This window comes from Schistocerca nitens, chromosome 5, assembly GCF_023898315.1.
Source record: "Schistocerca nitens isolate TAMUIC-IGC-003100 chromosome 5, iqSchNite1.1, whole genome shotgun sequence".
NCBI lineage: Eukaryota > Metazoa > Arthropoda > Insecta > Orthoptera > Acrididae > Schistocerca > Schistocerca nitens.
The window spans coordinates 638,509,088-639,611,611 of NC_064618.1; the positions used below are offsets into that span (position 1 = coordinate 638,509,088).

At 43.5% G+C, this 1,102,524-nt stretch overlaps 2 protein-coding genes and 1 pseudogene across 8 annotated transcripts; all 3 read right to left on the reverse strand.

Moving 5' to 3' along the window:
• Positions 1-45,448: 45,448 nt before the first annotated feature.
• LOC126261086 (5S ribosomal RNA) lies at positions 45,449-45,566 on the reverse strand (annotated as a pseudogene).
• A 34,193-nt stretch (positions 45,567-79,759) lies between these two features.
• Positions 79,760-642,709, reverse strand: LOC126260925 (uncharacterized). 6 transcript variants are annotated; one of them, XR_007546665.1, is made up of 6 exons: positions 642,111-642,706; positions 297,730-297,813; positions 182,739-182,927; positions 168,442-168,645; positions 107,507-108,664; positions 106,259-107,473 (listed from the first exon to the last, which is right to left on the reverse strand). XR_007546665.1 is itself a non-coding variant. In XM_049958417.1 (5 exons), exons 1-5 carry the CDS (start codon positions 642,685-642,687, stop codon positions 82,413-82,415), a joined length of 1,584 nt encoding a protein of 527 aa, XP_049814374.1. In that variant the 5' UTR covers positions 642,688-642,709; the 3' UTR covers positions 79,760-82,412. The 6 variants fall into 6 exon arrangements, 5 of the variants coding, with proteins under 5 accessions (XP_049814374.1, XP_049814373.1, XP_049814375.1 ...); XM_049958417.1 differs by lacking the exons at positions 106,259-107,473; positions 107,507-108,664 and adding an exon at positions 79,760-82,942 and having other exon boundaries at positions 642,111-642,709; XM_049958416.1 differs by having other exon boundaries at positions 106,259-108,664.
• Positions 642,710-729,942: 87,233 nt separating this feature from the next.
• Positions 729,943-932,512, reverse strand: LOC126259341 (peptidoglycan-recognition protein SA-like). 2 transcript variants are annotated; one of them, XM_049956051.1, is made up of 3 exons: positions 932,101-932,512; positions 754,877-755,041; positions 729,943-730,647 (listed from the first exon to the last, which is right to left on the reverse strand). In XM_049956051.1, the coding sequence occupies exons 1-3, from the start codon at positions 932,438-932,440 to the stop codon at positions 730,094-730,096; spliced, it is 1,059 nt and encodes a 352-aa protein (XP_049812008.1). In that variant the 5' UTR covers positions 932,441-932,512; the 3' UTR covers positions 729,943-730,093. The 2 variants fall into 2 exon arrangements, with proteins under 2 accessions (XP_049812008.1, XP_049812007.1); XM_049956050.1 differs by having other exon boundaries at positions 932,083-932,512.
• Positions 932,513-1,102,524: the final 170,012 nt, after the last annotated feature.

Here is a 1,102,524-nt window from a genome sequence, read left to right on the forward strand (position 1 = left end):
GACTTAGAGAAAGCTTTTGACAACGTTAACTGGAATACTCTCTTTCAAATTCTGAAGGTGGCAGGGGTAAAATACAATGAGCGATAGGCTATTTACAATTTGTACAGAAACCAGATGGCAGTTATAAGAGTCGAGAGGCATGAAAGGGAAGCAGTGGTTGGGAAAGGAGTGAGACAGGGTTGTAGCCTCTCCTCGATGTTATTCAATCTGTATATTGAGCAAGCAGTAAAGGAAACAAAAGAAAAATTCGGATTAGGTATTAATCTTCATGGAGAAGAAGTAAAAACTTTGAGGTTCGCCGATGACATTGTAATTCTGTCAGAGACAGCAAAGGACTTGGAAGAGCAGTTGAACGGAATGGACAGTGTCTTGAAAGGAGGATAAAAGATGAACATCAACAAAAGCAAAACGAGGATAATGGAATGTAGTCAAATTAAATCGGGTGATGCTGAGGGGATTAGATTAGGAAATGAGACACTTAAAGTAGTAAAGGAGTTTTGCTATTTGGGGAGCAAAATAACTGATGACGCTCGAAGTAGAGAGGATATAAAATGTAGACTAGCAATGGCAAGGAAATCGTTTCTGAAGAAGAGAAATTTGTTAACATCGAGTATAGATTTAAGTGTCAGGAAGTCGTTTCTGAAAGTATTTGTATGGTGTGTAGCCATGTATGGAAGTGAAACATGGACGATAACCAGTATGGACAAGAAGAGAATAGAAGCTTTCGAAATGTGGTGCTACAGAAGAATGCTGAAGATAAGGTGGGTAGATCACGTAACTAATGAGGAGGTATTGAATAGGATTGGGGAGAAGAGAAGTTTGTGGCACAACTTGACTAGAAGAAGGGATCGGTTGGTAGGACATGTTTTGAGGCATCAAGGGATCACAAATTTAGCATTGGAGGGCAGCGTGGAGGGTAAAAATCGTAGAGGGAGACCAAGAGATCAATACACTAAGCAGATTCAGAAGGATGTAGGTTGCAGTAGGTACTGGGAGATGAAGAAGCTTGCACAGGATAGAGTAGCATGGAGAGCTGCATCAAACCAGTCTCAGGACTGAAGACCACAACAACAACAACAACAACAACTATGAAAAAATTTGTTTCTTTTTCTTCTTTCGATTCTTCTATTTCATTTGCTTTATGTGTATATTTTTGATGGTTTAGAATATTTTGTTTTGTTTTGTTCTGTAATACGAAATAATACTATGTTTTGGTTTATTGATTTCCTTCAAGAGTCTCTTTTAATTTAGTAGGCAAAAGTTGCAATATATGTTTCATTTTGTAATGGTTTTGTGAAATTCGCTGTCTGAAACAAATTGTAATATGCAGCACTTTTGTATGAACTTTGATGCAATAGCGATATCGATAGTTGCAGTCGGCCAGTGAAGCCTGTGAGAATGTGTACAGTGTCGTGGCGGGCGCCCCATTAATATTATGTAATCGTGTTAGACTCAGAATCACACGAAAATTCATCGCCTAGCTATTATTTTTCGGTCACTGACGAAACTAAACTTCAACGGAGACGTTGGGTAACAAGATATTAAACTGTGTAACTGTTGAGTTTCGTGGAGTACTACAAACAGCGGTGAAAATGCTTGCGAGAATGGACTGCGATCGTCGTGATAACTGCGCTGTATGCAGCTAACCGAACTGCATGTACTAACGTACTCTGAATTTACAATCCCGATTGCAACTTAATGGGCCGCCGTGCGCGTTAAAGCATTTCACTGTGCAATGGATACACGCAAACTGATTGTGACGTGTGGCATTGTTTTCACCGGAACTGTAAATTCGCGAGCGTGGCACTCGTGCAAAAAGTGAACGGACTGTGATTTCGTTATGCGCGAGTCAAAGTGAATTTTATACTGTTTTGAAATTGTGTACGGGACGTTGACAATGGAGCCGTGAGTGTAAGAGACGTCATTGACGAGCACGTACGAATTTGGATACACACAAAACGAGGACGTCTAACCCATTTGTGACAAAAGAAGGATAATATTCAATGACAAAGCAAGAGGATGTACCCACGTCAACATCTTGACTGATGAAGCTACATTAATTACGCCGCCAGCACTAACTGCCGCTGACGTCACGACGCATCGTGTACAAACAGGTAAGTTGTAACACCAAGCGATCTCCCCATATAAAGACTCAAAGCATTTCTAATTGTTCCAATTGTAATTTCTTTTCCTTTTGGAATTAACTTTTTTCAGTGTTTTCTTTCCTTAAAAATAAAGGTAGAATCTGCAATGCGTGTTCGTAAATCAGTACTGACGTTGTTGAGCCCACCCTTAATGGTACATAATATTATTATGGGGGGGGGGGGGGGGGGTGTATTTTCATGTGTGTGGACACTGTTTTATCAGGCGTGTTTACGAGTTTTTGTTGTGGTATGTACCAGTCGGTGTAATTTGCGGCGTCCGCCATTAAATTCCGGTACCGATCAATCATAGCAAAGCTGCTCGCTCGTTAGTGGTGCAAGGCACGCTACCGGCGGGAAGTTTGATTTTGACAGCTATCAACTATCACAACTGTGTTTACATTCAGTAAAACGTCATGCTACGGCATTCTCGTAACCAAAGGCGTATTTATTTAGCACTGTCGGTAATAACTGAACAAAATTATAGCCATTTCCATAATTATTTATTAATTTTGCTCAAGAGTTTTACATGTTAAACATTCTTTTTGTGTTTGTTGCCAAACTCTGACTTTGTTACTTTCTTTAAGTTTGGAAGTAAAACGGGTTGTTTTGGATGTTGTTGTTGTGGTCTACAGTCCAGAGACTGGTTTGATGCAGCTCTCCATGCTACTCTATCCTGTGCAAGCTTCTTCATCTCCCAGTACCTACTGCAACCAACATCATTCTGAATCTGTTTAGTGTATTCATCTCTGTCTCATTACAATTATTACCCTCCATGCTGCCCTCCAATACTAAATTGGTGATCCCTTGATGCCTCAGAATATGCCCTACCAAGCGATCCCTTCTTCTAGTCAAGTTGTGCCACAAATTTCTCTTCTCTCCAATTCAATTCAATAGCTCCTCATTACTTATGTGATCTACCCACCTAATCTTCAGCATTCTTCTGTAGCACCACATTTCGAAAGCTTCTATTCTCTTCTTGTCCAAACTATTTATCGTCCACGTTTCGCTTCCATACATGGCTACACTCCATACAAATACTTTCAGAAACTACTTGCTGACACTTAAATCTATACTCGATGTTAACAAATTTCTCTTCTTTAGAAACGCTTTCCTTGCCATTGCCAGTCTACATTTTATATCCTCTCTACTTCGACCATCATCAGTTATTTTGCTCCCCAAATAGCAAAACTCCTTTACTACTTTAAGTGTCTCATTTCCTAATCTAATCCCCTCAGCATCACCCGATTTAATTTGACTACATTCCATTATCCTCGTTTTGCTTTTGTTGATGTTCATCTTATATCCTCCTTTCAAGACACTGTCCATTCCGTTCAGCTGCTCTTCCAGGTCCTTTGCTGTCTTTGACAGAATTACAATGTCATCTCCGGACCTCAAAGTTTTTATTTGTTCTCCATGGATTTTAATTCCTACTCCGAATTTTTCTTTTGTTACCTTTGCTGCTTGCTCAGTATACAGATTGAATAACATCGGGGATACGCTACAATCCTGTCTCACTCCCTTCCCAACAACTGCTTCCCTTTCATGCCCCTGGACTCTTATAACTGCCATCTGGTCTCTGTACAAATTGTAAGTAGCCCTTCGCTCCCTGTATCTTTCCTCTGCCACCTTAAGAATATGAAAGATAGTATTCCAATCAACATTGTCAAAAGCTTTCTCTAAGTCGACAAATGCTAGAAACGTAGGCCTGCGTTTCCTTAATCTATTTTCTAAGATATGTCGTAGAGTCAGTGTTGCCTCACGTGTTCCAACATTTCTACGGAATTCAAATTGATCTTCCCTGAGGTCGGCTTTTACCAGTTTTTCCATTCGTCTGTAAAGAATTCGTGTCAGTATTTTGCAGCCATGGCTTATTAAACTGATATTTCGGTAATTTTGACATCTGTCAACACTTGCTTTCTTTGGGATTGGAATTATTATATTCTTCTTGAAGTCTGAGGGTATTTCGCCCGTCTCATACATCTTGCTCACTAGATAGTAGCGTTTTGTTAGGCCTGGCTCTCCCAATGCTGTCAGTAGTTCTAATGGAAAGTTGTCTACTCCCGGGGCCTTGTTTCGACTCAGGTCTTTCAGTGCTCTGTCACTCTTCATGCAGTATCGTATCTCCCATTTCATCTTCCTCTACATTATCTTTCATTTCTATAATCTACATCCTTTTGGATGTAAGTAATCGAAATTAACTGTAGAAATTATGCGAAGTATGTCTCTGAGAACTGTTTTCTTTCCAAATTATTCCATATTCTGCAGCTGTTGATATTACCCTTAATTCGTATCCGTATCTTCCTTCCATTTCACTTCACTGACCCCCTGCTGTATCTAGATTGAGCCTTTGCCTTTCCCTCTTCACTTTTTCTAGCTTTCCTTCTACATTCAGACTTTTGACATTGTGTGCTCCGAGTAGTACAGTTTTGTCCCCTTGTCGATTATTCCAATTTCTTTCTCATGGTCAGCTCCCCCCTGGCATTCTCCTGCCGGAGATTCGAATGAGGAACTAATCCGGATTCTTTTGCCAGTGGAGAGATCATTATGACAGTTCTCCGACGGCCCGAGATGCGCAGTGGTTAGCACACTGGACTCACGTTCGGGAGGACGACGGTTCAAACCTGCATCCGGCCATCCTGACTCAGGTTTTTCGTGATTTCCCGAAATCGCTGCAGGCAAATGCCGGGAGGGTTCCTTTGAAAGGGCACGTGCTATTTCCTTCCTTCCTTCCTACTCCGATGGAACCGATGATATCGGTGTTTGGTCCCTTTCTCCAAAGCAACCAACCAACTAGTTTTTCGATCACAGGTACATCCGAGCGGGGTAGCAGCGCGGTTTCAGGCGTCCTGTCACTGTCCGCGCGGCTTTGCCCGTCGGAGGTTCGAGTCCTCCGTCGGGCATGGGTGTGTGTTGTCTGTAGCGTAAGTTAGTTTACATTAGATTAAATAGAGTGTAAGCTTAGGGACCGATGACCTCAGCAGTTTGGTCCCATAAGACCTTACCGTAAATTTCGAACAGGTACATCTTTATGGAGGAGATTTTCCTTCTTCAAAATCGTCACAATACATGAACGTAAAGCACATTCCTTAATTCTAGAACACACTGGTGTCAACGATATAGGTCTATAATTATAAGCATCTGACCTACGACCCTTCGTGAAAACGGGAATGACCTGCGCTTTTTTCCAGTCGCTAGATACCCTTCGTTGCTCCAACGACCTACAATAAACCTCTGCCAGAAGGAGAGAAAGTTCTTTCGTATGGTCTCTGTGGAGTCTGTCTTTCCACTATAAAGCGATTGTAATTGATTTTCTATTCCGCGATCGGGTGTCTCAATATCTGCCATTTCAAACTACTTTGATTGAAAGGACGGACCATATCACGATCTTCTGCAGTGACACAGTTTCTGAAGACCGAATTCAGTGTTTCGGCCTTCTCTCTGTCACTGTTCGTTTCGAAGCCGTTATGGTCACTGAGTGACTGAATAGATGATTTCGAAACGCTTACTGATTTTATGTAAGACTAAAACTTCTTACAGTTTCTAGTCAGACCTGTTGACAAAATTTTACTTTCAAAGTCATTGAGTGCTTCTCTCATTGCCCTCCTTACGCTGATTTTCGTTTCGTTCAGCTTTTGTTTTTCAGTTAGGTTTCCTTTGAAATTGTGATGCTCTCTTTTTTTATGTAGCAGTTTTCTAACACTGCTGTTATACCACAATGGGTCTTTCTCTTCCCTTAAGACCCTCCTTGGAACGTAGTTGTCTACGGCATTTTGAACGACGATTTTGAATTTTTTCCATTTGTGCTCTATATCTTTTTCCTCAGCACTGAGTATTTGATGTTGACTACTGAGATACTCTGCAATTTGTATCCTGTCAGTCTCGCTAGTCAAAAACAACTAACTATCTTTCTTAACATTTTTGTAACACTCGTAGTCGTATACTGTATGCGATCACAGCCTTAAGATCACTGACACCATCCTCTACCGTAAATGAATCGATTATTTCAGGTCTGTTTGCTGCTAGGAGTTCTAAGACGTTACCCTCACGAGTTGGTTCTCTAACTATCTGCCTGAAGTACTTTCCGGGCAAAACATCCAGAATAATGTCGAACGACTCCCTGTCTCTGCTACCAGTTTTGATTCCATGACTGTCGCAACCTGGCAAGTTGAAATTAGTTCCTATTACAACAGTAGAACCGTGATTCACCGCTGAAGACGTTGCGACGCCATTTATCAGCAGTCCATGCTTCCCGGACACGGCATCACCTCAAACGCAGCCACTTTGTTGGGATTAAAACGGTTGCCTATGGACGCGACAGTAATTCCCGAATTCGGCTGACCAATGGTGTGGGGTGTTACCCTATGTTGCAGGGAGATGTTATTTGTTCTAGGATAGCAAGCGACGACGTGAAGTGTTTACGATGTACTTGTTGGACAATACGGCGATCTTGCCTTCTGGTGATCAGACGTAGTCGACCAGATCCTTCACGAGTATGCCTGGCCACACATTCCGATGATATCCAATATCGGGATATCGCATGATTCGATAAGCCGGCGAAATGGAGACCCACAATGAAGCCCCTTTCACATCCTGTTAGGTGCTGATAACGCTGACACAGACGAGTATGCGACGTCTCCCAGTTTTTCACAATGAGCACTGACGCTGTTGTCGTCCATTGTATACCCTACGAGGCCTGGTAACAACACTAACGCACTTATTGCGGTCGTTCTAGCTGTCACAGAGATCACAACTCTGATCATTGAATATAATGTCAGCCTGTGATGCAAAACACTGTTTCTTTCATATGACCCAGTACCTCTGTGCTGTCATTAGTGGGGTTTCTTTATTAAAATCTCCGAAATACGATTTTGAGTGATAATTAATCCACGAAAATTATGCATCAGGACAGTTTTTATTTGTTTTTCTTACCTTAATTTTGTCAGCGGCCTTGCCACAGTGGTAACATTGGCTCCCGTCACATCACCGTAGTTAAGCGCTCTCGCGCTTTGCTAGCACTTGGATGGGTGACCGTCCAGTCTGCTGAGCGCTGTCGGCAAGCGGGGTGCAGTCAGCCCCTGTGAGGCAAATTGAGGAGCTACTTGACTGAGAAGTATCGGCTCCGTCTCGTAAACTGACAGCGGCCGGAAGAGTTGTGTGCTGACCACATGCCCCTCCATATCCGCTGAGGATGACATGGTAGTCGGTCAGTCCCGTCGGGCCTTCCGAGGCCTGTTCGGACAGAGTTTTTTTTATTACCTGTAAGACCATTTTCGCATTATCATGTATTGGTAACATGGCATGTGCAACCAGACGATATGAATGTGAATCTGGCTGTCGAGTTAAAACATCACTTTATGTTCAAATGTAAGTTTGTTGTGCCAAGATTTTTGACACACACACACACACACACACACACACACACACACACACACTGGAGCAACAACTCACACACGAAACAAAGTACCACATACACTATGTGATCAAAAGCACCTAGCTGAAAATGACTTACATGTTCGTGGCGCCCTCCATCGGTAATGTCCACCCTTAGCCTTGATGACAGCTTCCATTCTCGTTGGCACACGTTCAATCAGGGGCTGGAAGTTTTCTTGGGGAATGGCAGCCCATTCTCCTCGGAGTGCTGCACTGAGGAAAGGTATCGATGTCTGTCGGTGGGGCCCAGCACGAAGTCGGCGTTCCAAAACACCCCAAAGGTGTTAAATAGGATTCAGATCAGGACTCTGTACAGGCCATTCCATTACAGGGATATTACTGTCATGTAACCACTCCGCCACAGGCCCTGCATTATCAACAGATGCTCGATCGTGTTGAAAGATGCGATCGCCATCTCCGAATAGCTCTTCAGCAGTGGGAAACAATAAGTTGCATAAAACATCAATGTAGGCTTGTGCTGTAATAGTGCCACGCAAAACAACAAGGGGTGCAAGTCCCCTCCATGAAAACCGACCACACCATGAAACCACCGCCTCCAAATTTTACTGTTGGCACTACAAACGCTGGCAGATGACGTTCACTGGGCGTTCCCCATACCCACACCCTGCCATCGGATCGCCACATTGTGCACCATGATGTGTCACTTCACAAAACGTTTTTCCACTGTTCAATCGTCCAATGTTTACACTCCTTACACCAAGCGAGGTGTCGTTTGGCATTTACCAGCGTGATGTGTGGCTTATGAGCAGTCACTGGAGCATAAAATCAAGTTTTCTCACCTCCCGCCTAACTGTCATAGTACTTGCTGTGATGCAGTTTGGAATTACTATGTGACAGTCTTGATAGATGTCTGCCTATTACACATTACGACCCTCTTCAACGGTCTGCGGCCTCTGTCAGTCAACAAAAGAGGTCGGCCTGTACGCTTTTGTGCTTTACGTGTCCCTTCACGTTTCCACTTCACTATCACATCGGAAACAGTAGACCTAGGGATGTTTAGTGTGGAATTCTCGCGTACAGACGTATGACACAAGTGACACCCAGGCATCTGGCCACGTTCGAAGTCCGTGAGTACGGTGGAGCACCCCATTCTGCTGTCTCACGTTGTCTAATGACTTCTGAGGTCGCTGATATGGAGTACTTGGCAGTAGGTGGCAGCACAACGCACCTAATATGAAAAACGTATGTTTTTGGGGATGTCCGGATACTTTTGATCACATAGTGTATTTTCCTACAATAATAGAGATTGTTCACAGAATATGCAGCATATTAAAGTGCTCGGTGATTGGGTTAAAAACTGATTTGCTGACACTGTAATTCTGAAGAATCTGCATATGGGTTGACCATGCACTCAACCTCCATCCCTTTCTGTTACGATAACTAAAGCGCAAGGGTAAATACTCACGGAAAAGATTAGTGAAGTGACTCTGTAAATGACAGTTATAAAGAGATGCGCAGATACGATAGTTTGATTAAATAATTATTTTCCTTAGAAGTCATTGTTCAATATGGGAAGAAATGTCTACTATTAATTGACTGCTGAATGACAAACAGTTTAAGTATAAAAAAGTGATTTATTAAGCTAAGGATTTGGAAAATACATTATACATCTTCATAGTGAGGGCACAACGATTTGAATATTGAATCAGAAGCTGGCTATGTGCTTGAAGAGACTCCTACTCTAAAATAATAATAAGAGGGATCTGATCAACCACTTGAGTCAGCACATTAAATGCTACAGCCGACTACCTAACAGTATGGCGTTCGGTAGCGGGAACTCTGATGAGAAGTAGTAGAAAATTTGGACTGTATTGGCGACACTGAGAATGCGTTCTGCTGAGGGTTTCAGTACAAAAAATTTACAAAGTCCCTAAGCAGCCAAAACACTTTAACCGAAACGTCTTCAGCAGTACGAAATCGGCAAATAACAAACAGGTGGTGCAGTCGCTGAGATCTGCGCCGCCAACTCTTCTAATGTGCTCCTCCCGTGAGGAAAAGTCCGACACGATTTACTTCTATCCAGGTGACGAGACAGTGCACTTGCTAGCTTGCGATAAACTGTCTCCGGAAGGAGACACAGAGAAGAACGCGTAACACGATATCTTGCACCCTGACGGTACCAGGGCTAGATCCAGAGTGCAATGAGCTCATACTTTCCAAGTTGAGCAATCCGCCACCCCCACCACTGTAGAAAGTTTCAATCGACTGCGGCTGCGGGAACATGCGCCATTCGTAAGGCTCAAGGTGCAGCGAAAAATTCCACTGAAGTGTCGAGTGTCATAAACCAATCCAATGGGATCTTATCCCACAAATTTCAGGATGAGTTTCTATGACGACACAGTGTGTCATCATGAACTGCCCAATAGATTTCCTACGTCGATGGCGGCGCGAGAAAATAGTCCCGCCCGCCGTTACATACATAAAACGGAAAGTTCATCGAACTGCCGGCGCCAGAGAGTTGCCCCCAGCAGATCGTCTAGCGCCCGCTTCTGGGAAAATCGAATACATTACTCACTGGTGGCATCGGCCAAATTAGGCCGAGACGCCAGAGTGTCGTAAAGCGATTACACCAGCGCCGGGCTGTTGCCTTGCCAGCCGCTTCACAGTGTGTACAATAGGCTGGAATGCAACTCTGGTCGCACTTGGAGAGGCACGGGCCGGCCGCTATTGTCCACGGACCGTAAAGAATTCGCAGGATGGCTGTCAAAGAGTCAGCCGCCTCTACCTTCACTGGCGCCCACAGTTATACTGGCTGTTTTTTTTAAATTTAAAAATGAGCAGTAGAGATCTGCCGTAGACCACCCAAATGAAGACTAAGAGCACCACAAAAAAAAAAAAAAAATGCAAAGTCCCATACCAAAGATGATTAGAGTTCTCGTTACTCATTGCGTTACCCAGAATGAACTTATTCGGCATTCTCCCATAGAGCCATAACAAAAATGATGATAAAGATGGCAAAAATGAGAGGGGTCAGGCCAGAAAACGCATGCAAAGGCATGTTGACTCTCAAAAGATGAAGGAACTTCAAACAGGATACAGGGCATATATGAACTCACACGCAACAATGCTCAGTCAATGTAAATATGACAATTACGGAGGAAGTTTAAAACAAGATCTTCAGAACACCTTACAGTTCCAAAAAGTAAGAACTCCCGTAGAACATTTGCTGACCACCTAGCAGCCCATAACCATCACAACACTAAAAGAGAAATTGATTTAAAAATACTTAAATCCAGCCCCAGCATAAACCGTGAACTAAAACGTAAATGTGCATGTGACTAGGCCATCCGATAGACTGATCGCCTGGTACAAGTATTTGTACTTGACACCATTCCAGCGACTTCCGAAGACAACACAATTCACAGTCCCCCAAGCAGAGAGAATCTCCGGCCCAAGCGTGAATCAAACCGGATCCCTCGCATGGCATTCTGCCACACTGATCACTCAGTTGTGGAGGCGGACTACCATAAACTAACTATAGAGGAAAGCTTATGTATACAGAAGCCTATAGCAAAAGGAAAACATGTTATGAATGAATATACTACAGTGTGCAAAGGCACACTATTTAACACATTAAAGGAACTTTACAGAGTACATTAAATGAACTTAACGGAATGTACCGGCAGATGCCGAGCCGAGCAGACGCACCATCAGCGGCACCAGAGCAGCAGTTATCTGATACGCAGAAATTTAGTTTATTTTCTGTATTTTTTTCTCGTGCTTCTGCAAAAGAGTGAGCGGTACCTGTGTATTTTATTGTAAGACTAGTAGTTAGCAAATTACTCTAACTTTTTATTTTTGCGTAAATTTTGGTGCATATCTTTGTGTAAGGCAGCTTCCGAGTGTAATATTCCCGCCGCCAGACCACCACATCACGCCACTAAGCTTAAATCTCGTGCTGGTACATAGCATATACACTACAGGCCATTAAAATTGGCTACACCAAGAAGAAATGTAGGTGATAAACGAGTACTGATTGGACAAATATATTATACTAGAACTGACATGTGATTACATTTTCACCCAATTTGGGTGCATAGATCCTGAGAAATCAGTACCCAGAACAACCACCTCTGGCCGTAATAACGGCCTTGATACGCCTGGGCATTGAGTCAGAGCTTGGATCGCGTGTACAGGTACAGCTGCCCATGCAACTTCAACGCGATACCACAGTTCATCAAGAGTAGTGATTGGCGTATTGTGACGAGCCAATTGCTCGGCCACCATTGACCAGATGATGAGAGATCTGGAGAATGTGCTGGCCAGGGCAACAGTCGAACATTTTCTGTACCCAGAAAGGCCCGTACAGGACCTGCAACATGCGGTCGTGCATTATGCTGCTGAAATGTAGGGTTTCGCAGGGATCGAATGAAGGGTAGAGCCACGGGTCGTAACACATCTGAAATGTAACGTCCACTGTTCAAAGTGCCGTCAATGCGAACAAGAAGTGAGCGAGACGTGTAACCAATGGCACCCCATACCATCACGCCGGGTGATACGCCAGTATGGCGATGACGAATACACGCTTCCAATGTGCGTTCACCGCGATGTCGCCAAACACGTATGCTACCATCATAATGCTGTAAACAGAACCTGGATTCATCGGAAAACTGACGTTTTGCCATTCCTACACCCATGTTCGTCGTTGAGTACACCATCGCAGGCGCTCCTGTCTGTGATGCAGCGTCAAGGGTAACCGTAGCCAGGGTCTCCGAGCTGATAGTCCATGCTGCTGCAAACGTCGTCGAACTGTTCGTGCAGATGGTTGTCGTCTTGCAAACGTCCCCATTTGTTGACTCAGTGATCGAGACGTGGCTGCACGATCTGTTACAGCCATGCGGATAAGATGCCTGTCATCTCGACTGCTAGTGATACGAGGCCCTTGGGATCCAGCGCGGCGTTCCGTATTACCCTCCTGAACCCACCGATTCCATATTCTGCTAACAGTCATTGGATCTCGACCAACGCGAGCAGCAATGTCGGGATACGATAAACCGCAATCGCGATAGGCTACAATCCGACCTTTATCAAAGTCGGAAACGTGATGGTACGCATTTCTCCTCCTTACACGAGGCACCACAACAACGTTTCAGCAGGTAACGCCGGTCAACTGCTGTTTGTGTATGAGAAATCGGTTGGACACTTTCCTCATGTCAGCACGTTGTAGGTGTCGCCACCGGCGCCAAGCTTGTGTGAATGCCCTGAAAAGCTAATCATTTGCATATCACAGCAACTTCTTCCTGTCGGTTAAATTTCGCGTCTGTAGCACATCATCTTCGTGGTGTTGCAATTTTAATGGCCAGTAGTGTACTTTAGATCAGTGGATTCTAGTTTGCATACTTACCTCGTGCAGGCCGGCCGCGGTGGCCGTGCGATTCTAGGCGCTTCAGTCCGGAACCGCGAGACTGCTACGGTCGCAGGTTCGAATCCTGCCTCGGGCATGGATGTGTGTGATGTCGTTAGGTTAGTTAGGTTTAAGTAGTTCTAAGTTCTAGGGGACTGGTGACCTCAGATGTTAAGTCCCATAGTGCTCAGAGCCATTTGAACCATTTTACCTCGTGCAGTAGCTTTCGGGTAAGCAGAGTTTCTCGTAAAAGACAACTGTAGATACATCCAATTCACTAGACACATTTATTTGTGTTGAAGAGTTTGCCGCCTCGGGACATACAGAGACATCTGCAGAGCAGTTTTTAGTGTTTCTTTATTTTCCTCGTTATATTAAGCGTACATTCCAAAATCAGTAGCCCCATTTGAGATCTTATACTTATTTTTGCGCACTACGATATGGCTAGCAACTGTGCTCGTAGTGAGCGGACTAAGGAGAATTGGCTACCGTCCGTAAACAGCTGGAAGCAGCTTTGGCTACTGTCAATATGCTTCTGGGTAATGTTTAAAGTTGCGGCGGCAACGGGGCGCTGGGGACGAGACCTGCGACACCTTTGGTGCCCTTGCAGACCCCTGATGATCCGGATATCGCTGCATCTTCTGATTCGCAACATCTGACCGGTCCGTCCTCACTCGAGAGTGGGTGGTAGACGGCGGTGGGTGCACGTGTCACAAGGCTGAAGGCGAAAGAGGGAGCAGGTGGCGCGGCTTGCTCGCTACGCCTTTGCATCAGATACGAGGTGCTGATGATAAAGCTGAGCCAGCATAGAATGCCTCTGCTTTTGAGTCGGCTGCCGATTTTTCTGCCCAGTCCGGACAAGTGCAGAGGGCGGGTATGCTTGTCGTTGGGAACTCCAGTCTTAGGCGGTTGATGGAGCCCCTCAGGGAAATAGCAGATAAGGCGGGAAAGAATGCCAGTGTGCACTCGGAATGTTTGTCGGGAGGGGTGGGGGGTCACGTCCGTGATGTGGAAGAGGCCCTGCCGGCGGCTATAGAGAGCACTGGGTGCAACCGGTTGCATATAGTAGCACGTGTCGGCACGAATTACGCCTGCCGCTTGGTTTATGAGGTGATCCTCGGCTCATTTCGGGGGTGGCTGATTTGGTGAAATCAATTATCATCACACATGGGGTGCATGCCTCTGGTTTGGAGCAAAGTGGAAGGTCTAAACCAGAGATTCAGACGACTCTGCTATGGTATCGGATGCGAACTTCTCGACATCTGCTATCGGGCAAAGAATTGTAGGATTCCCCTTATTAGGTCACGCGAGTATTACACCCAGGAAGCGGCTACTAGTGTAGCGAAGTACGTATGGCGTGCTCATGGCGCTTTTCATTTAGGTTTGAGAAACCCTACCTTAGGATCAAAGATGATTTGCCTGATAAATTAGGCACAATGTTCTCTTAGAACGTTCGTCGTCGCAGATCAGAGACAGAAAATGTTAATATGGTTTTAGTAAACAGCAGGATCATCCAAGGAAAGGTCCCAGAATTAGTATCTGTTACTGAAGGTTATAATGCACAGAGTGTATTAGGAGCAGGAAGTTTGTTGAAACCAGACATTAATAACAACAATCCTAAGTTCAGATTGGAATATTTATCGTTAGGATAGGTTAATCGGCAATAGTGGCGGCGTGTTTATTGCTGTAAGGAATGCGATAAAATCAACCGAGGTTATAACGGATTCCGATTGTGAATTAATATGGGTGAAATTAACTATCAAAGATCGGTAAAAAACGGTAATCGGATGTTTTTATAGACCGTCTGGGTCAGGAGCTTCAGACAGAACTTGCAGAATATCGTTAATATTTTTCCTCGTCATGCCGTTGTAACAAGGGGTGACTTCAACTTTCCAGGTATAGATTGGGAGTGTCGTGCTATCAAAACTGGTGCCAGAGACAGGAATTCGTGAGCCTTTCTGGATGTCTCATGAGGGTAACGTCTTAGACCTTCTGGCAACAAATAGAGCTGAACTGTTCCAATCATTTAAACGAGAGAAAGCTTATCAGTGATCACAAGGCTGTGATAGCATCTGTGGCAACGGGTTTCACAAAGAATGTTAAGAAAGGTAAGAAGATATTTTTGCTTAACAAGAGTGATCAGTTATAAATTTCAGTGTATCTAAGCAATCAGCATCAAATATTCGGTTATGAGGACGAAGATGTGGAAAAAGATTGGAAAAAATTCAGATGAAACGTGCAGTATGCCCTACACAGGTATGTCCTGAGTAAGGTCTTAAGAAGTCTTCTTCAATAAAGCATCTTTCCTTCTCTCTCACTCTCTACTAATCCATAATTTCAAATCAGCCTCGTCCATCCAACCCTTGTCACGTACGTGAAAAACAACACCTGGCGGTATTTCAGAATGTTTTGTCATTCTTTTACGCATCAAAATGATCACTGGGTTAAGCTTAGTACCATTAGCACAACATGAACATTTTTTCTTGTCCACTTGCTTTTATAGTAACAGTTTTAGCACATTTCATGGTAACAGTTGTCACTCGACACATCAAATGTCAGAGGACTTTCGTCCATATTCGCTATTTGGCTTAGTTCCACACTGGATTTCTGTCAATATTGAATAATAAAGCGATGGAAAGATAATATTTTCTCTTCGTACTCTCGTGGCACTTTTTGATATATTTAGGTTTTGCTTCGCATGCTAAGTTCAGGACGCTTCATAAACCTGTAGCACCAACCAACTCCACCCTTAAACTCCGTTAAGTTCCACTGTAGCGCTAGCTTACGAGCGTGTATTTGAATCCTTTTTGTATTGATTCCAGTGCCATTTTGACGGTGTCCTTGAGTCCATTTCAATAGTCATCTTTCAGTTTTTGCCATTTTGCATTCAGTCCTCTATTAGCACATTTAGTCTTCATCATTTTTTTTCAGTTCTTCTTTACTAGCCTGCCAATCGCGAATGGTTTTTTTTTCTGTTGGCGGAGGGCCGAAATGCTGCTCAGCTGCTCTGTTTCTACGTTTTTCTGCATATGCTTTTACTTTCAATTTATAGCCTGCATCATATGAATACCTTTTATTTTCTCCATTACGAAACTGACTGCTAACAAAAATATTGTACTGTTACCGATAGCAGAAGTCACTTTCAGTTCAAGTTAGCTGGCACCGTAGGTTGCAATGACGTATCATAGCCTAGACAGTGTTCTGGGTTTGTGATGGCAGGGTGGGAGGAAGACTGTGTTAGCAAGCTTGTGAATCCCCGCAACTCATGTTCGTCGCATCGGTGCACTGTTGGTGGCAGTCGAATCAGATATTGCCAGGTAGAGATAGGTTTCCCGCGGCATCGAATACATAGCCATTTCTAAGACTGGCGGGAATTTTAAATAAAACACTGGTCATTTTTGTATTAATCTGGAATATGAAAGACACCTGAATTTTGGAGCCAATTTTTCGAAGAAAAAAGTGCGTTTTATAGTCCGTAATATACGGTATCACTCAAAATATGTTCACACTTCACAGATTTTAATAAGGAAAACCCGCTGATGATGGCACAGAGATGCTGAAACATATCTGGGTTACATGAAAAAAAGGTGTTTTGCATAACAGGTGGACCTTCTAGCCAATAATTTTAACTGTAAACACGGCAATTACAAGAGTAACAAGTCTACATGATGAATGTAACTTTAATCATTTATATACCTGCCGATGTGCAATGTACGAAATTTCGTTGACATTCGCACATTTCTTCCAAGTGCTTCACGTTTTTTATCAGGCGGTGTACTTGCTCATAGTTGAGAGTAATATACTGTAATATAACACAAACAAGAACGAATCAATATACAAAACAACACGACTCAATTGAAACAACTGACTGCAGATTAACTGATGCTCAGACTAATGTGTACCCAGAGTACCGTGATAAAGAACGGCACCAAAACAGACTTCTGACCGAGCTGACAGAACTCCAGTGCAACGTGTGGTTACATCCACATCCGAAAGTCTTTCAGTCCCTCGGGTATTCATATCTCAGAAAATATGAATTTTCGGATTGATGTTTCTCGGATTTTTATTCTTCTTTCGATGACTACTGCCACCTTTCAACACCTTGTGTAGGCTACTTGCTGCATAACGTCGGCAGCTTCATCGGGTTGCACCCAGATGGCGTTGTAGCGTACTGGGAAGATCCCACGCCAGAAAACTGCAGCGAAATGTAAGAAGACCTGCAGAGACTCGCCACTTGCTGCAAGGATCGAGAGTTGTCCTTAACGTAGATTCATGTTGCACATAAACAGGAGGAAAGATTCATTGTCGTGCAGTTACCCGATTGGCGATAAAACACAGCAAACATTTACATCAATAACCTACGGTCGTTCTATCCACGCACTATTCACAGATGCAACAGGAAAGGGCGGAACTAATAGTGGTACGAAAAGTATCCTGAGTACTTACTGTGAAGAGGCTAACGAACCGCATCTACATCTGCGCGATTACTCTGCTATTTACAATAAAGTGCCTGGCAGAGGGTTCAATGAACCACCTTCAAGCTGTATCTCTGCCGTTCCACTCTCGAACGGCACGCGGGAAAACCGAGCACTTAATTTTTTCTGTGCGAGCGCTGATTTCTCTTATTTTATCGTGATCATTTCTCCCTGTGTGGGTGGGTGCCAACAGAATGTTTTCGCAATCGGAGGAAAAAACTGCTGATTGAAATTTCATGAGAAGATCCCGTCGCAACGAAAAACGCCTTTGTTTTAATGATTGCCACTCCAATTCATATATATGACAGTGACACTATCTCCCCTATTTCGCGATAATACAAAGCGAGCTGCCCTTCTTTGTACTTTTTCGGTGTCATCCGTCAGTCTCACCTGATGCGGATCCCACACCGCACAGCACTACTCCAGAATAGGGCGGACAAGCGGGGTGTAAGCACAGTCTCTTTGGTAGACCTGCTGCACCTTCTAAGTGTTCCGCCAATGAATTGCAGTCTTTGGTTTGCTCTACCCATGATATTATCTATGTGATCGTTCCAATTTAGGGTATTTGTAATTGTAATCCCTACGTATTTAGCTGAATTTACAGCCTACAGATTTGTGTGACTTATCGCGTAATCGAAATTTAACTGATTTCTTTTAGTACCCATGTGAATAATTTCACACTTTTGTTTATTCAGGGTCAATTGCCACTTTTCGCACCATACATAAATCTTATATAAATCATTTTGCAAGTCGTTTTGATCATCTGATGACTTTACAAGACGGTACATGACAGCATCATCTGCAAGCAATCTAAGACTAGAAATGTACGAGCATACCATAGGTCGCGAAATGGAAACCACAGTGAAAATCCGATGAAGCTTGGCGCAGATGTGATGGGCAGTGTCTGTAGTGTGCCCGTAGATAGCGTCACGTCACTCTTCTCACAAGGGAACCTCCCCATTGCACCCCCCTCAGATTTAGTTATAAGTTGGCACAGTGGATAGGCCTTGAAAAACAGAACACAGATCAATCGAGAAAACAGGAAGAAGTTGTGCGGAACTATGAAAAAAATAAGCAAAATATGCAAACTGAGTAATCCATGCGCAAGATAAGCAACATCAAGGATCGTCTGAGCCACGGAGCGCCGTGGTGTCGTGGTTAGCGTGAGCAGCTGCGGAACGAGAGGTCCTTCGTTCAAGTCTTCCCTCGAGTGAAAAGTTTAATTTTTTATTTTCAGACAATAATCAAAGTTCAGGCACTCACTCATAATCAACTTCGCTCTCCAAAATTCCAGGACATGTTCAGATTTGCTTGGACATATGCAGGATTTGACGGTCTACACACGGAAAAATTTGAAAACGTTAAAAACAAATGTTTTGACAGAGCACAGGGAAAACCATGCGACTATGAAACTGTTGCATTCATTTGTTGCAGTTTATGTGACAAACTCTTATGTTTTCATCACTTTTTTTGGGAGTGATTATCACATCCACAAGAAAACCTAAATCGGGCAAGATAGAAGAATCTTTTTACCCATTCGCAAAGTCTACAAGTTAGGTGGGTCGATAACATATTGCTGTCATGTGACGCACATGCCGTCACCAGTGTTGTATAGAATATATCAGACGTGTTTTCCTGTGGAGGAATCGGTTGACCTATGACCTCGCGATCAAATGTTTTAGGTTCCCATTGGAGAGGCACGTCCTTTCGTCTACTAATCGCACGGTTTTGCGGTGCGGTCGCAAAACACAGACACTAAACCTATTACAGTGAACAGAGACGTCAATGAACGAACGGACAGATCATAACTTTGCGAAAATAAAGAAAGTAAACTCTTCACTCGAGGAAAGACTTGAACCAAGGACCTCTCGTTCCGCAGCTGCTCAGGCTAACCACGGTGCTCCTGAGCTCAGACTATCCTTGATGTTGCCTGTCTTGCGCATGGACTACTCAGTTTGTATATTTTGCTTATTTTTTCATAGTTCCACACAACTTCTTCCTGTTTTCTCGATTGATCTGTGTTCAGTTTTTCAAGGTCTATGAACTGCGCCAACTTATAACTAAGGGGGGTGCGATGGGGAGGTTCCCTTGTCAGCACTGAGCGCACACTGAGCGCGTCAAGATGTCTAGAAAATAGTCTCTCACACGAAGCATGGATGCCTGATGCATTTCCTTCTTCATGACAGTTCACGGACGCACACTACAGGTGTAATGACAGCGATTTCGATTGGGAGTGTTTGATCACTCACCAGACAATCCCAGACTTGGCACACTCTAATTATCATCTGTGCTCAAATGAACCGCTGGCTATAAAGACATTTCGTCACAGCGAGCTGCAGTCCAGCTTAGAAAATTTTCGGGAAGCACAGGGGGGCTACCTTCTATGGCGAGAGTTGAGGAAAGTTGGTACAACGCTACGACACATGTCTAAGTCGGAACGACGGCTATGTAGAGACGTAGCTGGAAGGTGTAGCTAACTGTTGCAAATAACACAGCTCTGATTTTCACTGGTGTTTCCATTTTGCGACCTATCGTTTCTTACATTATGAATAGCTGTGGCAGATTGTGTTGGTCAGAGAGCTATCGTTTCCCAGTGGGTCCGTTCGTTGGCTTAGTTTAGCCGACGTGGTTGGCCTACTACACTGGCCGGGCTGCAGTGTGGGCCAGGAAGTGCAGCTGGTAACAACAGCCGGGCGACAGAGCGAGATAGCGTGTGGCCTGATTCCTCCATCAGCCCGCTTGTGTCTGGCCTCACGCGACGCTACGCCATCTCCTGGTAGCTGAGTGAACTGTCGTGAGATATCTGGCCAAAATGATGGCCCCAGCTAGAATTGTAAAACTACTGTAGACTACCAAAACTAAGCGAAGACTACCCTAGTTTTCCCAGTAGCTTTGCCAAGTTAAGGTCGTACCCGCGTAACCAGCATGGTTCAAATGGCTCTGAGCACTATGGGACTTAACATCTATGGTCATCAGTCCCCTAGAACGTAGAACCACTTAAACCTAACTAACCTAAGGACATCACACAACACCCAGTCATCACGAGGCAGAGAAAATCCCTGACCCCGCCGGGAATCGAACCCGGGAACCCGGGCGCGGGAAGCGAGAACGCTACCGCACGACCACGAGCTGCGGACGTTACCAGTATGTTAGGTGTCGCATACCTGTCGGGCGCTACCTCATAAGATCGCTTTCTTTACGTATGCGATCAGTGTCTGACTAGATTCCCCTAAAAACCAGAAGAGGTACACTGTTTATAAATTGAGGGTTTATATAGGTCCGTGCAACCAAGAGAGTATTCCGTTCTACATAGTTATCCTCCTGTTTGTTGCTTAAAAATAAGCAGTATTGATAGAAAATTGAAATTGTGGATGTTTCATTCAAGTTTAATCCAAAATTGTTGATTTGTAACGTGAAACAGGGGGATGCAGTAGTAAAGATAAAGAAAACAATACAGATTTATCATATAACGCTAGAAAACGAGATTTTCACAACAAAAACACGGAAATTTGTCATTTGCAAACAAATTTTGCATTTATCAGCGCCGGCCGGAGTGGCCGAGCGGTTCTAGGCACTACAGTCTGGAAGCGCGCGACCGCTACGGTCGCTGGTTCGAATCCAGCCTCGGGCATGGATGTGTGTGATGTCCTTACGTTAGTTAGGTTTAAGTAGTTCAAAGTTCTAGGGGACTGATGACCTCCGCAGTTAAGTCCCATAGTGCTCAGAGCTATGTATCAACAATAACAGGAAACTCTTGTCTTTGATCATGATGAAGAACGTTCTATTGAGTACAAAATAAAAAGCATCAAAGCTAATTGCTTTCGCTATATAAAACCACCGAAGTTGCTCGATAAACTTATTTGTATTACTTATAAAATGCAATTTATACTACATCTACATTTATACTCTGCAAGCCACCCAACGGTGTGTGGCGAAGGGCAATTTACGTGCCACTGTCATTACCTCCCTTTCCTGTTCCACTCGCGTATGGTTCGTGGGAAGAACGACTGCCGGAAAGCCTCCGTGCGCGCTCGAATCTCTCTAATTTTACATTCGTGATCTCCTCGGGAGGTATAAATAGGGGGAAGCAATATATTCGATACCTCATCCAGAAACGCACCCTCTCAAAACCTGGACAGCAAGCTACGCCGCGATGCAGAGCGCCTCTCTTGCAGAGTCTGCCACTTGAGTTTGCTAAACATCTTCGTAACCCTATCACGCTTACCAAATAACCCTGTGACGGAACGCGCCGCTCTTCTTTGGATCTTCTCTATCTCCTCCGTCAACCCGACCTGGTACGAATCCCACACTGATGAGCAATACTCAAGTATAGGTCGAACAAGTGTTTTGTAAGCCACCTCCTTTGTTGTTGGACTACATTTTCTAAGGACTCGCCCAATGAATCTCAACCTGGCACCCGCATTACCAACAATTAATTTTATATGATCATTCCACTTCAAATCGTTCCGCACTCATACTCCCAGATATTTTACAGAAGTAACTGCTATCAGTGTTTGTTCCGCTATAATATAATCATACAATAAAGGATCCTCCTTTCTATGTATTCGCAATACATTACATTTGTCTATGTTAAGGGTCAGTTGCCACTCCCTGCACCAAGTGCCTATCCGCTGCACATCTTCCTGCATTTCTCTGCACTTTTCTAATGCTGCAACTTCTCTGTATATTATAGCATCATCCGCGAAAAGCCGCATGGAACTTCCGACACTATCTACTAGGTCATTTACATATATTTTGAAAAGCAATGGTCCCATAACACTCCCCTGTGACACTCCAGAGGTTACTTTAGCGTCTGTAGACGTCTCTCCATTGATAACAACATGCTGTGTTCTGTTTGCTAAAAACTCTTCAATCCAACCACACAGCTGGTCTGATATTCCGTAGGCTCTTACTTTATCAGGCGACAGTGCGGAACTGTATCAAACGCCTTCCGGAAGTCTAGGTAAATGGCATATATCTGGGAGCCTGTATCTAATATTTTCTGGGTCTCATGAACAAATAAAGCGAGTTGGGTCTCACACGATCGCTGTTTCTGGAATCCATGTTGATTCCTACAGAGTAGATTCTGGGTTTCCAGAAATGACATGATACGCGAGCAAAAAACATCTTCTAAAATTCTACAACAGATCGATGTCAGAGATATACGAGGTGTGGCTAGAAAAAAACCGGACTAGTACTGGTGAAACAATAAAACGAATGCAATAATGCTGAAAGTCGCGTGGCCTGTCACGTGACTCTCGCTCCGCCTACTGCTCGAGTTTCATCTGCCTCCTGCACTCAGTATGCCAGTGGCGTCTGTTTTAAGTAGTTGACGTTTTGTCTGTGCGTCGGAAAATGTTGAGTGTACAGAAAGAACAGCGTGTTAACATCAAATTTTGTTTCAAACTAGGAAAATCTGCAAGTGAAACGTTTGTAATGTTACAACAAGTGTACGGCGATGATTGTTTATCGCGAACACAAGTGTTTGAGTGGTTTAAACGATTTAAAGATGGCCACGAAGACACCAGTGATGACACTCGCACTGGCAGACCATTGTCAGCAAAAACTGATGCAAACATCGAAAAAATCGGTAAACTTGTTCGACATGATCGCCGTTTAACAATCAGAGCAGTGTCTGAGTTAACAGGAGTTGACAAGGAAAGTGTTAGGCAGATTCTTCATGAAAGTTTCAACATGAACAAAGTGTGTTCAAAAATGGTTCCAAAGTGTCTCACAATTGAACAGAAGGAACGCCGCAGAATGATTTGTTCTGACATCCTGGAAAACATTGAAAGTGATCCCACCTTCTTGCAAAATGTTATTACTTGCGATGAATCGTGGTTTTTTACTTACGATCCCGAAACTAAACGCCAATCGATGCATTGGAAAACTCCTGGTTCTCCACGACAAAAAAAAGCACGAATGTCAAAATCGAAATTCAAGGCAATGATGATTGTTTTTTTGACATCAAAGGGATTGTGCACATTGATTGGGTACCAGAGGGACAAACAGTGAATCAGCATTACTACATTAGCGTCCTGGCTACCCTACGTGAGCGAGTACGGAGAAAACGGAACGATTTGTGGGGAAAAAAGTCATGGATCCTTCACCAAGACAATGCCCCAGCTCACAGTGCGTTGTCAGTGAAGACGTTTTTGGCAAAACACAACATCCCCATCTTAGATCATCCACCCTACTCACCTGATTTGGCCCCCTGTGACTTTTTTCTTTTCCCTAAAGTCAAGTCAGCTTTGAAAGGAACTAGATTTGAGACTGTTGAAGCAGTAAAAGAAAAAGCGACGGAAGTAATGTATGGACTTACCGAAAATGATCTGCAGCATTGCTATGAACTGTGGAAAATTCGTATGGAGCGGTGTTGAGACCGAGGAGGAGAGTACATTGAAGGAGATAACATGAAATTGTAAATAATTGTAAATAAATGTTTTTTCCAGCATCAGTCCGGTTTTTTTCTAGCCGCACCTCGTAGGCCTATAGTTTTGCGCATCTGATCGACGACCCTTCTTGAAAACTGGGACTACCTGTGCTCTTTTACAATCATTTGGAACCTTCCATTCCTCTGGAGACTTGCGGTACACGGCTGTTAAAAGGGGGGGGGGGGGGGGGGAAGTTCTTTCGCGTAATCTGTGTAGAATCGAATTGGTATCCCGTCAGGTCCAGTGGGCTTTCCTCTGTTGAGTGATTTCAGTTGCTTTTCTATTCCTTGGACACTTATTTCGATGTCAGCCATTTTTTCGTTCGTGCGAGGATTTAGAGAAGGAACTGCGGTGCGGTCTTCCTCTGTGAAACAGCTTTGGAAAAAGGTGTTTAATATTTCAGTTTTACGCGTGTCATCCTCTGTTTCAATGTCATCATCCCAGAGTGTCTGGATATGCTGTTTCGATCCACTTACTGATTTAACGAAAGACCAGAACTTCCTAGGATTTTCTGTCAAGTCGGTACATAGAATTTTACTTTAGAATTCACTGAACGCTTCACGCATAGCCCTCCTTACGCAAACTTTGACATCGTTTAGCTTCTGTTTGTAAGGATATAAAATACAGAATGGACCAACACTAAATGATGTGAGTTTCTACTTACGTGTGAAACAAAACAACCAAATAAACAAAAAACATTGAGATATACTCGTCTCCCAGTTGCTGTCTTACACATTCATTTATGTTTCTTTCCCTACGAACACACCAATACTACCAGTAATCCTACCATTTACAGAGTCATTTATGATGGTTTCTCGGGTTTCCAGCCGGGCGCTGCAGTCTGGAACAGCAAGACCGCTACGGTCGCAGGTTCGAATCCTGCCTCGGGCATGGATGTTTGTGATGTCCTTAGGTTAGTTAGATTTAACTAGTTCTAAGTTCTAGGGGACTAATGACCTCAGCAGTTGAGTCCCATAGTGCTCAGAGCCATTTGAACCATTTTTTTTCCAGCCGGGCGGTAGCGCTGATATCTCGCGATGTTTCGGGAAGTGTCATACTACCCGTCAGTCAGAAGACACTTCCCGAAACGTCGCGAGATATCAACGCTACCACCCGGCTGGAGACCCGAGAAACCTTCATAAATAGTTTACGCCGGGAAAGTCTACAGTCACATATAGCGTCATTAATGTAACGTACCATAACTACCGAACCTTAACTTTGGTAGAGCGCGACTCTAGTTCCAACCGAGTGTCAGCCTTGGCTGCTTATGCCGGCTGTCGGAAACTCTACTGTGTGTTTGTCACGGAAGGAGGCAAACAGTAATAATATCGTGAAAGCTGGCAATACTTACAAGAAGACGCACACGGTAATCGGAATTTTGTATTTTTAAATGTATGCCACGTGATGTTCAGAACACAAATATCGGTGTGCCCAAGCAGATAGAGGCAGCTCTCAAAAATCCTAGAGAAAATCTACTTCGAAGTAGTCCGAGCGCTTGTTGTTCCCTGCAGGGCGGAAGATTAGCGACGGGCTGTGTCGTTCAGTGGTACACTGGTACAGCATTATCGTACACACGTCACTATAAGACACATTTTGCACTGCGACGTCCAAGGAACAAAAATTATGTGATTAAATTTATTGACGATGAGCTTAAATGCTTAAATTGGGCAAGAGAATAGTTTTCAAATTACGGAAGGAGGGATACGAAGCCGAGCAGAGTAAAATTCGCTTCTGCACCAAAGAAGACGAAGCAGGTTCCTCACGCTAAGTAGTCCAGAGTCGATATGGATAAATGTACTATCCGGCAGCAATTTCTACGCTATTGTGAATAATATAAAGAAATACCAACTTTGGGAAAACGGAGATGAACTTTAAGTTTAGCAAGGAAACCAGTGGAAAAATCCTGTCAGTGGGATTTAGTTTTAAAAGGTGCCAAAAAAATTGTATGAATTAGAGGACATAGCTGCAAAAAGGTCATATCACATTACATTTTTGTGGAAGAATGAAGCATCAGAATCAAAGCAGCCGCTGGTATACTTAAGTGAAACTTGGATTTACACTCATTACGCCGTAAATAAATGTTGCAAAGTGACAGTATGCAAGAAGCATTATAGAATGAAAGTGCTGGTCAGCGTTTAATTGATGTGTATACAGACGGCAACATCGGTTGATCATTAAGTTTTTCACTTCTCATTTCCCACGCAGCAAGAAAAGTGACACAAGTCGAAAAACGCGTCTTTAGTTTGTCACAAAAAATGTGTGAAGTGCCACAGCATGCACGAAAAATATGATGGAATTTACTGCAAACAATATTACTTGAAATTTAAAGAAAACTAACACTATTTCGATATAAGTTTTATAAAATTAATTCTTTAAGTCGAGTTTTCTCCAGTATTACAGTGTATAGCTGTGTCACTGTTTTTGCCAGATGCGATACACAACAGAAAAACCAAAATGTCGGACTATCACTCAGTGTCAGAAATGGATCATAAGATGTTTTATTTATTTATTTGAGGAGAATCAGTTTGTATCTTTCTTTAACGAAACAATTACACAAATTGCTCAAATAACTTTTAAATTAGCAAAACAAAACTAATTGGCGACAAAAGTATTATCCTATGTAGTAGGATAATTTGCAAATTATTTTTTATCCACTTTCTCTTACTGGCTAAAGCACTCGTCTGCAATCATACGCGGGTGACAAAACATTCGGTAACTCGCAAGGAGAAGGGTGCACCGACGTTTTGAAATCATCTACAAGATGATAGGGAAATAAAAAAGTTAATGCAATGATTAAAATTAAAAAATTGACTGCACATAGACCAGCGCTGCGTCTGGAAACGGCATCAAGAAGGCGCTGACCCGCCCGGCAGTGAAAAAAGCGGGCAGCGTAACACCGAAGACCCAGAGTTCAGCGCCCCATGTCAATGCCGATTTAACCAGCCGCCCATCGCTGATCACCCCAGTTCGGACGCATACTTCGAGATCATCAATAGTAAGTAATAGGAAGACAGTACTAGGCCTACGTTCTGTGGGTAGTAATAGAGAGTAAAGTCCTTATATGTAAGAGGCACAGGAATCCAATTAAGTTATTTCTTTCCTTAATATAAATAAAGTTTTCTATTAATTAGAAAGTGTTATGTACAGACCATTTTGGATTCCTGCCAGCGGCCATCGGAACTTCTCTCCTTCCTTGTTTGTATCGGTACCGACTTTCACAGTAGCCGACACAACAAAAATCACGTGACAGAAAAAAATAAAAGTAAATGCAATAAATTGATGTAAAATAATGATGCAGTCATTCTGATAAAGATTTAAAAATAAAAATTTCAAATCATTTGAAGAGATTGCTTGTCGGGTATATGTTCTATATCCCCACGCTAATCCGCTACTGAGGTGAACACTATTGGTTTTAATGCTGTTGGGGTCTGGAGCATCACGAAAATTCATTTTGTTCAAAAATGGCTCTGAGCACTATGGGACTCAACTGCTCAGGTCATTAGTCCCCTAGAACTTAGAACTAGTTAAACCTAACTAACCTAAGGACATCACAAACATCCATGCCCGAGGCAGGATTCGAACCTGCGACCGTAGCGGTCTTGCGGTTCCAGACTGCAGCGCCTTTAACCGCACGGCCACTTCGGCCGGCTTCATTTTGTTAATTACTCGCAATGTCTTTATCAATTCGGTATATTCCTAGCTATTGGATTGCAGTAAAGCTCAACAAGTGATCACTTTGCATTTATTTTCCATAATGCACGTGATCGGAGGGGGAGTAATACAGCAGTCTAGCTGAGTCGTGCTGCGGCTCTTATTGGTGCTGTTTGTAGGTTTCCGCCCTCTCTTGGAGGCCAGACGGTATCGTTTAGTTGGCACGGTTGCGGTTGTTTCTCTTCTTCTCGTGTTGACTGGCGCCACTCGGTTTCGCGAGCGTGTCCTGTCCGCTAGTGGCAGCAGCGGCGGTTATCGGTATGTAGTAACTGTGGCCCTATCTTTGGGGCGACGTCGTTGTTTTTCCGGGTCGTGTGAGTGTGCGAGTTTGGTTGGGGACTCAAGAGGAGCCAGGTCCGCGCAGTGCCAGAACATGCCGGGACCGCTGGTGGCACGCATGGACTGCCGGATGAAAGGACTGGTCATGAAGGTGCACGACCTCGTCGTAAACCAGATCCAGTAGAAACCTCCACCATTGTGACTTGGGTTCGTGTTGTTGCTCGTAGTGTCACTGAGGCAAAGAGCAGCGAGTGGAGTGCTGGGGGAAGGCGGATCTGACTAGCTTTCCTCGACTTATTATACTGTTTACTGCGTTTAACTTCGTTACTATTTGCTAAGTTCAACCTGCGATAACTTTTCTTACCTGGTGGCCGCTAACGCCCCAGTTACCTGCCCTGGAGGCCAGTTGGTGATTCTCCTACTCTGGTGGTAGTGATTCGCTGGCCGCAGTGGCCGAGCGACAGTCTGCCTTCGGCAGGGCAACAGAGCGGACGCGTACGTGTTGACTGCGTGCGGAGCGCGAACACGCCTTGTTTACATTCTGACGGCCGTTGCTTAACTGCCGGCTTACCTTGTACGATCCATGGCGAACCGTTACCGTAAATCAACACTCCGATTTACTTTCTGCAACGATTATGCCCGACCCAAAGCACTCGAGGTGGAGCGTTTTCTGCGAGAGGAAGTGAAGATCCCGGCGACCGATATTATCGGCATACATTTGTCAATCGTGAGCAGCACGACCTATCTGAAAATCATTAACGACGCGGCGTGCGAACGCATACTACGTGAGACCAAACAGGGGCTCCGCTTCTGTCATGCCGATGGCAATGTGGGGGAGGTAACCGTCGATCACGCAGGCTTAGGTATGCGAACGATACGCATTTTCGAATTGCCATTGGAACTTCCTGCTGAGGAAGTCGTCGCGGCACTACGCCCATACGGCACAGTCCATGGCCACACTGCGGAGAAGTGGACACAGTTTCGGACGTATCCTGTCCTAAACGGGGTCCGACAGGTCACCATAGATCTCCGAAGCCACGTCCCGTCCTACTTACAGATCGGCGGATGCCGTGCAATAATTATATACGACGGCCAGCCTCGGACCTGTTCCGGGTGCGACAAAGAAGGCCACCTTAGATCCGAATGCCTACAACGGCGTATTACGCAACTTCCAGCTGCCGAAGAGCCACCCACGTCGCAACCTACCTATTCCGCTGCTCTAGCTTTTCCTGCCGCTTTGCAACTTTGCCCGGTCACCACAAACGACGTCACCAACGAGCTCGACCAGGCACCGACGGAGAGCCGCCTCGGCCGGCCATCGACGCCGTTGCGACGATGCCGACGCAACCGAACGCTGACCCTGACCTCGGAAACACGATGGAGATCGACTCGCTCGTCGTTCCTACAGCGGCCTTTCTGCCAGAATGACGCGACTCCCTACCGTCGTCGGACACGGAGGGTCGCACAAGGAAACAACGTTCTCCTAAACGCCGCAAGCGAAGACGTCGCACAGTTTCCGGCCAAGAGGAGACGTTACAAGTCGAGGAGGGCGTAACCGTCGACCGGTACGAGGCCTCAGAACCCGCTACTGCTGACGGAGACATTATGAGCGCGGAGACATCTATCGGTGTGCCTGCGCCCCGTGCTGACGCTGAACTAAATCATGAACGTATCACAGGCGACACTACACCACGCACCATGGCATCTTCTGCAGACAAAATGGAAGATACACCAGTGTCCGCTTCCAAGGCGTGGCACGAGGAGGAGGTCGAGGAGCAGGACCCGTTACGGGACCCTGCGCCGTCGCGGCCGCACCACTAATGATACTCTCCCCAGAATCCCCTACGGGCCACCGGGATAACGTTCCGCTGCGACGCCCACACCCTTGCGCGGACAGCGTAGTGGACCAGCCTCCAGCAGTCCGACACCAGGCCTACCGGATAGCAACCATAAACACCAACAACATCGGTTCCAGGGTGAAAATCCGCCTTATGCAGGAGATATTCTGTGCTTCAGATATTGATTTCGCCCTTCTGCAGGAAGTTCACTTGGCTAGTCTCTCGGATATCAATGGCTATACCGCCCATGCCTCCGCGACTGATCCTATGGGCCGCGGAGTGGCCATCCACGTCCGCCACGGGATTTCTGTGACCGATGTCACCTTCCTTCCATCAGCTCGGGGCATGGCACTCACTGCCATGGGGACACGCATCATTAATGTCTACGCTCCCTCAGGCACCGACCGACGGCATGCAAGAGCCCAGTTTTATTCCGAGGAAATCGCTCCCCTTTTTTTAGGGCGTTATGACCATTGCCTACTAGGAGGTGATTTTAACTGCGTTCTGCATCCTAAAGATCAGATTCCCCACTATACTACATGCCAGGAACTACGTATAGTGGTGCGAGACCTCCTGCTTCACGATACCTGGGAAGTTCAACACGGCGACCGTTCTGGCCATACCTTTCTTACCAGTCATTCCGCAAGCCGACTAGACAGGATATATGTCTCACAAACTTAGATCTGCGATACGGGGCGCTGAACGCTGGCCGCTGGCCTTTTCCAACCATTGCGCCTACATCTGTACGGTCCTCCTTCCGCCGCAATCAGTATGGCGCAGCTGTGCGCCATGGAAACTCAATACTTCACACTTGCATGACCTGGCGTGTCGCCGACAAGTCACTGAAACGTGGACAGCCTGCGAACGACGCCTTCCCCGCTACCATTTTACATTGACATGGTGGTTGGACTGCGCCAAGCCGGCGATCCTGAGGACACTGATGAGATACGGGAAGGACATGGCCGACTGGCATCGCACCACTGTTGACTTCTATTATGCGATTCTCCGAGATCTGGACGCTCGATCGCCAACCCCAGACAACCAGTTGGAACGGCAAAGAACTAAGGCGAAGATAATTGCGCTGGCACGCCGGAAACTGCAATCGGTCGTGATACGGACGCGGCGCCACGATCACGCGGATTTAGAAATTCCATCCATGCATGATATAGTGTCCGACAAACGACGGCGTCGTCGGCAGATCGTCAGCACTCTGACCACGCCTCATGGCACGCAGGTGACCACTCAGAATGACATAGTCCACGCATTCGTCGAGCACTACCGTCGTACTTATAGTGAAGAAGACGCTGAAACTGCAGCAGACGACTCCATTTTGCATTACGTCACGCGCACCCTCCCCCACACGGAGGCGGATGCTTTGACAGTGGCGGTCACGCTAGACGAAGTCAACAACGCAATCGCCAAGGGTGCTGTCAACAGATCGCCCGGCATTGACGGCTTACCGATTGAGTTTTACCGTACCTTTCGGGACCTCATGGCACCGCGGTGGACGACTATGTATCAAGAACTGATGACATCTGACCAAGCAATCCCACCCGCCTTTGCTGAGGGCATCATCATACCAGTCCACAAACCAGCCCGTGGTTCGATGGTCACAAGTTACAGACCGCTCACCCTACTCAATGCCGATTACAAGATTTTCCCGCGCTTACTGGCAATGCGGCTCCGAACAATACTCCCTCATATCCTCTCGCCAGAGCAAACGACGCCTGGAGGACAGGTTAACATACAGACTGCCACAGGGGAATTCCGCGACTTAATTGCGATGGCGGCGGCGTGCAGACTCCGTGCAGCGGTCGTCGCTATAGACTTCGACAGCGCCTTCGATAGAGTGCATCATCGTTTACTATTTTCGGTGGCAGCCCGAATGGGCATGCCCCCCTCCGTTTCTCGACGTCATCCGGCGTCTTTACGACAGTGCCAGTTCACGTGTCCAAGTCAATGGACGTTCAGCGGGGCCGGTACCTATCTGCCGTTCGATACAGCAAGGGTGCCCCCTCTCTACCCTCCTGTATGCCATTGCCCTTGAGCCCCTTATTGGGGACTTGACGACCAAGCTCTCTGGCCTCACCCTACGCCAACACACTTTTCGCTGTCGGGCATATGCTGATGAATTCCTCCTCCTCCTCATTCGCTCCGGCTCTGAGATTCGAGAAGTCCTCAAATTGATTACCCGTTATGGGGCTGCCGCTGGCAGTGCCATGAATGTTGCCAAATCTTCTGCAATGCACATTGGACGAGGTCTCCAGGAGGTTGAAGTGGCACCCCTGCCGCTTGTGCGGACTTTCCGGTACCTAGGCATTACCTTTACCCCGACGGTCACACGCACAGCGGCAACGAATTTCCGTCGCCTATTACACGTCATCCGCAACGACGTCCGCCAGAACCTCTTGCGCCGCCAGGACACACTTCAACGGGTTGAGTTTCTTAATCTTTATGTGGCATCAAAATTGGTTCACATCGCGCAAGTTCTCCCACTGATAATTACGAAAAGATTGTAGACATTATGGGTATCAGAGTGGGGGACAAAAGAGAAATAAGGAAAAGAGGGGAGGAACTCTGGCAGGAGACCTGGGCTGTAGAAGAGGCTGGACGACGAACCTTCCAGTTTTTACCTGACGTGAGGGAACGCCTGGGTATGAAGTACTTCGAGCCCACACGAGGTCTGATTCACTTTCTCACTGGCCATGGACCCTACCCGACATACTTATGTCGATTTGGGAAAAGGGCAACACCAGCGTGCGACTGTGGCGATCCGGAGGGTACACCCGAACATGTTGTTTACGAATGCCCTCTCTTCAATGATGTCGCAAACACATTACGAAACAGACTTCCTGACCATAACACGTATCAACTGCTTAGACGTGAGGAGACCTTTCAGACTCTAAACACCTTGGCAAACGAGGTATCTCGAAAAGTTTTAACTGAATATTTAAGAGAGATACAGTAAGAACAAGGATAATAACTATAACCGATCGTGACCGAGAGCCCTAGTCCCATACCGCCTGTGCGTGGACTGGCCGACTTAACCCAAGTTGGAATCCGCCATGTTCAGGACTAGGGGGAGTAGGGACCAACCACCGATTACGACACACTGAATATGACATAGATTAAGTTAGTTGTAGGACTTAGTTATAGGAAATTAGAACAGGTACTGCAGCGATTTGTAACGTCGATGCCTGCCCAGTGCCAGGGGCATGTTCTTCGGGGTTAGCTCGAAGAACAAGGCACATTAAGTAGGTTTATATTCTTACTGGCACACATATGACGCTGCAGATACGTAAATTCAATTAGTTATAGGAATTAGATATAAACAGTAGACATAGATATTAAATTCCCATTGTTGTCAGTGTAACTGTAGCTCACTATTAAATTAAAAGCTAGCTGCACAATTCAATATAAATGTATAACTGTTAGGACCCACTAATGAGCTTAAGGAAGTGGGTCAATTTGTATAATTATAATGGTTATCAATAAAGATTTTTTTTTTTAAAGTTCTCCCTCTGCCAACTGCAATTGGGCGCAACCTTCAGGCGGCTTTTGGCTATTATCTCACGGCTGGTTCAATTTTTAAAGCCCGTTATGAGACACTTACCCTGCCCTCACGGTATGGTGGCGTCGGACTCGTCAATGTCCGTATGCGAGCTGCAGCCTTGTGCATGAGTACCATGAGAAAACAGTGGATGGGCCAGGGTACATCTCTAACACGCAGCTTGCTTGAGGTCCTCCTACCTCCTTCCACCTCACCAGCGGTGTCTGTCGGCCATATCGTGCCTCATTTGTCCCATATTTCGACCTTTTTCGTCGACTACAGTTACATACATACATACCAGTCTCCCAGACACACGCCTACCCACGACTAAGGATTTTTACAGCCTGTTGCTGCGCTGTGTTCCCCGGAATGTGATGCCCCCAGGGGCTCAGCATTCATTTGCTGAGTACGGGTTTGGCGACCCCGGGATCCTGAGCTGGGGTCTGGTCAGCGCCGCCAGTCCCCTGTCACCGTAACCCCCGGACATGCTTCAGCGACCACCGTATGACGCGGCGGTGGGATGTTGTGTGCTGCGGGGAATGGTTATCTTGGCTTGACCGCCTGGATTGCGAGGACGGTAAACCTCTATAAAAACCCCTTAATCTTACGGTGTGCTGCGCGCCTGTAAGATGCATGGCTGTTGGGGTGAAACAGTCGCAAGCGGGCAACCTCTGGGGCACCTGCCGCATCCCAGTTGTATAAGGCTTACCTAGGCACGCGGGGCTCTGTCTAGGTGGACTTCTAGTTCCCTAGCTGCTCGTGGGACCGAGATGGATCCTTCGAATTCCTCTTTTCCTCCTCCCAGCGGAAAGGGTGGGCCGCTAGAAGGTTCCAACACCCAGTCTCTGAAGAGGGCTCGTGCAGTCAGTCCCCCTGACTGCAGCACATCTTCGACAAGTCAAGTCTTTAGTAACAGAATGCATTCTGGTAATCAGAATGTGTTTCTCATTGTAAAACGGAAGGAGGGTAGTTTTGAGAAGGTTTCGCCCTTCTATATACAAAAGGGTCTGGAGGGCATCTGTGGCTCCTTAAAATCAGTGAAGCGTTTGCGTAATGGGACCTTGCTCGTGGAAACTTCCACTTCCCAGCAAGCCACTAACCTGCAAGCTGCTAAATGCCTTGGGGAGTATGCCATAGACACTGAACTGCACAGCACCTTGAATTATAGCAAAGGTGTCGTGACATGCCGGGATCTAATCGACAATCCCAAAGACGAACTGCAACGTGAGTGGGCTCCGGAAGGTATCGTTGATGTTCAACATATCATGAAGAGGGTTGATGGCAATCTTGTGAAATCCGACTCCTTTATTCTGACCTTCGACCTTCAGCAGCACGAAACTTCCAGAACATGTTAAAGCTGGCTTCCTTCGCCTTAGTGTGAGGCCTTATTTCCCGACCCCAATGCGCTGTTTTAAATGCCAGCGTTTTGGGCATACAACCTTAGGCTGTAAAGGCGAAGCGACTTGTGGAAACTGTGGTCAGGGTGCTCATGAAGGAGTTGGTTGCTCGTCTCCGGCTAAATGTATTAATTGCTCTGGGAACCACCCTGTTTGGAGTAGGGACTGCCGAATATTTTTAGAGGAACGCAAGGTCCAGGAAATAAAAACAACCAAGCGTATCCCCTATGGTGAGGCCAAGAAGATTTATAAGTCGATGCAACCTCCCACATTTGCTACATCTTTTGCATCCCTGGTACAGAAGCCTACTCCAAAAGTCGATGCCTCAACGCAGACTGAGGTGGTGAGTGTTGGCACTAACACCTGCAGCTGTCAGTGCACTTGAAACGCAGCCAGTGTTTCAGAGCCAGTAGCCCCTATTCGAACGGCAGACAAAGGTACAGTGGCGAACTTGGTCCAGCCCCTCGCGCCTCCCACAGCTGAAGTTGTTCCCAAGCCCAGTGCTCCAATTACCACTCCCACATCAGCTCCCCCAAAGTCCACCAAACCACACAAAGCTACTGTACAGCAGCAACAGCGGGTCAAATCCCGTGGTAAACCATCTGACCATGCAGATGTTGTTTTACGTGAGCCTTCATCTGACTCTTCCCCAGAGTTGGAGTACGATGTATGTGTGGGGCAATCATCTCGTCCCACGCCTGCCCCTCCACCTGCTGCGGTCTCCCCGCCCCGTCGGAGAGACAGGATGAAGGTGCTACCCCCAACATAGATGGCTCCCATACTCCAGTGGAACTTACAAGGGTTCAGGACGCATGTGGAGGAACTTCGTCTACTCTCTCAGGGTAGACCACTGTGTCTCTGTCTCCAGGAGACGTATTTCCATCCATCATACTCCCCTGAGATACGAGGCTATTCACTCCACAAAAAGGACGACCTGCATGGAGAGAGAGCTAGAGGCGGCGTAGGTATTTTCGTCAGGACGGACTACCACTCCTCGCCTCTCTCACTTACGACGACTTTACAGGCCGTCGCTGTGTCCGTGCACGTGCGTCATCCATTGACTGTATGTTCACTTTACTTGCCCCCAAATGATGCTCTTGATGAAGCGGCCTCACCTACCTTCTTACACAGCTCCCCCAGCCATTCATTATTTGTGGTAATTTTAATGCCCACAATGTGCTTTGGGGCTCTGCAGTTACCTGCCCCAGGGGTAGAGCAATTGAGAGGCTTCTCCTGTCATCCTGTGCCTACTTGCTCAATGGAGGACAGAGTACTCATTTCTGCACAGCGACTGGGTCGTTCTCTGCCATTGATCTCACGCTTTGCTCTCCAGCTCTTGCCGCCAGTGCTCACTGGGAAGTGGTTGCTGACTTGCACGGCAGTGATCATTTCCCAATCTGGATTCACCTGCCAGATGGCGTGGGCCCCGAAAGGAGACCACCGCGATGGGTGCTCAGTGGAGCCGACTGGACACTTTATAGCCAGTTGGCCCAATTCGAACACTGTGCGAATGTTGGGGTGTGGGTGGATCATATTACCAAAACGGTCCACCACGCCGCTGCAGCATCCATTCCACAGTCCACAGGCCACCGGAAGAGGCCACCTGTGCCTTGGTGGAGTGCCGAATGCCGCTCTGCAATCAGGACCAGGCGTGCGGCTCTGCGTCGGTTCAAGTGTCGGCCGACTGCTGAGAATCTTGCAGCCTTTCGGGTGGCGAGGGCAAGATGTCGCCGCATTATTCGTGAGAGCAAGAAGAGGACATGGCAAACGTTCCTGAACACCATTAATCGTTCCACCAAAAGTTCCATTGTGTGGGAGACCATCAGGAGAATTTCTGGCATAGGAGGGAGGTGCCCCATAGCTGCTGTAATGACTAACGGCACTCTCCACACGGATCCGCGAGACATTACCCAGACTATGGCAGCGTATTTTGCCACGGTTACTGCAACAACCAGTCAGGATCCAGGTTTCCAGCGCCATAGAGCGGTTGCTGAGAGATGTAGTCTGAACTTCCAGTCCACCTCTCATGAAGTTTACAACTGCCCATTTTCTATGTGGGAGCTGGATTCTGCATTGTCTGGAGCTCGTGACACATCCCCTGGTCACGACAGGATCAATTACAGTATGCTATGGCACCTCACAATGCGCAACAGAGAAATACTCCTCGCACTTTTTAATGCCATTTGGGCGTCGGGTCACTTTCCTGACGCGTGGCGTGAGGCAGTTTAAATCCCTTTTTTAAAACCTGGGAAAGACCGCACGAGCCAAAGCAGCTACCGTAGTATTGCCCTCACTAGTTGCATAGGGAAGACCTTGGAGCGGATGGTCAACCGCCGCCTTGTCTGGATGTTAGAATCCCGGCAACTCCTTAGTCGCTTTCAGTGTGGGTTCAGGAGGTTTCGTTCCACCTTCGATAACCTTGCCCTCCTGGAGGCGGCTATACAACAAGCTTTCCTACGCCGTCATCACCTTCTAGGTGTATTTTTCGACATCGAGAAGGCCTACGATACCACTTGGAGGCGTCTCATCCTGGAGCAGCTTCACGAATGGGGTTTTCGTGGTTGTCTTCCTCTTTTTATTCAGTCTTTCCTCTCGCCATGATATTTTAGATACCGAATTGGTGATGTCCTGTCTGATCGCTTTGCGCAGGAGAACGGTGTCCCTCAGGCTAGCGTTTTAAGTGTGACTCTCTTTGCCATCGCTATTAATAGCATTACGTCCATAGTGAAAAGTCCTGTCCAGTGTTCTTTGTTTGTGGATGATTTCTCTTTGTTTTGCTCTTCTTCAAGCCTTGCAACGACAACTCGTCAGTTGCAACTTACGATTAGGCGTTTGGATGATTGGGCGCAGAAGAGTGGTTTTAAGTTTTCCACCGAGAAGTCTGTATGTGTTCTTTTTAACCGTTCTCGTTCGATTTTAACCTTTCCTGAGTTGAGGATGAGGGACACTATTCTTACTTTTAAAGACACGGTGAGATTTCTGGGGCTCATTTTTGACTCGAAGCTCACGTGGTTACCTCATCTTAAAGACCTGAAACGGCGGTCACTTAAGGCTTTAAGTATTTTAAAATGTCTTAGCCACAGTACATGGGGAGCTGACAGGACTTGTCTGCTCCAGTTTTACAGGGCGTTTGTGCGATCTCGGCTCGATTATGGGTGCACGGTGTATGGGTCCGCGAGGCCTTCTTACTTAAAGATTTTGGACGTTGTGCACCATGAAGGGCTTCGGTTGGCCACTGGGGCATTCCGAACTAGCCCCATACCAAGCCTCTGTGCAGAGGCTGGTGAACCGCCACTTCATATGCGGCGACGGCTACTTACAGTGCGCCAGGCGTATAAAACTTTGTCCACATCATACACCCCTGCATACCATACCGTTGCTCAGCCTCCTCTGGCACGATTGTTTCATAACCGGCAACGTGCGACGCAGCCCTACGGGATTCGCGCTCAGGATTGCCTCGGTGCGATGTCTATGGCTGGTCTTCGTGTTTTACGTCGCGGTTGGAGCAGAACTCCACCTTGGCTCCTCCGGAGACCCAAACTTATTTTAGATTTGACTAATTTTAAGAAAGATGGCACACCTGATTTTACGTTTCAATCACTGTTTTTTAACATTTTAGATGTGCATCACGGTTTCACTGTCGTTTATACTGATGGCTCCAAACAGGAGACTTTCCTTGGCTGTTCTGTGGTGTTCCCTGATCATGTTACCCGTATTCGCCTCCCTGCTGAATATACCGTTTTTGCAGCGGAGCTCCACGCGATCATGAAGGCACTGGAGCAGATGAATCGTGTTCGGGGGCGATCGATTTCTTCTCTGCTCCGATTCTCTTAGTGCCTTACAATCACTGCAGAGGAGATGGTCCAGCTGATACATGACCAACTGTACTTGCTCCAACAGCGGGGCAAAGAGGTATCCTTCTGCTGGGTGCCTGGTCATGTCGGCATATGGGGCAATGAACAGGCTGATCGGGCTGCCAAGGAGGCCTGCAGAGAGCAGGATGTGGTCCAGTGTCCTATCCCCTTGCAGTCAGTTATCGCTGCACTCCACAGGAAGTGCATGGATTTGTGGGAGGACGAATGGCTGGCGGTGACGGCCAATAAACTGCGGTCGGTAAAGTCAACCACTCGGCCGTGGCGTTCCTCCTGCCGGCTGCTCAGGCGGGAAGAGGTGGCCCTCACACGTCTTCGGATCGGGCACTGCCCTCTGACGCATAGCTATTTATTACGGCGGGAGGATCCTCCGTTTTGTGATGCTTGTGGTGTGCACATCTCTGTCCAGCACATTTTAACAGACTGCATTTTATACCGTGCTGCAAGGGCAGAAGCACAAGTTGATGGGGATCTGCCTTGTGTTTTAGCTAACGATGAGACGTGTGTGTCTAGGGTTTTTAAGTTTTGTGATGTGTCTGGACTCTGGCCTAAACTTTTAGGCTGGAGGTTTTAGTGTATTGCAGAGTGGCTGACTCCTCCCTTTTTTCCTTGCGGTCAGCCAGCCACTTCCATCTGCTACATTGTATTAGCTCCCTCTCCCGTTTTCTTCCTGTGTTGTCCTGTGTTTTACTGCTGATGCCCTGCTTCATCCCACGCTTCGGTGTGGGTGAGCACCTATTTTTCAATGATTGTTCCCCGTGTTTTATGTTCTGTTTTATGTAAATGTTCTGAGTTTTTTTTCTTGCACCCGTCTCACTATGATACTGAACGGGCGCTGAAGACCTTGCTGTCATGCGCCCACCAAACCCTTCTACTACTACTACCCCCGGAATGTGATGGAGACCAAACATCCCTCCATCCAGTGGCCCATAGTGTGGACTACCGTCCACCAGCCCTTCCTCCCTACGAACGTCCGGGCACTGTGGTATCACATAGTCAACAGGAAATTTGCCACGAAGCAGCGACTGCACAACATTGGCTTGTCAGAATCGCCTCTTTGTCTCCTTTGCCAGCAACTGGACACTGATGAACACCGTCTGACATGCGCCTCATCGTAAGATGTATGGCGCTTTGTGCAGCAAATCATTGCTTGCTATCTCCGGGTGCCACCAGACACAATCGAACCTCGAATGTTTCTATACCCGGAGGACCCACATTTTCCCGCCTCCAAATGTAATGCTATTACGTGGGTCAAAGGGTGGGCGTTCGCTTATCTCTTTCATGAGGGACCTAAATCCCGCCTCGACTTCTGGACCTATTTACGAACAGCCCTTGCAGCTCTCGAAAACACGCCACGTTACCGAACATTATTTGCTAACTATCTTCGAGCGGTCTTTGTTAGACCTTCACTGAGTTGGGGGGTGTCTGGCTCAGAGGGCACCTACCCCTCCTCCCCCGGCGGAGTCTGAGTTTCAACCGCATACGATCTATTCTACTTCTGACCGCCGCGGATGGGAGAGCGCGTCGCAGACTGCGCGGATTTTATTTCTTTTTGCTTTTCCTTTTTCCTTTCTTTTTCTTTAACCAGAATTTATATTTCTTTTCTCTTTCGCCGATGTGTTCACATAATTTCATGATATTAGTGAATATTACAAAAACCCATGCAGATAAATAAATAACAACCCCTTCCACTACTGTTGATTCCTGTCTCTCTCATTTCCCTAAGCACCACAGGCTCGGTGGTGGTGAGGAGGACACTGTGGCCAGGCTTCGGGTTTCAACCCCTGCCCACTTTGCCCCCCGAGCCCCCACCGGTCCACTACAAAAAAAAAGGGGATTGGGTGTTGTGTTGTCCTAAAAAATATTAAAAATAATGGATAGAGGAAAAAAAAGAAAAAAAAGCGGTTCTAGGCGCTTCAGTCCGGAACCGCGCTGCTGCCGCGCTCGCAGGTTCGAATCCTGCCTCGGGCATGGCTGTGTGTGATATCCTTAGGTTGGTTAGGTTTAAGTAGTTCTAAGTTCTAGGGGACTGATGACCTCAGATGTTAAGTCCCATAGTGCTTAGTGCCATTTGAACCATTTTGGTAGTGATTCCTTTCTCCTTCCGGGACGTAGTGCAGACCGCCGGTTCCGGCTTTGGCGTATTGTTCTATCGTTGCATTTGGTTTATCGGACGTCAGGTAGCTTCAGCAAGATTATTATTAGTTATTCGTTAGACTGCCACTACTCTGAGTTACCATCTTGTCAAGTGAATGCAACTCTTGGCGGCTTATCTCATTGCTCGCGAAAGTGTTTGTTGTCGGACCTTCTCAGAGGTAGATTCCTGGAGCACCGTCTGTGGCCCCTTAGTTCTGGTGAGACACGTGTGTCTAAAAGGAAGTGTGATGGCCAGTAGTTCAGTGCAATACTCCTTCAGGCCACGCCTTCTGCGGGTATAATCTGCCTCAGTACCCTTTAAGGAACTTATGTACTGGTCCTTGTCTTTTATTATTGTATTATTTATTGCAATACCTTGTAATGCCTACATTAAAGGTTATATATGTCTAGTTAATGGTTCTAGCCGCCTTCTGGAATAAATCTAGCAGTCTAGTGTTCAGTGGATGTTAAGGGTTGGGTTACGAAGTTTACCATCATCATATTTCACCTGTTTGGTGATCATTTACTTATTTTTTAATTAACCTTTGCTATTGTATTTGCTGTTTTACAGCAGGTTTCTAAATTTTTTGTATTATTGCCGTTCCTGGCGTGTAAGGCTTTCAACCGCGAAATTGGTCATTTGCCTTAAAATTCTAATTTGGTATTTGTGTTTTAGCAGTAAGTCTTAAAACCTTATTTACTGCCATTCCTGGCGTGTAAGACCTTCAGCCCAGATCATAGTGGCTTGCTTTTAAAACATTATCTGCTGTATCTGTATTTAAAGGTGATTTTCTAAATTGTATCTCTCTGAAAACACTGATATTTACACAGTTGTTTATTCCTTCATTAATAACGTGTGGTATTTTTATTTATTGTTGAGCCTGGAATTACTGGTTTAAAATAAATTATGTGTAACTGTAAAAGGCAACCAATAGTAACCGATTACGGCCCCTTCCACAATCGTGGCCGCGTCCTACCTTCCCTTGACTACCCGGTTTCACTAGCATGGATAAGATTTTTAAACATCTCTTCTTGAACGAACTCCTCTCTCTTTTAAATAAATATGCTTCGGAGGAACTGATAATCTTACTTCACAGAATTAACTAGGTCGAAGCAGCACATTTACACACTCCATTCGTGTTAAACAAGTGACACTCGGAAACAGAGTTGGGTTAGTAGAATAGATGCAAAATTAACATATAAACACAACAGCGAACATCGCATTCGGTTTTCGAAATTAGATTTTCCTCTTCTGCAAATAGTGCCGCTTATAAATGTGGTGACATGCGGGCGGAATGTGAAACTGGTCTACTTGTAAGAACACTGGAGTGTCCACCAGCACCCACTCCTCTACTTTCCCTCGCTGTAAACACTACGATACTGCCACCGCGGCGAGATTACCACCGTTTTGTCGTGTGAATGGATGGTAGACGGACTCATGAAGTTCTTTGCTGGACTGCGGGAGATGTTGATATCATAAAGGAGCAACATGCATGCGTATAGCTGAAGATCGTAATGCGCTGAAATATGTACATGAATCTTCTGTATTCACCAAATGCATCTGGCGTCAAAAATAAGTGTGGCAGGAAGAGAATCCCTACCTAGATGCTGTTAAGAGGTGGCTTGTTTGCACAGAGCAGCTATGCGGCTATGTCATAGAGCCAAAAAGAGGCAACAGCTGTGGCACAAACAGATAGCAATAAATATTAGCAATAATTTGAATGATTTATTGAAAGAAGTTTATAACACTTATCTGAACTGTGAAGATCGTGTGCTGGAATATACAGGGTGATTCTTATTAACGTTTGAAAACCCTGGAAGGGAGAGAGATCACGCTGAGACAAATAATTTATTATAAGAAACGCGGGGCCGTAAATATCGGGAAATACCCGAAAAGTGGATGACAAAAATGTCGAACATGTGACGGCACCAGATGACTTACCTCGCCACACGTGCTGGAGTGGAGGCCGTCGGTCTGTCGCACCTGATCATACCAATCCGAGTCACTTCGATGTGGCTTCAGGCCTAGCGCTTGGGGCTCATGGCTCGAGTCTTGTGTCTGGCAGACAGTGCCTTTTTGCATTGCACTAGGCAGTTGTGTGTTTACATTGAGGTAAAATTTATTACTTTAGTTGCCAGCCTCGCGGTCTCCGCTCGTTAGCTGGGAAGTCCTATACAGCGAAAACTACCGTATTGCGTCACAAGTAAATAGGTGTAAGATTCCGAATTGCATCGCTATTAGTAAATGACTCACGTGTTCTTTACTGCATGAAGTCTTCAGACAAAGCAAGAACGAACAATAGGAAAGAAACACAAAACAAGAACAGCCTTTGCTTGGTTACAGTGAGGACAATAGTTTTGTAACTTCCACGTTTCTAACATATCACATTTACAAAAGACGTTAGATACGGAGCAGCCGAGAGGAGTGATGTATAGTACGGCTCCCTAGTTTAGTTTGTCATGTTCCGTAGATCATTTTCACCATTATTTATCGATATGATGTGGAACAAGTCAGACTACAAGATATATATTGGGTGATCAAAAAGTCTGCATAAATTTGAAAACTTTATAAACCACGGAATAGTGTAGACAGAGAGGTAAAAATTGACAGACATGCGTGGAATGACATGGGGTTTTATTAGAACAAAAAAAAAGTATTACTAGACGCGTGAAAGATCTCTTACGCGCGTCGTTTGGTGTGATCGTGTGCTCAGTCGCCACTTTCGTCATGCTTGGCCTCCCAGGTCCCCAGACCTCAGTCCGTGCGATTATTGGCTTTGGGGTTACCTGAAGTCGCCAATGTATCGTGATCGACCGACATCTCTAGATATGCTGATTGACAACATCCGACGCCAATGCCTCACCATAGCTCCGGACATGCTTTACAGTGCTGTTCACAACGTTATTCCTCGACTATAGCTATTGTTGAGGAATAATGGTGGACATATTGAGCATTTCCTATAATGAACATCATCTTTGCTTTGTCTTACTTTGTTATGCTAATTATTGCTATTCTGATCAGACGAAGCGCCATTTGTCGGACATTTTTTGAACGTTTGTATTTTTTTTTGGTTCTAATAAAACCCCATGTCATTCCAAGCATGTGTGTCAATTTGTACCTGTCTATCTACATTATTCCGTGATTTATTCAGTTTTCAAATTTATACTGACTTTTTGATCACCCTGTATATTCACTCATGAATAGTGCTAATATGAATATTACTGCAATTTTTAGCTTTACACATGCAACTACATTTAGAGGTACAATTTTTTTACCAGTTCTGAAACAGTAACTCGTCCATGGAATAGAAGGAGTTGTCCAAAAGAAATGATTTTAAGCTAGATTTAAAACTTGATCTGCTACCTGCCAGACACTTTATGTTTTTGGGCAAATGATCAAAGATTTTTGTTGCTGAATAATGTACTCCTTTTTGGGCAAATGACAGCTTCGATAACGGATAGGAAAGTTCATTTTTCCCTTTAGTGTTGTACGTATGAACATCACTGTTCTTCGCGAACTGAGATGGATTATTTATAACGAATTTCATTAGCGAATATATGTTCTCTGATGGTGCACTTAAAATACTTAACTCCTTGAATAGGTGCCTACATGACGTCCTGTGGTGAACACCACTAATTACTCTCACTGCTCTCTTTTGTGCAATCAGTACTTTACGTCTAAGTGGTGAGTTACCCCAGAAAACTATCCCATAAGACATTACTGAGTGGAAATATGCAAAGTATGTTAGGAGGCTGATCTGTTTATTACCAAGACTAGCGATTCTACGAAGAGCGAAAGAAGCTGAACGTAATTGTTTGAGAAGCTCAGTAATAAGCTTCTTCCAGTTAAAGTTGTCATAAATGTGAACACCCAAAAATTTGGAGAAATCTACCCTGTTAACCGAGCCCAGTTGTCGGTATGACTCTATTCGGTGTATAGAACTGGATGTAGTGAGTTTTTTCAAAATTAAGGGAGAGTCTATTTTCCGAGAACTACTTAATATTTCTTTGAAAGACATCCTTAACAATACCTTCAGCTGTTTTTTCTGGAGTGGGATTTATTATAACACTCGTGTCATCTGCAAAAAGTACTAGTTCTGCTTACTGAACGTTAAGTGAGAGGTCATTCACATGAATAAGGAACAGCCTACTGGCCATGTAGGATCTAAAAGCCCAGTTGCTGCACATACGGCGAGGTACGTCACATGTGTTCATTTGGCTTTCACTTTTGGAGTATTTCTCGACATTTAGGCCCCGCGTGTATTGTATTAAATTACTTGTATCAGTGTCATTTGCGTCGCTTCGGACCGAGCGAGGTGGCGCTTTTGTTAGCACATTGGACTCGCATTCGGGAGTACTACGGTACAAACCCACTTGTGTCCATCCCGATTTAAGTTTCCCGCCTTTCCCCTAAATCGCTCCAGGCAAATACCGGATGGTTCCTATGAAAGGGGACGGCCGCCTTCCTTCCACATCCTTCCCTAATTCGATCGGACTGCTGACCTCGCTGTTTGGTCCCCTCTCCCCCAAATCAACTAACCAATGTCGCTTCAGGGGTCAATATTCACATCAAGTTGTGCCACAAATTCGTCTTCTCCCCAATCCTATTCAATAAAGCACTCCGTCTTCAGGCCACGAGTGGCCTACCGTGACCATCCGACAGCCGTGTCATCCTCAGAGTAGGATGCGGATAGGAGGGGCGTGGGGTCAGCACACCGCTCTCCCGGTCGTTAAGATGGTATTATTGACCGAGGCCGCTACTATTCAGTCGAGTAGCTCCTCAGTTGGCATCACGAGGCTGAGTGCACCCCGAAAAATGGCAACAACGCATGGCGGCTTGGATGGTCACCCATCCAAGTACCGACCACGCCCGACAGCGCTTAACTTCGGTGATCTCACGGGAACCGGTGTATCCACTGCGGCAAGGCCGTTGCCGAATCCTATTCAATACCTCCTCATTATTTATGTGATGTACTCGTCTAATCTTCAGCATTCTTCTGTAGCACCACATTTCGAAAGCTTCTATTCTCTTCTTGTCCAAACTATTTATCGTCCGTGTTTCACTTCAATACACTCCATACAAATACTTTCAAAAATGACTTTCTGACACTTAAATCTATACTCGATGTTAACAAATTTCTCTTCTTCAGAAACGCTTTCCTTGCCATTGCCAGTCTACATTTTATATCCTCTCTACTTCGACTATCATCAGTTATTTTGCCCCCCCCCCCCCAAATAGCAAATATCCGTTACTACTTTAAGCGTCTCATTTCCTAATCTAATTCCCTCAGCATCACCCGACTTATTTCGACAGATTAGAGAGATTAATGCTCGTACGGAGGCATATAGACAGTCGTTTGTCCCTCGCTCAGGACAGGAAAGCAAGTGGCTATAGTCTGATTTAAAGTAGTTGTCACTTGACAGGCAACGTGCTGCAGGGCTCCCGCCACCAATAAACCAATGGCAGCCGGCGCTGTCGGCTGCCACTGCGTTGCCACTTCGCTCTGCCGAGCTGACTAAGGCATTGTGCCAGCCAGTCCTCAGCGAGCCGTTGTAGATGTGTGGGTGAGAGATTTGAGTGACTTGTAGCTTCGCGTGTTTACGATGTCTGATGGAAGCAGTCGCAAGAGAGGGAGGCCGAGGCTGCACACTCCTCGGAAACCTCCAAAAAGTGGCGGACATGGCGTCGTTATACGCAGTCAGGCGCGTGAATACGTGTGTTCCTTAAGGGAGTATTTTGAGAGAGAGAGAGGGAGGCAGGAGGGCCTCTCGTTCCTTTGGATAAGGTGGTGGAGCGAACTGCAGCTGCTCTGCAAGTTAGCGAACGATCAGTAATAAGAATCTGCAAGGAGAAATTCACGAAAGAAGGCTCAAGTGAATCAACTAAATTGGAGACACCTGGGAAAAAGAGGCGACTGGAGAAGAGGGTCACAAAACTTGACTCTTTTCAGGAAGATGGCATTCGTCGTCAAATATACGCATTTTATTCGAGGAAGGAGTATCCAACACTCAAAAAACTACATGCTACCCTCACAGCGGCTGACCTGTTTCAGGGTAGTAAATCGTCTTTGTTAAGAGTCGTGAAAATGTTAGGATTCCGCTATAAATCCATCTCTGGCAGAAAGTTACTAATGGAACGCCAAGATATTGCAGCCTGGCGATGCTGCTTTCTTAGAGAAATAGTGGGGACAAATTTTGATGATATCGTTTGGCTTGATGAAACGTGGGTGAATGCAGGGGACAGTTTAAAAAAAGGCTGGACAGACGGTACCATCAGCGGAAGTATGGCAGCTCCGATCGGCAGAGGAAAAAGGATAATTGTAGCACATGCCGGAAATTCAAAAGGTTTCATTCCAAATTGTCTGCTACTATTCAGTTTAAATAAGACCTCCGACTGCCACGAAGAGATGAACCACAATACTTTTGTGAAATGGTTTGAAGACTGTGTGCTCCAGAACTTAACAAGAAACTCTATCATTGTTATGGATAACGCTCCTTATCATTCAGTAATACAAGACAAAGCACCCACAAAGGCAACGAGGAAAAACGACATTGTTAGCTGGTTACAGAAACATAAGGTGCAGTTCGACAGTAATTTTACAAGGGCAGAACTATTAGAACTTGTATCGCAACACAAGCCAAAGAAACCGATTTACATTGTGGATGAAGTAGCAAAAAAAATACGGGCATAAAGTGCTCAGATTGCCTCCTTACCATTGCCATTTCAACGCAATAGAGCTGATTTGGGCTCAGGTTAAGCGGCATATTGCTGAAGAAAATAAGAAATTCACATTAACCGAAGTGGAACGCCTTTTGAAAGAGGCAGTTGAAATTGTGACATTGGAAGACTGGCAGAAGGTAGTGCATCACGTGAAAGGAGTGATACAGGACGCATGGAACAATGAAGGTATCTTACAACAAAGTGTCGAAGACTTAATTATATCTGTCAATATGAGCAGCGAGACGGATAGTTCCACTGACTCTGACTCTGAATTAAGCGGTGTTTTCGCATTGTCTGATTAGTGTGTAGTGTACTTACTGCCATTAAATAGTGTGTTTGTGAATTTATTTCGATTAATTCTTATTCTTGTTGTGAGACTAAGAAATACTGTTTGGCCAGCTCTCAACATCTCCATACGGTAAGTTAGACTGAATTTTAATTCTATTTCATTTTGTATATACACGAAGATGTTATTCAATGTGTGTAATAGTTTTCGAGATTTGCAATCTAAAGAAGAAAACTTTTCCGGACGCGAAAATTTCTCACACTTCAATAGTTAATGTAACAACGGCCCTAATTAAAATTAAGAAAATATATTTGATTTGCTTATAGATACCACTGAGACCGATACTGTACGTAAATTTCAAAATATTTACATAATATGTATAGGAGATAGAGATTTTAAACGTCATACTTGTTTTGAGTTCAGTACTGATAGGGTTGCTTAAAAATTCTGTTTTCAGAAATTTATATACAAGAAACGTGATGCACTACGAAAACTTTTAAGGATTCTTTGCCGAGTGCATTATTTTGTTAATGAATGGAAAAAAATATTTTGCTGTGACACCAATAGTTTTTCAGTAATGACGTGATAAGTTAGAAGCTGTTTGCGAAATTGAGAATTTAAATGGTTTCAAACAAATTAATGTAACTCTTGTCCTAATTAAAATTAAGAATAGACATTTGACAGATTGAGAGACGTTGTAGAGACATACATCATATGTGTGTTTGAAATTTTTTACTTACTTTTTGTAGAAGATACAGGCTTTAAAACGATTTTCTATCGCCGGGGGTAGCGATGCGCTGAGGCGGCTGCCTCCAGCCAGTACTTGACGTGACAACGCCGCAACTTCGCAGCGCAAACAAGTGACAACTACTTTAAATCAGACTATAGTAGTGGTACAGAGTACCCTTCGCAACGCAGCATATAATGGCTTGAGGAGTATCTATGTAGAAGTAGACGCACATGTAGAATGTACTTGGTTTACACATTTACAATAACAGGCACGACACGGCACTACAGACTGCTCGAAGCTTGTTTATGCGTACTGTTGTTATTGAGGTCCACAGTCCGAACACTGGTTTGAAGCAGTTCTCCTCGCTAATCTCTTCTGAGCAATCCTCTTCATCTCTGGATAACAACTGTACCCTAGATGCACTTCATTCTACAGAATGTAGCCATGCCTTTGTGTCCCTCTACACTTTTCACCTCCCAGACATTCCTCCCTTTACAAACAGACGAATCCTTGATGAACGTTTTTTTTTTTTTTCACGATTGGATTCAGTATCTCTTATTAGTTACGTTATCTTCAGTATTCTTCTGTATTGTAAGCTTCTATTTTGATTTTGTCTTGTTTATCGTCCATATTTCAATTCTATATCAGTCTATCGTCCAAACAATAACCTTCATAAGACTTCCTTACGCCTAAATTTCTGTAGTATTTTTTTTAAATCTGTTTTTCAGAAAAAAAGCTATCCTCACTGTTGCACGTCTGCATTCCGTATCCCCCTTACTCCTTCCGTTGTCGGCTATACGACTTCTGAAATAGTAAAACTCGTCTACCTCTATCAGTATCTCATTTCCTTATCTTATTCCCTCAGCATTATTTTATTCAGTTCGACTGCACTCTTTTACTCTCGTTTTACTTTTAGTGATGTACATCTTATAGCATCTTTTGAAGACACTATCCATTCCGTTAAGCTGGCTTTCGTCGTTTTGCTGCCTCTGTCAGAAATATAACGTTATTTTTATTTATTGTCACTGAACTTCAACTGTCTTTCTAAAATGTATGCTTGGTTGTACTAACTGTTTGCTCAATGTTCAGGTTGAGTGACAGAAGTGATAGGGTACAACGATTATTCATACAGGTATGGAATCGAACGAATACGACTTAAAGGTGAAATAATATTGTTTACTAGCTGCAGCGCCCTGCATTGCCCGGGATATTTATCGTCTGCCCCAGAGAGTGACTGACCCTGTGCCTATTAGTACTATTGGCACTTTAATTCCTTTCTTGATGCAAGTTTTCGCAAACTTAATATTTTCCCTGTATGAAAAGATGATTAATTCCATCATCTGTTGTTCATTCTGAGATAAGTATATCATTGTGTTTTTGGAAATTCGTCTTCCATTGTTTCAGTTCAGCTTTCATGGTTTCAAGTAGGGCTGTGTTCGAGCACGACAAGAACTGTTTGAAGAGTTTACGTCACAGTTCCGGAAATCTCGGGTTCTGTTAGATCTTTAGATCGGCTCGCGATTTAGTGACTTTGTTGATACTACATCCACGATCTGCCTTAGTGTTTGAATAGCAATGTGGCTTGAAATAATAAAAATGTCTGTGAAACGCATTAAAATATCTTCTAGGGTATATGTCATAACAACGGCAACTAATCAATAAATAAGAGCTTTCGCTCATCCCACGATCTAGTGATGTCTAGTGGTACTGTCTCCAAGTCGTGTATTTCCGTATTGCCGTTGTAATTTTTTCTTGCTATAGGAATCACAGTCAGTTTACAAGAATATATTTCGTTTTCTTCACTGTTCCATTTGAATGAAGAAATTTGAAGTAAATCGACCAAGAACTTTGAAGTAAATCGATCAAGTACTTTTCGAGATGTTTGGTAACAACGTTTCTCCTACATATATAGAGAGCCCATGCCCGCCCAAATGTTCATCAGGGGATCATGCAGAAATCTGAGAAATCTGAAGTAAATCGGCCGAGAACTGAAGAACTTTTAGAGACTTTTGATAACAATCTTTTCTATTTATACAGTATATTGCATACATATATACTTCAAGTCGGCTTACGGTATCTTGTGTAGACAGGGATCTTTCTCTTGTCTTGATGGTAAAGTGTGCAAAATTTCATCAAGATCGGAACAAAACTATAGATTTGTATGAATTACAAACAAACAAGAAATTAACGGACACATTTCTTATACATATATAGACACGTGCAGTCATACTCGATAGCAGACCACGCCTCTGGTAAGCCGCTAGTCCGCTGCCAATGAGATGGTCGATTTTGGTGAAACTTGTCACGGCGCAAGGACACAGACTCAGGTGACAAAACAGTCTCGCACTGACACGGCATGCCAAGTAGCTGTGTAGCAATGCGGACTGTCTCTTTCCTTTTTTGTCGGTCCTACTGCAAGTGATGCGAGCCAGCTGCTGGCGGCACTTACGTAAGCTACGGTTCGAGTCGCTGCTGAGATAACACTCAGCCCGCGTCAACGACCCCATCAATCGCTGCTGCCTTCACTGGGCTGCCGTGACGTAACGTGCGTCTATGTGTGTACGTGGTGCGTGTGTGAGTGAGTGTGTATGTTCATGGATAGCTCGGGAAAGCGTTGACCGATTTCAACCAAATCTGGTACGCATATGACTTACAGGAGGACCACACGGATTTTTGTACTTTTTTATATTTAAGGTACGTGAAATTCCTAACTCAAATATCAATCAGCAAAATCAGCTAGATGAAACTCCCAAAAATTCTCCAGAAAATTGATTCTGAAGTTTCCCGACCATCTTTTAATATTTTAAGGCATGAGCAAATTTTTTGGACACGTTGTGTGGCTGCTCGTTTCTCACGTGTCCTTTCCCAGGTTCCTTTCCCAGCGGAGAGAACGTTTTCAATAAAGGTGTAGGTTACATGAACATTTCCATAAAGCATAAAATACACAAGGATGAAAATTTAATTTGTAATATTTTTATCAAGTAATCTCTACATAAAACGCAATATCACGACTGACTCACTCTCACTAATTCATCTTCGACCAGCCCAAACCACTAAAGATAGCAACTTGAAATTTACAGAAGGTGTTGAACATGTACTATAATTCCATCCATAAGGGGGTGAAATATGGGATGAAAGAGTATTTGAAAATACGTCGCGATTAAGACAATTTTCATGATAGACCTACGAAAATTGGTTTGCTTTCCTGGTCAGAAATAAAGAAATACGTATTTCAACATTTTTGGAAATTTAATCCCTATGGGGGTGAAATGGTAAGTGAAAGTTGTTTCTGGAAATATATAATTATTAAAGAACAATAAAGTATTTCTAATGCTACATGTATGAAAATTGCTATTTGACATCTCGGTTCTAAATACAAAATACCAATTTCAGTGCTTTTAGAAATACAATCCCTAAAAGGGTGAAACAGGGGATGAAACTTTTTATGAAAATACTTCATTATGAAACCATTTTTAGAGTTAAATCTTTGAAAATTTGTATTTGGCTTCTCGCTTAGAAATGAAAAATTACATGTTTTACTGTCTTTGGAAAATCAACCCTAAGGGGATGAAGTAGGGCCATCATCACCCATCGCAAACTGGTAAATCTGGTGACTGTGTTGATCTGATACTATAGGCATCGTTTTAGAAGGGATTCTTCGAAATCCCACTCCTAAGAGGAATGAAGAGTTTTTTGAAATTATTTCATTATGAAAGCATTTTCAAAATTTGCATTTGACTTCTCTGTTAAAAATAAAAAAATACGGGTTTCACTGTTTTTGGAGATCAACCCCCAAGGAGGTGAAATAGGGTATGAAAGTTTTAAGAAAACTGATGTTTTACTTCTTAGTTAGATATGAAGTTTCTATTGAAATATCATCATAAGAACTCAAAAGGCATGATTACCAGAAACCTTGGACTTCATCTACGAGAATCGCTTTTTGGTCAGGCGTACATTCGCAAAAAGATCATGCTTCTATGGCTTTAATTAGCGTAAAAGCTTAGAAAGTGTTGAAATTTGTGACCAACATAAAAATTCGATTACAGAAAAACAAGAAAAAACCTGTGCAGACGATACGGTGTACGCGAGCGAGGCAGCGGGCGCTAAGGTAGTGTTCTATAAAAGATCATTAACTAAGAGCTTATGTTTGTAATGAAAACTAGATTTGTCTGTATGATACGTAATTAGAAATAAGATGTACGTTTTCATAAAAACAACAATTAGATATTTGTTAATTAGCACATATTTGATGAATTTCTCATTTAAATGGTGTAGGAATTCGAAATGAATGAAGAAAAGAAACAGAAAAAATAACGACCGAAACGAGACTCGAACTTGCGACTACCAGCCTCAAGTGCTACTATTTCGGTTTTATCATATTTATGCATTTGCATCAGCCAGCAATCGAACCTTAAATCACGAAGTGACAGAGGAGCATTCTACCACAAAGCCCCTCAGTCTTTCGGAAGTAACAGAGCTTCCTTTAGCATATTAAAGACGGCCGGAAAACTTCATCTACATCTACACAGATACTCAGCAAGCCACAGTACGGTGCGTGGCGGACGGTATCCTGTACCACTATTTGTCATCTGCCTTCCTGTTCCTCTCGCAAATAGAGCGAGGAAAAAACGACTATCTCTATGCCTCCGTTTGACTGCTAATTTCTCGTTATCATATCTTCGTGGTCCTTACGCGCAATGTATGATGGCGGCAGCAGAATCGTTCAGCTGTCAGCTTCAAATGCTGGCTCTCTAAATTTTCTCAATATTATTCCTCGAAAAGAACGTCGCCTTCCCTCCAGGGATTCCCATTCGAGTTCCCGATGCATCTCCGTAACACTCGTGTGTTCTTCAAACCTACCGGTAACAAATCTAGCAGCCCGTTTCTGAATTGTTTCGATGTATTCCTTCAATCCTGCGTGGTGCGGATCCCAAACACTCGAGTAGTACTCAAGAATAGGTTACATCAGCGTCCAATATGCAGTCTCCTTTACAGGTGAACCACTTTTTCCTGAAATTCTCCCAACAAATCTAAGAAAGTCATTCGCCTTCCCTACAACAGTTCTCACATGCTCATTCCATCTCATATCGCTTTGCAACGTTACGCCCAGATATTTAAAAACCTTCACTGCGTCAAGCAGGACACTAGTAATACTGTATGCAAACATTACAGGTTTGATCCACATTAACTTACGTTTTTCCACATTTAAGGCTAGCTGCCATTCATCACGCCAACCGGAAACTTTGTCAAAGCGTCTTGCATCTTCCTACAGTCACTCAACTTCGACACCTTACCGTACACAATGGCATCATCGGCAAACAACCGCAGATTGCTGCCCACCCTGTCCAACATATCTTTCATGTATATAGAGAACAACAGCGGTCCCATCACACTTCCCTGAGGCATTCCTGACGATACCCTCGCCGTCGAGGGAAACATACTGGGTTCTATTATCTAAGAAGTCTGCAAGCCACTCACATAACTGTGAACTTATTCCATATGTTTGTACCTTCGTTAACAGCCTGCAATGGGACACCGTGTCGAATGCTTTCTGGAAATCTAGAAATACGGAATCTGGCTCTTGCCCTTCATGCATAGTTCTCAGTATATCATGTGAGATAAGGGCAAGCTGAGTTTCACACGATCGATGTTTTCTAAAGCCATGCTGATTCGCGGACATAAGCTTCTCGGCCTCAAGAAAGTTTATTATATTCGAACCGAGAATATGTTCAAGGATTCTGCAGTAAACCGAAGTGGGGGTATTGGTCTGTAATTTTGCGGGTCCGTTCTCTTACCCGTCTTACATAGAGAAGTCACCTGCGCTTTTCCCAGTCACTTGGGACTTTGTTCTGGACGAGAGCGTCACGATAAATGCAAGGGCCAATGCCGTAGTGTACTCTTCGTAAAATCGAACTGGTATTCCATCCGGACCTCGTGATTTATTTGCTTTCAAGTCTTTCAGCTGTTTCTCTATGCTTATTACTATGTCTCCTTACGGTAGACTGCCCGGTGGTCAAATGACGGTATGTTTGAACGATTCTCCTATGTGAAAGACTTCTTGAAAGTGAAATTTAAAACTTCGTCTTTCGTTTTGCTATCTTCAGCTGCCGCTCCAGAATGGTTAACAAGGAACTCAACGCAAGCCTTAGGCCCGCTTAGTGATTTTTGCTTAAGACCAGAATTTTTTCAGGTTCTCTGCCAAATCTTTTGCTAAGGTGTGTCGATGGTAGCTGTTGTATGCTAGTTCTGAACTTGTGAAGGCATTGCTAATTACGCTTATAAAATATTTTTGTTCGTGATTTTCTTTAGATTTCTATTCTTTTCTTTTGTTTATATGGGCATTGCTAATTGTGAGTATGTAACATTCTACTGTGGTTTTTAGATGTAAAGATGTAATTGTGATTATTTCGTTTGCCAATGGATAAATATGTTTCTTGCTTTGTACCTGTGGTAAAGTTTGTAAAGTTCTCTTTTGGAATATTATTAATTGTGAAAAATGCAGTCAATAACATTTATAAAGATTTATGTAATTTACGATAACGATATAACATCTATAGACAGGGGACAGCGATAGTGATATCGATAATCGATAGTCGAAAGGTTGTTGTGTAGTAGAGGGTATGGTGGATGGTGTATCTGTGAAGCGTGCGCGGAAAATTATTACTGTGTTTCATGAAAAGCATACGTAATTGTATGGACAGTGATACCGAACTATCAGATTGGTAATTCTCTTTACTACTGCGGTATGTAATGCCATCGCCAGCGAACTTTAAGAGCAAATAAACCGGACTGTGAAAGTGCCGCTAAAAATACTTCGTTGTGGCCGACACGAACAGTGCTTTTATGCGAATGAACTTTGCTGGTACTGGTTTTGGGTGGTGGAACTGTTGTCTATCACATTCTATCAAGCCGTGAAAGTGAAGACTTTAATAAACTGTGCAATATAAATGACTTTCAGTGACGTTGTCGAAGTTTGAAATTAGAGAACAGAGTGGACATTGTTTACTGTGTGCTTCACACACAATAACAATTCTATGAACTGTGTATTTGTGGCTAAGACTATATGAATGTGACGAGCTGTGTAATTATGGACGATAGCGTCACGGACAGTGCATAGAGTGTAAAAACGAGCGATGTCTACGTAATGTACTTTGAAAGCGAGGACATGTCAACAAGGGTCGTATACTGTCGTCTTGTGGTTTGTTAATCACCACGGGGTTAATGATACGGCTGTGCCGGAACTTTGTGTTTCGTCGGAGAAGATTAACCAGCGGAACTGCCTGTATCCTGCTCTCATCATCGTAACCCGCAGACTTCGTGCTGCCCAACGCAACGCTTCGTATGCAACAAGTTAAGAGATTTCGCCGAACGCTATCCCCTGACCTAGAAACTTTCTTTCTCTATTAAAAGTATACGAAATACAGACTCTATTCAAATAAATTCTTTGTTTAGTTTATGTTTGCTTTCTGCTAACGAAAATAAAATTACAATCACTGAATTAAAAGTTGCCTGGTACTCATTGTTGAAACACCAGTAAATATAAACTTCTTCCTCTCATTAGAACTAATTCTCCTTGCATGTCAAAATTATTGTAGTTATTTTATGTAGTTTTATGTATTGTTATGAGACTAGATATATGACAGTGACTAATAAGAGTATTTTGTCGCGAAATATGGCGTCGCGTGAAAATTACGGTGACCGCCATAATTGCTTGCGTTCTGACCAATAACGTAAAAGCTGCTATTCCCGTATTGGTGGATTTCCTGACGTGAGTGTGAATTATAAATGTCAGCTGTCAAATCACGTAGGGACTGTTTAGCCAGTAATAAAAGTTTTTGATATTGTACTGCTATGAGTCGTAGTATTAAGAGACACTGGTTATACTCAAAAGTGGGTAGGTGTATGGTGAACCCCCCCCCCCCCCCCCCCCCCCAGTGTTCATGCAATTATTAACAGTCACTTTTTCTAATTCCTTTCAGATATTGTCTTAGATGTCTTTGAAGTTTCAGAGAATATATACATAATTTTGTCGGTTCAGGTTAATTTCAGAGCAGTTTCTCGTGAATATTAGAGCTTTCAGTTCATAAACAAAGTGGGATCGTGACCAGATGAGAAGTATAACAAATAGTGTAGTTTTCCAACTAGAATTTTGGATGACTTCACAGTTCAGATTTTGATAATTATTTTCCTGTGGGTTTAGGTCATCACAAACTTCACGTACAATAAACATAAAAAATTACAAAAATCCGATCGACATGTGGTCCCCTTATTAGTAACAGGAGACAATTACCGTCGATTATTTGAAGAAATGCTGCTGAGCGACCAGCCAATTATTTGTACAGTATAGTTTTAATTTATGCAAGGACGTGTTTCAAGCTTTCACGCATCTTCATATTGCGTAAAATATTTAGATCTTTATCACTAAAAGGTGTTTCTTGTTTATATTTTGAATGTTACAACTGCCCTATACAAAATAAAAATTCGTGTAGCTTTTCAAGTTGGTTATTTATGCTTGATTATTAATTGGGCTTGCTTACTTCTATTCTGAATGTGGAGCTGGTGAAATATGAGCATAGCTCTTGAAATCCTGGAGTAATTCCAATCAAAATTTGTACGTACATGACTTGCTATTTGGAAAATTGTACCGTTGCGGCAAGACACCTGTAACAGACTGTGGGGTCGTGTGCGAATGTGAAGGCATGATCCCACATTGCTTTCCAGAGCAATATATTTCTTGATTTGAAACACGACTCATTGTAGCATCATTACTCTTTGTATGGATCCTTCTGGCGAAGCAAGTCTCTGTGTGTTTTGTGAAGTAGTGTTGACAACTTATTACCCCGGTTTGGTTTTCTCTTAATCTAAAAACTTGTGATTACTCATATTTGTATTATGTCGTTCAATCATGTTGCTGCCTATTTATCTGATGTGTAAGTGAACTGAAGGACTAGTGATGGAGTGAAGATATAATGGTAACTAGGTGGGGTGGAGGCACAGGGGAGGGGGTGGGAGAGAAGACAAAGTGAAGGGTGAATGCTAAGTAGGGGAACTGCGTTGATAATGATGTGGAGAAAAAGGGGTGAGGAGGAAGAGGTGAAATGATAGGAAGGGAAGATTGGGGGGGGGGGGAGGCAGAGATAAAGTGAGGTGTGGTAAAGAATTTTTATTACGAGATTTTTTCATTGATTTTACTTTCTGTCCAGTTTCCAATATTTATCTGGTCATTAAGTAATCGCTTATTGTGAAATATGTGGAGATGCATCTGTGTAAACATACTTCTGTAAACAATGTAAACACTGAATTTCGAATCAGACGTTTGAAATATGAGGTTCAATGTAAATTTTAACAGTTTTCAGTTGTCATAGTGAGGACTGCATATTAATTGTCAAACTTTCATTGTCCAGTAGTGAAGGGCAGGTCGAATGAACAAAGGATCAAGATGACGATTTGAAGGCGAGTTTAGCACCCTAGAACATTTTCTTTAGCCCCAGGCAAAAGAACGCACGCTGGAAAGAAAGATACTGCGTAGTTCCGCTGCCAGACCCCTGCCCCGCGCCACTCTACATCTACGTCACTGCTCTCCATATCACGCTTAAGTATTTGACACAGGTTTCACTGAAGAACTTTCAGACTGTTTCTCTGTCATTCCACTCTCGAACAGCGTGCGAGGAAAATTGAACACTTAAATCTTTCCGTGTGAGTTCTAATTTCTCTTATTTTATTACTATGGCCATTTCTCTCTGTATAGGCTGGAGTAACACAATATTTTTGCATTCGGAGGAGAGAGTTGGCGATTGAAATGATGTCCTTGCAACGAGAAACGCCTTTGTTTTAATGAGTGCTGGTCCAACATGCGTATTATATCCATACCTCTCTCTTCTCTTTTTCGCAATAGTACAAAATGAGCTGTCCTTCTTTGAAATTACGGATATCATCAGTGAATCCTATCTGGCAAAAATCCCGTACTGTGTAGCAATACTCCAGAAGAAGACGCAGAAGCGTCTGTTTAGTAGATGTGTTGCATTTCCTAAGTTTTCTACCAACAAAATGCAGTGTTTGTTTCGTCTTCCCGGCAACATTATCTGTGTGATGGTTCCAATTAAATCTGTTTGTAACTGTAACTCCAGGGTATTTACTTGAATTGACAATCTTTAACTTCGTTTGATCTATCGTATAACCGACATTTAAAGGATTTCTTTTAATACTCATGTGATCTCACTTTTTATTGTAGAGTCAGCTGCCACTTTTTGAACGATACAGATATTTTTCTTGAATCATTCGCGCAATTGGTTTTGATCTTCTGATCTCTTTATTAGGCGCTAAATGAGAGCATCATCTGCAAACAATCTAACTGTAAGACAGGTGCTCAAATTGTCTTCTAAATTGTTTATAGAGCCTAGGAGTAGCAGATGGCCAGTAACACTTCATTGGGAGAACACCAGATACCGCTTTTGTAATGCTCAGGCTTAAAAAGAACCCTTCCACTAGAAGCACTTTTTGGACACGTTATTAAATGTAGGAAAATACTGTGTGGAAGGAATTGTAAGAAGACTATGCAGGATGTTTCTAAAATGAATATAAAAACTGAGAGGGCTAGTAGAGCGGGTCATAACAAACAGCTCAAACCTCCCTTGGCGTTAGACACTAGGCGTCCTTTAACAGCGTCGCGCGCCGCTGGGAAGATAGGCATACAGCCCGTCATGCAAGTCGACATGGTAGCAGGCCTGCAGGGTTTTGTTTTCAATTTCTTTGTAACAGCGAGCGAAAAGAGAGGTGGGGGTTGACGTTTCGTGACCTTTGCTCGCAAACAATTACAAAAATCGTTCGAAATTACGCCCTCCTGCTTGAAAACACTCCGTTCAACGACACTTAAGTGACTGTCACAGCCTTTAAAACACATCTGGGAAAGTAGGGATTGCATCGGAGGCTGCCATAGTTCGTGCTATCAGTTCTTCATCCGTAGGTGTTTCGTAAATAACAGGTTTCAGGCGTTCCCATACGAAAAAATAAAGGGGCGTCAGGTCGGGGGAACATACAGGTCACGCCACCGTCCCACTGCGCCCTGTCCAGGCCTCGCCCAACGTTTCATTTAAATGATTTCGCACCGCATGAGTGAAGCGCACGGGTGCACCATCATGTTGGTACCACATGCACCGTCACGCGTTGAGTGGGATATGTTCCAGTAACTCTGCCAATGTTTCCCTTATGCTGATTAAATGTTTGTGTTCAGTCGTCGGTGTAACACCTACGAACTAATCAGATTGTCGCCTACCAAACCATCTCAAACATTGAGGGCGAAGTGCTCTTGGTGATCACGAACAAAGCCGGCGTGCGGATTTTCCAGTGTGTACATGCGTTTATTGTGACTTTAGAACACGCCTTCCCTTGTAAAGGATGCCTCATCCGTAAAAAGTACAAAGTGTGGGAATTCAATTTGAATGGCATACTTCTGTAAAAGAAGATAATGCGATATGGAAAATCTTCTGGGTTGAGGGCTTGAACTTTTTGAAGGTGGTAAGGGTGCAGATCATCTTCATTTCACACACGCCAGACACTGAAACGGCTTACCTCCTCTTCTGAATTTGAGGGCGTGTTTTGTAGCAACGCTAATGCCTCATCTTCGAACTCTGGTGTACGCACTACGTCGCGCCTAAGTCACAAAATGAATCCATCGGTTTTGATGTAGGCATTAAATGCAGATGCCCCTCTACGACACGTTGTCAGTGGACAACTCACCTCAAGCTCATCTGTTTCTTGTAGGGACCTGTGCATGGCCGTGAACGAGCGTGGATCTGGCCATCGACCATTCGGAAACGGCTGAAAGTACAATTGTCCAGCGGTGGGATCATTTCCATCCGCCACCCAGTAAGCACAGTGCATGTCTGCCCTTTCCTCGCACGAAAAGTGCTCCATTCGTCGTCCGCTCCCCACGGTACCAAACACAAGAGAGTTCCCTTCTGTTTACACCATGACACAGATCGAACCAGGCTCTGCAGTGCGCGCAGGTACCGCCCTCTGTGCGACATCGTATCAAATAGGCATTTGTACTGTTTTATTCAATGCGTTCCCGTCCCAGCAAATACCGGAAGAAACTCCATGGTGTCGTCCCGTCTGGAATACCTGCTACCACACCAACTCGGATGGTAGGCTGTTTGCCTACCATCCAGGCGGTGTGCAATACTGTTGAATGACGTTACTTGTTATAACCCACTTTACCGGCCCTCTAATTTTGTACACTCATTTTAAAAACACCACGAATAAGCTCTCCAGCCGCGCTCCAGTAGAAGAGATAGGCAGCTGAGGGTGTAGACTGGGAGCGTTACTGCGCACACGGTGTATGGACAGCCACCTCCGTTCTGCTGTTGCTGCTCCAGACCTCCACCTCCAAGGAACGATTGTGTGTGTTGGGGGAGAGGGGGAAGGGAGGAGGGGCATACCTGCCTGGTACCCCATTGCAATCGTTTGTCATTGACATTCCGATAGTAAAGCATGTTAGGTGTTTCTTGCTCCTACCTTGCGTTGACCTGCAACCCCAATGTGGTGTGATATCTTTGAAAATTCTCTGCGATATCTGCAGCTCGACACACGAGATGGTGCAGAAAGATCTCTTTCATGTTTTTAAAATACTTCTTTAAACACACAAAAAAATAACTCACTGCGTTAAAATTCGCGGAGCAGTATTGGGGACAATAAGAGACAAGAATGTAATTGTTTGCTCCAGAACAATCGCGTGCGCTGCCTCTGTTTATCTGATGGCACGAAGATTATTGCAAAAAGAAAATACTAGCATTAAAGTACACTGCTTCTAAGCCTCGGTAAAGTTCCTCATCATTATGCCAAATAATGTTGGTAGACTATATATGTTCGTATCCTGCAAGGTTGGTTGCTTCCCATGCAAACTTCTGTACGTTGCTCATTTGTACTCACTTCCACATTACTTCACAGTACATGGCACAACCTGACAACGTTTTACTCAGCTACAGTTGCTCTTCCGTTGTAAGCTATATCAGATGTGAACAATTCCAAAACAAAACTTTTAGCTGTTTCACAGCAGACATTATTATTTAATTGTGACTGTGATGTGTGCGTGTAATTGTTTCAGAACACAAATTTCCATCGTCTTGATTCAAAATTGACATTCAGATGCACATTTCTGGGATTCGGAGGAATACTTAAATGTTTAGAGAATTTTACAAGATAGCAGAATTATGAAATCCGTCACTGTTTGGCTGTGTGCTGAGATGTTGCATTAAATAGTAAGAACTACAAGATGTCACTAAAAAATAACAAAAACTGTAGCACGCAATGAACATCCGGTTCCCATGAAGTACACACTTAGCATGACAACTAAACGAATTGTTAATTTCTTGACAAAAAAATTAGCAAAGATTAAACAGCTATACAATCATTTTATGCATGCATAAGCATGACTCCAGGCATTTTGACTTTTTTTTATAAATGTTGAAACGTCTCCATGTGAACCGTTCCGTTGATCTTGGAAAGCAACCTTCGGTTTTGCTACAATCCTTAATGACTCAGATGTTCGGTATCACTATGCCTTTAGAGAAAGATGTGAGTGAGTGATATTACAGCGTCAGAGGAGAACACCATTTTCAATTTCAAATTCATAAGTATGTTCTGTACGTATCTGTGTATTCCATTTTCTTGTATTCATGCCATATCTTTCCTGACTCCGCTGTCGTCTGCTAGTACGAATGTATGGTTTGCCTGAAGATGGCACTTCAGGTCTTCTTAGTTGACTGGAGGTTTCCTTAATTGTTAAGAGCAGTTTAGCCAACTTTTGTGTAGAGCTTTGTGTACGCCTGCGTTTGGTCAGAGAGGTATGAATGGTCACTGGTCAGCATCAGTTGTGAGGTTGGTACAGGTTGAAACCTCTTACGCTCTCTGGCTCCTTCCGGGTTGCTGTGTAGACCCCGGCGACGGGACAGGTTAGTTTTACTTCTTCCTAGGACGCTGGTGAGCAACGACGCTCTGACTATTTCCTCTAGTTGCTAAGCTTGAAACATCCCCTTGAAAAATTATGAATGACTGTGATGGCAAACTTCTACGTTACATGATTTTCAAACAGCTGAACAAAACTCAACGTACTCAAACAGTTTTCTCTTTACTTATTCTGATTATCACTAAACTGACACACAATATTTTTAGCGCAACGCAATCTGACTTTCAATAGTCCCTACACAAGAATGGCCTTGACTAACAATAACCTATACCTTTCATGAATCACTTACCTCATAAAAGTCTTCGTTACTCGAACTACTGCAATACAGCGAGCGCCAATACTGCCAGCTAAATAAAAGATTCTAACTACTGAAGGCACTAATTACTGATGGGCATAGTTAGCAAATGAAAGATTTTGATAGAGAACAAACAATGTGTTTACCTTAATAATGTTGAAAAGTCATCATATATCTATCAATTCATGACAACCATCTATACAAATTTCCTTTCTCTGGCGGACACGTCCAGATCGTCCGCTTATAACCTCTCAAAACTCTGGTATCTCTCTCCCCACATCCACCACTGCTGGCGGCTCACTTCAAACTGCCCAGCGCTACGCGCTGTTCACATCCAACTACCCAACACTACAATAGCGAATATTCCAACAATGAGTCCAACCACCACAGACTGCACACAGCACAGTCAGTGCTTTTCATACAGAGCGCTACGTGGCGTTACCAACATAAAAACCTAAACAGCCTACTTGTTTGAGTTTCCGGTAGTCACCCTAGTGCGTTGCATTGACAATCATACAGCACCAACTATTTCAGTCAGGGAACATTAGCATTCAGTTTATTCGATGAGATCCTTTGTGCAGCTGCAACTCGTCGTCGACGAGCGGTACCGCCACGTGAAGTACAGTTTGGTTAGTTTCATGTATCATGTATGAATGTGTCTTGTGCTTTGTGGAATGACTTAGTAGCCCGTACTCTACTGCACCACGTGCGTTTCTTTGTAAAACACGATGCTCTAATCCGACGTAAACACCTCTCGTGTTCGAATTTGATCCTTAGTTTCACTGCGAAGTAAATGTGCTCAGTTTGATAAATTTATGTACAAAATTACTTAGATGTACGGAACTTCGAAAATGGGCTTTGTTATCTGAAATTGACCGTTAACGCCAGTCGCGCTCTGACCCAATGAGCTTCATGTGGAACAGGGAAATTTTCTTCTAAATTCTATCTTTTGTTCTGTAAGTGATTAGTGTGAACGTGGTGTGTGTGATCCTAATAAACCGTAACCAGTGATTTAGCTGACCTCCCCCCCCCCCCCCCTCCCCCACGTGCCGGTTCAGTTGCGTTATATAATGTACCATATACCGAGATTCACGCGCCAGCATCCCAAGTAACTGTGCTTTAACTTAAAATCTGTGAGTGTGTTACTTTTAATGAGGAAGTAAATGTTAATTATTACGAAATTCGTTGCTATTACATCCTTAAAATTAGTCAGTATGCACCTCCACTTAACCAATGTTCAATGAAATTTATTGTGTATCCAATATTTGGACTGATATTTTATTAAATCATAAAACGATCTGTGAGGTGGCGCCTTTTTATCAGTTTAATTAATTAATATTTAAATAAATGTGCCCCACTAATAAGAAATATTGTGTTTGGTAGTTGTTCGAGGCAAACGAACGTAGGCTCTAATTGCATAGTCATTCTTGGGATTTAGGAAATCGGAAGAGAGATATTTCGCGAAGCTGATCCTACCAGTGCCTTGCACTAGTAAAAGACGAAAGGTGTCATTGAATGTACTAAGTAATTTTTTTATAGAGGTTACGGGTAAGATTTCTGGCGTACATAATTATAGAGACATATTCCTTTATTAGATTCTTAATTAGCTCTTATCGTTTCCTTTTTAGTAGAGCGGAAGCAAATAATTGTGGCTGATATTACCTGTTTCATTTCTTACCTTGTCCAACGAAACCCAAGGCGATGCAAACAGCTTGCACGATTGCGATGGATTAGCCTCACCCTCGTTCTTTCATTACAGGCCAGATGAAACTTCATGAAACAGCCTTTCCATTATTTGGTTTCTTCTATTCTCTTTACTCCTGTCCGTTCCCTTCACGGAGTTCTTGGAACTGTATTGTTTTGGAAATCTTACCATTTTTAACTTTATTCCGGTATTTTGTTTTGTCTTCTATTTATTGCCTAATTACGCTGCTTTGTTTTATTCTCCATGCATGTCTTAAGCTAATTGACTTTACCATTGAATTTTTGAAAATGTTTTATGTTTTTTATTGTTAACCTGGTAGGACGCATTATTTTGATGTGTTTGTAGAACATTAGTCTTCTTTCCCTAATTTCGTCTGTAATTTTTTCTGAATGTTTGCATGCTTTTCTGTATTACCTGTTAATTTCGATGTTTTTACTGTCCTTAGATATGCTAGCGTCTTCTTCACAATCTGTCTTTCATTTTTTCCGATTCCTTCATTTTCCGTTATTAATCCTAAAATTAGTATTTCTGATGTTTCTTGAGGTATTACTGGCTTGTGATATAGAATTTTTGTGATAGTATATTTGCATGTAATATTCAGTCTCAAGCCACATATTCTGTAGTGTTTTGTAACATAGCTTTCAGCCTGCAACGTAATCGCTAACTTCCTGATCTTTGGTCAGCTTTGAATACCTGTAAGACAGTTGCTGCGTCAGTAAAAAGCTGAAAGAATTACAATATTACCTCTTATCTGTGTCGATGTCGGTGTTAGCTTACTCTTCTTGACGGACAGAAGAACATAACAACAGTCACGCCTGCCAATACTTAAATCTAGCCAAAAGGAGGTGGCAAGAAGAGTTGAGGAAGGTCACACACATTCTATGTAAACACTCATTTATTTGACACAACTAAACACTGCATCCCTACAGTAAACTTATGAGAGTCTCTTTATTTGATCTTTTTAGTACGGTATCCGATTGGGGAACTTCACAGTGGGATGTAGGCTGTCAACTACCGGTACACAGGTTAGTGAAAAGAGTGCTCAGGGCAACATGGTTCTGAAACACAAAGTTCTTACAGATTTTCCAGCGTATCCTCTCACTGACTTGCCGCCACGCAGATTTAGGAGGAGGCCCTGGATGGAATATTTTAAGATATGGCCAGAGTGCACCCTCTTACGCAAACAGTTCAGGAAATTTTGCCCAAGCCATTCAGCCACGGTAAGCATGATCTGCAAGGACCAGGAGCGCAATGTCAGAGGTATATATGCAGACTGAAGCGACGAGGGAAAATTTGTACCAAGGCCAGGATTCGAACCCGGGTTTCCTGCTCACTAGGCAGATGAGCTAATCACTACGCCGTCCTCACACAGTGGCTTTGCAGTGGCAGAGCGTCTGCTCATTTCGAACTGGCTGTTTGTAGGCGTCTGAACAGGTCATTCCCGCATAGATGAACTGCGTGTAGTGGACCGGTTACCTGGCTCCCCCCACTCACAAGATTCACTTAAACTTGATTTCTTTCAGTGTGGACCCATGAAATCCCTCCTACATGGCGATCCTTTGGAGTGTGGAATGGGCATGTATCTCGTGTGAGCAGCTGCTAGAACCAAAGAAACAGCCGCTGTGTTCAAACGTGTCTGGTAGTCAATGATCTGTCAGTGTCAGGTGTGAGTGGCATCTGAGGGTGCAAACTTCGAGCATCGGTTGTAACATTAGAGCTGTATTCATGTCGTATATCATGTGTACTCATTATGTCCAATAAATATTTCAAATGAATCACTCTCTTGTTTCTCTTCCTATCTTCGACCTCTGTTACCATTTATCCCTGACGCTTGCAGCCATGGCTTGCTGTGCAATTCCCAATCCTTCTGATGTGCCCCACCTCCATTAGAAGTTTGTCGCAATGTTTCTGAAACACTCTATATAAGTATTCAGAAGCAGTCTTAAAAGATGGTAAGGTTATTGCAGGGGAGACTGCGCTGAGAAATAACTGTTAAGAAAAACATTGGCTGTAGTGCACCGTTTCGAATTATTTAGTCTTCGAGGTAACCAATCAGATGGTCGCACACGCGGAAATGCTGTGGTGCATAGTCATCTGTGGGTCCGTGAGTTTAACACTTGTTCAAATGCTCATTACCAGTTAAAATGTGCCTTTTTCGAAAGTGATAAGTTTCGGCTAGGTGAGCAAAAGCTGCGTTTGTTCGGTTTGAGGAAACCAAACGAAGAACAAATGGTTCAAATGGCTCTGAGCACTATGGGACTTAACTTCTGAGGTCATCAGTCCCCTAGACTTAGAACTACTTAAACCTAACTAACCTAAGGACATCACACACATCCATGCCCGAGGCAGGATTCGAACCTGTGACCGTAGCAGCAGCGCGGTTCCGTGCTGAAGCGCCTAGAACCGCTCGCCCACAACGGCCGGCAGGAAGAACACGTATGGCGACACTGCCTCAGGCACACTGCTTGGATTTGCGCGCGCGACCACCTGATTGACTAACTTAAATGCTAAATAGCTTAGGAACTGTGCAAAGTATCGAACTTTTGTCTTAACAATCATTTCTCAGTTGAGCTTCCCCGCGCAACCTTCTCAAACAGTTTCTGACTATCCTGTAGATTGGGAGTCTCTCTGCCCTAGTACCAGGCTTTCTTACACAGCTGGACATCAATTACAACACAGGGAAGAATAGCGAATAACGAAATTTTACACTTTGAGCTTATGCTGTATAGTGGAGACAATACTTCATTAAATTTTTGAAGGTGGTTGTGGGGTTCAGCAGGGGAAAAATTTAATTTGCAGAGCTGCCACCTGTAGCAGCAACAACTGCTTTAACTCAGCTGGGCCTCGAGTAGAACGGAGCGTGAATGACAGTTATGGGTACTCATTCCATGCAGTTTCAGCTCTATGCAAGAGTTCATCAGTACTAGTGGCTGGCGATTGGTGGCGTTATAGACTCTCGGTAATCCATGGCCAAATGCTTTCGTTGGCTGAGAGATCTAGAGAACGAACAGCCCAGTTGAACATTCGAGATAGACCAGGACAGTATAGACATGCAGTCTTGCGTTATCTTGTTAAAAAATAATTTTACGGAGACGTCGAAGACGGGACACAGCCACCGGCTTTAAGACGTCAGAAATGTAACGACTGCTGTCCAAATCATCGGTTGGTTTAGTGTTGTCGATCCGATGCTGACCCATATCTTCCACACCAAACTGTAACATAGTCGGTCTTCCCTCTCGTAGTTTATGTAAATTCGTCTTGATATGAAATGATAATTAAATGGACACCCTAGCTGCAAACAGGCGTTGATGAACTTCATTGGGGACATGTTGAAAATGTGTGCCCCGACCGGGACTTGAACCCGGGATCTCCTGCTTACATGGCAGACGCTCTATTCATCTGAGCCACCGCCGGCACTATCCTCTGTGCCGGCGGTGGCTCAGATGGATAGAGCGTCTGCCATGTAAGCAGGAGATCCCGGGCCCAAGTCCCGGTCGGGACACACATTTTCAACATGTCCCCAATGAAATTCATCAACGCCTGTTTGCAGCTAGGGTGTCCATTTAATTATCATTTCATTTCTAGCAAAGCTGCATGGTCATCCACGGTAACTGTTCTTTCGGGAACAGATACTACCGTCATATACACTCCTGGAAATGGAAAAAAGAACACATTGACACCGATGTGTCAGACCCACCATACTTGCTCCGGACACTGCGAGAGGGCTGTACAAGCAATGATCACACGCACGGCACAGCGGACACACCAGGAACCGCGGTGTTGGCCGTCGAATGGCGCTAACTGCGCAGCATTTGTGCACCGCCGCCGTCAGTGTCAGCCAGTTTGCCGCGGCATACGGAGCTCCATCGCAGTCTTTAACACTGGTAGCATGCCGCGACAGCGTGGACGTGAACCGTATGTGCAGTTGACGGACTTTGAGCGAGGGCGTATAGTGGGCATGCGGGAGGCCGGGTGTACGTACCGCCGAATTGCTCAACACGTGGGGCGTGAGGTCTCCACAGTACATCGATGTTGTCGCCAGTGGTCGGCGGAAGGTGCACGTGCCCGTCGACCTGGGACCGGACCGCAGCGACGCACGGATGCACGCCAAGACCGTAGGATCCTACGCAGTGCCGTAGGGGACCGCACCGCCACTTCCCAGCAAATTAGGGACACTGTTGCTCCTGGGGTATCGGCGAGGACCATTCGCAACCGTCTCCATGAAGCTGGGCTACGGTCCCGCACACCGTTAGGCCGTCTTCCGCTCACGCCCCAACATCGTGCAGCCCGCCTCCAGTGGTGTCGCGACAGGCGTGAATGGAAGGACGAATGGAGACGTGTCGTCTTCAGCGATGAGAGTCGCTTCTGCCTTGGTGCCAATGATGGTCGTATGCGTGTTTGGCGCCGTGCAGGTGAGCGCCACAATCAGGACTGCATACGACCGAGGCACACAGGGCCAACACCCGGCATCATGGTGTGGGGAGCGATCTCCTACACTGGCCGTACACCACTGGTGATCGTCGAGGGGACACTGAATAGTGCACGGTACATCCAAACCGTCATCGAACCCATCGTTCTACCATTCCTAGACCGGCAAGGGAACTTGCTGTTCCAACAGGACAATGCACGTCCGCATGTATCCCGTGCCACCCAACGTGCTCTAGAAGGTGTAAGTCAACTACCCTGGCCAGCGATATCTCCGGATCTGTCCCCCATTGAGCATGTTTGGGACTGGATGAAGCGTCGTCTCACGCGGTCTGCACGTCCAGCACGAACGCTGGTCCAACTGAGACGCCAGGTGGAAATGGCATGGCAAGCCGTTCCACAGGACTACATCCAGCATCTCTACGATCGTCTCCATGGGAGAATAGCAGCCTGCATTGCTGCGAAAGGTGGATATACACTGTACTAGTGCCGACATTGTGCATGCTCTGTTGCCTGTGTCTATGTGCCTGTGGTTCTGTCAGTGTGATCATGTGATGTATCTGACCCCAGGAATGTGTCAATAAAGTTTCCGCTTCCTGGGACAATGAATTCACGGTGTTCTTATTTCAATTTCCAGGAGTGTATATTCGTCTTGATATCCTTTTGGTCTCTACCAAATTAAAGTACATCAGTTAAGTGATGAGACGAAATACCAATGGTCCTAACTATAACTAGCAATGTGGTACATGGATCAAGGGCTTAGCAGACCTATCTTTGTATTTCTGCTAAGTTGATATCGCAATGCACCATCCGCAACTGGCCCACAGGACAGCTAACTGCACATTGGACCTAGCCTGTGAATTCTGAGTACGAAAGTACACCGAAAATAATACACTTGGATAGTGGCTACTCTGGTAAATAAAACACAGACAAAGCTTGTAAAATCGTAGTGTACTGTCGATGCCTAATGTCCTCCAGTTTCGTATGTGTATGTTGGTTGCAACACTGGTATAAAGTACCAACTGTTCCGATTAGCTGTTTCACAGTGCATTCGCTAACGTAACTTTTTGCCTCTCGGCCCGAAACCACCGACACGTAAGACCAGTTACTCGCACCAGAAGGCACAATAATAATCTCCCACCATTCTACTCTGCTTGAGACTGTACCTACCAACAAAATGGCGCACATACTTCCCTGTTGCAACCAAATGGCCATAAGCGACGCTAATTATACAACAGTGTGACAGAACAAAGCGGAACAGTAAAGACAACCAACTTACTTACCTGCATGAAAGCAACGACGACGCGACTGCCAGAAGCTTTGGCCACTGTCTAACATCGACTAAGCCTCTGAATTTGTCACGAAGCAAAACACACTTGCAATCAGTAAAGAAATGCACTTCCTACGCGGCTTGGCTATTGAGAACATTACTTATGCAAGATGCTTATGGACAAAGCTTATTTGCCCACAACTGCGGAGTCCCCTCGCGAAACGTCCGCCCAGTTAAAACTCCAGACGTGTTCTCCTCGAACAATGACGCGGTCTACTGTCTGTCTCGCACACGAAAAAAAATGACGTCACACTACCACCTTTCATAACTGTGAATGATTTTGATATTAGAATGCCTTTTGTCGTTACCTCCAAGTGAGACTCTCGCACAATGACAACTGTCAGAATTTTACATCTCTCCTAACCATTAGAATCACTAACATTCTCAGACCCTTTTTATATTACTGTGGACTCATGGAATCTTTCGGAAAGAAGGGTTGTCCACTGCTGTAAACTGCGCAGTATTTTTGGTTTAGGACAAATTTTGTATCCATCCACTAGCCTTCGAACTTTAAACGCGCGATGGTTGCGCCCGCGCACCTATGACTCGTGTTTCTCGGCCAACACCGCACGCGGCGGCGCTAGCGGCATCAGTTCGCCACGCACACTCCTGAAGTACCATCGAACAACTTAATTAAACTTAATTCAAACGCTAATTTCTCGTGTGCCATTACTCGCATCATGTTGCGGTTTTCACTCCATGAATTTAATAAAATCCTCTATGCAACTGGTCACGCTTTTACTTGCTCATGATTCCTTTAATTATTTTAATTTACCAAATCGTGGACGAGAAGTACCACGAGTGTGGACAGTGGACACCAGTATCACCGTCACGAGTCATAATGCTGGGCTCGTAGGATGATGAAGAATGCAGTCCGTCAACGTTAGTACTGCTTGAAGACTTTGCACAAGATAGCGTCCATCGAGATGTTGTGTGCAGAACCAGGACCTTTCTGAAAAGTCAAGCCGGCCGGAGTGGCCGTGCGGTTCTAGACGCTGCAGTCTGGAGCCGGGTGACCGCTATGGTCGCAGGTTCGAATCCTGCCTCGGGCGTGGATGTGTGTGATGTCCTTAGGTTAGTTAGGTTTAATTATTTCTAAGTTCTAGGCGACTGATGACCTCAGAAGTTAAGTCGCATAGTACTCAGAGCCATTTGAACCATTTTTGGAAAAGTCGACGTGTTGCTTCTCTTGTGTCTAGTGTTGTCGATGGCAGTCAGTGCGCCTCTTTGCTGCTGCATCAAGGGGAGGTGCGACAATGGCCATTGTGCTGACAGCCCCTGATGCTCCAGACATCGTCACACTATCTGTGTGAATACTCGTCTTGCTGCAAATAAGTCCACTTCCTGACTCCTACATGACTGCATGAATAACAACTTGTCCTCTCTGGCGTCAGTCATGTGGGCTGTTGAGGTCCTGCATGGTGTTGGGTATGACTCTCCTGAACACATCGATTCCCTATTCCCACGATGGTTGTTGGATCCCAACCAAGACGAGTAGCAAGAGGAGGAGGAGAAGGAGAAGATTAGAGTTTAATATCCATACAGCAGCAAGGCCACTAGAGATGGAGTAGAAGCTTAGATTATGGAAGGATGGGGATGGAAATCGGCTCTTTTCAAAGGAAGCAACCTGGCATTTGCCTGGAGCGATTTAGGGAAATCACAGAAAACCTAAACGTAGATGGACATATGGGGCTCTGAACCATTGTCTCCCAAATGTGAATCCAGTGTGCTAACCATTGCACCACCCCAACATGGTCCTGCAGTTTTAATGCCCAGGATTGTATTTTAGTCTGGTATATATTGATTCCAAAACAAATTAAAAATGTTCTCATCAATTCATTCTCATCAACCACTCTGGGAGGCTTCCACTGTTTCTACTCCAATTACTAGCTCAGCTTGTACTTTACAAAAAAACAAAAACAAACAAAAAATGGTTCAAATGGCTCTGAGCACTATGGGACTTAACATCTGAGGTCATCAGTCCCCTAGAACTTAGAACTACTTAAACCTAACTAACCTAAGGACATCACACACATCCATCCCCTAGGCAGGATTCGAACCTGCGACCGTAGCAGTAGCGCGGTTCCAGACTGAAGCGCCTAGAACCGCTCGGCCACTCGGGCTGGCGGTACTTTACAGTACAGAACTGGTCTCCACAAGGGATCTGATGAACAGACTTCTGTCCTTCGGGGTTCTGAATGACACGTACATGAAAGACAAAGAACAGTAAGGAAGAGAATTGTCATAGAAAATCAGTGTAAACTGTGGAGCTGTAATCTGTTATTATTTATACAAAAGGAAGAGAACCTGACAGGAGAAAAGGATAGGTTGAAGTTAAAAAAAGTGGGAATTAGTGAAGTACAGTGGCAGAAAGAGTCACTGCAAACACTTGGTTTAAGAATCATTCAAGAAGGTTATATTTGTGGAAGAAAAGCTTAAGAAATCGCAGGTCAGTAGGAAACAACAGGAAGCTGTTAAGATTTTCAAAGGAAGCATTAGGCAACGATTAACTGAACAGGGGAAAGAAATACAACACAAGAGGAATTTGTAGTTTTGAGATTCAAAATAGAGAAGGTAGCGGTGGACACTATCTAATAAAACATAGGAGGTTGCAGAAGTCTTTGAATAACACATGAGACATATTAAATTTAACTAAAAAGCACTCTGTCTTCAGGCCATAAGTGGCCCATCGGGACCATCCGATTGCCGCATCATCCTCAGATGAGGATGCAGATAGAGGGGCGTGTGGTCAGCACACCGCTCTCCCGGTCGTTATGATGGTTTTCTTTGACCGGAGCCGCTATTATTCGGTCGAGTAGCTCCTCAATTGGCATCACGAGGCTGAGTGCACTCCGAAAAATGGCAACAGCGCATGGCCGCCCAGGCAGTCATCCATCCAAGTGCCGGCTACACCCAACGGCGCTTAACTTTGGTGATCTGACGGGAACCAGTGTCTCCACTGTGGCAAAGGTCGTTGCCTAAATTTAACTAAGGAAAGGACAAAATATTCTAACAAAAGGAGAAAATATAAAAAATGAAGCAGACAAAGGAGGTACAGACATCAAAAAAATAACATTGGCAAGTTGCCAAGTGGTTAAAGTAGGAATGGGTAGAGGAGAAATGCAAGACGAAGAAGCACACATGGTTATAGAAAACATAGTTACTGCATATAGGGAATTAAAAGAAACTTAGAGAAAGGAGAAACAACTGTATGAACATCAAGAATTCAGATGTCAAACCAATACTGATCAAAGAAGGGAAGGCTGAGAGGTGAAAAGAACATAGGGCGGAGTTATGAAAAAGAAAGAACTAGTAGACAATATTATGCAAAGAGAATAAGGAGTGGATGAAAGTGAGATGAGAGATGTAATATTGCGAGAGGATTTTAACAAAGCACTGAAAGGCTTAATCTGCAAACGAAGCCTGGAGTTGATGACATTCTGTTACAATTAAGGTCTTTGGCAGAACTAAACATGACGAAACTGGTCCATCTGTAACGTAAGATAAATGAGACAGCCGAAATACTCTCTGACTGCAAGCAGAATCTAATAATCCGAATAACAGAGAAGACAAGTGCTGTCACTTATGCGTATTGCCAAATTATCATTTGAGTAAATCATGGTTGCAGAAAGCTTAAAAGAATTATCTACAGAGTAATGGAACAACTCGTGGAAGTCAAACTGAGGAAAGACGAATTCGAGTTTCAGAGTAATGTAGGAACATGTGAGGCATTACTGACCATACCACTGATCTTAAAACATAGGTTCAAGAAATACAAACACACCTGTATAGCACTTTTAGATTTAGGTACAGCTTTTGACAATGTTGACTATAATATGTAATTCTGAAGTTATCAGGTAGGTAATGTAAGTAGCTAGAACGTTACATACAGTTTCTACAGAAACGGGGCAGCAAGTACAGAATCGTCAGACATAAAAGGAAGACAGTAGGCGAAAAGAGAGACCTGATGTTACTGAATCTTCATATAGAGCAAGCTCTGGTAACGGACATTATCAGTATTTCTCCTCGGAAACCTATCATCATAACCGCAATATCATATCGAACACACCCAGCATCTAGGCTGTACTTACGCATAACACTAAATCTTTCTCCATCTCCTTCTCCATTACAACTATATGACTTTGAAACAAATTACGCTGTAACTTGCGTCTTATCCAAAAACACTCAGCATAGTCCGCGGAGGTGGTTTGCAAGGAACTGAAATGTGGATGATAATGTGGGGCGGCGGGTAAAAGTTAATCATTTCTTTGTTCGCCGTTTTTCTCACATGAGCCTGGCAACTAATTTCGTGGTCAGCCAGAAAGCGAAGGGAAACATACTGACCTTAGTTTCCAGTCTGCACGGCCACATACTGGCGGCCACATTCTGGTCCAGCCCAGCGTTCGATACAGTTCCGCACTGTCGCCTGATAAACAAAGTAAGAGCCTACGGAATATCAGACCAGCTGTGTGGCTGGATTGAAGAGTTTTTAGCAAACAGAACACAGCATGTTGTTATCAATGGAGAGACGTCTACAGACGTTAAAGTAACCTCTGGCGTGCCACAGGGGAGTGTCATGGGACCATTGCTTTTCACAATATATATAAATGACCTAGTAGATAGTGTCGGAAGTTCCATGCGGCTTTTCGTGGATGATGCTGTAGTATACAGAGAAGTTGCAGCATTAGAAAATTGTAGCGAAATGCAGGAAGATCTGCAGCGGATAGGCACTTGGTGCAGGGAGTGGCAACTGTCCCTTAACATAGACAAATGTAATGTATTGCGAATACATAGAAAGAAGGATCCTTTATTGTATGATTATATGATAGCGGAACAAACACTGGTAGCAGTTACTTCTGTAAAATATCTGGGAGTATGAGTGCGGAACGATTTGAAGTGGAATGATCATATAAAATTAATTGTTGGTAAGGCGGGTACCAGGTTGAGATTCATTGGGAGAGTGCTTAGAAAATGTAGTCCATCAACAAAGGAGGTGGCTTACAAAACACTCGTTCGACCTGTACTTGAGTATTGCTCATCAGTGTGGGATCCGTACCAGATCGGGTTGACGGAGGAGGTAGAGAAGATCCAAAGAAGAGCGGCGCGTTTCGTCACAGGGTTATTTGGTAACCGTGATAGCATTACGGAGATGTTTAATAAACTCAAGTGGTAGACTCTGCAAGAGAGGCGCTCTGCATCGCGGTGTAGCTTGCTCGCCAGGTTTCGAGAGGGTGCGTTTCTGGATGAGGTATCGAATATATTGCTTCCAACTACTTATATCTCCCGAGGAGATCACGAATGTAAAATTAGAGAGATTAGAGCGCGCACGGAGGCTTTCAGACAGTCGTTCTTCCCGCGAACCATACGCGACTGGAACAGGAAAGGGAGGTAATGACAGTGGCACGTAAAGTGCCCTCCGCCACACACCGTTGGGTGGCTTGCGGAGTATAAATGTAGATGTAGATGAAAGAAAAGTTTCTATCCTCCTATTTCTTTGCGGGATCAGGACTATGATTTTAAATAAAAGTATAAAGTTCCAATCAGAGTTGTAGTGCGTAAGGTTTCTCAAATACAACACTTGGAAATTCACCATTTTCAATTGAAAGCAAGTCTTTCTATACTGACAGCACATTTAACAGTTCAGAGGCGACCTCTACGGTACGTTTCTACCAGACTGTCTTTCGCCCTGACTAAAATTACTCTATGAAATTTTGCAATAAATGTTCAAAATTAAGGCCCGCCATAAAAGTGGAAATAAAGTCACCACTTGCCACGCGGAATTGTAATTCACACGGACGGCACACTATCAGTTATTCTGGCGAATTCTAAGCGATGCAGGACGATGTACAGTCCTCACGAGTTCACTATCTATTTGTACCGCAAAATACACGCTTTGACACAGTTCGACTCTGACGTCATCCGAGGCAGAACGCGATCCGACGTTTAACTTACGTGGATCTTATAGTAGCTGGATGCGAAATGCACCTTTCTACTGCCTCTCTGGCTGTATTTATATAGGTGGCGGAGCGGACGGCCGAGGGAACATCTGTTGTCTACAGTTACCTGCATACTGCAGCAGCCTCCGAACGACCGCTTTCTCGGGCACATAAACTTTAATAACATAGCCACAAATTACTTCAGAAAGTTCTTAATTTTTATTCAGTTAAGTTGTTTGAAATCACCGAAAAAGTTTCTGCTCGCTAGAATGAAAACTTTGCCTTCTAAAATTTTTATGGTGGAACTAACGGTAGATTTTTACCTCTGAACCACATCTTTACTAGAACCTATGTCAGCATTTATTAATACTAAAGCTCTCAAATTTAGAATAGCACTATCACTTACTATGTTTTATCGTCCACATTAACCAAAATTCTCTATCATTAAAATTACAGGTACTAACAATTGCGTACATTTCAGTTACAAAATGGGTTTTTACTTAATTACTCAAAAACTACAAGAGGTAGCTTAACATGGTCTCTCAGTTATTATTTTTGGGGTGAACAGAAGTATAAAACAAATTTTCATGTTTCTAAGTCCAATATTTAGCGCCTCTGATTTTTCCAAAAAAGGTGGATTCTGGTGTCAATTTTTGTTCCATGGTTTAGGAGACCTGCACCACGTATTTGAGTTCTAAAGACACCTTCTGACCAAATTCTGGCTTTCTAGCTTTATTGTTTAGCGCCATTTATTTTTCTCTTAAAACGACATTTCTACGTAAACTGTTAAGTCTAGAACATAAAGTCTTGGTATTTGGAACATTATAACACTAAATTACATTTTAACAAAGTTTTAAACATAAATTTTGATTTTTTAATTTCATACTTAACTGTGGTGTAATATTTGCGCGCTACATGCAGATGCGTTAAGGTGATGTGGCGCTACTAGCAGTGAACTGGAGTAAGTCCCGGTACACTCACTCGCCTCTGTATTTCACACATGATACAGCGCTTGGCTTGCTTCAATACACAGAACTGACAAGAAGAAATGTGAGCTACAGGAGAACGCAGTAGATTTGATTGGTAGATCGAGCAGTACGTTAAAGAGGAAATGAGTCCAATTAGAATTATCTTAACTATATTAAGAAATACATTTACGATACACATTGTGAGGCATAAAGGAATAGTTAATGAGATAATGTAGGGATTTGTGGGTGTAAAATTATAGAGGCTTGATATAGTAATCAGGTTCAAACGGGAATAGACTGCAGCAGTTATGAAGAGGCGGAAAGCCCTGCAGAGTGCAGAGAAGTGGGAAGAGCCATATCAAGCAAATTTTCGAAATATGAAGATAGTGTGGGGTTGGTAGCTTCAACAAAATGTGGAACAAAGGCCCAGGTCGAAATGAGTACTGCATCGAAATATCTCTTTGAGAGCTATACTCCGAAATAGACTTGGAACCTACAGCATACATGTTCTGACAGCGTTCGCACTCCCAATAGCAAATGTTTTTAGAGTCATTAAAAATTAGAGAAGATACTAATAAAAGACTTGGTAGAAATAACTGGTTGGTGACTGTATGTTGCGATTCCAGTACTGATTTCATTTCAGATGGTACTGATGGTCGGTACCTACAGTTACTGGAAGCCGGGTTTGCATTGTTTGACACAGTAACAGAACCAACGGTACGGGAACACGAAACAACAATTCATTTCTAAATCCGATTACATTTCATGAAAGAGATGAGAACCATGTAGTGAGTGGTTTATCTGACCATGATGGTCACTACGAAGTGAAAAGTACAAGTAGGCTTGTAAGATAATTTTGAGGAAAGAATTAAATTTTGTCATTTGCTCTGTCTTCTTGGTAAAGTTTTTCCCATTCTTCATCCTATAAATTCTCTCTGAATAGTGGAATCGGCATTTATGAATGCAGACTGAATTACGCTATTCAGAGATAATTTGTGGCATGAAGAATGGGAAAAGCAGAATCGGCTTCTATGAATGCTGATTGAAGTGCACTATTCAGAGAGAATTTATGGGATGAAGAATGGGAAAAGGTTCATCAAGTAAACACAGCACCCGAAAAATTTAATTCCTTCTTAAAAGTATTGTTACCACGGTGTGAATCGTTTTCCTTCGCACCGAGTCAGGTACAAGAATACCAGAAGCTTAGAGAAGGAGTAGCAAATACTAATAATCAAACGATCTTGTCCCAGGAACAGAGCTTTATTAGATACAGACGAGTAGCTCTAATTGAGTCTTAAAGACCCATTACATACTCCACAATTCTTCACTGCGTCAAGAAAAGGACATAACCAGTCTCCTCTCCAGAAAAATTCCAAATTCCAAAAGAAAAGCAATGTTAACTGGGAGCATTATTAGACACAAAATAAATACACTTGTTAGGTTGGTTTGGGTTGGGTTGGGTTGGGTTGGGTTGCTGATATCCAACTCCCTTACGACAAAAGAAGCGAGACGGGTCATGTTAAATTCAAACCATTGGGCACTAAATTAGATAAATTCTTCCTAACAGAAGGTGAATAACACAAGAATAAAAAGGGATCATTCAAAGTAGATCCATCAGTTTTATTTAAATATGCACTTCGCACTCTACCAACACACGTTGTTGTTGTGGTTTTCAGTCCAGAGACTGTTTTGATGCAGCTCTCCATGCTATTCTATCCCGTGCAAGTTTTTTTATCTCCAAGTAACTACTGCAACCTTTTTCCTTCTGACTGTGCTTAGTGTATTCGTCTCTTGGTCTCCCTCTACGATTTTTACCCTTCACGCGGCTCTCCAATACTAAACTGGTAATCCCATGATGCCTCAGAACATGTCCTAGCAACCGATCCCTTTTTCTAGTCAAGTTGTGCAACAAATACCTCTTCTCCCCAATTCTATTCAGTACCTCTTCATTAGTTACGTGATCTACACATCTAATCTTCAGCGTTCTTCTGTAGCACCACATTTCGAAAACTTCTATTCTCTTCTTGTCTACACTATTTATCGTCCGTGTTTCAGTTCCATACATGGCTACAGTCCATACAAATACTTTTAGCAAAGACTTCCTGACAAGTCTGTACTCGATGTTAACAAAACCAACAGACGTAAGCCAGGCCAAAACATCTATAAAAGAGATCACAAAACTTATTAGATCGCAGAAAAGAAGACACTTCTGACTACGGCGGTATTTCAGTCAAAGTACTAAAATCTTGTGCTTGCTCGGTAGCGCCACCCTTGAATTCCTATGTAACCAGACGCTAAGTCAAAGTGAATCTCAAGAAATGCTAAATTATGCAGCAGTAACACTTATTTACGAAAGTGGAGATAAGCAAGTGACCTTTAATTACAGACTCTACTTTCTCCTTCTGCTGATCTCAAAACCTTCTGAACCGGTATCTTAAAACAGACTTCTGAGCAATCTTCCTGTAATTAAAGTTTTATTTATTTGTTTATTTTGGTCTGTTTTGGAAGGACAACTCGCTTTTGTCCGTTTCAGAATACGTTAACAGCGTTTTTGGCTGCGCTGTTAGCAGCTGTTAAAATCCAAAATCAATAGTTTATGTATTTACATTGTGTACAGCAGTAGAGTTATGCTGGGGAAGAAACATGACAAGGGGAAGATGGAGCGGCGAAGTTCATAAAATGTTCATTTTGATTACAAGACTACTTTTCCTCTTCAGTCGTTGGCTTTCTTCATCATGGATTTAGCTGAACACAAAACTGTACTTAGAATAATTGTATAAAGCATCACGTTTTATTGTGAAACACTGCAATGTACAAACACATTTAGAAATATGATCAGAAATTATATTTCTAATCGTCTTTCATACATTATTTGTTTACATAAACTTACACTCTCGTCTTTTCCCTTCTTATTTTACATATCTGTTTTTAGGGAGGACGTATAAATCGAATAAGTGAATAAAGTATTTTTCTGAGAAAAATCTATAAAAGAAAGTTTGTAGATCTCGGCTATGAAAGCACACTATGTGCGCCATATTCTGGATGAGATTCGTGTACATTCTCCAATTATATCGGAATCGCCCACTGAAAAATCGCGATTCGTCCACCATTGAGGAAATGAACAAGTGTGCGATGATTCTTTTGTACCTCAAACACAAACCGAGATATTTATATATCACATATGGGACATCATTTAGAAACGTTCAAGGCCCTTTCTCTGTGTTTCACGTTTAGTTGCTGTCGGATTACAGTTTAGCAGCAGTATTTAGAATGTACTGCAGGACAGACTGCGGCTGCCGCGAAATTGGTTGGTATAGTAATCACGTATAAATCTTCGGATGATGTTTTGTTTCGGCCCCTTTAGTGAACATCAAATCTGTTATAACGTACATTGCTCATAATGCTGGTAAAGCGAATAGCCCTACCCTTGTAAGTTCGAATTTTCAACAAAAGTATCTTCATTTGATTTAATTGTGAATTAGTTTTTCTAATTTTGATGAAGTGGAGCGTTGAATACGTAGTTGTGTTGCGGAAGTTACCTTCTCATTCCATGCCAAGCCATGCTTTATGCGATTTACCAAGTATGTTGCCGAACTTTGGCTCTTGCGATTTTTGATTCTGCACCAGCAGTGAATAACAGATATTGTTTTCGTTTGGTACAGTGTCCAATGCATCTGTGATCTAACGATTCTCTGAATTTGAAGGATCGACTGTTACTCAAAACACTATCGCAGTGTGGACGTAGTTGTCGTGATAGTTGTGATAACTAAGCAGCCATTGGAAGTGAAATCTTGTCGCTGATGAGGCTGCATCATTAATCCATTTTACTTTGTCTACAAACTCAATGTTTCGACCCCTCTACTGGGATCTTCTTCAGTGGTCTTCTGATTTCTTTAGCAGAGTGAACCAGTTGTTACTGGGTACAAATACCCAGGATACCGCTGGTAAGCCAATTTAAGGGGGGTAGGACGTCAAACGGGCCGACTTGTAGCAGAAGAGGCACCACAGGACATTTCAATTTCCACTGTCTATACTTTTACAAATAAATTCATAAAACTTTGAAAGCATGATCAGGAAGGATTCAGGATTCATACTCATAGCAGTGGAAGCTCAAAAACGTAACAAAATACATTGTTTTACATGTGAAATTTCATCGTTTTTTTCACTTACTACTGGCTGCATTTGATGCTATAGGTACACTTTTCTTCCTGAGTAAAAGAGATTCTTCGATGAATTTTGCACAGCATACAAACTATAGTTACATGTGTATGAAATCTTCCTGAGTAAGAGAGATTCTTCGATGAATTTTGCACAGCATACAAACTATAGTTACATGTGTATGCAACTCTAGAGTTTATTTAATTTATGGAAAAATAAATGAACTGTTACATTTTAAACTTCATGTTTAGAAAAAACTCCAATTTTATAGTTAATTATCTCCATTTTTACCACAGTTTTAAATAGATCTGGAAAATTCTAGAGTTTCATACACCTGTAAGTAGTGCTTGTATGCTGTGCAAAATTCATCGAAGAATCTCTCTTACTTAGGAAGAAAAGTGTACCTACACAAACAAATGCAGGCAGTAGAAAGTGAAAAAATGATGAAATTTCACATGTAAAAGAAAGGTATTTTACTGCGTTTTTGAACTTCCACTGCCATGAGTGAGTGTCCTCAATCCTTCCTGGTCATGCTGACAAAATTTTATGAATTTATTTGTAAAAGTATAGACAGTAGAAATTAAAATGTTGTGTGGTGCCTCTCCTGCTCGAAGTCGGCCCGTTTGACGTCCTACCCCCGTTAATTGGTTTTTGGGCACTTGATTAATAGCGATGACTATACATGAAAATCTGAGTTGTAGGTAGCGCACTATTAATAGGTAAACACCGAGCAGTTAACATGGTCTGTAAGGCGGAGCCGTGGGAATTTTTAATGCCATTTCTTCAGAAAGAACACGGGAGATTGTCCTCACTGGCTTTCGACAGTTCTCAACAACCTGAAGGAAGAAAAAGACTCGTGAAGAAGCTCGCTGAATAAGGGATAAAACTTGAAGCACAAGGCGAAAATACCACGCCTAATCGCCCAGAAGATTTTACGTTCGGTTAGAATGGCTGTGTAAGTCTGCATAAGAACGTGCATAGTCTCTACTATGTTATTGTATTTGCCTCTTGCACCTCTGAGTTAGCCTGTTCAGATGTTGTTGCCCCGTGGCCTCATAAAAGGTGACCAGTAGGGATCAGGACTTAAGTTTCAGGAAACTGGCGTCAGTCATATCCAATATGCACCAGAGCTCATTTGTCGCCCCCACAGGACTTGGGCCCTGACGTCAAAGATTTCCAACGTTCACCAGACCTGTTTCGTGGTCTCAAAGATAAGGGGCACAACTTCAGAAAAGTCGAATGTTTCACAAGGTGAAAGCAAGGCTCACGGGGTTTGGGACCAGTGGGGCCACGTCTTCAGCTCCTCATACAACCTGGTGCCTGGGCTCTCTGTGGCGGACAGCTGCCGGTGCGCCAGCAGCTTGTAGTTCTCGGCGATGTAGCCTTCCCGGACGCCCAGCTCTATGAGCTGGCGCAGTGCGACCAACTGCGCTTCCGAGGGTAGCACTTTGATGAAGGTGCCGATCATGTTGAGGCCGATGCTGCGGTTGTTGTAGCCGTAGGTGTGCGCCCCGATTACAGTCCAGCCGCGGCCTTCGTACGCGTATCCGTCGCCGCCCACCATAAAGTTGTAGCCGACGTCGGACCAGTGCCGGCTCTCCATGTGGAAGGTCTGGATGAAGCGCACCATCTGCGTGCAGGCGGCCTGCGTGTCGCAGCCCTCTGTGGCCGAGTGGCTGATGATGACGTAGGGCACCGGCGGATGTAGGTAGTCGGGAGGGTCCAGTCGCGGCATAGCCAGCCAGTCGCGACGAGGGACGATGTACAGCTTTCCGCTCAGCGTGACGTTCGTCTCTGCAATAACACAAAAGTAACGTTCAGATGACAATGCGCCCATCTGTAACAGAATAACGTGGATCCACCAGTGCAAGCCGTAGCCAGCAGCCCCTAATGTGGATCTGGTACCTATCAGCTCAGTTGGCACGACTGGCAGGACATAAAGATATAAAGAATACATCAGAGAACGGAAATAAGATACGAATCATTTAACATTTCAACTCATCTTTAACAGGAATACCATAGACCAGGCAGGGCAGACACCTGCTCCCTTTCCAAAATGCTTTCATACACAAAAAGCATTAACACAAAGTAAACAGTTGCTCAATGACCAAATAAATAAAACAGCTGAAGAATTCACTTAAAAAAAGAAAAAGGGCCTTTTCCATACTTCTCTCTCTCTCAACCCCCACCTCCAATTTGCCCCTCACCTTTTTCCTCCAACTCGTGCTCCATGCACGTACTGTCTCTTCATCTTTACTTTCCCCCCGCCCCCCTCTCCCCTCCTCACACCTGCTCCCCACCGCTTACTCACTGCACAAATTTTATACTTCATCACTACATTTCTCTTACACAGTACATAAATACACAGTAACGTAATTAAATAGACTAACAGACCTGTAGTGAACTACAAAGAGAGAAAAAAATATAGATCAAAGAAACGCTAGTGGCGATATTGGCAACACTACAAAACACGGTACACACTTAGAAGCATACAAATAAACACTGAACGGTGTTGTACGAAATTATGTTGTGTTAAACGTCAAGAATGCATAGTTCTGCAAAGCAGGGTACAATTAGACCACAGTTGTCAATGCCTAACGAAGAAAGGGACCCAAAACGTGCTAGTAGACGGCATTTCCGATGTAAGAGAAAAACCAAGCAGAAATGATGGAAAGTAAAAACCAAACATTTATCAACGAATTGTTTTTCGATCCATAAAACAAATGAAACTATAAATATCTTCAATTGCAGACCACTGACGCTTTACTTCAATAAAGCGAAACACGACTGATGAGAAAAACACGCATTTTTCTGTAGTTGTAACGACAGAACAAAAATATCCTCAAAAAACATAAAATAGACGTTTAGAAATTTCTTTCATCATCATCATGCAGCTCTGAAGATTCTGCACTCTCTTAGTATTCTTATCAACAACTAGTGGTTTCAAATGCTTCAAATGGCTCTAAGCACTATGGGACTTAACATCTGAGGTCGTCAGTCCCCTAGAACTTAGAACTACTTAAACCTAACTAACCTAAGGACATCACACACATCCATGTCCGAGGCAGGATTCGAACCTGCGACCGTAGCGGTCGCGCGGTTCCAAACTGAAGCGCCTAGAACCGCTCGGCCACACCGGCTAGCTGGGAAAAACACATGTGGGTTTCGGATGACATGGTGTCGGAGTCCATTTTGGTCGGCAAGCAGATCATCCTGTTCGAGGTATGTTTGACCTCAAAATATTTGACGGTAGTTTTATGGATCAGTCTTGTAGACGTGGGTGGCATGTGCTTTCATTCAACTACTGAACACAACTTTTCGTTCGAGGGATACATAGAGTGTTATGTTTATAAGAGGGCCTAAATAAGCCGAAAATTCTGTATGGAATGTGACTGAGATTCCATCAGGCAATCGGGCTTTGTTCGGTTTTTGTTATTTTAGCAATTTGTAAACGCCACTGGTACTAATATGTAAGGTAATATATAACCTATCTTTACAGCGCTACAAGAGTTTAACTGACGTGCTCCTGGGTTTAACTTTGTGAAGCGATATTTGAGAGCGGAATTCAGCATTGATGCTTTCTCTTTGGTCCCCTCAATTAAAGTTCCAGTGTCATCCGCGAGCGTGTGGACATCAGTTTGGTGCAACTGGCAGTCTTCCCAAGGGACCAGAATTTCTAACGATTATGAGAGAAATCTTTCAATAAGATTCAGCTCCAATAGTCGTAGACTTAATGCAGTTACCCTTTTGACAGCCAAATGCGTTTCACTTAGCATCTCTTTACCTGTTGTGCAGTAGTTGACGCTTCATTAGAAAATTCATTACAGAGACTGTATACCGTGGAGGGTTTCTTCCATTACATATTGTTGTACTACCTATATATCTAAGCAATACTTGCTAAACTTATCTCCTGAACTCCGACCACAGTTCCCCTAAATGGTTCTGCCCAGAGGTAAATGTTTTGAATTCGTACTCGAGATGTGACCCTACTGCCTTTTTTAACAATTCTGCCTGACAAAAAGTAGTCTAATGTTACGCAAATTCGTGTACGTACACACCCTTTGTCAGGTACGTAAATGATTGGATTTGCTGTTATCTGTACATGGTAGAATGGCCACCAGAATGCAATAGTGTTCGTGTTTAGTGTTGTTATCGTTCTTGGTGGGGTTTATATAGTCTGTCGGTAAACTGAAGAGCGAGCGAGCGAGTCCCCACTCTGTAACCCAGCTACGTCACAAGGCGCTTCTACAAGCTGTTTCGCAACGTAGTACCGGCCCTGCCGCGGCGCGCGATTTAAATCTGGCGACGCCGTACACAGATACGTCTCAGCTGCGTTTGTTTTTAGACAAATGCATTACTACCGTAAGGAATACAAAAGACGATAGATTCTTTCCAAATACAACAATAGATGTAAATAATAACATAAGAACGGAAGTCAGGATTCTACTACAAACATAAAACCGAATGCCTGTTCATGTGAATATGGTATATGTTCTATTACTATTCGTAAAACGAACCGCACATAATTCAATCAATCTGTAGAATTTAAGGCTTGTTCTTACTTTGTGTTTCTGCTGAAAGGTAGAAGTTTTCTTTGAAGGACTGTATTGAAAATTAACAATTCTTGCAACATGAAGAGTGTTTAAAAAGTAAGCAGAAAATTATAATTTTGTGTGTTAGTCCGATTTGCACTACTTTTTTGTCACTGTCTTCGTGAACATGTCTCTAAAGTATGTGTACAATGTTATGCATATTGGCTATTTACTCTGTTGTCAGTTGTCAAAAGATTACATGTGTTTTGGTAGCATCAACGATTATTTGTTTTGTATAAAAATAGCTTAGAGAATCTGTATCAAATTTTGTTGTAAGAATGGAATAAAATGTATGAAATTTTTAGAAATATTGAATATTGCTTTTGGTGAACTTGTTATGAGTAAACCAAGGGCATTCAAGTGGTATAAACATTTCAAAGTGCGTCTTAAAGGGCAGCAGTTTTACAAGTATGGATGAGATTAAAAATGTTCAGTTAGAAGACCTATAAACTATCCCGAAGAAACAGTTCCTAAAGTGTTTCGGGAATTGGAAAAAGCACTGGCATAAGTGTGTAGTATGTAATGGGGAATATTTTGAAGAGTATAACATTGATGTAGACTAACAAATAAAGTTCTTACTAAAAAATAAAAGTTAATATGTAAGTGCACCTCGTATGTCAAGCTTTCTGCTTGGAAGTCCAGAATCAGGGTATGTGTTTCGAAGGAAATTTCAGCAGTGTTTACAATAGCTACTGTGCACATATTTTAAGCAATGTCTTAGAATCGGGTGAATAGTGACCGAGACAGAGATTTACTGTTCCATCAGCATCAAAGGTTTTACGTGATTTTGAAACTTTCTATAACGATGGGTTTCCTCATAAAATTATTAATTTCCTTCTTGGCAATTCCAGTAAACCATGTGGCTTATTTCTGCGTTTCTTCTTTATGCGTCCTATTGGGAGAGGCTGACGTTTGCCTAAATTGCAACCGTTTGTTTGGGAGTAGTAATATTAGCCAACAGTTCTTTTTGCGTCGCCTCTTTAACACACGCTGTACTAACATTAGAGACGATCGAACGCTCGTTACTCCGCAAATACCTCCTCTTCGTATTCTGCACATTTTCTTACAATGCTAGACGATTATATCGAAGTATATCAGTAAGTATACAAAGTTAACTGACACTAGCAACTAAAATCCCACGAACAGAAACAACGTATATCACTGCACGCCGATCTACACCGCTACAACAGATTTTGGGTGCCCCTGTAGTCCGGTGGCAGCGTTCTTCCGGGAAAGTCCAGTTCCCCCACCAAGAGCGCTGCTCGCTCTTCAATTTACAGACAGACTATAAGGAGCATCAGCAACGTCAGACGTTGCGTAATCACTGCTAAGTACACGGGGACGCAAGGTATTCGTGTGAGATAGCAGTATCAGTGCTTGACAGAATTCGAAGGAGCGTCATTGTGTGTCTCCATTTGGCTGGCTGGTCGAATCGTGCAAGATCCAGGTTCGTAGAATGTAAGTAGGTGAATTATGACCATGAATTATGACCATGATTTATTGTATACGTTTTCATTCTCATTTTTTCATGGGAACCTGTTCTTCGGCTATTCTATTTAATTGTAGTGGAAGAATATATAGCGAAAGGCTGCTCACAAAACGAGCCCAGAGCTGTGTTACATTTGTCTTACACATTCTGGTGTGAGGATAGACATATGAAACTGCCTTTAATGTGCACATACTAATTACGTTTTTATCTGATCGATAAGTGCTTCAAATCAGGAATCTGTGAGTGTACAAAAGGATAAAGCGCAATCTCCATGGGTATTGTGAGATACGTGATAGTAAACTACGGCTAAGTCATGTGTCTTCTGTTTTCTAATAGCATTCAGTGGAGGGAGGATGTACAACAGACAGTAAATCATAAAACAGAGATGACAGACATAGACTATTGAATATGCTAGATTATCAAATAATAAGGATTATATGAGTAAAAGAAGTGAGTACACTCTTACAAAGGTACGTACACAATATGGTATACAGAAAGCAGTGAGCAGCTCTGCTCAACTTCACCTGCAATTTTCAGAGTGATGTTTATTTAATGGGCTTAATGTGTGCTACAAAAGTTTTATGTGCTGTGAGATATTCGTTCACAAATCAAGCACACGGCACGGGAAGCACTTATGAAAAGGGAACAGAGTGGTAAAGAGGAATAGATAGTGGTGTCGCCCAGATACAAATAACTGCACACCTCGGCTCATGCAGTAGTCGAAGATATTAACCTTCTTAAGCATGCATCATTTACGGTTTACATGTATGGCATACGTGGCTAACTGGATTTGGTGAGCTTAAAACTAATTAAGGTCGGTAGGTATTATGGCGTGGCTTAAACAGAAGATGTAGATTAACAATAATAAACTAACAACTTCACTAACCTTATACTAATCTTAACGTGCATACAGGATGACTCAACCCTTTTGAGTCATATTCAAGCAGGTGATAGTGGGTCCACAACCGAATATATCGAGATAAGGACCTAATGGTCGGAAATGCATATTTATTTGTAATGGACATACACACCGTAGCTCACAGTAATTGTTAAAACATGCCCGCCATTCTCAGAGAATGCAACAGTGCATGCAGTTCCGCTGCACTCCCGGAAAAATCCCACATGTCAGTTGTATAATGGAGCAGGCAGCGACTGATAAACAGCGTACACCTCTGATCACCAAACAAACATGCTGTGCACAACTTAGTTCATATCACATGTGTCATGTGAAGGCTGCATGCAGTACACTAGTATACTGACCTGTGCTGCATGCACACCAATAACCCTGGTACCAGTTGTCCATTGCCTCAGACATCTTGTGATGTGTCCATGGTGAGGTGTGTTACTGTGTACGGTGCATGACTCGTAGTCAAATATCAAACACTACTCGCCACAAGAATTGGTAGGCATGCATTTAATGTATGGCGCAGTAGGTCGTAATGCCCATAAAGTAGTATGAATATACAGAGAATACTTTCCCAACAGGCATCGTCCTACGTGGAAGAAGTTTATCTCCATGGATACCGACTGACAAGGGACAGGGTCATTCATGCTATAGAGAGCTGGGAAGGTTCCTTCCAAAGACACGTTCAAGCACCAGACTTTGAGGAGATGGTATTGGATCGTGTGGCTGACAACCCAGCAGTAAGAGCCTGTCAGATTGTCTGAGAAACGTACATTTAAAAGAATAGAGTTCGGAGAGTACTGGTGAAAAAGCACTGGGACCAACGGAGTTTGAGCTCTGCATTCACTTCTGTCAGTCGATTATCCACCACTGAGTTGTAGCGCTGAACTCTGTACAGTTTGTATTGCTCATGGATAAGGCCTCATTCATCTGTGATGGTGCTTTCCACAGCTGCAACCGCTATGTCTGGAGTGAAGACAATCCTCACACCACCCACATCGGTAGCCACCAGCAAAAATTCTCTGTCAATGTATGGGTGTGGATTATCCAAGATCACCTAATGGAACTTTATTTGCTGCCTCCCCATTTGACTGGTCCATGTTACATGGCATTCCTGCGAGATGTGCTGCCATAGTTCTTGTTGTCTGTGAAAGGATGCGGTCTCAACATGATGGTGCAATAGTCCACCTTGATGTTAATGTCCATAGGCACCTGAATAATAGGTGCCCTCATAGTTGGATTGGAAGGTGGGTCCTGTCCCATGACCAGTGCGATCAGCCTCTAAACTTTTTCTTCTGTAGTTATGTGAAGACTGTGTATGAAAGCTCTGTAGAAATAGATGAAGACCTGTTTGCTAGAGTCCAAGCTGCCTGTCTCCTGGTAAAACAGACACCCACGATCTTTGTGATACTGTGGCAGAACATCATACACCTCTGGCATCCACCCATTGAGACTGGCGGTCGTCACTTTTAACAACAAGTAGGAGCTATGTTGTTGTTACGCTGTGTAGGCTGTGTATTTCCATAACATAATAAATATGCATTTCTGACCATTAGCTTCCAATCTCAGTATAATCGATTATGGACAGACCATCACATATTTCAATTTGTCACAAAAGGTTTAAGACACCGTGCAGAATAGACATTCACGTGGCCAAGGCAAGGAATGATTGCATTGCCTTAAGAGACACTGACAGTGAATTAGATTGTAAGTAAAATATTACATGTATGTATGATAATATTTGTAATAAGAAATCAGACAAGGGAATTCGTTGTCACTGCCATACTTGGAAACATTTTATTTTTTGTCTCATTAAAATACTCTATACATAAATTTGTCTACATACTGTTATCATTGAGAGATATTTATATGCTGTGTTTAATAGTGTAGTAGAGTAAGTTTTTGTACTGAATCTGGTTTCATGGACTGTGGAGGATCACGAACGAGGACTAGGAATGCAACAACACTATGCTCCACCTGTGAGGCAGACCAGGGCAGCGAGCGGCCTCTCCAACTGATGGTTGAAAAAGAAAAGGTTGTCCACCGACAGTGGGCTAGGCGCTTTCACTTTCAATGTGTGCACGAATGAAGGACTGGAGGGCTTCGACTAAATCGGCTGGAAGCTCCCAGTGGAAAAGTGGCAAGAGACAACACAGGCGTAGGTTCCCCATCACAACATGGTTGTACCACAACCCAGGACGACAGAGCTGTTGATGTCTGCTACGGTACCTAGTCCACTATGAGTGCTCTGATTACTCGTCAAGTTGGTGCTGTATCATAAGAAATGGACATTTTTACTTACAGGAAATTGTGAAATTATAACCTAAAGGGTCTACATTATGATCACCGAAAACTCACCTTTCCTCTTCGTGGAAGATCTGTGAGTAAGCCAGTCTGTAATACAATACAGTCCCATACCACATCTCTGTTCTTTTAGTGAGAACACCATAAATGCTATCTGCTGTCACACTTGGTATTGTTCAACATAACCTATTCAGTTCAAACCCTTGGATAGCGAGGACCTACTTGTTAACACCGTTCCACAACCAGTTACAGCTCAGCACAGTGAAGCAGTTAACAGGTGTGATAGTGATATCAAGTACAATAGGGTTGACAGTATGAACGAAAAAGACTGCCAGTAGCACATTAACCTTTAGAGGGAACTGCAGAGCTTTTGTTCCTGGTCAGATGCAAATGTTGCCATGAAGCTCACATGATGAGAATTTGAAGCAACAGTTTTTTCAGCATTGGCCAAGTGATGTAAAACCTAGAATCACTGACACCCCTGGAAACTATGCTTGAGCAGACTTGGAAATGATCCACCTCCTGTGTACTGCCGATGTTGAACTTGCCAGATGTGTCACACACACACTGCGAGCCATGACCAGATGGAGGTGCACCGAAATGATCCATGGCCCTCAGCACTGAAAGCTGTCCGTCGATGAACACTTCACCACACTGTTGAAAGAAGGTGAATGCCCCACAGTTCTCGTGTGACGGCGCAGAGTGATCCTAGCCACAGATCAGGTTCAGATTTAGTGTTATATGTTTTCTTCCGATGCACGTTGATGTTGAAGTCTATCTTTCTTTGTGTTTATAATGAATTCTCTTTCTGGTTGTATTAACACGGAATTCATACTTGTCATAATTTTCACACAACACCATTTGATGACACACTTAAAACCTAGGTTCATTGTTGTCATCATCACAAGAACCCATGTCTGGAAACGTCTTCTAACTACGCTAAAGAGTGTCACAGCTACAGGCGCTAGCGTCTGCCACTAGACCACCACTTTGCAGCAGACGTGACTCTGTGCACTGACGGACCGTAGGTGGAACGTCTCGAAATGTTGGCTGTTATTAATTGATGGTGAATGATTGCCACAATCCCCAATGGGGAAGATGGTGCTAACTGCTGTATAGACAGAGGTTGTCTCCTATGAATGCGATGCCCTTTTTCCTCGGTGGACGACGGTTTTGGACGCGTATCTCCATCTGCAGTTTTTCTCCTGGAACCCTCTAAAATCTCTAATTTTTTTCAGTATACAAGAGAAAAAGAAACTGCAGATGGAAACGTGTATCCGAAACCGTCACCCAACAAGGCAACAGAGCATTGCATTCATAGGAAACAATCTATGTCTATACGGCATTTAGCACCATCTTCCCCATTAGGGACTGTGGCAATCAGACATGGTCACTGAATAACAAACAACATAGGGAGACGTTCCGCCTCCGGTACACCAGCGTACAGAGTCACGTTTGCTGTCTAAGGGGTGACGTAGTGGCAGGCAACGGCTCTTGTAACTTCACGCTCTGTAGCGCCGTAGGATGACGTTTCTGGACGTGGGTTCCAATCCTCCATTTGTTCCTGAAGACACTCTCTACAACCCCTCGATGTTTGTTGCAATATTTCTGTGGTATCCCGTATATGTGTTTTATGTCCTTTTTTTAATGCTACTTTCCATGTTTTTGTGTTTAACGCTTCTTTACACGCGTCACCCGGTTGGATATCAGTGCACGCCACATATCTGTGAGAAACGCATTTAGTTAACTGAAAAAATCTATGATAATGATCGAAGCAGGCGAAATGAATTAAAATTACCTTAGGTAGTTCGTGCAGCAATGTTACCCATCGCACTGCAGTGGTGTAATGGTTAACATTTCTGGATACCAAGCAAGAACACCCGCGTTTGAGTCCCAGCAGCAGCACAAATTTTAATTCATTTCGTCTGCTTCGATCATTATCGTAGATAATAAAGAGACTGAAATGTCTCAGGGAAACATTTAATTATAAGAAAAAATCTATGTTTCGGATTTCCCAGGTGGAAAAGTACACATACAACAACAAATTACGAATGTTATATATGAAATAAACTATGCATAAACTTGTTGTATAAATTAGTACATAGGAATTCAGTCAAAGAGTTAAACCTGACTAGTACCAATAGCACTAGTAAAAAAGAAACAAAAAGAATGTTCCCAGGAAGCCCTACTTTTAAAAAAGTCACTCTGAATGACGTTCATCATTGTCATGATCGGTCCGGCCAGTGTGGCCGAGCGGTTCAAGGCGCTTCACTCTGGAACCGCGCGATCGCTACGGTCGCAGGTTCGAATCCTGCCTCGGTATGGATGTGTGTGATGTCCTTAGGTTAGTTAGGTTTAAGTAGTCCTAAGTAATAGGGGACTGATGACCTCAGATGTTACGTCCCATAGAGCTCAGATCCATTTGAACCATTGTCATGATCGATTTTACAACCACTGACACAAAAATAGTCGCAGTGTTGTAGGCATAAATATTTGCTGCATCCTTTGCATGTATATTTGGTGAGTCTTGTCGTTTTTTTTTTTTTCATCGTCCCATTAAGGTTGGCAACACTTTCGTTTACGGGCTTCAGTATCAGTTATGGCAGAGTTGCTTGAAGTTTGTCGTATTTGATCTAGAGGAAGAAGTTCGAGAAGACGGTAAGGCCATAGTGCGTCGCAGGCGTGGGCTCTGTGATCGCTTAATCCAGTGATCCTTTATGAGCTCTTTTCTCAGGTCACGAAGGAAAACTCGGCGGGGTGGCACATTTTGTCCGTTCCCAGGCAAATGGCTTGGCTGTTGATACCAGCTACGTTTAGAATGGCAAATATTTTCGTGCTTCTGTGGACAGTATAAAGCAGGACACATTTTGAAAACTACGCCCACACCACGTTTATATTCATTATAATACGTAATCATTTGTGTTTTTCTTTTCTCCCCTTGCTTCGTCAACTGCTCCGTCCAGATGCATACTGGAAATCAGTAGTGCATTCTTTTTGTTGTGTGGCACATGTGAAACAATAGTGCCTATAAATCTGAAAGGTTCAGTTTTCCTGCTTTATAAAAATGGTTCAAATGGCTCTAAGCACTATAGGACTTAACATCTGAGGTCATTAGTCCCCTAGACTTAGAACTACTTAAACCTAACTAACCTAAGGACATCACACACATCCATGCCCGAGACAGGATTCGAACCTGCGACCGTAGCAGTCGCTCAGTTCCGGACTGAAGCGCCGAGAACCGCTCGGCCACAGCGTCCGGCCCTGCTTTATAAGTTATAGCAATATAGAGAAGGTCAATATGTGCTTTCATCTCGGTTTTATCGTTGTTTTTAGCATCTCTGTCACGTGAATAATTATCTTGGATGCTGTAATATATTGATTAGTGAACATGCTGTCATTCAAATAAACAGACAAAACTTTCCTGAATGATCTGTGATTCTCTTGCTTTTCCGACAGGGCCCGGGAGTTGTCTTATGAGGTTGTGTTTGCCTCTCCTCTTACGTGGATGAGGTGTTTTTCTCCATGAAATTGAGTCCAATATATTTCTTCCTTACTTTTTGAGACAAACATAAGAAGTCTCGTCGTCTTCACAATCAGTTGATGTGTCTTAATCACTTTGTTCAGTGTCAGATTCTCTTCGCGTTCTTGAACCTGTTCTTCGGCATCAGTGTCAACTTCCCATTCTGGAACTCGTGGAGTGAGGTTTGGTTTTCCTTCGGGAGCTGAAGTTAATGAAGGTAGACTTTCTTCGTCATCACTGTGGTCGAAGCCATCAAATACGGTTGGTGAATTTGTCAAAGTCGGTGGGGTAAGCGAGATTATAATACACGGTTTTTTGCTACAGTTTGGAATCTGATAATGAAAACTACTGGGCTTAGGAAAAACAAATCATGTACGAGTACCTTGGACAAAATAAATTTACTCAGAACATTTGGAATAGTCAGACTAAAATAAATACACGCGTTGTATCAGAGAGATAAATGAATACGTATCAGGTGCACAAATCAGTTTTCGTATAAATAATTATAATTACAAGGTATCATAACGTATACTAAAAAGGAAATTGAAGAGTAAAAGAAAAAATGAAACATTTAAAAACGCGCAATGCATCTGTCAGCTGCAAAAAGAAATTAATCACCTCTCGTGCACAGGAAGCGCGACTAACCCGTTGAGGAACACGTGCTGGAGGAACACGCTCAGCCGTGTACGTGTCGGGTACATCTACATCTACATTTATACTCCGCAAGCCACCCAACGGTGTGTGGCGGAGGGCACTTTACGTGCCACTGTCATTACCTCCCTTTCCTGTTCCAGTCGCGTATGGTTCGCGGGACGAACGACTGTCTGAAAGCCTCCGTGCGCGCTCTAATCTCTCTAATTTTACATTCGTGATCTCCTCGTGAGGTATAAGTAGGGGGAAGCAATATATTCGGTATCTCATCCAGAAACGCACCCTCTCGAAACCTGGCGAGCAAGCTACACCGCGATGCGGAGCGCCTCTCTTGCAGAGTCTGCCACTTGCGTTTGTTAAACATCTGCGTAACGCTATCACGGTTACCACATAACCCTGCGACGAAACGTGCCGCTCTTCTTTGGATCTTCTCTGTCTCCTCCGTCAACCCTGGTACGGATCCCACATTGATGAGCAATACTAAAGTATAGGTCGAACGAGTGTTTTGTAAGCCACCTCCTTTGTTGATGGACTACATTTTCTAAGGACTCTCCCAATGAATCTCAACCTGGTACCCGCCTTACCAACAATTAATTTTATATGATCATTCCACTTCAAATCGTTCCACACACATACTCCCAGATATTTTACAGAAGTAACTGCTACCAGTGTTTGTTCCGCTATCATATAATCATACAATAAAGGATCCTTCTCTCTATGTATTCGCAATACATTACATTTGTCTATGTTAAGGGTCAGTTGCCACTCCCTGCACCAAGTGCCTATCCGCTGCAGATCTTCCTGCATTTCGCTACAATGTTCTAATGCTGCAACTTCTCTGTATACTACAGCATCATCCGCGAAAAGCCACATGGAACTTCCGACACTATCTACTAGGTCATTTATATATATTGTGAAAAGCAATGGTCCCATAACACTCCCCTGTGGCACGCCAGAGGTTACTTTAACGTCTGTAGACGTCTCTCCATTGATAATAACATGCTGTGTTCTGTTTGCTAAAAACTCTTCAATCCAGCCTCACAGCTGGTCTGATATTCCGTAGGCTCTTACTTTGTTTATCAGGCGACAGTGCGGAACTGCGTCGAACGCCTTCCGGAAGTCAAGAAAAATAGCATCTACCTGGGAGCCTGTATCAAATATTTTCTGGGTCTCATGAACAAATAAAGCGAGTTGGGTCTCACACGATCGCTGTTTCCGGAATCCATGTTGATTCCTACATAGTAGATTCTGGGTTTCCAAAAACGACATGATACTCGAGCAAAAAACATGTTCTAAAATTCTACAACAGATCGACGTCAGAGATATAGGTCTATAGTTTTGCGCATCTGCTCGACGACCCTTCTTGAAGACTGGGACTACCTGTGCTCTTTTCCAATCATTTGGAACCTTCCGTTCCTCTAGAGACTTGCGGTACACGGCTGTTAGAAGGGGGGCAAGTTCTTTCGCGTACTCCGTGTAGAATCGAATTGGTATCCCGTCAGGTCCAGTGGACTTTCCTCTGTTGAGCGATTCCAGTTGCTTTTCTATTCCTTGGACACTTATTTCGATGTCAGCCATTTTTTCGTTTGTGCGAGGATTTAGAGAAGGAACTGCAGTGCGGTCTTCCTCTGTGAAACAGCTTTGGAAAAAGGTGTTTAGTATTTCAGCTTTACGCGTGTCATCCTCTGTTTCAATGCCATCATCATCCCGGAGTGTCTGGATATGCTGTTTCGAGCCACTTACTGATTTAATGTAAGACCAGAACTTCCTAGGATTTTCTGTCAAGTCGGTACATAGAATTTTACTTTCGAATTCACTGAACGCTTCACGCATAGCCCTCCTTACGCTAACATTGACATCGTTTAGCTTCTGTTTGTCTGAGAGGTTTTGGCTGCGTTTAAACTTGGAGTGAAGCTCTCTTTGCTTTCGCAGTAGTTTCCTAACTTTGTTGTTGTACCACGGTGGGTTTTTCCCGTCCCTCACAGTTTTACTCGGCACGTACCTGTCTAAAACGCATTTTACGATTGCCTTGAACTTTTTCCATAAACACTCAACATTGTCAGTGTCGGAACAGAAATTTTCGTTTTGATCTGTTAGGTAGTCTGAAATCTGCCTTCTATTACTCTTGCTAAACAGATAAACCTTCCTCCCTTTTTTTATATTCCTATTAACTTCCATATTCAGGGATGCTACAACGGCCTTATGATCACTGATTCCCTGTTCTGCACATACAGAGTCGAAAAGTTCGGGTCTGTTTGTTATCAGTAGGTCCAAGATGTTATATCCACGAGTCGGTTCTCTGTTTAATTGCTCGAGGTAATTTTCGGATAGTGCACTCAGTATAATGTCACTCGATGCTCTGTCCCTACCACCCGTCCTAAACATCTGAGTGTCCCAGTCTATATCTGGTAAATTGAAATCTCCACCGAAGACTATAACATGCTGAGAAAATTTATGTGAAATGTATTCCAAATTTTCTCTCAGTTGTTCTGCCACTAATGCTGCTGAGTCGGGAGGTCGGTAAAAGGAGCCAATTATTAACCTAGCTCGGTTGTTGAGTGTAACCTCCACCCATAATAATTCACAGGAACTATCCACTTCTACTTCACTACAGGATGAACTACTACTAACAGCGACGAACACTCCACCACCGGTTGCATGCAATCTATCCTTTCTAAACACCGTCTGTACCTTTGTAAAAATTCCGGCAGAATTTATCTCTGGCTTCAGCCAGCTTTCTGTACCTATAACGATTTCAGCTTCGGTGCTTTCTATCAGCGCTTGAAGTTCCGGTAGTTTACCAACGCAGCTTCGACAGTTTACAATTACAATACCGATTGCTGCTTGGTCCCCGCATGTCCTGACTTTGCCCCGCACCCGTTGAGGCTGTTGCCCTTTCTGTACTTGTCCAAGGCCATCTAACCTAAAAAACCGCCCATCCCACGCCACACAACCTCTGCTACCCGCGTAGCCGCTTGTTGCGTGTAGTGGACTCCTGACCTATCCAGCGGAACCCGAAACCCCACCACCCTATGGCGCAAGTCGAGGAATCTGCAGCCCACACGGTCGCAGAACCGTCTCAGCCTCTGATTCAGACCCTCCACTCGGCTCTGTACCAAAGGTCCGCAGTCAGTCCTGTCGACGATGCTGCAGATGGTGAGCTCTGCTTTCATCCCGCTAACGAGACTGGCAGTCTTCACCACATCAGATAGCCGCCGGAAGCCAGAGAGGATTTCCTCCGATCCATAGCGACACACATCATTGGTGCCGACATGAGCGACCACCTGCAGATGGGTGCACCCTGTACCCTTCATGGCATCCGGAATTACCCTTTCCACATCTGGAATGACTCCCCCCGGTATGAACACGGAGTGCACATTGGTTTTCTTCCCCTCTCTTGCTGCCATATCCCTAAGGGGCCCCATTATGCGCCTGACGTTGGAGCTTCCAACTACCAGTAAGCCCACCCTCTGCGACCGCCCGGATCTTGCAGACTGAGGGGCAACCTCTGGAACAGGACAAGCAGCCATGTCAGGCCGAAGATCAGTATCAGCCTGAGACAGAGCCTGAAACCGGTTCGTCAGACAAACTGGAGAGGCCTTCCGTTCAGCACTCCGGAATGTCTTTCGCCCCCTGCCACACCTTGAGACGACCTCCCACTCTACCACAGGTGAGGGATCAGCCTCAATGCGGGCAGTATCCCGGGCAACCACAGTCGTAGTCCGATCGGGGGATGCGTGGGACGAGCTGGCCGTCGCCGACAAACCCCCACCCGGACCCCCACAGTGATTCCCATTGGCAACAGCCTCAAGATGCGTGACCGAAGCCAACTCTGCCTGAATCTGGGAGCGAAGGGATGCCAACTCAGCCTGCATCCGAACACAGCAGTTGCAGTCCCTATCCATGCTAAAAACTGTTGTGCAAAGAACGTCTGAACTAATCTACAGAGAGCGCAAACAAATGGACACAAAATTTAAACGGTTATTAAAATACAAGATTGTCTAGTAAATGCAGCAATGCTGCTACTTGCGCCCTGCTGACACACTGCTCGGCGGCGGAAGGAGGCTACGCGATTTTACACTATTCAGGTACTAAAACGCGATGCTACAACTCTCAAATACTATAATACGCCCGAAATTTATGAATTAAACAATGCAAGTACCAAAAACACGCAAAGAAATTAAGAATTAAACTATCTAACAAATGAGTGAGCTAGGAGTATACGACTTGCTGCTGCAGCTGCTTATCCAACGGCGGCAGGGAGCACACTGGGGTGTAATGGAGTGAGTGTTAATTGTGTACAGCCTTGCTAAAATTTCAGATGTATCACTTGCCGAACGTTTCAATGAATACATCCTTGGGATATCTCTGTTCTTTGATAAGGAAAGTCCCATCGGGATAATAAATGATTTGTTTTGTGCTTTTTCGTACACTCTTTGACTTAACTATGTGGCTAATTGGTAGACAGTTAGTATGAGTGAACCTTCAGTCACTGAACATTGTATGCTATCAAGTAGTGAATAGGCAAGGAACCACATTTTTGTGAAGGGCAGAGTAACAAAAATTGTTATTGTCATTTAACTACAACTCTGGCCGTAGCAGAGAGGTGAACGATCTTTTTTGAATAAATGGTAACGTAATTCCTGTTTGTTTTACGTACATCCATTGGTTATCAAGGATTTACCTTCATCAGCGAGACCAGCATTAAGGTCGGGTTATGTGATGGTAGTTTTTCACGTGGACGTTGTCAGATTTTTTAATTTTTTTTTTTTTTAGTGGCTTGAACGATATAAACAAGCTGTGACTGGTAGAGTTACCCTTTGTTGTTCCCTGATGGCAGATAGTGGTCATGTTGTCTTGGCAGGAAGGAAAGACCAGGCTACTCACTTCTGATAGAAAAGAGATTTCAACATGGGTCTTGGCGCTGAATGCATCTCTGCAAGCTGTGGTCTCCACTGCACTCGATTGCGGGTCCAAACTTCGAGTCTGCGGAGGTATGATCCTAGCACTTCAGAAAGCCAGAGACGAAGCCAACACTCTCTCTTCTATTAACAACTTATGGTCAGTAGAATAGCAGCACTGGCGTGTTAGGAAAATCCTTGATCGTAATTCAGTCTGATCACTGCAATTATCTGTTCTACACCCATCAGTGCGTCGCTAACTGCATACAGCCTTTCAGTTTAATATTCAGCCAAGCAGTCGCTGTAATCTATCAGCAGGAAATCATAAGGATTTTCGCAGCTGCTTTTGATAACCCCTGAAGAGTTTTAATTTTGGTATTAGGCAGTCTCCCCCTTTAAAATGCCAATCTAGAGCCTGAAAATTTTATTGTGTTATTAATACGTTTGCGTACACTGATTTAGCTTGGGTCTTCCTATCTGCCTCATAGGTAATTTTGTGATTCAGACTGTTACAACCAATAAACGCAAGAAATTTGCAACCATTTTATAACTACAATACCAGATCGGACAGGTTAAACATTTCGGCTGTACCTTCACGACACCTTCCTCTTCATTTCGGCTCTATGACCCTGAAACAAATCACTCCTTTACCTGAGACCTATCCAAAAACAGTCTGCGTTCAACAAAAGATTATAGCTTCATCCATTATCATCGACGTAGCTTCCTTCTCGACATAAAGTAGTTGTTGTCCTTCTTCCCAACAAGGAACCCAGATCTCTATCCGATTCTAAACATACTCTGGGTTTCTCATCCTTTTCTGCTTCAGTTTTCATGCTTTCAACTTATCTGTTATGCTTACCCAATTATGAGGGCGTGCTGAAAAGTAATACAACCGAATTTTTAATGTGAAAACTCTTAAAATATTTTTAAATAAAATAAACATTATTGACATTCTACATCTTTATTCTTCATGTCTACATATCTGCAGCCCTTTGGCGCTAAAGGACTCCGAATTGTAGCGTATAACATGGTGGTGTGTAAAGTAACTATGTCGGTGTGTGAGAAACAGTGCGCTGTTATCGATCTTCGGTTTTAAAGAGTTCGCACATGGTGTACTGTCCCCATCAGCAAGACATTTCCAGATCATAAACGACGCTGCGACGTCTGCAACAATCCGACACCTTGGGTTCACTGTCATCAATCATCCTCCATACAGTCACGACTTGGCCCCATCAGATTTTCATTTGTTCCAAACTTAAAGCATGTAAGGTGGCAGAATAAATGGTCAGATTCGCACCTTACATGAGACCTTTAGAAATCGCAATGAGAAGGTGAAGATGACACCTAACGTAAATCGACAGTTATGAGAACATTTGCCTGTGTAATGCAAAAAGGAATGACAGTCAATCGACAGTAATTAACATACCATTCCTATACAATGCATGTCTTTAAGCGGAAGGTAGAACAGGGAATGTGAGTTAAGTCGGTTTTAGTTTTGAAAACCCAGCTCCAGAATGGCGTAGCAAAGCCGCACTGCAGGAGTTACGATGGCAACCACTTAAAGGGGTGGCAGGAACGGGCCAGGTGAGTCAAGCTGGAGGGCCGCCTGTAGCGAGGACATCGGTACAAGGGCAGAGAAGCAGCTTTAGAAAACTGCGTTTCGAAATTCCAACAGGGTACAAACAAAATCAAGTGACGCAATTTCGTCCAGCGTGTGTGACACACAGAGAGGTCAATGTACTTTAGTCATCTAGAATGGGCACAAAACGTCCAATTGGCGGAAACTTACTAGGAAGGAGAAAACTACTGAAGTTTCGATGCAGTTTGATAGAAGGGACGTTGCAATTGGTAGGGGGTGTTTCTACAAAATGAGAGGAACGCTCCTATTGGTCGAAAAAAGCTGTGATGTGAAAAAGGAACCCAAGTGGAGGGAGGCAGTTCTGTCACGAGTAGGACAAGAGAGAAATTTTGAGGGGGACTCTTCTCTGAACTGGCGTCAAGTGCAGAATAGAGCACTTAACACTCCGTACGACGCAGAGAATAATTTGGTGTGGACACTGCGTTCACAGCGGCTGCACTCCAGCTAAAATTAGCTGTAGCAACGTTTAGCTCCAACTATGGACAAACGAACCAGCCAAATTAGTTAATTGTTCTTGCAAGAACTGAGAGGGCTATAATATGCACACTGCTCCAACCATGCGCGTGTATATAGCCGCATAATAAAACTAGGGCTGAGCACATGTTTCTTCACATAACGAGAAACACAGAGATAGTTTCGGCTGGAAAGTTCAGCAAAGGCCAGATTCGTATCGTAGGAATTTCAGTGGGAGAGAGTGACCTTGTAGACAGCAGCACATTGCAGCTTAAGGTAAATACTGCCTACAGAGGCGTAAACTTTGTTGGTTCACCAGCTTGCGCCCACTGTGAACTCGAGTGGCCTTGGGTAATCTTGCGCTCAAATTTGTCACTTGGCTAACTATCCACCATAGACTTGATTGTCGTCCTAAATAGTAGCGAACTTTGAACCAGAATCGGACGATTTTCGTAGTACTGACCAACATCGTAACGTATGTGTAGGAGCAATTTTGTAAAGAAACGTCCAATTAGACTTTCATATTATCGTGCTTAGGATTAATGTAAAGAATCTTCCAATTAAACTTTCATAATATTGTGCTTAAGATTAATGTTCTTTCAGAGAGTTAATATTTAACATTGTTGTGTATAAACTTATTTCACTTATTGATGTTGGCAAGGGGCATTATCCATTGCGCTGTTTTTATGTTGGCGAGTTGAAAACTGTGTGAAAAGCTGTAATTTGGTGAGAAATATTGCGACATTAAACTTATCATTTCACCTCACACAGTTGTTTTCAAATCAAGAATAAGCAAGCAAAAACAAACCCGCGCAACCATACAAGCGCACCTTCGGTGACTTCACTTTGATAGTGATGAACCGGTGCAAGTGCAGATGGCTTTGTGGCTCCGTCAGTGAAGTCATATTTTAGAGTGAAAGTAGCAACAAACTAGTCTCTAGTAGGGAGGAATGTGTTCATCAAAAATGGTTCAAATGCCTCTGAACACCATGGGACTTAACTTCTGAGGTCATCAGTCCCCTAGAACTTAGAACTACTTAAACCCAACCAACCTAAGGACAGCACACACATCCATGCCCGAGGCAGGATTCGAACCTGCGACCGTAGCGGTCGTGCGGTTCCAGACTGTAGCGCCTAGAACCGCTCGGCCATTACGATCGGCATGTGTTCATTGCTGGGATGACTACATTGTCAGAGAAATATGTACCCATGCAGAATAAAGGTGCAGAATGTTAATAACTTTTGTTTTATTTAAAAAGTCTTGACAAATTTCCGTAAAAAATTCAGAGGAATTACTTTTCAGCACGCCCTCGTATTTCTCGCTCTTTCTCTGACTAGCCAACTACTTGTCCCCCATCGGTTCCTACCATCCCGCGCTTCTGTTATATGATATTACTCGTATTCAACCTGAACGTAATGAGGAAATCGCTTAACACGATCACAATAAGACTGACGTTTTTTGAATTCCATACATTCATTGTTATATATAGTCTCATTACCATATTACCATTATAAATTGCTCCTGTACTATACAAATTGTAATATTGTGTGAGGAAGTCTACTTATAAGTAGGAGCCAGTCTCAAGGCATCAATCTTACTACGTGAAATACCGCAAATGCATAAAGGAGATGAGGGGAAATTTGGAAACAGAGAATTAAAGATCACAGCCGGCATACATAAACTTAAAGGCTTAGGAGTACTTAACACATAGTGTCAAAGATGATGAGGATCACTGAAGATGAGTTGAACTGAAAGTATAGTGCCTGAGAAGACATTACAGAATTGATCTCAATATAATTAAAACAAGGGTGTGTGTATATGGGCCACTTTTATTTGCCCCACACTGTTTATATAGAACAGGTCCAGGTGGTGTATTTGTCTGCATGATCGAATTGAGTTGCAGGTCTCTTGCGACAGATGTCGGTTGGTAGGATTCTGAAGTGTTTTCTGATCTATTGCAGACACTTTTTCTGGTGTGCGGGAACGTTTAGGAATGATTTTTGATGTGTTAAAAACGAATTCTATCTAAGGGCGTTTTCGGACTAAGCGTGCATGGCACTCTTTTCTGGCACTTTGACACCATTAAACTTCTCAGCTAACATCGTTTCCACGACTTTGTTGTCACGTGACTTTCCGCAACGATCGCCTGCTGCTCCACCTGTGGGCACCATCGTCCCATTTGCACTGCCCCACTCACACCGACAGCTCACACCACGCTCTCAACCAGTGAGAACCACGTGGCGGCCGTACAATACACGTGCTGTGCTCATCACAGGGTGTGGTTGCACGCATGCATGCATGCATGCATGCATGCATTCACGTCCAGTTGTATCAACTCGCCCGGGTAACTTTTATTTGCCCTAGTGAGGAGACCCGTATTAAGCCAGTCTTCGAAATATAAAGGTAATGGGATTGGCTGAGTCCACAAAAAGTGGAATAAAGACCCAGGTATAAATGAGTAGTGCACTGAATAGCTCTTTGAGAATAATACTCCGGAATACATACAAGGTAGTTGTTCTGACAGTGTTCACACTCCCAACAGCAAATTCTCTCTGATTCATTAAGAAAGTAGGGAAGGTACTGGTAAAAACTAGTATAAGCAATAGGGTCATATTTGAATATAGATATTTCAGTACAGATTTCATTTCAGGCGCTACTGATAGTGAGAACCTAGAGTTACCGAAGACCAGCTTTTTGTTGTTTCCCGCCGCACCTGACCCAACGGTACTGGAACATCGAGAAACAAATGGTGATGCATTTCTAAATCCAGTTGTAATTTATGAAATAGATGAGAACTCCACAGTAAATGGCTTATCTCACCAAAGACGGTCAAATGGCAACAATAAAGCAATCCCATCATTCATATTTAGCTGCAAAAGGAACCGTAAAACTTCGCAGAATCATAAATTCTAATTCAGTTACACTGTTCAGAGAGAATTTACGGGATGAAGAATGGCGAAAGGTTTACCAAAGACATACAAAATGAGCAATTTAATTCTTCCCTAAAAGTATTCATACAACATTACGAATCATTGCAAACAACTTTGTGTTGAGGGCAACCGCAGCTTTGAAAGTAGGCTACATGTTGTGGTATGAAAACGACAAACAGCTATATGATAGAACCTTTATTTACGACCAAAGCGGTTTTTGTAGCGTAAAGCCACATCTTCAGGTAGGAATCTGAATAAAAGAAGAAGAATATCTATTAAGAAACTGCAATGTTATTCCCAATCGCAAATGACGGCTATGACAAATAAATATGTAAATTACGTGATATGTAATCCAAATGTGGGGACAGATTAAAGACCCAACATTCGCTGTCCAAATAGCAGTAACCAGTGCTTAAGTTTGGCACTTTTATCGTTGTGAACGGTGATGGTATTTGGAGTAAGTGAAGTCGTTGGAATAGGGGTAGTTGTGAGGAAGAAGACAGTCTGTTGCTACCTGTGGCTTTATAGGTATGAGCAGCCCATAGTGGCTCGCCTTCCATGTATTCTTTTTAAGTTTTTGCGGCTAAAGCCTTTCTCGGTTGATATTACGTGACATGTAAGTACTGTTTCTTTCTTGTACTGTTAGTCAGTACTTATACTTTTATATAAAAAAAAATTTCCCATAAATTTGTAATTATAAGCCAATTTCAATATTTAGTTTCTGATGAAGACGCTCATAGAAATGTTGAAACCTGGTCAAAAGACTTAAATTTTATGACCGAGAGCTGTAATTTTTTTTTGTACTTAGGTTATAGGCCAATTTGAATATTAAATTTCTTTTAATTTCTGATGAAGGCACTCATAGAGGTGTTGAAACCTAGTCAAAAGACTTAAATTTTGTGACCGAGGGATTTCTTTACTTTAATTTGTAAACGGTCACCGAACTACGCAGCCATGTAAAAAAAAAATAAATAAAAAAGAACTCGTTAAGTTAAACGATATTCTACTACCTGATGACATCATAGCAGTGACAAGGATCCTGCAAAATTTAAATCACTGGCCACTAATTTCAGTGACACCTTCCTACCAAAGTTCATCCATTAGATTTACTTAGCTATGCACTACATGTGACAGACAATAGATCCCAGAAAAGAAGAAACTCTTCTGCGTATGACGATATTTCAACCAAGGTGCTAAAATATTGTGCTGACTCGGGAGCGCCCACCTTGTGTTCCTTTGTCACAAAATGACGCGTCAGTAGTAAGATCCATCTATAAAAGTTGAGATAAGTGGATGACCTTTAAGTAAAGAGCCAACACTCCCCTTTTGCAGTTCTCAAAATCTTTTGAGTAGGTACTTCAGACTACTGAACATTCTTCCAGTAGTAATGAGCGTATGGCATTGGTAGCCGGGAGACCCCTCGCGAGGCGGTTCAATTTTATTAATGTTACATGTGGAAGTGCATTTGATAATTTTCTTTTGCCCGATTTGGAATTCATTTGCAGTATTTTTGGTTGCGCTGTCAGCAGCTAGTGAAGTCGTGAAACTATACTGTATATTCTGTATTTATGTCGCTTGCAACAGTAGAGTTATGTTGAGGAAGGAACAGGAAAAGGGACACGAGGAGCTATGAGACTTTTTGAATATTTGTTATGATTACAGGACTGCTTTCTTCATCGCAAATTTAGGTGAAAATAAAGCAAGCTGTTACGAGCAATTTTATCGAGCATCATGTTTTATTTTGAAAGACAGCAATGTACAACAATACTTAAAAATATGATCAGAAATTTTATTTCTAATCACTTTTGGTACATCATTTGTTTACATAAACTCAAACTCTGTCCTTTTCCCATCTTATTTTAAATATCTTTAATTAAGGGAAAACATATAAACTGAATAAGTAAATTAGGTACTGTATTACTTCTCAGAAAAAAATTATAAAGCACCATCTCTAGACCCCGGCTATTGAAGCACACTGCGTGCACCCGTTTCCTGGAAGAGATTCTCCAATTATATCGGAATCGCCTACTGCGAAATCGTAACCCACCTCTGAGGTAGTGGTGATTTCTTTGTACCTCGAACACAAACCGAGGTATTTATATATCACATATGCAGTACACCCGTCGCTGACGACCCTTGGCCTTTGATTCACATTTAGCTGCTGTCGAATGACAGTCATTTCTAGTATCTGCAGTTTACTGCAGTATGGTCTGCGGCTGCCGCGAAATAGGTTTATGAAGGTTACCTTTTCGGCTTTCCGCTACCAACTGTAAATCCTCTAATCAAGTAGGTTTATATTGTTCCTCTCTGTGAACAACAAAGCTTTTTTTAATATTATCATCCGTGTTGTTGATAACCGAAACAATCCTGCTTTTGCAATTTCGAATTTTCTATAAAAGAGTATCATCATTTGTTTTCGGTTTTGAATTAGTCTTTACTAGCTTGGATGAAACGAGAGCGTTGAATATGTAGTTAGTTGATGAAAGCTGACTTCTCACCCCATGCCATACTGACGCGATAGCGTATTGCCGAATGTTATTCTTCCGCTTTTGCGGTTTTTGATTATGCATTAATAGTGAACAATTCATATGGTTTTCGTTGTAGGTATATTTGTAAACAAACATTTCTTTGAGATTGAAGGATGGAACTTCATTTAAAACACTGTCACAATGTGGACGTAGTTGACGAATTCATTGTGACAGATATGATGATTAAGCGGCCATTGACAGTGGAATCTTGTCGCTGATGGGGCTTCGTCGTTTCCCCCTTCTATTTTTTTTCTACAGATTCGACGTTTCGATGCCTCTTCTGAGTTCTTTCTGGTTTCTCCAGCTGAGTGAACACAGTTGTTTCTGTGTACAAATACTCGGGATAACTTCGGTAGGCCAATGTAATAGGTTATTGGGTACCTGATTAATAACGACGGCTTCCACAAGAAAGCCTAAGTCATGGGTAGGGAGCTATTATTAGACACCCAATGACTAATTAATATGGTCTGCCAATCGGCGCCTATGGAATTTTGCCCAATAGTTCTACTTCTTCAGCAAGAAGACGAGAGAGCATCCTTACTAGGCTTCCGACAGTGCTAAACAACCTGAGGAAACCGAAAAGCTCATGAAGAAGTTCGCTCGATATCAGATAAAACTTAAAGCTTTTGGAAGGAGTACAAGGGGAAAGTGGCACACTTGATCGCCCAGAAGATTTTGCGTTCGCTGACAATGGCTGTGTAAGCCTGCATAAGAAAGTACACAGCCTCTATTTTACACACAATTAGTAACTGTCTTTGTGCGTTGCATCTTTGGCTTTGAGTTAGCCTGCTTAAATAATGTTGCCCCATGGGCTCAGATATAATTCAGATAAGGTGTCCAGTATGGATCAGATGTGGATTCTTGCTTTGAGGAATTCGCGCCCTGGCGTCAGAGATATCCAGTATGCACTAGAGCTGATTGGTTGTCGCAGGGAACTCGGGCACTGAGGTCAGAGATTTCCCATTTGCACCATATCTGATTCATGTCTCAGGGAAGAGGGGCCCTAACAGATATGGATGGGGCTGTACCTCAGAAGTCGAATATTGCGTAAGGGTTGGAGTAATGAAGGAAGGCTCATGGGGTTCGAGACCAGTGGGGCCACGTCATCAGTTCCTCATACAGCCTGGTGCCTGGGCTCTCGGTGTTCGCGAGCTGCCGATGCCCCAGCAGCTTGTAATTCTCGGCGATGAAGCCTTCCTGGACGCCCAGCTCTATGAGCTGACGCAGGGCGAGCATTTGCGCCTCCGAAGGTAGCGCCTTGGTGAAGGTGCCGACCATGTTAAGGCCGATGCTGCGATTGTTATAGCCGAAGGTGTGTGCGCCGACTACAGTCCAGCCACGGCCCTCATACACGTAGCCATCCCCGCCCACCAGGAAGTTGTAGATGATGTCGGACCAGCCCCGGCTCTCGATGTGGAACGTCTGGAGGAAGCGGATCAGATGTGTGCAGGCAGCCTGCGTGTCGCAGCCCTCTGTGGCCGAGTGGCTGATGATCACGTAGGGAACGGGCAGAGACAGGAACTCTGCTGAGTCCAACCGTGGCTGCGCCAACCACTCGCGGCGAGGGATGACGTGCAGCTTGCCACTCAGTGTCACGTTCGTGTCTGTAACAACACATCAGTAACATTCAGATGTCAATGTGACCATCCGCGACGAAATAACATGGATCCACCCATGTATTCTGTCGCACCATCATCATCATCATCATCATCATCATGCAGCTATGAAAGGCTCTGAACGACCTACACTTATTAACATCCAACCCATATTAACTACCGGTTATCATCATCTAATCATCTTCAGGTATCATAAAATTATTTACTACAGCCACTAAGATAATAGTATATTAAATAAAATACTTAACATTCTGCATCAATGTCGTCGATTAAAGTGTCCAGTCACATTGTGACCAACCTGCCAGAATAAACTCCTTTTGCGGACTGCTGCGAGATGCGCAGGAAGAGGATCAATGAGATTTTGGAAGGTACAGAAAGGGATGTGGAGCCATTCCGAGTACAGTGGCGTGCCCAACTGCACCATTTTTCTTGACAGGATCCATGGCACAAACAGCCGAATAGAGGTGGTCCCGCAGATTCTCCCACAGTTGCATGACTATTCACCTGGACACATCTCCACAGCTGTCGCTCACCACTGTGAGCTATAACCCAAACTGCACCACTACTACCTCGGTGCCGGTACTGGGTAGCCCCATTTTGCCATGCACGGCATATTGCAACCACGGTAGAATTCAAAGAGTTTAAAAACTTAGTTGTTTCGGAAGTACTTCCACCCTTGGCCCGAAAGCCAGTTATCATGCCGTTTTGGACGTCAGATGAATCGTTTCGTTTCCACATTGCGAGAGCTACACATTTTTCCGCGTCCTCTTGACACACTTTGTATACCCTCCATTGCTAGTGGTGCAACTTGCCGCCTGTTATTCCTCTCGAAGAGAGGGCAAAAGGTTCTTCAATATGAAGCCACTCACTGATGATTAAGTCCCACAGATCTATGAACTTTTCGGGATGTTGAGTATTTCATTTCACTTGTTCCTCCAAATAGTCCCAGATATTTCCTGTAGAGCTAAGATCAGGTGATTTAGCTGGTCAGTGGACGTGCAGTAGGGACCCCAAACAGGAAAATATGCAGACAACATTGTGATCACATCTGTCATCTTGGAAGATGGAATTGTCCACAGGGTACTTACCATGAAAATGTAGAAAAAAGGAGAACTCCTGCTCACACAGCGTGTTGAAATAATCATGGTACTGTTGCAGTAACCTGAATGAGTGAATCATCAGAAAATCATCATCAGCCTTAACTACACCCTCTACAACACTATGGAATAAACATTGGCAAGTCGGTACAGTCAACTCCTTGTATCACTGGGAAAAAAATGCAGAATCGCTTGTCGGAAGTCAAGAAATAATGCATTAACCCGCTTAATAAGTGATGCGTAGATGCATAGCCTTCAGGAAGGCAGGTGAGAAAAACGCAAGAGGGATTCGGATGACTGATGGTTTCTGATTTCATTGTCGATGGTATGGAGGTCATTCCTTCCGATGTACCTCTTTACGTTTGAGCCCAAAATAATTGCTGATTGTTTCGTGGATTGATCATGCTACCTCTTTTGTAGACAGGTCTTAAGTGTGCTTTCTTTCAATTACTGGCACAGTTTTTGTTAGAGAGACCTGCAGTATTTTGTGGTTATAAGAGGAGCTAACTCCGCTGAAAATTCTGTGTAGAATCGACAGGGATTCCATAAGCCTTTCGGGTTTTGCTAAAGTTTAGTTATTTTAGCCCATTCCCACCTCTCCGCCTCTAATATCTATGTAACTCATCTTTACAGTGATGCAAGAGTTAAGCTGGGGTGCTCCTTGATTTATCTTCGTGAAAGAACATTTGAAAACGGAGTTCAACATTAATACTATCCCTTTGCTTCCCTCAGTTTCACTTCCTGTCTCATTCACATGTTTCTGGACTCTAACTTTTTTGATACTGGTAGCAGCAGAATTTTTTTCGATTATATGAGTAATTTTTCAATAAGATATACCTACGATAGCCGAAGGTTTAATGTATTGCCCATATGAGAGCCAAACACGTTTCATTCAGCATCTCTCTATCTGTGACCCCTATGCTTTGCTTTACACCTACTGTGCAGTAGTCAATGTTTCATTAGAACTTTTGTATCATGGAGAGTCCCTCACATCACGAACTGTTGTACTTGGTATATATCTATCCAGTGCTTAACAAACGAGTCCTCAAAAATTCAGCAACAGTCCCTCTAAAATATTCCTGCCCGGAGCTAAATGTTTCCAGGTCATTCTCGAGATGTGATACTACTGCCTCTTAAGTCAATTTAGTGAATGTGCGAATTGCACGATAGGAAGTGGGTGAGTGGCGCGGGAGGGAGGGAGTGAGTGTTGTAGTGCAGTCTTCGTCGAATAGCAGTTCCTTATTGTATCCAGTATGGTTTCGTGAGATCGACGATGCCTCACTTCCAGAGATCCCCCGATGCACTTCCACTAGAGTCCGTGTCAATCTTTCACATAGCTATGATACCAATGTACAGTACCTACCTGATATGGGTTCCAAACACTGAACTAGGTCGCATTAGCATCTAGTACGCAATTTTCTATACAGAAGCACCGCACTTCCTCACAAACCTCCCAACAAATCAACATCTTCCAAAATTGTTCAAATGTCTTCGAGCACTATGGGACTCAACTGCTGTTGTCATCAGTCCCCTAGAATTTAGAACTACTTAAACCTAACTAACCTAAGGACATCACACACATCCATGCCCGAGGCAGGATTCAAACCTGCGACCGTAGCTGTCGCGCGGTTCTAGACTGTGGCGCCCAGAACCGCTCGGCCACTCGGCCGGCTCAACGTCTTCCATTCAGCTTCCCTGTACAGATTTCAAGTGAGCCATCCGTTTCATATCACTTCTTAGGTCTTCTTCTTCTTATTCTTCTTCTTGAGGCAGTACAAACGGTTGACGGTCTCAGCCTCTCCAATAATTTGCCTCCATTCTTCTCACTTCCAGACCGTCAATCGACCACTTTCGTGGTCTTCCTCTCTGTCTTCTTTCAGATAGTTTTCATTTATAAACCTCTTTTGAAACTCTTCCAGCATCCACACTTCGCACTCGTCCAAGCCACGCTGTTCACCTACTTTTTATTGATCTCACGATGTCAGCTTTATGTACACGGTGGTAATAGTGCATCTATTGACACACTGGTGCACTTTGACCTTGAACTTGGTCATGAAGATAAAGGTCATCACATGCACATCATGTGAACAGTCATAATGACCTTATCTATGACGTCATCATGACCCTGCCCTCCACCTCTCCTTACCCCTCTTCCTCCCTCCAATCAGAGCCTAGTATTTTCCCCATCGTTTAAATGAACCAGTCAGTCACGGCCTACTGTCTTAGCGGCTATTAAAATTATAAGGCCAGTCACTATGTCGCTCCAGAGAAGCCATCTCGCCATGCTCAAAAGTTTATGAACAATCTGATTTTCTGTGTTCAAAATTATTTATCCACAGAAAATTATGTAAAGGGCATAACTTGCAGTACTTCCACATCTAAATATGTCAGAAATATATACCTACACACACACACACACACACACACACACACACACACACACACACACACACACACACACACACACACACACACGTAGCTAAAAAGTAACATCCTAGCAGGTAGATGATAGATGACATTTAATTTTTAGACCTACATTTGGTGTAAAGCACAGTAAACCCTACCCTGAAGTTGAATATTTCGACAACTAAATGTCCTACGAAGCTTGTCGAGTGTCACATTGTAAATTCAACAACTAAAATGTCTGCAAAAATCCGCCAGTAACACAATGCTTATGTCAGTTATTTTTTCAACTTGTCAAACAATACATCAGAAACACACACACACACACACACACACACACACACACACACACAATGTGCGTTTGAAGTGTTACAGTGGTATCTTCAAGTCTAAAATACATGGAGAGTTTTGGCAATGCGATCTGAAGCTATGTTACTGGTGGTCCACAGAACGAACTGGTATCGCCTGTTGTTTTTCCTAGGTTATTCAGTTATTTTTCACATAAGCAATAACCAGTTTAGGGGCGAAGAAAATAAAGCATCATCTTCTGCACTAACGCTTACGCGGAGTTATATACAGAAACAACTTTTGAGGAAGGCTGCAACATTTATCTCTCTGAACTATGAGGCGAAGACCCTCTCTCTCTAACACATACACACACAGAAAATAAAATTATTTCGCAAAATATGTAAAACTTTGAGAACAAAACACATGTCACTACTGATGAAACTTAATCGTTCTATAAGATTTAAAGAAACTGCACATGACTTGCATATTGCCACTACTGATAATACTTACAGGTTAAGCAGCACTTGTTGATACTCATAAAAGCAGTTTCAGCTAGCTTGCACATCTTAGCATGCTTGGAATGCATTATGCATATCAGTATGATACGTGTTTCCCAAATAGTGTACTGAACAGTAGTAATACACATTTGCTCAGGTAAGAAACGAGTGTTGCTATGCTTTCATACTACCCGCTTGCAAAATCAGTCAAAGATTATATTGAGTCTATATAAGAGTATTAACTTCATCTTGCAGGTACAAAAGGTTTGTCATCTACTGCTGATAATGTGAAACATTAGAGTAACCCTCATTCTAAGGCATTAACTTTATGCTGTAGTTCAAAACATTTGTCTTGTCCTGCTGGTAACGTTAATATATGCTGTCAAACAGTGGAGACAACATGAAATTTTGATGAAATAGCCTACTGAGTAATTGTAATAAATATTTGTATGAATAAGAAACGAGTTTTGTTGTACTTTCAACTACCCACTTTCAAAGTCACCCAAACAGTAAAACGACTTCATGCTAGCGTATTAATCTTGCATTAAAAAACATTTGTCATATTCTGCTGATGTTGTTAACTTAAGGATGACATTGATAAATTTCTGGGATTACAGCACCATAATACATTCAGTTGGGAAGGGAATACCACAGAATTGCTGAAGCACTTAAACAAGTCTATATTTGCAATGTGAATGATGGCAAATGTAGGAGATACAAATATAAAAAACTTGCATATTTTGCTTACTTTCATCCTGTTGTGTCATGTGGGATCACATTCTGAGGTGCCGGTCGGAGTGGTCGGCGGTTCTAGGCGCTACAGATAGCACCGCGCGACCGCTACGGTCGCAGGTTCGAATCTTGCCTCGGGCATGGGTGTGTGTGATGTCCTTAGGTTAGTTAAGTTTAAGTAGTTCTAAGTCTAGGGGACTGGTGACCTCAGATGTTAAGTCCCATAGTACTTAGAGACATTTGAACCATTTTTGAACATTCTGAGGTAACTCGTCAAATTGAGCAAAGGGTTTAGATTGCGAAAGCGTGTAATAAGACTCATTTGCGGTGTAAATACAAGAACATCATGTAAAAACCTTTTGAAGAAATTGCTTCGCAGTATATTTATTCCTTGATGAAATTCATTGTAAATAATATGTCTCTATTTCCAACAATACGTAGTATCTGTACTAGGAATAAAAACAATCTATATAAAGATCTAGAATCACGTAGCTTGGTCCAAAGGGGTTCAGTGCTTAGGAACACAGATTTTCAATAAATTGCCAACAACCATTAAAAACTTGGTTTTATATAAAGCACAGTATAAACAGAGTTTGAATGACTTTTTGATCGGCAACTCGTTCTATTCTATCAATGAATGTCTTTATAGGGACTGTTAGGCCACCTTAAGTGTAAAAATGTCTGTTAGTTATCAGTTTTCACAGCGATTGGTAATAACAGTCAAGGTTAGGAATTTTTGTATGGTAAATTTATGAAATATGCTTACCTATGCTTTATTCTGATAGTGTATTAATTCTGTAAATATTACCAGTTTACTGTAATGTACTCACATATCTTGACAATCTCCTGACAAATGATCTGCAGAGTAAGTATTATATTCAAATGATCAACATTTTTATGTTATACTTTCTGACATGTTCCACACCCACGAGAACCATCTCATTTTTGAGTCTGTGGAGCCAAAACTGAATCTAATGTAATCTAAGCTATTGCACAGCAGAAACTGCGCTGTTGAGCAGGCAAGGCAGTGATAGTTGACATAAATAAATATGCATTCATGAATTAAATAGTATTCGCAAACAAGAAGCTGAGAGTGTGTGTGCCATATTTGACAGTGGGCATCAGCTACTGGATCTTAAAACTGTACTGTAGCACCATTAGCTGACAGTGAGCATGTGTAGAGGATTGGTGTCAGCCACTGGGGTATCAGCAACTGGGAGTGTCACACACTGCATCCACCCAAGGTTCAGCATGCAGTTTGTTAAACTTGTTTCAACAGCTCCACCTTCCCAGAGGTTATTGTTAGTAGTGTGGACAAACGCCATTTGACATACAAAAAAAATCTTTTGCTGGTGTTAGGAATTCTGATCATATTGCTACGAAAAGTGCATTACAAGCATGGGATGATGTATGAATGAAAGGTGAACCCCGATATTGCATTGCCCCGATATTGCATGCTGTACTTAACAATACTGGCAGTGTAGTATCGTATTTATCCATCGATATCAGGCAGCTACTTTCAATTACAATGTCCTCCCCTGTGCAGGAATCACAGGTCGTGACGCAGTAGCAACGACATATGGAAGTTTGGGCCTGGTCACGGTTTGTTCACTGATAGCCAAAGCGGTTAAGGCGACTACTCCTGTAGAGGGGTAAGTCCGGATTTGAGTCCTGGTCTGAGACAAATTTTCATCGTCATCATTCCCTTACACAGCTGATGGTTGTTTTTATTCGCAACTGCGAATTCATCTCATGAATGGTGAACTAACTGAAACTGCTTTTCTGAGCATAACGTAGACACAATGCCAATGTTGTTGAAATAACATCGTTTAATTCGCTCGACAAGAGCACTTTAAGCTGCAAGTTAGTGAACAGAAGCGCCTGTGTGTGTTTTGCAGTGTCGCAGTACCAACTTTTAGGTATTTTGATGAATTTAATGCTTGGTATAAAGATCAAACTGCACTCATCGTCTAACCTATCACTCATTTCGTAAGCAAGCAGTATATATTTTGATGAGTAATATAGACAATTTAATGAGTAAACATTTAATTTGAAGGCGCATTGTGGCTGCAAAGGATGGTACGTATGTACGTTGAACCTTCGTCAAAGTGTTGACTAATCTGTACGTCTTATCAGTAGTGACAATATGCAAGCCACGTGCATTTTCTTTAAATCTTATAGAACTATTAAGTTACATCAGTTGTGCCATACGGGTTTTGTGCTTAAAGTCTTTTGAGACATAATTTTATGTTTGTACAAAGTTCGAATCTTCACTAGCGATCAGGGATCTACAGGGTGTTACAAAAAGGTACGGCCAAACTTTCAGGAAACATTCCTCACACACAAAGAAGGAAAATATGTTATGTGGACATGTGTCCGGAAACGCTTACTTTCCACGTTAGAGCTCATTTTATTACTTCTCTTCAAATCACATTAATCATGGAATGGAAACACACAGCAACAGAACGTACCAGCGTGACTTCAAACACTTTGTTACAGCAAATGTTCAAAATGTCCTCCGTTAGCGAGGATACATGCATCCACCCTCCGTCGCATGAAATCCCTGATGCGCTGATGCAGCCCTGGAGAATGGCGTATTGTATCACAGCCGTCCACAATACGAACACCAAGAGTCTCTCCATTTGGTGCCGGGGTTGCGTAGACAAGAGCTTTCAAATGTCCCCATAAATGAAAGTCAAGAGGGTTGAGGTCAGGAGAGCGTGGAGGCCATGGAATTGGTCCGCCTCTACCAATCCATGGGTCACCGAATCTGTTGTTGAGAAGCGTACGAACACTTCGACTGAAATGTGCAGGAGCTCCATCGTGCATGAACCACATGTTGTGTCGTACTTGTAAGGGCACATGCTCTAACAGCACAGGTAGAGTATCCCGTATGAAATCATGATAACGTGCTACATTGAGCGTAGGTGGAAGAAACTAAAATGAGCTCTAACATGGAAATCAAGCGTTTCCGGACACATGTCGACATAACATCTTTTCTTTATTTGTCTGTGAGGAATGTTTCCTGAAAGTTTGGCCGTACCTTTTTGTAACACCCTGTATAATTGCATGTTAGCATTGCGATAAGCAACCCGTGTGTGTGTGTGTGTGTGTGTGTGTGTGTGTGTGTGTGTGTGTGTGTGTGTGTGATGTATCTGAAATCGTTACTTGTTTTGGCAAAGAATTTTGTTTCGGTCTAAGGTTTGTGTTTTCGAGTATATAGACATTTCATGTCTGTCTGTTTTTACCATTGTCTTTGTCCATGTTTCATCTTTGTCTTGTTTCACCATTGTATTTTGCCATGTTGTGATGTATGTAAAGACTGTGTATCATGATGTATTCCTTGTGTATTACCAAACTGTAGAGTGTAACTGATACATCACAATAAAAATCTCGTCAAACACTTGCTTCCCATGCTATAATGGCGCTTGGTCAGTTCGTTTGTCTGTGCCTAAGTTGTATGTTATTTCATCAAATATTTTGGAACATTATGATGAGATTTTTGGTATTATTTAGTAGTTGATTAGGTGAATAGTGTCTGAAAACGTTTTAGAGAGCATTGGCAAAATAGTTCCGACTGGTAAATATTGCAGCCTTCCTCGAAAGTTGTTTTTGTACGGAACCTCTAACAGGCCTAAAACAGTTGTAAACAAAGCAGTAATTGCCAATCAGTATCATCGGTTATATTTTTCTAGTGTAGAACAGATGCATTATTGAATGAAATTTTCACTCTACAGCGGAGTGTGAGCTGATATGAAACTTCCTGGCAGATTAAAACTGTGTGCCGGACCGAGACTCGAACTCGGGACCTTTACCTTTCGCGGGCAAGTGCTCTACCAACCTTTTTCTTTTTACACCAACTGAGCTCCCCAAGCACGACTCACGCCCCGTCCTCACAGCTTTACTTCTGCTAGTACCTCGTCTCCTACCTTCCAAACTTTACAGAAGCTCTCCTGCGAACCTTGCAGAACTAGCACTCCTAAAAGAAAGGATATTGCGGAGACATGGCTTAGCCACAGCCTGGGGGATGTTTCTAGAATGAAATTTTCACTCTACAGCGGAGTGTGCGCTGATATGAAACTTCCTGGCAGATTTCCCATTTTTTCAATGTTTTGGAGAGGCAGAGCGGTGTTACTCCTGGCCTCATGGTGTGGAAAGCTATAAGGTATGACTTGAAGTTACGGCTGGTTGTGATTGAGAGAGCTCTGGTGACATGTTAGCATGTCACAGACATCCTACATTCTTACGCATTATCTTTCATGTGACAATATCATTCTGCCATCATTCAACAGGACAATGCTCGTCCATACATGACGCAATGAAACATGTGCTTATGTGATACTGAGATACTCTCATGGCTAGCAAGATCCCCAGATCTGTCCCCAACAGATCATCTATGGGACCAGCTCAGACATCAGCTCTGTCGCAGCGCCAGTGTGTAGGATGTCAAGAAGCAATCAGCACAGATGTAGGCCAGTTTCCCTCAGCAGAGGACAATGACAGTAGGAATTCAATGGTAGTTCAGTACGAAAAATGTCATCGCGCCCCCATCTCTATCCCTTCTATTCCACATCCGGCTCCAGTTATTCTCAGTGTAATATTTTAGTAGGGAGTAAAATGTAGCAGTCGATCCAGATATCGCCGGCCGCGGTGGCCTAGTGGTTCTAGGCGCGCAGTCCGGAACCGCGGGACTGCTACGGTCGCAGGTTCGAATCCTGCCTCGGGCACGGATGTGTGTGATGTCTTTAGGTTAGTTAGGTTTAAGTAGTTCTAAGTTGTAGGGGACTGATGACCACAGAAGTTAAGTCCCATAGTGCTCAGAGCCATTTGAACCATTTGATCCAGATATTCCTCTCAATTTACGTAAGCTTTACTTCAGTTGCTTAATAACGGCGCCATGTTAAAGTACACTGATCTGCCCGAACATTATGACCACCTACCTAATAGCCAGTATGTCCATCTTTGCCACGGATAACAGTGGCGATGCATTGTGTCATGGAAGCAATGAGGCCTTGGTAGGGAGTCGGCACCACATCTGCACACCCAAGTCATTAATTCCCTTGAATGCTGGGGAGGGGGGTGATGAGTTCTGACACCAAGTTCAAACACATCTCTCATGAGTTCGATCGGGTTCAGGTCTGACAAATGGGGGGGGGGGGGGGCAGAACATCAATTGAAACTCGCCACTGTGCTCATTGAACCACTCCATCACACTTCTGTTCTTGTGCTATGGCGCATTATCCTGTTGAAAACTGCCACAGCCATTGGGTAACATGATTGTCATGAAGGGGTTTACGTAGTCTGCAACCAGTGTACTATATTCCTTGGCCACATGGTGCCCTGTAAGAGCTCCACTGGACTCATAGATGCCCACGAGAATGGACTCCAGAGCGTAAGGGAGCCACGCCAGCTTGTCTTTGTCCCACAGTACAGGTGTCAAGGAGCTGTTCTCCTGGAAGACGACATATCGCGCCCTCCCATCGACATGATGAAAAAGGCATCGGGATTCATCAGACCACTGCGCCAACAGCCAGTACCGATGGTCACGTGCCCATTTCACTAATAGTAGCCCATGTCATGGTGTTAAAATTGGCACTTGCAAGGGTTGTTGGCTGTGGAGGCCCATGTTAGGAGCGTTCGGTGCACTGTGTGTTCACACACACTTGTGCTCTGTCCATCATTAAATTCTGATATTAGTTCCGCCACAGTTCGCCACCTGTCCTGTTTTACCAGTCTGCCTAGCCTCCAATATCCAACATCTGTAATGAAAAGTGGCCGCCCAACCTCACGACATCTGGACGGGGTTTCACCTTGGTTCCGCCACGTGTTGAAGAGAATCACCACAGCACTGCTCGAACACCCGACAAGTCGTGGCATTTCCAAAATGCTTGTGCTGAGGCTCTGGGCCATCACAATCTGCCCTCGGTCCAATTCAGATAGATCACACGCCTTCCCGCTTCTACACACGGACAGCACGCTGACTAATACTGAAAGGGTACAGTACCACCCGGCATTGAAAATAGGTACAACATACTTCATTATTTTTGTCAGAACAACACATCTTTTTGTAAAATAACTCAATTTCAATTAATACAGCGAAGCCGGATACCAGTGTGGGAAAGAATGACTATTTATTTAATTGATCACATGTGCACTCCCACAAAGTAGATCCCTACATCCAGTTTGGTGAGATATGTGAAATGAATGAATGTATGGTCGTCTGCTAACCGCAGATAGTGAATGTGAATATATGATCATCTTTGAGACGATCCTTTGGCCACCTTTGGTGGGACCAAAGAGATGAAATTTACCTAAGCTTTGAGGGCCTGAAACGTGTTATGCTTGTTCCTTCTGTACCGCTCGATCTGGAGGAAAGTTTCGTGATGATGATTGTGAGAGTCGAAGTGTGAGGTATAATAAAAGATCCACCATCCTCTCCAGAAAGTGCACTGTAGCGTTAAATAATTACGAGACCATAAGGTAGAGAATCACCAATGTAAAGCCATGCCCACTGGGCGGAATTTCTCATGTGTTATTGTTGTAGGTTATAAAAGTTGTGTGTTTTGGTTATAGAATTTATCGGAATAAATAAGATAGTGAAAAGAAAAAGATTGGTGGACTTTTCCTTCGAATTGTATGTTGTCATGACGTCACGAATTTATAATGTGTGCGCCATTCATATTCAGTGCGGTGGCCACGTGTTGATAAAAGCCGTTAAATAAAAGACAAAAAGATAATGTGGTATTGCCAGTGCGTAGTGAACAGTCAGAGTTCTGTAAATCACCGATAGTCAGATGTGCGTTTCCGTTGCGTATAATTCATACAGGAGGATAATTTGTAACTTAATTGTGAGTACGAGAGTTTATGTTACTCGATAAATAAGAATGAATCCACTCGCTTGGCAGACCACTCATCTTGCAGGCCTGACTGCTTGATGCCACAGTATGAGCAAGGCATATGGGTGCCTCTCAATACTACATGCACCATGTATGTATCTGATTAGCAGTCATTCATCGCCGGTGACGCTGCTATCGCCTGTGCAGATTTATGTCAATAGTAGGTCGGTGGTCATATCGTTCCAGCTGATCAGTGTATATTCGCCAACACTACAGTATTACCCTATTAAAAAAATAGTAACAGATCCTTGAAATGCGTGAAAAGCATATTTGCCAACACTACAGTATTTCCACGTGGGAAAAAAAGGAAGCTTCACTTGAATTTCGTAAATATGATGCCATGTTCAAAGATGTTTGCCAATCCTACAATATTTTCATTTAGAAGAAATACATAATCTTCACATGAATTGGCGTCGTGTTCAAAGATATTTGGTAATACGATAACAATTGAGTCTTTCACTTTATTATTTTCGATAGACAACGTAAACTTCAAGCAATAGTCGATGCTTCTCAAAGGTTCTCTTCAATAGATATTATTTCATTACCTTGTGAACTGGTGCCCGACACGTTGAAGCTAGCAAGAAAATTAACTGCTCCACCAAGTCTTTCGGATTAATCGGTAAGTGCTGGTGATTCATTGGAGACTGTTTTCCAACGGAGAATGTCCTGTGTATTTTCGTTCTCTTCCATAGCAATATGCAGGGAGAATCACCTAAAATTTGCACCGCAAATACTGCGGAAATGGAAAGTGCTATTGATGTGCAGATTTCACAGAATTGACTAGTCATGAGCTCGTATTGTTAGCAGATCAACAGATTGTAATAATACTTAGAAAGTACATTTTTTGTGCTGACGAACACTTTTCAAATGGAACAATGCCTATTGACATTAACAAATTAAAATTAGAGTGTCAGCGGTGTTTGTTGCAGGATTGTAAATTTGGAAATTTGTGGTTAGGTCTTATGGGAACATACTTCTGAGGTCATCGGTCTCTAAGCTTATACACTACTTAATCTAACAACTGGCTTACGCTAAGAACGACACACGCCCATGCCCGAGGGACGACTCGAACCTCCGAAGGGGGGAGCCGCACGGACCATGCAAGATGCCCTAGACCGCGCAGCTACCCCGCGCAGCGCAGGATTATAGTGCGAATAGTTTGAGATATCATGGCTCTGAGCACTATGGGACTTAACATCTGAGAACATCAGTCCCCTAAACTTAGAACTACTTAAATCTAACTAACTTAAGGACATCACTCACATCCATGCCCGAGGCAGGATTCGAACCTGCGACCATAGCAGCAGCGCGGTTCCGGATTGAAGCGCCTAGAACCGCTCGGTCACAGAGGCCGGCTGAGATATCATACTATGAAAATTTCCCATACCTACACTTGTACAAAGCCGTTGGTAGTTCACACTAAATAATAACACAGGTGCATACACTAGTTATGTGGGTTCTGACCAGTAACGAGACAACTGACAGTCACATGTTGTGTTCAAAATGACCACCGGCAGCAGCAGTACAGGCTTCCAGTCTAGTATGGAACGACTGTTGCACACGTGTTAGCATTTCAGCGGAGATTTCCGTGTAGGCTGCAGTAATATGTCGTTGCACATCATTCGGTCTATCTGGTATGTCCTTGAGAACGGCGCCTTTCAGCTTTTCCCACAGAAAAAAAAGAATCTGCAGGCGTCAAATTTGGGGGACTGGCCGGCCAAGATACAGGTCCTCTACGTCTAGCCCAACAATTGGAACAATTCGTGAAGACATGCAGTAGTACTTCGTACACTATGGGCTGGATTGCCATCATGTTGGCGGATTAAAGAAAAAAGTTGATTCTCACAAAAGTAAAGTAAAAAGTAATGTTACCATTTTTCACCGAAATATTCCTGGATTGAAGAATAAAGTAGATGAGCTCTTTGTTTGTTTAGATGATATTGAATCTGATACTGTAATAGATATACTATGCCTGTCTGAGCATCACATTGTCTGATATGGAAAAGGTAAATATCAGTGGTTATGAACTAGCTGCCCATATGAGTAGAGAGAATAAGGTCAGAGGAGGAGTTGCCATATATGTCAAAAGTTATTACTGTGTAAAAAGCTTAGATACAAAAAAGTTTTGTCTAGAGCAACATACAGAAGCATGTGCCTGTCAACTTAAACTGAAGCAGGGTTCTTTTATAATTGTAACAGTATATAGGACCCCTTCAGGAAACTTTCATTTATTCCTGGAAAACATGGACGCCTTGTTGTGCTATCTGTCAGATGGGGGACAGCAAATTATTATTTGTGGGGACTTCAATGTTGATTCACTGAAAGAGTGTAATAGGAACAATGACCTGGAAGTCTTGCTCGGTTCTTTCAATTTGACATCTGTCATTGCTTTTCCTACTCAGGTAGTAAAGGACAGCAGCACATTGATAGATAACACTTTTATAGACCAAGATAAGTTTAAAAACATAAATTCTTGTCCTGTTGAGAATGACCTTTCTGATCATGGTGATCAGGTAGTTACAGTATATGATCTAGCTCCATTCAGTAATTCAAAACTACCCTCCAAAGTTGTGTGTTCAATTAATGACTCAACAATTAGAAATTTCAGGGAAAATCTTCAGCAGTTAGACTGGAATGAGGTGTACAAGGAACCCGATGCTAATTTAAAATATAACTTATATCATGATGCACTTGTAAGAGAATTTGAAAACTGTTTCCCCAAGAAAGTAGTTAAATCTAATTATAAGAAACCATGCAAAAAACCTTGGCTTACTAAAGGAATAAAAATATCTTGCAACCACAAAAGTCGACTGTATCTAACAACAACCCAAAAACAGCCAATTATTATAAAAAACTACTTTGATACATTAAGAAAGGTTATTAAAAAGTCCAGAAACATGTGCGTCATGTCTGAGATTAATAACTCTGATAACAAAATCAAAACAATCTGGAATATTATTACAAGGGAGACAGGGCAGCCAAGAGTACAAGATGATGGCATTACCATAGATGCGAATGGAAACTTGACAAACAAGAAGCCAGAAGTCGAAAACATTTTGAATAATCATTTTTTAATTGTTGTAGAGAAAATAGGATCTAAATGTTCATTAGAAGAAGCAAGGCAGTTAATGGAAGTGGCCTTATCCACACAATTTGATAAAACTGAAATTCCAGCCACCTCTGCTTCTGAAATTAGGAAGATAATAAACTTTCTCAAGAATAAAAGCTCACATTTAATTGATGGCATTTCCAGCAGGATAGTAAACGTTTGTTCCCAAGAGATAAATGGGGTTCTTAGCCACATATGTAATAGCTCTCTGAAGCAGGGTATTTCCCCAGATAGACTGAAGTATGCCATTGTTAAACCACTGCATAAGAAAGGGGATACGTCGGATGTCAACAACTACCGCCCAGTCTCTCTTCTGGCTGCCTTATCCAAAATTCTTAAAAAGGTAATGTAGTGTACAGTAGCTTAACACCTTTGTAAAGGTGCCTTAACAAAATGGCAGTTTGGTTTTCAGAAAGATTTTTCAACGGAAAATGCCATATATACTTTCACTAATGAAACATTAAATGCTCTGAGTAGCCGGAAGTCACCCGTTGGAATTTTTTGTGATCTCTAAAAGGCTTTTGATTGTGTAAAGCATGGAATACTTCCAAATAAGCTCAAGTACTGTGGTATGAATGGGACAGCGCTCAAATAGTTAAATCATACCTAACTGGAATAGTACAGAAAGTTGAAATAAGCAGTTCAGATAATATGCAAAAAACTGGTGATTTCTCAAACTGGGGAACAATCAAGAATGGGGTGCCGCAAGGTTCGGTCTTGGGTCCTCTGCTGTTCTTAATATATATTAATGACTTGCCATTCTATATTCACGAAGATGCAAAGCTGGTACTTTTTGCCGATGATACAAGTATAGCTATCACACCCAACAGACAAGAATTAACTGAAAATCAGTAAGTGGTTTTCTGCAAATGGGCTCTCATTAAACTTCGACAAAAGACAGCATATACAATTCCACACAGTAAATGGAATGACACCATTCATAAATATAGACTTCGATCAGAAATCGGTAGCTAAGGTAGAATATTAATTTCTAGGTGTATGCATTATTGATGAGGGTTTGAACTGGAAAAAACACACTGAAGATCTTCTGAAACGTTTGAGTTCAGCTACTTACGCTATTAGGATCATTGCAAATGTTGGCGATATACATCTCAGTAAATTAGCTTACCACGTCTATTTTCATTCTCAGCTTTCGCTCATCCAAGATCATCCTGCAGACACTTATTTAAAGAGCTAGAGATCTTCACCGTAGCCTCACGATATATATATTCATTTATGAAATTTGTTATTAAAAATCCGAACGAATTCAAAAGTAGTAGCAGTGTACATGGCTACAACACTAGGAGAAAGGGTGGTATACCCTGCTCAAGGTTAAATCTAACTTTGGCTCAGAAGGGGGTAAATTATGCTGCCACAAAAGTCTTTGGTCACTTACCTAATAGCATCAAAAGTCTGACAAATAGTCATATAGCATTTAAAAGGAAATTAAAAGAATTTCTTAATGGCAATTTCTTCTACCCATTAGATGAATTTTTGGATATAGTAAGTGGGTAATTCCCCCGACGCCCACAAAAAAAATATCATGTAATATTTTGTGTAATGTAATATCTTGTATAGACACCTTTTATTTACCTGACACGTTCCATATCATTACGAAGTGTCGTATTCAAGATCTATGGAACAAGTACTAATCTAATCTAGTTGAGCTTACGAGGGCTGAAGTCAGGGGAGTGCAGTAGGTGGTATAGCACTTAGCAATCCCAGCAGTCAAACAAATCAGTAACGGCTTGCACTGCACGTGCTTGAGCATAGTCTTTCAAAATGATGGTCAGGTCCTGCAGAAAATGTCATCACTTGTGTGTCTAAGCTGAGCGTAGGTTTTGTTCCAAAAATGAACAGCATAGAGACAGAAGTGAAGACACTTTCTGCAGTACCTGACCATTATGTTGGAGGACAATGCTCAAGCACGTACAGTGCAGGCGGTTACTGATGTGTTTGACTGATGGGGCTGCTATACCACCTACTGCACTCCCCTGACTTAAGCCCTCATAAGTTCAAGTCGATTTCTAAACTGAAGGAAACACTTCACGGCATTCGCTTCAGTACTGCTACAAATTCAGTAACAGGTTGAAACACGTATCTGTTTTTTACGAGCTGTAAATAAATAGTTGCCACTATTAAAGTTCCAACCCTCGTACAAATAAACTACTACACTGTCCAGTCACATTGTGACCACCCGTCGAAAGCCTGAACAACCGCATTCTGCAGCGCGGGTCGCTTGACAAGTGCAGGATGACTGTCATCGAGGTTCTGGAAGGTACGGACAGGGATGTGGAGCCATGCCGATTCCAGTGCCGCAGCCAGCTGAGCTAGATTTTTGTCGGCTGGGAAGCCATGGTACCAACAGCTCGATCGAGGCAGTCCCACACATTCGCGATTGGGTTTAAGTATGGGGAGTATGGTAGCCACAGGAGTACGGTAAACTCATCCTGGTGTTCTTCAGAACGCACGCACACTGGGAGCTGTGTGACACGTATTATCGTGCTGGTAGATGCCATAAAGAAATCAAATTGCATGTAGTGATGGACATGGTCCCCAAGGATAGATGCGTACTCATGTTGATCTACATCTACATTTATACTCCGGAAGCCACCCAACGGTGTGTGGCGGAGGGCACTTTACGTGCCACTGTCATTACCTCCCTTTCCTGTTCCAGTCGCGTATGGTTCGCGGGAAGAACGACTGTCAGAAAGCCTCCGTGCGCGCTCTAATCTCTCTAATTTTACATTCGTGATCTCCTCGGGAGGTATAAGTAGGGGGAAGCAATATATTGGATATCTCATCCAGAAACGCACCCTCTCGAAACCTGGACAGCAAGCTACACCGCGATGCAGAGCGCCTCTTTTGCAGAGTCTGCCACTTGAGTTTGCTAAACATCTTCGTAACCCTATCACGCTTACCAAATAACCCTGTGACGGAACGCGCCGCTCTTCTTTGGATCTTCTCTATCTCCTCCGTCAACCCGACCTGGTATGAATCCCACACTGATGAGCAATACTCAAGTATAGGTCGAACAAGTGTTTTGTAAGCCACCTCCTTTGTTGATGGACTACATTTTCTAAGGACTCTCCCAATGAATCTCAACCTGGTACCCGCCTTACCAACAATTAATTTTATATGATCATTCCACTTCAAATCGTTCCGCACGCATACTCCCAGATATTTTACAGAAGTAACTGCTACCAGTGTTTGTTCCGCTATCATATAATCATACAACAAAGGATCCTTCTTTCTATGTATTCGCAATACATTACATTTGTCTATGTTAAAGGTCAGTTGCCACTCCCTGCACCAAGTGCCTATCCGCTGCAGATCTTCCTGCATTTCGCTACAATGTTCTAATGCTGCAACTTCTGTGTATACTACAGCATCATCCGCGAAAAGCCGCATGGAACTTCCGACACTATCTACTAGGTCATTTATATATATATTGTGAAAAGCAATGGTCCCATAACACTCCCCCGTGGCACGCCAGAGGTTACCTTAACGTCTGTAGACCTCTTTCTATTGAGAACAACATGCTGTGTTCTGTTTGCTAAAAGCTCTTCAATACAGCCCCACAGCTGGTCTGATATTCCGTAGGCTCTTACTTTATCAGGCGACAGTGCGGAACCGTATCGAACGCCTTCCGGAAGTAAAGGAAAATAGCATCTACCTGGGAGCCTGTATCTAATATTTTCAGGGGCTCATGAACAAATAAAGCGAGTTGGGTCACACGATCGCTGTTTCCGGAATCCTTGTTGATTCCTACAGAGTAGATTCTGGGTTTCCAGAAACGACGTGATACGCGAGCGACATGATTTTCTGTCTTCTCAAATGACGAGATTACCCAGGGAATACTCTCCGGCCTGGACCCTTCCGACGATTGTTGCAGTGTGTTAATATGCTTTCAATCCATACACGTCATCTGTCCGATGGAGCGTGAAAGGGGATTCATCTGAAACGACCACATGTCGCCACTTGGAGGGCGTCCAGTTGCGGTACTCAGGGGTGCAGGAACCAGGTGCCCGATGCGGAGGCGAATATGCAGCAACGTTCGCTGAAAGCCCCTTTGATCATCTGGGCGGTCAGTTGCCCAACAGCTGAACATCTCTTCGCCTGTACACATCTCCGCAGCCGTCGTTCACTCATGTTATCTACAGCCCGTGGTGCACCACAGGAGCCTCAGCTTCGGTTCTAGATAGTGCCATTTGCCGTGCGTGGCATACTTTAAACGCGGGACACGCGAGCAGTTCACAAACTTCGCCGTTTCGGGAAATGCTTCCACCCTCGGTCCGAAGGCCAATGGTCATACACTTTTGGACGTCAGATGCATCGCTCGGTTTCCGCAATACAACGACTGCACTGTTTTCTGCATCCCCTCGGCACTCTTTATATAGGGTGCTACAAAAAGGTACGGCCAAACTTTCAGGAAACATTCCTCACAGACAAATAAAGAAAAGATGTTATGTCGGCATGTGTCCGGAAACGCTTAATTTCCATGTTAGAGCTCATTTTAGTTTAGTTCTTCCACCTACGCTCAATGGAGCACGTTATCATGATTTCATATGGGATACTCTAGCTGTGCTGCTAGAACATGTGCCTTTACAAGTGCGACACAACATGTGGTTCATGCACGATGGAGCTCCTGCACATTTCAGTCGAAGTGTTCGTACGCTTCTCAACAACAGATTCGGTGACCGATGGATTGGTAGAGGCGGACCAATTCCATGGCCTCCACGCTCTCTTGACCTCAACCCTCTCGACTTTCATTTATGGGGGCATTTGAAAGCTCTTGTCTACGCAACCCCGGTACCAAATGTAGAGACTCTTCGTGCTCGTTTTGTGGACGGCTGTGATACAATACGCCATTCTCCAGGGCTGTATCAGCGCATCAGGGATTCCATGCGACGGAGGGTGGACGCATGTATCCTCGCTAACGGAGGACATTTTGAACATTTCCTGTAACAAAGTGTTTGAAGTCACGCTGGTACGTTCTGTTGCTGTGTGTTTCCATTCCATGATTAATGTGATTTGAAGAGAAGTAATAAAACGAGCTATAACATGGAAAGTAAGTGTTTCCGGACACATGTCCACATTCTTTGTGTGTGAGGAATGTTTCCTGAAAGTTTGGCCGTACCTTTTTGTAACACCCTGTATAACGTCCACTGCTAGTGCTGCATTCTGTTGTCTGAGAGTGGTCATTGCACTTAGACGTCGAACATAGGCGCTGGTCACTGGGCGGTGTTCTAGTACCTTTGTACAGTGTTCACCATAAGAATAAACCTGATGTAAGTATTACAACATGTATTCTTCTGTGTTTATTTCAATCTGATTGGATTTCGTTTCACGTGTGACCGGAAGCCACGCTGTGTCCAGTACAGTCAAGTACGACCATAAGGATAGTTTTCATGCTGTGTTAGACGCCCATTACTGAACCACAGTGCGGGACAGCAGCTTTACCGGCACATTACACTTAGAGAGCACTGGCCAGCCAGTTGGTCCAACTAACCTACAATGTTGTGAGCAGTTTCAGTTCAGACGTAAAAAACAGACGAGGAGGGAAACAATATAGCTTCGTGCGTCATTTAATTTTTAAAGAGAATGAAATAATATTCGACAAAACTCCAGCACTACCACACGCTTCTTAGGTGTCCAGACGTAAAGCATAAAATTCTCTCGTTCTCACCTAACATGGTATTCTAATTACAAAAATAATGATGAAAATTCCTAACTTTAACACAGGGTAATTCTTCTGAGCGACTTAAGAGTGATTCAAAAGCATACGGAAGGATTTCACTGTATTGTTGAATACTGAAACCACTGAAGATATTAATTACAGTCGGTCGTCTGGTAATGCCTTAGCTCCTTCCTTATCCGCATCCGAGAAACACATTTCAGTTCTGGAACTGCCATCTGTTACGTTGATAGCGAGTCGATCATAAACAGAATCCATACGCGTCATTTTCTTCTCTTTATTTATGACGTGCCGTTCTGTATCCCGCCATCGTTCGGCACCGACGTGAAAAAGCTGCGTGCGTTCGTTCCAGTACGTCTGGCAGCTTAAGAGTCTTGTTAATTCTGCTAATTCTCGCAACAAAATCCATAATTAGGCACCAGATCAGTTCTGTTGGGTTCACATTGTGATGGTGCAGTGGAAATTATAAAAATGCAGCATTTATACGACGCGCTCTATGCCATGAAAATGATCGTTTTTCATGTTTGTACGATGCTTATCACTCTTTATCGTGTGACTACATCTGTGGTATAAAACAATAGACATAGTCCAAATAAAGGTATTTGTCTTTTTCATTTTTGTCCTAAGAAATTAAACTGTTATGTTTCCTTAATTTAAGCAACTTTCATTAACATTGTCATAAAATACCGATAATTAAGAGTTTATATTTGAAATTAAAACTGGAATTTTGCGTGCAGTATGTAATTAAAAACAAGAACACGCGCGTTATTCATAAATATGTTGGTGAATTTTACAATTACGAGATGTATTTCAAATTGAACGGAATGGAAGGATTAAAAGGGCGAGTTTTGAACCAGCGATTCATGAATTACACGAGATTATCAATCTACTACGCTACCGATTCCCCCATACATCCAACAATGTGTCTGTATCTCAACTGTATTAAATACATTTCTTCGGAGAACTTCGAAGCCGATTTTTTTCTGTAAATCTATGAAAAACATAAAGAACAACCAGTTTCTCGGCATTTTTTAAGCGTGTTCCACATGCATGTTTCACTACGAGACAAGAAGCAGTCTCAACCATTTTGCATACTGCGTGTTACGAGCGAGACAATCAGAGCACAACAGTACAGAGACTGTGACTGTACACGATTTATGAAATAAAAGCTACATAGCTGAAACGAGATTAAGAAAAACTTTGATGGCTGTTAAGACGTTTGAATATCTTAAAGTTTCATTTTACGAAACTTTAGTAATAAGTAATACATAAGTAGGCCCTTCTGCCAAGAGCGTTAACAACACCAGTGTACGTGTGCTACGGATGATACACAGGAAAAGGGAACGTCAGCATACGAAAGAAAAAACATGTAACTAGATTCATTTCGATGTATACGGGACGTAAACGTCGTTACTTGGCTAGCGGCAATTCCCGAGACCTTCCATGCAGTTGTCGCTGACGTTACAACCACGGCGTGGAGCCGTATATAGAGGGCTAAACACGGACCGTGCATTCGGCAGATGCGCGCATACGTCAGGGGCGGTGACGTCAGCGCGGCTGCAACACGGCAGGCAGTTTACCTGAGGACCAGGCTGTGTGGACGCTACGGGGGCTCTCCCGGTCGGTCTCTGGCGTATTATAGTGTGCGAGTGCGCCTAGTATGCCAGTACGTCGGACCCGAGCGTGCCGAAAATAGTCTACCCTGACCAGTCCGTAGAGCGGTGCCTTTCCCATGAGTACTGGCTGTCCGTAGCAAGCCAGCTGCACACGAAAAACAAAGCATCACTTTTTTCACTCCACTGAACATTTTTTAAAATCTTTTATTAACATCTCGACTTTTATAAGTGAAATTACTGACCACCAAACGAGTTGTTCCAATCAGCTGAACATAACAGAAAGAGATTTTCACTCTGCAGGAGTGTGCGCTGATATGAAACTTCTTGGCAGATTAAAAGTGCGTGCCGGCCCGAGACTCGAACTCGGGACCTTTGCCTTTCGCGGGCAAGTGCCATACCGTCTTTTTTATTAATCTCATTTTGTTCGATATTGTTCGTTGTATTTTTTCGGGGCGGACGTCCCATGACGCTTGTTCAAGTTGATTGTTGATCCATTAACTCAGTTTTTTTGTTACAGAGGGCAGCTACGCCTCTGACCGAACACGCTGAGCTACCGTGCCGGCACCATCTGAGCTACCCAAGCACGACTCACGACCCCTCCTCACAGCTTGCCCGCGAGAGACAAGGTCTCGAGTTCGAGTCTCGGTCCGGCACACAGTTTTAATCAGCCAGGAAGTTTCATAAGTGAGACTACTCGTAAGCTTTGATATCATTAATTTCATAAAATGGAAATGAGCGTTTGGCGTCATTGGCCGGGAGGCCCCTTACAGCTTCATCATTCAGAAGCTTGCTGGTACCTCCTGGGGTTGTAGTGCTCAAACCCTAAGATCAACTGCTTTGGCACTACCATACTCTGTCGCTGAATACTGCCGTCCGACTTGGATGAACAGTGCTCAGTGTAAAAAGATAGATGTGCAACTCAACCAGACAATGCGACTTATCACAGGGTGCATACGTAGGACTCAAACTGCATTGCTACCAGTTTTGAGTAACATCCAGCCTCCAGCTCTACGAAGATCAGATGCTCTCCTGAAGATCTGGAGAAACATTCAGAAGAACCTCCAGCTACCCGTACACAGCGATATATTAATAGCAGAACATCAGCGTCTGAAGTCAAGAAAATCACCTTGGCGAACTGCACATCATCGTGAAGCCTCCGACTTTAACATCAACGAAGTATGGAGAAGTCAGTGGGAAGAATCGTCAGTGTTCAACAGTCATCTGGTTGAAAAGCTTTCCATGTGAGTTTCAGGTTTCACATTCCCCACTGACGCCAGTGGAGAACCATCAACCGCATCCGAATAGGACAAGGGAACTGCGGATATCTAAAGCACAAATGGGGCTGGGCATCATCTCCAGAGTGTGACGATGGAGCTTCCCTGCAAACAATGAATCACATTGTTGATGAATGCCCGAAACGAGCCTTCGGGGGATCAGTAAATGGCATCCAGCATGCAACACCTGAAGAGCTCAACTGGATCGACAGATTGGTCTTAGAAATCTAAGAACTTGCGTAATGTGCACATAATTTAGTATAATACTTTGGACATTTGATTCTTTACATGTATTTTGCTGTCATTTCTTACACAGTATACTCTTAAAATTATGTATTTGATCCCAGCTCTGTATCATGATACGACAAGGTAATAAATAAATTAATTTCATTACTGAAAATATGCTTTCACATATAGCGCCCTGGCAAGAAAAGTGACACAAGTCGATAAACGGCAGTTTTTAGTTTTTGTCACTGAAAAAGATGTGTGAAGCGCCCCAACGTGTAAGAAACGTATCACATTCCTATCTGGCGATTTGTCCGCTTCATAACAGTTGTGTCTGTTTTGTTGTAAGCTACTTCATGATTCGCAACGGCAAGAACAGTGTCAAGAAATGTGTTCGCAGATACGAATGTGGATAGCCACCAGCTTCATAACGAATTAGCGACTATGAAAATGTGTGCCGGACCGGGACACGAAACCGGATTTACCGCTTATAGCGAGCGGTCGCCTTACCATTTGACTATCCGTGTACGACTCACGGCCACACCCAAACTTCCACGCATCGCCAACGACGTGTCTACAACGTGTACTCGTACAGGGTGTTTCAAAAATGACCGGTATATTTGAAACGGCAATAAAAACTAAACGAGCAGCGATAGAAATACACCGTTTGTTGCAATATGCTTGGCACAACAGTACGTTTTCAGGCGGACAAACTTTCGAAATTACAGTAGTTACAATTTTCAACAACAGATGGCGCTGCAAGTGATGTGAAAGATATAGAAGACAACGCAGTCTGTGGGTGCGCCATTCTGTACGTCGTCTTTCTGCTGTAAGAGTGTGCTGTTCACAACGTGCAAGTGTGCTGTTCACAACGTGCAAGTGTGCTGTAGACAACATGGTTTATTCCTTAGAACAGAGGATTTTTCTGGTGTTGGAATTCCACCGCCTAGAACACAGTGTTGTTGCAACAAGACGAAGTTTTCAACGGAGGTTTAATGTAACCAAAGGACCGAAAAGCCATACAATAAAGGATCTGTTTGAAAAATTTCAACGGACTTGGAACGTGACGGATGAACGTGCTGGAAAGGTAGGGCGACCGCGTACGGCAACCACAGAGGGTAAGGCGCAGCTAGTGCAGCAGGTGATCCAACAGCGGCCTCGGGTTTCCGTTCGCCGTGTTGCAGCTGCGGTCCAAATGACGCCAACGTCCACGTATCGTCTCATGCGCCAGAGTTTACACCTCTATCCATACAAAATTCAAACGCGGCAACCCCTCGGCGCCGCTACCATTGCTGCACGAGAGAAATTCGCTAACGATATAGTGCACAGGATTGATGACGGCGATATGCATGTGGGCAGCATTTGGTTTACTGACGAAGCGTATTTTTACCTGGACGGCTTCGTCAATAAACAGAACTGGCGCATATGGGGAACCGAAAAGCCCCATGTTGCAGTCCCATCGTCCCTGCATCCTCAAAAAGTACTGGTCTGGGCCGCCATTTCTTCCAAAGGAATCATTGGCCCATTTTTCAGATCCGAAACGATTACTGCATCACGCTATCTGGACATTCTTCGTGAATTTGTGGCGGTACAAACTGCCTTAGACGACACTGCGAACACCTCGTGGTTTATGCAAGATGGTGCCCGGCCACATCGCACGGCCGACGTCTTTAATTTCCTGAATGAATATTTCGATGATCGTGTGATTGCTTTGGGCTATCCGAAACATACAGGAGGCGGCGTGGATTGGCCTCCCTATTCGCCAGACATGTACCCCTGTGACTTCTTTCTGTGGGGACACTTGAAAGACCAGGTGTACCGCCAAAATCCAGAAACAATTGAACAGCTGAAGCAGTACATCTCATCTGCATGTGAAGCCATTCCGCCAGACACGTTGTCAAAGGTTTCGGGTAATTTCATTCAGAGACTACGCCATATTATTGCTACGCATGGTGGATATGTGGAAAATATCGTACTATAGTGTTTCCCAGACCGCAGCGCCATCTGTTGTTGAAAATTGTAACTACTGTAATTTCGAAAGTTTGTCTGCCTGAAAATGTACTGTTGTCCCAAGCATATTGCAACAAACGGTGTATTTCTATCGCTGCTCGTTTAGTTTTTATTGCCCTTTCAAATATACCGGTCATTTTTGAAACACCCTGTACATTCATTATGTATATTCCCATGCAGCGGAGACATTTTACGTGAAAGTCGCTTGCCCGGTGTTGGCGGTAAATATCATATTGCAGTGCGTGTGCTATTCCAAATTTCGATGCAATGTTTCTTCGGACATGCATGCATATCCGACGAAACATTGCATCGTAGTTCGGAATAACACAGGCACTGCAATATCGTAAGAACAATGTCACTTCAGCGCTGCTACTGGCATGTGTGAATGGGTCATTCAAGAAGAGCGGCACTTTGTGAATAGCGAAACTTTTTGTGTATAATGTGAGTTGAACGTAATTTTTAATGTCGTTTATTATTACAATGTTTGTGTTTATAGAAAGTCTGTGCGTTACATTGCAATGTCCTTCAGGAGAAATAGACACTGTTCTATTACAGCTGTCGTAAATATTGCGAAATTTCGTGCGTTGCAGCGTACAAGGAAAAAAAATGGAAATTTATGTTATAAAGGAAGTTCACATTAAAGCCCTTTTCTCGGCGAAATGTGTTCCTACGTCATGTATGCCCACTTATGATTCTCCGTTTTCGTAAATTGTGTTTCTTAAATTGTACGTCATTCATATCTCTTATTACACTGCATTAATTTTCATAAATTATAGTTTTGCTTTTTCTGTTTTTCTGATGTAACGATTTCAACTTGTTTTCATTTTAACTTACAGGGTGTCCAGAAAAGGACTCCCTGATTTCAAAATTAAATATCTCGAAAACAAAGATCGATAGAGGAATGCAGTAAACGGTATGTTTATTGTGAAAGCTGTAAGAAGTTTATACAGCAGTTTGAAAGAATAGTTACAAAAGCTGCTAACAGATGGCGCTGTAATCGCCATACGTAATGCCTAGTATAAATAGTGATCCGAAGCCCAGAGCGATCAGCTCCACTATTGAAACGTGAAAGGAGGTTAGCGTACCGAAGGAAGAGATTAAAACCATGTACTCCATTGAACAACGCGTTTTTCTGGTGCTAGAGTACCTCAGGTTAGAAGAGAGTCCTACGGCAACAAGGCGAAGTTTTCAAGCACGATTTAATGTTCCAAAAGGACCCGATGCGAAAACCATTCGTACGCTCTTCGCAAAATTTCAACGAACAGGCAGCGTAACTGATGATCTAGTGGGGCATGTTGGCCGCAAGTAAACCGCAGTTACGCCTGAAAATATCGCCACAGTCTCTGGAATTATTCAGCGAAATCCAATGTCATCCGTCCGTAGAATTGCATCTGTGCAACAAAGGGTTGCCTTTGCTAATCAGATGCTCACAATGATTGATAGTGAAGGATTTGATGTTGGCTGCATCTGCTTTACAGATGAAGCACACTTCCACCTGAATGGATATGTGAATAAGCAGAACTGGCGATTTTGGGGTTCCGAAAAGCCATATTGGTGTGAAGCAAAACTCCTGTATTCTCCTAGAGTTACTGTGTGGGCTGCAGTATGCAGCAGAGGCATTATTGGCCCTTTTTTCATTCGAGAAACGGTCACTGGTCCACGTTAAGTTGCAATTTTGGAACAATTTGTCGCCACACAGCAAGCGTTAGAGGATCGACCAGGTACTGAATGGTTTATGCAAGATGGAGCCTGACCACATCGGACCGAACATGTGTTTCGCTTTCTTGAGGAATACTTTGGGAATCGAGTCATTGCTTTGGAATATCCCAAATTTACTGGTGCAGGCATGGATTGGCCTCCATATTCGCCGGATTTGACTCTCTGTGACTTTTTTTTGTGGGGCACAGTGAAAGACATGGTCTACCCGAAGCACCCCGCCACGCTGGACGAGCTTGAATCGGCGATCTCTGTGGCATGTGAATCCATTTCGGTTGAGACACTACGAAATGTGATGGCGAATTTCATTCTTCGTTTGCGCCACCTCTGTAGTGCCAATGTGAACATTTTGAAAACGTTGTGATGTGATTGTTTGCAAAGATTGTTTGCATACGATTATTTCACTTATGTATGCTGATATGAGCTGTACAGCGTACAGCGCCATCTGTTAGCAGCTTTTGTAACTATTATTTCATACTGCTGTATAAACTTCTTACAGCTTTCACAATAAACATACCGTTTACTGTATTCCTTTATCGATCTTTGTTTTCGAGATATTTAATTTTGAAATCAGGGAGCCCTTTTCTGGACACCCTGTATGTACTACTTGTGCCTACCAATGGCCTTGCCGCAGTGGATGCGTCGGTTCCCGTCAGATCACCGAAGTTAAGTGCTGTCGAGCGCGGCCGGTACTTGGATGGCTGACCACCCGGGTGCGCTGTTGCCATTTTTCGGGGTGCACTCAGCCTCGTGATGCCAATTCCGGAGGTACTCGACCGAATAGTAGAGGTTCCGGTCAAAGAAAACCATCATAATGACCGGGAGAGCTGTGTGCTGACCACACGCCCCTCCTATCCGCATCTTCAGCTGAGAATGAGACGGCCGTCGGATGGTCCCGATGGGCCACTTGTGCCCTGAAGACGGAGTGCTTACTAGTCGTGTCTGATGGAGGTTGGAATGTACTATGTTACAGTAACGACCGAAACTAGTAAAGGTACAATAAAATCATTAAAAAAAAACTTGTGGCTGGTTGCAGTTACTTCCTACAGCCCGCCCGGTTAGCTGTGCGATCTGACACACTGCTTTCCGGGCGGGAAGGCGTGCCGGTCCCACGTACGTATCCGCCCGGCGGATTAGTGTCGAGGTCAGGTGTGGCGACCAGTCTGTGAATGGTTTTTAAGGCGGTTTTCCATCTGCCTCGGAGAATGCGGGCTGGTTCCCCTTATTCCGCCTGAGTTACACTATGTCGGCGACTGCTGCGCAAAACTTTCTCCACGTACACGTATACCGTAATTACTCTGCCACGCAAATATTGGTGTTACACTCGTCTGGTGCGAGACGTTGCCGGGGGGGGGGGGGGGGGGGGCACTGGGAGCCGAACCGCACAATAACCCTGGGTTCGGTGTGGGGCGGCGGTGGGGTGAGTGGACTGCTGTACCCTGTTGTGAGGTTGTGAACCACTGAGGGCTCTGGCGAGGACGAAGCCTCTCCGTCGTTTCTAAGTTCCCAGTTCAGTAGAATACAATACTTCCTACAGTGTAATTTACGAAAACAGCTGGAGTGTTCTCTAACCAAAATGGATAAAATAAATATTATTTGAGATGGAAAAGTGGTAAAAGTATTACATGATGGGGTCATAACAAAAACAAAAATGTTTGTAGAAACTCAAGAAAGGTCCCCAACTCAAAGAATTAATTAATAATTACCTGCTAGCATCTCACATCAGACGAATACAGAACTACTTGTCCAGATTACTGCTGTCCTGACTATAACGCACCACGAAGGAGTGGAAGCGCACTAGCCATTAGTTCCGAGCGTGCGCTGCTCACGTGGTTTGCTGGTATGCCAGCATAACTCGCCGTTCTATCGAGCTACGTTGCGGCTGCAGGGGCGTTTTTTCCTATAGGTGGGCGGCCATTCTACTGGGTGGTATAGAGCGTATGAGTACGGCAGCTGGTCTGCTCTGCCCCGCCGTTAAGTCCAGCAGGGGACATCAATAATTCATCCGGCCGGTCTCCGACCTTCCGCTTTATGTCTCTGACCCTCTTACACGCGACATTAGACTTGCCCACAGGAAACGTCCACCGTACAGTTAACCTCACCTGTCAAGGCATCAAAACTGCTATTCGACTTCATACGATGCGAGCGTTTCTACATTGCGTAAAACAACTAATGGACAGTGAAATATCATACATCACTTGAAACTAAACTTCGGACTCAGTCATATCTTCATATACAGGGCGGTCAAAAATAGTCTGAAAAACTTGTAAGGCCGTTTCAGGATGGGTTGTGCTGAGAATAAGTGTTAAAGAAAAAATTCGATGCGTTGCGCCGTGTCAGAGTTAATTAGCATAGAAGTTAGCCAATCAGGTCGTTGCGCACACAAGTTCAAGCGGCCCTCCTGACACCGTGTCAACCAAACGTGTTTTTATTTTTGTTTCCTAAAAAGGAACAAGGAAGCGATAGAAAAATTGGACGTGGGACGGCAGTAAGGATCGAACCCGAGCCAAAGGCTGAACAGTCCCGTGCGCTGTCAGCTACGCTATGAGAACAACTGACAATAATTGTGTATATGCCAGGCTGATTGAATTTACGCGCGAGATGGCCAGATTGGCTAACTTCAATGCTAATTAACTCGAAAACGTTACAAATTATTTTCTTAACGCTTATTCGCAGTGCAGTCTACCCTGCAACATCCATACAAGCTTTTCAGGCCGTTTCTGACCACCCTATATAACAATTTAGCACGCGTATGTTTGTGCTCCCAAACCTCGAAAAGTAATGGGTCGATTGACTTGAAATTTTGACACAATGTTGCATTCATGTATAATACAGGTTTATAAAGGGGAAAGATTGTTACCAACAAGTACTTCACGGATTTACTTCAAAATTTTACACGTTACTATAACAAACGTTTGCACGAATATTTACAATAGTGCAATGTTGTTAGTAAAAATCTCGAAAAGTTCTTGACCGATTTACTTCATGTGTTAAACGATACTACGATAAATGTCCATACATTCAGACTACAGAAGCGTAATTTGCAATAACAATAAACGAGGCTCAAGGTCGGAGGGGGGAAGAGGAGATGGACAGAAGGTGGGAGGAAACTGACATAGAGAGCGGAAAGGTCGAGATGGACACACGGTCATGAGGAGGTGAAGAGATAGGGGGAGGAGTAGATGGACAGAGAGAGGAGTAGAAGAAGGAGAAGGAGGTGCAGATGAACAGGACCGGCGGGGGGGGGGGGGAGGAGGAGGAGATTGGGAAGTGCTTTCTTTTCCATTTAACTAAACTGAGCCACAGCAAGGCTTCGCTAGCTTCAAATAGTATCACTATAAATTTCTGAAGGTATCATGGCAAATTATAGGAATCGAAAGCCTATTCACAAAATTTGCATAGACCAGCCAGGGTTGTAGCCTACCCCCAATATTATTCAATCTGTACATTGAGCAAGCTGTGAAGGAAAGCAAGGAGAAATTTGGGAGGGGAATTAAAGTTCAGAGAGAAAAAAAAGAAAAACTTTGCGGTATTCCAATGGCATTGTAATTCTGTCAGAGGCAGCAAAGTACTTGGAAGTGCAATTGAACGTAATGGACAGTGTCTTGAAAGGAGAATGTAAGATAACAATAACAAAAGCAAAACAACGGTAATGGAATGTCGAATTAAATCGGACAATAATGAGGGAATTCCTCTAGGAAATCAGAAATTAAAAGTATTAGATTATTTTTGTTATTTGCGCAGTAAAATAACAGAGAATGGACGATTTAAAGAGGATATAAGATGGAGAATGACAATGACAAGAAACGTGTGTCTAAAGAAGAAAAATTTGTTAACATCGATTATTAATTTAAGTAAGTCAGTCTTTTCTGAAGGTATTTGTTTGGAGTGTATCCATGTACGTAAGTGAAACAGTTTAGACAAGAAGAGAATAGAAGCTTTTGAAACGTGGTGCTACAGGAGACTGCTGTAGGTTAGAAGGGGTACATCGTATAACTAATGAGGTGGTGTTGAATAGAATTGGGGAGAAAAGAAATTTGTGGCGCAACTTGACTAAAGATGGTACCAGTTGATAAGACAGCAACACGAACAGTATTTTGTTTGAAACCATCAACTATTCCGGACATTTCTCGTTCTTTTTCTGAAGAGCAGATTCAATATACGTTTCACGCAGATTCAATATACGTTTCACGCAAATGATCGATTTTCATGCTAGTTTCTTCTACTAATGCGAAAATTAGCGAGGTCAGATCATACTATAATTAGGATGGGCTTTACGCTGGATAACAGTACGGAATTTACTTGGTGAACCTACGATGCAAGCTGATGATGATTTTGGTTTGTGTGGCACTCAAAGGCGTGGTGAGCAGCGCCCGAACAAATTCCCAATCTTTTCACTTCCAGTCTCGTCATTTTTCTGAATGTGATGAAATGATGAGGACAACACAAACACCCAGTCCCCGGGCGGAGAAAATCATCAACCCGGCCGGGAATCGAGCCCGGGACCCCGTGATCCTGGGGCTATGGTGCAAAAGGCACGTTTAAATGCCAGATCCGTTACAGTGATGTAAAAGGTCATCGACATATTATCTTGCGGGACAAGAAACTATGTTACATATGTACTTCACTTAGTAACAGCAATTCTTCTTGCTTCTTAGTGTCAATATAACATTCCGTGAGGCTCATCTGAATGATGCCATAAAACAAGCATGGATTTCCCAAGCATTTACAGCGTTATCTACAACACATTGCTTCAAAATACAACCAAAACCGATGGGACTGAAACAGCAGGGAAATGGCTTTTTATATGAAATTGAATGTTCGTGCTCAAACATACTACACATGTTGAAACAGAAAGTTTGTCAAGTAAGTTTATTATAATTTTCGATTGCCATTCACAGTAAGGTCACTCCCATTACTAACACTATTATTACCTCAGAACATTTCGTATTGATAGCTTAATCGAGATTTAACGTCGATGAAAGATTCTAGCTACCAATCTGTGATGCTAATCGTTAACATTCTTTCACTGACCTGAACGTTTTATGTCATTTTCGTGGTTCATTCACCATGTTGAAGTTTTAAAAACAGTTTAAGGAGCAGTGCAATTTTTAATATTAGTGTTCACAAAAACCACTATTAAAATTCACGCATACATCTGCGAAAAGGGCCTCACAATCTAATATGCTAACACGCTCTGAGCAAATTCTTTGGGAAAAAGAAATGGGGATACATATGTACAATATATAGGGTCTAAATTGGTTTTTTAAGGGAGTTAGGAGTCCCAAATGTTTCTGACTTCCAATTTTTTTGTTTATCCTGGGTTTTCCTTTGTAAAGAAACATTTGAAAATGAAGTTAAGCATTTTAGCTTTTGATTTGCCTGACTCATTCGCTTTTCAGTTCCTGACTCATTCGCTAGGGACTAGATATTAACTTTGGTGCCACTAAGAGCCTTTACATCGATCAAAATTTCTTTGGGTTTTGTGAAACATCATTTGTCAATATTCTGCTACGGTAATCATCGAAGGCATCACATATTGCGCTCTTGACAACCAAACGTGTTTCATTTGGCATTGCTCTATCTGTAGTCCTACACATATTATGCAGTACTCTCTGTTTCTTTAGTCGTTTCTTTACAGCGACTGTAACCCATGGAGGTTTTGTCCCACTATGAAATGTTCTAGTGGGTACGTATCTATCCAATGCGTGGTCAACTATTCTTGAACAAGAGATATAGTTCCTCTACATGCTCGAGCCCTGTGCTGAAAGTTTCAAGTTCCTCATTGGGATATGACACTACTGATTTTTTTATCTATTTTACTGAAGATATACATATATCGTTTTCCTTGTTTTACTTGTCGTTTGTACTTTGGTAACCATTGTTGTCACAATCGCGTCATGGTTACTCATACCAGTTTCGATGTGGAAATGGTCAAAGAAGTCACGTCTACTTGTTGCCATTAGATCACATATATCTTCATCATGAGTCGGGTTCGTAACTATCTGTTCAAGATAGTTTTCAGAGAAGGCTTTTAGTAATATTTCACAGGATGTCTTACAACGCTCACCACCAACGAAAGTGTAATTTTTCCAATTAATTGTTGGATGGTTACAGTTTCTACCGATGATTGCGGTGTGATTGGGGAACTTACGTACAAGTGAACTGAGATCTTGTCCAAAGTTTTCGGTTACATCAGGAGATGAGTCCGGTGGGCGATAGAAGAATACAATCATCATGTTATGCCTCCCCCCTCCACACCTGTTACTGAGATAATTCGTGTGTTACATAACATTCTACATCTATATTCACATCTGCATCTACACGTATGCTCCGCCATCCACTTTATACTGCTTGACGTCAGAAACGTCGTTCCAATATTATCGATTTCTCTTTCATATTCCATTCGCGTACTGAGTGACTGTCTGCTTGTGCCTGTACACCCCCTGGTCGCTCTCATCTTATTTCTCATTATTGGTAGGTAAGCTGTACGATGAGAGCAGTAGAACTGATGTACAGTCTCTCTGAATCTTCTCGGGTTTCTAAATTTACCCAACAGGGTGTCGCGAGGACAACTCTGCGTTTCTTCCAGAGACAGGCAACCCATTTAAGTTTCCTTAGCACCACCATTACGCTTTCGTACGGGCTAGACCTATCTATTATGATCCTAACAGGGCGTCCCTCAATTCGTTCGATGTCTGTTGCCACGCCTACTTGACAACAGTTCCAAACGCTGGAACAATACTCAAGAATTGGTCGCACTAATGTCCTGTATGCTGGCTGCTTTACATCTACACTGCGTTCTCCGTGAACCATCATAACAAATCTAAGTTTTCGATTCGCCTTCCCTAATATAGATCTTACGTGGACGTAAACACTTGTTAGTATTAACCGTAAATATGTAAACGATGTGGTGTCCTCCAGATATTCCCCATAATCTATTATGCACATATTTTTAGGTTGTTTGCCTCATTGTATACACTGGAAAATTTCTGAGTCTTCCTGCATTTACTTGAAATTTTCCTATGACGGTTGAGTGAGAAATATACTCCTGTGCGCAGAAGCGTAACCTTCAGCCACGTCCAAGAGGGCAACTAATGAGACTCTACTTCCTGTTATGGTGTTCTAATATTCATTCGAATCCGAACCGCTATAGGTGATGCAGTATATAGGAGGTCGGCAATTCAAATGCAGGTCGAGCCATCCATGTGGTAGTTTCCCTAATTGTGCAAGTCAAATGCCAGGATGCGCATCTTGATATTTTCGCGGCGTAATAAACTTCGGGAGTGCAGCCACTTAAATTTTATTTCTTATAATATTCCGGCCGTATAGCTTCCCGCCACATTGAGAGCGAGCTTCAGTCGGCTCTACGGTTCGGTAGTTTTGCTACAGTACATAAAAGATGCAGTAAGTGGTAGCATTACCGGAAGTTTTGGTACGGAAGGAAACATACATGAATCTCTGAGAGAGGAACTAGGAAACGACGACTTCACTTTTGTTCGTTTTGTATATTTTTATAACCTCAAATCGTTCGGTGTTAGTCCATTGTGCATTTTATATCCTCATAAAATACAAATTGCTTTTTATTAGTAAAAAAAGTTAGCTGCTCGCTTAGCCTCTGCGCTTTTACGCAACCAAAACAATTTTTGATGATGCAAGTACAGTTTACTTGCGGAAACCCCAAAACCTATACAGTTATTGTTATTTTTTACTCAATAAAACGTTGTTCATCATGATCAAAGGCGAGTTCCCTGTTATCACTGATGATTGCGAAAGCTGTTTAGCAATAACGGAAAGATGTTTTCTGTAAGATCGACGGATTACTGAAGTCATGTTTGATATCTTTCTACTCAGAATCTTTCTAAATTTTAATTTTTTTAGAAAACTGTCTTCCCAAGCGCAATATGATAAATCTGCACTTTTATTTTTACTCCAACATACCTCTGTTCCACGTTACACATCAACAGATTTCGAATACAACCTGAATTAAAAATTGACAGTTTCAACTTCGCTATAAATACTGTTTATTTTTAAGCAACATGTAGGACAAAAATGTCCCATAGGTTATGCGGATATTTTAAGAGAAAACATTGAAACTATACATCGGATCAGAAAAAGTTAATATTACAGTTTGTCTTGTATCGGAGGGGGATATCCAATGATACCACACTCGCCCCCCTCCTCCCCCCCTCCTCCCCCCTCCCCCTCCCCACCCCACACACACACATCACTCCGTGCGTGGGTGGCGGGGGCAACTTTGAAACCTTCAATGGGAACCTCCGTTTTTTTTTTTTTTTTTTTTTTTGCAGTTTGCGATTCTACCGCAAAATCTACATACGTTATGTCTGAAGCATTTTTTTTTCGTTTCTCCGCAGATGGTGCCGTAATCGGAGAAATAGAAATGGGTAAACAGTCATAATTTAAAACGTGCTACTCAATGGCCCTTGAATATCCAATGGCACGTTGGACCCCAGCTCCACGCTGATATGGTAGGACAGACCAGTATTTCATAATTTCTATAGTTTCTAACAGGAAACCCCCATTCGCAATGTTGTATACCTCCGTCATATCGAACTGGGGACTACTCGACGCGCCACTGTGACCGTGGCTCGAGACGAACGCTACTTTGCTTTTTCAAACGTAGTAGCGCCAACATCAAAACACTTAGCGATCCGCTTTTCAAATGACCACACACAGTACAGAAGCACATCTGCTGGGATATCAGCACAGACGTGTCTCCTATGGTCGACCATGTCTTCACGGAATGTTGGCACTTGGTGGTACATCTTATCTTTTAAATATCCCCACAGAAAGAAATCCGGCGACATCAAATCCGGCGACATATCGGGCCAATTAACAGGGCCACCTCTGGCCATCCACCGATTAGTGTAAACACGGTCTAATACCTCCCGTGCTTCAAATGCGTAATGGTTAGGTAACCATCATGCTGAAACCACACACCTTATCGGGGCAACGTCCTGCAGTAGTACCGGTAGTTCCTGTTCCAAAACGTTCTATATTTGCGTCCGTTCAATGTGGCGTCGATAAAATACGCACCAATGGGTTTTTTCCCCATGATCCCACATCACACATTAACCGACAAAGGACGTTGATGGTCAACTTGCCGTAACCAGTGGGCATGTCTACTCACTAGTAAGGCACGTTAGGCCGGTTAACGGAACCACAATTTGTGAACGTAGACTCATCGAAAAATAGTACCGCGGCAAAGAACGTGGGGTTTGTTTGCATTTGTTGATGTGCCCATTCACAAAACACTACCCGGTTATGGAAATCGGCGCCATGATGCAGTGAAACGGGGTATGGATGATAATTATAACGATGCAGTACTGTGACAATACTATCTACGGACATACCGGAATCGCGGTGTAATTGCCAGGCGCTTACCCGTGGGTTGTGGTACACTGCTGCTAGTGCAGCTGTTTTATTAGCTTCTCCTGTAACACGTTTGCTTAGTTTCCTTTTACCGATCTGTATGCTGCCCTCAGACATAAAGGCGTTCAGAACCTTGTAAAAGAACGGACGAGAGCGAGCTATCTCTGGAAAACGCTCGGCATGCAAGGCAACAGCAGCCTCCACATTCCTCGAGATATTTCAGTGTCCTCAGTTACAATAAGCATCCTGTACATCCACACTCAGTTTCTAGGTGGTACACTGCTTCTGGTTTGTGGTGTAATCTAGTACGTTTCTGAGCGTCTATGCAAACGAAGCATTCGAAGTGAGGATAACGCAAGATAGGTATGCAACACACCTAAAGTACAGGTAACGCGGGTGCAATCTTATCTGACGAAAGCTGGAAGGAAAAGTACCGTAGCCAACGCTTACTTACGATAGTTTACGGAAGCTTATGGTAGTTTTATGATTCTAGTTGACTCACTCTGAAGATGGCCGGAAGGTATACGGCCAAAATTTCGAAACAAATACTGTTTATAAGGCTGCAATCCCGAAATTTAATGGATGAAATGCGGAGATATTTCCCTTTAGGACATATGCAACTTCCTTTGCGGTAACTTCCGTATCTGCGCTAGTGTTCCATCTCTAATGATCTAGTCGGCGACAGGACGTGAAACACTAACCCTCTCTCTCCGTTTTGTAGCACAATAATCTTTTGTGCAGATGTGAATGACGTTTCACAGAAGTAAATAAATCGCCCAGTACGTGGTTAAGTAGCTCGTAATTAGTGGACAGTTAAAACGGCCTTTCGTGGCGACCAGATTCGAGCAGTAACATTTTCAGAATGCCGCACGCATCGCTTACGCTGCGGAGGGGAAAATTGAGTTGTTAATTTATGGCCTGACTATTAGGTGCACAGTGCAGGAAGCGACCAATAAAGCGGCGTCGGTCGGTGGGCGCTGTAGCCAACCACAGCAGAGGCCCTGCCGCCGCAAAGTGTCTGCTCTGCACTCGACGGACTGCGGTAGCGATAAACAGAGTAGCTGCGCGGTGCGGTCGGGCAGAGCGGCGAAGCGTGTGATGCCACCACACGCAGCACAGGTTCCCAACCTCCAGGGGATGGCGAAAGGCAAACAGGGCGGGTGTATGGAAACTGCTCACAGTGAAATTTGCGCTCATACAGAAATCTGAGAAATTTGCACTCAGTGCTCCTGCTGACTAGGACACGGACTGGCTGCTCTCCGAAAGTCCTCGTCCATCCGAGTGGATCAAAGGTTGCACAATCACTGTAACTTTCACAGTGTGTGTTTAGGACGCCTTCCGTACATTTAGGAGTGTCAACCAACATTCGCGGCAAACCATGTGACGGGTATCAAGGTTACTCGTATGTCATAAAATCGCAGTAAATGGAACAGTGATTTGGTGCTGTTCATAACGCATATGGACCTACTGTCGGGGGATGTTTAAGACCAAGGTGCTTAGTTCAAACGGGCATCAGCGTGGACGTCCGGAGGACGCTCGCATAGAAGTACACCGTTGAACCACAATTCTTTAAAGGATCGAACTCCCACTTCTTCTTGCGTTACGGCCGCTGTAGGACTACGGGTAGCCCCTTCGTGGACTGCATTTTCCTCTTCTCCCAGAATCTCTTCATTCTTTCTCTTCTTCTCTCCCGCTCTTCTTCCGAGGTCTTCAGTTTCCGTTTCCCCTGTCGGCTCCACTGGTGACACTCTAATCTTTTCCTGTGTTCTTCTCTGTCATTGATCTCCGGTATATTGGTCAGTGTATATTTGTTCCTCCAATTATCCTTTCCTTCGACCTTGACCCCCAATTCCAACCAGTCCTTCCGAAGTTCAGCAACCCACTTGCTTCCTGTATTTCCCCTTGTCCTCCCTGTTGTTTCCCACACTCTCTTCGTCATTCTGTCCATACTCATACTAACTACATGTCCAGCAAACCTTGCCCTTTTGAGTCTGATCTCCCCGGATATTGTTCTCATGTTCCGGTACAATTCTTCCCTAGGTCTTCGCATCCACCTCTCTCCACCTCTTTTGGGACCTAGTATTTTTCTCAGTATTTTTCTCTCCTCTTTCTCTAGTTGTTCTGCCCCATTTCTTCCTAGCGTCATCGTCTCAGCAGCATATAATACTGCATTACTCACCGTTGCCTTGCAGTGGCTTATCTTTGCCTCTGTGGATATATTCTTTTTATTGTATATCTCTCTCGTCATGCAGAAGGCTGACCTAATCTTCTTTATCCTCTCCGTTATTCCCTCCTTGCTCCTGTTCCTTCCTGTTATAAATTCTCCCAAGTATTTAAATTTGTCCACCATTTGCACAGTGCCTTCCGGTGTTTCCCAGTCTGCAGTTGTATTTAATGTCTTTGTCTTGTTATAGGCGATCCTCAGTTCCACATTTCTGGCTACCTTACTTAAGTTGTCGAGTTGTGTCTTTGCGAACTCCCACTTATAATACTATTACACACTTCTGATTACATTACAAAGTAATTACTATGTTAAACATTTGACGTGTAGCTTGTAAGCGAGAAAAATGTTAGAAATTATGTGTAAAGTTTGTTGCAAGTCTGTAAATGTTTTCATTATCAAATACCGAAGAATGACTATTTGCCTCAAGACATATACTCAGTTTCTAACTGTAAAAGTTAGTTTTTCAGTATATCACCACTGAAGCCTCCTCGCAACATCACACAACCTTAGAAATTTGTCAATTTCCTGGACGACATTTGACAGGTACCACTCATCACAGGTCGTAGCACACGAACAAAGCCATCACCTTGCGTTAGTTTCTCAACGTCCTATCTCTACGAGAATGACATAATTTTGCAAGTACATTTAGTGGTATACGTGGATATTGTCTGCAAAATGCGTCGGTAATACGGTCTTTCGTAAAGAAGTAACAAACTGAAGCATCATGTCTGAAGCGGCAGTTTTACTTCATGAACAGCAAAAATGTAGTAAGCGTTTTCCATTCACCGTCAGTGGGGGGTGTCAGCGAGAAAAAGTTTCTCAAAGCTTTGAAATTATGTGTAAAGTTTGTTGCAAGTTACTAAAGTGCTCTCGTTCTCAAGTACTGGATGAATATAGTCTGACGAGGAGAACACGGAAAGTGCCATAACTCGATTACCCAGAAACTTCGCTCGGTGGAAGAGGAGGCAAAGGAAACGAACACGTGTCTCGACTTATCCGTAGATACCCGACCGTTTCTCAGAAAACAACCATCAAAGTGTTCAACGGAACTTAGATGCCTTTTAGGGGGCGATAAGCTCAGCCCGTCTGGTGGCGAAGTGGCTAGCTTTGCGGCCTTTCAGTTTTAAGTATATTGTTTCTATTTATTTCATTTTATTTCTTCATTTATCTAGACATGTTCGTAGAACGTTACTACACGAATGTTTCTTATCAAGTTAGCGGATGCAGTGGCGTTGTATAAATTGTAAAATAATAGCAGGGTTTCACAATAACTACCATACATTTATTATATAACATACGTGTGCGTGGTATCTTCTGGGGTTACAATCTTTTTAAATTCTTGTTGTTGTTGTTGTGGTCTTCAGTTCTGAGACTGGTTTGATGCAGCTCTCCATGCTACTCTATCCTGTGCAAGCTTCTCCATCTCCCAGTACCTACTACAACCTACATCCTTCTGAATCTGCTTAGTGTATTCATCTCTTGCTCTCCCTCTACGATTTTTACCCTCCACGCTGCCCTCCAATACTAAATTGGTGAGCCCTTGATGCCTCAGAACATGTCATACCAACCGATCCCTTCTTCTAGTCAAGTTCTGCCACAAACTCCTACCAAATCCTATTCAATACTTCCTCATTAGTTATGTGATCTACCTATCTAATCTTCAGCATTCTTCTGTAGCACCACATTTCGAAAGCTTCTATTCTCTTCTTGTCCAAACTATTTGTCGTCCATGTTTCACTTCCATACATGGCTACACTCCATACAAATACTTTAAGAAACGACTTTCTGACTCTTAAATCTATACTCGATGTTAACAAATTTCTCTTCTTCAGAAACGCTTTCCTTGCCATTACAGTCTACATATTATATCCTCTCTACTTCGACCATCATCAGTTATTTTGCTCCCCAAATAGCAAAACTCGTTTACTACTTTAATTGTCTCATTTCCTAATCTAATACCCTCAACAACACCCGATTTAATTCGACTACATTCCATATCCTCGTTTTGCTTTTGTTGATGTTCATCTTATATCCTCCTTTCAAGACACTGTCCATTCCGTTCAACTGCTCTTCCAAGTCCTTTGCTGTCTCTGAAAGAATTACAATGTCATCGGCGAACCTCAAAGTTTTTATTTCTTCTCTGTTAAATTTCATTCCTATACAAATTCTTATATTTATTCTTGAACGATACCGATCGTGGAAATATTGTAAACACGGAAATCCCAAACAGCACGTGAATCGTGCGAAGGATGTTTGCCACAGAAAAATTCCTCGAATGAATCTCGCTTGACAAAGAAGTTACTAACATTGCCGAAGATTTCACGCGTTGACAATAATTTCGCGGAAAACCATGCTAGTGGACGACTCTTCCGAAAATTGGCGCTTGCAATTGATTATGACTCAAGATACAGTACAGGAATTTCACAGAAAACAATTTCAAATATTTTTTCCATTCGTTATTTTTATTTTTTAAAACTTTATTCGCTAAACATACAATCAATAGACGAATAAGGACAGCGTTATTTCAATATTCGTTGGAAAACATACATGTAGAAATATTCTGCTGACACAGGTAGATAAATGAAAAATAAAAATAAAAATGATAATCGGGTTTCGAACACGTAGTGAAAAAGTGTGAAATCGTAACGGTAGCCACTGCGCCACAGCTTCCGTCGGTCTATCTGCTCGCTAAAGGCACTTAAATTTCCTAGAAAATTTTGACCATCGTTTTCTCAGAAACGGTCGAATATCTACAGATAAGCCGGAACATGAGTTCGTTTATTTTGAAGCGTCTCCCACTGAACGAAGTGTCCTGCAGATCGGGTTATGGCATTTGCCGTGTTCTCCTAGTGAGTATTTACGTGTCGTGAGTTACGCTAATTCAAGACATTTACGCAGGTTATAACTATAATATGCGCCTTACTGTGTTAAACTATTAACGTGAGACTTTGCCTCTTAATGTGTAGATTATCTCAGCATTTCAAATTTTTGAATTTGGTCGCTTTATATGAAAGACTGAAAATCAAATTTGTGTTGCCCCTGGAAACCTTTAGATAGGCAACCTGCAACTTGATCTGAATTCCATGTCCCTGGACGTTCTCTTACTAACATAGATAACATTATGAATCAGACCTAGAAGAGGGCACGAGACGAAGAAACTTCGATTTCTAGAACTTACTGCAAAGAGTTGGGTGAACTGCACAATCGAGGGTATAATTTTGTTCCTGAAACGTCACGACATGAAGTAAAGAAGAGGACGTTATAGCTGTACAACCACGGGTAGGTTTACCATAAGTATGGGATTAGCCCGAATAGTCCTGGTGTCGATGCCGTTGGGCCTTCAAGGCCTCTTCGAGCGGTGTTTTATTTCCTCGGATAATGTCCAGATATGCACAAATGTATTATGACTCGAAAAGATTTATTAAAAATTATATACCTATATGTTCGACATCACGTTTTTAAACATTCTCTTACGACAATGCCTCTTTCAGCCGACATTGGAGCAAGCTCTAAAGACAATTGAAGAACTTGAATTAATTGGTCTTCAGAATAGAGTGCACAAGTTGTTAACGATATTATAAAAGATTCCTTGGTTCAAAGATTCCTTAAATATTGATACACGTACACTGGTGGACCAAGCAATTCAAAACCAAAGGGTAGGTTGTAGTTCAAGTTCTAAAAAAATACCAGATTCTTTTAAATACAAGATAAAAACAATTTTTAAGGAGGCTCAAAAGACTGATATTTCATGTTGCAATATTTCCAAAATGGTTGAGCTTGTAACGTCTTTGCCTGGGACATTTGCTCCAGACAAGAGTGTCTTTTTTTTTCAATTATGGGGAACATCTGGTCTGCAGAGAGGGGTAGACTGTCAATATCTACTGTTAAACATCTCTTACATGTTAAAATTAATTCAGAACACTCTTGTTGCGAATTTTATCATGTAATTCAAGCAAACAAACCATTTCTGAAAAAAAGTCTTGTCTAGTGATAAACACAAATGAATAAATAGAGTTTAATGTTTCAACAACCCGTTAAGACTTCTAAGTAATTTCAAGAATATGTCCTGTGCTGAACCCAAAAATATATGGTCTATTATGTCTTGGGTTGGGCCCAAAAAATATGGGAACTCTAAAAATAAAGGGCCAGTGTTGACAGCTTTCGTCACTCTTTCTGTAAACTGAAACTTTGATACTATGGAATTACATTGTATACGTATTGACTGTAGTCCTGTGGCTGGCAGTTCTACTCCGTATTCAGTAAACTGAGCCCAGTGAAATTTGCCAACAGAAAAGGTCTGCCAGAATGAGATTTTCACTCTGCAGCGGAGTGTGCGCTGATATGAAACTTCCTGGAAGATCCAAACTGTGTGCCGGACCGAGACTCGAACTCGGGGCCTTTGCCTTTCGCAGGCAAGTGCTCCACCAACTGAGCTATCCAACACGACTCACGCCCCGTCCTCACAGCTTTACTTCTGCCAGTATCTCGTCTCCTACCTTCCAAACTTTACAGAAGGTAGGAGACGAGATACTGGCAGAAGTAAAGCTGTGAGGACGGGGCGTGAGTCGTGCTTGGGTAGTTCCATTCTTTGGACATACAACAACATTTGAAGATTCTGTTGTGGTTGGTAGGAGAGCCAACACCGTGTTACTAGAGGAGGCCGAAAGGCACGCGTTTTAGCTCACGCAGGCTGGCGTGAGTTCTGGAACAGGACAAGGACATTAGAATTTAGAAAAACGGACGTAGCTGGTGGAATACTTAACTTCAATCCATTAATGGTGAACGTCGCTCTTGACGGTACATGATTCACAATATCAATAGCAACTGAATATGGCGCCTTGCTAGGTCGTAGGAAATGACGTAGCTGAAGGCTATGCTAAACTATCGTCTCGGCAAATGAGAGCGTATTTTGTCAGTGAACCATCGCTAGCAATGTCGGTTGTACAACTGGGGCGAGTTCTAGGAAGTCTCTCTAGACCTTCCGTGTGGCGGCGCTCGGTCTGCAATCACTGATAGTGGCGACACGCGGGTCCGACGTATACTAACGGACCGCGGCCGATTTAAAGGCTACCACCTAGCAAGTGTGGTGTCTGGCGGTGACACCACAGATTCCATCCACAAAAATATCTTGCTAACTCTTTAGAACCTCTCTTCCTGATTTTCCATTAAAAACTACGTGTAATCCTGTCTTCAGAGTTGTCGGCAATTAAAAGAGACTGCCACTGTCATTCGCAGTTAGTCCTGCTTGAGGATCAACTCCTTGTAATGATTATGCTTTTTTTTCTGATTTGGCCCGACATGTATTGAGCTGGTAGTTGCCGCGTACAATCAGTGTGTTGGGATACCCCGAGGAAGAGTAATGGACGCTGGTTCGCTGCGAGATATATGAAGCTAGAACAGATGACTTAAGCGATAAAAGGCACTTTCTAATAGTGCGTGAACATAAATGCTGCGCAACAGTACAGACGATATGTTTAGTGCACTAATTAAGCCGAATAGTGCTTGATACACGCCGCGTGAACTTAACCAGGAAGATCGTAGTTAAGCTCACGAATAGGCGATCAGTAGACTTGAATGGTCTGACTGTGAAGTTGACTCAAGTTTATGTGGAAAAACCGTTTCTGATTAGATTTAATTTTACCAGAACCGAGATACCGTGATTGGTACATAATACTCTTTCATTCCCTCCGTGTCGAAATATTTGTTGCGCTGAAATATTTCAATACATTTACAAGGACAGCAGTACGGGGGTAGAAAAGGTTGCGCTCCAGTTTCAGGTAGGTGATACAGGCAACAGCTTTAAAGCATGAACTTTTATGTCACCTAAAAGCTATATTGTTACACCCAGGCTACTTACAATTTCTAACAGAGTCGTAATAAATAAACACTACTCTGATTGGGTAAGCTTATTATATGACACTTTTTGCATGGCATTACAGTTAATAACATAGCTTCCTGCGTAAGCAGTGCCCACGTTTCCAAAGCGCTCCTCTGTAGGCAGTGATTTGTACAATTGACAACGTCACAATGTTTCCGTTCAATCTTACATGTCGAGTACTGATGATAATAAAAGTCAGGACCTTCAGTCCACGTTCATATAATTAAAGACTGTTAAACTATGCAACCAACAGTCTTTGTTTCGATCCCCAGTTAGTGGTAGGATTTCTATCTGTTCTTAGCCGTTTCTTTGACCGTCTGTTAATGTAAAAATGCCAAGATAATCCGGAGCTCTGAGGCTTCGTTAAACTATAGGTCCCTCTATGATTTCGCGGAAAATTTAAGTGTATATCAGAAGGACAGCCCAATGATGGTGGTGTGTTTGTCGCAGCAGACAAGAAATTCAAATCCACCGAGATAGAAATTGAAGCAGCATGTGATATTGTATGGGCAAGACTCTGTATGAGGGGTGAGCATACAATGATAATTGGATCCTTCTATCGCCCACCAGACTCATCTCCTGATGTACCCGAAAACTTTAGAGAAAATCTCAGTTCACATGTACGTAAGTTCCCCAGTCATGCTGCAATTATCGGTGGTGACTTAAATCATCCAACAATTAATTGGGAAAATTACAGTTCTGTTAGTGGTGTGCGTGATAAGACATCCTGTGAAACTTTAATAAATGCCATCTCTGAAAACTACCTAGAACAAATAGTTAGGAACCCGAATCATGATGGAAATATATAGGATCTAATGGCAACAAACAGACCTGACCCTCTTTGAGGATGTCCACATAGAAACTAGTATCAGTGACCTTGAAGTAGTTCTGGCAACAATGATTATCAAAGTACAAAGGACGACTAAAACAAGCACAAAGATGTATGTATATCTTCAGAAAACTAGATAAAAAATCAGTAGTGTTATATCTCAAAGAGAAACTTGAAACTTTCAGCACAGGGCAGGAGCATATAGAGAAACTCGGGGTCAAGACTAGAAGAATAGTTGACTAAGCACTTTACCCAGTAAAACAGTTCATAAGGGGAGGGAACCTCCATGGTATACAGCCACTGTAAGGAGATAACTAAAGAAACACAGATTACTGCATAATAGGTGGGAAAAATGGGTAGGGCTATAGATAGAGAGATGCCGAATGAAACGCGTTTGGCTGTCAACAGAGTAATGCGTGATGACTTGACTGCCGTAGCAGAATATTGTCAAGTGACCTTTCACAGAACCCAGACAGATTCTGGTCACATGTAAAGTCTGTAGCATCAGAGTGTGATTCCAGTCCCTAGCGAATAAGTCAGGAACTGAAATTAAGGGTAGCAAAGCGAACGCTGAAATGCTTAACTCCGTTTTCAAATGTTTCTTTACAAAGGAATACCCAGGAAAATTGTCCCAACTTAACCCTCGCACCTCTGAAAAGATAAGTGAAATAATTGTTAGGGTCAGTGGTGTTGATAAAGAACTAAAATAGCCTAGTTAAAATTGAGCAAACCTCCAGGGCCCGACGGAATCCCTGTCAGATTCTACACTGAATTTTCGGCTGACTTAGGCCCTCTTCTTACTAGAATCTTTTTTCAGATCCCTCAAACCAAAAACCCTGGACAGTTCTTGCAAGAAGACACAGACTTCTACGATAAGTGTTGTATAAATGATACACAAAATTACCGTCCAGTATCCATGAGGCCGATTTGTTATTCTGAGCTCAAACACAGTGAGGTATCTTGAACAGAATGACCTGCTCAATGCCAACCAGAATGGATTCCGAAAACATTGGTAATGTGAAACTAAAATCGCACATTTCTCACAAGATATACTGAAAGCTTTGGGTCAAGGCAGACAGGCTGTTGCAGTATTTTTTGATTTCCGAAAAGCATTTGACTCAGTACCACACTCACGATTATTGTCGAAAGTACGATCATATGGTATACCAGGAGAAATTTGTGACTGGATTGAGGACTTTTTGGTAGGGAAGACGCATGTTATTTTGGATAGAGTGTCATCGTCAGATGCACAAGTAACTTCGGGCGTGCCCGAGGGAAGTGGATTGGGGTCCTTGCTGTTCATGTTGTATATTAATGACCTTACAGACAAAATTAATAGTACCATCCGGCTTTTTGCAGATGACGCAGTTATCTATAATAAATACTATCTGAAAGAAAATGCATAAATATTCAGTCAGATCTTGTAAGATTTCAAAATGGTGCAGAGATTGGTAACTTGCTCCAAATGTTCGGAAATTTATCATTTTGCTCTTCACAAAACTAAATGACTATAACATCAATGAGTCACTGTTGGATTCGGCTAGCTCATACAATTACATGGGTGTAACACTTTGTAAGGATATGAAACGGAATGATGATAGTGGTTCAGTAGTGTGAAAAGCAAGTGGTAGACTACGGTTTATTGGTAGAATACTGATGAAGTGCAGTCAGTCTACAAAGCAGATTGCTTATAAATCAGTCACAGTTGCAAAATACTAACGCGAATTCTTTACAGACGAATGGACAAACTGGTAGAAGCGGACCTCGGGGAAGATCAGTTTGGATTCCGTAGAAATGTTGGAACACGTGAGGCAATACTAACCTTACGACTTATCTTAGAAAAAAGATTAAGAAAAGGCAAACCTACGTTTCTAGCATTTGTAGACTTAGAGAAAGCTTTTGACAATGTTAACTGGAATACTCTCTTTCAAATTCTGAAGGTGGCAGGGGTAAAATACAGGGAGCGAAAGGCTATTTACAATTTGTACAGAAACCAGATGGCAGTTGTAAGAGTCGAGGGGCATGAAATGGAAGCAGTGGTTGGGAAAGGAGTGAGACAGGGTTGTAGCCTCTCCCCGATGTTATTCAATCTGTATATTGAGCAAGCAGTAAAGGAAACAAAAGAAAAATTCGGAGTAGGCATTAAAATTCACGGAGAAGAAGTAAAAACTTTTAGTTTCGCCGATGACATTGTAATTCTGTCAGAGACAGCAAAAGACTTGGAAGAGCAGTTGAACGGAATGGACAGTGTCTTGAAAGGAGGATATAAGATGAACATCAACAAAAGCAAAACGAGGATAATGGAATGTAGTCAAATGAAATCGGGTGATGCTGAGGGAATTAGATTAGGAAATGAGACACTTAAAGTAGTAAAGGAGTTTTGCTATTTAGGGAGTAAAATAACTGATGATGGTCTAAGTAGAGAGGATATAAAATGTAGACTGGCAATGGCAAGGAAAGCGTATCTGAATGCGGTATGAGGTGATGTGGAACGATGGTGTGGCAGGATCTAGGACCATCTTGTGGAAGGATACTTTTGTTGGGACGAAGGCACCATGAATAATATAATATGTTGGGGAACAGCCGTCTTGGGAGAATGGACTCGACCGAAAGAGAAATAATGTCTATTTAAAATGTATTTTGAACCCTGTTTCCGCTGGTAATGTAGGTAGAGCTACTCTATCGCTTTTGCCATGAGCAGAGATCGATAAAGACTCAGGAGGCAGTCAAATAAGAGTGGAATAGTAAAATTCTCTTGCTAAGAAAGGACGTGGCAAGCTCATAAGTTGGAGTACCACCCTAGAAGAGCATTGCAAACGCATGCCCGGTCTGCGTAGCGTTCGGTCAGCTGCGGTGAAGGCAGGAAAGTTACGCAGGGTTTAACGTCCCGTCGACGTCGAGGTCATTAGAGACTGAACGCAAGCTGGGACTGTTTCAAGGATGGAGAAGAAAATCAGCTGTGGCGCTTCAAAGGAACTGTCCGGGCACTTGCCAGGGACGGTTTAGGGAAACCACCGAAAACTTAAATCTGGATGGTAGTGTAACACCGAAAATGCAGGATGCATGGAACCTGCTACCGATATATAATTTTTTTTAATTGTATGTAAATATTTGTATTTCAAATGCTTTATTTTAATAAGTAAGGGCATTGCTTCACTGTATGCGTACATTTAGATAGAAGTCTGTTGACGTTTTATTGTATTTATCTGTGTTTTACTGTGAAACTTATAAGCTCTGGGAAAAAGCCCAAGGAATTGTTATTTGCATCGACTAGCAACGATAATAGCAGTGCTTATGTGTTGTAAAATCTTTGGGTAGGGAGTTGTTGCGCGGAGCGCGCGGGGGACGGGCTCCAGCGCTTGAAGTGTGGTGTTAACGCTCTCGCAGTAGAGACTACCATTACGGCGGCATCATGTACGCGCGCCGGCCAGATGGAAGGACAGTGGACGAGCGGAAGGGGCTGTATTAATTACGATTGCCCGTTCCTGTAATTAGCCGTGGCCCCACAAGATGCTACCGTCTTCAACAACAGCAGCAGTTCCTACAACAAAGATTCGTCGTCGGCTCCGAGTTTCATCGCACGCACAGCACTGAAGTAAGACTGTTCAGTGGTAGAAAGTATTAACGGCTAACTCAGCAGCACAACTGAATGTGATTTGATTAATGAGCCTTATTTAAATAATGATCAGTTAAATTCAGGGCGATTGTGTCCTCATTGCCCCCAGACATTGTTACCAAGCAGGATCCTTGTTCCCTTTTTTCCTTATATGCTAACCGAAGTTTGATATCTGTCACAGGAAGAAATCCAAATCTAAAGAAAATGCACACATTAAGAGTGCGGAAGTTTCATTTATTTTACATATAGCTTGGAGCACATGGCTGTTTGGTTTGGTATTTATTCTAGTATTTAATTCTGTTCAAGTCAGTAAAAAAGGCTCAGTTGTTCAGACAATAATATGAAATCTAATTTGAAAATTAAGTAACTGCAAAGTAAAAAGTGCTTGCCTTTCTCTAAATTTCTTTGATGACGTTATGTTGAGTTCTATGAAAGTCATTGTTCACGTAACGAAATTCAATACTAACATACAGTTTAAGTGGATATTTTCAGATCATTACCTTGCCTTTTTCAAAATTTAATGACAAACTTAACGTAAAAGTGACTTCTCAGTTTACTTTATCATTACATACTCACTTAAAATAAGTGTCAAAAAAGTGTCAAAAAAGTGTCAACCTTCAGTTGCCACATCAATGTTTAATAATAAATGTTTTTCTTTCCCATCATCTTGTACAAGATTTTGGATGTAAATCTCCCTAGTGGGCTGGCGACCATAATTGTTTCCTTTTCGTTCATTAGTGTAACTTCTGGATTTATGATCAGTGGTACCCCTTTTTTGTCCAGTGTTTTTCGTGAGTGAATGCACAAAATAACTTTCATTTTTCCAAATTGTAGCCCTGTTCGGTTTAATTACTTTTTTATGTTTAGTAGACTTTTCTATCAGAAAGATCGGTTGTACACTTTCCCCTATTTATTGGTATTACTTCTTCGGAAAAGATGGCCTTATCCAATTAGAAAAATTCCATTAGGTATACACGCGATCCACGGTCATATTTTATATCGCAAACAAGATAGGCCGATTAGTAAGGGGGGAGGTTACAGTGCGAGTTCAGCGTGATAAACACTGCGCTACCTAGTTGTGTCGCTGCTGAAGTGAGCGAGAAGAGATGAATAAACTTCATACAGCTTGGCGTCAGTTGTCGAAGATGACGTAATGACAGAGACGCCAGCTTGGCTGCTTGCCGCACGGAACTCACGTGGACGGGCACAGGCTGCGAAGCTGCAGTGTGCGCAGACTCCACGCACCTCCTCTACGCCTCGCGGTGCACTAGGATGGTTCGACATATATCTGCAACCGTTGGAACAATTCTCCCAGTTCAAATGGCTCTGAGCACTATAGGACTTAACATCTGTGGTCATCAGTCCCCTAGAACTTAGAACTACTTAAACCTAACTAACCTAAGGACATTACACACATCCATGCCCGAGGCAGGATTAGAACCTGCGACGTAGCAGCCGCGCGGTTCCGGACTGAGCGCCTAGAACCGCTAGACCACCGCGGCCGGCAATTCTCCCAGTTACCTTGTGCTTTGTGATTGGGTCAAAGCTGTTCAAATGGTCGCCAACGAATGGCTGCAACTAGTTTAGAGCGATCGGAGGGAATTTTTCTGACTGGCTCCAAACCGTTTAGTAGCCCTGCTGCAAAGAAATCAGTTCGCGCGTGAGAGCGCATAGCTTTTTGTGTTCAGTCTCGCAGCATTCTTGTTGAAGAAAATAAGTACTAGGTTCCTGCTAGCCTTCTAAATGAACGATACATATGAACCTTGTGAAAATTTAATACACCCTAGTATAATTTTACTCCCTTGAAGGATTTTTCTGTAGAAATGAGTTGCACATATGAAGCGTGAGGTACTAAATCAAAAGGACCTGACTATACTCTTCACTTTCAAAATGAATAAATTTTCTGTCTTCCATATAAGGATCCGAACACAAGATGAAATAACTGAGGATCACATGCTATACTCTTTGCTATAAATGACATGCACCCATGAACTTGGCTCACTTTATGGCGTTGGTGGTTTGGGTAGAAATAAGCATGCTATCCTGTTATACTGTTTATTAGTGAAATTAACTGTTTACCAGATTCATAACAAGTGGACACAGTACAGCCACTTCCTACCAAATAAACCAACGATAATTTTTCTTCGATTTAGATAATTTCCAGTGTTTGTAATGTTTGGCCATATACTACATTTTAGTTTATTAACATTGGTACTAATTACCTATAATATACTGCCAATCACATACAAAATTGAGACAAGCTTACCGGATTTGTTATCATACGCATATGATCAAAATATGTAAAAGGGAACAGGATGTTTATGAGAAAAGTGGTCTCAGGAATAATTAAGAACTCCTTCAGTTAACATTTTGTACCACTGCTTCTCCGAGAAGCGCCATTCACAAGTGGGAAGCAGAAACGTTTGATTCAATTTGATTCATCATAACCGATGTTTTCGAAAAGCCTGCAACTTCCATTCATTCTTTAAATAACGAAACACTGCACCACTTATGCGATGTTTCATGTTTGGCAAGACACGTTTCGAGAATGGAGTGTTCCCTCGAAAATTTCAAGCATTTAGATATGCCACCGGCTAAATTTAGAGCACTCCTTGGATCAGTAAAGGATGACTTGGGGCTGAGGAAACGTGGAGTACGGTATATAAAATTCCTTGTCATTGTGGGATAACATATATTGGCCGAAAGATCCATACTGTTCGGTACCGATGTGTGGAAAACCATTGTCACACTCGTTTACTCCAGCCAGAGTAATTTGCAGTGGCGGAAAACGGTCTTAACGAGGGACATGAGCCATCTTCAGGCTTCTGCCTCGGAGTGTAGCGGCAGTGGGGAGTCTGGTGCGTCGCATGGTACACCCCAGGTGTTACATGCTTCACCCACTGTCCCTGCTGTCGAGACATCTTCGCGGGTACCGGGCACGGTTGGGCCACCCTCTCCCTAAGGGGAGTGGCGGGTTCAGCGTCGTTCGCGGCGCACGAGGCGGAGGGTCAATGTGGAGGCTGGCCGTGTGGCATCGCCCGCTCTGCCTGTGAGTGGACATGTGGCCGCTCCTTCAGCAAGGTCCGAGAAGGCACACGGGGGGAGGGGTTTATTAGTGATTGGGAGCTACAACGTTAGGCGGGTGATGGAGCCCCTTAGGGAAATAGCGGAAAGGTCGGGGAAGAAGGTCAGTGTTCACTCTGTCTGCTTGCCGGGGGGTCTCATCCGAGATGTGGAGGAGGCCCTGCCGGCGGCGATATAGAGCACCCGACTGCATATTGTTGCTCATGTCGGCACCAATGACTCCTGCAGTCCGGGTTCAGAAGTCATCCTCAGTTCATACAGGATGTTGGCGGAGTTGGTGAAGGCGGAAAGTCTCGCTCGCGGGGTTGAATCTGACCTAACTATTTGTAGTATCGTTCCCAGAACCGATCGCGGTCCTCTGGTTAGGAGCCGAGTGGAAGGCTTAAACCAGAGGTTCAGACGATTCTGCGGAGATCTGGGGTGCAAATTTCTCGACCTCCGCTATCGGGTGGAGAAATGTAGGGTCCCCCTGAATAGGTCAGGCGTGCACTACACGCAGGAAGCGGCTACAAGGGTAGCGGAATGCGTGTGGAGTGCACTTGTGGGTTTTTTAGGTTAGAGAATTCCCTCCCTAGGCCCGACAAGAAGCCTCCTGAGACAGGGCAAGGTAGGAGTAGGCAAAATACAACAGGGAATAACAGTATTAATGCGCTAATAGTAAACTGCAGGAGCGTCTATAGAAAGGTCCCATAACTGCTCTCATTAATAAACGGTCACAACGCCCATGTAGTACTAGGGACAGAAAGTTGGCTGAAACCAGATGTAAACAGTAATGAAATTCTAAACTCAGATTGGAATGTATACCGCAGAGACAGGCTGGACAGTGAAGGGGGAGGCGTGTTTATAGCGATAAGAAGTGCAATAGTATCGAAGGAAATTGACGGAGATCCGAAATGTGAAATACACTCCTGGAAATTGAAATAAGAACACCGTGAATTCATTGTCCCAGGAAGGGGAAACTTTATTGACACATTCCTGGGGTCAGATACATCACATGATCACACTGACAGAACCACAGGCACATAGACACAGGCAACAGAGCATGCACAATGTCGGCACTAGTACAGTGTATTGCAGGCTGCTATTCTCCCATGGAGACGATCGTAGAGATGCTGGATGTAGTCCTGTGGAACGGCTTGCCATGCCATTTCCACCTGGCGCCTCAGTTGGCCCAGCATTCGTGCTGGACGTGCAGACCGCGTGAGACGACGCTTCATCCAGTCCCAAACATGCTCAATGGGGGACAGATCCGGAGATCTTGCTGGCCAGGGTAGTTGACTTACACCTTCTAGAGCACGTTGGGTGGCACGGGATACATGCGGACGTGCATTGTCCTGTTGGAACAGCAAGTTCCCTTGCCGGTCTAGGAATGGTAGAACGATGGGTTCGATGACGGTTTGGATGTACCGTGCACTATTCAGTGTCCCCTCGACGATCACCAGTGGTGTACGGCCAGTGTAGGAGATCGCTCCCCACACCATGATGCCGGGTGTTGGCCCTGTATGCCTCGGTCGTATGCAGTCCTGATTGTGGCGCTCACCTGCACGGCGCCAAACACGCATACGACCATCATTGGCACCAAGGCAGAAGCGACTCTCATCGCTGAAGACGACACGTCTCCATTCGTCCCTCCATTCACGCCTGTCGCGACACCACTGGAGGCGGGCTGCACGATGTTGGGGCGTGAGCGGAAGACGGCCTAACGGTGTGCGGGACCGTAGCCCAGCTTCATGGAGACGGTTGCGAATGGTCCTCGCCGATACCCCAGGAGCAACAGTGTCCCTAATTTGCTGGGAAGTGGCGGTGCGGTCCCCTACGGCACTGCGTAGGATCCTACGGTCTTGGCGTGCATCCGTGCGTCGCTGCGGTCCGGTCCCAGGTCGACGGGCACGTGCACCTTCCGCCGACCACTGGCGACAACATCGATGTACTGTGGAGACCTCACGCCCCACGTGTTGAGCAATTCGGCGGTACGTCCACCCGGCCTCCCGCATGCCCACTATACGCCCTCGCTCAAAGTCCGTCAACTGCACATACGGTTCACGTCCACGCTGTCGCGGCATGCTACCAGTGTTAAAGACTGCGATGGAGCTCCGTATGCCACGGCAAACTGGCTGACACTGACGGCGGCGGTGCACAAATGCTGCGCAGCTAGCGCCATTCGACGGCCAACACCGCGGGTCCTGGTGTGTCCGCTGTGCCGTGCGTGTGATCATTGCTTGTACAGCCCTCTCGCAGTGTCCGGAGCAAGTATGGTGGGTCTGACACACCGGTGTCAATGTGTTCTTTTTTCCATTTCCAGGAGTGTAATTTGGGTGAAGGTCACGGTTAAAGCAGGCTGAGACATGGTAATTGGATGTCTCTATAGGCCCCCTGGCTCAGCACCTGTTGTGGCTGAGCACCTGAAGGATAATTTGGAAAATATTTCGAGGAGATTCCGCCACCATGTTACAGTTCTGGGTGGAGATCGTAATTTTCCGGATAGAGACTGGGAGACTCAAACGTTCATAACGGGTGGCAGGGACAAAGAATCCAGTGAAATTTTTTAAGTGCATTATCTGAAAACTACCTAGAGCAGTTAAACAGAGAACCGACTCGTGGCGATAACGTATTAGACCTTCTGGTGACAAACATACCCGAACTATTTGAAACAGTTGACGCAGAACAGGGAATCATAAAGCGGTTACTGCATCGATGATTTCAGTCGTAAATAGAAATATTAAAAAAGGTAGGAAGATTTTTCTGTGTAGCAAAAGTGATAAAACCAGATTTCAGAGTACTTGACGGCTCAACACAAAAGTTTTGTCTCAAGTACAGATAGTGTTGAGGATCAGTTGACAAAGTTCAAAACTATCGTACAATATGCATTAGATGAGTATGTGTCAAGCAAGATCGTAAGAGATGGCAAAGAGCCACCGTGGTACAACAACCGAGTTATAAAACTGCTGCGGAAGCAAAGGGAACTTCACAGCAAACATAAACATAGCCAAATCCTTGCAGACAAACAAAAATTAAGCGAAGCGAAATGTAGTGTGACGAGGGCTATGCGAGAGGTGTTCAATGAATTCGAAAGTAAAGTTCTATGTACTGACTTGGCAGAAAATCCTAAGAAATTTCGGTCTTATGTCAAAGCGGTAGGTGGATCAAAACAAAATGTCGAGACACTCTGTGACCAAAATGGTACTGAAACAGAGGATGACAGACTAAAGGCTGAAATACTAAATGTCTTTTTCCAAAGCTGTTTCACAGAGGAAGAGTGCACTGTAGTTCCTGCTCTAGATTGTCGCACAGATGACAAAATGGTAGATATCGAAATAGATGACAGAGGAATAGAAAATAAATTAAAATCGCTCAAAAGAGGAAAGGCCGCTGGACCTGATGGGATACCAGTTCGATTTTACACAGAGTACGCGAAGGAACTTGCTCCCCTTCTTGCAGCGGTGTACCGTACGTCTCTAGAAGAGCGTAGCGTTCCAAACGATTGGAAAAGGGCACAGGTCATCCCTGTTTTCAAAAAGGGACGTCTAACAGATGTGCGGAACTATAGACCTATATCTCTAACGTCGATCAGTTGTAGAATTTTGGAACACGTATTATGTTCGAGTATAATGACTTTTCTGGAAACTAGAAATCTACTCTGTAGATCAGCATGGGTTTCGAAAGAGACGATCGTGTGAAACCCAGCTCGCGCTATTCGTCCACAAGACTCAGAGGGCCATAGACACGGGTTCCCAGGCAGATGCCGTGTTTCTTGACTTCCGCAGGGCGTTTGATACAGTTCCCCACAGTCGTTTAATGAACATAGTAAGAACATATGGACTATCAGACCAATTGTGTGAGTGGATTGAAGAGTTCCTAGATAACAGAACGCAGCATGTCATTCTCAATGGAGAGAAGTCTTCCGAAGTAAGAGTGATTTCAGGTGTGCCGCAGGGGAGTGTCGTAGGACCGTTGCTATTCACAATATAGATAAATGACCTTGTGGATAACATCGGAAGTTCACTGAGGCTTTTTGCGGATGATGCTGTAGTATATGGAGAGGTTGTAACAATGGAAAATTGTACCGAAATGCAGGAGGATCTGCAGCGAATTGACGCATGGTGCAGGGAATGGCAATTGAATCTCAATGTAGGCAAGTGCAATGTGCTGCGAATAGATAGAAAGAAAGATCCTTTATCATTTAGATACAATATAGCAGGTCAGAAACTGGAAGCAGTTAATTCCATAAATTATCTGGGAGTAGGCATTAGGAGTGATTTAAAATGGAATGATCATATAAAAATTGATCGTCGGTAAAGCAGATGCCAGACTGAGATTCATTGGAAGAATCCTAAGGAAATGCAATCCGAAAACAAAGGAAGTAGGTTACAGTACGCTTGTTCGCCCACTGCTTGAATACTGCTCATCAGTGTGGGATCCGTACCAGATAGGGTTGATAGAAGAGATAGAGAAGATCCAACGGAGAGCAGCGCGCTTCGTTACAGGATCATTTAGTAATCGCGAAAGCGTTACGGAGATGATAGATAAACTCCAGTGGAAGACTCTGCAGGAGAGACGCTCAGTAGCTCGGTACGGGCTTTTGTTGAAGTTTCGAGAACATACCTTCACCGAGGAGTCAAGCAGTATATTGCTCCCTCCTACGTATATCTCGCGAAGAGACCATGAGGATAAAACTAGAAAGATTAGAGCCCACACAGAGGCATACCGACAATCTTTCCACGAACTATACGAGACTGGAATAGAAGGGAGAACCGATATAGGTACTCAAAGTACCCTCCGCCACACAACGTTATGTGGCTTGCGGAGTATGGATGTAGATGTAAATGTTGTATAATGAGACGCAAATAATCGCTCCTGCTTCCCGCTACCGGGAATGTGTTCCAAAGCAATGTATTGAGATTCGTTTATCTAATAATATTGCTAATAGGGAAAAGGGTTTCCCTTTCAGTAAGACTCGGAATCCGATTTTATCCGATATGGAATAACAACGGTTTTTATTTGACTAGGGATATTTTTAATTAGTGTTCCGCTAGTGATATATCGTATTGTCTGTTTCTTCCACCGGTGCTCTGCAAGTTCCCAGCGCTGCTGCTTGCACACGGATTGTGGGGCGGCCGCGGTCTATAATCGAGCTGCCAGTTCCGTTGGAAACCCAGCATACTCACCTGAAGATGGCGGCCAGTTGGTCCGTTGAAATATTGTCTCAAGATGAGTGCATTATCCGGCTGCACACCCCAGAAATGTATCATCAGTCATTACGCCGGGATAGTCTATGTAATCACTTCGCTACATCGTTCAGTTGGGAGGGGCACCTCGTCGTAACACAATGGCCAGCGCGGAGAGTGCGAGTGTGACGTCACGAGCTCTAATTTGAGGAACTATAGCCATATCTCAGATAGTGGCCACGTGACGTTTAACGTGCGACGTTGTCGCGACAAGTCTTTCTGTAGGCCACCACCACTATGCTCCGCTGCCCGTTGCGGTAGAAAATTCCTTTAAGGTCTCAGTCTCGCACAGAAATCACGTACAAACATTGAGGTCCACGTATTGAACAGATCTCTGTAATGGATATAAGTGTATCAATTATCTGTTCTTAGTTTTATCTGGGCCAGACGCGAACTTTCACGTCTGGAAAAGAAAGCAGAATCACACTTTGCACAGACGAAATGGCAGCACAGTATGAGCAGACAAGGCCAGTTCATCTGCCACTGGTGTTGGGTTGGTGCATAACTTCGTAGCGTTCAATAAACACAACAGTTACACATAAGAGACTTTAGTCATCAGTAACATATTCTCTTTCAATATTTGCAACAGTCTGCCAAAGCTGGGATAACTTTTCGATTCCGCGACTAAAGAAATCACGTGGTTTTCAGGCAAAGAAGTCGTCGAGCCATGTTCGGAGCGCATTTTCATCCGGAAAGGCAGTTCCTTGAAGGTTTTTGGACAGAGAGTGGAAAAGGTGAGGAAGCAAGATCAGGTAAATATCGTTGGTGTGGAATGACTTCCAAACTGTATAATCTATCAGGATGCAGGCAAGCATTATCGTGGAGTAGCATGCAGTCTTCCTGGTCGTTGTTCTTCGACTGCGTCTGCAAGGCGTTTAGCTGTTGACAGTAAACGTCAGCAGTGATGGTCACACCTCAGGGAAGCCATTCGTAGTACACCACACTGTCGCTGATCCACGAGATGCATAACATTATCTTTTGTGGATGCTGGATGCACACAGGTGTTTGTGCGGGGAGTTGCCGCTTTGTTTGGACTCAACCATTGCTATCCTTTCTTTATGTTAGCATCAAGGCACTATTTCTCGTTACCAGTAATGATACGATACATGATAGGAATGGTCGGTGTTGTCCACGGGCCAACTGATGACGAACTAGCAGAGATCAACATATGGCCACCTGTTGATTTTTCTGATTTTGGCTTAGAGCATGCGGTAGCCATACACACTATATTTGAACTTTCCCCGATTATGGTACCCATAGACACGATTTTTGAACCTTCCTCACTGCATGTAAATGTCGCACGATGGTGGAATGATCACGTTCCATCACATTTGCCAGTTCTCGAGTACACTGACATGGATCATTACGGATTAATACTTTTAAATGATCTTCATAAAACCCCAAAGATCTTCACGAACGTGGAGAACCACTCAAAACGGTCCTCCTTCAAGCGAGAAAATCATTTTCTTGCCGTTCTGCGTACAATGCCATTATCCCCATACATAGCGCAAATTTTCCTGGCTGCTTCCGCTGCTGTCACCCTTCCGCTGAATTCAAACAGAAGAATATGTCGCAAATGTTCCGATTTACCCACTTGGCACTCAATTTCCTAGCGTCCACAGCTCCACTCACTATATCTAAATGACAAACTCACAATATTTAAACTCAAATAGCAACAGTGAGCTACAAATAACAAATGGCAATCGATAAATAAGCCCCCTAGCAACCGGAATACCAGGATGGAAACCAAAAACGCTATGAACTTATGCACCAGTATAGCATATTGTTGATGGCAGCGAACTACTCTAGAAAGCACTGAAAGGTCCATTGCCCACAGCGCCACCTGACAAAGTAATTTTAATCAGCCTACAGTGCATTGAAGCCACTGCCAGTGGTGTTATCCGAGAAGAAGCGGCAGTAATTGAAGTGAGGCAAGCAGAGGTAGAGGTACACACCGGCTGTCTCCCAGGGCTTGGGCAGCTCGGGCACGCTGGGCTTGTACGCAGCCCTGTTGAAGTCCCTGATGAGCGCGCTGGTCACGCTCATGATGCCCCCCACCAGCAGGAGCGCTGCTGCCGCGCCGCACAACGCCATGTTGCGCTCCCTGGTCGTCTTCCACAGGCGGCGCCACCAGCTCCGGCGGACGCCCTCTCCTTCACCTGCCGGCACAAACAAATCACACACTTTTATTTTCTTCATTGTTATTTTGAAACCTTTACATAAAGGTAGGCCGGCAGCGGCCTATCGTCGCCGCTCTTCGGCCATAGAGAATACATGCAGTAAACAGAAAGACAGAAAAAGCAAACAAACATGTTGGATAAAAAGGGGAGACACACAGCATGAAGCTGTTCACGGGTGCACTGTTTGGATTAAAACGTTCGTCACTGTACACAACGGAGAAGACAGAGTTTACACACGTGAACGGAGGAGCACGAACGGAGAGACACTGAAGCACTGACGCGAAGACAAACATGTACACTGGCGACGATCTCCGGCGCACAAAGATGCACCGTCCACACGAAAAAGCTGGGGGCCTGCCAGAGGGAAGAGGTGTGGGCAGGAGAGAGAGGGGGAGGGGGTTGATGCCAGTGGGAGAGAAGAAGGGAGGGGGAGAGGAGAGGGTAGGGGTTGTGGAAGCCTGGGGAGGGGGGAGGGAGGAGCAAGAGAGGAGGGAGAGAAGGGAAAGAGAGTGCCCTGGAGGAAGAACACAGGGGGTGGAAGGGGAGGATCAAAGTTGGTAGGAGGAGTAGATGGAGGGGATGAGGGCATCATCAGGGAGGGGGAGTTTGTGGAAGCCACCTTGGGCAAGGGTGTGGAGAGATGGAGAGTGAGTGAGATGTGGGAGTGCAGGCACGGCAGCAGAAGGGGGTGGGAAAGGATGGGAGAGACAAGCAGGTGAGGGGGATCAAATGTGTGGGAGGTGCAAAGGATCTGTATCTGTTCAAGGAAAAGGAGGAGGTGTGGGAAAGGAATTAAGTCGTAGAGGATCCACGTGGGAGAGGGGAGGCGAACGTGATAGGCGAGGCGGAGTGCATGGCATTCCAGGATTTTAAGGGATTTGTAGAAGGTAGGAGGGGCAGAGATCCAGGTGGGATGGGCATAACAGAGGATAGGGTGGATGAGGGATCACACTCACCAAGGATTGCACTTTATGTAGATTTGTGGAATGTGAAAATTTCTCCATCAGAAACAGGCACCGATCAACAGGGGAACGCCTGCAAATGTAAATCTAACTGAAATGATGCGACAAGTAAAACTCAGATACTTGAGAAGAAAGAACAACGATGCAGTCTGGATGCTTGCACATACTGCAACATACACAGTCCAGTCACTTAAATGGTGACCACCACCAATGTTAGACGTCACTGTGTGATAACCACTCACAGTCACCAGGTGGCAGCACTAGCAGTGGAGGCTATATAAATCGTCTCAGGGGGAAAATGGGACGATTTTTCAGACGTCCAAAAGGGCATAATCATTGGCTTTTGGATCAAGGGTGGAAGCATTTCTGAAATAGCTAAGTTGAAAATAGTTCACATGCCATCATGATTAGGCCAAAAGTACACTGTGAATGGCAGAATGGCGCTACCCAGAACTGATGCCAAGGCATCAGTGATGCAGCACAGCCCATAGATGACAGGGATGATATGTGCGTAGGCGAATAGACGTGCAACTGTTGAGCACCTGACCACCACGACGAACCAAGGGGTTACTAATGGTGTCTCCTCAACGACTGTTCAGCAAACATTGATGCTTATGGGCCTCTGGGCAGGCGTCTTGTTCGTGGACACATGCTGACTGCTGTTCGTCCACGACAAAGACCAGAATTTGCACGCCAATAGCGCAACTGCGCGTACATTGGGCGGTGACTCACGTTTTATTTTCCATTGCACAGTTGGCTGCTGGAGTGTAAGGTGTAAAACATCTGAAAGCAAACACCCTGCAACAAGAGTCCAGGCAGGAGGCTATTCGCTGGGTGATCTCGTGTATTCTGGAAGGCACAATGGATAAAAGCAAGCGTGCATCTATCCTATGCAGTTTGTTTTCCTCAGGACTAAAAGATCTACTAGCAGGATAATGCAACATGGCACGCAGCTCTCGGCGCACACGTGTGGTTCGAAGAGCATCAGAATGAGTTTACTGTGCTACTCTGGCCATTAAACTCCCCGGGTTTGAATCGAATCGAGAATCTGTGGGACCGCTTCAGTCGGACGGTTCGCGAACCGTGAAGCCTAGCCACAGCTGGCCATGGCGCTGCAACTGAAATGGTTCCACATCCCTGCAGGTATCTTCCAGAGCCTCACTTACACCCTTCCTACACGTCTCGCAGTTGTTTGCAAAAGGTTATTATTCAGGCTTTTGACTTGGGTCACATTAATGTGACTGGATATTTTATGTAACACATAAATGAGGAGCAATGTAATATGACTCTGAATCGTAAATTGAAAACGAACGCTGGAAATCAAGACGTATGCCATATATACAGAAAGCTTCAGCGGCGTAAGCTAAAAATATGGCCACGCCATAAATACAATAAGAAGAAAGAAAATAAGTAGATGACGATGCCCTGCAGGTAGTGATGATGCTGTCGTTCTGAAAGGCGTTTCAATGCACCTATCATATAACTTTGTGGTTTTATAATTTCGCGGCTTGATCAAGCAGGCAGAGCACCTTCTTTCTACCTGCGTTTTCTCATATTTCACAAGCGTTTTATTCCCATTCTTACGACATTTTGCGAGACAGCAGTCAAGCACTTAGCACTCTCTTGAGTTGCAAGCAAGATCTGAACCCAGTGACGTATACAGTGAACAGACACTCTCCATAAGATTACGTGAAATATTATGAGGGTACAGGGATGGGCCAATTAAATATGAAGTAAGGGTACCTTGTCTAACAGAGATATAACGGTAAAGGGGTTTGGTTCAAAAATGGTTCAAATGGCTCTGAGCACTATGGGACTCAACTGCTGAGGTCATAAGTCCCCTAGAACTTAGAACTACTTAAACCTAACTAACCTAAGGACAACACACACATCCATGCCCGCGGCAGGATTCGAACCTGCGACCGTAGCGGTCGCGCGGTTCCAGACTGTAGCGCCAGAACCGCTCGGCCACCAGCGGCCGGCTAAAGGGGTTTCATGGCACTACTAAATGAAACCAAAGTTCACCAATAAAATCTCTTTTGTTAATAAGATGCATTAACTTGATTATAATCACTGCAAAAAAATAATTATACCGGTACAACGCACGAGGTTCAAATGAATTCCCCAAGCAATACGATAATCCACTGGCATAGATGGGTGGAACTGGAAGGGAAACAATACAATTAGCTATGTTCACATAAACTGCCAGTGATTACTGAACTGCTCAACAAACTTCATGTATGTGAGGTGTTATCCTAACCCAGAAAACTAATTAAGAGCCAGAAAAGGCTTTAGGATCTAAACTGTAAATTAGTGTACACAACATTAATAGATAATGCGAATGATTCTGTGCCCTAGATCCCAAAGTGGAGGTCTCCAGAGAGAAATTACTTAATGTTAATGGAAGGTTGAACATAAACCATCTTTCGATTAATACAGTAATTTATTCAGCTAAAACCTAATTATTCCAAGCAGATCAAGGATGAATATGAAATGAATCATTAACTCTTTACACCATTACCTAAATCAATAAGCAATATACCCTTCTGATACAAATCATAGTCTGATAATTATACTAGAATCTCGTTAACCCCAACAAAAAATTGAGAAATTCATACATCCACTACGGCAATGCTGGACGTGAGACAGGTGATCGTACTGGGTTCTGCAAATGCGCACCAAGAAAAGCCCTATCACACCAGTGCTGCTAATATACTAACCATAATTGTTCACTGACTGTTGTGCAGAATGCAGCCATCGTGCAAGTGACTCTGCGGTAGAGGACGAGGACTGACCTGCCGTTCTAACAACTCTGGACCCCGTCTTTAACGTGCAGTATATACTTGATATGTACAAGACGTGCACACCTCTGTGTCTAGCCAGCAATGCCCTAATATTTAGCCGGCCGTTGTGACCGAGCGGTTCGTGGCGCTTCAGTCCAGAACCGCGCTGCTGCTACGGTCGCAGGTTCGAATCATGCCTCCGGCATGGATGTGTGTGATGTCCTTAGGTTAGTTAGATTTAAGTAGTTCTAAGTCTAGCGGACTGATGACCTCAGATGTTAGGTCCCATAGTGCTCAGAGCCATTTGAACCATTTGAACTTAATTGTAGCTCAATCTTATGCCCTGTTATTTCTTCCCACCAAACACGAAATGCCCACCAATAACGAAAATTCATACCCCGCTGCTCAATAGCGGAAAATGCTTACTCCGCTGTCCAATAGCGACGATCCTTCAAGCGTACCAAATCCCGTCAAGGCAACGTGTCACTATAAAAATGCGAACCACGTTACTATATGCTCTTCTACTTGTAAAAGAAACTGTCACTTTAGTTATTCCTCCATAACATCACTGGCAAATTTCCCAATGGCGCGTTTTCAAACCCAAGCAACTAGCCTCACATCAGAGGTCCTCTGAAATTAGAAAGCTGCTCACGAGGCAAGGCCATTATTTTCTGCAAGACGTGTTTATATTGAAAAGCGTAAGATGGTTACCTTGAAACGGCTCTCTTCAAAACAAGAAAAATCACCGCTCTCCTGCTGATAGAGTCGCCTTCCAGTGTCAGTTTGGCTTCTGTGCAGGATTCAGTTGTAAAACGTACAATAGCCTGTTACGCTCCTTGACTGACTCTCACATTCTGACTTCCATGGAGACAACTCCTGAGGCCCCAGTCTGGGCTGACGACAAGGGTCGCTTTCTTTCTTTTTTTGCCGTGCATGCCCCAAATCTAATGCGCTGCACCTTCCCATGCATACAAGAATCATCCAGAAGTATAAGTGAGTCCAGTACCATGTTAAATGTAAAGAAACGATGCTAGAGAGAGCTAACTATGTAGAGTCACTGAGATCCGATACACTTTAATAAAAACATTGCTATTGGAATCTGCACTGTTATTATCCTCCAATTACTGAATCATATTAAACAAAAATGGCATGTAAAATTCTGTGTTGGGTTTCAAGATTAAAGAAAAGAACCAGCAAAGTACACATAAGCACCAGTTCCCCCGCCTTAGAAAACGTTGCGTTTAACAAGTTGACTGCCTGAATAAATTTACAACAGCAAAACTCTAATATAAAAGAAACAATAAAGAACAAACCGCCTTCAGTCACAAGTTGCGTTTATTTACTGCACTATGCATTTCGAGCCCAGGAGGCTCATCTTCAGGTGCTTTTTAGTGATTTACATCAGGTTTTTAGTTGTTTGCCTGTTGATATTACATTTTTGTGTTACAACATGGTATATTGTAGATATAAGTTTAACAGCGTTAATAATATGAAACTAACTTACAGTTTAACATTGTATGATGTCTGCTTCTGTTGTGCAGTTGGTATACACAACACACATCTTTAATTTTGCCGTACATACTAGGATATATACATTGTCACACACTTTTTTGCACATTGTAGTAGCAGAACGTAAACATGCCAAAGATTCTCGTTCATACAGATGTTCTACTTCTAAATATAATCGATTTTATTGTTTCACAGAAGAAAATATGATATAGTATTACTAGTACACAGGTATTATTAAAATAATTATTTGGCACCATGTTGTAGATTGTCAGCTGTTTGTACTATTATAGATTTGATTCCTTAGGAAAAAATAAACTTTTAAAGGTGTAGAAAAAATTGTGGCTGTTTAACTCTGTTTGTTCATTCATCAAGTTTTCGGAATATTTTTCTTTTTGTAGCATTATTTCTAACTGTTCTAGTAGATTAAGTTTTTTTACTGTTGGCTTCTGTGTGAAGTACAGTTAGGCTGTTGTGGATGTCGTCAAGTCTGTGTTTATTAATATACATGTCGTTACCTAGTGTAAATTTTTCAAAATGGTTTAGTCGAAAGGCGTCGGTGTGTTCTTTATACCGTGTGTGGAACGTTCTTCCAGTTTTTCCTATGTAAAATGCAGGGCAACTGTTACATTGTAATTTATATATTGCACTGTGTTGTGTTATTGGCTTGTTTGTGTTCACTGTGTGAGGTAAGTGGTATCCAAGTTTGCTGTTTGTGGAGAAAGATATTTTTTTTTTGAAGAAGTTAGCTATTTTTTGTGATACTATGCCTAAGTATGGAATGCTTGTGAAGATTTGTTTTGTATCGGTAGTTTTCTTTTCAGTGTTTTTGTGAGTGATGTTGGTCTGAATTTTTCTAGATAGTTTATCAATTGATTTTACAGAGTAACCATTATGTACTGCAATTATTTTGACAGTATCTATTTCTTGTGTTAGTGCTTTGGGTTTTAAAGGTAATGTATGTGCCCTGTTCAACATTGATCTAAATGCAGCATACTTATGTGTGTTCGGGTGGCATGAAGATTCATGTATTGTGATGTCAGTGTAGGTTGGTTTTCGGTAAGAAATTTATGATTGATTTCAAAAAATGGTTCAAATGGCTCTGAGCACTATGGGACTCAACTGCTGAGGTCATTAGTCCCCTAGAACTTAGAACTAGTTAAACCTAACTAACCTAAGGACATCACAAACATCCATGCCCGAGGCAGGATTCGAACCTGCGACCGTAGCGGTCTTGCGGTTCCAGACTGCAGCGCCTTTAACCGCACGGCCTATGATTGATTTGTTTCATGTTCTATTGTGAACTTTATTTTATTGTGGAGTGAGTTAAATAATGTGAGGTGTTCAAGTTCGTCTGTAGTGCCATCAAACAAGAGTAGTGTGTCATCTACATATCTCTTGTAATCCACAATTTTTTGAACAAGTTTATTTTCTCCTTTGAAGAACTTATTCTCTAAGTGGTTGATGAAAATGTCAGCTAGGAAACTTGACATGCAGTTACCCATAGCTAAGCCTTCTTTCTGTTGATATATTTTATTATTACATGGAAAGTAGTTGTGGGACAGTACTAGTTCAAGTAGGTCTATCAACTCTGTAATCTGTGGTATGGTTAGTTTTTTGTGTGTGATGAGGTTTTTTCTAATAATTTCAATTGTCTCTTTAACAGGTATATTTGTGACAGGTTGATAATGTCAAATGTGGCAAATCTAGCTTCTCCGGGGATTTTTACATCTTTGATGACTGTTGTTAACTCATGTGCATTTTTTATTGTGTATGTGGTTTCAAAAGTGTAAAATTCTCTGAGGATATTATTTAATAACTGTGAAAGTTTATATATAGTTGTGTTCTTGGAGTTAACAATTGGTGTAATTGGAGAGTTCTGTTTATGGATCTTTGGCTGTGCTCTGAGTTTGGGGGCAGTGGGATTCATTAATGTGCAACTTTTTATTTGTTTTTCAGACAGGAGGAAGTTACATTGGTTAAGCATTTTCTTCAATTTTTTCTGAAACTTAGTGGTTGGATCATGGTTCAGTTCAGTAACGTTATTTTCAGAGAAAAAAATTAAGAGTTTTGGTAATGTAATCATTTTTATAAAGGATGACCGTGGGGATTTCCCTTACCTGATTTCACAACAAGAGCATCATGTTCATCGACTTTGTGTTTCAGTTGTTTCAACACTTTGTTTTCTTCAAAAGTTGGGTTGGAGTGTTGTTTTGCTTTCTTCTGGAGATATGTCGTCAGAAACATTGGATGCGTGGGAAACTAACTTTTGCTTAAAACGACGTGCAGTGAAAAAAAAACACGCATGACATTTTAATTTATTGCTACTTTACAACCAGTTTCATTCGCAAAACAATTTGCAAACAGAATCACGAATTTCAGGGTCAACTGAAGAATGGGATACAAAAATGGTTCAAATGGCTCTGAGCACTATGGCACTTAACATCTGAGGTCATCAGTCCCCTAGAATTTAGAACTACTTAAACCTAACTAACCTAAGGACATCAAACACATCCATGCCCGAGGCAGGATTCGAACCTGCGACCGTAGCGGTCGCGCGGCTCCAGACTGAAGCGCTTAGAACCCACGGACACCACGGCCGGCCTCTAGTAGTCACTTGTGTAACAATTACATCTGCAACAGTTCAGCCATTGATAAGAACTGCAAGTTATTCAAACAGTTAAGGATTTGATGCATTTTTGGTATGGTTTAAGTGCTTAAAATATGCGTGAGAGCACTTTCGACTTGGCGGTAAGCGACGCTACGCTTGTAAAAGTCTGGGTCTGCTTATTCGCCGATTCGCGCAGTCGGGAGGAAGTGCCGTACAAACCGCTGGTATAAGAGGCTCTTCATGCAGCAGATATGAGAAACTTTACCATTGTTTAAAAAATATTTGCGCCTTGCCAGTGCATTTCTTTCGATGTATTCTTCCCATGTGAAAAATGTCTGGGCAGGTTTCGATATGACGAACTGGAACATTCCTTTTTACATTCAGATAGAACCCAACGTGTTCTTTATTCAGTCCCCCAATTCATTTCCTGCAACATGCGCCAAGTTAACTTTCAAGGATCTTTTCGCTGTGAGTTGCAACTCCGCATTGACGATGCAGTCATTACTGGAAGAGGTTGAACTTTGTTTTCGTCTTCTCTATTAGTTTCAGTCTTTGTGAGTGAACAATTGTGCGTCCATGGTGCTTTCCTTAGCCAACCCAGTGCTTGTTGAATAATGTTGATCATTTAGTTATTACAGCCTATTCGTAAGGAACTACAGTGTTCGGTTTCATCTCTGTTCCACGTTAAATGCAGTTCAGAAGTACGCTCCATCTTTGTGAATAAATGTTTCGTTCCTTAAACTTCGCTACAATGGGCATTCCCGCAAACCTACCTCCCCCCCCCCCCCCTCCTGTGATCTCTTACATCACGTAACCTGTAAGAGAGAATTACTAGAAAATATTTAGTAAAATGTATTCCTTGACCGATCGATCTAAAGTAGTAGATTTTCGTTGCGTTTTTCTTTGTGGTGGAAAACAGGGCTAAAATTTCACTTGATATACACGTAACGTCAGACGATTTGGCACTCAGGGACAAGCAGACAATGAAAAATACTAATGACTGCTCGAGAGGAAGTTGGCGGCTTCGAAACTTTCCTGTTACAGGACAAAACTCGACCCACCACAAATTTATAAAAGTGGGGGCGTCTTTTAGCTCTAGCCTATGAAGGGCACAAATGGTAATTACTGTAAAAAAAGGTGAAACTTATTAATGTGCCGAATAACAAAGAAATTTAGTGTGTGTTGCTTGATGTGAATCCGTCTGTACAATGTTGATAAATTGTACAGCCATAGTCAATAACTTTTTTTTAATACAAAAAAACTCAGCAGCCGTACCCATAAAAGTAGCGATGGGCAAACAATACTTGGGCTCGAACAATCTCCAGATTTCCCCTTGCTCCAATGTGCTCGATGCAGTACTGATCCAGCTCGAACAGTCACGCGACATATGACTCGCGCGCCACGAGTGCAAACGATACGTGAAGCACCACGAACTAGCCACAACAACAAGCTATAGTTCTGCTTAAAGTCTGACAGTTCTGTGATGCTGAGGAGGAAATAGCGTTAAATCCTACCACCGGAAAAACTCCTGTTGCATTTGAACGAATTTACAGCAAAAGTTCTCTTGTGGTATGTAAGTATATATAAAAATATATGCCAGTTTTTTAAGTAAAGTCCAAACTTTATCATTTAGAAGGATATTACTTGACTTATTACTTGACTTATTACTTGACTTTGAGGCGACCACAATATTTGATTTGGCTAGTAGAGACAGTTATGTTTGTCAGGTGGATCGCAAACAAGCATTTCGATCCCTGATCACTTGCCAAATAAATCATATTAAATTGTCGGTAGATGTAATCACAAGAATAAATTACAGCAGCAAGACTTTTTTTTCTCTTTATTTTTATTTCATCCTACCTCGCCCCATATGGGCGAGGAGTTAGGCTGCCAGCGGTACATCCAATTCGCTATTCAGTCAATGAACAAGTAAAACTAACAAAGACAAAGAAACACTAACATAAAAATGACTTGTTTACAAGTGGATTACAAAAATGTTAATAGATGAACTGTGTAGAAATTTTTATACAGGGTGAGAAAATAAAAGTGGCCCGAACATTGTGAAATCATTTGTGGCGGCATTAAAGCAGGAGGAAGAGACCTACAGTTACTTCCAACAGGATGGAGCAACTACCCATAAAGGTGGCCGAACCTTTGAGCATATTTACACAATCTTCACACCTGACTGAGTTGTTAGCATATGTCAGTCTGGTCGCTGTCCTAGCAGGCCACCCAAGCCACCTGATACGTTAGAGAGCCATTACTTTGTATGGGGAGCCCTCAAGTCTAAGGAGTATCACAACGGCCCTCGTAGTCTTCAAGAACTGCAGCAGAATATTTCAGATGACACTGCAGCAATTCCAGCAGTCCAGCTTCGATCCGCCTTCAGCAGCTTGCTGACCAGAGCCCAAAAGAGCCAAGAGATGAATGGTGGTCACTTTGAACATCTGCTATAGTCAGGTTAGTACTGTATTTCCTTTTCTCTGCTGTGTTTCTTTGTACCCTGGAACTCTGTTCTGTGGGCCACTTTTATTTGCCCCGCCCACATACAATAAATGTGGCTTTCTTCTCTTTTAGTTAAAAACAATAATAACAACAGATAAAATGAGAAACAATAAGAATACATTTCAAAATCTAAAGAGTGATGTAAAATACTGATTTTAAAAAGAAGCACTTCACTGTCACTAAAACTGGAAGCACCTGACCCGGGAAAGATCGGCTGTTATTCACTGCGAGAAGGTTGAGCATTGAGGAGGGTATTAGGGAGGAGACGTAAGGATGGAGGACTGATCTATAGTATCAGTGGAGTAGAGTGGATGTTAGGAGACAGGCAGGGAGGAGTAGATAGGGGTATTCGTAAGGTCCCAACATGAAGGGGAAAGGGGATATCAAAGGAGGGGGGAAGGGGAGACCATGGAAGGGTGCAATCTCCAGTACCAGCCTTTTAGGAGGGTGAGTCAAATGAAAACCTTAAATTCGTAATAACAAATCGAAATTTCGCGCCGTTATCCTGTAAGTTGGTAAGCGTGCTACAAACAGCGTGCAGAATGGCCTGTAGGTGGCAGAATAGTGCAGATGCACGCATACTGTCGCAGTATCAGTATAAAGATGGCCGTCCCACTTGCGACTTGCACCAGGGAAGAACAGCGTTCTGTTATTCGGTTTTTGCGTAGTGAAGATGTGAAACCTATTGAAATTCATCGACGAATGAAGGTTCAGTACGGTGATGCATGTCTGTCACAGCAGCAAGTCTACGAATGGCGTAGAAAGCTCGCAAATTGTGTGACTTCAGTGGAAGAAGCTCCTCGTCCAGGTCAGGCACAACGAGTTGTGACTCCACAGAACATTGCAGCAGTTGAAGCCATAGTGAAGGAAAACTTCTGAGTGACACTGAATGACATTGCAGCATGTTTACAGATTAGTCATGGGCCAGCACGCCATATTGTGCATGATGTGCTCCAGTTTCACAAAGTGTCTGCAAGATGGGTGCCAAGGCAACTGACTCCTGAAATGAGAGAACGACGTGTTGATGCTTGTGAAGAACTTCTTCGGCGCTTTGAACGAGAAGGTGATGGCTTCCTTGCAAGAATCGTTACTGGGGACGAAACCTGGGTTCACTTACACCAACCGGAGACGAAAAGAGCGAGCAAGGAATGTCGTCATTTCTCATCACCAAAACCAAAGAAGTTTCAAACAGAACCATCAGCAGGGAAGGTTATGCTGACTCCCTTTTGGGATGAAAAAGGCGTCATTTTGAAGCATTACATGCCTAGAGGGACCACTGTCACCAGTGCATCATACACAGATCTCCTAAAAATCATCTGCGGCCTGCAGTCAAATCAAAACGACGTGGATTGCTGTCAGCAGGTGTTCTTTTGCAACATGACAATGCAAGGCCCCACACTGCCCGTACAACACTTGCAACGATCACAGACCTGCATTTTGAGTGTCTTCCTCATCCACCATGCTCACCAAACCTTGCCCCAAGTGATTTCCATATGTTTGGACCACTCAAAGGCGCAATGGGAGGAAAGAAGCTCTGTTGTGATGAATAGGTACGCCACGCGCTGCACGAGTGGTTGCGCGGACTACCAAAAGAATTTTTTTCTAAAGGAATTTTTGAGTTTGTAAGCGCTGGAGGACTTGCGTTGAGCGTGGGGGAGATTATGTTGAAACGTAATACAGCTTTGTACCACTTCTGCACAATAAATAATATTTAAAAAATATTTAAGGTTTTCATTTGACTCACCCTCGTAATAGTTTTAGTCTATTGTAGGCTTTCTGTTAGTTGGAAAAGCGCTCATGTTAGTTGCTGCTCGATGGTTAGTCCCAGCTATTTTAGCATATGAGTTAAGTGGATAGGAGGATCGTAACTGGTAAGACAGAAGTCGGTTAGTCCTACAATTATTGCCTGGGTTTTGGAAGATTTGATCTCGAGGTAAATTGAGGTGGATTTGGAGAGATCGTTGGAATTCCTGAAGTGTAGGATAGAGGGCAATGACAGCAGTGTCTTCAGCATGCTGATGGAGGTGGACAGGTGGAAGCAGTTTGGGCATATTTGCAGTTTAGAGGGGATAAACGAGAGGATTGAGTACGGAGCGCCAGTGGATGGAAAGTATAGGAACTGGTGATGTTAATAGTGACAAAGGATGAGTAATGAGAGAGGAAGGATTCAATAAGGAGGGCATAGTTAACTGGAAGTGCATAAGAAAACGAGACTGGAATACCATACACCACTGTAGGCTTTCTCTAGAAATAGAGAAAAAATAATGGAATTACGGGCTTTGAGCTGGTGGGATTGGAGACGGGTGAAGTGGAGGAGTTGTTCATCATAGGAGAAGGTGGAATGGAAGGCACTCTGGTTAACAGGAAGGTGGTGGTGTTGGTTCCGGTGTTGATGGATGTGTCAAGAGAGGATGGATTCAAAGACCTTGCTAAACACTAAGGTGAGTCAGATGGGGCAGTAGCAGGAAGTATCACTAGGGCGTTTGTGCAGTTTGAGGAAATGTAGGATTTTAGTTTTCTGCTGTTCAGAAAAATAACCTGTGGACAGGATAGTGGAATAAAGGATTCGAATGGTGACTAACAAGGAGGGGGGACATTTTTTGAGATCTCAATAGGTAATGCGTGCATGGCCATGGGGTGTGTTGCTCTTTCTGTGAAGTACTTCTTTCATGTCATGTGCTGCGATTGGTACATTTAATTCTGTTTGTAGTATGTTGTCCAGGTATTGGAAGCTAGGAGCCAAGGGTGGGAAGTTGAGGCCTGAGTCATTGTAGATATTCTGGAGCATGCGGATTTCTAAGGAATGATGGGAATTCTGTTTGGAGACCACTGGCTCTGCTGTGATCTCAGGGCCAATCTTCATTGTCACAGCAATGAGGGTGGGTTGATGGGTAGGATGCTGGGGTTGTTTGGATCAGGAAGTGTTGCTGAAGGGAACAAGGGACACGTGAGGGGCAAAGGTAATGCGTGGGATTTTGAGGAGGAGGCCTGACTGGAAGTTGGGGTTCGTGGGTTTAGTAAGGACTGAATATTTGTGGGGTATGATTTTGGGTGATGGGACTGTGAGGAACGTATTTCCTGATTTCGAGAGTGAGGGATCTTGCATTTAGGAATTTGAGGTCAGGGTAGGATAGGACAAAGGTGTAAACAAACAGGAAGAGAGTGCAGGGGAGGGAGTCGTGTCCATGTATTCAGTGGGATCAGGATTGATTTGTGGTTTTAAGGCTACAGCTCTGTGTTAATAGTGGGTTCTGCATTAGGGCACTTCTGTGGTTTCTTTAGAGATAGTGGGATATAGGGGGGCAGGGCGTTGGGGAACTGGAGAAAGTGGGACATGCTCTGGTGCAGGTCTTCCCATTTGGCTTGAGTTGGCCCAGTTGCTTGTTGACTTCATGGCAGGTTCTGTAGCTTCCATCGCTGTCACTATAGCACGACGAGGTGTTATCTTCCCTGGTGTTGAAGCATTGGGAAGCGATCGGTATGGGACAAGTTGTAAGTGGGCGATAGGCTAAGGAAGTGGTAGAAGGTGGCAAAGTAGACGTGGGAAGGTAGGGTAGGTAAAGGAAGTGACTGGAGATGGTGAAGTGAAAGTGGACATATAATGGTAGATTGGAGAAAATATTCCGCGTTGGGGCAATTGGAGCAGAGGGAGAGGTAGTATAAATGATTCAGGTAGTAGGAGTGTCGATAGTAAACGACGATTACCGGTGACGAAGTGTCGCCGAGATGGCAGGGGACGCCAGTGACGTGGTGCTGACGACAGCAGGTGATGGCGGCAGCGTTGACGAAGACGGAGGCGGCGAGTGGACTGTGGCGGCGGCAGCGGCGGCGAGACGGCAGCGGCGGCGGCGATGGCGAGACGGTGAGGTAACTGCCGTGGAGGCCACGACAGGGCTGCAACAACGACGGCAGTCCACAAGGCGGAATTGGGAGAATGATGAGACACATGCACACAGGAGACTCGAAGATACGAACTACATACACCCGACGGATACCATTTGCGAATTGCAGGAGAGTGTTCCAACCAGTCTACTCAGGAAAAGGAGCTCGGTAAATTCAGTCTACTGATTTAACACCATGGGGTGCCCTAGCCAGTCAAATAGCTGGAAGGAGTGAGAGATTCCAACCCTTGGATGAGGAAGATCCATCTCAGAGACTGTATAACAGATGTCACCAGATTACGTGACGAGGAAACCTCGAAAATTTGATTGAATTAAGATTTTGATCGTTTAGTTGCAGTTACATACGGGTTGTAGTCTAGCAAAGAGCATTACTAACGCTAAGAAACGTCGTGTAGGTAGTACCAAGAGATGTCAGTAGGTCGTAGTGCGATCTAAAGCTCGACCGAACCCAAGTTTATGGAGCTGTGACGTAAGCTGCGCGAGCATATCGAGTCGTGTTCAAGCACAGCATAACCTATAACAGTACATGACCAACCAATACTAGTACATGACCACCAGACAACGCCGCTGATGCAGCATGGGCAGTCAGCACGTCTCCCAGTTGTTTGGATTAAGATGAAGCCATCCCCACGTCAACGCTGACGTGCCTGCAGCTTAGCTGGTGATCGCTCTGAAATCGTGACACGAGATGTGCTCTCCGAAGTGATTTGCGATCTCCAACAGCAGTTTTTTGTGACGCCTAACCTACAGTCACACAACATCCGAAAATACACGCACGTCAAACAGCTGCATTAACTTAAAGAGTCTTAAAGAGTCTTGAAGAGACACGGAGAATGTTTTGGAAGCCTCAGTAGATTCAAAGATGTCTAATGTGTAAAAAAGAGCTTTAAAATACTTCATTTACTCCTTGACAAAATGCCACTCAGCCTGAAACTTATTTCAACAAGTGTACGAAGTTTCCAGCATTTGTCAGGAACGAAAATTGATTTTAATTATGGAATCAAACATAGCTCCCCAAATTCTGTAAATAACACTCTCTGATTACACCATAAGCATACATTTTAATATCATCATCAAATTTTGTCTTTCAATCTTGTCTGTATTTAAATTTATCTAAAAACTACGCGTTCACTTCTACACAATTAGTGGTGATACACACAGACATTATCACAGTAAAAGTTTGAAGACGTTTATTTTCCCATCCTAACTTTTACACATACACGTCCAGCTGCACTTCGAGCTATCAACATACCATTCCCCAACACTTTAATTTTAAAAAATCATGCCAAAGCGACTCTTTTCTTATATGATTTAAAAGTGCCAGTGCTCTAGAAAGCTTTATTCAAATATGGTATGTCTTCCAACGCTAACCTATAGGGCACAGGCACTACTGGGCACCACTCACCACTTGCACGCAGGTGTACACTGGTATAACTTACCAGCCAGGCGACCTTTCTACACGTATGTGCGAACCATTTGACCATCCCCATCTGCGTGTTCTGAGATGCTGCAGAACTGCCACATAGACTATGGTCCAGTAGTCTTAGTGCCCGCAGATCAACTGCTTCCCATTCCTGTCCACTTGCGCCCATGTACATCTAGCTGCCCGCCGGCAGGCACGCAAGCTGGCTTCTGCTCTGTTCGGCCTGTGTTGTAGAAAACAACCTACCATCAGAGGTGGTAAGAGGTTTACATTTTGTAGCACATTGCCAACGTTCAGCGTGAAAATACACTACTGGCTATTAAAATTGCTACACCACGAAGATGACGTGCTACAGACGCGAAATTCAACAGACAGGAAGAACATGCTGTGATTTGCAAATGATTAGCTTTTCAGAGCATTTACACAAGGTCGGCGCCGGTGGCGACACTTACAACGTACTGACATGAGGAAAGTTTCCAACCGATTTCTCACACATAAACAGCAGTTGACCGGCGTTGCCTACTGAAACGTTATTTTGATGCCTCGTGTAAGGAGGAGAAATGCGTACCATCACGTTTCCGACTTTGATAAAGGTCGGATTGTAGCCTATCGCGATTGCGGTTTATCGTATCGCGACATTGCTGCTCGCTTTGGTCGAGATCCAATGACTGTTGGCAGAACATGAAATCGGTGGTTCATGAGGGTAATACGGAACGCCGTGCTGGATCCCAACGGCCCCGTATCACTGGCAGTCGAGATGACAGGCATCTTATCCGCATGGCTTTTCGGATTTTGCAGCCACGTCTCGATCCCTGAGTCAACAGATGGGGACGTTTGCAGGACAACAACCATCTGCACGAACAGTTCGCCGACGTTTGCAGCAGTATGGACTATCAGCTCGGAGACCATGGCTGCGGTTACTCTTGACGCTGCATCAAAGACAGGAGCGTCTGCGATGGTGTACTCAACGACCAACATGGGTGCACGAATGGCAAAACGCCTTCACGTCGGATGAATCCAGGTTCTGTTTACAGCATCATGATGGTCGCATCCGTGTTTGGCGGCATCGCGGTGAACGCACATTGGAAGCGTGTATTCGTCATCGCCATACTGGCGTATCACCCGGCGTGATGGTATGGGGTGCCATTGGTAACACGTCTCGGTCACCCCTTGTTCGCATTGACGGCACTTTGAACAGTGGACGTTACATTTCAGATGTGTTACGACCCGTGGCTCTACCTTTCATTCGATCCCTGCGAAACCCTACATTCCAGCACGACAATGCACGACTGCATGCTGCAGGTACTGTACGGGTCTTTCTGGATACAGAAAATGTTCGACTGCTGCCTTGGCCAGCACATTCTCCAGATTTCTCACCAATTGAAAACGTCTGGTCAATGGTGGCCGATCAACTGGCTCGTCACAATACGCCAGTCACTACTGTTGATGAACTGTGGTATCGTGTTGAAGCTGCATGGGCAGCTGTACCTGTACACGCCATCCAAGCTCTGTTTGACACAATGTCCAGGCGTATCAAGGCCATTATTACGGCCAGAGAAGGTTGTTCTGGGTACTGATTTCTCAGGATGTATGCACCCAAATTGTGTGAAAATGTAATCACATGTCAGTTCTAGTATAATATATTTGTCCAATGAATACCCGTTTATCATCTGCATTCTTCTTGGTGTAGCAATTTTAATGTATATTGTGACATCAAAGGCCTCGTCCTGCTCCTCACCCACGTTCTGTGTGAGGAAGCCCTAAATCTCGATTTGCAGGCAGTGTGTCTCAAAACTATTGCGTCAAGTTGAAACAGCTGATGATGGGTTCACAACCGACTATGTTGTGACACCAATCAATGGTCAGAAATGCATATTTATTGTATTATGGACATACACGTCAACCTGCACATGAAACGTACACACCGAAAGATACAGTGTGGCGAATATTGGTGGAGCAGATATTACATCCCCATCATAAACAACGTGTGCAAGCACAGGGACCAACGTACCCGTATTTTGAGCCCCGCGTTCACTTCTGTCAATGATTTATCCATCGCGGTGCTGTAGTGCTCAATTTCGCGCAGTTGGTATTGTCCACGGATGGGGCCTCATTCACCTATGACGTTGTTTTCAACAGCCGCAACAGCCATGTTTGAAGTGAGGACAAATCCAAGACCACGCACATCAGTGGCCACCAGCAACGATTCTCTGTCAACGCATGGGCGGGCATTGTCCATCATCATTTAATAGGACATTTTTGCTGCCTCTTCGTTTGATTGACTCTGCAAGACGTGCTGTCACAGTTCTTCGACACTGCATTCCTTGTTGTCCGCGAAGGGATATGGTTCAACACGACGATGCACCAACCCATTTCGATGTTAATTTCTGCGAGCACCTGAATAACATGTACCATCGTTGGACTGAAAGGGGCCAGCGCGATAGCTATATCTCATACCTGTTGACTCTATCCTCTGAGGGTACGTTAAGACGTTGGTGTATGAAATCCCGTAGAAACGGATGAAGACCTGCTTGCTAGGGTCCAAACTGCCTTCCTCACTGTCATACATGCATTGAGACTGGCGGTCGTCACTTAGAACAATTACTGTGAGGTACATAATTGTTATGCAGTGTACGCTGCGTATGTCCATAACGCAATCAATATACATTTTCGGCCATTGGTTCCCTGTCCCAATATGATCGGTTGTGGACCCACTATCACGTGTTTTAATTTGACCCAAAAGGTCTGAGGCACCCTGTATAATTGTGTGCCCAGATGTGCCTTACCAGATGTTTCTTGAGCTGGTTCGCACTTGGGAAGCTGGCACATCAAAGACGGACAGGCGCCAATCCTGCCACGTTCAATGAGAGCCAAAGTACTTAAAGTACAGGATAACGAGTTTCATTCCACATCTGGCCGGCCGGTGTGGCCGTGCGGTTCTAGGCGCTTCAGTCTGGAACCGCGTGACCGCTACGGTTGGAGGTTCGAATCCTGCCTCGGACAGGGATGTGTGTGATGTCCTTAGGTTGATTAGGTTTAATTAGTTCTAAGTTATAGGCGACTGATGACATCAGAAGTTAAGTCGCATAGTGCTCAGAGCCATTTGAACCATTTTGAACCATTCCACTTCTGTAACTTTGATTAGGGCGTAAAACGTAGTTCGAATAATATTCCTATGCACTGACTGCAAGCCTTACATCTTTAGTAAAGATGTGGCATATGATCTCTCAATGCTAGGTTGATGAATGTAATGAGTGAGATTCAGCCGCACACACCACAGTAATCCAATGGCAAATTTTAACAATTACGCATCGGTAATTGCCATATGAACTTTGTGATAGCCTAGATGCGTCGTTAGTGTTAAATAACAGGGAAATAAATAACGAACAAAATGAGTCAGCTGCCAGGGACTGCATAGAAGTTCTATCCCACATTCACCTAGTTGGATTTCTTCCCGCTACTTTGCTTCCTCTCTGTCTTAAGCGTTCTGAAAACTGAAACGTTCATTCATCAGGCGCTTTTCGATTTTATTGACAAAGCCTCGTTAATGGTTATTGGTATTCATTCGAGTAAAAATAGTACAAATGGCTCTAAACACTATGGGACATAACATCGAGGTCATCACTCCCGTCTTCAGAAGTTAAGTCGCATAGTGTTCAGAACCATTTGAACCATCACTCCCGTAGACGTAGAACTTCGTAAACCCAACTAACCTAAGGACACCACACACAGCCATGCCCGAGGCAGGATTCGAACCTGCGACCGTAGCAGCCGTGTGGTTCCGGACTGAAGCACCTAGAGCCACTCGGCCACAGCGGCCGGCCATCACTACTAGATGATACTTTTGGTTCCTTTGGTTTTTATAGACTGAATACCACTTTTGCCTAAGGGCGACATATTCGAGTCATCTAGTGTTCATTGCTCCATGTGCTGATCACAACTGCTTCTCCTTTCATATTAGTGGAAGCCGGAATCAAACTCGCACCGTTCTCATTCACTTGTTTCATTGTCTTCAAGGCTTTTTGATATCTACTTTTCGGTCTTTTAAAATCAAGAAAGCAACTGTGTAAGGAAATCATGCGCAGTGTGTGCTTGTTTGCAAGTTCAAAATGGTTCAAATGGCTGTGAGCAATATGGGACTTAACATCTGAGGTCATCAGTCCCTTAGACTTAGAACTACTTAAACCTAACTAACCTAAGGACATCACACACACCCATGCCCGAGGCAGGATTCGAACCTGCGACTGTAGCGGTCGCGCGGTTCCAGACTGTAGCGCCTGGAACCGCTCGGCCACTTCGGTCGGCAGTGTATGAAGTGTTGCCTTATGTATTTGAAAATACACTCCTGGAAATTGAAATAAGAACACCGTGAATTCATTGTCCCAGGAAGGGGAAACTTTATTGACACATTCCTGGGGTCAGATACATCACATGATCACACTGACAGAACCACAGGCACATAGACACAGGCAACAGAGCATGCACAATGTCGGCACTAGTACAGTGTATATCCACCTTTCGCAGCAATGCTGGCTGCTATTCTCCCATGGAGACGATCGTAGAGATGCTGGATGTAGTCCTGTGGAACGGCTTGCCATGCCATTTCCACCTGGCGCCTCAGTTGGACCAGCGTTCGTGCTGGACGTGCAGACTGCGTGAGACGACGCTTCATCCAGTCCCAAACATGCTCAATGAGGGGACAGATCCGGAGATCTTGCTGGCCAGGGTAGTTGACTTACACCTTCTAGAGCACGTTGGGTGGCACGGGATACATGCGGACGTGCATTGTCCTGTTGGAACAGCAAGTTCCCTTGCCGGTCTAGGAATGGTAGAACGATGGGTTCGATGACGGTTTGGATGTACCGTGCACTATTCAGTGTCCCCTCGACGATCACCAGTGGTGTACGGCCAGTGTAGGAGATCGCTCCCCACACCATGATGCCGGGTGTTGGCCCTGTGTGCCTCGGTCGTATGCAGTCCTGATTGTGGCGCTCACCTGCACGGCGCCAAACACGCATACGACCATCATTGGCACCAAGGCAGAAGCGACTCTCATCGCTGAAGACGACACGTCTCCATTCGTCCCTCCATTCACGCCTGTCGTGACACCACTGGAGGCGGGCTGCACGATGTTGGGGCGTGTGCGGAAGACGGCCTAACGGTGTGCGGGACCGTAGCCCAGCTTCATGGAGACGGTTGCGAATGGTCCTCGCCGATACCCCAGGAGCAACAGTGTCCCTAATTTGCTGGGAAGTGGCGGTGCGGTCCCCTACGGCACTGCGTAGGATCCTACGGTCTTGGCGTGCATCCGTGCGTCGCTGGGGTCCGGTCCCAGGTCGACGGGCACGTGCACCTTCCGCCGACCACTGGCGACAACATCGATGTACTGTGGAGACCTCACGCCCCACGTGTTGAGCAATTCGGCGGTACGTCCACCCGGCCTCCCGCATGCCCACTATACGCCCTCGCTCAAAGTCCGTCAACTGCACATACGGTTCACGTCCACGCGTTCGCGGCATGCTACCAGTGTTAAAGACTGCGATGGAGCTCCGTATGCCACGGCAAACTGGCTGACACTGACGGCGGCGGTGCACAAATGCTGCGCAGCTAGCGCAATTCGACGGCCAACACCGCGGTTCCTGGTGTGTCCGCTGTGCCGTGCGTGTGATCATTGCTTGTACAGCCCTCTCGCAGTGTCCGGAGCAAGTATGGTGGGTCTGACACACCGGTGTCAATGTGTTCTTTTTTCCATTTCCAGGAGTGTATATTTACGAGAAAATGCATAAATTCACTGACTTCGTACCGAACTTACTTCTGTCATATGAGACGTAAAAATTGGAGTCGCTTCATGAACGGAATATCCCAATGGATGGATCGTGCGGTAGCGTTCTCGCTTCCCACGCCCGGGTTTCCGGGTTCGATTCCCGGCGGGGTCAGGGATTTTCTTTGCCTCGTGATGACTGGGTGTTGTGTGATGTCCTTAGGTTAGTTAGGTTTAAGTAGTTCTAAGTTCTACGGGACTGGTGACCATAGATGTTAAGTCCCATAGTGCTCAGAGCCATTTGAACCCAATGGATGGAGTGCTCTAGAACAGCCTTCATATCGCTTCGCTGTAGCCTTCGGCTGCTGCAAATGTGACGCCTGTCACTGCAAACGAATTAGGAATTACTCAGGCATAGGGCAGTTGCTGGTACGATGGAAATGAGATGCACGTCTATAAGTTGCGGAAAACTAGGAAGAAGGGCGAATCTCCATTTCAGCCCTTGCCAAAGACGCATCTGTCTTTTCCATAACGGTGGGCAGGGGGTGGGGAGGGGGGAATTCAAGCCAATAAAGTGGGACTCGGCCCAGGATGGGTAAGAATAGTGTCCCAATACTAATTATTGTCGATCGCCTGTAATTCAAATAGACTAAATTCGTAATATTCACACCGGCCTTTATGTTTTAACCACAAAGTAACTATTAAAGCGGAAACATGCGCATATCCGCGACCGCGTATACTTATACCCATGTCGTACTGAGTGGTTAAGGAGTAGTGATTGATTCGGCAGTGAAAGTGGAGGTCTAATATGGTCATGTGTGAGGTGTGAGACGCGGGGTGTGTTTAGAGGACTGGAGCAGCCTCGGCGGGTTCTCACTTGCTGGCTGTGGTCACACGGCGTGGTGATGGGGCTATTCTGAATGCTGGGCACTTCCCTCCCCAGCATTGCAGCCGCTGCCGCGCACACGGCAACGGCCCCTGGCACCTGCCCTGCTTGTCGGCCTGTGGGGACAGCCACAACAACACGGAAGGATTCGAAGCACGGCTTCCCGCTCCCCGACAGTGGATCTTTTAATAACCACACAGACGACGGCGCGGCAGAGAAAGTATAACGGGCCGGCGAAGCGGCCGAGGAAGAACGGATTACAGCAACAGCTTGCCTCGAAACGTAGCCTACAATGTTGTAACAACCGGCGCTCTTCGTACATCTGCAGATATAGTTGGATTATGTGTGGTAGACTGCTTTGGTGTACGGCTGAGAACATACAGTATGCTAGTGTTATCTGACTTTCTTTCCTGTTCCATTCGCAGATGGCACACGGGAAGAAACTCTCTTAACTCTTTTAATGAATTTGAAAGCAATATTTTATCTGCAGATTCTAAAAACCACCCCAAAAAATTTTGGTCGTACGTAAAATCTATGAACGCTACAAATAATTCAATACCTTCTCTTGCTGACAGTACGGGTAATGTAACTGATGATGTTAAACAGAAGGCCGAAATTCTAAACCTAGCTTTCAAAAACTCGTTTACGATAGAGGACTGCAGCACCATTCTCCCTTTCAATTATCGAACAAACGAAAGTATTTAGTGTATCTGCGATTGTAAACCAGTTAAGATCCTTGGACGTCAGAAACGCATCTGGCCCAGACGGTATCTCCGTAAGATTTTATGTTGACTATGCTACAAATATAGCACCATTCTTGTCCGTCATCTATCAGAGATCATTGGAACGGCGGAAAGTTCCACGGGACTGGAAGAAGGCCCAGGTCATAGCAATCTATAAAAAGGGTAGAAAATCGGATGCACATAATTACCGGCCAATTTCACTGACATCGATTTGTCGTAGAATCATGGAACATATTTTGTGTTCAGATATAATGACCTTTCTAGACTCTGAGAAGCTCATCTGCAGAAACCAGCACGCTTTTAGGAAACAGCGGTCATGCGAGACACAGCTGGCCCTCTTTGTGAATGATATACAACAGGCTGTAGATACCGGCTCCCAGGTTGATGCCATATTTCTCGACTTTCGAAAGGCGTTCGACTCAGTTCCGCACTGTCGCTTGCTCCAAAAAGTGCGCGCTTACGGTCTATCCAATGACATATGCGGTTGGATAGAAAGTTTTCTAACCTACAGGGAGCAGTATGTCGTCCTGAACGGGGTAACTTCAACAGAAACAAGAGTAACTTCAGGTGTGCCCCAGGGCAGCGTAATAGGTCCTCTGCTTTCTACGATTTACATAAACGATCTGGTTGATGGTATTGACAGCGGCCTTAGACTGTTTGCCGATGATGCTGTAGCCTACAGGAAAGTAGTGTCACGCGAAAGTTGTGAACAAATCAATGAGGATTTGCAGAAAATAAATGCGTGGTGTAATGACTGGCAGTTATCTCTCAATATTAGTACGTGTAATCTACTGCGTATAACAAGGCGAAAATCCCCATTAATGTATTAGTACAAAATAAATGATCAGTCTTTGGAAGCGATAACATCAGTCAAGTATCTGGGTGTGACTATTCGAAATGATCTCAATTGGAATGATCAGATTACACAAGTAACGGGTAAGGCGAACTCTAGATTGCGGTTTATTGGTAGAATCCTGAAGCGATGCAGTCCTTCAACAAAGGAAATGGCTTACAATACGTTAGTTCGTCCAGTCTTAAGAGTATTGTTTGTCTGTATGGGACCCTAACCAGTTGGGTCTGATTCATGAGATTGAGAAGGTCCAAAGAAGAGCGGGAAGATTCGTGGCTGGTACATTTAGCCATCGCGAGAGCGTTACAAATCTCATAGAAAGTTTGAAGTGGGACACACTTGCAGATAGACGACGCGCTAAACAGAAGGGGCTGCTCACTAAATTCCGAAATCCAATCTTCACCGAGGACGTAGAGCATATATTATTACCACCATCTTTCAAATCGCATAATGATCATCATTCAAAGATAAAGGAAATAAGAGCTCGTACTGAGGCGTTCTCGTGATGCGCAAGTGGAACAGAGAGGGGGGGGGGGATATGACTTTGGCGCGAATTGTGCCCTCCGCTTGGTGGCTAGCGGAGTATATATGTAGATGTAGAAAGAGTGTCACTACGCTCAGTAGGAGCCCGAAAATCTCTAATTTCAGAATTGTGGAACCGTAACAATAGAGTCCTGAGACAAGACTGTAGGTTGCCCCCCACACATTTCGATATCTGCACCGTCTGACAAAATGTTGAAGCATATCGTCAGATGCAAAAGTATAAGGGGCGATCAAAGAGTTTCCGTTCGAAGGCTGTACAGTCCAGTACCAGTATGCCAATCAGACAAAATCGCCGTGAGCTCTCAGGCAATCTTCCCACCGACGCACTCGTTTGGTAAAACACAGTGTCCTGGTGCATAAAGATGTCCGTAACTGGCTGCTGCACATCCTAGTCCGACAGGAATCTTCGACCGCTAAGGACCTTCTTTGAGGGATCGAAGGCGTGACAGTCGCATGGTGAGTGATGAGGCCGGGAGCTCGAGTGTCCCCCACTTTAGTGGGCGTAAATGCTGCGCTACGACGTTTGTGACATGGAGATGTGCTTTATTACGAAGTAGCAGTACCCCTTGTCGCGTTCCACAGCGGCGGTACTCGACGGATTTGCTGCCCCACAAACATTCTTCAGTCTCTGATGCATGTCTACCGATGTTTGTTCTTTGCCAGTCAAGAAAAGAATAACATCACCTAGGCCCTGTTTGGACGCATTTGGTGATAACTTTGCCATAGTTCACGTTTCCGCATTTGCCGCACGCACGTCGGAAAGACAAGAGTGGTAAGCTTATCCCTTTCCCTTGCCTTGTCGCATCGTAGTAGCGCTGCGTTGTATATACGCTGCAAAAACTCCCCCAAACGGAAACTTTTCTGATCACCCCTAAAAATTTCAAGACTACTGCACGGGTGTGTTATGGGGCAGTAATACACGCCGTAGATAAAGAAAGGTTAGGCACTGAGAAGGAGAGACGAAAACGACATGAAACGTTGTGGGCTAAGAGGGTATGTGATTTTATTTCAGTTACTATAAAATGTAATTAAAATTAAAAAGAACTTGGTGGAGTGAGCCGACTTATCAGTATGATGTTGCACCACGTTTGACCCGAATGCATGCGTTGACTCAGTTGGGAAGGTTATCATAAAGTCGTGGTATCCTCTCCTGAGGCAACTTGGCCCTCAGTTGCTGTAAGTAGTCCTTGACATCCTGGATACTTGCACTGGGGCGGAGAACGTCGAAGCTGGTCCCACATATGATCTACTAGGATAGATCTGGGGATCCTCCTGACAACGGAAATATCTCAACATCTCGCAGACAGTTCACAGAGACACGATCCATGTGTGGATGAGCATTGTACTGTTGAAAAATGGCAGCACAATACTGTCGCGTGAGGGCGCGCGAAGTCGGTCAGATACCATTATGCCATCACAGTTCCATGGTACCACCACTAACAACTCAGATCTCAAGTCATATCCGATTAGCCGGCTGATGTGGCTGAGCGGTTGTAGGCGCTTCAGTCTGGAACCACGCGACCACTACGGTCGCAGGTTCGAATCCTGCCTCGGGCATGGTTGTGAGTGATGTCCTTAGGTTAGTTAGGTTTAAGTAGTTCTAAGTCTAGGGGACTGATGACCTCAGATGGTAAGTCCCATAGTGCTCAGAGCCATTTGAACCATATCCGATGACTTCCCACACCTTGACGCCAGGACCAACACCGCTGTGCCCTCCCAAACAGTGGATGAATGAGGCCTCTCTCCAGATCAGCGCGATACTCGTCAATGATGGTCATCCAGGATAGTTCAGATTCGTCTTTTATCGAGAATCCATGTTTCCCGGTCACGTCAGCACTCCAAACGCAGCTGTTTTGGTTGTGTTGTTACCGGCAGTTTAAGTGTGGGACAATAATCCTCTAGCCCGGCCGCTGCTAGCCTCCCACCAGTGGTACAGGATAACACGGAATGTATGGTGCTGTGAGTTCGTTACTTGTACTCGGATTGCACACAGATGTGAAGCGGTTCAGATGTGCTTGGTGCACAGTGTGGCGATCCTCCCTTGTGGTGGTCAAATGTGGTCAGCCCGAATCTGGCCTCATGTTCACACGCAACTCAACATCGAGCCACTATCGCATAACAAATCTGGGTACTGCACGATTCCACCAGCAGGCCATCTGGAGATCCAGAATAAGGGCCCTTTATACTCTGTCAGGCAATGATAACGCTGTCTGACGTGACTGCGTGGCATCTCAGTCTTCTTTGCACTGATTACTCAACATCTGACACTGTTCATACTCTTTAAATACCGTACCAGGCCTGTCGACAACACTAAATATGAACTACACTAGCCGGCCGCGGTGGCAGAGCGGTTCTAGGTGCGTCAATCGGGAAACACGCGACTGCTACGGTCGCAGATTCGAATCCTGGTTCAAATGGTTTAAATGGCTCTGAGCACTATGGGACTTACCTGCTGTGGTCATCAGTCCCCTAGAACTTAGAACTACTTAAACCTAACTAACCTAAGGATATCACACACATCCATGCCCGAGGCAGGATTCGAACCTGCGACCGTAGCGGTCGCGCGGAACCTGCGACCGTAGCGGTCGCGTGGTTACAGACTGTAGCACCTAGAACCGCTCGGCCACTCCGGCCGGCGGTTCTAATCCTGCCTCAGGCATGTATGTGTGTGATGTCCTTAGGTTAGTTAGGTTTAAGTAGTTCTAAGTTCTAGGGGGAAGTGAAACGTGGACGATAAATAGACAAGAAGAGAGTAGAAGCTTTCGAAATGTGGTGTTACAGAAGAATGCTGAAGATTAGATGGGTAGATCACATAACTAATGAGGAGGTATTGAATAGAATTGGGGAGGAGTTTGTGGCACAACTTGACTAGAAGAAGGAATCGGTTGGTTGGACATGTTCTGAGGCATCAAGGGATCACCAATTTAGTATTGAAGGGCAGCGTGGAGGGTAAAAATCGTAGAGGGAGACCAAGAGATGAATACACTAAGCAGATTCAGAAAGTTGTAAGTTGCGGTAGGTACTGGGAGATGAAGAAGCTTGCACAGGTTAGAGTAGCATGGAGAGCTGCATCAAACCAGTCTCAGGACTGAAGACCACAACAACAACAACAACAACAACAACAACAGCAACAAGTTCTAGAGGACTGATGACCTCAGATGTTAAGTCCCATAGTGATCAGAGTCATTTGAACCATTTGAACTACACTAATGTACTACGGTGGCCGTTCTACCTGTAGCGGAGCACTGTAATTCAAGCCATTTACATATTCTCCAACGATGTGTACTTGTACGAAGTTACACAGAGATCTTATGATGTCTCCTTGGTGCATCACTTTCTTTCGGTAGGTAGTGTAAACGTTTTGTAAGCCTCGTGCTGCTATTTACGGACGCTGCTACTGTGCAAAGAAAAGTTACAACGAAAGAAATGTGTGGGGAAATCCAGGAACACGTGGACATAATACAAGATACGTTCAGGGAATGTCTAATGACATACAACTTAGAGAAATGAGACGCATTACTTGCTCACGAAAAAGAATGGGTTGTTATCTGATTAAGGCACAGGCGATAAGTCTCTGGAAAGTGTAACAGTCGTGAAGTAGCTGGGAGTGATTGCCCAGGGCATCATAAGAGAGGCGGCCAAGTAACGTTAGTAGGAAAAGAAACTGCCAGACTGAGATTCGTTACGGAATGCTAAGGCAACGTAAATCACCAAAGTAGTTTGATAGACTGTGACACCTGCTAGTTGTAATTAACAGAAGAGATATGGGGGATCCAAAGAATAGCTGACTGGTTGGTTAAGCTAAGAGGGGGAACGTCACGAAAATCCACAAAAAGTTCACGTGGCAGACGATGCAATAGAGGCGTTGGCATGACGGAGAGATTTACTGTCAAAGTTCCGAAAGCCTACATTAGTCAGGCAAAATACATTGACGGAAGAAAAATTCTCAACACCAAGGAGGAGTTGTGCCACACAGACTTGGTAGGCGTGTTTCTACTTCTGAAAGATGATTTCTATTCATATTTCGCGCCAGTCGCAGAAGAATGGAGCTAGTAGCGTCACTAAGAGAATGCTAATTATGTTTGCTTTAAATATAATCTGAAACTGTGGTGGCCGTTAGTTACCTCTGAGATTCGACGTACTGAGTTGATGTTAGTCAAGAATGTCTTTAAGGCGACAAGGACGCCATTGTCAACGCTTCACTGAGTTTGAACAAGGTCATGTAATAGGGCTACGAGAAACCGGAAGTTCCTTCTGCCATACTGCAGAAGGATTTGTCAGGAATATCCACTGTACATGAATGCTGACAGCGGTGGTTACGGGAATATACCGTCATGAGAAGACCGGGCTGTGGTCGGCCACGTGGCACTACCGACAGGAAGACTATGTGATCGCCGTATGGCTCTGGAGCATCGTGCTGCACCTGCAGCAGCAATTTGAGCAGCAGTTGGCACCACAGTGACACAACGAACTGTCACAAATCGGGTACTTCAAGCACGACTCCGAGCCAGACGCCCTGTAGCGTGCAAGGGACTCAATTTTGCACCTACACCTAGACCACCGCCTTTAATTAGTTTTGTGAGCGGTGTTGAAGATGCCGCAGACGCCTTCCTTCGGATGCTGCAGGATAAATAAGAAGGGAAACTTGCCGTGCTCTTTTGAAAGCTCCTCCTCAACGTTGTAACTTAACCTCTGCCGAAAGGACTGCACTAGGAAATCTATTAGAGGACTGAGGTAGTGGTACTGAAAGCTGATAAAGGTAATGAAACCGTTTTGTTACCTCTTACTTGCGTCAAGAGATCATCAAGAGGTTAAGGCCACATAATTGCATACCACCAAGACTGTATGGTCTTCCAAAAATTCATTTCGTCCAATGGTGGGCAATATTGGAGCACCTACATATGATTTAGCCACATATCTCGCTTCTCTCCTGAGACCGTTGGTGGGAAGACACGCACATCACATCTGTAACTCAGCTGACTTTATCAGTATACTGAGGGCTGTCCGTCTAATCTGTTCTGACCGTTTGGTTGGCTTTGATGTGGTCCCTCAAGCAAATTATTTGGGACTAATTAGCAAAAAGTCCCAGGCGGACATCATTGCTTTGTTTCGGCATGCTCTGTCCTCAACCTATTTTATATTCAATAAGGAATATTTTGAACAGAATGGCGGTATCGCCATGGGCAGCCCTCTGTCTCCCTTGGTGGCCAACCTTTTTATGGAGGATTTCGACAGAGAGCGTTAGAATCAGCTGCCCTTGAACCAAAGTATTATGGAGGATGTCGGTGATACTTCCACAGTGTAGGAAGACAAATGGATGGAGTTTCTTCACCGCCTCAACTCCATTCATAAGAATATCCAGTTCACAATGGAAACAGAGAAAGACGGTTGTCTGCCTATCTTTGATGTCTTGGCTAGATGAAAGAATGATGGCTGTCCGTAGCATTCAGTTTATCGTATGCCCACTCATACTGATTTGTACGAGTATTTGCAAGTGTGAAGTTGTCATCATCCGTCACAAACAACGAACGTGCTTAAAACACTCGTACACGGAGCTCACACTGTCTCAGGTCTAGATAGTTTGCCTACAGAGTTCGCTCACCTAAAGACAGGGTTTAGAAAAATGGGTATTCCACCCATCAGGTTAACAGGTCACTCTCAGTTAGAGTCAAGAATCAGGAAGTGAATAAAGAGGAGAACACGCTGGCAAAAACTGTAGCTTTTCTTCCTTTTGCGGTCAACATTTAGTTTAAAAAATGGCTCTAAGCACTATGGGACTAACATCTGAGGTCATCAGTCCCATGGACTTAGAACTACTTAAAGCTAACTAACCTAAGGACATCACACATCCATGCCCGAGGCAGGATTCGAACCTGCGACCGTAGCAACAGCGCGGTTCCGGACTGAAGCGCCTAGAACCGCTTGGCAACAGCGGCCGGCTTTCGTTTAAAATTTATAAATATGTATAAATTTCAAATGAAAGTGATTTTCCGTCCACCATCTAAGACTGTACACCTTCTGGGATCTGTAAAGGACGACTTATTATTGACAAAGGGCGGAATTCACAAAATAACTTGTCAATGTGGTATGGCTTACATGGGACAGGCAACACGCACTGTGATAGAAGCTGCTCTGAGCGTCAACGTTGCACACTCGCCTTTTGCAACCAAGAAAGTCCACTGTTGTCGATCACTGGGCATTCAACAGATTGTGACAGAACTGTGATTCTGACCAAAGCAACATCTTTTTGTGACTCCATTGTTAAAGAGTACGTGGAAACACAGCTGGCTACCAGTTGGACAGTGTGTGGAAGCCCATCGTCATCTCCACGATTTGTTCTAATCTAAGACGACAGAATGCGCTAGCGGTCGCGTGGTTACACAAGGGACAGTTGATTTCCGCGGTTCCTCCAGCTGCCGTCGGAAAGAGAGGTCCGTCTGTCAACTTGAATTTTGAGGCATGTGCAGAATACTCGCAGCGCGCTATAAAGCGCGGAATGGAACACGTCTTCGTCATTACGGCCACTAATGAAGTGTCAGTGTTGATACGACCACTTGATGTATCGACTATCATACGCCACCAATATCAGTACTTAATGTAGTTCTGTTACCTACTGTCTGCACCTTGAACTTCCACCGTCGGAGAGTGGTACGGGACTTCAGGTCCCACCACCACACGTTCAACGTGCACTCCAATAATGTGCTTGGAATGACATCACTGTAGGAGAGAACAATTTTACCTTTACACACACCTAGACAGTAAGACCGAGGTCCACCGGTGACGCTGTACCCCAACCTACCACCAAAAATATAAAAAAAGCTCTTCGTCAGTCTTCGATGAAGATGACTGGCAGGTGCTCAGTCGAAATATCGTGCAATGAATTACACGACGACCGGCTGCAGCCCCGAAATTTGTTTGAACGTTCCCGTATTGATTGACCAAGTGTAACACGCATGGAACTCCATCCTACAAACTGACAACCACCACCTGTACGACACACTGAATGTACGTTTTCATGCCTGCATTCAACATTCTGGCTGTTACACCGGTTATTAATGTACCAGCATTTCATATTTGCAATGGCTTATCTCGTGCTTACATTAGCCTCTGATCTAGCAATTTTAATCACTTAACTACGTTACCTAGACAAACGTATTCCCGAAATTTCACTATTCTACATTCATTGTTTTTGGTGCTGCGATTTTTTTTCCAGCAGTGTATTATACACTGAAGCGCCAAGAAACATATAGACTTGCGTATTCAGGCGGCCGAAGTGGCCGTGCGGTTAAAGGCGCTGCAGTCTGGAACCGCAAGACCGCTACGGTCGCAGGTTCGAATCCTGCCTCGGGCATGGATGTTTGTGATGTCCTTAGGTTAGTTAGGTTTAACTAGTTCTAAGTTCTAGGGGACTAATGACCTCAGCAGTTGAGTCCCATAGTGCTCAGAGCCATTTGAACCATTTTTTGAACTTGCGTATTCAAATATAGAGACATTTAAAAGGCGAATACGGCGCTGCGGTCGGCAGCGACTACATAAGACAAGTGTCTGGCGCAGTTAGATCGGTTACTGCTGCTACATTGGTAGGTTATGAAGATTTAAGCGAGTTTGAACGTGATGTTATAGTCGGTGCACGAGCGGTGGGACACAGCGTCTAATGGTTCAAATGGTTCTGAGCACTATGGGACTTAACAGCTATGGTCATCAGTCCCCTAGAACTTAGAACTACTTAAACCTAACTACCTAAAGACATCACACAACACCCAGTCATCGTGAGGCAGAGAAAATCCCTAACCCGCCGGGAATCGAACCCGGGAACCCGGGCGCGGGAAGCGAGAACGCTACCGCACGACCACGAGCTGCGGACGACACAGCGTCTCCGAGTTAGCGATAAAGTGGGGATTTTCGGATACGACAATTTCATGAGCGAACAGTGAATATCAAGAATCCTGAAAGACATCAAATCTCCAACATCGCTGCGGCTAGTAAAAGACCCTGCAAGAACGGCACCAATGATGACTAAAGAGAATCGTTCAACGTGACAGAAGTGCAAACCTTCCGAAAATTGCTGCAGATTTCAATGGTGGGCCATCAACAAGTGTCAGCGTGCGAACCATCTAACGAAACATCATCGATATGGGCTTCGGAGCCGAAGGCCCGCTCGTGTGCCCTTGATGATGCACGATACAAAGCTTTACTCCTCGCCTGAGACGGTAAAGACCGTCATTAGACTGTGGATGACTGGAAACATGTTGCCTGGTCTGACGAATCTCGTTTCAAACTGTATCAAGCGGATGGATGTGTACGGGTTTGGAGACAACCTCACGAATCTATGGAGTCTGCAAGTCAGCAGAGGACTGTTCAAGCTGGTGGACGCTCTGTAATGGTGTGGATCGTGTGCAGTTCGAGTGATATGGGACCCCTGGTACGTCTAGATACGACACTGACAGGTGACACGTACGTAAGCATCCTGTCTGATCACCTGCATCCATTCATGTCCATTGCGCATTCCGTCAATTCCAGGAGGACAATGCGACACCCCACATGTCTAGAACTGCTACAGAGTGGCTCCAGGAACACTCTTCTGAGTTTAAACACTTCCGTTGGCCGCCAAACTCCCCTGACATGAACATTATTCAGCATATCTAGGACGTTTTGCAACGTGCTGTTTAGAAGTGATCTCCATCTCCTCGTACTCTGACGGATTTATAGACAGCTCTGCAGGATTCATGCTGTCAATTCCCCCCAGCACTACTTCAGACATTAGTCGAGTCCATGCCACATCTTTTTGCGGCACTTCTGCGTGCTCGCGGGGGCCTGCATGATATTCGGCAGGTGTTTCTTTGGCTCTTCAGTGTACGTTACCTAGACAATGTATTCCAGAAATTTCATTACACTTCATTTATTGTTTTTGGTTCTGCGCCAACGTATTATATTTCTACCACCCTTCGTTCATGCCCCCCTCTCTCCTTACAGACATACGCACACACTCATTTCGCAAACTCACCACAATGGGAAAGCTAGAGATAGCAGAGCTCTTACTGTCGGTTTTTGTCCACAAATTTCTCGAATGGGACAGGGAAAAGGAAAATAATAAGTTTGCACCACCCCACGGCAATGGGCGGTTTTGTGACATATAGACGTAAATGTAAGTGAGAAGGGTCACGTGTATTTCCACAATGAAAAGATTATATGTATCGGTAAGGGCAATCTCTAGACTGCAATCTGGGCCTCTTGTTGGTGGCTAGAATATCATCAGAGCCGGAGTGCAGGAGAGACAGCGCGTCCAGAAGCGTGGGGGAGACTTATAGGGCTGTGGGAGGGGAGCGCTGGGATGGAGAGGGACTCGGCACAGACAGACGACACGGGGAGCAATCTCCCGCGGCTGCTTTTGTACTCAGGGGGGCGGCAGGGGGGAGGTGGACTGAAGGGGTGTCGAGTGTCGGCAGACTCCGCTCAGCGCTGCCGTCAAACAGCGCGCTGCAGCAGCCGACAGCACAATACGCTGCGTGCCTGCTGCAGGTGAATGGCCGGAGCTACTTGTTACTGCAACAGCATTCTGCAGAAACTTGCAAAACCTGATACCCCATAGAGAATCCACAGCTGAAATAAAATTTAAATAATCGATTACTGAAACAGTAGATCTCGACACCTTGCAAACGGACTCTATGACCCTAACCCACATTGGTATGGCGTGAATTCGATTTTTTATACATAAAACATATCTTTGACAACACCACAATATTGTTGATTGTTTGCTGATAGCATAGATACGACACAATACGTCGGAAATTGTATTTTAGGATTCTAGAAAGAAATACACATTTCGAATGTTGAAACGAATTAATTCATCACCCCATATTATCCTATCGTTGTTGTTGTTGTTGTGGTTGTTGTGGTCTTCAGTCCTGAGACTGGTTTGATGCAGCTCTCCATGCTACTCTATCCTGTGCAAGCTGCTTCATCTCCCAGTACGTACTGCAGCCTACATCCTTCTGAATCTGTTTAGTGTATTCATCTCTTGGCCTCCCTCTTCGATTTTTACCCTCCACGCTGCCCTCCAATACTAAATTAGTGATACCTTGATGCCTCAGAACATGTCCTACCAACCGATCCCTTCTTCTAGTCAAGTTGTGCCACAAACTCCTCTTCTCCCCAATTCTATTCAATACCTCCTCATTAGTTACGTGATCTACCCATCTAATCTTCAGCATTCTTCTGTAGCACCACATTTCGAAAGCTTCTATTCTCTTCTTGTCCAAACTGTTAAATCTATACTCGATGTTAACAAATTTCTCTTCTTCAGAAACGCTTTCCTTGCCATTGCCAGTCTACATTTTATATCCTCTCTACTTCGACCATCATCAGTTATTTTGCTCCCCAAATAGCGAAACTCCTTTACTACTTTAAGCGTCTCATTTCCTAATCTGATTCCCTCGGCCTCACCCGAGTTAACTCGACTACATTCCATTATCCTCGTTTTACTTTTGTTGAAGTTCATCTTATATCCTCCTTTCAAGACACTGTCTATTCCGTTCAACTGCTCTTCCAAGTCCTTTGCTGACAGAATTACAATGTCATCGGCAAACCTTAAACTTTTTATTTCTTCTCCATGGATTTTAATACCTACTCCGAATTTTCCTTTTGTTTCCTTTACTGCTTGCTCAATATACAGATTGAATAACATCGGGGAGAGGCTACAACCCTGTCCCACTCCCTTCCCAACCACTGCTTCCCTTTATGTGCCTCGACTCTTTAAACTGCCATCTGGTTTCTGTACAAATTGTAAATAGCCTTTCGCTCCCTGTATTTTACCCCTGCCACCTTCAGAATTTGAAAGAGGGTATTCCAGTCAACATTGTCAAAACCTTTCTCTAAGTCTACAAATGCTAGAAACGTAGGTTTGCCTTTTCTTAATCTAGCTTCTAAGATAAGCCGTAGGGTCTGTATTGCCTCACGTGTTCCAATATTTCTACGGAATCCAAACTGATCTTCCTCGAGTTCGGCTTCTACCAGTTTTTCCATTCGTCTGTAAAGAATTCGTGTTAGTATTTTGCAACCATGACTAATTAAACTGATAGTTCGGTAATTTTCACATCTGTCAACACCTGCTTTCTTTGGGATTGGAATTATTATATTCTTCTTGAAGTCTGAGGGTATTTCGCTTGTTTCATGCATCTTGCTCACCAGATGGTAGAGTTTTGTCAGGACTGGCTCTCCCAAGGCCGTAAGTAGTTCTAATGGAATGTTGTCTACTCCCGGGGCCTTGTTTCGACTTGGGTCTTTCAGTGAGTGCTCTGTCAGTCTTCACGCAGTATCCTATCTCCCATTTCATCTTCATATACATCCTCTTCCATTTCCATAACATTGTCCTCAAGTACATTGTCCTTGTATAGACCCTCTATATACTCCTTCCACCTTTCTGCTTTCCCTTCTTTGCTTAGAACTGAGTTTCCATCAAAGCTCCTGATATTCATACAAGTGGTTCTCTTCTCTCCAAAGGTCTCTTTAATTTTCCTGTAGGCAGTATCTATCTTACCCCCTAGTGAGATAAGCCTCTACATCCTTACGTTTGTCCTCTAGCCATCCCTGCTTAGCCATTTTGCACTTCCAGTCGATCTCATTTTTGAGACGTTTGTACTCCTTTTTGCCTGCTTCATTTACTGCATTTTTATATTTTCTCCTTTCATCAATTAAATTCAATATTTCTTCTGTTACCCAAGGATTTCTACTAGCCCTCATCTTTTTACCTACTTGATCCTGAGACGCGGCAAGGTAAGAGTAGGCAAAATGCAACAGGGAATAACAATATTAATGTGCTAATAGTAAACTGCAGGAGCGTCTATAGAAAGGTCCCAGAACTGCTCTCATTAATAAATGGTCACAACGCCCATATAGTACTAGGGACAGAAAGTTGGCTGAAACCAGACGTAAACAGTAATGAAATCCTAAACTCAGATTGGAATTTGTACCGCAGAGACAGGTTGGACAGTGAAGGGGGAGGCGTGTTTATAGCGATAAGAAGTGCAATAGTATCGAAGGAAATTGAGGGAGATCCGAAATGTGAAATGATTTGGTGAGGGTCACGGTTAAAGCAGGCTCAGACATGGTAATTGGATGTCTCTATAGGCCCCCTGGCTCAACGGCTGTTGTGGCTGAGCACCTGAAGGGTAATTTGGAAAATATTTCGAGTAGATTTACCCACCATGCTATAGTTCTGGGTGGAGATTTTAATTTGCCGGATATAGACTGGGAGACTCAAACGTTCATAACGGGTGGCAGGGACAAAGAATCTGAAACGTCCCCTTTCAATAATTTCATCGTAACATACGTAGCATAATCAGATTCCTCATATAGCATCATCTCATTGATAATAAACATACCTCAACAACATAATACACATCGTCGCCGTAATAGTAACATCATAAAACCTCAGTCAAATCTCAAAAACGTCGTAGCTTCCTCCAATAATTTCAGAACCTAAAAAAAATTCTCTGCTCATTTCAATGGTGTCATCGACCTCAAACGTACTTTAAAATCATGCTCCCTTACCAAATACATCATTCAAAGCTCTCATAGTATCACAATGGTTCCAAAAAAATATGAACAGTTCACAAAGTACAGACAAAATACAATTTCATAAGTGTGAAGTTATCCAACTGTGTAATTACGTAAACAGGGGGGTACACGCCTACTTTGTGTACCATGTGTTTGGCGAGCACAAGGAGCCCTAGCTAATATGGTATTTGCTTATACAACTTTACACATCGGTACCATATTCCTCTAACACGGAATTACACAGCTATCTGATTATTTAGCAGAGAAACAAACATTTTTTTTTACTACATCAGTGACAGATGTTTACGTAATTACACAGTTGGATAACTTCACACTTATGAAATTGTATTTTGTCTGTACTTTGTGAACTGTTCATATTTTTTGGAACCATTGTGATACTATGAGAGCTTTGAATGATGTATTTGGTAAGGGAGCATGATTTTAAAGTACGTTTGAGGTCGATGACACCATTGAAATGAGCAGAGAATTTTTTTTAGGTTCTGAAATTATTGGAGGAAGCTACGACGTTTTTGAGATTTGACTGAGGTTTTATGATGTTATTATTACGGCGACGATGTGTATTATGTTGTTGAGGTAAGTTTATTATCAATGAGGTGATGCTATATGAGGAATCTGATTATGCTACGTATGTTACGATGAAATTATTGAAAGGGGACGTTTCAAATCCAGTGAAATTTTTTAAGTGCATTATCGAAAACTACCTTGAGCAGTTAAACAGAGAACCGACTCGTGGCGTAACGTATTAGACCTTCTGGTGACAAACATACCCGAACTATTTGAAACAGTTAACGCAGACTAGGGAATCAGCGATCAGCCGTAAATAGAAATATTAAAAAAGGTAGGAAGATTTTTCTGTTTAGCAAAAGTGACAAAAAGCAGATTACAGAGTACCTGACGGCTCAACACAAAAGTTTTGTCTCAAGTACAGATAGTGTTGAGGATCAGTGGACAAAGTTCAAAACCATCGTGCAATATGCGTTAGATGAGTATGTGCCAAGGAAGATCGTAAGAGATGGAAAGGAGCCACCGTGGTACAACAACCGAGTTAGAAAACTGCTGCGGAAGCAAAGGGAACTTCACAGCAAACGTAAACATAGCCAAAGCCTTGCAGACAAACAAAAATTACGCGAAGCGAGATGTGGTGTGAGGAGGGCTATGCGTGAGGCGTTCAATGAATTCGAAAGTAAAGTTCTATGTACTGACTTGGCAGAAAACCCTAAGAAATTTTGATCTTATGTCAAAACAGTAGGTGGATCAAAACAAAATGTCCAGACACTCTGTGACCAAAATGGTACTGAAACAGAGGATGACAAACTAAAGGCCGAAATACTAAATGTCTTTTTCCAAAGCTGTTTTACAGAGGAAGACTGCACTGTAGTTCCTTCTCTAGATTGTCGTACAGATGACAAAATGGTAGATATCGAAATAGACGACAGAGGGATAGAGAAACAATTAAAATCGCTCAAATGAGGAAAGGCTGCTGGACCTGATGGGATACCAATTCGATTTTACACAGAGTACGCGAAGGAACTTGCCCCCCTTCTTGCAGCGTTGTACCGTAGGTCTCTAGAAGAGCGTAGCGTTCCAAAGGATTGGAAAAGGGCACAGGTCATCCCCGTTTTCAAGAAGGGACGTCGAACAGATGTGCAGAGCTATAGACCTATATCTCTGACGTCGATCAGTTGTAGAATTTTGGAACACGTATTATGTTCGAGTATAATGACTTTTCTGGAGACTAGAAATCTACTCTGTAGGAATCAGCATGGCTTTCGAAAAGACGGTCGTGTGAAACCCAGCTCGCGCTATTCGTCCACGAGACTCAGAGGGCCATAGACACGGGTTCACAGGTAGATGCCGTGTTTCTTGACTTCCGCAAGGCGATCGATACAGTTCCCCACAGTCGCTTAATGAACAAAGTAAGAGCATATGGACTATCAGACCAATTGTGTGATTGGATTGAAGAGTTCCTAGATAACAGAACGCAGCATCTCATTCTCAATGGAGAGAAGTCTTCCGAAGTAAGAGTGATTTCAGGTGTGCCGCAGGGGAGTGCCATAGGACCGTTGCTATTCACAATATACATAAATGACCTTGTGGTTGACATCGGAAGTTCACTGAGGCTTTTTGCAGATGATGCTGTGGTGTATCGAGAGGTTGTAACAATGGAAAATTGTACTGAAATGCAGGAGGATCTGCAGCGTATTGACGCATGGTGCAGGGAATGGCAATTGAATCTCAATGTAGACAAGTGTAATGTGCTGCGAATACATAGAAAAATAGATCCCTTATCATTTAGCTACAAAATAGCAGGTCAGCAACTGGAAGCAGTTAATTCCATAAATTATCTGGGAGTACGCATTAGGAGTGATTTAAAATGGAATGATCATATAAAGTTGATCGTCGGTAAAGCAGATGCCAGACTGAGATTCATTGGAAGAATCCTAAGGAAATGCAATCCGAAAACAAAAGAAGTAGGTTACAGTACGCTTGTTCGCCCACTGCTTGAATACTGCTCATCAGTGTGGGATCCGTACCAGATAGGGTTGATAGAAGAGATAGAGAAGATCCAACGGAGAGCAGCGCGCTTCGTTACAGGATCATTTAGTAATCGCGAAAGCGTTACGGAGATGATAGATAAACTCCAGTGGAAGACTCTGCAGGAGAGACGCTCAGTAGCTCGGTACGGGCTTTTGTTAAAGTTTCGAGAACATGCCTTCACCGAAGAGTCAAGCAGTATATTGCTCCCTCCTACTTATATCTCGCGAAGAGACCATGAGGATAAAATCAGAGAGATTAGAGCCCACACAGAAGCATACCGACAATCCTTCTTTCCACGAACAATACGAGACTGGAATAGAAGGGAGAACCGATAGAGGTACTCAGGGTACCCTCCGCCACACACCGTCAGGTGTCTTGCGGAGTATAGATGTAGATGTTGATCCTCTGCTGCCTTCACTACTTCATCCCTCAAAGCTACCCCCATCCTTGAACCAAGTGTTAGCTATGATTAAGTTATGCTCTGTGCAAAATCCAACCAGGCGGCTTCCTCTTTCATTTCTTGGCCCTAATCCATATTCACCTACTACGTTTCCTTCTCTTCCTTTTCCTACTATCTAATTCCAGTCACCCATGACTAATAAATTTTCGTCTCCCTTCACTACCTGAATAATTTATTTTATTTCATGATACATTTCTTCAATTTCTTCGTCATCTGCAGAGCTAGTTGGCATGGGAATTAAAAATCACTAACAAATAAATCTATATCTATGCTTGAAATTAATTATAACACTCTAATCACAAGGCACGTTTATTAAAAGTTGGCCGGTTTCGATCATCGCGTGATCATCTTCAGACCTACAACCATACTGGTGGACAACGGCAGGGGAAGGAGTAGCTGCTCCATGCACAGCACATGTACGCCAATATGGAAGGTCAGATGTTGATCATCCGATGATCGAAACCGATCCTTGTCATCTACACTGATATAATTCATTTCAAATATTCTGTTGTCCGCCCCCGGTAGCTGAGTGGTCAGCGCGACAGAATGTCAATCCTCAGGGCCCGGGTTCGATTCCCGGCTGGGTCGGAGATTTTCTCCGCTCAGGTACTGGGTGTTGTGTTGTCCTAATCATCATCATTTCATCCCCATCGACGAGCAAGTCGCCGAACCGGCGTCAGATCGAACGACTTGCACCCGGCGAACGGTCTGCCCGACAGGAAGCCCTGGTCCCACGACGTTTTTAAATGTTCTATTGTGATCACTTATTTCTCCAATAATGTTTTCAGAATCTGTGCTAACAATAAAGCTGTAAAACCATCGTGTCTGTCTCTTTGAACACACTAACGCTCTAAACTTTCGTAGCATTTTCACAGGTAACGTGAGCATAGCTTGAGGCAACATGCTGGCTTTATTTAATCGAAATCGGAACATGGAAAAAAGTACCATAATTTAAAGTTTTATCTAAAACCGTCTGCTCAGGTTAGTAGTTCGGATGTTTAATCGGCACGGCATAACGTAACTTGGTGACAAATGAATTTTTGGAAGTTGACGTCAGTCACAGAATTAAGCGATGCAGTTTTATCTTTGCGAATACAAACTAAAAGCGAACTGACTTGGCTATGATACACGAATTTACTGATTTTGTTTTGTGTATTAAAAACTTAATGACACTGCTTTGCTCCTTTCAGTAGCCTTCACTTATACTCTTTGCTAGGAAGAACGGATCTATTAAGTTTGCTTTGTGATTTGGGAGCTTACTCATTACATTTTGATTTCGTTTTGTTTAAGAATAAAAAATGTCTAGAAAATAGCTCAGTTTTCCTGAATACACCAGAACAGCGAAAAGACTGAGAACTACGTGGTCTCAGGACTCCAATGATCACTATCGCACAAGTGAAGACGCTTTTTGGCTCTCACTAACACTTTTTGCAGTTTTAATCACTTGCCTCTAGCTACATAGATCCACGCCACCGCCGAGTCTACATCTACACCTGCACTCCACAGCCCACCTCTCATTCAGTGGTGGAGAGAAATTGTGGTAGCGAAATAATTTCCGCCCTTCCCTGTTCCATCTGCGAACGGTGCATTGGAAGAGCAACAGACTCCGTATGAGCTCCAGTTTATCTGACTTTCACGTCGCGGCCGTTTCTCGATACGTATGTTGGGAGAATGAATACGTTGCCTCACACGTACAGTCTCGGAATTTAAGCAGAGGAGGAGGAGGAGATTGATGTTTAACGTCCCGTCGACAACGAGGTCATTAGAGACGGAGTACAAGCTCGGATCAGGGAAGGATGGAGAAGAAAATCGGCCGTGTCCTTTCAAAGGAACCATGCTGGTATTTGCATTAAGCGATGTAGGGAAATCACGGAGAACCTAAGTCTGGATGGCCGGTCCTCCCGAAAGCGAATCCCGTGTGCTAACCACTGCGCCACCACGCTCGGTAATTTCAACACACAACCCCTCCGTAGCCTCTACTGCTATAGTTCATCTACGTGACGCACTCGCTCTTAACAAACGAACCCATAACGAAACGTGCCGCTCTGCTAGTAAGGGTTGCAGACTAACATTCACAAAACGGCCAAAGGAGTTTCTATAAGCTGCTTCTTTCGTGTAAGAGTTACATTTTCTTCAAATTCTTCGAATGAATCTCAACTTGGCATCTGATTTTCCTGCAGTTTGTTTTAAATGGTTGTTCCCTTTATGGTCGCTATGGAAGGATACTCCATAGTTATGCTTTGTTGTTACCGTTTCCAGTGATTTATAGCCAATCGCGTAATAGTACAACAACAAGTCTTTCCGCCTGTTTACGCGGAATCCATTAGATTTACTTACCTTGAGGGTGAAGCACTGCTGGGCATTTGCGCACCACAGAGTCACAGCTAAACCGTGTGCTGTGCCACCCCGGTGTTTCCGGTTATGACAAGCAGCTAGATACACAGGCGCGTTCCATCCGGGAGAGCGCAGGGAATGTAGAGGCCCACTTTCTTTGCGACCTGGCGCCGATCCAGTCCTGTTCAAAGCAGCCGCAGCACACAACCGCCCGCGCTGACAACTTTCGTGGTCTGCACGCTGCACTTATACGAGTCGTCTTGACAGCCGTATTCCACCGAAAAAAGCATTGTTTAGTCCCTTGCATTCCTCTGATTATCACTGGCGTTATTTCAGGGAGCCAGAGCATTTACGCTCATGTTCATAAATTAAGGATAAAGCTGATATGTGGTGAAACAACGCTCAGGTAGGCGGTTTGCGAGTTTAAATGACCTTGGCGTATGACCACGCGGTGCATTTGACCTGCGGTCATCGCACGGTGGCGCTGGCATTAGTCTACATATGCAGAAGTGTGTTTAGCATGTCAGAGTACGGTGCAGCGAGTAAGTGTGCAGACGTTTTCAGAAGTGCTAATGATGACTGTGTGTTGAAAATGGCTCAATAAACACATACTAATGACATTATGAGCGGTAGAATACTAGGGCGATTGGAGGCTGGTCAAACACAGCAGGTCGCAGCACGGGTCCTCCGTGTGCCACAGAGTGTGATCTCAAGATTACGGTAACGATTCCAGCAGACAGGAAAAGTGTCCAGGCGCTACAGTTCGGGACGTCCACAGTGTACAACACCACAAGAAGACCGATATCTCACCATCAGTGCCCACAGACGGCCACGGAGTACTGCAGGTACCCTTGCTCGGGACCTTACCGCAGCCACTGGAACAGTTGTCTCCAGACACACAGTCTACAGACGACTGAACAGACATGGTTTATTCGGCCGAAGACCTGCAAGGTGCATTCCACTGATCCCTGGTCACAGGAGAGCTCGTAAAGCCTGGTGTCAAGAACACAGTACATGGTCATTGGAACAGTGCTCCCAGGTTATGTTCATGGATGAGTCCGGGTATAGTCTGAACAGTGATTCTCTCCGGGTTTTCATCTTGTGTGAACCAGGAACCAGATACCAACCCATTAATATCCTTGAAAGGGACCTGTATGGAGGTCGTGGTTTGATGGTGTGGGGTGGGATTATGATTGGTGCACGTACACCCCAGCATGTCTTTGACAGAGGAACTGCAACAGGTCAGGTGTATCGGGACATCATTTTGCACCAGTATGTCCGCCTTTTCAGGGGTGCAGTGGGTCCCACCTTCCTCCTGATGGATGATAACGCACGGTCCCACCGAGCTCCCATAGTGGAGGAGTACCTTAACAGAAGATATCAGGCGAATGGAGTGGCCTGCCTGTTCTCCAGACCTAAACCCCATCGAGCACATCTGGTAAGCTCTCGGTCGACGTATCGCTGCACGTCTTCAAACCCCTAGGACACTTCAGGAGCTCCGACAGGCGCTGGTGCAAGAATGGGAGGCTATACCCCAGCAGCTGCTCGACCATCTGATCCAGAGTATGCCAACCCGTTGTGCGGCCTGTGTACGTGTGCATGGTGATCATATCCCATATTGATGTCGGGGTACATGCGCAGGAAACAGTGGTGTTTTGTAGCACATGTGTTTCGGGCCAGTTTTCTCAACTTATCACCAAAACCGCGGACTGACAGATATGTGCCTTGAGTGTTCCCTATGTGCCTATGCTATTGTGTAGTGCCACGTGGTGTGGCACCACATTCTGCAATTATCCTTAATTTATGAGCATGAGTGTATTTTACGCCTTTTCCATCAAACGCATTCACCAAACCCAAACTCTTCCATCGGATTGTCACAGGGTGTCCTCAATCCAAATTACTCGTTTCCAGTCTTCCACCGTCCATTGGCGTTGCTCTTTTCACCACCTCCGCTGTAGCTTAGCACTGTCTGCAGAAATGTGTGGCTTATGAGGAGCAGCTTGACCGTTACAGCCTATTCTTTTTAACTCGCTATGCACAGTCGTTGCGCTAGCTGGACTGTTGATAACATTTTGAACCTCACGACTGATGGCTTCCGTTGACTTCTTGCAAATTTCCAAGGTAGTTTGTTGTCCACCGCACGTCTTGTCTGCGTCACTACTGGAGCCTATCATCCTTCTGAAGATGCTTAGTGTAGGCAAGACTTGTTATTTAATCGGTAACCGTCCACCCACTTCCATCCGTTACAAATTGATGCCTTAGGATGTGTCCTATCAACGTAACCTTTTCGTTAGATAACTTACATCACACATACATATACTACCCATTTTGATGAAGAACCTCTTCATTTATTATTCGGTCTATCTATCTAACGTCAGTACTGTTCTGTAACTTGACATTTTAAAAGATTCTATTTTCTTTTTGTCGCTATCCAACTTCAGAGAGCCGTCATGCACTACGTTAAATGGAAACAACAGCTATGTAGTTCTACATTTCTTAAGCCCTATAACAGTATGTTTCTCAAGTCTGTAAAATCATGTCCTGGTTGGATTAATGAAACGTGGAACGTTTACAGACAGTACTACGGTAGGTTATTCCCCTGCTTGCTTCTTGTCGTCATAACGTCCGAGCTGTGATGAAGGAAGGGAAACATGCGATTCTTCAGCCGTCCGTACCTTTCCGATACTATCGTAGTTCGAAAAAGCATAAATTTTCCTGTGGAATAGATGAATGTTCTGTCGGCACCATGATCACTATCTACAGAAGTCTTTGTGTTTGACAACGATAATGTCCTTTGGAGTCGTTTCGAGAGATCGCCTTCTCTACGTTCTACGAGCTTCACGAGAAAGGGCCGTAGCGATAAAATCAGATAAATTGGTGCTCTTAAGTGAAAGTGAAAGCAATCGATTTTGCCTCGAGTAAAATAAAAGAAGTGTGCTGTAGGTAGGTGGTCCCCCGTCGCTCACTGCAGAGGCGGAAACAGGGCGCAAGGACCAAAAGAGGGCACACTTGAAACAGCGCTGCCTGTGCCCCACGCGGAGAGGGGAGAAGCCGCGCCTCTGTTTGCCATCAGCTGATTACTGCCGTTACTCAGTTGTTCAGCGAGACAAGGAACTGTCCTCTGAAAACAGACTGACACTCAGTTTATTTACAAATTTTTGAAATTATAATTACAGTATACTGATTATAAACTAATGAATTGTACAAATTCATTGTAATATTAATTGAAGTCAAAACTTCGAAAAACGTTAAACAGACACTAATTTCAGTGAATTTGAATTATTTTGTCACGTAACCCTCCTTTTTCACCCTACCCGCCCAACATACGTCATCGGGACATTCACCAGTCAGACAACGACGCCGAATGCTATGACTACGACGCAGATATCAGTAATATTCTTTTATTTTTGCACGTCTTCATCATTCCAGCTCCATCCTGAACACTAGTGGTGCTAGACATGCCTTACCCTAGCGTTTTTCCAGATGGTAAGCGATGTGTATATCAACTCTGCTTGACTCTGTGCAACGTATTCCACAATCACTTTTTGACAGCCACCACCTCCCCACCCCATCGTCACTACTAGAGGTCTCTTTGTTCCTGTGTATACATGCTATATATTTATATTCGTGCCTAAAACGTTTTTCCCAGTCGGGTGAATAGACAGCGTTTATAGTAGCTGAATAGGAGCTACACTCATCGAAACGCGAACGTGCTGTCTGCGTGTGAGGTGGCGGGTATAAGTTAATCATTTGCTTGTTCGCCGTTGTTCTCGCGCGAGCTTGGCAACTGATTTTGTGGTCAGCCAGAAAGCGAAGAGAAACATACTGACCTTAATTTCCATTCTGCATGGCCACATTCTGGTCCAACTGACTGAAAGAAAATTTTCTATTCTCTCATTTCTTTGCGGGATCAGGACTGTGATTTAAAATAAAACTATAAAGCTCCAATCAAAATTGTATTGCGTCAAGTTTCTGACATACAACACTTGGAAATTCACTATTGGCAATTGAAAGCAAGTCTCTCTATTCTAACAGCGCATTTAGCAGTTCAGAGGCGACCTCTACGGTACGATCGTACCAGATTTTCTGTCGCCCTGACTAAAATTACTCAAATGAATGTCTGCAGTAAATGTTCAAAATCACTGCTCGCCATAAAAGTGGAAATAAAGTCACCACTTGCCACTCGGAATTGTAATTCACACGGACGGCGCACCAGCAGTTACTTTGGCGAATTCTAAGCGATCCAGGACGGTGTACAGTCCTCGCGAGTTCACTATCCGTTTCTACCGCAAAATACGCGCTTTGTCACAGCTCTGCTCTGAAGTCATCCGTGACAGAGCGCGATCCGACGTTTGATAGACGTGGATCTTAGCGTGGCTGACTGCGAAGTGAACATTACTACTGCCTCTCGGGCTGCATTTATGTACTCGTAGGTGCCGGAGCGGACGGCCAAAGGAACATCTGTTGTCTACAGTTATCTGCATACCGCAGCAGCCTCCGAACGACCGCTTTCTCGGGCACATAAACTTTAATAATATAGTTACAACTTACCTCAGAAACCTCTTAATTTTTATTTGTATTCCGTTAAGCTGTTTGAAATCACCGAAAAAGTTCCAGCTAGCTAGAATGAAAACTTTGCCTTGTAGAATTTTTATAGTGGAACTAATGGTAGATCGTTATCTCTGAACCATATCTTTACTAGAGTTTATATCAGCAGTTATTAATACTGAAACTCTCAAATTTAGTATAGCTCTATCACTTGGTATGTTTTATCATCCACTTTAACGAAAATTCTCTTATCATTAAAATTACACGTACTTAATCTACAACAATTGAGTACATTTCAGTTACAAAATTGGTTTTTACTTAATTACTCAAAAACTATAAGAGGTAGCTTAACGTGGTTTCACACTTATTATTTTAGAGGTGAACTGAGGCATAAAACAATTTTTCATGTTTCTAAGTCCATTATTTAGCGCCTCCTAAAAATGTGGATTCCGGTGTTAATTTTTGTTGTAGGTTTTTGGAAACATGCACCTCTTGTTTATGAGCTCTAACTGCACCTTCTGACCAAATTCTGGCTTTCTAGCTTCTTTATTTAGCGCCAATTATTTTTCTCTTAAAACGGCATTTTTACGTAAACTGTTAAGTCTAGAACATAAAGACTTGGTATTACGAACTTTATAACACTAAACTATATTTTAACAAAGTTTTAAATATAAATTTTGATTTTTAATTTCATACTTAATTGAGACGCAATTCTTGCTCGCCATGCGCAGATGCGTTAAGGTGATGTGTCGCTACTAGCAGTGAACTGGGGTAAGTCCCGGCACACTTACTCGCCTCTGTATATCACACACGATACATCGCTTGGCTTGCTTCATGTAGTACGGTACATCAATTGCGCCTCGCATCGCGAATGCAGATGGAGGAAGCCCCAAAGAGTGGCTCCTGCAGAATTATTTTCTCGTCTACCTCCAAGCCAAGTACGGATATATGAATCCTACGCAGGCTGCCATAAACGTTTACTGATGGCAAGTCGCACAGGTATGTTCTGAAACACAGAGGTGTTTTTCTCTGTCGAGGCAGTCGGAACAGATCACCACTATCTATCCTTGGACATTTTCAGGGTATTTAGTTAAGGCCCCTTTAGTTGGCGCTGCACCTGGTCCAGGTCTTAGTATCTTTGTGCGTCTATTTTCGGATAGGCGGGAAGTGAACTGGCCACCAACAGCGATTATAGCATTCTCCTCCCGATATACAGACGGCAACACATTTTTGACTCGACGACAGTAAGACATGGACTTCCCATGCGGATAGCATTCAAAAAGTGAGGGCTGTTCAATGGGCAATCAAGTGATGTATGTTTGGGCATTGTTACCAGAGACAAGAAAGCACTGAAATGTGTCTGGGAACAGTCTGAGATGGAAGGCATAATTACGACCACAGTGTAATGAAATGGGGATGGGCGATACGTGTAGCCAGGCGGATGGGTGACAGATGCAGCGAGGACGTTTTTTTCTGGACTGAGGAGGTAAGACAAGACTGAGACAAAGGCTGAATCAAAGATGGGTAGCTGGCGTTACAAAATTCGCAGCAGCAACATGGAACAGACTAGCGGACACCTGTATTCACAGCCTGAGAGAATGTCAAATGGCTTATGGTGGTGATATTTACGGAAAAATACTTTTTGTAAATGCACCTTTACGTTTTGTATACTCCATGAAATTTCCTATACTAGATGGCCAGAACTGCTAACACAATAACCAGTTCCCAGGGAATGAAGACGACCAAAGGAGTCGCACTAATCACGGACTAAATAAAATGGAAGGAAAAACCAGCAGGTTGCGGACTTCGAGATAATCAGGACATACTGAACAACAGCCTTCATGGATTTCAGTGCGACGCTGTTAAAATCTGAAAGGTATTACTTCGTTGATGAAGATATCAGGGAAACTAAAAATAAGTTTCTTTACGAAAAAAAATCACAAAACAGCCATATGTTTTCAGAAGTTATTTTATTTAGACTACCAGTTTCGGCATCTCATTAATGCCACCTTCAGGCCCCTGCATATTAAAGACAACCAGCATACACGTAGTGTATATCAAGATATACAGCAGAGCCGACATTATAAAAAAAAATCAAGCGTAATATTACAAGTCCTTAAAACATACAAAATGCAACATGCAGCGTTAAGGAGAGTACCTGTGCACACAAAGCACAAAAAAGCAGTATAATATGTACATACACTGGTTGGTATCGAAACTAACTATTTTGACACCACAAAGCTATAATGGAACTGCCAAACATCACAAAAACCAAAAAAATAGCAATCATAAACGAATAACGCTTGTCTAGCTTTTTCCTCTTTTTTGTTTTTATTTTTAATTCCATTTATTTTTTATTACTTTTTATTTTATTTTTATATCAAAAGACATTCGTAATTGTTACAGGTGAGAAACTTTCTAGTCATTAGGAAAACCTATCCTCAGTCCAATTAAAATGTCACGATATAACCTATGGAGTACAAAATAGTGTACATACCTATTGCAACTAGTGATATACAAGAATTAGTTGTCACACCATCAGAAAATTCAACCAGAGACATTATGAATTATGAATATCATTTTATACGGCAAAATTAAATAAAAATAAAAAAATGAATAAAACTAAAAATAACAATAAAGATAAAAAATTAATAATGTAAATAAAAAAGGAAAAAAAACCTAGTTAAGTGTTATTCATTTGTGCTTGTGATTTTGTTTATTACCTACTTTTTGGTTTATTGTAATGTTTGACATGTTCACTTATAACTTTTTGACGTCAAAATAGTGTCGATACTAATCAGTATGTGTACATATTCTGCTTTGTTGTGCATTGTGTACACACATACTCTTCTTAACGCTGCGTATGGCACTTTGTAGGTTTTAAGGACATTTAATATTACTAATTTTTTATAATGTCAGCTGTGATATACCTTGACATACATCACACATATACTCGTTGTTTTTAAAACGCAGGAGCCTGAAGATGACATTTACGAGATGCCGAAACTGGTCGCCCAAATAAAATAACTTCTGAAAACATACGGCTGTTTAGTGATTTTTTTAAAAAAAATATCTGACTAGCCACTGAGCCGTATCAGTGATGGATCAACAGAGATTAAAAGTAAAGTTGTGTAATGGTTTTATATTGGACGTGGCATTTTCAAATACTGATGAGTATTGTCTGTGTAATTTACGTGCCATGAGTTATGTTGTCTGACGACGTAAGTAGTTTCTTATTTAAATTCTTCGCTTACGGTTCTGGGGTTCACTCAGCCTCGTGATGCCAATTGAGGAGCTACTCGACCGAATAGTAGCGGCTCCGGTCACAGAAAACCATCATAACGACCGGGAGAGCGGTGTGCTGACCACATGCCCCTCCTATCCGCATCCTCAACTGAGGATGACACGGCGGTCGGATGGTCCCGATGGGCCACTTGTGGCCTGAAGACGGAGTGCTTTACGGTTCTAAGCCTTCTAACGTAACATTATATCTCTAAATGAATAGACTATAACAGCATTTAAACATTTAAACTCATTTTATAATTATGTGAGTCACTGAAAATGAAATTTTTGTTACCCAGAAAACCGTTAGGTGGGCAAGCTTCAACTGCAGCCTCCTACTTGCTGGTTTTAGGTGGTTGATATTACAGGTTGTTCAGCGTTTCGTGTCCTCACCAAGTAGGCGTATCAACAAAAACTGAAAGAATTCAGAGGCGCGCCGATCTTTAACAGGTCGGTGTAGGCCGTACCAAAGTTTAAAATATATGTTGGGGGTCTTTAAACGAGAATCCTTGGAGGTCAGCGTAATTCTCGTGAAATCCTGTTAGGTAAATTTGGAGAAGCTGTATTAGGAAAAGACTGTGCCAAGGAACGACGAAGATACGAAAAATTAGGGAGCGTACGGAGGCATAAAGACAGCCATTTTACCCTCGTTCACTACGAGAAGGGAACAGAAAAGAAAACTAATGATATTGGTACAATGTATCCTCCGTCATGCACTGCGCGGTGGCTCGCTGAGTACACATGTAGATGTAAATCTTAGTGGTGTGTGGATGCAGTCTCTTCCGTTGAGAGAACTCGTCGAGTTGTTTACACTCTAATGGGCGCCACTATTACCGCAGACATCGACACGACCACCTCTACCAGCGTGGCGTCACGATTACAAGACCATCAAGGTTACAGTAGCAAACATTCAGTTTTTCCTGACAAAGATGGTTGAGCTTCATCACCGAAGGCTCACTCAAATTTGTCGAGGTAAGAAGACGAGAACATTCTATAGAACTCCAGATGGTTCAATGCGACTGCTGAGAAAAGCATTTTCCAGAAGGGCAAGATGAAGAGTCTTCCGACTGTGATAGAGGTGGCGTCGATATCACTTACCGTTTCTGCCTGACATTTCGGTTCAGGCAGAGTAGTGATTTAAGTCAATTGCTAACGTGATCTGGAGGAATTTTTCCGCAAAATATAGAACCACATTACCCCTAGTAATGCTGGCGGCGGTGGTGGTTAGTGTTTAACGTCCCGTCGACAACGAGGTCATTAGAGACGGAGCGCAAGCTCGGGTTAGGGAAGGATTGGGAAGGAAATCGGCCGTGCCCTTTCAAAGGAACCATCCCGGCATTTGCCTGAAACGATTTAGGGAAATGACGGAAAACCTAAATCAGGATGGCCGGAGACGGGATTGAACCGTCGTCCTCCCGAATGCGATATCCCTAGTAATCGAATAGCTTATTTCTAAAAGGGGACAACTTACCATTGATAAATTATTCAGGAGAAGGAAAAAACGTTCTGCGCCAACTGTTTATAATTTAATGGTGAATGTATTCCTGCCGTGTGAAACAATTCAGTTTCTGGACTGTGTAACGTTAATATGGCCTTGCTTGAAAAATATTTGTATCTGCTATGGTGATTTTGTCACCTGGCCTTCCCCCCCCCCCCCCTATATCAGTCTAAGGGAAGGTACATAGTATATAGTCTGAAGAATTTATTTAAATTTCATGAAAGTACGAACTCGTATTTAAGTAATTAATGACAGTTTTTTGAGTGCAATGAATGTAATATAAAGTAAATATGTCTGTCATGAGCGTACTATTACACTGAAAAATGTAATATTACCATACATAATCATGTTATTAATTTCATTTAAATGATAACCAAATAATTTACTGTTTCTCCATGCTTTTGTACCTAAATTACTAAAAAACTCCGTCCGAACAGGCCTTGGAAGGCCCAACGGTAGCGACCAGCTGCCGTGTCATCTTGAGCCCACAGGCGTCACTGGATGCGGCTATAGATGGGCATGCGGTCAGTACACCGCTCTCCTGGCCGTATGTCAGATTACGAGACTGGAGCCGCTACTTCTCAGTCAAGTACTGCTCAGTTTGCCTCACAAGGGCGAAGTGCATCTCGCTTGCCAACAGCCAACGGCAGACCGGATGGTCATCCATCCAGCCCGACAGCGCTCAACTTCGGTGATCTGACGGGAACCGGTGTTACCACTTCGGCAAGGCCGTTGGCACCTAAACCAGTGAATATGTTTGATATTAACTTTGTAGTTGGTTGGTTGGTTGGTTTGGGGAAGGAGACCAGACAGCGAGGTCATCGGTCTCATCGGATTAGGGAAGGATGGGGAAGGAAGTCGGCCGTGCCCTTTGAAAGGAACCATCCCGGCATTTGCCTGGAGCGATTTAGGGAAATCACGGAAAACCTAAATCAGGATGGCCGGACGCGGGATTGAACCGTCGTCCTCCCGAATGCGAGTCCAGTGTCTAACCACTGCGCCACCTCGCTCGGTAAACTTTGTAGTTCCTAGGTGTTTCCTAGGTGTCCAGGAAACTGCCATTAGTTCATGTAGAAACTCCTGCAGGTGTCCCCCTCTAGAAAGAATCAGCTCTCTATAATCGGCGTTTTTTGTTTTTCAGTTCCAATCGATGTCTCAACAAACCGAAACCAATAAAATATCCATTTGCAGTTTTTGAGGAGTTATCCCCTTTTAGTAATTGGCGAGTCAACTGAGGAATCAGGTAGCATCGGTAACGTCTTTAGCATTATTTTCGATGGATCGAAAACGAGAGACAATTTCCTAGAATGTATAAATGGAGAATTCTTTGCGTAGAGGGCATCACGTCAGACTAGGAAAATTCACAGCAGGGTCTTTGTCTGTCGGGAATGGCTTGTCAGCATGTTGCCTTTTCGAGAGTAAGTCCATTCGGTAACGGAACGGCGTGGGTTGGCTGGATTACGGAGCAGAGGAGAGCAGAGAGTCATAATGGTATGCAGCGGGCTACTGTAAGGGTGGGGGCCCCTGAGTTCTCTGAAAGAGGATTAGCAGTGGTCATTATCCCCGACTTCGAGCCAGAAAGCTGTGTGTGTACAGGCTCGCGAGCTGAGGCAGTCACAGAGGAACAAGATAGGGACAGAGAGAAAGGGAGGAAATTAAAATTCTGCAGAAAACGACCGTCCAGCGCTGTTTACATGGCTTCGCTGTAATTCCCGGAACGGCTTTTCAAGTGCAGCGGGCATTCACGGTACTCGGCACACGGATAATGAATAAAAACGCAGCAGCAGTGTGCTCCGTATTTGAGTTAGTTTCATTTGCGTTTTAATCCACGGACTCTTAAAATTCACTCCGCGAGTTATAAAAATATCTGCCGTACTTTGTAGATATTTTTTATCGTTGTTGCGTTTCAGAATGACAGTTTGTAATGGATGCTGTGAAACCTCTGTTAAGGATACCAGAATGCCTGCTTGAAATGGTGTTCATTGTATGCACTTGTGATTTACGTGCGATGTATTTTGAGATAATACCGTAAGTGGACTCTGTCAATTCAGAGACGATGTTTATAGAATAAAAAATTTGCTTCAGTTTCCATTAATTTTATTAATTTATTCCACAATTCCTCAAAGACTATGGGGAACGTGACAGATGGAGAGAGGAGAGAGGGAGAAAGAAAGTACGACACTACAGACCCCTTTAAACGACCAAACTTGTTTCACAAACGCACCCTTGTCTGGCTGCGGATTTGTCAGACAAGCCCGTACACATACATACAAAGTTTTTCAGTTTAACCTCACTTTGAAGCAGACGCTGTTCGTGTTCGTATTTTGACAGTAGCGAGAGTGGCTACAAATGCAGACAAAGCAGTAAAGACATTGACTTTGGTGCTGTGTTTAAACAACAAGAAGAAAACAAGACGCTACTGTACGGAATGGCTTCAAATGAGAGATAGCCAAAGGGAATATTACTCTTAGAACCCGATGATTCCATCAGCTTTCTTCTAATGGAGAACGAAATTTTAAAAACTGGTTAAGTCCCTCATAAAAGTGCAATCTTGTCTGTCAAATTCCCTACTGAAAGGCGAAACAAGCCATACACCTACCAAAAAAGCTCTTCAACTTAACCTTAATTTTCCAGCGGACGCTTTTCATGTACGACGTATTTTGGTCCCTAGCTGGAATGGCTGCAAACTTAGATAAAGCATTTCTAACATTGGTTCTTGCCCTGTGTTTAAAGAAAAACAAGAATAAGGTACCAAGACGCTTGCCCAGAGAATTGTTTTAAATGAGAGGGAAATATATACACGAAAGCCTGTTACAGTAATGTAAATGTTACGCTCAGAACCTGATGATTACATCAGCTTTCCGCGGATGGACAGTGAAACGTTTAGTAACTCGTTTAGAGTTACTTCGCGCTCATACTGAAAACGAAGACTGAAGTATGCGAAAATTTATTCTCTTCTTCTTGTTCCTCTAATGACAGTTCATTCAACTACCGCAACGTGGGAACATATATCTCCCAGAGCTTTCGTAGAAGAATCGGAGAACTCCTATTTCTTTTATTTTATTTCACTCCCGCCTTTATGTCATGTATAAAATATTTATTTTGTCCATAACCTGTTTCTGTGTAATTTGCTGGAAAAGATGTGATGCCTCTACGATTTTGGTTAATATCGGTGCTATTTTCTTTTTATCCTTGACCGTAGTTTCAATAGTTGTAGAAACTCAACGTGCAGTGAGATAAATTGTAGTAAAACAATTTTTCACTATACATATGCGGCGAAACATCGCGAGAAACAACTTCCGCCATCTTCTCAAACCTTCCGTCAAGCAAAATTTCTCGTAAACAAGTGAAACACGACCTGTCCTTGACAAACACATCAAAGAGTACCATACACGGTTAAATATTTGGCAAGCATAGTTAAGTTCGACGAAACAATTGATAGTTTACGGGGGCTTACGAGAGAGAGGCGGACAAAGCTGGCGCCTGTTCGTTAGGTTACTAGCCCATTGCGCCAAGCAGGCAGGTTGCATACATAAAGCTTTGCAGGGATCTCGTTACGCAGTACCTTGGTCGTGGCATAACTTCTATCCGTACCTGATACAAAGGTTCTACGAAAGCTGCCACTGTAAACATGTCTCCTAATGCCTGCAGTTGACAGCTACACTCGTTTCTCCGATAATATGCTTTAAGTCATGTGTATGTAAGAATTATTTTGAGCACATACTGTACTGCTGTGTACTTGCGTCAAACGATAAGAGGAAAGTGACGAAATGAAAAGTTACGTGGGGGGGGGGAACAAAAAGTAAGTTACATAGGTACATGACACTATTCTTTAATACAGTCCCAAGCCTCCAAACAACGGTCGTTCAGTTCCGCGACGATAGCAATCAAGGACACGTTCGAGAACCGCTGTGTGAACGCCCTCATCGTCGGAAACTCTGACTGCTGCGAATTCGTTTCTTGATGGTATGAACATTCCGTCTGTGGTCGATGGCCTTCCACATCGATCAGCATCACTCTCACTTTCGATCAGGAAATGTATGACAACACCTGGCGACAATTACTGTGGGTGCAATACACACTTACGAACTCTGTCTGTGGGATAGAAAGGGGAGAATGTTGGGTGACATGTAATCATAGCTGTTCGAAAGCCTGGAGCAATTTCAGCCACACCTGCCATGTATATAAATTACTATTTGCAAACTAATACTGTTGTAGTAAGACACCCATAGCAACCTTAAGGAGGTGTGCGGATGTTAAGAGAATTTCATGTAAAAAAACAATCGAAAGCGAGCTACTCTAGTTTCGAAGCCGTAGTTTTCGGACGTTGCTTAGCGAAAGTGCTGCTGGCGTATAACATTTATGCGTTTGATTAGATTTCACAACATCAACAGAGAGCTCTAATTGAGAAACATGGAAGGTCATTTATGTATAACAATACAGGAGTTTTCCGAGCATTAAACCTACAGAACACCAGCAGTAATTTTTTTCCCTAATCAGACTAATAGTAATCACGGAAAATGTATAAGCCATCTAACATGAAGCTTTTATTCCTAACATTCACATATTAACTGACCTGCTTGGTCAAATGGTTTGCAGCATTTCACTGTGGCTGGACGCGACATATACCGCCAGAATTTTACGGTGAATCTGCACGCAGTTTAAACGTTTTAGCCTACAAGAATCATACTATCTCGGGTACTTCACCTTTGGAGTGCCGTTTCCAATTACCGTGCCATTTCACTCGCAAACTGTGATGCACCTGTTATCCGTATTGCAGAACAGCAGTGTCTGCGGCAAGCCAGAACATGTACTCTCGTCTGACACTGCGCCACTCTTCTGGTCTTAGCGTGGGACTACATGTATGACGTGCTTTATGAAGTTCGCTCGTATCCGCACTTACTGACCGAAAGTTACAGGAAGGAAGATTGTGGGGTCAACAGAGTCTAGGGTGTATCCTCGTTATCGCAGAAACAAATGAATAAAACCTTCTCGAGCGTCCAGCCACGTCACGTGGTTAAAATCCCACGAGCCATTGACCGAGTCCTCCTCGGCCATTGTCAAGAGGTAAATGAGTGCCATGTCGCCGTGGCCTCCTCGTTATTATGCAGCCGTTCTGCTGGCTGTGAGGTCACTGGTGCTCTCCTCCTCGCCAGATATGGTGATGCTTTCGTCTGGCGTCAGCCACGGCGAGGGAAAGAGCACCACTGACGCCATAACCAGCAGCGCGGCTATGTAAAGGGAGTCCATGACGACACGGCAGCCATTTATCGCTTGATAATGGCCGAGTAGCCCTCGGTCGAAAGCTCGTGGGATTTTAGTTACCTGACGCAGCTGAAGGCCCAAGAAGATTTTATTAATTGACATCGCCGTGAAGCCATGTATTTATACAAGGATAAAGTTTCCACTTACGTAGTAGCATACCACAGCAAAACCACGGCTACGAGAACCACAACTCCACAGAGTCATATAGGGGCGATCGATGATCTACTGAGAGTTAGACCGCCGACGATTTGAAAGTGGGGCGGCAGGAGCCTACTCGTACCGACTCTTCAGAGACCAGTGCGTCGCATGGTATTCTGCATCCAACTGTTGCCTTGTGTCCCTTTGTTGGCATCCTGGTACAGAGCTCAAGGACTGCTCAAAAAATTGGCTCTGAGCACTATGGGACTCAACTGCTGAGGTCATTAGTCCCCTAGAACTTAGAACTAGTTAAACCTAACTAACCTAAGGACATCACAAACATCCATGCCCGAGGCAGGATTCGAACCTGAAACCGTAGCGGTCTTGCGGTTCCGGACTGCAGAGCCTTTAACCGCACGGCCACTTCGGCCGGCCTCAAGGACTGCCACGGATCCGCAAACGTCGTCTCTGCGATGTGGAACAGTGGCCTCTGGCCTCTTGAACCCCAGTTTCAATTGTAACGAGCTGATGGGCGCGTGAGGTTCAAATGGCCCTGAGCACTATGGGACTTAACTTCTGAGGTCATCAGTCCCCTAGAACTTAGAACTACTTAAACCTAACTAACCTAAGGACATCACACACATCCATGCCCGAGGCAGGATTCGAACCTGCGACCGTAGCGGTCGCGCAGTTCCAGACTGTAGCTCCTAGAACCGCTCGGCCACCTTGGCCAGCAGGGCGCGTGAGAGCGGGGCGTATTCTCCATGAAACTATGGTACGTATCAATAAGGTTGTGTCCAGACAGGTTCAGTTATTGTCTAGGCTCTGATCATATTGACACAATTAGACCGCGTGGTCCGGCTGCACGTTATGTGGACATCATTGCAGACCATCTCCACCCCGTTGAGCGGTCTAAGGCGCTACAGTCATGGACTGTGCGACTGATCCCTGCGGAGGTTCGAGTCCTCCCTCGGGCGTGTGTGTGTGTGTGTGTGTGTGTGTGTGTGTGTGTGTGTGTGTGTGTGTGTGTGTGTGTGTGTGTGTTTGTCCTTAGGATAATTTAGGTTAAGTATTGTGTAAGCTTAGGGACGAGATACCGTGTTTCAACAGAACAATGCGACATGTTACCACTTTTTGGTTGCACACAGGTGGCTTGATGAACACTCCAGCCAGTTCACGACCATGACAGGGTCACCTAACCTCCTCTCCGCCCCTCGGCGTCCCCTTAGCTTCCCAGATAACAGGACCTTAATCCACTCGAACGTTTATGGGATGCTCAACGAACCCAGCAAAACTACACAAAACTTGGATCATCTCTCCAGAAGGATTCTAACACTTCGTAGACACTATGCCTCGACCTGTTACGTCAGTTTTATTGGCTCAAGAAGGAGCGACTGTCTATTAACATCACATCCATTGCCTTCACGTAACCTTTGGGCATTCAGTATAGGTTTGCATTCCAACATAGCTCTAGAACATGGACCAATGAAAGAAATCTTGGTGCACGTGCACTATCTGACCCGAACACCCCTATGTGTTGCCGAATTGACCATAAGAGGCCGACCACCGGAATAAAAGCAAGCGAGTGGTAGCCTGTTGTCAGCAGAGAAGCAGCAACATCAGAATGGGGCGGTCAGAGGAACGCAGCTACTTCGAATGTGGACATTCCGTGTCACCTGAGTAACAAATATATCAGGGACATTTGAACCCTTCTAAAGCCGCCCAAGTCGACTGTAAGTGATATAACTGTGAAGTGGAAAGGCGAAGGAAGAACCGCCGGCCGCTGTGGCCGAACGGTTCTAGGCGCTTCAGTCCGGAACCACGCGGCTGCTACGGTCGCAGGTTCGAATCCTACCTCGAGCATGGATGTGTGTGATGTCCTTAGGTTAGTTAGGTTTACGTAGTTCTAAGTTCTAAGGGACTGATGACCTCAGATGTTAAGTCCCATAGTGCTCAGAGCCATTTGAAGGAAGATCTACAGCTAAATCAAGACCGGGCAGACCTCTTGCACTGACGTACAGGAACCGTCAAGCATTGTGGAGGGTGACAGGAAAAAACCGCAGCTGAAGGAATCATTCCTGAATTCCAGTGACCTACCATCAGTCCAGATAGTACATTGACTATGCGTAAAGATTTAAAAAGTAATTGGGTACAATGGTCGAGCAGCCCCTCATGAGCCACACATTTCGGTAGTTCTACAACGACGCCTACATGATTACTCTGTAATTCACAATTAAGTGCCTGGCAGGGGTGCTCGTCGAACAACCTTCAAGCTACTTCTCTACCGTTCCACTCTCGAAGAGCGAGGAGGAAAAATGAACCCTTAATTTTTTCCGTGCGAGCTCTGACTTCTCTTGTTTTATTATGATGATCATTTCTCTCTACGTATCTGAGAGCCAACAAAATATTTTCACACTCTAAGACGAAAGTTGGTGATTAAAATTTCGTGAGAAGGTACTGTCGCAGCGGAAAACGCATTTGTTTTATATATTGATAACACAAAACGAGCTACCATTTAACTTCTTCGATGTCCTCCATCAATATCATCTTATGCGGATCCCCTCACACCGCACATCAATACTCCAGAAGAGGGCGGAAAAGCGTAGTGTAAGCAGACACTTTATTAGACCTGTTTCTAAGTGTTCTGCCAATAAGTCGCAGTCTTTGGTTTGCTTTCCCCCCGCAGTCTTTGATTTGCTTTCCCCACAATATTATCTGTAATCGTTCCAATTTAAGCCGTTCGTAATTGTAATCCCTAACTACTTAGTTCAGATTACAGTCTTTAGATTTGTGTGATATATCGCGGGACCGAAATGTAGCAAATACCTTTTACTACTCATGTCGATGGCACTTTTCATTATTTAGAGTCAACTGCCATTTGTCGCACCATACAGATATCTTATCTAAATCATTTTGCAATTGGTTTTGATCTGATGACTTTACAAGTTGGTAAATGACAGCATCATGTGTAAGAAATGTAAGAGAGGTGCTCAGATTGTCTCCTAAATCGTTTATGTAGATCACGAACAGCATAGGGCTTATAACACTTCGTTGGGAAACGTCAAACGTTGGACAGAACAAGGAAGTCCCAGTAGATTTTGACATTCAGATAAATTAAATCACGGTCGGTTAAATCTTCGCATTTTTACTGGAGACTATCTAGCATCCAAACATTGACTAACTCAGAATCTAGTATTAGCATATTGGCATATACGCTCAGCCGTTCTAGTCCTATAATACATTGCAAAGAAGTCTGGAATTTAATTACAGGGCATTAGCGAGATTTTTATAATCAGGAATTACAGGATGAACAAATTCTTTTGATGAAATTTTCTTTGAGCCTCGGCAGTACGATGCGCATACATTTCGCTACGCTGAGAAGGCTCTTTCCTGCGGAAATGTGTCAATCTGTCTCTGTATCACCTGCATACACTCTTCTTCATTATGAAGTTTGGTTCGATGCGGCTCTCCACTCTACACTATGCTGCGCAAGTATCTCCATCACTGCGCAACTTCCCCCCCCCCCCCCCCCCCCCATACCCCCACACCCACCCATACACACCCTTTTTCTTCCGTAACCAAATTAACTACTGCAAAATACCTCAGAAAATATACGGTACGGTACGTCATAATCAGTTATCCGATTTACCCATCTAAGCTTTAGCATTCTCTGCAGCACCACATTTCAAAAGCTTCTGTTCTCTTCATGTCTGCACCTCTCATCCTCCATGTGTCATTGCCGTACAAGGCTACACTCCGGACAAATACTACAGATAACACTACCTAAAATTTAAATTTATGAAGCATGTTGTCAAAATTTTCTTTTTCATTTTTTCTTGCTGTTGCCGGTATGCATTTCCACTCCACTTTGGCCACCGTTTATTTTTTTCCATCAAAATAGCATATTTTCTCTACTATATTTGGAAATTCATTTCCCAAACTAAATCCCTCAGTGTCACCTGACTTGACTATGCCCCATTAACCTTGTTTCAGTTTTGTTGATGTTCGTCTCATAATCTGCTTTCAAGACACTATCCAATCCGGTCGCAGCTTTTCCAAGTCGGTTGCCGTGTCCGATAGAATTACAGTGTCTTTGGCAAACCTGAAAGTTTTTATTTCTTCTTCCTGAATCTTAATTCCCTTTCAGTTGTTCCTAGGTTTTATTTGCTGTTTGTTTCAGTGAACTGAATAACATGAAGGTGAGGCTACAAACCTAACTCCCCTCTCAGATTGCGCCTCGTTTTCATGTCTTTCGACTCTACATAACTGTAGTCAAGTTTTTGCACAAGTTGTCGATAATAGTTCGCTCGTTGAAGTTTATGCCTGACATTTTCAGTCTTTCTGTGTATTCCAGTCAACAATGCCACAAGTCATTCTTAAATCTATACCAACTGTGACGAAGTAGCTTTCCAGTTACTTACTGACCTTACAGACAGTGAGAACGGTTCCAGCCTTTTGTCAATCCGTCTGGGTCGTGCGACGTTACACACACACACACACACACACACACACACACACACACACACACACACACACACACGAGTTGTGCGACATGACATTGTGAGTGGATGTTGTGAAGAATGGCTTTAAGGCAACAAAGACGCCGTTATCAGCACTTCACTGAGTTTGAACGAAGCCGTATAATAGGGCTAAGAGATGTAATATATTGATTATTGCTTGCTACTGTAGTGTTATCTTGAAGCTATGAGAAAGGAGGACAGGTGCTCCAAGGCGTGGAAGCAGAGACGATACTGAGGGCAGACGAAACTAGGAGAGATATTGTTACACGAAGTAAACCGTAAGGGGAGAGAGCCTTGCGAAAATGCAGACGCCCCCAGACGTGGTCCCAGGGCGCTAGTTACTCTTCAAGGAATTAACATGTAACTTCATATGTCGCCTAGACGCTGTGATAGGTTGCCACCGTAGAACTTTGTAACCAACAGGCACGTACTAGCGTATAAAGCCAGTTTGATACCAGCCCTGAGAACAGCAACGTCAGTAGGCTCACAAGAGTTAGAAAGAGAGCGACAACACTAAAAAACTTTTGGCCTAGCAGTCCCTACTCCGGAGAGCCCGAGGGGCGGGGCTAAATGACGTATACCAATAATGCTGCAAGCCTTATTTGGCAGAGCAGTTACGTTTAGCTTTCAGCTGAACAATGTTGATTCAAAATACGGACTTAGTGCAACTGCATTAACATACCGGCCTTAGGAGCAGTAGAGGGTACCTAACTAAACCGTGTTTGGCAGACGCCTGCAAGAGACCTACGGGATTGGCTGGGTGGCTTTAAGTGGGAAAAACAGTGCCCCCACGCGACTCTTTAAAACCCCTAGATTCCGCATTTTGGCGGAGTTCTTAGGCAGACGATCTGGGCGCCGAATCCGCGTCCGTCGACTCCAGCCTCAGTCCAGCTCCGCGTAATCTTGTTGTTGTTGTTGTTTTTGGGGGAAGAGATCAAACAGCGAGGTCATCGGTCTCATTGGGTTAGGGAAGGACGGGGAAGGAAGTCGGCCGAGCCTTTTCAAAGGAACCATCCCGGCATTTGCCTGGAGCGATTTAGGGAAATCACGAAAAACCTAAATCAGGGTGGCTGGACGCGGGATTGAACCGCCGTCCTCCCGAATGCGAGACCAGTGTGCTAACCACTGCGCCACCTCGCTCGGCCCCGCGTAAGTCTGCTCTCTCACTTGGAGTGCCTCAGTGAACAGTGTCACATTCAGTATGTTTTATTTTGCAACTAAGTTGTTGCCTTAAGACGTTGCTAGTGTTTGCTACTGTGGTTAGCGTCCACTCCTGGGACTTCTGCACTGGTTTCTGTTGTAACAGTATTATTCATGCCTTTTCTAACCCTAGAACTAGCCTCTAGTGTATTAGTTAGTCCTGTGTGGAATAAACAACTATTTCAAAACACTGTTTATCCAAGAGTCTCCACAACGACTTCCCTAACAAGTCTCACCACCTGCATTTCTAGTAAATGCCTGTACCAGTGTTGGCTCAGATAGAAGAAAACAATCAAATGTCTTCACTGTGAATTTTCCTTCTGCTCTGTACCGCTCGGGAGCGCGGACTGACCAGTACCGCCTTTTCTCCCTCTCCCACCTATGTCAGGACACAACAGAGAAGCTGGATGTTCCTTTTGCGATACTGCAGAAGGACTTGGCAGGAATGTAGCCGCTGTACGTGACTGCAGGCAGCGGTGGTCACGAGACGGACACACAGCACTACCGACAGGGAAGACCGTCGTGTTTGGTACATGGCTTAGGTGCATCGTACTGCGTCTGCAGCAGCAATTTCAGGAGCAGTTGGCACCACAGTGACACGAAGAACTGTTACAAATCGGTTACTTCAAGGACAGCTCTGAACCAGATACCCTGTAATGTGCATTCCATTGACCCCAACCCACCGCCCTTTGCGACGTCATTGATGTTAAGCGATAGCTGACTGGAGGGCAGGGTCTGTTGTTTCCCGATGAAAGGTGTTTCGCCCTCGGTGCCAGTGATGGCGTGTTTGGTTAGGAGGAGGCCAGTTGAGGGCTTGCCACCAACCCGTCTGCGTGCTAGGCAAAATGGACCTACCTCTGGAGTTACTGCCTGTGCTGCGATTACATATGACAGCAAGAGCACTCTTGTGGCTGTCTCACGCACCCCGACTACAAATTTGTATACCCGTCTGGTGATTCGACCTGTTGAGATTGCCATTCATGAACAGTATTCCAGAGGGTGACGCTCGCCCACATAGAGCTGTTGTAACCGAATATGCTCTACAGAGAGTCGACAGTTGCCTTGGCCTGCTCGATCACCAGATCTGTCTCCAGTCGGCCACTTACGGGACATAATCAGGCGACAACTCCAGCGTTATCCGTAAACAACATTAATCGGCCCTGTGTCGACTGACCAAGTGCAACAGGCATGGAAGTCCATCCCAAAGACTGACATCTAGCACACGTACAACTCAATGCACGCAGCTTTGCATAATTGCATTCAATATTCTGGTGGTTACACCGGTTGTTAATATACAAGCATCTCACTTTGCATCGCTTATCTCACGCTTACATTAATCTGCAATCTGGCAATGTTAATCAAATATATTGCCTAGACAAGTGTATTCGCCGGCCGGAGTGGTCGAGCAGTTCTAGGTGCTACAGTCTGGAAGCGCGTCACCGCTACGTCGCAGGTACGAATCCTGCCTCGGGCATGGCTGTGTGTGATGTCCTTAGGTTAGTTAGATTTAAGTAGTTCTAAGTTCTAGGGGACTGATGACCTCAGGAGTTAAGTCCCATAGTGCTCAGAGCCATTTGAACCAACCAAGTGTATTCCAGAAATTTCATCACTTTGAAACGTCCCCTTAGAAAAATTATACATGACTGTGCTTAAACTGATACACAATATTTTTTTAGCGCAACGCTATCTGACTTTCAATAATCCCTACAATAGAATGGCCCTGACTAACAATAACCTATACGTTTCACAAATCACTTACCTCACAAAAATCTTCGTTACTCGAACTACTGCAATACAGCAAGCGCCACTACTGCCAGCTAAATAAAAGATTCAAACTACTGAAGGCACTAACTACTGATAGGCATAGTTGGCAAATGAAAGATTTTGATAGAGAACAAACAATTTATTTACCTTAATAGTGTTCAAAAGTCATAATATATATAGCAGTTCATGACATCCATTCTTACAAATGTACTGTTTCTGATGGACACACGACCAGATCATCCGCTCTCAAAATTCCGCCATCTCTCTCCCCACATCGACCACTGCTGGCGGCTCACCTCCAACTGCGCAACGCTACGCGCTTTTAACAGCCAACTGCCCAACACTACAATGGCGAATATTGCAACAATGCCGACCAGCCTCAGACTGCACACAGCACAGTCAGTGATTTTCATACAGAGCGCTACGTGGCGTTACCAATATAAAAACCTAAACAGCCTACTTACAACTTTACATTAATTACTTTTTAGTGCTGCGATTTTTTCCGTCAGTGCATTTCCGTCACCACTGCATGTGCGTCGCCAGCCGCCATTGCCACCTTCTGAAACCAATTCAGGGCCTTACGAGTATAATGAATCCCTCTGGGCCGGCATTCATCTCGTGCAAGACGTAACCGGTACTTCTGTGATGTTACGCTTCGGAAGAAACTATATATTACAGACACGTAATCTTGGGTATTCTTCGCCGCAAGATGTAATCTGTAGATGTTGTCTGAAAGGAGATTCTCTACGCTTACGGAAAGCAATATTTATGAAGACGCGCATGGCTGCTGTGTACAGTTAAGTATCGTCGTTGAGTAGCTGTGGACTGCAGGCGTTCGGAAGAATATCAACCACGCCACCTCTACTATAGCAGAAGGAGATAAATGAAATAACATCCACAATCAGTTTGTCAGCTCATGCATCCAGGTTTTTGACCGAAATAATTCAGAAAAAAATATAAAAGAAAATGAAAGATCTGTTAGGTGACGATTCGTTTGGCTGTAACAAAGGTAAAACCAGCAAAGACACAATTATGCCAATACGCATTATAATGGCAGCAACATACAAGAAAACTCAAGACTAAATCGTACGAGGAATGTGAGAAAAGTAATGAGACTGAATTTTTATCTACCAAACTTTTTTTTTCAAACATCAATACTATCCCATTCAAAGTAGTTCCCTTCGGCAGCCATAAACTGGTCGAGCCCAGTCTTGGTAGCAGTGCTGAAATGGTTCAGCTGGTAGGGCCTTTAACATGTCGGTCACATTCTTTTTAATTTTTCTAGACTCCTAAAATGACTTTCTTTTAAGATATTTATCAATTTCGGCAAAAGAAAAAAGTGACAAGGGCTCCGGTTAGTTGAAGAGGGGAGCTGTGGAACATATTTTGCTACCAAAAATTCCATGATGGAAGAGGCAATGTGACATGGGAATTTGTCTGTATGCAGCATCCACTTGTCTTCTTTCTGGTCTCACTGGATTCACCCTTTTCCTGAATCTTTCAAGGACGTCTTTGTAAAACACTTGTTTGCCGGCCGGTGTGGCCGAACGGTTCTATGCGCTTCAGTCTGAAACCACGCTGCTGCTACGGTCGCAGGTTCGAATCCTGCCTCGGGCATGGATGTGTGTGATGTCCTTAGGTTAGTTAGGTTTAAGTAGTTCTAAGTTCTAGGGGACTGATGACCTCAGATGTTAAGTCCTATAGTGCTCAGAGCCATTTGAAAACATTTGTTGACAGCTTGTTCTCGAGGAACAAATTCCTTAAGCACGATGCCCCTGCTGTCAAAAAAACAATTCAGTAGAGTTCTGATCTTTTATTTGCTCGTTCGAGCAATTTTCGATCGACGAGATATCTCAGAGTGCCACTCCTCACTTTGCCGCTTTCTCTCCACGTCACACTCAAAATTCCAGTATTCATCACCTGTGATCAGATGACTGAATCATTCGTGGTCATTGGCAATCCTTTCAAGAAGCTCAACGCACACGTTTCTTCGATTGTCCTTCTGCTCAGTTGTGAGGCCTTTCGGCACTGTTGTAGCATAAAGCTTTTGCATGTACAGAACTTCCCTCAAAATTTGATGTACGATGAAAATGTTTAAGTTCAACATTTCACCCATCATCTTTATTGTTAAACGTCGGTCTGATCTCACAGGAGGACGCACACTTTCGACGTTGTCGTGGGATTTTCAAGTTGAATATCTCCCTGAGCGACATTCATCTTCAACGTATTCTCGGCCTTCCAAAAATGATTGGTGCCAGCGATAAACTTGTCGTCTTCATAAGGAATGTTCCCCATATGCCTGCATCAATTTTTCAAAGGCCTCACTCGCGGATTTCCGAAGTTTAACACAAAACCTGACGGTATAGCGTTGCTCTAAACTCCGCTGTTACGTTTTCGTAACACACAACAAAAACACAATTTCACTGATGGTGCTCTCAAAAATTATGTGATGGCTGTATGGAGCTGAAACTCTGATCATCTGGAAGGGGGAACACACCAGTCTACGCAAGTAGAACACAGCGTTGCCAGATCGCTCACGGTGTTGCCAGTCTCATTACTTTCCTCATACAACTCGTTGCTATCCGCTGTGAAAGTGAGGAAGAATTCTGGGACTTGTTGAAAGTAATGAAAAGCAGAATGGTCACAGAATATAAGCTGTAAGTAAAGCGAAGAAAGAAGAAATACTGAAGAGCAACAGAAAGATTAGAGTCGAAATTAACAAAAAATAAAAAATAAATAAACTAGGAGCTCCGTAGTACAAAGTGAAGGAACTTTAGTATCTTGAAAACCACACAATGCATACCAGCGAAACACATCACCAAAGGCAAAAGTGCATTTCTATAGAAAATCAGTGTATTAGTTTCAGACATCGGCCCTCATTAAGGAAAGAAACCTCAAATGCTGTGCATCCAGAGCACAATACTGTATGGAGGTGAAGCATGGACTGTGGGACAACCGCAAGAGAAGAGAAGAGAATCGAAGCATTTGGGATGTGGTTTCACACAAGTATGCTTAACATTTAGTTGACTAAAAAGATAAGCTGTGAGACGTTCTCCGCAGAATAGGCGTGGTAAAGATAATAGTAAAAACTCTAACATGAAGAAAGTACAGGATGATACGACACACGTCCAGAATCAGGAATTAACTTGCGTGATACTAGAGGAAGTTGTAAAGCGCTGAAACTGTACGAGAAGGAGCATGGTAATCAAATGAAGGAGAATATTGAGTGTAAGTGCTGCTCTGGGAGAAACAGGTTGTCACAGAAGGGAAAATCAAAATCTACATCTATATTTATACTCCAAGCCACCCAACGGTGTGTGGCGGAGGGCACTTTACGTGCCACTGTCATTTCCTCCCTTTCCTGTTCCAGTCGCGTATGGTTCGCGGAAAGAACGACTGCCGGAAAGCCTCCGTGCGCGCTCGAATCTCTCTAATTTTACATTCGTGATCTCCTCAGGAGGTATAAGTAGAGGGAAGCAATATATTCGATACCTCATCCAGAAACGCACCCTCTCGAAACCTAGACAGCAAGCTACACCGCGATGCAGAGCGCCTCTCTTGCAGAATCTGCCACTTGAGTTTGCTAAACATCTCCGTAACGCTATCACGCTTTCCATATAACCCTGTGACGAAACGCGCCGCTCTTCTTTGGATATTCTCTATCTCCTCCGTCAACCCGACCTGGTACGGATCCCACAATGATGAGCAATACTCAAGTATAAGACGAACGAGTGTTTTGTAAGCCACCTCCTTTGTTGATGGACTACATTTTCTAAGGACTCTCCCAATGAATCTCAACCTGCCACCAGCCTTACCCACAATAATTTTTATATGATCATTCCACTTGAAATCGTTCCGCACGCATACTCCCAGACATTTTACAGAAGTAACAGCTACCAGTGTTTGTTCTGCTATCACATAATCATACAATAAAGGATCCTTCTTTCTATGTATTCGCATACAGGCCACATCAAACAAGTCAGACTGATGAGCCAAAAAATTAGTTAAATCAAATGTAGATATAAAAACACAGATTACCTTTCATAGACGTTGCCTATATGAAATTCGATTTCAGTTTGTTTCGTATATCTTAGATCAGATACTGTCGTTTGGGGTGTTTTCGATATTCATACATCCACACTGTCTAATCAAATGCAACCGGACACCCCCTATGTAATGCGGAAATGACCACTAGATGCCAGGCGGACCCGCCATTATAGGAGGTGGTGTGGAGTACTCTGCTGACAGTAGAGAAGCAATAACAGCAGAGTGGGTCGGTCAGCAGAGATCAGCGATTTCTAAAATGGAGTAGCCATTGCATGTTACCTGTGTAACAAATACATCAGAGACGTTTCAACTCTTCTAAAACTGCCCACATCCACTGTTGGACATGTGATTGTGAAGTGGGAACGGGAAGGAACAACCGCAGCTAAACCAAGTCCAGACAAACTCCAAGCACTGAACATCAGGGACCGCCAAGCATTGCAGAGAGTGACAGAAAAAAATCACGTGAAATCAGCGCAAGAAATCACTTGTGAGTTCCAATGAGCTACATCAGTGCAGCTAGTACACTGACTATGTCTAAGGAGTTTAAAAGAATGGGATACAGTGGTCGAACAGCTCCTTATATGAAACTTCCTGGCAGATTAAAACTGTGTGCCGGACCGAGACTCGAACTCGGAACCTTTGCCTTTCGCGGGCAAGGTAGGAGGCGAGGTACTCGCAGAAGTAAGGCTGTGAGGACGGGGCGTGAGTCGTGCTTGGGTAGCTCAGGTGGTAGAGCACTTGCCCGCGAAAGGCAAAGGTCCCGAGTTCGGGTCTGGGTCCGGCACACAGCTTGAATCTGACAGGAAGTTTCATATCAACGTACACTCCGCTGCAGAGTGAATATCTCATTCTAGCTCCTTATCAGCCACACAGTTCTGTTGTCAGTGCTATGCGACGCTTGGGGGGATGTAAAGAGCCACACCATTGGACACTGCACGAGTGAAAACGACTGATTTGGAGCGATGAATCACTCCATACCCGGTGGCAATCCGATGGAGAGGTTTGGGTTTGACTACTGCCTGTAGAACGTAACCTGTCGTCATGTGTACTGTCAGCAGTGAAGTACTGAGTAAATGGTGTTTCGGTGTGGGGGTGTTTCCTCATGGTTAGGTTCTGGTCCCCTTATTCATCTTAAGACAATGCGAAATGAGGAAGGATAAAACATTTTACAGCACTATGTAGTACTTATTGTAGACAAAATATTCGGAGACGATGATTGTATCAGCATGAGAATATGCGCTGTAATAAGGCAGCACGTGTGAGGCAATGGATTGTAGACAATAGCAATCCTGAAATGGACTGAAGTGCCCAGAAACCCCGAAGTAATGTCCACTAATAGATGCGTACACTCTTGATCAGATAGCGTACAGCTTTTGCCCGAACGGTGTGCGATGCAGAGAAGAAGAAAAGTCACCAGTGGGTCCCTTATAGATTAACCCGAGGAGCTCAGGTACGTGGCGAACAGTTACAGGCAGTCTCATCTTGCCACGGTGTCCCACCTCGTCCTGTAGGCGAGCATAGCTTGTGGCAGTACAACAGTAGGCAGTAGGAAAGCTCAGTGAACTGACAATTCGTCATTAACTACTCTGCACAGCAGAATTAATGGATGACTCTTTCGAAACCCCGAACTTGCCTCCCACTGCGACTCGTATGTTTTAAATTTGGCTCAAAGGTGCCTACATCCTTCTTCTGTAATGGTGCAAAAGTGTAGCGCCCCGTGACGTGGCCCTCAGGCTCAACGGCTCTTCAAACAGTAAGGTATCGACATAAGCGAAAAAAAGGCCACAGCTCATAAGTTCATGTGTGGGTTAATCAAGTCACATTGCCACAAAATTTCACCATAATTCTGCCCAATGCCACCGTGGACGAATCACGCGATGAGAAGATCGTCATAGCCCCTCTAACTCACATTTTACCCCTTCTTTTGACGAAAGAGCTTCACATGCTTGCATAACGGGCATCAATGAAACCCCCCTTTTCCCTGGGGCGTTGATTCTCACACATTTCGCGGTCGAGAACGACAGTTCGCAGTGCGATAAACAACAGGAAGATGTTCTTAACAAACTTTGACACTGTTGACACCCTCCGACGTTTCAACCCTTCTCCAAGAATATTGTACGGCTGAATCCCCACTGAACGTGATCTCACCCCTTTGGAGTGCAGTGCGACCGCAATTTTTGGTCTCGTGTACAGGTTAGGCAACCCCTTCGACAACTCTGGGTGGGGTTTGCCTGCCTTCAGGCGTCAGAGCAGCCGCCAGGTTGAAATGATGTCAAAGTTTCTGACAGGTACAGTTGTAAAGTGCTCAACAAAGTTGTGTGGGTGGCGCAAATAGCGTTGGCGAACTACAGGTTCGTAGAGAGACTCTTTGCGTTTTTTTCCACGCACATGATAATGTTGCTCTTCAGCGTCATCACGCCACAGGAGGACGGAAAACAGGACAGCTGAAAAAGCTTAAGTACCGTTTGCTGCTTCGGATCACGTGCAAATTTCGGTGAATGGTTTTGAACTGTCCTCAAAGTTTCCAAGGTGAACACGAGAGCAAAAATTGCGGCCATGCCACAATAATAACAAGAGGATACACTCACGGCCGGAGCTTGGGAAAGGGGCGAGGGGAGCGCCTGAAAAATTTATATTAGATTCAGAGAGAATGGCGAAATCGTTTTCCGATCTCACGCCAATTACTCACGGTACACTTGCTAATAGTCAACATGTATCACTTGCTCTGGCGTGCTCAAACCGATGATGAATTGATATATCTGTCTGTTTGGCCGAGACGTGTGCGAGTTCCCTTCCGGAAGATTTACTTTTGTAGGAGGTGGCTACCCGTTTTTTTCCGTCAGGCGTTTTTTTTTTCTTTTTCTAAAAACGGCCACCGACCACACCCTCGCGAATTCCTTTGTTCACTGTGAGTGTGTCACGGAGATAATCGGCAAACTGTATTTGGAGACGCTACAACGAAGACGTTGCGGATGGCGGAGAGCCTTACGCACGACGTTTCGACAGTCAAAGTTCCGAGACGAGTCAAGAGACATACACTTTTTCCGTAACTGCAAATCACACTGATCACTGTATTAAAAATCAGCGAATGTGGGTATCATTATGAGGGGTTCCGACAGTCTATCTTCTCTCGTACCATCCACGAGCCGGCCGGTGTGGCCGAGCGGTTGTAGGCCCTTCAGTCTGGAACCGCGCGACCGCTAGAGTCGCAGGTTCGAATCCTGCCTCGGGCATGGATGTGTGTGATGTCCTTAGCTTATTTAGGTTTAAGTAGTTCTAAGTTCTAGGGTACTGATGACCTCAGATGTTAAGTCCCATAGTACTGAGAGCCATTTGAACCGTTTGAACCATTCGCGAAGGAGAGTGAACGAGACAGGTACGTTATGTATTTCCTACTCCCACGGCATGTAGAGTACAGGTGTAGATGACCTTCTGGCTGTCTGGGTGTTGTGCGCACCTTTATTGTACTGCAGTTACGCGAAATTGCTATTCTTGGAAGCGTCATACCTAACGCCCACTCGCCGCCATTGCAGCTCTAGGAAAGGCAGTGAGTGCCCGGTTTAAGCCTCGTTGTTGTTACGCCTGGCTAATGAAAGCAGAAGGTCTTTTCCTGTACTGCTTTGTTAATGAGCCGGCTGCAAATGCGCTGCTGCGTGGCTGTGATCCAACAGACAGTGAAGAACTCCTCTATCTGGCATCCGAACTGTGATGTCATACACACACACACACACACACACACACACACAGCGCGCGCGTTATCAGCTAACTTCTCCTTTCTACGATCTTTTTCTCCACGGCGAAACGCAGCGCACTAGTTCTGAGTTCGTGAACTGAAATGGCGATTTGTCGCGACCTGATCGTATAGTGTTAATCTGCAGCCATTGCGAAAGCACCGTTTAGTGCACGATGATGAGTGCTTCGCATTGATAACGTGACTCACTCGTTCTGCGATGAATTTCGAGTATTGACCGAGGAATAAATAACTCTGAAAGCTGGAATGAAATATTCACTCTGCAGCCGAGTATGCGCTGATATGAAACTTCCTGACAGTTTAAAACTGTGTTCAGGACCGAGACTCGGATTCGTGGCCTTTTCCCTTCGAGGGCAAGTGCTCTATCGTGAGCTACCCAGTCACGACTCAAAACCCGTCCTCGCAGCTTCAATTCTGCCAGTACCTTGCCTCCTACCTTCCTAACTTCACAGAAGTTCTCCTGCGAAATCTTGCAGATCTAGCACTCCTGAAACAAAGGATAGCCTACTTACCTGATGAACCATTTATACTATCAATAAAAGAAACAAGTGTATGTAGAAAAAATGTACGTGGTGTAGAAAATTACCAATCTTAATGGCACCAGTGTGTTATTAGGATGTCGGTAAATGGACTGCCACGTAAAGTGGTACTGTATCAACCCAAAAGGAGGGGATTCTTACCAACAACATAACATCGGTGGACTGAAAAGTTTGTGTAGTCGCAGACCCTAATCAATACTGCAATAGTACCGGGCCGGCCGGAGTGGCCAAGCGGTTCTAGGCGCTGCAGTCTGGAACCGCGCGACCGCTGCGATCGCAGGTTCGAATCCTGCCTCGGGCATGGGTGTGTGTGATGTCCATAGGTTAGTTAGGTTTAAGTAGTTCTAAGTTCTAGGGGACTGATGACCTCAGATGTTAAGTCCCGTAGTGCTCAGAGCCATTAAACTAATTAATAGCACCGGTCCTGTTGACATTCCTTATAGCACACCAGCTGTTATTTTCGTTTCTATTAAACTTTATCCGTCCGGTATAATATGAGAATAATATACGAACGACGTCTGCTTTACATAGAATCACTTTTCAGCTGCTCTGTAATTAATTTCATGTTTATTGTTCCTATTAACTGCTTTATTATGAGTATATAAAGCGCATGTGCGTCATTTTTATTGTTCAAATAAATTCGTCACGACATTTCTGTACCTCGTCACATCAGAGCGATGAAATGAAGGAATCCGCATCAGAGGTACATGACACGTTTTATTCCTTCAGGACAGATTAAGCCCAAACACTACTTGCACAATAAAATTATTTAACCGCAACTGTAAGCTGTATTTTCGTTTAGAACTTTGTGTGTGCGAAAGTGTTGGCCTTTCTCGTATTTCCACAGGAATAAATAAATGTTAGATATTTACGGAACGTCTCATTACTGTTTGATTACACTAATGGTGATCAATCACTGGAAACAGTAAAGTATAGTACATCTGGAAGCAGCGGCCTGGGGCGACCTGAGTGGAAACGCCATATAAGCAACTTGTACGAAAACCAGATCTCATACTGTGATTCGCTTGTAAAATCCTAAGAATAATGTTTGACCGATTCTTTAGAATTACCCGTCAGTCTTGCACTCGGGCCAGGAAAGATTAAAAGACGAGGTAGAGAATACGCAAAGACATTTAGCAAGCGTCACTCCCGTTATTTAGAAATTGTCATGGGGTCATCGTAAATATTCATAGCTGCAGGCCTTTCGTCATTCAAAGATTTTGAAGGTGAAAAATCCTAGTCATCCTGCATGCAACCCAGCTCTCCATAGTGAGCAGACTGACTTCTCTTTCCCTGTACATGCAGTCATCTCTTTTATGGATGCAGTTCTCTGAAAAACATGTTCTTTTGCTCCTCATCTCTCACTTGTGTGTTGTTTTCTGGACTTGTGCCGTGTTCAGCGCGCGCGCTGTGAAATCCGCTTGTTTGTTTCAGCGCTGAGTCTCTCTCTCTCTCTCTCTCTCTCTCTCTCACACACACACACACACACACACACACACTCGCGCTCTCTCACTCCTCTGTGAGTGTCTCCTTTTGTGCGTTCCAACTCGTTTTTGTGCTTTTAAGCGGACAGTTTCAACGCCAGAAAAAAAAAACTGGTAACACTGTATGTGCATGCCTTTCAGTCTAGCAGTAAAAACAAATGTATCAGAACCTGTCTTGCGCTGTCATTTTTTTGCGTACCTGTGTATTCTACATCTACATTTGCCTTAGCGAATCACTGTGAAGAGCGTGGCAGAGGGTACTTTTCATTGCATCAAATAAGGGACGATCAAAAAGTTTCCGTTTGAACGAGCCGCTGCAGCGTGTATGCAACATAGCACCACTCCGATGCGGGTATAAAAGCACCGACGTGTAGACATTGGATCAGTGTGACATTCGTATCTTTCCGATGTGCGTGCGGTAAATGCGGAAACGCGAACTATGGCCGCATTATTACCAAATGCGTCCAAACAGGACGAAAGTGCTGTTATTCTTTTCTTGGTTGCTGAAGGACAAACACGGTAGACAACGAGAGGAGAATGAAGAATGTATATCGTGCAGCATGTCTGTACTCATAGAAAACCAGCAAAGAGTGCTGGTGCTCCAAGATGATGCACATTTCCATATCGCAGCAGTGTACCGTAGGTCTCTAGAAGAGCGTAGGGTTCCAAAAGATTGGAAAAGGGCACAGGTCATCCCCGTGTTCAAGAAGGGACGTCGAACAGATGTGCAGAACTATAGACCTATATCTCTGACGTCGATCAGTTGTAGAATTTTGGAAAACGTATTATGTTCGAGTATAATGACTTTTCTGGACACTAGAAATCTACTCTGTAGGAATCAGCATGGGTTTCGAAAAAGACGACCGTGTGAAACCCAGCTCGCGCTATTCGTCCACGAGACTCGGAGGGCCATAGACACGGGTTCCCAGGTAGATGCCGTGTTTCTTGACTTCCGCAAGGCGTTCGATACAGTTCCCCACAGTCGTTTAATGAACAAAGTAAGAGCATATGGACTATCAGATCAATTGTGTGATTGGATGGAAGAGTTCCGTTGCTATTCACAATATACATAAATGACCTTTTGGATAAAGTCGGCAGTTCACTGAGGCCTTTTTCGGATGATGCTGTATTATATCGAGAGGTTGTAACAATGGAAAATTGTACTGAAATGCACGAGGATCTACGACGAATTGAAGCATGGTGCAGGGAATGGCAATTGAATCTCAATGTAGAATGGTTCAAATGGCTCTGAGCACTATGGGACTCAACTGCTGAGGTCATTAGTCCCCTAGAACTTAAAACTAGTTAAACCTAACTAACCTAAGGACATCATAAACATCCATGCCCGAGGCAGGATTCGAACCTGCGACCGTAGCGGTCTCGCGGTTCCAGACTGCAGCGCCTTTAACCGCACGGCCACTTCGGTCGGCTCAATGTAGACAAGTGTAATGTGTTGCGAATACATAGAAAGAAATATCCTTTATCATTTAGCTACAATATAGCAGGTCAGCAACTGGAAGCAGTTAATTCCATAAATTATCTGGGAGTACGCATTAGGAGTGATTTAAAATGGGATGACCATATAAAATTAATCGTCGGTAAAGCAGATGCCAGACTGAGATTCATTGGATGAATCGTAAGGAAATGCAATCAGAAAACAAAGGAAGTAGGTTACAGTACACTTGTTCGCCCACTGCTTGAATGCTGTTCACCGGTGTGGGATCCGTACCAGACAGGGTTGATAGAAGAGATAGAGAAGATCCAACGGAGAGCAGCGCGCTTCGTTACAGGATCATTTAGTAATCGCGAAAGCGTTACGGAGATGATAGATAAACTCCAGTGGAAGACTGTGCAAGAGAGACGCTCAGTAGCTCGGTACGGGCTTTTGTTGAAGTTTCGAGAACACACCTTCACCAAGGAGTCAAGCAGTATATTGCTCCCTCCTACGTATATCTCGCGAAGAGACCATGAGGATAAAATCAGAAAGATTAGAGCCCACACAGAAGCATACCGACAATCTTTCTTTCTACGAACAATAGGACACTGTAATAGAAGGAGGAACCGATAGAGGTACTCAAAGTACCCTCCGCCACACACCGTCAGGTGCCTTGCGGAGTATGGATGTAGATACAGATGTAGATCGCAAATGTCGTACGTGAAATTGACACCAACTCAAGCGGGGTACACTCTAGCACTCGCCCTATAGTCCTCATCTGTCCCCATGCGATTTTCACACCTTCGCTCCCTAAAATAAGGCCATGAAGGGTCGGCAGTTCCTGTTGGACGAGGATGTGCAGCAGGCAGTCACTTACTTCTTCACGCAGCACCACACGATGTTTTACCAAGTAATTATCTTCAACCTGATGCGTTGGTGGGTTGATTGTCTCAATGCTCAAAGCGATTTTACCTGATTGTCATACCGATTGTGGACTTTACGGCCTTCAAACTTTTCGTTTGATCCTCATACGTTAACATTTCTTCCCGCTCCGTTCACGGTTGGTGACTGACAAGACTGCTTGTGCGCCTTTGCGCGAACTGTCACTCGTCTATTTTTTAGTGCATGACCTCTACTGGATGGACACGCCACTGACGAGGACACGTAATTTGTGTCCTGAGCGGCTTTTCTAGAAGTTTTTGAAGCAGGTTCTTACGAGATGTATGGTGTCTTTAGCCATGAGTCTCGCAATCAAGTTTTTCCAACGCATCTGTTACACTCTCTGGCCGTTCGAATAAACTTGTCACCAATCCCGGCTCCGTTCTTTATACGTGTTCGATGCCGTCTATTGGTCCAACACTCGTTTAAGAAGTATTCAGGTATGGACCGGGCAACTGTATACACTAGTGGCCATTAAAATTGCTACACAACAAAGATGACGTGCTACAGACGCGAAATTTAACCGACAGGAAGAAGATGCTGTGATATGCAAATGATTAGCTTTTCAGAGCATTCACACAACGTTGGCGCCCGTGGCGACACCTACAACGTGCTGACATGAGGAAAGTTTCCAACCGATTTCTCATACACAAACATCAGCTGACCGGCGTTGCCTAGTGAAACGTTGTTGTGATGCCTCGTGTAAGGAGGAGAAATGCGTACCGTCACGTTTCTGACTTTGATAAAAGTCTGATTGTAACCGATCGCGATTGCGGTTTATCGTATCGCGACATTGCTGCTCGCATTGGTCGAGATCCAATGACTGTTAGCAGAATTTGGAATCGGTGGGTTCTGGATGGTAATACGGAACGCCGTGCTGGATCCCAACGACTTCGTATCACTAGCAGTCGAGATGACAGGCATCTTATCCGCATGGTTGTAACGGATCGTGCAGCCACGTCTCGATCTCTGAGTCAACAGATGGGGACGTTTGCAAGACAACAACCATCTGCACGAACAGTTCGACGACGTTAGCAGCAGCATGGACTATCAGCTCGGAGACCATGGCTGTGGTTACCATTGACGCTGCATCACAGCGATGGTGTACTCAACGACGAACCTGGGTGCACCAATGGCATTTTTTCGAGTGAATCCAGGTTCTGTTTACAGCATCATGATGGTCGCATCCGTGTTTGGCGACATCGCGGTGAACGCAGACTGGAAGCGTGTATTCGTCATCGCCATACTGGCGTATCACCCGGCGTGATGGTATAGGGTGCCATTGGTTACACGTCTCGGTCACCTCTTGTTCGCATTGCCGGCCGGAGTGGCCGAGCGGTTCTAGGCGCTAGAGTCTGGAACCGCGCGACCGCTAGGGTCGCAGGTTCGATCCTGCCTCGGGCATGGATATGTGTGATGTCCTTAGGTTAGTTAGCTTTAAGTAGTTCTAAGTTCTAGGGGACTGATGACCTCAGAAGTTAAGTCCCATAGTGCTCAGAGCCATTTTTTGTTCGCATTGGCGTCTCTTTGAACAGTGGACTTTACATTTCAGATGTGTCCCGACCCGTGGCTCTACCCTTCATTCGATCCCTGCTAAACCCTACGTTTCATCAGGATAATGCACGACCGCATGTTGCAGGTCCTGTATGGGCCTTTCTGGATACAGAAAATGTTCGACTGCTGCCCTGGCCAGGACGTTCTCCAGATCTCTCACCAACTGAAAACGTCTGGTCAATGATGGCCGAGCAACTGGCTCGTCACAATACGCCAGGCACTACTCTAAATGAACTGTGGTATCGTGTTGAAGCTACATGGGCAGCTGTACTTGCACATGCCATCCAAGCTCTGTTTGACTCAATGCCCAGGCCTATCAAGGCCGTTATTACGGCCAGAGGTGGTTGTTCTGGGTACTGATTTCTCAGGATCTATGCACCCAAATTGCGTGAAAATGTAATCACATGTCAGTTCTAGTATAATATATCTGTCCAATGAATACCAGTTTATCATCTGCATTTCTTATTGGTGTAGCAATTTTAATGGCCAGTAGTGTAATATGGCAAGGATATGGTGTCGCCAGGTCGTGTCGTAGGCTTTTCTTAAATCAAAAACGACGGCAACAAGATGTTGGAGTCTAGAAAAGGCTGATCGGATGGCAGACTCGAGGGACGCTAGGTTATCAGTGGCACAGTGACTCTGGCGGAAAGTGCCGTGGTACGGAGCCGGTAGGCCCCGTGACTCCAGAAGCCAACACAACCGCCGACTCACCGTACGTTATAGCAACTTTATAAAGAATGTTGGTTAGGTTGATGGGCCGAGAGGTTTCCACATCAAGCGGGTTTTTACCGGGTCTGAGCACTAGAACGGTGGTGCTCTCCAGCCATGGTGATGCGTATACGCCACCGCTCCAGATGAGGTTGAAGATGTCGAGGATATGTCGCTGGTAGTCCGACGAGAGATGTTTAATCATCTGAGTGTAGATGCGATCTGGCCTAGGAGCTGTGTCGGGGCACTGTGCAAGTTTAACAAATAATGAAGTTCAGTCTGAGAAGAGTCTAAAGGATTTATTGGTGACCACCTCCTTCTACTCCACTGATGAATTCCTTAGCAGAACCGATTGTTGCTATATGTTATTAATAATATCATATAATTTGAATATTGCCTACAATCTGACTTCTGTACAGATTCTGTGTAGTAATGCAGTCATCGTAAATAAGTGCCGTAAAATGTTTTTATTTGATGATGCGTGGGTACAATAGCCTAAGAACACCAAAGTACGTTAAACATTTAATATGTGGTGACAAGTTAAGTATTCTTTTAAATGTAAATATGCTTAAAAATTTTTTTTACCGATTCCACATACACAAGGACAACTTCATTTGGTAAGTGTGGAAGGTAGATTAGCATATCTGTTCTTATTTTGTTTATTCTATATTCTCGTTTTCTGACATGTTCCACATCCAAAAGGATCTCCTCGCCATGGATCAATTGGAACGAAAAGTGTATCTAATCTAATTTAACGAGCAAAGCCCTTCTTTGGAATACTGCTCAACTCACTTGTCACTCTGCCTTGGATATCGGTTATGTCAAGAAAGCGTTGAATCTTCGTGTTAATTTCTGCACTCTCTCGCCGTTTGGTAGATTCGGATTGATACAGCAAGCCTCGTCACAAGGCATGATTTTCTCTAGAAAAGACTTGTCAGCGTTTTACATTTGAATCAAATCGCGGAAGGCTTCCAAGCGTCGTTGTTATCGTTCGGGAGTGAAGGTATGCGGGACAAACTTGGTACACAGTCACTATTCTCTTGTTCAAAACATTATGGACAATGTTTTCAGCACTTGATTTACAGATGTTACTCCATTGCGATTTGTGGGGCACAGCTACAGCTGGACGTCCTCACAACTGATTGGTCGAATGCACGTCAGTTGTTTACAGTGGTTTGTTCAAAAGTGGTTCAAATGGCTCTGAGCACTATGGGACTTAACATCTGAGGTCATCAATCCCCTATAACTTAGAACTACTTAAACCTAACTAACCTACGGACAACACACCCATCCATGCCCGAGGCAGGATTCGAACCTGCGACCGTACTAGTCGCGCGGTTCCGGACTGAAGCGACTAGAACCGCTTGGTCACCGCGGCCGGCGTGGTTTGTTCAATCCGTAATCGTAGTCACCGCGCTCACTTCGCTTACAGACCAAGAATAAAATCAGACTTGGTACTTTTTGGAAGTACAGGTTACGTAATGTCAAATTAGACAAAAAGTAGTTAGAAAAGCTCCTCCACTTACGTAACGACCATGCTGGTATTTTCATTTCGGACGCAGTGGTCAGCACACTGGAGTCGCATTCGGGAGGAAAACTGCTCAAATCCCCGTCCTGCCATCCAGATCAAGATTGATGTGATTTCCCTAAAACGCTGCTGCCAAATACTGGTATGGCTTGTTTGAAAAGGGCACGGCCGATTTCCTTCCCCATCCTTTCGTACTCCGAGATCGCGCTCTGTCTCTACTGAGCTCGCTGTCGACGGGACGTTAAACCCTAAGCTTCCTTTCACTTAGGAAAACTCCGCCGCATTTTTGTTTCCGAAATTGCTACCAAAACTACCAGGAAGGTCTCATTATTTGCAATGTTCGCACAGGTACTATATGCAGCACGCTGTTTACAGCGCAAAAGTAGGTCGTGAACACTGCAGGACGCCTTCTGCACCTCGGCCGCTGCAGAAGACCGCCCTGCACTGACGTGCCCGTGGCCCGGAGCCAACCGGACAGCACACAGACAGGTTGCATACAGCTCTCGGTTGCTCCGAACCGTGACGCCGACTGTGTCACGTCTGCGTCACGGCGCTCAGTTCGCAGGAGGCGGCTTTCTCCAGCCTCGGAAGCGGCTGCAGAGGGGGAAGGTCAGCCGGTCCTGCCCTGTAGGCCGTATCGCTGTTCGTATGCGGGCGCCTGCCCGCAGCAACCGAGCCCATCACGCGCGTTCATCTCCACACAAGCTCTTTCTGTACGAGGAGTCGCCCTCGTATGCAGCCGTCCCGGTCAAATGTTTGACAGGAGACGCGCACAGTCCTCCTAGTTGTCACTTTGTGCGTGGATCCGTTTAAGTTAGTTCGGGGGGCTTTCAGTAAGGAATGTAACACTTTTTTTCCTCAAATTACCGGGTGGTCAAAAAGTCAGTATAAATTTGAAAACTGAATAAATCACGGAATAATGTAGATAGAGAGGTACAAATTGACACACATGCTTGGAATGACATGGGGTTTTATTAGAACCAAAAAAATACAAAAGTTCAAAAAATATCCGACAGATTGCGCTTCATCGGATCAGAATAGCAATAATTAGCATAACAAAGTAAGACAAAGCAAAGATGATGTTCTTTACAGGAAATGCTCAATATGTCCGCCATCATTCCTCAAAGATAGCTGTAATCGAGGAATAATGTTGTCAACAGCACTGTAAAGCACGTCCGGAGTTATGGTGCGGCATTGGCGTCGGATGTTGTCTTTCAGCATCCCTAGAGATGTCCGTCAATCACGATACACTTGCGATTTCAGGTAACCCCAAAGCCAATAATCGCACGGACTGAGGTCTGGGGACCTGGGAGGCCAAGCATGACGAAAGTTGCGGCTGAGCACACGATCATCACCAAACGACGCGCGCAAGAGATCTTTCACGCGTCTAGCAATATGGGGTGGAGCGCCATCCTGCATAAACATCGTACGTTCCAGCAGGTGTTTATCAGCCTGGCTGGGGATGATGCGATTCTGTAACATATCGGCGTACCTCTCACCCGTCACGGTAGCAGTTACAAAACCAGAATCACGCATTTCCTCGAATAAAAAAGGGCCGATAACGGTAGATGTGATAAATCCAACACATACTGTGACTTTCTCGTCGTGCAATGGAGTTTCCACGACAGTTCTAGGATTTTCGGTAGCCCATATTCTGCACTTGTGGGCGTTGACAGACCCTCGGAGCGTGAAATGAGCTTCGTCGGTCAACAACACGTTACTCAACCGATCGTCATCTTCCGCCATCTTTTGAAACGCCCACACCGCAAATGCCGTCCGCTTCACTAAATCCCCAGGTAAGAGTTCATGATGCCGATGGATTTTGTACGGATAGCATCGGAGGGTACGCCTCAGTGCCAACCAAACAGTAGTGTATGGAATGCCGGTGCGACGTGCGACTGCACGAGCGCTGACTTCCCCGTGCATAGACGAACCCGCTACAGTCTCCATGTCTTCCTGAACTGTCTCAGCAGCATTATGCCTTGTGCTCGGTCGGCCACTACGGGGTCTATCGTCTAAACAACCCGTGGCTTCGAACTTCGAAATCATTCTCGCCACAGCTGCATTTGTCAACGGACCTTTACCCGTTCGAATCTCTTTCCTATGGCGATAGGATCGTAACGCTGAAGTGGCACATTCCCCATTCAGATAATACAGCTTCACTAAAAGCGCCTTTTCAGGTAACGTCAACATGCTGCAACTGCTGGCGATCTGATTCTCTCTCTCTCTCTTTTTTTTTCTTTATTGTGATTTTAAACACCTTATACAAAGGCGGGCTGTCGGCAGCATAGTACGCCGCTCTTCAGCCTTGAGTTTGACAATAAGTATTACATAGAGGTGGCACAGAGAATACAGTCAAAACGGCGGGCAAAAAATGTAGACACTAAAAAACAAAAAAACATGGAGCCGTTCACGCTGGAATAGAAACATCACGAACACTAGTTGACACGGCGCACATAATATGGATGATGGCGACGGCACACGATTCTCTCTCTCATTACAGCTCCTTTTATACAAGATTGTCATGCGCAGTCACTGACGTCTTGCTGTCCAGCGCCATCTGTCGGACATTTTGTGAACTTTAAAACCCCTTGTCATTCCAAACATGTGTGTCAATTTTTACCTCTCTATCAATCATTATTCCGTGGTTTATTAAGTTTTCAAATTTATACTGACTTTTTGAACACCCGGTATGTGAGCTTTATTCAGGATTGCGATATACCGTATTATTCCCCACCAGTTTGGCTACAAAATCCAGTTTTTCAGCAAAGACTCCTTTCAATGCGACGACCTTACTCCACCTTACTGGGGGGGCCTGTATGCCCGCATGGTACCACTGTGACTGCATCAATAAACTCTCTTTCATCCACGTACTGCTTCTCGCGGAGTGTTGTTTATTAGGCAAACAGATGGGCCTGAAGATGCGAGGTCTAGGATGTAGGGTGCATGAGGAGCAAAAGTCCAATGAAGTTTAGTGAGCTTCTCTCGACTGCGCAGAGTTTGTGAGCCTTTGCGTTGTCATGGAGATGGAATAGTTCGTTTCCATTTTTGTGGCGACGAACCTGCTAAAGTCGATTCTTCAATGTCCTAAGGGTAGTACAGTATACTAGTTGACCGTTGCACCATGAGGGAGTACATCAAACAGAATAACCCCTTCACAGTACCGGAAGAACGCCACCATGACTTTACCTGCTGACGCTGCGGCTTTGAACATTTTCTTCTGAGGAGGGCTGCTGTGGCTCAACTTCATGGATTGTCGTTTTGTTCCCAGTTCGAAGTGATGAATCATATTTCATCGCCTGTGACGATGTTCGATACAAAATTGTCACGATCAACCTCGTAACGTGCAAGCAATTCCTTACAGATAGTCCTTCATTGCTGTTTATGGTCTTCTGTTAAGCGGTGAAGAACCCAGGGGCATACCTTCGAGTGCCCCAATTTGTGGACGAGTGTGTCCGCACTACCGACAGAGACGTCTAGTTCTGCAGCGAGGTGTTTCGCTTTGATCCGTCGATCACCTCGAATGAGTGTGTCTGCACGTTCCAACACTGCAGGAGCCACAGCTGTGCGCGGCTCGCCGGCACGCGGGAGATCGGACAGGTTGGTTGCGACCTTACTGCTATGTTTACAGACGTCTCGCCCAACCACTCATCGTGCTTTTGTTCACTGCCAGGTCTCCGCAGACATTCTGCAAGCGCCTATGAATATGTATGAGGCTCTGGTTTTCCGCCAGAAGATACTCAAAAAATACTCAATGACAGGTCTCTGCTTGGAAAGCACTTCCGCTACAGACGCCATTTTGATGGCTAACTATAGCGCCGCCACCTACCGGAACTTCACAAACCATAGAGGCTGATGCGGGAATATTCCACGATGTCGACACAAAAATGTGTTGCATTACTTATTGGTCGCCCTTGGTAGCATGTTATCGATTTTTAACGTTTCTCGACAAGATTTTGCGTTCTGCACCTAAATGTTCTAGCCAGATGCAAGTGCAGGTTATGTGAGCAAGGGCAGTGCAAAGCCCATGCGAAGACGCAGCATAGCCCAGCCGTCTTCAATAACCAATCAGGAGGAGTCGGACAGAGGCCACGGAACTGCCTCTTTGACTGTCTGCATTGAGCGACTCTTGTGAATCTCCCTGTGGTGTGCGTATTGTAAGACCTTCGGTATACACACAATCAGATTATTTGACTTGTCGCTCTAACGAAGTAGGCGAATGTCAGCAATATGTCTCGTGGTCTTATCGTGGCGTGTTTATCTTCTGCCGTTAGGTCAGACGATAGAAATGCCACTTGCACGCTTAGAGTAGCAGATTGACGGTGACCAACTTTAAACAGAAATAGATTAATTTTCACACACATTTATTAAAATAATAACAAGCATAAAAATAACTTAACTTGGTTCTGGATGCTATTTACAATTGACAATCTGAAGTTCCTTTGGTCTTGGTACGTTAATCTTATTCTCACATATCTCTGATACCTGACAAAGTGTCTACATTTCTCTTCATGGCTATGTACAGGAATATGATAATCTTATTAGGTGCAGACTGAAACTTGACTATAGATTAATGAAGACTAAAGCAGACTGGTGCAGACAAAAGCAGACTGACTAATCGGAGGTCTGTACACTCGTTATAATACCTCGCGCGTTCAGGTATCACTGCGCGAGTGTGATCCGCGAGGAGAAAAGGTTCTACGTTAGCAGCAATCTCATTGGCTTCGTGACATATTAATACGTGGATCGGCGGAGGCAGAATTTGGTCCGTCTCTATGACAGCGCCATATCGTAGTGCGGAGACGGACGAGCGCTGCGCCTACGCTGTTGTGCTTAGCGGGGCGCGCTCTAGTGGGAAAGTTGTGTACGCGCTGACTACGCGGAACTATGCACACAACACTCCCCCTCTTGCAATTTGCTTCTCCAAAAGGACAGGTGGGTGTAGGCTATCTGACTCTGGATCTTTTGGGTTTTAGGTCCGCTCCAGGCGAAGCGGAGCATGTCATCCGCTTCTGACTTTGCCTCTCTTGTATTTGACTTCTGGTCATCTGTCTCTAACTGCCTTTCTAGGATGAGCCTTCTATAAAGAAGAAACGTCGTCTCTCTCTCTCTCTCTCTCTCTCTCTCTCTCTCTCTCTCTCTCTCTCTCTCTCGACTTCACCCTGAAAAAGTCAGTCTTTACTTTAAATGTCATTAACTTTGCCAGCCACTCCTATGCCCATGAGACTGACACTCTTATAAAGCAATTTCCCTGGATGGTCCCAAAGTAAACAATGTCTCTATAACAATCGCAGACCTCTTTGATGGTATTTATGGCTCTAAATCCCTCCTAACATAACCACCGGTTGCATCCTGCCTACTCGGCGCAGTGTCGTCGTAACTGCCGTCTGCGTCATGTCTGCTGTGCAGCGAGCTACGTTAATTTAAGTATTAACTGTATTTTTCTTACTTGTCACTTCTTCCGTGTGTTTTTTGCTTTTAGGAAGCTTTAATTGTCGAGTGGTAGTAATAGTGTTCCATAGATTTCGTGTTTGTTTTGAATACAGTCAGAGAGAGTCCCTTTAGTCAGCCATAGAGCCAGTAGTGCTAGTGTTTGTTTTGAATTCAGTCCAGAGACAGGTAGTGCTATTTTCATTGTTTTCTACAAGAAGTGTCTAGTAACCACAGTTTAGACAACTATCACCCGCCTTTAGTGAATTAGCAGTCTAGTTAAAAGTTGATTAACTCTCTACAGTAAATTGATTTCTTAGGATGGATAAGATGAGTGACTGCTGTGTACGGATGCAGGAGGAGCTGGCCACTGTTCGCAAACAGCTGAACGTGTTGATGGCCGCGGTCAGCCGTCTTCAGGCTGCTGCCTCGGAGTGTAGCGACAGTGAGGAGTCTTGTGCGTCGCATGGTACACCCCAAATGTTACATGCTTCACCCACTGTCCCTGCTGTCGAGACATCTTCGCGGGTACCGGGCACGGTTTGGCCACCCTCTCCCCAAGGGGAGTGGCGGGTTCAGCGGCGTTCGCGGCGTACGAGGCAGAGGGTCAATGTGGAGGCTGGCCGTGTGGCATCGCCCGCTCTGCCTGTGAGTGGACATGTGGCCGCTCCTTCAGCAAGGTCCGAGCAGGCACACGGGGGGAGGGGTTTGTTAGTGATTGGGAGCTCCAACGTTAGGCGGGTGATGGAGCCCCTTAGGGAAATAGCGGAAAGGTCGGGGAAGAAGGCCAGTGTTCACTCTGTCTGCTTGCCGGGGGGTCTCATCCGAGATGTGGAGGAGGCCCTGCCGGCGGCGATATAGAGCACCCGATTGCATATTGTTGCTCATGTCGGCACCAATGACTCCTGCCGACTGGGTTCAGAAGTTATCCTCAGTTCATACAGGAGGTTGGCGGAGTTGGTGAAGGCGGAAAGCCTCGCTCGCGGGGTTGAATCTGACCTAACCATTTGTAGTATCGTTCCCAGAACCGATAGCGGTCCTCTGGTTTGGAGCCGAGTGGAAGGCTTAAACCAGAGGCTCAGACGATTCTGCGGAGATCTGGGGTGCAAATTTCTCGACCTCCGCTATCGGGTGGAGAAATGTAGGGTCCCCCTGAATGGGTCAGGCGTGCACTACACGCAGGAAGCGGCTACAAGGGTAGCGGAATGCGTGTGCAGTGCACTTGTGGGTTTTTTAGGTTAGAGAATTCCCTCCCTAGGCCCGACAAGAAGCCTCCTGAGACAGGGCAAGGTAGGAGTAGGCAAAATGCAACAGGGAATAACAGTATTAATGCGCTAATAGTAAACTGCAGGAGCGTCTATAGAAAGGTCCCAGAACTGCTCTCATTAATAAACGGTCACAACGCCCATGTAGTACTAGGGACAGAAAGTTGGCTGAAACCAGATGTAAACAGTAATGAAATTCTAAACTCAGATTGGAATGTATACCGCAGAGACAGGCTGGACAGGGAAGGGGGAGGCGTGTTTATAGCGATAAGAAGTGCAATAGTATCGAAGGAAATTGACGGAGATCCGAAATGTGAAATAATTTGGGTGAAGGTCACGGTTAAAGCAGGCTGAGACATGGTAATTGGATGTCTCTATAGGCCCCCTGGCTCAGCACCAGTTGTGGCTCAGCACCAGTTGTGGCTGAGCACCTGAAGGATAATTTGGAAAATATTTCGAGGAGATTCCCCCACCATGTTATAGTTCTGGGTGGAAATTTTAATTTGCCAGATATAGACTGGGAGACTCAAACGTTCAGAACGGGTGGCAGGGACAAAGAATCCAATGAAATTTTTTTAAGTTCTTTATCTGAAAAAAACCTTGAGCAGTTAAACAGAGAACCGACTCGTGGCGATAACGTATTAGACCTTCTGGTGACAAACAGACCCGACCTATTTGAAACAGTTAACGCAGAACAGGGAATCAGCGATCATAAAGCGGTTACTGCATCGATTATTACAGCCGTAAATAGAGATATGAAAAAAGGTAGGAAGATTTTACAGTTTAGCAAAAGTGACAAAAAGCAGATTACAGAGTACCTGACGGCTCAACACAAAAGTTTTGTCTCAAGTACAGATAGTGTTGAGGATAAGTCGACAAAATTCAAAACCATCGTACAATATGCGTTAAATGAGTATGTGCCAAGCAAGATCGTAAGAGATGGAAGAGAGCCACCGTGGTACAACAACCGAGTTAGAAAACTGCTGCGGAAGCAAAGGGAACTTCTCACACTACATTTCGCTTCGCGTAATTTTTGTTTGTCTGCAAGGCTTTGGCTATGTTTATGTTGGCTGTGGAGGGCTATGCGAGAGGCGTTCAATGAATTCGAAAGTAAAGTTCTATGTACTGACTTGGCAGAAAATCCTAAGAAATTTTGGTCTTATGTCAAAGCGGTAGGTGGATCAAAACAAAAAGTTCAGACACTCTGTGACCAAATGGTACTGAAACAGAGGATGACAGACTAAAGGCCGAAATACTAAATGTCTTTTTCCAAAGCTGTTTCACAGAGGAAGACTGCACTGTAGTTCCTTCTCTAGATTGTCGCACAGATGACAAGATGGTAGATATCGAAATAGACGACAGAGGGATAGAAAAACAATTAAAATCGCTCAAAAGAGGAAAGGACGCTGGACCTGATGGGATACCAGTTCGATTTTACACAGAGTACGCGAAGGAACTTGCTCCCCTTCTTGCAGCGGTGTACTGTAGGTCTCTAGAAGAGCGTAGCGTTCCAAACGATTGGAAAAGGGCACAGGTTACCCAGTTTTCAAGAAGAGACCTCGAACAGATGTGCAGAACTATAGACCTATATCTCTAACGTCGATCAGTTGTAGAATTTTGGAAACCGCGTTATGTTCGAGTATAATGACTTTTCTGGAGACTAGAAATCTACTCTGTAGGAATCAGCATGGGTTTCGAAAAAGACGGTCGTGTGAAAGCCAGCTCGCGCTGTTCGTCCACGAGACTCAGAGGGCCATAGACACGGGTTCCCAGGTAGATGCCGTGTTTCTTGACTTCCGCAAGGCGTTCGATACAGTTCCCCACAGTCGTTTGATGAACAAAGTAAGAGCATATGGACTATCACACCAATTGTGTGATTGGATTGAAGAGTTCCTAGATAACAGAACGCAGCATGTCATTCTCAATGGAGAGAAGTCTTCCGAAGTAAGAGTGATTTCAGGTGTGCCGCAGGGGAGTGGCGTAGGACCGTTGCTATTCACAATATACATAAATGACCTTGTGGATGACATCGGAAGTTCACTGAGGCGTTTTGCGGATGATACTGTGGTATATCGATAGGTTGTAACAATGGAAAATTGTACTGGAATGCAGGAGGATCTGCAGCGAATTGACGCATGGTGCAGGAATGGCAATTCAATCTCAATGTAGACAAGTGTAATGTGCAGCGAATACATAGAAAGAAAGATCCCTTATCATTTAGGTACAAAACAGCAGGTCAGCAACTGGAAGCAGTTAATTCTATAAATTATCTGGGAGTACGCCTTAGGAGTGATTTAAAATGGAATGATCATATAAAGTTGATCGTCGGTAAAGCAGATGCCAGACTGAGATTCATTGGAGGAATCCTAAGGAAATGCAATCCGAAAACAAAGGAAGTAGGTTACAGTACGCTTGTTCGCCCACTGCTTGAATACTGCTCAGCAGTGTGGGATCCGTACCAGATAGGGTTGATAGAAGAGATAGAGAAGATCCAACGGAGAGCAGCGCGCTTCGTTACAGGATCATTGAGTAATCGCGAAAGCGTTACGGAGATGATAGATAAACTCCAGTGGAAGACTCTGCAGGAGAGACGCTCAGTAGCTCGATACGGGCTTTTGTTGAAGTTTCGAGAACATACCTTCACCGAGGAGTCAAGCAGTATATTGCTCCCTCCTACGTATATCTCGCGAAGAGACCATGAGGATAAAATCTTTCTTTCCACGAGCAATACGAGACTGGAATAGAAGGGAGAACCGATGGAGGTACTCAAGGTACCCTCCGCCACACACCGTCAGGTGGCTTGCAGAGTATGAATGTAGATGTATGGAAGTAATGAGATATCTCTACAGTATAAACAAATTTTGTATTTACATGTTTTTAAAAGTATAAGTACTATGTAAAGATGGTTAAAATTGCTGTACGTGATGTAGAGCATTGGTTTGCATGTAACCACTTCCTCCCCCCCCCCCCCCCCCGCCTCCCCCTCTCCTCCTCCCAGACGAGTACCTAGAGATGTCTTACTTACAGGATAGACGTCTCCAGGTACTGGTTCATATGTGTGCCGGGTTGCAGGCATCTACTAGAATATACATACACATTTCCACTTACAAACATGTCATACCTAGGGGGGAAGACTTTCAGCAAAATTTGGTACAAATATGCAGGGCCGTTTCTACCAATAGGCAAGACCAGGAGCGGCAAAGGGCAGAAGAAATTAATTTCAAGTTAAACAGCGAAAAAATTGAGCAGTCGAGCAGAAAAAATGAAAAACAGAAAAATTTAAAACACCGAATTGTTTTCAAAAGCGTAGGTGCATTAACTTATGTCTTTACTTCCTTTGACGAAAGTAAACACATTGCCTCTACCTACCTCAAAACCAAAGCAGCCGATACTGAGTACAAAACGGAAACAAACATAACCTTAATTCATCGAGTTCTGGCCGGCCGCGGTGGTCTAGCGGTTCTAGGCGCGCAGTCCGGAACCGCGCGACAGCTACGGTCGCAGGTTCGAATCCTGCCTCGGGCATGGATGTGGGTGATGTCCTTAGGTTCGTTAGGTTTAAGTAGTTCTAAGTTCTAGGGGACTGATGACCTCAGATGTTAAGTCCCATAGTGCTCAGAGCCATTTGAACCATCGAGTTCTGGAGCGGTCTCGTGCGTTGCCTTCCGATCATGTTGCGAGTTGACCCGTACCTCCCTAAGTCCCTCTTTTTGTTTTTGTTTCTGCAGATCATTGTCCTGCGTCAGTTGAAATGAGGACTGTCCCGAGAAAATGAGGACGTCTTGTCAACTTGGTTTAATGATTAAAGTATAATAGGAGACTTACATTGTTGTGGCATTACATGTTGGTGGTGATGGAGGGGATAAATTCGGGAGACCGATTGTAGTAAAAAAGAGGGGGCGTCATTCTTCAGTTCCCTCCTAGGGCGGCAAAATGCCTAGCAACGGCCCCACTCATATGACACTTCATAACATTTGTAGAGATGGAGAAAGCTTTTGATAATGTTGACTGGATTACTCTTTAGGTTTCTGAATTTAGCAGGTGTAAAATACATCGAGCGAAAGATTATTTACATCTTGTCCAGAAACCACACTGCAGTTATAAAGAGATTAAGGACATGAAAGCGAAGCGGTGGTTGAGAAGGGAATGACACAGGGTTGTAGCCTATTCCCGATGTTCATAAATCTGTACATTGAGCAAGCAGCAAGGAAGCCAAAGGAAAATTTTGATTAGGAATTTAAGTTCAGAGAGATTAAATAAATACTTTGCTGTTTGCGGATGGCATTGTAATTCTGTCAGAGACAGCAAAAACTTGATACTGCAATTGAACGGAACAAGGGTAAAGGAATGCAGTTGACTTAAATAAGGTGATACTGGGATAATAAGCTTCGGAAATGAGACAGCAAAAGTAATAGATGAGTTTCGGTGTTTGGGTAGCATAATAACGGATGATAGCCGAAGTAAAAAGATATAAAATGTAGACTGGCAATGGTAAGAAAAGAGTTTATGAAGAAGTGAAATTTGTTAAGATCGAATATATATTGAAATGTTAGGAAGACTTTTTTTGTCTGGGGTGTAGCCTTGCATGAAAGTGAAACGTGGACGATCAGTTCAGAGAGGAAGAGAATAGCAGCTTTTGAAAAGCGATACTACAGAAAAATGTTGAAGATTAGACGTGTAGGTCGCGTAACTAATGAGGAGGTTCTGAATAGATTTGGGGTGAAAAGAAATTTGTGACATAACTTGATTAAAATAAGGGATCGGTTGATGGGGCACATTCAGAGACATTCTGAGACAGCGAGTGATTGTCAATTTAGTACTGGAGGGAAGTATGGGGGGTTAAACTTGCAATGCGAGACCAAGAGATGTGGACAGTAAGTACATTTAAATGGGTTTAGGTTGCAGTAGCTGTCCGGAGATGAAGCTTGCCTGGGATATAGTTGCGTGGAGAGTTGCCTCAAAACAGTCCACGGTCTGAAGGCCACAACAACAAACAGGACAGTATAAGTAGTCAGTTACCCTAATGGTAAACCAATCCCATACATGTGTGTGCACATGTTCCTTTCAGGTTCTGGTTCAAATGGCTCTGAGCACTATGGAACTTAACATCTGAGGTCATTTGTCCCCTAGAACTTAAACTACGTAAGTCTAACTAACCTAAGGACATCACACACATCCATGCCCGAGGCAGGATTCGAACCTGCGACCGTAGCACAACTCAAACGAAGGAATATGGCATGAAGAACATTCATCTAATAGAGAAAATTGTAGAAAAGTGTGATATTTTTTAATCTAAAAACAAAATCTATTAATTCCATAAGCTCGTGCGCCTCGTATTCAAGACGGGAAGCGGCCTCTGCTACGTCACCTGGGACGTTATCTGTAGTCAGGGAGGGGTCAACCACGCCTCGGTCCACGAGAAAGTAGCGGTGTGAGATGATAAAAACAAGGCCGAGCTGCGAGCAGTTTCCGCTTGCAACTCTCTAGCGACCGGTCTACGAGAAGTCCACAGTAACGGCTGAGCACAGGCCAGAGGAGCAGGACCAGGCGTGCGAACACTTTCCATTAACTACTCTGCTCTTCCTGACCAATACATTCACTAGATGTACGGGAGGGGAAAAATTCTCTGTCTGCTAGTGAAAACCTGGACTTTCTACACAAAAATGTGTCTGTTTTTAGAGACGCTTACCTTTTAGGTTATGTACTTCGCAGAGTTCGCTTACTAGATATTTATGTTAGTTGGTTACGTATAAGCTACCTCCAAAATACAGTTTTGTCTTACTCCCTTCAGTACGCCGACGATACCGTTGTACTGGTCCTCTGCCCTACACTCCAGAAATCCCAGCGATCCCTCAAACTCCACATTAACCAGTTTACCTTCTAATGTAACCAATGGCTCCTTCGAAAACCCAAGAAATAACAACAGGGCAGACCGCCCACAGCTTCCGTCCCTATGACACCTATCTAATCATTTATGGCTACCCTTTCCCACTAATCAGTTCACTAAAGTACCGACAACGGACATGAAAATATCGAAATACTACCTAATAACCATCCAACATAAAGCCACAATAGACTGAAACTACTAGCCGGCCGAATATGAGGATCGCATCCCTCCACTATCCTCCACGCCTGCAAAAACTTGATCATGCCACTGTAGCCTTGGTATAAGCTCTAGCAAAATTGTATCGCTCAGTCCAAATCTTTGAACGTCATGCACTTCACCTTGCCTTCCGCATTTGTAGATTTCCACTCATCGCAGGACTATATTCGTGCACTCCTCTCGTAAACTATACAACGTACACTCACTCCATATTCTCTCCCCACCGGAGAGTCAACCGACTTCCTTCACTCAAACTATGAAATGCGCCCCGATATTTATCAACCCCTAACACTTCCTACCTTACCCTACAGTAGGCCTCCCCCATCTCCTATCCGTGTTTCCCTACAGCTTTCTCTTCAAATCATGGCCCTGCCCACGCCAAAACCCCTACTCCATTTCTGTCTCCTACCATACCATACGAGGATACGAGGGGGGGTTCAAAAGGTAATGCAACACATTTTGCATCTCGGGCAGTTTAGGTTGAAAAAATGCAGAATTTGTTGCAGGACGTCGTGGAAGGTTCCCGCTTCAGTCGCTATAGTTTCCCGAAGTTCCGATAAGTGATAGTAGCACAATATGTAGTCTTCGAAATGGCGTCTGTAACGGAGATGCGTTCCAAGTAGTTAGCTGTCACCGAGTTTCTTTTGGCGCGTAACCTGAACATCGCAGATATTCATAAGTGCTTGCACAATGTCTACGGAGACGCGGTAGTGAACGAAAGACGGTGTCACTGGGCGAGGCGTCTGTCGCGCAGACCTATCGGATCTCCCTCGTGCCGGCCGGCCGCACGCAGCAATGTTGGAACGCATGGCGATCCACGGATCACAATCGACTATCTCACTAACGTCAGTCTCTTGTAGAATTATGACTGCAAACATGTCTGATGACTTTTATGGAGACCTAGAAAGTCTATGAAAGAACCAACAAAGTACTGATCGCGTAAAACCCAGCTTGCTCTCTTGATTCATGTTAGCCAGGAACCAGTAGACTACACAGCGAAGTGCAGACTGGATCTGTATTCTCGACTTCTGCAAAGGCTTTGATACAGTGTCGCGTTGTCTACGCGTAATCCAAAGCCATGTATACGCAACGTCCGAAAGCATACGCAATTGGATTCAACACTTCCTAGCAAATATATTTCAGTACCTTTCGATGTTAAAGCATGAAACAACTGTTGCTGTTTATTACAAATTTTTCGAAAAAATTAGCTACAAGGTTATTAAATGGGAGACGCAGGTGTCCAAGATCCATCAAATGGTTTTACGTATCTATAGAGATGACTCCGTTTGTTATTGAGAGAAATGTAGGAACTCTGGTGGCAATACTGACCTTCCACCTTATCTCAGAAAATAGATTGAAGAAAGGCAAACCTACGTTTACAGTACCTGTAGATTTAGGCAAAGGTGTTTACAATACTGTATTGAATTAGACGTTCGCAATTTTGAATACCTTCTGCATTGTAAAACATCGTTAACAGCACATTATCTTTGCTAAACTTAAGGCGTTTGTGCACTGACTGTCCTTGTTGTTGTTACCATTCCAAAGCTTTCACTGGCTCGGGATTACATCCAAGAGCACATGTCTCTCTCTTAAAGTTGTTCTATTTCGATTCCTGTGCCCGCTCCTTCAGTTAGTGGGCACGCTTTTGAATCAACCTGTGTCATTATATATTCGCTAATGAAATTCGTCAAAGACTATCAGAATTTGCGTGTAATAATACTAATCACTGCTACAACAGCAGAAGAAAAGCTATCTTACTTACACTCTATCAAAGCTACCACTGGCTCTGAAGTGAGTTCAATAAGCAGCCCCAAAATTACTTGATCACTTGCTCAACAACTTAAAATGTCCAACGCATAAAGAAGCAAATTTTAAACCTCGTCTGAAATAATGTTTTTTTCTGGAAAAGTTCTGCTAATCCATAAACAAATATTTAATCACACAATGGTAGTATCTGTAGTATAGTAGACAAAGATGTTTATATTTCTGTTAAATCTGTGTTTCGCTTATAAAATGAGTAGTGATGAAGACGAATATGATCAATTTGTACTTAATTTAAGCAACTACACTGGGTAGTATTCTGCAAAGATCCAATATGCAGCCATTCATGCAAACAAATCAATGTATGCACAGCCTGTTGAAATCGTGCGAATAATCTACAGTATATGTAACTAATTAACTTCGTCAGAGGTAAAAGGAATACAGTCACCTCCATGCACTGTCGCAATGCTGTTTACATTGGAAAAGTGGAAATGCCAAGCATTCTAAGCGATATTTTTTTCCCAAGAGGCGTTTCCAATGCTATTGTGTCCCTGGCACTCTGCCCAAAAGCCCCTAGGCTTTTTCGAAGACACAAGTCATGGAGAAAAAGTTCCAGAAATTCATTACTAGATGGGGCATGGTCTTTGTGCCACATAGTGATTCCCCCTTGAGTTTCAAGTGCCACGCGTCAAGATTTTCTTCATTTATTTGAGGCAAAGTTTGTCAAGAAAGGAGATAATTTGGCTTTCAAAAATATAAAAAAGTTGGGTAAGTGAATAAACAAAACATGTGCCTTAAAAGTTATGAAAAGATAAGACAGGAGACAGAGTTCCTGATAAACAGCCACCGAGTAATGAAGGTAATAGGCTAACTACAAGTCTTAATAGTGACGCAATAACATCAAGTTTACGCGTTTACTTCATTCAGCTAATACATTGACAGCAGAATTCGTGACCTCACATTTCATGTTTGAATTCATTTATCATTATGAATTTACTAGAACTTTTTCTATAGTATAGTTTATATAAATGTTTTTGATTTCCAGCAAGTGGAGTTATAAACATAATGGTACACCATATTACCGGAAGCTCATACTCTTCAGTGATTGTCACGGAATAATGACTTAAAATGTTAAAGGAAATTATTTATTATGTTTCTCGCAAATCATCGAAATCATACGATGCAGACACGGTACAGATGATAATAGAGTATTTCTGTACTTGTATTATCATAAATAAAACTTAGTGTCTCTGAATCAATAGCATTCGAAACGACAAGATTTTTATTATACATGAAGATAGTAACTGTTCTTGAAAGAACAAATGGTTCAAATGGCTCTGAGCACTATGGGACTTAACATCTCAGGTCATCAGTCCCCTAGAACTTAGAACTACTTAAATCTAACTAACCTAAGAACATCACACACATCCATGACCGAGGCAGGATTCGTCCTGCGACCGTAGCAGTCGCGCGGTTCCGGACTGAAGCGCCTAGAACCGCTCGGGCACCGTGGCCGGCTTCGAAAGGACAGATACCATTGATGGCCGTGCAGCTTCTCTAGAATAAATGATAATTAATTGAAACCCTCAGCTGCCGACAGGTGTTGTTGATATACCTCTAAAGGGACATTTTTTATTGGCGATTAGATAGACCAATGGCACCTAAAACGTTCTTAATAAAATATTTTTTTGTGATTTGTTCATTACTTTTTGCAGTGATGAAGTGAGCAGTATAATTTTGTGGTATCAGAATACATTCTGAATATTTTGGATAAATTAAGACAAAAAGAGAAACATTGTTTTTTGAGTCTCCTGACAAATGTTTGATTTGGCACTTAAAACGTTTCACGGTCCCAATCTTCATTTACTACGTACTCCACCATGTCTGCCTGATTCCCGTGGTAACTTCCTACTAGTCTGTGACGTGATTACAAGTGTTAATCCGTTCTCTCAATTTTATCCACTGTAGCTCGAGACAGGGCCCTGCGTTACAAAACACACACCTTCAATCACAAATAGAGATTCTTATTAAAAAGCGGGACGCATTTCGAGCCCAGAAGGCCTTTTCTACAAACAACAGAGTTGGTCGTCACTCAGTAAGCACAAACATTCTCTGAACGGAACACGCTGGGGTACACAAATTTTAATGCAACAACTGACCTGTCTTCTACAGAGGAAAACAGATAGAGCTCCCCTGATATCCAACAAAGAGCACAGTAATGATTTTAAGCTCAATCGCTATGAAAAATCCACAGTTGCTAATAACGTGAACCACAACAGACACGCATTAAACGACATCCAATATATTCCCAGTGCACTTCTCACAAATACTAGAGCGAAAAATGAGACATTAGAGCAAAAAGAATCTAACAATTATAGCGATATACGGCTAACAACTTAACTCTGTAATCTACAAGAATCTATGACCGCAACTGTAGTGACATCTTACAACAGAAAAAAATACAGTATCTTCGTGTACGGTTATTCATTGACAAGATTATATTTTTGTAACGTACGTAGCTATTCAAAAAGTTAAAACTTGTGAAATGAGTACTGTCGGTGTTATACAGTGCAAATTATTTGAATTTCTGGTCGTGCAACAGGTTACAGAACAAGTGATTAATTTTAGTTCCAACGTTTATTTTAGTCACACTTACTTCATCATCTAACTAAACTGTAGTTGTGTAATAGAACAAGTGGGACATGCTACGTAGAAATAATGATTACGATGTTAAATAGTTGAACACTCCGGCGTCTCTCGGTCAGGGCTCGAAGCGTTTCGTGATCTTTAATAAAAATCACCATTTGTGGCTGGAGGCTGCGATTTTTCCTTTCATATTTTATGTCAGTGACTGCCATTCGCCATTTAACAGAGGGAAGGGGAACCACGAAGGCGTTAAATGGTTCGCGTTAAGAAGGCGTGGGGCACTCGCTGCGAATCTGCTTTCGTAACGTAACAGATGGGTTTTCCCCTCTTGTACCACGATACAAGGCCAGGCAATAAATAAACAGGCAGAAAACCGACAAGCTGGTGCCCGGTGTCAATTCGCAAGAATTCTACCGCCTCACGGTTAGCGCGACGCACATATACTAGAAACCTCCTTGCGGTGACTCGACGGGGATCGCCATTTAAGTATCAGAGTACAAATTCACCCGTATGGAATTCAGTAGATTTTCCTCTCTGGCATTTAACGCGACGTTCACCTCTGACATTGTTACGTGAAAAATCAACATTATATTTTGGTTCGGATTCTACGTTAAACAGTAGAACCGGCTTTAACTGGGTGCGTTATCAGTTCAAAGGTCGCAGTAAGGCAACGACATCCCGCTTCCAACAGCACCACAGCTACAGATCACTACGTTGTTCCAACCAACCTTCTGCTTGGTGGCTTACTGCGTAACACCCCACTTCACGTATTTAGCTAAGTCACCTAAATTGAACATTTACATCTTGTTGGCCATCTGAGAAACGCCACACGTGCGGGAAAGTCAGTTCAAATGGCTCTGAGCACCATGGGACTTAACTTCTGAGGTCATCAGTCCCCTAGAACTCAGAACTACTTAAACCTAAATAACCTAAGGACATCACACACATCCATGCCCGAGGCAGGATTCGAACCTGCGACCGTAGCGGTCTCGCGGTTCCAGACTGTAGCGCCTATAACCGCTCGGCCACACCGGCCGGCCGGGAAAGTCAGTCTGCAGATCATCTTGGGCTCGACAGCATTATCCAGAATTCAACGTGTCCTGGGAAATTACTGAGCACAGATGTCTGGCTTATAAGAGAACTCAGCAACAACGACCACTTCCATCTGGAGCTGTTCTATTTAAATTCAGGAGTCAAAAGGCATTCTGAACAGCATTAGTTTTGGCTGAAAAGCAGATTTACGCATAAATTAAAAGATGAAAACTTTAAAAGGAGTCCCTCCTAACGGGTCAGGCATTTAAGTATGGAATTTATACTTATGTGACTGAACTGGATTTGCAAAAAGAAGATAATATGGGTGAAACTTAAAATAAAAATTACTGCTCGCCTAAATTATGAAATAGTAAAAGTGATATTAAATTGTTAAGGCTTTCGTGGCCACTTGCTGACAAACTGCCTATTGGCTTCTGTCTCGCGTTCTTCGGCCGACGTTCATCTAATGATTAATACGCTCGTAACGCGAGCAGGACGAATATGTGAGCCGCAGTACCTCAGACGCGAAATGCAACTCCTGGAAAGTGTTCTGAGGAGCAATGGGTACTCCACGAATTATATTAGAAGTGTAACAGAGCCAAGGCGAAGTAAGAAATCGGAAAAAGAAATGACGGGTACGGCCTTTCTGCCATACATTCCTAGAGTAACGGACAGAATAGGTCGTATATTGCGCAAACATGGCGTAAAGACGATTTTCAAGCTGACAAGGAAGATCAAAGAGTGTCTGAGATCGGCAAAGAAGAAAAGGGATCCACTTGCAATGTCGGGAATATACCGTATACCGTGCACGTGCGGAAAAGTTTATGTCGGAATGACTGGACGATCAATCAACACCAGGACCAAAGATCATAAGTGACATTGCAGGTTGGGGCAGGTGGAGAAATCGGCCGTGGCAGAGCACGCACTGAGTGAGACCGACAACGTAATAAAATCCGCCGACACGGAAGTTCTGGCTGTAGAGAAGCACTATCACACGCGCTTGTTCAGAGAAGCTGTAGAAATACATAAACACGCGAACAACTTCAACAAGAAAGAGGAAAGCCTTAAGGTAAACGGATCCTGGCTTCCTGTACTGCAGCGAACGACAGTCGCAGGTAGCAAGAGGAGAGCCGCACCGGAAATAACAGCGGAGAAGCCCTCGGACGTTGGCGCGCCAGGTACATATAGTCTGCGGCCGCGAGCTCGGCTCCAGTTCACCACCGGCAATGGAGGATGAAGCTTTGACAAAGCCAGCTACTCGTGCTGGCGAAAAGAATTCCTGGTGCATAGAAATATGGTAAGGCTGCAATCGATGTTGATGTAGCATTCTCAACACCGACGTTTTCGATATTCCCGATTCTCGCGCAATTTGTCTGGTACTGATGTGCGGATTAGCCGCGACAGCAGCAGCTAAAACACGTACTTGGGCATCATCATTTGTTGCAGGTCGTGGTTGACGTTTCACATGTGACTGAACACTTCGTGTTTCCTTAAATAATGTAACTATCCGGCGAACGGTCCGGACACTTGGATGAAGTCGTCCAAGATACCGAACAGCACACGCCCGTTGGGCATTTTAATCACAATAGCCATACGTCAACACGATATCGACCTTTTCCGCAATTGGTAAACGGTCCATTTTAACACGGCAATGTATCACGAAGCAAATACCGTCCGCACTGGTGGAATGTTACGTGATACCACGTACTTATACGTTAGTGACTATTAGAGCGCCATCTACCACAAAGCGAAAAAAGTGGTCCAACTAAAACATTCATATTTCTTGACGTACTACGCGAATATGTAATAAAAATGGGGCTTCCTATTTAAGAAAACGCAGTTGATATCCGTTTGACCTATGGCAGCGCCATCTAGCGAGCCAACCATAGCGCCATCTGGTTTCCCCCTTAAAGCTAGACGATTTTCGTTCTTTGTAGTTTTTTCGTTTGACGCTTATTTCGTGAGATATTTGGCGCGGTCACTATCAATGGACCACCCTGTATACACTGACGGAAAAAAATCGCAACAACGAAAAGAAATTATGCAGTGTACACGGAAGTTGGTAGGCTTGTTTCTAATCTGAAAGATGATGTCTATTAAAATTTCACGCCAGTCACGACTATGAGAATGCAAATCAGGTTTGCTTTAAATACACACTGAACTGTCCGAGTTGCTTTTGAGATTGGGCGTGGTGAGTTGATGTTGGTCAAGAATGCCTTTAAGGCGATAAAGACGCCATTTTCAACACTTCACTAACGAGGTCTTGTAATAGGCCTACGAGAAGCTGGATGTTCCTTCTACGATATTGCAGAAAGGCTTGGCATGGATGTAGCCACTGTACATGATTGGTGGCAGCTGTGGTCACGATAATGCACAGTTGCAAGAAGACCATCTCCAGACGGCCACATGGCTCTACCGAGAGGGAGACCATCCTGTTCGGCGTATGCCTCTGGCGCATCTACTTCACCTTCAACAGCAATTTCAGCAGCAGTTGGCACCAAATCTTAAAAATCGGTTACTTCAAGGGCAGCTCCGAGCCAATTGCCCCATTATGTGCACTCCACTGACTCCAAACAAATGCCACTTACGAACTCAGCTCAATGAAGCGAGAATTGGAAGGATAGGGTGGAGGTCTGTTGTGTTTTCTAAAGAAATCTGGTTCTGCCTTGGTATCAGTGATTGCCGTGTGCTGGTTAAAAGGGGGGCAGTTGAGGACGTGCAACCAATGTGTCTGCGATGGACATACATCTGAAGTTGTGGAACACCCTCGTGGCTATCCCACACACCCCGACTACAAAGTTGTACGTCAGTCTGGTGATTGAGCTGTTGTACTGCCATTCAGGAACAGTATTCCAGAGGTGTATTCCAACAGCATAACGGTCGCCAACAAACCGCTGTTGTAACCTAATATGTTGTACAGTGTGTCGACATTTGCCTTGGCCCATCCACAGGGGGCCGACCGTGTGGACGAGTGGTTGTAGGCGGTACAGTCTGGAACCGCGCGACCGCTACGGTCGCAGGTTCGAATCCTGCCTCGGGCATGGATGTGTGTGATGTCCTTAGGTTACTTAGGTTTAAGTAGTTGTAAGTTGTATGGGACTGATGACCTTAGAAGTTAAGTCCCATAGTGTTGCCGCTACGGTCGCAGGTTCGAATCCTGCCCTGGGCATGGATGTGTGTGATGTCCTTAGGTTAGTTAGGTTTAAGTAGTTGTAAGTTCTCGGGGACTGATGACCTTAGACGTTAAGTCCCATAGTGCTCAGAGCCATTTTTGAACCCATAGTGTTCAGAGCCATTTGAGCCATCCACAGGCAGCACCATCCGTCCCAGTATTGACCAACCACATGTAACAGGCATGGAACTCAAGCCCACAAACATACATCCGGCACCTGTACAACACAATGCATGCATGTGTGCATCGTTGCATTCAACTTTCTGGCGGTTACACCGATTATTAATGTACCAGCATTTCACATTTGCAATTGCTTCTCTCAGGCTTACATTAAGCAGTTTTCTTGCAATCTTAACCACTTATACCTGTTGCCTAGACAAATGCATTCCTGAAATTTCATTCTATCGCTTGAGCCTTGTCCCACAGTTACTCTGGGTCAGCCATCATTAATCGGGTTTGGCATGTTAATGTTTAAGGGGTGGCTGCATGCCCTTCCTGCCGCCACCCCGTACCCCAACTCTCTGTGTCGAGTGTAATCCATGGAATAGTGCGAATGTGTTGAGATGTCTGCAAACTGTGTAACTGTGGTGGAACATGGGGACCAGCCCGGTATTCACCTAGCGGGACGTGGAAAACCGCCTAAAAGCCACTTCCAGCCTGGCCGGCACATCGGTCTTCGTCGTTAATCCGCCGGGCGGATTCGATCTGGGGCCGGCGCGCCTACCCGAGTCCAGGAAGCAGCGCGTTAGCGCTCTCGGCTACCATGGCGCGTATTCCTGAAATTTCATTACTCTACGCTAATTACTTTTTAGTGCTGCGATGTTTTTTTCCGTCCGTGTATTTAGGGTAGCCTGTCTTCGCGGTCTCACACTGTATCTTTCTTACAAGCGCAGTGTACTGACACAGAAAGTGTCCATTACTAAGGATTATGAATTATTTAGTGTAACGCCGTGCTAGTCACGGCTACGCAGAACCACCAGAGTTTACGGCTCGCCGGAAAGATGAAGGACGCGATAAGACTCCGGCGCTGGCTGCCGGCTGTTGCCAGCAGACCAGGCGTTCCGGCGCGCCAAGCTGGGTGTAGGCAGGGCGGCCAAGTTTAGTGCCACGTCTGAAACTTTAACTCCCCAATCTGTCGGCAGGTGGCGGCCGCCCCAGCTGCGACCCAAAATAAAAATTATAGCTTGTGAAGCCTGCGGGAAGTGGCGGACAACGTTCATTCTTGAACCACAGGTGGCGTCCTGCACTGCGAGGTTAAGAATTGTAAAGTTCCACGAAGCGGTTGAAAACGAAACATTTACTAGTATTTCGTGCACATCATTTCGAGGTAGTTACTCTTCAACATGTTCCGCAGGTCACAACTGCGATCCCTCAGGATAAAGAGGAAGCTGTCAGCTTTGTTCAACGACGCAGCAAACATGCGACATCGACGTAAACAACAGGGCGACCATAACGTCATATCGTTGCCAATATTTTGAAATATAAGCAACACAGAAACTTTCTATTGCGAGAATTTACTACAATGGGAAAAATTTGTGGAATTACAGCTGTTATGATCACTCACGTATAAATAAGGAAACATTTACTGGAAAGAAAACGAATCTGGTATCACAAAAACAAGCTGTAAAGCAGTAATGGGCAACACAATACTCAGTATGAACTAAAAAATTATTTCTCGTAAATAAATCTTAACTAGCGTCGGAGATAAAAACCAGACAATAACGAGCAGGACTCTTGCTCTGAGGGTTCCATATTAACTTAATTATGTATACACAAGGGCTATTCGGAAAGTAGCACCCGATGAGATGCGAAATGGAAACCACAGTGAGCATCCAAAAGAACTTTGCACAGATTTGTTGGGGAGTGTCTCTGGTATGCCTATCGAATGCGTCACATCGCTTCTGGTGTGAGACTTCGCCTGATATCATGCAGCTCATATAACGTAACTGTCATGTGTTTCCTTCTGCATGGCAGTTCTCGTCTGTACTCTGCAGGGGCAACGACGATAACCCTTGTAGCTCATAACTGGTTCCCCTTCAGTGTGATCTCTGCTCACACGAACCCATGGCTATGAAGGCAACATTTTGGCACACGCAACGAACTGTAGACCAGCACAGAGAATTGGCAGAAAGCACAGGCTTTTATGACGAGGGGAATGGAAAGTTGGTACTACGTTAGGACAAATATTTAAGTCGGAGCAGCGACTATGTAGACATGTAGCTGGAGGGTGTAGTTCACTGTTGGAAATAAAACATTTTTGATTATCGCAGTGGTTTCCATTTCGCGACCAATCGGAACTTAATTTCCGAATAGCCCTTGTAGAGAATAATTACTTCGTGTGGCTCAACGGCCTGGTGCAAGATTTTTTATTGGACGCTGCTTCGATGACTTGCATCTCCCTAACCTACCCAAGGTATCAAATCGGGGAAAAGGGAACCCACAGTTTAACGTGGAATCCGAACCACGTGCTGTTTGTGGCGACTGCTCATATCGTTAAGAGGTGAAGGCTTGGTAAAAACTAAAACCGAAAAGCCCTTGGTCCAACTGAGGTTCAGTCCCGCGACTGATTATATTACTCTTAATCACAGGTAATCCAGTGTGATTAATCCGCTACAACATAGTTTTCTTAATTTCCTTGAGATATAAAAGTTCAAACCTTTATTTACCATAAGGAGTTACATACTAACACTCGAATCTACCTTACTTGCCACGTTCTCAAATCTCAGATTTTTATTCATTCAACATGTAATCAAGTAAACCCGTATGTTTGAACTATTTTGGAGAATACTTCCTTAATTTGACTTAATTTACTCCACACTTTCATATCCCTATACTAGCTTTCAACTAATCCTCTGGAGAGATACTGTGAACATACTTTACTGCATTCATGATGGAAGCGTTCCTTCATTTTCCTTTCCGTACAAAAACCGTTCAGGTCAGTGCTTCTCTGCATTAACCTAACCAACGACTACTCCGTCCGTTATAAGTATTCGCCTATCGTTTATCTCCTAACTCTATACAAATCCCGGTAAACTGAAACTTAAAACGTACAATCGTATGCCCAGTTTCTGAGCTTTCGCCTTCACAACCACAACGTTGAAGTTTTCTCCGTGGCATAGTGAACTTACCAGGCTATATAAAACAACAGTTTCCTGCCTCCTTCCTTTCTATCATTCCCCTTATTTCTCACTATGTCATTACTTACATATAATGAAATTGCGCACTGACCCTACGTACTTGCTTTTGGGAACTATTCATAAATAACCTATTTTCTGCAACTAGATTATAATATTTTGATGTGTTTGTCGTTATAGCACAATTATTTTATTTTTGCATACATTTTAGGACGTCACATTATGCTTTAGGGACTGGTACTACTTTCCTTCCTTTATCCCCTGATCACTTGACGTTATTAACATGTGCATCTCAACAAAATACTTACGACATTCTCGTATATGCGTCAAAAAAATCATATTTATTTAATACTCAAGTCTAACATAGCGAATATCAGATATAATCCATAGTAAAGCCTCAGCGGATGCGAAAAATTTTGTTCAGCTTTAAGCGCTTATCTGGTTGCTTAACAAGCGATTAGATATAACACCAAACTTTCTGCTGCCGCAGATACAAACGCAATAAACGAAAGTCTTCTCCATTCAGAGGCGGATTACGTGAGTACACTACATCTTCCATGATTCTATGTGTACTCAACAGAAGGTTACAGAGCCGCCATCAGTGATTGGGCTGTCAATATATATTAAATATTTAGTTCCAGTCGGTGCATTAAACTTACAATTCTCACTGTAAGATACCGTATGTCTGTGTAATGTAGGATGCCTAGTATTACACAGGCTTGCCTATCAATAGAGGGTGGTCCATTGATAGTGACTGGGCCAAATATCTCACGAAATAAGCATAAAAAGAAAAAACTACAAAGAACGAAACTCGTCAAACTTGAAGGGGGAAACCAGATGGCGATATAGTTGGCCCGCTAGATGGCGCTGCCATAGATCAAACGGATATCAACTGCGTTTTTTTTTTTAAATAGGACCCCCCATTTTTATTACATATTCGCGTAGTACGTAAAGAAATATGAATGTTTTAGTTGGACCACTTTTTTCGCTTTGTGATAGATGACGCTGTAACAGTCACAAACGTATAAGTACGTGGTATCACATAACATACCGCTAGGGCGGACGGTATTTGCTTCGTGATACATTACCCGTGTTAAAATGGACCGTTTACCAATTGCGGTAAAGGTCGATATCGTGTTGATGTATGGCTATTGTGATCAAAATGCCCAACGGGCGTGTGCTATGTATGCTGCTCGGTATCCTGGACGACATCATCCAAGTGTCCGGACCGTTCGCCGGATAGTTACGTTATTTAAGGAAACAGGAAGTGTTCAGTCACATGTGAAATGTCAACCACGACCTGCAACAAATGATGATGCCCAAGTAGATGTTTTAGCTGCTGTCGCGGCTAATCCACACACAAGTAGCAGACAAATTGCGCGAGAATCGGTAATCTCAAAAACGTCGGTGTTGAGAATGCTACATCAACATCGATTGCACCCGTACCATATTTCTATGCACCAGGAACTGCATGGCGACGACTTTGAACGTCGTGTACAGTTCTGCCACTGGGCACAAGAGAAATTACGGGACGATGACAGATTTTTTGCACGCGTTCTATTTAGCGACGAAGCGTCATTCACCAACAGCGAAAACGTAAACCGGCATAATATGCACTATTGGGCAACGAAAAATCCACGATAGCTGCGACAAGTGGAACATCAGCGATCTTGGCGGGTTAATGTATGGTGCAGCATTATGGGAGGAAGGATAATTGGCCTCCATTTTATCGATGGCAATCTAAATGGTACAATGTATGCTGATTTCCTACGTAATGTTCTACCGATGTTACTACAAGATGTTTCACTGCATGACAGAATGGCGATGTACTTCCAACGTGATGGATGTCCGGCACATAGCTCGCGTGCGGTTGTAGCGGTATTGAACAGCATATTTCATGACAGGTGTACTGGTCATCTAAGCACCATACCATGGCCCGCACGTTCACCGTATCTGACGTCCCCGGATTTCTTTCTGTGGGGAACGTTCAAGGATATTTGCTATCGTGATCCACCGACAACGCCTGACAACATCCGTCAGCGCATTGTCAATGCATGTCCGAACTTTTAGGAAGGCGAACTACTCGCTGTTGAGAGGAATGTCGTTACACGTATTGCCAAATGCATAGAGGTTGACGGACATCATTTTAAGCATTTATTGCATTAATGTGGTATTTAGAGGAAATCACGCTGTAACAGCATGCGTTCTCAGAAATTATAAGTTCACAAAGGTACATGTATCACATTGCAACAACCGAAATAAAATGTTCAAACGTACCTACGTTCTGTATTTTAATTTAAAAAATCTGCCTGTTACCAACTGTTCGTCTAAAATTGTGAGCCATATGTTAGTGACTATTACAGCGCCATCTACCACAAAGCGAAAAAAGTGGTCCAACTAAAACATTCATATTTCTTTACGTACTACAGGAATATGTAATAAAAAATGGGGGTTCTTATTTTAAAAAACGCAGTTGATATCCGTTTGCCCTATGGCAGTTTCATCTAGCGGGCCAACCATAGCGCCATCTGGTTTCTCCCTTCAAGCTAGACAAGTTTCGTTCTTTGTAGTTTTTTCGTTTGACGCTTGTTTCGTGAGATATTTGCCTCGGTCACGATCAATGGACCACCCTTTATACCTTATTCTCTAAATAAACAGTAAATGATATGGTAATTTATGCAACATGTATTTATAGCTTAATAGTTGATACATATATTCGTTCAAAGTCATGTGCTTGAAACTAATACATATTGAAGTATATCAACTCGTAGATCTACTTCCTTCAGCGACATTACGCAGAAAACTGAAATCCTCCCGTGGAAATTCTCTATAGCTTACTCTCTATTACTTAAACCTTCCTTTAAATATTTATTTGCACTGTAGCTTAATGTTAGTATACCTCTGATTAGGTTTACTGGTGAGCCTACTTTGTAAATATGTAGCAAAATCAAAAATTTTGTATTCACCACAACATAAACATTTTTCCAACTTTAGTTAACAAGAGTCTTATACTTTCGTATACTCACTATGATCGTGAAAATCTACTTGATGTGCTACAATGTTTGCCAAAGTACAAGGTGTAGCGATTACTAGTTCAACTTTTTGTGTAGTACATTCTGCTCAATTAAAGTCTGATTCCGTTCCTCCAAATTAGTTACAGTATTAGCCTCACTTTTTACGTCATTAAAATCCTTATTATGTCCGAATATATCTACACAGCCGTGAGTATCTGCGATTTGTATACCTGTGCTTTTGGATTTACGAGTTGAAGATTTCTCTAGCGCAAAATTTATTTTCTTAGGCAAGTTTCCTGCATTAGAAAGTTTATCAACTTTCGTATTTATCTCCACATATTTTGTTTTTATATCTGCCATACTATTAATGTACTAGGTAACACTTCTGTGTTTCAACAATTTTAGACAAGTCTTCCGAGTTGGCTTTATAATACTAGACATTTCGTCTAGATTATCTAATTTAGTTTCAAGTCTTATCATCATCGTTTTATCCACTTTAATAGCTATATTATCTAATTATTTCAAATATTCTAATACTACGATTAAATCATTGCTATGAATGCTCCTGGTAGTGACTGATATGCAGTATAACTGACAATAACTTCTCTCAACAGCACTTATCTACCAGCAGAAACGTATTAACACCGTCACATAATCTTAGTGCAAAGCGTTTCGACACAGTTATAAAATTCTGGAGGCAGTACACGTTAGGACTCACCTAATTCGTTGTACCAGCAGTCTTCAAAGATATACCGACGCCGTTTTGTGTGCAAGTGCAGCGATGTCTCGACGAGAAGCTGTGTAGCAGTTGCGTAGTCAGCTAGGCGGCCGCAGTTCTGCGAAGGGAAGTTGCTCTGGCATTGTGGAGGTTGACGGGCGCCGGTAACGTCGGAAGTTGTGGCTACACTCTTGGCCTCGAAAGCAGCACGGAGAAATACACCGTTTCGTCGACGCTTTGTACTATTGCGAAATACGAGAGATAGTGCCACAGACATGAACCGTGATTTGGAGTGACAATCATTAAAAGAAAGACGCTTTTCCTTGTGGCGGGATCTTCTCAAGAAATTTCAGTCATCAGTTTTCTCCTCCGATTGCGAAAACATTCTGTTGGCACTCACCTATATAAGAAGAAATAATCATCACGATAAAATAAGAAACATCAGGGTTCGCACAGAAAAATTTAACAACTCGTTTTTCCCGCGCGCCGTTCGAGAGTGGGACGGTAGAGAGACAGCTTGAAGGTGGTTCATTGAACCCTCTGCCAGCCATTTTATTGTGAATAGTAGTGTAATCACGTAGACGTAGATGTGTCGTTGACGTGATTGCTATGGTCAAATAATCTTTTTATTTCTTCTGTTGAGATAATTTACTCTTACTTGAACTAAATCAAAAATTACTTATTTTCTAATATCTGAATTAGTCTGAGCGACTCTAAAGTATGTGCTGGCCTATATATTCTTCGCTGTTTATTTCAGTTGCTGTCGGCAACGCCGCGTTTTCTTCCATTACTATTTTAAAGGTCTTCTTATTTTGATAAGTGTCTTCTTTAGGTGCCTCTTATCCGCGTCCTGCATTTAGAGCGCCAAAATGAAGTGGTACTGGTCACTCAGGTTTATTTTTGCCTTACTGAGGGTACCTACATCATGAAGCAATCTCTCATTTGATCCTGTTCGTAATATGATTCAACTTTAATATATTCTTATGATTGTTTTCTCGCCAGTTCTTGACGCAGTGGTCCTGCTATGCAGTGCCACTAAATGCACAGAAGGACTTCATTACCAATTGCAGGTTGTCATGGGCTGCACTCTCTAGCAACTAGCTATTAAAGAACACTTCTGTATTTAATGTTTCTCATAATCTATAATGACATCATTTACTTCAAATGAATTCGCAATTGCGAAAAGGACAACCATCAGCTGTAGAATGGAATGACAGTGAAAATTTGTGCCAGACCAGAGCTCGAACCAGGGTTTACCGCTTATCGAGAGCGGTCGCTCTACCATCTGACTATCCGTGCACGACCCACGGGCAGACCCAAACTTTCATACGTCGTCAAACATGCGTCTACGACCAGCACTCGCACATCCATTACGTACACACACAAAAAAAAGTTTTGCATCACCCCGGATACCAGACCTCCTGAAGATAGACGCTGACTGTGGGTATTGTATCACAGACACAGTACCTTTGACTGTTCAGAGATATCACTAACCCCATCCAAAGATGTAAACAACCATGCATGCGGAGGGGGTCCGACACCCGATCAGTTCCAGTCATTCCACCAGGAAGGAGGTAAACGGATCGTGTTGTCTGTAGTTCAACCATGCTTAGACGGTCAATACCGCAGTTCGATCTCGTCCGCATTGTTACTTTGTGCCAGGAAGTGCTCTCAACAAGGGAAGTGTCCAGTGTCTCGAAGTGAAGCAAAGCGATGTTGTTCGCACTTGGAAATACAGAGAGACAGGAACTGTCGATGACATGCCCCGCTCAGGCCGCCAAAGATCTACTACTACAGTGGATGACTGCTACCTACGGTTTATGGTTCGGAGAAACCCTGACAGCAACGCCATCATGTTGAATAATGTTTTTCGTGCAGCCACAGGACGTCGTGTTACGACTAAAACTGGCGAAAGAGGCTGCATGATGCGCAACTTCACTCCCGACGTCCACGGCGAGGTCCATCTTAGCAACAATGACACCATACAGCGCAGTACAGATGGGCTCAACAACATGCCGAATGGACTGCTCAGGATTGGCATCACGTTTTCTTTACTGATGAGTGTCGCATATGCCATTCGTCGGAGACGTGTTTGGAGGCAAACTGGTCAGCCTGAACGCCTTAGACACACTGTCCAGCGAGTGCAGCAAGGTGGAGATTCCCTGCTGTTTTGGGGTGGCATTATGTGGGGTCGACGTACGCCGCTGGTGGTCATGGAAGGAGCCGTAACGGCTGTACGATACGTGAATACTATCCTCCGACCGATAGTGTCACCATATCGGCAGCATATTGGCGAGGCATTCGTCTTCATGGACGACAATTCGCGCCCCCATCGTGCACTTCTTGTGAATGACTTCCTTCAGGATAACGACATCGCTCGACTAGAGTGGCCAGCCATTTTCTCCAGACATGAACTTTTCGAACATTGACCTCACCATGGACGTCGGGAGTGAACTTGCGCATCATGCAGCCTATCGCGCACAGTTTGAATCGTAACACGACGTTCTGTGGCTGCACGAAAAGCATTATTCAAATGGTGGCGTTACTGTCACGGTTCCTCCGAGGCATAATCCATAGGTAACGGTCATCCACTACATTAGTAGTCCATGGGCGGCCTGAGCGAGACATGTCATCCACAGCTCCTGTCTCTCTGTATCTCCTCCAAGTACGAACAAGATCGCTTTGCTTCAATTCGACACGCCTGGACATTTCACTTGTTGAGAGCCCTTCCTGGCACAAATTAACTGAGGACGCGATCGAACCGCGGTATTGACTGTCTAGGCATGGTTGAACTATAGCCAACACGAGCCGTATACCTGCTTCCTGGTGATATGACCGGAACTTATCGGTTGGCTGACCCGCTCCGTCTAATAGGCGCTGCTCATGCATGGTTGTTTACTTCTTTGGGTGGGATTAGTGAATCTCTGAACAGTCAGAGGGACTGTGTCTGTGATAGAATATCCACACTCAACGTCTGTCTTCAGGAGTTCTGGGATCTGGGGTGATGCAAAACTTTTTTTGATGCGTGTATTACTGAAAATGAAACCCTTTGAACAGTTTGTACCTTTCTGTACAGTGCTTTAGGTAGCATTATCGGATTTTACATCGTTTTCCGTCTGGTATTTGCTAAATGAATGTTGTAGTTTCTTCTAAATAAGTCAATAATGTCAAACAATAAATCCGATGATGGAATGCATGTATAGTGAGGGCAGAGTCAGAATTCCGAGATCCCTGAACAACAGCAAACACGAGGTTCGCGAATTGACATCGCAGATCATTCTGGCCGCGCTCTTCTCGGCTAATAATGCTCTTGGAGAGTGCGCAGAGTTTCCCTAAAATATGGTGTGGTTATAGTTAAACTGCAGCTACTCACAGAGGTAAAGTGTGGGCTGTAGTTATCCTGCTGCAGCGGAACTTGCTAGATATGTTAATATGTTACTGCGGAACCGATTTACGCTAGAAAAAGACTAGTTCTAATTTTGACCACTAGTTGTAGATCTGGACCTGTGAATGCAAACACGCGTATAAAAATGTTTCCATATGTACTGGATTAGAAACGAGGCGTGGACAGAAAAGATCAAACAGTTGAGACTTTATTGTTAACCGCCAATTAGACAGTTTGTTCAGTATAAGCACCGGAGTCGTCGACGAGATGCTGCATCGGTAAAGGTACGTGATCGACAGTTGCTGGCGGCAGGTCCGATGGAACCTGAACAACGTGTTCCTGTATACTGACCTACAGATCGCATAGAGACAGAACAGGTCCGCAGTAAATGCATTCTTTTAGGTATCCAGAGAGCTAAAAGTCACATGGATTCAGATCAGCCGGCTGCGGTGGCCGAGAGGTTCTAGGGGCTTCAGTCTGGAACCGCGCGACCGCTACGGTCGCAGGTTCGAATCCTGCCTCGGGCATGGATGTGTGTGATGTCTTTAGGTTAGTTAGGTTTAAGTAGTTCTAAGTTCTAGGGAACTGATGACCTCAGATATTAAGTCCCATAGTGCTCAGAGCCATTTGAACCACTTTTGATTCAGATCAGTTGATCTCACCGATCATGCATATGGAAAACCTCTGGAGAAACACGTTCGTGGAAGGCTGCATTAAGCAGATCTTTTAATTAGCGACTGATGAGGTGTTGCCCCATTTTGCACGGCAAAATTGGTTTCCACACAGTTGCACTGTTCCAAAGCAGGAATCACATACAGTACAATGAGGTCTCGATAACGTACAGACGTCATGGTACACTTGACAGGCCCTTTGGGTGGATTCTCTTCAAAGAAGAACGGACCGAGAATAAAGGTGCTTGTGAACACAACCACACAGTCACATACGGCGAATGCAGTGCCTCTTCGTGCACGACACACCGTTTAACAGTACCCCAAATTCGGCAGTTCTGTATATTCACTGCACCCTGTCGTATAAAATGTGCCACGTCACTTCATGGAACTTTGCCCGGTCATATTTCGTCAGCTTCAGTCCGTCTCAGAAACTAAAGAGCAAATTCAGAAAGTTCCTTCGCACCAATAAGTTTCAGTTGCTGCACCGTCTGGATCTTGTATGGGTACCTGTATAAAACAGGCCACAAAACTTACCGTACTGTCGACCACGGGATAAACAAATCTCGCGACACAGCACTAGCACTACCCGGGGCACGTGCGGCATGGACAGTTACAACAACAGAACCCCGTCAACAGCTTCCACAAGATTACGACACCTTACTCTCCCTGGTGTCGCACCAAGCGCACCCGTGTTTTCGGATTTCATTATCATCTTCATCAAACGATCTGACGATATTGGGCCTCTCCTCGGACCTTCCTGTCGGCAATACTCTCTCATTTCAGCACATGAAAGAGTTTCACTAACAGCGAATGGTCTCTTCTCGATAGCCATATTGTTCACTCGCGTTATGGCTGGTCAAAATACAACTTGGATGTCATACCGTCATACAAACAGTGTATAGCGCCAGATTTGTGCCTGCTGGCCAAAATTGGAACTATTTTTTTTAGCTTAAATAAGTTCCGCATTAACGCATTGGCATATCTACCAAGTTTCGCTGCCATACAATAAATACAGCCCACACTGGACAGTGAGTAGCAGCACTTTAATTCTAAGCACCCGGCATATCAAGAAAAGCAATGAAGAAAGAGTCCAAATGAATTACAACTGGCAACAAGTGAAAAAGGCTAGCATTAACAACAAAATGTAAAAGACTGCTAGGTAAAAAATGTCGCTGTAACCATGCAATAGGAAACTTTATTTGAAATGGCAAATCGTTCCGCTCCGCATAGCTCTGTTGGTCAAACGGAGGATCTTCACGCCTTTGCATCACTCCCGGCTGATGACGCAGACACATGTTCGGGGGCGGCCAGTTGAATGTCTTCCCCGCTGCCAGCGAGCGATCTTACGCTGAATTCAAGAAAATTAATAATGAGTAAGCCTTCTTCACCAACAAAAATGGTTCAAATGGCTCTGAGCACTGTGGGACTTAACTTCTGAGGTCATCAGTCCCCTAGAACTTAGAACTACTTAAACCTAAGTAACCTAAGGACATCACGCACATCCATGCCCGAGGCAGGATTCGAACCTGCGACCGTAGCGGTCGCGCTGTTCCAGACTGTAGCACCTAGAACCTCTCGGCCACACCGGCCGGCTCTTCACCAACATAATATACCAATACGTATAATATGAAATTAATGCTAGTCCTTATTATGTGTTTCTTGAAAGTAAAAATAAGAACTTCGGTAGCGTACATGCAATGAATTTTGGAAAAATAGTTCATGTACGTATCCTGGGCACTCTATTACCCAGTATCAGGGATACAGTAGAAAGTGAATTCCATTTAAAAAAAACACGGTCTGGTTAAGGCCAGAATGTGTCTAAGACAGATGAAGGTTTCTGCTATATGATGATAAAATTAATAGAAGAATACAGAAAACGGAGACTGAAGCTGAGCATCAAGAAGACAGAACACCAAACCACGGGAATGCAAGCAGTAGATATTGGAATATCAGTCAATGGAAACTATGTCTTACACTAATATTGTAAGTGAAATGGAAATGCCGTGTGGCTAGGGCCTCCCGTCGGGTAGACCGTTCGCCTGGTGCAAGTCTTTCGAGTTGACGCCACTTCGGCGACTTGCGTGTCGATGTGGATGAAATGATGATGAAAGACACACAACACCCAGTCATCACGAGGCAGAGAAAATCCCTGGCCCCGCCGGGAATCGAACCCGGGACCCCGTGCGCGGGAAGCGAGAAAGCTACCGCAAGACCACGGGCTGCGGACATTGAAACTGAAACCCGTCATGTCTGTCTGTCTGAACAGGCTAATCTCCGAAACTACCAGACGAATTCTCATGAGGTAGCTTGGGGCAAGGTATAGGCATTATATCACCAAAAGAAAATCGTCAATTAAAGAGTCATCTAAAACCGTTGTGTCTCTGTTTGAACATGCTATTCTCCAAAAATAGTACACGAATTTTCATGGCGTTTCCACAAGTAACGAGCGTAGCTTGGGGCAACTTGTAACCTTTATTTAATCAAAATCAGAACACGAAAAAAGAAAGACATCGTAAATTAAAGTTTTATCTAAAATCGTCTGCTCAGTTTAATAGTTCGGATGTTTAATAAACAAGGCGTTGTACAACAACGAGCCAATAGATGGTGCTGTTAGTTTCATAGTACACCAAAGAACCAATAGAAGGCACTGTTAGCTTTATTAACTCAGAGACAGTTGTATTTTCGTAAGTTTACGGCTTACGCCAAAGACAGAATTGAGACCCGCAGTCTTATCTTGACGAATACAAACTAACAATGAATTTACTTGCCAAGGATATACGGATTTACTGATTTTTATTTTCGATATAAAACACTTTACGACATTACTTTACCTCTTTTGATAGGTTTTATTTATATGCTTTGCTAGAAGAATTGAATTCCTGCACTCCAGAAATCCCAACGGTCCCTCTAAACCCATCTCAGTCAGATTACGTCCTGGTGTAATCAATGGCTCCTGAAGATCAGTCCTTTCAAAACTCTGGTAATAATTGTAGAACGCACCACCCACACCTTCCGTCTCCATGACATCTACCTCACCATTTACGACCGTCCCATCCAGCTAACAAACACACTAAAATATCTTGGACTAACCATCGACTGGCAACCACCAAAAAGCCCACAATAGACTAAAACAACTAATTGGCCGAAATTGGCGATTGCACCCCTCCACTGTCCTCCACGCGTACTAAACTTTGATCCGACCCATCCTTTGCTAAGTAAACGTTGCATGAACTCGCGAGGACTACACAGTCCTGGATCACTTATATTTCTCAGAAGCAACTGTTAGTGTGCTGCCCGTAAGGTTAAAAAATCCGCATGGGAAGTGGTGACACTTATTTTCCACTTTCGTGGCGAGCAATCATTTTGATTATCAGAAGCGAGGGCGAAAGACCATTTAATGGGAACTTAACGTAGAGGTCGCCCCTGAACTGCTCATAGTGCTGTTTAGCATAAAGAGTTTTATTATTAGTATTAACATCATGAATATTACGATGTTGCGCGTGTGAAAATTTATCAAATATATCTATCAATTAGAACTCAAAATCTTCATTTATAATCATAGTTCCTCACTCTGCTGAGAAAATAGAAATATTTCTTTCAGCGAGCTGGACAAGAACGTGGACTTGCAGACTGGAAGCTATGGTCCATAAGTTCTCTATTGCTTTCTGGCTGGCCACAGAAATAGTTTCTGGTTCTCGCAGAAACAGACGGCGCCGCTGCCCCACGCCACGTAACATTATAAAGCGGAAACTTTTAGGAGAAGTGGACCAGATGTGCGAGTTTTTATACCTCGATTGCCGTTTATTCATAACAATTTTCCATTTCACTTGATACGTGTACAATTCCTGGTAGCATATGTTATGCTCTGCCTATAAATAATGCACAAGACCAGGCGCTGCGTACTGCGAGCGTGGACCGTAGTGCCAGTTGCTTTTGCCGGCCGCGGTGGTCTCGGTGGTCTCGCGGTTCTAGGCGCGCAGTCCGGAACCGTGTGACTGCTACGGTCGCAGGTTCGAATCCTGCCTCGGGCATGGATGTGTGTGATGTCCTTAGGTTAGTTAGGTTTAAGTAGTTCTAAGTTCTAGGGGACTGATAACCACAGCAGTTGAGTCCCATAGTGCTCAGAGCCAGTTGCTTTTACACTTGGCCAACAGTACATCGCTATCTCCCACGTTAGTGAGGCAAACAAGCTGTTCGCTTATGTTCCCAGTCATACTATTTCAAACGCTGTACACAAAGAAGATTTGAAAAATACAACATATACCATTAGTACGAAGTCTCAAGCACTGCTGTAAATAAACACCTGGGCAATGTCAGGTTTCTCAGCTAGTAACAACTATACCACATGCCTCTCCCACCCCTCCCCTCCATCCTTCATCTAACTGTGGACGTGTGTATGTCTGCGGATAACTCTGTTTCGATAAACTTTAGGTGGACTTTAGTATTTATTGTTGTTGTTGTTGTTGTTATTATAGTCGTTATTGTGAACGTTGGTTTGATGCAGCTTTCCACATGTGTCCATCTCATGCAAGTCTCTTTATCTCTGCTTAACTGCTTGAACCTACACTTATTTGTACCTGCACACTGTAGTCAAGCTGTGGTGAGCCTCTTACGATTTGTATCGATGACACTGCCTTCATTATCAAATAAACTTTTCCTGGATGCCTCAGAGTGTCTTCCATCGATCTATTCCTTCTTTTAATCAAATTTTGGCATACAGATCTTTTGTCCTCGACTCGATGCATAGTTATACGCAAGTACTTTCAAACATTTATTCTGTAGCACTACTTTTCAAGAGCTTCTGTTCCCCTTTTGCATCTATCGTTTATCGTCCATGTTTCACTTCTGTGTAAGGCTACAAGGTCAGACAACTACACTCAAAGAAAATTTCGTAACACTTAAATTTACATTATACTTTAATAACTTCCTCTTTTTCAAATATGTTTTCTTTCTGTTTCTAGTATGCATTTAACATTCTCGTTACTTCGTCCGTAATTAATTTTTCAGCTGCCGAAATAGTAAATCTAATGTGCTGCTTTTAGTCTCTTATTTTCTAATCGAGTTCCCTTGCCACCGCCTAATTTAATCGGACTGCATATCATTCCTTTGTCTTATTTTTGTTGGTATTCATCTGGCAACCCTTTTCCAAGACACAGCAATCCTATTACTCACATTTGATTGAAATTTCCCATGTTGATAAATGAGAAGACTTGAACTGTTTTACTCCGTGAAAATGTTCTATACCATAAATACCATAAATACTTAATTCTTTCCGACAACCGATTTTGACAGGTATGTAGATATACAGTTACCTTTTCAGTTTCTTGTAATGTCACACAAAAACTTTTTTCTCATTTATATCCAATGTATACGCACTATGTTACAGACCAGAAGATGACAGCAAAGATTGTGAAACCGGTTGTCGAAAATAAATACTTATGCGATCTTGGCTACAGGAAATTTCTTATTCGTATTTCAAGTCCTTTGCCGTTCCTTTGACAATCACAATGTTATCGGCAAACCTTAAAGCTTTTATTTCTTCTTTTAATTTATTTTGCAAAGCTCTATCCACGTATTGAATAAAGTGAGGAACCGGCTACAACCCTGTCTCTCAGTGCCAGCAGCCAGATCGCTATTCAAGCTAGCTCGGTCGGCATTCAGAACGCACCCGTAATCCCAGTTTCCCAGAAGATACGGCGCGGCTATCGATTGGCAGCTAAGCCAGCGCGTCAGACCAATTTACTGGATTTTCCGTTGTAACTGAGGAGGGGCGAGTAACAGTTCAGCTACTCCCATCAGCCAGTTTGCAGAGTGTCTTCTGCGAGTACACTCACAGTACCAGAGTAATTTGACCTACTTCATAGTCTGCAATAAAGTCATCATTCCAATACGTCATGTAAACCGAATGATGCAAACCGCAACATATCTGGTTTAAAGCACTGTTTAACAATCCTCCTACAAAGCATACTTGTCACTTCCGATAAACGTCAGTATAATTCCATGCGCACGCAAAAAAATTTCATGTGCACGCAAAACTGGGCAAGAATTTATTGCATTCATTCACACATACCCGCAAGAGGAGGATTTATTAAGTGTGTCCGGCATCAAAAAGTGAAATCTGAAGCAAATGCGTAATGAAGGTGACTGGACTATGCGTCATACATAATCAAGATTTAACTGAAATGTTGCATAAATTTAGGTTACGAGTCAAAGGCATTCCAGTCAGTAAAAATGAGTTTCAAGTCTCGTACATGCAACCTCTATAATTATATGTAAGTTGAAGTAGCCTTCTAGCCGCGCGGGATTAGCCGAGCGGTCTCGGGCGCTGCAGCCATGGACTGTGCGGCTGGTCCCGGCGGAGTTTCGAGTCCTCCCTCGGGCATGGGTGTGTGTGTTTGTCCTTAGGATAATTTAGGTTAAGTAGTGTGTAAGCTTAGGGACTGATGCCCTTAGAAGTTAAGTCCCATAAGATTTCACACACACACACACACACACACACACACACACACACACAAGTAGCCTCCTAGAGTCCGTTTTTATGTGCAGGTTAATCTCAGGAACTTTTGTCGGGATTGTTATCTGGTATTCACAAACAGATGCACTGATTCACAAGAAAGGTTTTTGTCTACAATTTACACTAATTTCGTACAAATTGTCTGAATTACAATGAATTAAAGTTAACTTGTCAACATGATGCTACTGCCACCTACCAAACAGCAGTCGCTTGAGTTATCAGAAAGCTTGAACTAGTTTACATCTAGAGTGTGGTCTAATAGATCCGCTCGGGAACTGGCTGTCGTGCTGTCGTCACGTTCGTACCGCCATAATTGACATTCCACTAATGAGACGGCTGTATCTGTAATCTCCACTGGCGAGAAAGAGATTTAGGCCTTTTAAAGGTCATAGAGACATGAGCACGATCCTTTTGAATGGAATTCAGAAATTTCTTGTGGATGAATACATACGATTTCGAAATACTTCTACAGATGTTTGAGAGACGCATTTCGAAATATGACGACAATTTCAGATGCCAATTTCTGCTTCCCTCAAGTCGCCAGTCGCAATTCGAACTCATAATTCACTGTTTGCAATGAGTTGCTCAACTCTGAAGTATCGTAATAAATACGACAACACAACCACCTCAACATAAAGCTGTGATGTGAGACGCATTGCGTACTAAGCTTCACACGAAGAGTACTGTAGCACGAGGTAAACATGTACATCATGCGTGTTTTTCCTTATTTTTTCTTTTATTTGTGCCACTTCAGCCAGCTTTCGATACATAGTGACACACACACACACACACACACACACACACACACACACACACACACACACCTACATACCTACGATTCGCAAACAATGCTTACATTGGTTGTAAACAATTATTTATCTCGCGTTGTGTTACCATCACTGCCATGAGATGTGACTCCAAATGCCAATTCAGTATGGAACACATAACATTCATACCTCCAGATAACTCACCAGTCTGCTTACATCGTGTAAGTTACATGAAAGTGATGATCTTCAATAACGTAATGTTATTCTCCGATTGTCATTTGTAGCCCACAACCAAAATACGCCACGTCAGTCAAGTCGTCTGGGCGTAGGTACTTAATGGTACCCGTGCCAAACCGGGTCGTGTCGCTTGTAATTTATAGACGAAAATCTGGAGATAACTGTAATTATAGCAAATAGAGCATCCGCACCCAGACGGCCCTTAGCATTCACGAAAAGTATTCCTTCTCCAAAACCCACACTGAAATATGGCTCACTTTGCTGCCGCGTCTGAGCCTTGACAATAATACCGCAACCTCCAACAAAGATATAAAGCTCCGTACGGCCACCCAACAATATTTATTTCCACACCACGACCCTTAACATCACCAGGTGCAAACTGATTTTTTCCGTGATATTATTGCGATTGTAACGTCTAGCGTTCTCTGTTGTTGTTGTTGTTGTTGTTGTGGTCTTCAGTCCTGAGACTGGTTTGATGCAGCTCTCCATGCTACTCTATCCTGTGCAAGCTTCTTCATCTCCGAGTACCTACTGCAACCTACATCCTTCTGAATCTGCTTGGTGTATTCATCTCTTGGTCTCCCTCTACGATTTTTACCCTCTACGCTGCCCTCCAATACTAAATTTGTGGTCCTATGGTCCCTTGATGCCTCAGAACATGACCTACCAACCGATCCCTTCTTCTAGTCAAGTTGTGCCACAAACTTCTCTTCTCCCCAATCCTCTTCAACACCTCCTCATTAGTTATGTGATCTACCCATCTAATCTTCAGCATTCTTCTGTAGCACCACATTTCGAAAGCTTCTACTCTCTTTTTGTCTAAACTATTTATCGTCCATGTTTCACTTCCATACATGGCTACGCTCCATGCAAATACTTTCAGAAACGACTTCCTGACACTTAAATCTATACTCGATGTTAACAAATTTCTCTTTTTCAGAAACGCTTTCCTTCCCAATGCCAGTCTACATTTTAATCCTCTCTACTTCGACCATCATCACTTATTTTACTCCCTAAATAGCAAAACTCCTTTACTACTTTAAGTGTCTCATTTCCTAATCTAATACCCCCAGCATCACCCGACTTAATTCGACTACATTCCATTATCCTCGTTTTGCTTTTGTTGATGTTCATCTTATATCCTCCTTTCAAGACACTGTCCATTCCGTTCAACTGCTCTTCCAAGTCCTTTGCTGTCTCTGACAGAATTACAATGTCATCGGCGAACCTCAGACTTTTTATTTCTTCTCCGTGGATTTTAATACCTACTCCGAATTTTTCTTTTGTTTCCTTCACTGCTTGCTCAATATACAGATTGAATAACATCGGGGAGAGGCTACAACCCTGTCTCACTCCCTTCCCAACCAATGCTTCCCTTTCATGCCCCTCAACTCTTATAACTGCCTTTTGGTTTCTATACAAATTATAAATAGCCTTTCGCTCCCTATATTTTACCCCTGCCACCTTCAGTCTACAAATGCTAGAAACGTAGGTTTGCCCTTCCTTAATCTAGCTTCTAAGATAAGTCGTAGGGCCAGTATTGCGTCACGTGTTCCAATATTTGTACGGAATCCAAACTGATCTCCCCCTAGGTCGGCTTCTACTAGTTTTTCCATTCGTCTGTAGCGTTCTCTATCCGAACGAATATGCGACGAAAATGAGTTTACAAACAGATTGAGTACTCATGTTTGCTATCAGTCTGTGTAATACCTGGATCAATTTCATTTTAACTTGGTACAAATATACAACTCGCAATAAAATACTCTGAGTTTAGCACACCGTTAGGGATGGGGGTGAGACTTCGGAAGGGAAGTACCAGGTGGTTATATGAAGTAGTTAAAGTGCGGCAACTCTCGGAAGTGCAGTGTGGGCCGCAATTACTGTATGGTAGTTAAACTTCATAGATATGCTAACACATTGTGTGGAACCGATTTACGCTGGAAAAAAATTAGTTACAATTTTGGACACCAGGTGCAAATCTGGCGCTGTACAGAACCTCGTCGACGTCTGCGGTGCTCATATTGAACAAGCTGTTTGTAAGTGGTAGTTTTGTAAGGCCTGCACAGTATTATTATTGATGGAAGTGGTCAGACAAACAGCATTGGCAGCTTGAACCCTTCCAATTTCTGCCAGTCAAGAAGTAAGGAGTCCAGTAGCCAAGTGATTTACGAACAGCAAGTATAGTGCAGACATTTTAACATGGTCGATTTTAAATGGTGTTGTAGGATGTGGGTGAAGTAATTGTCGCTAGAGAGGGGAGAGGTGCATAGGAAACATGTTTCGTAACAAGTGTATACCCTCAATGTGGATCATTAGCTTTATTTTTTACGAGAAGAAGTTGTAGGTAGCACTCGTGATACACTAACAATTGCTTCATAATTCCATAAAGAAGGTTCTTAGGAATAAGCAGTACCAAATGTCTTATTGACTCGTTAGTTCGTGATTTAATAAAACACTTACAACCGAGCGAGGTGGTGCAGTGGTTAGCACACTGAACTCGCATTCGGGAGGACGGCGGTTCAATCCCGCGTCCGGCCATCCTGATTTAGGTTTTCCGTGATTTCCCTAAATCGCTTCAGGCAAATGCCGGGATGGTTCCTTTGAAAGGGCACGGCCGACTTCCTTCCCCATCCTTCCCTAATCCGATGAGACCGATGACCTCGCTGTTTGGTCTCTTCCCCCAAACAACCCCAACCAACCCCCCCCCCCCCCACCCCAAAAAAAAAAAATAACACTTACAAGAACTAAGTATCAACTAACTTTCATCACTTTAAGAATAAAAGCGTTCAAAGAAAATTCTTCTTCATTCTAAAGTTTAGTTAGGCGCTAATTTTAAAGATTGGGGAGCGGGGAGAGGGTAGACGACTAGCTGATATCTGATTTATTTCAGGGGTGATGGTCTCAGAAACGTTGGGAGCCACTGATTTAGTGGCAAATAAACTGCAAATCGTGATTTTACGCTGGAAAGAAATTTCATTCCTACAAAACTGCTCATGATAGCTAACTTTCAAATGGATTGATGTTACTACAGAAAATTGTAAAGCACTACATTCTTTAAAGAAGTAATAGTTGGCTGTTTCTGTGCGTCCCAGAGTTGTACTGGGTTGTTATAGTTAAAATCAACATCATGCCTTTCTCACTTGTTTGACCTTTTCTGGCCGTGTCCCTCTCCTAATCCACTAAAAATGAAAACATTTCTGTGCGTCATTCTTGCTATCGTAGCGCCACATATCCACCTGGTGGCCAAAATAGGAACTAATTTTTTTCCATCATACATCGGTTCTGCATTAAGGCATTATAATATCTACAAAGTTTCTCTGCCATACAATAATTATAGTCCACACTGGATCTCTGTGAATACCTGCACTTTAACAACCCAGTACAACTCTGGAACGCATAGATATAGACAACTGTTACTTCTTTACAATTTTCTGTAGTAACATCAATCGATTTGAAAGCTAGCTATCACGAGCAGTTTTGTAGGAATGAAATTTCTTTCTAGCGTAAAATCACGATTTGCAGTTTATTTGCCACTAAATCAATGGCTCTCAACACTTCTGAGACTATTACCCCTGAGATTAATCAGATATCAGCTAGTCGTCCACCCTTACCCCCTCCCCAATCTTTAAAATTAGCACCTAACTAAACTTTAGAATGAAGAATAATATCCTTTGAACGCTTTTATTCTTAAAATGATGAAAGTTAATTGATACTTAGTTCTTGTAAGTGTTTTTTTAAACAACGAACTAACGAGTCAATAAGACATTCGGTACTGCTTATTCCTAAGAACCTTCTTTATGGAATGATGAAGCAATTGTCAGTACACCGGGAGTGCTACCTACAACTCCTCACTAAAAATAAAGCTAATGATCCACATTGAGGGTAGACACTTGTTACGATACATGTTTCCTCTGCACTTCTCCCCTCTCTAGCGAGACTTACTTCACCCACTTCCTGCACCTCCATTTAAAATCGACCATGTTAAAATCTCTGCACTACACTTACCGTTCGTAAATCACTTGGCTGTTGGACTCCAAACGTCTTAACTGGAGGAAATTGAAAGACTTCAAGCTGCCAATGCATTTTGTCTGACGACTTTCCCCAATAATAAAACTGTGCAGGCTTTACAGTAGTGCAGTAGCCTTTACATGGTGATCGTCATATTATGCTGTCAATTAGTTTGTTTATTATGTAAGTCTGCAGGCTTTCGTAGCCGTTGTCACTAAAGTTAAAAATCTTCTGGGTTGTTAGGTCGCGTCATATTTCCTCTAAAATAATACATACTCCCACTTCTCCAGCACAAACGCGGGAAAACTCCCCCTTATAAGAGAACGTCACACTGGTCTCTGACAGTGTTCTAGCAACAGTGGACACCGGAAGATCCTGAAGAAGATCCCAGCAGAGGCGTCGAAACGTCGATTATTCTAGACGAAATATGACGCGGCCTAGCAACCCAGAAGATTTTAACTTTAGTTTGTTTATTGTTGCAAAGAGAATAATGAAGCAATTTATGGTCTATTGTGGGAACTACCCACAGCTCGGAGAGTGTATTTTCATGAGATATCTAATCACATGTGCCAACGGCCTTGCCGCAGTGGTAACTCCTATTCCGGTCAGATGACCGAAGTTAAGCGCTGTTGGTAAGCTGAGTGCACTCACCCCTCCTGAGGCCAACTCAGGAGCTACTTGACTGAGAAGTAGCGGCTCCGGTCACAAAAACTGACGAAGACCTGGAGAGTGGTGTGCTGACCACATGCCCCTCCATATTCGCATCCAGTGACGCCTAACGACTGAGGGCAACATGGCGGTCGGTCGGTACCGTTGGGCCTACCACGGTCTGTTCGGACGGAGTTAAGTTTTAGTTTTTATTTAAGCACAAAAAATGGCTCTGAGCGCTATGGGACTCAACTTCTGAGGCCATCAGTCCCCTAGAACTTAGGACTACTTAAACCTAACTAACCTAAGGACGTCACACACATCCATGCCCGAGGCAGGATTCGAACCTGCGACCGTAGCGGTCGCGCGGTCCCAGACTGTAGCGCCTAGAACCGCTTGGCTACTCCGGCCGGATTTAAGCACATGTGATAGAAGTGTCTCAGCTTTTCAGTCGTAAATGCATGGTAGGAAGTGCATGTGTGCAGTGGGTTGACTATGTGAGGAATATGTTCGTACATTCATTTACAAGCTGTAGCGTCCCTCACATTTTCTCACATGTTAATACTTGTATTTGAAATAAAAATTATAATTGTTGATAAGTTACGTAATTAGCATTACAATCTTACGAAATAATGATGCTTTTGTTTTTAACCGTCAGAAAATTTCATGCCGCCCGGGTGGATAGGACTGGAGACCGCTGCCCTGAATCAGTTTTTGCGGCTCAGGCGCCGTATCGTGTCGCGAGAGAAGTAGTAGGAACAATAACAACCGAATACTGTCCTGTGCATTATTGGTACTTATTTTTCCAGAGCGAGATCGTCTTGTTATCTTAAGATATCGCTCTTAACTTTTCCAGTAATTGACAGAGCCATCTATTAACCACTGCGGAGTCGATTTGAGATCGTCATGCTTCTCCCATGGGCAACTTCACTTTGCTTACTCAAGTGTAGGTACACCCAAAGATTTATTAAATTCTTGCAACTTTTGAGTATGTAACAGCATAAAATTATGTTTTATGTACACTGCTGGCCACCGTAAATGCAACACCAAGAAAGACAAGAGGTAGCACAACAAAATGTATTTTGTAGATAACATGTTGACCAAGTATCAAATGATTACGTTTACAGACGTCTGTGACATGTGGTTCCTGCCAGAATCAGTAGCCAGAGTAGCCGCCATTGTTGGAGATCACCGCTGCCACACCTCTCGGCATTGAGTCAAAGAGACGTTGGATGTGTTCCTGGGGTACAGCAGCCCAAGAAGCTTCCACACGTTGCCAAAGATCATCTGGTGTGGCAGCTGGGGATGTAATCTGGGTCACTCGTTGAGCAACCATGGACCACATGTTTTCTATCGGCGAAAGATCCGGAGAGCGAGCCGGCCAGGGAAGCAATTCAATCTGGTTATTGACGAAGAACCTTTGGACAATGCGTGCCACGTGTGGTCGCGCATTATCCTGTTGAAATATGACTGTGGCCGAGACCTGAAGGTAAGGAAGGACAACTGGCTCCAGCACCTCGGATATGTAGCGCCGGCTATTTAAAGTACCGGCAATGCGTACTAGAGGCGTGCGAGAGTAATATCCAATACCGCCCCATACCATAATACCCGGTGCAAGACCAGTGTGGCGGTGCATAATGCAGCTGTCCAGCATCCTCTCTCCACGGTGTCTCCACACTCGAATCCGACCATCGTGGTGCTGCAGACAGAAGCGTGCCTCGTCAGTAAAGACAACGTCACTCCATTCTGCCGTCCACATCCGTCTGTCATCACACCATTGGCGACGGAGACGTCTGTGGTTCTGCGTCAATGGTAGACGAAGCAATGGACGTCTTGCGGACATACCACTCTGCTGTAAACGGCGTCGAATGGTACGCGCACACACTGGATGATGCTTTACAGACGCAATGTGCTGTGCTATGGTTCGGGATGTCACTGAGCGATCCGTCACTGCCATGCGCACAATTTGCCTATCAGCACGTGCAGTGGTGCACCGAGGTGAATGCGATCGACCACGTCGGTCCGTCGTACCCTCCTGCATCCAACGGCCACATATCCGCATTACAGTTGTTTGGTTTCGTCCAACACGACTAGCGATTTCTCTGTATGATAATCCACAATCTCGGTGAGCCACTATCCTTCCTCTGTCGAACTCGGATACTTGATCAAAAGATGTTCGCTGTTGTCTACGAGGCATAACTGATCGTCTTGTGAAACAACCACAAGGTAAACACACGTGCCGAACGTACACTCGTCGAAATCGCCAAGCCTTAAATGGCACTATGAGGTGGCGCCACAGGCGCGTGTGATGTGCGTCTGCGCTGAAATTCTAATCAGTTGCATATCTCATCGCTGCAAACCCATGGTGTAAATTTCACTCGATTCGGATGCTTCCTTCAGGGTGTTGCTTTTACGGTGGCCAGCAGTGTACAACTTCTTCGCTGAACTATTTATTTACCCGTGGTGGCAGAGTGGCTCTAGGCCCTTCAGTCTGGATCCGCGCGACCGCTACGGTCGCAGGTTCGAACCCTGCCTCGGGCATGGATGTGTGTGATGTCCTTAGGTTAGTTAGGTTTAAGTAGTTCTAAGTTCTAGGGGACTGATGACCTCAGATGTTAAGTTCCATAGTGCTCAGAGCCATTTGAGCCCGCAGTGGCACTTGTTACACGACGAGCTCGTTTCGGCGATTTGTCATCATCAGGTGTAACTGTGAAGATGGCATAATGGGTATAATGTTGCTCCTAACGTCCATGCTAGTCTTTGTCTACATGTGGCACCATTTGCTTACGTCTTAGCTTGTAATGATATGGTCCAATTGGCCTCTTGGAGTGTAAATGTCAGTTGTATTTTTGTTATGATACGATCATGTTATGCATATGTTTACCATTTATTTGCTTGATCTTGTAAAGCTATTTGTTAACAGCTTTTCTGACAGCTTCGGCTCCAGTGATGCTATGCGTTTACAACTGAGTCTCTGTTTCACGGAAAAATTGAACGTAACCATTGACTTCCCGCGAAATTTGCTGCATGCTGGTGCTGGGAATATCCCGTCGTTATGAACTTCAGCGAATAGACTTTACCAGAATTCCAGCAACATTAGCATGCACTATGACGATGTTTTTCGCACAACGACTAACACGAGGACGCTTCGAGCTATTAATGTTCACAACCGAGCCAGTTTCCTCAAATGTAGCAATTAGTCCCATTGCAGTCGCCTTATTCAGTGCATTACGTTGACCAAATATTCCACGGAGTTTGCGAACATTCATCATATTTGTAATAAGTTTTCATAATGACAACACGCTACTGCGTCGTGAAGCAAGCGCTCCATTACCAAACAGAAAGAAAACAGACGAAAACGTGCAACGTTTAGTGCTGCCAACATACTAGAACAGAAGCGACGAGTATTTCAAAATTTTCATTCCCTATGGGACACCCTTTATGATCAACTTTTGTGTTAAAAATTAATATCACAACGAATTTCTGTTCTTTATAAATACTTAAGTAAACAGCAGATGTTAGTATACTATTTGTGTCTCATTTCTTTCCTTATCTAATACAACAATGGGAATAACAAATAACTGGGAAATTCCAAGCAATCGGCTAGTATTACCATAAAAGAACTGCAGATCATAATACATAACTATGGTTCAACTGGGACGTTCCTTTTACTATACAACCTTAATAAAGCATGGCTAATATTTTATAGCGCTGCAAGTTTAATAAACACTACACATTTGCGGATAAATCATTTCACAGCGAAAACCTAACACTAAATGGTCGCACCTGCACCACGGACTTACTTGTTACCTTCTGAATGGGCAATGTACCGTAGCGCTGCCAGTACTGAGTCTAGTTCTGCACTTGCAAATGATTTCATCAATAAGAAACCGCTACAATAACACAAATACCATTGGTACCACCACCACAAGTGCGACCCTCACCACCAGCCACGTACAACCGTCAGCAACAAACCTGGTTTGCCGGCTCCGGAGAAGCCAGGTATTTCGCAGCAGTTGGTTCCCGTCACGGACTCATTGCTTGTGGAAGGAACAGCACCTGCGAAAGGAAAAGCGACAAGCGACGGCATGAGCACGTGTAGCATTGCGTAGGTCACTGGAATATCCACCACCAATGTCTTACATGTCTATGGCGGACTGCACTCTGCAGAAACAAACAGTCGTAAGGCAGTGTTTTTGAAGGGGCCCGAAGGGTAGACTTACCACATAATGGAAAAAATTTTCATTCCTCCGTGCCCAATGGCCCATGCACCAGAGGAGTATCACAGTCGCGTTTGAAGTGTATCTGTTCGGATTAGGTGACTGTGTTGGATTTATGAACAGTGTGATATCATGTTTTTTATGTATGATGACAAGAGAAGGGAGAGGGTCGAATCCGGCGCCGGCATTTAGCCTCTTGATTAGCACCAAGGGGTCGCCGGGCTTGAATCTCCATCCGATGGACGCATCATCAACAACAGTGTCACTACCCTCATTCATGAAACTCTGCGGATAGGTTCAGAATTTAACTCAGGACTTTGGAGAAAAGTCTGGTATTCAACATCTGTACGGTGCTCACTCTCCTCCGTTTGCCGACCTATTAGTTGCGGCAAAAATTGTACGACCAAGAGGGTTAGAACCAAGTACCTCCCGCTCGAGCGCCACCACACAGTCATACGTTACCGCTCTTGATTATTTTCTTAACTTTTTTTACATTTACCGTAAGAAACGCCTCAATCGGCTTAAACTTGTAGATCATAACCATATTTTCTTCGCGGAAACTGTCTTGAGATGTCTCCCAGACTTCTTAAGTAACACGACATGGCAGAAGATGAGCTTCTTCATGAAAAACAGAAATAACTTCTTCATATAAATTAACACAATAACCTCTTCGTTGAAAGAAAAATAAATAAATCTCCTCTCGCAAAATTAAGGAACTTCAGCGTGGGAAGAAAAGACGTTATGACAAGTTACTCTGTAAGACAACAGAAAAGAACCAATAGCTGCTCCTCTTGAACAAACAACTATTAGGTTGGTGCATAAGCTCGTAGCTTTTTTCCATAAGTTTATAAACACAACAGATACAAGTAACAGAGACTTTAGTCCAATTCAAGTGGTTCTGAGCACTATGGGACTTAACATCTGAGGTCACCAGCCCCCTAGAACTTAGAACTACTTAAATCTAACTAACCTAAGGACATCACACACATCCATGCCCGAGGCAGGATTCGAACCTGCGACCGTAGTTGTCGCGCGGTGCCAAATTGAAGGGCCTAGAACCGCTCGGCCCCACGGCCGATGGACTTAAGTCATCAATAACATATTCTCCTTCACTATTTACAACGGTCTGTAGAAATCATGTGGTTTTGAGACGAAGAACTCGTCGTGCCATGTTCGAAGCGTATTTTCATCCGGAAGGGAAGTTCCTTGAAGCTCGTTCGATAGAGACCGGAAAAGGTGAAAATCTGACGGCGAAAGATCAGATGAATAAAGTGCGGAATGACTTTAGAACCAAACTGCCGTATAGTGCTTTTCGTCAGTCCAGCAGAATACGGGCAGCGTTATCGTGGAGTAGCATCACTGCACGCAGTTTTCTTGGTCGTTTTTCTTGGAATGCGTCTGATAGACGTCTTAGTTGTTGACAAAAATGTCACTAGTGATGTTTACAGCTCGGGAAGCAGTTCGTAGTACTCCACTGTGTCGATGTTCCTCCAGATGCATAACATCTTTTGAGGATGCGCGTATGTCTTTGTATGCTTGTTGCTGCTTCGTTCAGGCTCAACAATTCCTTTCTTTTCCTTATGTTAGTTTAAAGACATCGTTTCTCGTCATCAGTAACGTTACAGGATAGGAATTGTCAGTGTCGTTCTCGAGACAACTGATGATAAGGAGCAGAGATGCACTTATGACCTCCCGCTGACTTTTGTGATTTTTATTTAGAACATGCGGTACCCATACAGCCGATTTTTGAACCTCCCCCCACTGCAAAAAAGTCGCATTATGGTGGAATGATCACAGTTCATCACATTTTCCTGTTCTCGAGTGCACAGACACAGATAGTTGTGGATCAATGCGTTTAAAGAGCTTCATCAAACACCGAAGTTCTTCGTGAATGTAGAGAGCGATTAATGTGAAAACAATCTTCCTTAAACCGAGGAAACGTTTTTTGCCATCCTCTGTCCAAGGGTATTATCCCGATACAAGGCACAAATGTTTCTGACTGGCTCCGCTGCTGCCACCCCTCTACTGAACTCAAGTTGGAAATGTTCCAGTTTCTCCACTTGGCGCTCCATTTTCTAGCGTCCACAGCTCCACTCACTTTCTCCAAATGACAACATCACGTTATGTTAACTCAAACAGCAACAGTGACCTACAAATAAAAAATGGCAATCGATACATAAACCCATAGCAACGGAATACCAATGTGCAAAACAAAAATACCAACGTGCAAGACGAAAACGCTAAGAACGTATGCACCAATCTAATAAAACACTTTGGAAAGAAAAAAAATACAGCGAAAAGCCTCTTTGAGAAATGGTGCAACTTTTCATGAGACAAAACACTAACACTCTGCTCAGAGACTAAGAAAAAATCTTGTATAAGAACTTTGTTCGACTTTACTAAGAAAGATTTCCAAAAAATAGCAGAAAACTTCTTCATATTTTTGCTGTAACTTGTTTTTCAATAGCCGGTGTTGCTGAAATAAATAGTTTTTAACGCCCGTAGTTTGCCGAGTTAAAGTCGAGAGTACGTAAGAGACAAAGTGAGCGACGTACAAACATAGGTGTTCTGTTTTGCACACGGACAGAAGTGCCAATCTGATCGGAATATATTTTATAGTAGTATTCCTGAAGGTGCCTTGCCGATAATATGGGTCAATCTTTTACGAACTCACGCCCACGTTTTCTTTTGATCAGCGTACACGAAACGACGTGCTACGGTGTCTTGTAGAGCGCACTTAGTGCAATACTGGTCCCGTGCCATTCCAATCCGAAACAGTTCCTCTCGCGTCGTTAGCTTGCCACTAACAACGTTATAGCAGACGTAGGCAGAAAAGGCTGATATATATTACTCCACACACGCATCGAGTTCGTTCTGGGATAGACGATTTGTCATGGATGTGTGGGAGGTGATTCGAAGACTCTTCCATTTAATATTGACCTGGATAGCCATAAGCATATCAGTGTCATATTGCCTGACATATTGCCGGACTGAGGTTTCGGAGGCGGATGCTTAGTGAAATGTCGCGAGCTCAGCGCGCTTTCCTGTTGCCAATAGTTCGACCGTACAAGCTGTGCTTTGCCAATTACTCCAGTTTGGCGCTATTGAATTTTCTCCAGCGCATACACTGCCCAGCTAAAAGCACGTAACTCGCTAATATACCGTCCTCTCACTGTCACTACCGTATCATTCAGTTGTCTCGCTTACGGGTAGCTGGACGTTGGAGCGCCTGCGTGTAATTCTCTGGTAACAGCAGACAAGCGGCCCCAACTGTAGCTGCATGCAAGCTTTGTCTGTCCGCACAGAGGTTGGTTTGTTTCAAACAGTTACGGCAGGTGACTGAAATGGATACCGGATGTAGTGCCAATAACCAGGACGTGTACAACCGCCAGATTGCGTGTCGTGCAACATCAATAACAACCGAAATACGGGACGCGGTATAATACGGGCTGACAGAAGCGTCATAAAGATAGCAGCGCCCGTGGAACACCAAATGGCCCACCCACATCTGTCGCTTAACGCTTCTGACTTGTGCCCAGGCTATAGAGAGGCGAGACTAAAGCCTATTCCAAACGCAGATCCCTCCTTATCATATTGCGGCCTCATAACGAAGATTGTTCACAGACTTCTGAATTTTCCCTTCTCCATAAAAAAGTTGACGGTACATATCCTCGGCGTGTTTAGATGCAAATACATGTGATAAATATCGTAGCCCTCTTGTGCCACTATCAGAAATTTGCAGTATTATTCATACACAGGCTTCGGCGTCTTTTTTGAAAAATACGAGAAAAAATATGGTGGCATGTATAAAGTACGTTGATAAAGCTGTCCTGCCGATATACTGTCCAGACAGGCAGCAGCGTACACACATGTTTAGAGAGTACATAAACGTATTTCATCTTAACTATTTTCCCAAATCAGAAATAGCTAAGTGCATGTACAAACAACTCTGGACAAGGAGTAAATGAAATATTTTTCACGCAAGAAACAGTTGCAAGAAATTCGATCTCGTGAAGAACAGTAAATTTATCTGAGCTTCTTAATAGCGCCTGACAACATCTCTAGCGATAAAACAGAATTTAATGGCCACAGCATATTCACCAATTTTACTGATACATTTTGGAGCCCCAGAAAAAAGGATGTTATTTCAAAATGAAATCTCGTTGTAAGAGGCTAAAGAAAACACACGACTTACTCGTACTGAATCGAGAGTGAATAAAATTTTTGCAACAGTTTTCTTCAAGTGTCAGCCATTACCGGGAAACCTTGTTTGACTGCCAATGTTGTGCGCGTGCATAAGCACAAAAATGTCGCCATAAATATTCGCAGACTTCGCTGTAAATATTCGTAATAGGACGATATTTTTCTTTCATAGATTCGAAAGAAATCGAACTAGTTTCGTTTTAATGAGTAGCATATCACGTGGCGAGGATTCATCCGGTTGGTTGGTTGGTTGGTTGGTTTGGGGAAGGAGACCAGACAGCGTGGTCATCGGTCTCATCGGATTAGGGAAGGATGGGGAAGGAAGTCGGCCGTGCCCTTTCAGAGGAACCATCCCGGCATTTACCTGGAGTGATTTAGGGAAATCACGGAAAACCTAAATCTGGATGGCCGGACGCGGGATTGAACCGTCGTCCTCCCGAATGCGAGTCCAGTGTCTAACCACTGCGCCACCTCGCTCGGTCTGATTCATCCGGATTTTCAAGTGGTTTGCCAACTATGGCTTCATTAATTTCAAGTGCGCGTGCGTGGTGTTGAGTACTTAGGTACAACTGTCCTTGAATCGGAAAATATTGGAGTGAGAGAATACGCTGATATCGTATTGTAGGTACGTCCCATCAAGAAGAAATAAAAGAAAACTTATTAGCAATGCATGCACGAGTAATGGAGAAAGACGACACGAATATCAGAGACACCACACTGAAATGCTACATATTCAAGTTTCTAGTACATAGCATTTCTTTATTTTTCATTTGGGCTACGAATACCAGTAGTAGGGTACCAGCAACACTGCACAAAATGCTGCATTGCTAAAGCGGACAAACTTATTGTGAGCTTGGTATATTATTGCGATGTGTTTTATGAATAATCTCCAGATTGTGAGCTGAGGTTAGACTCGCGTAGCGACGTATTTTAATCAGTAATTAGACGAAGGAAGAAAAGAAGGAAGATTAGAGCTTAACGTCCCGCCGATGTCGAGATCATTAGAGACGGAGAACACGCTCTGAACGCTTCACGGATGGGAAGTGAATCGACCGTGGCCGTTCAAAGGAATCATCTTGGCATTTGCACTGTCGGGAAATCAAACCCTAAAGATAAGTGGAAGGACGCGGATCTGGACCGCCGTCCTCCAGAATGCGAGTACAGTATGCTAATCACAGCACCACCTCGCTCGATCACTAACTAACCCGTTTCTTCCCAGTGCTGCGTACAGGCAGCCCGAAGTTAAATTTCTCAAAATGCAGTCAAAAAGAACTGACTACGCTTAAGCGCACTTATAGCGAAAAAATGCTTGTTTTCTGAGTAGTATCGGCGCTGAAAAACCTTACAGAATAGATTACTGCACTTTATAACCCACTTACCAATCGGCAGCAACATGCCTGTGTTTATACGGAGACGTGTACCTTTTGCAACGCGAAAACGAACTGCAAGAGGTTGTAAGGTATAGGCACCCCGCAGCAAGCGATAGCACGTTTTCCGCCTTCCATTCTGCGAACTCTCTCTGCTCTTCTCTTTCACACTCACACACACACACACACACACACACACACACATACACGTTTACTGCAGCAGAATGAGAGTACCAGGTGGCCATAATTAAACTGCGGCTACTCATGGAGGTCCAGTGTTGGCTGTAGACGGCCGCTGTGGCAGAGCGGTTCTAGGAGCTTCAGTCCGGAACCGCGCTGCTGCTATGTTCGCAGGTTCGAAACCTGCCTCGGGCATGGATGTATGTGATGCCCTTGGGTTTAAGTAGTTCTAAGTTTAGGGGACTTATGACCTCAGATGTTAAGTCCCACAGTGTCTAGAGCCATTTGAATTTGTTGGCTGTAATTACCGTAGCCAGCGAATCTTGGCATATACGCTAGTGTGTTATGTGGAACAGATTTATGCTGGAAAAATACAGTAGATAAGTTCTAGTTTGGTCACCAGGTGCAAATCTGGCAGTGTAAATCTGGCAGTGAAAAATTTCGTCGACGTCTCTGGAGTTCATTTTGAACAAATTGTGTACATGGTGTTTAATTATAAAATCAACGACATGACTTACTCACTTGTTTGGCCTTGGCTGCCTGCGCCCACTATTAATCCATTACGTTTGGAAACATTTTTATACGTCTTCCTTTCATTCACAGTGCCAGATTTGCACGTGGTGGACGAAATTAGAACTAAATTTTTCCCAACTTAATATGTTCCACATTAAGGAATTAAAATACGAGCATGTACCACACGTCGCTGGCATACGTAATCAGAGTCCACATTGGACCTCTGTGAGTAGCTGCACTTAGTTATAACAACCAGGTGCATCAACAAGGGCCGATCTGGGAGAACTTGAGAGATAATTTTTTTAAAATTTGCCATGTAATAGCCTATGGTAAAGTCAAAAGGCTGCGGTAACTTAAGAAGTTGATGTGAGAAAGAACGCTGGCGGTAACATCGCTTTCAAGAAGGAAAGAATGTTGCGAAGGGCACGGTAACAAGCGGTCGTCCTTCGATCTGGAAGGCAGCTACTCGCCTCGTCTTCGTTGGACAAGGCGTTCGCATAGCTCTCCACTATAATGAAGAGTATTGCAGTAATTCTTTTGGTTGTAATTCAAGACGTAGAAGTGTCAGTATGTACTTACATAGGACGGTTCAAAAGTTTGCGCGCAAATTGAAGTAGCTGATGGAAGAGTAGAAATACAACGGCCTTGGAACAGGCACTCCCGTATGGTCTTGGAATAATCCTGAACCAGTGAAAGCTTTGGAACATCAGGAACCACATGAGCAATTAACGAAGACGTGCTTAAAATTAAGCAAATGGCTCTGAGCACTATGGGACTTAACTTCTCTGGTCATCAGTCCCCTAGAACTTAGAACTACTTAAACGTAACTAACCTAAGGACATCACACACACCCATGCCCGAGGCAGGATTCGAACCTGCGACCGTAGCAGTCGCGCGGTTCCGGACTGAAGGGCCCAGAACCGCTCGGCCACCGCGGCCGGCTAAAATTCAGCAAAGATTATGCATTGTTTACTCAGTACTGTTGCACATCATAGTGTTCAAAATGGTCATCACCACATTCAAAACATGCACATTTTCATAGAAAAGTCTGGCACAGTCTACAAAGTACACAAGGTATGGTGTCAACATCAGTCGCTGCAAGTATCGAAAGCTTTCTCTGAGTCAGGATTACTTCAAAGACCACAAGTTTCTATACCAGCGTTGTTGCATTTCGACTGCTGTGTCAGCTCCTTCAGTTTGTGCGGAACCTTTTGAATCACCCTGCACAGCACGCAAGCCGTGAAGAATACGTAGCAACAATATTATCGCCCCCGTCGGTAGCCGTGCGGCCGCAGATTTTTCTCCGCTCAGGCAGTGGATGTTGTGTTGTCATTACTTTCGTACCGTCATAACTGATATTCCACTATTGAGCTGGCTGTATGGGCACGTCCAGAAAGACAATAAATTAAAAAAAAATGGTAAGGACTCTGAGTACTGGAGCATTGTTCTAGAACTGGGGATACTAGCATCTCGTGTGTCATTTCCTTTACTTTACAAATTTCTTACGAGCTTTCCCTAACAGCAGGGTTTACCTTGTAAAATTTTAGGTGCCGGAAAGCACCTCTTCAACCACACAACCCCTCCCCTTCAAGTTTTGAGTTTTTACAAAGTAATGCTTTGAAACTCAGATTTTAAAACATATTTTCTTATAATCGAAACAATTAAACGACACTACTGGCAATTAAAATTGCTACACCGCGAGGATGACGTGCTACAGACGCGAAATTTAACCGACAGGAAGAAGATGCTGTGATATGCAAATGATTAGCTTTACAGAGCATTCACACAACGTTGGCGCCGGTGGCGACACCTACAACGTGCTGACATGAGAAAAGTTTCCAACCGATTTCTCATACACAAACAGCAGTTGACGGCGTTGCCTGATGAAACGTTGTTGTGATGCCTCGTGTAAGGAGGAGAAATGCCTGCCATCACGTTTCCGACTCTGATAAAGGTCGGATTGTGGCCTATCGCGATTGCGATTTATCGTATCGCGACATTGCTGCTCGCGTTGGTCGAGATCCAATGACTGTCAGCAGAATATGGAATCTGTGGGTTCACGGGGGTAATACGAAACGCCGTGCTGGATCCCAACGGCCTCGTATAACTAGCAGTCGAGATGACAGGCATCTTATCCACATGGCTGTAACGGATCGTGCAGCCACGTTTTGATCCCTGAGTCAACAGATGGGGACGTTTGCAAGACAAGAACCATCAGCACGAACAGTTCGACGACGTTTACAGCAGCATGGACTATCAGTTCGGAGACCATGGCTGCGGTTAACCTTGACGCTGCATCACAGACAGGAGAGCCTGCGATGATGTACTCAACGACGAACCTGGGTGCACGAATGGCAAAACGTCATTTTTTCGGATAAATACAGGTTCTGTTTACAGCATCACGATGTTCGCACCCGTGTTTGGCGACATCGCGGTGAACGCACATTAGAAGCGTGTATTTCTTCATCGCCATACTAGCGTATCACCCGGCGTGACGGTATGGGGTGCCATTGGTTACACGTCTCGGTCACCTCTTGTTCGCATTGACGGCACTTTGAACAGTGGACGTTACATTTCAGATGTGTTACGACCCGTGGCTCTAACCTTCACTCGATCCCTGCGAAACCCTACATTTCAGCAGGATATTGTACGACCGCATGTTGCAGGTCCTGTGCGGGTCTTTCTGGATAAAGAAAATGTTCGACTGCTGCCCTGGCCAGCACATTCTCCAGATCTCTCACCAATTGAAAACGTCTGGTCAATGGTGGCCGATCAACTGGCTCGTCACAATACGCCAGTCACTACTCTTAATCAACTTTGGTATCGCGTTGAAGCTGCATGGTCAGCTGTACCTGTACACGCCACCCAAACTCGGTTTGACTCAATGCCCAGGCGTATCAAGGCCGTTATTGCGGCCAGAGGTGGTTGTTCTGGGTACTGATTTCTCAGGATCTATGCACCCAAATTGCGTGAAAATGTAATCACATCTCAGTTCTAGTATAATATATTTGTCCTATGAATAGCCGTTTATCATCTGCATTTCTTCTTGGTGTAGCGTTTTTAATGGCCAGTAGCGTATAAGATTTAATATAATTAACAGGCGCTACCGTCTGTCGCCGTAACAGTGTCACCTTGCTCGCTACTTCTGCTCGATATATATCGACGTAAGTCGGTAGCTTTGTGACTATAACATCATCTATTCACTTACTGCCAGTAGCAACGTTCAAACAGTTGCATTCTTGCTGCTCGCTGAATGAAACAACAGCATCTAGTATCTTGTCCTTGGAAGAATTTTTGAGGCAAGCAGAGTCACTACGTCTAGGCTATGACATTTTGAAAGACCATTTAATCCCTTTGACTTGGGTTGGAGTTTCTGTCTGCATTCACAGCATTAAATATAAGGGGGGAGGGGGGGGGGGGGCTTTCAGTGGACCTTATACATTAGCACCACAGGAAAGGTCCCATCGAGGGGTATGTAAATGGTAAGAGCTGCAACTGTGTGTGACAGGTGCAACAACCACCGGAGCGCACTACTGTTGTTCGTGTGCAGTGTTTCACCAGGCCTGGTAGGGTATATAAAGGGCGTGAACAGCGACGGATGTTGACTGATCACTGTGAAGGACACAGAGATGCCGGTGCGCTCGTCCGAGAAACAGTTGTCGGCGCCTCACGTAGTTCTGGTTCTCCCCTTGGTCGGCTAGTCGAATCGTGCTATACCCAGATTTGCGGAGCATTCGGATGTGCGGTGTTCCGACGTTGGACTGCAGGGGAACGTGATGGCACGCATGCCCGTCGTCAGGGTTCCGGTCGCTCGCATCTGACTGTCACAAGGGAGGAACGCCGTATTTGGCAACAAGCTATCCGAGAACAAGTAATGGACTCCCTGCAATATCTTGTATCATCCCACATCTTTGGTCGGAAACCAGCAGCAGGCGGACTAGAGAGTTACCGTCCCATGCAGAGGCCACCGTTGATACCGTGACACAAATGACTGTGTGTGGAGTGGTGCTGTGGCCGGGAAGCTTGGACTGCTGATGAATGCAGTCCCATTGTGTCCAGAGATGAATCTCGGTTCTGCTCTACCCCGCATGACCATCGTCAGCGAGTATTTTGGCAACCTGGCGACAGGGCCCGTTCTTCCAGTGTTCTGGAGAGGCACAGCAGTGTTACTCCTGGCTTCGTGGTGTGGGGAGCCATCCGGTACGACTTCAGGCCAGAGTCGGTAGTGCTTGAGCGAATTCTAACTACACAACGGCAAGTCACGAACTTCCTGTGTCCTCATGCGACAGTATCAGGGTGCCATCTTTCAACAGGTCAGTGCTGGTCCTACACACATGGAAAGTGTGACTTGGAACTGTCTACGTGATGCTGAGGTACTTATGTTGAGGTACTTCCATTAGAACATGTGCGGGACCAGCTCCGCGGTCAACTCCGTCCCAAAGCCGGTACACGCGCTGTCATGAGCTTGCCTTAGATGATACAACGGCCTTATGACATCCTTCTCGACCAAATCAGTGCATGCATGCAGGGCAGAAGCGTGGCAACGTCGTACTGATAAATGCGCTCATGTTGCCAAAATTCTTTATAAATTTGAGTCGATGTTGTAATCCCTGAAATGACATCACATACCCTCTCAACCGTGTTTCATCCTCCCATCCAAGGTGCGCCACTTATTTGTCAGGTAGTGCATTTAAACTATGTTACGTGCTTCGGATGTTTATTACTGAAGTTGCAATCGGCTACTATCGATTTAATCTCTTTATTGTATTATCTCATATTTATCAAATTTTAAATAGACTTGTCATTTTTTATAGCAACTGCTAAATTTGTCAGTGTCCTGCTGATACTGCTGGTGGTCCAATCCGACAAATACACTACTAGCCATTAAAGTTGCTACACCACGAAGATGACGTGCTACAGACGCGAAATTTAATCAACAGGAAGAAGATGCTGTGATATGAAAATGATTAGCTTTTCGGAGCATTCACACCAGGTTGGCGCCGGTGACGCCACCTACAACGTGGCTGACATGAGGAAAGTTTCCAACCGATTTCTCATACACAAACAGCAGTTGACCGGCGCCACGTTTCCGACTTTGATAGATGTCGGATTGTAGCCTATCGCGATTGCGGTTTATCGTATCGCGACATTGCTGCTCGCGTTGGTCGAGATCCAATGACTGTTAGCAGAATATGGAATCGGTGTGTTCAGCAGGGTAATGCGGAACGGCGTGCTGGATCCCAACGGCCTCGTATCACTAGCAGTCGAGATGACAGGTATCTCATCCGCATGGCTGTAACGGATCGTGCAGCCACGTCTCGATCCCTGAGTCAACAGATGGGGCCCTGAGTCAGCAGTTAGGGACGTCTGCAAGACAACAACCATCTGTACGAACAGTTCGACGACATTTGCAGCAGCGTGGACTATCAGCTCGGAGACCGTGGCTGCGGCTACCCTTGACGCTGCATCACAGACAGGAGCGCCTGCGATGGTGTACTCAACGACGAACCTGGGTGCACGAATGGCAAAACTTCATTTTTTCGGATGAATCCAAGGTTCTGTTTACAGCATCATGATGGTCGCATCCGTGTTTGGCGACATCGCGGTGAACGCACATTGGAAGCGTGTATTCGTCATAGCCATACTGGCGTATCACCCGGCATGATGGTATGCGGTGCTATTGGTTACAAGTCTCGGTCACCTCTTGTTCGCATTGACGGCCCTTTGAACAGTGGACGTTACATTTCAGATGTGTTACGACCCGTGGCTCTACCCTTCATTCGATCCCTGCGAAACCCTGCATTTCAGCAGGATAATGCACGATCGCATGTTGCAGGTCCTGTACGGGTCTTTCTGGATATAGAAAATGTTCGACTTCTGCCCTGGCCAGCACATTCTCCAGATCTCTCACCATCTGAAACCGTCTGGTCAACAGTGGCCGAGCAATTGGCTCGTCACAATACGCCAATCACTACTCTTGATGAACTGTGGTATCGTGTTGAAGCTGCATGGTCAGCTGTACCTGTACACGCCATCCAAGCTCTGTTTGACTCAATGCCCAGGCGTATCAAGGCCGTTATTACGGCCAGAGGTGGTTGTTCTGGGTACTGATTTCTCAGAATCTATGCACCCAAATTGCGTGAAAATGTAATCACATGTCAGTTCTAGTATAATGTATTTGTCCATTTCTTCTTGGTGTAGCAATTTTAACGGCCAGTAGTGTAGTTCATCTATATTGAGAATATTATAGGTTCCAATAGGCTTCTTTGGGTCACACCCGGTATTACTTCAGTTTCCGTTGAATATTTGCCGTCGAGCATAGCGTACTGAATTGCGTTTTTAACGAGACGCACGAGAAAGGCAGGCCGCCGCACGTACGTCACAGCAAGTGACACAGCCGGTCTTACACGAATGCCAGCAGCCGCCACGGGCGGGGAGCGAGTAACTACACTGCCGGAAAAAATTAGTACACCTGGAAAGACGACGTCGATTTTGATACGATGACGGCATATCCCGCCTGGGTTATAGTAGGTGTACTGACAATGGTTTCAGCATCGTGCAGCAATAGATAGCGTAGTGGCCATAGCTAACAGAGCGCCATCTGTGTCTACCCGTTAATAGCCAGATGGCTCTTTGTGGTGCAAACGTGTGAAGCAAGCAGGTAACCGTGCAACGGAGACGCACTCGTGCCTCCTACAGCCAATTGAGCGAGTTTCAAAGGGATCAAATGGCCTTCCGAGTGCCAGGATGGTCCTTTCGAAGAATTCCCTCGAAAGTTGGACGTGTTGCGTCAGTGTTGCAACGATGCTGGTATCAGTAGTGACGTGAACATTGTCACACATCTAGACGCAGCACATACGCCGTCTACATCTACATCTACATCTATACTCCGCAAGCCACCTGACGGTGTTTGGCAGAGGGTATCCTGAGTACCTCTATCGGTTCTCCCTTCTATTCCAGTCTCGTATTGTTCGTGGAAAGAAAGATTGTCGGTATGCCTCTGTGTGGGCTCTAATCGCTCTGATTCTATCCTCATGGTCTCTTCGCGAGATATACGTAGGAGGGAGCAATATAGTGCTTGACTCCTCGGTGAAGGTATGTTCTCGAAACTTCAACAAAAGCCCGTACCGAGCTACTGAGCGTCTCTCTTGCAGAGTCTTCCACTGAAGTCTATCATCTCCGTAACGCTTTCGCGATTACTAAATGATCCTGTAACGAAGCACTCTGCTCTCCGTTGGATCTTCTCTATCAACCCTATCTGGCACGGATCCCACACCGCTGAGCAGTATTCAAGCAGTGGGCAGTCCAGGGCAGTATTCAAGCAGTCCAGGATAGTCGTATTGTAAGGACAGTAGTGGCAGATCATACACCTACCACAGCACAGGTAAGAGGGCTTTTGAGCCCAGACTTGCCAACACGAACTGTTGTGAACCAGTTATTAGCAGTGGGGCACGCAGACCTTCAGCCCGTCTTCCACTCAAGCCACAGGCTCGACGTGCACGGCTCGACTGGTGTAGTCAGAGGATCACTTGGAAGATGGAATGGAGCGTCGTGGTCTTCAGAGACGAATGCAAGTAGTAGTTATTTGCGCGTACGATGCGTAGAGTCCATTGTCCATTGTCCAAGAGACACTGGCCCCACCAAGGGCCTAACGGTGTGGGATGCGATAAGCTACAACTCTCATTCACCTTTGGTATTTCTGGAGGGCTAACCAGCGTTCGGCACAAGCAGAATGTTGTTAGACCCGTTCTTTTGCCGGTCTTGCAACAGGTAGGTGACGTATTATTCCAACAGGATAATGCTCACCGACACAATGCTCGTGAAACTAAACGTGCTCTGCAAGTCGTGCAGAAATTTCACTGACCAGCACGATTTCCAGACTTGGCTCCAATCGAACATGTGTGGGATGTGATGGGACGAGAAATAATTCGTGTGACTCATCAGCCAACAACTCATACAGAACTACGTGAAGAGCTCGAGCGATCGTGGCATAACATATCCCAGGACTGTATTCGCCATCTGTGCGATTGACTAGATGCCAGAGTCACCGCCTGTATTGCAGCCCATGAGGACACACTAAGTAATAATATAGGTGTTTCAGCATGGGTCGCTACCTGGTACCTCAGAACCGTTTGTGCTGTTGATCTGCAAATGTAATCATTTCATGTACTCCATCAGCACTGTTGCAACAATATATTAGACTGAATTGCAAACCGCTAAAAGAGTGTAGTAATTTTTCCGCCAGAATATTTCAGACGACGTTAATAAATCTTAACAGCCATTTAAATGCATGCGAGCTATCGATAGAGAAAGTTAAGACATTTAGTGGGTTTGTTTTCATTTACGTATTGATTTCCTGTGGGGTCTGCACGGAGGCGAGTTTTCGTGAAATATGACGGGTAGAGGGATTAGTGTGAAGTCACTAGTTGGTTGCGAGGCCTGTATTTCTCGTGGGCCCCAGATTTTAAAAACTGATGAAGCAATCACTTATTTCTAAAGCTATTCTGTACGCCGGCCCCTGTGACCGTGCGGTTCTAGGCGCTTTAGTCCGGAACCGCGGCCGGCCGGTGTGGCCGTGCGGTTCTAGGCGCTTCAGTCTGGAACCGCGTGACAGCTACGGACGCAGGTTCTAGGGGACCGATGACCCATAGTGCTCAGAGCCATTTGAACCATTTATTAATTCTTTGAGAGGAGCTTGTTTTCCTTTTTGACCGCTATAACATTTGAGCTTGGAATATAATCTACGATTCTTCTGCAGACAAGAATAGAGGGTGATATAAGCTAGGTTTTTTTTACATCTTTTTGTCATCTGCGATAACAGTGCAGAAGCTGCACTTCCTTTGTTGGCAAGATGTTTCAGCGGGACAACAGGGACAGTGCTGGGACAATATCAGTACACAACACCCGCCATGCGAGACATAGAGCGTTATGTCTACGTGCTGGGTGATTTGGAGCCTCATTAGGAAGAGAAAGATGCACATACGTGTTTAGCTGTCACGGTGCAGGTGGTTCACTGTTTTTGTTCATTCAGAACATCAGGAGGTTTCTTTAGTATTGACCACTGATTCTCGAGACAGTGATCTCCAAACGAGATTAAAGAAAATGTCTACGAGTAAAAAATAATTTTCTTTCGTATCCTTTTCTAATCGGAGCCTGTTCTTCATTCCTAATGACATCACGTCGATGGTACGTTCAATCCAAATCATTCACCCTTACTTCAAAGATCGCTATGTAGTGAGGCAAAGAGTGCTTTTTATTATATGTATATTGTTAATGCGAAAGTTTGTATGTGAGTACGTTTGTTAGTCAAATGGTTCAAATGGCTCTGAGCACTATGTGACTTAACTTCCGAGGTCATCAGTCCCCTAGAAGTTAGAACTAATTAAACCTAGCTAACCTTAGGACCTCACACACATCCATGCCCGAGGCAGGATTCGAACCTGCGACCGCAGCGGTCGCGCGGTTCCAGACTGAAGCGCCTAGAACCGCTCGGCCACTCCGGCCGGCGTTTGTTAGTCCTTCATGCTGAAACGGCTGGATGACTTTGGAAGAAATCTGAAGTGAAATTACCTTATGCCCTGAATTAACACACAGGCCACTTATGTGAGTGTGTAGTACAAGATATTTATTGAGTTGAAGAGCATATCGCGAATAGTGAAACAATAATTACCCTTAGAGAAAGCTATATACTCTTCGATTTTTGAACTTTATTACATCTGAGAAAATGCTTTTTGTTTAATATGTCGTACATAATGCAATTCAACGTAGTGAACGCAATGCAGTGAACTTCGGAATGGAGACAGCTTATACAATGAATTAACACATAGGCTACCTTTTATTCATAAAAAATCTCTGTTCCCCTGCGATGGTCAACATGACTGTTCCCTTACGATAGGTTTGTGACTAAAAAGTCATCCATGAAAGTTAACTATCAAATCAATGCATTAAGTTTAGCATAAAGATTATTGGTTAATTGTCCTGACAAATGGAATAATTATGTACATAAATCTAGAACAGCAGAATTATTTCTATAGGAAAAAATCATCACTAAACTTTATAACAATGTAATGTATGCTCATGAAACTATTTCGCAGCACGTAGAATGTTTTGGAGGCGTTTTGGATTGTGATATTATTGGGATTCTTGAACGCTGACTTAGCTTTTCTGTTTGGGTTTGAGTGATTTAGAATTTTTTGTAGACCTCGTTTGCGCCTTAATACGTCCAAGAGATAACTTTTGTAATGGTGCACACATGTGGATACTGAGTTTTGGCAGCAATATTTCTTTATAAATAACTGTTTAACCGTGGGTAACACCGTGGGGTGCAGCTACTATTTTCCCGTAGCATTCAAGAATGGATAGTTTGTAAATCCCTGTTGAAGTCCTTATTTGCCAAATTTTATCTGCACTTTTTTCTAAGTTTCTACCCTGAAAAGTATTCCTGAAATTTTATAAGCTTAATGTCACTTGTTGGTCCGACAGAGTCCCACACGCTTGAGCAGTATTCAAGTATGAGTCGTGCAACCGTTTGGCATGCAGTGTCTTTTATACAGAAACTGCAGTTTCACTGTATCGCGACAGTGAATCGCAGCCTGGCAGTTGGTTTACCTACAACTGGGCCCATATGGTATTCCTACCTCACATCCCCATGTATTGTCACGCCGAAGTATTTGTGTGACATGTCTTGCTCTGGTTGTGGCTCCAAAAAGAGACCACACTTTACCGCTTCGTGAAGTTCATAGGTTTGCATTTCCCTTCTTAAAGATATCAGTTCTTCGCAGTAGGATGCAGTTTTGTCGAAATCTGAGTGGGTATTACTACATTTTTGGCGATCGGAAACTCATAACAGGTAACTGTGATGACTCTGAGACTCCAGTTATATGTGTTTAAAATGAACAACGGCGGTCCTATTACAGTCACTCATGACCCGTGACATATTACTTGATTCGTTATAAGTCTCAAAGTAGAATATGCACATGCGACATGGTTTTCCCAATTTAACCCACTTGTTCTTATTCGTACATAATGCGAGCACGACTGTTTTTCAAAATTTGTTAAACCAGTACTCGTAACCTGAGAGCGGTTTGTCTCATTCATACGAAGGTGGATACGAGAACGGGTCGCCGTGCGACTGTTTGTCCATTTGTTGAGGAAGACGGTGAAGTGCAGCGGAATTAGAACAGCGACAGTGTGCTGTACTATCGCTACCACGCTGTGCGGGGCGTGACGTGAGTGCAGCCCGCCCTATCCGTTTTAGCGCCTGGGAACTCCAGAGACAACGCCGTGGTGGGCGCCGACTCGTACTTTAAAGCGCGGACGCACAGTGTAAGATACCAGACGCAAAAATCTAAAATCTCCAGAGGAAGACGTGGTACAACAATTGTGGCTTAAGCTCGAACGAATCCATGCGCAAAATAGAAATGGATGTACGAGTGTGTATCAGCGAGTGTGTACGTGTGTTCCACATCTGCTCCTCAACCACTGTATCCATTTCAACTAAACTCTGCAACACACGGCTTACTATCAGGCACCAGTCTCTGTGGGAGCAAGAACCACCTATAACATTTCAGGAGATATGTGGTCACAAACAATTAGATGCGTGAAAACTGCCGTATAGTGCATGACGTTAAATTTATTACTTCTCTTCTACTAACTCTGTCTGCAACACATTTTGCAGACAGTACCCACATATGCAGCTGAATATACACTATGTGATGAAAAGTATTCGGACATCTGGCTGAAAATGACTTACAGTTCGTGGCGCCCTCCACCGGTAATGCTGGAATTCAGTATGGTTTTGGCCCACCCTTAGCCTTGATACAGCTTCCATTTTCGCAGGCGTACATTCAATCAGGTGCTGGAAGGTTTCTTGGGGAATGGCAGCCCATTCTTCACGGGGTGCTGCGCTGAGGAGGCCGGCCAAGGTGGTCTCGCGGTTCTAGGCGCGCAGTCCGGAACCGTGCGACTGCTACGGTCGCAGGTTCGAATCTTGCCTCGGGCATGGATGTGTGTGATGTCCTTAGGTTAGTTAGGTTTACGTAGTTCTAAGTTCTAGGGGATTGATGACCACAGCAGTTGAGTCCCATAGTGCTCAGAGCCATTTGAACCATTTGCTGCGCTGAGGAGAGGTATCGATGTCGGTCGGTGAGGCCTGGCACGAAGTCGGCGTTCCTAAACATTCCAAAGGTGTTCTGCAGAATTCAGGTCAGGACTCTGTACAGGCCATCCCATTACAGGGATGTTATCATCGTGTAACCACTCCGCCATAGGCCGTGCATTATGAACAGGTGTTCGATCGTGTTGAAAAATGCAATCGCCATCCCCTAATTGCTCTTCAACAGTGGGAAGCAAGAAGGTGCTTAAAACATTAATGGAGGCCTGTGCTGTGATAGTGCCACGCAAAACGACAAGCGGTGCAAGCCCCCTACATGAAAAACACGACCACACCATAACACCACAGCCTCCGAATTTTACTGTTGACACAACACACGCTGGCAGATGAAGTTCGCCGGGCATTCGCCGTACCCACACCCTGCAATCGGATCGCCACATTGTGTACCGTGATTCGTCACTCCACACAGCGTTTTTCCACTGTTCACTAATCCAATGTTTACGCTCCTTACACCAAACGAGGCGTCGTTTGACATTTATTGGCGTGATGTGTGGCTTATGAGCAGCCGTTCGACCATGAAATCCAAGTTTTCTCACCCCTCGCCTAACTGCCATATAACTTGTAGTGGATCCTGATGCAGTTTGGAATTCCTGTGTGGTGGTCTGGATAGATGTCTGCCTATTACACATTACGAGCCTCTTCAACTGTCGACGGTGTCTTTCAGTCAACAGACGAGATCGGCCTGCACGCTTTTGTGCTGTACGTGTTCTTTCACGTTTCCACTTCTCTGTCACATCGAAAACAGTTGACCCGTGGATGTTTAGGAGCGTGGAAATCTCGCTTACACACGTATGACCCAAGTGACACCCAATCAGCTGACCACTTCCGAAGTCCGTGAGTTCCGCGGAGCAATGACTACTGAGGTCGCTGTCATGGAGTACCTGACAGCAGATGGCAGCACAGTGCACCTAATAAGAAAAACGTATGTTTTTTTTTGTGGGTGTCCGGATACTTTTGATAACATAGTGTATCTGGAAGCGGTCATCGCCCTGGTGTAACAGAAACGTGATTCATAAAAACGTAATTCATCCGAGCAAGAACAGGTTTCCATTGACCCACGTTTCAATCTCGATGTTTTTGTGCCCATTGTAATCGTAACTGACATGCGTGAAGAAATGCCCCATCGTGCATGAAGATTTAGTACATTTATTCTTTATTACTAAACACTCCTACATCCGTGAACCCTGGCAGAGCTTTTGACAGTTTCAACAGCGAAGCGCAAACGACTGTAGGCGAAAACAAAATCCGTCTACAGAGCTACAAAGAGGCGTTGTCATACAAACGTTTGCAACATCGCGTTGTAGACATGCGAAGCAGCTGCGCTAGCGTACAGAAACTGTGTGAGACACTGCACTTATTAAGCTGTACATTATGCATATTTCTTTATATAACTGTTTTATAATTTCAAATATGTTTTCACGAAATTATGGAAATTATTATTTTTTCAATGTTACACTACATAGTTCATTTTTTGTTTTCGTTTCTAATAGAAAACTGCCAAATCAATACCAGGGCGTCCCGTCGGAGGTTCGAGTCCTCCCTCGGGCATGTGTGTGTGTGTTTGTCCTTAGGATAATTTAGGTTAAGTATTGTGTAAGCTTAGGGACTGATGACCTTAGCAGTTAAGTCCCATAAGATTTCACACACATTTTCAGGGCAATGCCGGGTTAATCAGCTAGTAGTATAATACTTCTTCCCTAATGTGTTATATTATTGAATGGGATCCGCTGTTTACATGTTGTGCCAAATTCAGTTAACTTTGTGGCGGGATGGTCTTCCTTTGCCACAATCGTCCGTCAACAAAAGGGGAGAGAGTCGTGTGCACCATCTGTCTGTGCATCGTGCAAACTCTTCTACAGCGTATTATCCGCTTTATCGTATTTTGAGTGTTTCTGTATAGTATTCTTTGAGTCGGAAGTGTGGACAAGCCTCGCATTTGCCTAAAGATGTGTGGATATCGCCTGAAAATCACACTCAGACTGGCCCGTGTGCCGGACTAAAACGGCCGTCACTCCAGCACGAGGATTCAGAGAACGTCTGGCCCATCTCCTTGTCTCGCAACGTAGTTCAAAATCAAATGGCTCTGAGCACTATGGGACTTAACATCTATGGTCATCAGTCCCATAGAACTTGGAACTACTTAAACCTAACTAACCTAAGGACATCACACACATCCATGCCCGAGGCAGGATTCGAACCTGCGACCGTAGCGGTCACGTGGTTCCAGACTGAAGCGCCTAGAACCGCACGGCCACAGCGGCCGGCTCGCAACGTAGTGCGCAGCGCGTTACGATATCCCAACACGTGAATGAGGAGTCTAATAAACTTTAGGAAAATCAATATAAAGGGTACTTCTTATTAACGTTTCAATACCCTGAAGCAACTTAGATGAGGCTGAGACGAGTAATTTAATACAAGAAAAGAGGCCGCGAATATCGGGAAATACCATGGGTAGATCACATAAGTAATGAGGAGGTATTGAATAGAATTGGGGAGAAGAGGAGTTTGTGGCACAACTTGACCAGAAGAAGGGATCGGTTGGTAGGACATGTTCTGAGGCATCAAGGGATCACCAATTTAGTACTGGAGGGCAGCGTGGAGGGTAAAAATCGTAGAGGGAGACCAAGAGATGAATACACTAAGCAGATTCAGAAGGATGTAGGTTGCAGTAGGTACTGGGAGATGAAGAAGCTTGCACAGGATAGAGTAGCATGGAGAGCTGCATCAAACCAGTCTCAGGACTGAAGACCACAACAACAACAACCCCAAAAGTGGATGACAAATGTTGAACATGTGACGTCACCAGATGACGTAATTCACCCCAAACGCAGCGGTTGGGGGGCAGTGCTACACGTCGCTCCGCTAGGCTGCTCTGTTTTCAAACACCTTTTGTAAATGTGATCTGTTGTAAACGTGGAAGTTACAGAATTAGTGCCCTCACTGTAACCAAGCAACACCTGTTCTTATGTTGTGTTTCTTTCCTTTTGTCCCCTCTTTTTTGTTTTAGTAAAGAACATATAGGTCATTAACTGGTAGCGATACAATTCGGAAGCTGGTAGTAATTTATTTGCGACGCAATATGGTACGTTTTTGTTATACTGCACTTTGCAGTTAATCAGCGGAGACCGTGAGATGGGTAAATAAACCAATGAATGTTACCTCATTGTCAACACATGCAAAAAAAAAATACTGTCTGCAAGACGCAAGATTCGAAGCCTGAGTCCCACGCGCTACAGTCGCCCATGTAGGCCCGGAGCCACGCCGACGTGAATACTTCACTTGGGTTGGGATGATCAGGAGCGATAGACCGATAGCCTCCACCGCTGCATCTGTGGCGAGGTACGTCATAAATTTTACTATTCCATATTTTATTCAAAGAAAGTCATAATTCACAGTTTATGCACAAATTAATAATAATTATAAGGTCTTCAGTGGTACGTCACATACTAAATGAGTACAAAATGTCCTGTTTTACAGGCTATGCTGACAATACCAGATTGACGGGAATTGTTACCAAATGCAATCGTAAATTTTACGAGAGTTTAGTAATCTAGGGTTAAAAACTGCACTAACTGGACACTAGATACAATACGAAATATAAGATCGCAGGTACACACATATTAATTGAAAAACATTCGCCTACCGCAAGGATAATGCTTAAAGTCTGCGAGGTGCCGGGGCTAGCAGTGTATTTATCACTAAATTCTACTAGAATCCACATATGTAAATCATGCTCTAAGCCCCCCCTATTCTAACTCCAACTTTTGCTGTTGCACAAGGATAAAAAAAAATACGCGAACTGACTCTAATCAACCCTGCCAGTGGAGTAGAAGAGAGTTTGGCACCTGCAATAATTTAATTTGATAAATAAGTTAAATAAACAAAGGTTTCATTAGCATAGTGAGGAATGATAGGGTTGCTCTATCGATTAACAGAATGAAAGTTCTGTCCAAAATAACAATATGATTTATTAAGATTAAACACAGAATAGTAAAAGAAATACAGGAAATATTTATAAAACATCAAATTGGCTAAAATTGGAGATTCATACAAACACTATAAAGGTGAAGTTGTCCCTAACTTAGATCGTGAGGTTTAAGACGAAGTGGTATGTGGAGCCAATTCCTTTCCACTCAAATCTCAAGAGAGACACACAGCTAACCCAACAGTAATTGCTGCTACTCGAAACAGAACAAAGTTAGAAAAGGATGAACAGGCGCGCTCTGCTGAGCTCTGATTGTCACCTAGGAAAATACCTATCTGCCGGTGCTGCGGACGTACATTACCAAACGGTCTTCTTATCTCCCAGAACACGATCTGGCGTACCGCAGGCGAGGGCTGGTTGCTTCGACGTCCTCGACCGAAAGGCGACTGCCGACTACTCACAAGAGCACCCGTACAGGCCGAACACAGAACATTTCCGCCCCCACGACAGTGGCCGAGGTTAAACGTTCCAATCAGCAACTCGAAAACCGGCGGAAATTCCACTCCATTGTCGGAGCACTACCATTCCACCAATGGAGATTCTTGGCGCCAATTTCTGTGCTGATTTTGCTACGTCACGGCGCTATGCCCTGAGCAAACCAATCACCGTTACTATTTTGCAGAAAGTGCGGGAATTTTCCCGCCACAACTGCCAGGGTACACAAGTCATTCCCACGCCTCGCTGGTAGCCCGCCAGAAAGTGTTTTCGCTAAGTTTCTCCGAAGTAACGGAACCTCTAGCCCAGCCGCTACTTCACACCCCAGCGGGCGTGTCTCTTGACAATGTCGGCGTCTGCAAAGCATTCACTCGACTGCCTCACACACGTCGGCTTAACCCGCCTGTCACCGGACCACCCGGGTGACGAGAGACGCTGCGTGGGAAGTCCGCGTGTGAAGGAATAGCAGCCCTCCACCGCATGCAAATAGAGAGGAGAGTCGTAAGATAGAAATATGAGAGGGGGCTCATGCCACCTCTCATAGCCCCTACGCCATTTTAGATTGTAATTGGTGAGCGGTTGGCTCACTTAGGAGCAAGGTAGTGAGTCAATCGCCCAAGAACAATCTCGCAACTGGCTCCACATGCCGCACTCTATAAAGAAAATCACTGCAACTGAAAAATGCAGCTCATAGAGGGAGGATTATTTATGATGTAGCCAACTTCACCTTCTTAATATGGAACACTAACACTCACATCACACATCCATACCCAGGGAGCCCCTTCCAAACACCGATTCACGCAGACATTCACGCTCTAAATATGGCCCGGGCATCTGAGCCAAATATGGAGCAGTTTATTCTTTACAATCAGAGTTGGAGTGCTCCGCAATTAAATGCCCAAGATGTTACAACAATTTTAATCATTAAACTAACCTGAACTCACTCACACATGATACTATTTAAGTTAACAATCTCTTTGTGAGCTTTCAGAATCTAATTACAACCTCCGATTCATTCTGTCTCCCTGCAGCAAGAATAACCTTTACAAAATGTTCCCTGAACTGATGGTCCATTCACAATGACAGTGGTGGTATCTGCTTCAGTTTATGGGGACTTCAGGCACACTGTTTGCATACACACAACAATAAATACAAAATACAAAAAAAACATGGCGTGGAGAACAATACAGTAATTTGTAATAAGAATTACAGTGTAAAACACAAACACATACAAGGTATAACATACATTACAAAACCAACACTAGAGAAAGAAATTTAAGAAAGAAAAAAAAGAGGTTCATGGGGCATCAAATTGTGCATGCACATTGCACAAAGTTCACGACTGTGCTGAGAATGAGGCACTAAATCACATTGTTAGAAATATCCGTAGCACTTCACTAATTACACAGTACTGACATCACATAAGGCTAAACGTCGGGTGTTGTTGCTACGTTGTGGCAACAGCAATAGGAAGTTCTGGAGTGTCTGCAGTACGCTGTTGAGATTGTAGTCAGACCCACGCATATGATCACGGCAGTACGGTAGGAAGACACAGTGATAGGCTCTCCTCACGTCGGTTAATTGTCTCTGAGGTCTATTTGTTGGGATACATAACTAGTCTAGGTCTCTTCTCTCGCTGGACAGTACTTTACGTTTCCCAATATTGCAGTTCGACAAGGGATGATGGCACGTGGAGTGACTCCACAAGTGTGTGAGGTCATCCATACAGGATCGAACTAGGAGTGACGATTGCTAAAACTGCTCTCTATAAGAGAGGAGAAGTTAGAAATGAGACCATACATTTGTTAGTGTGGCACGATACTGCTTTGTGTATGCAGATCGGCCAATGCTAGTGAGTTGTAAAAACCCAAACAGGTGAGTATATAGCGTCCCTTTCTGTCCTGAGGCACATGATGCGCAGATTCTGACACGATATGTGATCTTCTTCGTGTACTCACGACAACGTGGTCTGCCGCAGGGAATCCCTCCAAACGGCTGCCGCGTCCGGAGAGCTAGCAGGCTGTCGCGTGTGGGTCGCGTGTCAGTGTCAACGGCCAGCCTCACTTTCACTTGTGGCCTGGCGAGGGTCCCGCGTAATCCCTCAGGTATGCGGCCGGGTGACCGTCAGCCTGTGGACCGGATGTTCTCGCCCTTCACGTCAGGTGGGGTGCTGACGCTCTTTTCTTGCAGGTAGCCGTAGACCTCTTGTTCCCGCTCCGGCCGGCCTCCGCATTGCCACGATCCTCGTCATCTGCACAATTCTTACAAAAATCTTACGCCTAACTTTTTCCCATGACCTTCTATGTTATAATAAATTTACATAATGAAACATTGATGGTCTGTCATTTCAGACACTCTTATTTTACTTTTATAGTTATTAATCTATGGCAATCATTATAACATCTAATCTAGACATGGAAATAATTTATTTTGATATATGTGTAGAGACCGATCTCAGTATTGTACATGGTGTGTGATAACTGATGCTTTGTAATGGATGAACAACTACATGTGCGGGCCCGCACCAATATTACTATTACTTACATAGATCGACAGTAGACATGCTCAAGAATTAACTACCATTTGCCAACGATCTACATTCTACGTCTTTTAATTCAATTATGTTGTTATGCAGGACTAAGTTTTACTGTGCTATAAAGAACATGCAACTTCGCTCGCCGGTCGTCCCTCCATCTCGGGTCTGTGGTTTGGTGACCTGAAAAATAGCATCTCAACAGGCGCGCGCCAAACACAACACTTGTGGTAGAAAACCCCCACAATATTGATCTAGTTATTGTAAAAATCCTAAAGTTTAATTTATCCTAGAATATGGTACTCTATTATTATTATTATTACTTTTTTTTAATACAATACTCTTACATAATTCCTGTTACGTTGAGATGTCTCGCTGCTCGCTGCTCGCTGCTCGCCGCTATTGACGACAGTGATGTGCGCGCCGTACGACATGGCCTCCGAGTTCTCACTACGCCTCACTGAAACTCCAGAGACTGGGTTAGCCATGGCTATACACGACAATAAATTTATAGTTGCAACTTCTTTTTTTTTTATGTTATGCAGTCTTCGCGATCAAAGCACACCTTTCCAGAGGCAATGTAATATGACTAAGCCAGGACTGGTTCCTGTTGCGGATTCAGTCGCCCAACACACGCCAGCTACAGAGTATGTCACGAATCTCCAAGTATAATTCCTTGGTTATTCATCTGTGACAGTCACGAGCAGCACGCTAAATCCCCAACCAGCACATTGGCATGGTAGGCTTTATGCTCGCATTTCTCTCGTCTAGGGCACCATTGGAGTCAAACGCTCACAGGATCACCCCGACTTGCAAGACAACTATGCTGGCGCAGCTCTGCAAAAAAAACTATACTGCCCATATTCATCCTCGAAATCACGCAATATACCACAATCTTGCAGTGCACTGACGCGTGCCTGCAAGCATTGGTATGAACGACTCACGAACTGGTTGTGGCCGCTATAGAGCGTATCACGACTTCTCAGAACGCTTCTAAGAGCACGTTCTTGTATGCGCCCGTTTGTGCGACATCTCGTCACTCATCTTTGTCCCTTAACATGGACACCAGATAGGAAAGGACAAAAACATTGCTCATGGAAAGGTAGTGTCTCTTATCGCAACGACAGAGGAGATCCCGAACATAGACAAAAAAAGTTAACAGCAGAAAATTCTTATGCGAGAAAACGCAGCGTGTTAATACTTTAACAATCTTAATCTATTAATGCAACGATTATTGTTCCCCGAAGAAAGGTTCATATATTTGCCTATTCTACTATGTACACCACTTAAACTACTATTATTCCACGAACTTCTTTGTGTGAGAGATGTGGTGGAGTCCTATGGACTAGCGCCAATCCCTTGTCAGACTCCCCCTCCTCTGACGTGCCTTAGGATTTGCAGGTCTAATTTCAATCTCCTGGTTCTCCTGTGGTCCTTGATTTCGCTCTCTCCAGTTACGGTCGCTTCGCCGTTCGTTATTCCTCCTGTCCCAGATTCCTTGTCTAGATTGACCCTGTTCCCTGACGTTCTGGTTTCCGTGTCTCTGGTTTCCATAATCTTGAATTGCGTAACCTTGATTTCCGTAACCCTGGTTTCCTAACTGACGAGCGCGATTATGCGATCTGTTGTCGTCTGCCCTTGCTGGCCCGTGGTATTTGTTATTTTGCGCCTTCTTCCTGTCCTTTGCGTCTTGTTTATCGAAGACTACTTCGAGTTCGCGCAATAGACTCTTGAATGCTTCGATGTCAGATCCACACTTGCCGACAAGTGTCTGTTGATACCTAACAGGCAATTTGGAAAAACAAAATTTGATGATTTCTCCCTTGCTATATGGACTATCTAAAAACTGATTCTTCTTGAGTAAATCATCAAAAAATTTGGTTGCGCTCTTATGCCCGGACACTTCCAGTTCAGGACAAAATATTATTTCGTCTTTAATCCTGTCTTGCGTTTCCTTTGACCAGTAGATCCCCAGGAACGCATCAACAAATTCCTGATATGTCTGACACGTCGCTGCCACACCCCGCATCTTTTCCGCGGCTTGGCCTTCGATGTGTCCACACATGAATTCTAATTTTGCCAGGGTTGGCCATGATGACGGTAATGAATTTGAAAACTGCATCACCCAGCTCTTGGGATGCATCGACCCTCCATTATCTCTGAACTTTTGGAATTTTAGTATCGACAGGAAGTGATTGTGATCAAAATCCTGTCCGATCCTCGCACTGGTGTTGTCACTCGTTTCCGATACTTGCACGTCTGCTGAGTGTCCTGATCTATCTTGCTGATAACTGTGATGTGCTACCTCCGTATCACAGTGGCAGTGGCACTCAGAATTCACTTTCCTAAGTGGGCTACAATTATTGGAGCTATTACTAGGTGTTTCTGCGTGTGCATTGTTCGTTCCGCACGCTGTCACTGGGCTAGAGCACGGCGGGCTTTTCCTCGGAGACACAATCCTGTGTACTCCATCATTGGTATCCGAACGCGCAGTGCTCGTGTGCCCGTTTCGCTCTAGTTTCGCTATCCGACTCTCTACTTCTTTCATTCGTTTCGTGATGTTCGTAACCGCAATATTACCTTGAGTCTTTAAGGCCGCTAGGGATTTTGAGTGGACTTGTGTCGCACGTCGCAAGCGCTCTGCGAGTTGAGAAGTTACTCTTGCGATTTTCATTGCCCCTGTTGCTGCAGTTTTGGCTAGGCCTGCTACTTTTTGTGCTACCATTGACATTTGTTTTGCTTCTCCACATTCTTTCTTTATTGTTAATAATTCCCCACGAATTTCCCCTATATGCGAAATTATTGCCTCCGTGTCCTTCTTACGCTGTTCGTCAGCTTCTTTTTTCTCCTTCTTACGTTGTTTCTCATCTTCTTCCTTCTCCTTCTTACGTTGTTTCTCATCTTCTTCCTTCTCCTTCTTACGTTGTTTCTCATCTTCTTCCTTCTCCTTCTTACGTTGTTCGTCAGCTTCTTCTTTCTCCTTCTTGCGTTGTTCGTCAGCTTCTTCTTTCATTGATCGTAGGAAGCTCAGTATTGGGTTAATGTCATCAATTTGATCCTCGTCACACATGGGTGATGTAACTCTGGACACCTGGGCGCTAGAGATCTGACGTGGCCGAGCTGGCCCCTGTCTGCTCTTATTTGTTTGATTATAAACTTCTGCTACCGTCTCGACCTGTGTGACTGTGTCTGTTTCATCCTCTACCTCACTATCATAATCACGGCCGCAACGCTGCTCTAAGATCGCGTCCAAATCACCTTCCTCATCAATGACCCTGGCGTCCTGTCCTGCTAAAAATGTGCCCATCTCATCTCCGAACCTATTCCCGTCAGTAAACTGCCCCTTATCCATTATGCTATCCTCTTTTGTTTTAGCTTCGCTCGATAATAATCGTGCCTTACTTCTCGTTATCATTCATGAAAAACAAATTTATCTAAAATGCACAATAAAATTAACCTACTCCATATACTTTTCGACATAGACACAAAATTTTAACAACGCTGTTGCAACGCTGTAATTACAAGCACAATTCGATGTGGTCCAGAAACCGCACACAAATCCGACAAAGTGCGATGTGGTACGGACACCACATCAACGAAACACAAAAAAACAATGAACAAAAAATATATACACTGAAAACAAAAACTGTAATCATGCGCCGCTACTTAAAACTAAACGCGGAACTACCAGAGCAAAAACTTGGGTATTAATCAATAAAAAAAATTAGAGAAAAAAAATTTGAATGTTCGTACTAAGAATACTGTTTGTTAATCAGTGATTCTCAGGAAAGATCCGAGGCTAAGGGTCGCCATATTATGCGAGGTGCCGGGGCTAGCAGTGTATTTATCACTAAATTCTACTAGAATCCACATATGTAAATCATGCTCTAAGCCCCCCCTATTCTAACTCCAACTTTTGCTGTTGCACAAGGATAAAAAAAAATACGCGAACTGACTCTAATCAACCCTGCCAGTGGAGTAGAAGAGAGTTTGGCACCTGCAATAATTTAATTTGATAAATAAGTTAAATAAACAAAGGTTTCATTAGCATAGTGAGGAATGATAGGGTTGCTCTATCGATTAACAGAATGAAAGTTCTGTCCAAAATAACAATATGATTTATTAAGATTAAACACAGAATAGTAAAAGAAATACAGGAAATATTTATAAAACATCAAATTGGCTAAAATTGGAGATTCATACAAACACTATAAAGGTGAAGTTGTCCCTAACTTAGATCGTGAGGTTTAAGACGAAGTGGTATGTGGAGCCAATTCCTTTCCACTCAAATCTCAAGAGAGACACACAGCTAACCCAACAGTAATTGCTGCTACTCGAAACAGAACAAAGTTAGAAAAGGATGAACAGGCGCGCTCTGCTGAGCTCTGATTGTCACCTAGGAAAATCCCTATCTGCCGGTGCTGCGGACGTACATTACCAAACGGTCTTCTTATCTCCCAGAACACGATCTGGCGTACCGCAGGCGAGGGCTGGTTGCTTCGACGTCCTCGACCGAAAGGCGACTGCCGACTACTCACAAGAGCACCCGTACAGGCCGAACACAGAACATTTCCGCCCCCACGACAGTGGCCGAGGTTAAACATTCCAATCAGCAACTCGAAAACCGGCGGAAATTCCACTCCATTGCCGGAGCACTACCATTCCACCAATGGAGATTCTTGGCGCCAATTTCTGTGCTGATTTTGCTACGTCACGGCGCTATGCCCTGAGCAAACCAATCACCGTTACTATTTTGCAGAAAGTGCGGGAATTTTCCCGCCACAACTGCCAGGGTACACAAGTCATTCCCACGCCTCGCTGGTAGCCCGCCAGAAAGTGTTTTCGCTAAGTTTCTCCGAAGTAACGGAACCTCTAGCCCAGCCGCTACTTCACACCCCAGCGGGCGTGTCTCTTGACAATGTCGGCGTCTGCAAAGCATTCACTCGACTGCCTCACACACGTCGGCTTAACCCGCCTGTCACCGGACCACCCGGGTGACGAGAGACGCTGCGTGGGAAGTCCGCGTGTGAAGGAATAGCAGCCCTCCACCGCATGCAAACAGAGAGGAGAGTCGTAAGATAGAAATATGAGAGGGGGCTCATGCCACCTCTCAAGTCTTCAATAACGACCGGAACAAATATTATCATAGGACACGTGCCTGGAACACCAAGAAATTTTAGTCACGTGTTTAGACTGCCAGTGGCACAAAAATCAGGAAATTGTGGACGATATATTCCACTCCATTCCATTATGGGTAATGCAGCAACAGTAGATATATCATTCAAATGAGTGAAGAGGTTTTGTTGCAATTACGTAATTGTGCTATTAATTCATATTACAATAAGGTAATAATTACAGCTCAAACACGTGAACCTAGCGAGCAGCGGATCTAATGTCGCTAGAATTAATTATGTTACGTGGTCGAAAGCTGAAAGTGTTAGGTATGTGGCCTGATTGTCATGTAAAAGGGCGGTGGAAAACATGCTTGTAATGAACTACAAGTTAACGTAGAGGAATCCTAATAAGAGGTCAAAAGATACATAGACACGAAATAATAGATCACAGATAAGGGGAACCCTAAAAGCAAGTAAAAAGAAAAGTATGTATTAGGTTCCTCCTACGTTAACTAGTAGTTCATGACAAGCGTATCTTGCACCGCCGCTTTACATGACAACCAGGTCCCATCTTAATGCTTTCAGCATGCAACCAAGGAAGTATTTAAAGAGTTTCTTAACTATGCTCATCTTTTAGCGATATTACATCCGCTTCTCACTAGTTTCACGTGTTTGAGATGTAGTTATGCCCTTACTGTTAGAATCTGATCAAGCGCTAGCCACGTGAAATGTGTAATAGCAAATAATGAAACAATTACGAGGGCTATTCGGAAAGTAAGCTCCAATGGGTCGCGAAATGGAAAAGACAGTGAAAATCTGATGAAGCTTTGCACAGACGTGTTGGGCAGTGTCTTTAGTGTGCCTGTCGATCCCATAACGTCACTCTTTTCAGTTTTGAGAACAAAGTGTTGTCCATCCCACGGTGAACAGCACAGAAAGTTTTGTGGGCTGTTTCATGCTGGTACCCGTACTAGATCTAGACGGTACAGCAACTAAAACCTCTTGATCCGCAGCAACATTCTGAATTTGCTCTTCGACATCTGGCACAGATCAAATATGACGACACGTGGCCAGCCATATACTATGGAGTGTCGAGCCACTTTTTACACTAGAGGGAGTAGTGAATACACAGAACTGCCGAATTTAGGGCACTGTTAAACCGCGTGTTGTGCACGAAGAGCCATTGCAGTCGCTGTATGTGACTGTGTAATGTTGATTCACAAGCACCTTTATTCTCGGTCCGTTTCTCTTTGAAGAGAATAAACCCTGAGTGAATGTCAGGTGTACCGTCCGCACATTATCGAGTCCTCCTTGTACAACTTGTGATTCCTGCAGTGGAAGAGCACGACTCATAGGAAACCACTCTTTTCACTCAACATAGGGCAACACCTCACACAGCTCGCCCAGTTAAAGATCTGCTTAATGCAACTTCCACAAACTTGTTATCTCCAGAGGTTTTCCAGATGCATGGCCAACATGATCACCCCATCTGAATGCATGTGAGTTTTGGCTCTGAGATCATCTAAAAGAACGTGTTTACAAGGGACACGTTCAGTCTCTACCTGGTCTGAAGGCTATTGTGAAGGAAACGTTGCACAGATTCCAATGGAACTGCTGCAAACAACAGTTGATTACGCTGTTTCAAGGACGCAGCAACTCTGGTCTTCGGTGCTCTTATTGAACAATTGTGTAAGCAGCGGTTAAAAATAAAATCCAAAATTGTTACGGCTTTCGTGGCCACTTGTTGACAAACTGCCTATTGGCTTCTGTCTCGGGTTCTTCGGCCGCCGTTCATCTAATGATTTTTCTGACGTTTCGCGAGCATTGTCAAAGCTTCACCTTCACCACCGGCAATGGAGGGTGAAGCTTTGACAATGCCACCCACTCGTGCTCGGGAAACGTCAGAAAAATCATTAGATGAACGTCGGCCGAAGAACCCGAGACAGAAGCCAATAGGCAGTTTGTCAAAAATAAAATCATTATGCCTTTTTCACTTGTTTGACATTTTCTGCCCACGTCCCGTCCCTAATCCATTACATATGGACATATTTCTGCATTTTTTTCTTGCATTCACAGCGACAGATTTGGTGGCCAAAATTGGAACTAACTTTTTTCCAGCTTAAATCGTTTCCTCATTAATGCATTGGAATTGAGAGAGGACAAGTTACTCTCTCACCTATTTTTTGCACACAGAAAATTATTAAAGATTTCATTACAACCTGGCACACCTTGAGTGAGACTAGAAAGTTAATGGCCTGAGCAGATGTTGATGGAGCCTGGTAGGGGCTAAACGCATGAGGCATTTTTATGATTCTTAGCTTGTAGAAACGGCATGTTGGGAGTTGAAAGCAATTGCGGCGAGCCCATCGCTTAGTAAATCTTGCCAGACAGGCCCACAGCCATACAGGGCAGTTCCTCATTGAGACAGGTCTCCAGCAGAACAACGCCGTGCTACCTGCCGTGGCGCCAGCAGAAGCCTGGTCCAGGGTGACGGATGGAAGGAACGTGTCTGCACAGTGGAGTCTAAACTGGGCATTGTGTGCAGAGCCACATGTAATAAAAATTCACGTGTTTTCATGTTCGCCAATAGTGAAATTGGCCAGTGAACCACTTCCCCCGGCCACCTCGGTTATAGAAGAAAAATCCGGCGCCTGAAAAACGTTTGGAGATAGAATCTCTATGACATCTCATAGCTAGGAATAACAAGCTCCAAGGCACAGGCGATTTAGATAAAGATCTTTGAGACAGTATCTGTTCGCTTATTGCCATAGGAAGGGACCGGAAAAAATCATCTTCCCCCTCTGTGAAAACTTAAAAAAGCCAGTAATTGGCAGTTTCTTTTTTCCAGAGGCGCAGGTTTCTTAAGTCTTGCCCTGTTTCAACATAAGTTTGTGCTGTCATGTGGGAGGGGAGATTTAGCGCCTCTAGAGCCCTGTGATTGGCTCAAAACGGGGTGAAGGCGGTGTCGTTCGTGCACTTTGTGGGAAAACGGAATTTTTTTTTTCTGGAGAAGTGCGAAGCACTCGGGTGGGGACTTTGATCTGGTAAGCACTTCTGGTCAAAGTTCAGGCATGTGTGGTTGGTACTGGGGACCTGTCCTGAGACTGACTTCACTTGTGAGTAGTTTGGATTGGAGAACCTCTGGTGAAGTTCTTACTGTACCGACAGTGTGACTTCAAACGTTTCGGACTACTCGTTTGCCGAGGGCACGCTTATTCGTTTTTGGTTTACCAGTCTTGACGTTTGGTATCCTTGTGCGCTCTGTTATATAAGTGAGCCAAATTGGTCCTTGGTATGACCAGCGAAAGGGTGTGTCACACACTGAAATCTACCGTGATTTCAGGACTCTGATAGAGAATAAATTGAGATCCGTCTGTCTGATCGCTAGACCGTGAGATTTTTGCATTTCTTTCGTGGCCGCGATCAATTCACAGGTGCCGCCTCCATGTCTCACCTCCGCCGCACACATGTCGCAAGCTGCAAGTTACATCACTGGACGAAGCAGACAGGGTAACGTACTGCCACTCCAGCATTGTCAGGGAGTACAGATCTCACTCACCACTTGCTCTCAGCAGCACCCATGCCGAGAAACTTCAGTGGATTTGATCAATCAAAGATTGCTCAGTGTCAGATCAATTCAGATTGCGTTATCCACATTTTTAGGGCCATAGTACTTGACTCACTCCACTAGTTAAACTGTCTCTACCACCCAGGATCCTTGTCCAGTGTGGTGACACTGAGCTCAATTCTCATCGAGAAATAGTCGGTTCAGAGAACGGCGTCATATGAACTACTTCCCCTCACTCTCCTATTAAAACGGAAAAAGCCGAAAGGGTAGGAAATCAAAAAACATGCAATGTCTATTGCTCGATTGACCATAGTATTTTATTATACACTGTTTCACAGTCTAAGTGAGGATGGTAGTATATTTTTCAGTTGTCTTCGAATGTCGAAATCGTCGTTTCACAGGTTGCTCGGCTGTATAAATTAAGATATAATGGAACAGACAGAGAACAAAATAACTGTTTTTTCAGCAAAAGAGAAATTGATCCTCTCACTGAGGTACATAATGTTATAGTCGTTATTGTATTTCCCATAATATATCTTCTGCATTTTTCTAGAATTTTGAAAAATATTCCTGTAACTAGCAACAACAGTTAAGTTGTGGTAGACAAGGTTTCATCTCTGCTCACAGGAACTACTGGCTATGAAAATCACATTCTGGCACAGACAACGAGCAGCAGACCAGCGTAGTGAATTGGGGGAAAAAGAAATGGGGGAAAACACAGGCGGCTGCCTTCTATGACGAGGGTATTGGAAAGTTTGCACAATGCTGCGACAAATGACTAAGTCGGAGCGGAGACTATGTAGCGAAGTAGCTGCAAGGTACAGCTAACTACCACAAATAAAACATTTTTGATTTTCATAGTGGTTTCCACTTCGCGACAGATCGGACCTTATTTCCCGAATAGCCTTCTTAAATCAAGAAACGGTAAACATATGCTAACAGTCTCGCTGAAAATGGCCATAGTTACTTGTTTTATCATACGTTAGTATGCGATGGGTAATGCGCTAGCGGGTGCACTTGGCAGGGGGTTACTTGACGAGAAGTGAAGGCAAGATATTGTTTGGGATGAAGAAATGGGTACGGCGTGGGAGGTCGAAAATGATACGGCCACTGTTGGTTATCTGAGGCTTGCGCCGCTGCAGTAACTGAAATTATGTCGCAAGGTAATTTCTGTTTTCTTTCAGGAGGCACTTTACGAATTACTAACGAAAGGAAGTGCCTGTCTTCATCATTCGTGTCCTCCTTGCAATGTGCTTCTTCACCGATCTTGTTTTAACTATGCAGTGAGTTCACAGTGCCGGCCGGAGTGGGCGTGCGGTTCTAGGCGCTACAGTCTGGAGCCGAGCGACCGCTGCGGTCGCAGGTTCGAATCCTGCCTCGGGCATGGATGTGTGTGATGTCCTTAGGTTGGTTAGGTTTAATTAGTTCTAAGTTCTAGGCGACTGATGACCTCAGAAGTTAAGTCGCATAGTGCTCAGAGCCATTTTTTGAGTTCACAGTCTTCATTTTTACGTGTCTTCCTTATTCTGTTCTTGAGTTTTTCAAATCGGATGCATTTTCACACCTATCTGGATCAACATCAGTTCCAGTGTCTTCTTGGTAATGGCAACTATCGTCTTCTTGCCTACTGCTTGTTTCTTTTCTTGTAAAGAGTTTTCGTGAAGCCGAGTTGATTAAAATATGCGTATTGTTTTTTGTCAAAAACCTTAGAACCGCTTTTTACATTTTTCTTCTTTAAAAGCTCCCGAATGTCAGAATATGTTTCCTTCACGCATTGCAGATTGCACGTTTTCTTCCAATCTCAGATACTGTGCCTTCTGTACTTATTCTACTTTTGAACAGTTTATTCATTTCCCTTACTTCTCAGTCTACGTCATTGGGGTTTTCATGTTCATTTACATAATAAAGAAATGAAAATGATATCACACGCTGGTAACATACACGATGTTGACTGTAGCAACAGGTTATTCAAGGACTTTGGGGCTGGGAGCATGTGCTCGAGTGACGTATCATATGCGCGTGCAGGTCCATGTCGGTGATGTGGCGCATCTGGTCACGGCTAATAGGCTCCATATACGGCAATGTCCTTTTGACGGTCTCTGGCAACTCCAAGGGGACGGAGCTGTTGCCAGGCCCGGCGGCTAATGGGTGAGAGGCGCCGCTTGTTACTGTCGGCTAATAAGTTCCCGTGACAGAATGCAAAGAACCCTCTGGCAGCTAGCAGCGCCACTCGTGACGTCAGAAGGCCGCTACTGGTGCCCCTCTGCGAATAGCTGCCTATCTTCCTTCCTTACTTCCTTCCTCATTGTTGCTATACGCCCCATGTAACTTACAAGTAAACCTACCCAAGGAATAAACTTCAATTTTGATAGGCTACGAATATGTAGTAGTGTAGAGCAAAATAAGAGAGACATACTTTTTTATACGTGTCCATAGGCAGTTAAACGGGTGAAAAAACTGTGTTTAATATTTCTCAACGAATACCTTTGAAACGGTGACAGATACTTCAAATAACAGCTCTGTGGTTTTTCATGTACCTTACAAATGGTGCACCCATATTTGATGAAAAAGTCCCATTTTTAAAATCCCTTTCTAGCTTACTTCAGACAAATGTGTACACAATAAAAGTTTGTGGATTAAGCAAATTTTGTGTGGTCTCTTCACTGTACAAAATGGATTTACACAGTTGCGGCTGCTCCATAAGAATATCTCTTTATATATGATTGAATTTGGCATTGACGATGATATACATTTTCCTGTAAGCCAAATGTCGAAATGGAAACAAAATAGTGGGAGGAGGGCATTTCTACAAAAATGACTTTCCACATAGCTGGGTGCATCATTCTAACATATATTAAAAACCATTTAACTTTCAAATAAAGTTTTTTTTATATCCATTACTGTTTCTACGGTATTCTATAACAAATATTAAGGTCAATTTTTTCCAGTGTTTCACCACTGTAATGGCGGTATGGGCACGTGTAAAACAATGTGTTTCTCTTATTTTGCTCTACGCTATAACATATTCAAAGCTGATCAAAATCGAAATGTATCCCTTGGGTAATTTACTTATTGGTAACTCATTTAAGTAACTCTTCCAGTAACTGCACAGGCAGCAGTAGAATGACTCCATTGTGTAATGTGAGTGCAGTGAAAAAGCTGGACGTCACGCGGTGTGAGGTCAGCGTGAGTACAGCGCTAAGTGGGGCTGGCCCCACAAGCAGCTGAAGGGGGAAAAGACAGGGAGTGTCTCAATCAGCGAGCTGTTACGGTGCACTGTGGTGGTATTCTTCATCACATGGACCGAAAACAACATTTGGATGACTTCACAGGGAAGAATCATCGGGAAACTGGAAGAAGGACGAAGTGTGACTAGTTTGGTATTCCTCACACCATTGTTTCACGTGCACGGGGAGCGTTCAGAATCACAGGTCCTGCTGCCGGAAAGAGCTGGTCGACCACGGTCACCCACAGCAGCAAGAAGAGACCCAGATCAAACAAGTGTTGCAATTGCTACCACGTTTACCAGGACTGGAACGCACGCAATCTCACGCTCCACAGTGGTACGGCGGCTGCGTGGGGAAGGTCTCTTTGCCTGACGACCAGTATGTTGTGTTCCGTTGACACCTGAAACGGTACCGTTTGCGATGGTGGCAGTCACATAGAAACTGCACCAACGAGGAGCTGGGTCGCCTGTTCTTCTCCGATGAAAGCAGATTCAGCTTGAGTTGTGAATAGTCGCATATGGCTAGAGGTGGGAACACACAATGCACTCAGGAACATTCTACGTCTACGTGATTCCTCTGCTATTCACAATAAAGTGCCTGGCAGAGGGTTCAATGAACCAACTTCAAGCTGCCTCTCTACCGTTCCACTCTCGAACGGCACGCGGGAAAAACGTGCACTTAAATTTTTCTGTGCGAGCCCTGATTTCTCTTACTTCATCGTGATGACCGTTTCTCCCTATGTAGGTGGGTGCCAACAGAATGTTTTCGCAATCGGAGGAGAAAACTGGTGATTGAAATTTCATGAGAAGATCCCGTCGCAACGAAAAACGCCTTTGTTTTAATGATTGCCACTCCAATTCACATATATGACAGTGACACTATCTCCCCTATTTCGCGATAATACAAAACGAGCTGCCCTTCTTTGTACTTTTTCGATGTCATCCGTCAGTCCCACCTGATGCGGATCCCACACCGCACAGCAATACTCCAGAATAGGGCGGACAAGCGTGGTGTAAGCAGTCTCTTTAGTAGACCTGTTGCACCTTCTAAGTGTTCTGCCAGTCAAACGTAGTCTTTGGTTTGCTCTACCCACAATATTATCTATGTGATCGTTCCAATTTAGGTTATTTATAATTGTAATCCCTAAGTATTTAGTTGAATTTACAGCCTTCAGATTTGTGTGACTTATCGTGTAATCGAAATGTAGCTGATTTCTTTTAGTACTCATGTGAATTTCACACTTTTCCTTATTCAGGGTCAATTTCCACTTTTCGCACCATACGGATATCTTATCTAAATCATTTTGCAAGTCGTTTTGATCATCTGATGACTTTACAAGACGGTAAATGACAATCATCTGCAAACAATCTAAGACGGCTACTCAGATTGTCTCCAGTGTCGTTAATATAGATCAGGAGCAATAGAGGGCCTATCACACTTCCTTAGGGAACGCCGGATATTACTTCTGTTTTACTCGATGACTTTCCGTCTGTTACTACGAACTGTGACCTTTCTGACAGGAAATCACGAATCCAGTCCGACAACTGAGGCGATACTCCGTAGGCACGCAGTGTGGTTAGAAGACGCTTATGAGGAACGGCGTCGAAAGCCTTCTGGAAATCTAAAAATATGGAATGAATTTGACATCCCCTGTCGATAGCACTTATTACTTCCTGAGTATAAAGAGCTAGTTGTGTTTCACAAGAACGATATTTTATGAAACCGTGCTGACTATGTATCAATAGATCGTTTTCTTCGAGGTACTTCATAATGTCTTGGAAAGGAAGGGTATTCGGCGAATGGACCGGCCCAGCCCATCTTCTCGACTTAAATTCCATCATGCACTTGTAGGATGCGTTTGGAGAGACGTGTTGCAGCACGCTCACATGCACCAACAACGACAGCAGTTGTCAACAGCGCTGGTAAAGGAATGCAACGCCCTACCACAAGAAATCCTCACCAACCTTGGGGCCAGCATGGGAGCACGTACCGGAGTACGCACTGCTAACCCCATGCGATCACACAGCTTATTAAGAAACATGTCTCGCCTTTTGCAGTGCCTGGAGGACCACTATCAATCTCGGTGATTTCAGTCTAATTATTGTCTTTGAATAGCAGTGTCATTTCTGCTCGTCTCAATGCATGTTTCTTTCAGTCACCTTCGGTAATACACCATGTGACCAAAAGTATCCGGACACCCCCAAAATCATACGTTTTTCATATTAGGTGCATTGCCCTGCCACCTACTGCCAGGTACTGCATATCAGCGACCTCAATAGTCATTAGACATCGTGAGAGAGCAGAATGGGACGCTCCGTGGAACTCACGGACTTCGAACGTGGTCAAGTGATTGGGTGTCACTTGTGTCATACGTCTGTATACGACATTTCCACACTCCTAAACATCCCTAGGTCTGCTGTTTCCGATATGATAGTGAAGTGGAAACGTGAAGGGACACGTACAGTACAAAAGCGTAAAGGCCGACCTCGTCTGTTGACTGACAGAAACCGCCGACAGTTGTAGAGGGCCGTAATGTGTAATAGGAAGACATATATCCAGACCATCACACAGGAATTCCAAACTGCATCAGGATCCACTGCAAGTAATATGACAGGCGAGAGGTGAGAAAACTTGGATTTCAAGGTCGATCGGCTGCCCATAAGCCACACGTCAAGTCGCTAAATGCCAAACGACGCCTGGCTTGGTGCAAGGAGCGTAAACATTGGACAATTGAAAAACGTTGTGTGGAGTGACGAATCACGGTAAAAAAAAACAATGAAGCGATCCGATGTCTGGGTGTGGGTATGGCGAATGCCCGGCGAACGTCATCTACCAGCGCGTGTAGTGCCAACAGTAAAATTCGAAGGCGGTGGTGTGATGGTGTGGTCGTGTTTTTCATGGAGGGGGGTTGCACCCCTTGTTGTTTTGAGTGACACTATTACAGAACAGACCTACATTAATGTTTTAAGCGGCCGCGTGATTAGAGGCGCCATGTCACTGATTGCGAGGCCCCTCCCGCAGGAAGTTAGAGTCCTCCTTGGGCATGGGCGAGTGTGTTGTTCAAATGGCTCTGAGCACTATGGGACTTAACATCTGAGGTCATCAGTCCCCTAGAACTTAGAACTACTTAAACCTAACTAACCTAAAGACATCACACACATCCATGCCCGAGGCAGGATTAGAACCTGCGACTGTAGCGGTCGCGCGGTTCCAGACTGCAGCGCCTAGAACCGCTCGGCTACATCGGCCGGCTGAGTGTGTTGTTCTTAGCATAAGTTAGTTTAGTTTAAGTAGTGTGTAGTCTAGGGACCGATGACCTCAGCAGTTTGGTCCCTTAGTAATTCACACACATTTGAACCTTTTGAACATTTGATGTTTTAAGCACCTTCTTGCTTCCCACTGCTCAAGAGCAATTCGAGGGTGGCGACTGCATGTTTCAACACGATCGAGCACCTGTTCATAATGCACGCGCTGTTGTGGAATGGTTACATGACAATAACATCCCTGTAATAGACTGGCCTGCACAGATTCCTGACCTGAATCCTACAGAACACCTTTGGGATGTTTTGGAACGGCGACTTCGTGCCAGGCCTCACCGATCGACATCGATACCTCTCCTCAGTGCAGCAGTTCGTGAAGAATGAGCTGCCATTCCCCTAAGAAAGCTTCCAGCACCTGATTGAACGTATGCCTGCGAGAGTGGAAGCTGTCATCAAGGCTAAGGGTGGGCCAACACCATGTTAAATTCCGGCATTACCGGTGGAGGGCGCCACGAACTTGCAAGTCATTTTCAGCCAGGTGTCCGGATAATTTTGATCACATAGTGTTCCACGTATGGCCTGTGTTTCATACAGCTATGTTACTTAGCTGTAACACACATCATACGAATATTACTTGCGTGCTTAAGTTTTGCGCAGCACTTAACCTAGGTGTATAATTATGGGCATCTGTTCCACGACGCTTCTCGAAGCCGGAATGTGCCTTTTTTTCTAGTCGGCTGGAACTCTTTGTTCCTCCAGCGATCTACGATGAACTGCTACTATTCTGTACCCGCTGTTCCCGTGATCATTCAACAACCAGAAGATAGCTTTATTTGAGTGCTGAACCTGTGACTCAAGAAAACATTTGTCGTTTGTTTTAAAGCCACAGACATCGCTGTAGCGACAGTTTCGGCTGACACAGCCAGTAGAAGGTTTAGCATCCTCTCATACTTTTCCACTGCCCGCGCTTTCGGTGCCACCGTTCCTTCTCCGACGCACTAATTACTTGAGAATAGTGATCAGGGCCCGTTATTTATACATGCGCCTCTTAATGGCTGGCTGACTGCAGGCTGCGATGGAATCCTTCACGTGCTTAGGCCTTCCCTTAAAAGGAGTCCAGCCCGTACGATCACTGCTTCTTCCAAGCATAATTTATCCATCCACTTAAACTGTATCCGTGGCTGTTTGGAAATCCTACCAAGCCATTTGTCTTACTAAAGAAGAAGGAACTGCAGTTGTCAATAGAAGTGCAGGATAAATCTACCTCATTTTCTGACGCGTGTTATTTCGTAGCACGAGAATTATCGAGCCCCACCGAGAATATTCTGCTCCTCAAACTGTGTTCTAGTGCTTCTCAATGGTTGGCGATGCCACGATTCGTTTTGAGCCGTATTTTTCCTGCCATCGGTACTAAAGGCGCCACATGTGGGCGGCGGATGGCACCTGTCTCCAGGTCGCATAATCTATCCGTAAATCGCACTTGTGTGCGCAGACTGCGGTTCGAAGAATTGGATCGGTCATAGCTCATAGTTCCCAATCAATCCGCTGAATCAACGGTGACGAATCGCCGGCGACTAATCGACATTTTGTGGCAATATTGTCGGCTGGCTATGAGCAGCGAGCAATTTATCTGTCTATAAGGCGTGATTGTGGAGTTTTGCTTCGTTTCGCCAACGAGACGTGCAGTAGGGACATTGCACTACAATTTGTCTTGTTATTCAGGGAGCACGAATAATTCTGAAATCAAAGGAGGAGTTGACACATCGTATTTGAAGGGCATACAAATATAGGAACATTGAACTCGTGGATTTTGTAGTGATCAGGATTTTGAAGCTTGTGTCGTAGAAGTAGAAATTCATAGGGTGTTAATAGGAATAGTGACGATGTACAGGTCTCTAACGTTTAACTTTGAGATATTCAGGAAAGAACTTGGCGCATTATTAAACTTTTTTTTTTACTTCGAAATAAAATAAGGTAATACTAAAAGGAGATATTTAATTTTAATTTTTAGAGCACACGGCTATACTCAAGTCCCTTGTCATTTCTTGTAACTCTACATACACAATTTTCAACAAGAGCTATGGAACCCACCAGCATTCCTAACGATAAAACTTCTGCACACGCATTGTGATTGGCAAGCGACAGTGGAAATCTTTGAGGCTAAACTACAATGGTAAATGAAAAACGAACTGATAACTTCAATACTATTTCAAAACAGTCTGTAAAGGTGTATACAACGCACAACGAGTTAGTCAAAAATAGAATATACTCTATAACATAGTGACAGGCTATTTTAAAAACTGTAATTCTATGAAATTAAACAGCGAAAGGCCGGCCGGAGTGGCCGTGCGGTTCTAGGCGCTACAGTCTGCAGCCGAGCGACCGCTACGGTCGCAGGTTCGAATCCTGCCTCGGGCATGGATGTGTGTGATGTCCTTAGGTTAGTTAGGTTTAATTAGTTCTAAGTTCTAGGCGACTGATGACCTCAGAAGTTAAGTCGCATAGTGCTCAGAGCCATTTGAACAGCGAAACAGCGCAAGTAGATTAAATGCGCCTAAACTCTGGGTAACAAATAGAATCAAAATACCATGCAAACTGGAGGTAGACTGTACTTAACACGAAGGGCCATGGATGATGACAGAGTTGAATCATGTTGCAAATTTTATTGTAAAATTCTATGTAAAGTCATCGTCTAGCACATTGTTTCTAAAACTTGTGCGAGGAACAGCAGCTGCTGTAGTCTCTAAAAAGAATTAGTCAACATATACAAATTAATAAAATAGTTCAAATGGTTCAAATTGCTCTGAGCACTATGGGACTAGCCGGCCGGAGTGGCCGAGCGGTTAAATGCGCTACAGTCTGGAACCGCACGACCGCTACGGTCGCAGGTTCGAATCCTGCGTCGGGCATGGATGTGTGTGATGTCCTTAGGTTAGTTAGGTTTAAGTAGTTCTAAGTTCTATGGGACTTATCTACATCTACATCTACATCTATACTCCGCGAGCCACCTTACGGTGTGTGGCGGAGGGTACTTATTGTACCACTATCTGATCCCCCCTTCCCTGTTCCATTCACGAATTGTGCGTGGGAAGAACGACTGCTTGTAAGTCTCCGTATTTGCTCTAATTTCTCGGATCTTTTCGTTGTGATCATTACGCGAGATATATGTGGGCGGTAGTAATATGTTGCCCATCTCTTCCCGGAATGTGCTCTCTCGTAATTTCGATAATAAACCTCTCCGTATTGCGTAACGCCTTTCTTGAAGTGTCCGCCATTGGAGCTTGTTCAGCATCTCCGTAACGCTCTCGCGCTGACTAAATGTCCCCATGACGAATCGCGCTGCTTTTCGCTGGATCATGTCTATCTCTTCTATTAATCCAACCTGGTAAGGGTCCCATACTGATGAGCAATACTCAAGAATCGGACGAACAAGCGTTTTGTAAGCTACTTCTTTCGTCGATGAGTCACATTTTCTTAGAATTCTTCCTATGAATCTCAACCTGGCGCCTGCTTTTCCCACTATTTGTTTTATGTGATCATTCCACTTCAGATCGCTCCGGATAGTAACTCCTAAGTATTTTACGGTCGTTACCGCTTCCAATGATTTACCACCTATGGCATAATCGTACTGGAATGGATTTCTGCCCCTATGTATGCGCATTATATTACATTTATCTACGTTTAGGGAAAGCTGCCAGCTGTCGCACCATTCATTAATCCTCTGCAGGTCTTCCTGGAGTACGTACGAGTCTTCTGATGTTGCTACTTTCTTGTAGACAACCGTGTCATCTGCAAATAGCCTCACGGAGCTACCGATGTTGTCAACTAAGTCATTTATGTATATTGTAAACAATAAAGGTCCTATCACGCTTCCACGCTATGACCAAAGCAGTTGAGTCCCATAGTGCTCAGAGCCATTTGAACCATTTGAACTATGGGACTTGTCATCTGAGGTCATCAGTCCCATAGACTTAGAAATACTTAAATCTAACTAACCTAAGGACATCACACACATCCGTGCACGAGGCAGGATTCGAACCTGCGACCGTAGCAGCAGCGCGGTTCCGGACTTACGCTCCTAGAACCGCTCGGTCACCACGGCCGGCTAATAAAGTAATGTGAACTGGAAGAATTCATGCTAAATAAATAATTAAAAATGGCTTATCCTTGGAGTATCAGTCTTTAAACGGCCGATCAAACTAATCGTAAACTGCCAGAACATCTAATGATCTCGTACACTCTCCGCACGTTCCATTATGTGCGACGTCTTTGGCGGCTTTACTTTCATTAGCAGTAATGCTGCAATTAAGAGCAGGAAAGCTGCTTCGAAAGTCTTTGTGCAGTAGAAAGGGCCGTTAGGCTGAGGGATACCAAGATTACCGACAGCCCGATGCCAAGGGTACAGCACGCAATGCTCATCCGTTGGTTACGGCACTGTAACCCAGTCAACGACCGTCAAATAAGATGGAATAGGGGAAATAATTGTGTGGTCACTGTGGTAGAAGGGAGTGACACGAACAGCATACCAAAAATCCCCACCGGTGGTGTGTGAGTCTGGGGATGAGGGGAGAAGGGCATTTAGAGGTCACTTTCCTATGTTATTCTTTAATATTTCAAAAACCGCGGCTTTTATCGAAAATGTTCCTCAGTAGAAAATTAAGTAAGTTAAATTTCTAGCTACAAAGAAAGACCTATTCATTTTTTTCTCCAGGACTAATAGTTGCTGCGTTGTATGGGATCGAAAAAACATTTAATGCTACAAAATTACTATTTACTGTTAAATGAAGTGGGTTAAGAACAGTAAAGGTGCAGTACGGCTTTATGAAGGGATAAATTGTGTTCTGGGGATGTAACAGGCTGGAGGGGTCGGGGTGGGGGTGGAGTGTAGAAGCACGAAAAAGCTAGGTTGCCGGATTGCGGTCTTGCACTTTCCTCCTCCATAGGTTTGCAAACTGAGGAACGAGCAGCTGATTCTCCACTCACTATCGTACTACGTCACAAGAAACGACTACAGGGCGTTTCACAAAGGTCTTCGGACCCTCCGTAGCGGTCCTTATGAATCACTGGCAACGTAGTGTGCAGACATGCCTCAGCAGGGTTTTATTTCCCACGGAGTCCATTAACACTACATGGAATACATAGATCGGTTACTAATAACACTAACGCAAGAAAACCATATGGACAGAATCTACGTGAATCTCTGCACACCGTTCTAAACTGCTAGAGAGAAAATTAATTCTTAGTCGTCCCTTATGGCAGCTGTAGCATTCTTCCGGGAGAGGCAACTCTCTCCCCCCCCCCCCCCCCCCCTCCCACCACAATTGCTACTCGCTTCTTTTCAGTTTGCAGGGAGACTGTAAGGCATCTATCGAGCACTTCTGGTCCAGTTCTGTTTTTAAAGCTGAAAAAAGTCATGGGATACCTCTTAATATTGTTGATTGGCGACTCCATGTTGTCTTGTGCACTACGACCAGATAACAGGTATACTTGATAAAAGAGACAGCATTGGTCGTATATTTTTTACTATTGCAAAATCGATTTTCTGTCACTGAGTGACCATCTTCAGTGCTATATTGTATAACTTAAATTGGGATGCACTGTTGTCACTAAGCTTACGGCAATCACATAGACAAAAAAAACCGAAATTAGTAATGTTATTAAAACAAAGTGAAAACATGTGTGTCAATGTGTTGAGATAGTTGAAATAGCGGCCATTATACGTGTTCTCGTATCGACTATGACTGAGGCGTTGTATATAAGGGATAACAAGCAGCTGACTATGAATTGCAAATTGTGATAAATGACCACAAGTTGACTTTATTTCATAGTCTATGTGATTGCCGTAAGCTTAGTGACAACAGTGCATCCCAATTTAAGTTATACAATATAGCACTGAAGATGGTCACTCAGTGACAGAAAATCGATTTTGCAATAGTAAAAAATATACGACCAATGCTGTCTCTTTTTTCAAGTATATCTTAATATTGTGTCGAACCTCCTTTTGTACGGCGTGGAGCAGGCAACTTGGCATGGCATGGACTCCAATTAGTCATTTGAAGTCAACTGCATGAATATTGAGCCATGCTGCCTCTTTAGCCGTTCATAATCGTGAAATTGTTGTCGATTGAAGATTTTGTGCTCGTCTATGTATCATAAATGTTAGATGGGATTCTTGTCGGGTGATATGAGTGACCAAATCATTCACTCAGTCGTCTGCTGCCATAGTCCATTAACGCCATATTTCGCCGCACTGACCTAACGGATACATTCGTCGTACGCCCCATTTTGATTCTGGTCGTTATTTCACGGAGTATTGCTTGTCTGCTAGCACTGACAACTCTTACTGCGTTGCCCGTCGTGAGAGATAATGCTTGAAATTTGCTATTCTCAGCACACCCTTGACACAGTGGATCTCGTAACATTGAATTCCTTAACGATTTCCGAAATAGAATGTCCCATTCGTCTAGCTCCAACTACCATTCCGCGTTCCCGTCGTGCGGCGATAATCACGTCGGAATCCCTTGCACATGAATCGCCTGAGTATAAATGACAGCTCCACCAAGGCAATGCCTTCTTATACCTTGTCTACACAAATCTGCCACCATCTGTATATGTGAATATTGCTACCTCACTGTAATAACTCATATCTGTACCCCATGTCGTGTTAATGCACTTTGAGGAAAATTAACATCCCCAGGCATGTCTGAGCACTGTGTCGCTAGTGACTTGTTAGACGCTCGGCGGAAGGTCGATGCAACTTTGTGGAATACCTTGTAGTTGCTTCTTGTGACGTAGTGGGGGTTGATACAGCAGCGAACTACTTGCTCGCTCTTCCGTTTGGAGACCAATGAAGCACGGTTCACAATCCAGCGAGCTGCCTTCACTGGTATTTCTACACTCGATCCCCGCCCCTCCACCCGTTACACCCCCAGAAAACAATTTATTCGTCGATAAGGCTCTACTGCACTTACATGCAGTACACACACGTAACATTTATTTTTATCCCACTTCATTTAACAGTAAACAGTAATTTTGTACTATTAAAACACTATTTTTAGTGATTTGCGACTTTTCTAGCCACTGTAACGTGGAAACTATCAATCCTAGAGAAAAAAATGAACTGGAGCTTTTTTTTAGGAAATTTAGTTATTTCAATTTTGTAAATGGAATCACTTTAGCTAGAATCCGTGGTTTTCGAGTTATTCAAGAAAAATCTAAAAAAAAGTAACTTTAAATGCCCTGCCACCGCCAAACTGACATCGCACCTGAGGGGATTTTTAACGCGTTGTTAATGACTAGCTCTCCTACTACTACAAAAAAATTTGTGACTACACAATTTATTTCTCGTAATTTTCCTTCGTTGACTGGACTGCTGTGTAGTTTTGTCTTGGCAGCTGACGGCTCAACCGGAAAACTTCAACAATGAAGCTGTAATGCAGCCAGTATCTCGTCAGCATCGACGCCGCCGCCGCAACCTGTGAGCAGTTCACCCTAAGAGGAGCCTGCCTTGTCGTTACTTGCTGTTTACTCCATCCTTTCCAGTCTGGTTACGCCTTTCATAAAGTACTTCTGGGGGTGACTAGTTGTAATAGACCAATTGCAACGTTTTCCTCAAATGTGTGTGTGTGTGTGTGTGTGTGTGTGTGTGTGTGTGTGTGCGCGCGCGCGGTTATACGTGTGTGCACGCGCTCCAGTATATTGTTCCATTTAGTTCCAATGCAGCCTTTGCCCATAGCTAGGGGCTAACTTCAACATAATGAATGCGGTTGTGGTAGGCCAAAATCAGTGTTCTCATCGCAAAAAGTATTAACAAACTCCGTTTACTCGTTTTTCCCTGGTAAATATTGTTTTAAGTAACTGCGGCGTAATCGTCCTCATTGCGTGTGAATTAATCTCAAATGCACGGCAGCAAGATCTCGCCGAAAAACTAACCCTCCCGCAAGCTATGACCATACAACCGCCTCCACACCTGAGCCGTGCCGCAATAAGAGCATCAGAATATATTTATTTCCAAGAAACAAGTAAGTTCCTTCCGGCATAAGATAAGAACGATTTGGAAAATAGTAAAAAGTGATACAGAAAAAATGAACAACAAAATGAGGAAATTTCTTCAAAGCTAGGTAATGAACTGACCAATGTTAGACCCAGAACTGCAGAACAACTAATGCCTTTCTCGGTAAGTAGCAGATATGTTAGATTCCTTAGTGGGTAGCTACAGTTCCCAAGAAAAGCTTCCTACGACCAAGTCTTCCGTTACGAGAATAACTGCCGTCACTGCTAGATATAGAGTTCTTGTTCCATAACAGATCTCTATGATGCAGTGGCACCCGAAACAGACGTTGCAATTTCTCTGTAAACAGCTGACGTTTGTCGTGTAGCAGAGGGCGACCGATAGCAGGAAATACAGCTGCCGACTTTCACTGCCCTATGTCGCTCGTTTCCGGAGGCCTTAACATATTTCTTATTTTTATATGCGCGAGATGTACATACAGGGTAATTCAGCTGCTCCTACCGATCTCGTTTTATGCAACGCGCGAGATATTCATATTCTCTCCCTCGCTAAGTACGAACTATTAGTCTTACAGAAAAGCCGGCCGAAGTGGCCGTGCGGTTAAAGGCGCTGCAGTCTGGAACCGCAAGACCGCTACGGTCGCAGGTTCGAATCCTGCCTCGGGCATGGATGTTTGTGATGTCCTTAGGTTAGTTAGGTTTAACTAGTTCTAAGTTCTCGGGGACTAATGACCTCAGCAGTTGAGTCCCATAGTGCTCAGAGCCATTTGAACCATCTTACAGAAAAAATGAATAGGGCCTTTTTGTAGGAAATTTAATACAGTTACATTTTTACACTGGGATACATTTTCGCTGGAGGCCACAGTTGTCGAGTTATTCTATGAAAACTTACAAAAGTGGCCTTCAAACGCAACTCCATCCTCACACTCATCCCTCACCAGTCAGGATTTCTAGTGTGTTGTTCGTCGCACTCCCCCAGCCCACTGTACAAAAATTTTCGGCCGCACGAACTATTCCTGATATTCGACCTTTTTTTGGATCCCTATTGATTGGGCTGCTATGCCACTAGTATAGGCGGCTATTTCGTTAACATTATTAATTTAATCGTGCCCGTGACGGTAATGAAAAAAAGACGACTTTGTAAACATTACGCTAAAGCTAATTACGTTGACATTTCGATTGAAACTTAACGTTTACAAGCACGGTAGTTTCGTAGTCAGAAGGCCTGAGGAATACAACGATGTAATTGTTTATTCTATGCTGTAAAACTTCACAAAATTATTAGGTAAAATTTACACAATCGTCAATTTTACAATTTGTAAGTGCTCGACTAAGCCAGTGGCGTAATAAGGCCAGTCAGAGGAAGGCATAAAATGTCGAATGTGGAAATAGTTCGCGCAGTCGCAAATTGTACAGACGTAGCAGCGAGTGCCATGAATAACAACTAGGAATCCTGACCGGTTGGGTCTGAGTGTGGGAGTGGGGGTGCGTTTGAACGTCACTTTTATACGTTTTTCTTGAATAGCCTAAACAAAAACTACACCCTCTAACGAAAATGTTTCCCAGAACGACGTTTAACTACATTAAATTTCCTATAAAAATGTCTTCTTCAGATTTTTGCTGTAGGGCGTGTAGTATGCGCGTAGTGACAGAGAGAATATGAAAATCTCATTCTGTGTTGCATAAAATTATGTCGGTTGGGGCAGCAGAATCGCCCTGTATACCTAGGTTCAATACTTTTGGGGATCATCGCGTAGCCTCGGTTGTACGTAAACTAGGTAGCATGCTTCGAATCATTGATTGAAAGACGGGAAAATACAGTCAATATATGAAGGAGATTGCTTCAAAACTCTCGCACGAACTATGCTAAAATACAGTTCAAGTCTGTGTGATCTGTCGAATTTGGGCTAGCAAGAAATATGTGTCAGGAAATGCCACAAGTTTGGTTGACTGAGTGGAAAGTCACGGAACCTGACTGACAGATGCTTGAAGATAGACGCCTATCAGCCCACAAAAGCTGCGAGTCTAGAAATGTTCAAATGCCCTCAACGTAAAGTTCCCGTAGGGGCTGCGAAGACAGCATTAGACTAAATACAGCCAGCACAGAGCGAGTTAAGGAGACATTCTTTAGACGCTGCGTACGCGAATGGAATGAGAAGGAACTCTAGCTTGTGGTTCAATGGTGCCCTTTACCATAATAGTAAGCAGAATATGGATATAGATGAAGAACAGAAAATCCTTCACATTGATAATCTGTATATTCCACGTACCCTCTTCATAATAATAAGAGTGGTTTAGCAAGCTGTTTACGTAAAGTATTTCCAGAATCGTTTATTTTCTTTTTATCGAGATAAATTTACGAACGTTCTCCCTAAACGATATACAGAGCCTTGTTACAGCAACGTTAATTAGCAGAGGTAGAGGCACCCAATTGGTTTAGATTTTTCCATATGGGAGTGTAGTAATCACCGCCGCTAGAATCGTAAATATGAAATAAATGAATTCAGTCTCGTTTCAGTCTTGGAAACCTGATCAGTGGCTTAGGGGAAGTTGTGGACTTTAAAACTTATGATTCATCTGATTTGAACATTATACTGAAATCTGTAATGTATGGGTGTTCGTGATTGCATACCCACGTAAAGAAGTACATGGCGCCGGATGAGGAGGAAACCGTATAGCACCGCCACGATACAACTACAACAGGTCCGGGCAGAGAGAAGATGAGTTTGTCATCTACTACGAGGCTCGAAGAAGGCCAGCAACCAAAAAGTTGCACAAGGTGAAGGTGAGGCAGTGACAGAATGGACAAGTGAGAGCAATGAGGACAGGTCCGCACTCACTGGTTTTGTGTTACAGATGTACTTGTTTACGTTCGTCACAATCGTTGTTTTTAGAAAGTCTGCAGCTGTGTCATTCGTGATTTAAATAATGAAACACTGCACCAATACGTGTTTTTTCATGTTTAGCACAACGCGTTTCGCGAATTTATTATTATTGTTAAGTAGAAATATTTTCATGAGTATAATATTCCGTGCTGTTTCCACGTGTGTTTTTCCGCCTCCTCTTGCACTGTTCTCGTCTTCTTGACATATTATAATATGTATCATATTTTGATTTAAAAAACAAACATCGTGAGCGATGATTTGTAGGGGGTATTCTGTGTAATGGAAGAAGCATAGTACCTTGTAGCCTCAAAATGACGACTACAGTGCAGCCTCAAAATGACGACTACAGTGCAAGAAGAGGCGGAAAACCACAGATGCAAACATCACACATAGTACTGATGTAAATATTTGCACTTGACAATGAGAATAAATTCTCGAAACGCGTTGCGCTAAGCATGAAATAAATACGCAACTGGTGCATTGTTACATTATTTAAATTAAGAAGGCTTCGACTGCACATACCATAGTAGATAAAGGTCGAGCGAACAAACAAATTTCTCTTCTGTGTGTGAAGTGCAATACTGCCAAGGGATGGTTAGTTTTAAAACGAAATAAAGTCTTTCACAAACTTATAAAAATTAGAGAAGCCCTTTGCTCGTGGAGAATGAAGACGGTTCAAATGGTTCTGAGCACTATGGGACTTAACATCTGAGGTCATCAGTTCCCTAGAACTTAGAACTGCTTAAACCAAACTAACCTAAGGACATCACACACATCCATGCCCGAGGCAGGATTCGAACCTGCGACCGTAGCAGTCGCGCGGTTTCGGACTTAAGCGCCTAGAACCGCTCGGCCACCGCTTTCGGCCCAGAATGAAGAAGGAACGCGGATAGTTTCACGCTCATATGTACCCTGACATACGATGTCCAAAAATCACCACGATATCGTGAACGTGCGAATGCGAACTTCAAATGTATTTATTTCGAAATTGATGCGAAAAATACAGTACAATTAGTATCGTACTTTCCGCATCAATTTATAAATTAAATGACGTAGTAAGACATTCGTGAAGTAGAAGGGGAATATTACATATAACCTTTCTTCATACGGAATAGAATCTCAGGCGGTCGAATGTTGTTTACTTCTGATGTTACTGTTATCGGATCCATGTGGGAAGCAAAACATGTGATTAGGCAACTCAGGCAGTCACTGCGGAGTGAAGAAATAACGAAAAAAAAAAAACGATAACAGTAAATATAAAAAAGTTATGATAATATTAACTACGGGAGCACAGGCTTACAAGGAGCAAGATACTTTTTCATTTTTTACTTCCCTGCGCAAGGAGTCAAAGAGCATAATTTGTTTCCTCTTCTCCCTCACGGACTCTCAGTACGAAGCTGAGAAACTCACTCGAACACACGTTCAACTGTTCAGCTCTCTGACACAGGAGCAGTTTCCTCATTTTCTATTACGGTCTATTTCAGTCAAACCACACAGCTATAGAAGAGTACAAAACAGTAAATGCACCCTTGTGAAACACTCAGCTGGCAGGTACACAGATCGAATTATCGCGTGGGGTCTACTTCATCCGCGTTTGCGTAGTTCCTACGTGGGCTGATTTCCAATTAGCAATTTCGTTGCAGGACACGTATATGACTGAGAAACAAGCCTCGATTAATATCCAACCGCAGCCTACAATGAACGCTCTGACGAATAAATAAACTTACTAATCCAAACATACAAAAATCAGACGAATAGTGATGGCTGCGGATAACAGTGGTGCAAGAGACATGGCGGCGAACCGCAGAGCCCCACGTAGCTGCGCATAACGAATGCAGCGACACGTACCGCCACGTGAATATGCGCAGACTATCTGGGCCACATTCTGCAAAAAGAACCCATAGACGACATTCAGACTGAGTAAAACACTTTTAAAATTACTAGGGAATAAACGATTCGCAAATGCTCTCAGAGAAATAATAGTACTTCAATGAAAATAGAGGTTATTAATAGTACGACAGGAAAATGTCTGGAATTACGACAGGAGAAAGAATTTTAATTTTGTTTTATCTTAAGTAGTTTGCGGGTGGTTTGGAGGCTCAGTAAATAAATGCCAGGATACAAATCAAGTGGCCTGGGGTTTGGTCCCCAGTGGTCCTACGATTTACTTTGGCTCGTATCGTTTGTTACACCACTGGCAATTGTTTACTAACGTGGTAAATGCTAAGTTGCACCGTGGTTCGTAGTCCATGGGCTCCTCTACAACTGACTTTTCCAGTCACTTCAGTTTCAAAGTAAGGCAAGGGCATAACACCATACGTAGTAAAGCACTGCAGTGATTAAACCATTAAACCAAACTTCAGACTGACAACAGCTTCACCTTTACACCCATGTTTAAATATATTCCATATTTTTGTGATCTGGTTTATTTTTGCTAAATGGTTGACATTTATTAATGAGTTAGCCGTACTTGACACTTCTTCCACGCGATACCATTTGATTTCCTTGTAACAATTTTATTGTTTCACAAAACAATTACATTTAATATACACATTAAATAAGCAGGAAAGATGAGTCGTAGATAGGCACAACAAAAAGAATGTCAATCAAAGCTTTCGGCCAAACAGGCCTTCATCAGAATAGACAACATACACAGACCCGTACTCATCGGTTTTGAGTTACAGGCAGCAAGGCTTGGCTACATTTGTCATAATTGCTATTTTTGTAAAACCTGCAACTGTGTCGTTCATGCTTTAAATAATGAAACACTGCACCAGTACGTATTTTTTCATACTTGGCACAACGCATTTTGAGAATTTATTCTAATTGTCAAGTGTAAATACTTTCAAGAGGATAATATTGTGTGCTTTTTGCACGTGTGTTTTTCCGCCTATTCTTGCACTGTAGTCGTCTTCTTGACATAATATAATATTTATCATATTTTGGTTTATAAAACAAACACCGTGAGCGATGATTGCATGTATGTGGTACTCTGCTTAATGGAAGAGGCACACTACCTTATAGCCTCTAAAAGACGACTACAGTGCAAGAAGAGGCGGAAAACCACATATGCAAACATCAAACATAATATTCATGTAAATACTTGCACTTGAAATTGAGAATAAACTCTCTAGATGCTTTGCGCTAAGCATGAAAAGATGCGTAACTGGTGCAGTCTTACATTCTTTAAATCAAGAAGGCCTGGACTTTACACACCGTATACATGAAGATCATCCCGTATATTCTGCACGTAAAGCGAACATACAACTTTAACTTATAGTGAACTTCGCAGCCAGAAGACAGATTCAAAACGAAATAATGTCTTTCACAAACTGATACAAATAAGATATGCTATTTCTTCGTGGAAAATGAAAAAGAAGTGCAGACTGTTTCACGCTCAAATATATCTTGACATATTATGTCCAATACTCACGACTTCGTGAACGTGCGAATGTGAATTTCAAATGTATGTTATTTTCATTTATTTCGAAATTGTTGCGTAAAATATAGTGCATGTAGTATTGTAATTTTCGCATCAGTTTCGAAATAAAATGACATAGTAGGACATTCGTGAAGCAGAAAAGAAATATTGAATATAACCTTTCTTCATATGGAATTAAATCTGAGCAGCCTTCTTAGATCGTTTGCAGATGGCCTATAGCACTTCCTTGGGGAACAAAAGATATTACTTCTGATTTAATCGATGACTTTCCGTCAATTACTACGAACAAAGGCCTTTATGACAGGATCTCACGAATCTAGTCACACTACTGAAGCGATACTCCATAGGCACCCAATTTTGGTCCTAGTCGGTCTAGGTTTTATTTTGGTACTTATCACTCGTTACGCATCTGGCAATTGTTTACTAATGTGGGAAACGCTCAGTTGCACCGTGGTTCGCAGTCCACGGGCTTCCCAACAACTGACTGAATCAGTCACTTCAGCTTCGGAGGAAGGCAAGTGCATACCATCTTCAACACGACAATGTCTAGTAATCCACTGCGGCGATCAAACCAACCTTCAGGTAAACAAAGGTGAAAACTTAATAAGTATCTTTAAATACATTCCATATTTTTGCGATTTGATTTCTTTTTGCTAAATGGTTGAAATCTATTGATGAGTTAAGCAGAACACGACACTTCTTCCATGCCAGAACCATTTACTTTCTTTGTAACAATTTTAGTGCTTTATAAAATATTTATATTTTATACATATATTCCACTTATTTTAAGGCTCTTAAACACATCCAAAACTTCCAGAGTAACACTGCACACGGAAATCTCCCAATAACATAAAATTCTCTGGCTTTACCGGGTATGGTATTAAATTCGTAGCAGGCTGCAAGTCTTCGAGCTTTGGTGCAGGTTCTGATTTTACGTTACTGCACACGTGTCAGTTTTTCACAGAAGATAACACCTGATGGTCAAAGTTACTGCTTCTTTGCATCAGTCTCTCAAAACTCACCTGTAAGAGACTAGCTTGGGAAGCTGGAGAACTATTTGCCTTCTCGTTCCCGGTAACTGTCGAATTCGCAGTTTTCGTAACTGTAGATTTCTCTTTGCTCTACTCAAGTCAGCTGTTCTTAATATTCTTTGGAATATCAAAGTGCTTTACTAGGCATGGCCCTATTCTTTTACATCCACATACATATTCCGCAAACCATCATCCGGGTATGGTAGAAGATACCGTATACCACTTCTAGTCATTACCTTTCGTGTTCCACTGGCAAATGGAGCGAGGGGAAGTAACTGTCTAAAAGCCCCTGTACGATCCCTAATTTCTCGCATCCGGTCTTCATGGTCCTTACACGAAATGTACGTTGGCGGCATTAGAATCGTTCCCCAATCAATCTCACATGCTGGTTCTCTGAACTTGCGCAATAATGACGTACGAAAGAACATCGTCTTCCCTCTAGGGACTCCTGTTTGAGTTCCCGAAGCATCTCTCAATCCTTGCGTGTTGTTCGAACCTACCAGTAATAACTCTAGCAGCCCGCCTCTGCATTTCTTCGATGTCTTCCTTTAATCCGACGTGGTGGGGATACCAAACACTACCTAGACATTTTGCAGTCATATTCCTGCAGTCCTATTGATGGTGCTAAGCCATGGCTAGCCATAGCTAGACGACAAATGTAAGGATGTAGAGGCTTATCTCACGAGGGGTAAGATAGATACTGCCTACAGGAAAATTAAAGAGACCTTTGGAGAAAAAAGAACCACTTGCATGAATATCAAGAACTCAGATGGCAACCCAGTTCTAAGCAAAGAAAGGAAAGCAGAAAGGTGGAAGGAGTATATAGAGGGTCTATACAAGGGTGATGTACTTGAGGACAATATTATGGATTTGGAAGAGGATGTAAAAGAAGAGGCCGGCCGCGGTGGTCTCGCGGTTCTAGGCGCGCAGTCCGGAACCGTGCGACTGCTACGGTCGCAGGTTCGAATCCTGCCTCGGGCATGGCTGTGTGTGATGTCCTTAGGTTAGTTAGGTTTAAGTAGTTCTAAGTTCTAGGGGACTGATGACCACAGCAGTTGAGTCCCATAGTGCTCAGAGCCATTTGAACCATTTTTGTAAAAGAAGATGAAATGGGAGATAAGATACTGCGTGAAGAGTTTGACAGAGCACTGAAAGACCTGAGTCGAAACAAGGCCCCGGGAGTAGACAACATTCCATTAGAACTACTAACAGCCTTGGGAGAGCCAGGCCTAACAAAACTCTACCATCTGGTGAGCAAGACGTATGACACAGGCGAAATTCCCTCAGACTTCAAGAAGAATATAATAATTCCAATCCCAAAGAAAGCACGTGTTGACGGATGTGAAAATTACCGAACTATCAGTTTAATAAGTCACAGCTGCAAAATACTAACGCGAATTCTTTACCGACGAGTGGAAAAACTGGTAGAAGCTGCCCTCGGGGAAGATCAGTTTGGATTCCGTAGAAATGTTGGAACACGTGAGGCAATACTGACCCTACGACTTATCTTAGAAGAAAGATTAAGGAATGGCAAACCTACGTTCCTAGCATTTGTACACTTAGAGAAAGCTTTTGACAATGTTAACTGGAATATTCTCTTTCAAATTCTGAAGTTGGCAGAGGTAAAATACAGGGAGCGAAAGGTTATTTACAATTTGTACAGAAACCAGATGGCAGTTACAAGAGTCGAGGGGTATGAAAGGGAAGCAGTGGTTGGGAAGGGAGTGAGACAGGGTTGTAGCCTCTCTCCGATGTTATTCAATCTGTATATTGAGCAAGCAGTGAAGGAAACAAAAGAAATGTTCGGAGTAGGTATTAAAATCCATGGAGAAGAAATAAAAACTTTGAGGTTTGCCGAAGACATTGTAATTCTGTCAGAGACAGCAAAGGACTTGGAAGAGCAGTTGAACGGAATGGACAGTGTCTTGAAAGGAGGGTATGAGATGAACATCAACAAAAGCAAAACGAGGATAATGGAACGTAGTCGAATTAAGTCGGGTGATGCTGAGGGAATTAGATTAGGAAATGAGACACTTAAAGTAATAAAGGAGTTTTGCTATTTGGGGATCAAAATAACTGATGATGGTCGAAGTAGAGAGGATATAAAATGTAGACTGGCAATGGCCAGGAAAGCGTTTCTGAAGAAGAGAAATTTGTTAACATCGAGTATAGATTTAAGTGTCAGGAAGTCGTTTCTGAAAGTATTTGTATGGAGTGTAGCCATGTATGGAAGTGAAACATGGACGATAAATAGTTTAGACAAGAAGAGAACAGAAGCTTTCGAAATGTTGTGCTACAGAAGAATGCTGAAGATTAGATGGGTAGATCACTTAACTAATGAGGAGGTATTGAATAGAATAGGGGAGAAGAGGAGCTTGTTGCACAACTTGACTAGAAGAAGGGATCGGTTGGTAGGACATGTTCTGAGGCATCAAGGGATCACCAATTTGGTACTGGAGGGCAGCGTGGAGGGTAAAAATCGTAGAGGGAGACCAAGAGATGAATACACTAAGCAGATCCAGAAGGATGTAGGCTGCAGTAGGTACTGGGAGATGAAGAAGCTTGCACAGGATAGAGTAGCATGGAGAGCTGCATCAAACCAGTCTCAGGACTGAAGACCACAACAACAACAAGCCATTACACGACTCTGATCTTTAAACTGATTTATCCAGCCAGTTACTCGGGAACCTTCCGTTGAATTTGGAGGCAGAACCACAATGCGACGACATTTACCACATCAGTAAACGTACCAGAGGGGAAACAAGTGGTAAAGGCAGATAAAAACCTTGGACTGACCGTGAATCGAACCCGAAGCCTTTGGCTCAAAGTCTGGCACTTTACCACTGACTCACTGAGCCACACATGTATAGACAAGCTCATATGCAAACGTATATTTATAAGCGCTTTCTTCAAACTAAATTCTCTGTAAAAAATGAACTACTGTATTAAAAGATTTCTCTTTTGAACTGTATTAGACTATCAGCATACAAATCAATTTTCTGGAAGGAAGCAATCTTCATGGTTCCTTCCTACAGAAATTCGATTATGCCGATCACTGTAAACATTTTGTTTGTTCGCCCTTAAACACTTTGCTGGATTTAGAAGCTTCTGTTGCCGCTTTTCTGCGTTTGACGAATTTAGGTTTGTTAAATTCCGTATTCTGAAAACCTTATCTTTTTCCTTTTTTTACCAAAACATGTTTCGACACCTACCTTCATTTTTACTCGATGTCATTTTATTTCTGTAAAATATAACACAGATTTTTATTTGCTTTTCTGTGTTTGGCCTAAAAACTATAACATGTTCACTTTTTTTTTGCTGTGCCGGCTCATGTGGAACGGGAATGACATTAAAGATGACATTGGCCTGCTTTTATGCGTTTCGTGGCTTCATAGCATGCTGTCTGCAAAGTAGTCGTAAGAAGAAATTTCTTTGTGCGACGAGTAACTAATTTTTCATGGAGGTCCGAACTGTTACGTTAAGAGCACAATAACAGCGTGCGGAAAATCAAACCAGCTTTGTGAATGGTATAATGAAACCCTTGAAAATAGAACTAAATATGTCATTCTTAACGGAGAGAAATCTCGAGCCGAAACTTCCTGACAGATAAACTGTTTGCCGGACTGGGAGTCGAAACCGGGACGTTGCTATTCGCCGACAAACGATCCAATGATGAGCTATCAAAGTACGACTCTTAATTCGCCCACACACATTGAGTTCCGCCTCCGCCACTACCTGTCTACTACTTTCCAAACCTATAGTAGTCCTCTTGCAAACCTTACGGGACTAGAACTTCTGGAAGGAAGAAAATCAGCAGAATGAAAATCCATTATGGTAACTCAGATGTAGGCTTCTGGCGCACCCTAAGGGAGTGTTACACAACCATTGCCGTTCACAAGATGTATAATGGCCTAATGGATGGCGTCGGAAGATGCATGACGTTTCTCGCGGATGACGCTGTTTCATACACAGAAATCGCAATGCGAGGAAACTGTAGCGGAATGTAGTAAGGCCTGCAGAGGATGAATGCTTGGTGCAAGGACTGGCGGTTGACCCTCAGCATAAACAAGTGCAAGATACTGTGCTGAAACAGGTGGAAGAACTCGATAGTTGTTCAACTGACGGGCAAACATTTGAATAAGTGCTATGGATTAAACATTTGGGATTATACATACGGAGCGATTTAGAGTATAACGGCCACATAAAACTAATCATAGGAAAGGCAGATTCGTTGGACGACCCCTGAGTAAGTAATGAAGAAGGAAGCTTACAAACCCTTCGTTCGACCGATTTTTGAGTAGCACTCCTCAGTCTGGGGCCCTTACTATTTAATATTGATAGCGGAAATATAGAACATCTAAAGAAAAGCAATACACTTCGTCATTGTCTCATTTAGTAAGCGCGAAATCGTCACGGAAATGCCCATACACCTCTAGTGGCAGAGGTTACAAGAGAGGCGTTGTGTATCATGAAGAGGTCAACTGTCAAAATTGCGGGGGCATACGTACCTGCCAGACATTACCGATCACTGCAGTGTTTTTTGTATTCTCGGCCACACAATACGGTGGGAGCCTACGTGAACTGTTGACGGGCCGCCTGGTTGACATAAGTTGTACAGGCTGTCGATGGCGGGCTTGCGAATCGCTACCGGCAAGAATGATCTTGGTTTTCTTGTCGAGATGTCACGGTATATTTTAGGGTGGGAGCCAGGCATATCGACTAATCTCAGTTCCAGCGCTGTCGCCGGATCGTTAAGGCAGTTCTGAAGCTCTTTGGTTAGATTTCTGTGCCTCGGCGAGTCTGGCGAAATCCATAGTGCTTGAGCTGTTCGAAATGCCATAGAAACGAGACGAGCTATCGGTCTCCACGTTGTCAGTACCCGAAATGTTCCTGATTTCTTTGCTGAATTGCGCTATGAAAACGAGTTGGGCGTGATGGCCAGGTGAGCAGTTGTTTTTGTTCTATCGGAACGCGTACGTCAGTGGCTTGTGGTATGTAAAAATCGTGTACTTCCTCGCTTCCAGTTGTGGGCAGAAGTATTTTATTGCCTCAAATACTGTGAAGATTTCCCCACCGTAGCGCTCCATTTCTGCTGAGATGATGACAGCTTACGGGAAGGACAAAGGTTGCCACGCGTCCTCGTGGAACTGTTGTAGAGTGGTCCCAGTCCCTACTTCACTCATGTCAACCGCCAGTGCGACGGGTGCTTCTAATCCTGGACGAGCGAGATGAGCGAGGAGCGCTATGCTACACTTCACCGCTTCAAAGGCTGAATTCCTGGCGTCAGTTCACTGGACTGGCGAAGCCCACTTGAGTTGCCGGCTGGCGAATGCTGTAGTAAGAGGTTCTTGTGACGTCACTGAGTGTGACAGATCGTTGTAACTCTCGAACAGTGTGTGAGCGCGATCTGCAAAATGGTTTCTACCATTTCAGGCAGAGGAACTGAGCCCTTCGAAGAAATTTGGTGCCCTAAAAGATCGACCTGTGTCTGTCCAGAAACACCCTTGGCTGTGTTCAGTATCTCGCCATATTCATTTAGCCATTCCAAGATTTGTATCACGTGTTGAATGTGCTGTTCCGCAATTGACGATAAGGTGTGAATCTCGTCTAAGTAGTATAGTCCTTTTAGTACCGCATGGATAAACCGCTGACATTTTTGTGCGGTGTTTTGCAACCAGAATGTTAGTTACAGACTCTCGAACAATTCAAACCGTGAGATGACTGTGGTTTTCGGAATGTCTTCTTCCACTATGGGTATCGGCACATACACCTTAGCACAGTCTAGTGCACTAAAAATTGTCGTGCCACGTAATGCATAGTTGTAATCCTGCAGTAGAGCAACAGGATACCTATCCAGCACTGTCCAGGCATTGAGGGCACTGTAATTCCTCCCCGGGAGTCATGCACTGTCTTTCTTTGACACCAGATGTAAGGGAAAGAACCATCGACTACTGGATGGCCGCATAATCCCCTCTCTCTGAATGGCGTTATCTTCTACCTTTGCGATCGCTAACCTATCTGGGGCCAGATGTCGTGGTCGACAGGCAACTGATGGGCCGTCCATGCTCCTGATATGATGTACTGTATCTTTCGGTGCTGCTGGGGCGGTTCAAGGTCGGGAACTGATGTAGTAGGAACATGTACTCCCCAGCATCCGCCTGCACTACTGTGCAGAGGTGGAAGTCCGAAGTCACCAGGCCAGTTACATCATACGCCAATTGCGTGTACGCCATCTCCGATAGCAGTTGGTAATAACTCAACAGATCAGCACCGATGATGAGCTCTGTGATATCCGCGATTGTAAAATCACACATGATTGCTCGGCGCAGCCCAGGTCTAATTCCATATGCTGGATGCTGTAGGTCGGTATTCAAGAGCTGTTATCAGTAGACATACGGAATAAGGTTACTGCTCTATGACAACGTAGGAGAGTACACGAAAAGATACACAGGTCTGACTCGTTATCAAATAATAGATATTTGCACCCCAACTTCCGATCACTCATAAAATGGCGCTGGGTTGACGCTTGGCAATCGGAGGTAGCAACTGACGGAGTCGTCGCCTTCAATGAATCCATCATACCAGATCCATCATAGTCGCACGTTCTGTTGTTGCCGGATAGATCACGTCGGAGTCTCCACTGTGGTCGTACTGCTAGATTCGTCGTCGACCGATTCGTCGTTTAGCGTGTAGGTGCGTGAAATAACTTATTATTGCATATTCGAACTGTCTATTGTGTTCGGCTAAGGAGCTGAATTCTCTGCAAAGAAATAGCAGTTGTGGTTTGAAGATACACAATCTTCGTACAGATAAAATATATCTGAACTAAAAACTATTTCTTGTCCCTAAGATAAGCACAAGAAAACACGTAAAAATCATAAAACTCTCCGACGGCTCGGAATAGTTCACCATTGATACCAGCGACCCTGGCAGCTGACACGTACAGCTGATTGACAGCTGCGCCGTTACGATACTTTTGCGCGCACACGGCACAACTCGATTCTGCAATGCACTACAATGCGAGAGAAACTGAAGCCTGGCCGCTACATATCGCATTCTCCTACACACAGGGTGACTATTATTGAACTGTATGAAAAACCGTAAATTAGTTACAAACTACATCGTATACACACTTTATTCAATATGTAAATGTCACTATAGATATTCGTATTTAGGTCATGACATGTTCGATATGCCTGCCATCATTGGCGATGATGTGGCGCAGACGAATAGCGAAATTTTGCATGACCCGTTGAAGTCTCGGAACGTCGATGACCTCCTGAATGGCTGTTTCCAGCTCAGCAATGGTTTTGAGGTTATTGCTGTACACCTTGTCTTTAATGTAGCCCCACAAAAAAGGAGTCACATGTATTCAGAGCCGGAGAATACGGGAGCCAATCGAGGTCCATGCCAGTGGCCTCTGAATACCCCAGAGCCAGAATGCGGTCCCCATAGTGCTCTTCCAGGACATCAAACACTCTCCTGCTTCGATGGGGTCGAGCTTTGTCTTGCATGAACCACATCTTATCGAAATCAAGTCACTATGGATAATGGGGATGAAATCATTTCCCAAAATCTTCACATACCGTTCGGTAGTCACCGTGTCTTCAAGGAATATCGCATCGATTATTCCGCGACTGGACACTGCACACCACACACTCATCCGTTGAGGGTGAAGAGACTTCTCGATCGCGAAATACGGATTCTCGGTCCCCCAAATGCGCCAATTTTGCTTATTGACGAACCCTTCCAAATGAAAGTGGCCGACAACAACAAGGGCGTGCACATGCGGCTACTAATTCCCATCATGCCCCGCCGCCAACCGTGCAGTTTGAATGTACTAACGCAAACCGTTCAGAAGTTATGACGATTTTATTTCATGTAGTTCAATAATTGTCACCCTGTATATCTCATGAAGAAACCGGGATAATTTTAAATATGCATACTCATTATGAGTGAAGGACTGGAAACGGGAAAGAAAGATAGTATACAAAAGCCCCAGGTATCTGCATTTCGCCCAGTATAAACGGTTGTGAGCAAGATACGCGCGCGTTTGCACCCAATTCAGAGGAAAAACTGCTTTCTACATGCGGAGCTGCACCGCGTGTTGTTGAAAACGTAGGAACGCGAGTTATCAGTGGTGCAACTTTCTGGGAACGGCCTTTAGCCCGAACGACAGTTCTTTGTTTCGGACGGCGCGGAAGCCGCTGCAGTGCGCTGTTATCTCTAACTCGGCGACGCACGATAACGGCTGGGCGCCGAGGAAGCAGCGAAGGAACGCTCCCGCCGGAAGGCGATCGAGTAGAGTGGTGGGGGGGAAAGAGGGTGGCGGGGGGGGGGGGGGAGGGAATGGTGTGGGATGGGAAAGAAGGCGCCTGCCTGGGCGTAATGACGGCGCGATGCCTGCGCTCTGAAGGCGTACCCTGATTACTCCCGCTAAAGGAGAGTACGGCACGTCGTATTCTCACCCAGCAGTCACGTCGATTGTCATAACGTCCAAAACAGAACCGTTTATCTGCTGCACGTACAAAGGAATCAATGTCATTTCCAAACAGAGTTGCTAAAATATTTTGATATTTTGTTAAAATAAGGGAGACTTTGAACTGACAGAATGAATAGGTCATAGCGCATTTTTTATAATCTTAAAATATGTCTATTGCATCAACCAACCAAAAAACTTCTTCGTACCAATTACAAACTGAATGTATACAGAATTTTTACTTAAAACTATATTTGCTAACATTTTTGGCAGCCTGTAATTTGCGATCATTCTTTACAAATTTGTCCGTCCCAATAGCTGAGTGGTCAGCGCGGCGTTCTGTCACGCCAAGTGGCCCGGGTTCGATTCCCAGATGGATCGGAGATTTTCTCCGCTCAGGGATTGGGTGTTGTGTTGTCCTCATTATCATTTCATCATCATCAATGGAAGGCAACGGGAAACCACCACTGGAAGCACTTCCCTAGACGCTCTCTGACGAGGCTTCCCCCATGACAATAGCTGCCGTAAGGCAGAACGCAAAGTTTTTAATTCTTCACATGTGTAACCAAAATTAACACTTATTCGTAATTCATCTTTTATTAAATTTACATTGCACAGGTCACACCAATATTCAAGAAAGGTAGTAGGAGTAATCCACTAAATTACAGGCCCATATCGTTAACGTCGATATGCAGTAGGATTTTGGAACATATATTGTGTTCGAACATTAAGAATTACCTCGAAGAAAACGGTCTATTGACACACAGTCAACATGGGTTTAGAAAACATCGTTCCTGTGAAACACAAGTAGCTCTTTATTCACATGAAGTGTTGGGTGCTATTGACAAGGGATTTCAGATCGATTCCGTATTTCTGGATTTCCGGAAGGCTTTCGACACTGTACCACATAAGCGGCTCGTAGTGAAATTGCGTGCTTATGGAATATCGTCTCAGTTATGTGACTGGATTTGTGATTTCCTGTCAGAGAGGTCACAGTCCGTAGTAATTGACGGAAAGTCATCGAGTAAAACAGAAATGATTTCTGGCGTTCCCCAAGGTAGTGTTATAGGCCTTTTGCCGTTCCTTATCTATATAAACGATTTAGGAGAGGATCTGTGCAGCCGTCTTAGGTTGTTTGCAAATGACACTGTCGTTTATCGAGTAATAAAGCCATCAGAAGATCAAAACAAACTGCAAAACGATTTAGAAAAGATAAATGTATGGTGCGAAAATTGGCAGTTGACCCTAAATAACGAAAAGTGTGAGGTCATCCACGTGAGTGCTAAAAGGAACTCGTTAAGCTTCGGTTACACGATAAATCAGTCTAATCTAAAAGCCGTACATTCAGCTAAATAACTAGGTATTACAATTACGAACAATTCAAATTGGAAGGAACACATAGAAAATGTTGTAGGGAAGGGTAACCAAAGACTGCGTTTTATTGGCAGAACACTTAGAAAATGTAACTTACCTACTAAGGAGACTGCCTACACTATGCTTGTCCGTCCTCTTTTAGAATACTGCTGCGCGGTGTGGGATCCTTACCAAATAGGAATGACGGAGTACATCGAAAAAGTTCAAAGAAAGGCAGCACTCTTGTACTATCGCGAAATGTGAGAGAGTGTCACAGAAATGTTACAGGATTTGGGATGGACATCATTAAAAGAAAGGCGTTTTTCGTTGCGACGGAATCTTCTCACGAAATTCCCATCACCAATTTTCTCCTCCGAATGCGAAAATATTTTGTTGGCCCCGACCTACATAGGAACGATCACCACGATAAAATAATGGAAATCAGAGCTCGTACGGAAAGATATAGGTGTTCATTCTTTCTGCACTCTATACGATATTGGAATAATAGAGAATTGTGAAGATGGTTCGATGAACCCTCTGCCAGGCACTTAAATGTAATTTGTAGAGTATCCATGTAGATGTAGATTATAACGGCTCTATCATCAGACCATTTACTGTTCAACAAAGAAAACAATTCTTTCTCTGTGACCATTAGATGTCGGTATACTGAGAACAAAGCCAAGAATCTTAATTATCTCCTGGGCTTTAATATCTTTGGCTCCTGCCTGAATCATCCACCGTGCTACGGTCGCTAATGTCAATGGAAATTTTTGTACTTACTATATCTTTCAAAGAACAAAATTCATCTTGTAAGTTATTCCCGTGTATGTCTAAAATTATTAGAATTAACAGAATTCTTTAAGGACCGTGGAAACAAGGTCTGAACTGTAGCATTGTCAGAAATATTTACATTTTAGAAAGATATTTTAGAAGGTATCGTAGTATTCAACAAGATTATTTTGAATTGTCTTCTGATTGACAGGATCTTAAACTTCGTGTATATTAAAACTTTGCGTATATTGCTTCCAAAGAAAGAGTTATCTTTCCTTTGCAAAATTTCTTCTACAAAGCTTCAACAGCATTACAGGACTTTATTATAATAAAAACTGAAATCGCTGGATACCTTGATGTTTCCAACATAAGAAAAAATTGAAGATATGCTTCAAGAATTAACATTTTTCCCCGATTCTCATCAGTAAAATACAATTTTAAAGCTTTATGTATTTAATTTGACGTTTGAAAACAACTTAGTTCTGGTACCCAGTTCCTTATTAGCATATCAACAGCTGGTGTGAGGGACACTCAGTTAGTAGGCACATGCCTTAAAATTTCACACCATTTAATACCAACAAATTTTTTAAAAAGGTCTTAACTTTTCGCTGCGTTTTGCTGACACTGAAAAGTGTCCATAAACCTTAACAATTATCATTTCTATATCTACTTGTAAAACATCAGAAACATATTCAGTGACATTATGGACTATGTGATTTATGCAGTTTGCTTCGAATATTTTTTTTAATTATCCTCACCTAACAGTCTCATCACGGTTGTATTTTGACTGTAATTGACACCAGCATTATTTGCACTATAAGAGAATATCTTATTTACATTTAATGCAAGAGAGTCTAGACTGTTTTTTTATCAAAACATGAATACCACTAGAAATTTAATCTGCTTGTTCGACAAAATCTAGCAGTTTATTTATCATGCCTACACAAGGTTCAACGTACCTGATTATTACAGGAAACCTTTTCCTGTTCTTGTAATTCGATGCGTCTGAAGTCGAAGGAAAAAAGTTGCTACACTTCTCTGGATCATTAAGCGTATCTAGGAAATCACTTACATTTCTTGGCGCTAAAAAATTATTAATTTCCTTAAATCTGTTTTTGTGTCCTTCGGTTTTGGCATGCTGCTGACAATCTGTATTACCATCACGTGCTTTCCTAAACTCACGCTTGCGAAGGAAACAATACGTTTTATAATTGTTACCTTTTACCGGATTAACCCATAAATGAGTTTCTTACCACTTATTCCGATATGTACATAAGCATTTACCTCTCATTTTAGGTAGCACACTGGATTCGCTTCCGGGAGGACGACGGTTCAAACTCTCGTCCGGCCATACTGATTTAGTTTTCCTTATTTCCCTACGTCGCTTCAGGAAAATGTCGAGATGGTTCCTGTGAAAGGTCACGGCCGATTCCTTCCCCATCCTTCACTAATCGGATGGGTCCGATGACCTCGCTGTTTGGTCCCCTCCCTCGAATCAACCAACCAAACCAACCACCTCTTTTTAGGTGGAGTTTTATGTTTATCCATGTTGCGTGACTCCGATTAGGCGGCACGAAAACATACGGCAGCATTCTAACAACAAACAACAAGAAAATGGCAGCGTGACTCGAGACGCGACGCCGTACTAAACATTGTTTTGTGTTCACTACTTATCGATGTCTTCATTGCATCGATGTTACTCCGCATATCCATTAATCGTTGTAGTATCGATCAGCCAGAAACGAGATTTGAAAAATATGCGACAAGTCTAACTTTAATCAGTCTCATTTCTTTTTAATATGGGAGATACAATCTTCCGGATAAAATTACAACGGGAGTTGGGTTTTGGCTTAAGAATTCAAATCCTAAACGTTGACCCATCTACTGCACAGACGACGTATTATACTCCTGCCAACGTATAAGATCCCAAGTAAACCTAAATTCAATTAACGTAGCTGGTAAAGCGTCTGTGCTTTGTTTTGATCCATTAGTCGTCTGACAGGTTTAATACGATCCGACACGATTTTCTCTCCTGTCTCAACTATTCATCCTGGTATAGTGCCAACAACCAACGTCCTTAGTTTAATTATTTATTGTATATGTTTGGCCAAAACGTAATCGCCCCTAGAGACATCAAGCTAAAACCGTGCAATATCACCTGTAGTCTTGATACTGGTTTCAATTCAGTGAGGAATTGAGTCCACAAGTTCCTTCAGGTATGCCATATCCATCTGGAGCCACTCTTTGAAGATTAGATCCCACAGGCTACAAACTGCAAGAATTCTGACTGCTATGTTTCACCCATAGATCCGAAATTCCCATCCTTTTTCATGGGATTACTATGCGGCTAAGCGAACTAGTCGAAGTGTAGGGTTGGCTCTGGTGGGGAAGGGGTTGGGATGCGGGAGTCGAACCGTGCCACGGCCCAGGGCGGCATGTTTTTGGGGGCGCCAAAACCTTAAATTGTAAAATATTTCCAAAGGGATGAGCTAAACAAGACAGTGAAAGATTTTCATAAATCAACAAGTGTGAGAATAAGTTGTAAGTAGAAATCATTCGTAAAATCTAATGAATTACTGGAAACTGGCTACGATGGTATGAAGCAGATGACAAATGAAGCACTGAGGTGGTCGCCTTGGACGCATCTTCTAATATAGCAAAGCTTGCTACTGGTCTGTTGTCACCTCTTTTTCTGTCAAGCGACTACACAACACTCGAAATGTACCTATGGTAGCTTGAAAGCTTCTGTAGAAGAAAAAAACTTTATGATAAACAAATAAACATAAATGTCAGCATTTACTGTAATTTAGAATATTAAATGTCAGCATATGATGGCCTAACAGTTTCATGCAGCAATCTTACATACCTATAGTAGAATCACCGAAAAAAACATTTTGTAATAAATAAAGAATAAGTAAAATATGTAATGCATATTGCATGCCATAGTCTTTTGAATCCACACACTATGATTAAGCTGCATGCCATACTTTCTCCATCACTCCCTCTCATTTGGATCTGCCATTAATAATATTTGCATTACTCTTCTTGCTGCAAGCTCCTGTAAATTAAATTTTTGTGCTTTGTCTGTATCTTCTTTCAAACGTTTCACTCATTACCTCTTCTATCTCCTGTTGAATCGATAATCAAGAGAATGTGGCTCCAAAGGTATTAAAATACGCAGTTTCATTCTTTTCTTTTCTGCATCTACGCGACGCTGGGCAGTCATGATAGTCCTGACACTGGAACCATTGAATAAAGATGAGAAAATGGGAGTTAGGTGACTGCATATCTTAAGTATAGCGTAGGAGAGGTCTATGGTGCACTGGTAGTAATAAGCGAAGACGAAAATACGAACAGAATGACTGCACATCAGGCTGGTAGTTTGTCAACCTTAGGCGTGAATTTACGTTTCTTTGTTCAGTGGTAATGTGGTGTGATATAGTACTCTACATTAATGTTGACAACAAAAACACACAAACCATTACCAAAGATATATCGAACCTATTGACTTACTCTAAAAGACGACAGTATACACCCCTGGAAATGGAAAAAAGAACACATTGACACCGGTGTGTCAGACCCACCATACTTGCTCCGGACACTGCGAGAGGGCTGTACAAGCAATGATCACACGCACGGCACAGCGGACACACCAGGAACCGCGGTGTTGGCCGTCGAATGGCGCTAGCTGCGCAGCATTTGTGCACCGCCGCCGTCAGTGTCAGCCAGTTTGCCGTGGCATACGGAGCTCCATCGCAGTCTTTAACACTGGTATCATGCCGCGACAGCGTGGACGTGAACCGTATGTGCAGTTGACGGACTTTGAGCGAGGGCGTATAGTGGGCATGCGGGAGGCCGGGTGGACGTACCGCCGAATTGCTCAACACGTGGGGCGTGAGGTCTCCACAGTACATCGATGTTGTCGCCAGTGGTCGGCGGAAGGTGCACGTGCCCGTCGACCTGGGACCGGACCGCAGCGACGCACGGATGCACGCCAAGACCGTAGGATCCTACGCAGTGCCGTAGGGGACCGCACCGCCACTTCCCAGCAAATTAGGGACACTGTTGCTCCTGGGGTATCGGCGAGGACCATTCGCAACCGTCTCCATGAAGCTGGGCTACGGTCCCGCACACCGTTAGGCCGTCTTCCGCTCACGCCCCAACATCGTGCAGCCCGCCTCCAGTGGTGTCGCGACAGGCGTGAATGGAGGGACGAATGGAGACGTGTCGTCTTCAGCGATGAGAGTCGCTTCTGCCTTGGTGCCAATGATGGTCGTATGCGTGTTTGGCGCCGTGCAGGTGAGCGCCACAATCAGGACTGCATACGACCGAGGCACACAGGGCCAACACCCGGCATCATGGTGTGGGGAGCGATCTCCTACACTGGCCATACACCACTGGTGATCGTCGAGGGGACACTGAATAGTGCACGGTACATCCAAACCGTCATCGAACCCATCGTTCTACCATTCCTAGACCGGCAAGGGAACTTGCTGTTCCAACAGGACAATGCACGTCCGCATGTATCCCGTGCCACCCAACGTGCTCTAGAAGGTGTAAGTCAACTACCCTGGCCAGCAAGATCTCCGGATCTGTCCCCCATTGAGCATGTTTGGGACTGGATGAAGCGTCGTCTCACGCGGTCTGCACGTCCAGCACGAACGCTGGTCCAACTGAGGCGCCAGGTGGAAATGGCATGGCAAGCCGTTCCACAGGACTACATCCAGCATCTCTACGATCGTCTCCATGGGAGAATAGCAGCCTGCATTGCTGCGAAAGGTGGATATACACTGTACTAGTGCCGACATTGTGCATGCTCTGTTGCCTGTGTCTATGTGCCTGTGGTTCTGTCAGTGTGATCATGTGATGTATCTGACCTCAGGAATGTGTCAATAAAGTTTCCCCTTCCTGGGACAATGAATTCACGGTGTTCTTATTTCAATTTCCAGGAGTGTATTTCAGAAACAACCAAGAGGACCTCAAATTGCAGGATTACCCACTACACTACAATCTAAGGAACTGGAAACACATCTCGACATAGAAAACCTGACCGTAGGTGCACAACACACACACGAAAAAGGCGGAAGAAGAAACGTTTCCAGTATGAGGGAGAAGAAGAGAAAATTGAAGCTCCAGGAATTCAGTAAAAAGCAGAATTTTATTTTAAAGTACGAGATGTTATAATTTGTGCTCTTTGTGAAAGATTTCAACAGCTTAAAAGTCAGAGTCGGCTTTTTAATTTTTTACGCGACTTAAGCAAAATTAAAGACACGTCACCTGGTGTCCTAAGTGACAGTTTTAGTAATGGACAAGCTAATGCCGTCAGTCTGGTCAATTTTAAAAATGAACTTCAACTGGTCTCAACTTTTGGAAGGCCTTCTAGCACACCAAGTGAAACTATGAAATTCATACAAAAGTCATGCAAAACACAACGTAAGGGCATCCTTACGAATTTTGCGAACACAATCGGTGACTGTGGCAAATGGAGAAATAATTGTTTCGAAGCTTAGATAGATTAAAACATACCTAAGGTTAACAATTGTCCAGGCACAACTGTGTGGACAGACAACGCTGTCGACTGAGCATGAGCTTGCTGAATCTTTGGTTTTCAATGAAGTCATACGAGATTTCACTGATGTCAACGCAATAAAAATATCTGTAATATAAGTGTGTAAACATTTGTTTGTTATTAATTTTAGTTTTCTTTAATTTCTGTATGTCGCGAATTTTTATTCATTTACTTAATACAGATTCGTCGTAAGGTAGTCCTATATTTGTTTTGCCTAACGGCAAAATAGATTACCAAATATTACCCGCCTGTGGAAATCCAGTGCTGAAGATGCTATTTCACATATGAGTACTATATATTGTCTGTTTACTTTTTCGTGTTCCCTCCGACATATAGTTCTTCTCGGAACTCGTTGAGATAGTACGAGGGCTATCCACAAAGTACATTACGTTTTGGAATTAAAAATAAATAAAGTATTGGAATTTTTTTAATTATATACAGATGAAAGCCACACTTAAATACTACTTTTCTACACAGTTGCCATTTCAATTAAGGCACTTATCGTAGCGATGGACGAGCTTGGAAATTCCTTCGTCGTAAAATTCGGCCGCCTGCGCCTTCAAGCACGTGGTTACCTCTTCTTGAAGCTGTGCGTCGTCATCAAAACGCTGCATAGCCAACCACTTCTTCATTGCTGGGAATAATTGGAAGTCGCTCGGTGCCAGGTCGGGACTGTACGGCGGATGAGGAAACAACTCCCACTTAAAAGATTCGAGAACTTCACGAGTGGCATTTGCCGTGTGGGCCCGGGCGTTGTCGTGAATCAGCAAGATCTTTGAGCCCAACTTTCCCCTGCGCTTGTTTTGTATTGCTCTCATGAGGTTGTGCAGAGTTTGGCAATACCTTTGAGAGTTTATTGTAGTGCCTCTTTCCAGGAAATCCACAAAAATCACACCTTTTCTGTCCCAAAAGACAGTCATTACGTGGTTGAAGGCGCAGGCGGCCGAATTTTACGACGAAGGAATTTCCAAGCTCGTCCATCGCTACGATAAGTGCCTTAATTTAAATGGCAACTATGTAGAAAAGTAGTATTTAAGTGTGGCTTTCATCTGCATATAATAAAAAAATTCCAATACTTTATTTATTTTTAATTCCGAAACGTAATGTACTTTGTGGATAGCCCTCGTATTTGCGACGTTTCGTGTCCTTTGCAACTCCTGATAACGTAAGCGATCTATCACTGTGAACGGTCGCTCAGTGCGCAGTGAACAGACATGCATTTGTTTCTTTTTCTTTGTGGTGTGCTACGAATAAGTAGCGCGCTTGAAGATAAACGTGTGTGTAAATGCGTGCTTTTACGAAACATGTCTCGCCCTTGCTAAAGTACTGCGAGAATTCTACACGTTTCTACTCACCGGTTGTTACTCCCCCCCCCCCCCCCCCCCGCGGCGGTCATTGTGCTCCCCTCTCCTCAGGGAATGAGAAAAAGTGAACAGATTTCAGTTACATACCCTGCGTGTGACATAAATTTATTTTGACTGACTTTATAAATTTTGCAGTTATAACTCAAAATGTATTACACTGTAAACTTTCCAAGTGTTTCACTGTCTGATATCCCATACCTGGTTCTGGTCTTAAAGACGTATTCGCGTCAGAAAGACGTATGAGTAAGTGTGATGTGAAAATAAGACGTCATGGATGAATAACGTTGTTTAATAGGTTGAGTATGTCTGAAACTGTATGAAGGGGGAGGGGTGGAGGGTGGGTGCTTGAAATTTTTGCACGAGTGGCAAAATCCCTGGAGCCGGCCCTGTCGAAATGCGATGGGCTCCTGAGATATCGTCAGACCAGGAACGGACGTGTGTAAGCCTGTGAGCATGGTAGTTGTTGTGCTGGAAGATGGAAACGTCCATGATAAACTAAACACGAAAATGTTGTCGGAAGAGCAATACTTGGTCCTTGAGAATGTTGAAGCAAATATCCTGGTTCACGTTCACGGTAAACTGAATGATTAACATTGGACTCGCATTCGGGAGGACGACGGTTCAAATCCGTGTCCGGCCAACTAGATTTAGGTTGCCCATGATTTGCATGAATCGCTCCAGGCTAATGTTGGAACGATTCATTTGAAAGGGCACGGCGTATTTCCTTCCCCATCCTCGCAACATTCCGAGCTTATGCTCCGTCTCTGTTGACCTCGATGTTGATGGGAAGCTAAACTCTAATCTTCCTTTGTTCCTTCCTGAAAGACTACGTCCGAATCATAATATGAAAAACATCATCGTCGAACCACCTCCGACGTGAATTACACCTTCACTCGCTCCAGGCTAAACATCTCATTGAGTCGTTGACGCGCTGTTGGCGCACCATTTGAAAAGAAGCAAAATGGCGCTACTGCGGAACACACTACACGTTTTCTGTCAGCTACTGTCCAGTTTCTGTGTTGTTTGGTCCATTGAAGACGTGCAGCTTAATGTGCCGCTTTGAACGATGGCTTTTTTTGCGACGTACGCGACTCCAAATGTCAACTGCATGTAGTTTTCTTCTCAATGTTGTTTCAAAAACTGGTTGAGCTGGACCTACACGAACAGACAGTAGCAATCCCTGTCAGTTTTAAACATGATTATCATTGTAATTTCTAAGACTTTCCCCGCGATTTGTTGTCATCTCGTAGAATCGGGTGTGCCGCCGGTGGTCCGCGTCTTCCCAACACGATATTTCGACGTTGTAATTCGACGTCTTCATCAGGTGTTCTCAGAGAACACCGGCATTACACCCGGTTCTACGAGATGACATGATTATCATTGACAGTTTTATGACACTCGCCTCCGGCTCCTGTTTAATAAGATATTCGTGCGACCGCTGTTCTCATGCAGTGTTACATAAGTGCGAGTGGTACACCATCCCTTGTACCGCTTCACTGCCTCGACCTAAGTCAGCGTGGATGCGAACATGACCGCCGGATGCCAGTTTCCACACCATCTACAGCGTTCCATAGCAACCATGTCCACCATTTAGGGGGTGAGTAATAAATTCTAAGACAAAAAAAAAAAGAACACGACGCGCCACGAAGGAATTATCCGAAAGGAACGGAAATCGGTAGATGTGCTGTAAATGTACAGATGAACAAATGATTACAATTTCAGAAAAAAAATAGGTGGATTATTCAAGAAAAAGAACTTCACAAATTGAGCAAGCAACTCTGGCCCTTATGCAAGCAGTTATTCAGCTTGGCATTGATTCATACAGTTGTTGAGTGCCCTCCTGACTGATATCGTGCCACATTCTGTACAACTGGCACATTAGATCGTGAAAATCCCAAGCTGGTTGAGAACTCTGCTCATAATGCTCCATACTTTCTCATTTGGGGAGAGATCCGGCGACCTTGCTGGCCAAGGTCAGGCTTGGTAAGCATGAGGACGAGCAGTAGAAACTCTCGTCATGCGCGAGCAGGTATTATCTTGCTGAAATGTAAGCCCAGGATGGCTTGCCATGAAGGGAAACAAAATGGGGCGTGGAATTTCGTCGACGAACCGCTGAGCTGTGCTGTCATCAGCGGCACCCTTACAACACACCGGTACATCGTCGATATTTTACGCCCCGTTTTGTTGCCCTCCATGGCAGGCCATCCTCGGCTTACACTTCAGCAAGATAATGCCCGCGCGCACAGGGCGAGAGTTTCTACTGGTTCTCCTCATGCTTGCCGAACCTTACCTTGGCCAACAAGGTCGTCGGATCTCTCTTCAAATGAGCTCGTTTGGAACATCACGGGCACGACTGTCCAACCAACTCGGGATTTTGACATAACACGCTGATCGGACAGAATTTGGCACAATATCCCTCAAGAGGACATCCAACAACTATGTCAATCAGTACCAAATGGAATAATTGCTTGCATAAGGGCCAGAGGCTGGACCAAGGCGATGCTGACTTTTCTGGTTTACGCACTACGCACGATTCACTTTCATACAATGCTGTGCTCCATAACTAGTACCATGCTCAAAAGTATCCGCAGCAGCTGAACTGTGTTCCACCTGAGTTTCATGGGGCGCACATAACGTAACTTTCTTGCAGGTCCTCTAATCAATTTTCGGTACAGTAATTTGGCTACATAAAATCGTTACCACAAGTGATCCCTAGAGAACACTGCTCTCTAAGGCAATCAGTTCAGATTAAACCAATGCCACGGTATTGCAGACATCAGGAAACGTGTTACTAGAGAAGAGACAGTCCTTAACGATTGCAAACTCAAATTTGTTACAATAAGTGACATTACAAAATTTCCACACTCATTAGTAATTAGCATCTGAGGCAACTTATACTCGTGACTCTGCCACATAAATCATTTAGTAATCCTTAGTCACAAAATTTTTGTGAATACCAAACGTATTTTTGCTCTCTAAAAGGTTGTCCAACCACATATTACCAGACGTTCGACTGGCGTGTGATTTTGCATAAACTGGTTAATTCTGTTTATCTGTCTGCACTCACTGCCATATTTCCATACTTACTGGTTCTGTCGTGTTACTTGAATAAGGCACAGGACTCCACGGACCGTTAGGAGGTCAAAAGTGTGTAATATCTCACTAATGCTTGACGATTTGAACACACATATGTTATGGTTACTTTATGTTTAATTACGATGTCATTCGTCGTAAGGCTGCCGTGATAGGTTGTACTTCATTGATATCTGCATGGCGCATAATTTATTGCGTATTTTTGGAAGTTTACTGAAAAAAGTGTATCAGTATAAAAGGAAATGTCTTGACTGGCTCGTCATGGCCAAACCGCTAAAGATAGCAACATGAAATCTGGAGAGGGTATTGATCTTATACTGTAGGCATCGTTTAAGAAAGGATTTTTCGAATTTCTACCGCTAGGGGCTGAAATAGCGGATGAACTGTTTTTCGAAAATATGGCGCTATTAAGGCAATTTTGAAGCTAGAACTATGAAAACTGCTATTTGGTTTCTCTGTCAGAAATAAACAAGTACTTGTTTCAGCATTTTTGGAAATTTAAACCCTATGTGGGAAATAGGAGAAAGTCTTTTTAATGTAAATCACTATTAAAGAAGTACTAAAGCATTTTTAAAGCTACATCTATGGAATCTGGTATTGACTTCTTGGTTATAAATTAAAAAAAGCTTATTTCAGTCTTTTTGGAAATTCACACCCTAAGGGGGTAAAATAAGGGATGAAAATTTATATGAAAACATTTCATAACGAAAACTTTTTTGAAACCAAGTCTCCAAAATGTTTTTATTTGGTTACAAAGAAAAAATACATGCTTCAGTGTTTTTTGGAAATTCAACCCTTAAGGGGGCGAAGTAGGGGAAGGAAATTTTTGAAAATATTTCGTTACATTACAAAATATTTAAAAGCTAAATCCATGAAAAGTGATATTTGACTTCTAAAGATATAAGTGCTAGGGAATGAAAGTTTTTATCGAAATATCACTGCAAGAACTCAGATGGCAGCACTAATAAGTTTTGTGTACTTATTGAAAGAAGTGTATCAGTATAAAAGGAAACGTCCTGACTGGCTCGTCATCGCCCAGCCCAAGCCGCTAAAGATAGCAATATTAAATTTGGAGAGGGTATTGATCTTATACTGTAGGCATCGTTTAAGAAAGGATTTTTCGAATTTATACCGCTAGGGGCTGAAATAGTGGATAAGTTTGGAACCTGCTCCAATTTGTGAACAATATAAATATTTGATTAAAGGAAAAAAATCTTTGCAGACTGTACAGTCTACGTGAGCGAAGCAGCCGGCGCTAGGCTGGCACTCGCGTCACACGCTGTGTGAGCAGCGGTCATATCGCTGTCGTTAACGCATTTATATCAGACGAAGAGTCGTTTACAAAATACACAAGGGAGCGCCCTCGATATCTCGGCTTTGCGCTTTCATTTTGCGACGTCTGTCAGAAGGCCACCCGGACATCTCAAAGTGGATAAAACGCTTCCAGTTGTAACTTCCGCAGCCTGCAGTGCTGCCAGTTCGTGCAGACAGTTGTACTGAATAGATTGTAACACACCGCATCATGGGAGACAAAATTCACATCCAGTGTCGCGCAACATCCGTTACGATGAAACCAAGTCCCAGCTAATGTCGAGTTCGGTGGTCTTTTGGTAGCCGGTATCGAGTTTCAGTCAGACACAGAACATTTCATCACATCGGGTGTAAAGTTCAAACAGTCATTCTTACCTATTCGCGAAAAAGAATTCGAAAGTTAACGTCTCTTTGTTTACGATCAAGAACGACGTTATGCGTGGAGTTCGACTGCCAGTCGGCACTGAAATTTTCGACACGTTATTTCTAGTTCAAATATGCGCACATCTCGCTGCTTGTGAAGGAAACTGATATTTAACATTTATTTGTGGCTGCAAAATAACGGTGAAAGGAGTCAGGATGAATTCCCGATACGGCAAAAAAAAAAAAAAAAAAAATTGTCTCATAATTTTAAGTGCAAACATCTCGCTATCGATGAAAAAATTCGTTATCTAACATTTGTATGTGCTTAGTTAACACTCTGGTAAGGTGAGGGTTCGATTCCCCTTGTAACACAAAACTTTACCTCGCGTCATATCACATTTATACATGTTCACACTTATCTACTTACGAATGAAACCATATTTAACGTCATTTGTGGATTTAACAAGGACGGTAGTTGTTGGACAGAGCCCCACTCCAGTACAGAAAAATCATCAGGTAATTTCAAGTTGAGACCTACTCTGCTATTGACCAGAAATCAGATACTTCATGTCTCTTTATTCCCAGTCATTAATGACGATTAGTGCTGTGTTCCAATATCAGGCTGACACGAAATTTTTGCTTGGTTAGCATTGGCTGGGTGTGAACCCATAGCCAGAACAAAACAGTTCGCCATGTCTTTTAAAGCTGAAACATTTGCACAAAAAGCTACTCATGAATTACTTAGACACTTAATGTTACCTTGTACTAGATTATAAGAGCGATATGTGACTTTTCGAAAATCCTGTAGATCTGCTTAGCATTACGAGCACAGTGACACGCTGTTGATATTGAGTTTTCCATAGAGCGCTTGACGCTGTTAATTGTGCTTTTCTAGCTGGTTCGTTGTTCAACCAGTTTACGCAAAATGATTTGTCAAGAGGAAGGCAGATAATACGTGATTGGAAAACCTTTTGGAGAGCAAGAATACTTCGAAGTATCAAGAAGTCTGCATGTCCAGATATTGTTGAAAAACATCGCATTCACAAAAAAACTGAGGTCTGAATTAGGATTACTGAGTAATTTATATGGCAGAGTTACGGGTGATACTTGTCTAAGATGCTAGTGAGAGTGGTAACTTTTTGAAATGTCAATTATTATAATAAATTTGAGTTCACAAGCTTTAAGGGTTGTCTCATCTCTAAAACTCGTTTCCTAATATTTGTAATTTTGTGGTATTATTTTACATCTGGACTGACTGCCACAAAGAAAAGTGTTCTCCAGGGGTTTCTTGTCGTAACCATTTTCTATAGTCAAACAACTGCAACGAAAAGAGATTTGAAGATTGTTAAGGCTTTCGTGGCCACTTGTTGACAAACTGCCTATTGGCTTCTGTCTTGGGTTCTTCGGCCGACGTTCAGCTAATGATTTTTCTGACGTTTCGCCAGCACGAGTGGCTGGCATTGTCCAAGCTTCACCCTCCATTGCCGGCAAACGTCAGAAAAATCATTAGATGAACGTCGGCCGAAGAACCCGAGACAGAAGCCAATAGGCAGTTTGTCAGATTTGAAGACCTCCACGAAAGTTACTTTACTTGGGCTGCATTCAAATAAGGCAGAACCCAATTCAGGTCGTTTGGATACTTTTGAAAATAATAATACATTACTGCATATTTCATTTTGAACCTGAGGCGTTTGTTTGATACTAAGATGCTGCATCTAGCGAGGTATCCTTTGTCTGTGCTAGACTGCTGCTTCGTGTGTCACTGCTTCCAAGGCATACTTTCACTTCGCATACTATGAGGTCTCATATTCGGACGTTAAATTTGTCACTAGCCTCGTTTTTTCTTGCTACACTCAGTAGAGCACAAACAAATATTTTTTGTCATCTTTGATCCAACTGTCTGATGGTCCATCCGAATGTTAAGAACAATTTTTCTCGTGAACAGGTTGGCGTATCAAATTCAAATACATGTCTCTGACTAAGCTCTATGGTCCCTTGGCACTGTAAAAAATTTGAGCTTCTAAGTTAATGCAACAAAAGATTCGGCCATTTATGTCACATATTTTGATACTCGCAAAGTCATTCATTAAAATTTATTGAGTACTTCCCGTTGACCTAGAATAATGAAATTTGCCAAAAAGCAAGGTTTCATCGCACATACAAAGCAAAAAATCTGAAAAGTGTTAAATTCCAGTTACGCCAAGCAAAAATTTCTTTCTGCCATTAGAACATACATTGCATTCATCGACTGTCAAAAACATAATAGACGAACATTACTGCATGCAATCCTAAAGTGTAAGTTGTAGTCATGTTTTAGTAAGCAAATGAAAAGATATTTTGTGTAAATGTGGCTATGTCCGAAAGAACGGCCTCGATGAGCAATGAATCCACACACAACCTTCATTGCGGATGCACAGTTACGTTCGGCCTCCAGTGGGAATCCAAAATTAGCAAGCATGCTGGACACGGACAGGGACTGCAGTTAGGTGGCGCTAGGCGGAATTACGAGTCGGCAGGATAGCGTTCCATAAATTCTGTAAGCGGGTGGCGCAATTCTCAGATTTTTCCCTTACCTGTGCTGTGAAACCTTGCTTCTGGTCGAATGTCATGACTGCAAGTCAATGGGAAGTGCCCTACACGTTTGTTGAGTGGGTTTGCGAGTTTCAAAATATGACATAAATGGTCGCATTTTTTTAATGAATTGACTTACAAGCTTAAAATTTTTGCATGTCGAGGGACTATAGATTATTATATGTGAGACAAATTTGAACTTCATACGTCTACCCGTTCCTGAGAATAAGGGTTCTCAAAAGTAGGAGAGACAGATGGACGGACGGACGGACGGACGGACGGACGGACGGACGGACAGCAATGCGATCCTATAAGGGTCCCGCTTTTACAGATTGAGGCCCGGTACCCTAAAAATTGGCACGATGATGATGACAGAATCGTATCCGAGCGAGGTGGCGCAGTGCTTAGCGCACTGGACTCGCATTCGCGGAGACGTTGGTTCAAACCCGCGTCCGGTCATCCTGATTTAGGTTTTCCGTGATTTCCCTAAATCGCTTCAGGCAAATACCGGGATGGTTCCTTTGAAAGGACTTCCTTCCCCAATCCGATGGGACCGATGACCTCGCTGTTTGGTCCCCTTCCTCCGAAATCAATGTGACTAAGGTAATGGAAGCTGTGATAAATCCGAAGCTTAGTTTGAGCATCGCTGGCCTTTACTAAGCAAGTTGCAAAATGTAAGCACATGCAGTTCTAGTATAATATATTTGTCCAGTGAATACCCGTTTATCATCTGCATTTCTTCTTGGTGTAGCAATTGTAATGGCCAGTAGTGTAAATTGCTGGCACCGGTGAAAGAAGCTGTTGAGAGAGTAATGGGACTAGAACCTAAGATGACGGATAACGGGAATAAAGTGACCATGTTGAGGGGAAAAAAACGAAATGATCGCGTGACACTGATGGCTGGGAGGCCCCATCCGTCCGGTTGCAGGCTTGCGAGTCTTATTTCAGGTGACGCCAGACTGGGTGATTTGCGCATCTGTGATGATTTGATGAAGGTGAGGACAACACAATACCCAGTGCACGAGCGGAGAAAATCTGCACCCCCCGCCGGATATCGAACCCGGGCCCGCTGCATGGTATGAAAATACGTTACCACTTTTTTTTTTAAGTTGGCGTATTCACACCAACGATATTACAGAGCTTGACCACGTTAAAAATGTTACAACTCATACCATTACAGTGAAAGTTGTTCGAGAGTGGCGAACTGCAGACTGAACTACACTTTTAAAGGCGTACCTGACATTCATTATTCATTCCATTATTTCATTGTAAGATTGTAATCGCTGCAGGAGATGTAGAGCTTCAGGCGTTTTCTTACGAAGGACAGTCGTCGATCAGGTGGGTGTTGTATCCGCGTGAAGTGTAGCCGCAGCCGTCTACTCTCGCCTTCGCTGCATGAGAAATCCCATCTCAGTGACTGCTTGAGACTGGTCTTCTCGAAGGGTAGTTTCTTGGATTTCCGTTTCGTGTCAGGTTTGCATCCACACTCTGGTTTCCGGAGTTTGGGTTTCTCCGTTTGTCTTCTCTGAGCTCTCCGCGTTACGCTCTGAAAGATCCTTTCTCCCGGCTTGTGTGCATCAGAATCTGAAGAGGGTATCACATTCATGCAGTAGGTTTCTTCTTTTAATATTCAATGGAATGTTGCGCTTGTCTGCTCAGCTAAGCAGGCAGACCATATTGAGGAGAAAACACTCGGAAAAGTTAAATCACGGATGTTTCAAAATATTCCACGTGTCACACATAACTAAGATCCGATGGGGAGTTGTAAAGCGCTGTGAGTTATCATTACTGATGTTCGGGGTCGGATAAGAACGCTTAAGATCTCGTTAGTGCTGAGGCTAAAGAAGATTTGACAACAACAGGAACGAGGGTGTTAGCGAAATGTGTTAAATAAACTTGAGCTTCATTACGAGTGTGACACTGGTGAAAAAAAGTGTCTGTCATCTTGGGTGCTGCAATAACTCAGTGATAAAAGAAAGACAGGGCCAACCAACAAGTCAGGACTGCGGAAGAAAAGATCGAAGAGGCCTGGATACAGTCACAACCAGACATGTAATTCATATCCACTGTCCCAACTCCCCAAAAAAGTATTACTGTAGTAGCTACAACATACGATAATGTGGTCTTCTGTATAATATACGCTCAAAAAGTGTAGGCCTGCGCAAACGACAGTTAAGTGGAATGGCTAGTAGTCCGAAATGAGGTTCTAAGAGGAATATGAATATAAATAATACAATGGTAATGTATTGTAGTGGCATTAAGTGTCGGCGATGCTGAGGGAATTCGGTCAGTAAATGGAACATTAGAAATAGTGGTTCCCTTGTAAACTGACTATGGCTAAGCAAAGACGATTTAAAATGAAGTCTGGCGATACCAAGAAAAGTTTTCCGTAAAAAATAAATACGTTGACACGGAATACATATTTAGGACTGAGACAGTCTTTTCTGAAAGTACTTACCCTGGTTTGACAAAAGTCATAGGATAGCGATGTGCACATTAACAAATGGTGGTAGTATAGCGTACACGAGGTATAATACGGTAGTACATTGGCGGAGTCATTTGTTTTCAGGCGATTCATATGAAAAGGTTTCCGATGTGATTATAGCCGTAGGACGGGAATTAACAGGCGTTGGACGCGAAATGATAGTTCGAGCTAAACACAAGAGACATTCGATTTCGGAGATCGTTAGGGAATTCAATATTCCCAGATCCACAGCGTCAAAAGAGTGCCGAGAATACGAAATTTCAGGCATTACTCTCATCACGGACAACGCAGTCGTCTACCGAGAGCAGCGGCGTTTGCGTAGAGTTCGCAGTGCTAGCAGACAAGCAACACTGCATGAAATAAACGCAGAAATCAATGTGAGTCGTACGCCGAACGTACTCGTTAAGACAGTACTGCAAAATTGAAGTTAATGGGACATGGCCGCACACGACCGACGCGAGTGCTTTTGCTTACAGAGCCGCATTGCCGGCAGCGCAGTTCCGGGGCTAGTGGAGGAGGAGGAGGAGGAGATTAGTGTTTAACGTCCCGTCGACAACGAGGTCATTAGAGACGGAGCGCAAGCTCGGGTGAGGGAAGGATGGAGAAGGAAATCGGCCGTGCCCTTTCAAAGGAACCATCCCGGCATTTGCCTGAAGCGATTTAGGGAAATCACGGAAAACCTAAATCAGGATGGCCGGAGACGGGATTGAACCGTCGTCCTCCCGAATGCGAGTCCAGTGTGCTAACCACTGCGCCACCTCGCTCGGTGGGGCTAGTGATTGCATCGGTTGGACACTACATGTATGAAAACCGTGGCTAGATCAGTTAAATCCTGATTCCAGTCGGTAAGAGCTGATGCTATGGCTCAAAGGTGGCGTAGACGCAACGAAACCATGGATCCAAGTTGCCAGCAAGGCACTGTGCAAGCTGCTGGTGACTCCATTATGGCGTGGGCTGTGTTTACGAGGAGCGTTTGAAAAGTCCGTGCAAAGTCCGAGAGTTGGCTCCACCGGCGTGTATCGAGGTCCTGTGTAGTTAGTAGCATCTTTGGAAAGAACGCACACCAAGTTTCCAAATTTCAGCCATATTGGTCTATTTCTTTGTGTTTGGCATTCGTGTGAATCAAGAAAGTCGAGTGATTGTCAAAAAATGGACGGAAAAGAATTTCATGTGATGAATAAACATTACTTTATGAAAGGCAAAACGCCTCAGGAGACTAAATAGAAGCTTGATAAACATTACGGTCACTTTGCACCTTCGATTAGAACAGTTTATAGGTGATTTCAAAATTTTCGGAGTCGCCATATGGGCACAAGAGTTCTGAACGTTCTGGGCGCCCTGTAGAGGTTACGACCCCAGAAGTCATTGATAAAATCCATGATATGGTGATGGATGACGGAAGAGTTAAGGTGGGCATCTCGAATGAACGGGTACATAATATTTTGCATAAACATTTGGACATGAGAAAGCTATCCACAAGATGGGTTACGAGATTGCTCACGCTTGACCAAAAACGGAATCGTGTGAAGTGTTGCCGTTCAGGAAGAATCCGCAGGACTTGACACTGTGGATGAAACATGGATACGTTACTATACTCCTGAGACCAAAGAACAATCTAAACAATGGGTTACCAAGGGAGAATATGCACCAAAAAAGGTGAAGACCATTCTTTCGGCCGGAAAGGTTATCGCGACTGTCTTTTGGGATTCGCTAGGGATAATCCTCATCGACTATCTGGGAGAGGGTAAAACTATTACAGGTGCATATTATTCATCGTTATTGGACCATTTGAAAACCGAGCTGCAAGAAAAACGGCGACGATTGGACCGCAAAGAAGTTCTTTCCATCACGACAATGCACCAGCACACATCTCAGCAGTTGTGGTCACAAAATTATTGGAAATAGGATTACAGCTTGTTTCACATCCGCTCTATTCTCCAGACTTTTCTCCCTCGGACTACTATTTGTTCCCCAATTTGAAGAAATGGCTGACGGGACGAAAGATTTTATTCAAACGAGGAGATGACTGCAGCAACTAATAGCTATTTTGCAGAGTTGGACAAGTCCTATTATTCGGAAGGGATCAACGAATTAGAACAGCGTTGGACGAAGTGTATAAGTCTAAAAGGGGACTACGTCGAAAAATAAAAAAGGTTTACTCCAAGCACGTAAGTAGTTTTTATTTTTGCATGGACTTTTCAAACGCTCATCGTACATGGAATAAACTGGGTTCTCTGACTCGAAATGTTCGGCTACTTGGACCATTTGCGGCCATTCGTGGACTTCATGTTCTCAACATGGATGACAATGCGCTATGTCACCGGGCCACGACTGCTCCCTATTAGTCTGAAGAACACTCTGTAGAATTCGAGCGAATGATTTGGCCACCCACCGAATATTCATGTGACATAATCGAGAGTTCAGCTCTTGCACAAAATCCTGCACTGAAAACTATTTCGCAATTACGGACGGCCATAGAGATAGCATGGCTCAACATTTCTGCAACGGACGTCCAACGACTTGTTGAATCTCTGCCACGTCGAGTTGCTACAGTACGCTCGGCAAAAAGAGGGTCGACACGATATGAGGCGGTAACCCGTGACTATTGTCAGCTCAATGTACGAGGGCAGTTCAATAAGTAATGCAACACATTTTTTTTCTGAAACAGGGGTTGTTTTATTCAGCATTGAAATACACCAGGTTATTCCCCAATCTTTTAGCTACACAACACTATTTTTCAAAGTAATCTCCATTCAATGCTACGGCCTTACGCCACCTTGAAATGAGGGCCTATATGCCTGCACGGTAACATTCCACTGGTCGATGTCGGAGCCAACGTCGTACTGCATCAATAACTTCTTCATCATCCACGTAGTGCGTCCTACGGATTGCGTCCTTCATTGGGCCAAACATATGGAAATCCGACGGTGCGAGATCGGGGCTGTAGGGTGCATGAGGAAGAACAGTTCACTGAAGTTTTGTGAGCACCTCTCGGGTGCGAAGACTTGTGTGAGGTCTTGCGTTGTCATGAAGAAGGAGAAGTTCGTTCTGATTTTTGTGCCTACGAACACGCTGAAGTCGTTTCTTCAATTTCTGAAGAGTAGCACAATACACTTCAGAGTTGATCGTTTGGCCATGGGGAAGGACATCGAACAGAATAACCCCTTCAGCGTCCCAGAAGACTGTAACTATGACTTTACCGGCTGAGGGTATGGCTTTAAACTTTTTCTTGGTAGGGGAGTGGGTGTGGCGCCACTCCATTGATTGCCGTTTTGTTTCAGGTTCGAAGTGATGAACCCATGTTTCATCGCCTGTAACAATCTTTGACAAGAAATTGTCACCCTCAGTCACATGACGAGCAAGCAATTCCGCACAGATGGTTCTCCTTTGCTCTTTATGGTGTTCGGTTAGACAACGAGGGACCCAGCGGGAACAAACCTTTGAATGTCCCAACTGGTGAACAATTGTGACAGCACTACCAACAGAGATGTCAAGTTGAGCACTGAGTTGTTTGATGGTGATCCGTCGATCATCTCGAACGAGTGTGTTCGCACGCTCCGCCATTGCAGGAGTCACAGCTGTGCACGGCCGGTCCGCACGCGGGAGATCAGACAGTCTTGCTTGACCTTGCGGCGATGATGACACACGCTTTGCCCAACGACTCACCGTGCTTTTGTCCACTGCCAGATCACCGTAGACATTCTGCAAGCGCCTATGAATATCTGAGATGCCCTGGTTTTCCGCCAAAAGAAACTCTATCACTGCCCGTTGTTTGCAACACACATCCGTTACAGACGCCTTTTTAACAGCTCCGTACAGCGCTGCCACCTGTCGGAAGTCAATGAAACTATACGAGACGAAGCGGGAATGTTTGAAAATATTCCACAAGAAATTTCCGGTTTTTTCAACCAAAATTGGCCGAGAAAAAAAATGTGTTGCATTACTTATTGAACTGCCCTCGTATATGAAGTTTAGTGTTATAGACAAGAAGAGGATAGAAGCTTTTGGAATCTGGAGTGTGAAGAAAGGTAATTTAAGGGTCAAATTGATTAAATGAACGGAGAGGTTGACAGGACACATTCTGAGGCATTAAGGAATCGACAGTTTGGTAAGGAAAGGAGGTGTGAGGGTGTAAATACAGTAGAGGGAGACAGTGCTTGACTGCAGTGAACAGGTTAAGATGCATATAGCTTTCAGTAGTTGTGCAGAGATGCAGAGTCTTGCAGAAGATAGACTAGCGTCGAAGTTTCGTCAAACCAGCCTTCCCACTGAAAACCACACCAAGAACAGCATCAACAATAACAAGACCTCAACGCTATTGTAACCGAATACGAGTGGCAACTTGCCCTGTGAATTAATTGGTATAGAAATAATTGTGCTTAACAAAGAAGGCGTCCTTCAGCTAAAGATTCAGTTTTATCTTTCTCGGAATGATAATCTCGATACGCTATCTATATCACTATTGATCGTAAAAAGGAATCTAATTTGTGTTTCAGCCGCTTATGTCAAAGCAAACACATTTACTCTTTCCACAGTGTACACACACACACACACACACACACACACACACACACACACACACACACACAAGCGCGCGCGCGCTACCGACGTCCTAGAGGCAGAATGAAGCTGTACTCGAATGGCATCAGTCAAGTGTAGGCGAATGGAAAGAAATGTGCCCAGGGTCATGATGTAAGGACGCGTCTTGTGTTACGCACGCTTGTCACCGCAAACAGTTTCTTGCTCCACAGAAAGGATAAGATGACATCAGCAGCTGCATCGCGCTCATCGAAGATTCGACGCAGCAGCCGCATGTGCGGGACCGACCGCCGTACCAGGAAAATCGTTGGCCCTGCCCCAGAGGGGAAAACGCTCTCTTCCTCGTCGTGACGCAGTGGGTAGGACGCTGGAGGGCGGCACTTCAAATCTGCGATCGGTTATTCAGCTTTAGGTTATTCCTCAGTTTACCTAAGTTACATAAGTAACGTGCCGAGATGGTTCCTTTAAAGTTTAAAGGGTACGACCGATTTCCTTCCCCCCTCCTTCCACGATACGAGCTTCTAATCCGTCTGTAATGACCTCGTCATCGACGGGACGTTAAGCCCTAACCTACCCTCCTTCCTTTTGGATAGTGTGCAGCGGGTGTTGCGTTCCGTGTCGCGCAGTTCCGAGCAATCATCTGTGTCAGTCAACATTTAACAAACTGTAACATTAGAAACAGGAAAGAGACAGATACTTAACTGATAAAAAAGGGGATACAGGGATAAACACAAGTTTTAATCACTGTTTCGCTTACGGGCGTCACTAGCGCTAAATTATTGGGTAAGATGACAGTTATGGTATCGACCACAAGATAGTCTAAATGGGAGGCCCCTTGAAAAAAGTTGAAAAAATTAGGACCTATAACCAATTTTGGAGCATTCTGGATCCCTCAGACCGTAACCGTGTATCTCAATGGCACTAAAAACGTCTAAAGCGTGCGATTTAAGCGTACACTAAAACGTATTTTCCGATTACCAAGTGTAAAAAGGTTCTATTGCACACTACTGTTCAGAAAAAGCAGACACACTGAACGACTGAAGAGAGGATGTTAATATGCACAGGGGATGTACATTAATATGTTCTGCAGAAATGATTAGCATCGGTTCAGGGTGTGTCCTGTTGCCTAGCAGGTACAGGGTCCGCCATGGGCCCTAACAACTTGTTCTGTGAGTGATGGCATCGATACGTATAAGGCGCGTATGGCGTCGTATGGTGTAGCCACCCATACTGCATTCACCCGGTTCCAAAGTTAATCTGAGGTGGTTGGCACTGGATCACAGCGCTTCACCCATCGTTTATTCATATCGCACACATTTTCGATTGGCGACAAGTCTGGTGATGTGGCGGTCTAGGACGAAAGACTGACATCCGATGACACCAAGAAGGCTCGTGTTCATGCAGCAAAGTGTGGTCGTGCATTGTCTTGCTGAAAAATAGTGTCTGGATTGATGTGCATAAAGGCTGTGGCTACAGGTCGTAGGATGTCATTGACGTAGATCTGACTGATCGCATTGCCCTGAACGCGCATCACTACGATTTGTGGTTGTACCCAACAGCAGCCCGCACGATGAGGGCTTGAGCTGGTGCTGTATGTCTTGCGTGAATGCGGTCACTGTGATGCCGCTCCCCTTGCCTGCGGCGAACAAAAATGCGGCCGTCATTTTCAAACAGAACCGGGATTCGTCCGAAACCGTTATCTGATGCCGTTCCTGTCCCCAGTGACGTCGTTCCATAAGCCATTGCCGTCTAGCATGTTTCTGCACATTTGCCAAAGTTAGGCGAAGAAGTGGACGACGCGCACGTAATCCATAACGTAATAAATTGCGATGGATTGCCATCTCGGATGGTATTCGATGAGTTACACTGTTCCACAGTTGCGCCAGAGCCAAGGAGGATGTAGATCTGTCCTGCAATGCCATTTGGATGAGATGTGTCGATCATCTCGGCGGTTGGTTTGGGTGGTCCGACCTGATCCATGACTCATAAAACTGAAATCGCTTTTCAAAAAATATTGATTGCAATCAGGGTTTTAGGATTTTTAACCCCATTGTATAGAGTTACATCCACACACCCTAATTGTTTAAATGATCGGAAGCCCAACAGTGCGGAAATAAAGTAATTGTTCCCAGTTATGGATGCAATGAGATGGAGCAATAAACAGCCACTGCTAAAAAATGAGTCCCTGTAGAAGTGCTCACAGTTTGCCAAAAGTGGAAGATGTTGTTGTTGTTGTTGTTGTTGTTGTGGTCTTCAGTCCTGAGACTGGTTTGATGCAGCTCTCCATGCTACTCTATCCTGTGCAAGCTTCTTCATCTCCCAGTACCTACTGCAACCTACATCCTTCTGAACCTGCTTAGTGTATTGATCTCTTGGTCTCCCTCTACGATTTTTACCCTCCACTCTGCCCTCCAATGCTAAATTTGTGATCCCTTGATGCCTCAAAACATGTCCTACCAACCGATCCCTTCTTCTAGTCAAGTTGTGCCACAAGCTTCTCTTCTCCCCAATCCTATTCAATACCTCCTCATTAGTTACGTGATCTACCCACCTTATCTTCAGCATTCTTCTGTAGCACCACATTTCGAAAGCTTCTATTCTCTTCTTGTCCAAGCTGGTTACCGTCCATGTTTCACTTCCATACATGGCTACACTCCATACAAATACTTTCAGAAACGACTTCCTGACACTTAAATCTATACTCGATGTTAACAAATTTCTCTTCTTCAGAAACGATTTCCTTGCCATTGCCAGTCTACATTTTATATCCTCTCTACTTCGACCATCATCAGTTATTTTACTCCCTAAAAAGCAAAACTCCTTTACTACTTTAAGTGTCTCATTTCCTAATCTAATCCCCTCAGCATCGCCCGATTTAATTTGACTACACTCCATTATCCTAGTTTTGCTTTTGTTGATGTTCATCTTATATCCTCCATTCCGTTCAACTGCTCTTCCAAGTCCTTTGCTGTCTCTGACACAATTACAATGTCATACAATGTCATTACAATGTGGAAGATACAAGAATAATTTCTGCAAAACAATGCAGTCGCAGTCTGCTACGGACAACTCCACTGCTTAACGAATTATTTATCCCAACAGTGGTTCTCGTAATTTAGAAATAGACGTGTGCTTACGATGACCTAAATGCGTCACGTATATAACGCGAAAATTTCCCTGTTCAACTCAAAATAAGTTACATGGACATCAAAAAATATATATTCTGTCAGACTCTGGAAAACAGGCAAATATTGTCATTTCTACTATAATCACTGTGATTCAAATAACGCCGAAGACATGAAATAATGTGATCTAGGATAACACGAAACAACAGTGCAAACTCGCCGCGGCACGAGCTACCTACCTGTACAGGTTTGCTCTGCGCCGAACCTGACCAAAATCATTGAAATATTTTTTTTCCCAATAACACATGAAACACTATTTCACACAGAGTGCGTATTTAACTCCGCAATACTACATACCAAGACACAATGAGATCCATTTTGTGCAAGCACAGATACGCACAAAATTATTGAATAATTATGAAATAATTGTTAGAGCACAACTATTAGCAACGATAAAAGCTAGTATCTCTCCCAGTGACGGCAGACAATTGTTTGATAGCCCTAAATCTAGGTCGCAAAAATTACAGCCAGTGAAACAGTGATAAAAAGTGTGTTCTGCTTGCAGTCATATTAGCCAACTACCCACAGACAAGGCAACAGGTAAAAGCAGTGCATCTGGTTTCTGAGACGGGATTCTTACGGAGGCGAAATTTTTTGGTCACTGTGTGATCAGATACTCACTCATGTCGGACATTTTAAGTTATTACATTACTGGCCATTGAAATTGCTACACCAGGAACAAATGCAGATGATAAACGGGTTTTCATTGGACAAATACACTCCTGGAAATGGAAAAAAGAACACATTGACACCGGTGTGTCACACCCACCATACTTGCTCCGGACACTGCGAGAGGGCTGTACAAGCAATGATCACACGCACGGCACAGCGGACACACCAGGAACCGCGGTGTTGGCCGTCGAATGGCGCTAGCTGCGCAGCATTTGTGCACCGCCGCCGTCAGTGTCAGCCAGTTTGCCGTGGCACACGGAGCTCCATCGCAGTCTTTAACACTGGTAGCATGCCGCGACAGCGTGGACGTGAACCGTATGTGCAGTTGACGGACTTTGAGCGAGGGCGTATAGTGGGCATGCGGGAGGCCGGGTGGACGTACCGCCGAATTGCTCAACACGTGGGGCGTGAGGTCTCCACAGTACATCGATGTTGTCGCCAGTGGTCGGCGGAAGGTGCACGTGCCCGTCGACCTGGGACCGGACCGCAGCGACGAACGGATGCACGCCAAGACCGTAGGATCCTACGCAGTGCCGTAGGGGACCGCACCGCCACTTCCCAGCAAATTAGGGACACTGTTGCTCCTGGGGTATCGGCGAGGACCATTCGCAACCGTCTCCATGAAGCTGGGCTACGGTCCCGCACACCGTTAGGCCGTCTTCCGCTCACGCCCCAACATCGTGCAGCCCGCCTCCAGTGGTGTCGCGACAGGCGTGAATGGAGGGACGAATGGAGACGTGTCGTCTTCAGCGATGAGAGTCGCTTCTGCCTTGGTGCCAATGATGGTCGTATGCGTGTTTGGCGCCGTGCAGGTGAGCGCCACAATCAGGACTGCATACGACCGAGGCACACAGAGCCAACACCCGGCATCATGGTGTGGGGAACGATCTCCTACACTGGCCGTACACCACTGGTGATCGTCGAGGGGACACTGAATAGTGCACGGTACATCCAAACCGTCATCGAACCCATCGTTCTACCATTCCTAGACCGGCAAGGGAACTTGCTGTTCCAACAGGACAATGCACGTCCGCATGTATCCCGTGCCACCCAACGTGCTCTAGAAGGTGTAAGTCAACTACCCTGGCCAGCAAGATCTCCGGATCTGTCCCCCATTGAGCATGTTTGGGACTGGATGAAGCGTCGTCTCACGCGGTCTGCACGTCCAGCACGAACGCTGGTCCAACTGAGGCGCCAGGTGGAAATGGCATGGCAAGCCGTTCCACAGGACTACATCCAGCATCTCTACAATCGTCTCCATGGGAGGATAGCAGCCTGCATTGCTGCGAAAGGTGGATATACACTGTACTAGTGCCGACATTGTGCATGCTCAGTTGCCTGTGTCTATGTGCCTGTGGTTCTGTCAGTGTGATCATGTGATGTATCTGACCCCAGGAATGTGTCAATAAAGTTTCCCCTTCCTGGGGCAATGAATTCACGGTGTTCTTATTTCAATTTCCAGGAGTGTATATTATACTAAAACTGACATGTGATTACATTTTCACGCAAATTGGGTGCATAGATCCTGAGAAATCCGTAATAACGGCCTTGATACGCCTGGGCATTGAGTAAAACAGAGGTTGGAAGGTGTGTACAGGTACAGCTGCCCATGCAGCTTCAACACGATACCACAGTTCATCAAGAGTAGTGACTGGCGTATTGTGACGAGGCAATTGCTCGGCCAGCATTGACCAGAAGTTTTCAATTAGTGAGAGATCTGCAGAATGTGCTGGCCAGGGCAGCAGTAGAACATTTTCTGTATCCAAAAAGGGCCGTACAGGACCTGCAATTTGCGGTCGTCCATTATCCTGCTGAAATGTAGGGTTTCACAGGGATCGAATGGAGGGTAAAGCCACGGGTCGTAAACATCTGAAATATAACGCCCACTGTTCAAAGTGCCGTCAATGCGAACAAGAGGTGACCGAGACGTGTAACCAATGGCACACCATGCCATCACACCGGGTGACACGCCAGTAAGGCGATGACGAATACACGCTTCCAATGTGCGTTCACCGCGATGTCGCCAAACACGGAAGCAACCATCATGATGCTGTAAACAGAACCTGAATTCATCCGAAAAAATGACGTTCTGCCATTCGTGCACCCAGGTTCGTCGTTGAGTACACCATCGCAGGCGCTCCTGTCTGTGATGCAGCGTCAAGGGTAACAGCAGCCATGGTCTCCGAGCTGATAGTCCATGCTGTTGCAAACGTCGTCCAACTGTTCGTGCAGATGGTTGTTGTCTTGCAAACGTCCCCATCTGTTGACTCAGGGATCCGTTACAGCCATGTGGATAAGATGCCTGTCATCTCCCCCCTGAACCCACCGAGTCCAAATTCTGGTAACAGTCATTGGATCTCGACCAACGCGAGCAGCAATGTCGCGATACGATAAACCGCAATCGCGATAGGCTACAATCCGACCTTTATCAAACTCAGAAACGTGATGGTACGCATTTCTCCTCCTTACACGAGGCATCACAACAACGTTTCACCAGGCAACGCCGGTCAACTGCTGTTTGTATATGAGAAATCGGTTGGAAACTTTTCTCATGTCAGCACGTTGTAGGTGTCGCCACCGGCGCCAACCTTGTGTGAATGCTCTGAAAAGCTAATCATTTGCATATCACAGCATCTTCTTCCTGTCAGTTAAATTTTGCCTCTGTAGCACGTTATCTTGGTGGTGTGGCAATCTCAGTGGCGAGTAGTGTAGTACTGAAGACGGATGGAACGTCTCGAGAAAGTATCACGTGCAGGACCTTCTGCATGAACTACATGCTAGAAGATGCACTATAACAATAATCTTTCCTGCCTCTGAAGCTGCAACGCGAAAGCTTGTTTACTTTACTTCCACTATTACACCCTAAGGTGTCTTATTTTGGGATAGCAGTGTGCATTCACAGCCAACGGCCTTACCGCAGTGGTAACATCGATTCCCGTCCGCGGATCACCAAAGTTAAGTGTTTTCGGGCTTGGCTAGCAGATAGATGGGTTACCACCCGGATCTGCCAAGCGCTGTTGGCAAGCGGGTGCACTCATCCCTTGTGAGGCTACATGAGGAGCTTTTTGCCTTGCAAGTAGCGGCTCCGGTCACGAAATCTGGCAACGTCTGGTGCGCAGAGTGGCTGCGCGGTTAGAGGCGCCAACTCGCTGACTGCACAGCCTCTCCCGCCGGAGGTTCGAGTTCTCCCTCGGGCATGGGTGTGTGTGCTGTTCTTAGCAAAGGTTCGTGTAAGCTAGTTTAAATAGTGTGTAAGTCTAATGACGGATGACCTCTGCAGTTTCGTCCCTTAAGAACTCACACACATTTGAACAATTGGCAACGGCTGGAAGAGCGGTGTGCTGAGCACATGCCCCTTCATACCTGCATCCAACCGCTGGGCCTTCCGAGGCATGTTCACAAAAAATATTCTCAGCTGAGGACAGGGCAGTCAGCTGGCTTCGCACATGCCGTTGTTGCAATTCTGACTCAAGTCGTTGCTGTACGTGCACTCACTTCTGGGAAACGTGGCTAATAATGCAGACTCAGAAGGAACTACCATACTCACTCGTCGGACACTAGACAGAAAGATGATTTGGCCTTGGATTAAAGTTCTTTAATCATTGTGCAGAAAGGTGTACCTGTAGGTTGAACTTCCAGAAGGCTACCACTAAACTGAAAAAAAAAAAAAAAAATGACAGAGGCCTGATTTTCAAATCCAACTGGAGCGTTTCCCTTGTGGCACACCATCTTCATTCTTTAAAGAAATTCCTCATAGCCGTTTAGAGTCCTGCACTGTAATCTATTCCCACGGGACTATAATTTATTGCATATAGGGTGATTTTGCAAATGGGGTACAATCTGTAGGGGACATTCCCTGAGAGTATCAGGAGCAAAGAAGGTCAAATGGACATATGGTGGGGAGGTGCACGCACTTGAAGGTGGAGGTAAAACGTAGGTTTCAACGATTGAAATCACACATGAGAACACACCACCGGGCTTGTGGGAAAATTCCGCCTGTACTAGTGCAGTAACATCACCTTTCATATCACCAGAAACACGTCTGTCAGCTGGGGAGGCAGAGTGTGAGGAGGCATTGTGGCAGGATGATCGGTCCCACGAGGCGCTCGCCAGTACTGCCCGCCCACAGACTGGGGCCGAATCGCTGCTATTGGTTCGCTGCCACTACGCCATGGCGATTCCCCATAGGTGGGTGCTGTGAAAGTTGATGATATGTAAAGATAACCTTATATGTGAGTAGGATGGGTGTCAGAAATGCCAGCTCCATGGTGGTGTGTGGCGTGTGCAATGAACCAGCGACGAAACTGTCACCACAGAGGCCAGTCCGTAGATAACAAAGCCTGCAAGCTCTGTGGTACAGAGAGTGGAAGCTGTGGAAAACGTTCCACACCGTCGTCTGGCTTACTCCATGCTGGTGGGCCGGTGCTGACAGCAGGAGTCACTGTCAAACACCTTTTGTCTCCCCCAGTGGTGGAGCGGGGAGGGGGGGGGGGTCACTGTCAAACACCTTTTATCTACCCCAATGGGGGTCACTGTGTGTGTGTGTGTGAAATCTTATGGGACTTAACTGCTAAGGTCATCAGTCCCTAAGCTTACACACTACTTAAGCCTAAATTATCCTAAGGCCAAACACACAAACCAACACCCGAGGGAGAACTCGAACCTCTGCCAGGACCAGCCGCAGAGTCGGGGTCACTGTCAAACACCTCCATCTTCAAGTGGGTGTACCTCCATTGTAACGCATTTCCGACCGTATGTCCACATGACCTTATTTGCTCCTTGTCCCCCATTTTGCAAAACCACTCTGCATACTTGTTTAAGAAATGCAACAACCTGAAGCTGGAGATAAAGCAGCAGATGATTAATATAGGGTGATAATTATTGAATTACATGTAAAAAAAGTAAATTAGTTACGAACTGTCCGCAGCTCGTGGTCGTGCGGTAGCGTTCTCGCTTCCCACGCCCGGGTTCCCGGGTTCGATTCCCGGCGGGGTCAGGAATTTTCTCTGCCTCGTGATGACTGGGTGTTTTGTGCTGTCCTTAGGTTAGTTAGATTTAAGTAGTTCTAAGTTCTAGGGGACTGATGACCATAGACGTTAAGTCCCATAGTGCTCAGAGCCATTTTTGAGTTACTAACTGTTATGTGCACACACTTTATTCAACACGTAAACGTTACTACAGATATTAGGATTTAGGTTATGACATGTTCGATATGCCTGCCATCATTGCCGATGATGTGCTGCAGACGAATAGCGGAATTCTGCATGACCCGTTGAAGTGTCGGAACATTGATGCTGTCGATGACCTCCTGAATGGCTGTTTTCAGCTCAGCAATGGTTTTGGGGTTATTGCTGTACATCTCGTCTTTAACATAGCCCTACAAAAAGGAATCGCATGTATTTAGATCTGGAGAATATGCGGCCAATCGAGGCCCATGCCAGTGGCCTCTGGGTACCCCAGAGACAGAATACGGTCCCCAAAGTGCTCTTCCAGGACATCAAACACTCTCCTACTACGATGGGGTCAAGCTCCGTCTTGCATGAACCACATCTTGTCGGAATCAGGGTCACTTTGGATAATGTGGATGAAATTATCTTCATGTACCGTTCGGTAGTCACTGTGTCTTCAAGGAATATCGCATCGATTATTCCGCGACTGGTCATTGCACACCACACAGTCACCTGTTGAGGTTGAAGAGACTTCTTGTTCGCGAAATGGGGATTCTCAGTCCCTCAAATGCCTCAATTTTGCTTATTGACGAACCAATCCAAATGAAAGTGGACTTCGTCGCTAAACCAAACCATACATGCACATACTAATTCTCATCATTGCCTGCGGCCAACAGTGCAGTTTGATCATCCAAACGCAAACCGTTCAGAAGTTATGACGATTTTATTTCATACAGTTCAATAAATGTCACGCTTAAATCCAGAACGTATGTCTGCATGAAATGACACATGCTCTCCAGCAAAACAAAACTCGAATCCGGAGTTTGCAGGGGCTTTGTGTGGAACGGGGGCCTTGAGCACTTCAGAGGCGGACAATGGTTAACTGATAGTATTGAGAGCAAAAAATCTCGAGTAAGGTATTTGTGCCAGTGTGAGGCGCGTATTCCTGGAGAAAAAACAATGGGAAACCGTACGAACAGACGCAACAGCAAAAATTGTCAATAAAATAAAGGCATGACGGCTTGGAGGGGCAGGACATGTGTTTGGCATGCGTGAACACTTCCGAGCCGAAGCTATGACGGTGGGAGGACGCGCTGCAGCATGACCGTCTGGCAGACACAGGAAGCGACGGAGGGACGAAATGCTGTGACTTACAGCAACAAGGGCTGAACTTGAACTGGACGCAAACGGATTGAGAGCGAGACTGTGTCGTCGACGCATGATCTTCATGGTCGATAAATGTCGAATAAGTAAATAGTATGCAGGGTGTCCCAGAAATATTGCGACGTATTTCGAGGGGTTGTAGGGGTGTCTGAGGAGCAAGTCGAGGATAGGAACTCTTGTCCGGAAACATAATCCAATGACGCTACAGACTGTATGCTGAACGTCTCGTAACGTAGTTTGTTATTCAGTGATCGCGAGTGATTGCTGCGATCGCCGATGGAGACGATGGAGCTAGCTGGTGCGCAGACAGGACTTATCTCCTAAGAATGCGATACTCTGTTGCCTTGATGTTTTTTCGTGAATACCGAGAAACAATGGAGATAGTAGAGTGTTGCAAGAGAAAAATAAAATGTGGGTGGAAACCCATGTCCGAAACTGTCATCCACCGAGGCAACAGAGCATCGCATTCATAGGAGACAGGACTTTTTACGCAGGAACTAGCTTGTTCTTCTCCACTGGCGATCGTGCCAATCAGTCGTCATCATTGCACAACAAACAACGTTGCGAGACTTTCTCCCTATCGTTGTTGCCGGAGTTGAGGCCTAGCGGCAGACACCAGCGCCTACATCTTCAACGCTCTATAGTGTCGTTGGATGACGTTTGCAGACGTGAGTTCCTGTCCTCCATTTGTTCCTCAAGACGCCCCCTACGACCATTCGAAGTTGGTCGCAACGTTCCTGGGAACCCATGATATTGTTGTAACTGACCTGATATGTTATAATTTTGGTAGTTTTCTTTCCAGTTTTTACACTTTCTTAGCAGCTTTCTCTGAACTAAGTAGTGACTCGTGTCATGAGGCAACAGCTGCGGCTGACAAGATGACACGGAACCTTGACGAATTAAAATAAATTATTGTAACCGGGGCGAGCAAATGACACCGAGCGAGGTGGCGCAGTGGTTAGCACACTGGACTCCCATTCTGGAGGATGACAGTTCAAACCCACTTCCGGCCATCCTGATTTAGGTTTTCCGTAATTTCCCTAAATCGCTTTAGGTAAAAGCCAGGATGGTTCCTTTGATAGGGCACGGCTGATTTTCCTCCCCATCCTTCCATAATCCGATGGGACCGATGACTTCGCTGTTTGGTCCCCTCCCCCAAATCATCCAATCAGTCTAATGATAAGCATTTCAGCAGTAGTCGGCTCAGACAGCCATAAACTGAGGTAACGCCTTCCGAGAAACGGCATAAGCCTGCACATGAGCTCATCCACTATACTCGGGATGCCTTTCCCTGTGAGCCTGGCCGCCTGTGTCTGCTGCCAAAGCTTAAAGACTTGTTTGTCACCGTGCGGACTTGGCCTGCGTCTTGCACGCGCATGATGCAAGCCCTTTACGTGTCTCGGCTGAGCATCTGCAAATACGCGGCGCTGGCATGGCTGCGAACAAGGCGCCAACCAAACTCTAGTGTTCCTCGGTCTGATAATCCCTCCATTTGGATGAGCATTGCGTCTACTGTTGGTATTATGTTTTCTTCTTAAGAGAGGTAAGCAGATTGGAGTTAAACAATCGGTCGACAGCGAGGTCGTCGGAGGACAGGGTCACACTGAGAGAGGATGAGAAACGAAATCGGCCGTGTCGTATCCAAAGACACCATTCCGGCACTGGCATTAAGCAATTAATGAGAACCACAGGAAACTTAAATCTGGGTGACCACAATGGAAATTGAATACCTGTCCTCCTGGACATGAGTGTAGTCCATCACTGGCGCGTCACTCGGTCAAAAGTCAATTCGCGCCGGCTTTGCTACAGTCATGCACTCACATTCTGAAAAACAAGAACAGTGGTGAAATGAGCAGTGTACGTTGTGAACACTTTGCCTATACTGAGTAAGGATTTCCCTTTTACACTACTGGACATTAAAATTGCTACACCACGAAGATAACGTGCTACAGAGGCAAAATTTAACCGACACGAAGAAGATGCTGTGATATGCAAATGATTAGCTTTTCAGAGCATTCACACAAGGGTGGCGCCGGTGGCGACACCTACAACATGCTGACATGAGAAAAGTTTCCAACCGATTTATCATACACAAACAGCAGTAGACCGGCGTTGCCTGGTAAAACGTTGTTGCGATGCCTCGTATAAGGAGGAGAAATGCGTACCATCACGTTTCCGACTTTGATAAAGGTCGGATTCTAGCCTATCGCGATTGCGGTTTATCGTATCACGACATTACTGCTCGCGTTGGTCGAGATCCAATGACTGTTAGCAGAATATGGAATCGGTGGGCTCAGGAGGTTAATACGGAACGCCGTGCTGGATCCCAACGGCCTCGTATCACTAGCAGTCGAGGCGACAGGCATCTTATCCGCATGGCTGTAACGGATGGTGCAGCCACGTCTCGATCCCTGAGTCAACAGATGGGGACGTTTGCAAAACAACAACCATCTGAACGAACAGTTCTACGACGTTTGCAGCAGCATGGACTATCAGCTCGGAGACCATGGCTGCGGTTACCCTTGACGCTGCATCACAGACAGGAGCACCTGCGATGGTGTACTCAACGACGAACCTGGGTGCACGAATGGCAAAACGTCATTTTTTCGGATGAATCCAGGTTCTGTTTACAGCATCATGATGGTCGCATCCGTGTTTCGCGACATCACGGTGAACGCACATTGGAAGCGTGTATTCATCATCGCCATACTGGCGTATCACGCGGCGTGATGGTATGGAGTGCCATTGGTTACACGTCTTGGTCACCTCTTGTTCGCATTGACGGCACTTTCAACAGTGGCCGTTATATTTCAGATGTGTTACGACCCGTGGTAGTCCTCATTCGATCCCTGCGAAACCATACATTTCAACAGGATAATGCACGACCGCATGTTGCAGGTCCTGTACGGGCCTTTCTGGATACAGAAAATGTTCGACTGCTGCCCTGACCAGCACATTCTCCTGATCTCTCACCAATTGAAAACGTCTGGTCAATGGTGGCCGAGCAACTGGCTCGTCACAATACGCCAGTCACTACTCTTGATGAACTGTGGTATCGTGTTGAAGCTGCATGGGCAGCTGTACCTGTACACGCCATCCAAGCTCTGTTTGACACAATGCCCAGGCGTATCAAGACCGTTATTACGGCCAGAGGTGGTTGTTATGGGTAATGATTTCTCAGGATCTATGCACCCAAATTGCGTGAAAATGTAATCACATGTCAGTTCTAGTATAATATATTTGTGCAATGAATACCCGTTTATCATCTGCATTTCTTCTTGGTGTAGCAATTTTAATGGCCAGTAGTGTAAATTACTGCAACACGTTTACACGGCATACAGTGGTGTGCAAAACTTAAGAACGAATGTAACTTACGTATGATGGTTCACTTCCAAATAACATTGCTCGATGAAACTTGGACGAGACGTAGAAAGAACTGCTAAGGTATACCACAGAAGGTTATTAAATGGTTCAAATGGTTCTGAGCACTATGGGACTCAACTGCTGAGGTCATTAGTCCCAAGGTTATTAAGAGAAATAGGGTAGAGACGAACAGATATGACAATTTTATTGAAAGGCAATAAATACACCGAAGCTACTACTATTCATTATGGTCCCATTGACAATACAAAAGGCGGCACATGCTTCTTAATTGATCGGGTGGTCACCACGTACAGCAGTGCATGTTGTGCAACGTGCTCCGATGCTGGCCACCACGTTGGCAAGAAGTTCTTATGGTAGGCCGTTCTGTTCCTCTACCAGCGCAGTTGACAACTATTATTATGTTCGTTGGTCCATACAGACGTGCTGCAACACGTCTCACCAATGCATCCCATGCGTGCTCGACGGAATTTAAATCGGAGGAACGGGCAGGCCAGTCCATTCGCCGAATATCGTCTCATTACAAGAGGTCTGCCATTTGCCCTATTTGATGCCGTCGCGCATTGTCATCCACAAAAATGAAGTTAAGGCCCAAATCAAGCAACCAACAAAAACTTCATGTTCGACAATGTTTCTTGTTGCACTGCTCTCCAAATGAGAGCACGTCCAGCATTGTCGAAAATGATCGTTTTGGTGGTCCACGGGTTATGGTATGGAGAGCCATAATCTTACATGGCGTACTGACCTGCAAATCACTGAACACGGTAAAGGTACACTCAACTGTCAACGTTATCATAGCACGGTACGCCTTCCCCATGTGCATCTTCTGAGGTGTGCATTCGGCTCTGACTTCATTTCTATTTCGTGAACACATGGAACAGCATTGGTGGAGGAGCTCTTGGAACGAGAGGATATTCCGCGAATGGACAGGCGTGCCCTTTCTCATGAAGTAAGTCCCACCAAGTACGTGTAGGATGCATTTGGGAGACGTACTGCAATACATCCACATGCACCAATGTGACATACAACAGTTGACAACCACGCTGGTGGAGGAATGGAACGCCCTACCACAAGAACTCCTTTTCAATCTTGGGCTAGCACGTTCTTGAGCATGCATTGTCGTTTATGGTGATCACATACCGTATTAAGAAGCGTGTCCCGCATTTTCTCATATCCAGAGAACTATTATGAATCGGAGTGACTACAGTGTAACTATTGTTTTTGAATCAAAGTGTCGTTTCTGTTCGTCTCACTGAGTATTTCTTTCAGTTCCCTCCTGTACTAAGCTGCAGCGGTTCTTTGTACGAGTATGTATGGTCCAAAATTCATCGATCTGTATTACTCGGCAGTGACACATCATGCGAAAATTACTTTCCCCCTTGAGTTTTGTACATATTACTCAGCCAGGCGAACTACCTGGCCAGCAATGGCAGCGCCGATGTGTTTACGCACGAGTAGTAAGGTGAAGAGGGGGAGGTGTCACAAGCGTTCTTTTCAGTACTCTTAAGAAGTGAAGCAGCATCACACGCTACACATCTGCATGCACCACTGAATGAAGCGAGTGCTAATAACAAGAACAGAAACGGTACGTGCTGCATATCTCACCTCTGCTGCTCACGGCGCTTCGCCGGCAGTATCCATAAAACTACCTTCTCCAAATATGTCGCCATTTTGCCCAACTGTGTCTGTTGATTCATCATCTGCTGTTTCCGACCCTTTGTTCGAAACTACGTCGATTTCTCTTATATTTTCAGTTTCCTCAGCCGTCACCGTATCTCTCCTCCAGCAGTCTTCATACAATTTGCTAGCGTAATACACAGCCTTTTTAGTCTTCTAATATCAAAGGATCCAACTGAAAAGCTTCTTGAAAATAAAAGCAGCGAAACTGACGCGCCAGTCGCCAAAGTAGCGTAAGGTCGAAAGGCTTAGATCAGGCTAGGTCGCGCACGATGCCTATTTATTAGCAGCAAAAGCATCAACCATTTTTTTTTTCCGGATTAGCGAACAAGATGCTTGACGCACTATGACTACAAATCTCATACTTAGCGAGATTTTAGACCAGTTATTTAGGATTTAGGTGTAGATGGTGAGGCAGTAGTACGAAGCGAAACACTTTTTTGCGATATTTTGTCTGTGGAATAAAGGGAACAAGTTTTGTGCCCCTTAATTAACGCCAGAAGTTCATCTTTCCTTATTTTTGGGTATATTTAATTCTGCTCTGCCCACTTCCAGAAGACAGTCCGAAGCATACCTCTTATATTTTATTTATTTTTGTATATTTATTTATTAAACCTGATCAGATTAGGGCATTCAGGTCCTCTTTTACATCAGAGCAGGGTTTCACACATATAGTATCTTCTTTACATCTTAGTTACACAAGAAATAACAATAATGTTACTATAACAAATAGTAATAAAATTATTTTACTGTCTGTAGAGAGAATTTGAATAAATAGTACTGACTAGGAGCTAATGAAGTTAATACTAGCAGTCCAGCAGTACTTCTACTGCTGCCGCTTCCAATAACAATAATAATGATAATCATGATAATGATAGTGACAGATATAAAAAATAGATGTTTTCTGGTATAGCGAGTTTTGGAAGGGAAAGTTAAAGAGACTGCACCAGCTAAGAACATTGGGAAATGAGAAACATGTATTGGAAAGACAGATGTTATTGTTTCTTGAGTGGATATGACATTAACTAGTTCTTGAAACTGGAGATGTTGTCCAGTTCTGCCCGCATCTCGTGGTCGTGCGGTAGCGTTCTCGCTTCCCACGCCCGGGTTCCCGGGTTCGATTCCCGGCGGGGTCAGAGATTTTCTCTGCCTCGTGATGGCTGGGTGTTGTGTGCTGTCCTTAGGTTAGTTAGGTTTAAGTAGTTCTAAGTTCTAGGGGACTTATGACCACAGCAGTTGAGTCCCATAGTGCTCAGAGCCATTTGAACCATTTGTCCAGTTCTGTAATATAATGTTGGAGATTATTCGAGAGTCGGGTTCCTGCTAATGGAAGGACTCCGAGAAAGTGGCTGAGCGATAAAGTGGGACAGAAAAGATTTTGCTCTGATGGGAACGGGTGTTTCTGCCATGGGTTTGGCACAAGACAGTTAAGGTCGAGGAGAGATATGATGCGCAATGTACGTTGATAAGACAATACAGAAGATACAGTGAGTAGAAATCTCTGCGCTTGTCTGCACACAGCCAGGATAGTTGTCGCCACACATGATAGTGCTATATGAGCAAAGAGTCGAATGTCGCAATATATCCAAGCATTCATAAGAAGATCCAGGTACCGTCACCTTTCCAGAGAAAGTCTTTGCAGGATAGTACCGCTGTAATCAATAATTGAAAGTATAAGCGTACAGGTTCTATTTTCAGGCCAAGAGGGAGGAGCTTTTTGTATTTTTGAATGGCATGGAGAGGTCCTGATGCTTTCTTGCACATTGCAGCTACGAGCTCACAGCAATCTAGATTTTCATCTATTACTACCTAGACTCTTTGCTGAGAGATGAAAGGAATTCTCGATATTCGGGCTAACGAACCTTGTGTTTCGGATGGGTTCAGCTTCAACCCTATAATCTGCGCCCATTTTGATAGTACACACAGGTCAGCATTGATATTTTCGATAGCTGTCTTCAGGTTTATTGGGTTTGCGCTTAGATACAACTGGATCTCATTAGCATATATGTGCTATTCGCAACAGGTCAAAATTGGTTACACACGACTGACATACAATGAAAAGAGTATGGGACCTAACTCTGAGCCCTGGGGGACGCCTGACAGCACCTGCCTCCATTATGACTTTGTGGTGCCCGACAGGACTCATTGCTGAACGAAACCATTGCAATTGCACTTGGCCAGACATTTAGGCTGCTAGGTTTGACAAGTAAAATGTCGAAGCTTACAGTGTCAAAGGCTTTGCTGAAGTCTACGAAGCACATGGTAGCCATCTCTTGTCCATCCAAGGCAATCTTCGGGTCAGCTGTTACCTTTATTAATGCAGATGGACCCACGTTTCATCTAAATAAACCACTGGCCGCTTTAATTCCGATGCTTCATTTTTTCCTAAAAGCTCTAATGCACTATGCTCTTTTTGCAAGTATGTTTTCTCGTCCGCAATGATTCGTTAATTCCAACACGTTTTACAGTCAAAGCTCATAGATGGAACAATTTAGCCTTCGATCGTCAACTTTTGCTTGCACCTTCCATTGCCCTCTCTACATCTACATCTGCATCTACATCTACATCTACATGCACTTTCCGCAAGCTACCGTACGGTGCGTGGCGGAGGGTACCCTTTACCACAACCAGTCGTTTCCTTTCCTGTTACACTCGCAGATAGAACGAGGAAAAAACGACTGCCTATATGGCTCCATACGAGCTCTAATTTCTCGAGCCTTATCTTCGTGGTCCCTACGCGAGATATATGTTGGCGGCAGTAGAATTGTTCGGCAGTCAGCTTCAAATGACGGTTCTCTGAACTTTCTCAGTAGTGTTCTTCAAAATGAATGTCTTGTCTTCTTCCCTCCAGAGATTCCCACGAAGCAAATCCATAACACTTGAATGCTGGTCGAACGTATCGGTAACAAATCTAGCAGCTCGCCTCTGAATTGTCTCGATGTCTTCTTTCAACCCGACCTGGTGTGGATACCAAACACTCGACCAGTACTCGAAAATAGGTCGCACTAGCGTCCTATATGCGGTCTACCTTACAAATGCACCACAATTTCGTAAAATTCTCTCAATAGGCCAAAGTCGTCCATTTGCCTACCTTATGTCACTCCCCACATGCTCGTTCCATTTCATAGCTCTGTGCAGCCTTACGCCCAGATATTTAAACGACGTGATTGTCTCAAGCAGGACACTGCCAATGCTGTATCCGAGCCATATGGGTTTGTTTTTCCTATTCATCCGTATTTACATATTTCTACACTAAGAGCCAGCTGCCGTTCATCACTTATCTTCGACATCTTCCTGTACACCACAGCAGCGTCAGCGAGCAATCGCAGATCGCTGCCCACCTTGTCTGCCAGATCATTTATGTACCGTATACAGAAAATAACAACGGTCCTATCACATTTCCCTCAGCCACTCCTGATGTTACCTCTATATTCGATGAACACTCGTCGCCGAGGACAACGTAATGGGTCCTTTTATTTGAGAAGTCTTCGAGCCAGTCACATATCTGGGAGCCTGTTCCGCAGACAAGCACCTTCGTTAACAGTTTGCAATGGGGTACCGTGCTGAATGTTGCACTATCAACCCTTCCCGTTCTCACTGTCAGTAAAATTAATTGCGATACCAATAAGTTAAGGCTTCCCGAGAGGATATTTTCCTCCATCACTTTTAGCACTCTTACTCCGAGATAGCGACGGATGTTGCTTGCAAATGGAATGAGACTTTACTTAGCCACATGACGTAATTAACTCTCGCTGCAACCGGATAGACAGTTCGCCTTGCCAGGTAAAGACTATGGACTCGTTTTCTTTATGCTTCACAAGACATCTGTTATTATTAAGATTTTTATTCCCATGTGAGTTTAATAATAATCACAGTATATGAAAAAGACATATCTGCAAAAGTGCTAAGGGAGAAAGAGGGCATGGAAATATATCAATAGCCGCCATTGACACTTTAACAAAGAGTGTGTGGATAAATAGTTGATTGTTGTTGCTAGACTTAACTCACTGGTGCGACAAGTGCGAAAGGAAAAAAAAGTCTGGTACCTTTTGTATGATGCTCTGCAGATTAGACTGATTTTGCATCCACTAAGAGAGTGAGTGAGACCAAAATAAAACTTATATGTGGTGATCATGTACATTGGCTGACAAAAAATAAAGCACCCAGAAGACATGGACAGATATTAACGTAATTTCGTACACGTACACCCCATAGAAGGGAATGTAAATGATTAGAGCTGTAGTTCTGTGTAATATGTAGAATGGCAACCAGAGTGCACTATTGTTCTCGTTTAGTGGTTATATCAGGCCTGATAGGGTATATGAGAGACGTGAACAGAATCAGATGTTGCGTGATCACTGTTCAGACCACAGAGATATCGTGACTGCATTGAGACCGCGATATCAGCGGTTAGTGTTAGAATGGGGCCTCGTCGTGGGTCTCTATTTGACCCACTGGCCGAATCGTGTGGTATCCAGATTTGTGAGGCATTCGGGTATGAGATTGGACCAATGTTTGACTGCATGGGAACGTGAGAGCAGGCACACTCTTCGTCAAGGTTCTACTCGAGCACGTCTGACCACCACAAGGGAGGATCGGCGTACTGTGCACTAAGCACACTGTCACCTCTTCATACCAGCGGCTGCCTTCTGGGAGCAAGTGATGGAGTCCACGCAACATTCTGTATCATCCTGCAACACTGGTTGCAGACTATCAACGGTCGGGCTAGGGAATTCCCATCCTAAGCATACGCCACTGTTAACACCTCAACACAAACGGCTGAGTTCAGCGCGGTGCCATGACTGGGAATCATGGACTGCTGATGAATGAGCTGTCCAGCGATGAATTGCGGTTGACCACTAACCCGGATGACCGTCCTCAGCGAGTATTGTGGCCAAAGGGCTGAGTATGGCGAGGCGCCATGACCAGGAAGCTGATGAACGCCCTATATTGAGCAATGAATCGGGATTCAGCGCTGGTCTGGAGGACCATCCTCGGCGAATATGGTGGCGACCTGAGACAAGGTCCCATTCTTCCAGTGCTTTCGAGAGGTACTGTGGTGTTACTCTTGGCGGTGTGGTGCACAGCGCCAACGGGTATGGCTTCACGTCACGGTTGGTGATGATTGACAGAATTCTGATGACACAGCGGTCCGTCACCGACATCCTACTTCTTCATGCGTTAACTGTCATACGGCAGTTTCGTGGTGCAATTGTTCAAGAGGATAGTAACTCGTCAAGGCACGTGTCTCTATTAAGTGTCTGTACAATGTTGTGATAGTCCCGTGACTAGCAAGATCCCCAGCTCTGTCATCAATAAAACATGTGTGGACCACCTCGGACTCCAACTTGTCCCAGCACCAGTATCCAGGATATCAAGGACCAGTTACAGCAGTTGTGGGCCAGGCTGCCGCAGGAGAGGACACAATGGCCGTACGACACTCTGCCCAAACGAATCAGTGCATGCATCCATCATACTGATAAATATGTAAGTTTCATTTCGTTAGCTCCTCGCCTTCTATGTGCTTCATGTATTTTTATCAGGCAGTTTATTTTGCAAGTGCGTGCGTAAACAGAGGAGAGTAGTGGTTGCATCCAGCCAGCCAGCGGGGACAGACACAGATGTATTACAGACTCACAGTATGAGAAATGGAATGGTTGCACTTCAATATTTCCGGGTGTACTATGTCACTGCCACCACCATCTAGCAACTGATATCGTTGAAAGACTGCTCAAGAGGTACAGTTTAGCGACCTTCAAACTGTCAGAAATTTCTCCGTCTGGAAAATTTACGATTAGTTTAATTTTATTTTTCGAATATGCTTCTATTTTAAAGGCTGTACAAATAAATGTGTTTTTACAGTAACTGAACTGAATGTTTGCTATTCGTTGACTGTACCAGTATTATTACATAAGCTTAAAATTCCCACTGTAGTCATTTACGTGTTTTGTTTCAAAATATATTACTTTAAAAATGGTCGTTATTTTATATCTACAGTGATATGTTTTTCTGATTGAATTTTTGTCCTGATGTGGATGAACGAATCTCACACAATTTGGTGTTATTAGTAGATACACAGGATTTCTGATTTGTGCCATTTTTTTGCCCTTGTCGTTGTTTGTACGTATTTTCTTGCATCTTTTGTTGACTGTTCTCTTACATGTGAGTGTATTGATAATGTTGCCAGAGAAACTTATGTTATTTACCAATTACGTGCAAGCTGCAGCATGTTCTAACGGCTCTGGCCAATCGTCTTCATTGGTGGCAGGTGCAGATAGCGTCGATAATTTGAAGCTCACAGTAGAACAAATATGGATACTTGTGTTTACTTTCAGTAACTTGTAGTAATGCAGCTTGCTAAAGTCGCGAATGAATTTACTTGAAGAAATCTATAGGCGCATAAAGAAACGCGCGCGCGCGCGTGTGTGTGTGTGTGTGTGTGTGTGTGTGTGTGTGTGTGGGTGTGGATGGGTGGGTGGGAGGGTGGGTGCGTGTGGTATACACATATGACGAATTATCTGGAGTAACTATTGTAGAACTATAACACCCTAGCACTCGCAGTTATGGGACTGGGGGGGGGGGGGGGGGCGTAGCGGGTGGGAAGGAGAGGGCAGGCTATATATATGACGTGTAACAGGTACAAGTGCAGATATGTGGTAACTTAACATGAACACACATCATTGTGTTGATTGTTTTTTCTCTGGATCACGAACTTAACGACCAAGTGTTTTCTGCATGGCTGTAACTCCACCACCAAGTGGGCCATAGCTGTCAGTATGGAGTAACCGTTTTGCGTCCCTGTGTCCACACTTCAACACCTTACCTGCTGCCCAGGGAAAAATGTGCATAAATGGCTTGTTTTTGCAGCATGTTCTTGGAGGTACTACCGAGCCTAAAAACGCAAGACTTGTAATAGCTAAAATTTTTGGTCTGTAAATGTCGTAAATACGGATATAATGTTGTTCAGTACACACACCTCTGTTGCCAACAGAAATATTGCACTTATACTCATTACACTCCGTAGAAGCAGCATTGCTAGAGCTAATGGTGGGGTTGTGAAAAAGTTGAGTTGTAAAAATGATCGGAAACAAACGATATTAGTAACCGAGCCACAATTTTAGGTGTCAATTGACTAACTGTTGATAGTTTCAATGAAAATTTATTCCTAGGTGTATGGTAGAGGTGAGGGTGGAAGGGGCAACGATAAAACTTTCTAAAACGAGAAATATTAACGGGCAATCCATAGTACTCGGGCTTCCTAGAGTGACTGGTAACGTCTTGCTGACAAAGAATCCACAGGGATGGACACGTCGCTGGTGGTGACACGTAAAGCATAATAAAAGTTACCTGTCAAGGCTGGGTAACCGGCTAGTATGAAAATAAAAGCTGAAGCAGGCTCTTTGTTACAACGGCCCACGGTGGCCAGTACGCAAAGCAGTAGCAGACAAGTACGAAAAAAGAAAGGACTTTTTTCCTTCTTTTATTAATACGAAAGCCGAGACGTCGGCTGTAAAGGGGAAGTACAAAGGGAGGACGAGGCAGTATTATGCGGAACCTGTGATTAATCCGGATGAGAGAGCGCGGAGAAAAATTCCTGCAGAGACAAAACAAAAAGTGCGGAGCTCTTCTCTAGTAGAAACCTTTTAGTCCACAGAATAAGTCTGCAGAACGGGAATAACATTTTAGATCACTAACACTGTAAGTGTTCGGTATTAATTTCGAAACTTATCTGACCCCGTGTCGGATTTCTACCTTCTCTCTGTAGCGCAGGCTTTTCCAACAGTTTTCGACATACTACGTAACACATCTCGCTGTGTGTGGTGCATGGGACATGGTGCAAAGCACTACCATGTCGCGTTTCACGTGGTCACATCCGCTGTGAAAGCGGACTAACATTAGCTGAAATGCGCACTATTGTAGAGATCGATCTAATAGGCAAACAAAGACTATAGGATAACAGACGTTGCAACAGACGTGTGGGTTGGAAATAACGGTAGTGTTGTGAATAGTACAGTTACGGACCCGTCGATGAAGCGCAAGATTCTATGCAATTTCGAGGCAGTACCCTCAAACTTCACTTCCACTATTTTCTGTCACCTATCCTGGAACAATTATTTTTAGAATGTAGTTTCGCCTCAAAAATTATTACCCTTTTCCTAGAGTAACTGTATTCGGAATTTACAGGAACAAAAAGCATTGTAAACTTACGCGTGAAGTTACGTTTAGCCAATTTAGAAAGTAATTCATGTCAGCAAAGACTTAAAATAATTCACTGCACATTATGTTATTAACAGAAACAGAAAATCGTATAAAAATGGCAAATGATACTTCACCTTAGCTTCCTCATGGAGGGCCAAATCAATGGCTATTAAGAAAACAAAATTTTAAAAAAGACGATGGTAATGCAGAAATATTGCAGAGAAATGCAAAACTGTGCGATGATGCTTTGTTCTGCTCTAAACTGTCTTCTTGGTGGATTTATTGCCTTTTTTCCAGTCATCAGTCTTCTGTCTGGTTTGATACGGCCCGCCACGAATTCTTCTCCTGTGCCAACATTTTCATGTCAGAGCAGCACTTGCATGTCCTCCATTATTTGCTAGATGTATTCCAATCTCTCTCTTCCTCTAGAGTTTTTACCCTTTATAGCTCCCTCTAGTGCTAAGGAAATTATTCCCTAATGCCTAAAAGATGACCTATTAGCTTGTCCCTTTTCTAGTTATTGTTTTCTTTAGATCACTTGTCCTCGCCGATTCTGCAGCGAACCTCCTCTTTTCTTACTTTATCAATCAACCTAATTTTCAACATTCTTCTGTTGTACCACATCTCAAATACTTCCTTTCTCTTCTGTTCCGGTTTTCCCACAGTCCATGTTTCTCTACCGTACAAAGCTGTGCTCCAAACGTACATTCTCAGAAATTTCTTTGCCAAATTGAGGCCTAGATTTTTCTTGGCCATGAATGCCCTCCTTGCTGGCGCTAGTCTGCTTTTTACGTCCTCCTTGCTCCATCCATTACGGGATGGATGGAGCAAGTAGCTGAAGTCCTTAACTTCGTCTGCTTCACTGCCCCCAATTCCGATGTTAACTTTCTCGCTGTTCTCATTTCTGCTACTTCTCATTACTTCCGTCTTTCTTCGATTTACTCTCGATCCATAATCTGTGCTCTGTAGACTGTTTGTTGGATTCCGTAAACTGTAATTATTGTTCATTTTAACTGAGGACAGCAATTTCATCGGCGAATCCTATCACTGATATCCTCTCACCATGAATTTTTATCCCACTCTTGAACCTTGATTGATTTCTAGCAGATATGTATGTGGCAGAGCGTTCATACATAAAACCATTCATTTACAGCATTTTAAAGTCTTTCGATTACACACTTTGCAGACAGCTGATCTAACTTCCACGTGGATTTCAGTGATTGATCCGCCTACATATTTCTGAATCACAATTTTCACACCACCATTTGCACTCACAACTACACTGTCATTAAATTTTTCAACAAGTCGTATTTGTACTGAAAACCCAAAATGCCGCTCCTTCAAAAAAAAAAAAAATGTTCAAATGTGTGTGAAAGCTTCTGGAAGTTAACTGATAAGGTCATCAGTCCCTAAGCTTACACACTACTTGTTGTGTTGGCAGAAGAGCCAACACCGTGTTACTAGTGGGGGCCGAAATGCACGCGTTTTAGCTCACGCAAGCTGGCGTGAGGAGGGAAGGACTATACTGACGTGAGGTCTGGAACATGACAAGGAATTAGAATTCAGAAAGCGGACGGAATTAGCTTGATACTTTACTCCATTAATGATGAACGTCGTTCTTGACGGTACACGATTCACAATATTATCTCTTCAGAATAGTAACTGAATATGGCGCCTTGCTAGGTCGTAGCAAATGACGTAGCTGAAGGCCATGCTAAACTGTTGTCTCGGCAAATGAGAGCGTATGTAGACAGTGAACCATCGCTAGCAATGTCGGCTGTACAGCTGGGGCGAGTGCTAGGGAGTCTCTCTAGACTAGACCTGCCGTGTGGCGGCGCTCGGTCTGCAATCACTGATAGTGGCGACACGCGGGTCCGACGTATACTAACGGACCGCGGCCGATTTAAAGGCTACCACCTAGCACCTAGGCTGCGGTGACATCACACTACTTAACCTAAATTACCCTAAGGACAAACACACACACACATGCCCGAGGGAGGACTCGAACCTCCGCCGGGACCAGCCGCACAGTCCATGACTGCAGCGCCCTAGACCGCTCGGCTAATCTCACGCGGCGCACCTTCAAGCGTAATGCGCAAGTTACAGGCATCGATCCAAATTTCTATGGTGTGATGGTGTGGCTACTACTGTTGAGGGTATTGGCCACGAAACCAACACAGCCTCATTTGCAGTCTTCCTCGAATACAGTCAACTAAGAAGGTATTGCACCAAAACCACACGGTCCAGTCACATTAATGTGACCACAAATTTTGTTCGAGGTCGACGTGCAATAACGATTTACAGATGGCAGGTGTTAGCACTAGCTGTCGAGGTTAGATGTTTCAAATGGCTCCGAGCACTATGGGACTTAACATCTGAGGTTATCAGTCCCCTTGACTTAGAACTACTTAAACCTAAGGACATCACATACATCCATGCCCGAGGCAAGATTCGAACCAGCGACCGTAGGAGCAGCGCGGTTCCGGACTGAAGCGCCTACAACCGCTCGGCCACCTCGGCCGGTGAGGGTACATGAAGCGCGTCGGCGGGACGCAGAAAACAGTGCAGCCGTTCTATTGTGGAAACGGAGCTGTTTATCTGACGTCCAAAAGAACATGATCGTTGTCTTCGTGGCCAAAGGTGGAAGCATTCCCAAAACAGCTACGTCTATAAACTTTTCGCTTTCCGCCATGATTAAAATACGTCGTGCATGGCAAAAAGGCGCTATTCAAAACCGGCCCTGAGGCAACTGTGATGCACCACGAGCCATAGATGACAGGGGTGAACGCCAGCTATGAAGATATGTTGAGCAACTGACCGGCTAGATGAACCAAGGGGCTGCCAGCAATGTCTCGTCAATGACTGTTCAGCGAACGTTGCTGTGTATGTCCCTCCGCTGCAGGGTTGGGGTTGTGTGGGGGAAGAGACAAAACAGCGACGTCATCGGTCTCATCGGATTATGGAAGGACGAGGAAGGAAGTCGGCCGTGCGCTTTCAAAGGAGCCATCCCGGCATTTGCCTGGAGCAATTTAGTTAAATCATGGAAAACCTAAATCAGGATGGCCGGACGCGGGATTGAACCGTTGTCCTCCCGAATGCGAGTCCAGTGTGCTAACCACTGCGCCACTTTGCTCAGTCCTCCGCTACACGCACCTGGTTCATACACCCGTGCCGACAGTGTTCATCGGCAACGACGGCTGGAATTTGTACGTCAGTACTGCACCCGGAGATACGCTGAGTGGCGACAGGTAGACTTTTCAGATGAAACACGTTTTATGCTCCACCGGACACGCAAAGCGTCTGAAAGACTCTGCAACAATCGTCGGAAGGCTCCAGACCGGAGGAGGGAGCATTATGGTCTTGGGAATGTTTTCAAGGCATTCCCTGGATGATCTCGTCATTCTGGAAAGCACAACGGATCAACGCAAGTATGTATCTATCCTTGGGGATCATGTCCACTCCTAGGTGGAGTTCATTTTTCTTCGGTGCGGTCGCATCTAGTAGCATGAAAGTGCAGCGTCTCACACAGCTCGCAGTAAAAACTGTAAATTTGTGGTAAGATCTTATGGGATCAAACTGCTTAGGTCATCGGTCCCTAAGCTTACACACTTCTTAATCTAACTTAAACTAACTTACTCTAAGGACAACACACACACCCATGGCCAAGGGAGGACTCGAACTCCGACAGGGGGACCCGCGCGGCCCATCTCGCAGTGTACGTGCGTAGTTCGAAGAGCACCACGATGAGTTTACCGTACTCCCTTGGCCACCAAACTTACACTCCTGGAAATGGAAAAAAGAACACATTGACACCGGTGTGCCAGACCCACCATACTTGCTCCGGACACTGCGAGAGGGCTGTACAAGCAATGATCACACGCACGGCACAGCGGACACACCAGGAACCGCGGTGTTGGCCGTCGAATGGCGCTAGCTGCGCAGCATTTGTGCACCGCCGCCGTCAGTGTCAGCCAGTTTGCCGTGGCATACGGAGCTCCATCGCAGTCTTTAACACTGGTAGCATGCCGCGACAGCGTGGACGTGAACCGTATGTGCAGTTGACGGACTTTGAGCGAGGGCGTATAGTGGGCATGCGGGAGGCCGGGTGGACGTACCGCCGAATTGCTCAACACGTGGGGCGTGAGGTCTCCACAGTACATCGATGTTGTCGCCAGTGGTCGGCGGAAGGTGCACGTGCCCATCGACCTGGGACCGGACCGCAGCGACGCACGGATGCACGCCAAGACCGTAGGATCCTACGCAGTGCCGTAGGGGACCGCACCGCCACTTCCCAGCAAATTAGGGACACTGTTGCTCCTGGGGTATCGGCGAGGACCATTCGCAACCGTCTCCATGAAGCTGGGCTACGGTCCCGCACACCGTTAGGCCGTCTTCCGCTCACGCCCCAACATCGTGCAGCCCGCCTCCAGTGGTGTCGCGACAGGCGTGAATGGAGGGACGAATGGAGACGTGTCGTCTTCAGCGATGAGAGTCGCTTCTGCCTTGGTGCCAATGATGGTCGTATGCGTGTTTGGCGCCGTGCAGGTGAGCGCCACAATCAGGACTGCATACGACCGAGGCACACAGAGCCAACACCCGGCATCATGGTGTGGGGAGCGATCTCCTACACTGGCCGTACACCACTGGTGATCGTCGAGGGGACACTGAATAGTGCATGGTACATCCAAACCGTCATCGAACCCATCGTTCTACCATTCCTAGACCGGCAAGGGAACTTGCTGTTCCAACAGGACAATGCACGTCCGCATGTATCCCGTGCCACCCAACGTGCTCTAGAAGGTGTAAGTCAACTACCCTGGCCAGCAAGATCTCCGGATCTGTCCCCCATTGAGCATGTTTGGGACTGGATGAAGCGTCGTCTCACGCGGTCTGCACGTCCAGCACGAACGCTGGTCCAACTGAGGCGCCAGGTGGAAATGGCATGGCAAGCCGTTCCACAGGACTACATCCAGCATCTCTACGATCGTCTCCATGGGAGAATAGCAGCCTGCATTGCTGCGAAAGGTGGAGGATGTACACTGTACTAGTGCCGACATTGTGCATGCTCTGTTGCCTGTGTCTATGTGCCTGTGGTTCTGTCAGTGTGATCATGTGATGTATCTGACCCCAGGAATGTGTCAATAAAGTTTCCCCTTCCTGGGACAATGAATTCACGGTGTTCTTATTTCAATTTCCAGGAGTGTACTAAACATACAGCAGCTGTCCACGGCAGTGGAGTCAGCATGGCTCCACCTCCTTGTCGGTACCTTCCAGAACATCGTTGACTCTCTTCCTGCACGTTTCGCAGCGGTCTGCGCTGGAAAAGGTGGTTGTTCAGGTTTTTGGCAGGTGGTCACAAAAATCAACTGGACAGTGTAGTTACTGTTCGTAAAGAAATACGGCTGACAGGCCAACAAGTAATTGGCTCGTAGGATCGCCGTGTGTATCGCAACCCAACACATACTGATCTGCACTTACGAGCTACTCGCTGTCATTATTCTTCTCAACGCAGCGATGTAGAACGTTCATTTCTTCATACAACACGTATTATATCAGATCCCCAGATTTGGCGCGCGGGGTAGCCGCGCGGTCGCAGGCGTCTTGCCACGGTTCGCGCGGTTCCCCCCGTCAGAAGTTCGAGTCCCCTCCCCGCCCCCCCCTCCCGGGCATGGATGTGTGTGTGTTGTCCTTAGTATAAGTTAGTTTAACTTAGATTAAGCAGTGTGTAAATCTTCGGACCGATGACCTCAGCAGTTTGGTCCCATAAGAACTTACCACAAATTCAAATTTCTCAGATTTGACATCATAGCTTGGTAATCGCCGGTCTGTATTTGTTCAGCACTGCTATTCGAGAAGCAGATTCGCCGTGCATTTTGAATAGCACTTATTAAACATACAGCAGCTAGAAGATGATTTCCCTGATTTATATTGGCGGTGCGTCACCCCGTGCGTCATCCAGTGTCGGTAGGCTTTTCGAAAAACATCGAATTAAATGTGTCTTCGCTCTCTGATGCGAATGCTGCGTTATGTAAACAGCGACCTCTTAGCTGAGAAGACAACGAGTTTTCAAGATGCAGTCCCAGTGGTAGCAATCATTCATGGGGCAGATATATTGCACTGATGCAGAGAGATACGATGAACATAGACGTCTCTGTTGCTGATCATTGTTGTGACACGAGACACAGCATGAACTACGCAGAGAACGAAATTCTCTCACCCGCCTCGAACTAATACGACACTGTCTTAAGAGAAACGCCCGGAACACATCACTCAAACGCATTAATCAACAGAGTCACAGAATTTATAATCACCAACGTTTGGAAACCACTGTTGGCAGCGCTAAGATACCATTGGCCACAGAGAAACGACTTCGTTGAAAACACATTAATGGAATCTCGAAACCAGGACAGCTACGCCGGGCACTAACACATGGGGTCCGCGGCTTCCCGTGCATTGGGGGTTCTGGGACGCGTTTCTCTGGCGTGGGCTCTGCACAGCTCCCCCACCCCCTTTCCTCAGGGCGCCGGGGCTATTTTAGCGAGCTGGGATAGCCTCTGACTAGTCGCTACAGTTCCCGGCAAATGGAAAAACCACCCGAGCTTTTCCTTCCCCATGTCTCTGCTCTACAGTCCATAACCGTGCACTTCACCAAACGCAGTGAAATACCTTCGGCCAACATAAGATCAATAGCTACCGCTAAAGCCTTCACATAAATAAAGCTGCTACCAGACCTTAATCCGCCAGTCCTCGCCAAAGCACATGTCCTCTAGCACTCGGGCTTCAGCTGATTCGTCTAAGAAATGAGGCTTGAGGTGACTAAACGAGGATTTGAAAGAATCCTTGTGCGCCTTTATGTTGTTCTAATACGAAATGTTTGTCGTAAGTTCCCATGCTATAGGAGCAAACAATTCCCCATAACCTTCCCGTCAACGTAAATTTGAGTTAAAGGAAAAATAACATTCCCCACAGCATTCACCTTTGCTCTGGACCCAAAACATAAGGTACTTAAAGCTGGCAGGTTCTCTGCGCTGGTGCAGTTTCTCGTGACACGCTTGTTGTGTTTGCCCTGATAAGCCCGGCAGCAGCAGCACGACACGGCCCAGCTGCGCCATGAAGCCATTGCCTCTTCTGTCGCAGACCAGTTCGTCTGTAGAACATCAGACGCTCGAGTTTCGCTCCGGTAACTCTGTCTACCACTATAGTGCAATTTGGTGCTAGTTTTCCGTTCCTCTCAAGAATAAAAAGTAATTTTGCCGTAAAGCTAGCAGAGACAACTGACTTTCGGATCTACATGTAAGCTCCGCAAACCACTACATGCTACATGGCAGAAGGTACTTCCTACCAATGTCGTCTCTCCAAATGTATTCGTTCAAAATGGTTCAAATGGCTCTAAGCACTATGGGACTTAACATCTGAGGTCATCAGTCCCCTAGACTTAGAACTACTTAAACCTAACTAACCTAAGGACATCACACACTCCATGCCCGAGGCAGGATTCGAACCTGCGACCGTAGCAGCAGCGCGGTTCCGGACTGAAGCGCCTAGAACCGCTCGGCCACAGCGGCCGGCTTATTACATTCGTATACGGGGCGGAGGACACTGGACTGTCTTCATGCCTCAGCACGAACGCAGATCTCTCCTCTTAGTTATGACTTGCTAATTTGAGAACCGGCGCGATACCACCATAGATAATTCTTTAATATCAGCCTGTACGCAGTATTAGAAATTAAGAACTATGTTTTTTTTCATTCTTCAGTGAACTCTATCAGATTTGGCTTGCTAATAACTACGAGACCACTAATGTGTTAATAATGACTGAGCCCCCAAAGTGTCTGTACGTATTCGTGCAGTAGTGTTGTTTTTTGCCTATGACGGCATCGCAACAGTCTAATTAATTGTTACGAATTAGCTTTGTGTGAAGTTATAAACTGGTGTAGCTTCGAAACCTGCTTAGCCAGCACGTTGCTTCGGGTAACATAGCCAGGAGCTTGCGTTGCGCCATTAGGACTCAAAACGCGACAATAAGAAATTCGCCGGAATATAAGTGAAAATCGGTAATAAATAGAAAACTACAAACAAATGAAAGTTGTTTTCTGATATAACTCGTAAATTTGCTCGGAGTTATAGAAGACGCAATTCAGAAGAAAACTAGAGTCAAAAGGAATCCAAAAAGCCTCAAAAGTCCAGTGGCAAGCGAACGCGAGAGCTACAGCACTGTTAAAAAGGAAATGAAAAATAGGTGCAAAGCTTGTCCCTCGGTCCCATCACGGTATTATATCGAGCTCACCAAGCTCACGTCATCTATGCCTGTGATCTGTTTGAGGCAGTTCTCTATTTTGTAAAAAATTCCACTGTCGATCATGCTGATCTAATAGATGATTTTACTAAGCACACCGTTAAATGTCCCTCGATACATTTCTCTGACTTCACGAGTCCGCAGACTCTTTATACTACCCTTTGTAACTATTGTATTAAAGCGGTTGATAACTAAGCTGCATACTCATATGAAACACTTTCTATCATTTTATCCTGACGTTTTCACGAAACATCTATGGCGCGGACTCGAACAGTGCAAACAGCAGACATCTTTTTTCTGAAGTCTGCCCCTTGCACAATGGTTATCATTTACATATGAGCCGGCCGAAGTGGCCGTGCGGTTAAAGGCGCTGCAGTCTGGAACCGCAAGACCGCTACGGTCGCAGGTTCGAATCCTGCCTCGGGCATGGATGTTTGTGATGTCCTTCGGTTAGTTAGGTTTAACTAGTTCTAAGTTCTAGGGGACTAATGACCTCAGCAGTTGAGTCCCATAGTGCTCAGAGCCATTTGAACCATTTACATATGAATTTAAATGCTCTGCTAACTTATTTCCCTTATAAAGTTGCAATATATTATAGTGCAGATTTCCAGATGTTGTGTTAAGCAAGCAGATTAATTTACAGTGAACAGTGTTGGTTATCTTAAACAGTTATTTTCTACCATATCGAGCAGTACTGTATTTTGTGGATATTACGGATCAGACATTGCACTTCATATTACGTAACTTTCATAACGTACTTCAGTATTTAGTTTCAGTTAAATAGTTTTCACTGAGTATACGATTAGTTCCTTTTGTGATTTAATTAGATTGATTTTCGTTATTTCAAATTCAGCATCATATTAAGATTTAAGTGTTGTTTCACGACACTCTTCACATACGCAACACAGGGACAACCAACAGTCAGATATGCTCAGTAGTAAGTTTTTGAAAAAACATTATTCAGTATTTCACGCATAGATAAATTACACTGAAGAGCCAAAGAAACTGGTACACCTGCCTAATATCGTGTAGGGCCCCAGCGAGCACGGAGAAATGCCGTAACACGACCTGAAATGGACTGAACTAATGTCTGAAGTAGTGATGGAGGGAATCGTCACGATGAGTCCTGCATGGCTGTCCATAAATACGAGGAGGTGGAGATGTCTTCTGAACAGCACGTTGCAAGGCATCCCAGATTTGCTCAATAATGGAGGGGATTTGGTTGGTTGGTTGGTTGTTTTTGGGGAAGGAGACCAGACAGCGAGGTCATCGGTCTCATTGGATTAGGGAAGGACGGAGCAGGAACTCGGCCGTGCCCTTTGAAAGGAACCACCCCGGCATTTGCCTGGAGAGATTTAGGGAAATCACGGAAAAACCTAAATCAGGATGGCCGGACGCGGGATTGAACCGTCGTCCTCCCGAATGCGAGTCCAGTGTTTAACCACTGCGCCACCTCGCTCGGTGGAGGGGATTTGGTGGCAGCGGAAGTGTTTAAGCTCAGAAGAGTATTCCTGGAGCACTCTGTAGCAATACTGGACGTATGGAGTGTCGCATTGTCCTGCTGGAATTTCCAAGATTCGTCGGAATGCACAATGGACATGAATGGATGCAGGTGATCAGACAGGATGCTTACGTACGTGCCACCTGTCAGAGTCGTATCTAGACGTATCAGGGGTCCCATATCGCTCCTACTGCACACGTCCCTCACCGTTACAGAGCCTGCACCAGCTTCGACAGTCCACTGCTGACATGCAGGATCGGACCGGCCGAAGTGGCCGTGCGGTTAAAGGCGCTGCAGTCTGGAACCGCAAGACCGCTACGGTCGCAGGTTCGAATCCTGCCTCGGGCATGGATGTTTGTGATGTCATTAGGTTAGTTAGGTTTAACTAGTTCTAAGTTCTAGGGGACTAATGACCTCAGCAGTTGAGTCCCATAGTGCTCAGAGCCATTTGAACATGCAGGATCCATGGATTCATGAGGTTGTCTCCATACCCGTACAGGTCCATCCGCTTGACACAATTTTAACCGAGACTAGTCGACCAGGCAACATGTTTCCAGTCATCAACAGTCCAATGTCGGTGTTGACGGGCCCAGGGGAGGCGTAACGCTTTGTGTTGTGCAGTCATCAAGGGTACACGAGTGGGCCTTCTGCTCCGAAAGCCCATGTCGATGATGTTTCGCTGAATGATTCGCACGCTGAGACTTGATGGCCCGGCGGAAGGATTGCATTGGTCCCGTTCTTGCAAGATCTTTTTCCGGCCGCATCGATGTTGGAGATTCGATGTTTTACCGGATTCTTGATATTCACGGTACACTCGTGAAATGATCGAAAGCGAAAATCCCCACTTCGTCGCTCTCTCGGAGATGCTGTGTCCCATCGCTCGTGCGCCGACTATAACACCACGTCCAAACCCACTCCAATCTTGATAACCTCCCATTGTAGCAGCAGTAACCTATCTAACAACTGCGCCAGACATTTGTTGTCTTATATAGGCGTGGCCGACCTCAGCGCCATATTATGCCTGCTTACATCTCTCTGTATTTGAATACGCATGGCTATACCAGTTTCTTTGGCGCTTCAGTGTACATGGAAAGCTTACGGTATGTGTTTGTAAATGTTAACACTAATCATGTATACACATCCTATAAACTGATTCATTCCATATCATGTCGATAAAAGAATTGTTAGTATGATCTTCGGAACACGTAACTAACAGCTCTGACAGGGGCGTACAAGTAGCCATTCTCCCCACGACTAAACCGTGAATGGAACGGGAAGAAAGCCTAACATGTGGAGCGCCCTGTGTGAGTAGCAGAGTGGAGGTGCAGGGGTGTTGGTTTCAGGGCGTCACAGGAGACCCGTGCGCAGCGAGCCGGCAGCGGGCGGCGGCATGCTGGCCGGCGTTGGCAGCGGGCGGCGCATACTGTGGCCGCCTGGGGCGTTCATACAGTGCTGCGGATTCCGCTGTTCACCCAGGGGATCGATACCAGGGGCGGACCAGGCTCCGTCTCGCTATAGGGGGATATGCTCACTAGTGAGATCTCATTACTGAGACCACTCCCCTAAATACAAACTGGCCGAATCAAGGGCCCTTTACGCACTCAGGTTTGTCTGAGCAGACCGTGTTCGCAACCACAGTCTGTGCACCCGGTATGCAGTATTCAATACGCATTTACACCTTCGAACCATAATGCAGAATTCGCACAGTCCTGAACCAGTAGTTCGAGAGTGCAGAGTACTTCCTGGACATAGCCAAACTAATTATATTTACTTATCAGATAACTATTGTGTCTAGTGCTATTGTTTCGGAATTTACAAAAAGAAAACGATCTGTACGGAGAAGATACACCAAAGAGTGTATTGTAAAGAGAGTTACGTCTTCGCTCCCTTTGACTGAGAGAATTATTCGAAAAGAGGAATGGCTTAACTTCCTAGGACGAAAAGACATTCTTTGTGTTGTTGCAGTATATTATGCCGTAATACTAGTGAGATGTCATTACAGAGACCACACCCCTAAATACCTGACCCTATAAGTATAATGTATTCAAACAATGAAATTAAAGCTGTAGACAGTGTCAAATTTTTAGGCTACAAATTGACCACAACCTAAATTGGAAACTCACACTCTAGACTTAGTTCAGCTACATTTGCAATGCGCATGATAGCAAAAGTAAGTGATTTAAAAATGAAGAAGTTAGTTTTTTCGGCCTAAAAATGTTCAAATGTGTGTGAAATTTTATAGGACTTAACTGCTAAGGTCATCAGTCCCTAAGCTTACTCACTACTTAACCTAAATTATCCTAAGGACGAACACACACCCCTGCCCGAGGGAGGACTCGAACCTCCGCCGGGATCAGCCACACAGTCCATGGCAGCAGCGCCTTAGACTGCGCGGCTAATCCCACGCGGCTATTCGGCCTACTTCCATTCGCTAATGAGTTATGAAATCATCTTTTGGGGAAACTCCTCTCACAAAGAGAACATTTTCAAAATTCAGAAACCAGTCATTAGAATTATATCTGGTGCCAGTCCTAGATCATCATGCAGACTTCTTTAAGAAACTTGGTATTCTAACTACTACTTCTCAGTACAAATACTCATTGATGTCCTTTGTTATTTCCAACATGTCTCTTTTTACACAAAATAGTGCAAAACATGATTATAATACCAGAACCAAAAACAATCTGTATAAGAAGTATAAAAGCTTAACATTAGTACAGAAAGGAGTCACATTCATGGGTACTCATATATTCAATAACATATCACAGCATATCAAAGGTCTCGTAAGTGATAAAGATCGGTTTCAGAGTCTATTAAAGAACTTTATGTTCGCAAACTCCTTCTACTCCATCTATGAATATCTTCACAAGGATTATAGCTCATAACTCTGTCTGCATTAGAATTGTACAATATCCATCTATCTGAGTAAAAAAAACAAAAATTTAAAAAAACACCTTTGACTCTTTCTACATCCCAGAGACTCCTCTTAAAGGGATCCAAGGAAAACGATAAATGTAATGTAATGTAATACAGACAGTAATGAACAAATCGATAAATGCTTACGGAAGCCTTATAGCAACATTGAGATACTTGGCAACGGGCAGAAGCTACGCTGGTCTGAAATTTTCTTATATCATATCACTTTCATCGTCGTGCCACATAATTCCGGAAACATGTCGTGCAATATTTTAAGTACTAAAGCACTTCATGTAGTCATCACGTCTTGTCTGCTTCAATTCAAGTGCCGTCAGACTTCGCACAGGTCGAAAGGACAGTAAAACAGGCAATTATTTTAGTCTGCGATCCATTCACACGTGACGAATTGTCTATGCACACACTGTATGTACAAACAAAGCAGTGCAAATACCTGCACTTATATGGCTTATAGGTAAAAATAGAAAAGACGGAGGAGATGAAGGACCTCAGAAAGGAGAATGAAGACATTTTTTATTTAATCTATTGGTGTTTGGTGTGCATACCATGCATCGCACATTAGCCGTAGATCTGATGACTATAATAAATTTATATCAGTAAATGCTGAAAACATAATAGCTAAAACTACATGTGTAGAATTCAATTTTCTACGATTATTTTGCAAATTTTTACAATTTCGGTGAGAGAATTGAGGTCGTATTAGCGAAATTGTCATCTAAATTTGTTTACACTTTTGTCTAAGTCATTCCCGCGGGTGTCCGCAGAAATTTATGCAAGAGGGGGAAATATTCCGAAAGTGTCATTTTTCATATTAATGATGAGTTGAGTCTGAGAAAATATTATGCCCGAAGAAATAAATTTGACAGTAAGTATAGAAACGTCTGATAGTTATCCACTCAATTTTCTTTATTGGAAACTCTTACAGCTTTTTAAGTAAAACAAAGATTATTAAAATCTTTCTTCTTCACGTCAACATATTTATTACTCAACATGGTCGCTCTGGCGATGAACACATTTCTCCCAACGACAGACCACTATGTTGATACCGTCCATGTAGAATGTCTGACTTCGTTGGCGGAGGCGCAACGTCGCCGCTGCTTCCGCCGCTTCATCACTATCGGATGGGGCCAAGTCGGGACTGTATGGAGGATGATCGATGATAGTGAACCGGAGGCGCAGGACTGTTGCAGATGTCGCAGCACCCGTGACTGTTCTGACACTTTCATGATGAAGGAGAGGGTGCTCCATGTGTATAACAACTTTTCAAACTCGAAACTCGGTTACAGCACGCTGTTTGTCACGCAACGACGTAATTATGATACACACCGCCATGTTACACTACAATTCGGAGCCCTCTAGCAGCAGAGACCTGCAAATATGTTGACATTAACAACAGAGAAGTAGAATGTTAATAAAGCTTTTTTTATTTAAAAGGCTTTAAGAGTTTTCACATAAAAAAATCGGAAGCATTATTTTTCAGCACGTCTTCGTCAATTACAGTTATACCCTGAAGGTATACGTGAAAGTAAGCGTTTTTCATTAGTATTCCAAAGTTTAAGTTTATGTTTTTAACACGAATATGGATATAGTTCGAAAACAACCATCAAATTGGTCGGTAGAAACAACTCTTAACAACCTAGGTCTCAACCAAGTTGTCCTTCGTCTGCCTTTTGGCACGCTGATGTGCAGCTGTGGTAAATGGCCTACAGAACTAATAACTCACGGCTGGAGATCGCACTTTGCGCCTCATGTACTTTACGCACCATGTACATAGTTGAAGAAGGTCCAAACACTTTTCGGTCATCATATTTCATCTTTTTTTTCTCTCGTCGAACACAGCTATTTGTATTTTTTCTGTATTTGTGCCCGCAGATGAATTATTCCGCACAATTTTGCTCCGCATATACTTGTTTAATTGCACAACGGTCTTCAACTTCGTTCAATTATACCAATATATTGACAGATGAATGTTTCATGTTGACCGCTCAGGTAATCTCAGAATGTTTTTTGTCGCACTTAATAAGCAGAAACGTCTTGCTACCTTTCTTTACGTTTCTAGTTACATCCTCTCCTCGACCCTGCCACACACGAAGGATCTGCCAAGCAATTTCAGCCAGAACCACGAAGACTACTGTGTTGTGAAGTTCTGCTGTGAGAAACGAATACGCTATAGCGGCCTTACGATCACTGATTTCTTGTTATCCCTTAACTGAGCTAAATAGTTCGAACCTGTTTGTAAGTAATTGATTAAGATGTCATCTTTGTGAGTTGGTTCTCTAATTAACTGCTCAAAGTAATTTTTCGGATAACGCATTTTGAACAGTTTCACATGATAACCTGCCCCTAACCTGTCCCTTTACCCATCTTGCAGTCCACAGCTGGTAAGCTGAAATTTCTTCCTAATACTATGCGATTATCAGGAAATTTACGTGCGACCTTCCCCAATTTTTCCATCAAATATTCCACCACTGCTGATGCAGGGGGTCGATATAAGCATCCTTTGGCCACGTTTGGTCCTCCTTTAACACATTTCTTCACCAATATTATTTCGCAGTCGGCACGTGTACTAACCTCACTAGATACTATCGTACTACTTACGGCTAGAAACATCCCACCAGTACCGATGTTGTAGTAAGCTTTGCGATAGGTAATCCAATCGCAATTTAGGATTTCAAACCCGTTAACATCCAGTGTAATACCACTTTATGTCCCTGGTACTATGTGAGTATTATTGCAGTTCAACGTTTTGTGTCTCAAGTTTGCAGTTGAATAGTCAGGTTCTAAGATATCTCTTTTTCTCCTAAGGTTTTTTTAGTAATTCCGTAAAGACACATTACTGGTTCAAAAATGGTTCAAATGGCTCTGAGCACTATGGGACTTAACATCTGAGGTCATAAGTCCCCTAGAACTTAGAACTATTTAAATCTAACTAATCTAAGGACATCAGACACATCCATGCCCGAGGCAGGATTCCGGCCGGCACACATCCTGAACTTAATTAATATTCCTCCAAACTGATATCTGTAATCTAGTTAATTTGATAACGTATGAACATTGTCAAGGGAAAATTATTTACCTCGTTATTTATCTCCGTTGGCCACTAAAGTTCATACGACGTACCGTGTCGTCATATTGTGATTGGTCACACAGCAACAGAACGCAGAATTGAACAACTATCTACAGTGGATGTGACAACAGATTTGTTCAGTCACTTCAAGGAGACGAGGGCCTCATGGGTTATTCAGGTACATTCGGCCGCTAAGAGATCGATATTCACTTCCGATTGCGTGTGGCTGTAGACCTGTAGCAGACCAATCGTGGGAATGAAACGCAGTGAGGGGTGAATGATAATAATCGATATTCGCTAACTATCGATGTTAAATATTAAGGAGCCCTCACACGAGCGACGGATCCCAGCGATCCTCGTGTGCGACATCGCTGCAATCAGTCACTCGCCTCGACTCTGCCACTGACGAACGATCTGCCAAGCAATTTCAGCCAGTACCACGAACGTTGCTGTGTTGCGAAGTTCTGCTGTGGGAAATGAATTACTATATTTAGCAGTAGCTACTCCTTGTCCCCATGAGTACTTGCAAAAATTAAATGAAAAAACAGAAACCGTAATCTATAACATTTGTTTTGAAACGTTATGTTTGAAATTTAGGATATTTTGCAGAATATGTTACTTTTTTACTGACAGCAATTGGTTTCTGTACATCTTTCCAGCGTGCTGTTACAATTCGTTTATCGTTAATTAGTCCTCAATTACTTTTTCATTCATTAGTCTTATAGTTTAACTGTAAGTACCTACCTGCTTTGTTTTGGAATCTCGATGTATCTGTATAAATGTTGTCAATAGCAACACGGTTGATTACAATAAGTCTTGTTACAAATTGTATGAGGGAGAGTTAGGTTATACGTAATATGAGGGACTTGAGTGCAGCTGTGAAATAGATTTACCCTAAACATTTGAATAAAATGTCCTCATATCATTACGGTACGTCGCGCTGTTCAGAAGTTAAAAAGTTTAATAATGAGTGTAATTGTTTCCGAAATAACTGAACCAGCAAATGGGGCCCAGTGTATAATGACTATCACTATGAGCGTCCAATCAATTCTACTTCGACACAACATTCAAAATGCTAATCACTGCAAAATCGGAGGATATATTTTGAATTACTTTTTAATACACGAAGGCGTGTCGAAAAGTAATGCCTCCGAATTTTTTATTTTTCAAATAAAACGGTCGTTATTAACACTCTACAACTTCATTCTTCATCTCTACATACTGGGCGAGTCAGGAGGAAAGGTACACGCTTTAAGAGGTGATAGTATTAGTAATTCTGCACGAAAGACTTCACATGGACAAATGCGCTATTCCGAATAGTTTCTGAGATACAACACATTTAATATCACTTTTCTGTGTTTTCTTCGAATAACTAGAAAAGCGCATCCTAGAGCGAAAACGGGCCGCACTACAAAATTAAACTACATCAAGTTTCCTACAAAAATGTGCTGTTCATTTTTTCTCTAGGGGTAACAGATTGCGCGAAGAGAGCGTGAGAAGGTTGACAATCTCGCGTGACGCGCGGGCAAGCGAAGTAGCGTAGGTAGTTTATGTAGGCCAAGTTAAGGTTGTTTCACGACTTGATGACACAAGTGCCCTATGTTAATTTGTTCATCCCAACTTCCTCTACGCTACTTTGGTAAGCTCTAAAGAATGACGATGTTGTAGTAAGATCGAAAACAACAGTGTACATTAAACGTGTTCTATCTACGAAACCATTCGGTCAATATGAAGTTTTTTGTTCAGAATCCCTAATACTTTCACCCCTGATACCACGTACTTTTCCTCCTGACTCACCCTGTACATGCAGTCCTGTGCCGCTAGAGGGCTCCGAATTGTAGCGTATAACATGGCGGTGAGGGTTGATTAGGGGGGAAGAGACCAAACTGCGAGGTCATCGGTCTCATTAGACTAGGGAAGAATGGGGAAGGAAGTCGGCCGTGCCCTTTCAAAAGAACCAACCCGACATTTGCCTGAAGAGATTTAGGGAAATCACGGAAAACCTAAATCAGGATGGCCGGACGCGGGGTGGAACCATCGTCCTCCCGAACGCGAGTCCAGTGTGCTAACCACTGCACCACCTCGCTCGGTATGGCGGTGAGTAATACAACTAAGTCGGTGCATCAGAAATAGCGTGGTGAGTCGAGTTTCGAATTAAAGAATTCGTCCGCACATGGAGCAACTTCTCCTTCAGCATAACAGTGACAGACCACACACGAGCGCTACGACGGCTGCAACAATTCACTTGGATTCACTGTCATCGACCATTCTTCATACAGCCCCGATTTTCATCCGTTTCCAAAACTTAATGAACCCCTTCGAGGACTTCACTTCGATAGTAATGAAGCAGTGCAAGCACAGGTGATGTGGCTGCGCCAACAAAATCTAACATGCTACAGTGACCGTGTCAACAAACTGGTCTCTATCTGGGAGAAATCTGTTCGTCGCCAGGGTAACTACGTTGGGAAATATGTAGACATGAAGAATAAAGATATAGAACGATAATTGTGTTTTATTTAAAAAGCTTTAAGAGTTTTCACATAAAACTTCGGAGGCATTATTTTTCAGCACACCCTCGTAAATGGCAACATCGACCCACTATCACTTCTCAGAGTGATTCGTGGTCCCTGAATAACGGTAAATTCTAAAGTACAGTTTTTACTCAACGAGGGCATAGCGAATGAAACAAAATCGCACAAGTACGTTTAATAACTACACTACTGGCCATTAAAATTGCTACACCACGAAGATGGCGTGCTACAGACGTGAAATTTAACCGACAGGAAGAAGATGCTGTGATATGCAAATGATTAGCTTTTCAGAGCATTCACACAAGGTTGGCGCCGGTGCCGATACCTACAACGTGCTGGCATCAGGGAAGTTTCCAACCGATTTCTCATACACAAACACCAGTTGACCGGCGTTGCCTGGTGAAACGTTGTTGTGATGCTTCGTGTAAGGAGGAGAAATGCGTACCATCACGTTTCCGACTTTGATAAAGGTCGGATTGTAGCCTATCGCGATTGCGGTTTATCGTATCGCGACATTGCTCCTCGCGTTGGTCGAGATCCAACGACTGTAAGCAGAGTATGGAATCGGTGGGCTCAGGAGGGCAAGTAATACGGAACGCCGTGCGGGATCCCAACGGCCTCGTATCACTAGCAGTCGAGATGACACGCATCTTATCCGCATGTCTGTAACGGATCGTGCAGCCACGTCTCGATCCCTGAGTCAACAGATGGCGACGTTTGCAAGACAACAACCATCTGCACGACCAGTTCGACGACGTTTGCAGCAGCATGGACTATCAGCTCGGAGACCATGGCTGGCGTTACCCTTGACGCTGCATCACAGACAAGAGCGCCTGCGATGGTGTACTCGACGACGAACCTGGGTGCACGAATGGCGAAACGTCATTTTTTCGGATGAGTCCCGTTTCTGTTTACAGCAGCTTGATGGTCGCATCCGTGTTTGGCGACATCGCGGTGAACGTACATTGGAAGTGTGTATTCGTCATCGCCATACTGGCGTATCACCCGGCGTGATGGTATGGGGTGCCATTGGTTACACGTCTCGGTCACCTCTTGTTCGCATTGACGGCACTTTGAGCAGTGGACGCTATATTTCAGATGTGTTACGACCCGTGGCTCTGCCCTTCATTCGATCCCTGCAAAACCCTACATTTCAGCAGTATAATGCATGACCGCATGTTGCAGGTCCTGTACGGGCTTTTCTGAATACAGAAAATGTTCGACTGCTGCCCTGGCCAACACATTCTCCAGATCTCTCACCAATTGAAAATGTCTGGTCAATGGTGGTCGAGCAACTGGCTCGTTACAATACGCGTCACTACTCTTGAAGAACTGTGGTATCATGTTGAAGCTGCATGGGCAGCTAGCTGTACCAGTACACGCCATCCAAGCTCTGTTTGACTCAATGCCCAGGCGTATCAAGGCCGTTATTACGGCCAGAGGTGGTTGTTCCGGGTACTGATTTCTCAGGATCTATGTACCCAAATAGCGTGAAAATGTAAGCACATGTCAGTTCTAGTATAATATATTTGTCCAATGAATACCCATTTATCATCTGCATTTCTTCTTGCTGTAGCAATTTTAATGGCCAGTAGTGTAAGTAAGCGAGTTGCAGCAGTATTGCCATACATCGCTACAAACTAGCCAGGTGCTCATATTGCATGCGCAAATCGCATGTGCTATACATTAGGTCGCCTGGGATTTTCATGCGATCAGCGTCCGATCTCTGTGATTTGCCAACACATGTTCTGTCTACGGAGTGATCGATCGCCCAAGCGGCGATTCCCTGCGATCCATCGCTTGTGTGTTGGGCTGTCTGACGTCGCAGTATCGATGCTGAAGTCTTTGAAACACCGCAATGTCGATGTTAAAATCGTAACTGCAATCATCGCTGTTGTTCAAGTATATTTGAATCGCACAACGAACAATATAAAATAGTACAAGGAAAAATAATTTACAGTCTGCAACAAAAACTGGCAAGAGAATAGCCAGCAAGGGCCACCTGACGCCCCTCTGCCTTTAGAAAAAAAAAAACTCACGTTCTACCACACCAAGCTGACAGACACATCAGTTCTTTTTCAGTTTGGAGAGAGCCGCAACACATAGTTGATACTGACTAGCAGAAAGTGCACCCGGAAACATTTCTCGCGGTATCTCAATAACATTTCGTCATTCGTCGAGAAACCAATACCGTTTCTAGTCCGTCTCAAAGTTTTCTGAAATATCGTCTTTTGAGGGTTGAATAATACTTAGGTGGTTTTTTGTTCTAATCACTTTTGTTTGTATGAACTAGTTTTCGGCTAGTCCGCAGCTCGTGGTCGTGCGTTCTCGCTTCCCGTGCCCGGGTTCCCGGGTTCGATTCCCGGCGGGGTCAGGGATTTTCTCTGCCTCGTGATGACTGGGTGTTGTGTGCTGTCCTTAGGTTAGTTAGGTTTAAGTAGTTCTAAGTTCTAGGGGACTGATGACCATAGCTGTTAAGTCCCATAGTGCTCAGAGCCATTTGAACCAACCAAGTTTTCGGCTTACTAGGCCATCTTCAGATAACTAGTGCCCATTAATTACAAGGAGCTTGCGTTCTTACGAGCCAAACATTCTGGACTAAGATACAACGCACTTACATACGATCTTTAATTGTGGTATTGTATTTGGAATTGTCAAACGGGTCTTTTGACATTTTGTTCTGTAAAACTGTTCTTTAGGGTAATGAATCACATTTTATGGTTTGTCAGTACCACGTATGACAACAATTAGAATTATTTACAATACACCTTGTAACAAAATTACAATTTTTTGGTATTTGTTGTGAACAGTTGCACTGGACGCTAATTGTTGATTGTACAACAGCGAAGTTTTCTTTGGGAGTTACATTCTGTTATTAGAAAATTGTGCATTAATAAATACCAAATATTACACTGTTACAGTTGAGTTACAGTTAGGAATGTAAACACATAAGGGATATTACATTATATTGAGGTGTGAATTTGTTTATTATTGGGGCACTTTGTGATTAGTAGCAGCTTTACTGTATTGTGTAAAGCTTAAGAGTGGTAATGTGCTCATATGTAATATCCCTTACGTGTTTACATTCCTAACTGTGACTCATCTGTAACAATGTAATATTTGGTATTGATTAATGCGCAATTTTCTAATAACAAAATGTAACCCCCAAAGAAAACATCGCTATTGTACAACGAACAATTAGTGTCCAGTGCAACTGTCCACAACAAATACCGAAAAATTGTAATTTTGTAATAATGTGTACTCTAAATAATTCTAATTGTTGTCATACGTGGTTAAAGGACAGTTTTAAAGAACAAAAAGTCAAAAGACCCGTTTGACAATTCCAAAGACAATACCACAACTAAAGATCGTATGTAAGTGCGTTGTATCTTAGTTGAGATTGTTTGGTTCATAACAACACAAGCTCATTGTAAACAATGGGCAGTAGTTATCTGAAGATGGCCTAATAAGCCGAAAACTAGTTCATACAAATAAAAATCAGTGGAACAAAAAACCGTGTAAGTGTTTTTCAACCCTCAATATGGAGATGGTGTATCAAGAAGCGACGGAAGAACCCATAAATAAGATATCGTCTTTTAATTCATTAACAAAGGTCGATTATAAAAGCATAATTGGCGTTCGCTATTCCGCGGTACGGAAAATCCTTTCAAAGGATGATTACTTTCAAAAGCATTATTTTTACAGTCAGCAAATGAAGAGTGCTGACTATAACTATTGATTAAAAAATACTATACATACGATATACTTCTGTCTTGCTTTTTACGCCAGTCTACAAATGCATGGGTTAACTTTGATCCTAAGCCATGAAATGTATTCGCAATTGCTGTAGACGCCGCAGCGCCTGTTCCTTCGGACAGGCATTCCCCTGTACGGGAATATGCACAATGGATGTACGAGTGCAGGTTGTGAACACATGGTTTACGACGTAAGGAAGTTTCGGTCGTGCTCGGACAGCCAAATGGTAGGACGACCGTTCGTGATATGCGAGAAGTCCGTGTCCGGGTCCCAATTCGGCATAAATTTTCATTGTTGTCATTCAATTGTACAGCTGATGGCTGTACTTATTCGCAATTGCGAATACGTTTCACGCCTTTCATAACGGCTGTAGTCGTCGCAGTGCTTGTGCTTCACATCGCAATTTGGAATAACACAGGCATTGCAATAACGTATTGATCTTTGGCATCATGATTATTTTGGACTCAATTATTATGAGCCACTGGTGTTCTCACGCCAATACTGAAATCGTAATCAGTATCGATGATTTGCCAACATCTCCCATCCCTATTAGTAAATGTGTTATGTGAAAACGCTAAGTGTTAGAACACTCGCTTTCTTCAGATCCACGCGTACCATCATGCTAACCCTCCGCGAGAAATATTACATAAGGAATGTGAATGCTTAAAATATTGGGAGTGCACTGGGTCATTCCCGATCATTCAAATGCTAACGACTACACTTAAACCATTAAACACACTGTTAGTGCAACACGGTCAGAAACAATCACTACGTGGTCCGTGTTCGCTGTAATCTTCCGATACTGAAAACGTAGTTAAAACAAGAGATAAGAGCAGTGTTACAAAGGCACGCCTGCTAACGACTGTGTCGCTCCCTGTATTACACGTGTCCGCCTGTTTTCATTTCATCGTAAAACGCGAGGCGGAGATCCCAGGCTGTCCCTGAGATGTATGCCACACACCCTCTCCGTCTTTCCGGAGATTAAATTCTTGGGCTTCCCGACCCTCAGCCGACAGCCCGTCCTTCCACTCCGCGAGCCTTCAGACCCATTCTGTCAGAATCACGCTAGCTTTTTACGCGAGTTGCTTTTCTTCCGCTTGAGAAAAAAAAATCACTCAAGGAGACAGTCTTTCGGCTTCAGAGATCGTATGGTGATCTCCTTTGAGAAAATGTCTGCAGAGCGCCCTGTTAGCAAATAGCCAAAGAGGCGAATCGGCGAGACATGAAACTCTGCACGATATCGTCACGTGGGAATTGTAGCTGATGTACGCTGATGTGACTCAAATGGTTCAAATGGCTCTGAGCACTATGGGACTTAACATCTGAGGTAATCAGTCCCCTAGACTGAGAACTACTTAAACCTAATTAACCTAAGGACAGCACACACATCCATGCCCGAGGCAGGATTCGAACCTGCGACTGTAGCAGCAGCGCGGTTCCGGACTGAAGCGCCTAGCGACCACTCGACCACAGCGGCCGGCTCTGATGTGACTGAAATCGTGGGACACCTCCTAATATCGTGCCGGACCTGCTTTTTTCCCGGCGTAGTGCAGCAACTCGACGTGGCATGGACTCAATAAGGCGTTGGAAGTCCCCTGCAAAAATATTGAGCCACGCTGCCTCCATAGCGGTCCATAGGTGCGACAGTGTTGCCGGTACGGATTTCGTGCATTAACCGACCTCTCGATTATGTCCCATCAATGTTCGATAGGATCCATGTTGGGGTGATCTGGCTGGCCAAATCATTCAAAAATGGTTCAAATGGCTCTGAGCACTATGGGACTCAACTGCTGTGGTCATCAGTCCCCTAGAACTTAGAACTACTTAAACCTAACTAACCTAAGGACATCACACACATCCATGCCCTAGGCAGGATTCGAACCTGCGACCGTAGCAGGCGCACGGTTCGGGACTGCGCGCCTAGAACCGCGAGACCACCGCGGCCGGCGCCAAATCATTCACTCGAACTGTCCCGAATGTTCTTCAAATCAATCGCGAACAATTGCGACCTTGTTACATGGCATAATATCATCCATAAAAATTCCGTCCTTGAAAGGTTGCAAATGGTCTCTAAGTAGCCGAACATAATCATTTCCAGCCAATGGTCGGTTCAGTTGGACCAGAGGACCCAGTCCATTTCATGCAAACACAGCCCACACCATTATGGAGTCACGATCTGACAACCTGGGTCCGCTGGCCAGAGTAGCCGAACGGTTCTAGGCGCTTCAGTCTGGAACCGCGCGACCACTACTGTCGCAGGTTCGAATCCTGCCTCGGGCATGGATGTGTGTGATGTCCTTAGGTTAGTTAGGTTTAAGTAGTTCTAAGTTCTGGGGGACTGATGACCTGAGATGTTTAGTCCCATAGTGCTCAGAGCCATCTGAACCATTTTTTGAACAACTTAGGTCCAGGGCTTCGTGGGGTCTGCGCCACACTCGAACCCTACCATCATCTCTCACTAACTGAAATCGGGACTCATCAGACCAGGCCAGGGTTTCCAATCTAGAGTCCAACCGATATAGTTGCGAGTCCAGGACAGACGCTGCAGGCGATGTCGTGCCGTCAGCAAAGGCACTCGCGTCGGTCGTTTGATGCCATTGCCCACTAACGCATCATTTCAGCGCACTGTCCTGACGGGTACGTTCATCGTACGTCCCACATTGATTACTGCAGTCATTTCACACAGTGTTGCTTGTCTGTTGACACTGACTACTCTACGCAAACGCCGGCGCCCTTGGTCGTTAAGTGAAGGCCGCGGCCACTGCCTTCGTGGTGAGACAGGGAATGCCTGAAATTTGGTATTCTCTGCACGCTCTTGACACTTTGGACCTCGGAATACTGAATTCCCTAAAGATTTCCGAAATGGAATTTCCCTTGCATCTAGCTCCCAATTAATATTCCGCGTTCAAAGTTTGCTAATTCTCGTCGTGAGGCTGTAATCACGTCGGAAAACTTTTCACATGAATCACCTGAGTACAAAAGTCACCTCCACCAAGCGCTGCCCTTTCATACCTTGTGTACAAGATATCACCGCCATCTGTACATGGGCGTATCGCTATGCCTGGCTTTTGCCACGTCAGTGTATGTTGCTGGTAAGCTGCTGAACGTCTAGAATCTGTCTTAGATCTGATAACTCGGACTCCTATTCAGCAACTAGGTTCCTGAATAAGTGAACAAAGATCGCAATCAGCGTTTTTAGTAAACGTTCTCTTCAAGTTCAAATGGCTCTGAGCACTATGGGACTCAACAGCTGAGGTCATCAGTCCCATAGAACTTAGAATTACTTAAACCTAACTAACCTAAGGGCATCACACACATCCATGCCCGCGGCAGGATTCGAACCTGCGACCGTAGCGGTCGCGGGGTTCCAGACTGTAGCGCCTAGAGGAAATGGGAAACACCGTATCAAAGACACATAATGTCTGTCCGCACGACTCATTATACCATATTCCGTCCGAACAGGCCGTGAAGATCCAAAGTACCGACCGATCGCCGTGTCATCCGCAGCCCATAGGCGTCACTGGATGCGGATATGGAGGGGCATGTGGTCAGCACACCGCTCTCCCAGCCGTTGTAATTTTTCGTGACTGGAATCGCTACTTCTCAGTCAAGTAGCTCCTCAATTTGCCTCACAAGGGCTGAGTGCACCCCGCTTGCCAACAACACTCGACAGACCGGATGGTCACCCGTGCAAGTGCTAGCCAAGCCCGACGGCGCTTAACTTCGGTGATCTGACGAGAACCGGTGTTACTACTGCGGCAAGTAGTCGGTAACTGAAGAACAAAAGCGTCATGATGATCACTTCATTGGAAAGAGATCCGGGCTAGTTCCCGATTCGCATCTCCGGGAGGGGACTCCCAAGAGGGAGGTCAACATGAGAAAAAGATTGAATAACTAACGAAAGGATAACGTTCTACAAGTCGCAGCATGGAAAGTCAGAAGTTTGAAAGTGGTAAGGAAGGTATAAAATCAGAAAAGTTAAATGAAAAGGTTCAATCTAGATATAGTGGAGTTCAGTGACGTGAAATGGAAAGAAGGTAAGGATTTCTGGTCAGCTGAGTACTGTATAGGGTAATATCAACAGCAGCAGACAGTGGTGTAACGATAATAGGATTCGTAATAAGAAGGTAGGCCAGAGAGTGAGTTACTGTGAACAGTTCAGTAAAAGGGTTGTTCTCTTCAGAATCGACAGCAAACCTACAACGACAACAATAGGTCAGATATATATGTTGACGCCGCAAGCAGAGGACGAAGCGATAAAGTGTTTGAGGATATTGAACGGGCAAATCAGCACGTCAAGGGAGATGAAAATCTAATAGTCATTGGGGAGTTGAATGCGGTTGAAGGGAGGGAGTACAAAAAAGGGTTCCGGGGAGTATGGGCTTGGTGCTAGGAATGAGAGAGGAGAAAGACTAATTTTCTGTAATAAGAGGACGTGATAGAACGAAGAACGGGAACACCATCGTTAATAGAGGCAGACAATATAGACAAATACATCCGAAACCACCTGCAGAATACCAGGTCACAAACAGCAATGATGCATGAGAATTATAAGTTCAAAAACAACTAAGAGACGCACGAAGGAATTATCCGAATGGGACAGAAACTGGAAGATGTGATGTACACGTACAGGTGTTTCAGAAAAACTGGATGATTCATTAAAGAGAAAGAGCTTCACAAATTGAGCAAAACAATAATGTGTTGGTCGACCTCTGGCCCTTATACAAGGAGTTATACGACTTGGAATTAATTGACAGAGTCGTTGGATGTCCTGAGGGATATCGTACCACATTCTGTCCAATAGGCTCATTAGATCATCAAAATTCGAGTTCGTTGGAGGTCCCTGTCCATAGTGCTCCAAACATTCTCATTTGGGGTGAGATCGGGCGACCTCCCTGCCCAAGATAGGGCTTGACAAGACGAAGACAATCAGTAGAAATTCAGATTCTCACCGCGTGCAGGTGAGCACTATCTTGCTGAAACGGAAACACAGGATAGCTTGCCATTAAGGGCAACAAAACGGGGCGTAGAATACTGTCGACGTATCTCTGTGCTGTAAGTGTGCCGCGCGTGAGAACCAAAGCATTTTTCTATGAAAAGAAATCGCACCCCAGACCATTACTCCTGGTTATCGGGAGATTTGACGGGCGACAGTCAAGTTGGTATCCCACAGCTGTCCGTGCGTCTCCAGAAACGTCTTCCGCCTGGTATCTCATTGACTGGAGTGGAATTGATCTCCACTGATGAGTCCCAATTCGAACTGAGACGCTATTACCAGCGAAGACGCATCTGGAGACGCGCCTTCCAGGGGTGGGATACCAACCTGACTATCGCCCCCCACATGACCCGATAACGAGGAGATATGGTGTGGGTTGCTATTTCTTTTCACAGCCGGTGCCCTTTGTTGTCATCCGCAGCACCCTTACAGCACATCGATACGTCGGCAATATTCTATGCCCCGTTTTGTTGCACTTGAAGGCAAGCCATCCTGGGTTTCCATTTCAGCAAGACGTTTGGAGCGTATGGGCAGGGCCCTTCCATCCTGCCTGAAGCTTCGAAAAATACTTGAACAGAACAGGTAGAGCAGACACCCACAATTATGAATCTAGAGATGTGAAGAACATTAAAGATGTTGTGCCTGGGTGCCCACTGAAGAAAACGAAGACAGACAGTCCCTATGAAGCAGCTGTCCCGTTTGGTTGTCAAGAGTCCCTTAACAGTCACGACTCTTGTAGCTATGTTTCACATGTATCACTGACATGGGTGTCTCAGCGCAGGTCCAACTTCCTGAACGACGCCCTGTGGACTACAGTTTTATTGAATAGTTTGCAGGAGTCTTGTGATTTCCTGTACATGAGAACTCAAAGAGTCTTCAGCTACAATATGAACAACGTAAAATTTGTAGTGTTTCAACGGCTGTTTGAGATATGCCCGTTTAAATACACTACTGGCCATTAAAATTGCTACACCAAGAAGAAATGCAGATGATAAACGGGTACTCATTGGACAAATATATTATACTAGAACTGAATATGATCACATTTTCACGCAATTCGGGTGCATAGATCCTGAGAAATCAGTACCCAGAACAACCACCTCTGGCCGTAATAACGGCCTTGACTCGACTGGGCATTGAATCAAACAGAGCTTGGATGGCGTGTACTGGTACAGCTGCCCATGCAGCTTCAACACGATACCACAGTTCATAAAGGGTAGTGACTGGCGTATTGTGACGAGCCAGTTGCTCGGCCACTATTGACCAGACGTTTTCAATTGGTGAGAGATCTGGAGAATGTGCTGGCCAGGGCAGCAGTCGAACATTTTCTGTATTCAGAAAGGCCTGTAGAGGACCTGCAACATGCGGTCGTGCATTATCCTGTTTAAATGTAGGGTTTCGCAGGGATCGAATGAAGGGCAGAGCCACGGGTCGTAACACATCTGAAATGTAACGTCCACTGTTCAAAGTGCCGTCAATGCGAACAAGAGGTGACCGAGACGTGTAACCAATGGCACCCCATACCATCACGCCGGGTGATACGCCAGTATGGCGATGACGAATACACACTTCCAATGTACGTTCACCGCGATGTCGCCAAACACTGATGCGACCATCAAGCTGCTGTAAACAGAAACGGGACTCATCCGAAAAAATGACGTTTTGCCATTCGTGCACCCAGGTTCGTCGTTGAGTACACCATCGCAGGCGCTCCTGTCTGTGATGCAGCGTCAGGGGTGACCGCAGCCATGGTCTCCGAGCTGATAGTCCGTGCTGCTGCAAACGTCATCGAACTGTTCGTGCAGATGGTTGTTGTCTTGCAAACGTCCCCATCTGTTGACTCAGGGATCGAGACGTGGCTGCAAGATCCGTTACTGCCATGCGGATAATATGCCTGTCATCTCGACTGCTAGTGATACGATGCCGTTGGGATCCAGCACGGCGTTCCGTATTACCCTCCTGAACCTACCGATTCCATATTCTGCTAACAGTCATTGGATCTCGACCAAGGCGAGCAGCAATGACGCGATACGATAAACCGCAGTCGCGATAGGCTACAATCCGACCATTATCAAGGACGGAAACGTGATGGTACGCATTTCTCCTCCTTACACGAGGCATCACAACAACGTTTCACCAGGCAACGCCGGTCAACTGGTGTTTGTGTATGAGAAATCGGTTGGAAACTTTCATCATGTCAGCACGTTGTAGGTGTCGCCATTGGCGCCAACCTTGTGTGAGCGCTCTGAAAAGCTAATCATTTGCATATCACAGCATATTCTTCCTGTCGGTTAAATTTCGCGTCTGTAGCACGTCATCTTCGTGGGGTAGCAATTTTAATGGCCAGTAGGCTATTTAATCATGTGCAAAGTGCAGAATATTTTATGTATCTTAAAATGTATTAATCGTTAATTTTAACGTTAATTTAAGAGAGATAATTTGTTGTTGTTATTGTGTGTATCATTTGAAAACACAAGGTCAAACATATTTATTTAAAATATAGAAAGCTTTTCCGGACGACAATGTTGTAAACCAATAAATCAAGCAACGTTATCAGTCTCATATATCGTAGCATTACGACATGTTGAATGTTTAATCCACGATGTCTGTGAAGAAGGCGATGGTTGGATATTGTTTCTCAATTAACTCAAAGTACTGATGTTTTATAATGCTGGGCCGAAGTCGTCTCAGCACTAAATTTCATATTGGTTTATCATGTTCTTTATTATCTTGCATCATTCCGAGGCTTTTAACGCAAACACGGCAACGGTTCGAAGTTGAACAATCAACCATTTATCACCAAATTTTAGAAAATCTCCTGAAAGAGCAAATTCAAACTCGTATGCGAACTTGTGAACAAACAGGGCTACATCGGGGAATTAACAAAGAAAGACTTTAAAAACTACAAAGAAAATGTAAACTTTCTGCCCCCCTGAGATATTTCCTAGATCATGACTTCTGTTTTCACCAACACACAGTTGGATTAGAGGTACTGAGTGCAAGTATAGCCATAACAATTTTTATGTTGTAAGTAACAGACATGTAAAAATAATCGAAAAGACCGGCGTTACAGAGTACCCCATGGTATTTGGTATTGGTGTGCTGTCACTGTCGAGGCAGATTTAAATTTTTTTCGTACAGTGCGTATGTTTCGCTGAGGAGAATCGCGAATACGTCTATTTTGCAGTTACAGGAATGAATCAACAATCATAAACGATTTACTCATGACAGTAATCGAACACTGAAGCAAAAAGAAAACATATTCAGACACAAGCAAGTAAATTACCTAATTAATGAATTACAGATGTCCAGTAATCAAACAGGCCAGCAGCTATTATCTGCTTTTAATGGCTGCCTCGCTGTTTGCGTAATTACTGCAAACTGTCCCGGGGCACAAAACAAGCATGCACTGGGAGGCTAATTACTGTTATGAGAACAGTATCGGACATCAGTAGTAAATTAATGGATTGATTTAGCCGTATATTCGCTTGTCTTTGACATACTACATGAGCAATTGGCAATTTCTCCTCCCAAATATTGTTACCCGAAAATTTCAGTAGCGCAGTCGACTGCTGCTACACAACTTTCAGAATTCGGAGTAACTATGTCACTGCGCCACTTAGCTGCCCAACCGCATAGTTGTGCTAATGTTCAACAATTCACTGTCTGATACTGTAGAATCAATATGTAGCCAAGAAGCAATTAAGACTGTGAAGAAACTTCACAAAATAGTGGGAAAACAGGACTCCAGATTTCACATGAGATTATATGGAAGCAGGCAGTTCGGAGTTGAACAATCAGTCATTAATCAGGAGCTTTTGGAAAAAGTCCTAAGTAATCAAATTCGAACTCGTATGCGAACTTCTGAACAGACAGGGCTACATTGGGGATTTAACAAAGAAAGAATCGAAACACTACAAAGAAAATATAAACTCACTTGTAACAAATAAAAAAAAATCTCATCCACGGAAAGCAAACTAACGGTGTACTGCATAGTTGTTAAAACAGAGGCACTTTACACATCTGTTACTATCGTAAATGATTAGAGACATCAAATAAAAAATATCACAAAACAAGAAGGAAAATATCTGAAAACAAGAGGGAAACTTCTGATGTAGCTCCTATGACCAAAAAATTGGATTTGGATGAACAAGAAGTAAAATGAAATCCATCACGTTACGGAAAAACTCACATTCATAAAACGGTTACTTACATAGAATCAATAACAAGCTCACGAGCAAAATTCTACGTAAGCTCCGTCTGCAAAGAACCAATTGGCTACCAGAAACTCACGAAGACCCATAGGAAATTGCCATGCACGAAGAAATCTTTCAAGAAATAACAAAACTGACAACCAAAATTAGTAATTGACAAGCTACAAGAAGAAGAAAGACAGCGGACGGATGTGGAGACTTTACAGTGAGGTGGCAGAAGTCATGGTATATCGATATGCACATATACAGACGGCGGTAGTGCCGCGTACACGAGGTATAAAAGAGTAGTGCAATGGCGGATCTGGCGTTTGTACTGAGATGATTCATGTGAAAAGGTTTCCGACGTCATTATGGCCGCACAGACTTTGAACGCGGAATGGTAGTTGGAGCTAGACGCATGGGGTATTCCAATTCGGAAATCGTTAGGAATTTCAACATTCCGATATCACAGTGTCAACAGTGTGCCAAGATTGCCAAATTTAAGGTATTACCTCTCACCACGGAGACCGTAGTGGCCGACGCCCTTCACTTAATGACCGAAAGCAGCGGCGTTTGCGTAGAATTGTTTGTGCTGACAGATAAGCGTCACTGCGTGAAATAATATGGGACGTACGACGAACGTGTCCGCTAGGACAGTGCGGCTAAAATGGTTCAAATGGCTCTGAGCACTATGGGACTCAACTGCTGTGGTCATAAGTCCCCTAGAACTTAGAACTACTTAAACCTAACTAACCTAAGGACAGCACACAACACCCAGCCATCACGAGGCAGAGAAAATCCCTGACCCCGCCGGGAATCGAACCCGGGAACCCGGGCGTGGGACAGTGCGGCTAAATTTGGCGTTCATGGGCTATGGCAGCAGACGACCGACGCGAGTGCCTTTGCTAAGGGCACGACATCGCTTGCAGCTCCTCTCCTGGGCTTGTGACCATATCGGCTGGACCCTGTACGACTGGAAAACCCTGGTCTGGTCAGATGAGCCCCAGTTTCAGTTGGTAAGAGTTGATGGTATGGTTCGAGTATGGCAGAGATCCCACGAAGTCAGGGACCCAAGTTGTGACCAAGGTACTGAGCAAGCTGGTGGTGGTTCCATAATGGTGTGGGCTCTGTTTATATGGAATGTAGTGCATACTCTGGTCCGAATGAACCGATTATTGACTGGAAATGATTATGTTCGGCAACTTGGCCCCCATTTGCAGCCATTCATGGACTTCATGTTCCCAAACAACGATGGAATTGTTATGGATGACTATGCGCCATGTCACGGAGCCACAATAGTTTCCGATTGGTTTGAAGAACATTCGAGCGAATGATGTGGCCACTCAGATCGCCCGACATGAATCCCATCGAAACATTTATGGGACATAATCCTGCGCTAACTCCTGCACCTACAACAATTGTGGACGGCTGTAGAGGCACCTTCGCTCAATATTTCTACAGGGACTCCTAACGATTTGTTGAGTCAATGCCGTGTCGGGCTGCTGCATTACGCTGGGTGAAAGGAGAAGTAGTGTAAGTAGAAGAGAAAGACCGCGTAAGTTAAAACGCACTTCTCACTTTGGGGCAACAAATGAAAATAAAAAGATCTACTTAGTCACGGGGAATTAGGAATTTTCGAGTGAAATAGATTAGCTGAAAATAAATTAAAATCTATGCCTAATCTCGTTAACTATTCATTTTATCTTAAGACAAATGCAAGTCGACCGTTGGAAATTCGTAGAAATCCTTAGGTCACATATAGGTGGACGGCGTATCCGAGCTCTGTGGCCGTTGTTTTATTGCTGTTATTGTCCGAAGACTGGTTTGATGCAATTCTACACGCTAGTCTGTCTAACGCAAGCCTCTTCATCTCTGCGTCCTACTGCAATTACATCCATTTCAGTCCGCTAACTGAATACAAGCCTTGGTCTCCCTCTACGGTTTTATCCCTCCACATTTCCTTCCACTATGAAATTGACGATTCCACAGGAATTGTCCTATCAGCCAATCTCTTCTTTCGATTAATTTGTACCGCAAATTAATTTTCTACCCAATTTGATTAAATACATCTCTATTACATGTCCGATCGACCCAAATAATTTTGGCACTTTGCTGTTGTGCCATATTACAGAATGTCTGCTGTCTTCTTATTCAAATTGTTTGGAGGCCACGTTTCATTTACGTATAGAGTTACACTCTAAACAAATAGATTCAGAAAAGACTTTCTTAAATTTGTATAAGATGTTAACATATTTTTCTTCTTTAGAAAAGATTTTCTTGATATTGCCAGTCCGCATTTTCTCTTCTCTTCCTTTCTAGTCCTACAGATAAACTCCTTTACTATTTCTGGTGTCACTAATTCCTTCAGCATCTCTGATTTAATCTGACTACGCTCCATTAACCTTGTTTTAATTTTGTTGTAATTCATCTTATAACTTTTTTCCAATCCTGCGCTGTCTTTGACACAGTTACAATGTCGTCGACAGACCGTAAAGTTTTTGTTTATTGTTCTTGAACTTCAGTTCTTTTTCCAAGTGTCTGCTTAGTTGCTGTCACTGCTTGTTCGATGTAGATATGGAATAATATGGGGGCCAAACCAATGTATAACTTCGTCTCTCTCCATTTACAACTAAAGCGTCCAATCAGGTGTTTCGACTTTTAAAACTGCAGTCCGTTTCTGTATAAGTTGTAGACAACCTTACAACCCCTTGTATTTTATTCTTAACAACTTCAGAATTCCACAGAGTGTATTCAGTCAACGTCGTCTAAACCTTTTCATGTATATACAGGTGCTATAAATTTGAGTATTTTCGTCTTACTTCTTTCTAGCACAATTTGGAAACTCGGTACTACCTCGCATGCCTTTCTGTTTCTATGAAATCCAACTGATCTTCCTCCAGTCGTACCATTCCTCTGTAGATGATTCACGTTACTACTCTGCAACCATGACTCATTAAACCGATGGTAAGACAATGTACCTGTCGGCACCTGCCTTCTTATCATATTCTCCTTGAAATCTGTCTCATATAACCCGCATACTAGGTGGTTCCTTCATGTATGATTTTCAAAAGATCTTGATAGGTCTGAGGGAATATTTCGTGCTTTTTCCCAACTCACGCCCTTCTCAATACAACGGTTCTTTTTGGACCATATATCAATGTGGCAATGTGTCGCATCAGTCTATTATCGTAAGTTTAATTCACTGATACTTCGTTGCTTTTTGCTTACTCCTTCGCAAGGAGCAGTCTTTGCGTTTGTTAGAGAAACATTACGCGTTACTATTGTGAGTTAACGAGCATTGCACTCTCATTTAAATATATGGCCGAAAGAGTCCGCCTACAGGAATTGTGAAATGAACCCTGTCGTCCAGAAACGGGTGCCACAAAGGGCGCAGGTTCACCACGAGATGGGGAAACTCACAGACGTCTATTGTCTATTGAGGCCTAAGTGATGTAGTATGTGAGTGAGACAGACGAGAACCTACTTCATAGGGAACCCCGGGAAGCATAGCAGTGTTAAATATGCCGAACCTAAGATCGGCCATAAAGGGAAACATTTATGAAAACTATTTAATTCTGTATAAATGCAGAGAATGAAGCCACAGTAATTTTAATCTGGCATCCTCCATAAATTTTAATGGTGACCCCAATAAAACTTGAATATTGATCATATCTATAATAGTTTAGGATTTACTGTTAAAGTGAAATTAACAAGTTTTGTAACAAAGACCTGAATACTACTATCTGAACGCTTTCGTCGGTCTTAACGATCTACATTGCATATATAAGCGCATCATTAAAATGACAAACGTTGTAAATATCAACTCTGTAACTTTATTTGTTTAAAAGATATAGTAAATTTAAATTATCAGTATTTTCAGTTAAGCATCAGATCATCATTTCCTCCACACAGAACGCACTGAACGATGAAACCATGACACCTTATTGAATCGTTAGGTAATAGAATATTTGTTGTAAAGTTTAGTGCATAATAGTTACTTTTGTTCTTTATTTATTTATCAGAAGGCACGCTGGTGCAAGGCTACTGGCCGTGACATTCAAAGCTAAGAAGGAAATTGTATTGATTGTATGTAAAAGAATTTAACGTTTATTACGTAACTGATATTATTGTTACTTTATTTAGAACGTGAAAGTGGTCAAGCTTTGATTATTTAAATACGTTAAAACGTAAAATAATGTAGAATAAGCTGTAGTCAACTAGGTAGACGGCTTCAAGAAAGGGATCTGCTCTGGTCAGTTGAGCGAGGATATTTGGCGCGCGGGAAACGCGGCCGGGGACGACCAGAGGACAGTTCGGACTGAGACGCGAAAGCGGACAATCGGTCTTTAGGAAGTGAAACGACTTAGAAAATTTCGCGTTTTGTGGTATCGCGCGCCTGGTGTGAACTCTAACTTTCCGCATAGTTAATGAGGTGGAGTATTGAACTTATAATTCACGATGATATTGTGAATGATCGAACTGTGTCAAATGGATATGCGCGCCAGTGTAACAGTAACTCTAAATACGACCACTTTCCCTATTAGCTTGCTTTCTGAATAAACATTATTCTAATAAAATCGCAACTATGTAGCCTACATCATTTATGGGTCGTTAATTTAGTTCCCGATATTATTATTACTGTTATTACACTCCTGGAAATTGAAATAAGAACACCGCACCGCCACTTCCCAGCAAATTAGGGACACTGTTGCTCCTGGGGTATCGGCGAGGACCATTCGCAACCGTCTCCATGAAGCTGGGCTACGGTCCCGCACACCGTTAGGCCGTCTTCCGCTCACGCTCCAACATCGTGCAGCCCGCCTCCAGTGGTGTCGCGACAGGCGTGAATGGAGGGACGAATGGAGACGTGTCGTCTTCAGCGATGAGAGTCGCTTCTGCCTTTGTGCCAATGATGGTCGTATGCGTGTTTGGCGCCGTGCAGGTGAGCGCCACAATCAGGACTGCATACGACCGAGGCACACAGGGCCAACACCCGGCATCATGGTGTGGGGAGCGATCTCCTACACTGGCCGTACACCACTGGTGATCGTCGAGGGGACACTGAATAGTGCACGGTATATCCAAACCGTCATCGAACCCATCGTTCTACCATTCCTAGACCGGCAAGGGAACTTGCTGTTCCAACAGGACAATGCACGTCCGCATGTATCCCGTGCCACCCAACGTGCTCTAGAAGGTGTAAGTCAACTACCCTGGCCAGCAAGATCTCCGGATCTGTCCCCCATTGAGCATGTTTGGGACTGGATGAAGCGTCGTCTCACGCGGTCTGCACGTCCAGCACGAACGCTGGTCCAACTGAGGCGCCAGGTGGAAATGGCATGGCAAGCCGTTCCACAGGACTACATCCAGCATCTCTACGATCGTCTCCATGGGAGAATAGCAGCCTGCATTGCTGCGAAAGGTGGATATACACTGTACTAGTGCCGACATTGTGCATGCTCTGTTGCCTGTGTCTATGTGCCTGTGGTTCTGTCAGTGTGATCATGTGATGTATCTGACCCCAGGAATGTGTCAATAAAGTTTCCCCTTCCTGGGACAATGAATTCACGGTGTTCTTATTTCAATTTCCAGGAGTGTATATTTCGCCACATTCAAGCGATGTACCACACTTTGTCACTATAATTAAATAAGCTTTACTGAAAACACTAGAATAAAGGAAAATTAACGTTTACTCCACAAGTTAGCTCATATTGTTATTGGTTTCCAGATAATTTGTTATTTATCTCATCTAATCTTTCCGTTGGAGATGGTGCAGCTTATGTGCTGACAGATGTCTCTAGTAACGTGTAAGGTCTGTAGTGTTTTTTGTGGATGTGAACAAAATCTAGTACAAAACTAAAAATGTGTAATGACTGCCTAATCACGCCAGATGCAGTCCCATGTACTATAAACAGGTAGCATATTTCATATTTGACGTGTTCTTCCCTAATTCTACGTTGTTATTGCCTTTGTAACAGCGTTAAATGCAATGTTCATAAATGTCTACATATCGTGCAGCAACATTGTTCTTCCTATGTAGATCTGATTCATTCCTTCTAGTATTGTATTGTATTCGTTAAAATGTCATGTTCTGAACAAACATCCGCAATATCACATGTTCATGCTCGCATATCTCATGTTGATGTGCGTTTCCGAGGTTTCTGGGAATTCATTTGAGGACAGAGAAATTTTCCTCAAGAAGGCTACACCAAGAGTCTTCCACAGGAGTAATCGAATACAAGAAGCAATCTTTTGGCTCTAATGAGTTCGCAGTAGATGGTGCAAGTCGGGAAATGTTGACTTGCCCAGTTGAGGAGCCAGTAAGTGACAAAAGTTAGAAATGAACTAAAATAAGCCACTTTCGCTACAGAGCTTTAAAATGTGTTACCTTGAGCAACATGTGCCATGAAATTGTCGACGAAGAGCACACATTTCGCTCCAATCAGTTTTCCTTCCGGGCATTTCGGTTGGTGGTCTTTCTGGGAACGACTGAAAAACTCTCACTTTCACCGAATACGTCAGAACGCTTGCCTCTTTACACTTCTACTCTCCGCAGGACACCATGACAATATTTGTAACGCAGATTAATTTACAGGTTGTCCCGAAAGTAAATTTTGTGGGCGAATCCTGGCGACACGGTAACGTAGCCGCCAGTTCTCGCAAGTGGCATTACTTCTGGCACACAATATATCACATTCCTTACGAAAGGCGCCAATTGTTTACGTCTTTGCGAGGACTAAGACAATCGAAACGCCAGTGAATGCACTTTTTTTGTCATGTATTGTGCCCAAGTGTACCCACCTTTGGCGGTTTCTACTTGTTTTAATGTTGTGAGGAAGGGTAGGTATTTGACGATCCTTATTAGCACCTTCAGGACTTGGACTCTCCTGTGACCCCTTTGTTATTCTGTCTCTTTGTCCTTTGTTATTGTTAGATTTGCGAATTTTTCCGATACTTTACTACAAACACAGCTCATTTTTTTGTTTTCGTTTCAAATACGTAGAAAAATAGCAGAATGAATACCGGGGCAAAGGCAGATTTGTCAGATTGTTAGATTTATAAATATTGCAGAAAGTGAATCTGCACTAATGTTGCGGACTCTACAGTCGTTTCGTCCAGCGGAGCACTAGTGGGTGCCTCCCGCATCGCTCGCCGCGTTTCGTCATCTCGCAGCCTCCGACGGTGCACACTTGCGCAACCTCTTGTTTTTCTCTCACCAAGGCACGTGCGAGCTGTTGGCATACGAAACTGCACGTTTCCTGTCTTACGTACCTCCTCTCTCAAAAGGATTATCCAGACATCAGCACAGTCTGTTTGTTCAGCGTATCTAAACGACGCAGTTGACGCTATGGGCCAGAGTGGTCACTCATTCAGTCAAACTCACATATCACGTTGCGAAAATCCCATCACCCAAGACAGCCTTCAGGGATACGGATCGAGTCAAGTTACACACTGACAAGCAGAAGCAGCCGCTGCAAGTGTCTGTAAAATGCGGAGCTACCGCTAACGATTCACTCATTTTCAAAGCTCCATATTTTCCAAAGCAGTACGTGTACAAAATATAACTGATGTGTGAATAGAACCATAAACTCATCAAGTTTGCATTTTGCACTGTAAAAATGTTGTATGAGCACCCCTTTGGACACACGAAATACGTCCAAGCGGTAGTCAAGTTCGCTCCATACACTGAAGAATTTGAACTGCTGTGATACAGAAAAAACTTATGGTAAGGGAAGCGTGGAAGAAACAAAAAGAGCAAACTTCAGTGTATGAAAAGCTAACGTAAAAGATTTTTTTTCAAACATATTGCAACAGTCAGCTAGTTCTCAAGAAAAGGGATATCCACTATCTGCAGTCCGGTGATCTCGTTACGAAATGCTGAGCTTAGCACAGTGATATCCGACAAGATGACAGTCACTTCATTATACAGGTTAATTCACCTGCCCCAACCGCTGTCGTTTGATTTAACCTGCAATGTCGTATCTGGCCTTCGATAATCAGTCATGGAGATTTTCATATTATCTCGCTCGCCAACAAATTATTATCCCTACAGAAAAAAAAAAATGGACGGGATCTCTTTGTAGGGAATTTAATGTACTTAAATTTTGTATGAGATACGTTTTCGCTGGAGGCCATGGTTTTCGAGTCGTTCAGGAAAATATACAGGAGTGATTTCCAAAGACACCTCAACCCCCACACCCATCCCTCACCACACAAGGTTTCATATATATTGTTCATGGCATTTCCTGCTACCACGATACAAAAATTTCTTATCATACAAAGTATTCCCGATGTGTGTGTGAAATCTTGTGGGACTTAACTGCTAAGGTCATCAGTCCCTAAGCTTACACACTACTCAACCTAAATTATCCTAAGGACAAACACACACACCCAAGCCCGAGGGAGGACTCGAACCTCCGCCGGGACCAGCAGCACAGACCATGACTGCAGCGCCTCAGACCGCTCGGCTAATCCCGCACGGCGTATTCCCGATATTCGACCTTTCTTTGTCTCTATTGATCCGCTGTTACGCCACCAGCATAGTCGTTTTTTCGTTAACATTGTCAGTTTAAACGTGCCCCTGAGGGCAATGAAAGAAAAGCGACTTTTGTAAACGTTAGGGTAATCCTAATTACATTGATTCAAACTTAACCCTCACAAGCACAGTAGTTTCGTAGTCAGAAGGCCTGACGAATACAACAGTGTAATTGTTTATTTTATGCTGTTAAAACTCACAAAATTCTTAGGTAAAATTTACACAAAAGTCAGTCTCGTAATTAGGCCAGTCAACAAAGACCAAATAGGTCGATATTGGAAATAATTCGTGCAGTCGCAAGTATTTGTTCAGTGGTAGGAGGGAGTGCCAGAAATAGCATGCTACAAATCCTGACTGAGGGGGCTGAGTGTGGGAGTGGGGGTTGCTTCTGAAGGTAACTTTTGTACGTTTTTCTTGAATAACTCGAAAACTACAGACGTTGGCGAAAACGTATCCCAGCAAAAAATTTAATTACGTTAAATTTCCTACAAAAAATGGCTTCTTCATTTTTTCTGTACGAGTAATATTTTGCGATTAGCCATCGAGAGAATATGAAAATCTCGCGCGTGGTTTTTGAACGGCAGATACAATATTGCGGGGTACATAAAACTAAAGCGGTAGGGGCAGCGGAATCAAAGTGTACAATCCGGTATGTGAGATAAGCAGCATCATTTACATGTATGACAGGCTGCTACCTGCTGTGAGAAGTTGCAGATAGTCTGTGGAAAAGAGCTTCCGCAAGTCGTTACACGGGGCAGCAGCGCGTAGCGTTCGGCTGCGCTGACGGTTACGAAACAACAGTTCGCAACCGTGATGGACAAGCCCGATGACCACCGACCACTAGGGAGCAGCGCTCCAGACTTAATATAGGCTGTCCAACAGCATTAGGGGGCTATTTCATCCACCATCTCAGATTTGGATGAAACTGGGCTTATTTGGTCTCCCTGTCGAGTTAAGTCACCTTACCAAAATTTTACCATTTTCTCCCTGCTTCCCCTTTATGGTCCTTCGAAGTTTGGAAATTCCGTCAATTTTAGAATTATGATAGTATAAAACTATTCTTTTTAACACTTTAAAAATAAATTCAAATTGTCGTTTGTTATCTGTCTGTCTGTCTCTGTGTTAAGACCACTTTTTCTCAGTAACGGGTAGAAGTATGAGGTCCAAATTTATGCCACATGCTGGGATCTGCAGTCGTCGGCGCCGTAAAAAATTTAAGCTGCTAAATCAATGAAATCAAAAGATGTAATGTTGTATATTTTGATATTCGCAAACACTATCAACAAAAAGTTACGGTACTCCCCATTGACCTAGAAGCATGAAATCTGGCAAGAAGCAAGGTCTCACAGGATAACTAAGGAAAAGAATCTGAAAATTGTTAATGTGTAATCATATCACACGAAGCAATTAATTATTTTGGGCATTTGTTATTCGACTGTCTGTCCGCCGGTCAAGACCCATTTCCTATGAATTACACTAACAAACGCGTAATTACTCAAAACATTAAAATTAAAATGTTCGCGAAAGTCTCGGAATTCCCGGCCCCGATGTTTTCGATAAAAGGCATTAATATTCTCTATTAGTGGGATGTATGAACTATCTGTGTGCATAATTAAGTTTGTACGGAATCCTCAGAGAGCGAGACCTATGCGCACAGTTTTTTTTATTTAACATCCAAAGAATGTCACATTCGGAGGCCGTGTGCTGTACACCACAAGAATTTCAGAACAAAACATCTCATACCTATAAATAAAACCATCAATACAGGGACAACATTCATATGTACATTTTCTATTTAATCTTGGTCACATCAAAAATCACATAAAAACAAAGGGATAATACCTTTTTTTCATTTTTTTGTAACAAGTCGTAATATTTAAATTACTTATGTCATCAGTGTAAATTACTTATATTATGTCATCAGTGTGGTATCCAACATTCTCTTGCAGTCATACATAAATGTATAGAATTTTAAAATTTCAATATTTGCGATGCAACCTCCGCGCACCTACCTACTGTCGCTTAAATATGCTGCCAGGATGGTATGTATGGACCCTTATAGTCTGTAGTAACCACAGAAGAACAGCGCGCAGCCGTATTGAGTTGTTGTATCATCATCTTACCTGAAAATAAAGATGCATGCATTTAATACTATCGTAACTGTCTACTTTTAAAACACTGTAACAATAATTTTACATCTTAACATTTAATTACACAGTGAATAGAAAACATGTCGAGTTTAACAGAACTCTTAATACAAGATAATGCGTTGTGTTAGACTTATATGCACTTATTAGTAACAATTTTAAGCTTATTGGGGCCAGCGCCGGGTAACAATTGGCTAGTGTTATCCAACACACTAAGGTGCAAGAAACCAAACCTCAACAAAACTAAAGGCAACGGACTCTATAGCTATGACACTAAGGCTTTAGACCAAGGGAACGAACTTAATACGATTAAGATTGCGTTATGTACTTTTAAGTAAAAAACTTGCACCCAGAGAACACTAAACGACATCGACGTCGGAGTGCGAGGGCGATTTGTGGGAGCTCTGAACGTCACAATTTTAAGCTCAGAACAAAATTTCAAAAACTGCGTTGAAGCTGATACTATCTAACGTACTACGCAGGGATATTGGAAAAATAGCTTTTAATAAAATATTGGCATTCTGAAATAAGTTTTACAAAGAACGTGCACCAAAAATAAAAATTAAAATATATCGCATAAATTCTATGTACTACAGTAGAAAAAATGCCTACTCATAAGTTACAAAACGGTATAATGTAACTGCATGTATATTTAATGAGTTATAGATCCCGCCAGGACAGGAAGAGAATAGAAGCTTTCGAAATGTGGTGCTACAGAAGAATGCTGAAGATTAGATGGGTAGATCACATAACTAATGAGGAGGTAGTGAATAGAATTGGGGAGAAGAGGAGTTTGTGGCACAACTTGACGAGAAGAAGGGACCGGTTGGTAGGACATGTTCTGAGGCATCAAGGGATCACAAATTTAGCATTGGAGGGCAGCGTGGAGGGTAAAAATCGTAGAGGGAGACCAAGAGATGAATGCACTAAGCAGATTCAGAAGGATGTAGGTTGCAGTAGGTACTGGGAGATGAAGAAACTTGCACAGGATAGGCTAGCATGGAGAGCTGCATCAAACCAGTCTCGGGACTGAAGACCACAACAACAACAGATCCCGCCAACTCGAAAAATGTTGTTTTGGAAAAAAAAAGTTCAAATGGCTCTGAGCGTTATGGGACTTAACATCTGAGGTCATCAGGCCTCTAGAACTTAGAACTACTTAAACCTAACTAACCTAAGGACATCACACACATCCATGCCCGAGGCAGGATTCGAACCTGCGACCGTAGCGGTCGCTCGGTTCCAGACTGAAGCGCCTAGAACCGCTCGGCCACCAGCGGCCGGCTTTTGAAAAAAAACAAGCGTTTAAAGTTTCTACTTGTGCTTTTTAACGATAAAATTGAACAAACTTATAATCGGTAGTACCAGCACCGTACAGTCGGCCTTTCTTTCGCCGATGTCGATAAACACCTTCATTTTAATGAAATTGTTTCGATTAATTGGCTTCCCTCTCTAATCGTCGAGTTTTTTGCAAGATTAGGATTATTTTTAGAACCTTTTCTATTCGTATAAATACGTTTGTTTGTCATTTTCAAGAAACAAGCGGAATGACAGGTTCAGCAGACGCGAGACATCACGCCTTTACCATAAACGAATCGAATCTGTAAACGAATCGTGTTACGAAGAGGAATTTTTGTTGCGAATAGTATTTTAGTTGATACTAATGCCCTCTATGATGCTGTCCGAAACTAATAGGACCACTATTACGTCGGTAACTGTTATGGTGTTACATCGGTTGCAGTCGAGCGCTCGGATGCGCCAGAACCCATTCAGTAAATAGCGGTTGTAACATATTTTAACATTTATGACTCACTTTATATGAATGAATTTTAAAAACACTCTCCAGTTAACGTTCTCAGCCAATAAAAAAACTAAGCTCAAAAAAATTTCTATCCTGATATACTCCCTTAAAAGTAGTGCTTTGTTTGAGCATGACTCGAACGGTTTGAGCTCTTGACGTCACAGCTGTGGAAATGCCAAGTTCGGTTCGAACATTTGGTCGCCCTGCTGTTTGTTAGTACTATCGCCACGACGTATCTTTAGCGTTGTAGTTATATTAGCATGCTACAGATATTAATAATAATAACAACAATAATAACTGTGAAACATTGACTACAATTTCTTTCAAGTTGCAACTCAAATGTAGAGACTTTAACTTACAAATAAATAAAAGATTGCAATCACGGTTCAGTGTAGGACTGTTCACACACAGAGCGATTGAAAAGGGAAGCAAATCGGCGACTGGTTGCCGACTACCTGGAAACGCAGTTCCGCACACGACGCAACTGTGAAATGATAAATTTCAGTTGCCGTGTGCGAACGGGGATGAGAGGGTGGGAACCTTGTTTTCGCATCCGAGCATCTTTTAGTTACACTCAAGATGTCGGCTACAGATTTAAGTTTATGGAAGAAGTGGTTCTCTATTTTTATTACATCCGAACGCCGGCCGATGTGACCGAGCGGTTCTAGGCGCTACAGTCTGGAACCGCGCGACCGCTACGGTCGCAGGTTCGAATCCTGCCTCGGGCAGGGATGTGTGTGATGTCCTTAGGTTAATTAGGTTTAAGTAGTTCTAAGTTCTAGGGGACTGGTGACCTCAGATGTTAAGTCCCATAGTGTTCAGAGTCATTTGAACCATTTGAACATCCGAATGAGAAAACGAAGAAAATTCTGGATACCTCTGAACATCCAAAAAAAGCAGCAATGGATCTGCAACAGACATATTAGAAACTCAATGCCGTTTTGAAGAACGGCTGAAGAGTGCTACAGTGATTTGGCACAGTTGACATCTACCACCATAACACAGCGTTACTTTAATTCTGGAAACCCAAATGTCTTGAGATTTATAAATAGAAATGTGGTGATGGTGATTTGTGCTCTTTCAATCACTTGTATGTAAACATCACTTTCTTTTCATGTATCGGAGATTGTGGCTTTTTGTCATTTCCCGCCGTTTTCACCGTTCGTTTCCACTTGACAATGTAATTTTACGGAACGATACAGGCAGAACATAAGAAAATACTCCCGGTATGATTTACATTTTTTGCACATTTGTTCCCAATGACGCACAGGAAATTTTATTTTGAATAATAGATCTACCCACACGACATGTGAAATTTTATCCACTTCACACCCCAATTTCTTCGTCAAATCCCTCCTGCGGTAGCCAGGAAGCTGGCAGTTGAATAAAATGGAATAATTTTCCACGAATCTAGTATTCACAACCTGCTTGTTAATTTTCAAATTAAACCTAACATAGCTGTGTTCGATGACGCGGCTCAGATCGCTTGACAACACGGAAGACGAGTAGCTGGTAACTGCTTGGCAACGCGTTGCAGGCGATTTACTGGTGAGTCACTACGCATTCACGCCGATTACGATGCCTTATTCAATCGACCAGTTAATAACTCGCGTCGGCAACATGTTTTGAGTCGCTCCGTGGGCGGAAGGCGTAACTCTCGAGCTGTCGCTCGTCCCGCGATCTAGCGACGTAATTTGGTACTATTTCCGCGACGGGTCTTGCCGCTGTAATTTATTGCCGCGATCCCAGTTACACTCAGTATTATATTCTGATTTATTTCGTTTATTAGGCGACTAATTTGTACTTTGCATCATCTGAATGTTATCACCTTGTTTCTAACCTGATTAAAAGCTGGCACGTAGATTTTTACAAATTACTCTAGTATACGATAGACGTCTAAATGCTCATTTGCGACTCATCTAATAATTCATTATAGTTTCTAATAACCAACAGTTTTATTTCTTCTACTTCTGAATTCACAGTCAATTACATTTAAAAAAAAAACAACATTTTTGTATTTGAGAGTTGATATGGCTACCTAACCGAACTACCTGGTGCAGTGTGTTTAGGCTTGTGACGTCACGTGACCTAGAGTGTAAATGTATTTATTATGCTGAAGTGATTTGGTTTCAACATAACAAACTGGTTCATTAATACACTAAGGATACATTATTCATATTGTATACATTTTGCTCACAAAATATAATTAAGTGTCATTTCGATTTTATTGAGGAATATACAGGTCTCAAGGCTTGGTTAGCTCGTCAAATATTTCAAATATTTACTCAGATTGTAACAATCTACCGTATACAATAGACGATATTCTAAAACGGGCTAAGTATGTGTATTAAATCCATACGTTTCCACTGTGTATGATAGCGTAAAAAGCGAATCTGTTCCAGTAAAACAAAGGATACTAGCTTCTTTTTGTAGCGTTAAAAAAAAATGTAAAAGAAACATTAATTGTATGAAAAACGTCGTACTATTTAAACTCTGAACATTCCTGGTATGTAAATCTGCACAGTCATCCACGGGCGCATCTAACTCTCTTTGGCACGTAATAAATTTTATGTTAAGAGGGTTTTCTGTTTGACTTTCTTTCCTTCCCCATTTCCTCTGTGTTAACTGATGATGAGGTAGTACAGTATTTTGGCACAAGCCTTAGTGGAGTATGAAATTTACTGATGAGTCAGATGTGAGATAAATTTCTGGTAAGAGAGTAAAGAATATGACATAAACGTTATGTACGAAAAGAGAGAGAAAATTAAGCAATGGGATGAAATTTACTGCCGGAATAATACAATATTTGACAAAAAACGTGTGTGTGTGTGTGTGTGTGTGTGTGTGTGTGTGTGTGTGTGTTCAAATGGCTCTGAGCACTATGGGACTCAACTGCTGTGGTCATTAGTCCCCTAGAACTTAGAACTACTTAAACCTAACTAACCTAAGGACATCACACACACCCATGCCCGAGGCAGGATTCGAACCTGCGATCGTAGCAGCAGCGCGGCTCCGGACTGGAGCTCCTAGAACCGCACGGCCACCGCGGCCGGCGTGTGTGTGTGTGTGTGTGGGGGGGGGGGGGTCTGTGTGTGTAATTTTTTTTAATTTACTGCCTCATCACCATCTTAAGCCTTTAAATCTCGCAATAATTTTCAAATTTCTTTCTATTTTAAATTTCCCATCCCCTTAAGGATGTCGTCGACAAAGGGGCGTAGCTTGTGATGCAACCCTTGTAACCGGAATTTGACTCGATCCAGACGACCGGCAGAGGGCGTCGATGGTGATCGCCAAAACCACAGAAAAACAACAGCTATGGATAACTACGAAGACGACAACAGCTATGGACGGAGACGACAAATCGGCAAGTCTGAAGGGTGAACCAAATCGAGAGCCTAGACGTAGTAAGATTAGAAACCGAACAACGATGAGCACGACGTATGATGCCATTTTTTTCCTTTATTAAATTTCGATTTAAATTGTAAAAAGGCGGAAAATTGTGGAAAGTTAAAACATAAAACAAAGGGTGGGCGATGCTGATAATATACACAGAAAGCAGACAGGTAAAATAGCAGACAGACAATTAAAAACACGGCGACAGTCTCGTTTCTGTTCGCAAGAGATATAAAAATCACACCCAGCGGCAGTATGATGTCCGTTCGCAACACTTCAGAAAAAAGACGCACCACACTTAACAATCACTGGAAACACCGCACTAAAAGTCGGCACGAAAATGACACACCACAGCCAAGGGTAGATGTGGGGGGGGGGGGGGGGGAGGACCTGGACAGATGAGGGGGAAAAACGAAAGGGGGGGAACCGACGGAGGGAGAGGACTCATAAGGGGGGCAGCGCAGGGCAGATGCGAGAGGGAATAGGGAAAGGCAAAGGAGGGAAATGCAAAAGGACTTGGAGGAGTGAAGGGAGGCATAGAGAGTGGGTAGGCATGGAAAAACAGGGCAGAAGGGGGGGAGGGAGCCCAGGTAAACGACAGAGGAAAGGAGGGGGAGGTGAGGATCAGAGTTGATAGGAGGGATAAATGGAGGGAGAGAGGGCAGCATTCGGGAGGGGGAGTTGACGGAAGCCACCTTGGGAAAGGAGATTAAGGGTATAGAGATGGAGGGTAGGGGGGACACAACAGTGAAGCTGTGGCAGAAGGTGGGGGTTGAGAGGAGCAACCAGGGGACTAGGAGGATCAAGGTGGTGCGAGGTGTAGAGTATGCGGATATGTTTGAGGAATAGGAGCAGATGGGGGAAAGGAATCAGGTCATAGAGGATCCGTGTGGGGGACGAGAGGCGTATACGAAAGGCGAGGCGGAGTGCATGGCGCTTGAGGATGTGGAGGGACTTATAGAATTTAGGGGCGGCGGATATCTAGGAGGGACTGGCATAACAGAGGATGAGATGGATTAAGGATTTGTAGGTGTGGAGGATGATAGAGGGGTTCACCCCCATGTCTGGCCAGAGAGGAGTTTGAGGAGTCAGAGGCGGTTGTGGGCTTTGGACTGGATAGAGCGGAGATGAGGGATCCAGGTGAGGTCACGGTCAATGGTGAGGCCAAGGTAGGTGAGAGTGTGGGAGAGGCAGACAGGACAGGCGCAAATGGTAAGGGAGAAATCAAGGAGCCAGAAGGAGCGAGTGGTATGACCTACGATGATTGCCTGGGTCTTGGAAGGATTGATTTTCAGGAGCCAGGCGCCAAAAAGGTCAAGGTGATTCTGGAGAAGGCGTTGGGACCGTTGGAGGGTCGGAGCAAGGGCAAGGAATGCGGTGTCATCGGCATACTGCAGGACGTGTACTGGAGGGTAGGGGGGGGGGCATATCTGCCGCGTATAGGAGGTAGAGGGGAGGGGAGAGGACAGAGCCCTGGGGAACACCAGCAGAGGTGTAGAAGGTGTGGGAATTGGCGTTATGGATGGTAACAAAGGATGCGCGGCAGGAGAGGAAGGAGGCAATCAGACAGACATAGTTGACAGGAAGAGTGGAGGTCTGGAGTTTAAACAGGAGACCAAGATGCCAGAGAAGGTCATACACCTTTTCGAGGTCGAGGGAGACAAAAATGGTGGAGCGATGGGAGTTAAGCTGGAGGGAGAGGAGATGAGTGAGGTGTAGGAGTTGGTCATCAGCAGAGAAGGAAGGTCAGGGGCCACACTGGGTGTTGGGGAGGAGGTGGTTTCGGTGGAGGTGGTGATGGATGTGCCGGGTAATGATGGATTCCAAGAGCTTGCTGAACATCAAGGTGTGACATCATGGGCGATAGGAAGAGGCATCAGATGGAGGCTTGTTGGTTTTGGAGAACATCAGAATATGGGAGGTTTTCAACAGGTTGGGGTAGAAGCTGGTGGCCAGGATGATGATGTAGAGGGTAGCGAGGATTGCAAGGAAGGAGGGAGGGCAATGTTTGAGGTGGCAGTAGGTAACACAGCCGTGGCCAAGAGAAGTATTGCGTTTAGGGCGGAGTGTGAGGCTGATGTCCTTTGTAGTGATGGAAGTGTTAAGTTCAGATGATGGTGTGTGGCCCAAGTACTGGAAGCTAGGAGCAGGGGAGGAACAGAGGTATTTGTATGGTCGATGACGTCAGGGAAGAGGGAATAATCAAATTGGGAATCATCTGGGATGGAAAAACATCAGATAGGTGAGAGGCAAAGTCGTTGACCTTACTGAGGTTGTCAGGAAATGGACGGTCATCAAGGAGGAGAGGGTACTGGGGGGTGGAGCAGTTCCCAGTAAGGCAGTGGAAAGCAGACCAATACTTGGAAGAGTTTATTGGGAGTGTGGTGTTGGGTTGTGTACAAGTCTGTCGCCATGCATGGCGTTTCTTCGCAGTAAGCATGTTGCGGATGTGTTGTAATTGCAGGTGTTGGGTGAGTGTGTCCTGGTCACGAGTGCAGAGAAAAGAGCGGTAGAGGCGATGGGATTCATGAAGGAGGACGGCCTGTGGGAGCAGGGCTAGGTAGTGAGGGTGGATGGCTTTGGTGGGGATATGAGTGGCGACGGCGTCAAAGGTCTGGTGCAGGAAGGTAGCAGTGCAGGAGATGTCATCAGGAGATTGGAGGGTAAGGCCGTGGCCTTCGACCTGGGTGTGATTGGAGTCCCAGTAGGCATCCCAGTTGGAACAGGAGTAATCATGGACAAGTTTAGGAGGGATGTCAGGGTGAGGGGCAGGGTGGGGATGGCAACCATTAGAGATAGTGAGGCGAATGGGAGCATGGTCATTACCAATGAGGTCAAGGACATCTGCGGTGATGTGCGCAAGGAGGTTGGGAGAGGCAAGGATCACATAGGGAGTGGTGCTGAATTTGGGTCGGGTGTGCTGGGGGAGGGGAACCAGGTATCCCTGGAAGGTAGTGATAAACCAACACCACCGCTAGAGGTCGGCAGGAGCACAGCTGTGGATATTGAGGTTGATGGCAATCACGTAGGTGGAGAAGGTGCAGTCAATGTGGGCCAGGAAATCGTATGGGATGGTAGTGCGAGGGCAGACATAAATGGTGGCACAGGTGACGGTAAGGGTGAGGAAGAAATGGCTGAGGGTGAGACGCTCGGCAGGATTGTTAAGAGGAGGCTGGAGTCGAATAGGGAGGTGCTTGAGGTGGCCTATAGCAACTCCGCCACGCGCCAGAGGGTACGGGTTATTGGTGTGGTGAAGGGTGTAAGGAGCTGTGGAGATGGAGATCAGGGATTGAAGGAAGATTTCATTTAGTATGAAGGCATCCACGCGGTGCTGATGGAGGGTGTGGAGGAAGAGGAGTTTGTGGGTGGGCAGGGAGCATATATTGTGGTACAGGATACTGTGGTGTTGTCGCGCCATGGGAGTGGAGAGTTAGATGAGGGTGGTGAAGGGGGTGAAGTTGAAGTGGGCCTGGTTGTGGGAGTAGGTGGCATAGGTGGTAAGATGGAAGATGGAAGAGGCAGCGAGGGCGATTTGGGAAAGGGTGTGGGACCGCTGGAGGGGTGGATGTTTTGGAGCACAATGGTGATGAAACGGATGATGTCCTCTGCAGTAGGGGGAGGGTGGAGCGAGTTCTTGGGGTGGATATGATGCAAGAGCGCAGTCGGAACAGAACTGACTTCTGAGCCCCCGTGCTGTCTCCTCTACAGGACTCCCGCTGTGGCGGCGAGAGCAGCGCTCGCAAGTTACCGGGCGCCGCCTAGCGGCTGCCGTCTACGTCCATGCTTTCTGGCGGGCCGTCCAAGTTGTCGGAGCGGGATACCAGAGTAACAATGATGACATCATCCATAAAGAGACGTGGCTTATGGTGCCATTGAAAGGTCTATGACCTCATCTCAGGGTCAATGACACAAGTCACGTGAGGTCACAAATGAAAAAAAGTGCACCAGCTAGCAGGCAGCCATAACAGTTTTTCTTAATAATCACCATAGTATAGGAACTCTTACGGCAATTTGATGCTGTTTCCTCCTGCATTTCAACAAAATGTCAAATTTAAGTTGCGCTGTAGGTTGTTGTGACGAGTTCGTAGTTCCTCGCGTATCATTTGCACTCACGCCTCGCCAGTCAAATGTCACGTTACCGTTCGAGCAGCACTCTATGCCGTATCAGTCTTTGAGCTTATCAGAAAATCTTGGACCCGTTCGAACGCGAGTTTCATTTGCGCAGACAATTAAGAGCGCAACATACAAGCGAGAGATCTCTGCAAATCGCCGTCATGTCACGCGGTTTGTTCGTAGATCGCACGTGTGTGCGCAAATCACATAACGCAACGACGGATCGCTGATCGCTCATAATTCTCGAGCAATACGAGGAGTCGCCCGCGTGTGGCTATATCACTAGTTGGCTGCGATCCCTGTGTTAATCTACTGAGCGTGATCGCGCAGTTTTATTTCGTTTCGCTATGATCTCGTGGAATAAGGAGCTGGAATTTATACAATTATTCACGGACCGCGAAACATTGTGGAAAGTAAAGTCTAACCAGGAATTATCACATTAAAAAGCAATACAACTACAAAAACACTGATACTTTCTACTCGTAATTTGCACTGATCAGCATTTTGAAGAGTATGTCATAGAAATAGAAATTCATAGAATGTTAATAGCAATAATCACAATATACAGAGATACAACAGGTAATATTCAGATATCATGAACCATGTTTGCTCTTCAGTAAACTTTTTAACGTATGAACAAAATACGGTAATGTTAAGAAAAGTTTTTAATTTAAATGTTTAGCGCATACCTGCATACCTATTCTAGAGACACACTTAGTGCTCTTGCCATTTTATGCAATCTAGCTCTCCGTCATAAAATTTACAAAGAGAGTCGTGGGAACCAGCAGCGCTACGATTGTTAACCATTATATATGGACACGTCGAGATGGCAAGCTCATGGTGTGAATACTTGTAGTTAATCACCAAGACTAATAAATGAAAAAGAAATTGAGTGCTTTAAAGTTTATTTACGAAACACATATCGGATGTTGAGGGAAAATGTAACTTTTCTGTATTTGACCGTAGCAGTCCTCAATAAAAGCGTTAAAAACTAAAATTATTAAGTATCGACTTTCGTTTTTTTTAGTTTCTTTTAGGAGTATTAGTTAACACACGCTAATCAACTGCCACTGCCCCTTTACATGACTGTGGACTCTCCGCAGAGAAATGTCAAGACAAAGTGTCTTTCGTAATACTGGCTGAAACTGCAAGAAAAGTTATATCGAGTGCTCATAACTCTTGTTATGAGCCAAACATAGCACAACCAATTATTAACACGTTTACTTCCACTGTTTTCATACTGTTGTTTGTTGACGATTACGTGCAATAAAAATAAATTTAAAAAAAGTACTTTCACCATGGAGCACCAGTGCAGCAGATTCCCGCAATATGCCTCAGCAGGTCATGACGACAAGTCTCAAACGAATCGTGAAAACCCTGACGATGGAACTTCCGCTCAAAAATACACTGGTGTCCAAAATTGAAGCAATAAACCTCTATTTCTCCGTCCTGTGTCTAATTCACTACATAATCATACAAACTGTTAACAGATGTCCATACGACCGTGTTCTGCACAGGAGATAGCTTTCTGGTCAACGAACAACCACGCCAATGATGACATCAGGACACCTATCAAACGGGGTAGTGTTTTCCGGCTAGTCCAAATCCACTATCGCTGTGTACAAATTCACAGACGGGGCTGTATGGCACAGTCAAGACGCATACCAGATTCTCTGCGGTGGAGGGACATAGGAAGAATGGAAGCAGGACAGTCGCAAACTCGTGTGGGACGATGGCTTAACGTGAATAATTCTGTTGTTTTTCATATGTGACGACAGTTCATAGAGTATCCAGAAGATCAGAGCAGGGCCAACCACGAGTCCATCAGAAAGAGAAGACCGTTATTTGGCTGTAAGGGGACGACGGTACCGCCTTACTACTGCACAGCAACTGGCATCTGACCTCGCAGCATCCACTGGACGCGTTGTATAGAGGCAAACTATGTACAGAAGGCTTCTGTAGAGTGTCTTTTTTTGCTGGAGACCTGCTGTATGTGTACCACTGACGCGTCTTCACAGAAGGGAACGTCTACAGTGGAACCGTCAACATACCACCTGGACGATCGAACCGTGGGCCAATGTTCTTTTCACAGATTTGGTCTGGAGAGCAATTCTCGACAGATTCGCATCTGGAGAGAACGTGGAACACCATTTCCGGACCCAAAAATTGTGGAAAGAGGGAGTTGTTGAGGAGAGTCTCTAATGGTGAGAGCTGGGATTATGATGACCACTCGAACACCTCTTCATGAACTAGTACGTTTGAATCGGCAAGGTTTAACTGTAATCAAGTATTGTGACGCGATATTGGGACCTCACGTGGAGCTGTTGCGAGGTGCTGTGGGTCCAAACTTCGATTAGATGGACGATAATGCTCCACCTCATAGAGCACAGGTGGTTATATTTTCTTGGAAACGGAAGATATTGCATGCACGGCGTGACCTGCTCGCTCTCCCGGTTTGAATCCCACAGAGAAAGTCTGGGATGCACTAGGGACACGCTTTGCATCACGTCAGCATCCAACCACTCTCCAAGACTTGCGAGCAGCTCTGCAGGAAGAATGCACTTTACAACATGAGACTGATGTCATCATTTACAGCATGCACCATCGTTGTCAGGACTGTACTGCGGTCAGAGGTGCTCACATCCAATATTGATAACTTTAACTACTTGTCGGAATGAGTGTCTAAATCCGTTAAGCTAGAAAAAAAAACAAAGGACATTTTTGTCTACCTTTATGCAAGTTCCAGTTGTTTACGTTCCGTAGTCTTTACATTGTTTCTACTGTACTATTACCTGTTTATACTGTTTTGTGGCAAAATAAACGCAACTTTCCAAAATTTCTGTTTGTTGCTTTAATTTTGGACGCCAGTGTATGTACAGGAAATAAAAACCTAAAAAAGAGAAAGACACACAGTCGACAGGGTTTTATTCACAAAATTTATAACTTTCGCTGTTCCTGTGTGCCACGTGCAGTCATTATGCTTTCGTTAAAATGTAATATTTATTTCAAATGTACCAATGTTAAAGAACTGATGCCTTATAATTGGGAAGTTTGGCCATTCTACAGCACGATTACAACTACTTTTCGGCGCACATTGATTGAAATCGCAGCGGTGTAAGTCCTTCTTCCTATTCAGATGTGTCAAAATGCGAGCTCCACACTCTCATTACTTCCAGCAATGCGGCGTGACATTTTGTCAATATCTGTACAAAGAACAGGAAGCGAATAACCGTAAGGAGTTATTTTCGAACGAGGCCTTATTTTTTTTCAGAATCGAGGGTCCGCGTTGTCGACTTGTGGGAATGCCGTAGCTCGATCGCACGTACTTCGCAACCAGTTGCCATCTGGGAGGTAGCGCCCAAAATGCTCGTAAGATAGTATTAATGCGAGGGCGTAGATGGTCTTCCTGCTCGCCAACAAGCGGGATGACCTAGAGCAGCTATTAGAGGTCGAGGTCAAGCCGTTCCAGATGTCATCGTCTGTACTAAATTTAAGCCAGCTACAAGAATGGCCAAAAACCTCGATCTGCTAGCGTGTGCGATTACTGATCATCGGGGCCTTCGTGTTTCTGGTTCGCATCATGACAAGCCTGCTAGAATACAAGCCATCATATCTCGTCGTCGAGATTCCCGACATTAGACATCGAGTATTATAAAGTGCGCTCATATTGCGCTGATTGTGCAGATAAGCGTTACGGTGATGATAGATAAACTCCAGTGGAGGACTGCAAGAGAGACGCTCAGTAGCTCGGTACGGGCTTTCGTTGAAGTTTCGAAAACATACCTTCACCGTGGAGTCAAGCAGTATATTGCTCCCTCCTATGTATATCTCGCGAAGAGACAATGAGGATAAAATCAGAGAAATTAGAGCCCACACAAAGGCATACCGACAATCCTTCTTTCCACGAACAATACGAGACTGGAATAGAACGGAGAACCGATAGAGGTACTCAAGGTACCCTCCGCCACACACCGTCAGCTGGTTTGCAGAGTATGGATATAGATGTAGAAGTAGTAACTTCATGCGGAACGTTGGAGACTGCGGCTCACCTACACTGGACGACAGCTGTATGTTCTCCGGTGCGCCCGGAGAAGAGTGGAGATCCATCGCCATCCTCGATACAGCGTGCGGCCGACACTGTCGTCCGAACAACGCGCGAGTTGCGTCCACTCAGCTTGCAAATTGGCAACTGAAGTGCCGAACGCGAGCCTGCTCAGCCCACGAATGGAGGTCGAGAGGCTATCGCGAGTGGCCGTTCGCGCGGACGACATCTGAGAGAAGGACTACGATACTGGGAGACGCTTTCCGCGAAATCAGTATGGAGTATGCTTCATGCTTATACTTACTTCGTTTGTGTGTGTGTGTTTTTCGTATTCCTGAGAAACAGCTACTTTAGAAACAATAACCCCTCCTCCAGTATCTTGATGACATCACTTTCCTAACCCTGTACTCTAACCTCCTCCTCTACCACAATCAGCCCATCTTCTGGCACCAGTGGCTCTTCAAGACAAGTCCTTCAAAAACACAGGAAATAATTACAGGTCCAACTATCCGTAGCTACCGCATCCACAACCTTTCCCTAATACGCGTTCGTACTCTCCAACTAAGTGAGCCACTATAGTAACTAGGGCTAACGTTCCGGCGGAAGCTGACATGGAAACCTCAACTACTAACCATCCCACAATACACTAAAACAACTAGAACTACTAATCTGTTGAACTATTCTCCATTCTACAAAACCTTGATCCGATCTATCCTCTTGTATGTCAATGCTGCCTGGATATCTGCTGCATCAGACCCTTTAACTCGCCTAGCCTTCAGTATCCATTTACCTTTCCCCACGTCGATCCCTTACTGTCTCATCAAATTCGCTCTCCTCCACTCCCACGTTCAACAGCTACATATATTTTACACAGTACACAAACTCTACTCCAGCAACCCCTGTTTACCCTTCAATTTTCAATGCTGATGTACTGCCGAATCTATATCAACACATTCAACAACTCCTACATGTGCATATTTTTCCAACTCCAATCCACTCCCTATCCTGGACAACGAAATCCTCCTTGATATATATTCTTCCCGGCAGCTTGAACAGTTACCTCCCTATCTTACCTACCTCAGGATTCCTTCCCCCCCCCCCCCTCCCAGCCTCCCACCCCCCTTCTCCAGCATGTCTCTTCCTACTATGGCTCAGTTCACACGCCAGTCCGCTACACACTTTCTGTCTCCTACGACACACCCCCGCCACCTATCCTTTCCTCCAAATTTTAACCCAGCTGCCCCTTCGTTTAAACTCATACCTTACTTCCTTAGAGACCCTCTAATCTTCTTTCACTTCACCGTACTCTCTCCAGATGCAGGTCAAATGGTTCAAATGGCTCTAATCACTATGGGACTTAACATCTGAGGTCATCAGTCCCCTAGACTTAGAACTACTTAAACCTAACTAACCTAAGGACATCACACACATCCATGCCCATGGCAGGATTCGAACCTGCGACCGTAGCAGCAGTAGCGCGGCTCCGGACTGAAGCGTCTAGAACCGCTCGGTCACAGCGGCCGGCGATACAGGTCCAGTTTTAGAGTACGTTCAGTGCTTTATTTCAACAACTCACCCATTTATGGGCTACTTTTTATTTACAAACAAAAATGTCGACATATTTTAAGATCGCCAATAAGTGTCATCTTTTTAATTTCTTAAAAGACTTGTAAAGGTTTCACCGTTTATTCTTATACCCTACCGATTTATGTACTTGAAAACCATTAGTCTGAGGCGCGGAATATTCGTATAGTTGACGGTCCACTCGCCGTCCTTATCGGACGAGGGGGATGCAACAACAGCATTTTATTTGCTTTTTCTGATATGTATTCTGTTTCTTGAAAATAGCTACAAACCCAAAATAAAAATAAACTGGAGCTAAAAGACAGTCAATGCAGGAAACTAATTTCTTTCAAAGAGTTTCTACATCTACATTCATACTCTGCAAGGCGCCGTACACTGCATGGCAGAGGGTACTAAGTCATTTGCTTTCCTGTTCCACTCGCAAATAGAGCGAAGGAAAAATAGACTTGTCTAAAAACCTCCATACGTGCCCTAATCTCTCTCATTTTATCTTCGTGCTCCTTACGTGAAATGTACGTTGGCGGCAATAGAATCGTTCTGCAGTGGGCTTCTGATGCGGGTTCTCTAAATTTCCGCAACAGGCCTCCCGAAAAGAGCGTCATATTGCGTCCGGGGATTACCATTTCGGCTCACGGGCTCACAAAGCATCTCCGTAATATTTGTCCAATCTGCATTTCTTCTTGTTGTAGCAATTTTAATGGCCAGTAGTGTACTTGCCTGCTGATCGAAACTACCGGTAACAAATCTGGCAGCGAGCTTCGATGTACTCTTTTAACCCGACCTTGTGGAGATCTCAAACACTCGAACTGTACTCAAGAATGGGTCGCACTAGCGTTCTATACTCCGTCTCCTTTTGGAAGAGCTACGCTTTCCCAAAATTCCCCCAATGAAACGAAGTCGAGCATTCGGCTTCCCTACCACCAACCTGAGATGCTCATTCCAATTCATATCGCTTTGCAACGTTAAGGCTAGATATTTAAGCGATGTAACTGTCTCAAGAAATACCGCACTAATGCTGCATTCGAACGTTACAAGATTGTTTTTCCTGCTCATCCGTGTTAACTTACAGTTTTCTGCATTTACGGCAAGCTGCAATTCATCACACCATCTAGAAATTTCGTCTGTGGACGCTGTAGCAATTAAAGAGAAGAAAACAACCTCACAATTTACTGTTTTGAAGTTTTAATGTTCATTTTAATTTTCCTTGGGTTTATTTTCGACCAACGCCGTCAAGTTATGAGAAAGCGAGGTGCTTAAGGTAATGGACGCGTGTTCAGGAGTAACGGGGTTCAGATCCTCGTCCAGCGATGCTGACCCGCCAAACAGTGCTAGTGTTTAATGTGGATGACCTAACATCAGCCTCTAAACTGCCACACCAGGTGAAACGGAGAACGTCTTGACCAAGGACGTAGAAACTAGGAATTTATATATTAAAAAGTGGAAACTCTTTCCAAAACCCAGATGTCTCTTCTTTTCTTGTTTCTTGATCACGGCTTCTTAAGATCTCTTGTGAATGGTCACGATAAAAGTTTAGTAGTGGCGTGGGACAATCTGTTGTGGGTGAATTCGTTTCCGACTAATAATCTGTCCAGTTAATGTGAAATAATGATGTATGATAGAACTGTTCAGATAAACCTTATTACACTTCGACAAGATTTTAATAATTCCACCTGGTACAGTTTATCCTAGAATTGGAAGCTGATTGCTCTGTTTTAATGAAATAATGCCCGTTCAGTTATATTGGCATTTATTACTGGTTGTGATGTGAACTATTGCTTGAGAGTGTTGGTGAGTACTCAAAATGTACTTGCAATTAAACTTCATTTATCAATAAGAATAGTGTTCGTCAGTGAAATGCAATATAGATGAAGTTACACAACAGTTGGTAATTTAACTTTTGAAACCGCTGGTTTATTGGCATTTCTGAAAAAAAAAAAAAAAAAAAAACGCTCTTATACTCTCATTCGATCAGCAAATTCCGTGTAACACTTTGTATGTGTAATGGGACTTATTACGTCGCAAATCGTTCTAATGAATGAATTGATTTGCATTACAGTGTTGCTAAGCAACGTGATCAACAAGGTGATATGTGACCTAATTAAAACAGAACCTCGATATTTGGAATAAATTTTCGGTTCGATTTTATCAAAAATCAGTATTTGTCTCGAAAAGTAATTTCAAACTTCGTGCATTAAGTCCAAGCACGTTTGCAATTATTATAAGCGATTTAATGGCAAGCTCAATTACGCGTTAGCGTGTAACATGTCTCAAATCGAGCGCGCAGGTTTCAATTTTCCCTGATGGGCTAAATGACTTTTTTGTAATAACGTGATGTGTCTATCTCACGTAAAGTCTAAATGAATTTGGATTTGCCTCCATCCGAGTCAAAATCATAAAAATAAAATTCACTCCACAGGTCAGCGAACTGTACACGCGCACTTTTAGCACTCTAAGTGGTAACTCGTCTAAGAGTAAAAGCCGCACATAAATTCACACTTTTTACATGCATACAAAAATTAAAACACATTTATAGTAAACAAATAAACTATGGCATGCAATTACTAATTAAACATTTCGTATTCTAAATAAACTTCAAAAACTTATATTTCATAATCAATAAAATTTTATCCCGTGAAAGAAACTATTAGTCTGCTAAAACGGATTCAGATTACTGTCAACTCGTGTCTGAACGATGACGTCACGAATTGATACTTGCTTGGAATGAACGAAATACCTGTACTGAAAAATACTATCAGTTGAGTAATTTACGGCTTTTATGACAAATTTGGTACCCCTTGCATCGCTACACTGCCCCCCAGTCTGTAATGTCGCGATAAGACCGAAGACGTTGCAGGATTCACTGGAGCGTGCTAGCGTTGTGTACTGTGCTGTTGTACCTTAGGTCAGCCATCCCAAGGTTCATACTACAAGTTGTAACATACACTTTACATGAAATTTTACATGAATAGTTGTAAATGGGGGCCTAACAGAAGTTTCCTGTTTAAATGAATTTCCAGAAGTCAATGAATTTGTTCGAATTACTCTTTCTGACACGATGCACTTCACACTCACTACGCAACACACACACAACACTTCACTATTTGGTGAGAAGCCCTTTCTACTGGCTGCACAAGGCAGGGATTGTGCAGCCAGTTCCGATACAAAATTTACAGAACTGCGACCTCCACCGAGCCGTATACGCAGCTATAGTCGGCTCGGCCATCCTCTTCTTTTTGTTTCCAGAAATTATCTTTTCTGCGAACTTTTTCATTTTAATCTTCTTAAATTATATTATCGCTGTGTATTGCAATGCTTGCCTTATTGCGTGAGGCTAGCTTTTTAGTGAGACGGCCATAAATGCCTCCCCACAGATCTTGCGAGAAGGCAGCCATTAAATCATCGTCCTACAGCGTTCCTCCCTCAGTATCTGCCGAATTCCACGACCTGGAAGCACGGACATTCAATATAAGTTCTCCAGCTCCCCGTCCGTTTAGAGCTGTGCGAGTAGATGTTAGGTCAGCCAACAGCGTAGGATACAACTAAACCACAGACCGCTGTACAGCGAGCAACAAAACGATAACAACAAACTTCAACTGGCTGCAGAGGGTGTCTCGCGGATAGGAACGCTTATCTGGAATTGTCTTCCGACGACACTGCGAACTGTCGAAACTATGGGAATTACGACTGCCACTAGACCACTCCTTCAGCGGCAACGTGACCTTGTACACTGATCGAACTCCTGGCAACGGTCGACATAAAAGTTTTCTGGGTATGGTAACGCGTCATATTGTATAAAACTACTGCTGGAGAAAATCAAAGTTTCGGCTACGGTTGCAGACTCAGAAGAAGGCCCTGCAACAGTGGCCGAAACGTTGGTTTTCTCTAGCAGAAGTCTGGGTCCAGACCCAAAAGAAGGCCGCTGCAACCGTGACCGAAATGTTGGTTTTCTCCAGCAGTAGTTTTATACAATATGACGCGGTACCATAACCAGAAAACTTTTATGTCGACTGACTCTGGCCTCGGAAGCCGACGCAATTACATCCTGGCAACAGGTTTAGTAATGATACAACGTACTCCTGTGTTTCATTCCGTAGTCAAAAATGGCTCTGAGCACTATGGGACTCAACTTCTGTGGTCATCAGTCCCCTAGAACTTAGAACTACTTAAACCTAACTAACCTAAGGACATCACACACATCCATGCCCGAGGCAGGATTCGAACCTGCGACCGTAGCGGTCTCGCGGTTTCAGACTGCAGCGCCTAGAACCGCACGGCCACTTCGGCCAGCATTCCGTAGTCGTGTCGCCTCAGTGATGCATGGTGGGTCACAACGATATATAGTGGTTAATGAATGTACACTACCCTCCCCAAGTTTGGAAACAACTAGTAGTTATAGACAATGGAAAGAAAATACAGTATAAAATACATTTTGCTGTTTTCCAAATGTTTATGAAGCTCAAATAGTACACAGGAAGATGCAACAATTAAATTTTCGATTCCTCAAGATAGCCACCCTTTGCTTTCATCACTGCCTTGCACACTCTCGGCATGCGCTGCGTCAGTTTTGCCCAGGTTTCAGTTGGAATTAATCTCCATTCTTGCTGCAGAACCTCCCACAATTATGACCCACTCACGATTTCCCGTTTTCGGATCCTTCTGTCCAATTCATCCCATAGAAGCTCGATTGGGTTACAATCAGGAGATTTCGGCGGTCATTCCATGTGTTTCAATATTTTACGAACCTCTAAAGACTTCACATAGTTCTGACACAAGCGAGACGTATGTTTCGGGTCGTTGTCTTGCTGCAAAACAAACCCTTTCCCAACCAAACGCAAACCAGATGTCTTAGCATGTCTCTAGAGAATGGCACGATAATCCTTTTGGTTCAGTTTTCCATCTATTTTCACCAAATCTCCGCCTTTATTCCCTCTAAAGGATCCCCACACCATCACAGACCCCCTCGATACTTTACAGTTGGAATTACGCAGTGAGGATTCAAGCGTTCATGGGGTAAACAGCGTACAATTTGACGGCGTTTACTTCCAAATATTTCGAACTTGGATTCATCAGTGAATAAGACTTTCCCAATGCCCCGCTGTCTAATGTTGGTGTGTCTTAGCCCACTGAAGCCTTTTCTTCTTGTTAACAGGGCGCAACAGTGGTTTCCTTGTTGCTACATATCCTCCGAAGTTGTCTACCAGGCGTCGTCTCACTGTTGACCCACTCACCGGTGTATCCCTCGTTGCGTTTAGTTCAGCAGAAAATTCACGGACGGTTTTTAATCTTTTACGTTCACTGGTCACTACCAAATACATTTCCTGGCGTTCTGATATTTTCCTAGGTGCTCCTGAGCGAGGGCGATCTCCATAGGAGCCTGTTTCTCGATGCAGGTGTATGGTTTTGACAACTCCGCTGATGGAAATCATCAGTTTCTTTGCTATTTGTCGGTATTGCCTTCTTGGTGCAAAGTGATTATAATTACCCGTGATTCATAAGGAATCTGGCACTTTGGTGCCATTTTCAGTTACTTTCGCGGGGTGCTATACCTTTATGCAAAGGCAACTACAAGTGAACGGAAATGTAAACATCGTACCTCTACACAACCATGCGGTCTACTCGCGCCACCTGCAGTGTTTAGTAGAACTGCTTGGTCAGGTAATGTGGGTTTACATAAAACGGAGTAATATTAGTATGTTCCAATATGTATGTATATGTTCAATAATTAAGTGTACAATACTGTACGTGTCATTATTAACCGTTATTTAAGCTTGCTGTTCCGTATTCTAATAAATAACTCACATAGATCACTTCCATCTAACTCCGTTGTAACACGCAGCATGGTGTTTCCAAACTTATGGAGGGTAGTGTATATTAGTAGAAATTTAAATCAAGAAAGGCTACAATATGTTTGTACATGTTTGTTTCTTTTGTTACACGAGCAACGCAGTAAATGAATGCGAGCCGTCTGCAGCTTTCCACGGTGCACAAAGAGTCTGCATCACCAGACGCAGTTTTCCCGGCGTCAACGGTCGTACACTGGAAGAAGACGCCTGAGCCTGTATTTAGCTGCCGTGTTAACTGTTGTAACAATGTAAAAGTCAAAGGAAATATTGTAAGTGATGAAACAAGTTTAGTCTGTACGGAGAGTCTGTACTGCTATATTATACAAGCCATGCACAAGTTGTTTTCGTGTTTTGCAATCCGTGGCAGACTCTGCAATCTGTGGTCAACAGACCTGTGTGAATTCGTTTGTGAAGAAAAGTTTTACCGTATGTACGTCTTTTTATGAAAGTAAATAGCACCCCTAGTATTTCATTCCTTTGAGCATTTTTCAGTAATCGAGTAATAATTACGCAATCAGAAAAGAAAAGTCTTGTTAGCGGATATTACCAGAAGTGCAACATAAATAATATCTTTAGATATCAGAAATTACGATGAAATTTAACTATCGCCGATTAATGGATATTTTTCCCATTGAAGGGAAGAAATGAGTGCTCTAACTGGAAAACGTACATTACCTATTAATCACTAACAGCGATTGAAGTGATAACAAGATATTTAAATATCGGTATAAACACATTTGAAGTCACATAGTCTGAATACAGAGAGTAGCTCTAAATTTTGGCAAAGCAGCGTTGTAGAATCGTTGGTTGCTACGGTAACAATATCAGTTGCCTAATACACATAATTATAATTGAGAAGTTTGAAATTTCTTCTTTTTCTTAGCGTTTATCCCACATTAGCAGGGTCCGCTTGTTGACACACCTGCCTCCATTTGAGTCTGTCAAGGGTATCTTCATAGGTCCCATTGATGAATTCCATATCCTTGTTGATGCGGTCCATCCACAGTGTCGGGTCTGCCGCGAGTTCGTCGACCGTTTATTTCCAGGTGCATATCTGTTCTTGCCGCCCAGTCTGCTTTACTGCGCGTAACATGTCCGTACCATCTTAACCTACTGTCCTGTAGCTTGCCCGAGATCGGTGCGATTCCAAGTCGCCGTCGAATATCGACGCTTGTTGCGTGGTCAGATGGGGTAAGCTCAAGAGACCTTTGTAGCAAAATGGTTCAAATGGCTCTGAGCACTATGGGACTCAACTGCTGAGGTCATTAGTCCCCTAGAACTTAGAACTAGTTAAACCTAACTAACCTAAGGACATCACAAACATCCATGCCCGAGGCAGGATTCGAACCTGCGACCGTAGCGGTCTTGCGGTTCCAGACTGCTGCGCCTTTAACCGCACGGCCACTTCGGCCGGCACCTTTGTAGCATTCGCATTCACATTCCTATAAACCTTTGACTTAAGGCGTAAAGGCATACGGCCATCACACAGTACGCCAGTCCCCTGGCGCCATTTCATCCAGTGTGTGTTAACATGGGCATGGGCATCCAGCAGACTTTCACCATCACTGCATATGAGTGAGCCAAGATATTTGAATTGCTCCACTTTCTTCAGGTCGTATCCACTGACTTTGATGGTCCCATCGGTTTGAATACCACACACCATGTATTCTGTCTTCTCCATATTCAGTCAGAGGCCAAATTTGCGAAGCCGTTGATTCCATTGCTGCATCTGTTCCTGGAGATCTCCAAAAAAAAAAAAAATGTTCAAACGTTTGTGAAATCTTATGGGACTTAACTGCTAAGGTCATCAGTCCCTAAGCTTAAACACTACTTAACCTAAATTATCCTATGGACAAACACACACACCCATGCCCGAGGGAGGATTCGAACCTCCGCCGGGACCAGCCGCACAGTCGAGATCTTCACGGTGTTGGTTTGGCAGTAAAACATTTTCAACATACAGTAGCGACTAAGTCGTATTTCACAGTCTCCATACAGAGGATAAACAATAGACATTGATAGGAAAAGGGGGTGAAATTCCCACTGCACATCGGACATTGCTGGAGACATTTCTATACAGCTGTTGGACCCATCGGACGTAGGCTTCAGGGACATTTTGAGATCGTAATGTATGCCAAATAAGCTGATGTGGGACACGGTCAAAGGACTTTCCCAGATCTAGGAATGACATCCTTGTTCTTCTCAAGGCGTTTCTCAGTAAGTAACCCAGCGGTACGAATGGAATCTGTGGTTCCACGTCCTCTGATAAACCTGCATTGATTTGGGGTGATAGAAACAATTGCGCGGAGCCTGGAGTCTGTAATACGCCCAGAGATCTTCATGAAATGCCAGAGCCTATATCAGTCGCATCAAATGAGCATGTCTGACAATTTTTAAATTTATCGTCTAAGAAAGAAAAAATATCTTGTGCTGATAGTTCAACCGCAAGTGCGATAAAGAATCAGCAGGGATAAAATTAAACTCTCCAGATAAAAGTGAAGGTGATGCTAAGGCGAGCAGTAATTTCAATAGTAAAATGACGATATGGACATCACGTCCAATAGCCCATAGTTATTACGCTAGTGTCCCACACCAGAAGCACCGCACCACTGTAACACAATAGCATTTACTCCGTTAGGTGGCACTGAACACGTTCGCATCTCACAACGCCCTCTAGACCAGGAGTGGCTAGGATTTCGGCTCGCAGGCAGTGCCCTGGCACGAGTGCCGTAGCGCTCAGCCTCGCTGCACATTTCCCCCACCGGCACATCACGTTGTCTGAGGGGTAGAAGGGGGGAGAGAGGAAAATGGAAAGGCGCCGCATTTAAATGGCAGTGCAGTCGCACTGCAAAAGATTTGGTTTTATATTTCACATTTCTCAACGATGAACTGTCAGCATAAACACAGATGGAGACAATTTCACAGATATTCACACTCAAGTTGCCATGTAACTGTGACTTATTTCGTTTCATAATCGAAAACAGGTCTTTCACACAAATATGTCGCTCGAAATATTGTAGCACTTTCGTAACTTCATGAAGGAGACCTCTACCTGAGGAAAAAGCAATGAAGTTATCCTGGACTGATTTGGCGTAAAAGGATTTGTCATTAAAACGGGAATTAGCCTTATAAGTCAGTCATTTATATCTGCACTTGCACAGGGGCCTTTCAATTGTAACAGCAAAATGTCTCGAAAACAAGCAGAAAATTGATGTAGGACTGACAGTGTCCTCAAAACATTTAGGAAACTATCCTTATAATTCTTTTAGTACCACAATAAATGCTTCAACCTAGCATTTTCTTTAGTGCCAGTGAGGGAAATATACTTTGTCGAAATATGTCTCTTCTATAACGCGATTTCCTTTTTAAATACATCTCCATCAAATCAGAAAGAAGATGTTTCTTACCTTTCTGTGTCTTACTGTGGGCAGTGTGCAGTCAAGCCCACTCAAAATACGAAGTCTGCAATCCATTCCGGATGTTCTAATTGCCGTTCCTGCACTCCTTTTTGCTCCGTAAATTCAAGAATAGCGAGCTTTAAGTCGAAAAATCATTGTAGACGTGTCCCTTGACTTAACCAGCATCGTTTGCAGTAATATGTGAAGTCTCCATACTCATCGTTCAGTTCTAGTCGTTCCAATTGTTCCAATTGTCTTCGTTTAGTTCCAGTTGCAACTGCAGTAGAACAATGCGAATAATGCATGCGACCGATACCGATACCTCCATGTGCTGCATGCCTGTAAATTTAGCACAAAGTTCTTCTTGAGGTACTGTACAATGAATCCTTTCTGTCGATCGTTGTGATTTTTTGCTGCTTCTTGTCAAATAAATCTTTAAATTCTTTTGGCTTGGTATTGTAATATCGTTTCATAACAAATTAGCAGTAACTGTTCCTTATGCAAATGCATTATATATACTTACGATTCTCATCCCTCTCTACCGTCATTCTAATTAATTAATAAATACTTGCGACGATATACAGATCGACTGTATCTTTTAACACAGACATCCTCTGGACCTGTGAACCCTTCATACACGACCAAATAGCGAAGGGTAAACAGCGCTGACACAATAGTTCTGCCGAAATGAAGAGAGTTGTGCCGAAAGATTAAAGGCCACACCGCAATACCAAATGAAATGTCGCACTATACCATGTACTTCCTACCAAAAAGCTTCCGGGATGCAAAGCCGAGACAGACACCGGCGCACCTGGCCATCGTGAAGTCTGACACGCCGTGGTCGGCTCCGCTGTAGACTGTAGACATGTTGTTGTTGTGGTTTTCAGTCCAGAGACTGGTTTGATGCAGCTCTCCATGCTACTCTATCCTGTGCAAGCTTCGTCATCTCCCAGTAACTACTGCAGCCTACATCTTTCTGAATCTGCTTAGTGTATTCATCTCTTGGTCTCCCTCTACGATTTTTACCCTCCATGATCCCCTCCAATACTAAATTGGTGATCCCTTGATGCCTCAGAATATGCCCTACCAACCGATCCCTTCTTCTAGTCAAGTTGTGCCACAAATTTCTCTTCTCTCCAATTAATTTCAATACCTCATTAGTTATGTGATCTACCCATCTAATCTTCAGCATTCTTCTGTAGCACCACATTTCGAGAGCTTCTATTCTCTTCTTGTCCAAACTATTTATCGTCCATGTTTCACTTCCATACATGGCTGCATTCCATACAAATACTTTCAGAAACGACTTCCTGACACTTAAATCAATGCCCGATGTTAACAAATTTCTCTTCTTCAGAAACGCTTTCCTTGCCATTTCGAGAGCTTCTATTCTCTTCTTGTCTAAACTATTTATCGTCCACGTTTCAATTCCATACATGGCTACATTCCATACAAATACTTTCAGAAACTAGTTCCTGACACTTAAATCAGTACCCGATCTTAACAAATTTCTCTTCTTCAGAAACGCTTTCCTTGCCATTGCCAGTCTACATTTTATATCCTCTCTACTTCGACCATCATCAGTTATTTTGCTCCTCAAATAGCAAAGCTCATCTACTACTTTAAGCGTCTCATTTACTAATCTGACTCCCGCAGCATTACCAGATTTAATTCGACTACATTCCATTATCCTCGTTTTGCTTTTGTTGATGTTCATCTTATACCCTCCTTTCAAGACACCGTCCATTCCGTTTAACTGCTCTTCCAAGTCCTTTGCTGTTTCTGAGAGAATTACAATGTCATCGGCAGATCTCAAAGTTTTTGTTCCTTCTCCTGTAGACATAGTGTATACTAAATTATGTTTGGTACACGAGGTGGTGATCTACCTGCAGACGGTTTCATCTACAATTTGCCGCTCTGTAGAAGAAATGGACGAAGTTTTCGGGCACGGATTTTACACCCATTACAGCTCGTGCAATATATTATTTCCCGAATATTCGGAAGACGCAACCAATTTTCACCGTGCACTCATGAGCCGAAATAATTATGACGACTGCCACTGGGGAGATTTAATGCCTGGTTACGTTGCGGGAAAATGACGCGAAACGGAAAGTACATAAGCAAATGAGAGACGTATGGGAGACCATTCTAGGGATGATAAGAGCCTCAAATGGGGAAATTCACCCAAAGAAGCGACTTTGATATAGTGCAGATTCTTAATCCCACCGCCCGGAAACGAACTTCACGAGAACGGCGAAGTTGATCGACTGTTCTCGTGCTACTGCCGTGAGCATCTTTTGAAAATAGATGGAGGACGGCGAAACTACCAGTAGGTGATGTCCGCCCGTCATCACAGAACGAGGAGGTCGGGGGCTGTCCACTGCGTAAAGTAGAATAGGCGGTGATCTGTGGCAGATCTGACGACTGAGTGCAATGCTGGCGCAGGCACAAGTGTTTCGGAGCACATCGCTCAGCTCACATTGCTGAACATGGGGCTTTGCAGCAGACGACGTGTTCCGACGGAAACAACCACATCGTCAGTTACAAATGCAATGGGCACAAGAACGTCAAGATTGAAACGTGGGTCAATGGAAACCGGTTGCTTGCTCCGATGTATCACGTTTCTATGAATCACGTTTCTGTTACACCAGGTCGATGACCGCGTCCAGATACACTATGTGTTCAAAAGTATCCGGACACCCCTAAAAACGTACGTTTTTCATATCAGGTGCATTGTCTGCCACCTACAGCCAGGTACACCATATCAGCGACCTCAGTAGTCATCAGGCATCGTGGGAGAGCAGAATGGGGCACTCCGCGCAACTCACAGACTTCGAACGTGGTCAGGTGATTGAGTGTCGCTTGTGTCATACGTCTGTAAGCGAGATTTTCACACTCATAAACATCCCTAGGTCCACTGTTTCCGATGTGATAGTGAAGTGGAAACATGAAGGGACATGTAAAGCACAAAAGCCTACAGGCCGTAATGTGTAACAGGCAGACATCTATCCAGACCAGCACACAGGAATTCCAAACTGCATCAGGATCCATTGCAAGCACTGTACAGTTAGGCGGGAGGTGAGAAAACTTGGATTTCATGGTCGAGCGGCTGCTCATAAGCCACACATCACGCCTGTAAATGCCAAACGGCACCTTGCTTGGTGTAAGGAGCGTAAACATTGGACATCTGACACAGTGAAAAAAACGTTGTGTGGAGTGACGAATCACAGTACATAATGCGACGATCCGATGGCAGCGTGTGGGTATGGCGAATGCCCGGCGAACGTCATCTGCCAGCGTGTGTAGTGCCAACAATAAAATTCGGTGGCGATGGTGTTACGGTGTGGTCGTGTTTTTCATGGAGTGGGCTTGCACGCCTTGTTTTTTTTGCGTGGCACTATCACAGCACAGGCCTACATTGATGTTTTAAGCATCTTGTTGATTCCCACTGTTAATGATCAATTCGAGGATCGCGATTGCATCTTTCAACACGATCGAGCACCTGTTCATAATGCACGGCTTGTGGCGGAGTGGTTACACGACAATAATCCCCCTACAATGGACTGGCCTGCACAGAATCCTGACCTGAATCCTATAGAACACCTTTGGGATGTTTTGGAACGCCGTCTTCGTGCAAGGCCTCACCGATCGACATCGATACCTCTCCTCACTGCAGCACTCCGTGAAGGATGGGCTGCCATTCCCCAAGAAACCTTCCAGCACCTGATTGAAGGTATGGCTGCGAAAATTGAATCTGTCATTCAAGGCTAAGGGTGGGCCAACAATATCTTGAATTCCGGCATTGCCGATGGAGAGCGTCACGAACTTGAAAGTCATTTTCAGCCAGGTGTCCCGATACTTTTGATGCCATAGTGTATGCTGTCATCCCAACGAAGTGCTGCTTGTAATATGCACTACACCACGGACTCGGGCCTTTGAAAATAATATGATGCTAAAGGGGACATTCACCTGGGCTTCCACAGGACCTGTGATCGTAATCAAAATCGCTATGGCAGCGATGGATAATGTGAACATTTTTGCAGACCTCGCGTTGTCTGCCCCGACGGCGAAGGCACCTTCCTATAGGATAACTGTGTCACAAAACCAGAAAGGTGCTACAGTCGTGTGAGGAACTGATGTCTCGCCTGTTCTGAACGCTGTGATGCTACCAGGGGCCAGATCCATGCCTGCAATCCACTGGTCTGCAATTTAGGGTAACTGCGTGTCCTGTGCGTAGACATGCGGTGCTACAAACCTCCGGAAATCTACCATTGAGTTATCGAATTCGTACAACAAAGAAACACTGCTATCTTGCATTCCAAAGTTGGACCAAGAGGCTATTAAGGAGACGGTGAAAATGATTTGGCTCTTCAGAGTATGATGCCAGGCAGCCGATGGAAATCATCTGGCATGTTGTATTTTGGACACCCAAGTGAAATCAAACGAGCTGTATTGTGCAAGAAGATCGCCGATAAACTGAGTACAAGGATGAGGTCTGAACGAACAGTTTCTACCATTTCCGAGTAACACACTACACTGAGGTAAAAGTCTTGTGATAGCGATATGTACATATATAGACGGCGGTGGTATCGCATACACTAGGCATAAAAGGGCAGTGCATTGGCGAAGCTGTCGTTTCTGCTGAGGTGATCCATGTGAAAAGGTTTACAATGTGATTATGGCCGCAAGACGGGAATTAAAATACTTTGAGGTGGAATGGTAGTTCGAGCTAGACGCATGGGACAGTGCACTTCGGAAGTCGTCAACGAATTCAATATTCCGTGACCCACAGTGATAAGGCAGTGCCGGGAATACCAGTCTTCAGGCATTAGGTCTCACCGACAAGCAACACTACGCAGAAATCAATGTGGCACGTACGACGGACGGCTCCGTTAGGACAGTGCGGCGAAATGTGACGTTAATGGGCAATGGCAGCAGACGACCGACGTATATGCCTTTGCTACATCTACATCTACATGATTACTCTGCAATTCACATTTAAGTGCTTGGCAGAGGGTTCATCGAACCACAATCATACTGTCTCTCTACCATTCCACTCCCGAACAGCGCGCGGGAAAAACGAACACCTAAACCTTTCTGTTCGAGCTCTGATTTCTCTTATTTTATTTTGATGATCATTCCTACCTGTGTAGGTTGGGCTCAACAAAATATTTGCGCATTCGGAAGAGAAAGTTGGTGACTGAAATTACGTAAATAGATCTCGCCGCGACGAAAAACGTGTTTGCTTTAATGACTTCCATCCCAACTCGCGTATCATATCTGTCACACTCTCCCCCCTATTACGTGATAATACAAAACGAGCTGCCCTTTTTTGCACCCTTTCGATGTCCTCCGTCAATCCCACCTGGTAAGGATCCCACACCGCGCAGCAATATTCTAACAGAGGACGAACGAGTGTAGTGTAAGTTGTCTCTTTACTGGACTTGTTGCATTTCTAAGTGTCCTGCCAATGAAACGCAACCTTTGACTCGCCTTCCCCACAATATTATCTATGTGGTCTTTCCAACTGAAGTTGTTCGTAATTTTAACACCCAGGTACTTAGTTGAATCGACAGCCTTGAGAATTGTACTATTTATCGAGTAATCGAATTCCAACGGATTTCTTTTGGAACACATGTGGATCACCTCACACTTTTCGTTATTTAGCGTCAACTGCCACCTGCCACAGCATACACCAATCTTTTCTAAATCGCTTTGCAACTGATACTGGTCTTCGGATGACCTTACTAGACGGTAAATTACAGAATCATCTGCGAACAACCTAAGAGAACTGCTCAGATTGTCACCCAGGTCATTTATATAGATCAGGAACAGCAGAGGTCCCAGGACGCTTCCCTGGGGAACACCTGATATCACTTCAGTTTCACTCGATGATTTGCCGTCTATTACTACGAACTGCGACCTTCCTGACAGGAAATCACGAATCCAGTCGCACAGCTGAGACGATACCCCATAGGCCCGGAGCTTGATTAGAAGTCGCTTGTGAGGAACGGTGTCAAAAGCTTTCCGGAAATCTAGAAATACGGAATCAACTTGAGATCCCCTGTCGATAGCGGCCATTACTTCGTGCGAATAAAGAGCTAGCTGCGTTGCACAAGAACGATGTTTTCTGAAACCATGCTGATTACGTATCAATAGATCGTGCTAACAGCACGACATCGCCGGCAGCGCCTCTCGTTTGTTCGTAACCATATCGTTTGGACCCTAAACTACAGGAAACTGTGGCCTAATCAGATGAGTCCCGATTTCATTTGGTAAGAGCTGATAGTAGGGTTCGAGTGTGGCGCGGACCCCACGAAGCCATGGACCCAAGCTGTCTACAAGGCACTGTGAAAGCTGGCGTTGGCTCTACAATGGTGTGAGCTGTGTGTACTTGCAATAGAGTGGGTCCTGGGTCCAGCTGAACCGATCACTGACTAAAACTGGTTTTGTTCGGCTACTTGGAGACCATCTGCATTCATGGACTTCATGTTCCCAAACAACGATGTCGCTGGGCCACAATCGTTCGCGATTGGTTTGAAGGACGTTCTGCACAGTTCGAGCGAATGATTTGGCCACACAGATCGTCCGACGTGAAGACCATCGAACATCTCTGGGACATAGCCGAAAAGTCAGTCCGTGCACAAAATTCTGCGTCGGCAACACTTTTGCAATTATGGACGGTTATAGAGGGAGCATGGCTCACTATTTCTGAGGGGGGTTTCCAACGGCTTGTTGAGTCCAAGCCACGTCGAGCTGCTGCACTAAGCCGGCCACAAGGCGGTCCGACAAAGTTGTAGGAGGTATCCCATGACTTTTGTCACCTCAGTGTATTTCTGACCAGTGGCACAAAACGGACGAAAACTGTTGTCCCAGACGGTAAGGAGAGATTGGAGAGCGAACAGTTAAGACGGGCTGCACACAGATGATGTTGCCCACTGCTGAAGTGTGGATTGTCAGCTGAGGGATCCAGGAGCGTGCGGTTGGGAGTGAAGTGTGTCAGAGCCAGCCGCTGTGGCGTAGTGGGCGGCGTGTCCTCGGCGCGGAGGCGGCCATTGTCACAGGCGGGCGAGGCCGCAGCGTCTGCCAACGCCTGCCTGCCGATGCCGCCAGCTGCAGAAACCACGCCTGCCAGGGACAGGTCTCGTAACTGACGGATATAGTTGCAGCGTGCGACGTCACAACACTGAGTCCGTGTTATTGTAGTTACTGTACCGTCTTGCACTCTACTGATTTGTATAAACGTCGTGTCGAAAAGGATTTAAAGAATTCTGTTGATAGCATTGTAACTCCACATCCACAGTCGAGGTCGCTAATGCAGGTCTGTGCGGTGGCACTTGACTTGGGAATAAGCTACTTCGAACTCTGGTGATGGATGGAATTGTCTCTTCCAGTATTTGGCCGGAAAGTGGAGAAGAGGTGGTTGTGTAAGTTGGCGATCAGCGCAACTGGCGCCGATGCTCTGGATTTCCAAACCTTTCGCAGTGTGTCATGAATTGAGGCCAAGTTGCGCTGTTTATAGTGATCCGTTCATCGGATGGGGAGGATAAGCTCCACTTGAAGTGGGATATCAGCAGAGGACATATCGCATAATGTCCGCCCCCGGTAGCTGAGTGGTCAGCGCGACAGAAAATCAATCCTAAGGGCCCGTGTTCGATTCCCGGCTGGGTCGGAGATTTTCTCCGCTCCGGGACTGGGTGTTGTGTTGTCCTAATCATCACCATTTCATCCCCATCAACGTGCATGTCGCTGAAGTGGCGTCAAATAGAAAGACTTGCACCCGGCGAACGGTCTACCTGACCGGAGGCCCTAGTCACACGACATTTATATTTATCGCGTAACAGCCTTCCTGAGCCTGCCCTCTGGTTCCCACAGGTGTATCGTATCAACATTTTCTACTGATTTCATTCTTGAAAGTCAGCTTTAGAGAATCTTGGTGTGTTGTGGTGTGAGTGTGTATGACTATAGTTTGATGCATTTTTACTTTCCCTCCGAGGAGGTTAAGGTCCCTCATTTCCTTTGTTTAATCGGTTTCAGAATTATTCTTTGCCTTTTGCTACTTAAATATTTTTTGGTTAGATTGTAGCCTACGTACAAATAACTTATTTAATGAAACGTTTAATATCATTACTACTGTATTATGCACAGGAAATGTAATTAATAGCTTTCCTTATTTGTCGAAGTCTTTCTTCTCATACTTTTGCTCAAGATTTCAATGTAAGTTTTTCTTTTGTCCCCTTTTTATGATTTATTACGTTAGAATTTGTTGTCTGGTCCTTCCTATTTGTAAGTAACACCCTGCAAAATTCGAATCGGTGAAAGATGAGAGGATAATGTAATGTTTCTAGTTTATTTTTGGTTTTCAAGGAAAGCGAAGTGAGCTTCATAGTTTCACTGAATGTGTCTTTTTTTTATATTTGTACGCCAAACATTTTTCAAACAAAAGTTCTCGATAGTCGATATATTACGCCACAGAGGTTCTGAGAACAGGCTCTGTGGTCACTGGTTGTCAGTAGTGCTGTCGTTGTAGTAAGCGTTCTAAGAGAAGCTCACGGTGGGTGTTGGATAGGCTACTGAGCGGATGGATATGATTTGCAGAGCACTGAGAGAAGATACAGAGAAGGATGAATTGTGAATTATGATTTTGTAAAGATCAACTGGACAAGCTAAGGTTTTTTTAGGTAAAGTTTGCTGCATTGCTCGCTTGCGCGTAGTTGTGGTGTGTTTGAAAACCGGTAAGTTTTCGTGGAATTTTTTCTTTTTGTTTTCGGTTAGTTTGTTCATTGTTCAGACGAGAGCAGGGAAAGTTATCAGTTCACATGGCTCGCTTTCAGACGATATATATTTACCACTGCTTTACCATTTTTATAATTTCATGGCAGAGAAAAATTTCTTATAAAAGATAATTTTTGTAATGCTGATTGTGATAGTCAGACAATGAGTTTCAATTTTTGCGGTACAGTTTTTTCCAGTCATTTAGCAAGTTCAGATTTCACCACCATCTTCTCACGAAGATTATGTATGTCACCGCATTCTACTCGCCAGAACACAGTGGCTAAAACTTAGCCATGGTCTCGTTACAGTAGTTGCACATTCTAGCAACGCACATCCACTAGGATTTTCTTTTATTTAACTTGCTTGGTACTGCGCAGCATATTTTATGTTTCCGTTGGCACAGATAAGGCAGAAAAATTCGTAGGGGTCAATTACATTACCGTCAGTACGATAAGACCATTTAGAGTTAGCTTTGCCTTTCAGAAATTACAGTCAGTTTAGGTAAAGTTTATTTCAGAGTCGATTTCATATTCAGACTTGGTTCAAATGGCTCTGAGCACTATGGGACCCAACATCTGAGGCCATCAGTCCCCTAGAACTTAGAACTACTTAAACCTAACTAACCTAAGGACATCACACACATCCATGCCCGAGGCAGGATTCGAACCTGCGACCGTAGCGGTCACGCGGTTCCAAACTGAAGCGCCTAGAACCGCACGGCCACACCGACCGGCATATTTAGACTGCAGTGTTACATTTACAAACGTATTATTCAGGGTTTGGAATTTTATTCAATCGGGTGGTGTACGTAAATTATCGGATCATTTTTGTACAAATGTTGTGACTATTTATTCTTTCAAAATTCGATTGGTAATTTTATATAGTATTTTTATTCTGTTAGCTTGTGTGTTTGAATTGCAAGTCACGTATTGTGACGTCCTGGATTGTAGCACTGTTCACCACCTCACAATACAGTTTCGTAGGACAGCTTAATTAGTTTACGGTTTTGGCTTTCTAATTGATTTGGTTGGAGTTAATTAAAATGTAGTTATACAATTTCAGTTTTGGCGACTCATTTATTAGGCAGCGTTTCCATAACTACCCTTCTTGTATTGTTAGGGATGACAACACAGATATACGATTTATAGAGAACAGCAGCCCAGTTCGGTCTAGTTCAGTTTCAGTTCACAAGATTAAACATTAGAAAAGTTACGAAACATAACACTACGCTCTACAAGCATCCGTTATACTCACCTACACTCTACAATTATACATACGTCACAACTCTCATATCCACAAGGAAGGAGACACACATGGGCGGAGGAAGGACACCCTAGATGGCTGAAATCACACCACTGTACAGTGAAGCGCCAAAGAAACTGGTATAGGCGTGCGTATTCAGAGATATGTAAACAGGCAGAATACGGCGCTGCGCTCGGCAACGACTATATAAGACAACAAGTCTGGCGCAGATCGGTTGCTGCTGCTAGAATGGCAGGTTATCACGATATAAGTGAGTTTGAACGTGCTGTTATTGTTGGTGCACGAGCGATGGGACACAGCACGTCCGAGGTAGCAAAGAAGTTAGGATTTTCCCACGACCATTTCACGAGTGTGCCGTGAATATCAGGAATCCGGTAAAACTTCAAATCTCTGACATCGCTCTCCGCCCGAAGGCCACGAAAGCCCAACGGTACCGACCGGCCGCCGTGTCATCCTCAACCTACAGGCGTCACTGGATGCGGATATGGAGGGGCATGTGGTCAGCAAACCGCTCTCCGGCCGTTTGTCAGTTTACGAGACCGGAGCCGCTGCTTCTCAATCAATTAGCTCCTCAGTTTGCTTCTCAAGGGCTGAGTGCACCCCGCTTGCAAACAGCGCTGGGCACACCGGATGGTCACCCATCCAAGTACTAGCCCAGCCCGACAGCGCTTAACTTCGGTGATGTGACGGGAACCGGTGTTACCACTGTGGCTCCGACATCGCTGCAGCCGGAAAAAGATCCTGCAAGAACGGGACCAACGACGGCTGAAGAGACTCGTTCAACGTGACAGAAGTGCAACTCTTCCGCAAATTGCTGCAGATTTCAATGCTGGGCCATCAACAAGTGTCAGAGTGTGAACCATTAATCGAAACATCATCGATATGGGCTTTCGGAAGGCCCACTCTTGTGCCCTTGATGACTGCACAACGCCTCGCCTGGACCTCTCAACAACGACATTGGATTGTTGATGACTGTAAACATGTTGCCTGGTCAGACGAGTCTCGTTTCAAAATTGTATCGAGCGGTTGGACGTGCGAGGGTATGGAGACAACCTCATGATTCCATGGACCCTGCGTGTCAGCTGGACACTGTTCAAGTTGGTGGAGGCTCTGTAATGGTTTGGGGCATGTGCAGTTGGAGTGATATGCAACCCCTGATACGTCTAGATACGACTCTACCAGGTGACACGTGCGTAAGCATCCTGTCTGATCACCTGCATCCATTCATGTCCATTGTGCATTCCGGCAATTCCAGGAGGACAATGCGGCACCCCATATGTCTAGAACTGCTACAGGGTGGCTCCAGGAACACTCCTCTGAGTTAAAACACTTCCGTTGGCCCCCAAACTCCCCTGACATCAACATTATTGGGCATATCCGGGACGCCTTGCAACGTGCTGTTCAGAAGAGATTTCCACCCCCTCGTACTGTTACAGATTTATGGACCGATCTGCAGGATTCATGATGTCATTTTCCCTCCAGCCCTACCTCAAACATTAGTCGAATCCAACCCATCTCGAGTTGCGGCAGTTGTGCGTGCTCGCGGGGGCCATACACGATATTAGGCAGGTGTACCAGTTTTTTTGGCTCTTCAGTGTACATCACAGCCAACAACAGTATAAGAAATGTAATTTGTATTTGTAACTCTGTCAGGCACGCCACAGGACCTGGTAGAGCAGTTGAACGGAATTGATAGCATCTTCCAAACAGATTACGCTGAGGCGACAAAAGTCGTGGGATAGCGATATGCACATATGCAGATGGCTGCAGCACAGCGTACACAAGGTATAGATGTGCGGTGCATTGGCGGATCTGTCGTCTGTATTCAGGTGATTTATGTGAAAAGATTCCCGAAATAAATGTGGCCGGATGGTGGGAACTAACAGACTTTGAACGCAGCATGTCATTTGGAGTTAGACTCATGGGACACTCCGTTTCGGAAATCATTAGACAATTCCATATTCCGATATCCACAGTGTCCAGAGTGTGCCGAGAATACATTTCAGGCATTATTTTTCACCACGGACCACGCAGTGACACACGACATTCACTTAACGACCGAGTGCAGCGGAGTTTGCGTAGAGTTGTCTGTGCTAACAGACAAGCAACATTTTGTGAAATAACCACAGAAATCAATTTGGGACGTATGACGAATGTATCCGTTTGAATAGTGCGACGAAATTTGGCGATAATGGGCTATGGCAGCAGACGACCGACACGAGTGCCTCTGCCTCTGCTGAGCTCGGTTGCGCTCTAGATGACTGGGAAACCGTGGTCTGGTCAGACGAGTCCCGATTTCAGCTGGTAAGAGCTGATGGTAGGATTCGAGTGTGTCGTAGAGTCCACGACACCCAAGTTTGTCAATAAGGCGTTGTGTAAGCTGGCGGTGGCTCTATAATGGTGTGGGCTGTGTGTGCATGGAATGGACTGGTCCTATGGTCCAAGTAAACCGATCGTTGACTAGAAACGGCTAAGGGACATCCACTGAGTGCTTGAGGCTTTCTTTTCAAAATTAGGATTCCCTGTCCCTGAGTGGCGAAATACCAAAATAGAATTTTTGGTCATGGGTGCAGACCAGCGGGAAGAGAGAGACAGGGATTCAATAAAATTAAATAAAAGAGTATTTGGTCATTTATTTCAACATGAATTTTAAATAGTTAATAACTGTTGCTACATTATAAACAACCGAAAAACAAATTTAATAACAGAAGTTAGAAAAATTCTTATTTAAGAAATATATTTTATTCACCACTCTTTAAAATAAAATACGTTATTTGTCTCTAAAAAAAAGTTGACGACCTTAGTCATGGTTCATGAATGACCGAAAAGGCTGGAAAAGTAGGTAAATGAAATTACTCAAACCGGGAGACTGAGTGAAAATATTCATATAATTGCCGTAACTGTCACATCTAGCAAAACCAATCAAACTCGGAGAATGAGTGAAAACATTCATGGCCGCAGAGGCTGGTCATTCCGTGTTTCAGTTGACTATAGAAACCTACCGAACTGAAGAACCATCGACTAGCCAATCGCTTGTTAAGATCCGTCGGTTGTCCCATCACTAGCACCAAATGCTGAAGGCTCGTTGTGTCTCATTCACTCAGTGGCCCAACGATTCTTTTGGCAACCCGTCTTCGTGTGGAAATGTACTAAACTCGTTGGCGACAAACAAATCCGACCTCGACTTTTCAGGCTTTCCCTACAGATCTGTTGCAAATATACTTCTCGGATTTGTCTCCGGATAACAGTGTGCAAGCCCCACAACATTTCATCGGCACAACTGTTGCGACTTCTTCAGGTCGTGGTACTGCCTGTAAACACTGCTGGATGACACCACTGGTGATAATCGTGAGGCGCGACGAAAGTTATCAGGCCAGGAGCAGGATTTACGGCGCGCTTATACACTCCTGGAAATGGAAAAAAGAACACATTGACACCGGTGTGTCAGACCCACCATACTTGCTCCGGACACTGCGAGAGGGCTGTACAAGCAATGATCACACGCACGGCACAGCGGACACACCAGGAACCGCGGTGTTGGCCGTCGAATGGCGCTAGCTGCGCAGCATTTGTGCACCGCCGCCGTCAGTGTCAGCCAGTTTGCCGTGGCATACGGAGCTCCATCGCAGTCTTTAACACTGGTAGCATGCCGCGACAGCGTGGACGTGAACCGTATGTGCAGCTGACGGACTTTGAGCGAGGGCGTATAGTGGGCATGCGGGAGGCCGGGTGGACGTACCGCCGAATTGCTCAACACGTGGGGCGTGAGGTCTCCACAGTACATCGATGTTGTCGCCAGTGGTCGGCGGAAGGTGCACGTGCCCGTCGACCTGGGACCGGACCGCAGCGACGCACGGATGCACGCCAAGACCGTAGGATCCTACGCAGTGCCGTAGGCGACCGCACCGCCACTTCCCAGCAAATTAGGGACACTGTTGCTCCTGGGGTATCGGCGAGGACCATTCGCAACCGTCTCCATGAAGCTGGGCTACGGTTCCGCACACCGTTAGGCCGTCTTCCGCTCACGCCCCAACATCGTGCAGCCCGCCTCCAGTGGTGTCGCGACAGGCGTGAATGGAGGGACGAATGGAGACGTGTCGTCTTCAGCGATGAGAGTCGCCTCTGCCTTGGTGTCAATGATGGTCGTATGCGTGTTTGGCGCCGTGCAGGTGAGCGCCACAATCAGGACTGCATACGACCGAGGCACACAGGGCCAACACCCGGCATCATGGTGTGGGGAGCGATCTCCTACACTGGCCGTACACCACTGGTGATCGTCGAGGGGACACTGAATAGTGCACGGTACATCCAAATCGTCATCGAACCCATCGTTCTACCATTCCTAGACCGGCAAGGGAACTTGCTGTTCCAACAGGACAATGCACGTCCGCATGTATCCCGTGCCACCCAACGTGCTCTAGAAGGTGTAAGTCAACTACCCTGGCCAGCAAGATCTCCGGATCTGTCCCCCATTGAGCATGTTTGGGACTGGATGAAGCGTCGTCTCACGCGGTCTGCACGTCCAGCACGAACGCTGGTCCAACTGAGGCGCCAGGTGGAAATGGCATGGCAAGCCGTTCCACAGGACTACATCCAGCATCTCTACGATCGTCTCCATGGGAGAATAGCAGCCTGCATTGCTGCGAAAGGTGGATATACACTGTACTAGTGCCGACATTGTGCATGCTCTGTTGCCTGTGTCTATGTGCCTGTGGTTCTGTCAGTGTGATCATGTGATGTATCTGACCCCAGGAATGTGTCAATAAAGTTTCCCCTTCCTGGGACAATGAATTCACGGTGTTCTTATTTCAATTTCCAGGAGTGTAGTTCACCCTCCTCCCCCCCCCCCCCACCCCCCGCTACCAGAAGCCTAGAGGGTGGTTTTCCGCACATGTGCTGACTGTGCTGCAGAGCGCTCCTGTCGTTAAAAGCTAAATTAAATGCCTGCAATGCGCTGCGTCGAGTCAAACATCGAAGTATTCTGTTTCTCCCGTTTAAATTTAATGATAGCCAGTGCTGGATTCCAGCCAGTACCTAGTTGAAATCCCGCATCTCTGTTCATAAGATTGTCCGCTGCACAGATTCGTTCGGCCTCCTTGAAAACATAATCCCAGAATGATCATGCTGAAGATAAAACTTCAGTTTTCCCGTAAAACATGCGATGTCTTGTATTCAGGCATTGCTTCGCTACCTCTGAGTATTATGCTGATCCAGGCGGGTACGGCGACATTGTTCTTGCACGGTGCGACTTGTCTGTCCAATATAAGATTTCTCACACTAAAATGGGGTCTTATAAACGCCACGTTTTGTAAGGCCAAGATCGTCTCTGACTAAACACAACAAATTCCCCAATTTTGTTGCTGTTCGAAAATCGCCCTTGATGTTGTGTCACTCGGGGATTTTTCCTATTCTTAAAATACGGCAAGCAAGCCGTAGCAGTTGGTGCCTCACCATCTTCATTTACGGGCCTACACTCAACTCGCTTTGTTCGGAACGCGTTGCGTATGTGTTTATCAGATAAATATAGGGAGTCCCGACCTGAACCCAATAGGACACCTTTGGGATGAGCTAGAGTGTTCTATGTAGATCTCAAGCCATCATAAAGGGGAAGGAAGAACACACCCAGTATTAACACTTTGCCGCCCGCACGTCTCGTACAAACAGATTCGCTTGGCGCCGGCAGCGCTAATTCGGATTACTTGGCTTGTCGCCGGCCGTTCTTGACATTATCGGGAGATTATAAATTTTTTATTGTTACTAATCGCATCGTTAGTTGTCTTAAGTTCTCTATCCTGTTCCCCTACTTTCATGAAATTTCGAATAAATGGTTCAAATGGCTCTGAGCACTATGGGACTTAACATCTGTGGTCATCAGTCCCCTAGAACTTAGAACTACTTAAACCTAACTAACCTAAGGACATCACACACATCCATGCCCGAGGCAGGATTTGAACCTGCGACCGTAGCAGTTGCGCGGTTCCGGACTGAGCGCCTAGAACCGCTAGACTAAATTTCGAAGATATACATACGTAAATAAACCCAAAATTTCTTTGTATCAAATATTTGTTTATTTAAACTTTTTGGAAAAATAATCAGTTACGAATTGCACTTTGGAAACCCCGTCAGCATTATCCGATTTATTATTGTCGAAAAAATGTAAAAATGTTAATATTTATCTGAATCGGTTGCAGGACATCGTTTAGCAAAATATCAGTGTGTTTATCAACGGATTCGTTGAGCAATAATCGTCGATCCTTGCTCATTTTTTTACAATTCCCATTAGGATAGCAAACCTAAACCATTTTCTAAGTTCGGGACCCGTAACATCGACAAATCTGGCATATATTTTTTTTTACCCAGTTTTCTTCTATTGCAATTTTCACTGTAGTACTTGTTCGTTTCGTCGCTAATATATTCAAATACATCGTTCCTGATTTATAATTCGATTATATCCTCGGCGCTCTTTGGGAAATATGTTTGGACCCGGAAATCCTTCAGATTTATTATTGGTCCTCGGTAAATTAAAGTCTGACCACTGTTCACCGTCTTCTTCGCCTGATTCACTGCATCAGTTGGCAACCGTAGCGTTCGCCGAATTCTTCTTGGGCGTATTTCACTATGTTTCGACGATTCTGTTTCACTTTCATTTTTTCGATATCCAGTGTCTTCTTCCCAATCGGCCAAGTCATCCGGAACGTCAAAGACGTCCTCGCATTCATCGTAAATAATCGTATCGTTTCTTTCGTCTGCCATGATGAAAGGGCACAAGTACTTGTAAAAACAAAAAAATTGTTGACGCGTGTAACTTATCGTTACCTAATCAAAACACCGACAGAATGCAAAAGATACTAAAGTGCTCTCGCCGGCCACTGCGTGATACTATGCTCACGACGCCACTGTGGTGTCGCCGACCGTTGACTGCTACTCGTATTTGACGCACGACACCACTGCGGTGTCGCCGGACGGGACAGTGTTAATGTTCAGCAACAGATGTCGGGATACTTTTGATCAGGTAGTGTCTCGTCTATGGCTGCCAATATCTGAGTAATATTCAAGTATGGGCCGTAGAAGTCTTTGTATGCAATATCTTTTGCTGACAAACTGTGTTACCCATTAACCTACAAATAAACTGTAGCCTGCCATTCGCTTCACCTACAACTGAGCCTGCCTGGTGGTTGCTCTTTATATCTGTGCACACTGTTATTTCCAACTGTTTGTATGACACGATCGGCTCTAGTTGTGAAACAGTAACCCTATAGCCAAAGCATGCCATGTTTTAACGCTTCGTGAGGTGAAGAATTTTGCAAGGCTTTTCATTAGGAGCTAGTTGCGAATCTTCACATCAGGCTGATATTTTATCAACCTACATATTATTGTAATTTTACCCCAAAGAAATTATTCGTAGCTGACTATGTCATCTGATAAAAACCTGATATAGCATGTAATGTTATCCGCTAATTCATTCATATGCAGCATGAAGATCACCATTCCTATCATTCTGCTGAGGCCAGCACAAGTTTGCGAAAATTTTCCGAAGAAAGTCAAATATCATTTTCCCTCCCCCCTTTCTCCCTCCCTCCCTCATACAGTACCTGTCGTTCTTTAGGCTCTAGGTAAGAGCTTTTAAAATAAATCTAAATATAGTGAGTGGTAACACGGGTTGTTTTCGCTACTAGTTATGACACACCACGTGCACAAATTTGCACTAGAGGCGCCTCTGTCACCCCAAGCGGCAGCTTATGTCGCTTGAGTTTTAAACCAGACCTGCTGGCGCACGCAAGATTTTAGTTCAGAGCCTGTGGAAGCAACTCCATCCCCAACAATGTCCTGCGTCCTCCTCGTCACGAAATCTTCGGTCCGGTCGGAAACGTGGTTAGATATTCTACAGAAAGACATTTTCTGTAGAACGCGACAAAGTGGTACTGAAACAAATGCACTTGTTTTCTCTGTATCTATGTCACCTGGAATGTGTGAAGGTGGTAAGCCGAGTTTTGCATGATTCCGGTTTTATAATGCATGCTGTTTTCCACGGAGATGCTTATTTTGTTCCAAATATAGGGTGGTTATAATTAAAATTTTGCTATTTGAGAGCGCCCTCATGAGAAACAAGCGATCACAGGCCGGGTAAACTTTATGGAAACACTTGTAAGAACATTCAGAAGAAAAACAACGAATACACCATTGAAAGAAACATATTTTAATTTCCACGTGAGAGAGTAGCATTTGTTAATTGTGTATCATATTTAAGTAGCAGGTTACAAGCGTTGTTCAATGTGACGGCCATCTGCATCCACGATAGTCTGGAACCACACTAGAGATACCACTTCACAATTTTGCGCAACAATTTTCGAACGATGGACCATGCAACGTTCATCTGTCGTGACATAGATCATGTAGTGCTTTAAGATCGCTCATTACGTCCAGTATTCTCAGCCATGGCAACAATAACTTCTTTAACAATCGATCTCTCCCAGGAGAAATTCCCAAATCGCGAGTTAACTCGAACTTCCGATTCACGTTCTTTAACCACAGTGTGGAAAGAGGACCTCTTAATGCGTTGATACTCGCAAAGAGTAGCAGCAGTATTGCTGTTGTTTCGATAAAACAGCTTTACTAGTAAAGCCCTGCTCAAATTTTTCAGACCCATGCTGATTGTCTGCAACAGCAGTGCACACTGATGCTTATGTTTCAACCCCGCATCACCTAACGGCAAGTCATGACACCAACACTACTAACAGCGCAAATCCTACAGCACACAGGCTCCACATCTTTCCTATAAAGTTGGGCACCCATACGGTAAATAGTTCTCCGTCTACACTGGCTCAAGTAGCGGAAGTTTAATTATAACCATCCCGTAGTTCAATGATGTTTGAATGAGGATACTGTCACATGCCTTTAATTCAGGAGCTAGAGAGTGTAAGTTGCTCAAAACAAAGTGTTCACAAAATACTCTTACGTTATTTAAAAAACGTGTATAGATATCGTGGATGTTTCCTGCGAATGACAAGAGACGAACGCAAGGGCGCAGAGTTATACGGACGGCTGCTCTCAGCTACGGTTATCAGTTCGCTTGGGGCGACGTCAGCGGATGGCCGAGTTCGTGCTTGCTGGTACCCGCGGGAGCGCGCCCGACGCCCGTCGCCGCAGCTGAGCCCATGCGCCGTGACCTCGCGGGTGCCTGCAGTTAACCCGTGGCACTCGGCCAAACACGGCTCCTCCCCAGCCTGCTTTGCCTTCACTGCGAGATAGCTGCAACTGCGTCTACATCTCTACTCTGAAGGACTGCACTTCTGGTACCTCTGCCAAGCCGGCCGCCGTGACCGAGCGGTTCTAGGCGCTTCAGCCTGGAACCGCGCTACTGCTACGCTCGCAGGTTAGAATCCTGCCTCGGGTATGGATGTGTGTGATGTCCTTAGGTTAGTTAGGTTAGAGTAGTTCTAATTCTTGGGCACTGATGACCTCAGATGTTGAGTCCCATAGTGCTTAGAGCCATTTGAACCTCTGCCAAATCTCCCCGTTCCTAGATTCTTCGAATGAATATCTGTCTGACATCTGCTTCTGTGCCAAATACTTTTGTGTGTGCTTTCCACGTCAGTTTCCTTCGGACTGCTACTCGTACAGGCCTTACTCTTTCCAGGTCTTGTCAAGAACGTAATCGAATTGAAAGGGATTTTCCTGTTTATTTATGAGCACTCCGTTAGATTTATTTACTTTAAGGACTTCAAGGATAGGCGAAATACCCTCAGACTTCAAGAAGAATATAATAATTCAAATCCCAAAGAAAACAGGTGATGACAGCTGTGAAAATTACCAAACTGTCAATCAGTTTAATAAGCAACGGCTGCAAAATACTAATGCGTATTATTTACAGACGAATGGAAAAACTGGTAGAAGCCGACCTCGGGGAAGATCAGTTTGGATTCCGTAGAAATGCTGCAACACGTGAGGCAATACTGACCTTACGACTTATCTTAGAAAATAGATTAAGGAAAGGCAAACCTACGTTTCTAGCATTTGTAGGCTTAGAGAAAGCTTTTGACAATGTTGACTGGAATACTCTCTTTCAAATTCTAAAGGTGATAGGGGTAAAATACAGGGAGCGAAAGGCTATTTGTAATTTGTACAGAAACCAGATGGCAGTTATAAGAGTCGAGGGACATGAAAGGGAAGCAGTGGTTGGGAAGGGAGTGAGATAGGGTTGTAGCCTCTCCCCGATATTATTCAATCTGTATACTGAGCAAGTAGTAAAGGAAACAAAAGAAAAATTTGGTGTAGGTACTGAAATCCATGGAGAAGCAATAAAAACTTTGAGGTTCGCCGATGACATTGTAATTCTGTCTGGAAGAGCAGTTGAACGGAATGGAAAGTGTCTTGAAAGGAGGATATAGGATGAACATAAACAAAAGCAAAACGAGGATAATGGAAAGTAGTCAAATTAAGTCTGGTGATGCTGAGGGAATTAGATTAGGAAATGAGACAGTTAAAGTAGTAAAGGAGTTTTGCGATTTGGGGAGCAAAATAACTGATGATGGTCGAAGTAGAGAGGATATAAAATGTAGACTTGTAATGGCAAGGAAAGCGTTTCTGAAGAAGAGAAATTTGTTAACATCGAGTATAGATTTCAATGTCAGAAAGTCGTTTCTGAAAGTATTTGTATGGAGTGTAGCCATGTATGGAAGTGAAACATGGACGATAAATAGTTTGGACAAGAAGAGAATAGAAGCTTTCGAATTGTGGTGCTACAGAAGGATGCTGAAGATTAGATGGGTAGATCACATAACTAATGAGGAGGTGTTGAATAGAATTGGGGAGAAGAGGAGTTTGTGGCACAACTTGACAAGAAGAAGGGACCGGTTGGTAGGACATGTTCTGAGGCATCATGGGATCACAAATTTAGCATTGGAGGGCAGCGTGGAGGGTAAAAATCGTAGAGGGAGACCAAGAGATGAATACACTAAGCAGATTCAGAAGGATGTAGGTTGCAGTAAGTACTGGGAGATGAAGAAGCTTGCACAGGATAGAGTAGCGTGGAGAGCTGTATCAAACCAGTCTCAGGACTGAAGACCACAACGACAGCAAGGATTTAATGCCAGCGCCGTTTGAGTTAACAATCATTGCACTCTCATTTAAGTATATGGCCGAAAGAGTCATACTTCAGGAATCGTGAAACGAACTTTATCGTCCAGGTCCGTGTGCCACAAAGAGCGCAGATTCGCCACGACATGCGGAAATTCTCAGGCGTCTATTGTCGCTGAATGAGGCCTAAGCGCTGTAGTGTGCGAGTGAGACAGACGAGAACCTACATCATAGGTAAACTGCACTGTCCGCTTTCGCGTCTGCACCAACACTGTCTCTCTGCCCGTTCCCGGCTGCGTTTCCCGCGCGCCGACCATCCTCGCTCAACTGACTAGGGCACTTTCCTTTCCTGAAACCGTCCATCGATCGTTAATATCGGTCAAAGCATTCAGATTTTAGCATTCAGGTCTTTGTTACAAAACTAGTTGATTTCACTTTGACAGTAAATCCTAAACTATTAAAGATATGATCAATATTCAAGTTTTATTGGGATCAACATGAAAATTTATGGAGGATGGCAGATTAAAATTTCTGTGGCTTCATTCCCTGCATTACTACAGAATTTATGGCCGATATTAGGTCCGCCATATTTAACACTGCTATGTCTCTCTGGCCACAAATTAAGTACTGTTACGAAAGTCAAGTTGGGAGTCATATCAACAGCTAGGGAGTGAATCTTTTTATTCTGTTATAAATTTCGATCGACAAGATCGTTCTCAAGTTACAAACCTCAGCTCAGCGTTTTTATGTATTGATCATGTATTGCAATTTGTTCACAAATTCCTGAACAAATTCTCAGGGTGGTGCATGGAGCGGAGGAAGCCCAGTTTACCCGCAAGTGACGTCGAAATAACGTGTATCTGGCTCTGAGCACTATGGGACTCAACTGCTGAGGTCATTAGTCCCCTAGAACTTAGAACTAGTTAAACCTAACTAACCTAAGGACATCACAAACATCCATGCCCGAGGCAGGATTCGAACCTGCGACCGTAGCGGTCTTGCGGTTCCAGACTGCAGCGCCTTTAACCGCACGGCCACTTCGGCCGGCCAACGTGTATCTGTCCTCTACCGAGTTTTACGGAGGTAAGGACCCTCGGGAATGGCGACATACTCCGATATAAGGAGCCAGATATTTGTAACAAGGAAGAATACAAATGTAATTGCTGTCCATTTGACCTGTAGAAGTTTAAGCTTTATTATTTTTAGGTCCCTGTCTAAACACACTCTCGGATATCACTATACATTCGAAAAAAAAAACAGACAATTTTTTGTGAGAAGCAAGAGTACAATTCCAGAATGAGATTTTCACTCTGCAGCGGAGTGTGCGCTGATATGGAACTTCCTGGCAGATTAAAACTGTGTGCCCGACCGAGACTCGAACTCGGGACCTTTGCCTTTCGCGGGCAAGTGCTCTACCAACTGAGCTACCGAAGCACGACTCACGCCCGGTACCCACAGCTTCACTTCTGCCAGTACCTCGTCTCCTACCTTCCAAACTTTACAGAAGCTCTCCTGCGAACCTAGCAGAACTAGCACTCCTGAAAGAAAGTGCTAGTTCTGCAAGGTTCGCAGGAGAGCTTCTGTAAAGTTTGGAAGGTAGGAGACGAGGTACTGGCAGAAGTGAAGCTGTGGGTACCGGGCGTGAGTCGTGCTTCGGTAGCTCAGTTGGTAGAGCACTTGCCCGCGAAAGGCAAAGGTCCCGAGTTCGAGTCTCGGTCGGGCACACAGTTTTAATCTGCCAGGAAGTTTCAAGAGTACAATTGTCATTATTGCTCGTTTCATTCACAACAATTCAATCTTTCGTTTTTAATCAGACTGATGTCACAGAATAGACTAAACTCGCTCCCAAGAGAGACCGCTCTTATATGTAAATAACATCGAATACTGCACAAAATATCTCTATTACATTAACAAGAAAGTCCCAAAATTCTTAAAAACACGAAAGGCAAAAAAAATTAGAAACTAACAGGATACCAACCTACTTCTTTCGACTTCGTAACGCCGCATCTCTAACCACCACAGCATGGTGAACACACAATTTTCAACAACGATATGGTTCATCTTAGGATCTCCTGAAGGCTTTTACCGCTATGTATCATTAAGTGAAATTTACTCATAACAAATCGTACCGAGACTGACGTGTTTGTGATAAATCTCCGGTACACTGTTGCCTTGAGACGGTACACCGTCATAATATGAAAGTTATAATACAAAAGTAAAGAAATATAACGACAACCAATATGGCGTATCCAGAGTTCTTCATTTGTCGAGTGCTATTGAGTTTCGTGGTAGCGTCGAGTTATATGGAAGACACGTCATTTTGACTTCACTTCCACGTAAGCCAGGAGTGGCGCCCTATGTAGGCAGCAGCCGGACATAAAACACGAGCGAGCCGAAGTCGACCGACTTGCGCTGATCGAGAACCAGAAGGTCCTTGTTCAGGACGCAGAGAACAATTAGTGCCACGATTTCGATAATGACGGTTCTGCACAAAGTTTAAAAAATGGAAGGTCTATCATGCTTCTAGATTTTTTTAGGAATGTTAGGCATGAACAGAAGTACACGTTGAACGTATTTAGCTGATGTCATTTAAGAGCTTAATTTGAAAAGCCAGCACCTGTAAATGCAGTCAAGTCTCGAAAACGCAGGAAGTGGACAAATGTGTGACTGCTGTGTACGGACGCAGGAGGAGCTGGCCACTGTTCGCGAACAGCTGAATGTGTTGATGGCCGCGGTCAGCCATCTTCAGGCTGCTGCCTCGGAGTGTAGCGGTAGTGGGGAGTCTGGTGCGCCGCATGGTACACCCCAGGTGTTTTCATGCTTCACCCACTGCCCCTGCTGTCGAGACATCTTCGCGGGTACCGGGCGCGGCTGGGCCACCCTCTCCCCAAGGGGAGTGGCGGGTTCAGCGGCGTCCGCGGCGCGCGAGGCGGAGGGTAAATGTGGAGGCTGGCCGTGTGGCATCGCATGTGAGTGGACATGTGGCCGCTCCTTCAGCAAGGTCCGAGCAGGCACACGGCGGAGGGGTTTATTAGTTATTGGGAGCTCCAACGTTAGGCGGGTGATGGAGCCCCTTAGGGAAATAGCGGAAAGGTCGGGGAAGAAGGCCAGTGTTCACTCTGTCTGCTTGCCGGGGGGTCTGATTCCAGATGTGGAGGAGGCCCTGCCGGCGGCGATAGAGAGCACTGGGTGCACCCGACTGCAAATTGTTGCTCATGTCAGCACCAATGATTCTTGCCGTCTGGGTTCAGAGGTCATCCTCAGTTCGTACAGGCGGTTGGCTGAATTGGTGAAGGCGGAAAGCCTCGCTCGCATGGTGGAATCAGAGCTAACTATTTGTAGTATCGTTCCCAGAACCGGTCACGGTCCTCTGGTTTGGAGCCGAGTGGAAGGCTTAAACCAGAGGCTCAGACGATTCTGCGGAGATCTGGGGTGCAAATTTCTCGACCTCCGCTATCGGGTAGAGAAATGTAGGATGCCCCTGAATAGGTCAGGCGTGCACTACACGCCGGAAGCGGCTACAAGGGTAGCGGAGTACGTGTGGAGTGCACATGGGAGTTTTTTAGGTTAGAGAATTCCCTCCCTAGGCCCGACAAGACGCCTCCTGAGACGCGGCAAAGTAGGTGTAGGCAAAATGCAACAGGGAATAACAATATTAACGTAAACTGCAGGAGCGTCTATAGAAAGGTCCCAGAACTGCTCTCATTAATAAATGGTCACAACGCCCATATAGTACTAGGGACAGAAAGTTGGCTAAAATCAGACGTAAACAGTAATGAAATCCTAAACTCAGGTTGGAATGTATACCGCAGAGACAGGCTGGACAGTGAAGGGAGAGGCGTGTTTATAGCGATAAGAAGTGCACTAGAATCGAAGGAAATTGACGGAGATCCGAAATGAGAAATAATTTGGGTGAAAGTCACGGTTAAAGCAGGCTCAGACATGGTAATTGGATCTTCCTGGCAGATTAAAACTGTGTGCCCGACCGAGACTCGAACTCGGGACCTTTGCCTTTCGCGGGCATGTGCTCTACCATTGGATGTCTCTAAAGGCCCCCTGGCTCAGCAGCTGTTGTGGCCGAGCACCTGAAGGATAATTTGGAAAATATTTCGAGTAGATTTACCCACCATGTTATAGTTCTGTGTGGAGATTTTAATTTGCCGGATATAGACTGGGAGACTCAAACGTTCATAACGGGTGGCAGGGACAAAGAATCCAATGAAATTTTTTTAAGTGCTTTATCTGAAAACTACCTTGAGCAGTTAAACAGAGAACCGACTCGTGGCGATAACATATTAGACCTTCTGGTGACAAAAAGACCCGAACTACACTCCTGGAAATGGAAAAAAGAACACATTGACACCGCTGTGCCAGACCCACCATACTTGCTCCGGACACTGCGAGAGGGCTGTACAAGCAATGATCACACGCACGGCACAGCGGACACACCAGGAACCGCGGTGTTGGCCGTCGAATGGCGCTAGCTGCGCAGCATTTGTGCACCGCCGCCGTCAGTGTCAGCCAGTTTGCCGTGGCATACGGAGCTCCATCGCAGTCTTTAACACTGGTAGCATGCCGCGACAGCGTGGACGTGAACCGTATGTGCAGCTGACGGACTTTGAGCGAGGGCGTATAGTGGGCATGCGGGAGGCCGGGTGGACGTACCGCCGAATTGCTCAACACGTGGGGCGTGAGGTCTCCACAGTACATCGATGTTGTCGCCAGTGGTCGGCGGAAGGTGCACGTGCCCGTCGACCTGGGACCGGACCGCAGCGACGCACGGTTGCACGCCAAGACCGTAGGATCCTACGCAGTGCCGTAGGGGACCGCACCGCCACTTCCCAGCAAATTAGGGACACTGTTGCTCCTGGGGTATCGGCGAGGACCATTCGCAACCGTCTCCATGAAGCTGGGCTACGGTCCCGCACACCGTTAGGCCGTCTTCCGCTCACGACCCAACATCGTGCAGCCCGCCTCCAGTGGTGTCGCGACAGGCGTGAATGGAGGGACGAATGGAGACGTGTCGTCTTCAGCGATGAGAGTCGCTTCTGCCTTGGTGCCAATGATGGTCGTATGCGTGTTTGGCGCCGTGCAGGTGAGCGCCACAATCAGGACTGCATACGACCGAGGCACACAGGGCCAACACCCGGCATCATGGTGTGGGGAGCGATCTCCTACACTGGCCGTACACCACTGGTGATCGTCGAGGGGACACTGAATAGTGCACGGTACATCCAAACCGTCATCGAACCCATCGTTCTACCATTCCTAGACCGGCAAGGGAACTTGCTGTTCCAACAGGACAATGCACGTCCGCATGTATCCCGTGCCACCCAACGTGCTCTAGAAGGTGTACGTCAACTACCCTGGCCAGCAAGATCTCCGGATCTGTCCCCCATTGAGCATGTTTGGGACTGGATGAAGCGTCGTCTCACGCGGTCTGCACGTCCAGCACGAACGCTGGTCCAACTGAGGCGCCAGGTGGAAATGGCATGGCAAGCCGTTCCACAGGACTACATCCAGCATCTCTACGATCGCCTCCATGGGAGAATAGCAGCCTGCATTGCTGCGAAAGGTGGATATACACTGTACTAGTGCCGACATTGTGCATGCTCTGTTGCCTGTGTCTACGTGCCTGTGGTTCTGTCAGTGTGATCATGTGATGTATCTGACCCCAGGAATGTGTCAATAAAGTTTCCCCTTCCTGGGACAATGAATTCACGGTGTTCTTATTTCAATTTCCAGGAGTGTATTTGAAACACTTAACGCAGAACAGGGAATCAGCGATCATAAAGCGGTTACTGCATCGATGATTTCAGCCGTAAATAGAAATATTAAAAAAGGTAGGAAGATTTTTCTGTTTAGCAAAAGTGACAAAAAGCAGATTACAGAGTACCTGACGGCTCAACACAAAAGTTTTGTCTCAAGTACAGATAGTGTTGAGGATAAGTGGATAAAGTTCAAAACCATCGTACAATATGCGTTAAATGAGTATGTGCCAAGCAAGATCGTAAGAGATGGAAAAGAGCCACCGTGGTACAACAACCGAGTTAGAAAACTGCTGCGGAAGCAAAGGGAACTTCACAGCAAACATAAATAAAGCCAAAGCCTTGCAGAAAAACAAAAATTACGCGAAGCGAAATGTAGTGTGAGGAGGGCTACGCGAGAGGCGTTCAATGAATTCGAAGGTAAAGTTCTATGTACTGACTTGGCGGAAAATCCTAAGAAATTTGGTCTTATGTCAAAGCGGTAGGTGGATCAAAACAAAATGCCCAGACACTCTGTGACCAAAATGGTACTGAAACAGAGGATGACAGACTAAAGGCCGAAATACTAAATGTCTTTTCCCAAAGCTGTTTCACAGAGGAAGACTGCACTGTAGTTCCTTCTTTAGATTGTCGCACAGATGACAAAATGGTAGATATCGAGATATCGAAATAGACGACAGAGGGACAGAGAAACAATTAAAACCGCTCAAAAGAGGAAAGGCCGCTGGACCTGATGGGATACCAGTTCGATTTTACACAGAGTACGCGAAGGAACTTGCACCCCTTCTTACAGCGGTGTACCGTAGGTCTCTAGAAGAGCGTAGCGTTCCAAAGGATTGGAAAAGGGCACAGGTCATCCCCGTTTTCAAGAAGGGACGTCGAACAGATATGCAGAGCTATAGACCTATATCCCTGACGTCGATCAGTTGTAGAATTTTGGAAAACGTATTATGTTCGAGTATAATGACTTTTCTGGAGACTAGAAATCTACTCTGTAGGAATCAACATGGGTTTCGAAAAAGACGGTGGTGTGAAACCCAGCTCGCGCTATTCGTCTAGGAGATTCAGAAGGCCATAGACACGGGTTCACAGGTAGATGCCGTGTTTCTTGACTTCCGCAAGGCGTTCGATACAGTTCCCCACAGTCGTTTAATGAACAAAGTAAGAGCATATGGACTATCAGACAAATTGTGTGATTGGATTGAAGAGTTCCTAGATAACAGAACGCAGCATGTCATTCTCAATGGAGAGAAGTCTTCCGAAGTAAGAGTGATTTCAGGTGTGCCGCAGGGGAGTGTCATAGGACCGTTACTATTCACAATATACATAAATGACCTTGTGGATGACATCGGAAGTTCACTGAGGCTTTTTGCAGATGATACTGTGGTGTATCCAGAGGTTGTAACAATGGAAAATTCTACTGAAATGCAGGAGGATCTGCGGCGAATTGACGCGTGGTGCAGGGAATGGCAATTGAATCTCAATGTAGACAAGTGTAATGTGCTGCGAATACATAGAAAGATAGATCCCTTATCATTTAGCTACAAAATAGCAGGTCATCAACTGGAAGCAGTTAATTCCATAAATTATCTGGGAGTACGCATTAGGAGTGATTTAAAATGGAATGATCATATAAAGTTGATCGTCGGGAAAGCAGATGCTAGACTGAGATTCATTGGAAGAATCCTAAGGAAATGCAATCCGAAAACAAAGGAAGTAGGTTACAGTACGCTTGTTCGCCCACTGCTTGAATACTGCTCAGAAGTGTGGGATCCGTACAAGATAGGGTTTATAGAAGAGATAGAGAAGATCCAACGGAGAGCAGCGCGCTTCGTTACAGGATAATTTAGTAATCGCCAAAGCGTTACGGAGATGATTGATAAACTCGAGTGGAAGACTCTGCAGGAGAGACGCTCAGTACCTCGGTACGGGCTTTTGTTAAAGTTTCGAGAACATATCTTCACCGAAGAGCCAAGCAGTATATTGCTCCCTCCTACGTATATCTCGCAAAGAGACCATGAGGATAAAACCAGAGCGATTTGAGCCCACTCAGAAGCATACCGACAATCTTTCTTTCCACGAACAATACGAGACTGGAAAAGAAGGGAGAACCGATAGAGGTACTAGGGGTACCCTCCGCCACACACCGTCAGGTGGCTTGCGGAGTATGGATGTAGATGTAGATGGTTCAAATGGCTCTGAGCACTATGAGACTTGACTTCTGAGGTCATCAGTCCCCTAGAACTTAGAACTACTTAAACCTAACTAACCATGGACATCACACACACCTATGCCCGAGGCAAGGTTCGAACCTGCGACCGTAGCGGCCGTGCGGTTCCAGACTGTAGCGCCTAGAACCGCACAGCCACACCGGCCGCCACGCATGGGACATTCCATTTCGGAATTATTAGGGAATTCAATATTCCGAGATCGACAGTGTCAAGAGTGTGCTGAGAATACCAGTCATCAGGCATTATCTCTCATCGGCGGCAACGCAGTGGCCGACGGCATTCACTTAACGACCGACAACAGCTGCGTTTGCGTAGAGTTGTCAGTGCTAGCAGACAAGTTGCGCCGTGCGAAATAACCGCAAAATCAATGTGGAACGTACGATGAACGTATCCGTTAAAACAGCCCTGCGAAATGTGGCGTTAATGGCCTATGGCAGCAGACGACCGACGCGAGTGCTTTTGCTGCAGCGCCTGTCCTGGGCTCATAACCGTATCGGGTGGATCCTAGACGACATGGACCCAAGCTGCCAACAAAGCACTCTGCAAGTTGGCAGTGGATCCATAATGGTGGGGGCTGTGTTTACATGGAATGGACTGACGCCTCTGGTCCAATTAAACTGATCATTGACTGTAAATGGTTATGTTCGTCTACGTGAAGACCATTCACACCCATTCATGGACTTCAGGTTCCCAAACAACGATGCCAAGTCACTGGGCCATAGCTGTTCGCGATTGGTTTGAAGAACATGGTGGACAACTCGAGGGAATGACTTCGCCAGCCAGATCGCCCGACACGAATCCCATCGAACATTTATGGTACATAATCGAGAGTTCAGTTCGTGCACAAAACCCTGCACCGGCAACACTTTCGCAATAACGGACCGCTATAGAGGCATGGCATGGTTCAGTATTTGTGCAAGGGACTTCCAATGGCTTGTTGAATCTGTGGCGCGCCTGGCAAGAGAAGGCCCGACACGATATTAGGTATCCCATGACTTTTGACACCTTAGAGTATATTTTTTAAACGTTCTATAAATGACGGCAAAACGTAATTTTAAAGACGGTCAGCAAATATTAGTCGCCAGTAGTATTAATATACGGCGGCACCATCGTGATTACTCCAGTTACATCAGCTTGGAGGGAGCGCTGCTGCATCCTGCAGCTATGAAGCAATGTCGCGGGTCTGCAGACAAACAAGAGCTCCCGCTGCAATATCCGCCGCGATATACGTACGCTGTGCACCCTGCAGTGGCCCGCGATAAAAAGTCCCGGGAATCGCCGGCCGCCGTGTCGTGGCGAAACGGCGATCCGTCACTTCCCAAGGGGAATAACCAGTGTACGGAACAGAGGCAGACCTTCTGTCTCTCTCTCAAACTCCACAACTTTCGTTGAGCCAGAACCCTCAAATCTCGTCCAGGACCCAAAGAGACGAGGGGCAATGCAGAACTGTAAAAACTGCTTTGTTTAGTATACAGTGTGATTCAAAAATAATTTTACAAATTCAGGGGACAGATTCGTTATACTAAAAGGAAAAAAAGTTGTATCTACATACACAACCCTACCCTGCAATTCACATCCAAGTGGCTGGCAGAGGGTACTCAGAATAGGAACGGCAGTTATCGCTAAAACGACCGCTTTTCGAATATATCGTGTTGCTCCACGCTAACCTATCCACTCAAAATGACCCGTTTCTAAAATAACAAACTTTCGCTATTTATTTCTTTTTTTCCTGTAATAAAAGTAGAAATCGAACAAAAACATTTTGATTCTCTCCGTTTCAAGTTATATAGAATCAAAACATTTTTTCAACAGGCAAATAAAAGAAAACTTAGCCCCTCCATCGTTGGTTGCTTTTCTCGAAAAGTGACAAGTGTTGAATATTACAAACGAATCACCAGTGTTCTCCTACTGATTCTAATTTTTCGAAGCTCTACACAAAAATCACGTTATAATCGGGGATCATTACACTATTTGCGCAAGACGAATGCTCAGTGCTAAAGAGTAAAAATCGAGTTTGAAGAATTGTGTTTTCTGTGTTAAGCAGGGAAACATATTATCTAGACACAGACAGAAGATCAGCTGCTTTCTATTCTTGTTGTATGCTGTAAATGAACTGTTGCCATAATCTCCTTCCATTTTTTTTATTTGATATAAATGGCAGAAGGGAAAGCAGAAAGGTGGAAGTAGTATATAGAGGGTCTATACAAGGGCGATGTACTTGAGGACAATAGTATGGAAATGGAATAGGATGTAGATGAAGATGAAATGGGAGATACGATACTGCGTGAAGAGTTTCACAGAGCACTGAAAGACCTGAGTGGAAACAAGGCCCCTGGAGTAGACAACATTCCATTAGAACTACTGGCAGCCTTGGGAGAGCCAGTCCCGACAAAACTCTACTCTCTGGTGAGCAAGATGGATGAGACAGGCGAAATACCATCAGACTTCAGGAAGAATATAATAATTCCAATCCCAAAGAAAGCAGGTGTTGACAGATGTGAAAATTACCGAACTATCAGTTTAATAAGTCACAGCTGCAAAATACTAACATGAATTCATTACAGACGAATGGAAAAACTGGTAGAAGCCGACCTCGGGGAAGATCAGTTTGGATTCCGTGGAAATATTGGAACACGTGAGGCAACACTGACCCTCGACATAACTTAGAAGAAAGTTTAAGGAAGGCAAACCTACGTTTCTAGCATTTGTAGACTTAGAGAAAGCTTTTGACAATGTTGATTGTAATACTCTCTTTCAAATTCTGAAGGTGGCAGGAGTAAAATACAGGGAGCGGGCTATTTACAATTTGTACTGAAACCAGATGGCAGTTATAAGAGTCGAGGGACATGAAAGGGAAGCAGTGGTTGGGAAGGGAGTGAGACAGGGTTGTAGCCCCTCCCCGATGTTATTCAATCTGTATATTGAGCAAGAAGTAAAGGAAACAAAAGAAAAATTCGGAGCATGTATTATAATTCATGGAGAAGAAATAAAAACTTTGAGGTTCGCCGATGACATAGTAATTCTGTCAGAGACAGCAAAGGACCTGGAAGAGCAGTTGAACGGAATGGACAGTGTCTTGAAAGGGGGACATAAGATGAACATCAACAAAAGCAAAAATAGGATAATGGAATGTAGTCGATTTAAATAGGGTGATGCTGAGGGAATTAGATTAGGAAATGAGACACTTAAAGTAGTAAAGGAGTTTTGCTATTTGGGGAGCAAAATAACTGATGATGGTCGAAGTAGAGAGGATATAAAATGTAGACTGGCATTGGGATGGAAAGCGTTTCTGAAAAAGAGAAATTTGTTAACATCGAGTATAGATTTAAGTGTCAGGAAGTCGTTTCTGAAAGTATTTGTATGGAGCGATGCCATGTATGGAAGTGAAACATGGACGATAAATAGTTTAGACAAAATGAGAGTAGAAGCTTTCGAAATGTGGTGCTACAGAAGAATGCTGAAGATTAGATCGGTAGATCACATAACTAATGAGGAGGTATTGAATAGAATTGGGGAGAAGAGGAGCTTGTGACACAACTTGTCTTGAAGAAGGGATCGGTTGGTAGGACATGTCCTGAGACATCGAAGTATCACCAATTTAGTATTGGAGGGCAGAGTGGAGGGTAAAAATCGTAGAAGGAGACCAAGAGATGAATACACTAAGCAGATTCAGAAGGATGTAGGTTGCAGTAGGTACAGGGAAATGAAGAAACTTGCACAGGATAGAGTAGCATGGAGAGCTGCATCAAATCAGTCTCAGGACTGAAGACCACAACAACAACAATAAATGGCAAACAGATATTTAATATTTTAAACCATATGAAACATTGCACTTCATTGCTACGTCACTTGGTAAAAATACTTCCAGACTTAGGCTGGTGCGATTCTGCAGTACAACGGATGTCCGGTGACCACAGCGAGAAAGTACCGTGCGAACAGGCGGGGGCATGTCTTGTACATCGCACGTACACTCGGACATTAAACCATGACGCACGGCAACAGGGACATTGTTGTCTCAGCTACGCTGTACTAGTTCTTATGCAGTGGTTTGTTGTGCGTTTCTGTCGGCATTATTTTTAAAATAGAACTGATCGCTTTTCCCATTTTCTGTAACAACGCAATATTTCAAACCAATGGAAATTTTACAAATAAAAATTACTCCTTTTTAAAAAAGTTTTATTCAAAAACGAAAAGTTTTAACCCTGCTGCTATAGCTAATTGATATTTAGGTTTTTTTACTCAGTTATAAGTGAAAAATAAGGAACACCTGTTACAGCCGAGACCAAACAAATATCAAAATTAACGGTTATTTAAAAATAAAATTCCGGTATCGGCTTTAATCGGTCGAATTTTCCCATCCCTGACTCAGGACAAGATTCAGACTATTTCCCGATCGTCCCACTCTCGTATAGTACGTAGGAAAATTGAACATCTACATTTTTGCTAGTGCCCACAAGGTTGTTGTAGAAAGACTGAATACCGTAACATCCAAACCCAGCACAAATAAACACAAAATACATCTATTTAAAAAAGCAGATAAAAATTCACTTGATGTCTTCCTAAGATACAATCTCCCCTCCTTTCAATCTGACAATGTAAGTGTAGACCAGATATGGTTTGGATTCAAGGAAATAGTATCGAATTTAGCGCTTTCAGTAGTTTCCGCAACGAAACTCTGTCCCAAAATCTGGTAGAAAAATCAAAGAGATTCTGGTCGTACGTAAAGTACATCAGCGGCTAGACGCAATCAATAACTTCACTGCGCGATAACAATCGTGACGCCACTAAAGCAGAGTCACTAAAGACGGTTTCCCGAAATTCCTTCACAAAAGAAGACGAAGTAAATATTCCAGAACTCGAATCAAGAACAACTGCCAATATGAGTAACTTAGAAGTAGATCTCCTCGGTGTAGCAAACCAGCTTAAATCATTTAATTAAGACAAGGCCACCAGTCCATATTGTACACCAGTAAAGTTCCTTTCAGAGAATGCTGATACAATAGCTTCGTACTTAGCAATCATATACAACCGCTCGCTCGTAGAAAGATCCGTACCCAAAGACTAGAAAGTTGCACAAGTCGCACCAATATCCAAGAGAGGAAATAGGAGTAATCTGCTGAATTACAGATCCGTATCACTAACGTCGATTTGCAGTAGGATTTTGGATCATATATTGCGTTCCAACATTATGAATTACCACAAAGGAAACGGTTTATTGACAAACAGCCAGCACGTGTTCTGAAAATATCGCTCTCGTGAAACGCAACTGCCTCTTTATTCTCACGAAATAATGAGTGCTATCGACATGGGATGTCAAATTGATTCCATATTTTTAGATTTCCAGAAAGCTTTAGACACTGTGCCTCACACACACTTCTAATGAGATTGCTTGCCTGTAGTATCGTCACAAGTGTGTGACTGGATTCACGTTTTGGTAAAATTTTGTCACAGTTCGTGATAACTGACGGAAAGGCATCGAGTAAAACAGAAGCTACATCTGACGTTTGGTAAGAAAGTGTTACAGGCCATCTGCTGTTCCTTATCTAAATAAGCCATTTAGGAGACAGTCTGTGTCACCCTCTTAAATTATTTGCAGATGATGCTGCCATTTACCATTTTCATCAGTTGATCAAAACAAATTGCAAAAAGATTTAGTCAAGATATCTGTATGGTGCGAAAACTGGCAATTGACTCTAAATAATGAAAACTGTGAAGTCATCCATGTCAGTAGTAAAAGGAAACCGCCAAATTTCTGTTACACAATAAGTCATATAGTTCTAAAGTACAGAATTTCAAATAAATAGTTGGCGATTACAGTTACAAATAACTTAAACTGGGATGGTCACGTAGGTAATTTTGTGAGAAAAACAAATCAAAGACTGCTATTTATTGGCAGAACACTTAGAAAATACAACAAGTCTATTAAAGAGATTGCTTACACGCTTGTCCGCCCTCTTCTGGAGTATTGCTGTGCGGTATGGGATCCGCATCAGATAGGACAGACGGAGGATATCGAAATCGAAAAAGTACAGAAATGGGAAGCTCGTTTTGTGTTATCAGGAAATAGGGGAGACTGTACCACGGATACGATACAGGAACTGAAGTGTCAATCATTAAAGCAAAGACGTTTTCGTTGCGGCAGGACCTTCTCAAGAAACTTCAATCACCAGCTTTCTCTTCAGAGTGTGAAAGTATTTTTTTGGTACCCACCTACCTAGGGAGAAATGATCATCACAATAACGTAAGAAAAATCAGAGCTCGAACGGAAAGATGTAAGTCATCGTTTTTCCCGCGCGCAGTTCGAAAGTGGAAAGGTAGAGATATAGCTTGAAGGTGGCTCGATGAACCCGCTGCCGGCCACTTAATTATGAATTGCAGAGTTATTATGTACATGTAGATGTAGGTACTATTTTTTCGCATGTGGGTGGCACTAAACAAAATGTTTTCCCATTCGGAGGAGAAAGCTGGTGATTGCAATGTTGTGAAAAAGTTTCGCCGCAATGAGGAACGCCTTTGTTTTAATGATTGCCACCCCAACGTGCATACCAATCTCTAACATTTTCTCCCCTGTTTCGTGATAATACAAAACGTGCTGCCCTTCTTTGAACTTTTGCGATTGTATTTGAGGATCTCTTCCTCTTCCTTCCACGCATGCAAAATATTCGTCGAATCATGGACTGTCGCACCCTTTCAAATGGTTTCTCGGGCCTTCATGAGACGTCGATGGAAAGTTTCTGCATATGGCTTGTCTGCTGCATACACCACTTGTTTAAGGTGCTTCCCCACATTAACAGCGGCAGGGCTTGGACGAGCTCGCTGTCTAATATTCCGTGCAGGCTCGCGTCCACTACCATCCGTGCGGCCTTAACATAAACGTCCAGTCTGAAATGAATATCCTGCCATGGTTAACCGGGACACTTCCAGTCAACTCACTGCAGGACCAACTGCACAATTACATAACTGAAACGTCGAAGACGGACTAACGACAAATGCAAACCAATCTTCTTTGAATGAGTGCACTGAGGATGTTGCGTTGTACCTGGAAAGCCGTTCAACGCAAACTGTAATTAAGAACTCTCAAACGAAGGAGTTTATTTTCGTGTATGGAACCCGTCCCCAAAGTTTACGTACACATGTTTGAATAACAATAACAGAGTTACTAGCTTGGATGTGTGCCAGCCACAAGAACTACATTTTGTGGGAAACATAAAATAGTGAAAAAGGGTAAAACAAGGCACTCCTCGATCATGAAGCGCGAGTTTATTTCGTTCGTGACTCGATCTGCTTTTCATGTTGTTGAACTCACTGGTGTTGCGCGCAATAAAGGAAGGCAGGGAAAAAGCAGTCTTTTGTGCCTTTGCCGACTTCTATTACTCCCTTCTTCGACATATTTGACAGTCACACGTCAACATTCAAAATATTATTTGAAGCTCTCACAATTGTCGGATTTTAATGTATTGTATACCAAAATGTTCGGGAAGGTCCAAAGTACATTATGCAGTAGAAAACAGAAAATGTCAAATTTCAACGAATTTCACGTACAATGTCCCCTTAACGCCCTATGTTGGCCGCTCTACCTTTCTCTCAAATTGCAACTCTAATCGTTTACATACCCGTCGATGGTGTGTGAGTGTACGAAGTAACGTTGTCGTCCACCATGTCTTCTGGATGCATCACTTTTTAAGTCAGGCTGTGTATATTTTCCGCGATCCATCCTGCAGTGCGCGGGAACAATTGCCGGTAAGCCACTCACGAACTCTGATTACTGTGATTTCCACATCAAGGTCATCACACGAGATGTCTGTGGGAGGAAGTAAAACGTCGCGTGACAGTTCTTGCAAAGTAGCTCTCCGATTTTTACAGTAATCCTCTATACGAGAATCAACACCTTTCGCCTAGCGTCTGTCATTGTAAACAGCTGAGTATTTTCGTCACCTTCTCGTATTTACTAACCGGCGAGCCTCTAATAGAAAGCGTGCAGCTCTTCTTTCGATCAGTATTTCCACCAATACTGTGCATCTTCAGCTTCCTGCAACATAATGATTAATCTTTACGTTTGTGGCACCCAGCCATGCAGATTCCACTCACTCCGAAAACAGCCGGAATGTGTTGCACCATACCCGGAACCAAATCGTCTATTAATCTTATCTTGTAAGCGCCTCAGTCTGAGGAGAATGACTCCACAGTCGGTCGAACAAATGTTGTACAAGTCACTTTTTTCGTGGACTGATCACACACTCTTAACCCCTTGCCATGCTTTGACGAATCCGACTCGTGGAAACAAATGCGGACCAAACGTAAACATCACGTGTCATACTCACGGGAAAAGAAGCCGGACCAAACATTTTTCATGTGTCGGATATGGCTCTATTCAGTGTGTGCATTAACCAAAACACAATAAACGGTAAAAAAAAGGAAACATCTTTTCTGAAAGCAGGTTGGTTTTATTCTGGATACTAATACTCTATATTATTCCCGACTCTTTTGGTTTTAAAACCCTATTTTTCAACATAATTCCAGTTCATTGCGACGGGCTTACGCCACATTACTGTGAGGGCCTGTATGCCAGCATGGTACATCTCTACTGGCCGACTTCGGGGTCAACGTCTTGCTACATCAATAGCCTCCCCATCATCCACCTACTGCTTCCCATGGAGTGCATCCTTCATTCTTTACGGTCTTCCGTTACCAGGCGGCTCTCGCCCAGTGGGTACACACATTTGAGTACGCCAACTAGTAGCACAATCACTAGAGACGTCCAGTTGGACAGCGAGGATTTTGACTGTGATCAGTCTATCAACTAGAATGAGAGTGTCCGCACGTTCCAACACAACAGCAGTTAGGGCTGTGTGCGCGGGAGATGGGACGGGTTTACTCAACCTTGTGATGATGACTGACTCCTCGCCCAACGACTCACCGAGCTTTTCCTCACTCTCCGTAGATATCCTGCAAGCGCCTATGAACATCTGTGGTGCTCTGATTTTCCACCAGAAGAAACTCAACGAAAGTTTTCTGCTTGGAACGTACCTCCGTCAGAGACGACATTTTGAAGGTTACGAATAGCGCCGCGCCATCGCCTGTCGGGACTTCATGAAACTATTGGGCCTGAAACGGGAATAATCTACGACGTATGCCCGCACACCTACCGTCGTCGCGACTGCACAGATATCGTTTCGACGTCCCTCCCCCCCCCCTCCCCCGCCAGCAGCGAAGCTGATCTCAAAAGTTTGTGTATACAATACTGGCCAATAAAATTGCTAGACCAAGAAGAAACGCAGATGATAAACGGGTATTCATTGGACAAATATATTATACTAGAACTGATATGTGATTACATTTTCACGCAATTTGGGTGCATAGATCCTGAGAAATCAGTACCCAGAACAACCACCTCTGGCCGTAATAACGGCCTTGATACCCCTGGGCATTGAGTCAAACAGAGCTTGGATGGCGTTTACAGGTACAGCTGCCCACGCAGCTTCAACACGATACCACAGTTCATCAAGAGTAGTGACTGGCATATTGTGACGAGCCAGTTGCTCGGCCACCGTTGACCAGACGTTTTCAATTGGTGAGAGATTTGGAGAATGTGCTGGCCAGGGCAGCAGTCGAACATTTTCTGGATCCAGAAAGGCCAGTACAGGACCTGCAACATGCGGTCTTGCATTATCCTGCTGAAATCTAGGGTTTCGCAGGAATCGAATGAAAGGTAGAGCCATGGGTCGTAACACATCTGAAATGTAACGTACACTGTTCAAAGTACCGTCAATGCGAACAAGAGGTGACCGAGACGTTTAACCAATGGCACCCCATACCATCACGCCGGGTGATACACCAGTATGGCGATGACGAATACACGCTTCCAGTGTGCGTTCACCGCGATGTCGCCAAACACGGATTTGACCATCATGATGCTGTAAAAAGAACCTGGATTCATCCGAAAAAATGACGTTTTGCCATTCGTGCACCCAGGTTCGTCGTTGAGAACACCATCGCAGGCGCTCCTGTCTGTGATGCAGCGTCAAGGGTAACCGCAGCCATTGTCTCCGAGCTGATAGTCCATGCATGCTGCTCCAAACGTCGTCGAACTGTTCGTACAGATGGTTGTTGTCTTGCAAACCTCCCCATCTGTTGACTCAGGGATCGAGACGTGGCTGCAAGATCCGTTACAGCCATGCGGATAAGATGCCTGTCATTTCGACTGCTAGTGATACGAGGCCGTTGGGATCCAGCACGGCGTTCCGTATTACCCTCCTGAACCCATCGATTCTATATTCTGCTAACAGTCATTGGATCTCGACCAACGCGAGCAGCAATGTTGCGATACGATAAACCGCAATCACGATAGGCTATCATCCGACCTTTATCAAAGTTGGAAATGTGATGGTAGGCATTTCTCCTCCTCACATGAGGTATCACAAAAACGTTTCACCAGGCAACGCCGGTCAACTGCTGTTTGTGTATGAGAAATCGGTTGGAAACTGTCCTCATGTCAGCACATTGTAGGTGTCGCCACCGGCACCAACCTTGTGTGAATGTTCTGAAAAGCTAATCATTTGCATATCACAGCATCTTCTTCCTGTAGGTTAAATTTCGCCTCTGTGGCACGTCATCTTCGTGGTGTAGCAATTTTAATGGCCAGTAGTGTATATTGTCCCTGCTAGTTAAGAAACATTCTCTGCCGTGTGTGTGGGACATAAAACATCTCTGAATCACATTCTGAATCTAGTCGTGTGAACTAGCAGTTGAAAATTGATCTCGTTTTTCCAGAGATAATTCATACACTTTCAACCACAACGGATCGAAAGACAGTTTTGTTTTTATTACTCTGGATTAAGATATCAATTGAGTTTCAGGTTATTTTTACTAATTTGTTTCCTTGAGAACTTTGACTTAGATACTTTAGCAGTCTGTATGCATTCGTTGAATCCTATTAAATATGTTTGTAAAAGATTTATCAGCTTCCTTCAATAACCCTTGAACATTCACAGATATTATTGTCTATGTACTAGCTGATTATGGAATTTAGTAAACACTGGGAATGTCTCGTATATTTCTGTTTAATGACACAATGAAGTTCTTAAATTAATGAGAGATAGCACTGGGGGATCAATGAAAGGAGAGTTGATCCTAGTGTGTATTGTTTCGGTATGATAACAGTCATACAGTTCTCCGTGTACCTGTCACCAAAGATATGCTTCCCATGAAACTGTCCTTTGCCATTAATGTCCGACACATTATAAATATGTATCTGGGCGTCACAATGTCTAAGCTTCTCAATTCTCACGACACGATATTAATTATGGGTTCGAATTCTTTCAATGTTTTGTGGCTCTTAGGTCATTTAGTATTACAGAATTTAATCCAATATTCTTTTCTGTATAACCAGTCTCTAAAGAGCGGTTACAGAAGCCCACAACAAATTCCGCATTTTTGCAAACGAAATTGGCCGAGGAAGAAATGTGTTACATTACTTATTGAACGCCCCTCGTATGTTGGTTACTGAATAAATTAATTACAGGTAATTTTTAAAAAATGTCTAGCTGCCGGACTACGAAACGCGTGGAAAACCATCAATACTTGAAACACCTCTTCGACTCCAAGCGCAATATCGAGCCCATTTGCCAAAACATATCCATCCGACGCAAAAATAGAAGGATGTGCAAAGTTTGCTTAAAACACAAAATATGCAGCGAAATGACTCGGGAATGCACGGTGTGTAAAGTGCTTTTATATCTACCATAATGCAGGACTACTATAGTTTGGAGTTGTTGGTATTTGCATATTAGAAATTCGTTCAAGGGGAGTATGTCTTCTTGTAATTACATTTTTTGTTGGCAATTCCTCGTTAAACGTCATATTATTTACATTCCTTCTGAAGAACTCACACCTGAAGGCTTCCACAAAGATTATAATTTCTACTAAAGTATTGTTTATACGTCAAAATTAATATTTCTGTTTTGAAGTATTGTTTGAAATATTCTGTTACAGTAACATATATATATATATATATATATATATATATATATATATATATATATATATATATATATATATATATATATATATTAGAGGAACAAGAATTAGATTAATGTTAACGTCTACATGAGCAGTATCACGTGAAACAAATAACCGTATAGCTACGTAAGAGGTATATATGAAGGTAGTATCTGTTCCCGAAAGAACAGATACCATTGATGACCGTGCAGCTTCTCGAGAATGAAATGATAATTAAATCGACACCCTAGCTGCAAACAGGCGTTGATATACACCATTGGGGACATGTTGAAAACGTGTGCCCCGACCGGCACTCGAACCCGGGATCTCTTGCTTTTATGGTAGACGCTCTATCAACCAAGGGCACAGAGTATAGTGCGCCTGCAGGGACTTATCCCTTGCTCGCTCCCCGTGAGACCCACATTCCCAATATGTCCACACCAAAGGATAAGTCCCTGCAGGCGCACTATCCTCTGTGCTCGCAGTGGCTCAGATGGATGCCGGCACGGTAGCTCAGCGTGTTCGGTCAGAGGGCTGCGTGCTCTCTGTAATAAAAAAAACTGAGTCAAGGAATCAACGATCAACTTGAACGGCTGTCTTGTGGCGTCCGCCCAGACCAAACGCAACGAACTATATCGAACAACAACAAAAAAGATGGATAGAGCGTCTGCCATGTAAGCAAGAGATCCCAGGTTCGAGTCCCGGTCGGGACAAACATTTTCAAATTCTTGGCATAAATCTCAGTATGGCATCGGCGTCCACTGTACTTACTTTTATGTAGCTTTCTCGATCCATCTAAACCGTTCCTGTCGCATACTCCTGCTTATTGAATGTTTGTGATTGTTTCCAGTGACTGGTGGCCAATTGTGTAGTAACGGTAAGGAGAGGTGGACTTCAGAGTGGTGTAGCAACTGCCTCGTCGTAGGGAAGCTGGACAGGTGCGGAGATGATTAGCAAACACGTAAATGCAGTAAACTGAAGTATTACTTAACTCATAACTGTGTAGCTGCTGCCGGTCATCCTATATCGCTGTGGCAGAGGACGCTCATAGAGTCAGAGTCACTGAATGCGTGGCTCAGTGGGCGCGCATCATTGGCTCCGCCGGGTCCCCGAGCGATCGCTATCGACGTCTATTGGAAACGTGCGTTTCTGTTGCCAACTGTGAGACGCCTCTGAGGGTGGTATCGATATATGATACCACACATAATAGCACAAGCCTCTGCTTGCTTATGCACAGTGGTTCACATTTGTGCAAGTTGTTCCTCAATGCCGGGCGGAGTGGCCGAGCGGTTAAAGGCGCTACAGTCTGGAACCGCACGACCGCTACGGTCGCAGGTTCGAATCCTGCCTCGGGCATGGATGTGTGTGATGTCCTTAGGTTAGTTAGGTTTAAGTAGTTCTAAGTTCTAGGGGACTTATGACCACAGCAGTTGAGTCCCATAGTGCTCAGAGCCATTTTTTTGTTCCTCAATGCCACTCCCTGCACAAATCGTCGACTCTCTGAACGTCTCCCTAAATTTTGCTGTAGTTTTCTGGCGTTCAGAATATCCTCAACAGTATCATGCGCGGACAGCCTCAAGAGGCTTTTGATATTATGCATTAGATTATTTACATACATATGCCGTACAGAGTGTAACGACTTGCTGACAATAGCCATAGCGATGTCGTATGCTTATGAGATATTCTTTGAAGTAGCTGGCAATTCTAAACATCTGCATCATCTACACTATCTGATAAGAAGTATCCAGACACTCCTAAGCAAAGAGGAACTGACCACTAGACGCCACGAGAGGTGGACACCTGAGCAGTATAAAAGGAGACAAGGAAAGTTGTGCTGCCAGCTGAGAAGCTGTCACAGCAGAATGGGTCCTTCAGGGGAGCTCGGTAACTTCACGTGGACTAGTCACTGCATGTCACACTAATAATAAATCCATCACGAATATCTCAATCCTTCTACGGCTACCCAGTTCGACTGCTAGTGATGTGACTGTAAAGAGCAAACGTAAGGAACAATCACACCAGACCGTGACTAGGCAGACCTCACGTACTGATGGATAGTGATCAGAGCATTGCGGAGGCCGGTTGTAAATATCACATTAATCTGCGGAAGGCATCAGTCGTCAGTTCTAAAGTGCTACCAGCACAGTGACCATGCATAGGGAGATAAAAAAGCATGGGTAACAATGCTGGAGCCTCCTTTTCTGTAGTTATGCTAAGCAATGCTATGCTTGAGGTATAAATAGTGACGCCAGCGGACAGTGAATGGCTGAAAACGAGTGATCTGGTATGATGTAACGTGGTGTGGCAATCCAATGAGAAGGTTCGAGTTTGACGAATGCCTGGGGAACGTTACCTGCAATCGTATGTGGAGCTAACAGTGAGGAGCTGTTGTTACGTTATGGTAGTGTTTTCGAGGTTAGGGCGTGGTCTCCTTATTGCGCTCAAGCAAAAGCTAAATGCGGATAGATACGAACTCATTTTACAGAATAGTGTACTGCGTAAAGAAGAGGAACATTTCGAAGACGATGATTGTATCAGCGTGACAATGCACGCTGTCATAAAGCAGCATCTGTGAGGCCATGGTCTATGGACAATAACATTCCCGAAACGACTCTTCCATCCAGAGTATGGACCCGAATCCAGAGTAACGTCTCTGGAATGAGTGGAATAAGTTAGAACGTCGACATCGCTCCAGACCCCGACTCGAAACATCATTTCCTTCATCGGTTTCGGCTGTTGAGGAAGAATGGGCTGCCATTCCTCCACAGACTTTCAAGCATTTGATTGAAAGTGTCCCCAGCAGAGATCAACCCGTTGTAAAGGCGAAGGATGGACACGCCCCATTAGTGTCTACTAACAGGTATCTAGGTAGTTTGGATCATGTATTGTCTGTGAAGTACTCCACATTATCGTATCTTGGTTATTATGTGACACGTGGTACAATGTCCACTAATAGGTGTCTAGATACTTTTGATCATATATTGTCTGTGAAGATAGTCCACATTATCGTATCTTGGGTATTATTCGACATGTGGCACAGTGCTGAAGGCCTTTAAGACTACTAGGAACATGAAACTTACGTGTTCGTTTGCCTTTACTGTCTCCAAGGTGTCGACTATGAATAAAACAACCTGTGAGTCAGATGAGTGGTTTTTCCTGAACCCGCATTAACTATTTATGAGAAGCTTGTGTTACTCCAGAAATGCCATAATGTTCGCTCTTAGAATATACTTAACGATTCTGCCAATGGACGTCGGTGAAGCTGTTCTGTAATTAAGACGTTATTTTACCTTTTCCTAAGCACGAGTGATGTGCTGTTCGTTTCCCGTGATGCGGGACTATCCTCGGCAATTTTCTGGCAGTAGTGTATTGTTTTTGCTTTCTCTGATAGTTGCTGTGCACTCGCCCACGATCCATCAAGCTAGAGTTTAAAAGTATGTATCCGTGACAACGGCTGTTATTGATATGTCAGTCAGACTATAAAAAGAAATACAGAAGAAACTGCTTTGACGCAGATGGAGTTTTTCTGCTGGGAGGTTTTATTCTCGGCCGTACGTCGAATGCCGGGATTATGTAACAAGTCTTCCTCCGACACACCAGCACTACATTTATCCACGTCAAATAAGAACACAAGATTAAAAATGAACAGCGGCACAACAGTGTTAACTAGAAGTCGCTGAAAAGGGCTCCGCCTTATTGCGGCCTCCCATTTCTTTCAGTGCTGCAGTGAAAGATGAATGATAAAAAGACCTAACCCTTCCAGTCTCCTTTTACGTTTTCTACTTGTGATTTCAATTGTTCGTTCCATTTCACATCGTATTGTGACAAGACCCGAAAATATATAATCACCCACAAAGTTCAATCTTACAGCGCTCGCTTTTTACTGTGTATACCAAAGACCTTTCATCAGCAACATTATCATACTCCCAGTTTGTTTTCTTTTTATTTTTATTTTTCAAATGATACAAACATTGCAATACACAGCGAATCAGTTTTAGAAAGATGGATTAACGAAATTTTCTTGGATATTAATAATGGTTCCCAGACATTTGTCACTGAACTTCGAAAAAACACACTGCATGATGTTCAGAACTTGTAAGAAGTTTTCTCCCAAAATATTCCTAAAACATGATGACAGGCTGATAAAAGAAGTTGACAATTTTAAATTGTTGGGATTATAGCTTGATAATGAATTCTACTAACGTGAGCATATCACAGAACTGCTAGAGCGCCTAAACAAATCGCTAATTGCAATGCGGTTGTTGTCAGACAAAGGTGACATAAAAGTAAAAAGATAGTGTTATTCGCTTACATTCATTCCTTATTGCCAAACGGGATCAGTTTTATGGGTAACTCATCATCAAGTTAAAGTTTTCCGAGTCTGGAAACGTATATTACAAATTATTTGAGTTGTGAGTGAACTCAAGAAGGCCATTTGGGGGCTTGTTCGAGTAACTGGGGATACTAATTACTGTTTCTCAACATATTCCCAACGTATTTATTCCCTAAAGAAATTTGTCATGGATAATATATCTCTTTTTCAAACCAACAGCTAAGTTCATGGAATCAGTACTAAAAATAGGAATAATCTTCATAAAGATTTAAAGTCTCTTACTTTGGTCTAGGAAGGTGTCCATAATCCAGGAACACATTCTTCATTACCTTCAGTACTAATAAAGTTCAGTTTAAGAGGAGCCTAAAGGATTTATTGTTGGCCACCTGCTCCTACTCCATTCACGAAAAAAGTGTATATATTATTAATAATATAAAATAATATGAGCATTACATGAGAACTGACTTCTGTACGTCTTTACTGCTGTAAGGTGATAAAATTAAATAAGTATTGTAAAGTACTTTTTCTTTTTGACGATAAGAGGTTATAACAGTCTAAGAATTATGATATACACCTCAGTGTGTTGTAAATTTACTTGTTTTCCAATATGTTGGTTATTACCTTTAAAGCGGAAATGAGTTTAAAATTTTTTGTCTTTTTCGACAACCACTTGTGACCTGTGGAAGGTATATGATCATTTTTTTCTTTGTAAATATGTATTGTGTATTCTTGTTCTATGACATGTGCTACATCTTTGAACATCTCATCACTCTGGGTCTACTGAAACGAATAGTGCATCTAATCTAATTTTATATCGGACGGACCACAGCTGTTTTGATCGCTAGGTACGCTTCGTCCGTCAAGTATTCCATAGAAAGTCAGTATGCTGTTTACAAGAATATCTATTAATTTCGTCAAAAGTATTTTGCCCGTTGCTGTGACAATTAGTGCGTGATGAACAAGGCATTGTGCGGGACGTAGGTGAAGTGCGGTTGTCGCTACGTACTGTTGGGACACAGAGCTAAATTTAGAACCCGTTAACGCGGACGAAATACTACGAAGTGACGTGGAACGGTTCTCCATCGCAGAGAAGGCGGCTGGAAGGCCGTGACTCACTGGGAGAAATCTCAGTGTGTCACTGCGCGATGCTCCCGGCAACACGTGTCCACCGTCGGCGCCCGAGTTCTGCTGTCGTTGCGGCGTTTCTGAGTCACGCGTTGGCTCGCTGACGCGTCGTGCTCTGTATTTTCCTACGCGAAGGAGAATTTTCAGCGACATTGCGGAAAATAACATCACTCGGAAGCAACTGTCAGTGTCAGCCTGTGGACGCTGACTCTACCCACATCTACACTATCTCATCAGAAGTATTCTGACACCCATCACTGGACACTCATGTGCGGTTTGTCCATCCCTCGCCTTTAAGACGTCTTGAACTCTGCTCAGGACACTTTCAAGGCAGCTGCCTGAATGTCTGTGGAGGATTGGAAGCCCATTCTTCCCCAAGAGCCGAAACCGGAGAAGGTAGTGAGTTTGAAAGCTGGGATCTGGATCGAATACGACGTTCATGTACATCTACATCAACAGGGTTACAATTACTGAACTACGGGGTTATTATAATGAAAGCTGAACTTTAAAAAGCGTTATGAGTCTCTTTTGCGCAGCCACGTCATTCCAGTTCTCCAACAGTGTGGATGTGCAGATGGGATCATTTTTATGCAAGATGGCGCACCTCCGCACATTGCAAATCCAGTGTTCCGATTTATTTATTTATTTATTGCCAAATTATAGACCTGTTACCTGATGTTTTAAACAGGTCGTACATCTTACAATTTTCGTTTTTCATCTTTTTACAATTTTCTTTTGTTTTATCTTCCGATTGCAAAATTTATCTGCATTGAAGGCACGCATTGCGCAACACATTCTGAACGTGACCACGGAAACACTTCGATCAGTTGTGGAATATGCTGTTTCCGATTTCAACTTGTTGCAGAAAAAGGTGGACAGCATATTGAACATGTTTGCACCAGTTACACGGAAATTAATACGATCTGATTTTGATTGATGCTTTAATGCGGTTTTTGGCCTCAGGACAATTAAAAAGCGATGTGATTGATGCTTCTTATGCGGTTTTTGGCCTCAGGACAATTAAAACCGATGTGATTGATGCTTCTTATGCGGTTTTTGGCCTCAGGACAATTAAAGCCGATGTGATCGATGCTCTGTATGCGGTTTTTGGCCTCAGGACGATTAAAACCCGATTTTTCCCATCCGATGTGATAAGACCTTGCCGTGGTGGATGGGCTTACGTAACTAACAGTATCACACCTGTACATCCATATACACTGAGTAGTACAGTCTGTTTAACGTCAAACGTACACCTTAGGCATTGTTGTACGATTCATTTGTCATTTGTAGTCGACCATTATTAATTTATGATGCTTACGGCGCCATCCATTGCTACATTTGGAACTATTTATTTTTCTTCTGCCATACGTTTTCCCCCTTCTCCGATAATGTTCTGTTGCAATTTTATGTCATTCTGAACAGTAGCGTTATTTCTACAGCGGTTTGAAAGTTTAACTTCATTATAATCACCCAGTAAATGAAATAAAATCGTCATAACTTCTCAACGCTTTGCGTTGGGACGTTCAAACTGCACGGTTGGCAACGGGGCATGATGGGGATTAGTATGCGCATGAATGCTTTGGTTTGGCGACGAAGCGCACTTTCATTTGCATAAACAAAACTGGCGCATTTGGGAAACTGAGAATCTGCATTTGGCGATCGAGAATTATCTTCACCCTCAACAGGTGACTGTATGGTGTGCAACGTCCAGTCACGGAGTAATCCGTGCAATATTCCTTGATTGCACGGTGACTACTGAACGGTACGTGAAAGTTTTGGAAGATGATTTCATCCCTATTATCCAAAGTGACCCTGATTTCGACAAGAAGTGATTCATGCAAGACGGAGCTCCACCCCACGAAACAGGATTGTTTGATGTCCTTGAGGAGCACTTTGGGGACAGATTCTGCCTATGGGGTACTCAGAGGCCACTGGCACGGGCCTCTATTGGCCGCCATATTCCCAGGATCTGAACACATGCGACTCCTTTCTGTGGGGCTGTATTAAGGACACGGTGTTGAGCCATAATCCCAAAATCATTGCTGAGCTGAAAACAAACATTTGGGAGGTCATCGACAGCATCGATGTTACGACACTTCAGCGCGTCATGTAGAATTTCGCTAAAAATTGAACACCTATATCTTCCCGTGCGAGCTCTGATTTCCCTTATTATATTGCGATAATCTTTTCTTCCCAAGTAGGTCGGCGTCAACAAAATATTTTCCCATTCGGAAGAGAAAGTTGATGATTGTAATTTCGTGAGAAGACCCCGCCGCAACGAGAAATTCCTTTGTTTTAATGATGTCTATCCCAAAACCTGTATCATGTCAGTGACACTCTCTCCCCTACTTCTCGATAATACAAAACGATCTACTATTCTTTGAACTTTCTCGATGTACTCCGTTAATCGTGACTGGTAAGGATCCCACACCGAGCAGCTGTACTCCAAAAGAGTACGTACAGGCGCTATGCTCGACGGTCCCTGTCCGTTAGTACACGAGATCAGCATTGGTCTTGGTTCAGCTGTGGTTGTTCCTTCGCGTTTCCATTTCACAGTTACTTCACCAGAAGTCGACTTGGTCAGCTTCAGAAGGAAAGTAATGTCCCTGATGGATTTGTCACTCAGGTGACATACAGTGACTAGTTCACGTTCGAAGTCACTGGGCTCTCCTTATCGACCCATTCTGTTGTTATCTGCCTCTTTACTGGCAGCACAATTTTCCCCGCCTCCTTTTATACGCGGGTCCGCCTCTGGTGACATCTGGTGGACAATTCCGTGTGACACAGATTGGTTGGTTGGTTGATTTGGGGGAGGGGACCAGATAGCGAGGCCATCGGTCCCATCGGGTTGGAGAAGGATGGGGAATGAAGTCAGCCGTGCGCTTTCAAAGAAACCACCCCGCCATTTGCCTGAAGCGATTTAGGGAAATGACGGAAAACCTAAATCAGGATGGCCGAACACGGGTTTGAACCATCGTCCTCCCGAATGTGAGTCCATTGTGCTTACCACTGAGCCACCTCGTTCGTTTATGAACTAGGGGTTTCCGAATGCTCGTGATGGTCGATGAAAACTCTGAACGTACGCTATCCAGAATGAAAGCTGTAACACTGATGTGTCTATTCTGCAAGACAGTAACGTATGTTGAATCAACGCCCTGTCAAGTGCTGTTAGCAGAGGTTTCCTTGAAACCGAGACAAAAGCTTCCTGGAAATCAGTGAATTCCAGACACCATACTCACTGCCCTGTTATGTAATTTCTTTTTCCAGGTATAAAAAGCCCATTGTGCTATATCCACTCCTAAAGCCAGCATGTTCCTCTGCCAGATGAAAATGCGGTGTTTTTTTTTCGTTGAAAAACCAGAAGTGAAGATCTAACACAGAGTATTGTAACGCCGGAAATGCATATCCTCCTATTTCTATCTTTTGTACTATAAATTATTTCCTTATTTTGTTACCTGAAGATATGACATTTCTGTGTCTATATATATGTGTGTGTGTGTGTGTCGATGTATAATTGGTTTGTTTTGTACATATTATTTGTATTTTTACGCTGGGTCTTGCCTAGGGAAAACTATGCTATCAAACGATTACATCGATAGGTCGTGTGGGAACCAAAGTGTTTAGGATCTTTGGTAGTGTTAACTCTGCCGCGTGGAGCGCGGGCAGTGCAGAGGAGAGTCTGGCTGGAGGAAGGCAATGGAGCAGGTGTGTTGTGTGACGCTCCCGCGAGTTGCCGCGCTTTCGGGGTTTGGCAGCATGTAATTGCGCTCGACTTGCTATGTTAGTTTCTGACACGGTGTCGCGGACGGGAAGCATTAGCTGGCGCACATCAAGAGCCCGTTTCGCCTGGTGACAGTGTCGAGAAGAAGGCGCGCCAACATCCAGCTTCTGCAACAGCGACGGCCGACAATGAGTGACTGTCGCCACCTCCTCGATCGACGACTTCAAACCTTCAACCAACAAGGAAGACTGGTAGCACGTAAAGTTTTAGAACTGTATGGCAGACCTCAGCTTTTCAAACTGTTAAATTTTTCTCACTAAATTACAGCAACGTAGCATGAACCTTTGTTGCTCATTGTCCCAATTGCATTACCAAGCAGGGTCCCTTCCTTTTCCGGAATGAACCCGAGTGTCGTTGAAATTCAAACGCCAGCATTAAAGTAATATCGTTCGATTTCACTGCTTTACTTTCAAAGTTCAGTTAAAGTATTCATAGCTGGCTACAATATTTAGATTACACAAGCACAAATTAAGAGTGCGAGTTTTGTTACCGTATTTTAGCTTACCTGTGACTGCAGCTCAGCTTGGTACGTACTAAATTTTACTATTGTTAATTGATCAAAACCATTTAATTCAAGTTCAAAGTTAAACCTCTTATTTCTAAATTGAGTAGATTCAAGTTGCTTTAGAGATGATTGTTGACGTAGCCCAAGACTAACCTTATTTCATTTTATTTCGTAGTGCTTAAGAAACAAAGTTCGCTATTAATTTCAGTCACTAAATTAACTTTCAGTTTTCCAGTTTTATTCATTCTTTTGCTAAATTAAGTCAGAGTGTAGCGAAATTTATTACTTCTGACAAACATTCAGTTTTCACACAACACGTGTCAAGTCAACCTTCAGTTGCCACGCTTTTAGTGCTAATTATATGTGTAATAACCTTACTTTTTCAGTTATTATAGTAGTTGTCCATAAGACTGGCGACCGTAATAATCCCCAAATCTCAAATATCTAACTAACGCCAGTTAATTGATAACGTAACGACGGCACATTTACTTTCTTTATTAACTTTACCCTTTTTCAAAATTAATTTCCACCAATTCCATTTGCATTTTTCCTTTCATTTAGATGTAACCCTTCCTCCCTCTTTACCGACAGATTAACTTCGGTGAGATTGCTTTTCCCAAATTTCCATTAGGTACACGTGGTTTAATATTTCACTGTCATTAAGGTCGATAAGTGAGGGGGAAGTTACAGTATGTCTAAAAAGTGCTGTTCCTCCAGTTATTCAATAAGAACACAAAATAACTTGGATAAGGTCATTATAGTATGATATTCGGATGTTTCCATCGTCTAGTTAGAGCTTTGTGAAATTGCAAACAAAGCCCTTGACCTATTTTAGTTTTATGCAAAATTCGGAGTTGCATATGTCGCCGCATTCTGTATAAGGGAAGTATAATTGACAATGCTTCGGTCACAAATCGATCTCATTCACTGTGTTACACAATATGTGTCGGCACCTGTCGCTTTATCATCCGTCCCGGCCCATTACCCCTTTATAGCTTGTCACACACACCGAGCCCATGTGTCAAAATTAGACAGACTGAAAAGGATCCCAAACCAAATATTCTGAGGTGAGGAGCCAGTCGTTCGAAATGACTATTTCGAGCGGTACGAGATCTTGAAGGACCGATACAATACGTGCGCGGCACGTATTTATGTAACTCTCATACTTCACAACATCTAAATATCTGTTGTGTGCACGTTGGTGGCGCTACCTTGTTACAGATACAGATCACCTGTTACGTATCCAATCTGCAGTTTACCACTGTTAAAGTCAGGTTACCTCGAAGAAGACACAGTGTTTGTTCCGTATACCAATAGCGATAAGCAAATACATAATACATGTATCTCATTTTACTGATCCTAAGTGAGGTGATCCATATGGAAACGGTATCATGGGGCCCCGGATCGATTCCCGGCCGGGTCGGCGATTTTCTCCACCTGGGTACTGGATGTTTGTGTTCTCCTCATCATTTCATCATCATTCAGGAACTGGCGAGACTGGAAATTGTAACACTGGGCATTTGTACGGGTTCTGCTACCACGACGTTGAGCGCCTCACAAACCAAAATCTTCGTCATCAACATCCATAGGGAAATGGAAATTTTTTGTTATTATTTTAAAACTTGCTAATGACTGCTTGGCAAAGTTGGAGCATCACCTCTTACAGAAGCTTGCAGACACACATTAAATGTTGTAACAAATCATTCCGGGCAGCCCCTGTGTGCTAGCTCCACTACTGTAACAGCCTCGCCCGGTGTCTGGTTTGCAGGAGACGTTTTCGCTAGGCCTGTAGATGATCGAGTTTTCCAGCATCTGTGGCAAAGAAACTCCCGAAACTCTTGCTAGGAAGAGACACCCTACAGAAGAGCTACACACTATGTGATCAAAAGTATCCGGACACCCTCAAAAACAAACTTTTTTCTTATTAGGTGGATTGTGCTGCCACCTACTGCCAGGTACTCCATATCAGCGACCTCAGTAGTCATTAGACATCGTGACAGAACAGAATGGGGCGCTCCGCGGATCTCACGGACTTCGAACGTGGTCAGGTGATTGGGTGTCACTTGTGTCATACGTCTGTACGCGAGATATCCACTCTCCTAAACATCCCTAGGTCCACTGTTTCCGATGTGACAGTGAAGTGGAGACGTGAAAGGACATGTAAAGCACAAAAGCGAACAGGCCTGTGGCGGAGTGGTTTCAGGACGATAACATCCCTATAATGGACTGGCCTGCACAGAGTCCTGACCTGAATCCTATAGAACACCTTTGGGATGTTTTGGAACGCCGACTTCGTGCCAGGCCTCACCGACCGTCATCGATACCTCTCCTCAGTGCAGCACTCCGTGAAGAATGGGCTGCCATTCCCCAAGATACCTTCCAGCACCTGATTGAACGTATGCCTGCGAGAGTGGAAGCTGTCATCAAGGCAAAAGGTGGGCCAACACCTTATTGAATTCCAGCATTACCGATGGAGGGCACCGTGGCTTGTAAGTAATTTTCAGCCAGGTGTCCGGATACTTTTGATCACATAGTGTAAGTGGGAGCAGGAAATGACTAATGAGAATACCTATATGTTGCTCCTGATTCGGACCAGCTGGATGGGCTAAAGGTTACATAATTTCGCGGAGCGGTTTGAAGCTCGCGAAATGGTGGAGCAACCGGAAACCCTCGTAGGGTGTAGGCGTGGTGTATCATATGGGGAGGAACTGGTGTTTTTGGAGTACATTTAAAAAGTCGGGAGATAGTCATCCTGCGTCATCAACCGAATTATTTCGTGCAGTACGGAAAATTCAGATTCCAGAAGTGCGTTCCCGTGTCCGAGTGTGGATTCTGAGAGCAACTTTCTCTGATGTTCTAGGCCAGTGTTGCTTATCAGTGAATGTACAAGTGTTCGGTAGGTAGAGCCCCTACATCAGATAGCGGAGTCAAAAGCTAGATGGACGGAAGTGTTTATTTAGTGAACGAGATAGCTTTTGTGAGCCTTAGTAGCAACCAATAAATTATATATGTTTCCGTAGAAATTTAAGGTTCATGTTTTTGTAAGAGCCTTTCCCTGTTGACTTCGAACTGTATTTCTCTTTTGTTGTGGTGGCTATCTGCGTGGGCTGCTACTAGCCATTTGGAGGCGGGAGCGGTGAGCATAAAGAGGTTGGACACAAAAATATGTGAATACCAAAAACACAACACATTACCGCGGCTAATACGGTGTAGGAAACACGCTGAAATGTAGGGTTTCTCAGGAATCGAATGAAGGATGGTAGAGCCACGGATCGTAACACATCTGAAATGTAACGTCCACTGTTCAAAGTGCCGTCAGTGCGAACAACAGGTGACCTTGACGTGTAACCAGTGGCACCTCATACCATCACGCCGGGTGATACGCCAGTATGGCGATGACGAATACACGGTTCCAATGTCCGTTCACCGCGATGTCGCCAAACACGGATGCGACCATCATGATGCTGTAAACAGAACCTGGATTCAACCGAAAAAAAGACGTTTTGCCATTTGTGCACCCAGGTTCGTCGTTGAGTACACAATCGCAGGCGCTCCTGTCAGTGATGCAGCTTCAAGGGTAATCGCAGCCATGGTCTCCGAGCTGATAGTCCATGCTGCTGCGAACGTCGTCGAACTGTTCGTGCAGATGGTTGTTGTCTTGCAAACATCCCCATCTGTTGACTCAGAGATAGAGACGTCGCTGCACGATCCGTTACAGCCATGAGGATAAGATGCCTGTCATCTCGACTGCTAGTGATACGAGGCCGTTGGGATCGAGCAGGGAGTTCCGTATTACCCTCTTGAACCCACCGATTCCATATTCTGCTAACAGTCATTGGATCTCGACCAACGCGAACAACAATGTCGCGATACGATAAACCGCAATCGCGATAGGCTACAATCCGGCCTTCATCAAAGTCGGAAACGTGATGGTACGCATTTCTCCTCCTTACACGAGGCATCACAACAACGTTTCACCAGGCAACGCCGGTTTGTGTATGAGAAATCGGTTGGAAACTTTCCTCATGTCAGCACGTTGTAGGTGTCGCCACCGGCGCCAACCTTGTGTGAATGATCTGAAAAGCTAATCATTTGCATATCACTGCATCTTCTTCCTGGCGGTTAAATTTCGCGTCTGTATCACGTCATCTTCGTGGTGTAGCAATTTTAATGGCCAGTAGTGTAGTGACTGCGATAGCCACGGGAGATGCGACAGTTCATCGTCGTGCTCGTAATTCGAGTCTTGAACGATAACAGCGTCACCATTGGGAAACAACGTTGTAACATGGGATAGTCACACAATATTTGGCAGTAATGCGACCTCGCAGAGTAATCGTCTCATGGAATATCACGCTATGTCTGGCCCACTCATTACGGCATTTGCGTCACTGATGAGCGGGTTTGGAATTCCAGCTCTATTTGAAATCCTCTGCTTCTATAGCTCCCTTCGTGTTGTTTTAAAGCTGACAGCGTTCGCGAGTGCGACATTTAGTGCTCCTGTGACCTTAACAGCTGCCGTCCTCTTGTTTCTCGTTACAACCCTCTTCAATGACCGTCTGTCATGATCACTCGACACACACTTTCGTCCACATTGTCACATGGTGGATCATGTTTCTCCGCTTTTCCTGTATGCATCATAAATCTTTGATACGGAGCCTCTTGAAACACCAAACACTTCGACAACCTGGGTTATGGGATCACCCACCATACTAACACCAACAAGCTGCCCGCGTTCGAATTCCACTTAGCTCCGACATAATGAACTTACAACTACAGAGAATACTGTTCTGATTACGACTGACACTTGCAACGTATTGAATACATTGCAAAGATGCCGTTCGTGGTGAAACACAACAGCGCAACCTGAATGCTTGGCTAGCACTGGTATTTATATTCAAGCATGCATTTCTCGGGAGTTTCCATATTTTTGTGCAACCCGTGTAGTTAGGTGTTACCTTAACATGGTCTTTACTCTGTTATGCTAACTTCACATTACGGAAGTTTTAAATAGAAATTTCAAAATTTTATAGCAGTTTATATACTGTTTGGGAGCCGTTCCGCTATATCTAGAGTTCTTTCAAAATAATAAAATAATAACAATCTTAATAACAACCGTATTGTTATTTTATTTAGTAACTCTCTAGCGATAAGGAAACCAAGTAGAAAAACTGTAAAGAAATGAAATGAAAGGTCATGGTGAAGAAATAAAAACTTCCAGGTTTGATGATGCTTTGTAATTCTGTCAAAGAAGGCAGAGGACGTGAAAGATCAGTTGAATGGGATTTTTAGTCACTTGAAACGAGGTTACACGATGAATAAAAACAGAAGTAAAACAAGGGAAAGGGATTTAGCCGAATTAGATTAGGAAATGAGACGCGAAAGATAGTAGATAAGTTTTGTTATTTGGGCAGCAAAATAACTTGAGGATAGCCGAAGTAGGGAGCATATAAAATGTTGACTGGCAACAGCAAGCGTTTCTGAAAAAGAGAAATTTGGTTAATATCCAATATAATGTAAATGGTGGGAAATATTTTCTGAAGGTATTGGATTGGAGTCTAGCCCTGTACGGAATTTAAACGTGAGCGTTAAACTGTGCAGAGAAGAAGATAATGGAATCTTCTGAAATGTGGTGCTGTAGAGGAATCCTGAACATTATATGGGTGGAATCCTGAACATTAGATGGGTAGATCGAATAACTAATGACAGTTCGAGTAAAAGAAGGGATAGGCTTCGGATTGAAAACCACAATAGTAACAACAACAACAAAGTGTCTCATTCGGTTGTACATGTTAACAGTTATCACAAAAAATTTAAAAAATCAAGTGCAAAAGTCAAGTGGAATCTATTCGTTCGAAATGAACAAAAATTATGGCAGCACCATAAATCGAACGTAGTATAACGTTTAAATTTGCGTGTGAATGTTATATGTGTCTTCAAGTAATACAGTTCCAGAATAGTAAGCTAGCATTATGAAAGTGTTTGTCCGGGAAGGTATCCAATATGGAGACACACATATTTTCGAAAGCTTGCGAGCATAGATAAGAAATGTGGCTACTAATAAGTAGACTACTGTTTAAGAAAAGCCTAAAGGATTCTTTGGTGACCAACTACTTCTGTTGATGAATTTCTTAGTGGAATCAGTTGATTTATTTGTTATTAACGCTATCGAATAACGTGAGTGTTGCGTAAAATCAGACTACGTCAAGGAAATCAATCTGTTTAAGAAAGTGTTGTAAAATGTTTCTGTTTTATGGCGCGTTGCAATAATAGCTAAAGATTATCATACGCACTTCATTCTACATACATTTATATGTTTGAGACAAGTTTATAGCAGCTTTTAAATCAATGTATGTTTCAGATGTTTTACTTACTCAATACTCTTGAGGCCTATTTCATTTACGATTCGTGGAAATAACAAATCTGTTCATATGCAAATAATTAATACGTGTTTTTCTTTTTCTGACATGTTCTGCATACTTTGTAATTTCCTCTGTGTGGATCTGTGGAATGAAAAAATGCGTGTTCATTTCAAGCTGCTCTTCTAATAGAAATTATTTAAGTGAGCGTCACTTTAAACCTTAATTGTTGAATGGCTTTGGCTCGAAATGTGTTGGATAGGAGAAATAAAAATTTACGGTGCAGCCACTGTAGCTTCAAGATGGTGTTCTTTGAATGAGAATTGCTGTCTGTATCACCAAAAGATGTACACTCAATAGCGGGTCACCGAACGGCTATAGAGAACGGAAGAAGATATGTCAGTGTTTACGAGTTAAATGTGTCACTTTGGATAACATGTTGTAACGTGAAGATAAGTCCAAGTGGATCATATGGAGCTCATCGCATCTTATCTTAGCTGTCTGCACTGAGGACAGACTACCGAGTATGATATTTTCACTCTGGAGCGGAGTGTGCGCTGATATGAAATTTCCTGGCAGATTAAAACTGTGTGCCGGACCGAGACTCGAACTCGGGACCTTTGCCTTTCGCGGGAAAGTGTTCTACCATCTGAGCTACCCAAGCAGGACTCACGACCCGTCCTCACAGCTTCAGTTCCGCCAGTACCTCGTCTCCTACCTTCCAAACTTCACAAAAGCTCTCCTGCTAACCTTGCAGAACTAGCACCCATGGAAGAAAGAATATTGCGGAGACATGGCTTAGCCACAGCCTGGGGGATGTTTCCATAATGTTATTTTCACTCTGCAGTGGAGTGTGCGCTGATACGAAACTTCCTGGCAGGTTAAAACTGTGTGCCGGACCGAGACTCGAACTCGGGACCATTGCCTTTCGCGGGCAACTGCTCTACCACCTTGCCAGCGAAAGACAAAGGTCCCGAGCTCGAGTCTCGGTCCAACACACAGTTTTAATCTGCCAGGAGTTTCAGACTACCGAGTGTATACAGCAGTTGGGTAGACCCAGTCATGTGTCGGCTCTGAATCCACAGACAAGCAGTCTTTCCTCTTGCTTGCAAAATTACGAATGTTTCTCGTGCCTCTTACTGTTCTTTATCCTTTCGTAACTGAAAGCATGTCGTCTTTGTGTTCCTCGTCCCTCATTCGAAAAGAATCATTCAGTACAACGTTATCAAAATTGTTCAAATGGCTCTGAGCACTATGGGAATTACTTCTGAGGTCATCAGTCCCCTAGAACTTAGAACTACTTAAACCTAACTAACCTAAGGACATCACACACATCCATGCCCGAGGCAGGATTCGAACCTGTGACCGTAGCTGTCGCGCGGTTTCAGACTGACGCGCCTAGAGCCGCTCGGCCTCAACGGCCGGCTACAATGTTATCACTTTCTCTCCTAGAACACGAATATGCAGGTGAGAATAGAGGGCAGCCTCTGCTCCACTGGCAAGTGCGGCGGCGACTAGTAAAAGGATGGAAGATCAGAATTTAACGTCCCGTCGACGCAAGGCCATTAGAGACAGAGAAAAAGCACGTATTACGAAAAGGTAGGGCACGGAATCGGCCGTGCCCATTTCAAAGGAATCATCGCGACATTTCCTTTAGCTACTGATGGAAATCACAGAAAACCTCATTCTGGATGACCGGATACGGATTTGACGCTTCGACCTCCCGAATTCACCCTCAAGTTGGAACGCCTGGAGCAATCCCAGCTATGTGAATTAGCATCTGAAAAAAAAAAACCAGCAGGGATAAGTGACACCTAAAAAATCCTAGAACTGCTAGTGAGAAATGGTGCCGTACAAAATGTTATCACAGATCGAAGGGCAATTTAAGCCCAAGTTCCATCGATACACTGATTAGAACTCTGAGAAATTCTGGAAATTTTGAGAATCCTCCAGAAACAGCTCAACATACAAGAAGTTTTTATGTTCGGAGAAATGATCCCTCTACCTATAAACATGGCTTTCAACTACGGTCAGGTCTTAGTCCTGCTGTCTAAATAAAGACTTGGACAAATAAGGACATGCATGGCTGTGTATATCCCAGCACACGCCTTTTTACCGAGTAAATTCTTAATTACTTAATGCTTAAATCTGAACAACTATTTTCTATGTTAATGACCGATATTTGTGTCGAATACATAGTTTTCGGGGTTATTTGGGTGACTGGCCACAGATAGAAGGGCATTTAAACAGGGGCGGTTCTAGAAGTCGGTCAAGGAGGAGGGCTAATGGCGGTGGGGGAAGGGGGCTTGGGGGAATGGAATATCGCTTAACCAAAGGAGAGTTGGGGTCCTCCATCGACAAACTGGTAAAATTTGGTGTTGCTTAAAGTAGTATTTGGGAACTGTTCTGAAGTTCAGGGTAAAAGTGTGTCTACAGAATGTGACTGCTCGGGAAAATAATACGATTTGACTAAGATGTCAGGCGATTTCGAAGTTTTTGCCTGGGGTCAGCAATTTAAGTGTTGGTAGGCATACCCGGCATATTTAGCTTTCTTGATTATTGTAAGTGGTACGCGTACATTAATATACATCCAGGTTACAGTAATAAATAATGAGACACCCATTTTAAGTTAAATGATATGTACTGGTTTAGATAGTAAGCTATTTGCCGCTCTTATTCTTTTGTTAAAATGTGTTTGATATGCATTGCAGCCTATATTGCTACACAAATATAAAAAGAAGGTTGAATCTGTTGCAGTAATATATTCGCTGATTTCTGGAGTCATTTTATCCAGTGTAATATGATACTCCATTAGGGGGGGGGGAATATAGCCTCCATAGCCCCCCCCCCCTTGCCACTGCCCCTGCATTTAAGCCCAAGTTCCATCGATACACTGACTTGTGAAACGGTTCGAATTCACAAAACCCAATGGAATATGGCTCTGTATGGCATTATCATTTATTTGACAGATGCATATGGGGCCTTAAGATGGAGCAGTGGAATGCCGAACTGGTATTCGTCAAAATAAAATAAAATAATAATTGAGCTAGACGGCTGTTGGAGAATTTCACTAATATTGACAGTTACTTAACCAGCTGATGTCCCCGGTCGATGATGGGTCTACAGACATTTTCTATGTTTTCCCGAGACGAGAGAGAGAGAGAGAAATCAGGTAACATTATCCGTTCGGTACGGAAGTATTTTTCAGGTGATTATATGTAACTTCTCGCAAATCGTAATCGTTAATTTTACCAAGATGGCAGTCACCATTATGCAGTTTCCTTTGTGTGAGTGTGGGATACATCTGCCTCGAGGCAGTTGGCCATTATTATCACGATGGTAATGAGAAGCTTACAGATCTGCAGAGTACCCTAGTTTATAGAAGTTGCCTAATTATTTGGAGGAATGTCTGTTATGCGTGTCAACGGAAACTGGTGCTAACTGGCAGTATACTGTTGTGTTGTTAGGACTCTTTAAACAGAACCCAGCAGAATAACACAGCTTTAATTTTATCCAGTTTTCTGGACAAGTCTGCACGTAATGTCTACTTAGGGTGGTCAGCGACCACCGCAAAGTGCTTTGTGCTACGCTCTATGTTGGCGATGGTCTTGTACAGTGTTACCTTCGTTTGTCCGATCAGGTCCCCAGTTCCAAATTGAATCAGTAAGGACAAAAATAAATTTACATTGTTTCTGAATGTAAATAACCCCTATGTGTTCATTGTCATCTGGCTCTATAGTGCCAAAGACGCCACAAGTGCAGTTGCTCAAATTTAGAACAATAGTTGAACTCTGTTCTACGTTTGGCAGCGCGAGATGAAAGGAGAGGGATTATACTGCCTCACATTTACATTCAATGTGTCCAGATAAAAAGTGGGTATCTCATTTTTCTTCGTCCAGTTTTGGCCGAAGTGCAAGGGGTTAGTAAGTCGTTAAAAATTCAGGTTGTACATTGATTTAATTATTTACTAAGATTTTTTAAAAAATAAATGCTTTTTATTTGCCACTTCGATTTTAAATTTTTCTTTTTTTATGACGTATACTTTGCATTTTATGGTGGTCCATAAACATCCAGGGTGTTCAGAAACAGCCTGGAAAGCTCTTAAGAGTGTTTGCAAGTAGGTTGTACTGAGAAATAGTTGTTAAGAAAAATATTCGATACATTTCGCCCTTTCCGACTTAAGTAGTATTGAAAGTAGCCAATCACGCTGTTGCGAGCGCAAATTCAAGCGCTCCGCCAGAGACGGAGTCACCAGATGTGTTCTTCGTTTGCTTTCATAAAGCCGAACACGAGAGCGATATAAAAATTGGACATGGGGCGGTAGTAAGGATCGAATGTGAGCCAAAGGCTGAGCAATCTCGTGTTCTTTCATCCGCGCTACGAGAACAACAGACACTAATTGTATCTCGTTGCCCACTTGAATTTTCGCGCTCAACCGCCTGATTCGATAACTTCAGTGCTTATTAATTCGGAAACGGCGCAAGATATCGAATTTGTTTCTTAACCCTGAAACACACTTTCAAGCTTTTCACACTTTTTCTGAGCGCGCTATATATTGTACGGAAATTAAAAAAGAAACGTGTTATTACAATAATAGCGTAACATCGTTTTTGAACTGTCATTTGCCAACAATGATGGCTAGAAGCCGTCAAGGCATCTACATCTACATCCATACTCCGCAAGCCACCTGACGGTGTGTGGCGGAGGGTACCTTGAGTACCTCTATCGGTTCTCCCTTCTATTCCAGTCTCGTATTGTTCGTGGAAAGAAAGATTGTCGGTATGCCTCTGTATTGGTTCTAATCTCTGCGATTTTATCCTTATGGTCTCTTCGCGAGATATACGTAGGAGGGAGCAATATACTGCTTGACTCCACGGTGAAGGTATGTTCTCGAAACTTCAACAAAAGCCCGTACAGAGCTACTGAGCGTCTCTCCTGCAGAGTCTTCCACTGGAGTTTATCTATCATTTCCGTAACGCTTTGGCGATTACTAAATGATCCTGTAACGAAGCGCGCTGCTCTCCGTTGGATCTTCTCTATCTCTTCTATCAACCCTATCTGGTACGGATCCCACACCGGTAAGCAGTATTCAAGCAGTGAGCGAACAGGTGTACTGTAACCTACTTCCTTTTTTTTCGGATTTCATTTCCTTAGGATTCTTCCAATGAATCTGTCTGGCATCTGCTTTACCAATGATTAATATTATAGGGTCATTCCATTTTAAATCACTCCTAATGCCTACTCCTAGATAATTTATGGAATTAACTGCTTCCAGTTGCTGACCTGCTATATTGTGACTGAGATTCAATTGCCATTCCGTGCACCATGAGCCAATTCGTTGCAGATCCTCCTGAATTCCAGTACAATTTTCCATTGTTACAACCTCTCGATATACTACAGCATCATCCACAAAAAGCCTCAGTGAACTTCCGATGTTACCCACAAGGTCATTTATATATATTGTGAATAGCAACGGCAATTCTGTGTATTCCGCTGGAATGGCACGTAAAGACGTCTTAATATTGTAAGATGGATGTTGAGAAATTTTGGAGTTCTTTCCAATTGGTGACGGTGTAATAAGTATTGCCAAAACACTTCTTATAAAAATACGTTCGTACTTAAAAATAAAAAGAGACATTTGTTTATGTGACTTTTGCATTTCCCACTAAAACGCCGGCAAGGGCCGCGTGACTTTGGTATGGTGTCACGAGTCGGGTGAGATGCCTGGTAGGCGCTGTGGATGTTAAGACATCTTGTACCACTCCTACAATGCCACCTCAACGAAAACGGGGTTTTCCAGCTTGTAAGAGTCCACGAATCTGTGCCCAGCATAAAGAAGTAAAAAATTTTGTGGGTTCTAGTTTGGATAAAATGAGAGATGGAAACGTTTCCTTTCCGCAGAATCGAATTCACTTCAAACTGACTAAACTCCTTTTTTTTAAGTCCTTTCGGTTTTGTGAATTCAAGAGCCAGCCGCCACCATTGCGATTTTGGCGCGAGATTTGAGAGGTGAATGCTGACTTCGTCCACTGAAACAGGTAAAAAGTCCATATTAAATAATTACGTCTGTATCTTTTACGATTACGAAATCACACACACACCACAGTTTTAGATAAGCGACATTTTCTTATTTCAAATTTTTGTGGTTCTGGCCCTTAGCGCACAGCTTAGAAAGCCGCCCCTGATTGCCACATTTTGGCTCCTGACTCCTCGATACATCTTGACAGGCTCTGTGTGGCAGCTGAGAATAGGCGCACACTCTCCTCCTTCTTCTGTGTGTGATGCAGTGATTGAGGACTTCGTCTATCATCGGATGTGCTTTCAAGCAAGCACAAAGGCTTCAATATCTTTTCGTGTAACACGCAGAAACGGGGTTGTGTTACGGTCTCTGGTTGCGCGCTAAAAGAATTGTGTAAATGGGAACTATGGCACAAACACTACGTAATGGAAAGCATCCGGACACCTGTTAGTGGCCATTAATAATGCGTGCGTCCACCCTTTTGCCTTTAACACTGAGCTGACAAATGTCATGGGATAGGCGTACGCATATATAGAGATGGCGGTAGTATCGTGAATCCAAGGTATAAAAGGGCAGTGCATTGGCGGATCTGCCATTTTTACTCATGTGAAAAGGTTTCCCACATGATTATGACCCCACGACGGGAGTTAACAGATTCTGAACGCGGAATAATAGTTGGAGCTAGACGCGTCGCACATTCCATTTCGGAAATCGTTAGGGTATTCAATAGTCCGAGACCCACAGCGTCAAGAGTGTGCCGACAATACCAAATTTTAGGCATTACCTCTCACCACGGATAACGCAGTGCCGGCCGCGGTGGCCGAGCGGTTCTAGGCGCTTCAGTCCGGAACCGCGCGACTACTACGGTCGGAGGTTCAAATACTGCCTCGGGCATGGATGTGTGTGACGTCCTTAGGTTAGTTAGGTTTAAGTAGTTCTAAGTTCTAGGGGACTGATGACCTCAGATTTTAAGTCCCATAGTGCTCAGAGCCATTTTTGATAACGGAGTGGCATTTGGAGCTTAACGACCGAGAGCATCGGCGTTTGCTTAGAGTTGTCAATGATAACAGACAATTGACACTTCTTGAAATAACCGTACAAATCAATATGGGACGTACGACGAACGTATCCGTTAGAACACCGCAGCGAAATTTTGAGTTAATGGGCTATGGTAGCAGACGAACGACGCGAGTGCGTTTTCTAACAGTACTACATCGCCTGCAGCACCTTTCCTTGGCTCGTGACCATATGAACTGCACCCTAGATGACTGGAAAACCGTGGCCTGATAAGATGAGTCCCGATTTCAGTTGGTAAGAGCTTTTGGCAGGGTTCGAGTGTAAGCCTTGGGTCCAGGTAGTCGAGTAGGCACTGTGCAAGCTGTGAGCTGTGTTTACATGGAATTGACTGGGTACTCTGGTCCAACTGAACCGAACATTGACTGTAAATGGTTATGTTCGACTACTTGGAGACCATCTGAATTCATGTCCTTTATGTTCCCAAACAACGATGTCACGGGCAGCAATCATTCGCGATTGGTATGAAGAACATTCTGCACAATTCGAGCAAATTGTCTCGCCACCGAGATCGCCCGGCATGAAACCCATTTATGAGGTATAATCAAGATGTCATTTAGTGCACAAAATCAGTAACACTTTCGCATTTGTGGACGGCTATAGAGGGAGTATGGCTCAATATTTCTGCAGGGGGCTAAATATTGCTGCAGGGGACTTTCAAAGACGTGTTTACTCCATGATATCGAGTTGCTGCATTATACTGGGCAAAGGGATTTCGGACGCGATATTCGGATCCCATGACTTTTGTTACCTGGGGGCACTTTCAGTGAGGCGTCTGAAATTCTGTGGAGGAATGGCAGCCCATCTGTAAGTAGCCCTCCGTGGTTTCGGCTCAAGAGTAAGAATGGGCTGACATATCTCTACATTCAGTCACCTAAGTGAAATTATAACCAGCAGGGCATGTAAGTACCCTGTTTTATGTTGGCAGCGCTATAGACAGTATTAATATCGCCGACAGCGTTCTGCGCCCTTGGCAAGAGATTCTGCGGTTGGACGGACTAGCAGTTAGCGAGTGGATAGGCAAGTGTATGGGCATGATATTATTAGTGGAGACTGTGTTGGTAAGACATGCATCGTAAATTGAGATGAAATGATGTGTTTATAAGAAAATACACAAGGAAACGTATGATGATGGATGTCTGGTTGATAATGTTTGGGCAGTAGAACTATTGACAACTACTTTGAGTGAGACAGGGTTGTAGGCTCTCCCCGATGTTATTCAGTCTGTATATTGTGCAAGCAATAAAGGAAACAAAAGAAAAATTCGGAGTGGGAATTAAAATTCATGGAGAAGAAATAAAAACTTTGAGTTCGCCGATGACGTAATTCTGTCAGAGACAGCAAAGGACCTGGAAGAGCAGTTGAACGGAATGGACAGTGTCTTGAAAGGAGGATATAAGATGAACATCAACAAAAGCAAAACTAGGATAATGGAATGTAGTCGAATTAATTCGGGTGATGCTGAGGGAATTAGATTAGGAAATGAAACACTTAAAGTACGAGGGCAGTTCAATAAGTAATGCAACACATTTTTTTTTCTGAAACAGGGGTTGTTTTATTCAGCATTGAAATACACCAGGTTATTCCCCAATCTTTTAGCTACACAACACTATTTTTCAACGTAATCTCCATTCAATGCTACGGCCTTACGCCACCTTGAAATGAGGGCCTGTATGCCTGCACGGTACCATTGCACTGGTCGATGTCGGAGCCAACGTCGTACTGCATCAATAACTTCTTCATCATCCGCGTAGTGCCTCCCACGGATTGCGTCCTTCATTGGGCCAAACATATGGAAATCCGACGGTGCGAGATCGGGGCTGTAGGGTGCATGAGGAAGAACAGTCCACTGAAGTTTTGTGAGCTCCTCTCGGGTGCGAAGACTTGTGTGAGGTCTTGCGTTGTCATGAAGAAGGAGAAGTTCGTTCAGATTTTTGTGCCTACGAACACGCTGAAGTCGTTTCTTCAATTTCTGAAGAGCAGCACAATACACTTCAGAGTTGATCGTTTGACCATGGGGAAGGACATCGAACAGAATAACCCCTTCAGCGTCCCAGAAGACTGTAACCATGACTTTACCGGCTGAGGGTATGGTTTAAACTTTTTCTTGGTAGGGGAGTGGGTGTGGCGCCACTCCATTGATTGCCGTTTTGTTTCAGGTTCGAAGTGATGAACCCATGTTTCATCGCCTGTAACAATCTTTGACAAGAAATTGTCACCCTCAGCCACATGACGAACAAGCAATTCCGCACAGATGGTTCTCCTTTGCTCTTTATGGTATTCGGTTAGACAACGAGGGACCCAGCGGGAACAAACCTTTGAATATCCCAACTGGTGAACAATTGTGACAGCACTACCAACAGAGATGTCAAGTTGAGCACTGAGTTGTTTGATGGTGATCCGTCGATCATCTCGAACGAGTGTGTTCGCACGCTCCGCCATTGCAGGAGTCACAGCTGTGCACGGCCGGCCCGCACGCGGGAGATCAGACAGTCTTGCTTGACCTTGCGGCGATGATGACACACGCTTTGCCCAACGACTCACCGCGCTTTTGTCCACTGCCAGATCACCGTAGACATTCCCCTATGAATATCTGAGATGCCCTGGTTTTCCGCCAAAAGAAACTCGATCACTGCCCGTTGTTTGCAACGCACATCCGTTACAGACGCCATTTTAACAGCTCCGTACAGCACTGCCACCTGTCGGAAGTCAATGAAATTATACGAGACGAAGCGGGAATGTTTGAAAATATTCCACAAGAAATTTCCGGTTTTTTCAACCAAAATTGGCCGAGAAAAAAAATGTGTTGTATTACTTATTGAACTGCCCTCGTAGTAAAGGAGTTTTGCTATTTGGGGAGCAAAATAACTGATGATGGTCGAAGTAGGGAGGATATAAAATGTAGACTGGCAATAGCAAGGTAAACGTTTCTGAAGAAGAGAAATTTGTTAACATCTAGTATAGATTTAAGTGTCAGGAAATCGTTTCTGAAAGTATTTGTATGGAGTGTAGCTATGTATGGAAGTGAAACGTGGACGATAAATAGTTTAGACAAGAAGAGAATAGAAGTTTTCGAAATGTGGTGTTAGATGGGTAGATCACATAACTAATGAGGAGGTATTTAACAGAATTGGGGAGAAGAGGAGTTTGTGGCACAACTTGAGAAGAAGAAGGGACCGGTTGGTAGGACATGTTCTGAGGCACCAAGGGATCACAAATTTACCATTGGAGGGCAGCGTGGAGGGTAAAAATCGTAGAGGGAGACCAAGAGATGAATACACTAAGCAGATTCAGAAGGATGTAGGTTGCCGTAGGTACTGGGAGATGAAGAAGCCTGCATAGGATAGACTAGCATGAGCTGCATCAAACCAGTCTCAGTACTGAAGACCACAACAACAACAACAACATATAATTTTTGGAACTAGATGTCACATGAATAAAGTAAAATTTTCTAAATGCATTGTTTTCTCTTCAACAAAATCTTCCTCTCGCAAACCATATGCCTCCTAGTAGTTAGAGTCTATAGTAGTTAGATTCTTTTTATTTAGCTGGCTGTAATTGCTACTTGCTGTAACTGCTGTTGTGAAAATACTGTGAGGTATGTGACTTATGAAAAAGAATGCGATTTGCACTGTTGGGTTTGTGTTTGAATTGAGTTTAGGCAATTAACAGAGTTGGAGGTAGTTTCATTTTTATTTAATTTTATATTTTTAGGATATGTATTATTTTTAGGATTTCTTGCAATTCAGGGTCATTCTTTTGGGTTGTATATTGTGGGTAATAAATGAATAGGTTAAGTTTGAGTTGTCTTTGTCAGGGAAATGCCGGCCGCTGTAGTCGAGCGGTTCTAGGTGCTTCAGTCCAGAACCACGCGGCTGCTACGGTCGCAGGTTCGAATCCTGCCTCGGGCATGGATGTGTGTGATGTCCTTAGGTTAGTCAGGTTTAAGTAGTTATAAGTTCTAAAGTACTGATGACCATTTGAGCCATTTGAACCATTTTGTCAGGGAAAATTCTGTAGGTCAGTGTTAAAAAAAAAATTATTAAAGAGGTAGTTTCACATTCTTACTCAAGAGCCACACCAGGGAAGGCAGTGATGTCGGACGCTGGGATCTGTAACGACTTCGAATTTCTAAAAGCTAAGTTATTCAAAAGGTGTTTCTTCGAATTCTGGTGGGAGTTCTGGGCAGGACAGTCCAGTTCTCTAATGTTGTTGTCTTGCAGCTGCTGTTTTATGACAGAGTGCACTGCCATGCTAATACAAAAAACAATCATCGTCTACGAACTGTTCCTCTACTGTATGCAGTGGACAATGTTTTGGCACTACACATGATGGCTGGTAACGTTCTCCAGGCATACGAAAGACACAGACCCTTCCATTGTACTGTCGTAGGGAACAGCGTGATTCACCTCTCCAAATCAGTCGATTCCTGTCAGCCACTGTCCAGTGTCGTCGGTCTTAGCCTCATCTGCCACGTCGCTTAGCACTGATTACAGAAACTGATGGCTTATGAGGAACTGCTCCACCGCTGTACCCTGTACTTCTGAACTCCTTTCGTATTGCCATTGTATTTGTTGGACTGCTCGTATCTATTCGGAACTCACGCGATTTTTACAACCGCCCTCCGCAGTGCTCGACAGTCCCTATTACACAACTAGCCATTAAAATTGCTACACCAAGAAGAAATGCACGTGATAAACGGGTATTCATTGGACAAATATATTATACTAGAACTGACATGTGATTACATTTTCACGAAATTTGGGTGCATAGATCCTGCGAAATCAGTACCCAGAACAACCACCTCTGGTCGTAATAACGGCCTCGATACGCCTGGGCATTGAGTCAAACAGGGTTTGGATGGCGTGTACAGGTACAGCTGCCCATTCAGCTTTAACACGATACCACAGTTCATCAAGAGTAGTGACTGGCATATTGTGACGAGCCAGTTGCTCGGCCACCATCGACCAGACGTTTTCAGTTGGTGAGAGATCTGGAGAACGTGCTGGCCAGGGCAGTTGTCGAACATTTTCTGGATCCAGAAAGGCCCGCACAGGACCTGTAACATGCGGTAGTGCATTATCCTGCTGAAATGTAGGGTTTCGCAGAGATCGAATTAAGCGTAGCGCCACGGGTCGTAACACATCCGAAATGTAACGTCTACTGTTCGAAGTGCCGTCAATGCGAACAAGAGGTGACCGAGACTTGTAACTAATGACACCCCATACCATCATGCCGGGTGATACGCAAGTATGGCGATGACGAATACACTCTTCCAATGTGCGTTCACCGCGATGTCGCCAAACACGAATGAGACCACCATGATGCTGTAAACAGAACCTGCATTCATCCGAAAAAATTACGTTTTGCCATTCGTGCACCCAAGTGCGTCGTTGAGTATACTATCTCAGGCGCTCCTGTCTGTGATGCAGCGCCAAGGGTAACCGCACCCATGGTCTCCGAAGTCCATGCTGCTGCAAACGTCGTCGAACTGTTCGTGCAGATGGTTGTTGTCTTGCAAACGTTCCCATCTGTTGACTCAGGGATCGAAACGTGGCTGCATGATCCGTTACAGCCATGCGGATAAGATGCCTGTCATCTCGACTCCTAGTGATACGAGGCCGTTGGGATCCAGCACGGCGTTCCGTATTACTCTCCTGAACCCACCGATTCCATATTCTGCTAACAGTCATTGAATCTCGACCAGCGCGAGCAGCAATGTCGCGATATGATAAACCGCAATCGCGATAGGCAACAATCCGACCTTTATCGAAGTCGGAAACGTGATGGTACGCATTTCTCCTCCTTACACGAGACATCACAGCAACGTGTCACCAGGCAACGCCGGTCAACTGCCATTTGTGTATGAGAAATCGGTTGGAAACTTTCCTCATGTCAGCACGTTGTAGGTGTCGTCACCGGCGCCAACCTTGTGTGAATGCTCTGAAAAGCTAATCATTTGCATATCACAGCATCTTCTTCCTGTCGGTTAAATTTCGCGTCTGTAGCACGTCATCTTCGTGGTGAAGCAATTTTAATGGCCAGTAGTGTAGTACACGTCTGCCTAGTCTTGGTTTAGCTATGGTTGTTCCTTCGCGTTTCCATCCCACAATCACATCACCAACAGTTGACGAGGGCAGTATTGGAAGGGCTGAAATGTCTCTGGTGGATTTGTTACTCAGGTGACATGCAGTGACTAGTCCACATTCAAGGTCACTGAGCTCTGCTAACCGACCCATTCTTGTGTTACGTCTTCTCTACGGCACATAATAGCCCCCACCTCAGTTTATACTAGAGTGTCCGCCTGTACCGACATCTACTGCTCAGTTCCGCTTTACATAGGGGTTTCGGGATACTTTTGATCAGATAGTGTAAGTAGTGGAGGAGGAGGAGGAGGAGGAGATTAGTGTTTAACGTCCCATTGACAACGAGGTCATTAGCGACGGAGCACAAGTTCGGATTAGGGAAGGATGGAGAAGGAAAGCGGCGTTGCCCTTTCGAAGGAACCAGCCCGGCATTTGCCTGAAGCCATTTACGGTAATCGCGGGAAACCTGTATCAGGATAGCCAGAAACGGGTTTGAACCGTCGTCCTCCCGAATGCGAGTCCACTGTGCTAACGATTGCGCTGCCCCGCTGGCTGTAAGAAGTAATTCTCATATTCCACCCGTCGACGGAACGGGTTTTAATACGCAGTACACGGTCTCATGCTCGCACAGAGATTCGCAGAGCAAACAGGTGGGAGCAGAACGTAGCCGCGCTGCGTGCACCAACACACTAGTGACAGCGGCTGTTTTGAGCGCGCTGGCCTTGCGATCGGCAAGCTCTCGACTCGCCTAATAGCCGCTGCCACATGGCTTTACGAGCTGCTCGTCCTTTTGTGATTGCGTCACAGAGTACGGGCGAGCCTCCGGCAGATCGCGTATCTTCCACAACTGACACACACTTCTCTTTCATCCTGACTCCGCATGCTATCGGCTTCGGCGTACACACAATGGGTAGAAAGTAGTTTCACCCTTGTGGCCAGTAATTATTACACTGGGCTGCATGCTATCAATTGAGTGAAAGCAAAACTTTCTATGCTAATTCCAGATCTCTTTCTATGCTAATTCCAGATCTTTTCTTAGTTCTATCTCGCACAGGTTCTTTTCATAATGCAATAAGGTTTATTTTTATTTGTAGTTAAAGGGATTTAATTAAAAAGCAAGCTGTGTACACGAAGATGCCCTGCTTTTTTGTGGAGTGGTGTATCTGAGTAAGGCAAAGGCGTTACAATGTAACGTTTTGGCTACGTCTTGCGTGAACTGTTTGTAGACCAAAAATAATATTGCTTCCAACATTATATATGAAACTAGGATTGATGAAAGAGTTTGTAATGACTTCTCAACAAGATGGGCCCTGCATTAAGTAGCTTTCTACGAAATTTTTCATCAATCAAGGAAAATTGAAACTTGGATATTTTGTTATCCTTAAAACGTACAAGATGGTCACAACTAGTCCGAAAAGATTGTAAGCGTATTTCCGGGGGGCGGGAGGTTCAGCTGAGAAATAAATGTTAACAAAGAAATTCCGTACGTTACGCCGTTTCCGAGTTATTTAGCATTGAAGTTAGCCTATCAAATCCATGCGCGCACAAATTCAAGTACCTGCACGCACTGAAATACCGTAATGCACAGACATCTGTCGGTCCGTGAATTACTACTTCTTCATATGCTCATTAACAGTTAATATATACCTTTTTCGGAAGTGGCAAATTTAAGCTAGGCGAGCGAAGGCTACGTTTGTTCGTTTTAAGGAAACGAACAAATTTGGCGACACCGTCTCTCGCAGGCTGCTTGAATTTGGCCGCGTGATGGCCTGATTGCCTAACTTTAATTCTAAATAACTCCGAAGCGATGCGATGTATAATTTTTTTCCTTAAGAATTATTTCCCAGCACAACGCCGGCCGGTGTGGCCGAGCGGTTCTAGGCGCTACAGTCTGGAACCGCGCGACCGCTACGGTCGCAGGTTCGAATCCTGCCTCGGGCATGGATGTCTGTGATGTCCTTAGGTTAGTTAGGTTTAAGTAGTTCTAAGTTCCAGGGGACTGATGACCTGAGAAGTTAAGTCTCATAGTGCTCAGAGCCGTTTGAACCATTTGAACCCAGCACAACCTCCACAACTCCCTTACAAGCTTTTCAAACGGTTTTTGACCACCCTGTTTGCACAAGTTGATGAAGGATCGGGAATTTGAGAATACAATGAATGTTAGAGAAAGGGGTGTGCTACTGAAATTTATAAACGGAATACAAACGCATAAGTTACAAGAACATTGCCGAAACCATGTTACAAAAGTTCCAAGAAGTTGGGGTATAGGTTGGATATGGAAGTCTACTTCCTACAATCACGTATTGACTAGTCCCAATAAATTATGAAACATTACCGTGAGAAGTAAGAAGAATCATTTTACCAAGACATTGGGGAGATGAGGAAGGTACCAGGGAGAATGGAATGAAAGTATAAGGTCGACTATTGTTGGATGTTGAAGGGACGCAGTAAAGTTGAGCATTCTGACAGGAAACCTAGAATGAAAACGTTTGAACATTAAATCCAACAGAGTACTCAAATCTTATTAAGACAATTGTCTGTAGTGCCTATATTTCAAACAAGGAGGCAATGACTACTTGTCATTACCGATTTCCTCCAAATTTGTGGTACACGCGGGGCTTGGCCAGGAATAAAAGTGCGAGAAGTGAGTGTTCCAGATGGCCAAGCGTTTAGAAAAAAATAGCAAATTTGGCACTGGTCCGGCGAGGCATGGTCCATTTATGTTAGCACAGTTACCAGGCAGCGTCCAGAAAGGCAATCTCGTGGCATCGAGTCCCTAAGTGGATCTTTTTATATTTTCTGGTTTTACGTTACTTACGCTGCGAATGAACCGAAATAATATTCAACATATTGTATTTATTAATAAAACATTCCAGGGTGGAATGTAACAATATTATGAAGAGGATAGTTGCTACTTACCATATAGTCAAAAACAGGAGTTGAGTTTGCGATTTTTGTAGTGCCTATCTGCGATTCAGCATCTCCGCTATATGGTGACTGGCAACTACCCTTTTCATAATATTGTTGTATTTATTAATTCTTTTATAAAAGGCGTGGAAAGGAAAGGCAAATGGAAATTTAGCGTTGCAAATATATTTCCACGAAAGGATTGCACTTACAGCATCCACGATGACTCTGCAAATAAGTTTTCAGGTAGGGATTATGACTGAAGCATACAGGACATAGTATTCCGAGACTGCATCAAAACATATTCCAATGTACATCACCAGGTATCCGCGCCAATATTTGTCGACACGATGTGTTACGCGTGGTTTCCTTGCCAGACAGTGCAATGAGACTTTTTCATGAATGTAAAATACGTCTGTGTTTCGGCAGAGTGCGGTTCTAGGCGCTGCAGTCTGGAACCGCGTGACCGCTACGGTCGCAGGTTCGAATCCTGCCTCGGGCATGGATGTGTGTTATGTCCTTAGGTTAGTTAGGTTTAACTAGTTCTAAGTTCTAGGGGACGAATGACCTCAGAAGTTGAGTCCCATAGTGCTCAGATCCATTTGAACCATTTTTGTTTCGGCAGAAAATTTATAGCAAAGATGTATTTGTAAAGTGCGGCGATTATAACGTGTGCAAGCTGCCAGCACAATGATCATTTATAAAATAATTGAAGTATTTAATCTCAAACTTGAAGTTCTCGTGTACGCCTTACATTTGTTTCCTGGAAATTTATTTGCAATCCCAAATTTCCCTTTGCCTTTCCTTTTCAAGCTTTTTATGAAAATATTAATAAACGGAATATATTGGGCATTATTTCGGTATATTTGCAGTGTAAATAACTTATCAAAAAAGTTTATGCATAGGGACTCGACCCCACGACCGTTAGATTACAGTTCTATACACTTTCCACAGCGCCAACCGCTGCCTGTTAATTGCGCTAACACAAATGGCACATGCTTAACCCTACCGGCGCGAGAAATGCTATTTATTTCTAAACGCTTGGCCATATGGAGCTCCCACTTCTATCAGTTTGATTTGTGGGCAGGCCCTGCAATACAAAAAATGTGGACGAAATCGGCGACGGAAAGTAGGCGCCGTCTCCTTGTGAGCGACTATCCCTGAACCCAATTGCAATTGCAAGTTGCCTATCTGAGGGCTGATTTTCAGCCTTTCGCGTGATTATTGATCGAATTTAATAACGTAAAGCGCTGTCATAGTCTCTTTCTTATGAAGTATGATCTTATATTAATAGTTTAACACAATAACAAATGCATTACAGTTAGAAACTGTCTGCTTGCCTTCAGGGAACACAACTGACGGCGCGCCCAAGTACCCGGACTATATTTATCCAGTAATTGACAGTGAGAGCGCTTAACGACTTCAATGTAACTTTACACATAATTTCAGACCTCATGAAACTTTTTTCTCGCTGAAACCCCCTCCCGTTCCCCACACAAACATAATGATGAAAAGAAAAAAGTTTCTCGCTTAACTACATTTTCGATCTTCATGCAATATGACTTGAGCGTCAGACATGGCGTTTTAATTTATCACTTTTTACTACCGATTGTGTACACAATGTCTCAGACAGTATTCACATATACAATTTAATGTATCTGCCAAATCATATCATTGTACGACGTGTAGTTAAGGAAACCTATCGTCGTAGACATTTAGATGCCTGAAAGACTGACTTAAAATGGCGCCCAGTAAAGCTTTAACATCAGGCAAGACGTTTTAATTTATTTTTTCTTTATTAACAACTCTATTCGCACCACACCTAGCAAACAGTATCTACATATAGGTCAATGGATGTACATGCAAAATTGTATCATTATACGACAAACAGTTCAGAAGATATGACGTCATAAAAATTGAGATGTGTGAAAAACTTGGTTTTGCTAAAAATGGAGCGCAAATTACCCAGACTCTCGTCAACCAGTGGTCGATAATGGGAGAATTTACAGACTTGTGACAAATTTTATACATAATTTCAAACCTTTTCTGAAATTGTCTAGGTTAAATGCTTAACGTCAGTTATTTGCACTTTGACTGCGTTGTAAGGTAACCAGACGTTTGAAGCTGTTTTATATATTACAGTTCGATTCTTTAAAGAATCGAGTGATTACTTGGCTTTTCTATATGCCGAAAAACAAGGCGATTATTATAAATGTACTGACATTGATTGAAACTTCGTTTTAACATTTGAGCCTCGACTACTTAAACCTTGCCATACACGCATCGATTACGCTTACATACTCTGTACAAATACACGTACGACACAAGTCTCACATACCCCAAGGAAAGAGACAAATATTCGCGGAGGAGGAACACCGTTTCTGAAAGGCAGCTGAAGTCACCCCGTGGGATATCCCAGCCAGCAACGCCATACGACGTTTATATCTTTATGGTTTTTGTTCATACCTATAGTTCAGCAGCTGCAGAATATTTTAAACAAAGTTAAAAATCAGTCGTCACTTAAATATTTCCGTTATGAGATCATAATTTGTAAAAAAATCTTGACGTGATAGAATGAAATCGCAGTAATTTTCAGAGTCGGCATTTGAAAATGACTCTAGAACATTTAATTTTGAGAAACCATGTGGCAAAATTTCTAAAAAAAATGCAGCCTTCTCTTATGTACTCTCTGCTGCCTGGATGTAACTACCCGTTGAGTGGTAAAATGTAATTTTCTGGGGGGTACCGTGCACCTATGACAGTAAAATTAACACATATACATCATATATGCCTAAATATCTTATTAAAATGCCTTCTCAGAGTAGTAGATAGTTCCCACAACAGACTACAAATTGCTTCAGTATTCACCTCGTAACAGTAAATGATCTAATTGAATGAACAATGCAACAGTAATTATGCAATTGCTACTACGCTGTTCTAAAGCCTACACTGTGTTATTATTATTATTATTATTATTATTGGTAGTCGTGAGACACAGAGCATTAGCAGACAGAAATCTTTCAATTTCTGCCAGTTCAGAAGCACGAAGTCCAACAGTTCAAATGGCTCTGAGCACTATGGGACTTAACATCTGAGGTCATCAGTCCCCTAGAACTCAGAACTACTTAAACCTAACTAACCTAAGGACATCACACACATCCATGCCTGAGGCAGGATTCGAACCTGCGACCGTAGCGGTCGCGCGGTTCCAGACTGAAGTGCCTAGAACCGCTCGGCCACCACGGCCGGCAGTCCAACAGTCAAGTGACTTAGGAGAAACAGTAGGAATAGGTATAGTGTACACATTTTAATTCTAATACGAGTCATTTTAAATAGGTGTGTGGGGGGTGGGGGAAGCAAGTGTCACTAGGTAGAGGAGTGGTGCAGAGGAAGCATGTTTTGTAACAAGCGTTTGCCCTCAATGTGGATAGTTAACCTTCTTTCCTGAGAAGGAATTGTAGATAGTGCTCATGAAGCACTAAAAATTGCATCATCGTTCTAAAAAAAAACGGTTGTTATAAATAAGCGGTACAAATTGTCATACTGACATAATAGTCCGTGGCTTTATAAAACACCTACAAACGCTAAATGTCATTTATCATTCGTCATTTTAAAAAAGAAAGTATTCAAAGAAGTATTTAGTTAGGGGCGAATGTTGTTGAGCTTTCTTTTTGGAAGGGGGGGGGGGGGTGGTTTATCTGATCGTCCACTTCAAAAATGTGTCGTTCTTAACAATGTTAATAACACAAAAATTTTACTCTGCAGATAACCACGAAATTACGCATACCTTTTAAATATCAAAGCAATTTTTCTATAACAGATATTGAGTCGATAAGCATCAATTCCTTAAGATATAATAAGTGTTTTGTGTCGCCCACAAAGTTTGGTTCTTGTTGCATGACCCTTGGTCACTGTAATGTGGAGCTATTATTTCCACACTCATTTGTTTCATATTTCCTATACAAACACTTCCTTATACCGTCTCACACTGCCCACAGTATCAAAAATCTGCTTAACGTCGTACATCGTGTTAACAATGTACTCGTAATAGGCTTTCTAGTAATTAAATTTTATTTCCTCCTAATGCAAATACAATTTTCTATAGAGCATCGTCTTTAGTAAAGGAAGACTAAGAACAAATCTCGCAGTCGACATAAACACAAAGCTGTGGGGATTGTCTGCAGCTGACACAGTAGGCGAGTTGTGACATTGCTGCTGGAATTTTTCCAGCGGTATCGCCCAACGAGTTTCAGAGTTTAGTTTTTATCACTTATGCAAATATTGTCGGTCGGAATGCGAATAGCTTGCTTCGTTGAAGCGATGTGACGATGGGAAGTCGTGCTTTTCCTTTTAATATCGTCTGATGAAGGAAGTTGCTGACAGTATTATGCAACCATCAGTTTCGTTGGTTATGGTAGAAAAATATTGACACGAATTATGCACAGAAGAAGGGAACGGCTAGCAGATGCCGGCCAGAGGAAAAGTCAGTTTTACTTTTCGTAAAATGTAGCTACCTGACTCAGAAGATATATTGAAGAAAGCAAATACACATTTATCTAATCTTTATATTAATAAAAAGTATTTGACAATCTCATCTGGAATGCACCGTTTGCAATAAGTAATGCAATACATTTATTAAGGTTGGAAAAATCCGGAATTTGTTGTAGGACATCGTGGAATATTCCCGCTTTAGTTTTATTTAGTTCCGATAGCTGGCGGCGGCAGTATACGTTGCCTTAAAAATGGAGTCTGTAGCGGAGGTGCGTTCAAAGCAGAGAGCTGTCATTGAGTTTCTTTTAGCGGAAAACCAGAGAGTCGCAGACAGGAGACCTGGCAATGAATAAAAGCACGATGAGTCGTTGGGCGAGGCGTCTGTCGCCATCGCAACAAGGTCGCGTAAACCTGTCCGAGCTCCCGCGTGCCGGCCGGCCGCACACAGCTGTAACTCCTGGAGTGTTGAAACGTGTGGACACTCTCATTTGAGGTGATTGATCACAATCACACATTTCGCTGCTTAGCTGGACGTCTCTGTTGGTAGTACTAGCACACTTGTCCACCAGTTGGGGTACTCAAAGTTTCTTCGCTACCTGGCAGAAGACCATAAAGAACAACGAAGGACCATCTGTGCGGAACTGCTTGCGCGTTACGGGGCTAATCATGACAGTTTCTTGTCGAAGATCGTCACAGGTGATGAAACATGGGTTCATCCGTTCGAACCGGAAACAAAACGGCAATCCATGCAGTGGCGCCAGTAAAACCATGGCGACGGTCTTCTGGGGCTCGAAGGGGTTATTCTGTTTGACGACCACCCTCATGGTGCAACGTTCAACTCTGTAGTGTATTGCGCTACCCTCAGGAATTTGAAGTAACGACCTTAGCCTGTTTGTCGCCACATAAATGCAGTCGGCCGCTGTGGCCGAGCGGTTCTAGGCGCTTCAGTCCGGAACCGCGCTGCTGCTACGATCGCAGGTTCGAATCCTGCCTCGGGCATGGATGTGTGTGATGTTCTTAGGTTAGTTAGGTTTAAGTAGTTCTAAGTCTACGGGACTGATGACCTCCCATATTGCTTAGAGCCATTTGAAACATTTGAACAAAAATGCGAACGATCTTCTCCTCCATGACAACGCAAGGCCTCACACAAATCTTCGCAGCCGAGAGGAATTCGCGAAACTTCATTGGACTGTTCTGCCTCATCCACCGTTTAACCCGGATCTCCATCTTCCATCTTCCATCTGTTTGCCCCAATGAAGGATACACTCCGAGGGAAGCAGTACGCGGACGATGCGGAGGTTATCGATACAGTAAGGCGTTGGTTCCGACGTCGACCTGTAGAGTGGTACCATGCGGGCATACAGTAAGGTGGCGTAAGGTCGTCGCACTCAACGGAGATTATGATGAAAAATAAGACGCTGTAGCCAAAAACGTCGTTAATTATATGGTATACTGGAGTCCTGAATAAAACCAATCTGCTTCCAGAAGAAAATGTGCTGCTTTACTTATTGAACGACCCTTGTACAATACACGATGCCACATGTTATCTACAGTTTGTAAAGAAACCAGATTGCAGTTACAGGAGTCGGAGGACATTACTTAGAAGTGGGTGGGGCAGTTCTGCAGCCTATCCTTGATATTATTCAACCAGTAAATTGAGCAGACTGTGAACAAAACCAAGGATAATTTTTCCAACCTTAATAAATGTATTGCATTACTTATTGCAAACGGTGCATTCCAGATGAGATTGTCAAATACTTTGTATTAATATAAAGATTAGATAAATGTGTATTTGCTTTCTTCAATATATCTTCTGAGTCAGGTAGCTACATTTTACGAAAAGTAAAACTGACTTTTCCTCTGGCCGGCATCTGCTAGCCGTTCCCTTCTTCTGTGCATAATTCGTGTCAATATTTTTCTACCATAACCAACGAAACTGATGGTTGCATAATACTGTCAACAACTTCCTTCATCAGACGATATTAAAAGGAAAAGCACGACTTTAAGGGAATTAAACTAGAGGGAGAAAGACTAAAAACTTTGAAGTCGCCTATGGCATTGTAATTCTGACAGAGATAACAAAGGATTTTGAGGACGAGTTGCACGTAACAGACAGTGTCTTCAAAAGAAGTTACAAGATGATTGTCACCAAAAGTAAAACAAGGGTAATTGAATGTAATCGAATTACATCGGGAAGTACTGCGGAAATTGGATTAGGAAATGTACGTGGTTGAGTAGTTTTGCTGTTTGGGCAGTGAAATAAATGATCATAGCCGAAGTAGAGAGGATGTAAAATGCAAACTGGTTATAGCAAGAGACGTCTCTCTTGAAAGTATTTGTCTAGATTGTTGTCTTTTAGGACGTGAAACGTGACAATAAACAATTAAGACTAAAAGAGAATAGAAGCTTTTGAAATATGATGTTACATAAAAATACTGAAGATTAGATTGCTGATCCACCTTAGACGGCGTGTATTGTAAAACAGTTGTAACATGAATGCCGTCTAAGGTAGATCAGCAGTTAATGGAACATGTCAAGCTAACGTAAACAAATGTGCTACTGTGCATTTTATTCCGTATTGTGACTTCTGTGGCGTAACAATAATCTGCTAGATACAATGGCGAACCAGAACATTATGACTACCGACCTTCCAGGCGTTAGCAGCGTAGCCTGGCGAGGAATGACTGTTAGTCAGGCACATGCTCAGTGCATACATTATCAATGAATGAATGTGCTGTCATGAGTAGAATGGGGAAGACGCGCAATGTATCAAAGTTTGTCCGAGGGCAGATTGTGATGACCCGGAGGATCGGTACGAGTATTTCGGAAACGGCACGATTTGTCGGTTGTTCGAGGAGTGCTGTGGTGAACGTATTCAAATGGTTCAAATGGCTCTAAGCACTATGAGACTTAACATCTGACGTCATCAGTCCTCTAGACATAGAACTACCTAAACCTAACTAACCTAACGACATCACACACATCCATGCCCGAAGCAGGATTCGAACCTGCGACCGGAGGGTGAACGTATTCAACACAAGGTGAAACCACGTCCAGACGTCGTGTGATTGGTCGGACACCACTCATTGTAGATGTCTGACGTCGCAAGCTGAGCAGACTCGTAAAACAGGACAGACGACGAACTGTAGCGGAACTAGCATCAGACTTAAATGTTGTGCAGAGTACAAGCATGTCTGAACACGCAGTTCACCGAACACATAGCTATGGGCCACCGCAGCCGACAGCCGACGATCCATGCATGTGCCAATGTTAACACCACAACATCGCCAACTGTGACTGAAATGCCGCGCGGGGTAGCCACGCGGTTTAAGGTGTCTTGTCACGGCCCGCGCGGTTCCCCCCATCGGAGGTTCAAATGGCTCTGAGCACTATGGGACTTAACACCTGAGGTGATCACTCCCCTAGAACTTAGAACTACTTAAACCTAACTAACCTAAGGACATCACACACATCCATGCCCGAGGCAGGATTCGAACCTGCGACCGTAGCGGTCACACGGTTCCAGACTGAGGCACCTAGATCCGTTCGGCCACACCGGCTGGCTGTCGGAGTTTCGAGTCCTCCCTCGGGCATGGGTGTATGTGTTGTCCTTAGCGTAAGTTAGTTTAAGTTAGTTTAAGAAGTGTGTAAGCTTAGGGACCGATGACCTCCGCAGTTTGATCCCATAAGAACTTACCACAAATTTCCAATTTGCGACTGAAATGTGGGCAGATAACCATCTGCACTGTATGTTGGCGCTGAGCCAGAGCGTTGCACGGTCTAATAAATCCCGATAACTTCTTAATCATGTCGTTGGGAGGGCGCGAATCTGTCGTCATCCAGGGGAATATCTCCTTGTCACCTATACTGCGGGACGGAGACAAGCTGGGGGTGGCTCCATAATGCAGTGGAGAAAATTCACGTGGACATCTGCGGGTCCAGTGAAGCTCGTGCAAGGCACCACGACGGCCAAGGAGCATCGTGCACTGATTGCAGATCACGTACACCCCTTCATTGCGATCATGCTTTCTGACGGCAGTGGCATTTTTCAGCAAGATAATGAGCAATGTCACAAGGCCAGGAGCGTGATGGAGTGGTTCGAGAAACACAGCTTGCTAGATCTGAACCCAATCGAAAGCGTCTGGGATGTGATTGAACGACGTGCAGAGTTCATCGTCCCCCTTCCGTAATTTACGGGAATTGGGTGACTTGTGTGTGTAGATGTGGTGCCAGTTCCCTCCAGCGACTTATCAAAGGCTCGCTACTTCCATGCCAGGACGCGTCGCCGCTGTTATTCGTGCCAAAGATGGACATACAGGATACTAGGTAGGTGGCCATGATGTTCTGGCTTGTCAGTGTATGCGAACATGGCCATGAACACAATGTGCTAAACGCTTTATTACTGACAAACCTTTGCATAAATTGCTACATTCTATACACTAACATGATAACTTGGAGTGATGTTACAACTCACAATGAACACATTTTGTAACAAAAATTTTGATGACCTGAAGACAATAGTTGATTGTTGAAAATAAAGAAATATTTAAGCGATCTTGAATTTAGAAAGTTGTTCTATCAAGAACAACAGATCGCTTCTTCTCCTTTCTCAAAATGAGAAAAATCAATACACTAGTTTTTTTTGAAGACCCTCTAAAGTACTTAGAGATCAGGTATCCATTAAGGAGGTGGACGGCGGTGTGGCACAACCTTCATCAGCTGTACCTCCCAGCATCCGTCCGAGCGACAAGTTGTCACGTCTCCAGTGGAAAATTCGCCAGTAGCCGGCGTTCACGTGCGACTGATTTAATGGACATATGCCCATCGCCTGCCCTGTGCCGGTGTTCGTGAAGTCTGGACACTGGCGCGGCAAATGGTCGCCCTTTTCCTCCGCGCCCCTTCATCCGTGGTCGAACTGTACACTTTCATTCGCCTGGAGGACATGTGTTTCCCTGCATTCAAGACTCATGCGATAGTCAGGGTCAAAGGATGGACAGTCGCCTACCTTCATAGAGTCGGGGACAAATCGCGACTCGGTCTTGGGACCCACCCACCGTGGGGTTGGAATGTGCCTAGCATGGTTGGCTCGACTGCTATCGAGGTGCACTACTAACACTTCTCTCACGTTATTCCAAGCCCCAGCGGGCGCAGCGCTTGATACCACATTGTACTTGTTTTCCATTCCCGTCTCCCCTACCTACCACTGGTGCGAAACAGAATGAAATTTCGTGGTTACACTTAAGTATCTCCTTCCTTGACTGTCGCTTCTTGTCGTCTTCCGGTTGGTTGGTGATGCTGGGGACGCAGTGAGCAGGCCTCGTTTGGTCGACCCCTACCCACTCCCCCTCCCAGCCAGCCATCGAGCCGGAGGCGACCTACTCGTACTCACACCCCACCGTCTGCTTAAAAGGAACAGTCAGTTTTCCCCACCGTATTTTCTAACGTTATGCTGATTTGATGTATGGCTTGTTTACAAATAAAGTTTATATTACCTTCTCAAATTAAAAAAAGTGGTCAGAGCATGAAAGAATAATAAGAAAAAGCCCACTAACGCACTTACGTGCTATAACGGATATTTTACGTTGGGATAATTTTATTTTATTTTTTGTTAGATGTTTTCGCTAAATAGCTGAATAAATTGTAATTAGGAATAATTTAATTAAGCAGAGTAGAGAAGATAAAGTCAAAGAGATGTTCATTGGGCGGACATTTTCGTTATGTAACGTCATAGCGTTGTTCGGTTGTTAAAAACAAGTCGTTTGTGTTCCGTTCTCCTGTTCGGTCGTGCGCGTATCTGAAAGGAGTTCGGGAACTAGAAGAAACTTTCACATAATAGTTACGATTCGGTGTTCCGACAAAAGGGGTTAACGTCAGTGTTAATTTGAATTGTGGACGACAGGATTAGTTTTGACAGATACGTGAAAACGGACCTAACGAAAGTTGTTTCCATATCATCCTTGAACGTGACTTTTTATTTAATTAACTATTGCGGGCTCATTAAAAGCTATTATCTCATGATTAGGATCAATCCCTCTTCCCTCCTAGATAGTGATCATTCATTAACATGTACGTAATAAGAAAAAGGATTATTAATAAAAGTAATGTTAAATGACAATTACGTGTTATTCCGTTGGAGTGGAACCAACGCAATATCTCTGAAATGACATTGATATACAATTTGCGTTAAATACTGAACTGAGATAGGAAGTAAATTGAAATTAGTGAACATTTGATACTGAGACTATAGAAGCAGAAGCGCTTAAGGTTTCTCTTCTCTAAAATGGCAAAATAGGTACGAACTTTAACTCAGTAGTCGACATTATGTGTCGCAAAGACATTAGCATTTCATACTTATTTTGACGACGCGCTGTTAAACTAAGGAACGTTGAGTATCTGTACGAGTAATAAAATTAAATCTAAAAACATAATTAATAACGGCGAACTCCGCTTTAACAAACTGTATTGCGTGTCGTCATCGGGCAATAACTGCTCAACCCTGGAGACTTGTGTGGTGAAATTAGAAGTCGGGCATATAAAACAAAATTAAAAATGCATTCAAGCTACAGTGGAGTCGGCACAACACGACGTGGGCAGTTATAGTGTGGTGGCGTTCGACTCTGAGGTAGCCGGTTCGAAACCTGGAAGGCGACGAAAACACAAGGTGTCAGGCACCAGAAGGCCGTCGGTTCCAAACTCATCGGGTTACATAACATTTCTTTATTTTTAAATCTTTGTCAATATGACTCTGATTATTATTAATTTAGATTAACTGATTAAAAGGTGATTATTTGTTTTTAATCTTTCGTCACATCATTTTCATCGTTCTACTGACTTTTCAATTTGCTCCTATTTTTTTCCTATCACTCTTTTTTCGTTTGGAATCTGTCTCTGTCGCCTGTAACCTGTAAATGAGTTCCAACCAGGTCTGCTCTTCGGGCGGTATCGCGTCAAGTCTCGTAGCAAAAGCGAAGAAAGTTACAGTTCGCTTTCAGCGCTGAAACTGATTTTTTTTTTTCTGTCTTGAGTTTTCTCGTACAGGTCATCTGTAATCGCTGTGAGCAAAGCTAGCGTAAATAATTGAAAGTGTTCTCGGACTTTGTGTACACCCTGTATATTCTCCGGGTTTGCTTGAATCTCTTTGGATTTCGTTCCACGCGGAACGGAAGCCAAGCCGTGTCCAGTACAGTCAAGTACGATCTTAGGGATACGCTTTATGCTGTGTTACACGCACACAGACCGAGTGATAATGCAGGAAAACAGCTTTACCGGCGTATTGAACTTGGGCAGCACCGGCCACACAGCTGGTACGTCTAACCTGCAATGATCTGAGAAGTTGCAGTTCAGACGTAAAAACAGACTAGCAGAGAAACAACATAGCTTCAAATGTCATTTTATGAAATAATATTCGGCAAAACTACAGCACGCATGCTTCTTAGGTGACCAGCATAAAAGGCACTCGTTCTCACCTAATACAGTATTCTAATTACAAACAAGAGTAATTAAAATTCCTAACATAAGCACAGGTTAATTTTCCTGAGCTTGCTATATATGATGCAAAAGCATACTACAAGGATATTGTTGAACACTGAAGCCAATGAAGGTGTTAATTACAGTCAGTCGTCTGGTAATCCCTTAGCTCCTGCCTTATCCAAATACGAGAAATAAATTTCGGTTCTGGAAGTGTCATCTGCTACGTTGATAACGAGTCGATCAGCAACAGAATCCACGAAGCCACCCAGGCGCTGCATTTTCTCCTCTCGTTTTATGACGTGCCGTTCTATATCCCGCCAGCGTTCGGCAGTGACATGTGAAAAAGCTGCGTGCGTTAGTTCAGTACGTCGCGCAGCTTAACAGTCTTGTTCATTCAGGTTTCTTAATTTGCCATCATATCAGTCCTATTGGGTTCATGCTGTAATGGTGCAGTAGAAAATGTAAAAACGCAGCATTTGTATGATGTGCTCGATGCTTTGAAAATTATTCTTTCTCGTGTTTCTACGACACTTATCGCTCTGGTTCGTGTGAAAGTACATCTGTGGTATAAAAGAATAGACATAGTACAAATAAAGAGAATTTGATTATTCGTTTTCTCCTAAAAATGGAATTGTTACGTTTTCTTAATTTAAGCTACCTTAATTAATAATCTTTAATAAAATGTCGATAATTAAAAATTTATATTTAAAATGGAAACAGGAGTTTCGCGTGAAATACGTAATAAGAAACAAGAAGATGAGCATTACTCATAAAAATGATGAATTAATTTTACAATTACGAGATGTAGGTATTTCTAATTGAACGAAAGAAAAGGATGATTAAGGCGAGACTTGAACCAGTGATCCAAGAACTGTATCTCAATTGTATCAAATACAGTCCCTCGGCAAACTTCAAAGCCGTTTTTTCTGTAAATTTATGAAAAACCTATTTCTTGGCTCTTTTTAATCGTGTTCCACACACGTGTTTCACTACGGAGCAGGAAGCAGCCTCCGCCATTTTCATACAGCGTGTTAACAGCGCGACAATCAGAGCACAACAGTACAGACACTGTGACTGTACACGATTTTTTAAATACAAACTACTTAGTTGAAGCATGATTACGAAAAATGTTGATGGCTGTTAATACATCAGAATATCTTAAAGTTTCATTTAACATGACTTATTAATGTTGTTGTTGTTGTTGTGGTCTTCAGTCCTGAGACTGGTCTGATGCAACTCTCCATGCTACTCTATCCTGTGCAAGCTTCTTCATCTCCCAGTACCTACTGCAGCCTACATCCTTCTGAATCTGCTTAATGTACTCATCTCTTGGTCTCCCTCTACGATTTTTACCCTCCACGCTGCCCTCCAGTACTAAATTGGTGATCCCTTGATGCCTCAGAACATGTCCTACCAACCGATCCCTTCTTCTAGTCAAGTTGTGCCACAAACTCCTCCCCAATTCTATTTAATACCTCCTCATTAGTTATGTGATCTACCCATCTAATCTTCAGCATTCTTCTGTAGCACCACATTTCGAAAGCTTCTATTGTCTTCTTGTCTAAACTATTTATCGTCCACGTTTCACTTCCATACATGGCTACACTCCATACAAATACTTTCAGAAACGACTTCCTAACACTTAAATCAATACTTGATGTTAACAAATTTCTCTTCTTCAGAAACGCTTTCCTTGCCATTACCAGTCTACATTTTATATCCTCTCTACTTCGACAATCATCAGTTATTTTGCTCCCCAAATAGCAAAACTCCTTTACTACTTTAAGTGTCTCATTTCCTAATCTAATTCCCTCATAATCACCCGACTTATTAATAAGATATCTAATAGCGACTGCTACGGTCGCAGGTTCGAATCCTGCCTCGGGCATGGATGTGTGTGATGTCCTTAGGTGAGTTAGGTTTAACTAGTTCTAAGTTCTAGGGGACTGACGACCTCAGATGTAAAGTCCCATAGTGCTCAGAGCCATTTTTGATATCTAATACAGAAGTAGGACCTACTTCCAACATCGTGACAACACCAGTGTAATGTGCTACAGCTTCTGACCAATCATCGCGTTTGTGTTTGTTTCAATCAAGTTTATTCTTACGATGAACAGAGTATAGTGAAATTACCGGTCGCGTTCGTGCGTCGCCTTTAACCGAGCGGTAGTGAATGTGGCAACACTGTACCGTCAAGTGAGGAACGACAACTATCAGGTAAGTAATTTTAATTGGACTATAGTAACAGATATGGCATTGCTGCATATGCTCAGAATAGTTCTCGTATGCAAGGTGACTTGTATTCGCCATGAAATGTACGCCGCATTCAGAAGGTACGTTGTATGCACCAGATATTCTCAAAGAAGGTACAAATGCGCATGAAAATGCGAAGATGGCAAACGAAATCATTAAACATAATCATTTCTCCACACATTTCATTAAATGTAAAAGTAGCATACGCACCTCAGAATAAGCAAAGAATATAGAGAATGACATCAGACACACGTTGTTTCTTATAACTCATGGTGTACCCCAAAGTTTAATCGAAATCGATGGTTCTAGAGAACCAACTGCGCAAGAGGAGCGATTTCTTCAGTGTTATCATGTAGGAAATGTTTGGATTTATAATGTCGTCGCGAAAAAATATGGCAATTGTCCCTACATTTTCTTTTATTTATGGCCTCCTTCATTCAGAGTCGGCGATGCGACGGGACAGGAGTCTGTTAGCGCCGCGTGGCAGTCCTTGGCGGTCAGTGGCGGGGTTCCCCTTGCAGGCTTAGCGGCCAAGAAGCCAGCGTCCCGTGCGAGCTGAATACGTATAGGCGGGCCATTGTTCTCACCAGCCCGACGCGTCGGAAGATTTCGCCACTTCACAGGTGCCAAACCAGTCAGCTGACTGCAATACCCTCTAGCGATATTTCATTGCCCATGCCAGATACAGGCAGGGGTTATGCTGGCAGAGTGAAAACCATCCATCTTTCTCCATGCACAGATACTTAAGGAACTCTGCAAGTAGCCGTACAGTGTGTGGTGGAGGACATATTACCTGTTGTACCTGCACACTTGTTGCTGTGGCTCAATTTGGTTAAATGGAAACGAAAGAAAAGAGAAAGCACACGCTTGTAACATGTACAGGAATGGAGTATACGATAAAAGTTCAAATAAAACAAAAAACAATTATCTGCGTCAGTCACTGTGAGTGACTGACGCAGATAATTGATTTATTTGAACTTTATTGTTATAAACAGCCGTAGTTCCTTACAACAGCCCAACATGGACGACAAACAGTAACACGTCCTTATCTCCTTCTCCCCCCCCCCCCCCGGCTCTGTTCACTTCGTCCTCCGCCTCTCTATGTCTCCTCCTTCCCCCTCTCTCTGTCCATCTTCTCCTACCCTCCCTCTATCCATTTTCTACCTCCCCTTTCTCTGTTCATCTTCCCCTCTCACCTCTCTCTCCGTCTCATCCTGCCCCCTCTCTCTCCCACTCCCTGTGTCCATCATCCTCCTCCATTTCCACTTTCATCTTCTCCTCCCTCCCTCTCTCTATCTCCTCCTGCCTTCTCTCTCTCTCTGTCCATCTCCTCCTTTCCGCATTCTACTCGTGTGACCATTTCCTCCTATCACTCTGTCCATTTCCTCTTCGCCCTCTCTCACAGAACGAAGTGGCGCAGTGGCTAACACACTCGAGTCGCATTTGTGAGGACGACGGTTCAATCCCGCGTCTGGCCATCCTGATTAGGTGTTCCGTGATTTCCCTAAATTGCTCCAGGCAAATGCCAGGATGGTTCCTTCGAAAGGGCACGGCCGACTTTCTTCCATGTCCTTCCCTAATCCGATGAGACCGATGACTTCGCTGTCTGGTGTCCTTCCCCTAAACAACCCCAACCCCCTCTCTCTGTCCTTGGGCCTTGTGCCTCGTTGTAGCAAACTCAGACTATCTAGTACTATTCTTATCATAAGCCAATAAGCCACAAATACAACTTTCCTGTTTGTTAATAACGTATTACGTATTTTATGTATATATTAAAAACATGAAGCCTATATGCATCCAAACATTTATTACAGAAACGTATGAAAATTTGAAGTAAATACGTTGCGTACTTTTTCAGATTTTTGGTAACAATGTTTCCGGTTTATACAGGGTGCCTGTAAATTAGTTTAATAAAATAACATTAAATAACGAAGCAGATTAACTTACTTCAAATAATATGTTCTCAACACTGAAAATGACAGGACATCAAGTTTCTTTCTATAAATGTTCCGTGCGGCTTCCTCTTGTTACTCTGCAGATATCCCATCTGCACAAAATTTCTTCCCGGATGCGCAAGAGCCTGCTACTCGTGGCAGACCTTGGCCTTTCCCTCAATGTGCCACACAGCCTGTTTCCAAAGATTCATCGAACCATGCTTTAATACTGTAGTCTTCGCCTGAGGCGGCGCTTTGTCATGTTTGTTCTGGAGCGTCTTCTTACAACAATTGGTGATTGTATTTCGTGACGCCACAAAACAACACTTACAAGGGGAGGCCGCAAATTGTGAAATTCAGATTCGATTCATACTGCGCATAATAAAAGCTCATGGCCAGAGGTGTAATGTGGCAAACCACCAAGATGCACTTCTCAGCCGTTGTCGAGAAAATCGACAGTTAAAAGAAACTGTTGTGGTGAAATACTCTCTACGATTTATAATTTCTTACAGCGTCGTGGCGCAGCGGTAAGCGCTCGGGTTCGTAACCCAAAGGTCGCCGGATCGAATCTCGCGCCATGCAACCTTTTCTTTTTTTCTTTTTTTTAGTATTTTTTTTTTTTTTTTTTTTTTTTTTTTTTTTTTGTAATTCAAATATGGGGTCTCTACTCTAATTCGAACGTTTGACTTACACTATACGTATTCGTTTCGGAAAATCGTTTCTACGTCTTCCGTTAACTACACGTGTAAATATTATGAAGACAATTAAAAACATTTGTGAAATACAACTTTGTTTGCGGAAAACATAATCATGTTCGAAGTCGCCAGTTTTTTCACGACAAATGACTGTCAACAACTTATTATATGCATAATTGTTGCAACTGATTGCCGGGAAATATATATATATATATATATATATATATATATATATATATATATATATATATATTTGAATTACAAAAAACAAATACTAAAAAAAAAAGTTGCATGGCGCGAGATTCGATCCGGCGACCTTTGGAATACGAACCCGAGCGCTTACCGCTACGCCACGGCGCTGTAGAAAACTATAAATCGTACAGAGTATTTCATCGCAACGATTTCTTTTAACTGTCGATTTTCTCGACAACGGCTGAGAAGTGCATCTTGGTGCTTTGCCACATTACACCTCTGGCCATGAGCTTTTATTATGCGAAGTATGAATCGAATCTGAATTTCACAATTGGCGGCCTCCCCTTGTTAGCTTGTTCCGCACAGTTAACTGGCGATTCAAAAAGAAAGGTAAGATTTCAACTTGTTTATTACAGACAAACTATGAACGATAGAAATACATTGCGCATGTCACTGGATACAGGAAGGTTCAAAGTTTTATGTCCGTAGAGACACTATAACACACACTCAACATCAGCACCGTGCATTGCTGAAGAAACATCCATTTCATTCCGCACACGAATCAACAGGTCCCTGGTTATGGAATCGACAGCTTCAACACTTAGATTTCTCAGCTGTTGAAGAGTTTTATCATAGGTGGGATAACAGACAAAAATCGCAAAATGGGAGGACAAAAGCAGTGAACATCTTGTTTCCACATCTTCCAGTCCATCGTTGTGGGATGGTGTTATTAAGATAATGCCGCACATAAGAGGTGAAAGTGAGGCGGGGCGCAGTCGTGCATAAAAATGAAATCATTGGAACCTTCGTGAAGTTGCGGAAACAACCAGTTTGCAGCATGTTCAGGTACGACATTCCTGTCGCAATTTCCTCCGCAAAAAAGAACGGTCAGTAAACTATGTGAACAGAAGCGGCACGAAACACATTCGGTTTACGTCTCTTTCACGTCCGATGACGCCAGGATTTTGTGACTCCCAAATTCTGACTCTCTGACGGTCTACTTTACCCGACAGATGAAACATCGATTCGTCCGACAATATGAGTCGTTCGGAAAAAGTGTCAAAAAATGGTTCAAATGGCTCTGAGCACTATGGGACTCAACTGCTGAGGTCATTAGTCCCCTAGAACTTAGAACTAGTTAAACCTAACTAACCTAAGGACATCACAAACATCCATGCCCGAGGCAGGATTCGAACCTGCGACCGTAGCGGTCTTGCGGTTCCAGACTGCAGCGCCTTTAACCGCACGGCCACTTCGGCCGGCGGAAAAAGTGTCCTCTGCCATATCGTGGAGAAGTGAAATGCAAAATTCGTACCCTCTGTTAGGTTCACGGGACGCAATTGCTGCAGTAACTGCAACTTGAATTGGTACATATGCAAGCGACGTTTCACAATACGCCACACTGTTGTCTGAGGAAGCTGAAGTTACCAGCCTATCCGTCTTTTCGACTTCAAGGGCGTGAACGCGTCTCGGATACGCTCGACATTTTCATCAGACGTGAATGATCGACTAGTGCTATTCCCTTTGTATATACAACCCGCTTAGGATAAATATTTATGCCAGTCATAAATCTGATTTCTTTCTTTTATTTCCTTCATTGATTCTTCCGTACACAGAATGACCAGAAGAAGAGGAACGACTGCATCCTTTTTAATCCGATCGCTTCTGGGTCAGTCCATGTGAAATCATACAGTGGTCTAGTTCTTGAGATCTCAGGTTTTGATAATTCTTTTGTACACTTAAAGTAACATTTGTTTGCTTGAAAAATCCCAAATTATAATTTATTCGATCTTTCAGTTTTGAGTTATCAATTTTTAAAACTTCCGAAATTTTTGCCATTTTTGTTACGTTTTGAAACCTTAAAATCACCATAGCTGAAAAACTATTTGACTTACAGACCTAAAATTTGTATCATTTTATTCAGTTTCTTATAAGCTTTAAAAGTATGTACTACTTAGCTATATTCATAACAATACTGAATTTTCACAGATGAAATTATTTTTTAATTTCGAATATTTCAGAACTAGAACTTTTTTATTTCGGGAAAAATGTACGACACTCGTACACTATTTTTCAATATGTCGGCGAAATTTCATGACGTTGTTCCAGTGGAAACGTATTAAAATAAATTTCATTTTATTGGTAAGCGCAGCACCTGCGCGTAGTCTGCAGGGATTCCGACTTGTTACTAAGGTTTAATATGTCAAAAACGTTATTAAAATAACGTAATTAAATTTGAATTCTCATTTGGATTTCCCTTCTTAACTGTGAAGCTATTTTAATATACACCATAGCAATACATGCTCGAATACAACAACAAAGAATTTTCTTAATTGTACCTTTATTTTACAGATATATTAATATTAATCAATATCATTAATTAAGCAGTTCTGTAACTGTATATATTTAACAATAACTTGTTTGACTGCCTTGTGAAGAGAAATTTTTTACTCATCTTCAACAAGGAAGATGTTATGGTGATCCACTAGCAATCTAAAATTATGTATTGCACTTTCCTTTAAAATAATCTTAGTTCTCCCAAGTAATGTCATAACTGAGGTAATAACAAGTTCTTTTCCAATATAATCCGAGGCTTTTCACACGTCTTCGTCCGATAGTGAATATGTTCTCCCCGTGGCAGCCGAGGGATTTAATTCACAAAGTAGGAATTTTTATTACAATCAATTTATCTTTTACGAAAAAGAAAGAATTGGTCCACAATGATGCGTAAATGAAAGGTTTACTTCTTTTTCATCTCTGGAAAGCACGGATGCCATCCACCGTTTCTTGTCACAGGTGGAACCAAATCCTGTGACTGCTATGGCTTTATAAAAACTTTTTTACCTAGTTCCTTTTTTATGCTGCATGCTCATCAAAAAAAAAAATGGTTCAAATGGCTCTGAGCACTATGGGACTTAACTTCTGAGGTCATCAGTCCCCTAGAACTTAGAACTACTTAAACCTAACTAACCTAAGGACGTCACACACATCCATGCCCGAGGCAGGATTCGAACCTGCGACCGTAGCGGTCGCGCGGTTCCAGACTGTAGCGCCTAGAACCGCTCGACCACTGGGCCGGCCATGCTCATCATTGTCGCAAACAAGTGACTGAAGGCATTTATGCTAGCACTCAAAAAATTGAAATGAAGTTAATATTTAATCACATTATGCTTCCGCAACTGATTAAGATGATTGTTAAGGAAACCACTTCGACTTTTATTTTACGTGCATTTATTACGCCATTGGTTTCATACTACATGAACATTCTCAGGTGACAAAGTGGCACAAATGAGCCAGTGTTATGATTTAAAATGCTTAATTTCCCAATGAAACGTTGAAACACTCATGTCGGAATACGACAAGCAGATTGGACTTCGTGGGCCGCACTTGGTGCTTGTCGTATTCCAACACGTGCCTTTCAGCATTTCATTGAGCCATTAAGCATTAGCAGTTTTCTGCCACGTTATCCCCTGAGCTCATGTGCTTTGGAGTTACACATGAACAAAGCATACTGGTCCTCTTTCCCTCACCAATGCTTTACTAATTTTATCTCAACGTTTCATCTCTACTGAAGTGAATTACTGTCAGTGTGCACACACAAACACACACACACACACACGCACACACATACACTGTTGTTCTACAAATATGTACTACAACTACTGTAAATAAAAAGTTATGTAAAATGGAAAATGCATATTAATCCTTACATTATTTTTGTGAATTGTTATATGGCATAGTTTAGTACAATTTTAAAATGATAAAGTGCTTTATGCGTGATTACGACTCAATAATTTTATTTTAACCATAGTTTAATCAGCCAGTTTGTAATCCAAGTGCAGTTGAGATACAGTCGGCGATACGAATATCAGTAAAATGACATTTATTCCCACACGTTCCCTTCAGAATACCATCATGAAATTTGGCACACACATGTCCAAATTGTGTAGGACTAATAAACATTTTTTTTCAAAACAAAAAAATATGATTTTCAAATTTTCAAAATTTAAGAATGGTTTAGGAATTTTTTCTATTGGCACATATTTTTTGAGATTATAATAAATTAAAGAAAATGGTCTAAATTTTGGCTCTGTATATCAAACACTTTTCAAGATATGGCCATTTTAAGGTTTCAAAACATGACAAAAATCACGCAATTTCGGTAAATTTAAAAGTTAATAACTCAAAAACCAAATACTACCAAAAATTAGTTTTGGATTTTATCTTTTTTGAGAGCTAGAATGAAATGACAAACACTTACAAAACTGTTAATCATGAAGGTTCAAATTTCTTTTTTTATTGTTTGATTTCACATGGGGTGATCCTCCTCTCTTCTTTAGCAGCGCTTGTACCATGCGTTGGCTCCCTGCATTTCGAACAAGTTCCTAATGATGTCACCTTCCTTTTTGCATGACATATACTGCGAGACAAAAACAAACTAAAAAAAAAAACAGCCAGAACGTGAGGAGAGGGAATGTGATGTTATTTCAGTGGTTACAAAATCGAGTCAAATGTACAAAGAACTTGGCGGTGTGAGCGCACTTATCAGTACGGTGTTGCAGCCTCTATGACATGGATGGCTGCACTGATTCGGTCCAGAATAGTGTCATAAAGTGGCAGGTGGGGACAAGCATTGCCCTGTCGAAGAATGGCACCATGACACTGCCGTATGCGAGGTGACTTGTGAGAATGCGTGATTTCCGTAACTTACCGTTGTGCCGTCCGAGTGCCATCCATTACTACCAGTGTGACCTGGAGTCACACCCGATGGCTCTCCTCATCATGACGCTACGAGTAACATCGCTGCGGCTGAGACAATGGACCTACCCCAGATCGCCACCTACTCGCTGACATTGGTGATCCGATTCATCGCTGGACACAATGCGACGCCAGTCATCAGCAGTCCACACTTCCCGTTCACGGTACCGCTCCAAACGCAACCGTCTGTTGTGACGTTAACGACAGCCTAGGCATGGGACAGTTAATTCGCTAGTTCGGCTACTAGTTGTTTCCGACCAATGGTGCGGAGTAACAAGCGAACGTTGCGGGGAGTCCATTACTTGATCTCGGACGACAGGCGCAGATGTGAAGGGGTTATGACGTGGTTCATGCATAATACACTGATACTCCCTTATAGTGGTCGTACGAGGTCGATTGCAACCATAACGGCGACTATGCCTGCCTTCGTGTTCTCATGCCGTCCATCAGGCCACTGCCACATCGGAATGCCCGACAAATCTGATTGCACGATTCGACCATCCGGCCAAATGGAGACCCACAATGAGTACAGTTTCCAATCCCCAGGTGCCGATAACGCTGCCTCACGCGAGTACGTGGCATCTCCATATCCTTCACGGTGATCATTTGACATCTGACACTGTTCACACGCCTTCCATACTCTACCAGTACTGTCAACAAAACTAACACGAACAAAACACTAATGCTCTCTGGTGGCCGTTCCACGTGTCACGCCGGCCGAGGTGGCCGAGCGGTTCTAGGCGCTACAGTCTGGAACCGCGTGACCGCTACGGTCGCAGGTTCGAATCCTGCCTCGGGCATGGATGTGTGTGATGTCCTTAGGTTAGTTAGGTTTAAGTAGTTCTAAGTTCTAGGGGACTGGTGACCTCAGAAGTTAAGTCCCGTAGTGCTCAGAGCCATTTGAACCAATCCATCTGTCACAGAGAATTGCAACGCTGCTCATTTACATATCCGCCGGTGGTGTGAATGTGTACGAAGTTACACGACATCCGAGCATGCCTTCGGGTGCTTCACTTTTCTTTTTAGGCAGTGTAGTTGAATTACAAAAAAATAATTCGTCAGGTATAAATGTTAAAATTTTCCCTGCGGAAAGTCCTATAGTTCTCGTTCTCGCTCATTTGGGCTGGCGTGTGTTGACTGCTCCATCCTATATGCAACAGCATCACAGGCGAACAGCTTGACGCAGCTCCTGTCATTAGGAGGCTATGCCGATCTCCCTGGCGGCTCGAATTAAAACGACGCTGTTGGAGGCCTCACAGAGGAGGAGATAACATGCGCTGATTGGCTGCCGCTGAGATGCAAGGTCGCATCTTCTACGGTGCTGGCAGCATTGACCTCACCGTCAGAGTAAACCCTTGGCTGCGGCCTCTAGGAAGGCCGGCACGCATTTCCTAGTTGTTTGCCAGCGGGAGTCCTAACACGCACGCTGGCTGGCCTCCCATCTACATCTACATGGATACTCTGCAAATCACGTTTAATTGCCTGGCAGAGGATTCATCGAACCACCTTCATAATTCTCTATTATTCCAATCTCGCATAACGCGCGGAAAGAACACCTATATCTTTCCGTATGAGCTCTGATTTACCTTATTTTATCTTGGTGATCGTTCCTCCCTATGTAGGTCGGTGTCAACAAAATATTTTCCCATTCGGAGGAGAAAGTTGGTGATTATAATTTCGTGAGAAGATTCCGCCGCAACGAAAAACGCCTTTCTTTTTACGATTTCCAGCCCAAATCCTGTATCATTTCTGCGACACTCTCTCCTATATTCCGCGATAATACAACACGTGCTGCCTTTCTTTGAACTTTTTCGATGTACTCCGTCAGTCCTATCTGGTAAGGATCCCACACCGCGCAGCAGTATTCTAATAGAGGACGGACAAGCGTAGTTTAGGCAGTCTCCTTAGTAGGTCTGTTACATTTTCTACGTGTCCTGCCAATAAAATGCAGTCTTTGGTTAGCCTTCCCCACTACATTTTCTATGTGTTCTTTCCAGTTTAAGTTGTTCGTAATTGTAATACCTCGATAGTTAGTTGCATTTACGGCTTTTAGATTAGACTGATCTATCGTGTAACCGAAGTTTAATGAGTTCCTTTTAGCACTCATGTGGATGACCTCACACTTTTCGTTATTTAGGGTCAACTGCCACTTTTCGCACCATTCAGATATTTTTTCTAAATCGTTTTGCAGTTTGTTTTGATCTTCTGATGACTTTATTAGTCGATAAACGACAGCGTCATCTGCATATCGAGGTCATGAGGGAGTGAGGGTTGGGAAGGAATCCGGGCATCACGTTGTTCAAGGATTCGTCTGAAATGATCCACGGAATCATGGAAAATCTGCATCAGGGTGTGAAACCACTATTCAGCCTGATTTAGAAATATTTTCCATTCAGAACCTACAGCAAACTGATCTTAAATTAATTGAAATGTCTATTTTCAATTAAGTATTTAATTTACATCATCTAGAACTTTTACTGGTGATATTGTAGTTTAAGTGAAGATGCAGAACAATTAAAAACGATGATAACACAGATGGAAACCACCGTTAGTTTTTCCAATAACATGAAAATTAATAAAGGCAAAACAAAAATCTTAGTGGTGAGCAGACAAAACATTGCTGCCCTATGCTCACTTATCAGTGAGCGACTGGCGACATTCGATTTCTTTGCGCTTACCTAGGGAGTAAAATCACGTCAGACGGAAGGTCAAGGAAGTATCTGCAAGCCGAATTCACCAGGCAAAAGCTGCTTTAAACAAGATAAGAAACCTTTTCACGTCCAGCAGCATAGACAAGCATCTCAGAAAAACATCATAAGGATGGTTGTTTGGAGTGTGATGCTGTTCGGAAGTGAAACATGGACATTCGAGGAAGCAGAAAAACATAGTATGACAGCCTTCGAGATGTGATGCTACCGCAGAATGCTCAAGATTTCCTGGGTAGACAAGATGTCAAACGAAGAGGTGCTCCACAGAGCGGAGGAAGAGAAGCCTCGTCTGCTGAAGATATCGAACACAGGACACATGGATCGACCATGTGCTGAGACACGAGGGTATCATTAAAAGAATCACTGAAGGGGCAGTAGGAGGAAAAATACAGGAGGCAGACCAAGAGTGAAATACATCAGTCAGGTCGTTGAGGATACCAGCTGCAACACCTACACCGCTCTCAAGAGGAAATGCGTGGCAAACGACTGCTGATCAGCCTAATGGTCGAAGACCTACGACGAAGATCTTTTGTTCTCAATTTATAATATGTCCCCACCTGAGTGATCAGAGTAAACATCATCGTTAATTCGCGACTGGACAGTCACATTTCAGTTAAGTTGCATGATATCACAGAAACGTTTCCTTTGGCATTTCCATGTGCGCGTCCCGCTAAGCTACACAGAAACAAACGTATTCTGACGGTTGCAACAGGCCTTTAGGTGGGAATGAAGGGAACGCTACTCGACTATCCACTACGTATTCGTTCCCAACCTGGGAGGGGGGGAGCGGGAATTGGCCATTGAGGGGTCAAATTCTCTGAGGGTAAAAACCAAAAACGGTTTGACTGTGTTTCAGTTATGAAACTTAATTATCTTTAAATACCATTACTATTATCAACATTTTGTGGAACACTTAATATTGATTATCTACATCTACCTACATACTCCGCAATCCACCATACGGTGCGTGGCGGAGGATACCTCGTACCACATCTAGCATCTTCTCTCCCTGTTCCACTCCCAAACAGAACGAGGGAAAAATGACTGCCTATATGCCTCTGTACGAGCCCCAATCTCTCTTATCTTATCTTTGTGGTCTTTCCGCGAAATATAAGTTGGCGGCAGTAATAGTGTGCTGCAGTCAGCCTCAAATGCTGGTTCTCTAAATTTCCTCAGTAACGATTCACGAAAAGAACGCCTCCTTTCCTCTGGAGACTCCCACCCAAATTCCTGAAGCATTTCCGTAACACTCGCGTGATGATCAAACCTACCAGTAACAAATCTAGCAGCCCGCCTCTGAATTGCTTCCATGTCCTCCCTCAATCCGACCTGATAGGGATCCCAAACGCTCGAGCAGTACTCAAGAATTGGTCGGATTAGTGTTTTATAAGCGGTCTCCATTACAGATGAACTACAACTTCCCAAAATTCTACCAATGAACTGAAGACGACTATCCGCCTTCCCCACAACTGCCATTACATGCTTGTCCCACTTCATATCGCACTGCAATGTTGCGCCCCAAATATTTAATCGATGTGACTGTGTCAAGCGCCACACTACTAATGGAGTATTCAAACGTTACGGGATTCTTTTTCCTATTCATCTGCATTAATTTGCATTTATCTATATTTAGAGTAAGGTGCCATTCTTTACACCAATCACAAATCCTGTCCAAGTCATCTTGTATCCTCCTACAGTCACTCAACAACGACATCTTCCCGTACACCACAGCATCATCAGCAAACAGCCGCACATTGCTATACACCCTATCCAAAAGATCATTTATGTAGATAGAAAACAACAGCGGACCTACCACACTTCCCTGGGGCACTCCTGATGATACCCTCACCTCCGATGAACACTCACCATCGCGGACAACGTACTGGGTTCTATTACTTAAGAAGTCTTCGTGCCACTCACATATTTGGGAACCTATCCCATACGCTCGTAGCCGGCCGCGGTGGTCTAGCGGTTCTGGCGCTGCATTCCGGAACCGCGGGACTGCTACGGTCGCAGGTTCGAATCCTGCCTCGGGCATGGGTGTATGTGATGTCTTTAGGTTAGTTAGGTTTAAGTAGTTCTAAGTTCTAGGGGACTTATGATCTAAGATGTTGAGTCCCATAGTGCTCAGAGCCATTTTGAACCATACGCTCGTACCTTAGTTAGGAGTCTGGAGTGGGGCACCGAGTCAAACGCTTTCCGGAAGTCGAGGAATATGGCATCCGTCTGATACCCTCCATTCATGGTTCGTAAGATATCATGTGAAAAAAGGGCGAGTTGCGTTTCGCCGGAGCGATGCTTTCTAAAGCCGTGCTGATGCATGGACAGCAACTTCTCTGTCTCAAGGAAATTTATTATATTCGAACTGAGAATATGTTCGAGAATCCTGAAACAAACCGATGTTAAGGATATTGGTCTGTAATGTTGAGGTTCCGTCCTTCTTCCCTTCTTATACACAGGCGTCATCTGTGCTTTTTTCCAGTCGCTCGGGACTTTACGTTGGGCAAGAGATTCCCGATAAATGCAAGCTAAGTAAGGAGCCGATGCAGAGATTATACGCAGGGGTGGACAAAATTGTGGAAACACCGTGAGAAGCGCATGCTTGAATATACACGCAGATGCTATCCAAGCCTGCAGGTTGCATTTTCTGTAATAACCACGAACTGCACCTGTGCAATGTCCGCAATACGTTGCAACTATCAGTCGTCGTCAGACCAGTGTTCTGTGCAGCTGTGAGTGTATTAATTATGTCGGAGCCGTTGAACGTGGACAGGTTGTTGGTGCTTATATGACAGGTGCTTCCGTAACCAAAGGAACCGAAGTGTTTGATGTTTCAAGAGGCAACATATCCAAGATTAATACTGGATACAGGGAAAGCAGAAAAACATCATTCTCTAAGTCACAATATGGACGAAAGCGTGTGTTGAGTAATAGTGGGGGACGGTCATTGAAGAGGATTGTAACGAAAAAGAACAGGACGACATCTGCGAAAGTCACTGCAGAACTGACCGTCGCATTCGCGAATCCTGTCAGCACCAAAACAGCGCAAAGGGAGCTCCAGATGGAGGGCATTCCAGGGCGAGATGGAATTACAAAACCAGTAGTCAGTCATACAAATGCCCGTCACGTATGTGGTACCGAATATCGATTGTGGAGCAATGGAAGAAAGTAATTACGTCAGATGAATCTTGTTTCATATTTGTTCCAACTTCTGGTCGAGTTTACGTCCCAAGAGTGAAACATAGCGGGAGTTAAGTCATGACTGGGGTAGCCATATCGTAGTATTCCACGGGTCCCCTAGTTACTCTGCCAAGTCTCATTACTACCACGGATTGTGTGATAATTTTCGTTGATGATGTCCATCCCATGGTACAATATTTGTTCTCCAATGATGGTGTTCAGTTCCAAGAAGACATGACCCCTGTTCATAGGGCTCGCAACATCCAGGACGTGTTTTGTGAGCAGCAGGATTAATTGTCGAATCTTCCCCAGCCACCAGTCTCCGGATATCAATATTTTTGAGCCTCTGTGGTTTGCTTTGGAGAGAATGGTACGTGATCGCTATCCATCTTCAACATCGTTACCTGAATTTTCCACTATAGTGCAGGGAAAGTGGTGTGAGATACCCTCCAAGACCATACAGGACTCGTATTGATCCGTTACGAGACGACTGGAAGCTGTTTTGAGTGCCAATGCTATTCCTGTGCCATATCAGGCAAGGTAATCTGCTGCCTTCTTTGTGTTTCCATATTTTTGTCCACCCCCTGCAAATTATCAATTGTATTGTATTGTATGTATGTTAACCGGGGACCTAGAAACTACGGAGAGGCTCCGTCCCCGCCGCAGCCGCAGTGGTCCACAACCCCACGATAATTACCGCAGCCCACTTCATCCCTCCGCCGCCCCACACCGAACCCATGGTTATTGTGCGGTTCGGCCCCCGGTGGATCCCCCAGGGAACGTCTCACACCAGACGAGTGTAACCCCTATGTTTGCGTGGTAGGGTAATGGTGGTGTACGCGTACATGGAAAACTTGTTTGCGCAGCAATCGCCGACATAGTGTAACTGAGGCGGAATAAGAGGAACCAACCCGCATTCGCCGAGGCACATGGAAAACCGCCTAAAAACCGCCCACAGACTGGCCGGTTCACCGGACCTCTACAAAAGTCCGCCGGGCGGATTCGTGCCGGGGACCAGGCGCTCCTTCCCGCCCGGAAAGCCGTGCGTTAGACCGCACGGCCAACCGTGCGGGCTGCAAATTATCAATAGTTACTTTTTATCAATTAACAGCATTAATGTATGACACTATGCAGTGTAAGTTACAGGGTCCTCATTTACTTTTCAATTAGTTTCATGCCAGTTAGCCAACTATTCCAATGATTATTACTATAAATCTGCACAGTACTCGACCAAATACTCTCCACGTATCTTTCATCCCCTATTCTGTTTAATTCCCACTACACACATACTTTGTGCTTTGTATCATGCAACGATGATGGCAACAGTGAGACATAATAATCGCTAAATGTCTCATGAAAATTTGTTCTCCAAGCAGCAGACCAGAAATTGCTTCATTACTGACTCCCAAAATTATAAATGAACTAATTGACAGCACGACACACAGTAACTACATAAGGGCTACTATAGAGTTGTACATAGTATAATAATAGCAATAATACAAACCACTCTCATCCTGAAGTCTTCCAATCTCTGCCATGACAGAAGTAAAGACACCAGCAATCAAATGATTTGGAAACAGTAAGCATAGTGCACACATTTAAACTTGGTTGATTTTATACAGGGGTGCAGGGTGCAGGTGAAGCAAGTCCCGCTATGGAGAGGAGTAGTGCAGGGGAACAAGATTTTGTATCAAGTGTCTTCCGTGTATGGTTCATGGTGTGGGTTCCTGTAGTCATGTCCTAGTTCATGAACCACGGGCACCGTATGAGTGGCCAAGTAAGTGGTCCCGACAGTCGGGATACCAGTTACTTTGGAATAAGGCTGGGCATCTCGGACATATTCTGAGTCGTGGTCACCTTTGTGCTCATACGGCAAAGACTACCAAATCCACCGGTTAGTCCGTCAGCCGTTAGGGGTAAAACCCAATGGGACTCGGGGCAAGTAAGGCTAGCAACCTGCTTCCCTGGTACTTTAAATATGATGCTGGCAACAATCAGAGCAAAATGCCTCGGACCTTTGGAGGTGACGGAGTCCCACCTCTAACTGACAAACCAGGGACTCCTAAGATACGACTTGGCAAACAAATGGTAATGAGATGGGGAGCTATTAATATCAATGGGGGCTACTCTGGGAAGAAGGAAGAGCTGGCAGAGGATGCAAGTAAGATGGGGCTGGACGTTTTAGCTGTTAGTGACATTCGGGTAAGGGGTGAGAAAGAAGAGGAAGTGGGAGAATACAAGGTCTACCTGTCAGGAGTCAAAGCAGGAATAGCACAATGGGGTGTAGGGCTTTACATCAGGAAAGAAATGGAACCCAGCGTAGTTGCAATAAGGTATGTAAACGAACGACTGGTGTGGATAGATTTGACAGTGTCTAGCAAGAAAATTAGGATTGTGTCAGTATATTCGCATTGTGAAGGGACAGATCAAGATAAGATGGATAGTTTTTATGAGGCACTCAGTGATGTAGTTGTTAGAGTAAAGGACAAGGACAGTGTTCTGCTCATGGGTGATTTTAACGCCAGGATTGGAAATCGAACAGAAGGGTATGAAAAGGTTATGGGTAAATTTGGAGAGGATATGGAGGCCAACAGGAACGGGAAACAACTCTTGGATTTCTGTGCCAGTATGGGCTTAGTAATCGCAAACTCCTTTTTTAAACATAAGAACATTCACCGGTATACTTGGGAAGGCAGGGGAACCAGATCTGTCATTGACTATATAATAACAGATCAGGAATTCAGGAAGCCTGTGAGGGACACACGTGTATTCAGGGGATTCTTTGATGACACTGATCATTATTTAATCTGCAGTGAAATTGGGATTATGAGGCCGAAAGTGCAGGAGGTCAGGTCCATATGTAGGAGGATAAGAGTGGAGAAACTTCAGGATAAGGAAATCAGGCACAAGTGCATAACAGCGATCTCAGAAAGGTACCAGTTAGTTGAATGTAGTCAATTACAGTCATTGGAACAGGAATGGACAAGGTACAGGGACGCAGTACTAGAAGTGGCTAAAGAATGTCTTGGAACAGTAGTGTGTAAAAGTAGGATGAAGCAAACAGCTTGGTGGAATGACACAGTCAAGGCAGCCTGTAAAAGGAAAAAGAAGGCGTATCAAAAATGGCTACATACTAGAACTCAGGTAGACAGAGAAAGTTATGTTGAAGAAAGAAACAAAGCCAAACAGATAATTGCAGCATCCAAGAAGAAATCTTGGGAAGACTTTGGAAACAGGTTGGAGACTATGGGTCAAGATGCTGGAAAACCATTCTGGAGTGTAATTAGCAGTCTTCGAAAGGGAGGTAAGAAGGAAATGACAAGTATTTTGGACAAGTCAGGAAAACTGCTGGTGAATCCTGTGGATGCCTTGGACAGATGGAGGGAATATTTTGAAGAGTTGCTCAATGTAGGTGAAAATACGATCAGTAATGTTTCAGATTTCGAGGAAGAATGGGATAGGAATGATGATGGAAGTAGGATCACATTTGAGGAAGTGGAGAAAATGGTCAGTGCAATAAAGCAGTTGGGGTGGATGAAATTAAGTCGGAACTCATCAAATACAGTGGAATGTCAGGTCTTAAATGGCTACACAGGATAATTGAAATGGCCTGGGAGTCGGGACAGGTTCCATCAGACTGGACAAAAGCAGTAATCACACCAATCTTTAAACATGGAAATAGAAAAGATTGTAACAACTACAGAGGTATGTCTTTAATCAACGTTGTGGGTAAAATCTTCTCAGGTATTGTTGAAAGGAAAGTGCGAGTATTAGTTGAGGACCAATTGGATGAAAATCAGTGTGGGCTTAGGCCTCTTAGAGGTTGTCAGGACCAGATCTTTAGCTTACGGCAAATAATGGAGAAGTGTTATGAGTGGAACAGGGAATTGTATCTATGCTTTATAGATCTAGAAAAGGCATATGACCGGGTTCCTAGGAGGAAGTTATTGTCTGTTCTACGAGATTATGGGATAGGAGGCAAACTTTTGCAAGCAATTAAAGGTCTTTACATGGATAGTCAGGCAGCAGTTAGAGTTGACGGTAAATTGAGTTCATGGTTCAGAGTAGTTTCAGGAGTAAGACAAGGCTGCAACCTGTCTCCACTTTTGTTAATATTATTTATGGATCATATGTTGAAAGCAATAGACTGGCTGGGTGAGATTAAGATATGTGAACACAAAATAAGCAGTCTTGCATATGCGGATGACTTAGTTGTGATGGCAGATTCGATTGAAAGTTTGCAAAGTAATATTTCAGAGCTAGATCAGAAATGTAAGGACTATGGTATGAAGATTAGCATCTCCAAAACGAAAGTAATGTCAGTGGGAAAGAGATATAAACGGATTGAGTGCCAAATAGGAGGAACAAAGTTAGAACAGGTGGATGGTTTCAAGTACTTAGGATGCATATTCTCACAGGATGGCAACATAGTAAAAGAACTGGAAGCGAGGTGTAGCAAAGCTAATGCAGTAAGCGCTCAGCTACGATCTACTCTCTTCTGCAAGAAGGAAGTCAGTACCAAGACTAAGTTATCTGTGCACCGTTCAATCTTTCGACCAACTCTGTTGTATGGGAGCGAAAGCTGGGTGGATTCAGGTTACCTTATCAACAAGGTTGAGGTTACGGATATGAAAGTAGCTAGGATGATTGCAGGTACTAGTAGATCGGAACAATGGCAGGATAGTGTCCACAATGAGGAAATCAAAGAAAAACTGGGAATGAACTCTATAGATGTAGCAGTCAGGGCGAACAGGCTCAGATGGTGGGGTCATGTTACACGCATGGGAGAAGCAAGGTTACCCAAGAGACTCATGGGTTCAGCAGTAGAAGGTAGGAGGAGTCGGGGCAGACCAAGGAGAAGGTACCTGGATTCGGTTAATAATGATTTTGGAGTAATAGGTTTAACATCAGAAGAGGCACCAATGTTAGCACTGAATAGGGGATCATGGAGGAATTCTATAAGGGGGGCTATGCTCCAGACTGAACGCTGAAAGGCACAATCAGTCTTAAATGATGATGATGATGATGATGATGATGATGATGATGATGTCTTCCGTGGCTGTTAATACACTCCTGGAAATGGAAAAAAGAACACATTGACATCGGTGTGTCAGACCCACCATACTTGCTCCGGACACTGCGAGAAGGCTGTACAAGCAATGATCACACGCACGGCACAGCGGACACACCAGGAACCGCGGTGTTGGCCGTCGAATGGCGCTAGCTGCGCAGCATTTGTGCACCGCCGCCGTCAGTGTCAGCCAGTTTGCCGTGGCATACGGAGCTCCATCGCACTCTTTAACACTGGTAGCATGCCGCGACAGCGTGGACGTGAACCGTATGTGCAGTTGACGGACTTTGAGCGAGGGCGTATAGTGGGCATGCGGGAGGCCGGGTGGACGTACCGCCGAATTGCTCAACACGTGGGGCGTGAGGTCTCCACAGTACATCGATGTTGTCGCCAGTGGTCGGCGGAAGGTGCACGTGCCCGTCGACCTGGGACCGGACCGCAGCGACGCACGGATGCACTCCAAGACCGTAGGATCCTACGCAGTGCCGTAGGGGACCGCACCGCCACTTCCCAGCAGATTAGGGACACTGTTGCTCCTGGGGTATCGGCGAGGACCATTCGCAATCGTCTCCATGAAACTGGGCTACGGTCCCGCACACCGTTAGGCCGTCTTCCGCTCACGCCCCAACATCGTGCAGCCCGCCTCCAGTGGTGTCGCGACAGGCGTGAATGGAGGGACGAATGGAGACGTGTCGTCTTCAGCGATGAGAGTCGCTTCTGCCTTGGTGCCAATGATGGTCGTATGCGTGTTTGGCGCCGTGCAGGTGAGCGCCACAATCAGGACTGCATACGACCGAGGCACACAGGGCCAACACCCGGCATCATGGTGTGGGGAGCGATCTCCTACACTGGCCGTACACCACTGGTGATCGTCGAGGGGACACTGAATAGTGCACGGTACATCCAAACCGTCATCGAACCCATCGTTCTACCATTCCTAGACCGGCAAGGGAACTTGCTGTTCCAACAGGACAATGCACGTCCGCATGTATCCCGTGCCACCCAACGTGCTCTAGAAGGTGTAAGTCAACTACCCTGGCCAGCAAGATCTCCGGATCTGTCCCCCATTGAGCATGTTTGGGACTGGATGAAGCGTCGTCTCACGAGGTCTGCACGTCCAGCACGAACGCTGGTCCAACTGAGGCGCCAGGTGGAAATGGCATGGCAAGCCGTTCCACAGGACTACATCCAGCATCTCTACGATCGTCTCCATGGGAGAATAGCAGCCTGCATTGCTGCGAAAGGTGGATATACACTGTACTAGTGCCGACATTGTGCATGCTCTGTTGCCTGTGTCTATGTGCCTGTGGTTCTGTCAGTGTGATCATGTGATTATCTGACCCCAGGAATGTGTCAATAAAGTTTCCCCTTCCTGGGACAATGAATTCACGGTGTTCTTATTTCAATTTCCAGGAGTGTAGTTATGTTTCTTATCTGAAAAGATACTCGCGATGCACCGGGAATTGCTTCGTGATGTCACAGTAGATTTTTGACCACGATAACAATGAAAATAAGCAGAAGGAGCTCTATGGATTTAGAGGATGATTTATTATATGTACTGACTCAGAATAACTTAAATATAGAAAAAACTTTGTTAGATACAGCAGTATTAATTGTCTCCTCTACTATCAATTCTTAGTTATACCCACAAAACAAAATATTATTCACCTTTCATCATTTTAAATAAAAAATGTTCAAATAAAATTGTTTTTCATTCTAATATTTAGTTAGGCGCTAAAGTTGGTGAAGATGGGGCGGATCAGCGACGAGGGAGGGGCTGGAGGGGGGCGGGACCAGCCAATATCTGATTCTACTCAGGGGTTGTGGCCTAAAAGAACGGAGCTGTGTGTGTGTGTAGCATGGACAGGGGAGTTTTTCAGATTAGAATCTCTCCATAACGTCAATTTTGAACTGCCTGCCGCAATCAGAGAAACATCATCCGCGCTGTCCTCGGAGGAGAATTTACGTGCTAGCAGGTCAGAAAGAGAAAATGTTGATGTGATATTAATAGACTTCAGGAGCGTCGATGGTTAAGTTGGAAAATTGTGTGTTAATTAGCCACTTTTATTTTTCAATTTAGTTTTCACTTTCATATCGCAAATCAGCGGAGTGGCTTCCAATTGAAAGACTCTTAGCAGGCTGTGGTGCCACTTGACTATATTTTTGCTTATATACATTATTTTCTGCCGTTCTGTCCATGAAATTACGGTGGTGAAGGTGGGTTCGTCGGTGTTTCTGCTCTCAGAGACGTTGTTCCATTCTTTATGTAGTAACATAGCTAGCCATCGCTGCACAACCAGTCACGTTCAGAGTGATCTTCGCAATGTCTGCTTGCACGTCTTGAAATATCATGTGTTCAACTTCGGCAGTCTTAGCAACTTAGGCCACCTAATGTAAGTGTGTTCTTCGATAGGAGCATAAGTTTTTATATTAGTCACATTCCGTTTGTTACACTGAAAAGGGTCATTACGAGCTTGGTTACAAGGCAGAGTTTGTAAGTGTGTTTTACTCAGGTAACCTATGTTTACGTTAGTCAGATTGCGTTTCTTACACTGAAAGGGGTCATTAAGGGTTTCGCTATAAGGCATAGTTTCTTCTTATCACGGAAAGATAGCTTTCCTTTGCACTGGTAAAACAGGTTCTTAAAGAGTAGACAATTTACAAAGTCTCAGAAGTAGTCTCACCTTTTAAAGGTAATAATGTCCACATTAAATATTAGGAACAGATAATTGGCTGAAACCAGAAGTGAAGAGGAGTAAAATCCTAACTCTAGACTGGAATATCTACTGCAAAGATTGCCTGGAAGCCAGTGGCAGCGGCGTATTTAGTGCCGCAAAGAAAGCAAAAATATCTACTGATGTTAATACGGATTCCGAACGTAAATTAATCTGGGTGAAGTGTCAAAGCTGGGTCAAAAATAGTAATCGGATGCTCTTCTAGACCTTCTGCGTCGGAAGCTGTAATGGCACAGCGATTTAGACAACTTGGAGGACTGTCACGAATAAGTTCCCTGACCATGCTACTATGATAAATGGAGGCTTAATTTTGTCAGTTGTAGAATCGGCAACAGATGTTATAAAAATGGCGACAGAGACAGGGATTCACGAATGTTCTGAGTGTGCTGCCTGAAAATGACTTCCAAGGAAATGTCCCCAGGTGTGGAACTGACTTTTTGAAACCATGTGTATGGTTGTGTGGGTAGGGTCCCATATACCCTGCAGCCATTCGCCCTGGTGGGTTCTTGTTTGCGAGTAATAGACGAACAAAAATTTCGTAATTTTGCGTAATGCTCTAGACTTTCAAAAATAGCAGTGGTACATAGGTTGGCAATGTAGCGTAATGATAAAGTCGTGTTCCCTACATGATGGATGTTGTGGGTTCGAATCTCATCAGATGCTTTGAAGTTTTTTAGTTTTTAATCTTAATCGAAATAATTCTGGTCCTTATTTTCATTCAGTTGGTTTAAATGTAATTTTTTATTTCTAATCTCCATTTATGTCATTTTAATCATTGTTTTAACTTTTTTATTTGCTATCATCTTTTCTTCTTTTCATTTTTCCTTCATTTGGAATTTTGTTATGTGATTTTAATTATGTATTAACTTCGCTTTAATTTATTCCGTCTCATCATCTTATATTTTCGTTCATGTTATTTGCAGTTTTACTTTTTTGTCATTTTCCTTCGATTACGTTTTACTTCACTTCTTTCGTTCAAATCTTCATCTGTGTTATTTTGTCCATAGTGCAACAAGAATTCATGTTTTAAATGTTTGACATCATTCAAAAACATATATACGTCTGTAGCGAAAAATACTTTTTTGACACCATTGCACAGTCAATAGAAATAGATTATTTCGTATTTCGTTTTAATCTGATAGATCGGCATTTTCAAATTTTAAATATTATGATAGACAAGTAAAAATAATTAAATTCATATGTGTATATTTTCCAAATGGAAAAGCGATTACAGGAAGAAAAATGAGAGCAAATCTTTAAATTAAAACGATGATTAAAATGACATGACAGAGGATTATAAATAAAAATCACATTTAAAACAATTAATTAAATGAAAATAAAGATCAAAATTATTTCTATAAAGATTTATTACAAAATTTCAATGCATCTGAGGAGATTCGAACCCACTACGTTCACAATAACCATACGCCAGAGCACCAGTCTGTGCAAGGCTCCCATATTTAAAACTCTAGAGTATCACGTGAAATCACAAAATGTTTTCGTCGATTACTTGCAGATGAGGGCCCACCAGGATGAATGGCTGCAGTGTGTGATACCTGGGACCCTAACCAACATCAACGTATAGATCGTTTAAAAAAATCGATACCGTCCCTGGGGACCTCTATTTGTTTGTAGAGTGAGTCAGTGAGTGAGTGAGGGAGGGAGGGAGGGAGGGACGAGAGGTCGGGTTACGAAAGAATGGGGAAGGAATTCGACCGTGGTATTTTCAAAGGGACCATCCCGGGCATTTACCTTAAACGATATGTGGAAATCACAGAAAACGTAGATCTGAAAGGTCAAAAAGGGATTTGAACCGTCGTCTTCCCAAATGCGGGTGCCTTGTACTAACAATTGCGACACCTCGCTCCATACTCAGAGAACCGACTCCTGAAGGCAACGTCTTAGGCCCCCTAGCAACTAACAGACCCGCTTTTTGAATCAATTGGCACAGATAAGAGCATAAGTTTTCACAAGACAGTTAACGCATCAATGACTATGGGTATTCAATGGGATGTTAAAAGTGGTAAGCAAATATTTTTGCTTAGGAACAGTGATACGAAACAAATTGCAAAGTATCTGAACAGCCAACATAAAATATTCAGCTCTGGAGACGAAGATTTGGAGCATAAATAGATAACATTCGAAAACATTGTTCTATACAGCTTAGATAAGTATGCGCTGAGCAAAGATGTGAGGAAGGAAGAGATCTACCGTGGTTCCACAGCCATGTTAGGGAGTGACTACGACAGGAAACGGAGCTACATCTCAGATATAAAAGACGTTAAAGCATGGTAGACATTTAGAAGTTGAATTATGATAAAATGAGACTAAGAAGAGTAATGGTAGCAGCGTTAAGTGAATTCGAAAGTAACATTTTGCCATCTAATCTCAGAACCACTCCTGAGAAGTCTTGATAGTGCGTAAAGTGAGTAAGCTGACACAAATGAATTGTTCAGTTGCTTAATGACCATATTGTCAAGAAAACAAAATGCGACAGATAGAGACTACAGTACTAAATTCATTCTTCTGAAACTGTTTCATCGCGGAAGATGGTAATACAGTTCCTCCTTTCAGTCTTTGCAGGAAGCAGATATTGATAGATGATCGTGGAATAAGTCAATCGAATTCGTTCAGCCAATGGAAAGGGATCTGGACCGGATAAGATGCCTGCGACATTCCACAGAGATTATGCGAAAGAACTTGCCCCACTTCTGGCAGTAGCTTATCGTAGGTTGCTGGAGCAACGAAGGATAAAAAGCGATGGGGAAAATGCGGCTATCATTCCCGTTTCCGAGATGGATCGTTGGACAGATGCACATTATGGCCTACTAGCGACTCGCCCTAGCGTCAAACGGCCGGAAGACTTGGTTATAATACACTACTGGCCATTAAAATTGCTACACCAAGAAGAAATGCAGATGATAAACGGGTATTCATTGGACAAATATATTATACTAGAACTGACATGTGATTACATTTTCACGCAATTTGGGTGCATAGATCCTGAGAAATAAGTACCCAGAACAACCACCTCTGGCCGTAATAACGGCCCTGATACGCCTGGGCATTGAGTCAAACACAACTTGGATGGCGTGTACAGGTACAGCTGCCCATGCAGCTTCAACACGATACCACAGTTCATCAAGAGTACTGACTGGCCTGTTGTGACGAGCCAGCTGCTCGGCCACCTTTAACCAGACGTTTTCAGTTGGTGAGAGATATGGAGAATGTGCTGGCCAGGGCAGCAGTCGAACATTTTCTGTATCCAGAAAGGCCCGTACAGGACCTGCAACATGCGGTCGTGCATTTTCCTGCTGAAATGTAGGGTTTCGCAGGGATCGAATGAGGGGTAGAGCCACGGGTCGTAACACATCTGAAATGTAACGTCCACTGTTCAGAGTGCCGTCAATGCGAACAAGAGGTGACCGAGACGTGTAACCAATGGCACCCCATACCATCACGCCGGGTGATACGCCAGTATGGCGATGACGAATACACGCTTCCAATGTGCGTTCACCGCGATGTCGCCAAACACGGATGCGACCATCATGATGCTGAAAACAGAACCTGGATTCATCCGAAAAAATGACGTTTTGCTATTCGTGCACCCAGGTTCGTCGTTGAGTACACCAAGCAGGCGGTCCTCTCTGTGATGCAGCGTCAAGGGTAACCGCAGCCATGGTCGCCGAGCTGATAGTCCATGCTGCTGCAAACGTCGTCGAACTGTTCGTGTAGATCAGGGCTTCCCAACCTTTTCAGCTGGCGGACCCCTTCTTCAGTCGGAAATCCATGGCGGACCCGTAGTCAGTCAAGAGCACAGTAACTTTAAATTTCAGAGGGAAACCCATGGGAACTGAAAGCTTCTTAATGCAAGTGCCATGTTCCCAATGACCCCCACCCCCTCCGGAAGTATCAATAGTCTTTGGTTTAGAGATGAATGAAAACAACTTGAAATTAACGATCAAATTTGAATTGCCACTGTATCCAGACACTTACTAGTGGATTTACTCACTTTGTTCAAAACACTATAGCCTGATTAAAATTACTTGGTAATTGAAATTTCACACGATGGAGCTGTCTTCCTCCAAGAGCAAATCAACGTCACGTCCAAACTGTTCGCTGTTGACAAGCTGCCGCTTGTGGTCTGTTCACTTCCACTGTTTGGCTACTACTGTATAAGGAGCACGCATATTTCGTAACAGTCGTGTATATGTGTTTGTGTGTGTGTGGTTTTTCGTGAAATCCGAAGAAAAATATTCAAATATACGTAAAGTCTTCCTTTGGTCGTCCTCCCTCCTCATTCATTTCAACTGGAAACTTCCCTTGTGAAGGCGATGGAGAAACTGCACCCTTCTTCAATGATCCTGACTTCAGACACCGATCCATGTTAGAAGTAATAAACTGGTCAAAGTTACTGACATAGCAAGTTTAACATTTAACGATGCCTGGGGCCGCAAACGTGCCAGCGAGCGCTGTGATTGGTCAACAAAGCTCGCTCCGCGCATGCGTGAAGGGTTTCAGCGCATCTAGCGCCGTGAGCCGGCGCACAAACGACCCCCGTATTGTTGCTAAACCGTCGAGGAGAGAAGCCACATTCTCCGGCACGAAATTGTGTCTGCGTTCTCACTTAGGAACCGCAAAGGCTGCTTGGGGATACGACCTGAAGTAAAAGTACACATGTATTTCACTCGAAAAAAAAAAATGGGGAGGAATTTGATTTTCACATTTTTATTCAATAATTGTACTCATTATTTTACACGATTTAGTGAAAGGTGGCCGCGGACCCCCTAGAAAGAGCCGGCGGACCCCTAAGGGGTCCGCGCACCACAGGTTGGGAAGCCCTGGTGTAGATGGTTGTTGTCTTGCAAGCGTCCCTAACTGTTGACTCAGGGAGCGAGACATGGCTGCACGATCCGTTACAGCCATGCGGATAAGTTGCCTGTCATCTCGACTGCTAGTGATACGAGGCCGTTGGGATCCAGCACGGCGTTCCGCATTACCCTCCTGAACCCACCGATTCCTTATTCTACTAAGAGTCATTTGATCTCGACCAACGCGAGCAGCAATGTCGCAATACGATAAACCGCAATCGCGATAGGCTACAATCCGACCTTTATCAAAGTCGGAAACGTGATGGTACGTATTTCTCATCCTTACACGAGGCATCACAATAACGTATCACCAGGCAGCGCCGGTCAACTGCTGTTTGTGTATGAGAAATCGGTTGGAAACTTTCATGTCAGCACGCTGTAGGTGTCACCACCGGCGCCAAGAATGCTCTGAAAAGCTAATCATTTGCATATCACAGCATCTACTTCTTATTGGTTAAATTTCGCGTCTGTTGCACGTCATCTTCGTGGTGTAGCAATTTTAATGGCCAGTAGTGTATGAATAGAAAGGAGGGCGTGCTGAAAAGTAGCTACTCCGAATTTTTTATTCTGTTCTCAATATCGGTTGCGATATTATATTCATGCTTCGCTGACGCAAGTTACAAACCCCTCTGCCGCTACAGGGCCCCAAACTGTAGCATGTAACGTAATTATGTCGGTGCGTTAGGAACAGCGTGCTGTAATCGAGTTTCTAATAGTCCACACATGAAACACCGTTTCCTTCAGCACTATAATGCCAGACCACACACTAGCGCTGTGCCATCGGCAACAACTCGACGCCTTGGGTCCAATGTCATCGATCATCCTCCGTACAGACCCGACTTGGTCCCAACCGATTTTCATCTGTTTTCGAAACTTAAAGAATACCTTCGAGGATTTCACTTTGATGGTAATTAAGCGCTGCAAGCAAGCAGAGGCGAAGTTGTGGGCCCGTCAACAAAGTCAAACATTCTACAGTGACGGTACCAATAAACTAGTTTCTCGTTGGGAGAAATGAATTCGTCGCCAACTTGACTATGTTGAGAAATAATATGAAGACATACAGACCAGATGTAGAATGTTAATAAAGTTTGTTCTATTTAACAAGCCTTAGAGTTTCCACATAAAAAATTAGGCAATAAATCCCTGCAGTAGTTCCTGATTTTAAACACTACATTGTGTGAGGGACAACCGCAGCCATAAGCAGACGTCTCGAATAATAATAGCTTGGCTGCTCTTGTAAATAATTTACTTAACGACCGTTAATGTCTTAAATTACAACAATCATTCGCTACAATTGTAGTCGATCTGTAGTTACAAACAACAATGAGAAACAGAGACATTACTTACCTGGTGAATGACGACATTAAAGTTGCAAAGTGGACGGGACCGAACGTTCCTTGTCTGTGAGTAAATGACACAGTTAGCGGACGTCAGCGAAGAGTATGGGTCCACGGTTCCTCAAGCGTGCCCTATATCTAACGGTCAACCCGTTACTTTCGGCCTACCGTCTTACATTTGGATTCATTGTAGGTGCTTTTAATTTTTAATTTTTTACTGGTTGTTCTTGCCCAGTGGTTCACAAACTTTCTTAGACCATTGTTCCTAAGTGAATTTAGACGCCGGCCGATGTGGCCGTGCGTTTCTAGGTGCTGCAGTCTGGAACCGCGAGACCGCTACGGTCGCTGGTTCGAATCCTACCTCTGGCATGGATGTGTGTGATGTCCTTAGGTTAGTTAGGTTTAACTAGTTCTAAGGTCTAGGGGACTAATGACCTCAGAAGTTGAGTCCCATAGTGCTCAGAGCCATTTGAACCATTTTTTTTAATTAGACATTAGGTAGTACTCTCGCCGTACATCCCTCCCCCCCCCCCCCCCACCAACTTTAGCACCTAACTAAGCTGTAGAATGAAAGACTTTTCTTGGAACACTTTTATTTTTAAAATGATGAAAGATTAATCATATTTAGCGTGTGTGTGTGTGTGTGTGTGTGTGTGTGTGTGTGTGTGTGTGTGTGTGTGTGTGTGTGTGTGTGTGTGAGTGACGTAGGAATTCGAAGTGCATCGCAAGTGCTACCCACAACTGCTCCTCAGATAAGCAAGCTAACTATTCCCAGAGAGGGTAGACACTGGGTATGAAACATACTTCCCTTGCATTACTCCTCTCCATTGCGGCACTTGTTCGACCTGCACATTGCATCCCCATTTAAAATCAACCATGTTAAAATGTGTGCATTGTTCTTACCGTTCGTAAATCACTTGATTGCTGCACTCCTTACTTCTGAACTGGCAGGAACTGAAAGACTTCGGGCTGTTAATGCTTTGTCTCTGGCCACAGCCACAATTAGTAGTAGTACTAATAATAATAATAATAATAATAATAATAAATGTATATGTCGTGTGACTAGGGCCTCCCGTCGGGTACACCGTTCGCCGGGGGCAAGTCTTTCTATTTGACGCCACTTCGGCGACTTGCGCGTCGATGGGGTGAAATGATGATGATTACGACAAAACAACACCCAGTCCCTCAGCGAAGAAAATCTCTGACCCAGCCGGGAATCGAACCCGAACCCTTACGATTGAAATTCTGTCACGAAAAAATGGTTCAAATGTCTCTGAGCACTATGGAACTTAACATCTGTGGTCATCAGTCCCCTAGAACTTAGAACTACTTAAACCTAACTAACCTAAGGACATCACACACATCCATGACCGAGGCAGGATTCGAACCTGCGACCGTAGCGGTCACGCGGTTCCAAACTGAAGCGCCTAGAACCGCACGGCCACACCGTTAGGGAAGCAGCCTACTCACGCTGTAGTAAATTCACATCAGTCTTTCCATTGTGTGCCAGCCAGCCCGCTGTAACTAGCTCTGACGTCATAAATGTTGCGCAATACTTTAAAAATCAAGCAAATAATCTGAAACGGTTCTAGCATGTCAGGAGTAATACTAAATCAGTATGTGTTGAATATCAGTTCAATAACTTTAACCATTTTCGAAATTTGGACATTTTTCTGTAAAAATCATTGGCGCAACGGGAAAGAGCTAGAGACTTAAAAATTTATATTTAGAATCCTTTTCCATAATAATTTAATAGAAACAGTACTTTGGATCTCACAAATTAAGATTTTAGTTGAAATTCATAATTTTCTGGTTTTTGTCTTAAAAATTAAGGAAGCAAGATAGATTAAGTAGGCTAATAAATAAGGCTAGGATGTTTATATTTAAGTAGAATGAAGATCCGCTATAATCATAAAGATATGAGAAGTTTCAATTGAATAACTATAAAACTATAGCGATAGCGTTTCTCCAAAGAGCAAGTTCAGAGTTCGTCTACTGAGTGCAGTGTAATTAAATTAATTCTCTCGCCCAAAATATTTAACTTAGCCACGTCAAACTTTTATTATGATTACTTACCTGTATGCTGAATGCACATTTAAATTAAGAGCTTCATCGGCCATCAGCAAAAGAAGCTATGATTTACTCGGTAACTTAAAGTGGTGCATTACTAGCCCAGCTGCTAGTCGGGAGAGCCGATTTGATCAGGCATTCCCTTAGCCGTCCGCACCGCGGCTTTATATATAAGAACGCTGCGCGAGGAAAAGGCCCCAGTTCTCTCCAGACGCTGAATAGCACACCATCTGTGTCGGGAGTCGCGTCGCGTCGGTATGGTATCATTGCTATAAACAGCCTCGGATGCCGTATTAAGTTACTCGAGATACGCGTAACCATGAAATCATTTTCGAGTGAAGTGTTAATTCTGGGATGACTTTCATTATCTATCTTCAGTTTGCGTATGTCGTATTTTCACGTGCCGCCGCGGGACAGACATTCTACCATTATTTAGCGTGGCGTTTGATGAACCTAATCATCAAATTACGGCGAGCATTCATTTAAACATTTAATTTGGACAGTTATAGTTGCATCAGCGCATTAGACTCTGAACGGCTCTGTTAGATTGTGTGGATTTTTTTTCTTTTTTTTTTTTTGATCTGTGACTTTGAGAATACAGAGAATTTTTAGAAAATCGTTTTTTGATTATGAATCCCAGACAATCTCCTAATTTCTCAGAGCTATAAGCTGCAGCTATAAGTGTGTTTCTCAAATGGTTCAAATGGCTCTGAGCACTATGGGACTCAACTGCTGAGGTCATAAGTCCCCTAGAACTGAGAACTACTTAAACCTAACTAACCTAAGGACAACACACACATCCATGCCCGAGGCAGGATTCGAACCTGCGACCGTAGCGGTCGCGCGGTTCCAGACTGTAGCGCCAGAACCGCTCGGCCACCAGCGGCCGGCCTGTGTTTCTCAGATGAAGTGGGCACTAGGAATTCTAATTACAGGCTTCACAGTTTGCTAATCACTTTCTGGTTGCCAATATTGTAGTTAGAGAGCCAGTGTTGAGAACGGCGAAAGACAGCACAAATAACATTCTAAATTTTTAACAACAACATAATTTTCCACCCGCCGCCCCACATATGGTTAAACGGCAGGGAAATGCATCTTTTCTACAAACAAAACATTTTTATTGAATAACAACAATAAATATCCACCTGCCGCCCCACATATGGTGCATCGGCCGGGAAATGCATCTGCAGTGTTTCTACATTCAAACATTTATACAACAGTAAATTTTCTACCGGCCGCCCCACAACCGGCCGGCAAAATTCTGTCACGCTGACCACTCAGCTACCGGGGATGGACATAATAATAATAATAATAATAATACTGTGTACAGCGCTATAGTGGCCCTTATGTTATTACTGCTGTGTTGTGCCGTCAATTAATTTATTTATCTGTTTCGAAGCGTGTAATGAAGCAATTTATGGACTACTGCTGGTACTGTCAACAATTTGGAGAAGACATTTGAGATATTTAGCATTTGTTATGGATATGTCTCACTTTTACCATGACCGCTGTACTGGACAAAGAACACCATATGTGTGTAGTGGGTGGACTATGTGAAGAACCTGTAACCCCCACTGCATTAATGCTACTAATTGAGAAAAAGTAATTATTGATAACTTGTATAATCAATATAAGAGTCTTACAAAACTGTGATAACAGTAACAATCTTTTCAAAATAATTTATTTTCCTGACTGAAGCCGGCCGGAGTGGCCGAGCGGTTCTAGGCGCTACAGTCTGGAACCACGCGACCGCTACGGCCGCAGGTTCGAGTCCTGCCTCGGGCATGGATGTGTGTGATGTCCTTAGGTTAGTTAGGTTTAATTAGTTCTAAGTTCTAGGGGACTGATGACAACAGCAGTTAAGTCCCATAGTGCTCAGAGCCATTTGAACCATCTGAACCTGACTGAAATTGAATCGAATCGTTTACTTTTTACCTCTCAGGAAATTTCATTTTACCCTTCAGGGGGTAATTACCCCCAGGTTCAGAATCATGGTTCCAGCCCATTATTGGTTTTTTTAATCGCTTTAGTTTGGGAGGATGTTTCTTGACGGTTCTTATAGCTTTTTTTAAAAAAAAATAGGCTTGCTTGATGAGCCGTGAACCCACACTTTTCGCTTTCCTGGCGATCCGCTAATAGCATCATTTATTCATAGACCATTATAAATATGAATATAATTCGAACAGAATTGTGGCGAACGCTTTTTGTAATTTAACAGAATTAACTCATGATGTGGCACTTTAGGCTACGAAAGCTGTTGTCAAACGAATTGTTTACAAGAGCAGCCAAGTGATTATTATTCGGGATTCCTGAGTTAGTCTTCACAGACAGACCGAAAGACATCGTGGTGGACTTTGACTTACAGTACGTATAGAAGAAGATGTCTATGGACTCTGGTCAAGCTTCAGCGCTCTCTGGAATTGCAGCGTCTGTTTGCCGTACTGCTTTTCCTGCCAGATGCCACCTCCCATCTAGTTGACCATCTCGTAGTTTCCATCATTGCCACGAGATGTTACTCCGAAAGCTAATTAAATGTGGAAAAGGTAACAATACGTATATTTCACACCCACCATTACTATAATTACAAGGTACATATACAAACTTTCGTCGCGGATCAGTCCATTAGTGAAAACTGTAGCAAAATCACTCCAGTACTTGCTGAGATTAGCCTTCAAACAGACAGAAAAACCCGGCGGGTACTTTAAGTAATATGTATAGATATACAGGGTGTTACAAAAACGGACGGCCAAACTTTCAGGAAACATTTCTCACACACAAATAAACGCTTAATTTCCATCTTAGAGCTCATTTTAGTTTCGTCAGTATGTTCTTCCACCTACGCTCAGTGGAGCAAGTTATCATGATTTCATACGGGATACTCTACCTGTGCTGCTAGAACATGTGCCTTTACAAGTACGACACAACATGTGGTTCATGCACGATGGAGCTGCTGCACATTTCAGACGAAGTGTTCGTACGCTTCTCAACAACAGATTCGGTGACCGATGGATTGGTAGAGGCGGACCAATTCCGTGGCCTCCACGCTCTCCTGATCTGAACCCTCTTGACTTTCATTTATGGGAGCATTTGAAAGCTCTTGTCTACGCAACCCCGGTACCAAATGTAGAGACTCTTCGTGCTCGTATTGTGTGTGGACGGTTGTGATACAATGCGCCATTCTCCAGGGCTGCATCAGCGCATCAGGGATTCCATGCGACGGAGGGTGGATGCATGTATCCTCGCTAACGGAGGACATTTTGAACATTTCCTGTAACAAAGTGTTTGAAGTCACGCTGGTACGTTCTGTTGCTGTGTGTTTCCATTTCATGATTAATGTGATTTGAAGAGAAGTAATAAAAAGATCTCTAACATGGAAAGTAAGCGTTTCCGGACACATGTCCATATAACGTATTTTCTTTCTTTGTGTGTGAGGAATGTTTCAGGAAGTTTGGCCGTACCTTCCTGTAACACCATGTAGATATCGCAGACGTCAGTCTGTGGTAGAATTGTGAAATACATAATGTTTTATGGTCATTCACTACGATATTTTTGGAGAAAGAAATCTCCTTTATATTAATCAAGCGCCTAGAACTGGTTCCGTTCCATGCTGGGCGACTGGCAAATAAAAGGCAAAGTATTACTACAATATCTACTGGAAAGAAAATCTATGGCAAAACAAGAAACATATCTAAAAGAGCATAGGCGGACGAAGTGGCCGAGCGGATCTAGGTGCTACAGTCTGGAACCGTGCGACCACTACGGTCGCAGGTTCGAATCCTGCCTCGGGCATGGATGAGTGTGATGTCCTTAGGTTAGTTAGGTTTAAGTAGTTCTAAGTTCTAGGGGAATGATGACCTCAGACGTTAAGTCCCATAGTGCTCAGAGCCATTTGAACCATTTGAAAGAGCATAATATAATACGGAGCCAACCTCGTTCCGGTGTACATAGCATTGAGCGTTGCGTATAGCGGACGAAATGTAAATATAATGCGGTCGAGAACACAAGATACGTGAGATCTCGCAGCCGGCAACACAAACATAGAGCTGCAGAGCAAGATTATGCAACAGTAGTAACAGACACTAAGGGTTGTATAATCTTTCCTGTATGGCTCTTTCTTTGTATGGCCGGCTGCGAGATCTGACGTATCTTGTGTTCTCGGCCGCACTGTATTTACATTTCGTCCGCTATACACAACGCTTCATGCTATGTACGCCGGAACGCACTTGGCTCCGTATTATGTAAGCTCCTTTAAGTATTTTTCTTGGGTTGCCATAGTCTTTCTTTCCAGTAGGTATTGTAGTTATATTTTGGCATTTTATTCCCAGTTTCGGGTCCCTTATGCTTCTATTTGCCTTATGACGATAGGACGATGTTATCGTATAATTTTTATCTTCTACATCTACATCTACATACATACTCCGCAATCCACCATACGGTGCTTGGCGGAGGGTACCTCGTACCACAACTAGCATCTTCTCTCCCTGTTCCACTCCCAAACAGAACGAGGGAAAAATGACTGCCTATATGCCTCTGTACGAGCCCTAATCTCGCTTATCTTATCTTTGTGGTCTTTCCGCGAAATATAAGTTGGCGGCAGTAATATTGTGCTGCAGTCAGCCTCAAATGCTGGTTCTCTAAATTTCCTCAGTAGCGATTCACGAAAAGAACGCCTCCTTTCCTCTAGAGACTCCCACCCGAGTTCCTGAAGCATTTCCGTAACACTCGCGTGATGATCAAACCTGCCAGTAACAAATCTAGCAGCCCGCCTCTGAATTGCTTCTATGTCATCCCTCAATCCGACCTGATAGGGATCCCAAACGCTCGAGCAGTACTCAAGAATAGGTCGGATTAGTGTTTTATAAGCAGTCTCCTTTACAGATGAACCACATCTTCCCAAAATTCTACCAGTGAACCGAAGACGACTATCCGCCTTCCCCCAACAGCCATTACATGTTTGTCCCACTTCATATCGCTCTGCAATGTTACGCCCAAATATTTAATCGACGTGACTTTGTCAAGCGCTACACTACTAATGGAGTATTCAAACATTACAGGATTCTTTTTCCTATTCATCTGCATTAATTTACATTTATCTATATTTAGAGTTAGCTACCATTCTTTACACCAATCACAAATCCTGTCCACGTCATCTTGTATCCTCCTACAGTCACCCAACGACGACACCTTCCAGTACACCACAGCATCATCAGCAAAACAGCCGCACATTGCTATCCACCCTATCCAAAAGATCACTTATGTAGATAGAAAACCACAGCGGACCTACCACACTTTCCTGGGGCACTCCAGATGATACCCTCACCTCCGATGAACACTCACCATCGAGGACAACGTACTAGGTTCTATTACTTAAGAAGTCTTCGAGCGACTCACATACTTGGGAATCAATCCCATACGCTCGTACCTTAGTTGGGAGTCTGGAGTTGGGCACCGAGTCAAACGCTTTCCGTAAGTCGAGGAATACGGCATCCGTCTGATACCCTTCATCCATGGTTCGCAAGATATCATGCCATAGGCTGGCACTGAACGACGGATGTTGGCTCACCACATTACTACTTGGCGTAAGCTCACAATTATTGTTAGTTGTAGAGAAGGCTACATAGCCTGTAACTTTGCCTCATACTATTCCCGTCCCCACGTTTTTAATGTACCTATGCCTCAGAATGTTATTCTGCACCTCTAGTTTAACCTGAAGATGCCCCACAAGGGCGAAACACGCTATTGCCAATAAACAGGTAAAAAGAATTTGCAACCAAGACGGCCTTACTTGAAGGAATCAGTCGCCTGTTGTAGTGCACGCAACATATTTATTTTGCGGACCGCATAGTGAACAACTGCGGTGTGTGTATATCCGCACCACAGATAAGTGGTCCCCTACAACAAAAGCGAAAGTGCTCAAATGACGACTTTTATCGCTCCAGACTAGTGCAGCTCTCGGCAGGAGGGCAGGCGTTATCGTCGCCGCACTGCTCGCTCGCTCACCTTCTGCTTTGTAAACAAAGGTGGAAATGGCGCGCTAGCGTAGCCTTGCGTCACAGAGGAAGTTGTCATCCGCGATCCGGGGCGCCGATAGCAGTCCATCTGTGGTCGAGTGCAGTAGAGGCCTGCACTGCACACCCACTGTGTCGCCGTTTTATGTATCCAATGAATTTTTCCTTCATTCTTCTGAGCGAAATCAATCTTGTGAGAAGAAAGGAATGAAAACAGTCGATTCGGTAGGTTGTGGTTTGACGTATCAGCTGGTGTACTGGTCGTTCCTTTCCTTCGAGTTAAGCCAGCCTGGGGAGCAACCGAATAAAAGCAGTCGATACAATCCATTATATTTTTGTATATTGACTGAATGAAATGAAACCATTATGTTGTCTTTCTGCCGACTATTCTCAGTGTGGTTTTTAGGCGATATCCCCACAGTAATCTAGGCGGATGCTGGGCTGGTTAACCGTAGATAGAATATTAACAAATGATGACAGATATATGATGATTAATTGAAACCCTCGGCTGCCGACAGGTGTTGTTGATATACCTCGATGGGGACAGTAATGGGTGGATGAGCAATGCCGTCGCGGTAACTCAGCGTGTTCGGTCAGAGGGTTAGCTGCCCTCTGCAATAAAAAAAACTGAGTTAATGAATCAACGACGAAGTAAAACGGGTGTCTTGCGACGTCCGCACCAATCAGATGCAAAGATGGATAGAGCGTCTGCCATGTAAGCAGGAGATCCCGGGTTCGAGTCCCGGTCGGGGCATACATTTTCAACTGTCCCTATCGGGGTACATCAACACCACCTTTCGGCAGCTGAGGATTTCAATTAATTATCATTTATTCTAGAGAAGCTGCACGGTCATCAATGGTGTCTGTTCTTTCGAGAACATTTACTATCTTCATAGATGACAAATCTATTTCAAAGAAAAATACCGGCGAAAAGTGCCAGTACATGCTTAAAAAGCAAGTGATTCAGTCAACGAACATTTTAAAAAAAAATGGTATCGTATATACTGTTAACGCCACATCAGTATTTACCGAAAGGATATTGTCGGTCTTTAGCGCTAGTGGGAGATAGAGACTCAATAAATTTAAATTATACAAGTAATTGTACATTTATTTACACATAAATATACAATACAGCACCAGTTGTTAAATTTTTAAAACCAATCAATACTTGCTATTTAATGCCAGAAATAGGAAAATTCGCTTGTAAGTAAATACATAAACTTTGAAAATACTTCATTTTCAGAAATAGGTTTTTATTTACCTCTCTTTGAAATAAAATGGTTCAAATGGCTCTGAGCACTATGCGACTTAACTTCTGAGGTCATCAGTCGCCTAGAACTTAGAACTAATTAAACCTAACTAACCTAAATACATCACACACATCCATGCCCGAGGCAGGAATCGAACCTGCGACCGTAGCGGTCGCTCGGTTCCAGACTGTAGCGCCTAGAACCGCACGGCCACTCCGGCCGGCTCTTTGAAATAAGATACATTATTTCAATCCCATATTTTTAGAAGGGAATCAGTCTGTAATTTGGCGAATTTGAGTTTGCTATAACTTCGGAAACTACATATGTAACTGCACTTATAGCGCCATCAGTTAATGACTCATGTAACTTTAAAAGTAAAGAGGCATCAGTCGCAACTCGTGACCCTTTGAAAATAAAGCTTAGTCGACGCTGCTCAGCATTCAATACTTTGTATTCGCACCCTGCTGTCAATATATTTTGGCATGCGCAATATCAAGACTGCTACAAACCGGGGAGAAGGCAAAAGGATGAAGGCAAAAAGAGTTCAAATAAAGTGTGCTCATTTATAAATGATTATATAAAATATATACAACAAGAATACGCAAAATTTTGCCTGTTCTCATTAAACTGCTCAGCTCAGAATAAGAACCACACTCTCAGCTAACATATTCTTGGAGATTCAACAAAATTCAACATTACTTTCCAGTCAGAGCACGCAGTTTTTTGCACTTCGAAAGGAATTCTGGCATTTCAAAAAGGAAAATAAGTAAACTGAACAAATTATTTACTGAGCATGACGTTTCATAGGTGATTTTTCAAGTCCAAAACCAGGTAAATTTCTTGTTAGATTGCTGCTACTGAAATACTGGATTTCAAGTCATGGTTGCGGGTGTATTACGGGAAGACAAGAAGTTCTGAAGAAACTCAACGTATTGGACGATAAGGGAAGGAGACATTTTGTTTTAGCACTTTCTCACATTTTGTTTTTCGTAACACAAGAAAGGGTTGCTTTGCAGCTTGTACAATGATAAATGGACTGATTAGTCACACGTTGTTTCTGGGTCCATCCGCTAAATGCTCCAGAAAAACTAGCTCACCCATCTGGAAAGGTTCCAGCTGGCCGGAGTGGCCGAGCGGTTCTAGGCGCTACAATCTGGAACCGCGTGACAGCTACGGTCGTAGGTTCGAATCCTGCCTCGGGCATGGATGTGTGTGATGTCCTTAGGTTAGTTAGTTTTAAGTAGTTCTAAGTTCTAGGGGACTCATGACCTCAGAAGTTAAGTCCCATAGTGCTCAGAGCCATTTGAACCATTTTGGAAAGGTTCCAAGTAAGTCCAATACAATCAATAACTTAAGTAGCTCTTAAAGAACGACAGCCAACATAATGAGTGAAACGACTGTCAAACACTAATTATTGTTGTAGAGTGACACATTAGTATTGTGAAATGTATAACTCTACATACGATATTGTATGCGATCACGAAACGTTAATGCGAATGAAAAAGAATGTGCGATTTCAGTATCTTTCACTGTATTTTTCAGCTATCAAGGATTAATTACGTTATGAAAACATAACATTAAAAATTCACTCCCGGCTCTGACAGTTACATTTGAACCATATAACTTAACAATAGCAATGAAGTTGCCCACATGAAGTTATTATACAAAGTAAACAGTTTTTTCTCAGTTTCCCGCAAATTTGTGTCGATTGACTTAAGCCCTTTTAAAAATATATGATTCATTTGTCTTTACAAAACTGGCAACCCAAGTCGCGGCAGATGGTATAATCGAAAAGGCTAAACGGTTATTTCATTCGATTGAACGAAAAAATAATCGACTGGCCAATCGATTGTTAAAACCAGTCGGTTGTCCCGTCACTAGAGGTGAGGTGGAGAACGAGGGCCGGCCGCTGTGACCGAGCGGTTCTAGCCGCTTCAGTCCGGAACCGCGCTGCTGCTATGGTCGCATGGGGCATGGATGTGTGTGCTGTTCTTAGTTAGGTTTAAGTAGGTCTAAGTCTAGGGGACTGATGACCTCAGATGTTAAGTCCCATAGCGCTTAGAATCTTTTTTTTTGAGAACGAGGGACCAGACCTTGTCTGTGTCCCCTACGGTCACACGGCTGGCCACGGCCTGTGATATTTGCCCTCCAAAAATACAGCTTTGCTCTTATAGACTACACTGTCAGCCTTGCAGTGTTTCATTGTACGCCGTTTGTGCTCTCGCTTTTTCTTTTATCTGTTCTTCGTAGTTAAAACTTCTACCAAAACGCGCATACAGATATTAAATCCACATAAGAAACAATAAAGGTACGAATATATCCTACCATTGGCGATGTTTTAACGGAATAAAACCAAAGGTGTTTCGTGAAGAGATAACACATTTTACTCGTTCAATGCACAGGGCTATTATTTACACCATATACACAAAAATGGTGAATTTCATCGAAATTATTGCTGAAGTATCAGTGCAATAACTTTATGCCTTTTGAATCTCTTGAAGTCAGTGTTGACGTTAACTGAATTCATGGAAATGTTAGAACATCGCGTACTATTCTGGCTAGACCACGTCATCAAACTCGCAGCCGCTTTCCTGCCGCACGCATTCTTGTCAGCTTTAGACAGTAAAGGGATAGCAGAGTCTGGATTACAACCACGGGCTGCAAAAATTCTGCGGGGCGCTGTCATTTGTATTCAGGCGAACCATGTGGAAGGATTTCCGACGTGATTTTGGCCGCACACGGGAACCAACGGACTTTGAACGCCATACGGTAGTTGGAGCTAGACCTGGGGGACATTCCATTTCGAAAATCGTTAGGAAATACAATATTCCTAGATCCACAGTGTCAAGAGTGTGCCGACAATACCAAATTTCCGGCATTATCTCTCACCATTGACAACGCAGTGGCAGATGGCCTTCTCTTAACGACCGAGAACAGCGACTTTTGCGTAGAGTTGTCAGTGCTAACAGACAAACAACGCTGCGTTAAATAACCGCAGAAAACAATATGAGTCGTACCCGTTAGGACTGTGATGCGAGATCTGGCGTTAATGAGCTATGGCAGGAGACGACGACGCGGAGTGCCTTTGCTAACAGCACGACGTTGCCTGAAGCGCCTCTCCTGGGCTCGTGACCATGTCGATTGGACGCTAGACGACTGTTAAACCGATCAAATGAGTCCCACTTTGAATGGTTCAAATGGCTCTGAGCACTATGGGACTTAACTTCTGAGGTCATCAGTCCCCCAGAACTTAGAACTTCTTAAACCTAACTAACCTAAGGACAGCACACACATCCATGCCCGAGGCAGGATTCGAACCTGCGACCTTAGCGGTCGCGTGGTTCCAAACTGTAGCGCCTAGAACCGCTCGGCCACCCGGCCGGCCTGTCCCAATTTCAGTTGGTAAGAGGTGACTGTAGGGTCCGAGTGTGCTGTAGACCCCACAGAGCTATGCACCCAAGTTGTCACAAGGTACTGTCCTAGTTGGTAGTGGCTCCATAAATGGTGTGATATGGTGTGAACTGATCATGGACTGCAAATGTTTATATGCGGCTACTCAGAGAGCTTTTGCTGCCATCACGGGCTTCATGTTCCTAAACAACAATGGAATTTTTTATAGATGACAATGCGCCCTGTCCTGGGGCCACAACTATCAGCGACTGGTTTGAAGAAAATTGTGGACAGTTCGAGTGAATGATCTGGCCATCTAGATCGCCCGACTTGAATACCACGAACATTTATGGGACATAATCGAGAGGTCAGTTCATGCACAAAATCCTGCATCGGCAATACTTGCGCAATCATGGACGGCTATAGAGGCAGTATGGCTCAATATTTCTAAAGAGGATTTACAATGACTTGTTGAGTCCACGCCACGTCGAGCTGTTGCACTTGGCCTAGCAAAAGGAGGTTCGACACGATATCATGGGGTATCCTACGACTTTTGTCACCTCAGTCGGTCCACACAATCCGGGTCATTTCCACTACAGGAATTAGAACGCGGTGTACCAAGAAACTATCCTCTGCGTGTTTAATATCTCCCTAAGTTAGTAGTATTAAATTATAAATGTCAACCTTTACGTTTCTTGAGGAGAACTCTCATTTCTGTTGTTAGAATCTTCCCTAAAAAATTAAAATTAGAGAAATTTGGGTCTCAGACATTTTTTTTGAATATGCCCTGAAGACGACAAAACCCTGCTGCAGTTTGTTGGAGAAAAGATTTGGAAAGGTTCCCATTGCATTTCGGGCAGCCATTCCAGATGATGGAACTCGACAACCGCTCCAGCGGGGCCAGTCGAGAATGCAGTTTGTTGTTGAGCTATGTTGCCGCTGATTGGTGGGTACACGGGGAGCTATACAGAGCTGCTACCTCCGGCAACTTTGCTGGGAAACGAGACACACTAAGCTAGAATGTCAGATGTAAGTCATTCTGTACTCCATCAACCGTATAACAATATGGCGGGAAAGTGGTAGCGTGTCAGCCTCTTGGTGATCAATGACTTAATATTTTAAGTAGGTGTGAGGCCTGGAGAACTTGATTATCATGAAAATAATCGAACGCCTTCTGTGTCGAGAAAGGTCAGCAATAATGCCCGATGTGTTATTGGACGAGGGTAATCCCAAAAGTAAGATCTCTTATTTTTTTATGAGTACATAGACCTGTTTATTTCTACAATGGTTTACATCAATTTACAGCTTGAACGTTTAGCTATTTTTCGATATAATCACCATTTCTGTCGACGCATTTTTGTAGACGCCGTGGCAGTTTTTGTATGCCCGTGTCATACCAGCTCGCCGCCATGCTGTTCAGAAAGTTATGAACCTCTTCTTTCACCTCGTCGTCGGAGCTGAATCGCTGGGACCACAATTAGCGCTGACAGGTACTGTGAGACTCTGAAAAAACTCAAACGGGCAATTCAGAACCGGAGAAGAGGAATGTTCAGCAATGGCGTACACATTCTCCATGACAACGCTCGCCCACACATCGCTCGGCAAACTGTTGCTCTCCTGCAACAGTTTCAGTGGAACATAATCACCCACCCATCCTGTAGTGCTGACTTGGCGCACAGTGACTATCATCTGTTTCCTGGGTTAAAAGAACATTTGGCCAGAAAGCGGTTCAGCTCCGACGACGAGGTGAAAGAAGAGGTTCATAACTTCCTGAACAGCATGGCGGCGAGCTGGTATGACATGGGCATACCAAAACTGTCACAGCATCTACAAAAATGCGTCGACAGAAATGGTGATTATGTCGAAAAATAGCTAAATGTTCAAGCTGTAAACTGATGTAAACCATTATAGAAATAAACAGGTCTAGGTACTTATAAAAAAATAAGAGACCTTACTTTTGGGAGTACCCTCGTAATAGTCAGTGTACCCTACCGTATAAATTGTGAAATAAAATAAAATTCACTTACATCATTGAGACTGTGTGTTATCTTCGTCTTTATCGCAATCTGCATGTCTGTTTCCCATCGATTCCGTGGATTTGGTGGCAACCAAACAAAACCGACTGTTTTCGGAGAAGAACCACTTTTTTATTAGTTGCACACTTTCCTGTGTTCTCTCATGAATTGTGATTTTAAAATGTGTTGTTTCTAAATCGTGTTGTGACATTACGTACTGTTTGGCCAAATGCTTCGTAAGCAGCCCTCGTTTTGCTTCTGTTTTTAGTTTTGGGATGCACATCTCAAAGAACAAACTTATTTTTTTGCCACGTCAGGCAAGCAGAAACTGACTCAGAAATCCTACTGACTAGAATAAGCCGCGCAATATTGTCGCTAGTCCCCGTTTCGATGCCACTTCTGTCGTGGAATAACCCTGAAATTTGTCCCACTACTCGTGTTCCGCGGCGTTGTCGCTCGGTCTGCAAGCAAAGGCAACACCCTTTTGCATTTCAGTGTCAAACAAAGTGACGATTATTTTTGTAGTGAAGATAACAACGAATATATCCTCAACAAAATCGTAAAGAGATTTTCGTCTGTGTACAGTCCTAAGAGTTTAAAGTTTCAACTCCGCTGATTATTTGATCGCGTCGTGACGGTAAAATTTCGCTTGTACATGGGTTCCGAATCGTAAACTGTGTGCACTGTGGTTTGGTGCCCTTAAGCTACAACATGTTTTCTGTAAGCCACTGCCTGGTGTTTGCCAGTAACCTACTTGCTGAATCATTGTCGTTACATTCCACATCTGCCAGCCCCCTCAGCTAATGCAGAAGCTACGTTCACTTCTGATAACGCCTGCCCATTGAGAACGACATAATGAGACCTGTCCTGTAGGAATCTCTCTTCTCCAGACGCCTATCGGCTGAGATATTCCTTAATCACTTATTTGTCTTACTAAGTGACGCGTAACTGTGCCAAAGGTCTTCTAGAAATTAAGCAAACTGCCGTGGGACCATTTCTTCTGTCTCCAGACGGAGTCTTCAATCAAGATCGGAAGTCTCCGATGATTCTGCAACAAACTGATGTTACATCTACGTATCTGGCCAAAAAACTCTTTCTAGATGTTTGTGTTAGAATTTGCATAACTCTTTTGATTAATATTGTCAAATATTAGAGCAAATGTTAAAGGAAGATTGATATAATAGAGCGAAGTTAATTAGGATATCCCAGAATCAGGCCAAGAATGACGTGGTGTCGATTTCCTTAAGGTTACATCTGACCATAAGTAACTTGCCATACAGCTGTTTCAGCGGGACTATAACAGCGTATTTTCTCGTTCTTCCCGATGAGTTTACGCATGGAGCATATTATCACTTCGTTGTATGCATATTACATTTACACATGCATCTGGATTTTCTCACTCGTGTCACCAGGTTCAGGTCTGGTATACAGGATGTTTGACCATTTTAGGTACAAAAGAAAGGACAGAGGAGAAGACAACAAACAAGCAAATAATTCTAACACAGGTCCGGAAAACGATGGTGTCTCCTGTACAACGTATGCACGATTTCAATCAAAAAATGGTTCAAATGGCTCTGAGCACTATGGGACTCAACTGCTGTGGTCATTAGTCCCCTAGAACTTAGAACTACTTAAACCTAACTAACCTAAGGACATCACACACATCCATGCCCGAGGCAGGATTCGAACCTGCAACCGTAGCAGACGCACGGTTCCGGACTGCGCGCCTAGAACCGCGAGACCACCGCGGCCGGCTCAGTCATATCAATATTACAACAATGATAATGTCCAAGGCGAGGTTTATGCTGCAGTGTCACTTCGGACGATATTCTTTCTTGTAAAAAGATGCGTATGTGGGAAATACTTGATGGTGCACCGGCACATTATCGTGTTGTTATTTGGAAATCTGTAGCACGAATCGGTGACAACGAGTGTATCTATAATGACCCACCAAAACCATGGCTTCCCAGGTCCTCGGCTTCAACCTGTTGGGTTTTTCTTTGGCGGATATTTAAAAGCTTTGACGTTTTCCAGTCCTGCTGGCATTGTCGATGCTCTGGGAACGCTTTGCGAATGTCTATCAATGCATACGAAACACGCCATACTAGTGAAACACCCTGTATAGACGTATCACTCAGTAGCTATTGTTCAGTAGATGTTTTGTTTTGTTAATTGTTTCGCAACTTTATAATTAAACGATACTGATCACAATCATCATTCATTCAGCGTCAGCTGCTGGCTGAACACATCCTCCAGACTTTTCCACGCATTGTGGTTCCTATCTATGCACATCTGTGTCGCTACTGCATGTTTTCTAATGTCATCTACACATCTTCCATTACATCTACATCTGCATCGATACTCAGCAAACTACCTTACGGCGTGTGGCGGAGAGTACTTCTGGCACCACTAACAGATCCCGGCTTCCCCGTTCCATTCGCGAATAGAGCGTGCGACGAGTAATTGCCGGTAAGCTTCTGTATTAGCTATAATTTCTCGAATTTTCTCGTTGCTGTCTTTTCTCGGGACGTAAGTGAGAGGATGTAACATGTTGTCTGGTGCTTTTTTTGTTGTAAGTCGCTCGGAGCTCGGGGTGAATGGAATCCGGGTATTCGTGCGCCGCCAGTCACGCTGGCTCATCACAAACACACTAACTGTAATGCACTGTCGGAAAAAAATCGCGACACCAAGAAGGAGTTGTGTGACATAAACGAAAGTTGGTAGGCTTGTTTCTACATCTGAAAGATGATGTGTATTAGAAATCGCACCACTTTCATAAGTGTGGCGCTAATAGCGCCACTATGTGGATGCAAATTAGGTTTGCTTTGAATACACGCTGTAACGGTATTGAGTGTTGGTTACCTTTGAGATTGGACGTTGTGGGTTGGTGTTAACCAAGAATGCCTTTAAGGCGACGAAGACGCCATTATCGATACTTCACTGAGTTTGAACGAGGTGGTGTAATAGGGCTACGGGAAGCTGGCTGTAACATCTGCGATACTGCAGAATAACTTGGCAGGAATGTAGTCACTGTACGCGACTGCTGGCAGCGGTGTCATCAGAATGTACCAGCAGCTATGTCATCTGGTCGTGAAAGCCTTCATTTTATAATCAGAATTTACAGTCGTAAGAAGACCGGACTCTGGAAGGCTACACTACCGAGAGGAAATACCATTGTTTTCGGCGTACGGCTGAGGCGCATCGCACCGCATCTGCAACAGCAATTTGAGCAGCAGTTGTCATCATAGTGACACAACGAAGTGTTACAAGTAGGTTACAGCTCCGATCCAGACGCCCTGTAGCGTGCATTTGACTGACCCCAAACGATCGCCATTTGCGACTTCAATGGTGTCAAGCGAGAGTTCAGAGGAGGGGAGGGTGGAGGTCTGTTGTGTTGTCTGATGAAAGCTGGTTGTGTCCCAGTGCCAGTGATGGCCGTGTGTTGGTTAGGAGGAGGCCAACTGAGTGCCTGCAGCCAACCTGTCTGCGTGCTAGACACGCTGGACCAGCATCTGGAGTCATGGTGTAGGGTGCGATTTCGCGTAGCACCGGGAGCACTCTCTTCGTTATCTCGTTAAATATGTCACCTAGACAAATCTAATCCAGAAACTCCATTACACAAATTTTTGTAGCGTTACGATTTTTTCCGACAATATACTTGTCTTATTGTGTTAAACTTTTAACATAAGAATGTACCTCTTAATGAATAGGTTATGACAGTACTGCAAATTTTTAAATTTGGCCAATAGTTACACGAAATACTGAAAATCAAATTTTTGTTGCCTCTGATCTCTAGATAGGCAACCTGCAATTGAAACGGTGCTCTGGTTTCCGCGATAGTCGCTTAATAAACTAGACTGACATTTATTACAGAGTAAAAGTCTTCGTGCGTTTAATTTTTTATACTTTAGTTGCTAGATTACCTTTATTGTTAGTTTTATTTAACGTTTATGATTTTGCTAATACTTTGTATTTTCCTTTGTTGTTTGATTTTGGTTCTTATTATTTTATGTTTTATGTTTCTATAATTTTGGCTATTTTAGTTAAGATGCCTACATTTTTGGTTCATTTGTGGCTCCCTAAGGCTCACGTAGAGGCCACTACTTCTGGTAGAATAATCCTTGCTGGTGTTTTGTTGAAGTTAGTTGGTTATGGTAGTTTTCGTGTAATAACGGTTATTTCTTATTTGGATTTGAAATTTAATTATTTCTGGTTGTCTTTCGGTCTGTCTGGTGGAGTTATTGTTAGATTTATCTCTTTTCGTCAAGTTGATTTAAAGTCTTTAAATGTTCAAAAAAATGTTCAAATGTGTGTGAAATCTTATGGGACTTACCTGCTAAGGGCATCAGTCCCTAAGCTTACACACTACTTAACCTAAATTATCCTAAGGACAAACACACACACACACCCATGCCCGAGGGAGGACTCGAACCTCCGCCGGGAGTCTTTAATAGCTTATTCTTCTGTTGCTCATATAAGAATCTACATCTACATCTACATGGTTACAATGAAATTCACACTTAAGTGCATGGCAGAGGGTTCATCGAGCCATTTTCATACTACTTCTCCACCATTCTACTCTCGAATGGCGCGAGGGAAAAAGGAACTCCTAAATCTTTCCGTTCGAGCTCTGATTTCTCTTATTTTATTATGATGATCATTTTTTTGCTACGTAGGTAGGTACCAACAAAATATTGTCGCATTCGGAGGAGAAAGCTGGTGATTGAAATTTCATAAATATATCTCGCCGCAAAGAAAACCGCCTTTGTTTCAGTGACTGCCACCCCAACTCGCGTATCATATCAGTGACACTCTCACCCCTATTGCGCGATAACACGAAACGAGCTGCCCTCCTTTGCACTTTTTCGATGTCCTCCGTCAATCCCACCTGGTAAGGATCCCACACCACGGAGCGATATTCCAGCAGAGGACGGAGAAGTGTAATGTAGGCTGTCTCATTAGTGGGTTTGTCGCATCTTTTAAGTGTTCTGCCAACAAAGCGCAGTCTCTGTTTCGGCTTCCCCACAATTTTATCTGTGTGGTTATTGATGGATTAATGACCATAAATTGATAGGGTTGTATGGGTTCACTTTCTGTAATGGTTGGTCATGGCTTATGCTTTTCTGGTTTATTTTATTTATCTAATATTATTTATGCACGTTTAGGTAGATTAAGATTATTAATTAATAAGGGCATAATTAATTTGATTCCTAGAACGGCTTTGTTGTGATTTTTTTTTTTTGAGATCATCAAATATGGCTGCTCCTCCTTCATTTAATTTGGTAGGTGAGTTGAGATTATTAAATAGAATTATGTCTTGATCTTCTTTTAGATTTTTGGCTCTAATTTTTTATCTATTTTTAGAGCGTTTTATACTTTATGTATATATATTCTTATTCTCAGCATGGAAACTATTATTCTGGGGTTTATACTTGCTTATAGTCGCTTAATAAACTAGAGTGACATTTATTACAGAGTAAAGCTCTTCGTTCAGATATAAATCTACATCCGTATTGCACAAGGCACCATGTGGTGTGTTGCAAAGGATGCTTTGCGCATCACTGCGACTTCTCGATTTCTCTGCTCCAGTCGCGAATCGTGTGCCGGAAGAACAAACCTCCATGTGAGGTCGAATCTGGCGCACGGAATTAGCCGGGCGGTCTAAGGCGCTACAGTCGTGGACTGTGCGGCTGGTGCCGGCAGAGGTTCGAGTCCTCCCTCGGGCATTGGTGTGTGTGTGTTTGTCCATAGGATAATTTAGGTTAAGTAGTGTGTAAACCTAGGGACTGATGACTTTAGCAGTTAAGTCCCATAAGATTTCACATACATTTGAACATTCTTTTTTTTTTTTTTTTTTTTTTTTGAGCTCGAGTCTTCTCTAATTTTACTTTCGTGGTCTTTTCGCGAAATAGAAGTAGGAGGAAGCAATATGCTGTATGAGTCTTCGTGGAACGTACGGTGTCTAGATTTCAATAGTAAACCACACAGTGTTGCACAACGCCTCCTAGTAGCGTTTGCCACTGCAGTCGGATGAGCACATCCATGACGCTTTTGCGCTTATGAAACACACTAGTAATTTTTTGGATCGTCTCTGTTTCCTGGATCAGTCCTGCAGTGACAGGAACGTGAACACAACTGCCAGGAGTCTCGTAACACAGGCTCGGTAACAAATGGAGAACAGTTCGACCGTGCGATTCTGTACTATTGTGATCCTTTTCCCGGTGCGCGGCGTGTTGTGTTTGGCCAGCTCTGATGTAAGGTCTGCTGGGTGCGGAAATATATTCCAAGCGTCATTAGGGAGGAGTCTCTCTGGCCAGGTGTGGGGCCTGTTGACGAGCGGACAACGGGACCTCAGCCGGGGTAGCCCATTACCGTTAAGAGTTTCGGACGAAATGCAAATATTCGATAGTGAGTGCGCTGCTGTTGCATCCAAGTCCTGTGGCAGTCCGAAGTCCGGACTTTCACAACTTGGTTAGGGGCTCTGCTCAGTGTACTGGCTTCTCGTCCAGCAAGTTCGTGTAGGTTCTCTGCGTAGAGAAATTCGACGGCCATTATTAAATAGTCGGTGGAGTGTTCTCCTGTACTGAGTTGTGTACGAAATTATAGAACCGAATAAATAATATGAGTTATCACTTTTTCTGGATTAAATATATTATGGGAAAGCTTTTGAGCCGGTTTCAACGAAATCTGTACTAACAGCCTTTGAGAAACCACGCATTGATTTAATATACAGTACATTAGTATAATGAATAATGTTTACCTCGATGCTGCAGCTTCTATTACTCTTAATCAGGACAGCGAGAACTTAAGAACTAGAAGAGGGATCAGGCGAGGAGGTTCCAAGTCACCAAAATGTGCTCGCAACTGTCCTACGGGAAGTTTTCATATGTTTGGCTGGGAAAAGAAAGAAGGCATACTATTACTGGGACGTGCCTGAACCACTTTAGTTGTGTTGATGATACTGAGTTTTTGCCTGTGCTACAGATATACTTCGACAATGAATGGAATGACTTTATAGAGAGTTTGAAACTGGGCTTGAAAATCCATTACAAGATGAGTAAAACCATCTATAACGAACACGCAGAAAACAAACAAACAAACAAAAATTACAAATGTGCAATGAAACGGTAGAACCAGTCGATGAGTTTGTGTATTTAGAGTAGTTGAAGACAACGGTTGGTTCGACGGCAAAAGAAATAAACAGAAGAGTCAAAGAAGCCTGCAGTCCTTTTGGTAAACTATAGAAGGTTTTCAAAATTAATTTTCTGGTGTCTGGAAACGAAAGTGTATGGCTCTGAGCACTATGGGACTCAACTGCTGTGGTCATCAGTCCCCTAGAACTTAGAACTACTTAAACCTAACTAACCTAAGGACAGCACACAACACCCAGCCATCACGAGGCAGAGAAAATCCCTGACCCCGCCGGGAAACGAAAGTGTACTATCAGCCAATATTGCCAGTTTTGAGATACGACAGCGTGACATGGACGTTTAGATCGAAAGCCACTGAATAGCTGAGGGCTTTCCAAGGAGCAGTAAAGATGCACGTCGGAAGTTCCTGAAGAGACAAGAAAATAAAGAAATGCACGAGGGAACTGACTGAAGTGAAATGTGTAATTATGACCGTAATTAAAATGTGATGGAGGTGGATGGGACGTGTAGCCAGGACAATGGGTGGTAGATGGACCAAGGAAGTCCATTGCTCAATTCCAAGAGAACGATCCAATGACTTAACGTGAAAAAATTCGAACTTACTGAATATCAGACTCATATTTACTACTGGGTTCAGGACTTCTGTGCAGATAGAACTGGTCTCCATTAACGAAACAAAACCGACAGACGTAAACGTAATTTAGAGGGTACCACAAAGAAATGTAATGGGACCGTTACTGTTTACCGTATGTATCAATGATCTAGTAGGAAGCGTTACAAACTCATTAAAGCTGTTCACAGATGATGTGTTGAAGGGACTGGCAGTTGACCCTGAATGTAAATAAATGTATCATATTGCGCAAGCATAGGAAAATAAATCCACTACTGTACAACTGCGCTAATGATGACAAATCGCTGGAGACAGTAACTGCCATAAAATATCTAGGAGTATCTATCCGAAGTGACCTTAAGTGAAATCTCCATATAAAACAAAACGGTGGAAATGCAGATGCCAGACTGAGATTCATATTTAGAGTCTATGAAAATGTAATTAATCCAATAAAAGAGTCCTTTACAAGGCACTTGTCCAACATATTCTTACATTTATTCAATCTGGACCCTTACCAGGTAGGACTGATAGAAGATATAGAGAAGATCCAACGTTTAGTCACGGTATCGTTTAGATGTCGTGATAGTGTTACGGAAATGCTTAACAAACTCCAGTGGCAGAAGCTTCAGGAGAGATATCGTGCATCACGGAGAGGTTTATTATTGAAATTTCGAAAGAGTACTTTTTTTCTCGCTTACATGCTTAACGTCAAATATTTAACACATTAGCCGGCCGGTGTGGCCGAGCGGTTCTAGGCGCTTCAGTCTGGAACAGCGCGACCGCTACGGTCGCAGGTTCGAATCCTGCCTCGGGCATGGATGTGTGTGATGTCCTTAGGTTAGTTAGGTTTAAGTAGTTCTAAGTTCTAGGGGACTGGTGACCTCAGGTGTTAAGTCCCATAGTGCTTAGAGCCATTTGAACCATTTAACACATTAACTCATTTGTAAAGTAATCAGACGCTTGAAGCGGCTTTATACCTGGGAGTGAGATTCTTTAACGAATAGGAGGTTTAGGGCTCTGTTCAGTTTTTTTCATGTAGTCAAGACGAAAATCTGCTGTTTACTATATATCGTACCTTTATGTACGACGCAGATTTCAGCTGTCCCTTTTTCGATTTTGTGATGTTAATCGTGGGAAATAATATGCCTCTGATTTATATTTGCGACTGTTCCAAATACTCTTCCTACCTTTTATTCCCCTTCCTATTAAATGAGGAGCTTTCGGGCATTGTTTTTTCTGGATCTTTCGGTGTGACACATGTGGTGTAACTGCTTACTTTTTCGTTGTATTCTGATTAATCTATTCAACATTCGCCTATAACCCAGTTCTACCCTCTTGCCCCTTGGTGTATTTGCATCTTTATCCCATCCATAGGTACACGTATTACCGAATCACCAGTTTAATACGCTGTGGTTGCAATATACGAACAGGAATTCTTTACAGAGGACCGGGAAGAAAGATAGAGGACGACATAGGGAAAGAATAATTTGCGTTACGGCGAAATGTAGCAACACACAATGGAGCACTGATCCCACGACTCACCTTAGAAGACAGAGTGAAGACTGAAAATGCCGATTGGATAGACTTCATAGAGTTCTGAAGTTCTCAAGGTTGAAAGACAAGGATCGAGGCTGTAGTAATAAGAATCGAAGTATACGAATCGGAAGCAGTGACTGAGAAGAAAATGAGACACGGTTCAAGCGGATTTACGAAGTTATTTAAGCCGTCAGCCGTGGCCGAGCGGTTCTAGGCGCTTCAGTCCGGAACCACGTGCCTGCTACGATCGCAGTTTCGAATCCTGCCTCGGGCGTTGATGTGTGTGATGTCCTTAGGTTAGTTAAGTTTATGTAGTTCTAAGTCTACGGGACTGATGACCTCAGATGTTAAGTCCCATAGTGCTTAGATCCATTTGAATCATTGGAAGTTATTTAGTTTGTGCACTAAGAAGGCAGTAAAGAAAAGCAAGGAGAAATTTGCAATAGGAATTAAAATCCAGGGAAAACAAGTAAACACGTTATGATTTGCTGAAGATATTGTAAGACAACCGGGTGTTTGTAACTGAAGTGTAGCTACTCTCAGAGGTCCAATGTGTGCTGTAATGAAGATATGACAGCGAAGCTTGTCAGATATTCTAATGCGTTAATGTGGAACCAATTTACGCTGGAAAAATATTAATTTTAATTTTGGCCACCACGTACAAATGTGGCTCTGTGAGTGCAAGAAAGACGTATCGAAATGTTTCCATATGTAATGGGTTGGAAAAGGACGTGGGAGAAAGGACCAAAGTTAGAAAGGCATAATGTTGATTTTATTATTACCGCAGCTTACACAATTTTTTCGATATGAGCACCAGAGACGTTGACGACATGTTGCATCCGTAAAACGACGTGATCAACAGCTGCTCGCAGCAGGGCCGGTGAAATTTGAGCAACCTGTTCCTGTATATTGGCCTTCAGATCATGTAGTGACCGATAGTGTCCCTGGTAAACGCGTTCTTTTAGGTATCCCCAGAGACAAAAGTCACATAGATTCAAATAAGGTGATCTTGCAAGCCATGTATCTAGAAAACCTCTGGAGACAACACATTCGTGGAAGGTTGCATTAAGCAGATCTTTCACTGGGCGAACGACGTGAGGTGTTGCGCCATCTTGCACGGAAACATTAGTCTCCACACAGTTGCGCTCTTCCAAAGCAGGAATCACTTGTAGTACAAGGAGGTCTCGGTAACGTGCAGACGTCATGGTACAGGGTGTCCGAAAAGTCTTTCCCTGATTACATAAATTGATAACTCAGGCTAGAAGTAAGATACAAATATGAAATTTGTGTCGAATTGTTTACAACTATCAAATTTTTTTTCTGTTTTAGGTTCGCAGTACATAAGTAGTGGATGAGGTGCAGTGCCCAAGAAGCCATGTTAACCAATCAGGAGAAGGCACTGTGTGTCCTATGGAACCATGAGACACGATCACCAACCACAGTGCAGAGACACTTCCAGACAACATTTGGAAGGAATCCACCTGATGTCAAGAGCATTAAAGCCTGGTATGAGAAGTTCAAGAACACAGGATCGGTTGCTGACCTTCCGAGGTCTGGCCGACCAAGAACCTCAACAGATAGGGTGGAAGCTGTAAGGCAGTCTTTTCTGCGAAGTCCGAAGAAATCGGTGCGCAGGGCCTCACGTGGATTACAGATGCCAAAAAGCTCTCTCCATGACATTTTACACAAACATTTATTGTTTCGTGCATACAAAGTGCAAATCGTTCAGTCCTTGTTGCCCAATGACAGTACACGTCGATATGACTTTGCGGTCGAAATGCTATCACGTATTGAGGACGATGATGGTTATCTCAGACGAATTGCCTTTTCCGACGAAGCGACCTTTTTTGTCAGTGGAGTAGTGAACCGCCATAATGCGCGCATTTGGGGTTCACAAGCCCCTGGCGAGGTCATGTAGTGCACCAGAGGCAGTCCAAAGGTGAATGCTTGGTGCGCGCTATTGCACGATCGAATTATCGGGCCATTCTTCTTCGCTGAGGCTACCATCACATCTGCAGTGTATCTGGACATGTTGCAACTGTATGCTGTTCCTCAGCTGCTTCAGTATCACTCCGATGTCTTGTTTCAGCAAGACGGTGCACCGCCTCATTGGGGTATGGACGTCCGTGCCTATCTCGATATGACCTTTTCTGGGCGATGGATTGGTCGTGATGGGCCAACGGTTTGGCCTCCACGCTCTCCTGACATAACCCCATTAGACTACTTTTTTGGGGGGTTATGTCAAGAAGGAGTTCTACCGAACACGTGTACCAGATCTTGAAACCCTGCGGCAACGGATAACCACAGTCGTTTGAATCGATCCCTCCAGTGATGTTGGCTAATGTGTGGACGGAAATTGAATATCGCGTAGATGTGCTCCGTGCTACCAAGGGTGCTCATGTGGAAGTTTACTGACGTGTGAAAAAAACTTCGATAGTTTGTAAACAATTTGACACCAGTTTCATATTTGTATCTTACTTCTAGCCTGAGTTATCAATTTATGTAATCAGGGAAAGACTTTTCGGACACCCTGTATATCCTTGCGTGTATTCTCTTCAGAGAAGAACGGACCAAGAACAGAGATGCTCGTCAATCCACACCACACATTCACATACGGCGACTGCAGTGGCTCTTCGTGCACAACAGGCGTTTTAACAGTACGCTTAATTCGGCAGTTTTGTGTATTCACTGCTCCCTGTAGTGTCAAATGTGCGACGTCACTCCACAGAATGCTGCCCGGCCACACGTCATCAACTTCGATCTGTGCCAGAAACCGAAGAACAAACTCAGAACGTTGCTGCGGATCATGAGGTTTCAGCTGCTGCACCATCTGGATCTTATGCCGTACCAGTGTAATGCAGACCATAAAAGTTTCCGTACCGTTGACCATGGGATAAACAATTCTCATGACACTGCAGGAGGACTAGCACTACCCGGGACACGTCTTGCATGGTCAGTTACAGCAACAGCAACCTCGTCAATAAACGTCCACAGGAATAGGGCGACGTACTCTACTAGGCGCCACACCATGCTCATCCGTGTTTTCGTTTTTCATCTTCCTTCAACCACTTAATGGCATCGGGTCTCTCCTCAGACCTTTCCGTCGGCGATACTCTCGAATGCAGCACTGTAATTGCTGCCGTTCGTATAAAACAGTTTCACTAACAGTGCACGGTCTCTCTCCTCGATAAATATATCGTTCAGTCATGATACGGCTTCTGAAGTGACAGTGAGGATATTGTACCGTCATAAAAACAGTGTACAGAGCCAAGTTTGCAGCTGGTGGCCAAACTTGGAACTAATTTTTTTTTCAGCGTAAATCGGTTCCACATTAATGCGTTAGCATATCTAACACGTTTCGCTGCTTTATGATAATGGCAGCCCACACTGGAACTCCGTGACTAGCCGCACTTCAATTATACCCGCCCGGATTAAGAGATGGTAAAGAGCTTGTGAGGTCGACAGACTTAAATGGATAATTTTCCAAAACGACACTTTTCCAACAGGCTGTGTATATTCTTTTTAATTTTTCGACCTATCGTTCTTCAGTTTTATTGAGACTACGTGGCCCAGGCAGAAGAAAAAGAAAATGGAACAGATTGTAAGATGGACGTCAACAAAGGATGGTGGAGTGCAGTTGAATTTAATCACGCGATGTTGGGGGAATACGTTAAGAGATGAGACGCTAAAAGTAGTAGATAACTTTGGCTCTTTTTTGGGCAGCAAAGTAACTGGAGACTGATAAAGTACAAAATACACAGGGCTAACTTAAAAGAAGGAACAGATTTCAAACATTTATTGCTTCCAGGCTACAAATGATAGAAACACAATTCCAAAGTTCCTGGAAAGAGAAATGTTCCATTTTTTTGCATGCAATATGAGCACCATGTGTTACACGACAAATATGAAAACGGTGGCTCATTTCCTTCCAAACACGAAGCAGCTGGTCTCTCGTTATCGAATTCACAGCTTCAACAATGCGTTGTCGCAGACTTGCAAGAGCGCCAGGCATAGGGGGGATAAAAACGCGGCATTTTATGAAACCCCACAGATGAAAGTCATCAGGTGTGAGGCCTGGAGACCTGAAAGCCCACTGGCGTAGCCTTATGGAAGTAGCATGTGAATGATAAACACCACATAAAGAAGAGTACAGAAACTCGTGAAATGTGCTGCTACAGAAGAATGTTCAGAACTGGATGGCTAGATCGAGAAACTAATGGAGAGATACTGAATTGCATAGGGAGAAAAAGAAGTTTATGGCATTATTGGTCTAAAAGAAGGGACAGAATGACACGGGAGATCCTGTAGCAATTTGGTAATAGAAGGCGTAAGAAGGAGAGGGGAAGGGGAAATTTTAGTGTGTGACCGAGGCTTGATCACAGTGAGCATGTTCACGTGTAGGAAGGCTACAGTAGTTATGTAGAGATGGAGAGGCTTGCGCAAGACAGACTGGCGTAGAGAGCTGTGTCAAACCAGTCTTCGGACTGCAGATTAGAAGAACTACATGTTAGACGATGATGTATAACTGATTTATAAAATTACATGTGGTTTTTGCTTCAGATATCTCTGCTCACTGAGATATTTGACATGATATAGCAAGTTCTGTTTGTGTTTCGAATTCTAATTTTAATCTTATGTTTTGCATTATTTCCTGTATAGGCGGTGACTGCTTGTCATTTACAACAAGGTGACAGAAATCATGGGATAACGATAGGCACGTATACAGATGACGGTAGTATCGCGTACACATGGTGTAAAAGGGCAGTGCGTTCCCAGAGCTGTCATTTGTACTTAGCTGATTCAGATGGAAAGATTTCCGACTGATTACGGTTGCACGACGGGAATAAACGGAGCTAGAAGCATAGGACATTCCATTTCGAAAATCGTCAGGGAATTCAATATTCCGAGATCAGAAGTGTCAGGAGTGTGCTGAGAATACCACATTTCAGGCATTACCCCTCACCTCGGGCCGGATGGAGTGGCAGAGCATTTCTAGGCGCTACAGTCTGGAACCGCGCGACCGCTACGGTCGCAGGTTCGAATCCTGCCTCGGGCATGGATGTGTGTGATGTCCTTAGGTTACTTAGGTTTAAGTAGTTCTAGGGGACTGATGACCTCAGGCGTTAAGTTCCATAGTGATCAGGACCATTTGAATTTGAACCTCACTTCGGGCAACACAGTGGCCGATGGTCTTCACTTAACGACCGAGAGTAGCCGCTTTTGCGTAGAGTTGTCAGTGCTAACAGACAGGAAACACTGCGCGAAATTACCGTATAAATCTATGTGGGACGTCCGACGGACGTATCCGCAAGGACAGTGCGCCGAAATGTGGCGTTAATGGTCTATGGCAGCAGACGACCGACGCGAGTGCCTTTGCTAACAGCACGAAATAGCCTGCAGCGCCTCTGCTGTGGTCCTGACCATATCGGTTGGACAATGGACGCTTGGAAAACCGTGACCTGATCAAATGACTTCCGATTTCTCTTGGTAAGAGCTGATGGTAGGGTTCGAGTGTGGCGCAGACCCCGCGAAGCCATGGACCGAAGTTGTAAACAAGCCACTGTGCAAGCTGTTGGTAGTTTCATAACAGTGTGGGCTGTGTTTACATGGAATGGGTCCTCTGGTCCAACTGAACTGATTCTTCGCTGGAAATAGTTATGGTCGCCTACTTGGAGACCATTAGCAGCCATTTCCGGACGTGATGTACCCAAACAACGATGGAATTTTGAGGACAACAATGCGCCATGTCACCAGGCCACAGATGCTCGCGATTGGCTTGGGACATTTTGGAAAATTAGAGAGAATGATTTAATCTTCCAGATCGCCCAGCATGAATCTCACCGAACATCTATGGGACACTGGCAGAATTGAAGCTGTTAGGACGGGTCGTGAGTCGTGCTTGGGTAGCTCAGATGGTAGAGCACTTGCCCGCGAAAGGCAAAGGTCCCGAGTTCGAATCTCAGGCCGGCATAAGCTTTAATCTGCCAGGAAGTTTCATCTATGGGACATAATCGAAGATTCTATTCTTGCACAAAATTCTGCACCGGCAACACTTTCGCAATTATGGACGGCTATAAAGGCAGCATGGGTCAATATTTCAGCAGCGGACTTCCAAAGACATGTTGAGTCAATGCCACATCGAGTTGTTGCACTAGGTCGGGTAAAAGGAGGTCCAACATGATATGAGGAGGTATCCCATGACGTCTGTAACTTCAGCGTACATTCGTTTACACTTAGTTCGGACTTTCAAGCTATCACTCTATTGCGAGTAGGCGGAAATGCTAATTAATTTGTTTTGTTGACATTCCCTTGCAAACCACTTTCATTTTAGGACTTCGTAGAACTGCTGTGTGGAAGTTATAATTCCTCTTTTATTTACTTTTAAAAGAGCTGTGTTACCAGTGCAAGCTCTTATTGGACTTAACAGCACAGTATAATTTAGCTAATTATGCACTTATTGTTGAATAAAATGGGGTAAGGCGAAGCCTATAAGGCTACTAAGCGCCATCTCAGTCTTAGTGCCTTTTTCAGGGGAATATTCGATCATCTTCTAGTCGTCATAATAATGTGTTCCTTGGTATAGAGCTGAAACGTTCAGTCTGCCAGTCTGCCACAGTATCTCGGAACGGTGTCACTGCAAACGGCACAATTCCTTACCAACCCTACCGGAGGAGTTTAACCCTTCAATTACTAGCGACGTCTGTATCTGTCCACAATTTGCATACCTCTAGTGTTGACGAGATATATATTCTACAGAAGCTGAGCGATCCAGCAGTGCTAATGTCGGATATATAAATTCCGATGTCCTATTAAATGCTTGCGACATGGGCACACGACATTGCTTCTACCTTTCCAGGCGATCAGCGTTTTCGAAAACTGTTGTTCGAGGGGCGTTTATCTTAGTACGTTACCGCTAAAGGAAGTCGTTTTGACATAAGACTTCAATTCTGTGGTTGAAAACCTGGGTTTATTTTAACTTTTTTTGTTTGTGTTGGTGTAAAGTTACTCACTAAAAACTATTTGAGATTGACAGAAAGTATTGTGAAAATACTTCTGCAACCTTATTTCGGCTGAGGACACACGCAATATGTTGGACAACTAATACGCAAGTGCGTATCTCTTCTTCTACTCGCTCGATAGAGGAACGGATACAGTACTGTACGGCTCGCATGAACAGAGAAAGTATACCAAAACTTGAAGGCAAATTCCAGAAAGGATACATGGAATTTAACACAATACACACTATAATTTGCCCGCATCTCGTGGTCGTGCGGTAGCGTTCTCGCTTCCCACGCCCGGGTTCCCGGGTTCGATTCCCGGCGGGGTCAGGGATTTTCCCTGCCTCGTGATGGCTGGGTGTTGTGTGATGTCCTTAGGTTAGTTAGGTTTAAGTAGTTCTAAGTTCTAGGGGACTGATGACCATAGATGTTAAGTCCCATAGTGCTCAGAGCCATTTGAACCACACTATAATGGCTTTGAAGTGACGTGACAAGAGAGACGTATGTACTAGGGATGTTCAGTAGGTAATGCAACACTTTTTTTTCTCGCCCAGTTTCCATTGAAAAGACGCGGGATTTGTTGTAGGACATTGTGGAACATTCCGCTTCTGCCCTATACGTTCCTGAAGTTTCCATAGGCTGCGGCGCAATGCGTAGCCTGCAAAATAGTGTCCCTAACGGAAACCTGACACTACACAAAAGCACAGTAAGTCGTTGGGCGAGGCGTCTTGTCATTCTCGCAACAAAGTCTCGCAACTGTCCGATCCCCGCGTGCCGACCGGCTGCACACAGCCGTGATTCCTGCAATGGTGGAACGTGTGGACACTCTCATTCGAAGTGATCGACGGATCACAATCAAACACCTCGCAACTCAACTGGACGTCTCTGTTGGTAGTGCTCACACACCCTCCACCAGTTGGTTTACTCGAAGCGTTCATCGCCGCTTAAGAGAAGACCACAGACGGCAAAGAAGGAACATCTGTGCGGATTTGCTTGCACAAAAATGGTTCAAATGGCTCTGAGCACTATGGGACTTAACTTCTGAGGTCATCAGTCCCCTAGAACTTACAACTACTTAAATCTAACTAACCTAAAGACATCACACACATCCATGCCGGAGGCAGGATTCGAACCTGCGACCGTAGCGGTAGCGCGGTTCCAGACTGTCGCGCCTAGAACCGCTCGGCCATCCCGGCCGGCCTTGCTTGCACATTATGATGCTGTTCGTGACCATTGTTTTGTAAAACATCGTCACAGTCAAAGAAACATGGGTTCATCGCTTCGAACCGGAAACAAAACGGTAATCCATGGAGTGGCATCACATTAACTTTCCTCCGAAGAAAAAGTACAAAGCCGCATCCTCAGCCGACAAAGTCATGGTGACGGTCTTCTGGGATCCTGAGGCCAGCCGCTGTGGCCGAGCGGTTCTAGGCGCTTCAGTCCGAAACCTCGCTGTTGCTACGGCCGCAGGTTCGAGTCCTGCCTCGGGTATGGATGTGTCTGATGTCCTTAGGTTAGTTAGGTTTAAGTAATTGTCAGTCTAGGGGACTGATGACCTCAGATGTTAAGTCACATTGTGCTTCGAGCCATTTGAACCATTTTTTTTTTTTTTTTTTTTTTTATTCTGAAGGGTTTATTCATCGTGACGCAAGGATCAACTGTGTGCTCCCCTCAAGAAATTGAAGGAACGACTTCAGTGTGTTCGTCACCACAAAAATGCAAACGACCTTCTCCATGACAACGCTAGGCTTCACACACGTCTGCGCAACCGAGAGGAGCTAACAAAACTTCATTGTTCTTCCCTATCCACCTTACAGCCCGGATCTCGCACCGTCCGACTTCCGTCTGTTTGGCCCAATGAGGAATGCACTCTGTGGGAAACAGTACGTGGATGACGAGGAGGTTATTGGCAAGCCGTTGGCTCCGAAGTCGACCAAAAGTATAATGCCATGTGGGCATAATGGCCCTCCCAGTCAGTTCGCATAAGGCCGTCACCTTGAACGGTGATTATGTTGTAAAATAAGGTTTTATAGCCAAAAAAGTGGAGAATAATATGATGCGTCTGAAACCCTAAATAAGACCAACCTGCTTACAGAAAAAAATGTATTGCATTATTTATTAAACGCCCCTCGTACGTTGACTACATGCCACACCGCCGAAGTGATATCTATGTAACTTGACCGCCAAAACAATTCGAATAAATGCAAACGAAAACACGTATTAGATTGGAACGAGTCTCTGAAGTAAATAGACGTCACTTTACTTAACTCACTTGGATGTATTCGCAACAGGATGGAACTGTATGAAAAAAATTCTTCTTTCACATCGTCAGTATGTACGTACTAGATCCCCCCTTTACTTACAAGGCTCATACCCAAAAGAGCAATTCAATCGCCGAATTTCACCTCTCTCTCATCAATGTGATTTTGAAGAAATACTAGGAAGAAACGGAATCATGAAAAGGTAATCGACCAGGCGATGAAAATCCAATCCAGGCACTGTTGAATATACACTACTGGCCATTAAAATTGCTACACCACGAAGATGACGTGCTACAGACGCGAAATTTAACCGACAGGAAGAAGATGCTGTGATATGCAAATGATTAGCTTTTCGGAGCATTCACGCAAGGTTGGCGCCGGTGGCGACACCTACAACGTGCTGACACGAGGAAAGTTTCCAACCGACTTCTCATACACAAACAGCAGTTGACCGGCGTTGCCTGTTGAAACGTCGTTGTGATGCCTCGTGTAAGGAGGAGAAATGCGTACCATCACCTTTCCGACTTTGATAAAGGTCGCATTGTAGCCTATCGCGACTGCGGTTTATCGTATCGCGACACTGCTGCTCGCGTTGGTCGAGATCCAATGACTGTTAGCATAATATGGAATCGGTGGGTTCAGGAGGGTAATACGGAACGCCGTGCTGGATCCCAACGGCCTCGTATCACTAGCAGTCGAGATGACAGGCATCTTATCCGCATGGCTGTAACGGATCGTGCAGTCACGTCTCGATCCCTGAGTCATCAGATGGGGACGTTTGCAAGATAACAACCATCTGCACGAACATTTCGACGACGTTTGTAGCAGCATGGACTATCAGCTCGGAGACCATGGCTGCGGTTACTCTTGACGCTTCATCACAGTCAGGAACGCTTGCGATGGTGTACTCAACGACGAACCTGGGTGCACGAATGGCAAAACGTAATTTTTTCGGATGAATCCAGGTTCTGTTTACAGCATCATGATGGTCGCATCCGTGTTTGGTGACATCGCGGTGAACGCACATTGGAAGCGTGTATTCGTCATCGCCATCCTGGCGTATCACCCGGCGTTATGGTATGGGGTGGCATTGCTTACACGTCTCGGTCACCTCTTGTTCGCATTTACGGCACTTTGAACAGTGGACGTTACATTTCAGATATGTTACGAGCCGTGGCTCTACCCTTCATTTGATCCCTGCGAAACCCTACATTTCAGCAGGATAATGCACGACCGAATGTTGCAGGTCCTGTGCGGGCCTTTCTGGATACAGAAAATGTTCCACTGCTGCCCTGGCCAGCACATTCTCCAGATCTCTCACCAATTGAAAACATCTGGTCAATGGTGGCCGAGCAACTTGATCGTCTCAATACGCCAGTCACTGCTCTGGATGAACTGTAGTATCGTGTTGAAGCTGCATGGGCAGCTGTACCTGTACACGCCATCCAAGCTCTGTTTGACACAATGCCCAGGCGTATCAAGGCCGTTATTACGGCCAGAGGTGGTTGTTATGGGTAATGATTTCTCAGGATCTATGCACCCAAATTGCGTGAAAATGTAATCACATGTCAGTTCTAGTATAATATATTTGTCCAATGAATACTCGTTTATTATCTGGATTTCTTCTTGTTGTAGCAATTTTAATGGCCAGTAGTGTAAGAGGACGCATCGTTTGCAGCAAGAGTAAAAGGCAAGATGAATGCGTTATTGCTGTAAGCACTGTGTGTTGCCTCTGTTTTTAAATGTATGGTCCACAAAAAAAAAACATCTTCAAAAATTAAGCTGCTTTCTAAAGTTATCCGTTTTGAGAAATGTCGGCATGAAGAACATCTGAAGTGTTCTGTATTACGGTAAGAACTCGGTGGATCGTCAGACGGTGCACGACATAGAGCAGCTAGTCCTCAAACTGGCAGTGTGTGCAGCTCACGGCGCACTCAGCAGCCGAAGTGTTAACAACGAAGGTAAACAGGAGTTACTCCGTGAGTCGCTTGTGCCCGCCTGTAGCATAGTCGTGATAATGAGCGATGCAGCCGCGCGCTGGGTATTTACTCTTTGCTCACGGCTCATCTCGAGACATTTAGCCCAACCTTTCCAGAAAAGCCGTCCTTGCCGATTCAGCATTGCTAGTGCTGAACGATAGAACGTAAACCATTCCATAACAGAATTCTAAACTCTTGTCGACTGACGGCTTGTGATTAGCCTTTGGAAGCACGATGCAGATCGACAGTAAGACTAAGGGTACGACTAAAAATAACCTCGCTTGTCCCCAACTACATCTTCTGTTGCTTTCTTTTAAAAAAATATAAAAAAAAAGGTTAGGGTCGAGCAGGACTCAGCTATGAGGGTTCCGTACACAATTATGAATATACAGGGTGACAGTTACTGAACTACACGAAAAAAACGTAATTTAGCTACAAACTACGGTGTGTACGCACTTTATTCAACATGTAAATGTCACTACAGATATTCGGATTTAGGTTATGACATGTGTTGTGTCTAGGCAAGACAGCCTAGACACAATGAGAGACCGAGCGAGGTGGCGCAGTGGTTAGACACTGGACTCGCATTCGGGAGGACGACGGTTCAATCCCGCGTCCGGCCATCCTCATTTAGGTTTTCCGTGATTTCCCTAAATCGCTCCAGGCAAATGCCGGGATGGTTCCTTTCAAAGGGCACGGCCGACTTCCTTCCCTAATCCGATGAGACCGATGACCTCGCTGTCTGGTCTCCTTCCCCAAAACCAACCAACCACAATGAGAGGAAGCCGAAAGGCACGCGCTTAAACTCACGCAGGCTGGCGTGAGGTCTGAAACAGGATACGTAATGAATGCTATAAAGAAAAGTACGTAGCTTCTGGAATACTTAACTTTAATCCACATTTGTAGAACATCGCTCTTGATGATACATGAATAGAATCTCAATATCAATTGAATACGGCGCCTTGCTAGGTCGTAGCAAATGTAGCTGAAGGCTATGCTAACTATCGTCTCGGCAAATGAGAACGTATTTGTCAGTGAACCTTTCCTTGCAAAGTCGGCTGTACAACTGGGGCGAGTGCCAGGACGTCTCTCTAGACCTGCCGTGTGGTGGCGCTCGGTCTGCAATTACTGACAGTGGCGACACGCGGGTCCGACGTATACTAATGGACCGCGGCCGATTTAAAAGGCTACCACCTAGCAAGTGTGGTGTCTGGCGGTGACACCACAACATGTTCAATATGCCTGCCATCACTGGCGATGATGTGGCGCGGACGAATAGCGAAATTCTGCATGACCCGCTGAAGTGTCGGAACATCGATGCTGTCGATGACCTCCTAAAAGGCTGTTTTCAGCTCAGCAGTGGTTTTAGGGTTATTACTGCACACTTTGTTTTCCATATAGCCCCACAAAAAAGGAGTCGCATGTGTTCAGATCCGGAGAACATGGCGGCCAGTCGAGGCCCATGCCAGTGGCCTCTGGGTACCCCAGAGCCAGAATGCGATCTCCAAAGTGCTTCTGCAGGACATAAAACACTCTCTTGCTTTGATGAGATCGAGCTGCGTCTTGCATGAACCACATCTTGTTGAAATCAGGGTCACTTAGGATAATGGGGATGAAATCATCTTCCGAAACCTTCACGTACCGTTCGGCAGTCCCTGTGGCATGAAGGAATATCGCATTGATCATTCTGTGACTGGGAATCACACACCATATAGTCAGCCGCTGAAGGTGAGAGGACTTCTCGATGGCGAAATGCAGATTCTCAGTCTCCCAAATGCGCCAGTTTTGTTTATTGATTTACTGATGAACCCATCCAAATGGAAGTCGACTTCGTCGCTAAACCAAACCACATATGCGCATACTAATTCCCATCGTGCCCCGCGGCCAACTGTACAGTTTGGACGTCTTAACGCAAACCGTTCAGAAGTTATGACGATTTTATTTCATACAATTCAATAATTGTCGCCCTGTAGATAATTCATCCAGCCCGGGAATCGGGAATACTGACGATATTTACCCGTTATCGATATTGATACTGGCGAGAGAATCGCAAGACTTTCGAGTACGTTTTAATTTTAAATCTGAAGCCGGATACCAAATGGCAACAGAAATATTTTTTTCGCTTGATATAATTACAAATAACAATTTCGGATTTTTTCCTTTACTGGTACTGTTAAAACCGGCTTCTTGCCAAATTTCATGATTCTAGGACAATGGCAAGTACCCTTTATGTTTTGATTAGAACTACTTAAACCTAACTAACCTAAGGACATCACACACAACACCCAGCCATCACGAGGCAGAGAAAATCCGTGACCCCGCCAGGAATCGAACCCGGGAAGAGTATCAAAATATGTGACATGAAAGTCTCATCTTTTGGCTACATCGACGAAGAAGCTTCAATTTTTTACACCGCCAAGGGACCCTAAGCGTATATGACACACATTTCAACTTGATACTTCTGAGAAAAAGGATAGACAGTCGGTCAGCCAGCCAGACGGACAACAAATTGATCCTATAACGGATTGCGAAAACAAAGAATCTTGTGTCAGGTTTGATTTAGTACTTTATCTCTTGCTACTGTGAGTTGTGAGCTCCTTTTGTCATCCCTACGTACCTGTTTTCCACGTTCAGTGTAGACACGAAGAATGGGGCGGAGTCAAATGCAGACATAGGAAACCAACGGCTCTACAAGGCTACACGTTGCTCGGTCGAACGGTTATCTCGATGGACTCGGTTACGCATTTAGCCGTTAAAATTGACGAAACAGAACTTGGTATCATATTATTAGAGTGCCACCTAATGAAGATTCACTCAGACTCTCAACTCGTGCAACTCTTTGTGTGTGGACAGCCTTGTCGGGCTGCAGATGTTATCCTTCATGTCGTTGACATACATATAGTGAATAGCACCGGTCCCTCCATTAAGACGAGCGTACTGACTTCCGTCCACAGGACATCTGTTCGGATATTCCGCACGCACATATTTTGTTTGCTCCGAGACGCGAAAGTATACCGAAGATTTTCTGGGAGTAGTGAACCACGGCATCAACCGGAACTCCAGTGTCCACTGCCTTCGGAAGCTCATGAACGAAGGGAGAAAGTTGGATTTCACACAATTGGTTCTTGCGGAGAACACGTCGAGTCCTATAGGCAAGTTGTTCTTTATCTGCAAAGGTCAGCATATGCAAACACAATATGGGCTTCATAATTTACGGGAAATTGACGTCTGTATGGTAGGTCTATAGTTTAGAGCGTTTTCTTGTAGTCTAGGACAGCTTAACCCATTACCCTGTCAGCAGAAGTCATGTCCTCTGCACAGTCAGTGAAGATTGTGCCGGGCACACCCTCGGGTCTTGTGCTCTTCCCTCTTTCGGGGGATTTCACTTGTTTCTCAAGTCAGTCCTCATTTACAGGGTGTGGACAAAAGTATAAAAACATAAAAAAACGCAACATATTAACATGCCTAATATGTTGTAGGAAAACGGTTGTTATCCAAAACAGCTACCGTTCGTCTCGGAAAGTTGGATTTCACACAATCGGTTCTTGCGGACAACACGTCGAGTCCTATAGGCAAGTTGTTCTGTATCTGCAAAGGTCAGCATATGCAAACACAATATGGGCTTCATAATTTACGGGAAATTGACGTCTGTATGGTAGGTCTATAGTTTAGAGCGTTTTCTTGTAGTCTAGGACAGCTTAACCCATTACCCTGTCAGCAGAAGTCATGTCCTCTGCACAGTCAGTGAAGATTGTGCCGGGCACACCCTCGGGTCTTGTGCTCTTCCCTCTTTCGGGGGATTTCACTTGTTTCTCAAGTCAGTCCTCATTTACAGGGTGTGGACAAAAGTATAAAAACATAAAAAACGCAACATATTAACATGCCTAATATGTTGTAGGAAAACGGTTGTTATCCAAAACAGCTACCGTTCGTCTCGGAATGGATAAATAGAGGTCCTGTATGGTTTTCGAGGGAATCTTATATCATTCTTCCCGCCAGACGGTGATGTAAGTGGACAGCAATTACGTACCGTTCACTCCAAAGTGGACCACAAAGGCTCAGTAATACTGAGATCTGGAGACTGTGATGGTCAAGGGAGATGCGACAAATCCTCCACATCCTCACAAGACCAGACCAGAGTTGTGTCAGAAGGGGCCTGGTCGTCTTGGAACGCAGCATCACCATTGGGGGACAGATATTGTACCATGGCAGGGACCTGGTTAGACAAGATGGTCACATAATCCTTGGCAGTAATGCGACCTGAGTTACCACTGGGCTCGTAGAATATCACAATATAGCTTCCCCTAACCAGCACCGAGCCTCCATGATGTTTCTTGGGACGAGAACTCGGCCAGAATTTGGAAACAGTGTGAAACAACTCACCGCCCAAATTACTTTCTTGCATTGCTCCATAGTCCATGGCTTCGGCACCACGTTTTCCTTTTTGGGCATTTGCATCACTAATGAGTGGATTTCGAATTCCAGCTCGTCCTACAGCTCACTCCCTGTGGAGCTCCCTTTGCGCTGTTTGGGTACTGACTGGGTTCGCGTGTGGGACATTTAGTTCTGCAGTAACTTTCGCAGCTATCGTCCCCTTATTTTTCGTCACAATCCAACGACCCTCTGTCCAAGATTACTCAGCTCACACTTTCGTCCCCGTTGTGACGTAGCGGACGATTTTTTAGGCTTTCCCTGTATGCGATACCGTGCCACTTGAAACACCAAACACTTCGCTAACCTTGGTTACGGAAACACGCACCGTACGAGCAGCAAGAATCCTCTCACGTACGAATTCACATAGCCCCAACATAATGCACTCACAACCACACAAAACACTATTCTGACCAAGACTACCACTTGCAACGTATTGAAGACATTGCAGAGGTGCTGTTCGTGGCCAGATACAACAGCGCAACCTGCATTTATGTTAAAGCACGCATTTCTCGCCGTGTTTACATATTTTCGTCCAGTCCCTGTATTTCTGTGTAACTGTGTCATTAAAGCATCCGTGCGATGGTCGGGCGTTGTGTTTTAGCTCTATGATATGGATGAAGTGTGAGGCAAACCAGTACAAGCGCTAGTACGGAATGTTGTTTAGGCGTTTCGTTCATGACGTTCATCGTCAGGTGGAAGAGAACTGGTTGCGCAGCCAGGCCTTGGCGGTGACAGTAAAACACACACACACACACACACACACACACACACACACACACATACGACGGTGAGGTGACGTGTCAGGACCGCTAGCCAATCAGGCGGCCGGCCAGCTTTCTCCGCATCAGCAGCGCGTTGCGCTGGCTAGCGAGCCGAGCCGGGAGACACACGCCTCTCGCTGTATATGATACTTCCTCCCTCACTGTTTGTAAACATTCGGCGATTCGCTTCCTCATCCTCCAGCCCATCTGCGGCTGTTCAACTTCTGGCGAACAAATCTGTTTCTTTCTGCCGTAGTAGGTAGCCCCACTATTTTGTTACTTACCTCTTGTAAATCATTCGAGAGCAATGCAAATACCGTTACTTTTACTCGGTTAACTGTTTCCGTTATGTAACCATCTGCAGACGAATTTAATGTCCAGCTTGCCGCTCTGGTACGTGTAAGTCGTGAGCTGTGAAGCCAAGAACACGTTATTACTCTCCACAGGTGACTGATATTTACTAGCTGAGTGCGTTCATGCTGCCGCCTCAGCGAGGATATTTAACTGCTCTGAACACTGTTACACAACCGAAATCAGCTACCAAAAATGGCTCAAATGGCTCTGAGCACTATGAGACTTAACTTCTGAGGTCATCAGTCCCCCCAGAACTTAGAACTACTTTAACCTAACTAACCTAAGGACATCACACACATCCATGCCCGAGGCAGGATTCGAACCTGCGACCGTAGCGGTCGCGCGGTTTCAGACTGAAGCCCCTAGAACCACTCGGCCACACTGGCCGGCCAGCTACCAAATAAAATAAAGCACGATTTGGACTCTTCTAAAATCATTTCAACTGTCAGTCCCAATGTTCCTTGACATAATGACTAAAATTAATGTTCGTAAAATCTAGTTTACCAAAGGGCAGAAACATAAAAAAAGTAGGATAGGGAAAGAGTCTACTGGAAACGTTTGCAACATGAAAGTGAATGTTAATAAGAGGAAGAAAAACTATAGGAGTAATTAAAGGAAAACACATTATTGAGGATTTTGGGTGTAGCAGGCATGGGGAAGTGAAAAGATTATCGGAAGAGACTGGTGAAAAGGCTAGCAACTGACTCTTAACGCAGAGTAAGTTGTACACTTCACAAAAGGAGAGAGATCGGTGTCCATTGACCACAGCATTAATTACTCACGACTACAGTATGTCATACGATAAAAGCATTTGAGAGTAGCCTAACGATGTGTAGGTATATGAAGTAGAAGGACCACGAAGGGTCAGTTGTAGGTAAAGCAAATGGGAGGCTACGACTTATACTTGGGAACTGCAGTTCGTCTACAAAACAAAGTGCATATTTATACTTGAACACTTCTCAAGTAAAAGAGATTCGTAAGAGGCTAGCAGCAAACACGGAGCGTATATAAAGAAAGGCGGTGCGAATAGCCCAGGCCTTCGGATTGGCGAGGGAGTGTAATAGAAATGCTGCAATGTTGACATTCGAAGAGTAACGCCATTTATCTCTCGAGTATCTGCTTAAGAAACTTCAAAAACAAATCTTACAGAGCAGAAAGACCATATGCCCTTCAACCCCTCCCAATTCATCTCCTGGAGATGCTGCAAATAAGATTAGGCAAGTAACAATTAACACAGAAGCGCGGAAGCGTACAAACACTCATTTACCTGTGCTGCATCCGTGAAGCGGGATGGCAAACCGTAGACCGCGTTTCATTGGCTGAACCTTTAATACATGCAACAAATCCACTAAACAAACTGCTTACAATACAGTTTACCGTCCTCTTCTAGAGTACTGATGCACGATATGGGATCCTTAACAGATGGGTCCGACAGGAAATATCGACTAAGGCCAAAGAAGCGCGGTTCGTTTTGTGTTATACGTAACAGAAAGAGGGAGAGGGGGGGGAGGAAGGGAGAGAACGAATAAGTGAGGCGGGATGGGATAATTAAAGTGAAACTTCTTCTAATTACCGCAAAATCTTGTAACGAAATGTCAGTGAACAAATTTTTCCTGCGAATGCCAAAAGATATTGTTGCCTCCCACTTACAAAGGGAGAAATCAGAAACAGAAAGATTTACTTTTTTTATAAATTATATGTCTTTGCTGCCAGATGACTAGAAACAAATACCAGTTGCATACTGCCTATATTACGGAGCCCAGGAGCAACAAAAATGTGATTTTCTGTATTCTATATACGAGAGGTATCTAGTACGTGGATTACGTTTTATATGAAAAATTGAGTTTTATTTACTTGAACGCGATACTTAATACTTTTCTACATAGTCTCCACACAAATTGAAGCACCGATCATAGTGGCAAACAAGCTTTAAATTTCCATTGTTACAAAATTCTGCCGTCTGAGACTTCAACCAGTTAGTCACTCCCTAGCTTCTGTGCAACGATCTGATGCAACAAACTTCGTGAAATTTGTGTAAAATGAAATCTTCGTCACTGTCGGTCGGCAGTTTTCTTGAAACTTCTCAGCGACTTTTGCGATCAGTTCGCCACTCACAATGCTCGATCGTCCATCTCGCTCGTGAACATTAGTTCGGCCACTTTCGAGCGTAATGCACCACTAGCGTACTTCTCCTTCGGTGATAACGTTGTTTCTGTACACTTTACACAGCTGCCGATAAATTTCAATCGGTTTATTGGTATTTGCAACAAAATCCTTATTATTGACCGCACTTCAAGACTCGCGGAATTTTGAATTGCGGCATGCATTTAAAAATACCTTCTGGATAGCCCTCGAATTTGTTGACCTAATTTAAAAATTTTAAATTCTGTCGTGATATTCCTTAAAATACGTAATCTTACGTCAAAGGTTTAACACAACAAGGTAAATATTAAAGTTAGAAACTGCGTACGAGGTCTGTTGAAAAAATTCCGGAAAATTCTTAATTTCGTGTCAATGGTGGGTTGGAGCGAAATGCAGTTGGCATCCCTGCACACGCCTGTATTTAATGCGTTACTGCCGGAAGTTTTATTGTTATACATCTGTTATTTATTGTTATTGCTGTATTGAATAGAACGTTATGTAGCACAGTTTGCGAATTTCGAGTTGGCAGAGTTAGAGGAGCAACGCGCGTCTAATAAATGTTGCGTGAAACTCAATAATACCTCTACAGAGACACAGCGAATGATGCAGGAAGCCTACGGTAATGAGTGATTCAGCCCTACTCGATATTACGAATGGCTCACACGGTTTAAAAATGGCCGGACAGAAGTTAAAGATGACCCACGATGCTCTTGTCCGGAACGTCAACGAAATTGTGCGTGCCATTCGAAGACTGGCTGTCCGAGAGATTGCTGAAGAATGTAACATTTCAGTTGGATCATCATGAAATCCTGACGTTGCGTCTTGGAACGCATCGCATTGCCGCCAAGTCCGTCCCACGGCTTATGAGTTAAGACTAAAAAGACCTCCGCCTCGCAATCTCTGAAAAGCTTTCGGATCCCGCAAATGAGAACGAGAAGTTCCTTAACAGAATCATAACAGGTGATGACACGAGGGTCTACGGTTATGACGCTGAGACCAAGGTTCAGTCTTCATAATGGGTCATGAATCGTTCTCCGAGACCAAAAAAAGCTCGTCAGGTCAGATCAAATGTCAAAACCATGCTGATAGCTTTCTTTGAATTTGAAGGATTAGTTCATCATGCACTATTACCACAGGGACAAAATGTTAATCGATGGTACTATCGGACGTGTTGCGACGCCTACGAGAAAATGTGAGAAGGAAACGGCCTGAAATGTGGCGAGACAATTCGTGGCTCTTGCATCACGATAACACACCCGCACGTTCATCCCTGTTGGTGCGTGAATATTGTAGAAAAAACGAAATCACGGTTTTTTAAGTTCCTGAGTTGAAAATCCTATTGAAAGGACGAAGATCTGCAACGATAGACGAGATGAAAGAAAATTCGCAGACGACGCTTCGCGCGATCCAGCAAGAGGCGAACCAAGGCTGCTTTCGGAAGTGGAAACGGCGTTGGGACCGGTGTAGCAATTGTCGAGGAGAGTATTTCGAAACAAATAAGTGAAAGGTAAGCGTAGAAAACTTTTGTGGACGAAGTTCCCGAATATTTTTGAACAGACTCCTATATATCTTGCGGCAGCGTAACTCAGGGTATTTGAAAATGAGAGCACTTAACGACTTCCACCAAACTCTACATATAATTGCAAACCTTCTAGACACTTTTTCTCATTGACACTCCCCTGCCCGTCCACACACACACGCACGCACACACACAGACACACACACACACAAATTACCGAAAGGAAAAACATTATCGCTTACTACGTTTTCGCTGCTCACTGTACATACCGCCAAACTTTAACATCAGGCATGACGTTTTCCTTCATTACTTCTTTACTATACGTACACTACACATACTATATACAGGGTGTTTCAAAAATGACCGGTATATTTGAAACGGCAATAAAAACTAAACGAGCAGCGATAGAAATACACCGTTTGTTGCAATATGCTTGGGACAACAGTACATTTTCAGGCAGACAAACTTTCGAAATTACAGTAGTTACAATTTTCAACAACAGATGGCGCTGCGGTCTGGGAACCTCTATAGTACGATATTTTCCACATATCCACCATGCGTAGCAATAATATGGCGTAGTCTCTGAATGAAATTACCCGAAACCTTTGACAACGTGTCTGGCGGAATGGCTTCACATGCAGATGAGATGTACTGCTTCAGCTGTTCAATTGTTTCTGGATTCTGGCGGTACACCTGGTCTTTCAAGTGTCCCCACAGAAAGAAGTCACAGGGGTTCATGTCTGGCGAATAGGGAGGCCAATCCACGCCGCCTCCTGTATGTTTCGAAATATTCATTCAGGAAATTAAAGACGTCGGACGTGCGATGTGGCCGGGCACCATCTTGCATAAAACACGAGGTGTTCGCAGTGTCGTCTAAGGCAGTTTGTACCGCCACAAATTCACGAAGAATGTCCAGATAGCGTGATGCAGTAATCATTTCGGATCTGAAAAATGGGCCAATGATTCCTTTGGAAGACATGGCGGCCCAGACCAGTACTTTTTGAGGATTCAGGGACGATGGGACTGCAACATGGGGCTTTTCGGTTCCCCATATGCGCCAGTTCTGTTTATTGACGAAGCCGTCCAGGTAAAAATAAGCTTCGTCAGTAAACCAAATGCTGCCCACATGCATACTGCCGTCATCAATCCTGTGCACTATATCGTTAGCGAATGTCTCTCGTGCAGCAATGGTAGCGGCGCTGAGGGGTTGCCGCGTTTGAATTTTGTATGGATAGAGGTGTAAACTCTGGCGCATGAGACGATACGTGGACGTTGGCGTCATTTGGACCGCAGCTGCAACACGGCGAACGGAAACCCGAGGCCGCTGTTGGATCACCTGCTGCACTAGCTGCGCGTTGCCCTCTGTGGTTGCCGTACGCGGTCGCCCTACCTTTCCAGCACGTTCATCCGTCACGTTCCCAGTCCGTTGAAATTTTTCAAACAGATCCTTTATTGTATCGCTTTTCGGTCCTTTGGTTACATTAAACCTCCGTTGAAAACTTCGTCTTGTTGCAACAACACTGTGTTCTAGGCGGTGGAATTCCAACACCAGAAAAATCCTCTGTTCTAAGGAATAAACCATGTTGTCTACAGCACACGTGCATGTTGTGAACAGCACACGCTTACAGCAGAAAGACGACGTACAGAATGGCGCACCCACAGACTGCGTTGTCTTCTATATCTTTCACATCACTTGCAGCGCCATCTGTTGTTGAAAATTGTAACTACTGTAATTTCGAAAGTTTGTCCGCCTGAAAATGTACTGTTGTCCCAAGCATATTGCAACAAACGGTGTATTTCTATCGCTGCTCGTTTAGTTTTTATTGCCGTTTCAAATATACCGGTCATTTTTGAAACACCCTGTATATATACATTGGCAGACATCCACATGTACCACTGAACGTACTTGCAAAATTATATCATTGTACGACACATAATGCAGATAGTATGACGCCATAAACTTTCAGATAAGATAAAAATTAGCTTTTCTGAAAATGGAGTGTCTACAACCATGTTTAACGTCAAATATTTAACACATTAACTCATTTGCAGAATAATCAGGCGTTGTTTCGTGCATGGAAATTTGACTCTTGAAGGAGCTGAGGGTGAGAGGTTAATGATTACAACATACGGCGGTACGGCTATGATTTAAGTGTTAAAATCTCTCAAGCGCTCTCCGAGAGTAGAACGGTTCATACATACAAGTAGATTCATAGTAGTCTCTTACAAATTAGGGTACCCTTGATTTCGGGGGAGGGGCGAGGGGGGGGGGCAGTTATTTTCGCTGTGAATGTGAAATAGAGATTTCGCGGTAAATTAATGGCTCTTGTGTGCACTTGCTACTAGTCAATATCTATTACTTGATCTGGCTTTTTCAAACTGACACTGAATTCATACGTCTGCCTATCTGGTGGGGCAGAATACAAACTTGGTTTACAAACAAGTTATTCTGTCGTGGAGGGTGGGGTGAGGCGGAGGGGAGCAGTGCCCTTGGTATTGCATTCGAGTCGCGCCGATCGCAGAGTAATCATGTTGGTATACACTATGTGATCAAAAGTACCCGGACACGCCCAAAAATACACGTTTTTCATATTAGGTGCATTGTGTTACCACCTACTGCCACGTACTCCATATGCGACCTCAGTAGTCATCAGACATCGTGAGAGAGCAGAATGGGGGGCTCCGCGGAACTCACGGACATCGAACATGGTCAGGTGATTGGTGGGTTACTTGTGTCATACGTCTGTGCGCGAGATTTCCACACTCCTAAACATCCCTAGGTCCACTGTTTCCGATGTGATGGTGAAGTGGAAACGTGAAGGGATACGTACAGGACAGAAGCGTACAGGCCGACTTCGTCTATTGACTGACAGAGACCGCCGACATTGAAGACGATTGTAATGTGTAAGAAGCAGACATCTGTCCAGACCATCACACAGGAATTCCAAACTGCATCAGGGTCCACTGCAAGTACTATGACAGCTAGGTGGGAGGTGAGAACACTTGGATTTCATGATCGCGCGACTGCTCATAAGCCACACATCACGCCAGTAAATGCCACACGACGCCTCGCTTTGTGTAAGAAGCGTAAGCACTGGACGATTGAACAGTGGAAAAACGTCGTGTGGAGTGGCGAATCACGGTACACAATGTGGCGATCCGATGGTAGGGTGTGGGTATGACGAATGCCCGGTGAACGTCATCTGCCAGCGTGTGTAGTGCCAACAGTAAAATTCGAAGGCGGTGGTGTTATGGTGTGGTGGTGTTTATCATGGAGGGGTCTTGCACCCCTTGTTGTTTTGCGTGACAGTATCACAGCACAGGCCTACACTGATGTCTTAAGCACCTTCTTGCTTTCCACTGTTGAAGAGCAATTTGGGGATGGCGATTGCATCTTTCAACACGATCTAGCACCTGTTCGTAATGCACGGCCTGTGGCGGATTGGTTACACCACAATAACATTCCTGTACTGGACTGGCCTGCGCACGGTCCTCACCTGAATCCTATAGAACACCTTTGGGATGTTTTGGAACGCCGACTTCGTGCCAGGCCTCACCGACCGACATCGATACCTCTCCTCAGTGCAGCACTCCGTGAAGAATGGGCTGTCATTCCCCAAGAAACCTTCCAGAACGTGATTGAACGTATGCCTGCTAGAGTGGAAGTTGTCATCAAGGCTAAGGGTGGGCCAACTCCATATTGAATTCCAGCATTACCAGTGGAAGGGCGCCACGAACTTTGTGCAGAAATGTTGACAGCACTTGTCATCATGGGAATGCAAAGTGACTCCACATCTCGCTTTCAGAAGCCAATGCGAGAATAACAGGCAGACGATCAGCTTCATAGCGATGGATGACAAATACTGTTCGTGTCTTGGTCGTAATACAGTCTTCTCACGTCCCAACTGTCACCGTTGAGCCGACGCTTCAACGTAAGCTCCCGTGATCGATCCCAGCTACAGTCTCGACATGTTACATCAAGTCGAAAACAGTTATGTCCGAAACTGCGACCGCTACTTTACAACAGTTAAATACACTCGACTTGCTCTTGTGCGACAAAATAACCACACCACACTGGACTATACATTACTCGAAATGAAGGCCATATTGGAACAGTAACCTCAGACGGAGGCTTACCGACTATTGTTCATTCTTCCCACGAATTACTGCTAATACTGAAGTACTACTCCCCATATGCTTGTGTTTTTTGTAGTTGATGTACGATTGACTGAGTTATTATGTTATATAGCGCTTCTGATTTCATCTAGTAGTTTCAACTATTTATAAAGAAACGTGCGTTAATTATGAAGCGGTTAAACCACTCGCAAAGTAGCTTTTCATAACGACGATGGTTAAACGTGGAGTAAATCTTACCAGTGGCGAAAGCAGGCTCGTGCTACGCTAGAAATTAATCTGTTACAAAGGCATATTGACGATCTCCAAATCACAATCAGTCACCTTCCAACCTATCCTAGACCTCTAGCTCCGCTAATGATCGGTCTGCCACCACAACCAAGATTTCGAGAGGCAACACCATCGAAATCTAACCCAGCAAGACGCGGACGCAGTGAACACGATTAGCGGGAGGAGAAAGCGACTGCCCATAAGAATCAAACCATGAACATGTGATAAAAGTCATTAGCAAAAGCACGAAGACTCACAATATTTTAGCGTGCCTCGGCATATTATACGCGCTAGAGTAAAACAAAATATCTCATATGTAAAAATAAGCCATGTTTCTAGTGACGTTGCAGCTGTCGGAGTAACTGTGCTGTGACCGAGGACCAAGTTGAACGAGCGCTACTGCGTCTGCTAACATCGGAAGCTATAATCAGTTCCCGCCGCGCCCACCCGCGGGGTGTTATTGGTTTTTTGTCATCTTTTATTATTTTATTGTTACTTTGCATTCGTGGTGCGTATCAAAAAGTTGCATGACGATTGATTATTTGTTCTACGAGTGTTCTCCCACAAGAGACCAAATATGTTAAAGCGAATAGTTACTTACTTTTTACGTTACTTGAGCAAGGAAAATGCCTACAGTGTGCATAAATAAGAAAACAAACGTACGAAAACATTTTAATGAAAATTGTGTCAGCAGGGAAATGGTCAGCTCTATCGAAGGAAAAAAATAGTTCTGGAGATTAATTTGCACTTAGAAAGAAAGCAAGACACAAAGGATAAAGTAAAATTGAGTTATATACTGTCTTTTTAACTTTGTTTAATTGTCTTTGTATGTGTTTATTTTCTTGGGAAAATAAATGACGATGCTTTGAAATGCTTCGACATCACTTTCCCTATTCTTTCAGGTCTCAGAAGTGCAGAGAATTGGCCATACAATCTTTGTCAGGAGCATCCACTATGAATTTTGCTGTCACCATTAATAAAGTCTATTATTATTGGTTGTTCCTTAATACGTCTTTTTGTAAGAAGGACAGTCTCCCATAATTTCACTTTTCACCATTCAGACGCGAACTGCGCAGCAAACTTCACTCTCAAGACACGCGGTTTTGGCGCCGACGTGTATGCAAAATCACTGGTGATGGCCGACACTCAGTACAGGAATATTACGTCAGAGGCGCTGCAGTAGACACACTTGCTACGAGCAGTCGATTCAGACGAGAAAGTCGATAGTGTAAAACTGGCTTAAGAAGCGTCTCGGCTAGGTGGCTGATGGGAGTAACTGAATGAAAACTAGTCGTAATGTTGACTGCTAAAAATGGTTTCCAGTCGCTAACGGGTTTAGCTAGCAGACGATGCAGTGAGGTGTCAATAGATGAGGTGATTTCGAAGTCAGTTACGCATAACATTTGAACGGTCGTTAACCCTGCGTGTGACCTTAGTTTTTACCTAGCCTTCCCCTCTCAACGATGTGAGGAGTCGCCAGAAACAGCACGTGGTTCGGCAATGGCGTCCAATAGAAGGACTTGCACCTGACCACTGAGTCACCCGAAATTGTTATTACCTCTAATAGACACTTTATACTGAGTGTCCCAGGAAGAATGGTCAGTTTCACAGGTTATGATACGATCATTCGAAGCAAAAGAAGTCTAGTACACATGGGCTCTACAACGCATAACTTCAGAGCTATGAGCATTTCATCATCTTCGATAATGTGTAATAAATCCCTTCTGCTACAAGCTCTTTGCGTTCCACGTTTTTGGAGGTGGTAGTATGGACCAAAACAAGGAAAAAATGTCCGGTAACCTTGAGCCCTAAAGTGTATACCTTAAGAGGCACGAGCACTTGTTCATCTTCGCTACTATGATACACATCTCTTCTACTGAACATGCTCGTAACTTTTGAGGCTTGCATTTTAGATCCCATGTTTACTGGGCATTTTTTTCTTGTTTGGGTCCATAGTCCCTCCTCCCATCCTAAAATAAGGAAAGCTAGAGTAGAAGAGATTTGTTTGACAGTATCGAAGAAGAAGAAGTGGTCGCAATTCTAAGGATATACATTTTGAGACAATGTTTACTACACTTATTTGTTTGGAATGATCATTCCTGTCATGACCCTAAATGTTAGCCATTCGTACTGGGACACTGTGTACAACGTTTAGTTAATATACAGGTTGATTCTTGAAATGAAGATACCAGTGACCAGACACCTCTTATAACACTGTTTACTTATATAACTAGCGTCGTTACCGGTTTCGAACCTACCGGTTCATCATCAGACGGCTTGTTCACGTTAAAATACATTCTTGTTACTTTAAATTAGTTTTCACTTTTTATGAAACCATATGATCAAAATTCCTTGCGATGGTGGTGCTCTACAACCAAAACATGATGTGAGACAATGTCTGTTTGACTATGAGTGTGCTCACAACGATTTGTTTACATCGTTTAAAATCGTTATGAGGCTCAGTCACAGTTAAATAGACATTGTCTCACATCATGTTTTGGTTGTAGGGCACCACCACCCCAAGGAAATTTCATCATATGGGGCGATAAAAAGTGAAAACTGATGCAAAGTGACAAGAATGTATCTTAATGTGAACAAGTCTTCTGATGATGAACCGGTAGGTTCGAAACCGGTGACGGCCTTATTTATAAAAATACGTAGCGGTATAAACTGTGGTGGTTGCTATTATCTTCTCTGCAAAAATCAGCCTGTATTTTGTACACAGCCACAGGCTCAGAATGTCAGTTTTCGAGCATTTAGCTAACGTTGACTGGACCAGGTCGGTGGTATTGGGTTTCTAACGGTTCGGCACGACCCATCAGCCACCGCGTCGTAGTGTGCAGTAGAGTGGCTCGGAACTCACCGTTGGCGCGCGCCGCCTTGCCGTTGGCGACGATGGGCTGCAGCACCTTGAGGCGGACGCCTTCGCCGACGACGGCGGTCTTGTCGGGAGCGGCGGGGTCGACGTGCGCGACGCTAGCGCCCGTGCCGGCGGCGGGCACGGCCGTGGCAGCGGCGCCCTCCACATCCTTGGCGTATACCACCTGTTTGATAGTGACGGGCCCGTTGAAGAACGTCTTGTTACCGAACTGGACGTCGGTAGAGTTGGCGACGGCAACGTTGCCGAAGGTGGGGCCGGGACTCAGGTGGCGGCGCGGGTCTGCCAGCCCGAACGGGACCACGCCCCCCTGGTCCACCCCCACCGCCGCGAGCGCGTTCGCTGGCACCGCATCGTCCGCCAGGCACTCGCCGGCCACGGAGCTGGTCCAGCTGAAGCTGTCACTGTCGCTGTCGCTGTCATCTTCGACGGCTGCCTCTGTCCGAGCGGCAGCCGCCGTCCCTGCCGCCTCCGAGCTGGCGGCCGAAGCCACGTCTTCGCCATCGCCTTCAGTTTCGCGTCTGCCGCCGCCGTCAGCTGCGCGGTGGTCGCCGTCCAGCATTCCCGCGCATAGCCGTCACGTCGCAGCGCGCTGATCAGCCACGCCGCGCGTACACTGCCGATAGCTTACTGCCTACTGTGCCGGCGAGGCGCGCTCGCTGTTGCAGCCTCGGCCGCCAGGGGCGCCGGCGGCGGCTTCGGCAGCTGGGAGTGCCCGCTTCTTCTGCACCGTGCGGCACAACTCTACCATCTCCGAAGTCGTAAAAGCTGCTCCGTGGCTGTGCCGGACATTCTCCTACTTCGTTCTTTCCCTAAAGAGAACGCAAGAAATAAGCACAGTTATTCTACATCTACACCCATACTCCGCAAGCCACCTGACGGTGTGTGGCGTAACTGCTTCCAGTTGCTGACCTGCTACATTGTAGCTAAACGATACGGGATCTTTCTTTCTATGTATTCGATTTGGGAAGTGGGCTACACCAGCGTGTGACTGTGACGATCGAGAGGGTACACCCGAACATGTAGTTCAATGATGTTGCGAACACGAGACAGACTACCAAACTATGACACATATCATCTACTTAGACAAGAGGAAACTTTCCAGACCTTAAACACATTGGCTAACGAGGTATCGCGAAAAGTTTTAACTGAATACTTAAGAGAGATAAACTAAATAACCAAGACAATAACCACTGATTGCGTCCAAGAGCCCTATTCCCTTGCCGCCTGTGCGTGGACTGGCCGACTTTTCATCTTAGTTGGAATCCGCCACGCGCAGGATTAGGGGGAGTAGAGATCAACACCAACGATTGTGACACACACACGAAATGACGTAGGATAAGTTAGTTTGTAGGACTTCGTTTTAGGAAACTACGTTAGGAACTGCAGCGAATTTAACATCGAGGCCTGCCCAGTGCCAGGGGCACGCTCTTCGGGATTAGCTCGAAGAGCGAGGCAATTTAAAAGTAGGTTTATATCTTTCACTGGCACACATGTGACGCTGCAGAATATAGGAATTAGTTATAGGAATTAGATATAAACTGTAGATACTAGAAATTAGATGCCCATTGTTTGTTAAAATCAACTGTAGCTCACTTAAAAACTGAAACTAGCTGCGAACTAAGTATAAATGTATAAGTATTATGACCCACTAATGAAATAAAGAAGTGGGTTAACTTTGTATAATTATAATGGTTTGTTAATAAAGAATTTAATATATTCGCAGCACATTACACTTGTCTACATTGAGATTCATTTGTCATTCCCTGCACCATGCGTCAATTCGCTGCAGATCCTCCTGCATTTCAGTACAATTTTCCATTGTTACAACCTCTCGATATACTACAGCATCATCCGCAAAAAGCCTCAGTGAACCTCCGATGTTATCCACAAGGTCATTTATGTATATTGTGAATAGCAACGGTCCTACGACACTGCCCTGAGGCACACCTGAAATCACTCTTACTTCGGAAGACTTCTCTCCATTGAGAATGACATGCTGCGTTCTGTTATCTAGGAACTTTTCAATCCAGTCACACAATTGGTCTGATAGTCCATATGCTCTTACTTTGTTCATTAAACGACTGTGGGGAACTGTATCGAACGCTTTGCGGAAGTCAAGAAACACGGCATCTACCTGGGAACCAGTGTCTATGGCCCTCTGAGTCACGTGGACGAATAGCGCGAGCTGGGTTTCACACGATCGTCTTTTTCGAAACCCATGCTGATTCCTACAGAGTAGATTTCCAGTCTCCAGAAAAGTCATTATACTCGAACATTATACGTGTTCGACGTCCCTTCTTGAGAACGGGGATGACCTGTGCCCTTTTCCAATCCTTTGGAACGCTACGCTCTGCTGGAGACCTACGGTACACCGCTGCAAGAAGGGGGGCAAGTTCCTTCGCGTACTCTGTGTAAAATCGAACTCGTATCCCATCAGGTCCCGCGGCCGTTCCTCTTTTGAGCGATTTTAATTGTTTCTCTATCCCTCTGTCGTCTATTTCGATATCTACAGCCGGCCGCTGGTGGCCGAGCGGTTCTGGCGCTACAGACTGGAACCGCGCGACCGCTACGGTCGCAGGTTCGAATCCTGCCTCGGGCATGGATGTGTGTGTTGTCCTTAGGTTAGTTAGGTTTAAGTACTTCTAAGTTCTAGGGGACTTATGACCTCAGCAGTTGAGTCCCATAGTGCTCAGAGCCATTTGAACAGTTTGATATCTACCATTTTGTCATCTGTGCGACAATCTAGAGAAGGAACTACAGTGCAGTCTTCCTCTGTGAAACAGCTTTGGAAAAAGACATTTAGTATTTCGGCCTTTAGTCTGTCATCCTCTGTTCCAGTACCATTTTGGTCACAGAGTGTCTGGACATTTTGTTTTGATCCACCTACCGCTTTGACATAAGACCAAAATTTCTTAGGATTTTCTGCCAAGTCAGTACATAGAACTTTACTTTCGAATTCATTGAACGCCTCTCGCATAGCCCTCCTCACACTACATTCCGCTTCGCGTAATATTACACAATTGTTATACGATTCTTGGAGTACGAGGTGTGATCAAAAATTGGGGCGAATTTTTGTTTTTCATAACGAATCTTTATCTACTATCAACATCAACTTTGTCCTTCAAAATACTTCCCCTCAGATAAAATACACTTGTACCAACTCTTTTTCCAGTCTTGGAAGCACTTCTGGAACTCACTTTTCGTTATGGCGTTCAGCTCCTTCAGTAGTTCTGTTTTTATCTCATCAACTGTGGCAAAACGACGCCTTTTCGTGATTCTCTTCAGCCTCTGGATTAGAAAGATGTCGCAGGGGGCCATTTCCGGCTAACACAGTGGCTGAAATGAAATATCGTGTGGCTAGGGTAGACCGGTCGCCTCGTGCTAGCCTTTTTAAGTTGACGCAGCTTCGGCGACGTGGCTGAGGCAACATAACGGTTTTGTTTCTCACAAAAAATCACGAACAAGCTTTGAGGTGTGAGCGGGAGTATTATGGTGATGCTATTCCCATGGAGTGGTCTTGCCACAATTAATTTCATTTTCTTCGTATCGCTTCGGTGTGCGGACATTTGCCTCGCCGGACATTTGCCACGGCGGACATTTGCCACGATTTTACCTGCTCCGAATGGTTGGGTCCCTTGTCTCCCCTCCTTCTCACTCGCTGCCCGACCCGCAGTAAAGGTACTTACTGAGCTTTTCCGCTGGTTTACTTAACATAGGACAAGAACCTCTATGGATTTTTCGCCACATTTCTAGAGAGAATTTCGTTGTGGAAACAATTAAATGCATCTCGCATTGTAATCCGCACCAATTTCGAGCCACAGTAAAACTTCGCCAATCTTGGAGATTTTGCGCTCGTCTAAATTATGTGCCTTTTTCGGTGCTCCTGCAGCAGCTTTCTGTCGTGTTTTGTGTACCATGGGGTATCAGTTCCGTCTGATATTAATTTATTTGGTATGAATCTCTCGAGTGCTTTTGATACTATTTCTTTGAACTTAAGCCACATGTGGGCTTCACTTACATAGTTTGGAAGGATTGGAGACTGTCTCTTAGAAAGACGTGAACCGAATTTTTAGTTGCTTTTAAAAATATATATATTTCGCGTTTAGTTTTGGTGAATTTCTTTGTAACGGAATTGAGCCTCGCTACGACTGTGTATTCACTAACCCTGTACCCGTCGTGATGCTCAGGATTATTTGTGGCTAAGAGGTCAAGTGGCCTCGTGAACTAATTGTTCAAAATAATTTTATAAAAAGCATTTAGAACAATTATGGAAATTGTTTTCTATCTACAGTATGGTCTGAAAATGTATTTTTGTCAACATACGGAAGGTAATTGTATGAGTAGGGTACCTGTTTGCGATGAGACTCGAGTTTTCTTTGAAATGTTCAGCAACTGTTTCATCTGAGACCGGGGGTTGGTAAAAGGAGCCAATTATTAATTTATTCCGGTTGTCGAATATAACCTCTGCCCATACTAAGTCACAGGAACTATCTGCTTCAATGTCGCTTGTGAGCTGGAACACATATTACATTATTTTTCCTTAAGTTGTGCTTCTTGTTCGTGTTGTAGGGGAGATCATTACAATTACGGCTTTTCCCTCCAAAACCTAGGATGCTTTCTCTGTGACCCTGTAAATACCAGAGCCAAACAATGTAGAACAACAACGTACGGTACAAGAATAGCATTCTGTATTACTTCATTTCCTTATTCCTAACATTTTAAAATTGTACGTCGACTTTAGATGACAGTCATAAATGTTCTTACCTCTATTTAGTGAACGTATTTTCAGTCATGTTTTGAACATTGTCCAGCTACACTTTATTAACTAATGTTTCCCCGCAAGCGATGTCGGATTTTGAGTAAATTAATATGGAGTATGTCGTCCTTCTTTTCAAATATTCACATTCCCATTTCTTCTTTCCTTATTGTCTTTTGGGCTTGCAGTTGTACTACTTAAAGTAGGCAGGCACAAATGCAATGATCAAAAAGAAATGATTAGTGTACATTCGCATTCTCTTTACAGCGTTCCTTTCTTGTTGCTCCCGTGGCGATGGACTGTTTCTATCGCAATCAGTAACCGTGAAAGGAAGCTACCGTACAGACAGAGGGATCTATATTTATACTTGGCAGAACTAATTACAAACAGACATAATCGTCGGTATTGCTTTAGTTTCGCAAAAGATGTAAATATTTCGATTTCGGAAAAGAAGCTCTGTATTTCGCCAAGATGTCGAAGAAGAAGGTCCCTTACGTACTGGTTGTATCGAGTAAGATGTGGAGACGGCGGTTTGAAGGCGGACAGAAGAAGTACGAGGAAGGGTGTCACTTATGTGAGGGATCGATACCTGGCGAAGGGGCTTGTGTGGCAAATGTCCGGCGTGGCAAATGTCCGGCATTCATTGCTTCACGCAAACGGCGCATAATTCCGAAGTAGTATTCCTTATTGATCGCATGACCATAAGACAGCAACATGTGATGCACTATCCCATTGTAATCGAAGGAAACTGTGAGTAGAACCTTCACATGTAATCGAACTCGTCGATTTTTTTTTTCGGTCCCATTGGGACGATTGGAATCGTTATAGACTCCATTCAGCAACTCCTGAGCGATGTCTACGCGTCGTCTTTTTTGGTCGGAATTCGACAATTCCGGAACAAACTTTGCTGCTACACATTTCATGACCAAAACATCCGAAAAAATTGCATGGCATGAGCCAGTGGATATGCCGACATCGTCAGCAACTTCTCTGATGCTGAATTGGCGATTTTTCAGAACCATTTTCTTTACTTCTTCCACATTGTCGTCAGCAGTTGATGTGCTAGGGAGTCCAGGTCGGCCATCGTCTTCAACGTTTGATCGGCCCTCTTTGAAACGTTTATATCACCCGTAAACACTTGTCTTACTCATAATAAATTCGTCAAAAGCTTCAGTTAGTATTTAGAATGCGGTGCTACACTTTACTCCATTTTCAAGCAAAATTTAATGCAAATTCTTTGCGAAAGTCAAAATTCGCCGATTGTTCGAAAAGACGTATAAACTTTTCGACTATTAACAATAAGCTAAACATTCAAAACAGCTGAAAATGCAAACATAATTCAGGAACACGGTTACCAAGAAGATACACGGTTTTTTTCTTTTTTTATCTGATGTATAAAGCCCTCGAAATTAAAAAAAAAGTCGCTTTACTTTTTGATCACACTTCGTATGTTGCGAGTCGTACTGTGGATGTTAACAGCTACTAATTTAAAACCTGATATTCTCCCTGCGCTCTGTAACTGTTCGTTTCCTATATCAGTTTCTTGGAACACGATGACGTAGACTGCATATTTCTCTAAGAGCCTGGAAAGATATTCACATTTCACTCGATTTTAGACAATAAATTGACAAATGCGCAAAGATCGTACAATTCTACCAGCTTGTGCGTCCTGGAAAGGACGTTCCAACTTCTTGTACGTCCTTTGACCGAGGGGTCTTTTCAGACAGTTCGGTCCTATCTTATCACTGTTGATTTCCTACCATCAGTGTCTGGTGTACCCAGAGTTACAACTTTTCTTATGCTGAAACCTTTTCATCCATTGATATGGAAATTGGAAATTTGTGGTAAGTTCTATGAGACCAAACTGCTGAGGTCATCGGTCCCTCAGCTTACACACTACTTAATCTAACTTAAACTAACTCACGCTAAGGACAACATACACACTCATGCCCGAAGTAGAACGCAAACCTCCGACGGGGGGAGCCGCGCGAACCGTGACAAGACGCCTGAGACCGCTGGGCTACCCCGAGAGGCATTGATGTAGAAGTCTTGGATGTATACTTCAAGAAATGCTTCTTCCACCTAAATCCTCAGAAAACAGTTATATCTGCATTTCACCTACGCAATAGTCAGGCAAATTACAAATCGGAAGTCAGGTACAGAAGCCAAGTCTTGTTAGACTGCAGTACATCAAAATAACTAAGAATAGCACTAGACAGTTCTAACTTACAATCAGCATCTTTCAAATGTAGTTACTAAAGGCAAAACGAGAAACAACATTTTTAAAAATGTGGTGGTGCCTCAGGGGGAGCTAATGCTCATATTTTAAGATTCACAGTCTTAGCCCTATTATATCTGTTGTTGAAAACTGCTGTTTGACCTGAAAGGATATTGCTCACACTAAGATGATGGACGTGCAACTCAGACAGGCAATGCGAATAATTACGGGATGTATTCGGAGTACAAAGTCCCTGCAGCTTCCTGTTCTCAACTATATCCCACCTTCAGCTGTGAGAACATCAGAAGCTCTCCTGAAGATATGGAACAACATTCAGAAGGATCCTCAGCTACCCATTCATCGAGATATTGCACAAGCAGAACAACAGACTTGAAATCAAGGAAAGGTCTTGGCGCACAGCAAAAATCCTTGTTGGGACCTCGTTCAGTGGAAAATCCAGCGGGAGCAGTCAGCTGTAGTCAATAGACATCTAGTCAAGAACGCTTCCATGCGGATACAGTAGTAGTAGTAGTAGCTTTATTCATCCGTAGATCACTTTTTACAAGGATATAGGACATGTCAAAGTATTTACAAATTTAGATCAATTTAAAATAAGCTAATTCTAGTTAGAGACAATCATTAGATTTACTCCTGGTATACACACACACACACACACACACACACACACACACACACACACACACACACTCACTCACACTGGTGATCTCTGGGCCATTTTCTGTACCGCAACTTCCCATTTGCTATCCTGAAAAACAGAGTCAGCATCCCTCCATAATGAGTGAGATGTTGAGCTCAGAAAGAGGAAGAGGTGTTAGTGTTGTGCTATGCATAGCTTGGGGGGTAAGTATTTCTAGAAAGGAAAAAAAGAATGAAAAAAACATAAAGTGAAGGTGCTATGTGGAATGTTGGATGTTTTATAATCATCATTATTATTATTTATTTGTATAACATTTTTATCAAACCCCTACTCTGTTTTAGCTAAGTAATCCTTCAATGGATAAAATGTATTGCATAGCAGGTACTTTTTAGCTGCCTTTTTAAATAAGTCTATATTGGCAATTTCTTTAATCTCTTTTGGCAATTTATTGTACGGTTTTATTCCTTGGTAGAAAATGCTGTTTTCAGTTGTATGTTTATTTTTTCTTGGTAAATGTAAGTTGAGTCTATCTCTTGTTGCATGGTCATGGACAGCGCTGTTTGCGCAGTAATTACCAATGTTATTTTTGATGTATACAACTGACTGGTAAATGTATTCACATGGAGCAGTTAAAATCCCCAGTGTTCTGAACAGATCTTTACAATGAGCTTCACTCGTATTTTTGGTTATTATTCTTATGGGTCTTTTCTGGAGTTTGAAAATTGTGTTCATATTTTGTACATTTGTTCCCCAAAAAAGAATTCCATAGCTAAGAATTGAGTGTACATATGAATAATATGTAACTAAAAGACACTGCATGTTACACACTAATGATAGGATTGTAAGGACACAACATGCTGATGACATTCTGTTTGCAAGTACCTTTGTGTGTTCACACCACTTCAACTGAGAATCAATACTCATTCTTAGAAATTTTGCATTTGTTACACAGTCTATAGAGGTGCCATCTACATTTAATTTAACATTGTCATTTTTCCTCTTCAAACAGAAATTCATTGCATTAGTTTTCTTTATGTTCAATGTCACTTTATTACTTATTGACCAATCATAAACTTCCTTGAGAGTTTCGTTAGCTTTCTCGGCAAGGAGTTCTCTTGTTTTCTCAGTGACTATAATATTGCTGTCATCAGCGAAGAGGATTATTTTCACCATGAGTAACACTACTGGGAAAGTCATTGATGTATATCAGGAACAGTATTGGTCCTAATATGCTACCTTGCGGAACCCCTATATTAATGTATTTTGGTTCAGATAAGTGTTTTACTAAATGTTTAGATCTATTTGAAATATGTGTTATCTCTACTCTTTGTACCCTATCCGTTAGGTGTAATCGAAACCAGTCGTTAGCTACCCCTCTTATTCCTAATGCTTCTAATTTATTTAATAGAATCTTGTGGTCGACTGTATCAAACGCCTTAGAAAGATCCAAAAATATGCCTGTGACACACTCATCTTTATCAAGAGCATCAAGTACAACTTTTGTGAATTCTACTATGGCTGTCTCCACTTTGGAAACCAAACTGTGATTCGCTTAAAAGATTTTATTTAGTCAGGTAATTCATTAATCTATCTTTCATAATTGCTTCTATTATTTTTGAGAATGCTGACAACAGGGAAATGGGCCGGTAATTTTCTGTGTATTCTGCATTACCTTTCTTAAGCAAAGGTACAACTCTTGCCTGTTTTAACTGATGATTAAATCTTCCCAGATATCAGTGGTGGATCATGAACCAGATTCGAACCGCAAAAGGCAGATCTAGTTACCTAATGCACAAGCGGGAATGAGATATTTCTGAAAACCGCGACTGTGGTGTCTCCTTACAGTAAATCCCCATTATCGTTGCTGACCGTCCTCTTCCAGCATACGAATGAACGATAATGGACATCCAGATGTTGTATAGCAGCATTTGTTTCCCTCATACGATAAATAAAAACAGATAGAGAACAATTTTTAAAAAATGACAACAGTCTATGTATCAGTATTTGAGTGTGATAAACAAACTTCCAAGGAAACTTCCTGGCAGATTAAAACTGTGTGCTGGACCAAGGGCTCTACCAAGCGCGACTCACGCCCCATCCTCACAGCTTTCCTTCCGGCAGTACCTCGTCTCCTACTTTCCAAACTTCACAGAAGCTCTCCTGTGAAACTTGCAGAACTAGCACTCCTGGAAGAAAGGATATTGCGGAGACACGGCTTAGCCACAGCCTGGGGGATGTTTCCAGAATGATATTTTCACTCTGCAGCGGAGTGTGCGCTGATATGAAACTTCCTGGCAGATTAAAACTGTGTGCCAGACCAAGACTCGAACTCGGGACCATGGCTTTTCGCAGGCAAGTGCTCTACTGGCCGAAGTAAAGCTGTGAGGAAGGGGCGTGAGTCGTGCTTGGGTAGCTCAGTTGGTAGAGTACTTGCCTGCGAAAGGCAATGGTCCTGAGTTCGAGTCTCGGTCCGGCACACAGTTTTAATCTGCCAGAAAGTTTCATATCAGCGCACACTCCGCTGCAGAGTGAAAATATAATTCTGGAAACTTCCAAGGATCCATAAGAACACACACTGGGGATACATTTAAATCAAAATTACAATCTTTACTTGACAGGAAAAACTGTTGAAAGATTTAGATTCTTTTGTAAGCAATGAAAGAAGCAAGAAAATTAGCTAGGGGCATCCGCACACCCCTACATAATGGGGAATTGGCCTCTAGACGTCACGACAGATGGAACCCCCAGCACAAAAAGAGGCTTGAGTTATTATCAATGTGGCAGCAGTAACAGCAGAATGGGTCAGTCAGGGAAGCTCAGTGATTTCAATCTTGGGCTAGTCACTGCATGTCACTTGAGTTACAAATACATGAGGATGTGATTGTGAACTGGAAACGCGAAGGAACAACCGCAGCTAAATGATGAACAGGCAGACCTCATGTACATATGGACAGAGACCATCAAGTAGTGCCAGGGTGGCTGTAAAAAACCCTCGCGAGTTCCAAACTGCACAAGGACTGTGCATAGGAAGTTAATAAGAATGCAGTAAATTGTCGAGCTGCTCCTCGTAACCATCACATACGAGGGTCACTCCAAAAGAAATGCACACAATTTTTTTAAAATCCATCTTTTATTCTACATGTTTGAAAATTTTACAGTGTGTAGACACATCCTTTAGGAACAATATTTTCATTTCTCCACATAATTTCCATCTCTCTCAACTGCCTTACGCCATCTTGGAACCAGCGCCTGGACCAACCTGGACCAACCTGTTGGAGCCACTGTTTGGCAGCGTGCACAAGGGATTCATCATCTTCAAACCTTGTTCCACGAAGAGAGTCTTTCAGTTTCCCAAAGAGATGATAGTCACATGGAGCCAGATCAGGACTGTAAGGCGGGTGTTTCAGTGTTGTCCATCCGAGTTTTGTGATCGCTTCCATGGTTTTTTGACTGACATGTGGCCGTGCATTGTCGTGCAACAGCAAAACATCCTGCTTTTGCCGATGTGGTCGAACACGACTCAGTCGAGCTTGAAGTTTCTTCAGTGTCATCACTAATGCATCAGAATTTATGGTGGTTCCACTTGGCGTGATGTCCACAAGCAAGAGTCCTTCGGAATCGAAAAACACCTTAGCCATAACTTTTCCAGCAGATGGTGTTGTTTTGAATTTTTTTTCTTGGGTGAATTTGCACAGTGCCACTCCATTGATTGCCTCTTCGTCTCTGGTGAAAAATGATGGGGCCATGTTTCATTAACTGTCACAAGTCTTCCGAGAAATTCATCTCCACCATTCTCCTACTGTATCAATAGTTCGCTACATACCGTTTTTCTTGTTTCTTTGTGAGCCACTGTCAGGATCCTGGGAACCCACCTGGCACAAACCTTTTTTAACGCCAACACTTTCAGTATTCTGCAAACGCTTCCTTCTCCTATCGCAACGTAACATGAAAATTCGTTCACTGTGATGTGTCTGTCAGCAGTCACCAATTCGTTAACTCTCTGCGCATTGTCTGGGGTGTGTGCAGTACGAGTCCTGCCGCTGCGAGAACAATCCTCAATATTACCGTGCCCGTTTTCATCACGTAACCTGCTTGCCCACCGACTAACTGTACTGCGATCGACAGCAGCATCTCCATACACCTTTTGCAACCTCTTGTGGATGTTTCCCACTGTCTCGTTTTCACACTACAGGAATTCTCTGACAGCACGTTGCTTCTAACGAACGTCAAGTGTAGCAGCCATCTTGAAGACATGTTGTGACGGCGCCACTCACAGGAACAGGTTGAACTAAGTTTGAAAACAAGCGGGAAGGATGTATCTACACACTGTAAAACTTTCACACATGCAGAATGAAAACAGTAATTTTACAAAAACAGTGTGCATTTCTTTTGGAGTGACCCTCGTATTTCTGTAGTCAGTGCTAAGCGACGTCTCAGGTGGTGTAACGAGCGAAACCCTTGGACAACGGATTACTCGAAATGAGGTATGCATCACGCTGTACCCTGTGGCAATCCGATAGAAGTGTCTGAGTTGGAGTACGTAACCTGTCATCCTGTGCGGTGCCAACAGTGAAATACGGAAGAAGTGGTGTTGCGGTATGGGAACGTTTTTCGTGGTTATGGTGCGGTCCGCTTATTTCGTTTAAGAAGATGCTAAATACTTAATTATATGAACAAATATTACAGCATTGTGTACTGCGTATAGTAAGGGGACAATTTGGGGAAGATGATTGTTTGTATCAGCATGAAAATGCATCGTGTCATAAAGCGGCATGTTTTGTCGACAATAACATTCCTGAAATGGACTGGCCTGTCTAGAGACACAACTCGAACCCAAAGGAACACCTGTAGGAATAGTTAGGTCATCGACATCGCTTCAGACCCAAGTGTCCAACATGATTACCTTCTCTGGTTTCGGATCTTGAGGAAGAATGGGCTGCCATTCCTCCATAGACATTCAGACACCTCATTAAAAGTGTCTCTAGCAGAGTTCAACACTTGATAAAGGCGAAGGTAGACACTAATAGGTATCCGGATATTTTTGATCAGACAATGTACAAACATTTGCAAATAACCGTAGAAACCATTATCGTACCTTGCTATGCATTTCGCATTTTGTCATAATACTTATTTATTTAAATTACAGTAGTCTACGTATTAACCCTTGGGGGAAAATATGATATATATTAAATCTCTGTACATTAATACGGCATGTATTAACCTTGCACATAATCCGAAGTTTACTAAAGTCATTATCTGATGACTACATGCAAAAATATAAATAAATAAAAGAAACGAAAAGATAGTGTTTTCTTACCCTGCACCCGCATTAATCAGTTTCATCGGATGTTTTAGATTTAAGGAGAACAAGGGGAAGTATTTCCGATCTAGCGCAAAAACACACTGACAATTCTACTGAATCATTTTAAAAGCGGCGTGTGATACGAGGAGTTTTAATGATCACTTCGAGTTTATTGATCAACTCGAAAAACTAAAGTTACGTAATTAGTGTTCTCGTTTGTTTTCAGGCACATGCCTGCGGTATGGTAAACACTGAAATCCTTGCATCGTAATACGCCACTGGAGAACAAAAATGAAAGGGCACTTCCCATTGATAAAGTAGATAGGTCACTGGCATAAACAAAGGCATTTCTTATCCCTGTGGCAAAGTAAAATAGCTGTATAAACACAGAATAGGAAACAATAAGACGTAATAAAATCACAAGTCTTAAGGATGCCAAGCAGTATTATTTCATACCAACAAACCAGTGACAATAGTTTGTGTACAAAGACCATGGAGGTATAAGATACCTTATTGTATTCCTTGACGAAACTGATGTTTGCTTTACTCAAAAGAACAAACCACCTGCTCTCCATTGCCTTCAGAAAAGTGCAACAAAAGCGCAACGCTCGTTATCTTTGCAGTCGAAATTGAAAGATTACCTTATCAAGATATTTTCGAAAGGGTCCTTCAATCTTTATCCTTCCAAATTTTCTTTTGTGCATGAATTAAAGTTTCCAAGCCAGTCGGCATGTGTTCAGTTCAGCCTATGGTTTCTCAATGAAGTAGTATCGCTACAATTTGAATCTTCGTTTTTTTCATTTCTTTAGATGCCTGATTCAGATTGTTCGGGTACGTGAACCATGCGCCTTTATGCATCTAAACTTTGAACAGTCGTTGCGTAATTTTACGATTGCTGTTTGGTACACATTTTCTGCGGTAGGTTCGTATTAGCCATTCAGCGGATGGCTTAGATACTTGTAGCGTGAAGGCGATTGAAAATGACTTAATGTACCAAAGGATACTGTGCGCTGCTGTCGTAAGGGTGTTTGCGTATTTACCCTACTAAAAACCGAGACTATTTTTCCAAATTCGTCATTCGAAAAACACGGTCTCGTCTGGTAACTGACGTACGTAGTGCACTAGTTTATATCCAATCCTAAATATACTATAGTTTTCTTTTGATTTTAACAATTTCAGTACTGAATTAATTTCTCTATCGCATTTTATTGTAATAATTGTTGGACTGTTTCTTGAATACGTAGGGAGTTAATGTTTGTTATTTTACCTCGTTATTCGTAAATTTTTACGTGGGGAAAATAAGTGTAATCTGTAAAAAGTATAGAATAACCTGCAGTTTGTGTCAGTAATGTTAAATTATCAGAAAGTACGATCTATGAAATTTGTCAAAGGAAGGATGGACCTACAATGGAAGTACTACATGTGATGTTAATTCTTATGTTGTGTTTTCGTGCGCTGTATGAGTATTGTGTGCATCGCCTCCTCGTGTTCTTTACTGGATGATGCTGTCCTATAGCTTTGGCCGATCGGTTCTAGGCGCTTCAGTCTGGAGCCGCACGACCGCTACGGTCACAGGTTCGAATCCTGCCTCGGGCATGGATGTTTGTGATGTCCTTAGGTTAGTTAGGTTTAAGTAGTTCTAAGTTCTAGGGGACTGATGACCACAGAAGTTAAGTCCCATAGTTCAAAATGGTTCAAATGGCTCTGAGCACTATGGGACTTAACATCTGTGGTCATCAGTCCCCTAGAACTTAGAACTACTTAAACCTAACTAACCTAAGGACATCACACACATCCATGCCCGAGGCAGGATTCGAACCTGTGACCGGAGCGGTCACGCGGTTCCAGACTGAAGCGCCCTAGACCGCACGGCCACACCGGCCGGCTAGTGCCATAGTGCTCAGAGTCATTTGAACCATTTGTCCTATAGCTTGTAAACGCACATCGTCAGGAAATCCACCCCGTTTTATCTTTCGCCTTATTCAGAGATCACTAAACTTTATTCCCAACGGGCCGGATAACTGACAAAGTGACGAGCACGGGCAGCGTTATTATTCTGTACAATACTTGCAAGCCAGAACGAAAGCTCTGGGAAAAGAGACGAAAAACTAAGTTCAGCATCTCGTGTTAGTCATGGGCGGGCGGTATGCAATGGCTGGAAAAGGAGGACAACCAACATATTTATTTACTAAAAAAGCTATAAAAAATGGGACGTTAGCGGAAAGGTAGTTACATCTGTCCTGGTTTTTACATATCCGAAACTCACAAACCAAGCAGCAAAAATCGTTAGGGAGGTTTCTGCAGCTGGCGTTTCCTCTTCAAGGAATTATCAATGTTTGATTTGGTATTGCTGCATCCATTCAAACGAATTGCTTTCAAATGTTCAACAGTCAATTTCTTTCGGTGTGCTGAATTCACATACTTCATTTTTGAAAATGTTTGCTGACAGACAAAAGCTGTTTCAAACACTCGTATCTTAGCAGCGGCAAATTGCTTCAGTACCGGAAACTCAACTTCAGGTAAGCAGCAGTAAAACTGAAGAAGTTTTCTTTCTCTGAGCTTCTCTTTCAACAAGTCATTTGCTTGTTAATCAGTGAGCTACAACTTGAGCTCCAACTGTAAGTTAACTGCCACATTTTCCAGATTACAATCAAACGGATTATGGAACAGAAGAATGTCACTCCCAATTCTCTGTGTTCATTCCGTAGTAGCATGAGATAAGGACCCGTGTACGGTGTTTGTAACGGTGATTTGACAGAGTCTGTACGCAACATGACATGAGGACACGTCCGTAGATTCTAGTGTGCAAAGATAACTGGGTCCGTTAAGTCGGAATGCCGGCGACGGGCGGGATGTAGAGATGAACTCTTGACTTACTGCAATAGAAACGGAGGCTTTCGTGGCGGATGGCCATATTGTTGCTCTTAAAATTTCGAAGGGAGTCTGAGTGCAAGACACCTGCGGTAAGGCAGATACGTCTCGAGTTCCATACATTAAGTGTACTCGCACTCGCGAATATGGACAACCATCAGCTGTAGAACGGAATGACGACTTTGAACATTTGTGCCGGACCGGGACTCGAAACCAGATTTCCCGCTTATGGCGAGTAGTTGCCTCCCCATTTTTTTTTTTTTTTTTAGCGGTCGCCTTGTTTTTTTGCAGTTAAATTTTATATGAACGGTTTTCCAGCATTACAAATTGCAATACCTCAGTTAGGAATGCCGACAACAAAACAAATTTATATGTATAGACGTAATAACATAGTTCTTACGTGAAACAGTATTCACACTAAAATTAACGTTTATCTATTGACGAGGAATTACTGAATAGAGGTAACTAAGGTTCAGTTATGTGTGGGTCCTTTTTAGTTATACAATGTAACAAAATAACAGAAAACTCCTTTACTTAATATAGGGAGCAGGAAGAAAGTAATTTATAGATGCTCCTTGTGTGGGCGATAGCTCGTTTTTAAGACGCCATTTGGAGACATGCCTTCGGAACCGAACGCCGAGCCTTTGATGGACATGGGAAAAAATCGATCACGTTCTTGGATCCATTTCTGAAAAGATAAAGAAGGCCATACCGTTTATCTGGGTACAGCAGGCATCTTCAATGGTGGAAAATACATCTCGTCCAGACACAAGAGCGTATTGGGGATGAGCATGTGTGTTGGCACCCGGAGATGAAGGACCAGTATCTGCTGGAGAAGAAACCATAATTCCGCCGCCGGGTCGCAGAGGAGACGGTGTTCGTTAGTGGCGTGCACAAAACGCCTCAGGCAGAGGGGGTTTTGGCTATCCCTGCCGACTCACTGCCAGACCCAAACCTCCATACGTCACCAACCATGCGTCTACATCCTGTTCTCGTACATCCATTATGCATATTCCCGTACAGGTGAGACATTTTACTTGCGATATTGTGTTGTATGTTTTATTCTGAATTACGATGCACTTTCCTTTGACATGCATGCATGTCCAAAGGAACTTTGCATCGTAAATCAAAATAAACATGCACTGCAATATCGTATCGAGATCCATGCGTTTCATCAAGGAAATAGATGTACCGCTGGCGGCCCGAGTGAAATGACGTCACGGGCCGGAATCCTGGCCTAACTGAAAGGTGCCTTGCAAGAGCAAGGAGAAAATATACTCCTCAACCTTACTATTAGGTTTACAACTTTGCTTCCGCCGTTTTGCAAGAGACGGCAGTAGTGGAAAGTAGTGGTGCAAGTCATTCGTCGTCAGTGTCATACAGTTGAGAACATAACTCCATCAAAATATCAGTCGATTTTTGATTGCATCAGAAAGTTACTCTCCACTGAATACATCAACTTATGAGCCCACTTCTCGTCATCTCTGGGACGTTCTAATTTTCTGCTTTGATATGAAGAAATCTGCGGCTGAGGCTCATAAAAAGCTGGGTAAGACCTATGATGAGATGCCTGATAGTGACAGAACTTCGCATGAAATGGTTTACATGCTTCAAAAATGGTGATTTTGACGTTGAAAACCGTCATGGTTGTGAAAGAGAGCCGGCCGAAGTGGCCGTGCGGTTAAAGGCGCTGCAGTCTGGAACCGCAAGACCGCTACGGTCGCAGGTTCGAATCCTGCCTCGGGCATGGATGTTTGTGATGTCCTTAGGTTAGTTAGGTTTAACTAGTTCTAAGTTCTAGGGGACTAATGACCTCAGCAGTTGAGTCCCATAGTGCTCAGAGCCATTTGAACCATTTTTTTTTTTGTGAAAGAGAGAAAGCTTTCGATGCTACTGAAACCGACGGGAACAATCACAGGAGATCGTTATCGAAAGCAATTGATGTGTTTGCGCCGAGCACTGAAAGAAAACGGCCACACTACAGCGACAGACTTGAGAAAATGATTTTGCAGCATGACAGTGCACAACCCCATGTCGAAAATCCCGTCGAAACGTACTTGGAAACGTTGAAATTGGAAGTTGTACCCCACCCGCTGTATTCTCCAGATATTCCTCCCTCTGACTGCCACCTTTCTCGATCTATGACACAGGACCTAGCTGACTAGCACTTGAGGTCATATGAACAAGTGCAAAATTGGATCGATTCATGGCTCCTCTCAAAAGATGCCCAGTTTATACACTGCGGGATCCGTATGGTGCCCTAAAGCTGGCCAATACTTTGAATCGTAAATTTTTTGTAAGTTTTTCACAATAAAGTCCCGAACTTCAAGAAAAAATGGCGGAAGCAAAATTGTAGACCTAGTACCATTATTACGCTTCCACCTGATGAAACTGTTCATTGCTGATTCTTCTGAGAGAAGCTAAAACTCGACACAGAAGTGTAAATACCGTACTTCGTTCCAAATAGAAACAGTGGCTAAAAAGTGAATTTCTCCACACGCGCTGGCTGCAGCACAAAACAACATGACTAATTCACGAGTGCCTAACATACGTGCCGAACAGTGTATACTTGGCGTAATAATGAACGTAAGAAATTTTTTCACAGGTCTTCTCTCTCAGAAAATCACAGTAAACTGGCGGACAGTGTCTCAACAAAACCCACTCGACATTGCCTCCGTGACCAGCAAGCGAAACCCGCACTTCAGGCGCCACACGATAAGTTTGCTGGTCTTAAATAGCTGGTAGTCCAAAACACAACACATCGCACATCGTAACACCACACATGAATGGCACAGTACTGTCTCTGTGGGTAGTGGAACTACAGGAAGACGTGACCCACTGGTCGTGAAAGGGTTAAATTTACTTGCGTTTTCCATCACTGTTAAGTTAACGTTTTTAAAAGTAATCACGGATTCAGTTTGCTGTGCTATGACTTTGTTGAGATTTGCGAACATACGAATCAGCGGGTCCCAACTGCTTCACGCAATTCAGAAGTCTCTGATGTTCAGTTAATGTTCATCAATGAAACACAGACCACATACAATACGGCTCTTGGAACATTTGCTGAGTCAGAAGCGAATTTTTGTAGGTAGCGACAGATGGTGAGCATATTACTAAACGCCGGTGACGACCCTCTAACCTGAAAGTACGTTCCTTACTGTCTCTTGGTTGTGCAGGTTAAGTGTTTACCACTGTTCCTGCAATTCCTAACTTCGTGCTTTTCAAATTAACTGAATCTTCAGTCGGTTCTTAGTAGAACAACATTATAACAAATGAAAAGCGCTAGTTTGCTTTTGTCCTACAGTATTATCTTTATTGTGTTAACCGGTTTTCGGTTTACAAAGCCATCTTCAGTCATTTACTGACTACTGGAAATACACTGCGCTGCAAAGATAAGATATAGTTGTTAGCCAATAGTGGGGTATTCAAAATTACTTGTTCTGATTGTGACAAGTTTTACATAGGTCAGTCAGGAAAAGACATAGCAATTAGGCTGGCTGAACATGAATGCAGCTGGAGGTTGCCTAACTCTGTCTCCAGATTTGCTGAGCATGTACTGAGTGTGGGTCACAACTATCGGCCACAGTCCCACGTCCTTCACTTAACAAGCAAAGGCCATAAACTCAATCTGCTGGAAGCCCTGGAAATTAACAAACATCTAGCTCACAGTCCAGGTCTAATCTTAAATGACCAGACACAGCTTACCACTCCCCCTCTTCTAAACTTCACATAATCCTCTGTTTTTAATCACTTCCCACACTGTCTGTTCCTACATATTCTCCCATTTTCCTGTATTCACTGAGTTCTTTTATTTTGTCGAAATTGTCTACATAATCCGTATAGACTTCAGTTTCAATTGTTAACGCTTTCTTTTAATTGCTACTTGTTTTACTTTCCGTGTTTAATGCCTCTTGTATTTGTCTCTTAAGAGTACTGTTTTCATTTTACTTGGTTAATTTATTTAATGCAAACTGTTACATAGGCACAGTTTTGAGTATAGTGTTAATGTTTTTCCTGTATGCTCCTTTTGTATTTGTGTATTGTTCAGCTTTTTACTTTTTAAAATGCACTACCACCATACTCTCAAAAGAGGGCGTTTACTGTTTCCTCACACTACACCATATTCCTGTATTTATTCATTTCTATTAATCTCATTGGAATTGCTGAAGTTCCTTGTATATTCTGTAGTTACACTGATAGTTATTTCTTCTTTTAATTGGTTTGTGTATCACTCTCAATGTTTTAAACCTCCTCAAGTAGTCTTGTCAAGAACTAATTTTATTTTATTTTTTTGGTTTTGTTTGTTAATATAAACTTTTATATAGGCTTGCTGTTCCAGTTTTGTGCTAAAGTTTTTTCCTCTTTACTCTATTTTTATTTATTTACTTTTCAACTTTTTACATTACATTACCACCATATTGTCAAAATGGTTCAAATGGCTCTGAGCACTATGGCACTCAACTGCTGAGGTCATTAGTCCCCTAGAACTTAGAACTAGTTAAACCTAACTAACCTAAGGACATCACAAACATCCATGCCCGAGGCAGGATTCGAACCTGCGACCGTAGCGGTCTTGCGGTTCCAGACTGCAGCGCCTTTAACCGCACGGCCACTTCGGCCGGCCCATATTGTCAAAGACGATATTTATTGTACGTTTCTGCTTCAATCTAGATATGTAACTTCTCTTGCAACGTTGTTTACAAACATTGTAACTTCTTTGGCGACAATAGGCAGTAATGTCCGAAGGTGGCTTGTAAGCCGAAAACCGGTTAACACAATAAAAGTAATACTGTAGGACAAAGGCAAACAAGCGCTTTTCATTTATTCGTGATTCTCATTGGCCTAATTTTGTCGTAGAGCCTACTTTTGCTACGTCAGTAGATTAGTGCCGTAGTAAGTCGGACCGCCAAGATTTGCAACGAGCCTGTTTGCTGACTACTGCTGAGCAGTAACTTACTAAACCCCAATTCTATTTGAGAAACTTGGAAGGGACTTGAGCCAGGACTGGTGCATGACGTTGTACCTGCGAAGGAAACGCATTACTCTAGAAGTTATCAGAATGAAAACGCTGGCAACAAACAGTAATTTCTCAACAGCAGAGACTGCAGAATTCAAAGCGAGACCGGAGTATAAGGTGACAGTGATGAAGATGACGTCACGGTGAAGAATTCGACTACCTCTGCGACTTAACGGAGTGTCTGTTGAATACTAACTGTACTGGAATTTCGCAATCCCTGAATCAATCTGAGGAAACAGCGCGAAGCTCCTGATACAGACCCTGCACGTCGACAGTAACATTTAATGTCATATGGAAGTAAGCAGGTGTTGCACTTATGGACTTCCAAGTAAAAATGCATGTAAACTATTTCATTTTTTGTATCTGTCTGTCTCACTACAACAGCGTGCACCTTGGAATCTGCTGCCTGCTGATGACGTGATGTCGATGTCAGAACACAGACGAGAAATTCGAGAGATCTAGGGGCTGTGGAGATGAGTATTACAAAGTGCTGGAATTAGTAAAATACAGTCGTTTGGATAAGGGTAGTTGTGGGAATGAAGAGAAAACATCTTTAAAAATATACCGAACGACGTGAAATAATAATCATGAATTTATGCTACAACCATGTATATGCATTTACATGCTTTATTGCTTGTAATTTCTAACATTCGACCGTAATATTTACATTAACCTTTCGTCGAGTAGAAGTTTGATGAGAAATACGAAATGGGTCTGAGCACTATGGGACTTAACAGCTATGGTCATCAGTCCCCTAGAACTTAGAACTACTTAAACCTAACTAACCTAAGGACATCACACAGCACCCAGCCATCACGAGGCAGAGAAAATCCCTGACCCCGCCGGGAATCGAACCTGGAAACCCGGGCGTGGGAAGCGAGAACGCTACCGCACGACCACGAGATGCGGGCAATGAGAAATACGAATATAATGTACAAAGAAGTAAATAAATGCGAAATGTATAGGTTAGAACGTAGTGTTCGCTTCTTACCTGGTACATCGCTACAGCCACAATAACCGTTAACCGTATTTTAAGATTTTAATTGCACTTCGTACTTTATGTAAGGACTTTAGGCCGTAGTAGTAGTAGGTGAATCACAAGTGAAGGTGATAATGACAAATATGTTTGTCGTTTCAGAAAGTATATCCGATTAGAAAAGTCAACTTCCATGGCGGGCAGAAAATAAGGACTACCACAGTATTCACGGTTATTATCTATGACAATGCTGTATACAAATTATCCAGAGAGTAATTACTTTAAAACAGGTAAAATGATATTTTTAATAAGATAAATGAAAAGTCGGTCTTTTATTCGTGATTATTAAATTAGCTTCGTGAAATGTATGTATGAAGCTGGGCATCCATGATACCGTACTCTTTTGCTTATGATAGTTGAAAGTTTCTTTTATGTTAAAATTTTCAGAAACAGTAGCTAAGTTCTAACGCAAAATCGGTATGGAATGTCGCAAGCCGCCTAAGAAACCTTTCTAACGACACCTCATTCAGTACTGTACGATTAGTATGTGTTGTGAAAATGGGATGTTGACTTGCGAAATAATCTATTATGATACATAAACATTTCTCGCGAACCAGTCTACGTATTAGTGAAAATCGCATCAAAATCACGACAGCAGTAGGAAAACGCGGCGGGGAACTTTAAATTATATGCAAGAGACATTTAACAGTTAAAGAGACAGTTTGTTGTAGAAAAAACTGGGTATTTTTACAAAACGAGACTTCTACTACTTCTCACGTTAACTGGTGTACGTCCAAGCCATGCTTTGTCTTTTGGACTCTGGTGGAAAATAGTGAACCTAAGTTCCGTCGTACATTAAAATGTTGTTTAGAAAAGGATCACATTCCCTTTCATGGTGTTCTTTCAAGTCTGTGCACACTTTTGAGTCTCCTTTCCTTCTGTTGTTATATTAGCTCTTTCGGGACGCACCTTGCACTTGCCTTGCTGTAATTGAGCTCGTTACTGATTATGTTATGAACTACGACAACACCTATTGTAACTGTTTTTGCTGATAAGTTCAACTGTAACACGTCGGTCTTCACGAATAATGTCGTAAATGTGGGTTTCAAACGAAGGAACGGACCCTTCAGCTGGTCGGCCAGGATGTTGTTAGTAGTCGCTAAGGTTCGATCGTTTTTGAACTGTTCTATCTGCTGTTATTGTTGTTGTGGTCTTCAGCACAAAGACTGGTCTGATGCAGCTCTATGTGCTAGTCTATCCTGTGCAAGCCTCCAGCTCCGAGTATCTACTGCAACCTATATCCCTCTGAATCTGCTTACTGAATTCGTCCCTTGATCTCCCTCTACGATTTTTAACTACCCCCCCCCCCCCCCCACGCTGCCCTCCAGTACTAAATTGGTGATCCCTTGATGCTGCTTATAAAATTTTCCGCGATTCATTCAACTTTCACCGTGTTGTAAAATCATTCGAGAAAAGATTTTAGCCGGTTTTCCATCTTCATAAACGAAACAACGGATCACTGAACGTTGTTCAACTTACGTAAAACTTCAAGCGGACATCACATCGCTAAATGCAATATTGGGGTTGTAAACAAAATAATTTTTATCCGTCAGCTGTTCTGAGCTCATCCAGTGATACAAATAAGTCATGAAGATACAAAACTCCTCCTGCAAACAGTTTCATTTCTACATCAACTTGTCTCTTTAATTATTGAATGTCCCTCCTACACGTTTAGGTAACAGTACCGTAAACCGCCGTCCCTTCGTCAGGAGTAAAGGTGCCACAAACGTGTGCCCTCCTGTACGAAATGTAAACGAACACATAACTCATGTACGATCCGTTGTGTTTAGTACTAATTACTATCAGGTCAAGTGCTCAAAATGTTGAGTTTAGCATTAGTAAACGCTATATAGCGATTCCGGATAGACATTGCTGTACGTTACTTTAAATCTATACTTATCGCAAACAAAAGCACAGTATCTAGTCTGGAGGGATAGGGGCGGGGGGGGGGGGGGGGTTCACATTAGTTTCGCGGTGAATTGTGAAATAATCCAAATATTTCACGACAAATGAGTATGTGATCAAAATTACTACTAGCTATCATCCATTATATGTTCTCCCTTTCCTCAAACTGCTACGGAACTCATCCAGCTGTCTGTCATCATAAACTTGACCTCATGTTTTAAGGGAAAAAAGCGCACTTGCAAGATATTAGCACCAGGAATCGGCGAAAATTTTGGCCATAATTCTAATAGTACGGAGTTATGACCTCCTGAATGTACAGCTTTTAAACTTTCGCGCTCAACGGGTTGCTTGTCTTTCGCTCCGCCCCACTGCAGCCGATTAATGCCCGAGGGCGTTGTACTATACAGAGGTGAGACAAACAGAGCCCTCCTACTCGCGTCGTGTTGAAGGCGAGGAAAGAGGAAGTAGGAGATGGACACGTAACCCTAACATGTTTTGAAATCTTGTTCGAGACTACTTGTTATCTTACTCGAAAAATACACTTCTGGCCATTAAAATTGCTACACCAAGAAGAAATGCAGATGATAAACGGGTATCCATTGGACAAATATATTATACTAGGACTGCCATGTGATTACATTTTCATGCAATTTGGGTGCATAGATCCTGAGAAATCAGTACCCAGAACAACCACCTCTGGCCGTAATAACGGCCTTGATACAGCTTCAACACGATACTACAGTTCATCAAGAGTAGTGACTGGCGTATTGTGACGAGCCAATTGCTCGGCCACCATTGACCAGACGTTTTCAGTTGGTGAGAGATATGGAGAATGTGCTGGCCAGGGCAGCAGTCGAACATTTTCTCTATCCAGAAAGGCTCGTACAGGACCTGCAACATGTGGTCGTGCATTATCCTGCTGAAATGTAGGGTTTCGCAGGGATCGAATGAAGGGTAGAGCCACGGGTCGTAACACATCTGAAATGTAACGCCCACTGTTCAAAGTGCCATCAATGTGAACAAGGGGTGACCGAGACGTGTAACCAATGGCACCGCATACCGTCACGCTGGGTGATACGCCAGTATGGCGATGACGAATACACGCTTCCAATGTACGTTCACTGCGATGTCGCCAAACACAGATGCGACCATCATGATGCTGTAAACAGAACCTGGATTCATCCGAAAAAATGACGTTTTGCCATTCGTGCACCCAGGTTCGTCGTTGAGTACACCATCGCAGGCGCTCCTGTCTGTGATGCAGCTTCAAGGGTAATCGCAGCCATGGTCTCCGAGCTGATGGTCCATGCTGCTCCAAACGTCATCGAACTGTTCGTGCAGATGGTTGTTGTCTTGCAGACGTCCCCATCTGTTGACTCATTGATCGAGACGTGGCTGCACGATCCGTTACAACCATGAGGATAAGATGCCTGCCATCTCGACTGCTAGTGATACGAGGCCGTTGGGATCCAGCACGGCGTTCCGTATTACCCTCCTGAAGCCACCGATTCCATATGCTGCTAACACTCATTGGATCTCGACCAACGCGAGCAGCAATGTCGCGATACGATAAACCGCAATCGCGATAGGCTACAATCCGACCTTTATCAAAGTCAGAAACGTGATGGTACGCATTTCTCCGCCTTACGCGAGGCATCACAACAACTGAAGAATTGCTGCCAAATGTAGCTAATAATTTTCGATTTACAATTTAATCGTGCCAATAACATTGAAGAATAGAGCATCTCCTGCAAATGTGCTTCACTTTAACAGCGTCAGCTTTAAAATCCAAAAAATATAACTCACATCAGCGATGTTAATAATTAAACAGCACTACACTACCTCTTGACTGAAACATTAATTCGTGTCATTCATTTACGCTGCATTTCTGAATAGCAACCTAGACGTATTCAAAGCTAAAAGATATATGGCACCAGCTAAAGGTTAGAAACTTTGCGCTTTGACACGATGAACAAATCATGTAACCAATGTCAAAACAATGTACCACAAACCTCTTATTCTCACTGCAGAGTACTTCGCGCTTGCATTAAGCAGCTTCATTGGGGCGGAGCGAGTGACAACCGGTGCACACGCATGCTTAAAAGCTGTACATTCAGAAGGTCATACCTGTGTACAGCTAGAATTACGAGGGTGAGTCAAATGGAAACCTTAAATAGTTTTTTAAATATTATTTATTGTGCAGAAGCGGTACAAAGCTGTATCACTTTTCTACATAATCGCCCCCACGCCCAATGCAAGTCCTCCAGCGTTTACAAAGTGCATAAATTCCCTTAGAAAAAATTCTTCTGTAGTCCGCTCAACTACTCATGCACCGCGTGGCGTACCTCTTCATCAGAACGGAACTTCTTTCCTCCCATTGTGTCTTTGAGTGGTCCAAACATATGGAAATCACTAGGGGGAAGGTCTGGTGAATATGTGGATGAGGAAGACACTCAAAATGCAGGTCTGTGATTGTTTCAACTGTTGTACGGGCCGTGTGGGGACTTGCGTTGTCATGTTGCAAAAGGACACCTGCTGACAGCAATCCGCGTCACTTTGATTTGTCTGCAGGCCGCAGACGATTTTTTAGGAGACCTGTGTATGATGCATTGGTGACAGTGGTCCCTATAGGCATGTAATGCTCCAAAATGAGAGTCCCAAAAGAGAGTCAGCATAACCTTCCTTGCTGATGGTTCTGTTTGAAACTTCTTTGGTTTTGGTGAGGGGTAATGGCGCCATTCCTTGCTCGCTCTCTTCTTTTACAGTTGATGGAAGTGAACCCAGGTTTCGCCCCCAGTAATAATTCTTGCCAGGAAGCCACCACCTTCTCGTTCAAAGCGCCGAAGAAGTTCTTCTCAAGCGTCAACACGTCATTCTCTCATTTCATGAATTTCAATAGGTTTCACAACTTCACTACGCAAAAACCGAATAACAGAACGCTGTTCTTCCTTGGTGTAAGTCGCAAGTGGGGCAGCCGTCTTTATACTGATACTGCGACGGTATGTCTGCATCTGCACTGTGCTGCCACCTGCAGGCCATTCTGCACGCTGTTTGTAGCACGCTTACCAACTTACAGGATAACGGCGCGAAATTTCGATTTGTTATTAAAGATTTAAGGTTTTCATTTGACTCACCCTCGTATAACTCAAATTTTCGCGCGAGTCGATTTCTGGGGCTGATACTTTGCAAGTGTCCTTTTTTTCTCCTGAAAATGTGAAGTCGAGTTGTTGATGTTGCTCTGTGAGCTGTGGTGCAGTATGCGAGTTCGGCGTTTGGAGATTGTTATTTTCTACAATTTGAAATAAACCGAGCCAAGAAGGTGCAATGCCGATTTGTCTCAAGTTAATACACCGTTTTTTTGTGTAACAGTCATGTAGTGGACCGACAAGGCAGCCAGTCCACAGTGACGGGTAACCGAAAGGCACGCGTACACACACGCCGACTGGCGTTAAGTCTGAAACAGGATACGTGATGAAAGCTATAAAGAAAAAACGGAGCTTCTCGTATACTTAACTTTAATTCATTGTGGTACATTTCTCTTGATAATACAAGTGAGACTCTCTCCAGATATGGTTAATGCGCCTTGCTAGGTCGTAGCCATGGACTTAGCTGAAGGCTATTCTAACTGTCTCTCGGCAATTGAGAGAAAGGCTTCGTACGTGTAGTCGCTAGCAATGTCGTTCGTACAACTGGGGCGAGTGCTAGTCAGTCTCTCGAGACCTGCCGTGTGGTGGCGCTCGGTCTGCGATCACTCAGTGGCGACACGCGGGTCCGACATGTACTAATGGACCGCGGCCGATTTAAAGTTACCACCTAGCAAGTGTGGTGTCTGGCGGTGACACCACAAGTCAGGTGGAAAATGCTCATCTTCGTTTTTTGGCGAACTTCGATGCTGAAGTGGCTGTAAAACAATTGAGAGTCGCTCTCCACAACGTAGCTAGCGATTGTATATGCCAAGAGATATTTTAAGTAATCAGGTGAATACGAAGTTTCGCTTTTGTAATTATATATTTATTGCTTCGGCTGGTACAGGTTTCACGCACAAAAACTGTTACAGAACTGGCTCTCCCACGGTGAGTGGTCACTAGTCACCGGTTACGATCAGGAGGAGCACAACCAGAACTCGTCTGTATGCATGGGAAGCGTAAGTCGCTGTTCCTGCAGTCCCTCGGGTGTACGAGCTAGACAATACCCACGGTGGGGACGGGTCTGGCGGATGCAATGCGTCCATTGGCTGATGGTGAGCCCGAAATAATAAGGATATCTCTTCAGGCACAGGGGAGCGCAGCAGGGCTGGAGATGGGTCACGCTGTGGAGTCCGCCGCTGACTCGATAGGGACTTCCCTTCCATACGCACCTGGCTGAGGCCACAAAAATGTATTCTCAGTCAGACAGGGTGGCTGTTGATAAGGTTAAGGTCCTTCCTCGATATAAGAGAGCGCGGAATCCTATGATAACGGACATCATCGTAGGGCTCTTGAGGAGGGGAGGGTTTGGGCCTGTCTGGAGGAGTGAAAGGGTAGGGGTTGTCCACGTGCGGGTATGACCTGTCATGAAGCGACGCGGCGACCTTCTATAGCACAGGCTGCACGCTGCACTCATCTGGGAGCGAGGCCTCCGACACCGCCTCATCGAGAGGTGTCGCGGTGTGCGTCACTTCAACATGCGTCCGCTGGCCAGACCAGACGGCTTCACACCATCGGCAGCGACATGGCCTCCCGCACGTTATCAGTGTGGCAGGGGGGGGGGGGGGGGCTGAGTCCGTCTGGGTGGCGGCGTCTACTCCCACCGGCCGCCTCGCAGAGGAGACGTTGGCACGGATAGACATCTTCTTGAGGGCTCGCAGTTCTTCATGCAGCTGCTGCAGCTGGCGGTGGACAACAGTGAGCCTTCTCGGCAGGAAACACAGTCAAACATAGCAGTCGCGACACTCACTGCTGTAAAGCTGTTGCCGTTTGACAGATGGAGCGACACTAGCGCTCCAAGCGGCGAGCAAGGTGAACGCTAGACGCGTCGTAAGCATAGTTTGTTTTGCATCCATTTCCTACGTAATTTACGAAATATTTGAACTATTTTCTTGCCTCCGAGGGTTTGTGCAGTATCACAAGGCATATATATTTCTAAAAGTGATTCTAAAATAAGCGCAAGTATGGACAAAAACAAATCGAGTATAGATTTAAGTGTCAGAAAGTCGTTTCTGAAAGTATTTCTATGGAGTGTTGCCACGTATAGAAGTGAAACGTGGACGATAAATAGTTTGCACAAGAAGAGAATAGAAGCTTTCGAAATGTGGTGCTACAGAAGAATGCTGAAGATTAGATGGGTAGATCACGTAACTAATGAGGAGGTACTGAATAGAATTGGGGAGAAGAGAGATTTGTTGCACAACGTGACTAGAAGAAGGGATCGATTGGTAGGACATGTTCTGAAGCATCAAGGGATCACCAATTTAGTGCTGGAGGGCAGCGTGGAGGGTAAAAATCGTAGTGGGAGACCAAGAGATGAGTACACTAAGCAGATTCAGAAGGACGTAGGTTGCTGTAGGTACTGGGAGATGAAGAAGCTTGCACAGGATAGAGTAGCATGGAGAGCTGCATCAAACCAGTCTCTCGACTGAAGACCACAATAACAACATCTGTCTGTCTCACTACAAAAGCGTGCACCTTGGAATCTGTTGCCTACTGATGACGTGATGTTGATATCAGAACACAGACGAGAAATTCAAGTATTAAAAAGTGCTGGAATGAGTACAATTTAGTCGTTTGGATAGGGGTAGTTGTGGGAATGAAGAGAAAACATCTTCAAAAATGTACCGAACGACGTGAAATAATAATCATTGATTTATGCTACAGCCATGTATATGCATTTACATGCATTATTGCTTGTAATTTCTAACATTCGACCGTAATATTTACATTAACCTTTCTTCGAGTAGAAGTTTAATGAGAAATACGAATATAATGTACAAAGAAGTAAATAAATGCGAAATGTATAGGTTAGAACGTAGTGTTCGCTTCTTGCCTGGTACATCGCTAAAGCCACAATAACCATTAACCGTATTTTAAGATTTTAATTGCACAAATCGAGTGGCAAGCTACAACACATTCGTGGAGAAACACTTGTGACGTTGGATAGAATTGCAGCTTATCACGTTGATATCAAAAGAATATAACCCACAGGTTCACAAGTAAGACGTACAGACATGTACCTCTACATGCAAAAGCGATCGACAGCTCATTTATCGTTCTGTAGGCCTACTGTGTTTCTCTTTGTCGCCTGTTGCAACAAGTACAACCTTCATCTTTATATTATTCTAAGTGGGTCAAGCAACTGCCAAATAGTGGGAGAAATATGTTGAAAACATTATAATGAGCTGTGATTCTTGAGTTTCTCCCGGCGTATTTGATAATCAAAATATTCACGGGTGTACTGCCGGTCTACAGTGCCCGTTGGACACTGTAGACCGGCAGTACACCCGTGGATATTTTGATTATTATAATGAGCTGATTACATTACATTTCCCGCAAAACCAAATATTTGAATAATTTTCAAATAATGTGTCGATGAACAAGGTGCCAACAAAATAATGTCATCACATGAAGGAAGCAAGGAAAATTAAATGACTAACATCAGAAGTGAATGAAATACATACCAAACATTAAGCTTTCGTAAGACACGAATAACTGCACTTAATCTAACCACTTCATCGTCAAAGCAGGTCAGTGTTGACGATTCACACGAATCTGGCACTGATACATGGAGAGATGATTCAAAAAATGGCTCTGAGAACTATGGAACTTAACATCTATGGTCATCAATCCCCTAGAACTTAGAACTACTTAAACCTAACTAACCTAAGGACAGCACACAACACCCAGTCATCACGAGGCAGAGAAAATCCCTGACCCCGCCGGGAATCGAACCCGGGAACCCGGGCTTCGGAAGCGAGAACGCTACCGCACGACCACGAGCTGCGGACCATGGAGAGATGAACTGGCTGCTTCTGTGTCATAGGACTGTTTTACAACTTTAGATGGATGTCGAATCTTTGTGGCAGTTTCCTCTTCATCGTCAGTTAAGGTGGCTTATTTGGAATGTCAAACAGTGTGGGTACTGCTTACCACACGAGTTTATTACTGTCCGCGTTCATGAACTGGTTTTGTTCGAAATGTGGTGAACAAAACCTAATATTATTATACAGGTTAACTGGGTCTTTTTTGATAAGGTCTTCTCGTCTGCTATTGACTAGCCACTAACTGCTCATAAAACGAATCATTAATCATTAATAAACATGTCGTTTGCAAGTGAATCCTGACGATACAGTTTAGTAACATGATCGTATATACATCTCAGGATCCTTAGGAAACCTAAAAAAAATGACATTGTGGAGTCTTCTTCTTGTTGCTACTGCAATTTATTGCGCTAGAAACGCTCCCGCTTGTAAAAACCATTGTAGAAATGAAAGTAAACAACCACTATTCGTTTTCACGATCGCGCCGAACTCACAGTTTAAGTTGCTGGCTGCTGGCGCGGTAGGCAACAAAATCGAGGCGAAGTGTCGCGACTGTTTTGTTAGACTGTGGCCGCAAATGCAACTTGGAAGTCGGCCTGTGAACCATCGGTGGCGGCTTCACAGCCTCGCGGCCCGCTTACCCTCCAGAGCGGGGGGCGGTGCGGCCGTCTTGTCGCCAGAGACCGCCACAGGGCTTGGGGCGACCTTCTGATGTCTGAAGGCTTTCGATGTCGCTGAAGCTGCGTGAGTTGTCGGCGTGGGCACCGCCGCAATTCACACAGTGACAGCCCCACCTCGCGGCTTTGGACAGGCACGTGTCTCGTGCGCCTGCGCGCACTTCAAACACGCAACCGTGCCCTTGCATGCCTTTGCGACATGCCCCATGCGTTGTCACTTAAAGCATTGCTGCACAGTGCTCTCCTTCCGATTGCGGTCGCGATCGTTCCCGTCGATCTTCGTCAGAAACTCAAGCGCGGCAGCAAGCTTGCCTTCCTTTCCGCGTCCGGACATTTCGGCTGGCGAAGTTTGAGTGACGTAGGCGAGCGAGCGACGAAGTGACCTGCAAACGAGTCTAGCAGCAACAGTGCGTGTGTCGGCTCTCCCACGGCTGATTCGCCACTGATTATATATCGTTTCAGTAATTACTGGTGACGTCATTCATTATGACAAACAGAAAATTTTAGGATTACAATCAAAATCATGTTGGCATTCACGAACTAATAGCAGAGTATTAAACAGTAATTTGTTCTTTTTATGTTGGAATTATACGTATTGGTTGGAACTTATTTTTCTAGTACCGAAATTAACGGAACACGTTCGCAAACTCACTCATATGAAATTTATTGACTGGAAAATATTTCGGTAATTTCCAAGAATGATTGCCTTTCGACGTCACGGGGTCCAAACGATATATATCGAACGCGCGATCGTAAATCGATCATGCGATCCTTGTGGCGGGCGTTGTGATGAATTATTTGTGATCGTCATTTTTATGTTTTCCGTCGTTCCCTTAGTTGCTGTAAATGACAAAGCTCCGCGAATTACTTGTGAGTTGCTAGGGAATTCCAGACAGTTTATGTCGTTAGTGAGTGGGATGTCTGGTGTTATTGACCTTTCTTCGGTGGATTCTCTCACGTGGAAAAATCTAATTCCATGTTGTGCAGCGTAGAAAATTGTTCGACTTTTTGTCGCAAGTATGGAGTACTACTTGACGAGGAAAGAAGGGACTATGTAGACTGTGGTGGTGCAAAGTGTGTAAAACTTAGTAAGAACATTTTCGATGCTGAAATACCGTTACAAGTTCATTGCGGACAGTGCGGAAATCGAACGAGTGTCAGGAAGAATACATGGTTCGACTCTTCCAAATTATCCTTCCAGACCACCATCATGGACTTTCACATGAGGACAACACCGACGACGAGTAAGGTAAGTCGTCTCCTCTGCAAATACAAGTAATTTTGTTATTCTCTTCTTTTGTCGTTGCTGTAGCGATCACTGTAAACATACTCATAACTACCGCCAACAGAGTGGCATGATCGATTTACGATCGCAAGTTCGATATATATCGTTTGGACCAGAGACTTCGATAGGCAATCATTCTTGGAAATTACCAATATTTCTTCATGTACATATGTCGTCCGCACAAATAAAAACTAAAAGCTAGTTTCCCTTCTTGTGAAAAGAATTCTAGAATTACAAAATGAGAATTGTTAATGGCTTTGTTTAAGTATCGATTAGCAGCAATCGAACCAGAATAGAGATGTTTTTGCACTCGATAGAAATGGCATGAAGTTAACTACAAAATATGAAGTAGTATAATAACCTGAGTTTTGAAATGACCAGAGAAGTGGAAAAAGAAGCTTACAGAATTTATGTAGCACAGCAAATTTGACAGCCTATCTCCAGATGTCTACACTTCATGTCATACTTATCCTAACGACCATATATTGGTACGTTTCAAGTTCGTGTTCAGAGAAGCGATACGCAGCAGTTTCTGTTGATATGTTCTTTCTGAAACCAGTCTGTGCTCTGGTGAGTAATTTATATCTCGTCAGAAAGTTTAACAGTCTCTCATACGTCATTCTTTCAGTTGCTTAGAAAGCGTTACAGCCGTGCTACTATTCAGTTATCGTGGATGTTAAATCTACAGTCTTTTTTATAACGTCATTATATTGTTGATTGTTTAACATGTGTGCAGCGATGGGGCCTGTGGCGGCCACAGCCGAGCTTCGCGCCCCCATGCATGGCACCGCTTGCTCCCCAGCATGGCGGTCAAATATCCATTACTATGCGCCTGGCAACCAAGAAGACCCTTTATTGAATGATTACACAATTGCAGAGCAGTCACTGGAAGCAATTACTTCCATGAAATCCTAGGAGAAGGCGTGCGGAGCGATTTGAAGTGGAACAACCACCCAAACTAATCGTCAGTAACGCAGATGCTAGACTGAGATTCATTGGAAGAATCCTCAGGAAATGTAGTCCATCAACAAAGGATATAGCCTACAAAACACTCATTCGACCAGTACTTGAATTTTGTTCGTCAGAATGCTATCCGTACCAGATAGGACTGATAGAGGAAGTAGACAAGATCCAAAGAAGAACGGCGCGTTTTTTTGCAGGTTCATTTATTAAACACGAAACTGTCACAGAGATTATCAGCCAATTCCAGTGGCAGACGCTGCAAGAGGGGAGTTCTAGTTATGGTGCAGTTTGTTGTTAAAGTTCTGAGAGAGTACATTCCTAGAAGAGTCAACAAATATGGTTCAAATGGCTCTGAGCACTATGGGACTTAACATCTATGGTCATCAGTCCCCTAGAACTTAGAACTACTTAAACCTAACTAACCTAAGGACATCACACAACACCCAGTCATCACGAGGCAGAGAAAATCCCTGACCCCGCCGGGAATCGAACCCGGGAACCCGGGCGTGGGAAGCGAGAACGCTACCACACGACCACGAGCTGCGGACCAGTCAACAAATATATTGCGTCCAATGTATATCTCACAAAAAAGACCACGAGCATAAAACGAGAGATTTGAGGCTTACCAGCAATCTTTCTTCCCGTGACCCATTCACAAATGGAACGGGAAAATGGGAAATGACACTAGTACCCAAATAACTATCTGCCACACAGATCAAGGCGTCTTTTGGAATATAGATGTAGATGTAGGTGTTAAATGTACATGGGACTACAGCATTCATAAGGTAATATTCTCAGTTAGTTGCGTATTCTTTTTGTCTGACCTATGTTTAATTATCTTACCAGGAGTTTCATCTGTGAAAATAATTGAGCCGGCCGGTGTGGTCGTGTGGTTCTAGGCGCTTCAGTCTGGAGCCACGTGACTGCTACGGTCGCAGGTTCGAATCCTGCCTCGGGCATGGATGTGTGTGATGTCCTTAGGTTAGTTAGGTTTAAGTAGTTCTAAGTTCTAGGGGACTGGTGACCACAGATGTTAAGTCCCATAGCGCTCAGAGCCATTTGAACCAAAATAATTGATCCAGCAACTGACTGCACTGTGTGTTACCTATGATACAAGATTCTTATTGGAAGTTTATCACACAATCAAGTTACTTATATGTTTGTTTATGAATGTGTATTTGTGTTGCTAGCTACAAAAAGCTATTTTGTACACTTTCAGTTTGGTATACAATATTGTGCACCTCAGTTTAGTATAGCCTACAATATTGTGCACCCACCACATCAAACTTATCTTGATTTAAAAGCTGAATTAATTTCTTGCTGCACTGAATCACCAGACCAAATGCTCAGACCATTGCTTCACAAAAAAAAAAAAAAAGAAAGAAAGAAAGAGGCGTTCGCACTTAAAGCATGTGACAGAGGTAGATTCTATTAGATTAGATTATTTTTTCGTTCCATAGATCCATGCTGAGGAGATCCTCGTGGATGTGGAATATGTCAAGTTTTTTTATTATTTTTTTTAGTTGAAATAACAATACTAATAGTATGAATATATACAATACATCATTTGTTTCTATTAAAAAATTCGTCAATGGAGTAGAAGGAGTTGGCCACAAGTAAGTCTTTCAGGCTCCTTTTAAATTGATCTTTATTTGTGACTAAATTTTTTATGTTTGCTGGCAAATTATTGAAGATGAGTGTTCCTGAGTAGTGGACCCCTTTTTGAACTAAAGTAAGTGCTTTTAAGTCCTTGTGCAGATCATTTTTGTTTCTGGTATTGTATGTATGAACTGAGCTGTTTGTTGGAAAAAGAGATATATTATTTAGGACAAATTTCATTAAGGAGTAAATGTACTGAGAGGCAGTGGTTAGTATTCCCAGTTCTTTGAAGAGGTCTCTACATAACGTCCGTGAATTTACTCCACAAATAATACGTATTACACGCTTTTGGACTCGGAAAACTTTTGTTTGACTTGAAGAGTTATTCCAAAATATTATACCATGTGACATTATGGAATGAAAGTAGGCAAAGTGTGCAAGCTTTTTCATTTTTATGTCGCCTATGTCTGCTAACACTCGAATTGCAAATAGAGATTTGTTATGGCGTTTCTGCAGTTCTGTGGTGTGCTCCTCCTAACTGAATTTATTATCAAGTTGTAATCCCAGGAATTTAAGACTGTCAACCTCTTCTATCTGCTCTTGTTCATACTTTATGCAAATGCTGGGTGGAAACCTCTTACAGGTTCTGAATTGCATGTAGTGAGTCTTTTCATAGTTTAATGTCAATGAGTTGGCTTTAAACCATTTATTAATATCCATGAAAATACCATTAGCAGATCTTTCTAGAACTACACTCGACATACTATTTATTGCAATACTTGTGTCATCTGCAAACAAAACGAACTCTGCTTCTGGCAGTGTAACTGATGAGAGATCATTAATGTACACAAGAAAAAGCAATGGCCCTAAGATGGATCCTTGTGGGACATCACATGTAATTTCTTCCCATTCTGATGATGACTGATGACTTAATTCACTAGTCCCTTGTACTGATACCCTTTGTTTCCTGTTAGCTAGGTATGACTTGAACCATTTTGCAGCACTGCCCGTGACACCATAGAATTCTAATTTAGTTAAAAGGATGTTGTGGTTCACACAATCAAATGCCTTTGACAAATCACAGAAAATACCTGCTGCTTGTAATTTGTTATTTAATGAATTAAGTACATTTTCACTGTAGGTGTAAATAGACTTCTCGATATCAGAACCCTTCAGAAATCCAAACTGTGTTCTTGTTAATATGTTATTTGTGGTCAGATGGTTGAGACTCTGCCTGTACATTACTTTTTCTAAAATTTTTGAGAATGCTGGCAAAAGTGAAATCGGTCTGTAGTTTGATGGTATCTCTTTATCCTCTTTCTTGAATAGAGACTTAACATCTGCATATTTTAGCCAGTCAGGAAATGTCCCAGTTATAATTGACTGGTTACACAAGTAACTTAGAATTGTACTAAACTCACAAGAACATGCCTTAATTAACTTTGTTGATATTTCATCGTAACCACTAGAATGCTCTGTTTTCAAAGATTTTATTATGGAAGTTATATCTTTTGGTGAAGTAAGTGACATATTCATGTAGCTGAAGCTATTTGTAAAGGCTAGTTTCAGATATTCAAGGGCATTATTTACTGATCCTGACAATCCCATTCTATCAGTAACAGATATAAAGTACTTGTTAAATAGATTTGCCACACTATGCCCATTGGTTACTAATGTGTCATCTACCCTTAATGCTATTTGCTCCTGTTCCTTTCTGGTTCTACCAGTATCCTCTTTCACTATATCCCATACTGTTTTTATTTTGTTCCCTGACATTGCTATCTTCTTCTCGTAGTGCAATTGTTTAGATGTCTGAATTACTTTTTTTTAATATTTTACAGTATTCCTTGTATTTAGCTATATCATCAGTATTGGAGCTATTCTTGGTCGACAGATACATTTTCCTTTTTGTCTTACAGGAAATCTTTATTCCTTGTGTAAACCATGGTTTTATCATAAACTTCTGTTTAATTTGAGTAACTTTTAGAGGAAAACAGTTTTCAAACATGGTACTGACATTGTTCATGAATGTATTATATTTTTCATTCATGTCATGGGCACTATAAACATCTTTTCAGTTCATATCTTTGAGCAGTTTTCTAAAACACTCAATTTTTGGTTGACTGACTACTCTTCTGTACTCAGACTTAGCAGTCTTGATAATCTGCTCAGAATTTGCATCTAAAACAAAGAGCTGCATGTCATGATCTGATAGTCCATTTATTACAGATTTTATGATATGATTTTGTTCCTTTGATTTGTCTATAAAAATGTTATCAATAGCTGTCCTTGAGGATTTCGTGATCCTGGTTGGAAAGTTTACAGTGTGAGTTAGATTGAAAGACAACATTACTAACTGCAGTAAATGTTTACTGGAAGATTGCATTAGAAAATCTGTATTAAAGTCACCAGCAATCAATATTTCTTTGTTTCTTCCTGTTAAATAACCCAAAAGAGCTTCTAGATGATTTATGAATAGATTATAATTTCCTGCTGGTGTTGTGCACACAGTCAGAGGAAGGGCACTGCACCATTAACAGTTCAAATCTTTTCTTGAAGATGTGGTGTCACTGAGGAAAGTTGCAGTTTACCACAACAGCTTGAGTTGGTTGAGCCTCGACAAAGTGTTAAAAACAGTCTGAGCATTGTAGAATGAAATCTCTTATTTCTGGACGTGAAGGAGATATCTCATGATTTTGTGAGAAGTGGAAGTATGAGATGATGTTTGCAGCCTGATATATCTGAGAAATTGAATGAACTGTATGTGACATGGCAGGGATAGCAGTTGTTTGCACGTGAAATGTGTGAGATATTTCAAAGCACAACTAGGTCTATTGGTAAGGCAAGTGGGAGAAGGCAATTTTTGCCATTTCCATTTACTAGGAAAACAGAATGTGCCTGAAAGTGTGTCAGATAAGATTAGGTGTCGTCTACAAAGTTTGGAGGGGTAGGTGGCAAGGTTTTAGGACTGTGAGAAAATTGAGCCTAAATTCAATTTGCTGTCTTATCCCATCACTGCTAATGTTGACACAACATCCAAGGAATTACATGTCACAGAGTATAGTGATGTAAACATGTACACTGAACTTGTTTTGTATTTTTTTTTAATATATGGGGCTATAGAATTCAATCAGAACAACATGCACAGAAATTGTGTGTGTACTTTTTGTATGTTTGAGTCTACAGTCACTTTCTTATCTCTACTTTTTGCTACTGCAATTTCAGTCTTTCAGGAAATGCACTTTTACAGGTGTAAAAGTATGTAAAGTGTGACACTGTAGGATGACCCTATCAAGTCAGTGCAAAATTTCAGTATTAGGGTTGAAATAAGGTACCAACATAGCCAGGATACTTATTGCTTTTCAGTTACTTAATGATGTATGTGGCCTCTGTAACAGTTGACTAGGCAGAACTGTTGTCTGTTGGTGGAATATTCAATACTCATACCTATTTAACCCTGCTGTTCTTAAAAAAGAATACACTTTTCATATTTCAGGTCACAATGAACCAATATGCAAAACTCTAGGAGATTGTGTTAAGAAAATATTATTACATGAAATTTAATATAATGTAATTCTTGTTCGATCCAGGTACAGCATTATTATGTATTGTAATATTGGTACTGATCAAATTCCAAGAAAAGAAATTATGTAGAATTGTTCACCAAAATACGCATAAATAATAGTGGTAATGCTAGTTTTGGACACAGAACACTGATAACACACTACATCTTACAGTCTGGGCAGCAATATGCAACATGACCTTTTGCAAACATGTTTCTCACAATTTGAACACATAATAAGAGTCTTGTCACAACTAAAAGGACAAAATTTACATCTGGCACATTTGCAGCTTTGCTTGGAGCTGCTACAGCTTAATATAGAGCCTGATACAAACTGTTCTGTGTTTGTATCTTTCTCTCTATAGCAATAGATGATGCATTTCATGGCAATTTTCTCCTGGCTTCAGTAAATGGAGCAGCTATTGCCAGAGCTACATATTCTGTCTCCGTAAAAGGCAAAGTAACACTAGTCTGTCTCTTCACTGCCCAACAGCACCATTTCCAAATAATTGTAACAGATAACCACAGGTACCGTAGATCTTGTGTTTTCCCTTTTGTTCCAACTTGCATCAGCATAGCCTATAAGAGCTTCTTGATTCCCTTTTTGACAATGTAGTTTCAGATAGATGGTTCCTTTGATATCTCTCAAAACTCTTTTCAAGCATCCTCAGGAGTTCTTTCAATGGATTGTTTGTTGACTGCAGCACACAAATCATGCTTGTTGCTGTCATTGCATACGTCAAGCATTCAATCAAATATCTGCATGGCTTATTGAGCCTTTTTCCTTCCTTGACTTCCAGTTTAACTTCAATAGGTGTCTTGATCGGGTTACAATCTTGCATGTTGAATCATACGAAACGCTTCAGATATGACACTTCAGATATGACATTTGGCTCAGATATGTCTCTTCTTTGTTCCTTGAAATCTCAATTCCCAAGTGTGATTGTGGCTCTTGTAGTTCCTTTATTTTAAACTTCTTCTATAACTTAAATTTCACTCTGTCCATTTCCTTCCCTGACATCAGAAAGTCATCAAGATAGAGCACAATGTAAATGACAATTTTCTGTAAAATCTTGTAGTAAAGACACTTATCTGCTTCTGACTGAGTGAATCTTATAGATGGAAGAAATATATGAACAGAATGATTTCATGCTAATTGTGCCTCCTTTAAGCTATATAAAGATTTCTGTAACCAGCACACCAAACTAGTTGTGTCTTTCAGTTCTTCAGGAATAGCCACTCCTTCATGAACAACCATGAAAAATTCTTCCTTGAGTAAGCCATGAAGAAAAGTATTGACAACATCAAATTGTTCCAGAACCAGTCCTTGGATTGCAACAACCAGCATTATTCTAACAGTTGCAAGTCAAGCCACAGGTGCCTATGTTTTCTTGTAGTCAAATCCTTTTTCTGTGAACATCCTTTAGCCACAAGTCTAGTCTTGCATCTTTTGATATTTCCAGCCTTGTCCTTCTTCAATTTGAATGCCCACTTGTTGCCAATGCCCTTCTTTAGAAGGGGGAAATTTAACAAAGATACAAGTCTTGTTTTCCTTTATAGAGTCAGTTTCATCCAGTATAGCTTTATACCAGTATTCCTCATCTTCATGAGTTGCAATTTCCTTGTAGCTTTTCAGTACTTCATTGACAAATGATTCAGTATTCATTGCAAGAGCAGAGTAGTCATCTAGGTATTTGGGAGGGTTTCTCTTCTTAGTAGAACATTGAACAGCTTCATTTTCAGTTTCCTCTTCATCACAGGTCAGTTCTGGTATGGAAATTCTTCAGTGAACTCCGTCATTTGATTTAACTTTGTCTGCTGTGAGTTCACCTCCATTATCATCTTTGTGTTCCTTCTCTGATGATTCCTGTACAGATTCCGGAATCCAGTCCTCAACTGAAATATGTTTAAAGTCAGATCTTCCTTCGTAGAAAATAATGTTCCTTCCTGTGACTATTTTTCCTTCCTCTGGACACCAAAGTCTGTATCCATTAGGACATTAGCCAGTGAAGTAGCACTTCAAAGAATTGCTGTCAAGCTTCTATGTTCTCAATTCCTATGGTACCAGGAGATAAGCAATACATGCAAATAATCTCAGAACCTTTCCTTCCAAAGCCACAGTAGGACTTCTATTTAGTAGATATACCCCCTTCTGCTTCAACTCTTCATCCAGCAGCCTATTTTTCACAGAGCTCAGTGTCAAAGTCTTTCATTGAGAGCAATGACAACTACACTGCACTCTATAGGCATTGTTAAAAGTAGATGGCATCCGATGTCAAACACAGCTCTTGAATCAATTTATCAAACGCAAGAAAGTGATTAACTAGCATATCACTTGTTGCATTAAATTTCATACTTAACAACTGTTTTTCCAACAGAAGTTGAGTAGCATTTCCTTTTCTCTCAAACGTATTGCATAGAGATGTCCATAAATCGAAAGAGGTTACGTTATCTTTTGCATATTCCAAGTGGCTGTTGGTGATGCATTGAATAAGATAAGACTTATATCTCCAATCTTATTTAGCCAATTCAGCCAGCCATATTTCCTTTGCAACATGCTGTGTGTCCACCTCTCCATCCACAAGTTCCACCTTCGTGAGATAATTCTCTTGCACAAGCAGTAAAAGTTCCGGTTCTTAAGAAGAGTTTCCGTTCTGAATTTCCTATTGTTGAAATTTAATCCATCAAAGAAAGAAGTATGATATTTTTCCACTTCAGTTGCCATCTTGAAAAAACTTCATGTGAACGTCCTCTCGTGGCCAGGTATTTTATTACAAATTCCGTTTTAAACCAAATCTGAGCCCATAACCTGATAAATTTTTAGTTTGTCACCTTTAAATAACATTCACATAACTCATCCTTAAATAACACTCACATGATAAATTTTCAGTTTATCACCCTTAAATAACTCTCATAAAATGTATTGTAAGTTGGTTGATTTACTTGAAACAAAACTGAAGACAACTGAGCACAGAATAACAACAGCAGCTAAACATTCAATGTAACACTTCAACCTGGGCTTGCACAAATCATGCAGAGAGAGCAAGACAGTTTTTGCATTAGTGTGAGGGGCATTCCTACAAATGTGCATGATGCTATCCTCAATTATGTAATTGAAGTTATGTATTGAAGTTATGTTACAAACTATTCCATGCACACAAAGTAATCACAACATGATCTTCATTACCAGGATCTTTCTCCAAAGAGTGTAAAATACTAGTTACGTGTTACCCCCCACCTATGGAATTCTATACTAACTCAGACATTCCCCTCCTGTGACTACTTCCTATCAGGAGCACCTTCTCAATCTTTTTAACTTTAAAACTGTTTCTAGCCTTAACATGCACTTTTCTCCCTGTCTTGTCGAAGTGTTCTGAAACTCCTTGAGTTGTCTCCACTATTTCACTCACAATCTCCAAAGCAGTGAAGCTGCGGTAAACATCTAGGTTAAAGGTGGTTTAGTCGTAGCTTCTCTTAAACCTCATACTAGATTTTACAGGTTTAACCACAGTCCATGCACACTACCCTATTGTATATACTTACTGCTGCCAACTATAGCTCATAATTGCTGTGATTGTGCCTTTGTAACTGCCATGTCAACATTGTGCCTTAAGATCAGCTTTTAATTCTCCAGAACTGTGGATGACAAGCATAATTACTAAAGCACCAATAGTTAGCCACAGCTCTATTCAACATTGCTGCTTAGTATCCAATATGAAGAAAGTGTACACAGTCTTAACACTAAATGAAATGGGAAGCCATTGTGTGGGAGAGATTTGTAGACCAGCAACAGATTTGGTGATTTTGTGAGATCAGAAACATCTGCAGTGATTTCATTGAGCTCTGGACCAACACAGACGTCAGTGCAGAATGTTTCTATGGGTGTCACTCCTGAAGTTAGAGAAACTGAACTCACAAATCCTCAGGAAACCAGAACAATGGATAGTTGATTCCTTGGGAAACTGTAGCTACTGTTAGAAAGTCTTCATACTTTTGACCATTTATGACTATTCTGAGGCAGTTTTCACAATGTGTCCAATGTGAGTGTATTTTTAATCCAGGCATCTTATTTAGTGATAGTTCTTCTTGAAGAATGGAGATTATGTGACTTTTGCAGTGTATTTGTTCAAAAATACTTATTAGTGATGTTTATTTTATGGAAGAAACATGTATGTGATGAATAAGTGCCACTGATTAGTTAAATGTAGGTAGTGAAAATGTTTTTCAACAACATATGACAGATTTAAATTATATTGAATTGCATTTGCTACACAAATAAGAGTGAACAAATATATTAGAAAACTACAGTAGCACAGTTTATTTACCTTCTTCTTCTCCTTCTCATTTGATGTTTCCCACTAGAGGTTAGCTGTTTTTTTCCTTCTAGTGTCTTTGTTACTCCAGTTGATAGCTGTTGAACCCTACTCATCCATTTCTTGATCAATGTATGATCCCCATGCCAAGATGGCCATGCCCTTTTAGTTCTTCTCAGGACCCACATTAACACCATCTTACGTCACCTACTAGAATGGAGTCACATTATTTTAATGTGACTAAGCCACTGAAGAGTTTTATTCCTTATGGACTGTATCACTTCCATTTTTCCAACTTGTTTTGATCACAGATGACCTGCAAGCATCTTCTCATAAAATCAGTTCCATTGTCCTGATCTTGCCTTTCTTTTATTTGTAAGTGTCCCATTTCTGCACCATGAGTAATTATATCCTCAATAATATTATAGAATGCACTTTCTCTGGTCTTTTGACTAATACTGGTACTATCATCCCAGATCAATCCATGTTGGAACTTCGTTGCCTGTTTACCCATCTCTACTGTGGTCTCAGTATTTTCGTCACAGGTGCTGTCACTGGATCACTGGATATAACAGAACCTAAATATTTATAACTGTCACATTTTAAAAAAATCATCTTTGATAATTAAATCCATTCCTTGTTTACCAGTACCTATTAATCTGTCCTTTTGAAATAAATTTTTTGACCTCATCTTGTGTATTCTTTCGACAGTTTATCTAGCATATGCCCCATGTCTTATCTGATGCTTCTAAAAATTGTTTGATCATCTGCAAAAATCAATTGCTCTTGCTTCTGTCTCTTTGTACATTCTCATAACTGTATTAATCCATTTGTCCTGTACTTTTAGTCTGCTCATCTCTCCCTGGCATGTGCAGTCTCAGATCTTGGTATTTGTTGAATGCTTTTTCTGATACCAAAAAACTGTTTACATTTCCCAGTTACTAGTTTGCTCTTTCCTACTGCTAATCTAAGACAGTGGATGTTACCCACACATGATTTACCAGCCCTTAAACCACTTTATTCCTCTAAGAAATTTGTCATATTCGCTTCAACCTTTTTCTTAAGAGACTAGAAAAAGATTTGCTATTGATGTGTTAGACTAATTCCCCTGTAATTTGAACAAGACTTTTTGTCTCCCTTTTTTTTTTATAGATGTTACAAGAACCATTGCACTCTCTAAATATCTCTCCTTGTTCTATTTTGTAAAACATGACACACAAATATTCTACTATCTTTTCACCTCCATATTTCAAGAGTTCCATTCTAACATTTCCTAGACTAGGAGCCTTGTTACTTTTTGCACTCTGCATAGCTTCCTTCACATCTTCCCTTGTTACTTCCTTCTCCGTCTTCTCACTTTTTAAAATCACCTCATTTGTCATAGACTGCTGTCTGTAAATTTGTGACAGTCCAGTCTAAGGTTTGTTAATTTTATCCTCTAAATGGATGAAAAGCTTGTAACTCCTCTGGATAAATAGCTATTTATAAAATATTAACTATTTTTAACAACAACAATGCAGTATTTAGCTTTGCTATTTTTGGAAATTGGACTATTATCAATATTTGACAAGAGCATATCTCTCCCTTCCCAACCTTCAAAAAAGTAAAATAAAATACAATAAAATAAAATAAAATTTTAACTCCGCCATAGCCGGTCCCAAGCCCAGTTGAAAAAGGAAGAGGGGGAGGAGTAACACTTCATAAAAAAAACCTTGGTTAACCTGGCCCGGGTGATAGCACCTCGTGAGGGCCCCTTGCCAGGGACATGGTGAAGACCTCAACGGCAGTGAAGGCGGAGATGAAGATCATCGGTACGGCGGAACTGGCGGAAGAGGCAACCTTGCTTTTTGGGATACTATAAAAGCTACCGTCCAAGGTTATTTGGACAAAGGGCACGACGGTTCCACAGGTTAGTGGCGGTAACCCTACAGCATCTGTTCCACATGTTAGTGGCAGCTGATCTATAAAACTCAGAAGTGGAACTCTGAGCTTAACCAGACTGAAAAACTCAATTTCAGTCACAAACCCAGTCCAATTAAATCAACATGGATACAGCACCTTCAAAGACAAATTTCCCCAGTGGGTCAAATCCCACGGTTGAAAAACCGCAAGTGGTCTATTCGGATTCTGGGGAGACCACAGAAGTGTGCATGGAGGTAAGTCGGAGTACCTCAAAACCCCGTAATAACAAAATCAAACCAAAATGTGGAATTTGGCTAATGACATTTAATGTAAATTCTCTCTTAAAAATGGGAAAACTAAAAAACATCCTGGACAAATCCAGAGAACGTAAAATCAAAATTATTGCATTTAAGGAATCACGATATACAGATGAAAATCCTTTTGATTCGGAAGGTTACAGGCTATACAAAGGAAAACCTGGAAAATGAGTCATGGCAAATTGTCCACAATTTGGAACTGGATTTATATTAGATACATCAATACTTGATTCAATCGGGACTTTCAAATCTTACTCGGGTCGGCTATCCACGATGACAGTAAAATCAGCTAATAAGATACACACCTTAATCAACGGACATGCACCAACTAACATCACTAACAAAAACAAAATAGAAGAAGTAGAAGAATTCTGGAACAAATTAGATTGTTTGTTGTTGTTGTGGTCTTCAGTCCTGAGACTGGTTTGATGCAGCTCTCCATGCTACTCTATCCTGTGCAAGCTTCTTCATCTCCCAGTACCTACTGCTACCTACATCCTTCTGAATCTGCTTAGTGTATTCATCTCTTGGTCTCCCTCTACGATTTTTACCCTCCACACTGCCCTCCAGTGCTAAATTTGTGATCCCTTGATGCCTCAAAACATGTCCTACCAACTGATCCCTTCTTCTAGTCAAGTTGTGCCACAAACTTCTCTTCTCCCCAATCCTATTCAATACCTCCTCATTAGTTATGTGATCTACCCACCTTATCCTCAGCATTCTTCTGTAGCACCACATTTCGAAAGCTTCTATTCTCTTCTTGTCCAAACTATTTATCGTCCATGTTTCACTTCCATACATGGCTACACTCCATACAAATACTTTCAGAAACGACTTCCTGACACTTAAATCTATACTCGATGTTAACAAATTTCTCTTCTTCAGAAACGATTTCCTTGCCATTGCCAGTCTACATTTTATATCCTCTCTACTTCAACCATCATCAGTTATTTTGCTCCCTAAATAGCGAAACTCCTTTACTACTTTAAGTGTCTCATTTCCTAATCTAATCCCCTCAGCATCACCCGATTTAATTTGACTACATTCCATTATCCTCGTTTTGCTTTTGTTGATGTTCATCTTATATCCTCCTTTCAAGACACCATCCATTCCGTTCAACTGCTCTTCCAAGTCCTTTGCGGTCTCTGACAGAATTACAATGTTATCGGCGAACCTCAAAGTTTTTACTTCTTCTCCATGAATTTTAATACCTACTCCGAATTTTTCTTTTGTTTCCTTTACTGCTTGCTCAATATACAGATTGAATAACATCGGGGAGAGGCTACAACCCTGTCTCACTCTTTTCCCAACCACTGCTTCCCTTTCATGCCCCTCGACTCTTATAACTGCCATCTGGTTTCTGTACAAATTGTAAATAGCCTTTCGCTCCCTGTATTTTACCCCTGCCACCTTCAGAATTTGAAAGAGAGTATTCCAGTTAACGTTGTCAAAAGCTTTCTCTAAGTCTACAAATGCTAGAAACGTAGGTTTGCCTTTTCTTAATCTAGCTTCTAAGATAAGTCGTAAGGTTAGTATTGCCTCACGTGTTCCAACATTTCTACGGAATCCAAACTGATCTTCCCCGAGGTCCGCTTCTACCAGTTTTTCCATTCGTCTGTAAAGAATTCGCGTTAGTATTTTGCAGCTGTGACTTATTAAACTGATAGTTCGGTAATTTTCACATCTGTCAACACCTGCTTTCTTTGGGATTGGAATTATTATATTCTTCTTGAAGTCTGTGGGTATTTCGCCTGTCTCATACATCTTGCTCACCAGATGGTAGAGTTTTGTCATGACTGGCTCTCCCAAGGCCATGAGTAGTTCTAATGGAATGTTGTCTACTCCCGGGGCCTTGTTTCGACTCAGGTCTTTCAGTGCTCTGTCAAACTCTTCACGCAGTATCTTATCTCCCATTTCATCTTCATCTACAGCCTCTTCCATTTCCACAATATTGTCCTCAAGTACATCGCCCTTGTATAAACCCTCTATATACTCCTTCCACCTTTCTGCCTTCCCTTCTTTGCTTAGAACTGGGTTGCCATCTGAGCTCTTGATATTCATACAAGTGGTTCTCTTCTCTCCAAAGGTCTCTTTAATTTTCCTGTAGGCAGTATCTATCTTACCCCTAGTGAGACAAGCCTCTACATCCTTACATTTGTCCTCTAGCCATCCCTGCTTAGCCATTTTGCACTTCCTGTCGATCTCATTTCTGAGACGTTTGTATTCCTTTTTGCCTGCTTCATTTACTGCATTTTTATATTTTCTCCTTTCATCAATTAAATTCAATATTTCTTCTGTTACCCAAGGATTTCTATTAGCCCTCATCTTTTTACCTACTTGATCCTCTGCTGCCTTCACTACTTCATCCCTCAGAGCTACCCATTCTTCTTCTACTGTATTTCTTTCCCCCATTCCTGTCAATTGTTCCCTTATGCTCTCCCTGAAACTCTCTACAACATCTGGTTCTTTCAGTTTATCCAGGTCCCATCTCCTTAAATTCCCATATTAGATAAAATTCTCCAAAACATCCCAAATAACCATGTCAAAATCCTTATGGGCGATTTCAATGCACAAATCGGTAAAGAAAAGAAATATCGTTATTGGGTAAGTAAATGGTCAGGGCATACACAGACCAACCGGAATGGCATGCGACGCATTGAAATCTGCAAAAACCATGACCTATTTTTCAAATCAACATTTTTCAAGAAAAGAGCCTCGAAAACGAAAACTTGGATCTCACCTAATCCATTACTAGGTGAATATCAGTTGGATCATGTAATGATCTCCCGCGTAAATACAGTAGAAATCATGAAACTTAAAGTCCTTAATGGACTAGACCTAGATTTCGACCATTACCCAACAAAATTCTCCCTAGATGTCATTCCAGAAAAAAGAAAATTCATTAAGAAATCTTCACACCGTAAATATGATGTACAAAAGATAAATGGCAATGAAAAATTTACAAAAGAAACGCAAAATTTAAAACCACAAAATTGACAACAACTGCAAGCAGGACTTTTAAATGCAGCTGAAACTGTAGCACCGCAAACAAGAACACGTAAACACCCATGGTGGACAGATGAGTGTGACCAACTGATAAATCTCAGACAACAGGCGTGGCAAAATTGGTTGTGCAACAAAAATCAAGAGACCCTGGAAGATCTCAAAGATACCATGAAAACAGTCACAAAAGCAATACGAACAGTCCGTAAACAACACGAAGAACGAAGACAAAAAATTGCAAGGCATAGAAAATGATTTCAAGAAAAAAAATTCCCGAAATTTCTACAGAGTATTCAAACAAAAATTAACAATGTACTCTCCTCCATCACTCCAATTCAAAAATGACCATGGGGAAATTGCTCATACCAACACCGAAAACTGTGAAATTCTTGCAAAATACTTTTTTCTAAATTACTGAATTGTGAAAAGCCTGCAGAAAAATTTGAGTTCCATCGTACACAACGAAACCCAGACTCAAAGCCACCAAGTTTACAAGACATTAAAGAGATAATTCAGTCACTGAAAAGTAACAAAGCATCAGGAGAAGACCAAATCATCGCAGAATTAAGGAAAAATGCAGGAGAAAATCTTATTGCAAAACTCAAAGAAATTATACAGAAATTATACATGAAATCTGGAAAACTGAAAAAATCCCCACAGATTGGAAGACTGCAATCATACATCCTCTGTACAAAAAAGGAAGTGAAACAGACCCCAACAACTATCGTGGAATCTCTTTATTGTCAATAACATACAAAATTCTGTCTAAAGCCCTACTAAACCGCGCAGAGCCTCAGCTGGATTCAAAACTAGGCGAATACCAAGGTGGGTTCAGAAAAGGTCGATCATGCGTAGAACAAATCCTTAACTTGAAAAACTCAATGAAATATTTACATAGTACTTCAAACAAAAGTTATGTCATCACGTTTGTTGACTTTAAAAAAGCATATGACAGTATAGACCGAGAATCCCTTTTTGAAGTATTAGCAGAATTTGGGCTAGATCAAAAGACAACAAACATCATAAAAGAAACACTCACAGAGACCAAATCCAAAGTAAAATTTATGGGAGAATTGAGCACAGAATTTGAAATAGACACAGGAGTACGACAAGGGGATGTACTGTCCCCAGTGCTCTTCAATTGTGCTCTTGAAAAAGTTGTTAGAGAATGGAAAAAAGCAGGTGCACCAGCACACAGACTGGGACCAAGACATAAGGGCATAGAATTAGACTGTTTAGCATTTGCTGATGACATGGCACTGATCGCACAAGACATTACCGATGCACAGAAACACAGGCAGCTAAAATAGGATTACAAATTTCATTTGAAAAAACAAAATTTACGACTGACATCAAAGATGCACCTTCTGATCTCAAAATTGGTAATAACTACATCTCTCGAGTAAAAGAATTTAAATATTTAGGTGAATGGATTGCAGAAAATTGTAATGAAAAGAAATCTGTCAGATCAAGAGTCCAGAAAATGGAGACGGTGATTCAGTTAACAAAAAACATTTACAACAAAAAGAGTCTCTCATGGAACTGCAAAATACGACACTGTACAACAGTAATTAGACCCGAAGCTCTCTAGCTTCTGAGACACTAAACCTTCTACACAGAACACTAAACGAGGAATTAGAAGTGAAAGAACGTAAGATAATGAGTAAAATCCTAGGACCAAGAACTAAAGATGGGGTGCATTATCCAAAACCCAATGCAGAAATATATAAAAATATCTCCAAAATAACAGACACAATGCGCATGAGAAGAATCCAATTCATGGGGCACTTAGAAAGAATGGACTCAAACAGGTTAACGCACAAAATCCATACATTTTTAAAGAACAAAACTACAAGACCAAACTGGTACAAACAGACAGAAAAAGACCTGAGAGAATTAGGGTCTCCAAATCTACATGATAGAAATGAAATCAGAAAAATCACAAACACACGGGGTTTTGAGGAAGAAGAGAGAAAAACTAACTGACATACATGGTCTAAGCAATGAAAGCTAGCCCATTCGTTGTTTATGAAGGAATACTGGGCGAAAAGGAAGGCCAACAAATGTTGCTTACGCGTGGTCCTAAGTGATCCATCCGCGAAGAAGAAGAAAATAAAATTTTATAAAGGTGTGTATGAAGTACAAGAATTTTAGTAGACACAGCAGTGACTGTCAGGTGGTAGTACTTCAGTTTTCTAAGAGTGTATCTGCTATGGCACTTTATGCACTGTAACATCAGGCTGCTGGTGTATTACAATTTGAATATTCCAACAATGGCATCTGTGTGGGCCAGCCACCAGAGGCTGCCTGCAGTGGGCCACATGATTTGTGCACATCGCATGGCATGCATCATGCCATCTACCAGACCTTTCCTCTTTATAAGTGCAATGCAGCAGGCACTCGCCCTTGTATTGTTTTCTTAGTTCTTTTCAGGAACTGCTTTTATCCATACCTGAATTGTTTCAGTGTTTGTGTCTATGTTCTCAACTGTTGTTCACTTGTATCTGGAAGAAGAATAAACTTTAGTTCATTGTGTCCCTGGTGTTGAATGTGTCTTACGGTATGATGTGGCATCCATTAAATGTTAATATGTAGGTTCTGTGTAAGCTCACCTGTACTGATCATTAAAAATTTTAATTGTAAAACTAACAATGTCTATTTTAATGAGAGCTGATGTAAAGACATTCTAACTATCTATGTATCTTATATTCTGGGACATTAAATATAAAGTAAACAATGTGTTTATTAAGTATAAGCTAACAGTAAAAATTCTGTGAAGAGTAGATAACCATACCTCTTTCAGTAATGTTTTTAATAATCTTGGAATTCTTACGCTCAACTCTCAATACATTAACTCCTTAACATTTTTTGCTGCTGATAATAAAATAAATTTCTGCCAAACTGTGATTTACACAGTCACAATACAAGACACAGAAATAATTTTCATGTAGACTTTGCCTCCCTGTCTAGGGTTCAGAACAGAGTCGTGTGCTCTGGTAGGAAGATATTCAGCAATCTCCAATCCAAGATAAAGCAACAAATTGGGAATCCCTGTCACTTCAAAGGGATATTAAAAACATGTCTCCTTAACCACTGTTTCCACTAATTATCTGAATATCTAGATTCAGGAACTGAAAAGTTCTGTTAGCTTCATGGTAAGTATCAGAGTTCATCATAAAGCTGCAAGTGAATGTACTGTAAACAGAACTCAGTATTCACAGATATAGTATATATTTTCTTTGAAAGATAACATGTTGATTAAGTAAATATTAAGTGATAGCAGATAAACAGCAGCTCTGTAGTGTATCTGAGGAGGGAGCAGTTTTTCCAAAGTAACAGCTTTCTTTCTAATTTAGTTAATTACATTTAGCTGTTTAGAGTGTGAATTACGTTAAGCATTTTAGTAACAGTTTTTAGTTAACATAGCATACAGATTAAGTTTTTATGAGTTCCTTGTCTTTTGTTAATGCATACCTTGATTTGTCCCTCATCTTTGAAAGTTCTCATTCTTCATGCGATGAACAGAAAAAAAAAAAAAAAATGGATGGATGGATGAATGAATCAATCAGTCAATTATCATCAGTACCATAACACCATCTTGATCATTCTCCCAGAGGTAACAATACTGCTAATACTGGATTGCCTTGGCATCCTTCCAGTTCTGAATTGGTAGAAGTTATAATATTTCAGACTGTTGGCATGTTTTTCTGTGTCTACAAACCTTACCTGTCAAACAGTACTGTGTGAAATAATAGCTAGTGTTGAATGCTGTTCCATTTTGATCGTATGTAATTTGTATCAATAAGTATCATTAGTGAATGTGTCACCAAATTAGGTGACTTCAGTTCCACTTAAACAAAATATTTAAACATTTATTAATTCTGTGAGTCACTTCTATAATCACGTAGAAACTTGCTACAAACCACAATGCAATGGCACTGTGCTGCTCTGCATGAAGGAAGAGGGATTTGCTTTTTCTTGCATCAGTTTGTTGCTTCCTACTCTCACCACAGCTCTTTATGACATCAGCCATGTTAAAGTGGAAGCATGAAACATTTTCTGAATATTAGATGGTGCTCACAATGACATTCTCTGATAGCACCATTTTCTCATTCTCTTTTAAGTTTGGTTCCTCACATTCACTAGCTGGTCATTTAGATGTTTTCTGAAGCTCACTTGCACCTTTGTTTGGCTTAATAACACAGTACTTAAATTCCGTCAGAGATTAAAACAGTGCATCAGTCTAGGACTCAAACCAAGATGCTCATCTTGTGAAATATTTTTCTAGAATCAAACCTCTACAGTGTGACTAATCCAGTGCACTAGATTTAACTCAGATCCAAACTCATACAATAGACTATTGTATACGATTAATGAGACAAATGTACTGTCTACCTCACCAAAAATGTGAAGTAACTCAAAGGAGCAGAGGAAACGATATGAAACTTCATGGGTCAAGCGGGTATGTGCAATTGTTTCAGTGGTTATAAAATTGAGTGAAATTTTCAAAGTACTTGGCCATAAGAGTCCACTTATCAGTATGATACTGCACATCTCTGGCCTGAATGCATTCACTGATTTGTTTGGGGTGTCATAATGCTGTTGTATCTTCTTCTGAGGGAAGCTGGCCCATAACTGTTGTAACTGTCCTTGATATCACCTATACTGCACCGAGATGCAGCTTACATCCAAGCTGGTCCCATACATTCTATCAGGATTAAATCTTGGGATCTTGGTAACCACGAGAGTTTCTCAACACTACACAGACAGTTCATAAAGACATGTTTCACATTTGGATGAGCATTGTCCTGTTGAAAATTGACACCGTGATACTTTCGCATGAGAGTAAACATATGAGGACACAGGATGCTGGTGACATACCATTGTGATACCATTGTGCCATCAGAGTTCCATCAATCAGTACCAGCTGTCAGCTGAAGTCATACCTGGTGGCTACCTACACCGTGATGCCAGGAGGGACACTGCTGCACCTCTCCAAAACATTGGAAGAATGGGACCCCTCGTCATGTAATTACCGTACTCACCGACAATGGTCATCTGGGACAGTGCAGAACTGTTAATCATTGCTGAACACTATGTGATTCCTTTCAACAGTTGTCCATGCTTTCCAGTCATGACACCATTTCAGAGGCAGCCATTTGTGTTGTTGTGTTAATGGCAGCCTATGCATGGGATGGTAGTTCCCTAGTCCAGCTCCTACTAATCTCTGACCAGGTGGTGGGGCACAACAGAATGTTGCACAGAGTCCATTACTTGTTCCTGAATGGCAGAAACAGATGTAAATGGTTGTGCACAATACAGGAATCATCCCATATTATGGAGCCTTGACAATGAGTATGCCTGCTCTCCTGTTTGAGGCAATCCAACTTCAGGCCATTGTCACATCTGAATGCCCAGAAAATCTGGATATTGCATGATTTGAGCAGCTGACAAAATGGAGACCCACAATAAGGCTACTTTCAAACTCATGTCAGGCACTAGTAATACTGTCTCATTTGAAAATGCAGCAGTTCTGTGTCCTTCACAACAATCAGTCAACATTTGATGCTATTCACACCTACACTATGCTATCAGGCTCATTAACAATGCTAAGAATGAAAAAACTAGTGCACTCTGGCAGCTATTGTACCTGTTATAGAATGACAACTTTAATCATTTACATACCTGCCGATGGCATGTACGTATACAAAGTTGCACTGACATTTAGCAGTGTCTTGTGGATGCTTAACCCCTTGCATCAGGCAGTGTAGTTGAACAAATAAAGTAAATCCTTTCGTCCAGGAATGACAGTTCGGCAAGGTATGGAAGATCCTTTCTGAGATGTTTGAAACGTAGCAGAGAGGTACTAGGAGAAGTGTATCTTCAGATCTTCAGTGGTGAGTTGTGAGCTGTGCATGAATAGCTCAGTTGCTAAGTCAAGATTTCGTGTTTGAGTCCCCTATTAGCAGAGATTTAACATACCAGGAAGCTGAGGGATTAACTCCAGAAACAAAGCATATTTCTCTTGCTTTTAATTTCCACTCAGTTAAAAAACCAAAGTACATACTTTATACTTTCAATAACTGGTGTGATGCAGAGTATGTGCAGTGGTGTGTGTGTGTGTGTGTGTGTGTGTGTGTGTGTGTGTGTGTGTGTGTGTGTGAAAAGGGGCCACTTGGTGGTTATTATTAATGATTTAGTTCTCTATGACATGATTTACTACTCTGTGGCACAGTGTGGTTTCAGTTGCCTGAGACTGCAGTCATGTGTGTGAGTTGCTTTTACATGAGTGCTTGTGTGTGCATGTGTGTGTCTGTTGTTGACAAAAGCAATTGGCCGAAAGCTATAAATATGAAAATCTTTTTGTTGTGCCCATCTGTGACTCAGCATCTCTGCTATATGGTGAGTAGCAACTTTCCTTCTCATAATATTGTTACATTCCATCCTGGATTTTCCATTGTTTGAGTTTTGTAGATTAGCGCGGTCAAACACACAGGCATGACAGCTTTACAGTTTTACCATTAGTGTAGATGTACTGCAAGACCACTGTTTGACATAAGTAATTTATTTATTTTTTTATCAGTACCATGTTCCAATTCAGTGTCTAAGATCATTGTACACTTCATTATCCAGAATGATAAACATATTTACACAGCAGGGCATACCTTTGACTGTAAAATTTGCACCCTTTGTTCAACAAACTGTTTTTTTGTATTTCAGAATCTAATCACAGCCAAGGGTTGAAGCCAAACTCAAAGAGGCTTTTCCTCTACTGAACATAGACAACCAATGCAGCTGTTTTGTGCAGTCAATGGGAGAATATTTAGAGGTATCCAATAAAAAGGTGATAATTTTGAATGTGAAAAAATAAATCATTTGATACTGTTTCCAGAAAATAGCAATAATTTTATATTATTTGCTGGCTATTTGTGGTTTTGCTGGATTGTGAGTGGTTGCCTTGAATTTCCACCATCACCCTTTCCATTTTTTCTATGCTATCAGAGTGAAGACTGATGACAGACTGATATGTAGTGCAACCCACGTTCTAGGATAAGTTGGAATATTGTGGTATGACTCATAACCACACTGTACCCAGCAAGGACAGATAGCACCCTGTTTGGCTTGCAGCAATTTTCATGTGTCATTTTGTGATTCCAATAACTTTGTATATTTAGGAGCACAGTAATAATTAAGAATTATAATGAAGAGTGTGTCCAGAATCTGAGTTGATGCTGAGAGTGGGGGAATTCATATGTCTTTGTATAAATGGTGTGGAGGAAACAAAGAACAATTTCTTACAGGATAAAACTCAAACCTACCAAAAAACTCTGTTTAATGGATCACCAAACATATTACAGCTACCACTTGATAATAGATATGTGGATTTTCTGTTGATGTTGACAAGTTTCCCCACAGTTATGATCAAACACTCTTTATTCATACATAATAACCAGAAAATCAGATACATCAAGCGAAAACAAACATAGTCCAAAACAACATCCAAAGCTCACTGAACCCACAGGTAGAGCACTCTTTGTTCTAGAGTCATTGTCAATTGATAGTTGCCACAGATACCTACTGTGTGTTTCTGAACTGCTCATATATCATTGCTAACAGCTGCCTATCCCACTGACTGTAATGGTACTTTCATAAAAAATAACAGACAATCAACTATGAATTCTTGATGGTGGACTTTACCACTGTTTACAGTTCAAGACTGGTTATCAAAGATGGAGCAATACCTGCTACAGGAACTTGCAGACATGAATTTAGTATATAGTGGGGCAGGATGTAGTGCATGGAAAGTGAGATGAAAGTACAGACAAAATGTTCCCGCAACAGTGATCATACTAATTAGAAGAAATTTATTACAGTGGGTAGGGACCTATGAGAAATTATGTCATTCAAGCCAGAGAAAGGTAGCCATACATGTAGACAAACATTTTTCCTCACATTATAACTTGGGGAGCAACATTGGGATAGTAACAGAGAAGATTAATCAATAAGTACCTGTCACCTTATCCTTGAAATGCACTCTTTAGAGAACACAGTGTCAAGAGTGCCATGTTATCCCTCCCCTGACTGTGTTATAAGTGATTCATTAAGTATGTCTGCCTCCTGAAACTGGAGTTGTACCAAATCATAAGAAGAGGTAAAAAGTACTTTTGGTATTGAAATGAAAGGCCAGAAAGTTATTACAAAGAAGGGAATACTGGGAGTAGCTGTTATCTGTCTTTCACAATCAGTGTGAGCAGGTAATGGGGCCAAGTGATTTTCAACCAAGATTTCAGTTAGACAATGTATTATATTGAAGGCATGCATTAAGACTGGAGATAATCATTTGAAACACAGGCAGTGTGGTTAAGTTGTTGTTGTAGGATGTAAGATATTTATGTCAATGAGAAACTAAGAATTCATTTCGGACCATTAGCCCGTTACCACAAGGCACTCAGAGTGGGATACTGTAGCATCTGTATTATTTTATTGTAAGGTCCGTTTGATTCTTGCTTGGCACATGTCTTAATGGCACTGTATACACAACCATACTGTTGAAAGTCATGCACTATGTGTAAACTTCAAGTATAGTGCAGGGTGGTGCATGATAAGTCACCCAATTGAATTTTTATCCTACAAGTATACTATTGAGGCAGCAGCTTTCAAATTATGCACTCAGCTTCATGCAGTTAATGGAAATTACACCAGATGTTGTTGCAAGTTCATCGCTTCCATTGGAGACTGCCATTTCAGTTTGCTGCTATGGCAGACAAAGGACGGTTGACTGTCAAACAAAAGATGAAGATTGTGTTAGTGTTCATGGCGACGAACAGCATTACATTGACACAGAGAAGGTTTTGTGCTCATTTTGGCACACGGTGGGCTCCCAGACCTCAGACAATATGCAGATTACATCAAAACTTTGAAGGTACTGGATCTGTTTTGGAGTGCAGCCATATGCACATATCGTACGTTTGCTGCAAAACATTGAAGCAGTTCGAGTGGCTTTGACTCGTAGTCTGAGTAAATCAACAAGAAGAGCCAGTGCCAAGCTGGGAATTTCACACTGATCTGTACAAAGACTTATTCAAACTGACCTTAGCTTGTATCCATACAAGATGACTATGGCGTATAAGCTTACTGCGAGACATAAGGAGCAGAGACTGCAGTTTGCAAGGTGGGCAATCGAGCAAGACCAAGAGGCAGTGCTTCACAACACATGGTTTTCTGATGAAGCTTATTTTTATGTGAACAATGTTGTGAACAAACAGAACGTTTGATTCTGGGCATGTCAACCTCCATGAATAATCCACACGAATGACACGTATGGAGAGAAAGTGTTGGTGTGGGTTGCAATGTCAAGCTATGGAATCATCAGTCCGTTCTTCTTCGATGCTACAGTAACCAGTGAACACTACTGACAGATGCTGTGAAACCAGTTCTTTCCTCAACTCATGGCCTCATGTCTTCCATTGCAGACACAATGGTTCATGCAGGATGGAGCACGCCCCCATACTTCCAACATTTTGCTTTATTTCCTACATGAAAGACTTGGCCTTAGGGTATTGTCAAACAGATTTCCAGAATGTTATGCAGGAGGAGGAATGTGGCTGCCCCGCAGCCCAGACATTAACCCACGTGACTTCTTCCTTTGGGGGTTCCTTAAAGAGGTGTACCACAGAAAACCTGAAAATGGAGTGCGACTTAGAGCCATCATTGTGAAGTTAGGCGCACCATTCCAGATGAGTTCTGTTGGAGAGTCATCACAAATGCACATGTGCGACTTGACAAAGTTGTAAACTAAAACAGCAGTCATATTGAACATGTGATTAATTAGGTTGTATTTCAAAGCTGTATTCTTTACTTCTACCTCAATAAATCACAAACCTTATCAACAACAAATATGCTATTCATGAAACAAATCAGGTGACTTATTGAGTACCACCCTGTAGTTCTGTTAATATAACTGAAAATATTGATGAAAAATATGCCAGTTGTAAGAAACTAATCACTCTAACCATTTACTTTCTTAAAAAAAAGAATAGACCACCTTTTGACTGTATATTACTGTATTTTTCTTCTGTACTACCTAGATTTCAGCTTTTACATCATTATCAAGCACAATGCTACAAGTTCTTAGACCATTAAGATGTCCTATCTGGTAAAGTCAGTGCAAAGCTGATGGTTTATTCTTTCAAAAAATACTACAATTCTTTGGCTCAGTATCATCAAAAACTTTTCAAGCATTTACTGTTATGCATAGTGGCAAAACTAACCAAAGAAAGGAGTACAGAAGGAAGAAAACAGATATTTGAAATCACATATGTGGCAGCCATGTTACCTCATGATCTGCTGAACGGAACTGAATTAGCATGTTCAGATGACTGCTGCTGTAAAAAAAAATTACTAAATGTATCATTTATAAAAAGTGTAATACAGTGTGTTATTATTCCTGTTTAAATGCCAGTCCCAATTTTCCACATCTTTCTAACATGAGCCATGCCATCCGAATGACATACAGCAGATGTGGAGCTGTTGGGTGCTCCTACTGCAGTGGATGTGTAGTGTGGGGTATTTTTTACAGAGGGATATGTCACTCAGTGAACACTGTCATTATTAGCTTGTTATATAAGGGTAGCTTTCTGGTCAAAATTGACTAACTGTGGTGGGTGCACATCATATACTAGCATGTAAATTAGCTGCCAATGACTTCATGAGAGTGTCAGTGAGCTCAATGACCAATTAATTGTTCCATGTGTAAAGTTTCCACATTCTGAGTTTCCCAAACACTGCACTTGCACAAAGACAGGGTCTGTGGCATTCTCTGTTTTCATCAGAAAAACATGTTATAATACCACACTGTGTGCTTTTGTATGTTCTTAACCTTCATTTTATTGTTAGCATTGTTTTTATGGGGCATTTCAAAGGATGCATGAGGATTTTATCAATGCATTCAATTTAGACACTGACATTTAACCAAAAATAACCACTCATAAGTCATGAATGGAGTCTTGGTACAGGAAAAATACACCAGAGGTGCTGCAGTAGCCACACCTACGATGAGTAGTCAATTGAAACAATAAAACCATCCATGCAAAAGCACCTTAAAATCTCTGAGACTTGAAATGGCAATCTGCAAGGCTTCCACAGCATATGGTTCATTCCATTTTCTTTTCCTTTAATTTTGTTTCATTAATTTCTTGTCATTGGCATAGGTGTCACTTAATAAATAGTAAATGTTAATTCCTCTATTGGTAGTGAAAGAACGACCTGCTTTATGGAGAAATACAAGAATAGGATACACATGAAAAATATGGGGACTGATGTGTTCAAGGAACTGAATAGATCACTTAAAATGATTTATTGTACCATTTTCAAAAAGATGTTTACATTAAATAAAGTAATATCAATCTTCCCAAAAACTCTACTTAAGAAAGTTGCCAATTTATGTCCCAACTTACCTCAAAAACAATCCCTTAGCATGCTCCTCAAGAAACCACACTTTATCTCACTTTTTATTTTATTTTTTTCCTTTAACCATATTAAAAATTAAAACATTAGATTTTGCTTTTGAAACTACTGAATTATTCATTTGCTGATTCCTCTGTTCCTGGAACAATTACCCAATGAATTATGATGTGCTGACTACAAAACAGAATACACACCAGCTTTTAAAATTTCCTGACAGACTAAAACTGTGTGCTGGACCGAGGCTTGAATTTGGGACCTTTGCCTTTCGTGGGCAATTGCACTGCCATCTGAGCTACCCAAGCACAACTCATGACCCATCCTCAAAGCCTTACTTCCACCAGTACCTTGTCTCCTCCCTTCCAAACTTCACAGAAGCCCTCCTTCCAACCTTCCAGAAATAGCACTGCTGGAAGAAAGAATATTGCGGAGACATGGCTTTGCCACAGCCTGGGGGATGTTTCCAGAATGAAATTTTCACTCTGCAGTGGAGTGTGCACTGATATGAAACTTCCTGGCAGATTAAAACTGTGTGTCGGACCGAGACTTGAACATGGGGCCTTGAGTTGTGCTTGGGTAGCTCAGATGGTAGAGCACTTTCCCATGAAAGGCAAAGGTTCTGCGTTTGATTCTCGGTACAGCACACAGTTTTAATCTGCCAGTAAGTCTCATATCAGTGCACACTCCACTGCAGAGTGAAAATTTCATTCTGGAAACATGCCCTACGCTGTGGCAAAGCCATGTCTCTGCAATATTCTTTCTTCCAGAAGTGCTAGTTCTGTAAGGTTGGCAGGAGAGCTTCTGTGAAGTTTGGAACTGCTACTCCAACATGCCGCGAACATGGTATTGTGTAGATAGCCAAAGTACAGGTGTGAAATGGACCTATGAGGTTGGTTCACATTACATCAGCAACTTAGTTAAGTTCTGAGTGACTGAGTGACTAAGCATGTATGAACAACATTCTGTAGGCAAGCAGTTTAGTAAAATGGTCTAGTGTACCAGATCCAGAAAGTTGGATAGTCATCAATCAAGTACCTCCCCCCCCCCCTCCCCTCCCCAACACACTCACCACTGTTTGGAAACCATCTTTTTAACAGATGCAGACTGTCTTCATACTGCTCTATCTGTGTGGTCATTGGTTTCTTGTAGACCAGTAACATGGCTCATCAGATTGATTATAGAACAGTCAAGTTTGTTACTACTTACAAAGCACAGAAGTGCTTTTAGAATGTAAAACATCCCCTGTACAAAGATCAACCAAGGCAACATCAGTCACAGAGTTGGGAAAGGCAGTGAAAATACCAAGGCATTGATGGCAGGAGTAAAACAGTAAGTAAAAAGCATCAGTTTACAAATACACAAACAGTTGATTTCTCAAACTGAAAGATACACGATATGTTCCTTAAACTGCAAACAGTAGCAGGAAGGCACCACACTGCCTGCACTTTTCTTGATGTAGGTCTTTCTTATCTTAGATGAGTATTGGTACAGTGGATTTTGGATCATGCATTTTCTAATAGAAAATTGAAGCAACTTTCTGATAAACTCAGTGCTGAAAATTAGTCTGCTTGGTCTTCAACCATGAGTTCTCCGAAGGTGTGTTTACACTATGCAAAAAAAGAAAAAAAAACCTCATGCAACAATTTTACAAGGCAATTTTCATGAAATGTAAATGTGGTCACTGTTGGAAAGGCGTGTATCAAAGAGCCTCTCTTGTCTTGTAAGCATTGTCACTTGTTCTGTGAGATTATGAACTTGGTCTGTATTAAATTGTGAACCAGGAGAAAAACAGCTATCCCCAGGAACTGTACAAAGCCAATTACCTTTTTTGGGATCCCAAAGAAAAAGTCCATCACAATATATTTATACTGATAAATTCCCATTTATTAATAAAAACAAAACTTATTAATAGGAAGTTAGAATGGGTATGAACCAAAAAGGCTTTTCCAAAAGTGCTTTGACTTTCTAAAGAACACAGACAACCCAAATGCAATGTTATAAACAGCTGGAAGCAAAGTAAGTATGTTCTTCAATCAACATCTGTTTTTCCATGGTTCTGTAAGTGGTGTCCCTGCTTCATTTCCTTTTCCTTTTTCATCACCATGAGAATGAATGCTGGTGCTGCAGCCAAAGATATGACAGAACATGTTGCTGTGTTTGTGTCACTCTGACTAACAGTCACCCATTACATGCCTGTTTTTTGCAACCAACTGTTTGGGAGACAAATCTCTTGTAATGTTAACACACCTAAGAAGCACACTGGATGCTCCATGCTCCATCAAATCCCTTCTACTAATTAATGTTAAGGCCATTTTCGCTTCTTTAGATTCTTATCTCTTCTTCTCCTCTTTCAGGGTATGCTTCCCTGCAAGAAATCTTCCTCGGGTCACCTGTGCTCTCTGAATCACCATGCACACACCAACATAATCCCAGGAATGCAACTTAATCCTGTCACTGTAGAGGTAATTAAAAAATCAATCAAGTCACTAAAATTAAGAACCCTGCAGGGATAGATAATGTGTGTAATAATTTATTGAAGCATTCTTGCTTGTAGATAAGTGTCATTCTTGTAGTATTATGAATGCATCACATCAACAAATTACTGTTACCAACCACTTTGAATACTGATTTTTTTATTTGCTTCTCTAAAGAAAGACATTGGGCTGTTTGAGAGCTCTTCAAGCTCTTTTCAGCCATAGGTTTTACATTTATTTTTATGGTTTTTTTATATTTTCAGTTTAAATTTTTTCTTGAAATTAAAATTTCACCAGTTTGCCTTCTGTTGCAGTGAAATGTTATATTGTAATTACACAAACATTTACTGCTTTTTTGCAATAGTTTATTTTGACAATTCTTTTGATTTCCTAATCCAATATATATTGCACCACAGCAACTACAGACAAACCTAGGAGATACTAAACAATGGTGAATGGGCAACTGGAGAGTCAAAACAAACCCAAATAAAAAACAAATGGTCTCATTCTGATACTTGCGCATGACTCAGAAGAAGCACCAGGAAGATACAAACATTCAACTCTCACTCTGGAACGGCCCACAGAGACTCATCAATGTAATACGATATCTAGGAATCTGTCTGGACAAAAACCTAATAAAAAAAAACACAAAACAGTAAGCATTGATAAGGAAAGTTCAAGACTGATCATGCTGGTGAAAATATAGACCAACACTGCACACCTAAAAAACCTTAATGCGGCCAGTGCTAGAATGTGGAGCAACCATCATGGAAGGCATGACTGAGACTGTAGCAAACAAACTATTTGTGACAGAAAACTGCATGATGAGAACTTTTCAGAGAGAAGTGTCTCAGCCATTTGAAGTAAAAACTAGTGTTAGACAATGGCTTTGTTTATCACCTTTACTGTTTACCTGCATTCTAGAAAAAATATTAAGTATCTGGAAAAAATCACAAAACTGAGCAATAATTCTAGGAAGGAAAACAAATGGAATTAATGTTAACTGTGAGGATATTGTGATTCTTTCAGCAAATTTGACAGATCCAGTTATTAAAATACATCTTCTGGAAGAAATAGCAAATAGAACTGTTCTCAAAATATCAGCTGAAAAACAAAATCCATGACAAACATAAAAGATGCACCAAAATTCACAGAAGCACAAACAGATAAAATAGGGCAAATAAGTACCTTTAAATATCTTGGAAAAAGTACACAACAGAACATACTAGAAATATTTGCAGAAGATGTCAGATTTAACAAAATGGAGAGAGCATACAGTTTGACAAAGAATATGTACAAGAAGAAATGCTTATGTAGAGAGAAAAAAACTACTAAAACACTACCAGGTGCAGAAGAATGAAAACAAAATTTCCCCATAGATGGTGTGAGCCATCAGTATAGGGCCAATGAGACTGCATCTGCAGTGCCATCTGCTTCCTGTAATGCTTGACAACGAATGCCAACACACAGTAATCCTAGTTCTAAACATCAGTTTCTGTTTCAAACCTGTAAACATGTCGAGTTTTGTACCTACGAACTACGATTTGTGAACAGCATTGGTTTTCTGTTATCATTTGAAGAAAACTGCTGCAGAATCACATCAAATGCTTGTCAAAGCTTTCAGCAAACATGCTCTTTAGAAAACAGAGTTTTTCGAAGGTTCAAAAAATTCATAAGTGGTGATTTTGACATGAGAAACACCAACTGCTTGAAACCACTAAAAAAGTTCAAAGACAACAAATTTCAGGCCTTATTGGATGAAGATGATGCTGAGACTCAACAGGAACTCACAGAACAATTGAATGTGATGCAGAAAGCTGTATCTCTGCAGTTGAAAGCTATGGGAAAGTGGCATAAAGTGGGAAAATGGGTTCTGTAAGAACTGAATGAAAGACAGCAAGCAATTCGAAAGACCACTTGTGAAATGCTGCTTTCCAGAATCAAAAGAAAGTTGTTTATCCATCGAATAGTGACAGGTGGTGAAAAATGGATATATTTTGAGACTCCTAAGCATTGTAAATCGTGGGTGAATCCAGGCAAACCATCAGCATCCACTGCAAGGTCAAATCACTTTGGAAAGAAGACAATGCTCCATGTTTGGTGGGATCAGAAGGGTGTCATCTATTATGAGCTGCTAAAACTTGGTGAAACTGTTAACACTGATTGCTACCAAAAGCAAATGATTGATTTAAATCAAGCATTACATGAAAAACAACTGGAATATGGAAAATAGCAACACAAAGTCATATTGCTCCATGATAATGCCCCATCACACACAGAAAAATGGGTCAGGGAAACGATCGAGGCATTCAGTTGGGAAATAATAAGACATGCAGCTTATTCTCCAGACTTGACTCCTGATTATCACCATTTGTATCACTGGTACACTCTCTCACTGAACAATTCTTCAGTTCATATGAAAATGTATGAAAATGGCTTGCTGACTGGTTTGCTTCAAAAGAAGAACAGTTTATTTGGCATGGCTTTCATAGCCTGCTGGAGATGTGGGAGAAATGTATAAATAGCAATGGAGATTATTTTGAATAAAATATTTTTCATCAGCTTCAAACAACAGACATGTAATCACTGCAACCAAATTCTGGTTTCATACTTCTACACCTGGTATACTGCAGTGGTTGGTATGATCAGAATGTTTATATGGATGTGAGTACCTTACAATGAACTATAAGCTGGACAGAATAGAGGTATCTGAAAGACAGATTATTAGAAAAATGAGTGCAATACAAGCTAGAGATGGCTGGAAAATGATAAGAAATGAGAAATCTACAAAAACATAGAGAAAATATCAGAAGTAATGGCTAAAGGAAGATAAATCTTTTTTGGACACCTCTACTGAATAAATGACAACTTGGCTAACAAAACAGATATTCCTGAATTCCTGGAAGAAGAAATCGACACTAGCATGGATTACAGAAACAAGGAAAGAACGACAAAGAAACAATACAAAATAATTGGAAATAGCAGACAGAAACGATTTTAAGAATCAAACATTAAATTTAGAAGGCTTTCAGTGCAGAAGGAATACGAAATCAGGAACAACATAGAAAGAAAAAAGGAAAAGACAACAAGGGTAGAATATGAACAAATAATGGAAAAATAAGAAACAACAACAAAGAAAGAAGAAGAACTGAAATTGTTACTTGATCCCAGGTGGTCAATATGAAGATGAAAATGAAAAAGTGGTCTACTCATATTTTGGATCTCTGTAAGAAACTGAGTTCTGCTACTTTTGCTTTGCCATAAAATGGGGTTACTTTGAACAGTGGTGTAACATTGAACAGTTTTCTAGAAAGTTACATGTTGAAACAATATTGGAAGGTAAATTTCTGTTTTGGATATTTGGATATTTATGTTGAACATGTTGTTTCTGTGTCTGTTACATTTGTATATTCTGTGGGTGAAATTTGAAATGGCGCCAATACTTGCCTAATATTTTCACATGTGACCACTTTTATATGCATTCAGGCTAGCATTGGCTTCAACCTTCTGAAAATATTTGTATAATAGTATTTAATAAGTTCTGTAAATGTGGCATGCATAAGTTTTGCATTGAATTTGTTTATCTTAAGGTTATGTCAGAAAATATTTATTGGGGAAATTTATAACCTAAAATGGGTTAACACTGAACACTTTTCGATGTTAGCCCACAATTTAAATTATCTACCACTTATAATTCCTCCCATTTTGAATAAGTTAATTCTTACTTTACACCAAAATTAGTATTTGTAGTTGTTACATGGTGGATTTTTTATATTTCAGTATTAAAATGCCAAAGATGTACATCCATAATGCTGATTCCCATCTGTACAACAGGTACTCTATGCAGATCATCGAGCAAGCTGTGAATGCAGTAACAAATGGTAGAATGACTATGAGAACAGCTAGGAGTTGTTTTTACATTCCCATGAAACCTCTTAGCAATAAATTGAGAAACAAACACATCAACAAATTGGGTGTCTATTGGCATTTTCTGACTGGGACGAAAATAGCTTTATTGATCATCTCTGAACTGCATCTGACTGAGGATTTCCATTCAACCTGTTAGACTTACAAATGATGATAAACACTTATTTGACAGCACAGGGACATAAGTTGCCTGCATTTAAAAATAACGTGTCAGGTACAGATTGAGCTCTTGGGTTTCTGAAAAGACACAGGGACAGAATTTCACGGTGCATGAGTCATAACATTACAACAAACAGAGCTTCCTAATCTGCAGGAACTATTAAAGATTACTTTATCAAGTTGAGTTTCACTCTGAAAAATGATGATGACTCTGATGCCCCACCTGATAATATATTTAATTATGATGAGACCAATTTGTCGTATGACGCTGGCCAGAGACATTGCATATTTAAGAGGGAAGTCAAATACCCAGATAGTGTTATGTTACCACCTTACATCATATTTAAGGCAGAGCACATCTGGTCTACATGGAGAGCAGGTGGTCCACTAAATACACGGTATAATTGGAATAAGAGTGGCTAGTTTGATACAGTTATGTTCAGTGACTGGCTCAAAACATTTTTGTTCCTCCTGTCAGAAATATTCCAGGAAGAAAGGTACTACTATGTGGCAGTCTCAGTAGTCATTTCAACAAAGATGTTCTGAAACAAGCACAAAAAAGTAATATTACATTCGTATGTCTACCAGCAAATGGAATTCATTTGCTGCAACCAGTAGACATTCTGTTTACAGACCATTAAAATGTCACTGGCAAAACGTAATAGAAACTTGGAAATCACCTGGACAAAAGAAATCTCAAACACTCAGCAAGGATCAATTTCTGCAGTTGCTCAATCAACTTTACACGAAGTTATATCCAACACAACATGGAACAAGTGAAAATCTAGTTTCTGGTTTTGACACATTTGGAATACATCCTCTCTATGCCAACATCTACCAAATAGAATTCAAGGTCATCCCTCCAGCATTTCTGAAAACAGGGAAATAAATTCAACATGGCAGCCTGTGTCGCAAGTAGTAGTTGACATGCTGAAGAAATTGAGGTATTGATGAACCAATGAAGATGCAGAGAAAGAGAAGAATGAATGGTACTGCTGGGAGAAGTATCAGTGCTGAAGAGGTTTTACCAGCAAAATTACCCATGAAAACAAGGCTCTATGCAAGGAGACATCTCTAACACTACGAGTGCTGATGAACATGAGAGAGAACTCCTGGAGCTCAGTGACAATAGGTACAGACTGTCAGTCGGCAATGATTCCACATTTTTTACAAACTTTATCTTCAAATTTTAGCTAAATTCAGTTAAATTGTCATTATATTTCATCTTAATAAAGTATTACTAAACCACTAATTTCATTTAAAAGCAATAGTGTTCCACAGAGTTACCCTCACAGACTCCGGACAGCATTACAAAAGTACTGTGTGTTCATTGTTACCCCGGTCTAAGGGTAACTCTGAACATTGCCTTTTATTTTTATTACATATAGTAAACTCACATATGATCATTTTTGACATAGACAATCTTTTGAGGCCCCTGGTACCATAGCATAGCTGCACTCATTACTTTAAAATAATAAAAACTATTTTCGCAGTAATGGAATAAAGTTTGAAAGTGTTCAAAGTAACCCCATTTTATTGTATGTGTTGTCACTGTATGTGGAAAACTTTGCACAGCAAAAGCTACCTACTATGGATGTTTTCATTCACTCCTTCAGTATGCATTATTTTGGGGGTAGCTAGGAGATTGTCATTGCTTGGAAGTGAGCTACAGGAATAATACATGGATTGCACTCAAGAAATTCATGCAGAAATAATGTTCTGAAACATAAAACTCTTACAGTTTTAATGACAATACATTTTTTTCTCTCATGTTTTGTCACTGAAGATAGAGAGCTTTTTCAGACAAGCAGTAGGTTTTATGAGCATAATAAACAAAGAAAGAATTATCTGTACAGTGAGAATAAAAATCTGAGCTTGGTACAAAAAAGGAGTCCCATCTCCTGGAACAAAGGTTTTCATTATTACTATTCTGCAAACAAAGATACAAATTAGCATCAAAATGAAATTTAAGAACTGAATAAAAATGCTTTTGTAGTTAAGATAAATTCTTAGGTAATTAACTACACTAATGGCATTTGATACTATAATTATTGTGATTACAATTTTATCCAATAATACAGGATTTTTAAATTATTTACAATAATGTTATTTACCTAACACTCTGTATCTGTTCCACTGTATAGTTATGATGTGTCTTTAAAAATATAACTTTAATGTAATTATGAATCCAGATGTACTGTAAATATCATGCAATAGTGAAAATAACAGTGCCGCAAATTAAAAAAAAAAAAAAAAAAAAGCATTTTCTACTTTCTTCTGAGTCCATGGCAGTGAGACCTGTGAAACACAAAATAAAATAAAATCACTCTACAGCAGTTGACAATTGAGTGCCAACCAAACTGTGTGCAGATGCATATTTACTCATTCACATTTTTCTCATTCGGTAGAGCTACATCACTCACTGACTTGCTTGATTAAATTACTGACCTAGGTTTAAAATCACTCTACAGCAGTTGACAATTGAGTGCCAACCAAACTGTGTGCAGATGCATATTTACTCATTCACATTTTTCTCATTCGGTAGAGCTACATCACTCACTGACTTGCTTGATTAAATTACTGACCTAGGTTTAACCAGCATTTTAAGCCATGCAGCTACACAAAGATGGGGTTCATCAGCTGTTGCTTCACTATGTTGCTCTGCATTTCTACCTGCTGTGTGTTAGATTTTTGATCACTATGTTGCCTATGTTGTTTATGAGGTTTACACTTCTGTGCTGCAAAATGACTTTTTATAACAGAAACAGAATGTTGTCCTGCAATTTTGGATTCAGATAATTCTGTACAAATAAAAGTATATACAACAGATGTAGTTTGCTTACCTTCAACAAGTTATTAGTCTTTCCTCTGGTACTATACTATTTCTGAATTGTGTATTTTCCTTTGTTACATATGGCCTCAGTGTAGCAAATAACTTGTCAAATGATGACATTAGACATTTTTAAGTTAGTGACAAATTTTGATGGGCTTTTCTTTAATCTGTTGAAAAAAATGTGAAAGAAATCCATATTTTTCATGTTAGCACTGAATTAATTCAGTACTTTTGTTGACATCAGGTGTTTGTGTTTCCTTTATAGTATCATGGCAAAAAGCCCAATTCTGCCTTCGAATCCATTTCACAACTACTCTTGCCACACAGATTCAGCTGTGTGTCCGTGATGCAAAGTGTAGTCTAGCAAATTCCAGTTTTGAGCTATACAGAGCTCTCTTCATATTCTGACTAGAAGGGAACATACTCATCAGTCAAAATGACTGATACTTGGACTATTGTCTTTTATAAAACTTTCATTTAACCAGGAAAATACACTAGTCCTCATGATTTACCATCTTATTATTGTTGTAAACTAAATTTTGAATCTGTATTTGTAAATATGGTTCATCTGAAAGTTTTATGTGCTGGAGATGATTATATAGATATGAGCACTAATGTTTATTTACCCTGCTCCATAGCCTTTGTGGTGGTGCTCAACTTGCAGATAAATTGGTTCAAATTCTGATGGCAGAAAATGCTCACTACCAGTATCTGGCCAGCAGGGAAAGAAGAGACGGTGGCATAAAGTTCCTGATCACAAGTATTTGTGCCACTGTTCTGAATTACGTGTCAAACCTCTCTGCAGTGTCTCATCAAGTGTGGGCATGTGGCATTGTTGATTGTGAACCATCCATCAAATGAGGATGTTAAACTTGTTGGTCACCTTGTTACTATTCAGTGGGAATAGGCTAAGTGTCAGACTTGGGTTTCACCATCTCCCTTCCCCTCATCCTAACAACAGAAACACAGTACAACACTACACACTCAACACTTCATAACAAGTCAGAGGAAGGCAACAGCAAACCACCTTGTAGCAGTCCCTACTCCTTCCTACCTAATTAATTAAAAGGTGTAATGAAATGACAACCTTAAATGTGTAATTAAAAGTCAACATTTCGTGCCATTGTTTTGTAAGTTAGTGGTGCTGTTACCAATTCTGTAAGGAATTCCCTATAGATGGCAGCATGCTACTGACAAGCGAAACATGGACATCATACCTGTTTGAAATGGTTGCCACATTTGCCACATGTACCAAGAAAGAACAGCATTATGTCATACATTTTCTTAGCAGTGTTGGTGTGAAAGCTACTGAAACCCATCAGTGAATGAAGGACCAGTACAGTGATGCATGTCAATTATCTATCACTGCAACAAAAGTATGAGTGGAGTAAGAAGTGCCTGGATTAGGCACACATGTTGTACCACCAGAGTCTATTGCTGCACTTGAAGCCATTGTGATGGAAAATTGCTGTGTGATGGTAAATGAAATAGCTGCGGATCTGAAAATTAGTTGTGGCTCAGCACATCACATCATTCAAGAAGTGCTTAAGTTTTGCAAAGTGTCTGCAAGATGTTTGGACCACTCAAAGAGATGACGGGAGGAGGGAGGAAAGCAATTTCATTCTGATGAAGAGATCTAGCAGGTGTTGCATGAGAGACTGCACATACAACCAAAAGAATTTCTTTAGAAGAATCCATGCACTTCCTATACTCCGGAGGAAGTGTATTGAACAACAGGGAGACTGCCCCCCCCCCCTCCCCCCGCCAAAAAAAAAAATTGTGTTTAAGGTTTTCATTTGACTCCCCCTCATAATTAAGGGTATGTATGGATTATTCCTGCCATGGTGCATTACTGTGTTGGACATGTTAACAGCAATTGTTGTTCCTTGGACACGTTAACAGCAATTGTTGTTCCTTGTGAATCAATGCGTGTGAAGGGCTACATTAAGCAGTTCATAAAGAGAAGACCCAGCACACCTGCAAGTTGCCTGTTCCACCATTAAGATGTTTGCTTACCTTGAGTCTTGTAAAGTTGTCTTGATGTCTCAACTAGTCTCCTTCCAGTCCAAAATTGTGGCTCTGCACAAGCCTTTAATTGACTGTGAATTAGGTCCTGGCAAGCAGGAAATCCTCAAGACTATGTTAAATCAAAAGTGTCAAATAGTGACATGCCATCTCGTTTCAATGAAAAAACGAGGAGAAAAAAAAAAACAGTCTTTAGAGCCAGGCTAGTGGTAATACTGGAATGAAAGTTATCAATTCTAAACTCCACTTATCAAGCATCATCTGAAGTTTATAAACTTGCCACCACATGAATTAATAACAGTTCAAAGTCACATACTTGTGATTTTGTACATAAACATCCTCCAAGGCACTTGTAAATCAAATAATCACTTTTATGCCAAAACATTTTTGGTTCACTGTGTGTGTGTGTGTGTGTGTGTGTGTGTGTGTGTGTGTGTGTGTGTGTGTGCAGTGCAGTGCAGCTCCAAAAACTAGTCTGTGAGTGTGTAGTAAACATTTCCTGAAGCTGACTAATACTTCAACTTAGTCTGAACAATATGAAATATTCACTTGCAGTGAGTAGATATTGTCAGCCTGAATAATGGTTGGAGGCTGTTTAGCAAGGTGTAATCATTTTGTGTTCAAAGCTCTTTCCTTGACCGTATCTACTTCCTAATATGTAATAAGGCAGAACCACATCTCCTTATTACATATTAGTAAATTATCTTTGGTGTTTTATGCCTACCTACACAGGGAGAATTTCTGATAGGTCAGAATAAGCAGCCAATGATGGATAACATTAAATCAGATTCTAATTAAAATATGAGCTTGGCTTTGGAGTTGTCAAATTTAGGAATCTGTCAGTGGGGATAATGCTGACAGTGTAGTTGGAGTCATATATAAATATTTAAACAGTTAACATTAATAAACAAAATTATATGTTTGGCACTAAGAGTTACAAAATGATTCACCATACTCTCTATACACTCTAGTATTACAAGGCTCTTTCTCATGTCTCCTTTGTAATGCACTGTGACTATCTGTCATTTTATGGGATGGGGCTGCTACCGATTCCTAACTGCTCAATGGAGCACAGAAGCATAAGGCTTTCTACACTGTACAATAAAATCTAATAAAATATGGGTTGACTTGGGATATAAATGCCACGATCTCTACTAGGTTCTCACCTAGAACAAAAGTGCAGGATTTCTTCACCTGCTCCCTTACGCTCTTTCCCTGAATATGGGACTGTGATATAATGTTTATTTATGGTAGTTACTACACTTAATGTTCCTTTCTTGTTTGCAATAATCAGTTTTCATTTAATACAAATACCAGTTACCTGTTCAGTTTAGTACTCTAAGTGGCTGAACAGCCAAGTTTCAGACAACCCAACAAAATAAATAAAAGTAAATTTCATTAGATATCTTTGTAAATGAACTGCTACAGCTAAATTGCCACTGTAAATGCAGCCTAAACCCTGTGTTACATGAGTGGCTTTCATGTCTGAATCATCTACTTGTGTGTGTGTGTGTGTGTGTGTGTGTGTGTGTGTGTGTGTGTGTGTGTGTGTGTGTGTGTGTGTGGGTGGGTGGGTGGGTGTGTGGGTGTGTGGTTGGGTGAGTGGGTGGGTGTGTGGTTCAGTGACGTCAGTTAGCCAAATGTAGAGTTCTAAACAAACGTAGAGTCTTAAAATGCCAAGTGTGCTGCAGAATGCACAAGTGGGGGATGTTTATGTCGACTGCTGATATAGGAAGGTAACAAAGCCTTGCCTTGCTCACTCATGTAATAGTTATAAATACAGTTCCTTCTTAATCTGTACTTCATTGTTTGGTTAGTTTTCATGGCACATTGCAAGGCTTCTACAAGAACTTGAAATTTTCTGGTGAATGTTCTCTTGTGAGAGAAACCAAATATCTGAAAGAAAAAAATTATTTATTTTTACAATATCTAAAAAAAGACAAATAGTCTACTAAGGAGACAAATAAATATAATTTTTTTAATGAAAACTGTTACAACTGCTAAAAAATTAGCTCTACTGAAGGAAACCTCCCCATGAACCATTATCTTTATGGAAGTGGGGTGTCTTAAGTGCCTCAATGATATAGATAACTATATGGCATGTGCACCCACATTGTAGGCATATCTATCATGAGGCCAGACTAAGGTATGGTTATGAAGTGTGGCATCAGCATTTTGCAGGGAGAATAGCCTGACTTGAGTTCCTTGTATAGTGAATTTTGAAATTCTGTAGTTAGAGTGGGGAAATGTTATGTTTCATTGTTTGGAAGAGCTTGTTCAAAACCTACATCAAAGTTTGCTGATATTACCAACAACTTGAAAGAAACAGTTAATCCCTTGGAAAACTTCAAAAGTAAACAGCTTTTTGCTTCATCTCACACAAGAACTCACAGAATTATATCAAACATTTGAGAAACTGAACGAATACCTGCAGAGTGGAAATGTGCATTAATTCATCCTCTCCACAAAAAGGGAACGGAAACCTAAACAAATAATTGCAGGGGAATTTCACTGCTCCTTGCAGTATCCAAAATTCTTTCAATAAAACTGTTAAGTCAACTAGAAGAACAGGTGGTCCAATTAATAGGAGAGTATCAGTCAGGGTTTCACAAAGATTGATCTTGCATGGAACAGATATGGAACCTAAAGACAATTGTGCAAATGAGGAGGTACAGTAATACTGTGGTAACCTCTGTCAACTTTAAAAAGGCTTGATTCAATAGATAGGCAAACATTGTTCCACACTTTAGAGGAACTCAAGATTGACAGGAAAACAAGATCATTTATCTAACAGACATTAATAGGTACAACCTCCAAACTTAAATTCGTGGGACAAATGTCAGAAACATTTCATCCCTGAACCATTACACCAACAACCTGAAAACAGCTTTTGCATCCCGCAACTACCCTCCCGACCTGGTACAGAAGCAAATAGCCAGAGCCACTTCCTCATCCCCTCAAACCCAGAACCTCCCACAGAAGAACCCCAAAAGTATATATGACGGTAGTATCTGTTCCCGAAAGAGCAGTTACCGTGGATGACCATGCAGCTTTACTAGAAATGAAATGATAATTGAATGGACACCCTAGCTGCGAACAGGCATTGATGTACTTCATTGGGGACATGTTGAAAATGTGTGCCCCGACCGGGACTCGAACCCGGGATATCCTGCTTACATGGCAGACGCTCTATCCATCTTTCTTTTTTTTTTTTTTTTAATCTCATTTTGATCACTTTTGTTCGTTGCATCTGCTCGGGGCGGACGTCATAAGACAGCCGTTTAGGTTCGTTGTTGATCGATTAACTCAGTTTCTTTTATTACAGAGGGCTGCTAACCCTCTGACCGAACACGCTGAGCTACCGTGCAAGCGTAATTAAATGGACAGTCCATCTGAGCCACTGCGGGCACAGAGGATAGTGCATCTGCAGGGACTTATCCCTTGCACGCTCCCCGTGTGATCCACATTCCCAACATGTCCACACCACTACATTCGTAGTGCGCCTAATAGATGTTTGCCCAAAAGTTCCCCACTTGTGACAGGATACTTTCCGGGACTGGATCAGACTTTGAATGTGGCTCTCCAGATGGGATACGACTTCCTCAAATCCTGCCCTGAAATGAGATCCATCCTTCATGAAATCCTCCCCACTCCACCAAGAGTGTCTTTCCGCCGTCCACCTAACCTTCGTAACCTCTTGGTTCATCCCTATGAAATCCCCAAACCACCTTCCCTACCCTCTGGCTCCTACCCTTGTAGCCACCCCCGGTGTAAAACCTGTACCATGCACCCTCCAACCACCACCTACTCCAGTCCTGTAACCCAGAAGGTGTACACGATCAAAGGCAGAGCCACGTGTGAAAGCACCCACGTGATTTACCAACTGACCTGCCTACACTGTGAAGCCTTCTATGTGGGAATGACCAGCAACAAACTGTCCATTCGCATGAACAGACACAGGCAGACAGTGTTTGTTGGTAATGAGGATCACCCTGTGGCTAAACATGCCTTGGTGCATGGCCAGCACATCTTGGCACAGTGTTACACCGTCCGGGTTATCTGGATACTTCCCACTGACACCAACCTATCAGAACTCTGGAGATGGGAACTTGCCCTTCAATATATCCTCTCTTCCCGTTACTCACCAGGCCTCAACCTCCACTAATTTCAAGTTGCCGCCCCTCATACATCACTTGTCATTCAACAACATCTTTGCCTCTGTACTTCCGCCTCGACTGACATCTCTGCCTAACCTCTTTGTCTTTACATATGTCTGCCTGTGTCTGTATATGTGTGGATGGATATATGTGTGTGTGTGTGTGTGTGTGTGTGTGTGTGTGTGTGTTGTCTAAATTGGAAGAAAGTCATTTAGCCAAAACCTTACTTGTCTGTTGTGCCTGTCTGCAACTCAACGTCTCCACGATATGATGAGTAGTAATCTACCCTTTTCATGATATTGTCATTATTCCATCCTGGTTTTTCCATTGTTTGATTAGCATGATTAGCAATCTATCCTTTTCATAGTACTGTCAATAGCTATTTGTTCATTTACAAAACTACTCATTTTCAAAATTGTAGCACACAATGTCCTGGTGCTCTACAATAATCTACAGGTTCTTAACTATCTGGTTTTATACTCACTTCTCTGAAGTTTCCAAATGTATCACCTAATAATAAAAATCAGCTTTAGGTACAAATTCTCATCATTATAATTCCTCATCATTATAATCTTCATCAGTTATGTCACATTCATTAAGTCTGCTATAAAACTTGTCTTTTGCTGGTAACCATGTTTTTTACATACTTTCCAATTGTCTGTACAGTCATAGGGGTAAATGTATTTTCTTATAAGTAAATCTACTTTATCCTTAAGGAAAAAAATCTGATATTTTCCATGTGATTTATTGATAACTTAAAAGTAAATTGTATAAAGAAGAATCCATAAATCTAGTAGCCTCTATGAATTTCATTTTTAAATTACTTTTTTCTTTCCAAATTTGTCATATTTCTCTTTGTGCCTGGAAGTTAAAACAATTTCTTTTCATCATATCCTAGTTGTTTAACATACAGTTGGGAATCATTTCCAGTTAGCTACAAAGTACAGTGACCTGGCACTGCAATTACAATATGTCTCTGTTGTTATGTTCTTTATAAGTTTTATTGGTTCTTCTTTATTTTTCTATAAACTTTCTACAAAATCTGTTGACTCTGTGATCATTTCTTTCATAATTTTAATTCTGTGTTCCAATGTGTTCTTTAGATTTAGTAAGGAAAATGGCACATTGCTCGAATGTCCTTCACAGATGTGACATAACATATTTTTCTCTTTCATCAGTGGTAATTTTGTGAATATATTTTTTTCATTTTTTTTCTTTTAATAATTTCTACAAATTTATTATTTGCATATTTATTTGTGTACACAACAGGTTATTTGTAGCGCCAGTAGATAAACATAACATTAAAAACATAAACTATCAGTTTTCTGTTATTGTGTTTTATCACATTAGATTTTTCTGGTTTGGAGTGGCATGCATCCATTTTTTGTAATATACTTTCAGTCAACATAAGTCAAGAAGTGTACCTTTGGTTTTGTGTTGATAATTTTAAAAAGTTGTTAGTTCACTGTCAATATACAAATTTCAGTGAAAACTGTACTGCACATTTCAGAGAAAGATGTAATCTGAAAATTGAAGATCATACTGATCATTATCATAAATTAATCAACGTAAACAAAAATGTGGAATTTACAGAAAATTTGGAACAGTGTAAAAATTGTGGACACCTTGAAGGCTCAACTGGTTGAGTCTAAGGGAGTTAAAGGAATTGTATCAGCCATCACATGATTTTCAATTCTCCACTGTTGACAGTGTACAGGAATCAATACTGTGGGTGAAAATTCATTCTCAGTTCCCTGTATCGGTATCTTTATATTTTTCTTGTATGCATCAGTAACTGAACTTTAATATTAATGTTTTGATAGTGTTTAAGATGTGACTCTTGAAATTTCCCAGGCGTATCGAATATTCCATAAGATTTCGGGATTGCAGCCGGATCTCATCGACTTCTTTCCACGATATTTCGGCTGCCAACCTTACAGCCATCTTCAGGCGAGTGTTTGACACTGGAGATTGCTCGACTAGAACCATCTTCTTCAGGGTGTGCGGTCTTCACCCTGGTTGGTAGAGTCCCTGCAGGATGTCCCTGCACTGCCTCCATTCATCTCTTTGACGATGTGTTGGTAATTCTTCTCTTCTTTTTCGTGTCTTCTCGTTGGCCCTTTTCAGGATGTATATTGGCTTCTGGGTTGCCCGCGTGTGCGGGCAACGGTGCTTGTCCGTGGACAGGCCGTCTTCAGTGCTCCCGGCGCGGACGGCGTTGGGAGCGTCTTATTTCGACGGCTGTTGAACAGCCGCCGGTGAGGCCATCATCACTGTTTCAGCCACTCTCTGCAGCGTGTCGGCAAGGTGAGTTACCTTGTCGATTGCCGCAGAGAGTGCTGAAATTGCTGCGGCCAGCCCTCCTTCCAGCGCTGTTGTTGTGGCGCCTTGGCTGGCTGCTGCTGTGTGGCGTGAGGCGGCTGGCGCGTTGACGCGCCTTTCGCCTCCCGTCGTCTCGTGGTCTTCTCTGCGCGCCTTCCCGTGGAGTTGGTAGGCGCGCTGGTCATCTGGCGTGCGCTCGCGCGCACGTTTTCTGACGCGGGTGCGCCAGCTTCGGTTGCCCCCTTCGGTGGGGACGGTGGTGGCAGCATTGGCTGCCGGCGTCTGTCTGGCTTGTGCCGGCCGCCTCGCCGGTTTTGCGCCTGGGCGCGGACGGCGGAGGGAGCGGTCGGCGGTCGTCGTCGCCTGCTGCCCGTTTTGGCGAGCTATTGCGGCTTTGAAGACTTCGCAGCCGCGGTAGCTCGCCACGTGTGGGCCGCTGCAGTTTGCACACTTGGGCGCGTGCGACCTCGGCAGCGGACACAGTCTGCTGGCATGGGCCCCGGCACACTTAACGCACTTCTCGGGGAAGGAGCAGTGGCGAGCCACGTGCCCCATCCCCTGGCAGCGAAAGCATTGTACCAGGCCCCTCTTCTGTTTTAGGTTTTCGACGGTGACCTTTGTGTTGGCCACCCTCGTCACCTGGTAGAGCCGCCTGTTTTCTGGTGTATCGGTGGCGATAACCAGAAGTGACGGCGACTCCTTGTGGCTGACGTGCGACTTCACGCGCGTCACGTTGCGCACGCTGAAGTCGAGGTCTGTCAGCTCCTCTCGTAGCAGCTCCGGTTGAGCTGCCATCGGTAGTCCCTTAAAGACTATCTTCAATAGTCGCTCGGGGACGGCGGCGTGTGTGAACCAGTGGAGGCCCTGGTTTGACGCCTCGCTCGTCACCCGGATGTAGTCGTCGGTGTTGGCGACTTGTAGCCGCACAAGGTTCCCTGCCGCAGCTCGCAAGGTGAAGTCGGCAGTCGTCCACTGCCTCACGAGCTGCAGGAACCCCTTATAGTCTTCTGCCACCTCGAAGACTATGGGCGGCGGCCTCCGGTGCGACCGTCCGGTGGTGGGGACGGCTTCTTCTTCATCATCTTCGTTTGAACAGCCTGCTTTGGCGGCGGTCGTGGGCGCCGGCCGCTCTGAAGTAGGCTGTTCAGTCGTATTTTCGACCGCAAGTGCCACAAAGCGGTTTGCGGTCGAAGTGGGCGGCGGTGAAGGCGTCTTCCTGCATCTGGCCGCACGCTTCGACGTGACGGTCGTCCAGGTCGACCCCGCATCGCTGTCATCAGGTAGGGCCCGCCGTCTGCCCCCGTTTGTAGAAACAGCAAGCTGCTTCTTCTTCTTTGGCGTCTTTTTGGCGCCGGTTTCTGCAGTGGTGTAGGGCCTTTTGCGCCGCTCGCCCGCTGGGCGTTGCTGCGCGCTGGCCTTCACCCTTTGCTTCCTCTTGTCGGCCGGTAGTGCTCCGTGCACTACGATGTCATCTTCACCAGATTCGTCGTCCATGTGGTAGTCCGTGGACGGTGGCCGGGTCATCCTAGGCGGCGGGTCAGACGGGGCCGCCGGGGGAGCACGCTCCTCCGGACGGCGGTCTGCCACACCAACTTCTCCAGTCGTCGTATGTGGGGGGCCGGATGAGGCCGTCGGCCGAGCAGGCTCGGCCGAACGGCGATCCGCCACACCCATAGCTCTACTCAGCGATCCTCGGAACTCCGGGCGTGCCCACGACATCTCTGCGCGCTGCCGGAGCGACGACTGACGGTGCGGTGACGGTGACTGGAGATTGCTAGTGCAAGTCGCTCTATTTATACTTAAAAGTGCCGCAGGCGCGCATGCGCAAGTTACCGTTCGGGGAGGAGATGGCATCTTAACATCCAGAAGTTGGATAAGTTACGAAACAAACGTGTGAGATTGTTAAGTGCTTTATGTTTCTTACTGAAATGCCGGGATAATGGCCTTATTCCAAAGTTCGCCAGAGTGACACATTTTATCAAGACCGCCGCTGCGAAGTTCATCACTCGTAAAGCAAGTTTAGCCCTTGTGAAGGAGGGGATACGCTTTACTCGCCGGGAACTGGACATGGTTTCGAAAGAGCTGTTTTATTGGCATATGGAGATTGCATCTAATCTTCCTTCCCTCTCCTGGGAATGGGTCGATGGTGTAACATGGGCCAAATCAGATTGGGTACGTCAGGAGTATTCTTTAAGACAATCATCGAAGTTCGACCGACTCTCAGCAACGTCACGACAAGAAGATGTTTTTCGACGCTCTGCAGTAAATTTCACGGATAAGGATTTAGACAACGTGACACTGTCGGTACTTGGGAAAGGTCTGAACTTCGCACCGACACCTAGGACCTTACCTTTAACAGATTTTATTAGTGCTGTTGAAGAAGCTGTCAGGCCTCTATCCAGTGAAGCAGCAGAAGAAATCAGGCGGGAAACATGTCGCGCCCTTACGAGAACTCGGCCTCAGAAGAGCAACATTTCTTCAATGGAAAGGGCTGCGCTGCGCAAGTTACGGGAAGATCCTCAGACGGTGGTCCTTCCGGCGGATAAGGGGAATGCTACTGCGCTGTTGCCACGTGATATGTATGATCAGAAGATATATAGTTTGCTGAGTGAGACAACGTACAGGAAGCTTGATAAAGACCCTACTCGGAAAGTAGAAAGGAAAACGTCAGAGTTGCTAAACTCCTCTTCTCTGCCGCAAGAAGTTGTGAAAAGATTGAGACCTCACAGTTCTATTCCACCTAGGTTATATGGTCTTCCAAAGATCCATAAGAATAATGTGCCCTTACGCCCCATAGTGAGCAATATCGGTGCTCCAACATATGATTTATCTAGTCATTTGGCTTCGCTACTGAGACCTTTCGTTGGCAAATGTAAGCACCATATTCGCAACTCTGCGGACTTTATCAATAGACTGAGAACACTACAGCTGAAGGATTCGGACTTGTTAGTAAGTTTCGATGTCGTTTCACTCTTCACGAGGGTCCCTCTTTTGGATTCATTGTCACTTATCAGCAATAAGTTTACGGCCGATATAACGGCGCTGTTTCACCATGCCCTGTCCTCTACTTACTTTCTATTTAATAATGAATATTTTGAGGAACTTGACGGTGTTGCCGTGGGCAGTCCTCTGTCCCCTCTGGTAGCCAACTTTTATATGGAAGACTTTGAGGAGAGGGCTCTCGATTCGGCGATGTTGAAACCAACAGTCTTCTGGCGGTACGTGGACGATACCTTTGTGGTGTGGCCTCACGGTGAAGAAGAGCTTTCACGGTTTTTACAACATCTGAATTCCATCCACACAAACATTCAGTTTACGATGGAAGTTGAAAAGGATGGTAGCCTACCATTTCTGGACGTCATGGTTAAACGCAGGGTGGATGGGTCATTGGGGCATTCTGTCTATCGAAAACCCACGCATACGGATCTGTACCTACAGGCGTCAAGCTGTCATCACCCGTCACAAACTATGGGTGTTCTTCGAACATTGGTGCATAGGGCACATGTCGTGTCTGATAAAGACAGCCTTGCAGACGAATTAGAGCACTTGAAATCGGTATTTCAACATAATGGATATTCTGCACATCAGGTCAGTACTGCTTTAAGGAGGAAAAATCGTGACCACCCACAAGATCAAGAGGATAAGGAGGTGTTTAAGTCCAGAGCATTTCTCCCATATATCGGGAACATTTCATCGAAAGTAGGCAGAATTTTAAAGAAACACCGTGTGAAAGCAATCTTCCGGCCACCTACAAAGACTCGTGCTCTACTGGGCTCAGCCAAGGATGATCTGGGATTACGGACGGCTGGAATTTATAAAATACCTTGCGAGTGTGGGAAAGCCTACATTGGTCAAACCACACGCACAGTACACGACCGCTGCGTTGAACATGAGCGCCACACTCGCCTTTTACAGCCCAGTAAGTCGGCCATAGCCGAACATTGTATATCCACTGGACATACTATGGATTATTCGGCCACGAAAATCTTGGCCCCATCGAGATCCTTCTGGGATTCAGTTGTGAAGGAATCCGTCGAAATACGTTTAGCGGAAAATCTCATTAATCGTGATGGCGGCTTTTTATTGAATAAGGCCTGGGACCCATTGATTTCTTTAATTTCAACCAAAAGAAAACTTTTTATGGCTTCTGACATGCCGAGCGACAAGTAATTTTAAATTTAATATTGAAATTTTCCTTTTATTGTTTTGGACACATCTGTGTGCATGTTTTACTTTTTTCATGCATTCGTTGGCGCTCCATAGATGCAGTAATATTGTAGAGGGCCTTGGAATCGACAGGTGGCGCGCATGCTACGGTAACTTGCGCATGCGCGCCTACGGCACTTTTAAGTATAAATATAGCGACTTGCACTAGCAATCTCCAGTGTCAAACACTCGCCTGAAGATGGCTGTAAGGTTGGCAGCCGAAATATCGTGGAAAGAAGTCGATGAGACCCGGCTGCAATCCCGAAATCTTATGGAATAGTGTTTAAGATGCTTTTTTTGTTTCTGTCACTGACAATTCTATCCATCATGGTTAAGCCATGACAAACGTTCTATTGGTTTCTGTATCGGGTTCTTCGGCCGAAGAACCCAATACAGAAGCCAATAGGCAATTTGTCAACAAGTGGCCATGAAAGCCTTAACAATTTTGTATGGTTAAGCCATACTAAGTTTCTTAATTGCCTGAAAGAGCCACTAAATAAATTTGAAACTGGCTCTGCAAAGAGGACAATCTACATTATTTCTGTGAATCAACTATAAATTAGCAACAGACTGTAATAAATAAGCATAAACAATCTTGTGTACCTATTTTATTATGATTTTATACACATTGTCATTTATCTAAGTATTTAATTATTTATTGTACTTGTCAATGATCTAACTACATAGTGCATATATCTTATAAGTGATCTATTGTGTAATTATTTATTGTTATTGTCATTTACTTAATTATGCTGCTTATCTATCCTATATTATTTCTTGTACTTATTAACATTGACCTAATTATTACGTTCGATGACACTGGGTGTTTATAAAAATGTACAAATATGAATAAAGCATTCATACAGCAGTTGTAAAAACTAGTTATTGCTAGAGTGCACTACAATGGGGGAGAGAGTTGTACCTGGAGGATAGGGTACTTAAGAACACATGGTTTTCTAGTTAGCATTTCAATCTAGTGATTGACTTTAGATTCACACAAAGGAATGCACACTAGAAACTCCCATAAGTGGTTTCTGGAGTTTCTATTTTTTTCCTGAGGTGTGAGGTTGAGTTTTGCCAGTGTTTGTTAATAATAGGAGTTCTACATATTTAAGTGCTTTATAAAATACTAAAGCTGTTTGGAGGGTACTGTTAATTCTTCAGTTTAAAAGTTGTATGGTGAGTAAAATTCTGTACATTTTTGAACCTAGTTACATAAAGTGTGGAAGGTTAAATATACTTTGTTGTTCATTGCTTGGGACAGAAGGTCTTGTACCATAGAAAATGTGATACATGCTAATGAGCTGAGCGTCTTTAATGTCTTAACAATTTATCCTGTCTTGAAAATGGAAATCTGTGTTACTCGCCAATAACTTCTTTTTCAAAATATTTTTGACTTGTAACGGGATTTTGAAAACACTACTTCTTCATTCGCTTTCACATACTAATTATTGGTGCATAGTAGCGTAATACCATAAAACATGGACTATCAAATACAGTATTGACAACATTTTCTCATTTGGAACACTTCTAAACTTGAATATTTGTTCCTAGGTACATGACCATGTTATACCTTAAAACAGGTCACTACATTTGGGAAAACATTATCTTTGTGACACAATTTCTGTAATTTCAGAAAAAGACTGTAACAGACATAAAGGGTATGCTATCATTTCAAAATTGAATAAGAAAATATATTAAACTTCTTTTATGTAAATTTAAGGCGGGAGGAAGGAAAGGAAAAGGAAGGAACTAATGATAATGATATCAAGTGCATTGGGACTTTGTGTGGAATCAGCACTATTGAGTGAATATGTGTGCTGGACCAGGACTTGAACTCAGGATCTTCTGAGCAGTGTCACCTGGATAAAGAGTGTATTGCAAAGGTGCGACCTACGTCAGCATCTGGCTCAAATTCCCACCTAGCATCACTGATCCCACAGTCCTTGTCCATGTCCTCCATTTTCGCTAATTTTAGAGTTCTGCTGGAGGTCGAACGTAAACATGGATCCACACTGGAGGTTGTGGATTCATTGCCCATTGAGGTGAATCATTTATATGAAAGTGTTCTGTCTGTTCTTTCAGAAATGTGTGAAAGAATAGACACCATGCATTTGTATAATATTAAACTTCTATTACAGGGCTGGCTAGAGGCGAAAATCTGTCACCTCTCTTCCCAAACAGGTCATGGAGGCCCAACAGCACCGACCAGCCACAGTGTTATCCTCAGCCCATAGGCATCACTGGATGCGGATTTGGAGGGGCATGTGATCAGCACACTACTCTCCCGGCTGTATGTCAGTTTCTGAGACCAGAGCTGCTACTTCTCAATCGAGTAGCGCCTCAGGTTGCCTCACAAGCACTGAGTGCATGCCGCATGCCAACAGTGCTTGGCAGACCGGATGGTCACCCATCCAAGTGTTAACCCAGCCCGACAGCGCTTAACTTCAGTGATATGACGGGAACAGGTGTTACCACTGTGACAAGGCCATTGGAGCAAAAATCTGAAAGATGTTCAAAAGTACCAGGTGGTTATAGTTAAACTTTACCTGTTTCACACGTAATAATACAGAAACTATCACCATATGAGTACCAAACTTGGTAGCATTAATGTCCAGAGAATGGGGTGCATGATTTCCAACTGTCACATTGCCACAGTCCAGTTCCAACTATGGCCACCAGGTGCTGTGATCAGTATCGTGATTCATAGTCTCACACACCTGACCATTCACAGTGCACTTGTTGACATATCAACATAAGCTTGGACAAAAGGAGCAGGGCATTATTGGTGAAGCTCTCTTATCAAAACAATAGTAATGCTGCAGCTGCATTTCGAGAATATTGCCAGCTGAAAGGATTACGGAAGGGTCCTCTCTCTCCATCTGCTGTGTGGAGCATGAAGAAGAAATTTGAACCAACTGGAGAACTGGGCATCGCACCGGGAAGAGGCTGATGACCGGTTCACCACAGGTGGTTGATGAAATCACTGTTGCTATGCCAGACAACAGTGCGAGCAATTCCTGATCGTGAGGCAGTACGTGTGCTGTGTCACGACAGTTGAACATCTAGTCGTCCTCTGTATGGAAGGTGCTTCGAACCATTCTCAAATGGTACCCGTACAAGATCCATATTGTAAGGCAACTTGCACCAAAGGACACACAACGGCATCTTGACTTCGCTCTACACTTTCTCGCAAGGATTGAAGTTGACGAGGGCTGGCCCTGGACCATCCTGTGGACAGACGAAGCTCATTTTTCCCTAACGGGTGAGGTGAACACACACAACTGCTGAGTGTGGGTATCTTCACCTCCATTCACTGTGCATGAAGTTCCTCTAGATGGTGAATGTGTCACAGTATGGTGTGGCTGCAGGGCTACGTTCATCATTGGCCCATTCTTGTTTGAACAGGTTGACCAAAGACGAGCAGTGTGGCTGCCCAGTGTTACTGCGATACGCTTCACCAGCATGTCACATCTGTCAACAGTTCTCAAGCAAGATGGGGCCCCACCACACATCGCTCATTAAGTTCACCCGCTTTTCCGCAACACGTTTGAAAACGGTCGAATTACCATCCGATCGTTTCCAGATGCGCGATCACTTGATCACACTCCCTTTGATTTCTGGTTGTGTTTAGTTCTGCTTTGCACAATGCAGTCCTGCGGTTTCAGACTCGTCTGGACACTGATGAGCGCCACATTGAGCCCCTTTTGGAGCAATAATGGTATAAAGTACCGTAGCAGCAAGTTAAAAGTATTTCAGTTGAGTTGATTGTGCATCATTTCTCTTCCCCATGTCCTTGACATTAATGCTACCAAGTTTGGTCCTCGTACGGTAATTAGTTTCCGTCTTATAACCTGTTAAATAGGGAAGTTTAATTATAACTATCCGGTAAAACGCTTTCCCCACTGTTTGTCTCCATCTAACAAGAATTTACTAAACATTTAGATGAAAAAAGTACGCGAAATGTGTTACGTTACTTTAAGATGCAAACAAATTCCTCATTAGATAATGATGTTTGCTTGATAAAGTGTGTTATTTGTCAAAATTTTGACGTGTAGTTTAACGGTTTTCGCCACTTATTCATTAGACAGAAGTGTGAAAAGCACGAGTTTTAAGATGTAATTGAAAGGCACAAAAAATCGATACAAGTCTCCCTCCGGCCCTCGAGAATTTACACACACTGGTAAAAGATTTGCATCCTCTCGCAGTATGGAAACCATGAGCCTCGTCTGTATTCAATCGTGTAGAACGGACTTGAAGGTTTCAGACAGCATGTATATTGAGTGTTGTCAAGAGTGAGGGTACAGTACTCGTTAACGGCAAAAATATAGCAAATCCATTTAGCGCTAGTGACTATTACACCATACTGCTACTACGTTTGACCCGATGCGGGAGACGACATATTCATTTTGGCGTATTTTATTGTTTCGTATTACAATTTGCAGTACATCATTTCAAGACAATGGCGCATTGAAAAATTATCACCATGTCACCCTTATATTAAATGTCAGTCAATAATGGATCGGCAATATAAACTATGAAAAGTCTATATGATAACCGATACGAAAGATACAGATGGACGTGACTTTGGCATAGCGTAATGGATAACGGCATGGAAGGAAGTAGGTTTGCGTGCTGCTATATGCTGAGGTTTTCTTCTTCCATTTTAGTGGTGTGATCACAAGTGTATGTAGGTATATTCTGTAATATTCGATGTTATTCACATTTTCGTATGATTATAAACTGAGGGATGAAATAAATATTTGGCTGAAACTTCCTGGTAGATTAAAACTGTGTGCCGGACCGAGACTCGAACTCGGGACCTTTGCCTTTCGCGGGCAAGTGCTTTACCAACCTTTTTTCTTGGTTCGTTGTATTTCGTCGTAGCGGACGTCACATGACATCCGTTGAAGCTCGTTATTGTTCGTGTCACTCAGTTTTTTTTATTACAGAGGCCAGCCCGCTCTCTGACCGAACACGCTGAACTACCGTGCTGGCACCAACTAAGCTACCCAAGCACGACTCACGCCCCGTCCTCACAGCTGTACTTCCGCCAGTACCTCGTCTCCTACCTTCCAAACTTTCAGGAGTGCCAGTCCTGCATGGTTCGCAGGAGAGCTTCTGTTAAGTTTGGAACGTAGGAGACGAGGTACTGCTATGAGGACGGGGCGTGAGTCGTGCTTGGGTAGCTCAGCTGGAAGAGCACTTTCCCGCGAAAGGCAAAGGTCCCGAGTTCGAGTCTCGGTCCGGCACACAGTTTTAATCTGCCAGGAAGTTTCATATCAGCGTACACTCCGCTGCAGAGTGAAAATCTCATTCTGGAAACATCCCCCAGGCTGTGGCTAAGCCATGTCTCCGCTATATCCTTTCTTTCAGGAGTGCTAGTTCTGCAAGGTTCGCAGGAGAGCTTCTGTAAAGTTTGGAAGGTAGGAGACGAGGTACTGGCGAAGTAAAGCTGTGAGGACGGGGCGTGAGTCGTGCTTGGGTAGCTCAGTTGGTAGAGCACTTGCCCGCGCAAGACAAAGGTCCCGAGTTCGAGTCTCGGTCCGGCACACAGTTTTAATCTGCCAGGAAGTTTCATATCAGCGCACACTTCGCTGCAGAGTGAAAATCTCATTCTGGAATATTTGGCTGTTTATTTCCGAATATGTGGCTGTTTCCCTGTGAGTGGTTAGGCAGGAATCTAAATGGTCAACTTAAATTACTGCGAGTAAAATGATAAGCAGTAAAATTCAGACTGTTTCTTGTCACAAATATTTGGCTTTTTATTTCCTAATATGTGGTGATTTTCGAGTGTGTGGTTAGGCAGGAACCTAAGAGGACAGCTTAAATTTCTGCGATCGCATTCATCCTTGGCACAAACAATTGCTTGTTTATTTCCTAGCATACACAAAGATTATGAAGAGACAGATATTGCACAAGTTATAACCAATGGCACTTCCGTATGGAATATTTCTGCCGATAATGATATGTAGGAGGGAACCCACATGCAGCAAGCGGTTTCTAGCTGGTGCAGTTACCGGCGTGGGCGGCGCCGCTATAGAGCGACCAGTGCGGCAGCTTCTTGACCAGCCGGTAGGCGAGGCTGCCGGGGCTCTGGTTGTACTCGACCTGGCAGAGCGCGAACAGGCGGTAGCCGTCGCTGACGGCGCCCCGGCGCACGCCCTCCTGGATCAGCGCCCGCAGCGCCGCCATCTGGAGGTCAGAGGGCGGCCGCAGGCCCTGCGTGAAGCGGCCCGCCAGGCTCAGCGTGACGCTGTTGTCGGTGAAGGGCGGCCGCCGCTCGGCCGTGTAGTTCCAGCCGCGGCCCTCGTACACGTAGCCGTCGCCGCCCACCACGAAGTTGTACGCGATGTCGTAGTAGCCGCGCGCCGACACGTGCAGCCGCTGCAAGTCGCGCAACAGCTGCACGCACTCGTCGTAGACGGCGCACTCCTCCGAGAACGTGTGGCTCACGATCACGTACTTCACGGGCAGCGACAGGCCGACGCGCCGGTCTCGGATGTCCTGCGACGACCACTCGCTCTCGGCGATCACCGTCAGGTTGCCGCTCGTGTCTGAAAACGTCATCATCAGCACTCGCCTATCACAAAAATCCGAATTTTTCTTTTGTTTCCTTTACTGCTTGCTCAATATACAGATTGAATAACATCGGGGAGAGGTTACAACCCTGTCTCACTCCCTTCCCAACCACTGCTTCCCTTTCATGTCCCTCGGCTCTCATAACTGCCATCTGGGTTCTGTACAAATTGTAAATAGCCTTTCGCTCCCTGTATTTTACCCCTGCCACCTTCAGAATTTGAAAGAGAGTATTCCAGTCAACACTGTCAAACGCTTTCTCTAAGTCTACAAATGCTAGAAACGTAGGTTTGCCTTTTATTAATCTAGCTTCTAAGATAAGTCGTAGGGTCAGTATTGCCTCACGTGTTCCAATATTTCTACGGAATCCAAACTGATCTTCCCCGAGGTCGCCTTCTACCAGTTTTTCCATTCGTCTGTAAAGAATTAGTGTTAGTATTTTGCATAAAGTTATGTAACCAAAAAAAGGAATTGTAATAACTATGGTTTGTGATATCAAGCACTGCGTAAGTTGTGGATTATACGTGTGTGATGTGGCGGCTGTTAAATTACAAATTAATTATTCGAAATGCCTACATCAACGAATACAATAAGATTCTAAAATCTTGGAAAAGTGGCGCGTCTGCAGATGATATTTACATGCCAATTGTTGGTTAGTTTGCGATACAAGTGTTACTTCTTTCATGAAACGTGTTTGTAGGGCCGCGCTGGATTAGCCGAGCGGTCCAAGGCGCTGCAGTCACTGTGCGGCTGGTCCCGGCGGAGGTTCCAGTCCTACCTCGGGCATGGGTGTGTGTGTGTTTGTCCTTAGGATACTTAAGGTTAAGTAGTGTGCAAGCTTAGGGACTGATGACAGCAGTTAAGTCCCATAAGATTTCACACACATTTGAACATTTTGTGTTTGTGGCGCCTGAGTTATCCCTGCGCAAAATCTATTTTCGAATTAACATTAGGTCTCTTCCCCCCTTGTTATAGTTCTAATGCCATAATTGCACCACAGAAAGCCACAACATGTGGCGTCATGTTAGTAGCATGTGTGAACCCGGCTTAAGACACCATTTGGGCGGGAATCGTGTAGATCGATTCAAACTTGACATCTACTACTCCACAATGCATTTCAGATAAGGTCGTTCACACAGGTCGCCTACGGAATGAAGTACAGAATAGAATGGACGTCAACGTCAACTTTGCAGTTTCCTCGGGAAGAAGTTTCCGTAGATGACGCTAGGGGGCGGCCAGTGGCATCGTCCTCGAACATCGGAAGTTAACGTAGTCTCGCTCATCTTACTGTGGTGGATTTTAAGTTCGTCTTCTTCTCACTGCTGGCTTCATTTTCATGACACACTGCAATGCTTCCATGACTCTCCGTTATTGTTCTTACGAGATTTTTTGCACAAAATTGGCCATGCATTTGTAATGAGAGGAATGTTTTACGATTCATAATACTTGGAACAGGGAAATTGCCTACCGTTAGATCAAATAAGGGCTTAAATTGATCTTGTTAATAGTGAAAAAATCAGCGTTGTTGAAAGAGGAAAATACAGTTGGTTTTTAATTGTTTAAATAACAAAACACTGCACCAGTTACGTTTTTTTCGTGCATAGCATTCAATAATTTATTCCCATTAACAAGTGCAATTGCATCGGTATTTTGTGTGATCTTTTTGTGTGTGTTGTTCTGCCTCCCTTGCCCTGTAGTCGTCTTATGGTTTTATTGCAGTCGGAAGATACCTGTATAAATCTTGTAACTTTTGAGCACTAATGTTAGAAGATAGTAAATTTGTCCATCTACTTACAGCTACTGTACCTCCTTCGTTGTGCAGAAATTCATACACACGAAAATCATCGCTCACACTGATTGTTTATGTGAAATCAAAATTGATACGAAGAGTTTGAGCATTCCTCGAATCCTTGGGATCCCCTCCACGTAGGATTAAAGGCATAGAAGCAATTCAGAAGCGAGGTGCTCGAACAGTTACTGGATTAACACGCAAATATTGCGGAGATGATTCATGAACTCAAATGTGAATTCTTGGAGTGGAGACGGGGTTCTTCTCACGAAACGCTTCTGAGAAAAATTAGAGAACTGATAACCTTCCAACGCAAATTTCGCGTTAGAGACCATGAGGATAGGAAACTGGGACACGTATAGAGGCATATAGACAGTAATCTTTCCCTTGCTCAGACTGCTAGTGGAATAGGAAAGCAAATGAGTAGTCGTGCTATAAGGCACCCCCCGCCATAGTAACACACTGTGATTTGCGGAGTATCTATGCAGATACAGACGTAGATGTAGGCAGAGGAGTTCCATTCTTCGTGAAATACATTATTTACATCAAGCTGCCACTGATAACTTCTATTACTAACACTAGTAACTACTTAAATTATCAATTGTGCTTTATCTTTTATTTTAGTTAGACAAAAAATACCATTTTCTAACACTAGTTTTTAAAAATCACAAGATTTATATTTTCAGTGAAATCATTTTGACGACTGCAAGGGAAGAGAGTCAGAACAACTCACATGCAAACATCATAAAAAATATCAGTGTAAGTATTTCCAAGGGAATAAATACCTGAAACATATCGGGCTATGCATGATGAAACGCAGCTGGCGCAGAGTTTTATTATTTAAATCATCAGTAGAGTAACACATTTGCAGGATTTCTAAAAACATCGATTATGATGAATAAAATTAAATGCAGTTGGTTTTGACATTAATTTGAACTATTAAAAAACATTAAAGATAGAGTAAAAATGTTTTGTCTATTGCCCTCTAAATATTGTGTTGCGCATATTTCTGAATTTTTTGCGCAACACTTTTCCTGCTCTTTCAGTTCCCAGCAGTTAACCACATAAACTTTGTAAAGAACACCAATTGTGAATTTTGTTATGATATATTTTATCTTTGCTAGTTCCTTAATTCTGATACAATATTCCAACTAGTTGCATAGCAAATGATATTTCATAACCTCACCTTTACCGTTTCGTACTGGGGTATATGAAATGACATTGTGCTGACGTTCTGTCTAGTGTGAAAGTACCGCGATACGATGGTGCAGTCGCCTTCAATTCCGTTCCGTTACATTGGTTTCCACTGTGAGCGTTAGATGTCCAACACTGAAGGGCAACGGAATGGAAGGCGACGGCACTGTTTTAATATTTTTTGTGGGATCTGAAATTTAAAAACCTCTCTCACACCGGCCTGATTCAGGATGGTAAAAAACATGCGTATATTAAGGGAATTTTCATTCACAAAGCAGGCTTATCACATTCACACAGTTCAATACTATTCTATCCTGATTAAATTGAGCTTAACTTAAATTCCATAAGGCAGTGAAGCAATTTCGATGTCTCGGTGCGACGAAAATTGTCAGTCGATCTCCTAAAAACATTTGTAATAACTATTAACTTTCGGTCATCACATGGGGAAGACCGGAGATCTGCTTGTAAGACCGTGTTAGCCCATTTATTGAAAGTAATGAACTGGATATCTTGAGCGTACAAAACGAGGTTCGTCCAGTGTAAATCAGACGTTCCCCACTGATCCCGTGCAACACAGCGTAGTAAGCAGACACTGTCAATAATAATCAGTTAAATAATACGCGAAGGTTCGCAGGAGAGCTTCTGTAAAGTTTGGAAGGTATGAGACGAGATACTGGCAGAAATAAAGCTGTGAGACCGGGCGTGAGTCGTGCTTCGGTAGCTCAGTTGCCGGCACGGTAGCTCAGCGTGTTCGGTCAGAGAGCCGGTTGGCCTCTGTAATAAAAAAACTGAGTGGAAAGATCAACCACCGAACTTGAACAGGATGTCTTGCGACGTCCGCAACGACCAAACACAACGATCAATAACGAACAAAATGAAAAAAAAAAAAAGTTGGTAGAGCACTTGCCCGCGAAAGGCAAAGGTCCCGAGTTCGAATCTCGGTCGGGCACACAGTTTTAATCTGCCAGGAAGTTTCACACTTACTTTAGTTCATGTATTAAATTCCTTCTCATATAGAATCTCATCAAGATGGCGACTATCTCAACAATACATACATATACATCTTCGTTCTTTCACGGCTAATCGGCAAGATCTCAATCCTTCTTTTTTCATAAGAGATAACCATGGAGAAAACATAGATAGCAGAGAAGCTATTCCATGGAGTAAATGCAAGCTCCAAGGAATAATAGGGCTTGAAACTACTTTGCATTGATAATCATCGTATATTACAGTTTAGGAATCGGTAAGATAAGAAGAGATATTTCGAGATATGTACTAAGTTATATAATTTATAAAAAATTTCTGAAAATATTGCGGAGAGACCGCTGCAAGAGACATTACACTGACATGTCGTAGTGCTTGTGTTTGTGGTTTTTATTGGTCGCGTAAACAACCTTTTGTACAGCTACGTACTTGTAACACAAGAAACGTCATTATACTTATAATCTAGACTACACAGTAAATACATATAATAGCTTGCATAGTGTATACATAATGCTACATCATGCTCAGTCTTTTACAATACATACACTGGAGTTTAAAAATACAATTTTGTGACATAAATCTTTTATTGTAAATGAGTCGTTTTAAATCTAGTTTACTTTCTAATATAATTTCTAATTCTGTTTTCTCTTACTGTGGTACATAAAATTTATCACTGACGTCACGAACTTTTCTACACAGTCTGTTCATGTATTGAGCCACACTACAGAACTCTTCCTCTATTAAAATCTTCTTTAGGATTTCTGGGAACATATGTTTTGAGATTTCGTAAGTATCTCGGCAGTGTTTCGATTTACTTTCTACCGGAACATTTAGTTCCTTTTTTGAAAATCTGAAGTCTATGTGAAATGCACCGCAATTGTTTTCTATTCTTTGTATGAGGATGAACAGTCTCATTAGTCTTCAGTTTCTAGGATCTTGTAATGTACTCACATTGGTCTTGAATATACATAGTGATGGAAATGTCAGAATATTAAGATCTTTGAAACAGTTTCTACGTATAAGATTCTTTTTGCTTCTATTTCAACATATTTCAAATAGTTGTCTTTCCTGTAGTTGGAATATTATTCTGTCCATTCCTGTGATGGTTATGTTCCCCCTAACTGTAGTTTCATATTCCATAGATGGCTCAAAAAGTCCATGACAGACAGTGCACAAGACGTCTTGATGTGCACAATGAGCATGTTGTTTTATTACAAATATCGCTGAGTTTAGCTAATTGGAAACAGTATTTATCTACATCTACCAATTTAGCTTACTGGCTATCATTATATCGCAAAACGTAACTGATATTACCTCTTCCAGTTCTTTTTCACCCAGAAAACCATGTATGTAGTGTTCTTTTTGTCGCGCTTTGAAAACCATGTACATAGTTTTTACTGATTAATAATTAATTTTCCATGAGCCATTGTGCTTTATTATTGACTGATATGAAAGGCTTTTTCTCAAGCGCTTCAAAATTATTGGAAAATTTTAGCATAGTTATATGAACTGCATACAGTATCATTTTTATTTTCATACGTTTGTACATGATTTACAAATAAACTGAAGAGCATAGGTACCATTACAAATACTTGAAGAACACCATACTTAATGCTCCCAACTTCCTATCTGTATAAGCTGTTAATGGTTTCATATTATCTCCTGTTACTGAGATAAGACGTTATCCAGTTGGCTGCTTGTCCACAAATACCAGAATTCTCTGGTTTCTTTCCTTGGACTGCATGATTAATTGTGTCAAACGCCTTGGCTAAGTCAAGAAAAATTCCAAACACTACCATCCTGTTCTCCTAGGCATGTACAATAAATTCTGTAAACGATTCAGTTGCATTCCCACTGATTTCCCTTTCTGGTATCCATGCTGTGTTGGGGTTACTATATTACACAGGATGGGGCAAATAAAAGTGGCCTGGAGGAGTGGATAGATTCGACGTGAATGTATGCATTAAGCACGCTCTGTGATGTGCACACCGCAGGTATGTCCGTCACTTAAACCACATTGATTTAGAGCACAGTGCGGGCTGTGTCAGTGTGAGTGGAGTAGTGCCATGAGGATCGTACTCACTGTCGAGCGGCGGGTGTTAACTGGGGGAAGTTACTTGACAACAAAGTCTTGGAAACGGTTTGGTCAGTTGTTTGCTGAGAAGTTCAATGGTGTCAAAGTGCCAGCAAAGAGTGCTATGCGATGCTTAGTCTGAAAAAGGGGTCAGACAGGATCTGTTTTGAACAAATCAAAGAACGTTCTGAAACATGCCTGCACACCGCAAAATGTGGCTGCAGTTCACAAGAAAATACACTGCTGGAAATTGAAATAAGAACACCGTGAATTCATTGTCCCAGGAAGGGGAAACTTTATTGACACATTCCTGGGGTCAGATACATCACATGATCACACTGACAGAACCACAGGCACATAGACACAGGCAACAGAGCATGCACAATGTCGGCACTAGTACAGTGTATATCCACCTTTCGCAGCAATGCAGGCTGCTATTCTCCCATGGAGACGATCGTAGAGATGCTGGATGTAGTCCTGTGGAACGGCTTGCCATGCCATTTCCACCTGGCGCCTCAGTTGGACCAGCGTTCGTGCTGGACGTGCAGACCGCGTGAGACGACGCTTCATCCAGTCCCAAACATGCTCAATGGGGGACAGATCCGGAGATCTTGCTGGCCAGGGTAGTTGACTTACACCTTCTAGAGCACGTTGGGTGGCACGGGATACATGCGGACGTGCATTGTCCTGTTGGAACAGCAAGTTCCCTTGCCGGTCTAGGAATGGCAGAACGATGGGTTCGATGACGGTTTGGATGTACCGTGCACTATTCAGTGTCCCCTCGACGATCACCAGTGGTGTACGGCCAGTGTAGGAGATCGCTCCCCACACCATGATGCCGGGTGTTGGCCCTGTGTGCCTCGGTCGTATGCAGTCCTGATTGTGGCGCTCACCTGCACGGCGCCAAACACGCATACGACCATCATTGGCACCAAGGCAGAAGCGACTCTCATCGCTGAAGACGACACGTCTCCATTCGTCCCTCCATTCACGCCTGTCGCGACACCACTGGAGGCGGGCTGCACGATGTTGGGGCGTGAGCGGAAGACGGCCTAACGGTGTGCGGGACCGTAGCCCAGCTTCATGGAGACGGTTGCGAATGGTCCTCGCCGATACCCCAGGAGCAACAGTGTCCCTAATTTGCTGGGAAGTGGCGGTGCGGTCCCCTACGGCACTGCGTAGGATCCTACGGTCTTGGCGTGCGTCGCTGCGGTCCGGTCCCAGGTCGATGGGCACGTGCACCTTCCGCCGACCACTGGCGACAACATCGATGTACTGTGGAGACCTCACGCCCCACGTGTTGAGCAATTCGGCAGTACGTCCACCCGGCCTCCCGCATGCCCACTATACGCCCTCGCTCAAAGTCCGTCAACTGCACATACGGTTCACGTCCACGCTGTCGCGGCATGCTACCAGTGTTAAAGACTGCGATGGAGCTCCGTATGCCACGGCAAACTGGCTGACACTGATGGCGGCGGTGCACAAATGCTGCGCAGCTAGCGCCATTCGACGGCCAACACCGCGGTTCCTGGTGTGTCCGCTGTGCCGTGCGTGTGATCATTGCTTGTACAGCCCTCTCGCAGTGTCCGGAGCAAGTATGGTGGGTCTGACACACCGGTGTCAATGTGTTCTTTTTTCCATTTCCAGGAGTGTACTTCAGAGTCCTATCAAATCAACCCGATGCCTGTCGCAAGCGACTGGCATATCACACAAACATTTCACCTGCACTTGCATTGCATCCCTGCCGAATGTCTGTTGTCCATGCATTAAAAGCAGCAGATGCTTCTCAGCGCCGCCAGTTCTGTGAGTGGCTGCTCACTGAGGTAACAACGAATTACTTGGACATAGATCTGTTCTTTATGTCTGATGAAGCGTGGTTTCACCTGAGTAGTTATGTCAAATTACAGAATCACAGGTTCTGGGCAGCAGAGAATGCGCTTAACTTCCACAAAACACCACTGCATGATTAGAGGGTTGGAGTTTGGTGTGCAGTGTCTGCACGCTGCATTACTGGTCTCTTCTTCGTTCATAAGATGATGACTTTGGCACATTGCACTGCCGACATTTTGAAACCATTTGTGGCAGCATTAACGGAGGAGGAAAAGTCATACATTTACTATCAATAGGATGAGACAACTGCCCATACAGCCGGCCAAACCTTTGAGCACAATCTTTACAACTGACAGAGTTGTTAGCAGAGGTCAGTCTGCTTGCGGCCTACCTGGCCACCCACGACACTTGATCTGTCTGTGCGCAGTTACCTTGTTGGGGGAGCCCTCAAGTCTAACAACCCTCATAGTCTTCAAGAACTGCAGCAGAACATTGTAGATGAGATTGCAGCAATTCCCGCAGTCTAGCTTCAATCCGACTTCAGCAATTTGCTGACCATGACCAAAAAGTGCCAAGAAATGAATGATGGTCACTTTCAACATCTACTATCGCCAAGTTAGTACTGTACTTCCTTTATTCTCCTGCATTTCTTTGTACCCTGGAACTCTGTTCACTGGGGTACTTTAATTTGCCCCCACCCTGTACTTTTCCTGGTAAGCATTTAGTTCTTTGTACATGAGCATTTAGTATATTTTGGAGAAGCCTGATACTAAGGATAATGGTCTGCGGTTGTTATGATCATCATCCTTTCCCTCTCTGTGTGTAGGTACTACTTTAATTAATTTAAGCTGATCAGGAAATATTCGTTCTGAGAATGACCAGTTGACAATATATTAAAAAAAAGTTATTTAATGAAGATGGATTCATCAATTTATGTTCCTATTTATGCATAGTGCAAGAATTTCTACGACCAAGTACAGTAAAAGCTAAATCATTTAAAACTTTCACACATATGGTCTATTTTGTGGAAGGACACTCATAAGAAAAATATACGCGTCGTCATGAAGCCTTTGCAATGCACCATAAAAACGAAATAAACATTAAAATAAAGCCTGAGAAGAAACAAAAGCATAAAATTCGCTACTGGAACATGAATGGTTCCCATGTTAGAAAATGACGTCACTATCCCCTCAACAATGTCAATGACGAAACTAAACTCCCAAGAAACTGTTATTTGATATTGAGTTAAGTTGATAGCCTGTGTGGGCTGCCATTTAAAATACATCGTGAAAAGTTTTGCTGTTATATTCCATTCTGCTCCCTCAATCTGGAATCAATCTTCATGTGCCCCAAATCGTATTTAACAAGATACTCAACCATCATGTAATCAATCATACTATAATTTCGAGTTACAATTTTGCTTCACATAGTGACCATGTTATGTATCACACATGAAATAAAGTATCACACATGAAATATAAAAAATTAAAAATCTGATATTTTGTTTGCACAAAGAAAACAAATTACAAAAGTCCAGACAGGAAATTTAACTGACAGAACTCACACTTCTTACCACTAGATATTTTTCTAACATGACATGACAACAAATAATTTTTCTTAGTGGTATATTTAAAAACCAATAAAAAGAAAATGAAGAAAAGAATTTTAAAAAGCCGACCTCAGGGAAGATCAGTCTGGATTCCGTAGATGTTGGATCACGTGAGGCAATATTGACCCTATGACTTATCTTAGAAGATAGATTAAGGAAAGGCAAACCTACGTTCCTAGCATTTGTAGACTTAGAGAAAGCTTTTGACAAAAATGACCGGAATACTCTCTTTGAAATTCTGAAGGTTGCAGTGGTGAAATACAGGAAGTGAAAGGCTATTTACAATTTGTACAGAAACCAGATGGCAGTTATACGAATCGAGGGGCATGAAAGAGAAGCAGTGGTTGGGAAGGGAGTGAGACAGGGTTGTAGCCTATCCCCAACGTTATTCAATCTGTTTATTGAGGCAGCAGTAAAGGAAACAAAAGAAAAATTTGGAGTAGGAATTAAATTCCATGGAGAGAAAATAAAAACTTTGAGGTTTGTTGATGACATTGTAATTCTGTCAGAGGCAACAAAGGACCTGGAAGAGCAGTTAAACGGAATGGACAGTGTCTTGAAAGGGGGATATAAGATGAACATCAACAAAAGCAAAACGAGGATATGGAATGTAGTCGAATTAAATCAGTTGATGCTCTGGGAATTAGATTAGGAAATGAGACGCTTAAAGTAGTAAAGGAGTTTTGCTATTTGTGGAGCAAAATAACTGATGATGGTCGAAGTAGAGAGGATATAAAATGTAGACTGGCAATGGAAAGAAAAGCGTTTCTGAAGAAGAGTAATTTGTTAACATCGAGTATAGATTTAAGTGTCAGGAAGTGTTTTCTGGAAGTATTTGTATGGAGTGTAGCCCTGTTTGGATGTGAAATATGGACGATAAATAGTTTAGACAAGAAGGGAATAGAAACTTTCGAAATGTGGTGCTACAGAAGAATGCTGAAGATTAGTTGGGTAGATCACATAACTAATGAGGAGGTACTGAATAGAATTGCGGAGAAGAGACGTTTGTGGCACAACGTGACTAGAAGAAGGGATCGGTTGATAGGACATGTTCTGAGGCATCAAGGGATCACCAATTTAGTATTGGAGGGCAACTTAGAGGGTAAAAATCGTAGAGGGAGACCAAGAGATGAATACACTAAGCAGATTCAGGAGGATGTAGGTTGCAGTAGGTACTTGGAGATGAAGAAGCTCGCACAGGACAGAGCAGCATGGAGAGCTGTATCAAACCAGTCTCTGGACTGAAGACCACAACAACAACAACAATTATCACTTCGAAAAAATAAAGTGACTTAATCAATTTTAGGTACACGCCTGCAGTCATGGTACACATTGAAATCCCTGTGGCACAGTATCATAGCAGGCTGCTAGAGGAGCCAGCACAAAATGGCGCAGCTCACTGATAAAGTGGAGTAATGTGTGGGAATTCGTTTCCTGCAGCAGCCGACACTGAGCTTTAATATGTTTTTGTAAGTGTATCAGAATTGGGTTTAAATTAAACGCTTCATCACTAAATAGTTTATTAAACGGTGTCATGTTTACAACAATAAAAATTACCTAATGTATCAGTTTTCAAACAGTAATTATTCTTTTCAGTTGCTTGACATTATTATTTTCGTTTGTTATTCTGTCAGGTTGAATGTGGGAGTGATCGAAACGTGTATGTGGTCTATTAACCTTGAAATCTGTTAATAATTAATGATGAATGAGCATGTGAATCATATAGTGTAACTGAGCAGTAAGTCAGATACGTGGCTGTTATGCTTAATCGAAAATAGCTAATTTAAGGATCCTAGGAGTAAGATCTTTACTCCTGCACTTAAGACATGTAAATATGAGATTATTTTTAGTTAATTTGCTTTTTGGGAAATACAGAGTTTAGAAACTGTTTAAAGTAACTTCGGATTTGAAGACTGATCAAGTAGGGAAATTACCTAAAGGTCTGTGAAAAGCTTATTGGCCAGAGTATTTTCCAGTCAATCAGAACAGATAACATTCAATCATTATGGAGGGGAGAGAGAGTTGCATGCCCTTGTCTTGAGGAGCCATAGTTCAGCTCTCTAGTGAGTTTCAAATTAGTTGTGACTGTTGACAGTTCAGTACGGAGCAAGTGGAGAGAAGCATAGTCGCCAGCGTGTGCTGAACGTATTAGGAGGTGACAATAAAGCCATGTTACAGAATTTATCAAGCTCACATGACAGCGTGAACAGCAAGCCAGTCGATCTGCAATCATTTTCAACGGATTTTGAAGGAACAGAATCTGATTCTCGCACACCTTTATAGCTTTATTCATCAGCTTCATGATGAACTGCCTGTCATTTCGGTAAGGGAGATTTCAATATTAGTAAACTACTGCAAGAAATTGTTCAAGTTTGTAATGAAAAATAGGGGTCGCTATGAGTTTGCGTTTGGTGCGTGCTAGCTCATACGTTGCTGCACACGAAATTTAGGTAACATATTTAATTATTCTTTAAATGTGGAAGGATATCGCTATCTGTCTCCAGTGTCGAGAAAATGGAAGGTATGTAAAGGGCTCCTTAACGAACGCATGCGCCAATGATTAAGCCAAATTGAAATATTGATATCTCCACTTTACATCTCATAAGCGGTCTGCGATACCAAAACAAGAGTTTGGAAATGATAGCACGCAAAGAGGAGAGTATTTTACCACTGAGTAATATGCAAAACTTCCATATCTACCGTGACATACGAGCAACTACAGTTTTCTTAAATGAAATTATGTAATATTTAAGGCTCGTCAGTAGTTGATGAAACGAGAATTCCAGTGAGTTTTGCAGCAATGTAAGTGAAGAATTGTCTCAGCAGTTTTCGTGTGTGATCTTTGACGCTCCTTGAACCAATTTTTCGTCTATACTTTTTTTTCTGCCTGCAACGAAGTACATCAATTATCACAACAGCAGCGTCTTTTTCGTCCAACTTTCCGAACCACAAAAGTATTGCACAATGTTATTGAGCAGTCTAGGGAGAACGTTAGTAATATTGCGCAATGTGATTCAGCCTGAAAAAGCGGTTTTAAAAGACAGGCTGCAATATAGATTTCAGCAATGTCCATAAAGCGTTCCGTTTCCCGCTACACAGCAGGTTCCTTATAATAGGTCTGTCTGAGGCTTCTAAATAAATTCGTATAAGCTATCTGCCTTATACTATTCTTTTAATAATATACACGCTGCTGCCAAGCGCGCCATAACACAGCTAACAGAAAATACATTTTGTTCATAATTGGCATACATGCATATACCTGATTTTTTCAGCAGGAGGCAGCCCAAGTATAAAACTAGTGACCTAGTATCTAAGGAACTGCAACTTTTAGTAGCCAATAAATAGTCATAATTCTCAATACTACGCAGTTCACCAACGTTCAGTAATCTGAAGATGTCGGAGTTATGACAGCACAACGTGCCATGCGGAACTTTTTAGCTCATTGGACGAAAGTCACAAAATTCTCAAAAATCCTCGAAACTTCCAGAAATGTTTCCAGAATGAGATTTTCACTCTGCAGCGGAGTGTGCGCTGATATGAAACTTCCTGGCAGATTAAAACTGTGTGCCCGACCGAGACTCGAACTCGGGACCTTTGCCTTTCGCGGGCAAGTGCTCTACCATCTGAGCTACCGAAGCACGACTCACGCCCGGTACTCACAGCTTTACTTCTGCCAGTATCTCGTCTCCTACCTTCCAAACTTTTTGTGAGTACCGGGCGTGAGTCGCGCTTCGGTAGCTCAGATGGTAGAGCACTTGCCCGCGAAAGGCAAAGGTCCCGAGTTCGAGTCTCGGTCGGGCACACAGTTTTAATTTGCCAGTAAGTTTCATTCCAGAAATATTGTTTACGTCAAATTTCAATCTTTTCCGGAACTCTCTGCTTTCTAAGGAAAGTAAATTTCAACGTTTTTTGTTAGAACACCTAAACGTACATGATCAGCCAGAACATTATGACCACCGATCGATTTATACCCGTCCATTCGATAGCAGCGTCACCTGGCGAGGAATGACTGCTAGTCAGACACACGCACGGTACATGTAGTATCAGTGAGCGTGCTGTCCGTGTGCAGAATGGGGGAAGACGCGCGATCTATCCGAGTTTGACCGAGGACAGATTGTGTTGGCCCGGAGGCTCGGCAAGAGCATTTCTGAAACTGCACGACTTGTCGGGTGTACGACGAGTGCTGTTGTGAGTGTGTTCAACATGTGGCGAAACCAAAGTGAAACCACGTCCAGCCGTTGTGGGGTTGGTTCAAATGGCTCTGAGCACTATGGGACTTAACATCTGTGGTCATCAGTCCCCTAGAACTTAGAACTACTTAAACCTAACTAACCTAAGGACATCACACACATCCATGCCCGAGGCAGGATTCGAACCTGCGACCGTAGCGGTCACGCGGTTCCAGACTGAAGCGCCTGGAACCGCACGGCCACACCGTTGTGGGGTTGGGCGGCTACACTTCATTACAGATATAGGACGTCGTAGACTGGGCAAACTATTAAAATCTGACAGAGAATACATAGGCCTACGAGAGAAGTAATGTGTCAAAAAACAACAAGAAATTTATTCTCTGTGAGGTAGAAATGCTGACAAAAGAAGTGGAACTGACATCACACTTTAGTGTTGGGCAGAGTACAAGTGTACCTGAACAGTTCGGTTGGTACAGCGCCCTGTTGCCATGCTGTGGATAAACAGTACCACGTGATGTCACTCGTTAGATGGACCTTCGTTCCTTAGCTCTCGTTGTAAAGTGCTATTTTCTGGTGTTGAAGTGCTCTGCAGTAGTCAGGTAATGTGAACAAATGTTTTGTGTTGGCTTTGCATTAATAATAACACTGCAGCACGTCTGAACGCGAGATTCGCAATAAAAGTAGTCGTCCAAAAAAATGTTCACCGGCTGCAAGGATACTGTTCTGATGCAAAATATTCCTTTAGGTTCGACAGTGGTAATGGAGAACACGCCACACCCTTCCATTGTGACGGATAAAGCTCCAACAATGCGTGGAGGAATCGGATATTTTGCTTCGGGTCCAAATAAATGTAGTATTGGATAAAGTTGAATCTAGCTTTTGTAGGGCGGAGTTATGGGAACTTCTAGTACCTTACAAGCCAAAAACTCCACGCTGCCATATCGACGAACTGGCGAACGCTAAAGGACATAATTTAATCCGGCTTCATCCGTATCAAGCTCATTTAAATCCGACTGAGAGTTTATCGGCCAAGGTAAAAAGTGATGTGGCAAAAACAACGACATTTACGCTCAGTGAGGCTGAAATGTTGACAAAAAACGTACTGCAAATGTTACATCACAGGATTGGTCTTGAGTTGTCAGCCATACCAAGAAGGTAGTTGAAGAGACATGGATTCATGAAGGACTGACGAATTTCGAGTAATGGGTAACATCTTTTGGTGACATGTTAAAATCTGATTTTTCTGTTTAAACACAGCCGAGTTTACAAATATTCATTTCGCTAACATTCTAACGCAGTTGAAATTGTGAAAATGGTTCAAATGGCTCTGAGCACTATGGGACTCAACTGCTGTGGTCATCAGTCCCCTAGAACTTAGAACTAATTAAACCTAACTAACCTAAGGACATCACACACATCCATGCCCGAGGCAGGATTCGAACCTGCGACCGTAGCAGCAGCGCGGCTCCGGACTAGAGCGCCTAGAACCGCACGACCACCGCGGCCGGCTTGAAATTGTGACAGACTCCTGAAACAGAGTATTGTTAAACTAGCAGTTGAGGGCAAGATAGATCAATAATTACGAGAAAGCCCATTATGTGTATAAAAAAAACGTGAGAAAGAGTGTCATAGCTTTTTGTGTGTTGATGATCCAAAATTTGCTGCATTACTGGGAATGGTTCTCCACATACATTGGAGGTTCCCATACGTAGGCACTTACCCGCCCTCCCCCCCTCCACCCACCCCCCTTCCAGCAGACAATTTCTGCGGACAACCATATTACCATCACCAAGAAACAAACTCATACAATGAAAGACGTGTTCCACCAAGTCAACGCTTATAAAAATGTCTTCCCTGACAATCATTCCCCATATTTTCTCAGCAGCGAATCATACGATTCATCGTTGGTTGTTGACACTTCTTTTTTGTACTCATCTGCCCCAACATACTGCAATGTTGGCAATGATCTATACATTTCGATGCTCTCTAACAATAATGGAATTTCGTCTTGTTTTGAACTCATTTTCCATACAACAACAAACCTAACCTCCTTGGTCTACGTAGCACGTGAGAGACTGTCAAGAATATTGTCAATACTGAGCACAGGCGGTACAATGCTTCCGGGCAGCGCAAAATATTTCAAAAGTTTTTGACGTTCTCAAAATCACTGCTCAGCCTGTCAGTCTCACCCTAATAAGTTCAGTACCATTGCGCATCAGGAAATTTTGCGCAATATTATCGACCTCTACGAGGTGCTTAAGGATAGTTGGATGGTTGATTTGCGGGAGGAGACCAAACGGCGATGTCACAGGACACATCGGATTAGATAAGGATGGGGAAGGAAGTCAGACGTGCCATATCAAAGCAATCATCTGGCATTTGCCTGAAGCGATTAAGGGACATCACGGAAAACCTAAATCAGGATGGCCAGGCGCGGGTTTGAACCGAGTCCTCCCGAATGCGAGTCCAGTGTGCTAACCGCGCCACCACCTCGCTCGGTGGTGTTTAAGAAAAGCCACAGAGATATGTGCGGCGCGGAGTGGCCGCGCGGTTTAGGGCGTCATGTCACGGACTGCGCGGCCCCTCCCGCAGGGGGTTCGTGTCCTCCCTCAGGCATGGGTGTGTGTGTGTGTTGTTCTTAGCATAAGTTAGTTTAAGTAGTGTGTAAGGCTAGGGACCGATGACCTAAGCAGTTTGGTCCCTTAGGAATTCACATACATTTGAACAATTTTGAGAGATATGCAAGTTCCAACAGACAAACAGCCCGCCGTTGCAAATAGAATGCAGCATATGATAATTAAAGAGCCGGGAACATAGTTTTCAATCCTCAATTTGGCCTGTGTTAATTGAGTAAGCTTTATCTTACAAGGGAACCTCCCCATCGCACCCCCCTCAGATTTAGTTATAAGTTGGCACAGGGATAGGCCTTGAAAAACTGAACACAGATCAATCGAGAAAACAGGAAGAAGTTGTGTGGAACTATGAAAGAAATAAGCAAAATATACAAACTGAGTAGTCCATGGGCAAGGTAGGCAACATCAAGGAGATTGTCAGCTTACGGGCGGCGTGGTCCCGTGGTTAGCGTGAGCAGCTGCGGAATGAGAGGTCCTCGGTTCAAATCTTCTCTCGAGTTAAAATTTTAATTTTTTATTTTCAGATAATTATCAAAGTTCAGGCACTCGCACATAATCAACTTCGCTCTCCAAAATTCCAGGACATGTTCAGATTTGCTTGGACATATACAGGATTTGACGGTCTACGCATGGAAACATTTGAAAACGTAAAAAACATATGTTTTGACAGAGAACAGGGAAAACTGTGCGATTGTGAAACTGTTGCATTCATTTGTTGCAGTTTATGTGACAAACTCTTATGTTTTCATCACTTTTTTGGGAGTGATTATCACATCCACAAGAAAACCTAAATCGGGCAAGGTAGAAGAATCTTTTTACCCATTCGCCAAGTGTGCAAGTTAGGTGGGTCGACAACATATTCCTGTCATGTGACGCACATGCCGTCACCAGTGTCGTAAAGAATATATCAGACGTGTTTTCCTGTGGAGGAATCGGTTGACCTATGACCTTGCGATCAAATGTTTTCGGTTCCTATTGGAGAGGCACGTCCTTTCGTCTACTAATCGCACGGTTTTGCGGTGCGGTCGCAAAACACAGACACTAAACTTATTACAGTGAACAGAGACGTCAATGAATTAACGGACAGATAGTAACTTTGCGAAAATAAAGAAAGTAAAATTTTCACTTGAGGGAGGGCTCGAACCAAGGACCTCTCATTTCGCAGTTGCTCACTCTAACCACGGGACCACTGCGCTGATACGCTAACATCGTCTCTGATGTTGCATATCTTGCACATGGACTACTCAGTTTGTATATTTTGCTTATTTTTTCATAGTTCCACACAACTTCTTCCTGTTTTCTCGATTGATCTGTGTTCAGTTTTTCAAGGCCTGTCCACTGTGTCAATTTATAACTGAATCTGAGGGGGGTGCGATGGGGAGGTTCCCTAGTTAGAAGGAAAGGTAAATTACATATTTAGCCTCTCCTCTGTATTCTTAGTAGTATATGTTGCTTAAATTTCGTGCGCATTTTTGTACTTAAAGTTTTAATCTCGCGTTTTATAAGTGTAAATTCAGGTAGTCTGTAGCTCAGTTGTCATTTCTCCTGAACAGCCAACTATGCAGTTCATTAAGATATCAGTGTCCATTGATGACACGTCATGAAGGTAACATCCTTCATATCGGGGTGTCTGTCAGCTTTTATAGTTTACTTTTTCACTTAGTCTTTCTAGGATGGGCAGGATGTTTGTGTGCCGTGGGTGGACGGAGGAGCTGGCTGTAGTTCACGAACAGATAAATGTGGTTTTGGCTACGGTCACCAGCCTTCAGGCTGGTCTGGCAGTGATGGAGAATCTGGCGCACCGCATGAGACACCTCAGGTATCGCTTTTTTCGCCCACAGGCTCTGCTGCTGAGGCACCTCCTAGTGTACCCGACGCTGTGGATCCGCTCTCACAGTCTGACCTTGCCTGGTCGCCCACTGAGTGGACACGTGGCCCTTTCTTCAGTAGGATCCGAGCTGGTACACGGGGGGGGGGGGGGGGGGGGGAAGGATTTACTAGTCATCGGAAGCTCCAACTTTAGACGCATTATAGAGTCCCTTCGGGAGATAGCGTTCAGGGCTGGAAAGAAAGTCAATGTGCTCTCTTTATGTATGGCGGGGAGCCTCACTGGAGATGTGGAGGTAGCCTCGCCTGCGGCTGTCGAGCTCGCAGGCTGCAGTCGTCTGTAAGTTGTGGTTCACGTCGACATCAACGACGTCTTTCGCACGGGCTCTGATGGCATTCTCAGTTCATGCAGGCTGCTGGCGGAAGTGGTAGAGGCTGATGGCCTCGCGCACGGGGTGCAAGCGGAGCTCCCAATTTGCAGCATTGTTCCAGAGTTGATCAGGATCCTTTGGTATGGGGCAGAGTGGAGGGTCTCAACCAATGCCTTCGTCGACTCTGTGGCAGTCTTGGCTGCAGATTTCTAGACCTACGTTATAGTATGGGAACTGTAGGACTCCCCTTGATAAGTCAGGGTTGCACTGGGCTCTGAGCACTATGGGACTTAACATCTATGGTCATCAGTCCCCTAGAACTTAGAACTACTTAAACCTAACTAACCTAAGGACATCACACAACACCCAGTCATCACGAGGCAGAGAAAATCCCTCACCCCGCCGGGAATCGAACCCGGGAACCCGGGCGCGGGAAGCGAGAACGCTACCGCACGACCACGAGCTGCGGACTCAGGGTTGCACTACACAAAGGGAGCAGTTACTCGGGTACCAGAGTATTTGTGGAGTGTACATGGGTGTTTTTTGGGCTACACGGTAATTGAGGTACTTTGATGAGCATTCGCCAGTCGATATACAGATAAGGATATCAGACTGCGCTGAGAGTAAAGACACTTCGACTGTCAGAATTTTATCAATAAGCAGTCGACGTATTCGTAACAAAGCTCCAGAATTTACTGTCCTCCGGGAAAATTCTCACGCTCAAATTATTCTTGGAACCGAGAGCTGGCTAGAACCCGAAGTAGAAAATTCTAACCTATTTAGTGAGTCATGGAACGTTTATCGGAAGTGCACATTATACACCATAGGAGAGGGACGACTGTTCACTGTAGTTGACAAAAATACTGAAACTGAAATTGAATGTGACAGTGAAGTTCTCTGGTCACGTACAACAGGCCTAGGTGAAACAAAGTTAATTTATTGGATCTTTTTACCGGCCACCCGATTCCGCTGTGACAGTTCTAGTATTATTCAAAGAAAGTCTATGGCCAGTAGTGCGTAAATAACCAGATCATGCAATACTGGTTGGAGGCAACTTTAACCTACCGAGCATAGATTAGTAGGTCCATGGATTCATTTCAGGGCGTTTGGACAGACAGTGTTGCAAGGTACTTTCGAATACGTTTTCCAGAATTTGTCTTGAGCAGCTAAGTTCGGAAGCACACATGCAATGGAAATATCTTAGACTTTGTAGTTACAGAAACAGGCTGCACTTATCGATGTCGTCAATATAGAGACGGAGATCATGATATAACGATTATGGTTATGAAAGTTAATAAATCAGTCAAGATGACTAGGAGAGTGTTTCTGTGTGAAAGAGCGAATTAGGCAATGAACTGCAATCATATAGTTCCCGTATGATGGACATAGATGAATAAGGGGCAACGTTTAAACAGATTGTAAATCGTTCTCTGCACAAGTATGTGCCCAGTAAGTGGATTAAGGACGGTAAAGATGCTGAGGAAACAAAGGCTGTTGTACTCTCGGTTCAGAGCAGAACACGCAGGTGACGGCAGACAAATGTTAGTAGACACTCGTGCATCTGTGAAAAGTTCTAGGTGCGAAGCATACAACTATCACCATCATACCCTAGCAAAAGATCTGGCAGAGAACCCGAGAAAATTCTGGCCCTACGTAAAATCGATAAATGGGTCTAATGTTTCCATCCAGTCAGTCGTTGACCAGTCTGGAGTGGCAGTTGAAGAAGATAGCAAAGCGAAAGCTAAAGTTTAAAATTCCGTGTTTAAGAAATCGTTCACGCAGGAGAATCGAAGAAACATACCGTCGTTTGACCATCGCAAAGAGTCCCGCGTGGACGACATAGTAATAATCATCCTTGGCGTGAAGAAACAGTTGAAATAATTGAAAGAAAATAAGTCGCCAGGTCCGATGGAAACCCAATTCGCTTTTATAAATGGTACTCTATGACACTGGTCCCTTACCTAGCTTGCATTTATTACTAATCTCTAGCCCAGCGCTAAGTTCCAAGCGACTGGAAAAAAGCGCCGTTGACTCCTGTGGACAAGACGGGTAAAAGGACAATCCCGCTAAGTTACAGACCACTATTTCTAACATCGGTTTGCTGCAGAATTCTAGAACATATTCTGACTTCAAATATAATAAATTTTGTAGAGACCGAAAAGCTTATGTCCACGAATAGCACATTTTTAGAAAGCATCGCTCGTTTGAAACTTATCTTCCCAGTTTCTCAGACGATATACTGCGAGCTATGGATGAAAGGCAACAGGTAGATTCCTTATTTCTAGATTTTCGAAAGGCTTTGACACGATACCCCACTGCAGATTGTTAACGATGATATGAGCAAACAGAACAGGTTCAAGATATGTGAGTGGCTCAAAGACTTCCTTAGTAATATAACCGAGTATTTTGTCCTCGACGGCGAGCGTCCATCAGAGACAAGCGTATCGTCGGGAGAGTCCTAGAGAAGTGTCATAGGAGCGCTATTATTTTTTATACGTACATTAATGATCTGGCGGACCGGTCGGGCAGCAGTCTGCAGTTGTGTGCTGATGACGCTGTGGTGTACGGGAAGGTGTCGAAAATGGGTGGCTGTAGGATAGCACAAGATGAACTGACAAATTTCTAATGGTATGATGAATGGCAGCTGGCTCTGAATGTAGAAAAATGTAAATTAATGCGGATGAGTAGGAAAAACAAATCCATAATGTTCGGATACACCGTTCGTAGTATCCTGCTTGACACAGTCACGTCGTTTAAATGTCTGGGCATAGCGCTGCAAATCGATATAAAATGAAACGAGTATGTGAGGATTGTGATAGAGAAGGCGAATGGTCAACTTCTGTTTATTGGTAGAATTTTAGGAAAAGTGTATTTCATCTGTATAGGAAATGCAAGGCCACCGAGAATAAAATACGAAAAATCAGGGCTCATATGGAGGCATACCGATAGTCGTTTTTCCTTAGCTCTCTCTGGTCCCTGGTGCGATCTATTCTTGAGTACTGCTCGAGTGTTCGGGATCTGCACCTGATCGGATTTAAGGAAAACGTCGAACCAGTTCGAATGCGGGCTGCTCGATATGTTACTTGTATGTTCGAACAACACTCAGGCATTAAGAAGATGTTTCGGGAACTCAAATGGGAATCCCTGGAGGCTAAGCGGCGTTCACTTCGAGGACCAATATTGAGAAAATTTAGAGAACCGGCATTTGAGGCTGACAGCAGAAAGATCCTAAAGCCATCAAAATACATTTCGCGTAAGGACAGCGAGGAGAAAAATCAGAGCTCGTATGGAGGCATGCAGATAGGCGTTTTTCCCTCGCTCTATCTGGGAGTGTAACAGGAAAGGAAAAGACTAATAGTGGTACAAGGAGCCCTCCGCCACGCACCGTGCGGTAGCTTGCGGATTGTGTATGTAGTTGCAGGTGTAGAAAGGTAGCTGTTAGAAGCTTTGGCCTTCAGCAGAAAACAGTTTTTGTTACTGACTAACATACAAGTGACAAGCATCTACTTTTTTTAAAATTAAGTCAAGGGCTTAGTGCAATAGAAGAAAGGTTTATTAGGCCAAAAGCTCAGTTTCACAGATCCTCTACATATTTTACTGAAATAAACTTACGTTTTGTTATTGGACTGAACTTGCCTCTGTAAGTTCTGATTTAGTTTTTCTAGACAATCTTTGACTTGATTAGATTTACTAAAACTAACAATAAAAAGAAGAAGCACATGTGTGTTTGCAGCTGAAGAGTCGCTTCAGACAGGATTATTGCACGTGAAAGTAAACAAAAATGTTAGGAATTTGCTTTTCAGAGAATAATGGTAAGATCAGGGATGTCATTTACGCAGAAGAAAGAAAAATATGTCACTGACGAAAATCGTACGACGGACGACGTTTCTTGAGTAGTCTGACTATATAAGAAAATGAGTTTTCCTATCACAAATCTGTTTAAGGGAGTTCATCAAAGGAAGCTAATGTCAGCAGGATGTGTAATTTCGTGAGTATAAAACTATTGCCAAGAAATGTAGTAGGCGATTTTATTTATTTCTAAAGTGAAGTGTTTCATCGGCCTCATGAAATGTTGTAGGCTTAATACACCTAAAAGAACTTCTACTCCCGCTTGTCGACTCACTGTTAGGTTATATTACGAGAAATATGATTTTGGAATTAAAACCAGTCTGTACTACAAAGACATATTTTAAGAACTGAGTATCGTCAGATAACAGTCTGTTCGCATTCGCTGATATACTGTTAAGTATAAGGACAAACTTTAATAACTCCTTTAATATATTACGAGGTATGTTGACCTTCGGAGAACGGTTTCTGTGAGCGCTCATTGACATATGTGGCAAGGTGTAAAGGAAGCCAGTGGGACTTCACACGATTGCAGATTTATGTGTCTTAGACCAGCTGTTATGTAATATGCATAACAATCACATCTACTCAATTTCGGTAAATAATGGAAATTTTATTATTGTAATGTTTGTAGCATGTCTATTCTCACGTAAAAGTTCCATTAATATCCTATAAACATCATTTTAACGCATAGAGAACGGTCATTCTATGAGGTACCCTCTTTTGTATTATGAATGACTAAATTAATAAATTCGACTTCAGTCGAAATTAACAATTTAAAAAACATCCGACGAATTGAAACGCTATTAGCACGTCTGATGCTTTGATAGTCACATCACTAACTAGCTGCTTAACATGAAGGCCTCTGTTTATGCGTGCGCAGATTTGATTTTGGCATCACTGATGTCAGGCATATTTAAAAGTCTTCATACTTGGTCTGTGCTATTGTCTGTTTGCATTTGAGAGTAGAAAATAAACGTTCAATGGAAAGTGCTTCATTAAATTATTCATTGTCAACGAGACAAAGAATCTCAAAACCAGAAGAGAAGCCATGGGCTAATAACTCGAGAAAAGGCAACGAACTGAAAAACTGACAGAAGCCCTGGATTTTTCGATCTGTATATTTACATTCAAAGGAGCTTGAAAGAACGCTGAAAAACTGTTGTTAAAATTTCCGAAGTAATTGTTCCTTTTGAGGGTGCAGGTTTAAAGAGCGTCTATGGGATTGTCGCCGCCTCGTCCGTTAAACTGTATGTCTTAAATGTTTGTCCAAAATGTGCAAATAAACCCATATTTGCTAACGGAGAGACGTTTGTAAATAATAGTCAGCTGCAATAACCGGAATGTAACAATAATTTTTAAGAGCAAGTTAAATGCTTCATACGACCGCATCACTCAATGTTGATACGTCCAACTTTTATTCACGAATTATCCATGTCTTTACAGAATCTTGCTACAGCGGCCGCGAACAGCAGGGAGAGGCTTCCACTTAATGAATCAGTCAAGACGACTAGGAGAGCGCGTTTCTGCTAGAAAGAGCGAATAAGCAGTTAACATCACACTTAGGCAATGAACTGCAATCACATAGTTCCCGTGTGATGGACATAGAGGAATTAGGGGCAAAGTTTATAGAGACTGTAAATCCTTCTCTGCACAAGTGTGTGCCCGCTTAACACGTCCCACATCGTTTTAACTCTCCAGTAGCAGCCTCCCTACTCTACACAATTACGTATTGTTGCCGAGTTTGAGAAACGATGGTCGGCGTAGTGAAAAGCTTCAACCATTTCTAGCAAATACCAGAGATGATGCAAAAAGCACGATTCGACCGGAAAGTAGAATGGGATCGATATAGGTACTGACTTTGCGGAGGTCTAGCAGGGCGGGTGTCCACGGCATTGCCGTCGCTGCGTCGGAGTATGATGACCAGGATGGCGATCACGGTGGCCGCTGCGACGGCGCTCGCCACACACAGCACCAGCCTCCAGTGGGACTCTCCGGGGCTGGCCAGCCACGGGCACAGTGCGCCTGCAACATGGAAAAACAGTATTGCAGGACTCTACTCTGGACAGCGGCAAGACAACGACGTACACCAGTGAGAGACGTAGCACATGCTACGTGCCCTGCGCTAGCAGGAGCCCCGCAGCCACACCATGTGTTTTTATTTCAGGGAAAATTATTCGTTGGCAGTTTTAAAATGAAAATAACAACACTTTTAGGATTGTGTTGCATGGCTGTACAGTATTTTTAAAGTAAGGGGGACCGGGGTTCGTTGGCATAAGGGGCTAGGTGGCACACAGCTTCCCTTTCCTGCCCCCATGGAGTTAGAGCGCTGTCATCGAACTAGTGCTAAAGCCCTGAATAACGGCTTTAGCTAGTGTGGAGTGTACGTAAAGGTGCGCCATCCACCGTAACTTCAGTATGCATGGGAACTTCAATAAAGGAAGCACCGCTGTTTCATCGTTTTTCTGACTGGTGACTAAATGGAAAAAGTTCCAGGCAATCGTAAAATGCGTTTTACACAGCTACGTGCCGAGTAAAACAGTGAGGGATGGGAAAAACCCACCGTGGTTCAACAACAAAGTTAGGAAACTACTGTGAAAGCAAAGAGAGCTTCACTGCAAATTTAAACGCAGCCAAAACCTCTCAGACAAACACAAGCTAAACGATGTCAAAGTTAGCGAAAGGAGGGCTATGCGTGAAGCGTTCAGTGAATTCGAAAGTAAAATTCTATGTACCGACTTGACAGAAAAATCCTAGGAAGTTCTGGGATTACGTTAAATCAGTAAGTGGATCGAAACAGCATATCCAGACACTCCGGGATGATAATGGCATTGAAACAGAGGATGACACGCGTAAAGCTGAAATACTAAACACCTTTTTCCAAAGCTGTTTCACAGAGGAAGACCGCACTGCAGTTTCTTCTCTAAATCCTCGCCCGAACGAGAAAATGGCTGACATTGAAATAAGTGTCCAAGGAATAGAAAAGCAACTGAAATCACTCAACAGAGGAAAGTCCACTGGACCTGACGGGATAGCAGTTCGATTCTACACAGATTGCGCGAAAGAACTTGCCGCTCTTCTAACAGCCGTGTACCGCAAGTCTCTAGAGGAACGGAAGGTTCCAAATGATTGTAAAAGAGCACAGGTAGTCCCAGTTTTCAAGAAAGGTCGTCGAGGAGATGCGCAAAACTATAGGCCTATCTATATCTCTAACATCGATCTGTTGTAGAATTTTAGAACATGTTTTTTGCCCGTGTATCAAGTCTTTTCTGAAAACCCAGAATCTACCCTGTACGAATCAACATGGATTCCGGAAACAGCGACCGTGTGAGACCCAACTCGCTTTATTTGTTCATGAGACCCAGAAAACATCAGATACAGGCTCCCTGGTAGATGCTATTCTCCTTGACTTCCGGAAGGCGTTCGATACAGATCCGCACTGTCGCCTGATAAAAAAAATATGAGCCTACGGAATATCAGACCAGCTGTGTGGCTGGATTGAAGAGTTTTTAGCAAACAGAACATAGCATGAAACTTCCTGGCAGATTAAAACTGTGTGCCCGACCGAGACTCGAACTCGGGACCTTTGCATTTCGCGGGCAAGTGCTCTACCATCTGAGCTACCGAAGCACGACTCACGTCCGGTACTCACAGCTTCACCTCTGCCAGTACCTCGTCTCCTACCTTCCAAACTTTACAGAAGCTCTCTCCGCAATATACTTATTTCAATTTCAGGAGTGCTAGTTCTGCAAGGTTCGCAGGAGAGCTTCTGTAAAGTTTGGAAGGTAGGAGACGAAGTACTGGCAGAAGTGAAGCTGTGAGTACCGGACGTGAGTCGTGCTTCGGTAGCTCAGATGGTAGAGCAGAGACGTCAATGAACGAACGGACAGATAATAACTATGCAAAAATAAAGAAAGTAAAATTCTCACTAGAGGGAAGACTTGAACCAAGGACCTCTCGTTCTGCAGCTGCTCACGCTACCACGAGACCACGGCGCTCCTGAGTTCACATTGTCCATGATGTTGCCTATGTGGCCCATGGACTACTCAGTTTGTATATTTTGCTTATTTTTTCACAGTTCCACACAACTTCTTCCCGTTTTCTCAATTGATCTGTGTTCAGTTTATCAAGGCCTATCCACTGTGCCAACTCATAACTAAATCTGAAGGGGGTGCGATGGGGAGGTTCCCTTGTGAGCACTATTTGACTTAACTGCTGTGGTCAACAGTCCCCTAGAACTTAGAACTACTTAAACCAAACTAACCTAAGGACATCACAAACACCCATGCCCGAGGCAGGATTCGAACCTGCGACCGCAGCGGTCGCGCGGTTCCAGACTGTAGCGCCTAGAACCGCTCGGCCGCCCCGGCCGGCTAAAAAATGGAACTAATTCTATTTGAGTATCTACAGCTAGCGATAATAACAAAAACAACATTTTTTTAAGAAAACTTTCTTTGTTCATACATTTACGTTCATCCTGTTGTTTATAAATTTTAGCAGTACCTATTCTTTGAAATGGAGGTTTCCCTAAATTTTCATAAAATAAAATGATTATCCTCGAAAATGGCTGTGTTCTGCCCACGTATCCCTATCCATACCATGTTATGCCAACTCACTCCGAGGGGTATGTCAAATACCCCTGCACCCAGGGTTGCAAGCTTTTAGAGAAAGCGTTTTGAGGTTACCTAAATACGTACTTAGTTAATGGGTTCTCATGGTTTTTTAGTCAAAAAGTTAAGCCGCCACCGCATTCGCCACAATCTTTCCAAGTATTAAAAAAAAATCAAAAACTCAGGCCTAGATCGATGACATAAAATTGTGTGTTTTCTCACAGTTCTAAATGCTGACATTCGAATTTTATCGTGAATTCGCGGATCTAATTATATCCCAATGTATGTTTGTGTGCCGGCCGGGTTGGCCGAGCGGTTCTAGGCGCTACAGTCTGGAACCGCGCGACCGCTACGGTTAGTTAGGTTTAAGTAGTTCTAAGTTCTAGGGGACTGATGACCTTAGCAGTTAAGTCCCATAGTGCTCAGAGCCATTTGAACCATTTTGTGTTTGTGTAAAATAAGTTACTGCGCCCTGGTAAGGACGTACCGTGACAACTCATGGAGGGAATGTTTATACCAATACCGAAATCGGAAAGGAGTGTCAGCGCCCATCAGTTTCGACCGTTCACAATTCTCAATATTGCCTACAAAATCTTTGTGCGATTGTTGGCGGCAAAGTTTAAGACTGTAATATTCAAGACACTACCCACAGACCAGGCTTGTCTAGAGGTCAGGAGCAACATCCACTCTATCCTAGGTGAATTACGTGAGATCATAGCCCTGGTGGAAGCATGTCGCATGCGCGCGGCATTCATGTCACTGGAATTTGATCGCGCCTTTGACAGGATCAAATATGATTTCTTTGACTCCATGCGAGACACGGCGATACCTTAAGGTGTTATTAACGTCCTCATGCGTCTCCTTCGCAGCGCTCATTCGACGGTGAGAGTCAATGGCAGGGATGTAGGAACGATTCCTGTTTGCAGCTCAGTTAGGCAAGGATGTCCGTTGTCGATGGTGCTGTTTGCAATAGCACTCGAACCACTGATGCAGACTCTTCGACGGAATCTTACAGGCGTCCAGCTGCGTGCGAATTCCTTCCTGTGCCGCACATATGCAGATGAATTGTAATACTGGTCTGAAGGGAGAACGAAATACACCACGGGATTAAAAGTATCCGGACACCCCGCAAAACATACGTTTTTCATAATAGGTGCTTTGTGCTACCACCAACTGCCAGGTACTCCATATCAGCGACCCCAGTAGTCATTAGACATCGTGAGAGAGCAGAATGGGGTGCTCCGCAGAACTCAGAGACTTCGAAGGTGGTCGAATGACTGGGTGTCACTTGTGTCATACGTCTGTACGCGAGATTTCCACACTCCTAAAAATCCCTAGATTCATTGTTTCCGATGTGATAGTGAAGTGGGAACATGAAGGAACACGTACAGCACAAAAGCGTACAGGCCGACCTCGTCTGTTGACTGACAGAGACCGCTGACAGTTGAAGAGGGTCGTAATGTGTAATAGGCAGACATCTATCCAGACCATCACACGGGAATTCCAAACTGCATCAGGATCCACTGCAAATACTGTGGCAGTTAGGCGGTAGGTGAGAAAAATTGTTCAAAATGGTTCAAATGGCTCTGAGCACTGTGGGACTTAACTTCTAAGGTCATCAGTCCCCTAGAACTTATAACTACTTAAACCTAACTAACCTAATGACATCACACACATCCATTCCCGAGGCAGGATTCGAACCTGCGACCGTAGCAGTCGCGCGGTTCCAGACTGTAGCGCCTAGAACCGCTCGGCCACACCGGCCGGCAGAAAAATTGTATTTCATGGTCGAGCGGCTGCTCATAAGCCACACATCACGCCGGTAAATGCCAAACGACGGCTCGCTTGGTGTAAGGAGCGTAAACATTGGACGATTGAGCAGTGGAAAAACGTTGTGTGGAGTGACGAATCACGGTACACTATATGGCGATCCGATGGCAGGGCGTGGGTATGACGAGTGCCCGGTGAACGTCATCTGCTAGCGTGTGTAGTGCCAACAGTAAAATTCGGGGGCTGTTGCTTTATGGTGTGGTCATGTTTTCATGGAAGGGGGCTTGCACCCCTTGTTGTTTTGCGCGGCTCTATCACAGCACAGGACTACATTGATGTTTTAAGCACGTTCTCGCTTCCCACTGTTGAAGAGCAGTTCGGGGATGGCGATTGCATCTTTCAACAGGATCGAGCACCTGGTCATAATGCACGGTCTCTGGGGGAGTGGTTATATGACAATAACATCCCTGTAATGGACTGACCTGAATCCTATAGGACACCTTTGGGATGTTTTGGAACGCCGACTTGGTGCCAGGCCTCACCGACCGACATCGATATCTCTCCTCGGTGCAGCACTCCGTGAAGTATGGGCTGCCATTCCCCAATAAACCTTCCAGCAGCTGATTGAACGTATGACTGCGAGAGTCGCAGCTGTCATCAAGGCTAAGGGTGGGCCAACACCATATTGAATTTCAGGATTACCAATGGAGGGCGCCACGAACTTTTAAGTGATTTTCAACCAGGTGACCGGATACTTTTGTTCACATAGTGTAGGTCAGGTGGTTGCCCTTCTTACTACATACGGCGTGGGGGCTGGTAGCAGATTCAACACGAATATAACCAAGATTATGCTCATCGGACGGTGCCCAGACGCTCTGAAAAGTCCGTTTACGATGATGGACATCATACGATGCTTAGGGGTTTTGTTCGTCCGATCGCTACAGCAATCAGAGGCGGCGAGCTACGGGCGACTGCTCCGGCACGTCCGACTGCACACACGCAACAGTTCGCTCCGAGCCCACGTCTAGCTCCAAACGATGGAATATACTAATGTTCATCTTGCGTCACTACTGTTACAGGTACTGCCAATACCAAATGATATTGCTGATAGCTTAATGCCGGTCTTTGGATATTATGCCAATCAACGCACACCGTTTAAGGTCAAATACGACACTTTAAGTTTTCCACACCAATGTGGTGGACCTGATCTCACGAATGTGCGGAACAGAGCTCTATACCTCCGATCGATGGTACAGACCTTGAACCTACAACAACACGCCATGACGTCGGCGATCATGGACGTTCTTCTTCCCCCCATCCTTTGAACTGTCGGTGGCGGTGGACACTATATCGCTTTCCTTGTCCCAAGTCGCGGGATTCTTTGTTGATTTTAGTTGTATTCAGTTACAAATACCTTCCACAAGAATCACCGCCATCCGTAAGATACATCGATACTTCAGGCATCATCAAGGTAGCAATGTTGTCGAACTTAATTACCCAACGAGGGATTGGAGGCTAATCTGGTGATCTGTCCTGAAGCCTCAGCTTACCATGGCGGCGAGACCGTCTTGGCATACTTTCATCAACCGCAAGGCAGTCATACACCGACGGTTGTACGCCACGCTCGATTCCCCACTAAGCCTTATGCTGGAAACTTTGTCTGTGGTGCTGTGAGGCGAAGGACATTTGGCGGCTGACGCAACGCATATGGCACTCCTCCAACGCACAGACGACTCCGCGTTGACGAAGAATGCTTTATTGTTCCCGGACGCGCTCTTCTTCCACCCACAGAAAATGTCGGCAATCGGCTGGAGTGCAGGACACGCGTCGCACTATGTGCTCTCGCGGATGTCGGGCATGAGTTATTGGCTCTATGTACTAGAACAACATGAGATCATCCCACGTCACTCGAAATACAAAACGTACTTTGCCAACTTTCTGGGCAGCATTTTTCATGAGCCCCCGGAGAGATGGGAAGTCATAGGTCTGCGCAGTTTACGGGCGGCGAACTTGGTAAATAAGTAAAAATATACTAGTAACAAAGTTCGCCTAAAATCGGTGTTGATATATCGTCGCACCAGACTACGTACGCCACTCAGCGAAGCAATTGGACTAGCAGAATAGCAAAGTCTGGCAGCTAACCATTTTAATTAATGTTAATGATAATGTAACTCACTTTTCCCAACACATTTCAACGCATTTATGTAAGATATCATGCTTAACGAATTTAGATACACCAGTGAGTTCGTCCTCTCCCGCCGAAAGTCGCAAAAATAGTTCAAATGGCTCTGAGCACTATGGGACTTAAATTCTGAGGTCATGAGTCCCCTAGAACTTAGAACTATTTAAACATAACTAACCTAAGGACATCACACACATCCATGCCCGAGGCAGAATTCGAATCTGCGACCGTAGCGGTCGCGCGTTCCAGACTGTAGTGCCTAGAACCGCTCGGCCACCCCGGCATTGAGCACAATTAGTATGCCTTTTGCAATCGGTAAATCGCGACTTTTTACCATTTGGCACAGGAATATGTTGTATCTCGCAAAATATTTTTCCATCCAGAGGTCTAAATTTTACAAGTTTGTGATACGAAGCTTTTTAATGCCACTGTTCCCATTTAGGGAAAACAATCGTAAGAACAAGCTCAGTTTCTGCGTATATTAGCGTAAGGAAGTAAAGGCCCGAACATTTTCTTTCAGTTTTATGATGGAAAGAGTAACCAAAAACAGTGATTTTTTTTTCCTTTGCTTTGTAAATGGAACTAATAAGAACTGGCTATAACGGATGATTTTAGGATTTTGAGAGTAATGTGAATTGCGTTGCTCCGATTGTCGTTCAACAACGATGCTGCATAGCATTTGTTAGTACATAATGTAGTGAAATAATTTTTTTAGGCCTTACCTTCAAATAAGGATGTAAAATAAGACATTTAAAAAGTGTGAGTAAATGTATTACTTTTGAATACATTATGGGCACAGCAGTGATCAATGTCTTATAAATAATTACTATTAAAAACAGTCTTGATCACGATTTATTTAACAAGGTGACCGGTTTCAGCCACTACTGTGGTCATCTTCAGACCATTGAGTAGGAACCTCTTTCTGTTGAAGAATCACTACTGATTCTTCAACAGAAAGAGGTTCCTACTCAGTGGTCTGAAGATGACTACAGTAGTGGTTGAAACCGGTCACCTTGTTAAATAAATCGTGATCAAGACTGTTTTTAATAGTAATTATATATGTGAGTAAATGTTTCTGAACAGGAGTCCGGCATCTCTCTAGTGCTACGGCTCCACTCGACTATAAGCTGGTGTTGGCAGCAATTACACTGCGTGAGAAAAAAAGTGAAGCACCCAGGAGACATGATCGGATGACAATGTAACTTCGTACACATACACACCACTGGGGGCTATGTAAATCATTAGATTTGCAGTTCTCTGTGCCACGCGGAAAGGCCACCAGGGTGCGTTAGAGCTGTTCGTGTTTGATGTTGTTACCAGGCCTGGGGTGAACAGCGTCAAATGTCGAGTCTGATGTCGGATACTCGTATGAAACAGAGTTACCAGCACCTGGTAGAGTTTGAAAGGGGCCTCACTGTCACTCCATTTGACCGGCTGGTCGAATCGTGCAAACATTCAGTTTTGTGTTACGTTAGGATGTGACGGTTCCCCGGTGTTGGACTGCAAGGGATCGTGAGGACAGGCATAATACACGTCACGATTCTGGTGGGCCATATCTGGCCTCCACAAGGGAGGATCGCCGTAGTGACGCACCGAGCACATCGTAACTCCTTCACATGTGCGCCTTCCTGCCGAGTCTCTCTGCAACATACGAGTCATCCCGCACTGTTGGTCGGAGGCTAGCAGCAGCCGAACGTCCCATGCGTAGGTTGCCGTTAACGCCACAACCCAAATAGCTGCGTTTGGAGTGGTGCCGTGACGGGTAAGCATGAACTGCTGACGAGTGACGTCACAATGTGTTCAGAGATTAATCACTACTCTGCACTACCCCAGATCACCATCGTTGGCGAGTATGGCAGCGACCTGCGGAGAAGTCCCATTCTTCCAGTGTTTCTAAGCAGACAGCGGTGTTACTCCTGACGTTGCGTTGTGGGGAGCCATCATGTATGACTTCAGGCCACAGCTCTTAAAGATCTCGGGAACACTGATGCACGATGGTAAGTTACGGTCATCTGCATCCACATGTACGTCCTCTCACGCGCCGGTATAGTGGTGTCATTTTTCAAGAGGACAATGATCGTCCACACATGGACGTGCCTTTATGAACTGTCGGCGTGATCTTGAGGAACTCCCGCGTCTAGCAAGATCCACAGATCTGCCCCCGACAGAACATGTGTGTGTGACCAGCTCGGATGTCAACTACAGGGCAGTGTCGATATCTAGGACTTCAAGGACCAGCTACAACAGTTGTGGATCAGGTTGCCTCAGGAGAGGATACAGTGGCTTCAGGGCAACCTTCCAAACCGAATCAGTGCGTATATCCAGGGGGCGCACGGTCATACTTACAAGTAAGCTCACACTGCCAATTTGACTATTTTAAAATCACTGAAGTTACATCACATACCTTCTAAATCCACGAAGTTTAACCTTGTTTCCTCCTTCCCTTCCGTGTGCTTCACTTTTTTTGTCACGTAGTGTACGTCGCAGAATTGTCTTCTGTCAAGAGGCCTAAACTTTAAAAGTTCATAATATCATGAGTTTCACTGTTTAACGCGTACTTGAATAGTTTATAATCAATATCGAGATAATCTGAACAAAAATAGCGCCTGCAGTGAAGGACAACTGTCAATTCCGTTCTCAGTAATTCGGCGGAGGTAAAAATTTGGAAGAGTGGTTAGGCCACTTTCCCAATTCGAGAAAATGAGATGTCAGAACAACCTGGTCACTTACAAGTAACATCTTGAATGCAAGATAGCAAGTTCAATCTTTAACAAGCTTCATTTGAAGGTGTTGTGTTAGCAATTATGACAGGTAAAATATTAGCTGCTAATGACTCACCACGTGCATTAGGAGGGCGACAGAAAATGACAGTCCAGGGAATCTACACATCGTCGACATTCAAGAAATGTTCAGAACAAACCATGAACATCGCCGGCCGTTGTGACCGAGCGGTTCTAGGCGCTACAGTCTGGAACAGCGCGACCGCTACGTCGCAGGTTCGAATCCTCCCTCGGGCATGGAAGTGTGTGATGTCCTTAGGTTATTTAGGTTTAAGTAGTTCTAAGTTCTAGGGGACTGATGACCTCAGATGTTAAGTCCCATAGTGCTCACAAGGGAACCTCCCCATCGCACCCCCCTCAGATTAAGTTATAAGTTGGCACAGTGGACAGGCCTTGATAAAGTGAACACAGATCAACTGAGAAAATAGGAAGAAGTTGTGTGGAACTATGAAAAAATAAGCAAAATATACAAACTGAGTAGTCCATGGGCTACATAGGCAACATCATGGACAATGTGAGCAGAGGAGCGCCGTGGTCCCGTGGTAGCGTGAGCAGTTGCAGAACGATAGGTCCTTGGTTCAAGTCTTCACTCGAGTGAAAATTTTACCTTCTTTATTTTTGCATAGTTATTATCTGTCCGTTGGTTCATTGACGTCTCTGTTCACTGTAATAAGTTTAGTGTCTGTGTTTTGCGACCGCATCGCAAAACCGTGCGATTAGCAGACGAAAGGACGTGCCTCTCCAATGGGAACCGAAAACATTTGATCGCAAGGTCATAGGTCAACCGATTGCTCCACAGGAAAACACGTCTGATATATTCTATACGACACTGGTGACGGCATATGCGTCACATGACAGGAATATGTTGTCGACCCACCTAACTTGTACTCTTGGCGAATGGGTAAAAAGATTCTTCTACCTTGCCCGATTTAGGTTTTCTTGTGGATGTGATAATCACTCCCAAAAAAGTGATGAAAACATAAGAGTTTGTCACATAAACTGAAAATAAAAAATTAAACTTTTCACTCGATGGGAGATTTGAACCAACGACCTCTCGTACCGCAGCTGCTCACGAGACCACGGCGCTCCTGCGTTCCCAGTGTCCTTGATGTTGCCTATCTTCCCATGAACTACTCAGTTTGTATATTTTGCTTATTTTTTCACAGTTCCACATATTTTCTTCCTGTTTTCTCAATTGATCTGTGTTCAGTTTTTCAAGGCCTATCCACTATGCCAACTTATAACTAAATCTGAGGGGGGTGCGATGGGGAGGTTCCCTTGTCAGAGCCCTTTTTGAACCATGAACATCGAATGAAAACTGGCGCGCCACAGTGATTAAAAAAGGTTCCCACCATCAAGTTCGAAGGCTAACTCCTTGGGAGTTACAAACCGTGCAGGACGTTCTATTAGGTACCCATTCTTAAAGAATGAATATAGAATGATATTGGTGTAACTGGGCGATGAGAACTGCAACCAAATGCGAAACAGTCAGTCGTGGAGCTTATTGTGAAACTGGCTATCCTTTAAGGCTAGCTGCAGATAGTGCGATAATATGTTTCATAGGCTCGGAAAAAACAAACATCCAGAGGCTGAATTTGTCCAGTGGTTCCAAGTGGTATGAATTGCAATGTCACTCACTTTTCAGGAAAGATAGTTTGCTCTAAAGGAGTACGATTTTTATATGGAGACCAAGAATCAAGCAAAAGCAAGTTATTTTGACCAGCTCTTGCCCAAAAGCCTGCTCGTATCTTAGTTGTAGCTCTCTTATGTCCATTTTCCCACTTTTGCTTGCTATGAAGTAAACATTCCCTACTGGCTCTGCATGATCACGCACACAGAAGAGTGGGAAGGGGGGGGGGGGTCAGAACACCTCCAATGCCTGTCCTCAAAGGCATCTGACACAGGGAGCTGCTGGCACATCCTGTGGACGTGATTCTTCAGCAACTGCAGCTCGCTCGTTCCTACACATTCATTGCACCAGTCTGGCGTTTCTGCCTATATTTTATGACATGTGTTTAACAATACATTTCCTCTCAGAGGGAGGGATCTCAAATCCTCTGTCTTGAGTTACTTATTCTGTGGTTTCTACAGTTCATTTCACGAGAATGCCAATATGGTTCTTTCAGTAAGATGTTTATGATGTCCTTCTCTCTTCTTGTCCAGTGCGAGATGGTGCTCCCTCACTAAGAGTCTGAATGTGGCGTAGATAAACATAAGCCTTCCTTCCTTCATTCCGTCCATTACTTCCAATTTGTGGACAAAGCAGTTTTTTGGACATACGGCAGAAATCTGGTCCCCTAGATGTGGAGGAAAGTGAGCGACGTGCCGCTTGCTTCAGACCAGCCTGAGTCAGCTATTATGAGACGCTGTTTATCATCACAGATCATCAGCTATTTTAGTGAAGTCAGTGCCACAGCACTTCGCATCCGACAATAATAAGAAACAATCTGATGGAATTTCTCTACAGATAACGCGAAACAGTTTGCTCCCCTTCTAGCAGCTGTTTATCTTAGACTATGTGACCAAACGTATCCGGACACCGCCAAAAACATACGTTTTCATATTAAGTGCCTTGTGCTGCCACCTACTGCCACGTACTCCATATCAGCGACCTCAGTAGTCATTAGACATCGTGAGAGAGCAGACTGGGGTGCTCCGCGGAACTCATGGACTCGGAACGTGGTCAGGTGATTGGGTGTCGCTTGCGTCATACGTCTGTACGCGAGATTTCCACACTCCTAAACATCGCGAGGTTCATTGATTCCGAAGTGACAGTGAATTGGAAACGTGAAGAGAGACGTACAGCACAAAAGCGTACAGGCCGACCTCGTCTGTTGACTGACAGAGACCGCCGACAGTTGAAGAGGATTGTAATGTGTAATAGGCAGACATCTATCCAGACCATCACACAGGAATTCCACACTGCATCAGGATCCACTGCAAGTACTATGACAGTTAGGCGGGAGATGAGAAAACTTGAATTTCATGGTCGAGCGGCTGCTCATAAGCCACTCATCGTGCTGGTAAATGGCAAACGACGCCTCACTTGGTGTAAGGAGCGTAAACATTGGACGATTGAACAGTGGAAAACATTGTGTGGAGTGACGAATCACGGTACACAATGTGGCGATCCGATGGCAGGGTGTGGGTATGGCGAATACCTGGTGAACGTCATCTGCCTTCGTGTATAGTGCCAACAGTAAAATTCGGAAGCAGTGGTGTTATCGTGTGGTCGTGTTTTTTATGGAGGGGGCTTGCACCCCTTGTTATTTTGCGCAGCACTATCACAGCACAGGCGTACATTGATGTTTTAAGCACCTTCTTGCTTCGCACTGCTGAAGAGCAATTCGGGGATGGCGATTGCATCTTTCAACACGGGCGAGCACCTGTTCATAATGCACGGCCTGCTGCAGTGTGGTTACACGACAATAACATCCCTGTAATGGACAGGCCTGCACAGATCCTGACGTGAATCCTATAGAATACCTTTGGGATGTTTTGGAACGCCGTCTTCGTGCCAGGCCTCACTGAGCGACATCGATACCTCTCCTCAGTGCAGCACTCCGTGAAGAATGGGCTGCCATTCCCCAAGAAACCTTCCAGAACCTAACTGAAGGTATGCCTGAGGAAGTGGAAGCTGTCATCAAGGCTAAGGGTGGGCCAATACCATACTGAATTCCAGGATTACCGATGGAGGGTGCCACGAACTTGTAAGTCATTTTCAGCCAGGTGTCCGGATATTTTTGCTCACTTAGTGAATGTATCTGCTGCGTCGAAATGTTCCGAACTATTAGAAAAAAGTATAAGACATTCCTTGTTTTGAAGAAGGATTGACCATAACTATCAGTGTGCATCGCCGATTGCAGAAGGCAGTGTTGTGACTACTTTTGGAGAATGGAAACCTCTTCTGCACGAGTCAATATGCACTCCACAAACAACAATATTATAAAACTCAAATTGCTATGTCCGTCCTTGAGAACCAGAGTGCAGAGGACAGTGGCATCCAGTTTGATGCCGTGTCTCTTGATTCTCTGAAAGGAACTGATACACTTCTGCACTGTCACCTACACAAAATTTAAGCTTGTAGATCACCGTAGCAGCTTTGTTGACCGGATTAAAGAAGTGTGCCTCTGTAGCTAAGTCTGTAAGATATATGGTAGCCTGTTAAGAGGAGTGTTCACAGGAACATTTGCTAGATTCGGATACTAATCGAGACAGTGACTGTATTACTCTTTGAGTGTGCCCCTATAGACATCCACGCTGGAGGTCAGGCAGTGTCTCCGCGATTCCTGTGGGCTGGAGCTGATGGGATGGCTTTGCCAAGTCCGTGTAAAGTGAGCGATAGGGCAGACACACAATACACGCTGTAATGTATCCCACAAAATAAAATGAAAAGAAAATGATGTGACTGTTCAAAGTTAAATGTTTGCATGGTGGGACACATCACATGACAAGAAAGAAAAAGCAATTTGTTGCTAACCTCAGTTTTGTGGCGTAATGTTCTCTTTAATGACATACATGTGTTTTCTCGTCGCACCTTTATAATTCTGACTTGGGTCGCAAGTGGAAAATAGAGAACTCGGTGATGCCTGATCGTGTAATTATTATGGGTACACAAGTAATCAGCTTTGTATGAAGGTAATAATTGTACTCGGACTTGGTTAATTTTATAGTCTATAGGTTCGAGTGATGTAGGTAGTAATTTGGACACAATAGCACCCTAATGGCGCGCAGTCATAGCGTCGCCAAACCGACCACTTCCAATAGGTTGAAATCACATGATCTTGAAATCACATAAATTATTTAGAATTACTGGAGCAGGAAATTAGTTATTCTTCTAATATATAAAATACAACGCCATTTTCAATATATTACAATTAATTCATTGGTCAAATACGGTAATTAATGGTACATGAACTTCTTATCCGGAGGTCGACGCGTGAGAGATAAAAGCATTCAAAACAAATGGTAAGACAGAAGCTGAAACGAGAGCGAGTCGTAAATAAATTTTTAAAACAGTTGATACACGAAATTTACATAGACAGTATTACATGCGCCAGAGATGTACTCTCTACAGGATGATTATGGCTTTGACTTTATGTTAAAGTATAATGATAATTATTTCTTATATATTGCATCTTTGAACTGAGGAGACGAAGTTTGCAATAATTTGTTTTCGCCATTCAACTTTAATTCATATGGGAGCTAAATATTTTCTAGAAATAAAAAAAAAAAAACATTGACATGTGAATTCAGTATAAAATATAACACAGGAGATTGTGAAGAGTTTGCAAAATTACAAACATTGTCATTAAGCTACCTTTCCAGAATTGAGCTCCAGATACTCAGACACTTCGATTTATGTTACTAAATATCCAAGTCATCGTTTTCTACATTCGTGCTCACAATAAATCACACGAAACAGCGTACAACGACAAAAAATGTAGATGTTACCTGCAGTGTCGGATAGGCTCAAGATAGACTTGACAGAAGAAAGCAAACTTTCTTATCGATGCCCCCATGTACATAATTCCTTAGGATAGCCACAAGTACGAACTCCTTTCACCACAAATAGGAGTACTCCCAAACACAGCGACAACAAAGCTCACGCGTTAGCGTGGCTGTCTTGGAAAACAAAAGAGAGAAAAGCACGTGAGTATTATTATCAACCAAACCTAGGGTGTAAACAATGTTACTCTTTAATACAAGAAATTTTATCATCGCAATAAAAATAATTTGAATGTGCGTATCATTCTAAACACAAGAATAAAAACTGAAATAAACCCGCGCAAAAGCTATCGGAAATGATAAGAAAAACCAGTTGTGCTAAGTTGTGTGGCGTTAACTGGTTCATTACATTGCTGTCTGTGTCGGTTTAAAATCGCGTGGGACCCGCAGCACTGATGAAATGTAGATTGGACCTAAACAAATTATTTCACTACTCTAAAGTACTAAAAGATACTATGCAGCATAATTTTTTCAACCATAGTCGAAGCGGGGTGATTAACATTACCCAAAACACGAAAATTATCCGTCATAGTCATTATTATTAGTCTCTTTCACAAAACAAGGAAAAATCAGTTTACGAATAACATGTATCTCCATCATAAAATTGAAATAAAACGTTCGGACCATTATCTACTCACTGTATGTATACATTTAAATTGACTAACGAGGAACCCCTAGAGTGTGAGGTCTCAAAAGGCAAATGATGTTTACGACATTCGACGCCCCACGTATTGTCTGCAACGAAACAACAATATTGCCTGCTAATGGCAACAGGGAGCGAAACTGGAGATATCCAATGGTGAGCACAGCATGAGACTCATGAGGCTACGGAGCGTAGGAGCGTAGTTGAACCGCAAAAGTCGACGAGTAACAACAGTGCTACAGTGCTAGTGGTGCTGATATACGGCATAGCAATGGCAACGAAGAAAAAAGCAAACATTGCATTATATCTATAACAACAGTTGCCGATGCTGACATTTCGTCAGAAAGGAACCCAAGCAATACTGCAGAGTGAGAAAGAAGTAGCAGATGAAACATCAGCGCTTCTGGAAGATAGGTCAGTGGAATATGTGGTGTTATATAAGTTCGACTGTGCGGACAATGTACATGAGAAGTACAATGATGACGATACGTGCTTAACAAGTGAAAGTGATTTTGAAACAGGTGTCGAGCCATATAGTTCATCATTCTTGTCGGAGAGGGAGTCACAAATCCCCTCTCCAGTGAAACGTAGTAAAGGACTATCGCTGTCCTTGGAGCGGGTACTAAATGTAATTACATACAGCGATCATCCGCAGCGTAGTAAGAAAAACAATAATGAACAGATTTCGAATAAATCCACAGCGATATGACCATGTAGTGCAAAAGAAAACCTACGGATATTCAAGGGAGGACAAGGCGCAGTTGTACAAAAACTAATGTTTGAGCGTTTTAAGGATGCTCGATCCGCTTTAAGGATGTGCGTGTTAGTGATCTACTGCGTTATGCACATCAAACTGCGCGAGACATAGATTACAGAGATTTCAAGGGGAAGCAGCGGATGGTTGTATAACTTTAAACAGCGCTACAGAATTGGAAGATGTAAGCTAACGACATTTCAAGCAAAGCATCAACTTAACGATGCACAGCAAACAGAGGAATCAGCCAGATAATTTCTAGATGAGATAAACAAACTTATCCCATCGTTCAGTAAGCAATTTGTTTTCAACTTCGACCTATCGGGATTCGAAGAGGAAATGCATGTGAAAGGAACCGTGGAAATTAGAGGTACCGATAGAGCTGCATTAGGATCAACTAACATGAATGCCTTAACGCATTCATATACAATTATGCCGATTGTTAATATGGATATTGAATTGTCTGGAAACGCCTGTCTGACAAATATTTTAAACTCAACTCATGTTGTGTAGCAAGATGTTTTTTAATAAATATTTCCAAGCTGCGGAGCACCAAACATACGAGATTTCCTCCGATGGGAGACGCAGTAGCCGCTGTCCATATAACATGAACATTCTCCACCACTTATATACACTTTTGCCGTCAGTTAATATGGATAGTGAATTGTCTGGAAACACCGGTGTGACAAATATTTTACTTGCAACTCATGTTGTGTAGCAAGATGTTTTTTAATAAATATTTCCAAGCTGCGGAGCACCAAACATACGAGATTTCCTCCGATGGGAGACGCAGTAGCCCCTGTCCATATAACATGAACATTCTCCACCAGTTCCCACTTAGGACACAACCATTAGTTTATTACCGTCCGGGTTGGAATTCTACCAGGACCTATTAACAGAGGAGATAGAGAAGACACAAAGAACAGTAGCACATTACGTCACAGGACCATAGAGTAAGTGCGAGATGCTCATCAAATTCCAGTGGAAGAATCTTCAACAGAGACAATATGCATCATAGAGTGGGCTACTTTCAGAATTCAGGTACAGTATGTTCCGAGGAACACATTACTTTTTCCATGTACACTATCAAAAGGATCCGAATACCCCTATGTAACGCGGCATTGACCACGAGAGTTAGTTAGTTATTTACATGTTCCATTGATCAGTCTCACGGTAACTGTTATGATGTGTAACGTGTAAAGTGCATAAGAAATGCACACACAAATTAATTTTTTTTAAAAAAAGAAAACTTAATATTTTTAATACCTATCGCATTCCCTTAAATGGCACAAAATGCATATATTATATGTATAGATCTATTCATCTCTATTCAAGAACTCATCTGTGGTATAGAAGGAGTTGTCACCGAGATATGATTTCAATTTATTTTCAAGTTGTTACTGCTGTCTGTCAGACATTTTATTTCATCTGGTAATTTATTGAAAAGTTTTACAGCAGTATATTTTACCCCTTTATGTGCCAACGATAGGTTAAGCAGAGGCTAGTGTAAGTCTTTCTTTCTTCTGGCGTTATAATCGTGAATATCACTGTTGTTTTTAACTGGTCCATGTTGTTGAGAACAAATTTCATTACTGAGTAAATGTACTGTGAGGCTGTTGTAAGAATTCATAATCTTTTAAAGACATGCCTACATAATGTGTGACTATGAGCCCCACACATTACTCTAACCACTTTCTTCTGAGTAGTGAATACTTTTTGCCTAAGTGTTGAGTTACCCAAAATATTATTCCATACAACATCAGAGAGTGAAATTATGGAAAGTATGTTAGCTTGCTACTTTCTGTATCCTCAAAATTAGTAATTATTGTGATTGCAAAAGTTGCTGAACCTAGTCGCTTTTAGAGACCCAAAATGTGATTTTTCCAATCAAGATTCTCATCTATATGTACACCCAAAAACTTAATATGGCATACGCTGGCTACTGACTTCTGTAGATGTGTTACATTTATTGAAGTAACTGTTGTATGTTAACCGGGGACCTAGAAACGATGGAGAGGCTCCATCCCCACCGCAGCGGTGCACAACCCCACGACGACTGCCACAATCCACTTCACCCCTCTGCCACCCCACACTGAACCCAGGGTTATTGTGCGATTCGGCCCCCGGTGGATCTCCCCCCCCCCCCCCCCCAGGAAAAGTCTCACACCAGACGAGTGTAACCCCAATATTTGCGTGGCAGAGTAATGGTGGTGTACGCGTATGTGGAGAACTTGTTTGCGCAGCAATTGCCGACATAGTGTAGCTGAGGTGGAATACGGGGAACTAGCCTGCATTCACCGAGGCAGATGGAAAACCGCCTAAAAACCATCCACAGACTGGCAGGCTCACCAGATCTCAACACAAGTCCGCCGGGTGGATTCGTGCCGGGGACGAGGCGCTCCTTCCTGTTCCAGGAAGTAACTGTACTCCTTGCAGTAAAAAATTGGATGTACTGTGTTTTTTCAAAGTTCAGAGCAAGCCCATTCGCAGAAAACCAATCAATAACTTTTCCAAAGACATTATCTGTATCATTTTCTATTGGAGTTTCTTTTACTGGATCAATAATGATGCTTGTATCATCAGCAAACAGTGTCAGTTTACTTTTTGTTTCAGATAAGAAGGCAACTTCCTTAAATCGCTTAAACCATACAAAGGAACTTTTTGCTTCCTGTTCTATAGGTATGACTTAAACCTTTCAATGCTGTTCCATTTATGCCATAGAATTGTAATTTCTGTAACATTGTGTCATGTTTCACACAGTCAAACACTTTGGATAAGTTACAGAAAATTCCTATTGGTGACATTTTACTATTTAAAGACTCTGTTATGTGGGCAGTGAAAGTGTGCATTGCTGTCTCATTGCAACAGCATTTTTGAAATCCAAACTCTGATTTACTAAGTATCCCATCACTGTTGAGATGGCTAACCACTCATGAGTCCATTACTTTCTCGACAATTTTTGAAAATGCTGTGAGCAAGGATACTGGCCAGTAATTATTGACATCTGTGGTGTCCCATTTTTTGTAGAGAGGCCTGACAATGGCATATTTAAACCTGTCTGGGAAAATACCTTGAGTTAGTGATGTGTTAGAGATGTGACAGAATATCAGCTTAAATGCTCTGCATTGTTTTAATATATTGTTAAAGATGTCATCTACTCCCACAGAACATTTATTTTTCAAAGATTCAATGATTTTCCTTATTTCACAAGAGGTTGTTACATGAAAACTAATCCGACTAGGATTTCTCAAAACTGACTCTTCCATGTACTGTTTGGCTTTTTCTTTTGAACTGTTCTCACCCATTTTTTCACCTACACTTAAGAAATGGTCGTTAAATACATTAGCTACTTGTGTGCTGTTGGTTAAGATGGTCTCATTCTCCTTAATAGTGATACTACCTACCTCAGTGGTTACTTTTCCTATCTGTCTTCTAAAAACATTCCATACTGATTTGATTTTATTGCCCGAGTTGTTAATTTTATCTCTAATATACATATTTTTTGATTTCCTGACAACTTTTCCCAGTATGTTACAATAATTTTTGCAGTGTAAAATTACTTCTGGGTCTTTACTAATTCTTGTTGCCTCATAAATTTCCTTTTCCTTTCTGACGACATTTGAATACCTATAGTGGTCCAAGGTTTCTTTGAAAACTGTTTGGTGTTACATTTAGTAATTTTTGGAGGACAGTGGTGCTCAAAAAGGGATATAAATTTATCAAGAAATATGCTGCATTTATTATTGGCGTTTGGCTCATTATATATATCTCCCCAATAAACATTTCTTAAACTTTCTCTGAAGTGCTCTGTAGATACTGGGTTGACCAGCCTTACACATTTACTTAATGGTTCCTGAACTGTGCACCCTGCTAAGTTTTGTAAGTTAATCAGTTGTGCATCATGGTCTGATAATCCATTTATCACACGGAACGCATATGTTAGTTTTACATCCTCTTGCTGCGCAAATACATTATCTATTGGAGTGCTACTATCTTGAGCTATACCTGTGGGGAAATTGATCACTGATTCTAAGTTATGAGTAATTAATAACACATCTAGTTTACTTTCCCTATCAGAATTGCTTGGAAGGCTTACATCATTGAAATCGCCACATATTAATAACTTCTTCTTTTTGTTTGAAAGGGAGCATAATAGGGAGTCAATTGTTTTTATGAATAGCTCCCAATCTCTTAATGGGGACCTGTACACTGTTGCTAATATCAACACTACATTATCTAACTGTAGTTCATATGCACAAACTTCAAAGTGCTAATCGACACAAAATTTGCTTACTTCTACAGTTTTGTACTTATACCCTTGTTTTGTGCAAATGGCAACTCCTCCTTTATCCATGCTCGCAAGTGTAAGATGCTAAATTATATCCATTTATACTGACACTTTTCATCCTCACAGTTACATGGTGTTCAGACAGACAAACTATATCAATGTCATTCTTACTGTTGAGATCATCTAAACACACTAACAGCTCACCTACTTTATTTTTTATTCCTCTGATATTTTGATGAAGTAAATTGATACTACCCTTAGCTTTATCCCTATTTACTGTACATAAGCTTCTTTTATTCTATTTTTCTTTATCATTGTGTGTCTCGACTTTGGATTTAACCTAAAAACCCTGTCTGCCTGGTGCCATTAAATACAGGGATCATCCCTTGTGTGACTGGGTCCCCCTTATAGTATCTGCTAATAGACATGTCACGAGAGGTGGGCCCATTAGTAGAAACGGTGGCTGAGAGTATTATGTTGTCAGTAGAGAAGCAGTAATAACACAGTGGGTGGACCCTCCAACTCCGGACAATCCAAGCCAAGGCACACTCCCGACTCCGTCTCCTCAAGCTCCTTTCTGGCCGCCCATGGTGTCCGGACCCCTCCACCATCCTCCATACCTATAAATCTCTCATCTGCCCCATCCTCTGCTATGACCACCCTGCCTGGATCTCTGCCCCTCCTCCCTTTTACAAATCCCTTCAAATCCTAGAATGCCATGCTCTTCGCCTCTCCTATCGCATCCGTCTCCCCTCGCCCAGGTGGATCCTGTATGACCTTATTCTGTTCCCACACCTCCTCCTTTTCCTCGAATGGATACAGATCCTCTACACCTCCCGTAAACTTGATCCCCTTCACCCGCTTGTCTCTCCCATCCTCTCCCACCCCCATCTGCTGCCGCGCCTGTATTCCCATGTCCCACCTGCTCTCCATCTCTCCACTCTCCATACCCTCTCCCAAGGTGGCTTCCACCAACTCCCCCTCCCTGATGATGCCCTCATCCCGTCCATCTACCCCTCCTACCAACTTTGATCCTCCCCTTCCACACCCTGTGTTTTTTCCTTAGGGTACCCTCTCTCCCTCCTCCCTTCCTCCCCCCAGGCCTCCCCTAACCCCTTCCCCCGTACCTTCTTTCCTCCCCCTGCCATCTCCTCTGCCACTGGCATCTACACTCTCCCCTCTCCCTCCTCCCCCACTTTTCCCCTTTTGGCAGGTCCCCAGACTTGCACACGTCAAGTGAACATTCACGCACCGGAGATCAGTGCCATCGTTACTGTGTATGTGCCGTCGTGTTAGTGCTTCAGAGTTTACACCACCCGCGCTCCATCGTTCACATGTGTTCGTGTACAGTGCTGACGGTTTTCTTTTTTTTTTTCAATTTTCTACACGTGTGAATGGCTCCGTGTTTTTTACTCATGTGTCTACAGTTTTTTGTCCACCATTATGTTTTGTTTTTCTGTATCTTCCTTGATTCTATTTGTACTGTCTGTGGCTGAAGAGCGTCATATTGCTGCTGCCAGCCCACCTTTTGTATAAGGTGTTAAAATAACAATAAATAAAAAACAGGTTCGGCAGGACAGTCGAAGACAAACACTAGTAGAAACCACGTCTTAGAAGAGAGCACTACTATAGCCGTAATTAGTGATTCACAAAATGTGTGACAAACTTGCATGAACATTGTATATAGTGAAGGACACTGACTGTTTGCATGTCGCCCATCGCTTTCGAAAACTCGTTGTAACTCCAGAGTTAAGTATTGTCAATCTTCTTTATTGTAATAAAAACTATTAATGTGATTTGCTTGAATTTTTGTATAGCTATCCTAGAAAGCACATTGCTTTTAGGCACCCTACAAGGACGAGTGGGCAGGACCTCACAATAACGCTCTATGTGAGTTTTCCATTGATGGAAAACAGTGCTGGAAGTCTTGCTCTGTGAGCTCCTTGATGATGCGTACTGCTTTTTCTTTCACTGCTTTAACGGGCTGAAATCTTATTCCTTCTAATAAAGGTATGACCTTGGGGAGTCGATAAGTCACAAGGTGCTAGGTCAGTCGAATAAGGTGGATAGCCTAACAATTTGATGCTGTACTTCTCTAGAAACCTCTTAATAGACAAAGCCTTATGAGCCGGTGCGTTGTCTGGATGCAGAACCCATGACTAGTTCTTCCACAATTCGGGTCCTTCTTTTCCTTATTTTCTCACGGAGTTCAGCAAGAACCTCAAGGTACTAATGCTGACTAATAGTCTGACCTTCATAAGCCCAATGAAGATACACAGTTCTATAAATATCGAAAAAAAAAATCATCATCGCTTTCAATATTGATTTGCTCATACGAGCTTCTTTCCTTTTGTTGAAGACGGGACCGTTCAGTGCATGGATTGGCGCTTAGTTTCTGGAAGAAAGGAAGACAGGATTTAACATGGAACGCGGATTTGAACCGTCGTCCTCCCGAATGCGAGTCCAGTGTGCTAACCACTGCGCCACCTCGCTCGGTTTAGTTTCTGCATCATAAGTGAAAAACCAAGATTCGTCACAAATTATCACTTCTCCCAAAAATTTAAGATCATTTTCAATGGCATTCAAAGTGTGAGTACAAACATTCTGAAATCTTTTTTGCATTTCTCATGTTAAATTGGTTATATAAAATTTACCTTACGCATTCTTCGTCAATTCCTACAGTTTCAGCAATCGATCGAATACTCAACCGACGGTCGAATCGAATCAGTTTACTTACTTTTACGATGTTTTCATCCGTTTTTGATGTTGAAGGGCGTCCCAGGCGTGAATCAACTTCAACGTGTTCTCGGCAATCTTGAAAAGCTTGAGCCACTCAGAAACTCGAGTACATGATAAACAAACTTCGCCATATACTTCTTTTAGTAAAAGAAACGTTTCATTCGCAGTTTTTCGAAGTTTCATGCGAAACTTCACGACAGTTCGTTACTCTGTTGTTACACTTAGCATTTTTCCTGTGAAACAAAATAACAGCTCTTACACAAACGAACGCCACGGCTACACTATTTTGTCTATAGACACAAGAGATGCCAAATTCGTATGAGAAGACTTCACAGCTCGAGGTCGTTCGTCTTGCCGCATGAGTCCTTACGCTGTGACAGCAACTGTCCCTTTATTTTATAAAAAAAAAAATTTGTTCAAATGGCTCTGAGCACTATGGGACTCAACATCTGTGGTCATAAGTCCCCTAGAACTTAGAACTACTTAAACCTAATGACATCACACACATCCATGCCCGAGGCAGGATTCGAATCTGCGACCGTAGCGGTCACGCGGTTCCAGACTGAAGCGCCTTTAACCGCACGGCCACACCGGCCGGCCTTTATTTTATAGTCACACCTCGTATTCAAATTTCGTTTCCTGTTATGCCTTACACCAATTGACGAGAACCAATTTTTGAACTTCCGTAAAACTATATATGTGAAGACGTACAGCTCGTTAGAATGAAATTACAATTAAATCAATGTAATGAAATAAATACCCTTAGCTGCATACAGGCGGTGATATGCGTCAACGGGGCAGTTGAAAATGTGCGCCCCGACCAGGCCTCGAACCCAGGTTCTCCTGTTTAGATGGCTGACACGCTATCTACCTGATTCACCGAGAACACAGAGGATAGTGCGACTGCAGAGACTTATCTCTGGCACGCCTTCCGTGAGTCCTACATTCCCAACTTATTGTCCCCCACTATATTCGTAGTGCCCCTGCCCATTACAGTGATTATTCGCGGCTTTACCGATACCCGTTAGAGTTAGAGCAATGTTTGTGCATCCGCACAGAAGATAGTCAAATGGCCTGTGAGCCTCAACTATATGTATGAAGACATGTCTGAAAGAACAGATACCATCTTCATATATATATATAGTTAAGGCTCACCGGCCATTTGACCATCTTGCCCGAACTCTAACGGGAATCGGTACAGCCGCGAGTAATGAGTGTAATGGGCAGGGGCACTACGAATATAACGGGGGACAATAAGTTGGGAATGTGGGTCTCACGGGAGGCGTTCCAGAGATAAGTCCCTGCAGTCGCATTATCCTCTGTGTCTTCGGTGGCTCAGATGGATAGTGTGTCTGCCATGTAAGTAGGAGATCCGCGGTTCGAGTCCCAGTCGGTGCGGACATTTTCAGCTGTCCCCGTTGATGCATATCACCGCCTGTATGCAGCTAAGGGTATTCATTTCATTGTACTGATTTAATTGTAATTCCGTAAAACTGTGCGGAATCCAACAGGAATAGACGTTGTTCGTGGCTAAATGTTCATTAAAACCGAATGCAGGGCAATCTGAATGCCTTTGGATGCCTCTGTTTCAGGGTACGTCACTTGCCGATGCTCTTCAATTATAAAACGCACAGTATTAGTGTTTTTTGGAACAACGACCGATTTTTTTCGACGAAACGATTTCGGTCGACCATCGCGAAACGAGTTATTGTTCAGCTATTTCTGAATAACCGATGCTGGAAAAGGAACTTGCTTGTCGTTTTTACTGGAAGAATGTACAAACTTGTAGCTGTTAAATATCTTATGAGATTGTCTTAAAGGGGCACAAATATTCCTTTCGTTTTTGTATAAGTTCACCCGAAATATTCTGCCAGTAACAAATAACTGCGAAGAAAGCGTGTCAACAAAATAATAAAATGTGAACAGACATTTCACAACCAAATTTAACACGGCTAGAAGATGTTCAATATACAGTTCGCATGGGCTCGTAGAGCAGTGTACAGTTGTCTTCATTTGATTAACCTCTGTGTCATTACACTAATTTACATTAATACTTGTTCCATAGATCACGAATGCGACATTTCGTAATGATGTGGAGCGTGTCAGTTTAACGTAAGTTTTCTTTACGCGATATAATTCATTTATTTATTTATTTATTTTCAGTTACTACTGCATATCTAAAAATTCATCTATTGAGTAGAAGTAATTGTCATTCAGAAACTCTTTTAGTTTGTTTTTAAATGTTGGTTGGCTATCTGTCAGATTTTTAATGCTATTTGGCAAATGACCAAAGACTTTTGTGGCAGCATAATTCACCTCTTTCTGTGCCAAAGTCAGATTTAACACAGAATACTGAAGATCATCCTTTCTTCTAGTGCTATAGCTACGCATTTCGCTATTATTTTTGAACTATGATGGGTTATTAATAACAAATGTCATAAGTGAATGTATGTATTGCGAAGGTACTGTGAATATCCCGAGATCCTTAAATAAATATCTGCAAGGTGATCTTGGGTGGGCTGCAGTTATTATTCTGACTACATGCTTTTGTGCAATGAATGCTTTTTCTCTTAATGATGATTTACCCTAAAATATATGTCCGCCTCTTTAGCTGGGTGGTAATGTGCTCGCCTCCCATGCAAGCGGGCCCGGGTTCGATTCCCGGCTGGGTTGGAGATTTTCTCCGTTTGGAGACTGGGTATTGTGTTGTCCTCATCATCATTTCATCTTCATCACCGGCGCGCAAGTCGCTCATTGTGGGATCGTCTGAAGTAAGACTTGCACCTGGCGGCACAACTTCCCCAGTTGGGGCCTCTCAACAACTATGCCGCACGCTTATTTCCATTTACCCTAAAATATGATGCCATATGAAAGCAGTCAATTAAAATAGACCTAGGCTAATATGTTTACGTAGGCTGATATGTTTATCACCAAAATTTGCAATAACCCTAAAAGCATGAGTAGATGAACCTAATTGTTTATGCAGATCATCAATGTGTTTCTTCCTATTCAATTTCTCACCAATGCACACAACCAGACATTTTGAATATTCTTCCCTAGCAACAGACTTCCGTTCTAAGTCTATATTTATAATGGTGTTATTCCATTTACTGTACAGAATTGTTCATAGGCCTACTGTGTTTTCTTAAAATTTAGTGAGAGTCAATTTGCAGAGAACAACTTAATAATTTTCTGAAAGATACTATTTACAGTTTTGTTAGCTGATTCTTGTTTGTCAACAAAAAGAACTAGCTTTGCATCTTCATAGAGTGGCAAGTCTTTAATGCATATTAACAACAATAAGGGATCCCAGACTGAACCCTGTGGGACATTTCTTGACACCTCCCCAGTTAGAGGACTCTGCTGATTTTTGCAGACTATCTGTACAGTTAATTTCAACCTTCTACATTCTTCCAGTTAAATATGAATGCTCTGTCTCACTGATACCACAATACTTAAACTCACCTAGAAGAAACTTCCTGGCAGATTAAAACTGTGTGCCCGACCGAGACTCGAACTCGGGACCCCTGCCTTTCGCGGGCAAGTGCTCTACCAACTGAGCTACCGAAGCACGACTCACGCCCGGTACTCACAGCTGTACTTCTGCCAGTATCTAGTCTCCTACCTTCCAAACTTTACAGAAGCTCTCCTGCGAACCTTGCAGAACTAGCACTCCTGAAAGAAAGGATATAGCGGAGACATGGCTTAGCCACAGCCTGGGGGATGTTTCCAGAATGAGATTTTCACTCTGTAAGTTTGGAAGGTAGGAGCCGAGATACTGGCAGAAGTAAAGCTGTGAGTACCGGGCGTGAGTCGTGCTTCGGTAGCTCAGTTGGTAGAGCACTTGCACGCGAAAGGCAGGGGTCCCGAGTTCGAGTCTCGGTCGTGCACGCAGTTTTAATCTGCCAGGAAGTTTCATATCAGCGTACACTCTGCTGCAGAGTGAAAATCTCATTCTGGAAACATCCCCCAGGCTATGGCTAAGCCATGTCTCCGCTATATCCTTTCTTTCAGGAGTGCTAGTTCTGCAAGGTTCGCAGGAGAGCTTCTGTAAAGTTTGGAAGGTAGGAGACGAGATACTGGCAGAAGTAAAGCTGTGAGTACCGGGCGTGAGTCGTGCTTCGGTAGCTCAGTTGGTAGAGCACTTGCCCGCGAAAGGCAGGGGTCCCGAGTTCGAGTCTCGGTCGGGCACACAGTTTTAATCTGCCAGGAAGTTTCATATCAGCGCACACTCCGCTGCAGAGTGAAAATCTCATTCTGGAATCACCTAGAAGAGTTTCATGATTCATACAGCCAAAAGACTTTAAGAGATCACAAAACATTCAGTGATGTTCAGTTACTCAGAACATTTAATATTTGATCAGTGAAAGCATATATAGCGTTTTCTGTTGAAAACCCTTCCTGAAAACCAAATTGACGTTTTGTTAGTACATCTTTTTTATAAATATGTGATGCTACTCTTGAATACATTACTTTCTCAAGAATTTTGGATAAAGCTGTCAGAAGCGAGATTGTCAGTAGTTGTTAGCATCAGACCTATCCCCTTTTTTATGCAGTGGTTTAACAAAAGTGTATTTCAATCCATATGGAAAAATGCCCTGTTTAAGTGAGCTACTACATATGTGGCTGAGAATCCTACTTATCTGTTGGGAACAAGCTTTTAGTACTCTGTTGGAAATGCCATCAATTCTCTGCGAGCTTTCACTTTTGAGTGGGTTTATTATTTTCCTAATTTCAACAGGAAAGGTTGGTTGAATTTCAATTTTATCAAATTGCCTAGGTATTGCCTCGTTGATGTACTGGCTTTCATTTTCTAATGAATAGCTGGATCCTATTTTCTCTACGACACTTACAAAATGATTACTAAAAATGTTTTCTACTTCCGACTTTTTATTAACAAACTTTTCATTGAGTTTGATAGACATACAGTCTTCCTGTGCTCTCGGTTGCCCTATTTCATTTTCAACGATATTCCAAATTGTTTTAATTTTATTATCAGAGGTGCTTATCTCAGACATAATGCACATACTTCTGGAATTTTTAATAACTTTTCATAATACAGTGCAGTAGTTTTTATAATGTTTCACTGTTTCTGGATCGTTACTCCTTCTAGCTGTAAGATACATTTCCCTTTTCTTTTTACAAGATATTTTTATCCCTTTAGTAAGCCACGCTTTTTTAGGTGGTTTCTTACAGTAATATTTCACTGTTTAGGGAAACTGTTTTCAAGTACACTCACAAAGCTATCATAATATAGGTTGAATTTTAAATTAGCATCAGGTTCCCTATACACCTCAATACATTCTAACTGTTGCAAGTTTTCCCTAAAATTTGCAATTGTTAAATCGTTAATTGAATGCACTAATTTGAAGGACTGTTTTGCACTGCTGTATGGAACTATGTCATATACTGTCACTGGCATTGCATCATGATCAGACAGACCATTCTTAACAGGAAAAGTTTTTATCTGATTAAATTTATCTTGGTCCATAAAAAATTATTCTATCAGTGTGCTGCTTTCCTGTACCACTCGAGCAGGAAAATTAATAACTGACGTCAAATTGAAAGAATAAAGCAATACTTCAGGGTCAAGCTTTCTATCGGACTCCTTCAGAAAATTTACATTGATTTCCCGTTGAGGACCTAACAGTACCATTATTTGGTTTAAACTCACATGCACATGCTACTATACGTTGCTCTAAACAAAATTTTGTAGATTCTAAATTTTTCACACCATGATCTATTTTAACATACGTGGTAATTCCTCCTCTCTCCATAGTGTCCCTACTGACATGTGCTGAAAGCTTATATCCACCTATATTTACCTTTTCCATATCTGTGACTATATGAAGTTCAGACAGGCATAGTACATCTATTCCACATTCAGATTCTAAATCTTCTAACCAAACAATACACTCATCTACTCTGTTTTTTAACCCCCTGATATTCAGATTCAATATACTAACATTACTTCTCACTCTGCTTATATGTGAATCTTGTGACATACTAATATTATTTTTCACTGTACTTTTATGAGAATCTTGTGATATTTTAACATTTGTAGTAATTGCCTGTCTGAGTTTCTCATGAAGCTTAATTTCATTCAATTGTGGAATCACTAAACACTAATCTTAGCCTCCATCTACATCTACATCTACATCTACATGGATACTCTGCAAATTACATTTAAGTGCCTGGCAGAGGGTTCATCGAACCACCTTCACAATTCTCTATTATTCCAATCTCGTATAGCGCCCGGAAAGAATGAACACCTATATCTTTCCGTACAAGCTCTGATTTCCCTTATTTTATCGTGGTGATCATTCCGCCCTGACATTCTCTCCCATATTTCGCGATAATACAAAACGTGCTGCCTTTCTTTGAACTTTTTCGATGTACTCCGTCAGTCCTACCTGGTAAGGATCCCACAGCACACAGCAGTATTCTAAAAGAGGACGGACAAGCATAGTGTAGGCAGTCTCCTTAGTAGGTCTGTTACATGTTCTAAGTGTTCTGCCAATAAAACGCGTCTTTGGTTAGCCTTCCCCACAACATTTTCTATGTGTTCTTTCCAATTTACGTTGTTCGTAATTGTAATACCTAGGTATTTAGTTGAATTTACGGCTTTTAGATTAGACAGGAACTAAACCTATGCCTGACAAAGTAGCCGCCCGAAGCAGCTGATCTAGCTCCGTATTGACCCTCCTGGCAGAGCTGTTCAACTGACTGAGAAATATATCTCGTACTGAAGTGTTTTCACTGAGTTCACCGTCTGTTCTATATTTGTACAGCGTATCTCAAGTGGCGCTCTTAGAGGTTTTATCATTATTTAAAAAAATTCTTTGCGAGCGGCGAAATATAGGGCCGTATCTTACATTTCCATCGCTTTATCGATGTGATGAGACCCACTCGTAAAACATTTAATGACCCTAATAACATTTCCCAGTAATAGAACGCTGTCATCCAAGTCTGACTAATAAGTATGCGTGTGTCTGATAGAATTAGTAATTACTCACGCTTAGGTACGTTAAAACGTGTGAACTCTGTAGATAAACAGATCGTATTTGACGTGTTTATCGAGCGACGCGTTCTTGCTGTTTAAGACACGCATTTACGGCATGACTCCCTTCCCTGTTTAAGAAACATTTTGAGTCATACACTACTGGCCATTAAAATTGCTACACCAAGAATAAATGCAGATGATAAACGGGTATTCATTGGACAAATATATTATACTAGAACTCACATGTGATTACATTTTCACGCAATTTGGGTGCATACATCCTGAAAAAACAGTACCCAGAACAACCACCTCTGGCCGTAATAACGGCCTTGATACGCCTGGGCATTGAGTCAAACAGAGCTTGGATGGCGTGAACAGGTACAACTGCCCATGTAGCTTCAACACGATACCACAGTTCATCAAGAATAGTGACAGGCGTATTGTGACGAGCCAGTTGCTCGGCCACCATTGACCAGACGTTTTCAATTGGTGAGAGATCTGGAGAATGTGCTGTCCATGGCAGCAGTCGAACATTTTCGTATCCAGAAAGGCCCGTACAGGACCTGCAACATGCGGTCGTGCATTTTCCTGCTGAAATGTAGGGTTTCGCAGGGATCGAATGAAGGGTAGGGCCACGGGTCGTAACACATCTGAAATGTAACGTCCACTGTTCAAAGTGCCGTCAATGCGAACAAGAGGTGACCGAGACGTGTAACCAATGGCACCCCATCCATCACGCCGGGTGATACGCCAGTATGGCGATGACGAATACACGTTTCCAATGTGCGTTCACCGCGATGTCGCCAAACACGGATGCGACCATCATCATGCTGTAAACAGAACCTGGATTCATCCGAAAAAATGACGTTTTCCCATTCGTGCACCCAGGTTCGTCGTTGAGTACACCATCGCAGGTGCTCCTGTCTGTGATGCAGCGTCAAGGGTAACCGCAGCCATGGTCTCCGAGCTGATAGTCCATGCTGCTGCAAACGTCGTCGAACTGTTCGTGCAGATGGTTGTTGTCTTGCAAACGTCCCCATCTGTTGACTCAGGGATCGAGACGTGGCTGCACGATCCGTTATAGCCATGCGGATAAGATGCCTGTCATCTCGACTGCTAGTGATACGAGGCCGTTGGGATTCAGCACGGCGTTCCGTATTACCCTCCTGAACCCACCGATTCCATATTCTGCTAACAGTCATTGGATCTCGACCAACGCGAGCAGCAATGTCGCGATACGATAAACCGCAATCGCGATAGGCTACAAGCCGACCTTTATCAAAGTCGGAAACGTAATGGTACGCATTTCTCCTCCTTACACGAGGCTCACAACAACGTTTCACCAGGCAACGCCGGTCAACTGCTGTTTGTGTATGAGAAATCGGTTGGAAACTTTCCTCATGTCAGCACGTTGTAGGTGTCGCCACCGGCTCCAACCTTGTGTGAATGCTCTGAGAAGCTAATCATTTGCATATCACAGTATCTCCTTCCTGTCGGTTAAATTCCGCGTCTGTAGCACGTCAACTTCGTGGTGTAGCAATTTTAATGGCCAGTAGTGTATATCGAAACACAAGTGAAAGAATGTTCTACTCCGTATCTGTATCCAGAAAGGCCCGTACAGGACCTGCAAAATGCGGCCGTGCATTATCCTGCTGAAATGTAGGGTTTCGCAGGCATCGAATGAAGGGTAGAGCCACGGGTCGTAACACATCTGAAATGTAACGTCCACTGTTCAAAGTGCCGTCAACGCGAACAAGAGGTGACCGAGACGTGTAACAAATGGCGCCCCATACCATCACGCCGAGTGATACACCAGTATGGCGATGACGAATGCACGCTTCCAATGTGTGTTCACCGCGATGTCGCCAAACACGGATGCGACCATCGTGATGCTGTAAACAGAACCTGGATTCATCCGAATGAAGGAATATTAACCTTTGTGCTCGGTTGTGAATTCCAGGATAGTGTGTCCTCAGGTTGAATGTTTGAAAATTTCTCCATTGTCGATTGTCAGCTCATTAATTTAAAGAGACAAGGGGTGGTTCGTTCTTAAGGACGAGAGGGGTCCGACCCTATCTGAAATTTTGTAACATAATGTTATTCGGTGTATTTTTTCAGTATTATATCGAACAGTTTGAGTATGACATGATTTTGGCGTAGTACGAGTGACAGGGACCATAGGCAATCAGACGCAGTTTCCGTTGCTCAGTTTCAGAGCCCTGCCGCCAGCCATCTCTCGCCCTTTCCCTCAGCATATAGTTCGCATTGACGAACCTGTTTTCCTTTCCGCCCGTTTTGCACGAGCGACTTGGTCAAAATCGACTATCTACGTACGTTCGCCTTTGTGCCTGCGAGTAAATTAGCAACCTACCATGATACGAATGTGTCTATGACTCCAATGACCTATAAATTGTGCCGAGAATGGAGTTCTAAATTTCCGAGTACACTGCGCACTGCGCATGGTCAGAAACAGGGTGGGGGTGGGGGGGGGGGGGGGCTATGACTCCTCAGATATCGAAAGTTGACTTACTTCGGCCAAGGTCATTCCTGTTATGGATTTTATGTTGTCCTGTCTTCTTAATCTTTAGTGTACTGTTTGCTTGTTTTCGTGACACATTGAAAAGTTACACAAGGTCCTGGTATTTTTTCCTATTAGTGTTCACCTACAACAAATACAAAATATCTGAAATCAAAAACACATTTACGGTTTACAGAGAAAACCCCTACACTGAGCATAAATCAAAACGTAAAGAGATAAACGCGTTTAATGAAAATTAATTCAACAGTTAAAATGTCGGAGTTATTTGACGAGAAAAATAATTTAGAGTGTTATTTGGCGCTTAGCAAGAAAACAAAATATACAACGGATAAAGAAAAAGACGCTATTTACTGCGTTCTAGATATTGTTTCACGTGTTTACAAGTATATATTTTTTCGAGCAAATACATATATATGTTCAAAATGTTTGGATAACATTTTTGCCTATTCCTCAGGAGTCTACAGAATTCACCACACGACCTCTGACAACAACTTCCGCTATGAATTCTGCTTTGGCCATTAATAAACATTGTTATCATTGTTTGTTCCGACATTTTGTTACCACATCTCGATATTTTAGTAAAAAGGATACTCCCTCATAACGTCACTTTGACCATAGAGATACAAACTGCATGTAGTGCACAGCAGACAGCTCTCACAACACAGTCAATTATTTTGGCGCTGACGTGTAAACGAAAATGACTTCTCGAAACAGAAGAGGCTTGGTACAGGAATTATGCACCAAGAGCGCTGCAGCAGACTCACTTGTGCCTATTAGTTAGTTGGGAAAAGGACGTCGATCGTGTAAAAGGGCTTTTCTCCAACCAACGCCGATGGGCTAGCGTCATGTGGACCGGAAGGTGTCACACGAGTGACGGATCGCAGCGATCCGTCGCGTGGACAACCGATCGCTAGCACGAGTGTGGGAAAATCGCTGGTCTCTTGGAAGTCCCAGGCAATCTGATGGATATCATGCGATTCGTGCACGCAGCATGGCTTCCTGGCTGTTTGGCAGCGGTGTGTGGCAATACGGCAGCGACTCGTTTCTCTACTTAAGCGTGGTTGTGCAGTGCCACTTCGTTTCGCTTAACCACGTTAAGTAAGAAATTTATGTCAGAACTTATAGTTATGCTGGGACCAAAAACTACTCTGATAAGTGAAGTGGAAGCTGGAGTAATACAAAATACGAATGACACACGTTGTTATTGTTGTTGTTGTTGTCTTCAGTTGTCTGCAGTTCTCCTGTGCGGGCCTCTTCATCTGCGAATAACTACTGCAAACTACATCATTTTGAATCTGCTTACTGCATTCATCTCTTGGTCACACTCTACCAATTTTACCCCCTAATTTTCCTCCAGTGCTAAATTGGTGATACCTTGGTGTCTCAGAACATGTCCTACCAACCGATCCCTTCTTTTGGTCAAGTTGTGCCACAAATTTCTTGTCTCTCCAAATCTGTTCAGTACCTCCTCATTACTTATGTGATCTATCCATCTAAACTTCAACATCCATCTGTAACACCACATTTCGAAAGCTTCTATCCCTTCTTGTCTAAACTGTTTATCGTCCTTGTTTCGCTTCAATGCATGGCTACACTCCAGACAAATACTTTCAGAAAGGACTTCCTAACATTTAAATCTGTATTCGATGTTAACAAATTTCTATTCTTCGTTATTGCATTTCTTACCTTTCCCAGTCTACATTTTATATCGTCTCAGTTTCGGCCATCATCAGTTACTTTGTTGCCCAAATAGCAAAACTCATCTGCTGCTTTAAGTGTCTTGTTTCCTAATCTAATTCCCTTAGCATTACCTGGTTTAATTCGACTACTTTCGATTATCCTTCTTTTGCTTTTATTGATGTTTCAAGACACTGCCCATTTCGTTCAACTGCTGTTCCAAGTCCTTTGCTGTCTCTGACAGAATTACATTGTCATCAGCAAACCTCAAAGTTTTTATTTGTTCTCCCTTAACTTTAATTCCTTCACCAATTTTTTCTTTTATTTCCTTTACTGCTTGTTCATTATACAGATTGAATGATATCGGCGACAGGCTACAACCCTGTCTCACTCCCTTCTCATCCAAATGCGCCTCGTCTCTTATAATTACCGTCTTGTTCCTGTACACGTTGTAAATAGCCTTCCGTTCTCTGTACTTTACCCCTGATGCCCTGAGCGTTACAAAGAGAGCATTGTCAAAAGCTTTCTCTAAGTCTACAAATGCTACAAACATAGGTTTGCCTTTCATTAACCTATCTTTTAACATAAGTCGTAGGGCCAGTATTGCCTCGCGTCTTCCTGCATTGCTCTGGAATCCAAACTGATCTTCCCCAACGTCATCTTCTACGTTTTTTCATTCTTCTGTAAATAATTCGTGTAAGTATTTTACTGACACACTTCGGTAATTTTCACTTTTGTCAGTACCTGCTTTCTTGGATTAGGAATTATTACATTCTTACTGAAGTCTGACGGGAGTTCGCCTGCAATGTATATCTTACACACCAGATGGAAGAGCTTTGTCATAGTTCTGACGAAATGTCGTCTACTCCTGGGACCTTGTTTTGACTTAGATCCTTCAGAGCTCTGTCAAATTTTTCTCGTAGTATCATATCTATCATCTCATCTACACCTACGCTCACTTCCCTTTCTATAATATTGCTTGCAAGTTCATCTCCCTTGTGTAGACCGTAGACCGTAGATACTTTTCGGCATGGCCTTCTTTGCTTTGGACTGGTTTTCCATCTGAGCTCTTGATATTCATAAAGCTGCTTCTCTTTTCCCCAAAGGCCTCTTTAATTTCCCTGCAGGCACCATCTGTGTTTCCCGTAGTGAAATACGCATATATACACTAATGTTAAGACATCTTAATTTAAATGCTCAGCGCAAATATACGAGGTATGTTCATAAAGTAAGTTCCGACTGGTTATGTAAAACAAACGTGTACAGATACAGAAAAAATATTTATTGTACAAAAATCTACAATTGTTAAACTACTTTTCTACGTAGCTTCCGAAATTTTGTTGGCACTTGTCATAGCGTGGCACAAGTTTTTATATGCTTTCTTCATTCAAGGTTGTCGCCTGTGTATTCAACCATGTGGTAACATTTTCTTTCAGCTCGTCATCAACGTTGAAGTGTTGATCAGCAAGGACAGATTTTAGGTCTAAGAAAAGCTGAAAGTCGCTAGGCACGAGGTCCGGGCTGTACGGAGGATGACCAAACACGTCTCAGTGAAATTCCCGTAAGAGTTGTTTGGTCACATTCGCCGTGTGAGGTCGGGCATTATCTTCGAAAAATACCACCTTTTGACAGTAATCCTCGGCGCTTGTTCTGTATTGGGCGGCGCAATTTCTTAATGGCCTCCCAGTAACCATGTGCGTTGATTGTTTGGCCTCGTGGTAAGAAATCAATCAGCAAAATGCCTTTTCTGTCCCAAAAAAATGGTGCGCGTGACTTTTCGAGGTGTCAAGATCTGCTTAGGCTTAACCTTCGTTGGGGGTGAAGTGTGCCTCCATTCCACTGATTGCTGTTTTGTTTCAGGGGTGTCGTACCATACCCAAGTCCGACGGCAACAAGGCGGAAAACAGTCTCGGACTGCGGAATGGTTCAAATGGCTCTGATCACAATGGGACTTAACTGCTGAGGTCATCAGTCCCCTAGATCTTAGAACTACTTAAACCTAACCAACCTCAGGGCATCACACACATCCATGCCCGAGGCAGCATTCTAACCTGCGATCGTAGCCGTCGCGCGGTACCAGACTGTAGCACCTAGAACCGCTCGGTCACCCCGGCCGGCACTGGGGAATGATTGGAAAGAAAATGGGGCACGTCTTTCTGCAAATGAATGAGCCTGACATCTGTCTTAATCTTCCTGGACAACACGAAAACCCTAATCTGGATGGATAGTTAGAGTTTTGGGCGATATGAAGCGCCATCCTCCCAAATGCAGGTCCAGGATCTTAATCAACGTACTACATTGCTCGTTCCCAATCATTACACAGGGACTCCCTGTGTTTCTGAAGGGTTTCAGTAGTGCTTTCATTTCCAGTGAAGTGTGTTAACACATTGTTTGAGTCACTTATTATTATTATTATTATTATTATTATTAATGAGAATTACCGGACAATCAGTTTAATAAGCCACAGCTGTAAAATACTAACACGAATTCTTTACAGACGAATGGAAAAACTAGTAGAAGCCGACCTCGGGGAAGATCAGTTTGGATTCCGTAGAAATATTGGAACACGTGAGGCAATACTGACCTTACGACTTATCTTAGAAGAAAGATTAAGGAAAGGCAAACCTACGTTTCTAGCATTTGTAGACTTAGAGAAAGCTTTTGACAATGTTGACTGGAATACTCTCTTTCAAATTCTAAAGGTGGCAGGGGTAAAATACAGGGAGCGAAAGGCTATTTACAATTTGTACAGAAACCAGATGGCAGTTATAAGAGTCGAGGGGCATGAAAGGGAAGCAGTGGTTGGGAAGGGAGTAAGACAGGGTTGTAGCCTCTCCCCGATGTTATTCAATCTGTATATTGAGCAAGCAGTAAAGGAAACATAAGAAAAATTCGGAGTAGGTATTAAAATCCATGGAGAAGAAATAAAAACTTTGAGGTTCGCCGATGACATTGTAATTCTGTCAGAGACAGCAAAGGACTTGGAAGAGCAGTTGAACGGAATGGACAGTGTCTTGAAAGGAGGGTATAAGATGAACATCAACAAAAGCAAAACGAGGATAATGGAATGTAGTCGAATTAAGTCGGGTGATGTTGAAGGTATTAGATTAGGAAATGAGGCACTTAAAGTAGTAAAGGAGTTTTGCTATTTGGGGAGCAAAATAACTGATGATGGTCGAAGTAGAGAGGATATAAAATGTAGACTGGCAATGGCAAGGAAAGCGTTTCTGAAGAAGAGAAATTTGTTAACATCGAGTATAGATTTAAGTGTCAGGAAGTCGTTTCTGAAAGTATTTGTATGGAGTGTAGCCATGTATGGAAGTGAAACATGGACGATAAATAGTTTGGACAAGAAGAGAATAGAAGCTTTCGAAATGTGGTGCTACAGAAGAATGCTGAAGATTAGATGGGTAGATCACATAACTAATGAGGAGGTACTGAATAGGATTGGGGAGAAGAGGAGTTTGTGGCACAACTTGACCAGAAGAAGGGATCGGTTGGTAGGACATGTTCTGAGGCATCAAGGGATCACCAATTTAGTATTGGAGGGCAGCGTGGAGGGTAAAAATCGTAGGGGGAGACCAAGAGATGCATACACTAAGCAGATTCAGAAGGATGTAGGTTGCAGTAGGTACTGGGAGATGAAGAAGCTTGCACAGGATAGAGTAGCATGGAGAGCTGCATCAAACCAGTCTCAGGACTGAAGACCACAACACAACAACACATTATTATTATTTATTAATTCCTTTAATTCCTTATGTGGAGCATAGGGCTGCAACAAAGGATCGCCATCTTGTTCTGTCTTCTGCTAGTATCTTCATTTCTTCCCATCCTATTCCTTGCTGATGGCTTTCTGCTTCAACTGACAGTCTCCATGTCGTTTTGGGCCTGCCTCGTCTCAGTCGTCCTTGTGGGATCCAGTCAAGTGCTTCTCTCGCAATATGTTCATTTGGTCTTCTAAGAGGGCTTCAGTCACAAAGGGAGCAGGCTGAACACAGGAAGAACGTAGATAAAGGAATCACAGTTGTAAACTGTCGTAGCTGTGTTGGGAAAGTACCAGAGCTCCAAGCGCTAATAGAAAGCACTGATGCTCAAATCGTTATAGGCACTGAAAGCTGGCTAAAGCCGGACATAAGCTCAGCCGAAATTTTTGCGAAAGCATTGGCTAAACATGGTTGGCAGTGGCGTGCTTGTTGCTGTCAGAAGTAGTTTAACTTGTCGCGAAATTGAAGTGGATACTTCCTGTGAGTTAGTGTTGGCAGAGGTCATTGTTAGCAACTGGAATAAAATAATAATTGGATCCTTTTTCCGACCTCCAAATTCAGATGATACAGTTGCTGAAAGGTTCAAAGAAAACTTGAGTCTGATTTCAAACACGTACCCGACTCTTACTATAGCCAAAGCCTTGCAGACAAACAAAAATTACGCGAAGCGAAATGTAGTGTGAGGAGGGCTATGCGAGAGGCGTTCAATGAATTCGAAAGTAAAGTTCTATGTACTGACTTGGCAGAAAGTCCGAAGAAATTCTGGTCTTATGTCAAAGCGGTAGGTGGATCAAAACAAAATGTCCAGACACTCTGTGACCAAAATGGTACTGAAACAGAGGATGACAGACTAAAGGCCGAAATACTAAATGTCTTTTTCCAAAGCTGTTTCACAGAGGAAGACTGCACTGTAGTTCCTTCTCTAGATTGTCACACAAATGACAAAATGGTAGATATCGAAATAGACGACAGAGGGATAGAGAAACAATTAAAATCGCTCAAAAGAGGAAAGGCCGCTGGACCTGATGGGATACCAGTTCTATTTTACACAGAGTACGCGAAGGAACTTGCCCCCCTTCTTGCAGCGGTGTACCGTAGGTCTCTAGAAGAGCGTAGCGTTCCAAAGGATTGGAAAAGGGCACAGGTCATCCCCGTTTTCAAGAAGGGACGTCGAACAGATGTGCAGAACTATAGACCTATATCTCTAACGTCGATCAGTTGTAGAATTTTGGAACACGTATTATGTTCGAGTATAATGACTTTCCTGGAGACTAGAAATCTACTCTGTAGGAATCAGCATGGGTTTCGAAAAAGACGGTCGTGTGAAACCCAGCTCGCGCTATTCGTCCACGAGACTCAGAGGGCCATAGACACGGGTTCCCAGGTAGATGCCGTGTTTCTTGACTTCCGCAAGGCGTTCGATACAGTTCCCCACAGTCGTTTAATGAACAAAGTAAGAGCATATGGACTATCAGACCAACTGTGTGATTGGATTGAAGAGTTCCTAGATAATAGAACGCAGCATGTCATTCTCAATGGAGAGAAGTCTTCCGAAGTAAGAGTGATTTCAGGTGTGCCAAAGGGGAGTGTCATGGGACCGTTGCTGTTCACAATATACATAAATGACCTGGTGGATGACATCGGAAGTTCACTGAGGCTTTTTGCAGATGATGCTGTGGTGTATCGAGAGGTTGTAACAATGGAAAATTGTACTGAAATGCAGGAGGATCTGCAGCGAATTGACGCATGGTGCAGGGAATGGCAGTTGAATCTCAATGTAGACAAGTGTAATGTGCTGCGAATACATAGAAAGAAAGATCCCTTATCATTTAGCTACAAAATAGCAGGTCAGCAACTGGAAGCAGTTAATTCCATAAATTATCTGGGAGTACGCATTAGGAGTGATTTAAAATGGAATGATCGTATAAAGTTGATCGTCGGTAAAGCAGATGCCAGACTGAGATTCATTGGAAGAATCCTAAGGAAATGCAATCCGAAAACAAAGGAAGTAGGTTACAGTACGCTTGTTCGCCCACTGCTTGAATACTGCTCAGCGGTGTGGGATCCGTACCAGATAGGGTTGATAGAAGAGATAGAGAAGATCCAACGGAGAGCAGCGCGCTTCGTTACAGGATCATTTAGTAATCGCGAAAGCGTTACGGAGATGATAGATAAACTCCAGTGGAAGACTCTGCAGGAGAGACGCTCAGTAGCTCGGTACGGGCTTTTGTTAAAGTTTCGAGAACATACCTTCACCGAAGAGTCCAGCAGTATATTGCTCCCTCATACGTATATCTCGCGAAGAGACCATGAGGATAAAATCAGAGAGATTAGAGCCCACACAGAAGCACAAGACAATCCTTCTTTCCACGAAGAATACGAGACTGGAATAGAAGGGAGAACCGATAGAGGTACTCAGGGAACCCTCCGCCACACACCGTCAGGTGGCTTGCGGAGTATGGATGTAGATGTAGATGTACATTTAGTTGGTGGTGACTTTAATTTACCCTCGATGTGTTGGCAGAAATACATGTTTAATTCCGGAGGTACACATAAAATATCATCCGAAATTGTGCTAAACGCATTCTCTGAAAATTATTTCGAGCAATTTGTTCATGAGTCACGCGAATAGTAAACGGTTGTGAAAACACACTTGACCTCTTAGCAACAAATAATCCTGAGTTAATAACGAGTATCAAAACTGATTCAGGGATTAGTGAACACAGGATTGTCGTAGCGAGACTGAATATTGTAATAGCCAAATCCCCGAAAAATAAGCGAAAAATATACCTGTTCAAAAAAGCAGATAAAAATTCACTTGACGCCTTCCTGAGAGACAATCTCCACTCATTCCAAATTAATAATATAAGTGTAGACCAGATGTGGCTTAAATTCAAAGGAATAATATCGGCAGCAATTGAGAGATTTATACCAAATAAATTAACATACGACGGAGCTGATCCTCCTTGGTACACAAAACGGGTTAGAACACTGTTGCAGAAACAACAAAAAAAACATGCCAAATTTAAACAGACGCAAAATCCCCAAGATTGGCGATCTTTTACAGAAGCTCGAAATTTAGCGCGGACTTCAGTGCGAGATGTCTATAACAGTTTCCACAATGAAGCATTGTCTCGAAACCTGGCAGAAAATCCTAAGAGATTCTGGTCGTTTGTGAAGTATGTTAGCGGAAAGAAACAATCAATTAGGTTCCATTCGGAGTATGCTGATGCATTAGCACCATACTTAACAATTATATACAACCGTTCGTTCGACGAAAGATCCATACCCAAAGACTGGAAAGTTGCACAGGTCACACCAATATTCAAGAAGGGTAGTTGGAGTAATCCACTAAATTACAGGCCCATATCGTTAACGTCGATATGCAGCAGGATTTTTGAACATATATTGTGTTCAAACATTATGAACTACATCGAAGAAAACTGTCTATTGACACACAGTCAACATGGGTTTTAGAAAACATCGTTTCTGTGATACACAACTAGCTCTTTATTCACATGAAGTGTTGAGTGCTATTGACAATGGATTTCAGATCGATTCCATATTTCTGGTTTTCCGAAAGACTTTTGACACTGTACCACACAAGCGGCTTGTAGTGAAATTGTGTGCTCATGGAATATCGTCTCAGTTATGTGACTGGATTTGTGATTTCCTGTCAGAGAGGTCACAGTTCGTAGTAATTGACGGAAAGTTATCAAGTAAAACAGAAGTGATTTCTGGTGTTCCCCAAGGTAGTGTTATAGGCCCTTTGCTGTTCCTTATCTATAAAACGATGTTGGAGACAATCTGAGCAGCCGTCTTCCGTTGTTTTCAGATGACGCTGTCATTTATCGACTAATAAAGTCATCAGAAGATCAAAACAAACTGCAAAACGATTTAGAAACAAGATCTGAATGGTGCGAAAAGTGGCAGTTGACCCTAAATAACGAAAAGTGTGAGGTCATCCACATGAGTGCTAAAAGTAACTCATTAAACTTCGGTTACACGATAAATCAGTCTAATCTAAAAACCGTAAATTCATCCAAATACCTAGGTATTACAACTGCGAACAACTTAAATTGGACGGAACACGTAGAAAATGTTGTGGGGAAGGCTAACCAAAGAGGCGTTTTATTGGCAGGACACTTAGAAAATGTAACAGATCTACTAAGGAGACTGCCTACACTACGCTTGTCCGTCCTCTTTTAGAATACTGAGGCGTGGTGTGGGATCCTTACCCGATAGGACTGACGGGGTACATCGAAAAAGTTCAAAGAAGGGCAGCACGTTTTGCATTATCGCGAAATATGGGAGAGAGAGTCACAGAAATGATACAGGATATGGGCTAGACATCATTAAAAGAAAGGCGTTTCTCGTTGCGACGGAATCTTCTCACAAAATTAGAATTACCAACTTTCTCCTTCGAATGCGAAAATATTTTGCTGACACCGACCTACACAGGGAGAAATGATCACCACGATAAAATAAGGGAAAGCAGAGCTCGTACGGAAAGATATAGGTGTTCGTTCTTTCCACGCGCTGTACGAGATTGGAATAATAGAGAATTGTGAAGATGGTTCGATGAACCCTCTGCCAGGCACTTAAATGTGATTTGAAGAGTATGCATGTAGATGTAGATGTGATGACCTACGCAGTTAATCTCCTCTTTCACTGTGTCAGGTTAGCGGATGTCTCGGTGTTCCATTACGAAGAACAACGTTTCCTCATTTAGTCATGTACATGATTGCTGTTCTGGTGTTGACCATCGCCGGAAGGTGCCATTCACAACACGAGCGCGATAGCAGAAATAAAAAGAGCTAATGTCGTTTTACTGGTGAAAAAAAATTTTAAACGTGAAGAGGGTGTTGCAGCATATGGGAATAGGACGAGTCTGTGGCACTGAGGACCGCTTCCAAACAACTGTCAGAAGCTGATGACCTCTTCTTTTAACCCCATGCTCCACAGCGACAAGTAACAGATATCCAATGGTCCGACAAGGCCCCTCCATCTCAACCAAGTTGTCTCAGTCAGTCATTATGCAGTAATCAACAGCATAACAGTGGACAGGCGGGATGGGAAAGACACTGTCGACGTGGGACGATGTACTGCAATATGCACCGTGGGTGATAGCGTTGGTTGATAGTTGGTTAATAGTTGATCTGTTATTTCAACTCCAGCAAGTGATACGGTAGAATGCTTCTCAGTTTGTGCACCATCGCTAAATCACTTCTCCACTACTTTGCAAGTACCACATACTAGACTGCGATTGCTGCCTGCAGTATATCAATTCAGTCATATACATCAAAGTATACAAGCTGTTCCATAATTTCAACGCCAACCAGTAACACAGCAGAATGCTTCCCAATTTATATATCATCGCTAAATCACCTCACGCCTACTTTAGAGCTACAAGTGCAGCTAGATGACTGTGCAATATGCCTATTCGTCCACATGCATCAAAATATACCAGACAGCGGTCTATACTGGTGCAATTAGGTTATTTACAAATTTCCAATGCATCGATCATAGGGCAGAATTTATGGTTACGACTGGCCATCTTACCCTGTGTGGATGAGCGTCACAGAGTATTCTCGCATTCGTAAGGTAAAGTCGGAGATTGACAGATCCCTCCCACACTGTCCTTGACCAATCCTCCCTGCAAAGTAAACAAGCTTTCGCGTTTCACGGTCAGAAATACTGGAGATGCTCGGTAGTAAAGGTAGCAGCATTCAGTTTCCGTGCAATATTATGTAAGTGATACGCCCAAGAGAACTTTTCATCTCTGCTCAGTCCTCAGAATTTAACAGTTTTATTTGCTTCACTGGTTATTATATGAACTGGTGATTATAAAATTTTACTTTTGGAGGATACCCCTCTGAGAAACTCTGCGTGCTGCGTTTTGTTGTAGCTAAGGGACAATCTGTTTCCTGTATCTCCCCTGTGGCACTGTGTTTCCATATAGATGCCTAAGACCACATTACACAACGACGTCGGTACAATTTGGAGCAGGTGAAAGTGCCAACAACACGACGGGGAAACGTGTTTACATTAGGGATCTGTGCAGGTAGGTTACTGTGCTTCTGCGGAGCGCTATCTCTGCTACTGACTGTGGCGTCACCGACCACCGGCCGCAGTCTCCCCCAACCCGCCGTACCCAAACCCTGACGTCACATTCCATCATCTCCCGGCTCGCTCTCTCCCGGCTTGCGTCACCGCATGCGACGTCAAAGAAGCTGATATTCCAGCATTATTAGTACCGCGAAGCTCAGAGGAAAAACATGGCAACAAATTTCTCCTGCAAACATTTTCTCCTGTCTGAACACAGTTCTCTACTTTGGAGTCATCACCCAGGGTGTGGCACAGAGACCGTTTTATAGGCAGAATACTTAGCAGATGCAACAGATCTACTAAAGAGACTGTCTACACTACACTTCTCCGTTCTCTTTTGGTGTAGTGCTGCACGGTGTGGGATCCTTACCAGACAGGATTAACCGAGCACATCGAGAAAGTCAAAGAAGGGCAGCACGTTTTGTATTATCGGGAAATAGAAGAATGAGTGTCACGTACATGATACATGATTTGAGGTGGACATCATTAATACAAAGGCTTGATCTTCTCACGAAATTACAGTCACCAACTCCCTTCTCCGAATGTGAAAATATGTTGTTGACGCCGACCTACATAGGGAGAAACGCGCATCGTATTATAATAAGGGAAATCAGATCTCGCACGGAAAGATATAGCTCTTCGTTTTTTTAGCGCATTGTTCAAAAGTGGAATAACTTAGAATTATTGTGAAGGTGAAACTTCCTGGCAGATTAAAACTGTGTGCCGGACCGAGACTCGAACTCAGGACCTTTGCCTTTCGCGGGCAAGTGCACTACCATCTCAGCTACCCAAGCACGACTCACGCCCCCTCCTCACAGCTTTACTTCCGCCAGTACCTCATCTCCTACTTTCCAAACTTCACAGAAGCTCTCCTGCGAACACTCCGCTACAGGGTGAAAATCTCATTCTGGAAACATCCCCCAGGCTGTGGCTAAGCCATGTCCCCGCAATATCCTTTCCTGCAGGAGTGCTAGTTCTGCTTGGTTCGCGAGAGAGCTTCTGTGAAGTTTGGAAAGTAGGAGACGAGGTACTGGCGGAAGTAAAGCTGTGTGGACGGGACGTGAGTCGTGCTTGGGTAGCTCAGATGGTAGAGCACTTGCCTGCGAAAGGCAAAGGTCCCGAGCTCTCAGACAAACAGAAGCTAAGCGATGTCAAAGTTAGCGTAAGGAGGGCTATGCGAGAAGCGTTCAGTGAAGTCGAAAGTAAAATTCTATGTACAGACTTGACAGAAAATCCTAGGAAGTTCTGGTCTTACGTTAAATCAGTAAGTGGCTCGAAACAGCATATCCAGACACTCCGGGATGATGATGGCATTGAAACAGAGGATGACACGCGTAAAGCTGAAATACTAAACACCTTTTTCCAAAGCTGTTTCACAGAGGAAGACCGCACTGCAGTTCCTTCTCTAAATCCTCGCACAAACGAAAAAATGGCTGACATCGAAATAAGTGTCCAAGGAATAGAAAAGCAACTGGAATCACTCAACAGAGGAAAGTCCACTGGACCTGACGGGATACCAATTCGATTCTACACAGAGTACGCGAAAGAACTTGCCCCCCTTCTAACAGCCGTGTACCGCAAGTCTCTAGAGGAACGGAGGGTTCCAAATGATTGGAAAAGAGCACAGGTAGTCCCAGTCTTCAAGAAGGGTCGTCGAGCAGATGCGCAAAACTATAGACCTATATCTCTGACGTCGATCTGTTGTAGAATTTTAGAACATGTTTTTTGCTCGAGTATCATGTCGTTTTTGGAAACCCAGAATCTACTATGTAGGAATCAACATGGATTCCGGAAACAGCGATCGTGTGAGACCCAACTCGCGTTATTTGTTCATGAGACCCAGAAAATATTAGATACAGGCTCCCAGGTAGATGCTATTTTTCTTGACTTCCGGAAGGCGTTCGATACAGTTCCGCACTGTCGCCTGATAAACAAAGTAAGAGCCTACGGAATATCAGACCAGCTGTGTGGCTGGATTGAAGAGTTTTTAGCAAACAGAACACAGCATGTTGTTATCAATGGAGAGACGTCTACAGACGTTAAGGTAACCTCTGGCGTGCCAGACCATTGCTTTTCACAATATATATAAATGACCTAGTAGATAGTGTCGGAAGTTCCATGCGGCTTTTCGCGGATGATGCTGTAGTATACAGAGAAGTTGCAGCATTAGAAAATTGTAGCGAAATGCAGGAAGATCTGCAGCGGATAGGCACTTGGTGCAGGGAGTGGCAACTGTCCCTCAACATAGACAAATGTAATGTATTGCGAATACATAGAAAGAAGGATCCTTTATTGTATGATTATATGATAGCGGAACAAACACTGGTAGCAGTTACTTCTGTAAAATATCTGGGAGTATGCGTGCGGAACGATTTGAAGTGGAATGATCATATAAAATTAATTGTTGGTAAGGCGGGTACCAGGTTGAGATTCATTGGGAGAGTGCTTAGAAAATGTAGTCCAGCAACAAAGGAGGTGGCTTACAAAACACTCGTTCGACCTATACTTGAGTATTGCTCATCAGTGTGGGATCCGTACCAGATCGGGTTGACGGAGGAGATAGAGAAGATACAAAGAAGAGCGGGGCGTTTCGTCACAGGGTTATTTGGTAACCGTGATAGCGTTACGGAGATGTTTAATAAACTCAAGTGGCAGACTCTGCAAGAGAGGCGCTCTGCATCGCGGTGTAGCTTGCTCGCCAGGTTTCGAGAGGGTGCGTTTCTGGATGAGGTATCGAGTATATTGCTTCCCCCTACTTATACCTCCCGAGGAGATCACGAATGTAAAATTAGAGAGATTAGAGCGCGCACGGAGGCTTTCAGACAGTCGTTCTTCCCGCGAACCACACGCGACTGGAACAGGAAAGGGAGGTAATGACAGTGGCACGTAAAGTGCCCTCCGCCACACACCGTTGGGTGGCTTGCGGAGTATGAATGTAGATGTAGATGTAGATGTAGATGTAGATGTAGAGTCTCGGTCCGGTACACAGTTTTAATCTGTCAGGAAGTTTCATATCAGCACACACTCCGCTGCAGAGTGAAAGTCTCATCCTGGATTGTGAAGGTGGTTTGATTCACCTTGTGCCAGGCAGAGTATACATGTAGCTGTAGATGAAGATGTGGACGGTTCGATTCCCGCTAGGCGACGAAAAACCGTCAATGAAAGAAGAAATGCGACTGAGTTGCAAGTTTCTTTTCTCTTGTCTTCAGGTGACATTTTCAATTGTTATAGTTAAAATAAGTTGGACTTCTGGAATACCACCGTCCAGATAGACCCAGTATCTAAATGTGCGTGTATATATATAATGCTAACACCTTTAGTACTACCTTTATCTTCTGCATGGGTCAGAATCAGAATCAGATTCTTTCACTGCCGTTGACCACTTACAGCAGAATATGCTTTCTTAATAATATCAGATAATATCTTAATAAACCAAGTTACAGTTGCATTCAAATTATTACCGCCAACCTTTACAATTCATGTACATTTTAGCTAACTTACATAGAGCTATAATTTTAAATATTAATGTCATTGTTGTCCATATCGTAGAGCTCTTTCATATTGTATAATTGGTTTTTTGTCAGCCAGTATTCAGTGGTGTTTTGAATTTTTTGAATGGCAGGGATCGAGCAATGAGAGGCAGCTCGTTAAAAATTTTAAAGACATGTACTTTAAGGAAGTTTCCTGTTATAGCAAGGGTGTGCCTTGGAATGTTAACGTTTGTCTTATTTCTGGTGTCATGTTTGTGTACTTGTGTACTGTTTCTCTTAAAAGGCATTCCTTAGTGCTGTTCTTGACAAAAAGTGCAGACTGATATATGTACTGGTTCACTAGTGTTAGTAGCTTAAGCCTGGTAAAAAGAGGGCGACAGTGCTCTTTAGGATCAGCTTTGCATGTATGAGGACATCTCTTTTTTGGACTTTTAAGATGCTGCTGATATGAGAGAGAATGTCCCCATATGAGAAGGCCATGTGAGATGCGAGACTGAAAGAGCCCAGAATACGCCATACAGAGATAATTATTACTGCCCATATCTCTCAGTTTCCGTATGAGGTAGGACAATCTTCAATTCTTTTTACAGACTTGATTGATATGTTCTTCCCAACTGAGTTTGGCATCAATATGTATTCCTAAAAGTTTGACACATTTATTTTCTATCTCCTTAGCCAATCCTACCATAAGCTTTTGAGTTTCGTCTGGATTACAGAAACTTATTGGCTGCAAACCAGTTCAATGGAGAGTCAAGAGTTTCTTGTGAGATCTTATTAAGGCTTGGGATGTTATGATGCGAAAAAAGTAAAGTTGTATCATCAGCATAACAGATTACAGACTGTGATACACAATGGGACAGGTCATTAACAGCCACAGTGAAAAAGAAGAGGCCAAGGACCGGGCCCTGTGGTATGCCTGTGCCAATTTCTACTAAGGGGGAATGTGTATTTTTAATTGAGACAAACTGTCTTGTATTGGTCAGGTAGGAAGAGATTACTGCCAATGTAGATTTCTGTAGACCATAATACTCCAATTTTGTTAGTTTTACTTAACTGAATGTACAAGAGTGATTTAAATATTTTTTAGAGTACTGGTCGATAGTTCTGGGGGAGCCGTTTGCCACGCGTTTTGTATATGGGGATAACTTTTGGGATTCTGAGTGAATCTGGAAAAACTCCATACTCTAAACATTTATTAAAAATAAAAGTGGCTCACTTATCAAGTGAACTGTCCTTTTAACAACGTAACTGGGCATCCAGTAGCAGTCCATACTTTTGGAATTGGACAATTTGGAAACAGTTTTACAGATCTCATCAGGTGTGATTTTGTACCAGCGAAATAAAGGTCCTTCAGGCAGCTGGGGACCGAGTAGATCCCTTGCCGAAGTATCTGAGGCCTTAATTTTGTTTCCTAGTTCTCTGACTGACGTGACAAAATAGTCATTCAGATTTTGTGGATCAAGCAGAATCTGAGATATCTGGCTGGAAGAATTATCTTGTCTAATGACTTCCCATGCTGCCCAGCACTAATTTCGAGCACCTTCTATGTACTTTTCACATGTTGCTTTTTTGGCCTGTCTGAGCTTTGCTTTGTAACGCTTTTTACTCCTAACGTAATCATTGTAGATCCTATTTCTCTCCTCCTTCCCTCGATTACCGTCATATTGTGCATTCGATACAGTACAAGCAAATTTTCTCTAATTTCTGCCAATTATTTTGTATACCAGTTGATTTTTGTGTTTTTACGTTTAGGCCTACCTGGGGAACTAACTATTATTAATGGGGAACATGAATGCAATAAGTCTCTGTATTTTTTAAAGAGGTCATCAAAACCATTTTCAACTCCAACTTTTCCTGTTTGACACCTGTATGTAGAGCCCCAATTTGTGTTCTTTAACTTGTCAATAAACAACATAATGTGCCCCTCTCTCTGATCTCTCACCCATGCCCCATTACATTTATTGTAATAAGTTGGATGCTTGTGGTAAACTGTTAAAAACAAAGGATCATGATCGGCAAAAATCACATCAGCCAGGTTAGTCACATATTTCTCTCTTTGTAAATGAACAATAAAATTGTCTAAACATGCATCATTACAAATAGGAGACGTGTTTGTGAAATTCATGTTTAAGGGTCTTAAAATATTTAATAATGTTCTAGAGTGTTGTTGCTTTGAGTCTACCATTTCAGTATTAAAATCTGCACCTTTATTTCAAGTTCAAGGAGTTTCGTAACTGTTAACTCAAACAGTTCAAAAATACATTTATATCTCCATTTGGAAACCTACAGAGGCTAACAATTATTACATTTTCTTCATTTAGTCTCATACAACTAAATTCAGCATTTATTTCTGAACAATACGGTGTCACATATAGTTTCGAAAATTTTAGCTCATACTTGATGCACCACCATTTTTTCTCTTTTTCCTACAAATTACGTCAGCTACTACATATCCTTGAGGGATGAAACTGTCGATTTCATTTTCTGTTAGCCAATGTTCTGCCACACATATCACATTACATTCTCAATGCTATAAAAATGTTCCAATTCCAATAGTTTATTTCTTATACGACAGATATTGACCTGCAGCAACGTAAATATTTGATCATTGTTTTCTTTCTCTGTCGTAGGGTCACATGATAAATCTGAATTATAAGCACTGTAACTGTCTGTGTTGGACCTACAGGAATGTTTACCTCTGGTAAATAAGCATTTCCTTAATCGCTCTTGATAGAAGTCCGTGATGAACCAATATATATGAAGACAGTAACATGTTCTCGAAAGAACAGTTACTGTTGATGACCGTGCAGCTTTCCCCTGGAATAAATGATGACTAACTGACAACGTCAGCTGCCGACAGGTGTTGTTGATATACCTCGACGTGGACAGCTGAAAATGTGTGCCCCGACCGGGACTCGAACCCGGGATCTCCTGCTTACATAGCAGACGCTCTATCCATCTGAGCCACCGTGGACACAGAAGAGTAGCGCGACTGCAGGGACTTATCCCTTGCAAGCTTCCCGTGAGACTCACATTCGCAACTGTCCACAATTCTACATATGTATTGTACCTTATAGACATTTGCCCACCCACTCATTACTCGCGCACGCTTTGGCGATTCCCGTAAGAGTTTGGGCAACCTGTGCGCATTCGCACAGACGAAGGTCAATGGCTGGGTAGCCTTTAACTATATATACGAAGACAGTAACTTGTTTTCGAAAGAACGGTTACTGTTGATGACCGTGCAGCTTTCCTCTGGAATAAATGATGACTAACTGACAACCTCATCTGCCAACAGGTGTTGTTGATATACCTCGATGTGTCAGTTAGTCATCATTTATTCCAGGGGAAAGCTGCACGGTCATCAACAGTAACTGTTCTTTCGAGAACAAGTTACTGTCTTCGTATATATAGTTAAAGGCTACCCAGCCATTGACCTTCGTCTGTGCGAATGCGCACAGGTTGCCCAAACTCTTACGGGAATCGCCAAAGCGTGCGCGAGTAATGAGTGGGTGGGCAAATGTCTATAAGGTACAATACATATGTAGAATTGTGGACAGTTGGGAATGTGAGTCTCACGGGAAGCGTGCAAGGGATAAGTCCCTGCAGTCGCGCTATTTGTCTGTGTCCTCGGTGGCTCAGATGGGTAGAGCGTCTGCCATGTAAGCAGGAGATCCCGGGTTCGAGTCCCGGGCGGGGCACACATTTTCAGCTGTCCACATCGAGGTATATCAACAACACCTGTCGGCAGCTGAGGTTGTCAGTTAGTCATCATTTATGAACCAATATCACTTTTGTTTGTTGTTGTTGTTGTTGTTGTTGTTGTCTTCAGTCCTTAGACTGGTTTGATGCAGCTCTCCATGCTACTCTATCCTGTGCAAGCTTCTTCATCTCCCAGTACCTACTGCAACCTACATCCTTCTGAATCTGCTTAGTGTATTCATCTCTTGGTCTCCCTCTACGATTTTTACCCCCCACGCTGCCCTCCAATGCTAAATTTGTGATCCCTTGATGCCTCAAAACATGTCCTACCAACCGATCCCTTCTTCTAGTCAAGTTGTGCCACAAACTTTTCTCCCCAATCCTGTTCAATACCTCCTCATTAGTTACGTGATCTACCCACCTTATCTTCAGCATTCTTCTGTAGCACCACATTTCGAAAGCTTCTATTCTCTTCTTGTCCACACTAGTTATCGACCATGTTTCACTTCCATACATGGCTACACTCCATACAAATACTTTCAGAAACGACTTCCTGACACTTAAATCTATACTCGATGTTAACAAATTTCTCTTCTTCAGAAACGATTTCCTTGCCATTGCCAGTCTACATTTTATATCCTCTCTACTTCGACGATCATCAGTTATTTTACTCCCTAAATAGCAAAACTCCTTTACTACTTTAAGTGTCTCATTTCCTAATCTAATTCCCTCAGCATCACCTGATTTAATTTGACTACATTCCATTATCCGTGTTTTGCTTTTGTTGATGTTCAACTTATATCCTCCTTTCAAGACACTGTCCATTCCGTTCAACTGCTCTTCCAAGTCTTTTGCTGTCTCTGACAGAATTACAATGTCATCGGCGAACCTCAAAGTTTTTACTTCTTCTCCATGAATTTTAATGCCTACTCCGAATTTTTCTTTTGTTTCCTTTACTGCTTGCTCAATATACAGATTGAAAAACATCGGGGAGAGGCTACAACCCTGTCTCACTCCTTTCCCAACCACTGCTTCCATTTCATGCCCCTCGACTCTTACAACTGCTATCTGGTTTCTGTACAAATTGTAAATAGCCTTTCGCTCCCTGTATTTTACCCCTGCCACCTTCAGAATTTGAAAGAGAGTATTCCAGTTAACATTGTCAAAAGCTTTCTCTAAGTCTACAAATGCTAGAAACGTAGGTTTGCCTTTTCTTAATCTTTCTTCTAAGATAAGTCGTAAGGTTAGTATTGCCTCACGTGTTCCAACATTTCTACGGAATCCAAACTGATCTTCCCCGAGGTCCGCTTCTACCAGTTTTTCCATTCGTCTGTAAAGAATTCGCGTTAGTATTTTGCAGCTGTGACTTATTATACTGATAGTTCGGTAATTTTCATATCTGTCAACACCTGCTTTCTTTGGGATTGGAATTATTATATTCTTCTTGAAGTCTGTGGGTATTTCGCCTGTCTCATACATCTTGCTCACCAGATGGTAGAGTTTTGTCATGACTGGTTCTCCCAAGGCCATCAGTAGTTCTAATGGAATGTTGTCTACTCCCGGGGCCTTGTTTCGACTCAGGTCTTTCAGTGCTCTGTCAAACTCTTCACGCAGTATCGTATCTCCCATTTCATCTTCATCTACATTCTCTTCCATTTCCATAATATTGTCCTCAAGTACATTGCCCTTGTATAAACCCTCTATATACTCCTTCCACCTTTCTGCCTTCCCTTCTTTGCTTACAACCGGGTTGCCATCTGAACTCTTGATATTCATACAAGTGGTTCTCTTCTCTCCAAAGGTCTCTTTAATTTTCCTGTAGGCAGTATCTATTTTACCCCTAGTGAGACAAGCCTCTACATCCTTACATTTGTCCTCTAACCATCCCTGCTTAGCCATTTTGCACTTCCTGTCGATCTCATTTTTGAGACGTTTGTATTCCTTTTTGCCTGCTTCATTTACTGCATTTTTATATTTTCTCCTTTCATCAATTAAATTCAATATTTCTTCTGTTACCCAAGGATTTCTATTAGCCCTCGTCTTTTTACCTATTTGATCCTCTGCTGCCTTCACTACTTCATCCCTCAGAGCTACCCATTCTTCTTCTACTGTATTTCTTTCCCCCATTCCTGTCAATTGTTCCCTTATGCTCTTCCTGAAACTCTCTAGAACCTCTGGTTTTTTCAGTTTATCCAGGTCCCATCTCCTTAAATTCCCACCTTTTTGCAGTTTCTTCAGTTTCAATCTGCAGTTCATAACCAATAGATTGTGGTCAGAATCCACATCTGCCCCTGGAAATGTCTTACAATTTAAAACCTGGTTCCTAAATCTCTGTCTTACCATTATATAATCTATCTGATACCTGTTAGTATCTCCAGGATTCTTCCAGGTATACAACCTTCTTTTATGATTCTTGAACCAAGTGTTAGCTATGATTAAGTTATGCTCTGTGCAAAATTCTACAAGGCGGCTTCCTCTTTCATTTCTTCCCCCCCATCCATATTCACCTACTATGTTTCCTTCTCTTCCTTTTCCTACTGACGAATTCCAGTCACCCATGACTATTAAATTTTCGTCTCCCTTCACTACCTGAATAATTTCTTTTATCTCCTCATACATTTCATCAATTTCTTCATCATCTGCAGAGCTAGTTGGCATATAAACTTGTACTACTGTAGTAGGCGTGGGCTTCGTGTCTATCTTGGCCACAATAATGCGTTCACTATGCTGTTAGTAGTAGCTAACCCGCACTCCTATTTTTTATTCATTATTAAACCTACTCCTGCATTACCCCTATTTGATTTTGTATTTATAACCCTGTAATCACCTGACCAAAAGTCTTGTTCCTCCTGCCACCGAACTTCACTAATTCCCACTATAACCAACTTGAACCTATCCATTTCCCTTTTTAAATTTTCTAACCTACCTGCCCGATTAAGGGATCTGACATTCCACGCTCCGATCCGTAGAACGCCAGTTTTCTTTCTCCTGATAACGACGTCCTCTTGAGTAGTCCCCGCCCGGAGATCCGAATGGGGGACTATTTTACCTCCGGAATATTTTACCCAAGAGGACGCCATCATCATTTAATCATACAGTAAAGCTGCATGTCCTCGGGAAAAATTACGGCTGTAGTTTCCCCTTGCTTTCAGCCGTTCACAGTACCAGCACAGCAAGGCCGTTTTGGTTAATGTTACAAGGCCAGATCAGTCAATCATCCAGACTGTTGCCCCTGCAACTACTGAAAAGGCTGCTTAGTGGTATAATTTGATTAGTGAATCGCAGCGTATTTGTTTTCATATGAACGATTCCACAATCATACTGCTAACAAATGCCTTTCCTAGTCTGTTCAAGTGAAAACCATGTGTTGTATGGAATCGTTTCCTCAGTATGCTTATGTCGACGTATGTTGCATTTTTAAAGTCCCTGCATAGATTTCGCATTACTTTATTCGTTCGTTCCACTTCCCTTTTCACACAGGACCAATTGCATAGGTCATGACAATGGGGTACAGAAAATACGATCACATTCGTATTTCTAAATTGGTGCAGCCTCAGTCTAAGGGTAGATACGAGATCTTTTGCCTCATTTTTTGCCGTCGTTAGTACTCGCAAAAAACAAAAAATTATTACTGCTTAGCCCTGAGATTTTTTCGTGACCGACTGTAGTTGCTGCGTTGAGATTTTCCTCCTAGTTTTACCATGCTGTTGATCTCATGTTTACATATACTTTGCAATTCAGAGGCTATTCCTCGCCCTTGGCTATCAGTGTAGATGTTAGTTTTATATGTAGGCCTACTTTATGCGGGAAGATTACTGTTATTTATTCTATAGGTACAGGTACCCGTGTCGTCTTGGGTCACATTTTCCATGTTTTTTTTCCCGTTATGTTGGTTGTTTTTTTTGCCGTGGCGGAATATGCTCCTGTCTCGTCTTGTTTGCACTTTCTTCGATCTTGTCACGTGGTATCACATTGTTCACAGCTTTTCCATAGTCCACATTAGAAAGCATTTGAGATCGGTTGTCATTCACTAAATTTCCCGATACTACGCAGTCTTCAGCGGTTTTCACCTTATGTCTGCTGTTTTCGTACGATCATTTTGTCCACTTTTCGGAGTTGTTTGAACTAACTTGAAGAAAACTTGCCGAGTTTTGCTTCTTCAGTGAATCACATTTTTCGTTCTGATGTTTTGAGATACTCGTTCTTACCTGCAAACTTGAAATACGCTCTCTAAGCTTCGTGATTTCATCTTTACACTTTGCATACACTTGCTTTTTCATTGCGCAATACACAATTTTTTCGTGACGATACTTTATGTAATTTCAAAGAAAATATGCTGATGATGACCACAACTCCTGTGGGGTAAAAGCATGAGTATTCAATTAAAAAGCAACCACGTTTTACTGGAGTCATTGTCACTTCTTGGTATAATGGGCGAGACCGTGGTTGGACTACGTCTTTGACTACTAATCTAAACGTCCTGGGTCCTGCGTTCATCTCCAACCACTGCCTTAAATTTGAATATAAGTGAACAGTAACGAAAGTAGAAGACTTTCGGTATAAGGAGTCACCCTTGTTCTACCAACACAAAGAAGGGCGGAGTAGTTGAAAGAGGTTCACGGCGCCCTCTTGCCCTTTGAGCGGAAAACTACATGTGAAGGTGGAAAAAAAACAGTAAAAGAAAGTGTGTTGTCACCGCCAGACACCACACTTGCTAAGTGGTAGCCTTTAAATCGGCCGCGGTCCGTTAGTATACGTCGGACCCGCATGTCGCCACTATCAGTGATTGCAGACCGAGCGCCGCCACACGGCAGGTCTAGTCTAGAGAGACTCTCTAGCACTCGGCCCAGTTGTACAGCCGACTTTGCTAGCGATGGTTCACTGTCTACATATGCGCTCATTTGCCGAGACGACAGTTTAGCATAGCCTTCAGCTACGTCATTTGCTACGACCTAGCAAGGCGCCATATTCAGTTACTACTACTATCTTCAAGAATGTATTCTGAACAGATAATATTGTGAATCATGTACCGTCAAGAGCGACGTCCATCATCAATGGATTAAAGTTAAGTATCAAACTAATTACGTCCGCTTTCTGAATTCTGATTCCTTGTCATGTTCCAGACCTCACGTCAGTATAGTTCTTCCCTCCTCACGCCAGCCTGCCTGAGCTAAAACGCGTGCACTTCGGCCACCACTCGTATCACGGTGTTGGCTCTTCTGCAAACACAAAAGAAAGCATATGAGGACATTCAACGGGTAATTCAGTACGTAAAGGGAGATGTAAATCTAACAATCACGAGGTACAAAAATGTTCAAATGTGTGTGAATTCCTAAGGGACCAAACTGCTTAGGTCATCGGTCCGCCCGAGGGAGGACTCGAACCTTCGGCGGGAGGGGCAATTACGAGGTACAGGAATGCTGTAGTAGAAGAAAGAATAGACCACAGAGATGCGGGAGAATATGACTTCATTAATAGGAATAAGAGACAAGAAAGACTAATTCAGCTAAGCAACAAATTTCAGCTAGTCACACAGAAAAAATCATAAAAGGATGAGATATAGTTGCTGAAGATACAGGAAGTTACCTGTTGGTTTACAGCGTGGGCAAACATAGATTTTGAAATCAGATATCAGATTGTAAGGTGGACCCAGGAGCAGATATAGACTCTGATCACAATGTAAGTAATGCTGGAGAGTAAGATGAAATTCAAGAGAAGCATCTGAAAGAATCAGTGTGTAAAAGGATACTGAAATGTCGAGGAGTATTGAGGAGTGTCTGAAGTTCTCAACTGCTCTTGATATTGTAATCATAAATATCATAGTAGGTAGTACAGTTAAAAATGAGTGACGTCTCCAAAAATGACTATCATAGATGTTGGATAGATAAATATAGGTATAAGAAAGGTAACTGCGGACAAACCTTGGGTAAGAGAAACAATACTTGATCTGATCGACGAAAGAAGGAAGTATAAAATGATCTGATCGAAAGAAGGAAGTATAAAAATAATCAGGAAAATACAGGAATAAAGCAATATAAACCACTTATGAAAGAAATAAACAGAAAGTACAGTTCCATGCAAATTTGCATGCTTTTTGTAGTTTAATGATCCTTTCTTCATTGGATGTCGCGTTCAGTCTCTCCCAGGTATTTCAAACTTTATACTTGTACTATCTTTCCATACTTCGTTTCCAGTGGGTATCTGTCTTTAGATTTTGTGTCCATGTATTACGTTTTTTCATGTCAGATTTGTAGTCCTGTTTTGGTTGAGATTTCGTTTAGTGTCTCTAGAGCTTCCTTTCTGCTGTTTGTTATGATGGCTGTATCATCCGCAAAGGCCAGACATTTTATGATGACGGTTCTGTCCTTGTGTCTTCCCATTATTACCTCATTGACGCCTTTGTTCCATGGCCTGATTATTTTCTCCAAAACGAGTTAAATAGAATGAGTGACAGGCCATATCCTTGCCTCAGTTCTGTCCTGATTTCTAATAGTTCAGAGGTCTCTCCCATAAACTTCAGTTTGGATGTTGTATTTGTTAATGTTTCTGGGATTAGCTTTCTGGTTTTGTTGTCCACCTTCATTTCTTCCCACGTGCTGTAGAATTTTTCAGTGTGTATGGAGTGATAGGCCATCTTGAAGTGGTGTTTCTGGACTTTCTTGTTAATATTGTTCTCAGGCACCAGAACTGTTCACTGCATGATCTTCCCTTTCTGAAACCTCCTTGGCATTCTCCTATCTGTGGATCTATATGAGGCTCTAGCCGATTCAATAGGACTTTCTATAGAATTTTGTATGTCACAGGAAGTAGTGAAATTTCTCTGCAGTTATTAGGGACTGTTTTGTCTCCTTTCTTGTGGAGGGGGTATATTATCGCTGACTTTCATTCTTCTAGTACATTCTTTGGTTCCCAGATAGTTTTCATGATTATGTGTATTTTGGGTGTGATGTGTTCGTGGCCTAATTTCCAGATTTCCGCAGTCAGTCCACGTTCTACAGGTGCTCTGTCATTTTTCAATGATTTTATTATTTTCTCGATCTCCTCGTGAGTTGGCGGTTTGAAAGCGAGGTTGGGTTCTGGCTTCTCGAATTGTAGGATCTGCTTCGGTTCATTACAGTTCAGTAGTGCCTCAAAGTATTGTGCTAATACTTCATAGTTCTTTTTTGGGTTTGTCTCCAGTATTCCGTCTTGTCTTTTGAAACATCTTGTCATATTTTCTCTAAACGCTCTGTAAAAATTTCGTGTGTCGCTTTTGTTGAAGTTCTCTTCTATCTCGTTGAATCTATTGTTTTCGTGCCCTCTTTTGCCCCTACGGATTATTTTCGCAGTGGTTTTTTGTATCTCGTTGAATTTTTCCATTTTCTACGCTGTTCTATAACTGTTAAAGTTTTCCCAAGCTTGTATTCTGTCTTCCATGGCTCTGTCACAAGTCATGTTCCATCATCAGTGTTTCCTTTTTCTCGATGGTTGTCCCTGTTTTATTAGTTTCATAATTATACACATATATTGTATAAAAATTCATGACATTTATTGTCAAACACAGTTGCGATTTTACAATTGATATAACGCCTTTGTAGTCCTAACTTGGTAAGGAACATTCGTATAGTAAACTTCTAAGAACATGGGTAGATAAATGAAAAAATTAAATGAAGTAAATAAAACACAATGCTAGAGTTTCGAACACGGGACGCGAAAGTGAGCTGTTGCGATGCCAGAGATTATGCCACCACGTAAGATGAGCTGATCGCCCGCTAAAAGGCATCTAAAGTACGTCGAAAATTTTAACGGTCGGTTCCTCAGAAACAGTCGAGTATCTACAGATAACCCGAGATACGTGTTCGCTTATTTTGGCACCTTTTGCACTGAGCGAAGTTTCCGGGAAATCGGCTCATGGCATCTGGAGTGTTCCCCTCGTCAGTAAGGTCTTATTGAGTAATTTTCTGAAGTAACTCATCAGTTAAAAAGAAAGTCTTGACTACACATAACCGAGCAATAAGACTAATATGTGGTGTTTATCCACGGCCGTCTTGTAGATACCTCTTCAAGGATCTAGGCTTTATAACTGCGCCATCACAATACATACATTCGCTAATGAAAGTCGTCATAAGCAACCCATCAAAATTTGAGGAGATTAGTGATGTGCGGCGTAGAGGAAAAAATAATCCATGGAACATAAAACTAACTAACTAATATTGATCAGCCAAAACACCGCAACACTGAAAGCCACCTGGAGACGTTGCGGACAAGTGGCCTGTTAACGAAAGCATATGGTTATTGTTCAAATGTTCAAATGTATGTGAAATCTTATGGGACTTAACTGCTAAGCTCATCAGTCCCTAAACTTACATACTACTTAAAGTAAATTATCCTAAGGACAAACACACACACCCATGCCCGAGGGAGGACTCGAACCTCCGCTGGGACCAGCCGCACAGTCCATGACTGCAGCGCCTAAGACCGCTCGGCTAATCCCGCGCGGCGCATATGGTTATTCATAAGTACTTCTGGAGTTCCAGAAGACGACAGTGAGAATGTTACAAGACACACAGAAAAATTACACACATCATTGGATAGAGCATCTCTAGAAGTGTTTAACTCACATTACAGGTGCTCAATTTGGGCGTCATTTGGGGCCTGTCCAAATGTCAGTGTAGGAATGCATATCATTGAAGTGGCTGACATGGATTGCCCGGAAAGGGGCAACAGCAGCCCGCTTTGAAAATGTGTTCATTGGGTTAGCGCTGGGTGAGCATTGAGTGTGGGTTGTTTGTGGAGGAAGAGTGCATTAGAATGGATGTAGAGTGAAGGAGTTGGAGAGGAGGAATCCAAACTAAGCCATTGGGGGAAAAAGCGAGGAGAAGGAAAGTGCGTGGGGGAGGGAAGGGGGGAAGGGAGAGAGCACCGAAATGTAGAGGAAGAGGAGTATTCTGGTAAGACCGGGAGGATGGGCAGATCTCTGGGCCGATTTCACGATCTTGTAGTGGGAGGCATTTAAGTTTCGTTGCGATAGAATGTGGACAGTGTGTTGCTGTAGTGTTGGGGGATGTGCTGGTACGAGGAAAGTTCAAAATGGAAGTTACTCATGTTGTCACACGCTAAGACCATTGCCCAACACAAAAGACGCATTATCAGAAGAGTGTGCATGTTCCGGGTTTCCTGCAGACGCAGTTCTACTTCGGTACGGGTAACAGGTGGGTGTGAAATGATGCGACAATTGAAATCGTACTCCACACTTCAAGTACGTGGGATAGTATAATTCTTGTGGGCAACGCGTCTAAAGTGTACAAAAATTCACCGTGAAATTCTGCCGATATAGGGACCAAATGCAATGTCGCGTCAAGCTGTAGTGAAATGTTACCAGTGAAAATATGACCGACGCAGCGCAGCATAGAAGTGGGTGATGCTGATCGGGAAGGAAGGAAGTCGTCGACATCGACCACAGACGAACAAGTCCAAGCAATCGAGGAACTTACCTGCAGCAATCGCTGAGTGACTATCGCAGACATCGCTCAGGAGATGCGGATTTCAATAGGCAGTGTTCATTCCATCGTTCGAGGTATCGTATGTTGTGGCCACGCTAGGTCGGTCACTGTCACCTGCCCACAATGACCGTAAAGAACAACAGGTGTGCAAAATTAAGCAGAGCCATTGTTCTCCTGTAATGCAACACCCCATACGACGCGCACGACATAAGCTATGCCTCGGTGTTTTCGAAGGGAGGTTTGGAGGCATCCGCAATACAGTCCACATCTTGCACCACGCGATTTCCATCTTTTCGGCAGGCAAAAAGAATGTCTGTCAGCGAAAGAGATTTTCCACCGCCGATGACGTTCATCCAGAGGTTTTGGATGGCCCTTTGAGCAAGGATCGATTGCTATCGCGCCGAGAAATCAAACGATTTGTTGAATTTTCCAACCGTTGGTTACAAAGACTTGATGCCACCGTTGAAAAGCAGTGTAACGTATCTATGAAGCGTAGCTCAGAATTCAGTAAATGTCACTTGGTCTGTCACAGTAATGTTCAACTTACTTTTTGAAGTTCTCTCGTACAAATATTTCAGCACACGGGACTGGCAATCATGGATGACACATTAAGATGATAGAAGTCCCGCGATTGTCTCCTGGTAGAAAGTCATTATGACGCATATCTAGTTTGTCTGAAATTGATCCACATAGAAAACCAATCACAATCAGGTCCCACAGGCGCCGAAAAAGTTTCGGCGCTATGGACTGAAATTCTGTCATTTTCCTACTTCAAAGACAAGTAAATACTTGCTCTCATTCCAGCGGCTCGTGTGAGATGGCGGAGATTACGACCGAGACTAACGCTGATATCTGCCGACGACGTGAGGAAGCAGGTGACTACCACAGGCCTTGTGAGACGGGTCTGACATAACCTGCTTATCTCAGGTTGATGACATGTCAGACGTTAAATTCAATACAGCACCCTCCTTTCCATATGACAGCACATGAAATACACAATTCATTAGTCGTGTTTTTTACCCTGAGTGTCAGGTGTGTAATATCCTATATATACACTACTGGCCATTAAAATTGCTACACCACGAAGAAATGCAGATGATAAACGGGTATTCATTGGACAAATATATTATACTAGAACTGACATGTGATTACATTTTCACGCAATTTGGGTGCATACATCCTGAGAAATCAGTACCCAGAACAACCACCTCTGGCCGTAATAACCACTTTGATACGACTGGGCATTGAGTCAAACAGAGCTTGGATGGCGTGTACAGGTACAGCTGCCCATGCAGCTTCAACACGATACCACAGTTCATCAAGAGTAGTGACTGGCGCATTGTGACGAGCCAGTATCTCGGCCACCATTGACCAGACGTTTTCAATTGGTGAGAGATCTGGAGAATGTGCTGACCAGGGCAGCAGTCGAACATTTTCTGTATCCAGAAAGGCCCGTACAGGAACTGCAACATGCGGTCGTGCGTTATCCTGCTAAAATGTAGGGTTTCGCATGGATCGAATGAAGGGTAGAGCCACGGGTTACAACACATCTGAAATGTAACGCCCACTGTTCAAAGTGCCGTCAATGCAAACGAGAGGTGACGAGACGTGTGACCAATGGCACCCCATACCATCACGCCGGGTGATACGCCAGTATGGCGATGACGAATGCAAGCTTCCAATGTGTGTTCACCGCGATGTCGCCAAACACGGATGCGACCATCATGATGCTGTAAACGGAATCTGGATTCATCCGAAAAAAAGACGTTTTGCCATTCGTGCACCCAGGTTCGTAGTTGAGTACACCATCGCAGGCGCTCCTGTCTGTTATGCAGCGTCAAGGGTAACCGCAGCCATGGTCTCCGAGCTAATAGTCCATGCTGTTGTAAACGTCGTCGAACTGTCCGTGCAGATCGTTGTCGTCTTGGAGACGTCCCCATCTGTTGACTCAGGGATCGAGACGTGGCTGCACGATCCGTTATAGCCATGCGGATAAGATGCCTGTCATCTCGACTGCTAGTGATACGAGGCCGTTGGGATTCAGCACGGCGTTCCGTATTACCCTCCTGAACCCACCGATTCCATATTCTGCTAACAGTCATTGGATCTCGACCAACGCGAGCAGCAATGTCGCGATACGTTAAACCGCAATCGCGATAGGCTACAATCCGACCTTTATCAAAGTCGGAAACGTGATGGTACGCATTTCTCCTCCTTACACGAGGCGTCACAACAACATTTCACAAGGCAACGCCGGTTACCTGCTGTTTGTGTATGAGAAATCGGTTGGAAACTTTCCTCATGTCAGCACGTTGTAGGTGTCGCCACTGGCGCCAACCTTGTGTGAATGCTCTGAAAAGCTAATCATTTGCATATCATAGCATCTTCTTCCTGTCGGTTAAATTTCGCGTCTGTAGCACGTCAACTTCGTGGTGTAGCAATTTTAATGCCCAGTAGTGTACTAATGAGCCAAACATTATGACCACCTACTGAAAAGCCTGTTGGTCCACCTCTGGAACGCAATTCAGCAGTGATTGTGGGTGCCGTGGATTCTACAAGTACTTGACTGGTTTCCAGAGGTTTGTGACACCCGATCCCCACGCAAATGTTACACACTTATCGTAATTTACGGGTGGTTGGCTTGTAGGCGCGGAGCAGGCGTCCGATAGCGCCCCAGTTGGGTTTCATCGGATTGATATAAACCAAACGTGATGGCCAAGACGTCAACGTGAGCTCACTATCATGTTCCTCAGACCACTGCAGCGCTGTTCTCGCATTGTGACATGGAAAATTATCCTGCTGGAAGATGCCATTGGGAAAGACATCAAGCATGACGGGTTACAGATAGTCCCTCATGATGTTCACATAGTCAAGAGCTGTCATGTTGCCGTCAGTTACTATCGCAGGTCCCATGGAAGCCCAGGTGAATGTTCCCCATAGCATAATACTGCTCCCACCGGCCTGTGACCCTTGCGCGGCGCATGTTTCGAGCAGTCGTTCGCTTGAATGACGGCGCATCTGGGGACGACCATCGAGCTGATTTAACAATAAACGAGATTCGTCCGACCACGCTACACGATTCCACTGATCCGTAGTCCAATCTCGATGATCCCGTGCCCACTGTAAACACAACTGACGATGTTGTTGGGTCAACACGGGGATCCTCTGCTGCGGAACACGATGTTCAACACTGTGCACTGAACGTGCTCTCCGAAACACTTGTGCCTGCGTAAGCATTTTACTCTGTCGTCAGATCTGCCACAGATAGCTGCCTACTCTGCTTTAGAGAGTGGCCAACCCTTCTATCCCCATGTTCTATGGTGAGGTATGGACGTCCAACTTCTTGTCGCCTACCCGATTTTCCAATGATACGACAGTACCACGCGGACAGACGACCAGCTTCGCCGTTTCCTAGACGCTCCCTCCCAGGCACTGGGCCGCAACAATCTGACTTGTGAAAGGTCACCACTTATCGTAGCTGGAATGATTGCCCATTCGTCTCTGCTCCGCTCATACACTTCTGTTACCGCATCACGAGCCGTCATCGCCATTAGGCAACATACAACCTCGCGGTGGGCAGTGGTTATAAAGTTTTGGCCCATCAGTGCACGTGCCTGGCTGAGGTGTTCCACAATGAGAGACCGCAGCTATTGTCCGTGGAACACGTAACTAAATAAGCAGATAACATTTCGAGCTTTAACTCAGGACGTTACGAGCTACCTCGCAGAAAAGGCGTATTCCTGCGCATAGAGACTGGTGACATAAAAGCTGCTGTACGTAGCAGTATTTGATATACCAACTAAAGCTCTTGCTTCTCTAGCAACAAGATCAAAGTTTCATCCATGACGAGCAGAAGCGACGAACTTAATTTTTGGCACCTCTCAAACACTAATAAAGTGTTAAATTCACTTGCCTTCACTTGCCTTTATTCATAAAATTTATTTCTTATTAGCAACTGCATTCTTGGTGATCATATATATATTCAGACGCAATGCATTTCAGAATAGCAAAACTCCGCCATGAGGCATCTACATTCCGATAAGGTGATGAATCAAAGCTTAAAAGATTACACACATGTACGTATCAGCAAAGTGTCTATCGAAAGCTACAGTCCGTAAACACAAAAGAGTTCCTTACGTAAAGTTTACACTTAACTGCAAAGAACAGTGAGACAACAGCCCTACTACGGATAATAATTACAAAATCGGTAAGTCATATCATATCATTAATGTGCTATATACATCTACATAGTGTACAACAAATCTGATGAATAGTAGTGACGAAACCAAGAATTTCTCAGGAACTATTACACAAATAAAATGAATATTACTAAGCACAATATGTGCGCATGTATAACAACAAACTCTATCACCATAAAATAAAATTAATAAATAAATAAACGCCCTTAAGGTCACCATACCTCCACACTATCAAATTCTCCGAAAAATTAACGTATTGCATCTACAATCATGCATATATCCTGGAATCCATGAACTGATCTATGATATCCAGACATGGCAAAATTTTTGTATCCGTTTAACAAGGTTGCATTAAAATGGAATAATCCAGAGAAAAATAAGCAGAAAGCGGATGTAAAATTACAGGTTGTCAGGTGAGAAAGGAAAATTGAAGGTCACTAACACAATATAAAAAAAACTAGCCCCGCGAAATCAACACTCCTGTGCTGTAGTTCAGCAGGGTACATATAGTGAAGATTCCAGAAGAGCTAGCTGTGAATGCTTGGGTAAGATATGTATGCGACATTCGGCTGATCGATAACGTCAGTCGTTCCTGTGCGTAGTCGCGCGGGATAACCGCGTGGTCTGGTGCGCCTTGCCACGGTTCGCGCGAATTCCCCCGTCGGGGGTTCGAGTGCTCCCTCAGGCATGGGTGTGTGTGTGTTGTCCTTAGCGTAAGTTAGTTTAAGTAGTGCGTAAGCCTAGGGACCTGTGACCTCAGCAGTTTAGTCCCATAGGCACTTGCCACAAATTATCAAATTTCCTGTGCGTACGACCGGATAGGACACATAATTTTTCACGCACTCTCATTTGTTCACCGGTTTCTTAGTCACTGTTGACTTCAAATACCTTTCCTGGCACATTAAATCTCTATCATATCTCTGTCATTCCACAGCTGCAATAGTCGATCAAATATGTCCAGTTTCTTGGCTATAGTTAGGCGTAACTCTAAATCTTTGTCCAGCTCCTTCTCCATTTCAGCCATACGACTTTTGAAAAAACTACCAGGTAACATACATCTGATCCCAACGCACTCCGCTTTCAACTTTCAAGAGGAGACTAAAGCTCTGCCTGTTGTCATCGGTATAGCATCCCCCTCGGTATATTCCTACTGTCTCCCATCTGTCCAACAGCACACCAGTTTCTTCACCGCACATTCTACACAGTCCCAGCTTTCCTCATTTCTCTCTATTTTTGTTTCTTTTTCCTTCCCTATTAGCTGCTAACCTTGCCCTAATATTTCTCGTTCTTTCCCGGACCAGTCAATTTGTTCCCCGTATTTGATTTTTTTATTTTAACGTCTAGTTCCTTAGGACAAAATTGGGGAGCAAATCTCCATGGTAATGGAACGTGCCATTACATCAAATTACAACGGAAAAGTAAAACCATATAAAATAAAATATTTGTGAATCATAAAAAGACAGCAAGCTACAAGTTTTTGTAAACGCAGTCAACAATATAACAAAATGGTTCAAATGGCTCTGAGCACTATGGGACTTAACTGCTGAGGTCATCAGTCCCCTAGAACTTAGAACTACTTAAACCTAACTAACCTAAGGACATCACACACATCCATGCCCGAGGCAGGATTCGAACCTGCGACCGTAGTGGTCGCGCGGTTCCGGACTGAAGCGCCTAGAACCGCTCGGCCATCCCGGCCGGCCCAACAATATAACACAGGAATCAGGTTAATTTTTCAAGGAAATCCTCAAAAAAAACAAGAAAAAAACAGAAAGATTGACCCATGAGAAAACGTTTCAGTTTCGATTTGAAAGCGCGTAGATTACTGGTGAAATTTTTGGATTCTTGTGGTAGCTTATTTATAATGCATGCAGCAGAATGCTGCACGCTCTTCTGCACAACAGTCAAGGAAGTGCGATCCAAAAGCAGATTGGATTTCTGACTGGTATCAAGTGAAAGTTTCTAATTCTTGAGAATAAGCTGATCCATAGTTAATAAGAAACGACAGTAAGGCACAACCCGCCAGCTTACCGAGAGCGTTAATGCGCTGCTTCCTGGACTCAGGAAGGCGCGCCAGCCCCGGTGTGCCGGCCAGCCTGTGTGATTTTTAAGCAGTTTTCCACATCCCGCTAGGTGAATACCAGGCTGGCCCCCACGTTCCACCTCAGTTACACGACTCGAAGACATCTGAATACGTTCGCACTATTCCACGGGCAATAATATGACACCTCTTACTGAGTATATTGTCAGAAGTGTCTGCTCAGATCACATTTCACCATATTTTGTGTAAGTGCATGTGAGGTGAAGTAGCGAGCGGAAATTTATGAAAAACTGAGTGAAAGCAATGCACTAAATACTAGCTGAATGAGACACGAAGCAGGATGCAAAATTTTGCAGATGACATGCTGTCAAAAAAAAAAATTAATTAAAAAAACGAAAACAAGCACTAAAATCGATGTGTAATAATTCAGTTCAATTAGCGATGTAATTTTAAGAAAAAAAAATTTAACACACTGGTGTCGAAACAAGTCTGGGGAAATATAAAAATAAACTAATTGTGAAACTTCCTGGCAGATTAAAACTGTGTGCCCGACCGAGACTCGAACTCGGGACCTTTGCCTTTCGCGGGCAAGTGCTCTACCATCTGAGCTACCGAAGCACGACTCACGCCCGGTACTCATAGCTTTAGTTCTGCCAGTATCTCGTCTCCTACCTTCCAAACTTTGCAGAAGCTCTCCTGCGAACCTTGCAGAACTAGCACTCCTGAAAGAAAGGATATAGTGGAGACATGGCTTAGCCACAGCCTGGGGGATGTTTCCAGAATGAGATTTTCACTCTGCAGCGGAGTGTGCGCTGATATGAAACTTCCTGGCAGATTAAAACTGTGTGCCCGACCGAGACTCGACCTCGGGACCTTTACCTTTCGCGGGCAAGTGCTCTACCATCTGAGCTACCGAAGCACGACTCACGCCCGGTACTCACAGCTTTACTTCTGCCAGTATCTCGTCTCCTACCTTCCATACTTTTTGTGAGTACCGGGCGTGAGTCGTGCTTCGGTAGCTCAAGATGGTAGAGCACTTGCCCGCGAAAGGCAAAGGTCCCGAGTTCGAGTCTCGGTCGGGCACACAGTTTTAATCTGCCAGGAAGTTTCATATCAGTGCACACTCCGCTGCAGAGTGAAAATCTCATTCTGGAAACTAATTGTGTTTGCATAAGGCTAATTTCCAAAACAACCCAGTTTTTAAATCGCAAACACAGAAGAACGAAAAGAGGAGCTTCAAATATTAGTTAAATGAGTAACCCATTCTGTAAAATGAAAACGTCAGGTTTTGTTGAATTGTGTGTTAGAAGCTGTAAAAACTGAGACTTTCTGTGATTTAGCGTTAGTTTATTTTCTACAAGCCATGAAGTTATGTCTTGAACTGTACTATTTGAAACAGTGCCAGCACTGCACACAACATCCTTTACTACGAAACTAGTGTCATCAGCAAACAGAAATAGTTTAGACTCGCCTGTAATATCAGAAAGCATACCATTTATATAAAAGAGGAACAAGAGTGGCCCCAGCACTGATCCCTGTATTGCTGCGGTGGCTTTCTGTTAGTATCAAATTACTCCAAGGGACAATGTGCTGAGAGTAAATTACACACAATGTTAGTAAGACTGACAATGTTGTAGTACCATGTATTCATTATAGGCCTATGTCTGTTATTATTATTATTATTATGTAATCTGGTGTTCTATGTGTATTGTAACGTTAACGCACTATGGATGCCTACTTATAATTATGTACACCTTCCGTCCAAAAACTTCCGATACTGGTTTTATCTTTGGAATAAAAGCGACGTCAGGGCAGTAACTACGGTGGCATTTTGAACTAAGAACTTTAGACAACGGAATTTCAGTCGACTAGACAGTTGTGAGCAGACAGTGTTACGTAGTGAACGTGCGGCCGTAGTGTGCATAAATCGCAGTGAAGCACCATCTCCAAATCGAGTGTTCAAGACATTCTCCAGAATGTTTTGAAGAAAAGTCTGTGCCAGGCTTGTCCCACACACTTTGACTCCCGACAAAAACAACAGCGCGCAGACGCCTACCGCCACTTGTTTGAAATACAGGGTGTTACAAAAAGGTACGGCCAAACTTTCAGGAAACATTCCTCACACACAAAGAAAGAAAATATGTTATGTGGATATGTGTCCGGAAACGCTTACTTTCCATGTTAGAGCTCATTTTATTACTTCTCTTCAAATCACATTAATCGTGGAATGGAAACACACAGCAACAGAACGTACCAGCGTGACTTCAAACACTTTGTTACAGGAAATGTTCAAAATGTCCTCCGTTAGCGAGGATACATGCATCCACCCTCCGTCGCATGGAATCCCTGATGCGCTGATGCAGCCCTGGAGAGTAGCGTATTGTACCACAGCCGTCCACAATACGAGCACGAAGAGTCTCTACATTTGGTACCGGGGTTGCGTAGACAAGAGCTTTCAAATGCCCCCATAAATGAAAGTCAAGAGGGTTGAGGTCAGGAGAGCGTGGAGGCCATGGAATTGGTAATCCATCGGGCACCGAATCTGTTGTTGAGAAGCGTACGAACACTTCGACTGAAACGTGCAGGAGCTCCATCGTGCATGAACCACATGTCGCGTCGTACTTGTAAAGGCACACGTTCTAGCAGCACAGGTAGAGTATCCCGTATGAAATCATGGCGGTGAATCGAGGAAGTACAGTACATACTGACGAAACTAAAATGAGCTCTAAGATGGAAATTAAGCATTTGCGGACACATGTCCACATAACATCTTTTCTTTATTTGTGTGTGAGGAATGTTTCCTGAAAGTTTGGCCGTACCTTTTTGTAACACCCTGTATAAAACGTGGACTGTCTTTTCTGAGAAAAGTCGTCATAGGTGACAAGACTTGGTGTTGTCAGTACGAACCTACCACAAAACAACAAAGAGAAGAAATCCGCGCAAAGGATAAACGGTTTGACCGTATAGTCGACAATTAAACAGGTGTGACGCGCGTGTTGGGTAACATCCCAAAGAAAGACTTTTCTGACAGTTTCACATTGTTTTATGAAAGTTCTGTGAAAGACAATGTAAAACACCTGGAGCATTAAAACCATTGTCAAAGTTTCTGTATATTTCATTAACTCAGTCTAGAAATTCTTTGGGCCCTTGAAGTGTGAGACGGGATGAAGCCGCTAATCTTTCTTGATAAAATAAATAATCTTAACCAACAGTCATTTTTGCAGGGAGAATATTGGATGATGGTGGGGTTGAGCGACTCAGAAATCGACAGCGTTTGAATTATCATCGGTGTGAATCGCATGGCAGAGGTTATTTCCCTCTTTATGAGGTATCACCGTTTCTTCCCGTTCGTACGCGTATGGAGCGTGGGATGAAAGAGTGCTTCAATACCTCTGTGTGTGTTGCGATTTGTCTCGTCTTCGAGGTTCCTATGAAAGCGATACACATGCGGCTGCACTATATTCCTCACACAGTAATAGTTCTTAAAATTTGTAAGTAGGCTTTTGCAGGAGAGGTGACGTCTGTGTTGAAGTGTCTGCCAATCCCCGGTTTTCCGCAAGGCTAATCCAGGAGTGAAAGCAAACCTATGACATTTCATGCTGCTCTTCTTTGCATGCATTCAGTATCTCCTGTAAGTCTTATTTGACATGAATCCCAACAACTTCAGCAACATTGTAGTGTTAAGTAATCAGTATACTTTGCACAGAGACTGCATTTTCCCTTTAGCCTGTCAGCGAAACAAAGTCTGCCACATACACTCCTGGAAATGGAAAAAAGAACACATTGACACCGGTGTGTCAGACCCACCATACTTGCTCCGGACACTGCGAGAGGGCTGTACAAGCAATGATCACACGCACGGCACAGCGGACACACCAGGAACCGCGGTGTTGGCCGTCGAATGGCGCTAGCTGCGCAGCATTTGTGCACCGCCGCCGTCAGTGTCAGCCAGTTTGCCGTGGCATACGGAGCTCCATCGCAGTCTTTAACACTGGTAGCATGCCGCGACAGTGTGGACGTGAACCGTATGTGCAGTTGACGGACTTTGAGCGAGGGCGTATAGTGGGCACGCGGGAGGCCGGGTGGACGTACCGCCGAATTGCTCAACACGTGGGGCGTGAGGTCTCCACAGTACATCGATGTTGTCGCCAGTGGTCGGCGGAAGGTGCACGTGCCCGTCGACCTGGGACCGGACCGCAGCGACGCACGGATGCACGCCAAGACCGTAGGATCCTACGCAGTGCCGTAGGGGACCGCACCGCCACTTCCCAGCAAATTAGGGACACTGTTGCTCCTGGGGTATCGGCGAGGACCATTCGCAACCGTCTCCATGAAGCTGGGCTACGGTCCCGCACACCGTTAGGCCGTCTTCCGCTCACGCCCCAACATCGTGCAGCCCGCCTCCAGTGGTGTCGCGACAGGCGTGAATGGAGGGACGAATAGAGACGTGTCGTCTTCAGCGATGAGAGTCGCTTCTGCCTTGGTGCCAATGATGGTCGTATGCGTGTTTGGCGCCGTGCAGGTGAGCGCCACAATCAGGACTGCATACGACCGAGGCACACAGGGCCAACACCCGGCATCATGGTGTGGGGAGCGATCTCCTACACTGGCCGTACACCACTGGTGATCGTCGAGGGGACACTGAATAGTGCACAGTACATCCAAACCGTCATCGAACCCATCGTTCTACCATTCCTAGACCGGCAAGGGAACTTGCCGTTCCAACAGGACAATGCACGTCCGCATGTATCCCGTGCCACCCAACGTGCTCTAGAAGGTGTAAGTCAACTACCCTGGCCAGCAAGATCTCCGGATCTGTCCCCCATTGAGCATGTTTGGGACTGGATGAAGCGTCGTCTCACGCGGTCTGCACGTCCAGCACGAACGCTGGTCCAACTGAGGCGCCAGGTGGAAATGGCATGGCAAGCCGTTCCACAGGACTACATCCAGCATCTCTACGATCGTCTCCATGGGAGAATAGCAGCCTGCATTGCTGCGAAAGGTGGATATACACTGTACTAGTGCCGACATTGTGCATGCTCTGTTGCCTGTGTCTATGTGCCTGTGGTTCTGTCAGTGTGATCATGTGATGTATCTGACCCCAGGAATGTGTGAATAAAGTTTCCCCTTCCTGGGACAATGAATTCACGGTGTTCTTATTTCAATTTCCAGGAGTGTATATTCCCATACCTCGACATAAAAAGTGTGTGTTCGAAATGGTTCAAATGGCTCTGAGCACTATGGGACTCAACTTCTGACGTCATTAGTCCCCTAGAACGTATAACTAGTTAAACCTAACTAACCTAAGGACATCACACACAGCCCGCATCTCGTGGTCGTGCGGTAGCGTTCTCGCTTCCCACGCCCGGGTTCCCGGGTTCGATTCCCGGCGGGGTCAGGGATTTTCTCTGCCTCGTGATGGCTGCGTGTTGTGTGATGTCCTTAGGTTAGTTAGGTTTAAGTAGTTCTAAGTTCTAGGGGACTGATGACCATAGATGTTAAGTCCCATAGTGCTCAGAGCCATTTGAACCATTTGAACATCACACACATCCATGCCCGAGGCAGGATTCGAACCTGCGACCGTAGCGGTCTCGCGGTTCCAGACTGCAGCGCCTAGAACGTCACGACCACTTCGGCCGGCTGTGTGTGTGTGTGTGTGTGTGTGTGTGTGTGTGTGTGTGTGTGTGTGCGAATGGGTGTGAGTTTCATCTAAAACGTAGGTTTTCCTCTCGTCAATCTATCTTCTAAGAGATGGCGATTGGTCGGTATTGCCTCGTGTGTTCCTACACTTCTCTGGATCTCAACCCCGTCTCTCCCGAGGTTGACTTCTACCACTCTTCCTTTCCATTCATCGGCAAATAATCTGTGTCAGTATTTTGCAATTATGGCTTACTAAACGGATATTTAGGTAACGTACACACCTGTTAGCAACTACCTCTTTTGGAAATGGAATTACTATATTCTCCTTGAGGTGTGAGCGCATTCCGCATTTCTCATATACACTGTGATGACAAAAGTGATGGGATATCGATGTGCACATATAGAGGTGGCGGCAATATCGCGCAACTAGGTGTGAAAGGGCAGTACATTAGCGGAGTTGTCATTTGTTCACAGGTGATTCGTCTGAGAAGATTTCCGGTGTGATAATGGCCGCACGACGAGAATTAACACACCCTGAACGCCGAATGGTAGTTGGAGCTAGACGCATTGGACATTCCATTTCGGAAATCATTGGGGAATTCAATGTTCCGAGACCCACAGAGTCATGAATGTGCCGAGAATTCCAAATTTCAGGCATTACCTCTCACCACGGACAGTGCAATGGCCGACGGTCTTCACTTAACGGCCGAGAGCAGAGGCGTTTGCGTGGAGATGTCAGTGCTAACAGACCACTAATAGTGCATGAAATAACCTCAGAAATCAATGTGGGACGTACGACGAATGTACCATTCGGCACAGTGCGGCCAAATTTGGAATTAATAGGTTATAGCAGCAAATAACCGGCGTGAGTTCCTTTGTTAACAGCACGACATCGCCTGCAGCGCCTCTTCTGGGCTCGTGATCATATCGGTTTGACCCTGGATGACTGTAAATCCGTGGCCTGGTCAGATGAGTCTCGATTTCTGTTGGTAAGAGTTGACGGTAGGGTTGGAGTGTGGCGAAGATCCCTCGAAGCCGGGATCCAAGTTGTCGACACTGTGGAAGCTGGTGGTGCCTTCATAATGGTATTGGCCATGTTTACACGGAAGGGACTGGGTCTATGGTCCAAATGAACCAATCATTGACTGGAAATGGTTATGTTCGGCTACTTGGAGACCACCTGCACTCATTCGTGAACTTCATGTTCCCAAACAACGGTGGAATTTTTATGGATGGCAACGCGCCAAGTCACTGGGCCCCAATCGTTCGCGACTGATTTAAAGAACATTCAGGACAATTCGAGAGAATTGTTTGGTTGCCCAGATTGCACGATTTGTATCCCATCGAACACAATCGAGAATTCCGTTGAAAAGTCCCCTTGGAAAAATTTATAAATGACTGTGCTGGAAAACCTCTTACGTTATTAGATTTTCAAACAGCTGAGCGAAACTCAACGTACTCAGACAGTTTTCTCTTTACTTATTCTGATCATCACTAAACTGACACACAATATTTTTAGCGCAACGCAGTTTGACTTTCAATAATCCCTACAAAAGAATGGCCCTGACTAACAATAACCTATATCTTTCATTAATCACTTACGTCACAAAAACCGAGCGAGGTAGCGCAGTGGTTAGACACTGGACTCGCATTCGGGAGGACGACAGTTCAATCCCGCGTCCGGCCATCCTGATTTAGGTTTTCCGTGATTTCCCTAAATCGCTCCAGGCAAATGCCGGGATGGTTCCTTTCAAAGGGCACGGCCGACTTCCTTCCCCGTCCTTCCCTAATCCGATGAGACCGATGACCCCGCTGTCTGGTCTCCTTCCCGAAACAACCAACCAACCAACCTTTTACCTCACAAAAATCTTCATTACTCGAACTACTGCAATACGGCGAGCGCCAATACTGCCAGCTAAATAAAAGATTCTAAGTACTGAAGGCACTATCTACTGACAGGCATAGTTAGCAAAAGAAAGATTTTGATGGAGAGCAAACAATGTATTTACCTTAATAGTGTTCAAAAGTCATCATGTACAGTATATATATTAGTTCACGACATCCAGTCTTACAAATTTCCTTTTTCCGACGGACACAAGTCCAGATCGTCCGCTCTCAAAACTCCGCCATCTCTCTTCCCACATCCACCACTGCTGGCGGCTTACTCCAACTGCCCAAAGCTTCGCGCTGTTCACATCCAGCTGCCCAACACTACAATAGCAAACATTCCAACAATGCCCACCAGCCACAGATTGCACACAGCACAGTCAGTGATTTTCATACAGAGCGCTACGTGGCGTTACCAACATAAAAACCTAAACAGCCTACTTACACAGTTCATGCACAAAATCGGCCACTGACAGCACTTTCGCAGTTATGAACGGCTATAGACGCTGCATGGCTCAATATTTCCGCAGGGGACTTCCAACGACTTGTTTAGCCCATGAACGTCGAGTTGTTGCTCTTCGCCGCGTAAAATGAGGCCCGACACGATTTTAGGAGGTATCTCATTACTTTCGTCACCTCAGTTTACATTGCATACAGAGTGGTTTAGTTTTTCGTGGCTGGCTCTCCCAAGGATCTCAGCAAATTTTGTGCGTATATTGGCTACTCCAGGGATCTTATTTCAAATTAAATTAGATGTATGCCAAATTCTTTTTGCAGTATCATATCTCCTATTTCACATTACTCTACTTCCTATACCCTTGTCTTCAAGTAGGTTTCTTTTACATATACTTTATACAGCCCTATGGATGGAGCTTTTCTTTTCGTTCGTACATGGTTAAGGGAAATGTAACCGCGCAACTGCGGCTGGTGAGCTAGTGAGCGAGGAAACTTTCTTCAAGAAGCGATGAAAGCTGTGTGTAACCCAGACCTCGCTAGTCGCCGATCACCAGCAAGAGAGCGCACCTGCCGTCGATCCGGGAGAAAGGAGTCAGAAAGTGGAAAGTCTCGCCCACACAGCCGCGACTGGTGTTCCGCTGTTACGTGGCTTCCTCCGAGATAAGCATCTGACAGCCTGACAATGCTGCAATGCAGACTTGTTTTTCATAGCCAGAGTTTTTAACACGACTTATTGCGCAATAAACAGCATTGCTAACGAGGTCTAGAGAATCAAAATTAGCCGTGCGGACTAAGGCGCCGTGTCACAGTCCGTGCGACTCCCCCCGTCGGAGGTTCGAGTCCTGCTGCGGGCATGGGTGTGTATGTTGTCTCTAGCGTAAGTTAGTTTAAGTAGTGTGTAAGCTTAGGGACCGATGACCTTTGCAGTTTGGTTGCATAAGATCCTTACCACAAATTTCCAAGAATCAAAATTTAAGTCTGATTAATGACTAATTTTTATACTTCCTGTACAGCAAAGCGAAAGAAAACAGCTACAAAAGTGGGTCTGAGTGTCCGGAATCAGCCATTAGACGCTTGGATGACGGAGACTCTCGCAGGGAAACTCCCCATCGCACCCCCTCCCTCAGATTCAGTGGTAAGAAGGCCCAGCGGATAGCCGGTCAAAAATTGAACAAAATTCAAGCATGAAAACAGGAAGAAGCTGTACTGACCTAGAAAACGAGAAGTAAAAGAGAAACAATGAACGGTCCCAGCTCATAATCATCAGTGTTGTGCCAAAAGTCAGGTATTCACATGGTAGTTCTCCAGGCTGTCCGGTCTTCTGCCATCGTCTTTGGTCTGCATAATTTCCTCTTCCCTTTATGTCGTCTATGAACCATGGACCTTGCCGCTGGTGGGGAGGCTTGCGTGCCTCAGCGATACAGATGGCCGTACCGTAGGTGCAACCACAACGGAGCGGTATCTGTTGAGAGGCCAGACAAACATGTGGTTCCTGAAGAGGGGCAGCAGCCTTTTCAGTAGTTGCAGGGGCAACAGTCTGGATGATTGACTGATCTGGCCTTGTAACATTAACCAAAACGGCCTTGCTGTGCTGGTACTGCGAACGGCTGAAAGCAAGGGGAAACTACAGCCGTAATTTTTCCCGAGGACATGCAGCTTTACTGTATGATTAAATGATGATGGCGTCCTCTTGGGTAAAATATTCCGGAGGTAAAATAGTCCCCCATTCGGATCTCCGGGCGGGGACTACTCAGGAGGACGTCGTTATCAGGAGAAAGAAAACTGGCATTCTACGGATCGGAGCGTGGAACGTCAGATCCCTTAATCGGACAGGTAGGTTAGAAAATTTAAAACGGGAAATGGATAGGTTAAAGTTAGATATAGTGGGAATTAGTGAAGTTCGGTGGCAGGAGGAACAAGACCTTTGGTCAGGTGATTACAGGGTTATAAATACAAAATCAAATAGGGGTAATGCAGGAGTAGGTTTAATAATGAATAAAAAAATAGGAGTGCGGGTTAGCTACTACAAACAGCATAGTGAACGCATTATTGTGGCCAAGATAGACACAAAGCCCATGCCTACTACAGTAGTACAAGTTTATATGCCAACTAGCTCTGCAGATGATGAAGAAATTGATGAAATGTATGACGAGATAAAAGAAATTATTCAGGTAGTGAAGGGAGACGAAAATTTAATAGTCATGGGTGACTGGAATTCGTCAGTAGGAAAAGGGAGAGAAGGAAACATAGTAGGTGAATATGGATTGGGGGGAAGAAATGAAAGAGGAAGCCGCCTTGTAGAATTTTGCACAGAGCATAACTTAATCATAGCTAACACTTGGTTCAAGAATCATAAAAGAAGGTTGTATACCTGGAAGAATCTTGGAGATACTAAAAGGCATCAGATAGATTATATAATGGTAAGACAGAGATTTAGGAACCAGGTTTTAAATTGTAAGACATTTCCAGGGGCAGATGTGGATTCTGACCACAATCTATTGGTTATGAGCTGCAGATTGAAACTGAAGAAACTGCAAAAAGGTGGGAATTTAAGGAGATGGGACCTGGATAAACTGAAAAAACCAGAGGTTCTAGAGAGTTTCAGGGAGAGCATAAGGGAACAATTGACAGCAATGGGGGAAAGAAATACAGTAGAAGGAGAATGGGTAGCTCTGAGGGATGAAGTAGTGAAGGCAGCAGAGGATCAAGTAGGTAAAAAGACGAGGGCTAATAGAAATCCTTGGGTAACAGAAGAAATATTGAATTTAATTGATGAAAGGAGAAAATATAAAAATGCAGTAAATGAAGCAGGCAAAAAGGAATACAAACGTCTCAAAAATGAGATCGACAGGAAGTGCAAAATGGCTAAGCAGGGATGGCTAGAGGACAAATGTAAGGATGTAGAGGCTTGTCTCACTAGGGGTAAGATAGATACTGCCTACAGGAAAATTAAAGAGACCTTCCGAGAGAAGAGAACCACTTGTATGAATATCAAGAGCTAAGATGGCAACCCAGTTCTAAGCAAAGAAGGGAAGGCAGAAAGGTGGAAAGAGTATATAGAGGGTTTATACAAGGGCGATGTACTTGAGGACAATATTATGGAAATGGAAGAGGATGTAGATGAAGATGAAATGGGAGATAAGATACTGCGTGAAGAGTTTGACAGAGCACTGAAAGACCTGAGTCGAAACAAGGCCCCGGGAGTAGACAACATTCCATTAGAACTACTGATGGCCCTGGGAGAGCCAGTCATGACAAAACTCTACCATCTGGTGAGCAAGATGTATGAGACAGGCGAAATACCCACAGACTTCAAGAAGAATATAATAATTCCAATCCCAAAGAAAGCAGGTGTTGACAGATGTGAAAATTACCGAACTATCAGTTTAATAAGTCACAGCTGCAAAATACTAACGCGAATTCTGTACAGACGAATGGAAAAACTGGTAGAAGCGGAGCTCGTGGAAGATCAGTTTGGATTCCGTAGAAATGTTGGAACACGTGAGGCAATACTAACCTTACGACTTATCTTAGAAGAAAGATTAAGAAAAGGCAAACCTACGTTCCTAGCATTTGTAGACTTAGAGAAAGCTTTTGACAAAAATGACCGGAATACTCTCTTTGAAATTCTGAAGGTTGCAGTGGCGAAATACAGGAAGTGAAAGGCTATTTACTATTTGTACAGAAACCAGATGGCAGTTATACGAATCGAGGGGCATGAAAGGGAAGCAGTGGTTGGGAAAGGAGTGAGACAGGGTTGTAGCCTCTCCCCGATGTTATTCAATCTGTATATTGAGCAAGCAGTAAAGGAAACAAAAGAAAAATTCAGAGTAGGTATTAAAATTCATGGAGAAGAAGTAAAAACTTTGAGGTTCGCCGATGACATTGTAATTCTGTCAGAGACAGCAAAGGACTTGGAAGAGCAGTTGAACGGAATGGACAGTGTCTTGAAAGGAGGATATAAGATGAACATCAACAAAAGCAAAACGAGGATAATGGAAAGTAGTCAAATTAAATCGGGTGATGCTGAGGGGATTAGATTAGGAAATGAGACACTTAAAGTAGTAAAGGAGTTTTGCTATTTAGGGAGCAAAATAACTGATGATGGTCGAAGTAGAGAGGATATAAAATGTAGACTGGCAATGGCAAGGAAATCGTTTCTGAAGAAGAGAAATTTGTTAACATCGAGTATAGATTTAAGTGTCAGGAAGTCGTTTCTGAAAATATTTGTATGGAGTGTAGCCATGTATGGGAGTGAAACATGGACGATAACCAGTTTGGACAAGAAGAGAATAGAAGCTTTTGAAATGTGGTGCCACAGAAGAATGCTGAAGATAAGGTGGGTAGATCACGTAACTAATGAGGAGGTATTGAATAGGATTGGGGAGAAGAGAAGTTTGTGGCACAACTTGACTAGAAGAAGGGATCGGTTGGTAGGACATGTTTTGAGGCATCAAGGGATCACAAATTTAGCATTGGAGGGCAGCGTGGAGGGTAAAAATCGTAGAGGGAGACCAAGAGATCAATACACTAAACAGATTCAGAAGGATGTAGGTTGCAGTAGGTACTGGGAGATGAAGAAGCTTGCACAGGATAGAGTAGCATGGAGAGCTGCATCAAACCAGTCTCAGGACTGAAGACCACAACAACATCGTCTAGTATCTCCTTCTTCCTCTCAGTCCTCTCCCACAAACCATTCCTTCCAAAGCATCTGCTAGCAAGCACTCCCTTCTCAATGAATGTCCCAACCAGTTCTTTTTCCTTTCTCTTACAACCTTCAGCAGACATCGTCTCTCACCAACCCTTTCCAAAACCCTTTCATTACTCACTCCCAGCTAAAGGAATGCAAAATTTAGCGAATTTCCAGAGCAACAACCTCGTGGTTGTACGGTCACGGTGTTGGACTGTGTTTGGTGCATTCAAATTTGTGTCTGTGTCGTGGTGTGATGTCCGTTTGCAGCAGGAGATGTAAGAAAGGGACTTCCTATAACCAAGTACCTCGTATTATGACTTGCGCTCCGTTTTGGAAGTTTTGACTCTTGAATTCCTTTGTTGTAATATAGTTCACACCCGTTTATTTGTTGTTTTCATTTCTGTACGAGATCTATGCAGCATCTCGCCTGCTCTCACTAGTCATCGCAGTTACTTGCGACGGTAATATTGTATATGTGGAATAATCGGGTCTAATGCCGGATGTTTGTGTCGCTCAGGCACAATATTTCGGCCACGTAACTCGTTGCCTTCTTCAGGTGCTACCTGAGACTGCCGTATTGGAGGACCTTGTCCAGTATTTATGCCCAGCGCCCTCTGGGCATATTGTGGCCATATTATGGGCTTTCGGCTGTGGAGGAGTTCTTATGGAACAATCGTTGGATCACCACAGGTGACATTGCTGTTGAACTGTCTATGAGCAAAGGAGCTGTGCATCACATAAGCCACGAAATGCTTCATTATGGCAAAATTTGTTCAAAATGGTTCAAATGGCTCTGAGCACTATGGGACTTAACTGCTAAGGTCATCAGTCCCCTAGAACTTAGAACTACTTAAACCTACCTAACCTACGGACATCACACACATCCATGCCCGAGGCAGGATTCGAACTTGCGACCGTAGCGGTCGCGCGGTTCCAGACTGTAGCGCCTAGAACCGCTCGGCCACCCCGGCCGGCGGCAAAATTTGTGCACAGTGAGCGTCCAAGCATCTTCAAGAGGATGAGAAGACGGCGTTAATGTGTGTTCGCTCAGCAAAAAGTCTCAAGCGACTGCAAAAAATCGCAGATGGCTCCTGTATATAAGAAAGGTAAAAGAACTGACGCACAAAATTATAGGCCAATACCCCTAACATCGGTTTGCTACAGAATCCTTGAACACATTCTCAGTTCTAATATAATAAATTTCCTTGAGAGCGAGTTTTAGAAAGCATCGTTTTTGCGTAACTCAGCTTGCCCTTTTCTCATATGATATACTGCAGACTATGGACGAAGATCAATAGGCAGATTCCATATTTCTAGATTTAGGAAAGCGTTTGACACGGTGCCCCATTGCAGGCTGTTAAAGAAGACGCGAACATGTGGAATAGGTTCACAAATATGTGAATTGAACGAAGACTTCTTAAGTTATAGAACCCTGTCTGTTGTCCTCGACGGCGAGTGTTCATCAAAGACAATGGTATCGTCAGGAGTGCCCCAGGGAAGTGTGATAGGATCTCTCTTACTCTACGTATATACAAATGATCTCACGGGCAGGGTGGGCAGCAATCTTCGGTTGTTTGCTGATGATGCTATGGTGTACGGCAGACGTAGAAGTTGAGTGACTGTAGGAGGATGCAAGATGAATTAGACAAAATTTCTAGTTGGTGTGATGAATGGCAGCTAGTTCTAAATGTAGAAAAATGTCAGTTAATACAGATGAGTAGGAAAAACAAACCCCTAATGTCCGGGTACAGCATTAGCAGTGTCCTGCTTGACACAGTCACGTCGTTTAAATATCTGGGTTCAAATGGCTCTGAGCACTATGGGACTTAACTACTTAAACCTAACTAGCCTAAGGACATCACACAACACCCAGTCCTCACGAGGCAGAGAAAATCCCTGACCCCGCCGGGAATCGAACCCGGGCGCGGGAAACGAGAAAGCTACCGCACGATCACGAGCTGTGGACAAATATCTGGGCGTATCGTTGCAAAGCGATATGAAATAGGACAAGCATGTGAGGATTTTGGTAGGGAAGGCAATGGTCGACTTCGGTTTATTGAAAGAATTCTAGGAAAGGGTGGTTCATCTGTAAAGGAGTTCGCAAATACGACGCCAGTGCGACCTATTCTTGAGTACTGTTCGAGTGTTTGGGACCCACACCAGGTCGCATTAAAGGAAGACACCGAAGTAGAACAGAGGTGGGCTGCTAGATTTCTTACTGGTAGGTCGGAATATCACGCGAGTGTTACGAACATGCTTCAGGAACAAAAATGGCAAGGTGAACACTACTAAGAAAATTTAGAAACCTGGCATTTAAAGCTGTCTGAAGAACGATTCTATTGACTCCAATATACGTTGCGCGTAACGACCACGAACATAAATACGAGAAATTAGGGTTCATAGGGAGGCATGTAGACAGTTGTTTATCCTTCACTCTTTTTGCGAGTGGAACAGGAAAGGAAATGACTAGTAACGGTACAGGGTACCCTCCGACACGGTGAATTTCAGAGTATCTATGTAGATGTTGATGTAGACCTACGTGTTGAGATACACGGAGCAAAGAACGGATTTCATTGCTTAGATTGTGCTGTGTGATGCAACGTGGTGCCACCACTTCGACCATGCCTCCAAATGGATGAGCATGAAATGCGCCACTCCGCCTCAAAGGTTGGAAAAGAGATGATCAGTTTATTTTTCGACGAAAAAAGACGCCCACTTATCGACTGGCTTCCACGAGTTGCAACAGTTAACGCTGAGTAGTACTTCAATATGTTGCTTAGGCTAAAACAGGCCATCAAGTAAAGGCACAGGGGCAAGCTCTCGAATGCGTTAATGTTCCTGCAGGATAACGCTAGGCGACATGTAGACTAAAAGACCCTGGAGCTACTTCAGAAATTTTAAAGGGAGTTCCTGAAATATCCCACTTACAGCACCGATATCTCCTCATGTGACTCACATACCTTCGGGTCCTTAAAATAATCTCTGGAGGTCTGAGATTCACCTGTGACAGGGAAGTGTAGGAAGCGGTGGCAAAATGGATCCGTCAGCAAGTTTCTACATTCAAGCTATCCGCTCCCTTCCTACGTGCTGGGATCGCTATATTGATGCCAATGGGACTTGTGTATGGTTGTACTGTTGCACATGCACTGGAGTTATAAAACTGTTGTTAAAATTTATTTACATATAAGTATAGTCTCCTATTCGTTTGGCCATACCTTACACAATCAGTTTTCCGGCCGCGGTGGTCTAGCGGTTCTAGGCGCTCAGTCCGGAACCGCGCGACTGCTACGGTCGCAGGTTCGAATCCTGCCTCGGGCATGGGTGTGTGTGATGTCCTTAGGTTAGTTAGGTTTAAGTAGTTCTAAGTTCTAGGGGACTGATCACCACAGATGTTAAGTCCCATAGTGCTCAGAGCCATTTGAAACCATTTTGAACACAATCAGTTTACCCTGCTCTTGACACAGTTTTAGAAGACATGACTTTCAGTTTTGTGAAGAACTGAATCCGTTTATGTGGAGCATTGAACTGAACTCAGTTATTACTTTCTGAAGTACTTTCTGCAAGATGGCGATGAACGCAACTGGGTGAAAGATCCTTTCAGTACAGAGCTTCTCAGATTCCACATCGAAACTGAAGTTCATTCTCTCATAGCTGGTAGGGTTTTGAAACTTGTTGAAGCTCGCGAATGAATGTGAAGAAGGAGATCGAGTTGCAGTTTTGAGACTTGGTCCGAGATTTGAGGAGGATAACTATTTAGTGACAAGAATAAGGTGTAATAACATTAAAAGTCGAATAATATGTGTTATGTCGAAATATATAAGAAAATAACTACTCTCATTCATACTTTTTTCGGAACTTCACACTTATAGTCGGATGACATGTGCGAAAGAAATCACGGGTGTTTATGTTCAGGTCAGCGGAGCCGAGGATACATAAGTTTTGAAATCCTGTGCTGCAAGACAGGCGAGGCACTGTGCATTATGGTGTGGTACGTTCTAGTAAGAGTGGCGCAAAATATTGTTTTCTCCTACACACATGCCACGAAGGGGAAATCGGAGAAATTAGAGCTCATACGGTAACTTAGCTATGGTCGTTCTCCCGACCGATGCGCTATTTGAGGACGGAACAGGATACGGGCTGAATCATAGCGGTATCTGAAGCTCCCCCTTCCACACACCGCTAAGTTGATTTGCAGAGTATGCATGCAGGTGTGGGAAACAGTCCGCTTCAGATACCCAGGTGCAGCTTTTCCGAAAGGCGGAGTGGGTGTGGGGTGGGCGAGAACATGCCCTTACCTATGTCAGATACGTATCACAAACCCTCTGTTGCAATGTAACAACACCTATTGTTGGAGCTATAAGGGTATAGCTCTAAGGGGCCCTTATAAATATTTTTCTATTTACTGCTTTGTTTTATTCGACCTGTTTAGTAAAAAAATGTCAATACATTCGAATATTACAAGTAAATAAATGTTTCAATACTGTATGTATCTTTCCTGTAAGAGGGCCTGTTTTCGACCATCGAAGCTGAGCAATCAAGGGATAGGGTGGTAACGAAGAGACGTTGATTGTTAACGAGACGGCATGACTTCTGTGTTTGTTTTCGTTCGTAAATAGACGGCTGAAACATTTAAGTAAATATGGGCGCAGTATCGATGTTAACTGCAGAAAGACAGTGATCAACATTGAATGAATCCTGAGTTGTGCATTGCACTTTTATCGAGACAGGTTTGCGTGTGAAGTGGACGCAAATCGGTGGGTCACTCTTGGAATCATGCGTTTTCTCTATATAATGTTTGGACATTTCGAAGATTGTGCTTTGATGTGAGTAAGCCTTGGACTGTGTCGTATCAATCATTGAACTAACATGTTTTGTTGATACCACGGAGTAAGACATTACATAAAAGAACATTCGTAAACAGCTCAGCGCCATGCGTTTCAAATTGTGCATATTAAAGAACTTCATTGCCATGACGTCAAGCTCACGACGACATTTGCGACAGAACATGAGTCTTATTATTACCTGCAATAGATGTATAACGGATCTGCAGACTTTTTTGCAACGTAGAATTGTCAAATACCAGCTTCACTATTTCGGAATCCTGCGTCGGTGAGAAGCGCAGACAAAGCGGAGAATTTCAAACAGGCTGCTACATAAATCTCAGTTCCAACAGTAATGTAATACCTGTTTTCTCCTTAAAATGAAGCCTTGCCCCGTTAGTTGTACTGTAATTGGTCGAACTATGACATCATTGTCGCTGAAACAGTGCCAGCACGTAAATGCATACTCTGTTCATGATAAAAAGAAACCTGATGTAAACATTACACCAGGAATTCTTCCACGTTTGCTTGAATCTCATTCGATTTCGATTCACGTGGAGCGGAAGCCAAACTGTGTCCACAACGGTCAAGTACGATCATAAGGATACATTTTAGGCTGTGTTACACGCACATAAGACAGATCGATAATGCGGGACAACTTTACCGGCGCACTTAACTTTTAACTTGAACAGCACTGGCCAACCAATTTGTCCAACTAACCTGCAATGATGTGAGCAGTTGCAGTTCAGACGTAAAAGCAGACGAGCAGAGAAACAATATAGTTTCGAATGTCGTTTCACTTTTAAAAAGAATGAAATAATATTCGGGGAAACTCCAGTACTACCGAATACTTCTTAGGCGACCAGACGGAAAGCATAAAATGCTCCCGTTCTCACTTAACATAGTATTCTAATTATAAATAATATTGATTAAAAATCCTAACTTACACACAGGATAATTTTTGAGCGAGCTATGTGTGATGCAAAAGCATATCGCAGGGATTTCACAGTCTTGTTGAATACTTAAGTCATCGAAGGTGTTAAGTACAGTTAGTCATCTGGCAGTCTCATAGCTGGCTGGCTGGCTCTGAGCACTATGGGACCTAACATCTGAGGTCATCAGTCCCCTAGAACTTAGAACTACTGAGACCTAACTAACCTAAGGACATCACACACATCCATGCCCGTGGCAGGATTCGAACCTGCGACCGTAGCGGTCACGCGGTTCCAGGCTGAAGCGCCTAGAACCGCACAGCCACACCGGCCGGCAGTCTCGTAGCTCTTTCGTTATCCGAATCCGAGAAATACATTTCAGTTCTGTCATCTGCTACTTTGATAACGAGTCGATCAATAACAGAATCCACGAAGTCACCCAGAGGCCACATTTTCTCCTCTTCTTTTATGACGTGCCGTTCGTTTTATGCCGCCAGCGTTCGGCAGTGGCATGTGATAAACTGCGTGCGTCAGTTCCAGTACCTCTGGCAGCGTAACTGTCTTGTTATTTCTCGCCACAAATCCCTTAACTTGGCTCCAGATCAGTTCCGTTCGGTTCACATTGTAATGGTACAGTGGCAAATGTAAAAATGCAGCAAGTGTTTGGTGTGCTCGGAGCTGTGAAACTGATAGCTTTTCATGTTTCTAGGACAAAACTTATCACTCTCCAAATGAAAAGTATTTGGTTTTTCATTTTTGTCCTAAAAAAATTACATTGTTAAGTTTCCTTAATTTAAGTAACTTTTATTAACAATCTTTTATAAAATATCGATCATTAAGAATTTATATTTGAAATGAAAACGTGAATTTCGTTTGCAGTATGTAATTAGAAACTAGAAGACTTGCATTATTCATAAAAAATGATGAATTTTACAGTTACGGGATGCAGGTATTTCAAACCGAACGAAAAAGGATGACCAAGACGAGACTTGAACCACGATCCATGAACCAGATTCTACGTTACTGATTCGGCTATACATCGAGTGTGGACTTGTATTACACATGTATCAAATACAGTTGGTTGTACAACTTCAAAGCCGATTTGTGTCTGCAAATTTATGAAAAACATTAGGAGCTTACCAGTTGTTTTGTATGGAACTGGGGACCTAGAAACGACACAGAGGCTTCGTCCCGGCCGTAGCCCTCAGTGGTTCACAACCCCACAACAAGCCACAGCAGTCCACCCACCCTACCGTCACCCCATACCGAACCCAGGGTTATTGTGCGGTTCGGCCCTCAGTGGAAACAATAGTTGAATGAGAAACAATAGTTTGATTAAGCCGCACGTATTTTTTGGCGTACAATACAAATGCAAATATGCAATACAAATGGGGGAGGGTGTTTCCAATTTGAAAATACAAAATTGAGCCCTACCACGCAGGACGGGTTGTTAAGAGTTGACCAGTTGTAGCACAGAGAGATATCCGCTTTACTCTCTTTTTTTTTTGTGACGTCTTGTGGGACCAAACTGCTGAGGTCTTCGGTCCCTAAGCTTACGCACTACTTGTTCTAACTTAAACTAACTTACGCTAAAGACAACACACACACACACATGCCCGGGGGAGGACTCGAACCTCCGACGGGGGAGCCGCGCGGACCGTGACAAGACACCTCAGACCTCACGGCTATCCCGCGCGGCGTTGGTAGTTGTTCTTCAATCGAGTTCTGGGGTATATACTTCGCCAGATTGTTGTCTCAGGTCTTTTCTAATTTTTGCTTCCATTTCCCGATGAAAATTCCTAAGTACAGCCAGTTCTTTCTTATAAGAGCACTTCACACACATACATACAGTGCAACGACCAACATTAAAATTAGGGAAATTTAGGAGTGTAAAGAGCTACGCACGGATGGTTGTACGTGTTGCACATGACGCTCACAAACGATCGGTCTTCCGGCGAACCACTCACAGCTGGGACAGGAAACGGGGAAGTGAGGGCAGTACACTCTGTATCCTTTGTCACACACTTTTCGGTTTCTTTCTGTTTGCAGATGTACATTTAGATGTAAAAGGTCTTCTCTATAGACAGCTGGTAGTCTGTATGACACCTCCAGCTCAGATGCATGCAGAGCGTAGCAACTGCCTAAGCTGCCGCAGGCACGTTGCACGACGTACCAGCCGCTGAGTCGCGTTTCTGCTTCACTCGAGCGCGCACGCCAGCAGCCGACTATAACGCTTTCGTGCGCTACTGTAGCCTGGAGGTCGCCGCTGGTTCCGAGATCTAACAAGCTGCTGGCAGTAGCACCAGCAGCGACGGACAAAAAAACCTTGTTGCCATTCTCACCTACTTCATTGTATACTTCCACATCTTCACGATTACTCTGCAAATCACACTAAAGTGCTTGGTAAATGGTTCATAGAACCAGTGACGGACTATTTCTCGACCGTTCCAGTCTCGAGTAGCATGTGGCAAAAATTAACACCTAAACCTTTCCTGCGAGCTCTGATTTATTTTATTACGGCGGTCATTTCTATGTAGGTGGAGTCAACGCAATATTCTCACATTCGGAGGAGAGTTTTTATGAATGAAACTTCGAGAAAAATCTGGTCGCAACGAAATACGCCTTTAATGACCGCCACCTAAACTAGCATACCATATCCGTGACACCCTCCTCCCCATTTCACGATAATAGGAGATGAACTGCCCGTCTTTGAACTCTTCGATGTCGTCCCTCAAGTCTGTATGGTAAGGCTCACATACTGGCCACCAAAACTCCAGAAGAGGACGAAAATTCGTGGTGTAGGTCATTTCTTTAGCAGATTTCTTGTATCCTCTAGTGTTGTGACGATAAAATGCGGTCTTTGGTTCGCCTTCCACACAACATTTTCTATGTGATGGGTCCTATTTAAGATGTTTGAAGTTGTAATCCCTAGGTATTTACACTGCCTGACACAAAAAGTAAGGCACCCACACGGGGAAGACGAAACTAAATGAAATCTCAGGGGCTGAGAGGGGATGTGATGTCATTTCAGTGATTAATGGATCGAAACAAATTCATAAACAACTTCCAAGATACTACTCCAGGCGGGTGCTAAAATGATGATTTGGCCATGTCTGACTACCCCCTGAAGCAGATCTTAGAATCTCTTAATGCTCTTTTTTACATATAAATTACAATCTAAACATAAATTAATGATGAAGGTAACTAATACTGCTGAATGATAAACGTTGTTGTTCAATAAATATTTATCACAGATTAAAATCAACCCTTTAAGTAAAATTGTCAATATTTCCTAACTAAAATTAGTAATCAATTGCCCAACTCTGCCCCTTATTATGACTGCACGGTCTAATGTCACTAACGCGAAATGACTGGCATCATCTACGTACCAAACTCTAGAAGACACTACTTTCAAAGATGATCTATGGTGGTGTGGAACCTCAGGGGAAATAAACTAACGTGATCACAGCTGTTTAGCTTCTGTGACGATGGAAAAACTCCAGCCACAAATAAAGTCTTTCAAACACTAGGACGGCAGAAGGCGGTCCTCTGACTAATATACTCTAATACTGTCTTCTCCTCAGCCGGCCTCTGTGGCCGAGCGGTTCTAGGCGCTTCAGTCTGGAACCGCGAGACAGCTACGGTCGCAGGTTCGAATCTTGCCTCGGGCATGGATGTGTGTGATGTCCTTAGGTTAGTTAGGTTTAAGTAGTTCTAGGGGACTGATGACCTCAGATGTTAAGTTCCATAGTGCTCCGAGCCATTTGAACCATTTTTGTCTTCTCCTCTCTGTGTTCTACAGACGAGGAACGAGAACTCCCAGCCACAAGGACGGAGTTCTCTTCTCAACGCAAGTATAGGCAGAAGAAATGTTCTCAATTACTCAACAACGACTTCCAATCTGGAGGTGAAGTCCAGAATCGTATAGGTTCGCAACAGTACAGTGCCTAACTGTTCTAACTATAAACTATACTGAGAGCAAAGACAGCAAGTCTGTCTGTACCAACAACCGAGCGACCGTCACACATGGGCGCTCACATCGGAAGACCTCGTCCCTCCACCGCTGGCTTCCCAGCAAGAGTCGGCTCCCCACCCTCGTAATTCCGAAAACGAATCGTATTCCCGAAACCACGGTATATTCTCCCTCTCTACAGATTCTTCCCAACGCCGACCAACCATATTTTAGTCTTTTGGCGTCCAGCGTTTACAATGGTACGCTTCTGAGTAAAAATCCTTGGAAATAACCCAGCCAACGTGGTTTCCGAGGTGCCGCTTCTTCGTTCCTCTCACCTGTGCCCAAGATTTGCAGAGTTCCCAGTTATCCCTCCGCTCCTGCTACGATAGCGGCCGGCCGTCACCCTATTGTGCTCCATAGCTCAGGTGTCACGACGCCCTTCTAGTTACTTCCTGTTTTTAAGCAGGACCAACACCTGTGCGGGCCTTCCACCCAGAGCTTGATTTCTGCCTGCCATCTCCACTGGCGTTCCAACCTCTACTAGTATAGGCAATCATTCACAACGCTGTTCTGATAATAAAGTCACCCCGTCACCTTTCATGCAATAAGCGTTAACAATTATTTACAAAGCATACGTGACAATGTCAGTCTCCTTTATATATTCATATACCCGATGTACAACCTAACACATGTTACCTAATTGTGGTTGCAGATCACTGCAAAGTATGTGGATGAGTGCTTGTAAGGTGCGGAATTATAGCCACCTTACAAACTTGCCAGTATAAGCCCACTTGTCAGTATGACTTTTCACCACCTTTAGCCTGTATCGGTGCACCAATTTGATTGCGAAGGCTATCATACAGCCACTGTATTCTGTCCGAGGTAAGCTGGCCCAAAACTGTTGCAGTTGGTCCTTGATATCTTCAACAATGGTTCTTGGATGGAGTTGACGATCGAGCTGGTCCCACACTCCAAATATGTTTTATTGGAGGCAGATCGGGGGGCCTTCCTGGCCACCAGAGTACTTCAACGTTCAAAACACAGTTCATAGAGACACTTGCCATATGTGGACGAGTATTGTCCTGTTGAAAAATGGTACCGTGATACTGTCTCATGAGAGGTAGTATTTTCGGACGCAGGATGTCCATGACTTACCGCTGTCCTGGCAGATTTCCCTCAAACACTACCAAGCGTGACCTGAAGTTATACCCGATGGCTCCACACACCACAATGCCGGGAGTAAACACCGCTGTGCCTCTCCAAAACATGGGCAGAATGGGACATCTCCCCGGGTCGCCACCATGCTCGGTGATGATGATCATCTGGAATAGTGCGGAACTGCAAACAATAGTACGCCGTTAGGCAGGAGTCCATACTTTTTGATCAAGGCATCATTCCAAACGCAGCCGTTTATGTTAGTGGCAGTCTACTCATGGGACGGTAATTGCTACTGTGGCTGCTGCTAATCTCCGACCAATGGTGCGGGATGACGCAGAAGGTTCCAGGGAGGGAGTCCATTACTTGCTCTCACGTGGCGAGCGCACATGTGAAGGGGGAACAGAGTGCTTGGTGCATCAATATGGCGGTCCTTTCTTGTGGTTTGTTTTGTTCTGAAGACAAGTATCCCTTCGTTTATTAAGGAAGTCTGCCAGGCCACAGCTACCGCGTAATACACATCTCCAGAGCGGCAGGTGTAGTATTTATCTTTTCCTGTGTTTTCCTCGTTGTACGCAATAAATAAATCGCAGTCTGCCGTTTGCTTTACCTATTGTTGTGCTCCTCAGTCCAGAGACTGGTTTGATGCAGCTCTCCATGCTACTCTATCCTGTGCAAGGTTCTTCATCTCCCAGTACCTACTGCAACCTACATCCTTCTGAATCTATTTAGTGTATTCATCTCTTGGTCTCCCTCTACGATTTTTACCCTCCACGCTGCCCTCCAATACTAAAATGGTGATCCATTGATGCCTCAGAATATGCTCTACCAACCGATCTCTTCTTCTAGTCAAGTTGTGCCACAAATTTATCTTCTCTCCAATTCTATTCAATACCTTCTCATTAGTTATGTGATATACCCATCTAATCTTCAGCATTCTTCTGTAGCACAACATTTCGAAAGCTTCTATTCTCTTCTTGTCTAAACTATTCATCGTCCATGTTTCACTTCCATACATGGCTACACTCCATACAAATACTTTCAGAAACGACTTCCTGATACTTAAATCTACACTCGATGTTGACAAATTTCTATTCTTCAGAAAAGCTTTCCTTGCCATCGCCAGTGTACATTTTATATCCTCTCTACTTCGACCATCATCAGATCTTTTGCTCCCCAAATAACAAACTCATTTACTACTTTAAGCGTCTCATTTTCTAATCTAATTCCCTCAGCATCACCCAACTTAATTCGACTACATTCCATTATTCTCGTTTTGCTTTTGTTGATGTTCATCTTATACCCTCCTTTCAAGACACGGTCCATTCCATTCAGCTGCTCTTCCAGGTCCTTTGGTGTCTCCGACAGAATTACAGTGTCATTGGCGAACCTCAAAGTTTTTATTTCTTCTCCATGGATTTTAATTCCAACTCCGAAGCAGTAAAGGAAACATCCTTTACTGCTTGATCAATATACAGATTGAATAACATCGGGGAGAGACGACAACCCTGTCTCACTCCCTTCCCAATCACTGCATCCCTTTCATGTCCCTCGTCTCTTATAACTGCCATCTGGTTTCTGTACAAATTGTAAATAGCCTTTCGCTCCCCGTATTTTACCCCTGCTACCTTCAGAATTTGAAAGAGAGGATTCCAGTCAACATTGTCAAAAGCTTTTTCTAATTCTACAAATGCTAGAAATGTAGGTTTGCTTTCCTTAATCTATTTTCTAAGATAAGTCATGGGGTCAGTATTGCCTCACGTGTTCCAACATTTTTACAGAATCCAAACTGATCTTCCCCGAGGTCATCTTCTACCAGTTTTTCCATTCGTCCGTAAAGAATTCGTGTTAGTATTTTGCAGCCATGGCTTATTAAACTGATAGTTCGGTAATTTTCACATCTTTCAACACCAGCTTTCTTTGGGATTGGGATTCTTGAAGTCTGAGGGTATTTCGCCTGTCTCATACATCTTGCTCACTAGATGGTAGTGTTTTGTTAGGCCAGGCTCTCTCAAGGCTGTCAGTAGTTCTAATGGAATGTTGTCTACTCCAGGGGCCTTGTTTCGACTCAGGACTTTCAGTGCTCTGTCAAACTCTTCACGCAGTATCGTACCTCCTATTTCATCTTCATCTACATTCTCTGGCATTTCTATAATATTGTCCTCAAGAACATCGCCCTTGTATAGACCCTCTATATACTCCTTCCACCTTTCTGCTTTCCCTTCTTTGCTTAGAACTGGGTTTCCATCTGAGCTCTTGATATTCATATAAGTGGATCTCTTTTCTCCAACTGACCCGATACAGTCGCTCTAGTTAATATCTTTACACATTGTACTTCTAAATATTTGCATAAGATGACACTCTAGTCGTCTTTGCATTAGACACATATTTTGACGAGATGCAATTGTATGTTAATGAAATTTTTATCAAATATAGGTCTAATTTGATCACAGATAATTACACATCTCCAAATAGCTGGAGGCAGCAAATAGTGCTGTCCGTTAAGCCACTAAAGTAGCTTGAACAGCAACGGTGCTATTTGGCTATCCCAGGGCACACCAGGCACTGCTTCAGTATTTGTAGATGAGTCTCCAGTCGCAATGACCAAAGTTATATGTACTCGGTGCTGTGTTCATTTCGTTCGCTAGATTGGGCATGCGACAGTACGGCGCCAAATGAGGAACCGTTTGCGTGTCAAACCTATGCCGACGTTTCAAAAACTAAGAGACACACATAAAATTTATTGCAAAGAGTTTTGCGTCCCAATGTTAAATTAGTTGGATGAAGATATGTGGTAAAGAAAAATATAAAGTTCGGTGATGAGTAAGTTTTCTACGCAAACAGCTCAAACAAAACGCGCAACGTCTACCTGGAAGATTAAAACCATGTGCCCGACCAAGACACGAACTAGGGACCTGATAATGGAAACAAGACTAAAGAAAAATGAAGACCTTTGATAGGATTTGTCGACCTGGAAAAAGCGTTCGACAATATCAAATGATGCAAATGTTCGAAATTCTGAAAAGATAGGGATGTAAGACGGGTATAGTCTTTCGCCCCTGCTGTTCAGTCTATACATCGAAGAAGCAATGATGGAAACAAAAGAAAAGTCCAAGAGTGGTATTAAAATTCAAGGTGAAGGAATATCAATGATAAGATTCGCTGATGAAATTGCTATCCTCAGTGAAAGTGAAGAGGAATTATAGGATTTGCTGAATGGAATGAACAGGTTACTGAGTACAGAGAATGCACTGAGAGAAAATCGAAGAAAGACCAATGTAATGAGAAGTAGCAGAAATGAGAACAGCGATAAACTTAACATCTGGATTGGTGATCACGAAATATATAGAGTTAAGGAATTCTGCTATCTAGGCAGCATGACAGACTGAGCAAGGAGGACATAAAAACAGACAAGCACAGGCAAAGAATGAGTTCATGGCGAAGAGGTCTGCTAGTATCAAAGAAAGGCCTTAACTTGACGAAGAAATGTCTGAGAATATACGTATGCAGCACAACGTTGAATGGTAGTGAGATGTGGATTGTGGGAAGACGGGAACAGAAGAGAATGGAAACATTTGAGAAGTGGTGCTACTGAAGAATGTTCAATATTAGGTGGACTGATAAGATAAGCAATGAGGAGGTTCTCCGCAGAGTCGTTGAGGAAAGGAACATATGGAAAACAAAATTCAAATGTGCGTGAAATCTTATGGGACTTAACTGCTGATGTCATGAGTCCCTAAGCTTACACACTACTTAGCCTAAATTATCCTAAGGACAAACACACACACCCATGCCCGAGGGAGGACTCGAACCTCCGCCGGGACCAGCCGCACAGTCCATGACTGCAGCGCCTGAGACCGCACGGCTAATCCCGCTCGGCGTATGGAAAACATTGACAAGAAGAAGGAACAGGATGACAGGACATGTGTTAAGACATAAGAGAATAACTTCCTTGCTGCTAGAGGGACCTGTAAAGGGTAAAAGGGTAAAGGGTAAAAACTGTAGAGGAAGACGGAGATTGGAGTACGTACATCAAATAATTGAGGACGTAGGTTGCAAGTGCCACTCTGAGATGAAGAGGTTGGCACAGGAGCGGAATTTGTGGCAGGCCACGTCATAGCAGTCAGAGGACTGACGACTAAAAAATTTCCCTGGGGCAAGACCGAATTCTTTTCTACAACTGTCGAGGTAGTTAGAAATCATGAGATCAGCAGGGAACTTGGTATTGATAAAATGACCAACGAAGTGCACAACCAGCAAAGGAAATGGCTGTCACATTTATCGCGAATGGTGCAATGCTGGCTCCCGCGTCAAACATAGCCTTACAACGAACTTCCAGCATAATGGAGCAATTACAGAGCAGGAACTTGTGTTAAGCAGTACAACGGAAAAACAGCCAAAGTCGCAAATTTCACTTTTATTTACTTGATGACTGGTTTCTGGTCGGGACCCGAATTTACAGCATCCAGATAGCCAAAATGGTAATTCTCGAACCATGTCAAGATAAGAAACAGATACATAACAAAGTGCAAATGAACAGTTACAGAGCACACAGATGATTTGAAAATGGGTCGCGAACCGAAACTAGCTATCAAATAAATAAAAATGAAATTTGAAACTTTGGCTGCTTTTCCGTTGTGTTGATGCCGTTATGAAACCAAAGGAAGACGAGACAATGGGACTACCAAAAGGAAAATAGAAGTCAGTAGTTCAATAACTTCCGGAAGGGCGTTTTTTCTTCGAGCATTCTTTGGTAGAAGACGGAGTATTTTTACTAAGGAACGTGATCATAAGCAGTTCTGTGATTCGTCACTATAACTTTAAGGACAATTTCAAGGTTGTTACAACGTTATAGAAGAATAATATACAGAATAATGGAAAGGAAATTGAGAATGTGTTAGATGACGATTAGCCGGCCGCTGTGACCGAGCGGTTATAGGCGCTTCAGTCTGGAACCACGCTGCTGCTACGGTCGCAGATTCGAATCCTGCCTTGAGAATGGATGTATGTGATGTCTTTAGGTTAGTTAGGTTTAAGTAGCTGTAAGTCTAGGGGCCTGATGACCTCAGATATTGAGTCCCATAGTGCTTGGAGCCATTTGATTTAGATGGCGATTAGTTTGGCTTTAGGAAAGGTAAAGTCACCAGAGAGGTACGTCTGACTTTGTGCTTCATAATGGAAACAAGACTGAAGTAAAGCTCATAGAATTTGTCGACGTAGAAAAAGCGTTCTACAACGTGAAATTGTGCGAGATGTTCGAAATTTTGAGAAAAATTGAACTACGGGGAAAGAGGGCTGGTATACACTGAGGTGGCAACAGTCACGAGATAGCGATATGCACATATACAGATAGTGGTAGTATCACGAACTCAAGGAATAAAGGACAGCGTATTGGCGGAGCTGTCATTTGTACTCAGATCAAAAAAATGGCTCTGAGAACTATGGGACTCAACATCTGAGGTCATCAGTCCCCTAGAACTTAGAACTAGTTAAACCTAACTAACCTAAGGACAACACACACATCCATGCCCGAGGCAGGATTCGAACCTGCGACCGTAGCGGTCGCACGGTTCCAGACTGCAGCGCCTAGAACCGCTCGGCCACTCTGGCCGGCGTACTCAGATCATTCACGTGAAAAGGGTGCAAAGTGATTGTGGCCGCACGGCTGGAATTGACAGATTTAGAACGCGGAATGGTAATTGGAGCTAGATGCATGGGACATTCCCTTTCCGAAATCATTAGGAAATACCGTATTTCGAAATCCACAGGTTCGAGAATACCACACTGTAAGCAGGCTGTTTAGGTTTTTATGTTGGTAACGTCACGTAGCGCTCTGTATGAAAATCACTGAATGTGCTGTGTGCAGTCTGTGACTGGTTTGCATTGTTGGAATATTCGCTATTGTAGTGTTGGGCAGTTGAATGTGAACAGCGCGTACCGTTGCGCAGTTGGAGGTGAGCCGCCAGCAGTGGTGGATATGGGAAGAGAGATGGTAGAGTTTTGAGAGCGGACGATCTGGACGTGTGTCCGTCAGAAAAAGGAAATTTCTAAGACTGGATGTCATGAACTGCTGTATATATTATGCCTTTTGAACACTATTAAGGTAAATACATTGTTTGTTCTCTATCAAAATCTTTCATTTGCTAACTATGCCTATCAGTAGTTAGTGCCTTCAGTAGTTAGAATCTTTTATTTAGCTGGCAGTATTGGCGCTCGCTGTATTGCAGTAGTTCGAGTAACGAAGATTTTTGTGAGGTAAGTGATTCATGAAAGGTATAGATTATTGTTAGTCAGGGCCATTCTTTTGTAGGGATTATTGAAAGTCAAATTGCGTTGATGATCAGAATAAGAAAAGAGAGAAATGTCCGAGTACGTTCAGTTTTGCTCAGCTGATTGAGAATCAAATAACGTAAGAGGTTTATCAGCACAGTCATTTATAATTTTCCAAAGGGGGCGTTTCAACAGTTGAAACATTCCCTCTCGCCTGAGACAACGCCTTGACTTAACGACCAGGAGCAGCGGGCGTTTGCTTAGAGTTGCCAGTGGCAACAGGCACCGGAACAGTAGGTGAAATAACCGCAGAAATCAATTTGGGGCGTACGTCGAAAGTATCGTTAGGACAGTGCGGAAAAATTTGGCTTAAATTGGTTATGGCAGCAGACGACCGAAAGAGTGCCTTTGCTAACAGCACGACATCGCCTGCAGCGCTTCTCCTGACCTCATGACCGTATCAGTTGGACACTAGATGACTGGAAAACCGTGGCCTGGTCTGATGAGAACCGATTTCAGTTGGGAAGAGCCGATGATAGGGTACGAGTTTGGCGCAGTCTCCACAAAGCCATCGACCCAGGTTGTGAACAAGATACTGCTGGTGGTGGCTCCGTAATGGTGTGGGCTGTGTTTACATGTAATAGACTGGGTGCTCTGGTCCAGATGAACCGATCATTGACCATTTACAGCCATTCATGGACTTCATGTACCCAAAAACTATGGCATTTTTCTGGATTACAATGCCCCATGACATCGGGCCACAGTTGTTCGCGATTGGGTTGAAGAACATTCTGGACATTTCGAGTTAATAATTTGGCCACGGAAATCGTCCGACATGAATCCCGTGGGGAATAGTCGAGTGATCAGATATTACGCAAAATCCTGCACCGGCAACACTTTCTCAGTTAAGGACGGCTGTAGAGGCAGCAGGGCTCAGTATTTCTGCAGGGCACTTCCAGCGACATGTTCAATCCAAGGGCCGGCCGGTGTGGCCGAGCGGTTCTAGGCGCTACGGTCTGGAGCCGCGCGACCGCTACGGTCGCAGGTTCGAATCCTGCCTCGAGCATGGATGTGTGTGATGTCCTTAGGATAGTTAGGTTTAAGTAGTTCTAAGTTCTAGGGGATTGATCACCTCAGAAGTTAAGTCCCATAGTGCTCAGAACCATTTGAACCATTTTTTCAATCCAAGGCACGTCGACCTACTGCATTACGCCGGCCAAAGAAGATCCGACACGATATTGGGAGGTATACGATGACTTTTGTCACGTCAGAGTGCAATGTGTACAGACTCAAGAGCGAACAATCAGACTAGGAGACCAAGAGCGAAGTGCTCGGATTAAGAAGAATGTAACACGGGGATGCAGTCTTCGCCTTTACCGTTCAATTTGTGCATTGGGACATTCATTGAGAAGGGAGTGCTTGCTAGTAGATGCTTTGGAAGGATTGGTTTGTGGGAGAAGACTGAGAGGAAGAAGGAGATACAAGGTGAGAGACGACATAAAGGAAGGAGGAAATTATGCAGACCTGAAGAGGCTGGCAGAAGACCGGACAGCCTGGAGAACTACCATGTGAAAACCTGCCTTTAGGCAGAACGCTGATGATGATTGTGCATCGAAGAAGCAGTAACAGAAATAAAAACGGGAGGACGAACTAGAAGTGTGACGTACTTACGTAGCAGCTGGCGAGAGCTGTGTCCGCAATTGCAACGGAAACGTGAGTCGCGCGCACAGAGTCGGATGACATTGCCGTGTTCAGCTCCAAATGCGCACCATTGTCTGCTCAGGTGGGAGAATTCCTGTAGGCCAGCGCTCCAACGTGTGAGAACAACAGAGGGTCATTAACCTGCACGCCTCCCGACTGCTTAACTGGAACAAAGAGTCGACGCAGTACCTCCATGAACCAAACTCTGCCAGAATAGTATCTTCTGTAACGATCTCGACACGAAAACCACTACACATTTCGCCACAGGATCTTGTTTCTTAGTTCCTGAAGACAGAGCGAGTCATTGTCACCAAGATCAGTTAGATAACATTAATACACTGTTCGTTACGTAGACGATCTAAGATATGGAACACGTCAGGAAATCAAAAATACATCACTCAAAAACAAGTAAGTGATATGCTAATGATCCTTCCACGGATCCTAAGTGAGATACTCCTCAAGAAAGTGGAGAAAGTGAAAAAAAGTTTTTCCATTCACATATCACTTAAAAGATTATCACAAACGTTTAAATGTATGCATATGAAGATGCGTAAGATAATGCCAATAATACCAAGGTGACTGCAGATAAGTATCGTCAAAAACAGAAACAGTTTTCTCGGTTTACCGACACTGCTCGCATTACTGTACCCAGAGTTCAGGTGTTACATAGGATTCATATTATGTCATATATACACGAATTAGTTGTGGTTAGGAATTCATCAGTAGAATAGGAATCGGCAATCAATAAATCATTTATGCTGCTCTTCCAGTCTACATTGTTAACAGCTTAACTCTTTTACATTTCATAACGAGTTATTGGACCTGTGAAATCTTGAATAATGGGCACCTTTCCAGACCAAAGTGAATGACTTTACGTCTTCATGAGGACCGTTCGTAATTCTGGTACTGATTCACTAGACTTATCTGGTGCTAGGAAAGAGAAATGTGTTGCTGATGACAAATTTCATTAAACAATAAATATTCTGTGAAGCATTGATATACCCAGTTATTTGAAGAGATTTCTACAAGATCATGAAGCAACACGACAAAAAATTCGAATTAGACGCTTTTCGACCAGGAAATATTTATTTTGGTTTGATGAGTTACCCCAAAAAACCATACCGTATGATACAATGGAATTGAAAGAAGCAAAATGTGACAGAAATTTTACTTTTGCCTCACCTGTGTCTTACAATATTTTCATTGCAAAGATAGAATTAAGTGTTTCAGTAGTTTTGTCGTATGCTCCTTCCCATTGAACTTATAATCAAATTTTAATCCCCAAACTTTAACACTGTCAAAAGCTTCAGTCTGCTTGTTATCACATTCATGTACATGTTGGTAGAAACTCCTTGAAGGTTTTGAATTGTACAGTGAGTTTTTCCGAAGTTCCTTGACGGCGAATTAGCTGCAAACCATCTGTTAACAAAAACAGTTTTCTCGAATCTTTTTCTAAAATTACATTTGATTTGCTATTATTTATGTCGTATGAAAACAAAACGAAATTAGCATCTGCTAATTTTACTTTTGAAAGGTGATTAATACACACAAGAAAAATTAAGAGCGCTAAAATGGAACACTGTGGAACGCTACATGTAATTATATCGTATTTGGATCAAGACTGATAGCTTGGTACAGGATTCTTTCCTAATGACGCCCTTAGCTGCCATTAAATGTAAATAAAGTTATGATTTGAACAACATAAAATTTCTAAGCCAGAACGTCAAAGAGAAAAAATTTTCCCATCTCTCTGAACTTATATAGGGCGTGAACAGCCGGCCGCGGTGGTCTAGCGGTTCTAGGCGCGCAGTCCGGAACCGCGCGACTGCTACGGTCGCAGGTTCGAATCCTGCCTCGGGCATGGATGTGTGTGATGTCCTTAGGTTAGTTAGGTTTAAGTAGTTCTAAGTTCTAGGGGACTGATGACCGCAGATGTTAAGTCCCATAGTGCTCAGAGCCATTTGAACCATTTTTTTGGCGTGAACAGATACTACATTCTTCTACGCCACAGGCATTTGTCGCGCGCACTATATTCCAAGCAAAGTCGTAAAAGAAGAGTAGCAGATCAGTACAGTTTTTTCCTCCGCCTTCGTCTGCTTCAGCAACTAAAACAAATGTGTATTTATGATACCACACCTGTTTTGATATTTTCTCTAATTCATTAGACTGCATTATTTTAAAAAAACGTGAAAATAATTTTTGGAAGCAATTTGGCTATATACCCATAAGCACACCATTAATCAAGCACACCGAGGAAACCTGAGAAATCATCGTACTTGGAAAACTACAAAATGACTATTTTGAGAACAAGGTATACCGAAGACAATGGTATACGACAATGGACCTCAGCTCCCCAGAAGAACGTGGAAAACAGGATTATTTAATCAAGGAATAACTGTATCACACATTGTGCGAAACACGGTTTACGAGCAAGACTGCAGAGAAACGGTTAGAAACCTTTTAAATGTGATGTTACCGGAGGTTGTTGAGTGTCAGGTGGCTTGGTAGAGTAAGGAATGCAAACATCCTGCAACGAGTCAACGAAAAAAATATGTATTAAAAACATAATGAATCGAAATCAAACAAGTAGCATCGTTGGGCGCATATTACCACATCAGTAGTTGCTGAAAGCTGTAGTGAAAAACCTGGTAGGAGGAATCACAGACTCAAGGTGTAGACTTGAAACTGTAACGTAGATTGCCAGTGTTGAAATGAAGAGGATACCTGCCAAATGGCGGGAGTAGATAACTGTATCAGATCAACCTTTATTTCACTGATCCCCCTCCGCTCCCCATTTGAGTCTATCTAGTTTTACTGACGGCCACCATATCTCTTGGTTTCCACTTGTCTACGTACAGTCACACTGAAATTCCTTGCCATTTAGAGCACTTCAGACGATTCTAAATACCTGATGTCATTTGGACCTTTGCGTCTACAAAAATAGTTTCAGCAACGTGAGTTATACAGAATAAAATTTGCCATAAACAACATTTCATGATATTACCTATTTCCGGAACTCACGTCTGAAACTGCATGCTTGGAAGATGGTAAAAATGCATCCGTTTAATATCTCTGTTAATTCTTAATTGTTGTAAAAGAAACATTTGAGTCACCCCCTGTACTCACGTCTGAAACTGCATGCTTGCAAGATGGTAAAAATGCATCCGTTTAATATCTCTGTTAATTCTTAATTGTTGTAAAAGAAACATTTGAGTCACCCCCTGTACGATGTGACATATGAGCTACGTCGGGCATGTCTGCCAGCAATGACAACGTTGCCTACAACGGCTTCACCTATATCGAAACTAATGAAAGTTTACGAGATGATTTCCGAAATTTTCATATTGTGATTTATTGATGACGCCGAGTTTGTAGAATAGTGGACTATTTAAGTCCTGATCCATTTCACCACCGCCCATAAACACGGAGGTTGATTAAAACTATTTCCAAGTATTGCATTTCCCCATCGATTGCAACTCAGATGCGTTCCATAGGATTGACGTCAGATGACTTGGGCACAGAAGTACTTTCACGTTCTTCAATTTTGATATATTTCGAAATTAGGGGATGGCGCATTGTCTTTCTAGGTACAGTTCATCTGAGGGGTGTTATCATCAAAATGGACGCATGTGATCTGAAAACAGCTTCGTGAATCATTCGCTGCTAAGAGAAGCTGGCAGTCGTATAAGAAGCCCCATTTGATCCCATTTAAACGTCCTCAAAAGGAGAACAGCTTCGCCATTTGCCTGAACGATGTCCTGCTGGCAGGCAGTATAGATTTCCCATGTGGTTCCAAAATTCTCTTTACCTGACATTCGTGTATAAACCGTGTATCTCGAGTCATCGCCGCGCGGTTCGAGTCCTCCCTCAGACACGGGTGTATGTATTGTCCTTAGCGCAAGTTAGTTTAGTTAGATTAAGAAGTGCGTAAGCTTAGGGGCCGATGACCTCAGCAGTTTGGTCCCATAAGACCTTACCAGAAATTCCCAAAATTTCTTGAGTCATCGGTTGAGACGAACATGTTCCAATCTTCCAGCGTCCATTGACAGTGTTCCCGGCTCGTACCAATCTCTTCATGTTTTCTGCTGCAAGTAACCACATCGCTAAGAATTTTGTGGTAACAGCAAACTTCAAACTGATTTCTTGGAGTTTGCCTATGAAGACACACTGAATTCATTACAAAGAAGCATCCAGAATCGGGTATGAGTGGGTTCCTGCTCTAACAGGACGGCACACCGTTTCTGCTTGAGAAGATCAGTGCGGGCAATTCAAATGGCTCTGAGCACTATGGGACTTAACTGCTGAGGTCATCAGTCCCCTAGAACTTAGAACTACTTAAACCTAACTAACCTAAGGACATCACACACATCCATGCCCGAGGCAGGATTCGAACCTGCGACCGTAGCGGTCGCGCGGTTCCAGACTGTAGCGCCTAGAACCGCTCGGCCACTTCCGCCGGCAGTGTGGGCAATTTCTCGTCCGTAGCCCTAACTGTTGTTGGGGCAGTTCGCAGCGGCAAGGGTAGTGTGCTACGTGACGCTTCAGCAATGACGTCATTTGGGAACTTCTACGTGTAGCATGCGCTTCAGTATGTGCGTTGAACATTCAGTGTTGATTTTCATGGTAGGTTAGGTATGATGAAAGTAATCATCCACTGCAAGTATTACATTCAGAAGCCACATCAAGTTTTTTGAGTATATCAATTTTTCTAGGGAGAGTCAGAAGTAGAAACAGGAGCCGAAACCGGTGTTTATCGCATCGACTTAGTTACAATGGCAGCCGACGACGTGTCTGTATGGCAAGCAACAGTTAGCATACTGGCAACACTGCAAAGTTTTGTGCATATCGCACCGCGCATAACGCATACGCCCCCGCCTTCTTACTTGTACACAACTATAGCAACATGCAATTACTTCCTGTTCTCCAAAGGAGAGGTGGCATCAGCAGTCGTCGATTTGAGTCTCTAGACACAGCTGTCTCTGGCGGCGATGTGTCCCTAAAGAGCCTCCAAAAAACAAGCCCACACCAGGTGGTATAAATGGTTGCAGCATTTCGAAAACAAGTGAGCATGAGCTTACAGGAATATTTTTAAAAAATTACCTGTCAGGAGTCAAAGCAGGAATAGCACAATGGGGTGTAGGTCTTTACATCAGGAAAGAAATGGAACCCAGCGTATTTGCAATAAGGTATGTAAACGAACGACTGATGTGGATAAATTTGACAGTGTCTAGCAAGAAAATTAGGATTGTGTCAGTATATTCGCATTGTGAAGGGACAGGTCAAGATAAGATGGATAGTTTTTACGAGGCACTCGGTGATGTAGTTGTTAGAGTAAAGGACAAGGACAGTGTTCTGCTCACGGGTGATTTTAATGCCAGGATTGGAAATCGAACAGAAGGGTATGAAAAGGTTGTGGGTAAATTTGGAGAGGATATGGAGGCCAACAGGAACGGGAAACAACTCTTGGATTTCTGTGCCAGTATGGGCTTAGTAATCACAAACTCCTTTTTTAAACATAAGAACATTCACCGGTATACTTGGGAAGGCAGGGGAACCAGATCTGTCATTGACTATATAATAACAGATCAGGAATTCAGGAAGGCTGTGAGGGACACACGTGTATTCAGGGGATTCTTTGATGACACTGGTCATTATTTAATCTGCAGTGAAATTGGGATTGTGAGGCCGAAAGTGCAGGAGGTCAGGTCCATATGTAGGAGGATAAGATGGAGAAACTTCAGGATAAGGAAATCAGGCACAAGTACATAACAGTGATCTCAGAAAGGTACCAGTTAGTTGAATGTAGTCAATTACAGTCATTGGAAAAGGAATGGACAAGGTACAGGGACACAGTGCTAGAAGTGGCTAAAGAATGTCTTGGAACAGAAGTGTGTAAAGGTAGGATGAAGCAAACAGCTTGGTGGAATGACACAGTCAAGGCAGCCTGTAAAAGGAAAAAGAAGGCGTATCAAAAATGGCTACATACTAGAACTCAGGTAAACAGAGAAAGTTATGTTGAAGAAAGAAACAAAGCCAAACAGATAATTGCAGCATCCAAGAAGAAATCTTGGGAAGACTTTGGAAACAGATTGGAGACTTTGGGTCAAGCTGCTGGAAAACCATTCTGGAGTGCAATTAGCAGTCTTCAATAGGGAGGTAAGAAGGAAATGACAAGTATTTTGGACAGGTCAGGAAAACTGCTGGTGAATCCAGTGGATTCCTTGGGCAGATGGAGGGAATATTTTGAAGAGTTGCTCAATGTAGGTGAAAATACGATCAGTAATGTTTCAGATTTCGAGGTACAATGGGATAGGAATGATGATGGAAATAGGATCACATTTGAGGAAGTTGAGAAAATGATCAATAGATTGCAGTCCAATAAAGCAGCTGGGGTGGATGAAATTAAGTCGGAACTCATCAAATACAGTGGAATGTCAGGTCTTAAATGGCTACACAGGATAATTGAAATTGCCTAGGAGTCGGGACAGGTTCCATCAGACTGGACAAAAGCAGTAATCACACCAATCTTTAAACATGGAAACAGAAAAGATTGTAACAACTGCAGAGGTATCTCTTTAATCAGCGTTGTGGGTAAAATCTTCTCAGGTATTGTTGAAAGGAAAGTGCGAGTATTAGTTGAGAACCAATTGGATGAAAATCAGTGTGGGTTTAGGCCTCTTAGAGGCTGTCAGGACCAGATCTTTAGCTTACGGCATATAATGGAGAAGTGTTATGAGTGGAACAGGGAATTGTATCTATGCTTTATAGATCTAGAAAAGGCATATGACCGGTTTCCTAGGAGGAAGTTATTGTCTGTTCTACGAGATTATGGAATAGGAGTCAAACTTTTGCAAGCAATTAAAGATATTTACATGGATAGTCAGGCAGCAGTTAGAGTTGACGGTAAATTGAGTTCATCGTTCAGAGTAGTTTCAGGGGTAAGACAAGGCTGCAACCTGTCTCCACTGTTGTTCATATTATTTATGGATCATATGTTGAAAACGATAGACTGGCTGGGTGAGATTAAGATATGTGAACACAAAATAAGCAGTCTTGCATATGAGGATGACTTAGTTGTGATGGCAGATTCGATTGAAATTTTGCAAAGTAATATTTCAGAGCTAGATCAGAAATGTAAGGACTATGGTATGAAGATTAGTATCTCCAAAACGAAAGTAATGTCAGTGGGAAAGAGATATAAACGGATTGAGTGCCAAATAGGAGGGACAAAGTTAGAACAGGTGGACGGTTTCAAGTGCTTAGGATGCATATTCTCACAGGATGACAACATAGTGAAAGAACTGGAAGCGAGGTGTAGCAAAGCTAATGCAGTGAGCGCTCAGCTACGATCTACTTTCTTCTGCAAGAAGGAAGTCAGTACCAAGACTAAGTTATCTGCGCACCGTTCAATCTTTCGACCAACTTTGTTGTATGGGAGCGAAAGCTGGGTGGATTCAGGTTACCTTATCAACAAGGTTGAGGTTACGGATATGAAAGTAGCTAGGATGATTGCAGGTACTAGTAGATAGGAACAATGGCAGGAGGGTGTCCACAATGAGCAAATCAAAGAAAAACTGGGAATGAACTCTATAGATGTAGCAGTCAGGGCGAACAGGCTTAGATGGTGGGGTCATGTTACACGCATGGGAGAAGCAATGTTACCCAGGAGACTCGTGGGTTCAGCAGTAGAGGGTAGGAGGAGTCGGGGCAGACCAAGGAGAAGGTACCTGGATTCGGTTAAGTATGATTTTGAAGTAATAGGCTTAACATCAGAACAGGCACCAATGTTAGCACTGAATAGGGGATCATGGAGGAATTCTACAAGGGGGACTATGCTCCAGACTGAACGCTGAAAGGCATAATCAGTCCTAAATGATGATGATGATGATGATGATGATGATACATGTTCGTCTCGTAGAGCAAGTGTGATTTATCTGTGGGTGCACAGGGTATGTATTAGTTTCTGTGAGCCAGGCTGATTCTTGGGGCTCAGACGGAATAATTCTGGCTGGTTGTGGGTTTCCCTCGTGGTTATTCTCATCATATTTTCATATATTTGGGGAATTTTATGACATCAAGACTAAAATACACTCGCTGACAAGAAAAAGTGAAACACCCAGAAAGGAAAGAGGAAACGAACTGATACTTCGCAGGCCGAGACAGTATATGACGTTGTTTCAGCAACTGAAAAATCGAGTCAAATTTACAAAGAACTTGGCAGTATGAGCGCACTTATCAATACGATGTTGCATCTTCCTCTTATCTGGATGCATGGATTGAGTCGATTGGACATGGTGTAATACAGTTGTTGTGTCCTCTCCTCCAGGCCAAGTCAGCCGACAACTGTTTTAACTGGTACTAGATGTCTTGCGCACTGGCACTGGGAAAGAGTTGACGTCCGTGCTGTTCCCACACGTTCTCTCGGGAAGAAATAGTCACGGGAATACCTCAAAATCACGTAGACAGATCACAGAAAAATGTGCTGAGTGTGGACGAGCATTGTCCTGTTGAAAAGGAGGCACCCAAGACTTTCTCATTACGGGTAACACATGAGGACGCAGAATGTTCGTGATATATCGTTGTGCTGTGAGAGTTCCCTCAATCACTATCAGCCCTGACGTGAAGCCATACCTGATGATTCCCCACACCATGATACTAGGAGTTATGTCATTGGGCCTCTCCAAAATATTGGAAGAACGGGGCCTCTTCCGACGTTGTCGCAATACCCGTCGATGACGGACATCCGGGGGAGTGCACAACTGCAGTACGACTCCATTCATTAGCAGTCCATGTTTCCCAGGTACGGTACTACTCCAAACGCTGGTGTTAACAGCAGCCTGCACATGGGACAGTAATTCCCCGGTTTGACTGTTGCTAGTCTCCGACCAGTGGTGTGGGATCACACAGAATGTTGCAGAAGTGCATTACTTATTCTGGATGACAGGTGCAGGTGTGAAAGATTTACGATGTGCTTGGTGCACGAAACGGTGATCCTCAAATGGCTCTGAGCACTATGGGACTTAACTTCTGAGGTCCCCTAGAACTTAGAACTGCTTAAACCTAACTAACCTAAGGACATCACACACGTCCATGCCCGAGGCAGGATTCGAACCTGCGACCGTAGCGGACGCGCGATTTCAGACTGTAGCGCCTAGAACCGCTCGGCCACACCGGCCGGCGGTGATTCTCACTTGTGGTGGTCGGAGGTTGTGGACTGGAGCCTTGAAGACGAATATACTTGCCCTCACGTTCTCAAGCACTCCGTCGTCAGACCGATCCGAATGCCCCACATACCTGGCTAATGCGCGATTCGACCAGTCGGCCAAATGGAGACCCACAACGAGGGCCCCTTCGAACTCTGTCAGGTGCTGATAAAGCTGTCTCACACGATTACTTTGCATCTCCGTGCCTTTCACAGTGACCACTCAACAGTGACGCTTTTCACGCCCCTGGTAACATCACTTAACACGAGTAACACTCTAGCACTCTTGTGGCCGATCTACCTGTCACAAAGAATTGCAGCTCTAATCGTTCACATACCCGCCGATGGTGTGTACGTGTGCGAAGTTGCATTGTCTTTCGCTGTTTCAGTCAGGCAGTGTACCTGTTGATATATGTTTATTGTTTGAAAAATATCCTGTATGAATAAAACAAGCTCTGTTCCACACAAGTGATTTCCCAAACTCATGCTGACTCTTCGAGAGATCACTCTTATCTCAAGGAACGTAACGATGTCTTAGCTTAAAATGTGTTCTAGGATCCTGCAGCAGACGAACGTCAGCGATACTGATCTGTTGTTCTATGCACCTGATATCTTTCCCTTTGCTAGAAAAACAGGACTGACCTGCTCTCCTTTGGAGTCGCGTCTGGTTATTCGTTGCGCGATACAATCTCGATAAACATGGGCTAGGAAAGTGGCAACTCCGGAGCAAAATGTAATCGGAAATTCGTCAGGGCATGGTACCTTGTTCGCTTTGTTAATTGTTTTTCAGAACTGAAATTGTTTATTTCAGTATCATTTGTGAGTGTCTGTCGTCCTCAACCACTGGTATGTTAGTGTTCTTTTAAATGCGGAATTTATCATTTCAGCTTTCCGTCGGAAATCTAAGATTTTAATACTAGACTGAGCCACTGTCGACTCTACCCGTGGCACCACGGAGCGAGTTTCGGTAGCCTGAACTGGCAGTGCTACTCAACGGCCGTGCAAGGGGCACGCAGCCAATCACAGGCAGGTCAACGCCCTGCGAATGGAGCACCACGCCAGCAAGAGAGAGAGAGAGAGAGAGAGAGAGAGAGATACAGAGTCAAAGTCAGAGCAGCGGGCATTCAGCTGCGGTGAAAGTCTAGATGTAAGCGGACGCGCGAATATCGAGAGACATAAAAGTAACTTGGGGTGTGCTCCAGAGCAGCGTTATAGAGCAGTCAGCGTTCATCGCTTTCAGTGGGGACCCGATCTGCACCAACATAATTTCAGAGGTTGTTCAGGGTAATATTTTCCTGCATTTTAGTATAAGGGACCGGCGGCCTTCGATGCTTGCTACAAAGCAATTGTACTTCGTTTTATTTCTTACCCAGATTTATCTTTATATATGCGTTACACTGAAAATGTCTGCACACAAGTGTCGACGATATGCGCTATGTGTCTTGTCTGAAAACAAAATTGAACTATCCATTCACGGTACATGCAGTTAACAACAGTAACATCCACTTCACTCTTGCCATTTTCATTATTTGTACATTTTACCTTTATTAAGGAAGTATTCAATTACAAAGATTTATAATATTTACTCTACACGTAATACTACAGAGTAATTAATCAGTCACGTCCATATGGCGAAAGTAGATGCCATAAACATCCGTAAAGACTCCATATTTGTATCAAAAATATTCCGTTTCACAAATTTTAACTTGTGGCATGGAATTACAAATTTATTTCACCATTAGAATATTTATAAGTATTAGGGACAATGACATACCACTAACTAAGCATTTTCACTCACTTGTTATACTCTGGATAAAATTGTTAATACCGAAATAGAAATGTCGTATTGAAAGATTACAGCAGAAGAAAACGCAAGTCTTATTATTATTTGTCATTTCAGATCTGATTTATAGCGGATAAAAAGGTAAAGGCACAATATTGAAGCTCCTTCATTGTCAACTTTAAGCGTATTCCTAAGCTCAAAAATCAAATTATGACAGGATATGAATATTTCCACAGAGGATATGAATATTTCCACAGAGTTACTTTGTGGACAGTAGATAAAACTAAAGTCCGTTAATGATTGCACAATGCCAGAATTTTCTGTATGAATGGAAATGTAAAAATAAATATTTGCTCTTGTTAGGAAAAGTTAGGAAAGTGGTAATCATAATCCTTTCAAGTGATACACAGAAGTATCGATAGGTTTACTGGATAGGTCTATTACAGAGACTGCTTCCACTAAGCTCGTCCGTCCTCTTCTGGAGAACTGATGTATGGTGTGGGATCCGCATCAGATAGGACTCACGGAGGACCGAAAAAGTTCAGAGAAGGGCAGCTCGTTTTGTATTATCGCAAGATAGGGGAGAGAGCGCCAAGGATATAATACACTAATTGGTGTGGCAGTCTTTAAAACAAAGGCGTTTTTCGCTGCGGCAGGAGATTCTCATGAAATTTCAGTCACCATCTTTCTCCTCAGAGTGTGAAAACATTTTGTTGTTGCCCACTTACACAGGGAGAAATGATTATCATAATAAAATAAGAGAAATCAGAGATCGCACTTACAGATTTAAGTTTCCTTTTTCTCGCGCTCTGTTCGGGAGTGGAACGGTGGAGAAGTAGCTTGCAGGTGGTTCGGAGAACCCTCTGCCAGGCACTTAATTGTGAATTGCAGAGTAGTCATGTAGATGTACATGTAGAACTGGGCGATATTCACCTCGCATATGTGTTCGCCGGATGCAATGCAAGAACGACACAATGATGCTGTGCTTAGCCGTTCCCCTTAGCGAAGCACACCACAATGTTAGAGCGTGTAAGTTAGTCAATATTGCGAGCGCGCACTCTTCCGTGCTCATGGAGTCGACAATTTTTGCACATATAGGGTATTTCCGTAAAAGCGTACAAAAATTCAACAGGAGATAGAGAATGCTCCGCTGAACAATTTGAGGTAGGGAACCTGATGTCGGACAGGCCAGCTTAAGGAGACATGGAAGTAAACTTGTCTATCGCTTTATCTAGCATTACTGTTTTCCTGCTTATTTACGTCTAACATGCGCACAAGTTTATACGTACTGAGATGTCTTCTTATATTTACATTCCTAATTTCCTGCAAGGAAACAATCAATTGCCAGAATTGTAGCTGCCTCTGATGTGATTCGAAACACACCAGGGATATTTGTCAGGGTGCGTCATAATCTTGTTCGGCGATGTCATGCATGCATTAAGGTTAATGGCTGTCAGTTTCATCATATTTTGTAAGACACAGTACAGATGGTATGTTCACTTTGTCAGTGATGGTATTTGCAATTAACTGCAACTAATGTAAATAAAAAAGTATACAGTGATGCGATTTTATTCCTGTTATCTCCTTAAGCCGGCTCCTCCAACCCCAGTTTCCCCAATATTTTGCAATATTTTGCAATATTTTGCACGCTCTAACGGAATCGTCCTGTATGTCTGGCATCGAGGTAGAAATATTTATTGAGGGAATTGTAAGGAAGTGTGGTTCGCTAACGAAAGAGATCGCTTATAAAATCCTGACCGATTCTTTGCACTCCGCAAGCCCCCTTACGGTGCTTAGTGGAGGGCACTTTTTGTACCACTGTTATTTCCCTTTTTTCATGTTCCAGTCGCGAATAGTTCGCGGGAAGAAAGATTACTGAGCTCGCATCTCTCTAATTTTAACTTCATGGTGTAAGACGTGTATATTTCTATTGTCTATTGTCAAACCACAACTTATGAAAGATTTTTATATTTTATTAATAGGATTAAGTAGGAATAATTAATATTTGTCATGTTGGAAATAATTGTGGTAGCAGAGAATATCTGCACCAAGTATTGTTGATATAACTTTAAAAAGGGCGGGAGAAACCGCGTACGGATACATTTTAAGAAAAGAGCGGGAAATACCGCGCATTGATACATTTTGTAATGGTAGCAGGGATTGTCTGCACCAGAAAGCATTGTTGGCAGGAGAGACCGCACTTTAGCGTTCGTAGGAAGTCAGTAGTAAGCGAGAAGTGAAGCGAGTCGGTAGCAGGTCTGAAGCGAGAGGTTGAGAGGAGCGATGTGCCTGCCGGCCACTAGCTATGATTTACAAGAGATTATAAACAGATGTACAGAGACATCAGCTAACTATTATAATAAGAGGAACTAATATTATTGAATTAATTTTTTGAGAAACTCAAGACTACTGAAGGTATGTTTGCGCATTGCTAATTGTAAGATTATTGTAAAAAGTAAGTCTCATTTGAACGTTTGTAAAATCATTTCATTCAGAATATAATTAACTTTTGCCAGCAATATTGCATTTCTAATTATAATCCATCCATTTGCAAAATTTTATTGTTGTCAAGAAAAAGTTTAACTATGAATTACGTAACTTCAGTCAAATTAATTAAAGAATAACGTCAGCTTTGCTATTAAAGAATAACGTCAGCTTTGGTAATAAATGCAGCCACTTATTATGAAAGCCCACCAGCAGCTAATAGAATATTGTAAAACAGAGTAAGTACATTCAGTTCGATGTAACAGTCAGGTGGCGATCCAGTAACAGTAAAAAAGGTAAGGAACAGTTTTGGGTTATTGCAGATAACGACTGAGGGCCACGACGACGACACATTCTATGTTTCGTCGAAATAATCAGAAAATCACTTTTAATAAGCAGCAATTAAATTTGTATGCGAAGATAGAGAAAGAGAATAAATTTCAAAGGGAAGATTTCATTTGTTATTATTAAGCAAGAGATAGAAATCCTAAGGAAAGGTTTCATAGTTTATTGTAAAATTGAAGGTTATCATTAACAAAAGAGGTATAGAGGAGACGGGAAGGTTTCAATGGTCTTTTCGCGAGATGTACGCAGGTGGAAGCAATATATTTGGTGCCTCTTGTGGGAACGTACGCTCTCGGAACATGGTGATGCAGAACGCCTCTCTCACAGCCACTGCCATTGGAGTTGGCTAAGCATCTCCTTTACGCTTTTGCACTTGCTAAATGAAGCTGTAACAAAGCGCACTGCTCTTCTTTGGATCAACTCTAATTCCTCTATCAATCATACCTGATACGGATCCCAGACTCACGAGCAATATTCAGGTACCGGTCGAACGAGGGTTCTGTAAACCTCCTCCTTTGTGAGTGAACTGCATTTCCTGAGGATGGTTCCAATGAATCTCAGTCTGGCGTCTATCTTACCTACGATTATTTTTTCGGTGGGCGTTCTACTTGAAATCGATCCGCACACATAGTCTTAGTCCTAGACGTTTTATGGACGTGACTGTTTCCAGCGATTGTTCTGCAACTGTGTAATCAGACAATAATGGCTCTTTCAATCGAATTCGATTAACGGAATAGATAGAAGACACTGAAAGAGCAGTTGCACGATTCGTCACGGATTTCTTGAGTGTAAGAGAGTTACAGAAATGCTCAACAATATATAGTGGAAGACATTTCGATAAGATCTCCATCGTGAAGAACTGTATTCAGTCCAAGTCAAACGGCCATGTACTAATTATTCCAACATATATTTCATCTAATGACAAGTTTCCTAAAATCATAGATGTTCAGCTCAATATATTGGGCTACCAACAGTCGTTTTACCAGCGTAGCATCGGCAAACTGAACACGAAGAAGAAAGGGGGACTGAGACTGGAATACAGCGAACCCTGGTGCCACACGCGGTATGGTGACTTGCGGAGTACAGTGCAGATTTTACAGTTGTGGCTGTTTCCAGTGATTTATTGCTAACCGTGTAATCTCACAACGAAGAGTGCTATCTAAAAACACCTTCTTTGAAACTATTTGTCTTTTGGGTTCAATTTAAGCTGAAGGACTCCACTCCACTGACGGAAGAAGTCCAGTGGTGCCATCTCTGCTTATAGCACCACGATGATCGAACAAAACTGTTACTTCACGACGGTTGCACTTCAATGGAAATGACAATAGTACGCCCCGTTAGCTGAGTGGTCAGTGAGTCTTTCATGCAGCGGGCCCGGGTTCGATTCCCGGTCCTGTCGGAGATGTTTTCCGCTCGAATACTGGGTGTTGTGTTGGCGTCATCGTCACTGACAAGCAATTCGCCCAACGTGGCGTCAGCTAAATAGACTTCCGACTCGGCGGCCGAACTTTACCAGGTTGAGGCTCCCAGCCATCAGTGCTAAACTGACGTTTCATTTCATAGAGACAACGGTCGAACCGTCATGACACGCAAAGTGCGAAACTAACATGGATGTAAACTTAACGAAGACGTGCTTTCCAGCGGGCTTGGTCGTCTCTCGTACGGGACGTGCTCTCCAAAGTGACCTACGAGATCTCCAACGGTAGTTGTCGGCTACGTCCGGCTCGCCACGCACACAGATTTCAGTCCAAAAATGTCCAAGCGTTTAATATCTGCGAAGACGAAGTTAGTGTATCTCGGCTACGCACGGAGAAAATCATAAGCAACATTGTGGGCGTGTCAGTGGATTCGAAGGCGCTTAACAAGCACATCAGACAAAATGTTAGTCAGCCCTAGAAGACATCGCGCTATCAGCGTGTAACAGCACTTCTAGGCCTGAGAATGGCCTCCTTTCACCGAGGAAGAGAGTTGTCTGAGGTACGAAACATACAGCCAAAGCCAATGATTGATGATCATATCCTCTAGAGCTACTAAACAGCGAGGATGTCAGCTGATATGTGTCACACGCTGGTCCAAATAATCACGGACGTTTTCTAGTAAGATCAGGCAATTTAACGATGGAGTGTTAGAGGGTTCGTCAAACCAATAACAGGTGCGTGCAGTCCTGTGAACGCGGCTATTGTCATCATGGAAGACAGTTCCTTATTTATATAAATGATATGCCCTTAGTATTACGGGTAACTCTAAAATATTTCTGTTTGCTGATGACACTAGCTTGGTAGTAAAGGATGTTGTGTGCAACATTGGCTCGTTTTCTAATAGTCAGTATATGAACTCGGTTCATGGCTTGTAGAAAATAAACTAACGCTAAATCACAATAAGACTCAGTTTTTACAGTTTCTAACACACAATTCAACAAAACCTGACGTTTTAATTTCACAGAACGGGCATATGATTAGTGAAACTCAACAGCTCAAATTCCTAGGTGTTCAGATAGATAGTAAGCTGTCGTGGAAAGCCCATGTTCAGGATCTTGTTCAAAGGCTTAATACTGCCATTTTTACTATTTGAACGGTATCAGAAGTGAGTGATCGTTCGACACGAAAATTAGTCTACTTCGCTTATTTTCATTCGCTATTGTCGTATGGTATTATATTTTGGGGTAACTCTTCCCATTCTAAAAGGATATTTTTGGCTCAGAAATGGGCGGTTCGAGCAATAAGTGGTGTTAGTTCACGAACCTCTTGTCGACCTCTGTTTACGAGTCTGGTTATTTTAACATTGGCCTCTCAATACTTATATTCCTTATTGTCGTTTCTTGTTACCAATATTAGATATACCCAAGAATAAGCAACTTTCACTCGGTTAATACTCAGCAGAAATCAAACCTTTATTTGGATCGGACTTCGTTAACTCTTGTGCAAAAAGGTGTGCAGTATACTGCTGCATCCATTTTCAATAAGCTGCCACTCGAATTCAAAAATCTTAGCAGTAATCCACGCGCTTTCAAATCGAAACTGAAGAGTTTCCTCATGGGTCACTCCCATTCTGTCGAGGAGTTCCTTGGAAAAGTAAGCTGAGTTTTATTGTATTGCTGATAGCGTTTACTTAAACTTATGGACTGACTTTTTTAAGGTTCATGAACATTTATTTTTATCTGTTATTACGTTTATGTTGTAATTTCATGTACCGACACGTCCCATGACCTTGCAGATATGCTCCTCAATTTGGTCCTACGGAACTTGACGAGTAAATAAATAAATATATAGTGTCCACAGAATACTCACCACGTAGATGCAGAGGGAAGGATAACAGTTGGTTACCGAGAATGTTGAAATAAACATCGTGATTCATGTTCACGGTAACCTTAATGACTAGGCCCAACTCAAGGTATCAGAAGCACAGTACTGACCGATCGCCGTGTCATCCTCAGCCGACAGCCATCACTGGAAATTGGGTATGGAGGGCACGTGGACGTAACATCGCTCTCCCAGCCGTTGTCAACTTTCGTGACCGGAACCGCTACTTCTCAGTCCAGTAGCTCCTCAATTGGCCTCACAAGGGCTGAGTGCACTCCGCTTGCCAACAGCGCTCGGCAGACCTGGACGTCACCCATCCAAGTACTAGTCAAGCCCACCAACGCTTAACTTCGGTGATCTTACGGTAAACGGTGTTACCACTGCGGCAAGACCTTATAACCTGCACTTACAGCGGTTTAAACTGTATACTGGGCCGTCGATCCACTGGACGTCTTTTATCTACATCTACATTTATACTCCGCAAGCCACCCTACGGTGTGTGGCGGAGGGCACTTTACGTGCCACTGTCATTACCTCCCTTTCCTGTTCCAGTCACGTATGGTCCGCGGGAAGAACGACTGCCGGAAAGCCTCCGTGCGCGCTCGAATCCCTCTAATTTTACATTCGTGATCACCTCGGGAGGTATAAGTAGGGGGAAGCAATATATTCGATAACTCATCCAAAAACGCACACTCTCGAAACCTGGATCATTTGATGAGGCAAAATCGCGACTCCGCGGACCACACTGCACGCCTCCACTCACGCACTGTCCAATAACTGTGTTGTTTAATCCACTGAAGATGTGCTGCCTTATGTGGCGATGTGAGCAACGGTCTTTTGCGAGTTACCCAACTCCAGACACCCAATATATGCAGTCAACTTCACAATTTTCGTTCGGATACTAGTTCAGATGGATCTACTTTCACTGACAACAGATATGCCTGTCTGGTTTGAAACCGATTGTCATTCACAAGAGGTGACACCAGTCTCCGTTCATTGTCAGTTAAGACCTTTTTTCGACCATTGCCTTTGGGCCGTGTGCAAGTGGTACATCGTTCCGTATAGACACGTTGGACAGTCCGCGTTCTTACACCAACATATCGGGCAACCCCATTCACGGCGTTGTCATAAGCACGCCCAAACACTATAGCTCCCTCCTGCCATTCTGTCATGTCTCCACGCCGACCCATGTTATTATGCTACCCCATACAACCTACTGGCGCATACACGCCATTTTACTGCCTTTTTTTTGCGTCAGCGATGGAGTGTCACGTGACAGCATGCTACCAGTTCTACACCACGTACAGCACTCGAAAGCGATTAGTGTCCTATTTTAAGAGGGTGATTAATATTTTGTCCGATTAGCTCATATTGAAAATAAGCTTTAAAAATTCCATTTCCTCCTAGACAAAATATTGTTGATGCTGTAACAAAAAAATGGTTCAAATGTCTCTGAGCACTTTGGGACTTAACATCTGAGGTCATCAGAACTATTTAAATCCAACTAACCTAAGGACAGCACAGACATCCATGCCCGAAGCAGGATTCGAACCTGCGACCGTAGCATCAGCGCGGTTGCGAACTGAAGCGCCTGGAAACGCTCGGCCACACTGGCCGGCGATGCTGTAACATATTGAAGCAAGAAAATAACGTTTCAAAACATTTGTGTTCGCGTACCTTTCAAGGTTATCTGAAACACAGGTTTCGCTTTAACTTGTTCAGCCGAAATGTACACAGGCATTGACTGAGTAAATCATCCGGAGATGTCTATGTCCCCAGTTATATCTCTGCACTCTTAGAGGTATGGTAGCACTTTATGTAGCCATAACTCCTTTTCCTTATTAGATCAGACAGCTTTTTCATTTAAAATAGAACTCTGTATTTCGTTTTAATTTGTATCCAGCGTCACTAGTACTTACACGTCCCAGTATTTTCTTTAGAATTATATTTTCATGTTTTTCACAATGTTATTGCACCGGTACCATTGCTTCATAGTCTCTTACTTTCATGTTCTTTGACAGAGATTTTTTGCTATATATATTTTTCTCATAGAGAATTCCCCTATATGTTATGTATTCCATTCTCTATTGCTATCTTTTTTTTATATTCTTCCTTATCCATTTTCCTAAGCATTTAAAATAATTTGTTATAGATGTGTTTTTATGAAATTACTCTGGGAGGCATCACTAATATTTTCATGAACAGCGTTTTTTTTTTTTTCAAATGATATATTTAGTCCTCTTTTGGTAGTTTGTTTCTGTAGTTTTGTGATTCATTCTTTGCCACTAACCAGTGTGTCAGTAATTAACGACATGCCACTGGCAGAAATTAGACAACTTACGGTGATTTTATTTGCATTTCTTCCAAGTTAAACACCCGTATTATTGACAGATTTCCTGCATTGTGTCATTACCTTCTCTAACGCAGAGTTCAAAAGTACAGGTGACAAACCCTCTGCTTGTCTTACACCTAAGTTTATTTCAAAAGATTTTGACAGTCCCATCGTAAATTTTGCTTTGGAATTTAATTTCTTAAAGTTTTTTTTTCTGTTTTACTATCCTTTGCAATTTTAGTTAGTGTATTTCTTCAGACTCAGTCATAAGCAGTTTTAAAATATACAGAAAGTTGTCACATATTTCAAATGTCTCGTTTTCCATACTTATATCATGCCATTTATACTTAATATTTTCTCTGTACAAGACCTTCCCTTCCTAAATTCTGCTTCATATTCTCCTAGTTGCTGGTTTCTTCTTTCAGCTGTCTTCCAAAGCGTATTGGATATGATCTTGAAAGCTATCGTAACTGTGAGGATCTGTTTTCTTTCCTTTTTTTATGCATTGGATGTATTAATGCCGAGATCCGTTGTGATTGTGAAGCGTTTGCTACGCAAATTTCGTTAATGATTTTGTGAAACATGGAATAATTTCACCAGAGTTTTTCCATAATTCACTAACTATATTATAAACGTTACTGCTGTGGCAACCGAAGAACAGTGGTTATTAATAGTAACAATAAACTTTGTATGTGATTCTACATTTTTTTAATTTCTTATTGGTTCACGTGAAGTGTGGCTGTCTGTTGATGGTAGGTAGAAGTCAGCAGGTCAAATAATGTCCACCTGAGATCTATCGCTGGCCGTCAACGGTGGGCTATGGGGACGCAATTTAGAGCTGATTTGCTTGTACTGTACTTAGTTCGAGCCGTGAAGCTATTTAATCTTGGGAAAACGTTTTTCTATCATGTAGTTCTGAAGAATCCATTACGATTTCTCATACACAAACAACAGTTGACCGGCAGTGCCTGGTGCAATGTTGTTGTGATGCCTCGTGTAAGGAGGAGAAATGCGTACCATCACGTTTCCGACTTTGATAAAGGTCGGATTGTAGCCTATCGCGATTGCCGTTTATCGCATCGCGACATTGCTGCTCGCGTTGGTCGAGATCCAATGACTGTTAGCAGAATATGGAATCGCTGGGTTCAAGAGGGTAATACGGAACGCCGTGTTGGATCCCAACGGCCTCGTATCACCAGCAGTCGAGATGACAGGCATCTTATCTGCATGGCTGTAACGGATCGTGCAGCCACGTCTCGATCCCTGCGTCAACAGATGGGGACGTTTGCAAGACAACAACCATCTGCACGAACAGTTCGACGACGTTTGCAGCAGCTTGGACTATCGGCTCGGAGACCATGGCTGCGGTTACCCTTGACGCTGCATCACAGACAGGAGCGCCTGCGATGGTGTACTCAACGACGAACCTGGGTGCACGAATGGCAAAACGTCATTTTTTCAGATGAATCCAGGTTCTGTTTACAGCATGATGATGGTCACATCCGTGTTTGGCGACGTGCCGGTGAAGGCACATTGAAAGCGTGTATCCGTCATCGCCATACTGGCGTATCACCCGGCGTGATGGTATGGGGTGCCATTGGTTACACGTCTCGGTCACCTCTTGCTCGCATTGACGGCACTTTGAACAGTGGACGTTACATTTCAGATGTGTTACGACCCGTGGCTCTACCCTTCATTCGATCCCTGCGAAACCCTACATTTCAGCAGGATAATGCACGACCGTATATTGCAGGTCCTGTACGGGCCTTTCTGGATACAGATAATGTTCGACTGCTGCCCTGCCACCACATTCTCCAGATCTCTCACCAATTGAAAACGTCTGGTCAACGGTGGCCGAGCAACTGGCTCGTCACAATACGCCAGTCACTACTCTTGATGAACTGTGGTATCGTGTTGAAGCTGCATGGGCAGCTGTTCCTGTACACGCCATCCAAGCTCTGTTGGACTCAATGCCCAGGCGTATCAAGGCCGTTATTACGGCCAGAGGTGGTTGTTCTGGGTACTGATTTCTCAGAATCTGTGCACTCATATTGCGTGAAAATGTAATCACATGTCAGTTCTAGTATAATATATTTGTCCAATGAATACCCGTTTATCATCTGCATTTCTTCTTGGTGTAGTAATTTTAATGGCCAGTAGTGTATTATTCCATTAGAACCTTCACTATCCGATTCGTTGTGGAGTTGCCATTGACTTGGCTAGGAACCGTAGATGGAGCAATCTACAGGCGGCAAGCAACAACGAACCAAGGAAATGGTGAACTACAATCCAAAAGGAAGGAAGACAGGTCACCGAGGAAACGGCGGACATGAACAGTGTGAAGAGGGAGCAGACAGTCATCTCATGTCAGTGTGTAATTGGAATGCGGGGACGTGAACTCCACACAATGACGTCACATAACCTGTACCGCGCGAGGACGACTGCCGCGTCTCGCAGAATGGCTTTCCGTCTGGTGGCACGCGCCGGCGCGAACCTTCCTTCATTGGAGGGGCCACGATCTGTCCTTGGCAGTCCCGCGTTGCTGGCTAGCGTGATGCTCTCCGCCCCGCACAGGCGCAGCTGCGAGAACAGTAAATACGGACGCCGTCGCTTCACAGAAGACCCTGACATCAAGTACACTCACGTCGAGTCTTACGTCACAGCCATGCTGGCAACTCCCTGATTCTCTGCAGCCTGCATAGCCGCTTTGAGCTACACTAAGCGGCGTAGCATACGGATCCTTAAAAATACGCTCATTTAAGGCGAAAGCGCGTTGAGTGTGCGAGAGTCAATGGCGTCTGCAAGTTTAAACGCAGCCAAAACCTCTCAGACAAACAGAAGATAAACGATGTCAAAATTAGCGTAAGGAGGGCTATGCGTGAAGCGTTCAGTGAATTCGAAAGTAAAATTCTATGTACCGACTTGACAGAAAATCCTAGGAAGTTCTGGTCTTACGTTAAATCAGTAAGTGCATAGAAACAGCATTTCCAGACACTCTGGGATGATGGCATTGAAACAGAGCATGACACGCGTAAAGCTGAAATAAATTCAAATGGTTCCAAGCACTATGGGACTTAACATCTGAGGTCATCAGTCCTCTAGAACTTAGAACTACTTAAACCTAACTAACCTAAGGACATCACACACATCCATGCCCGAGGCAGGATTCGAACCTGCGACCGAAGCAGCAGCGCGGCTCCGGACTGAAGCGCCTAGAACTGCTCGGTCACAGCGGCCGGCAAGCTGAAATACTCAACACCTTTTTCCAAAGCTGTTTCACAAAGGAAGACCGCACTGCAGTTCCTTCTCTAAATCCTCGCACAAACGAAAAAATGGCAGACATCGAAATAAGTGTCCAAGGAATAGAAAAGCAACTGAAATCACTCAACAGAGGAAAGTCCACTGGACCTGACGGGATACCAATTCGATTCCACACAGAATACGCGAAAGAACTTGCCCCCCTTCTAACAGCCGTGTACCGCAAGTCTCTAGAGGAGCGGAAGGTTCAAATGATTGGAAAAGAGCACAGGTAGTCCCAATTTTCAAGAGGGTCGTCGAGCAGATGCGCAAAACTATAGACCTATATCTCTGACATCGATCTGTTGTAGAATTTTAGAACATGTTTTTTGCTCGCGTATCATGTCATTTCCGGAAACCCAGAATCTACTATGTAGGAATCAACATGGATTCCGGAAACAGCGATCGTCTGAGACCCAACTCGCTTTATTTGTTCATGAGACCCAGAAAATATTAGATACAGGCTCCCAGGTAGATGCCATTTTCCTTGACTTCCGGAAGGCGTTCGATACAGTTCCGCACTGTCGCCTGATAAACAAAGTAAGAGCCTACGGAATATCAGACCAGCTGTGTGGCTGGATTGAAGAGTTTTTAGCAAACAGAACACAGCATGTTGTTCTCAATGGTGAGACGTCTACAGACATTAAAGTAACCTCTGGCCTACCACAGGGTAGTGTTATGGGACCATTGCTTTTCACAATATACAGGGTGAGTCACCTAACGTTACCGCTGGATATATTTCGTAAACCACATCAAATACTGACGAATCGATTCCACAGACCGAACGTGAGGAGAGGGGCTAGTGTAATTGGTTAATACAAACCATAAAGAAATGCACGGAAGTATGTTTTTTAACACAAACCTACGTTTTTTTAAATGGAACCCCGTTAGTTTTGTTAGTACATCTAAACATATAAACAAATACGTAATCAGTGCCGTTTGCTGCATTGTAAAATGTTAATTACATCCGGAGATATTGTAACCTAAAGTTGACGCTTGAGTACCACTCCTCCGCTGTTCGATCGCGTGTATCGGAGAGCACCGAATTACGTAGGGATCCAAAGGGAACGGTGATGGACCTTAGGTACAGAAGAGACTGGAAAAGCACATTACGGCCACATGCCAACACCTTTTTATTGGTCTTTTTCACTGACGCACGTGTACATTACCATGAGGGGTGAGGTACACGTACACACGTGGTTTCCGTTTTCAATTACGGAGTGAAATAGAGTGTGTCCCGACATGTCAGGCCAATAGATGTTCAATGTGGTGGCCATCATTTGCTGCACACAATTGCAATCTCTGGCGTAATGAATGTCGTACACGCGGCAGTACATCTGGTGTAATGTCGCCGCAGGCTGCCACAATACGTTGTTTCATATCCTCTGGGGTTGTAGGCACATCATGGTACACATTCTCCTTTAACGTACCCCACAGAAAGAAGTCCAGAGGTGTAAGATCAGGAGAACGGGCTGGCCAATTTATGCGTCCTCCACGTCCTATGAAACGCCCGTCGAACATCCTGTCAAGGGTCAGCCTAGTGTTAATTGCGGAATGTGCAGGTGCACCATTATGCTGATACCACATACGTCGACGCGTTTCCAGTGGGACACACTCTATTCCACTTCGTAATTGAAAACGGAAACCACGTGTGTACGTTTACCTCACCCCTCATGGTAATGTACATGTGCGTCAGTGAAAAAGACCAATAAAAAGGTGTTAGCATGTGGACGTAATGTGCTGTTCCAGTCTCTTCTGTACCTAAGGTCCATCACCGTTCCCTTTGGATCCCTGCGTAATTCGGTGCTCTTCAATACACACGATCGAACCGCGGAGGAGTGGTACTCAAGCGTCAAATTTAGGTTACAATATCTCCGGATGTAATTAACATTTTACAATGCAACAAACGGCACTGATTACGTATTTGTTTATATGTTCAGATGTACTAACAAAACTAACGGGGTGCCATTTAAAAAAACGTAGGTTTGTGTTAAAAAAACATACTTCCGTGCATTTTTTTATGGTTTGTATTAACCAATTACACTAGCCCCTCTCCTCACGTTCGGTCTGTGGAATCGACTCGTCCGTATTTGATGTGGTTTACGAAGTATATCCAGCGGTAATGTTAGGTGACTCACCCTGTATATAAATGACCTAGTAGATAGTGTCGGAAGTTCCATGCGGCTTTTCGCGAATGATGCTGTAGTATACAGAGAAGTTGCAGCATTAGAAAATTGCAGCGAAATGCAGGAAGATCTGCAGCGGATAGGCACTTGGTGCAGGAAGTGGCAACTGACCCTTAACATAGGCAAATGTTATGTATTGCGAATACGTAGAAAGAAAGATCCTTTATTGTATGATTATATGATAGCGGAACAAACACTGGTAGCAGTTACTTCTGTAAAATATCTGGGAGTATGCGTACGGAACGATTTGAAGTGGAATGATCATATAAAATTAATTGTTGGTAAGGCGGGTGCCAGGTTGAGATTCATTGGGAGAGTGCTTAGAAAATGTAGTCCATCAACAAAGGAGGTGGCTTACAAAACGCTCGTTCAGCCTATACTTGAGTATTGCTTATCAGTGTGGGATCCGTCCCAGGTCGGGTTGGCAGAGGAGATAGAGAGGATCCAAATAAGAGCGGCGCGTTTCTTCACAGGGTTATTTGGTAAGCGTGATAGCGTTACGGAGATGTTTAGCAAACTCAAGTGGCAGACTCTTCAAGAGAGGCGCTCTGCATCGCGGTGTAGTTTGCTGTCCAGGTTTCGGGAGGGTGCGTTTCTGCATCAGGTATCGAATATAGTGCTTCCCCCTACTTATACCTCCCGAGGAGATTACGAATGTAAAATTAGAGAGATTCGAGCGCGCACGGAGGCTTTCCGGCAGGAGTTCTCCCCGCGAACCATATGCGAGTGGAACAGGAAAGGGAGGTAATGACAGTGGCACATAAAGTGCCCTCCGCCACACACCGTTGGGTGGCTTGCGGAGTATAAATGTTGATGTAGATGTCTATGCGTATGGTTTGAGGTTTGCTTGCTCCGATACAGGTATACGCTGATACCCGCAGTGATAATTATTTTTCAGATAGAAGTCCATACCGACGCATATATTCGCGATTATATCTGTGGATATACGCAGTAATGGTTACTTTTTGGTTAAAAGACAAAGCATAGCGTCAGTTAAGATATCCCGATGCGGATGCAGATAAGGGAGCAGCAAAAGTGGTGCATATGCAGATAGTAACCTTTATCTTCCGGATGAGAACTGAGCGAAATCAGTTGAATTTTTTGTTAACATGACAAATGAAACAAATTTAGAGGCCTTCATTTCAACTGAATATCTACATGTTAAAGTTAAGAAAAAATTAAACTGGAACGATATTTGCATGGCAGGCGCACCAAACACCACGTTTTATTGATGCAACACGTCGCAGATGCAACAATTCCACTAAGGAAACAGATTATACTTGGTTTGTCCTTTCTCTTCTAGGATATTGCTGCACACTATGGGGCCTTACCAAATAGTGTTGACAGATAGCTCCGAGAAAGTTCATAGAAGGGCGGCTTGTTTTGTGTATCGAATGACAATTCTCCTAAAAGGTGGAGAAATCTAAGATTACGTCCGTAACAAATAGAAAGAAACCGTAATAGTATCCGATTGCAAGATTAATGGCGAACATGTGCACGTCACATCGTGTAACTATTGAGAGGTAAAAATAAATGCGATAATCATCTAATGTGTCCATTTGGGAAGACGAATGGAAGACTTAAATTTGTTTGAAAGATTCTGGGAAAAGTGCAGTGCATCTTAAAGGAGATCGCGTACCAGGCGCTGTTGCGGTAAATTCTAGAATATTATTCCAGCGTTTGGAGTCCTTATCAACTAAGTATGACAGCAAACATCGAACGAATTTAGAGACTACTACTTTGACCATAACAGATCGGTATAGCCCATACGAAAGTGTAACAAAGATGCTCCGAGAACTTAAATGGAAATACTTGGACGAAAGACGACGTAATTGTCGTAGAAACAGGGCTGGGAAATTTTAGAAAACTTGTACTCGAAGAAGACTGAGCGACCACGATACTTCTGCCGTCGCATATGTCGCGTAGGAATCACAAGGAGGAAATGAGTGCTTAACGCCCCGTCGACATCGAATTCATTAGAAACGGAGCACAAGCTCGGAATAGGAAAGGATGGAAAAGGAAAGCGGCCATGTTTTTTCGAAGGAGCCATCCCGACATCTGGCTTAAGCGATTTTAAGTAAATCACGGAAAACCTAAAGCACATTGGCCGGACGCGGGTCTGAACCGTCGTCCTCCCGAATGCGAGTGAAGTGTGCTAACCACTGCGCTACCCCAGTCGGTAGGAATCGCGAGACCAACATGTGAGAGATTAGGCGGAGGTAAATTAGAGAGTCATTTTTCCCCCGCTCTGTACGAGAGTAGAATAGGAAAAGATCTGTTTTATTGCATGCTGCAGTGTACAATGCTGTAAATACATAGACGTACATGTCACGAAATAACAGAGTGTCATGGATATGTTGTCGATCAGTAAAACAAGGGCGTAATTCATTGTGGCGAAATCTTTTCATGAAATTTTGAACAGCAGCTTTCTCCTCTGAATGGGGGAGAACATTACATTGGGAGGAATGATGAAATAAGAGAAATAAGAGACCACAAGGAAAAACTTAGGCATTCCTTTAACCCACAAGCTATTCAAGACAGAGACAATACAGATATAAACCGCCCTACAAAAAGAATGAATCACTCAATCATTGAACGGCAACAAGCTGAATCCATATTTTTAGATTTCCGGAAAGCATTTGGCACGGTGCCCGACTGCAGGCAGTTAGCGAAAGTACGAGCATATGGTGTAAGTTCACAGATATGTGAGTGCCTCGAATACTTCTTACGTAATAGAACCCAGTATGTTGTCCTCGACGGTGAGTGTTCATCAGAGATAAGGGTATCGTCAGGAGAGCCCCAGGGAAGTGTGATAGGACCACTGTTGCTCCCTATATATATAAATGATTTGGCGGACAGCGTAGGTAGCAATCTGCGATTGTCTGCTGATAATGCCGTGGTGTACGGAAAGGTGTCGAAGTTGGGTGACTGTAGGAGGATACAAGACGACTTAGACAAAATTTCTAATTGGTGTGATGAATAGCAGCTAGCCCTAAATGTGGAAAAAAGTAAGTTAATGCCAAAGAAACTGCTATAGGCATGCGTATTCAAACACAGAAACACAGAGAGCCGGCCGTAGTGGCCGAGCGGTTCTAGGCGCCACAGTTTGGAACCGAGCGACCGCTACGGCCGCAGATTCGAATCCTGCCTCGAGCATGGATGTGTGTGATGTCCTTAGGTTAGTTAGGTTTAAGTAGTTCTAAGTTCTAGGGGACTGATGACCTCAGAAGTTAAGTCCCATAGTGGTCAGAGCCATTTGAACTATTTGAAATACAGAAATATGTAAACAGGCAGAATACGAGCGCTGCAGTCGGCAACGCCTATAAAGGACAAGTGTCTGGCGCAGTTGTTAGAACGGTTACTGTTGCTACAATGGCAGGTTATCAAGATTTTAGTGAGTTTGAGCGTGCTGCTATAGTCGGTGCGCGAGCGATGGGTCACATCATCTCCGAGGTAGCGATGAAATGGGGACTTTCCCTTATGACCATTTCACGAGTGTACCGTGAATATCAGGAATCCGGTAAAACATCAATCTCCCACATCGCTGCGGCTGGAAAAAGATTTTGCAAGAACTGGACCAACGACGGCCGAAGAGAAGCGTTCAACGTGACAGGAGTGCAACGCTTCCGCAAATTCCTGCAGATTTCAGTGCTGGGCTGTCAACAAGTGTCAGCGTGAGGACCATTCAACGAAACATCATCGATATGGGCTTTCGAAGGCCCACTCGTGTATCCTTGATGACTGCACGACACAAAGCTTTACGCCTTGCCTGGGCCTGTCAACACCGACATTGGACTGTTGATGACTGGAAACATGTTGCCTGGTCGGACGTGTCTCGTTTCAAACTGTATCGAGCGGATGGATGTGTACGGGTGTGGAGACAACCTCATAAATTCATGACCCTGCATGTCAGCAGGAGACTGTACAAGCTGGTGGAGGCTCTCTAATGGCTTGGGGCGCCTGCAGTTGGAGTGATATGGGACCCCTGATACGTCTAGATACGACTCTGACAGGTGACACGTACGTAAGCATCCTGTCTGATCGCCTGCATCCATTCATGTCCATTGTGAATTCCGACGGACTTGGGCAGTTCTAACAGGACACTGGGACACCCCACACGTCCAGAGTTGCTATAGAGTGGCTCCAGGAACACTCTTCTGGGTTTAAACACTTCCGATGGCCACCGAACTCCCCAGACATGAACATTATTGAGCATCTCTGGGATGCCTTGCAACGTGCTGTTCAGAAGAGATCTCCACCCCGTCGTACTCTTACGGATTTATGGACAGCTCTGCAGGATTCATCGTGTCAATTCCCTCTAGCACTACTTCAGACATTGGTAGAGCCCTTGTTACGTCGTGTTACGGGTCATCTATGTGCTCGTGTGGGCCCTACACGATATTAAGCAGGTGCATCAGTTTCTTTGGCTCTTCAGTGTTGCTTGTACTGCTGTGTTAATTATAAATAAAACAAAGCTGTCTGCATCCCAGCCAATTTTGAATAGTCATTTAGTGTCATAGTGAGCATTAGCCAACTTCTTAGTGACTTTCTTACACACTCGACCCAAAAATAATGGATTTGCAACCTGAGCGCTACTCCTGTGCAGGGACAAGGACATCTTTAGAAGACATCGGGCAGGTGAACAATTTTAGACTGTGTGTTCTGTCTTGATGCGACAGAGTGCAAATAAGCTCCTCAGGCGCCGTGCATTCAAAGAGCAAATACTTAGGGTGCACTTTGCACTGTAGACAAGCCACGTCACATTCAGTTGTAAAGAATTCTACCTCAATCCTGTAGTACTGAATCGCCATAAGCTCTGCCGGCATGACTCACTGTCCGGATGACCACAAATCGATACCGATGTAAAAACGCCAGTGATGTAGCATTGGTGCTGTTAGCTTATCCACTGATATTATTGCTTTCGAGACACGTAGGCGTTTACATGGCAGAGTAGAATCATTTTATGAAGGTTGGAATTAACTCAGGGTGGAGAGTATTCTGTGTTAACTCACTCACTTCATCTGGCCATCACCCATGCTGCGGTGTCTTCCTTTACGGCTCTCTCGCAGTTGGTCTACCTACCCTGCTGTGCCCCTTATCTTCTGTTCCCTCTCCCACGTTTTCTTCGGCTGTTCTCGTACTCTCCTGCCTTCCATGTTACCTCCTTCATCAACTTTAACAGGCAATAATATCACATTCGCTGTCCACGTGCACACTACTTCAGCTGTTGCTCTTGCATAGTCTTCAGTGGCGAGTACGCAATTAAATGTTTCCAAATAGTTATGTTTCGGATCCTATTCCACCTACTCATGTTTTAATTTTAAAGGGGTATTCTAGTTTTCATCAGCGAGTACGCAATTAAATGTTTCCAAACATTTCGGATCTTGTCCCACCTACTCATGTTTTCTGTATTTCGCGGGTATACATTCCGCTCCTTGTACGTGGCTTTTGATTCGTTTACTCACTTAAGATTCCCAGCCGCAGGTACATCTATGAAAGATATATTTCCAAATTAGAGAATCTTTGTGAATCTTTGTGAGTTGCTGTCCCTGGTAACTCACTAAACACCCGGATGACATCCCTGACTCTGCCAGGGTCTCAACTTTCAGGCTTTACACTGAGCCCTGACGTGTAACGGAAGCCGGATGCCGTATGATAACGGTTGTCTCTCTGTCGTATTTCTAAGAGGTTGATGATTGTAGAAAGCAGCAGTCTATGTCAAACAGAAAATTATAGTAGTTGTTTAGTAAAGTGACAGCACGACTGTGTGCAAACCACGATTTTCTAAAAATTTCTAGGTGCTGTAAATCATCGCCTCCTCAAAATAATGTAAAATTATGATGTTTAGCAAGACCCGTCTCCTCGCAAGGGCACAGATTCATGTCAGCTTTGACTCAGACATTGTTCACCACAGCTGTGGCATAATCAGTCGGCATGTATTTCTTCTAAAAATATAGTATTGTAAATTCAAGACTATCAAATTTGAGAGTGCTAAATTTATCACTTCCGTTCCGACTGTTGCCATCATTACCCTAACTCACTAACGAAGTTGGTTATTTTCAGGTGCTCGTCATTTTCTGGGTACTCCATGACACTTCCTATCGACTCGTCGACATCTCCACGTTTTGAAACGGAGCAAACTTAGCGACCTCTATCGATGATCCAAAACATTACGACCACTGGCCACACCGAATGCCACGGCGTTGAAGGCGCGTGACGCAGCAATAAAGGTGTATAGAGTGTTAAAAAAAATAGTATTCCATTTTCTAGCTGTGGTATTATGGACCAAAACAAGAAAAAAAAACAGAAAACAAGAGCCCTCAAATACATACCGTAAGAGCTATGAGTACATATTCATCTTCGCCACTGTGAAGCACATCTCTTCTACTGCAAGTTCTTTGGTATTACGAACGACCTATAGAATGTAGTAAGCTAATGAGGGCCCATTCCTCTATTAGTGTCCATGGATACAGCAGGCAGTAAACATCAGTTTGTGTTGTTACTGTAAACCGTATCCACATTTCTGGGTATTGCAGTGCATAGTTCTAATAGAACCAGTTTTAGTTTTATCTTCGGACTTGCTGGGTGATGGTATCAGTCCAACAACGGTTGGAAATGTAGTTTACGCATCATGCAGCACCAGCCCATTTTCTCCGAAATGTTCGAAAACACCTCACACAGACATTGAATGGAGACGTACGCAAGTCAGTTCGCTCCCTCGATGTTTATCCCTTGGATTTTTGCTTGTGGGGACATTTGAAATCTTTGGCATGTGCAAGACCCATTAATGATGCACAAAGACTGCAGAAACGCGTTATCAATGCATACCAGCGCATCCGTGATCAACCTGGAGTTTTTCGGCGAGTGTGTGATTCCCTAAGACGTAGGGCAGACGTATGCCTTGCTATGAATGCACACCATATTGAGTACCTCCTTTAGCGACAGCTCGCAGGCGTACGCCGTTCTGTAAGGCAAGCAGATTACTGTAGAAGCTCTTCTGTTCCACAGTAACACAATAATGTGTTCTAATCTGCTTACTCACTTAATTATTGCACTATATAGGTCGCTCTTAAAGGCAATGTGCTTGCAGTGGAAGGGAAGGTTTTCACAGGAGGGAATATGAACAAGTGCTCATAGCTTTTCAAGTACGCATTTTAGGGCCCATGTTTCATGGGTATTTTTGGGTTCCGTACCTCAGTTGGTGTTGACAGAACCCTTATAGGATCACTTTGCTGTCCCTTTGTCTGTCGGTTAATTCCCATTTTTAGCTTTTAAAGTACGCATTTTAGGGCCCATGTTTCATGGGTATTTTTGGGTTCCGTACCTCAGTTGGTGTTGACAGAACCCTTATAGGATCACTTTGCTGTCCCTTTGTCTGTCGGTTAATTCCCATTTTTCTCAGGAATCGGTAGGCGTTGTTGTTGTTGTTGTGGTCTTCAGTCCTGAGACTGGTTTGATGCAGCTCTCCATGCTATTCTATCCTGTGCAAGCTTCTTCATCTCCCAGTACCTACTGCAACCTACATCCTTCTGAATCTGCTTAGTGTATTCATCTCTTGGTCTCCCTCTACGATTTTTACCCTCCACGCTGCCCTCCAATGCTAAATTTGTGATCCCTTGATGCCTCAAGACATGTCCTACCAACCGATCCCTTCTTCTAGTCAAGTTGTGCCACAAACTTCTCTTCTCCCCAATCCTATTCAACAACTCCTCATTAGTTATGTGATCTACCCATCTAATCTTCAGCATTCTTCTGTAGCACCACATTTCGAAAGCTTCTATTATCTTCTTGTCCAAACTATTTATCGTCCATGTTTCACTTCCGTACATGGCTACACTCCATACAAATACTTTCAGAAACAACTTCCTGACACTTAAGTCTATACTCGATGTTAACAAATTTCTCTTCTTCAGAAACGATTTCCTTGCCATTGCCAGTCTACATTTTATATCCTCTCTACTTCGACCATCATTAGTTATTTTACTCCCTAAATAGCAAAACTCCTTTACTACTTTAAGTGTCTCATTTCCTAATCTAATTCCCTCAGCATCACCCGATTTAATTTGACTACATTCCATTATCCTCGTTTTGCTTTTGTTGATGTTCATCTTATATCCTCCTTTCAAGACACTGTCCATTCCGTTCAACTGCTCTTCCAAGTCCTTTGCTGTCTCTGACAGAATTACAATGTCATCGGCGAACCTCAAAGTTTTTACTTCTTCTCCATGAATTTTAATACCTACTCCGAACTGCTTGCTCAATATACAGATTGAATAACATCGGGGAGAGGCTACAACCCTGTCTCACTCCTTTCCTATCAAATTGAAATTTATGTCACATGCTGAGGTCTCCGATCCCATGGCGATGTAATACACTCCTGGAAATGGAAAAAAGAACACATTGACACCGGTGTGTCAGACCCACCATACTTGCTCCTGACACTGCGAGAGGGCTGTACAAGCAATGATCACACGCACGGCACAGCGGACACACCAGGAACCGCGGTGTTGGCCGTCGAATGGCGCTAGCTGCGCAGCATTTGTGCACCGCCGCCGTCAGTGTCAGCCAGTTTGCCGTGGCATACGGAGCTCCATCGCAGTCTTTAACACTGGTAGCATGCCGCGACAGCGTGGACGTGAACCGTATGTGCAGTTGACGGACTTTGAGCGAGGGCGTATAGTGGGCATGCGGGAGGCCGGGTGGACGTACCGCCGAATTGCTCAACACGTGGGGCGTGAGGTCTCCACAGTACATCGATGTTGTCGCCAGTGGTCGGCGGAAGGTGCACGTGCCCGTCGACCTGGGACCGGACCGCAGCGACGCACGGATGCACGCCAAGACCGTAGGATCCTACGCAGTGCCGTAGGGGACCGCACCGCCACTTCCCAGCAAATTAGGGACACTGTTGCTCCTGGGGTATCGGCGAGGACCATTCGCAACCGTCTCCATGAAGCTGGGCTACGGTCCCGCACACCGTTAGGCCGTCTTCCGCTCACGCCCCAACATCGTGCAGCCCGCCTCCAGTGGTGTCGCGACAGGCGTGAATGGAGGGACGAATGGAGACGTGTCGTCTTCAGCGATGAGAGTCGCTTCTGCCTTGGTGCCAATGATGGTCGTATGCGTGTTTGGCGCCGTGCAGGTGAGCGCCACAATCAGGACTAGATACGACCGAGGCACACAGGGCCAACACCCGGCATCATGGTGTGGGGAGCGATCTCCTACACTGGCCGTACACCACTGGTGATCGTCGAGGGGACACTGAATAGTGCACGGTACATCCAAACCGTCATCGAACCCATCGTTCTACCATTCCTAGACCGGCAAGGGAACTTGCTGTTCCAACTGGACAATGCACGTCCGCATGTATCCCGTGCCACCCAACGTGCTCTAGAAGGTGTAAGTCAACTACCCTGGCCAGCAAGATCTCCGGATCTGTCCCCCATTGAGCATGTTTGGGACTGGATGAAGCGTCGTCTCACGCGGTCTGCACGTCCAGCACGAACGCTGGTCCAACTGAGGCGCCAGGTGGAAATGGCATGGCAAGCCGTTCCACAGGACTACATCCAGCATCTCTACGATCGTCTCCATGGGAGAATAGCAGCCTGCATTGCTGCGAAAGGTGGATATACACTGTACTAGTGCCGACATTGTGCATGCTCTGTTGCCTGTGTCTATGTGCCTGTGGTTCTGTCAGTGTGATCATGTGATGTATCTGACCCCAGGAATGTGTCAATAAAGTTTCCCCTTCCTGGGACAATGAATTCACGGTGTTCTTATTTCAATTTCCAGGAGTGTAGATTTCAGCTTATAAGTCAGTGAAATCAAAAGACACGGCGATGTAAGTCACATTTTTACACTCGCAAACTCTATCTTCAAAATCTGTAGATAAAAAATATATATCGGGCTTGGTTGTCCGGTGACATAGCGCGTGCTGGAAACTGAGAGGTCGCAAGACCGAATGTCGATTGGGTCATGGGTTTTTATCTTCGTTTTTACCCAGCCTTCACCTCTCAACTGCGTGATAAGCTGTCAGAAACAGCACGTGGTTCGGATTCCACGTTAAACTGTGGGTCCCCTTTCCTCACGAAAGTCGGCAAGGTGGTGTACATTAGAAAACTTTCACATGTCCGTTGAGACATACAGAATTATTGTTAGTACACTACTGGCGATTAAAATTGCTACACCACGAAGATGACGTGCTAAAGACGCGAAATTTAACCCTCAGGAAGAAGATGCTGTGATATGCAAATGATTAGCTTTTCAGAGCATTCACACAAGGTTGGCGCCGGTGGTGACACCTACAACGAGATGACACGAGGAAAGTTTCGAACCATTTTCTCATACATAAACAGAAGTTGACCGGCGTTGCCTGGTGAAACGTTGTTGTGATGCCTCGTGTAAGGAGGAGAAACGCGTACCATCACGTTTCCGACTTTGATAAAGGTCGGATTGTAGCCTATCGCCATTGCGGTTTATCGTATCGCGACATTGCTGCTCGCGTTGGTCGAGATCCAATGACTGTTCGAAGAATATGGAATCGGTGGGTTCAGGGGGGTAATACGCAACTCCGTGCTGGATACCAACGGCCTCGTATCACTAGCAGTCGAGATGTAACGGATCGTTCAGCCACGTCTCGATCCCTGAATCAACAGATGAGGACGTTTGCAAGACAACAACCATCTGCACGAACAGTTCGACGACGTTTTCAGCAGCACGGACTATCAGGTCGGAGTCCATGGACGCGGTTACCCTTGACGCTGCATCACAGACAGAAGCGCCTGCGATGGTGTACTCGACGACGAACCTGGGTGCACGAATGGCAAAACGTCATTTTTTCGGATGAATCCAGGTTCTGTTTACAGCATCATGATGGTCGCATCCGTGTTTGGCGACATCGCGGAGAACGCACATTAGAAGCGTGTATTCGTCATCGCCATACTGGCGTATCACCTGGAGTGATGGTATGGGGTGCCATTTGTTACACATCTCGGTCACCTCTTGTTCGTATTGACGGCACTTCGAACAGTGGACGTTACATTTCAGATGTGTTAAGACCCGTGGCTCTAACCTTCATTCGATCCCTGCGAAACCCTACATTTCAGCAGGATAATGCACGACCGCATGATGCAGCTCCTGTACGGGCCTTTCTGGATACAGAAAATGTTCGACTGCTGCCTTGGCCAGCATATTCTCCAGATCTTTCACCAATTGATAACGTCTGGTCAATGGTGGCCGAGCAACTGGCTCGTCACAATACGCCAGTCACTACTCTTGATGAACTGTGGTACCGTGTTGAAGCTACATGGGCAGCTGTACCTGTACACGCCACCCAAGCTCTGTTTGACTCAATGCGCAGGCGTATCAAGGCCATAATTACGGCCAGAGGTGGTTGTTCTGGGTAATGATTACTCAGCATCTATGCACCGAAATTACGTGAAAATGTAACCACATGTTAGTTCTGGTATAATATATTTGTCCAATGAATACCAGTTTATCATCTGCATTTATTCTTGGTGTAGCATTTTTAATGGCCAGTAGTGTATTATGTGTATACATAGTTAAGTTTGTACGGAGTGCTCGAGCGCGAGTCCTACTCGCGACGAACACGCGGTAGTAGTTTCCTCAATGTGCTGGGGATAGCACACTTCAGAGGTGATCGTTCCACCGTAGGGAGGACAGCAAACATAATAACCCCATCTGAATTCCAGAAGTCCCTTGCATGACATTATGGCTGAGAGTGCGACTTTGAAACTTCTCTTCGTAGGAGGGGTGGCGTGCTGCCATTCCATGGGTTGCCGTTTTGTTTTCCGTTCGAAGTGATGAAACTGTTTCATCATCTGTGATGATGTTCGACAAAAAATTTTACGGTCAGCCCCGTAACGCTCATGCAGTTCCGAAGTTCGTTATTCTTTATGGAGTTCTGCTAGGCAACGAGGAAACCAGTGGGCACTCACCCCAACTAATGGTCGAGTGTGTCAGCATTATCAACACAAGACGTTCATTTGCGGAGAGACGTGTTTGTGAACCGTCGATCATCTCGAATGAGGGTGTCACCACGTTCCAGTGTTGCAGGAATCACAGCTATATGTGACCGACCAGGGAGCGGGGATAGGACAGGTTTGCGCGACCTCGTTGCGATGTTGACAGATGTCTCGCCCAACGGCTCACCGTGCTTTTGTTCAATGACAGGTATCCGCAGATATTCCGCAAGCGCCTATGAATATCTGCGACGTTTTGTTTTTCCGCCAAAAGAAACCCAGTGACACCTATCTGCCTGGAACGCACCTCCGCTACAAATGTCATTTTGAAGGCTACATATACGGCTGCCACCTATCGGAACATCATGAAACTATAGGGGCTGAAGCAGGAATATTCCACGATGTCCAACAACAATTCCGCATTTTTTCCAGCCGAAAATGGCCAAGTAAAAAAAGATATTGAGTTACTTATAGAAAGCCACTCGTGTCAGTCAGGTGCAAAGACTGGCAACCACCTCTTAACGTGGAGAATGCTGCTGAAGTGTATGGGACTCGGTCTTACCTCAGTGGTACACTACTTCCCGTCAGATCACCGAAATTAAGCGCTGTCGGGCTTGAATAGCATCTGAATGGGTGACCGTCCGCGCCTGTTGAGCAAGTGCAGTGCACTCAGGCCTTGTGAATTACTTAGAACTACTTAAACCTAACTAACCTAATGACATCACACACATCCATGCCCGAGGCAGGATTCGAACCTGCTACCGTAGCGGTCAAGCGGTTCCAGACTGTAGCGCCTGTTCGATTTCCACGACGCCTCAACGTTAGCTGTGTATCGAGCTCTGCACTCTGCATTGTTAACCACGTAGTAGAAACAGTTAGCTGCGCAGAAGGTTCTTAGAAATATAGATAACTGGACGGCTGCCTCAACGGTAGTCCGCTAGCGAAGCAACTGACCCGGAGTTACTGTGCTGCTCATCCCGGAATTGGCCACCACCGTGTGGTTTCCAGCGGGGCTCTTGTGGTTCGCCACGGATTACGAAACAGGTCTCTGGCTGAATGAAGCCAAGGCCACACGGGAGCGGCTTACACGTGAGGCCACAGGCAGGCTTTCGCAGCTTCCTGCCCCCGGGAACGGAAGCAAATCCATGTGTCTTACCCAGCTCGCCTGGTCCACAGAACACCCGCCACTCTGTTTTAAAGAGTAATATCATTAATGCACTAAACATTACATACGTAATAATTGAACTCGCTTTTAGTAAAATCTACCAAGCGGAAAATTCCAATACATACACTTACGAAAAAGACTTTATCAATAAACAGGAAATGGAAATATTTTGCCAATTACAAAGTCCGTTTGCAGCAAAGTAATATTTATACACGCAAATACAGGGTGGTCCATTGATCGTGACCGGGCCAAATATCTCACGAAATAAGCGACAAACGAAAAAACTACAAAGATCGAAACTCGTCTTGCTTGAAGGGGGAAACCAGACGGCGCTATGGTTGGCCCGCTAGATGACGCTGCCATAGGTCAAACGGATATCAACTGCATTTTTATAAATAGGAACCCCCACTTTTTATTACATATTCGTGTAGTACGTAAATAAACATGAATGTTTTCGCTGGACCACTTTTTTCGCTTTGTGATAGATGGCGCTGTAATAGTCACAAACATATGGCTCACAATTTTAGACGAACAGTTGGTAACAGGTAGGTTTCTTAAATTAAAATACAGAACGTAGGTACGTTTGAACATTTTATTTCGGTTGTTCCAATGTGATACATGTACCTTTGTGAAATTATCATTTCTGAGAACGGATGCTGTTACAGCGTGATTACCTGTAAATACCACATTAATGCAATAAATGCTCAACATGATGTCCGTCAACCTCAATGCATTTGGCAATACGTGTAACGACATTCCTCTCAAAAGCGAGTAGTTCGTCTTCCGTAATGTTAGCACATGCATTGACAATGCGCTGACGCATGTTGTCGGCGTTGTCGGTGGATCACGACAGCAAATATCCTTCAACTTTCCCCACAGAAAGAAATCCGGGGACGTCAACTCCGGTGAACGTGCGGCCCAAGGTATGGTGCTTCGACGACCAATCCACCTGTCATGAAATAAGCTATTCAATACCGCTTCAACCTCACGCAAGCTATGTGCCGGACGTCTATCATGTTGGAAGTACATCGCCTTTCTCTCATGCGGTGAAACATCTTGTAGTAACATCGGTAGAACATTTCGTAGGAAATCAGCATACATTGCACCATCTAGATTGCCATCGATAAAATGGGGGCCAATTATCCTTCCTCCCATAATGCCGCACCATACATTAACCCGCCAAGGTTGCTGATGTTCCACTTGTCGCAGCCATCGTGGATTTTCCGTTGCCCAATAGTGCATATTACGCCGGTTTACGTTACCGTTGTTGGTGAATGACGCTTCGTCGCTAAACAGAACGCGTGCAAAAAATCTGTCATCGTCCCGTAATTTCTCTTGTATCCAGTGGCAGAACTGTACACGACGTTCAAAGTCGTCGCCATGCAATTCCTGGTGCATAAGAATATGGTGCGGGTGCAATTGATGTTGATGTATCATTCTCAACACCGTCGTTTTTGAGATTCCCGATTCTCGCGCAGTTTGTGTGCTACTGATGAACGGATTAGCCGCGACAGCAGTAAAACACCTACTTGGGCATCATCATTTGTTGCAGGTCGTAGTTGACGTTTCACATGAGGCTGAATACTTCCTGTTTCCTTAAATAACGTAACTATCCGGCGAACGGTCCGGACTCTTGGATGATATCGTCCAGGATACCGACCAGCATACATATCACACGCCCGTTGGGCATTTTGATCACAATAGCCATACATCAACACGATATCGACCTTTTCCGCAATCGGTAAACGGTCTATTTTAACACGGGTAATGTATCACGAAGCTAATACCGTCCGCACTGGCGGAATGTTACGTGATACCACGTACTTATACGTTTGTGACTATTACAGCGTCATCTATCACAAAGCGAAAAAAGTGGTCCAGCGAAAACATTCATATTTGTTTACGTACTGCATGAATAATGGGGGTTCCTATTTTTAAAAACGCATTTGATATCCGTTTGACTTATGGCAGCGCCATCTAGCAGGCCTACCATGCCGCCATCTGGTTTCCCTCTTCAAGCTAGACGAGTTTCGTTCTTTGTAGTTTTATCGTTTGACGTTTATTTCGTGAGATATTTAGCCCGGTCACTACCAAGGGACCACCCTGTAAGTTATAAAAATAGATCTACGTACACAGTGAGGTGAGAAAAGTCATTGGATGAAAGGGCAGTGCATTAGCGGAGCTCTCATTTGTACTCAGGCGATTCATGTGAGAAAGTGTCCAACGTGATTACGGCCGCACGACGGGAACTAACACACTTTGAACGTAGGATGGTAGTTGGAGCTAGACGCATGGGAGACTCCATTTTGGAAACCGTTGGGTAATTCATTATTCCGAGATCCACAGTGTCAAGAGCGTGCCGAAAACACCAAAATTCAGGCATTACCTCTCACCACGGGCGTCGCAGGCACCGACGGCCTTCACTTAACGACCGAGAGCAGCAGCGTTAGCGTAGAGTTGTCAGTGCTAACAGACAGGCAGCACTGCGTGAAATAACTGCAGAAGTCAATGTGAGACGTATGACGAATGTATCTATTTGGACATTGTGGCGAAATTTGGAGTTATTGGGCTATGGCAGCAGACGACTGATGCGAGGGCCTTTGCTAACAGCACGAAGTCGTCTGCACCACCTTTCCTGGACTCGTGATCATATCATTTGGGCTCTCGATTGGGAAACCGCGGCCTGGTCAGTTGATGCCGATTTCAGTTGGTAAAAACTGGTGAGAACTGATGTGATGGCTCGAGTGTGGCGTAGGTCCTACGAAGCCATGAACCCCAGTTGTCTACAAGGCACTGCGCAGGCTGGTCGTGGTTTCGTAATGCTGCGGGCTATGTTTACGTGGAATGGACCGGGTCCTCTGGCCCATCTAAGCCGATCATTCACTGGAAACTGACGTTGGCTGTTCGGCTACTTGGAGGACATTTGCAGCCATTCATTTACTTCAAGTTCCCAAACAATGTTAGAATTTTTATGGATAACAACTCATCATGTCACCGGGGCACAATTTTTCGCAATTGGTGTGAAGAAAATTCTGGACAATTCGAGCGAATGAGTTGGCCATCCATCGAACATTTATCGGAAATAATCGAGATGCGAGTTCGTGCACAAGATCCTGCACCGACAACACTTTCGCAACTATGGACGTCCGTAGAGTCAGCATCGCTCAATATTTCTTTAGCACACTTCCAACGAATTGCTGGGTCCACGCCACGTCGAGCTGTTGCACTACGTCGAGAAAAAGGACGTCCGACGCGATATTAGTAGGTATACCACGACCTTTGTCACCACATTGTACATGTATATGTATGTATGCGCCACATCTCCTCCTAAACCACTCGACCGATTTCAACCAAACGTGGTTCACATATCACTTACTGTCTGGAAATCATCGCTGTGGGAGAAAGAAATACCTGCCTATGAAATGGTTGGGGCTGGGGGTGAAAAAGTAGCGTAGCCCACGGCGCTCGAATCTTCATGCCTTAGTCATACAGTATCTGATAATGAGAGCACTTGAAAGAAACTTTACATATAATTTCAAACATTTACGAAAGTTTTTCTCGCTAACGATCTCCAATAAATCATAAAAGGAAAAACTTTATCGCTCATTACAGTTTCGCTGTAAGTGCTGTAAAACAACCGCATGAAGCATTACGTATTAATTTATTACTTGTTTACTGATAACTGTATTCGTGGCAAATTTGCCACTCAGTATTCACATATAGCACTGAATGTACCAGAAAAACCAAATCGTTGTACGACATACAGTTCAGGAGACAGGACGTCATAAACATTGAGATGCATGAAAAACTGCCATATCAGGCAAGACTTTTAAGTTTATTACTTTGTTGCTGCTAACTGTATTCGCAACAATTTTTGCAGACAATGAATGTACCTACAAAAATATTTCATTGTACGACATATAGTTCCGGAGATATGACATCCGCGAAAAACAGCCGCGTCATGCAAGACTTTTTATTAATTACTTGTTTACTACTGTATTCACAACACATTTCGCAGACAGTAACTGCATACAACACTGGATGCACCTGCAAAATTATACCATTGTACAACACATAGTTCACGGGTTGCGACGTCATAGACATTGAGCTCCGTGAAAATGAAACTGCAGAGCGATATTCGCAAGAGATACATGTAGAATATGCGTACAAACAAAGAGTAAAACACTTTAAATGTTTGTGAAATACGTTGCTTTTTTCCTTTCGCGATTGTCGAGGTCTCATTTCCCTACGTCATTGTCTGTGTCTGGATTTGTATAATGACGTGATCGTTTCAATACAAACCTTATCTGTATCTACACAACTGGCCATTAAAATTGCTACACCAAGAAGACATGCAGATGATAAACGGGTATTCATTGGACAAATATATTATACTAGAACTGACATGCGATTACATTTTCACGCAATTTGGGTGCATAAGACCTGAGAAATCAGTACCCAGAACAACCACCTCTGGCCGTAATAACGGCATTGATACGCCTCGGCATTGAGTCAAAACAGAGCTTGGATGGCTGTACAGGTACAGCTGCCCACGCAGCTTCAACACGATACCACCGTTCATCAAGAGTAGTGACTGGCGTATTGTGACGAGCCAGTTGCTCGGCCACTGTTGACCAGACGTTTTCAATTGGTGAGAGATCTGGAGAATGGCTGGCCAGGGCAGCAGTCGAACATTTTCTGTATCCAGAAAGGCCCGTACAGGACCTGCAACATGCGGTCGTGCACTATACTGCTGAAATGTAGGGTTTCGCAGGGATCGAATGAAGGGTAGAGCCACGGGGCGTAACACATCTGAAATGTAACGTCTACTGTTCAAAATGACGTCAATGCGAACAAGAGGTGATCGAGACGTGTAACCATAGGCGTCCCATACCATCACGCCGGGTGATACGCCAGTATGGCGATGACGAATACACGCTTCAAATGTCAGTCCACCGCGATGTCGCCAAACACGGATGGGACCATCAAGATGCTGTAAACAGAACCTGGATTCATCCGAAAAAATGACGTTTTGCCGTTCGTGCACCCAGGTTCGTCGTTGAGTACACCACCACAAGCGCTCCTGTCTGTGATGCAGCGTCAAGGGTAACCACAGCCATGGTCCCCGAGCTGATAGTCCATGCTGCTGCAAACGTCGTCGAACTGTTCGTGCAGATGGTTGTTGTCTTGCAAACGTCCCCATATGTTGACTCAGGGATCGAGACGTGGCTGCACGATCCGTTACAGCCATGCCGATAAGATGCCTGTCATCTCGACTGCTAGTGATACGAGGCCGTTGGGATCCAGCACGGCGTTCCGTACTACCCTCCTGAACCCACCGATTCCATATTCTGCTAACAGTCATTGGATCTCGACCATACGCGAGCGGCAGTGTCGCGATACGATAAAACGCAATCGCGATAGGCTACAATCCGACCTTTATCAAAGTCGGAAACGTGATGGTACGCATTTCTTCTCCTTACAAGAGGCATCACAACAACTGTGGTGTCACCGCTAGACACCACACTTACTAGATGGTAACTTAAATCGGCCGCGGTCCTGTAGTACATGTCGGACCCGCGTGTCGCCACTGTGTGATCGCAAACCTAGCGCCACCACATGGCAGGTCTCGACAGACTGAGGAGACCTCGTCCCAGTTGTACGGACAACATAGCTAGCGATAGGACGTGCTAAGCCTTGCTCTCATTTGCCGAGAGATAGACAGTAGGATAGCCCTCTGCTAAGTTAAATGGCGACCACCTAGCAAGGCGCCATTTGTATCAGTGCCTATAGCTTACTAATATTCAAGAGAGATGTATTCCAAGGACTAATTAAAAGTTAAGTAACAAGCATCTACGTACTTTTCTTCTTATTCATTTATAAGTTCTCATGTTCCAGACTTCACGCCCGTCTGCGTTAGCCTTGCGTGCCCTATCGGCTACAGCATTGTGTCAAGGCTGTATGGTCTAGACACAACAACAACGTTTCACCAGGCAACGCCGTTCAACTGCTGTTTGTGTATGAGAAATCGGTTGGAAACTTTCGTCATGTGAGCACGTGTAGGTGTCGCTACTGCGCAGCATTGTGTGAATGCTCTGAAAAGCTAATCATTTGCATATCACAGCATGTTCTTCCTGTCGGTTAAATTTCGCGTCTGTAGCACGTCATCTTTGTGATGTAGCAATTTTAATGGCCAGTAGTGTATCTTAGTTACAAAATCTCTAATGGTTGTGATGCATACTTGTTGATATTTTTCTCCGTTTTTCTCTAAGCTGACATCAGAACTCACGTAGGTAAAATATATGACTAATTCGAAAGATTTATTCAGCAATACGATTTTTTATGCTATTCACTGCAGCTAACGTCCTACAGAAAAGTATGGTTTTCACATATGAGACAGATGAAAACGACAGTTTTCCGTTAAATCTGCAATTCTCAGTGGAAAAGCAAAGTTGGAAGAACTAACTGAAGATTGTTGATAATGATGGTTTACTTGGCCTTCGGGTTAGTATTTGAACTACTCTGGGCATTTCCTTCTTGTAACCTACACCCAAAACTTCCTGCCACCATTTACTAACCTTTTAACTCGAACACAAAAGAATGCCTGACTTGACTCGGTCTTAAAAGACGTTTCGAGTTTCCATGCGATGGCATAGCTTTGCAGCTTCCACGGAGAGGTCATCTGCCTTCCCCAGGAAGATGCCTTCCGGAAGTGAAATGAGACACCTGACGCGGCGAAAAATCGCAGTTCCTCCAGACTCTGGCGTTTCTACAAGGCTTGCGGATCGCTGTCAGCAAATTGCACTACCGGCCATTAAAGTTGCAACACTATAAAGCCGGTATGCAACAACCGTCAGTATTAGCTTTTAAGTGCATCCGCACCACGCAGGGAGTACTAACGCCATCATCTGTGTGTATATGGAAACATCACGGAGCGGGTTTATCGTTGAAAAATCACATATGAATGTAGGTTGTTTGTGAGGAGATCTTTTTGTGCTTTGTGTACACGTCTATCAAATGGTTCAGATGGCTCTGAGCACTATGGGACTTAACATCTGAGGTCATCAGTCCCCTATAACTAAGAACTACTTAAACCGAATTAACCTAAGGACATCACACACATCCATGCCCGAGGCAGACTGAAGCGCGTAGAACCGCTCGGCCACTCTGGCCGGCTACACGTCTATCTGCGCGTGTCAGAATTCGAGAGCGGCATGATAGTGGCCTTTCGAGATTTTACATACCCTAGAATACTGTATAGCCTCAGAATTACTAGAATCATAATTATGAGGAGAACTGAACAGAAAGTGGACGATGTGCTGACTGAAGATCAGTTTGGATGCAGGAGTGGATTAGGATCAAGACAGGCGACTGTAACGCTGAAAAATGAACCAATTTGTATTGCCTCATAGGCTTGAAAAGGACATTGAATAAAAAAATTATCTGGAAGAGAGGTTCAGAACACTAAAGAAAGCTGGTCTAGAATGCGAAGACGTGCAGATGATTCCTGGCTTTTATAAGAAAGAATTGGATGTGATTAGGAATTTTCATCGGGAAATGGAAGTAAAAATTAGAAAAGGCGTGAGATGAGTATGTGGCGAAGTATATACCCCAGAACTCGATTCAAGAACAACTACCAACGCCGCGCGGGATAACCGTGCGGTCTTGGGCGTCTTGTCACGGTTCGCGCGGCTATCCCCGTCGGAGGTCCGAACCTCCCTCGGTCATGGGTGTGTGTGTTGTCCTTAGCGTAAGTTTAAGTTAGATTAAGTAGTGTGTAAGCTTAGGGACCGATGACCTCAGCAGTTTAGTCCCATAAGATCTTACCACAAATTTCCAATTTCCAACTACCAACATGAGTAACTTAGATGTCCTCGGTGTAGCGAAGCAGCTTAAACCACTTAATAAAGGCAAGGCAAGGTCCTGATTCTATAGCAGTTACGTTCCTTTCAGTGTATGCTGATACAATAGTTCCATTCTTAGCAATCATATACAATCGCTTGCTCGTCGAAGATCCGTCTCTAAAGACTGAAAACTCGCATAAGTCACATTAACACCCAAGTATGGAAATAACAGTAATTTGCTAAATTACATAACCATATCAGTGACGTCGATTTGCGGTAGGCTTTTGAAATATCCACTGAGTTCGAACATTATGAATTATCTGGAAGAAAACAATTTATTTGAGAAATGGACAATACGGATTCAGAAAACAAAACTAACTCCATCTTCTCACGAAGTAATGACTGCTGTCGACAGGAGATGTCAAATAGAGTCTTGGGCATTGTTGTGGGAAAAGCATACCGAATACTGCTATTTATTGGCAGAATACTGTAAAATGCAGCAGGTCTGCTAAAGAGACTGCCGACGCTACGCTTGTCCGCTCTCCTCTGGAGTATTACAGTGCGGTGTGGGATGTGCATCAGATAGCATTGACGGAGGACACTGAAAAAGTTCAAAGAAGGGCAGCTCGTTTTGTATTATCGGGAAGTAGTGGAGCGAGAGTGCCATATGTTTGTTGTTGTTGTTGTGGTCTTCAGTCCTGAGACTGGTTTGATGCAGCTCTCCATGCTACTCTATCCTGTGCAAGCTTCTTCATCTCCCAGTACCTACTGCAACCTACATCCTTCTGAATCTGCTTAGTGTATTCATCTCTTGGTCTCCCTCTACGATTTTTACCCCCCACGCTGCCCTCCAATACTAAATTGGTGATCCCTTGATGCCTCAGAACATGTCCTACCAACCGATCCCGTCTTCTGGTCAAGTTGTGCCACAAACTTCTCTTCTCCCCAATCCTATTCAGTACTTCCTCATTAGTTATGTGACCTACCCAACTAATCTTCAGCATTCTTCTGTAGCACCACATTTAGAAAGCTTCTATTCTCTTCTTGTCCAAACTATTTATCGTCCATGTTTCACTTCCATACATGGCTACACTCCATACAAATACTTTCAGAAATGACTTCCTGACACTTAAATCTATACTCGATGTTAACAAATTTCTCTTCTTCAGAAACGCTTTCCTTGCCATTGCCAGTCTACATTTTATATCCTCTCTACTTCGACCATCATCAGTTATTTTGCTCCCCAAATAGCAAAACTCCTTTACTACTTTAAGTGTCTCATTTCCTAATCTAATTCCCTCAGCATCACCCGACTTAATTCGACTACATTCCATTATCCTCGTTTTGCTTTTGTTGATGTTCATTTTATATCCTCCTTTCAAGACACTGTCCATTCCATTCAACTGCTCTTCCAAGTCCTTTGCTGTCTCTGACAGAATTACAATGTCATCGGCGAACCTCAAAGTTTTTATTTCTTCTCCATGGATTTTAATACCTTCTCCGAATTTTTCTTTTGTTTCCTTTACTGCTTGTTCAATATACAGATTGAATAACATCGGGGAGAGGCTACAACCCTGTCTTACTCCCTTCCCAACCACTGCTTCCCTTTCATGCCCCTCGACTCTTATAACTGCCACCTGGTTTCTGTACAAATTGTAAATAGCCTTTCGCTCCCTGTGTTTTACCCCTGCCACCTTTAGAATTTGAAAGAGAGTATTCCAGTCAACATTGTCAAAAGCTTTCTCTAAGTCTACAAATGCTAGAAACGTAGGTTTGCCTTTCCTTGTTTAATATCTTCACATACGAGTACAGTTTCAATCTCTTCATCATCTGCTTGAGACAGTGACATGCGCACTTCAATTATCGTTGTCGGCGTTGGTTTGCTGCCGAATATGATACACAAGTTTGGGTGGCAATCATTTAACCAAAGGTGTTTTTCACTGCGGCAGGATCTTCTCATGAAACTTCAATCACCAATTTTCTACTCGGTGAGAGAAAATATTTTGTCGTCGCACACCAAAGTAGGGAGAAATGTTCATCATAACGAAATAAGAGAAATCAAAGCTCGCAAGAAAAGATTTCATTGTTCGTTTTCCCCGCTCGCTGTTCGAGAGTGGAACGGTCGAGAAATAGCTTGAAGATGGGTCGATGAACCTCTGTCAGGCACTTTATTGTGAACTGCAGAGTAATCATGTAGGTGTAGGTGCAGATGAACGTGCTCTCTCTCTCCTCTTATACACAGTGCTTACATCCTAGAAGTTTTAAAGTAAGTTTGCGAAAGTACTGAGGTGGGGACGAAATTAATTAGCAGAAGACAGAGAGGATTCTCAGCACAACGGAAAGGATGTTTCTGTAATCAGTACCGAACGAGAATAAACAAGCGAAAGACTAAAGTGATGGTACGCAGTACTGAAGAAGAATATGATCCTTTAAGAATAAGAGTTGGAAGAGATGAGCTAGAAGTGACGGCGGAATTTACCTATTTAGGAAACAGGATGACAAGAGACAGTGGAAGCCTGAAAGAAATTATGAGCAGAATACAGAAAGCGAAAATTGCATTTAATTTGAAAAAGAACTTGCTCACCAGCTAGAACATCAGTCTGGAAATATGGAAACGGATTATGAAAATATTTGATTGGAGTGTAGCCCTAGTTAGTTGTGAAACTTGTACAGTAGGAAAGCAAAAAAGAAGACGGCTAGAAGCTCTGGAGGTTTGGTGCTAAAGGAGTATTACGAAAATCGGTTGGCGCGACAGTTACCAATGAACAGGGGCTGAGAAGAGTACAGGAAACCAGATCTCTGTGTGGCACGTACAAACACGAAGAGACAAACTCGTAGGACACATGTTAAGACAAAATATAATCGTTGGCAACTATAGCAGAAGGAGTTACTGAGATAAGGAATCGCAGGATACGATCAACGATGGCACACATGCAGCAGATTGTGACTGATGTGGGATGCGCTACATGTGTGGACATAAAGAAGAAGGCAGACAGATGGGGGGAATGGCGTACTGTTGTAAATCAACCTCAGGGTTGAACGTCAAAGATGAAGAAGATATTAGCAACCAATGCGCAAAGTGCCAAGTAAAAGGTGCATAGAGTGCTATTCCAGTCATATTGTGCGTTTTTTGCAAGCAATGAACAAATAAACATATTTGACAAAGCTTCCCTTTAATTTATTCGATGGCCACATTAATCTCATAAACTGAAGAGGAAGCTGCACCTCTAGAAGAGACAGGAAGCTGAAAAAATTTAACAGAGCCACGAAAATCAAAGGATTATCGATTGCATGGAGACTCGCAAAACTTTCAATTAAACAATAATCGTTGGTAAGATATTGTCACCATCATTATCATCTCCGGTTGTGAGGCTAGTCCCGGTTTAACTTCTCCTGGAAAGTTCCAAACTTTGTTTCCTTTTGGAGGTGTAACTTAGAGCTGATTCTAGCATACGAATTTCATCCGCTCTCAGAACATGTTAACTCCAATTAATTTCTATATTCATGCGTTTTGGCTCCAACAAATGTGGCATATCTAGTTATTTTCTGAGGTCCTCATTTCCTATGTGGTGTACTACGTATTGTTCTAGACATTTCAGATAAATGGTAACGTTATCGTAAATGTCTAGGTCATACTTGTATACGCCACTACTATCAAGATGTTTGGAGTGACCTGTTCTAATGTCACGCTATTGTTATTAATTTTGATCGAATGGAATTTTTCCATCTAAATATTGTTATCTTAGTTTTTAGCATGGAGTTTTTGGAGCCGTTCTGTCAAAAATTTTGATCACCTTGTAGATTGCTAAAATTGCTGTGTCATCTGCGGGTAAGTGCGACTTCACTGTCGGAGCTGAACCGCAGAAGTTTCTTGTTTTGTTATGACCCGTCCGAGTACATCCAGTGATAATCTTTTCATAATACACTGAAGTACCAAAGAAACTGGTATATGCATGCGTATTGAAATACAGAGATATACAAACAGGCAGAATACGGCGCTCCGATCGGCAACGCCTATATAAGGTAAAAAGTGTCTGGCGCAGTTTTTAGATCGCTTACTGCTGCTACAATGGCAGGTAATCAAGATTTAAGTGAGTTTGAACGTGGTGTTATAGTCGGCGCACGAGCGATGGGACACAGAATCCGCAACGTAGCGATGAAGTGGGGATTTTCACGTACGATCATTTCACCAGTGTACCGTGAATATCAGGAATCCGGTAAAACATAAAATCTCCGACATCGCTGCGGACGGAAAAATATCCTGCAAAAATGGAACCAACGACGACTGAAGGGAATCTTTCAACGTGACAGAAGTGCAACACTTTCGCAAAATTCTGCAGATTTCAATGCTGGGTCATCAAGACGTGTCAGCGCGCCAACCATTCAACGAAAAATCATCGATATGGGCTTTCGTAGCCGAAGGCCCACTCGAGTACCCTTGATGACTGCACGACACAAAGCTTTACGCCTCGCCTGAGCCTGTCAACACCGACATTGGACTGTTGATGACTGGAAACATGTTTTCCGGTCCGACGAGTCTCGTTTCAAATTGTATCGAGCGGATGGACGTGTACAGGGATGGAGACAACCTCATGAATCCATGGACGCTGCATGTCAGCAGGGGACTGTCCAAGCTGGTGGAGTCTCTGAAATGGTGTGGGGCGTGTGCAGCTGGAGTGATATGGAACCCCTGTGACGTCTAAGTACGACTCTCATAGGTGACACGTACGTAGGCATCAGGTCTGATCACCTGCATTAATGTCCATTGTGCATTCCGACAGACTGGGGCAATTCCAGCAGGACAATACGATACCCCACACGTCCAGAATTACTACGGAGTGGCTCCAGGAACACTCTTCTGAGTTTAAACATTTCCGTTGGCCACCAAACTCTCCAGACAAGCAAGGGGAAATGCAAGGAAAGACCGACAGGCAAGAGGAATGTTCGGCTTGATTCTGCGGAACTGACTCTACGAGACTCTTGCCAAGAAATCCTGGAAGCCGACGTGGCTGTAAAGTTACTGACGCAGACAACAACGAACGACCGCTGAGGTTAAAGCAGTTAGCCTTGGACAAACCAAGCGATTACAACGCTGTGTGATGCGTACTACAGTTTCAGCTCTGCGCTCGACATCTTCATGTGACACACTTGAGCTCAAGATGGCTCCTCTTATTTTAATATCTAACATCAACATTTTCTACAGCCTGAACCGATACGGTTAGGATCAATAAGGACGTTATGAATTAAGCGCACTACATATGTGCATTCCACTTCTAGATATAAAAGACTGTTAAAGTACGACATTATGAGATGTTAAAGTTTGCAGAGTATAAAAACAAAGCAATAAATAGGTAAAAACAAAGCAATAAATAGGAAGTTAATCAGCTTTTCTAAAGAGGTTATAATGAATTATTCAAGGACATTAAATAAATGGTTTCTACTTATCCGCTGTCATAAAACTTCGAGGAAACTAAATGTGCTGTAAAGAACAAGCAAAAATTTTCTGTTCAACGTATTTCTAAAATATCAACAATGTAGGAAAAGACAGATTGCTTCTTACCGTAAAGAAGATACATCAAGTTGCAGACAGACGCAATTAAGACACTCACATCTGCAAGTGAACGTGTCTTCTTTACGGTAAGTAGCAATCTGTCTTTTCCAACATTGTTAATATTCCTACCTGGAGTTTCCTTTGTATTTGCAAAATATGTGGACGTGGAGACAAGAGGCCGGCAGTATTTATATTTTTGGGAATTCATCTCGTTAATAGATACAGTTGCGAGAAGCATATAACAGAACTTCTGAACCGCCTACATAAACCTTTGTTTGAAATGGGGACGTCGCCGGACACAGGTTACCTAAAAATAAAAAGGTGGCACATTTCACTTACTTACTTTGCATAATGCTATACGGTATCACGTTTTGCGGTACTCCGTCTACCAAAGCTTAAGTTACCCGGCTTAAAAGCATTAAAACATGATCTGATACAAAGTGTGTCTTTTTTCCGTCACGAGCTGGATTTCTTTCACTTTCTAACAGTTTTCGAATAAAAAAATAATTTTGAAACAGATATTTCAGTATTCTCAAATTTTATGTCACATCTTAAGAACGAATTTGCAGCAATATTCCAAGACTTATCAGAGATGGAGAAGCTGTCGCGATTCTTAAAATCGCCTTTTGAAGTTTCTCCAACTGCAGAATGGACGGATGTGGCTGCGAAGCTGTTCTGCTTTCAAAGTGTTTACTCCAAATGGAGATAGCAGACTTGTAGGAAGACATTGCCTTGCAAACGTATAAAACTGCATCTGCTGAAGAATTTTGGAGTAAACATGTCCCAGAAAAATATGAAAATTGCATAAATTGGTAATATAGCTGGCCACTATGTTCGGCTCCACATATATTTCTGAAATTTCAGTTTAAAAAATGAATTTTTTGAAGAACAAGTATTCCTCAAGCTTAACGGCCGCCCACTTTGAAGACACTATGCACAATAACTGATGTCCACGTAAACCTAAGTTTAAGAAACTGGCTCAAGGTCGAAAATGTAATTTCTCCCATTGATTTTTTGATACAAAAATGCCTATCTATTGTATCTCATACATTGTGAGTGAAAATTAAATAAAACATAACACTGTATATACGTTTTTCTGGTTTTTAATACAAATATGCCTATTATTTTGTGAGTGAAAATTAAAACAAAAAATTAGTAAGGAATATGAGGTTTTTCTTCTGGAACTTGATAAAAGTTTTCAAAAGTATCCGGACCCCGTCTAAAATTACTTGCCGATCCATGCTGTAAGCAGTATTATCGTTTAGACTCTGTACAGCCGGCAGGCCAGCTTCCGTAGTGTACTTGTGGGACCTCCCCATTGTTGTTCCAGTCGAGAATGCTAAGCGCGTAGAACGACTGTCGGTGAGATTGCGCACGAGCTTTTAATTACTCTGATTTATCAGTAATCGTTATTTTGTCAGACGTATGCGGGGGAAAGTGATACGTTGCCTGTCTCTTCTTGGAACGTACGATCTAGGCATTCCAACAGACCTCTCCGTGATGCACAACGGCACTCTTTTTTAGCGTCTTACAACCAATCGTGTGCCGTGGGTCATTTTTAAGTGTGCCTTCTAGTACTCGGAACGCCCCAACGGGCAGGAGGAACCTCGGATACTGCACCTAAATAGTTCGATAGTCGTGTGCGATACAATGCATGGTCGCAAAACGCCTCATGAGTCGACCTACAAGTGCAGAGCGTTTTCGGGAGCGGCTTGCAAAATGTAATAAAGCACCATGTCCTCCAGCCAGTTGACTGCGTTCGTTCTTGTAGTGGGAAAGTAAATGACATCTGGGTGTTGGAGTTGGTTCGGCGTGACAGACTCTGGCTGTCGTCGCAACAGGAGCCCCAGCATACGTTGTACCAGATCCCAGCATCTGCCTGTCACAGCACATGTCAGGCGATGCGCATCCGAATCGACGACGGCACTGTGCGGACACAAATGTTCGTCGGTGAGATGGATGGAATGGAGGCGCTTTAGATCTTCTGTAGCTCCTCTGTCAGCTCTACCTGATGAGGGCCGTAGACTAACAAGCAATGCTCCAGATTCGGTCGAACGAGTGCTCTTAAGTCACTTATTTCGTTGGTGAATTACATTCTCAGAACGCATCTCGACCTGACATTTTCTTTTTGTATAACTGGTTTTGTGTGGTCGTTCCTCTATAGAACACTCCGGAATCGTAAATGTACTCTTACTACTGCTTCCAACAATTTATCACAAATAGCGTAACTGAACATTAATGGATCCCCTGACTAATTATTCACAGAACGCTACGTTTATTTACAGTGACAGTTAACTGCTAGTCCCTGCACGAAGCGTTTTTCCTGTGCTTCTCTTTCTGTATTTCGCTTTAATTGTCTGGCATTGCAACTGTCCTTTAGACAGTATCATCAACATTCATGAACAACCACACGAAGATCCTGGCGATATCCATCATATCATTTGTATAAATCTAACGAGTAACGGCCCAATAGTGTTAGCTAAGGATAATCGCTGTTATGTACGTACTTTACGATGTAGCCCTCAGATGTTCAATATTTACTGCGCAATTCTGGGTATTGCACAGTAATCTAGACCATCTGAGAGCGGTACTGATGGTTTGCGCAATGTATTGAAGAAGAGTGCAGAGTTTTGAAAATAATGACGATTACTCAGTATACCGCAGACTATAGTGTACCGTATAAGGGCAGTATTGCGCAATAAACGGCAGTTCCTGCCGAGACCGAGAGAAATTCAATTTACTCCGGATGAATTTCTACAAATAAATGAAAAACGTCAATGATTAAAGATCAGGGAGTGTGTTGAGGGCATACAGGCTTATTGAAGCACCATGCAGTACTTCGAGAAATGAAATGCCTGACTGAAAAGGTAACGCCAGATACCTCATTGTCCACAACAGCGGAGGAAACAGAAGATCATGATGTGGTGTCAGTTAGCAGGAGTGTTTATTTTACTTGTAGCAGTTCTCGGAAATGATAAATAAGATCAAATGGTTCAAATGGCTCTGAGCACTATGGGACTCAACATCTTAGGTCATAAGTCCCCTAGAACTTAGAACTACTTAAACCTAACTAACCTAAGGACATCACACACACCCATGCCCGAGGCAGGATTCGAACCTGCGACCGTAGCAGTCCCGCGGTTCCGGACTGCAGCGCCAGAACCGCACGGCCACCGCGGCCGGCTAAATAAGATCAGGTCAGCTGTCCAGTCAGCTTACGTTTTCCTGTTTCTTGCAACAGTCGTCAGAGCACGTACACAAGAGCATGTTAGCTTTTAATCACAAACCAGTAAACAATTGTTTTATTTTGTTACAGTAGATAAAGACATAGAAAACAGCACATGTACACGATAAATTACACAGTTAACTGGTTTAATTTGTAATTAGTTGTTGTGGTTTACGAATCTACGCTGCAGTAAATGAGACTCTGGCTCACTGAAATGTTTATTAGAAGCTTTCCAGACTTATTTCGTCTATTCTGCAAAATTTCTACTTTTGTTCTGCAAGGTAAGCAACCCAATCGCAATACCTACAAGTGCCACATCGCAGAGCGCCGTCGTGTTCGCTACGAACATGGAATTCTGACTGATACATCTTGGGCATAAATACTGTGCAATAATGCAGTGCCCTTCTTGGCCTCCTACTTTCACGTATTTTATTGGCACAATATTGTTGTGCAATAAATATCGAGCGTGTGAGGCGCTCCTCCACACGTCTACGAACTAATGAAATACTAACACATCTATTTACAGTATGTAGAAGTTTAAACAAGTGAAATACATGACGTGTGAAATGCTATGTGTTCTTCAGCGGTGCTGTGAAAGGTCAAGTGCTGAATCGTCCTTTATACGAACTGGTTTACTTGCTAGTGGTTATAAGTAACAGTAACTGACTTGTTGCTTAGATTCGTAGCGTCGTGCTATATCGATGTACGAGGGTGGTTTGATAAGTCTGGTAAAAAAGTGAGAAAAATGTTTGTTTCGCAAACAACTCACATTACTTATCGACAGAGTCTCCTTTGAGAGATATTCACTTTGTCTAGCAATTCTCCAGCTTCTTCGTCACAGCAGAAAAATGTTTCTGTCACACTGCGCAATACTCGCTGACTGCAACTATCGCTTTCTCATTTGATAAGAATTTCTTCACAGCAAACCGAAGTTTCAAGTTAAGGAATATGAATAAATCACCTGGGGCTAATTGTGGTGAACAGGGGGGCGGGGGGGGGGATGAGGAACAAATTCGAAACCCAGTTCGTGCACTTTGGCCATTGTTATCGCTGATGGTGTGGAATGGTGCATTGTCGTGGTGAAAGAGCAATTTTTTGCGTGGCAATAATGGAGTTTTTTCAGCCAAAGCAAGTTTCAAACGAAGCAACGATAAAGCATAATAAGGTCCTGTTATGTTTCTGCCTTTTCCCAAATAATCTATGAGGATTATTCCTTGGTGATTCCAAAAATCAGTTGCTATCGCCTTACCAGCCGACAAAGCGTTAGCTGCCTTCTTCGGTGAGCTTTCTCCAGCCTCTGTCTATTGTTTTCACTGCCGTTTTAACTCTGGTGCATTATGATGGATACTGCTTTAATCAACAGTCACAAATCGGCGGAAAAAGTCTTGCGGATCGCAAATAAACATCGCCGGACGTTGTGCTGAAATGTTATGCGCGTTGCGCGTTTGGTCACTGTGAGGAATCGTGGCACCCACCTCGCACACAGCTTTTTCATATCCAATTCTCCATGCAAGATATCGTGTACACCCTCAGTTGAGATGCATACAATCAGGAATGCCACAGGTATTTATTCACAGGTCTTGTATTACCACATCAAGGATTTTGTCAGTGGTGAACGGCCGCAGTGCGCTTCGTCTTCGATGCTTGCCCGACCACGTTCAAATTCATTAATCCAAAAGTAAACGGTCAGCAGTCCGTGGCAGAGTCCGCGTGAACTTCATCCAATTATGTTTGGATTTGTGCGGCAGTCCAACCCTTCAAAAAAATGTTTAATAACTGCACGAAACTCGGTTTTCTGCATTTTCAATCGCCGTCAACACACTGACCAATTCAGACGGCTGTCAGCAATGAACTGTAGACTATACATTGGCTCTGAGCACTATGCGACTTAACTGCTGAGGTCATTAGTCGCATAGAACTTAGAACTAATTAAACCTAATTAACCTAAGGACATGACACACATCTATGCCCGAGGCAGGATTCGAACCTGCGACGGTAGCGGTCGCTTGGCTCCAGACTGTAGCGCCTAGAACCGCACGGCCACTCCGGCCGGCTACTATACATTGTTAAAATTATTTATGCGATCCTTGTAATAATCAAGCTTACCAGCGATAAAGGTGCAACAAAAATTTTCCATCTCTTAAAGGAAATTTACTAGACTTATCGAGTTTGCGCGCTGCCCGAAGATTAAATGTATCGATAACTCTCACGAGATGTGAGCGACGCGCGCTGCGAGGCACGCCATATTCGATGGACTTTTACAGATGAAGATTTTCGTCGAAAAACACAGCATCTGTCTGCGGCTCTATCACAGACGTGTTGAATTTGGAAGTTCACTGTTCTCGGAATACTTGTCGATTTTTATAGAGGAAAGCTTCGTAGTACGTGAGCAGAAAACATTTTCCGGAAATCTAAAACAGACTGACGTCAGCGATAGAGGCTTATAATTATGAGCATCTTTCACCGGATCTGTCATGAAAACTGAAATGATCTGTGTCTTTTTCCAATCGTTGTGACTCATACAAATGAAACAGTTCCTGACTCAGTCACTTGTTTATTTTCCCACTAGGCATTTCGATGGTTCACACCACAATTTTCAGGCGGAGAATTGTTTATTTACGTAGCTGGTGTTGCTGAAGAGTACAGACCAAGGGCAGTGTAGGTTACGTTGTGTCTTTTGAGGGATCGAAGAGACGCAAAAAGTCTTCATACATATCCTCTCCGCCGCGCATTAGTATAAACGTAATGTGCAGTGGAGAGGACTTACGTCATGAAGCAGTATGCAGACTCTTCTATCCGTCAAAAGACACGACTTAACCTACACTGCATACTACTTCCTGATGTATGTCCTCTTAACTGCACATTACGTTTACACAAATGTGCAGCGGAGAGGACATGTATGCAGACTTTTTATGACGCGCACGCTCGTTTACCTAGTGTCTAATCGCTATTACAAAATGGGCCAAAAAACCAACCGTACTATACCTTTTAATTTGAGGGGGGCACACATAGGAAAGAACGTTTATTCATTTATTTCACATGGAAAAATTAGGGCCTTCAGGCCTTGTCTTATAGCAAATCAAACACTCTTAATAAGTCAACATACAAATTGTAGCGTACATGAGTGATATGTAATAATAATAATAAATTATTATTATTGTTATTATTATTATTCTCGATTATTCCCCTTTAGGAGAGCGTGTGAATCACAGCTTCACTTCCTTTTCTTCCCAAAACATCTTCATTAATTCATTGTATTTTTTCTTCCTTTCCTGTGTCCATTTTTTCCTGTTTTTTTTTTTTTTTTGGCTAAACCTTGTCCAAGTTTCTTGTTTTTGATTTTACTTGTAAACTGTTCTCAATTTCTTCTTCTTAAATTTTCAATTGTTGCAGGTCTTCTTATGTTCCTTTCATCCAATTGGTCTTTAATTTGCTCGCAATAATGATGTTAAAGATTTTCTTAACGAGGTTGTCTTCATCCATCCTACATAGGTGTCCACAGAACTGAAGGCATCTTTTCCTAAATATGCTTGTGATGTTGTGTGTTCGTAGAGTTCCTTTATACGTTGCATGGCCCAAGTTCCGTCTTGGAGTACAGCGCCGTAGAGTTTTCTAAGACTTTTTTGTTCTTTGTTCTAAGACTTTTTTGGTTTCTCCTTTATATGATTCCATGTAAGTTTGTACGCTTTTTGCACTATGAATATTCTTTCCGTGTTGGAGATTGTGTTCAGTCCTGTGGGTTGGATGGTTTCTCCTAAGTTCTAGAAGTGTGTGACCTGTGAGATGTTTCCATACTGTGTTTTCAGTGGAAGTCTTCCAGTTGATTTGGTGTCCATATACTGACTTTTCCCGTAGGAAATTTGGAGTCCGATTTTACATGAGATTTCATGTAATTTATCCAGCGCTATTTTGGCTTCATCTCTGTTGTTAATATAACCAGGTCACCAGCAAAGGCCAGGCATTTCACGGTGAATCTGTTTCATTTCTCTTTTCTAATTTGGATATCTTTGACACGCTTTTCCCATTCTATGTCTTTTTTTTCAGTACGGTGTTGAACGAGAGTGGCGATAAATCGTCTTCTTGTCGGACTCCGGCGTGAGTTTCGAATAGGTTGAGTTTCTCCCATGAATTCAACGTTTGAGTCGGTTTCTGATAAAGTTTCCTGGATGATAGCTCTGGTCTTTCTATCGATGCCTAATTCTAATAATAATAATAATATAGTACAAAATACATAGAATTTAAAAAATGTCAGTCTTATCAACACTGCATTAAACAATTTCCTCATTGCGTTCTTGTCGAATTTGAATATATTTCTTGTCGCTGCTTGCTTCCTTCGATAGAGAACGCAAAAGTCGTTCAAAATTCCTGCATCTAAAAATACGACCCGGATAATATACCTGCAGGCCTCTGATGTCACAATAAGCTGCGCCATTACGTGCCCATGACTTCAGCGAATGGCTGCTCGCAATAGCGAGAGCTGTCCCAGTGAGCAGAACCGAGAATTTGACTCCGGGGAAACGTTTGGTACGCTCGAAAAGCTACGCCTCCTGTCGCCTTCCCGGCCCTAGCTACATGTGCCTTACCAAACTGACTCGTCAATGTATTACTATGGAAAAGTAATCCTTGTTTTAACATATACTTTTTGTACGGAATTACATATCCATATTACACTTGCATTGTTGTGTATTCTTCATATTGTCATTCTACATATTGTCTAAATTTCACCTCTTCCACAAATAACTTGTCCGTATTCTCGGCGCGTCAAATTAGAGCGAAGGATCGAGACTCTGACCATAACCTTCATTGTCTCCGTCAGGAAAAACTGACTGTTGCCATGCTGCCAGAGATAATGTCGATATTTTTTTCGGTCAAGCCTACGTCTATAGGTCAGTGATTGCCCACTGTCACTAAGTTAATGGATATTGATTAAATTTGTCTCAGCACAGGACATAAAAGTCGCACTAAAATGCTAGGACAAATAGCTCGTTAATTATATCAAGTCTCGCTTCTCTTTCGTGACAACATGAATATCCTAAATGACAGCCAGTATAGCGGTAATTGCTGTGACGTCAAGTAACGAATTCCCTGGCGCCGCTACTGGTTGGCTGGAGTTCCCGAGTTTCCCGCTCGTCGTATTTCGTGTGTGGCCCTGGACCTTGACCCGCTGTAGCCACCGTTTATCATATACTCCCAAACGTTGGCTGCGTCTCTTTTGGCGCTTAAGCAATCAGAGGAAAGATGGTCTCAAGGAAACGTACTCGCTGTCACACCAATACATTGTTTTTTAATGATTTTGTTCATGAAATAACTGTTTCTGCTACCAGACACGATTTTCTTCTTACTTATATTTTGCACGACGGGTTTCGAGAAATGATTCCCATTTTCAAGTGTATTTTTCTTGTGCTACGCCATTTATTTGTGATGTTTTCGACGTTTGAGGTCTGCTGTGTTCTGTTGTATTTCTTCTGGTATATAAACACGCAAGTAGTTCTTAATTAATGATCGATCTTTATAAAGAGTTAATGGCGAATTTGGGAAGAACTCCTACTGATAGTTTTGGTCTACTTGTGCAGAAACTCATACAGATCAAACATCACGCACAATTTTCTGGGCACAGTACACAATGAAAAAAAAGTACAAAAACAAAACAGCTACAAAAGTATTTTTACATACAGTCAACAGAGGTGACCCAGTAGGTCGCCCACAGAGTATGATGTACTATTCTTTCGTATAAAGAGTAGTTCTCATAATACTCTGTAGCCTTATTTGCTTACGCATACTTAAAGAGGTACTTATTTCTATATATTACTAATTTCTTTAAGTGTATTATCGAAACATCTTAAGATATTCACCTGATTCACTTCCAGATTTTCAGTTATTATTTTGTCTTCATATTTTTTTGTGATGTGAATATATCTCCACTTCTTCCAACAAATCCAATTTATGGCCTTCTTTTACTTGGTGGAGTACACTGATATTTTTTCCCTATTTTTCCAAATGGGTGTCCTGTAGTCAGTACGTGGATGGCTATAGCTAACACTGTGTGTCTGTTGCGTGTATGTGGACTTCAATGTAGTCTGTACACTTGGTATGGGAGTATCGACCTGTTTCCCCTGTGTAGCACAAGGAGCATTCCTGGCACGTTATTTTGAACATTTCAGAATCTGAATGTGGCTGATTATCACACTTTACTCTGTGTATTAGTTTCTTTTGTAGTCTGTTTAATGTCGAAACCATTTTTTACCTTGTGGTTTTTGCACATGTTTGAAATTTATGTGCCCATCTATGGGATACTAGCCACACATTTGCTTTTACCTTCTATAGTGCGGTTTGGGCCAGTGTCTTTTTTTACTTCGCCCAGTACTGAGTCAACCATGGAAGCAGCGTAGTCATTGGCAGCTGCAATCTCTTGCGCTCGTTTATTTCTTGTTGAATGTTTTATTTATCCGACAGTATTGTACTGGCCCTGTGCAACATTGACCTATATGCCACTTGTTTATGAATGTTTTAAAAAAAACTAAACTAAACTCCGCCCGACCGGCCGCCGTGTCATCCTCAGCCGACAGGCATCATTGGATGCACATATGGACGGGCATGTCATCAGCACACCGCTCTTCCGGCCGTAAGTTAGTTTACGAGACCGGAGCCGGTACTTCTGAATGAAGTAGCTTCTCAGTTTGCCTCACAAGGGCTGAGTGCACACCGCTTGCCAACAGCGGTCGGCAAACTGAATGGTCACCCATCCAAATACTAGCCATCTCGACAGCGCTTAACGTCGGTGATCTGACGGGAACCGGTGTTACCACTGCGGAAAGGTCGTTGGCTTACAAATGTTTAGGTGACATGAAGTTTCAGGAATTGTGGTGTTAGTCATTGCGTTTTTATCATAGGATTTTGAATGTGCTTGTGTTGTTGTATCTTTAGGTCCTGATAATTGATGCCATCGTCTTATTCATGTCCCACTCTAAACGTAATTTTCTGGTGTAGCCAACTGAAGCAGTTTAGAATGTCTTTAGCATCCCGTTTACTAGCAGCAGAGTGTTATCTAGATGTCTCCTATAAAATACACTACTGGCCATTAAAATAGCTACACCACGACGATGACGTGCTACAGACGCGAAATTTAACCTACAGGAAAAAGATGCTGTGATATGCAAGTGATTAGCTTTTCAGAGCATTCACACAAGGTTGGCGCCGGTAGCGACACCTACAACGTGCTCACATGACGAAAGATTCCAACCGATTTCTCATACACAAACAGCAGTTGACCGGCGTTGCCTGGTGAAACGTTGTTGTGATGCCTCGTGTAAGGAGGAGAAATGCGTACCATCACGTTTCCGACTTTGATAAAGGTCGGATTGTAGCTGTGGTGTCACCGCTAGACACCACACTTGCTAGGTGGTAACTTAAATCGGCCGCGGTCCTGTAGTACATGTCGGACCCGCGTGTCGCCACTGTGTAATCGCAATCCTAGCGCCACCACATGGCAGGTCACAAGATACGGAATAGACCTCGCCCAGTTGTACGGACGACATAGCTTGCGACCAGACCTACCAAGTCTTCCTCTCATTTGCCGAGAGACTGATAGAATAGCCTTCAGCTTATTCCATAGCTACTACCTAGCAAGGCGCCATTTGTATCAGTGCTTATAGCTTACTACTATTCAAGAGATGTATTCCAACAAGAGAATAAAGTTAAGTATATTATTCCAGCTACGTACTTTTCTTCTTATTCATTAATAAGTCTCATGTTCCAGTACTTCACGCCCGTCTGCGTTAGTTTAGCGTGCACTTTCAGCCACTTCATTCTACAAGGTGTTGGCCCAGCTGCCGACACATCAGTAGCCTATCGCGATTGCCGTTTATCGTATCGCGACATTGCTGCTCGCGTTGGCCGAGATCCAATGACTGTTAGCAGAATATGGATTCGGTAGGTTCAGGAGGGTAATACTGAGCGCCGTGCTGGATCCCAACGGCCTCGTATCACTAGCAGTCGAGATGACAGGCATCTTATCCGCATGGCTGTAAGGGATTGTGCAGCCACGTCTCGATCCCTGAGTCAACTGATTGGTGCGTTTGCAAGACAACAACCATCTGCACGAACAGTTCGGCGACGTTTGCAGCAGCATGGACTATCAGCTCGGAGACCATGGCTGCGGTCACCCTTGACGCTGCATCACAGACAGGAACGCCTGCGATGGTGCATTCAACGACGAACCTGGGTGCACGAACGGCAAAACGTCATTTTTTCGGATGAATCCAGGTTTGTTTACAACATCATGATGGTCGCATCCGTGTTTGACGACATCGTGGTGAACTGACATTGGAAGCGTGTATTCGTCATCGCCATACTGGAGTATCACCTGGCGTGATGGTATGGGGTGCCTTTGGTTACACGTCTCGGTCACCTCTTGTTCGCGTTGACGTCATTTTGAACAGTAGACGTTACATTTCAGATGTGTTACGCCCCGTGGCTCTAGCCTTCATTCGATCCCTGCGAAACCCTACATTTCAGCAGCATAGTGCACGACCGCATGTTGCAGGTCCTGTACGGGCCTTTCTGGATACAGAAAATGTTCGACTGCTGCCCTGGCCAGCCATTCTCCAGATCTCTCACCAATTGAAAACGTCTGGTCAATGGTGGCCGAGAAACTGGCTCGTCACAATACGCCAGTCACTACTCTTGATGAACTGTGGTATCGTGTTGAAGCTGCGTGGGCAGCTGTACCTGTACACGCCATCCAAGCTCTGTTTTGACTCAATGCCGAGGTGTATCAAAGCCGTTATTACGGCCAGAGGTGGTTGTTCTGGGTACTGATTTCTCAGGTTCTATGCACCCAAATTGCGTGAAAATGTAATCACATGTCAGTTCTAGTATAATATATTTGTTCAATGAATACCCGTTTATCATCTGCATTTCTTGTTGATGTAGTAATTTTAATGGGTAGTAGTGTAGAATTTTCTCTAGGCAATGATCTTGGCTGTTAAACAATTTTTGTTCTAAATAATATAGATACATGTCAGCTATGACACCAGATATACATGACACCATTCCTGCACTATCTGACAAGGTATAAATGTTATCCTGTTGGAAAATACCCTCTGGAATGCTTTTCATAAACAGCAGCACAACAAGTCGAATATTCAGTTTGAAGTGAAAATTTGCAGTCAAAGTGCGCGAAATAACCACGACAGTACTCCTGGTCTCATACCAAATCGCACCCCAGACGATAAGTCCGCATGTAGGTACAATGTGTCTAGTACACAGACAGGTTGGTTGCAGATCCTCAATTCTTGAAATAACCGATTTGCAACAGTTCGTTATGTGACTGAGGGTCCAAATGCTGCTCGAATTCTGCTGTAGATGCACTCGCCAAACACGATGTTCTTCCCTCTCCGTAGTGCCACGCGGCCATCCGGAGCCCAGTCTTCTTGTGCACACAGTCTCGTGACCACCCTTCCAGCAGTGATGTACAGTGCCTACATTACCGCCAAGTTCTCTGCAACATCCAGCTTCTCGTAACCCCGTTCAAACACAGAGAGTTGCGGATAATGGCGGCCTTGTGGCGTTAAACACATTCTTGGCTGACATCGACTCACCACTTCCAATCTCAAAGGTAACCACCGCTCACCACCGTTACAGCGTGTATTTACAGCAAACCTGGTTTGTATTCTCATAATGGCGCTACTAGCTTCACTCTTATGCGACTGGCGCGAAATTTTAGCAGACGTCGTTTTTCAGGTGTAGAAACACGCCTACCAACTTACTTTTGTGACACGTATCCCCTTCTTGCTGTTGCGATTTTTTTCCGACAGTATATAACAAAACGTTTGGAGGAATTCTATTATAAAGTTTAAGGACTTTTTATCTGGGCCCTACCAACGAAAACGAACACCAGCTGCCACTGGAGTGAATTTAAACGCTGGTTATGGGAGAAAGGATCGATTGCTAGAATTTGGCCGACAGTGGCAAAGGAAGTGCTGTGACTAGGGCCTCCCGTCGGGTAGACCGGTCGACGGGTGCAAGTCTTTCGATTTGACGCCACTTCGGCGACTTGCGCGTCGATGGTGATGAAATACACTCCTGGAAATGGAAAAAAGAACACATTGACACCGGTGTGTCAGACCCACCATACTTGCTCCGGACACTGCGAGAGGGCTGTACAAGCAATGATCACACGCACGGCACAGCGGACACACCAGGAACCGCGGTGTTGGCCGTCGAATGGCGCTAGCTGCGCAGCATTTGTGCACCGCCGCCGTCAGTGTCAGCCAGTTTGCCGTGGCATACGGAGCTCCATCGCAGTCTTTAACACTGGTAGCATGCCGCGACAGCGTGGACGTGAACCGTATGTGCAGTTGACGGACTTTGAGCGAGGGCGTATAGTGGGCATGCGGGAGGCCGGGTGGACGTACCGCCGAATTGCTCAACACGTGGGGCGTGAGGTCTCCACAGTACATCGATGTTGTCGCCAGTGGTCGGCGGAAGGTGCACGTGCCCGTCGACCTGGGACCGGACCGCAGCGACGCACGGATGCACGCCAAGACCGTAGGATCCTACGCAGTGCCGTAGGGGACCGCACCGCCACTTACCAGCAAATTAAGGACACTGTTGCTCCTGGGGTATCGGCGAGGACCATTCGCAACCGTCTCCATGAAGCTGGGCTACGGTCCCGCACACCGTTAGGCCGTCTTCCGCTCACGCCCCAACATCGTGCAGCCCGCCTCCAGTGGTGTCGCGACAGGCGTGAATGGAGGGACGAATGGAGATGTGTCGTCTTCAGCGATGAGAGTCGCTTCTGCCTTGGTGCCAATGATGGTCGTATGCGTGTTTGGCGCCGTGCAGGTGAGCGCCACAATCAGGACTGCATACGACCGAGGCACACAGGGCCAACACCCGGCATCATGGTGTGGGGAGCGATCTCCTACACTGGCCGTACACCACTGGTGATCGTCGAGGGGACACTGAATAGTGCACGGTACATCCAAACCGTCATCGAACCCATCGTTCTACCATTCCTAGACCGGCAAGGGAACTTGCTGTTCCAGCAGGACAATGCACGTCCACATGTATCCCGTGCCACCCAACGTGCTCTAGAAGGTGTAAGTCAACTACCCTGGCCAGCAAGATCTCCGGATCTGTTCCCCATTGAGCATGTTTGGGACTGGATGAAGCGTCGTCTCACGAGGTCTGCACGTCCAGCACGAACGCTGGTCCAACTGAGGCGCCAGGTGGAAATGGCATGGCAAGCCGTTCCACAGGACTACATCCAGCATCTCTACGATCGTCTCCATGGGAGAATAGCAGCCTGCATTGCTGCGAAAGGTGGATATACACTGTACCAGTGCCGACATTGTGCATGCTCTGTTGCCTGTGTCTATGTGCCTGTGGTTCTGTCAGTGCGATCATGTGATGTATCTGACCCCAGGAATGTGTCAATAAAGTTTCCCCTACCTGGGACAATGAATTCACGGTGTTCTTATTTCAATTTCCAGGAGTGTAATTATTTGATTAGATTAGTACTTGTTCCATAGATCATGAATACGACACTTAGTAATGATGTGGAACGTGTCAGGCTAATAAAAGGTGTCTATACAAGATATTACAGTAGACAAAATATTACATGACACTCAATATTTTTAATTTTTTCCTTTTTTTTTGTGGGTTTGGAAAATTACCGACTTAATATATCCAAAAATTCATCTAATGAGTAGAAGGAGTTGCCATTAAGAAATTCTTTTAATTTCCTTTTAAATGCTATATGGCTATCTGTCAGACTTTTGATGCTATTAGGTAAGTGATCAAAGATTTTTGTGGCAGCATAATTTACCCCCTTCTGAGCCAAAGTTAGATTTAACCTTGAGTAGTGAAGATCATCCTTTCTCCTAGTGTTGTAGCCATGTACACTGTTAATACTTTTGAATTCGTTCGGATTGTTAATAACAAATTTCATAAGTAAATATACACTCCTGGAAATTGAAATAAGAACACCGTGAATTCATTGTTCCAGGAAGGGGAAACTTTATTGACACATTCCTGGGGTCAGATACATCACATGATCACACTGACAGAACAACAGGCACATAGACACAGGCAACAGAGCATGCACAATGTCGGCACTAGTACACTGTATATCCACCTTTCGCAGCAACGCAGGCTGCTATTCTCCCATGGAGACGATCGTAGAGATGCTGGATGTAGTCCTGTGGAACGGCTTGCCATGCCATTTCCACCTGGCGCCTCAGTTGGACCAGCGTTCGTGCTGGACGTGCAGACCGCGTGAGACGACGCTTCATCCAGTCCCAAACATGCTCAATGGGGGACAGATCCGGAGATCTTGCTGGCCAGGGTAGTTGACTTACACCTTCTAGAGCACGTTGGGTGGCACGGGATACATGCGGACGTGCATTGTGAAAGGTGGCTACACTGAGCCACAGCGCCAGAGATCGCTAGAGAGTATTGTTCGCCCGCCTCCACTGGCAGAGTGATTATTGAGATGTCGTAGTAGTCAGTGCTTGGGGAGAGCTCGTAGTAGTCAGTTCGTGTTCAGATGTGCTAGTAGAGAGTGCTTGCTGAGATGTGATTCTGAAAAATTCTTGTTGAGATGTTGTAATAGCGAGTCGGTGTGGAGATATATTGTAATAATTTGAGTGCTTGTCATCAATATATGAAGGTAACGAAACTTGATTTATTTTTCATTATTTCCATGTTTTAAATAATGCGTCATTACAGGTTCAGTCAACAAAGCATCTGGCTTGTGTTCTTGGATTAGAGTGTAATTGTGGTTCTCTTGAGTAATTATGGTATTTTTATTTCCTTTAATTAATTCAGTATAAATGTTATTTAAAAATTCTTGTGTTGTTGAAGAAGAACCGTGCCAGATGCGTACGTTGAGTCACACTCCCACACACAGAACAGTTACTCTTGTGCTTGTTGTTGCGTTGGTTTTATAGTTGCTGGGGACTTAATTAATTAATTGTGTTAATGAAAATTTCCATTTCATTCCTTGTTGTTGTTCTAAGCAGTCAGATAGCGTAATAATAACAGTCAGTGCCAACCGTTTACGAGACTTCGTAACCGGACAGACAGCTGCTAAAGCAAGAAATCAAAATCATTTTCATTACATTTAATTAAGCCCCCATGCACGTGGCGACCGCTGCTTCGGATCGTCCCTTGGAATTCTTCTGATTGTGTAGACAGTAGTATTGTTGTAGTAATTTGTAGTTTAGTAATTGTAGTCTATATTGCATGTGTAGATTTGGTAATTAGCATTCTTCTAATGGTATTTTTCAAAATTTAATTTTTATTGCCTTGTATACGCGTTTGACGATTTAGTGCAATTATTTCAATTGTTCGTTAATCGTGTTTGAGGGAAACATTTCGAGTGAATGATTGTTGGAGATAAAGTGTCATTGTGTGCAATTTTCATATAGTGACGAGTTTTGTATATTTTGTAAATGATTACGCGATCAATGAAAAAGGCAAAAATGATGAATAGTGAGAATGACGAAATTGTTAACATGGCGAACTCGCCAACAGAGGAAAACAGTGTGATGAATAATGAAGTGGAAAACAATGTAGTAAGTCGGGAAAATAGTCCGGAACCATTTCAAAATTTTTCTCAATCAGAAAATTTACAGAATATGAGATTAACGATAGAAGATTCTGAAATAGTATCGAACACAGATAGCTTTACAGCTATGACGAAGGAAACTGGTTTTGCGGGAAATGTTAGGGGCGAAAAGAATTGCGAACCGGCTACTATGGAGCAGTTGATGGGTGCAATATTAAATCTGGGATCACAAATGGGAACAATGGTAACACAGATGGGAACAATGGAAACACGAATGGAAACAACTAAAACAGAGATAGGAACACGGTTAGACTCACAAGGATCTGAATTAAAAACAGTGGGATCACAAATAGGAACAATTAAAACAGAGATGGAAACAATGGAAACACGGTTAGACTCACGAATAGGGACATGTTTCAAAAATATGAAAGATGAGTTAAAGAAAGAAATCAGAGAAGAAGTACAACCGATTTTGAATTCTCACAATAATAGATTAATTGCAGTAGAGATTAGACAAAGGGAACAGGATAGAGAACAGGAGGAGAGAGATCGCGTGATAGTACAGAAATTTTCAGAGTTAAATTTACAATGTGCACACGATAAGGAAGAAATATTTGAGAGAATCGCGGAATCCGTACCAAATGACAGAATAAATAACTTAACGCAACAGTGTGAACAGTTAACTACTAAATGTGACAATACTGAAACCCGAGTCGCGACACTTACGGAAGACGTAAATAAACAGAAAGAGCAATTAGGTGACTTATCGGAAAGAGTTGAGGAGATTTCAGATAAATTGACAAATCTTAGTTTAAATGGGGATAGAGATTCAGATGATACAGCTCCATTACCATTTGCAGAAACCGAAGAGTACCAGAACATAAATAAGCATGTTGAAAATCAGGGAAAGTTTAATGAACGCGTTAAAAGGGAATTTGAGGCATTACAAAAGCAAGACAAATATATTAAAAGCGAAATCGTAGGAAAAGACAGCAGACGAATTTTAGTATCACAGATAGCAGAAGGGTTTGAAGAAAATAATTTGTTTCATTTCCGTGATGCAACAAGAGAGCGCCAGGCGCGCGAACTTGACAATAATCAACATTGGGACTGGGACAGACGCGGTAGGTCTTTGTCGCCGCGAGGCGGAAGCTTTGACTATAAACACTTTTTGACTGTTCGGAAATTTAAGATCTTTCGCAATTCTAAGAATGACATACATCCATGTGCGTGGTTAGATCAATTTACGTACGCACTTCCGCCGAATTTGCCACTAAGTCACAAACTGAAATTTATGTGCAGCTATTAAAGTCCTCAGGGGATTCACTACACTAAGTGAATATGTGCAGTAGCGATCACAGGGCCCCGAGCTGTAGTGGTGTTATTTCCCTTTTAGTTTTCTGCACCGCTGCCTACTCTTTCACTATTCTTTGCATCTATAAAAACAACTCTTCTACTATCCATCTATCTAGACAGTAGGTAAACAATAACCGGATTTGACTGTTTTACCCAAAAGTGACTTTGGAAATTACCGTTTGGACATACTATATTTTCTGCAGAATTCATTCGTAGCTTAAACGAAATTTTACCTGTTTATCTTCGTGACAATATTACTTCTTATGTTGACGACATTCTTATTGCTAAACGTTCTTGGAGTGAGCACAACTAAATTTTGGATTACTTATTACGTATTTTTGCAAGAGTTGGCATTACAGTGAACTTGGAAAAATCTGAATTTGGTCGTTCTCAGGTGAAATTTCTCGGTCACATTATTTCTACAGAAGGTATTCTTCCTGATCCAGAGAAACTAGACGCTATTCGTAATTATGCTGTTCCTTCCACAAAACGTGATGTTCGTAGTTTCCTTGGTGTTTGTAATTTTCTTAGACGCTTTGTTAGATTGGATGATTTGCCCACACCTCGTTTACACATTTCTGTTATGCGCACTTTGGTCCCAGAAAATGCTTTCATAAATTACGAGAAAATTGTTACTTCAGTAATATGGAAAAACGTATTCGATCTGTTCTTGCCAAATGCAAATTATGTCAAATGGCTAAGCCTCCAACGATTTCTCACAGAGCACCGTTGTTTCCTATCATACCAGCGAAATTAAAGGAGATGGCTGCAGTTGATTTGTTCGGTCCAGTGGTTCGATCTACTAATGGTTTTGCGTACATTTTCGTAGCAGTGGAATTGACATCAAAATACGTGTGTTTTACACCATTACGCAAAGCAACAGCTCGTTCAGTATCTAATGCTTTCATCAAACATTTTCTTAAAGAAGTGGGTCACGTTGATAAGGTTATATCAGATAATGGATCACAGTTTCGCTCTAAAATTTGGCTTCGTACTCTACGGCGTCGTAAAATTAAACCAATTTTCATTTCACTTTTTCACCCTCAATCTAATGCTTCAGAGAGATGGATGAAGGAAATCAATAAATTGTGCCGTCTTTATTGTCATCAGAATCACAGAACTTGGGATCAGTATCTTCATATTTTTCAAAACATTCTGAATGAACTTCCTAATGACTCAACTTCTTTACCGCCTCTATTGATATTAAAAAATAAAGTACCAACAAATCGCATTTCTGAAATCGTTCCTTTTCCGCCTATACGGAAACTGCGGCATTCTGAAGTTGTCAACCTGGCTCTACGAAATATTGCATCTGCGGCTGCTAGAAGAGAGAAATCAGATAAACGTCCTGGTCGTTTAAAAATTTTGTCAGTTGGTCAAAAGGTGTTAATTAAGTCTCATCGTTTGTCTCATAAAGGAAAAGGCTTATGTCGCAAATTTTTTCTGCTTTATAACGGTCCGTATAGAGTTCGCAAAATTATTCATGATAACACTGTTGAAGTAGAAACTCTTAAATCTCGGCGCTCTAAGGGAATACATCATATATCGAACGTAAAAATTTTTGTAGAATGACATACTTTAGAGAAACTAACAGCTACGTAAACATGCGGAGAATGCAAGAGTACCGCGCTGTGTTTTGGCGGCGGCACATACTCAAAGCAACAGTCAGTCTGCGCGCCGCACAAGGCAGTCGTTGACCGCAAACAATCACTTCCTACGTCACGCGCCTACAGCTGATCGAGCGCTCAGTGCGAATGCACTGACAGACGTAAATAAATACACAGTTTAATTTCTCCGAATAAATTCTGTATGAAGCTATAAGGACTTCATAAATTATGTTATTAACGTTCAGTATTTTTCAGGATACGGTTGTGTAAAATATTTAAGACCTTCAGGTAAATTCGGTGCGTGTCCGACGTTAAGACGACTTGCTTTGGAGAAAATTTTCAGGAAGAATGTCATTTCGAAGAAGAAAGTAATAAATAAAAAAAAAAAGGTAACGGTTAATTGAGCTTATTTTTCAGGTAACAGAATTCCACTTAGGTACGTACTTTAAACGTAATTTGCTGCTTGCGATTACGTGATTCATACTTTGTGCTAATTTCATGTTCTATGAATTTACTAGTGAAGCGACGTGCTTACGCATGTTAACTGATTTTGACAATGATTGACTAATGAACAGGGTTGTTATTTGTATATATTATGCATCGCTTGGCTGCTATGCTTTTTCACTGATGTCATATTTTTTTATTATGTGCCTGCTGTGCTTATTAATTTAAATTATAATTGTCACCTGATTAATTGTGCTGATGTGGTTAGATATGTAAGTTATACTTTTTGATTTATCTGCTTGTGCCTTCATGTTTACTTATTAAGATTACATATAAACATTTATTTGCTTATGCTGATATGATGATAATGACCTGTTTATTATGATAGATAACATATTTGCTGCCTTGCTTATGGATTGCATATTTACACATTTCTGTTTTGTTGTCATAACTACTCTTCAATCTAGTATATAGAAATGCTGATATACTGTGTACAAATATAGAGTTTAGGTTACACTGTGGTATTAATTATAGATTGTTCACTTGGCAGAGCCTCGTTGTAGGGATTGTGCTGCATCCACTTGTTGACATTCTGTTCTCTACTGGTATATTTACTCGCTATTGCATGTTTTGCTTACGCTCAGTGCCTTATATTTTTAAGATAAGAAAATGAACTGCTATAATTCGACGAACGACATTAGTAAAAGAAAGTCATAGAAGTCACATGAGCTGAGGTTTTATGGAAGCTGTATAATTTATGCTAATAGGAAGGAAGCTAACGACATGACAGACCAAAACTAGGTTTAGACCATTGACAGTATTACACTGCATCCTTCGTGAGCAATTGAAATAGGAAGTGACACTTGACACAAAAAATACTCCACATGTTTGTTTCTGCCATGATTCTTGAAGTGGTGTACACACTGTGAAATATTATGATCATTCACACTCCGTAATCGTACTTAATTACTGAGAGTTATTCGAACTAAGTCTGTTAGAGGTCATGTATGCATTTCTTTTATTTAATGATGGACAAGGAACCAAAATGTATCTTATAATTTATAATGAGTAGAAAATTTGGGTCAGATGGATTACACAGAGGTTGTGTGTTGACACTGTGTCTTCGGATTGTATGGGATGATGAATTGAAGTTGCACTAGGATTTTGTCTGTACTTGTTCGAGGAGACTGACTAGAGGAAAGAGTTGTTATGGAAGTGAAATGATATTGGTGCTAAGGTTTATATGTATCGATGTATTGATGCTGATGATTATTGGAGTTTTGGTGGATAAGAGGTAAAGTAATGATGATGATTATTGGAGTTTTCGTGGACAAAGGTTTATATGTATCGATGTATTGATGCTGATGATTATTGGAGTTTTGGTGGATAAGAGGTAAAGTAATGATGATGATTATTGAAGTTTTCGTGGACAAAGGTTTATATGTATCGATGTATTGATGCTGATGATTATTGGAGTTTTGGTGGATAAGAGGTAAAGTAATGATGATGATTATTGGAGTTTTCGTGGACAAAGGTTTATATGTATCGATGTATTGATGCTGATGATTATTGGAGTTTTGGTGGATAAGAGGTAAAGTAATGATGATGATTATTGGAGTTTTCGTGGACAAAGGTTTATATGTATCGATGTATTGATGCTGATGATTATTGGAGTTTTGGTGGATAAGAGGTAAAGTAAGTGATGAGCATTTTTTTTTTTTTGTTGGTCTATATGGAACAAGGAGGATGAAGATGGCAGACTAGAACACTAAAGTGGAAGGAAGATTGTCTATACACACACTTGTTAAATCACTAAGCAGTATATACTTTTTTTTGAGAGAGGAAGCATGTGTATATCTTGGCTCACTGACAGTTGTTCAGCAACAGTACAATTTGATCTGGCTTGGCAAACATTGGTCTAGACATGATGACTATGACGTTGACTAACTATTATTGACTGTTATACATTGCTGCCACTACTACTTGATACACATAATGAACATAAAATTTCGACAGAATTACATTTACACAGTTAACACTATTCAATTACACAGTAGCACTAATGTGGATGAAAGATGAGTGAGTGTGTTTTGTGTGTTTTCCTTTTATAATCCCAGAGAAGTAATCCCAACCTATCTCCTAAATATTATTTCACTTGTTTGTTGTGGCTTGCACTGACACCCATAAATATTATAGGTTAACTGTTATTGTGTACTGTAATAGTTAATGTGACAATTACCTGATATCATTTGTGTGTTTATTATGATTTGTATGTTTAGTGTAAGAGCATTGATAATAATTTGTTAAAGAAATTGTATGTGCATTCAAACTATTGTTCATGACTGAACTGTCTCAGTAGTTATGGTGAATAGTATGGACTGTTACTTGCACTTTTTCTACATGATTGGTGCCACAAGGACATGTTTAATTTCTGCTGATGAACTGTGTGATCAGTGATTGTAAAAAAAATTATGGACTGTTACTTGTACCTTTTCTACAATATTGGTGCCACTAGGACATGTTTAATTTCTGCTTATAAACTCTGATGAACAGTGTGATCAGTGACAGTGTATTTTATGGAACTGCTTCTGCTGAGAAATGTGACTTGTTGCTGTGTGTACCTGCTCAACATTGCTGGGTACCACTGATGGACTGCTGCTACTGAAATGGTGTTACTTGTTGATGTCTGCACCTGCTCAACATTGCTGGGTGCCACTGATGGACTGCTTCTACTGAAAAGATGTCACCTGTTGATGTCTGCACCTGCTCAACATTGCTGGGTGCCACTGATGGATTGCTTCTACTGAAATGAAGTCACCTGTTGCTGTGTGCACCTACTCAACATTGCTGGGTGCCACTAATGGACTGCTTCTACTGAAATGGTGTTACTTGTTGGTGTCTGCACCTACTCAACATTGCTGGGTGCCGCTGATGGATTGCTTCTACTGAAATGAAGTCACCTGTTGCTGTGTGCACCTGATCAACATTGTGGGTGCCACTGATGGACTGCTTCTATTGAAAAAATGTTACTTATTGGTTTTTGCACCTGTTGACCATTGCTGGGTGCTATTGCTGGAACTGTCAACTGCTTATTCATGGGCTATGGAAAGCGTTTATGTGAATATTTGTATGAACTGATTTTTTTGTGTATTACTATTTGTGGAAAGTTATGAGACTCTTACCTGCACATATTCGTCATTGCTGACGCTATTGATTGAACTGTTTAACCACATAATACTTGTGTAAACTATTATGTAAAGTCACATGCATGAAAGAATTTGTATTGCTTACTGTATTCTATATAATAGGTTATTGAAAGGTCAGTGCAAAGCCAAAATTTTATCTAGTTATATGGTATTTACGTATTAATATTATCTTTTATTTTTGTCTGTATTTTTTTGACGAATTTGGTGGTATTTTCACCACCAATGCTGGCAAAAATACCATCAAATTCTAGCCGTGGAGGAAGGGCATATGAAAGGTGGCTACACTGAGCCACAGCGCCAGAGATCGCTAGAGAGCATTGTTCGCCCGCCTCCACTGGCAGAGTGATTATTGAGATGTCGTAGTAGTCAGTGCTTGGGGAGAGCTCGTAGTAGTCAGTTCGTGTTCAGATGTGCTAGTAGAGAGTGCTTGCTGAGATGTGATACTGAAAAATTCTTGTTGAGATGTTGTAATAGCGAGTCGGTGTGGAGATATATTGTAATAATTTGAGTGCTTGTCATCAATATATGAAGGTAACGAAACTTGATTTATTTTTCATTATTTCCATGTTTTAAATAATGCGTCATTACAGGTTCAGTCAACAAAGCATCTGGCTTGTGTTCTTGGATTAGAGTGTAATTGTGGTTCTCTTGAGTAATTATGGTATTTTTATTTCCTTTAATTAATTCAGTATAAATGTTATTTAAAAATTCTTGTGTTGTTGAAGAAGAACCGTGCCAGATGCGTACGTTGAGTCACACTCCCACACACAGAACAGTTACTCTTGTGCTTGATGTTGCGTTGGTTTTATAGTTGCTGGGGACTTAATTAATTAATTGTGTTAATGAATATTTCCATTTCATTCCTTGTTGTTGTTCTAAGCAGTCAGATAGCGTAATAATAACAGTCAGGGCCAACCGTTTACGAGACTTCGTAACCGGACAGACAGCTGCTAAAGCAAGAAATCAAAATCATTTTCATTACATTTAATTAAGCCCCCATGCAATTGTCCTGTTGGAACAGCAAGTTCCCTTGCCGGTCTAGGAATGGTAGAACGATGGGTTCGATGACGGTTTCGATGTACCGTGCACTATTCAGTGTCCCCTCGACGATCACCAGTGGTGTACGGCCAGTGTAGGAGATCGCTCCCCACACCATGATGCCGGGTGTTGGCCCTGTGTGCCTCGGTCGTATGCAGTCCTGATTGTGGCGCTCACCTGCACGGCGCCAAACACGCATACGACCATCATTGGCACCAAGGCAGAAGCGACTCTCATCGCTGAAGACGACACATCTCCATTCGTCCCTCCATTCACGCCTGTCGCGACACCACTGGAGGCGGGCTGCACGATGTTGGGGCGTGAGCGGAAGACGGCCTAACGGTGTGCGGGACCGTAGCCCAGCTTCATGGAGACGGTTGCGAATGGTCCTCGCCGATACCCCAGGAGCAACAGTGTCCCTAATTTGCTGGGAAGTGGCGGTGCGTCCCCTACGGCACTGCGTAGGATCCTACGGTCTTGGCGTGCATCGGTGCGTCGCTGCGGTCCGGTCCCAGGTCGACGGGCACGTGCACCTTCCGCCGACCACTGGCGACAACATCGATGTACTGTGGAGACCTCACGCCCCACGTGTTGAGCAATTCGGCGGTACGTCCACCCGGCCTCCCGCATGCCCACTATACGCCCTCGCTCAAAGTCCGTCAACTGCACATACGGTTCACGTCCACGCTGTCGCGGCATGCTACCAGTGTTAAAGACTGCGATGGAGCTCCGTATGCCACGGCAAACTGGCTGACACTGACGGCGGCGGTGCACAAATGCTGCGCAGCTAGCGCCATTCGACGGCCAACACCGCGGTTCCAGGTGTGTCCGCTGTGCCGTGCGTGTGATCATTGCTTGTACAGCCCTCTTGCAGTGTCCGGAGCAAGTATGGTGGGTCTGACACACCGGTGTCATTGTGTTCTTTTTTCCATTTCCAGGAGTGTATGTATATTGTGAGGCTACAGTGACGATTTCTAGCTCTTTAAATAAGTGTCTGCATTATGATCTAGGATGAGCTCCAGCAATTATTCTGATTACACGCTTTTGTGCAATGAACACTCTTACTCAATGATGAGTTACCCCAGAATATGATGCCATACGAAAGCAGAGAATGAAAATGGGCGTGGTAAGCTAATTTACTCAGATGTATATCGCCAAAATTTGCAATAACCCTAATAGCATAAGTAGTTGAACTCAAACGTTTCAGCAGATCTTCAGTGTGTTTTTTCCAGTTCAAACCCCCATCAATAATGCATACACTTAGAAATTTTTAATATTCTACCTTAGCTACCGATTTCTGATCGAAGTCTATATTTATTAATGGTGTCATTCCATTTACTGTGTGGAATTGTATATGCTGCCTTTTGTCAAAGTTTAATGAGAGCCCATTTGCAGAAAACCACTTAATGATTTTCAGTTAATTCTTGTCTGTTGGGTGTGATAGCTATACTTGTATCATCGGCAAAAAGTACCAGCTTTGCATCTTCGTGAATATAGAATGGAAAGTCATTAATATATATTAAGAACAGCAGAGGACCCAAGACCGACCTTGAGGCACCCCATTCTTGATTGTTCCCCAGTTTGAGAAATCACCAGTTTTTTGCATATTATGTGAACTGTTTATTTCAACTTTCTGCACCCTTCCAGTTAGGTATGATTTAAACCATTTGAGCACTGTCCTATTCATACCACAGTACTTGAGCTTATCTAGAAGTATTCCATGATTTACACAATCAAAAGCCTTTGATAGATCACAAAAATCACAACGGGTGACTTCCGGTTACTCAGAGCATTTAATATTTCATTAGTGAAAGTATATATAGCATTTTCCGTTGAGAAACCCTTCTGGAAACCAAACTGACATTTTGTTAAAATTTTATTATTACAAAGGTGTGAAGCTACTCTACAATATATTTCTTTTTCAAGAATTTTGGATAAGGCAGTCAGAAGAGAGACTGGGCGGTAGTTGTTGAGATCAGTCGTATCCCCTTTTTTATGCAGTGGTTTAACAATGGCATCCTTCAGTCTATCTGGGAAAATGCCCTGCTTCAGAGAGCTATTACATATGTGGCTAAGAATCCCACTTATTTCTTGGGAACAAGCATTTATTATCCTGCTGGAAATGCCATCAATTCCATGTGAGCTTTTATTCTTAAGAGAGTTTATTATCTTCCTAATTTCAGAAGGAGAGGTGGGTGGAATTTCAATTGTATCAAATGGTTTGGGTAAGGACAACACAACAGCCAGTCCCTGAGCGGAGAAAATCGACCCAGCAGCAACCGGGAGCGGACGAGGAATTGGTAGGGAAAACAGGAAGAGGGTTAGGGGTGGGCGTGCAGCGTGAGCATCGTCAGTACTCACTGTGCGGCTTGACATTACTCAGGCTGCTGAGCTGCGGCTGCTGCGCTGGCAGGCCGAGCGCCAGGACGTCCGCGGCCGGTGGCTGTGGCCGGTCCCCCAGCACCAGGTGCTCGATGTGGATGGGCGCGTTGTAGAAGGTGGCCGGCCCCACGCGCACCTCCCGCGACCGGCTCACAGTCACGCCGCCGAAGCCGCCCCCGCAGGCGGCCAGCACCGCCTCCGCGGCCGCCGCCGCCGCGCATTCCCCCTCCTCCTCCCCCTCGCTCTCGCTGCCCGCGTCGTCGACGTCGTCGTCGTCAGTAGCGTCGTGCCGCGGCCGCCGCTCGGACAGCTCGGCGCTCTCGCCGCTGGCCGACATGGCACGGTCGCTCGCCTACTGCCGGCCTGCCGACCCGACTGGCCGGCGGCCGTGACGCCACGGCGCCGCATTCCCTCTCTGCCCCTCTCCAGCCTACAGACCACTGCCGCTACCGGCCGGCCCGCTTCCTCGGAAAACAAGAACTTACGCAACTCAACTCCCAGACGTACACTACTGGCCGTTAAAATTGCTACACCAGGAAGACATTCAGATGATAAACGGGTATTCATTGGACAAATATGTCATACTAGAACTGACATGTGATTACATTTTCACGCAATTTGGGTGCATAGACCCTGAGAAATCAGTACCCAGAACAACCACCTCTGGCCGTGATAACGGCTTTGATACGCCTCGGCATTGAGTCAAACAGAGCTTGGATGGTGTGTACAGGTACAGCTGCCCACGCAGCTTCAACACGATACCACAGTTCATCAAGAGTAGTGACTGGCGTATTGTGACGAGCCAGTTGCTCGGCCACCATTGACAAGACGTTTTCAATTGGTGAGAGACCTGGAGAATGTGCTGGCCTGGGCAGCAGTCGAACATTTTCTGCATCCAGAAAGGACCGTACAGGACCTGCAACATGCGGTCGTGCATTATCCTGCTGAAATGTAGGGTTTCGCAGGGATCGAATGAAGGCTAGAGCCACGGGTCGTAACACATCTGAAATGTAACGTCCACTGTTCAAAGTGTCGTCAATGCGAACAAGAGGTGACCGAGACATGTAACCAATGGCACCCCATACCATCACGCCGTGTGATACGCCCATATGGTGATGACGAATACACACTTCCAATGTGCGTTCACCGCGATGTCGCCAAACACGGATGCGACCATCATGATGCTGTAAACAGAACCTGGATTCATCCGAAAAAATGACGTTTTGCCATTCGTGCCCCAGGTTCGTCGTTGAATACACCATCGCAGGCGCTCCTGTCTGTGATGCAGCGTCAAGGGTAACCGCAGCCATGGTCTCCGAGCTGATAGTCCATGCTGCTGCGAGCGTCGTCGAACTGTTCGTGCAGATGGTTGTCTTGCAAACGTCCCCATCTGTTGACTCGGGGATCGAGACGTGGCTGCGGATAAGATGCCTGTCATCTCGACTGCGGCGTACCGTATTACCCTCCTGAACCCACCGACTCCATATTCTGCTAACAGTCATTGGATCTCGACCAACGCGAGCAGCAATGTCGCGATACGATAAACCGCAATCGCGATAGGCTACAATCCGACCTTTATCAAAGTCGGAAACGTGATGGTACCCATTTCTCCTCCTTACACGAGGCATCACAACAACGTTTCACCAGGCAACGTCGGTCAACTGCTGTTTGTGTATGAGAAATCGGTTGGAAACTTTTGTCATGTGAGCACGTTGTAGGTGTCGCCACCGGCGCCAACCTTGTGTGAATGCTCTGAAAAGCTAATCATTTGCACAGCACATCATCTTCCTGTCGGTGAAATTTCGCGTCTGTAGCACGTCATCTTCGTGGTGTAGGAATTATAATGGCCAGTAGTCTATTACAGTCTTCTCTACGACGTTCACCGTGCCCACAGCTGCCTTCTTTGCGTCAGCCAAGTCTTTCACAGCGGCCTGGCTCCGTAAAAACATCTCGGTTTTATTTTCATAACACTTTCTTCAGACACCTGTGACTGCGTAATACACTGAGGTGAGAGGGGTCATGGGATACCTCCTAGTATCGCGTTGGACCTTCTTCTGCCCGCCGTAATGAAGCACCTCCACGTGGCACGGACTCAACAAAGTCCACGGAAGTCCCCTACAGAAATACTGAACCGTGGTTTTCTGTAACCGTCCATAATTGCGAAGCTGTTGCCGGTGCAGATTTTTGTGCACCAACGTACCGCTCGTTTACGTCACACTAATGTTCGATGGGATTCATGTCGGCCGATCTGGGTGACCAAATCATTAGCTTGAACTGTCCAGAATATTCTTCAAAGCCGGTCACTGTGACCGAGCGGTTCTAGGCGCTTCAGTCCGGAACCGCGCGACTGCTACAGTCGTAGGTTCGAATCCTGCCTCGGGCATGGATGTGTGTGATGTCCATTGGTTAGTTAGGTTTACGTAGTTCTAAGTTCTAGGGGTCTCATGACCTCAGATGTTAAGTCCCATAGTGCTCAGAGCCATTTGAACCATATTCTTCAAAACATCGCGAGCAACTGTGGCCAGTGACATGGCGCATTGTCATCCATAAAAAATTCCGTTGTTGTTTGGGAGCATGGACTCCATGAATAGCTGCAAATGGTTTCCCAGTAGCCGAACATTCCCAGTCAATGATCGGTTAAGGTGGACCAGAGGTCACAGTCCATGCCACGTAAACACAGCCCACACCGTCAAGGAGTCACCATCAGCTCCCACAATACGTTGTTGACAACTTGTGTCCAAGGCTTCGTGGGCTGTGCGCCACACTCGAACCCGACGATCATCTATCTGAAATCGGGACTGATCTGACCAGGCCACGGTTTTCCAGTCGTCTAGAGTCCAACCAATATGGTCATGGGCCAAGGACAGGCGCTGGAGGCGATGTCGTGCTTGTTAGGAAACGCACTCGCATCGGTAAGGTACTGCCACAGCCCATTAGAGCCAAATTTCGCCGCGCTGTCCTAACAGATACGTTCGTCGAAAGCCCTACATTGATTTCTGCGGTTATTTCACACAGTGTTGCTTGTCTGTTAGCTCTGAGAACTCTAGGCAAACGCTGCTCCTCTCAATCGTTAAGTGAAGGCCGTCGGCCACTGCGTTGCCCATGGTGAGAGGTAATGTCTGAAATTTGGTATTGTTAACACTGCCAATTTCGGAATATTTTATTCCCTAACTATTCCCGGTAGGGAATGCCCCATGCGTCTTGCTGCAACTACCATTCTGCGTTCAAAATCTGTCAATTCCTGCCGTGCGGCCATAAGCGGGTCGGAAACGTTTTCACATGAAGCACCTGAGTGCAAATGACAGTTGCGCCAGTGCTCTGTCCTTCTATAGCTTGTGCACGCGCCATACCATGACTTCTGTCACTTCACTGTCTCACACCGAACATGTTTCGGCCAAAATGCATTTTGACTAGCCTCTATCCGAAACGTATGAAAACACGATATCGGAACAATCGTGATAAATGCATGTACGAGGATGGTTTGATAAGTCTGCTAAATTTCCATAAAAGAATGGAACATTTTTGTTGTACCTTCACGGTTGGTAAGCTTGATCATTCAAAGGATCGCATAAAGAATTTCAACTATGTGTAGCGTACATTTTATTGTTGACAGCCGTCCAAAAAGTTCAGTGTTGCGATTGCAAATGGAGAAAACTGAGTTTAGTGCCGTTATTAAAGATTTTAATTTGAAGGTCTGAACTTCCGCACAAATCAAAACAGAGCTGGATGATTTGCGTAGTGTGCAATTTGCTGAATTGGTCACAGATGAAGGAATTGTCATGCAGAAAAAACTAGAAACTAGCTTTCCTTCATTTATTAATCCATTTTTACGGGTACGGCGTTAGAAATCATCAAAATTTGTATATAAAAATGGATCCATATGTAGTACAAATGTATGGAGGCACTTAGGGCTAGCATATAACAGACAGAAGGCACGTCAAATAATTACAGATGAGACATATGTAGTAAAATGGAACCGTATTATACGTGAAGAATATAAATATTCATAATTTTGCAAAAGAAAACCTATCCTTATTTAAATAAAAGCCAGAGCATTACATAGCAACGTGGTTGACAGGTAACGAACAAGAGCAGACTGACAGAATTCAGATTGTTAGCACAGAGAGGTACAACGACATGGTCACTAGATGGTACCACAGTACATTCATGTTGACAACCAGTGCCCCCCCTCCCCCCCCCCCCAAGAAAAAAAACCAGGAGCAACACAGTTAAACATTTAAACTATAAAATAAGTCGTCAGCGGCATTGTATCATCTCTGTAGCTAAAATGAAACTAGTGCCATGGTCGAGAGGTTAAATTATTTTAACGTTTGGTACGTAGTTGGCCAGTGTCCAAAACATTTGTATAAAGAGAAACAAAGAATTTTTATCACTACGCGGCATATGTGCAGTGAACATCCATAGAAATGTCAAGTGACAAATTATGTTAATAATAATAATCATTGTGAACGGAATGGATAAATATAATAGAGGGCATATTACGAAAACCATAGGTATTTCATACAAAACCATATGTAAAAACTAATAATGTCATATAAAATACAAATAGATTAAAATATTAACAAAAAATTATTAAAACGGAAATAAAAGAACAACAAAATAAGAGGTAACCACATAATTTTAAAATATACATGAGTGCATGGGTCACAAACTTTTTGTGCTGAAAATGCCCGAGGGAGAGAGAAGGAAAACGAAAAGAGGGGTGGAGAGCAGTTCAGGGATAGGGTGAGGGATGTGTGCTTGGGTGGTAAAGGGAAGGGCCGGAGGTGGAGGAAAGGGATGGGTGCTGAGTAGATAACAACCAAAGAATTAGACGAAGTTCACGCGAATTCTGCAGCACCATGGAAGACCATTTGTTTTTGGTTTAATGAATTTCAATGTGGTCAGACAATTACCGAAGATGAAGGGAATTCCAGCCGTCCAGTTGAGGTCACCACAAAGGAAACTTTTCACAAATTCCATGATATGATAATGTAAGACCATCGAATAAAAATTCGTGGCATTGCTGAGACTGTAGGCATCTCAACAGAGCGAGCGCATAATATCCTGCAGGAAGAATTGGCTATTAGAAACTGGGTGCGAGGTGGGTGCTGTGATTGCTCGTAGTCGGCCAAAAGCACTCCCCGCCCAACATTTTAGCATAATGTCAGGCGATGTTAAATCGCAATCCGCAAGATTTCTTCCCCCGATTTTTTACTGTTGATGAAACCCGGATTCATCATTACACATCATAGTCAAAACGGCAGTTACAACAATGGACACGGTAAAAGTGCACCGAAGAAGGCTATTAACTTTTGTCAGCTGGTAATGCGATGGCAACTGGTTTTTGGGACTCCCAAGGAGTAATCCTAATAGATTACTTGGGAAAAGGCTGAAGCATAAATGGACCCTATTGTGCTTCGTTATTGGACCGTTTGGAACTTGCCTTGGCTGAAAAAAAAAAAAACAAGGCTGCCACGCAAAAAGCTCTCTTTCACCAGTATACTGCTCCATTCCACACATCAGCGATAACAATGGTCAAAGTGCATGAATTGGGCGTTGAATTGGTTCCTCATGCAACGTGATCACCAGAGTTAACTCCGCGTGACTTTTTCCTATTCCTTAGCTTGAAATTTCGGCTTGCAGTAAAGAAATTCTCAGCAGATGAGGAAGTGATAGCTGCAGTCAACGAGTATTTTGCAAAGTTTGACATAACCACTTTTCCGTTGGGATGAAAAAGCTGGAGGATAGCTGGACAAAATGTATATCCCTCAAAGGAGACTCTGTCGATGAGTAATGTGAGTTGTTTACGAAACAAACATTTTTTCTTGCTTGTTTACCAATCTTATCAAAGTACCCTCATAGATATAAAAACATCAGTGTCCAAAACCTTACGTGATAAAATAATGGTCTGAAAATATATATTAGCTTGGTGATTTCGTCTTGCAATTACCTGCATTTTACAGTCACATGCTGGAAAGCACGAACAAATGCCGTCATTTGCAGAGTGGAAATGACAAATGTGGCAAAACCTCACATTTTTTCAGGAGAATCAATAAAGAACATGCTTCTTTTGTATATAACTGATTTGTATTTAAAAATTTGAGGTGCTTTGATATGACAGAATTATGCTATTTATCTTATCGGTTCAAAACATAATGAGAGAAATTAGAAAGTAATTTGTTAATACCTTATAGGTGCCACACCACAGTACCAATACCAAAGTCATGAATGTTTTAGAAAGAATGTTGAAGATTAGATGGGTAGATCTTATAACTAATGAGAAGGTATAGAATAGAATTGGGGAGAAGAGAAATTTGTAGCACAACTTGACTAGAAGAAGGGATCGGTTGGTAGGACATGTTCTGAGGCGTCAAGGGATCACCAATTTAATATTGTAGGGCAGCATGGAGGGTAAAAATCGTAGAGGGAGACCAAGAGATGAATACACTAAGCATGGAGGGTAAAAATCGTAGAGGGAGACCAAGAGATGAATACACTAAGCAGATTCAGAAGGATGTAGGTTGCAGTAGGTACTGGGAGATGAAGAAGCTTGCACAGGGTACAGTAGCATGGAGAGCTGCATCAAACCAGTCTCTGGACTGAAGACCACAACAACAACAACAACACATGTTTTAGTTAGATGACTTGCTGCAGCGGTCAGGAACTTGAAGAACTGAGTTTTTGCCATCAGCTATGTGGATTGTTCTTTGGTCTTTGACGGCTTTGGGCAAAGCAACCATCATCATAGGAAGACTATCAACAAGACTGAAATATGCAATGTGCACAGAAGAGCTGGTGAAATAGGATAACAAAGATGTCAAGCAATTATGTCGAAGTATTCACAAAAGCAGTACATCGGATGGATACACACTTCATCTTTCCTTGAGACGAATCGAAGGTTCTCAGAAGATGTTCACGTAACCACGACTCTAAACAACATAAAATTGGCCTCACAAAAACTCACAACCAAGTATGAAAGAAATAGCATCAGGACTGATCTCAGTTAAACTACAAATGAACACACACATATATAAGAGCTCCAAAGAATACAATGGAAAGCACCTTAAATCATAGTCAATTTAGATTAGATACAAAGCAATCTGCGAGATGAAAACAATATACATATATCTTAGAAGACAATCGCATTACAATGTGTCATTGTTGTCAACAATGTGAATATAAATAGTATTCACGGAAACACAATGAAATTATCCCCCAAAGAATGATACCTACAAATAATCGGATACCTAGAGCGTAATATACTTGTCAGCATTCCCTAAAGCTATAGCTCTCAACAGTAAGTCTCTAATGTTTAGTAAATCGAAAGTATCTAGACAGTCAGTTAGTAATCACCAGCATATACATCATGAGAACATATGATTTGTAAATAACTTGTAACTAAGAGACTACATAAAAAATAAATAAGCATAACAATACCCACTTGTTAAGTACATACATTGTTCATAATACAATATATGTAGTTACATGAGTGTATAGCTGTTAATTTCTGAAGGAGCATAATATTAATAAACGACAGCAATTTCAAATTCTATTACTGTAAAACTTAGACCTCAAATGCAATCAGCAAACACATAATCTAGATCTTGGGCAGTAATCATTAAAATTACGAACATTAGCTAACCTAAATCTTAGTATACAGATGACTTAATCATCAAGTATCATACAATATAGGATAAACAACATGCAGGAACAGTTGCATATGGTACCAAACGAAGAAGTAGTGTTCTCATATAACATTGGTATTATGTTTCTACACAGGCTCAGTATAAACATTGTCTATGTTAACAATACAATTTTTTCTATTTAGTAAAGTATAAAATAATAGAATAAAATGTACACTCGATGGTATGAACTTAACTCACAGCCAGAAACCATTCTAAATGACTGGTGCTATAACAGTTAAGCTACAAGTTATTAATGGCATAGTTCTCAGGCACCATAGACTGAGAGGTCGAGCGCTATTTTCTCCAAATCATAAGGAACACCTAAGCAACTGTCAGGTTTAACAGCATTACAATTACGTACTTGTACTCATTTGAAGAACCATAGAGTAATGGAAAAAGGTCAGAAGGTTCTTCAGCTAAATTAAGTTCTTTATAAGCTTGTGCCCCCGTGAACCATGGACCTTGCCGTTGGTGGGGAGGCTTGCGTGCCTCAGCGATACAGATGCCCGTACCGTAGGTGCAACCACAACGGTGGGATATCTGTTGAGAGGCCAGACAAACGTGTGGTTCCTGAAGAGGGGCAGCAGCCTTTTCAGTAGTTGCAGGGGCAACAGTCTGGATGATTGACTGATCTGGCCTTGCAACACCAACCAAAACGGCCTTGCTGTGCTGGTACTGCGAACGGCTGAAAGCAAGGGGAAACTACAGCCGTAAATTTTTCCCGAGGGCATGCAGCTTTACTGTATGGTTAAATGATGATGGCGTCCTCTTGGGTAAAATATTCCGGAGGTAAAATAGTCCCCCATTCGGATCTCCGGGCGGGGACTACTCAGGAGGACGTTGATATCAGGAGAAAGAAAACTGGCGTTCTACGGATCGGAGCGTGGAATGTCAGATCCCTTAATCGGGCAGGTAGGTTAGAAAATTTAAAAAGGGAAATGGATATTTTAAAGTTAGATACAGTGGGAATTAGTGAAGTTCGGTAGCAGGAGGAACAAGACTTCTGGTCAGCTGAATACAAGGTTATAAATACAAAATCAAATAGGGGTAATGCAGGAGTAGGTTTAATAATGAATAAAAAACAGGAGTGCGGGTAAGCTACAACAAACAGCATAGTGAACGCATTATTGTGGCCAAGATAGACACGAAGCCCACGCCTACTACAGTAGTACAAGTTTATATGCCAACTAGCTCTGCAGATGACGAAGAAATTGAAAAAATGTATGATGAGATAAAAGAAATTATTCAGATAGTGAGGGGAAACGAAAATTTAATAGTCATGGGTGACTGGAATTCGACAGTAGGAAAAGGAAGAGAAGGAAACGTAGTAGGTGAATATGGATTGGGGCTAAGAAATAAAAGAGGAAGCCGTCTGGTAGAATTTTGCACAGAGCATAACTTAATCATAGCTAACACTTGGTTCAAGAATCATAAAAGGAGGTTGTATACATGGAAGAAGCCTGGAGAAACTGACAGGTTTCAGATAGATTATATAATGGTAAGACAGAGATTTAGGAACCAGGTTTTAAATTGTAAGACATTTCCAGGGGCAGATGTGGACTCTGACCACAATCTATTGGTTATGAACTGAGATTAAACTTGAAGAAACTGCAAAAAGGTGGGAATTTAAGGAGATGGGACCTGGATAAACTGACTAAACCAGAGGTTGTACAGAGTTTCAGAGAGAGTGTAAGGGGAAAATTGACAGGAATGGGGGAAAGAAATACAGTAGAAGAAGAATGGGTAACTTTGAGGGATGAAGTAGTGAAAGCAGCACAGGATCAAGTAGGTAAAAAGACGAGGGCTAGTAGAAATCCTTGGGTAACGGAAAACATATTGAATTTAATTGATGAAAGGAGAAAATATAAAAATGCAATAAATACAAACGTCTTAAAAATGAGATCGACAGGAAGTGCAAAATGGCTAAGGAGGGATGGCTAGAGGACAAATGTAAGGACGTAGAGGCTTACCTCACTAGAGGTAAGAAAGATACTGCCTACAGGAAAATTAAAGAGACCTTTGGAGAAAAGAGAACGATTTGTATGAATATCAAGAGCTTAGATGGAAACCCAGTTCTAAGCAAGAAGGGAAAGCAGAAAGGTGGAAGGAGTATATAAAGGGTCTATACAGGGGCGATGTACTTGAGGACAATATTATGGAAATGGAAGAGGATGTAGATTAAGATGAAATGGGAGATACGATACTCTGTGAAGAGTTTGACAGAGCACTGAAAGACATGAGTCGAATCAAGGCCCCGGGAGTAGACGACATTTCAACAGAACTACTGACGGCATTGGGAGAGCCATTCCTGAGAAAACTCTACCATCTGGTGAGCAAGATGTATGAGACAGGTGAAATACCGTCAGACTTCAAGAGGAATATAATAATTCCAATCCCAAAGAAAGCAGGTGTTGACAGATGTGAAAATCACCGAACTATCAGTTTAATAAGTCACAGCCGCAAAATACTAACGCGAATTCTTTACAGACGAATGGAAAAACTGGTAGAAGCCGACCTCGGGGAAGATCAGTTTGGACTCCGTAGAAATATTGGAACACGTGAGGCAATACAGACCTTACGACTCAACTTAGAAGAAAGATTAAGGAAAGGCAAGCCTACGTTCCTAGCATTTGTAGACTTAGAGAAAGCTTTTGACCATGTTGACTGGAATACTCTCTTTCAAATTCTAAAGGTGGCAGGGGTCAAATACAGGGAGCGAAAGGCTATTTACAATTTGTACAGAAACCAGATGCTAGTTATAAGAGCCGAGGGGCATGAAAGGGAAGCGGTGGTTGGGAAGGGAGTGAGACAGGGTTGTAGCCTCTCCCCGATGTTATTCAATCTGTATATTGAACAAGCAGTAAAGGAAGCAAAAGAAAAATTCGGAGAAGGTATTAAAATCCATGGAAAAGAAATAAAAACTTTGAGATCTGCCGATGACATTGTAATTCTCTCAGAAAAAGCAAAGGACTTGGAAGAGCAGTTGAACGGAATGGACGGTGTCTTGAAAGGAGGGTATAAGATGAACATCAACAAAAGCAAAACGAGGATAATGGAATGTAGTTGAATTAAGTCTGGTGAAGCTGAGGGAATTAGATTAGAAAATGAGACACTTAAGGTAGTAAAGGAGTTTTGCTATTTATGGAGCAAAATAACTGATGATGGTAGAATTAGAGAGGATATAAAATGTAGACTGGCAATGGCAAGAAAAGCGTTTCTGAAGAAGAGGAATTTGTTAACATCGAGTATATATTTAAGTGTAAGGAAGTCGCTTCTGAAAGTATTTGTATGGAGTGTAGCCATGTATGGAAGTGAAACATGGACGGTAAATAGTTTGGACAAGAAGAGAATAGAAGCTTTCGAAATGTGGTGCTACAGAAGAATGCTGAAGATTAGATGGGTAGATCACATAACTAATGAGGAGGTACTGAATAGGATTGGGGAGAAGAGGAGTTTGTGGCACAACTTGACCAGAAGAAGGGATCGGTTGGTAGGACATGTTCTGAGGCATCAAGGGATCACCAATTTAGTATTGGAGGGCAGCGTGGAGGGTAAAAATCGTAGGGGGAGACCAAGAGATGAATACACTAAGCAGATTCAGAAGGATGTAGGTAGCAGTAGATACTGGGAGATGAAGAAGCTTGCACAGGATAGATTAGCAGGGAGAGCTGCATCAAACCAGTCTCAGGACTGAAAACCACAACAACAAGAGCAGTGAAGTTCTTTATAAGCTTGAGATTAAAAACTTTTATCCATTTCCAATATTGCCAGGGTGATACTGGACAACACATGAGCATATAAACATGGTAGTCACTAAAGGAATATAATGTTTGCCAACAACTATTTGAAGTTGTATTGCTATATGACCTAAAACATAGGCATTAATTAGTAATCATATACCTAGAGTCATTGGCATTTCAAACATCAATAGCATAAACATCAGTATATGGATGATTTACACATCAGATATCATAAAATGTAAAAGAAAATAAAAATTAATTTTATTATTTGTTTATTTTGAACAAAACATATAATACATATATAAGGTGACATATTCTTCTGTACTAAACTACGAAAAATGTGCGTTATATGCACATATCTACAATGATGTATATTAGTATAAGACAGCAAAAACCAGTTGATTAATCAACATGAGTAGACATAAATCGCACACACAAGGTAACAGTTTAGAACTATGTTATAATACAGACACGACTTAGACATCAAGTGCAATCAGTGATCATATAACCTACACCGCATGGACTATTATTTAAATTACAAACATCACCATGTCTAAACCTCGGTATACAGATGGCTTAAATCTCAGGTACCATGCAATGAGGATATGTGGGAACCATTCCACATCCCAATTTTTCTGTTATATTAAAACATTTATGCCATCCCCCTCTGTGACCCGTTTTCTCAAGATAACTTTTTAGTGTTGGAATCTGTGTTAAAAAAAACTATGGATTTTGTTGAAATTGTGAGAACATTTAACTTTCCATAATGATATGCTGTGTGACAGTGCACAACCTGTGACAACATGCCGTAGACTATAGCAATAGAGCGTTGTGCTCTCTGGACAATGGAGAAGGATTTTTCCCTGTAACGTTATTAAAAGGTATGAAGAGAACCGTAACGAAAAATATTACTATGGTCTGAGCTTTTGTGGAGATATTGAACACATTCGCCTGAATATACTATTGTTGGCAGTTATCTTATCAATTTGCGAAATTCCCTCCATGGTTAACTTTCCTCAAAAATAGTTGTTGATAGGTCACGTCTTAAAGATCCACCCCTCATATTTTAATTGTGCTCAAAGTTATGAGGATAACATTATATTACAGCTGTAGGCATAGATCTTAAAGTAGGGAAATTCGCATAAAAATTATCGGATTGCCTCTCTCGGACTGAAACAATAACGATCTGCATAAGAGTTAATGTGACCGAAAGTACCTTCCTGAACACTGGCTGATTTCGTGTAGCTTAATGTAAGTGAAGGTACCAAACAGAAGCACTGCTTAGTTAAATACTCAAATTTATTTACAATCATCCTATTAAAACAACGTATAAATTCAACCATGAAAATTATGACATTTCTGTTTATTGAAATTCTGGTGGAAGATTAACTGGATAGCAGTGTTACTCGCCTGTCTATGAATTTGCTACTCGTCCACTTGACTGTACAATGATAACTGAAAACTACGTAACACCGCAAATATCCGACTGCACTCACTGAAAGTTGGTTACTAATCGCAGAAGTTCACACATTCAGTACAAGTGCGATGAACCTGAGACAGGCGATCGTCCTGGTTTCCACAAGTGTGAAATTAAATTGAATTGCTCTGCCAGTGCTGCAAATCATGTTCACCATAAATATGACTGTGATGTGCCTCAACTGTATGCTGTAGATGAGCTGACCCCTTTGTGAAGACGATGTCGTCAGCACCATGTCACAACTCTAAGATGTTGATGCCGACACCTCCACATCCTAACATGAAGTGGATGTGGACACCTCTGTGCCGTGACCCGAAGTCGATGCAGACGCCTCAGGAATGAAAAATGTAGTCGTCACCTGTACCCTCATTTATTCTCTGCTACTTCCTTCCTGCCAAACAGTGCCCGTTGCCAATTTCAAAATTGAGAACCACTACAGACCATCGCAAGAATTCCCTCCAACTAGAGAATCCTCCCAAAATAGCGTGTCTTCTTCAGACGCCATCACAACATGAAAATCTCTCCTATTACCAGAAAACATTGAATTCAGCTTGACGTCACACGCCATTACGCCAGTCATGCGTTTCCCCGTTTATGGTGTTAGCCTCGCAATTGAGGGCTTGGGAAATTAAGAAAGAGCTGCTAGAAGACTCTACTTTGTTTTCTGTAGTCCACGCTTTCTATAAACAGTAGACGGTTACCTTCAGAGGTGGTCTGCAAAACACAGAAGGGCACCCTTGACTCCTGCACTCAGACCCACACCACTTTCCAGTCGAACATTCTGCTGTGCAGATGAGCAAACGTTTCCCTGCCCCTGGGAGGTCGGGCCGTCCTAAGTTCTAACAGTCCACCACCTGGGCTACCAGTCTTTGCTCCTGGCCGGTCCAATTCTGCCGTAGTATTCCTTGCCCCCCCCCCCCCCTTCTCAAATCCAATGCGCTATATATTCACATGTGTTCCAAAATCTGTCACGAACCAATGATCATGTCAACATGTTAATAAAGGTAAGAAATGAAATTACGTAGAGCAGCATACCGCCAGTCACCATGACTTTGTATCATGAATAATATTCTCATTCCAATTTTCCCTGTTGCTAGCCTCTAGATTACAATATCTCACTCTAATTTTCTTTAGAACGGCATGCAGAATTGCTTGCCATGTTTCAAAAAAACTCGTTATATTTAAAATTTTGCATATAGGGTGAACCTCTTAAGTTAGGTAATGGGGCAGCCACAAGCAAAATCCTGTCCTCCATTCCTCGACTAGTTTGTTCAACCTCTGGCTTACCTGAAGGACAGTCCAGATTTTCAAGCTTCAAAAAACACTGCTATCCTTAGTGTGTCATCTGACCAGTAGTGCCACATTCACTCAGTCAGATTCAAATCCAAGGAGATCTCTCTAAGCTCATATTTACTATTGGATTGTGTGCAGAAAGCATGTTCTATGAGATTATGCCATCTTAACAGCAGGGAAATAAAGAGAGAGATGTTGCAGTTTGCATTTTTGCCAGATTTATTCAAGGTGGAGGCCCTGTGTGGGTGGTACCCCACGATCTGTTTTTGGGGGGGCGGCGGGGGGGGGGGATGGAGGGTAGATGTGACAATACCGCATTCTTCACGTCACGACCCTCACTCCTCCCCCTCCCTCACTTTCCATCCCCTTCCCAACTTACCCTCCCTTCCCTTGGGAATTGGAGGGAGAGGAGGGGGAAGACTCAGTCTGTGGTGAGGTGCTGGAGAGGAAAAATGTAAGGTACTGTCTTGGCAACTATGTTCATTTATTTATATGTATATTATCCTGCTGGAAGAATTTCCTAAATTTTGGCAGGGAAACCGAACTGACAACTACCCTTCAGACTTGCTGCTTGAAATTAAAAGGAAACAAAACTGTTTAGAAGTGGCGTGATGAAAAAAAGAATGCTCTTGTGAAAAAAAAAACAATTGTCTGTATATAGAAAAACGCTCCAAAAATCGATAATTGAAACAAAAACATAATCTCGCCCGTGCAACCAAAAACACTTTCTAGCTCACCTTATAAGTAGAAAACTTCGTACTACACACAGAAAAAAAATCTGTAAAACTTTACTGGAAACACCTGTTCTAATAACACATTGCTTGCAACAGACATAAAAACTTCATCTGTACAGGGATAAAAATACATACACATTGAAAAACATTGATGAAATGGAAACTGCTCTACATATACAAAATAGGATGTCGTAAATTGTTAAATGGTGGAAAAACAGAGGTTAAATAACGTTGGTAAAACCTCTCTAATGCAATACACGAAACAGCTGCCGCCCGCGAATCTAAATAAATGACGTTGCTGCCACTGCCTGTCTCGCCACACTCCTGCCGCCACAGCATCTGTTGTTCAAGATGCTGCGCCAGCTGGCACGCCATCTGTGGCGGGCTCCCGTGGAGCACACGGCCAGGTATGGCTGGCGCACTAGCTATTGTATCGGCCAGGTGCGGTCGGTAAAAGTGGTAGTTGCTCGAGCATTTTGTCCCGCGACCTGCTTGCGGCCTAGATTGCCTACATTTTCCCAGCTTGGGCGTGTGTGGCTGTGTGTATGTATGTATGTGTGTGTATGTGTATTTGCGTCCCTTGTCGCCACTGCCACAGACGACTGCCTGTTAAAAACTACCCGCAGATGCCTCGAATCCCTTAACGACTTGCCTGGATTCTACCTTTTTGCTACTTGGAAACAAGCTGATATACCAGGACGACTGGCAGGGCCTCAAGAATACACGACTCACCAGTGGTGTTCCCAGATATATATACTAGTATACCCGAAAAACTGGGACCATTAGCTTTGTCTGAAACAGAACAAAATATTTGACCGTCAGGGACGATTGCGATTTATTTCTAAGATGAACAATGGAGCCAGGACTACCCAGCAGAAGCCAGCAGGTCTCTGTCTCCTGTAGGAACACGTAGCTTTGTCTGTAACACTGCTATTTATCTCGTTGCCAGAGCCAATAAAAATCTACCAGCTCCTAAGAAGAGGCATGCTCACAAAGGTTTCCAGACCACCCACTAGAAGTCCGCAGGTCTCTGTATACCAGAAAGACTGGGACTGTAGCATTATCTGAAAGAGGACAAAATATTTCACTGTCAAAGGCAATACGGACTCCTTCCAGGAAAGAGTTGTTTCCTCCGCTCACAAAGTTGTGTGGACTCCCCAGGAGAGGAAGTAGGCAGCTACATGTCTGAAACATGGCAGTTTATCTCGCTAGTGATGTATCTGCTCCTTGTAAGAAGGAGACCACCCCGTGGAGGCCACAGGTTTCTGCCTGTCAAAGACAATGGTAAGACCTGCATGCTGGCAAGACAAAGGCCCTTGGTCTAACATGCTGAGACAGGTAGACCAGCGGACTTGCTCCAACTTGATGGTCAGAGTTCCTGCAATCCTATTGGCTGCCACCAAAATAGGGGGAGGAGTTGGAGGTTGTATAAACCCTATCCCCTCCACAATCATCTTCATTCAGCCTAGTCAGCAGCTGTGATTTTTTGTTTCTCCGTGATTACCATGAAACATTCCTCATCCACCAGCAGTGCCACCAACAAATAGCCGAGAATGGATGAAGAAGAATTGCAATGTAAGTACATATTTTCGCTTCAACAATTCAGAGTTCTTTAAAATCGTTTATCTGTGTATCTGCATAACTGTGCAAGTTCCTCAGAAGCTATACACTTGTAGATCGGTAGGAGGCTACTCTTCCTACACTTCAGTGATGATTTGCTGCCCTATCTGCTCATACCATGCGTGTGTGTGTGTGTGTGTGTGTGTGTGTGTGTGAGAGAGAGAGAGAGAGAGAGAGAGAGAGAGAATGTGTATTTTCGTACTTTGGGATCAGATTTCATAGTATACCTTATCTTCATAGCTTATGTTCAGATTTAACACTATATTTTCGTTACAAAAAGTTTCCTTGTTGTTGTTACAGCATTCATTCATCAAATTCAGGAGGATTAATTCGAGAGCTGGAGAGTGAAAGAGGGTTGGTTGGTGGGGGTAGGCAGCACCCTCAGATAGTGGAAGAGCCTCAAGCAGCGATTCTACCAGCACATTAGCCGTGTACATAATTTAGTGTCCAAATTTCGTAGTACATGTTCACGTTAGAATAAGTTTACAGTCTCAGTGAAATTGCTGGAGCTAGTAGGCAAGCAGGTCAGTGAGTCTGAACAGTCTCCAGTGAAAATTCCGGCATGTAAATACATTTCCTCGTTAAAAAAGATTTTCGTAATGTTGAATTTCACGTATTTGCATCCCTGCTGTACACATTTTTCATTCCGTATGTTCTTGCTGTTTTAGGTATTTTCGGAGAGGTTGAGATGTGTGTTACACTACCCCTACTACAGCCGTGTAAGTACATGTGTGTTTATCAAATCTGATTTTGTAGTATATCCTCATTTAGAAAAAAAGTTTTCAATTCGTCTTCATGTTGTTATTGTTACAGCTTCCACAGTGGAGCTAGACCAGTGGATGCATGATGATATGGCAGAGTGCATGGAGACAACTGAGTGGGAGCTGTGGTTCTGTGAAATCCAATCACCAATGATGGACGTGGTGGAGGCAGAGAGATTTCGATAATTATCTTTATTTTCTGCATTATATATACAGTGTTTTCCTTTGCAGCAGCAGCATTTGAGTGTACCTACTTATTGCATTTCTTTCTCTCTACACTGCTACACCATCACAGCATACTGTGGCACGGGTGCAAAAGCAGGCAGCAAACCAACAGAATGTAGTCCCATCTGACATGCCTTGTCCTGCAGGACGAGGCTTGCCACTGCTCAGGCTGTAGCCCCTGCCTCCCACAGCTATAACCACCACCACACCTGCCCTCACCCCATTCTGGCGCCCATGGGAGACATTACCACCAATAGCTGGGACACCTCCACCTTAAGAACAGCCATATCTCTGACCTGTCTCACCTCAACGCTGCTGCTCCCATTCGCCTGATGCAAACGTTCAGAATCGCCAACTCACACCACCACCACAACCATCTGGAGCATGGGTAGGTGCTGCTGCTGGGACATCTCATCAGCCTGCATAGCCCCAGCTTGTTTACTCCCATTTGGACAAAGAATACCGTCAGCAGCGCCCTACCCAACTGTTAGTTATAGTGTTTCTGTGGTTGGTAGCACCTCCCTCATCTATCGTAATAGAGATCAGCACGAGGCTAGTAATTTCATGCAGAGCTAAACTATGTGGTGATAGAGAACACTTTTGATGAACGAAGAAATGGAGTGGTATCGTGGAGCATCTCAATCACTAAGTGGTTTGTAGGTATCACCTTTAGTCCTATACCAGACAAGTTTTCTGGGTTGGAAGGTATAGGCTCAGCTAAAGCATTCAGTCAAGTAATACACCTCGACATCTATGTGCATGACTACCATCGAGTTTATGATCCTGATGATGTTTTAATGTTGGCACGTTTTAATGTCCAAAATAACTATCAGCATTATTTTGTGTGGTCAATCCTGGCTTGTGAAAGAGACTACAAGAAAGATCTGCAGCATACATCTCAATACGGTGGAGTTATTGATCTTTATGTGTTTTATAACTTTGACAGTATTGAGCTCCCCATTAAACCACAGGACATATGCAAATTTGAGGCTTAAAATACCGATATACCAGTTCATATTTATACCGTGGATAAGTGCAAGTCAGGTGATAGTAAAGTTTTGAACAGAGTCGTGGGGCCTGTCCATTTATCGGAATTTGCAGGTCAGCGTAAGATGTTTGTCAACAAGCTGTTATTCTGGGATGAGAAAAATAAGAGGAAAGACAAATATAATTACTGCTGGATAAGGAACATGTACTGACTCATTTCCTTCCAAGTAGGAAACACAAAGGTAAACAGCATATTTGCTTAAGATGCCTCAATGCCTTTTCCACAAGCAAGTTTTTAGCAAAACATTAAGTTGACTGTTCTAGCAGGAAATCGGTATGTGTTATACTGCCTACTGTGGGAAACAAATTCTTAAGGTTTAAGAATGCCTATAACCAGGAGCGATGCCCCTTTACTGTTTACGCTGATTTCGGATGCCTCCTCGCTCCTGTATACACTGTGAAAGCGACACTAACGCCTCACATACTACCTTCACAGAAAAACACGTACCATATGCAGCAGCATACCAGAGTGTGCGTGTGTATGATTCCAGTATAGCCATCACAAATCATTCGTTGTGGATAATCCTGCTATTTGGCTGCTCAATGAGCAAGGAAGTTCCGTAGTGCTGCCCATAACAAACGCTACCTGAAGTATCAATTACCACAACACATACCCGTCTTTTTCCACAATCTAAGTGGGTATAATGCTTACTTTATCATTGAGCATTTGGCTAAATTCGGTGTGGAGAAGAATCAGGTCAGCGTCCTGCCTGATGGTGTCTCGAAATACATCCCATTCGCCAAACGAAAGACGCCAATAGTGTCATGAAACATATGTCATTCACCAAATGAATGACACCAAGAATTTCGCTCCACTTCCTCGACTTGGCACTACTCCAGAAACTTATTGAAACTCTACCTCAGGAGGTGCATATTCTGATGACGGAAAGTTTCAGCTTGTGACAAGACAGGGGGCATTCCCATACAAGTACCTGTATTGTATGGGGAAACTCAACGAAAGCAAACTATCCAGCATAGCTGCGTTCTCCAGTAACCTTACAGGGCATGCCATATTGAATGCAGAGTATGAGCATGCCATGAATGTTTGACGGGAGTTCAACATCCCAAATTTGGAAGACTATGGAAGACTTTATATGGACACAGATGTTCGTTTACTAGCCGAAGTTTTCAAGGAATTCCAGAGTCTATGCATGACCACATACTCTCTGGGCCCTTCGTTCTATTACACAGCACTGGGGCGCCATGCTCAAGAAAACAGCTAGCTTTTGAGCAGTGCTGAAATGCTCCTTTTCTCTGAGCGAGGGATCTATGGGGGACTTTGCCAAAGTGTGCACAGACATGCCAAAGCGAATAACCCACATATGTGTGAGAGGTTCAACACATCCATTGATTCGAGCTATACATGTATCTAGATGTGAATAACTTGTACAGGCATGCCATGCAACAATCGCTACTGGTTGGCGAGTTTCAGTGGCTGTCTGAAGCCAAATGCAGGGCATTATGTGAAATTATCCATAGTGCTGTAGCTGATTCTGGTGTAGAGTATGTTGTGCAGGCAGACTTCGCATACCCTGATAGTTTACATGACGCGCAAAGCGATTTGCTGTTATGTCCACAGCAATTAATTCCGTGGGGTGGGACGGTCACCAAGTTGATGACAACGCTGGGCAAGAAATAGATATACGTCATGCATTAGAGAAATCTCCATAAATGTCTCGCTTTAGGGATGCAGCGAACTGCAGTTAGATGCGCTATTTCCTTCAAGGAGTCGCCATAGTTGAGGGAGTCTACCGATTTCAATACCAGAAAGAGGGCACCCGCGAAAAATGATTTCGAAAAAGACTTTTATAAATTGATGAATAATGCAGTAATAGGAGCAGCAACAGCTCACACTCGTTTGGGGTTTGAGGATGTTTTGCAGCGCCATGAACAGCCCTGGGTTAATACGGCTGTCAACCGTGTTAACAGAGAGCTGGGAGGGGGTGGGGGGGTTACTGTTGGCAGAAAGTAAATCTCATATCTGTGCTGTGCCTGTCGATTCAATTGGGAGGTGGGGTTACACTAGTCATGGCCTGCACCTGAATAGGAGGGGGAAGGATAGATTAGTTAATCTTCTTGCAGAAAATGTAAGGGGGCCGCATGCACACAAGACAAAATACCTGTGATTACTGGAGTCAGAGGGGCACATTTTTTAGGTTAGAGTCAGGTTACAGACAGAGAGTATTGAAAGAGATTAAAACAGAACAGTGTCATAATGTCTGTAGCAATATCCAAAGAAATAAAATTTGTGTGTTTCATCAGAACATTAGAGGATTGAAAAATGAGATAGATGAGCTCATTTTAGGCCTAGAAAATGGGGTAAATTCTGAAGGTATAGATGTTTTGTGTCTCTCTGAACACCATGTATCCGCAGGGATGGAGAAGTTAAATTTAAGGGATTACAGATTAGCATCTTATTCGTGTAGAGTCAACATGGGAAAAGGAGGAGTTGCTACTTACATAAAAACTGAACTCAAAGTCAAAAATATTGGAACAAATAGTTTTTGTTAAGATCAGATCCTTGAAGCATGTGCTTGTGAGTTGCTACTGCAATATACTTCTATAGTAATTGAAACAATCTACAGATCCCCTCAAGGTAACTTTCAGCTATTCATGAAAAATCTAGAGGCATTATTGAGCTATCTCTCAGACAAAAAAAAGCAGTTAGTAGTTTGTGGTGATTTTAAGGTAGATTTCTTAAAATATACAGATAGGAAAAATGAGCTAGAATCCTTTTTTAATTGTTTCAATCTAGTATCTGTTATAAATTTTCCAACTCGTGTGCAGCGGGATAGTAGGTCACTTATCGATAACATTTTCATAGATAGTGCTCAGGCAGAAACAATTAATGTGTACCCAGTTCTTAATGGGCTATCTGATCATGATGCACAGTTAATGGGAATAACACATATAGCACCTTACAGGCTTCGGGCAGGTTCATACAAGGCAGGGAGGCTTATTGATACGAACAGGGTACAGAGTTTTAAGAGCAGCCTAGAAGAGGTAGAATGGGACGAAGTACACACAGAAAATGATGCTGATGCCAAATTCAGTTTATTCCACCGTAAATTTGTCTCAATATTTGAGAGTTGCTTTCCTGAAACGTTATCCAAAAAAGCCATTACAAAGTCAAGTAAGCCATGGATTACTAAGGGAATTAAGATATCGTGTAAGAGAAAGAGGGAAATATATGGACAGGCCAGAATAAGTCAGGATCCAACGTCGCTTGCTTACTACAAAAGATACTGTAATAATTTAAGGAAAGTCATTAAGAAGTCGAGAAGCTTACGTGTTCTGACAGAAATTTAATAATGCGGGTAATAAGATTGAAACTATATGGTATATTGTCAAACAGGAGACGGAGCAGCCAGACAGTGCACAGCATACCATAGCAATAAAGCTAAATCATGGTGTTGTGAGTGATAATTCAGAAGTTGGAAGTATTTTTAACAATCACTTTATGAGTGTAGCAGCAAAAATAGGGTTAAAGGGTTCAGTTAAAGAAGCACAAAAAATGCTAAAAATGACTTTCCCCAGGACTTTAGGCCTTCAGAAATAGCACCAACATACCCCACTGAAATTAAGGGAATTATAAATATACTGAAAAACAAGAGCTCATGTGGTGTTGATGGAGTCTCTAACAGAATTTTGAAGTGTTGTTCTTATTTAATAAGTGGAGTCCTTAGTGATATATGTAATGCTTCACTGTCACAGAGAAGTTTTCCAGACAGATTGAAATACGCAATTGTCAAACCTTTTCATAAGAAAGGGGACAAGAGTTCAAAAATGGTTCAAATGGCTCTGAGCACTATGGGACTCAACTGCTGTGGTCATTAGTCCCCTAGAACTTAGAACTACTTAAACCTAACTAACCTAAGGACATCACACACATCCATGCCCGAGGCAGGATTCGAACCTGCGACCATAGCAGTCGCACGGTTCCGGACTGCGCGCCTAGAACCGCGAGACCACCGCGGCCGGCGGGGACAAGAGTGACTTAAATAATTATAGCCCAATCTCATTGCTGACTTCATTTTCTAAAATATTCGAAAAAGTTATGTATTCAAGAGTAGTCTCACATTTAAGTGAAAATAATTTACTCAGCATGTCACAGTTCCGATTCTGGAAGGGTTACTCGACTGATAATGCTATCTACACATTTACCATTTTTGTGATCTTTCCACGGCATTTGACTGTTTGGATCATGTCACACTCTTAGAAAAACTCAAGTTTTACGGAATTGAAAGCTATACACACAGCTGGTTTGAATCATACTTAACGAACAGAAAGCAAAACGTTGTGCTGAATAACACAAATAATGTTGGGAGGGTGGAAAATTCTAGTGAATGGGGAGTTATCACAAAGGGAGTCCCACAGGGTTCAATTTTGGGTCCTCTGCTGTTCCTTATTCATGTGAATGACCTCTCATTTAACATTCAGCAAGCAAAACTAATACTTTTAGCAGATGGCGCGAGTTTTATAATAAATCCCATTCCAGAAAAAGCAGCAGAAGATATTGTTCAGGATGTCTTCCAAAGAATTCTTAAGTGGTTCTCAGAAAATGGACTCTCCCTTAATTTTGAAAAAACTCAATATATCCAGTTCTGTATTCTGAATAGTGTCATACCAACAATTGATGAAAATATGAACAACACTCAGTTAACAGGGTAGATTTCTCCAAATTTTTAGATGTTCACATTGATGACAACTTGAACTGGGAGAAGCGTATTACATAGCTTTTCAAACAATTACGTTCAGCTTCTTTCGCTCTTCGTATAATCGCTAGTCTTGGTAATAAACAGATCAGCCTCCTAACGTACTTTGCATATTTCCACTCAATAATGTCTTATGGAATCAATGCTCTATGTCTAAGTGGTGGGGTAACTCTCCACTTACACATAAAGTATTGATTGCACAAAAGAGAGCAGTGAGAATAATTAGTGATGTTCACCCAAGGACGTCATATACGCTTTCAAGGAGTAGGGTATTTTAACTGGAGCATCAGAGTACATATATTAGCTAACGAAATCCGTTATAAATAATCCATCACAATTCGCAAATAACAGTGATGTTCATATGTACAACACTAGAGAGAAAAATGACCTTTCCTACCCATTATTGAAGCTGTCAGTTGCTCAAAAAGGAGTACATTATTCAGCAAGAAAAATCTTTGATCATCTGCCCAACAACATAAAGTGTCTGGCAGGTAGCAGATCAAGTTTTAAATCTAGCTTAAAATCATTTATTTTGGACAACTCCTTCTATCCCATGGACGAGTTTCTGTTTTAGAACCCATATACAAAATTATTCTGTGTAAGTGACTTCAATGTTACTATTGCTCTCGCCTGTTGTTCGTTCTGGAATTTACATGAGAACCTATAATCAAGTGGGTATTCAAAATGTCTTTAGCAGAAAGGACTAAAGCGCATAGTAAGTGAAGTGAGGCGTTACAAGAAATCAGCTGTGATACTAGTAAATTACAGAGTTTTAGTGGACTGTTGTTAATGCGAGGTAAATAACAAAACAATTTTCTTACCACTGTCAGTCACTCTCAAGAAGGATTCTCCACTTTCATATATGTTCAGCTGACCTTTTTTAAGAAAACTGCCACTGTTTTGATAGTAAAAAGTCAAATAAAACAATTTTTCTGACAGTCACTTTTTATTTTCCCCCACGACGCGTTTCGAGAGTTTATACTCTTATCTTCATGTGGAAAACAGCGATATCACGTTACACGTGTGCGAACTGGATGCAGCTAGTTGTTTGTTGCGGATTCATTTTGCTGCAGAAATTATAACAGGCACTTGTTATCGCCATATGGCACTAAGGTTATACATTTGAAATCGACAGTGTTCCAGCGTACAGAATAATGCAGTTCGTCATAAATGAACATTTTTGGACTTGATTTTTCACACAGAAACACGAACCACTAATATAAACACACTAAAGGTTGTAGTGATGTAAAGATACACTATGTGGTCAGAAGTATCCGGACACCTGGCTGAAAACGACTTACAAGTTCGTAGCGCCCTCCATCGGTAATGCTGGAATTCAGTATGGTGTTGGCCCACCCTTAGCCTTGATGACAGCTTCCACTCTCGAAGGCATGCGTTCAATCAGGTGCTGGAAGCTTTCTTGGGGAATGGCAGCCCGTTCTTCACGGAGTGCTGCACCAAGAAGAGGTATCGATGTTGTACGGTGAGACCTAGCACGAAGTCGGCATTCCAGAACATCTCAAAGGTGTTCTATAGGATTCAGATCAGGACTCTGCGTAGGGCAGTCCATTACAGGGATGTTATTGTCGTGTAACTACTCCGCCACAGACCGTGCTTATGAACAGGTGCTCGATCGTGTTGATAGATGTAATCGCCATCTCCGAATTGCTCTTCAACAGTGGGAAGCAAGAAGGTGCTTAAAACATCAGTGTAGGCCTGTGCTATGATAGTACCAAGCAAAACAACAAGATGTGCAAGCCCCATCCATGGAAAACACGACCATACCATAACACCATCGCCTCCGAATTTTATTGTTGGCACTACACACCCAAGCAGATCACGTTCACTGGGCATTCGCCATACCCACACCCTGCCATCGGATCGCCATATTGCATACCATGATTCGTCACTCCACACGAGGTTTTTCCACTGTTCAATCGTCCAATATTTACGCTCCTTACACCAAGCGAGGCGTCGTTTAGCATTTACTGGCGTGATGTGTGGCTTATGGGCAGCAGCTTGACCATGAAATCTAAGTTTTCTCACCTCCCGCCTAACTGTCACAGTACTTGCAGTGGATCCTGATGCAGTTTGGAATTCCGGTGTGATGGTCTGGATAGATGTCGTCCTATTACATATTACGACCCTGTTCAACTGTCGGCGGTCTCTGAAAGTCAACAGACGAGGTCGGCCTGTGCGCTTTTGTGCTGTACGCGTCCCTTCACGTTTCCACTTCACTATCACATCCAAACAGTGGAGCTAGGGATGTTTAGGAGTGTGGAAATTTCGGATACAGACGTAGGACACAAGAGACACCCAATCACCTGACTACGTTCGAAGCCCGTGAGTTCTGTGGAGCGCCCCATTCTGTTCTCTCACGATGTCTAATGACTACTGAAGTCGCTGATATGGAGTACCTGGCAGTAGGTAGTAGCACAATGCACCCAATATGTTTTTGAGGGAGTCCGGATACTTTTGATCACATAGTACATGGTACTTTGTCTCAGAGATCATTCATAGCTAGTTTACATTGAGGATCAGAGATACATGTAGTGATTATTTCTTTGTTTACAACATCTTGTTAAAAGTATCACATTGCAAAATATATGACACTAATATAAAATAAAATAGATAAACTATAAAGCATCATCTACGTAGTACTCCTGCAAGGCTCTTACAGAAGCTCATTGCCACAAAATCAACCCTTATGAAGAGCTGGAAATTTTCAGTCACAACAGAAAACATGGACAGGACACACCAAATGAGAAAGCTGAGACTGTAGTAATGAGCTTCTTTAAGACCTCCCCTGTTTCCTGTGTACACTGGTCAACTGCAGTATTTCTCCATACTTCCCCACCTCTTTGGCCGAATAATTTACAGTTATTGTGTGATTTAGGAAAATAAGGTTCACTGACCAGTTGTTCTTCGAAACTCCCTAACACCTACCTCTACTGTTTTTACCTTTAAACTTACATGCTTCATGTCCAACATGTATGGTTTTGCACCACTGACACCGAATGTTTTGTCTGTCCTATCATCGCTGTGACGGTTTATGAAATCAGCAACGCTATCATTGTTGTATAATTTGGCTGAGACTCCATCGAGAGATCCAGTAAATGGTTTAAGGTTTCTTTCTGTGTCTGCTCTCGATCCTAATATTCTAACTTTAGCATTTGTAACTTCTCTCAAGCATGTTTTCCACACCATGGTAAACTTATGCTTAGTCGCCATCTTGTTATATACACTCCTGGAAATGGAAAAAAGAACACATTGACACCGGTGTGTCAGACCCACCATACTTGCTCCGGACACTGCGAGAGGGCTGTACAAGCAATGATCACACGCACGGCACAGCGGACACACCAGGAACCGCGGTGTTGGCCGTCGAATGGCGCTAGCTGCGCAGCATTTGTGCACCGCCGCCGTCAGTGTCAGCCAGTTTGCCGTGGCATACGGAGCTCCATCGCAGTCTTTTAACACTGGTAGCATGCCGCGACAGCATGGACGTGAACCGTATGTGCAGTTGACGGACTTTGAGCGAGGGCGTATAGTGGGCATGCGGGAGGCCGTGGACGTACCGCCGAATTGCTCAACACGTGGGGCGTGAGGTCTCCACAGTACATCGATGTTGTCGCCAGTGGTCGGCGGAAGGTGCACGTGCCCGTCGACCTGGGACCGGACCGCAGCGACGCACGGATGCACGCCAAGACCGTAGGATCCTACGCAGTGCCGTAGGGGACCGCACCGCCACTTCCCAGCAAATTAGGGACACTGTTGCTCCTGGGGTATCGGCGAGGACCATTCGCAACCGTCTCCATGAAGCTGGGCTACGGTCCCGCACACCGTTAGGCCGTCTTCCGCTCACGCCCCAACATCGTGCAGCCCGCCTCCAGTGGTGTCGCGACAGGCGTGAATGGAGGGACGAATGGAGACGTGTCGTCTTCAGCGATGAGAGTCGCTTCTGCCTTGGTGCCAATGATGGTCGTATGCGTGTTTGGCGCCGTGCAGGTGAGCGCCACAATCAGGACTGCATACGACCGAGGCACACAGGGCCAACACCCGGCATCATGGTGTGGGGAGCGATCTCCTACACTGGCCGTACACCACTGGTGATCGTCGAGGGGACACTGAATAGTGCACGGTACATCCAAACCGTCATCGAACCCATCGTTCTACCATTCCTAGACCGGCAAGGGAACTTGCTGTTCCAACAGGACAATGCACGTCCGCATGTATCCCGTGCCACCCAACGTGCTCTAGAAGGTGTAAGTCAACTACCCTGGCCAGCAAGATCTCCGGATCTGTCCCCCATTGAGCATGTTTGGGACTGGATGAAGCGTCGTCTCACGCGGTCTGCACGTCCAGCACGAACGCTGGTCCAACTGAGGCGCCAGGTGGAAATGGCATGGCAAGCCGTTCCACAGGACTACATCCAGCATCTCTACGATCGTCTCCATGGGAGAATAGCAGCCTGCATTGCTGCGAAAGGTGGATATACACTGTACTAGTGCCGACATTGTGCATGCTCTGTTGCCTGTGTCTATGTGCCTGTGGTTCTGTCAGTGTGATCATGTGATGTATCTGACCCCAGGAATGTGTCAATAAAGTTTCCCCTTCCTGGGACAATGAATTCACGGTGTTCTTATTTCAATTTCCAGGAGTGTACTAAGCGGACTCCTTCATAGTGTGGACCCTATATACATTCCATCCAATTTATCAACCTTTACAGTTAAGTAGTTTACGTTCTTTTCAAGCTGAGTAACCCTAGCAACTAATTCGTTGATCAGTCTCAGATGGGTGAATATACGTATCTAGATCTTTGAAGGCTATAATGAGGTTTGCATTATTCCTCAGCAACTATTTTGGGATTCTGAAATATGTTTGACACAAATAAAATACATCAACATCCATATGATGACCGAAACAGAAATACTGTAGAATTTGATCATGATTTGCCACAGCGACATCATCAAATTTAAACATGGTGTTTCTCTAAGGCGCTGCAGTCATGCACTGTGCAGCTGGTCCCTGCGGAGGTTCGAGTCCTCCCTCGGGCATGGGTGTGTGTGTTTGTCCTTAGGATAATTTAGGTTAAGTAGTGTGTAAGCTTAGGGACTGATGACCTTAGCAGTTAAGTCCCATAAGATTTCACACACATTTGAACATTTTGAAACATGGTGTTTCGCTTTCTGGTGGGAGGATTTCACTGCTCTGACTGAATGTTGTGTGTGTTATGCCATCAGCATCTTGCAATATCTTTTGCAGCAGCTGCTATCTGGTCTGAAACAGCCTTTTTGAAAATGTGCATACGTGTTCGAAGTGGACTCTATCTGGGTGTGGTGGCTGTGCCATGAGAACATTGTCTTGCCACATCTGGAATGACGTACAGTTATCGCCTATACTGTATATTATCGGGTAGGGGTATCCCATTCTTTTTCTTCTTCTCGTCTTTCCGATACCATCACGCGACCAGACGCTTACAACAAAGTCTTTGTGCCAAGGATGTGTCACCCACCCCTGCATAGTACCGATTACATTAGGTTTTGGTGTTAATTGGGCTTTTATAGAATATATATATAAATTCTATAAAAGCCCAATTCACACCAACTTTATATATATATATATATATATATATATATATATATATATATATATATATATATATATAAGTTGATATGTCATTCAGTTTGACAGTTGGCCAAAAAGTAGTCAAAATGTTTTTACGAAAACAGGGTAAGCTGATCTTTTCCATTGGCTGCAAGAGAGAGCAAATATGAAGTTCTCTGCATGAGAATAGAAGTTAGGTACTGCAGATATGCTTGGTGGTGCAACCTAGTTATAAGATATTGGGTGTCACCAAGAGAAGCGGATGTTAAGAGCGTCATGTTGTAGCTGACCCATTCTGTTGTGGATTTTCGGTTGCAGAAGATATGTGTGTGGCAACATACCATCAGCGTAACAGTTGCAATAGCATCCAGGTTTTGGGAATCCCTTCGATGACTCACTCCTCTATTACAGACCGATATGTCAGCTACCACATCAGTCACCTGCTGATCGCCACCATGTCCTGAGGGATCACACCATTGTGGTTTGTGCCGCCCCGTTTGGTTCAGTGTCACTGTAAAGTCACCCTTTCAACGACCTCCTTTGCTGAGCTGGTTTGCACCAACTCTTTCATATCTATGGTGTCCGATTTTATAGCAGTCGGTCCCAGGGTCTGGTTGGATCGACTCCACCAGCGCACCGCTACCTGCTAGCCCTGAGCTCCACCTGTCACCCAAAACTCAATCTATTTTCCTTCTATTTTAGCAACGCGAAAACTTCCGTGTGACTGGGTGCAGTGTGCCCACGCGCAGTCAGATGGGCTGACGACCTGCTCAGGAGAGAGAGGGGTTAGCCGACTCATCGGCCTGTGAATGGGTAGCTTAAGACGCCCCGCAGCCGGAGGCGGCTGAGCTTGCTGCGGCACATGGCACCTGGACATGGCCCCACCTTAACTGCCTTCAGTTGTGTCAGGCTGCCAGCAGGTGCCATAATGCTAGCGCCCCCACTCCTCATCGTCACAATCGTTTGTGACCAGGCTCAGTACATGGATTCTCTTATTATGTAATAAATATTTTCCTAATGTTTTCTGTTACTGAATAACTTAATCAATCAGAGGAAATAAGGAATTCAAATGACCACATTAGGTCCAAGATTATTAAATTGAATTATCTTTTGAAATTGTATTGTTGTTGTTGTTGTGGTCTTCAGTCCTGAGACTGGTTTGATGCAGCTCTCCATGCTACTCTATCCTGTGCAAGCTTCTTCATCTCCCAGTACCTACTGCAACCTACATCCTTCTGAATCTGCTTAGTGTATTGATCTCTTGGTCTCCCTCTACGATTTTTACCCTCCACGCTGCCCTCCAATGCTAAATTTGTGATCCCTTGATGCCTCAAAACATGTCCTACCAACCGATCCCTTCTTCTGGTCAAGTTGTGCCACAAACTTCTCTTCTCCCCAATCCTATTCAATACCTCCTCATTAGTTACGTGATCTACCCACCTTATCTTCAGCATTCTTCTGTAGCACCACATTTCGAAAGCTTCTATTCTCTTCTTGTCCAAACTGGTTATCGTCCATGTTTCACTTCCATACATGGCTACACTCCATACAAATACTTTCAGAAACGACTTCCTGACACTTAAATCTATACTCGATGTTAACAAATTTCTCTTCTTCAGAAACGCTTTCCTTGCCATTGCCAGTCTACATTTTATATCCTGTCTACTTCGACCATCATCAGTTATTTTGCTCCCCAAATAGCAAAACTCCTTTACTACTTTAAGTGTCTCATTCCCTAATCTAATCCCCTCAGCATCACCCGATTTAATTTGACTACATTCCCTTATCCTCGTTTTGTTTTTGTTGATGTTCATCTTATATCCTCCTTTCAAGACACTGTCCATTCCGTTCAACTGCTCTTCCAAGTCCTTTGCTGTCTCTGACAGAATTACAGTGTCATCGGCGAACCTCAAAGTTTTTACTTCTTCTCCATGAATTTTAATACCTACTCCGAATTTTTCTTTTGTTTCCTTTACTGCTTGCTCAATATACAGATTGAATAACATCGGGGAGAGGCTACAACCCTGTCTCACTCCTTTCCCAACCACTGCTTCCCTTTCATGCCCCTCGACTCTTATAACTGCCATCTGGTTTCTGTACAAATTGTAAATAGCCTTTCGCTCCCTGTATTTTACCCCCCCCCCCCCCCCCCTGCCACCTTCAGAATTTGAAAGAGAGTATTCCAGTTAACGTTGTCAAAAGCTTTCTCTAAGTCTACAAATGCTAGAAACGTAGGTTTGCCTTTTCTTAATCTTTCTTCTAAGATAAGTCGTAAGGTTAGTATTGCCTCACGAGTTCCAACATTTCTACGGAATCCAAACTGATCTTCCCCGAGGTTCGCTTCTACCAGTTTTTCCATTCGTCTGTAAAGAATTCGCGTTAGTATTTTGCAGCTGTGACTTATTAAACTGATAGTTCGGTAATTTTCACATTTGAAATTGTATTATGCTAATCTTAAGATGAACTGAATTGCTAGTCTTCGCCACTTTTAAAATCCTCAAATAATATTTCTTTCAATTAATGATCTTAATTATTATCTGAACTGTACACACTGTTCTGCTGATGGCAACAAAATGTACAATCCACTCAGTCGCTTATTTTCTAATTAAGGATGAGTTAGTGTCATGTTATTTCTCTCCATAGTATTGCGAGTAATTACCATTGCATGGAACTGATGTCTTAAATCTAAATTATTTACGGTCATGTGCATGCACAATCTCCAGTCAAATATCAGTTATGCTAGTAATCCCAGGAAATCTTAGCATGCTACTAATCCCAATTAATCCTAATATGCAAATACAGTCATCTTAAATGCATGAAATTTTGTTCGAGATCTCGTGTACCCCTAAGTCTTGGTCTACCTTCAGACTGAGACTCTCTCCTTCACAAAGTTCTCATATCTCCTTAGACAAAATCCGACTCACAACTATCTATCACATTTAGTATAACCATACAGATTTTTACATTGAGTAACTCACAAAGCTGAGGGCAGATGCTATTATTATCTTCGCTTCTTCTGTACCATCATACCAATAATCACCCATCTTCCTCTTTCTTTCCTCTTTTAGAATCCTTCTCCATTGTTACTCAGTGTATCACTCCTTTAAATTCCCCTTTAGTTCTGCTCTCAATAATTATTCTGTCATCCATAATTTCCCTTCTGCTGTAAGCTAAATAACATAGAAGCACACATTCACATAATGACATCACTGGATCATCGATCTACCGTTAAAACCTCGCTCAAAACGAGTCTAATCTGATCTGTCAATCACTCCACCTCTCCACTTCTTACATATCAAATTTTGACACACTATAAACATGTGAAAAACTTAGGAGGGAAGCTTCCCAGGAATAGAGAAAAAGACATACATATTACATTACACAGTCTAACAGTGAACAAACATGTAGTTTTGTCCTATTCATGGCCAAGTATAAATACTTATTCTAACGTATATTTAACAATGAATCATAAATTATTTAACCTTGATCGTTATCGTTGTATATACATCTACCTCCTATACCTTTCTGTCTCTTCTGTCTGTTCTAAAAATATTTCCCTTGGCCGCTTCATGCCCAGGCTGCTTCTCTCGTCTGCATTCGAGTGTTGTCATTTGCATACCCTCCGTCTCTGCCACCTTACGCCCCATGCATATGAAATTGATGTCCGCTGCTCTCATCGTTTGCGCTATGTACCCATTTACGTAGTCCGAACCGCTCCCCCTTTAAATACCGAAATCTGCCTTCCTCTCTCTCCGCACATCCGATTCGCCAAATGTCTTAAACCACATCTTGAACTAATTAATATTTTCCGTGTTTTTTCCTACCAGCACACATGGAAATTTCTTTGGCAGCTTATTTTCGCACAGCCATAGGATTTCAGCATCGGAGAAGAGTAATCGGCAGTACTATTTGGGCGATACTCATTTGTTCGATGTTAGTCATTTTAATGTAAATGAACAGGAAAGTCTGGAAGCAGGTGCCAAATTTGGTCTGATGCCTATCGAAAATAGAAAACAGGAAATAACGTTTGAAGGAAGTAGGGTGGGAAGTATGCTGGAAATTTATCTGCAATGATGGGTACTGTGATAAAGAAGTTTACGGCGAGAAAGTAAAATAGTGAACAATAGTCTAGTGAGCTTAAACAACAAGCAGAAGCAAACAAAAGTTTGGCTAACGAGCTTAAACGACAGGCTGTTAATGTTGATAAGAAACTTGAGCAGCAGTCTAGGAGTATTAGTAGTTTGCTGGGAAACCTTAAAGCTGAAATTAATGTGGAACGTACTTTTGCAGTTGTTTTACACTAAGGAGGAAAGAGTTTCTCAAATAGAAAAAAAAAGCTGTAAGAAGTACTCAGAAAGTATAAAGAGCCAATTGACAGACATTGTTAAAAAGGTCCTGTTTTATCCTTGTGACTATATTGTGAAATTTCATCACTTTGATTTATACGTACTATTTTTATATATCATACAAAAAAACATGTATGCTATACGCTAAGTAAATAAATAAATAGTTTCATTTCGTTCCATAGTTAATGGAAAAATTTTTAAGACGGTCGTATGTTTTTCTCATTCGTTTTTTCTAGCGTTTAATGTACCGATACAGTGAAGAACAGAAATAAATGAAAATAAGAAAAATGACATGCAAGTATAATTGCAACAGTATAGTGGATATTCTAATACTCCGTATTTTATGGTTGTTTCTGTGCTAGACTAAGCTATTTGAAATGCATATATTCGTATGCATATATTGTAAGACATTTCCAGGGGCAGATGTGGATTCTGACCACAATCTATTGGTTATGAACTGCAGATTGAAACTGAAGAAACTGCAAAAAGGTGGGAATTTAAGGAGTTGGGACCTGGATAAACTGAAAGAACCAGAGGTTGTACAGAGTTTCAGGGAGAGCATAAGGGAACAATTGACAGGAATGGGGGAAAGAAATACAGTAGAAGAAGAATGGGTAGCTCTGAGGGATGAAGTAGTGAAGGCAGCAGACGATCATGTAGGTAAAAAGACGAGGGCTAATAGAAATCCTTGGGTAACAGAAGAAATATTGAATTTAATTGATGAAAGGAGAAAATATAAAAATGCAGTAAATGAAGCAGGCAAAAAGGAATACAAACGTCTCAAAAATGAGATCCACAGGAAGTGCAAAATGGCTAAGCAGGGATGGATAGAGGACAAATGTAAGGATATAGAGGCTTGTCTCACTAGGGGTAAGATAGATACTGCCTACAGGAAAATTAAAGAGACCTTTGGAGAGAAGAGAACCACTTGTATGAATATCAAGAACTCAGATGGAAACCCAGTTCTAAGCAAAGAAGGGAAGGCAGAAAGGTGGAAGGAGTATATAGAGGGTTTATACAAGGGCGATGGGCTTGAGGACAATATTATGGAAATGGAAGAAGATGTAGATGAAGACGAAATGGGAGATAAGATACTGCGTGAAGAGTTTGACAGAGCACTGAAAGACCTGAGTCGAAACACGGCCCCGGGAGTAGACAACATTCCATTAGAACTACTGATGGCCTTGGGAGAGCCAGTTATGACAAAACTCTACCATCTGGTGAGCAAGATTTATGAGACAGGCGAAATACCCTCAGACTTCAAGAAGAATATAATAATTCCAATCCCAAAGGAGGAGGAGGAGATTAGTGTTTAACGTCCCGTCGACAACGAGGTCATTAGAGACGGAGCGCAAGCTCGGGTTAGGGAAGGATGGGGAAGGAAATCGGCAGTGCCCTTTCAAAGGAACCATCCCGGCATTTGCCTGAAGCGATTTTAGGGAAATCACGGAAAACCTAAATCAGGATGGCTGGATACGGGAATGAACCGTCGTACTCCCGAATGCGAGTCCAGTCCAGTCCAGCGCCACCGCGCTCGGTCCCAATCCCAAAGAAAGCAGGTGTTGACAGATGCGAAAATTACCGAACTATCAGTTTAATAAGTCACAGCTGCAAATACTAACGCGAATTCTTTACAGACGAATGGAAAAACTGGTAGAAGCGGACCTCGGGGAAGATCAGTTTGGATTCCGTAGAAATGTTGGAACACGTGAGGCAATGCTAACCTTACGACTTATCTTAGAAGAAAGATTAAGGAAAGGCAAACCTACGTTTCTAGCATTTGTAGACTTAGAGAAAGCTTTTGACAATGTTGACTGGAATACTCTCTTTCAAATTCTGAAGGTGGTAGGGGTAAAATACAGGGAGCGAAAGGCTATTTACAATTTGTACAGAAACCAGATGGCAGTTATAAGAGTCGAGGGACATGAAAGGGAAGCAGTGGTTGGGAAAGGAGTGAGACAGGGTTGTAGCCTCTCCCCGATGTTATTCAATCTGTATATTGAGCAAGCAGTAAAGGAAGCAAAAGAAAAATTCGGAGTAGGTATTAAAATTCATGGAGAAGAAGTAAAAACTTTGAGGTTCGCCGATGACATTGTAATTCTGCCAGAGACAGCAAAGGACTTGGAAGAGCAGTTGAACGGAATGGAAAGTGTCTTGAAAGGAGGATATAAGATGAACATCAACAAAAGCAAAACGAGGATAATGGAATGTAGTCAAATTAAATCGGGTGATGCTGAGGGAATTAGATTAGGAAATGAGACACTTAAAGTAGTAAAGGAGTTTTGCTATTTGGGGAGTAAAATAACTGATGATGGTCGAAGTAGAGAGGATATAAAATGTAGACTGGCAATGGCAACGAAATCGTTTCTGAAGAAGAGAAATTTGTTAACGTCGAGTATAGACTTAAGTGTCAGGAAGTCATTTCTGAAAGTATTTGTATGGAGTGTAGCCATGTATGGAAGTGAAACATGGACGATAATTAGTTTGGACAAGAAGAGAATAGAAGCTTTCGAAATGTGGTGCTACAGAAGAATGCTGAAGATTAGATGGGTAGATCACATAACTAATGAGGACGTGTTGAATAGGATTGGGGAGAAGAGAAGTTTGTGGCACAACTTGACTAGAAGAAGGGATCGGTTGGTAGGACATGTTTGGAGGCATCAAGGGATGACAAATTTAGCATTGGAGGGCAGCGGGGAGGGTAAAAATCGTAGAGGGAGACCAAGAGATCAATACACTAAGCAGATTCAGAAGGATGTAGGTTGCAGTAGGTACTGGGAGATGAAGAAGCTTGCACAGGATAGAGTAGCATGGAGAGCTGCATCAAACCAGTCTCAGGACTGAAGACCACAACAACATATTCGTCACTATGTAGGCGGCAAACAATGTCTTTTGTCTGGTTTTGCTGAATCTAAATGTATGAGTTATGTACTCGAGATATGCATGTGAAAGCTGGTAGCTGCCGAAATAGGTTATTACAAATGCTTCGTGCTTGGGCGATACGTCTGTACAGAGGATACCGTTCGCTGCATGCCCATTATGTCTAAAGCACTTGTACTTTGCACAGCACTTGTTTCAGTAGATTTTGTCTAGATATTGAGATCTTACGAAAGCACTGCAGCAGAAAAGCTTTTAATTTGATCTCTTCACATCCACTGCCGTCGGAGGACCTTGGTTTTATTCCAATAAATCGTTTGATTTGGCTACTTTCTTTTAACTTTCGTTAACGAAAACTGCTTCAGAATTCTAGTATTTCTGTATTATACGGAACAGTAATGCCTCCACCTTAACTCTTCAACAGTTGGCAGCATTGGTATACGGCAGGTACTAGCTTGTTCCACCGTAGCCTCTTCTCTACAGCTCCAGTTGGCGGGAAGCCTTAGCATTGGACGGTTGTGTTGTTACAGTGTAAAGTATGGAACCCTGCGCAGACGGTCGGTCAGTGTGATTTAAGCAACGAGCAGTCATTGAATCCTTGACAGCAGAAGGTGTCACCCCAAAGGAGATTCACGAGAAAATGAAAGCAGTTCATGGTGATTGTGTTGATGTGAGTACTGTGCGTCTTTGGGCGAGTATGTTTAAAGATGTTGATCTGACCTGCGTGACAAACAAAGAGTCAGACGTCCTGTGACAGCAACCACCGAGTTTCACAAGCAAATGTTGACAGATTGATTCAGAACGATCCTCGCATCAGTCAGAGAGAAACTGCAAGCACAATCGGCATTTCACAAGAACGTATGGGTCACATTATTACTGGTGATTATGTTGAAAAGTGAATATTGGTAATTAAAGATAACATTCTAAGGATTATTTCTGCGTTTGATTTATTCAAATATTCCCATCCACACCCAATTAACGAATGTGGAGGCATTACTTTTCATTTAACCCTCGTACACTCCTGGAAATGGAAAAAAGAACACATTGACACCGGTGTGTCAGACCCACCATACTTGCTCCGGACACTGCGAGAGGGCTGTACAAGCAATGATCACACGCACGGCACAGCGGACACACCAGGAACCGCGGTGTTGGCCGTCGAATGGCGCTAGCTGCGCAGCATTTGTTCACCGCCGCCGTCAGTGTCAGCCAGTTTGCCGTGGCATACGGAGCTCCATCGCAGTCTTTAACACTGGTAGCATGCCGCGACAGCGTGGACGTGAACCGTATGTGCAGTTGACGGACTTTGAGCGAGGGCGTATAGTGGGCATGCGGGAGGCCGGGTGGACGTACCGCCGAATTGCTCAACACGTGAGGCGTGAGGTCTCCACAGTACATCCCGATGTTGTCGCCAGTGGTCGGCGGAAGGTGCACGTGCCCGTCGACCTGGGACCGGACCGCAGCGACGCACGGATGCACGCCAAGACCGTAGGATCCTACGCAGTGCCGTAGGGGACCGCACCGCCACTTCCCAGCAAATTAGGGACACTGTTGCTCCTGGGGTATCGGCGAGGACCATTCGCAACCGTCTCCATGAAGCTGGGCTACGGTCCCGCACACCGTTAGGCCGTCTTCCGCTCACGCCCCAACATCGTGCAGCCCGCCTCCAGTGGTGTCGCAACAGGCGAGAATGGAGGGACGAATGGAGACGTGTCGTCTTCAGCGATGAGAGTCGCTTCTGCCTTGGTGCCAATGATGGTCGTATGCGTGTTTGGAGCCGTGCAGGTGAGCGCCACAATCAGTACTGCATACGACCGAGGCACACAGGGCCAACACCCGGCATCATGGTGTGGGGAGCGATCTCCTACACTGGCCGTACACCACTGGTGATCGTCGAGGGGACACTGAATAGTGCACGGTACATCCAAACCGTCATCGAACCCATCGTTCTACCATTCCTAGACCGGCAAGGGAACTTGCTGTTCCAACAGTACAATGCACGTCCGCATGTATCCCGTGCCACCCAACATGCTCTAGAAGGTGTAAGTCAACTACCCTGGCCAGCAAGATCTCCGGATCTGTCCCCCATTGAGCATGTTTGGGACTGGATGAAGCGTCGTCTCACGCGGTCTGCACGTCCAGCACGAACGCTGGTCCAACTGAGGCGCCAGGTGGAAATGGCATGGCAAGCCGTTCCACAGGACTACATCCAGCATCTCTACGATCGTCTCCATGGGAGAATAGCAGCCTGCATTGCTGCGAAAGGTGGATATACACTGTACTAGTGCCGACATTGTGCATGCTCTGTTGCCTGTGTCTATGTGCCTGTGGTTCTGTCAGTGTGATCATGTGATGTATCTGACCCCAGGAATGTGTCAATAAAGTTTCCCCTTCCTGGGACAATGAATTCACGGTGTTCTTATTTCAATTTCCAGGAGTGTATATGAGGAATTTTGTGAACAACACATATGTTGGTGAGTGGTCAAAGTTCCTAACTGCGAGTCACAGTAGAGGAGAGTTCCAACCCAGATGCATAGCTGGACCAATGTACCGTACTTTGCTGGTCGTGGTTAAACGTGGGCACGAGCAAGAGGAAAACGGATACGTAGAAGATGGCCGTAGCAGGGATAGCATAGTCCGAGAAAACTGATCGAACCCCGGATTTCCCCTTTAATGGAACTTCAGGTGGTTTGCTCCTTATTGGAACTAGAGTCTGTGTTTCAACCTTGTAGCAGTAAAGGCAAGATGTCGTTGGCGTGCTGTAGACTCGGCTACAGCACAGTGAGGTTGTGCTATGACCAGTCAGTACATTCAAACACAAATTATCTATAAGCATAGATAGTTTATCTCAAAAATCAACTTTTCAGTTAGTTCCTACGCTCTGTATAATAATAATTATACTCATGTTCAGAAAAAAAACACCTTGAACCGCTAGAGATAGGACGTTCGTATTCACAGAACATGTACATTAGTATGTTCTTCAGAAATGATTAGCATTTCAGTTACCTCGGTCAACATGTGTCCTGCTGCCTAGTAGGCACGGCGTTCGCCATGGGCCCTGATGACTTGTTCCATGCGTGATGGCATCGACGCGTATAAGGCGCGAATGGCGTCCTGTAGTGTAGCCATCCATGCTGCATTCACCTGGTTCCAAAGTTCATCTGCAGTGGTTGGAATTGGGTCACAGCGTTGCACCTGTCTTTTCACCACATTTTCGATTGACGACAAGTCTGGTTATCTGGCAGGCCAGGACAGAAGTCTGACATCCTGTGACACCAAGAAGGCACATGTTCAAGCAGCAACATGTGGTCGAACATTGTCTTGCTGAAAAATGGCACCTGGGGTGTTATGCAGAAAGGGTATGCTACGGGTCACAGGATGTCATTCACTTAGGTCACAATGGTCACAGTGCCCTGGACATGCACCAATTGTGATTTGTGGTTGTACCCAATAACACCCCACACCAGAAGGCCTTGAGTTGGAGCAGTATGTTTTGTGCGAATGCAGTCACTGTGATGCTGCTCCCCCAGTTGTGGCGAACCAAAATGCAGTCATCCTTTTCAAAAAACAGAACCTTGATTCGTCCGAAAACGCTGTCTAAGGCCATTCCTGTCCCTAGTGACGTCGTTCGATGCACCATTGCCGTCTAGCATGTTTCTGCACATGCGTCAGAGGTAGGCGAAGAAGTGGACGACGCGTACCTATCTCATGCCGTAATGAACGGTGACTGACTGTCACCCCTGGTAGTGCACGATGTGTTACACTATTCCACTGGCACCAGAGCCGAGGAGGTCGTAGATCTTTCCTGCAGTGCCATTCGGATAAAGTTTTGATTGTATTTGGAGGTGGTCTGGGTAGTGCTACCTGACCCATCTTCCGTGAACCATTCTGGACACACTCGTTGCACTGCCGAAACACTTCGCCCCACACGAGCTGCAGATTCCCGGACGGAAGCTTCACATTCTCTCATCCCAATAATGCGCCCTCTCTCAAACTCACTTATTTGATGGTACGATACGCGCATATGTTTGCAAGGCATCGTGCGCGTCTACTCAAGTCACACTGATCCATTACCTTCCACTTGCAGGGACAACAAGAGCCGCAGGCACATTTTAGCGGGAGGTGTTGCGCCACGATATCGATATTGTCCCTGAATCCGAACGCCGACAGGGTTCAAATGGCTCTGAGCACTATGGGACTCAACTGCTGTGGTCATAAGTCCCCTAGAACTTAGAACTACTTAAACCTAACTAACCTAAGGACATCCACACATCCATGCCCGAGGCAGGATTCGAACCTGCGACCGTAGCGGTCGTGCGGTTCCAGACTGTAGCGCCTTTAACCGCTCGGCCACTCCGGCCGGCGACAGGGTTCAAATGCTAATCATTTCTGCAGAACATACTAATAATGTCCTGTGGATATGAACGTCCTGTCTCAAGTAGTTCAAACTGTTCTGTTTCTTCCGAACATGAGTGCACTTGCATGAGCCACTATTAGAATCTAATGTGAAGTGCTCACAACTGAAAATAGGGGTAACAGATTTATCTGCATGTTATTTGGCTTAGACTGTTAATCAGAATCATGCTGCGGTCTAACTGGTAGGATTCATATGAAAGTGTTGCTGTGTGGCATTACAGTGCCAGGATGGTTTCTTAAACAACACAACAGTCGACTATCTGTCCCCTTCTCTCCAGACACACGTTATAGATGATATGTATTCATTGTGTTAAGCCGGCAAGTGGTATATCATCTTAAAATGACCCATGGGCGAATAAATTACTAACACTTATCGGCATTATTAATTCCAATTACTGGCCCATGTACTTAAATATGTGTCATCGTGAAAGTGTAACTGAAATGTGTTTGTTCTCGCGTAAATGAGCGAATAAATGACTTCCATATTTCTCGTTGTTTCCTGCATTCCACCTGGGACAACATTACGACGTTGTGTGAAATATGGGGTTGTAATTGGCGTTGCCACTATTTATCCACAGTGATTATTATTTTGCTTCATGCTACGGTGTATTTATATATTTCACAATGTTGTGTAAATATTTTGCAGGCGTTATTTTATGTGCTGTTGCTGTGGTTTGGTGTATGACATGCAACGTAACAATTTCTGATAGCCTAGAAAACATACCGAGCGAGGTGGCGCAGTGGTTAGCACACTGGACTCGCATTCGGGAGGACGAAAGTTCAATCCCACGTCCGGCCTTCTGATTTAGGTTTTCCGTGATTTCCCTAAATCGCTCCAGGCAAATGCCAGGATGGTTCCTTTGAAAGGGCACGGCCGGCTTCCTTCCCCGTCCTTCCCTAATCCGATGAGACCGATTACCTCGTAGTTTGGTCTCTTCCCCCAAACAACCCAACCCTAGAAAACATAATCTCAAATAATTGTAGGCAGTGGGAAGGCCGTTAGAGTGAATCGGGGCAAACGTGTGTAAATGCGCTGTAGTGGACTGCAATTTAGACACGTTAGTAGTAAAGACAGTTCTCAACATGTCAAATATGGCGGTTTTGCGTATTGCAACACGGTTATATTATCTGAGATGTAAGCTGAAACCAGAAGCCATATTTATCATTTTGCTGAATAGTTTTATTTTTATTTTGTGTCCGATAAATAGGCTTCCTTACATGTTGTTTTTAGATGAATTTAAATTTCAGATAAGAGCCCTTCTGCTAGACATGCTACATCTGATTTTTCGTCTGGTACTTGTTAGAAGTCTTGTGGCCTCCAAACACTGTTACCGAGTAGTTGCGTCATGCGTTGGCGAGTGACAATTTGCCTGACGAAGAGCTGCGATGCGCAATTGGATGATTGGAACCAGCACGAAGACGATGTGACTTCACAGGACGACTATGCATTCATTCTTCTATGGTCTGAATGCTGAGGAGCCAGTTCCATTCAACGCATCGTCTTTCGCTTATTTTCAAAGGACATACGCACGTTTTAAACTTAGGTACTGATGATCTGTAAGTTCGCGTGAGTCCTTGTACGAACAGGAGTGTCGTGCTGAAGGGATTTTCTGCACACTTCGCGATCGACCTGGATTTGCAAGAGCTGCACACAGAAAGCAGCCTGTGCAGCTGGTCAGGTGTTACACATGCTCCAGTTATTTGCCCTAATAGACTCTTTAAAAAAATGACAAACCAAGAAGGAATTATCAGAAAGGAAGGTAAATAGGTAGATGTGATGTGCATGTACAAACAAACAGATTATTACAACTGCAGAAATATGTAATGATTTATTCAAGAGCAAGAGTTTCACAAATTGAGCAAGTCATCTGACCCACATGTAAGTTGTTATTCGGCTTGACGTTGATTGATAGAGTTGTTGGATGTCCTCCTGAACTATATCGTGTAAAATTCTGTACCATTGGCGCGTTAGATCGTCAAAATCCCTACATTGTTGGACGGACCCGTTCATAATGCTCCAAACATTCTCAACTGGTAAGAGATCCGGTAACTTTGCTGGCCAAAGTAGGATTGGGAAAGCATTGAAGATACGCAGCAGAAACTCTCGCCGTTTGCGGGCGTGCATTATGTTGCTGAAGTGTAAGCCCAGGATGGCTTGTCATCAAGGGCGCAGAAAATCGTCGACGTACCGCTGCGTTGTAAGGCTAACGCGGATGACAATCAATGGGATCACGCAATGAAAAGAAATGGCAATCCAGGACATGACTCCCGGTTGTCGGCTCATATGGCGGGCGGCAATAATGTTGGTAGCGCACCGCTGTCTGGGACGCCTTCGCTGATCATCGGGGCTCAGTTCGAATCGGGGCTCATCACTGAAGACAGTTCTACCCCAGTCAGTGAGATTCCAGGCCAAGTCGTGTCTGGAGACGCTGTGGACAGTGATGGGACACCAACCTGACTGTCGCCCGCCATAAGGCCTGACAACTGGGAGTGATGGTCTCCGGTGCCACTTCTTTTCGTAGAGTGCAAATTTGGAAATTTGTGGTAAATTCTATGGGACCAGACTACTGAGGTCATCGGTCCCTAGGCTTACACACTACTCAATCTAACTTAAACTAACTTACGATAAGGACAACACACGCACCCATGCCCAAGGGAACGCTCGAACCTCCCACGGGGCAAGCCGCGGGAACCATGGCAAGGCGCCCTAAACCGCACAGCTACCCCGAGCGGTTCGTACAGTGCCCCTTTGGTTGTCACTCGCGGCACCCTTACATCGGAAAAATGCTTCATCTCGTTCTGCTGCCCTTCATAGCAAGCCATCCTGGGATTACATTTCAGCAAGATAATGCCCGCCCGCACACGGCGAGCGTTTACAGGCGGATCACTCCCCAATTGAGAATGTTTGGAGCATTATGAGCAGGCCCTCCAAGAATCTCGGGATTTTGACGATCTAATGCGGCAGTTGTGTAGTTAAATGATGACTGAAAACCTCAGCTGCCGACAGGTGTTGTTGATATACGGTCATCAACAGTAACTGTTCTTTCGAGAACAAGTTACTGTCTTCGTATACAGTTAAAGGCTACCCAGCCATTGACCTTCGTCTGTGCGAATGCACACAGGTTGCCCAAACTCTTACGGGAATCGCCAAAGCGTGCGCGAGTAATGAGTGGTCGGGCAAATGTCTTTAAGGTACAATACATATATAGAATTGTGGACAGTTGGGAATGTGAGTTTCACGGGAAGCGTGCAAGGAATAAATCCCTGCAGTCGCGCTTTTCATCTGTGTCCTCGGTGGCTCAGATGGATAGAGCGTCTGCCATGTAAGCAGGAGATCCCGGTTTCGAGTCCCGGTCGGAGCACACATTTTCAACGGTCCACATCGAGGTATATCAACAACACCTGTCGGCAGCTGAGGTTTTCAGTTAGTCATCATTTATTCCAGGGAAAAGCTGCACGGTCATCAACAGTATTCTGTTCTTTCGAGAACAAGTTACTGTCTTCGTATATATAGTTGTGTAGTTGTCATGATATCCCTCAGGAGGACATCCAACAACTATATCAATCAATGTCAACTCGAATAACTGCTTGCGTAAGGGCCAGAGCTGGACCTAGACGTTACTGACTTGCTCAATTTGTGAAGCTCTTCCTCTTTTTCTGATATTGTTAGTCATCCATTTGTCTCTAAATGCACATCAATCTAGCGACGTCCATCCCATCCGAATAATTCCTTTGTGGTGCGTCGTTCTTTCCTTTTTTATGTACATATATCACTAAACTGCTAATACAGTTCATGGCGCACAGTCCGAGTTCCAGGGACAACAAATATTTCATATAAATATTGACCCAATTTCAGCATTAAGAATACAGGTTTAAACCAGCAAGGCAAGTGTTACAGCTGGAAACTGTGCATTGTGTGCAGCGTAACTCAGGGCGTGCTAATTGCCCTTAGTTTATTCATTCAGCATTTGAGAATGAGAGCACTTAGCAACTTCCCACAAACTTTGCACATAATTTCCAACCTTTTCTAAACTTTTCTGGTTTATATGCGTAACGTCAAATGTTTAACACGTTAACTCAGTGGTAAAGTAATCAGACGTTTGAAGCTGTTTTGTATGTGGGAGTTCGATTTTTTAGCGAATCGGGAGTGGGTAATTTACTGGTTTTAGAGTAATTAGACACCACATTCCTGAAACAGATGAGCACAGAACAGTTAGGAACAAAACCGCTTGGACCTCAGATAAGTTCCTATGATGAACCAGATGTCCAAAATAGAAACATCTGAGAGTTACGTCAGCGGGACTGATTATGAAAATAGTATTAGTGACACTTTCAAGTGCTTCCGCTGCGAGAGATAGTGGCAGTGGGTGTAGCAGTGAGAGGCTGTGTAGGACACTCGTAAACACCTGCTTCTACATACGTACTCAACCAGACAATGTGCACTTTACGGTAGAGCTTCTTTATTACCCATATTCTGTCCTATTGCACTCTCATGTTGAAGGATGGAAAACAGAAATATCTAAGTGCCCGCTACAAGCCCTAATCTCATCCTCAAAGTCCATACGCGAGATACACGACAGGGACAGGAGAATCGTCTCTCAATCTTCGTCAAATATCGGTTTCCAAGTTTACCCAACTGGATTTCGCAAGAATTATGTCGCCATCCTTACAAAGGCTCTTCTTCCTTCTTTTTCTTGTGCCTTTGTCCCACAGAAGTGCTGCGTCGCCATTACTTAATTTAAGGGGTGGGCGGATGCCCTTCCTGTCGCCACCCCGTTACCACCCCACCCCCCTTCTCCCTTGGGACGGAATATGTATACCTCAGCTATCAGATATATTCGATAGTATCTCTAGTATGCCTGTAGATCGCGCCAATAATACGATAATAGTGTCTTCCGCCAAGTATGGTTGCCCACTGAGCAGTTTCGCTTGATTTCATGCGGCCCTCATAACGTAGCTGCCATGCATTTCCTTCTTCTTGACAGTCCTCCGCCTCAAACAATGAGGACTCCCCTGCAGCGTTTTCAGTGTGAAGTCTTTGATCACCCACCATGCAACTCGGACTTAGCTCCCTCTGATGTTCATCTCTGCTCACATGAACTGCTCGCTATAAACACAACATTTTTGGCGCAGACAGCGAGCAGCAGACCAGCGTACAGAACTGGCGGAAAGCACAGACGGCTGCCTTCTATGACGAAGGTATTGGGAAGATGGTACAACTCTACGAAAAATGTCTAAGTCGGAGCGGCGACTATGCAGAGAAGTAGCTGGAAGGTGTGGCACACTGCTGTAAATGAAGCATTTTTTTTATTTTCACTGTGGTTTCCATTTCGCGACTGGTCGTACCTTACTTCCCGAATAGCCTTCGTATTTATGTGGAAGTGAGCGAGAGTTTTCTAAATGTTTGCAAATTGTGCATCTATGGCGGGACGTGGGTACCAACCTGGTATTCACCTAACGGTATATGGCAAACTGCCTAAAAATCATTTCAGACTTGCAGGCACACCGGCCCTCGTTGTTGATCCTCAGGAGGAATTCGATCTGGGTCCAGCGCACCTTTCCGTCCCTGCAGCGGTGCTTTAACATGCTGCATTGGAACTTACGCTGATTTACCTACATGTGTATATGTTTTATTACTTTCTGCCTATGTTTATGCATTCATTTGCCTAAGTAGTTTACGACAAAAATTAAAATTCAGTATGCCCACGGAAATTAAACCTGTGGAACCAGCTAGAAACGATGAAGAACATTAATTTTTTTATGTTTGTAAAAAATCCTATCAGGTGTTTCATCGATCTTGTACTGTCTGTCTTTTCCTGTCCTTGATAGAGAGAGAACGTGGGTTTCTGCCTACTTCACTAATAATTTGAAATATATTAATTCTTATGGTATGAAGTCAACTTCACTTACTAGTACCTTATTTCACGTGATATATCTGCTTTACCGATATCTGTAATATTTCGGAGATGCATGAAATTTAAGCAGACTAAGCAGGTCGCCGTAACATAGTCTTTAAAGAAGAAGAGAAGGTAAATAACTTCAAGATTCGAAGAACTATCACCTAATAATCGGAATATGTACGTTACAGATTTTTCGTGTACACAAAAAATCACAAACCAGATTGTATAAAGTGTGTAACATTTATGTCTAAAGTAAGGTACAATGTCTGACAAAGAACAGCTATATCAAGTGGTATGCTGACTGCGTATCTAATTACGTCTATCCGTATTTTTACCTGACCCTGTTTTAAGCATTCTGTCTACTAGCAAGAAAGCAATACCAGTAACCCCAACAAACTAATTAAAACCTGTGCGCGATAACGACAAATTAGAGGTAAGTACATCTGCTCGATCTTACTTTTGTCATCAGTCTTCTGACTGGTTTGACGCGGCTCGCCACGGATTTCACTCCTGTGCTAACCTCTTCATCTCAGAGTAGCACTTACAACCTACGTCCTCAATTATTTCCTGGATGTATTCCAATCTCGATCTTCCTCTATAGTTTTTGGCATCTACAGCTCCCTCTAGTACCATGGGAGTCATCCCCTCATGTCTTAACAGATGCCCTATCGTCCTATCCGTTCTCCTTATCAGTGTTCCTCTCCGATTCTGCGCCGAACCTCCTCACTCCTTACCTTATCAGTCCACATAATTTTCAACATTAGTCTGTAGCACCACATCTCAAATGCTTCGATTCTTTTCTGGTCCGGTTTTCCCACAGTCCATGTTTCACTACCATACAATGCTGTACTCCAGAGTATATTCTCAGAAATTTCTTCCTCAAATTAACGCCGATATTTGATATTAGTAGTCTTCTCTTGGCCAGGAATGCCTTTTTTGCCAGTGCTCCTCTGAATTTGATGGCCTACTTGCTCCGTCCGTCACTGGTTATTTTACTGCCTAGGTAGCAAAAATCCTTAACTTCATCTACTTCGGCCACCATCAATCCTGATATTAAGTTTCTCGCTGTTCTCATTTCTGCTAGTTCTCATTACCTTCGTCTTTCTTCTGTTTAGTCTCGGTCCGTACTCTGTACTCATTAGACTGTTCATTCCGTTCAGCAGATCATGTAATTCTTCTTCACTTTCACTCATAATGGCAATGTCATCGGCGAATCGTATCATTGATATCCTTTCACCTTGAACTTAAATTCCACTCCTGGACCTTTCTTTTATTTCCAACATTGCTTCCTTGATATACTGGTTGAACAGTACGGGCGAAAGGCTACATCCTTGTCTTACACCGTTCTTAATACGAGCACTTCGTTCTTGGTCGTCCACTCTTATTATTCCCTCTTGGCTGCTATACATATTGTATATGACCCGTCTCTCCCTATAGCTTATCCCTACTTTTTTTCAGAATTTCGAACATCTTGCACCATTTTCCAAGTCGATAAATACAATGAACGTGTCTTGGTTTTTCTTTAGTCTTGCTTCCATATTAACCACAACTTCAGAAATGGCTCTCTCGTGCCTTTACCTTTCCTAAAGACAAACTGATCGTCATCTAGCGCATCCTCAATTTTCTTTTCCATTCTTCTGTATATTATTCTTGTAAGCAACTTGGATGCATGAGCTGTTAAGCTGATTGTGCGATAATTCTCGCGCTCGTCAGCTCTTGCCGTCTTCGGAATTGTGTGGATGATGCTTTTCCGAACGTCAGATGGTATGTCGCTTGACTCATACATTCTACACACCAACGTGAATAGTGTTTTGCTACCACTTTCCCCAACGATTTTAGAAATTCTGATGGAATATTATCTATCCCTTCTGCCTTATTTGATCTTAAGTCCTCGAAAGATCTTTTAAATTCTGATTCTAATACTGGGTCCTCTATCACTTCTAAATCGACTCCTGATTCTTCTTCTATAACATCAGACAAATCGTTCTTCTCATAGAGGCTTTCAATGGATCTTTCCACCTATCCGCTCTCTCCCCTGCATTTAACAGTTAATGTTATCAACCATATTTTTAATGTCACTGAAGGTTATTTTGACTTTCCTGTATGCTGAGTCTGTCCTTCCGACAATCATTTCTTTTTCGATGTCGTCACATTTTTCCTGCAGCCATTTCGTCTTACCTTCCCTGCACTTCCTATTTATTTCACTCCTGAATTCCTGAGTTTGCCGCAACATTTTTGCACATCCTCCTTTCATCTATCAATTGAAGTACACTACTGGCCATTAAAATTGCTACACCAAGAAGAAATGCTGATGATAAACGGGTATTCATTGGACAAATATATTATACTGGAACTGACACGTGATTACATTTTCACGCAATTTGGGTGCATATATCCTGAGAAATCAGTATCCAGAACAACCACCTCTGGCCGTAATAACGGCCTTGATACGCCTGGGCATTGAGTCAATCAGAGCTTGGATGGCGTGTACAGATACAGATGCCCATGCAGCTTCAACACGATACCACAGTTCATCAGTAGTAGTGACTGGCGTATTGTGACGAGCCAGTTGCTCAGCCACCATTGACCAGACGTTTTCAATTGGTGAGAGATCTGGAGAATGTGCTGGCCAGGGCAGCAGTCGAACATTTTCTGTATCCCCTGAAATGTAGGGTTTCGCAGGGATCGAATGAAGGGTAGAGCCACGGGTCGTAACACATCTGAAATGTAACGTCCGCTGTTCGAAGTGCCGTCAATAAGAACAAGAGGTGACCGGGACGTTTAACCAATGGCACCCCATACCATCACTCTGGGTGATACACGAGTATGGGGATGACGAATACACGCTTCCAATGAGCGTTCACCGCTATGTCGCCAAACACGGATGGGACTATCAGATGCTGTAAACAGAACCTGGATTCATCCGAAAAAATGACGTTTTGCCGTTCGTGCACCCAGGTTCGTCGTTGAGTACACCATCGCAGGCGCTCATGTCAGTGATGCAGCGTCAAGGGTAACCGCAGCCATGGTCTCCGAGCTGATAGTGCATGCTGCTACAAACGTCGTCTAACTGTTCGTGCAGATGGTTGTTGTCTTGCAGACGTCCCCATCTGTTGACTCAGGCACCGAGACGTTGTTGCACGATCCGTTACAGCCATGCGAATAAGATGCCTGTCATCTCGACTGCTAGTGATACGAGGCCGTTGGGATCCAGCACGGTGTTCCGTGTTACCCTCCTGAACCCACCGATTCCATATTCTGCTAACAGTCATTGTGTCCGGCACACAGTTTTAATGTGGCTGTAAGTTTCATATCAGTGCACACTCCGCTGCAGAGTGAAAATCTCACTTAGGAAAGGAACTGTCCAATCCTGAAATTCATGCTAGAGTAAGTGGCAAATTTCAAAGCTGGAAAAATTTCCGGATTTCATTATGTGAAATCTGTTTCCTACTAAATCAATCCGGGAATTACACAGTGAAAAGGGAAAAAACGCGATTTTGGGTGTACATGTACATATTAGACTAAGTAAAGAAACTTAGTAAATACACTCCTGGAAATTGAAATAAGAACACCGTGAATTCATTGTCCCAGGAAGGGGAAACTTTATTGACACATTCCTGGGGTCAGATACATCACATGATCACACTGACAGAACCACAGGCACATAGACACAGGCAACAGAGCATGCACAATGTCGGCACTAGTACAGTGTATATCCACCTTTCGCAGCAATGCAGGCTGCTATTCTCCCATGGAGACGATCGTAGAGATGCTGGATGTAGTCCTGTGGAACGGCTTGCCATGCCATTTCCACCTGGCGCCTCAGTTGGACCAGCGTTCGTGCTGGACGTGCAGACCGCGTGAGACGACGCTTCATCCAGTCCCAAACATGCTCAATGGGGGACAGATCCGGAGATCTTGCTGGCCAGGGTAGTTGACTTACACCTTCTAGAGCACGTTGGGTGGCACGGGATACATGCGGACGTGCATTGTCCTGTTGGAACAGCAAGTTCCCTTGCCGGTCTAGGAATGGTAGAACGATGGGTTCGATGACGGTTTGGATGTACCGTGCACTATTCAGTGTCCCCTCGACGATCACCAGTGGTGTACGGCCAGTGTAGGAGATCGCTCCCCACACCATGATGCCGGGTGTTGGCCCTGTGTGCCTCGGTCGTATGCAGTCTTGATTGTGGCGCTCACCTGCACGGCGCCAAACACGCATACGACCATCATTGGCACCAAGGCAGAAGCGACTCTCATCGCTGAAGACGACACGTCTCCATTCGTCCCTCCATTCACGCCTGTCGCGACACCACTGGAGGCGGGCTGCACGATGTTGGGGCGTGAGCGGAAGACGGCCTAACGGTGTGCGGGACCGTAGCCCAGCTTCATGGAGACGGTTGCGAATGGTCCTCGCCGATACCCCAGGAGCAACAGTGTTCCTAATTTGCTGGGAAGTGGCGGTGCGGTCCCCTACGGCACTGCGTAGGATCCTACGGTCTTGGCGTGCATCCGTGCGTCGCTGCGGTCCGGTCCCAGGTCGACGGGCACGTGCACCTTCCGCCGACCACTGGCGAAAACATCGATGTACTGTGGAGACCTCACGCCCCACGTGTTGAGCAATTCGGCGGTACGTCCACCCGGCCTCCCGCATGCCCACTATACGCCCTCGCTCAAAGTCCGTCAACTGCACATACGGTTCACGTCCACGCTGTCGCGGCATGCTACCAGTGTTAAAGACTGCGATGGAGCTCCGTATGCCACGGCAAACTGGCTGACACTGACGGCGGCGGTGCACAAATGCTGCGCAGCTAGCGCCATTCGACGGCCAACACCGCGGGTCCTGGTGTGTCCGCTGTGCCGTGCGTGTGATCATTGCTTGTACAGCCCTCTCGCAGTTTCCGGAGCAAGTATGGTGGGTCTGACACACCGGTGTCAATGTGTTCTTTTTTCCATTTCCAGGAGTGTATATTTGAAAACAGATGCCCTTCTCATGGTGCACCCTGGGTAACGCTAAACGGCCATGGTATTCCCACGTTGTATTTTCTTTAATGATGTTTGCTTTAACGACATGAGTTTACCCATAAGATTAGCAGCTTTCATTCAATTACTACTAGACAGAAATTAAATAGGCATTTGGATCACGCGTCGCTGACTCTTGTGCAGAAAGGTGTGTAGTATTCTCAAAGAATTCAGCGATAATCCTCGCACTTGCGAATCTAAATTGAAGAATATCCACATGGCACACCCATTTTATTATGTTTAGCATTTTGTAGGAGAAATTTCTGCCAGTTGCTGTGTTTCATTGCTGTTGTACTAGTTTATATTCAGCCGTTTTATACTTACATTTTACGGTCTAAGGGAACTTCACGAGTAAAAAATGAGTTTCTGTAAAGTTTGGAAGGTAGGAGACGAGGTACTGGCAGAAGTAACACTGTGAGGACGGGGCGTGAGTCGTGCTTGGGTAGCTCAGATAGCCGGCACGTAGCTCAGCGTGTTCGGTCAGAGAGCTGGCTGGCCTCTGTAACAAAAAAACTGAGTGAAAAGATCAACAACGTACTTCAACGGATGTCGTGTGACGTCCGTTACGACGAAATACAACGAACCATAACGAACAAAATTTAAAAAAAAAAAAAGAAAAAAAGATGGTAGAGCACTTGCCCGCGAAAGGCAAAGGTCCCGAGTTCGAGTCTCGGTGCGGCACACAGTTTTAATCTGCCAGGAAGTTTCAGTACCTTTCCTTTTTCTTGGTTTTTGGCTATTGCGGCTTTAGAATAGAGCTTAATTTGCTGTATCACCTCAAAAAATCTGTAAATGTCTGGAATGCAGGTGTAGATCAGACTATTATATTTGCTGTGGAAATTCTCACAAGCGTTGGTGGTTCACTGTCTACTACAGCTTTTATCTGCCTACATAGATGGAGGAAAGAGTGGAGTTTCTTCTATACAAGTTTCCGATAAGTGATCACAAAAAAGGTTTGCAATTGTTTTCGATGCAAGCATCGCTGACATGAAATCCTCAACTAAACAGACACCATACATACCAAGATCCAGCATTAGCAAACCAAACACATAAGACAGAAACCTTCCAAAATCATTCCTTGTGTAATAGGCATGTACAAATTCCAATGTTTGTATTTTTCGCCACCATCTCTGAGTTACATGAAATTTGTTTCCTTGGATTCTCATATCAGTCCAGACTTCACTTACAGCTTCCATTATGGTGTTTTCAAAGTCGGAAAACAACATTGATGGTGAAAATTTCAGAGCTAGACCATTACATTTATCGACAACTGTTTGAAAGACATACTGTTACGACGAAATCTTGCTGTCGTTCAATAAAGAAAATAACCTTTGGAATATAATGTTCAGTAACTAGCCCACGTATTGCAATCAGCTGACAAAAAACTTTGTGCAACACTTGATTGTTCCATCAACATATATTGTGTCACAATGAGTAAGTATTTTGAAATTTGTCCCGTCTGTAGCTTCCACATTTAGTGTGTTGATAACATGAGGAACATGTTCAACATTTCTCGGCAATTACGGAGAATTTTCCTCATAGCTTTGTAAATAGATTTATTAAAGCTATCGACTTCTCTGACGTTATTTCTTTCTTTTCTTCTTCTTTTAACTGAGTGTAAATTATCTTTGATAGTTTCTCACAAATATCTCCTGTGGATTTGCTCTTGAGATTACAAATTTATTTTTTTCTCTGAATTTTGTCACAAGGTATTTCCGTGTGATCGTGGTCGTCTTGAATCTCCACAACATCCAGCTCCTCAATAGAAACAGTTTTAATAAAGCTTCTGCAACCATTTCTATTGCACTTACATCGCGCTACATCAATTTTCAGCAATTTTTGAAACCCGATGATGTTAATTTTCCGAAGTAACATTTTTCCCTCCGAATTTTGCTGAAACTGCAAGTGTGTCGGAGGACACACTCACTCTAAAATTATCTGCCGTAGACTGATTGTGAGACATGAGCCCTCAAACTGCTGGGAAGTCTCGGGACTATTATCTGTAGGCCATTAGGCTATTTCTGGAGGAGTAGGTCCTGTTACCTGCTAACATACCTGGTTTCGGGAGGAATGGGTTCTGCGTCCCCAGAAATTTGGTACTATCCGGTTCCCTTCTTTCTCATGGCAGTTATTTCGCATTTATCCACATTTAAAGGGGCATTTAAAGATAGTTGCCATTCATTATGTGAATTGGGAACTTTGCTCAAGCCTTTCCGTGTTTTCTTGGGGTCATCTGACGACGTTGTTTTCCTATATACAGCAACATCGTCGGCGAACGACCTAGTGTTACGCTGACCCCCATCTGATAAATTGTATATGTATACTGAGAACGTTACAGGTCCTACCAAGCTTATTTGAGGTACTGTGATACTTTAGTATTCGGGGGCAACTGTAAACACGCGTGATTTTCCTGTAAAAATGGATTGTACAAAGTTAAATAATTCTTCTTATCTACGTTGTAATGAAGTGAAGTAATGTGTTATGTGTTATAGAACCCACTCTGCCCCCTCCCAGTGCAAACCAAAGAACCGTAGGGGTCGCCCACTGCTGGGCCGGAAACCGCTGCTGTTTTGTCAGTACGCAAACCAAGAACCTATGTGGCGTCGTTAGACGCAATGGAACTGTACTCAAAATTATTCCATTTATTTCTCAGAATACACTTGGCTGCCGTGTCTTCTACGAAGGCTGGCGCCCACGTAATCCGGACAGGAATCCGCTATATTAGTCAGCGGACTCACAGCTGCCGAGGACGCTGCATCAGCTCGGCTGTTTGCCGCCAGCTGGCGACGTAGGCACGCCACGTCGGTCGGTAGCCCTGCTTGGACACGGCGCCGACCGCGACGTGTGTGTTTGATTCACGTGCCGTTTCTAGGAATACTCAGCCCCTCCAGCTCATTGTTCGTGTTGTCCCCTAAGGCGGACTGCGATGTCTGAGGCCCTGATGTCCTACTGAATGCTGAACCTGGCCCACTGGTACGGTACGCCGCCAGACTCGCGCGGCATTGTAGTTTAGAGCAGCTTCTACTCTGGACCAGAGCTGTACTGGTAGACCCCTGGACTACCTATAAGTGCTGATTATTGCTGTTATGAATTAATAAAATTTTCTCGCGCTTCCAGCCGCGTCAGGTGGTTAAAATCCCACGAACTTTCAACCGAGCTCTCCCCGGTCATTGTCAAGTGGTAAGACAGTCCTACCACTTGACATGACCGGGGAGAGCTCGGTTGAAAGTTCGTGGGATTTTAACCACCTGACGCGGCTGGAAGCGCGAGAAAATTTTATAAATTCATATCGCCGCGAAACGATGCATTCGTACATTGCTGTTATGACTTCATTATTCGATGCCGGACTTCATTACCCGTGGCTATGGACCGCTAATTTTCTCGTAAGGCAGCAAGTGGGAGATTACACTCGAACAATATCCGAACGACATGAACAGCACCGATTCTACTGATCGTGTTATAACACTGCAACAGCATTTACGTAGCTTATTCAATCAAATACCAAGTTTGGCTTAGCATGTACGATGCCCCAACAGAACAATTAGTCCTGTCACGGAAGAGTCACGTATAACACTACTGTCCGCTACTGCTATACCATAACCTCGAAGCTGGAGGCAGTTTGCAAAGCAGAATTATTTTGTTAGAGTAATTATGGTATAAAGCAACAGAGCAGTGTTACTCTCTGAGAGGAATTTTGTTATGTTGACCGTGTTGTATCTAACGGAAGTGGCTTATCGGAAGTGAAAGTCAGAATTACGTAAACATTTAAAAAGTAACAAATAATATTTTACTTAGCTACACTGTTTAAAGAATGAATAAAACGGTCGCCAGCCTAATTAGGCAAGAGAATGATTAACATTCTTGTTTAAGAAATTAGGTATGAGTAACTTTAACGGATAACACAACCTATATTTTACCACACGCGAGTGCGATGAACTCTGACACCTGCATATGTTAACGTTAAGGTTGGAACTAACATCTAGAGCAGCACAAACTATTTGCATAAATACAACAAATAACGAAACAAACTATTACTTTCAGTGCTTATTCAAACTGAATTGTCTTTATAACGTTATTATTACTATTCACTGCAGAATCATTAATTGGACATAGGTTCAGTATTATTGTTCAAATATTGTCCTAGCTGACATAAAATTATAAATGCAGTTCACTGCATTTTTATGAACTGGTCACAGGTTAAATATGTCTCAACTAAATACTATTCTATTTAGTATGAAAGTTAAATGGAATTCACTAACAGGTTACTTCTCACTGTCTTTTGAATACAAAAATTATGGTTTTCATAAATAGTGGTCTTCCCGTTACTTGTTACCTAGCATTAGCACAATAGACAAATTGTGAACCCTGTTATACTATTAATATGCACTCCCAATACGCAAGAGAGACAAACACTTGGCAATCATCAACATATAATTTTCCACTATTGCTGTTTTCCACGTTTACTACAGTGAAACACAATGTTGACAAAACTGCAAGAAACTGACTCACCTTTTAAAATTTACTACAGGCAGCAATGTGATCATTTACTAAGCAAAACTTTATAAGCCTCAGTTTTATGAACTTTTAATCTTTAAATGAAACAGCGAATTGTCTTTATTACCACAGTCTTCTACTTGCAAGTAAATGATTAAATAGGTGACTTTGAAACTCCACAAAACTATAAGTTGGACTATTTCCATCACTGGGAGGCTTTCACAAAACTACATTTACTACCTCCCACAATTTCATGAAATCCACAGTAAACCTAATACTCTCTTATTACCAAAGATCAGACAACACATTTAATGTTTTGAGGCTTTCATTTTTTCCACAAACTAGGACACTCGGTAATCATAGTTCAAATGGAGAGGAACCTGAGAGGTGTTGTAATAGGGAAAAAATCAAGGTAGGTACATGAATTCAGTTATCAGTTACCTTATATTTGAGCACACTAACACACCCAATAAGCTGATCCTTCACTGTACATTATTATAGTACTCCTTTACAGTGATTGAGCAATGTGGTGGCAACTGCATGTTTGTAGGTGGATTTGCAGGCAGAATTGCTGGACTCTGTCTCTTCTTGGTGGCGATGATAGATACCAATTCCAGAATCGTTCCAGCTATTTATCCATCCATCCGAGGCATTGGAAGTGGCAGAAAAAGCCTCTCTCGGGACCAGCACAATATATAACTTTTACATGGGCAGTGCACAGTTTGGTAGCTCGTCCTCGACTGACTTGTTCCACCTTTTCTACCTACGCCAAACACAATTTGCGCGCGCTACACAGTTCCGTTCCCGAGGGGAACCACTACACCTTTTATACACTAAAGAACTAAGAACCCTAAGTGAGGATCAGCAGCTTACATAACAGCAACCAAATACATTAAATAAAACAGAACATTTGCACATATTGACATTTCTACAAAAAATTATTCACACAGAAATTACAATTATATATAGTAAGTTTTGTTCCCCCCAAATGGGACAAAGAATTTAAATGACAGATATGCTACCTTGCATAGAATCAAACCATGACATCTAAAGTTTTTACAAAGAAAGGTGTATACAATTTTGTGTTATCGATTCAATCAAACATATTTACAGAAGCTCAGCGATGTAACATTAAATGAAACAAAAGCAAAATAAATCAGTAGAGCACTAGAGTTATGGTGTCACAGAGTGTTCTACGCTAGTGCGAGTGGAGCATTTATATCGTCGAGGAGATACTCCTTCGAGGCCCACGAGGCCGGCCGCTGTGGCCGAGCGTTTCTAGGCGCTTCAAAAAAAATGGCTCTGAGCTCTATGGGACTTAACTGCTGAGGTCATCAGTCCTCTAGAACTTAGAACTACTTAAACCTAACTAACCGAAGGACATCACACACATCTATGCCCGAGGCAGATTCAAACCTGCGACCGTAGAGGTAGCGCGGTTCCAGACTGGAGCGCCTAGAGCCGCTCGGCCACTTCAGCCGGCTCTAGGCACTTCAGTCCGGGACCGCGCGACTGCTGCGGTCGCAGGTTCGAATCCTACCTCGGGCATGGATGTGTGTGATGTCCTTAGGTTAGTTAGGTTTAAGTAGTTCTAAGTTCTAGGGGACTGATGACCTCAGACGTTAAGTCCCATAGTGCTCAGAGCCATTTGATGTGGAGGCCCACGAGAAAGACAGGCCGCGGCGCGTACGTCACGAGGGTAGGGCTGAACTCGCTCGCTCGGTTAACTCAGCGGGCAAAATGCGTTTCTAAACCTGTTAACTCGCAACTGGATGTGTACGTACTGGCGAGAATTGGATCTTCTTCTGGGATCTGCTATTATGAAGTCCTACTGATTACTAGTTGTACAAAAAAAATTTAAATCTATTCTCGACATAAATGATATAACGGCTTGTTTATAGCATGTATACTCTTCTGCGTAACAGTCCTCATTTCAGAGAAGATGTGCTGTCTTATGCAACTTATAATCATTTTGGCATGATTTTAATTGTATTGTACCCCAGTATAGCCGTAAGAAATTATTAGTAGGCCTATGGACTTCCTATCATTGTAGGACTAAAAACAGTAATATTCCATAATAATGCATTCCAGTAGCAACGCAATTCTCGTCTGTAAATAAAGACCTAGCTACGAGTTAACAGGTGTAGAAACGCTGAGTTGAGCGAGCTTCGCCTACCTTCGTGACGTACCCACCGCGGCCGGTCTTTCTCGTAGGCCTCGAACTCCCGCTTTATGACGTCATTCGTAATGACCGAATCGGTTCTGTTAACGAATTTGTTACAGTGTCTTTACTGCTTAGTCAAAACGCTGCTAGACGATGTTGCGTCCTGCCTAGCGTCTCTCACATAACGCTACGAAGGCAGTTTGGTCTGCACTCTTATAAAGATTTTCTGCAGAGCTCGATCGCAGTCTCGCTCAAGAGTGTCGGTATTGCTGTCTTCCTGACAGATTAATGGCGAGATCTAATATTTACTCTTTCCGGTTGGCGACTGTTGATACTTCCGTGATTGAGCAACGCCTGTTGTTTGAACTCAAAATTTTACTATCCCGTTTCCTTACTAATTTTTAATGTACCAGAGTCTATCGTACCGGCGAATGCGTTTTCGTCCGGCACAACAAAAAAAGACTTCCTAACGCTTGAATCTACATCCAGTGTTAACAAATTTCTCCTCTTACAAGGGAACCTCCCCATCGCACCCTCCTCAGATTTAGTTGTAAGTTGGCACAGAGGATAGCCCTTGAAAAACTGAACACAGATCAATCGAGAAAACAGGAAGAAGTTGTGTGGAACTATGAAAAAAATAAGCAAAATATACAAACTGAGTAGTCCATGCGTAAGATAGGCAACATCGAGGACGGTGTGAGCCTTGGAGCGCCGTGGTCCCGTGGTTAGAGTGAGCAGCAGCGGAACGAGGGGTCCTTGGTTCAAGTATTCCCTCGAGTGAAAATTTTAATTTTTTTATTTTCGCAAAGTTATGATCTGTCCGTTCGTTCATTGACGTCTCTGTTCACTGTAATAAGTTTAGTGTCTGTGTTTTGCGACCGCACCGCAAAACCGTGCGATTAGTAGACGAAAGGACGTGTCTCTCCAATGGGAACCGAAAACATTTGATCGCAAGGTCATAGGTCAACCGATTCCTCCACAGGATAACACCTCTGATATATTCTATACGACATTGGTGACGGCATGTGCATCACATGATAGGAATATGTTGTCGACCCACCTAGCTTGCACACTTGGCGAATGGGTAAAAAGATTCTTCTACCTTGCCTGATTTAGGTTTTCTTGTGTATGTGATAATCACTCCGAAAAAGTGATGAAAACATAAGAGTTTGTCAGATAATAAAAAATTAAACTTTTCACTCTAGGGAAGACTTGAACCAAGGACCTCTCGCTCCGCAGCTGCTCACGCTAACCACGGGACCACGGCGCTCCTGACCTCATACTGTCGTTGAAGTTGCCTATCTTGCCATGGACTACTCAGTACGTATATTTTGCTTTTTTTTCATAGTTCCACACAGCTTCTTCCTGTTTTCTCGATTGATCTGTGTTCAGTTTTTCAAGGCCTATCCACTGTGCCAACTTATAACCAAATCTGAGGGGGGTGCGATGGGGATGTTCCCTTGTTAGAAACTCTTTTCTTTTCATTGCTAGTCTATATTTTATATCGTCTTTACCATCATCAGTTATTTTACTGCCCAAAAATAAAAACTCATCCACTACTTTCAGTGCGTCTTTTCGTAACCTAATGCCCTCAGCATTGGCAGATTTAATTCGGCTACACTCCATTACCCTTGGTAAAATACGTGGTGTGAAATATTACATAAAACTTGTACATTGTCAAATAAATTTCGGAAATTAGGAAAACACACTCTACTTGTGAGCATCGATCTAATAGTTGTTACAAATCGCGTGTTTCACACGAGTGATTCCACGTTTTTTGTCTACACAGTTACCTCACCGCCTTTACACTGAAGAGGTTCTGGATGAGTGCTGACGATGCTCTCCAGCTAAAGCAAGAGACGCGCATACCGTCCCGATGTTGTCACCTTACAGTTACTCGTCGTCTACTATAGCCACACTGTCTAGCGGCAAACGCCTTGGGCAGACAATGCGTTGACATTGAACATCAGCTCAACGTGGGACCCTGTGAGAGGTAGGCCAACGCACTGAAATATGCTTTCAGGAGGTCGTGCACCACAACTCTTATGCACTGTGGGATACATCCTACTACAGTGTCAGACCTCCTTTTGGCAAGCGTATTGCAGCAAATCAATGTGGCATGGACTCAACAAGTCGTTGGATGTCACCTGTAAAAATAATCAGCCATGCTGCTTCTATGTTGTTGTTGTGGTCTTCAGTCCTGAGACTGGTTTGATGCAGCTCTCCATGCTACTCTATCCTGTGCAAGCTTCTTCATCTCCCAGTACCTACTGCAACCTACATCCTTCTGAATCTGCTTAGTGTATTCATCTCTTGGTCTCCCTCTACGATTTTTACCCTCCACGCTGCCCTCCAATGCTAAATTTGTGATCCCTTGATGCCTCAAAACATGTCCTACCAACCGATCCCTTCTTCTAGTTAAGTTGTGCCACAAACTTCTCTTCTCCCCAATCCTATTCAATACCTCCTCATTAGTTACGTGATCTACCCATCTAATCTTAAGCATACTCCTGTAGCACCACATTTCGAAAGCTTCTATTCTCTTCTTGTCCAAACAATTTACCGTCTATGTTTCACTTCCATACATGGCTACACTCCATACAAATACTTTCAGAAATGACTTCCTGACACTTAAATCTATACTCGATGTTAATAAATTTCTCTTCTTCAGAAACGCTTTCCTTGCCATTGCCAGTCTACATTTTATATCCTCTCTACTTCGACCATCATCAGTTATTTTACTCCCTAAATAGCAAAACTCCTTTACTACTTTAAGTGTCTCATTACCTAATCTAATTCCCTCAGCATCACCCGATTTAATTTGACTACATTCCATTATCCTCGTTTTGCTTTTGTTGATGTTCATCTTATATCCTCCTTTCAAGACACTGTCCATTCCGTTCAACTGCTCTTCCAAGTCCTTTGCTGTCTCTGACAGAATTACAATGTCATCGGCGAACCTCAAAGTTTTTACTTCTTCTCCGTGGACTTTAATACCTACTCCGAATTTTTCTTTTGTTTCCTTTACTGCTTGCTCAATATACAGATTGAATAACATCGGGGAGAGGCTACAACCCTGTCTCACTCCTTTCCCAACCACTGCTTCCCTTTCATGCCCCTCGACTCTTATAACTGCCATCTGGTTTCTGTACAAATTGTAAATAGCCTTTCGCTCCATGTATTTTACCCCTGCCACCTTCAGAATTTGAAAGAGTATTCCAGTTAACATTGTCAAAAGCTTTCTCTAAGTCTACAAATGCTAGAAACGTAGGTTTGCCTTTTCTTAATCTTTCTTCTAAGATAAGTCGTAAGGTTAGTATTGCCTCACGTGTTCCAACATTTCTACGGAATCCAAACTGATCTTCCCCGAGGTCCGCTTCTACTAGTTTTTCCATTCGTCTGTAAAGAATTCGCGTTAGTATTTGCAGCTGTGACTTATTAAACTGATAGTTCGGTAATTTTCGCATCTGTCAACACCTGCTTTCTTTGGGATTGGAATTATTATATTCTTCTTGAAGTCTGAGGATATTTCTCCTGACTCATACATCTTGCTCACCAGATGGTAGAGTTTTGTCATGACTGGCTCTCCCAAGGCCATCAGTAGTTCTAATGGAATGTTGTCTACTCCCGGGGCCTTGTTTCGACTCAGGTCTTTCAGCGCTCTGTCAAACTCTTCACGCAGTATCTTATCTCCAATTTCGTCTTCATCTACATCCTCTTCCATTTCCATAATATTTTCCTCAAGTACATCGCCCTTGTATAAACCCTCTATATACTCCTTCCACCTGCTTCTATAGCCCTACATAATTGCAAAAGTGTTGCCGGTGCAGGATTTCGTGCACAAACTGACCTCTCGATTATATCCCATTATTACTGCTCGATGGGATTCACGCCGGGCGGTCTGCGTGGTCAAACCATTCGCTCGTATTGTCCAGAATGTTCTTCAAACCAATCGCGAACAGTTGTGGGCAGGTGACATGGCGCATTGTCATCCATAAAAATTCAGTCGTTGAATTGCTGCAGATGGTCTGCAAATAGCAGAACGCAACCATTGCCAGTCAATGAACGGTTCAGTTCGACCAGAGGACCCGGTCCATTCCACGTACACAGCCCACACCATTAAGGAGAGTCACCACCGGCTTGCACAGTGACTTGTCGACAGCTTGGGTCCATGGCTTCGTTGGGTATGCGCCACGCTCGATCCCTACCAATAGCTCTCATCAAATAAAATCGGGGCTTATCTGACCAGGCCACGGTTGCGTCTAGTCCAACCGATGTAGACACGAGCTGAGGAGAGGCGCTGCAGGCTGTGTTGTTAGCAAAGGCACTCGCATCGGTCGTCTCCTGCCATAGCTCATTATCACCAAATTTCGCCGCACGGTCCTAACGGATACAGTTCGTCGCACATCCCACATTGATTGTTCATGAGACCCAGAAAATATTAGATACAGGCTCCCAGGTAGATGCTATTTTTCTTGACTTCCGGAAGGCGTTCGATACAGTTCCGCACTGTCGCCTGATAAACAAAGTAAGAGCCTACGTAATATCAGACCAGCTGTGTGGATGGATTGAAGAGTTTTTAGCAAACAGAACACAGCATGTTGTTATCAATGGAGAGACGTCTACAGACGTTAAAGTAACCTCTGGCGTGCCACAGGGGAGTGTTATGGGACCATTGCTTTTCACAATATATATAAATGACCTAGTAGATAGTGTCGGAAGTTCCATGCGGCTTTTCGCGGATGATGCTGTAGTATACAGAGAAGTTGCAGCATTAGAAAATTGTAGCGAAATGCAGGAAGATCTGCAGCGGATAGGCACTTGGTGCAGGGAGTGGCAACTGTCCCTTAACATAGACAAACGTAATGTATTGCGAATACATAGAAAGAAGGATCCGTTATTGTATGATTATATGATAGCGGAACAAACACTGGTAGCAGTTACTTCTGTAAAATATCTGGGAGTATGCGTGCGGAACGATTCGAAGTGGAATGATCATATAAAATTAATTGTTGGTAAGGTGGGTACCAGGTTGAGATTCATTGGGAGAGTGCTTAGAAAATGTAGTCCATCAACAAAGGAGGTGGCTTACAAAACACTCGTTCGACCTATACTTGAGTATTGCTCATCAGTGTGGGATCCGTACCAGATCGGCTTGACGGAGGAGATAGAGAAGATCCAAAGAAGAGCGGCGCGTTTCGTCACAGGGTTATTTGGTAACCGTGATAGCGTTACGGAGATGTTTAATAAACTCAAGTGGCAGACTCTGCAAGAGAGGCGCTCTGCATCGCGGTGTAGCTTGCTCGCCAGGTTTCGAGAGGGTGCGTTTCTGGATGAGGTATCGAATATATTGCTTCCCCCTACTTATACCTCCAGATGAGATCACGAATGTAAAATTAGAGAGATTAGAGCGCGCACGGAGGCTTTCAGGCAGTCGTTCTTCCCGCGAACCATACGCGACTGGAACAGGAAAGGGAGGTAATGACAGTGGCACGTAAAGTGCCCTCCGCCACACACCGTTGGGTGGCTTGCGGAGTATAAATGTAGATGTAGATGTAGATTTCTGTGGTTATTTCACGCAGTGTTGCTTGTCTGTTAGCACTGACAACACTACGCAAACACCGCTGCTCTAGGTAGTTAATTGAAAGCCGTCTGTCGCCGTGTTGTCCGTGGTGAGAGGTAATTCCTAAAATATGGTATTCTCGGCACACTCTTCACACTGTGGATCTCCGAAAACTGAATTCCCTAACGATTTCCGAAATGGAATGTCCCATGCTTCTACATCCAAGTATCATTCCAAGTTCAATGTCTGTCAATTCCCGTCGTGCAGGTATAATCATGTCGGAAACCTTCCCACTTGAATCACCTGACTACTCCGTCAATGCACTGTCCTTTTATACTACCGCCATCTGTATATATGCACATCGCTATTCCGTGGCTTTTCTCACCTCAGCCTGTGCATTTAATTAAATAATACATATCTAACATTACAGGCTTAAAGTGTCACGAACCTGTCTGCTGATGTAATTGTTAACAACAACACAAATATAATAAAATGTACGTATTCACATGATCATAGCTCGTAGCATCACGTTAAGCGAAATATAATGTCATTACCATCACATGATTAAACCATGAATAATAAGCTGAAAATAAAAGAATACCATAACACAGTGATGTGACTCATTACGAAAACCACGTATCATACAAACATAAATGTTTCACATTTGTTCAGAGTTACCTGTTATCATATCGTAATATAACTTACATCTAAAAACTGTGCTAGGTAGTGTACTCAATCACGTTAGAACTGTAAGCGGCGTTAACGCTGTAAACAGATTCACACCACAGCTGATCACTGTTTATAGGAACAGCCAAAGACAGTCATAGAGATCTACATAAATCGATAGTGACTAGTATCTTACAGTTAATAGCTGTGTATCGTCTGCTACAGAAAATACATGTGATATTCATAACAGGCGCTCTGAAGTGGCAGTTGAGTATAATGCAAGACCTGTTGAGGATTTTTCACAGGCACAGAGAGGTATGTTGATATGTATATTACTTGAAATCATGTTGTGTGAAGTGTTCAGCTAATGTAGGTTTACTAGTTGTCCATCATATAACATATATAAGCTACTGACTGTCGCCACGCGGGGTAGCCGCGCGGTCTCAGGCGCCTTGTCACAGTTCGCTCGCCTGCCCCCGTCGGAGGTTCGAGTCCGCCTTCGGGCATGGGTGTGTGTGTTCTCCTTAGCGTAAGATAGCCGGCCGGTGTGGCCGAGCGGTTCTAGGCGCTTCAGTCTGGAACCGCGCGACCGCTACGGTCGCAGGTTCGAATCCTGCCTCGGGCATGGATGTGTGTGATGTCCTTAGGTTAGTTAGGTTTAATTAGTTCTAAGTTCTAGGCGACTGATGACCTCAGAAGTTAAGTCGCATAGTGCTGAGAGCCATTTCAACCATTTTTTTAGCGTAAGTTACTCTGTCGTCGTTGTGGTCTTCAGTCCAGAGACTGGTCTGATTCAGCTCTCCATGCTACTCTATCCTGTGCAAGCTTCTTCATTTCCCAGTACCTACTGCAACCTACATCCTTCAGAAACTGTTTAGTGTATTCATCTCTTGGTCTCCCTCTACGATTTTTAACCTCCACACTGCCCTCCAATACTAAATTGGTGATCCCTTGATGCCTCAGAACATGTCCTACCAACCGATCCCTTCTTCTAGTCAAGTTGTGCCACAAACTCCTCTTCTCCCAAATCCTATTCAGTACCTCCTCATTAGTTATGTGATCTACCCATCTAATCTTCAGCATTCTTCTGTAGCACCACATTTCGAAAGCTTCTATTCTCTTCTTGTCCAAACTATTTATCGTCCATGTTTCACTTCCATACATGGCTACACTGCATACAAATACTTTCAGAAACGACTTCCCGACACTTAAATCTATACTCGATGTTAACAAATTTCTCTTCTTCAGAAACGCTTTCCTTGCCATTGCCAGTCTACATGTTATATCCTCTCTACTTCGACCATCATCAGTTATTTTGCTTCCCAAATAGCAAAACTCCTTTACCACTTAAAGAGTCTCATTTCCTAATCTAATTCCCTCAGCATCACCCGACTTAATTCGACTACATTCCATTATCCTAGTTTTGCTTTTGATGATGTTCGTCTTATATCCTCCTTTCAAGATAATGTCCATTGCGTTCAACTGCTCTTCCAAGTCCTTTGCTGTCTCTGACAGAATTACAATGTCATCGACCAACCAGTGTATAGTATGACAATTGCCAAGACTACAGAAGCAGAACAAACACGTGAATGACCGGACGGAAAGTTCATAATTGCGTGAAAAAAAAATCAAATCGGCCTTGATGGGGGATTTGAACACGCTTTGTAGGACACCATGTCCATGACCACACACGCATCACGGCGGGGTTCTTGCAGTTCGTTCGATGTTGCATATCTTGAGCTTCCGGCGTTCACTGTTGCTATTTTGCTACTTTTTTCACAGTTCAGTACACCTTCTTCCTGTTTCCATGCTTGATCTGTGTTTAGTTCTTGATGGTCTATCCACTGGCCCATTTTGCCACTAAATCTGAGGGGGTTGCGGTGGGGCGTTTCCCTTGTTAGCGGGCTTGGAGGAAGAAGGACAGAGGCAGGCCTGGGTACAACGTGTTTGCTGAGTTGGCTGTGCTGCGCTAGCACTGGCCCGTTTGGAGTCTGTTTCTGAGCCGAAGTGTGCGGGCCAGGCCATGGGTACGCTGTAATTGGGCTGCTGGTGTGTTGGCAGCGCTGTGTAGCGCTTTGCATTGGATCTCTGACTGCACCTTCTTTGTAAGAGACTCTGTGGCTGGTTGGACTCGTTGTTGGAAGTCAATCGCCAGTACTGTTGGGCAGTTGGAAGTTAGTCGCCAGCAGTGATAGAAATACTGTTGGGCAGTTGGAGGTGAACAGCCAGCAGTGATGGATGTTAGATGTGAGAAGTTAGCATCAGGCGTGTAATGTGGCCCCTTAGGGAAATGGCAGCAAGAGAGGGGAAGAAAACCAATGTGCACTCCGTGTGCATACCGGGGGGAGTCATTCCAGATGTGGAAAGGGTCCTTCCGGATGCCATGAAGGGTACAGGGTGCACCCATCTGCAGGTGGTCGCTCATGTCGGCACCAATGATGTGTGTCGCTATCGATCGGAGGAAATCCTCTCTGGCTTCCGGCGGCTATCTGATTTGGTGAAGACTGCCAGTCTCGCTAGCGGGATGAAAGCAGAGCTCACCATCTGCAGCATCGTCGACAGGACTGACTGCGGACCTTTGGTACAGAGCCGAGAGGAGGGTCTGAATCAGAGGCTGAGACGGTTCTGCGACCGTGTGGGCTGCAGATTCCTCGACTTGCGCCATAGGGTGGTGGGGTTTCGGGTTCCGCTTGATAGGTCAGGAGTCCACTACACGCAACAAGCGGCTACACGGGTAGCAGGGGTTGTGTGGCGTGGGCTGGGCGGTTTTATAGGTTAGATGGCCTTGGGCAAGTACAGAAAGGGCAACAGCCTCAACGGGTGCGGGGCAAAGTCACGACATGCGGGGACCAAGCAGCAATCGGTATTGTAATTGTAAACTGTCGAAGCTGCGTTGGTAAAGTACCGGAACTTCAAGCGCTGATAGAAAGCACCGAAGCTGAAATCTTTATAGGTACAGAAAGCTGGCTGAAGCCAGAGATAAGTTCTGCCGAAATTTTTACAAAGGTACAGACGGTGTTTAGAAAGGATAGATTGCATGCAACCGGTGGTGGAGTGTTCGTCGCTGTTAGTAGTAGTTTATCCTGTAGTGAAGTAGAAGTGGATAGTTCCTGTGAATTATTATGGGTGGAGGTTACACTCAACAACCGAGCTAGGTTAATAATTGGCTCCTTTTACCGACCTCCCGACTCAGCAGCATTAGTGGCAGAACAACTGAGAGAAAATTTGGAATACATTTCACATAAATTTTCTCAGCATGTTATAGTCTTAGGTGGAGATTTCAATTTACCAGATATAGACTGGGACACTCAGATGTTTAGGACGGGTGGTAGGGACAGAGCATCGAGTGACATTATACTGAGTGCACTATCCGAAAATTACCTCTAGCAATTAAACAGAGAACCGACTCGTGGAGATAACATCTTGGACCTACTGATAACAAACAGACCCGAACTTTTCGACTCTGTATGTGCAGAACAGGGAATCAGTGATCATAAGGCCATTGCAGCATCCCTGAATATGGAAGTTAATAGGAATATAAAAAAAGGGAGGAAGGTTTATCTGTTTAGCGAGAGTAATAGAAGGCAGATTTCAGACTACCTAACAGACCAAAACGAACATTTCTGTTCCGACACTGACAATGTTGAGTGTTTATGGAAAAAGTTCAAGGCAATCGTAAAATGCGTTTTAGACAGGTACGTGCCGAGTAAAACTGTGAGGGACGGGAAAAACCCACCGTGGTACAACAACAAAGTTAGGAAACTACTGCGAAAGCAAAGAGAGCTTCACTCCAGGTTTAAACGCAGCCAAAACCTCTCAGACAAACAGAAGCTAAACGATGTCAAAGTTAGCGTAAGGAGGGCTATGCGTGAAGCGTTCAGTGAATTCGAAAGTAAAATTCTATGTACCGACTTGACAGAAAATTCTAGGAAGTTCTGGTCTTACGTTAAATCAGTAAGTGGCTCGAAACAGCATATCCAGACACTCCCGGATGATGATGGCATTGAAACAGAGGATGACACGCGTAAAGCTGAAATACTAAACACCTTTTTCCAAAGCTGTTTCACAGAGGAAGACCGCACTGCAGTTCCTTCTCTAAATCCTCGCACAAACGAAAAAATGGCTGACATCGAAATAAGTGTCCAAGGAATAGAAAAGCAACTGGAATCACTCAACAGAGTTAAGTCCACTGGGCCTGACGGGATACCAATTCGATTCTACACAGAGTACGCAAAAGAACTTACCCCCCTTCTAACAGCCGTGTACCGCAAGTCTCTAGAGGAATGGAAGGTTCCAAATAATTGGAAAATAGCACAGGTAGTCCCAGTCTTCAACAAGGGTCGTCGAGCAGATGCGCAAAACTATAGACCCATATCTCTGACGTCGATCTGTTGTAGAATTTTAGAACATGTTTTTTGCTCGAGTATCATGTCGTTTTTGGAAACCCAGAATCTACTATGTAGGAATCAACATGGATTCCGGAAACAGCGATCGTGTGAGACCCAACTCGCTTTATTTGTTCATGAGACCCGGAAAATATTAGATACAGGCTCCCAGGTAGATGCTATTTTTCTTGACTTCTGGAAGGGGTTCGATACAGTTCCGCACTGTCGCCTGATAAAGTAAGAGCCTACGGAATATCAGACCAGCTGTGTGACTGGATTGAAGAGTTTTTAGCAAACAGAACACAGCATGTTGTTATCAATGGAGAGACGTCTACAGACGTTAAAGTAACCCTTGGCGTGCCACAGGGGAGTGTTATGGGACCATTGCTTTTCACAATATATATAAATGACCTAGTAGATAGTGTCGGAAGTTCCATGCGGCTTTTCGCGGATGATGCTGTAGTATACAGAGAAGTTGCAGCGTTAGAAAATTGTAGCGAAATGCAGGAAGATCTGCAGCGGATAGGCACTTGGTGCAGGGAGTGGCAACTGTCCCTTAACATAGACAAATGTAATGTATTGCGAATACATAGAAAGAAGGATCCGTTATTGTATGATTATATGATAGCGGAACAAACACTGGTAGCAGTTACTTCTGTAAAATATCTGGGAGTATGCGTGCGGAACGATTTGAAGTGGAATGATCATATAAAATTAATTGTTGGTAAGGCGGGTACCACGTTGAGATTCATTGGGAGAGTGCTTAGAAAATGTAGTCCATCAACAAAGGAGGTGGCTTACAAAACACTCGTTCGACCTATACTTGAGTATTGCTCATCAGTGTGGGATCCGTACCAGATCGGCTTGACGGAGGAGATAGAGAAGATCCAAAGAAGAGCGGCGCGTTTCGTCACAGGGTTATTTGGTAACCGTGATAGCGTTACGGAGATGTTTAATAAACTCAAGTGGCAGACTCTGCAAGAGAGGCGCTCTGCATCGCGGTGTAGCTTGCTCGCCAGGTTTCGAGAGGGTGCGTTTCTGGATGAGGTATCGAATATATTGCTTCCCCCTACTTGTACCTCCCGAGGAGATCACGAATGTAAAATTAGAGAGATTAGAGCGCGCACGGAGGCTTTCAGGCAGTCGTTCTTCCCGCGAACCATACGCGACTGGAACAGGAAAGGGAGGTAATGACAGTGGCACGTAAAGTGCCCTCCGCCACACACCGTTGGGTGGCTTGCGGAGTATAAATGTAGATGTAGATTGATGGAGGGTAGAGGTCTGAAGTGTTAGCGTAGGCTAACGATCTGTACATGTTCGACTTGGACATTTAATATTATTCACGATTATACACCTTTGTACTAGATGTCAATGACGATTTATATTCGTGTTTGAACTGGATGTCACATTATTAAGGTAGAAAAATACGTTATTTGGTACGCAACAAAATCTTTCCTTTGCTAACCACATGCCTATAAGTAGTTAGTGGCTTTAATAGCTAGAATCTTTTACTTAGTTGGCAGCGTTGACGCTCGCTGTATGGCAGTAGTTTGCCTAATGAAGATTTTTGTGAGGTAAGCGCTTAACGAAATGTATAGGTTATTGTTAGAATTTCTTTTTAGTCAGGCCATTCTTTTGAATTAATTATTTGAATATATATATATATATATATATATATATATATATATATATATATATATATATATATATATATATATTTTTGTGCTGTCAGATTGCATTTCGTTAGAATATTGTGGGTCAGTGTTGACATGATAAGAAAAAGTAAAGAGAAAGTAGGCTCAGTACGTTTAGATTTACTCAGCTGTTTCAGAATCAAATAACGTAGAAGTTTCATTTTCTGCCGGCCGGGGTGGCCTAGCGGTTCTAGGCGCTACAGTCTGGAACCGCGCGACCGCTACGGTCGCAGGTTCGAATCCTGCCTCGGGCATGGAAGTGCGTGATGTCCTTAGGTTAGTTAGGTTTAAGTAGTTCTAAGTTCTACGGGACTGATGACCTCAGAAGTTAAGTCCTATAGTGCTCAGAGCCATTTTTGTTTCATTTTCTCAGTCATTCTGCAATTTAAGTACACACACACTCATTTAAATAAAGAAGTTTCAACGCAAGGGACGCAACTTCGTCCGAGAATGGATTACTCGGACCGTCCCAGAGGAGTTTTCAGCCGTCTTTCGCCGTGGCTTCTTGCTGTCAACTGTGCCTTCCTAGCGCTTGTGTCCGTTACGGCCTCTGCACAGTTCTCTCCTAAACTTGTGGGTTTGAGCATCGCCACAGCCTCTGATCATTTGGTTAGCAGATTTTGATGTTCTCCTTGGTGATTTGCAAGCTGCTTAACCTTAACAAGATTTTTGGGGAACACGTGATGTTTGCGTGTCCGTCAATTCGTCGCTGTTTGGAGTGGTTTTAGTGCCAGGTTATCTTGAGCACTTTTGCCCCGTGTTATCTTCTTTTGTGCTGAAATTGACTGTCGGAGCCTGGTACTCTGCTCAGCCTCTCAATCGATAAGCCTGCACAATTTGTCCTTGAGCAGCCTTTAAATAGTGAAGAGTGCTAACGTTCGTAAGTTGTCCTCGCTGATTAAGTTGGATCTGGTAACTGCTGAATTGTTTCCTCCCATTTGGGCCCCATTGACGTTTTATTCTAATAAGTTATTTTCATTAATGATTCCTTTGTGTGTTGTGGATTAAAGGCTGTTGTCATGTTAGGGGAAATGGTTTGGTTCTATGAGCTCACTGTTAAGCAAATTTTAAAGGGGCTGTTGGCTTGTACCAATTATCCTTAGCTGTAGTTGCTTAAACTTAATCGGGAACTAAATAAATCCTATGTGCTATAACTGATATGTGCTTTGTATTCCTTACAACTCCATTGACCTTTTATATTAAGCTGCCTGTGCTTTAAAGGATATTTTACGGTGTATTGCAGAAACGGAAGCTCCCAATTCTTCTAGGTTAACCGTGTTGTAAGGCGTCCCGAAATTTTCCGGTTACATCGGGCTGGTACCTCTACTCCCAAGCATTTCCTTATTTGCAAAATTTACCTCACATTTTACTATTGTGATTTAAATTGCCATGTTTGTTGTAAAATTTGTTATGAATTAATCTGATTGGGTCACTGATACTTCAAAAGGCTGCAAAATTTCTGTTTAACTTGTGAAATTTTAAGAGGTTCCAAAACTTCTGTTTAATTTTATCTTATTTCATATGTTTTTTTAAGAAAAGAAAAAAAGGGGCACGAAGATAACTAGTCATTTGCTTAGGATCTGAAGTTGCTTCCTTAATTGGTTAAAATTAATAATTACATTTTGCTTAATCATTTTCTTAATTAAGTCAGCCATAAGGTAATAAGAAAATTGTGAGGGTATTAATAAACGCTTATACGTATAATCGTTAGCAATGATATTCAGTACCTTGAAGGCCCAGTCCTTCCTTCCAAGTCAACCAGAACACAAGTAAAGCATTACATATGGTATACTTTTTTTGACCGTATAATTCACCTGAAGATAATGATTTTATATTTCGCCAAACACGATGCTACGAATGCTTTTACGTGAGTATCTCACAACTTATTATGTGTGTGTTGTTATCATTTTCATCAGTTAACAAATCCATGACAGTTTAAGCTTGTAATGTTACTTATTTATTATTTAGTTTGGTATATAGGAACCTTATCGTGGTCAGACGACTGAAACAGGCTGCGTAAATAAAGAATTTTACCAGCAGCCCAAGGCGGTTGAGCCGTGGTGGCTGGCGGTAGGATGTTCTACTTGCATCGCTTGTATCGATATTCGGCTGTCTTGCTATCTTTGACTGCTGCCCCCGGCGGTTTTCCGGGTGAACGCGTGACGAGAGAGTCTTCGGTCTGCGTTCAACGAGCCAACTCGAGTTGAAAACAAGCATGCGTTCCTGACCGAGGTGCATGGGCCTCGCCGTGCTCGCCGCCCTTGTCTTTTGTCGCGCCGGATGTCCGGTGCCGACCATTGGGCGCCTTGACGTGCAAAATTGCGGTGGGTTCGTCGTCTCACGCTGAACAGCTTCCCAGCTCGTAATTTGCAAGCTCCAAGTTACTTATGACTTTTATTCTGTGTTTAACTAAGAAGATTGTTGAAACTTATTGTGGCATGGGTAGCTGCCGGAGATAGTTCTGAACTTGGTTCCACAGTGGCTATTTTAAGGAGGCTGAAGTTCCTCATTTCGTTTCTCGTCATCTGTGGAGTGTGTGTTTTAAGTGGTTTTCCATACAAATTTGACTTGTTTTAGGGCATATTGACCGCTTTGGGACTGGTTGCGGTTGTGTACGCGCCCGGCAGCCGTAGAGTTAATGGTTTAATTATGTCACGGGATGATTTGGTATGTTTATTTAATGTTGAAAGTGCCTTAAGGCAACTGGAAGTGATCTCTAAGTTTCCTGCTAATTTACTGGAAGACAGGTAATGCTAGAGTATTGCTCGATAAGAATTTGGGGGCATGCTTATTATATATTCCAGTGTGGCTGTGAGTTGACCTTGTTTTCATTGCAATCTACACTCCTGGAAATGGAAAAAAGAACACATTGACACCGGTGTGTCAGACCCACCATACTTGCTCCGGACACTGCGAGAGGGCTGTACAAGCAATGATCACACGCAGGGCACAGCGGACACACCAGGAACCGCGGTGTTGGCCGTCGAATGGCGCTAGCTGCGCAGCATTTGTGCACCGCCGCCGTCAGTGTCAGCCAGTTTGCCGTGGCATACAGAGCTCCATCGCAGTCTTTAACACTGGTAGCATGCCGCGACAGCGTGGACGTGAACCGTATGTGCAGTTGACGGACTTTGAGCGAGGGCGTATAGTGGGCATGCGGGAGGCCGGGTGGACGTACCGCCGAATTGCTCAACACGTGGGGCGTGAGGTCTCCACAGTACATCGATGTTGTCGCCAGTGGTCGGCGGAAGGTGCACGTGCCCGTCGACCTGGGACCGGACCGCAGCGACGCACGGATGCACGCCAAGACCGTAGGATCCTACGCAGTGCCGTAGGGGACCGCACCGCCACTTCCCAGCAAATTAGGGACACTGTTGCTCCTGGGGTATCGGCGAGGACCACTCGCAACCGTCTCCATGAAACTGGGCTACGGTCCCGCACACCGTTAGGCCGTCTTCCGCTCACGCCCCAACATCGTGCAGCCCGCCTCCAGTGGTGTCGCGACAGGCGTGAATGGAGGGACGAATGGAGACGTGTCGTCTTCAGCGATGAGAGTCGCTTCTGCCTTGGTGCCAATGATGGTCGTATGCGTGTTTGGCGCCGTGCAGGTGAGCGCCACAATCAGGACTGCATACGACCGAGGCACACAGGGCCAACACCCGGCATCATGGTGTGGGGAGCGATCTCCTACACTGGCCGTACACCACTGGTGATCGTCGAGGGGACACTGAATAGTGCACGGTACATCCAAACCGTCATCGAACCCATCGTTCTACCATTCCTAGACCGGCAAGGGAACTTGCTGTTCCAACAGGACAATGCACGTCCGCATGTATCCCGTGCCACCCAACGTGCTCTAGAAGGTGTAGGTCAACTACCCTGGCCAGCAAGATCTCCGGATCTGTCCCCCATTGAGCATGTTTGGGACTGGATGAAGCGTCGTCTCACGCGGTCTGCACGTCCAGCACGAACGCTGGTCCAACTGAGGCGCCAGGTGGAAATGGCATGGCAAGCCGTTCCACAGGACTACATCCAGCATCTCTACGATCGTCTCCATGGGAGAATAGCAGCCTGCATTGCTGCGAAAGGTGGATATACACTGTACTAGTGCCGACATTGTGCATGCTCTGTTGCCTGTGTCTATGTGCCTTTGGTTCTGTCAGTGTGATCATGTGATGTATCTGACCCCAGGAATGTGTCAATAAAGTTTTCCCTTCCTGGGACAATGAATTCACGGTATTCTTATTTCAATTTCCAGGAGTGTATTTGTGCTGCAGGCCCTTTGTTAAGACTGCTCGTTTTCTGGCGTCGGCGCGGTTATGGATTCTTGTTGGGACCGATCATTGTGGATCCGGTCGGATTATATATAAATATATACCTCCTGCTATGTGACCCTGTGCAGAAGCTGTGGGGAGTGATCGCTCGTATTGCCTGCCGGCCGTTTCGTTATTGCTTCCAAATAGTGCTGTGGGCCTTAACGCTGTTCTCTAAAGTTAAGTGCAATTTGTTAATCATTTTCAGTCATTATGTCCGTTAGTTAAGTGAGGCCACCTTGTTAACATTAGCGTCTCTTTAAGTTGGTTGAGTTATTACTAGCCATTCTTATTTAACACTTATGTTAATCATTTGTGTATCTTTAATGAGGCCGGCCGGAGTGGCCGTGCGGTTCTAGGCGCTGCAGTCTGGAACCGAGCGACCGCTACGGTCGCAGGTTCGAATCCTGCCTCGGGCATGGATGTGTGTGACGTCCTTAGGTTAGTTAGGTTTAATTAGTTCTAAGTTCTAGGCGACTGATGACCTCAGAAGTTAAGTCGCATAGTGCTCAGAGCCATTTGAACCATTTTATCTTTAATGAATGTGCAACTTGTTATTTTTCCTGTGTGGTTGTTTTGCGACCTTGGTTGGCGCACAGTTTTAGTATAAGCATGTTTCACTGTGGACCTTTATGTGGGCAGTTCAGTTTTATTAAGCTTTAAGATCTTTGTTTTTTATTGAAGTTGTGGTATTGTGGCTGTGTAACTTTGGGTTGGAAGTGTATAGTGTTACTAGGCTTTTGAGATATGGTTAAACAAGAATGATTGTTTATGATTGATTATTTCACGCCGGCCGGAGTGGCCGACTGTGCCTATGACATATCACTATTTTGTGTGACATCACATGTAATTATGCCCCGGAATTGAAATGTTTAGTTGAATCGAATAACATTGTTGCAGGGAGCACAGTGGGGGTCAGCCGAGGTCAACATCCTTAGATGTTTTCTGTGTCGCACCTGGTACGAGAGGAAAGAGCGCTTTTCTCGTAGGGCTGGCGTAATCTTCCCTCTCCCTCCCCCAGACTCAATGTTCAGAGACAACCCTCGCGAATGACCGCGTTGGGCTGGAATACTGTAGCCATTTCAACGCTGTTAATAATACTGTATGTATTAGGGGTAGTCAAATGAAAACCTAAAGCCTGTCACAAGTGGACCGTGGAATGGTTCCATTCAAAAGTAATCAACACTCACTTTAAGACATTTATCCCACTGGGAGACGTGACGATCGATTCCTGTTTCGTAGGACGCGATCGTCCACCGACGCATGCACAACCGCACATACTCTTGCATTTCCTCGTCCGACTGAAACCGACGTCCACACATGTCTATCTTTAGGTCGCCAAAGATGTGAAAATCACACAGTTAAAAACCCGGGGTGTATGGAGGATGTCGCAGTGTTTCCCAGCCAAGTCTCTGAAGGATAGTCTTCATCCGATTGCCAGTGTGGGGGCGGGCGTTGTCGTGTAACATGATTCCGTCCGACGACATGCCGATAGCCCAAGGGCAAACGGCAAAGCCAACAGTAGAAACATTCCACATTTCCCCAGCAAAAGATGTCGAAAGCTGTTCACAGAAGTTCCGGGAAGTTAATATTCACCTTCTTCGACTGCAGTAGCCCTCCGCTCGTCGAGTTCCTCGAGCGTGGAACCACTGTCACTACGCAGCGCTATGAAGGCACTTTGCAGACACTACGACGCACCGTAATGGCAAAATGCCCAGGAATGCTGTCGGACGGAAGCATCCTGTCACACTATACTACCCAACCCCACACTGCCAATTGGATGAAAGCTACACTTTGGCGATTTAATTGGGAAACACTGCAACATCTTCCATACAGACCAGTTCTTTCGCCACTTCTCTGACGACATTGCACGTCTTTCTTCAGGTCGCCAAAGATTTGAAAATCACAGTGAAAGATCCGAGCTGCATGGACAGTTTCATTCGGACGAGGGGCTCTGAGCGCTATGGGACTTAACTCCTGAGGTCATCAGTCCCCTAGAACTTAGAACTACTTAAATCTAACTAACCTAAGGACATCACACACATCCATGCTCGAGGCATGATTCGAACCTGCGACCGTAGCGGTCGGGCGGTTCGACTGTAACGCCTAGAACCGCTCGGCCACCTCGGCCGGCCGGTTGTGGATCCATTAGTGGCCGACTGCGTTCTTCGTAGGAGGAATTGATCGTCTCGTCTTCCAGTGGGATAAATTTCCTAAAGAGTTTGGTGATTACTTTTCGAAATGAACCATTCTACTGTCCCATTGTGCCGGGTGTCATCTTTTCATTTGTCTGTCCCTTATCTACGATACTACAATGTGATGAATAGAAGTAACAAGATCAATGGAACAGTCGACGCTATTGTCTTGTACAAGTCTCTTCATACTTGCATAGCTACAGCAACCTAAATCCATTTGAATTTCTATAATGTAGTCAAGGCTTCGTCTCCTTCAATGATTTTTATCCTCCCCAGGTTCCACGCACACACACACTTGTTTCCATCACCAATTTAACCATTCCGTTGTTCCTGTTGGTCTTCTCCCCCCCCCCCCTCCCCCCCCGTGATTTGGAATTTGACGCCACCTTTTGTAGTTCTTTTGTATTCCAAGGAGTGTTTGACATCCTAGGCGCGCGCGGTGCGATGCGGTGGGACCAGAGGCGTCTGTTTTGGCTGCGAGGTGTGGTACACGCTACGGCCGGCTCTCAGTTCCTGACTGCCCGTCGGCTCTCAGTTTCTGACTGCCCGTGTTAACGGACGCAGCGTTGGATAGGGGCACTACGGCAATGATGCGGAGTTGGTATTGGCCGGGGTTGTGGGTTTGTGAGAGATTGCAGGGCACTCTTACTTCTGATTCGGTGTTATGCCGCTTCATGTTCTTAAGGAAGACAGGGAAGTACCTGCATTCTGAATTAACCGATCGCGAGACCGCGTACTTGAATTCTTTGGGCGTGGGCCAATAATAAGTTTGCGGCTGTCTAAGACTTCAGTCGCCGAACGCACCATGGTGTGCCGCCCTGACCACCAGGAGGGTAAAGTATTCGCTGCTACGGCGTAGGGCTCCAATATATATTTCTCAGCTCCCTGTTCTTCCGAACCATATTTTTCCTTTTTTTGGAAGGGGGGGGGGGGATAGTAGAGTATAGACGTTTGATGGCGGCGTAGTTTGTGCCATAACCCGGATTCGCGTGTATGAAGTCAGATAAAGCGATTAGTGCTCAGATTAGTGTAGTGTGTCGATCCCCAGCTCATCACTTTGTCCACCATAAACCCCATATTAGTGAAAGCGTTTGTCAAATAAAAATGTTTGTGTGACGTTTCTTTAGTCATTTTTGTTGTCTTGTGATGTTAAGACTGAATAAATCTACTGTCATTTAGATCACAACTTATCCCTGTGCTCTGATTAACAGTACCTTGCCATTTATTAAAGTCACGATTACGAAAGAAAGTCGTTAGCTTGCAACTGCGGCAACGATGCAGAGCTGGTAGTGGCCAGGGTTGTGGGTTTCAATAGCTCGGCTGTAGTGTGGTGATAACCTCTGCGGTCTCGTGTAAGTGAGCACGTCGTCTTATGAAGAGCCCTAACGTTGTTGCTCTGTGTTTCTCGTTATTGCGTTGGCCACAGTCAAGGTACAGGCTTGTGTAATTAGTAGCCCAGAATGGTGGTTATTCAGTGGTCGGTCACTTTCTGTTGCATGTAGCTTCAATGTTGTCAGCAGTGTGGTTAACGGTGCCTTAAAGCCGTGAAAGACGACTCAAAACGTTTACTTCAAGTTACAAAGAGGAAACTCCGATATTGCACGCAGCCTTCGAGAGGTTGTTTGCTGCCACCCTGTCGATTACTGTAAGGACATTGTTTGTGTAAGTCTATCTGTAATGTGCTCTCTATATTTTGTTTCTGTATGGAATTTAGCCCAAATTTACCTCCCACTCTATAAAAGCGTACATATTACTAAAAACTATGTCGTCACAAACTGTTATCCAACTTACATTCGTATGATAAAATGGTTCAAATGGCTCTGAGCTCTATGGGACTCAACTGCTGAGGTCATTAATCCCCTAGAACTTAGAACTAGTTAAACCTAACTAACCTAAGGACATCACAAACATCCATGCCCGAGGCAGGATTCGAACCTGCGACCGTAGCGGTCTTGCGGTTCCAGACTGCAGCGCCTTTAACCGCACGGCCACTTCGGCCGGCTCGTATGATAACCTCGGACTGAACAGATCTAATTTGAACTGAACTCTAACTGATCTTAATGCAACTGAAGTAAAACAGTTATCTGGCTCTAATCAAGATTTCCACTTGCATCGCGTCTTGAAAACACTGTTTCAGATTTCTCGACAGCGCGACAGCAAACAGAGCAAGAAGGCGGCGGCCAAGCAAGATTTCTGATTCCAAATACATATTCAAACTGTTGCATGTGGTAATGCATAATGACAAACAGTGAAATGATATTCCAAGACACCGATTTTAGAATCAAGTTTATATATTCAAAATGACAGAATAAAACTTCGCGTGATCTTCACACATAACATTGGTCCGAACAGTGGTATGATTGAGAAAGTGAACAATAATTTGAGGGGTATCTGTTGAGAGGCCAGACAAACGTGTGGTTCCTGAAGAGGGGCAGCAGCCTTAACAGAAGTTGCAGGGGCAACAGACTGGATGGTTGACTGATCTGGCCTTGTAACACTAACCAAAATGGCCTTGCTGTTCTGGTACTGCGAACGGCTGAAAGCAGGGGGAAACTACAGCCGTAATTTTTCCCGGGGGCATGCAGCTTTACTGTATGATTAAATGATGATGGCGTCCTCTTGGGTAAAATATTCCGGAGGTAAAATAGTCCCCCATTCGGATCTCCGGGCGGGGACTACTCAAGAGGACGTCGTTATCAGGAGAATGAAAACTGGCGTTCTACGGATCGGAGCGTGGAATGTCAGATCCCTTAATCGGGCAGGTATGTTAGAAAATTTAAAAAGGGAAATGGATAGGTTAAATCATACAATGTAAACTTTCACGGCCGGTATTGACTTCACTTAAAACTTCCGGGCTGATAGGCCGTGGTCGAACTATAGAACTGTCTCCTAACGTTTCGTCTCCGACTGCGGGAGACATCATCGGAGGTCTCCCGCAGTCGGAGACGAAACGTTAGGAGACAGTTCTATAGTTCGACCACGGCCTATCAGCCCGGAAGTTTTAAGTGAAGATAGGTTAAAGTTAGATATAGTGGGAATTAGTGAAGTTCGGTGGCAGGAGGAACAAGACTTTTGGTCAGGTGAATACAGGGTTATAAATACAAAAGCAAATAGGGGTAATGCAGGTGTAGGTTTAATAATGAATAAAAAAAATAGGAGTGCGAGTAAGCTACTACAAACAACATAGTGAACGCATTATTGTGGCCAAGATAGACACAAAGCCCACGGCTACTACAGTAGTACAAGTTTATATGCCAACTAGCTCTGCAGATGACGAAGAAATTGATGAAATGTATGATGAAATAAAAGAAATTATTCAGGTAGTGAAGGGAGACGAATTTAATAGTCATGGGTGACTGGAATTCGTCAGTGGGAAAAGGGAGAGAAGGAAACATAGTAGGTGAATATGGATTGGGGCTAAGAAATGAAAGAGGAAGCCGTCTGGTAGAACTTTGCGCAGAGCATAACTTAATCATAGCTAACACTTGGTTCAAGAATCATGAAAGAAGGTTGTATACATGGAAGAACCCTGGAGATACTAAAAGGTATCAGATAGATTATATAATGGTAAGACAGAGATTTAGGAACCAGGTTTTAAATTGTAAGACATTTCCAGGGGCAGATGTGGACTCTGACCACAATCTATTGGTTATGAACTGCAGATTGAAACTGAAGAAACTGCAAAAAGGTGGGAATTTAAGGAGATGGGACCTGGATAAACTGAAAGAACCAGAGGTTGTAGAGAGTTTCAGGGAGAGCATAAGGGAACAATTGACAGGAATGGGGGAAAGAAATACAGTAGAAGAAGAATGGGTAGCTATGAGGGATGAAACAGTGAAGGCAGCAGAGGATCAAGTAGGTAAAAAGACGAGGGCTAATAGAAACTCTTGGGTAACAGAAGAAATATTGAATTTCATTGATGAAAGGAGAAAATATAAAAATGCAGTAAATGAACAGGCAAAAAGGAATACAAACGTCTCAAAAATGAGATCGACAGGAAGTGCAAAATGGCTAAGCAGGGATGGCTAGAGGACAAATGTAAGGATGTAGAGGCTTATCTCACTAGGGGTAAAATAGATACTGCTTACAGGAAAATTAAAGAGACCTTTGGAGAAAAGAGAACCACTTGCATGAATATCAAGAGCTCAGATGGAAACCCAGTTCTAACCAAAGAAGGGAAAGCAGAAAGGTGGAAGGAGTATATAGAGGGTCTATACAAGGGCGATGTACTTGAGGACAATATTATGGAAATGGAAGAGAATGTAGATGAAGATGAAATGGGAGATATGATACTGCGTAAAGAATTTGACAGAGCACTGAAAGACCTGAGTCGAAACAAGGCCCCTGGAGTAAACATTCCATTAGAACTACTGACAGCCTTGGGAGAGCCAGTCCTGACAAAACTCTACCATCTGGTGAGCAAGATGTATGAGACAGGCGAAATACCCTCAGACTTCAAGAAGAATATAATAATTCCAATCCCAAAGAAAGCAGGTGTTGACAGATGTGAAAATTACCGAACTATCAGTTTAATAAGTCACAGCTGCAAAATACTAACGCGAATTCTTTACAGACGAATGGAAAAACTGGTAGAAGCCGACCTCGGGGAAGATCAGTTTGGATTCCGTAGAAATGTTGGAACACGTGAGGCAATACTGACCCAACGACTTATCTTGGAAGCTAGATTAAGGAAAGGCAAACCTATGTTTCTAGCATTTGTAGACTTAGAGAAAGCTTTTGACAATGTTGATTGGAATACTCTTTCAAATTCTGAAGGTGGCAGGGTAAAATACAGGGAGCGAAAGGCTATTTACAATTTGTACAGAAAGCAGATGGCAGTTATGAGTTGAGGGGCATGAAAGGGAAGCAGTGGTTGGGAAGGGAGTGAGACAGGGTTGTAGCCTCTCCCCGATGTTATTCAATCTGTATATTGAGCAAGCTGTAAAAGAAACAAAAGAAAAATTTGGAGTAGTATTAAAATCCATGGAGGAGAAATAAAAAATTTGAGGTTCGCCGATGACATAGTAATTCTGTCAGAGACAGCAAAGAACTTGGAAGAGCAGTTGAACGGAATGGACAGTGTCTTGAAAGGAGGGTATAAGATGAACATTAACTAAAGCAAAACGAGGATAATGGAATGTAGTCGAATTAAGTCGGATGATGCTGAGGGAATTAGATTAGGAAATGAGTAGTAAATGATTTTTGCTATTTGGGGAGTAAAATAACTGATGTTGGTCGAAGTAGAGAGGATATAAAATGGAGACTGGCAATGGCAAGGAAAGCGTTTCTGAAGAAGAAAAATTTGTTAACATCGAGTATAGATTTAAATGTCAGGAAGTCGTTTCTGAAAGTATTTGTGTGGAGTGTAGCCATGTATGGAAGAGAAACGTGGACGATAAATAGTTTAGACAAGAAGAGAATAGAAGCTTTCGAAATGTGGTGTTACAGAAGAATGCTGAAGATTAGATGGGTAGATCACGTAACTAATGAGGAGGTATTGAATAGAATTGGGGAGAAGAGGAGCTTGTGGCACAACTTGACTAGAAGAAGGGATGGGTTGGTAGGACATGTTCTGAGACATCGAGGTATCACCAATTTAGTATTGGAGGGCAGCGTGGATGGTAAAAATCGTAGAGGGAGACCAAGAGATGAATACACTAAGCAGATTCAGAAGGATGTAGGCTGCAGTAGGTACTGGGAGATGAAGAAGCTTGCACAGGATAGAGTAGCATGGAGAGCTGCATCAAACCAGTCTCAGGACTGAAGACCACAACAACAACAACGAAGTTAACCGCAAATTTCTATAAATTTGAAACAGCTTAATCAATTAATAAGCAAATCTATTATTCAGGGAAGTGGGATGGTCTTTCTCTCAGCTCTCTGCTAGTTAACTAGCTGACAATAATCATTCCTAGCTGCGCAATGCTGCAGTCTTACCCCAAACTTCTCTTCAAAAATGATAACATTATTCAAAATATTTTTTTCCTTTCACCTTTCATTGTATACATCATACTCATTCTCGCTGTCCTATCTTCATCTAGCAGATACTTCCACAAGTCAACAAAGCACTACTAAATGCCGGCTGCTGTGGCCGAGCGGTTCTAGGCGCTGCAGTCTGGAACCGCGCGACCGCTACGGTCGCAGGTTCGAATCCGGCCTCGAGCATGGATGTGTGTGATGTCCTTAGGTTAGTTAGGTTTAAGTAGTTCTAAGTTCTAGGGGACTGATGACCTCAGATGTTAAGTCCCATAGAGCTCAGAGCCATTTGAGCCAACACTAGTAAATACGTCTATCGCCTACCACACTTCAACTAACAATGTATCAGACTGTGCAGAGCTAAGACTGTACCACGACAAGACCAAAGATAACTTGCTCTCTCTCTGAAGTTCATATCAATGACTTACAAAAATCAAAATGACATGACCACCTTACATGTAATTTGCAAAAGACTTTTATAATGCCTACGTGCCGGTGAAACTTGTTGTGTGGAACATCGACGCATCCGTGCGGTGTGTTGTCGCATGCTCAGACTCTTCCTGTAAGTGCAGGGTAGTGTGAGATCAATTGTCTTTTTTATAACTGGTGTTGCTTTGTTGAGTTTAAAGGTTTTTATAACGTTTTGTTTCCATTTTTCTGGCTGTTGTTATTGTGGAGTACGTTTGTGTGAAGTACGGCACTTCACTTGCGTAGAATAATGAAGTGGTGCACCACGGCAGTTAGTTATTTCAATTAAGAGTGCTTGACCGCAAGTACTGGCTATGGTGGCACTGTCTAACTTGACTTGTTCTGGGCTTCTATAAACTTATATAACCCGTAAAGCGCAATGAAACTGTCCTTTTACATGAGTTGCTAACAAGTTTTAATTAAGTGGGGATATATAAGTGGCAACGTGGAACAACGAGCCACAGTCATCAGTTAAAAGAACATCCACATGTGCCACTCCTATGTACAAACTCTCGTTACTGATCAACAAGGAAAGTAGCGAAACCTTACAGTCTATAATGTCAGAAAGTAATATGCCAATTAATAGCTAGCAGCAATAGCATTAAAAGGACACATTAAAAGTGGGGTCAATTTAAAACTGCTAACCAACAGTCAACTAATCGAGGTTTACATTAGGTAAGACCTGAGACGCACTTTACATCATGAAAGACAGGTAAATTTTTAATTAGTGAGGGCAGGGCACATATAATGCCACAGTACTACAATGCGCCATATTCATAGGATAAAATGAAAACATGCTTCTTTAATTAAGAGAGTACAATTTTACAGCTATGTAAAATGAACTGGGTGGACCTTCCGGATCTCACTACAGGAAACAGGCTTATGCCGTAGATTCGTTAAGCCTATTGAAGGCCACAAAAAACACAGACCCGATAAAAAATAGTATACATGTATGGCGTATAGTAATCAGGTACCTGAAAGAGAAGGAAATGAAGCCGGACGGTGTGGCCGAGCGGTTCTAGGCACTTCAGTCCGGAACCGCGCGACCGCTACGGTAGCAGATTCGAATCCTGCCTCGGGTATAGATGTGTGTGATGTCCTTAGGTTAGTTAGGTTTAAGTAGTTCTAAGCTCTAGGGGACTGATGACCTCAGATGTTAAGCCCGAGGCTGGACGCTGCTTCAGAAAAGAAAAGTTATTCAGGACGACTGCGTGCTTAAGCGCAGTTTGCTTGTTCAAATTGCCAGAGGGATCAAGGCAAGTGCTGCGGATTATTACTATTTCTTCTGAAATGTTTAAAACCGAATCCTTACGTTGAATATGTAGAATCGTCCAATTAACTTAAACTAACTTACGCTAAGGACAACACACACACACACACACACACACACACACATGGCCGAGGGAGAACTCGAACCTCCAACAGGGGCAGCCGCGCGAACCGTGGCAAGGCGCCTAAGACCATGCGGCTACCCCGCGCGGCCGTCATATGGTCGCTGTAGGGGTGTTGTTCCGCGAGCCTGCCAGTCGTCTGCTGACAACCGCCGTGCGTAAATGCAATCACTGCAGTAAACAGGTACATGGGGGAAACGGGGAGGAATTTCGCAACCAGATTCAGAGAGCAAACACACCCTTACAGATCCAGTATGCAAACAGGAAGGAGGTGTACTAAACTGTGAAAAAAGAAACAAAATAGAAACAGTGAATGGTCCAAGCCTATGATGTGCAACATCGAGCGAAGTTCCGTAGCCACGGCGTCACGGTGTTGGATCCGTGTTCAAATCTCTTTCGTGCGAGATTATATATATATATATATATATATATATATATATATATATATATATATATATATATATGCAAGAGACAAACTTCCAAAACGGGATGCGAGAGTCATAACATGCGGTACTTGTGTAGAACAAGTAGGAAGTGCGTAGAAGCCGGCCGCGGTGGCCGTGCGGTTCTGGCGCTGCAGTCCGGAACCGCGGGACTGCTACGGTCGCAGGTTCGAATCCTGCCTCGGGCATGGGTGTGTGTGATGTCCTTAGGTTAGTTAGGTTTAAGTAGTTCTAGGTTCTAGGGGGCTTATGACCTAAGATGTTGAGTCCCATAGTGCTCAGAGCCATTTGAACCATTTGAAGTGCGTAGGTCCGGAGGTACTTTCCTTACACATCACTGTTGCAAACGGACGTTACAACACGACACTGGCACAAATTTGAATACAGCGAGCAGACACGTCAGTGACCGGACGGACAGATCATAATTTTGTGATTATATATATATATATATATATATATATATATATATATATATATATATATATATATATATAATCAAAATTATGATCTGTCCGTCCGGTCACTTTTGTGATTATATATATATAATCACAAAATTATGATCTGTCCGTCCGGTCACTGACGTGTCTGCTCGCTGTATTCAAATTTGTGCCAGTGTCGTGTTGTAACGTCCGTTTGCAACAGTGATGTGTAAGGAAAGTACCTCCGGACCTACGCACTTCCTACTTGTTCTACACAAGTACCGCATGTTATGACTCTCGCATCCCGTTTTGGAAGTTTGTCTCTTGCATTCCTTTGTGGTAACATAGTTCACTCGTGTATTTGTTGTTTTGATTTCTGTGGGAGGTCTATGCAGCACCTCATCTGCTCTCACTATTTCTAACATTCCTAGGTAAATGCCGGGATGGTTCCTCTGAAAGGGCACGGCCGACTTCCTTCCCCATCCTTCCCTAATCCGATGAGACCGATGACCACGCTGTCTGGTCTCCTTCCCCAAAAACCAACCAACCAATCTAACATTCCCTTGTGACGATAATATATTCTTACCACTTGATTCATATCCTATAACGAATGTATCGTATGACAATTCCCAAGAGTGCAGAAAGAGAACAGACACCTCAAATGACTGGGCAGAAAGTTCATAATTTTGTGCAAAAAAAATTGGGCCACGAGGGAGGTTTGTACACTGATCTCCCACTTTGCTGTCCTACACCGAGGCCACACAACCACGAGGCCTTGGTTCTTGCAGTTCACTCGATTTTGCTCATCTTGAGCATGGACCATTCACTGTTTCCATTCTGCTTCTTTTTTCACAGTTCAGTACGCCTTCTTCCTGTTCTCATGCTTGATCTGTGTTCAGTTTATGACGGGCTATCCAATGCGCCATCTTATCACTAAATCTGAGGGAGGTGCGATGCGGAGTTTCCCTTGTCAGAGCTCAAAAGGGACGATGCCTTAACGTCTCGGAGCAACTTGAAATTTGTACTCACAAAAAGCAAGATCCAAATCTGATTCTCAATGAACACACCAAATTCGATCACAATGCTTATTTCAGAATTTATAATGACTTACTAATCTGATGATTGTTGCATTTTATACCCAAGGCGACAGATAAGGAACGTTTGCGGCGGGACATCTGTAACACGTACGCTGCGTCTGACATCGGTGAAGGGACCCTCCTGCGCGGTCTCTTCCACTATCGCTCGCGGCACAACTAGGGATTCTAAAACATTAACTTTCACTACCGAAAATGTCATAATTAATAAAATATTCCGGGCTATCATGCTGTGGTCGGATAAATTTCACATTAAAACGTTTCGTCCCCATCTGCCGAGGCCATTTTCCAGGGCGATCTTGACTTCTTTGAGTGTCCGATTCACAATCCATACACCCACGGCATAATAGCCCGGAATATTTTACTACTCGTAATTATGTCAAATAGAGATGTTCCGATACAAGTAAATACAAGTAAGTATTCGATACTTAGATTTTGATACAGAATTGTATCATTATATCGATAGTTACTCGGTATCAAAAGAAAAGTATCGAATCAATTTTACGCGCATATCCGAGTAGTTAGTAGTGACTGCTTGTGTCTATCCCCCTACGCTTCCCTTCGTCCGCCAGGACTGTTCATCTGTTCGTCAGCCATATTTGTTGTGGTTTGCAATCGTGCAGTGCACGTTTCTTCTCAAAAGTGTGTTAGCTTTTGTTGTCTCATGACACTGGCGAAATCTGAAGTATGGACATATTTCACTAAAAGGAATAACACCGCGGTAAAGTGTAAACAATATTTTAAAACCGTGAAATTTTGTGACACTGCGTCAGATTTATTTGACACTCCAGTGCCCACGAAACTGTTGTAGAAAGAAAACAACGGAAAGTCAGCATTGCATCTGAGTCTGATAAAACAAGTGAACGTTATGTGTGAGCCTTTGACCATAGATACTAGTAGACTGGCCTTGCTGTGCAGAAGCTATGGGGCTAGTGTGGCTCCAACATAAACCACGTGACTGTTGGCAAAACGTGGCGGAATTTCAAATCAGCGGTCTGCCATCCTATGTTTGTATCGGATTTTCCCCACATTTCTCAATTGACTGCCAAACGCTTCCAACAAAAACTACTTTTTTATTTGTGAAAAATTATGCCAGAACTACATTTGACCTGGATTTGTTCAAAGTACCATTTATAAAATCTAACAAATACATCGAACGCCACTCTGGTGGGCAGCGGGACGAAATTACTATAAACTATCAATTATAGTAAAATGTCGTTAAAATTCTTTTAAACTGTAAGAGTGGGCTCGTGTCAAAACTTTAAACATTGTGTTCGCCACGTTTCGAGCTTTAGTCACTTATAAAAGAAAATGGGCTATGGGAATTATGTCAACTATAGGTGTCAAAATTGTTTACTTTAGGAGCAGGTCCATTTTAGAGTATCAATTTTAGGTGCACTTCAAAGGTTCAGTTCCCACTATTTTTACAAAAGTTTAAACTATCAGTTTTAAAAAAATGATATTTTAGATGAAAGGTGAGACTTTGCAGTTTCAGAAAATAATTTTGGAGCCTAGGTTTAAAAATGACAGCCGGCCAGTGTGACCACGCGGTTAAAGGCGCTTCAGTCTGGAACCGCACGACCGCTACGGTCGCAGGTTCGAATCCTGCCTCGGGCATGGATGTGTGTGATGTCCTTAGGTTAGTTAGGTTTAAGTAGTTCTAAGTTCGAGGGGACTGATGACCTCAGATGTTAAGTCCCATAGTGCTCAGAGCCATTTGAACCATTTTTAAAAATGACAGACACTGTAAATACAAATTATAGATGTACACTGTAAATAATAACTAACCTATCAAAACACTCTCCGCGAAGTGCTTCGAGCAAAGGCGCGTATGTGCAAACGGCTTAAAGTTTTTCCGTTTCAGGGGCTGTATCCAAAGCTGCCTTCGGTTTTCATCCTTACGGAACCTATGAGTAGGAACGAGAAACGATTATACTTACTTCTGTAACCGAATTATCACAGATACTTCCCAAAATGTAATATGAGTCTGACTTTACAGGCATCACTTTAAACAATTTAATTTACGTGATACTCTATTTCAAGTGTAAAAAACATATAAAAGTCACTTCAGCAGATTTCAATAAACGCATCTGCACTATCTTAGACACACTTACACGTGAAATGTAATGCCCTTTCCCCGACAAAACGCTGAGTACAGCCATAAGCACAACACTAAACAACCATGTTTTGCCAACATTCACGTGACTTCAGCCCAGAGATGTTGGAGCCACGAAAATGACGTGAGGGCCAGTCTATTATATTTATGGTCGAAGGTGTGAGCCTAATAATAATTCTTTTGACATCCTCTGATAAAAAATTATTATATCTGTGCAGGCCCACCTTCTAGGTCATGAGTCGTTATTTTAAAGTTTGTCAGTAATTGACTATGCAGCTACGACTAACCAAAATTTGTACTTTCGAAGTTACAACATTCTTTGAGAAAATAATACATCGAAAGTAAAATTAAATCGTCTAGTCCTGGGAAGCATCGTATTTCAACAAACATGGTGAAACTTGGTTTTACATATTTTTCTGATTTACGTCACAAATTCGTAATTTGCATAAAACCTATAAGATTAGAACAAAAAATTTCTTGAATTTACTTTTCTTCCTAATAATGGTTACTAGGATTCTATATTCTTACTCAACGACCAGCTTGACTTTGTTCTGTTTTCTTCCTATTGGCATTTTCTGTGATTGTATGTGCCAATTCGATGTCTCCTAAATGTATACAGTAACTGTTATTTCCGGGAAACCTTCCAAAATGTCTCTGTTGATCCATTGCGGCTTTTTAACTATTATAGTTACTAAAAATAATATTTAATGTGTTTTATCGGATTACATAAAATAAGCAAGCAAGTAAATACATGCTCAGCATTGCATTACTTGCGTAAAAGAATTTTAGAAGTATCGATATGAGTAGATGTCGATACTTTTGATGTACTCATATGAGTAGCATCAAAGGATAACTTGTGTGCCACTCATTTGAGAAGGTATTGATGTTGATGGTATTGGTTCAAATGGTTCAAATGGCTCTGATCACTATGGGACTCAACATCTGAGCTCATCAGTCCCCTAGAACTTAGAACTACTTAAACCTAACTAACCTAAGGACGTCACACACATCCATGCCCGAGGCAGGATTCGAACCTGCGACCGTAGAAGTCGCGTGGTTCCGGACTGTGGCGCCTAGAATAGCTCGGCCACCGCGGCCGGCTTGATGGTATTAGAACATCCCTAGGCACAACACCAGCGATCACATGAGGAACACACACTTACATCAACGTCATGGATATGGACGCCACTGTCTTTCAAATTACTAAAATTTTACGATGTATTTATAATGGTGCTTAATCTTGACAAGGCATAGATTTTAATTATCTCCAAGAACAGTATTCTCAAGACATAAATAACAATTATTATTAATTCAGTGTGGGTGTACATGTTTTAGTCAAATGTGACAAATGTACGACACGGCACCCGTTGGCGATAGCATTCCGGGGTATAGGAATAACGTGTATTCTACCAAACTTTTTTTTTTATAATGTGATGTAACAAGTAAATTTTGCTGATAGCTGAACATGTTACTCTTGTAACCGATAGAATGAGATACGTCCTGGTGCATTTAATGTTGGGTATGGTATGACAACATTTTGATTTTTTGTAGAATATTTGCTAATTAATTATTTTACTGTTTACAGAATGAGATTTTCACTCTGCAGCGGAGTGTGCGCTGATATGAAACTTCCTGGCAGATTAAAACTGTGTGCCCGACCGAGACCCGAACTCGGGACCTTTGCCTTTCGCGGGCAAGTGCTCTACCATCTGAGCTACCGAAGCACGACTCACGGCCGGTACTCAGAGCTTTACTTCTGCCAGTATCTCGTCTCCTATCTTCCAAACTTTACAGAAGCTTATTATCTCTGCTTAGCAACGTAAACAGAGATCGCAGTTTGGTTCACATTGTGAAATAATTTAAAAATATAGTTGTATTACAGACAGTTACACTTTGAGCGGTGTCCATTATCGTTCATAGCCTTCTGACAAGCAATTACACAGAAGTTTCGTTTATCTGGAACCAGAATATCGGCTTTTCCGGCCGTCCTGAGCGGACGCGCTGTGGCGCTTCTGTTTGGATTTCATGACTCTGCGTAACAGTGTTGTGTAAAATTGTGATTGTGGTGATGCAGCATTTTAGTTTCTTGTATTCGCGAGCTGTTAACTGCTGACATGGCAACAATGTTTCCCAGAAAGCTTACCCTAAGGTTTGGATTTGACAAAGCAACCCGTAATGTTCAGCCAAGTTCACTAGAAATTCATGACTGGATCGTTGACGTTATTGGCATTACTTCGGATCAGACGCACACTGCTTATTATGACTTGGAGCAATACTGCTTTTTTGTGAAGCTGCTTTCCCCGTTGGTGTTGGAATGGATTTTGCAAAAATTTGAAGGAAAAGCTGAATTCCGCCACCGCGATAATTCGGTGAGTACAGTTACTATTTCAAATGCTGATGTTGATTATAAACTAGTCAGAGTATTTAATTTGCCCCCTGAGGTAGAAAACTGCTACATAAAAGACGCATTATCTAAATACGGTGACGTCAGGCAAATTCGTAATGAACGATGGTCAAGCCAGCATAGATTGCAATGCTTTAGTGGTGTCCGTTCTGTCGATACGCATGTCAAACAAAACATACCATCTCATATTTTGGTTTGTGGCTACAAAGCGCACGTTATATACAATGGACAGACTTTGACTTGTCATATATGTAATGAAAGTGGGCATCTCCGGCAAAACTGTCCAAAAAAGGTGTTTGTATTGCAGAATAATTTACAACAGCGTAAAAGGTTAACACTGGCTGATCTTGTGACTGAAAATCAGATGACGGGTGGTGAAGTTTGCAGCATTTCGGGGAATGTAGACGACAGGCCACAAAATACTCTTGAATCATTTCCACCTTTACTCAGAAAAGACACTATAGACAATCCGGCTGGAAAAAGTAGTATAGCCACTAACAAGAGACGTCGAACTTGTGACGGCAGTAGCACAGATGAAGATATCAACCTATCGCTGAAAGCTGTAGGTAACATTCAGAAAACAGTACTGGAAACTGTTTCAGACAATATTGTCAGCATAGATTCGAACTCTGAGTCAAGTACATCAGTAGACAGATCGAATATGCTACCATCACCTGAACAGGTCGAAGTGACATCAGAGTCCCATTCTGTAGCGCTGGACGCGCCAGTAGATGGCAATGCGCTGCTCTTGGTGACGCCACAACCCCGCGCTGCAGTACCCGTACGTCAATCAATGCAGACAGATTCACTCGCGGATGCAACTGAAAGCAAACATGACGAGGTAGCGAGTGATTGTCAACAACAGGCGACATCACAGCCCAAATCCCAAGACGAAGAAGCGGAGTTTTACAGCAATAACACACAAACAGTAAACGAAAGTGTTCATAGAAGTGATGGGGCATTGGAAGAGTGTTTGCAAACTGCTTCTGCGCCGCCTTTGGCAGACGAGATGGTGGCACACGACTGCCCCTCAGATCCACCGACACCGCTCTCGGTGGAAAACTGCTCAGGGGGTGGGCGGAGCAGACATTCGGTGAAGGCTAGTGTCAATGCAAACCGCAAGAAAAGTAAAAAGAAAGGTTCTAATGCAAACCGTGACGGTGGTCTCCAGTCAGATTCTCAGGAAGTATCCTGCATGGGGTGGCATGAAATGATAGACTAGCGGGAAAAAGGTCACTCCCCTATGTTACAGTCATATACGATTACCACGTTAAACATTAATAGGATACAGTCGGTTGTTAAAATAGCTGCTCTGAAACAGTTTCTGTATGAGTCAGCGACGGATATTGCTCTCCTACAGGAAGTGGTATTCCCACAATTAAATGTTTCCAATTACGTTGATTTTTACAATATTTCCACTGAAACGAATGTTGGCACGACCATTTCAGTTAGAGAAGGCATCCCCGTACATGACGTTGATAAATTAGAATCGGGGCGAGGTATTGGAATAAATGTAGCAGGAGTTACTGTAGTCAATTTATGTGCTCCTTCTGGCATCAGTAATAGAGCTGCAAGAGCCACATTCTTTAATGAAAGCGTAATTTATTCACTGAGGAAAAAACCCCTCCAACTTATAATAGGGGGAGATTTTAATTGTGTATTGAGTCGAAAGGATCAAATCCCCAACTTCAGTTACTCAACTGACTTGAGACGTCTTGTTGTTGATTTAAAATTAAAAGATGCGTGGGAAATAAAATACCCAACAATGGTGAACTTCACTCATATTGTTGCGAATTTCACTCATATTGTTGCGAATTCCTGTAGTAGAAGTGACAGAATTTACGTATCGGAAAATTTAGCAGATAAAGTACTGAAAACAGAAACTGTTCCCATTAGTTTTTCCGATCACAGGACGTTGCTGACCTGCGTAAATTTAACACCACAACCTACCCGAAGAGTAAGAAGCCAGTGGAATCTAAATATATCGTTATTATCAGAAGAAGACTTAGAAGATGCCCTAACCAGAGCTTGGGAAATGTGTCTCCGTTCACAGAACAACTTTCCAAGTGTGATAGAATGGTGGACCCAACGCGCGAAACCGAAGCTAAGGAAAGTTTTAATATCTTTTAGTATAGTTATGGCCAGAGAAAGGAAACAGACACATTCTACTACAGCGTGCTCAGGGACCTCTACGATCAGACGGATACAATTCCTACAAGATTAAAGGCATCAAGAAAATAAAAGCAAAGTTAATAAGTCTGAAACGTAAGGAACTGGAGGGACTTAAAATAAAATCCAAAGAAAAGTCAGTCACTGAAGATGAGACTGCTGCATTGTACCACCTTGTCAGACTCGCCAAAAATAGAAGTTTCATGGATGAACTTCAAATAGATGATGGTACCATAATCACCACCCAGAAGGAAATAAAGAGATCTCAGCGTACTATGAACGTATGTATGCGTCAGGGGAAACAAACGAAGAAGAATACGATGAGCTCTTTGGTACATATCTTCCACGAATATCGCGAGATGGTGATGAGAACATTTCTTCGGACATCACCAAGGAAGATGTATTAGAAATCGTGTGCAGCTCCCCTGCTAGAAAATCTCCAGGACCTGACGGACTGCCCATTGAATTCTATAAACTATTTTGGACCCTAATAGGAGAAAAGTTCACCGAAATTGTCAATGAAGTCTTACAAGGAAAGCCAGTGCCTTCAGAGTTCAAACAATGCAAAATCATGTTGATCCCGAAGAACAGAGGCTGCAAAAAAATAAACAACCTACGGCCGATTTCGCTTTTAAATTCAGATTATAAAATTATAGCTCGAGTAATTAACAAGCGCTTTACACCATGCACTGCTGACATCATAGGCCAACAGCAGACTTGTGATTTTAGAAGAACGATTTTACAAACTGCGGCTTTGTATCGCGATGTCATTGCGCTAGCGCAGGCAAGTAACATAAAATGTGGACTGCTTTTCATAGACTTCCATAAGGCATTTGATCAAATTAATCACAAATACCTGATAGAGATAATGCGCCGAATGGACTTCCTGCCAAAAACCAACGACATCATCAAGAACATGGCAATGGGTGTTACTGCACAAATCTCCGCTAACTGTCAACTGACAAAAAAAATTGAAATAAAAAGGGGTGTTACCCAAGGAAGTCCCTTATCCATGCTCCTGTTCGTTATATCGCTGGAACCTTTCTTGAGACAGCTACAGCACAGGCTGACAGACATTACCATTCAAGGAACAAAGACCGTGGTAGGTGCTTACGCGGACGATGTAGGCGTAATCATCAGAGACCAAACAGATGTGACACAACTAGAGATGATACTTGCAAAATACTGTTCCGCATCAGGTGCGAGGGTAAATGAAAATAAAAGTAAATTTCTAAATATAAGGCGGCTTGCTAACTTACGCATTGAGTGGGCGAACCATGTTAATGAACACAAAGCTCTTGGAATGGCATTGATAACGTCCCTTTTAAAAATGATAGCAATAAATTGGCGGGAGGTGGCAAGAAAAATCAAGGGAGCTTTGATTGAAAACTGTCAACGTAGCATAGACCAGTTCCAGAGAATACTGTTTATCAACACGTATATTTTATCCAAGGCCTACTACATAGCACAGGTTCTCCCCATTCCATCAATGGTGGCGAAGACGATCATGTCCACATTAACAAAGTTCTTGTGGAAAGGGGAGTTGTTTCGAGTGCCGGTGAAGACAGCAGTTTTGGATCCAAGCAATGGAGGAATGGGTCTAACCGACATCAAGTCTAAAGCGATGGCATTGTATGTCAAACGAACATGGAGCATAATGTGTAATGATCCAGGGTGCATTACAGCAAAACTATACGATGTTGTCAGGCCAGAAAGTGTAGAGCCGCCGATAGATATACAAAAAAAAATTTTAAGCTGAAACACATTAGGGAGTATTATCTTGAACTAAGTTATCTCAGCAAAAAGATTTTAAACTCCAAAAACGTTACAGCAAAGGCGATTTTAGCTGAAAGACGGAAACATGAAAGGAAAAATAACATAGAAACCAAATATGCTGGAATAGCATGGAATATGGTCTGGAAAAACATCAGTAGTGATGTTCTTTCGTCTGACGTGAGAACAGCGTGGTACAAGGTAGTCAATAACATCATCAGCACTAATGAGCGCCTCTTTGCCATCGGTTTAAGTGACACAAACCCCTGCAGCAAATGCAACCTCGTTGATAGTGTGCCACATCGTTACACTTGTGGAGATCGGATTATCAACTGGAGGTAGACCAGGGAGAAAATTGCTCAAATAACAAGAACTTCAGCAAACAATGTACCGACTAACATTTTCTTCAGACCAGAGGAAAGTTACTACCCTCAGGCAAAAAATAACGCAGTGATTTGGTTAATGGGCAAATATACAAGTTATGTTTTTAACAATATTGGGAGCGATGAACATATTGAATACAAAATGTATATGGAAAATGAATTCGAGAAAATACTCAAATATCAGAATCACAATAAGAAATATGGTAACATGCTCCGAATTGTCTTCAACCGAATGGGTATAGGTTAGGAACTGAATTCCTAGTAGAGAGGGAATGGATTGGGTCACGTTCCCGACCCTAACCTCACCTGCAAGTCACACATGAAAAATAAATCAGCAGTACAGCAGATACAAGAATATGGCGAGAAACATCTGGTGTCTGATATAAAGGAAGATCTTGAACTCCCTATAGATGCGTTTAGAAGGCTGGAACTGACAAAAATAACTTGGCAGTGAAATATTTTGCGATGTCGCTGTTCGGGACTTCTCTTCTGTCCATGTAATTTACCCTGGAAAGAACACACATCAAGGATTTACTGAATGATTAATTTGGGTCTGGGAAATGATGATGAGGAACCGGCTGCAGAAGAAGAAAATGTGCATGCTGAACTGCCACCAGTTGAAGGTGACAGTGAAGGTGCTAAATTGTGCTACTACTAAAGACTCATTTTTTGAATGCTATAATTCATGACTGCAGTTATCTGTCACCTTATTTATGTCATTTCATTGTAGCCATTTTTGTTACTGTTTCTGGTGAATAAAAAAAAAGATGGTAGAGCACTTGCCCGCGAATGGCAAAGGTCCCGAGTTCGAGTCTCGGTCGGGCACACCGTTTTAATCTGCCAGGAAGTTTCTTATTTTACTGTTGTCTGCAGATCTGAGGATGGTTCATATTGAACCGCAACCGGTCATTTATTTAAAAAATTAATGCGATCAAGACCGATACTAAATTCACCTCAGGTTGTGTCCTGTCAACCGTACCCTTCTTTTAATAATGTAATGCCATAAATTTCTCTCCGGTTCGATTCAGTACCTCATCATTGTTACTCAATCTATATATGTAACTTTCAGCATTCTTCTGCAACGCCACCTTTCATAACCATCAACACTTTTCTGTACTGTTTGCTAGCCTATGTTTTACATTCCTGTAACGCTATAGTCAAGACAAAACCTTTCCGAAAAGACTTAAGTTTATATTCGACTTTAAGAAATTTCTCTTTATTTTTCTTTCTATTAGCATTTTACATTTTCAAATTGTTTTCACTTCTGCCATCGTCAGTTATTTTGCTGCCTAGCATCAAAAGTCGTCTACTATTTCCAGCATGTCATTTCCTCGTCGAATTCCCTCACTATCTTTTTATTCAGTTCAAATTCGCTCCTAAACCATGAGTTTTCTTGTGTTGCTGTTCATCTTACAAAATCTTTTCAAGATAAAAACACATTCCGTTTGACTTATCTTTCAAGTCTTTCGCCGCTTCTGACAGATATCATCATCTAATGCAGTTATGCTGATGACATGGCGATAGCCACACTACGAGCAAGATAAGCGGTTACTCAGCAAGGGTATAGCTACCATAAAAATATCACAAGGAGTGGAGGGTACGCGCGATCCCTCATAAAACTGAAGTATGCTGATTCCATCTGAGCAACCACATGGCAAGCAGAGAACTAAACGTCGAGCGTGTGTGAGTTGGAAATTTGAGTCGATTATGGACCTTGTCGGGATGGCCGAAGCGGTTAAGGCAACCGCTCGTAAGAAGTGGCAAATTCGAGTTCGAGTCCCGGTCCGACACAATTTTTCAGCTTTCGCCATTGCATTACCACAACCCTCTGAGAGGCTTGAAGTTATGAATTCACACCCATCCCTTCACTTTCTTTCCCCATTCTTTATATCGTATACACGGCTTCGTTTGCTATAGAAAAGTAAAACATAATCATTTCCGAAATATTTTGAAGTACACCCAGCTCTCTCACTGACCTTTAAACAGCACCTCGAAACAACACAACAAAAACTGAAAACCAGAAGCAGCTTGATAAAAAAAGTTGCTGGGAAGCACACGCAAAGACACTACGCGTAGCGGCACAAGCACAGGTCTTTGTTGCTCTCTTGTATGGGCTAAAAGCTGTCGTGTTAAATACACTCCTGGAAATGGAAAAAAGAACACATTGACACCGGTGTGTCAGACCCACCATACTTGCTCCGGACACTGCGAGAGGGCTGTACAAGCAATGATCACACGCACGGCACAGCGGACACACCAGGAACCGCGGTGTTGGCCGTCGAATGGCGCTAGCTGCGCAGCATTTGTGCACCGCCGCCGTCAGTGTCAGCCAGTTTGCCGTGGCATACGGAGCTCCATCGCAGTCTTTAACACTGGTAGCATGCCGCGACAGCGTGGACGTGAACCGTATGTGCAGTTGACGGACTTTGAGCGAGGGCGTATAGTGGGCATGCGGGAGGCCGGGTGGACGTACCGCCGAATTGCTCAACACGTGGGGCGTGAGGTCTCCACAGTACATCGATGTTGTCGCCAGTGGTCGGCGGAAGGTGCACGTGCCCGTCGACCTGGGACCGGACCGCAGCGACGCACGGATGCACGCCAAGACCGTAGGATCCTACGCAGTGCCGTAGGGGACCGCACCGCCACTTGCCAGCAAATTAGGGACACTGTTGCTCCTGGGGTATCGGCGAGGACCATTCGCAACCGTCTCCATGAAGCTGGGCTACGGTCCCGCACACCGTTAGGCCGTCTTCCGCTCACGCCCCAACATCGTGCAGCCCGCCTCCAGTGGTGTCGCGACAGGCGTGAATGGAGGGACGAATGGAGACGTGTCGTCTTCAGCGATGAGAGTCGCTTCTGCCTTGGTGCCAATGATGGTCGTATGCGTGTTTGGCGCCGTGCAGGTGAGCGCCACAATCAGGACTGCATACGACCGAGGCACACAGGGCCAACACCCGGCATCATGGTGTGGGGAGCGATCTCCTACACTGGCCGTACACCACTGGTGATCGTCGAGGGGACACTGAATAGTGCACGGTACATCCAAACCGTCATCGAACCCATCGTTCTACCATTCCTAGACCGGCAAGGGAACTTGCTGTTCCAACAGGACAATGCACGTCCGCATGTATCCTGTGCCACCCAACGTGCTCTAGAAGGTGTAAGTCAACTACCCTGGCCAGCAAGATCTCCGGATCTGTCCCCCATTGAGCATGTTTGGGACTGGATGAAGCGTCGTCTCACGCGGTCTGCACGTCCAGCACGAACGCTGGTCCAACTGAGGCGCCAGGTGGAAATGGCATGGCAAGCCGTTCCACAGGACTACATCCAGCATCTCTACGATCGTCTCCATGGGAGAATAGCAGCCTGCATTGCTGCGAAAGGTGGATATACACTGTACTAGTGCCGACATTGTGCATGCTCTGTTACCTGTGTCTATGTGCCTGTGGTTCTGTCAGTGTGATCATGTGATGTATCTGACCCCAGGAATGTGTCAATAAAGTTTCCCCTTCCTGGGACAATGAATTCACGGTGTTCTTATTTTAATTTCCAGGAGTGTAGATAGGTGTACCTCTTAATGATACAATGAGGTTAACACCTGAAACACTCAAATCTACGCCTATTCCATGGCTACCTGTTCTGTCAAATATTGCCCGTCCTCGCCTTAGGCAACAACTACAGATGACTCAGAAATAGAACAATATCAGTCTCCAAAGATACGCCAATAAATAATACATTACATTCCACTTATATATACGACTAGTAAGAATAGTGGAGATCTGGAAGAGCATCCTTTCTAGAGCCACAACAACACGGCCTACACAAATCCACCGAAACAACTTCCAGAAATGCATTTCTCTCGGAAATCAGAAGCTGCTTGAACAAAATCAGAACAAGGCTTGCCAGAACGAAAGCTATTCTCTTTAAGTGGAAAAAGGTTGAAAATCGTCAGTGCAACTGTGGCTCTCCAGAACAGACAGTACAGCAGATAGTGACGGAGTATCCACACAGAAAATTCAACGGGATGTGGGACGCTCGGCTAGTAGCAACTGAGCCATGACGGGCTCATGTTATGCGTTGGTTTAAACCTTGGTTCCTATTCTGTGTTTGGCTTTCCACGGTTATTGCGATTATGCTGTTGTTCGCTCTCTCCGTGAGAGGCAGCAGCAGTGTGCGTCGATATTCACGCCTCGTACTATCTTTGGTCTGGTACTTACAGTTGTGCTGTGTGCGAGCAGTCGGTCGGCTGGCGTGGAGCAGCGAGGAAATCTCCGCAGACCGTAGTTGGCCGGGCCAACTGGCGGTCTCTACGCAGTGTCGGAGTGTGTGGGGCTGTTCCCATTGCTATGAGGTCCGTGGCTCACCGACCCTGGACACGAAAGTTGAGTTTGGATTTAATTTATCAGCAAGTCAAGACTGTTCACATTATGTCGTCTGGTTCTCGTTGTTGGCTGTTGGGACATTCCCGCGAGCAACAACGTGTGAGTTCGAGTTGGCGAAGGTTTAGCCACCGTCCAGTGGAGTCTAACTGTATTTGGTTATTTGCAATTGAAGTGCACCAGCGGAATTTTCTGCCTTGTGGCCGTTAACGTTCCGGTTACCTGCCCTGGCAGTTGACATAATTCAGGCAGTGTCCTTTCATCGCCGTGTTCTCGCTGTCCAGCATGGTGTGTAGTTTGACAGCTTTATGTATGCTTGGTTGTGGGCGTCAGCCTTTTTACGTTTTGCATTGAACTCCCAGTTGTGTGCTGGTCGAGTGGAGCGCAAGTTACCTTGTCGGTGGGTCCGTTGACTGTCTGTTAGTTGGGTTGTCGTCGGATCGAGAATGGTTGGGCCGACTGCCTGTCTCACCTAAGTGATCGTTAGTATTTCAAGTGCTGGCCGACCCCCAAAACTCCTGAGCGCCGTTAGCTGCACTGCCTTTTCTTATTTTCTTTTGTGTGTATTTGTATGGCTCATAGCCGACGGTTTTGAATTAAAGTTGAATTGTTTTTAGTGGTGTTTTAAGTCATGGGCCTTCAGCCTCTTTAAAATTAAAATTACTTGCTTGTCAAGTGTTAGATTGTTTGGAACTTCAGCCTGATTAAAATATTGTTTATAGATAAGTCTTGGGCCTTCAGCCTACTAAAAATTATTTTAGTTGAGTTTTAAGTCATGGGCCTACTGCCGTTTTACAATTAAACTTACTTGTTTGTCAAGTGTTAGATTGTTTGGGGCCTTCAGCCTAATTTAAGATAACTTTGTTGTTTTAATTTATTTTACCTTGAGTTTTAAGTCATGGAGCCTTCAGCCGTTTTTAAATTAAGGATCTTTGTCTTTCGAGCATCAGACTGTTTGGGGCCTTCAGCCTAACTGAAGATAAGGCCTTATGCCTTGTGTTTTTTATTTAATTTTACCTTGAGTCTTAAATCATGGGCCTTCAGCCATCTTTAAATTAAGGTTGTTGCTTTTCAAGTGTTAGATTTTGGGCCTTCAGCCAAGTTGTAGAACTTACTTAACGTGAGGCCTTCTGCCCTATAAATATTCTTTTTGGCGTCTGAATTTTGAGTTAATGTCCTTTAGCCGTTCTTTTTTTTTTTTTAAAGTGGTTGTGCCCTTAAGGCATAAGATAGTGTGGCGTATTCAGCCGATAACTAAGTAGAAGAATTTGTACTGTAATATTTGGTCAAATAAATAAAGTTATATGTGTTCGAGTGTAACTGACAGCCGCTCATTTTGGCTCCTTTCCACAATTCCAACTACCTGTCCTGTCCTGCGGGTTTAGCAGGGCGTTTCAGCAACAACTGAAGCAACTGAATGGCTGAACTCGATTTACATCGCACTTTAGCACACACACGCCGAAAAATGAAGTGCTATACAAAAACTAAATTTTAATTTTTGTTTAAATAATGTAATCACCATCAAACATTCAGTACATTTTAAATTTTATTTATAATACAGCAGCTGACAAACTCGGCATTGCCTGACTATTCATTCTGCCAATTTATTAGAAACAAAAACAAAAAATAACTATGTTTGTAGTGAAGTATCGAAAAAATTCATTTCCATGTATTCGTGAAAACGGCTTTCCAATTATAAAATAGTCGCACAAAGAAATATGAATAATGTGCAAATATATACAGTATACCAGCCACTTTCTGTGCGATGGGTGCAGCTGCCCTGCGTGTTTACAAAGCAATTTTGTAAACGTCTCTACGGCAACACCTCTTCATAGCTCTATATACGACTATTGTTTTCGTCTACAGCCGTTAGCGCTTCACAGTCGAAAGCTTTCAAAAGCACTGCCAGATGTCAGGGACTTCGTTCCGATGACTCGACTGTAGGAGTGACAGCCGAAAAAATACGCCATTTTTTCGCGCATCTCAGTGTTTATGACGTCATATCTGTTGAACTACATCTCATACAATAATATATTTGTGTAGGTATACTCAGCGGCATATGTGGATAGTGTCCGCAAAATGTGTTGCGAATGGGCTTAGTAGCAAAGAAGTATAAATATAAAAGTCATGCATGATGAGGCAGCTTTCACACATCTCATTGTTAATACTGCGCGAAGAGTTTGACAGAGCACTGAAAGACGTAAGTCGAAATAAGGCCCCGCGAGTAGACAATATTCCATTAAACTACTGACAGCCTTGGGAGAGCCAGTCCTGACAAAACTCTACCATCTGGTGAGCCAAATGTATGAGACAGGCGAAATATCCTCAGACTTCAAGAAGAATATAATAATTCCAATCCCAAAGAAAGCAGGTGTTGACAGATGTGAAAATTACCGAACTATCAGTTTAATAAGTCACAGCTGCAAAATACTAACGCGAATTCTTTACAGACGAATGGAAAAACTGGTAGAAGGTGACCTCGGGGAAGATCAGTTTGGATTCCGTAGAAATATGGGAACACGTGAGGCAATACTGACCTACGACATATTTTAGAAGCTAGATAACGGAAAGGCAAACCTACGTTTCTAGCATTTGTAGACTTAGAGAAAGCTTTTGACAATGTTGACTGGAATACTCTCTTTCAAATTCTGAAGGTGGCAGGGGTAAAATACAGGGAGCGAAAGGCTATTTACAGTTTGTAAAGAAACCAGATGGCAGTTATAAGGGTGGAGGGACATGAAAGGGAAGCAGTGGTTGGGAAGGGAGTGAGACAGTGTTGTAGCCTCTCCCCGATGTTATTCAATCTGTATATTGAGCAAGCACTAAAGGAAACAAAAGAAAAATTCGGAGTAGGTATTAAAATCCATGGAGAAGAAATAAAAACTTTGAGGTTCGCCGATGACATTGTAATTCTGTCAGAGACAATAAAGGACTTGGTAGAGCAGTTGAATGGAATGGACAGTGTCTTGAAGGGAGGGTATAAGATGAACATCAACAAAAGCAAAACGAGGATAATGGAATGTAGTCGAATTAAGTCGGGTGATGTTGAGGGAATTAGATTAGGAAATGAGACACTTAAAGTAGTAAAGGAGTTTTGCTATTTGGGGAGCAAACTAACTGATGATGGGCGAAGTAGAGAGGATATAAAATGTAGACTGGCAATGGCAAGGAAAGCGTTTCTGAAGAGAAATTTGTTAACATCGGGTATAGATTTAAGTGTCAGGAAGTCGTTTCTGAAAGTATTTGTATGGAGTGTAGCCATGTATGGATGTGAAACATGGACGATAAATAGTTTGGACAAGAAGAGAATAGAAGCTTTTGAAATGTGGTGCTGCAGAAGAATGCTGAAGATTAGATGGGTAGATCATGTAACTAATGAGGAGGTACTGAAAAGAATTGGGGGAAGATGAGTTTGTGGCACAACTTGACTAGAAGAAGGGATCGGTTGGTAGGACATGTTCTGAGGCATCAAGGGATCACAAATTTAGTGTTGGAGGGCAGCGTGGAGTGTAAAAATCGTAGAGGGAGACCAAGAGAAGAATACACTAAGCAGATTCAGAAGGATGTAGGTTGCAGTACGTACTGGGAGATGAAGAAGCTCGCACAGGATAGAGTAGCATGGAGAGCTGCATCAAACCAGTCTCAGGACTGAAGACAACAACAACAACAACAACAACAACATTGTTAATTATGTGTATCAGCTGAACTATGGCAGGTAGGTATTTCTTGCCACCACAGCTATTGTTGCTTGACAGTAAGTGGTATGAGTACCAAGTTTGATTGAAATGGGTCCAGTGTTTTAGAAGGAGACGTAGAACACACACACACACACACGCACACACACCCGCACACACACACGCACACACACACGCACACACACGCACATACACGCACACACACACACACACACACACACACACACACACACACACATACGAACATACATACACGTAAACATTTGTAAATTTGTGGTAAGACCAAACTGCTTATGTCACCGGTCCGTAAGCTTACACACTATTTAATCTAACTTTCGCTATGGACAACACACACACACACACACACACACACACACACACACACACACCGATGTCTGAGGGAGGGCTCGAACCTCCAACGGTGAGAGAGGGGCAGGGGGGGGGGGGCCGCGGACCGTGACAAGACGGCTCAGAATGCGCAGCTACCGCTCGCGGCACATACACCAACATACATATTTTTAAAATATGTATGTATGAATGGTTTTTGTGCCAGTGATACATAATCCGCAGTACATTAACGTTTTTATATTTGAATTACAATCTAGTTTTCCTAGAACAATTTTTGGCGTGTGTCTGGTAAAGTGCGATGTCCATTGAGTTCAGCCATCCATTTGCGTCACTTGTAGCTGCTAGCGTACGATAAATAAATAAAATCATTTAACTTTAAGGTTTGTATTTATTCCCACTGAACTTGAATTCTGTTTTCAATTCTTCCTTAGTTTCCTTTACTGCTCGCTCTATGTGCAAGCTGGAGAGGAAAAACCAACAGAAGTTTCCGTCTTCTTATTAGCAGCTGCACAGGCGACAGCCTGGATGACACTTATCTGGCAGTGTTACATCAGCCAAATGGCCTCGTTACATCGGTAGTGCGGCACTGCCGAAAGCAGGAGGGAACATCAGCCGTTCTGTTTCCCGGGAAGATGCAGTTCGAGCGCGTTCCAAACGAAGATATGCAAAGAATATATGGATGCCGTACAGAAAAATATACTGCCAACAGCATTCCAAAAAGCATCCAATATGAATGTGCGAGTAGTGTTCAGCAAACAATACAGCACTTTTTGCTGAGAGCAGGTTGTTTTCATTCATAGTTCCAATACACCACATTATTCCCATTTTTTGGCTACAAAACACAATTTTTTAACATAATCTGCGTTCAATGCGACGGGCTTTCGCCATCTTACTGGGAGGGCCTGTATGCCTTCGTGGTAACACTCTACTGGTCGACGTCGGAGCCAACGTCTTACTACACTACTGGCCATTAAAATTGCTACACCAAGAAGAAATGCAGATGATAAACGGGTATTCATTGGACAAATATATTATACTAGAACTGACATGTGATTACATTTTCACGCAATTTGGGTCCATAGATCCTGAGAAATCAGTACCCAGAACAACCACCTCTGGCCGTAATAACGGCCTTGATATGTCTGGGCATTGAGGCAAACAGATCTTGGATGGCGTGTACAGTTACAGCTGCCCATGCAGCTTCAACACGATACCATAGTTCATCAAGAGTAGTGACTGGCGTATTGTGATGAGCCAGTTGCTCGGCCACTGTTGACCAGACGTTTTCAGTTCGTGAGAGATCTGGAGAATGTGCTGGCCAGGGCAGCAGTCGAACATTTTCTGTATCCAGAATGGCCCGTACAGGACCTGCAACGTGCGGTCGTGTAATATCCTGCTGAAACGTAGGGTTTCGCAGGGATCGAATGAAGGGTAGAGCCATGCGTCGTAACACATCTGAAATGTAACGTCCACTGTTCAAAGTGCCGTCAATGCGAACAAGAGGTGACCGAGACGTGTAACCAATGGCACCCCATACCATCACGCCAGGTGATACGCCTGTATGGCGATGACGAATACACTCTTCCAATGTGCGTTCACCGCGATGTCGCCAAACACGGATGCGACCATCATGATGCTGTAAACAGAACATGGATTCATCCGAAAAAGACGTTTTGCCATTCGTGCACCAAAGTTCGTCGTGATGCAGCGTCAAGTGTAACTGCAGCCAAGGTCTCCGAGCTGATAGTCCCTGTTGCTGCAAAAGTTGTCGAACTGTTCTTGCAGATGGTTGTTGTCTTGCAAACGTCCCCATCTGTTGACACGGGGATCGAGACTTGGCTGCACGATCCGTTACAGCCATGGAGATAAGATGCCTGTCATTTCGACTGCTCGTGATACGAGGCCGTTGGGGTCCAGCACGGCGATCCGTATTACCCTCCTAAACCTACTGATTCCATATTCTGCTAACAGTCATTGGATCTCGACCAACGCGAGCAGCAATGTCGCGATACGATAAACCGCAATCGCGATAGGCAACAATCCGACCTTTATCAAAGTCGGAAACGTGATGGTACGCGTTTCTCGTCCTTACACGAGGCATCACAACAACGTTTCACCGGGCAACGCCGGTCAACTGCTGCTTGTGTATGACAAATCGGTTGGAAAATTTCCTCATATCATCACGTTGTAGGTATCGCCACCGACGCCAACCTTGTGTGAATGCTCTGAAAAGCTAATCATTTGCATATGACAGCATCTTCTTCCTGTCGGTTAAATTTCGCGTCTGTAGCACGTCGTCTTCGTGCTGTAGCAATTTTAATGGCCAGTAGTGAACATCAATATCCTCCCCGTCATCCACGTACTGCTTCCCGCAAAGTGCATCTTTCTTTGGACCAAACACACGGAAGTCGGAAGGTGCGAGATTAGGACTGTAGGATGGATGAGAAAGTACAGTCAAATGAAGTTTTGTGAGCTCCTCTCGGGAGCGCATTTTTGTGTGAGGCCTTGCGTGCTTGATTGTGATCCGTCGTTCACCTTGAATGAGAGTGCCACACATTCCAGCTTTGCAGCAGCCACAGCTGTCTGCGTCCTGCCGGCACACGGGAGATCGGACAGGTTTGCGCGATCTTGCTGCGATGATGTCAGACGCCTTGCCCAACGACTCACCATGCTGTTGTTCACCGCCAGACCTCCGCAGACATTCCGCAAGCGCCCACGAATATCTGCGATGCCCTCGTTTTCCATCAAAAGAAACTCAATGACAACACTCTGCTTGGAAAGCAACTTCTTTAACAGTCGCCATTTTGAAGACTACGTACAGCGCCGTCACACGCTGGCTCTTCCTGAAACTAGGAGAGGCTGAAGTGGGAATATTCCACGATGTTCCACAATAAACTCTGTATTTTTTCAACCTAATTGGCTTTGAAAAAATGTGATCCATTACTTATTGAACACCCCTCGTATTTTATTTAATTCATGAGAAAATAAATCATTCTTCGCTCTTTATTACCGACATAGCGAAGATTTCTCACTGACTCAGTGGACGGGATGGAAAATGAGGCATGTTTAAAATGGGCTCCGGTATGTGACCAGCGTTTCCAATTGGTGGTATTCGCTCTTCACATTCTGCTGACGTTAATGTCGCACTGTAGATATGGAAGTAACAAATACCTAGTCTTGGCTTCACCATATCGCGGCTTAACGGTCTTAACGGTGTTGACCCCGGGCACTATCTGTACGCGATGCCTTGAGTTGCGGCACATTCTGTCTTATCACGATTAGAGAACGTTTCTGATTCCGTATCTACAGTACATCTGCACTGATGAACCAAAACATTATGATCGCCTGCTGAAAACCGTGCTGGTCCACCTCTGAAACCCGATGAAGCAGCGATTCTGTGCGGCATGGATTCGACATGTCGTTAATAGGTTTCCATAGGTATGTATACTAGATGGCTACGCAAACATCACGCAACTTGAGTAAATTACTGCCTGGTCGTCTGTAGGCGTGGAGTAGTAGTAAAGCAAGGTTCGTGCCAGCACACTCTGCATTGTTGCCAAATTTATTAAAGATGGCGGCATGCAGACTTGGCAGCAGTGCATGACGTCATACAATATGGAGGATTTTAGCGGGAAAATAGGCCAATTCTGCTATGTCCACTAACCTAACCTCCATAAAAAATGACGGGCAGTATGAATTTTGGCGGGAAAATAGACCAATTGGGCTAGGTCCAAGAAAAAATAGGAGCGAAATTCATATTCCAACAGGATAATGTATGCAAAACTGTACTTGTCTTTATTATTACTCATTATTATTAATTATCATTTATTATCATTATTATTATTATTATTATTATTTCTATCTCTATTTTTCTCAGACCTTAGGTCTGGTTAAAAATGGAAGGTGACGCGGACCTTGATCAAGCGTGACTTCCTTTTAACTGTACGGTATATGTTACATTGCATTTAGGAACTTTCGGGTAATTGAACAAGTGTCAATAATTACATATTTCTGTAGTTGTATATATAAGCTTGGATGTAGTTGTATTGCATTGATGTACTGGTGGATATTGTGTGGTATGACTCCTGTAGTTGATAGTATAATTGGTATAATGTCAACTTTATCCTGATGCCACATGTCCTTGACTTCCTCAGCCAGTTGGATGTATTTTTCAATTTTTTCTCCTGTTTTCTTTTGTATATTTGTTGTATTGTGTATGGATATTTCGATTAGTTGTGTTAATTTCTTCTTTTTATTGGTGAGTATGATGTCAGGTTTGTTATGTGGTGTTGTTTTATCTGTTATAATGGTTCTGTTCCAGTATAATTTGTATTCATCGTTCTCCAGTACATTTTGTGGTGCATACTTGTATGTGGGAACATGTTGTTTTATAAGTTTATGTTGTAAGGCAAGCTGTTGATGTATTATTTTTGCTACATTGTCATGTCTTCTGGGGTATTCTGTATTTGCTAGTATTGTACATCCACTTGTGATGTGATCTACTGTTTCTATTTGTTGTTTGCAAAGTCTTCATTTATCTGTTGTGGTATTGGGATCTTTAATAATATGCTTGCTGTAATATCTGGTGTTCATTGTTTGATCCTGTATTGCAATCATGAATCCTTCCGTCTCATTGTATATATTGCCTTTTCTTAGCCATGTGTTGGATGCGTCTTGATCGATGTGTGGTTGTGTTAGATGATACGGGTGCTTGCCATGTAGTGTTTTCTTTTTCCAATTTACTTTCTTCGTATCTGTTGATGTTATGTGATCTAAAGGGTTGTAGAAGTGGTTATAAAATTGCAGTGGTGTAGCCGATGTATTTATATGAGTGATTGCTTTGTGTATTTTGCTAGTTTCTGCTCGTTCTATAAAGAATTTTCTTAAATTGTCTACCTGTCCATAATGTAGGTTTTTTATGTTGATAAATCCCCTTCCTCCTTCCTTTCTGCTTAATGTGAATCTTTCAGTTGCTCAATGTATGTGATGTATTCTATATTTGTGGCATTGTGATCGTGTAAGTGTATTGAGTGCTTCTAGGTCTGTGTTACTCCATTTCACTACTCCAAATGAGTAGGTCAATATTGGTATGGCATAAGTATTTATAGCTTTTGTCTTGTTTCTTGCTGTCAATTCTGTTTTCAGTATTTTTGTTAGTCTTTGTCTATATTTTTCTTTTAGTTCTTCTTTAATATTTGTATTATCTATTCCTATTTTTTGTCTGTATCCTAGATATTTATAGGCATCTGTTTTTTCCATCGCTTCTATGCAGTCGCTGTGGGTATCCAATATGTAATCATCTTGTTTAGTGTGTTTTCCCTTGACTATGCTATTTTTCTTACATTTGTCTGTTCCAAAAGCCATATTTATATCATTGCTGAATACTTCTGTTATCTTTAGTAATTGGTTGAGTTGCTGATTTGTTGCTGCCAGTAGTTTTAGATCATCCATGTATAGCAGATGTGTGATTTTGTGTGGGTATGTTCCAGTAATATTGTATCCATAATTTGTATTATTTACCATGTTGGATAGTGGGTTCAGAGCAAGGCAGAACCAGAAAGGACTTAATGAGTCTCCTTGGTATATTCCACACTTAATCTGTATTGGCTGTGATGTGATATTATTTGAATTTGTTTGGATATTAAGTGTGGTTTTCCAATTTTTCATTACTATGTTTAGGAACTGTATCAATTTAGGATCTACTTTGTATATTTCCAATATTTGTAGTAACCGTGAGTGGGGTACACTATCAAAAGCTTTTTGGTAATCAATGTATGCGTAGTGTAGCGACCTTTGTTTAGTTTTAGCTTGATATGTCACCTCTGCATCTATTATCAGTTGCTCTTTACATCCTCGTGCTCCTTTGCAACAGCCTTTTTGTTCTTCATTTATAATTTTGTTCTGTGTCGTATGTGTCATTAATTTCTGTGTAATGACTGAAGTTAATATTTTGTATTATTGTTGTTAGGCATGTTATAGGGCGATATTTAGCTGGGTTTGCTGTGTCTGCTTGATCTTTAGGTTTCAGATAAGTTATTCCTTGTGTAAGTGTATCAGGGAATGTTTATGGGTCTGCAATGTAACTGTTAAATAATTTAGTTAGATGTGAATGTGTTGAGGTGAATTTCTGTAGCCAGAAATTTGCTATTTTATCTTTTCCAGGGGCTTTCCAATTGTGAGTAGAATTAATTGTTTGGGTGACTTCATGTTGCAAAATTATCACTTCAGGCATTTGTGGTATCATCTTGTACGTATCTGTTTCTGCTTGTATCCACCGTGCATGCCTGTTATGTTGTACCAGGTTTGACCATATGTTGCTCCAGAAGTGTTCCATGTCTGTTATGTTTGGTGGATTGTCTATTTTAATGTGTGTGTTTATCTATTGTCTGGCTTGTAATTTCTGCTTCTTTTCCTCTAATTGCTCTATCGCTTCTTGTTGTGAGATTTTACCTAACCTTTTTCGTTTTTTGTCTGATATTTCATTTCTTACAAATTGTGTTAGCTGTCCCATGTCTCTTCTCAGTTTTTCTATTCTGATCTGTAACCTGTGTTGCCATGCTGGTTTTGTGGGTTTCTTCTGTGTTTTGGTTGGTTCTGATATCTGCCTAGTGTGTATATTTAGTGTAGTGAGTGCTCCTATATAAACCAGTAGTTGTAACTCTTCCATAGTTGTATTTTCATTTATTTTGTTGTGTATGATTGTGTTGATAGTTTTTATTGTTGTTTCGACTTGTGGGTTATTTGGCGGTCTATGCAAGAATGGTCTAATGTCTGTATTTGTGTCTTTGTATTCTATATATGTCAGCTGAAATTTTTCTTCTATATCTAACATGTGTGTCACTTCGTGTTCTAGTTGTGCTTGTTCTGGTGGCTGTCTTAAGATTTCGTTTTCCTCTGATTGTTTAATTGATGCGTGTTGTTCTTTGTTTGTTTGCTCTGGGATGTTTGAGTCCATTACTGTATTTTCTTCTTCTTCTGATTGCACATTATTTTGTTCCACTATTTGTTGAACTTGTTGTTTGATGTTTTCTAATTCTGACTGGGGTATCCTGTTATTTTTGATTATTACACTGATCTGATCAGCTAGTCGTTGTTCTGTTAAAAATTTTAATTCTGGGTATCTGGTGATAAATGTTGTGTATACTTGTGATCTGTATCCAGTTGTGTTGGTTCCTAGATTTGTTGCTTGGTAATAACAGACCATGAGGTGTCGATTAACTTCATCTGACCATCTCATTCTCTGTTTTCCTTCTAGGGTGGTTGCAGGAAGCATATCCTGCAAAACACCTCTATTTGGATTTGAATCATTTTCCAGTTGGCTAGCAGTGTCGTTTCCATTGTGGGCGGGCATAGGGTTCAAGCGTCGTCCCCGACCATGACGGCGCTTGTCCGAGGCTTCTTTAGTTCTGTCCTGAACCAACTAATCACACTAAAAGGGGGGTTAGCCCTATTAGTGGTTTGTTCTTTTCGTCGCCTTTTACGACTGGCAGAACATACCGGAGGCCTATTCTTTTCCCGGGCCTCCACAGGATTATTATTATTATTATTATTATTATTATTATTATTATTATTGGCCTACCTCCACTAAAAAAATCACTCCAAATTCCAATTCCAGCATGATAATGGCTGCAAAACCGTACTTGTCTTTATTATTATTGATTATCATTCATCATTTATTGTTATTTATTATTATCATCCTTGGCCGGCCCTCACCAGAAAATTGCACCAAATTCAAATTCCAACATGATAGTGTCTCGAACACTGTATTTCTGTTTATTATTATCATTTATTATTTATTCAAGATGAATGATTTCGGTGGGAAGAAAGCCATTTGCGTTACATCCATAGCAAAAAATCTGTCACAAGTTCAAATTCCAACACCATAATCTATCACACGTACAAACTTTCGCCGTCACTTATCTTTTTTTCGCTGGTAACCTATAAAAATCGCGTCAAATAATAAAGTGCACTTATAGTAACCTAAGTCACGTCCTTTGATTTTGCAGGGGGAAAGGGACTGAAGTCTTTATTTCAAGCAGTACGGTCATCACTTGTTCTCCAACACCATCAGTACACATCTTTGATATCGCAGTGCAGTAGCCACGACGTCCGTGCTCCAACTGAATTAGTTCAAATCGTCGCCACCCCCTGGCCCCGCCGGCCAGTGCGTGGACCCACTGCCGAAGCCTGTCACGTGAGGCGGCCGCTTGCACTGGACTGGCGGCGTGCTCCAGCGGCCCTCGCTAGCCGCTGGACCGGCGATCGCTCCCACGTCGTAAACATGTTTTCGCTGGACACGCTGGAACTTGCCGAGTTTGACGCCACAGCAGTCCCTTGTCCATTCACCACGCGTATTCGTCGCCTCCGCAAGTTTCCCGCCAAAATTGTTAGACTCGGAGCTGAATCACACAACGGTCGGCCATTCCACAAAGAACACCCTGCCACACTTTTGGGGCGAAAGTTGTTTTCCTGGGCACGTTCAAACCTGTCGATGCCGACCGTTCGCCACCCACCACAACTACTTTTCGAGGACCAGACCGCCATCTCTTCCTAGGAACCCTCGCCGAGTTTGAATTCTATCAGTAAAGAAACCTCACTTGCGCTTTCGCTACCAACCTAAGAAAATTGCGCTTAAAGAAAGGGCACTTGTACTATACTCATCCACCCGACCGCCACTTCCTCCTAGGATCAGGTGCCAAGTGTGAAATCTGCCAGTAAACAAAGCTCACTTGTGTCTTCGCTACCAACGTAAGAAATAATAATAAAGACAAGTACGGTTTTGCAGCCATTATCGTGCTGGAATTTGAATTTGGAGTGATTTTTTTAGTGGAGGTAGGCCAATAATAATGATGATGATGATGATGATGTTGATGATGATGATGATGATAAGTACAGTTTTGCATGCATTATCCTGTTGGAATTTGAATTTCACGCCTATTTTTTCTGGAGTCTTAGGTTAGTGGACATAGCCCAATTGGTCTATTTTCCCGCCAAAATTCAAACTTCCCGCCATTTTTATGGAGGTTGGGTTAGTGGACATAGCACTGTTTGCAAGTCTACATGCCGCCATCTTGCATGACGTCATTGCCGCCATCTTGAATAAATTTGGCAACAATGCAGAGTGCGCTGGCACGAACCTTGCTCTACTACTGGTGGCATCCAATACCGTCCCATGTGTGTTCTTCTGGGTTCACATCAGGCGAATTTGGTGCTCCAGACATCAACGGTAGTTCACTATGATATTCAACGAACCACGATTCTGGCTAGTAAGACGGACAGATGAATATTTACCATAGCATAATACTGCCCCACAGGTCTGCTTTCGTGGCGCTGTGCATTTGTCTAGTAGCTCAGTGCCTTCTACATGCTGCAACAAGAAATGTGATTCATCTGACCAGACGACAGTTCGCCATTGATCACTGGTCCAATCTCGATGCCGCCTTTCCCACTGCAATTGCAAACTGTCCAGTCACATTAATGTGATCGTCTGCGAGACGTGCAGCAAGAGACTCAGTAAGGTTCTGGAGGGTACAGACAAGGATGCAGAACCATGTCGACTCCAGTGCCTTGGCCAGTTGCGATAGGTTTCTCGACTGAGGATCCGTGGCACGAACAGCTCAATCGAGGTGGTCCCACAGATTTTCGATCGGACTTTAATCCTGGGAGAACGGTAAACTCATAATTTATTTTATAGAAGTCCGTTTTTGTTTTCGCGTATTCTCGTGGCAAGTTTAACTGAAGTTGCGCCAGTCGTTTGATAGTTACGCCACTTACGTGTTACCAGTTTTCAGCCCCCATATTCACAATTAAGTGTCTTACCTCCATACAGTCTCATAGCAGTACGAGTACCAAATTTGATTGACAAGGGTTCAGGTGTTGTAGAGCTATGTTGTTAGACACACACACACACACACACACACACACACACACACACACACACACGTACACACACACGTACGTACGTACACTTTCTAGATAGGCGTTCCTCTAATGTATCCTACTGACTGTGAAAGATACGGTCAGATGGAAAATATGTGATGTCTATCCTTGTTTGATGCTTTAAATAAATGGTGCTTAAAGAAGTGTCTCACGTACAGCAGTTGCTACTGCAACATCTCAGATTTGAAGCTATCAGTGCCGGGCGTTAAATTAGCAATGCTACTGATTACTGTTGTTATCAATCTCTGCCTAAGTGAAAAAAAGCAGATGGAGAGGAGACCATATCTCTCCTTATGTGAAGACACTTTGATCAGATCGGTCCATCGTTATCTCATATACAGCGGATCAAACGCTGGAGCAGCACACTCACAATGGCACTTGTTTGTACAAAATGATTATTGCCCGGTCGGGTCCGTTTCAGGTTCTACGGCCGACATCTGTTTAATTGATAATCTAGCGTTTCGCCAGTATGGCTACTGCCATCATCAAAGAATTATTCTCCAGCGCTTCTGGTAGACTGAAAAGGAGCTCACGGTCGCATACAGGGTGTACATAACTGAAGATTCAGTTTCAAAACGATGTAGAAAGAGGACTACTACTTTGAATGTCGTTAAATTTGAACAGCATGTTATTAATTTGAGGAAAAACAGAAGAAAAGACATTTAACGAAAATTTTACCAATAGATGGCGGTCTGAGGATCTTAACGTCAATGGCGCGGCTGCAAATGACAGATGAGTCGCAATATGACGACTACTGTTTGAGTTGCACATTACACCATCCGTACTTTTTAATGTGCATGACTGGATAAGTTCGGCAGTCAACTTTTGTGGCACTGTTTGTTAGGTAATTCCATTTACTATGGCAACGTCGTACCACAGCGGATGGGAAAAATCAGTTTTTATGTGCCCTGAGTAAAAAAACCGCATAAAAAGCAAAATGACGTGGGATACTAATTCACAGTGGTGCGAGACATGTTCAGTATGCTCTCCACCGTTTCCTGCCACAAGATGAAATCAAGAAGAAACAAGTTCCACAAGAGATCGGAGTGTCTCGGGAATCACATTCAGAATGCGTTCGCAGTGCTTGCCTTCAATTCATCTACGTTCGTATTTGGAGCACTGAACGCATCATCTTTCAGATAACACCACAGTCACAGACATCAAGATCAGGTGGTCTGGACGGGCAGGCTCTAGGGGAGTGATAACTGCAGCATTTTAGAAATGCCTCTGCAACAGTCGCTTCACTGGCTGTGCAACGTGCGGAAGAGCACCTTCTTGCATAAAAATTAGCCGGCCCGAGTGGCCGTGCGGTTCTAGACGCTACAGTCTGGGGCCGAGCGACCGCTACGGTCGCAGGTTCGAATCCTGCCTCGGGCATGGATGTGTGTGATGTCCTTGTGTTAGTTAAGTTTAATTAGTTCTAAGTTCTAGGCAACTGATGACCTCAGAAGTTAAGTCGCATAGTGCTCAGAGCCATTAGAACCTTTTTTTTTTTTTTTGCATAAAAATTATCCTACCCAGATAACCAATCGAGGTGGCGCAATGGTTAGCACACTGGACTCACATTCGGGAGGACGACTGTTGAAAACCCGTCCGACCATCCAGATTTAGATCTCCCGTGATTTCTCTAAATCGCTTCAGGCATATGCCGGGGTAGTTCCTTTGCAAGGGAACAGCCGATTTCCTTCCCCATCCTTGACGCAATCCGAGCTTGTGCTCGTCTTTAATGACCTCGATGTCGACAGGACGTTAACTCCAGTCTTCCTTCCTTCTTTCTACCCACATACCCACGCTGTTCAAGAGTGTGAATGACGTTGGTGTGCAAAAGACTCTCATAGCGCTTACCAGTGACGGTAGAGGAACAAGACTCGCAGGACTCAACTCCTCAAGAAAAACGGCCCTAAGATAAATGATACCGTCATTCCGCACCAGCCAGTCACCGTTACAGAATGAAGTAGTTCCATCTGACGTGCGTGCGGACTTTCGTAGCCCATAATCTGCAGTTCTACGTATTGACATGTCCTCGAAGAAGAAACGGGCATTGTCTGTCCACAGAATGTTCCATGGCCATCCATTGTCCACTTATCTGCAAGAAATTTCTCTTACTGGCAGATTAGCAGGAAGAAATTCCTGAATATTGGACCGATAGTAATCCAGGCTGTTTCGTAGGATTTTATGCTCGCAGGCATGTCCAACATTCAGACAATTCCCCGCGCACTGCATGTTTGCACACCACCACTCGACCCCTCCTGCAGTGCTGTAACCCCATCTTTGACACATGATGGATCAATCGCTTTCCTCCCTCTGCCGTATGGCACTTCAAAAGCACCAGTCTTCTCGAGTTTTGTAATCACTTTCTCCAGACCATTAGTACACATCGGATCAATGCTCTTTTTCATACCCTTGAGTACGCAGAACTTCTGCAGGGCTACTTGTGCACAGTCACCGTTCTTGTAAATGAGCTTTACCAAGAGCACGCGATCCTTCATGAAGTCAGTCAAGCTGGACCTCTCGAACGCAAACTGAGGAACAGCCGTGTAAGCATATTCTGATTCTTACAGCGCCATTTATTAGTCTTTTTTTCATGACGTTTCCAACTGCGTCAATAATACGTTCAAACTTGACGTCGTTCTGAACAGTGGCTCTCTTTCTACAGCATTTTGAAGCTGGAACGCCGGCCGGTGTGGCCGAGCGGTTATAGGTGCTTCAGTCTGGAACCGCGCGACCGCTACGGTCCCAGGTTCAAATCCTGCCTCGGGCATGGTTGTGTGTGATGTCCTTAGGTTAGTTAGGTTTAAGTAGTTCTAAGTTCTAGGGGACTGATGACCTCAGATGTTAAGTCCCATAGTGCTCAGAGCCATTTGAACCATTTTTTGAAATCGTGAAATTTCGTAGGAACGAAGGGTTCACAGTGCAAGTAAAGAAAAAAGTCACACAATTTTTAATTTGGAATTATATCACAGGAAAAAAAATTGTCATTTGTTATCCGACTTAAAACTTTAAATTAAACATTCTCGAAAATCTTGGAAGCTGGAAATTCAATTATGGACACATTGTGTACATAAATTTCGCAAGCAACGACCTTGTGAAACGTAGCTCTTTGTATTCGTCCACGATATCCAAAAAGCAACATATATCGGCGCCCAGGTGTGTTCCTTGACTTCTGTCAGTCGTTCGATACAGTTCGGTACCGACTCTGCTTAAGGGATAGCAGACAAGTCTTGCGATTGGGTTAAGGAGTTCCTACCAAACAGACTGCAGTCTGTCGTTCATACCTCAAGTGTGAGTTATCGTACAGTTACTGTTCACTGTAAGTACATACGGTCTATCGATAACTTTGGAAGCTTCTTGAGGCTAATCGCGAACGATGTGCTGTTGTATAGAGAGAGGATGCAGAGACAAGCAGCTCTTTACAAAACGGTGTCGTTTACACACGAGAGTGTTTCACGGAGATGCTCATCCAACTCCGGTGGCACGCGATACAAGAGGTGTTATGCAGCACAGCGTGGTTTACTGCTGAAATTCCAAGAGCCTACGTTCCCAGAAGAGTCAACTAATACGTTGCTTCCTCATAAAGATGTGTCGAGACAGTGAAAAGAGAGAGATTGGAGCTCACACGGAACGTACCAACAGAAATACGGAACGGGGAGGGAGGGGGGGGGGGGGGGCGGTGGAGTCAAGGAGATGACAATAGCACGTGAAGCAGAGTGGTGCACATAGTTGCAAAAGTTTTCTTGGTGGCTAAGTGAATCGAGCTGCGATTACGTTTAATTTGTAAATATGTTATTACGCTGTGAGGCCTGAACTACACTACTGGCCATTAAAATTGCTGCACCAAGAAGAAATGCAGATGATAAACGGGTATTCATTGGACAAATACACTCCTGGAAATTGAAATAAGAACACCGTGAATTCATGGTCCCAGGAAGGGGAAACTTTATTGACACATTCCTGGGGTCAGATACATCACATGATCACACTGACAGAACCACAGGCACATAGACACAGGCAACAGAGCATGCACAATGTCGGCACTAGTACAGTGTATATCCACCTTTCGCAGCAATGCAGGCTGCTATTCTCCCATGGAGACGATCGTAGAGATGCTGGATGTAGTCCTGTGGAACGGCTTGCCATGCCATTTCCACCTGGCGCCTCAGTTGGACCAGCGTTCGTGCTGGACGTGCAGACCGCGTGAGACGACGCTTCATCCAGTCCCAAACATGCTCAATGGGGGACAGATCCGGAGATCTTGCTGGCCAGGGTAGTTGACTTACACCTTCTAGAGCACGTTGGGTGGCACGGGATACATGCGGACGTGCATTGTCCTGTTGGAACAGCAAGTTCCCTTGCCGGTCTAGGAATGGTAGAACGATGGGTTCGATGACGGTTTGGATGTACCGTGCACTATTCAGTGTCCCCTCGACGATCACCAGTGGTGTACGGCCAGTGTAGGAGATCGCTCCCCACACCATGATGCCGGGTGTTGGCCCTGTGTGCCTCGGTCGTATGCAGTCCTGATTGTGGCGCTCACCTGCACGGCGCCAAACACGCATACGACCATCATTGGCACCAAGGCAGAAGCGACTCTCATCGCTGAAGACGACACGTCTCCATTCGTCCCTCCATTCACGCCTGTCGCGACACCACTGGAGGCGGGCTGCACGATGTTGGGGCGTGAGCGGAAGACGGCCTAACGGTGTGCGGGACCATAGCCCAGCTTCATGGAGACGGTTGCGAATGGTCCTCGCCGATACCCCAGGAGCAACAGTGTCCCTAATTTGCTGGGAAGTGGCGGTGCGGTCCCCTACGGCACTGCGTAGGATCCTACGGTCTTGGCGTGCATCCGTGCGTCGCTGCGGTCCGGTCCCAGGTCGACGGGCACGTGTACCTTCCGCCGACCACTGGCGACAACATCGATGTACTGTGGAGACCTCACGCCCCACGTGTTGAGCAATTCGGCGGTACGTCCACCCGGCCTCCCGCATGCCCACTATACGCCCTCGCTCAAAGTCCGTCAACTGCACATACGGTTCACGTCCACGCTGTCGCGGCATGCTACCAGTGTTAAAGACTGCGATGGAGCTCCGTATGCCACGGCAAACTGGCTGACACTGACGGCGGCGGTGCACAAATGCTGCGCAGCTAGCGCCATTCGACGGCCAACACCGCGGTTCCTGGTGTGTCCGCTGTGCCGTGCGTGTGATCATTGCTTGTACAGCCCTCTCGCAGTGTCCGGAGCAAGTATGGTGGGTCTGACACACCGGTGTCAATGTGTTCTTTTTTCCATTTCCAGGAGTGTATATTATACTAGAACTGACATGTGATTACATTTTCACGCAATTTAGGTCCATAGATCCTGAGACATCAGTACCCAGAACAACCACCTCTGGCCGTAATAACGGCCTTGATACGCCTGGGCATTGAGTCAAACAGAGCTTGGATGGTGTGTACAGGTACAGCTGCCTATGTAGCTTCAACACGATACCACAGTTCATCAATAGTAGTGACTGGCGTATTGTGACGAGCCAGTTGCTCGGCCACCATTGACCAGACGTTTTCAACTGGTGAGAGATCTGGAGAATGTGCTGGCCAGGGCAGCAGTCGAACATTTTCTGTATCCAGAAAGGCCCGTACAGGACCTGCAAAATGCGGACGTGCATTATCCTGCTCAAATGTAGGGTTCCGCAGGGATCGAATGAAGGGTAGAGCCACGGGTCGTAACATATCTGAAATGTAACGTCCACTGTTCAAAGTGCCGTCAATGCGAACAAGAGGTGACCGAGACGTGTAACCAATGGCACCCCATACCATCACGCTGGGTGATACGCGATGACCAATACACGCTTCCAATGTACGTTCACTGCGATGTCGCCAAACACGGATGCGACCATCATGATGCTGTAAACAGAACCTGGATTCATCCGAAAAAATGACGTTTTGCCACTCGTGCACCCAGGTTCGTCGTTGAGCACACCATCGCAGGCGCTCCTGTCTGTGATGCAGTGGCAAGGGTAACCGCAGCCATGGTCTCCTAGCCACCGGCGCCAGCGTTGTGTGAATGCTCTGAAAAGCTAATCATTTGCATATCACAGCATCTTCTTCCTGTGGGTTAAATTTCGCATCTGTAGCACGTCATCTTCGTGGTGTATCAATTTTAATGGCCAGTAGTGTACTTTATTTGCACAACTAGTTTCAGTCGTCTGACCATCACCAGGTTCATAAAAGCATTCGCAGACTCAAGTTAAATGAAATATAAAATCGACAGCAGACCAACACCGACAACGATAGTTCAGGTATACATGCCGACGTCGCAAGCTGAAGATGAACAGATAGAGAAAGTGTATGAGGATATTGAAAGGGTAATGCAGTATGTAAATGGGGACGAAAATCTAATAGTCATTGCCGACTGGAATGCAGTTGTAGGGGAAGGAGTAGAAGAAAAGGTTACAGGAGAATATGGGCTTGGGACAAGGAATGAAAGAGGAGAAAGACTAATTGAGTTCTGTAACAAGTTTCAGCTAGTAATAGCGAATACCCTGTTCAAGAATCACAAGAGGAGGAAGTATACTTGGAAAAGGCTGGGAGATACAGGAAGATTTCAATTAGATTACATCATGGTCAGACAGAGATTCCGAAATCAGATACTGGATTGTAAGGCGTACCCAGGAGCAGACATAGACTCAGATCACAGTATAGTAGTGATGAAGAGTAGGCTTAAGTTGAAGACATTAGTCAGGAAGAATCAATACGCAAAGAAGTGGGATACGGAAGTACTAAGGAATGACGAGATACGTTTGAAGTTCTCTAACGCTATAGATACAGCAATAAGGAATAGCGCAGTAGGCAGTACAGTTGAAGAGGAATGGACATCTCTAAAAAGGGCCATCACAGAAGTTGGGAAGAAAAACATAGGTACAAAGAAGGTAGCTGCGAAGAAACCATGGGTAACAGAAGAAATACTTCAGTTGATTGATGAAAGGGGGAAGTACAAACATGTTCCGGGAAAATCAGGAATACAGAAATACAAGTCGCTGAGGAATGAAATAAATAGGAAGTGCAGGCAAGCTAAGACGAAATGGCTGCAGGAAAAATGTGAAGACATCGAAAAAGATATGATTGTCGGAAGGACAGACTCAGCATACAGGAAAGTCAAAACAACCTTTGGTGACATTAAAAGCAATGGTGGTAACATTAAGAGTGCAACAGGAATTCCACTGTTAAATGCAGAGGAGAGAGCAGATAGGTGGAAAGAATACATTGAAAGCCTCTATGAGGCTGAAGATTTGTCTGATGTGATAGAAGAAGAAACAGGAGTCGATTTAGAAGAGATAGGGGATCCAGTATTAGAATCGGAATTTAAAAGAGCTTTGGAGGACTTACGGTCAAATAAGGCAGAAGGGATAGATAACATCCCATCAGAATTTCTAAAATCATTGGGGGAAGTGGCAACAAAACGACTATTCACGTTGGTGTGTAGAATATATGAGTCTGGCGATATACCATCTGACTTTCGGAAAAGCATCATCCACACAATTACGAAGACGGCAAGAACTGACAAGTGCGAGAATTATCGCACAATCAGCTTAACAGCTTATGCATCGAAGCTGCTTACAAGAATAATATACAGAAGAATGGAAAAGAAAATTGAGAATGCGCTAGGTGACAATCAGTTTGGCTTTAGGAAAAGTAAAGGGACGAGAGAGGCAATTCTGACGTTACGGCTAATAATGGAAGCAAGGCTAAAGAAAAATCAAGACACTTTCATAGGATTTGTCGACCTGGAAAAAGCGTTCGACAATATAAAATGGTGCAAGCTGTTAGAGATTCTGAAAAAAGTAGGGGTAAGCTATAGGGAGAGACGGGTCATATACAATATGTACAACAACCAAGAGGGAAAAAAAAGAGTGGACGATCAAGAACGAAGTGCTCGTAGTAAGAAGGGTGTAAGACAAGGCTGTAGCCTTTCGCCCCTACTCTTCAATCTGTACATCGAGGAAGCAATGATGGAAATAAAAGAAAGGTTCAGGAGTGGAATTAAAGTACAAGGTAAATGGATATCAATGATACGATTCGCTGATGACATTGCTATCCTGAGTGAAAGTGAAGAAGAATTAAATGATCTGCTGAACGGAATGAACAGTCTAATGAGTACACAGTATGGTTTGAGAGTAAATCGGAGAAAGACGAAGGTAATGAGAAGTAGTAGAAATGAGAACAGCGAGAAACTTAACATCAGGATTGATGGTCACGAAGTCAATGAAGTTAAGGAATTCTGCTACCTAGGCAGTAAAATAACCAATGACGGACGGAGCAAGGAGGACATCAAAAGCAGACTCGCTATGGCAAAAAAGGCATTTCTGGCCAAGAGAAGTCTACTAATATCAAATACCGACCTTAATTTGAGAAAGAAATTTCTGAGGAAGTACGTCTGGAGTACAGCATTGTATGGTAGTGAAACATGGACTGTGGGATAACCGGAACAGAAGAGAATCGAAGCATTTGAGACGTGGTGCTACAGACGAATGTTGAAAATTAGGTGGACTGATAAGGTAAGGAATGAGGAGGTTCTACGCAGAATCGGAGGGGAAAGGAATATGTGGAAAACACTGATAAGGAGAAGGGACAGGATGATAGGACATCTGCTAAGACATGAGGGAATGACTTCCATGGTACTAGAGGGAGCTGTAGAGGGCAAAAACTGCAGAGGAAGACAGAGACTGGAATACGTCAAGCAAATAATTGAGGACGTAGGTTGCAAGTGCTACTCTGAGACGAAGAGGTTAGCACAGGAAAGGAATTCGTGGCGGGCCGCATCAAACCAGTCAGTAGACTGATGACCAAAAAAAAAAAAAAAAAAAATTACCTGACCATATTTCGCCTAACATGTCGCTGCGAATACTTTTATGAACCTGATGATGCTCAGACGACTGATACCGGCTGTATAATTAAAGTAGTTTAACAGCAGCTCAAAGCGGTAATATGACATTTTTCATTCACTGTCCAGGTCGAGTGAACGAAAGACCGAGATGGCGCTCTGAAAGGCGAGTTTAGCGCGGTGATGCCTTTTCTTGAGCTTTGAAGGTATAGGTTACAAGCTGAAGTGAAAGATGCTGCGTAGTTCCTCTCCTCCACCGGGACATTCCCGACATCCAGAAATACTGCTAACCATTTATTTTTATTTTCGACTGTTCGTCTTGCAAAGTGAAGATTTTCTTGGGCTCCAAAAAATCGTCTCCAATAGGGCAGATTTTGAAGACGATATTAAATGCAGGGAAATGCGGAGCAGAAGTGATTATAAACTCAGCAAAGGCCCGATGATAGAAATAAAACAGTTTTCGGCGTCAATCACTTATTTTGCCTCTGCGCGTTTCGATGGTTCAGATCATCATCTTCAGTTGGGGAACTGTTTATTTACGTAGCTGGGGTTAGTGAAGAGTAGAGGCGCCTTTTCACAGCAGCAGACCAGGGCAATGTAGTTTATGTTATATCTTTTGCGGGGCAGTAGAGTAAAAGGTCTGCATACTGCTGCCTCCTGTATGTTCTCTCCACTGTACCTTATGTTTACACTCAGGTACAAGATAACGTACAGTGGCGAAGACACAACACGTAACAGAATGCAGACCTTCTACGACTCAGCTCCTCCGCAAAAGGCGCAACATGACCTACAATGCTCTTGATCTGCTGTTGAGAAAAAGCGTATGTACTTCTCACTAACAGTAGCTATTTAAATAAATAATTCTCTATCTGCAGATTATGGTCTGAACGATCGAAACGTATAATGGCAAGAGTAGAAAGTGATCGACGCTGAAAACTGTTTTATTTGTATTTATCAACGGTCGCAGCCCTCTCAAAGACATCCTTTACGGACGAAATATTCAGACCCAAGGATTCCATTTAAGACACATCCCCTGCCTTTACACACACACACACACACACACACACACGCACACACACACACGCACTCTCGCACGGACGCACACACGCGAGAGAAAGAAGGCAGAACGTTGGAAAAGCTCATGACCGAATGATAGTATGGAAAGCCGGAAGACTTGCACAGTATTTACACTCAGTGTATTGGGAGATACAATACTGCGTGAAGAGTTTGACAGAGCACTGAAAGACCTGAGTCGAAACAAGGCCCCGGGAGTAGACAACATTCCATTAGAACTACTGACGGCCTTGGGAGAGCCAGTCCTGACAAAACTCTACCATCTGGTGAGCAAGATGTATGAGACAGGCGAAATACCCTCAGACTTCAAGAAGAATATAATAATTCCAATCCCAAAGAAAGTAGGTGTTGACAGATGTGAAAACTACCGAACAATCAGTTCAATAAGCCACAGCTGCAAAATACTAATGCGAATTCTTTACAGACGAATGGAAAAACTAGTAGAAGCCGACCTTGGGGAAGATCAGTTTGGATTCCGTAGAAATATTGGAACACGTGAGGCAATACTGATCTTACGACTTATTTTAGAAGAAAGATTAAGGAAAGGCAAACCCACATTTCTAGCATTTGTAGACTTAGAGAAAGCTTTTGACAATGTTGACTGGAATGCTCTCTTTCAAAGTCTGAAGGTGGCAGGGGTAAAATACAGGGAGCGAAAGGCTATTTACAATTTGTACAGAAACCAGATGGCAGTTATAAGTGTCGAGGGGTATGAAAGGGAAGCAGTGGTTGGGAAGGGAGTGAGACAGGGTTGTAGCCTGTCCCCGATGTTATTCAATCTGTATATTGAGCAAGAAGTAAAGGAAACAAAAGAAAAATTCGGAGTTGGTATTAAAAACCACGGAGAAGAAATAAAAACTTTGAGGTTCGCCGATGACATTGTAATTCTGTCAGAGACAGCAAAGGACTTGGAAGAGCGGTTGAACGGAATGGACAGTGTCTTGAAAGGAGCGTATAAGATGAACATCAACAAAAGCAAAACGAGGATAATGGAATGTAGTCGAATTAAGTCGGGTGATGCTGAGGGAATTAGATTAGGAAATGAGACACTTAAAGTAGTAAAGGAGTTTTGCTATTTGGGGAGCAAAATAACTGATGATGGTCGAAGTAGAGAGGATATAAAATGTAGACTGGCAATGGCAAGGAAAGCGTTTCTGAAGAAGAAAAATTTGTTAACATCGAGTATAGATTTAACTGTCAGGGAGTCGTTTCTGAAAGTATTTGTATGGAGTGTAGCCTTGTATGGAAGTGAAACATGGATGATAAATAGTTTGGACAAGAAGAGAATAGAAGCTTTTGAAATGTGGTGCTACATAAGAATGCTGAATATTAGATGGGTAGATCACATAACTAATGAGGAGGTATTGAATAGAATTGGGGAGAAGAGGAGTTTCTGGCACAACTTGACAAGAAGAAGGGACCGGTTTGTAGGACATGTTCTGAGGCATCAAGGGATCACAAATTTAGCATTGCAGGGCAGCGTGGAGGGTAAAAATCGTAGATGGAGACCAAGAGCTGAATACACTAAGCAGATTCAGAAGGATGTAGGTTGCAGTAAGTACTGGGAGATGAAAAAGCTTGCACAGGATAGAGTAGCATGGAGAGCTGCATCAAACCAGTCTCAGGACTGAAGACCACAACAACAACAACGTTCTGTGTTATGGCTGTGCCCTCTTGTGATGTTCTGTGGTTCCTGACTGGATGATGAGAGGGTGGTATTATAGGTGGGTGGCCAGTTTCCTCTCACTACACCACAAAATGCACACGTCGTTAAAATACTCTTTATACAGGAACCAATTGGGTACTTAACTTCAATTATGACCAATCTGAAGTTCTTTAGTTCACAGCAATCAAATAACGTGTACTAAATCTTGAATCTTCTCCGCGTCCATATCACAACTAAATACAGTGACTAACGTTCCGTCTCAGCTAGGTAAGGTGCGAGGAGACGAATCTCACTGTGGAACACTAGCACACAGTGCAGCATATTGAGGTGGAACGCGACGTAGTGAGGTACTGAGATTGAGAGATTGACACAGCTCGGTCGTCGGCGGCGGCATATACGAGGTGCGGCTAGAAAAAAACCGGACTGATGCTGGAAAAAACATTTATTTACAATTATTTACAATTTCATGTTATCTCCTTCAATGTACTCTCCTCCTCGGTCTCTACACCGCTCCATACGAATTTTCCACTGTTCATAGCAATGCTGCAGATCATTTTCGGTAAGTCCATACATTACTTCCGTCGCTTTTTCTTTTACTGCTTCAACAGTCTCAAATCTAGTTCCTTTCAAAGCTGACTTTACTTTAGGGAAAAGAAAAAAGTCACAGGGGCCAAATCAGGTGAGTAGGGTGGATGATCTAAGATGGGAATGTTGTGCTTTGCCAAAAACGTCTTCACTGACAACGCACTGTGAGCTGGGGCATTGTCTTGGTGAAGGATCCATGACTTTTTTTTCTCCACAGATCGTTCCGTTTTCTCCGTACTCGCTCACGTAGGGTAGCCAGGACGCTAATGTAGTAATGCTGATTCTCTGTTTGTCCCTCTGGTACCCAATCAATGTGCACAATCCCTTTGATGTCAAAAAAAAAACAATCATCATTGCCTTGAATTTCGATTTTGACATTCGTGCTTTTTTTTGTCGTGGAGAACCAGGAGTTTTCCAATGCATCGATTGGCGTTTAGTTTCGGGATCGTAAGTAAAAAACCACGATTCATCGCAAGTAATAACATTTTGTAAGAAGGTGGGATCACTTTCAATGTTTTCCAGGATGTCAGAACAAATCATTCTTCGGCGTTCCTTCTGTTCAATTGTGAGACACTTTGGAACCATTTTTGAACACACTTTGTTCATGTTGAAACTTTGATGAAGAATCTGCCTAACACTTTCCTTGTCAACTCCTGTTAACTCAGACACTGCTCTGATTGTTAAACGGCGATCTTGTCGAACAAGTTTACCGATTTTTTCAATGTTTGCATCAGTTTTTGCTGACAATGGTCTACCAGTGCGAGTGTCATCACTGGTGTCTTCGCGGCCATCTTTAAATCGTTTAAACCACTCAAACACTTGTGTTCGCGATAAACAATCATCGCCGTACACTTGTTGTAACATTACAAACGTTTCACTTGCAGATTTTCCTAATTTGAAACAAAATTTGATGTTAACACGCTGTTCTTTCTGTACACTCAACATTTTCCGACGCACAGACAAAACGTCAACTACTTAAAACAGACGCCACGGGCAGACTGAGTGCAGGAGGCAGATGAAACTCGAGCAGTAGGCGGAGCGAGAGTCACGTGACAGGCCACGCGACTTTCAGCCTTATTGCATTCGTTTTATTGTTTCACCACTACTAGTCCGGTTTTTTTCTAGCCACACCTCGTATGCACGTTACCCTCCCAGGGGGCGTTACCGGCGCGTAGCTTGGGTGCCTGTCTTGGTCTTCTCTTGTCAAAGGCGCGCCTAGTTCAGCTCCTGCTATACAACGTTTCCTAGTGCCGACCGGTGTGCTGGTGAAGGCATACGCCAACATTCTGAATGATAGCTCTCTTTAAATACGGGTAAATGATAAGAGGAAAGAGAGCTTTCGGTAGATATAAAAGCTTGCATCAGATTGTCGTAGGGCACAGCATGTTTCACAACTTTCCAGTCATCCACTGTTCAATGGCATCGCTCTTCACACTTCCTTAAGCGTCACTTAGCATTGACCTCAGACATTTGTGGCTTGTGAAGAGCTACTCCATCGTTGTAATCTATTCTTTGTAACTCCCTATGCACAGTGATTGTGCTATCTGGACTGCTGTTAGTACCTTGGACATTACAAATGATTCCTTCCGCTAATTTCGTGCATTTGTTTTACATCCACCCTCCGCTATGCTCCCAGTCCCTATCAGAGAAACAATGTTGTCGCAACTCGGCGCGCCTCAAACCCCATCCACATTCCCAGCGAGCGCCACCCATCCGCAGCCCCTTTTCCATTTTACACCCATTCGCTATTCTTGAGATTGCCACAGGCGGTCGGAGGTATTTGTGCATCCACACTGAAGAAGGTGGATACACTGCCAATCTATGCGTATCAATTACATGAAAGCATGGTGTCTGTTCTTTCGGACATGTCCAAAAGGTACTGCCTATAATACGATACATGAGACGTATGGAAGCAAGAAACATGCATATTTCGTTAACGCATATAGCATTAATATCAGGGAATGGACGCCAGAAGATGTGTCCATCATAGCATTACTCTGCTAATGGATGCCTGGAAAGAACAACTGGAATCTTTTTTATAGGTAACAACTTCACAAGTTGTAGGAGCGTCGTTCTGATTCTAAAGTGGAACCTATTATTGTTGTTGTTGTTGTTGTTGTTGTCTTCAGTCCTGAGAATGGCTTGAGGCAGCTCTCCATGCTTCTCTATCCTGTGCAAGCTTCTTCATCTCCCAGTACCTACTGCAACCTACATCCCTCTGGATCTGCTTAGTGTATTCATCTCTTGGTCTCCCTCTACGATTTTTACCTTCCACGCTGCCCTCCAGTACCAAATTGGTGATCCCTTGATGCCTCTGAACATGTCCTACCAACCGATCCCTTCTTCTAGTCAAGTTGTGCCACAAACTCCTCTTCTCCCCAATTCTATTCCAAACCTCCTCATTAGTTATGTGATCTACCCATCTAATCTTCAGCATTCTTCTGTAGCACCACATTTCAAAAGCTTCTATTCTCTTCTTGTCCAAACTATTTATCATCCATGTTTCACTTCCATACATGGCTACACTCCATACAAATACTTTCAGAAACGACTTCCTGACACTTAAATCTATACTCCATGTCAACAAATTTTTCTTCTTCAGAAACGCTTTCCTTGCCATTGCCAGTCTACATTTTATACCCTCTGTACTTCGACCATCATCAGTTATTTTGCTCCCCAAATAGCAAAACTCCTTTACTACTTTAAGTGTCTCATTTCCTAATCTAATTCCCGCAGCATCACCTGACTTAATTCGACTACATTTCATTAGCCTTGTTTTGCTTTTGTTGATGTTCATCTTATACGCTCCTTTCAAGACACTGTCCATTCCGTTCAACCGCTCTTCCAAGTCCTTTGCTGTCTCTAACAGAATTACAATGTCATCGGCGAACCTCAAAGTTTTTATTTCTTCTCCATGGATTTTAGCACCTACTCCGAATTTTTCTTTTGTTTCCTTTACTTCTTGCTCAATATACAGATTGAATAACATCGGCGTGAGGCTACAACCCTGTCTCACTCCCTTCCCAACCACTACTTCCCTTTCATGTCCCTCGACTCTTATAACTGCCATCTTGTTTCTGTACAAGTTGTAAATAGCCTTTCGCTCCCTGTATTTTACCCCTGCCACCTTCAGAATTTGAAAGAGAGTATTCCAGTCAACATTGTCAAAAGCTTTCTCTAAGTCTACAAATGCTAGAAACGTAAGTTTACCTTTCCTTAATCTAGCTTCTAAGATAAGTCATAGGGTCAGTATTGCCTCACGTGTTCCAATATTTCCACGGAAATTAATTTTTTGTTTTCATACAGACCATGTATGTGGCTAATCTACATTCTTTTCTGTCGCGTTTGCGTTTCTGGCTGAGGGATTTCCTCTTACACAATCAGTTTTCGCTCACACGTAGACACACAGTCGTTTTTGAAACGTGATTGGGTTTTCATGTTACATCTTGTTTTTTTTTAATATTTTGCCTAATCTAGACACAGTGACTAATGTGCAGTGGATGACAAGTAGAAATATTAGGCTGAGCACGAAGTTGTCTAACATCAATATTTAACTGCAGAGAAACATCTAGTATGCTCACTAAATCGGAAACTAGAACAGCTGATTTCCAGAGGCTATTTGTGTAGCACAATTGACAATCAGAAAACCATTTTTTGACCAGTGTACCAAAACCGCTCCGAGTAAATATGACAGCGAAAAATGGTTTCAGAAATTTCTGTTTTCGTCTTCCAGAAATTGTGTCCCATTTAAACGTAAGAATGCCCATCTACAAATACGCACGCTGAGGTCTGAACTGAATTTTTGTAGCAGATTTTTTCCCTTTACGAGAATTTCATTAACGGCACGCTGTCGAAACGAAACGGCTGTTTCAACCATTTTGTAAATATGAGGTGTGACAATAAAGTAATGAGACTGATTTTCTTTGCAAGATGTGACAACCCTGCAGGCTTGCGTAGGCACAATATCTTTGACCTTGATCTATAAGCTGCTTCTAGTCCAAGCGGCACATCGATGCAACTGCTCAGTCGTGAGTTGTTCTGTAATAAGTTGACATGTATTTGTGTCTCTCGTCACGGAAATGGAACCGCATAATAATGTGCAACAGGATGCCATTTCTTTTTGCGTTAAATTGGGTGAAAACGTGACGACAACTTATGGTAAGCTTCAGAAGGCTTTTGGAGAGGAGGTTATTTCAAGAGCTCAAGTTTTTCATTGCCATAAAATGTTTAGTGAAGGCAGAACAAACGTTGAAGATGAAGACCACAGTGGACGACCATCAACCTCACGGTTGTTCATAAAGAATGGGTGCCTCCCGGAGAAACAGTTAACCAATATTACTACAAAGAAATTTTAGAAAGACTTCATAAAAGTGTTCTTCGTGTCTGTGCTAACATTGCTGATGATTGGATTTTGCATCATGATAATGTGTCATCCCATACTGCTCTGTTGCCGACCGGTGTGACCTAGCGGTTCTAGGCGCTACAGTCTGGAACCGCACGACCGCTACGGTCGCAGGTTCGAATCCTGCCTCGGGCATGGATGTGTGTGATGACCTTATGTTAATTAGGTTTAAGTAGTTCTAAGTTCTAGGGGACTGATTTTTGTGGACTGGCAAGACAGCCAATCCACTAGGACGGGAGGCCGAAGGGCACGCGTTTAAGCTCACGCAGGATGGCGTGAGGTCTGGAAAATGACAAGGTCTTTATAGTAGCAAAAATAGTACGTAGCTTCTGGAATACTTAACTTTAATCCATAATTGGTGAACATCGGTCTGACGGTACATGCATCACAAGATAAATAGCAGTTGATAATGGCGCCTTGCTAGGTCGTAGCAAATGACGTAGCTGAAGGCTATGCTAACTATCGTCCCGGCAAATGAGAGCGTAATTTGTCAGTGAACCTTCGCTAGCAAAGTCGGCTGTACAACTGGGGCGAATGCTAGGACGTCTCTCTAGACCTGCCGTGTGGCGGCGCTCGGTCTGCGATCACTGATAGTGGCGACACGCGGGTCCGACATATACTACCGGACCGCGGCCGATTTAAAGGGTAGCACCTAGCAAGTGTGGTGTCTGGCGGTGACACCACACTGATGACCTCCGATGTTAAGTCCCATAGTGCTCAGAGCCATTGACAGCCTAGGAGTACAATACCTTCTTAAAAATTTTGGAGCATTATTTAAGGAGCAACCCTGGGGGGAGGGATCAATGATTGACACCAGTGAAGTCATGCTTTTTATAGAAAGACCCAACAATGGCGCATTTCAATATTTTTGGGAAAATAGCCTGAGTTAATGATACATTACATAACCGAGTAAGAATATTACATATAATAGGGCCACAACTTTTTAATATTTTGTTGAATATCTTACCCATCCTGTATGGACTTTTACTTTTTAGTCGTGGTGCTCTTCCTTCTTTCAGATGGCGCTGTGAGATTACTTTTAATTCACTAAATGTGCTCTGTATTGTTTCTTCTGTGTATTGTTTTACTTCCTCTGCTGAGCTAATTGCAACAATTTTCTGGCCTCTTTTTAAATAGCAATATTTTATTAATAAGTATCTCCTGCAGATGAACTGTCTTTTACGATGCTTCCATTCCCTTTAACAGAAATAATGTCGTAAAATAAAGAATAACCGTTTTCAGTCATAAACGTGATCTAATTTCTATTTCAGTGCACTAAAGTATAATCACGATTGCAAGTGAAGGCGGCTGTTCCATATTTTACGAAAGTAATAGTGTCTCGGATGAAGCACTGACACCAATGGCTTCTTTCCATGTCTCTTTTTTAATAATATTCCACATTGATTTTATTTTGCTATCTGATCTGTCGGTTTCAGACTAGATGGACATACTCTTGGACTTTTTTACTACTATTCTTAATACGTTACAGTACTGTTTATAATAAGGGAATATTTCTGGATCATTACTTTTTCTGGCTACTTTGTACAAGTCTTTGTTTCATTGTGAAGAGCCTCCGATATCTGTACTGATCCAATGTTTCTTTAATGATTAACCGTTATTACATTTAATTATCTTTTAAGGAAAACTAGTTTCCTAAATGGATACAAAGTGATTAAGAAATATACTGAATTATATTCCGTGCTTAGTTTGCTGCCCATTCCTTGCTATATTACCTGCGGATCTTACTATTGGCATCTGTATCCCTCACGCTGCTGTTGCTCTTCCGAAATTTTATTTTACGTCCTTCATTGCTTCTGACGGGTACATCACTGCGAAAACTAGAAGTTCCCCACCAAAATGATTCAACAGGAAATCTTTTCCAGCAACGGTGTTTCGGTAGAGTGTTTGACGTTTCATGCAGTCTCTTGCAAGCGGTGAGGTACCGCGAAAACCGAGGCAGCATACTCGGGGTCGGCGGGACGACACAAAGCGATGCTTCGCGGCTGACTGTGGACATTCCACACACGCGAAGGCAAAAGCCGCTGCTCAGTGCTGAACAAACAGAGGCAAGGCCAGCTGCAACGCGTCTGCTGTGGAGGGCAGCAGAATGTCGACGGTTCCTGAGCAGAATCCTAAGTGCTGTTCAACGTGGACTCACTTGTGGATTAGTTTGCTTATCACAGCGCCACACACTGAGGGTGACGGATAAGTGTCTGGAAATAACCTTCTCCTTCTTGGTGTTTACTCATTCTACCGCAAAGAGACGCTCGGTTAACTATCGCAACCGACATTTAGCTAAACCTGCTTACTGTATTAAAGCCTCACTCTCACTCTAGATATTTCAGTCCCTCACTGTCCTTCGCATAAGTTTGTATACTCACGAAAAAACCGGATTTCGTAACCCGATTTAACAACACCGCTTCTGGGTGGTTACGTGAACACTTCAAAGTCGATCCTGGAAATCCGCTTCTGGTTACCGGTTTTCCAATTCCGCAATCGATTTTCGCTTCCATTTAAACGCAACCGGTTTTGAAACGCGTTTGGGCTATCAGATTTCGTCTTGCTTTCAATAATTTTCGCCTATTATGGACGGAGTGGCCTTTTGTATAGTGAAGGATAAGTAGAAATAATGGACTGAAGCTGTTTACACTTCGTCTGAAGAGAAATAACGATTATGCTGACTAGATCAGAAAATGTAACAGCTGTTTTCCTGGCGCCATATTTAACTGGGCTAGCAAACCAGCTTCAGACCTTAACATGTAAACACGACAGCGAAAAACGGTTTTCACAATTCAATTTTCGTTTTTCGGAAGATGTGTCGCATGTATACGCAGTGAATGTCGCCCGCCAATAATTGTCATCGATTGTTTCCAAGCTGTTGCATTGTCAGTACGAAAGCCGTTGCGACTTGGTTGAGACGTTATGAAGTAAATAATTAATTACGATGTATCTTCTTCAAGAAAGGACCGCAGTAGTGAAGACGTACGTGTCTATCGTTTCATTTAATGAAACGCGGGACACTTATGCATAGAAGTTTCCCGGCGTTTCCATACTAGTAAAGATCATTATACAGGATTTGTTCACAAAGTGGCGTACTACAGGGTAAGTTGCAAACGCAAAAATGAATCGAACCCCCTCCGTTCGTACACTTGCTGTGATCGTGAATATTCGAGCACGATCCAGAGTCCAAAGAAATCGACACGCGAATTGTCACGACAAGTGAACGTTTCGCGTGGGTCTTGTCAACGTGTTTTACACCGTACAGGCATGAAACCCTACAAAATGACATATATCCCAGAACTGAAGGACGAAGATGTGTGAATTACTGTACGTGGCTATGTCAAACAACTGAGAGGGGAATGTTGGAGCGGCTACCGCAATTCATGAGTGATGAAGCCTGGTTCCATCTGACAGGACATGTGAGCTTCCAGAACACCAGACATTCGCCAACACACAATCCCTATACGATTAATAAGGAATATCTTAGCGTTGAAAAAAATCGGAGTGTGGTATGCCGCGTCAGCAAGTCGTATTGTGTGTCACATACTTTTTGAAACAAGGAACGCTGCTGTGTATATGCGAATCTTTGATGAATTTTACGGACACTTGACCCCCATGAACGTACGTACGCTGTCTTTGAACAGGATGGGGTGACCTGTCACATGTCACTCGAGTCAGTCTCACGAATTCTTGAAATATTCACAGAAGAAAAGAACTGTTATTTAAGGACTGTGACCGCCGCTTTCGCCGGACCTAACCACTTGTGACTTATCTGTGGGGCAGTATAAAGGAAAAAGTGTACGCAAATAATACAATAACGTTAGATGACTTGAAGGACAATATTCGTAGTGAAATTTTGAGAATGGGTGAGGCAGAGTTGCACGAAGTGTATACTAACATGTTAGGGCGCGCGTAAAAGTGCATTGAAGCACAAGGTCATTTTGAGCACCTAATGTGATGGAATGTAAAACACAAGATCAGTTCAAAAAATATAGAACTTTGCATTAGCTTTTTTGTTATTTCATTCTATCTGTCTATCTATCGCTTGCGCCTTGTCCCGTGGCTATGCAGGGTTGGCCATGGCTAAGCGGATTTGGCATGTTACGTTTAAGGGGTGGCCGGATGCCCTTCCTGTCGCCACCCTGTACTCCCCATCACGGAAGTAGTGTACCCCAACTGTCTGTGTCTAGTGGAATCCATGAAATAGTGTGAATGTGTTCAGATGTCTGCGAGCTGTGTAACTGAGGCGGAACGTGGGAACCAGCCCGGTATTCACCGAGTGGGATGTGGAAAACCGCCTAAAACCACATCCAGGCTGGCCGGCACACCGGCTCTCGTCGTCAATCCGCCGGGCGGATTCGATCCGGAGCCGGCGCGCGTACCCGAGTCTAGGAAGCAGCGCGTTAGCACTCTCGGCTACCCTGGTGGGTCTTATTTGTTATTTCATTATTATCTCATTATTACGTGTTTATCTATTTCTTGTTGTGTCTGTTCATGGCGGGCGACAATCGGTTCGTAATTGGGGAGCAGTCTGTACTCGGGGCCGGTTTTTCGTGCGCCCGCCTATACTATCAGCCTATCCCTATCCTTGAAAGAATTATATTCTCATTGGGAAACCTTATTGTTTTTATTTCCTGTCCATCAATTTTAATGTCCTTTCCCTCTCTCTTCATTTCAAGTAATGGCTTTGGTTGAAATGGCTCTGAGTACTATGGGACTTAACATCTGAGGTCATCAGTCCCCTAGAACTTAGAACTACTTAAACCTAACTAACCTAAGGACATCACACACATCCATGCCCGGGGCAGGATTCGAACCTGCGACCGTAGCGGTCGCGCGGTTCCAGACTGAAGCGACTAGAACCAGTAGGCCACCACGGCCGGCCTAATGGCTTTCTTTCATTCTTCTACTTCTAGAACTAAAGTCCAGTTTCTGTATATATTGTAAACAATCTTTCGCTTTCTGTATTTTGACCCTGCTACACTCAAAATGCTGAAGAGTGTATTCCACTCAGCATTGTGTAAAGCATTTTCTTAACGTACGAACACTATGAATGAAGAATTTGTCATCTTTCCGTCTAATACACTGTAAGTCATAAGGCCAGATTGCCTCGCATCTTCCTACATTTCTCTGGAAACCAACATGATCTTCCCACAGGTCGCCTTGTACCAGCGAGTCCATAGTTCTGCAGATAACTCGTGTAGGTATTTTCCAAAACTGACTTATTCATCTGATATTCGTACTCACGCCTATCAGCAATTGCTTTCTTGGGAATTGGGATTATTACATTCTTCCTCAGGTCACGGGATATTTCGCCTGTCTCATACATCTTACATACCAAGTGGAATAGGTTTGTCGTTGTTGATTCTCCCAAGTACATTAAAAATTCTCTGATAATGTCGTGTAGTCCAGGTGCCATTTTTTGATTCGGGTCTTTCAGTTCTCTGCCAACTACCTCTCATCGCATCCCCCAACTTTATCCATCTCCTCTTCTACAGGGTGGCCAGAAACAGTCTGAAAAGCTAGTACGGGTGTTGCAGGGTATGTTGTGCCGAGGAATAATTGTTAAGAAAAAAAATTAGGTATGTTGCGCTGTTTCTGGTTTAATTAGCTTTGAAAGTTAGCCAATCAGGTCGCGAAAATTCGAGAAGCCCGCCAGGCACAATAAGCGTCAGTTCTTCTCATAGCACACGAGACTGCTGAGCCTTTGGCTCGGTTTCGATCCATACTACCTTCCCATGTCCAATTGTTGTAACGGTGTCCTGTTCAGTTTTAGGAAATCAAACGAAGAACACATTTGCCAACACCGTTTCTAGGAGGCTGCTTGAATTTGCAGTATAACAACTTGATTGTCTAATTTCAGTGCTAATTAAATCGGAAACTGTGCAAAGTATATTCTTTTTTCCTTGACAATTATTTCTCAGCACAACCTACCCTGCAACACCCTTATAAGCTTTTCTGACTGTCTCTAACCACTCTGTACAATATTGCAAATTGTTCTCGACGTACCTCGCAAACTACCAAACTTCGGTACATCTTGAAACGTCCTCTTAGAAAAATTATAAATGACTGTGCTCAAACTGACACACAATATTTTTTAGCGCAACGCAATCTGACTTTCAATAATTCCTACAAAATAATGGCCCTGACTAACATTAAACTATACCTTTCACAAATCACTTACCTCACAAAAATCTTCGTTACTCGAACTACTGCAATACAGCGAGCGCCACTACTGCCAGCTAAATAAAAGATTCAAACTGCTGAAGACACTAACTACTGATAAGCATAGTTAGCAAATGAAAGATTTTGATAGAAAACAAACAATGTATTTACCTAAATAGTGTTCAAAAGTCATAATATATAGCAGTTCATGACATCCAGTCTTACAAATTTACTGTCTCTGATGGACACACGTCCAGATCATCCGCACTCAAAACTCCGCCATTTCTCTCCCCACATCCACCACTGCTGGCAGCTCACCTCCAACTGCGCAACGCTACGTGCTGTTAACATCCAGCTGCCCAACACTACAATGGCAGACAACAATGCAAACCAGCCACAGACTGCACACAGCACAGCCAGTGATTTTCATACAGAGCACTACATGGCGTTACCAATATAAAAACCTAAACAGCCTACTTACATAGCCCCCATGCTCTCCACAAAAAAATTTACAAATTGTTTTGGACAGTGGCCAATACAGATTTGAAAAAAATTTTTCATAATTACAAAAACAAAGAAATCAAATGCACACACTTATTGATACAATGTTGGTCAAAAGCTAAAATTTTCTCACAGTCCATAAAGACAGTCCTGATCATTCATCACAGTAAAATTGCAGTGTTTTTTTTCTCAAAGTCTGAGCAGTAAAAAAATGCACACAGAAGTAGTGGATTTCCATGCAGTCTTGAAGTAGTAGTGTTGTCCTTCCAACGGAAAGACAGTGCTGACTCTTGACATGCAGACAGGTAATGGGCCACAACAGAGCAAACCCACAGCAGAGTCAATCGAAGTTTTGAAGAATATTGGTAGGTAGGTCATCACAGAGCAGACCCACTGTAGTCCTGGTAGAGATTACGGTATTGGTGGGCCACCAGAGGTTCAGACCCACTGCAGTCCTTGTAGAAATAATGGTATTGGTGGACCATCAAAGATGCAGTCCCACTGCAGTCCTTGTATAGACGGCCAGCAGCCATCTGTTGCGACTGTGCAGGTGCACAATCACCATCGAAGAGTCTTGCGGAGAATATAGCAAGTCCATAAACCACCACTTGTGCACTCACAAGGTTTTTGGAATTGTCTTTAGAACCAGCAATGCTGTTAACCAGTCCCTTGCTGAATTATTAACACACGTGCAAGCACTAACAGTCCCAACTTCTCACATACTTTGCATATATTATGACCAACAGAAACGTGTGCGCTGAAATGAAACTCAATTTGAAGAACTGGTGTCTATACAATTATAAATTTACAACATAAGAATACAATTACAAAGGTACAAAATACGTCATTAAAGAACACAAAAATACAGATAACATTTGTGGTAATATGGGCTTCACAAAAGAATCGAAATAACATATACATCAGTGTTACAGGGATTATAACATAAAAGGTCAGAATAACTTTCGAAACATCAACTTCACACGTGAGCATTAAAACAAAACAGAATAAATAATGTCTAAACATCTTTACAAACTAAATAACATATTATAAATGCAAATTATATTTGAGGATAACAGTATTCCTCATCATAGTGAATGTAGCAGAGTATTAGAAAAATTCTACAACATAAGTCTCATCAGATAAACACATAAAGACAGGAAGAACACAAATACACAAGGTACACAAACACATAGTGGAATAACACAAAAGGACAGGACAGGGTTTGTTTTCAGTGTGACATTTGGTACTGCAGTCCAACCCAAAACTTCATTTCATCGATGTTTCCTCTTATTTCACCTTTTTTTTTATACCTTGTCAATGCATTACTTCCAATTCATCACAACTCATTCTCTTATGTAGCCTACCCCCTCTTAAGCTAACTTAAATCTACTGAGCTCAGATATATATACTAAGGGACGAGGCAATGCAGCAGCACAAAACAATTAATGCAAACAGCAATGACAAAAAAATGCAAACTGGCAAAGCAAGCAGCAGTATGTCTAAATTAGCAAAGCAAATGCAATATTACAACTAATATAAGGCAATATGCAGCAAACAAGAAAAATTAATCAGTAGTAAAACTGGCTTAACAGAGTAATACAAAGTCAAATTCAGTAACACTATGCCTGGCAAGCAGCAGCAGCAAATGCTATAACTTATATCTAAACATGGCAAAGCTCAAGCAGAAAAAATATTACACTAAAGATAACAATGCAGATAAGGGAAATGTCTATTAACATCTTAATGTCTATGTAATTAAAGTGGTGCACCACAACTAATTCTACAAAAGAAATTACCAAGTACTTGAAAAGAAAATTATGTATGCAATTCCTATGAAGGGATATGTCTTTTTGTGCTCCTTCGTTTTTTTTTTTTTAAGTAGATCATGAAGTTATTATTTTCTGGATCTGTAGGCATAAAATATCTATATTAGTACATCTATCAAATTTTATTTTAACCAATGTTGCAGTACAGCTACAAACTAGATATTAAACGAAATGAGCAAATATATATAAATATATATATACATATAAAAAGCAAGGTATGAAATGTCATTCACTAAGCAAATGGCGTCTCCAAAGGCAGTAAAAAAATCTCTCAACTAGAAAGACAATAGATGTAAAATGTTTCTCATCATTTCATTAGGCATTTTAGTAAATATCATAAATTAAGAGCTCTACAGTGTAATCATATGTTTTCAAGATTGAGCGTGTCGTATTTTCGATGCTTTCTACAAAGAAATGTCAATAGCGAGGATAATGGCCTCCTTTTTTCTCCACCTGTGCTTCTGAAAGGCACACACTAATGGCTTTTTTCCAGGTGACTGTCGCGCAGCTAAGTGTTTACAGCGCATTACGTCAAGGTGACCTACCTTCCTTACCGAAATATTTACATCAGTTTCCGCTACAGTGACAGTTTGATACAAATAAAATTTCACAAGTCGAGAAATTACAGTAGAAATGTGTAGAAACAAAATCCTATAAATATAACAGTGCCCAAAAAATTTTCGCGGGCATTGTGATACATTCACGCATTTACACACATTTCATAACTCTTAAAGTACGCTTCTCAGCTTATTGGTCATAAACATACGTCAACAGCATAATACACATCGTCGTCGTAATAATAACGTCATAACACCTCAGTCAAATCTCAAAATCGTCGTAGCTTCCTCCAATAATTTCAAAAACTAAAAAAATTCTCTGCTCATTTCAATAGTGTCATCAACCTCAATCGTACTTTAAAAATCGTGATCCCATGCCAAATATGTCATTCAAAGCTCTCATAGTATCACAATGGTTCCGAAAAAAATATGAACAGTTCACAAAGTACAGACAAAATACAATTTCCAACTGTGTAATTGTGTAAACATGTGTCACTGACGTAGTAAAAAAAAAAAGTCTGTTTCTCTGTTAAATAATCTGATAGCTGTGTAATTCTGTGTTAGAGAAATATGGTACCGATGTGTAAAATTGTATAAGCAAATACTATATTAGCTAGGGCTCCTTGTACTTGCCAAACACATGGTACACAAAGTAAGCGTGTAGCCCACTGAGGATTAATGTAATTATACCCCCAGGTGTTACAGATTACAGCAATGGAATGAAACGTATCACGGAAAACTTTCTTTGTAATTCAAAAATCTTTAAAAATAAATGTTTTAAGTACAAAATTAATCACTCAAATACGTGTACTGCCGCACTAAATTGTGCGTCTTGTTGTAACATAATCTCTGTCATTACTTGAGGGTAAAAAATGTTCCAATTGTCGTAATTATCGTCGTCCGTAAGCAAAATTCTGTGGAAGTCAATGTACTTACCTCGTAATAAGCAAAGTGAATTGCTATGTGTATAGATATCGTAGTTGTTACGCTTATTGCCGTGATGAAGTAAGTACTGTACTGTAACATATTGTTGTGCTACAGAAAAGGCTGTCTCATTGTAACTGTACATCCAGCTGCCCAACACTACAATGGCAGACAACAATGCAAACCAGCCACAGACTGCACACAGCACAGCCAGTGATTTCATACAGAGCGCTACGTGGCATTACCAATAAGAAAACCTAAACAGCCTACTTACAATCTCTAGCGATTTCCTGCGCCTGACCATAACCTGCACCTGTTATCAGTCTAAACTTGGTCATAATTCACGTAAGTAGCATGCTTGAAATATGGTGTTAAGGATCCTATCTAACTAAATGAACGCAGAGCGTCACATTAAGATACTCGGGGAGTGTAAGCAAAGGAAGAGCGTATTCAGAGTGGACAATAATCACTACTGGTGTTCCGCAGGGATATATGTTGAGTCCGCCCTTGTTCATGTTGTATATAAATTATCTGCCATTGTATATCCAAGAGGGCTGAAATAATTCTTTTTGCTAATGATGCAAATATTGTCACACTCAGACTAGAAAACTTCCCTATCGAAATTGTAAATGAAATTTTCTCTAAAATTATCAATTTGTTATCTGCATATGGTCTCTCACTGTACGTGTAAAACACAATACACACAATTCTGTAATGTATAGGGCATGTGCACACCACTAGAAATAATGCATAATCGAGAAGCAATAAATGAATCACAATGTTCTAAATCAATTGTAGTTTATATTGATAAGAACCCTAAATGTCTAGGTTCAAATGGTTCAAATGGCTCTGAGCACTATGGGACTCAACTGCTGAGGTCATTAGTCCCCTAGAACTTAGAACTAGTTAAACCTAACTAACCTAAGGACATCACAAACATCCATGCCCGAGGCAGGATTCGAACCTGCGACCGTAGCGGTCTTGCGGTTCCAGACTGCAGCGCCTTTAACCGCACGGCCACTTCGGCCGGCTAAATGTCTAGGATCCATAACTTTTACAGTGTGGGTGACAGGGGATTTGGGGGGCGAAGATATCAAATAGCTGCTTTTCTTTGCCTATTTCCATTTGATAATGTCTCTTGGCGTCATATTCTAGGACACCTCGTCATTTAGGAAGAAACTTTTCATTGCAAAGAATCATGTTATAAGTATAAGACATGGTGTCCGCTGTAGAATAACCTCACAGTTCATTTACTCGATTGTGCAGGTTGTTACTATCGTGTCCTCTCTCAGCGTCAATGTACACAGAAAGCAATGGGGGTATTCAGTGATAAAAATATTTGATCATTTACTGGTGATATAAAAAATCTAACAGATAGGAGCCGATAAAGTTAGCCCAGAATGGCTACGAAACAATTGTGAAAGGGAAGAGCACGTACAACTTAATGTGCAGAGAAGTAAGTAATGTGGATTTCAGAAAGAGGTAGGTTAATATAGAAAGACTAGAAACGTAATGACTATTGAAGAGGTTCATGAATAATGAATGAGTGAAACAGGTACTTAGAATTACCTGAGGCAAGATCTCCGCTAGGTGCTTCGAGAATTGATGATGCAGACCTATTACTCGAGGAGACTGAAATAATTCCAATCTTTATGAGACAACTTGAAATGGTGGTATAGGAAACAATACGAAAAAACAACTGGTGGAAACGATGTTCTGACTGCACTCATAATGTCCTGAACGAGATGGGAATTAACTAGGGAGAAAGGAGACTCATCGGCAGTTTATATTATCAGTAGAAGTAACTATAGGGAATAAGATAAGGGGAGCAATTAAATTTGCGAGAGTTGTCAGATAAAGTTATTGTCTTCCACATAGTCTCTTCAATATCTATTTAGATGATTTAAATAAAAACTGCTTCCAACAAAAATGTGTGATAGTAGGAGGAAGGACAATGAAACGTAATCACCCTCGAGAGAAACTTTGTCACACCAAGCTAAGTTGTTGTAAGAAGGCCTCTGCTCTTAACAACGGCGAGGAAGAGAGTCCAAAAGATATGCCATATCCAAATGAAGCCACTCGTTGATACAATCGCAAGATTTCGGGGATGTTGACGGATTCCTTTCATCACCCTTTTAAACAGCCAGAGACATTTTCTATACGATTAATATCGGCAAACATAAACCGTTCCTTGATTAAAATAATACAACAGATGTATAAAGATAACATTTGCCAAGTGAAAGTTGGTAATAAACTTTCACAGAAATTTAGAACAAGCAAAGGCCTTTTACATGCTGTCCCATGTCACCATTATTATTTAAAATCTATATAGATATTAGCCTTAGAACATGGTCTCGTAAATGTAATAGTATGGGATTAGAAATAAGAGATGGAGTTTACCTACATCATTTATTGTTTGCTGATGATCAAGTAGTCGTAGCGCAAGATGTGGAGGATGCTAACTATATGTGCAATCAACTAGCAGTAGCATACAAAACTTGGGGTTTGAAGATTAATTACCAAAAAACGGAATACTTGACTAATGATTCAGATGAGCAATACATTGAAGGAAAGAAAATCAAAAAGATAAACACTTTCTGTTATTTGGGATCTATTTTAGAAATCGAGGGAAAATCAAAGTCAGAAATCAATAAAAGAATTAGTAGCGGACAGAGGGTCATTGGAATGCTTAACTCAGTCTTATGGAGCAGGAATGTAATGCGCAGAACTAAAAAATTAATATACAAATCCATATTAGAGAGTGTGGTTCTGTATGGAACGGAGACCTGGACAATTAACATGAAGCATATTAAAAAAATTACAAGCTCTAGAGATGGACTTTTGGAGAAGATCGGCAAGAATCTCCAGGAAATAAAAGATAAGGAAAACCGAAATAATAAGGAGAATGGAAATAAAAGAAAGAATATATGACGTTATGGATAGGAAGAAATTACAGTGGTAGGGGCATGTACGACGAATGGAGAAAACCAGAATACCAAAATTGATACTGGAGTGGGAACCGGAGGGGAGAAGAAGAAGAAGAGGACGACCTATGACCACCTGGCTCCAAAATGTACAGCACACAATGAGGAGAATGGGCGCAGAGGAAGAGGACACACAAGATCGAAACACCTGGAGGAATATTTTGAAAACATAGTTTAAGAACGTTTATTCTTTGTATTGTAATTTCCAAGTAAATTATTGTGTTGGAGATCAGCCTCTGTAATGAGGAAATACTCAAAATAATAATAATAATAATAAATTAATATCGAGTTATTTATAGGGCCGTCATTTTGCGAACTGGTGCCTGAATTTTCGTGGATCCAGGAATTTACGCGCGCAGCCCTGTGGAGACGGCTGTCATCGTACTGACAAGGGAACCTCCCCATCGCACCCCCCTCAGATTTAGTTATAAGTTGGCACAGTGGATACGCCTTGAAAAACTGAACACAGATCAATCGAGAAAACAGGAAGAAGTTGTGTGGAACTATGAGAAAACTAAGCAAAATATACAAACTGAGTAGTCCATGTGCAAGACGGGCAGCATCTAGGAGAGTCCGATTTCAGGAGCGCCGTGGTCCCGTGGTTAGCGTAAGCAACTGCGGAACGAGAGGTTCTTGGTTCAAATCTTCCCTACAGTGAGAAGTTTACTTTCTTTATCTTTGCAAAGTTATGATCTGTCCGTTCGTTCATTGACGTCTCTGTTCAGTGTAATAAGTTTAGTGTCTGTGTTTTGCGACCGCACCGCAAAACCGTGCGATTAGTAGCCGAAAGGACGTACCTGTCCAATGGAAACCGAAAACATTTGATTGTAACGTCATAGGTCAACCGATTCCTCCACAGGAAAACACGTCTGATATATTCTATACGACACTGGTGACGGAATGTGCGTCACGTGACAGGAATATGTTGTCGACCCACCTAACTTGTACACTTGGTGAATGGGTAGAAAGATTCTTCTACCTTGCCCAATTTAGGTTTTCTTGTGGATGTGATAATCACTCCCAAAAAAGTGTGAAAACATAAGAGTTTGTCACATAAACTGCAACAAATGAATGCAACAGTTTCACAGTCGCACAGTTTTGTCTGTGCTCTGTCAAAACATATGTTTATAACGTTTTCAAATTTTTCCGTGTGTAGACCGTCAAATCCTGCATATGTCCAAGCAAATCTGAACATGTCCTGGAATTTTGGAGAGCGAAGTTGATTATATGTGAGTGCCTGAACTTTGATAATTGTCTGAAAATAAAAAATTAAAATTTTCTCCCGAGGGAAGACTTGAACCAAGGACCCAGCGTTCCGCAGCTGCACACGCTAACCACGGGACCACGGCACTCTTGTGTTCAGACCGACCTGGATGTAGCCTATCTTACACATGGACTACTCAGTTTGTATTTTTGCTTATTTTTTTCATAGTTCCACATAACTTCTTCTTGTTTTCTCGATTGATCTGTGTTCAGTTTTTCAAGGCCTACCCACTGTACCAACTTATAACTAATTCTGAGGGGGGTGCGATGGGGAGGTTCACTTGTGAAAGGCAGGAGCGACAACAATCTACGCATCGTGAAGATGCAGAAGAAAAGGCAACACATGGTCACCAGTAATGTTGAAATAAACATCCTGGTTCATCTTCACGGTACCATAAATGGATGGGCTGAAGTAACTGTAAGAAAAACCCACACAACACAAAACAGAACTGAGCTACACCATCAATGTACCGAGTGATTGTAATTAAACCGACGGCATTCTGAGTGCTGTAGTGCGGGCTGCATGCATCGCAGCACGCTGAAACATCATAGGTATCTTCATTAATGGCTGCGCTATACTGAAAAATATTAGCTTCACTTTCTGCCACCAGGGGAAAATATAGCACTGTAAGCAGTCAGAATGTGAACTTTCTCGTGTTTTGTCGCTTGGGGACGCTGGTTGATTCCTTTTGTGTTGTAACTGTTGGTATAAATGGTTAAGAAGGCTGAATGAAGTTTTCCATACTAAACGCAGTGGCTGTTGAGAAGAAAGATCATGTACTGCTGGTCAAGTTGTCTTATCAGAACAGCAGCGCTGCATTGCGGCAATATCGCCCCCAGAAGCTTGCGAAAAGGCTCCATATCAATAAATGGGCTGAAAAACATGATCAAAAAAACTTGAAGAAACTGGCGAATTACTTGGTGCAACAGGAAGAGGTTCAAAATGGCTCAGATGGCTCTGAGCACTATGGGACTTCTGAGGTCATCAGTCCCCTAGAACTAAGAACTACTTAAACCTAACTAACCTAAGGACAACACACACATCCATGCCCAAGGTAGCAGTCGCACGGTTCCAGACTGTAGCGCATAGAACCAGGTGCAGCACATATCTCAAATTCTGCAGCCAGCGCTCGAGCTGTGTCACGGTTATTGTCTCTCCGCTGGTCAACAGTTCAAAAGATTTTTCGGCGCATTTCACACTGGTATAAGATTAAGAATGTGCACCAAATGAAGCCCCAAGACGGGCTACAATGCCGTGACTTTACCCTTCGTTTTTTGGTGGCATTTAGGGAAATTGAAGATACGTGGCCGGGGAATGTTCTTTGGACGGACGACATTTTACTCTTCAAGGTGCCATGGAAGCACAGAACTATCGCATATGGGATTCTACCCTGCCACATGTTGTGCAGGAACATCCACTGCACTCAGCACTAAACAAAGAAAACTGCAAGGTCATCCCCACGGGTACTAAAAGAAATCCGATAAATTTTGGGGATAGGATAAATCGCACAAATCTAAGGGCTGTCAGTTCGACTAAATATCTAGGAATTACAATTACGAGCAACTTAAATTGGAAAGACCACATCGAGAACATTGTGGGGAAGGCGAAACAAAGACTGCGCTTGGTTGGCAGAACACTTAGAAAATGGGACAAACCCACAAAGAGAAAGCCTACATTACATTTGTCCTTCTTCTGCTGGAATACTGCTGCGGGGTGTGGGATCCTTACCAGGTAGGATTGACGGAGGACATTGAAAAATGGCGAAGAAGGGCATCTCGTTTCGTGTTATCGCGCAATAGGGGTGAGAGTGTCACTGATATGATACGTGAGTTGGGGTAGCAGTCACTGAAACAAAGGCGGTTTTCTTTGCGGAGAGATCTAGTTACAAAATTTCAATCACCAAATTTCTCTTCCGGATGCGAAAATATTTTGTTGACACCCACTTACGTAGGGATAAATGATCATAGTAATAAATAAGAGAAATCAGAGCTCGAACGAAAGATTTAGGTGGTCTTTTTTCCCACGCGCCATTCCAGAGTGGAATGGTAGAGAAGTAGTACGAAAATGGTTCGATGAGCCCTCTGCCAGGTTCTTAAGTGTGAATTGCAGAGTAACCATGTAGATGTAGATGTGACTGTGTTGTGTGAGCTCACAAGCTCCTTCATTCTCGGTCCGTTTTTCTGCGATGAGATAACACCTCGCGGGCCTGGTAGGTGTACAGTGACATCTGTACGTTATAGGGATCCATTTGTGCAACACGTTATTTCAGATTTGCAAGAACACAACAGTGTACATATCATTATTTTTATACAAGATGGGCAACACCACATATCTCTTCGTAGGTGAAAGATCTGCTTCGTGAAACGTTTGCTAAAGACCTAATAATCTCCAGGCAATTTCAAGATATGTGACCTTCTACGTCCCCCGTGTGACTTCTGATTGTGTGGATATCTGAAAGATGGTGTCTATCAGGGATGTATCCGGACTCTTCCTAACCTGAAGGATAGCATATGACAACATATCGCTCTGATTAGACTGGATTGCTGCGAGCAACTGTCAACCACGTCGTGTTACGGATGCAGCACGTTTCTGAGTCGGAAGACCATACTAAATACTTGTTTTAACTTGTGAACTTTCTTTCTTTCGATTACGCCATAGTCCCGCGGCGATCGCAGGGTCGGTATGGTTAGAACGGATTTGGCAAGGTTAGTTTTTTTAGGTGTGGCTGGATTCCCTTCCTGCCGCCACTCCGTACCCCCCCGGGACGGAATTAGTGTACCCCAACTGTCAGTGTCGAGAGCAATCCCTGGAAGAGTGCGAATGTGTTCAGATGCCTGCGAGCCGTGTAACTGAGGCGGGACGTGGGGACCAGCCCGGTATTCACCTAGCGGGATGTGGGAAACTGCCTAAAAACCACATCCAGGCTGGCCTGGCACACCGGCCCTCGTCGTTAATCCGCCGGGCGGATTGGATCCGGGGCCGGCGCGCCTACCCGAGTCCAGGAAGCAGCGCGTTAGCGCTCTCGGCTGACCTGGCGGGTACTTGTTTTAACTTGTGACCGTATCCAAATAAAGGTGCCAGAGCTACCACTATCATGTGTTTTATTGTTCCTCCCCTTTTTCTGTAAGCATGTCACATTTTGACAGCTTATAGCGCCATATTTTCACCTGGTGTCAGAAAGTGGAATTATTATTTTTTTAGCGTACTCCGCGGGCGCACCAGTTAATGAAGAGACCTAAGATGTTTCAGCGTACTGCGATTTAAACAGCCCTCACTGTAGCACTCAGAAAACCGATAGTTTAGGTTTAACCACCACCCAGTACATGCCTCACTGGGTCGTCGGAACATTCGACGTATCGTTTAAAAAGAGGCAAAATCGCGACTCAGCCGTCGACACTACAAACTACCAGTCCGCAAATGTCCAATTAGTTTCTTTATTCTTTGGTCCACTGAAGACGAACAAACTTGTGGCGTTTTGCAAGATTCCCGATATGAAATGTCCACTGCTTGCAGTTCTGTTCGCAATCATCATCACCATCATCAGCCAATTCAATCATTAAATGATGTGGCCTCTTCGAGTCGTGGATTCAGGTAGGCTTTCAGCAGTCTTCTCCAAGTGGGACGGTCTTGGGCAGTTCTCTGCCAGGTGTTACCAGCGATCTTCTTGATGTCTTTGTCCCATCTGTCTGGTGGTCTTCCTCTAGGCCTCCGGTGCTCCCTCGGACTCCACTCCAGTACTAGCTTCGTCCATCTGTTGTCTTTTCTTCTTGCGACGTGGCCAGCCCACTGCCATTTCAAGGAACCTACTGTCTCTAAGATGTCATTAACCTTCGTCACAGACCGGATGTCATCTGCCCTTTTCCTGTCCTTTCTTGTATAGCCCAGCATTGATCTCTCCATGGCTCTCTGTGCTGTCCTAAGTTTCCCTTTTGTAAATGAGTTCAGTGTCCATGTCTCGCAGCCATACGTCATCACAGGAAGAATGCATTGATCAAATACTGCTTTCTTCAAATTTACTGGCATTTTTGATCTGAACACTTTTGAATTCTTCCCAAATGCTTGCCAGCCAAGCTTGATGCGTCGATAGATTTCTGGCCTTATGTCTCCCTTCATATTTATAATCTGGCCAAGGTAGACATATTCACTGACCTCTTCTAGCAGACTGTCCTTGACCTTCACATCTCCAGCTGGGACCCATTTGTTGGACATTACTTTTGTTTTGGATAGGTTCATGTTCAAGCCAACCAGCTGACATTCCGATGCAAGATCTGTAACTACGTTTTGGAGCTCTGCGAAGTCTTTGGCCAGTAAGGCAATATCATCAGCAAATCTCAAGTTGGTAAGCCTTCTTCCATTAATTCTAATTCCCTTACCTTCCCACCTCAACTTTGACATAGCCATTTCCAATACAGCAGAGAACAGTTTTGGGGAGATGGGATCGCCTTGCTTGACACCCCTCATGATGAGGAATTCTTGAGTTGATTCGCCGATGTTAACATAAGCTGAAGAATTCTCGTAGATTTTCCTGAGCACTTCAATGTATGCTGCTCCCACTCCTTGCTCACTCAAAGCTTGGAGGACAGCTACATGGCTAACGGAGTCAAATGCCTTTTCAAAGTCAACAAAGGCAATGCAGAGAGGCAGTTGGTATTCATTCGCTCTGCTTATCACTTCACTAACGGTCAGAATGTGGTCAATAGTGCTAAAATTGCTTCGGAATCCTGCTTGTTCTATAGGTTGGGCTGAGTCTAGGGTGGAACTAATTCAGTTTAACAAGATCTTCGTGAAAATTTTGTACAAAATTGAGAGCAAGCTGATAGGACGGTAGTTTTTAATATTGTGAATACTTCCTTTCTTGTGTATCAATATAATCTTAGCCTTGTTCCACGATAATGGGATTGAAGCATAGTGCAGGCAGGAAGTAAATACTTTTGCCAAGTGATTTATTGTTACCTCTCCTGCCAGTTTGAGGATGTCAACACTGAGCTCATCATCACCCGGCACTGTTCCCTTCTTCATGCTATCTAGAGCACACTTGACTTCTGATGGGAGTATATCTGGAACACTAGGTACATCATTTAATTTAGATACACTCAAATTTTCCCTTGGGTTGCTATACAAATTGCTATAAAAGTCTCTGATGAACTTCAAAACCTCCTCCTTTTCAGTGATTCGACTGTCATTTCCATCGAGTGCGATAATCTGCTTTTTACCGATTGTGAGTTTGCGTTTGGCTGACTTTAAACTTGTCTTGTTCTCCAAGCTTGCTCGCAAGGTGTCTTCAGTGAATTTCTGTATGTCAGTTTTCATTTCTCTTCGCACTGCCTTACATAGTTCGGAATACGCTACCATGTCACGATCGGTTTGGATTTTCATTTCTCTCCTCTGTTGTAAAAGGGTTTCAGTTTTGGCACTGAATTTCTTTGGTTGTCTATTTTTTTGGCATAGGCCACCGACTTCTTGTGCACTTGAAACAATCGTTTCCGCCAAATCACCATCTTTAGTTACATGGAACTTGCTTTGGAGGACTTCTTGGAATTTCGAGGAATGTTCTTCCAGGTTTTTGATGTTGATTACCCTTCTCTTCCCTTTCATAAGTTTATTCCTTTCATTTCTTCCATTGAGTTCGACCCTTGCTCTCACAAGACGGTGATCACTGCCAGTGTTGAACTGATTTAGCACTGATACGTCTTTTACAATCTGCGGAATGTTTGACAGAATAAAGTCTATCTCATTTTTGACACTGTTCGCAATATCCGCTCGGAAACTGGTTGAGATGCACCTGCATTAACTGACATCAGCAACTCCTGTCAAAAACCGATCGTTACCGACAAGGCGTGACACAGGTCTCCAGTCCCCCTCGGTCACGATGTTTTTACGACCACCATTCTCGTGTCGTGTTACATCGCCGCGAGCGCTACACCCTAATTTGTTGAGATGTTGTACAGTCCGTGCTGATATACTAACAAATCCGCTAACTCTATTTCCAGAGTAATCAAGGTATGTGCGAACACAACAGCGCGTTTTTGCCATTCTGTCACGCCTCCATGTCGATCCGCACTGATTCCACGCTACCGACTGAAGCACACACAGCAATTTACTGTGATGGTTTACTTCAGCGATGACGGGTTACATGACCGTTCGTAGCAGTTCTGCAGCGTCCACAGCGCTCCAAAACGATTTGCCACCTGTGATGACTAGTACGTTGCGCGGCTAGCTTATAAGATTCGCTAATGAAATGGTAGTGCTAAGTCCAAATGGAAAGGGAGTTATCAGTATATTAAAAGATCTGAACACGAGGTGTTAGGAATATGGAATGAGGATAACTGTGAAGAAGGCTAAGGCGATGGTATTTACAAGGAAATCGATAAAAGTGAAAAATGTTTATGAGTTCAGTCTCCTAGGCCAAAAAACAAGGATAGCTACTGTGAAACAAACATTTCACTGAAGGAGTATACAGGGTGAGTCACCTAACGTTACCGCTGGATGTATTTCGTAAACCACATCAAATACTGACGAACCGATTCCACAGACCGAACGTGAGGAGAGGGGCTAGTGTAATTGGTTAATACAAACCATACAAAAATGCACGGAAGTATGTTTTTTAACACAAACCTACGTTTTTTTAAATGGAACCACGTTAGTTTTGTTAGCATATCTCAAAATATAAACAAATACGTAATCAGTGCCGTTTGTTGCATTGTAAAATGTTAATTACATCCGGAGATATTGTAACCTAAATTTGACGCTTGAGTACCACTCCTCCGCTGTTCGATCGTGTGTATCGGAGAGCACTGCAACATACATCGCGTTTCTACAGAATGATCTGCCAACATTGCTCGAAAATGTCCCACTGGAAACGCGTCGACGTATGTGGTATCAGCATGATGGTGCACCTGCACATTCCACAATTAACACTAGGCTGACCCTTGACAGGATGTTCGACGGGCGTTTCATAGGACGTGGAGGACGCATAAATTGGCCAGCCCGTTCTCCTGATCTTACACCTCTGGACTTCTTTCTGTGGGGTACGTTAAAGGAGAATGTGTACCGTGATGTGCCTACAACCCCAGAGGATATGAAACAATGTATTGTGGCAGCCAGCGGCGACATTACACCAGATGTACTGCGGCGTGTACGACATTCATTACGCCAAAGATTGCAATTGTGTGCAGGAAATGATGGCCACCACATTGAACATCTATTGGCCTGACATGTCGGGACACACTCTATTCCACTCCGTAATTGAAAACGGAAACCTCATGGTAATGTACATGTGCGTCAGTGAAAAAGACCAATAAAAAGGTGTTAGCATGTGGACGTAATGTGCTGTTCCAGTCTCTTCTGTACCTAAGGTCCATCACCGTTCCCTTTGGATCCCTACGTAGTTCGGTGCTCTCCGATACACACGATCGAACAGCGGAGGATTGGTACTCAAGCGTCAACTTTAGGTTACAATATCTCCGGATGTAATTAACATTTTACAATGCAACAAACGGCACTGATTACGTATTTGTTTATACGTTCAGATGTGCTAACAAACTAACGGGGTTCCATTTAAAAAAACGTAGGTTTGTGTTAAAAACAACATACTTCCGTGCATTTTTGTACGGTTTGTATTAAACAATTACACTAGCCCCTCTCCTCACGTTCGGTCTGTGGAATCGGTTCGTCAGTGTTTGATGTGGTTTACGAAATATATCCAGCGGTAACGTTAGGTGACTCACCCTGTATACCGTGGTCCATTTAACAAACAATTAAGGAAATTCTTACTGAAGCGTTTTATGTAGAGTGTCGGCCTGTATGGCGCCGAAACACGTACACTGCGACGAAAAGAGGGGAGAATGCTTAGAGGCTTTTGAGATGCGAATTTGGGGAAAAATGGAATGTCGTGAAATAAGTAATATAAGTAATGGTGTTGTGTTACACAGTCTGAATGAGAAAAGACAAATAACGCAAACAAATACAAGAAAAAAGGTAACTGGCTGGGATACTGGATGAGATGAGATTAAATAGCAAAGGATGAAGTAGAAGGACCAGCTAAAAGAACATACCAGTTAATTGACGATATCAGGATAAATGTATCATACGCAGCTACGAAGAGGATGGCGGAAAACTGGGAGGACTGAAGAATGGTGAAGTTACAGTGATGGACATGCCTAGTAGGCAGAACACGTCATGATAAACGTAGCTTCGAACACAGACTGAAATTATATCTACTTGATAATTCCTTCTATTCCATAGAAGAATTTATGAATACGTAATACTATAATGTGTGTGTGTGTGTGTGTGTGTGTGTGTGTGTAAGCAGAGGCAGGAAGTTAGCTAGATAACAGAGAGAGAGAGAGAGAGAGATGTTGGTCGTAGGTTTATGTAAATTGATGTTGTCAACGTTGATGTTGTCGTTGTTACGGTCTTCGGCCCAAAGACAGGTTTGATGCAACTCTACACGCTACTCTATCGTGTGCAACCCTCTTCACCTCAGCATAACTAATGGAACTTACATCCACTTGAACCTGTTTACTGCTACTCAAGTCATGGTCTTCCTCTACATCTTTTACCCACCGCAATTCCTTCCATAGTCAAGTAAGCCATTCTTTGATGCTCACGATTTTTCCTGTCAATCTATTCTTTCTTTTATTCAAGTTGTGCCATAAATTTATTTTCTCCACAATCCCATTCACTATCTCTTCAGCATTCCTCTGTGGTATCATATTTCTAACGCTCCTATTCTGTTCTTGGCTGTGCTGTTTGTCGTCCACGTTTCATTTCTAGATTTGTTCGTCTCCCTATAATTGACTAGTAAATCAGTTCAGAGGTCTGGCGACACCAAGGGCATACCACCTCCCATATGACAATACCTAGTGAAGTACCAACATACGGATTGAGGAAAGCCTTATTCCACATAAGCCTAAAAGATAATCATGTAGATTCTCAGTATGTTACAATTACAACTAACTTACAAGTTCCGCACCATAGTGACTCATCACAATTACGAGCTGTGCAACATGCAGCTATCTAGCTGACCAACTAAAGAAAGAAGCTTTTACTCGGCAGTGGAGTGTGTGGCGTTTTGAAACTTCCGTTTAGATTAATTGGGATAAGTTTTTTTTTGTGATGAAATACAGTAAGTTACACAGTTGTACAAATCTTGACACAAAGCTCAACGATTATCAACACAATATTCAGTTATTTAAATCAAAAAGTTACGGAATTAGAACAGTGACAATGAGAGTGTCCAAGTGTATTCACAAAGAAAATGAATTATAGTAATATAACATATAATTAATTTTAATTTCTTTTCCTGCATCTCTGTGCTATGTTGATATATTACTTGAAATGGTTTTAGACGTAATGTGGAGAAATTAAACATCAGAATTGTATAAGAAATGGCTCGAAGCACTATGGGGCTTAACATCTGAGGCCATCAGGCCCCTAGACTTAGAAACTATTTAAACCTAACTAACCTAAGGACATCACATACATCCATGCCCGAAGCAGGATTCGAACCTGCAACCGTAGCAGCAGCGCGGTTCCCAACTGAAGCGCCTAGAATTGTATCAGTTTGCCACAATAATTACATTATCATCAGATACAAGAAAGTAAACATGACATATTTATTTTGAAGATCTATCTTATGTGTTTAGATTAGAATGATTTGTCCAAATTTTGGTTAAATGAACTGTATGCATGCTACAGTTAGAACATCAAATTCAAAACTTCGCAGAAGATGTTTTGAATGCCTGCCGGAAGTGCAAGATTCCGGATTCGAGTCCCCATCCAGTACACTGTTTTACTCTACCTGCAAGTTTCATAACCAACTCTAGCTTTTCTGCGGTTGTACGTGGGCGTTCCGTAAGAAATGCAACACTTTTTTTCTGAAAGCAGGTTGGTTATTCAGGATTCCAATACATCATATTATTCCCCACTCTTTAACTACAAGGCCATATTTTTCAACGTAATCTCCGTTCAATGCGATGGCATTACACCACCTTATTGCGAGGGCCTGTGTACCCGCATGGTAGCACTCTACTGGTCGGTGTTGGAGCAAATGTCTTGCTGCATCAATAACTTCCCCATCATCCACGTACTGCTTCTACATCTACATCTACATGGTTACTCTGCAGTTCACACTTAAGTGCCTGGCGGAGGGTTCATCGAACTATTTTCGCACTAATTCTCTACCATTCCACGTGGGAAAAAGGAACACCTAAATCTTTCCTTTCGAGCTCTGATTTCTCTTATTTTATTATGATGATCATTTCTCCCTACGCAGGTGGGTATCAATAAAATATTTTCGCATTCGGAAGAGAAAGTTGATGATTGAAATTTCGTAAATACACTCCTGGAAATGGAAAAAAGAACACATTGACACCGGTGTGTCAGACCCACCATACTTGCTCCGGACACTGCGAGAGGGCTGTACAAGCAATGATCACACGCACGGCACAGCGGACACACCAGGAACCGCGGTGTTGGCCGTCGAATGGCGCTAGCTGCGCAGCATTTGTGCACCGCCGCCGTCAGTGTCAGCCAGTTTGCCGTGGCATACGGAGCTCCATCGCAGTCTTTAACACTGGTAGCATGCCGCGACAGCGTGGACGTGAACCGTATGTGCAGTTGACGGACTTTGAGCGAGGGCGTATAGTGGGCATGCGGGAGGCCGGGTGGACGTACCGCCAAATTGCTCAACACGTGGGGCGTGAGGTCTCCACAGTACATCGATGTTGTCGCCAGTGGTCGGCGGAAGGTGCACGTGCCCGTCGACCTGGGACCGGACCGCAGCGACGCACGGATGCACGCCAAGACCGTAGGATCCTACGCAGTGCCGTAGGGGACCGCACCGCCACTTCCCAGCAAATTAGGGACACTGTTGCTCCTGGGGTATCGGCGAGGACCATTCGCAACCGTCTCCATGAAGCTGGGCTACGGTCCCGCACACCGTTAGGCCGTCTTCCGCTCACGCCCCAACATCGTGCAGCCCGCCTCCAGTGGTGTCGCGACAGGCGTGAATGGAGGGACGAATGGAGACGTGTCGTCTTCAGCGATGAGAGTCGCTTCTGCCTTGGTGCCAATGATGGTCGTATGCGTGTTTGGCGCCGTGCAGGTGAGCGCCACAATCAGGACTGCATACGACCGAGGCACACAGGGCCAACACCCGGCATCATGGTGCGGGGAGCGATCTCCTACACTGGCCGTACACCACTGGTGATCGTCGAGGGGACACTGAATAGTGCACGGTACATCCAAACCGTCATCGAACCCATCGTTCTACCATTCCTAGACCGGCAAGGGAACTTGCTGTTCCAACAGGACAATGCACGTCCGCATGTATCCCGTGCCACCCAACGTGCTCTAGAAGGTGTAAGTCAACTACCCTGGCCAGCAAGATCTCCGGATCTGTCCCCCATTGAGCATGTTTGGGACTGGATGAAGCGTCGTCTCACGCGGTCTGCACGTCCAGCACGAACGCTGGTCCAACTGAGGCGCCAGGTGGAAATGGCATGGCAAGCCGTTCCACAGGACTACATCCAGCATCTCTACGATCGTCTCCATGGGAGAATAGCAGCCTGCATTGCTGCGAAAGGTGGATATACACTGTACTAGTGCCGACATTGTGCATGCTCTGTTGCCTGTGTCTATGTGCCTGTGGTTCTGTCAGTGTGATCATGTGATGTATCTGACCCCAGGAATGTGTCAATAAAGTTTCCCCTTCCTGGGACAATGAATTCACGGTGTTCTTATTTCAATTTCCAGGAGTGTAGATCTCGCCGCAAAGAAAACCGCCTTTGTTTCAGTGACTATCACCCCAACTCGCGTACCATATCTGTGACACTCTCACCCCTATTGCGCGATAACACGAAACGGGCTGCCCTCCTTTGCACTTCTTCGATGTCCTCCGTCAATCCTGCCTGGTAAGGATCCCACACCGCGCAGCAGTATTCCAGCAGAGGACGCAAAAGTGTGATGTAGGCCGTCTCTTTAGTGGGTTTGTCGCATCTTCTAAGTGTTCCGCCAACAAAGCGCAGTCTTTTTTTCGGGTTCCCTGCAATATTATCTATGTGGTCTTCCCAATTTTAGTTGCTCGTAATTGTAATTCCTAGGTAATTAGTCGAATTGACAGCCCTTAGATTTGTGCGATTTATCTTATACCCAAAATTTATCAGATTTCTTTTAGTGCCCATGTGAATGACCTCGTACTTTTCTTTGTTTAGTGCCAATTGCCACTTTTCGCACCATACAGAAATTCTCTGTAGAATATTTTGTAATTGGAATTGATGGTCTGATGATTTTACTAGACGGTAAATTACAGCATCATCTGCAAACAGTCTAAGGGGGCTGCTCAGATTATCACCTAGATCATTTATGTAGATCAGGAACAGCAGAGGGCCTATGACACTACCTTGAGGAACGCCAGATATCACTTCTGTTCTACTCGATGATTTACCGTCGATCACTACGAACTGTGACCTCTCTGAGAGGAAATCACGAATCCAGTCACACAACTGAGACGATACTCCATATGCACGCAATTTGATTAATAGTCGCTTGTGAGGAATGGTATCAAAAACCTTCTGGAAATATAGGAATATGGAATCTATCTGAGATCCATTGTCGACAGCATTCATCATTTCATAGGAATAAAGAGCTAGCTGTGTTGCACATATTTTCTGCACGATATTTTCTGAATCCGTGTTGGTTATGTATCAATAAGTCATTTTCTTCAAGGTGATTCATAATGCTCGAGTACAGTATATGCTCCAAAACCCTACTGCAAATTTAGGTCAGTGATATGAGTCTGTAATTCAATTGGTTACTCCTATTTCATTTCTTGAATACTGTTGTGACCTGTGTTGCTTTCTACGGAATGCAGCCTTCATTGAGCCAAACAGGTGGAAGAAGGCAGGTGTCAGATTCAGGTTATAAAATGGATGGGAAAAAAAGAGTTCAGAGAAGTCTTGTGAGCTCCTCTTGGGTGCGCATACTTGAGTGAGGCCTTTACGTCGTCATGGAGAAAAAGTTCATTTGCATTTTTGCAGCAACGAATTCGCTGAATTCGTTTCTTCAACTTCCTGAGGTGAGCAAATTACACTTCGGAGTTGATACACTACTGGCCATTAAAATTGCTATTCCAAGAAGAAATGCTCATGATAAACGGGTATTCATTAGACAAATATATTATACTAGAACTGACATGTGATTACATTTTCACACAATTTGGGTGCATAGATCCTGACAAATCAGTGCCCAGGACAACCACATCTGGCCGTAATAACGACCTTGATACGCCTGGGCATTGAGTCAAACAGAGCTTGGATGGCGTGTACAGGTACAGCTGCCCATGGAGCTTCAACACGATACCACAGTTCATCCAGAGTAGCGACTGGCGTATTGTGACGAGCCAGTTGCTCGGCCACCATTGAACACACTTTTCAATTGGTGAGAGATCTGGAGAATGTGCTAGCCAGAGCAGCAGTCGAACGTTTTCTGTATCCAGAAAGGGCCGTACAGGACCTGCAACATGCGGTCGTGCATTAGCTTGCTGAAATGTAGGGTTTCGCAGGGATCGAATGAAGGGTAGAGCCACAGGTCGTAACACATCTTAAATGTAACGTCCACTGTTCAAAGTGCCGTCAATGGGAACAAGAGGTGACGTGTAACCAATGGCACCCCATACCATCACGCCAGGTGATACGCCAGTATGGCGATGACGAATACAGGCCAATGTGCGTTCACCGCGATGTCGCCAAACACGGATGCTAACATCATGATGCTGTAAACTGAACCTGGATTCATCTGAAAAAATTACCTTTGCCATTCGTGCACCCAGGTTCGTCGTTTAGTACACCATCGCAGGCGCTCCTGTCTATGATGCAGCAAGGGTCTCCTAGCTGATAGGCCATGCTGCTGCAAACGACGTCGAACTGTTCGTGCAGATGGTTGTTGTCTTGCAAACGTCCCCATCTCTTGACTCAGGGATCGAGACGTGGCTGCACGATCCGTTACAGCCATGCGGATAAGATGCCTGTCATCTCGGCTGCTAGTGATAGGAGGCCGTTGGGATCCAGCACGGCGTTCCGTATTACCCTCCTGAACCCACCGATTCCGTATTCTTCTAACAGTCATTGCATCTCCACCAACGAGAGCAGCAATGTCGCGATACGATAAACCGCAATCGCGATAGGCTACAATCCGACCATTATCAAGGACGGAAACGTGATGGTACGCATTTCTCCTCCTTACACGAGGCATCACAACAACGTTTCACCAGGCAACGCCGGTCAACTGTAGTTTGTGTAAGAGAAATCTGTTGGAAACTTTGCCGGCCGCTGGTGGCCGAGCGGTTCTGGCGCTACAGTCTGGAACCGCGCGACCGCTACGGTCGCAGGTTCGAATCCTGCCTCGGGCATGGATGTGTGTGATGTCCTTAGGTTAGTTAGGTTTAAGTAGTTCTAAGTTCTAGGGGACTTATGACCTCAGCAGTTGAGTCCCATAGTGCTCAGAGCCATTTGAACCATTTGTTGGAAACTTTCGTCATGTGAGCACGTTGTAGGTGTCGCGACCGGCGCCAACCTTGTGTGAATGCTCTGAAAAGCTAATCGTTTGCATATCACAGCATCTTCTTCGTGTCGGTTAAATTTCGCGTCTGTAGCACGTCATGTTCGTGGTGTAGCGATTTTAATGGCCAGTAGTGTGGTTGCACCATGAGGGCGGGCATCAAACAGAATAACCCATTCAGAGTCCCATGAGACAGTCGCCATGACTCTATCGGCTTAGGGTGTGGCTTTGAACTTTTTTCTCGGAGGAGAGCTGGTGTGGCCGGCAAGCGGGAGGTCGGACAGGTCTGCGCGACGTTGTTGCGATGATGTCAAACGCCTGGCACTACGACTCACCGTGCTTTTGTTCACTGCCCGGTCTCCGTACACATTCTGCGAGCGTCTATGAATATCTGCGATGCTCTGGTTTTCCACCAAAAGCAACTCCATGATAGCTCTTTGCTTGGAACGTACCTTCTTTACAGACGCCATTTTGAACGCTACGTATAGCGCTGGAACTTAACGAAAATATAGGCGCTGAAGCGTGAATATTCCACGATGTCCCACAACAAATTCCGCGTTTTTTCAACGGAAACTGGCCGAGAAAAAAATGTGTTCCCTTACTAATTGAACGCCCCTCGTACTGCACGCCACACGTGTAGTAATTCAGGCACGACCGAACACCTGCTCCGTGTTAGAGAACAATGCCATCCACTTATAAATAGAGCGGCGGTGTCGGAAATTAAAGTGACATGTCATAGGTGCGTCATATGTGCGTGACTGCATAAGCCGTATTCAGTCAAGGACAAGCCCCACAAGTGTCTGGCGGCGACTCCATTCGCAGGTGCTGCGCGGATCCCTTTCACTCGCGTCCCGTCTTTAAGATGGCGAACAAGGCGTCAGACCCTGACGTAAACTTTGTAAAGCACGTTGCACACGAGCGACTTCCGGGTCAAAATCGAGTCGTCGAAGTGCGTGCACGTTTCGTGCCTGCGTGTAAATTATCAGACAACTGCCGTCAGTTCAAATGGTTCAAATGGCTCTAAGCACTATGGAACTTAACATTTGAGGTCATCAGTCCCCTAGACTTAGAACTACTTAAACCTAACTAACCTAAGGAAATCACACACGTTCATGCCCGAGGCAGGATTTGAACCTGCGACCTTAGGAGCAACGTGGTTTCAGACTGAAGGCCTAGAACCGCTCGGCCACCGCGGCCGGGTAACTGCCGTCAGTGATCTATAGATTGTGCCGGCGGTAGACTGCTAAATTTCCGAGTTACGCTGCCCACTGCGCATGCGCAGAAACAAGGGTGGTGTCTCCTGTCATCATAAGTTAACCTGTTCTGGCAGAGCTTCCTCCTGTTATAGAAATGGATTTTTGTGCTTTCGCTTCTTCGTAATCTTTATTGTATTCTTTGCTTTGTTTTCGTGACGCGCTGAAAAGATTGCACGACGCCCTGGTATTTTTCCTACTACTATTGTCCTACAACAGAGACGAAATATCTGAAAACAAAAAAGTATTTACGTTTTACAAAGAAGAAACCTACACTATGCGGGTAAATGAGAACGTAAATAGATAAACGAGTGATGCATCCGATTTTATTACTTGAAAACCCTTAAAGATTTTTAAATAGAGTGAACGTTATTGACCTTCTACATCTTTGTTATTAATATGTGCTTATTTATTTCTCAACAAATTCACCCTGGCGACGAACACACTTCACGCACTTAGAGATCAGTTTGTTGATACTGTCACTGTAGAATGTTTGACATTACCGACAGAGCCATAACCTCACCTCCGCTTCCACCCCCTCATCACAGTTAAACTGAAGTCCCTGGAGACGTTCTTTAAGTTTTGGAAACCGATGAAAATAGTATAAGGCCAAGACGGGACTGTATGGAGGATGATCAATGATAATGAATCCAGCGCATCAGATCGTTGCAGTTGTCGCAGCGCTCGTGTGTGGTCACGCGTTGTCATGCTAAAGGAGAGGGTGCTTCATATGTGGGCGAACTTTTCGAATTTTAAAATCGATTACAGCATAATTACGCTACGCCCCGCCATGCTACAGGCTGCAGCTCGGAGCCCACTAATGGCAGGGGGCTGCAAATACAAAGACGGAAAAGTATCGCAGCACCAAGAATGGGCTGTGCGACGTAAACGAAAGATGGTAGGAGTGTGTTTCTACATCTCAAAGATGAATTCTTTTCAAATTTCGCGCCAGTCGCATAAGGTTGGCGCTAGTAGCATCACTAGGAGGATGCAAATCAGGTTTGCTTTAAATATGCGCTATAACTGTCGCGAGCCTTAGTTACTTTTGAGATTGGAGGTGGTGAGTTGATGTTAGTCAAGAATGCCTTTAATGCGACAAAGACTCCAGGATCAGCTACCTCACTGAGTCTGAACCAGTTGCACAAATCAGGACAGGGATGTAGTCACTGTACATGACTGCTAGCATTGGTGGTCATGAGAATGTACGGTCGCAAGAAGACCGGGCTCCGGACGACCACGTGACAATGCCGAGAGGAAAGACCATCATGTTCTGCGTACGGCTCTGGCGTTTTGTATTGCATCTTCAGTAGCAACCTGAGCAGCCTCTGGCACCACAGTGACACAATAAACTATTACACGATCCAGACTTGTATACCTGTAGGCGAAGGGAACCCTTCCTCATTGAAGACATCCGGACAACCTGATGGTACCCAACATTAGCGCCTCGGACAGCCTACTAGAAGCATTGAAGGAAAAAAGGGAAGACAAACCTCCAGAACTTTTCAGCACAGGCGCCTTGATTAACCGAACACTGACAAAGGAAAACTTCGAAATGAGACACATGGTCACCAGAATGGCAGTCCATGGTTTCCACCACCTTATTTGCAGCAACACGTCATATGATGAACCAAACGTAATGTTTGAGTGTAAAATGTGTCATCAATTAAGCAAATGTTACCATATACAACTCTGTACAAAAAGGACACCGTCAATAAAAAGTGACTGTGCAAACCACAATATGTAAAATTTCAAACTTCGTGTATTGTTATCATTGTACTTTGAACTTGTATGGCTATTTGGCTGCAATAAACTTATTCTTACAAATCGGTTAATTCAAGGTCAGCTCCGAGTTAGTCGCTCTATAGAGTGCATTCCACTGATCCCAAACCATTGCCATTTGCGACATCAGTGGTGTCAAGCAAGAGCTCATTGGAGGGCAGGGTGGAGGTCTGTTGTGTTTTCTGATTAAAGCTGGTTCCCTCCCGGTGCCAGTGATGGCCGAGTATTTGTTAGAAGGAGGGCAGTTGAGGTCCTGTAACCAACCTATCTGTGCGCTAGACCACTGGACCTACATCTGAACTTATGGTCTGGGGTTGCGATTTCGTATGACTACCATGGTTACCCCACGCACCCTGACTACAAATCTGTACGTCAATCTGATGATTCGACCTGTCGTGTTGCCATTCATGAACAGCATTCCAAGGGGTGTTTTCCAATAGGATAACGCGTGGCCACGTACCGTCATTGTAACCCAACATGCTCTACAGTGCGTCGACATGTCACCTTTGTCAGCTCGATCACCAGATCTTTCTCCAGTCGAGCACATATGGGACATCATCGGACGACAGCTCCAGCATCACAACAAACAGCGTCAACCGTCCTTGTATTGACCGACCAGGTGCATCAGGCATGGAATTCCGTCCCACAAACTGACATACGGTACCTGTGCAAAACAATGCACGCACATCTGCACGCTTGCATTCAAAATTTTGGCGGTTACACCGGTTATTAATGTACCAGCATTTCATTAATTATTTTTTGGTGTTGGTATTTTTTCCGTCAGTGCATATATCCAGTTAATAACGGCTAAGCCATGTCTCCGCAATATCATTTCTTTCAGAAGTGCTAGTTCTGCAAGGTTCGCGGGAGATCCGTAAAGTTTGGAAGGTAGGAGACGAGGTACTGGCAGAAGTAAAGCTGAGGGGAGCGTGCGGGAGTCGTGCTTGGGTAGCTCATTTGTTAGAGCACTTTCCCGCGAAAGGCAAAGGTCCCGGGTTCGAGTCTCGGTCCGGCACACAGTTTCAATCTGCCAGGAAGTTTCATATCAGCGCACACTCCGCTGCAGACTGAAAATCTCATTCTGGGAACGTTTGTTTTATTTAAAAAGCTTTAAGAGAGTTCACATAACCAATTTGGAGGCATTACTTTTCGACATACCCTCGTATTTGCCACTGAAAGAAAAAATATATACAAGATAAAATGAAAATATGCTGTTTAATGCGTTCTACATATTGTTTAATGGGCTTAGAAGTGTGTATTTTCTCGAACAAAAAATTGTGTATGTTTTGAAATGATTGGACGTCACCCTTCCTATTCTATCAGTCCTTGGGAATATAGGGAATTTAATACTTGACCTTTCAAAAGAACATACAGCAAGAATTTTGCTTTGGTTATTAATTAACTCTATTATCACTGCTTTTTCCTCTACTTTGTTACTATATTTCGATTTTTACGTAAAAAAGGTAGTTCCTCATAACCTCACTTTCCTTGTTCAGTTGCCAAACTGCATAGCAAACAACTTTTACAACATACGCAACGAAAATGACCCCTCGAGACAGACGGGACACAGTAGAGGAATAAATCTCCAGGGGCGCTTCAGTAGACTCACTTGCCTCGAGTAGTCAGTTGAGACAAGAAAGCTGATCGTATAAAACGGGCTTTGCGGAATACAAAGCTGTAATACGGCAATGACTACATGAGAAATGCTAAGCTGTAGAAGAGTACATGTTTAGGGGAAAGGTAGATGCGGCGTACAGGAAAAATAAAGAGACATTTGCACAAAAAGAGACGCATTTGTATGAATATTAACAGCTCAGATGGCAAACCTGTACTACGGACAAGAGAAGGCTGAAAGGTGGAAGGAGTACATAGAGGGTCTATAAAAGGTAAATGAACTTGAAGGCAATATTATAGGAAGGGAAGAGGAAGTAAGTGAAGATGAAATGGGAGGTATGATACTGCAAGAAGTATTTTCCAGAGCACTCAAAGACTTACGTCGAGACAAGGTTTTGGGGGTAGAATACATTACATCAGAATTGTTGAGACCACTGGAAGATCCAGCCTTGATAAAACTATTCCATTTGAATGCGACATATATCAGACAGGCCAGTGAGTAATTTCTCAAATTTTTAGTGCCGGATCGCAGCTCTTCAACCGCGTGTCTCTATGAACTGTTTCTGTTATGTTGAGATACTCCCGTAGCCAACAGGATCCCCAAATTTGTCCCCAACTGAACATGTGAGGGACCAGCTCCGACGTCCACTCCACCCCAGAGCCAGTTTTCCGGATATCAAGGAGCAGTTACGACAGCTGTGAACCATCTTGCATCAGGGGAGGATACAACATGCCATAATTCCTCTTTTAAACTGCCGCATGAACGACAAAATGACAGATGTCGAAATCCTTGAAGAAAATACACTGAAGCGCCAAAGAAACTGGTATACGCAGGCGTACTCAAATACAGAGATAAAAAACAGGCAGAATACGGCGCTGCGGCTGGCAACGCCTATATAAGGCAACAAGTGTCTGGCGCAGTTGTTACATCAATTACTGCTGCTACAATGGCAGATTATAAAGATTTAAGCAAGCTTGAACATGGTGCTATTTTCGGCCCACGAACAATGGGACACAGCATATCCGAGGAAGCGATGAGGTGAGGATTTTCCCGTACGACCATTTCACGAGTGTACCGTGAATATCCGGTAAAACATCAAATCTCCTACATCGCTGTGGCCGGAAAAAGATTCTGCAAGAATGGAACCAGCGATGGCTGAAGAGAATCATTCACCATGACAGAAGTGCAGCCCTTCCGCAAACTGCTGCAGATTTCAATGCTGGGCCATCAACAAGTGTCAGCGTGTGAACCATTCAACGAAACATCATCGATATGGGCTTTCGGAGCCGAAGGCCCACTCATGTACCGTTGATGACTGCACGACACAAAGCTTTACGCCTCACATGGGCCCGTCAACACCGTCATTTGACTGTTTATGACTGGAAACATATTAGGTTGGACGAGTCTCATTTAAAATTGTATCGAGAGGGTGGAAGTGTACGGACATGGAGACAATCTCATGAATCCATAGACCCTGCGTGCCAGCAGAGGACTGTGCAAGCTGGTGGAGGCTATGTAATGGTGTGGGGCATGTGCAGTTGGAGTGATATGGGACCCCTGATACGTCTAGATACGACTCTGACAGGTGGCTCGTAGATAAGCATCCTGTCTGATCACCTGCATCCATTCATGTCCGTTGTGCATTCCGACGGACTTGTGCAACTCCAGCAGGACAATGCGACACCTCACACGTCCAGAATTGCTACAGAATGGCTACAGGTACACTCTTCTGAGTTTAAAAACTTCCGCTGGCCACCAAACTCCCAAGATATGAACATTATTGAGCATATCTGACATACCTAGCAACGTGCTGTTCAGCGTAGATCTCCACCTCCTCGTACTCTTACGCATTTATTGACAGCCCTGTAGGATTCGTGGTGTCAATTCCCTCCAGCACTAATTCAGACATTAGTCGAGTCCGTGCCACGTCGTGTTGCGGCACTTCTGCATACTCGCGGAGGCCCTACAGGATATTAGGCAGGTGTAGCAGTTTCTTTGGCTCTTTAGTGCAGATACCAACAACCATAATTTGATTGAATAATTTTATTGAGTAACCAGTTTCGGTGCCACATTTGGCATTATCGTCAGGCCCTTATGCACGAAGCTAGATAAGTCACCTAAACGTTTTGCTACTACAGGGACCACTATATCGAAATGGTTTCCGTAGACTTCTCATCGTAGATGTGGACCCTTCAAACCTCTAAATAGTTTGTACTTGTCGTTAGCAGCGTCAGAGGTACCCTCCACTACACAATGTCATGTGGTTTGCTTAGTACTTATGTAGATATAGAGAGTCATCAGAGATGTAGAAGTAAATTTAGGAAGTTTGTTGGAACCTTTGCTGTTCATATTAAATACTAACGACCTTGCAGACTATATTAACAGAAACCTCAAACTTTTGCAGATGATGTGATTATATATAATGAAGGACTGTCTCAACAGCACAAATATTTAGTATGAATTTGATACAATTTTAAAGCAGCACAGACATTAGTAACTTACTTCGGTTCATTGGAAGAATACTAAGGAAATAGTACTACAGGGGATACTGAACGTATACAGAGGAGGGCAGCACAATGGTCACAGGTTTGTTTGATGGAAAGTGTCATGGACATGTTGAAGAAACTGAATGAACAGATTCTGGCTATTCTGAGAAAGCCTACTGACAAAGTTTCCAGAACTAGCATTAAGTGATGAATCTAAAAATACACTCCAACCGCCAAGTTAACACTCCCTTAACGATCGTTGGAACAAGACTAGACTAATTACAGTGCGCACAGAGGCGTTTGAACAAGCATTTCTTCTGCGTTCCATACGTGCATGGAAGAGGCAATAGACATCATGACCGGTACAATGAGAAGAACTCCCTATTATGCACTTCACAGTGGTTTGCAGAGTACGAACGTAGATACCTCAGTCCGAAAAGGCCTTGAAGACCAAAGGGTACCGACCGACCGCCGTGTCATCCTCAACCATTGGCATCACTGGAGGCAGGTAAGGAGGAGTATGTGTCCATCACACCTCTCTCCCGGCCGTTGTCAGTTTTCGAGATCGGAGCCGCTACTTCTCAGTCAAGTATCTCCTCAATCAGCTTCACCAGGGCTGAGTGCATACCACTTGTCAACAGCGCTCGGTCATCACCTATCCAAGTTCTAGCCAAGGCCAGCAGCATCGAACTCTGGTGATCTGACGGGCACCGGTGTTACCACGGCGGCATGACCGCTGGCCATGACTATAGATATAGATGTAGGTAACTCACACATGGCTGACAAACAAATTACAAACAATTATTTAGATTTAATAAATCTGACAAAAACGAAACGCCTGTGACTGTACATACACATCTACACCCAGGCACACCGGACGAAATATTGGTCACCTCCAAAAGATTTTACACTAATACTGCGTAACGTCACCTTCAGTCTTACCAGGAAGAGACACGACAAGATTCTTTTTTTTTTTTTCAGACATGCCACATTCACCCGCAGCCACTCATTGATGATCAGATCTTACAGAACTACAAAATTGCGAGGATGGCGATTACTATGCTTCCTCTGCTGTTCCAAATAGTCCTAGACGTTATCTGTGTGATAAGATCGGATAATTTAGCAGGCCAGTGGAAATGCGATACGAAGCCCGAGTATTCACCAAATCAAGACAGTACGTGTGCAGCCCTGTGAACACTACTGTCGTCATCTTGGAAGATGCAAGTGTCCACAGAAAACTGATCATGAAGATGTAGAAGAAAGGACAAATCCTTGGTCGTCAAAAATGTAAAAGCAAAAATCCTGGTTCGTGTTCACTGTATCGTAAGTAGGTGGACGCAAGTCACGGTACGGGAAACACCCTCAAACCATCGCGGAACCATTTCCGCCCTGAAGTACGCCCCCCATACAATGCCGATTAAGCGTCTCATTGCCCCATCGGTGCACTCGATGCCTTGCATCATTTAAAAGAGGCAAATCGTGATTCGTCGGCCCACGCTAAACGTTTCCATTCAACTGCTGTCTAGTTCATGTGCTGTTTGGTCCACTAAAGCTTGTAGCTGCGGAGGAAAGCGGACGCACCAGCAGCCACAGCAGTTTCTTTTTATTATTCGGATTTAGTTTTTGTTTTCACACGCTTCTGCGATAAAACTAGTTGTATCAGTGTATCTTAGTATCTTACCGTGCTGACAAGTGTATACTAACTTATTCTAAGGTGTTGCGTAGCTTTTAGTGCATTTGCATTTTGTGAGCTGATTTTGTATGGTAGCAAAAACTAGAAGTAGTGACCGCTCAAAGGCGACGAGTGTGCGTTTTAAAGGGTTACTAACATTTTGTGCAGTGGCTTACATACAGGCAGTGGGAAAAATATGGAAACACCAAAAACACAACACATTACAATGCCTAACATGGTGTAGGAAGACAGTTGTCACTCAAAACAGCTTCCAGCCGTCTCGAATGGATAAGTAAAGCCGCGCGGGATTAGCCGAGCGGTCTAGGCGCTGCAGTAATGGACTGTGTGGCTGGTCCCGGCGGAGGTTCGAATACTCCCTCGGGCATGGGTGTGTATGTTTGTCGTTAGGATAATTTAGGTTAAGTAGTGTGTAAGCTTAGGGACTGATGACCTTAGCAGTTAAGTCCCATAAGATTTCAAACACATTTGAACATTTTGATAAGTAAAGGTCCTGTATAGTTCTCAAGGGAATATTATACCATTCTTCCTGCAAAATTGTGCCAAGATCAGGTAACGATGACGGCCGTGGATAGCGACCACGCGCTCTTCTCTCCAAAGTAGACCACAAAGACTCAATACTACGGAGATCTGGTGACTGTGGTGGCAAGGGGAGACGCGACAATTCATCCTCTAGGAATTTTCTGTCAAGTCGTTATCAAGAACTTTACTTTCGAATTCGCTCGACGCTTCCACATGGCTCTCCTTGCGCTAAGTTTGGCTTCATACAGGCTTTGTTTGTCTGTGAGGCTTTAGAAACGCCACACTGACCGAGCGAGGTGGCGCAGTGGTTGGCACAGTGGACTCGCATCCGGGAGGACAAAGGTTCAGACCCGCGTACGGCCATCCTGATTTAGGTTTTCCGTGATGATGATGTTTGGTTTTTGGGAGCTCAACTGCGTGGTCATCAACGCGTACGAAGTCCCAATTTTTACACGTCCAATTTTGACGCAGTCGAATCTAGCCCCTGTCACGAATGATGATGAAATGACGAGGACAACACTAACACCCAGTCCCCGGGCAGAGAAAATCTCCAACCCTACCGGGAATCGAACCCGGGACCCCGTTATCCAGAGACAGCAACGCTAGCCACTAGACCACGAGCTGTGGACTAGGTTTTCCGTGATTTCCCTAAATCTGGGATGGTTCCTTTGAAAGGGCACGGCCGACTTCCTTCCCCATCCTTCCCTAATCCGATGGGACCGATGACCTCGCTGTTTGGTCCCCTCCCCCAAATCAAGCAACCAAACGCTACTCTGAAGCTCTCTTTGCTTTCGTATCAGTTTTCCAACACCACTGTCTAATCACAGCCGTTCTTCTCCATCCCTCAAGTGCTCACAAAACCCGTCCTGGACGATGTGATGTGTGTGACAGGGACCTTGTCGTCATGCCACTCAGCAACACTACTGGGAGGCAAACATCGTACCATGAGATGGACCTGATGAGCCAGCATTACTCTGGCAGTAATGTGACCTGACAGATGAACTACGGAGCTCATGGAATATCAGGATATGGTTGCCCAAATCATTAACGAACCCCCGCCATGTTTCACTCTTGGGGTGAAAATCTTGCCAGAGTTGGAAGCAGTGTGAAACAGGACTCACCCGATCAAATTGACTTTCTTCCAATACTCCACAGTCCAGGTTCTAATGCTTTTGTATCAAGTTTTCAATTACAAGTATTTGCATCACTGGTGAGTGAATTTGTAACTCCAGCTAGCGCTGCAATTCCTTGTTTCTCCAACAATTAATTTAATTTAATTTATGGTAAGTTGTATGGGACCAAACTGCTGAGGTCAGACCGCTACGGTCGCAGGTTCGAATCCTGCCTCGGGCATGGATGTGTGTGACGTCCTTAGGTTAGTTAGGTTTAAGTAGTTCTAAGTTCTAGGGTACTGATGACCTCAGAAGTTAAGTCCCATAGTGCTCAGAGCCATTTTGCTGAGGTCATCGGTTCCTAGGCTTACACACTACTTAATCTAACTTAAACTAACTTACGTTACGAACCCCCTTCCTGTTTGTTTTGCTGCTGACTGACAGCGTTCACGAGTGTGACATTCATTTCTGCAGTGATTTTTTCGACTGTTGTCCTCATATTTTTTCGTCTTCAGTCGCCGTCTGTTACGATCACTCAACACATGCTTTCGTCGGCTTTGTGACCTAGCGTGACGTTTTCCCGCTTTCTCTGTATGCTGTATAAATCTTCTATATGTTGCCTCTTGAAACACCAAACACT

Excerpts from the sequence above, each read along its gene's own strand:
- LOC126259341 (XM_049956050.1), bottom strand. The coding sequence starts at position 932,440 with ATGTCGGCCAGCGGCGAGAGCGCCGAGCTGTCCGAGCGGCGGCCGCGG. Across the intron at positions 755,042-932,082 it reads GAGTAATGTCAAGCCGCACA|GCGCACTGTGCCCGTGGCTG; the intron begins GTGAGTACTGAC and ends TCCATGTTGCAG. Across the intron at positions 730,648-754,876 it reads CCCTGCTAGACCTCCGCAAA|ACACGAGCGGCAACCTGACG; the intron begins GTCAGTACCTAT and ends TGACGTTTTCAG.
- LOC126260925 (XM_049958417.1), bottom strand. The coding sequence starts at position 642,687 with ATGCTGGACGGCGACCACCGCGCAGCTGACGGCGGCGGCAGACGCGAA. Across the intron at positions 297,814-642,110 it reads CAAGGCGGCGCGCGCCAACG|GTGCTGTTCCTTCCACAAGC; the intron begins GTGAGTTCCGAG and ends TTCCTTTCGCAG. Across the intron at positions 182,928-297,729 it reads CTCCGGAGCCGGCAAACCAG|CCCTGTCGTGGCCTCCACGG; the intron begins GTTTGTTGCTGA and ends TCGTTGTTGCAG.